The sequence below is a fragment of the Sinohyriopsis cumingii genome, chromosome 16 (assembly GCF_028554795.1).
Source record: "Sinohyriopsis cumingii isolate HCF-2022 chromosome 16, ASM2855479v2, whole genome shotgun sequence".
In the NCBI taxonomy this organism is placed as follows: domain Eukaryota; kingdom Metazoa; phylum Mollusca; class Bivalvia; order Unionida; family Unionidae; genus Sinohyriopsis; species Sinohyriopsis cumingii.
The window spans coordinates 81,895,304-82,783,706 of record NC_142976.1 but is presented as its reverse complement, the minus strand read 5'-3'; the positions used below and the strand labels follow the sequence as shown (position 1 = coordinate 82,783,706).

At 35.7% G+C, this 888,403-nt stretch overlaps 10 protein-coding genes and 1 long non-coding RNA gene across 13 annotated transcripts; 6 read left to right on the top strand and 5 right to left on the bottom strand.

The window, feature by feature from the left end:
* Positions 1-3,415: 3,415 nt before the first annotated feature.
* On the top strand, positions 3,416-5,809 carry LOC149780906 (uncharacterized). The gene is made up of 2 exons (XM_089936248.1): positions 3,416-4,197; positions 5,677-5,809. Exons 1-2 carry the CDS (start codon positions 3,416-3,418, stop codon positions 5,807-5,809), a joined length of 915 nt encoding a protein of 304 aa, XP_089792374.1.
* Positions 5,810-11,744: 5,935 nt separating this feature from the next.
* On the bottom strand, positions 11,745-14,033 carry LOC149780905 (uncharacterized). Its single transcript, XM_089936435.1, has 3 exons — positions 13,781-14,033; positions 12,775-12,906; positions 11,745-12,545 (listed from the first exon to the last, which is right to left on the bottom strand). The coding sequence occupies exons 1-3, from the start codon at positions 14,025-14,027 to the stop codon at positions 12,259-12,261; spliced, it is 666 nt and encodes a 221-aa protein (XP_089792561.1). The 5' UTR covers positions 14,028-14,033; the 3' UTR covers positions 11,745-12,258.
* A 235-nt stretch (positions 14,034-14,268) lies between these two features.
* On the bottom strand, positions 14,269-15,251 carry LOC149780904 (uncharacterized). Its single transcript, XM_089936247.1, has 2 exons — positions 14,941-15,251; positions 14,269-14,532 (listed from the first exon to the last, which is right to left on the bottom strand). Exons 1-2 carry the CDS (start codon positions 15,205-15,207, stop codon positions 14,269-14,271), a joined length of 531 nt encoding a protein of 176 aa, XP_089792373.1. The 5' UTR covers positions 15,208-15,251.
* A 13,544-nt stretch (positions 15,252-28,795) lies between these two features.
* LOC149780902 (putative ATP-dependent RNA helicase DHX35) lies at positions 28,796-489,282 on the bottom strand. Of its 2 annotated transcripts, XM_089937996.1 has the most exons (25): positions 489,198-489,282; positions 487,445-487,572; positions 484,284-484,376; positions 467,073-467,150; positions 456,751-456,855; positions 451,622-451,683; positions 447,735-447,804; positions 446,181-446,240; positions 444,993-445,036; positions 442,405-442,473; positions 441,580-441,676; positions 439,602-439,633; positions 436,835-436,922; positions 427,472-427,568; positions 414,253-414,306; positions 399,082-399,180; positions 397,131-397,255; positions 395,835-395,889; positions 386,636-386,731; positions 386,018-386,112; positions 384,584-384,661; positions 380,238-380,367; positions 44,174-44,327; positions 40,466-40,577; positions 28,796-34,152 (listed from the first exon to the last, which is right to left on the bottom strand). In XM_089937996.1, exons 1-25 carry the CDS (start codon positions 489,232-489,234, stop codon positions 34,114-34,116), a joined length of 2,097 nt encoding a protein of 698 aa, XP_089794122.1. In that variant the 5' UTR covers positions 489,235-489,282; the 3' UTR covers positions 28,796-34,113. The 2 variants fall into 2 exon arrangements, with proteins under 2 accessions (XP_089794122.1, XP_089794123.1); XM_089937997.1 differs by lacking the exon at positions 484,284-484,376.
* LOC149780903 (FMRFamide receptor-like) lies at positions 233,446-309,099 on the top strand. Of its 2 annotated transcripts, XM_089937998.1 has the most exons (3): positions 233,446-233,667; positions 260,882-260,965; positions 297,518-309,099. In XM_089937998.1, the coding sequence occupies exon 3, from the start codon at positions 297,638-297,640 to the stop codon at positions 298,979-298,981; it is 1,344 nt and encodes a 447-aa protein (XP_089794124.1). In that variant the 5' UTR covers positions 233,446-233,667; positions 260,882-260,965; positions 297,518-297,637; the 3' UTR covers positions 298,982-309,099. The 2 variants fall into 2 exon arrangements, with proteins under 2 accessions (XP_089794124.1, XP_089794125.1); XM_089937999.1 differs by lacking the exons at positions 233,446-233,667; positions 260,882-260,965 and adding an exon at positions 295,794-295,902.
* Positions 489,283-499,884: 10,602 nt separating the features above from the next.
* LOC149780901 (uncharacterized) lies at positions 499,885-523,918 on the bottom strand. The gene is made up of 6 exons (XM_089937995.1): positions 523,819-523,918; positions 520,811-521,012; positions 516,628-516,799; positions 513,202-513,325; positions 508,085-508,213; positions 499,885-502,014 (listed from the first exon to the last, which is right to left on the bottom strand). The coding sequence occupies exons 1-6, from the start codon at positions 523,848-523,850 to the stop codon at positions 501,669-501,671; spliced, it is 1,005 nt and encodes a 334-aa protein (XP_089794121.1). The 5' UTR covers positions 523,851-523,918; the 3' UTR covers positions 499,885-501,668.
* A 70,126-nt stretch (positions 523,919-594,044) lies between these two features.
* Positions 594,045-611,892, top strand: LOC149780900 (ileal sodium/bile acid cotransporter-like). The gene is made up of 3 exons (XM_089937993.1): positions 594,045-594,796; positions 601,964-602,135; positions 604,048-611,892. Exons 1-3 carry the CDS (start codon positions 594,164-594,166, stop codon positions 604,740-604,742), a joined length of 1,500 nt encoding a protein of 499 aa, XP_089794119.1. The 5' UTR covers positions 594,045-594,163; the 3' UTR covers positions 604,743-611,892.
* A 10,237-nt stretch (positions 611,893-622,129) lies between these two features.
* Positions 622,130-649,719, bottom strand: LOC149780899 (heterochromatin-stabilizing protein CFDP1-like). Its single transcript, XM_089937994.1, has 8 exons — positions 649,534-649,719; positions 644,362-644,494; positions 637,444-637,714; positions 632,997-633,094; positions 629,936-630,106; positions 629,173-629,251; positions 624,434-624,519; positions 622,130-622,460 (listed from the first exon to the last, which is right to left on the bottom strand). The coding sequence occupies exons 1-8, from the start codon at positions 649,586-649,588 to the stop codon at positions 622,367-622,369; spliced, it is 987 nt and encodes a 328-aa protein (XP_089794120.1). The 5' UTR covers positions 649,589-649,719; the 3' UTR covers positions 622,130-622,366.
* A 247-nt stretch (positions 649,720-649,966) lies between these two features.
* On the top strand, positions 649,967-686,584 carry LOC149780898 (uncharacterized). The gene is made up of 3 exons (XR_016414916.1): positions 649,967-650,188; positions 679,223-679,575; positions 685,232-686,584. It is a non-coding gene; the product is annotated as an uncharacterized LOC149780898 (long non-coding RNA).
* An 11,232-nt stretch (positions 686,585-697,816) lies between these two features.
* On the top strand, positions 697,817-771,287 carry LOC149780897 (mRNA (2'-O-methyladenosine-N(6)-)-methyltransferase-like). The gene is made up of 14 exons (XM_089937992.1): positions 697,817-697,897; positions 706,396-706,828; positions 707,231-707,403; positions 717,249-717,403; positions 719,923-720,154; positions 729,994-730,093; positions 732,450-732,612; positions 738,519-738,691; positions 742,500-742,586; positions 745,393-745,577; positions 745,930-746,023; positions 751,989-752,089; positions 757,261-757,335; positions 758,183-771,287. The coding sequence occupies exons 2-14, from the start codon at positions 706,400-706,402 to the stop codon at positions 758,334-758,336; spliced, it is 2,121 nt and encodes a 706-aa protein (XP_089794118.1). The 5' UTR covers positions 697,817-697,897; positions 706,396-706,399; the 3' UTR covers positions 758,337-771,287.
* Positions 771,288-802,901: 31,614 nt separating this feature from the next.
* On the top strand, positions 802,902-806,405 carry LOC149780896 (uncharacterized). The gene has a single exon (XM_089936246.1). The coding sequence runs from the start codon at positions 802,902-802,904 to the stop codon at positions 806,403-806,405; it is 3,504 nt and encodes a 1,167-aa protein (XP_089792372.1).
* The last annotated feature ends 81,998 nt before the right edge of the window (positions 806,406-888,403 follow it).

Genomic DNA, 888,403 nt, shown 5'->3' with positions numbered 1-888,403 from the left:
CGTTGATGCACACACGCTACGAAATATTTGGCAGACATGGTGCGGCGGTGACATGGACTTTAATGTTTTTCGAAACTTTTTTAGTCATGCTCAGTCGACCCCACATGGATTCGTAACGATAAATTTACATGATCCTCGGACACGATATCGTATCGGACTTGACCAAATATTCGGTTAAATTGTAAGTAGCCACTTAGCAGCAGGGGGGGCGATGACATCGACGACGACGTCGATGTGCTTACCGGACGTTGACGACGCTGGGGATCGACGCGCAGAAGGTGTTAATTAAACCAAATGACGTACGGACAATTGTCGATTTGGCCCCCTCGACGATGACAACGACGACGACGTCGTTTTTTTTTACCAGGCGCTGACGACACCGGATCCGCTGAGTGCAGAAAGTAACAATTAAGCCAAATAGCGTTTGGACAAAATGTCGGATTCGCCCCCCCCCCCCCCCTGCTGCTTAAATAGTCTCCAAAGTTCTCATATTCGTTATCAGATATTAGTAATTTTATATAAACAAAATATAAAAAAAAAATTAAAAAATTATTCTGACAATGTTCTCGTACCCTACACAAAGTAGTAATAAATTAAAATATCAAATTGTTTCGCAAAAGACTCGTACTATACAAGATGGTAATTATTCAAATGTTTTAAGTGGTCTCGTAAACTTACACACCCTATTATTATAGATAATTTTAATGCTACGGTTGATATTTGACTCATGATAATTTAAATTAAATTTCATACCTGAAAAATCTGTTTTGAGCCACATGACTAATGATATGATACAGAGCTCAGGAAAAAACACAAAAACAAATCCCAAACACATGTCCCTGGGATGAGAGAGTTGCCAGTATTACTCATTTCTGTACTAATTAGACTTAGACGGTACACTTCTCCATTATACTTCTTACTCTTGTATTAAAGAACCACAATCACCTGAGGCAAGCTTTCTACTGATATTGGTACAACCCGTTAAAATATTATGTTGTAATACAAGATGAGGTTTATAATTAAAAAATTGCAGTTGCACACATATCCCTGGCAAGACTGTGTAGCTTTATTCATACATTGTAAATTACAAATTAAAGTCGCCAGCAGATATTTATATAAGTTTGCAATTATTGTGTACAAGCAGTAACATAAATTTCAAAGAAGAATTCCAAATATCTCAATTTCCATCAATATCCGTACTAAATGATCCATTTTGTCAAAACCTCCATTGTAGCGACTTACACCTTGGCACCATAAAAAGGAAGATTGCTGATTGGCCAAAAACTATGAAAGAGTTTTAGGTCATTACCAGAATTAGATTTCGACTAATCGACTTTTGTCTCAACATTATCTGCGTTATAAATACAACTTCGTGTATTGTGAAAGTCAAACTTCATAAATTCCGGTGGGTTTTTTTGTTTGTCTTTTTGTTGTTAAACCCACTTATTTAGCGGCCATGTCGCAGATTGTTGTGAAAGCTGGTGGAAATTGGCTCAGACACTTGAAAGGATTATGACAGATATAAGCTGACAAAATGTGTCTTGTGAAATATAATTAAATGCGTATAGGAATTTCTGCTGACATCTTCCCTTTGGCATGACAATGTATCAGTACAACTTCAGTCTTGAATACCGGTGACCTGCAGCAACTGTAAACTGAGCAGAAGAAAAATTACAGATTTTGACATTCTCTGTCTCGTTATTTCTAAAACGTAGCTCATTGAAAGGGAATCCTGCTTCATATACAAATGATGCCTAAATTACTGGAAAGTGTCACCGTAAATCCAAACGCAATTAAGAAACGCTATTTGTGATAATACAAGTTAATATCTTCATAATATATGTCCTTTTTAATTCGAGGCTTACATCAGCTTTCAGTGAAAAAAAAAACGGTCGTTTTCTTTGAAACATGATTTAGACTGAAAACAAGTAGGCAGATTGGGCATAGGTTATTTATATCTGACGCACGCTAAATTGTGTTTAGAAAGGTTGAACTTCAGAGCTTGTTAAAAGTACTTTTAAAAATGCACTCAGATTTATTCTCATGTTGCTATTCTGCATCTATCCGTCCCAGGGGCGAGTACATAGTAAACTTTTACTCGACCCATACAAGTTTTACCCGGACAGGACTAGTGGACGAATGCTTTTACTTAACCCTGAATTATGATGTGCAAAGTGTACACTAGCCACCCCCCACCCCACCTTAAACATACGCTCTCAAAAATAAACACAAAAAGAAAGAAAAACCAAAGTTACTCAGGACATGAATGTTTTAAGGGAGTACGAGTACCTTGTTTAACATCCGTGCACTCTTCTGGGAACGGCAAACTTATTTGGCAGTAATAGTGAATATATCTAATTTGGCCGTTGGCGTGCAAGTCAACCTAACTTGTAGGGTTTTATTTGAGTTTGTTTTCAATTTGTAAACCAGCATCACTAGATTAAAGAGGACTTCCGTACAGAATTAAAATCGAGTAGAAATAAACGATCACCATGCAAAGAATTCCTTTAGAATCTGACATTCATTTGTTTTCGATTAATGTGTCCGTTATTTTAGCAAAATTCGTCACCAGTATCGTTTTAAGGATTACGGATAATTTCTGTCTGGGTTTGGAACAAAATGTGTAGACACTCACTCACTATGTATACGGTACAAAATAAAACATTAAAACAGATTTTGCATGCAGAAAATATTTTTGCGTCAACTGCTTTGTCCTCTATACAGATCATTCGGAATGGGTCGAGGTGTCTTCTGCTAACTAATATAGCATATTTATTGAAATCCAGAGACCTTAAAACCTATTATAATTGAATATTTTATGGCAGTACTGCAAGTTAGCCGGTACGGTTGTTAGGTGTTTAGGCTCTCATAAGCAGTAACATGTAAAAAATAATTTATTTACCTAGAAACCGCTCCGGTGACATAGTGGTTAGAGCATCCGCCTCGGATGCGGGAGGTCGTGGGTTCGATCCCCGGCCGAGTCATACCAAAAACTTACAAAAACTATTTGCACTAGTGCAAAGATATTTGTGATGAGAGGTGAATGGGTCTTGTTATGCAATTGAAACAAAGCAATATTGACCATTGGGGGGCCAGCTGAACCCAGGAATGAGGTCACATGACTCGTTTAGCCAATGGAAGATAGTTAAGGAGTATGAATATATGGGTCAGCATCCTTAGCGTCGCTGGCAGGTTTGCAGGGCCTTTCAAGAGCCACCCTTTCTCGCTATTTCAGATATCACCACTTGGCTTGGTTCCAAAGAAAACACCTGGTACTTTTCGCATGATTCACCATTTATCACATCCTCCAGGGTTTTCTATAAATGATGGTATATCCCCAGAAAAAAGTGTTGTTCAATATCAAACTGTGGAACATGCTATTGCAATCATTAAAAAACTTGGTAGAGGTTGTGTTATGGCAAAAACTGACATAGCTAGTGCCTTCAGAATTGTTCCACTCTACCCGACTCAGTATCATATGTTTGGCTTCTCTTGGAATGACCTATATTATTATGACAAGTGCCTTCCCATGGGCTGTAGCTCCAGTTGTAAAATCTTTGAATATTTAAGCACTGCATTACAGTGGGTGGCGGGACACAAATTGGGCATTGGTCACATGGTACATGTTTTAGATGACTTTCTTCTGTTGGAATCAAACTATAACACCTGTAAGGAGAAATTAGACCAATTCTTAATTCTTTGTGCAGATATTGGGGTTCCCATGTCTGAGGAAAAAACATTTCTTCCCAGTACAACATTGACCTTTTTGGGCTATGAACTGGATACAATCAAGATGGAGGTAAGACTTCCCATAGATAAACTCCAGAACTGCTACAGTCTGATAACACTCTGCCTACAAAAAACAAAAATGACGCTCCTTAATCTCCAATCCATAATTGGTACACTCAATTTTGCATGTGCAGTTGTCCTGCCAGGCAGAGCTTTCTTGAGAAGGTTGATTGATCGGACAGTGGGTGTGTCAAAACCACATCACTTCATACGCATTACGAAGGACGTTCGGGCTGATCTGCAGCTGTGGTACACATTCCTAAGAGAATTCAATGGTAAATCTTTATTCCTCCCTGATCGCTGGCTGCACTCTGATGCCATTCATTTGCACACTGATGCATCAAGCACAGTTGGCTATGGCGGTGTACTAGGCAGCAAATGGTTCTATGGCACATGGAATAAAGAATGGTAAGCGCTAGATATCACAGTCCTTGAGCTATATCCAATTGTTCTAGCCATCAAAGTTTGGGCTCCTCAACTTGCAAACAATTGCATTTACTTTCACACTGACAACAAGGCATTGGTTGATATTGTAAATAAGCAAACCTCAAAGAACCCTTCCATTATGTACCTTGTTAGAGTCCTGGTCCTTGCATGCCTCAGATACAACATACTATTTCAAACCTGTCACATCCCGGGAAAGAAAAATGTTCTGGCTGATGCTCTTTCTCGATTGCAGGTGCACAGATTCCGGACCTTGGCTCCACATGCAGACCCAGAACCGGTGTCAATACCGGCACTTCCCAACTTGATTCACTAACAAACACACTTGATACGCTACTGGATAGTACATTGACACGAATGTCAAAAGCAGCCTACCGACGCAGCTGGAACTTATATCGAGCTTTCACTGCAGAATATACATTGGAAACCTCAATCCCAGTCTCTCAGGCTAATATGGCACTTTTCATCTCTTATCTGGTGAACAAGCACTATGCCTCAGCAACAATATCCTCATATGTATCTGCCATTGGGTTTGTACACAAAATCAATAATTATACAGACCCTACAAACTCTTTTCTAATACAGAAACTGCTGCAAGCATGCCACAGAAATAAAGTTTCTTGTGATGTGAGATTGCCAATTGATAAGTGTATGTTAGAAAAACTTATCCACGCTACAACTTGCACTATAACTTCTTGGTACAAACAGCTCCTATTTCGAGCTATGTTTTCCTTGGCATTCCATGCCTTCCTGAGAATTGGGGAGATCACAGTGCAGTCCCTTAGCCTCCATAACCCTAATCTGTTGCACATTGATCAGTTGGCTCTTGATCACCATTCCATCACTCTGATATTTAACACCTTCAAACACAGTCAGGGTCAGAAGTTCACTTTAAAAATTAAAAAAAAACAATAATACTGCAGTGTGTCCGGTCTCAAATCTCCAGCGATACATCCAAAAGCGAGGTATGGGTCCAGGCCCAATATTCATGTATCTTTCAAACACACCTATAACTCGGGCAGAATTCAATGCACAGCTAAAACTCGCTCTGCAGTTCTGCAGATTTGATCCAAAATGCTTCAAGAGTCATAGCTTTAGAATCGGAGCAGCAACAACTGCTGCTGCGCAGGGCTTGTCCGATAGTCAGATTCGTGAATTAGGGCGATGGAAATCGGATGCTTTCAAACGATATATTAGATGTTCTGAACGTCACTCCAACCTCTAATTTCTTTGGGGGTTTCAGTTAAGTTTGCACACAAAGAGGTATGAGGTGTTCTCAGTTACATTTTGTTTAAAATCCATCTTCAAGTAAATTTTCCATCATAATCATAACCTGGGTAAATATCAGATTCACCACTAATCCCTACATTATATATAGATATGTTATATCACATTATTTTCATGTCACATAAATACTTGCGCAAACATTTCTTTCCATTTCAGGTCTAGTGAGTTCACAGACCTGAACACTCTGTATAATCACATCAGAATAGCAAGTGGGTTCACTGCTGATAAATATGACAGGAAAAGTACACACGATGAAACCTCAGCTGAAGTCAAGAACAATATAACTTAAACATGAATATAACAGCATTGATATTTGTTCACTAGGTGCAATCTTCACAGTTGGCACTTCTATCATTCTCATGTGGGAGTCACAAATGTCGGGGAGCAGGCTGAGAAAGGCACGGTTGATGCGGGCCACTGTCCATTTTGGGGCTGCACAGGCCCCATGCAAAGTGGGTGACTTGCAAGGTTCCTGTGTTATGGCGGTCTCAGCTCCCAAATGGATTGTTTTTTGGTTTGATGGTTACAAATTTACCTTCAGGTCTGAATTTAAACTATGTAGTTTATCACATACTATGTTAAAGTAATTTTGTAAATAACCTTATGCATGTTAGATCATATGAATATATTATTATTTTCAATACAATTGTCACTTATGTGGCCTGCATCAACAAATCGTTTTCAGTGTTATTCATTATGTTCAAATTCTTACTTTCCTCCTTAATTTTGTTATCCTCTCACACACACTTCATCACAAATGGTACTAACAGCTGCCTCGCTTGGCGTTCAGCATTAAGAGGTTAGTGTTAGGACTGGTCGGCCTGGTGTCAGGATAATGTGACTGGGTGGGACATCATGCTACATGTCTGCGGCATGATGCCCCAGTGCTAGACATCACTATAAACTGCCACATTGCAGACATCGTAGCGATATGACTGAAAAATTGTTAAAGCTACTTTAAAAATCAAAATCGAATCACATCACACATATTTACCTAGAAAAACAAAGTAAAAATGAGGAAAGGAACTTGCAGTTTTTAGAATCAAATCCAAAAATAATTCCAATAATAATCTAAGAATTAATAATGAGAGGTCCAAGTAGTAAAATGTTCTAATGAATTTGAGTTCGAGTCCCGAAGAAAATCCAAAATGGAAGGCGATGACGTAAACTGTAGCCAGTATAGTTCGGACGTGTCAACAGTTCGTTGTCGATCCACAAACAATAAATGTTTTTGTCCAAGAATTCTGTATGAGCACTTAAATATTCCCAGGGAAAATAATTAATCTCTTAGAATCCAAATAATCTGAAGAAAAATTAAGATTTAACTCCAACTGGTCACAACAGAAAAACACCTTACGTCCAAGTGTTTAAAAGCCCAACCAAAATTATTTCTCAATACATCACTATTATATCTGGCTATTGCGCAATTCCTGTAAAACCAGAATTTCGAAATAGAGGCTATTCACATTTGTAAAGTCACGTACAACCAGTACAGCCTTGATTCTACCCTATAAATCCACAGTAAGAATGAATAAAAAAGAAGTTGTTTACTTCAACTCTTACTAATTCTGTACCAAGGTCAGCAACTAGGTCAGCTTTTAGAAACAACGTTCTATTAGTAAGTGTTTACGAAAAAAAAACAGTCAGGTCAAACTAATTTCTGGAAAATGTCAAATTCCAGTAAACAAAATTACATTACTATAACATGTAATGGAATAAAAAATTTAAAACTAACACTCAAACAATTAAATCAAATCCGATATAAATGAAATCAAATATACATAACACGGTCGGGTGCGCTGTACCGGTAAGACATTCGGTGTCAGAAAGGCCGGATCACGGTGGTGGTACCGTACCGGTAGGAGTTAAAATCTACTCGTATCACTGATTGATTACAAATGTACCCGTCATGCCAAATCAAGGCAGTCAAGGTTGAAACTTACTCAAGAAGAAAAACGCTGTTGAGGAAGGTTCTTCACACGTTCAGCCAATGGTATAGTCGTCTATTATGCTATCTGACTCTGTTGTGTCCGTTTCGCCGTCATAAAGGCTGGAATTTGTGGCAGTTTGTAGGGTTATCACAATATTCAGTACATATATATTTATCACATTTCCTTGTCAATTTTAAGACAAAACATATAAAGTTTTCCAGACAGTTGTAAGTCCGTTTCTAGCACCATTTAGATCCTTTCCGAAGTCTTCATATGCCTGTATCAAGGCATTAAAACGCAGCCCCCTTGTAATTTATCAGCTACGAATAACATATATTGACAAAATGTAATTAGTATAAATTTTAAACGTTTTCTAATCTTGTACTACCTTAAATGTTGGTGTGCTGACCATTTATTACAAAAATACTAACATGATCGTGGTTTTATAAGAGCCTTTTGCTTTAATCACATTTCACGATTTATCCATGACAGTCCGATATTGTTTTCCCAATGTGTTAAGTATATTTGATTTAATTATATCTGATTTAATATATATTTATTTCATTTTACTTGTTTGTCAGTTTTAATTTTTTTTAAAATTATTTTTCATTACGTGCTATTGTAATGTAAATTTATTCACTGGAGATACTTTTTCCAGAAAATAGTTTGACCTTGACTGCTCGTTTTAGTAAACACCAGGTGTTGACCTAGATCCTGACCTTGATTCAAAATTTGTAGCAACCACGTTAGTAAGTTCTATTTTTTAAAAATAAAAATGATTGGTTGTTGTCGAGGTTTTGTTGACCTCTTAAGTAAACGCAGAAGCACTTTGTAGGTAAACAAATCATAAAAATTCGTTTCTTTTGCTGCTATACGATTGTGCTCTCAATAATCTGTGTATATGGATGTGCGTGTTGCAGCACATTCCAGAATGCAGAGATTCTCTTGGCGGCGACAAGGCGCCTACTCTTATTCGAATACCAGTGTATGTTTGTTTGTTTGTTGGTTGGATGGTTTCTTTCTTTCTTTCTTTCTTTCTTTCTTTCTTTCTTTCTTTATTTATTTATTTATTTGGTCAGTATGTTTGCTTGTCAATCTACACAAAGTGAAAATCTCCCTACACAGGAAATGTCATAGCGTTCCCACCAGACAGACGTGAAACTACACAGCATCATAGCTGTGAATTATGCTAACAGCGGTGTAAAAACACAGCTCCTTTCTCCACAGGTAGTGATGGGGATGTTTGTGATTTAAACCCGAGAACCCGAGTGTCAGAGACTAGTGTGTTTAACATAATACAGATGCAATCTTTGTCAATACGCGAGTAATGGTCATAGGTCTGTCGCGCAACGTCTGTATTTACTAAGTAGATAAAAATATGCAAAGAATCGAACGGTATATGTCTTACCGCTATTGTGAATTATAATTCATTTTATTTATTTATTCAATTATTTATTTATTTATTTCATGATTTACTCATTCAGCTGAGTTGTACTTAACCAGCAATACTTTTACTGTATTAAATTTGCAATAAGTATGGTTCACAGTATGTTGCTAGAAGAGACTGAATCGAAACATCTGATTTAAGAATGCTGCTCAAAAAATTGTTATAAAGACAGGCCTTATCAGAGGGTGAGAGGGGCCCGGGCCACTTCGATAGTTTGACCCCCCCCCCCATGTCCCTGGTTATACTGAAATTTGGAAATTAATCGAATGCCAAACCAAGACCATATAATTTACTATATAAAGCTTTAAAAGAAAACTATACACACAACGAAGTGTATTTATTATTTTCAGAATTGTTTATTTAAAAAGCGCATTTCCAAGCCCCTTAGGGATTGAGGCCCAGGGCATATCCCCACCCCACTGGGCCTGTATATGGAGTCTCTGAAAAGCATGGCGAGGGCATACTTCTCAGTAATAAATGATAATATAGATTGTTATATAATGAAGGACATGTTCCGAATTTATGCCTAAAAAGTCAAACAATCTATGGACAAATGTTTCACTCATGCCCATTACAAATTGTTGTATGACGTCTGCATCCTATTTTGTTTAAATTTAGACCTAAACATAATATTTTACATATCTTGCGTGCCTCTTGCTTTTGTTTTTATTTGTTTCGTCAGCTGCATTTATTATTTGTAATTACCTAGGCCTGGAAAGGACATTACGGTAGGAAAATTGTATATCATTTGTAATTACCGAGGCCTGGAAAGGACATCACGGTAGGAAAATTGTATATTATTTGTAATTACCTAGGCCTGGAAAGGACATCACGGTAGGAAAATTGTATATTATTTGTAATTACCTAGGCCTGGAAAGGACATTACGGTAGGAAAATTGTATATCATTTGTAATTACCTAGGCCTGGAAAGGACATCACGGTAGGAAAATTGTATATTATTTGTAATTACCTAGGCCTGGAAAGGACATTACGGTAGGAAAATTGTATATTATTTGTAATTACCTAGGCCTGGAAAGGACATTACGGTAGGAAAATTGCATATTATTTGTAATTACCTAGGCCTGGAAAGGACATTACAGTAGGAAAATTGTATAGATATTTATATTATCAGCCCATGGATCCATACTGTACAGTTATACAGCCATGTACATGTTGTTGCCTGATCCATCTAGGCCATTTTTCAGTTTCTGGATGGAAAGAATATTTGGAAAGTATTAAAGGTGTAAATGGACTGTTACTATCGCCTGATTGAGCCATATTTCACAGTTGCGAAGGTTGTTCCAAGTTGTTATATAATGCCTGCTTGACAATTGTGACAATTATGTTCGTAGTAGACCGTTTGAAAGGGACCATTACGGTTGCCCCGTAAAGTCATATTGCTCAGTTATGAGGGTTAATCCAAACTGCTTCATGATGGTTGTGTGCCAGGATTTTTAATTTAGTACTGAAAATACTATTTTAAAAATAGAAAGCGTGTTTAAGTGCGTTGTTGCATAAAATGAATACCTTGAAGATATTCAAAGGTCTTACAAATGCCCCATGGAACCAGATTTGACAGTTATGAATAAGGTACAATCAGTTTTGATTAGTGATTATTGTTTACTCTGGACTGGAGCGAACAATAACTACATTTCAGAATCGAACATAACATATTTCACTGTGGCACAGATAGTAAGTGTAATCTTCGAATTCGATTTAAGTAGATAGGATAAGAAGCTACAGCTCCGCATAAAAGTGGATATTAATTGATCAGAGAAGTACCTCAATCATAAAAACGGAACAAGTTTGAAAGCCTCCTTGACGTTGATGTATGTTATCAGTGACTGAACAGTGAACAGGCTGACCAGATTTAGGAATTAGCATGAAACTGACGAGGCATGGGGTGGGTGAGACAGTAGACCAGCAAGTTGTTCTCCACCTTTTTTTTTTTTTTTTTTGACTGGCGGCGGAGACCAACGTTGTTCTGCACCAGTCGTGCTGAGACGTCCGAGCTATGTCACCTCGGATGATCGGACCGCGCGCTATTAATTAATAAATTTATTTAGACTAACCTTTGTATCCAGACGGTAAGTATAATCCCTCTTCTAATGATCCACAGCGTTAAATCCTTTAGAACACACACTTTATTAGTATAAATCCGTGTCAGAACAGAACACCTGTGTATTCATCGGCTGTTGACCTCAGATTTGAATTACCCACGCATGCGTGTAAAGCAGCATCACCACGAGGCAAGAGTAACGCGTGAAAACCGTCAAGCGAGGCGTAGATCACTAGGAATTTACTGATGCTTGGGTGGGAACTGTGTCGTTACGGCAGAAATTTAGGAGATAGACAGAGAGAGAGAGACTTCATGTCAGAAATGTGAGATAGAGTGAATGATAAATAAATTGTAAAACGACTACAAACTGTATTCAGATGTGAAAATATGCTACACAATAATAATAATAATAATAATAATAATTTATTATTATTACCAGTGGTAGTATCTTCAATCATATTTAATAACATTTACAATGGTATAAATGGATTTCATGACATACATACATATCTACATATTAATACTTTACATTACTTATAAGAAGAACATGATTATTATGATGAATATTATTAATAACATTTGCAATGGTATTTATGAATACATACATACATTACTTAACATTACTTATAACATGATTAGCATGATGAACTTTATTAATAACATTTGCAATGGTATTTATGAATACATACATACATTACTTATAACATGATTAGCATGATGAACTTTATTAATAACATTTACAATGGTATTTATGAATACATACATACATATATACGTCTGTTATAATTTTACACAATAACTTATAACATATGGATAATGTTATATTTTAATCAAAAACAATAGTTTCTTCTTCCCTTCTGACCACTGGTCTTTAAAATTCCTTGATAATTCTGTCCTATGTCTCTTGATCCGTGGAGGAATGATACTTTTCAATCAAACGTGTCTTTGCTGATTTTTCGCCTCGGTATACTTGGTCTCCCATTTCTTCAACCAACCATGACCAAACATTAAATACAGCACTGTATGTTCTGAAATAAAATAATAATAATAATAATAATAATAATAATAACGATCCTTTTCATATGAAATATTCCCCCGCACTGCTGGTATCAGACCATGTACATCTGACTCACTTCCCCATTTCCTGTTTTGACTGCACATGTAAACTTTCTCCTTCATACTTTAATCCCTCGTGCAACAAATCGTTACTTATAACATGATTAGTATGATGAACTTTATTAATACATACATACATACATTATAAATTGACATGTGAGCTAGCGATAATTTTGTTACTTTTGTCAAATTTGCATGATAATTTGTTTATGTGCGAGATGTATATGTCTGGGTTCTTTATTCTTGCTAATGAGCGGAAATTCTGATAAGAGTTCCTCGTCCTTCAGTACTCTGACAAAAGTCTCAATTTCCTTTCTTCGTGAAAACTTTGATTTTCCTGTCTGGAAACTTTCCAATTCGGAGACTGTTGTAGAGTATATTTTATCTAGAGCATGGCCAACCCCACCAGCCAACTTGCTATGCCTGTCCAAAGTGGCGTCACTCAGCTGATGACTGGCCGATCGTAAGCTTTCTATAAAGATAATAAAAAGTCAGCATTAATATTTTAACCTCCAAAATTAACATTATGTGATAGTTTTCAAATTAATGAACACATAATATATTAGACACCAAGAAATCATGTTAAAGTCGTATTTCCACGTATTACAAAATACTGCATATACTAAGACTTCATATATTTATAAAACAAAATTCTTCTAGTTTAAAACGATTAATTATAATTCCGTTATCAAATGATTTACCTTTGAACTCCTTGTTCAAATATTCATTGACTAGGTCAACCTCATCATTGTTTCTGGCACCTCCTCGAAGATTAACTGTTCTGTTCCACATCAAGTCTTGCTGCATTCTCTCTGATACGCACCCAGATAAGTCTGCAAGAATTTAAATTGCTTTGTTACTTAGGACAGTTTTCTCGTTGTTTAACCGATTCTTATACAAATTTACTGTTACTGACCCACAAATGAAATAAAGATGTTATATACTACCGCAGAATGATCACACTAAATTAAAACTATTTTCTTCAGAATATTTGATATATGCATCTGATGATTCTGATATAGTCCTAATCAGGGCCGGCGCTACCATATAGGCAAACTAGGCAGCCGCCTAGGGCGCTGATTTCAGAGGGCGCATTTTTTTTATTTTTTTAATAATTGTTTATAAATGTTGAAATTGATATATTTTTTTGGGGGGGGGGGGCGGCGCCAGAATCTAACCTTGCCTAGGGCGCCAGATAGTCTGGTTGGGTTTGGCGCCCGCCCTGGTCCTAATGGGTATTCAGCTATCACTTCCTTGATGTTCCAAAATTATATTAAATATAGGTGACTTGTTTTTAAATAAATGAACCGATACAATCTTTACTGTGGAACTTTTGTAACATCCAACTAAACACTTGTCGTAACTTTTATAATTTATTTTCACATGACATTTTAATATTTTTTGTACAGTAACCCTAAAGCAAACACTAAGTACGGCAAAAAAGGACCCCAAAAAATATAAAGCAGGAATATTTTTAAAATTACTTTATGAACAAGTAAGCATTTAGTGGATTTTTCTTGTATGTGTTTTATCATGGATAACCATTTTGTTCTTTATAGTCGCTGGGATAATGAACTAATATAGAATAATTACAGTAATAAAAGTCTTCAATATAGGTTGTTCCTTCATAGATGTTAGATGGAGTTAGCTTGACCTAATTAACATATAAATACATTAATGCTCTGAAACAAATATAACATGGCTTACTTGTAATTAGATTGTGCCCCAGGATAAAGTATCTTCTGTGGTTATTGTTGTGGAATTTGACCGTGTCTTGCTTCCAAAAGGACACCATTGATGGGCCATCATTTTCTCTGACAGCATCTCTTCTTACTTTATCTTCCATCCCTCGGATGAGAATCGTCTTTGTATACTCGAATTTACGGTCAGCAGCCTTTTCACTTACAGAGTCTTTCTTGCTCTTCCTTTTCTTAGAGTTCCTTCTTGATATCATTTTGCAATTTTCAGAGCAAAACCATTCTTCGTCTGGAAATGAAAACACATGTATCTTACATAAAAATGAGAATATGAAAAAAAATTCTAAGTACGTCAATATGACCATTGATACTGATTTTGACTAAGTGAAGCACATTGGTACTGATGTTTATCACTTGTGCAAAAAAATAGAATACGGATAATTTTGAAACAATAGAATTTCCATCATAAAGCTGTACAAAACAAGCTATAGATGTGTATTATTTTACCTGAAGCAGTAGTATTCTTTCGTGAAATTCTCCAGGTGATGGCACCAAGCCCTCCAATCTTTGTACAGGATTCCCAGCATTGGATCTTGCATTTTGAGCATCTATGTGTCTTTCACAAGACAGGCCATCCCCCCAGCACACTATGGGATACACATGATTATCATCTCTTCTTGGAACATAATCATGCAGCCGCTCCAGCATCCTAATAACACCTGCGGTTGTTGAAGGATTTTCTGGGATCACACCAATATTAAACTGTGAAATGGAACACAGTTTAATTACTGTACTTATACCAAGCCTTTATAATAAAGTATGCAGTTAAAGCGTTTGAGACAAAAAATAATTTTCTCCACTTGCTATTGTTTTATTTTTGCCACAAAATAAAAACGCACATTCTCTTACTTTCAACCTATTAGAGTAAGAAAAGAAAAACAATTGCAAATCTAAAACTAAGTGCACACATATCGCCTCAGATCGTAAAAGTACATTTGTTTAAACTGCTTCATGTAAACTTTTAATCCAAAACACGGACAAATCGTAGGCACTAGCATAACAATGTTGAACATACATCAATACAACGAACAGTACATCGTTTGAATGAGATTATTGTTATTATCGTGATAGTAGAATGGCATTTAGTATAAATATCAGGCAAGTACATACTACTTCACTTTTCCGCCTTGATTTGGACCAATGTTTGTGATCAATATGATGACAAACAAGGTCCGCCAGTGGATAGAGGCATGGGACATTTTCAGTCAGGATTCGAGACATCACAGCTTCCATTCTATCCCTGGTCGCTTGTATCTCCTCTCGAGAAGGAAAATACGTGGACATTGGTAGATCTACAGCTCTTCTCACATCAGAGGCCTCCTTGTACATTATGGTGTTCACTCTGTTCTTTGCTATATATGCTAAGGCCCAAATCATGTACTTGTTGCCATGGTTCCTAATATGATGCCTTGCCTTTAACTGTCGACCAACATTGTTCCAGCAAATAGTATAGCCTATTTATGGTGTGAAATTTAAGAAACTAATTAAATGCTGTGTTTAATATATGTCCGTGATTCACTGTACTATGATTTATACTCAGTATTGAAATGTATCATTCTTCCACGGATAAAGAGACACGGGACAGAATTATCAAGGAATTTCGAAGACCCGAAAGCATAATTCGCTGTCTTGTTGCTACGGTAGCATTCGGAATGGGGATCCAAATCAGCGATGTAGATATCGTTATTCTTTGGGGATGCCCAAAGAGCATTCTGAGCTATTGGCAAGAGATGGGAGATGTGCCAGAGATGGGAGAAAAGGTTATGCTTGTCTCCTACCTTACATGACAAGCATGATGACGACAACAGATGAAAACATGATAGAAGTTGCGAAAAATCGTCAAGTCTGTTTAAGAAGAAAAATTCTTGAGGCATTGTGGATCCCCGAAATGGATAAACTTCCCGCTGGCCTAAAAGAATGTTCCGCGGGAAGTTGCAATATATGCTCTTGCGGCAAATGTAACTGTTGTGTAAATTGTTGCAACACTTGTCAATGCAGTGATCAGAAGGGAAGAAGAAACTATTGTTTTTGATCAAAATATAACATTATCCATATGTTATAAGTTATGGTGCAAAATTATAACAGACGTATATATGTATGTATGCATGTATGTTTGTATTCATAAATACCATTGTAAATGTTATTAATAAAGTTCATCATGCTAATCATGTTATAAGTAATGTTAAGTAATGTATGTATGTATTCATAAATACCATTGTAAATGTTATTAATAAAGTTCATCATGCTAATCATGTTATAAGTAATGTTAAGTAATGTATGTATGTATGTATGTATTCATAAATACCATTGTAAATGTTATTAATAAAGTTCATCATGCTAATTATGTTATAAGTAATGTTAAGTAATGTATGTATGTATGTATGTATGTATGTATTCATAAATACCATTGTAAATGTTATTAATAAAGTTCATCATGCTAATCATGTTATAAGTAATGTTAAGTAATGTATGTATGTATTCATAAATACCATTGCAAATGTTATTAATAAAGTTCATCATGCTAATCATGTTATAAGTAATGTTAAGTAATGTATGTATGTATGTATGTATTCATAAATACCATTGTAAATGTTATTAATAAAGTTCATCATGCTAATTATGTTATAAGTAATGTTAAGTAATGTATGTATGTATGTATGTATGTATGTATTCATAAATACCATTGTAAATGTTATTAATAAAGTTCATCATGCTAATCATGTTATAAGTAATGTATGTATGTATTCATAAATACCATTGCAAATGCTATTAATAATATTCATCATAATAATCATGTTCTTCTTATAAGTAACGTAAAGTATTAATATGTAGATATGTATGTATGTCATGAAATCCATTTATACCATTGTAAATGTTATTAAATATGATTGAAGATACTACCACTAGTAATAATAATAAATTATTATTATTATTATTATTGTGTAGCATATTTTCACATCTTCATACAGTTTGTAGTCGTTTTACAATTTATTTATCATTCACTCTATCTCACATTTCTGACATGAAGTCTCTCTCTCTCTCTCTCTCTGTCTATCTCCTAAATTTCTGCCGTAACGACACAGTTCCTACCCAAGCATCAGTAAATTCCTAGTGATCTACGCCTCGCTAGACGGTTTTCACGCGTTACTCTTGCCTCGTGGTGATGCTGCTTACACGCATGCGTGGGTAATTCAAATCTGAGGTCAACAGCCGATGAATACACAGGTGTTCTGTTCTGACACGGATTTATACTAATAAAGTGTGTGTTCTAAAGGATTTAACGCTGTGGATCATTAGAAGAGGGATTATACTTACCGTCTGGATACAAAGGTTTGTCTAAATAAATTTATTAATTAATAGCGCGCGGTCCGATCATCCGAGGTGACATAGCTCGGACGTCTCAGCACGACTGGTGCAGAACAACGTTGGTCTCCGCCGCCAGTCAAAAAAAAAAAAAAGGTGGAGAACAACTTGCTGGTCTAGGTGAGACAGATGTAAAATCAAGTCACCTGTTAACCTGAAGAAGACAAGTCTTCGTTATCAAAAGTTTGTCTTTTCCATTGAGAAAAATGAGTGCATGCGCCTATAATGACTGTCAAAAATTAATTCTCAATGTAAAGACTAAAAAGGCAATAAGTAATAATTACACTTGACTGCTGATTTTTAAAGTAGCTTGTATAGTTTTGTATCGATTCTCTATCTGTTGTAACGATATTGCGTATTGATTTGACTAATACGTTATAAGATAAGCTGTTGGGGTGTTGAAAAAATATTTGACAGAAACATTCGGCTTATGACTATTTTATTGATTTATTTGGTTTCATCTGGAGAGGAGGTAGGTAATTGGTTTTAATTTTTTTTTTAAATAACACTTTCTTGGTATTTAGTAGTGACTCAGCAACTACAGACCATTTGCAACTTCCGTTTTATGGCAGGGTCGTGACCAGTGCTGGGTACAAAGACACATTTTGCACCGCGGTATTTATGAACGTACCGCGATACGTACCACGGTATAACATAATTATATTAGGGACCAACAATTCAATGTTCTGGTTAGGGGCCTGACAACTTTAAATTTCCGTCTGTCAACAGTTGGAAAAATTTATTTTGCTTCGATTTATAGAAAAATAACACCACATTACAGCCATGATATTATTTTTTGGAAATATAGTAATTATCTTGAGAAAAAAAAACGAAAAAAAAAACCCCAGTTCAGCTAAATTAAATCACAACCCACACTCAGAAAATTTAAATGGCCAACACCTTACAGTAGACGAATTTGCTATGTGTATGTTGTTTCATACATTTCAATATAAAAGCTGTGACTACAGTGGGATGATTAAGCTTACTCTATAGTTGATAATGTTAAAGATTCGAAAGCATTTGATAAAAATCGAAAGTTTTGATACTGAAGCAAACAATGTAGTAGCTACATACTGGCATAATAGGCAGGAAAACGTTGAGTGGGATGAGAACACCAGGGCAAGATATTTATCAGAGAGGGCCAGTAAACATAAAACACTCAACAAAGTAGAAAATATTACGTGGACTTATGAAAATCACGTAAAGTTCAGACAGAAAACAAGTCTGCTCCTGAAAATGGTAGAATTATTCGCATCCTTACAAAGTAACACATATATATTCACACATGGTAGTAAATAACAAAAACATGAAATGTGTGACTTTTGTTAATCCGAAATGTTTTCAAAGTTCGATTTGTCCCGAATGTTTCATTACATTCCACTTGGCCATCGCATTTGCATACGTGTTACGTGTCTAAGCTCGAATAAACAGCAACACAAGAAAGAGTTAAAACAACAAGCTTTGAAAAATATAATAATTTATTTTCCCGAAAAACATTCTGTACAAATGAAACAACTATGAACTTGCGGTTTTAAGAATCAAATCCAAAAATAATACAAGAATAATCCACGAATAAAATTCTAGAAGTCCTAATAATAAAATGTTCTAATGATTTCAAGTTCGAGTCCCGACGAAGAATCCAAGATGGAAGACGATGACGTATTCTGTAACCTGTAGTGTTGAAGTCTACAGTTCCGTGTAGAAACAAGAAATATTACTCCGGTTTCGGAAATCTGAATAAAGTTTTATAAGAGCTGTCTCTGTTCAAGAATCTCATATGAGCAAACGTATTTTCCAAGGAGAAAAAAGAATTAATCCTTTTGAATCGAAGTAATTTGAAATAACTCCAAACGACACAACACCTTCCAGTGTAAAGAAAAAAAGCCCAACTGTGCTTACTTCTCTAATACGATTGTTTAAAACTTGAATTTTACGCCCCGGATAAGGGTCGCGTGGTCATTTTTACATATAGAACAAATTACGTAGCCCCTGGCCTGTATGTCCGTGATAAGACCCAAACATTTTACTCCAAGAATGAAAGTTGTTTACTTCACTAAAAACTAGTAACACAAGAAAGAGTTAAAACAACAAGCTAGGGTCATTTCTTCAATACAGCCTCGATCTCACTCTTATAAGACCCACAATAAAAAAAAATTAAAAAAAGAACTTGTAGACGTGGCTGTTACTAAATTATGAATCAAGGTTAAGATCCAGGTCAACATCTGGTGTTTACTAAAACGAACAGTCAAGGTAAAACTATTTTTTTGGGAAAAAGTATCATATATATATATATATATATATATATATATATATATATATATATATATATATATATATATATATATATATATATATATATATATATATATGTGTGTGTGTGTGTGTGTGTGTGTGTGTGTGTGTGTGCACATAAATATAGACCATATAGCTTTAAACTTACCATATAAATCATATTTTTTAAACCGAAGATAACACGAATTTTGGGTGATTTGTTTTTTTTTCTAGACCAATGACATTGTAGAATGTCTCTTCTCCTTTTCGTCAGTGATGCAGTTGGAAACGAAATCAAACGCGTGCACTGTTCAAAAGCTGTTTGTTGTTGTTGTTTGTTTTCTTTTTATTCTCCGAAATCTTAGACCTTTTTCTTCAAGGTCGTTACACACAAAATTCATCACGTTTTAGCTTTTGGAAAACTCTTTTCAAGATAAAATGCTTAAGCATTAGTTCTTGTCCCTAATTATCTGTATATAGCTGTTTTGTTAACTATTGGGTATATGGTTCAAGATTCAGATCATCCAGTTTCATCAGAATAACCAGGAATTAACCAATTTAAGTATCCAATAAAAAGGATTAAAGATTTCTCCGAAAAATCACGACATGACTCCCAAGTCTTTCTAACTTTATTTGGCTTTTTAAAACTTCCATTATTAGATTTCATCGGCAGTGTATTTGGTCTCATATCTCCATCATGTTTGATTTTATGTGTCACTTTGCACACAAACTTCATCTTAGAACTCACTGTCAAAACTTATTTCCAAAATAGTGTTGTCAGCCTCAACTAACTCTAGTTTCTCGGTGCTAGATAACCTGAAATACTCATGAACTTCTCGTCGCTACGTATGGTACTCATTCATTGTCCTTTGCAGCAAAAGCGCCATTTTCACCCAATATGACTGTGTTTCTTGAAAGTACAAATGCGTTGACATTTTTAATGTATATAATAAATAATTAGGATAGTTCATATGTTCTTCTGCCAAATCTCCTTCGTCTATTCTTGAATATTTCCAATTCTAAAATAAGTTCCAGCCAGATTAGGCGGGTATGCAATACAATTATATTTGTAATATTCACCGTTGTGATATACAACCGTTTTGTAAAAAAGGTTAATCTGTTGAACTGTGTTGTCATGAATAATATAAACACGATGTCACGTTTGCCTGCCCGCGATTACGTAAGTCAGGAACAAAGGAAGGGGTTAGCGCCATGAGTATGTCGACCCTCACTGCCGTGGCAATCTGTGTTTGTACAAGAGTTCTCTTCGTTAGGTGTCAAAACTAACATGTAGACGTTAGAAGCTTTGTGCTCGAACAAATGACCCTCGATGCTGTTGTAAATCTCCCCCCGTTTCTCAGATGGCCTGAGGCTCGTCTGTTAAACTGCACCGACTGGGGTAGAATTGATATCCAATCAGAACTGAGAAAGGGTGGGGCCATCAATTCGAACCAGAATTTAACAGTCATTTGGGCTGGGAACGAATTAGTCATTGTGAAGCATCGTGGTGACAAGTTGTAGCAATAACTCCGGATTATTCGTGATTTGGCGGGAAAAAATCTTGGTACATTCAAGGACAGAAAGCTTCGTAAAGGTCAGCGAGTTATTTGCTCGATTGTTGCAGAATGTTACGGCATTGTAATTATAATTATGTGCAGTATGTATATTTACTTACTAGAATCGTTAGTACGTAGAATTACCTTTGTATTGTTTAATTTACATGCGTACTTGAGAAATGAGCTATGATTCTGTAGATTGCTCGCTCGTCAGAATTAATATTGTAATTCGCTATTTAGTGGTAAACTAGTTATTTATTTATGTGATATTCTAGATTTTGCAATTGTTGAATTAAATTGTAACTTTGGAAATGGTTGCAGTGTGTAAATTTAAATAATATGGATATTTGAATATTTGTGTACACTTGTAGGAGTGTAATGTACAGAAATGCGTCAGATTGTTGTGATATTGTTGAGAATAAGGAGTTTAGAATATATATATATATATATATATATATATATATATATATATATATATATATATATATATATATATATATATATATATATATATTGATGTGACGCAACTTAGTGATTTCTGTTATGATAAGTAGGATACCTCTCTTATTGCAACGTTGTTTCTATAAGAACGTGTGGGTTTTTCGTTGTGCACGAATGCGTGACCAAAGATGTAGATAGCCTTGATCTGATGATTGATTGCTGATGTAGTGTGAGGCGAGATGGCTAACACAAATGCTAACGTCCTTGTGTTTTTCGTAGGAAGCTTTTGTGGACAGAACTACCGGGTAGTCAAGTCCCGAGTCTCAGAGAGAGAGAGAGAGAGAGAGAAGGAGGAGAAAAGGAGACAAAAGGGGAAGAGGATAGGAGGAATCGGAGTACGGAGAACGCCGGAAGGAGGAAAGGAATTGGCGGAGTAAACACAGATGAGTAGAAACCAAGTACAGGGGAAAGCCATCTCACACTATAATCACGTGATGAAATAGGTTGTTACATGGTCGAGAGGAAGAAGACTGGTTGAGAAATTAATATCGTTTAATTTGTATTAAATTGTTATTCTTTTGAATTTCACATTTGTGTTCTTAATAATTTAATTGTCGGTATTGCTGACTGGGGGCTCGGAGCTTTACCTCTCTCTATCACTAATTTCACTTCCTACAAAACGAGCCAGGGTGGGAATTCCACAGTAGTTCAAATAAATATTGGAAGCATCCCACCCCAACGCATAACAGTGAGTCACATAGAACTTCACACACGATGTTAATATCATTTAGCCGTAACAGATTACTCGGGAATTTCCGTACATTTCTTACTGATGGAAACTACCGACGTACTGGTACAGTGAAAAAGTACCGTGGTACGTACCACCGGAAAAAAAATATCACGGTAAACCCGTAGAATGGTAATACCCGCGCACTTCCAGTTGTGACGTTGTATAGTCCATGAGTGTGAGTGATCAGTACCTCTCCTTCCTTCAATCCTCCATCCTCAGTCTGATTTGTAAATGTTAGTTGGATAGTGAAAGTAGGTGTGTATGGTGAATAAATGATCCTCTTTATCACTCTACCTTACACACTCCCTCCTCGCCCGTCAGCAGCTGTGTTGGCGAGTCAGGATTAGTCTTGCTTAGTCAAGACATGCCTTGCTTAGTTCCAGCATGGCAAATCCAAATAGGACCCGATTTATTTACCAAAACGTTTTTTTTTTATAAACAGTACACTTTACATATAACCCACTGTGTTTAAGATTATATTTCATCTTGAATTCCAATCGATTCCCACGGGGTTATACATAATGTTAATACCCATGATCTCCATATCACCCCACATAACTACTTACGTGTTGTACTATGAATTCAAACGATATGCAAAATATTCGTAGTATTATTTGTTAAGGTGTAAATCAAAGTGAATATGAAACAAATTTAGTTCAAAATTTAACAGAAATTTCAGGTTTTATATTTGGAATAATGACTTTATTTGATAATGGTATCTGCATGATTTTGTCAAAAGTGCCGCTCCTACTGGGTAGAATTCATTCAAATTGTTTTTAAAAAAACATTGTATTAGAGCTGGCCATTATTTGTGATGGAAAATGCATATTTCATCACTTGGCAAGGTCTTGATATCTGGATGCATTGTGTGAAAGAGTAAAGTTTAGTGTGTATATAAATTATTTTAGAAGAAGTTGAAGCAAATGTTGATGGACAGAAAAAAGGCACATTCCATAATCTCACTTGGCTTGTGGCCATGTGAACTAAAATGATCAAGTATGATGAAATGAATGGGATATGCGAATGTATAGTGTTCAACATTCAAATTCAGGTATAACAGTACCAATTGTGCAAGTCCAGGTGGGCGGAGCTTAAGGTGTAGGGAACATTGTATTCAGAATTAAAGAACAACACTAGCTGTGGTTGGTGCATTATGTAAGAGTTGTACTTTCTGTTTGGCTTAAAAAAAAGTTGAGCCTCTTGGCAACATGTGAGTTCATGTTAATTTCTATCTAGATCATATTTTGTATTTTTTATGATTTTTTTAAAAATATGGTACACATGGCTGAAAATGTGCTTGTTGTGACTAGGTAACTTTTACCCCTGTCTAGTTCCAGTGGAGTTATCTCTCTTAAATGCAATGGAGTACCTGGTTATGTCATTGTCAAATTGACAATCTAGCATTGTTCTCTATGACAGTGTGTGACATGCATGCTCAAGTAGGATAGAAAGTATATTTATTTCACAAACATTAGCATTGAGGTATATGGAAAAACAATTGGTACCGTGATACCTTCACTAGAAACCAACTTACACGAAGTAAATCATGGTATATGGTACACAACTCTTGCAGACTAATTAAAATTTAGATTACCTCCCTTGACTTTATACACAGAGTTGGTCGAGACTTGCAAATATATTTCTTGGATTTTTTCATTTCCAGTGACATAACTAAAATGGTATACATTCATAGAGAAAAGGTTCAACAAGAAGCAGTCTTGATCATGAAGTCATCATGGTATATATGGGACATAACTACTGTACACTAATGTGAACATCTTGTAAATTTAGACTATTTTCTTTATTTGGTTAACTAAATTTGATTTTTTTTTTTTTGATTACCAGTGTGATCTACTTAAAAAGCTATACATTCACTTCAACCAGTGCTCTTATGTTGTGTTGCAGACTGAAAATAATTTGTAATGAAAATAAATTTTTCAAGACAAATTACTGAAATTAGTAGATGTGTTACTGTCTGTTCAGGATTTTGATTCGGGTTTCTAACAAGAACCATGTGTAACATTCCAAACTGATTATTAGATCTCATGGGAAAAAATTAGAACAAGGAAGTTTTATTCCTTGCCAGTTGAAATATGTCCCAGACTTGAAGCAGACATGGAAAACAAAATGTTTCAAGACAGCCATGGACAAAAAGATCTAAAATGTCAAACGTAAGATAGTTACCCAATTAACTTCATTCTGCGCCATAACTGCCACTTAAGCGACTCTGTCTGGCGATTTACTATCCATTTTTGGATATTATGCCAATGTGAACCAACATGTCTGTATATGAAGAGTACCAAATTAGTTTCAAACAAGTGGCCCCATTATTTTGTAAATTTTCATGACTTACTGCAGTCACTCTAATATATTTCTTGGAAGTAATTTTAAACTAAGCACATTTTATTTTTTAAAAAATGTGTTTTACTATGTTTTTGTAAGGCGTAAAATTGCTGATGCTTATTGGAGGACTTCTGTTGTCAAATGTTCTATTTTGGAGATGCTTAGATTTGCACCTTGTAAAGCTCTTCAATTTCAGAGGTATGTGAAAATCTTGCAAGTAGTCTGCAATCCCACAATGCCATATATGTATGCCTAAACTTGCACACAAGCCTACACCAAATGTAAACCTTCATTTGGCAAGGTAATTTGGCTGAAAGGCATTTATTACCTGCATTCTTATGGAAGCCAAGAAATCGCAAAGTGAGGCCTCTGATACTTGACTTTGATAAAACATTTATAGCACATGCCATATGAAATATTCTTGCAAATTTTTGTTCAAATTTTTGCAAAATATTTCAGACAAAAATTACACTTAACATTTGGTTGCCATGGAGGCCTAAACAATTGTAGGCAAGACCACCAAAACCACAATTTTGGTAAAACATGCATTCTATGAAGTGTGATCAAAATTAAAACTAGTGTGATCAAAATTATAACTATGTTAAAAATTCACATTTCCTCCTTGTTGCCATAGAAACCAAATATTTTTTATGGAAACCACCAACAAAAGGCTCAGATGAGCCTGAGATCTCTCTCCTGACTGACGTCTGCCTACAATCAAAATACAAAAGCAGTTGGCTAAGAAGTATGGGTTTATACGTTTCCTATAGAATTTTCTTCCAATACTGTTTATTGTAGATATTGTGTAATCAACTATTTCAAGGTTTTTACTTTATGCTGTACCCTCATCCATATTTGATGGCAAATCATCATTTTTTTTAATCTACTAATGAAATGCCTTTGTGCCATGGTACTTTCAGTTAGAATTTGTTTTTTTAATAAGTATTGCTTAAATATCTATTTTTAGCAATGTCAGCCGTACTTCATTGTGTATTAATACCATTTGTAAAAATCCGATGCCTTCAAGCTACAGCAAGGTGATGTAAAATTTGGTCATAATCTTTTTAGAAGATAGTCATCTTTTTAAGCAACTGCTGTCATACTTACTGCATGATGATTTCTGTTATTTTTTGTCAACATATTTAGCAGCGTTTTTAGAAACTGCTCAAAGTTTTTCTGTGTTTAGCAATGGAAGCCATACTTTATGTCACATCAGTATGATCTGTAACAATTTGAAAACCATTTTAAATAATGCTTTCTTTCAAATTTGGTCAAATTCTTAGAGTGAATTTGAAGAAGTCACTAAAGGCTTATTCTATTTTGAACAACGGTGGCCAAATTTGATGGTGAATCCTATCATTTTTATACAATTAAAAGCTCCTAATGCAAAAATGCTTTTTGTTCAACTTGATTAAATTTTATTGAGCATATTCTGAGATGTTTTAATATTTTTTCTATATGTAGTAACAGTGGCCATATTTGATGGTAGCTTAGCTTCGTATATATATATATATATATATATATATATATGAAAGGCCTTCATGCCAGGATGTGTCTGCAAGCTTTGCTTTAACTTAAACTGGGCCAGTGGCTTTTGAGAAGCACTTCAAAATAACACAACAGACACTGGATGATGCAATCATGGCAAGATAATCAACCAAAAGAACACGGAACATGTTGTGAAAACAATCTTACACAAGTTTTGTCTAAACTGAATTTTTGTTTCAGATTTCAAACATTTATTTTATACCTAGTTCCTACTAAAAAAAAATGGCTGCTTGGGAAGCAACAGAAAAAACTACTTTAGTAGAACAGTATCAATTTTTGTTTACAAAGACTGATCATAATTTGCATGGTGGTTTTGAAGGAGATATCAGAAATACATTTTCCACCTGGTTGATATGAAAACCAAATGATAACAAAAATTAAAACCATAACTTTGGAAGAATATGTAAGACACATTTCTACTGAGTGTGATACAATATCACTTGGTGGTTTTCATTCTGACATCTTAGTTTTGATTTGGCAGAATTTTTGGGTTAACACCAGTTATATGTATTACAACTAGATCATTCTAAGACATTTCCATTGTATGGTTGTGGTTCAAGGTTTTCCTTGATATAGAGTTAATCCAAGATACTCCCTTATATGGTGGTGGCCCAAGATGTTCCTTGATACAGTGGTGGCCTAAAGAACTCCTGATATGGTGGTGGCCCAAAGTATTCCTTGACATGGTGGTGGTCCAAGGTACTCCTCAATATGATGGTAGCCCAAGGTATTCCTTGACATGGTGGTGGCCCAAGGTAATCCTTGATATGGTGGTGGCCCAAGATATTCCTTGGTATGGTGGTGGTCCAAAGTACTAATTGATATGATGATGGCCCAAGGTATTCCTTGATACGATGGTGACCCAAGGTATTCCGTGATATGGTGGTGGCCTAAGATATTCCTTGGTATGGTGGTGGTCCAAAATACTAATTGATATGATGATGGCCCAAGGTATTCCTTGAGATGGTGGTGGCCCAAGGTATTCCTTGGTATAGTGATGGCCCAAGGTATTCCTTGGTATAGTGGTGGCCCAAGGTATTCCTTGGTATAGTGGTGGCCCAAGGTATTCCTTGACATGGTGGTGACCCAAGGTATTCCTTAGTATAGTGGTGGCCCAAGGTATTCCTTGAGACGGTGGTGGCCCAAGGTATTCCTTGACATGGTGGTGACCCAAGGTATTCCTTGATATGATGGTGACCCGAGGTATTCCTTGGTAAGATGGTGGCCCAAGGTATTCCTTAATATAGTAGAAACAGGAGCACCTGTAAAAAAGCCCACTGCTATTACCTTCATGACTGTAAATTTTGCACAATATTACTTTACAGAATCCAACTTGGGACCAAGGTGTGTGTGTGTATGTGTGATTTTGATTTTTAATGTAGCTTTAACAATTTTTTAGTCATATAGCTACAATGTCTGCAGTGGGGCAGTTTATAGTGATGTCTAACAGTGTGGCATCATGATGCAGACATGAAGCATCATATCCCACCCAGTCACATTACCCTGATACCAGGCCAACCAGTTCCAACACTAACCTCTTAATGCTGAGTACAAAGCGAGGCAGCTGTTTGGGACTAAGGAGGGTCAAAGGAATTATACAGGCTGCTATAGAGACAGTAGTGTTGGAATACTGCCAGCTTACCAGGGCTGACAATTCTACAGTTACCATAGAGGAGCAAACATTGTCCATCCCTAATTAGCCAAGGATATTGAAATATCAAAATTCTAATTAAAAATATGAGTTAACTTACATGCAGTAAGACCAAGTCAACATTTCAAAGGAGAAAACCTTGACACCAGACCAAAAGAGAGAAAGAGATTATTCCCATATTATTTATTTATTTCAGCTATAAATTTAATTCAGTTTTTATGTAAAATTATAATTGTCAGACTTCTGCTATTAATTGCTGGGCTACAATGCTCCATGCTGGATTGCTTGGCATAATATAAATGACAACTTTCCCAATTAGAATCTGAAATTATCCATTATTAATTGTCCAATTATCAAACTTCTATTGTTAATTAATTGCTGGGTCATGCTACCACACTCTATGTCAGGTGTCTTTCTGTAATATAAATGACATCTAAACACATGTATTGAATTTTAAAAAATTCTTTTGAAATTATTTTTGTATTGTTTATATAACAACTAACAAAAAAAATCATTGAGTCTTGGTATCCTGCTATTACTGTTGTACAATACACATGGATCTACCATGTGGCCAAGTGGTCTAAAACACACAACTTTACAGATCACAGACCTCTCCCCTCTGTCTGTGTGGGTTTGAGTCTTAGGCTCAGCCAATGTGGATATGTGAGAAAGCATGCCAGTAGCTTCCTGTGGGTCAGTGGTTCTTACCATGGCTTTCCAGGGTTCTTCCTCCACCATTTATACTGGTTGCCATGATTAGCCTATTGTGTGCTGAAAAAAATGGCATTAAACCCACAACAACCTACCAAGATTTTACCAGTGGTAGGATGAAAATACAATTTTAAAGATCATTGACTGCACATCACATATTGTAGTGGAAATCTACTGTCTTTGAAAATTATTAGATTTAAAAAATAAAAAATAAATATTTTTTTAACCACACCCGGTTTTGTCACATGTATGTTTTTTTGTGGGGGAGAAAATGACTGAGAAATACATCAATTGTCCTTTTAGTTTTGATTCTGGCAAGTTTTGGACACTCAAAGCATAAACATAAGCAAAAAGTTTCAATGAAAATGAGAATTGGTCTTGAAGGAAATATACACATCATTAAAACAGTGTTGCAAAATTAAAAGCAAGTTTTATTGGTACATGTATTATTGTTAGCTATTGATATTGTGCCCAGTTCCCCCCACTGATATCAAAATATCATATGAGGCTATCCACAAAAACTCGGTCGTTCATCAGGCCGTTCAGAGGTCTCATTTTGACATTAAATAAATAGCGACAACTGCTGATCCAGCTAATGAATATGCATCAAAGTTTCAAAGTGCATGGGAAATTTCTAACAAATAAAGATTTCCTGAGATATAGCAAAAAGAGGTTGAGGAAATTAAATTTTGTTTATTCTAAGTTATTTAAAAAAGGAATCTTTTTCACAAGGTTTTAATGAATAAAATGATTAAATAGATTCAAAGTTTGTTGTATTGATAGCAAAAGTAGTTTTGTGATGACTTGATTTCACTTTTACTAAGTACTTCAATCTGAATAAATAATGTTGCTGGGAAACCGTATTGATCTTGGCATAAAACAAATGCAATGTCTATGTCATGGATAATGCCTTGTACAGGAGGAATTTTACACATTTATAACATAGTCTAATTTTTCCACCAACTGTTTCATATATGTTGGATTAAGTACCATACATAATGGTTAAAACTCTCCACTGAATCTCGATTATCAGCTTCACTGGTAACATGGAGTTCTAAAAATAGCTGCTAGATAAAAACACAGCTCAATGTAAGGAGGCAATCCTGGTGTGGGTAGGACTAATACAAAGATGTAAAAAAAAGAGAGAAGATAGATGCTTAATTAAACAGAGAAGATTGAATGAAAGCTGTTTATGTATTGTTCTCGACATCAAAAATAGCAATTATTTTACCACCTTTCAAAAGCACAACTTTCTTAACAACACATGGAATGTCTTTTTCTGTGCATTAAATGTAAATGAATGTAATATCTTTATCGTTCGTGACAGACAACAGCTTGTGCTGGCAGAATTGTCAATTTACGGTAAGTAACAGATGAGAAATCTGTTGTAAAGTGGTAAGTAATTTGTCAAAATTCATTATTGCTCCAAAAGTGAAGGAAAAAAAACACCAAACAGCGAACATTCTTCAAATAATCATCACAAATTTATTTTAAAAAAATGACCATTGTTTTCAAGAAACTTGAATAAAACAAAAGAAAAACTATTGTTTCACCTTTAAAAAATGCACTAAGTGGTATATAATGTAAAAATTCTGACAGGAATGCAAGCCAAGAATGTGGGGCCCATCTTATTAAATGTTGTACTTTATGATAAGTCATGCACCTAAATGTTTTGTGGACACTCCTTTATCTCGTTCAAGCACTTAATGTAATTACCAATACCCTGTGTGAGTGGGATTCTTTATTTTTCTGTTTTCTGAATATCATTCACCTGATGGCTTGTTTTCCTTTTTTAAGTGCAGGCTTGTTTTTAAGTGTACTGTATATTCCAAAAATAATTACTAATAGTGTGAGGAAAAACGCCCACATATACTTACTTACAAGACTCATGGTACTAATTTGGTTCCCATATGCAAACACCATAATATTAAAAATTCAATAACTTTAAGTTTCTAAATGCTCATGATCAAACCTATATATATCAGTATAGATGCAACCTAGATGAAAGCTTCTTTGTAGAGAGAAATATACGAGCTGCAGCATTTTCTGGACTTACATGTGTTTAAAACATGTGCTTCTCAATTCCACACCAAGAGTCAGGTGCTAATTTCAGTATGAGTGTTCCAAAAACAAGACTGCTAAAGGACTGAAATTCCATCAATAAAACAATGTCTCTATATTTTTACAGTTACAACTAGGATAAGCTCTGAAAAGATACTTTTTACTAAAATCTGTCTTTCATCATCAACCAATCCTGGCCAGCCAAACCCATATATACTCTATTTTATTTTCACCCATTTCCAGACTGGTTCCCATTTTTCCATAAAATCACTATCCTGTGCATATGTCCTATAATTCAACCACAAACTTCACAGACTTAAATCTGGTTTTATGCAGTTTGTTGGGAGTAATCAGTTGAACAAACAACAAAGACTCCGATCTGCTGGAGCATAATGTACCTGCATACCAGGGTATATGTCGTTTGTTCTACTGATTACTCCTAGCAAACTGCACAGACCCAGATCTGCCAGCCCACGTGCAGATCCAGGTCTGAGCAGTTTGTAGTTGGACTCAACAATTAAGAGAATATATATGGTAGTTAGAATGTATCCCTGCCAAAGGTTGGTGGAGGACATTCAGAAGACTAGAGGAGAAACAGGTATGACCACAATGCTGACACACAGTCCAAAAAGTCTACAATGGATACATTTTTATAAATCTAAAATATTATTACAATTGTAAGAAAACCAGATCAGATCATCTGCATACAAACATTCAGACCAAAATTAATTTGTCTACCATACTTCTTGCTTAAATGTGTTATCGAAGTTTCATCAAATGGTGTCAGTTCCAGAAAGTTTATATAATAGAAAAATACTGACAGACTGAAAATCTAATGGAATTTTTCACATGACGTATATACTCGTTTACAAGTTAACTGCAAACAACAAAGATCCTGATAAGCTGTGGTATAATGTGTCTGCAGATCAGGGTCTATATTGTTTGGTCTACTGATTACTCTTAATAAACTACATAGACCCAGATCTACTGGTGCACTGTCTGGGTCTGTGCAGTTTGCAGTTGGACTTGACTTACAAATGCGTATATGCTGTGGGAATATGCCAATGAAAAATTTCACCTGTCTACCTGAAGTGGTTTTGTCACAAATAAAAATAATACAACAGTCTATATAATAAAATCAATGTGTGACATATTCAAAAGTGTGTAAATAATTGCAAAATACATATAATGGTCTGCAAATCTAACTAGGTCATCAACATAAGCAAGCAAAAAAATTTGGCAAACTTCATTGCCTAAGATTTTTTGTGCACTGTTGCTTGCAAACTTCTATGGAATGACAGATGGACAAATGGATCTGACAGGACAAAATCAAGAGGCCTCCCACAAAAATATGTACACCATTCCCATGACAACTTGCACATAACTGGGGCCAAAACTGCATCAAACGTGAGGGCACAAGTTACTGAGGAACGTCGGAAAAACGTAGGAAAGGGATGGACATCAATAGTGTGAAGAGGGGAAGGTTTAAGTGGTATAATACTCATTTAATAATCATGTTGGGAATAATTGTCAGTAAAAAAGCTGTTTTCTAATGAATTTCTTTGCTTTTCTGTATAAATTTGCTTATTTTCTTATACATGTATATACAATCTCTGAAAAATAGTATAAAACATTTCAAGTGGTTTCAACACAAGTATCTCAGTGTAAACATTGTGTATTATGTCACAGCTTTTGTATGTGAATGTGGATACATTCTACTGTTACTGTCAATTCAGGATAAATTAAGATTCTTTATTTAAAAAAAGAGCTACTTATTTAGAGAAACAACAATATCGAACTGAATTACTTTTTGGTTCTATGAGTAAGCTAAGGATGGCGTGATACAAATGCAAGTTAAAGCAAAATTTCTACTCATCCTTGACCAAACCGTCAAGAGCCTATTAGAGAATTTTAAGTTTTCTATAAACTTTGGAACTCGCTTCTCTGTAATGAATCCTTTCTGTGAAACCCAGCTTTTCATGCACCTAATACACCTTTCACTTTGTTCCTTTACTATCACTGATCACATCTGCAAAACAATATGAAAAACTACCAGTAATCAATGTTAGTTACTTTAATTATGTTACATGCTCTCAGTGCATTAAATCAACGGAAATGAGTTTTCTTAAGATAAGATCCTTATGGCTAGTTTTTAATCAGGTAGGATTTGCAGACCTTTAACTTTTTAAAAAAATTCTACCTGCTTTAATGATTTGGTCCAATGACCAATTAACATGAGAACACAATTTATGTCAACTTTTACCTGATTGTAACATTGCAACCAACACTTCTGCAAGTCAGAGATCAAAACACAGTCGGTACTTAATAACGTTCAAAGAAAATACTCAAAGGCATTGCTGTGGCAGTCAGCTGACATATTTCTTGTTTGAATACAGGAAGGCATATCACATTTATGATGATTACATTAAAACCGAATTAAAAGACAGAACCAAAACACAAATTTTTCACTTGACAAAACTTACTTAACTGGTGTTCATTTTTAAAAGGGTTGCCACCAGCAGCAATTAGCATGATTTTAATTGACTGAAATTTTGTATATTGTTATTTACAGTGCAATGAGAACATTTTAATAAAGAAAATAAAATAAAATCTAAGACTTATTGAAAATTGCAAACCTTTTTTTTTCTGGCATTTTCTGTAAGAAAATGGGATCCACACCTGCTTCTGTATTACAAGTGGGTGTGTGAGATATGAGTACACTACAGGAAGGGAGTGGTGTATACTGAAGATATAACTGCATAAGTATATCTGATATAAGTTATGATTAAATTTCTTATAGATTAGATAGAAAAAGACAAATGTTCACAAAAAAATTATTCAAGAATGTAAACATGAGAAAGACAGCTAAGTTACACTGGATAGATTGCTTGTCAACAAAAAAAGCTCACACATAAAGACAAAACAAATGTGAATTCTTCATGTCCCAAATAAACCATATCAACTTCAGCCATACTGCTGAATACCTTGCAGTAAATACTATTAATTCAGTACATAGAACAAACCAATCTCTCATGGCATCTGAACAATGACAGAATCCTTGGAATAGATTACATCACTTGCATTAGTGCTTTCTGTTGTGAAAGTGGCCTTCAAAGACCTCCAGCTCAACTCACTGACTGTAATGGGTCTGCTCCCTCACATTTTGGAGAAATGTGGCCTTGGACCTTTGTTTTCAAACTTCTACAGAAAACTCTGTCAACAGTCTTTAAATTATAATGAGTTAATGTAGAATTCTGTCCCAAAGTCAGTAATGTTGTCAAATCCATTTCAACAATTATAATGAGTTAATGTAGAATTCTGTCCCAAAGTCAGTAATGTTGACAAATCCATTCCAACAATTATAATGCGTTAATGTAGAATTCTGTCCCAAAGTCAGTAATATTCTCAAATCCATTTCAGCAATTATAATGAGTTAAAGTAGAATTCTGTCCCAAAGTCAGTAATGTTCTCAAATCCATTTCAACCATCCTGCAGAGAAATTCTGTGGTTAACTCCTTACTCAGTTCTCTCCCCTTTCCGTATTTATGTTAAGTAACCTTCAATCTTTTGGCTGTTATTTCTCTTTCCTGAAACAAAGATACCTTGCATAAAAATTTGCTGTGCAATATACACTCATCTCTCATTATAAAGTCCATCACTATACTGCTGCCCCTCCTGTATTACAAGTAGGGTTATGCCCTTCACTATACTGCTGCCCCTCCTGTAATACAAGTAGGGTTATGCCCTTCACTATACTGCTGCCCCTCCTGTAATACAAGTAGGGTTATGCCCTTCACTATACTGCTGCCCCTCCTGTAATACAAGTAGGATTATGCCCTTCACTGTACTGGTGCCCCTCCTGTATTACAAGTAGGGTTATGCCCTTCACTATACTGCTGCCCCTCCTGTAATACAAGTAGGGTTATGCCCTTCACTGTACTGCTGCCCCTCCTGTATTACAAGTAAGGTTATGCCCTTCACTATACTGCTGCCCCTCCTGTAATACAAGTAGGGTTATACATGGCCCAGATAGATGGATCAATTTTCTGTCTATTATTACTAAACAACTTATCTATGGAATTTGGAGCTTGTTTTTGGGAGCCAATTATGGTGTGGTTTAAGATCATTAAGTGCCATATATGTTTACTTATATGTTGAGTTCAATAGTAAACTGTAAGATGCAAATATGCCTGCACATAATGTGCTGCCCGATCAGGGTCTATGTAGTTTGTACTTTAACTGGATTTATAACTGTATATGGTATCCAATCATTGTACTTTGTGACTTTTATGGCCCCTACAAAAGGCGTTATAAAGACAGTCTGCTACAGTATTATAAAGAGAGAGCCAAGTACAGTGTTATAAAGAGAGAGCCAAGTATGGTGTCATAAAGAGAAACCCCAGTACAGTGTTATAAAGTGAGAGCCCAGTACAGTGTTTAAAGAGATAGTACAGTGTCACAAAAAGAGAGCTCAGTACAGTTATAAAGAGAGCCCAGTACAGTGTTATAAAGAGAAAGCTCAGTACAGTGTTATAAAAAGAAAGCCCAGAACAGTGGGCATAAAGAGAAAGCCTAGTATAGTGTTATAAAGAGAGAACCCAGTACAGAGTTATAAAGAAAAATCCAAGTACAGAATTATAAAGAGAGAGCCCAGTACAGTGTTATAAAGAGAAAGCCCAGTACAGTGTTATAAAAAAGCCCAGTGGGTATAAAGAGAGAATCCAGTAAAGTGTTATAAAGAGAAAGCCCAAGTACAGTGTTATAAAAAGATAGCCCAGTACAGTGCCATAAAGAGAGAGCCTGGTACAGTGTTATAAAGAGTGAGCGCAGTACAGATATATAAAGAGAAAGCCAAGTACAGTGTCATAAAGAAAGATCCCAGTACAGTGTTATAAACAGAAAGCCCAGTACAGTTATAAAGAGAGAGCCCAGTACAGCTTTATAAAGAGAAAGCCCAGAACAGTGGGCATAAAGAGAAAGTACAGTAAAGTGTTATAAAGAGAGAGCCCAGTAAAGTGGTATAAAGAGAGAACACAGTACAGTGTTATTAGAAAGCCCTGTATAGGGTTATAAAGAGAAAGCCCAGTACAGTGTTATAAAGAAAGAGCCCAGTACAGTGTTATAAAGAGAGAGCCCAGTACAGTGGTATAAAGAAAAATCGCAGTACAGTGTTATAAAGAGAGAGCCAGGTATAGAGTTATAAAGAGAAAACCCAGTACAGATTTATAAAGAGAGAGACCAGCGCAGTGTTATAAAGAGAAAGCCCAGTACAGTGTTATAAAGTGAGAGCCCAGTAGAGTGTTATAAAGAGAGAGTCCAGTACAGTGGTATAAAGAAAAATCCCAGTACAGTGTCATAAAGAGAGAGTCCAGTACAGTGTCATAAAGAAAAAGCCTGGTACAGTGTTATAAAGAGAGAGAGAGTCCAGTACAGAGTTAAAAAGAAAGAGCCTGGTACAGAGTTATAAAGAAAGAGCCTGGTACAGAGTTATAAAGAAAGAGCCTGGTACAGAGTTATAAAGAGAAAGCCCAGTACAGAGTTATAAAGATAAAGTCCAGTACACTGTGTTATAAAGAGAGAGCCCAGTACAGTGTTATGAAAAGAAAGCCCGGTACAGTGTTATAAAGAGAAAACCCAGTACAGTGTTGTAAAGTGAGAGCCTGGTATAGAGTTATAAAGAGAAGAAAACCCAGTACAGACTTATAAAGATAGAGCACAGTGCAGTGTTATAAAGAGAAAGCCCAGTACAATGTTATAAAGAGAGAGAGCCCGGTACAGTGTCATAAAGAGAGACCCCAGTACAGTGGTATAAAGAAACAGCCCTGTACAGTGTCACAAAGAGAGAGCCTAGTACAGTGTTATAAAGAAAAAGCCCGGTTATAGATCTCTGCACAAGCCTTTGCATATTTCACACCCAAAGTGAACTTTAAATAAGAATAAGATAATTTTAAACATTTCTTTATTGGCCATATAATTTGCTTTCACTTTAGAAATTGACAAATCATTCAAAACCATGAACCAAACTAATGATGTGGTAGCATCTTTCATGCCCACACCAACTCATGAAGGCACTGATTTTTTTTAAAGATTTTCCATTAAATTCAAAACAAATCTTAAATGTACTGACCAGGCCAAACTGCTTGAATATTGCTGCTTTTAAGGTCAGGAACTGTCAGTTATTTTTTTTATTTTTGGGGGTATACATGTCGATTTTGCTCCACAATATCTGCAAAGCTGAATTTTAAAGACCCAATGAACATTGATCCATGATGAGGACAACAAGACCCAATGAACAATGATCCATGATGAAGACAACAAGACCCAATGAACAATGATCCATGATAAAGACAACAAGACCCAATGAACAATGATCCATGATGAGGACAACAAGACCCAATGAACAATGATCCATGATGAAGACAACAAGACCCAATGAACAATGATCCATGATAAAGACAACAAGACCCAATGAACAATGATCCATGATGAAGACAATAAGACCCAATGAACAATGATCTATGATGAAGACAACAAGACCCTATATCAAATCAGATCCGGGTCTACTGATTTGTCCTTACATATTGTGATGGCAGATCAAGGTCTATGGACTTGACTTCTAAGAAGGTATACATGTATATGGTATTGATGTCAAGGATATCCATGCATTCAGTTTTTGTGAGACATCACAACGGCTTAACTGCACACAAATCCATACTGTGAATTCACTTTTGTTTTTAACTGGGTAACGACTCTTTGGGTCTTCATAGTGGTGCAAACCTGGACTTTAAACAGTCAATATAAAATGTATCTGATTAAAGATTTTGGGAAATTTCTAACGGATACCTGTCAATCCAACAATCGGTTACCTGATCAAAGGGAAATTGTATTAAATGTGAACCTGACCAAACCCCAATAAGCATAATTTATTAATAATGTAAGCTGCAAAAAAGCATAATCTGAGCATAAAATGAACAATAATTACAGAAAACTGTATGAAAAATGTACGTATTTATTTTATTTAATGTATATCTCATTTTGCTACTTACCTGGATCTGCAGTTAGAATTTTAGACAAACCTTCATAGAAAAGACACCTGTCCTTAAAGAACAAAATTGTACATCTTGGCCAGAAATCATAAAACTTCTGAGCCCTATTTTGAGTTTTCATTCACAGCCAATTAAAAGTGATGCTGCAAAAGCAAAGTTCTTTGTGACTGGCAAACCCAAAATCTCAAGTTCATAACCAAGGCTGTTGTTGTGTTGGGTTTAACATCAGTGCCAGATCGGCCAAATAAAACTGGTGGAGGAAGAACCTTCAAGTGGTTTTTGTCTCCTATTGTGCAAAACAATATTTCATGTCCCCAAAAGTACCAGTCCAAAATTTAAAATATTGTGCAAACAGCTTGGAATGTTTCAGTTATTGGCTGAAAACTGCACCAGTCAATCACAAAACATGATAGGGGTGGGGTGAGATGGGGGTGTTGTGTTAAATGCTACAAAAACAAAAACAAAACGTACCTCCATATATCAAGGGTTCAGTGTAAAACTACTGTTAACTCGGGTTTTCCAGGAGAAGGTATGAACTTTTTCATTTCTCTGTTACACTTAATTCAATCATCAAATGCACACAAAGATAGAATAAAATCAACAAAAGTGAAAATAATTTATTTTTCAATCGAGTTACAAGTGTTGCATCAAAATGGTGTTTTCATTGATCAGGTTTTGATTTATGTGGAACCATGGTTACTTGACTCATAGTAGTAATGTTAAAGTACCCAACATGTGTTTTATACAAAGGTATGGCAACTAGACTTATTTTGCAAAACACTTTATTCCATCCTTAGTCATTTTCATTTGCAAAACTAATGTAACCCAGTTTCCATATAGCATTACTTAAAAACTGAATAACATATACATGCAATATACATGTATATTACTGATTACAACTTTAAAAACCTGAACAGTACACAACACTCTAAATGTCAAAACGATAATGCTATGTTTAAACAATTCTAATGCATTTTAAATTAACATTCACCTGAAAATCAATCTAACATTTTAAATTCATATTTCATAAATGTAATATTTTTCACAACGCAACTAAATTCACAAGAAGTTTTTTGTTGAGGTTAAGGGATTCTAATAAATGCATGGCGTGACAAGCTTTGTGTCCAAGAGTACTTTGTGAATTTAATTTAAAATGATATGTAAAAAGACAAATGCTATTAATAACAAACCTACAGACCATTGCAGTTCAACTGTTAAATACTACAGAATAGGCAATGCAATATGGAATACACTGGAAATGGATGCAATATTTACATTCATAATTACTCTGGACTTGGGGTGCGGGTGGAACTATTTAATTTTGGAGCTGAATTATTTATGCTGCTTACCAAAATTTTTTACTGTAGCAAAACATATATATAAACACTTCTGATGATTCGTTTTAAACCAACCAAAATATACATTTTGTGTTCATGCAATGATCGGTTTATCCATTTTAGAATTATAATTTGTGAAAGATAAACAATCTGATAGTATTGATTTGACTGTGGAATCAGGTAACATTTCTCCCACCACCCACCATCACTAAAAGCACACGTTTGACAAATGATCTAAACTAGCCTGTTTCTTTTTCTTAGTAATTTTATATATTTTAAAACACAATGGTTTCTACCACATACAATTAAAAATTGAATACTTAAAAATATTTAGAGATTGGAAAAGAGACGAATACTTTAAATGAGAATAAAAGCATAATTATAGATATGGGAAATACCATAGAAAAAAATGCATTTGTACTTGATCATGGGATGATCTGAAGCCATGACTAAAAATAACTATTATATTTAAATTCAGAAAAAGGTCAAGATGAAATTGAAAATATTGTGAAACAACAGCCTAGATCTCCTAATACAAAAAAACCACATCATGACTGTGCTTTTATTCTCAGTAAGAATAAAATCTGGTTAATGCAACGTTTAATTGTTTTTGTAATTAATTTTAATGAAATGAACATGTGGTTCACTCACTGCATTATTTTAAAAATCCCAGAACTGTGTGTACACAATAAAACCATATTGGCCCATGTAGGATTCTGCTGAAAGTGTCACTGGTGAACTTAAAGCTCATATCAGTTTGAAAAATAAAAACACATTTAATCCAGTAAAAGACCTTTTGGACATCCACGTTTCTAACTGATCTGAGTTTGTGCATTCAGCTTTTGTGCCTAAATATACAAATAATTTTTTTTAAGATACAGCTGTCCATAAACTGGATGCAACTTGAGATCATGGACATTTTTTGGGGACAAATATTGATGCAACCATCGATGACATAAATTCCATGCCACTTATTATTATATATTAATACATAAACTGTGGTACAAAATTGTTGTTTTCTCGGGTATAAAATAAATTTTAATTATGCAATACACACAGCTTTTATTTTTCATATTGAAAAACCTTGTCTGTTTGAAGTGGATACACAGAGTGGAGACTTGTCAATAAGACATGGCCAACTCATATTTTTTTTTTACAGACAATAATTATGCCTGGACATGAGAGCTTGGTAAAAGGAAGGCATTCAGTAGCAGCAACTAACTGCAGATCAGGGTCTATATTGTCTGTTCTAATGATTACTCCAACAAACTGCAGAGACTAGGATCTGCCAGTGCATTATTCGACTGCAGATCTGGGTTGGTGCAGTTTGCAGTTTGACTTGACTTACAAGCGAGTATATGCGGTACAAGGGAAAATACTGTATTGCAGATGATTGAAAATTGTATAGGTTTGCCTAATTGCCGGAATAATCCAGTTTCTGAAAATGATTCCTCTTGTATCAAACTAATTATAAGACTGAGCTATAAATCATTTTAGAGAAAATAAAAATAACATACCGTGCCAAACTGGTAGAAATGTGGAGCCAATTCACAAAGCCAGCTGGGGTCTATTACAGTCACATCTCTCATATAGTATTTTGTTGTCTGTACCACTTCATTAAACACAACCCTTAATAAAACAAAAATGAAGACTTTGACAAAAATCTTCTTGTTTCATCTTTAGTGAATCATTAGCAACATTTTAACTTGATAGCAGTTACATGACTGCTTCAATGTAACCAAAGATAACAATTGTGAAAATAAGTTGAAAAGTGAAAATGAAAAAGACTGAAACTGTGCAAGAAAATGAGAAAAAGAAATGATAAGCAAGGTATACAAAATTTCTATTAGAAAAAGTAGCTAAATATGTTCGATGATAGTTGATAAACTGAGCAAATTTAAACAATAACTAGGGCCATAACTCTACCAAAATAAAAATTAGATATAAGACTTAGAAATCAAGGGTCAATTTAATTAAAAGTATAATGCATACAGTCAAACCTGTTATAGTATGCAACTCTTTAAAACAGCCATCTGTATATAAAGACCAGATACAAATAGTATGTGGATTTAAACATGATTAAGTCTGTTTTAAACACATTTACCTTTAAATACAGGTTAAACCCACACATAAAAGAGTGGTTTCCACCAGTTTGCAACAGTGTACATTATAGACAGGTTTTACTGCAATTATACAGGCAGGCAGGTTGAATGGTGTCCATGTGAAAATCTATCAGGGGCAATAACTCCAGTTGAACAGAAGGAAGAAATGAAAAAAACAAACTAATTACAGGAAAATATAAAATACTTTGATTTGAGTGATCTTGTAGGGACTTATTATTTATGAAAATATTTCTTTTAAAGTCAGTTTGTTTTTAAATTAATCCTCCTTTAATAACGATGGTCACACATATACATGTTTCCCTCAAGAGAAATAAAAAAGTTTACGTCGATGTGTACATGCCTGGGCATGTTTCATCTATCATCACGTAGAGATACTGACGCATCTTGATGAATCTGGGCTGAAAATGTGTGACAAATTTGTTTCTGCAGTGTCCCAAAAAAATACATAAACAACATTACATGCATTTTGTACCATGTCACTGAACTAAATACTGCAACATAATGTGAAAACTTCAAAATAAATTTTTCATGCACACATGAATTTATAAGACCAGATCTATCATATATTTTCAATAAATGAATCCCAATCATGCTTACTTCTTTATGGCCTTGTGACATATTTGTGGTGATGTCACCATGGCAAGAATGTGGTGATCTAAATAAAGTTCTTACAATGTGTAGCCGATAAACTTTTCATGGCAGTGACAATACTAGTTCTCATTTTACCAACGATGCATCCACATTTCTGTAAGTAATTATGCATTACCATTATTTTAACATTTATTTTATCTGGTGCCAAGTAGCATATCTGTGGTGTAAAGTATTGGCATCAAGTAGCAGATCTATGGCTTTTAGTATACAACAAAATCCTAATTGTACAAAATACGTCTCTGTCCTTTCAAGTGGCAATTCTACCAATTTTTTGGCCATTTAATTTTCTTGACACAGACAATTCACTCAGTCAATAACCATGATCCTCTCTGAGTCTCTGCATTGGTTTCTATGCCACTGACATCATTATCAGACTGAAAATTTCTTGTAAAATCTAAAATATTTTGATTTCCATGCCAGCATCATCGTCATCATCTCTGTACATCATGTTCTCTGTAAGCAAAAGCAGTCCTACATTATCTGGTTAACAACAGTGTATGCACAGTGTTACATCATGAATTTATCTATATTTTATATGGGAAAATATTTAATACTTACTGCATACACTTCTTGCTTACAAGTAGAGTACAAATGCAAACTGCACAGATCCAGATCTGCCATCTCTTAATCTGCTGGCAGATCTGGGTCTATGCGGTATGTTGGGAGTAATCAGTAGAACAAACAAAGACCCTGAACTGCATGCCATTATGCAATGGTAGATTGGGATCTTTGTTGTTTGCAGTCTGAGTTGAGTTATAAGCAAGCATATATGATATATTTAATGCAGAATGAATGGGATTTTGTTTAAAGTATAGAATAATGTGATAATTTTTATCCAAATTTACCAAATATGTTTCAATCAACATCATGTCATTCTGTTTTTTTGCATTCTGCAGTTCTTTTGTCTTAATGGCAGTTAATGACAAAACCTGCATTAAAAGATCCTTCCATATAGAGGACATTGCACAATATTTAATAATCCCTGCTTTGATAAGGACACTTCTCCTTAAACTACAAAACTATATTAAGTCCATGTAATGTTCATTATAAATCTGTTGTACTGCCAAAGAAATCACAAGCTTATAAAGAGGATAAAACCTGTTGAAATAGAATACATTCAAATGTGACCATTGTCCTTCATAAATAGGTTGAAAATGAATATAAAATGAATAAAATTGGATTCTTTATTTATTAACAAGCACTTTTTATATGGAGGTGTCAGCTTATACAGGTTTCACAGTAGATCATACTTTTATCCAGCATCAATTAACTGTTAGAATGTTTTTCAGACCTCAGTGATTACGATTTCACAAACTGTAAGTAACAGAGTTTAATGAATGAACCTTTGTCATATTTTCATAATCTTAAATTATTGAAATTCAGTTTTGCATGCCTCATGCTCTACTGAAGTCTCTGCCCCTTATATAAGTTCCACTGAATCAAAAGGGCATGACCTCATATTGGTGTCCATCATATTTACTTATTATAAATGTACATAGATATTAATTTTATGTTATGTGTATTTGATTTAATTATAACAAATTTAATATATATTTATTTCAATTTAATTGTTTGTCAGTTTTAATTTGTTTTAAATATTTTTCATTACATGATATTGTAATGTAAATTTACTCACTAGAAATGATACTTTTTTTAGAAAATAGTTTCATCTTGATTGTTAATTTATAAACACCAGGTGTTGATGTAAATCCTGACCTTGTTTCAGAATTTGTAGCAAACTTTGTAAACAAGTTCTATTTTATTTTAAAATGATTGGTTGTTTCCAAGGTTATGATGGGACTTTGTCCTTAAGATGTAAACAATTATTTTATTTTTATATTTCTTAAGTAAAAATGATTGGTTTTCATCAGGGTCACACTGGGTAAATGTGATCTGTAACAAGTACTTGTTTCTATAACCTTACAGATAATGATCACGTGATCCCTTGTTTAAGTTTTAGAAAGACCATATACCCATGTTTTGGAGAATTAATCTCAGTAGAAGCTGGGCTGTTAAACTGTTAGTTGTATGTTGTGTTGTTTGGAATTATTTCAAATTACTTGGTTTGGAGTTATTTCAAATTACTTGGATTCAAAAGAATTAATTCTGTTATTTTTATGGAAAATACGTATGCTCTTGTGATATTGTGGAAGAAAGGCAATTTTTTTTTTATAAAAAAATTATTCAGCTATCAGAAACCAGAGTAATAATTCTTGTTTCTACAAGGAACTGTAGACCTCAACACTCCAGATTGCAGCATACGTAATCGTCTTCCATCTTGGATTATTTTTGGATTTGATTCTATAAAACCGTAAGTTCATATTTGTTTCATTTTTACATAATTTTTCCAGGGAGCTTAAACAAGTGACATAAAATTTAACACATGGAATATTCTAAATGCTTCCTTTTCAAGGATCCCTGCTAACTGGTACATACATGACCTCTACATACCACTGAGGGGGACTTTCGGTAAATAACACAGATGTTGGGTGGATATACAAAGGGGTGTCATCGCGCACAGTTTTGTATTCTCCAGTGTAGTGAAATTTGGCAGCATTTGCAAAGAATCCACTTGTTAAACAGCGCTGGATGGCATTGACATCATCTGTAAAAAAAAAGAAAAAAATAATTTCATTTTCTTCCCATGAATACAGTAAACAGTAAAGCATGCACCTGTTTATTAGTGGTAGGGCATGCCTGAATTCCTACAGCTTTAACTGACAGGTCAGTTATCTTGACCATAACCTCATGACCCTCACAGCAGTAAGTTTCTTCCTGTCATATATTAAATCATTAATCAAGTTTGTTGAAAGAAGATGGTATGGAATAAAAGATATTACATGGAAACCATTTGTCCATCTTAGGGTTTCATTTTCATTCCATTGTAAAATGGTGTTAAACCCACAACTACAAAAATCTTTCTGATTGCTCTGAATGCAGTCCATCCATTAGTTATGGTGAATGTATGTTATATTGATTACAGTTACTATACAGAAAAAAGCTTTCTACTTTATTTAAACTCAAAACAGAGATATCAATTGCTATAGGGAGAATCCTTGTATGGTTTCACAGATAAGCATCTGCAGAGCTCTGTTTGGCAGAACTAAGAAAGAACAAGAAAAACTCTCATATGATGCAAATGTATAACCAAATCAAGCTTGTGCTCAGCTCACCATATGCAAACATTTTTGCATTTAGTTCCAAACCATTTTCTTTTTTTAAAAAATTATTATAAAAAAAATAGGATTTTTATTATTTATTACAAAACATTATGAAGCAGTGTCATCAAATAATGATGAGACTGATGAATAAGAATGTTGATGTCATTTATATATATGTATGTGGATTATATACATGTACATGTATATGGATTATATACATGTATATGGATTATATATTATTATATACATCCTGAGCTGTCTTTACTATCTCTTCTAATTTACCAGTATCAATATTTTTAAAATAAAAACCTTTTTTTATTCTGCTGCCATCTTGGTTTTTTTGTGTGAATGTGCTGTTGTCAACAGGAAAAAATTGTGTTTAGTTTTGTGGGAGAAACAAAAACTGATAGTTAAAACTGTAAAAAGTCGATCAAGTTCATGTATGCAAAATTAGTATCGTATTTCATAAAAGATATATTACATGAAGTTGTAGAACCATCACTCATATCATCATCACATATTCCATTTAATACAAAAAGATTATTATATTTACATATTTTATCAGTATTATCACAGTCATATTAATTCCCTGATACAGTGTTACTTGTTTTGTAGGCAGAAAGCATTGAGAATTTTTGCAGTATCATTGAGAAAAAAATTTAACATACTCTGAATAAATATCAAAATGTTTGAGAAGGAACTCATCTTTTTCAAACAATTATTTATGTTACGAGATCTGGCATTAAAATCTCCCACTGAAAACATGTTGACAGTAATTTAAGATCCAGACTTATCCATTTCATCTTTAGCATAAAAATGAATCCGATGACGAAACAATGACAACTCCAAAATAGATGTCACAGTCAGTTTCAGAACCAGTTTTATCGACCTTAAACCAAAGTAAGTAATCTGAGTCGGACTGAATGATAGTTATAGGAGAGATATGATTCTTTCAACAACATCGTAGTTAGTCGTCTAATATATAGAGTAAGCCTAAGGTTTTTTGCCATCCACCAGGAAACCACCCTTGTGACCATGCCCAATGATGTCATGGCAATGATTGCTATATGATATTATAATGGGATTTGTCACCCTATTTGTAGCTGTTTTTTTACAACCTGCCAGTACATAATTATAGGTTATTTCTGTCAATTCTAAGCATGATTTATGGATTATCTGACAGATTATCAATCCTTCATTACGTCAATAGTTGATCACCTAGAGACATCATCTTTAATTAAACCCCATGGGTAAGACTATTGAATAGCAGCACATCTACTGTGACAAGGATATGTCTGCATGATAATTACCACTTTATCATCAATGGTCCATGTACACATGAACAGTGAAATAATTTCTTTATCTCATACATTGTGGGCTGCTACCCAAGTGAAATATAGCTTATTTTATTATCAGTGTCAGCTTGATTACTGCACCTGTACAGAAATAGCCATATTACCTGGTAATTTAAGATCCCAATTAATACTGTCCTGTCCAGCCATAATGTGATAGTAATTTAAGATCCCTGTTAATACTTCCATATAATATCATAATACAATTCCCCTTCTACTCCCATGATGACATCCATGTAATGCAGTGAACAAACTGAAGAATGCCAATCCGCTACTGAATAAGACAGGCAAGGTATAGAGCTTTCCAATTTCAACGGAACTCTTACTTTGATTCTGAGGAATTTTCATAACTGTTATAAATGAAGATTCTATGCATTCCTTTTAAAAATGTGTGAGATTGAACAATGATTGTTGTGAATTTTTGTCTGCATTATTTCATCCAACACTGTCTCATGAAATTATTATGATAATAAAATAAAGAAAAAAAGTTGCTATAATGCAATTATGAAAACCTAATATTCTGACTTATACATTTTTGAGGTGGAGTGGAGTGCAGCAGGAATATGCATTTATGAATGACATTCAACTTCCCTTTTGTTTCATAAAGATAAAGTCATGAAAGACATTTTTGCTCAATGGTTTGAGATACCCAAGAACCTGTTTCTGCTGCACTGAGTTTTGGAGATGGATGATGGGGACGACTAGGGCCGTAGAGAGCGATCATGGGCCATTGGGTAAGAAACACCTGGGCCTCTCCTAGTTCTTGTTCAAGCAAAACATTCTTTTATAAAATTAAAAAGTGTTCTACCTGGGCCCCAGATACATATTCCCCGTTTGCCACCCACCCACCCACCCCATCGGCCAATGGGGCAACTCCAGTAAAGGCTGTAAACCAGGGGTTGGCAACCTATTTTACATAGTATGCCACTTTTTCTGGATTAATTACAAAACGAATGAGCGCATGCCACCAGTAACACTGTTAAAATTGAGATTTTTGGCTGCCTTTCGTGTGCCACACAAAATCTCTTAATATGCCACCATGTGGCATGCATGCCACAGGTTGCTGACCCCTGCTGTAGATAGTGTACTAAAAGGCGATCATAGCAGTATTATATAACACATGGAACTGGTTAAATCACTGACCATGGAATTTGTAAAAAAAAACATCTCTTGTACACATTAAGAAAAACTATTACTGGTATAAACTGCAACACAATCATATGATTTGTATAACAATTACTGGTATACACTGCAACACCATCATATGATTTGTATAACAATTACTGGTATAAAGTGCAACACCATCATATGATTTGTATAACAATTACTGGTATAAAGTGCAACACATTCATATGATTTGTATAACAATTACTGGTATAAAGTGCAACACCATCATATAATTTGTATAACAATTACTGGTATAAACTGCAACACCATCATATGATTTGTATAACAATTACTGGTATAAACTGCAACACAATCATATAATTTGTATCAAACACAAGAATCCATAAAAAAAGGACTGATGCTCTAAAGTTCTGAAAAGATTTTCCAGGAATTCACAGCAAGGCCATTTCTTCTTTTTAACTGCTGAGTGTTGAAACAATCTATGATAATCCTCCACAGTATGATTTTCAAATTAGCCACTCACTGTGGTAACCACACTGGATGTAAGATTGGCACCATTTTCATTTAGTCTAATTAATATTTGAGACTTTTGGTGAAAACCCATGTTAATCACACCTTTAATTTAGGAAAATTAATGACAACAATTTTCAGAATGATCATTCTAACATCAATGATTAAAGTCAGACTGGCATCATTTTCATTCAGCACCAACTAAGTATCATAATTAGTCTTCTAGTGAAAACTATGACAATATTATTGTCCATTTAGCAGGAGTGTCAAAAACAAGGTTTTCAAGATGGCTGCCAAGTTGGCCATACCTGATATCAGATTGGCACCATTCTGATCTGGTACCAACTAGACAAACACCACAAAAAGTCTTCTGGTGAAAACCAAATGTGGATATAACCTTCAGTCTCGGAAGCGTAATGACAAGATTTTTAAGGCACGGCAGTCATATGGGATATCAGACTGGAGGCTAAATATTTATTTAAGACAAACTAGACACCATAAGAAATATTCCACTATAAATCCAATGCTGATATGGTTTTCCATTCAGAACAAGTAGCAATAAAAATATTTTTAAGATAGCTGCTGTGGTGGCCATATTCGATGTCAGAGCAGTCCCATTTTCATCTAGGACCTACAAGACACAAGAATTTTTCATTGAAAACCTCATGTTGATATGACCATCCATTTAGGAATAGTAGCAATTTTCAAGATGGTCACAGTGGACAACAGACATTGACAACAACTGGTTATCCCATCTATGACCAGTAAAACTCATAACTAGTCTGCAAATAAACCCAAAGAAGTTTCAGTAAAATAAAGCATCATGTAAATATTCTTGTGCATGTCTAAGCCCAAGGCTTGAACTCGTATGGACACAGGTGATATGTGAAATATCCAAGCCCAAGGCTTGAACTTGTATGGACACAGGTGATACGTGAAATATCCATGCCCAAGGCTTGAACTCGTATGGACACAGGTGCTATGTGAAATATCCATGCCCAAGGCTTGAACTCATATGGACACAGGTGATATGTGAAATATCCAAGCCCAAGGCTTGAACTCATATGGACACAGGTGATATGTGAAATATCCATGCCCAAGGCTTGAACACATATGGACACAGGTGATATGTGCATATCCAAGTCCAAGGCTTGAACTCGTATGGACACAGGTGATATGTGAAATATCCATGCCCAAGGCTTGAACTCATATGGACACAGGTGATATGTGAAATATCCAAGCCCAAGGCTTGAACTCGTATGGACACAGGTGATATGTGAAATATCCAAGCCCAAGGCTTGAACTTGTATGGACACAGATAATATGTGAAATATCCATGCCCAAGGCTTGAACTCGTATGGACACAGGTGATATGTGAAATATCCAAGCCCAAGGCTTGAACTTGTATGGACACAGGTGATATGTGAAATATCCATGCCTAAGGCTTGAACTCATATGGACACAGGTGATATGTGAAATATCCATGCCCAAGGCTTGTACTTGTATGGACACAGGTGATATGTGAAATATCCAAGCCCAAGGCTTGAACTCATATGGACACAGGTGATATGTGAAATATCCATGCCCAAGGCTTGAACACATATGGACACAGGTGATATGTGCATATCCAAGTCCAAGGCTTGAACTCGTATGGACACTGGTGATATGTGAAATATCCAAGCCCAAGGCTTGAACTCATATGGACACAGGTGATATGTGAAATATCCATGCCCAAGGCTTGAAAACATATGGACACAGGTGATATGTGCATATCCAAGTCCAAGGCTTGAACTCGTATGGACACAGGTGATATGTGAAATATCCATGCCCAAGGCCTGAACTCATGTGGACACAGGTGATATGTGAAATATCTATTAAGGTGAGCCCTTTAGACCTCTCTGACAATTTCACAGTAGAACCCAGTCATTGATACATTAACAGTAAGACCCAGCCATTGATTTAAAAACTGACAAAATCATCATTTCCAGCATAAGCATTTAAGTTGATAACCACAAAAATAAACGACTACACTGTATGACAGGACGAACATTATCTATCATTGAAAACATCTTATATTGCAGGATAGAAATCATTAACTTTGATAAAAGAACTCTTTGACAGGAAGGGTTAGGCTGCAAAGCTTCTAATGTTACAGAAACTATTCCAGGAATGATGACTATCAGATACACAAACGTCTAATTGACTATTATTTAACAGGTTTAAAACCATCTGTCAGGAAAGATGCTAATAACAAGATCAACACGATGTCAAACTGACAAAAATGATTTCATTATTTGTGAAACACTTCAAAAGTATGGTTGCAAGTCTCTCTGCCAGCATGTAATCCTATTTTTACATTTTTATATTTCTTTCTGAGATAAATCTTATGGAAGTGTAACATTTCATAGGTTGCTAATGAAGCCAATACATGAAAATAAACTTATTAGGAAATGAAACAAAGTCAGGCTTTAATGGAGTTTTTAAAAGCACAAATAAGGGTGTGTAGGTTAAGATAATTGCAAGACATAATGTTCAACATGATCTCTAGACTTTAACTGCCAGTATGAATTCTTAAAAAAACCAAAAACAAGGTGTTCATTCCTGAAGTTACTTATTTTTAACACAAAATTTACATTGACCACATCTTGACTGCTGTAATAGTCTGGAATACATCAGCGGTAAATGTTATTTCTCAACTACAGGAAAGGACATGAATGATTTTCCCTTTCGACTAGACTCCAAAGTGTCAAGCCTTTGAGTATGTTCTTGAGGGTATGGACCGTCAAAGGAAACATGTCAGTTATGTGCATCTGTCCTTTCATTCCCAGCAAGAATGTAAATGGCTACAGAAAGGGGATCACAACAGTTTTAAGTTTTGATCCAGGGGCGAAATTCCTTGGTGGTTAAGGATGAATCCTGAGACCAATATCAGCCACTTGTAGATATTTGTCTTTTCATGCTCATTGAGTGCATATACGTATAGGTGGGGATATCAATAGTATCCAAGTTATGACCCAGTGGCAAAGTCTCTGGGACAGGGATGAACTCTAGAGTCAATGTCAGCTGCAGAGATAAATTTGTCTTTTCATGCCTAGTAAGTGTATAGATGGGGCATATCAATAGTATCCAAGTTATGACCCAGGGGCAAAGCCTCTGGGATGGGGATGAACTCTAGGGTCAATGTCAGCTGCAGATACAAATTTGTCTTTTCATGCCTAGTAAGTGAATATATGGGGGATATCAATAGTATCCAAGTTATGACCCAGGGGAAAGTCTCTGAGACAGGGATGGATTCTACGGTCGATGTCAGCTGCAGAGATAAATTTGTCTTTTCATGCCTAGTAAGTGTATAGATGGATATAGGGTGTGGATGTCAATAGTTCATGTGTAACAGTTTAAGGAATAAATTACTGAGGTAGGAAAATACACAGGGGCATCAACCAGGTGTCCTCATCTGACGTGAGTTAAAACTTTGTTTTTCACTCTTGCCAATTGTCAGACATATGAGGCACACACATCAGGTTTCACCTTATGTACTTGCTTATAAGACCAGTCCAACTGCAAACTGTGCAGACCCAGATCTGCCCTCACATAATGCACTGGCAGATCTGAATCTGTGCAGTGCAGTTAGGAGTAAATAGTAGAACAAACAATACAGACCATGATCTGCAGGTGCATAATGCTATGGCAGATCAGGATCTTTGTTGTCTGCAGTTTGACTTGACTTATAACAGTGTTCATATGGTATCTGAAATTTCTCCATATCCCACCCTGCATACTTCCCATAGGACTATTACTGAATAAAGTTTAGTTTTAAGGGTATTGCTGGAGTTCAAGAATATTATATACATGTGACCATACATGTATATGTGTAGTACTTGCTATATCATGACATTCATGCTTTTTTGTATGGTGGAATTTGAGGTTCTACCTCACATCAACACATGAAACTCTGGTCAAAGATAGTCCAGTGGGGTGTAGATTGTACCATATCATCTGGAATTTTGATCAGGTGAGTCCAGGAAGATATGGGTGATTTTACACAAGTTTCAAATAACTCCTATGTTATGTACCTCACATATATGAGAATTGGCATATGTGATCCAAGACCCAAGTGTCAATACACATTAGACTGGGATTGTTGTGTGATGCCACAGGGGTCATTCCCTACCCTTATGACCTTTGCCCCTGGGTCGTAAGATAAAAACCATTAAGATAATGACTATTTTGATACAGTGTATATGCTTACTGTGCATAAAAAGACAATATAACAACACTGGCCCTAGTCCATCCTTAATAACCAAGGGGCTCGACTTAAAAACTACTGAGATCCCCAAGATTTACCCCTGGATACATCCGTAGTCTTGGTAACCAACCCAAAATACTCAGAATTTTGGGTGAAGGTCAGATGGAGAAGAACTGGGACACATGCCTTTCATAGAATTTTTGTTGTAAGAAATGTTGAACAATTTTCACAAAGTTGGTCACAGTAGTCTAGTTTTGGAGCAAATCCAAGTTTGTTAAAGAAGCAGTCACACTTGAAGTTCATACTAGGTCTATTGCAAATAAAGTTATTGCCCATAAAAGGTAGCATAAGGATATGTACTGCCCATAAAAGGTAACATAAGGATATATATTGTCCATAAAAGGTAGCATAATCATATGTATTGCCCATAAAAAGGTAGCATAATCATATGTATTGCCCATAAAAGGTAGCATAATCATATGTATTGCCCATAAAAGGTAGCATAATAATATGTATTGCCCATAAAAGGTAGCATAATCATATGTATTGCCCATAAAAGGTAGCATAAGCATATGTATTGCCCATAACAGGTAGCATAAGCATATGTATTGCCCATAAAAGATAGCATAAGGATATATATAGCCCATAAAAGGTAGCATAAGCATATGTATTACTCATAAAAGGTAGATTAAGCATATGTAAGGACAGAATAAATCCTATTTGCTGACCACCTCTTTAAGTGGCTGACACAAAAAACAACTAAAAATGTGTGCATACAAAACTGATGCCCTCATAAATATGGCATAACTCGAGACATTTTGTTTCATTATGCAAAGATAATAATGAATGTCAAAAATGGGCCATAACTAAATCAAATTTTGACAGAAAATATGAAATCAAATGTGAACTGTCTTCTTCATATAAGCCTAAAATTCATACAATTTGTGATGCAATGGCAAACAGCTGTGTAAAACAGGGGCAATAACTCTGACACATTTTAGTAGAAACAAGTGAGCTCAAATATGACCTGTGTCTTCTTGTATATTAGCCTAAGCTTAATCTATTTTTTCTTTATAACATTCAATCTTAAATCTTTTAAAAGTTACTGAGTGAAAACAAAACTGATTATAAAAAGAACCTACAAATCTAGATCATTCAACATATTTGGTCTTCACATGCGGGTAACTGCTGGATCTGGAATGATGGTACATAAATAAACCCACTTGGAAAAACGACTTATGGATTCAGAACAATCCCAGCATTACATGTTCAACAAAATCAGACGTACTTCAATTTCAAGTATTTATTTTAGAACAAACAGTAGTCCCTCAGTATAAAGACACCCATTATAACACTGCCTCTAGTATAATGTAGGCACAGTGATGGAACTAATTAAATTGGTCAAAATGTTGTGATTGGATTGCTACCTGATTTACAGTATACTTTTTCTCTTTATGTCCTCGCTAATGACAGCAAATTATAATGTGAGTTGACATAATTAAACACTCATTTATTTTAATAAACCATCAGGACACAAGCTTAGTGTAATATTCCTCAGAGTAACATTCTCCCATTACCATGTGTCTTTTTTATGACTCCCATCAACAGCATCATAATGAGGGAATTCAGTATTTAATTGAAAATTCAAAGGCAGCATTCAAGCTTTTATAACTTCCATAACATCTGTATTTGTTCAGGTTATCATTGCAATATAACATATTGTTATTGTGATCATTTATGGACAATAAAATCTCCAATATATAACCTTTATTGTTGGAAAGCAAGGACAAACAGTGAGGACACGATGTAAATCACGTAGAGACCAGACCTAATTTTCATCATAATAAAGAGTTGACAATATTTTTTCAGCTGTTTGCTGACAATTTGTACGCAATTAATTGAGGTAAAGTCTATTGTCTGAAGATTGAAATCAATAGTGCTGATAATAATAATATAATTTCATTGAAACAGTGATGAAATAGGAGATAATGTCAGTGTATTTCCAATCAAAGGTTACTTTGGGATGGACTTTGCATGAGGCAATAGTAGTATGTCTATGTACTACAAGTCCTTTACTGTTTAAATACAGTATTCACTCCTTGTAATGTTGATGTAAGATTGATGAATTCCCATGTTTTTTTTGTTCTTGGCTGGTTGTTATTGGGGACAGATATCAGCACTGATGGTTCTCCTTGGTGAGCAAAATCAAATCTGGCTTACAAAGTGTCTGGGGCACTTCCACACATGTATTAATAGAAAATCATGCTTATAAACATATCAAAATCAAATCATTTGTTTTATTCATCCGTCACTAAGTTGACACTAAAATGGTGACTTTACTCACAACTGACATGTACATGTACAACTTTTATTTCCAAAGACCCATTTTTCAGAATTTATAAAAATCGTTATGGGGACAGATTTAATAATCAAATGTGAGACATTAAAATGAAATAGACCGTAATTATAAGTGGGAAACTTGATGTTCAGGAAAGTTCTAGCCAAAATGAAATGTGTGCGTGAGCAAGACATTCATTTTCTCTTTGAAATAGTTTGCTGCTCACTGAAATAAGCCTTTCAAAGAAATACTCCAGTAGTACCTGGTATTAAAAAATGCCCATCATAATGCTGCCCAACAGACACCATATAATCATAAATACTTCCTAGTAACATATTAACATATGGATCATATGGATATTTCAAGGTCACCAGGGTCCAAGGTTACTTGAGGTCAGTTCCTGTCCATCTTTATGTCAGACATTAATTTATCAAAACCTTTGCACATTTCATACAACAGCTATTGTTATACTCCAAAAGCCAGTAAGTCAACAAAATAGAGACAACAATAATATTGTCAATCAGTATCAATCGTATTATAAATAGTATTAAAAATAGCAAAAATTAATAATAAATCTCATGAAATAAATAACATAAGTATATTTTAACCACTCATCACAAATTTACTGTTAGAACACACAAGATGGGTGCATGGCTACACAGTTTCCTTTCTGAACCAATAACTTTTAGTTTTTCTGCATCATATGATGACATTTTCAAACAATCAAAATACTTGATACAAAAGCTTTGTCAAAACTGACAAAGATAATCTGATTAAATTTGTTGTTCTCAAAAGTTTACAAAAGGTGAGACATCAAATTCGGTAATAACTGAATGAAATTTACAAAACATAAAATAGTCATAGAAAACTACCAAAATGCTTTGGGGCCCCGAGTGGCAGAGTGGTCTAAAGCACTCTCTGTTACGGATCACTGCCATCTCACCTCTGCGTGAGTTTGAGTCTCAGATTTGGCTAATGTAGGTATGTGAGAAAGCTTGCCAGTAGCTTCTCAAGGGTAGGTGGTTCTTTCCGGGGACTTCCCGGGTTCTTCCTCCACCATTAATACTGGCTGCCATGTATAGCCTATCGTGTGCTGAAAAATGGCGTTAAACCCTACAACAACAACAACCAAAATGCTTTGAATATTTTTTTTACTTCAAATTTTAAAAAATGTCTTTAAGACAAAATGACCCTGACATTGTAATGAAACAGACCCTATTTATATGATATCAATAGAAAATGAAAAGGAGGTTAAATGTTTTCAACAATCAATCATTTGTCAAATAACAACATACTGCAGGACAGATTTCTTGTTTCTTTCTGAAACAAATATTGGGTATGTATCTATTTAGCAGCATTTTTTGGCACCTCAGGAATATGGTGGCTACATGGTGACAAGTAAACATACAATTAAAAAAATAAACAATAAACACATCAAACTTTGGAAGATATACTTTCCAAATAATGAGAAAATTGAAGTACATTGGAATAAATTAAAAAAACCATAATGATGTTAAATTTCTGTGGATATAAATGAATATGTAATAACCATAATATTATCAGTGTGTATTAAATATTGAGATGCAAGCAAGGTTTCTGAAAGATTAATACACAGGTTTATATCTGAAAATAAAGTTCTTCTAATGCTATGTGTTCACTATTTTTCATCGGAAACCAATTACATGTATTGTGGATTCTGTGGTTGTTACTAACCACAAATTTAACACCCTAATGTTCAATACTGTTTCTGTGGGAACAGAAGGACCCAGACACTAATACATTAACAGCAGGACTGAGTCACTGTTATATTAATCACAGGACCCAGTCAATGACAGATTAACAGCAGGACCCAGCCACTGATAAATTAATTTAAATATGGGGAAAAAAATGCCATTTTTTCTGCAAAAACATGAAAGAAGCACAAAAATAGATGACTGCACTGTAATGACAGGACGGACATTTTCCATCATTGAAAACATCTTATAATTCAGGATAGAAATCATTAACTTTGATAAAAAAACTCTTTCACAGGAAGGGTTAGGCTATGCAGCTTCTAACATTACAGAAACTATTCCAGGAATGATGACTATCAGATACACAAATGTCTAATTGACTATTATGTAACAGGCCCAAAACAAATCTGCTATAAAAGATGCTATTATAAGCCACTGAAAAGATCAACAAGGCATCAAACTGAGAAAAGAGATTTTCATTATTTATGGAATACTTCAAAAGTATGGTTACATGTCTTTCCATCAGCATATAATCCAGGTTCTAAAGTATTTTCATTTTTCTTGTAGAGATAATTAATCATAAAATCTGGCTAATTAAGCATATACATGAAGAAAGCATATAATGAAACTTAGCATACGGTCGGGCTTTACAAGATTTTTTAAAGCAAAAATCAGATGTCTAAAACAAGAATTCCATGAAGGCACCAATGCTCTATTGGTCGAAGAGAACTTCCAGAAATTCAAGATATGATCAAACTGCAAAGTGCTGAAACCGTCTCTGATATTCTTGAACAATAAAATTTTCAAAACAGCCACCATGGCAGCCATACTGGATGTAACATCAGCACCATTTTCATTCAGGACCAACTGGATACTATTAAAAGACTTTTGGTGCAAACCCCATGTTGATATGACCATCCATTCAGGAGAGTTAGTGATAAGATATTGATTATGTCCATTGTGGCAGACACTGCTCTGGTGGTCAAGTGGTTAGAGCATCTGCCTCAGATGAGGGAGGTCATGGGTTCGAACCCAAGCTGAGTCATACCAAAGACTTATAAAAATGGTACTAACAGCTGCATTGCTAGGTGCTCAGAATTAAGAGTTAGTGTTAGGACTGGTCAGTCTGGTGACTGGGTGGGACATCATGCTATATATCTGCAGCATGATGTTCCAGTGCCAGACATCACTATGAACTGTCACACTGCAGATATTATAGTGATATGACTGAAAAAATCTTATAGCAACGTTAAAAATCTAAATCACACACACACACACACACACACACTCATTGTGGCAGCCATATTTGATGTCATATTGGTACCTTTTTCAATGCAAACCAACCAGATATCATATACAGAACTTCTGGTGAAAACCCTACATCAGTATGACTTACCATGAAGGAAAAGTAGCATATCAAGATTTTTAGATGGCTGCCATGGAAGCCATGCTGGATGTCAGATCACCACTATTATTATATAATGCCAATTTGACGTTGCAAGAAGCCTTCTGGTCAAAACCCAATGACTGCATAAATACCATGTAGATTTTTGCTGGGCATGAAAGAATGATCCATATTTTAAACTGACATTAGTTTACTGTCAAAATGGAGAAGAAATGGGATGCATGAAACTTTAGTTTCAGAAATGTAGACTAATCCCCATCAACCAGGTCACAATAGTCCAGCTTTAGGTAAAGTACAAGTTCATATAAGAAGTAGCCACACTTGAAGTTCATCCTAGGTCTATTGAAAGAAAAGGTATTGCCCATAAAAGGTCAGATAAGCAGATTTATGGACAGAATAAATCCTATTTACTGACCATCTCTTCAGGTGGTTGATACAGAAAACACCTAAAAATAAGTACATACAACAAGGATGTCCTCAAAAATATGACATAACTTGAGACATTTTGTTTCATTATACAAAGACAACATTTGAAGCCCAAGTCACACAAAATTTAGTTGCAATTCAGGATGCAATGGCAAACAGATATGCAAAACAAGCATCACAACTCAGATATTGATGGAAAAAAAAATGAAAATTAAACTTGACCTGTCGCTTCTGGATATTTAGCCTCAACTTAATTTTCTTCTTTCTTCAATCCATTGAGTCTTTCAAATGTTACTGAGTGAAAACAAAATGCATTATCTACAGCATGCATGCATGGATGGACATGGTTAACACTATATGTACCTCCACTGATGTGAGGAGTCATACAAATACAATTAAGCCTGGGTATAACTACCACTCATGGGGCAATCTTAAAGTGGTCTCTTTGTGCAGGTGTTCTTTATATACAGGTAAAGGCTAAGAGAGTGATATATGAATGGGACATATCAAAATAGATCTTCCTACAGAGGTGGTCCTCATTTGAATGGGACATATCAAAATAGATCTTCCTACAGAGGTGGTCCTCATTTGCAGGTAACTGCTACATCTGGATTTATGGTATATAAATAACCGATTTAGAATGACCACTCATGGATTCAGAATATGCCCAACTTTATATGTTTGATACAATCTGATATACTTGGATTTCAAGCAATTATTCTAGAACATACAGTGGTCCCTCATTATAAAACCACCCATTTTAACACTGCCCTTATTATAATGTGGGTACAGCGATGGAACAAATGAATGAGTCAAAATGTGTATTATGATTTCTTCTTCATTTTACAGCACTTTATACTCATTTTTTTTACATCATCAGGACACAAGCTTGTCAGAACATACCTCAGTATAATATTCCCCCACTTACACCATGTGTCTTTTTTATAACTTCCACAAAAAGCAATATCATGAGGGAATTCAGTATTTAATTGAACATTCAAAGGCAGCTTTCAAGCTACTGCTATAACATCTGTACTTGTAGAACCTATTATCACACATCAATATGGCATAATGTTACTGTGATCAAGTATAAATAATAATTCTCTAGTGTGAAAATATAAAACTGTTTTTAAGAGCAAGGACAACTTGCAAAGATGGATAACATGATGTAAATTCCATGGTGGTTTGACCTGATTGTACTCCATAATAAAGAGCTGACAAAATATTACTTTGATGTCCTCTGACATTTAGTATGCAAATAATTGGTGAAAAGTCTATTGTCTGAAGAGTTGAATCAATAGAGATGATAATAATGAAACAATTTCAATGAAAAACTAATGAAACAGGAGATAATGTCGGTGTATTTCCAATCACAAGTTACTCTGAGATGGACTTTGCATGATGCAATAATAGCACGTATTACAAATCTGAGGAATGGACCATCTAATTTTTGGGGTTGGGGCTGGGGAGATCTGGGACTTTCTTTCAAACCATGATATTTGTTTCTTTCACCACAAATATTCTGTTTTTTTCACCTAATAATATGGACCTAATTAGTTCATTTATTCAAACAAATCAGACCAAAAATATTTTGTTCAAGCTATATAAGGGCCAGAAATTTAAAAATAAAAAGTCTCAGGTTCCTCATAGAAAATGAAACTGTCAGTCCCTTAAACTGACTAAATACAGTACTCTCTCTTGGTAATGCAACTGAAGTGAGTCAACCGGCATTATAAGTGAGATAGCATTAAACTGAAAGAAATTCAATATCAAGTCAAAAAGTAATACACATACAAAAGAGGGTAATCTTGTACATTCTTATTGACTAAAAAACCAAATTCAGCATCTAATTTAACACAGTATCTCTTATTCATTCAAAAACCAAATTCAGCGTCTAATTTAACACAGTATCTCTTATTCATTCAAAAACCAAATTCAGCGTCTAATTTAACACACTAACTCTTATTCATTCAAAAACCAAATTCAGCGTCTAATTTAACACACTAACTCTTATTCACTCAACAACCAAAATCAGGGTCTAATTTTACATACTAACTTGGTGTTTTCCAAACTAATTATGACATGGAGCTCTTCTGGGTTTGAAATATATTGATCGAACTCATAAAAGATGAATAATGGTCTGGGGTACTGGGAGTATGGAATACCCCAGGGATAAAAAGTAGGGGAAATGGATCAACACAGAGGAAATTAATCCTTATTTCATGCGGAAACATTGCTGCATATAATGCTCTGATTTTTAAGCTGAGTTATAGAAAATAAAAATATGTATAAAACGATCATAAATATCAATGTAATAGTTGAAAGAGGGTCAGTTAGAGCCCTTCCTGTGTAAAAAAGTAGGGATGACAATTTTGTTTAAAACAGGAATGTCCTTCCTTAAGGGTTAATTACCAATTTGCATGAAACATAAACAAAAAACCAAAATATTGATACATGCTTAGATTTCTTTAATGTTTTTATAAATTTGTTGTCATGACAGAAAACATCTGGAAAATATAAATAAAAAACCCAAGAATCAATTATTTTATGGGAAATACACACATTTTAAATGTTTTTTAATAAGAGTGATTTTTGTTCACAAATCCACTTAATATTTGGAATTATGCTGGAGAGCTAGACCAAGTCTTTATATATTATAGCCTTATTGGTTTTGATTGATGTGTAATATAAAGTCCAGTTTGACATATGCTATAGCTAAGGGAAGCTTGGGATACTTGAACTGCACATTTCACCGTACTTCTGAATTAAACTGCTTCAAAACTTATTCAGTGGAAGTTTGTTACACTTTGTTTTAGTTGAGAGTCGGAAGTCAAGTCAATCAGACTCTCATAACTTTGTGCTGCTAAGCCCACTGGCTGGACTGTAATTGCAGATTTATCACCAAGCCTTGTCCTCATTTGTGGGAGGGAAAATATTCTAAGAGTGCTGTGCAAGTCTCATGTAGGTACTGTGCAATGGCAGTGCAAACATCTTCATTGACTGAAGAATTGATGTTAGTCAGAAAATCACTAAGCATAGGAAAGCAAAGTTTTGTCTTATATGGACAAGCACCACTAGTACTCTAACTCAACTACACTAACTTAACACCATGTGTGATGACCTGTCAAATATTGTACAGCATCATTTGACCGCATCATGTGGTTTCTCTGTTCATGACTTGTGCCGAAACAATCTGACTCCTAGACTTTCACATATAAAAACTATATAATTAGGAATGCAATATAATTGTTATACAATCCAAATACTATTTCAATAATTCTGAAACAATGATAATTTTATATTTAATATTTTAAAATTTAGAGGGAAAATATTGCTAGCATTGACATTTTCTCATGGAACCCCTCTCCACATCGCATGGAAACACCAAAGTTTCACAGAACAGCTTTGGAAACGCTGCTCTAACAGATTTGTTTTCATGCATTATCAAACACTACAGTAAAGGTAGTTTAAGAACAGTTCCAGGATAACTAAGCCCATAACTGAGTCAGCCCATTAACAATCTAGGCCCATAAGGAACTCAACCAACCCAAAATGGCCTAGAATGTACTCGGTCCACAAAAAATACTTGGCTCTTTACATACTTTGCCTTTCTGACCATCTTTTATATAATAGTAATGTGGATGTAATGCATTTTTGTTCAACAGTCATTTCATTATTTATTCTTTGTATGTTTCGTTCAATGGCCAATTATTCTGCAACAGAAATACAGTGGAAAAAATCATAATCCCAGAATAATTTAATTATACACTGCATAAACAACATTTTGAAACTCCTTGTCCTACCACTGTGAATTGTTAATCGAGTTGAAGGTAGCAAATGTTTACTCTACTAATTGTGCTCGTAAACATGTGCTGACACAGCTAGACTTCCCATCTGTATACCGTAAATTTTGTATCAGCAGTAAATATTTCCCATATTTGAAGCTTAAGTTTATGTAAGTGACCTGTAGACGCAGGTTAAGGTACATGGTTGAAACTATTGTGCTGAAACCAGTTTTTAATTATCATCAGTTACCTTCATCTTTGATTCTTTAAACCCCAACTCAACAGGCTTCTTCCTTTCTCCAAATGTAAACCATCCACAAAAGTTTGGTATAGGTTTGTGATTTAGAACTAATATTATTGTTGAAAACCATTTTTCTTCTTTCTTTTACAGTGACATTGACCTCTTCATCCCCAAATCAAATGGCTTTTTCCTTACCTTGTGTATTAGCCATTCACAAAATTTAGAATGTGATGGAGAACATGTATTATTGTGTAGAAACCATGTCTTTTCAGTGACCTTGACCCTTGGCCTGTTCACCTCAAAAACTAAAGCAACATACCCCACCTGTAGGATGCTCTTCCATTAGGGTGAACCAAAATCTTCCAGAAAACTGGATCACCCCTGGGAAACCCTGCACATACTTGCCCATGCATACTGCCCCTTCATTCTTTTCCTAGGAAGCAGCCTAACTTAGTGGGACATCAGTGTGGGGCAGGAAAAGGGAATCTGGCAATTGCAACAGGTAAGTATTACATCATTCAAATTAGTCTAAACCACCCCCACCCCCAATCCAATATATTTTAACATCAGTAATACCATAGGAGTTGGTACTGCATAGCTAAATTTGTCAGTTTGGTGGGAGGCTGAAGATCCAACAACTGTCAAATTAAAACAAACACCAGGAATATTCACCCTCATTAAAGGGTAGGAGACTACTGCAGGATGGAATTAGTATGGGCCAGTTTCTGACAGACAATCTGATTGGGCCCAAAGAGATAATGCTTTCAATTTGGTGAGATAACGAGGTAATGTAAAAGGAGGAAAAAGTAGTGTGTGAGTGCCAAAACATCGCATTTGTCACATCCTCCAAAGATGAATAAGTGAGATAGACACCAGCTGCATCAATGTCTTGAACTTCATGGGCAATAATATTTATGAAAGACAGTTCCTTATTTCTAAGGGTCAGGGAAGCTCACTTGATAAACACCTAGATATGGTGGAAGCTGAAATAAAGGGGAGGAAAAGATGCTTCCTACCCTTACTTCGTCTGCAAGAGACTGCATAAAAAATAAAGCGCTAACTGGACATGAAAGTCTATCATGATCGTCTCCTGCACAGATAGGCCAAGACTGGCGACCTCAACTAAGAGTGGAGAAACTGATGGAAGCTGTTTTTTTTTTGATTTAAAAAAAAATCACCAACTGAACCTGATACAGTCATCATCTATGGATTGGGTTTGTTCTCGAAGGAAGCTTCACCTAAATGTAGGTTTGATTTAAGACAAAACAAGACACAAGAATGAGTCTGTTTAGTCATCAAGGAGCAAGAAACCTTGAAATACCTGATGATGTCTGCTCAGTGACAATCTGTCCCAATAGCCAGGCCTTTTAAAATAATTGGAGTGTTGGAACGGGCTGCTTGATAGCCCTTAATAATTTAAACCATTTGGCATCATATACCATTGATGTTGATTGATAAGATTAATGACTATGATCATTAGAGCCACAAAAGACAACAAAAATAAGCTGGGCAGTGGAGTGTCTGACTTTGTGTAGAATCTGCAGGATCATCCTAAAAGGTGGACAGGTGTAAATGAGCATATGATCCCACTTAAGGGTGAAAGCATCCACTGTCCAGGCACTCTGGTTGGGGACTGGGGAAACATAAAAGAGGAGCTTGTTGTTGAGCTTGTGGCAAACAAGTCTACCTAAAGGAGTCTGACCCAGCGGTTGCAACTGGGAGTCTGCTACAAATTGGTAGAGTAATCATTCTGTGAGGACTGTCTTCCCTTTCCTTGACAGACTGTCTGCCAAATTATTCTTTTACCAGGAATGTGGCTGATTTGATGGGTAATTCCTTGAATAGCCCTTCAGGGGTGTGTCCAGCAAATAAGAGGTCACTGTGTAATGGTCTCCTTCGACAAAATGGTGGTAGTGTACCAGAGGAGTCAAGGAGGTACACATACATATTCTCTATGTGGATGTTTGGATCATCCTTTTTTGGGCAGCTGCAGTCAGAATACTGCCTTCATTTCCAAATTGTAGATAAGAAGGGTAGATTCTTCCTCAAATCTGAAGAATCAGTCCTTCGGCTCTAGATGAGTACATTACCCTGAATATAACGCACCTGCAAACATGTAGGAGTGGGATTCTGGGTGGGATGGTGTGGTCACACATTTTATCTGCCAAATCAGATGATGGCCAGAAAGATAAAGTGGATAGGACACAAGTGCAGTCTGCCAAGGGGAACCAAATCCACTGTGGAGAGGGGGAGAAGCAGCTCTCAGCCATGCTAACATTTGAGAGAGGTCCTTAACTGCAACTAAGCAAGGAAGCAACAAGAGATCTGACTAAGAGATTGTCCAAAAATGTTTTTTCAAAACCAGAAAGATTTTTAGAGTCACCAGATCCAGAAGGTTTGGGACACCGGTCAGTGCCCTAGAGACAGTAAGCAAGGGTTACCTTTATCGGATGACCAGATCTTTTCTTCCTCTGTCACCTTAACCTGCAGGTGAGAGGGAGCAGGATACCACAATGACTTGTTCTGTAAACTTTTGAACATCAATGAGGACGGAAGGGATTTCATCATCTTGCTCTCTCCTTGGCAGTGGGACTATGTGACCCAATGTCTCTTGGTTGTGGTGGAGACTTAGAAAGAAACGGAGCTTGAACTGGTAACTATTCACAAAGAGTTAGTGGAATGTCAATAGCAGAGGATTAAGCAGGTAGACGAGAGCAACTCTACACCTGCACATTAATTTCTGACCTAACTTATGTGAGATGACGTAGGTCCACATTCCTTAGCAATCATCACACTACAATGCAGTCAAGGTCCATTAGGCCATGGCTGCATGTAGGGAAAGGGCAATCCTGCAGTGGATGACCCCACATTCCAGAGATTTAGACAGATAATTAGTACGGGGGAAGGCATCTCACTCAATGCCTTCCTGGATGATGTTGTTGTTGTTGTTGTTGTTGTTGTTGTTGATGTGGGGTTTAATGCCATTTTTCAGCACGATAGGCTATACATGGCGGCCAGTATTAATGGTGGAGGAAGAACCCGGAAAACCCCGGAAAGAACCACCGACCCACGAGAAGCTACTGGCAAGCTTTCTCACATGCCCACATTGGCTGAATCTTAGACTCGAACCGCCGCAGACAGAGGTGAGATGGGAGTGATCCGTAACGAAGAGCGCTTTAGACCACTCGGGGCCCCGCCTTCCTGGATGAAAGAGAGTGCATCCTTCCCAAGGCATTACTCACTCTCTGTCCTAAGCGTGATTTGCGTTCTGCCCTTACAAAATGGGGAGGGTGCTGCTCCTTCCTAAAGGAAGGGCACAACTCGCTCTCCACCTATTTATAACCTCCCTTGCAAGGGGGCACTCTGGGTAATCCCTATCCAAGACTCAAGGTAGGAACCTTCTTTTTTGCTTTATATATGATAATTTCAGTCAGAAGTCACCTTACTGTGTTTTTTTTGGAAAGTTTAAATGCCAAAACAGATTTACTGCTAAGCTGAGTAAGATAATCAAGTCAACATGGCTAATGAAAGCTATGGACTACTAAATTAGCAAAATATCTTTAGGTACGACTGTGAATGAAAAACAGTAAAAAAAATAAAGGCAAGCTATTCAGAGACAGATACTGAAAAGGAACTGTGTTTGATAACTGAGCATGTGGTATGAAGGTAACAAGTTGTGTGCAACCTGTTCTGCCATGTATAAAAATAGCACAATTCACAATATAGGTTTTCTGAATTACGATGATTTATAATGAACACTAAAATGGATCAAGGTGAGTCCATAGACCACAAATATGTAAACACAGGGAAAACTGAACAAATACCTACCCTTTGCAAGAAAAATGTACAACTAAGTTTGAATTTCACTGATACCCTGTGAAGAAAAAAAAGGGGAATAAAATGGAAAGCCATAAAAAAAAAACATATACTCAATAAATACTAATAACAGTCAAGAGCATAAATTAACAGAGAAAAGAAAAAGCTTGATCGGAGTATAATCCAAACATTTACAAAGAATATGCACACAAGAGACAAAGTAGTTTTATTTGTTAACCCACAATGCAACAGCAAATCTTCAAGGACATAAACAATGTACACATTACACTCATGTGACCCAGATGAGGATGAAGACGTAGTACACATGAGCCAAGTATGTGCAAGGTGTCCCTGGGGGTGATCCAGTGGTCTGAAATCTTCTGGTTCACCCTAACAGGAAGATGATCTCTCATCATACAATCAGGGTATTTTCCACCTCGTAATTTACCATTTATTGCCATAACAACATGTATGGCATTACTGATATCAAAATTCCAATTTTAAGAAATACAGAAATTCAGATTTATGCAGGAGAAAATAAAATCAATATTTTTATGTTTGAAGCTTAAAGTATTTAACTTTTAACTTGTATTGCCTCCATTACTTTAATGTCACTGTATTTGTACAAAGTCAATATATTCAGCAATTCAAAACAATTTTACGAACTGCTCATCAGGAATAGATTTTTATGTACATGTTTTCATCAATATTAATTTAAAAAATTTAACATTTAAAAATAAATTCATTTTTTTTTAAACCAGTATTTGCATTTTTTTTAAAAATGCAAAGAAAGTTATAGATTAATGCAAACTGCAAAAAAGTGGACTCCAGCTACCACTAGCTGGTATACAGGACTAAACTGACAATGAACACGAGTTGTTGTTTGTGGGTTTAATGTCCTTTTTAAGCACATGATAGGCTATACATAGTGGCCATTATGTTTGGTGGAGGAAGAATCTGGGAAAACCCTGGGAAGATATAACATCACACAGGAAACTACCGGCACGTTTTCTCACATACACACACTGGCCGAGCAAAAATCTGAACCAGTGCACGGGTAATATGTCAGTGACTTGTAAAGGCAAGTGAACAAGACCTTTCTGGAGTTTTATATTCAAACACGTTTGGAGAATTAGGGATATGAAATTGCATTTACAAATTTTAAAAAATTTTCCATTTCAAGTTAAGAATGTTTGCAGTGAGAAAAATATTTTTTCCCATTGCAACCAGCTGCTGCTGGCATTACCTCAAACAGGGATAGCATCACACTGTGAAAGGAAATATACATCTGAATAATTTTAGGTATAAAATATGCTTTCAATCCTACTGACATTCTAATGTTTTCTTCACATGTCCTACTTGTGACTTAAAAACAACAATTCTATATATATACAAATACTTGTAATTCCAAGTGAATACATATTTTGTTAGTGTGAATCATTTACAAATTATCACCCAGGGGCCAGTTCTCAGATTGTAGGGGGGACCCAGAAGCCTATGCTGATTGCTTATATGACTTCATACTCTTAAGGTATATATGGCATGTAGATCTCAATGGATTCCAAGTTATGCCCCAAAGGCAACATAGTTTTACAACTAAAGCTAACTGAATACATTTTCACAAAAAAAGATAAGACAAGCACAGCACAAAACCCTAACCTTTCAGTGCATTACATGATAGCAAATGTGGATCTACCCTGTTCACATCTATGTGGGAATTATACATGTATATGCAACTGCAAATGACATATACACTGATTTACTAGGGCATAATGTATTTTGTTCTACTAATAATGTAATGTAACATTCTCTTTTATGTTGCTTTGAAGCTGGATCTGTCTTATATACTAGTATATATGGTAAATGGGTAAATACAGTGTACTGGAAAATCTAAAGTATATACTCACTTTTAAGTACATATAGTCCAATTGCCAACAACATAAATAATGTGATGTCATATGAGGGTCTGTGTTGTTTATTCTACTGATTAATCCTGACTGCATGGACCCAGATCTGTTGGTGCATTATGCATGGGAAATATATTTCTGTGCATTTGGACTCAACTTATGAATATACCATATATACTCACTTATAAGTCAAGTCTAACTGCAAACTGCACAGACCCAGATCTTCCATTACATAATGTGCCAGCAGAACTGAGTGTGCAGTTTATTTGGAGTAATCAGTAGAACAAACAACATAAACACTGATCTGCTGGCATATTATATCAGGATCTTTGTTGTTTGCAGTTTGACTTGACTTATAAGTGAGTATATATGGTGAATGATGTCAAGGTCAAAAACAATTTGATGGTGTTTAGGTAAAAAATATTTGATAGATATTAGCAATACTCCCCAAAAACAGTTGTTTTGATAACAAAACTGTCATATCCTTAGGGCAATCAATCAATACCACAGATGACTGGAAAATGAAAATAACTATCTATGACACTGAGTTATGTGCAATAGCCAATGGGAAATTCTGAGTTTGACCTGGAGTAACAGATAACCCTAACTTAATCAGGTTCAAGTTAAGGCCACACAAAATTATTCCTCATTTTTAGAGAAATACTTTAGAGCACTTGATGTCCAAATTTTTCATCAGTGATAATTAATTAAAATATTCATTAAAATTTTCAGTACAAAAATACTTTCATGATTTTACCTAATCAAATCATGACCTTTACTATTTGCCAATGCTTTTCTCTATGTTCCATCTAGGAGGCATGAGAAATGATATCAGAAACAATGAACTGAACATTAATGTACTTTTGAGTGAGTGCAATATCCATCTGTACTGGAATAACAACCATTACTTCTTTTGTCTTCTCAACTTGTGTACTCAGGAGCTGTTTTGGTAGACAGAAACAAGTTATTCATTAATAATATAGGAGAGTACAGACTTGTTTTGTTCATTAAGAATATGGGTGAGTACTGACTTTTTTAATTTCTTTCACAAATAAACCTCATATAATACCTTATTTTAAAATAATGCACCGTGGTAGCATTGTGGTTAACACATTAACCCCTGGAGGTTTTTGTCATTTTCGTCTTAAATTCAAGAAGGAAACACATTTTGAAAGCTATTTCTGAATACACCAACTTCCAGGTGATCTTCCAATAAAATAGTGCCTAGTTGTGTTAGAAACATCATCTTTCATTGGCTATTTGGCTCACGCATGGGTAAAGGTTGGATGTTTTTTTTAACAGATCCATTAGTTTTGTATCGAGACCACTCTTTATTCCAAATGCCCATCTTATCCTACTTTTTGCAAAGGTTCATCTGTCTGTTTGCAGTTCATACTGGTCTGCCTTAGTTCTGAGACCAAAAAGTCTAAAATCCGGACACAAAATCGAATTCCGACCACGGGCAACGTCTGGGTAGAAAAAAATTGGATCCAAAATATGAGGTTTTTTCCCTCTGTATTTTGTAGTGCAACTAGAAATTCCAGATTATTTGGTATCATTGTAGAGCTACATCTGTTTACCTTTCTATAATACCACCCACTTTAGTGTATCATACATGACCTTGACACTACAGACCTCGGCAGTAGGCTACTACTGCCTGCCACTTAAACTCGTCACCAGGGGTTAATGTGTTAATAGACCAGAGCCATGACAAGAATTTGGATTTTTAACATAAATTTAAAAAATTGTCAGTCATATTGCTATGATGTCTGAAGTGTGGCAGTTTACAGTCATGTCTACCACTGGGGAATTATGTCCCACCCAGTCACATTGTCCTGACACCAGGCCAACCAGTTCTAACACTAACCTCTTAATGCTGAGCATCAAGCAAGGCAGCTGTAGGTACTGTTTCTATTAAGTCTTTGGTATGACTCAGCTGGGGTTCACACATGTGACCTCCTGCATCCGAGGCTGGTGCTCTAACCACTATGCCAATGGAGCGGTATTTGAACATATGTATATGTGTGGTGATGATATATGACAAGGCTAAGTCTACCAAGTATTTTCTGTTTGAATGAGTATTGAATGCTTCAAAGAAAACATTTTATTTTATATGATTTAAACCTGATTTTTATGTTTTAATATTTAATTTGAGCATAAGACTTATTCTCTATCATACAATATCACCAGTTTTGGGGCACTGGTACTGACCCCTCCCCAAAAAAAACAAGTTTAACAATCACAATTACATAAATTAAAAAAAATTCCAGTCATATTGCTATGATGTCTGAAGTGTGGCAGTTTACAGTCATGTCTAGCACTGAGGCATTATGTTCCACCCAGTCACATTATCCTGACACCAGGCTGATCAGTCCTAACACTAACCTCTTAATGCGGAGTGCCTAGCAAGGCAGCTGTTAGTTCCATTTTTATAAGTCTCTGGTATGACTTGGCCAAGGTTCGAACCCGTGACCTCCTGCATCCAAGGCAGATGTTCCAACCACTAGAAAGCCCTGGGTTCTAATTCTGCCAGATCAGGGCAGGTCAAATGCATTTCTCTGACTCTTTATTCCATTATTGTCTTGGCATGAAACAACTTTACATGCATTGATGTCCCTTTAAAATGAGACTATTCCAATGGTCAAGGTACAAGATAACCTCATATGACTTTGGCACAATATAACATTTTATTCTAACAGCCTTGGCATGAATATAACCTATAATGTGTTGATATGCCATTACCATAAAACATTTTATTGTAATCGCCTTAGCAAGGACATAACCTTTTGTTTTTATGTGCCATTAACATAAACACTTAATTCTCATGGCTTTTGCATGATATAACTTGTCATGTGTTACTGAGCTATTAACATAAACACTTAATTCTCAAGGCTTTTGCATGATATAACTTGTCATGTGTTACTGAGCCATTAACATAAACACTTAATCCTCATGGCTTTTGCATGATATAACTTGTCATGTGTTACTGAGCCATTAACATAAACACTTAATCCTCATGGCTTTTGCATGATATAACTTGTCATGTGTTACTGAGCCATTAACATAAACACTTAATTCTCATGGCTTTTGCATGATATAACATGTCATGTGTTACTGAACCATTAACATAAACACTTAATGCTCAAGGCTTTTGCATGATATAACTTGTCATGTGTTACTGAGCCATTAACATAAACACTTAATCCTCATGGCTTTTGCATGATATAACTTATGTATTAATGAGCCATTAACATAAACACTTAATTCTCATGGCTTTTGCATGATATAACTTATCATGTGCTACTGAGCCATTAACATAAACACTTAATTCTCAAGGCTTTTGCATGATATAACTTATGTATTAATGAGCCATTAACATAAACACTTAATTCTCATGGCTTTTGCATGATATAACTTATGTATTAATGAGCCATTAACATAAACACTTAATTCTCATGGCTTTTGCATGATATAACGTGTCATGTGTTACTGAGCCATTAACATAAACACTTAATTCTCATGGCATTTGCATGATATAACTTATCATGTGTTACTGAACCATTAACATAAACACTTAATTCTCATGGCTTTTGCATGATATAACTTATGTATTAATGAGCCATTAACATAAACACTTAATCCTCATGGCTTTTGCATGATATAACTTATGTATTAATGAGCCATTAACATAAACACTTAATTCTCATGGCTTTTGCATGATATAACTTATCATGTGCTACTGAGCCATTAACATAAACACTTAATTCTCATGGCTTTTGCATGATATAACTTATCATGTGTTATTGAACCATTAATATAAACACTTAATTCTCATGGCTTTTGCATGATATAACTTATCATGTGTTACTGAGCCATTAACATAAACACTTAATTCTCATGGCTTTTGCATGATATAACTTATCATGTTATTGAGCCATTAACATAAACACTTAATTCTCATGGCTTTTGCATGATATAACTCGTCATGTGTTACTGAGCCATTAACATAAACACTTAATTCTCATGGCTTTTGCATGATATAATTTATCATGTGTTACTGAACCATTAACATAAAAACTTAATTTTAATGGCCTTGGCATGATAAAATCTATTTGACCTCCCAATAGCTAACGTGTTTCAAAATGTAAATCTTGTTTACAGCAATTATTCCAAGTTTACAAATAGTTGGTATGCAAAATTTGAATTCAGTTTTCCTCATCGTTCAGACCTTTGGTAAAAATTGGACCAGGGACTATTCGACATGTCAAATCTTTTTTTACCACTTGGTCTGGAATTACAAATTTTCCTTGGTTTTTATCTCAGATGAAAATCGAGGATTTGTTCAAATCTGAGGAATGCCCGGACTCATTCATAAGAGTAAAATAACACGTAGCTGCCTAATTTTTCTATGATCAAATACATTTTCAACCTTTGTATTATACCTACCTCTCACAAAAATCCCAGTATTATCAAAAATGTTATAAAATAAGGCAAAATCTAATTCTGAGGAAAGATGTTTTGGAGAAATTCAGTGAAAATGGAGCTTAAGTTTGGATTTTCATTTTCAGTCAATGAAATATGGCAGTCAATAAAAGTGAAGCATTTTGTAACTGACTAACACAAAATCTCAAGATCGAAATCAAACTTAGAAGTTTTATATTTCTAGGCCAGGTCATTGATTATCCATATCCCTTTCTTACAGAGGGAACAACGACCCATGCCATATTGTTATTGTTATTTCGAGTATCTTTTATATTACTCCAAGATTTGTTTTCCCTGGGGTCTCATGTAAGAAAACAACTATCTTATTTCAAAACCAATTTCTGTCAAAATGTTTTGCTTCACTGCAGTGAAAGTATATTTCCTCAATACACTTATCTTGACTTAACTTTGAAATTAACACTGAAGTCATCCACTTTTCATGTTGTTGTTTTATTCTAGACTTTTCTATTTTAAAGTGTGTACAACATGAGTAATAACTATGATGTCACAAATGAAAAGGTTTTTGCATGCACCTGATCAGAGTGAGCGATGATTACATAGGCACATAATGGACATACTGTGTTCATCCAGATCTTTGGTAATGACTAGGTCTATCAGTGCAGTATTCTCTGGTTGAGATGAGTCTAGAACATTCATGGTTGCATGCAAGCTATACACACCCACAAAATACAAGACTACCCAATGTATTTTTTTTAATCATCTTGAACACAGTATAAAATTATTCATGCAATATGCAAATGTCAGCAACTAAACTGAATGATATGTCATTGTGTAGTACAAATTTATGACTGTTTACTTCAATTGTTTACTTACATGAGACCCCAGGGAGGGCCTCAAGGTAGATTAGTTTTTAGCTAATTGTGTTACCCTCTTTAAATAAGGTCATTATTATTATTATTATTATTATTATTAATTGTGAAATTTCAGTACAGAATAGAAAATAAACACTTGAAAATGAATTATTCAAACAGGTAATGGCAAGGTCTATTAATAAAGATAATTAATCAAATATGAAACAGTCATTAATTATGAAATATCTTGTAAATAAAAGTCTCAAGTTAACAAATAAACATAAAACGGCATACTTGAATTTAGCCAATATCTATTTCTGTCATGCAAAAAATCTTGACTGCAAGATAAGTTATAGATAAATCAGTGCTTAAACCAATCAAACTTGACAGGTTGAATTAACTAGTGTAGGATTTTGACTAGTTCATATGCATACCAAGTTTTAAAAGTCATGGGATAAAAGTTGCCTTATTGACAGCTAATTACGTTTTTGCTACCTTTTGTCAAGTTGTAAATGTGTAACTATGATGCCTTCAGCAATATGATGCCAATGGAGCACAAATATTTAAAGTAAAAAAAATGGGTCATAACTACATTAACTTTCATCAGAAAATGGAGAAAATGGAACTTGTGCTAGGCATTCGAAATGTAATAGCCCCTGTGAAATATGACATCAATCAAGTCAATCATAGGTTACTATACAGAAACTAAAATTTGCATGTCATCTATGATGTGATATGATTGACAGTAACACATTATATGCCCCCCACCAAAAAAAACCCAGTGCAGAAGCATATAAAATTCTATTTTAATGAAAAAGAAATTTCCCATACCATATATACTCGCTTATAAGACAAATCCAACTCCAAACAGCACAGACCAAGAACTGTCATTGCATAATGTGCTTTGTTATGATTGAACAGAATATCAGGATTAACTGAATGTAATGTGCATTTGCAATGGCTTTTGTGTTCATGTCAAGTGCAAGATACCCTAAGATGTTGGGCTAAGTGCCTAAAGTTATAATGTTTTGTGTATTTATAGTGCAGTAAAATTATTCTTAAAGCATGTTACTCAATTTATTTCCACGAAATATAAATACACTCTTGACTGTTAAGTCTATGCATCTAAGACTTAATTACCAAGGGTAAAAAATCTGGTTTACATTTCTCATAAACCAGTCTAATACAGTGCAAAGCAAACTGGGTAAAGTCTTTGACCTCTTTCACAGGAAACAAATTATGTCATAATTTGCTAAACAAAAAGGAATAAATACTATTTAATTATAAATCTCTATGTAACCTTATATGCACAGGCCTCATCGCTGCACAGACACAGGTTGAAGATGACAGTGCAACCAATTTGGCCATACATGGTATACCAACCCTATGATTCATCACATTTCATATTCACAACTACCAAATTAATACCCTCAACAGTTTCTGTAGAATAATTATACTAAATGACCTAAGTAACAAGATTACCAATTAAAGACCCATTTTTTTAGATCGCTGTATTATAGAGAACCAATGCTGCAACCATTGCAGCTTGGCATTAGGTTCTGGTTTACAAGCAATTTGATTAAAATCATATCTCGTCTGTTGTACGTGAAGATCTGATGACAACCACTTAGGGGTCATGTTCTGGTGAAAAATCTGAAAGTGAATCAGATCGCTTGGTACTCATTCATCCTCTTCATCCACAATGCTCAGTCTCCAAAAGGGAAGATATATCTTTATCTGATTGGCTGATAAAATTATTGATTATGGTAATAAAATAGGTTGCCAGAACATGACCCCTAAGCAGTCCTTGTCAGATCTTCATGTGTAACAGTGGAGATCTGATTTTAATCAATTGGGTTTACAAGTTACTCCAGCAATTCAATCTGATTTTTATCATCAAAATCTGAAAGTCCTCAGATTTGTGAATGGAACGTTTCTGCTCATGACTTGACGATTCATTTTATGATTAGAGGAAATGTCTTGATATTAATGATATAATATTTTGGGTCATGAGGTTATGATGTGTACTTAAGACTGTTTTTGTGATTGTGCCCAAAGTAATTTTAAGGGCTCAGTGTTCATGGTAGGCAAAAAAGCATACCAAGTTATAGGTAATGTAAACTTATTGATGAAAAATAAAATTCTAGTGGGGGTCACATCATATTGAGGCACTTTATAGTGCTGAATGTGTTATACTGAGGCACTTTATTGTGGTGACTGTGCTATACTGAGACAATGTATAATGGGGTTTGTGTTTAACTAAGGCAACTTATAATGGAGAATGTGTTATACTGAGGCACCTATAGTGAGGATTATTTTATACCGAGGTATCTTTTAGTGGGGAATGTGTTATACTGAAGAATATTATAGTGGGGACATGTGTTATACTGAGGAACCTTATAGTGGGAAATGTGTTATTCTGAGGTATCTTATAGTGGGAAATGATATATACTCAGGTATCTTGTAGTGGAGAATGTGTTATACTAAGGCAACTAATAGCTGGGAATATCTTTTACTTAGGTATCTTATAGTGCAGAATGTGTTATACTAAGGCAACAAAGTGGGGAATGTATTATACTGAGGCACCTAAAGTGGGGAATATCTTATACTGAGGTATCTTATTGTGGGGAAAGTATAATACTGAGGAACCTTATAGTGGGAAATGTGTTATTTTGAGGTACCTTATAATGGGGAATGTGTTATACTGAGGTATCTTATACAGAGGGATCACTTGACCGAGAGTTTTATTTCAATTCTAAAAAATATGCTTCCATTTCTTAAAAGTCAGTCATCATACAGGTCTTGCTAAAGAAAACATCAAAGACTTGATGCATAATTTTAGCATCTGAAGAGGAAGTTTTTATTTTTATGTATCAGCCAACAAATTCTAAATGCAATTTAAATTTCTCACTAAATTCCATACGTAACACAGAACAGACCAGACAACACTCAATTCATATACCTCTCTATCAGTACTTAAAATAAGGTTAGAAACAGTTGTATCACTGGATTAAATTACTGAAAGTATGATCTGAGTGAGAATGCAAACTAGATACATAACTAGGATCATTAAGCAGTAAGCCACTCCATTTCTTCAATTTTGCAAAACTTGAAAAACACATGACCTGAGTGCAATGAATTATGGCAGCAGCTTATGTTTCTTATCCTGCGACTTTTCTTTTACTTTTGACATTTTAAACATAAGTACAAGGAATGGTATTTAGAAGTTATGTACGTGCCTACAAATTGGTTACACTGACCTTGATTCTTAAACCCCAAAGTAATAGGTTAATTACTTCACACAATGGAAACAGTGTGTATTTGATTTGGATTTTTAACATAGCTTTCAAAAGTTTTCAGTCATATCGCTACAATGTCTGCAGTGTGGCAGGTTATAGTGATGTCTAGCACTGGGGCATCATGCTGCAGACATGTAGCATGATGTCCCACCCAGTCACATTATCCTGACACCAAACCGACCAGTCCTAACACTGACCTCTTAATGCTGAGCACCTAGTGAGGCAGCTGTTAATACCATTTTTATCAGCTTTTGGTATGACTCGGCTGGGGTTCACAATGAAAAACCACTCATAATCATGTTTAATGGAGATTGTGCAAGTTATTACTGTATGCAGTAATCATTTTTGGATCATTGTGACCATTTTAGTTTTGACCCCGATACTTTTAACTTCAGTTTTAGGCCATAGCAGTAATGCATTCATCCATTCATAAAAGTTTGGTTTTGAAGTTTTTAATTTAAGTCATTTAGCAAAAGCTATTTCACTTGCTTAAGTCACTGTGACTATGACCTCTTGACTTTTCAAACTCCTAAATCAATAGGCATCTACTTCCGCCTGAAGTACAAGCCTTCAATGAAGTTTGGCAAGGGTATGTTGTCGAGAACTAAAATTAGGCAGAAAATATATAAAAAATTTTAATCACATCATAGCAGTAGTATTAGTAGTAGATGCCTTGGAGTGATAAATGTGTTATCTTTGAATGGACCCTCTGGATAGCTATAGCAGGGTACCTGAATTCTCTCTATACAATATCACTTGAACCATTTACCTCAGTGATAAATCACATGCAGTGACATCAGTTCCTAAAAATAGGCAGCAATTCGATTTCAGACAAGAGGTGTCAACATAATGGTAACCATTGATCTTTGCAATGTTATTGCTCTTATTGAAAATGTACCAGGCTTAATTTAATCATCTGACATATAGCCTACCACGTGCTGAAAAATGGCGCTATACCCCATAAAGCTGAACCATCATGTTAGTAAAAGTGTTGTTGCTGTCCTGGTGCTTCTATTATCATTTCAACAGTAGTATTATTATAATTATTATTATTAATGCAAATAATCCCAGTATTTTGTCATTCTGTATGGGTATTTAACTCATTCGGCCCCATAGGTTTTTGTCATTTTTGTATGGAGACCGCAATTTATTCCAAATGCCCACCTTATTCTAGTTTTTGTAAAGAATCACCTGTCTGTGTGCAGTTAAGACCAGTCTGCCTTAGATCTGAGGCCAAAAGGTCTCAAATCCAGACACAAAATCGCATTCCAACCTCGAGCGAATTTTGGGTGGAAAAAAAAAACGGGTCCAAAAAATGAGGTTTTTCCCTCTGTATTTTGTAGTGCAACAAGAACTTCCAGATTATTTGGTTTCATTTTAGAGCTATATCTGTCTGCTTTTTTTTAATACCACCCATGTTGGTGTATTTTAAATGACCTTGATGCTGCAGAGCTCGGAAATAGGGTACAGCCTCATCACGCCTACAGACTGGATCGGGGCCAAATCGGTTAATCAAGTTTATGGAAATTTCTTAGAAATTGTCAAAGAATGGCTCTTTTTGTAACTAATGTGCAATACTGATGAACAAATGATGAAATAAATAAGTAATATTCAGATTTAGTGATGTCACCAAAATTCTCCTATGTACTCATTCGGTCCAAGAGGTTTTTGTCGTTTTCGCCTGAAATGTGCAAAGGAAAGACATTTGGAGGGCTATTTCTGAATACATCGGCTTTCAACAGATTTTCCATGAGAGTAATGCCTAGTTGTGTTAGAAACATCATTTTATATTGGTTCTTTTTTTTTTTTTTTTTTTTTGCTTAATGGACCCATCATTTTCGTATGGAGACCGCAATTTATTCCAAATGCCCATCTTATCCTAGTTTTTGCAAATAATCACCTATCTGTGTGCAGTTAAGGCTGGTCTGCCCTAGATCTGAGGCCAAAATGTTGAAAATCCGGACACAAAATTGCATTCCGACCTCGAGCAAATTTTGGGTGAGAAAAATAACGGGTCCAAAAAATGAGGTTTTTCCCTCTGTATTTTGTAGTGCAACTAGAACTTTAAGATTATTTGGTATCATTTTAGAGCTATATCTGTCTGCTTTTTTTTAATACCACCCACTTTGGTGTATCTTAATCGACCTTGATGCTGCAGAGCTTGGAAATATGATACAGCCTCATCATGCCTACAGACAGGATCGGGGCTGAATCGGTTAAGACATAAAAGTTATTATACATACATATGCTTTTCCTACTGTTATTCATCTTCCTATTATTTTTACTACTACTGTCCGAGCCAAAGACTGGATCAAAGTTGCAAGTGACAAGGATATCAATGGCATGTGCACAAGTTACAAGAATCTGCACACTGCTGGATGCTTTGTCCAAAAAACAGTACGATAGAATAGAAAGCTGCTGGGGGCAATGTTATCATGGTCTATTTTGAGCACAAATTTGATTTCAGTAGAAACGCCATTCCATAGCTGAGTATGTGTTTGACGATTGCAGTTGGTAAGAAGCCACACAAATCATCATGTGCCATCTACTCATTATCTGTACTTAATACCAACAAACCTGGGTGTACCCTTCAAGAAATGTCACTCACAAATGTTCATCTTTTGTCAACACACCAATATATGCTAGCGGTTTCTTTCAGTTTCGGCTTGACACACTGAAAGCCTTTGATCTAGTACATGTAATACACTTTCTTATAGGTCTGTTAAAGATATTACACTTGCTTTCAGGGCCCCGAGTGGTCTAAAGCACTTACCGTTATGGATCACTGCCACCTCACCTCTGTCTGCGTGGGTTCGAGTCTAGGATTTGGCCAATGTGGGTATGTGAGAAAGCTTGCCAGTAGCTTCTTGTGGGTCGGTGGTTCTTCCCGGGTTCTTCCTCCACCATTAATACTGGCCGCCATGCATAGCCTATCGTGTGCTGAAAAATGGCGTTAAACTTCACAACAAAAAAAAGATATTACATTTGCTTTCGGGGCCCCGAGTGGCCTAAAGCACTTTCTGTTATGGATCACTGCCATCTCACCTCTGTCTGCGTGGGTTCGAGTCTCTGATTTGGCCAATGTGGGTATGTGAGAAAGCTTGCCAGTAGCTTCTCATGGGTTGGTGGTTCTTTCTGGGGTTTTCCCGGGTTCTTCCTCCATCATTAATACTGGCCACCATGTATAGCCTATCGTGTGCTGAAACATGGCGTTAAACCCTACAACAATAACAACAACAGCACTTGCTTTCTAGCAAGTCACAGTTGTTTCTGTTGGCTAACAGTCACAGTTGTTTCTGTTGGATGAACAGAGTTGGATTAACCATGCCGTGCTATGTTATGATGAAAATTTATAAAAAAAACAATAAAATATAAGTTTCTGGTCAGGTTTAGCCAACTAGTAGAAAACTGATGGACAGAAAAATGTCATCAATAAAAGGAAAATTGTTCTATTATCTATAATTTATTGATCTCAAACACTCAAACTGATTAAATATGTGTGTCAACATGTGTGACACTTTCCATTAGCAGGACTGATGGCAAGTTACAAGCACTGTGTCCAATTAACACTAGATATAGATAAGGACAAAAGTTAATGAGAAATGTTGATTACAGCAATGTTAGGGACAACTTCAGTAATTGAACAGGTGAACAGAAATATGGGCTGAATGACCAGATTTTCAAGGCTGGTTGACTAGCCACAAACATGGATTTTCATAATTTTTCTACCCCTGCAGCAGGGGCCCCGAGTGGCCGAGTCGTCTAAAGCGCTCTATGTTATGGATCACTGTCATCTCACCTCTGTCTGCGTGGGTTCGAGTCAAGGATTCGGCCAATGTGGGTATGTGAGAAAGCTTGCCAGTAACTTCTCGTGGGTCAGTGGTTCTTCCCGGGTTCTTCCTCCACCATTAATACTGGCTGCCATGCATAGCCTATCGTGTGCTGAAAAATGGCGTTAAACCACACAACAACAACAACAACTACCCCTGCAGCAACTGCAGTAGTAGTAGCATTTTATGGCATGTCAGCACAATAGTGGCTGTATAGTGTCAACTAAAAGAAAAGGTCGACAAATGTAAAAATGGAGATTGCGTTGTGAGGTAAAAGATAAAATATACACAATAGATAACACATGTAAAAGTCTTTAGAATATACGGTCAGTTTCTTTTTATGCAAACCACATTCTCCCCAAAAGTCTAAGATTTTCTCAGGTGGTACATAATCATAGTTTCTTTTTACTGAGTACACATCAAAATACTTCTGTCAACACCGGCAAGCTTTCTGGCTGATGTTCACCATTCAGGACGTACCATTATGCAAGAGCCAGGCACAGGTATGTGTGTCCGATATGTGATCAGCACAAATCTCCTTTTGTGGCTTTGACGGTCTTGCATTTTTTTGAAGTTTTCATCCTGCATATATTTTGCCAAGCATGAATTTCATGCCAATTTATACAATGTTTGAAGTTGGAACATAGAATGTTCCATTCAGATATGGGTAAATGCAGGGCAGCTTTGTCTGCTTTATCTGCCTATTACTATCCTTAATGCCACGTGACTAAGCACCCAACAGTAGATTAAACTAATTCCAGACTGTATGGGCAAATCATGTTTCTACATTATCTGGGATATTAATATGTTGTTAGATCTAAGGTTTTTCAATCTTAGAACAACAGACACCCTTTCCCAAACCATTATCTAAGTACAAAAGAAAATAAATGTGTATAGACTGAGAATAGATTGTTGTTTTAAAGTGAAAATTTCACTCACATTGGACACTGATAATGAGGTCCAGCCTCTTCCATTGTTAACCCTTTATTTGTTTTATATTAGTTCTAAAAAAAAAATTAATTCAATCCACAACAATCACTTGATCAACATATACCGTATTTACCGCATATGTTGGGACACGATAAAATAATTATTTTTTTTCCTGTCCCAGAACTTATGGTGAAACATTTTTTCACTTTGGTCATATGTCCCAAGATTTAAGAAACGAAATAAAATTGTATTGCATGTGTGCTTGCCCCCCCTCCCACTGCACGTTGCAGTAAAATAGATAAATAAAATGTTGTTGTTGTTGTTGTTGTTGTTGTAGGGCTTAACGCCATTTTCAGCACAAGATAGGCTATACATGGCGGCCAGTATAATTGGTGGAGGAAGAACCCTGGAAAACCCAGGGAAGAACCACCGACCCACGAGAAGCTACTGGCAGGCTTTCTCACGTACCAACGTTAGCCGAGGCTGGACTCGAACTCACGCAGACAGAGGTGAATAAAATGTTGAATTGATAATGAAAAGAAAGAAACTAACATTGTGTTGTTATCATTTATTCCTTTTTTTTAACATGAGCATTAAAGAATAAAATATTTCCATGAAATCCGTAAGCATAGGATTCCATACTGTAGCGTGTATCAATTATGTCCAATACCACACACCACGTTGTTCACATGAACATTGAGAAACAATTGTGTGTGGTTGTGCTCCAAGGTTTGAACATGTTATCCGACTGAAAACTGGAGCCAACAAAATCGCAAACAAGAGGGAAATAGTCAACCGATGTCTTGAAGATGCCATTCACGCATGACACGGTGTTGGGTGCAACATAATCAAGACTGAATTATATCCAGGTCTACTGTATGACAGTATATCACAAATAAAAATGATCATTTGAAAACACATTCACTTAAGTGTAATTGACAATCTTTTCACCAGCTCGGGTTACAAAATTATCCTTACTATTTACCCGCAGACGTCAAAGATCCTTTGTATTAATTGTAACCACAGGTGCCAAACACGTAGAAGCCCTGGTGGTGAATAAACACGACTGGCAGCAAGCTGATAACTCCTTCTTTGAACCTACCGACAGGATATCAAAGACAAAAGGTGATTTTTATTACAAAGCAAGCCGATCTCAGAAACCGACTTTGGTTACTTTCTTTTGGTAAAGGAATATCAATACAAAGGTTATTTTATTGAAAAGCAAGCCGACGTCAGAGCTGACTGGATTCTGTGAAGTGAGCCGATTTTATTTTGCTTTGTGCACAGATGTCGATGACCAGTGTCACCCAGAATATTTGGAGAAAATAAAATCATGTGATGAATTCGTGAAGGCCAGAAGAGACGCAAACAATTTCGCAAACGAGAGGGAAATAATCAACAGATATATTGAAGACAACTGCCATTCATGCATGGCACGGTGTTAGGTTCAAAATAGCCAAGAATAAGCTATATCCAGGTCTACTGTATGACAGTATCTCGCAAATAAAAATCATTATTTGAAAACACATTTACTTGACTGCAAGTGACAATCTTTTCGCCGGCGCGGGTTACAATAGTATCATTACTATTTATCCGCAGACATCAGTGCACCTTTGTAATAATTATTACTACAACTGCCAAGCACACAGAAGCCCTGGTGGTAAATAAACACAACTGGCAGCCAACAGTAAACTTCTTCTTTGAACTTACCGACAGAACATCAAAGACAAAGGTTACTTTTATTACAAAGCAAGCCGATGTCGAAGGCCGACTTTGGACTCGGAAGCGGATGTTTTTTAAAGAATATCAATACAAAGGTTATTTTATTGCAAAGCAAGCTGACCTCAGAAGCCGACTTGGATTCTTTTAAGTGTGCCGATTTTTTATATTTTAGCTTTTGAATATACAAAGACGGCCGAGATATGGAAGCTAACTTTGGTTTCTTTTCACCAATATTCACAAAATTTTTTAAAATAAAGTGAAACAATGGAACAGTTTTTAAAGTTTACAATATAGTGCTTCGTGCGCGAACATTGATGACCCAGCATCATCCAGAAGATCTGGAGAAAATAAAATCACGTGATTGTTTTCGTGAAGGCCAGAAGAGAAACAGATCATTTTGCCGACAATATGATCATTAACATGGATGAAACTCTAGTGTACTTTGATCGCATTCCTGGATGGACTGATGACAAGATTGTCATCAAAAGTGTGAGAATTAGCAAGACTAGTGCAGATTTGAAAAAACTTTTGTACTTGCAGTTTCCGCTTCATGTGGTGTGTTGCCTCAATTTTTCACGGTATGAGAAAGCTAAAAATATATTCATGTACCAAAAGAATAAATCGCACATGTGTAGGAGAAGGGTTGTGTTGATGATATGCTGCTGTGGATTAAAGAGTTTTATCTCAAGTACAAAGTTTTATAGTTTTTTAAATAAAATTTCAGTTGGAGTGCAATTTCCTACATGTAATTTTCGAATGATTTAAAAGGTGTCCCACAACTTACGACTCGAAAAAAATGATGTGTCCCAGAACATACAGTGCACAAAAAATTTACTTTTAAAATTAATTTATGGTGTCCCAACAAATACGGTGTCCCAACATATACGGTAAATACGGTATGTTGGAAGAGGGTTGAAAAGAAGTCACTTGAACCTTGCCTAAGTCATACCAAAGACTTACAAAAATGGTACTAACAGCTGCCTCGCTTGGCACTCAGCTTTAAGAGGTTAGTGTTAAGACTGGTCGGCCTGGTGTCAGGATAATGTGACTGGGTGGGACATCATGCTACATGTCTGCAGCATGATGCCCCAGTGCTAGACATCACTATAAACTGCCACACTGCAGACATCATAGCGATATGACTGAAATATTGATAAAGCTATGTTAAAAATCCAAATCACACACACACACACACACTTGAATAAGCATGAAATCATGGAGATCTAGGTATAGCTGACTACATCCACTTCTACATCAACAAGAAATGACAATTTCATATTTTTGTATTTACTTGTACTGTTACATCCTCTTCATATATATTAGTTAACCAAAACAATCGTAAAAAGCATCAATATCAAACACACACTGAACTTTACCATCTTTATAATAAGTAAAGTCTAAGATCTAATCAGGTCCCAGCAGAACAGGATCCATGTTGTTTGTTAAGTCGATTAATCCTAACAAACTGCATAGACCCAGATGACAGCACATTATGTAACAGCAGATCTGAGTCTACGCAGTTGGACTAGACTTGTAAGCAAGTATTGATGGTATTATTATTGTCATTAGTGAGGAAAAGCGACATTTTTATACCCAGAGCTTGGTTTGCATCCACAAAATTGTACATATTTGTGTATCATCTGTCTCTACAACTGGGCAAGATCACTGAAAATTATTCCTTTAAAGCTCAGCATGTATTCTAGAACTCTTCTGCATAAGTGAATCTTATATACAGAAATAATTGCACTAATATTCTGATTCTCCAGCTTTTATAACAATTTTCTATCACAAATTAAATTAATTAATTGGATGATTTTATTGCAAAGTCCAATATTTTATGTAACCAGGCTAGTTTTTTTGGTCATAGAGTTCAACATTTTATGTACCTAGGCTAGTGATTTAGTCCTAAAATCCAATTTTTTTATGTACCCAGGCTAGTGATTTTGTCATAAAGTCCAATAATTTATGTACCCAGTATCACAGTTTTCTCTGTAACACTTTCCAATCATGTTGTTGCCATTAAGAAATTGTTGAGAAAACACTGAATGGTACTGTACCTTACAAGTGATAGGACTAATCAGAATGCCTTCTCTCCAATTTAGTATAATTTTGTCAAGTGGTTTGGACAAGTCATTTGAAGGAGTTTCTATTTTTAGTAATGGTGGCCATGTTTGCTTTAAAAAAAAAATGTAATAGATCTTATCACGGCTGCTAATGGCTTAAATATTTTGATAGTAAATCTGCATAGTTTCTATGGTGATTTCTGTTAAATTTGGTGGAATTTTTAAAAGTGGTTTTTGATCAGTTATTTTTTAAATTAAAATTCCAATTTTAGTGATTGCAGCAGATATCAGCATCTTTTGTTGATCTGTATTTTAGAAGTAATTTAAGGCTTTTCTATTTTTATGAACAGGTGCCATAACTGATGGCAGATCGACATTGTAAAAATCTGAAGTCTCTTTATACCTGCTTTCTTTCATATTTAGTCTAGACTAATTCTGTTTATATCTGAAACAAAAGTTATAAATGACGATTGTGGACACAAACACATGCCGGATGAAGTAAAGTAAACGCACACCAACTACTGTATGTAGTAAATAGTATTGTTTTAAACTTCTTGGGTGTAAAACTCTATTGCATTCATCAGATACCTGACCTTTTGAAATCAAAAGGTGTCTTTCTTGTCTTAAATAGAAGGCACCCACAAAGGTCAAGGTTTAAGACAAAAAACTAAAGTTATTGCATAGAAACCATTTTTCTTTATTTCTGTTACCTTGACCTTTGACACAGAAACTGACAGATGCCTTTTTTGTCTTGACACATTAACCCCTGAAGCTTTTTGTCATTTTTGCCTAAAAATCGAGTAGGAAACACATTCTGAAAGCTATTTCTAAATAGACTTGAAAACACCAAATCCCTGGTCATCTTTCAATAACATACTGCCTAGAAGTGTTAGAAACATCGATTTTCGTTGGCTATTTGACTCGCGCATGAGCAGAAGGGTAAAAGTTGGACTTCTTTTTTTTTTTGTGCTAAATGGAGCCATTATTTTGTATGGAGACCATTCTTTATTCCAAATGCCCATCTTATCCTACTTTTTGCAAAGGCTCATCTGTCTGTTTGCAGTTCATACTGGTTTGCCTTACATATGAGACCAAAAAGTCTAAAATCCGGACACAAAATCAGTTTCCGACCATGGGCAAATTTTGGGTACAAAAAAGTCGGGTCCAAAAAATGACGTTTTTCTATCTATATTTTGTAGTTCCACTAGATATTCCAGATTATTTGGTATCATTGTAGAGCTACGTCTGTCTACCTTTCTATAATACCACCCACTTTAGTGCATCATGCATGACCATGATGCTACAGAGCTCGGCAGTAGGCTACTACCTCCTGCCCTGTAAAGTCATCACTACGGGTTAATGTGTTAACAAGATTTTTTTTTCTTTTACGAATTGTCAGAGAATTGTTAAATTTCTAATTTATGTGCAATGTCGATGCACAAGTGATTAAATATGCAAGAAATATTCAAATTTTGTGACGTCATCAAAATGGACTGTTTAACACATTAACCCCTGGAGCTTTTGTCATTTTTGTCTAAAAATTGAGTAGGAAACACTTTCTGAAAGCTATTTCTAAATAGACTCGAAAACACCAAATCCCCGGTCATCTTTCAATAACATACTGCCTAGTGGTGTTAGAAACATTGATTTTCGTTGGTTATTTGACTCACGCATAAGCAGAAGGGTAAAAGTTGGACTTCTTTTAATTTTTTTTTTTTTTTTTTGCTAAACGGAGCCATTATTTTTGTATGGAGACCACTCTTTATTCCAAATGCCCATCTTATCCTACTTTTTGTGAAGGCTCATCTGTCTGTTTGCAGTTCATACCGGTTTGCCTTACACCTGAGACCAAAAAGTATAAAATCCGGACACAAAATCAGTTTCCGACCACTGGCAAATTTTGGGTAAAAAAAAGTCGGGTCCAAAAAATGACGTTTTTCTATCTGCATTTTGTAGTTCCACTAGATATTCCAGATTATTTGGTATCATTGTAGAGCTACATCTGTCTACCTTTCTATAATACCACCCACTTCAGTGTATCATGCATGACCATGATGCTACAGAGCTCGGCAGTAGGCTACTACCTCCTGCCCCGTAAAGTCATTGCTAGGGGTTAATGTGTTAAATACAAGTCAGTCACAAAGTTTAGACATGTAGTGGACTTGAGTTATTTCTTAGAGTCACTCTGACCTAGAAATTTGAACTTTTCTATTTCTTGGAGTCCCTCTGACATAGAAATTTGACCTTTTAATGTCCCTCTGACATAGAAATTTGACCTTTTAATGTCCCTCTGACATAGAAATTTGACCTTTTAACCCCCAAATTAACTAATGTCTTCTATGTCTCAGATGCAAGCCATCTGCAAAGCTTTGTTAACTTAAAGTATGTGCACCAGACTCAGTTTGGAATTGTATGTCACAGCAATACAATTAAATTGTTCAGTGCTGAAGCAATTGAGAGTGATGTGCTTTGCCCAAAGACTCACCATGGCAGCAGACCAAGACTGATCCAATTGTAGAATTCAAGCCCATGGTCAAGAAGCTGGCATGCTATCCATGCAGCCACCATGGCTCCTGCCTCAATTAGTTGTCTCTTACAACATACAGGGGTATATGGTACAGAATTCAAGTTATTTTGTGAAAATAAGTTTTCCTTTTTTAGCCCCTAATCTTTACTTTTTACATTTTGACCCCAAAATAAATGTCAGTCCTCCTTCTCTTAAATGCACACCATCCACAAATTTTGGTGAAGCAAGTGGTAAAGAACTCAAGATACCATGTGAAAACCATATTACCTCTTATAGCCATTGAAACAAGGACTTTTGCCTTGACATTCAAATCAAATGATGTCTTTTTTTAAATCTCAACTGCATGCCATTCACAAAGTTTGGAAAACATATCTCATATACAAGTCAAGGTACTCTAAGGAAGCAGTCTGCCTTCTTTCAGTCACAGTGACCTTGACCTTTGTCCTTAGGAGTTCCAAATAAATAGGTTTTTCCTTTCCCCAAATGCCAGCTATTTAAAAAGTTTGATAGTGTTAGATGGTGAAGTGAGTTATTGTGCATAAGCAAACTAGGGAACAAATAGATGCGTGTACAAATGAACAACATCACATGACATGCTCTGCCTATGGTTAGGATATCAAAAGGACCAAATAATAATTGGTTTATAACTAAAAAACATAAATACTATAACAAGTCATCATCTGATTACTATTAAATAGATAAGAGAAAATTAATCAGCTGAAATATTCCAAGGTTATTTAATCCAAATTCCCAAGTTGCCAATATGCTGAGCCTATCTGAAGCATACCATATGTTGAATGTAACCTTTGGTTTTTCTGGTAGTATATAATTGCTATCAACATTCTCCAGAAAATGCCAAGCTTCTGCAAGGATTTTTCCAGAACCACCTGGCATCAGCTACATTATTTTAAATAAGAAATTTTGCTGACAGTATACATAGGTGACAGGGGCTTATTTCTTCACCAACAAGCAAATTAAGGAACAAATGAATTCAAATACTATTAAAACTTAATTTTAATCTTACCTTAAAATTGCTAAACATACAGATCATTTACTTTAAGGAATGAAATAATAAGTATTTGAATACATTAATGATGCAATTTCTGTTATTAGGGGTTTAATGCCATTTTTCAGCACATGATATACTGGTCATGGCAGGCAGTATATTAAGTGGAGGAAGAACTCAAAATAACCCAGGAAGAACCATTGACCCATGGGAATCTTAGAGGAACCTTTACTCACGGTTTTCCAGAAAGTGGAAAAAGCAACCTAAACACTGCCATGCAAGTAATTTGACTCTAACCTCAAGAACACTTTCAATGATCCCCATCCAATAAAGCATCATTCTTGGGTACACTTCTGTGACTGCCATCGATAACTGTTTCTTAGTCAGGTCCAACTATACAGACCCAGATTTGACATTTCATAATGCAGCAGCAGACATGGGCCTATGCAGTCCATTAGAAATAACAATTAGAACAAATGACTCAACAACCAGCAAATTATGCAATGGCAGATCAGGGTCTATCTTATTTGCAGCTGGACTCAAAAGCCAGTATATATAGCACTTTTGCATTCAAATGAAATTATCATATTCAACATAATATCTTCTGCTACATATGCCGTAGTAAGCGTGCTGGACCCCCACCTCATCCTTAGTTTTGGTCAAATAGTACATCAAAATTAGCCATTTCGCACATTTTATGTTGCACTCCTAGTGTGTTTCTTGGAGGAAAATGGATGCTAAAACCTACTTCAAATATCACAATTTTCTCCAAACCTACCATCATGTATACCTTGTACATCATTGCCACTTAAAAAGACTGATCTTACATGTGACAATATTGCATAAATGGGAGAGACAATGAACCTCCCAAGAGAATGTTTCAAAGCAAAACGAAGGGAGCTCACTCTTACATAATATACTTACATGTGTTTGAATGGGCATGACATTACTGGGAGAGAAAGAACCTTCCAGGACACATAATACTAATGGTATGGAAAAATGAGAACCAGCCTGGAAATGGGTGAACATAAAACAGAGTATATATGGGTTTGACTGACCAGGATTGGTTAATAATATAAGTTTTGGGAAAAAGAATATTTTGAGAGCTTATCCTAGTTGTAAGTGAAAAAAATATAGAGACATTGTTTTATTGATGGAATTTCAGTGATTTAACAATCTCGAGTTTTGAACACTCATTACTAAAATTAGCACCTGACTTTTTGGTGTGGAACTGAAAACACATGGTTCAAACACATGCAGGTCCAAGAAATGCAGTGGCTCATATCCTTTCCTCTACACAGAAACTGACATCCAGGTTTCATCTATACTGATAAATATAGGTCTGATCATGAACACTAAAAAATTTTAAGTTACTAAATTTTTAATATCATGGTGTTTGCATAGGTTTACTATTGGAATTGAATTAGTACGGTGAGCCCTCCAGAAACTTCCAAACCATGACAAAGGGAGCTAACTGCTACATTATGACCATACGTGTAACAGAAGAGAAAGGTCAGCTTAGGGCAGACCTGGAGATTCGCAAAATTTGGGTGCAACGTTTGATTTCAAATCATTAGAACTTTCATTCACCTAATTTTAGCAAGCACATAGATAAAATTGACAAATATTAACAAATTCCCTTTTAATGATGATGATGAATTTATTTAAAGAGGGTAACACAATTAGTTGCATGGAGTTCATCGTCTCTGTGACCCTCTGTTATATTCAAATATACATCAAAGTAGATGCATATAATTACACACACACACACACGCGCGCGAGATCATTGCCAGTGGATTATATTTGTGGCAGTCCTGAACTTGATCCAGGTTTCTTAGAGTTAGCCTGAATTTTCCATCAAATAGAAAATGTCCTTTCAGTGTCTTCATTGAAATGTGACAATGTTAGTACAACTCTACAGAGTCCACCAAGAAGTTTTGATTTTTGCCTGCCTGTAGGCAGATTCAAGTTAATGACAGCCTACCAGAACTGCTCCTAACTGGTGATATTAGGTTGAATTTGGGAAGTTGTTATTAAATTTGACTTTGTAGAAATGACAGAATGCATATTTATGTTCCTTTGAACTTCATTATAAACAATAATATTCCTATTTCTATCCATTACTGAATTTTGTGTGATATCATATTACCATATTACTTCTTATAGTCATCAAAACAATGACCTTTGACCTTGAGCATCAAATCAAAAGATGTCTTTTATCTCAATGCATGCCATTCACAAAGTTTGCTTAACATATCTCATATACAAGTCAAGTTAACATATTTCATATACAATTCAAGTTAACATATTTCATATACAATTCAAGTTAACATATTTCATATACAATTCAAGTTAACATATTTCATATACAATTCAAGTTAACATATTTCATATACAATTCAAGTTAACATATCTCATATACAATTCAAGTTAACATATTTCATATACAACTCAAGTTAACATATTTCATATACAATTCAAGTTAACATATCTCATATGCAATTCAAGTTAACATATTTCATATACAACTCAAGTTAACATATTTCATATACAAGTTACTCTTTGGAAGCAGTTCACCTTCTTTCAGTCACTGTTTTTTGTTTTTATTTTGATGTATTAGCGTTAGGTGGTAACACATGCTTAGAAATCTCTACAAACTTTAAATACCAAAGTGAAATTAATTTTGTGTCACTTGAGCTCTATGGTAATGATTAATCCAACCATAATCAATTAATATCTATAATCCTTTACTTCTGATTAAAGACAGTATAATCCAATTTGACAAATTGACAAATTGCTAGGCAATGAAGCCAAACCAACTTTGCCAGACAAATTATGTTAAGGTTATTTAAGCTCTTTAGTAATATAACCATAATCCATCTTTAATCCTTTCTGAATTGCTACTGATCACACACTGTATAATCCACTTACTACCTTTAGGTTACTGTCTGTCAAACTAACAATTAAAGGGCCATGCTCACCAGTTTACAGTCAAGTGTTCATAGGAAGCCTTTACCAGAATATACTATACTGGAAGCCAGGTGTTTAAAAAATTACAGAAAAATGTTTCAGAGCTTGTTTTAATAACAATTTTTATTATGTGGGAGATTTCAATGAGTAACACAAGGAACACAAGACATCCTTCATCTTGGGAAGAAAACTCACCCAGTTGGGAGGTTCACATGTATGCATGACCATATTGGGAGAAAGAATGGACCATCCAAGAGTATGTTTAAAATCAAGACAAAGGGAGATAACTGTTACATTATGTACTTACATGTGTTTGAATGGATATGATACAATGAACCTCACATGAGAATGTTAAAGTATAAAATAAAAACAAAGACAATGGGAGCTAACTCTTCCATTATGTACTTATCTGTATTTCATACTGAGAGAGAGAATGAACTCCTCAAAAGAAAGTTCCTCCAGAAATTGCAAAACAATCATTTTGAAAGACAGAGTGCAGGTATTACTTGAGTATTACTTTATGACAGTGGTACAAGGACAGCCATTGTAATTTTAGTTTATGCATTTGTTTCTTAACTAGATATTGATATATTTGAGCCACAAAGAGAGCAACCATTTTGTTTGGCACCACTGTTTCAGTACTTAGTGATCAGAATTAGAAAATGTAGTGGCAGAGGTAAAAAAAAATTTTTTAAATATAATTCTTAGCTGTCACTACTGCCTCGCTTACCTTTATGGGATGCCAAATCCCCTGGTCCAAGTTCATAGATCCAATCTCCAATTATATGGAAATCTAGAACTGAGATAATCCAGAACTGATCTGAGAACTATGTCATTGGCTCATGCTGGATACTATTCCTCTCTTATTTGGACACAGACAATGTTGTAAAAAAACAAAAAACGTGGTGGAAGCAGGAAATCTTGCAATATTCATAAAATTAGTTTTGCCCCCCCCCCCCCCTTTTAATAACAGTAATTCATTACCTGCCATCACTGCCTTGTTGAATTTGCTGGTTTGGAAGGAGGCACTTGGACACAAAAAACTTGAATAAGTTCATATATTCACAGTGATGTCCACTACCTTATGTTTGAGGGGCCCCGAGTGGCCGAGTGGTCTAAAGCGCTCTCCGTTACGGATCACTGCCATCTCACCTCTGTCTGCGACGGTTCGAGTCTAGGATTCAGCCAATGTGGGTATGTGAGAAAGCTTGCCAGTAGCTTCTCGTGGGTTGGTGGTTCTTTCCGGGGTTTTCCCGGGTTCTTCCTCCACCATTAATACTGGCCGCCATGTATAGCCTATCGTGTGCTGAAAAATGGCAATAAGCCCCAAAACAACAACAACAACAACCTTATGTTTGCAACAGATAGGGCCACTTTTTCTGCCATACCTTCTGGGACCAAAGAAATGATTGAATTATGGTAAAAAGGAGGAGAAAAGAAATGTGTGACCACCAACACACAGCTCTTATAACATCCTTCAAAGATGAGTGGTTAAAACAGGCCCATGAAGCAGCAATATCTCTGAGAACATGGGTTTCAATTCTCATGAATGACAGGTCCCTCTCACTGAACCACAATCGGTGGGGCCAAAAAGGGGCTATCAGAACAAGCAGTGGAAGTCTTGATTAGTGGAGCATTTGCAGAATCATTTTGAAAGGTCAGAAGGCAAAAACAAGCAGATGATACCACCAAAGAATGAGGGCAGCAAAGAGAAAACATAAAAGGGGAAACTGTTGTTCAGTTTAATTGTGAACAGGTGAATTGAGGGTCTCCCCTGCAGTCTGAACCGGAATCCTGCTATGGATGGGTGAAGAGACCATTTCATGAGGAATACTTTGCCTCTTTTGGGCAGATGGTCTCCCAAAATATTTGTCTTGCCTGATATATGTCAAACACAGATTGTAATACTGTCCAAGGCTGCCCATCAAATGAGGTTCCAAGGCTCTACACAAAGAGAAGGAGAGTGTGTACCTCTTTGTTGTTTTGGCTACACTACTTTCAGCATGTTTTTGGTGAAAACAATCACATAAGGATTCCTTACTTCATTGACACACCTCTATATGGCTGAAAATACCACACTTATTTCCAAATTGTTTATGTCAAGGGTTGCTTCTTCTGGGACCAAGAACCTGATGAACTATCCTTTCTTGTTCAAAGTGAGCATCTAAACCAGAAACTGGTTGCAATTGACACACCAATTCATGTCGTGATGAAATTCTGACCCTAGAGGAATACAAACTGATGGGATTGTTGCTGAATTGCTAGAAGGAGTTCTGCAACTCTTCAGGAGTTTAAAATTTCTCGACTTTACATCAGACAGATCCCATACCCTCCTGTGATTAAGGAAGAGAAAGACACCATAGACTCCAGTGATTGAGAAAGAGGAAGATACCACAGACTTCTGTAATTGAGGATGAGGAAGATACATAGACTCCTGTGATTGAAGAAGAGGAAGATCCCATAGACTCCTGTGATTGAGGAAGATACCATAGACTCCTGTGATCGAGAAAGAGGAAGATACCACAGGCTCCTGGGATTGAGGAGATACAGATCGCATATTTTCCAGGACTGATGAGTATTGGGGGAAGATGCACATTTATTTCTCCCTTTATAAGCATATCCACTTTCAGACAGGTCCCAGACATTGTTGGACCATAGACAACAGGACAGGTATGCACTCTGTACATGATAAACATGATGGGCCCACATTTCCCAGCTTTTTGTGAGATCCCTAAAAAGAAAGGTATGTACATACTGCTGAAACTAGCACTCACTGAATGAAAATAGTTTATGAAATATTTTGAAGCAGTAAAATAAAATTAGTTTGGTTTTTGCATATTTGCCACTTCCTTCACTGCATTCAGATACATGAAAACCAATTTCAGTGCAAATAAAAATACATATGATGTATGAGAACTTTTTTTTGAACAACAGTCAAATCCTGTCCCTAAAAAACCCAAAGATGAACACTAACATTTACATCAGCCGCAAACCTTCCATTTAATTGTTGTTGATATGGTGTTTCACAGAACGGCAACACAAGTAGGTTATTTTGTGTTAAGGTAGTTGGAACAAAGTACACCGCTCCCTCGACAACTCGCGCACAACGGGGTCCAAAAACATCGACCACACTATAAGCGAGGGCGCGAGTTACCGAGGGACCTATAAAAAAAACTAATAAAGAGATGGAGATCGATAGAGAGAGGCAAAGGGGGGGGGGGTTTGCATTGCATTGTTAAATACTCGTTTTATAATTGCGCTGAAAATAACTGTGAATAAATATTTCTTTATAAAGGTGTTGTTCGTTTTTCTTTATAAATTACCTTTAATTTCTGGATAAAGTATCTTGAAAAGATCGTAAAAACAAACATTATTCCACGAGCTATCAGTACTCTTAACGTGTATCGCTAAACACATTGTGTATTACGTCACTGCTTTTTGTGTTGATTTGGATACATTCTAGTTTTATTGTTTGTTCAAAATGAATCAAGATTTCTTTTATCAAAAAAGATAATATTCATATTGAAAAACGACAACATCAAAACTTGTGTTGCTCTAAAAAAAAAATCTGCTATCACTAGATAGATAGATAGATAGAAAGATAGATAGATAGATAGATAGATAGATAGATAGATAGATAGATAGATAGATAGATAGAGTAAAATATAAAAAAATAAATTCACAAAGATAACCCATTACCAACCATGAATTTAATGGGTCTAAACGTCAGACATGTAAAAAAAATATATTAAAAAAAAAAAAATTAAATACGCGAGTGAGAATACGACAATATTTGCTGGACTATTGTCTAATAGCAGTAGAGCTTTCTCCTCTAAGCCCCTGGATCGCAGGTGGTTTCTGACGGCGGGGACAAACATCTTAGAAAACCACTCCGTAAATATTGTTGCAGTCATCCATGCATTTCCACTATTTCTATATACAAATGGAAGGCTGTCCATATTCATGTGATGAAAACAACGGGGAGACTTGTATTTGCCAACACATAATGGTTTCATTTTATGTGTGCCAGTTTTGTTAACACAAAACAAAAGTGTTAATCTCTCTTTGTTCAGCTTGAAACCCTCCTTTTTGAAAGTATCATCTCTGGTAGCTAGAGTTTTGTCTGGCATCATCCGATAGCATAGACCAGCCTCATCACAATTATAAACTTGGTCGTCTGTATATCCATCACGGGTCAGTATCTCTCGGAGTTGGTTGGGATAACTAGATGCGGCCGCCTGATTTGCTGAGTGTATCTCTCCCGACAACGAATTTTGTTTTATTCCATGTCGGCGCTGGAATCTCCAAAGCCATCCATGGCTTGCCATGAAATCTGAATCATTATACATAGTTTTGGCCATTTTCTCTGCCTGGGCCCTGAGAATTGTTCCCGAAATTGGAACACCTTGTTCACGTTGCTGTGTGAACCAGGTGTACACAGCATCATCTAATTCTATGTCGTTTGCAGTGCATGCCCGTTTCCGTTTAAATCCATCATCAGAATCAACTTCATGCAAATAATCCCGAAATTTCTGCTCATCCTTGAGCCAACCTCTGGGTGTCGACTCTGCAAGTTTAAGTTCACTACAAACTTTTGATTTTGATTCACCATTACGAACCCTCTCTATGACAGTAAGCTTTTCATTCACCGAGTACGCCTTTTGCTTGATTCCCTTGCTCTCCATTATCACATTTACTAATGATTAGGATAAATTACTGATTAATATATACTTTAATGACAATAAGTACATACTATTTGAAACCATGTTTGATTGGTCCAATTAAATTGATTGATGTTGAGACACGATATTGACCACAAGAGTTTATGCATGTAGGATTCGCATTCCTTTGAACTTTTGTATTGTACGTCTTTTACCTGATTTGATACAAAAGACCGACTTAACGTGATAAAACAAAGCAGGTCTATTTTAATTGATTTTTACAATGCATCAAACACTTTCCCAAGTCGTCAATCAAAATGCAGTCGGCACTTAATTAGGTTCTCACAGATGTGCTCGCGGGCATCGATGTGACGGTCAATTGACTCTTTTCATGTTTGAATAGAAGAGAACATGCAACGATTATACTGCTTACACTGCAACACAATGAAAAGATTAAAACACTAATTTCCCCTGACAAGACATATTTAATTAGTGTTCATTTCATTCAGTGTTGCCACCTGTTAGCAGTTACTATAATTCATTGATCGCTGTTTCGCCGTACACATATACAATATTATTATTTACAGTGAACTGAGAAAATATTTCTTCCGAAAAAAAATCTAACAAGATATGTGATTCCTTATTAAAACCTGAAAATTTCATGATGTTGATTCTAACTTTTCGGGCACTAACCGCCATTTTCGACGATAAAACGGATGATATATCAAGGTTTCATTCACCAGTTCTGATCACGAATTTCTTCATTTTTTAAAAATATTTTCTTTAAAAAAAAAAAACGGGATCCACGCCGGACACCGCATTATAAGCGGGTTCGTGAGTTATCAGGGCGCGAGTTATCAAGGGAGTGGTGTACCATGCCCAATGACACAAAATGAGAGCTGAGAAGCTGATGGTAGGATTCAAACTCGTACCCATTTGGTCACAGGTCCAGTACCCTAACCAGTGAACCACTGATAGCAGCAAAGTCTGCATCTTGTTAAGGTCACTTTCCACAGTTCCTTGAATTTTAAAGACAGAAACATCGTGTACATTTTACCGTATATACTCACATATAACTGCACACAACATAAATATCCTGATCTGCCATAGCATAATGCACCTGCAGATCAGGGTCTTATGTTGTTTATTCTACTGATTACAACTAACAAGCTGCACACACCCAGATCTGTGGCGGCAGACCTGGGTGTGTGCAATTTGTCATTGGACTCATAAGTGAGTATAGATGGTGTTTAACATCTGTGTGATTGTGATTATGTGAGTTGTTGAACACATGTGTGTGTGTGTGATTTGGATTTTTAACATAGCTTTAACAAAATTCAGTCATATCACTATGATGTCTGCGGTGTGGCAGTTTATAATGATGTCTAGCAATCATGTCTCACCCAGTCACATTGTCCTGACACCAGGCCAACCAGTCCTAACACTAACCTCTTAATGCTGACCACCAAGCAAGGCAGCTGTAGGTACTGTTTCTATTAAGTCTTTGGTATGACTCAGCTGGGGTTCACACCTGTGACCTCCTGCATCCGAGCCTGGCGCTCTAACCACTAGGCCAATGGAGCGGTATTTGAACATATGTATATGAGTGGTGATGATATATGACAAGGCTAAGTCTACCAAGTATTTTCTCTTTGAATGAGTATTGAATGCTTCAAAGAAAACATTTTATTTTATATGATTTAAACCTGATTTTTATGTTTTATAGTTTTATTTGAGCAAAAGACATATTCTCTATCATACAATATCATCAGTTTTGGGCCACTGGTACTAACCTCCCCCCACCAAAAAAAAGCCCCTTAACAATCCCAATTACAGTCCTATATAAAAAATAGTCGAGTGCATGAAAAGTACACAAGGCCTTGGAAAACTATTAGCAACACACGAAAGCCATAAAATAGCATTGCAGACTTTCTATTTTGGATTTCAATAACTGTGACATACTAAAAACTTCACTCACTAAAATTCACTTTCCTTGCCTATCTGATATAAAGTATCTTCAACCTGATCGAAATTTTATTAATTTTTAAATACCGGTAGTCATTCTGCTAGCATTTTCTGGACAAATGGTCATCAAGAATTATATTTTTCAAACCTTTGGCAAGAGTATACAGCAGAATTGGCATTTTTAACATAGGTGGAGATGCTGTACACAACATTTATATGGAAGACAAGTAAGCCCAGCTTTGAAATAACTTGAACCCAAGTCTATTTTCAACTCATCTCTGTACACTTTGATAAAGGTGAACTCAGACCAATCATTAAAATTAAGTTGGATCAAATTTTCATTACCATCAAAAAGGGGCCATAACTCTCACTATTCAGTGGCTATCCTCAAACTACAACAGCATTTTGACAAATGGTCTTTGTATTGACTGAAAGGTGGCTTGGCTTGGCTTGGCTTTGTTAGCACTTGGCTTAATTTTGTCTTGACTAGATGTGTCAACATACAAAATACTGGAACTGAGGAATATTTGTCTTATAACAAGGTCTTGCTTTATTCTGGTCCAATTTGTCTATTCAAAAAATGGTTTGATTTGTCTTCAACAATTGATCCAAGATGTCCTTTATCAAAGTTCTGGTTTCTCAGATGAATCAGGGTAGGGCCCATGCTGTCTCTGCTCTGAGTTGTCTTTGGCCAGATTTGTCCTTCATTCCATTTAAAGATGTTTACTATATACATGTGAGATTCTGCTAAAGTTCTAAATTTAGATCAACAAGTTGTTTACTGCCACTTTGTATTATTTTCTGACATGAGTGGCCATGGCTGAGACCAACCATATAAAAACAGATTCAGTAGTGGACAGTCCACCCTGTAGAAATTTCTGGATCATCGGCAGCTAACAGACAAATTAACATTATCTTGACTGACTTTTGTACCTAGATGGCAAGTCAAAATGCTTCTTCAATTAATAAGCTGCATTAAAAAGTTTGGAATACTTATTTAATTGTAAGTCTTCTCTGAAACAACCAAATATCAGTCAGGCTGTCTGCTGCTGAATTCCACAGCATGTAATTAACTGATAAAGCATGTGGGCAGACAGACTATCTACTTTAAATCTGCCTCTGCATAACCCCCACCAATATTTACAACAATTAAAATTGGCTGATAACAACTTGCTGGATTATTTTAAAAACTAAACTGGAAAATAAGGTGCCAAGAAGTGTTAACATTTATGATCCTCCTTACAATCAAAGTTATCATTCATTTACTTTCTTCTTCTCAAAGTCTACATAACCTGAAACCTGGTGCACTTGGTACAGTAGGTAGGGATGTATGTACTGTAAGTATCTGGCTTAACAGCACATCAGCACAATATTGGGTATATGTGTGATCTGGATTTTTAATGTAGCTTTAAGAATTGTTTAGTCATATCGCTATGACATTGGCAGAGTGGCAGTTTATAGTGATGTCTAGCATTAGGGAATCATGCTGCAGACATGTAGCATCATGTCCAACCCAGTCACATTATCCTGACACCAGGCCGACCAGTCCTAACACTAACCTTTTAATGTTGAGCACCAAGTGAGGCAGCTGTTAGTACCATTTTTGTAAGTCTTTGGTATGACATGGCCAGGGACTGAAGCCATGACCTTCCGCTTCCGAGGCAGATGCTCTAACCACTAGGCCACCAGAGCGGTATATTGGGTACACAAAACCAAGTAAACAATTAGGTAACAAAAACACTTTAGTTTAAACTGTGAGTAAAGTAGACAAACCTTTCCATGTAAAATGTAAAGATAAATTTGTAAAAAGATTAATGGAACAGGTAAAGATTTTTTAAGTTTATTACTTGTAAATCTTTCAACACTGGGGAGAATGCACACCAGTCAGTTGTGCTATCTCAGCCTGACACTGTTTATTATGAAATTGGATGAGCATCTGGAGATACAATGTGTGAAAATCACAGCTGTTAGTACCAATTATCCAAGACATACCTTGACATAACAACTACACCTCAAAAAAGACCCTGTTCTGACTGCAAACAACCAATCCATCCTCTACTTATACAGCATGTAAATTAGCAATGATATCAGATATATGTTGCTGATGGCAAAAAAATGGGCTGGTCTTAAAAACTGCACCAATTTTACATGCATTTATCTTGAGAAAGGGTCTTTGATCCATTTCTCAAAGATTAAAAAGATACTTGGCTATCTCTCTAGAAAGCATGCATGTTTTTAAATCATAAAACCATAATAAATCATAAAATCATAAATCATATTTGCTATAATAAGAAACATACCACAATTTTCTTGTCTCCAGTTAAATTTACCATATGTAAGCTTAGTTCTAAAGTCACCACTGCATAATTTAATGGTATGTGTGTTAATGCAACACTGCATAACTTACTGGTATGTTTTGTAATAAAACACACTAATAATTTACTGGTATGTTTGGTAATACAACACACTGCATAATTTACTGGTATGTTTGGTAATTTTAACACTGTGCATAATTTACTTGTATGTTTGGTAATACAACACGCTGCATAATTTACTGATATATTATACAACACTGCATAATTTACTGGTATGTTTTGTAATAAAACACACTAATAATTTACTGGTATGTTTGGTAATACAACATACTGCATAATTTACTGGTATGTTTGGTAATTTTAACACTGTGCATAATTTACTTGTATGTTTGGTAATACAACACGCTGCATAATTTACTGATATATTATACAACACTGCATAATTTACTGGTATGTTTTGTAATAAAACACACTAATAATTTACTGGTATGTTTGGTAATACAACACACTGCATAATTTACTGGTATGTTTGGTAATTTTAACACTGTGCATAATTTACTTGTATGTTTGGTAATACAACACGCTGCATAATTTACTGATATATTATACAACACTGCATAATTTACTGGTATGTTTGATAATAAAACACACTGCATAATTGACTGGCATGTTTGGTAATAAAACACTGCATAATTTACTGGTATATTTGGTAATACAACACTGCATAATTTATTGTATGTTTGGTAATGCAACACAATGCATACTTTATTGATATATTTGGTAATACAACACTGCATAATTTACTGGTATGTTTGATAATAAAATACACTGCATAATTTACTGGTGTCTTTGGTAATACAACACTGCATAATTTACTGGTATGTTTGGTAATAGAACACTGAATAATTTACTGCTATGTTTGGTAATAAAACACACTGCATAATTTACTGGTATCTTTGATAATACAATACCCTGCATAATTTACTGGTATGTTTGATAATAAAAAAACAATGCATACTTTACTGGTATATTTTGGTAAAGACTCGTTGTGGTGGCAAATGTTACTACTGATGGTAATGGTTAACATCATAATCCTAGAGTGAACTACCAAATTATAAGCCCTGATTTGTTACAAGACATTTTTGTTAACTTCACACATCAAATGGGGAACTGAGGAAGATAAGCTTCATTCTTCTCTAGCATTTATTGAGATTACATGTCACCAACAACATGCTGGTACAGTGTGATGCTAGACTGGGCTTCCTATCTACTATTACAAAAAATACTCTTATGGAGCTGACTAGAGAGTAACCAATCTACTTGACTAATCTGATTACCCAAGCACTTGGATTGACTTTACAAATATGTTTAGTGCAAGAATCCAAATGATCAATGCAGCAAATGTATCTGAACTGAAGGAAGTGTTCTTCAACCTCGATATAGTCTGGCAAGAACTCAATAAATTTAACTCATAATCAGTTTAATTAATACTCAATCAAATATTATTTTTCTGTCATCAAGTGCTGGTTGAAAATTTCTGGTTTTCTCCCAACTCTGATCAATATTTGCAACACTAATGAGCTTTTCCCCATAGGGAACAAACCTATTCTTTTCATAATGTTTTTGAGATTTCCTGGTAGTGTAAGAACCTTTTAATTCCCTGGAGATATTACAGTACAAATTATTTAGGTAGTATATTGATATTGGTTAGAAAAACTAGTTTTATCTGAGGAAAACTATGCATGAAGTTTTGTGAATTTTGCAAGCAGCAATTAGCATCAGGTATTTCAATATCTGAAAAAGAGTCCTTGTACTGGTTGAAAAGAATTCCATAAATTCAAGATAAGATGACTTCTTCCTTTTAACTGTGGAGCATTGAAATGATCTTTGATACTCTTCAGGGATAACAAAATTTTCAAATTAGCTGCTGTTGTGGATATTGCATGTCAATAAGGCATCTTAAGAAGTCTTTTCATGGAAACCATATGTTGAAATGACTTTCTGTTTAGGAACAGTGATGTTAACAAAACTCAAGATGGATGTCACAGTGGCAATATTCAATAACAGATTCGTACCTTCTATATTTAGTACCAGCTGGGCTTTATATCAAGTCTCTTGGTGAAAGCACAATGTTGATATTACCAGCCATCTAGGAGAAGTCATGATAACAAAAGTTTGAATATGGCCATTATGGCAGTCATATTAGAATCGGGATCAGCACCATTTTCATTTAAAACCAATTTGTCCTCGTAAGAAGTCTTATTGAGGAAATGCCATGCTGAAATCGTAATTCTTTTCGAAGAAATAGTGATAACAAGATTTTCAAGATGGCCATTGTAGCATGCATAATGAATGCCTGAATGACTCCATTAGGATGAACTAGACATCATAAAAAGTTAAAGTATAAAGCCAATCTTGATACAGAATCCATTCAGAAGGAGTAGTGACAATACAGTGGTCCCCCTCTTAATCGGCCACCCCTTCTGCACCTGGAAAGTGGCCTTATAAGACAGTGGCCTTTCTAGAGAGGGACTAAATTTTGTGTGAGAAGTATATGTAATGTACTTAGCAAGAAAGATACATACTTCAATGCATTTAATATCTTCATTTAAAAGTAACATTAATTATTAAAAGGTTATTCTTGTTATAAAAATAGTTATTTCAACTGAATATACATTAATAGTTCTTATTCCTGGCATAAGCATAATATCTGAGTGGGTATTGTTGTCATGCACATTAAAAAACCATTTAAAAACATCATTTAAATCTTGGTACATACATAACTCTTTTTCCATTTGCTCCATTTCCCACTCCTGATGAATCCTTATCAGTTACAACGTTTATTGGAGTCTTTTCAACATAAATTTGTTTTACTCGAGTCTTTTCTACATAAAATTGTTTGGCATGTCTACCCTCCCCACCTCACCCAATGTCGTTGACTTTCTTCTAAAATAATGCCTCCATTTATGTGATGACATGTTAATGTTTGGTAATGATTCTAATGAGTTTTACCTCTTTAATAACACCAATATCTATGATGTTTTTATCTATTTTATTAACTTTCTATTTTATTTCTCAAAGTGAAAACCCCAGTTCTAGTACCAATATCAATTCTGGATATTTTCTGTCACGTTTCTCATTTGTCTGAATCCACAATTTCAAACTCAGTTCTGAATTATAACCAACAGTTACTTCACCTCAACAGTCAGGCTGTATTCTGTTGGAAATAATATAAAATAAAACCTGTTAATTGCCTGCTGATGATACCATACTACAGGCACTGATAACATCCAAAAGCTTTCCAAAATCACCATATTCTTTCAATGGAGATTCCATTGGTCATCAATGGCTATTTTGGAAATTTGTGCAGTGTTGGACCTCAAGTACAGGGTTGCATATTTCACTGCATTTCTTCTGGGCCTAAATTTTCTCTAAATTTTGACCCCTATGTTTTCATGAGTTTCTTAATCAGATATTCAAACATGCCTGCATGTATGTATGTATGTATGTATGTATGTATCTATATATGCATGCATGGATGTATGTATGTATGTATGTATGTATGTATGTATGAGGTTAAGTGTGTGTGTGTGTGTGATTTCGATTTTTAATGTAACTTTAACAATTTTCCAGTCATATCGCCACAATGTCTGCAATGTGGCAGTTTATAGTGATGCCTAGCACTGTGGCATCATGTCGCAGACATGTAACATGATGTCCCACCCAGTCACATTATCCTGACACCAGGCCGACCAGTCCTAACACTAACCTCTTAACACTGAGTGCCAAGCGAGGCAGCTGTTAGTACCATTTTTGTAAGTCTTTGGTGTAACTCGGCCAGGGATTGAACCCATGACTTCCCGCATCCAAAGCAGACGCTCTAACCACTAGGCCAGCGGAGCGGTCTATCTATCAATTTAAAATGTATGTCAGTACAATTCAATCAAGACATGGCTAGTTGAATGTTAAGCTGTGAAAATGAAACAGTAAACATTCCCAAAAACTTCAGGTAGATAAACCCTTCTAAATCAAAGGAAACATGTGCTATCACTTAATGGAAAATTCTATTCTAGAAGATTATGTACCAGGTCAAGGTAATGAGTCTAACATTTAACCCATACTATTTCAAATTATAATAAAGCACAGGGTAAAGATAATGTCCTTGACTCAGGTCAAGGTAATGAGTCTAACATTTAACCCATACTATTTAAAATTATAATAAAGAACAGGGTAAAGATAATGTCCTTGACTCAGGTCAAGGTAATGAGTCTAACATTTAACCCACACTCTTATAACAATGTTAGCTATGTATTATTTGTTTTAAAAAAAAACAAAAGATCATCAGTGAACACAGTGAACTTGATTTTGAACAAGGTCAAGTACAAAATACAATTATGCAAAGCATATAATGAATTCTAAAAATAAATGCAAAATAACTATACATATAACAATCTAGGAGCTTTTATTTTATACTGACATATTTACAAACTAAAAATATAAACTTAAAACTTGAAAAACAGGATTATATAGTCACACACACGTCAGGCATGTTCTTCTGAATAAGTTTGTCTCGGATTCGGCCAATATGGGTATGTAAGAAAGCTTGCCAGTAGCTTCTCGAGGGTCGGTGTTTCTTTCCGTGGATTTCTCGGGTTCTTCCTCCACCATTAATACTGGCCGCCATGTATAGCCTATCGTGTGCTGAAAAATGGCGTTAAACCCTACAACAACAACTGAATAAGTTTATCCTAAACAACAAACAACATACATTCCATATCTTTCAAAACCTTCGAAGCAATGAAAGATCAGAATGTTTTCTACACACCTTCAGCAGTAATATTTCACCGAGTTGCATAAATTATACATATAAAGGTGACGACTTCAACAAATCTCCTCCACCACTATTTTGACAATTTTTCAACAAATTTCCCTCAAAATCTGCCTAAGTGGAAAGTAAACTCTTACTGCATATCTTACAAAAACCCAAGTCCCCAGTTTTAATACAATCCTCCAACCAGTGTGGTGAAGAGATTATTAGCAGAAATATCATAAATGAATTCTCACAATGACCCCTATTAGGAGAATTTTTCAAGAAATGTATCCCAAACAAGGGACAGAAGAAAGAAAAAAAATTATGCCTTATTCCACATCTGCACCAACCAACATGTAGCTGACAATATCTCAATAAAATCCTCTGAGTGGTGTGCGAGGAGAAGCAATGACATGCTTTGTCATGGATAGTCATTATGAGATGGCAGATTGGTGTCAGCTTTCTTTGTAGTTTGATTGGACTTCTAAGCGAGTATAATATGGTTGGTCTTCTTAATGCAAAGCTCATAACAATTTTGATATAATGTATTACGTGCCAAACAGTACTGAAATAGACGAGCATAGTTTTTAAACAAGGGCCATATCTGTGTAATGTTTGGCAGAAAATGTTGAAAATTTAACTTTTACCTGGGTTTTCTTAATGTAAACCCTCGTGTCAAAATCAATCCATGAAGTCCTTCAGAAGTTATCGAATGGAAATGGATTTTTTAAATAGGAATTGCTGGAATGGATGGGCATGGGTAACACTATAAAGCCTTTACCATGGATATGACAGGAATTGATGGAATAGATGGACAAGGGTAACACTATAAAGCCTTTACCATGGTATTACAGGAATTGATGGAATGGATAGGCATGGGTAACACTATAAAGCCTTTACCATGGATATGACAGGAATTGATGGAATAGATGGACAAGGGTAACACTATAAAGCCTTTACCATGGAACTGACAGGAATTGATGGAATGAATAGGTCTGGGTAACACTATAAAGCCTTTACCATGGTATTACAGGAATTGATGGAATAGATGGGCATGGGTAACACTATAAAGCCTTTACCATGGTATTACAGGAATTGATGGAACGGATAGGCATGGGTAACACTATAAATCCTTTGCCATGGATATGACAGGAATTGATGGAATAGATGGACAAGGGTAACACTATAAAGCCTTTGCCATGGATATTACAGGAATTGATGGAATAGATGGACAAGGGTAACACTATAAAGCCTTTACCATGGATATGACAGGAATTGATGGAATAGATGGACAAGGGTAACACTATAAAGCCTTTACCATGGTATTACAGGAATTGATGGAATTGATGGACAAGGGTAACACTATAAAGCCTTTACCATGGACATTACAGGAATTGATGGAATAGATGGACAAGGGTAACACTATAAAGCCTTTACCATGGATATGACAGGAATTGATGGAACAGATGGGCAAGGGTAACACTATAAAGCCTTTACCATGGATATGACAGGAGCATAATTAAAGATTATGGTACAAAGGCAGTATTCTTAAAATAATGATATCAAACGTTGCTTAATTATTTGATGTTTTTGTTGTTGTTATGGGTTTAATGCCATTTTTAAGCACACGCTCTGGTAACAACCACTGACAAATGGGAAACTACTGGCAAGCTTTCTCACATGCCTACATTGGTTAACCCCGAGACTGGAACCAAAAGGACAGAGAGGAGATGGCAGTGATCTGTAAAAGTGAGTGATCTAACACATCAACTCCTAGCAGCGACTTTACAGGGCAGGAGGTAGTAGCCTACTGCCGAGCTCTGTAGCGTCATGGTCATGCATGATACACTAAAGTGGGTGGTATTATAGAAAGGTAGACAGATGTAGCTCTACAATGATACCAAATAATCTGGAATATCTAGTTGCACTACAATATACAGATAGAAAACCTCATTTTTTTGGACCCGATTTTTTTAAACCCAAATATCGCCTGTGGTCGGAAACTGATTTTGTGTCTGGATTTTAGACTTTTTGGTCTCAGATGTAAGGCAAACCGGTATGCAAACAGACAGATGAGCCTTTGCAAAAAGTAGGATAAGATGGGCATTTGGAATAAAGAGTGGTCTCCATACAAAAATAATGGCTCTGTTTAGAAAAAAAAAAGAATAGAAAAAAAGGCCAACTTTTACCCTTCTGCTCATGCGCGAGTCAAATAGCCAACGAAAAACGATGTTTCTAACACAACTAGGCAGTATGTTATTGAAAGATGACAGGGAATTTGGTGTTTTCAAGTCTATTCAGAAATAGCTTTCAAAATGTGTTTCCTACTCGATTTTCAGGCAAAAATGACAAAAAGCTCCAGGGGTTAATGTGTGAAACCACTTGTTCACCCAGGGTCCTAGTGCATTTAGTAATATTTCAAATGAACAGATATGGAAGATATAAGACTTCAAGAAACTTTAAAAAAGAATATTAAAATTATTGATGCTGCTGTTGTCTGTCAATGTCATGATTAATACCACTGTCAAAGTTATGATTACTGCCACTGTCATTATTGCCATCACTGTCAAATCTGTTATTGCCAAAGTTATTATTGCCATCACCGTTATAGTCTTGATTTAAGGTGCTGTGACAATGTCAGGATTACTGTCACTGTCATGATTGCTACCACTGTCACTCAACATTGCTATTCCCATCAATTTACTGTCAGCATTCTTCTCATTGTCATTTTAATCATTGCTGTCATGGTCAATGTCATCACACCTGTCACTGTAAATGACAACACTACTGCTGGAAATGAGATGTACACCTTGCCATTCAAAGGTGTGACAAATAAATGTTCTTGGCATGCGAGTATTCAGAACACTGCAGTCTTATGAATAATGACTATGCATACAATAAAATAAATTTTGCTGTAAAATATAACACTACCATTACCAATCACCAGGTGAGATGAATTATTCATTTGCAATTTCCTGATATCCCATGTGCCGAAGATAAATAATTTAGTCCCAAAAAAATCTATGCTATGACGTTTAAGTCTTTGTTTTATTAAATGACATTTCTAAATTATAAGGTCCAGCCGTGGAATAAGTGTGTCCATTAAAAAGATATTTTGCACTATACTGAATGACTTTTTAAAATTTTGGAATCATATCAATATAAAATCTTCACGCTAATGAAGAATCTGTAAACTACCATTAAGCTCCCGATGACACAGTAAATAGTGTAGCAATTAAACGGTCCATTAGCATGTGTCAAGTGTGTGTGTTTTACAGAATTACTCCATTCACCAAGCAAGGACCCTTACCAAAGCACTTCGCATTGGCTCCTATATTATATGAAAGCAACTGAAGGCAGTAAGATGACTGCAATCTTCTAGTAACTTGGGTGCTGGACTGGTCAGGGTTAATGCTGATCAATCTACCTATTACGTTAAGCAAACACCATAGACTCTGAATTGCTGGCAAAGTAAGAGGTGATGGTGGATCTGAGTCTAGGTACTCCATATGAATAGGTATGGTAAATGATTAACTAATTGCTGACACACTGTTCAAGCACATTGCCTATGGGTTCTGGAATTGGGTGGAAGATCAGCAGATATGGATGCTTTCATGGAATAGCCTTCAATACAGCAAGTTTTTTAATACTGCAAATTTCAACTGCAGTATATGAGAATGAGTGAGAGAGAGAGAGAGAGAGAGAGAGAGAGAGAGAGAGAGAGAGAGAGAGAGAGAGAGAGAGAGAGAGAGTCTGGATCTTCTTCAAAAGAATAGTTTAATGTTTTATATAGCACAGCAACACAAGTAGGTTATTTAGTGCTGATGCAATCAGAGGTACCGTAATTACCTTACCAAAGGACACACCGTGGCAGTCAATGCAAGCTGACTGGTAACAGGATTCCAACCCATCAAATGAAACCAAGTCAATTTCAAATGCCAGATTAGTGTTCTGCTATTGAAAGAAGTTTTGCTATTTTCCAGAGAAGATTACAGAAGTATTTTGCTGAGTGAAAGGGAAGTAGATTAAATAAACGACTTCCATAACACAAATCTCCGAGTGTTTAATTCCAACTCTAAGTATAAACAAGAGAAGTGCTGCTATTTTCATAGATCCAATTTACATTTCATGGTGTAAATGAAATGAAAGCAGAGCTCCCTGTGAGATCTTGAAAACATAATTCCATGACTACAGTTTTGCACACAAAAATAAGTACTGCACGAATCTGCTCATTTGTAACTCGGCCCATAACCTGCCCACAGCACAGGTTCATGTTTGCTGATGCAAAGTACACATGCAGACCTGGGTCTGTGTTGTTGTTGGTGTTGCAGTTTTAGTGCCATTTTTCAGCACATGATAAGCTTTACATGGCAGCCAGTACATCTGGTGGAGGAAGAACCAAGGAAAACCCTGGGAAGAACCAGTGACCCATGAGAAGCTATCAGCAAGTTTCTCATATACTCATGTTTGCTAAGCCCGAGACTCCAACCCATGTGGACTGAGGTGAGATGTCATTGATCTGTAAAGGCGAGAGCCTTAGACCACTTGCCACCCCCACCCCCCATCCCTCTGGGTCTGTGCTGTCTTTTTAAAGTCACAAGCAGATCGAAATGAACAGCTGGCGGATTAGGGAGATTGCTGTTTACAGTCATCTATGCCTTACTGATGTGTAAATATGGTAATTTTAGCATCATGGTTCAATGGTTGAGCCAAAAATCCAGAAAAATTCAGCACAGCTTGAACTGATACATCACCTAGAGATGACATATCCCTCCCAGTCCCCCACTTATATAAAATTTAAAACATCCTACTGAAAATACTTGAGGGCCAATTAGTCTCAATTTATATACTATATATGCTAATGTCCAGTGGTGCAGCACTCTCAATTATATATTATTTATGCTAAAAGTTTAAACATTAAAATTAAAATAGTACTCAATGTGGATAATTATAAGCTTGACATGTATACCAAGTTGGGTTGAAATACCATGAACAGTTTGAGAGTTATACTGCAGAAAATGAAAATGTTTCTGAGCAGACAGACAGAAAAACAGACAGTATTATCTAGACATTTCCCGCATTATGTAATATGGTGGAATAAAAACAATAGTGATAGCCAGATAAATCCCCCCATAAGTAATAGGGTGGGATAAAAAAGATGTTTTAAAATATACTATATACTGGCAGTTTTAGGAAACCTGCAAAAACAAGAGACCCAAGTGGGTCTGATATTGTTCTCAAGAATCCTTACAAGTTTAGCATTTCAAATGAGTCTGATATAGCATTTACATAACTTCAAAGTTGAACATTTCACTATGCAGGCTTCTGAAATATTTTTACAAGATACCCTATGTAGACTATCTCCAAAACTTTATATGTTGATGTTATCAAGTTTGTTGCATTCTGAGAAAACTTCTTTCCAAAGAATTTCCTATTGGCAAAGTGAGCAAAAATTTCATTTGCTAATATCTTCTTCAATTTATCAATAACCAACAAGACTCTGCACTTTGAGCTTTTGGCTCTATTATTTACCTTATATACTAACCTATAGGATGGGTCCAACAGCAAACACGACAGACCATGATCTGTCATAGAATAATGCACTGGTACATCAGGGTCAAAATTTGTTCTGCTGATTACTCATAACAAACTGCAATGGCAGATCTGGGTCTGTGCAGTTTGCTCTTGAACTTGACTTGTAAGTTTGTATATATCTTAAATTTATATATCATTTTGTGTATGTAATTAACTTGATTCATAATGAAAGAATTAGTGAATAATCTTACTATATTATCTGTAATTAAGTATCCTTTTCATACACCATCATTAAGGACCCCTTTTCTATGCCAACCTTATTTCTATCAAAATGAAAATCTTAACATAGAGGTTAATCTAAACTTTAACATTGAGGTTACTTTAATTATAACTTTAACACTGAGCCTAATCTAAATTTTAACACTGAGGTTAATATAAACGGGAACATTGAGATTAATCTAAACTGTAACATTGAGTTTAATCTAAACTTAAACACTGAGATTAACCTAAACTTTAACCTTGAGGTTAATGTAAACTTTAACACTGATCTTAATCTAAATTTTAATATTGAGGCATTTCTCAGCTTTAACACTGAGGTTAATCTAAATTTTAACATTGAGGTTAAATGTAAACTTTAACACTGAGGTTAATCTCAACTTAAACACAGAGATTAACATAAACTTTAACCTTGAGGCTAATGTAAACTTTGACCTTGAGGTTAATATAAACTTTAACACTGAGCTTAATCTAAATTTTAACCTTGAGGTTAATGTACACTTTAACACTGAGGTTAATCTGATCTCTGACACTGATGTTAATCAAGGATATGAGCAGACATGGCAAAGCGACTGGCATGTCGAACTTCAGCCAAGGTAGGCTTTGCAAAAATTGTGATTCTTTCTTAAACTAAATTATAGCACACATTCTTTTTACTATTTAAATCTGCAAATTTTAGAGATTCCCAAAATACAATTAATAATATTTTATACCTAAAATTATTTGTGCACCTGCAGAAATAGTTGACAGAAAGAAGCTTGACATAGTCTGCATGTCAAACCAGCTCCCACGCTTCTGGCAAATTATTACAGTGGAACCCCGCTATAACGCGATGATTGGGGTCCATAAAATCGGATCGCGTTAAAAGCGGGGTCGCGTTAATGCAGGGTTTTACAATATTTAACTTTTTTTCCGAGAACATATACGTGTATACATGTACAATGATCAAACGTCGGCTTATCATCAGATGAATATTAACTGGAATGCATTAATTAAGATATATTCAAAATAATCGATGGCTAATATATTTATAGGTTATTACTGTGCATTAAAAACATTTACTAATTTTTATTTGTTTGAACGATAATACAGATTGACCGATAATACCAGACTATCGCTATATCATGAAAAGTGTATCAACACCATATGCTACCGTGCCGTCGTGGCATGCAGTTCATCCATAATGGATGTAATTTCATTGAAAATCGTACAGATTTAAAATATTCAATAATTTTGTAATAGTCTGAATTCGTCGTGTAAAATATAGGATGAACAAAATATTGAAACCATTTACTTGCCGTCTGATATCGTACGGTCATTGCATGCAGCTATTCCCGGGTCTACATACGGTGCCTGTACAAATTTCATACCGCTAAAATTTTATCATATGCGACAACTGCAAGAATAATTAACAATCAACGCATGATTTCAGCGTGCAAATAACTTTTATTTCAGATTTTGTGAACATCAAAAGAAACACGTGAAAACTGCTAAATTAATCGTTGCGCAAAGTGCAAAGTCAGTGTGGTTCCAAATTTAAATTTCATCATTTCTTGAAAAATATATCCAATGACGTTTGCTTCTTTGCCGGGAACTGTTGGGTTCTAGCAAAGTCAAGAATGTTTCTTAATTGAAGGACTTTGACGCTGTCAACATCTTGTGTTTCCAGCCACCTTAAACTTGCTTCTAAATGTACTACTGCTTCAGACACTTTTGGTGGGGGAGTTGGGGTGCCATCGTCATCGTTATCATTATCGTCACTGGTTTCAGGTTCTGATTGTGCAGCTTCATTCTTCCTGCTGACATTTGTAACAATTCGTCATCTGATATGTGTTCGTATATAGGGCAGATGTCATCTACTGAATACCAGTTAAGGATATCATGATGACTGTGCTCGTATTTTTTGAGTGCTTCTTCTGCTAAACGTACGTCGTCTTCAGTGAATCCTGTAAATTCAAGCTCATCGTCACTATCATTTTGTGTCGAGGGCGTAAAAGCTGGCCCAAGACCCTTTATCCAGCATCGTTCAATGCAGCGTGCAGTGATAGCATCCCAGGCTTTACCTCCAAGGTGACATACTTCTTTTAAGTTGAGTAATACCAATGATGTGTCGACGGATGCGTTATTATCTGCTACCATTCCCTTTATCATTTCACGGCGATAATTTTGTTTAAATATGGAAATTATGCCTTGGTCAAGTGGCTGGATTTCTAACGTAGTGTTTTTCGGGAGGTACGAAACTTTGATCTTGCCATCACTGCTGACAAGATTTTCCGCTGGGGGGTGGGCAGGGCAATTATCCAGCAGGAGGAGAGCTTTTTCCTCCAGCTTGAGTTTTCGTAAATGAGCCCGAACATCTGGAACGAATGTTTTGTGAAACCAGTCGTCAAATATGGAGCTATTCATCCAAGCATTCTTGCTGTTAGTGTACTGAAATGGAAGTGCCTTCATATTTACATGATGAAAACATCTGGGAGCTTTCGATTTTCCAATCATCAGAGGTCTGACTTTGTGGCTGCCAGACTTGTTAACACAAAATAAGAGAGTCACTCTGTCCTTCCTCTTCTTGAAACCTTCTCGTTTGTGACTGTCAGTCTTGGTTGCAAGGGTGCGATCGGGTAACATTTTATAACATAAACCAGTCTCATCGCAGTTGTAAACTTGGTCGGCTGTGTAGCAACCGTCCTCCAGCAACTTTTTAAGCCCAATCGGGTTGGAATTGGCAGCCTCTTTGTTAGCGGAGCGGATTTCCCCAGACACAAGAACTTGGCTGATAGCGTGCCTTTTCTTGAATCTGTCTAGCCAGCCATTACTCGCCTTAAATTTGGAATCATCTCCATTGATACGGCGATCAAATTTCTCTGCTTGGGCTTTCAGAATTGGGCCAGAAATTGGAACACCTTCTGAGCGAGCTTGTACAAACCATTGGTACAAAGCTGAATCTAGGACATTGTCATTAGCTAACTTAACCCTTTTACGCTGTAAACCAGTTTCCTCTTCAAGAATGTTGGGTAGACTACGGAGCTTTCCTTCATCTGTTTTCCACCCTTGCAAAGTGGACTCGCTGATTCCTAGATCTCTGGCAAGCTGAGTTTGTTGTTTGCCCTTCTTTAGTTGATCCAGGGCATACAGTTTCTCTTTAGCAGAAAACGAATTGCGTTTTTGAACTTGCTTTTCCATAACAGTAAAATATTTTTCTATATAAGCAAACAACGTACACAGATAAAGCTCGATAACTAAGTAATGAAGGCCTGCAATGGTTACGAATCACTTTTTATATAAAACAAAATTAAGCTGAACGGATGTAAAATTTCATACCCTTTTAATTTACAGATAATAAAGTGGATATTATTTACTTTCAACTGTTTGTTGTTTGATCACACCGCCAAGCACAGCATACATGTTGGCAGCTTTTGTCCTTTGATGTTTATTAAATTGTGCGACTCTTGAATCAACCACAGCTTTGTCTGCTGCTTGGCTGTGATTGCAGTTAAATAAGAAGCCCATGTCGGCTATTGTTTGAGCAACGACTGTATACAGAATTCATGGAAGACAATCACAAAGACGATTTACTGGCTTTACTCATGGATCCGTAATAAGTAACACTTCCGATAATGTTTACTTCGGCTTAACAATTCAAAAACCTAATGAAACCAGTTTTCTCTTCTAGAGTAGAATACGGAGCTTCACCACAACCTGTTCAAATTGATAAATTTCAGAAGCCAAGCGCTGTACACACTATTTCTCGTATTTAGAATTCATACACGATCACTTCTCCAAAATCACTTAAAGAACCTGGATAAATTGTTAAGTTCCGATCGTTTATTATTAAAAGTCATACGCGAATTCTTCCACCAAATTATAATAAACGTTTTACACACTATTTCTCGTAGGTTAAACAAATATTTTCACGGTCCGATAAAAATACACGTAAATGAATTTCAAATTTCAGGAACCATGCCACGATCATATTATTTTAAAAGTCACAACTAATCTCATGCCCAAAATGAAGTTAATTTCTTGTTTTGTTTTTTTTACTTTTCTCCAAATTTTTTTTCTCCATGTGTGAATGAATATACGAAATTTCGGGAGCCATGCTACGACCGCGTTATATCCGAATTCGCGTTATGGCGGGGCGCGTTATAGCGGGGTTCCACTGTATTATACTTAGCATGTTTTGTTTGTTTTTAACTGGACTTTAATTAACACATTACAGGCTACATAATGCCAATTAAATATCATAGGAGCTAAAAGCCTTTCCTAATGTCACAAGCAGCTGACTCAGACTGGCCTAGGTGAGTATCAAACACATGACCCTTGGATTAAGATTTGTGTCAACCAAGGCTCCACAACAACATGATGTATATCAACATACCATGTATACTCTGTATTCATCTGTATTTGATAAACTGGCCACATAAAAACTTTGAAATTAAAGTTAATACTGAGTTTGGATGGATGCCAAAGTGATCACTATGTTGTGCTTCAGGAATGGTGGGCTTGATAAAAAGCATATTAAAAATTACACACAATACTGTTGCCAATTTATTTGCCCTGGCTTGCAAAGTGTGCATAAAGTGAAACCATCATTAACTTTGACCTACCATCACATAATAAGTCACTCTTCCTTTTTCATTCTATGATGCTCCCTCTTTTTAATGCCACTCATAGAAGCCAAAAAGAAACCCATGCAATAAATGATTCCCTCTTTATAATGCCAATCATGGAAGCCATAACAGTAACCCATGTAATAAGTGAGGGTTCCCTCTTTTTAATGCCAATCATGGAAGTCATACAAATAACCCTGCAATAAGTGATGACTACCTCATTATAATGCCAATCATAGAAGCCATAAAAGTAACCCATACAATAATTGATAATTTGCTCTTTATAATATCAATCACGGAAGCCACAAACATAACCCATGCAAAAAGTGGTGACACCCTCTTTATTTTGCTGATCACAAAAGCCATGAAAGTAACCCATGTAAGTGATGACTCCCTCTTTATAACGCTAATCATGGAAGCTATAATGGTAACCAATGCAAAAAGTGAGCAAGCATTGCACTGCGAAAATGATCCAAAAAGGATCTATGTCTTATCAGTGCAGGAAACCACAAAAATAAAGTATTTAATAATGCAAAATCACATTATATATGTGTAATTAGTTCTTTAAGCAAATATCTAAAAGAAAGTAAATCATATTAAAGTCTGTAGTCTTTTGGCGTTTAACGCCATTCCTTAGCATATATTATTGGTTGGGGGGAAATACCCATGTCAAGCCAAAAACCAACAGGAAGTTATTGGCAAGCTTTCTCAGATACCCATGCCTGTTTAGCAAAGACTGGAATTCATGCTGAAGTGAGATGTCTGAAAGTTTTGTAAATGTGAATACCTTTGACACTCTGCCACCTGAGGCCTCACAATAAATGGGATATATAATCATACCTGTGTTACAAGAGACAGCACAATAATGACAGGCAATATGGTAAGGGAGCACTGTAGTTAATGATTTAATGCAAGCAGCATAGACCATTACCTATCAATACTTTATATAACATCAGACACCAATTTTCCCAATAATAAGTCTTGAACTTAAGTCTTGGCTTAAAGATATTTGATTAGTCAATTTTAAGTTGGACCTAAATTTCAGCCAATCAGATAACTGGATTCATGGCTTCCATTTCAATACAGACTTTAGTTGGGTTGGTGAAATCTGGGCCTGATCTAAGTTGATGCTGTTTGCACTTGAGTGCACCAATTACACTTGGCATACAGGTAAGCATGGTAGATCAAGTGGCTGTGTTCCTACTGAGACCTACAAACTATAAGAATGCATGATTTATCTTTGGTAAGTGATATTAATGAAGTCAAAAGTAACTTACCTAATCTCATATGATTGTCTGGCATTAGAACACTTGAGCAGTTCCCTAAATGTCTGGGTCATGCTATGAATTAGGCCAAGTGCTCATTAGTATCATCAAAGGTAGCAAAAAAAAAATTTAATATGGTGCAAGCATGTACACAAATTATATATACAATCCAAACTAAGAACCAGCAATGGTAAATGTTATAAAACTAAAAGTTTTGATAATTTAGCAATGCCCATTAATATGAAACATAGAAGTTTATAAAGGTTAATGTAGTACACGCCATTCTTTGGAGCCAATTTTACAAAGTATGAAAACTTCATATGTACATATACATACCTACCTACCTAATACACATTTCAGTTTAGGACAGTTAAGGAGATTTGCATCATCTCATCACATCAGTCTTTTCGCATCAATGTGTTGCCTTTCATACTGTCCTTGTATATTGAATACAAGTATTTTTAGCCTTTGGATCATTGCCTGGATTATTGTGGCAGTCCTCATCACTGTTAATCTCAAAGAAATGATGTATCATTACTGTATCACTTAATGAGATGATATATATCATTATTGTATCACTTAAAAAGATTATGTATCATTAGTGTATCACTTAAAGATATGGTGCATCATTAGTGTATCACTTAAAGACATGATGTATCATTAGTGTATCACTTAATGAGATGATGTATCATTAGTGTATAACTTAAAGAAATGATGTATCAGTGTATCACTTAAAGACAATATGTAACTTTACTATCACATAAAAAGATGATGTATCATTAGTATATCACTTAAAGAGATGATATATCATAATTGTATCACTTAAAGAAATGATGTATCATTAATGGTCAACGTTCCTCTGGATTTAGCCTGAACTTTCCTCAAAACAGAAAATATCCTTTCAGTGTCTGCATTGGAAGGTAGAATCTACAGAGTTTACTAAGAAGTTTAAAGAGATTCCTGCATGTAGGTGGTTGCTGACTGACTGCCAGAACTTCTCAAGATTGTTGCTGAGTCAAATTTGGGAAATTCCTCTTAAATTTCAATTTACATGAATAGCAGAGTGCATATTCATGTCCCCTTGAACTTGATTTCAACCACTGACATTCCTGTTTCCATCCATTACAGTGTTGCAGCAAACATTCTATGGGCAAAGAACTATGTGTCCCTCTGATTACAGTTAAGGGGACAAAACACTTTTTCAAGAAAAATAAATGTATATATCATTTACTTCTAGCTGCATAATGCACCAGCAGATCTATGCCTAGTGCTGTTTGGAATAATCAGCAGAACAAACAACAGACCCTGATCTGCCAGCACTTTATGCAGACCAGGATCTATGCCTTTTGCAGTTGGACTAAACTTGTATGCAAGTAAATACAGTGTTACAATGTTCATGGACTTGTCTCATAAAATAATAATACTACTTACCACTAACTGCAGAACAGAAATATTGTAAAACCACATATCGCCTAATATTTAACACAGTTATTTTTCATTAGAAAAGATACTGTACAGCTGTTTGGCAGTAGCATTGTCCCCCTAATGAAACCATACATTTCCACTGAATGCCACTGAATTCTGACATAAAGCAGAAGATAAAAAATACATGTTGTTACATTAGACATGATTTTTTTCTACATTTCCCACCCCATCAAAAATGTCTTTTATGGAATAGAAGGATTTGTCAAAAGATTTCATATATAGGCACTGGTACTTACAATGTATACAGTGCAGTGATAGGCCTTAGTTTGGCAAAAATGGAAAGTGTGAATGATAGATGGATCTTTGAACAGAAAAATGGACAAAAGTATTAACTATACTGAACCTCAAGAATTTTGTTAAAAGCAAAATGCCCGATGTGGACCACTAGACTAGTATGTGTCTGAAGTTTCATAGATATCTCTTGAATAGTATTAGGCCCCCAAAAATATATGTGTCTTCCTATTGTGCTGCTTTTAAAATTAGTGTAGGTAGGTAGGTATTTAAAAAAAAAAACTCCATTATATATATATATATATATATATATATATATATATATATATATATATATATATATATATATATATATATATATATATACACACACATATATAAATAATAATAATAATAATAATAATAATAATAATAATTAGTAGTAGTATATATAATGTACTAAATGATGCAAAACTGGCTCAATTAGATGCACAAATCAATCAGGAATTTAAACAATTTTTTTTAAACCCTGGGAGCAAAAAGTGCTATAGTTGGCAACAACTATATTAACTATTAAGCACATATACACTACATTCTAGCAAGTATCCTGGCAACTATAGGCACATATACACTACATTCTAGCAAGTATCCTGGCAACTATAGGCACATATACACTATATTCTAGCATGTATCCTATTAACTACAGGCACATATACACTATATTCTAGCATGTAACCTGGCAACTACAGGCACATATACACTATATTCTAGCAGAGTATCCTGGCAACTACAGGCACATATACACTGTATTCTAGCAAAGTATCCTGGCAACTATAGGCACATATACACTATATTCTTGCAAAGTATCCTCAATTTTAAAGTCATATCTTAAACAGCATTTGAGTTTTGCCCCAGAAACAATAACAGAAAAATGGATGGATGAACAAATAGATAAAAACATGAAAAACATTGAAAAATAAATCTGACTGACAACAGCAGATATGTTAATACTATTAACCTATTATGTACACCAAATTTAAAAGAAAGTCTCTAATGAAATTAGAAATTTGCCCTCCAAACGAAGAGTAGATAATACAAAAATGGATGGATGGACTGACAAATGGATCAAAACATTAAAAATACTGCTAATGAAGAATTCTTAAAAGGTATGTGCACAGATGGATCATTAGTCTAATATGTATACCATAGAAACATCTTGAATAATCTTGGAGTCATGCTCTGGAAATGAAAGTGTGAGGATCAATGGACTAATGAATAGATGGAAGAAACTCATTTTTATACATTCCTTACCAAGTTTGGAAGGGGGGTAGTTTGATAAAAACAACAAAGAGTCTTCCTTCCAATAAATCTGGAAATTGTAAGGAAAGAATTCTGTAAATGGATTTTTTCAAAGTGAATTTAACTTTATTTCTATCCAAATTAATAATAAATGAAAGCCAACCATTACATCTATTTTAATGCAAAGTATAATTAAGACAAATCACTCTGGTGTTGCATCTTATAATTTTGCAGTTGATCTGAATGATTTCTTAGTCCTTGCTACTGGGAAACTTTAATGTTTTCCACTTATAACAAGAGCCACAAGCGGGCCTGATAGTACTTGCCTGGCTTTCATGACTTAATGGCTGACCATATTACAAAGCAGGCTTATGTTGTATTTATAAGAACACAGCCCAATGTAAAATATTTCCAAAACTTGATTTTATCTATTTTTCTCTTCTGATAAAGTCTTTAAAGAGAAAAAGATAGAAAATAAATATTCACAATTTCTAACTCATGATTTGATTCATCCAAGATCTTGAATAGAATTAAAGCACCTAATGCCCTGGGACACACCACAAAAGCACAGACTGGTCCAAGCAGAATTTTAAAACCTGCTGCCTTTTGATGCCACTGTGGATCTCCAATCTCATTAATATGAACAGATCTCACTTATTATAGAACCTATATAAGACAAAGATATATTAGTCTCCTAATCAAACTCAGCCATCAGCTAAATGATACAAGACTATTCAAAAGATTGATCAAAACTGGATTTAAAAAATATAGTTGCTGAGAAGCTTCACCAATCAAAGGGAAGATCACATTTCACTTATTTGTAATTACAAAACTCAAGGTAGGTGGGAATTTTATACAGATGTCACTTCTTCCTCAAAGGGCCATGAAGGAGAAGTCTGAATACATGTGACACTTGACATATACAAAAAAAAATTAATACAAAACTCGCTCTGTAATGGTGCAATTTTTTTTTACATGTTTCATCACAGCACATTTTGTGTCATGGTCAGCATGACATGCAACCCTTTAGACTGACATAAGGGCTAGGTTCACAAGAAACTGCTGCCTGTGAAGGATGGGCTATGGTCTGTTTGGGGGCATGATTGGATTTTAATTAGGACCATCTAGGATAACAGTCTGACAAAGATGGTAATGTAGGGTCAAGTAGAGGAACACAACAAAGTAAAGACAATCCAGAGACAAATTGAGCCATTTGGAAAACAAGCAGCACAAAATGATATTTTCCAGAATAGTTATTAAAAAAGGCAGGCTAGAGAGAATTATTCTGACTTCGATGGGAGTGTTAAAATTATGGCATTTAGAGAAAGTTAATTCTGACTGGCTATGCTGAATGAGTGGGAGTGTTTCCCCAGCCAAAATTCAATGTTTCTTGTTAAATAAATCGACCAAAGCATGGGGGTCTGGAAGAAGTCAAGAACAATTTCCCTAATTGCCACAGTAATTAAAACTGCAATAAGCTGTATTTGAGTGACTGTAATATCCAATCAAATAATATCCAGTCAAATAATATCAAGATAGTATGTTTTGTTAGTCCATGCCAAATTTCTGTATCAAATGCCAACCTTAACATTTTTCAACTACATGTATTCCTATTTCATTGTACAAATCCCTATTTATGCGAATTAATCCCAATGTAAGGAATTACTTCATAAGCCACATATTATATGTGTCAACCCCAAAGGTCTCTGAAACCGGTTGTGAAGTTGTCATGTATTACTGCACAGATGTGAGAGTACTAATGCAATATTCATAGGTCTCACTCATAATAAAACCTGTCCACCATCTTGATAATATCAGCCTACTTAACAAGTTTGATAATAATCAGGTCAGAAAGAACCTGTAAGGACTTGGGAGTGAAAGAAGCATTGAAAAATTCATCCAAGATCATCTCACTAACATGCTTAGATCACATTTATACTCATTGGATATCTTATTTATATACTGGCATTAACTTATTTACCAAGTCTAATCAGAAAGAGTTGTTCAAGTGTCGACAAACTTGTCTGCAGCATAACCTCATTAATATCAGTGGATCTCACTCCACCTGTCTGAGACATTTATGATTTAAGTATAATTACCATGTTTAATCAAAACTGAATCAGAAATGGTCTCTAGACAGATTACAAGTTCAACCAGTCATATACAAGATTGCCACTTCATCACTGAATTCATATTCATGCAAAAGCTTTATCATGTAAGCATATATTCCAAAACTTGATAACAACTGGAGCAGTAATATGGCTTCTAGAGTTGTAACAAGCTCAGTCAATCAGATGCAGGAGTATGTCATTATTGTGTGAATCTTGCTCATACACATGGGGAGGGGGTCTTGGGAGTGCCAATGACAATTTATGAGGAAAATCCAAAAGTACTGTTGAGAGAGAGAGAGAGAGAGAGAGAGAGAGAGAGAGAGAGAGAGAAACATATTACATCTAATATTTCTCAATTTCTATTTTCTACTTTTATGATTCCTTCTACCCATGTATGCAAGAAACTGTTATGGATAAATCTATACAAAGATACCTTACATATATAAATGTATACATATATTATATGCACACACACACACACACACACATATATATATATATATATATATATATATATATATATATATATATATATATATATATATATATATATATATATATATATATATATATATATATATATATATATATATATATATATATATATATATATATATGAGCATACATATACATATAATTGTAATAGTGATAAATTAGTGTTCAGTTTAAGAACAACTTTTTGTAAAGTTGCCATTTTGTATCATTTACTCCTATATTCCAAGTCTGTTAAAAATTAAGTAAGACCTTGGTTTCTAAACTGATATCAAGCCCAGCCAGTCAGATGTATATCTGATTAATATGCATGAATCTCACTAATTAGCAAAACAAGCTCAGCCAATCAGATGCAACGTGATCTCATTAAAATATGTGGAGTTCATTCATTATCGAACTCATCCTAGATTTTAATAATTGCTTTTCAAGTTTGATCAAAAAGACTTGATAATGATAACGATAAGCAATGAATAAATCATAACAGATCCTAGGCCACAGAAGGACTCACAGACAACAGACAATGCATGGATAATACCATAATTTCACTAATGGCATAATAAAAGAAGTGGTGTCTGTGTGTGTTTGATTTGGATTTTTAACATAGCTTTAGCAATGTTTCAGTCATATCGCTACGATGTCTGCAATGTGGCAGTTTATAGTGATGTCTAGCACTGAGGCATCATGCCACAGACTTGTGGCATCAGGTCCCACTCAGTCACATTATCCTGACACCAGGATGACCAGTTCTAACACTAACCTCTTAATTCTGAGCACCTAGTGAGGCAGCTGTTGGTACTATTTTTATAAGTCTTTGGTATGACTCACCTGGATTTCAAACCCACGATCTTCCACATCTGAGGGGGACACTCTAACCACTAGGCCACCAGAGCAGTATAAGAGTGGTAGCTGTTGGTGAAGAGTACAAGTGGCAAAAACGCACTACCACTATGCTAATGCTGGGTACAGTAGCCTGTCTGTCGACTCTCTTACGAGTTATTTCATAACAGGGTAAACCACTGAAGCTTAGCAGTAGTGTACAGACAGCAAAGGAAGTTCTACTTTTTTTGTGAAAATATAAGTATCAGAGAATAATTAATACATCCAGCTAGAAATAACTCAATGCAGGTCTCACAAGACATATTTACGCAGCTAAGTTCTAAAGGGAAATATCAATAGTAAACATACTATAACCAACCCAAGTTGGCAAATCCTAGAGGTTTATTCCTAATTTTATGTCTAACATGTCATCACAGAAATGTCTTGAACCATACAAATAATCCCACTCATAATCCACAACTGATATAATGTAAGGGCGTACACAAATACATAACGCAAAACAAGTTACTCATGTGTTCAATTCTACCTTACATCAAAGAATCTGGCAGGTTTAATGAAATAACTGACATATGCAGAACAAAGTGCAATGTAATCTGGGAATGTATCTCAAAGAAACAACATGAAAGGTAATTTCGTCTGTATAGCTTATTTATAAATTCAGGTTTATGGGATCAATCTTTAAATGGTTTGTTTTTTTTAAACCATTTTTTTGGCCACCAAATAGCTTGTAAATATATATTCTTCTTTTGATTAGCAGAAAATAATAACTTATTATATCCATTATACCAGATAAAACATTATCCTGAGGTAACCCCGCATTAAAAAAAAAAAAACAAAACACAAGAGTGGAAGCGGCTGATGTTCTGTCCAAAAAGAATTTCCAGGAATTCAAGAACATTTTGTCTATTATCTGCAAAGTGTCGAAATCTCCTCTGATGTTCTTGAGTGATATGATTTTCAAATCAGCCTCTGTGGCAGATATACTAGATTAAGATTTGTGCCATTTTCATTTAGGACAAATCTGACACCACAGAAGACTCAGGAAAACCTGTTATGTATATGTAATTTAATTATTTGCCTATTAGTTTAAAAAATATATATATTTTTATTCCATTACATGCTACTGTAATTTAATTTTGTTTACTGGATTTGATATGGTGCAAAATAGAGATCAGTTCTGACTGAATTTTAAAAAAAAAAAAATGATTTTCAAGGTAAACAACTAGTAAATGATACGTTGTATCTTTTCACTGACCTTGTTGTACAATCAGTGACAGTTTTAGTAAACAACTTTTTTTTACAAATTTTTTTAATTCTTTCTCAAGAGTAAGAATCATCAAGTTGAGTCATGGTCACAGCTGGTCAACATGATATTTATCATGTAACAAACTTCCATTTCTTCCAGAAGGTTGAACTCTTTAACCTCATCCTGGAATCTGTTTTGCGTTGTTGTTAGTTTTATAGCTGATGTTATCTCTTTATCCCCATCCGGGAATCTGTTTTGCGTTGTAGTTAGTTTTATATTTTCTGTGATTCAACAAGAGACTGTTGACACATCAGTACAACACTGATTATTACAGATGTCATCACCTTCCATCTTGGATGGCATCATAATTTGAATTCTGATTCACTTAGAGCTTTTCATTGATAAGACTTGTGTTTTTTAATTCTTGGATTATTTTTGGACTTAATTCACAATACAGTAAGTACCTTTTCTTATTTTTCGCTAGTATTTCTAGGGAAATAAATTATTTCTTTAATTTTACAAAGCTTGTTGTCTTCACTGTTTTCTATTGCTATTTCAAGAGCACAGACTCGTAACAAACCCAATACCAATATAACCATCAATTCTGAAGAAGTAGTGACAAGACTGTGCCAGCTATATTCTCTGTTAGCAGGGTGCCATTTTCATGTAGCTACAACAAGATTTGATAAGAAACTCCAAGTCAAAATGACCATTAACTTTGGAAATGTAGCTATAGCAAGATTTGCAAGATGGCCACCATAAGGGCCATACTGGATGTGAGAAGAACATCACTTTCATTCAAGACACCATAAAAAGTCATCTGGTGAAAACCCTGTGCCTATTAACTTTCTAATAAGAGGTGAAGCAACAAGAAGATTTTCAAGATGACTGCCTTGGTGGCCATATTTGATGTCAGAACTTCACCATTTTCATTCAAGGCCAACCAAATAAGTCTTCTGATGAAAACCCCATGTCAACATGAATTTCCAACATGAGGAATATCAATAACAAGATTTTCAAGATGGCTGTTATGGTAGCTATATTGATGTCTCATTGGCACCATTTTTTTATAGACATGATAAGATAAGAATTCTTCCAGTAAAAACTCTATGTCAATATGATTTTCCATCTTGGAGGAAGCAGCAATATTTTCAAGATGGTAGCTGCAGCAGCCATATTGGATAGCAGATAGGCACAATTTTTACTGAAGACAAACTAGATATGATAAGAAATATTCATGTGAAAACTCCATGCTGATGTAACTTTCTTTTCAGGAAGAGTAGCAATAACAAGAATTTCAAGATGCCTGTTGTGGTGGCCATACTGAATGTCAGATTCACACAATTTTCATTAGGACCAAGAAGTCTTCCAATGAAAACCTATGTTGATATGACCATCCATTCAGATGTGATGACAAAATATTTGTGCTGGAAGTCCAAGCAGAAAAATTTTCATTTAGGACCAACTATACATCCAGCAGAACCATTTTCGTTTAAGACATATTAGACATTTAAAGAAGTCTTTGAGGGAAAACCTGATGCCGATATGACGTTCTGTTCAGGTGGAGCATCAATAAGAAGATTTTTAAGATGTTTGCCATGTCACAATTTTCATTTAGGACCAAACTGACATCATATAAAGTCTTTTAGTGAAACCCGATGCTGATATAACCATCCATTCAAAATAAGTAGTGATAGCATTATCTTCAAGATGGCCACTGTGGCAGTCATATTAGATATCTGAGTGGAACCATTTCCATATAAGACCACTAAGTTTTCTACTGAGAACACCTCATCAATATGACTTTCCATTTTGGGGTAGTAATAACAAGATTTTCAAGATTCTGCCATAGTGGCGATAATGGATGTCCAATCAGCACTACTTTCAAAGACCAACTAGACATCATAAGTCTTTAATGAAAAAAGTATTTTGATACAACCATCTATTCAGCAGGTGAAGCAATAACAAGATTTTCAAGATAGCTGCTGTGGTGGCCATATTGGATGTGAATGCAGCACTATTTAATTTAGAACCAACTAGACCTTAGAATGAATATGTGTGTAAAGTTTCATGGTAATCCTCCTAGTAATTTAGAAGGAGTACTATTAACAAATATGGTAACGAATGAACAGATGATGGATCATGGATGACAGGCAACAGGCAACAGACAACTGGCAAAAGACAACAGACAACAGACCAGCCTATAATTTCTTCTTTTCTATGACTAGTAGAGCTAAAACAAATATTCAGGTCCAAAGCAAAATTCAAAGACCCCCTCCAAAACTTAAATGGACAGTCTCCAAAAAAGCGTCTCCCAAAATTACATATTTTTTTTTATTCATACATTTGACACTCTCATCCTGATATTATCCTTATTAAATGGTACCAGGAAGATACACTGGAACTTGAAATGTGAAAATAAATTTAATGAATTGAAGATTGAATTCCATTATGAGAAGGTGTCCAGTGTTGGGGATGTCTGTTAAGGCGTGTTTCTCTGGAATGGACCAAAAATGAAACCCAAGACATTCATGATAATTTGATTTAAACTGGTGCTTTGCAACAGAGCATTACAAGTAAGTTATTTAGAAGCAAGGAAATTGGAGACAAGTGCCTTGCCCAAGGGCAAACCACACTAGCTGACCCTGACAGATCTGAAGGTAAGATATGAACTGACAATGTTTCTTTTGCAAGTCTGGCTTGCTAACCACTGAACTGCCATGAAACTACTAAGCACTGGTTTAACAAAAAAAAGTTATTTTGGCATCTAAATAGAAATGTCATATAATACTTCTTCCAGTCGATGAAATTTAAACACTTAAGGAAGTTCAGGTATGTTCAGTCAGGGAAAATGATATAAATACTCTTACAAAAGTAAACAAAATGGTGGAATGAACTAGTTCCAACTGGATCATTAAAGTGTCACACACCTGTTTTGTTGTAATCAAAGCTCATCAGGTTTAAATTATATTACTCAAGCTGTAATTATTTTCTTTATTTTAAATGTTTTGAATGAATTCAATCAGATAATACAACTTTAGATACTCCTTAAGTTTGGAAAATAGTCGGCGTTTCAATGGGAGGTAGGATGAAAAGTGGATGATCATATATGATCTAATTCGAATGTAGTTATCGTTTACATATAATTAGTAACTAACAGTTGTTAAGATTCCAAACAATTTAGCTGTTATGTAACAAATCAAAATTAGGGGCCCCGAGTGGCCGAGTGGTCTAAAGCACTCTCCGTTACGGATCACTGCCATCTCACCTCTGTCTGCATGGGTTTGAGTCTCAGATTCGGCCAATGTAGATATGTCAGAAAGCTTGCCAGTAGCTTCTCGAGGGTCGGTGGTTCTTTCCGGGGATTTCCCAGGTTCTTCCTCCACCATTAATACTGGCCGCCATGTATAGCCTATCTTGTGCTGAAAAATGGCGTTAAACCCTACAACAACAACAACAACAACAAATCAAAATTAAGTTAAGTGAAACTCTTTAACAAATGAGACTCTCTATAAAAAAAACTTCATATTTGTTAAAATATGTTGATATATGGCAAAGCTATGCTTAAGTTATTATCATAATGACAGTTTTGGTTTTATTGTGCTGGTTGCTAGAAAACCAAAATGTTTGTTGTAGAGACCTCTAAACTTTTTTCTTCAAAACTTTGATCACATACATGGGCTAGGTGATTATGGAGACTCGTTATAAACAAATTTGACTACCTTTCTGAGGAAAATTGGTTGTTAAGTCACCATTCTATGATTTTGTTCTAATGTTGTAGACAATTTATACGATATTGCTAAACAAGTTTAAAATATCCATAGAAAACACATTTCATCTTCATCTTCAAGATGGCAATATTCATCTATATTTGCATAAGTCAGAAATAATATAATTTATCTTCTAAATCTAAACTGCAATTATACCTAACTGAAAATGATTAATTAAATTTTCCCCCATAATTTGACATCTAGTGATAGTGTGGGATCAAATTACCAATCTATTTCCCTTTATCTACTACAATATGTACTAATATGTAAGATGACACCTTAATGAACTGTGGATATCAATGTAACACAGCCAAAATACAGTAGTGGCATATTTATGGCAATACATCCTATTACCAGTTTGTTTCCAAAGTAACCACAATATTACTTTCCATGAAAATGTGAAATTTCTGATATTACTGTATATACCTGCTAATAAGTGGGGTCAAACTGCAAGCCACAGAGATCCTTATCTGCCATTGCAAATGCACCTGGAGGTCAGGTCTATGTTGTTTGTTCTACCGATTATTCCTAACAAACTGCACAGATCCAAATCTGTTGGTGCATTATGCAATGCCAGATCTGGGTTTGTGCAGTTTACAGTTGGACTCAGCTTATAAGCAAATACAGATGGTACTATGAGATTGGGGGGGGGGGAGGAAATTACAGTATTCCCCTGCTGTAAGGCACCTCAGTTTAAGAGGTATATTTTATAATGAGCATGGTAATGGATTTCATCATTTAAAAATAAAATTATTACATAAATACCTTGACACCATTAAGATATCTTAATCAGAAAGGTATTCCAGTTTTATGATTCCCCTGAATGGCATTAGAATTTAAAATACCAGCGTAACATATGTAACAAGGTATTATAGCTCAATTGCAATAACACTGGACTTGCAAATCTATGGATCACGATTTTAACACCAACCCAGGCAACGCTGGTGTGGTTGCCTCAGTATGTCCTTGTGAAAGGGACTTTATTCCCATTTCCAGGGCAATACAGATGCACTAATGTGAAAGGGACTTCCTTCCAATGTCCAGGGCAATTTACAGTCACTAATGTGAAAGGGACTTCCTTCCCATTTCCATGGCAATATAGAGGCACTAATGTGAAATGGACTTTTCCTTCCCATTTCCTGGGCAATATATAGGCACTAATGTGAAAGACATTTCCTTCCAATTTCTAGGGCAATGTGATGAAAGTGCCATTAAAACCAACAGCCAACCTACCTGTGAGAAGTATAAACCCAGATATGCCATTGCATAAAAATGCACTAATTCAATGGTATAAACTTGGACCTCCTTGTGAATTACAAGCCTGCAGATCTCAATCTATATAGTCACAGTTTACCAACATTCATGGCAATCAGAAACAGAAGGACTAGTTGTGATAATTAGATTTTACCATTAAGTTACAAGATAAAAATGGTGGAAGCAAAGGATTTCTCAATATGTACATCTTCATAGGATGACCAGATATTTACCAACTTTCATGGCAATCTATCAATGAGTGATGGCTTGCTGTGCTTACAAATTTTGTATTATTATTCAAATCAAAAACGCTAGAATAAATTACAGCAGCAGAGTGATTTGTCAATATGTGCATGTTAGGTGATGACCATGATATTTACCAACTTTCATGGCATTCCATCCAAAACTGCATGACTAGCGGTGCTAAAGAGATTTTGCCGATGTAAGGGCAGATGGACATGATATTTCACAGTGCTAAAAGCAAACATTTTAAGTTGAACAGCATGAAAACACAACACTCGTCAATAAATAGAATTAAGCAAATACCTTCTATACTCACTTATAAGATGAATCCAACTGCAAGACCCAGATTTGCTGTTGCATGATGTGCCAGCAGATCTGGGTCTGTGCAGTATATTGGGAGTAATCTGTAGAAGAAACAACACTGACCCTGATCTGCATGCACATTATGCAATGGTAGATTGGGATCTTTGTTGTTTGCAGTTTGAGTCAACTTATAAGCAAGCATATACGGTACATTTAATGCACAATGAATGGGATTTAGTTTAAAGTATAGAATAATGTAACTAATCAATTTTAACCAATTCTACCAAATATGTTTCAATCAACATCATATTATTTTCTTTATTGTATTCTTCAGTTCTTTTCTGTCTTAATGGCAGTTAATGACAAAACCTGCTTTAAAAGATACTTCCATATGGAGGACACCTGCACAATATTTCATAATTTGATATAAAGGAAACTTATCCTCAAACTACAAAACTCTGTCAGTACTTGTAATGTCCTTTATAGATTTGTTGTATCACAAAAGAAACCATTAGCTTTTAAAGAGACTGAAACCTGTCTAAATGAAATACTCAAGGCACAAAATTCTGATGATTGTCCTTTAAAAAAAGGTTGAATATGATATTGAAATGAAGAAAATGGGTTTCTTTCTTTATTAATAAGTGCTTTTTATATTGAGGTGTCAGCTAATATAGGATTCACAGTATATCATACTTTTATCCAAAATCAATGAACTGTTGGAATGTTGTTAGGACCTCAGTTTCTCATCAGTAGTTAGGATTTCAGTTTCTCATCAGTAGTTAGGACCTCAGTTTCTCATCAGTAGTTAGGATTTCAGTTTCTCATCAGTAGTTAGGACCTCAGTTTCTCATTAGTAGTTAGGATTTCAGTTTCTCATCAGTAGTTAGGACCTCAGTTTCTCATTAGTAGTTAGGATTTCAGTTTGCATGGCATTCCATATGGCCATCCACACATTGTAACCAACAGAGCTTAATGAACTTTTATCATATTTTCATCATCTAAAATCATTAAAATTCACAATTTTGCATGCCTCTTGCTTTATTGTAGTCACTGCCCCTTATAAAAGTTAACGTATCTCAAAAGGTTATGACCTCATATCAGTGTCCATCATATTTACTTATATGTTCACCTTGATTTTAACACATAGCAGGTTAACATCTTTGTTGTTTGCAATTTTACTTGACTTATAATAAGTGAATACGTACAGTACTTTTGTCTGCCCCTTATATGTTTGTTGCCCCACTATGACAAGAACATGATCATATATCCTATTTAATTGGTTTAATTTATGACCATTGGTAATTTCCCACACACAGAGCATAAATATCTTACAAATTCAAATTTTTTCCCACACACAGAGCATAAATATCTTACAAATTCAAATTTTTTAGCAACATCACACCGCCTTCATCAGTGACAAATTTTGATCACGTTACTTATAATGGTCACATGATATGAGGAGCCTGGTTAAACGGGTGGTAATTCAAGCCCCTTGTTCCTGTTTAGCGTAAGATATTTATGCTCTGAGAATGGGAAATTACTAACGATCATGAATTATCCAGAGCTAGGAAGCAATCATTACAGTTGATTAATTTAGTTCTATTGTTGTTACTTTATTTCACTCAGCTTAGTTGGTAGTGCATTTGACTCCATGGGTCTTGGGTTAAATACCCAGCCATGCCAGTCCAGATCAATTAACTCAGAGGTGGGCAAATTACGGCCCGCAGGCCACATGCGGCATGCCAAGGGCTTTCATGCGGCCTGCCAAGGGTTTTCATGCGGTCCAGGAACAAGTCATCATTCGCACTGACTCTGTTTATGTTACTCTGTTTATCAAATAAATGTGCTTCTTTTGAAGTTTAAGTTTTCAAATATTAACAACATATTAACAACTGAAAATTAATTAGATACTATTTAGAATAACCTTTTGTTTTTGCTATTTCAAATATTAATTATTTTACTTAATGAACTATGAGGCCCGCAACAAGGTGTAAATTTGTGTATGCAGCACTTGCACTGGAAAGTCTGCCTACCTCTGAATTAACTCCATGTGTCCAGGGTAAAGGCACTAAGTTCCCATTCACTTGAAAACCAATATTTAAAGCAATTACACATTAAATTTCCATGTGTGTGTGTGTGTGTAATACTATCTGACAGATTTGTGAGAATATACCTCATTTTAAGGTGATGGGGGGTGGGGTGTAAAACCAACTCTAATTATGTAATACTTACCCAGAACAATAGCTTACTATTTTTTGTGTGCCAAAAACCTCCTCTGATTAAAGTGAAAACCTCCTCAAAGAGAGTGGAGAAATGTCAATAAGACACATTCCACTCATGCACCTCACATGAACATGCACAGAATGTCATCTTTTTCATAGATGATGATTATTTATGACAAGATTTAGAGAAGGGTAGGAAGTGGGCATTTGGCTATAGCGACCAGTATATAACAAAAATAAAATTAGTTTTAGCCCACTCTACTACATTTCAATAGCAGTGGTATAACCCATCTCTACTGTGTAACTGAATATCTCAATTAATTGGGTAGGCTGATGGTTGAGAAATCCACTATACTGGATGTTGGTGACTGTGGGCCACATGCAGAGCCACAAATATGGGTCTCAGAGATAAAATGCTTGCACTCGGTTACATTAAAGAGAAGAGGTAGGAGAAGGAGTATGTTGTATGGGATTGTCAAAATGCGGCCTTCATGACATCATCCAAGGAAGATTTATTTACATTGGTCCAGAAGGCACCAATGGCTCAAACCTCACAGACTTATAGTTTCAAAAAAAAAATAGGTCCCTATTGGTAAAGGGCTGATAAGGTCTTTTGATGGTAGTGACACTCCAATGAGAGATGGTGGTTGCCAAAATATCATCAGAACCCTTAACAGGAAAGAAAACAGCAATTAGGGACTTTTATTTGAATCTCACTTTCTTTTCTTTAATCTGGGTAAATAATTATTAAGGCCAATATTTTGTCTCCCAAAATACCATGATACTGCATGTCAATCAATGCCCATGGTTTCATGAGATTTTTAATCCACATTTATTCAGTTTAAACAAGCCCTTTCAGAGGGAGATCAAGGATTATTTCTGCATGGTTATGCTTTCCAAAGGCTAACTTAACCCTTTTTTAAAATAAAAAAATTGAACAGTGTATTTTTGGAAATTAAAACAAGTGCTTTGATGGAACTGCGACCTCCCCAGAATCTGCATCTGCCCTTGTGACTATCTCTGTTAATCCTAACTGTACAAAGGAAACTATGTTCAACACATCTTTACCACAGACTTTATATCTAACTTGATAAAGTGTATTCAAAGAAATATCAATTTCCATGACAGTCTCCTACATACTGTAAAATCAAAAAGCTCTGTAGCCAACTCAATTTTTTTTCTCCATGGGTAATGAATATCCATGAAATTAAATCCTTCATGAAAGATATAATCCGTCAATTGGATGTGGCCCCACCAAATTCTATTCCCAAGAAATCAATTTCCTCCCATACCATGAAACTGTATTCCCAGGAATATTTCTAATTTTAGAGTAATTACAGACAATTTAGTAGCAATCCATTATCGTCAGGCATGCTGGAGTAAAAGACCAGTACAACTTTGCTAGTTAACAATATCTTTGAAAAATTACTGATTTATAGAATGTTTGCAAAATTGTTGAGGTGTACTTTTCTGAAGAATTTTCAAAACAAGAGGCCTATGTGGGCTTTATATTACTCACTCCTGGCTGACATCTGCCCAATGGTCAAACACAAAGCAGTTGGCCAAAAAATATGGTCATTAGGATGGTTTGTTAAAATTTCTTAAAATATTGTTGCTTACATACAGTGTACCACCTAGGATCCCAAGGGCATGAAACATCATATCCCTTGTCTTTCCAACTAAGGGGGCACACACCATTTTAAACAGACATATAGGTAGTACATAGCATTTAATGTACTAATAGTGTTTTGAAGAAATTTAATAGTTTTTGTTGCCATGGCAGTTTTGTCACATTTGTCTTCACTTGTACTATCATATTTTCCATTGACATTTACAATAATGAAATAAATATTTTATCAAGTGCTCAAGAAACCTTTAACATGTCTGAATATTTGTTAACTGAATGAACTATAGAATTTTTCCCCTTTGGATCTTGCTTCTAATTAACATTAATATTCACTTATCATCTACCAGCTTCTATCATAAAATAATCTCATCTTTTCTAATTATTTTTCATTTCAAATGAAAAATTCATTAATTGACAGATTGTGTATTTGCAAAATTTAGTCACTTTTGTTGTCAGTTCAACCTTGAAATAAACTAAATCTTCACTGCCATAGATGTGTTTTCAACTTTAAAAAGCTTTACAGCTGACAAAGACTTGGCACTGTAGATCAGCAGACTACCACAAATTGTTGATGTTTTGATTGCATAACGTGTTGATTTAAACTGGACATAAATTCCCATCTCACACTTTTTGTCAAGTCAGGCCATTGCTAGCAACAAACATGGATGTGAATGCATGTGCACTAAAGACAAGTAGTAGCATATCTTTTTCAGTTTTCAGTTTTCTCTCGATGAAAAGGCATTCCCAGTGGGCATACAGTGGTCAAGATTTGGGGGACACAGGACAAAAGGTTGTAGGAAACTTGGGATCCCTCACTCAAGGTGCAACACAGTAATATGTTATAAAAATAACTGTTGTAACATTTTTCTGTGTCAATAGCTTATGGCACATCAGCATCATTTATCTAATATTGAAAGGCCCCTAGTGCCAGGACACTTTGCGAACAAGTTGGTCAAATTCTTGTCAGCCACTTGCCCCAAGGGTAGAATAATAAACTAGGGATTATGAAATTAATGTGGACAATATCAACTACATTATAGTAATGTGAATATTTATGCTTCATTTTGGTTATATAGTTAACCATTGTCTAAACAGTCAATGACATAATGATTCATGCAAATACAACAACAGATGCCCTTTAATTCCCCTCTCTCTCTCTATTCTATATTATCAAAGTTTATTAATGTAATCATAATACCACTGTATTTTTAGAGTGAGAATTACTATATGAGCATTTATGAGGCAGTGAATACATTCCAAATTAATGATTTATGATAAATTCACAAGTGAGTTGCATTTATAAACTTTAAGAAGCCTTAAATAAGTAAATAACATTATTTTATATGCTTCTTTAATATAATTTTTAAAATATGAAATTATCTCTTCAGTATTTGTGCTCATCAGCTAAATGCAGCCATTCTAACCAAACAGAAACAGTTTTATCATTGGTGTTTTTGTTCATATCAGCTCTTAGCACATATGACATGACATGTATGCGTGATGCCAGTCTGAGGATAACAGACCTGAGTTGGAACCAGCTTATATAACACATCTAATTGTGCTCATGTACAAATGAAGTACAGTTTTGTCTTCCATTTTATACATGTTTATATTATATGTTTAACTTTTGTCCATGATTGTAGATTTTACTTTAAGATAATGGTCATTAGTAAACAGGATGATTACATTAACAACTTTATTCCATTATTGTAAGTCACAAAAATAACAATCTGACATAACAGTTTAGTTCTGAACATTCTAGAAACAGACTTGCTTACATAACAAGAGTTCAAGGTCAGTCTTGTTTACTGTTGGCAAAGTTCTTCCACTGGAAATCTTCACATTTATTACCTTATAGGTCAAATGAAAATGTATATAAAAAAAGGATCTGATAAATAATTCATTCATGTTCGAAGATCAGTTTGTTGGATTCCTTTACAGTTATGTTTAGATACTCTCAAAATGATTTATTTCAATTATTCACAGGAATTACTATGTGCTCAATGACTTTGGAGTAAGACATTATTTTGGAATTATTGTGAGCTCATTCAAAGACATTCTAAATTGCATCACTGTGGTACATTAGGACATTCAAAACATCAAATTCATTTGGAACATTCTATATTTTTGGACTTGTGATAGGACATTTAGGATTAATTGAGATTTAATTCACAATACTGAAAGCATCTCTTAAATTTTCACATTGTAACTTAGAGAAATAAATACTTTGTTGATTTTAATTTTTTATTGTTGGTTTCACTATATCTTTCTGTTACATATTTTAAGAATACAGTTGTAAAAATGTGTATAGAATTAATAAAAATTGTGTGTGTGTGGGTGTGTGTGATTTGGATTTTTAATGTAGCTTTAGCAATTTTTCAGTTATGTTGCTATATCTGCAGTGAGGCAGTTTATAGTGATGTCTAGCACTGGGGCGTCATGCTACAGACATGTAATATCATGTACCACTCAGTCAAATTATCAGGATGCCAGGCTGACCAGCCCTAACACAAACCTCTTAATGCTGAGTGCCAATCGAGGAAGCTGCTTGTGCTATTTTAATAAGCCTTTTGGTATGACTTCGTTGGGGTTCAAACCTATGACCTCCCTCATCCAATGCAGATGCTCTAACCACTTATGCCACTGGAGTGGTACATTAAAAATTGTAAATATATTGATTCGGCTCATTTCCCAACATCAAAATGTTTCATTTAAGACCCACATTTGCACACTAATGTACATATACTTCCATTAGCACACGTATTTGTACACTGATGTACATATACTTAAATTAGCACATACATTTGTACACTAATTATATACACTTCAGTGCATACATAGATCATGTAATTATTAATACAAATATCTGGAGACCTAATTTTCTGTATACCACATTTTCAAAATTTAAATAAAAACAGGATGGAGTTTAAAATAAGGATTGTTTTACCATGGGTTTACTGTACGAAAAACAAATGTTGACTGAACAGATGACGACCAGACTGAAACTGCTTCGATTGCCCAAATTACTGCATGGCTGGTTAGCATAAAAACTGACATGCTATACAAATCTACAAGTTCTTGTGATGTCAACTGAATGAAGTACCTGATTTCCCCTAGATAGCCTGATTCTGGATGTCATTGGTTTTGTCTTCTGACCTCTTGTAGCTTTAAAAATAACTGTATTCTGTGACTGAACTACTGACCATTTATTTTTAAAGAAAAACCATGATTGATCATTACTTACACATGCTGGGCTTAAAGCAATCACCCATGGAATTATTACTTTACATTAGTAGGGCTCCAAGCAATCACCCATGGAATTATTACTTACATATGCAGGGCTTCAAGTAATCACTCAAGGAATTATTACTTTACATTAGAAGGACTACAAGTAATCACTCATGGAATTATTACTTTACATTGGTAGGGATCTAAGCAATCACCCATGGAATTATTACTTTACATTGGAAAGGCTCCAAGCAATAACCCATGGAATTATTACTTTACATTAGAAGGACTACAAATAATCACTCATGGAATTATTACTTTATGTTAGTAGGGCTCTAAGCAATCACCCATGGGATTATTACTTTACATTAGTAGGGCTCTAAGCAATCACCCATGGAATTATTACTTTACATTAGATTAGTAGGGCTCCAAGCAATAACCCAAGGAATTGTTACTTCACACTGGAAGGGCTCCAAGTTCTCAACCCTAACATCATTACTTTGCACAAGCAAGGTTCCAAGCAATCATCCAATATATCATTGCTTTACATTAATAAGGATCTAAACTCTCAACCCTAACATCATTACTTCACATATGCAGGGCTCCAAGCAATCACCCATGGAATTATTACTTCACATTTTACTGTTTTTCAGAATGCATTAATGTTTAATGCAGCTGGGATTGACTTAAGTAGCAGCAGAACATCAAAACCAAAATATGCCAAAAAATAGGGGTAAAAAATGGAATGGCTAGAAAAGACAGTACCTTCATATAGTGCAACTTAGTTTACCTAACCCACATCCATCCAAAACTGAACTAGCCAGATGCATCAATACACAATCCTGGTTACAAAGTGCTGGTAGACAGGTCATTCACCCATCTAAATCTGTTACAACAACTGACTACATTTTGCTGCCCCATGTATGCCTATTGGGGGAACACCCTGAAACCACTGTCACCTTAAAATCATTATGATTTACTTCCAGTTTCATGAAATGCTCTGTTCTGGACAAGATCGTTAGTAAGAAAGATAATTTGAATTAGCATATAAATTATTCTGACAGAAGAAAAGTTACATTAATAACAGTATGTGAAACTTGGAAAATTTTACTTTTATTTCTCTGTGACTTATAAAACATGTATATACAGTATAATATGTAAGGTGAATTTTTTTCCTAATTTTTTGTGCCAAATCAGACAACAAATCAGAGAGTCTCCTAAAATATCATTAAGATGTCACCTGGATGACTTTTGGACTACCACACAGAAACATTTCAGGATTTCTGTCTTTTATACAAATATATTTCTAATTGCTTGGTTGATAATGTGTATTCTTTTTGTTGGGGTAAATCTAATTCTAAAGATGTATGCTCATCTTGCAGCTATTGCAAAGCTCATCCTTTCAGACAGAAATTACCCTCATCTTTATTATAAATTCTTTCTTCCGTAGAAATTTCTGGAAGGTCCAACTAACAGAAGACAAATCCAGTCTGTTCCGTGTCACAGGCCCATGCACTGACAGCATTCATCTTTTTCCAAAGGGTGCAGATTACTCATGGGATATCAGAGAGGGGTGGGAGGCGAGAGTGTCAATAGCAACAGGTATGAGATCATTTAAATTAGTTTTACCTTGACCCCCCACCCCCCTAGAAATTGGGCCAATTCACTACACATATTCAAAACAGGATAGTCCCTCTTTAAAATTACCTTCACTATAATGTGATTACAGATATGATGCAGTACCATTTTCTTTATTCTAGCCCCACCTTTCAACAAACAAACATGCATGCAGTCATCTTCCTTGTACCACAGTCCGTAGATAACAGTCAGGCAGTCATGAACCCCCAGAGAAATAACATGGAGAGCTGTATATGAATCATGAACATGTGTAAATAGAATATTAAATAACTATAGACCAAAGAGACAGACAATCAGATAGTTGGACTAAGTCCTAATTGTTTGTTTGCCCAAAGTTATTCAAATTTTGTTCAATGATCCATCATAAATCCTAACTTATGTAAACAGCAAAATTATCCATTTGGTTCTAAAGTACATAGTAACACCTGTTTCAATTCAAGTCTACAGTACAAGCCTTATGGCAAAAGTATAAGAGTTCTATCTTTTATTTGGGTACTTTCTACTTCTGATATTCATTGCACTGTAAATCATTCCATTTACAAAGGTGCAACTTCTGAACACTTGAAAATGGCTGGTGTCAGACAGAAGGGGCTAGGGTCTGTCATATTTCTTGATGTTTACCCCCATCCAACTGGCACCATCACAGATCCAAATCTGCCGTCCCGTAATTTATTGGCGGATTTAGGATCTATCCTGTTCTTTTCACTGATGATATCATCCCGACAGTATAGACTCAGATATGCCAACACATCATACAACAACTGATTTGGGTCTGTACTATTTGTAGTTGTGTGCACATTATATGTTATTCAAAATGGTAGAATGAGAGTACTGAATATAGGCCATAGATTCTATTTCCTCTTAGCCTTAATATATCCTATCTTTTTCTCTCTCAAAAAAAGAGCATCAACTGTTACAGCACTCCTTCACTAAACTTTGGTTTTTGTTATATAGTAACACAGTTTATCATATAATTAGTACACTTTCATATGGTGTGTGCAGTTTCATATTTTTGATATAACATGTTACAATATCACCTTATGCAATTCTGATTGGTCCAAATAAGCCAATGAAATTCCTAAACAGTTATCTCTTTAATGACTGGCTGCAATTGTAGGAAGTTTTCCTTACCCTGCCCTGTCTTTTGAAACTTTTTGTTTTTACTTTTACTGTAAACATTTTGGTGGCTATTTTTCGATTCAATTGACAAAAGGGAATTTGGGAAAAACGATCATGCCTATCTAAATATAATGGCCAATTTACTTTACAGGGGCTCATTACGTCAAAGTTGGCAAAGATGCTCTAAAAGACTGGGAAGTACATTGTGGACCTTCTTGCAATGAGCTTACCAGTGAAAGAGGGAGATGGCTGCTCGAGTTCGCAAGCTACAACAACTTGGTACTAGCCAACACCCTGGGACAACATAATGCTTCACGATGCTGGACATGGCACTCACCAAATGGAACCCATCACAACCAGATCGACTACATACTGGTTCAAAACCGTTACCGATCTGGCATCAATAGAGCAAAAACAAGGACATTCCCAGGTGCTGATGTTGGGAGTGATCACAACCTCGTGATTATGAACTTCCGAGTGAGGCTGAAGAAAATTAACAAGCCAAAGAACATCAGGCTCAAATTCAACCTTGAACAACTGAAGGACCCTAACATCTGCCAGTCATTCCAAGCCAGAATTGGAGGAAAATTTGCCCCACTCCTTGTGATGGATGGTGATGTCAATGAGATGACAGACACCTTCAACACAGTCATGACAACAGCTGCCAAGGACATCATTGTCCTCCATCGCCTAGAGAAAAAACCCTGGGTTACAGAAGAGATTCTGAAGTTGTGTGATGCCTGAAGAGAACTAAAAAGCACCAGACACACAACAGGGGCATTGAAGTACCAAGAAATAAACAAGAATATCAGAAAAAACTTGAGCAAAGCAAAAGAAAATTGGATTGGACAAAAGTGCACAGAAATGGAGAACAGTCTGATAAAGAATAACAGCAAAAAGGCATTCCAAATTGTGAAAGACCTCACCAGACAGAAACAACCAAGAGTCAGTACCATTCAAGACAAAAATGGAAAATGCCTCACAGAAGCGAGTGACACTGCAGAAAGATGGACTAAGTATTGCAAAGAACTCTACAACCATCAGTCCATAGGAGACCTAGAGGTGCTAGAAGTTCCAAACTCCTCAAATGATGATGACTTTCCCATTCTCAAAGAAGAGGTGGAGTCAGCAATAAGAGCACTGAAGAGTGGAAGGCAGCTGGAGTAGACAACATCCCAGCTGAACTTATCAAGAATGGGGGAGAATCAGTGAAAGAGCTACTAACAAAAATCTGCAACAAGATCTGGCAGACAGGTGAATGGCCAACACAATGGACCCAGTCACTGATTATAACACTTCCCAAAAAAGGCAATCTCCAGCTGTGCCAAAATTACAGAACTATCAGTTTGATCAGCCATGCTAGTAAGGTAATGCTGAAAATCATCTTGAACAGACTGAAACCACAAGCAGAAGAAATAATTGCTGAAGAACAGGCCGGGTTCCGGAGTGGAAGAAGCACAACAGAACAAATATTCAATCTCAGGGTTCTGTGCGAAAAGTACTCGCAACACCAACAAGACATCTATCATGTGTTCATAGATTTCAAAAAGGCCTTTGACAGAGTGTGGCATGAGGCATTGTGGGCCACAATGAAGAAGTATAACATGGGTCAAAAGTTAACCAATACCATCAAGCAGCTGTACGCCAAGGCTACCAGTGCAGTAATTGCCCAAGGTGCTGTGGGGGACTGGTTCCAGACAACAGTGGGAGTGCGTCAAGGCTGTCTCCTGTCACCCACGCTTTTCAACAACTACTTAGAGCGCATCATGAGTGAAGCCCTGGAAAACCACTGTGGGACAGTCAGCACTGGAGGGCGTAACATCACCAACCTCCGCTTTGCAGACAACATTGATGGGCTGGCAGGCAGTGAAGATGAGCTTGCCACCTTAGTGACTAACCTGGATGAAACATCTTCCAGATTTGACATGGAGATAAGCGCTGAGAAGACAAAACTGATGACAAATAGTGGCAAACAAATCTCAGCCAAGATTAAAGTCAGAGGACATGAACTGGAAACAGTGAGCCAGTTCAAATATCTTGGTTCCATAATCACTGAAGAGGGATCAAGAGCAGAAATTTTGTCAAGAGCAGCACAAACAATGGCAACTTTGTCAAAGCTAAGACCCATCTGGAGAGACAAGAATATCTGTCTGAAAACTAAAATCAGACTATTGCAAGCTCTAGTCATCTCAGTCTTTTTGTACTCATGTGAGGCATGGACCCTGACAGCAGAATTACATCGAAGAATCCAGTCACTTGAAATGAGATGCTACAGAACCATCCTTGGCATCTCTTACATGGACCACATCACAAATGAAGAAGTGCGTAACACCATCAGGCGCGAAGCAGGCCAATATGAGGACCTCCTCACCACCGTCAAAATGAGAAAGCTGAAATGGTATGGCCATGTCACTAGAACCAACAGTCTATACACAACAGTCCTGCAGGGCAGCGTCCAGGGTGCCAGAAGGAGAGGTAGACAAAGAAAAAGTGGACTGACAACATCACAGAATGGACCAGGAAAAGTTTTGCGAAGACACAGGCATTGGCACATGATCGAGACAAGTGGAGGGAACTGGTCAGATGTTCAGCAGCACAGTGCCTCAACGACCACACTAGGTCATAAGACTGATGATGATGATGATAATTACATCATGTAATGCATATCATGTGCTGAGAAATGGGATTAAACCCAAAACAAGAAGAATAAGAAGAACAAAAATAAAACAAAGGGAATATGTCAATTGATAATGGGTGTGGGAAGAGGGGTGAGTGTTATACATGTAACATGAAATCCACCCTATATAAGATAGTGGTTTAAATGTTAACATACATGAGTAAATAAACTCACCTCTGTCCACAGAAGAATGTGGACATAAGCCAGTCTCCCAATTTACAGAATTTTATCCAACGTCAGCATTTTTACTCAGTCATAAATACATTACAGTAAATGTGAAATCTATGTCCCAGTGCTTGACATCACTATAAACTGCCACACTGCAGATATTGTAGTGATATAACTGAAATTTTTTAAAAGCTACATTACAAATCCAAATCACATACACAGATTCTGTATTGAAAAATGATTCTGTCTGTGTCAAATTTTCAGAAGTTGCTTTCTGATTAATAATTTGTATTAAAAAAATCTACTTTTATATGTTAATTGTTACATTATGTCTGGAACATTTTTTAAGCACAACAAATGAATGCTGCATCATCGGAGTTAGAATGAACATAATTATTTCTGTCTAAACTTTATCAATTAAATGGGTAATGATTTAATATTAATGAAACATCTAGTAATGTCCCGCTTTTGCCTGCCAAGGCTATCGAAAGCTGGACAGTAATCAACTTGTTTCAAAGATTTAATATTAAATCATTACCAGTTACTGTTATCAGGTGAATTTGAACATGATCCCATTTCAAAATGGGCAGTGTATCCCCTAGGGGTGCAAGAGTGAGAGTCAAAAATCTCCTTGGTGTCGTAACTGGAGGTTAGACTGAGTAAAAAATGAATTTTGGTATCAAAACTGGGGGTCAAATTAAAAATTTGGGGGTCTCTGAAGCACAAATGAGGGTAAAGGGAAACACTGAGGGGTTACAAAAAAAAATATATATATATATATATATCATATACTTCATTATTAGGTGGTCTCACTATGTGATGTTAATCCTCAATGACTCGTAAGGACATCATAATAATGAAAGAGTACTGTAGTATGCACTTCACTATAAGACAAGCTCAATATAGAGTATTATATATTCTTGCCCCCATGGACATCATTATAATGAGGTAGTACTGTTAAGCACTTCTCTATAAGGCAGTCTCAGTATAAGGTATTATATTCTTGCCCCCATGAAGAGCATGATAATCAGGGAGTCCTGAAGCATGCACTTCACTATAAGGCAGTCTGAACATAAAATAGCATATTCTAGCTCCCATGGACAGCATTATAATGAGAGTGTTTCATCAAGCAATTCACTATATGGCAGTCTTACTTTAATGTATGCTTAATGGCTCCCATGGGCAGCATTATAATGAGAGTGTTTCATCAAGCAATTCACTATATGGCAGTCTTACTTTAATGTATGCTTAATGGCTCCCATGGACAGCATTATAATGAGAGTGTTTCATCAAGCAATTCACTATATGACAGTCTTACTTTAATGTAAGCTTAATGGCTCACATGGACAGCATTATAAAAAGGGAGTTTTGTCTCATGCTATTCATTATGTGGTAGTCTCACTATAAGGTCATATACTTTATGGCTCTCATGGGCCACATTATAATGAGGGAATACTGTATCATGTAGTTCTTTATGGTCTAAATATAATGTAGTGTTCCCTATGGCTCCATGCAAAATTTTATAATCAGGGAGTATTGTATACAATGCAAATAAAATTATTTCAGTGTAATTTCATTCTGGCAAATTTTTGAAATTTGCCTAATACTGATAAATTACTTGTCATAATTTACTTACAGACAATAGGTACTTTGTTAGTACAAAATTTAATATGAACAAAAACTTAGAGAAATGCATTTAGCTGATAAATTTGCACAAATTCTGGTGAAAGTAAAATTAATTATTTTTTTGCAAAAGAATATCCTGAAGCTTACAAGTTAGAAAAGTGAAAGAAAACTAGAGGAATGGTGAGTAATCCACTAAAAACTGCAAGAGTAGTTGCATCTGTAAAATTCTGTCATAGATAGCAGCCAGGTTCTTACAAAAAACACTGCAGCAAATAGACTTGATATGCTCAACAGAACACTGCCATTTCATCTCACCTCTGTCTATGCAGGTTTGAGTCTCTGGCTTGGCCAATGTGGGTATGTGACAAAGCTTGCCAGTAGCTTCCTGTGGGTAGGTGGACCATATCATGGTTTTCCCAGCTCCTTTCTCCACCAGTAATTCTGGTTGCCATGTATATCCTATCATATGAATAATTGCATCAAACCCCAAAAACTCCACCATCTTTACATGGTGACCATAATAAGTACAAAGTTTCAAAGTGATTCATAAGATATTGCCATGAAAAAAAAAACACTGTCATGCTGCAGGACAAAATGTGCAACAACTCAAACACAGTGATTGTTGATATCTGCATTTTCAGATGCCAATCATGACATGTACTAAGTTTCATGACAATCCAATGAAAACTGAGAGATAAAAACCAGCTGTTTTCATAGTATTCTGTCGTAAACTACATCACATTCAAAATCAAGAGGCCCAAGTTGGGGTGCAGAAATTCTGTCAAAATCAATTTGTCCACAGACAAGTAAATTAAAAAGTTTACTTGTCTGTATAAAAGACCCACTTGTCCATATTTTCATTGTGAAAAAGATTAGCGGAAGACAAGACTTAAAATGTTTAATTTTACTAAGTTGTACTATTAAAATGCACACAGTATGGGTCTGTGACGTGTCAAATATACTAGATATTTTAGCTTGTCTTTATGTATACAGTTCTGTTGATTTGATCATTTCTGATTTGAACCTCACTAAGAAATTCATACCTTGCAAATGATTTTCTCTGCTTTGATATGGCATATGCTGTGTTAACACATTAACCCCTAGTGACGACTTTACGAGGCATGAGGTAGTAGCCTACTGCCGAGCTCTGTAGCATCATGGTCATGCATGATACACTAAAGTGGGTGGTATTATAGAAAGATAGATGTAGCTCTACAATGATACCAAATAATCTGGAATATCCAGTTGCACTACAAATATAGAATAACCTCATTTTTTGGACCCGACTTTTTTTTACCCAAAATTCGCCCGTGGTTGGAATCTGATTTTGTGTCCGGATTTTAGACTTTTTGGTCTCGGATCTAAGGCAAACTGGTATGAACTGCAAACAGACAGATGAGCCTTTGCAAAAAGTAGGATAAGATGGGCATTTGGAATAAAGAGTGGTCTCCATACAAAAATAATGGCTCCGTTTAGCAAAAAAAAAATAAAACAAGTCCAACTTTTACCCTTCTGCTCATGCACGAGTCAAATAGCCAACGACAAACGATCTTTCTAACACAACTAGGCAGTATGTTATTGAAAGATGACCAGGGATTTGGTGTTTTCGAGTCTATTCAGCTTTCAAAATGTGTTTCCCACTCAATTTTCAGGCAAAAATGACAAAAAACTCCAGGGGTTAATGTGTTAAACAGCTTCTTGTAATTCTCAGTTTGGCTCACTCTGTATTTATTAATCACTTTGTCTGAATCACCAACAACTTCTTTTGTCTAAGATTTGTCCTTTTCATTATGAAATAATATGTACTGTGCTATGCACTTTTTTGGTGTATTAACAGTGTGCCTTTCCTTGTGATAACCTGTCAGGAAAAACAATCCACTAATTTCTCTGTGGTTGAGGTGTATCTTGTACATATATTACACATGCAATTGTTCAATCTTCATTGTCCTCATACCAAGGAAACTCCTGCAGCCAAAAATCTATGAACTCCCATTTTCTTTTCTTATCGAATTCCATGGTATAGTCACAAATTTTTTTTAACCTGTTCTTTTTATATTTCATTAAATTTGATTCCATTTGGCCCTAGATTTCCCCAGAAAACTCATCATAGTCACACAGAACAGTTTCAAGGAATCCAACAATTGGTTCAAAACAACAGATTCCTTGGGGAATCCCTAACCTCCAGCTAATGAAATTCGTTCTCATGTAACCACCAAAAGATATTGCCTAAATAATTATTGTCTGCTTCCATGGGTTGCATCCACTGAAGCTACATCTATTTCTAGTCCAAGCTGATAAATTTCAGCATAACAGTACACTATGTAAATATACAATGCACTTGTATGGTACATGCTGTAAAGAATAAATGGCGCCTGAATAAAAACTATTTAGATAAAATGGGGACAATCGCCTTTTCAAGTTAAAGACCACAATTTACTTGTCCATCAACAAGTAACCTTGCAAAAGTTGTTCATCTATAAGAACAAATTTCTGACTTGGAAAATGCATTTCTGCACCCCTGGCCAAGTGAGTCTGTTATTGTTTACCTACTTGAATAACATTGCACCAGCAGGTTTCAGTAATATTGTCAGAACTTAGCCCAATGTAAATTATCTCCAAAAGTTCATATTAACTTAATTTTACCTATCTGCATATATCCTGATAAAAATTCCATCCAATGATAAAGGCCTAATTAAGATGCATGTTTTTGCTAATAAACAAAGCCATCCAAGAGCATGACGATATAAACCTACTTACCAAGATTTAATCAAAACTGAATGCAAAAGACAATATTTTAGATCTGAAAATTAGATGCAAGATCATTTAATTATCACGCACAGATCTCACTTGTTATACCTCATGATATAAGTTTATATCTCAAGCTGGGGCAAAATCTGAAATCTGGTCTCCAGAGTGGTACAAGCTCAGTTATTCAGATACAAGATTATCTCATAACATGTGTCATTCCACTCGTAATCAAACATACCCAACATTTTATTAATATAAGAATATTTAGCAAATATAATGAAGATCTGACATTATTACTGACTGAATGTTGAAAAGCTTATCAACCAAGTACAATATCAAGTCATCATTATATGTGAATCTTGCTCAAATTCATGCTCATAAACATCTTGCTGATAAAAGCATATTAAAAATCCAATCAAAATCCAATAAAATATACAATCTCTACAGTTGAAAAAACTGAACCAATCAGATGCAAGATTAGATCACTGAGATGCATACATCTTGCTCATGATCAGACTCAGAAATATCTTGATAATATATTAGCCTATTTTATTTACCTTGATTTTCAAAAAATGTCAGAAACTCTGTCCTTAAAGTTAAAAGAAGACAGTCAATGTCATGAAAAACTTCCTCATCAATATGTGCAAAATCCTTTGGGTAATCTTCATCATATAAGCCTATTAACCATGTTGGATGAAAACCTTATTATAAAAAAAGAGTTGATAAAGTGCTTACATGCTCAGCCAATCAGAATTTTTGATCCAATGATCTCTTTGAATATGACTAGAAATGTGTCCACACAATATGGATGCCCCTGCCATTCTTTCATAACATTCAAAAAACCTTGGTTCAAAATGAAAGGATAAACTTTTAATTCAACCAAGTCCAATTCTGATTGAAAAAATGAAAACTGGGAGCTTCCCCTTTACATTAAGCTTCATACCAAAGGATCTCAGTCATGAGTACACAGTAATCCTAACCAGTCTCTAAAGGATAACATTCAGTTAATTGTGGTCTACTTTGATCAAGAAGGTACTCTACAAAGAATTTATCAGAGATATTAAAATCATATTATAAAAAGTGAAAAATGAACAGTATGATTTAGTGGAAAATCTGAAATGGCGTGAATGAAAAGGGCCTGAGCACTGGATTCAGCCACTAAGGGCAGAAATGGCCATCACTTTTCATCTTATATTTGTCAGAATGATATTTTAAATTCCTCCACCAACCCTCTTCCACTGTGTCAGCATTGTGCATTTTTCTTCAGTTTTTAAAAAAAAACAGTGGTTAAGTTATAAAAAGAGAAAAAACTGAGCTGTAATTTCTTTTTGCCTGTGGTGGTGAATAGGCCTCTAAAAGAGGAACTTAACTACTCAATTAGGTACCAAAAAGTTTTGATTGGTGGGCTATATGTCATTCCTGTATAATTCAAACCAGCTGGTTTCAAACCCCACCCCCACCCCCGCCTTCAATTGTTCCCCTTTACAAAGCAGGACAGTAACAGGAATTGATATCAATACCTTTACTTAATCCCAATAGAGGAATTGCAACATCCACTTACTGTATGCAAATCCAACTGCATAATGTGCCAGCAGATCTGTGTCACTGCAGTTTTTTTAAGAAGTAATCAGTAGAACAAGCACAAAACCTGATCTACTGGCACATTATGCAATGGCGTATCAGGAGTTATGGTGATTGCAGTTGGATGTAACTTATGGGTATGCATATGCCACAAGTTTTCAACAGTACACAGGAAACAGTAAAGCAGAAACACTTGAACAGGGATAAATTGCTGTTTATGTGCTATACAGATGCACACATCCATGCATGCAATGCCTGAATATTGTCTGCCAACACCTGCCCAGGGAGGTGAGAAAAGAAAACAAAATGATGGTATTGTAGAGCAAAACTTTCTGTTCTGTTCAATGCACCTTGATGGTCTTCCAAAAGACCTGAATTAGATGATACTAACCTTGTATTCATGGCTTTCTAGATGTATAATGCTCACTCACTCTTTATAAAATGCAGCAAAAGATAGATAAATCTATACCTAAGATTTATGCCAAAATACATCACATGCCTAAACTAATTCTATATTAATGTCTTCTATATTAGATTTGGAGAGTCTTACTAATAAAGGCAGATTAACACAGTGGCCTTGTTGATTTCAGTAATAAGATTTACGTAGGTTTTTTCTCTATCCCACAGTAAAAACAAAAATAAAAAGATAATGCTATATAAACAATGAAGCAACCTTCAGGAGGGCATTTACCCTTTTCTCCAGGTGGCAGCCACTATGATTTTCTTTGTTAGAAACCTGCTGTAATATTTACGCAAGAAGACCCTTCCTGGTTCGTAACAACCAATGGAGTCTTAATGATAGTTGACATGAACATAAAATTTGCTGAATGAATAACTAATACCCTTGTCTAAAACGATTAAATATCATCAAAAACTTAGGAAAGGAATTTTTATTATATAAATTGGACACAAAATGTATTTTGCCCAAGGAATGGATGACCCCCTTCCCCCAGTTCTAAGTTATGAGATTTACGCTTAGGCAAAGGCTTTGAATGCAATGAATGTAGTAGACATGAACTGACTGGGTGAAAAATGGGTCATCTGTTTCAAAGAATACTTTCACTCATTAGCACTGCAATGGCCAAAACAGGTCTGGATTGTACACAAAGGCCAAAACAGGTCTCAATTGTACACAAAGGCCAAAACAGGTCTGGACTGAACACAAAGGCTAAGACAGGTCTGGATTATATACAAAGGCCAAAAACAGGTCTAGATTGTACACAATGGCCAGAACAGGTCTAGATTGTACACAATGGCCAAAACAGGCCTGGATTATACATAAAGGCCATAGTACATCTGGATTATACTTAAAGGCCAAAACACTTCTGGATTGTACACAAAGACCAAAGTAGGTCTGGACTGTACACAAGGTCAAAACATATATGGATTGTACAAATGGCCAAAACAGGTCTTGATTGTACACAAAGGCCAATACAGGTCTGGATTATACACAAAGGCTAAGACAGGTCTGGATTATACACAAAGGCCAAAACAGGTCTAGATTGTACACAATGGCCAAAACAGGTCTGGATTATACACAATGGCCAAAACAGGTCTGGATTGTACACAAAGGCCAAAACAGGTCTGGATTGTACACAATGGCCAAAACAGGTCTGGATTGTACACAATGGCCAAAACAGGTCTAGATTGTACACAATGGCCAAAACAGGTCTGGATTATACACAATGGCCAAAACAGGTCTGGATTGTACACAAAGGCCAAAACAGGTCTGGATTGTACACAATGGCCAAAACAGGTCTGGATTGTACACAAAGGCCAAAACAGGTCTGGATTATACACAATGGCCAAAACAGGTCTAGATTGTACACAATGGCCAAAACAGGTCTAGATTGTACACAATGGCCAAAACAGGTCTGGATTGTACACAATGGCCAAAACAGGTCTGGATCATACACAATGGCCAAAACAGGTCTGGATTGTACACAAAGGCCAAAACAGGTCTGGATTGTACACAAAACAATACATTGTTCTATTTGTTTCTTTCCATGATTTCCTAACAATTGTTAATTTACTGTCTTATAAACAAAAAAAAAGCAAGCTTCCAATACTTGGCAAAGTCATTACCAAGGCTTCTTAACTCAGACCAAAAGTAATATTGAAGACAGTAATCTTGTCAGTACATTTCTCACCAGGGATTATGTCTAAAGAGATCAGTGAATCATTTAATTACACAATTTTTTTTAGACATTTATAGAATGTGCAGAATTAAGTTTCTTGTTTGTGGAGTTTTCTCTGTCCTTGACTGAAAAAAAGTGCATAGAAATTATGGCAAATTTGCTGCTAATTTCAATAGACATGTACATTTCCAATATCACACTTTTCAATAATGTCCTTATAATATAAATTTAAATTTATTGTTTTTCAGTGTCTTTTCTTGGTAAAAATGTTGCCTTCTGGAGACAGATGTGTGTGTGTTTATAGTCAAACCTGTTAACAGTGGCCACCCATGGGAAAAAGACAAAACTGGTCTTTGTATACGGGTGACCTTTGTACACCTTTTAAAAATGTTATCTGAACAAATACCAGGCACCAAATATCATTCTTGCTATTATTATCATTATTATCATCATCAATATTATTATTACATTATGAAGATTGTTTTCTGTGCACGATTCAACAAAATCACAAAAGATGAGGGGGCCTGAGTGGCCAAGTGGTCTAAAGCACTCTCCGTTACAGATCACTGCCATCTCACCTCTGTCTGCGTGGGTTAGAGTCTCAGATTCAGCCAATGTGGGTATGTGAGAAAGCTTGCCAGTAGCTTCTCGTGGGTCGGAGGTTTCTTCCTCCACTATTAATAATGGCTGCCATGTATAGCCTATCGTGTGCTGAAAAATGACGTTAAACCCTACAACAACAACATAAAAGATCAATTTATGTAGTCATCTCTAAATTGATGTTCTATACAACATTACTGTATCCTGCTCACCTTAATCCATCATAAAAATTAAATCGTCACTATCTTATAATAATCACTGTAATTATATGCTCATTTTTTTCCCCGTTAACTTTACATTGACAGAATCGTTCAATATTCCCCGATACTGAACGCACGCGACAATACACATATAGCATTCACGTGAATAAAGGAACTACTTTGTTTTTGTAAATAAACAATGGACTCAGACGCCAGCACTTTTGATTTGTAAACAAATCATGTACACTCGCGTAAGAGGCTCTTTACGTTGTGGTTGTTTATTTGTTTCTGAATGAACTAAAACATGTTTCATGGACTGCAAAAAACCCCAGCTGTCTTGACATTTTGCGTTGATACAATGTTACGGATTTAGGCTAGCTACCTTATATAAATGACGGATTAGGTCCTTACAAATAACAAGGCATATACTGTTTTCTTTAGCTGGTGATAAGAATGGCAAAATAAAATATACTGACAGTTTTACATCCTGAATTTCCTCAAAATGTTTTTTCTTAATTCTGCAAATCCAAATTACATGAGTCATTTCATAGGTTTTCAATCTGGATTACACATTTCGAAAGTGTGCTGTAATTTCGATGATAAGTGCAATTGCATCCTCCTTACTGCACTCAAAATGAAATACACATTAAATTCCATAGCGTCTTTTCGAAAATTGCAATTGAAAGACTTCATATTTTCCCCACTTTATGATTTCAAACATTCACTGACAGAAACAAAAACACATTTGCAGACGTAAACACGCTTCTCCCGTGCCACTTCAATCCGATGTATTTCATGTATAATTTGCACAGATGAATAAAGTCCAAAATCACAAACTTTCGTCGAATCGAAACAAAACACCAAAATATATTCACTCCAGATCAAATGGAAATGTCGTTGCAATGCCCAGTCATTCACAATATGACTGCAAATGTCAATTTTAACTAGACACGCAATTTTCTTTCGAAAGTTATGTCGACTGCGCGACTAAGTTCAAATTTCTCTGGGCGGAGCTATGTGCGCATTAATAATGACGTCGTTTTGTAATGTCAAATCTGCGCTTGTGTATTTAGTTTGGAATATGGCATTCATTCATTTACATTGTTTCTTGTAGTGTATTTTGTTTACATAATTAAACCTTAGGTTGAATAAAAAAATGAGCATATAATAAAAAGGTTACTGCATTTGTATGGGAAAATATGAACTCGTTTTATCGGAAGGATATACTGCACTCACAAGTTCGTGCAGTATTCATTCCGAAAAACTCGTTCCTATCTTCCCATACAAATGCAGTAACCTATAAATCTTAGTTTGATTTGTGCACAATGACAAAACACTCAATTTACTACTGATTGACATCACACATGTAACTGTAAAACAGAGTAGGGACATTTTGGTAAGCCAGCTTGTATATAAATTCGACATGGAAACAGCTGTTCATGTTTCAAATGCAATATCTAGACTGGCCAGTTGCTCAACTTGCAAATATCAAAAGACAGTGTGTATATATGAGAGACTGACAATGTATCCCATAGGAATGCAAGATTGTGAGTCAAAATTCCCTTAGGTGTCAGAACTGAGGGGGTAAGACTGAGTAAAAAGCGAACTTTGATATCAAAACTGGCGGTCAATTAAAACGTTTGGGGGGTCCCTGAAGGAATATATATATATATATATATATATATATATATATATATATATATATATATATATATATATATATATATATATATATATATATATATATATATGTGCATGTATTATCAGCACAATCCTGGCAATATAGTGCCAAGCAAAATGCTAGGTGGCAATACAGTAAAGTGAAAACCTTACCAAACTATCGTTGAGGACACAAATCTCTAAGATAATATTAATGTGCAACAGGTGAAGATCTATTTAAAATATAAACAATAAAAAAAAAGTGAAATCCTTAAACTACTAGGTCAAACGCTCTCTATATAAACTGCAATCTTTTACAAAGTCAGACTGTTTCTTAGGTGGAATGTCATAACAAGACGCATCTGACTATGTTGTGTAATTGGACGCCTCTGCTTGTTTTCTCCAATCCACACTATATTAATTTTTCTTGAGTACGGTTTTTAAAAAATAATCCATTTTTCATCATCTGTGAGAAACTAATTTAAATGTCTCTGGTCATGTCTGTCATATTTCATGAGTAGCTATTTGGCAACTTGTGATCACCTGGCAACAAATGCATGACCCTTTTTGTACAAACCTATTCATAGATTCAAATGATTCTTGAAAATATTAAAAACTGCAAATGAATTAATGCCCTTGATAACAGAAACATCTTCCACTGTGTATCAAGCATTAATCTGTCCGATGAACCCTTCACAACAGCCACTTCCTGATCGCCAGTTGCAAACAATCATCCAGAATGTGGGTCATCTTCCATAGTTATGTGACCCTCTTTAAAACTATGGAACCACCTCTGAATTGTAGAATAGTGCAGTGTAGATCATTTTATACAATATTATTTTGTTGATCAATCTGTGTTAAATTTATTGCCTGGTTCAAAGAAACAAAACATTAAAAAATTTCAGAACTTTTCAAATATCCCTTGCATAATTGTTATCATATTCATAATTAATAATGCGTTTGCTAGATTCAAATTTCCAGGCACTGTGAGTGACTTCGCTCTCCCACAACAATGGGATGAAAGTAGTGCAAAATTAGGGAGTGTAGACAGGCTACAATTTACAATGTTCTAAACACCTGCTAACAATAGTTGTTTATTAAAGCTTTAGGCCAGACAATATAAAAACAACTCAAAGAACTTTATGAAAACAGAGTATTTTTCTTAGACCAATTTATGTATTTTTATGAGGGTGTGTGTGCAAATAATGGTAACCTCGAAAATGATTACTACACCTCTTCCTCGATAACTCGCACACAACAGGGTCCACAAACACAGACCACACTATAAGCAAGGCGTGAGTTACCGAGGGACCTCCAGAAATTTAAAAAATCGCTTTGACATCGAGAAAACTGTTGGGGGGAGGCGTTAGGGGACTGGGCTGTTTATTGACTGAATCCTCATTTTACGATCATGTAGATAATAATTTTTAATAACACACTTTTTCTAACGAAGTTGTTCGTTATTCTGTTTAAATAACATTTATTTTCAAAATGTCCAACATATGAAAGATAATTCTGACTGGTTTCAACAACCATCAAATTCACGCGAAAAAATCTGTGCATTGCATCACTGCTTTTTGTTTTCTTGATGAGTATGGTTCCCGAAGTGGTGTTTAGTATTATCCTGCCAAACTGGGAGTCCACAGGGCAGGGAACTAACTGTTTATACACCACCAAACAGGATTCCTTTTTTTCAAAGACAGGATCGACAGAAATATATTATACTAACTTGCGAAAAACAAATACAATTGTCTACATTGAAACTCCATATTTGTAATGCTCAGTTAGTACAATATTGATGTCAATTAACTGGAATTCATAATGAAACTTCTTATTATCCTTGAAGATATCCCTAAGTGCCAGTTCAAGAATTCTCTGAAACTCGCTTGCCCACAATGGTCCGTATCTGTGAAATCAAGCTCTTTATTTTACGAAGTATTTGTTTCGCTTGGCTGCCTTGTTACCTTTGATCACAGTTATGAAAGAGTTGGTTAATTTACGGTAGTTTATGTTACATACACAATAGCATTTATAAGTATTCAATTGATCAAATGAAATGAGTTCACCCGACATATGACTGGTGCCGCTAGATTTTAAGTTTGTAGGATTTTCATGCCTTTTAACTTTTCTTTTATTCCACCTCCTTTATTTGATTCAAAAGACATAATTAACGTGATAATCCAAAGGAGGCAAGCTTTTAGTTCAGTGCAACAATACAACAAATACTTCTGGAAGTCAGTTATCAAAAAACAGTTGGCACTTAATTAGGTTCTCAGAGAAACGCTTGCGGACATAGCTGTTACGGATTATTGTCACATTTTACGTTTAATTACAAGAGGGCACATTGCATTTATCACAATCATACTTAGAATGAACTAAAAGATAGAACTGGAACACAAATTTCAATTGATAAAAAATTATTTAATTTGTATTTATTTATGGAAATTACTGTTTCCATTCGGGATGAGTGACGTTTTCATTGATAAAAATTTCCTTACATATCGTTAACTGCGGTACATTAAGAATGTCGTTTGGAAAGAAAATGTAAAAAATTGAATGACCTATTTTTAAATTTGATATTTTATAGTGTTGATTCAAATTTCCAGGTTCTATCTACCATTTTCGACAATAAATCGAGTGATACATCAAAGTTTCCATTACCAATTTTGATCGCGATTTTCTTCAACTTCAATTTGGGATCAATTTTGGGGGGTATTTTTTGGTTTAAAAATGGCCAGATCCCCCATTAAAAGCGGGTTCGCAAGTTAGTATAATATATTTCTGTCGACTAGTTTTTGAGAGAAGAATATTTGTTAAAGTCAATATTTATACCTTTTTTAGGTGCCTAAACAATGAAATTTAATTTTTTTCACCTTTAAATATTTGCACTCATGAATAAATGATAAATAAGAAATGTTTGAACAATTGGAGTCATTACAGTACATAATCATCTCACCAAAACCTGTATTCTTGCAAATAAGGTTAATTTACAATTTGAAAAAATTGAGCTATTTTTTCTTGCTGAAACTTTACTGCCTTTTGCCAAAAATGTGCATTTTGAAATTGGATATTAACCTGTTAGCCCTTACCTTCATAATGACTGAAAGCCTACATTTTTTTTATGTAAAGTAAAATGTTGCTTGGGAAACACTAAATGAATGTACAATAACAAGATCTGATGAACCTGTTCTACATAAACTTGAAGCATTTCAGCTGTTGTTAATCTGGAAGATGGGCTTACTTTTTTTGGCAGGGTGTTTGGAAATCACATAATCTAATAAGAAAAACTGCTAAATTTCTCTGGAACATAGGGGTGGGCCTTGCTTCCAGCTGTTTTTATCACTGAAATCAAGAACTTCTGTTAACTTTCCACTATCTGAGTGAATTTTTTCATCCCAATTTCTGATGACTGCCTCTATTGCTGAAAGCACACTGAATTAATTTTACTTGTAAGGTATGTATTTTTCTGAATTTTTTTTGTTGCTTCAAACCAAGAAGTGAACAGTGATCCATCTGCATGTAAAGATAGTAGACACTCCTTTCCCAACCACTAACTGAAGTACAAATATTTGTGTACGTGTGTGTGGAAAACCAATAAAATGGAAACCATGAAAATAACTTTTGTCTTAACCTCATTGAAGTTTGAGTTTCTTCTCTTCAATACAAACTGCTTTAGTGAAACTGAATGCCCTGGCTGGCATCATTTGTAAGATTTATGCAGAATTTTCTCCTTATAGTCTGATACTTCTTCAAGAAATTTTTAGTTTTTTGAAATTGTGTATGAGTAAACATTCCTGGGAAAGCAAAAATTTCCTCCGTCAAATCCATTACACCTGACAATAAAACAGCTCTTTTGGAATATTAAAATTATTTTACGGCAGGCCAGTTATCTAGAGCATTTGCCTTCAAAGATCAATCTGCATGGGTTCAAGAAGGTTTGCCAGTAGCTTCCCATGGGTTGGTCACTTTTTCCCGGGTTCTTCCTCCACCAAATATACTGGATGCCATGTATAAGCTATCATGTACTAAAAACTGGCATTAAACCAAACACACACACAAATCCCTGATCAATACAGCACACATAACGATTACATGACATACACTATATCATTTCACAGTAGTTACTTAAGTTGGGAGGCCATATTTTTCAAGGCTTCAAGACAAAACTGTTGACTTGAAATGTGTCCCTACATGGACAGCATTGCCAATGTCATGCAGTGAAGTTAAACAGTGGCCATAACTACATTAAATTATGCTGGCCATAACTACATTAAATTATGCTGGAAAATGTTGAAAATCTAACTTGACCTAGGTCTTTATCTCATAAAAATTCCTAACATTTCACTCCATGAAGTCCTTAAAAATGTTCTGAAGGGAAACAAAATTCAGAAGAGACAGGATGAGATGCAATGTGTCAAAATATTACTGGTATGCTATGTTACAAGATGGACATCGGAAACACACATAATACACCCAACTCTACTGAATGACCAGGGCATATCATTAAAGAAAAATTTTCCAATTTGTATGGCATAAAATGGCATTCACGTATTTGTTTTGTTCATGCCATTTTATGCCATACAAATTGGAAGATTTTTTCTTTAATCCATATGTTTGTATTCAGGTGCCTTATATGGATATACATGCCAATGAAATAACATTAAATCAATTTTAGTCTGACAGGGTTTAATGACCCATACGAGTACAAGCTCCTTGCCATTTCAATATATCAAATTAAACTTGCACAAGATAAGTATTATAATAAAACTGATCCAACTTATCAGCCAATTTATGGTATTCACCCATTTAACACACACACACACACACACACACATAAATACCACTAGCATAGACTCTGATCTTCAATCATAGATGACATGTAGGTATGTTTTTTTGTGTTGTTGACTTTGTCAGATTATGATTTTTGGGCATCTTGTGTAATGGTAGATCTGTAGTATCAACAGTGTATGTTACACTCAGGCACTATGGTAACATCAGTCTGGGACACATGCTATTTGTGAGACTGAGTAAAATTAAAAATGATGTCTGCCAATGTACCTTGGCTCAGGTAGATACTTCTGAAAGCCAAGACAATTTGCTTTATTGACCATTTGTATTTATCATACACAAGTAGACGAGGGACCATGAAAAAGTTTGTACTATCGTATTTCTGAATGTATGGCAATATGTACCGTGGTATAATGCAATTACATCAGGATCCAACAATTTATTGTTAACACCATATCATATCCATTATATTAAACGGAGAAATAAAATTACCTTGACAAAAAGAAAATATATTATCTCAGCCCAAAGGAAAATTGTAGACCAAAACCACCCCTGGACAATTAAATGGTTAATACCTAATGTAGTAGACGAATTTGCTAGATGTATGTCAACTGTTGTATAAGTTGTAATTTGAAAACTAATACAATTCAATTGATTAAGCTTACACTATATCTGACACCCTGTAAAAGACTGTGCAGAGAGTTTGTACATACAAATAGGAAGTGCTGACACAAAAGGCTACAATTTACTAGCTGTGCAGTTTATATAATTGTCAGGGAAATTTGGAGTGGGATGCCAACACCCAGGCAAGTTATTTATCTGTGTGGACCAGTAAAACATACAACACACTGACTCAACAAATGTGTGTATATGTGTGTGTGTAATTTGGATTTTTAACGTAGCTTTAAAAAAAATTCAGTCATATCTCTACAATGTCTGCAGGGGCCCCGAGTGGCCGAGTGGTCTAAAGCGTTCGCCGTTACGGATCACTGCCATCTCACCTCTGTCTGCGCCGGTTCGAGTCTCAGATTCAGCCAATGTAGATATGTGAGAAAGCATGCCAGTAGCTTCTCGTAGGTCGGTGGTTCTTTCCGGGGTTTTCCCGGTTTCTTCCTCCACCATTAATACTGGCCGCCATATATGGCCTACCGTGTGCTGAAAAATGGCGTTAAACCCCACAACAACAACAACAACAACAACAATGTCTGCAGTGTGGCAGTTTATAGTGATGTCTAGCACTGGGGCATCATGCTGCAGACATGTAGCATGATGTCCCACCCAGTCACATTATCCTGACACCAGGCCAACCAGTCCTAACACTAACCTCTTAATGCTGAGCTCCAAGCGAGGCAGCTGTTACTAACACTTTTGTAAGTTTTTCATATGACTCAGCTGGGGATTGAACCCACGACCTCCCGCATCCGAGGCAGAAGCTCTAACCACTAGGCCACCGGAGTGGTTGACTCAACAAATAAGAAAATATTTAGTGGACTTGAGAAATTACATAATATTCAAACAGAAATGATCTGCTCTCCTGAAAATCTTGGATTATTTGCAGTGTTACAAGGAATACATGTTACTTAAAGTATGCTGGAAAATAACTAATAAATGACATTTATTTTTGCATTTTAATCTGAATTTTGTTTTCCTAAAATATGGATTTCACAATATCCTGTTTGGAAACAACACTGCATATGCAAGTTTTATATCACATAGTGAGAAAGAATCAGAATTTTGGACCCTCTTAGTTTGTCTCTTTGATACCAATTTCTAACACACTAATGGACCTATTTTTGCTAAGATTTCCTTATGATATTTTTAACCAATGGACCATGCAAGTGTATTCAAAGTAATATACATGTTTAAGTAAACCTGCTAAGTACTATGACATCACTGAGGTACCAATTTCCATCAATTTTGTGGTTGTTACAAAACCATAAAATTTCAAACCCAAACAGACAATAATCTTTATGCAGGCTGACCACAAAGAAATTCTATCTCACATTATTAACCCAAATCTCACAGAATGTTTTGCAAAACCCTCAGTTATCTAGATAAGACACTTTTAGTGACCATTAAATTGAACAGAATTTCTCAACAAGTAAAAAGATTTACTGACATATTTGTGCAACAGAATAATATGAAGTATTTGGTGTCATTTGTTGTACGGCACACAAGTTATTAATAACCCAATTAGTCCCCTGGGAAGCTCATGGTCTCACCAGGGATAATTACGGCCTCCAGTGGTCATTTTTTCTTATGGTCTGGATGTGAATACTTATGAATTACTAGACCAACAATAATCACTGGTCTGATTCCTTGGTTCAGGACAAGTAGGACCCTACATTGCTAAGGTCTGCTTAAGCCAAGCACTGGCCTAATAACAAAGTCTAAATCGTGAAATTCAATAAACCCATATGATAGATGCATTGTTTTAACTAAGGTTGAGGAAAACAACTCATGCTCCACATACTGCAAGTTAAATTTTCTGATTTCCAGTAATGTGTAAGAATACCAGTCTCTCACTATTGAACTATTTGCATCAGTGCACCTTTGTGATTCTTTCCATCAGTTTTAAGGATTAAACACTAACACATTTTATTCAGTTAAAGAAACAACCAAGAAACATTTCATGTTGCATTGCTCAAGTGCTGGCAATGTATGAGATGTTCATGGCAAAAAGACTGGTCCTGGACCTTGGATTACTGTAATTTTAAGGGCCAGCATAAATGGTCTCACCATCATCTCAGCAAAGACCTCAATAGTCTGACCATGCTTTTTTGTTGTTGTTATAGGGTTTAACGCCACTTTTCAGCACAAGATAGACTATACATGGCGGCCAGTATTAATGGTTGAGGAAGAACCCGGGAAAAGCCCGGAAAGAACCACTGACCCACGAGAAGCTACCGGCAAACTTTCTCACATATCCACATTGGCCAAGCCTGAGACTCAAACCCAAGCAGACAGAAGTGAAATGGCAGTGATCCGTGACGGAGAGCGCTTTAGACCACTCGGCCACTTGGGGCCCCATCTGACCATGCAATATACACTATTGTTCATGGTCTGGCCATAGTACCAAAACTTTGAGTGTCCTGTCTTGTGCAGCCTTGGGCAGGACCATTGTAAAATATCCATCACATCCTCCTTGTAGAGTGCTGTATTAATGTTTTCATTATTTCACTGTTTAGAACATCTTATGAATTATTATAAACTTTTTATATTACATTCCTAATATCTGTTTGTGTGTGTGTGATTTAGATTTTTAGCATAGCTCTAACAGCTTTTTTCAGTCATATCTTTTTTAATACCTAATACATGTATTTAGAAAAAATATTGAAACAGTTTATTTTAATTCTAGCCACAGTCTTTTTTATTACCAGTGGGGGCTACTCTTACTTGCAAACATTCCATGCCAGGATCAACTTAATGTCATGCAAACGTTACAGATAGTTCGCTAATTGATTAAAGTCTATAGAACAATTTGCTTTACAGTGGCAACTAATTGTTCCTCACTTACAAAATCTCATATTATTAAATTGTGCATGCAAATTCATAGCTCCTTGTATGCAAGAGTTAGTCTTTGTAGATGCTTTGTGCATTCAGATTTACATTATATCAGTTACAAAATATCATAGTTGTATAATAGCTAATGAGCTATGGCCAAGCATTATGTTTGATGTTTGTCTCCCATCTTCTCATTAACTGAACCAACCTGCAAGTCTAGACAATGAAGTTAATTGCACATGACTCAAATATGGTATAATTCAAATGAAGTTATTTAATTAACAAGACAACCAAGTGGGCTTTCCATTATTCATCTACCAAATATAAAACTTGTTGCAGATATTTTGATGACAATGATGAATGGAAATAACTTGGATGACAATGATGATGATAATGTATGCATCCAATGACAGCACTATTTCCAAAAGAAATTGCTTACAAATTACTCTTTTTAAAAAAATCAACTGGTAGGTCTAGAAAGGGTACATAACGTAATTTGTGATTGGTCAAGTAGATGGAGCCTTGTTATTAACTCTTAGGAAACATGGACTGGCTGTTATTACACCGCAGAGATATACAGTTTAACTGGCAAATTGCCAGAACTAATCTAAAAATGCCAACTCCACAGCAAAGCAGTTTCCACTGAACACATTTCTTGTTTTTACAATTTTTACACCTGGTTATGATAGTGAATATTTCATAAAAAATGAGTAGTGGAGCTCCCACAAAATTGAATTTATACACCTTGCATAGTGGAAACTAAGTGTCAAACCATTTGAATAGCACATATTCTCTTATACAAGCTTAGTGTGACAGGTGTTATTATGTAATGGCTAACAAAATAGCCAGGACAGACAAGAATGTGAAAGAAAAAGCAGCTTAATCACAATTAGAATCATCAATTAACCCAGTCTACAGTAAAATTAACACTGACTGGTAAGCAAGTAGGTGTCAATCCTCATTTTTCAGGTAAGTAGCCTAGGCCAATCAGCCAATAAGATCCTGGTAAGAAGCAGCTTCCTCGATGACAGCTAAATTAGGACTGATCAAAGGCACAATATTCCTCCTTTCATACTGCAGTCAATTTTGATATCTAATACCCCTTGGACATCTCCAGAGTGTACTGTAGAACTGAACAATGAGAGCAAAATTGCTGAATACTGTATGTGATTTTCAGTCATTCAGTTAAATTTTGTGGTGTGATCTTTTCAAAATCAATACGAATCCCACAACTGCATATCCTTAAATAGACCATTTAGTTTTAAGCAAGAAGCATTACATTACAGCTTTCATAAAAAAAATACCTGTACATTTCCCTAATTCTGTCTCTATTTTTATCACATCATCTGAAGTGTCATTTTTTTGCATAGTGACATTCACAGGGCACTGGATCACCAGTGTTATTTAAGTATATACAGATGCAAGGAACTTCTATAAACAAAATAAGCCACTCACTTAACATGTCAAGTAATGGACCATGGGCCATTTCCCTTCAGTCTTCTTTTTATCATGCAATAAATACTCCTTTGTAAGAGTCTGGGTCTCACTTCTATAAACGATTTTAATTCTAGTATTAAACAAGACCAAACAAAAAACTCGGCCAGACATACAAACTGATAATAAGGTCAAGGATTGCTCGTTATGTTCAGTCAAATTCTCTACGTTTTTGTGGATGAATTAACAACATAGGGATAAATTACCATATATACCTGCTTATAAGTCAAGTTAAATTACAAACAACAAAGACTGTGATAGCATAATGCACCTGGAGATCAGGTCTATGTTGTTCGTTCTACTGGTCACTCCTAACAAACTGCACAGACCCAGATCTGCTGGTACATTATGCAACAGTAGATCTGGGTCTGCACAGTTTGACTCATCCTCTAAGCAGGTAAATATGTTACTTCTTCATATCTGAACGGATTTTGGGTGATAACATTGTGTTGACCAAATGGAAGCAATTTTCATGACAATAAGTTAAAACTATTCTGTAATTATTATAACTTATGGTCAACCAAAATTGTTGATTTTAGTAACATTTTAAGTTGCCAAAGATATGGTAATTGTGCATGTTTAGAATGTAAACTATTTGATCTAAGACATGTACACCAAAAGAAAATTACTTTAAAAAATGAGGGTCAGGTTTTAGTATTAGAGTGCTACATGACTGCCTTTTTCTTATCACTGTATCAGTCCATTTACAAGTGATTCATTAAAGTTAACTCATCTAAGTATACAAGTACAATGGCCCTTGCTTCATTTTGCTCCAACTTCAGTTTGATTCCTGTAATAGTGACATGTGAATCATCCTAAGGACAAGTTGGTTGCACATGTGTCCATCAACCAGATAAAAGAACTTTATTTAGTTAAGTGTGGAATCTTTTGACCTAATTTTAACAGGCAAGATGCCTCAACAATAAGGTGCTTGGGTTAATGCCAAACCATGGATATGGCAAACTGACCTATATATAAAACTTAATATGACAATTTACTTGAAATAATAACTCCTTTTTGAACTATTTGTCTTTCCAATAACTTCAGAAAAATTAAGGGGCTATGAATGGCCAAAATAAAGAGTCCCAAACATGAATTAAAACTCTTTGTTTGTGATTTGGATTTTTAACATAGCTTTAACAATTTTTCAGTCTTTCTACAATATCTGCAGTGTGGCAGTTTATAATGGTGTTTAGCATTGGGGCATCATGCCACAGACATGTGGCATCATGTCCCACCCAATCAAATTATTCTGACACTAGGACGACCAGTCCTAACACTAACTCTTAATGCTGAACGCCAAGCGAGGAAGATGCTAATACCATTTTAGTCTTTGGTATGACTTGGCTGGGGTTCAAACCTGTGACCTCCCACATCTGAGGCAGATGCTCTTACCTATTAGGCCACCAGAGCAGTCAAACTAAAATTGAATCTTTATTGAGCTGAAACAAGGAAATTTCCTTGTTAAAATAAGAAACAAGGAAATCCAAGTCAAGGGGTTAAAATATGTCTCCTGCATGTGAGACTATTTCCAATAGATGACAAATAAGGTAACTCCATGTCTGAGATTTCATATCCTGGTACCAGCTCCTGACACTAATTATTTTTCTTTACAAGAAAAAAGTAAAAAATTTCATTCAGTCTGTATTTTACCAAATAAATGACATCTCTTTATTGTGACTGTGGAAAATGTATATAACCTATTATTATTTTATGGTGTCATCAATTTCTCACAAGGAGACAAAATACAACTGACCTGAGACAAAAAGAGAAAGAAAAAAGCCAAGAAATGACAAGAAAAGATTGCAAATTCATGAGATTTCTGTGTCACAACAATGAGAAAACAGGGTCTCATGCAGAGATGAATATGGTATTTCATGTAGTCATATGTGATATGAGATACATTCTTTGTCGTTAATGTAGATTTTTTAAAACCTAACAGATAAGTATCTAAATTTGTTTCAATGTTCAAAATATTCTTCACTGCTGGAAGCCTTTGTAACTAAAATATTTTAGCATTACTTTCAATTATTGACTGAAAAAGAAGAACCAAACATACCCTTGACTTTTTTTTTAACAAGTGTGGTACTAAGAGTGATGCATACCATCATGAAGTTTAATGATTCAAACATTAACAATTACTATACAAAATGTAACCAAAGTCAGCAAAGTGTGGAATATGGGTCATGGTGACCAACTTCTGTTAAGAGGAAGTACAATATAAAATGTCTCTCAAGATGGGTAGAATCTCATTACAGCTCTTTACACTATATAATTAACCAATCTGTGTTTTCATAACCTGGTCTCTCAAGACAAGTGGTCTCTCCTAGCAGCGGTCTTACAAGACAGATTTTAATATAAAACAAGCCTCTGAAATGAGGTTTAATCTGGTGCTGGTGGAAGAAGTATGCTCTGCAAGAGAGGGAGTGAGTCCCAAGACCTGTCCACCCTTACCCTCAGGAAATGGGGAAGGGCCTGCAAACTTCCTCCCTGTGCCTTTGCAGAGTGCCCATTTGTTATCAAACATGTAGTGGAAAATGTCAGAGGAAACTTTAAATTCCTGAACAGAGCTGTCTAATGTAGTCTCTTTTGTTTTTCTTTGTAGTTTTGCTACTTTTTCTCTTTAATCTCCCTTCTAGTCTCCATCTCTTTTGACAATTAAAACATACAGAAAAGCAACATTTGACACTCACTTGCTTAACAATACACATAAACAGTTGTACATCAGATTTAAACAGTTGTACATCAGATTATGTTTGACTCGTAACCAAACATGTGAGACTTCCAGAAAAGAGGCTCTTCCTCCCAAGATAAGGTGTGTCTCCCATCCCCCAAGTCACTCACTGAAAACTCCCCATTACACAAAATTATTATTGAAATTTTTTATTTTGCTCATTTTGTCCATTTTTCCATGCCTTGCTTCCGGTGTAGAACATTTATAGTTATTTTGCATGTGATCACATGACTGAACTGGATTAAGCAGGGCAAGATGGTTTAGTTCCTAATTTCAGCAGCATAAAAGAATTAACATCCCTCTGATTCTGTTGGCAGGATCAGTTGGTCAGTGTTTTAAGTCTGTTGACATGGATAATACTATGTGTAAGCAGAATTAATTTAAAAAGGATTAAAGACATTAATTAATTATGGTTGGATTATTAAAGAACTGAATCAGCATAACACTGGGTCGGTTTTTGACTTAGTCTTTAAAGTTTCCTGAGATGTCTAAGCGTGCATTATATCCCAGTGCTAAAATACTAAAATCTAAAGATCTGAAATATCACACAAACTTCAACAATGGATGGAAATGGGAATTTCATCGGTGGAATCAAATTCAAAGACATGAATATGCTTTGTGCACTTTCCGTAAAGCTAATTTTAAGATCTACAGTGGTGGAAAGAATGACATTACATGTCATGCAGCATATTAATGCACATTCAATGCAATAACAAACACACCATCACTAAAATCCATGTTCACAAAATCTGTATCAATTGTGGATAGCAATATGTGTGCCGAGATACAGTTTGCCAACTTTATAGCTGAACATAATCTTCTCTTTACAGTAGTAGATCATTTTTCAGATCTAGTCAAAATAATGTTCTCTGGCTCAGAAATTGCACAAAAATGCTCATTCGAAAACAGGCAAAAGCTAATCACATTGTGACCAAAGATATCATGCTATGCAGCGAAATACACTAATCTGGACGACATTATACTCACTGAAATATCGTGTTTAGATAGTGTATAAACTGTTATGAATATAACCATATTTAGTGCTTATCACACACCTGATAAGCAAGCATCAAACACACGACTAACGGTAGTGTGGTGTTACATTGTACAAGTTGGGTTTTTTTGAAGTAATGGAATATTTCTGCAAAAGTGTATTAAAATTATTATCTAGTGAACAAAGACAAATTGTGTGAAATAAAAATTTACTTTATTTCAGCAAAAGTGTAATAAAAATATTATCAAGTAAACACAGATAAAATGGTAACTGATTGAAACTTACTTTATTAAATTCAACATTTTCTACTTATTATGTAAGGTAGTAACCCCACCTACTCTTGCCCAGTCAGAAAAGCTTTCTTTCTGCTTACACCTGCACTTTCACTTACCTTGGGAAATGTTAAGCAATGACTACAATAATGTCCTTTACAATCAACCCCCGCAAATAATCCATATTCAAAACATTTTATTATCAGACCTTGGGCAATGACTACACTTATGTCTCTTACAATCAACCCCAGCAAATAGTCAATAATCAAAACACTTATAATCAGACATCACATGGCATAAACATAAGAACAATATGAGTACTAATGCAAATAAATGTCCTGGATTCTTGGAAAGAAACCTACACATAGCTCCAAACAAATGTCTTGAATTCTTGCAACAAACCTCCAAGTATCTTCAACGAAAGGCTAATCAACAAAAAAGACCAAACCAATTGTTAGTTAGAGAAGCTACAACTTAAATCACATCAACCAAACAGAAACAGTAAACCATTCATCTACCTGATAGGCTACAAAAAGAGAATACCACCACACTAATTCTGCCATGGAAACTTTAAGTTACAGAAAGAGACAACACCACACTAGTTCTGTCATGGATACTTTAGGTTATGAAAAGAGACAACACCACACTAGTTCTGTCATAGATACTTAATATCCCTGAACTAGTCAACTCTTATGACTTTGTACCTTTGACCAACCTATCACTGTCTTGCTATATATCCATGAGGATCTGACACTTAAACATTCTTGATTAGAATTAAAATCACAATCTTTCCTTTAGTACCAAACAAACTATAAATGACTCCCATAAATATTCCTTTTTTCTTCCAACTCTTATTTGTTGAATTATCTCCCTGAGGAGGAAGTCACTCTAATTCAAGGAATTATCTCTGTGTGGAGGAAGTTGCTCAGTAGAATTATCACTCTGTGGAGGAAGTCACACAGTGGAATTATCTCCTTGAGGAGAAAGTCACTCAGTGGAATTATCTCTCAATGGAGAAGTCACTCAGTGGAATTATCTCTCTGTGGAGGAAGTCACTCAGTGGAATTATCTCCCTGAGAAAGAAGTCACTCAGAGGAATTATATCATTGAGAAGGAAGTCAAGTCACTCTAATTAAAAGAATTATCTCTCTGTGGAGGAAGTCACTCAGTGGAATTATCTCTCTATGGGGGAAGTCACTCAGTGGAATTATCTCTCTGTGGAGGAAGTCACTCAGTGGAATTATCTCCCTGAGAAGGAAGTCACTCAGAGGAATTATATCATTGAGAAGGAAGTAATCCAGATGAATTATCTCCCTGAGAAGGAAGTCACTCAGTGGAATTATCTCTTTGTGGAGGAAGTCAGTCAGTGGAATTATCTCCCTGAGTAGAAAGTCACTCAAAGGATTTATCTCCCTGAGGAGGAAGTCACTCAGTGGAATTATCTCCCTGAGGAGAAAGTCACTCAGAGGAATTATATCACTGAGAAGGAAGTAATCCTGAGAAATTAACTCCCTGAGAAGGAAGTCACTTAGTGGAATTATCTCCCTGAGGAGGAAGTCACTCAGTGTATTTATCTCTCTGAGGAGGAGGTCACTCAGTGGATTTATCTCCCTGAGGAGAAAGTCACTCAGAGGAATTATATCACTGAGAAGGAAGTAATCCAGAGGAATTATCTCCCTGAGAAGGAAGTCACTCAGTGGAATTATCTCCCTGAGAAGGAAGTCACTCAAGGGAATTATTTCCCTGAGGAGGAGGTCACTCAGAGGAATTATCTCCCTGAGGAGGAACTAACCCAGAGGAATTATCTCCCTGGGGAGGAAGTCACTCAGTGGAATTATCTCCCTGAGGAGGAAGTCAGTGTATTTATCTCTCTGAGGAGGAAGTCACTCAGTGGATTTATCTCCCTGAGGAGAAAGTCACTCAGTGGAATTATCTCTCTGTGGAAGAAGTCACTCAGTGGAATTATCTCCCTGAGGAGAAAGTTACTCAGAGGATTTATCTCCATGAGGAAGAAATCACTCAGTGGATTTATCTCCATGAAGGAAGTCTCTACCGACAAACTGTTGAAGGTCAAAGCACAGAGAGCATATCTGTGCTACAAATTACCATTAAAATCTAATTTAGTGAAAATCTCACTTGTAAACTGTTTTAATGATTTCATATTTTGAGTTTTACAAAAAATTTCAATAAGCATATTCACTGATGTGCAAATGGCAAAAAATAGAGACGATTCCTTACTTAAAAAGGCAATACAACAAAGATTCAATGCTGCACATAAAATATGATGAAGATGTACTCAAATTTACATACAGATGCAATTATATATCGTTAGGGTCTCTGCATAGGGAAACAAATTGAGTCATACGAATCCTTGACATATCAATAGCTTTAACATGGGCATAATATAACCTGGTATTAATCTATCAAAAGTCAATGTCAGATCATCTGAAGACATAATTTACTTGGAAGGTATCCTTACAACTCCACTAACTTAAAAAATAACTGCCATCCAGAAAAAGTATTACTTTTCTGTGTTAGGATAAATAAATGTCATTAAATACAAATAGAAATAAGATCAATTTTCCTGATTTTCCAAGAGTGAAACAATTCTGATTTTATTGATGTTAAAAATGTAAAACGGAAATGTTAAGTTCACCAAATGTTTTAACCTACTGGAAGCCGATTTCTAAACTGTTTGTTAAAGTTTCTGATTAGTAAATATTATTGGCACATTAATGCAACAGCTGCTTAGGCTATAAATAGCAACTAGTATATTTGTTGTAGTAAGAACCTTGGAAAAGCCCAGGAAAAACCATTGACCCCATGCGAAGCCATTAGCAAGCATTCTCACATACCCATGTCAGACAAGAGAGACTGTAAAGGCAAATGCCTTAAACCACTTGACCCCACTTCCCCCTCCCCTGGGACCCCCAGATGCATTGCTTTTACAACCCAAAATGTTCCCTCACATAGGTGTATACATACACATTGGTAGATAGCTTTCTTATCAAAATTCTGAATTTCCTCTGCCAGGTTTAAGTGGCTCCCACAATTAAACAACAATAATCAAGCACAAATTATAGAGGATAAAGTGTCACTATTGTATGTTCTCTGATAACATATGGCAGTGTGCTGGCTGGCTAATACACAAACTATGATAAGAAAGCCTAAGTTGATGATTGCTGCCAGTCTGATGACTATTGCTTTCAAGCATCACTGACAGGAGAGAAGAAAAGCCACTCTCTGCCTTACCAGTGCTATTGACAATATAGATGTCTTTACCAGATCAATACACTGTACACAGGTCTTTACCAGTGCTATAGACTGAATACAAATCTTTACCAGTTCAATAAACTGTATAAAAATCTTTACCAGTGCTATACACTGTATATAGATCTTTACCAGTGATATGGACTGTAAACAAATTTTTACCATTGCTATATACTGCATAGTCTTTACCAGTGCTATACACTGTATACAAATCTTAACCAGTGCTATACACTGCATACATGTATTTACCAGTGTTATACACTGTATACAGGTCTTTACCAGTGCTATACACTGTATACAGGTCTTTACCAGTATTATACACTGTACATCGGTCTTTACCAGTGCTATATGCTGTATATAGGTCTTTACTAGTGAAATGGGCTGTAAACAAATTGTTACCAGTGCTATACACTATATAGCTTTACCAGTGATATACAATGTATACAAATCTTTACCAGTGTTATACACTGTATACAGGTCTTTATCAGTGCTATACATTTTATAGAAGTCTTTACCAGTGCTACTGACTGTATACAAGTCTTTCAGTGCTACTAATTGTATATAAGTCCTTACCAGTGCTATATACTTTATACAAGTCTTATCAGTGATATTCACTGTATATAAGTCTTTATCACTCATACTGACTGTGTACAAGTATTTAATAATGCTATTCACTGTATTCAAGATTCTGCCAGTGCTATGAACTGCATACAAGCCATTACTAGCACCGTACACTGTATATAAATCTTTACCAGTACTATGCACTGTATACAAGTCTCTACCAGTGCTATACACTGTATACAAAATCTTTATGAGTGCTATTGACTGTGCACAAGTCATTAATAATGCTATACACTGTATTCAAGTCTTTACCAGTATTATACACTATATACAAATCTTTACCAGTGCTATATACAGTATACAAGTCTTTACCAGTGTTACACACTGTATACAAGTCTTTACCAGTGCTATACATTGTATAAAGATCTTTACCAGTGCTATACATTGTATACAAATCTTTACCAGTGATATATACAGTATACAAGTCTTTACCAGTGTTATACATTGTATACAAGTCTTTACCAGTGCCATAAATTATATTCAAATCTTCTATCAAGTCAACATCTTCCAAGCATGTAAATGAAATCACAGCTCTAGTGAATATGACTTCAATGGTTATATTTGTGATGCCCATGTATGTATATTATGAAGAAAAAGGTTTAAAAGAGAGTATAAAAGTGTTCTCCATGGTATAGCAGTGTTAGGGACCATCTTCACACTGCTAAAAGAGACCGCCGTAAAGCTGAGAGGCTTTGACTTTCCATCAAACTCGCTATTCAAAAGCAAATTTATGAAGCTGCTAAGAAGAATGTCACAAATATAGTCCATGCAGCGAAATCAGCCCACTACACTACTAAGATCATGGAAAGTTCCAGCTGCAAAGAGCTCTTCGTGATTACTAACAAGCTAATGTCAAGGAACAAATTTACACCACTTTCAACTACCTTCTCTCCAGTTGACCTTCTGGACATGTTTGCAAATTTCTTCTGTGACAAAGTACAAACCATTAGAGATAAGCATGACACCACAATTTCAATTAACTTGTCCCTACAGCTGGGATACAGAGTTTGAACGGCAACCATTAGCGTCATTTGAACCTGTCTCTATGGATTTCATACATACAATCCTGATGAAGAGTGCACCAAAGTCATGTGAACTTGATCCAATTCCAACATCACTGCTGCTTGAGTGCTTAGATCCAGTATTGCCTTCACTAACTGATGTTATTAATACCTCTCTCTCAACCGGGGAATTCCCATCATTTTTCAAAACTGCCATTGTAAAGCCTCTGCTGAAGAAACCAACACTAGACCATAACGATTTAAAGAACTACTGCCCAGTTTCAAATCTCCCATTCATATAAAAAATCTTAGAAACGGTTGTTCTATTCCAGCTTGTATCTCATCTGAATTCAAAGTCTTTTTAGCATTGTAAAATCTGCATATCACTCTTGCCACAGTACTGAAACTACTCTTCTAAAAGTAGTTAATGACATTCTCTCTGGGTTGGATAACGGAAAGATTACAGTCCTCACCCTCCTTGATTTGTCTGCAGCATTTGACACAACAGACCATGATATATTACTTCACCATCTCCAGCATGTATTTGGCATTCATGATACAGCCTTACTGTGGTTCAAGTCCTACTTGGTCAACAGGACACAAATTGTATCTGCAAATGGAATACACTCCAGCCCAGTTGATCTATGTTGTGGTAATCCACAGGAGTCTGTTCTTGGACCTGTTCTCTTCATTCTGTACACTCAGTCACTCTCAAGTGTCATAGATCATCATCCAGTGTCTCACCAATTGTATGTGGATGACATCCAAATATACAAATCTAGCCACCCAACTGAAGCTGATGCTATCATCCAAGGTGTAGAGAGGTGCATTTCTGATGTGAAATCATGGATGACATGTAACAAGCTGCAGATGAATGATGATAAAACTGAGGCCATTCTGATCACAACACAAAGACTTTCTCATTCACATCCTTTACCTCAAACAATGAATATCAGCAACACCAACATTAAATTCACACAATCAGTACGAAACCTAGGTGTTACTCTGGACAGTACTCTCACACTGCACCAACATGTCATGAACATATGCAAGGCTGCATATCTTGAGCTGAGACGCATCAGATCAATTCGCAAATATCTTTCAGTTGATGCCACTAAAACACTTGTGTTTCATTAGTACTTTCAAGACTGGACTACTGAACTCAATTCTGTCTGGTTTATCTCAATATCTGCTCCAGAAACTTCAAAAAGTTCAAAACACAGCTGCTCGGATCATACTTAGAGTACCATGATCAGAGCACACCTCCCCACTGCTCTGTACCCTACACTGGCTATCTATTCGATCCAGAATCAAACACAAAATTTGTTCTCTGTGCTATGTTTCACTGTCAGACTCTAGTCCAACATACCTATCCGACCTCACCCATGTGTACACACCAGCAAGATACTTGTGCTCCTCTTCTGACAATTGTATTCTCATTATTCCCACTATGAAAACAAAGTCATATGGACAGCATTCTTTTGCATACCAGGGCCCAGCAATGTGGAGTGAATTGCCCACTGAATTTAGACACAAGGACACAGTGATCCCATTCAAGAGTGCTCTCGAAACTCATTTATTTCAACTGCAAGAACAAACTTAAAGACCTAATAATGTTTCCTACCTTAAATATTCTCAGCATGTTCTTTTATGTTTTCTAATTTCATGGTGTTTGTTTTTGTAATCATATCATTATATGTTTTTTATCTTATAGGTATTGTCTAATGTTGTAAAGCGCTTAGAGCTCCTAAAGATTAGGCGCTATACAAAGTCCTCATTATTATTATTATTATTATTATTATTATTATACACATGCGTGTATCTATGATATGGTCAGAATATAATATGCAATAAATATCTCTGATAGGTAAAACTGGGGGTTTGTCTTTAAATATTTTGCAGCTATCATCTTAAGGCTGTACTTTATTGATTCTTGTTTCTAATTAGCTCATTTGTAGATGAACAATAGTTAACACTGAATATTTCAGTGGTATAGTCCTATCAAACTATCAAAATGTAAAGTGTGTGCATGTGTGTGTGTGTGTGTGTGTATATATATATATATATATATATATATATATATATATATATATAGAGAGAGAGAGAGAGAGAGAGAGAGAGAGAGAGAGAGAACCCTTATTTGAAAGTTCATCTTAACCTACTTTAAACATTATCTGTCTGCCCTATTTTAACTAAAAAAGTTCAAATTTATTATAATAAATTGTTACATCTCCAATGTCATCTGGAGTTGTTATCTTTTTAGAAGTGGTTTAATTTTGCTATTTTTCTATTGGATACCATATCAAAGAGGAAATGGATTGGCTGTATCAAATCTGATATCATCATTATTCATTCTAACACATATGGTACATACCAGCTTGCAAGTCGAATCCAACTGCAAGCAACATAGGCCTGATCTGCCATTGTATAATATGCTGGCAGATCAGGGTCAGTCTTGTTTGTTCTACTGATTACTTTTAACAAGCTGCATAGACCCATATATACAGTTTGCAGATTGATTTGACTTGAGGGCAAGTGTGCACATGGTTATATGAATACTAGAGGTACTGGTGATAGGTAGTACATCACAAAGGTCTGTAAGTACTATATACAGAATCTTACACATGTGCTCAATTTAATGAAATTTATGAAACAAGTAAAATCATTTCCATCTTTTGTGAGCCTTGGTGAGGAAAAGACTGAAATTATTCAATGAGTTCATTCATTTCATTTAAAAATTAACACACTTGTAAGATTATATTTATTGCATGATAAAAAAACAGATTTTATTTTATCAAACCATAGAAGAGTATAGTAATTTCTTTAAATGATTATATAGAAACCTGAAAACTGAAAACGTGAGGTCTTGGCTATATAGTTCTATAAGCTGCATCCAAATCTTGCTGATATTCAACAATTCTTGGTAAACTTTTGCTGCAAAAGAGCGAAGTTTAGCAGGACCAGCAATCAGGGGCAATAACTCCTCTAAATTATATCATGCAACATTGGACAAGTAATTCAATCAAGATTTCATCATGATGCATGCCAAATTGTTGAAATCCAATGATTATTGTCAAAGCTTTATTTGGAAACCAATGTCAGGAGAGCAGGCAACCTTTGGTCATTATTCCTCTAAAAAGGGACCTGGAAATGAAACTCTTTTAAGGTCTCACCTTTGCAAGAGTATAATTATGTTCTTTATTTAAAAATGTATCTGTTTTAATCAGCTGAACACTGAGCAAACTAGACATGTTTCAAATCAACTTCATAATGATGACTGTTGATACTGGAAATAAAGACTATCCAACTACCAGATTTGACTGAAAAATGGAATTTGACCAAAAATGATCAAAAATTATTAACCAAGTAAGGAACGTGCAAAAATACATTGTTTCTGTTATTTAAAAAACATTTTTTCCCATGCAAAATCCAGGATGTTTCTGGAAAAATAGGGACAGTTGGCAGTCTGCATCAATATAAAGCTGCATGCCAAATATGGGAAAAAATCCAAGATTCTTTGGTAAAGTCAGAAGGGCAGGTAATCAAGGGCCATAAATTCTGTAAATATCCATCAAACAATGTTGGAGATAAAGTTAAACTAGATTTTATCCAGATAAAGCTCAATGCAAAATTTGGTTGAAATTCAATAATCCTGAGTAAAATTTTGCTATGGGCACCAGTATCTGCAAAACAGGCAATTTGAGTCTATAATGCATGTGACTGACAGTTGTTGTTGTTGTGGGGTTTAACGCCATTTTTCAGCACGATAGGCTATACATGGCGGCCAGTATTAATGGTGGAGGAAGAACCCGGAAAACCCCGGAAAGAACCACCGACCCACGAGAAGCTACTGGCAGGCTTTCTCACATGCCCACATTGGCTGAATCTTAGACTCAAACCGCCGCAGACAGAGGTGAGATGGCAGTGATCCGTAACGAAGAGCGCTTTAGACCACTCGGCCACTCGGGGCCCCGTGACTGACAGTATGGAACAGTAAAAATCAAACTAATTCAAGGTCTCATCAATATGGAAGTGCATGCCAAATGTGGTTGCAATCAGACAAACCTTGGTAAAGTTGTGCTGCAGAAACAAAAGATAAGAGATCTGGTAATCAGTTTGTAATTAAATAATTTCTGTAAATATGGCTGTAAAATCCTCAAAAATTAAACTAACTGAAAGTCTTACCAACATAAAGCTGCATCCCAATGATCTTAAATCTGAAATGCAGAAATGACACTTGAGAAGAAAGGTCATCAGGGGACACAACTCCTCTAATTCAGGACATAAAATGACATCTAAATCATCTGAAGTCTTATCAACATAAATCAGCCACAAAAAAAAACTGGTTAAAAGTTAACGATTCCCCATAAAGTAATCATACAGAAAATAAACAGCTGAATAATGGAAAGTCTGCCAACTGGACATGGGTAACACTATACATCCCTTCCACATTTATGACAGGTGTTAAAACACAACTTTTGATACAGAAAGAAGTATAGCATCATGTATAGTGTGTGTGATTACCTATACAATCGGATACCAGAAGCTCAGTATCAAAGAAATTTGTCAACAAATACCTGGATAATCTGGTATGCATTATTGTTGTAAAACTTTCATTTAGCTAAATAAGAAACTGGCATTTCCATTAAAAGCAACAACAACAACAACAACAACAACAACACCAGAAAACCTATAGCTGTATAATGCATAACATACAATCAGAATCTGGACATGACCTCTGTTGGAGTACAGTATTTCCCCCAACCTAAATTAACTTTAATTGGTCTATTGGCACATCAGTGAGGAGTGACTCATGAAGCAGAAGACACCCTCCCAACAAAACAAAAAACACTGATCTGCTCAAGTACATCAGGAAATTATTATCTCAACCTACTTAAAATGAAACCTGTTCTTGATGAAGTCCGATTTTACAAACTTTTTAATACTTCTGAAAGTTATTTTGTGACTATGCAATTGTGAAAATCTATTGCTTCAGGCATAACAAAATCTGTTGTAAACAAACAAAGTTCATTCCTCCATTAGTTTGATAAAAGTGCATTTCACATTGCTTAACAAAAAAATCAAAATTTTATTTTGGTTTGATAATCTTTTTGATTCTCAAATTTTTTAAAACAGATGCTTGTGATAATCATGCTAACAGTCAAACTCTCTTGTTCAACAAGATATCTAATGGATTATTTCTTGAAGATACTAAAAGCTATAGAACGACATACTGTTACCAAATGCTGTAGGAAACAAACAGATGCATACTTACACACCTTGTGGGAGTCCCAGATAACATACCTGCCTATTTGTATCTGGTATGACCTCCATGATCTCTCATTATCAGGGTCATTTAAGTGCAATGTTCTTTTCTTGATCTGCTAACTAGCACTTCAGGAACCAAGGATTGCTTTTCCTTGAAATTTTACTTTAAATTCTTCCTCTCCACTGATAAAAATCATTTCTATACTTTGTATGTCAAAATAATAATCAAATATTCCACATAGTTTTTAATTAACATCAGTACAATTTGGTTGATGCAGTTTTCATCACTCTGTCCAAAAATATCTGAAGAAATTTGAAGCTACGCTTAGGTACGTAAGTTAGGATGAATGCAAATGTAGATAAGTTTATGCTGTTTTACTTGCCTAATTGCTGTGTGTGCGCTTAACACCATTTTTCAACACATGATGGGCTATACATGGCGGCCACTATATGGTAATGGGTGGTGTCTAATTGTTGTTTCTGGGTTACTGGTGTTACAAGCAATATGCGTGTCAGCATTTTAAACAAGCCTGTTCATGTTTAAGATGAAATATTTGTTAGATAAAATTTAGACCAGGCACGTGCAACCTAAAGCCTGTGAGCTGGATCCGGCCTGCAATCTGGTTTTATCCACTTACTGCATCATATTGTGGGGTTTTATAACTCTGTGCCCTAGAGGAAGCTGTACAGTTCTGATTAAGACCATTCTGCAAATTCTTTGGGACACATGTCCCTTTGCAAGAGGTCTGAATAAGTTTTGGATAAAAATGCATTACACTTAATCAAATGTGTATGCACCCACTGCAGAAATGCAAATAAAAATTTCCACATTGAAAAAATATGTAATAAATGCTGAAAAAAAACTGAAATATTCCTATTCAGGTCACCTACATGGGTACACAAAACGAGCATACTTAACTTCATTTGTGCTAACAAGGTTTGCGTCTGCTTTGAATTGTTCTTGTACATTTATGCTAATCAACATTACATTACATATCTAAAGTCTTGCTTTATTTAAAAGTATAGTTGCTTCTATGTAATGTTGCCGCAAAGTGATCTCTTTTCTTTGAAATTCTTCTGACGTATAAAGAACAGACTTTGTTGTTGTGCAGTAGCGTAGCAAAAAATTCTGCCCTCCAAACTTAATTCTGAAGGCCTCTCCCTCAAAATATAGTTTGATGGAAATTTTGGGCCTCCAATGGGTTTGTCACCCACAATCACTGGGGTAGTTTGAGTGATTTTCCATTCCACTATCATCATGGCAATCAAATCAAATTTAAGATATGTGTATTACGACAGATGATCAAGCAATTTCATCATATCCAAGTTCATTATCAAATGTAATCCCCAAATAATCTTCCACAAAAGAAGCAAACCTAAAACTAATGTAAATCACTGTCACTCATGTCAGAAACACTTTATTTATAAATTTAAAGATGCAGATGGACCATTATGATTTTATGGGAGTAATTTAATTTTTTTAACAAAATATGCAGATTTTAATTTTAATTTTTATGCAACTTCAATTTGCAATTTCAAACATTTCAAAAGAAAATTTGGAGAGTATCTGTTGAATAAAATGTATAATGGCCCTGAAGAACCAATGCAAATAGTGCATCAAAAGTAAAATCATCTTTATTTTGCCATTCTATTATTGTGAGAGTTTGAAAAATTAAATATATGCAATTCTTTACCATATGTCAAGACAATAAAGAAAACTACATTCCCATCTGAATGGACAAAGTTACACTATGGAACTTTGCACGATCTGGAGATTGGATTCAGTGTTGCTTAAAAAAATACTGTGAAGTCACTATTTTTGTGGGGTACAAATTTTTCATTTATTATGTGCTTCCTACAAAACACAAATCTAAACAAAAAAGGAAAAATTAACTTTTCTGTGAAAAGAATGACCCTTTCTCCACCATTTCAGACATTTGAGTACCAACTGAAAATGCATTTTTTGGGGGAAATTACAAATTCAATACCAATAAAAATAAATAAATAAATAAAATAACAGTAATGTATAAAAAGTAGCATAGAAATATTAAGAACAAAAAGTAAAGAACAAATTTACTTCATGAAAATATTAAAATCAACTGATTCTGTAAGTGGCAGGTCCAATGCAACCTTTTATTTGTTATGTTACCAGAAAAATATCAAAGAACAAGAGACCAAAGTGGGTCTGAGATTGTTCATCTGACTGGCATCTGCTGAATAGCCAAATGCAAGAGCTGTTGCCAAGAAATCAAGGCCAGTATAATGCTTAATGTGAAAAATGTCTTCCATTGTTGTTGCTTGCAGATGTTAAGAAAACTACTGTTTCAAGGTTTCTCTATATTTATTATCTTCATTCCTATTCAATGGCACATATTCATTTTCCTAATACTTAAAAACCTTAATGCCAGGAAGCTTTTGTGTCGAAGTTAGTCTAATTCTGTTCAGCATTTTTTATATTTTGCATAAAGCTGCTTATATGTGTTTCTATTTTAGTAGCAGTGACCATGTTTGATGTCAGACAGCACTTATAAAAATTTGAAAGGTTTCAGGCTAGGATGCTTTCAGTCAAATTTGATCAAAATTAGGTGAGTGTTTTTTTGTTTTTTTTTAAAATATGCTATTCAAAGTTTTTAAATTTTCAAAAACAGGAGCCACAACTGATGGCAAATTAGAATCATTTTTACAAAACATGTAAAGCCTTCATACCATAATGTTTTCTGCTTCAAAGCTAAGAGAGGTAAAACTTCATGTAAACGGTAAAAACTCTACTGGACACTTATTTACACTATTAGTTTACGATTATATTGAAGATCATTCCTCTTCTCACTGGAAATGAACTGAGGTTCCTTCAATCTGTGAAAGTAATTGATAGCTATTACAAAGTTTTCATTTACCAATTGGGGTCTAAAATAACAACCTGCATAACAAAAAATGTAAATAATGTATCTAAATATGACAATTACAATCCTGTTGTCAAATGTACACCCGTACACTGTACATACAAAATTATTTACACTCTGCAATAGCAACCAACACAAATTTTAACAGCACAAAACCAGAACCCATTACAACCAACATATATTTTAAAGTCAAGACATAAAACATTCAAATGGTCATTTTTAAGCCTCTACAAATTTAAGCCAATCAAATTCATAAATTCTGAACTTTAAGCTGAACAGCAGATTTAAGTTTTCTTGTTGAAATCCAGACTGGTTCTGCAAATGTAAATTAGGGTGAATGCTGTTTGTTCTTGTAATACTGCAATGACTAAGTCTTGGGACAGGAAAAATAATAATAAGTTTTTGTATCCTAAGGTACATTAAAAAATGTGACATATTTGGTGTCCCAACACTTATGGAAATAAAAATGTCAAAAGAAAATTTGCAACACTGCCATATGTTACATAAAAGACAAAGCTCTTCTTCAATTACCAGATTGTTTTTAAGTCATGTGTGTGTGTGTGTGTGAGAGTGTAATTTCTGATGAAGTAAAATACAGGTAAATAAAGACTTCATAATTAACAAGCCACTTAGACTTTACAGGGAGACATGTATTAAAGTAACAAGACATTGCATATTGTCCAAGTGTTGCTTATGTCTTTGATTATTCTTAAAAATACTTGATGCAGATTTTGTTTTATTCATTCCTTTTTACCAAATCTCATTCTTCCAAAATCACATTTTAGCTATATGCCCATTGCTTTGTTTCTTGTGCTCAACCATTACCATTATCTGTGATATAAGTGATCCTACAAAGTGGTGTGTACAATGAAGCTTTAAAACATTTTCAGTCGTATTGCTAAGACATCTTCAATGTGGCAGTTTATAGTGATGTCTAGCACTGGGGTATCATGCCGCAGACATGTAGCATAATGTCCCACCCAGTCACACTACCCTGACACCAGGCCAATCAGTTCTAACACTAACCCCTTAATGCTGAACGTCATGCAATGCAGCCGCTAGTACCATTTTTATAGGTTTTTGGTAAGACTCGGCAGGGGGTCAAAACCCACAACCTCCCACATCCAAGGCAGATTCTCTAACTGCTAAGGCCACCAGGTAGCATTATTCACCTGAGGAAAATCTAATATATTTTTCTTTATTTCAAATAAATTATAACAGTTTATAACATTTCCATAGAATTCATAATGACAGTTCCCTTAAAAATAATTTTCTTCCCTTTTTTTTATATAACATTATGATTGATAAAATATACCAAGCAGTCAATAGAAAACAACTGTCTAAGGCGTCACAAGATTTATAGTATATGAAAAAAATTTATGTAATTTCATGTCCCAACTTTTAAAGATGAAAATTTTTGAAAATAATAAAGGGCATTCCAAGACATATAGTGTCCCAAGGCTTATGGTCATTACAGCAGGTGATCATTATGGCTGATGGTCATCACAGTGTCCAAGCAATCCATGATGCAACAGTACAACAGTAGGTGCATGTACATGCTGGTTACAGACTAGTTTAAGCAATACAGGTAAAATATGGTATATCAAGCTCAATTACCAAGAAAATTTATACATTAAAATACACCAGCCCAAAAATTTGATTCAAATGAATGTTAAAATTCTGCAAGAAAGTGCCAATAGCCTGTAATTAATGTGCAAGTGTGAATTCTTCCCATAACTGTGATGTTACACCATACTATTTATCAGTAAATGTGTTAAAATTTGATTTATTATCATAAATACCAATGGACTTAAAACTCAGCTGTGAAGAATAAAAAACACTGTATTGCTTTGTCTCAAATTTTAAGCACAACACAGTTTTTATCAAACAAATTCACCCCCAACCAAGGTCAGTTTTAAGTGAGCTTAGTTTGGATTACACCATGAAAATTTCAGTTCTGGAAACAATTTTTTTTAACTCTGCTTCTTAATTTAGTCAGATAAATAAATGTCTCAAATCAAAAGGTAAATATTATTAGTTTCTTTTCTTCCATTAGCAAAAATTGTGGATTTTTCTCATGACTTTTTGGTCACATATTTCAGGGTTTAAAAATGCATACTGACAGACGTCTTGACTGATTCTGAATGAAGGCAAGATTTAATGATGCACAGCAGCAACTTGGTGTGGCAAATGAATGTTATTAAACAATCTAATGTAATGTTATAATTTGAAGAAAAAAACCAACATACTATCCTTGCTTCCTACGATGTCGTGGGCATTATGGTATTGCAGTATTCAAAGTTTTCAGTATTTATCTGCATAGTACCACCTATCATATGTTTACATTATGATCTCAAATAAAATCTTTATTTTCCAAAAATGTAGATTTTAATTTCATAAAACTAATTTTGATTACTAAATACTTGACCATAGCTATTGTTTAGCTTTCTTTTTTCATGCCAAAAACATCTACCGTCCGTCTTATGTGAATAGATCATCCTTTACAGCAGTCAGTACGATGCACAACTCACCTTGACTCGGCATGTCATGCACAAAATAATCTCAGATAGTTCATCTTTTTCAAAGACAACTATTACATCAGGACATCTGAGCAGGGCAGGATGAGGGAATTCAACAATAGCCATGGATAAGTACTGCGTAATTAAAATTAGTTTTACCTCCCCTTCAAACCACATTTCAATAGCAACAAAAGCCTACCCATCGCTATTGTTAAGATTGGCTGATGCTCCATTAAGCTAATAATAAAAAAAACCAGAGAAAGTAGAATGGTCTTACCGTTGATGGAGAGGTCCATGTTATGGAATGTTGGTGCTTCACAGGGCCACATGTTGTGCCACAACAAGAAGACACCACCACCCCAAAAGGCCTGCACTTTGTATTAATGAGTGGAGATAAAAGGAGGAAAAGTTAGGATGGGAATCCCAAACTGCTGTCTTTATGATGTCCTCCAAAAAGGAGTGATTAAGGTAGGCCCAAGAGGTAACAAAGGCTCAAACCTCATGGACTTTGTCTCATAAAGGAAAGGTCTCAATCAGTAAGAGCCTGAAGCACACTTTTGATCGTCATGACAATCCATCATGAGATAGTGGCAGCTGAAATGTAACAGAGCCTTTGAGAGGAAGGAAAAAGATGCTTCCAACTCTTTCTTTTAACTTTGGATGCTTAAAGATAGAAACTGAGGGCCCTCACAGGGGATAAAACCATTCAGGATCGTCCACAATATAGATTCAACTGAGACTGGGGATTTCCATTGGTAATGGAACATTGAAAGGTAATTGATTTTGGTTAAATATCCAGGTTGACAAAGGAGGGAATATGCATCATAATTACCATTAAACTGGAGACAGCCAGTGTCAATAGATAAGGCATGACTAATCACTTCATCTTCATCTAGAGGTGAGGGTGAGTAGAACCATTGTCTTGAGAGTGAGGTCCTGCAAGGAAGCCTCATTCAACAGTTCATAGGGATTTTTGGTTAAAGACCATAAAAAGCAAGAAGGATTCCATCTAGGTTTAACAGAGTGTAAGACAGGTCTCTATAGCTCACAATACTTAATAATATAGGTAAAGAGTGAATTGAAACCAATTGCTGTGCCTTGAGAGAATTTAAGCATGTTTGAAATGAGAACTCAATAGCCCTTGTAGTGGATACTAAGAAACAAGAAAATCAGCAATAGAAGTTATAGCAGGACAGATAGGATCAATGTGCTTCCTACTGCACTAATCACAGAAAATTCTCCATCTGGCATCATAGACCCTGCATGTTGAAACTCTCCTGGCCTGAATGACGCAACTGGCAACTCAGCCCAAATACATGTTCTGGCAGAGATCACTTGAGATAAGGCAAGTGTATGGAGAATTTATGGGATGTTAAGTAGGAGGGATCCCTGGTGTTGTGGCAGAAGATCCTTCCTACAAGGAAGAGACCTGGGTCGAGCGATCAACAGGTCTAGAAGATTGTGGAACTACAGGCACTGGGGCCACAGTGGGCTATGAGAATGATCTGAGCAGTGGAAGTTTTGACATTTTGCAGAACTTGATGTAGAAGTCAAAAGGGTGTGAAGGTGTATGCAAACAGCTGATCTTACTGAAGACTGAACGCATCCACTAACCACTGCTCCTTTATCCAAAACAAGATAAACATAAAAGGGAAGCCTACTGTTAAGCCTGGTTACAAACAGATCCACAAGGGGTCTTCCCCACATTGTGAAAAGGGACTCTGTAACAGAGCAGTGAAGAGTCCATTCTGTGATGATGGCTCTTGCCAGTTCTGGACACAGTCTACAAAATGTTCTTGCAGTATATCTCCTCCTCCATTAAAAGGCAGCAACAAGCTATGGTAAAGGTGGTGCATCTCCTTCTCAATGAGAGGTAGCAACACACAAGATGAGTGGTGCATATGCTCCACAATGGGAGGTGGTTACATGCTATAGGATGAGCAGTGCATCCTCCTCCATGGAAGGCAGTGACAAGATGGCTGATGCATCTCCTTCACAATAGGAAGCAGTGATACACAAAGAGGGGAGTTCTGGTCAGAAGACCCAAGGTTCTTGCAGAACCCTAAAAGTCTGTAAAAGACAAACTGGAAAATTCAGATAAAGATGGACAGTGAAGCTTTTTTTTTGATACGTGTTGCAAGATTCCAGCTTTGTGCAAGCCATGATTTACAAAATGTACAAGGATTTTTTCTTGTGCATTGTGAACCACGCCAGTGATCTATCGGTTAGAGAATCCATCTTGGATGTGGGAGGTTGCTGGTTCAAATCTAGGCCAACTCATACCAAAGACATATAAAAATGATACTAATAGCTGTCTTGCTTGGTGCTGAGCATTAACTCATTAACCCCTGGAGGTTTTTATCATTTTTGCCTGAAATGCGAGTAGGGAACATTTTGTGGGCTATTTTTGAATACATCCTAATACATCGACTTCCAAGTGATTTTCCATTAACCTAATTCCTAGTTGTGTTAGAAACATCGTTTTTCATTGGCTGTTTCGCTTGCGCATGAGGAGAAGGGTAAAAGTTGGAATCCTTTTTTTTTTTGCTTAACAGACACATCATTTTCGTATAGAGATCACTCTTTATTCCAAATGCACATCTTATCCTACCTTTTTTGTAAGGCTTCATTTGTCTGTTTGCAGTTCAGACCAGTCTGCCTTAGATCTGAGACAAAAAAGTCTAAAATCCTGACATAAAATCAGATTCTGACCGTGGGCAAATTTTGGATGGAAAGAAAACAGGTCTAAAATATTAGGTTTTTCTCTCTGTATTTTAGTGCAACTAAAAACTTCCAGATTATTTGGTATCATTGTAGAGTTACATCTGTCTACTTTTCTATAATACCACCGTTTAGTGGATCATACATGACCTTGATGCTACAGAGCTCGGCAGTAGGCTACTACCTCCTGCCACGTAAATGCAGTGCCAGGGGTTAATGAGTTAAGAGGTTAGTGTTAGGATTGGTTGACCCGGTGTCAGGATAATGTGACTGGGTGGGACTTGATGCTACATACTGCAGCATGATAGACGTCGCTTTAAACTGGCTCACTGCAGACATTGCAGCAATATGACTGAAAAATTGTAAATGCTATGTTAAAAACCAAAATCACACACACACCTTTGCATTGTGAACATTTAATGCAGTCTGGAAGAGTGTCCTAAGAAGACTTTTAATGGCCACACTTTCCCAAAGACTGTCTTGACATTATTCTACATTATATATATATATCACATGACCTCACCTTATTTGTATGTAGTGCATACATAGTACACTGCTGTGTTCTCTATGCACGTAGTAAACAGTAGTAAAGTTTACCTTCTTATTTCATGCAAGAAAGACAGTTCTCAGTTTTGTTTAAAAACTTTTAATATTTTTTAAGTAGATTTATAATACAACAGCAACAATGAAAGGTAAATTCAACACAATGAATAAAAATAGTATAGATATTGTATTTGATGTCGATCTAGACAAAGAATACATAGCCTCTATTAAAGCAGGCTGTTGTTATTCCTGTAAATGACTTACCGGTACCTAGATTTATTTGATAAAGGTAGTAAAGTGTATACAACCTCTGTGGGTGTACATAAAGTAATCTCAAGTCCCTGAAGTAGAAAGTTATCTGCCTTATTTGGGTATACTCAGATGTTTCATACACTCTAATCTGTCATGTACTCCAATTTTTCATACCTTGTTATTTTTCATGTACTCAAATCTTTCAAACAAATTAATCCATAAAATGCATAATCATTTTGCATTTTCCAATTTATGGGCACAAAGAACTGTTTCTATGTTTAAGAATCAGCTGAAAATAATAATTATTGTATTTCATAAATTATTTGTACAGATCCCTCAGAAACATCTTGAAAATTAAGGGAAAATTTCCCATACACTACAGGTGAGATCTTGATTTATGAAAATTTATGCAGCTTTCATTTTAATACAATTTATAATGAAGAAATTCAATCTGCACCACTGTGCTCATTTTTACATCATTGCTGGTGTCTTGTGTTGCGACTCATGCAAAGCTCACATGTGCATTAACATTACTTTCAATTTACACCATTTATGATATATGCCATAGCCTCAGGAATGCATCTATGGCATAAATCAAATGTCATCTGTATTCTTCTACTATTCGCTTAGGCCCTGGCATACCTGGGGATTATCAAAATTTTCAATCATATGTATTGATATAGAACTTTCCTTTCACTACCCAGATCTACAAGCAAGTTATCATTTTGTGTGTTTCATGCAAATGAATTTGAAAATGTTTTTAATTAAATTAAATTCCTAGGCTGTCATTCAGCTTTTTATTACAGCACATTCAATCAATATAAACTATGCAACATGGAGAAATTGTGGATGTTCCATGCATGTCTGCCATATTTCTTGATCACTGTCAAAATACTAATCAAACTGTAATAAAACCTGGTGCACCATGATCAGGTCTGGTCACTGTCAAAGACATTCTATATGTCCTGATGACTAATACACTTCAAATATCATATAGTCTGTTGTGGTTGTGAAAAAATAGCAAACCAACCTTCTTAAACACCCAATTACCATAATATATTATTGTCTTCTGAATAGCAAAAATGAATGATTTTCTGCTTGAAAAAAAACATAAAAGTCTTTAACTCCATATCTAAAAACATACAAATAGACCAAAAACCTAAGCCAAAACAAACAAACTGAGATAATCATGTCTTCTCACTAGCAAAGTGCATCAAAAATATGTTACACTTAAAATTAACCCATATTAATTCGTGTAAATGTTTTAATGCTTAAAATTTAATGAAAAATGCTTGAAAAATGGTAACGTTAATATTATGACAACCTGACTCTGTAATGGACATCTAGAGCCTGTTGGCAAGGGGATCATAGTCTCTGACAAGCTTCCTGTGGGTCAGTAAATCATGTGATTCCCTGCAACTTTTCCAGCAATAGCACTTATCTATGATCCAAAGGTGTCAAGATATTTTAGCATCTTGCGTACAGAGAATGTTAATTCAAAAATATTAGTGTACCCTTAAGTCGCACAATACACTAATCAGGCCTTTTGTGTATATTAATCAATGAAAACATACAGCACTTGCCATATTTTGTATAATTTATTCCAGTCCATATGAAAATGAGCATCTTTAGAAAAATGTAGTCCTTTGTGAAGTTAAAACTACTTTTAATGATGAAATACTTACCTACTGATATTGCATAACTGCTACTTTCCTTGGAGGAAAAGACCCCGACTGTATGACAAAGATTTGTTCTTCCATTAGAGTGAACCAGAAGATTCTTTTTGAAGGAGCAGTGTAACTTATTGGGACATCAGTGTAGGGAGGGAGGAGAGAATCCGGCAATAGCAACCGGTTAAATATTACTTCAGCAATAGTAGTTTTACCCAACTCACAAACTATATTTTAATATCAGTTTAATACCATACCTGTTGTACTGTAAAGCTGAATTTGTCAGTTTAGTGGGAAACTGATGATCCCACAATTGGTGAATAAAAAACAAATACTATGGATTAACAGTGTGTATCAACCAATCATCAAAATAATGGAGGATTGGGATATCCAATGACCTTAAATAGGCTCTAACTACTCCATGATCCTGGTAAAATCAAAGAGTGCAGATTTCAGGCTGAACGAAAGAACAAAAAATTGGAAGACCTCCCCATCCAAGCAACCTGGAGATACAAGGATGGAGGAAAGATACGAATATGAAGATACACATCCTGAAGATCCATGGAGACCACCCAACTGCCAGGTCTTATGGCATTCCTGACTGAGGCTGTGGTCTCCATCTTGAATGGTTCCTACAACAGAAATCAGTTTAGGTAGGAAAGATCAATAATTTGACAGGACTTCCCCCTTTCTTTGGAACCAGGAAAATTCAGGAGCAGAAGGCTGGAGATTAGTCATTTAACATCCTTTGGCTTTCTACTGCACACTTTTGAGGAAGAGAGTGAAACCCTTGAGTGCATAATATTTAACTGGTGGAAGAAATTGGGCAACCTTACTAGGGGAGGGAGATCCTGAAACCAAAGCAGGTATCCATCTTTTATGATAAAATGGTCCCAGTCATCGACCGTTATCCCACACCAAACCTCTGAAAAGAGTTCCAGTCTGTCGCCAACAGGAACCAATGAAAGAGGTACACTCTTCAGGAGACTGAGTGATTGCCTAGGGCTGTCCACCTTGTCTTTAGGTAAAGGGGAACTCCCTGGGCCTTTTTAGTGTACCCTTCCATGGACCACCTGCTGAGGGTGAGGTGAGATGGGGTTGTTTCTTTTATTTGCAACAGCAAAGCTTTAATAACTTATCCAATAGACCCTGAGGCAGAGAGGATGATTTCACTTCTTGGAGAGTTTCAAAAAGCCAGGAGTGGATGTAAGGGACTGGTGCTGTTGGTCTCTCCAATACTGGATAGCCACAAAGGGGATGAGCCTTTGAAGAGATTCTCTGTCTCAAGGGGGTGGACATCCCTCAAAAGGTTCTTACTGTGCTGTAGTAAGACCTTGGAAGTGTCAAGAGCAACAACACTGGAAAAAGATAAGCTCTGCTGTCTGCTGACAAGGCCATGGACAAAGACAATACGTGTCAACAAGTTGCTGCCAAAAAACATTGAAAAACCACTGGCAACAAAGATGTCTCTTTCAGCTGTTTGAATGAGGTTGCTGAAAAGAGGTCAGCATGGTTACTACTGATCTAGCCTACTGCTCTAAGGAATCAAGAGTTTTCAATGGAGGAAGAAGAGCCCAGGTCTCTAGAAATGCCCACTTGAGCTGCATGTGATGAGTGGTTTAGTTGGCCAACAAGAGGCATGGACGTTATAACTAGAACCAGCTAAGCTCAGTAGATAAACATACAAGATAATCAAGTCAATCAGACTTAACAAAAGCTAAAGACTATTAAATTAATAAAGATAGAGTGTTAATAAAAAAAACTAAATTCAAGAAAATTTATAGGAAACTAATATTGAAAGAGAATCTGTGTTTGATAATCGAGCACAAGATATGAAGGTAAAAAGTGGTGTGCAACCTGCCTGCCACACATAAAAACTGCAGAATTCACAATATAGATAAAATGAATTATATGATTCACAATGAATAATAAAAAGAATAAAGTCAAGTCCATGGCCTGCAATTTATGCAAGGATAGTGAAAATGAAGCAAAATACCTTTTCTTAACTAGAAAAATAAACAACCAAATTTGAATCACTAATGCCCTATGTAAGGGTAAAAAAGATAAAGAAAATGCCAAGCTGTACACCACTTGTATGGAACAAATCTTACTAACTCAAAAATTAAGAGAGACAAAACTCAATCAGTGGTATAATCCTAACATTTACAAAGAATATACACACAAGAAAAGAGTAAATTTGCTTGCTGACCCAACAACAGCAAATTTTGTTTAAGGTAAACAATGTAGGCATTATGGCATGCCGATCAAGAAAAGAATGAAGGGGCGTTTTGAATGGGCTAAAATGTGCTGGGTGACCAAGTGTTGTGGGATCTTCCGGTTCACCGTAATTAGTGGACAAATTTTCACATTTCAATCAGGAAAAGTAACAACAATGCAATAGCAACCATATGATATTAGTGATATTAAAACAATGTTAAATATTATACAAAATCTGTCATATTTTATTCTCACAATCATCTATGCTCAATTACAGACAGTTAAAGCAAATAGACTGACATCGTATTTCAGCATTGAGTGCGAGAGTATGACATTTTTACGTATTACTACCTCAAAATTTCTCTGGATAAGTTTGTACCATCATATGGATGATAAAAGATCTGAAAACCATTTCACTTCATTTCTTCTTCTACAGGAATTCATGATGACTTTAAGCCATAAAGGTATAATATCAATTGCATCTAATTATCCAAATGCATGTCAATCCACCCGACTCCTGGCATCATCTTGCACATACTCACTCCCTCCCCCTCCCCCTCCCTCTTTTAATAATAGAGGGAAACAATATTCCCCTGTTAAAGCATGGTGGTAAGTATCTTCTATGACATCTCCTGTTAAAGCATGGTGGTAAGTATCTTCTAGGACATTCCCCGTTAAAGCATGGTGGTAAGTATCTTCCAGGACATTCCTTGCTAAAGCATCTTGGTAAGTATCTTCTAGGACATCCCCTGTTAAAGCATGTTGGTAAGTATCTTCTAGGACATCCCCTGTTAAAGCATGGTGGTAAGTATCTTCTAGGACATCCCCTGTTTTGCATTTGTGCTCATTTAATTTAAAATCTATAAAAACAAATTTAATAAATTTCATATACTGAAAGTCTTTGCCCACTGAGTTAGGTAAATTAGAGTCCAATAACTTAAAGAGATTAAAAAAACAGTAAAACATGCAATTTTCAAGGAATTCTGTATGAATTATAATATAAACACAATTCAGTAAAAAGAGCGAAAAGAGGCATCAATTCGACATAATTTGACCCTGAAATAGGCTGCAGGTAACTGGTACTAAAATTTCTTAAAGATCAGACACTATACCATGAGACAAGTCCAACTGCAAAATGCACAGACCCAGATCTGTCATTGCATAATGCACTGGCAGATCTAGGTCTGTGCAGTTTGTTAGGAGTAATCAGTAGAATAAACAACTTAGACCCTGATCTGCTGGTGCAATATTCTAACAGCAGATCAAGATCTTTATTGTTTGCAGTTTTACTCAACTTATAGGCAAGTATATATGGTACACAGTTAATGGAACCAAGCATCTGGAGGTAGGCAGGCAGATATATGATGATTTAGCAAAGACTAATTGTAAACTATCTCATGCAACAGAGCTGTTCAAAAACCAACCAAGTTTGCCTGTTCGCTGATGTTGAATGCAGAGAATAACCTGCATAAAACAATGTAATTAGTGTCAGAAGATTAGGTCACTTTGACCATCCAGGAACCTTTACCAAGTTCCTTACAGATACTATGCTTATGGCTTGAAATCTGCCAGAATGACATGACTTTCTCATGGGGATATTTCTGTAAATAATACAGTCATTAGTGTAAGCAATAATAGGTCACTTTTACCACTTTTTACCTGTTGTGGTTTAAATTGATATGCACCCTCAACAAGTTCCTAGAAAAACTCCAACATGCCTTTAGCTTAACATCTGCCAGTGATACAAAACTTTTATACTGGGTAACTTTTACAATTTTTTTTAGCATGAAAAATGTAGGTCACTATGACTTACATTCATTTATGGTGGTTCAGAATAATGCAAAGTACATTCTTATTCAATTCCATGAACATACTGTCCCTAAAGCTATATATTTGGCAGGAAGAGAACACTTTTACACTTGGCATCACCTGTACAACACAAAGCCATTAGTGTAACAAAAAAAAGATAGGTGGCTGTGACCAACTTTCCCCTTGATGATTTAGAATGATTCAAGGATCACCCTAACAAAGTTCCATTGAAACCCATTTCATACTTTTAACTGTAGCCACACAGATCAATGAGAATTATGGGTTACTGCGGTGGATCATGGAACTTTATCTTTTTGAAATAAATAACAATATCTCTGCCATGAGGGTATCAACTGTTACATTGAGAAGTATATCTTCAAAAGACTCTACCTTGGCCATTTGCACCATACGCACTGGATTGAATATTATGTAGTTATAAAGCAACCAGAAATACTGCATAGCATCTGTGCATTTTAGACCTGGTACTATTGTAAATTGTAATGATGTCATTATGTCACAGATGGTATTAACCTAATGTCCTAGGGATTCTAATGTAATTAATGTGATAGTGGGTTTTTAATGGAAGTTTAACATGTTACTGGCAATATCATGTCAAGTAAATAGCTGTTATGTGCCCTTCTTTGCAAGGACAGAAGTTTGGGTTATACTACTGAATTTATGTGGCAAACTGAATAAAATGCCAGCATGTTTCAACATGTTACACATTCAGTTGTTGTTGTTGTAGGGTTTAATGCCATTTTTCAGCACAAGATAGGCTATACATGGTGGCCAGTATTAATGGTGGAGGAAGAAACTGGGAATTCCCCAGAAAGAACCACCGACCCACAAGAAGGTATCGGCAAGCTTTCTAACATATCCACATTACACATTCAGGTGTACATTGGTGCTCATAAAATTTTATTCTTATAAACAATATCCCCAACCCCCATTACTTTTGAGGGGGATATTGTGACACCCTGTCTGTCCATTCATCTGTCTTTCTCCTCTGAAAAAGATCCAACTAGATACATGCATCTCAAACATGTGCTTCTAAAAGTCCTCAGCAAAATGCAATAATTCTCACCAATCTGACCCAAATGACTGCAGGTAACTTATACAATAATTCTTACAGGAATTCAAAACTTGACCAGGCACACATATTACACAATGATCTTGAGCTCATTTGCTTGAGAAGACACTGGAAGATTGCACTGCTTCAGAAATAATCTTCTTGAATACAATACACAATTATCAAATGGTGTCATTGAATTAAAATTCCAAAAAACAAAATTACAGATTACTATTATGTCATATTACATAATGCAAAATGGCATCCAAATGTGACCAAGCTACACAAGATACCAAGAGTAATATGTTTTGCATGCCTCTGCCCCACCTCATCTAGCAAACTTTAAAGCCTTAAATGTCTACCAGGGCAGTTAAGAATTTTAATAAAATGGATATTTTACTTCCTTGTTTGGAACAAATTCGACTTTTAAACTGTTTTTAATATATTGTGTAAACACTAAAAAACAGAAACTTGTAATAATTAAGGGTGCAACTGTATGGTTCTTTATGAGTGTTTTCTGGATGGTCGAGTAGTATAGTTTCAAACATGCACTGAATATTCAGATCCTGTCTCAGTAACAGTTTATATTGATCAAATGCATCATCGTAAAACATGGACTGTTTTTATGACAGGAGCTATATGCTGATGTCTGGAAAACATGCTTAATATTTTTTTAAAAATCGTCAAAATTTGATTTCAAAAACAAAAATTTTCTTTATTATTTATTTTTAGTCAAATTGTTGGCATAAATGCATAAATGTACTGCTTAACTAGAATTCTCCAAACTCAGTTCCAAAAGTCTGCTGAAAGAAACTGAATTAAAATGTGAAAATACAAGTTTTTTTTTAAATATGGTTTATCATAAAAATAGCAAACGGACCCCAATCTACTATAACTAGACTCCAGTCTGCAATGACTAGACCCCAATCTGCTATAACTAGACCCCAGTCTGCTATGACTTGACCCCAACCTGCTATAACTAGACTCCAGTCTGCTATGACTTGATCCCATTATGCTATAATTTGATCCCATTATGCTATAACTTGCTCAAAAAATATACAAGAGGTAATCAGGAATATACATTTTTGAGATAATATATACTGCTACACAGTGCAAACATATTACACTGTGAGTTTTGATGCCACTGTCTGGCAAAGAGAAAATGCTTTTTAGGTAATTACACAACAGAATACTAAACATTACTCACTAATCAGCATCCAGGGGATCATTTTATATATTACTGAATAGGGGATGTGTGCTCACCAAAAAGGTAGGTCACCATTTACACAGAAGCTTGAACTGTACTCTTATTATTCAAGCTCCACACTATCCCCTCTTTATCCTCACCTAAACATAAACCATAACCTTTCTATTACAGACAGACAGATATAAGGACAGGAAAAGGTAAAACTATATGCCCATTCCATACCTGTGGCAAGCAATAAAAAAGAAAAAAGCCAGAACATGAAGCTGATCTTATCCATTCTTTTTCAATAGACAAGAAGGAAAAGCAATTTCAAATACTGTCTATGCTCACTTATAAGATGAGCCCAACTGCAAACTGCACAGACCCAGACCTGCTGGTGCATAATAACTGCCAGATTTGGCTCTATGCAGTTTGTAAGAAGTAATCAGTAGAACAAGCATAACAGACCCTAATCTGCAGGCACATTATGATATGGCAGATCGGGGTCTTTATTGTCTGCAATCTAACTCAACTTACAAGGGGGCCCCGAGTGGCCAAGTGGTCTAAAGTGCTCTGCGTTACGGATTACTGCCATCTCACCTCTGTCTGCATGGGTTTGAGTCTCGGATTCGGCTAATGTGGGTATGTGAGAAAGCTTGCCAGTAGCTTCTCGTGGGTCGGTGGTTCTTTCCTGGGTTCTTCCTCCACCATTAATACTGGCCACCATGTATAGCCTATCATGTGCTGAAAAATGGCGTTAAACCCTACAACAACAACAACAACAACAACATCAACTTACAAGTGAGTAAATATGGTAGATGTATCACCAAACAGAAACTTACAGAATACCCCCGGAAAACTAGTCTTTGTTACTTATTGGACCCAAGGTTTTCACCTCCAAATGTATTTTGTCTCTAAATCTCCAATACCCCCTATATTTAACCCCCTATATTTAGCAAAGACCTGTCTTTCCATGTGTCATTTAGACTGATCTACTTTAAACATGACAGAGGAAGTCATAAATCTGAACAAACACTCTAGCTCTGGAACTGGAGATATTTCTTGCAAAAAAAGAACCTGGTCTCAAAAGTTCTATATTTTCTACATAATTTTTTAACATGAGAATTACTTATCATTGTTGCAAAGCTACATCTTTCCTTTATTCTCTAATAACAACCGCTTCTGTCTGTCATGATGTTTACAGATCTCACAGACCCTGGAACAGGGAAAGTATCAAACAATGCAGAAATGTGGCACTTGAGCTTAATGAGTTAAATAATTGAAAAGGAGAATAAAATTTTAAAATTAACAATAAAAGTCCTGTGAATGAAAATGATAGTCATTAAAAAAGTACATTAGAAAATTAATCCTCTTGAAATCATTACCAATTTTACAACAGGCTATAAACTGTCTGCATGGATGTCTACTGTACAAAACCGAAGTCAACTCAATAACTGCTGTGTTGGAAAAAATTCACTCAACATACCCTGTGCCTTTAGAATTGATAAAGTTAGTCTATGATCTTCAATTCATGCAAATGTGATCAATTTTTAATCATTTATCTGTAGTTACTTTTATCTGGGGACAGAGAGACAACTAAGAGTACACAAGAAGAAGAAAAAAAACCATTGTATAAATTTGTGATTTTGGATTGCTTAGATCATTTGCTTTCTATAGGTGTTGATTTTGACAAAGCCTTACAGTATTCTGCCTTATAGTAAGGTAACCTTATAATAAAGAATATCATACATAGAATTCTACTACTACAGTAGAACTTTGATTATCCATCAGGGTGCAGGACCGAGACCATGATGGATATGAGAAGAGACGAATAATAGAATATGTATATTGAAAATATTATATAATACATTGGGTCATTAAAAAAATCATAAGATCTACATATGTACATGTACCTGTTTTTAATATTTTGAAGTACAATGCCTTGACAGTTAACAGAGAATGACGGGTATTAGGGTGACTGTACATTCTACTGTACATTAAGCAAAAAAAAAAATGTTTCGGAAATAATGCTTCGAAAATTATGCTAATACCATAAAAGCTGAGATCTGGTTTGCTTTGATGTAAGCTGACTTACACCATACCTGTCAACTTTCATGCCAGGAGGGGAAAAAACTCCCATTTTTGAGGGTCACTCCATGCCTACTTCCCAATTTTTGTAGAGAACTCCAGATTATTACATTATGTCTTTGATCTTCATTTCTTCTAAACAAGAAAAGTCCTACATATACTGTTGTATCACCTGTGAATTATTGTTGTGAACAAATAATTATTTTAGTATAAAGCATTCGCTTCCTCACTAAATAGAATGTTAAGTATGAACATTGTTCACGTAAATTAATGATTATTTTTGCCTCTACAATAATACAAAAATAATAAAATAAACCAGAACATAAAGATAAACCACAACAATACAATTGTCCACAATTAATTTCAATCCAAGGATAATCACTACAAATCTGTAACTCCATATGCTATAGCTCCATTCCCATGAAAGAAACTTATACGACTGAACATCTGGCATTTTTATATCATATTTACCAATATTAAACTGGTATAGTTACTGGTCAAGATTCCCTCTTATCACAAGCCAATTTCAGGGTTTTAATGATTAACTGGCCTGTACTGATGTTGCAAAATGAAAGACAAATTCACCAACTATCAACTTAGGAGACACCGAGACATCAAGCTTTCCATTTTGTGGAAAGTTATGTTTGTTCAGCTAAAACAAAAAACTAAAATTGACTGATGTTGACTTTAGTTGATCTCTATGTGAACTTTAGCCTTTATTATTACCACTCTTCATGAACATGTAAATTACGATGGTTATGTGCCTTGTACAAATAAACGTGTGTACCTTTTTAAAAAATATTACCTCAATTTGTAGGATCACTTATATCATTGAAAATGAGTAACTCGTGAGCACGTGATTCAACTTTAATGAAACAGCTATTAAGGACTAGCTAAAATGTTATCTGGAAGAAAGCAATTTGGTCAAAACAATGAATAAAGCAAAATCTGCATCTATGTTTGGGAATAAGTAAGGATTTAAGTGACGCTATGCATGCTTTGCACTGTGTAAGTACTGCATATTATAGTTCAGCAAGGTCTCCCTGGTAAACTCAAACAGCCTGCGAATTATGAATATAGTCTGTATTTACCTTTACTTAACTTTGTGTTGGAGAAATCAGAAAATATGCACATGCAAAATAATAAGAAAATCAATCATAGTACTTTATAACAGTTAATAATTGTGTGGTCAGCAAAAGTTACTTTTTTACATGCCTATATCTTAGGATACAGAAAAAGTTATTGTTTAGTGTCCCAAGATTTACAGCCATTACAGTAGTCAACAAAAAGGCCTAAAAACTTACAAGTTTACACATTGGTCCACGGATAAGCCAACCTCCCACTTCCTCCAGGCCTTTATTTTTTTTGTAAATTATCTGGCTTATACGTGAGTATATATGATAGTTTTCATGCTTTTAATAAAACTTCAATATTCATTGGTACCACAGTTCATAGATTGGAGAAGAGATCCTGCTATTTCCACATGCACACACAAAAATCAGTTTTGATGGGTCATTAAAGTGTTGAATGTTGCAACCATGGAAATGGGTACCTAAAGAAAAACAGTTCACAAAACTAGTTATTCAAACAGAATCTTAAAGGTAGTATATATTTCTACCTGCAGTTGTACTGAGTTTGTTATGTGGATGATTTAATAATGAGTTTCATAAGCTTCATGTCTACAAATGCAAGACTGTATTTACTGCATCATGAAAATGACCATTTTATTGTACTGTAGTTAAACAACTCTGAAATAAAGCTCGGATGTCTTTCCTTTGCATGATATTATGATGTCATCAGGTGTCCTATATGAAAATTATGATAGGAGTATATTAATGTAAATAACAGATTATGTTATTACATGTGTTACATATATGAAAATTATGACATGGGTATATTAAAGTAAATAACACATTAGGCATATGAAAATATCAGTTATACCACAACTCACATCAACTAGTTCTTTTCCTGCTCTTGTCGAATGTTGAATTAGTCTTTACATGGACAGATATTTCATTACTAAATGGTCTGGAACAAACCAGAATTTTATATGTATTTTAACTTCCTGCAAGAAAAATAATAAAAACAGCTTTACAACTCATTTAAAGTTTCTGAAAGACACTTTCCTGTTTCTAATAATCCATCAGACACATATGTCATGCACCAATTCATATACAACAATTATTCTTTATTTTTTCAAGAACTGTATTTTTACCATCAGCTTAGAAAACGTTCAAGTTGTTTCAAATTTCCATGAAGCTTTTGCCGTTTAATTTTCGTTCTATAAATGATCTGATTTTCATCCAATAAAAAAAAAGAATTGACTTTATTTCCTATACACCAACTGACATCACTAAAGTCCAACACTTGTGAATGTCTTGCCTTCATAAAGCATGTCTATAATGGGACCACAAAATGATTAAATGGGGATTTACTGATATCATTTCTCTTCATAAAGATGCTAAGTGCCATTTTAAAGTGGATCTTTCGGATGCAACTGCCATTCAGTTGCAAAATTGTCATTATGATGGTAGTGCTCCATTACACAGACAATTGCACAAGAATTAAACCGTATTATGTGGTGGGCACATCCTGACATGATGTATGGGTATTGAAAAGGTATTGAATTATAAAGGTCCTAATCAATGTTGATGCTGAATGGGACAGCCCTCTACTGCAATCAACACATGGCGAACAAAGATTACCTGGGAATTCAAGTGGTCTGCTAAGCCACGTTATGGATTTTAGATGCAGCTGTGTCTGCAGGAGTTTAAGCTCCAGCACAGTAATGATAATAGTTCATGTACCTGAGTATCAGAGAGGCATAAGACATGGAGAATTGGGCAATGAATATTAATATAAATATAATCCTTCTGACTCTTTGTAATTACATCATATGCTATAAACAATAAGTGTAAGCGACTCTAGACTGATTTCCAGACACTATGAACAAAACAAATACAAAACGTCCTGGGATTGCTGCCTAAGGACATTCAAACCCAGTTGCTTAAGTCAGTAGAAATACAAATATATAATCAACATATATTATTATTCCTGTTAGTTTTCTTCTCCTTTATATATATATATATATATATATATATATATATATATATATATATATATATATATATATAATATATATATATATGTATGTCATTTGTCCCATTGGGGCTTATGTAGATACACATTTCCTCTGTATGAAGACTACATGCTTATTAAAGGCAATTTCTAGACCCTCAGTTGTCCAGGTACACAGTCTGGTCGGACAAAAAGATTTTGTGACTGAAAATATTTAGTTTGGGATTGTAGCTTATATTCAGTGGCCTATTAGCCTTGAAAATCTCATTTTGCTGAACTATGAAAATGAATAATACTCAGTAATGAATAAACAGAAAATTCTACAATACTATAATTTTCATTATTTTGTAGTTTCATGTCAGGCTTCATTTTCAGAAACAAACAGACCAGAAGACATCTGATACAAAGTAATGACTTATTTACCAAGAAATACTTTTGATACATATGCGTAGGTGTAATATTCTGTAAAACATTTAATTTGCCAGAAAAGCATCAGACTGGATTTGAAGAAAGTCTTGAAAGTAACTTTATGGACTGTGCAGCAGGTTTTGGGCACAAGTCAAAGGGTAAGAGGAGAAAGACTTTATTTATTGCCTTGTCATCTAACAGAGATGAAGAAGCAGGCATAAGAGCAGGCATCACTTGTGCTTACTCCATGGTTGAATCCACCACAATGGAGATAGCATCATTGAGAACACTGAGCTGGAGAGTGTGTAGGAATCCCTAGGAGGTGAAAAGGGGCTAGGAACACTCTGTGCTATGTCCCATACTGCAACACAATGAGTAGGGGCTGAAGGAGTGGCAAAAGCTGTAGAGAGACAAGAACATCTGTCAGTCCTGGAAGAAGTGAGGCTGAATGGTTTCCACCCGATGATGAGATGATGGCGGGACATGAGCCGTAGCATCACCTCTGTTATGAGGGCAAGATCCAAAAGCCCATGGGGGCATACATGACCAAGACCCCTGAGGTGGAGGTCCCACATCCAATAGGGATTCATTCGGATAATATAAAAGAGTAAATACTGACTCAATCCCCTGTCCTAGTCTAAGCCCACTGGTTGGACTCCCAATGTTCATAATGAGGTGGCAGAGGGTGGAGAGGAGGGAACTCCATCTGAACCCTGTCCCCATACCATGAGGCCTTAGTGTCATGATCAGAGGATACAGGATCATCAACTAATGCATCACTAAGGAAGGCGTGGTGGTGATCCCTCCTAGTGGGAGGGTGCAACATACTACCTCTGACAGGGTGGTGGTGGTGCATGTCCTCCTTATGGGAGACAGCGATACGCTATGAGAAGAGCAGTGCCAAGGGAGGTAACAGCATGCTATGGTAGGCAGTGCATCTCCACCTAACTGGGAGGCAGCAACATGCCATGAGTTGTGCATATCCTCCACAATGGGAGACAGTGACACACTGTGCAGTGCATCTCCACCTCAATGGGAGGCAGCGACATGCCATGAGTTGTGCATATCCTCCACAATGGGAGACAGTGACACACTGTGCAGTGCATCTCCTCCACAATGGGAGACAGTGACACACTGTGCAGTGCATCTCCACCTCAATGGGAGGCAGCAACATGCCATGAGATGAGTTGTGCATATCCTCCACAATGGGAGGCAGCAAAATGCTATGGGATGAGCAGTGCATCTGCTCCAAGTGCTGCTATATCTCCTTAAAGGAATTCAACGACATGCTGGGAGGCATATTCTGGTCAGAAGACCAATTATTTTCGGTAACAGAGAAGCCAGAAAATTCTGAGGAAGAAGAAGAATGAAGTTTCTTCTTTCTCTGATAAGTGTGGCTGGAGTCTGCGAGATTCGAGCTTTCTGCTGAGCATGATTTACAAAATGTACAATGATTTTTCCTTGTACATTTGGAACATTTAATACAATCTGGATGAGTGTCCCAGGAAGGCTTCTTGTGGACACACTTTCCAAAGGACTGTGTTGACATTATTCCTTAACATATTAAATAAAATTAATTAAATGAAATTAAAATATTTCTAATGTCACATAGAACTCACCTTGTTTGTATGTACTGCGTATGGACTACACCCCCTGTGAACTCTACAGATGTAGTAAACTGTAGCATAAAATTACCAGTCTTTTTCCATGTAAGAAAAGGAGTTCTCAGAGTTTTATACAATTTTATTGAGAAAATGAAGTATACATACATACAATAACAATGTGAACAAAATTCAACATGTTGAAGTAAATATCTAGTTTAGATACTTTATACAACATGGTTCCTGCAGTGTCAATCTAAACTGAAGAACACGCACTGTCGAGTGAGCACACTTTTGTTATTCCTTACGTAAATGACTAACCCGTACCTGCATATAAAATGATTTTGATAGTAAGTGTACCCAACCCTTGCAGGTGTAAATGAAGTAACCCCAAGTCCCTGGAGGAACTGAAACTGGAGAGAAAAGGTTACCACATAAATGTTTAGGAATAAAAACTAACGGATAACATAACACCATTTGACATAATTATTGAAGAGGCCAGATCGCAACTGCAGTTAGAAAAACACTGCAACAGGCAAATTTTCTCTGGTGTTTGGCACATGTCTAATCACATTAACATACTTGAAAAAGATGAGCTAGCTGTGATTGTTATGCACATAACAAAGCAGGGACAAACGGGCTCCACAAGGAATTGCATCATACTGACAATTTTTCATACTAAATGAGGATGTATGTGCATCAAACGAACGGTATGGATTTTTTGTCATGAAAAAGAAAGCTAAATAATAGCTATGGGTAAGCGATTGCTGCCACTGACATGATTTTCAAGATGTGTTCATACTGGTCATTACACTATTTCCATTTAGGTCATGTTAGACATCATAAGAAGTCTTTTGGTAAAAGCATAATGTCAATATGAATAGCCATCTAGTAAAAGTAGCTATAATAAGGATTTCCAGATGGCCATTCTGGTGGCCATATTGGAGGTCAGACCAGCACCATATTCATTTACAACAAACAAGGCTTCATAAGAAGAAATTTTTCAATGAAAACCCAGTGCAGATATGATAATTAATTCAGAAAAAGTGACAAAAGTATTTTAGATGGTCAGTGTAGTGGCTAATATTATTGGCTGTCTGAGCAACACGATTTTCATCAAGGACCAACGTCACAAGTCTTTTAGCTAAACCCCATGTTGGTATGATCATGTATTCAGGAGGAGTAACAATAAAATGATTCTCAAGGTGGTGGCAATGACTGTCATACTGGATGTCTCAACAAGTCTTCTGGAGAAAACTTAACGTAAACATGAAAATTTGTTCAAGAGAAGCAGATATAAGAAGCCTTTCAAGATGGCTGTTGTGGCAGCAATACTGCATATCAGATCAGCACCATTTTCATTTAGCACTGAAGAAACATCATAAGAAGTTTTTCAGTGAAAACCCTGTGTTGCTATAACCACCCATTCTGGAGAAATGAAAACAGGATTTTCAAGTTGCCACTGTGGTGGCCATTTTTGACATCCAATCAGCACCATTTTCAACTAGGTCTAACTAGACAAAATTCTCCAGATTCTGAGGTAACAGTAGTGGCCATATTGGATGTGCAATCAGTGCCATTATCATTTAGGTCCAACTCGACAGGATATAAAGTCATCTGGTGAAAACCCCATGACAATATCACTTTCAGGAGAACAGACAATAACAAGATTCTCAAGATGACTTCTGTGGCAGGCATATTTGATGCCAGATCAGCACCATGCACCATTTTCTCGTGTGTGTGTGTGTGTGTGTGTGCGTGTGTGTGGTGTGTGTGTGTGTGTGTGTGTGTGTGATTTGGATTTTATAACGTAGCTTTAACAATTTTTCAGTCATATTGCTATGATGTATGCAGTGTGGCAGTTTATAGTGATGTCTAGCACTGAGGCATCATGCCACAGACATGTAGCATGATGTCCCACCCAGTCACATTATCCTGACACAAGGCTGATCAGTCCTAACACTAACCTCTTAATGCTCAGTGCCAAGTGAGGCAGCTGTTAGGACGCTCTAAGCACGAGGCCACCGGAGCAGTCCCATTTTCATTCGGGACAAACTATAATTCATAAGAAGACTTGTAGTGGAACCCCAATGTTGACATGACCATCCATTCTAGAGGATTAACTATAACAAGATTTCCCAGTTGTACCATTTTCATTTAGGACCATGGGATAAATGTTTGCATCAAATTTCATGGTAATCCTCTAGGAAGTTCAGTAGAAGAAGCAATAACAAACCTGTGCTAACAGATAGATGACAGATGATGGATGGATAATGGATGAAAGAAGATACCATAAGCTCACCTGATCTATGATCAGTTGAGCTAACCCACCCCCACCCAGCATTGTTGACCTTTTTGTTAAGTGCATTGTGGAAGGTAATTTGCCATCCAGGTGTTAATGTTGTATGATTGGCATGATCATCCTGCTGAGCACCAAACCAGCTCCCTCCATATGATGCAACAAATGCAACAAAAAAAAAAAAGGCAACAATCTGTATCGATATCATTAACACACTAAACCCTTAAATTTAACTACAATCACTCTATAAAGGTAACATGAACCAGCAAGATTTTGTAACTTGATTAAAACAATTTTATCTTTCACTGAATTTACTACAATGGTCTTACCTATTTAATCTCATTTTATAAACTTGCTTGTCTACCCTCACCTGATGTAAAAGTACTGGATTGATTACAATATATTACTTTAGACATATTGTTTATATTGTTTATTCTTTACTTGCAAATTTGAAGTGACACAATCTGATCTCCTACGTGCACTGCCATATAACAAATTTATTTTTGTAACTCAAAATTAAAATATCTTGAGTCTGAAAAAAGCATGTACTATTAAAGTTTCAGTTAACATTTCTGATCTTGGGGGAGGAAATATTGATACAATTTAGTACATTCAATCAGCATTCTAGAATAATATGATAGTAAAACAAAACCAACATAAAATCAAATAATACATATAATTGGACTGTATGAAGTTTCGCAAACGATAAAATGATAAATCAAGTTATAATTTCATCTTACTTATAGCAAATTTTGATACAGGAAACTTTTGGGAAAGCTAAAAGCTGAATATATATATATATATGCATACATACATACATACATATATATATGGGCCCTGAGTGGCTGAGTGGTCTAAAGCACTCACCATTCTGGATCACTGCCATCTCGCCTCTGTATGCGTGGGTTTGAGTCCAAGGCTCGGCTAACATGAGTATGTGGGAAAGCCTGCCAGTGGTATCTCGTGGGTCGGTGGTTCTTCCCTGGGTTTTCCAGGGTTCTTCCTCCACCAGTTATACTGGCCGCCACGTATGGCCTATCTTGTGCTGAAAAATGGCATTAAACCCAATAACAATATATATATAAATTATAAAATAAACAACACCAACACGTAGAATGTGTGACCGGTTTCGCTTTAATGCTTCATCAGACTGAATTCAAACTGAATTCAATATCATTGTTTACGTCATTAAATATGTTGTTTCTAAGTGATCAATGAAATAAACAATGATATAAACAAGATGACGTCATAGCTTACATTTTTTACGTAATTATCTAATACTTTAACGAATAATTTACATGGAGATGTGCATATACAGCAAAGATTAATGATATCTTAATATATAAAACTGGATCTTAAAGATACATATATCTCTACTGAAAACTATATATACAATTTATTAACAAATAGAGATAAACAGTTTTAGTAATATTAGTATTATTTATAATACAGCCTTATTAGAAGAAAAGAAAATAAATTACAAAATAAAAAAAAAATTACAAAGATAAATTTAAACAACATGTATACTAGTATAATCTTTATAGCTGTTAAAGTGGTTATCAGAACTCAATTTATTTAATAAAAATATAATAAAAATATGGTGTGTATTACGATTACTAACAAGTATTTTATAAATAATTAATCATATTACATTGATAATTAATTACAAATTCAATTTCATTTTTAAAGAATTAGTAAACTTATTTTTATGTTATTAGATTATACTTTTACCAATTAAGATTTTCTGCAAAGTAAAATAATATGAAATATTCATATCTAATTGTAAACAGGGGACATAATTCAGAAAAAAAATAAAAATAATAAAAAATTAATAAAAAATTACTAAATGTCATATAGTGTTTTTGAATTTAGACCTTTTGGATATACCGTATTAAGACGGTGAATCCAATAGGTTTCCTTTAGTAGACGTTCCATTTCAGAATCAGCTTTAACAATAGGTTGGAAGGAGAAATCTTGCAATGTATGGGAATTTTTGTTCAAATGTGCGGCAACATGAGATGAAAATGATTGATTGATATAATTTTTTATATCTGATCTATGTTGGTTCATACGTTTAGATATTTGTTGACTGGTTTGTCCAACGTATTGGATGCCACATTTTTTGCACGTTACCAAATAAATAACATTTGATGTTGCACAATTAATGTCACAACGCATATTAAAAGTTTCTTTCGTATTATTACTATTGAAAGAAGTATTTTCATTAATAAATGAACAGTGTGAACATCTAGGTCTATTACATTTAGTTGATGATCCTATTTTATATGATGGTTTTTCTAATTTGGAATTAGTTAGGAAATCTTTAAGATTTTGAGTCCTTTTATAAGCAAGTGTGGGTTTGCTTTCGTGTAGCGATTTAACACTTGCTTTACATGATAAGTTTAATAAATCCCAATATTTATTGATAATCTTACCTATATTAGGCAAACTTGGATTATATTCAATAACAAAAGGAATGATATCTTCATTTCTATTTTTGATTTTATATTGTAAAGATTCAAGCTGTGTAAGAGAAGATACTTTTTGGAAAGCAGTATTAATGATGTCAATAGGGTAATTTCTATTTAAAAAATGCTGACCTAGCTCTGTCAAAGATGATTTAAAAACAGCATCATCCGAAATAATTCTTCTGTATCTTTTTGCTTGACTATATGGTATCCCATTTTTACATGATTTAGGATGGCATGAAGAATATTCAACATATTGATGAATATTCATGTTTTTAACATGAACCATGGTAGTAATTTCATTATTTTCATTTTTCATGACATCAACGTCCAAGAATGAAACTTTAGTTTTAGAGACATTGAATGTAAATTTTATTGTTGGATGTAATTTGTTTAAACTGTCTATAAAGTAATAAAGGTCTTCTAATGAATAACTCCAAATCATAAAAATATCGTCTAAAAACCTTAACCATACATCCAGTTTTAAGAGGCATTTATTTAGAAAATCATTTTCTAATTTTCCCATAAATAAAGATGCATAAGCAGGTGCCATAGGACTACCCATTGCTGTTCCCATTTTTTGGAGATAGTTTGTATTACCAAATTGAAAAAAGTTATTTTCGAGCACAAGTTTTATCAAATCACAAATATGTTCTTTTGATAGTTTATATGTAAATTCGTTATCTTCAAGATAATATTTACACGCTTCGACACCATCGTGTGGTATATTCGTGTAGAGTGAAACCACATCAAGTGTAACAAGGAATGAATTTTCCGTTAGTTTCGGTAAAGATTTCAATTTGGTAATGAAATCAAAAGTATCTTTGACGTATGAAGGTAGTGATTTCATTAGTGGTTGTAAAATGTGATCAATATATTGCGATATATTATTTGTAACTGAGTTGTATGTAGAAATAATGGGTCTACCTGGATATCCTAAAGGTAGTGACTTATCAACCGCTTTATGTATTTTTGGTAAAATATAAAACTGAGGTGTGCGTATTTTATTTGGGAAGATATCTAGTTCATCATATATAGAACAGTTGTGTACAGAGATTAAATTAATACATTGGCTTATTTTTTCTTTCGTTTCTTCAGAAGGAATATAGGAAGGTTTTGTGTAATATTCTTCATCATTTAATTGTCTTTCCACTTCTATAATATAATCCTCCTTATTCATAATTACTATGGTGCTAGACTTATCCGCTTTTTTAATAATAATGCTTTCATCTTGCGATAAGCTACGTAAAGAATTTAATTCTTCTTTAGATATGTTTGTAAAATGTTTTCTTTTAGGACTGCTATTTAAAATTTCTTGTTTAGTTGCTTCAATATAAAAATCGAGATAAATATCACGTCCACTAGAAGGTGTAAATGTTGATTCTTTTTTATTGTAAAAGGACTTATTTTGTAGATGGAAACTATTTTCATACTGTGAAGATGTACATGATTGTGAGAAAAATTCTTTTAATTTTAACGATCTTGTGTATTTAAAAAATGCTTCTGCTAAATTAATATTATCATGCACTTTGGTTCTAGGACAATATGATAATCCCTTACCTAGAAGAATGTAATCACTATTAGTTAACACAGTTTCTTTTCCTCTTTCGATTTTCTTTATTCTTTTCTTTTCTTTCCTCCATCTGTTCTTGTTTTGTATTCTAATGAATCTCCTATTCTTTCTTCTGTTTGTGTAGTTTTCAAAAGATCCTTGAGGGTTTCCATTAGACTTTGTATTGTTGCTATAACCGTTCTGTTTTTTTTTTTTTTGTTTTTTTTTTGTCTTTTTTTTTCTGAATTATGTCCCCTTTTTACAATTAGATATGAATATTTCATATTATTTTACTTTGCAGAAAATCTTAATTGGTAAAAGTATAATCTAATAACATAAAAATAAGTTTACTAATTCTTTAAAAATGAAATTGAATTTGTAATTAATTATCAATATAATATGATGTTTTATTTGTTTGTCTTGTCTATGTTTTGTATTTGCCTTTGAAAAAGACTCATTAAAGAGTTGAAAGCACTCAGGCTAGCTTGATACTAGTTTCACACTGTTTGTTGTCAGTTTATTGCATTTGTGTGTGTGTATATATATATATATATATATATATATATATATATATATATATATATATATATATATATATATTTGCATACAGCACCATCCTAAACCCTAAAATTAAGAACTTTGTTAAAGTAAGTTATTTTTGTTTTACCAGGAAAAGAACCTGAGTTGTTACCTTAATTGATGTCAGCTAAATTAATTATTGATTTTCCTTGGAACTGACAACAGAAATACATTAATCAATAGCAATGAGGCTGATTAGTTTTTAAAATTTCCACAGAATATGATTTAGATGAAAATTTGGATGACATATGTCGTGTGCCTTCCTGTGTTCAACAATAGCAATATAATTACTATTAAATTGTTATTCAGATCCAATGCAAACTTCATAGACCCAGATTGTTTGGTACATTATGAGACAGCACATCTGGGTCTAAGTAGTTTCTTAGGAATAATCAGCAGAACAAAACAACATATACCCTGACCTGCTGGCACATTTTGCCATTGCAGATCAGTGTCCTGTTAATAGTTGGACCCAACTTGTATATATGGTATATATGCAAATTCTAATAGTCTAATATGACTTATGATGACACATACTGTAACGATAGCTGGCAATACTTAATCTTTACTTTTAATATTTTATATTTATTCACTTTTAAGTCAAGTCTAATTGTAAACAACATTATGTGCATGCAGATCAGGGTCTATGCTGTTCATTCTACTGATTACTCCTGGATAGACCTAGATATGCTGGCACTGTATGCAATGGCACATATGGGTCTATGTAGTTTGCAGGTGGAATTGACTTATAACTAAGTACATAGAGTATTGACTAAACTGGTTCAAGTGAAAATCTCAACTTTAGCAAAGTCCAAAATATTATAAATACAGCTCAGGAAATGTTGTTGTTGTAGGGTTTAATGCCATATTTCAGCACAAGATAGGCTATACATGGCAGTCAGTATAACTGGTGAAGGAAGAACCCTGGAAAACCCCAGGAAGACCAATGACACATGAGAAGCTACTGGCAGGCTTCCTCACATACCCATGTTTGCTGAGCCTGAGACTAGAACACACGCAGAGATGAGATGGCAGTGATCTGGAACAGTGAGCGCTTTTGATCACTTGGCCGCTCAGGAAATCAGGAAAAAAGAAAGTGTTATCATTTATCACACAGATTTATGAGGGAAAAAAAACAAAAACTCACAAAAAACAAAAGTATTCCAGGAATAAATTTCCTTCCAAAATTACAAGAGCTTCAAAGATAGGTAATAAGTACAGGTAAACAATCTCTTCTCTTAAAACTGACTTTTAGCTAGTATTGAAAAAAATATTCAGGTATTCAAATAAAAAAAATTTGGGGACAATATTCTAATTAGAAATTGGCATTAAAATACCTTAATTCACTTTTATCATTTATAGGTGAATATGTTCACTTTTGATGTACCTTCTGAGTTACTTAACACTGAGACTGCACACAAAAAATGTTAGTGACACTTAGTGACCAATCTATGCATATGCACCAATGGTAATCCAATGAAGTTGGTGACCCAACATGATGCAGTGCTATTTGGAAACAATTTCATTTGTGTTCCAACAGCACTAACACAAGTACACTATGCAGACTTTGTCCATTGACATTGGAAATAACTGCCATTGACACAATACCATCAATTGACAGTGGCCATAACTACTACTGACAAAATACCATCAACTGGCAGTGGCAATAACTGCCATTCACACAGTACCATCAATTGACAGTGGCAATAACAACCACTGACATTTTGCCATCAACTGGCAGTGGCAATAACTGCCACTGACACAGTATCATCAATTGACAGTGGCAATAACTACCACTGACATAATACTATTAACTGGCAGTAGCAATAACTGCCATTGACACAGTACCATCAACTAACAGTGGAAATAACTATCACTGACACATCAACATCAACTGATAGAGGCAATAACTGCCATTGACCCAGTACCATCAATTGACAGTGACAATAACTGTCACTCACACAACACTATCAACTGACAGTGCCAATAACTGCCATCCTGATACAATACTATCAAATGACAGTGGAAATAACTGCCATTGAGACACACACTGAGACACAGTACCATCAACGGATAGTGGCAATAACTGTCACTGGCACCATATTATCAACTCAGCAACAGTAACTATCAATGACACATTACCATCATTGCCAGCACAAGTATCTTGGGAGGAAATCAGAATTTTGTCTCTTGTCTGAAACTTCGAAAGTTTACAGTTGTTTAATAACTTAAAAGCAGTGCTGCTGGTCCCTCAAATCGAGAAAAACCACAAAGGGGATGAGCCCTTGGAAGAAAGAGTGAGCAGCTCTCAGAAGGTTATTGATGTGCTCTGATGACGTGAAGAAGTTCCACTGACAGGGCCATGTTCAGGGCAATGCACACCTAGAAGTTTTTGCCACTGCTTCCAACAAATGACAAAGAGTCATTGGCGACAATGATTCCCCTTTCAGCAGGCTGAAAAAGGCTGCTGAAAGAAGGTCAGTGTGTAAGACTACAGTTACAAGTGACCTACTCTTTTATTCTATAGATACCACAGTTTTCATCAGAATGCAAGCCCAGGTTCCCATAGAAATGACCACTTAAGCTGCTTCAGCATGTAAGTGGGATCTTTCATTGGTCAGGAAGGGGTATGGACCTTCCAGCTAGAAACAGCTACCAGGGGTCACAACATAAGACAGCGGGACAGACCACCACCTACTGTATATATTCGCATATAAGCCTGTTCGCATATAAGCCAACCCCCAAACTGTACAGGTATAAACAGTAAAAAGTGCATGACCCATGCATGAGCTGACTTACAACTCCAAGGCATCTCAAGATGCATGAGGTAAGTTAAAAATGCATTTATTTAGGCAAACTTGTATTTAAAAAAATTACATGTATACTTATCTCGAGGTTGGCATGCATGGTTATTAAAAAGAAATGGTATAAATTTGTTTGAAAAGTAATTTATTTAATTTTCTGTTTTCTTATAAAGTTTCAGAAGTTATGCTAATACCGTAAAAGCCGAGTTGTAGTTTCCTTTGATGTAAGCAACCTTACACCATACCTGTCAACTTTCATGCCGGGAGGGAAAAAAAACTCCCGATTTTTGGGGTCACTCCACGCCTACCTCCCGATTTTATAATATCTTCTGATTTTTGTAGAGAACTCCTGATTATTACATTATGTCTTCAATTTTAAATTCTTCTAAACAAGAAAACTCCTACATGTTCTGTTGTACCACCTGTGAATTATTGTTGTGACGAAATAATTATTTTAGTATAAAGCATTCGCTTCCTCACTAAATAGAATGTTAAACATTGTTCACATAAATTAATGATTATACTGACCTCTACAATAATAAAAAACTAAAAAAATAAACCAGAACAAAAAGATAAACCACAACAATAAAATCATCCACAATTAATTTCAATTTCAAGAATGAACACTACGAATGTTGTAACTCCATATGCTATAGCTCCATTCCCACAAACAAAACTTGCACGCGTGAACACCTGGCATTTTTATACCGTATATACCAATGTTAAACTGGTATAGTTACCAGTCAAAATTCCCTCTTATCACAAGCCAGTTTCAGGATTTTAATGATTAACTGGCCTGTACTGCTGTTGCAAAATGAAAGACAAATTCGCCAACTATCAACTTAGGAGACACCGAGACATCAAGCTTTCCATTGTGTGGAAAGTTATGTTTGTTCAGCTAAAACACAAAACTAAAATTGATTGATGTTGACTTTAGTTGATCTCTATGAGAATTTTAGCCTTTATTATTACCACTCTTCGTGAACATGTAAATTACGATGGTTATGTGCCTTGTACAAATAAACGTGCATATCTTTTTAAAAATATTACCTTAATGTGTAGGATCGCTTAAATCATTGAAAATGAGTAACTCGTGAGTGCATGATTCAATGTAAATGAAACAGCTATTAAGGACTAGCTGAAATGTTATCTGGAAGAAAGCAATTTGGTCGAAACAATGAACAAAGCACAATCTGCATCTATGTTTGGGAATAAGTAAGGATTTAAGTGATGCTATGCACGCTTTGCACTGTGAAAGTACTGTACATTAGGGTTCAGCATGGTCTCTCTGGTAAACTCAAACAGCCTGCGAATTATAAAGTCTGTATTTACCTGTATTTAACATCGTGTTGGAGAAATCAGAAAATATGCACATGCAAAATAATAACAAAATCAATCATAGTACTTAATAACAGTTTAATAATTGTGGGGTCACCGAAAGTTATATTTTTTTTTACATGCCTATGTTTTAAGACACAGAACAAATTATTGCTTCATATCCCAAGATTTACAGAAATTACAGTAGTCAACAAAAAGACCTAAAAACTGTTACGTTTACACATTGGTCCAAGGAAAAGCCGACCCCCCTTCTTCCAGGCCTTTATTTTTTCCTAAATTATTCGGCTTATACGCGAGTATAAATGGTACATTGTCTAGCAAGGTCTAGGACTGAGGTAGTTCATTTGTCAGAGCATCAGACTTGTGATCCAAGTGTTGCAGGTTTAATTCCCACACAGGCCAGTTAACTCAGAGCATCCTTGGGAAAAGTACTTAGGTGGCGCTCACCAGATAATATGTACTTTTGAGAGAGTTACGTATGTAAGGTGAAGTAGTTCGCATTTAAAACATGCACAGTGGAGAGAATGTTTGCATACCTCTATGCTACATTAATGTAATGTGGATGATATTTCTTTTGGATATTGTACTTTTGGAAATTTTACATGATTTAAGCACACTGCTAACTAAAATGACTGCTCCCTTGTGTTAAAAAATCAGTCTGAATTAGTCTAAAGTACACTATACATAGCAGCTATTAAAATAGGGAAAATGAATTTTGCCAGACTAGACAATACCAGCTTCTGAAAGTGCAATGAATGAATTACCAAATATATAAAATGTAAAAAAAGTTATCGGCTCTTTTTTATACAATTGACCTCTGAAGTTCAGGAAGTGAAAATGACCAAGTAGAGCTAGTACTTTTTTGAAAGGTGCACATTTGAAGTAAGGCCAAGCTGTATACTCTATAACCCATAGTACACCCATCAATCATACACCAAAATAAAGGGAATTAAAGGTTCTTTGCATTATACCTAAGATATACAAGGTCTTTTTCAAATAGCCAGTATAATCAGTGAGGAAAGCCGGGGACATTCTTTTTCTTTAAAATCCTAACCCTATGCAAAATGCGAAACTGTATAGCGCCACCTTAAAGAAAATAAAAAAATGTTTGCAATTATTTTTTTTTATTTTCATATAATTATGTATGATGTTCTGAATAAAATGGTACATTCATATTGCATTTAAGCATGAAAATAAGCTAATTATGGTCATTTTTCTCTTGCTTACTTAATTTGCCATGAGGTATGTTTGTGTGAGTAGTGACCTTAATTATGGGGAAATTAGAAGACTTAGAATATAGGAATAGAGTCAACTTAAATTTAAAACTGTTGCAATAAGTGACAGAAATATATGGTGAAAATGTTTCTTTTCATTTATTTGCAATGAAATAAAAAAAATAAATGAAGAGAAAGTGAATTTGCTTCTTCCATATTAAACAATAGGCAAATATTTTACACTTTGACCTTTGACCTTTATGAAGCTGATGAGTTACCTCCCTTTTCTAATTGTAAAATTCATTGTTGATATCTCAGAAATAATTCTGGCTAGTTTCATGTTCCTGTCATTCAGCATAACACTGGTTGCTATGTTTACAAAATGTAATGTGCATTCTTAAAATAGCTCACTTTTATCATGGGGGGGGGTAGGCTGGACTTGTTAGAGACTCTGACACTCATAAATACTGTTCTGTGGGGAAAAAGGCAGGAGAATTATTCATAAGGATTGTTTTGATGCTTGCGACTTAAATGTTTCAGCCATATAAACATAATTAAATCATAAAAAAATAATACCTACATCTTCTTTATGGTGGCGCTCACCAGATAATATGTACTTTTGAGAAAGTGACGTATGTAAGGTGAAGTAGTTCGCATTTAAAACATGCACAGTGGAGAGAATGTTTGCATACCTCTATGCTACATTAATGTAATGTGGATGATATTTCTTTTGGATATTGTACTTTTGGAAATTTTACATGATTTAAGCACACTGCTAACTAAAATGACTGCTCCCTTGTGTTAAAAAATCAGTCTGAATTAGTCTAAAGTACACTATACATAGCAGCTATTAAAATAGGGAAAATGAATTTTGCCAGACTAGACAATACCAGCTTCTGAAAGTGCAATGAATGAATTACCAAATATATAAAATGTAAAAAAAGTTATCGGCTCTTTTTTATACAACTGACCTCTGAAGTTCAGGAAGTGAAAATGACCAAGTAGAGCTAGCACTTTTTTGAAAGGTGCACATCTGAAGTAAGGCCAAGCTGTATACTCTATAACCCATAGTACACCCATCAATCATACACCAAAATAAAGGGAATTAAAGGTTCTTTGCATTATACCTAAGATATACAAGGTCTTTTTTAAATAGCCAGTATAACCAGTGAGGAAAGCCGGGGACATTCTTTTTCTTTAAAATCCTAACCCTATGCAAAATGCGAAACTGTATAGCGCCACCTTACGCTTCCATGTTCTTGGCAAAATGTAACCAGTATTGTTCTCAAAGTGCCAATCAAACTGCAACCAATAACTTAAATTGTACCATGGAAAACATCATTGTTAAATTTATGGATCCCCACAGGACAAATATAGTTCACAGGCAAACCACAAAATATTTTTTCATAATATGGCCAGCATCCATTTCAAGGTCATGATCAATTTTCTTATCAGACAAGTGGCACTTTTTCCATTGAAATTTTATTACCTGGCATTGATCGTCTATTTCCACTTGAAAATATTGCAACGGTAAATGCTTGTTGAAAGAATGTGCCAGTTGATGCCATCTACAGAATAAGCTGGCAGTGGGGTGGGTGGGGTGAGGTACCTTTTATCTTATAGATGTTTGATAAAACATATGTATTTTATTTATGACAATAATAATACAATGCCTAGATTAACTTATAAGTCGAGTCAAGTCAAATTGCAAACAACAAATATCCTGATCTGCTGAGGCACAATGCATGGACCCAGGTCTGCAAGTGCAAATTAGGTGATGGCAGATCTGGGTCTGTGAAGTTTGCACTTGCACAGGTACTCGTAACTTTTTGTAGGCCTATGGCAAAAAGCAATCATTTTCATCAAAAAACTAGTTTATACACACCCCGACTTTGGCTTGCTCCAATGATAACCACACACACCCCTTCCTTCACATCTAATTATGACATCTAATTATGCTTGGATGGGGGCCCATTTATTATACTTGCTGCAGTTAATTATGAATTTGTGCATTTCTCATAAAATGGCATGTATTCAACTCCAACGGAAGTAAAGAAAATTTAAAGTACATGTAATTTTCTTGGTATTAAATGACTAAATTATTTAAGTTCAGTTATTACCCTCAATCATTCTACCATCACATAATGTGCCAGTAGATCCGTGTCTTTGCAGCTTGTTAGGAACTAATCTGCTGAACAAAAATCAGATACCATGATCTGCTGGTACAGTATGCGATGGCAGATCAGGGTCTTTGTCAGTTTCATTTGGATCCAACCAGTATGGCATTTAAAAAAACTAAACAAATTGAAATATAAAATGCTAATATAAAAACTTGGACTTCCAAAGTTTGCAAGGGAAATTACTTAAAACCTTGAATTTTGAATAGGAAACACACCACCTTATTTAGCATAGCTAATCAGGATTAACTTTCTCTTACCGCCAAAATTTTAACATTCCCATCAAAGTTAGAATAACTCTTACTATTTTGCCTTTATTAATAACTATTCCTCGACAATTTCATTCTATGACACTTATTTCAAAATAGTCCAAGATTTCTCAATATTTGTCTCTGACTTGTCTTAACTATGTCATGTTCCTCTACTTGACTCCACATTAACATATATGTCAGACTGTTATCCTAGCAGATCCTAATTAAAATGCAATTGTGGCCCCAAACTGAGCATATCCTATCTTTTGCAGGCAAAGCAAATATGTCAATCTTAATGGTTAGTTGTCATGCTGACCACATCAAAATGGGCTGCAATAAAACACGTACAAAAATTATGCACCATTACAGACGTTCTAAAATAGACACCGATTTTCTTACACTCTTAACCATTTAAAAATATCACTTTGACATTCTCCACTGGATTAATTTCCTACGCAAAGCAGGATCTTATTTCAAAACCAAAAAATGTAAATTTAATACATATTATAATTCTGCCTCACATCCAACTAGCATTGCCCACTGAGGTATCCTACAGATTACTGTGTTGACCAATAGTTAAGGTAAACAATACATTTATTTACACACATTCTGATGCAATAATTGGTTTTCTGGAGTTTAATATTGTTCTTCAGCACACAATAGGTCAAACATGGCTACCAGTATATTTCATGGAGGTCAAATAATGCCACCAGTATATTTCATGGAGGTCAAACATGGCCACCAGTGTATTTCATGGAGGAAAAACATGGACAGACCCACTGATCCATGGGAAGCTACTGGTAAGCTTTCTCACATGCCAGTATCCAGATTCGTGAAGCTGAAGACGTTAACTCACATAGACAGAGGTGAGATGCACGAGTGATCTGTAAAGACAAGCACCTTAGACCACTTAGGCACAAAGAACTCCTGGTGCAATGAATAAAGATCCTATAATCACAGACAGGACCAAGATAAATTGCATCAATAGCATATACAAGTATTCTTACAACCCATATTCAAATTATCCAGTCAATGCATGTATATTTGGTCATAACATGTTTACATTATATAGGTATCTTTTCTCCAAAATTGTGAATTTATAGTTCAAATGTCAATATAAATGTAACATTTTTTAACTTAAGTTTTTCATTACAATTAGATAATGTTTTACTGGTAATTTTATTTTGCTGTGTACTTTTTATAGTTGTACTTTTTTCTTTATATGTCCCTTAGCGCAAGTCAGAACTGACTCAAACTATACAGACCCATACCTTTACTCTCAAAATGCACTGGCAGATCTGGATCCATGCTATTTGTTAGGACTATTTAGAATAACAAACATCACAGACCCCGATCTGCCTGCACCTTATGTGATGGCAGATCGGGGTATATGTTGTTTGCAGTTTGACCCAACTTATATGCGAGTATAAATGGTAAGTAGAAGAAAAAAGTTGAGTAGAAAGAAAAAAAAATTAGTTGAGGAAGCTTGAATGCAAATTAATTAGTCAATTATCAAGATATCTTCAGTTAATGAAACTTTAAAGGATGCTGATCCTCCAAAAAACCATTCCCAAATAAGCAAGATCTACAAACAAGACTAATGAAGAATAAAACAAAAGTGTTTTGCCAATTAAAACACATTGATAGGTGTGAACCTCAATCATTGAATAACAATGTCAGCAGGATTTAGTTTAAACCTTGTTTTGAGAGCCATTACAGGCCCAAACAGGACAACAATGCAGCCATTACATGCCCAAACAGGACAACAATGCAGTCATTACAGGCCCAATCAGGACAACAATGCAGCCATTACAGGCCCAAACAGGACAACAATGCAGCCATTACAGGCCCAAACAGGACAACAATGCAGCCATTACAGGCCCAAACAGGACAACAATGCAGTCATTATAGGCCCAAACAGGACAACAATGCAGCCATTACAGGCCCAAACAGGACAACAATGCAGCCATTACAGGCCCAAACAGGACAACAATGCAGCCATTACAGGCCCAAACAGGACAACAATGCATCCTATGCTTTTCCTTTGGTGCCATTAAATTGACGTTGTCAAAAGATATTTGGTCAATGACTGGTCAGCTCATGGAAACAAGGCTGTCATAGCAATGAATATTCCTGAATTTGTTGATTATTTACACACAAAAAATTAATGCAAGACCCCATGGGCACAATATTATTTTGACTGGTTTGGCTTGTGGGGTTTAATGCCATTTCTGGGCACATTGCATGCTATATATGGTTGCCAAAAGTAAGAACCAGGAAAGACCCATGGACTCATGGGATATTATTGGCAAGCTTTCTCACATAATCACATCTGTCAAACCAATACTTAACTCCCAAGGCGAGATGTGTGAGTGACCTGTAATGGTGAGTGTCTTAGACCCACTCGCCACCAGAGGCCAAATATTATTTAAAGTAACTATGCTATGGCTCCTATAATAGTAAAATCAATGGTGCATACTTTAACCTTTGTCTGGTCCATTAGTCAAGTGGCATTGACTTTTATCTTGCTTGTCGAACACTGACAACATACAAGGATCACTTTTCCAATCGTCATGTTGTTGATAAGATTTTTCCATTGAGTTTTGAAACTTGATCATTGTATTCGTCTTGGAGGATACCACTCTCCATTTGCAAAAGTATATCATCATGATCCAATTTTCTAAGTTAATCAAAAGTATATCATCATGACCTAATTATCATGTTCCAGCCTTTAAGTTAATCAAAAGTATGCCATCACAACCTAATTCACAAACTCTATCCATTATGTTTGACAAACATATATTATCATATATAAACATATATTATCACGACCTAATTCTCACACTACAGCCTTTAAGTTAATCAAAAGTATATCATTATGACCTAATTCTCATATGCAGGCCATTATTTTAAGCTTCAGCATACAGTTCAATTTCTGTGATAAAATTTCCTGCACAGACATGAAATTTGATGGTATTCATCTTCCACTGTACCATGGGCAAAAGCATTTCAGAGTGACCAAGTCTTCTGGCTCCAGTGAAAACATTGAGTGACCAACTGTTAGGCTCCAGTGAAAACATTGAGTTTCGTCATTTTGCTCAGCATGTTAGACTTTCTGTGTGTACAACAATGAAATCTGATCTGTATATTTATATCAGGAATATGAACAACTTCAACAGATGAACATAGCAACATCGGTACCTTTGTTTAACATTATACTTTATAATAGCTGGCTAAAACAGAACTCTGGTGGCTCAGTGGTTTAAGCATGCCAGACTCATAACCAAAAGGGTGCCGGTTCAAATCTATCATCAGACCAGCCTGGATCAGCAACCATGGTGTGTCCTTATCAAAGCACTTCACTACAATTGCCTCAGCACTAAATAACCTACTTGTGTTGCTGTACCATAAAACACTAAACCAAAACTAAAAGCTGAAGCTTAATGGGTTAAAAAATATTGTACAACTTCAAAGATATTTGAAATCTCAGAAAAAATAGTTGTGATGGAAAAGTAGATAGAAAATTGTATCAGGTGGCTGGCTGATAATGCATGCATGGTAGAACTATAACAAATATAAATTAATTTTGTTTTTTTTTTAATGTAAGATACTGCACCAATTCAACTGCTCCAGTGTCCTAGTGGTTAGAGCATCCACCTCAGATGTAGGAGGTCGTGGGTTAGATCCCTGGACAAGTCATACCAAAGACTTATGAAAATGGTACTAACAGCTGCCTCGCTTGGCACTCAGCATTAAGAGGTTAGTGTTAGGACTGGTCGGCCTGGTGTCAAGATAATGTGATGGGTGGGACATCATGCTACATGTCTGTGGCATGATGGCCCAGTGCTAGACATCACTGTAAACTGTCACACTGCAGACATCATAACGATATGACTGAAAAATTGTTAAAGCTACGTTAAAAATCCAAATCACACACACACGCACAGATTACAAATTATTCAAGTTTAAAACAGATCACTCTGGTAAACTGAACAGGCATGGTAAAAATGACAAATTTTGGGCAATTTAAGTCAACTTAAGATCCATTTGTAATCTTGTACATCATTTCAGAAAAACAAGATATTTTATTACAGTAAATGTGATACCCAAATGAATTTTTGTAATATTTTTTTTTCTAGTTAAAATGACTTAGGTTAATAATATGTTTCATACTCCATTCAAAGCCTTTACAATTTCACTATTTGTTTCGGAAAATTACTTGATATTTGAAACAAACAAAAAATAACTGACATTAAATTCTTTGCCAAAACATAAAATTATGCAAAAGAAAATAAGTACATGTATACACTTACTGGATATCAAAAAAGAAATTTATAGATGCAAATTAATTTGACCATGTTGTCAATCCATACCCCAAAGGACTTAATTTACAAAACCAAAAAAATTTGAGCTCCCCATCCTGTAACCATTGACAAGACAAACATATACAAGCAACTGAAGACTTGTCCTGAGGTCCTTCCTTACCCCGAAGGTATTTAGCCCCTGGGTCATCGCTTAAAAATGATCCAGATCCTAACATTTACATACTTGCTTGACTTGCTTGGTGTGAAAAAAGACAAATGGACATACCCATGCACATGTGTATGGATGTGCTGTATATCACGTACATATAAATTAACACTATCTGGAATATTCCATGTTTTGTACAGTCCAATTTCTACCAGATGACAATTGCTGACCAAAATGACAAGGGCAGAGCTTGCATGTATGTCCAACCCATGACCAAAAACTCATTACTATAAAATGGCACCTTAACCTCAAGGTAAAAGTTGTCAACAACCATGTTATAGAATGAACTGTCTGAACTTCATAATGATTTGTATCATGTAGGATGTGAATCTATCAAGGGTTTAGGAAATATATGCAACTGAAAAACTGAATAAAATCCCAAGAGATTGTTGTTCTTGTCACCACCACTGCTGGTGCATGAAAAGTGACCATGTCTCACTTTCAACTGATGTGGGCTTGATGGTGATAGATTTTGATTACAACATTCAGCAGCCCTGACCAGGAATTCTAATCCTAAGCACTGGATGCATTTTTGTGTCATTTGGGCATGTAATGGCTATGGAAACAAAGCTAACTACCATACGTACCTGCATAAAGTCAGATCCACCTGCAAACTGCATAGACCTACCAGCTGTTGCATACTGCATTAGCAGATATGGGCCGACAGAGTTTGTTAGTACTATTCTGTAGAATAAACAGCACAATCCCTGATCTGCCAGTAAATTACATAATATCATATTTGGGTCTATGTTCTTTGCAGTTGCACTTGATTTCTATGTATCTATGGTAAACCATACTGGCATCTCACTATAAGGAATGAAATTTACACCTATCAATGAGCTGTAAGTGGCATGATCCACACATCTTCTTTGTTATCTATAGCTATTGGGGAATCGCGTTAGAAAGATAAACATCCTTTTCAAATTTCTTTAACTGAAGAGTATTTAGCTTCATTACCAAATATCCCACATAATTGTATTAAGTTAGTAAATAAAATTTATACTCCCATGTATTTCTATCCAGCTGCAAGTGCACAGACCCAGACATGCCATTGCATAATACCCCAGCAGATTAAGGTCTATGTTCTTTGCTCAACTAATTGTTCCTAACAAATTCCATGGGCCCAGAACTACCAGTGAAATATCAAATCTTCTGGGCCTGTACATTTTGCACATAGAGCCAACTTGTATGTGTCTGTACATACCAGATGTGTGGAAAAACCTGTACAACCACAACCTATACCTAAGAAAGAGAACTAAACAATTATCTAACTGAAGTGAAAATATAAAATGCTACACTTATAATACTCTCATTTGAACCTTAAATTCACAATTCTGATGATGTGCCATTGCAAACAAAACAGAAATAAAGCTGAAGGCACATAATGTACACTAACAAAATTATGGTCAACTAAATGCCAAGATTATGATATTGCCAATTAACACCTGATACGGCCGCCAATGATAGAAATTAAAAGCAGTCTGCTAGCCTTGAGGCTAGTAAATTTTCCATCAGACCATTGTTTTTCATAATTTCAATAGCCCAGACAAGTAAATTTTCTGATAAACTAGTAGTTTTCATAATTTTAATATCCCAAGGCTACAAGACTAGTTTGCCAGACTAGCAGTTTTCATAATTTCAATAGCCCAAGGCTAGTAAATTTTCTGCCAGACTAGTAGTTTTCATAATTTAAATAGCAAAGGCTAGTAGATTTTCTACCAGACTAGTATTTTACATAATTTCAATAGATCAAGGCTAGTAAATTTTCTTGCAGACAGATATTCATAATTTTTCAATAGCCCAAGACTAGTGAATTTTACGCCAGACTAGTAGTTTTCATAATTTCAATAGCCCAAGGCTTGTAAATTTTCTGCCAGACTAGTAGTTTTCATAATTTAAATAGCAAAGGTTAGTAAATTTTCTACCAGACTAGTATTTTACATAATTTCAATAGATCAAGGCTAGATAATTTCTTGCAGACAGATATTCATAATTTTTCAATAGCCCAAGACTAGTAAATTTTCTGCCAGAATAGTAGTTTCGTAATTTCAATATCCCAAGACTAGTGAATTTTCTGCCAGAATTTTAGTTTTCATAATTTCAATGTCCCAAGACTAGTAAATTTTCTGTCAGAATAGACGTTTTCATAATTTCAATATCCCAAGGCTAGTAAATTTTCTGTCAGAATAGACATTTCATAATTTCAATATCAGATAGCTTGTAGAGGCCCCAAGTGGCCGCATGGTCTAAAGCGCTCTCCGTCACGGAACACTGCCATCTCACCTCTGTCTGCGTGGGTTCGAGTCTCGGGCTCGGCCAATGAGGATATGTGAGAAAGCTTGCCGGAAGCTTCTCGTGGGTCTGTGGTTCTTTCCGGGGTTGTCCCAGGTTCTTCTTCCACCATTAATACTGGCCACCATGTATAGCCTCTCTTGTGCTGAAAAATGGCATTAAACCATAAAAACAACAATAACAGATAGCTTGTAAAGCGAAATTTATGTTGTCAAGAATCACCTAGTGAAGAGGGACTAGTGAATATTCAGCATGACTAGTCATTTTCTCAATCTACTAGTTCTTCTGGCTGCAAAGTAATTTATGTTAAACTATACACCCAGGTACTGCCTCACTCTAAAGTCCTTCGTTATAACATTGTTTCAGTTATTAGACAGACATGGTCATCCTGGATCCCATCTCACTTACTGGTTGTAAATTTATACATATTATGTACTTCATTATAAGGTGGCCCCATTAAAAGATGACCCTGACAAACATGGACAGTATTATAATTAGAGAGTACTGTACCAAGTTGTTAGGGATGCCTATAAATTATGTATGCAAAGAGGGGTCAAAGGGGGGATGGGTTGACAAAAGCATATGTCAGCATATCAGGAGGGAGAGACTGTTAATAAGTACATACGTTCTACACTGTATGCATATACATTTAGACTTAAAAACTGCTTATTTTTAATGAGTGTATTAAACTTCATCTTTCAAAGTTTGATTGTCCCAGCTACTGTCTGAAAGGGGGTGGGTGGGATGACACACAAGCATATGTACGCAAGGGGATGTTATAAATGAGTAAGCTGTGCAAAAGGAGATGGTTGAAACAGACCAATTTTTTGTATATGTGCTTTATGGTTATCCCCTTATAATCATTTTGTACAACAGCTAAGAATGAGGGATATCGTACCAACTTATGCTTGTTAAGAATTCAATTGTCAATAACACAGACCCAGATCTCTCTGGACCCTACACATACTAACATGGTAGATCTGAGTCTATGCAGTTAATTCTGCTAATGATTTAATGTGAACAGTGTACGCTATGATCTACTAGATTTTACATGATAGCAAATCTGGGTCTATGCTATTTGTTCTAATGATTTTAAAGGAAACAGTGTACACCATGATCTGCCAGTGCTTTAAATGATAGTCAGTCTGGGTCTATATTGTTTGTCTTACTAATGATTTGAAGGATACAATGCACATCATGATCTGCCAGTGCTTTAAATGATAGCCAGTCTGGGGTTTTACTGTTTGTCTTACTAATGATTTGAAGGATACAATGCACATCATGATTGGCCAGTGTTTTAAGTACTGGCAAATCTCTATGCTATTTGTTTTACTAATTATTTAAATGAAACTTTGTGCATAATGATGTGCCAATGCTTTATGTATTGGCAGATCTGGGTCTATGCTATTTATTTTACTAATGCTTTAAAAGATAAAATACATACCATGACCAGCCAGTGTTTTATGTAACAGAATATCTAGGTCTATACTGTTTACAGTTGCTGCACATAGTTCACAGATGGATACAGTATATTGTGGGGGGGCAAGCAACTGTATTGTAGTAATCAATATTATTAATAATAAAGACTTTATTTAATAAGGGTATCTCAATAAGCTGCATAATAGAACTAACCTACCTGAAGAGACTCTAAAACACCTATATATATATAGAGAGTGCAATCAATCACTACCAACTTGTACATACATGCACACAAACATTCACACATTCACTACACACGTTACAGATCCAAACAAATTAACTACAGGTGTAAATTGTATACCAGCTTACAATCAAACAACTGCTATCAATGTTCACCGGTCCATATTCAACTGATACAAACAGGTAAGAAGCAGGAGGAGGTGGGTGGGTGCATGGGTAGACCCTGTGCTGCTAATTAAGACTCATTATGTACATTTGCTTACTAAAGCAAGTCAAAATGCAAATAACATAGATCTTGATCTGCTGTCACATAATGCACCTGCAGATCAGGGTCTACGTTTTTTGTTCTACTGATTACTCCTAACAAACTACACAGATCCAGATCTGTTGGCACATTATGCAATGGCAAATCTGGGTCTGTGCGGTTTGCACTTGGCCTTGTAAGGGAGTATATACCATAGATTTCAGCCATATAATACATATATTGTAAAAAATTGATATACTAGAAAATTGTTTAATTTCATTTTGGAATATTATTTCATATAATGGTCCCTGGGTAGTAAACACTCTTTTAAATAGTTCTTTCTTTGTGTTATAGAATTTGAAAGTTTTTGGTTGTCGTTGATCTTAGGTTTATGGTATTGCTAAATTTTCTCCACTGAACAGTATTCCTCAGATAACCTGGGACAGTCTTAACAAAAAATGCATACATCACTTTGGTTTTTTAAAGTTGAAGTAATTCTTAATAATGTAGGATTTTTAAAGCATCCAATGCTCTATATTAATATACAGGATTTGTTTTGCAACTGAAAACAGTTTTCTTACTACTAACATAAAATACATTTCCCCATATTATATTAAAAAAGTCAATGAGTTTGACTGCAAATCTTATAGAAAGTGACACAATATTGATTTGGAATAAAATACCTTTTATTTCTTCTTCTTAACAGCCAAAGATATTAGTATAACTTGCATGATTAGACAAAAGCACATAACTGTAAAAAAAAATATCTTTGAAACAACTTTCTGTTGTGTATTGTTACAGAAAAGACTACAGTCATCTGTCATAAGTTCTGCTGTTTTGCTGTGTTTTTGTTATTAACAAAACCTTTGCTTCCTCAGTATTGATAACCATGTCCGTTTCTTTACATATATTAAAAGCCTCTTTAATGCCAACTGAAGATTATTTTCTAATTCATTTTTGCAGCTTTGTTCATGAGAGAGAGAAAAAGAGAGAGAGAGAGAGAGAGAGAGAGAGCAGTAGTAGTAATCATTAACATATAGGTCAGTGATATCTAAATTTTCAGTCTTTTTAAGGTAAGGTCGTACATGAAATAACAAACAAAAATGGCCAAAGTATTGATCCTTGTGGCACACCATTGTTTGTCTTTTTATTCAGGTGCAAATACATTTAGAATTACAGCTTTAATATCTCAGTTAAGTATGAAGCAAACCATTGGTAAGCTGTGTCACAATACTGATACATTTGTAGTTTTTCAAGAAGTTAATGATCACAAGATCAAACACTTTTTAAAAAACAACCATTATGCTCACAACCAGTTTTCTTCATGTAAAGCTTGCAGTAATGTATTGTTCACTGGTAAAAATCCATTTTACAGGAATGATTTTTAATTTAAAAAAAACATACTGGTCATTATGGAGAAGTTTTGTGTCAACTGAAGTAAGTCATAACTGACTTGTGCACATGGTTTTCAATTAACTTTTGAAAGAGTTCTAAGGATAGAAACTGGCTAAAAATTGTTTAAGTCATCTTTTGCCCTTGTCCTGTGACAAGGAGTTACCTTTACAGTTGTTGTGCCATAGAGCATATAACAATAGACAGAAACATCATCTAAGTCAACACAACAGTTGTTTCTGTGTTTATTAAGATAAGATTAGAATTCTTTATTTCAGACTACATAATCCATACATCTAAATTAAACTACAGATAGAAAGTAAAAACACTGTAAACATAAAAGAACATATACATCAGATGTACAAGTAAACAGATACATCTACACAATTAACTGCGCCCTACATTGTAATTCATTTCATCTGCTAATAATTTGAGAATTTAAATGAATGTCATAGTTCCAAAGAGAAGATTTCAATATACAATTCTTACTACTAAATATTCTTGTCATCATTGAGAATACATACTTTCTCATTACTTCATCAAAACTGAGTACATTATAATTTACAAACATGCTGGAGGCACTGTTCCACCTAGGAAACCTAACAGAAAATGAAGACTATTATTATAACCAATAACTAGTTTTCTTTTCATACATTCACTAAAGTTTGTCCACAGAGGAGCACAATACATAGTGCAGCAATAAGATTTGAATAATCTGATTTCGATATTCAATGAACATATCTTAAATTTTCATAGAGGAGGAGATGGTAATTTGAATAAAGTTGGCTGAAAGACCATGCATACTGATTTTTTAAAAATTATAGATGATATCATTCTCAAATGCCTATCGTTCACATATCTTTAATAATTTCCTTAAACCCGTGATAGAAGGACTTGTCAATGACATATCATCAGCAAAACTAAAATTGTTAAGAAACAACACAGTTGGTGGCAGAGGTAATTTAGTAGTATTTTGATTAATTTGCTTCCAGAATTCACGTTGGTCAACATTTTCATGTTTTTGTGCTAGCGAGTCTGCTTTATATTTTACTTCCTCCTTCTTGCATAATCTAGGAGCATACTTAAACTGTGCTCTTGTTTGGCACATTTAATTATTGAGATGGCCATAATGAGGTTTACTGTTATCATGACACATACGGTAAGCATTTGTGCAAAGCTATGTAGTTCTTTGACAGTCATTCCAGCCTGATATAGCCCAGTGACCACGTTTGGATTTACTAGTCAAGTTATTACCAGAGTTTGACAAAGCTGTTACTGTATCAGTGTATAATCCATTTATCTATTTCATATGCACCTGGTTAGTGCAGCCGTGGTCGTTACAGATCGCAACACAATGTGGGGTCTCAATCTTGCTTAATAAGAATGCAGATGACTGAGTATAATTCAGTTTTTCGTCAGAAGTAAGGTCTGATCAATTGATGTTGTATTTCAAGTTCAGGAGTTCTTTGGGGCAAGAATAAAATCTGGGAAGTAGATCAGTCTTGATAGTAATTAAAGTAGGACGATGGTCAGACCCTACTAGGGTGTGTAGTATTCTCATATCACTTATAGCGGAATGAGCAGACTGTATAGAGACACAATAATCCAACCAAGACATTGTGTTGTGTAAATCACTGACGTAAGTAAAATTTGTTGTGTGGTCTACTATTAGTTTTAAGTTCGATATGATATACCCATATTTGTCACAAAATAGGCAAAGTTCATCTCCAAAGGGAGTGGTTTTGAGTGTATTAGCATTCCAATATCCTACTATATAAGCATTTAGAGTTTTAGCATTTTCTACAATAGAATTAATTTTGCCCAAATAATCAACATATTTCCCAATTTTTTTGCAAGATCACAAGGTAAATAGATATTGACAATAAGCAAGGAGGAATCCCCCATATGGATAGTAATACATATTAATCTGGGATCATTGAGGTGTTGTACTTCTATAACACTTGTGAGAGATCTACAAAATAGTACCCTGACACATCCATAAGATCTGCCTGTATGAATATTGTTAGAAAATTCAATTGGCAATTCCCCGATCAATAGATCTCATTGTATACAAATGAGAGACAGTCTAACTCACTGTCGAGAAGCCATAATTCTTGTAAGAAACAAATATCTGAAATAAAGTTCTTACATTTTGTATATTTTTTGTTAATGAACAACAGTTATAAAAAGAAACACCTAAAGTATCCATTATGTGTATTTGAGTCCAATTTGTGGATATTATAGTTCAATGATAGTAGTCTCTAACTAATGCGTTTCTTGGTCAAGCATCCACGCTCATCATCACATTGTGCGTAGGGTTATCACGTGATTTTGAAACTGGCATAGGTATTAAATTTCGTTTGTCGTTTTTCCACCTGGGTGGGCTTAACTCCAGATAAGGCTCAATATGCGAAGAAATGTCAGATTCCTGTGTTTCGGGGCAAATCTTGTCATGAATATGCATCGCTGTCACATTGGATGCACTGTATGCAAATTTGAGCATGCTGCCTTTCCTATGATAACACTTCTATGCCTTCTTGGAAACTGGTGTGTGGATTGGACTTTTGTAAACTTATTAAGCCATTGTTGATGCAGATTTGTGCGCGATGTTTTATGTGGAAATGCTGCCTTACAGCGGTTGTTGTTCTGCAAAGAACTTGCAACGTTAGTGAAAGTTTTATCATTTTCTGAATCCTCGTCTTGGGCACTGGTGTCTTCTGAACATGTAATCATTTTTAATGCATTTGTGCTGTGGCTTAATACACCGACATCTGATTTATTATTATAATGGATTTCTGCTGTTGCATCCCATAAAGCAGAGCAGGTCTTGTTGGCACTAGTCCAAGTCTCGTTGCTGTTTGAGTCCGTGCATTGCACATCTTTGTGTGTGCGACTAGTAATGGTTCTTTCTGCTGAACGACTGGGTTCAGGGATATTCATCATTGACCTACATGACTGACTTATCAGCTCATGATTTGTTATACTGTAGCCTCAGTTTACAGATGAATTCTCAGTGAGTATAATGTTATTGTGGTATAAACTGTCTGTTAGCAAATCATACAGCTAACATAACCCATTGCAGGCATTATTTAATTATTTTACTTTATTATTACTTCTGATGTTTTCTTTTATATCTTCATTATCAATGTCCTTGCATAAAACTCTCTTCCTTTTCTGTATCAGCTACAAAGCTGAATAACAAAATTAAAAGAAACATATCTTTACAACAGCGAAAGTACACTGTTTTTGTTTTTAAAACAAGTACATTTTTGTTGGTTACAAACAGTCAATTCCTCAGCTATTCTTTAGTTTTCAAATGTTTTGTATTCTTAAAGGTTTCACTAGTTTATAGTGTGCTTGTTAGGTGCATAATTGTCAAGTGACGATTATACACTTGTAAAACCAAGAGAAAAAAATGCTGATTAAACAATTTCTACATTTATCATCGTATGACCTGTCATTTGCCAAATCAGACAAACTACCAAATGTTCAATGCTATGTGATACAGCAAATGACAGGTTATACCCTGCAAAACAAGACTCCCTTGAAGGGACTCATGCTCTACTAGCCAAAAAGAATTTCCAGGAATTCGAAATAAAACCATTTCTTCCTTTAAAATGCTGAGTGTTGAAACCACTCTGATATTCTTCAGCAATAAGATTTACAAATTTGCTGCTGTGGTGAACATGCTGGGTTTAAGATTGGCACCATTTTCATTTAGAACCAAGCCGATATCATTAGAAGTCTTTTGGTGAAAAAACCATGTTGATGTCACCGATCATTCAGGAGGAATAGTGATAAGACTTTCAAGATGACCACTGTGGTGGCAATACTGGAGGTCAGATAGTACCATTTTCATTTATTTTCTTTAACTAAACATCATAAGTCTTTCATTGAAAACCGTATTTTAATATCACACTCATTCAGGACAATTAGCAATAAGAATCTCAAGATGGCCTCTGTGGTGACCATATTGGATGTTTGAACAGCACGATTTTCCTTTAGGATCAACCAGACATCTTAAGTAGTGTTTTAGTAAAATCCCCATGTTGATATGACATCCCCATGTTGATATGACAATCGATTCAAGTAAATCCCCATGCTGATATGACAATCAATTCAAGTAAATCCCCGTGTTGATATGACAATCAATTCAAGTAAATCCTCAGGTTGATATGACAATCAATTCAAGTAAATCCCCACGTTGATATGACAATCGATTCAGGTAAATCCCCATGCTGATATGACAATCGATTCAGGTAAATCCCCATGTTGATATGACATCCCCATGTTGATATGACAATCGATTCAGGTAAATCCCCATGCTGATATAACAATCGATTCATGTAAATCCTCCTGTTGATATGACAATCAATTCAAGTAAATCCCCACGATGATATGACAATCGATTCAGGTAAATCCCCATGCTGATATGACAATCGATTCACGTAAATCCTCCTGTTGATATGACAATCAATTCAAGTAAATCCCCACGATGATATGACAATCGCTTCAGGTAAATCCCCATGCTGATATGACAATCAATTCAAGTAAATCCTTATGTTGATATGACAATCATTTCAAGTAAATCCCCACGATGATATGACAATTGATTCAGGTAAATCCCCATGCTGATATGACACTCAATTCAAGTAAATCCTTATGTTGATATGACAATCATTTCAAGTAAATCCTCATGTTGGTATGACAATCGATTCAAGAAAATCCCCATGCTGATATGACAATCAATTCAAGTAAATCCTCATACTGATATGACAATTCAAGTAAATCCCCATGGTGATATGATAATCGATTCAAGTAAATCCCAATGTTGATATGACAATAAATTCAAGTAAATCCTCATGTTGATATGATAATTCAAGTAAATCCTCATGTTGATATGACAATTCAAGTAAATCCCCATGTTGATATGACAATCAATTCAAGTAAAATCCCCATGCTGATATGGCAATCAATTCAAGTAAAATCCCCATGTTGATATGACATCCCCATGTTGATACGACATCCCCATGTTGATATGACATCCCCATGTTGATACGACAATCGATTCAAGTAAAATCCCCATGTTGATATGGCAATCAATTCAGGTAAATCCCCACGTTGATATGACAATCGATTCAGGTAAATCCCCATGCTGATATGACAATCAATTCAAGTAAAATCCCCATGCTGATATGACAATCGATTCAAGTAAAATCCCCATGTTGATATGACATCCCCATGCTGATATGACAATCAATTCAAGTAAATCCCCATGTTGATATGACAATCGATTCAAGTAGAATCCCCATGTTGATATGACATCCCCATGCTGATATGACAATCAATTCAAGTAAATCCCCATGTTGATATGACATCCCCATGTTGATACGACAATCGATTCAAGTAAAATCCCCATGTTGATATGACATCCCCATGTTGATACGACAATCGATTCAGGTAAATCCCCATGCTGATATGACAATCAATTCAAGTAAAATCCCCATGTTGATATGACATCCCCATGTTGATACGACAATCGATTCAAGTAAAATCCCCATGCTGATATGACAATCAATTCAAGTAAAATCCCCATGTTGATACGACAATCGATTCAAGTGAAATCCCCATGTTGATATGGCAATCAATTCAAGTAAAATCCCCATGTTGATATGACATTCCCATGTTGACATGACATCCCATGTTGATACGACAATCAATTCAAATAAAATCGCCATGTTGATATGACATCCCCATGTTGATCTGACATCCCCATGTTGATACGACAATCGAATCAAGAACAACAATAACAAGATTCTCAAGATGACTGCTGTAACAGCCATATTAGATTTGTAAGCTGCAGCAATAATAATAGCTTCTTCTAAAACAATGTTAGAATTTTTTTGTGAAATGGTTCAGGAAAATTGTGGAAAAAGCAGGATATAAATGAATGAATGTATTTTCGTTGTGTTTTATTTGGTCTCATTACTGTTTTTAGCACTATAAAGTAGTTTGTTCACCACACTGTAATTATATGCTAGCATTTTGACAAAATGAATTATGCATGTGAAATTTTCATATCAATTGCATTTCTAATCCAATAACTGTTTTTGAAAATATTCACATGCAAAGCATCAACATTTTTAAAGTAAATTTGTTTTAAAAATTTGACAGAAATTGTAATTTTGATATTTTAAGACAGAGAAAACTGCTGACTCAGTTATCTAATCATGCCAGCTCAAGGTAAATAAGCTTCACCTTCCAGGTGTAATTAGATAATTGATAATAATTCACCCCTACAGCCTGTACTACATTTAACTGGCATTTCATTGAATTTTGAAAATAAAATATCTGACCAACAGCTGGTGGTTGATGGTTGGACTGCTGTGAGGATTCATCATCTGTTAATTTGCTTAGCATCACCGAAAACTGAACAATCATATCTATTAGCAAAATAGATCCCATTAAATTCTAAAGTTTATGATTAGCCAGCTGTTATCAAGTAAAAAGCAAGTCACAGTTACCCAGTTATGAATTTATTTGTCAAAAAGCAGATCAAGATTTGATAGCTTTTAAAAATTAAAAACAAATTATTTGTAGATGTTTGTAGATAAATTTAGCTGGTAAAGTTTAGCTGGCTAAACCAAGTAAAATGAATTTAACAGAAATGCTGATCAATGCTAGTGCGTGATCCTTTTAAAACAAATGACTTGCTCAAATACTTCATTTATTATTGAATTTTAAACTCAGTTTGAACACTAGTATTTACAAATATATTTTATGATAGAAATACCATTTTTATCTCTGATAATACAGTACACAAAAGGGTCCTGATCTTTTGGTGGGAAATAAGAAGCAAGAGAGCCAAAAAGAAACAAGAATCCTATTATCTAAAGCATGACATTCTATGTAAATTCCAAGATTATTAGCTAATATCATGAAGCAATAGGATACAAAATGTCCTATTTAGTAATAACTGTCTACAACAAAATACTGTACTGGATAAACCTATAAAGAAAAATCTTTCCACTAAGATAGCAAACTGTTTTCCCAGAGAAAAGTGGTGAATTATGAACAACACTAACCACGTTATGTTACACTCAAGGGTCTTTCCAGCTATAGTATGTTAAGTGTTGGAGTTTGAGCAAGTATCTTACTACAAGAATTTACATCCTCTGGACTTCAGTCCACTAACTGGAATTTGATTGGCTGGTGTAAATGCAGTGCAGTGCCATGTGACCAGACCAGGTTTTACACTGGTTAGCTGTCTCAGGGAGGCTGGCTGATTGACAGGTGCTGCAGCTGATATTGACTTTACTCTTGAAGTAGCCCAGCTCATTTGAAGTTTATGCTCAACAGAGGGCCTATTATCATTTGCTGAAGGTGTGATTTTGTTGAACACAGCATTGCTGATATACTTTCTATATTGATCAAACTTTCAGTTAACACTTGTTGACTACATCCAGAGTGGATTAACCCAAGTGGATTGGCTTGACAAGGATTTAATTGGATTTTGAATGTAGGATTAATATAAGGTAAGGTATACTGCACTAAATAATATTGCAATTTATAAGAGATTTTATTTAAAATGTGTAGTTAACACTGCACAAGCAAAAAGATTAATTCATGTTAATTTCATGAACCGTACGTACTATCAATCATTTCAAGAATAAAATAACTATTTTAAAATTATCCTCAACAAATTTATACAACAGAACTATTTGTAACATATTCAAGTATATAAATTTACAAAATTAAAGACCCAAAGGCTTTAATGGAAACATTAACTTGGATCTGTACTTTTTCATACTCGTTTTAAAACATGAATAAATATCTTGAATTTGAAAAGAAAATATATTTGATTAAAACTATAAAATGCACAAGAAGCTCTATCCAACCAAATTTTACTTAAAGTGAAAACAGTGTTAAAAACATGTATGATAGCAAAGGGCAGACTCATCGACTGTTACTGTGTGGTTAACCTTCCAAAGAAATTGTTCAATCTTTGATCACAAATTTAACTTAACTGGTATACATTACACAATGATCTTTACTAATGATTTGTCTTTTCATTCATAAACTTGTATGAAAAGAAATGTATATATTAAACTTATTTCATTGTAGCCATGGGTGAATTGTGTAGCCAAGATGCAAACTTGATTTTCAAGTAAATAGCACATGCTGATGCATTCAAGCATAATATTAAAAAGTTGCCTGAACAATTTAGTTTATCAGTAACATTTGTCATTTAAAAAAATTTGGAAACTTCAATGGTAACTTGTTGGATTGCCCAAGAAAACTCAGCTCCACTGTCAGAACTTCCTGGATTGCCCAGGAAGACTAAACTCCACCATGGGGACTTGCTGGATTGCCCAAAAAAGACTCAGATCACTATGGGGACTTGATGGATTGTCCAAGAGGACTTGGATTCACTATTGACCAAGAAAACTCAGCTCCACAAACTCTTTAGCACAACAGTAGGGTCAACATAAAAGTTTTGATTAAGGCAAAAACTTGAATTGAAAATGAAATCTCAGGAAATACTGAGAATTTTACTAAATTGGGATGGAAAATTTTGAAGTTATTTTGTAATTGGCAAAGTGATGGAAGTGATGGAGCTGTTCTGACAAGCCATGGGATGAGTTTTTCAGCTGGGCTACAACTATGTGATAGTCACATCTAGACAGGAATTGCTATATATAGTCAGTGGGCCCTTTGCTATTTACAATGTATTCACATTTCACTTATAGGTAGGCAGAGCTGGCAATTCATGAATTATTTGTACATAATGGATGGCCCTTCTTGACACAGATCTTTAATTTTCAGGTTTGTTCTTTCTAGTTCTTTCTATGCATTGGTCTTTTCATTATGTTCTTCCATGATGATAGATTTTTCTATAAAGAACACTCTGAGGACCTATTTGTACACAGAATCATGACCCTTGCTTCATGAGAGCACAATATGCTCAAAAATCAGGATAATAAGCACATATATGACAATATGTCTATTCTGAAAGCAAGTGAACATGAGCCTTATGTTATTTTCATAGCAACAATTAGTGCACAACAATGTGTACAACAAAACAAAACTGAAGCAAGTCGAAGATGAAATCTGCTCATCCTAATTAGGTGGTTGTGTGACCGGTAATTTATTAACTCAGTTCTGATTCTGCTTTTCATGTCTTGCAATCTTTTTATTTCAAATGATCCTCTTTCTGATGAAATTTGTTAATCAAAATAAATCTTTAAAATTGTTTCCTGATACATTAAATTTCTTTTAAGTGTATACAATAACAAGTGTATACAATAAACAAGTGTATGTAATAAACAAGTGTATACAATAAACAGGTGCATATAATAAACAAGTGTATATATTAAACAAGTGCAAATAGTAAACAAATGCATATAATAAAGAGGTACATATAATAAACAAGTACATATAATAAACAAGTGCATATCATCTCCATTAATTTAAAAATAAGTATATGCACTTATGATCACGATATAATAGTTTTCATCCAACATCACTCTGGTGGCCTAAATGGCTGAGCTGCTTCCTCCAATGCGGGAGGTCACCGGTTCAAGCAGAAAATTCTCTGCCTATATTCATTTACACCCCTCACAGATCTTATAGAATACATCGCTGACCGAAGGTTGTTTTGACCACTGGGTCATCTGAACTTATAGTACATGGTGTCTGCCAGTGGCGCAAGTCATTTCTAACTCTTACCAGTACAGTACCACCACCATCCAGTTCTGTCTTTCTAGTACAGCCATACTGGCAATAAATATCTTAATGGTACAGCATACCTGACTGTACCAGCTACTTGCATGTATTAGTACACAAGAACAATGACTGAATTCAAACCTAAATGTAACCAAAGGTAGAATAACCAGATTGTATACAGGCCTCAACATGTCTTTGTGAGGCCATTTGTACATTGCAGAGCCTGTTGCATGCAACTTTGAAACATCTTCAGTCTTGTGTCCTGTCACTGCAAGTGAGGAATTCCATACCTGTTAATCCTATGCTGTCAGGTGTGTTATACGCATTAGCATCATGATTTTTAAATAAATGTTTTGCTTTATTAAAAAATCCTAATGATTGACAAAGAGCTTTGTAGCAGAGAGTGGAGGTTAGCAGATGAAAAATATCCAGTTCATAAACATATGAAATCAAATGGTTGTAACTTGCAAATACTGTACATATATTTGTCCTAGAATCAGGTGTTTATCTCACAGTCCAGCTTTACAGGGTTTATAAAGAGAGGGTTATATAGGAAGGGGAACAGTGTAAGAGGGGTAGAATGCCAAGATACACAAATTTAAAAGGACTCGTTCCATCTCCAATGCAATTTTTTTCCAGTTGAAAGTTCAAATAATAACAAACTATTTTCCCCCTTTATCTCCCTTAACAAGGGCTAGGTACTTCTGGATTAGAAAATAAAAATTCTGAAACCATCAGTAACTAATACAGTATTCTTTCATTATAAAGTATACTGCATTACAGTGAAGCTGCCTTATAATGATGTACATGGTACTGTACTCCTTCAATTTAATATGACTGCTCAGGTGACCTAGTGGTTAGAGCATCTGCCTTGGATGCAGGAGGTCATGGGTTTGAACCCTACCTAAGTCATACCAAAGATTTAAAAAACTGGTGCTCAGCATTAGATTATTGTTAGGACTGGTCGGCCTGGTGTCAGAATAATGTGACTGGGTGGGACATCCTGCTATATGTCTGCAGCATAATGTCCCCATACTAGACATCACCATAAACAGCGATAAGACTGAAACATTGTTAAAGCTATCTTAAAACTCCAAATCAAACAAACACACTCAATTGAATGCTATACATGGGAGCCAAAAAGGATATCGCCTTAAATTGAGATTACCTTACAATCATGTACATGGTAAAATACTCCATCAATTTAATGCTATGCATGCAAGCCATAATAAAGGATATCAATTTACACTGAGTCTTACTTATAATGAAGTACATAATACTCTCTCAATTTAATGCTATCCATTGGAGCCATAAAGTAAATCACCTTAAAGTGAGACTGCCTTAAAATGAATTATTTAAACAGTATTTCAATAATGCTGTCTATAAAGACCAGAGAATAACACCTTAAAGTGAGATTGCCATATAATGAAGTACACGAAACATAATTTTACTACCACTGACAGAAATGCAGTTTAGCATCATGGAACATTCTCCAACCCAAAACTGCATGTCCCCTAAATTGAATAAATCCTCTTATCTTGGTTATGACTGGGGAAAAGAGGAACAGAAAATGTCCCTTGGACATCTGAAACAATGTGCAATACTTAAACGAGATCAATGACCACATTCACCATGAACAAGAACTGTGTTATAATGAAGGGCCATATGGTCAGGGATTGCACCATAGGTAAAACATGACACTAATACAGTGGTTCTGTTATCAGATGGACCCATGTAACTGAACTCAAGACTACTGACCAATGTAACTAAACTCTAGACTATGGACCAATGTAACTAAACTCTACACTATCTGGTGGTCTCTTTTGTATCTGCTGCTACTGTAATTTCATTATAAATGTCAGTGCTGAAATATGTGTGACCATTTTGTCATATCTGTTCAATTTATAATGACATTTCATGCCATGCATATTTTGAATGAGGCACTGCCATTACACTTACCAGGGAAATCAACACCAAAATATTGCTTATTGAAACATATATGTCAACAAACATTAATGATCACATTAAATCATTCAACACTATTGGTATTCAATCCAAGAAATCTCTGCTGTCCTTCATTCAGTACCATTTACCATATATACTCCCTTATAAGCTGAGTCCAACTGCAAATTGCACAGACCCAGATCTGCCATTGTATAATGTGGAGGCAGGTCTGGGTCTGTGCTGTTTGTTAGGAGTAATAGTAGAACAAACACAATAAATTTTGATCTGCATTATGCTACAGCAGATCAGGAATGTTTGTTGTTTGCAGTTTATCTCAACTTATAAGCGAGTATATATGATATTTGATGTGAACAGATGTTTTAGTACAGTTATACATGTACAATAGGGAACTGAAATGTTGGCTTGCTAAATTATTTAATATTTTCAATTTTTCTCTTTTAAAGAAACTGGAAATTAAAAGTCCAGGAACAAATATATTCATGTTCAAATGTTCTCTTTAATATTATGATTTCTATGAAAATAAGATACATCATTATCTGGAAAGGAATCTAGTAATGTCCCTGGTTTGGGGAAAATGAAATCTGGGAAGTAATAAATTAATAAATTAATAATTCATTGGCTAGATTTTTTCAAAAAGAACATCAGGAAATACAATGTATGAAAAATTTCCCAAACCTGTCTGTTATATATGCACAGGGTTTAATGGATATTCGACACAATCACAGTTACATAATGAAGGGTAACAATGAGGTATTAACAATGGCAGTATTAATAAAGGCAAAGTTAAACAAGTTGCCTTATTAAAGTGGACCTGAGATTACCCACCTGGCTGCTATCTGCCTCAAAGCCAAATGCTAGACATTTTGGTCCATATTATGATTGTTATTTGAAATTTCTTCCAATGCTGTTGACTGCACACTGGTATGTCATGAAAACAAATGTTTCTAGTTTTCTGTCTTCACCCATTGATGACACATACCCGGTAAGCAAAATGTGTCCAATTTTGAAAGGCCCCTATGACATAAATTTTGTGTCAAAATGGCAAAATATATTCATCTTTCTTAAAATAAAATTGTGCATGTTTTCTACTATTAGTGATAGTTCAACACTGTATATATTTTAAAGTCCTCTGTCATTATACCTTCTGTAAATGTGGTCAAATTCAGTTGAGTGTATCCTGAAAGTCATTTAAGTGTGTTTCTATTATTAGTATTGGTGGCCATATTTTTGATGATGGACCTATACATCTTAAAAGCCCGGATGCTTTATATCAAGATTTGTCAAATTCTAAAAATGAACACCTACATGTACAAGATAAAAGATGAAAGGTAAAGAATGAAAAAAATCTTTAAAAGGTATACAAATAAACTACAAACGTAACATGATAAATCCTTGAATAGATGCTTAAATTACTCTCGTATAAACTACATTCTTGCAGAAAGTCCAAACATTTTTTCTTATGGCACATCACTAAAAAGCATCAAGTTCACAAATAAAAAATAATATAACTAATGATAAGCAATGGAGAAAAAAAAATACAGTGATTCCCTGCATGAAACTAAAAAAAATATTTTCTTACCATTTTGTCCCTGTTGGAGAGGGACTACCACTTTATTAAGGCCTGTTTTACACTGCACAAGGTGTGGTCTCATATGGGGACCAATACATTTATTGCTACTGGTCAGATGATGTCTGTTATGTACCTTATGATGGGAACCACTGTACTATTGGCAGTGGTCAGTTGTTGGTCCATTATGCACCTAATGATGGGGAAAACTGTACTACAAGTATTGGTCAGTTGCCAATTAATTTTATACCTGTACATGTGTACTTGTGTGTGTGTGTGTGTGATTATGATTTTTAATGTAGCTTTAAAAACAATTCAGTCATATCACTACAATGTCTGCAGTGTGGCAGTTTATCGTTATGTCTAGCACTGGGGCATCTGACATGCTGCAGACACGTAGCATGATGTCCTACCGAGTCACATTATCCTGACACCAGGCCAACCAGTCCTAACATTAACCTCTAAATGCTGAGCGCCTAGCAAGGCAGCTGTTACCGTAGTACCATTTTTGTAAGTCTTTGGTATGACTCGGCCAGGGATCGAACCCATGATGTCCCGCTTCCGAGGCGGATGCTCTAACTACTAGGCCACCAGAGCAGTCATGTGTACTTGTACTTTTGAGTCTAGAAGTCTTCAAATACAGGTAAAATCATGTACATACAGCTCATTCTGTCATTAACCCAATTACTGCTTAATTAATTTTATTGCCCCAGATATCTTTCCAATAAGTGAATAACATATTTCATCAAGTGGATGAACTCAGTATTTTCACAAGTGGCAAGTTTTTCACCCACAAGATGAAATATATCCATTATTCACTAATGGCAAGCAAGGTTTCTTTTTCTATTATGCTCAAATGCATTGGATAGCAGAGCTATGTTGTGTTGTCTTTATAACAGACTGAAGTAGAAATATTGAATCCCTCAAGACTTCCTTCACTTACCGTTTGATGTGTTTTCTGATTATTCACACAGAATATGTAAACATTTACATAATTCTCCTTCTAAATTCAAAGTAAAATAGCACACTTACAAAAAAACTTATTCGTGTCATGGTGGATTTGAACTGGGGTCAGCTTTGACATGAGGCAGCCATTTTACAAGCCATGTAAGCATCGAAGAGTAACAATGAATTTCATGCTTATCTTGTTATAGATGTGGCAGTGAAAATTATTTTTTATAATTCACCCTGGTGAATTATCACTTTTATTTTACTAGAAAAATATAGTAATTCACTGCCTGAAAATCTATTTCCCAAATTAAGAAAAATCAATTTTTACTTTATTTAATGGAATAGACAGGGTGAACTTTCAGCCAAAAATATACGGTAGACTACGAGATTCTTAGAACAGCTGGATCATGGCATGTGGTGTGCAGAGGCCATGCTGCTCATAGCATAAGTGTGGCAAGCAGCATCCACGTAATACTCATGTTACATGTTAAATATCTACCTCTACTTACAGGATCACTAACAAGGTCCCATAGCACATGTATCATGACTTCACTGAGATGAACCTAAAAAATGCAACCGTGCCTCTTTACTGGCATTTTCCTGTACTGTAAATTCACTTGTAATTCTGGGATGCCATTTTTTTTGGAATGTTGTTACTAAGAATTACACATTTTAAATAACATAACAAATAATTATCCTTTTAATAGCAATAGGAGCGCCTTTCCAAATCTCTCTTATACAAAAACAATTTTTCTATCCACCTCAAAAAAATAAACGATTTCACCAAACAGTATCAAACACTGAAATACTGTATATTCATTAAGACAAATACTGTCTATACATGCTTATAAGTCAAGTCCAAACAGAAGCATCACAGACTCTGATTTGTTATCGCATAATGATCAAGGTCTATACTGATGCTCCTAATTATTCAAAACAAATTGAACTAACCTATATCTGTTAGCACATAATGCAACAGCACATCTGGGTCTGTACAGCTTATGGTTGGAGTCAACTTATAAGTGAGTATATATGGTATTCTGTTCAACCAATAAACTCGGTGAATCATGTAAGCTAATAAAGCTCTTGTTCCTCCCTTCCCCCATGATCTTGCATTCTATTCTCCTTTAAATGGATACATTACATCGCTCTTTTTCTCAACTTCACCACCCCCTCCCCCACGATCTTTCACAACACCCTCATTTAAATGCATACATTACATAGCTCTCATTCTTCCCTCCCTCTATTTCTCAAAAATACCCCCAAAATGTACATGTGCTCACACAGCTGTTTCTCTCTCACCATTCTGCCTCCATTGATAGCTAGTGACAATTACAGTGGTTATTCACTATAAAGTACCCCAGTATAACACAGTCTCCTATGTAAGAAATGTATAATCATTGATCCCATTATACTGGTTGAAATATGTTTTATGCAATAACCCCCTGCACAAAGCAACCTCTCAAATACCACAGTGCACTGGTTTGCATAAACAGCATAACAAGGGACTACTATATTATATCCATTGTTTTGTTTGACTCCTGTCTTTGCTATAAAATAATAGGTTAAAGCAACTGAAATTCCATCTTTTATGTCATATTGCATTATGATACCATCACTTATGAACACCAGTATATAATTCCAGCAGCTTGCCTGCTGTCTGACATGTACCATCTATACTCACTTATAAGACAAGTCAAACTGCATAGAGCCATATCTTCCACTGCATAATGCACTGGTAGATCTGGTTCTGTGTAATTTGTTGGGGGTATTCAGTTGAACAAACAACACAGACTCTGATTTGAAGGTGCATTATGATCTGAATCATTTTTGGTTGTAATTTGACTCATCTTATAGGAGAGTACATATAGTATTGTTCTATATTCAAAACATTCCTAAGTATACATTAATGCATAAGTAATCAACAACAGAATGTATCTTTCCTTTGTCCGTTTGTCTTTCTATCCTTTTGTGCCTCCTTATGTCAGTATTTCCATATTTGTCCAGGTTTTTTTTTGTAAATTAAGGACTTTGTGGCCTGACAAATACTATGCGAAAGGTCAACAGTTGCAGCATTTCAGTCAGGTTCAAGAAAAAAGGGTCCAATTAGTCCCAATCATTTGAAAAAGTGGATCAATTGTGTCATCATAATGTACAAATGGAATCATTATAAAATGAGGTGTTAGAAGTTTCACATTCTGTTGGACATTTACTTCAGAATTACAAAAACAAAACATGGCTGCCTTTGCAAATGCAAATTATTCTAAGTCGAGGTCGTACCATGCATGTGACTTGGAAATATTAAAATATCCAGATTAGTTTTTTATTTAGTCAAAAATGTGAATAAAACAATTGCTGAGACTTACCTCAAAATATTACTTGTATTTGTTTCACATTTTTATCAAAGCTGTTCGAATTCAGTAGCAAGCTGAGATTATTCTCAGCCAAGCAATATTATGTAATCTATACTAAGTACATTATTATTTCTTGATGATCTCTGATTGTGCCATGTATGGGACTGGAAGCATTTTGAAAAACAGAGAGTCAAGGATAGTAACTGGTACTATCGGAAATGATTGCATGATGGATTTTCTTCAATTTAATGAAAACAATGACTGAATGAATGGTTGAAGCATACAGAGCAGGATAGCCTTGCTTCTTTGATTTGTGCCATTTTCAGCATCATAAATTTATTTTGTGCGAGTAACAGTCTATTTTACACAAATCCTACAAAGGTGCATACTGCATGAAACAATGCAGTCATATCTGAACTTTTGCTGCTTATTCTTTTCACTTTTAGGATAGTAATTCAATTAATGTTAGTATTTTATATCATGAATAAAAAGCAAACATTTGCGTAAGCTTTTGCAGTTAAATTCATTTAAAGTTCTAACTTCACAGAGTACTGTCTCATTACTTTTATAGCAAAAACAACATTATGAAATTCGAAAAAAGTCATATATATATAATAAAACAATTACTGTGGTGGGCTTTTGGTTGGTTATTGATGCCTAGAGGATGATTGGCCACATTGTTATAGTCCTGATCAAGCAAATATTAAAATGAATTAATGCATGGAATAAATGGAGATCTGAGCAGAGATATAGAATAGAACAACACAAGCCTCTGTATAAATATGAATAATTTAATTAATTAGATACAACATAATAAAACTGAACAGGACCAAGTGCAGGATGCACCAGAAAAATAAATAAACTCAAAGTTCTAAAATGCAATATGCAATTATCTGTTACATTTTATATTGATATGGCACATTTCATCATGAAATCGAGTGTTTAGAACTTTAATTGTCCTGCATGCCTTTCATAACGTGATAACTGGTTGCTGTTCACTCTTCAGAATCAACATAACTTGTCGATTGGGGTTGACTTGAATTGAAACACTTCCGGGTTCCCTCTTGCCAACTTATGTTTCACACTTGCTGTGACATTTACTTTGAGGCAGCAGGTATGGTTATAGTAGATCACAACCCAAAACCAATATATATATATATAAAACTTTCATTATATTATCTTCAGTGGTTCAAAGTTTGTACTCCAGACAAGGATACAAGTCAAAGAATTATATGTGCCTTTTCCATGACCTTGACCTTCAATGGCAATGGTAATACTTGGACAATATTAAGAAAATCTCTTCAACCATTAAAATGGGCTGGACAAGCAAATTTACAGATGGACAGAGGGAAAATGGGCATATATAACAAAATCAAGGCCTGCTGCCAATCAATAAAAATGACTGAATAAATAAATATGTCACATCATTTACAACTTTCGACTCTCGTGGGCTGGTGGTTCTTCCCGGGTTCTTCCTCCACCATTAATACTGGCCGCCATGCATAGCCTATTGTGTGCTGAAAAATGGTGTTAAACCCCACAACAACAACTTTTGATGCAAATATGATCAATTCTGTTAAGGCTGTTAAGGTTCCATCTATTTTGCTTTCATCAAATAATTTTGATCCTATGCAAGCATGTAAAATGCAATTAACCCTGAACTTATGATTACCAGTGAACATTTCAGGCCCTGATTTGGTGGCACATTATTTCAGAGTATATCTGGATCTATGCTGGTTGCAATTGTACACGGGTCACTAGCATGCACTAATGAATAATCACTTACTGTATTACAAAAATTATTCCTGAAACCATTTTCTTTTCAACTGAACAAATTTCCCCCGAGAGTTCATAGATGATGAGAAATTAATGGTAGTGCTGACTGATATAGAAACTGAGAATGCTGAAAAACAACAACACAAAAAACTAATTTTAATAAAATTTGCATTTGTTGAACCAAATATTGTATGTAGTGTTAGGTACAAAAACTTCTCTAATCACTATGCAATTGATGCAAGAAACTTATTGATTACAGATTAGAGCTTTGAGACATGGGAAACTGGCTTAATGGTAATGTCTCAGAAATGTGTTCTGCCTGGTTAGTCATGAAAACATGTGCCTGGAGCCCACGGGATACTAGAATGTCAGGATTGGGCTACCAGATGCTAATTCCGGCATTCCTAGAGACTATTCAGTGTTATAATAACTTGCTCTACTTATTTACAAAATGTAGCAAGTCAAATATTTTACAAAGATAAATATTTTGAAATGACTTATAACAAGAAAATTAGTAAGTTTTGAAGCGTTTCATAATTATGTAATGTGAAAATGCCTTTTCAAACTGGTCAAACAGATTCTTTTCCTTGTAATCAATGGACTCCTGTTGGATTTTGAAAATTTGTCAGTCCCTGTGGAGTAGGTTACTTGACTGCCTTTCTTTGTTGCCAAAAATGATTTACTAATGGTCATAGTTATAAAAAAAAAAAGTTCAGGATGTAGTGAAACAATTTAAACATGGTCCTAAAGACAAAATCCTGTCATGAAAATTTTCTATTTGAATACAATTTTCAAAAATCTTAAACACCTGCATTTTAGCAACTGCAATCAAATGTAGCAAAAAGTTCTTATTCTATACACAATCTGATAGATTCATTTTGTCAGATAAATGGATTTAATTCTGAAAGATTCCATATGTATGAAACTGCTCCTTTTCCTGACATTATAATTAGGCATGAAAGCTGCACCAGGATAAAACGATATCCAATAAACACACCATGTGCTGACATTATTGGATTATATTGCAGTAAACTTGTAAAACTTCAAACTTTAGAAAAGATATATTCACAACTGGGAGTTTTGTTAAATTCTTGACAACATAAATTACTTACAAATACAACATATGAAAGCCTGGTTGAAAGGATTCACATAATGCATGTAGTAAATAAATACTTTCTATTACTACTTTAAATGTTACCTAAACAAAAAAGATTGCATATATCATTACAATGAATCAACAGAATTGGTACTTTGCAAAAAAAGGTATCACTGCACTGGGGCATTTCATAAATATGTTTGCTAATTTTTGTAAACAAATATTAAAGGAGAAATGATCATCGATGACTGATTTTTTAATACTTATTATGCAAGCTATATTTCAAAAAGGATAATCAGAAAGAATGAGAGAATTTTATTATGAACATTGTTATGCAAGTTGTACCAGTCATATTTTGGTTATGTTTTTGTTAGCTAATACCCATAAAAACAAATTAGGCAATTAATTTATTACTCTCTTGTAAACTAAACATAGTGGTCTCTCACTATGTAAATTTTCAATATACAAATGCTCCACTTACAAAGTTGGTATGGTCACAGGTAAAACTTAATTGGTCATAATTTGGTTTCTCATAGCTAATTAATTTATTTTATTTTAAGATTTTGGCTCATGAAGTCAAAGACAATGTGATTTTAACATCAGTAAATACTCTATATTTGTGTTGTAATGAACTACTAATTACAATGTAATTTCACATCAGTAAAAACTCTATATTTGTGTTGTAATGTGCTACTAATTACAATGTAATTTCACATCAATAAATACTCTATATTTGTGTTGTAATGCGCTACTAATTACAATGTAATTTCACATCAATAAATACTCTATATTTGTGTTGTAATGCGCTACTAATTACAATGTAATTTCACATCAATAAATACTCTATATTTGTGTTGTAATGTGCTACTAATTACAATGTAATTTCACATCAATAAATACTCTATATTTGTGTTGTAATGTGCTACTAATTACAATGTAATTTCACATCAATAAATACTCTATATTTGTGTTGTAATGTGCTACTAATTACAATGTAATTTCACATCAGTAAAAACTCTATATTTGTGTGTGTGTGTGTGTGATTTGGATTTTTAATGTAGTTTTAACAATTTTTCAGTCATATTGCTACGATTTATGCAGTGTGGCAATTTAAAGTGATGTCTAGCATTTGGGCATCATGTTACAGACATGTAGCATGATGTCACACCCAGTCACATTATCCTGATACCAGGCCAACCAGTCCTAACACTAACCTCCTCATGCTGAGCACCAAGCGAGGCAGCTGTTAGCACCATTTTTATGTCTTTGGTATGACTTGGCCGGGGATCGAGCCTACAACTTCCCGCATCTGAGGAGGATGCTCTAACCACTAGGCCACCGGAGCAGTTTATATTTGTACCACGATCAGAGCACACCTCCCCGCTGCTCTGTACCCTACACTGACTATCCATTTGATCCAGAATCAAACACAAAATTTGTTCTCTGTGCTACGTTTCAGTGTCGGACTCTAGTCCAACATACCTATCCAACCTCACCCATGTGTACACACCAGCAAGATACTTACGCTCCTCTTCTGACAATCGTATACTCATTATTCCCACTATGAAAACAAAGTCATATGGACAACGTTCTTTTGCATACGAGGGCCAAGCAATGTGGAATGAATTGCCCACTGAACTTAGACACAAAGACACAGTGATCACATTCAAGAGGGCTCTCAAAACTCACTTATTTCGACTGCAAGAACACACTTGTAGAAGACCTAATAATGTTTCCTACCTGAAATATTCTCAAAATGTTTTTTATTTTTTAATGTTTTTCTAATTTCATGGTGTTTGTAATTTGTAATAATAATATTATATGTTTTTTATCTTATAGGTGTTGTCTAATGATGTAAAGCGCTTAGAGCTTCTAAAGATTAGGCGCTATACAAAGTCCTCATTATTATTATTATTATTATTATTACTGTAATGCACTACTAATTACAATGTAATTTTTCACATCAGTAAATACTCTATATTTGTGTTGTAATGAACTACTAATTACAATGTAATTTCACATCAGTAAATACTCTATATTTGTGTTGTAATGAACTACTAATTACAATGTAATTTCACATCAGTAAATTAATCTATATTTGTGTTGTAATGCACTACTAATTACAATGTAATTTTTCACATCAGTAAATACTCTATATTTGTGTTGTAATGAACTACTAATTACAATGTAATTTCACATCAGTAAATTAATCTATATTTGTGTTGTAATGCACTACTAATTACAATGTAATTTCACATCAATAAATACTCTATATTTCTGTTGTAATGCTGTAACACTCTAGTTCCCAACCTTTTTCTGCCACGACCTTAGATATTAGTTATTCTGAGCCTCACTACCCCATTTCCACATACTGCTAAGTTATGCCACCCTTAAAAAAAAAACTGGCAACCCTCCATGACCCTCAAGAACATCATCACAACCCTGATTTGGGTCACAGCCTGCAAATTGAGAACCACTGCTCTATCAGCACACAGCCAGCCTTGTTGGAACATCCTTCAGTACAAGATTCATTCATTTATAATGCATGGAAATTTTACAGTTAAATTTATGGTGATATTAAGTGGCAGCACTTCATTTTCTAAGGATTAGAGACAGAAATGTTAAATTCATTTGGTTATTTTGAAAATAATTCATATTATCTGTTGTTTTTATTATCATGCCATGAAATTTAGTATCTATAATCAAAGAGTATGTGCAAACATGACGGAAAATTTTCTGGACCCAAATAGAAAGCTTGCAAGTTTGACAGTAAACTTGTATACTTTTGATGTCTTTCTGTGTGTTTAGTCAACTTACGAGAAGAATACCTTGCCAAAACTATTAATTTTCTCAGTGTTGATGGAATACTAGTTCTAACCATGAATGATCATGGACAACACTGATGCCACATCATATACATCTTAATGATGAAACAATGGTATAAAATGGAAGGCAAAACTAATCCAAGTCTAAATGGAAAAAAGATGAAAATCAAATCTGCTTTTAAAGTGTTAATGACAAATACCATGTCAAGTTTGATTTCAAACTATTAAGTCCTTCAATCTTTTTAGGATAAATATAATTCATGATGCAAGGGGCTTATTTTTTTTTTACTTGAAATGCAGCCACATCTCAGTCAAATTTTGGATACAGGAGGTCACAGGTTCAAATCACCGCTGACACATATGAAAGATTTGTAAAAATTATGCTAGCAGCTGCCTTGTTTGGCAATCAGCATTAAGAGTGTTAGGACTAAGGTCAACCTGGTGTCAGGATAATGGGACATGATGATGATGCCCCAGTGCTAGACATCACTATAAACTGCTACACTACAGACACTGTAGCAATATGACTGAAAAATTGTTAAAGCTACATGAAAATCCAAATCACTCACATATATTTACAGTTTTTGATTAACACATTAACCCCTGGAGGTTTTTGTCATTTTCACCTGAAATTCAAGTAGGAAATATTTTGAAAGCTATTTCTGAATAAATCCTAATAAATCAACTTCCAGGTGATTTTCTAATAACATAATGCCTAGTTGTGTTAGAAACATCGTTTTCCATTGGCTATTTGTCTCGCGCATGAGCAGAAGGGTAAAAGTTGGAGTTCTTTTTTTTTCTTCTTCACATTGAGACCACTCTTTACCAGGGGTTAATGTGTTAATATGTATAGCAAACTTGGCACCTGTCTTAAAATCAGTACTTTACAGAAGTTAATGTCAGAGATAGCTCATAAACTGTAACTCTTGATTGTACGGCAATAAATCTTTATCAAAATATTGGTCAGCCTTCTATCTTAAATTGTGCATTTTTGAGTCTAGCATGTATTCAGCATATTACCAGAAATTCTGTGTTTGTATGCGTGTGTATGTGGGATTTTTTAATCAGTTATGCTGGCAGAAAAATCATTACAATTTTGGGTTACAAATTTTTTGAAAAATCATTTGTCTATCATACATCTATGAGAGATTTGTATTGTAAAATTGAAGGTAAGATTTTGGAAGAACTTGATTATGGAATGCATTTTAAGTACACAATCAATCAAACCCATAATGCTGTCATATTTGACTGGCTTACTTATGTTTTGATAGCATCCATTTGCAATTCCATCAGTCTCAGATCTCTTGGTATATAACTCCTTGTTATCAGTAACAGTTTTCTGTCAAAAGATCAACTGATAGCTGTATAATGATATTCTAAAAGCAACAGCTTCCCAGCCATCTGCTATTAGAACAGGAATCTTAACTTAAATAGGGATTGGAGGGAAAGAGATTCCATCCATTCTGCTGCTAACATTTGAATCAAAGAATTCAGATCCTTTTAGAAGATTCTTGTGATAGACACTCAAAAAGTTTCACTCTAGATGTAATCATATTGGATGCATGTGTGTGTATTACTGCCAAGTTATTCATTACTCTCATGTGGCACCAAACTGTTCATAGAGTTAATAGATTTTTTAGTTGCATTTTGTGGTGGTGGCGGGACAGAAGCTCAGGAAAGCCTATCAGAGGTCTTTAAAAAACGTTCAGTAAGATGCCAACTAGCATTGGCAGAACCCATTAAAATGATTAGGGATGAAAATTTACCTTTTGTAATCACTTATATGTCTAGTCAAACTGCAAACAACAAAGACCCTGATCTGCAGTAGCATAATCCACCTGTACATCAACGTTGCTGTTGTTTCTTTTATTGATAACTCTGAACAAACTGCACAGACCCAGATCTGCCATCACATAATGTACTGGTAGATCTGGGTCTGTGCAGTTTACAGTTGGACTCGACTTATAAATGAGTACAGATGGTATAGAAAATGCACACTGTACCTACTAACATTTACAGTACCAACTTTCTCATGTGTGCAGTGGAAGCAGCCATGACTGCATGGTGTGTTGCGGCATTGCGTTCACCTGTGAAGTCGTGGGATCGGATCTCTATATAGGCAATGTATTTTTTCCCATAACTCATTGAAAAGTGAGGTTCCAAGATCAGGAAGAAACAACAAAAAACAACCCATGATTATTAAAGACTGGCTGCTGATACAACACAAAACATCAGAAGAGGACACAGTTTTAAGAATGACTGCTTTGTTTGTTTTTAGTTTTACATAACCTGACCAGTTCCAGCTGGTTTAAGATGTGTTTTTGTTGCTGATGCTGTTGGATGAATCTTGAGCCGTTTTTCAAAAGTCAGACTTGTTTTGTTGAACAATGATATTGGAAGGATACCTGCTCATAGAAGATGACAGTTACAAAATTTTCCGGTTTCCCAACATCCTGGAACAAAATGTTTCTGATCCAAATCAATGGCCTTTGAAATCAGTACTGTATATACTCACATGTCAGGTTCAGCTGCCAACAATACAGACCCTGATCTGTCATAGCACAATGTACTGGTAGATCTGGGTGTTTGCATTTTCTTAGGAAAGACCCTGATCTTCCTGCTCATTATGCAATGGCAGGTAAAGGTTGTGTCATTTGCTTCAGACTCACCTTATATGTGATTATTCAAGTTTATTTTACTTGTAGTTAATGTATCTGAATTTCACATACCTCTAAAGTCAGTTGTTAACACATTAACCCCTGGTGATGAGTTTATGTGGCAGGAGGTAGTAGCCTACTGCCGAGCTCTGTAGCATCAAGATCATGTCCGATACACTAAAGTGGGTGGTATTATATAAAGGTGAATAGATGTAGCTCTACAATGATACCAAATAATCTGGAAGTTCTAGTTGCATTACAAAATATAAAGAGAAAAACCTCATTTTTTGGACCGATTTTTTTTTCACCCAAAATTTGCCCGTGGATGGAATCCAATTTTGTGTTTGGATTTTAAACTTTTGGGTCTCAGATCTAAGGCAGACTGGTATGAACTGCAAACAGACAGATGAATCTTTGCAAAAAGTAGGATAAGATGGGCATTTGGAACAAAGAGTGGTCTCGATACAAAAATAATGGGTCCGTTAAGCAAAAAAAAATAAAAAAGAACTCCAACTTTTATCCTTCTGCTCATGCGAGAACCAAATAGCCAATGAAAAACAATGTTTCCAAAAAACTAGGCATTAAGTTACTGGAAAATCACCTGGAAATTGATTTATTAGGATTTATTTAGAAATAGCTTTCAAAATGTGTTTCCTACTCGAATTTCAGGCAAAAACAACAAAAACCTCCAGGGGTTGATGTGTTAAAATGGCTGGCTTTCCCATTTTTCATTGAAAAATATACAAATGGAGTATGTCTTCAACCTAACCCTTTCTGAATCCACTGCTGAATTTATTGTCTAGTATAATAAAAAAATTAATTTAGTTTACTCATCAATTTTACTACAACACTATTAATGTCTGTATAATATCACATGTATTTAGGTCATCTTTGGTGTTGCCAAATGTTCAGATGCCATTACAGTAAACCTGTCTTAAACAACCATCTCTTTGATGTGAGAAAAGTGAACTCTACTAATGAGTGCTTACTAGAGATTAATATATTCAATATTCATTGTCTTTGGGACTTTGAAATACTGGTCATGTAAGACATGCTGCTGCAAACTATAGGTGAACTTTAAGACAGCTTCAACTAAACTCAAACTCACACAAGATATAGCCTCTAAGGAAAACAAATTTTCTCCCATAAATACACATGTACTACATGTGGATGCAGTCTGGCTTTGTCAACATATACTTCCATTAGTTCAGAATGAATCATCATCTCTGATCCTTGCTCTAAACATTGTCATTGTGTGTTTAGATAACAAAACAATGACAACAAGAACAACAAAATACCAAGAAGAATCATCTTGTACAGCATGCTAATACTGATAACCACGTTAAGGACATGACTTTAACAAATTCTCTTATTTAAGTATTTAGTTATTTTAATTTAGGATTACCAAAGCTGAGTAAAATTAATCATTCCACCAACAGGTAACAATTATATCCCACACATCTGCAACAGTCATGAATTGTATAGTAGTAACAATATACAAAAATATTACATAATTATCACTGGTATATAGTAAGTACTTGCTGTACATAAAAACCCTACATAATTATCAGTCGTATAATACCTACTGTACACAAAAATCTTAATTATTGACATTGCATAATACACACTATACAGAAAATCCCTATGTATCCATCATTGTTGCAAAAGTAAAGTACCTACTGTACAGAAAAACCTCCCAAAGCTATCACTGTGGTACACAGTACCTGCTGTACACAAAGTGTTACATAATTATCATTGTCATATAATACCTACTGTACGCCATTGTCACATAATACCTATTGTACAGCAATGTCATATGATACCTACTGTACATCACTGTCATATAATACCTACTGTACATCACTGTCACATAGTACTGTACCTACCTTTACATCATTGTCATATAATACCTACTATACACAAAAACTTTTCATAGCTATCATTGTTAAAAAATAACTCCTGTAAGCAAACATCTTACACAGCTGTGTGTGCATATATATATATATATATATATATATATATATATATATATATATATATATATATACTTACACACACACACACACACGTAGCTATTACTGTTGTAAAGTACCTACTCTACACAAAAACGTTTCATAGCTATCATCGTTAAATAGTAAAACTTTTTGTTGCTATCACTGTTGAAAAGTATCTAATGAATACAAAAACCTTACATAGCTATCGTTGTTGTAAAGTACCTACCGGTGGTGAAATAATCCACATCTGCTGCATACCAATATGATTCATGATAAACAGCCTACGATGTGCTATATTATCGATACACATATCAACTGGATGGTCTTTCATCTTTATAAGATCTCTCAAATAGTAGGATGGTGCCATTTTTATGTGTTCACATAATACAAGATAAAAACAAGACTTCCAAACAGACTATGTGTCAATGATTTTTTTTCAGCTTTCTAGGCCATTTCACTTTTATCCATTTGAACAGATGCAATGGTGACACATTTTGGTCAACAAACAGTTTGTTTTTCACAACAAGAATACTTTTAAACATTTTTTGGACCAATTTCATGCTTTCACTCTTGCAACAAAAATCTTGTACAGAACAAGGACTTCAAGGTAGATTAGTTCTTAGTTAATTGTGTTACCTTCTTTAAATAATGTCATTATTATTATTATTATTATTAACAACAATCCAGAATATGAAACAGAGACAACAACCATTAATCCTTCACATTTTACTTCCTGCAGATGTGAAATGTCTGCTGCAGACAGACACTAATTTCTGTGAGCAAAAAAGGAAATCATTAAAAACACCCACTCCCCTTCGACAATTTACAAGGTAGCTGTAACTTGTGTAATTTGGAATCTGCTCCCTTTACATTTCTGTTCAAAATTATTTAAATAAATCTTGGCATATTCAGTCGCTGATGATATATCAAATTAAGACAAGACATTCCAAACAATTTCCCCATGTACAATTTAAGTATTTTACAGATCATTTAATAGTCATTTTTATCTAAGTATTTCTATTGAGTTATATGCCAATATTTCTGGTGTGTCATGCAGAGCTATAGTCAGTTCTGATATGTGGCTATTGTTTTACTCTGAACTTGACCAAACAATAACTGCCAATCAGAACTGAATGTAACATATTTCACTGTAAGACATCAAAAGTGGAGCCCTTGAATTCAATACAAGTCAACAAGCAACAGTACAGTTTCACATAAAAGTGGCTATTATAAGATCACTAAAGTACTTAAACTGTAGAAAAGGAACAAATTTGGAAGTCGTTATACTGATATATGTTATCAGTGGCCATGTATACCTGACTGGACAAAATAATCAGCATGGAATTGGCAACGGAGTTGGGGTGGGGTATGTGGGATAGACTTCAAACCAGGTTAAGTTAGTTGCTTTGTGTTCACTAATTTGCTAAAGATGAGTGGGTGTTGTAGATAGTTTTTCTTTGTTACTGATATAAATAAATTCATGTGCCTGCTACATCTGTCTCAGATGAATTAACAATTTAAACAACAGAAAGGCAAACAAAAATTATTTATGACAAAAAACTGAAGATTAAAGTAACCTGCATAGGATAATATCATTTTGTATTGATTCTTCTCTTGTATTTATAGGAGTATCGATATGGGAAACAAATATAATGATACACCGATATACTGATCAATCATTTCACCTCTAGTACTTATAGCACACAAAAACCTATCATAGCAAAAATGTTGTATAGTATAAACTGTACACAGAAAGCTTACATAACTATCACTGTTGTATAGTGCTTACCATACAAACAACACTTACATAGCTATCACTGTTGTACAGTATATACTGTACACAGAAAGCTTACATAACTATCAGTTGTATAGTGCCTACCATACACACAACATAGCTATCACTGTTGTAATCTACCATACACACAATGCTTACATAGTTATCACTGTTGTATAGTACCTACCATACACACAATGGTTACATAGCTATCACTGTTGTAATCTACCATACACACAAAGCTTACATAACTATCACTGTTGTATAGTACCTACCGTACACACAAAGCTTACATAGCTATCACTGTTGTATAGTACCTACCATACACACACCACTTACATAGCTATCACTGTTGTAATCTACCATACACACAAAGCTTACATAACTATCACTGTTGTATAGTACCTACCATACACACAAAGCTTACATAGTTATCACTGTTGTATAGTACCTACCATACACACAACACTTACATAGCTATCACTGTTGTATAGTACCTACCATACACACAAAGCTTCCATACACACAATGCTTACATAGCTATCACTGTTGTATAGTACAGTGTACCTACCATACACACAACACTTACGTAACTATCACTGTTGTATAGTACCTACCATACACACAAAGCTTACATAGCTATCACTGTTGTATAGTACCTACCATACACACACCACTTACATAGCTATCACTGTTGTATAGTTCCATCCATACACACAATGCTTACATAGCTATCACTGTTGTATAGTACAGTGTACCTACCATACACACAATGCTTACATAGTTATCACTGTTGTATAGTACCTACCATACACACAACGCTTACATAGTTATCACTGTTGTATAGTACCTACCATACACACAACGCTTACATAGTTATCACTGTTGTATAGTACCTACCATACACACAACACTTACATAGCTATCACTGTTGTAATCTACCATACAAACAAAGCTTACATAACTATCACTGTTGTATAGTACCTACCGTACACACAAAGCTTACATAGCTATCACTGTTGTATAGTACCTACCATACACACAAAGCTTACATAGCTATCACTGTTGTATAGTACCTACCATACACACAACACTTACATAGCTATCACTGTTGTAATCTACCATACAAACAAAGCTTACATAACTATCACTGTTGTATAGTACCTACCGTACACACAAAGCTTACATAGCTATCACTGTTGTATAGTACCTACCATACACACACCACTTACATAGCTATCACTGTTGTATAGTACCTACCATACACACAACACTTACATAGCTATCACTGTTGTATAGTACCTACCATACACACAATGCTTACATAGTTATCACTGTTGTATAGTACCTACCATACACACAACACTTACATAGCTATCACTGTTGTAATCTACCATACAAACAAAGCTTACATAACTATCACTGTTGTATAGTACCTACCATACACACAACACTTACATAGCTATCACTGTTGTATAGTACCTACCATACACACAACACTTACATAGCTATCACTGTTGTATAGTACCTACCATACACACAAAGCTTCCATACACACAATGCTTACATAGCTATCACTGTTGTATAGTACAGTGTACCTACCATACACACAACACTTACGTAACTATCACTGTTGTATAGTACCTACCATACACACAACACTTACATAGCTATCACTGTTGTATAGTACCTACCATACACACAAAGCTTCCATACACACAATGCTTACATAGCTATCACTGTTGTATAGTACAGTGTACCTACCATACACACAACACTTACGTAACTATCACTGTTGTATAGTACCTACCATACACACAACACTTACGTAACTATCACCATTGTATAGTACCTACCATACACACAATGCTTACATAACTATCACTGTTGTATAGTACCTACCATACACACAACGCTTACATAGCTATCACTGTTGTATAGTACAGTGTACCTACCATACACACAACACTTACGTAACTATCACTGTTGTATAGTACCTACCATACACACAACACTTACGTAACTATCACTGTTGTATAGTACCTAACATACACACAACACTTACGTAACTATCACCATTGTATAGTACCTACCATACACACAATGCTTACATAACTATCACTGTTGTATAGTACCTACCATACACACAACACTTACATAGCTATCACTGTTGTATAGTACAGTGTACCTACCATACACACAACACTTACGTAACTATCACTGTTGTATAGTACCTACCATACACACAACGCTTACATAGCTATCACTGTTGTATAGTACAGTGTACCTACCATACACACAACACTTACGTAACTATCACTGTTGTATAGTACCTACCATACACACAACACTTATGTAACTATCACCATTGTATAGTACCTACCATACACACAATGCTTACATAACTATCACTGTTGTATAGTACCTACCATACACACAACACTTACGTAACTATCACTGCTGTATACCAGTAGTACCTACCATACACAAAACACTTACATAGCTATTACTGTTGTATAGCTATCACTGTTGTACAGTAAGTACATACTGTACACAAAAATCTTACACAGCTATTATTGTTGTAAAAACTGAATGACAATTAGTAACTATGTTGTGCCAAATATATTGCAGATGAGGCAAGACAAAACTAATGTAAATTCCGATTATGAGTGTGTGAAAAAATTAGTCCTGCATACAACCAATTTCAAAGGTCAAAGAACAAGTCAAAGATACTGACTGACTGATTTCATTTAATTAGAAACTGTTTTAGATGCCCTCTGCACTGATTGTTCGGCTGCATCAAACTTATGGACATCAGGATTAAAAGACTTAACAGATAAACAACCAATAAAGTTATTTTATATTTTAATCTGGAGCTTATTCCATGCATTATTTTAGCATCACCTTTGATCATTTTTTTTATTAGTTTCCCCTCTCTAGCCTGACCTCTCATTGTGTGACCCTCTGGACTTTAACCCAGGTGTCGTAACATAAAATGGCAAAAACGTCTATAATTTAAATGATGATGATGATAAAATTATTATTTAACCAAGACTGCATGTAAGTTACATCCTGTTCTGGCAGCATTTATGCAGTTTAGTTTAAAATATTGAAAATTACTTAATTGCAATTTTTGTGTATTTATTCTCTGAACCCAACCCAAGGACGTTAAGAAAGAGGGCTAAAAATGATATGTCTTCATAAATGGGTACAGGCAACTTTAATATCAAGTTAAGTGAATATCCAACTATTGGAGACATAGTTATCTTGAGATAGACTTGCAAATAGGTATGGAGCCTTATATAACACTAGCCACAAAGCTAAATCATGGGAATAAATAAAATGTTCCTAGTTTTCAATAAGTTTGTTTTGACTTAATAATAAGAAACTTCATTTCTCAACCTTTGTTGCTCTGGCTTTCAAATCTATTAATTATATGCAAAAAAATAATTTAAAAAAACCCTACAGCTATTAGCATGAATGCATCACAAAGGGCCACAAAAATTACAATTACTCAGCTGGGCCTCAAACAGTTGGACATATGAAATTGTGTGGGGAAACATAGCTAAAAGAATGGTCATTCAGGGGCCAGTTGTCCTTGATATGATAAGTGGAATTTTAAGCCGTCATAAGTTTAATGCTATAGGACAAATCTGGATGAAATCAAACAATCTCTGAAAAAGTAATTCTTCAGATACCAAAGTTAGCAGGACAAACGCTAAGGGTGGATGTCTCTTCTAAATGGAACTGGCTATACGGAACACTGGAAATCCATTTCAAGGTTTTGTCTGTATAAAGATGCAAGACAAATTTGGTCGGGATATAATCCTTGCTACCATAATGCTTTGGAAACTAAAGTCAAAAAGATAGATAATCAATGTTATTATGAAATGATATAAATCGAAATTTATTAAAGGCTTTAATAATATAAAGGTGAATGCTAAATTTGGAGGAAAAAAAGTATTCTCAATAAATTTATGCTGCAGAAACCAAAGTTAAAATAATGGAAAATAAGAGCCATAAGTCCTGTAAATGACAAAGAAAAACACCTGAAGTTAATCTAATTCAAGATCTTACTGATATAATGCTGCATGTCAAATCTGGTTCAAATCCAATAATGCTTGATAAATTATTATGTGAAACCAAAGTTAGAAGGACTAGAGATAAGGAGGAATAATGCCTCTAATGACACTGAAGTTCGGATTACCAAATTTTTCTTGAGATCTTATCAATATTAAGCTGTATAACAAATCTGGATGAATCAGACAATCCTTCATAAAGTTAAGCTGAGGAAATGAAAGTTAAAAGGATACACAATCAGGGGCCATAACTCCTGTTAATGATGACACAGAATGATGGATATCTAATTTCAAGGTTTAATCAGGGTAAAGTTGTATACCAAATCTGGTCCAAGTCCAGTATATACCAGTCAAGTTATCTTGTGGAAACCTAATTCTTAAAAGACATATGGATAAGGCCCTGTCAAATTGGCTGAACTGGGCACTAACCAAATAAAGTCTTAGGAAAAACACTAAGCAAATAGTCTTAGGAATAACATTAACAAAATACAGTTTTAGGAAAAACACTAACCAAAGAAAGTCTTAGGAATAACACTAACCAAATAAAGTCTAAGGAATAACAGTAACAAAATAAAGTTTTAGGAAAAACACTAACCAAATAAAGTCAGCTTTCTGTATATTCACCAATGAGAGTTGTTACTGCAGCCATTCTATCTATAAATAAGTTCTGTTTACTTGTAAACAATAAGATAATATCATGATGCCATACTCATTTTTTATTATATTATTATTAGAAGCATAAACTGGGATTCTGGACAGGTATAATTACTTTTCTGCCAAAAAGAACTTGGATTCTGTGAAAAGCTCTTTCTTTCTGTAAAATGTTGCAGCAAATTGCCAACACAAAAAATCCTTTAGTGATACAGAACATGCTAAAAACATTGCTAAAAAATGCACAAATATGCACCCTAATGAGAACCAGCAATTTTTTTCTGCACTTTCTAGAAATTTGGTTAAATATTTTTATCCAGAGTGGAAAACAGATTGGTAAGACATCAAAGATAAAGACCCACTGCATGAGTCATTCTGACAAGGGATCATTAGCATTATAAAGTACATTTAATCAGTGACCATGACTCCAGGGTACCAATTAAGTTGTATAATTGTTTCCTAAGGTCATAAACAATGAACTTCATTGCAATACCAAATGATGCTTTCCTGATGAGTACAAAAAAAATAAATGACAAAAACCCATTAGTACAACCTTGATCAAACTCCCTGATTTTGGCTCTAAAACAAGATTTGAAGCAAGAGGTCAAGTTATTTGGTGGGAACCGTTCTTCTTCTTTCAGCCTGGGTAACCTTTACTGTCAACTTACTGCCCTAATAATCAACAGATACCTTTCCATAAAATCTAGTTATTGATGGTGGCATAGAACATCATGCATTTTTTTGTTTAATTTTGTTGAAAAATTTCCTTCTTGAAATCCACTTTGACCATAATCTTGTTACTTCAGAATCAATAAGGCATCTTCCTTACCTTAAATACAAGCAATCTACAAGGCTTGCAATACATCTGGTGTTGACCTCTAGCCCCAAAATAACAAAAATTTCTTCCTCATCTCAAATACAAGCAATCCACAATTTTTTGGTCAAAGTAGGTGATTAAGAAGTCCTATTTTGACCTAATACAGCAGTCTAGTATGTTAGAATTTAAAACAAAATAACTACAGCAAGACCTGTTGTAAAATGAAAGCATTACATGAAAAATAATTTGGAGATGATTTTAACAGTTACAGTTCTGGCAAGAAAAACCAAATACTAACAGAACATGGCGCAACATCAGTATAGAAAAAAATAGAGAAACATCCAAAATATCCACTCCTGTTGAGTGCCCAAAATATCCACTCATGTTGAGTGCCCTATAACTGCCTATATATCTTCACTGCCTTTAAGTCCCATAAGAGCTTAATGGAGAAAAAAGGATAGACACTGATTAAATACTGCTGTGAGCAGAATAAATTATATTTACTTTATGCTTTCAGATTACCTGGGATAACCTGCACAGTTTGCCTCTGTCCCCAACCCCCTGAGGCAATTATATAATTCCTGAAGTTTTCCTGACTTTTGTAAGTACTACCCTAATTGTATCATACTGATATATTACATGAAACATAACTATGTTGTATACTGGGCATGAGATAGCAGGTTTCCAACATCTTTTTGGCCCCAAATTGTCACCCAAATCATCACCCTCATGCACCCATTGGGTGCACATTTTTAGCCATCGCTTCAAATAAAAAATATCTTGTCACTTTGTATTAGTTTGTGTCCTCCACATTCACAGATGGCAATAAAAATTGTAACATAAGATGTGGCAATACATATTGTAACATAGGACTTGGCAATACATAATATAACATAAGAGTAAAGTTTGTTTATTTATTTTTTTAAAGCAATGGCGACCTTGATCTGCCACTGCACTATGCAAGGGAGATAGCTGGATCATGGCTTTTTGCACCTGGATGCATATTTTATGTGTGTAAATATGGTAGAAATTATTGTTGGAATTTGAATTGGTGGTCATCCTTCCTAAATCGCTTACTAAGGTTCCATGAAAGTCTGCATCTTGTTTTTTCATAGTTACAAGCTTGCCTTAAAACTTTAACACTGAGCTGACACTTAAAATGATGCAAAATAATTCTCTATGTCGAGCATTTTTCTGTTTAAAAAAAAAGAATAAATTGAAACATAAAAAGGATTTCTGCCAACCAGAATAATGTGTGCTGCTTTCAAGAGCTTAATTAAGTTAATTCTTTTATGATATTACTTGGGCTTTATAAAAAAAAGCTAATTGTTTCAAAGAAATCCTCTTTTTGTTTCTATGGTGCTAAAGCCAAAAATAATGATTCATGATCATCTTCCAATTTTATTACCAGGCTAATCTGTGGTTATAAATTCTATTTTGCCTTCATGCTGTTGGTGCCATGAAGAATGCTTGGATACATATAGCTTGGAAAATTAGAAACAATGTGTGTGCTGTTACAAATTCATTATTTGATAGAGTCCCTAATTTTCTGGCATTTGCTTATGTTTTTCTCTTTCAATTGTGCAAGTTTATACTTAGACTTCTGATAGTATTGCCCAATGTCAAAGTTGGCATCCCAGTGTCAATGGATTATTAAAACTGGGAGGGTGTGGGTCTGCCCAACAAACAAACCATTAAATTGTAAATGCAGCAATTACAAATCTAAACTGTGAATAAAACAGTCCTTCTGTTACTTTCAAAAACTACATTTGTGTTGTTCCATTTGTCACAGCAGATGATTATGTTAACATGTTAACGGTCAACAAGAGTGAAGAAAATTTTCTATTGAGCTACTGGACAACATACCTTTTCAATGTCACTTTTCAGATGGATTGTTGTGTGATCTTACTGTAAAAGCTGAAAGATTAATCTATGCTGAAAGTGGCACAAAAATGTTTACCTTTCACCAAATTTTCCAGGTCATTAAATTCTGACACTCCACAGCCAACAAAGCTGGGTCAGTGTGGTATTGCTGATTTAACAAATTAACCCCTGGCGACGAGTTAACATGGCAGGAGGTAGTAGCCTGCAGCCATGCTCTATAGCATCATGGTCATGCATGATACCCTAAAATAGGTGGTATTACAGCAAAAATAATTACAAAAATACAATAAAATAAAAAAATAAAAAAAATAAAAATAATAAAAGAATGACAACTTTTACTCTTCTGCTCATACGCAAGCCAAATAGCCAATGAAAAATGATGTTTCTAACACAACTAGGCAGTATGTTACTGGAAGATCACCTGGAAGTTGGTGTTTTCGGATGTATTCAGAAATATCTTTCAAAATGTGTTTCCTACTCCAATTTCAGGCAAAAATGACAAAAACCTCCAGGGTTAATGTGTTAAGGATGCCTCATATCCTGCTCCTTAAAGTCTTAATATCTTCTCCTACCACTTTGAGCCTTCCCCAATAGAAACTGTAGGGTTACATATCCCTTTCCTCAACTACACTTTTATTATGGGGTCATCCATTAATTACGTCAACAAAATAGGGGGGAGGGGGTTTGAAGAAGTTTGACAATTGTTGACATGGGGAGGGGGGAGTTCAAGATAAATTGACGTCAACAATGTTATTTTTTACATTAAATTTAATAAATCAAAAAATAGGAAATTAGTCAGTGCGTTGGTATGGCACACACTCGCTCACCTGTCAACAGCCCAACAGTTTAATCCTAAACTGGTTGAGCTCTTGCCAAGGAAGTCATAGTCTTGCATCATCATATTTTGTTTTTATTCAATGTAGATTGTAGACTGTAGACAGATTTTTAAGGGAAGCTGTTACTAAATTCAAAGACTGCACTGAGCCATAGACATCTAAATAGTATAGCTATCCATGGACTTCTTTTAAATAGTATCTATGTTATATGTATAGATGCTATATATATTGAAGTCCATGAGCTATCCCTCCAAGGATGGATAACTGAGCCTAGGAAACTTGACAGCTTGACTATTATACAGTCATCTTTAACATAATACATAAAATAAATTATGTAGCCTACACAAGCATACAACTTCTTCAACCAGATGCAGTAACCTTTATGCCTTACAAATATTGTACACTTTGATAACAGACTCTTGTTCATTTCAGGCAAATGTCCCCCCCCCATTTGTATGTGCTGTAAAATTGCTGTAGCCTATATACGAAAGCTAGAATATAAACTCTCGATTTTTTCATGAATTCAAAGTGTTATAGTCAATTTGAAATCTGTTAAACAAGTAAAAAAATGTATTAAAATTTATTTGTAGACCTTTTAATTTCCATAATTCTATTTTTAGCATAAAAGCCAGCCGTATAAAATATTGTTAGTTTGTGGGGGGGGGGGTATAATTTTATTAGGGGAATCACTCTAAGTTTGACAGTTGTTGACAAGGGGGGGGGGAGAGGGGTAAAAAATTGCCTAAAAATTGTTGACATAATTAATGGATGTCCCCTATAAGGTAATTTGTCAATAAATCTGCAATAAACTCAAATAACTTCTCTCCATCAGATGAAAGATCTTTAAAAATACACTTGCTTATAAGATGAATCCAAATGCAAACTTGACAGACCCAGATCTCCATGCAGATCTGGGTCCATGCATTTTGTTTGGAGTAATCAAACAAACAACACAGGCCCCTATCTGCAGTTGCATTATGCTACGGCAGACCTGGATCTTTGCTGTTTGCAGTTTGACTTGACTTGTAAGCAAGTATATATGGTAGCATCTATAACAAAGATCTCAAGTGCTTTAAAAAGCAAAAATTCAGAAACTTAACAAGACCACCATGATAAAATCATTCTTGAAAAAATCAGACAAGTTGACTTTTTTTTGAAATTATGAATGCTCATTTGAAAACATATGTAATGCCAATAACTTTAAGAACCACATTTCTGATATCAAGATGTGAATTACCAAAGTAAAAAATAAACACAAGTGATCTACAGTTTTCATGTCCCCCCACCCCAATGGTTCCACACTTATGTTAAAACCTCTATTCGAATTACTCAGGACTAAGCTCTCTTTATTTGTATGCCACTCACACTAGTACTTTACACAACATCAATGTATAGACTACTTATGCTACACTTTGTTTCCATGGAAACATAAAATATTAAATCCTGAATACCCAAGTATCAAAAGCACTTCAATTAGCCTTGTTTCACATGTAAACCATGTCTGGAAGTAATATTTTGAATGATTTGATGTCTATGCTGTGAAAATTAAAACAAGTTATGGACAAACACCCGACAGATTGATGGACATAATGATATTGTAATAAATTTGGAGTATGCGCATTTGGTTATAGCACCCCATTTTAAGGAATTCTTAGATTTTTGTGATTACGTGTCTGATTATTGGAATTTGGTGCAATGGAAATTTTCCTTTGCCTGAAATAATTGGCCAAATTACTAGAAGCAAACGTCACAGAGTGGAGCATTAGTGAGTTTCCATGATGCTATGGCTCACTAATAGTGAATTCAGGTCCAAACCAAATGAGTGTCCCTGGAATAACAAAGTCCCTATTAAAATCTAGTGGCGTACAATGGCGGTGTGACTGCAGTGGTGTCAGTATTTACGGCAGGAAACTGGTAATTTACACAATGTAATCAATAAGAGACTTGGCAGATACCATTTATGTCACCATAGTTGCAAATGTGATGAAGTTGTACTGACAAAATGTGCCTTGAAACCATGAACTGACTGGCCTAAGGTAGCATAGTTAAAATAGTTCACTGTGTTAAGGGATAGTTGTGTAGTTTCTATGGAATGAACTGCTGGCCGTACAGAAACCTAATTTAGAGATACCATGCAGATGTGTGGTTGATAGATATTTGGCAGGTTGTGAGATCTGTGGTCTTGCATTGATTAGAGTAAAATGTACGTATAGAACGGACACGTTGGGCTTTCTAATTTACAACTAAAGTTGTATGGATGTCTTTGGAAATTTGGGGTAAACTTATGACTTTTAGCGGGTCACGCACCATGGCTTGACACCACTCAGTCAAGTAAATATCCCTAGCTTGTAACAATATCAATATCTGCCAATATTTTTTTTTGGGGGGGGGATATTTTTAAAAAAAAGACAACGAGAAGAAGATAGTCATCAACATTCATTGCCCCTCCAAAATGTCTGCTAGGCAACAGAATTATTTGTCAGAGATTTCATTTAAAACTAGAAATCGTGTATGTACAAAGTATTATGGGAAAGGGATAGGTTTTGTGAGTATTGTTCTAGATATGAAAGAATGAATTATGGATCAATGATGAATAGGCATAAAGGAGAAAAGCTGAAACTGACGAAATGTGAACTATAGTGAAAGGCACATTTTCAGCGCTATAATATGTTCAACCAACTTCATAGATATTTTACATAGTTTTGTAGTTTTGCCCTAAAACATAAGCTCAGATCATGGATGGTTGGATGGATGGGTGAACAAATGAATGAAAACATGAAGAAAAAAATGAAACTGAATAATTCTGAATAGAAAAAGATACATCCAGACCACTAGACTAAAAAGTGTACCAAATTGTATCAAGATATCTTCAACAGATTTGGGGTTATGCTGGAGAAATGAAGTGTGAACAAATGATGGATGAATAGACAGAAACATTGACAAGAACATAAAAAATACTGAAACTGAAGTGTTGTGAATTATAGCAAAAGGCATGTCTGGACCACTAGTTTACTATATGTACCAAGTTTAATTGAGCTACCTTGAATGATCTGAGAGTTATGCCCCAGAAATGAAAATATTTATTTATTGAAAGACTGAGGGACCCAGCAATAGTTGTACCATAGTACTCAATTATAAGTCCATCCGCAAACTACACAGACCCAGATCTATGAAGTCTGTTATGAGTAATACACTGAACAATCAACATAGACCCTGGTCTGCAGGCACATTATGTTATGGCAGATCTTTGTTGTTTGCAGTTTGACTCAACTTATAATTGGAAATAGATGGTATCCGTCTGTATTATATACTGGGAGATAAAAATCCAAAAACGTTTGAATGTATAGAGTTAGGTCTTGTAAATTTTTCCACTGATACCAGAGACCCATCACACCTCGATTGCTTGACAATATCCCCAGCAACAAGGCAAGCCCCTCTAAGGGACTGAAATTCTTCTGGCTGAAAAGAATGTTCTTAGGAATCAAACATAAGACCATTTCTTCTCTTTAATCGCTGACTATTGAAAACAGCTGATATTCTTGAGAAACACAAACTTACCTAATTTTGTAACAAAAATATTTTCTTGCATGTCTGAATTAACAATATAATGGACCTGTACACGCAGGACACAATTCTTTCACATTCCATTGCCCTTGAACCTGATAGCTTCTCAGTAACCATTATAAAGCTCGTAATGCAAAACACCCTCCTAGATGTTTCAACAAACCTCTGAGAATAGCGCCTATGGGGACATTTGGGAAGGAATACACAACATAATTGGGTACAAGTTCCAAGGGCTGTCCCCTGCTCCTTAGGAAAAGGAGGAGGGTTAGAGAACTTCTTCTTAGGAAATCTTCAGTGACCAAGCCTTGGATCTGACAGTAAAGGAGGCAGTTTAAATTCAGGTTCTGGGTTGTATGGAGGCTGTATCTCTTTAAAGAACTTCACCATGGCCCCTGACGATGATTCACATTAACACACTGCCAGGTCGATTGTGAAGGGCCAGGTGCAGTTGTAAATGATCTGTGCTGATAAGCTTTAATATTATGGGAAGCCACAGTAGGAATGATCATCCAAAAATGGTATCAGCTTCAAGAGAAGCAACCATGAGAAGGTCCTTAAAATGGTTAAATAAGACCTTCAAGGAGTCCAACACAACATCACACTGGATGTGCAGAAGTTCTGCAAATAAAGCCATTGAAACAGAAAATGAACAGGTAAGTTTTAGCCTCACCTTCCAGCACATGCTGCAAAGCAGTTGGATTCAGTGTGACCTCCTTCAGCAAACTGAATAATGTGGCTGAAAAGAGGTTCAACTGAAAATCTATAATGACTTAACAATGGCTTTCTGTTCAGTAGCTTCAAATGTTTTACCAGAAGGAATGCCCAGGCTACCGTAGAAATATCCACCTGAGATGATCTGGCATCCTAGTGGAAAAGTTGTATAGGTCACTTTGTGGAAATTACCCAACAGCTCAAGACAGGCCACCAGTGTCATGTAGGTATGTACCACACTCAATAACACCAAGCAATGTCTTGACCTGTAGAAATCTCTCATATAACGTCTTCTGTTGTCACCAAGCAATGTCTTGACATGTAGAAATCTCTGATATAATGTCTTCTATCGTAGAGGATTGATGAGTCAGGAGAATAGGTTAGCTAATTAAATCTTTTGCATAAAGGAAATTGTGCACTTGATGTTTTCAGACACAGGTCTGCTGGTAAGAACCAGTAAAAATATTTTTACTGCTTTATCAAAGGATCAGATCTCCACAATTGACTGCAAGAGCTCAAGAGCCAGATAGGAAGCATCAGTGCTGTTACTTGCACATAGAATTGATTGGATTCGATAAAGATAAGATAAGGCATCATGTACACTCAAACGGGAGAGTGGCTGGCCATCACTGATAAAGAGATGATGTCACAGGATCCGTTAGTCAATGGAGGCATAAAGGACCCTTTCCATAGCTTATTGACAGTTCTCCACTCTGTAGGAGGATGTACTCACAGCAAACGGATGAGGTCTGTCTGTACAAAAAATAGACAATAGTGATGGAGTATGGAATTGCTACTATTAAACATCCAATTCACTTATGACCTTCACCTAAAAGATTATGACCATAAATATGGTTTCAAACATAAGCCATCATAATGATACACAAGTTTCAAATCTCATTTCTTTATCTCAGGCAGTTTTTGAGTTTAAAAGCAGGCATGAAAAAAAAGATCATTGTCCAGTGACCCGTAAGAAAGGATTGGGCATATGATACTGGAGGTATCTCCCATTTTTGATAAATAAGGGAATCAAATTTCGCACATTCATCAAAAAAAGATGAAAGTTTAAACATAACATGTGTCATGACTTGATCTTAAAAAAACTAATGTAACAAAACAGATGTAAACAGAATTGTGCTTAGAGAACAGATGCCCCAACACCTGAAGTTAACCTGAACACCAAACTGAACCAAGCTGTGAAGAACAGAAGGACAGCTGGACAAGGGTAATATTGTATCTACCATTCTGGACAAGGGTAATACTGTATTTACCATTCTGGACAAGGGTAATACTGTATTTACCATTCTGGACAAGGGCAATATTGCAGTTACCATTCAGGACAAGGGTAATACTGTATTTACCATTCTGGACAAGAGTAATACTGTATTTACCATTCTGGACAAGGGCAATATTGCAGTTACCATTCAGGACAAGGGTAATACTGTATTTACCATTCAGGACAAGGGTAATACTGTATTTACCATTCTGGACAAGGGTAATACTGTATTTACCATTCTGGACAAGGGTAATACTGTATTTACCATTCTGGACAAGGGCAATATTGCATTTATCATTCTGGACAAGGGTAATACTGTATTTACCATTCTGGACAAGGGTAATACTGTATTTACCATTCAGGACAAGGGTAATACTGTATTTACCATTCTGGACAAGGGTAATACTGTATCTACCATTCTAGACAAAGGCAATTCTGTATCTACTTTTATTATATGATCATTTTATTCCCCGTTAACTTTACATTGTCAGAATCGTTCAATATTATCCAATACTGAACTTGCGCGACAATTCACATATAGCATTCACGCAGACGCCAGCACTTTTGATTTTTACACAAATCATGTACACTCGCATAAGAGGCTCTTTACGTTGTGGTTGTTTAAATTTGTTTCTGAATGAACTAAAACATGTTTCGTGGACTGCAAAAAACCACAGCTGTTTTGGCACATTCCGCCTTGATACAATGTTACAGATTTAGGCTAGCTACATTATGGAACAGATGGAAGATAAGGTCCTTACAAATAACATTCAAGTGACAAGTCATATACTCTCTTCTTTAGCTGGTGATAAGAATGGCAAAATAAAATATACTTACAGTTTTACATCCTGAATTTCCTCAAAATGTATTTTCTTAATTCTGCAAATCCGAATTACATGAGCCATGTCATAGGTTTTCAATCTGTATTACACATTTCGAAATTCTGCTGTAATTTCGATAAATGCAATTGCATCCTCATTACTGCACTCAAAATGAAACAAGCATTAAATTCCATAACATCTTTTTGATAATTGCAATTGAAAGACTTCATATTTTTTCCACATTATGATTTCAAACCTTCAGTGACAGAAACAGAAAACATTTGCAGATGTAAACACGCCTCTCCCGCACCACTTCAATCTGATGTATTTCATGTATAATTTGCACAGATGAATCCTGTCCAAAATCACAAACTTTCGTCGAATTGAAACAAAATACCAAAATATATTCATTTCAGATCAAATGGAAACGTTGTTGCAATGTGCATTCATTCACAATATGACTGCAAATTTCAATTTTAACTAGACATGCCATTTTCTTTCGAAAGTTATGTCGAGCGTGCGACTAAATTCAAATTTATCTGGGTGGAGTTATGTGTGCATTAATAATGATGTCATTGTGTAATGACAAATCTGCGCTTGTGTATTTAGTTTAGAATATGGCATTCATTCATTTACATTGTTTCTTGTAGTGTATTTTGTTTATATAATTAAACCTTAGGTAGAATAAAAAAATGAGCATATAATAAAAAAGTTACTGCATTTGTATGGGAAAATATGAACTCGTTTTCTCAGAAGGATATACTGCACTCCCAAGGTCGTGCAGTATTCCATCCCAAAACTCGTTCATATTTTCCCATACAAATGCAGTAACCTATAATTCTAGACAAGGGTAATACTGTATTTACTATTCTGATCAAGGGCAATACTATATTTACCATTCTGGACAAGGGCAAAATTGTATTTACCATTCTGGACAAGGGTAATACTCTATTTACCATTCTGGACAAGGGTAATACTCTATTTACCACTGAGGACAAGGGTAATACTCTATTTACCATTCAGGACAAGGGTAATACTGTATTTACCATTCTGGACAAGGGTAATACTGCATTTACCATTCTGGACAAGGGCAATATTGTATTTACCATTCAGGACAAGGGCAATATTGCATTTACCATTCTGGACAAGGGCAATACTGCACTTAACATTCTGGACAAGGGCAATATTGCATTTACCATTCTGGACAAGGGCAATACTGCATTTACCATTCTGGACAAGGGCAATACTGCATTTACCATTCTGGACAAGGGCAATATTGCATTTACCATTCTGGACAAGGGTAATACTGTATTTACCATTCTGGACAAGGGTAATACTGTATTTACCATTCTGGACAAAGGGTAATACTGTATTTACCATTCAGGACAAGGGTAATACTGTATTTACCATTCTGGACAAGGGTAATACTGTATTTACCATTCTGGACAAAGGGTTATACTGTATTTACCATTCTGGACAAAGGTAATACTGTATTTACCATTCTGGACAAGGGTAATACTGTATTTACCATTCTGGACAAGGGTAATACTGTATTTACCATTCTGGACAAGGGTAATACTGTATTTACCATTCTGGACATGGGTAATACTGTATTTACCATTCTGATCAAGGGTAATACTGTATTTACCATTCTGGACAAAGGGTAATACTGCATTTACCATTCTGGACAAGGGCAATACTGCATTTACCATTCTGGACAAGGGCAATATTGCATTTACCATTCTGGACAAGGGTAATACTGTATTTACCATTCTGGACAAGGGTAATACTGTATTTACCATTCTGGACAAAGGGTAATACTGTATTTACCATTCAGGACAAGGGTAATACTGTATTTACCATTCTGGACAAGGGTAATACTGTATTTACCATTCTGGACAAAGGGTTATACTGTATTTACCATTCTGGACAAAGGTAATACTGTATTTACCATTCTGGACAAGGGTAATACTGTATTTACCATTCTGGACAAGGGTAATACTGTATTTACCATTCTGGACAAGGGTAATACTGTATTTACCATTCTGGACATGGGTAATACTGTATTTACCATTCTGATCAAGGGTAATACTGTATTTACCATTCTGGACAAAGGGTAATACTGTATTTACCATTCTGGATAAGGGTAATACTGTATTTACCATTCTGGACATGGGTAATACTGTATTTACCATTCTGGACAAGGGTAATACTGTATTTACCATTCTGGACAAGGGTAATACTGTATTTACCATTCTGGACAAGGGTAATACTGTATTTACCATTCTGGACAAGGGTAATACTGTATTTACCATTCTGGACAAGGGTAATACTGTATTTACCATTCTGGACAAGGGTAATACTGTATTTACCATTCTGGACAAGGGTAATACTGTATTTACCATTCTGTACATGGGTAATACTGTATCTACCATTCTAGTAGTGAGAGAAAAATATCTGTAGAATGATTTTGTGACTTTGAACACAGGACCATACTTTGGTAAACAACAAAAAGAATATTTATCCCATGATAAGTGCAGATGGAAAGCATTGTGTATATGTTGAGAAAGATTGACCTTATACTTGGAACAAGCTCTCTTAAATAAAACTTTTGAAAATTTTCATGTGAAAATGTGGAAATGGGTTTATTTTGACGCAAGAGCTTGTCATTGCAGAAATAAGTACCGTTGCTAGGGTTGATTGAGAAAAAATAATCATCCTAGTGTCTGTCATTTAACCCAAATATGCTAAGAAAGTGAAGCTGACCACCAATTTTTATCTTAAATTTTCACATACACCCTAGGCTATGAATGCTTTTGTATTTTTAGTGCAATTTAAGCTCCTGTATCATTATGTTATTAATGTGTGTGTGTGTAATTAGGATTTTTAACATAGCTTTAACAATTTTTCAAACATATCGCTACGATGTCTGCAGTGAGGCAGTTTATAGTGATGTCCAGCACCATGGGGGCATCATGCCGCAGACATGTAGCATTATGTCCCACCAAGACACATTATCCTGACACCAGGCCTACCAGCCCTAACACTAACCTGTTAATGCTGAGTGCCAAGCGAGGCAGCTGTTAGTACCATTTTTTTAAAGTCTTTGGTATGACTCAGCTGGGGACTGAACCCACAACCCAACCTCTCACTTCTGAGATGGATGCTCTAACCACTAGGCCACAGAAGCGTTCGCTATTTAATGTGAAATAGTTTTAGCAAAGCATTTCATGCTTTTTGATCAACTCTGGGTCAATTGTTTTATCAACCTCGTCAATTTTTGATCAACTCTGGGTCAATTTTTTTATCAACTCTGGTCAATATCTTTCACCTTCTTTATAATAATCTATTTAGAATGTCACTAATTTAAGTAATAACTAAGTCAGATAACAATTTTACTGAATCAAATTGAGATGATCATTTTAATAAGTTTAATTAATAATTCTTGTTTTTCTATTCCTTGATTAAAGGTTTCGTGAAATTTATGCAAATGTAGTAAACATTTTAAATTCTGACCATTCTGACCATTCTATATTCATTTCTACCTATCTTCCCATTATTTCACACTATTCTGGGGAGGGAAAAAAAGCTTCAACTGGCACGTGAATAACCAGTTAGGCTTCACACCTTCTAAAATATGTCATTTATTCTTGTCTAAACAACAACTCCAGGAAGCTGAGGTTTACAGTGGAAATTTAAGCATGCCTGAAACAAAAAAGGAGTGATGAATTAACTGTCTCCATGTTTTTATCATGTAATAATCTGTAAGACTGTATAAGGCACTGTGATGTCCTCATATCCCATAACTTGAATTATCACAGTGTAAAGTCTTCATAATTCATGGCTTGAAGTAAACACACTGCAAAATCCTCATAACCCATGACCTGAAATATTAGGCACTTTGAAGTCCTCATAACCCATGACTTGAAGTATAAGGCACTGTGAAATCCTCATAACCCATGACCTGAAGAAAAGGCACTATGAAGTCCTCATTAAGCATGTCTTGAAGTAAAGGCAATGTATCCTCATAACCCATGACTTGAAGTATAAAGCACTGTGAAATCCTCATAACCCATGACCTGAAGTAAAGGCACTATGAAGTCCTCATTAAGCATGTCTTGAAGTAAAGGCAATGTATCCTCATAACCCATGACTTGAAGTAAAAGGCACCATTAAGTCCTCATAATGCTGGACTTGAACCTTTGTCTTCACTTCAGAGCTATGTGTCTTTCAAAGGTTCATGTAGTCATTTAAAGAAGTCTACTTCCTAAATTGCATTAAGATATTTTGTTGAAAATTTCAGATATCAAGTATTTTATATAAGTTTCTTCCCCAAAAACGGTGAAAAAAATCTCAAGGAGCTTGAGTCAAAAATCTGTTTAAAAAATGCATATGGTACATATGGCACTATGCTATAAAACCAGTATATTAATGACACTCAATAAACCATGAAATAGTGTTGTTTGCAAACTAGTGTCTATTTTATAGAGGAAAAACATATAATTATAATGTTAAGAAGAGGTTCTTAAATATTGTCTTTTGAGAGCAGGTGTATTAGTTTATATATAATGGATAATCTTTTCCTATGTTAATACAGTCTATATATCATTGTGTGGTACAAAAAACGTTAAAGCCACTCATTTCGGAACCAGAAAATGAAATATATCTGGTGCTTAGGCACACACAAAAATTTAAATTTGATTTATACAAAACTTAACTTGTGAATCAAAGCTTAAAAGAGTGAACTCACTCCTTTGCATACCCTATCAACCTACCTATTCTTAAGTTTGCCTCAACTTGAATTGTTTTCATAGGATGATCATAAAAATATCAGCAATTTAGGATAATAGTTGGTCTGGGATGACCTAATCCCTGCAACATCATAATATTTTTGACATTCTGTAAATTACTGTACCCAATCAAAGCAAGTCTGATTGCAGGATTAAACATATTGGGTTTTCAATATTGTTGACAGTTAGTACAAGGGATATAACCTTTTTATAGAAGTGAAGTGGTAAGTCAAATATCTTTGGCAAAAAATAATTTCCACATCTAAAGGTTAATGTGGTTTCCATATATTGCTGTTGCTCACAAACAGCTCATTTTTCTTACTGCAATTATGTCTTCTGCATGGACACACCATTAAGTATCAGAATATCTTCTATAAGTAGACACAAGTAAATATCACACATCTTTTGTATGTACACAAAATTAAATATCGCATGTCTTCAGGATGTACACAATTAAATATCACAATGTCTTCTCTATGTATACACAATTAAATATCATACATCTTCTGTATGTACACACAATTAAATATCACAATGTCTTCTCTATGTACACACAATTAAATATCATATTCTGTATGTACACACAATTAAATATCACAATGTCTTCTGTATGTACACACAATTAAATATCACACATCTTCCGTATGAACACACAATTAAATATCACAAATCTTCTGTATGAACACACAACTAAATATCACAATGTCTTCTGTATGTACACACAATTAAATATCACACATCTTCTCTATGGACACACAATTAAATATCACAATGTCTTCTGTATGTACACACAGTTAAAATCACATTGTCTGTATGAATACAAAATAAAATATCACACTACATCTGTATGTAAACACAATTAAATATCATACATCTTCTGTATGCACACACAATTAAATATCACATCTTCTCTATGTACACACAGTTAAATATCACACATCTTCTGTATCACAAATATCACAATGTCTTTTGTATGTACACACAATTAAATATCACACATCTTCTCTATGAACACACAATTAAATATCACAATGTCTTCTGTATGTACACACAGTTAAGATCACATTGTATGAACACAAAATAAACTATCACACATCATCTGTATGTAAACACAGTTAAATATCATACATCTTCTGTATGCACACACAATTAAATATCACATCTTCTCTATGTACACACAGTTAAATATCACACATCTTCTGTATGTACACACAATTAAATATCATACATCTTTTGTATGCACACACAATTAAATATCACACATCTGTATGTAAACACAAATAAATATCATACATCTTCTGTATGCACACACAATTAAATATCGCACATCTGTATGTACACACAGTTAAAATCACATTGTATGTACACAAAATAAAATATCACACATCATCTGTATGTAAACATAATTAAATATCATACATCTTCTGTATGCACACACAATTAAATATTACAAATCTTCTGTATGTACACACAATTAAATATCATACACCTTCTGTATACACACACAATTAAATATACATCTTCTGTATGCACACACAATTTAATATCACAATGTCTTCTGTATGTACACACAATTAAATATCACACATCTTCTCTATGAACACACAATTAAATATCACAATGTCTTCTGTATGTACACACAGTTAAAATCACATTGTCTGTATGAACACAAAATAAAATATCACACATCATCTGTATGTAAACACAATGAAATATCATACATCTTCTCTATGCACACACAATTAAATATCATACATCTTCTGTATGCACACACAATTAAATATCAAAAATCTTCTGTATGTACACACAATTAAATATCATACACCTTCTGTATGCACACACAATTAAATATCATACATCTTCTGTATGCACACACAATTTAATATCACAATGTCTTCTGTATGTACACACAATTAAATATCACACATCTTCTCTATGAACACACAATTAAATATCACAATGTCTTCTTTATGTACACACAGTTAAATTCACATTGTCTGTATGAACACAAAATAAAATATCACACATCATCTGTATGTAAACACAATGAAATATCATACATCTTCTGTATGCACACACAATTAAATATCACATCTTCTGTATGTACACACAGTTAAATATCGCACATCTTCTGTATGTACACACAATTAAATATCATACATCTTTTGTATGCACACACAATTAAATATCACACAACTGTATGCACACACAATTAAATATCGCACATCTGTATGTACACAAAATAAAATATCACACATCATCTGTATGTAAACACAATTAAATATCATACATCTTCTGTATGCACACACAATTAAATATCATACATCTTCTGTATGCACACACAATTAAATATCATACATCTTCTGTATGCTCACACAATTAAATATCAGAAATCTTCTGTATGTACACACAATTAAATATCATACATCTTCTGTATGCACACACAATTAAATATCATACATCTTCTGTATGCATACACAATTAAATATCATACATCTTCTTTATGTACACACAATTAAATATCATACATCTTCTGTATGCACACACAATTAAATATCACAATGTCTTCTGTATGTACACACAATTAAATATCATACATCTTCTGTATGCACACACAATTAAATATCATACATCTTCTGTATGCACACACAATTAAATATCATACATCATCTGTATGCACACACAATTAAATATCATACATCTTCTGTATGCACACACAATTAAATATCACAAATCTTCTGTATGTACACACAATTAAATATCATACATCATCTGTATGTACACACAATTAAATATACATCTTCTGTATGCGCACACAATTAAATATCACAAATCTTCTGTATGTACACACAATTAAATATCATACATCTTCTGTATGCACACACAATTAAATATCATACATCTTCTGTATGCACACACAATTAAATATCATACATCTTCTGTATGCACACATAATTAAAATTCATACATCTGTATGCATACACAATTAAATATCACAATGTCTTCTCTATGTACACAGTTAAAATCACACATTGTCTGTTATGTACACACAATAAAATATCACACATCATCTGTATGTAAACACAATTAAGTATCATATGTCTTCTGTATCTTAGGGTAACATTGGGATGTGGTATTATAGGGGACAAGCAGACAAGAATCAATGGTCCAATAACAAAAGAAAAGAGACGTGTAAATTTCAGTAATTTAGTCATGGGTGGGCCTAACAGTGAAACTTATCTAACATACTGAGGCTGCTGCTGTCAACACAAAAGTCTCTCAAACAATATCGTCTATCCCATCTTAGGTGAAACTAAAAATAAGCTCCCTACTTTCACAAGTAAAAAACATGTCACCATAGTCTTCCATACTTCACACTAAAGCATATAAGAAGGAGTTTACCTTCTAAGACAGGTTTCTATACTTCACACTTAAGCATACAATAAAGAGTTTACCTTCTAAGACAGGTTTCTATACTTCACACTTAAGCATATAATAAAGAGTTTACCTTCTAAGACAGGTGTATATTCTATACTCTTACATAAAGAGTTTACCTTCTAAGACTTTACTTCACACATAAGCATATAATAAATATTATATCTTCTAGGACAGGTGTATCTTCTATACTCTTGTATAAAGAATTTATATTCTAAGACAGGTTTCTATACTTCACACTTAAGCATAAAACAAAGAGTTTACCTTCTAAGACAGGTTTCTTTACTTCACACCTAAGCATACAATAAAGAGTTTACCTTCTTAGACAGGTATATCTTCTATACTCTGATATAAAGAGTTTACCTTCTAAGACAGGTTTCTTTACTTCACACATAAGCATATAATAAATATTATATCTTCTAGGACAGGTGTATCTTCTATACTCTTGTATAAAGAGTTTACATTCTAAGACAGGTTTCTATACTTCACACTTAAGCATATAACAAAGAGTTTACCTTCTAAGACAGGTTTCTATACTTCACACTTAAACATATAATAAAGAAATTACCTTCTGAGACAGGTGTACCTTCTATACTCTTGTACAAAGAGTTTACATTCTAAGACAGGTTTCTATACTTCACACTTAAGCATATAATAAAGAGTTTACCTTCTAAGACAGGTTTCTTTACTTCACACCTAAGCATATAATAAAGAGTTTACCTTCTAAGACAGGTTTCTATACTTCACACTTAAACATATAATAAAGAGTTTACATTCTAAGACAGGTTTCTATACTTCACACCTAAGCATATAATAAAGAGTTTACATTCTAAGACAGGTTTCTATACTTCACACTTAAACATATAATAAAGAGTTTACCTTCTAAGACAGGTTTCTATACTTCACACCTAAGCATATAATAAAAAGCTTACCTTCTAAGACAGGTGTACCTTCTATACTCTTGTACAAAGAGTTTACATTCTAAGACAGGTTTCTATACTTCACACTTAAGCATATAATAAAGAGTTTACCTTCTAAGACAGGTTTCTATACTTCACACCAAAGCATATAATAAAGAGCTTACCTTCTAAGACAGGTTTCTATACTTCACACTTAAGCATATAATAAAGAGTTTACCTTCTAAGACAGGTTTCTTTACTTCACACTTAAACATATAATAAAGAGTTTACCTTCTAAGACAGGTTTCTATACTTCACACATAAGCATATAATAAAGAAATTACCTTCTAAGACAGGTGTACCTTCTATACTTTTGTACAAAGAGTTTACATTCTAAGACAGGTTTCTATACTTCACACTTAAGCATATAATAAAGAGTTTACCTTCTAAGACAGGTTTCTTTACTTCACACCTAAGCATATAATAAAGAGCTTACCTTCTAAGACAGGTGTACCTTCTATACTCTTGTACAAAGAGTTTACATTCTAAGACAGGTTTCTATACTTGACACTTAAGCATATAATAAAGAGTTTACCTTCTAAGACAGGTTTCTTTACTTCACACCTAAGCATATAATAAAAAGCTTACCTTCTAAGACAGGTGTACCTTCTATACTCTTGTACAAAGAGTTTACATTCTAAGACAGGTTTCTATACTTGACACTTAAGCATATAATAAAGAGTTTACCTTCTAAGACAGGTTTCTTTACTTCACACCAAAGTATATAATAAAGAGTTTACTTTCTAAGACAGGTTTCTTTACTTCACACCTAAGCATATAATAAAGAGCTTACCTTCTAAGACAGGTTTCTTTACTTCACACCTAAGCATACAATAAAGAGTTTACCTTCTAAGACAGGTTTCTATACTTCACACTTAAGCATATAATAAAGAGTTTACCTTCTAAGACACGTGTATCTTCTATACTCTTGTATAAAGAGTTTACCTTCTAAGACAGGTTTGTATAATTCACACATAAGCATATAATAATGAGTTTACCTTCTAAGACAGGTTTCTATACTTCTCCCTTAAGCATACAATAAAGAGTATATCTTCTAAGACAGGTTTGTATACTTCACACTTAAACATATAATAAAGAGTTTACCTTCTAAGACAGGTTTCTATACTTCTCCCTTAAGCAAAAAATAAAGAATATATCTTCTAAGACAGGTGTATCTTCTATACTTTTGTATAAAGAGTTTACCTTCTAAGACAGGTTTGTATACTTCACACTTAAACATATAATAAAGAGTTTACCTTCTAAAGCAGATTTCAGAACAAGTAATGATACATAAAATGAGATGTATTTTGGTTATTTAGAAAAAGAGGAAAATTATGGATGGAAAAGTAGATAGAACTGGTGATAAGGATGTGATACCTGCCTCCTCTTGTAATAGATAAAGCCAGTTATGATATATACTGGTGGAAGTTTACAATAACTGTTGTACTTTTGAGAGGTTAAACATACAAAGTAAGATACTACTTAATCCTGCAGTCCACATGATGGGAAGATGAAATAAATTCAGCATGATATTGAAGGACACACGGTACTAATTATACGGAAGAACTGTGAACCAGTCTAGAAATGGGTGAAGAAATGATAGAGTATTTACAGGTTTGGTGGTCCATAATTGGTTAATAATGAAAATTAAAATTTTAGGAAAAATATCTTTTGAGAGCTTGTCCTATATGTAATGTAAAAAAAATATTGACAAATTTCTACTGATGCAATTTTAGCATTTTTACAGGCTTGACTCAGGAGTACTCAATACTGAAAGTAGCACCTGATTCATTTGGTGCAGAATCAATAACACGTGTTTCATGCACATGTATGTAAACAAATTGCCGCGGGTCATATGGTGTTCTCCACACATAAGCTTGCACCAAGGTTAGATGTGCACGAAAAATTATAGGTGTCATTATCAGCACCCATAAATTTTAAGTTATTGAATTTTGAATATGACAGTGTTTCCATATGTTTACCATTGGAGTGGAATTAGTACCGTGAGTCCTATATGCGACCTATACCATAATAGGAGTTTGTTGTTTCCATGGTTACCACGTGCATCCAGGGCATCAATTTGGTGGTTTTTACATATGACAGTGATAATGGAGTCTTTTTATCATGGTTTGCATGTGATTTTGGAGAAAAATTCTATACAAAAGACAGATGGGGATGGTTTTATACACTGGAGAGTGGAAGTATATAGCTCAGGCCATAGGGAAAAGAGCACAGTATGGCCTGATGGCAGAATTTCATATGATGGTACCCATAGATTGGCCTGTATGGTTAAATACCATTTAACACATGTAATAATTCCCCAAAATGGGGTGGGGTGGGGTAGATTTTATATGTAAGCCACTTATGTCACAATCACTTATGTATCAGTACTGATCATTTAACTTTAGAGACACACTCAGCAGATCAAAGCAGAGAACATTGTAAAAATAAGGACTGTGCACAAAACTGCACATGCTGCATTGCCTCAACCTGTAAATTGAATTATTATATGTCGAGTCACATTGAATATCAATTATACCGGTCTTATTTCTTATCCTAGAATTAAACTCCTTGACACCTATTCTATGTTCAGCATGTTTCTCATATTGGTACATTACATTTTTGGGCAAACAGTATTGGAACTTTTCTGCATTCCTTTTGTTGAGGGAGCAGGGAGGGACATTTTCACTTAAAATAATAGTTTTCAACCCTTCATTCCCAATATAAGTCTGCAAAAGTCCTATCTGTATTGCATTCTTTACACAGGCAGTTTTTCTTCCCCAACCTCCCTTCATACAGTTGAAACATTCTTGATGTATAACTGCATGGTGAACATACTGCTCTCTCCCACCAAACCAGATCTCTTTTTTCTTCATGTACCAAGTCCCATGATAGAAAACCTTTATACTCAGGGTGTTGCAACTTGTGGTCTCAGAACACATTATTCCAAATCTCAGCATTTGATTACTGCGTGCACTAAGTGATATGGGTTTTCTTCACCATATATGTTGTTGTGAATAAATGAAAACAAGCTTCATGTCAGAAATATGGTTTCATATTTGAAACAAAAGCTATTTATTAAACCTACATTGCCCTGTTCTTACCATCAAGTAATAGTAAGGAATCATTTAGCTGTAAATTAGAGCTTGCTATTTGGTTTGCCAATTCAAGGTGTATTACCTCCCCTTTGACTATAATTGAGTGATTGCAATGTTTGCTTTGTTTCTCTTTTGTTCAATAATGTATGCATTTTTTCAGCTTTATATTAAAAAGTAAGTAATTTAACACTGCTTATAGTGGAAAGTAGCCACAGTAATGATTTTGAGACTTTTTCTTAACTTTTTATGAGCTTTGGGTAAATGTAGGTATATGTTTATTTATTAGACAACTTCAATATGCAATTCAATTCTATTACTTAAATTTAACAAGTAGTGTATTCAGTGACAATTTTTATCAGTGTCTGCATATTGCATAGAGACATGAACTTGTCTTGGCATAGCAAAGTTTTTCACACATTTCTCCACCTCCAGCATACTTAATAGCTTGAGTCATAACAGTTTGTGCATACACTTTCTGTCTCCAACATCAATGTCAGCATTATAGGAACTTTGGATAGCTTTTTCAAATTTGTCTCTTGCTGTCCTTATGTAACATACCTCATGCTGATGTGTTATTTGGGTTGATACACATTCCCCCCACCCCTGTTGTGGGGAACATTACCAGGCTTGAAGAAATTACTCTGTCTATTCTTTGCTTATTCACCCTTCCCCATAGTTTTATACTAAAAAGTAGCACTATGTTATTTAATTATTCAGTATAATAAAGCTTATGGAACTCTTCCTTGGCTTTTATACCTTTTTATTAACATTTGGGGGTCATGAATCACATGTGATGATAGTTTAAATAAGTTTGGAATGTCAGCATCTCTTGATGCTTCATGGGTGTGTGTATATGTTTTAGTCACAAAAGGGCAATGGCCTCTTATCATTTTGACCTGTCATGTGGCACACTTATTTGTTTTGTTTGATTGATGTGAATAGGGATGCACTGTATCTTATTTCTGTGAGAGTCAGCAAGAAAAGAAATGCAATTTTGAAATTTAAAACATTTAAAACTTGTCTTATAGCCAGTGAGAGATGAAAATACAATGCGTCATGTAATTTGATACCCTGTGATGTCATACTTGCTGATGTCAGCATGCTTGTGTTTCTTTTGTGTAGCATGCATGCCATAGAAAGATAACATGAAGATACAAAGGCAGAAAACAATTATTTTAATAACAAGAATAAGCCATTAATAAGTACAATACAACACAGCAACATGTGATGCGGATGCAATTTAACTATAGATATTGGTATCACATAAAATGCTATTGCACTATTGTCCATGCACAAGCATGGCCAATTCTTTCTTACAATTATGCTCTAATATCAAGGAGTAAAATACAACTTTTTCAAAAAAAATTAAATCTGGTTATAGGACACACGGTACTAATTATACGGAAGAACTGTGAACCAGTCTAGAAATGGGTGAAGAAATGATAGAGTATTTACAGGTTTGGTGGTCCATAATTGGTTAATAATGAAAATTAAAATTTTAGGAAAAATATCTTTTGAGAGCTTGTCCTATATGTAATGTAAAAAAAATATTGACAAATTTCTACTGATGCAATTTTAGCATTTTTACAGGCTTGACTCAGGAGTACTCAATACTGAAAGTAGCACCTGATTCATTTGGTGCAGAATCAATAACACGTGTTTCATGCACATGTATGTAAACAAATTGCCGCGGGTCATATGGTGTTCTCCACACATAAGCTTGCACCAAGGTTAGATGTGCACGAAAAATTATAGGTGTCATTATCAGCACCCATAAATTTTAAGTTATTGAATTTTGAATATGACAGTGTTTCCATATGTTTACCATTGGAGTGGAATTAGTACCGTGAGTCCTGAAAGCTTCTGGTAGCCACAGCTATGTACCAGCTAAATACAAGACACAATCCAATAAGCCCCAGTCCAGGTTAAAGAGTTACTCTGCTAAACAGGTGGTAGCTATGGGCCCAGCTTTCAAATCAATTCCTGGTCTGATCTGTTAACTAAACTGGAATGCAACAATAAAACATGCTTGGAACATCTGTTCATTGCTAGACATTTAAAAACTGACCAATACTATATGTTGTTAGGTTTATAATTTCACTGCTGATGTTAAGAAATAATGAAATGTATCAAAGGGTGAGTTGCCTTCCTCCCCAGTACTATTCAGTGTACTGAAATTAATTTTAAATATCCAATTTTCTCGTACTTGTCTATTTATTTCCATGAACTGTAGCATCAAACATTTAGAATATTTCATGCCTAAACATGAAAGACATCATTCATATTTTGAATTCTCGATTATGTGAAGTGTTCTTGATAATCAATTTTGCTAAAATGTAGTGAGCCGTTTATGGACTTTTCATTAAAAAAAATATCTATTTTTTTGTTATACCTGCCCTTGATATACATGATGATACAACAGGAAGGGGACTTGAAAAGCAAAATGTCAGGGATTCTTACCAATAAACACTCAGCTAAAAAGTTGCATAATGTGCCAGTAGATTGGTGTCTTTCTTGAGACTGATTAATCAAATAAACAATAGACCCAGATCTATTGGAGTGTTATGTGAATCAGCAGATCTGCATCCATGTTGTTTGATGTGATTGATGATATTTTGATGCAATCGATATGACATTTTGATGTGATATGATATTTTGATATGATCAATATGACATTTTGATGTGATCGATATGACATTTTGATGTGATTGAAATGATATTTTGATACGATCAATATGACATTTTGATGTGATTGATATGACATTTTAATGTGATTGATGACATTTTGATGTGATTGATATGATATTTTGATATGAACGATATGACATTTTGATGTCATTGATGACATCTGATGTGATCACTATGACATTTTGATGTGATTGATGACATTACATTATATCTAGATTTATCATACTGCTATGAATAATGAGAGTATTTGCAAATAAAATGACACGAGTATGACTTCTGTCTCATCTAATTATGAAAAAGTTAAATTACTATATAATTTTAAGTCATAATAATAGTCCTGTGAAAGGAAATTATAAATTTGACTAAAGGTGCAAGATATTTAAAAAATCTTGAGTGATTTACAGTCTGCTGTAAATTGTCCTTTAGGGATTTCTGGTGAGGAAAACCAAAATCATCCCATGAATTGTGTCATGCAGGGAATATTCACTCATTCAGGATACATCTTTCGTTGTGTTTAAAATAAAAGGATATGTCTATGATCTTCAGCTGGTGCAAAATGTATTTTATAAGTATATGTAAGACCATATATGCTATGGATGGTTTTATAATCAGTGAGTACTAAATAACCAATGGATTTACCATATATGTCAGCTTACAATCTGGCTTCAAGTGCAAACTGCACAGAACCAGATATAATGTTGCATATTGTGCAAGGAGATCTGGGTCTATGCAGTTTGTGAGGAGTAATCAGTAGAACAATTTTTACCCTGACCTGCCAGTTATTTTATGCAATGGCAGATCAAAGTCTATCTCGTTTGCAGTTGCACTCAACTTATAAACTAATATATATGGTAAATAACAATAGTGGCTACAGCATGTACCAGCATGGCTTTCTTTTTATTTGTTCCATGCATCAATCAAAGCCATGATTAAATAAGGCAATAATGCAGATTAATTACATCCATAAAGGTTTCCAGGTACTATGAAATGAGTTAATGAACAGTATCAGAGAATGGGTACACTTCAATACAGCTTTCTTTCATTTCCTTTTTTAATCTTTATTCTTTGCTTATTTAAAGTAAAGCATCTAAACTAAAAGGCACATGTGAACTATGCCATATTATTAAATTGAATCAAATGACCTGTATTATAGAATCAAGTTGTTTCTTTTGAAGCTAAGTGGAAAAGTTAAGATATAGTTATACATTAGAAAGTGGTGCATGCTTTTTCAGATACACACCATTTTACATACAGAAAACAATTTAGGATGGCTTGGTCTTTGATGTGTTCTTGCTGTTCTTTAAGAATCCAGTTCTGTGAAAGTTTAATCTTAAAATATATAACATAAAAGTGAGGAGGCCAAAGTACTGTCATTTTCCTATACAATTATGTGTAAATATAACTTAGTAGTTAGGAAACTGAGTTATTTTCATTTTCCTATACAAATATCTGTAAATATAATTAAGAAGGTAGGAAACCGAGATATGCCTCCAATTATTGTGGCATTTATTAGTACTTGGGTTAACCAGGTGTCTGTATTGTAAATATCTTCGGTTTAAGCTTCTCCAACATTTCTATCTCAATAATCCCAAATAAATTCATTTGTTATTTGGATATATGATCACAAACCCATCCAGTAATCCCTGAATAAATTCATTTGTTTTTTGGATATATGATCACAAACTCACCCAGTAATCCCTTAATAAATTCATTTGTTATTTGGATATATGATCACAAACTCAAAACTCACCCAGTAATCCCTTAATACATTTACTTATTTTGAAACATGATCACAAACTAACCCAGTAATCCCTTAATAAATTTATTTGTTTGGAATGTATCAGCTATCTCAGTAACCCCTTAATAAATTCACTTACTTATTTTGAAACATTATTACAAACTAACATAGTAATCCCTTAATAAATTTACTTGTTTGGAATGTATCATCTATCTCAGTAACCTTTAGATAAATTTACTTGTTATTTGGAAGATATCATCACAAACTCACCTTCTATCATTATTTCTGTCCATCTTATGCAGAAACAGTACTAAATATTTTTAGAGCATCTTTTTTCTCAGAATTATCATCAATTTAATCTCGCTTGGGTATAGACCAAAATTCCGGTGTTGGACTTCATTTTATTAATTGTCCAACTGACAAGAAAAATAACAAGTTCTATAATAAAAGATAATCCATCTAGTCTGGATGTTTATTTCCATGTAGCAAACATTTCCAATATAATCCTAATTCAGGATGCCCACATCTGACCTTAAACCAAATAATGAATGACATTTATTTATTAAAAAAATAATACCTAGAATATTAAAATGCATCTATGAAGATTGTGATGTCAAAAAATCATGGTCAGAAATATTTCACTATATATATTCAAAGTTAAATTTAAATTCAAGCACGAGGTATATACGTGAATATTTTTTACACATATGAATCGTTCCTAATGTCAATAATACTGATTGCTGTCAAATCTAAAGATAGAAGAAAATTAGATTAATACAGAACATTATCTCCATGCACTTTCTATACACAAAAAAAGCCTGCTTCGTCTTTTCAAGTTGAGGAACTTTAAATCACAGCTGAATCATACATTCCTTGAGATACCTTAAATGCCCATTGTGAGGTGTCCACTGTATGTGAAACTTTCTTTTCATTTTGATAAGGTGATCAAAATATAAAAATCACAAATTAAACCTAAAATTGTATGACTTCACGATGATCTAAAAAAAAATTTTTGTTCTTGCAATTTTTCAAATCTCTTTTTGACTTCATACAATCATGTAAAATGACTGTCAAATACTACAAATTATGTATATAATAGCTTGGAAGTCGAGTCCAAAACACAAATATAGGCTACTATCTGTCATCACATATTGCACACATGTCTGTACATTTTAGTCATTTTTGCACTGCTTGAATTTTTACCTATATAAAAATGACAGTTTATTAAAAAGTTATATACTTCTACATTTTACAAGTGATTACCCTTGAAACATGCAAATGACTGCAAATAGTGCACCTCTGATCTAACATTGCACTATATGTGCAGGTAGATCTAGAAGTAAGCTGTTCACCTGAAATCACAGATCCAGTCAATAGTCAGTACCTAATCTAATGGCACATTAGGCAATGCCCAATCTGGCTCAACGATGTTCACAATTTGCTGCCTTATACACTGAAAATACAGCAGGCACACCTGTATTGACAAGCTTTCCTCAATTAACTGGTCTTAAAGGCAACTGTAAGTTTCTAAAGAACTCGTAATTGAATAGAAGATTATACAGAATAATATGGTAGAAATAGTTTATCTAATCATGCTATGAAAATTACATACGTGGGTCTCTCCCAAATTATTTATTATTTGACAAGTATAGAAGACGCAAATGTATTTCTTCTGACCTGAACGATGCTAAATTAAACATGATTAACAGTCTTCCCAAATTTGATATTTTATTTCCTTAATGGATGCATGCATTCATTAATTCATTTGCTTACTGATTTATTTAGTTACTGTCTTAATTAATACAACTGCTGAAAATAGTTGTTATATTTGTGCTGTGCTTGACAGTGCATAAATGTTAACAGAGTTACACATCAACTAAACCTTTCTGAACACTGAACATTTACTCACCTCTTAACTGGAAAAGAAGGCTCATTAACACAGGTTAACATGACAATGTTATTGCATGAACAAATGACATAACTAAATGAGTAGACGAAAATATGTACCAGAAGCCCCACTGCAGAACACTTTTCTTCCCCATGGAGCAATTTTAATGACATTATACTGACAGGAATAGACCATAATCTAAATTGAAAATTCATAACCAGAAGAGCAAACAAAATTTAAATCAAGAAGAAAAAAAACCCATTTCCCTTGAAATGTTAAAACTATGTAAGGGTTTAATTTCTGAGGTTTTAATTTGGTTTTCTTGGTATTTACATTTGGAATTTATTTTCGGATTGGCACTACGTAGCCATTGTTGTGCATAGGTGCCATTAGCTACTAATACATGCATAAATATCATCTATTTCCTAATTTTGGAAGTATGCTATAAACCCATTGCCTACTTAACTTGAAAGTTATGTTATAAACCCATTTCCTACTCGATGCGGAAGTATGTTATAAACCCATTTCCTACTTCATGTGGAAGTATGTTATAAACCAATTTCCTACTCCATGTGGAAGTATGTTATAAACCCATTTCCTACTTCATGTGGATGTATGTTATAAACCCATTTCCTACTCCATGTGGAAGTATGTTATAAACCCATTTCCTACTCCATGTGGAAGTATGTTATAAACCCATTTCCTACTTCATGTGGATGTATGTTATAAACCCATTTCCTACTCCATGTGGAAGTATGCTATAAACCCATTTCCTACTTCATGTGGATGTATGTTATAAACCCATTTCCTACTTCATGTGGATGTATGTTATAAACCCATTTCCTACTCCATGTGGAAGTATGTTATAAACCCATTTCCTACTCCATGTGAAAGTATGTTATAAACCCATTTCCTACTCCATGTGGAAGTATGTTATAAACCCATTTCCTACTTCATGTGGATGTATGTTATAAACCCATTTCCTACTCCATGTGGAAGTATGTTATAAACCCATTTCCTACTCCATGTGGAAGTATGCTATAAACCCATTGCCTACTTAACTTGAAAGTATGTTATAAACCCATTTCCTACTCCATGTGGAAGTATGTTATAAACCCATTTCCTACTCCATGTGGAAGTATGTTATAAACCCATTTCCTACTCCATGTGGAAGTATGTTATAAACCCATTTCCTACTTCATGTGGAAGTATGTTATAAACCCATTTCCTACTCCATGTGGAAGTATGTTATAAACCCATTTCCTACTTCATGTAGATGTATGTTATAAACCCATTTCCAGCTTCACTTGGAGGTATGTTATGAACACATTTCCTACTTCATGTGGGCGCTTGCATGGAAGAGCTTACCTACATTGGGTTTTTGTGATCTTTATGGCTTTAGCAACTTTTTAAACTTTACTTTTAATTTCCACATTTGTTTGGAAGGTTACATCTTCGAAAGGTTTTTAAGCAATTCTTGTTTTTTTGCACATTTGGAGCTTCATGTTTATTTGGCACCTCATAGCCATTTTGTGTTGAGGTGTCATTAAACTCTAATACAAACATACCATCACATTCTTAATTTTGGAGGAATGTTAGAAACCTATTTCCCTAATATAATGTTAACAATAAGTTACTGGGATTTATGTTCCTTTGGTTTTGGTGCATTTCTTGATTTATACATACTGGAACTTTACTTCGAACTGATACATGTAAGTACCTTTCTCAAAGACACACTGAGGCATCCAACCCAGGCTGGCATAGATAGGTATCAAAACTACAACTCTTGGGTTTCAAGTCAAATGCTCATCCACCTAAGCCATGTGATTTCAGCTCATCTACTTAGGAAAGTATCATACACAAGAATCACAACTTTTAAAATTCCATGACAAGTCAGTGAATTCAAATACTATACATCCCCCTCAGAAGAAAAAAAATCATTCAGTTTTTATTACTTTAAACATTTTCAATACTTAAACTGGGAAAAAAGTCTTGAAATCAGGAAATTCCCTGAAGGGTCTCATCCCTGATGTATCCCCTCTTATAACATTTTATGCATAGGAAATAAATATTATAAATAAATATCTATATTTATATAAAAAAAACAAACAATACTCTTGGTTTTCTGAAGAGCTTTCATTTTCCTGATACAGAGATGTTATTTTATGAATGGTAAAGATAAGTGTTTATAGTCATTCAATGTAACATATTTGTTCACGAACCCCAAAGTGCAAGTCTTGGTCATTTCTTCAAAAATAATTTACTGTTTTATGATTTATTGACATGAAGTCCCATATATACTTGCTTATAAGTCGAGTCAAACTGCAGACAACAAAGATCATGATCTGCCATAGCAAAATGCACATGCAGATCAGGGTCTATGTTGTTTGTTCAGTTGATTACTCCTAAGAAACTGAACTGACCAAGATCTGCTGGCGCATTATGCAATGGCAGAATTGGGTCTGTACAGTTTGCCTTGTCATTTAAGTGAGTATATACTGTATTTAAGCTCAATTGGTTATTAATACCTCACTACCTACATCATACACAAAATGAAACTGCTTGACACATGATAAATTATCACCTAGCTGCAGTAGGGTACCCATTTTTCTAATCATAAAGGATCAGATCAAAAGCACAAAGCATGTCACATAACAAAACAAGTGTCTTAGCTAACTGTAAAAAAAAAGACATTTGTTTTTGGACCTGTAAATGTATTAACTCTTGTTAATGAGTCTGCATGAATTTTCCAACCATTAAACAATTTGGAACAAGAAAGCCTTTTTTGTTTTCAAATTATTTACATCATCTATCAGAACTTAGGGCCCATTCACACCGATTAGTAAGCTTTAAAAATCTTCATGTATAAAAACTTGTTTCACGTTCACATGGCAAACAAGATCTCTATCTACATCTTTCTTTTCTTAGGCTACCTTCATGTGGTACATGAAATTCTTGGCTTAATGAACCCTTAAAGGTTCAGTATTTTAATTGATTAAATCGACCTCAACACATAAATCTTGCTTAATGAATAGCTAAAGCATGTTGAGTCTGAAACATCAATAAGGTTCAATATCGTCAAGTCCTGTGGATGTAGATTTAATGATTAAACAATTAGCAATGTTATTATTGCGAAGTGGGGGTGAGATCATGTAGTATGCTTTAGTTTGTGTTGGGACTTTTACTTTGTACTAAAACCCCTCGAAAAAAACATGACAATTGGGTTTCTCCAAGATTAATACTGAATTTACAGTAACAAAGTTCATTTGAAACTGCACAAACTATGAAGTCTATTTTCTGCTTCATGGAATCATTTAAGTCAACAGATAACAATCTCCTACAGAATACTTGATTCTGATCAAGATCGACACAGAACATATTGTATAGCAGAGATTGGCGACGCATGATGTTAATGTGTAATGCATATCACATGATACACAAAAGTGAGAATTTAGGACAAACAATGACAGCAGCTGATAATATAGCATATGTAAGGAAATACAAAACAATGGCATGGAACTGCATTTTTATTGCTGCTTTTATCTTACAACTTCAACAATGGAAAATTTATATCCATAATGTACAAATATATATAATAAAGAGGTCTATTCTTTTACTGATAATACACTTGTACACACAAGAAGTTTTAAAACTATGACATTGTAGAAATGTATTTCATTTAGTAAATAACATGCCATCCTAAAATATTCATGAATCATTTTACTTTTAGACAGAATATCAAAATAAAATCTATTGGTGATGCAACTTTTGTCTTTTTTTATGGAAGTTTCCACCATTTTGGAATCGTTGTTTCCATTATACTCTTATTGGCAACCATATCTCTGCCATATTAGGTAGTTTGTGTCCCAGCATCACAAACAGGGGTTGCTCTATACATAATGGCCTCTTCTGGTATCTACAAAAAGAATCAGAAGACATATGCAAATTTGTTACATATCACAGTTGAATTTTGAATGTGTGAGATTTTTATGTTTGTTTACTCGTGTTTTTATTTTTACACTTAAAAAGAAATGTCTGAATAAAGGTTCCTACATATTAAATAAGCTGCCATTTGAACAGTAACATTGTCTTACTATGTAATATGTCAACTGCAAATTTTGGTAATACATAAATTATGCCCCATGGGTCCCACTACTAGTTTATTTTTTTTTATAGATAAACATCTTTGTACAATTTTGTATATCAAGCCTGTAGTAATCTACCATTATTTAGACACCTGCAAAGATAACATCTGAAAATTTATTGTTAAAATATTATTTTCTTCTGATACCCGAGTTGATGATGGGATCCTAAGTAAACCCCACTTGCACTCAGCAGGCAAGGTATATAATTCTGAAGTATACAAATGAGTTTGAGCTCTTGTGTACTTTTTATTTATTTATTTATTTATCTAGACCCCCCAGTTTTATTCTTGGATATGCCCCTGTATCACGGAACTGAAAGGCTTTGCATTACTAGCACATCTATTGATTAAAAACATCCCCCACCCCTGATGTTAATCGAACATGTTCTAGTTTCTAAATAGATGTAAATGACGAACCTGATTTGGTGTAAGGGTTGCTGGGATAGGGTTGGGATGATCGGTCATCAGTCTATTCCCACCTACGAAATGTGTACTGCAGATATATGTCCATCTTGTGATTTTGTCAGTAGTAAAAGTTCCCCTTCCACAAGCACGCACTTCTCAATATCTGTTTTGGTTTTGGAAATGGAATCCAAAATACACACATCATATGTTCACAATCTGAATATCTACTATCGCTGTTACAAAGTCCAAAGCAACAATGTCTTGAAGCACCGCGACTTTTTCACTTTTCAGGGATAGATGCAATCTCTTCAGTGTGTTCCGCCATTTATATTGTAGTACAAAAAGCCGGTTTATTTGTCCTACATTCTGCAGCTGAGTCTGTGAGCTATAAATAGGCTTGCTATTTTTAGCAATTAACAGTGTCGGTTGATCTCTGCTATAGTGACTGTGAGGGTCCTCTCCTTTCCATCTGCTAGCAGAGAGAGTGAACAAAGACCCTAGCACAGCAGAGTAGCAGATTACAAACTCTAGGCAGACAGTAATAGAAGTCTAAAGGGAATACAGTATCAGGATGCAGGAATTACATGACACTCAAAACTGTTGTACTGAAAACAAGACTGTGTCACATACCACTTTAAAAGTGATAGTGTATGTACTTGCTTATAACTCGAGTCAAACTGCAAACAACAAAGATGCTGATCTGCCATCACATAATGCACCTGCAGGTCAGGGTTATATTGTTTGTTCTACTAATTGCTCATGACAAACTGCAGAGACCTAAATCTGCTGGCACATTATGTGATGTCAGATCTGGGTCGGTGTAGTTTGCAGTTGGATTCATCTTATAAGCAAGTATAGATGGTACATAGGACTCCTAGCAAATTCAGGCTTGACGAAAACTAGCTTGATGCTATATTAGGTTCTAGTGAATTTGACTGTGACAAAGAACTATTTTTTAATCAAGGTCTGCATACAAGGAATGGGAATGCTGTAGATCATTTATACTGTGAACCATTGACAAATTATCTACATTTTTTACCCAAATTAGAACACACTGGATCACACTGTTGACCCCTTACTGTATATGTTTGGTGAGTTTCCATGAGCGGTTCATTTCATTTGGCTAACTGATGAAGGAATACATTGAAAATGTTTAAATACAAGAAGAAAATTATTTAACTAGAATTTATACAGCTGCACATCAATAAAGCAGTTCAGGGTTATGGCAGATTCTATTGTGAGATTCCAGGTGTGCTTATTGAGTGTCTTTGAGTAAAGGTATGAATGCAGTATCATTATTATAATTACCTTATACCTTGGGACAGAAGAAAAAAATGTTTGGTCCATAAAAATAGAGCAAATATAAATATTAATTTGGAGACTCTATCCTGAAAATGTTTGAAAATGCAAACTTACACCTTCCCTCTTATGCCTAATGCTGCAACTAATACAGAAATAACTTTAGTCTCTTATAAGGAGGTCATAAATAACTTTATCCCTCTTTAACTGGCTTGTCTGTCTCTTTGCTTTTGCAAAATTAAACAAACAAGAAAAGGATTGACAGTAAGTGCAAACTGACAGATACAGACATCACAGTAGCTTATGTTGCCACTATTCACAGTATTTGAAAAAAGGTTACCAAGTTATTATTTAATCTCACAGGACACTTGGTGAATAAAAAATTTGTGCTTGATTTTTATCTCTGTAACAGCAAATATTGTGGCAGTCATGCTAGTCTATGCAACGTTGCAACTAGGATCCCAAATTTAAGGGTCAACTGTTCTCCAACCTCCAAATATGGGGGACACATTTTAAATGGACAACCGAAAATTGTAGAACATAATGCACTAGAAATGCAATAAAAGAAGAGGTAATCTTATTTGCTTTGACAGTTTTGCCACCATCATTTAACTACAGTATTCCCTCATTACTATCAGAATTTATTATAATAAATACCCATGTTGTCTTAATTAGTTTTCATTTCAGATTAATAAATCATTAATTAAATGTCAAATTGTGTATTTGCATAAATTAAGTCTCTTTTGTCATTATTCCTGCCTCAAAATAAATTAAATCTTCCTTTCTGCAAACTGCTTTCACTAGCCAATGACAAAGAATTTATATTCCAACAAAACTTTAATGTTTTCAGTGCCAGATAAACTGTTTTAAAATGGAGAGTCATTGCCACTTTGCAGCTGTTATCATTTTTAGAACTTTGGCCATTGCTAGCACCAACAATGTAGGCACATGTTTCAATATTTTTCCCCAGAGAAAGAAAGCCTGGTCCACAGGGTCAAGATCTGAGATGACATAAGTATATATATATAAAAAAATGTGATACTGCACTCAAGGTGCAACACTGATCTATGTTGTTTTTAATTGCTGAAATATCATTTTCACTGATGTAAGTGTTCTTGCCTAAATGCAATGATGATTTAACTTTATTTTCTCTGAAAATGATGAAATACAAGTACATGTGGATTTAAATAGTTCTAAAGTACTCCTCTGCCTCGCTAGGTGCTCAGCATTATGAGGTTAGTGTTAGGACTGGTTAGCCTGGTACATGTATCAGGATAATGTGACTGGGTGGGACATGATGCAACAATTATGGCTGCAGCATGATGCCTTACTGCTAGATATCACTATAAACTGGCACTCTGCAGGCATGATAGTAACATGACAGAACACTTTTTAAAGCTACATTAAAAATCCAAATCGCACCCACACACTCAGAAGTACTTCTAATAATACAGTTATAACTGTTTACGATGCAAAAGGTATCATTATATTAGACATGTTTTGCTGAACATTAAGCACAGATGTCTACCCATCCAGAAAATAAACCTATATTCAAGGAACAACTTATTCAATCAACCAGATTAAAGACTAAGGAATACTAAAGATAATCAGTTAGTCAAATTAGTCAAACTATTAAACTATGCCCATAAAGAAGCCCAAAGAACAAGTCTATCAAACTTTCATCATAAAACACTAAAACATAACAAACTCGTAACTCATATAATGCATTAAAACAGTTATTAAAAAAATAATTTAGGATGTCTCAACTTTAAAAGTGTACCACTCTTTAGAGTAAATATGGTATAAGGCAAAGTATTCTGTGTAATTAAGTCATTTACACATTACTGGCATTATTGTGTTATATAGACTGGTTACCAATACTTACCCAAATCTATTAAATCAACCTTCCCACAATATGGCTGGACTTGAATTTGTGGTTCAGTGGTATGGGAGGAAGACGCTCACAACACAACATATATCATCTGACACTGATCAAACATGAGTAAGTTTCCCTTTATGGAGGTGCATATCAAAGAATCAAACAATTTGTTTTCTTCTTGAATAAGGCACTCTGTGTTTAGTTTAAATGATATTTATTTCAGAAACTTTGTTATATGCGAGTACAAACATAGGATTTGGCAGATTCAGTAAAAAGCATTAGCTTGTAAGAGCACTGTCTCCAGATGTGTAATGGTACATCAGCACATGAAAGATTATTTATTGTCCAAGGCTATGGGCATAAGTGTGGTTTTGAGATCAAAACTGCAAACTTAGGATCAGGATATAATCACAAGGTCCATTCAGGCTTCATTCAATGTTTCTGTACCTTTAAGCAAGGCACTTACAGTATTTTTTGCAGAATATATACAACATCTGCCATGATCACAAAATGTACTGGCAGATCTTCATACATTACTGTTTATTCTACACATTCTTTCAGGCCAATAGTTTAAACCCTGATCTGCTGGCGCATCATGTGAAGGCAGACCTGGATTTACTGCCGGATCATGCAAAGGTAGACCTGTGACTGGCTGGCACATCATGTGAAGACAGACCAGTGATCTGCTGGCACATCATGTGAAGGCAGACCTGGGTCTACTGCCAGATCATGCAAAGGTAGACCTGTAACTGGCTGGCACATCATGTGAAGACAGACCTGTGATCTGCTGGCACATCATGTGAAGACAGACCCTGATCTGCTGGCACATCATGTGAAAGCAAACCCTGGTCTACTGGCAGATCATGCGAAGGCAGACCTGTGACCTGCTGGCACATCATGTAATGGCAGACCCATGATCTGCTGGTACATCATGTGATGGCAGACCCTGATCTGCTGTCACATCATAGGGAGGCAAACCAATTACTTTGCTGGCACATCATGCGAAGGCAGATCCTGGTCTACACTATTAACAAATGGGTGCAAAATAAAAACAGAAACAGAAACATTTAGTGATTCCAATTGCTCAAGTTAATTCAGCAGCAAATGAGTACTGGCATTCATGGGCTAATATAATGTGGGCCTGTGGTGGTAACCCGTGATGGACTGACATCCCATCATGGTGAAAATTATGCATTCGATTAATAATTATAACATGAACCTATTCTGTCTCCTTTTACAATGCATGGTGAAGAACAGGCAATTATCTTGCACATTAGATGGCACTCTTGTAGTTGTTTGTAACCAATGGTAACATCCAGTACAATATAACGTTATGATGTCATCACAAGAGTATGCAGCCAATGGTTGAATGAGATGCCCACATGATGTAGTACTTAAAGGTTCACTGAGTTTATTCAATATCAAAAGACTGAATTTTGTTTATTTTTCATGGTAGAATAAATATAAAGATTTAAAAACAGCACCTATTTCAACAGATAAAAGCTAGCTGTTTACAAAGTTGTAATGTTCCTTATAATACCTTCACACTAATCCATTCAGGAATTATCTAAATTCACAAAACTGAAAACAGGTATCTATCTATTCATACAGAAAATTCTTTTCAAGTCATTATTTCTTAAATCTATGTTCCTTCATGAAAACAGGGATAAACTCTCACCTTAATAGTCACAAACGGGATCAGTATAACTTCAATTTCATTATTTCCTTTCATTTTCAGATTTTCCGATACTTCCTCCTGTGCAAAGAATGATTGTAGTCTAACAGTGAATGTCAACTTTAAATTAAATTAGTTCCTGGATACAGATTACATCAGAATTTACAAATAAATCTTAACAAAATGTTGTTGACAAACCAAACTTTGGAGGCCACTCCATATTTACCTGTCATCCCTACAACAGAGACTTCTTTTATTAATCAGACAGTGTCAGCTATTATCGACAACATGACAAATATGAACACAACAGACACCCTTCTAGAGCTACTCAACAATACATTGGCTGAAAATGGAACAAATGTTACCACAACTATGTCTACAAAAGTTCAAGATTTGTCACATGTAAAAGTGAAGAACTTGATCTACAATCATCTGGGACCAACAATCTGTATGTTTGGGATGATTTGCAATGTTATAAACCTTCTTGTCCTTACCCAGCGTCAGCTTCCAGAGTCGCCATATACGTATCTCATTGCACTTGCATGTACGGATTTCACTGCTCTCCTCCTGTCTTTTGTATACATGATCTTTTCCCAGGATTCATTTGCCTATATTTGGAAATTTTATGACTGCTACATATTCCTTGGATGCGTAAATGTATGCACAACATCCAGTGTGTGGATAACAGTTCAGCTGACAATTGAACGATTTTTATTTGTTCGACATCCACTCTGGGCAAAAGCAACATGCAATCGAGCAAGCACGAAGGTCAAGATTCTAATAACAGTCTGCATAGCATTGGTCGTCAACATACCAAGGTTCCTGGTTCTGCAACCAAAATACAGTGATGGAAAATATATTCTGGATTCCACAGAACTTCGGAAAAGCTTATTTTTCTTCGGAATGAACTGGATCTACAGCATAACAGTACACTTTCTGCCACTGATTGTACTCAGCATAGCGAATTTCTACCTTGTTTATGCCGTGCGCCAAGCAGGACTGCAGCGTGAAAAACTACAAATTCGTAACAATCGAGAGGCAGTATGGCAGAGAGAACAGAGGAAGCTTACAATTACACTGATTAGCATTGTATTTCTTTTCATCATCTGCATAATCCCTTCGGCATTTTCAGATCGTCCCATTGCATATGCTTTGTTTGGTAGCGGTCAAACAGAACTCCAGTTCACTGCTTCATCATTCTACTTGAGCTTACAATACGTTGCCAACTTTCTGGTGTTGTGTGAGCTATCCCTCAATTTTGTTCTGTACTGTGCATTCAATGAGAAATTTAGACGTGTCATGAAGTGGATGGTTAAGCGTTGGTTGAAGCGTTGTCTTCCATGCAGTTTTAATTTTCATTCCATAACTCGCAACAGCACCATGCAGACCGCTAGCCTGACATTAAACACCAACAATAAAGGACAACATGGTTGTCAGCAAGAGTTACAACCTCTGCATGAAATAATGAACAAAAAGGACCCGAAAAGGGAAAATGAAAATGGCGAAGTCTACATTGCTTCCCACTGACGATTCTGTGAATTTCTGTAAAATGATTATCCCGAATCCCACTGAAGACTATGAAAAGTGCACAAAAGAACCTAAACACAGTTGAACTTCAAAAACTATAAGATTGTAAACTTCATCGTTCAAGTTTTCAATCATTTCAAGTGTTGTTAAAACTGAAAGCCAAAAATGACACCATTTTGGAAGTGAGCAAGTTATTTGAGTAACGCTGAATATTTGATATTTGAGTTGCTGATATATGAATTAACAAAGTGTTACTGTGTTTATAACAAATGAAAATGTGAATTGAGAGAGAGAGCGAGAGGATATTTTCCTTTCTAACGGTAATATATATATTTTACTGTGTGGAGGAAAAAATGTTTTTTTGTCACACAAGATAAAATATATCCTGTAAGAGAGTTTTCCTTTATTATATACCAATACTGCTCCTGAAACAAAGCTTAGAAGATAACTTCCTCCAAGAAGTTACTTCAACCTGAACTGTAGTCATATAGGTTCTGAAAGATTTTGGCCTTTGCTGAACATTTTCAGCCAAATATTTAACACAGCTACTGAATTTTGATGAGGTTTTTCATGACTTTTTTTAAATAAGGAAAAAGATGCTATTAATAAAACAAGTAAGATTTAATTAATTGGTATGGCAGAAGATGCACTGATCTGCATGAACCAAAATTTCAATATAGTGTATTATATTTTTTCTAAGCCAACCAATGATGCTATCATAAATTATGTACTGTCAATTTTTGGGCTCATGTATGATGCACATCTTGGAACATATTTTTCTGCTCAGGTGTTAATATTAATTTGCATAAACACTAGTCGAATTACACATAAATTAGAAGTTGACTGTATTCCAGTTCAGACCAACAATATCATTACAACAATCTAATAACCAAAATTATTCTCAACTAAACATTCTGACATATGAAGTCAAATCATAGTCCAATCAAAAATCAGAATTCTGACATCTGATAGGCTGAAGTCTCATCCCTGACCAATCAGATGCCAGAAACTGAGCTAGCGCATAACAATACTTGTACTGCCTGAGGAACAAAATTACCATGCCATTTTCATGCTAAAACTCAGACTGGATAATAACAAATAAATGAATAATTCAAAATCAGAATTTCTGGAGTCCCACATGGATTATGAGAATTTGTTCTGTAATACAAGTACAGTGTGACAAATTCATGCATTAGTAAATTTAAAGTTGCCTCCCTTTCAAGATGAGATCAATACATTCACTGGAAGGAAAAAGAAAATAAAAGAACTAAAGCATCATAGCTAGAATTGCACCCATGCCATCCAAGTAAAACCCATTAATACATTTGCACTAGTTAATGCCTCAATATGGCCATTTTATGTCATCATGCACTTTTCATTAATTCACATGGTAGTGACTGAGCAAAATTCCATTTAGTTTTTATTAACAAATACAGTTTGCATGCTGCAGTCACTGGATCTCAAGAACAAAAATCAACCACAGAAAAGACACAAATGTCTACATTTTATTGCAAGTTATTTTTCCTATATTCTGAAGAACAGTCTGCATATCACCAAAAGGCAACAGCTTAGAAATTGTTTACACAGTATGTTTTAAACCAACTTTATGTCTGGATGTTACTTTGATGTCAGCACTCTCAAGTGTTGGAGACAATCTGTTTATCAGCTTGTGTAATCATGTCAAAGGACCATCCAGTCTTCAAAAGTTGTCATCTTGTCAAAGGACCATGAAGTCCTTAAAAGTTGTCATCATGTCAAAGGACCATGAAGTCCTTAAAAGTTGTTAAAATAAAGCCATATTAGCACAATAAGTACAATTATTACAACTGCTTTTGTATCATTTGTATTTCACATGCTCTCTATACCCATACAAAAGGAAGCAGTTATATGTTAGTATAAGTCTTTATATGCTAATTTTATTAATATATTTCTCTTTTTATTCCCAGTTATAAAACCAAATGATATCTGGTCACTATAACATTTAAAATGTATGAATATTGGATGTTCCATAGCATTGGAGCTTTGTAAAATAGTCTTACTTTGTCATTGTCCACTGACTTATCTTCTTTTGTTGAAGCCCTATGTAAAGCCTGGTTAAGGACTCATTTAATTTTCCAGGATTGGGGGTTGGGGCCTGGGATTTTAAAAAAATTCCAGCTCAGAAGTTACTTGAAAAATATACTCTTGCTCTGATATATAGAAATAAAATGTCAATTTTATTTGTTGAAAAAATTAATTTCCATCAAGAAAACAAATTGTTTTCCAAGCTTGAAAGAAAATCCCAGCCCCAGCCCCCACCCTCATAACAAATTAATTGATCAGCCCTTACAACTGTTAGAAAGCCCCGTACAACTCCTACAGTGACAGACATGGTGTGAGTGGTTCACAATACTAGAATTAGGTAATTCCTACATGTATAAACAAAGCCTAATACTGTAACATTATGCAAAGTCGATTAACAACAATGACATCAAATAGGTGGGGATTTTTTAAAATGGAAATGTTATAGGCAAATCATACTGACCCATGTCTGGTTTATAAATGCTTATAGTAAGTACTACATTACACCACACTAACACATGGACTTGTGTTTGCCCCATGGTATTACATCACACCACATAAACATGTAGATATACTTGGGGCCATTTTTCTGTGTATATGTCATGTCCAACTGTAAACAACAACCCAGATCTGCCATTGCATAATGCACCTGACAGTCCCTAACACACTGCATGGCACTTTGTGCAGTGTACATATGGATTGATGCAGTCTGCAACTGGATCAACTTATAGGTGAGTATTTACAGAGCCATTGCCCTTGGACATATAAACAAGGTCAAAATGAAATGATCTGTTTATTAACAATATAGTAGAACATACTGTAGCTGAAATGCAATAATGTCATCCAGTACAAGGTAAAAATGTACTCCCAAGTCAGAACATTCAAATTTTTAAACTGGTTTGTCTAATACAATCATCTCATTACATCATATTATATAGGGGTCCCTCGCAATAAAGTCCTTCAGGGTAAGTCCATTTTATAATGCAGCAATGGTGACAGCCCTTGAAACCTGCCAAATTTAGTTTTATCACTGGTGCTTTACTTCAATTCACATGATTTTACTTTCGATTAATCTGAGGTAATTATTGTGTTGTTTTTAAGCATTAGCTACCCTACTGTGTGGTTTTTGTGTGCAAGATACCTCCTAACACATTAACCCCTGGTGACAAGTTTAAGTGGCAGGAGGTAGTAGCCTACTGCCGAGCTCTCTAGTGTCAAGGTCATGTATGATACACTAAAGTGGGTGGTATTATAGAAACGTAGACAGATGTAACTCTACAATGATACCAAAAATCTGGATTTTCTAGTACAAAATACAGAGGGAAAAACCTCATTTTTTGGATCTGATTTTTTTCTACCCAAAATTTGCCCATGGTCAGAATCGATTTTGTGTCCAGATTATAGACTTTTTGGACTCTGATCTAAGGCAGACCAGTATAAGCTGCAAACAGACAGATGAACCTCTGCAAAAAGTAAGATGGGCATTTGGAATAAAGAGTGGTCTTGATACGAAAATAAAGGGTCTGTTAACCACCAAAAAAAAAGAACTCCAACTTTTACCCTTCTGCTCATGCGCAAGCCAAATAGCCAATGAAAAATGATGTCTCTAACACAACTAGGCAGTATGTTATTGGAAATCACCTGAAGTTGGTGTTTTCAGATTTATTCAGAAATAGCTTTCAAAATGTGTTTCCTACTCGAATTTCAGACAAAAATGACAAAAACCTCCTGGGGTTAATGTGTTAATAACATGCGAGCAAGGAACATACCCTAATGTAAGGTCACTCACAACAAAGTACTACCACAGTTCCTATTAACCATGTTATAATTAGGAACACCTATGCATCAAGGATTGCAAAATTTTCAAATTATTCAAATAATAAGTTTTTAATTAAATAAGCAACTGGTCTAGCAATCATACAAACATTTGGAAACTCAGCTCAGATTGGCACTGAATACTGATTGCACTGAATACTGAGTGCATTGAATACTGATTGCATTGAATACTGGGTGCATTGAATATTGACTGCATTGAATACTGAGTGTACTGAATACTGATTGCACTGAATACTGATTGCATTTAATATTGGGTGCATTGAATATTGATTGCACTGAATGCTGATTGCATTGAATACTGAGTGCACTGAATACTGAGTGCATTGAATATTGATTGCACTGAATACTGATTGCATTGAATACTGATTGCATTGAATACTGCTTGTTTTGAATACTGAGTGCATTGAATATTGATTGCATTGAATACTGAGTGCATTGAATACTGAGTGCATTGAATATTGATTGCACTGAATGCTGATTGCATTGAATACTGAGTGCACTGAATATTGAGTGCATTGAATAGTGATTGCACTGAATACTGATTGCACTGAATACTGATTGCATTGAGTACTCTTTGCATTGAATACTGAGCGTTCAATCTTTGGGAGAAACTTTGAATTTGCCATGTTCAAATAAAAATGCCACATTCCTGGCTATCTGAAAGCTGCAATGCAGAACAGATTAGTGACCTCATGTTTTGTTCTGGTTCATTTTTTAAACAGAAAAGTTTGATTTTTGGTTTACAATATGTGTTGAACTGAAACCCAGCAGGTCAAAGTAATTTTTGGCTTTGAACTTGGACTCAAACTCGTAACTCAATGGAAGCCATGGTGACTTAATTGATAGAGCATATGCATAGGACTTGTAATCCAAGGGTTCCATGTTTGATGCCCAACCAGGGCAGCCTGGTTAAGTTTGCCTTGGTGTGTCCTTGAGAAAGGCACTGAGTTCCCATTTCCTTATTATGACAGGAGTCAATAGTCTGTTAAAATGTCACTAAAACTAACAAAACAAACAGATCCTTCCTCAGACCATGGTAAATGGTTGAATTTCACAAATCATACATACCAGTGGAACTGTGAAAATGAAGTCTTCAAACTGTCAGAAAAGTTCGGCATTTCTAATCATATATTTTGCAGTAATCTTTCATTGATTGCTTTGAAAACCCAGCTGGAATCTTCCAAGTAATCAATATGTTGAATAACAAAGTTCTAAATATTTACAAAAAGAAATATTGTTTGTTAAATATTGATTTGGTAGTTATCTCAAAATATCCTAGTAACACCATACAGATTACTGAATTAAAATTACTGACCTGAACAATTAATTTCAAATAACAGAAGGAATATTTAATGAAACAAATTTTTTACTAAAATACAGCAGCTCTCATATTTATGTCAGTAAGAAATTGGTCTAAAATATGGCATATTGCATATTTTTGGTAGTAAGAAAATTAGTCTAAAATATGGCATATTGCATATTTTTGGTAGTAAGAAAATTAGTCTAAAATATGGCATATTATATATTTTTGGTAGTAAAAAAATTGGTATAAAATATGACATCTTGCATATTTTTGGTAAAAAGAAAAATGGTCTAAAATATGGCATCTTGCATAAGAAACTGGTCTGCATCCTGTATATTTTACATAAGTAGAAATTAGCTAAAGTATGGTATCTTCAATTAGGAAGAAGACAATGAACAATGTCATAAAAAAGGCACAAATGGTGCAGCCTGTACTTTTATTGACTTTATCATCACAGGACTGTTAAAACAGTTACAACAACTGCATCTGACTATCTTTTTCATTTTGTAATTAAAGACAAAAATCACAACCATGTTATTTTACATCTAATCTCACAGCACTATTTTACACCAATGAAAAAATGAACATCTTACAGATGATATCATAATGATCGATATCAATTTAAGCTTCACAGTAAGTGCTGATTTTAGTCAGGCTACCTTCAAGACAGCAATATCCATAACATTTTTTCTGCTACAGACAAGTGTCCTTTATATTGGTCAGATATGGTGATATCTAAACAACATTTTTACAAAGTCATTTATAAATTTACATTCTTTTGTATACTGATATACCAGTAAGTGCAGGCTAATTTTTCATGAATTTTCTGACTACAAAAATAGCAGCCAATTTGCTCAAAACAGCACTGGAGTTTGCAGTGTTTCCTGCAAAATTCTTCTCATTTACCCAAGTACATCAGCAATTTTACAGATCATTAAACTTAATTATTCGGTTGGCATTTATAATGACTCCATCAGACTTAGGTGTCTCAACCAGTTGGCAACAACATCTTCAGACCTACCAGTCACATGCCAGAATTTTTTAACATAAAAAAAAAGAATTAGTTCAAAGAACATGAATAATCTCATTTGTGCAACTTTTGGGGAGCTCTGGATTTTCATCTCTCATGCAAATACCAAAGCACTTTTTTTTAATAAAATGACAACGTTTCATAATAATAATAATAATAATAATAATAATAATAATAATAATAATGATAATAATCCTATATTTAAAATGGGTGATTTAAAGATTTGTCCTTAATCAGACCCTCAATTATACAGTCAAATTAAATGAGGTGTTTGTGTGTGTGTAATATTACAGAAATGTGTTTTGGACTATTAATATGGCATTACTGTAGACAGTTCAAGTCATACAAGCTATATACAAAAGAATTTCTAACATACTACCATTTCATTACATTTTCACATAAATGTAATAACATTTTATTGTGCAATCTAGCATTACAACTTTCCATTATGTATTCAAACAATTATCACCCTCTAATACTTGTGATATTTGCATGAAATAAACAGTATTATGTTAGGAATGACTGGTCTTTTCAAAATGTATAAAATCACAAAATGTGTATTTTATGTCTGAAATTGGTCATTTTCTTGCATATGTATACACATTGTATGCCATATTACTTAGTAAAGTAATTACTGCAATACAAATTAATAGTCCATCAATGAGTACTCTAAAGTAAATGTGCTGAGTACTGCTCTGTCATTTACATGCAGCCTAGGGTGACCGAGTGGTCTAACAGTGCTCACCTTTACAGATCAGTGACATCTCACCTCTGTCCATATAGGTTTGAGTCTCAGGATCAACCAACATATGTAAGTGAGAAAGCTTGCCAGCAGCTTTCCATGAGTCTCTCCTTCTTCCCGGAGTTCTCCCCATGTTCTTTCTCCATCATGTATAGCCAATACTAAAATATGGCATCAAATCCACAAACCCACCAAATACCACATAATCAGTACATATATGTCAAGTCTACTTTGGACAATCCAATGGCTGCATATTCCAAATATATTTTCTAAAAATCTACTGGTAACAAAGTATTTTATAAATATTGCAAGCAGGCATCGTTTCCTGAACTGTTTTGTTATTTCAGTAGACAAAGGAACTGGGTAGATGATGGTTTCCATTACCTGTTCACCTTTATCAACCAAGTCTTGTGTTCAATTAATTGGATTTATTTGAATACTAAAAATATACAAGGAAATCCCCCTTTTTTATCAAAGAAAAACAAAGGGAAGAGGAGGGGTCTAAATATAGAGGGGATTTAAGGAAGAAAGCAGAGTATGAGCTTGCACATTCAGCTTATATATAAGGCCAATGTTTTAGAAATTAGCGTTAATCCATCAATCACATCCTAGAACAGTCTGTCATGTTTATAAATGTCTGAAAGATAATCTGGTGCAGTTTTGATTAGGCATTTCATTTTAGTCTTAAATAATAATAATAAAATAACAATCAAACTGATCGAAAAAGCATAGACTGTGTAGAGGTTAAATATTCCACTATCTTTATAAAGATGACAACTACCTAATACATCCTAACTTATAAGTTGAATAAAATTTCAAAATACAAAAATCCTGATCTGCCATTGCACAATGTGCCTGCAGACCAGGGTCTACATTGTTTGAGCTACTGATTACTCCTAACAAACTGCACTGACACTGATCTGCCAGTGCATTATGCAATAACAGATATGAATCTGTGCAATTTGCAGTTGGACTCAACTTACGTGAAAGCACATATGGTACACTGAAATCTCTCATACATAACCTCGTTATAAACGATGCCTGCTTACAATATTTATAAAATTCCTTTCCTTACTAACATTTGAGTAATACAACTTAACATATGTAACCTCACTATAAACGTCACCTATCAACAAAACAATTTTTATGGTCTACCAAGAGTTGTTCAGGAGTCAAGTCCAACAGCAAAGAACTTGCATCCTGATCTGCCATCACATACTATGCCAGCAGATCAGGATCTATGACGTTTATTCTACTGATTACTCCCAACAAAGTACAGAGACCCAGATCTTCTGGCACATTATGTGATGGCAAATGTGGGTCTATACATTCTACATTTGGATTCAAATTATAAGGGAGCATATATGATATATTTATCTTAAGATATTAAGCCCATGCTTCAAGGTAAAAATTTTTGTTCAGAACGCTAGTAAATATTTATCAATGCTGTCTTTGTTAGATGATAGCCTAACCACTGTTTTTTTCTTTTTTCTTTTTTCTCAGTACAAATGTATTAGGCTGGCCACCTGGTCTTATCGTGGGAGAAATACTGTATGTATCTAATTTCATCTCTAATTGTGTGCGTAATTTCTAATATTTCTAAAAAGCAATAACACTGATGTCCCTCAGTATATTTTTACAATTATTTTCCAGTCTCCCAAGACAATATCAAACATTGATATTTGTACAAAACAAGTCCAGAATGTCTTGATGATATCCAACCCTGGCTATTCAGTAATGATGAAATGATTTCAGGTTTTATTTCATATCAATATTTGCTGCATCTGACATATTCCATTCATATTAATAACACCGTGCAAATAAAAAATTTAATTAATTACACCGGGTAAAACATCAACATTTTATTTCTATACCAGCACTTTGCAAATCCATTGATTCTATATAATTGATAAATTGATCAAACGTTCTGAAATGTTGGATTTTCATAAACTTGGGAGAGGAGCAATTAATTAAGATTTCTGTATGAGAATAAATTGCTTTATAACTATTTGATACTGGCATCCATGTTATTACTAAGATAAACAATATTTTATATTTCAAAATGCAGTTCAAGCTGCAAATTTAAAACTATATAAATTAAATATGCTGAAATAATATGTTTGTAAAGTCTCTTGTATGTGCCACCTACATATAAATTATTATCTTTGACAAGTCTCTAAAATAAATTGTTTAAAAAACTTGAAGACCATGTTTCTTCAAGAAATCGTACAATCTGAAAGAAATCATTTTTAAATGAATGCACAGCAAACTCTTGTCATCAATTTCAGTAGAGTAAAAACAAAGAAAAAATATGAAGCTTGTATTAAATGTTATATGGTGTTGACCTAGAAAATGAACTAAATAACCATCATTGTTCAATTATGTTAACATGCCACAATATCAGGATTCATCCTTTCACATGCTTTCAACTGTGTAAAATAGAACACTTTTATACAATTGCCTTTGTTTTTAAATATTATGAGCCACAATGTATATACTATTAAATAGTATGAGCTACAATGTATTTACTATTAAATATTATGAGCTACAATGTGCAGTATATACTATTAAATATTATGAGCTACAATGTACAGTATATACTATTAAATATTATGAGCTACAATGTACAGTATATACTTTTAAATATTATGAGCTATAATGTACAGTATATACTATTAAATATTATGAGCTACAATGTACAGTATATACTATTAAATATTATGAGCTACAATGTACAGTATATACTATTAAATATTATGAGCTACAATGTACAGTATATACTTTTAAATATTATGAGCTATAATGTACAGTATATACTATTAAATATTATGAGCTACAATGTACAGTATATACTATTAAATATTATGAGCTACAATGTACAGTATATACTTTTAAATATTATGAGCTATAATGTACAGTATATACTATTAAATATTATGAGCTACAATGAATACACTATTATATGTTATGAACTACAATGCATATGTAATTCTCCCTTTTGTTTTACAATTATGGCTGAAATTATTTGTAAATATTGTTCAATATTGTTGAGATAATTATGTTGTGGATTCATTTTCCTTGTGACCTATACATTTAACCCTGTTCATTGAAGATAGAGTTTCCAATAAAGTGTTCCAAACTCTCAATATTTTAATAATTTGTTCAATAACTCTCTCTTTCTCTTTCTCTCAACGTAAAGTGATGTTGGTTCATAATATATGTAGTAATTTTCACATTCCTTTATTGTAACAAATAATCATTAATGCAATTTAATGCATTTAATTGATTGCCTTGAAATAAACCACTGATTTATGTTGTGATAAGTACTCTACCCAGTCTGTTAACCAGACAAAGAATAGTGGAGTTTGATGGAAGACCTGTATGGCCTGATGGTAAATGGACAATAGTTGACAGAAATCAATATCTATTGTCATTTAAACAAAGGGGAAAAAAAACTTGATGTGTGACGCAGTGTCACATCTAGGGGTTCAAACTTAAGTAATCCACCAGAATTATTTACATATTCAAGTTTTTGAATCAATTGACATCATCCAATGGGTACTGACTGTTTAAATTAACTGTTTTCCTCACTGCTTATTCTAATGAACAATACATAAATCACGAATTTTTCTCTCACTCTAACAGAGCTGGCACAACTTACGAATAATCTATGAGGTGCGTATATACATTAAATAGATGATGTATGTGTGTGCTTATTTTTAACATAGCTTTAACAATTTTTTAGTCATTCTGCTACAATATCTGCAGCGTGGCAGTATATAGTGATGTCTAGCACTGGGGCATCATGCCCCATACATATAGCATGACGTCCCACCCAGTCACATTATCCTGACACCAGGCCGACCAGTCCTAACACTAACCTCTTAATGCTGAGCTCCTAGCGAGTCAGCTGTTAGTACCATTTTTATAAGTTTTTGGTATGACTCGGCCATGGTTCGAACCCATGACCTCCCACATCTGAGGTGGATGCTCTAACCACAGAGCAATCATATAAATAAATGATACAGATAACTGTAACATGCACGTCCATCCCAAAATGCACCCTCAGTACTGTAATATCTCTAATTTTTCAAAACATTTTTTCAATTAATTTTTGCTAATTATTGAAAAAAAATTAAACTTTTCTTAGGTACCAACAATTTTTCACAAATTTTATGCGAAAACTGTTCTCTGTACCAAAATTTTAAGGACCAAAGATAATGTAACATTTCTTTGGAAGAAAAATGTTTCCAGCAAAAAAATTAAAAGAAAATTTTTTAAATCTTTTTTCTGGATCAATAGTGTATATAAAATAACATATTTCAATATGTTTGCTATCAGGAGTACTGTGAACAGTTCATGAAACATCTGTCACACCTGTCCAGTGTTTTAATAGTCCCCTATGTAAGCTCTAATATAGTATGATTGACTCTGGGGTTATTGACCAAAGAGTCTCTGTGACCTGGACCTTGGACAGGGCATTCAATCTTAAATTAAACTTCCTGTGCATAAACCATTATTTTATTATTACATTTAACATTAAAGATGTCAAAGGGTATCCGAGTATTCAGGTAACCACCTGTTATTAATAGCCCGGGTAATTAAATGAGCCATCAGGTACCTGTTTAGTTCATGTAAAGAAAAAAAATATTTTCAAGTTCAGATCAAAGACTGAGTTTGCTGATGTCAGGAGCGAGCAAGACATGCAAAAACAAGTACAGTTTGAGGCTCATGTCATGTGACTTAGCTGCTGCATACTTATCCATCATAGACTTCTGTCTACTGACCTTGGGTTTTCCATGTGTGACTATCTGGCCATATACATCCAATAGTTTACTTATTTTCTATTTATTAACTGTAATTGGTACATTTCCAAAATAAACAGATGAGTTTCTTGAATTTTTAAACCATTTGTCACTGACTCATTATATTTTGATACACACCTAAACGTCTTATTAAGCAGACCAGTCTATATTGAAGAATTATTTTTGCCAAATATTAATATTAAGTGAAACAGTATGTGTGTGTGTGTGTGTGTGTGCGTGTGTATGTATGTATGTATGTATGTATGTATGTATCACTGAAAAATGTTACAGCAGAAAGACTTTGCTAAACTGAAGAATGTATTGCTTCATGAAAAGGATAAATCAACAGCATTTAACAAATTTTGAAAGAGGAGTTCGACAGTGAAATAATTGAACATTTAGAATCTGTGGAGTTTATGATCATTTATCAAGGGGATCATCCTCCAACTATCTCTTTACCTTGACACTTCTGGGACATGAATCTTGAAGACTGGGATCATCCTAGCATTATCCTACTCAAGCTGGGGTCAACCCAGAATACATTAATGTGGGGCTCAGCCACTTAATTAGGGATAAATCCAGAATACATGTTTATGCTGGGATCAGCCTATCACTGATTCTGCTTAAGCTGAGATCAGCCATGAATATACTCTAATTTTGGGATCAACCTAGTACAGATTCAACTTGATGTGGAATAACCCAAAATGTACTCGTATGTTGGATCATCCTAGCACAGACTGGAAATCATTCCCTTGTACATGTACAATGTTTCTCCAGCTCCTAGCTAATAATCTGGCCTTATAGAGAAAGCCAAATCTTTGTTTAAGTAGTTAGATTACTATTTATTTTTTCTTTATGTTGGTGGAACACATGTAATTAGTAAATAAGGACATTAGCTGTGATGAATTTAAAATAGACTTGTATCATTTTGTTAAATTTCATACACGACATATATTAAATATTTCTTCTTACAAGTCCATGTATGTATGTATGTATGTATGTATGTATGTATGAATGTATATTTTCAATGGGGAACATCACTAGCTCAGTTCATAGAACAGCAAAGTTGTAATCCAAGGTTTGCAGTTTCAGTACACACCCTGGGATGGCTACCATTGTGTATCTTCTGGAAGAGTGCTTGGCTCCAATTTCCTTGGCATGATATAATCATTGGTGTGTTTAAGGTGTTGTTAGTACCAACAAAACCTAAACAGAAAAGTTCTCAATGTTTTTTGTTTCCTCTTCTTTCTGGACTAGTCTTGATATTCTAGTAGTTTTTCATTTGTTAACTATATGTACACACACGATAAATTTAATATCGGATCTGGGTAATCAAATTAGATCTTTTCCTTTTATCTTGCCATTATGACACCTCCTCTAATCAAAACTAAAACATGCCTGTTTTTTATACTTAAAAAAGATCTTGAAATCTGGACTACATCCAAAGTCTTAGTTACTTTTTCGTTTTCTTTTACAAATGATTTTTTTTTAGTTTTCTAAAGTTTTCCTTTCTTGTGTTGAACTCATCTCTTTTGGACAAGAGAGAGCTGTGGAGGGAATTTTCTTGGCATATAGCAAATCATGATTGTTTCTTAACCTCAAAACATGGTGTATTTCCTATATAATTAAGTTATACTCGGATATTAAAAATTAATACAAATAGTTAACATACAAAGAATATCTCCAAATTGTTGGGAATAAAGAGATTTAATTTTTTAAATAATAATATTGATTATTTAAGAGAAAAACAAAACAATTTCATGTGTTCTGAATCGTTTAAGGAACACACACACACACACACACACACACACACACATATATATATATATATATATATATATATATATATATATATATATATATATATATATATAATTTGATACCTGATCCTCATCTCTAATTTATGATCTGTTCTTTTATTATTGTTTTCTTCCCATGAATGTATATGTATCATTATTACTACTATCACCACAATGATGACTGTCAGATTGTCAGATGGTTATATACTCAAGACTGCAGATGGTTATATATTCAAGACTGTCAGATGGTTATATGTTCAAGACTTTCACATGGTTCCATACTTAAGACTGTCAGATGGTTATGTACTCAAGACTGTCAGATGGTTAAATATTCAAGACTGTCAGATGGTTATATAATCTAGACTGTCAGATGGTTATATACTCAAGACTGTCAGATGGTTACATACTTAAGACAGTGAATTTTCAGTCTACTAATGTCCTTCCATACTAATTTATGAGACACTAAACAATCACGAAATATTAAGGCATTAATCAATAATATCAAGCCATCAGTTACCTTGCACACTTATTTCAAAATCTGTTTATAGCAAAACATTCAACATAATCAACATGCCAATACTGTGTCTTCCTTGGTCACGTATTTATGACCCATGGTCAGCATGCCAATACTGTCTCTTTCCTTGGTAACGCATTTATGACCCAAGGTCAGCATACCAATACTGTCTCTTTCCTTGGTCACGTATTTATGACCCGAGGTCAGCATACCAATACTGTCTCTTCCTTGGTCATGTATTTACGGCCCAAGGTCAGCATACCAATACTCTTTCCTTGGTCACATATTTATAACCCATGGTCAGCATGCCAATACTGTCTCTTCCTTGGTCATGTATTTACAGCCCAAGGTCAGCATACCAATACTGTCTCTTCCTTGGTCACATATTTATGACCCATGGTCAGCATGCCAATACTGTCTCTTCTTTGGTCATGTATGTATGACCCAAGGTCAGTATACCAATACTGTCTCTTCCTTGGTCACATATTTCTGACCCAAGGTCAGCATACCAATACTGTCTCTTCCTTGGTCACGTATTTATGACCCATGGTCAGCATATCAATACTCTCTCTTCCTTGGTCTCGTATTTATGACCCATGGTCAGCATACCAATACTGTCTCTTCCTTGGTCACATATTTATGACCCATGGTCAACATACCAATATTGTCTCTTTCCTTGGTCACGTATTTATGACTCATGGTCTAAATGCCAAATTTGTTGAAGAAACTGGTCAAGCACCAATTGTTGTAAACTGCATGACATGTAGTAACCAGAGGTAATCCAAATGCATTATCATGACAACAATTTTTCTCTTTTATCTATTTATATGGTAGTTTCAAACTCATCTCATATTCTTCTTCCTGATAACATTAGTTCAAAGCTATTAGTTAGTGTTACAAAAAAAATCGCTGAATTGATGTAAATAGTTGCTGTACACAAAGTGCAAAAAAAAAAGAAATCATATAATCTGAGTCAGATTGTCTTTTAGCAGTCTTGAAACATGAGGGGAACTAATGGAAAAACTACAAAAACTTTGTTAGTAACTAAAACCATGAAATGACCATCACTCTGGACTTGCATACTGACCAGTCACATGAAATATGCATCATATATATACTCAATACATTGTTATGAGGAAAACTCCTCTGTAAAAAGAAGCACTTTTGAAACACTTGCAACATCTAACTGCTGTTCAATCCTGATCTCTAATACAAGTGAAGAATATTGTACTAAAGGGTCACTTCTGCATACTGCCTAAACAACATTATAGTCATGAATTAATAGTAGATCACTGTGACCTGTACTTCACATGCCTGAATTTCTTGTCCACACAATATTGCCCTGCATGATGTCATAGCTAAATATGATGCAAACATGTCTTCCGAGAAATGATCAAGGATTATATGAAAAGCACATGACTGTGACCTATATTTCAAGCAATACTGGTAACATGACAATACTGGTAACACAACATTTCTTTTTATACTGGTAACAGCCCATTTCTGTTTATACTGTAACACAACATTTCTGTTTATACTGGTAACATGACATTTCTGTTTATACATCAAGCAATACTGGTAACGCAATGTTTCTGTTTTTACATCATGCAATACTGGTAACATGACATTTCTGTTTATACGTCAAGCAATACTGGTAACACAACATTACTGTTTGTACATCATCTAATACTGGTTTCATGACATTTCTGTTTATACATCAAGCAGTACTGGTAACATGACATTTCTGTTTATACTGGTAACACAACATTTCTGTTTATACATCATGCAATAGTGGTAACATGACATTTCTGTTTATATTGGAAACACGACATTTCTGTTTATACATCATGCAAAAGTGGAACATTATGAAGGAGCCAATGAGATGATATTTTATATATGTTTATGTGTTCACAGATGCCTGTGCATATGTTCCAGGCTTGATGCTTTGATTTTTAAAATCACTTAATTATTTAGTGTCAAGCCAGATTCTTCACATCATGTTGTATATACTGTATATATTGTACATAACAGATAGAAGGCCTCAGGGTAGATTAGTTCTGTAACTAACTGAGTCACCTTCTCTAAACAAAGTTATTATTATTATCATTATTATTATTATTATTATTATTATTATTATTATTATTATTATTATTATATGTGCATGCAACCTGATTAGCCCTATATCTGCTCACTGTTCATTCTCCAGTCTTGTATAATTGTTGTTAGCTATCTAATTGCAGATGAGTTTACAAGTCTCAGGGTAGTCTTAGCTTTCCTTACACAAGTATCAATTCTAGAAAAAAATTATTTCTGGACTGTACTGCAACATCTTTTGTAAACCAAAGTTTTTCCCTCATTACCAATGAGAAACTGAATATTTCATAAATTTCCTTCCTATACTTGTGTGTATTTTAATTATTTTTTAAAACATCTTTATCAATTTTGCCACATTATTTAAAATTGTCATATAATATTTAATAAAAAACAATCCATTTCTTCATGATTCACAGACTGTCTAATTTTTAAGAAATTATGTTCAGGACTGAATGGTGATGTCTGTATTCATGGCTTTTACACAGCATGATCTCTCCAAACTAACAAGCAAGACCTAATGGTTATGTCATGACCTTTACACAGCATGATCTCATCCAAAACTAACAAGCAGGACCTAATGGTTATGTCATGACCTTTACACAGCATGATCTCTCCAAACTAACAAGCAAGACCTAATGGTTATGTCATGACCTTTACACAGCATGATCTCTCCAAACTAACAAGCAAGATCTAATGGTTATGTCATGACCTTTACACAGCATGATCTCATCCAAAACTAACAAGCAGGACCTAATGGTTATGTCATGACCTTTACACAGCATGATCTCTCCAAACTAACAAGCAAGACCTAATGGTTATGTCATGACCTTCACACAGCATGATCTCATCCAAAACTAACAAGCAGGACCTAATGGTTATGTCATGACCTTTACACAGCATGATCTCTCCAAACTAACAAGCAAGACCTAATGGTTATGTCATGACCTTTACACAGCATGATCTCTCCAAACTAAAAAGCAAGACCTAATGGTTATGTCATGACCTTTACACAGCATGATCTCATCCAAAACTAACAAGCAGGACCTAATGGTTATGTCATGACCTTTACACAGCATGATCTCTCCAAACTAACAAGCAAGACCTAATGGTTATGTCATGACCTTTACACAGCATGATCTCATCCAAAACTAACAAGCAGGACCTAATGGTTATGTCATGACCTTTACACAGCATGATCTCATCCAAAACTAACAAGCAGGACCTAATGGTTATGTCATGACCTTTACACAGCATGATCTCTCCAAACTAACAAGCAAGACCTAATGGTTATGTCATGACCTTTACACAGTATGATCTCTCCAAAACTAAACAAGCAAGACCTAATGGTTTTGTCATAACCTTTACAAAACATGATCTCATCCAAAACTAACAAGCAAGACCTAATGGTTATGTCATGACCTTTACACAGCATGATCTCATCCAAAACTAACAAGCAGGACCTAATGGTTATGTCATGACCTTTACACAGCATGATCTCATCCAAAACTAACAAGCAAGACTTAATGGTGATGACGTGACTTTTACACAGCATAATTTCTCCAAAACTAACAAGCAGGACCTAATGGTGATGTCATGACTTTTACACAGCATGATCTCTCCAAAACTAACAAGCAGGACTTAATGGTGATGTCATGACTTTTACACAGCATGATCTCTCCAAACTAACAAGCAAGACCTAATGGTGATGTCATGACTTTTACACAGCATGATCTCATCCAAAACTAACAAGCAAGACCTAATGGTTATGTCATGGCTTTTACACAGCATGCTCTCTCCAAAACTAACAAGCAAGACCTGATGGTGATGTCATGACTTTTACACAGCATGATCTCTCCAAAACTAACAAGCAAGACCTAATGGTGATGTCATGACTTTTACACAGCATGATCTCTCCAAATCTAACAAGCAGGACTTAATGGTTATGTCATGGCTTTTACACAGCATGATCTCTCCAAAACTAACAAGCAGAAAGCAATTTATTTAAATTACGTGCATTTTTCCTAATGTGCTAAGGTATTTCAGTAATGACATGATGAACAACACTGTGGGTTTACGCAAACTTATGGAGAATTCTTTTGGGGATGAAGAACAGTTTATGCTGTCAAGAATTCGGATAATTTGTATCACATGAGTCATATGACATTATATTCCAGGAAATTATTTTTTTAGATCTATTTACTATATGTTGTAATTTTTGGTTAAAACCAAGTAAACCGCACAGCAAGCTTCAATTATATCATAAATGACTCTTCTAGTATAGTGGAGGTTGGTTCCCATTCCATTAAGGAATCTCCTCCCCACTGTAGGTAACTTCTTAAGCAATACATAATGAAAACATTGAATCTGTGTACATTTTCAGCTAATAATAGTTCTGATGTTAAAAAACCCACATAGTTTTGTTTATTTTATACAAATAGACAAATTTTAGATAAACTGATTGACAGCAATTTATTTAAAATCCTTTTAACTAAACAATGCTCGGAACTGCATGCTGATCCCACAAATGAAGCATTTGTATGAAATTTTTGACCTAGATCACAATGTCAATAATGATTGTCAGCGATTAAAACAAAGTCCATCAAGATGTTTAGGAAATTTATGTAAACAAACATTATTTAACCTAAATCCAAATGTTATATGACTGATCTTGTTCTGTTTGCTTTTTTTTGTTGTTATTTTGTTGATTTTTAATTAATAAAATCATATTACAGGTGAATTTGTTCCTTGAAAAAGTAAAACTTCACTAATATAAAAACTGCTTACCAATTCATAAGTAATCTAGTAATTATCAATCATAGTATACAGTAATTACCAATCAGGACTACTAATCTGTTTTCTGTACACAAGTTAAATCCAATTACTAGTAAATTACCTAAAAAATGTTTTCTGAGTGCAAATAAGCTGTTACTTCCATTGCTTCACAATTACAAAGAAATGGTATATTTCACAGTTGTTCAAGATACCATGAAAATATTTTAAGTAATAAACAAATATTTAGGCTTTTCTTTGTTTAATTACTTTTCATTCTACTACAACCAAACTTTATTTATATAAAAAAATTAAAAGCATGGTTTTCCTGGTAGAGTATTATACAGGTCATGGTACATGAATTAACTATAATCAAGACCACCATGAAGAACAAACCATGCATTTGCATGCCTTTTTTCTTAATTAATGAATTTCAAATAAGTACGGTATTTAAAATTGGTTATTTAAATTTGTAGTTCCATTTTTTTTACCAAGTCCAAAAAAGTGTTATTCTCATGTTACATGGATATACCATGATCAAAACCACCAAGAACAAATTACAATAAACTCATCATAATCAAAACCACCAGAAACAAGTTACAAAGAACTCATACCAACTTACCAAGATCAAACCAACTGTGAACAGCTTACAGTGATACTCAGAATGATCACTATTTGAGGTATAGTTCATACATCAGTAATTACTTTGATTACAGTCTAGTATTAGAGGTATAGTTCATACATCAGTAATTACTTTGATTACAGTCTAGTATTAGAGGTATAGTTCATACATCAGTAATTACTTTGATTACAGTCTAGTATTAGAGGTATAGTTCATACATCAGTAATTACTTTGATTACAGTCTAGTATTAGAGGTATAGTTCATACATCAGTAATTACTTTGATTACAGTCTAGTATTAGAGGTATAGTTCATACATCAGTAATTACTTTGATTACAGTCTAGTATTAGAGGTACAGTTCATACATCAGTAATTACTTTGATTAGTCTACGTATAAACAAAGAAAAAGAAATGCATTGCAGTTAAATGACTTAATTTAATTCCTACTCAATGACAATTGTACTGGTCAGATGTAAATCTTCCAGTAATGTACATGGTCATAAACTAAACCCAAATACTTAAGTATAATACTTATAAAAAATGAAGATCACAGTGACATTCTTTTATATTAAGTGTGTAGTACTAATATAGATTCAGCCAATTGTCAAATTTCATACTAACATAAACATCACTCAATAAATTAACTTTAAGCAGAAAATTTTGACAAATTCAATGAAGCATGAAATACTGGTTATGGAGACCTCTTTTTGCAATAAAGGTGTATTACTTGTCAAGATGCAATCCACTGTCCAAGTTTCATGGCTCTAGCAAGGATACTATGCCAAAAAAATCACTGGGGCATGAGCTGAAAGCCAGTAAAAACAGAAATAAAGGTCACAGTGAACTTTTGTTGTGTTGGTATAGTATGAACAGAGAGGCATATTATCATTAATTTCATGATTGTAACATAAACAATGCTGGAAAAATGTATATCATATGCAAAATTTAACTAAAGTCATTGAAGCATAAACTATGAGCCATAATGTTCTACTGCTGAAACTTGAAATGCAAAATGTATCCCAAGTCAGCGAAGCATGAAATATATGTGGCACAGTGATCTATTTTTGTGATGGGGGTGTAGTAATCATCAAGATGCATCCCTTCACTACGTTTCATGATTCCAGGTATAACAGGATGTAAACAGAGTCCAAACAGCCTCAGCTATATGCAAAAGCTTCAAACAAGAATGTACAACTATTAAAGGGGGCCCCCAAGTGGCTGACTGGTCTAAAGTGTTCACTGTTCTGGATCACTGCCATCTCACCTCTGTATACGTGGATTCGAGACTCAGGCTCGACTAACGTGGGTACATGAGAAAGCTTGCCAGTAACTTCTCATGGGTTGGTGGTTCTTCCCAGGGTTTTCAAGGGTTCTTCCTCCACCAGTTATACTGGCTGCCATGTATAGCCTATCCTGTGCTGATAAATGGCATTAAACAGTACAACAACAACAGCAACTATTAAACATGTACAAAGTTAGCCTACTTAGTCTCCTTCACAAATTGTGGGTGCTAAACCTACTTTAAACTGCTGCTTAAGACAGAAAGAAGTAATCAGATGCATTGAGGCTGTACACAAGTTTATGCCTTTATATATCTGGACACTGATGCTGGGGTTACAAATGCTATCCTCTACTTCAAAGAGGCAAGCTGACAAGGTTTTATGATGAACTGGGTAGATAAGGCATGGTTAAATCTTTAAGCTGTGCCATACACATTTCCACATACCAGTCTATCATTTGAATTACTTATACAGCAAACTATCCAGAAGCACCAGACAGAATTATGCATAACAGTGCACCAGACAGGTGCTATAAATTGGTACAGAACTGCCACACTGACTCCAGACTGATGTACAGGCTTAAATGCCAGGAATGTATTTTTGCCAGATTATAACCAGACCAAATGCCAGACTGAATTCAGAACTAGCAGACAGTGACCAGACATCATTTTTATTTTGCTAGACTGACACCAGACTTGCAGCTTATTCTGATATCATTCTGATATTTTCAGAAAATATCAGAATGTCACCAGAATAAGTTACTTTATGATTTAAACGCCCAACAGGAGGAAAACACCAGCTGAAATTAAAATCAGATTTTTGGCCCCTGGGCTGCAAGGAACAGAAACCTAAAAACAGGACACTAGACCAGATTATCAAATTTAAAAAAGATCAATACCTATCAGGATTATTTTTCAAATTCAAATATTTCCTAAAATGTATGTACTAATACTAGGATCTCAAACTCAAATCAAAACAACGGCCACATGAAAACTAGTACATGGGCCCGAAGGCTGCATCAATGAAACCTTATCATACAGCACAAACAGCTCACACAAAAGGTAGCCAGTTGAAATGAAGTAAACAATGTATCCATCAAATTGTTTTCAAACTGACTGGCTGTGAAGAAACAACCTTCATTATTAATCATTTTACAAAATTCAAGGTGTTGTTGTGGGCCACAGGGATTAACTCCATGGACCACATGTGGCCCATGGGCAGCATGTTAGAGACCATTGCACTAATACCAGTAACACATACAATGGGGAAAACACAGACACAATAGTCCCTCAAAGGGACTGGTGCCATACTTTCTGAAATGAATTCCAAAAATTCAAGATAAGAATATTTATTTTTAATTTTAGAGTGTTGATTTAACCATCTCTGATGTTTCTGAATTATAAAATGTTCAAATCAGCTGCTAATGGCAGGCATCATTTGGATAAAATTTCATGCCCATTATGATCATCCATTCTGGAAAATTAGTGACAAGATTTTAGTTATGTCTAGTGTGGATGCCAAGTTGGATGTTTGCAGGCACCATTTTTATTTAGGACTGACTATGCCAAGTAGATATCGTAAAAAGTCTTTTCATAAAACCCTGTGTTGATATTATCATCGATATTGTAACTCAGAGAAATAAATAATTCATTTTTATAAACTTGATCGTTTTGCTCCCTTCTCTTACTTAAAGACCATGGAGTAATAACAAATACCAAATTTAACTACCATAAGGTACATACCGTTTAAATTTTCTGCAGGGAGGCTGCAATTTTCCTTCGAACCAAGATATTTTAGTTATTTTATCTCAAGCTTATTCATTTTTTGCTTAAAATAATATAATGGACATAATATGGTACTATTTTGCAACAAGATATTTTCCCAGCAATCTAAGAGCCTGAAATGTTTTAACAAATTCTCAGGCCCATGCATCAGAAAATTAGATTTTTGGTCTCTAATATAATTCCAGTATACTGTGGTACATATCGTGGCATGTTCAGAACTACCGCAGTAAAACTTATTCTTGGAACCCAGCTCTACCAACCATGGTGTTGCTCTACATGTAGGCAAACCAAACTGCTTTGCAACTTGACAAAATTATCTTGTGACCCAGCTTTTAGTCAACAATGTGTGCAGTTATTTATAGATCATAAAAACTCCATTGATAAAATGCCTTAAAAACTAAAATGTCATAAAAGCTCTATTAATAAAACGTCATAAAGACTCTATTGATAAAATGACAAAAACTCCACTGAAAAAAGGTTGTTCAATTTATATTGAAAACAAGTTTAATTAAGTTGTCAGGTACAATATATTTCGTCATTAAAACATCAAAGCAAATTTCTCAATTACTTTAACTAAAATCATACAAGACAGCTAAGTAAATGACTGCAACGGGTTTCCCAAACATGCTTTTCCCATCATGTGTCTTATAAGCACTGGAAAAATTCTGGCTGGCTTTCAAGGAAGTCATCTTGACACTCAAGTTAAATAATGTGGATTTTTGTACTGGGATTTTGTGTTGCATTTACCGTGATAGGCTCAAACCTGTGCAGTTATTAGACAATCTTCATAATTCTCTGATAGGCTTCTCTGCCACCAGTGTTGCTGAACCCTGCAGTAAAAGTATTGCTAAACCCTGTAGTAAAAATGTTGCTAAACCTTGTAGTAAAAGTGTTGCTAAACCTTGTAGTAAAAGTGTTGCTAGACCTTGTAGTAACAAAAGAAACTAATTTGTATCATAAATCATAATATGTCAGGAACCGATGTGAGCTGAATAGCCTTTGGTTGTATATCATGTAAACCTGACCCAATTTCCTACTGCAAAATTTGCCACCAGATTGGTTGGTAGGTTTTTAGTGGCACTTTCAGGACTACATTTGGGTCTTTGGGTCTATCATATATAGGAAATGGAAGCTAAGTGCCTTTCTCAATTACAAACCAAAATGACCAACACGAACTGGCCTTAGTGAAACCTAGACTTGTGACTTTAAATATTAGTCTGATGCCCCACAAACTGAACTACCATGGCTGCCACCAGATCAGAGTCTACATTATTCATTCTACTTAAGATTTCCATGTGCACTTGGAGTCATGATAGTCAGCTGATTTGAATTGAATTTAATGAGCTGTTTCCCTATAATGTTACCTGTACAATGTACTTGGATTAAGTGTGTGTGTGTGTGTGTGTGTGTGTGATTAGGATTTTTAATGTAGCTCTAACAATTTTTCAGTCATATCGCTATGATGTCTGCAGTGTGGCAGTTTATAGTGATGTCTAGCACTGGGGCATCATGCTGCAGACATGTAGCATGATGTCCAACCCAGTCACATTATCCTGACACCAGGCCGACCAGTCCTAACACTAACTTCTTAATGCTGAGCATCAAGCAAGGCAGCTGTTAGTACCATTTTTTATAAGTCTTTGGTATGACTCAGCCGGGGAACGAACCCACAATCTCCTGCTTCTGAGGTGGACGCTCTAACCACTACACCACCGGAGCAGTCTCTCGGATTAAGTAAAGCTAAAGTTTATAATGCAGCATTAGTAAATTTGTCATAATTAACCCTCGCTACTGACGCACTGAAGGCATTTATACTTTGTTTAAAAACCCACAAAAACCAGTCCAAAAGAGCCATCTAAATGCAGATATGCATATACATACTGGCATTTAAGTGAAGTTAGATGTGCTTTTTGGTGTAAATATCCCCCCACCCCCACCCCACTCAACTGAAATGATTTCCCTATCCTGATCATCCAGCACATTATGGAATGGAAAAATACATCCACACTTCATATCTGTGTGCTGATGAAAAAGAGATAAATCTGGTAAACCGTTCTGTTTTAATTTAATTTAATAAATAAATTTAGCTCTGCATTCTATAGTACTCCATGTCAGCAAGATGGTTTTAACAACCTGTTTTAAAATAAATTAGAATCAAATACTTTGCCCTAAGTGCTCTTTGACTCATAGTAACCGACAATATGCTTCAGCCATACAATAAATTTCTTTGAATACAATAATAATAATAATAATAATAATAATAATAACAACAACAATATTATTATTATTATTATTATTATTATTATTAAAGGCTGTCAAAACAATTTTTACATTTGAACAGCTATTACAGTTTTAGGTAGTCTGTTTAGTGAGTTGTAGAAAATGCTATCATAAGAAGCAGATTCCAGAACTTTTTTATTTGTGTTGTGTCACGTTTGCCTGCCCGCGATTACGTAAGTCAGGAACAAAGGAATGGGTTAGCACAATGAGTATGTCAACCCTACACTGTTACGGCGATTTTGTTTGTACAAGAACCCTTAGTTAGGTGTTATCACTCACATATAGATGTTAAAAGCTTTGTTCTAAGAACAAAGGACCCTCGATGTTATTGTAAATCTCTCTGCTTGACAGATGGCCTGAGGCTCATCTGTTAAGCTGGACCGACTGGGGGTAGAATTGATATCCAATCAGAACTGAGGAAGGGTGGGGCCATCAATTTGAATCAGAACATAACAGTCATATGAACTAATAACGAATTAGTGATTTGAAAGCCGTTGTACTGGTAAAGCAGAATATACTCACTCCGAGGGAGCCACTCGTGATTTGGCGGGAAAACTCTTAGTACATTCTAAGGACAGAAAGCTTCGTAAAGGAAGCTTTTGGGGACAGAGTAGTCAAGTCCCGAGTCTCAGAGAGACAGGATAAAGTAGGCGAAGAACGCCGGAAGGAGAAATAGAGAATAGAATTAGGCAGGGAACAAGCCTCATTGAAGGAAAGAGAGAAAGAAAGGAGGAGGAGAAAGGAACACAAAAGGGGAGGAGGACAGGAAGAATTGGAGAACGCCGGAAGGAGGAAAGCAATTGGCGTAGTAAACTCAGATGAGTAGAAACCAATTACAGGGGAAAGCCATCTCACACTAAAATCACGTGATGAAATAGGTTGTCACATGGTCGAGAGGAAGCAGATTGGTTGAGAACTTAATATCGTTTAATTTGTATTATGTATTAAATTGTTATTCTTTTGGATTTCACCCTTGTGTTCTTAATAATTTAATTGTTGGTATTGCTGACTGGGGGCTCGGAGCTTTACCTCTCTCTATCACTAATTTCACTTCCTACAAAAACGAGCCAGGGTGGGAATTCGTCAGTAATTCAAATAAATACTGGGAGCATCCCACCCCAACGACTAACAGGGAGTCATATAGAACTTCACATGTTGGCATTGAATCTGTTTCTTTGTAAGGTATTTCTTCAGAAAGGTCCATCCACTGATTGAGAATATACAATGTTATATGCAACTACTGATTGAAAAAAAAAAAAGAAAGACACTTGCTTCTGATGAAGATAAATGTAAAATCAGACAAGATACATAATGTGAGTGCATTTCCATGGTGAATGTTTTCCAGATGACCCAGTAGTTTTCTATTAATATCAAAATAAGCATCCTTCAAAATGTCTGACTTTCTACTGGCCAAAACAAATTTATAGAAATCTCTGGTAAGTCCATTTCTTTTTCCTTTCATATTTGTATTGCTGAGTACTGAAACCATCTCTGTGATTCTAAGGAAGTCCAGCATACCGAATTTGGCAGCAAAATATTTTTTTACATGTTTGAGTTATGTTAATAAGATACCTGCAAGTGTAGTACAAAAACTGTCTATCATGACCTCTGATCTTGAACCTAGTATCATGGACAGAAGATCACTGAAAATTGTCTCTGGCAATAACAAGATAAACTCACATGCTAAGTTTCTTTAACTCAATAATTCATTCTTTGTGAAAACACAACCCCAAGTTACTGAACTGGCACTTCCGGTATTCAAAAATATGCAGAGTCAAATCTAAAATGCAAGTGATGACCTCTGACTTGACCCCATGATCAGTTAAGTCTGGTTTTCTGACTAATTCACAAAAGTGTGAAGTGTGTTAGTGAAAACCCTATGTCAGTGCTACTAATGTTTAAGGGGAGTAGTGATAAGATTTTTAGATGGCCGCTATGGTGCTATGTTGGTGGTCATATGAACAGCATTTTATTCTCAAAACCTCATCATGTGTGTGTCTGATTTGGAATTTTAACATACCAGTAGCTTTAATAATTTTTCAGTCACATCACTATGATGTCTGCAGTGTGGCAGTATATAGTCATGTCTAGCACTGGGGCATTATGTCCCATCCAGTCACATTATCCTGACACCAGGCTGATCAGTCCTAACACTAACCTCTTAATGCTGAGAGCCTAGCAAGGCAGCTGTTAGTTCCATTTTTATAAGTCTTTGGTATGACCTGGCCAGGGTTTGAACCTGCGACCTCCGAGGTGGATGCTTGAACCACTTAGGCAACAAAACCTCATCAAATTTTGCTACAATGTATTTGGGCAACACACCATAATGACACAACCATCAGCTTATCACAAGGAACCTTTAAAAGATTTTTCAGCATGGCTGATAGGTAGCCAGTTCTAAGGCTGATCAACAAGTTAGTCCTTTTTCGTTTAGAACAAACAGATATCATAAAAAGTCTTTAAGTGAAAACCCCATGTCTATGTGATCATCTTTTCAACAAAAGTAACTGTAACAAGATTTTCATTATGGCTTCCATGGTGACCATATTCAATGTGAGGCGGACAGTAGTTTTTAATATAGGATACATCGTCTTTTAGTGAAAACCCTGTATTAATACAACCATCTACTGAAGAAAAGTGATAAGAAATTTCAAGATGTTTCTGAAATATAATGTCAGATTGGAACAAGTTTCATTTAGAACCAACCAGACATCTCAAAATGTCTTTCAGTCAATTCGAACATCCATTTAGGACCAGAATCCAAAACACGATTTTTTAAAACTGCCACCATGGTGATTATACTGCATATCAATCAACACAAATTTCTGGTTGGGACCCAAAAGACATAATAAGAAATCTTCTAGTGAAAACCTCGATGTTAATTTGACTATCCATTCAGAAGCAAGCAATATTTTCAAGATGGATACTGTAGTAGCCATACTCCACGTCAGATTAACACTATTTTGAGTATTAAAGATCAACAAAACATCATAACTCATTTAGGTACATGCTGAACCAACAATCTAATGTGAGAAACAGCAACAGCAAGCTTATTTGATGTGGGGGGGATAACATGTTCATTTTGTAAAAACTAGATCTTGGGGTGAATGAGTGCAAAGCTTGACTGTGATCTCAGTAGTATAGGATGAGAAGCCATAACAAATTTGTGGTAATTACAGCTGTACCGATGTCACTTTTTGCCGATTATGCCGATACCACATATAGCCAATTATTAAAATTGCCGATACTGATTATGAGACCGATTATTTCAAGAAACTGCCTGTTCTACAGTGAAAGCACTAGCATTTGATTGACAAGTAAACCATGCCCTATTTTTGTTAGAACTAACAATGCCTAAAATGGGTACTGATTTAGGTTAACAGTTCAAATGTGGTCTCAAGCTACCATACATGTGATAACTATTTCCCACATTTTATATCCCATCTTATTTCTTATTGTTAAATCATATATGCAAATAAAACTCTTTACTAAATAACATTTATTCCGAATTAGTTTTTTGGGGGGCATATATGCTCTGTGATATGTTTCTTCATTCCTTCTTTTAATTTAATGATGGTAATCAATGCTTATATATACGATACAGTAATGCCAGGTCAAGTTGACTGCGTAAGTTTCATTGGTGGGAATGGAGATCATAATTTGCTTGTCCAGAAAAAATCTACAGCATTCAGTGATAATTCCTGAGATTTAGGAATCAATTCATTCACAAGCAAGCAAAGCATGTAAAGCATAATAAATTTCTGAACTCCTGATTGACCGATATGCACTTTGTGAAGCTAGCCATAACAAGGGGGGGGGGTGCCATTTAATTCCTGAATGCGTGAAATTGACAGTCGCATTATACATCACTTATCTTACATTGCAAAGTATGATCATTGGGTTTTAGTATAAACATGTCATTATCTAAATAAAGGTTCTTACAAAACTATTTAGAAAATAATAAACATAAAATAGATTTTCTTAATACCTGATGTTTCTAGTGAAAAAAGAGAGACTGTAGGAAAGTAGATATTTTACATTTGATAATGCATTTATTTCAGGTGACAACAGTTAGACCTATGCACTAACGGTGATGCACAATGCAAAGACCATGGGAGTAATGCAAAATAGTCATGTAATGATTTATTTTGTAATATTATGGCTGTATTGCTTGCTGTCAAAAAAGTAATAACTATCCCATCTTTTTCAATTTTCATTGCCTATTACACTAATAGTCTTGGAAAAATATTCACTACTTATTCTGGCGACAATTTTTGAAAATTGGCAACAAAATATTGAGATTGGCGATTTATTTTAGCGACAACTTTTTAAAACCCAGGACCATCCCTGTAATGTGTATGCTGGAAGCTCAACGGCCACACAAGGCCTCATTGGCTGGTTGGCTGCTGTAATTGGGATGAGTGCATGCATGGTATAGATAATTTATTGTGCGCAGACAATCAGCTGTAGTTTACAGCTAGTATATTAAAAAGTATTTACTTTTAAGAATATATTGTCTTTCAATTAACCCCCAAATCAAAAGTTTATTCCTTAATTTCCACTATTTAATTCTGATTTAAAATTCAAGCCATGTCAAGATGAATGTTATGATTAAATTTATATTTTGGAAATTTGTTTACATCGACACCAATTATTTCTGCTGATACCAATTATACCAATTGTTCCGATAATCGGCCCGATTATGAGTATGGCCGATTAATTGGTACAGCTTTAGTGATAATGCATGGATGGATGACAGATCACAGCCCAATGCACATATTCTTCAAGCCCCTGACTTAGTTTACAAAGGTGAGTTTCATACATGGTACAGGAGCCCCCGAGTGGCCGAGTGGTCTAAAGCGCTCTCCGTTACGTATCACTGCCATCTCACCTCTGTCTGCGTTTTTTTTTTAGTCTCAGATTCAGCCAATGTGGGTATGTGAGAAAGCTTTCCAGTAGCTTCTCGTGGGTTGGTGGTTCTTTCCAGGGTTTTCCCCGGCTCTTCCTCCACCATTAATACTGGCCGCCATGTATAGCCTATCGTGTGCTGAAAAATGGCGTTAAACCCTACAACAACAACATACATGGTACAGTTGGTATTATGATTAAGGTTAGTTTCATACATGGGTACAGTTGGTATTATGATTAAGGTTAGTTTCATACATAGGTACAGCTGGTATTATGATTAAGGTGAGTTTCATACATGGGTACAATTGGTATTATGATAAATTGGCTTAATAAATCATCCTGTGTAACATAACACAATCATGTTAGTTGTGTAATTAATTCTCTCCAAGAACAGTCTCTTACAAATAGGTGCCAATCAATCTTAAATGACCTCCATCCACATAAAATAAACAACCCTCAGCCAAAAATAAATCACAGTCATGTCTAAATTTGGGTTACATATTTATTTCCGACCACCATCAAAGGGTTGGTCAAAATTTTATAACTGGGGATTATAATAAAACTACCTCAAATCATATCTCATAGTTTTATTGTGCACATAAAGTTGTAGCAGTGCATTCACTTAACACCAACATGGACACACACATGCATTCACTTAGCACAGATATGAACACACAAATACATTCACTTAACAAACATGAACACAGACATGTATTCACTTAACGCACACACATACACACATTCACTTAACACAGACAGGAACAAACATACATTTGCTTAACAAAGACATGAACACACACATATGGGCACTCACATGCATTCAACATGCTCACACATATGGATAGATCAATAAACATGATGCACATTTGTTTGGGGATAATTTTGTACTATGAAAGCCTAGCTGAAACCAGGCACCATGAAAGACTTGTTGAAACCAGAGTACTATGAAAGCCTAGTTGAAATCAGACATCGTGATAGACTTGTTGAAACCAGAACACCATGCAAGCCTAGTTGAAATCAGGCATCATGAAAACTTGTTGAAACCAGAACACCATGCAAGCCTAGTTGAAATTAGGCACCATGAAAGACTTGTTGAAACCAGAGTACCATGAAAGCCTAGTTGAAACCAGGTACCATGAAAGACTTGTTGAAACCAGAACACCATGCAAGCCTAGTTGAAATCAGGCATCATGAAAGACTTGTTGAAACCAGAGTACCATAAAAGCCTAGTTCAAATAAGGCATCATGAAAGACTTGTTGAAACCAGAACACCATGCAAGCCTAGTTGAAATTAGGCATCATGAAAGACTTGTTACAAACCATAGCACCATGAAAACCTGGTTGAAACCAGGTGTCATGAAATACTTATTACAAACCAGAGCACCATGAAAGCCTGGTTGAAACCAGGCATCATGAAAGACTTGTCACAACCAGAGCATCATGAAAACCTGGTTGAAATCAGGCATCATGAAAGACTTGTTACAACCAGAGCATCATGAAAACCTGGTTGAAACCAGGCATCATGAAAGACTTGTTGAAACCAGAGCATCATGAAAACCTGGTTGAAACCAGGCATCACGAAAGACTTGTTACAACCAGAGCATCATGGAACCTGGTTGAAACCAGGTATCATGAAAGACTTGTTACAAACCAGAGCACCATGAAAGCCTAGTTGAAACCAGGTATCATAAAAGACTTGTTACAACCAGAGCACCATGAAAACCTGGTTGAAACTAGGCATCATGAAAGACTTGTTACAACCAGAGCACCATGAAAACCTGGTTGAAAACAGGATCATGAAAGACTTGTTACAACCCAGAGCACCATGAAAGCCTAGGCATCACAAAAGACTTGTTACAACCAGAGCACCATGAAAACCTAGGAATCATGAAAGACTTGTTGAAACCAGAGCACCATGAAGGCCTAGCTGATATCAGGCATCATGAAAGATTTGTTACAACCAGATCACAAAGAAAGCCAAGTTGAAACCAGAGCATCATGAAAACCTGGTTGAAATGAGACATCATGAAAGACTTGTTACAACCAGAGCATCATGGAACCTGGTTGAAACCAGGTATCATGAAAGACTTGTTACAAACCAGAGCACCATGAAAGCCTAGTTGAAACCAGGCATCATGAAAGACTTGTTACAACCAGAGCACCATGAAAACCTGGTTGAAACCAGGCATCATGAAAAACTTGTTACAACCTGAGCACCATGAAAGCCTGGTTGAAACCAGGCATCATGAAAGACTTGTTGAAACCTCAAGGTCAAATGTTCAGCAAGCATGATACAGAAATGAATCATCTACATTTCATAACGATTCATTGAGAGTGTAAAGAAAATCCATCAAGGAGTTTAACAAGCATGTTGAGAAATGAACTGTGTTAGTTTCATTGATTCATGCCAAGTATGATGAAAATCAGTCAAAGTGTTTCGAAATGTAAGTAAATGTAACAATTTGAACCAAACCTTCATGCAGTTTTTCTCCAAGACCTTGATTTTTGTAAATTTGGCTTTCATTTTTGTTGGTTTTAACATTTTGTAATTAATGACTATATCATGCCAAGAAAATTGGCCTAAGTACCTTTCCAAATGACACAGAGGAAATCACCCTGGATGAGTATTGAACTGCATCTCTAGGAAACAAGTCCAACATTCTACCAGCTGAGTTACTGTGGCTCATGGATTAAAGCAAAAAGAGATAAGGAAATACATCATATATGAAATGTCTGAACATCATAATGATTCATACCAGGTACATGTATAATTAGAATCTATCTTTGGCTTTAGGAAATATAAGCAAATAAAAAACTTGAACAACAACCATAAACTACTGTTGATGACAGCTTTGGAAAAATGAGTTCTATGATTTACTTCCCACTAACATGGGCTCTACAAAATTACAAGGGACACACAAATATAATGTAAGGATTGAGAGATTAAAAAAAGAAAAACATATGGCTAATACCGTGACATAACAAGTCCAACTTCCCAAGACCTCCATACAAAATTTCACAACCCTTTGCCTTTTCAATGTGGCAGATGCAATAATCTAGCACAGGAGGAGTAGCTATCAGAAATACATTTCTAAAAACCTGGTTAAAAAAGTCATTTACAGTGCACTCAGTTATTTCATAATTATTCCTCCCTCACTTGCCTCCTACTTGGCATGCTTTGAAGATAATGTTTTAAAAATGTGTACGTAGAGATACCAAGGCATCCAAACATATACACTTAGATTTCTAGCTTGCCAGACTGCATTGCTGGAATAACCTAGTCAAACAAAGTTTCAACCATGTCATTTTATGGGTATGACTTTGCACTTGCACACTGAGTGGTTGTACAGACTGGTATGTCATTTGTTTATCTGTTATTTTTCTAAAGTTTGATCCTGCCTCCAGGATGTACAAAGCATATGAAGTCAGTAATTCACTACATATACTCTCTCAAAGATCACTCACAATGAGGATCTACAAAATACCTCACCAACAAGCTATTAGAACTACATAATACCACCTAAAGAAAAGACCCAAGTGGGCCCAAGATTACATCTGCTTAATAGCCAAATACAAGAGCAACTGGCCAAAAAAAACATGAAGGACAGTAGCATGCTGTTCTTTTGAAAAAATTTCCACAGCTCCCAACTGTATAGATAATTCAGTCAACTGTTTTAAGGTTTACCTTTTCCTGCATATTAACCCCTTTGTGATTGCACATTAGTATAATTTATCCAACAGTGAAATGCATCAGGACGCTATCAAAGTTGGTCAAATTATCTTGAATGTTATTTTTTGATTGCATTATTTTCTTAATGGCAGCCAGATTTGATGATGGATCAGTAACATTTTTTAATTTTTAAAAAAGTCATTTGGCAGATCAGAATTGTTTTTTTATTTTTAAGGATTTTCAAGTCACTATGTTTTATATCAAATTTTTAAGTGTTTTTTTTAAAAACTCTGATCATCATTAAAGTTTTTTCTAATTGTAGTAATGGTGGCCATATCTGAAACATGAATTATCATAACTTGCATAAAAGTTTCAAGTTCTAGATGCCAGAATACTGTATGTCAAATTCGGTAAAATTCTTTTGAGCAGTTTTGTAAAAAGAAGTTGCATTTTCTATTGTTTTTAACATATGCAATATCTGACAGTAGATTGGTACCAGTTACATAAATCTGAAAGTCCTTTTTGCCAGAATACTTTGTGGCAATATTGATTCAATACTGATAAGCAGTTTTTGTAAAAGTAAATTCAAAGTTTCTTCCATTACTACAAATGGCAACCATACTTGAAGGAATATCATCACCAAATGTACAAACCTTAAGGGTCTTTATGCCAAGATGTTTCCTGCCAAATTTGGCTGACAATGGTCCAGTGGTTTTTGAGAAGCTAAAATAGCAATCATTGGCACAACAGATGCATTATGCAACAGCAGATCTAGATCTATATTGTTTGCAGCTTGATCCATCCTTGAAGTGGAAATATAAGGAATCATGCCAAAACAACGTGAACCAGTGTCACACACAGGATCCTATGGGCATGGGATACTGGGCCGCCCACCTTCTATATTTGGGGTACATATAACATTTAAGACAAACAAAGGAAAATAATAGTATATAATGCACTAGTAGTGCTATAAATAAGAGATAATCTTAATATGTTTCGACAGTTTTAGTACATTAACCTTGTGGTTTGCAGTGTACTATTATATTCTCCTCGGACAATGATAATCCTGAAATAAAAGTTTCATCACATGGTCTTACACTCATGAAGACATTAATATGTGTGAATATCTGGTTAACCTGAAATGAGTTGCACCATGGAATTTTCCACTCCGGATCTTGCTCCCATTTCACTTTAGTGTAAATTCATTATTATAATAAATACTTAAATTTTCTCAATTAGTTTTCTCTCCAAATTAAGAAATCATTAATTAAATAAAAAATTGATTGTGTATTTGCATAGTTAAGCCTCTTCTGTTTTTATTTTAACCTCAAAATAAACTAAATCTTCCTTGCCATGTGTGTGACATTAACCTCGAAAATAGATTACACTAATGACCATCAAATACTCTGGATTAAAACTTAGCTGACTACCACAAACCTTGAGTATTTTCATTTCCAGGTGCATTGTTTTTAAAACAGATATACCAGTATATTGCAATTCTTACAGTTCTGACCACCTTTCATGACTATCCCCATCACTACCAAATCACTAAGATACACATCAATGGATATCCACTAATGAAAAGCTGCAGGAGTATTTTTCTTTCCTAATGAAACAAGCATGCCCAGGGAGCATGTAGATCAACAATTTGGGGGACATAGGATGAAAATCATACTCAGTGTGCAACATTGATCAACCTTCCAGTAAAGATCCATAGCATCAGAGTTGCAAATTTTAAAAAAAAATCTTATATAGGATAACAACATAGACCACATCATGTCAGTGCATGCACATATGCGCACACACACACACATGTGTATTAGGGATGGATGGCAACCTGGCAGGGTTTTGCACTACCTGGAAATACCTGGCCTGACTGGGATTCAAGATAAAAATGTTATCTTGCCGGGTTGGGTTCCCTACCCTGCCTCTGACTTTCTGTGTGCTGGGATTGAAATAAGAATTAAAAATTCTTAAGAATAACATTTAATGGTTAACAAAAATGGGGGTGAGGAGGTGGGAGAAACATGACAAAACTGGTGTGGTGAAACCTGATGAAGAAAAAACTAATCCAGCTGGGTTGTTACCATCTATGCCGTGTGTGTGAAAAAAATGTCTCTTCAAGTATGAATATTTAGATCCATTACATGACTATTTGCATAGGACAACTGAGATTATAAATTCTCATGTCATCAAGTTAAGTTGCAAGCACTGCTGACCAGTGGTCAATGTTAACCAAAAACTGTTTGCCATGCACTGTCCTCAAGCTGTAAAAGTTGCCCAAAAACTGTTTACCTCACTATCCTGTGCCCGCAGTCAGTGTTTATGAACCTGTTGTTCACTAGCAATTTCAGGAAAGGTTTAATTCATTAATTTCAATCTTTCTTCAATTTAACAATCTTTAGGTCCGACAAGTTACAAGAATATAAACAGAGGCACAAAAGCTTGAAGGCATAAACCAACATTATTCACACACACACACACACACACACATATATATATATATATATATATATATATATATATATATATATATATATATATATATATATATATATATATATATATATATATATATATACACTCTGACAAAGATTGGTTAGATATCTCAGGTTTCAAAATTGACTGATTTATTTTAAGTTTTTGGGAATAGAATACTCAAAATAATTATATGTCTCAACTAATTCCAAATTTTACTGATAGCATCACTGTGTCATTCTGTGTTATGAAGACAAATGTTGCCCATGAAGATAAAATGAAAGTTCTTACAATCTGATAACAAATGTATCAATCATGGAGTATTAAATGCATTCATCAAATGATTTCTGGCTTTCAAGAAGCAAATTACAAATGCTGCTGATATAAAATATGGTACATTTTCATACATTAAGAATATCTGATTGGCCATATGGACTCCGGCAGAAAACTGGTATCTCATCTTGAAATAGCAAAAACCTCTAAAACTAACTGCTCATAGTTCAAACGATTCACCAACATAGCACTAATTATAGAAAGCTGTCATGGGACATAACATGCATTCTGATATGGAACCCATTGTGCCACCTGTACCCATCGATGATACATTCCACCACCACGACCCCACCCTATAGCTGACATGTAAAAACTTAAAGACAAAGTTTTGCCAGTAAGGGTTTTGCTGCCACAGCAATCACTGCCAGAAATATAAATCATGATACTGCTCCGGTGGCCTAGTGGTTATAGCATCTGCCTCGGATGTGGAAAGTCACGGGTTCAAACCCTGGCTGAAGCATACCAAAGAATTATTTTTAAAAAATGGTACTAACAGCTGTCTTGCTAGGCTCTCAGCATTAAGAAGTATCTATTAGGACTGGTTGGTCTGGTGTCAGGATAATGTGACTGGATGGGACATCATGCTACATGTCTGCAGCATCATGCCCCAGTGCTATACATCACTATAAACTGCCACACTGCAGACATTGTAATGATATGACGATAAAAAAAAAATTAAAGCTACGTTAAAAATCCATATTGATAAATGATGTCTCACCATGCTTATACAGGAGACACAAAATTTGTTTGGGAAGAATAGAGTTTTGGATAGTACATTTGGTCTGTAACTTTTCAACTACCAGTACTGGTGGCATTTTGATGAAAACTCAAGCAAACAAGTACAAACATTGGATGGTATGCTGTATTTTGCTTTATCTCTACTGCCAAGGTTATGGGAAGGTCAAAATGTCACAATAAGAACATTATTAAGACCATCTTCCATGTCTGGATCAAACACATAACTAGTGAAGGTAATTTGATAATACATGTATATGTACTGCAATTATGTCCAGATGTGTCATATTCCACAATCAAGCCCTTAATTCACCAAACCAAAAGCTTTGTCCATTTGACATGGATGCCTCTGAAAATATTACGCAATTTACAGCACATTTCTGAGTCAAACAGGGGCCATAACTCTACATATTTTATCTGCAAAATGGTTAAAATTATACCAAGCTAAGGTCTTCTTAATGTAGTCTTGTACCAAAATCCTTCAAGTCCTTCAAAAGTTTGTTACCAGAAATTGGAGGTCAATGTTCTACATCAACAAAGGCTGTAACTTCCAAAACATTTTGCAAATTTTATTTCAATCTGAAGAGTTATTAAAAACTTCCTGAGCATAAAATGAGGTGCAAAGCTTTAAGTCACACTGGGCCTTAACTCTGTAAAATTCTGCCACAAAACAGTGAAATTCAAACTTTACCTGATCTTACTACTGTAAAGCCTCCAAAAAAGTACAAATTTCTGATTAAAAAAGAAGCCATAATTTTTAAACTTTTGCTGGAAAGCAAACTTGACCTAGATCTTAAAATGCAAAACCAAATTTTGTTTCATAAAGTCCACAAAAAGCTACTGAAAGGCAAAATTCAAAGTAAAACATGGGCCATAACTCCACATAAGTTTTGCAAAAAACAATGAAAATCAAACTTGAAGTGGGTACTTATAAAGAAAAGCTTCAAACTAAATTTTACTTTAATCCATTAAGTCTTTGAAAAGTAACTAAGCAGAAATTACGGACAAAATATTAAGTCAAGCAGGGGACATAATTCTATAAAATTTGACTATAAAATAGTGAAATCAAGCTTAAGCTAGTCCTTCTATGAGGAAAAAGGAAATTTTCATACAAGCCTTGAATGAATATACTACATGCATGGCAATACATACCAAAAGTTCATTCAAATCTACTAATCAGTCTTAAATGTCTTGCTGATCATTTTCATCCATTCACATCGATTGTTTGGGCAATAAGATGATGGATCCAGCTGCGATATCACTAGACCACACCTGAACTGTTGCTTATGTACTGATAAAACATCTTACTGCTCTCGCAATAAAGTTTATTTAGGAACCATTGAAATCAAATACCACAGCAAACATATGTTAAACTAGATAGAAAATAATGAAGACATTCCGATTGTAGAGATACAAAAGGAACCAGATTAATAAGTCTGTCATTTGTACAACATAACAATTTTTACTTTGGCAAGATAACTAAGAATGGCTATGAAAATTCAAAATTTTATCAAGATCCTCCAAGATACTGCCAAGACATCAACTTTCTTTAATACGGAATCAATAATGTGCAAAATGATCACTTATTAGAGTGCTATATATTTAATACAAGTCGTTTGTCACAAAAAGTTTTTCTTTAAATGTAAAGCCTCAAAACCAAAGTTTACTTCAATCAATGCAGTCCTTTTACATTAGATATCTCCAATGATACTTACCTTATCATATAACAACATTAGGATAAGTTTTTTTGCTATATCTGAATCAAGCCCTCCTGGAAAGATGGAAAGAGCTTGTCTATTATTTGGGACCATAATCTCCACCGCCCACTTCATGAATAAAAGATGCATCTATCACTGTAGCATGTCTACCTTCATGGGATTGCCAGGGGTTTCTGTCATGAAGAGGGCATCAAATGTGTGGAGGCTGCCAGAGACATAAGATTTTACGGCCTTCCAAGATGACTTGTATATCGCAATTATTTTTCAGAAAGAGGTTGATAGACACTGACAAACAAGATGTCTGGCACTCATGGGTAGGTTGCCAGTGGGTAGGAAAAATTCAAGTCACTGATGGAAGGCAGGAGGCATGGAGTAGGAGAAATGTTTTCCATCTCCCCTCCCTGCCTGCCAGCAAGAAGATGGCATGTATGACCTACAATTCAGCTGGCCAAGACTGCTCTGTCATCACTGGGAACTGCCTCTGTTTTATCCCTGCTTTTCCCTTCTCTGAAATGATCCCTGTGTAGGATGTCCAGATATGGAAGCTTGCACAGAGAGATGGAGGGGCAGATCTTGTGCTGCCTGTTTTCTTATGTCATTAATTCAACCCCAAGACAGAAGGAAGGGTGCACAGGGCCACTATATGGTGTGGTTTTAGAGAAAAAGAGTTCAGGAGTACATCTATCTCTTCCAAGTCCATGATGCCCATCAGAGAAATAATCATGTTGTGATGAGAAGTCTTATACACAACCTGGGTGAGATGGCTCACCAAATCTTACCTTCTCAATGAAGCAAAAGATCAACAAAGACACTAAGCCAAGTAGATATGACTGATAAAATGTTTCTCACAAGCTTGGAGGTCAGACTGAAGACTTGCCAATCCACCATGTAACAAAGTGGGGCAGTCATGCCAAATACTGAAATAGTATAATCAAGCTTTTGCTCTAAAAGCTCTCAACAAATATATCACAAACTATACAATAAGATATATACAGGGCTCTCCCTCATTATAATGCAGTAAATGTGGGTCCTAAACACCGACCATGTAATGAACCAAACTACAATATACTGAGTAGCATAATATATCAGTATAGTGGGAATGATCAAAATTTGTTGACAACAGTGATTTAAAATGAAAGTAATGGTAAAACACAAAGCTTCATGTTGTTTTTAACCCAAATTGTTCTACACTGGTACATACAAAAAGGGAAAGAGAAATGAGAGAGAACACAAGAAATCTAACATGGCAAAGCATGGTGCAGCAAGAGGGGCCGAGAAACAAAAGGGGCCAAGTTGTCTAAGGTGATCACCTTTACAGATCACTCAGATCTCTCCTCTGTAATCATGGATTTGAATCTCGGCTCTCGGCTCAAGCAAATGTGTGAGAAGAGTTGCCAGTAGCATCCCATGGTTTAGTGGTTCTTCTAGGGATCTTCCCTGACTCCAACATTAAATATACTGGCCACCATGTATAGCTATCATGTATTGACATTAGGCTGAAAAGCTGACCAAAAGCTATCTAGATCAACAAATACCTTTCTCATGGCAAGTGACAGAAACAGAAAGCCATTATAAAAAGGCAAACAAAATATGTATTTAGACCCTGCTGTGTTATTGAAACCAAAACTGAAGAATATAACACTATTATATCCTAATAAAAGACTGAAAACTGTACACTTTAGCTACTTACATTTTGGCAACTCAGGTTTTACAATTTGGCAACTCTTTTGTGCATATAAAGAGAGCGAGAGGAGGAGGGAATCAGCCATCATCAGCCAGACTTGAAATATACAGTCCTGGTGTAACACATTCTCTTGTCTGTGACCTTGGAAAATTCAAGACTACCAGAAACCTAAAGCCAAAGGTATGACCTTGCAGCAGTTCAACTTTTCAAAGTTCTACTATCCAGACTGCTTTTTCCCTAATTTCTCCTACATAAAACATTATTTCATTTCAGATGTACAAATAATTTCAGATGCAAAATTCATCATTCTCTTCATTCAAATGTGCACACGATAATGTGCAAAAGTTGATAAGAAATAGTTTGTACCAAAAACTACACAACAAAAACAAATTAAAATTTGTGATTGATGGCATATTAAAAAAATTATGAAACATTACACACAACTGGTAATAGCACAATTACAAAACAGTTGCAAATCCAGATCTTTTGCCAGGAGAAAAAAGAACTTACATCAACAAAACAAAAATTCAAGAGAAAACCATGACAATTACAAATGACTGAATCTGCAGACAACAGTTATACATAATGTCAAAAAGAATGAAAAAACAGTTTTTAAAAAAACAATCTTATGAAGTCTAAACTAGATGACTGCTGTTGTCAGAACAGCAACAATTTGTAACAATAATTAAAGATGGGATGTTTGTTTAATTATGTACAGTAAACCAGATTTATGCATAAATCGTATTACTGAGAAACCTCATTAATGTCAAAATTGTGCCGCTCAATCCATCCATCAACGAGAAGCCCAATCTTCATCCCCGTCAAACGCATAAAAAAGGTGGCTCCTGCTTGAGAACCCATTTACATAAAAGACACATATTTAACACAGTGTTACCACCCCACTATAACATGGTAGTTGGGGTCCAGAGAACCTGACTGTGTTACAGACTGTACCATGTTATAACCAACCAAGTTGGTTAGCTGAAGAAAATTATGCATATACCTAAAAAATAGCTGTGTAGGATAATAAAAGCAGGTGCAGAAATACATGCTTCTGAATAAATGAAGACAACCTAGTCTGAAACGCACTTTTAGTACAAACCATAATGTGTTGAGTATTGTACATGTGTATAAAAGATCCAGGAATTTGTTTTAAAACTTTTTTTTTTCTTTCATTTACTTAGCATTTATACAGAATGATTTTTGATTCAAAGGTGACCAGTTTTCTTTGAAGTGTCTGCAAAACATTTTTTCTGGGTAAAATTTAAAAAACAAAACAAATAGCCATTATTTGGTCGATTGTAGTACTTACTATTCCGGCCTTCAAAGGTTTCTTGATTGTTCGTGGTCCCTGTAGCGTGACTATTGGATAGACCAACAAATAGATAGCTTTTGTTTTCTTTTTTGTAACATTTCTGGCAGCAGAGTAATGCTTCCTTGAATAGACACATCAGAAATTTTAAAACATTTCAATGACGATGAATACACAGGTGTTCTGTTCTGACAGCGATTACTACAGAAAATGTGAGTGTTCTGAAGGATTTAATTCTATGAGTGGAAAGAAGAGGACTTTTACTAACTATCCACATACAAAGTATAATAAAATAAATGTATTAATTACTGTCAAGCAACCGAGCCGTAATGCCACATCTGGTTGATCTTCACTACCAGAAATCTCACTCCGGCCAGATGTAAGAATATGCGGATTATGATATAAGAATGCTCTGTTAAGATGATTTGTCAAAATGAACACAGAAATTTGCTTATGTAACTAAAGATAAATGCCAGTGCATTTTATAGCAAGTCTGCAGCTTCCATTGATGCTGCCTCTGAATTTCTCCACACGAAAACCAAGACTGTATATACATTGTTAAACAGCCAATAATGTTGCAAAAAAATATCACCAGATGGTATATTTTGTAACCATCATGGGAAAAAAATCCCAATTAGTGACACTGGTGAAGCCCAACATGATCTCTGAATAAACTTTTAAATGTTATTTTTCATACTTTTAAGCAGAAAAACTAATGTTTTGTGTATAAGAAAAATACATTTATATGAAATTTCAGGAGCCATGCCATATTCATCTTATGCTAGAATTCATACACTATCTCTTCCCCAAAATGATAATAAACTTTGTATATTTTTTTTGTATCTTTAAAAAAGAAAATATTTTAACATGTAAAAGAAAAATATGTGAATATGAAATGTCAGGAGCCACACAATGATCATATTATCTCCAAATTCATGTTATAAAAAGTATGTACTATAGAGGTGTGTGTGTGTGTGTGTGTGTGTGTGTGTGTGTGTGTAAACAAAGCCTTAAACCACACATACACACATAGCAGTGAAATGATCTTGATTTTATATTCGTAACATTACATCATTCATGAATCTTAGCAATGCAAAGAATCAACTTTCTGATTCTTATGAACCTCTGCCCAACAACTACGGATGCAAGGCTCAAACAGCCTTGTAAAATTTAGCTGAAAACTGCTGTTCTGGCTACCAGACAGATGGCAATTTTGAAATACAATCCCTAATAAAGCACACAAACATCACCCAAACAGCAACCTCAAACGTTCATAAAATCACCATTAATGGTGATAATAACATCATCAGATCATGTACACGTACAATGTCAACGCAATAAACTAAGCTGTGTTTAATCCATTATGGCTGTATCAATCAATCTAAATTAGAAATCTTGGTAGTGTACTTCAAATCTGTGTCAATAAATATGTTTGAATAACCATTAACTATATAACAGACTGGTCCTTTGATTATTCAAATGTTGATCAAGTAATGAGTTATCAGAAAGCACACCAGTCTAATCTTTTCTGGCATCATGAAGCTGATGGGATATTTTTATAAGCTTTTAGGTGATTGAGAGTATTACAAACACAGAAAATGTTCACAGAACAGGTAATTTGAAGTCCAATCTTTAGTCAATGTGCAGAGATCAAATAAGGCACAATAAATTTGCAGAACTCTATTGATTCTAAAGAAACATGGATCACGTTTTTCACCAAACAAGTGCCATAGTTGGTAGTGAGCATTAGGATACAAATATACTGACAGCGAGAAATTACCCTGAAAAAAAAAATTAAAAATTATAAATCCAGTTGATTTCAATTTTACTATTTTCCAACATAATGGCCACTTTAATAAATCATGTTTATAATAAGACTAAGTCCATTCTGCGAAATGACTGGGTGTATAAGGATATTCCACGAGTAAAACACAAAATGGCAGCCATTTTGGACAGTATCACTCTCCACAACAGCAGATGGTGAGACCAAGATGTCATAGAGTGCACGTCTTTAATGCGACGTACATGCAATCCATATCATGACTTTCTCACAATATAATCCAACAATGGCTAACTTTATCAAACAAAGTGTACAGCTTTTTGAAAACAAATTGTAAAGCTCGCTTTTTTTAAGTATGTTATACTTGTTATTCAGAAAATGTCAAATGAATGAATGGAAAAATGACAATATTGGATTAATTACCACAAACTAGATTTCTTTTCATTGATACCAATACTTGCACTGTAATTTTTCATTTGTGTCTTATTATTTTTTCAAAATGCATACAAATTTGGCAAAGATAATTTTTTTTATATCTCATTCTTAATTAGAAAAACCAATAAATTTCTACTAAAACAAAAATTCTCTACATGAAAAAAGGATGAACAAAATTTTGAACTTGAAAGGATATGAAAATTTGGATGGTACAGAAAATAAACAAGCAAAAAGGTATGTAGAATCTAGATATTTCACACAAGTTTCGTGAGAAAAACCAAATTTGCCTACAAATATATATATATATATATATATATATATATATATATATATATATATATATATATATATATATATATATATATATATATATATATATATATATATTCATGATGGAATATGGACTGGTGGGTGCGGGCCAGGCGATGGGTGTTGTTAACCCGTGCACCTGGGTTTGAATTTCCATAGAGCATGAATTAAAAATTCTCTAACCTGTATGATTGTATTATTTGTATTAAATATTAATTCTGCCTACTATTATCAAACATTCTCCTACAGAATCCAGGGTTAACACTTTCGGTTCTGACTGGTGTATATTTATAATTCTCTGTAAATAAATCCTATTTACCTTATTCTCTCATAGGAAGCTGGAATGACTGTAGACACGTGAGAATTAATTACTGGGTCACCATGCAAGTGCCTGCTACAAATTCATAAAACACCAACAGTAGCATCATTTATGGTGATGTGTGCTTAGACGCAATGGAATATGAAATGGAATATGAACTGGTGTGTGCCGGCAAGGTGATTAGTGCCATTTACTTGTGGACCTAGGTTTGAATCTCCATAGAATACGAATTAAAAATTCTCTAACTTGTGTGATAGTATAATGTGTATTTTTGTTTTGTTTGAGAGTTGTTTACACAAGTGCCATTCATTCTTACCAGCATGTACCATATGGGTGCATTATAAAATATATAATGTATACTGAAATTTATCAATTAGTAATGAAACCAGCCGCAGCATCTAAAGATGCAACCAATGGAAGCAGACAGTACCAGTGCAGGCAATATCTTTTGATGATTACACCAGAATGAATTTACTTGGCCAGAGTACAGGGCTTCTTCAAGGAATCTATTGGCTTGAACCAATCACTGGACAACTTGAAACCATTATGAGCAACTACAATGAATTTTCCTGGGAATGCATCTGACTTGACTATGATATGGAATATGATTAAAAAAAGAAAATGGGAATTCAAAGATTCTTGTCTGCATAAGTTTCCTTGGCTCGAATCCCATGAAGATAAAAAAGTCACATCTTGATATATATGCAAGTAATACAAATAAACTGCAGACAAAACCAGTGGATTGTTTGTATGACAGGTTATACCAAGAAAAGACATACTGTTAACACAACAAAAAAGTGTGAAAGCACATAGCATGTTGGTTAAAAAGGTCCTGGAACGTGGCATCTCACACATAAAATCAATTGGTGGAGTACTCAGCCCAACACATAACCACAAACCAGTCTGAGCCAGTGCCAGTTGATGCATACTTTCTGCAGGATGTCTTTGATAAACTTGGGGACATTATGTTCAGAGCAGACGTGAAGCAAGCCATAGCTTTTCATCATTTTTCTCTTCAATTATAAGTGTGGACTGATAATGTTTCTGACCATTTAACTTTATTCAGAGTCAATTTTTGCCTTATTTTCATTGCCAACATGCTGACTCCAGGAAGAAAAAAACCCAATTTACTTAAAGGTCTGTGTAAACTTTGTTTTATCACGACACAAAAAATAGGACAAGTTGAAATATCCAGTATATTTTACATGTCACAGAGCCATACTACATTCATTTAAATGGTGCAGCTTAATAAAAGTAAACATTTTAACAATCCTGTCTTCCACTATCCTTTTTAGCTATGGAAATATGGACAAGACGGTCTTTGATACGAACGAGTCAAAATTTTAATTTACCTGTCTATGGACAACTTGATTTTGAAAACATTTCTGCATCCATTCATGAATATGTGTAAATATAATACAAAAAAAAACTTCAAGTGAGGACCCTTAAGAAGCCTGAAAGACTGGTCTGAATTTGAAGTTCGTTTAATTTTAAATGGCTAATTTTGCTATTTTGATCAAATGTTCTGCAAAACGTGATGTCTCACATTCGAATGGTATTATTATTACACACACTATAAGCAAACTGCGTACGACCTTTAGACTTAGTATTATACCTAATTCTCTGTGGAATGCAGCCAATGATGTACCAAAAATGTGAATTTTGAAATGTTTAACATAGTACATGATGAATGTTGATAATATCAATGTGGATGACACTCATAAAATAATATCAGGAAGATGATGTTTATGAGTCACAATTTGTAGACATTGTGATAAAAATGCATCCAGAGCATTCCCTCACAATAATACCCTTCAATATACCACACTTCATTTCATAGAGCAATCATGGGCATGGATTTCATTATATTAAGTAATACTAAAATTATATGTATAATGCACTTCATTACAAGGTAATGTCACTAAAGGACAGTATACTCCATGACTCCCGTGTACAGCATTATCATGTGGCATGTGTAAATGGAAATTACAAATTAGCATTTGTAGTCTTGTTTTGGATATGATCGGATATATTTTACTGTATAATTGTTTCATTGCTGGCATAGTTACCATCTATACTCACTAACAAATCGAGTTGAACCTAGTACAAGACATTTTGCAGCTGATTAGTGCAGTCTTTTTAGACTGGTACAAAGTTAGCAAAGGACATCTGATAATAATAAACAGGACAGAATGCAAATTACACAGGGAATTAATCTGCACTCAATTACTACAATTATGTCATTTGACAGGAATAATTGCTTTTTATTAATGTAAACAAACCCCAAATCACCAATATGATCTGACTCACCAATGTCCTAATGATAACTGTATCTGTCATATCACTGAACTGCATAACAATTTGTAAACTTAATTGTATTAGTCAAGGCAAAATTATAACTCTTTCATAAAGTAAATCATGTAAATGAAAACTGAATTCACACATAAACATGTTGCTGACTGGATGCATTTAAACTAAATCTATTTGATATATGAAAACTTCACTGACTGGATGTATTTAAAGTAAATTCATTCGCTATACGAAAACTTCATTGATTGGATGTATCTAAAATAAATCCATTTTTGTATGAACACTTCATTTATTGGATGTATTTAAAATAAATCCATTTGCTAGACAAAAACTTCACTGATTGGATGTGTTTAAAATAAATCCATTTGCTAAACAAGCATTTCACTGATTGGATGTATTTAAAATAAATCCATTTGCTAGACAAAAACTTCACTGATTGGATGTATTTAAAATAAACATACATGCAATACAAACACTTCACTGATACAACTGCATCTTGCTGATGTGAATCCTGCAATTGTGTGTCTTAAAATAGACCTGATATAGACATGTGTCCTTTACACATATGTATGCTAAATCAACAGGTTTATACACTGCATCCTTTATGAACAGTTATCCTTCATCAAATGTCCACTAAAGCAGATTACACTGCAGATTGCAAAATTTCTTCCCTCAATTTTTCTTACATTTTCATATTTATCACATTCATATATACTGTACCCCTGACTGCCAAAAGGAAAGATACAAACGTAGCCCCTACTGTGAACAGTATATGCACAAATCTGTGCTCTGACTGCCTACAACATAGACACAAACCTGCACTCTGAATGCCTACAACATAGACACAAACATTCACTCTGAATGCCTACAGCATAGACACAAACCTGCACTCTGCCTACAGCATAGACACAAACCTGCACTCTGAATTCCTACAACATAGACACAAACCTGCACTCTGAATGCCTACAACATAGACACAAACATTCACTCTGAATGCCAACAGCATAGACACAAACCTGCACTCTGCCTACGGCATAGACACAAACCTGCATTTTGACTGCCTACAACATAGACACAAACCTGCACTCTGAATGCCTACAACCTAGACACAAACATTCACTCTGAATGCCTACAGCATAGACACAAACCTGCACTCTGAATGCCTACAGTATAGACACAAACCTGCATTCTGACTGCCTACAGCATAGACACAAACCTGCACTCTGAATGCCTACAGCATAGACACAAACATGCACTCGGAATGCCTACAGCATAGACACAAACATGCACTCGGAATGCCTACAGCATAGACACAAACATGCACTCTGAATGCCTACAGCATAGACACAAACCTGCATTTTGACTGCCTACAGCATAGACACAAACCTGCACTCTGAATGCCTACAGCATAGACACAAACATGCACTCGGAATGCCTACAGCATAGACACAAACATGCACTCGGAATGCCTACAGCATAGACACAAACATGCACTCTGACTGCCTACAGCATAGACACAAACCTGCACTCTGAATGTCTACAACAAAGATACAAACCTGCACTCTGACTGCCTACAGCTTAGACACAAACCTCTGCAATGTGACTGCCTACAGCACAGACACAGATCTGGTCTCCAACTGCCAAAGTACAGACACAAACCTGCACCCCACAACTGCCAACAGCATAGACACAAACCTACAATGTTCACTTTCAGCTTGAAATGATGTGATCTTTTTATTATGACATCAATCACTATGATGTAACTTCTTATCAATGTATATTGTAGCACTATGAATGCTGGGAGAAAATGGACATAAAATGACATGGCTGAGACTGGTCTCTTACTAAATAGTGATGAAGGAATACTATCCTGCATTTTATTAAACTCAGAAACAGTTCTGCAGAAGATAATGAAAAATATAAATATAACTGACCAATGGAAAGCTTTAGTGATTTATGACCAGCCATATATCCTCTGCACTAGCTTTTTGTTATGGAAAACCAATGTGATCTCAATAACTGCATCATACTGAACAAACATACTGCAAAGAGAATATGACCATAACCTATTAACCTTGATCTTTAAGGTAGAAACTTCACTATTTTGCACTATGGTGTGGACATGGGTCAAGTTTTATCAAAATATATGTCAAGGGTTAAAAAGCTACAGACTGAATATATAAATGGGTTCCCACCTTTCTTAATCCTTTATTGTGATCCTGAGTTTAAGGCAGGGGGTATGACATCATTAAGATGCTCTCAAGTCAAGATATATAAAGGCTAAAGGTTCATTCAAATACATGTATCTTCAATGGTTCAAAAGTTATACCTGTATGTGGAGAGAATACATTGATTTATATTTTCCTTACCCATTACAGCAGCAGAGAGGGAGAACAGACCAAAGATCGAAAAGCGTCGAAAAACTAAAAATAACCCCTCCTATGAACAAAAAAAATAAAAAGCGTCGACATGAATTAAACCAAAAGCGTCGATACAAACTGAAGCAAAAATAAAATCTTCCAAAAGATTTCTCATTGGTGTTACTTTAACGTTGTTGTCTTTTTTTGGTTCGTAGGAGGGGTTATTTTACCACGTGGACGCTTTATTGAGGACACGCCCTCTCTGCTGCTATCCAAATATTTTATCAAGACCTACAAGATATCTTGTTCTAGGATCATGTAAATTTATTGTTATAAATCCATGCGGAGTAGCTTGCACTTGTGAGAAGAAATTTCTGAATTTATTATAATCCATGTCACCACCACACCAAGTTTGATGAATATTTCTAAGTGTATGTGTGTCTACACCATTAAATACAACTAAAATATTGCAGTTGTCTCTGATCACTTTCGGAATTTGTGTATACCGTTGAGTAACATAGATCACATCTGTATTTTTATGTCTGCCACGAGAAAATATTCTGGCTGGGTTTGTTTGTTTATCTAGCATCACATCGTCATATACAAATGAATTATTAATAAATCCGTCTAAAACATCTATGGATGGTGCTTCATCAATATCAGTTATAAACTCTATAACATCATTATCTTCATCCAGTAATCTTGCATTTTCATTGAAATCTTTAAGTACATCATAACACCTCTGATCATCAACGGATGGTGCTACTAAATACAATTTTTTCCATTTCAACCATATCATTATCAGATTAAGTAGTAATTGTGTCTTGCCCGATCCAGATGGTCCTATGATAATCATTCTGATGGAATTCGGTAGCGCGGGATGATGCTTAACAGGTTCTCGTTTTCTTGTCGCTGAGAAATCAATTATATCCATATATTTTATAACATGAATTTATATTGTTTACGCTGTAGAGTTACAACTCCAACTACTGATTTAGCTACGGTTACAACAAAAAATAAAAAAATAGCGTATGGTGGAAAATGTTCTGTATGCGGTAGAAAGAAATTTTCATTTTTACCTAATAAGCGCGGTGGTGATATTGCTAATTTGATGTCAAAGTTTCCAGGTACTCCATGGGCTAAATATCCAGGAGAAAAACATTTACCAGGATACAATTATTGCAGTCCTGGTACCAGACTTGATATCAGACTTGATAATCAGGATCAACCAAAACCAGGCGAGGAACCAATAAACGCTATTGATCGAGCTTGTCACACTCATGATGTAGCTTATAAAAGTAAAAATCTACAAGATAGGCATATTGCAGATGTGAAATTAATTCATGCGCTAGATTCTATAAAAAATAAAAATGTCAAAGAAAAATTAGCTAATTGGTTAGTAAGATCTGCGATGAAAGGTAAACTTGTATTGGGGCTGGTAATATATAATGGAATTAATTTATTATTCACCAAGAGGATACTGGAGAGGCAAAGCAGCAATTAGTAAACTTGCTGATGCACAGCGGTTAAACATTCTACTGCTAAAGCGTGGTTATCCAAACAAGCAATATGGCAAATTTATCTACCACCACCGAAACGAATTCAGTACGCGCATTTCGATGTTAATGTTCCTAATGAAGTTCATCAAGCTGATATTCTATTTTTACCATATGATACTGTACATAGAAAAACATACAAATACGCGTTGACTGTTGTTGATGTTGCAAGTAGATATAAAGATGCAGAACCGCTATCAACGAAAACAGCATCTGAAGTAGCCGATGCGTTTGAACGAATTTATCAACGAGGACTCGGACCACAAGGTGGTCTGCAATGGCCACAGCTACTACAGGTTGATCCTGGTAAGGAATTTCTTGGTCCAGTATCATCGTTGATGAAACAACATAATACCAAAATACGACGAGGGCATACTGCAATTGTTGAGCGATTTAATTGAACACTTGCTGAGCGGTTATTTGGATATCAATACGTGAAGGATTCAAGATAAAAGATCTCGCGAATGGGGTGCAAGATTACCAAGCGTGATAGCTGCATTAAATAATGAGATTACACGAACAACCAACATGAAACCCATTAATGCAATTACAAAAATAAATATACCAACACAACGAAAAGATATTGAAAAACAAAAACTATTGGGTGATGTTACAGTTAGATATTTATATGGACCGGGTGAACTTGAAAGTGGTAAAGCGAGAGTGACTGATCGTATTTGGAGTGTTACCACACACAAAATATCCACTGTGACAAGATCCTCGGGTAGACCTGCAATCTACAGATTCGATTCGGCTGCTCCTCAACGTGGATTTACATGTGAACAACTACAAATAATTCCCGAGGATACACAACTACCACCGCAATCACTTAACTAGCGCCTCTACGTCGATTGCACTCAAGCCAGGTCAACATCACATTTTCTCGTGTATGACTGCGACTATTATCTTTTCTGTCTACGGTAAATTGTCTTGCATCATTATTCGAATACCTCCACAGCATTATACAATTGCAACTTGCGCAATGATTATTCTGCTGCTGTTTTAACTCAATAATAAATTCAACATCAAGATCAAAGTCGCGTTTATTTTTTTATCAGATTGTTTGTATCCGATTAATTTTTTTCTTATTATATCATCATCAATGATGTTAAATTTATTAACGATTTCAGGAAATATAATTCTCCGTAATTGAGATATTTTTCTGACCCTCGATACTGCTAAATAAACTAAATTTGACCACTCGATGCGATCGTCTACAATCCAAACTCGTGTATCAGAAATAGTTAATCCTTGAGACGAGTGGATCGTCATAGCGTATCCCAACACCCAAGGAGATTTGTCAGCGCGTAATGCATCTTCGACCACACTGATATCAACGGCGACAATATCATTTAATACGAGAATCTGTTTTTCAGTCTCTCCTGGAATATCAACATTAATATTCTGTTTTCATGTATCTGATGGTCTATAACACAACAGACAGGCAATTCTGAATATTTTTCTTTATATAGTTGAAATAACTGCTGTTGTAAAGCGTCTCTGATTATTTTTCTGCTTGCTACTATCAAATCGTTGGGTCTCCATAAATTTAAAAAATCACTCATTGAGGTCTCTGAGATCACATATTATTTCACACTGAATTTTGTTTGATTGTAATTTGATTAATTTTTTAAACTCCTTTCAATTTGCATCGAGAGCTCTATGATCATCATCTATTTCTTCGTAATAATCAACGAAATTTTTTAACCAATCATGTGGAGATGGTCCAACAAAAGGCAGCTGTTGACCATGATCGCCACACATTATTATAGCGGTATTTTTCGTCAGCAACCAATCAAGAAACGTTTTTAATGTATCCAATGACACCGTACATATCTCGTCCCAAATAATTATTTTAGGTATATATTTTTCTCCCATTCGTTCAGGAGTCCATGTAACCCCGCGCCACCGAAAGAAACTATGATATGTGCACGATTGTGCCGTTGTTTCATCTCGCGTGCAAGTCTATGTGTGGGTGTCAGCACGATCATATCAGAATTTCTAAAAACATTAATTGCTCGAGTCATTTTGCAGCATCCACCAGGTCCATTGAGATATACTGTCTTATATCACTGGCGGTGTTTTCGACATTTCTGATATTTTATTACCTTTACGATAAAAATCTCTCATTGGAACATCTGCTGATTCTGTATAATTGTGTAATATTTCCTTTTTTATTCTCCATGAACCCCATCGTTCATCATTACTTGTAAATTTCATAACAGATTCTAAATATTTACTCGAAATATAAAACGAATCTGTTGCGACTCTGACTGCGGTCTCAGGAAATCTATTAATCATCGATAATAAATTTATAGAAACATAAGCCAACATAGAAGATCTTAGATGAGTATACTGTGGGGAGACATCATTTATGTAACTAACGATCGTACCCAATTTTGTTCCGTCGGATAAATAAGCACTTTCTCAATTTACAAGTATATTTCTCGCTGCTGTACCAGCAATTATAAAATCGTACTCGGCATCATCTAAAATTAATCGTGCGTGATGTCTTTTATGATCATATGCACCACCTTGAGTAAATTTACCTATAATTTTTCTACCGAGATCTTTTGCGGTTTTGAGTTTAATCTCGAGAATTTTAGGAGCTTCTTTGATAATATCATCTTCGGAAACATCAGGACATTTTTCCTTAAATTCCTTAATAACTTCATCGAGATTGATAGAATCTGGCATGGGCAACCAAACTTCGGTCTATGCGTGATATGATATAATCGCCTCACTGACAACCAACGATGTCAGTACCGCACAATCTAGCATATATCGTAATAAAACTATAGGCACCCAACGTTTTTCACAAAAATGTCTGCCAAACCAAACATAACAAATCTTGTGAAGATTTTCGTCAAACTCGAATGATTCAACACAAGCAAATCCAGTCAGATCAAAATCAGGTAATGGTCCATTAATTGCCACTCACGTCATCTCGTTTGTAGGGTGACCAAATCCTTTAAAGTACACAGAACAATCTCCGTATCCTAGAAAACTTCCCGGATAACATGCAACCATATCAACCGAAATAACATCATTGTAATTATACTTGGTATTCCATAATCCGCCGTATCCGTATTCGACGCAACCTGCGCGTACGTCCTCGAGTAAATCAAATCGTGTTGGTTTCCATGACTTTTTTCTCTAGCAAAATGAGCCGCAACAGATGGAACGGTAAAGCAATTAGTTAGTAATTTGTCAGTATTTTCCGCGTGCTTGCACTCTCTAAAAACTTCTCCGCAAGATTTTTCATCTCCTCGTGGAGAGATTCTGTTCGATATATTTCACCGTTTGGTCTAACAAACTTATCAAATCCACCTTCCTCATTACTTTTAAATAACCATACCGATACAGGATCGTTTTTACTTATTTTGTTGATAAAATCAAACATACTCATATCTGAGGGGTAAAATCTAACAGTTCGATCACGTGGAAATATTGTTACTGCGCTGGTCCATGCGTGCGCGTTATGATCAATAATATTTATTGGAGCTCCTTTCGATTTATATTTTGATTCGTACAGTACTTCTCCCGTTATTGTCGCTATGGTTATTGGGAATTTTAATATTTTTCCTAACTCAGCAACATCTTTTATTGTAGCACCGGTATCCTTAACTGAATCAGCCCATGAGTTTATTTTTTCACGTCTTAAATCAGTTAATCCGTTTCCACGCATCGCGTTTGTAAAGTGTTCTATTACTCGTTTGGCTACACAATTTAACCTTGAAAATTTCATTGGTGCCAGTTAATCAACGTTGGATTTTTTATTTATTTCATAGATACCATAAATAACTGCTGTTACAGGATATGCTCGCTCATAATACGGTTTGTCAATACCCGTCAATAGACCCGGTCTGGAATTTTTACTTAATATGGTAATTTTATTATTACCAAGGACAGGATCATATTTGTCACGGATGATCCAACTACCTGTTTCTGTTAGTACAATGAATTTTACTCTGAAGAAATATTTTTGATTGCCCTCGTACTCAGTGATGTAGTTAATGATAGTTGCCGCTCGTTTGTCATTCATTGTAGCGTCCTTGACAGTATTGCAAATAATCTTGAACATTGTCCATACATGAGATGCACCATCCGTGTAAAATTCTCTTTTGGCGTCGTGAATTTTATTGATCAAACTTTTATTTTTCGGATCAACCAGATCTCGTACTGGTAAGTCAGAAGATAATCTGTCGAGATTAAATTTATATTTAGAAGGCCTAGTTTGGGATAATCTCTCGAATTCGTTCATATAATTAAAACAAATATTTAAATAAAAAATATTATATATACAATGTCTCAATGCAGATGGTTGATGATCGGTTCAGTAAATCGATGCAATAAATCCTGCAGAAAGGAATTTTGTTGGATGCACTTACAAAATATATGGCGAGGAAGTCTAGGACCAATACCATGTCTGCGATGTGGTGTTGGGGTGCGAGGAAAAACAAAATTATGTGCAAATTGCGGCGCAAAACGGTTCAGAGAACTTAAAAGATATTATGACAAAAAAAATAATAGTAGTGAAAATGCCATAAAATCCGTGGAGGATTATATATCAAGATTTCAGACAAACAATGATTTAAACAAATAATATTATTGTATAAATGGAGCAAAATATATTTGTCCCACATCCCACAATAACAAACTATGAATCAGATTGTAATGGTGTGATCAGAAATTGTATGTTGAAGAGACCGGTTGGTACTGTTGATAATACTGGCTATCTTAGATTTACTGTTGGGAAGAAAAGATATCTCTGTCATCGATTTACGTACGAGTGTTTCTTCGGAGTGATCAAAGATGATCTTGTTATTGATCATGCTGATGGGAATCCTCAAAATAACACCCTATCCAATTTACAAGCTATCTCACAGAGTGAGAATAGTATGCGTGGTAATACTGGAAGATGTAAGACAGTTTCTAGAAGGGTGATCAAGGCTACAAACACAGAAACTGGCAAAGAAATTATATTTCGTTTCATATGTTCTGCTGCGAAATACTTTAATATTCACCCATATTCGATACAAAAAGTAGCAGAAAATATATATAAAACTGCATTCTCAAAACAATATAAGCAGAAAGTCACCTTCCAATATCATTAATTATCATCACTACCTTAAATTATATTATTTGAGGAGACCCAGTACTGTATAATTGTATACTACTGAATTTTTTATTATACAAAGGGGAGATTACTTTGTAATATATAGTTTTCTTCGTAGATTTCTGATTTTTTATGATCGTAATTAGTCAGTTTAACTAATTACGTCGTAATTAATTACTCGTAGAAGTATGTTTATGGTTTTTAAATATTCCCATCATACAACATAGCGAGGTTACGAGAAATCAGGGCAATTTTACAACCGCTATTATTTATCTGCAGGTAGCTGTATATGCTGCATTTACAATCAGCTTAGAAACCATTGTTATGGTGCACAGGTGTATTTCACAATCCGTTATTGATTTCGCAGGTTTGTATTTGCAGTCTGTTACGAAAAACGCTGTTTATATATGCAGAAACTGTTGTTATAATACAGAAACCATTATTTTAATGTAGAAACAGTTATTTAAGTGTAGAAACTATTATTATTCAGAAACCGCTGTTTTAGTCCAAATATATTTGAAATTAGTTCCTTTTCAGCTATATATTAACTTCCGAAACATATGTTTGTAACAAGATTCGATAGCTCAATCGGTATCGTATTGGACTGTGACGCTCACGGTCCAGGATCAAATCCCCATGGCTGACAACTGGTCGGTGGTGTGCGCATAACTGCGATTTTTATAATAATTGAGGGCACCGCAAAACCCATCGCTCAGAAAAACTCAACCACATATCAACCGGTGGTTGATACATATTTTCGTATCACCCACGGGTTTGATTATTGTGGGTGGGGTTTTGCTCAGTGTATATGTTTGTACTGTCCTTCATTCATTGTACATACCCATTTCATTTCATAATATATGTTGTGCCGTCCCATGCATAATCTGAGCTCGCTAATACACTTGATAGGGGCTCGTCATTCATAATCTGAGCTCGCTAATACACTCAATAGGGGCTCATCATTCATTGTATATGTTGTGCCGTCCTTGAAACATCCCGACGAACTCGCTAAACACTCGATAGGGGTTCTATAGGGATATCTTTTTTAAAATTTTAAATATTTATATATTTTATAATGAACCATGAAACTATCAAAGACATTATTTCTGCTATTAAAAAACTAGAAGAAAATGGAATTAATATATCTGATGAACTAAATCCTGAAAAAATAATATCTGATTTTGAAACATTAGAAGAACTTAAAAATGAAAATAAGTATGTTCTATCATCTCAATATAAGTTCATAAAGCGGATTCAGGCACCTATGTTTCAGTCACCAGCTATGGTGAACGATGATCAAGTAAATGAATTTATTCCTCTTTCTGTCGCAGCAGAAAAGGTCAGATCGGGATTATCCAATGAGTACGAAACGAAAAAAACAATCAGTACCCGCATAAGATACTTAAGAAAAATTATGTTAGCAAGTAACGACCAAAGCAACCCTGTCTGAATTATTCTGAGATTATATTTATTCTGAAATATTATATTTTTTTCTGAAATATTATATTTTTTTCTGAAACTGATGGGCTAGTTGGTACTCAGAATCATGCAAATCAATCAATTTTGTAATTTTGATGGGCTAGTTGGTACTCAGATTTATTATTTTTTCTGAATTATTATATTTATTCTGAAATTGATGGGTTAGTTGGTACTCAGATTTATGTAAAATGATCAAATTTATAACTCTGATGGGTTAGTTGGTGCTCAGATTTGTTTATTTTATTTTCTGAATTGCCCATTAGATCGTCGGGTAAAGTTGCCTGATTCTCTAATTGATTTTAATTGAATAAAATATCAAAACCAGTAAAAATTACAAAAAAATCAGTAAAATTAGCTCAAATATCAGTAAAATTAGCTCAAAAAATGTAATTTTTTACTGATTTACTGGTTTTTACTGGTTTTGATATTTTATTCAATTAAAATCAATTAGAGAATCAGGCAACTTTACCCGACGATCTAATAGACAAAATCACCCAAGATGGGTAAAATACCCCTCAAAAACTCGAAATTTGTTGATTTTTCACTGAAATTCAGAAATAAAATAAAATATTTCTGATAAAATAAAATAAAATAGTTTTGATAAAAATAAAATAAAATATTTCTGATAAAATAAAATAAAATAAAATATTTCTGATAAATTAAAATAAAATAAAATATTTCTGATAAAAATAAAATAAAATATTTCTGATCGACCCCTTGTTTTATTTATTCTGGAATATTATTTTTTTAAGTTGATCGACTTTAATACAGGAGTGTGCATAATTTAGAATCTGATCTCTGCTACAAATGATGTCGATAATATATTTTGACGGAGCTCATCTAACTGTTCTTGTGTTAATAAGAAATCCTCGTTTCCGTATTCATCAATAACTAAATTAACGTTAAATTGCTCCATGTTTTGTGAAAACGCTGTTCTGATGGCATTTTCAAGTACTTCTTTGTCATGTATAAAAACCATCACGTGCTGGTACATTATATAATATTTACTTGATTAATTAAGATTTCACATACAGATTTATTACAAGCTCTTCTCCACGTATGTCAATTAAGCGATTAAGGTGGTCTGTGAGCTTAAAATTTATTCGTGTTAACATATTATTGTGACACCGCAGATACACAGGATTAGTTGGTTCTTGCATGATTAAACTTCCAGGGGAAACTTGTGGTGTAAATGTATATAAAATATATCCTTGTTGAGCCTGATTTGATTTTCCGAGATCTATTTGATAGCTACCATCAACTACGTCACAAACCAGATTGACCACAATCGTGCTGGTTATATTAACGATTCCTGGAGAAACGTGCCTGCCACCGCCATGTGGATCATTATTATGTCTGAGAATAGTTGGAGGTGGTGCTAGTTTTCTCCATGCATCGACTATTTTAGGATAAAACTCATCAATGATGTCACTGACAGATTTTCTTAACTCGGTTACGTTATACCAAGGAAGTTTAAAATTCGGTAAATTCGCTTCTGGTATTCTAAAGAAGTCTAAAAACTGTTGCTTATATTTATTTTCATCGCTGTCAACATGATCAATTATCGCCTGAATTAATCGCTGGTTAAAATATTCCATGTCATATGCGAGCTGATTTAATATCACAATTTGTTCAATAATTCTGCTGTGTAAAGTTATATCAAAAAGATGTTCTTGGAAAAGTTGCCGTAGTTGCTGTAGTTGTTTTTTATGTTCTTGATCAATGAATTTGAAGTAATCATTGATCTCATCTAGGCGTATAGTCATGTATTTAGCTGTTCCTCTTTGGAGATCTCATTCATAAGTAAAAAACCATATAATATTATCCTTACTGTGAAATTCAAATATACTACCCAATGTTGCGTTTTTTAGCTGAATTAAATTTTCCTCGTATATCGGTAAAACTCCGTGGTATGATTTACTGTCCGTGACATAATCAGACTTTTTTGGTTCTGGTGGTCCTTCATACACCGGGGGAACATCCGGCCAACCTAGTACGGATCTTATCGTGGATTGATAAATATCAACAGCATAATCATGAGAATGTATCTCAACCGTCGAGGACAGCGTCGGTTCATGAACGTTAATTGATATTTTTGCTTCTTTTCCGGTTATTGATTTTATTCTACGTTGAAATTCTTCATTGATCTCTTCAATCTCATAACTGCCAGTTGGTATTCCAACATTTATCCAGTCAGGAGTACCATCTGGTTTGTTCTTGTTAGCAAATATAAGCAAATTATTTGCTGGTGTACCATTAAATGATTTTGATCTGATATTTGGCCAGCTGTAATATACTTGTAATTGCACTAGTGCAATTTCTTTAACTGGAATTGCAGTAGGAAAGTTAATACTAAATTCAGGATTAGTTGAACTTACCGAGATCATCGTTATCTTTGGCGGAGTTGTGTTAGTCACGATCTGCTGGAGAAATTCTGTCATTATTAGTAACTGTATCTTTAATACCGATACCTTCATGATATATTTTAGTCATCACTGAAAACTCTAAATCAGATATAATTCCATCACTGAGACTCACTGATAACAACGAAGACAATTTCGAGTATGCTACCGTCGTTGTGTGTAATTTTATTATGTAATCGGATAATTTTTCATTTGTGCAAGTACATATTTTTTTTGCGATGATATTAAGCACACCAGCAATAGTTGTTGCTGCTGAAATACAAATAGTTATGGCTACTGGTGCCATCATTGTCACCGCTGATAATATAACACCTGTTCCTGCAACAACAGCGGATACTAAATAAACAATCACATCAACAATAACTAATCGTCGTCGATACTTTTTTACCTTTACTGTATACTGTTCAACTCGATCTTTCAACGCTGCCTGCCATTCACGCGCTTGATTGTACCTGTATTGTGCACCATCCATATATTTTTATGCAGTAACCAATTGAGGTGTTTCAGCTACAAATTCCAAACACCACCAGTAAGATGTTGCAGTTAATTTCTTATCAGCTGCTTCCAAAATAAATATTTCTTCGGTTCCGCTATTTAATATAACAGATACAACCCCGGAAAACCTATCAGTTGAATGACGCCATGGAAACGTTGTAAATATTTCAAATTTTGCAGCACTAAACACAGACAACCTGTACATGCCAGTGACTGTTGCGGTATACTTGATAGTTTAATTTTGCTGTGACCATGTTGCGAATCCAGAAGATACTGTGTATACGATATTTGTAATATGCCCAGGAGTTATTCCAGCTGGAATTTTAATCAAATTGGTTTTATTAACGATCTCAGGAATCCCTGCTACGATGTCTTGCTGTGTTCGTTTGATCGTGTCTAGGTTAGTTTTGATATCAGAAAGTTTCATGTCGATGACAGGAGGAGTTCCAAAGAACTTATCCGTGGCATCATCGGTTTTTTGAAAGTTTCTTCGAAGTCTTGCAAAAGCACTTACATGAACGTCATACTCAGCCCACAGCGTGGATAGTTCACCATCTACGTTGTCGACGTATTTTTTTGTTGCTGTGTCTTCGTCGGATGTTGGATCTCTTAACACTATTATTTTATTTCCGTTCATGCTGAGTTCACCCGTCATTGTGTCGCCGGTGTTTTTCACGCGATTAGCAACACTTTTTGTAATTTCATCTCTGATGGTTTTAAATGATATACTTGAATCCCTGATTTTGCCGCTGTCAGTAAACAGGAATATTATCCGTAACTGCACCGAGTACTTGTCGAATTATATCATTCCATCTGATGTTGCTCGTTTTTAGTTTTCCGTATCGATCCTGAAAAATAACAACCTCATCTGGGTCAACTCCAGCCAGGCTCATGATAACAGCGAGTTCATCTTTAGTTGCGTACTTTGACAGATCAACATCGCCGAATTTTTTCTTAACGCGTGAAGATCTTCTTCTGTAAATATCAACCATTATATTTTAAGATCCAAGATCTGTTTACAACGCTTTACGCGCAACGAATCGGTTGCTTGTATAATCATGCACGACTTTATGTGGCGGTCTGGATGATTTTGATATAGCGTTAAGTACATTAATTACCTCACGGCCACATATTGGCGGATCTGTCCATGTTTGTGTGGGTAGCGTTGAATACCAAACTTTAAAACCAGAGGTTCTTGCGTGGAGTGGTGCGACGTACTTGATAAATTCAACAGGTGGAGCTAACCCGTATGAATCAAAATAAACAATTCCACGTGGATCAACCGCGTATGATACCCAGTGAGTACCGGGTCCTGAATTCGAGTCTAGATTAATAATACCTGTTTCGAGTTTGTTTGGTTGTTTTGGTAATTGATCTCGCATAAAAGCACCTCTAAAGTTTTTTATTTTTAATTTTTTAGCAACATCAAGTAAATCAAAATTTGATGCTGGAACGTCTAAAGTGGAAGCCTCAGACCTCTTCCCCAGCGAGGTCCAGGTAATCTTAGACCGCATCCCTTTTTTTTGCTATATCGTCCACCAGTAATTTTTTCGAAAACCTTTTTACCCGCCGCACCAGCAGCACCTAACGCAGCAGCTTTTGCTAATGCCGGTGCAGCAGCTGCGGCTATCGCAGGTAACGCAGCAGCTTTTGCTGCAAGTAGTGCTGGTATTGCAGCTAATAGTGGGAAAAATCCACCTATTTTAATCATATCTTTTATAGCGCTTGGAGAAAGATGTAATTGAACTCAGTTTTTGATTCTAGGGCTTTATTGAAATGTTTAATCTGATTATTTGTCAACGATAATTTGTTTGGACCACCACCAATCTGATCTCGTTTTAGTGATATTTTAGTTCCACATTTGCTGGCAGTTTTTGATTGAAGCTTTTTGACCTGACCAGGAGTCAGAGTAACATTAACATGACTATACGACATTTTTATATAAAATATATTTTTCTGAATAATTAAAGATTTTCCACTGGTGCATCAACAACCCTCATTCGACCACTACCACCTTCAAGTAACATGGCTTTATCGCTAAGTATAACCGCGATTGCTCTGTAGGTGCCGCGAATGAGAGGTGGACCAGCTATATCAGGAGGAGGTTCAGTAACACGAGCTCGAAAGTGTATATCAATGACAGATTGCTTGGATAGATCAAGATGTTCCAGCGAAAAGTAATAAATCAGATACAGTTTTATAAAATCTATCTGTGATAATTGCAGCCCAGTATCGACGTTTTGACCACGTCCCATGAATGACATTAAACGATGATATGCACACGCTACGTGATTTTGATCAAAATTTAACAATATATCTTCAGCTGGTTCTTGATGTCCATTTATCCGCAAGGAAACTTCATTAACTCCAAGTTTGTCAAATATCATATGTGAACGTACTTGATTATTCGTCCGAGCATTATCTTGCAGTGCAATAAAAATATGCGTGGCACAGAAACACCTTGCTGTGATGCTACATGCCATGTGAATAAACCATTAACAGAACTTTGAATAGCATCTGTGGTTACTGTCAACCATGATAACAATGATTTACCGCCTGAATCCATAAAAGAGAGTAATTTTTGTTCTTCAGTAATTGATGGAGTCATTACTGGCATCCACAGTGAAAGTTTCGTTATATTTACTTTACCAGCATCAGCAGCACCAGCACCTCGCCAGATTGCATCATTATCATCACCTTTTCTTACAAGCACAACTGTGTGTTTAGCTCCAAAGATGACCTTTCTAACATTTCTGCAAAATCCAAAGATGTGAGATAATGGAATTACACATGAAAAATTTCTATTATTTCCTAACAATGCTGATCGATGTGTTGCAAACCCTAAGTTGAAAGTTGAGGTAATATCTTTTATGATTTCAAATTCAGCAGCTGGTCTAGCTTCACGGTCTGGGTTGGCAGCTTCTTGCTGATTATCAACTGCAGTAGCCCTTGGTGTGTATAACTTGGTATATTGATTATGGTTGGCGTTGTCGGTGATATCCTTAGCAAACATCACTGTTGGACCAGCTGATCTTGTAAAGTCGTCAGAATATCTCGCTAGACCAATTATTGTTGTAGCAACATCAACATCCTTCTGAACTGATTCAATATTTTTTCCATCAATCATGTATGTGGCGCTATCAAACAATGCCATAATCCCATTGTTGACAAAACCAACACGCAAATTGTCACCATATGGCGTATCATCCCCCTTTACAAGTTCACCTTCTACTTCAATAAACGCCTCAGCGGGTAAGAAATATCTACTTGTATCATGAACCTGTAATTCGATTCTCCCCCGCTGATTTGGTTGTCTTGCGTCATAAGAATAAAACTGATAATCACACACTGATTCATACTTAAGGACAGGTGCCTCAATATCAAATGCTGTGTCTGATTCGCGCTTGAACATTTTTATTATAATTACCATTTTTCCAAATGGTGATCTAAATTATCATTGACGAAGACCGCTTCCTGCTATTAAATTTGATATTATATTTCTTTCTGCTTCTTCAGATAATTTTGCAAATTTTTGATTTGCAGCCTGATTTATTATTTTACTGACATCTGCAGGCATAATTTCAGTACTTGGTAATTTTACTGGTGGTTGTGATTTTCGTCGCAATAATCGTGCTAGTCTTTCTTTGATTGCCGAGAACGCCCTACCAGCAACATTAACAATTGCTCCAGGGACTTTATCACGAACAATATCAATAGCTTTCATCGATAATTGTTTTGCAACGGGTGCTACTTTCGGAGCCATCCTTGTGAATAATCCCTGTATAACATCACCAAGTCCATCTCCGTAAGTAGCTTTATAGATTGGTTATCGTGAGTTTACCGCTCTGACCTGCACGGGTTTACGATGATTATTATGTATGATCCTCTTATTTTATTTGTTATTTATCTAACAATTAGTCATCAACAAGTTCATCGATAAGTTCTCGGTAAACTCCGATATCCATGATACCACCTTGAAATAATCGCCGACAAATATCAGATGCTTCATTAATTATTTCTGGTGAATTATTTCCAGCTCGTTTTCTTCCTATGAGAACTTCTAATCGTGACACATCATTAATGATATTATCAGGACAAACAAAATTATTTCCCAGACCACTACCAGTAGCACCCGGTACATTGTAAAATTCTTCTTCTGGAGATTGCGGTCGAGGAGGTTGTTGTTGTGGTGGAGGTTGTTTTTTCTGTTGCTGCGGTGGTGGAGTTTGTTTTTGTTGTTGTGGAGGAGGTTGTTGTTTTTGTTGTTGTGAAGGAAGTTGTTGTTTTTGTTGTTGATCAAAAAATAAATCTATTGCATTAATAAATGCAATATATCTAGTATCACTGTTTCTAGCCTGTTCAGCATTATAATGTGTATGAAATATCCACTTGTACCAATTTTCACGACTTATAATATCATCGGCATACTCGGTTTTTAAAACTTCTTTTCGACTATCATAACTCAATGCGGCAATCTCAGCTAATTTACTTATATTTTTAATTTTCTTTATTAAAATAATACTTTCTTCAGTAAATTTATCGTTTATATCAACCCTTTCCCTGGTTTGTTCTGTTTCTGTTTCTGGTACACGATCTTTCATTTTACTTACTTAGTACGAAGTCTACCAATATCCTCAAGTATTTCTTCACCAACAGGTGGAGGTTGAGCCGCAGCTATATCAGTTGGAAGATCTCATAGAATCTTCTTTGTTTGCTTAGTTCTTCTTGCTATTTTTTCAGTCTGCATTGCAGTTTGTTCTAATACTGGAAAAATACCCTTTTTCCTCTTCTCATCTTCCTCTGCAATATCTCCCCATATAGTTTTTTCAACAGCCGCTGCAGCTTTCTTAGTAGCTGCAGTGACAGGTTTAAACAGTTTTTTAGTGTCCCCTTCGTATTCAACTTGTGCTTCTTGCTGCGCTTGTAGATTTTTTCTGAATGAATCTCTGACAGGAAGAAATTTTTTAATTGCTTCTAATCGTTCTCGTGCTATTCTTGCAGTATGAGATTCCGGATGTATTATTATTTTAATATAACAATTTTTTAATTAATAGCAGCAGAGAGGGCGCAACCTCAATAAAGTGTCCACATGGTAAAATAACCCCTCCTACGAACCAAAAAAAGACAACAACGTTAAAGTAACACCAATGAGAAATCTTTTGGAAGATTTTATTTTTGCTTCAATTTGTATCAATGCTTTTGGTTTAATTCGTGTCGACGCTTTTTATTTTTTTTGTTCGTAGGAGGGGTTATTTTTAGTTTTTCAACGCTTTTCGATCTTTGGTCTGTTCGCCCTCTCTGATGCTATTACCATGACCCTGGGGCAGTGGGCATTGAGCTATTCTCAAGTCATGATATATAACTGGTTAAACTTCACTAAATTTTCTTCAGTGCTTCAAATTTATACTCCAGACAATATTACAGGACACAACACTATATTTAACCTTGATATAACCTTGACCTTGAGGTACAGGATATAGATATGGTACATAACAGATTTTTTAGTAATGATATATATTTAGGCAAAAACTTGACATGACCTTGACATTCCAGGAAAGTGGCAGTGTTACTGAATACACCATCTGGTCATGCGTGTGTGCGTGTGTGTGTGATTTGGATTTTCAACACAGCTTTAACAATTTTTCAGTCATATCGCTACGATGTCTGCAGTGTTACAGTTTATAATGATGTCTAGCAATGGGCCATGATGTCGCAGACATGTAGCATGATGTCCCACCCAGTCACATTATCCTGACATCAGGCAGACCAGTCCAAACAATAACCTCTTAATGCTGAGTGTCAAATAAGGCAGGTGTTAGTACCAATTTTTTAAGTCTTTGGCATGACTCGGCTGGGGATCGAACCCACGACCTCCTGCCTCCTAGGTGGATGCTCTCACCACTAGGCCACCAGAGCGGTCATCTGGTCATGGTACCTATCTGAGCAAAGTTTTAACATCATATATTCAGTAATTCAAATAGCGTATTCCAAAAAAGGTAACCAGTCGCACAATTACATCTGACCTCACCATGACCTTGATCTTAAGATATGAAGCATGATTATCATACACAAAACACCATCTGATAATGATATATCCATGGACAATGTTTGATGAAAATCTCTTAAACTATTACAAAGTTATGGGCCAGACAAACAGATAGTAATGGATGGGCAGATATTAAATGACATCAAATCAGTAGCCCAACATCATAACTGACTTTAACATATATGTATTGAAAGAAATTTTCATGTGGAATTGATGTTACTGCTTTTCCAATGAAATCATTACTGACCATTAATTCTCATAATTCACAGGAATTTGTCCAGCATGCACTTGTAGAAATGATATCAAATGACAGGTAAATCTATTTAATAATTTCCCATCACTAAGATGAAAACTAACATTATCCTGCCATGTTCTTAATTGATCAATATACTAATCACAGATTTAGTTGTCGTCCACATGGATGGAGTGTTACACATGTCCGTTTCCTTTCCTATCCCAACTGCCCATCACAAGTTTCATTTCCATTCAGTAATGGAATCATAATTTTGTCACAAGTTTTAAAAAATCTTTTGACAGAGTTATGACTTGGAGCCTAATTGCTGCTGTAAATTGAACCAATCATTCTCCAATTTGCAGTGTGTTTATGGGGTTGTACATATGTCTTATGGACACTGTTCAAGTTTGAGATAACTCTAACTGAGTTTATCTCAGCACTAACACATTAGCAAAATGACAGTTTGTCTAGTAAACAATTTGTTGAATGTGTAATTTGATATCGATAATAGCTTTGTTGTGATGAAAGTTCTGTTTTTGGAACATCCTAAAAAAGTTGCTTATTGCCCTAGACAGGTAACTTAATAATGGAGTTGGCTACAAAAGCAGACATAATGTAATTTAGGGAATAACTGAATTAACCAAATTAAAGTCCAATGGACAATGACATTGATGTACAATATTCATCAACTTAGCAGCACCACCTCTATGTAACATTGGGACAAATCAGAATATATCAAAATATATCTGACACACTGAATTGAATATTCATGTTAGTTCTATTTATTATTATTATTATTATCATTATTATTATTATGTTTATTCATTATCTTAATCCTGTTAAAATACCAACTATTAATTGACCTGAGTATTTCCAGATGATTTTAGCCATGATGACATTGCTGTTGTCGTTGTGAGGTTTAACTCCATTTTTCAGCATAAGATTGGCTTTGCATGGCGGCCAGTAAAACTGGAAGAACACTGGAAAACCCAGGAAGAACCACCAGACTCACGAGAAGCTACTGGCAAGCTTTCTCACATACCCATGGTAGCCAAGCCCCAGACTCAAACCCACACAGACAGAGGTGAGATGGCAGTAATCTTAACAGTGAGCGCTTTAAACACGATTTTAGCCATGAAAAAGATTGATTGAAAAATCAATAATAGGTACATGCTTATGTTATACAGGTGATTTGTGTTAAAAAAGGGATTGCATTAACACCTGCACTGGACAAATGAAATACGGTGACAAATATCAAGGCATAATCCCCCTCATCCAACTTTTTACAAGTATAATGCTCCAAAGAGTAACAATTTCCTTGGGCTTCATGTGTGTGGAATTTCTCTCGCTTCTTCAAGCTTCATGTTTGAATGATTTTAAGAGAATCTAGCTAACTGAAATGAAAATAATCATTAAGATACAATAAAATACATAAAAATACTACATTTAGGCTTTATTACATTTTCCACTAAACATTTTTAAAAAAACAGACACAAGAGTTCATAATTTAACCTGAATACAAAAGTATCCAATGGCAAAAATGAGGGGACCAGGTGAAGTTATCTACTGCACATTAAGGCAAAACGACAGGCAATTAGGCAAATAATTTGCCTGACTCCAATACTTCACCCAGTTGTGGACCCTGGAGTACAAAGGTCTCAATGGTCTGTTATGCAGACAAGTGACAGAACAAACAAGTCTGTCAAGGACAAATCAAGAGATCTGCAAAATCTGGTCAGGAATTTTGGCTTTGAATAAGGGAGAATTTTCAATGATAATCGCAAATTTTTCATTGTGGCACATGTCTTTGACATTTTATCCCATTGCAGACCATAAAGCTTGGGTCAATATGTCAGTAGTTTTTGTTTGTTTTTGTCATTTTGTTTGTGTTATTTTGACTTGCTCTGAAAATAATCTGCCGCCATAATGTTGTTGTTGTTGTGTTTAACGCCATTTTTCAGCACACGATAGGCTATACATGGCAGCGAGTATTAATGGTGGAGGAAGAAACCGGGAAAACTCGGAAAGAACCACCGACCCACGAGAAGCTACTGGCAAGCTTTCTCACATACCGACATTGGCTGAATCTGAGACTAAAACCCACGCAGGCAGAGGTGAGATGACAGTGATCCATAACGGAGGGCACTTTAGACCATTCTGACACTCAGGGCATTGCTACCATAATGAAAGATTATGTTTGGCTATAAAGATGACAAACAATATCTTAGTACATATATATTTGTCCACATTGGATGCAGATTCTGCAAAAAAAGATTTCAGTGATACTGTACTTGTTGGAACATTTAATATGCTTTAATATGCTGCCATGTAATGTCATTCTTTCAGTAGAAGCATATTTTAAAATCAGTTTTACTTTTGAACTTGATTCCAATCACTGAAATTCCCATTTCCATCCATCACTGAATTTTGTGTCATTGTGGTTCCTTAGATTTTGTAATTTAAGCATATGCTTAGACATCTCAACAAATTTTAAAACTGAAGCCAAACCAACCCCATTTTATGCCTTTTGAGCTCTTTATAATGCAGTTATGGTCCATTAACATCTTTAATCCTTTTGGAACTGCTTTTAATCACAAATAGAACAATCCAGGAGTACAAAGTTCAAACACTGAAGCCAACTGACCTTGCTGACATAATCAAAGGGATGTTAACTCTTATGCTGCTTGAAATTAGCAAATAAATCACATTTGTCCTCCTTAAGCCAATTCAGTCACATGATCACAAAACAGTATTACTGTAAATATACCACAATGGATGGATGAAAGATGTGAAAAAAAATGGAAAAATAAAAAAGTTTAAATAATTTTGTGTACATCAGAGATTTCAGTGAATGGCTGAGGGGATAGGAGACATCTATCATCTCAGAAGGATAACACTCCTGTCTGGGAGGTTCACATGGATGTTTATGAAATTTACAAGAGTAAAACATGACATACATAATACCATCATCAAATAAAACAGAGACTGAAAATATACAACATGCAGCACATGTTCAAAAAAAAACTAATTCAAAATAAATGTGTTCATTAGTAAAAGTGTCAACTGCCATAAGAATCAGCTCTGGTAGAAAGGGCTGGGATAGGAATGTGGAGGCTCTCTATAGACAAATTATTTAACTTTTAAGAAAGACTGTGGTATTTAAAGCTAGAATCTTGTTATTGCAACTGTGAACTATTGTGAGGATGAATTCATGCTAGCTTTCCATACTCAAAATGACATCAAATGGAACATGCAAGCTAGTTCATTAAATCCTGATTATTTCCTTAATTATTTTCATTTATAAGGGGCTTTGATTTCTACACCACAATATTTGTGTCTACAGAATCATCACAACGTTGTGACAAAACAAGATGAAAAATAGACACTGACTTGTATGTGATCACCATGATGGTTTCATTATGATCTGAATAAGCACTAGCTAAACGGAAATACATGAAATGCTGTAAATATCTGTCAAGGCTTCATCTAAATTTAATGGCATGAAGGACACTGGTATAAATGATTTTAATATGATTTGAAACATCAATACCTTAAGAATTTAGATGTACAAAATGGCCAAAGGTCTTGTAGTAATTTCACTTTAATGTACATCTTATTGACAACAGAAAATACCTTTTTTACACAATGAGAGAAACTGTAATTATAAATATTCATAAATGGTTTGCAATAAAAAAAAAAGCTAAGTACAGAACAGATTTTCAGTAAACATCATTTTAACTTACGCAATTTTTTAACAATGTTGTTGCTTACATACTTAATATACTTTTGATAACAATGTTGTTGATTATACACTTTATAGACTTTTTATAACAATGTTGATTATATATACTTTAGACTTTTTCTAACAATGTTGTTGCTTATATACTTTATAGACTTTTTGTATAACAATGTTGTTGATTATACACTTTATAGACTTTTTGTATAACAATGTTGTTGATTATACACTTTATAGACTTTTTGTATAACAATGTTGTTGATTATACACTTTATAGACTTTTTATAACAATGTTGATTATATATACTTTAGACTTTTTCTAACAATGTTGTTGCTTATATACTTTATAGACTTTTTGTATAACAATGTTGTTGCTTATACACTTTATAGACTTTATAACAATGTTGTTGCTTATACACTTTATAGACTTTTTGTATAACAATGTTGTTGATTATACACTTTATAGACTTTTTATAACAATGTTGATTATATATACTTTAGACTTTTTCTAACAGTGTTGTTGCTTATATACTTTATAGACTTTTTGTATAACAATGTTGTTGCTTATACACTTTATAGACTTTTTGTATAACAATGTTGTTGCTTATACACTTTATAGACTTTTTGTATAACAATGTTGTTGCTTATACACTTTATAGACTTTTTGTATAACAATGTTGTTGCTTATACACTTTATAGACTTTTTATAACAATGTTGTTGCTTAGATACTTTATAGACTTTTTGTATAACAATGTTGTTGCTTATACACTTTATAGACTTTTTATAACAATGGTGTTGATTATATACTTTAGACTTTTTATAAAAATGTTGTTGATTATATACTTTTATGACTTTTCATAGCATGCTGCTTATACATTTTAAATACTTTTATAACAATGTTGTTGATTATATACTTTATAGACTTTTTATAACAATGGTGTTGCTTGTATACTTTACACTTTTTATAACAATGTTGTTGCTTATACACATTACAGACTTTTTATAACAATGGTGTTGCTTATATACTTTACACTTTTTATAACAAAGTTTTTGCTTATACACTTTATAGACTTTTTATAACAATGGTGTTGATTATATACTTTTATGACTTTTTATAGCAATGTTGTTGCTTATACACTTTAAATACTTTATAACAATGTTGTTGATTATATACTTTATAGACTTTTTATAACAATGGTGTTGCTTACATACTTTATAGACTTTTTGTATAGCAATGTTGTTGCTTATATACTTTATAGACTTTTTATAAGAATGTTGTTGCTTATACACTTTATAGACTTTTTGTATAACAATGTTGTTGCTTATAAACTTTATAGACTTTTTATAATGGTGTTGCTTACATACTTTATAGACTTTTTGTATAGCAATGTTGTTGCTTATACACTTTATAGACTTTCTGTATAACAATGTTGTTGCTTATACACATTAAATACTTTTATAACAATGTTTTGCTTATTCACTTTATAGACTTTTTATAACAATGGTGTTGCTTATATACTTTATAGACTTTCTGTTTAACAATGTTGTTGCTTATACACTTTATAGACTTTTTGTATAACAATGTTGTTACTTATACACTTTATAGACTTTTTATAACAATGTTGTTGCTTATATACTTTATAGACTTTTTATAACAATGTTGTTGCTTATATACTTTATAGACTTTTTATATAACAATGTTGTTGCTTATACACTTTATAGACTTTTTATAACAATGATGTTGATTATATACTTTATAGACTTTTTATAAAAATGTTGTTGATTATATACTTTTATGACTTTTCATAGCATGCTGCTTATACATTTTAAATACTACAATGTTGTTGCTTATATACTTTATAGACTTTTTATAACAATGTTGTTTATATAAATTCTCACACATGTTGATCTTCTGATTTTACACTTCAACCACAAAAATGCTGAATTTTTCAATAATAAAACAAATTTTGTCCATATATGATCAATTTTAGTATATAAAGAAATTATGACTTATATGGAACTACTAAAGATGTACAGTAATACTGGTATTCATGTTTACTGCAGCATTTTTTCTGGTGGTATATATGGTACTTCTTCACTGTACAGGTTCTTCAGTACTTTCCGTCCATTAGGAATATACAGAAATTCCAGAGTAATCTTGCAATGAATTTAATAATATTAAATGTCTGTTTTCATTCTTTATCACAAAATAATTTTAAAAATTACCTTTTTTACAAAACGGTTGTGTATTTGTCACAAATTATTTTAGAATATTACAAATAAAGTTTTATTTACAAACTATTAATCACATGCTTGACACATCATGTATGCCAACATGGGAACCAAATGGAATGTTCTGAAAGAGATTCTGTCCAAATCCAATAGATTAGGAACCTACAAGTTGTTTTTTTTTTATATTTATATACTAGTCATGTTAATGTGTTAAGTACATGTATTCCTTTGCAAGACCATGCATCAATGTAAGATTTTCAGGACAGCAGTTGTTTTATCTATTTTGAATTTAAGGCAATTTCTCTAGTCCATCATATAGTTTCTCATCAAGTCTGCGTGTTTTATGTTTAATTGCCCTTTTTGACAAATATCATTCCTGATGCTGGCATCCAACTCATTATTTCCCTGCCTATTGTAAGAACAGTGTAGCAAGTAAACTGTCTCTCTAATGTCAGCACAATGTCTTTTAAAGCATGTCAGCTATAGCATAAACTGATTCATCCAGTCTTGGTTACAGTAACAACTTGTACATCAATTAGCAAACACAAAGCAACTTCATCTACTTTAAGGTACCAACCATGCAAAAGGAGAGAGACAGTGATTGTCTCTTGAGCAAGATATTTCATTATGTTTAATCTCAAGTTTTTTTTTTTTCTTTAAATAATAAAATGGCTATAAAGTGGTGTCTTTTTGCAATAAATCAGAGCAAGATGGCTTTTTCCAACTATTTGAGAGCCATAATTTTTTTCACAAAAAAGCCAAGCCTCAGTCCCAGAAAATTAACTCTTGGTCTCTAATACAATCGCAACATATCATGGTACATATCATGGTATGTTCGGAAATACCAGTGTACCACAGTACAAATTTTATTTATGGTGCCCAACTCTAGGAACTACTGTGTATGAAAAAGTAAAGGCTACCAGAAATTACATGAATTATGTTAGCTTTATTAAATCTGCCCATTTTCCTGATATCTTTTCCATTTTTAGTCTGTTTAGTTGACAAAACACTAACATCTATAATCATTGACATGCTTGCTGCCAATAAAGCAATGCAAATGTAACTCACTTTCAGCAACATAAAATAATGATGCTTGATTAATGGCACAAGTGGAAAGATGTCAGCAAATTTCCTAGACAAATGTCTATGAAGATTATTTTCCAGAAAGACATGAGATATCAATAACTGTCAATAGAAAACAAAAAGTATTGGATTTGTATTTACCTGCACCTCAGTACCATTGTTGAAAAGACATTATGTTTATACATGATTTGATTAGTCATGGGAAATTATCAAATAGATTTTCCTGTATATCTGAATATTAGACTTGGTCCTCCTACATCCAACTCTCATTTTTCTTCACATGACACATTCATCATCAACTACAGAAATAAAATCAATATTATTTTCATTATGAGCAGAAATATTAGACCCTGATTATCTAAACAATGTCCAGATTTTTCAGGTTTACATATTTTCACTAAAACAGCATTCCATGCAAAAACAAAAATTTATTTTCTATTTCATGTTTTTACTAGTGACAACTATGAAGGAAAAAATGAGGGCAGTAGCTATGTGTGCACTGCAAGGTTCTGCTCTGTAATACCTGCTTGGCAGGACCTAAATGAAAGAACTTTAATGGAACTCAAACTCTGGAGATGGATCATCAGGGGCCATAACTCATGTAAATAATGACATGGTTTTCTGGAAGTCCCATTCATTCATGGTCTCATCAATATAAAAGTGCAATCAAACCTAGACCACAATACAATATTACTTAGTAAAGTTATGCTGCTGGAAGTAAAGTTAGGAGAATGGGCAATAAAGGTCCATAACTCATCAAATTATGTGGAACACTTGAAACTGAACTCATTCATGGTCTCATTACAATATAACTATATCAAAATTATCGCTGAAATGCAACAAAGTTTAGTAATCTTATTTTTTCAAAAGTGAAAAGTCAGCAGGATGGGCAATCAGGTGCCAGAACTCTATAAATCAAAATGTGAAATGCTTAAAACTGAACTCGTTCAGGTTTCATCACTATAAATATGAAAAACAACAAAGCCATGCAAAGTTATGCTAAGGAACACAAAGTCAGGAGTACAGTAATCAGTTGCTATAACCCCTGTACACATCAAAACTGTATCAGAACATGTTAAATGATTCCTAAGCTTCAGATGTAGTGGAGATTAATACTTACGGCAAAAGGGCAATAACTTCATCAAAACTGAACAGGAAAAGACAAAATTTTTAAATCTACATTATGGCATCCAATTAGATGCATGGGTTGCAGAGCAATTATGCTTAAAAGCGATATCCCATGTTAAAATCTGAATTGTCAAGGGCCATAACTCTATCCAAAATGGACTTGACAAAACAAAACATAAAATGCACATCCTGGCTTAATGAAACCATGTACACAACAAATATGCTAGATGTTTCATAGGTTAAAATGATAGCAAAGGTCTCCTGTTGTGATGTAATATTACAACAAATCCATTAAAATGGGACAAGAGAAGATACAACCTATAAAAGGAACATCTACAAGTAATAAGCAACTTACCTGCCAAATTGCATCCAGTTATGTTTCCGGATTCTATAGCTATTTTGATTCAAAGACATGTGAATAAATGGATAGACAGAAAAAAATTACAGATGGATGGATTACTTCAGAAATCCAGAAGAAACATCTCAAAGCAGGGCCCTAAAAAACTATATCAATGTATTGGTAATTGTTCCTTCATCCTTTACAATGAGAAAAATAATTAAACAAAAAAGATATTTATTTTACAGACTATAAGAATTCTCACTATGATGAAAAGACAGGTTTAAAAGTCTTTTAATCCCCAAAGCTAATGTGTTTATTATCAGAAATGTCTCATTATATCAAGCAAATTAAAGGAATTAAAATAATCTTTGGGGGAAATTGAAAATAAAGCCCACAAAAACAGTATAATTAGATCCAGTAATTGTGTTTGTGAATAGGTGGCAGGGTCCAGTTTCGTAAATTGGCCCCTAGCAAATTTCTTAACTTAAGGCTAAGGTGTGACTTTTTCAGCTATTATTGTTTACTAATTATAGATATGGATATATTTGTGAAATAGGTGTTTCGGGCTTGTGTTGTTCTTGAAACTGATGTCAGGCATGTACACCTTGCATAGTTGCTCTGCAGTATGTTGATAGCAAAATACCAATAGTCGGCTAGGAAGAAGAGCTAGCCTCCCATAGCAGTAGACACGTGGGTTCAAGGCAAGTAGAATATCTCAAAAACAGCTTGAATGACAACTATTCTGAATTCCATCAAGCTATTTAGTAGACAATGTTTTTCAAAATTTTCATCCAGGGAAAGGGCTTGTGTTTGCACTGTGAGCACCACATGCTGTCAAAAATGGCCGTCGGATGTGAAAAATGCATGTACAAAATAGGGGTTGGGTTGCATAAACTTCTTCTGTTATGAACTGCCATTGACTTCTCTGGTCAAGTGGATAATATTCTTGTGCTTTGTTTTAATATAGGTATCTAAAAATAAGGACCTTTCTGACCTCACTTGTGTATTTGATTTTTTATGATTTTTTATACTAGGTCGCTGATTGAGGCATTAAATTTGCACATAAAAACTTGCCCCTGCCCCTATAGGAATCTATGTGATTTTTCTGGAGTCGAGTATCAAAGGAGGCGCTCACCAGTTAATATGTACTTGCAATGAAATTAAAATTATTTGCAATGAAATTAACAAAAACAAATGAGAAAGTGAATTCGCTTCTTCCATATTAAACAATAAGCAAATATTTTACACTTTGACCTTTGACCTTTATGAACCTGATGAGTTACCTCCCTTTTCAAATTGTAAAATTCATTGTTGATATCTCAGAAATAATTCCAGCTAGTTTCATGTTCCTGTCATTCAGCATAACATTAGTTGCTATGTTTACAAAATGTAATGTGCATTCTTACAATAGCTCACTTTTTATCATGGGTGGGGGGGCTGGACTTGTTAGAGACTCTGACACTCATAAATACTGTTCAGTGGGGGGAAAGGCAAGAGAATTATTCAAAAGAATTGTTTTGATGCTTGCGACTTAAATATTTCAGCCATATAAACATAATTAAATCATACAATAATAATATCTATATTCTCTTTATGGGGGCGCTCACCAGTTAATATGTACTTTTGAGAGAGTGATGTATGTAAGGTGAAGTAGTTCGCATTTAAAACATGCACAATGGAGAGAATATTGGCATACCTCTATGCTACATTAATGTAATTTGGATATTTCTTTGGATATTGTACTTTTGGAAATTTTACATGATTTAAGCACACTGCTAACTAAAATGACTGCATCTTGTGTTAAAAAATCAGCCTGAATTAGTCTAAAGTACACTATACATAGCAGCTATTCAAATGGGAAAATGAATTTTGCCAGACTAGACAATACAAGCTTCTCAAAGTGCATTAAATAAATTACCAAATATATAAAATATAAAAAAAAGTTATCGGCTATTTTTTATACAATTTACCTCTGAAGTTCAGAAAGTGAAAATGACCAAGTAGAGCTAGCACTTTTTTGAAAGGTGCACATCTGAAGTAAGGCCAAGCTGTATACTCTATAACCCATAGTACATCCATCAATCATACACCAAAATAAAGAGAATTAAAGGTTCTTTGAATTAAACCTAAGATATACAAGGTCTTTTTTAAATAGCCAGTATAACCAGTGAGGAAAGCCAAAGAAATTCTTTTTCTTTAAAATCCTAACCCTATGCAAAATATGAAACTGTTGAGTGCCACCTTAAAGCAAATATAAAAATGTTTGCAATTTTTTTCTTCATATAATTACATATGATGTTCTGAATAAAATGGAACATTCATATTGATGTTAAGCATGAAAATAAGCTAAGTATGCTCATTTTGCTCTTGCTTACATAATTTGCCATGAGGCATGTTTGTGTGAGTAGTGACCTTAAATATGGGGAAATTAGAAGTCTTAGAATATAGGAACAGAGTCAACTTAAATTTAAAACTGTTGCAATAAGTAAAAGAAATATATGGTGAAAATGTTTCTTTTCATTTATTTGCAATGAAATTAAAAAAAATCAATGAGAAAGTGAATTCGCTTCTTCCATATTAAACAATAGGCAAATATTTTGCACTCTGACCTTTGACCTATATGAACCTGATGAGCTTCCTCTCTTTCAAATTGTAAAATTCATTGTTGATATCTCAGAAATAATTCCAGCTAGTTTCATGTTCCTGTCATTCAGCATAACATTTGTTGCTATGTTTACAAAATGTAATGTGCATTCTTACAATAGCTCACTTTTTATCATGAGGGGGGCTGGACTTGTTAGAGACTCTGACACTCATAAATACTGTTCGGTGGGGGGAAAGGCAGGAGAATTATTCAAAAGAATTGTTTTGATGCTTGCGACTTAAATGTTTCAGCCATATAAACATAATTAAATCATACAATAATAATATCTATATTCTCTTTATGGGGGCGCTTACCAGTTAATATGTACTTCTGAGAGAGTGATGTATGTAAGGTGAAGTAGTTTGCATTTAAAACATGCACAATGGAGAGAATGTTGGCATACCTCTATGCTACATTAATGTAATGTGGATGATATTTCTTTTGGATATTGTACTTTTGGAAATTTTACATGATTTAAGCACACTGCTAACTAAAATGACTGCTCCCTTGTGTTAAAACATCAGCCTGAATTAGTCTAAAGTACACTATACATAGCAGCTATTAAAATGGGAAAATGAATTTTGCCAGACTAGACAATACAAGCTTCTCAAAGTGCAATGAATAAATTACCAAATATATAAAATGTAAACAAAAGTTATCGGCTCTTTTTTATACAATTTACCTCTGCAGTTCAGAAAGTGAAAATGACCAAGTAGAGCTAGCACTTTTTTGAAAGGTGCACATCTGAAGTAAGGCTAAGCTGTACACTCTATAACCCATAGTACACCCATCAATCATAAACCAAAATAAAGGGAATTAAAGGTTCTTTGAATTATACCTAAGACACACAAGGTCTTTTTTAAATAGCCAGTATAGCCAGTGAGGAAAGCAGGTGAAATTCCATTTCTTTAAAATCCTAACCGAATGCAAAATATGTAACTGTAGAAGCCACCAGAATGAAGTTAAGGGGAGATAACTCCAAAAATATTTTAATATTAGTGTTTACATGTGTTGCATCCCTTCTAAACACTTCAGTGGAAATGAAGTGAAACGAGAAAAAGTTGTGCACAAACAAGTCTACTAACAGATCAAGCGTTGTCTTATGAACCCACCCCATCCCACAAGAGATAAATATACAGTCAACTAAAAAGTGAATGTCTTCTGATAAAATTGCCAGTATGATGACTGGTCAATATTGTTATGTATATTCGATTTAATTTATATAAGATTTAATTTAATTACTTGTCTGTTAGTTTTAACAAAAAAATTTTATTATTCCATTACATGTTATAGTAATGTAATTTTGTTTACTGGAATTTGACATTTCCCAGAAATTAGTTTGACCTGTTTTTTCGTAAACACCTAATAATAGAACTTTGTTTCTTTATGCTGACCTAGTTCCTGACCTCAATTCAAAATTAGTAACAGTTGAGTAAACAACTCCTTTTTTAAAATTTATTCTTAATGTGTGATTTAAAGAGTGACATCGAGGCTGTCCTGGGAGTATGTGATGTAAAGCTTCTACCTTGTTCTGAAAAGTGATTATGTGACCCTCATATGGGCATCTGTTTTGTGCAGTAGCTAGGTTTAATACTGATGTTTGGAGAAATAATCTTTCCAACACTTAGATATCAAGGTAGGTTTTTTTTCTGTTGTGACCAGTTTGAGTTACATTTTAGATTAATTCTTTTCCCTGGAGAATATTTAAGTGCTCATACAGAATTCTTGGACAACGACATTTATTGAAATTATATTTGGAATTCAAACACCGTAATATTATTGTTTGTGGATCAAGAAAGAACTGTTGACACATCAGTGCTATACTGACTACAGTATATGTCATTGCCTTCCATTCTGGATTTTTGTTGGGACAAAACTCAAATTCATTACAAAATTTTATTACTAGGACTAATTTATAATTCTTGATTATTCTTGGATTTGATTCTTAAAACCGTAAGTTTATTCTCCATTTTTACCTTGTTTTTCTAGGAAAATAAATTATTTGTTAAGTTTTACAAAGCTTGTTTGTCTTCACTCTTTTCTTGTTACTGTTTTAAAGAGCCTAAACATGTAACTATATAAGTTTCTCAACAATCTACTAAAAACAAGAGTTCCTGCATTCACAAAATTCTGTTATACACTACATCCAGATTTAAGTCAAAAAAGCAGTAATTCTGACAAAAATCACTAAGCCTCCTCTACATGTGCATCTTCTGATGATGACTATAACATTTTCCAAGTCTCACAGTAATAAAAAAAATGGAAGCAAATTGTGTTAAAAAGATCCTGTTATACACTGCATTCAGTGCCAGCTTAATTTTATTGCAATGCACAACTTATATCTACAATATTTAACAACTTACATGGCAATCCATCAAAGTAACTGTGGCTCAAGTTGTAATTATAAGATTGTGTTATACACTGCTTCAAGCTGCAAAATGTAAAGGGCAATGTGTGTGTGTGTTTGAGTGTCTGTGTAGACACAAACTGCCCTACACACACATACACAAAGAGAGAGAGAGAGATGCACATAAAATGAAATGGTCTATTTAACTTGGTTGAAAAAAAAAAACCATGCTGACATGACCGATAGAGCTAAGAAGTTCAGTACTGGTTGTGCTAATGTGTGCTGGATGGAAGGCTGGAGCAATGAATGGACATGATGATTGCTCTTCATCTCTACTAAAGCAGACAAACAAATATATATATATATATATATATATATATATATATATATATATATATATATATATATATATATATAATTACACCAGTACCTATTTACCCCACTCTGCTTTAGAAACCATTTATTGGATCTTCAATTTTGTTCTTCAAATACACAATGTCTTAGTTTTTAAAGTAGTATATCTTATTGAAACGGAAACTGTATGCAATCCTGGTCAGCATTCTCTTGCAGCTGAGACACACCATTCAATACTAGATCTACACAGGTCTAACTTGGCAGTCGGAAAACCCCATCTTCCAGCTTGCTTTTATAACAAGATGGTTTCAAAACCCTGTCTTCCAGCAGAATTTTATAAAAAGGCTGTTTGAAAACCCCATCTTCCAGCACGCTTTTATAACAAGGTGGTTGCAAAACCCTGTCTTCCATCATAATTTTATAACAAGGTGGTTGGAAAACCCCATCTTCTAGCATGCTTTTATAACAAGGTGGTTGGAAAACCCTGTCTTCCAGCATTCTTTCATGCATACAAACCTACATAAATCTTTTCACCATTTCTAAATGGAGTGGCAGATTGCAATTGCATGAAGTTCCCAAATAAGAATCAACAGAACTGAAGCAAGGTCCATCTTTTACTTTTAACTGTTGCCAAGTAACTATGGTTCTAAACAATCAGATCAAGTAAAAATTAAATTAAATATAAATTCATGTTCACAGAAATGCACATAAAGTTCCTTCTTGCTGCACTGTAGAATTTTAAAAGCAATGTTCCTTATGTAGACCTACCTTCACATGAGACAACTGGTATCTTGAACTTCTTCAGTAAACGGGTCAGCTGCTCCCTGATTTCTGCGGCCCGTTTCAAACCCTTGTAGTTTAGGAAGTTTTCATGGCACCATTTTGAATTCTGGCCATACTGAAATGTGAACTCCACATGCTTAGAGCATTATGATTTATTTGTGTACCATATATACTCACTTATAAGATAAGTCCAACTGCACACTCCATAAACCCAGGTCTGCCATTGCATAATGCACCAACAGTTCTGGGTCTGTGCAGTTTGTTGGGAGTAATCAATCAAAAATTGATCATGCTACAGCAGATAATGATCTTTGCTGTTTGCAGTTTTACTCACCTTATAAGCATGTATATACAGTACCGTTTTTGTCGAAATAAAACAGACACCTGATTATGAACAGCACAAACCTAAGTGACATCATGCCGTGGTCCCTGCTGTTCACTTAAAACCATGAACTGAACAAATAGCAGACTTTCTGTGTGATCATATAGTTATGTATATTTAATTTATGTTTGTCTGTTAGGATTTTTGTAGTTTTTCTTTATTTCATTACATGCTATTGTAATGTAACATTGTGAGTTAAACTTGTTCAAAACTGAGTTCATTACTGCTTGACCTGATTTATTTTTATTCTGTGTAAACAACCAATACATAGTTAAATTATTCTCTATGTGCATGGGTTTAAAATCAGAATTATTATTAATATAAGTAAATATGTTTATTTGGGTCTAGGTCTAGGTTTTGGAATTTCCTTAGTGCATTTGACTATTTTGTAAACATCAGGATCATTCTAGAATGTTATTTTCCATTAGGTAAGGGTCCTTTTTAGAAAATGCTTATTGTGACCAAAGGTCAAGTAGAGAACTATATAATCTTATAGGTGAGGGGACTGTTTGAAGTCATGCTTTAAGATCGAGCACTTTCAAGTTGCATAATATGTTGTGTCCAGTATTTCATTTTTGGATGGAAGTTTTATTTCTTCAAATTGTTGAATTCAAATGATTATTTTCTCTGGAAATACAAAAGTGCTCTGATAAAATTCAAAGTCAGAGACATTCACTGTAATTTATAGTGAATTAAAACCTGGAATTATATTGCTGTGATTCAACAAAGACTGTTGACACATCAAAACTCTATAAGCTACCACAGACACATCACCACCTTCAGTTTTTGGATTTATTCTGGACTTCTACTTAATTTTTTTTCAGGACTTTAAATTATTAGGACTTGTGTCTGTAATTCTTGTATTATTTTGGGATTTAATCCTCAATTCCGTAAGTTCATTTTTCTCATTTCACAATGTATTCTAGGGAAATAAATTATCTGTTGAATTTAACAAAGCTTGTTGTCTTTCACTCTTTTCTGGTACTTATTTTAAGAGCATAAGACTTGTGACATTATAGTCAATGTGGTGTCTTTTTATTGGATTTGGCAAGATGATAACATTGGAAAATAATATATATCAGTGATATCGTACAGATTTGACACATACACACACCCCTTCCACATAAATCCAATCAAAATTCACTGCAAAAAAGAGAACTAGTAATCATGTCTGTCCTCAGCATTAACACATCTCAAATTGTTATATGTTTCACATATACAAAATAGCAAGTATAAAGGGAATGAAAGTGGAAACAAATGTCCCAAAAAGAACTTCAGGAATTCAAGGTATGACCATTTCTTCCATTTAACCTAATGAGTGTTGATATCATTTTTGACATTTTTCTGCAATAACAAGATTTTCAAAACTAGTTGCTGTGGATGTCAGACTGGCACTGTTTTCTTGAGGACAAAGCAGACATTACAAGAAGTCTTTTGGTGAAAGAACAATATCAATATGACCAGCCATCAAGGAGATGTAGCTGTTACAAGATTTTCATGATAGCTATTGTGGTGGTCATATTGGATGTCAGATTGATACCATTTTCATTTAGGACAAACAAGACTCATAAGCAGTATTTCAGTGAAAATATATGACAAATATATTACTGATATTACAATTCATCCTGGAGTATTAATAACACGATTTTCAAGAATATTTTTTTAAAGATGTCTGAGTAGCACCATTTTCATTTAAGAACACCCATTTTCATTTAAAAACACCTTGATTTCACAAGTCAATCAGTCAAGAAGTCATGTTAATGTGTCCATTCATTTAGGAGTAGTGAAAAGATGATATTCAATATAGCCACTGTGGCAGCCCTTCTAGATGTGCAATAAGCACCATTTTCTTTCTGGACCAACTAGACTTAAAAAGTCTTTTGGTGAAAACCAAATGTCAATATTACTTTATGTTGGCAAATAAACTCTATACATCTTGTTATTTTTTTTTCTTCATAAAATGTTTTCTATACTTCACTGCTAAATCAAAGTGCAAAACTGAGTGTATTTCTTCAATTACTGGTGTTATTGTTTTTTAACTATTCATTATGATCACTCAGTATTTACAATATGATAATATCTGATTCTCATACAAACTTAGTAATGATCTACAAAAATGAGAATAAGAATCTGCACATTACCTGTTACAAAGAGAGCAAAATTCTAAATTTAAATATGCATATATCACATCATCTGTAAATCCAATGCAGGATGTGGAAAAAGAATTGAAGTAAAAAGAAAATTCTTTTAGCAAATAGTTTTTCTCCTCAAATACTTACCCAATCACATATTATGAAATTACTCTCTGCTACCTCCAAATCCAGCCCTCCATGAAAGATGAAAAATGTCTTTATGTTTGTATTGTATAATGACAAAGGGAAGTAACTCTGTATATTTATTCCCCTTGTTTCTGCTGGGTGGCAACCCCTATCCAATATATTACCAGTTTAGAATTGAAAGAAACCTATGACAGGATGATCAGATATGCAAGGATGGGTGAAAAGATTGATAGTGATGTGATCTGGTAGGTATTTTCAGAGAAGCATGATGGTAAATTTCCTTTCTCTGTCAAATACATTACCCAATCATATTTACTTTAAGAGATTAGGTAGGAACAGAAGGAAATGCTTGTGCATCCAAACTTTACCAATGCCATCCTGTAGGAGTACAATGATTGCTCAACTGAAAGAATGAACACCTTCTAATGTGAAGCTAGCACAACCAAAGATTATGTGTTACACTCAAAGTTTCCTGGCCAAATCCAGCAAAGGTTGCACGATCATGTCCAGAGCTGAGGTTATGCTGTCATGAATGGAGCAATTTAACTGTCTGGGTAGCTACCAGTGGCTCGACAAGATTCAGCTCTTTCTTTTACAAGGTCATGTCATGCAGATAAAAGCCAAAGTAGACTGAGTGTGCCATTCAGGTGGCTCCATTTTGTCTTGAATTGAAATATTATGTTCAAAGACCAGGCTTGTGGAAATTGCTCATATTTCTTGAGTCAAAATCTTAAAGAGTCTCCTGTGAGAGTTCAGAGTATGCTGATTTAACAGCCCCTTTTAGTCAAGCAATCAGTAATTGTGGGGTTATGTCTTGCATTCCTGCCTTTAACAAGTAAGAAAAGTCCACAAAAATTCTCCACGTGTTTCGGACAGCATCCATAAGTTCATACTGGGTCCTGCAGCTTCTCTTTCAAAAGGGTCAATCAATAAAAGAGCGGATTTTTATTTGCTGGTTGCCTATCAATGGTAACCTCTTATTATAAAAAACCAGGTGACATTATTAGTATGACTGAGCTATCGGAATGGAACTGCAGCATATAGTTCAGACCCATGGACAGTGCAGGCAGCTCACTCACCCTAGAAGCTGAAGCAAGTCTTGGATGATGACTGCTTCAGCAAAGGTATAAGACAGGGGTTCGAACTTAGACAAGTTGAATTATGTCAAGACCAAGACCTTAGAAAGGTTCCATTTTGGGAACATGTTATGGAAACATATGTCAAAACTGGACAAGTCTTGTTGTGGCCAATATCTTCCATACTATTTGAGGTCTCTGAGGTCATGGAATGTTATTTCCTGATTGTGATAAGGGCTTTTTACTTATCTTTGAATTTAAAAAAAAAGAAGTAAACCAGTAAAATCATGATTTTTAAAACACAACCATGTTGGGGGGAGGGGTCGGAGTCCAAAATCATGTTTTTCGTGTGACATGGCATGTTGTGGCATGCATGGAGGTGCCTTTTTCTGAGGTAAAACTGCATTGTAACTAGTGGCAGCAAATCAGAGTATTTTTTGTGCAAATCCTTCACAGACAAATATTTTCCCCGCATCCATGGCTTCACTATGTAAGCAACATACTGTGTTTAACAAAAACAACTTACACAGAGTGAATTACAGGCAAAAAATGAGTTGAAAATGTATCATGTTTAAGCTGCAGACAGAAACCTACCTTAATGAAAGCTTTGTATACATTGATCAACGTGATGTGATCTCCCTCCTCAACAGAAAATTTTCTCTTGGCACGATCCTGAAATTAAGGAGCAGAAGATCAATCCTTGAGGATGTTACATGAAAGCACATTTCAATTATAAAATAAAGCAAGTTAAATAATTTTATCTCCTGAAAGCCTTGACACTGGCCCTAGCATCCTCTAAATCAATATGATTGTGCCTCTACTAATGGGTAAGGCATATATGCAATGTCAGAAAGAAAAAGACCACAGTAAACTAAAGTTATGATGTGGAAAGCACTTTGTTAATGTATGAAGACCACTGACATATATATATATATATATATATATATATATATATATATATATATATATATATATATATGTAAAGCTCCCAACAAGGAGGGTTTTCCTCCCAATACAATTGATGACTTCCGTTCCTCCCATCACTCCTTTAACTCCTTAATAGAATGTCTTAAGTTAACTTATCAGCATATAATTAAATGTTAGCCAATGTTTATAAGTCTATCACTAAACAATTAGTTAATATAAAATCTGAACATTAAAACTTTTATATTTGTAAATATTTATATCAACATCTATCATAATGAACTGTTACTTAATTTGAGTATGTTTGTCCAAATGCACACTACCACTGTGATATAAATTCAGTGAGTTATTATTTAGAATGATGCACCTGATATTTGTGTCTTTTAAACTTAAATTTAAGTCTGCATTTCATCCCATGTCTTAGAGCAAGAACTGCCCACGTCATCAGAGAATCAGAGAGACCTCTTGGAGTTTAGGTCTGTTATCTGAGCCTTTATTCTACAAACAGTTTATTGGCCACAACAAGAACTGAATGGCACTGAAAGGTCACTAAATTTATGGCCAGCACTATCCTGTGACAATATTTTAATATAAAAAATATGGAAATTTGCTCAAATGTTATAATTTGTGTCATGCATGCTAAAACTGAGGTCAATGAAAATCCTCCCTCTTTCGAAGTAAAAACTCTCCTGACCAAATATTTGCATATCTCCTGATCTGTCCTAAGCTGATCTCTGTTCTCTCACATTTATGCATATAGTAATATTACAGCAAAGTTTCAACTGAATACAGTGACTGACACAGAAATGACATAAAAGCTTTAATACATAATCTTAATGTTTTCGATGATGGCACAAACAATGCCATCTCTGTTGCAACTGGAAAAGTTGTGCCTATATTTTACAATTCACATGCATGACCAGTGAATGGCAAGACCATATCTCACCATTTACAAATGTAACCATATCTCACCATTCCCAAGTGATACCTATCTTGCCATTCACAGGTGAGACTATATCTCACTATTCAAAGGTGAGATCATATCTCACAATTCAGAGGTGAGACCATGAAAGCAATACCTAGATCATATTTGACTGTACTTACTGCAGCTCCCCTCTGCCCTGTTGGTGATACAAAGACATTCTGAATCTGAGACATGGCTGCAATTGTAATAGCCTCCTCAGAACATTTAAATTCACCTGAAGAAAAAAAACAACCTTAACTGAGACTTCGAGATAGAATGACTCATTAGCATAAACATACAATTAATTCTGATAGTAAATAAAGCAATCTAATTTGCACTTTGCCTTGACTATTATTAATTAGTCCCTGCTGAGATATTTGGCAGGTAATTTTATGATTAAACAATACCAGAACTTAATACATTTCTAATAAGTCAGATACTTAAATAACAACTAAATGAAAATAACAATAAATACATTTACATTCCTTTCCTAACAACTAAAGTAAATGAGATAAGTGCCAGTTCAATGGTGTGTGACCATCACCTTCAAGATATAACCTAAACTGTGATGCCAGACACATCTTTTCATCAAGATATATAAATTCATCCCTTTACATAAATGTGTTTATCCATGAACTATTCTTGTCTAAGAGGTCCAGAATGGATGGCATCCCCATAGCTCATATTTCCTTGGCATGATACAGGTGATAAAGATGCCATTAAAATTAATAGTATTTTAAAATCAGAAACATAAATACCTGAGATGAGAAGCATTTTCGCAAACATAGGAGTGAGTGGAAACTCTGCCATTTGAAGTCCAAGTGGATAGGTCAAGTTACCATTTTCATCCAATGCTGAAATATAACATGAATTCTTCAAAATATGGCTTCTCAACTGCAAATTTCTAGAGCTGCATTTGAGATTTAAAGACCTCATCATTAAAACAAAATATGTATAATCCTTGACTACACATAACCTCCAACATAGTAGGTACTGTGCACCATAAAAATCAATTACCGTATTTTCCGGCCTACAAGTCGATGCGGAGTATAAGTCGAATTGACCAATTTTGTAAATTTTCCATCCTTCGTCCATATATAAGTCGATTCGGAGTATAAGACGAGGCCAGGTCAATAACTTGGCTTTGTATTTTATACTAGTAACTTCCGGTTGCATGAATATTGATGGTATCGTTGTATGATATTCCATATTACCGGCAATCGTGAAATTGCATTACCGATGCTAACATGCTTGTGATTTTACTTCTGAACTGCTATATTTTGTTATCAATTGACACAGCTGAATAAACAGTCCATGCTTGTTTTATTATAATTGAAAGCACATCCACGTTGTAGTTCATTTTATTACCTGTAGTTACGAACGTAACTTATACAAACTTGTCATTTTCTATCGTAAATTTGAAAGTCACGGACTCTGTTAAATCGATTCGTGTATATATATATATATATATATATATATATATATATATATATATACTATTTTTTAAGTGTTTGTTCTGTTTGGACTTGGATATAATTAACATTTTATTACTAATCTATTCAATGATATACCCCACTATTATCTTTATCGGCGAGTTCGAATACAAAGTAATGGGTATGATCTCTTGTCCTTATAACAAATTTTGTATGGACAATGACTTCAATAAAATGTTGACAGATTTTCATTTCCCTAAAAAAAGCTTCATTTCCCTACTGGCAGCCTCGCTGATTTGACCTATTCTGTCAATTCTTGCCCTCAATCTGGTTTCAATTATAGCCAAAGCGCTATGCATGTTTAATTACCGTGTAAATAACACTGCATAGCCATGTGGTTGTTGTGACAATGTACATCGTAATTAAAACAAGAAAGAATTGTTGATTTAGAGGTGTTTATTGATAATGGAATATAGTAGGCTCGTAATACATGAGGATTATCACAATCGTCAGGTAACTCAAAATACCGTCTTTTTTCTCTTTGCAAAAGCTACAAATAAAAACCGCCCTGAATAAAAGAACGATCTTGTACACGGACAATTTTTTTCATCTCTCACTCTCTCTCTCTCTCGTGCGCACACACACAAGCACGCACGCGCTCACAATATATCTGATTTTATTTTAGTTTAAACCATATTTGTTTTAATTATGATATCCATTGCAACAAGAGCCACGTGGCTGTGCATGCTATGATTATTCCATCCAGTTGAAACCAGTCTTGAGTGCAAGATTCAACAGATGAGAACTTTACAAGTTCCAGCTTAAAAGCCGCTGTGTAAGACTTGCGTGATTTGACAGGAGGCATTGTGAGATAAGTTGTATGATTTGTACGGGGATATTTATATGAATGATTATGACTGAAAAGATTGATCAAAATATACCGAACTCATTAAAATGTGCCCGTACTATAGCAATGAAAACAATGCCCATGGCTAAATTCATTATTTACATCTAGAGAAGGGAGTGGGCATCATTTCCTGTTGTACTTAATCCCATTGATATTAAAAACGGGTAGTGTAATTGATGGGGATTAATGATAAAGAACAATGGGGTACCGGCAATATGGTAACTAGTATCGGTAGCTAAAGCCAATATCAAGGTCTAAACAATTGCGGCAACTGGCTTTGATTGTTGTTGGAAACCAAAGACCAATTTATCAACAACTAGTATAATCAAAGAGAGACACCGAATCGTCAGCTGGTTAAGAAAGAATATAGGTGAAGTGTTGACATTACAATTTGCTTTAAACTGAACTGTGAAACTAAAAATCATGGATCACTGATGATCTATGAGTACTGGTAGTCCATCTATATATCTGATTTTAGTGTAGTTTAAACCTAATTTATTTGAGAAACTTTGTCAAATACAATTAGAAACATATGATTTGGGGGATTCAGTAGAATGCATGATCTACATTATTTTATAAATAATCCTAGAACGCTCGAGTTAATATGGATTACATCCCTTTGTAGGATCAGTTGGATCAATCAAAAAGCTATGCCGGTAATTGCTCACGTGTGTCCAACATTATACTGGAAAATCAAATATTAATGGACCAGTTATTTCATATCTTTTTTTTTAGGAACAAACAATATGCTTTGAATTAGTACAGTACACTATAGAGTATAGACCGTAAGTGTGCTGTGCAGCCCGGTGAAGTTTTTACCGGTACGGTAAATTGTTTTCTTTTATTTTATGTTTGAGAAATAAGAAAAAACACGCAGAATGCAAAATAAATAATGACAAAACTTACAAATATAAACGCAGTCATATTAGTTTATGACAATTTATTGACATAGTAATTTAACATGAATTTGTACTTCTATGTGACCTGTTTTCGATTATGCCGATTATAGAGCAATGTCAATGGCATACCGGATACTGTAATCCATATATAAGTCGATGAAGTTTCAATGACACAATCCATATATAAGTCGATTCGGAGTATAAGACGAAGACTGAACTTTCAAGTCAAAAAGTATCGACTTATACGCCGGAAAATACGGTACAAATATTGTTCTTTATGGACATGTGTCTCTTTTAAACATGAGAAGCATGTGAGTAAACTCAAGAAAGTGGGACTTAAAAAATTCATTATGCGCATGTATCCTCTATGTGCAGATGTGTGAGTGAATGTGACTTTGATTTATAATGTAGCTTTAACAATTTTAGTCATATTGCTACAATGTATGCAGTGTGGCAGTTTATATATTATGTATATTTAATTTAATTGTCTGACGTTTTACATTTTTTCAATTCGATTACATTCTATTGTAGCGTAACATTGTTTACCTGATTTGACAATGTCCAAAATTTAAACACTATCTAGTTGCTGAACTTGTTCCAAAATCAGTGACAGTTTTGGGAAACAACTTTTGTTTTCTTTTTTTTTTTCTTTCTCAGAGTGAGAATCATTAAGCTGAGTCAAGGTCATACCTGGACTATGTGATATAAAGCACATGTCAACTGATAACAAACTTCTATTTTTTTCCAGAGGTATGAACTTTTGACCCTCATCCTGGAATCTGTTTTGGATCTTAAAAGTAGTCATATAACTGAGGTTACAATAAAAATTCTATCAGTCGCGCTTTAACATCTTACAAGTTGTATTATGTTGTGACCAATTTGGGCTGAATTTTACTTTTCTTTAAATTATTGAATTCAAGTGATTGTTTTCCCTGGAAATACAAAAGGGCTCTTATAATTCTTGGACAAAGACATTTACCAGAATTCAAAACCTGGAATAATATTTTCTGTGTTTCAACAAGAGACTATTGACACATCAGTACAATGCTGACTATTACAGACATCATTGCCTTCAATCTTGAATTTCATTGGATTTTGAACTGTGATTCACTTAGAACGTTTCAAAAATAGCACTTGTGTTTCAATTCTTTGATTACAATTTGGATTTAATCTGCATTACCGTAAGTTCTTTTTTCTTATTTTTTTTACTTTGTAGTCTAGGGAAAGGTAAGATCCGAACAACCTCGAGTCTGTAGTTCAACAATAAGTATGTTTCAGGAGTTAACATTGCACTGTGTAACAATGTAACCAGCAATCAGCACCAAATTTACCAAAATCAATATTTGTTTTTGCCACCAAAATTAAAACACATCACAATGTACACTAACGACATTTACTGTGGACTCGAGGTTGTTCAGATCTTACCTTTCGGTCAGTGGTGAAATCCAAGACTACCCGAATGCAAAACGGCACTTCTAGACAATATTTGTCCTAACATCCAAATCGGCGAACAATTATTGCATTTTCTCTATTACGTCACAAACTGAACTAAGTGTGTCGAGCTGTTTTGAAAATTGAACTATTCTTGATTACGACTGGCTTAAATTGGAAATTAGCAGACGCAGTTAGGATAAACTAGCAGTGTTGGAGCTACTGAGGGGTGCGGATTGATGTCTTCCCTTGTGTTTTATTGTTACAGGTTAGAAACCCCATCCCTGGATACTCCAGATTTTCTTTGTAATAAGCCCCTGTGCCATTAACAAGCAAATGCATCATCCATTCAAAGGTTAATTGTATTAGTTTTTCTTTTAAAGTCGTACTTTTAAGAGTCTCCTAATAATCTTTTTGAAGCAATATTATAGACCAATACATTACATATAAGCCAATACAAACAGCCAAATAAATCTTTTTAACCAAATGGCAATTTACTGCCTGTCATAAAATTAGTACTATCTGTCACAGAATTAGGCAAAGAAATAACTTGGTTTTGTCTTAAAAACAATTAGACTATTTCTTGTTGTACATACGTACAACGTTATATAGGGTGAATGTGTTTTTCCAGGTAAGCGACTGTATTAACATGTACCTAGCCACAGATTACTTGTGTCAGGTATCATGACTAACATGATATGCATGGTCATGACTAACATGATATGCACGGGTATTCTACCCCAACTTGTACTCATTCTATGGATTTAAGTAAGACGAATCACGAAAAACCACACTGGTCGTTTTTGGATCATGTCAAGGAGTATACACTCTCCTTTATTCTCCAGCCATAGGGGTAAGTGTTAAATTTACATTCTTTTTTTTTGACAGGTGAAGCTTATTCGGTTTGTACTGTGTTATCGCATAACAATGTGTTTATTACAACGCAGATTTTTTAAAAGTATTATCATATATCTAGAAATTATACAGAAATTATTATGTCCCGTTTGGTTTTATTATAGCTGTTTGTGTCTGTGTTGGCAGCTGTGTCTGTGTTGGCAGCTGTGTCTGTGTTGGAAGATGTTTCTGTGTTGGAAGCTGTTTCTGACTGTGTTTGAAGATGATTCTGACTGTGTTCGTAGCTGACCGTTTGTAGCTGACTGTTATAGTAGCTGACTATTATGGTAGCTGACCGTGTTTGTAGCCGATAATGTCGATGTAATGTTATTGTGAATATAACTAGAGCGGTCCGAAGCTTTACGAAGCTGTCTAAAGTTTCTTGGAGTCATCTGGAGCTTCCAGAACAACGCTGTCTGTTGTGATAAGATTATTGTGAATCTTAGTCGTGATAAGATTATTGTGAATCTTAGTCATGATAAGATTATTGTGAACCCTTGTCGTGATAAGATTATTGTGAATCTTAGTCGTAATAAGATTATTGTGAATCTTAGTCGTGATAAGAGTATTGTGAATCTTAGTCGTGATAAGATTATTGTGAATCTTAGTCGTGATAAGATTATTGTGAATCTTTGTCGTGATAAGATTATTGTGAATCTTAGTCGTGATAAGATTATTGTGAATCTTAGTCGTGATGAGATTATTGTGAATCTTAGTCGTGGTAAGATTATTGTGAATCTTAGTCGTGATAAGATTATTGTGAATCTTAAGTTGTGTCAAGATTATTTTGAACCTTAAGTTGTGTCAAAGATTATTTTGAATCTTAAGTTGTTTCAAAGATTATTTTGAATCTTTAGGTGTATCAAAGATTATTTTGAATCTTTAGGTGTATCAAAGATTATTTTGAATCTTAAGTTGTATCAAGATTATTTTGAACCTTAGTGGTGTCAAGAGTATTTTGAATCTTGTGTAAGATTATTTTTGAATCTTTATAATTTTGTTCGAGATTTTGTGAATATCTTGTTAAACAAAATACTGTTTAAGGGGTATGTGCAGTCCATGAGGGTTCTTGGATCTGCACTTCATTTTATTTAATATTTGTTTTGTTTATTTTCAATTGTATTTTTACATCATATATTTATCATTATTAATTCATTCATAAATTTCCATCTTTCCCACATTGTGTTTGGCTTGTTCATTTAGTCCAAAAACCCACTCGGTTACAATTCTGTGACACTATCATCGGTTTCATTATACTTCATCCAAGAACACATTTATCCAAAAATCAAGAAGGATAATGATTCATCTACTTTCTAATAAGTTATACTTGAACTTTAAGATCTTTCTTTTATTGCAGCAAAGCTAAAAACCATCAAAATTTGCAATTAACCTCTGACTTTGTAATCCAAATAACACATTTGTCTCAGCCAGTTTACTGATTTCTTTGTTGTGAAAGAATGCCTTGGGTTATAATGTGTTCTCCAGCTATCTTGAGGCAAAGGAGGGCATATTTTTTAAAATTTTTAAACCCTGTCATGAAAGGATTATTCACTTTTGCAGTCTTTGCAATCACGCGATTAGAAGTCACACTGGTAATCCTAATGGATGTGCTGTATTCCAGTCAAGGTTACTATTGTCTCCATTTTTTCTTTAAAGTTAGGTCCACAGTTACTCTTTTGTGTTCTGCTTCTATCACTTTCTTTGCTAATGATTCTTAGTGCATGCCATTTTAAGTTGGAGATCACTTTCTAGTGCAACAAGCATTGAGACCTGACATCTTGCTGAGCTCGATGAAAATTGTGTGAGAGCTCTCTAGAGATGGGGAAGCTACTCTGTTATTACATTGCCTATGCTAGTCTGGTTCCCTGTTTCTTACGCTTCCTGCGTTGCACTCCACTATACGAATAGAGGAATGGAACGCAGGGAACAAACAAAGCAGGGAACCAGTCAATGCTAATGCTCAAAGTATAAACGATGCCATCCCTCGTCCAAAGCATTGGATATTAACCCTTTACCTCATGCAAGCGTCTTTGGATGCCTCTACACCATTCACATGGAAGCGCCTTTTGACACCATTTTAAGCTGGTTTTCATAGCGCCACCTTTGGGGAAAACCCCCTATTAGATACTACATTCATTTCTGCGAATGAATATTACGTCAGATCACGTGGTCACTGTTTATGCGCTGGTCGATATCTGCTATTTAAAGTAGCTGGGTCGTAATCTCCACTCTCCAAAATGGCGGTCGCAGATTTCATTAAGTACTTACGAAGTTTTCACAATTAGAATCACAACTATGAAAGATTCAATAACCTAGGCAAAGGCTCTGATATTGATGTAGGCAGCAATTAGTTTTTATAAATTATCAAATTTAGATGACTTAGTGATGTAGATGCAGACGAAAAACTTGTAAATTTACAGTATGAGAAATGGCAGCTACGGTTGGTCACGTGGCCTCACTGACATGACGGTGAACGAGTTCTCTCAAGATTTTAAAGCACATAAAAAATTCTTCCGTGATAAATAATTACACAGCTATAACAATCGGACTTTACTCCTAAATTTTTCCACATATAATAGATGTGTACCAAAGATGTAAAATGGTTAAACTTGCTGTTAAACATAGCATACACTATATTGCTTAACAGTTCACAGGCAGGCCTATGCATATGGGGTCAACTAGGTAACAGGTGTTCTATTTATAGTGCGCTGCACTTGTAACTATGATTTATGAGGTAAAGGGTTAAATAAATCCTGATTGCATTATGTGAAACCTTTGTGTCAAACGCAAGGCAACAAATGTGTGCATCATTTTTCTTCAGCATGCATCCCAGACGCACAAATGTGTGTAAAGGGAAACACTGAGTATACATGATGATACCAGTTGTGATGACTACAGTATAGAATACATGAAAACATTAATTGTGATGACTACATTATAGTAAACATGATAATATCAATTGTGATGACCATAGTATAGTATACATGATAATACCAGTTGTGATGACTACAGTATAGAATACATGATAATATCAATTATGTTTGCAGTATAGTATACATGATATCAGTTGTGATGACTACAGCATAGTATACATGACATTATCAATTGTGATGTTTGCAGTATAGTAAACATGACAATATCAATTGTGATGTTTGCAGTATAGTATACATGATATCAGTTGTGATGACTACAGTACAGTAAACATGACAATATCAATTGTGATGTTTGCAGTATAGTATACATGATAATATCAATTGTGATGTTTACAGTATAGTATACATCAGTGGTTCCCAACGTTTGCAGTCACCCCCTTCGGGTTGGAGGGATTACAGAGGGGCATGCTAATGCTGAATAATGCTTGTTATGGGGTAAGGCATGGGGGGGCGCTGAGGATAATCAAGGGGGCGGTGGCCTGAAAAAGTTTGGGAACCATTGATATAAATGATAATATCAATTGTGATGTTTGTAGTATAGTATACATGATAATATCAGTTGTGATGTTTTTTGTGTGTGTGTGATTTGGATTTTTAACATAGCTTTAACACTTTTTCAGTCATATCGCTATGATGTCTGCAGTGTGGCAGTTTATGGTGATGTCTAGCACTGGGGCACCATGTCGCAGAACATGTAGCATGATGTCCCACCCAGTTACATTATCCTGACACCAAGCTGACCAGTCCTAACACTAACCTCTTAATGCTGAGCATCTAGCGAGGAAGCTGTTAGTACCATTTTAAGTTTTGGGTATGACTCAGATGGGGTTCGAACCCACATCCGAGGCAGATGCTCTAACCTCTAGGCCACCAGATCAGTCTATTTGTGATGTGTGCAGTACAATATGCATGATAATATCAATTGTGATGTGTGCAGTACAGTATGCAGTACTGTATGCATTATATCAGTTGTGATGTGTGCAGTACAGTATGCATATCAGTTGTGATGTGTGCAGTACAGTATGCATATCAGTTGTGATGTATGCAGTACAGTATGCATCATAATATCAGCTGTTATGTGTGCAGTACAGTATGCATCACAATATAAGTTGTGATGTGTGCAGTACAGTATGCATATCAGTTGTGATTTGTGCAGTACAGTATGCATCATAATATCAGCTATGTGTGCAGTACAGTATGCATCATAATATCAGTTGTGATGTGTGCAGTACAGTATGCATGATATCAGTTGTGATGTGTGCAGTACAGTATGCATCGTAATATCAGCTGTGATGTCAGCAGTATCTAGTATTCATGACACCCTCGTCTATGGTTTGTATAATATCTACTATACATGAGAATCCCTTTGCACTTTCATGAATTTCTTTTGAAAAGATTTTGTTTTGTTTAAGGGTAAACTACATGTCAGTTCTCCTTTCATATTTAAATGTGTGCCTTACCTCCAAGTGCATACAACAACTCCAGTCCTCTGATCATGTTCTGAGCTGGAGGTGCCTTGTAAACAAAACATTAAATTATCAATGACAAGTTACACACACATATTTTTATATATATATATATATATATATATATATATATATATATATATATATATACACACACACACACACACTAGTTTCCCCCTAACCCCACTCACAGCTGTTACCACTCCCCCCAAGGATTTAAAAAATGAAAATACTCAATGAATATTAGGAAAAATTATCAAAACTTACTTGCTTCATACACTGATTAATAATTTCAAATTCAACTGTTCCAAGCAATCCTTAACATTCTCATTTTCTTCACGCTTCAAACCAAACAGAAGTTTTCAATGTAAACAAGGAGCTGCTCTATTTCCAGCTGCTGAAAAAGTCCTACCACACATACATAAAAGGTAAACACTGTGTCATCTGTATCTAATGTGTGTAATCTCTCATTCTAATTTTTCCAAAACTTGAGAAAAGGGGAAAAAATATGCCTTTGTATCTCAACATTACAGAGATTTAAGAAAATATCCAGACAGAACATTATCAACTATTCACTCTTATTGAGTGAAAAACAGTTTTTTTCACAAATGCTAGTATGAATGCTGTGTTAATATTGAAGTTTCACAAATGCTAGTATGAATGCTGTGTTAATATTGAAGTTTCACAAATGCTAGTATGAATGCTGTGTTATTATTTAAGTTTCATAATGTTTGAAACATGAAGATGGCAACAGTGATAGCGAGTGTTTGGTGACAAAGTTGAAATTATAAATCAGTGAATGAAATGAGTAAGCATCATCTGACATTCCAAACAAAAAACCATGCTACTACATCCCTCCATAGAAATAAAACCTCTGGATCCCTTGTTATACCAAACATTTAATATTAACAGCACACTGTTTTCTTTAATGGTGGATTAGTGGATTACTGAAATGTTGAAAAGGAAAAAAATGTATCCAATTTTACCTCTACTTAACTACATATGATTAAAATGCAGTAAAATTTTATCCATTTTTACCTCTACTTAACTACATATGATTAAAATGCAGTAAAATTTTATCCATTTTTACCTCTACTTAACTACATATGATTAAAATGCAGTAAAATTTTATCCATTTTTACCTCTACTTAACTACATATGATTAAAATGCAGTAAAATTTTATCCATCTTTACCTCTACTTAACTACATATGATTAAAATGCAGTAAAAAGTTTGACTGAGGGAAAACAGCTGACAAAATCAGCATAACAATAATCTTGGTTAACTTACCGATAAGAAGTGAAACCGAAGGACATTTGAAATTCCCAAAGCTTTCAACTGCAAGATTACTGGGGCCAGGTCACTTCTCTGCATCTCAGGTACAGTGGAAGGGGGCAGTTTATCATATTCTTCCTCTAAAAAGTTATTCAAAAGTTTCCAATACAAAATAAATTTTATCCAAAAGAAATGTTCCATTGTTATATTAATTTTACCACAAATATAGTACATATCTAATAACTACAAGGATGTAATACTTGGTCCTCACTGCAACTTGGTGTAATTTGATAACATACCACCGGGTCAAGACAGATGGCGCAAGATCAGCTACTGTAAATTAGTCATTGAAGTAACATATTATATCACAAAATAACATAAAAATATAATTATAATATTCAAGTTCATTTGAACCAAGTTAAAATCATAAGGATACAACTACAACTTTTTTACGGAACCACATACGAAATTTTTCCCATAAGACCTGGGGGTCAGCTTATTGTACTTGTTTTGGTAAAGAGAGATAGTCTCATCACAGGAAAAGACTTTCTTAACAAAATATTTATCAAAATTTTGTGAGAGTATGGAGTGGATTTATCAGCAAAAATGGGCTTATTATGAGGGATTTCAATCATGTCTTTTGAGGAACAACTATTAATGTTAAATCCTAATAAATTAATAACATAAAGAACACATCATATGCCACACATAATACATCATACTCCAACACATCATACTCCATGCAAAATATATCATACTCCATATAAAACACATCATACTCCACACAAAATATATCATACTCCATACAGAATGCATACTCTATATAAAACACATCATACTCCAAATAAAACACATCACAGTCTATATAAAATGCATCATACTCCATATAAAACACATCATACTCCATACAGAACACATCATACTCCAAATAAAACACATCATGTGCCTTACAGAACAAGTCATACTCCATATAAAACACATCACCCTCCATACAGAACACATACTCCATATAAAACACATTATACCCCATACAAAACACATCACACTCCATATAAAACACATTATACTACATACAAAACACATCAAAATCCATACAGAACACATCATACTTAATATAAAAAACATCACCCTCTATACAGAACATATACTTCATACAAAGCATACCACACTCCATATAAAACACATCATACTCCATACAAAAAACATCATATTCCATATAAAACACATCATATTCCATATAAAACACATCATACTCAATATAAAACACATCATAATCCATACAAAACATTATAATCCATACAGAACACATCATACTCCATAAAAAACACATCATCCCCCATACAAAACACATAATACTCTATAAAAAAACAAATCATACCCCATATATTCCAATATTACTTAATCATGGTGCATACAGACAATGTAAGTGTCTTTTCAAGTATGTTCTAAGAAATTTTCTAGGAGCATTGTTTCTTATGGAAACTGAACTTTATTCATAAAACAAGTAATTAGCAATTAGCATGTCAATAAACCTGGCAGATGCTATTCCTTTGGCAATTACCCCATGTTGGGTGTCATTTGATCCATCCAACTTTCACATTTATTTTTATTTGCATCTTTTTTTTTGTAAATAATTCCCTCAGATAAAGAGGTGTCTTGAGAAATTTTCAAAGAGTTTTTCAAACAAATCTGATAAACTTGTAAGGATAAAACCATCTTTTCCAAATGTAAAGAGGTTTCAAGGCAACTCATGCAACTCAAGGATTTTTCAAGGTTGTACACACCATGTCAATGATTTAGTTTTGCACATTGTTATGCACAAATATACTGTTTCTTAATGAAGACATGATCTTCATTTTATGGAACAGATAGATCGCATGGAGGAGAATGTGAGAGAAATGTATAAAACTGTATGACTGTAAATGATCTTATCTCATAATTTACATAAACAATATAACACACTGACCTGTGTACAACCTGAAGGCCTTCCCAGCTCTTACTCTGCCAGCTCTGCCTGCCCTCTGATTGGCTGAGGCCTGTGACACTGGGGTGATAATCAGGGACTCTGAAATTACATAAATAATATTTTCTCATTACCTTATCAATAGTTGTTGTTGTTGTTGTTGTTGTGGGGTTTAATGCCATTTTTCAGCACATGATAGGCTATGCATGGCGGCCAGTATTAATGGTGAAGGAAGAACCCGGAAAAACCACACGAAGAACCACTGACCCACGAGAAGCTACTGGCAAGCTTTCTCACATACCCACATTGTCCAAATCCTAGACTCGAACCCACACAGACAGAGGTGAGATGGCAGTGATCCGTAATGGAGAGCACTTTAGACCACTCGGCCACTACCTTATCAATAGCAGCAAACAGATAAGAGACCAGTATTTGATTTCTCTTCTTTAGTTTGAAAAGGAAGTGATTTATCCAACCTCTTATTAAAATATAAAGTTTTAGGCTTTGAGACTTGGGCCCATAGAAACCCCAAACAAGGTTCTTACGATTTTATTGTACTGAATAAACCCCAAACAAGGTTCTTACGATTTTATTGTACTGAACAAACCCCTTAGAAACCCCAAACAAGGTTCTTACGATTTTATTGTACTGAACAAACCCCACAGAAACCCCAAACAAGGTTCTTATGATTTTACTGTACTAAACAAACCACTACATCAATTTTACAAGGGTTCCATAAAAACTGCAATCTGATATCCTTCTATCATTCCAATGCAAGTCAAATAACTACAGCTTACTGCAAGATATTCTGAGAGCTGTTCCATTTAAACATACACAGTACCCAGGGAAGGCAGTTTTTGGAAAATAATTACCAGGGTACTTTCATTGCACAGAGCACAAAAGAAAATGATAAGAAAGTTTTAAATTGCATCTATGGGTGAGTACCCCATATTAAAAGTGCCTTAGCTGGGTCCCAGGTATGTTTTATTGGAATGTCCAGCCCTGAGGTATTCATATTGATACCTCCAATAATTAGTAAGCTTTTGTATTTTAATTCATTCCTGCAATTTTTTAATGAAAAACAAGAGAAGAAAATCATTAAGTTTCAAACTATAGCTTATGTTCTTATTAGTGATGATTTGTTACTAAGTGATGGCAATAAAGCAATTATAGTGCAATTATAGCCAGGGTTAGAGGTCAGTAAAAAGTAGCTATCACGCTCTTTTTTTGAGAAATTTAAGGAAAAGTCTTCAAATGTTCTGATAGAGGTCATAAGTTGCCTCAAATGTGACCCATTCAATGCTGTATTGCCCTGTATCACTTTTACAATAATACTGTCACTCCCTGAACTAGCAAAACCTTAACACTGACAATAATACCATTACTCCACAACTAGCAAAACCTTAACATTGACAATAATACCATTACTCCACAACTAGCAAAACCATAACACTGACAATAATACCATTACTCCACAACTAGCAAAACCTTAACATTGACAATAATACCATTACTCCACAATTAGCAAAACCTTAACACTGACCATAATACCATTACTCCACAACTAGCAAAACCTTAACACTGACAATAATACCATTACTCCACAACTAGCAAAACCTTAACATTGACAATAATACCATTACTCCACAACTAGCAAAACCATAACACTGACAATAATACCATTACTCCACAACTAGCAAAACCTTAACATTGACAATAATACCATTACTCCACAACTAGCAAAACCTTAACATTGACCATAATACCATTACTCCACAACTAGCAAAACCTTAACACTAACAATAATACCATTACTCCACAACTAGCAAAACCTTAACACTGACAATAATACCATTACTCCACAACTAGCAAAACCATAAAACTGACAATAATACCATTACTCCACAACTAGCAAAACCTTAACACTGACAATAATACCATTACTCCACAACTAGCAAAACCATAAAACTGACAATAATACCATTACTCCACAACTAGCAAACCTTTAATATTGACAAAAATACCATTACTCCATAACTAACAAAACCATAACACTGAAAATAATTTCATTACATCACAACTAGCAAAACCTTAATATTGACAATAATACTGTTGCTCTCATAACTAGCAGAATTTTAAAAATGAAAATCATGCCACTGCAATCACAACTGGCTGAAGGTTAACAATGAAAAAATGAATATTCCCACAACTAGGAGAACCTTAACAATGGCAGTAATACCACTGCTCCCATAACTTTCAAAACCTTAACAGTGAAAATGATATCACCATTCCCACACCTGGCTGAACTTCAACAACAATGCTACAATTTGCTTCACAGGCAGAACCATAACAATGACAAAAAAAGTCATTGCACCCACATCTGCCAGAATAATAACATTACTAAAGATGTCATTGCTTCCTCCACTGGCAGAATCTTAAAACTAAAAAAGATGCCATTTTCCTACCACTGGCAGAATCATAATGCCAAATATGTCATTGCTAACACATCTGGCACAACCATGAGTCACAAAGCTGACATTTCTCCTACCACTGGCAGAATCATAATACCAACAAAGATGTCACTGCTCCTACTACTGGCAGAACATAGCACTTACATAGATGCCACAGTTCCCACCACTGGCAAAACCATACCAATGAAAAAGATGCCATTGCTACCACCACTGGCAGAATGCTAATGCTGACAAAAATGCCACTGCTAGAACCATGTGCAGAATCTTAACACTGACAATGATGCCACTGATCGCACCACTAGCAGAAACATAACACTGACAAAACCATAACATGGACAATGATGACACTGCTTCTACAACTGCAGAATCTTAACATTGACAATTATGTTATGGGTCTCACCACTTGCAGAACCATAACAATGACAATGATGTCATTAGTCCCACCACTTGCAGAACCTTATCACTGACAATTATGTCATTAGTCCCACCACTTGCAGAATCTTAACACTGACAATGATGTCATTAGTCCCACCACTTACAGAACCTTATCACTGACAATGAAGTCATTAGTCGCACCACTTGCAGAATCTTCACACTGACAATGTAATTAGTCCCACAACTTACAGAACCTTATCACTAACAATGAAGTCATTAGTCCCTTCACTTGCAGAACCTTAACACTTACAATGATGTCATTAGTCCCACCACCTGCAGAACCTTATCACTGACAATGAAGTCATTAGTCCCACCACTTGCAGAATATTAACAATGACAATGATGTCATTAGTCCCGCCATGTGCAGAAACTTAACACTGACAAAGATGTCATTAGTCCCACCACTTGCAGAACTTTAATAATGACATTAGTCCCACCATTTACAGAACTTTAACACTGATAATGTCATTAGTCCCACCACTTGCAGAACTTTAACACTGACAAAGATAGCAAAACCTTAACATTGCAAATGATGCTAATGCTCCCACAAAACTAAGAACCCAAACACTGACAATGATGCTATTGCTTTCACCACTAGCAGAAAAATAACACTGACAAAGATGTTATTGCCTCCTTAATTGGCAGAACCTTAACACTGATGAAGATGTCTTGCTTCCCCCACTGGAAGAAGCTCAACATTGTTAAATGCTTGCACTACTAGTAGATATTGACAAAGATACCATTGCACCCACTATGACACAACATCAGCTGAAACAAATATGCCCCAGCACCCACTAATGACAAAACAAGCCATAACACTGAAGAAAAAAGCCATTGCTCCAACAATCTGCGCAATCTTAAAGCTGACAAAGACAACTTTGCTTCTACCATTGGCAGATCCCTAACACTGACAATAATGCCATTTCTCATATAGCAAAATTTTAATAAAGGTGATATACCTCCCACAAAAGGCAGAATCATAACAATGTCAAAGATGCATATATTCCAACAAATGGCAGAACCCTTAACACTAACAATAACATCATTCCTCCAACAACTGGTAGAAGACAAAGATGCCATTCCTCCCACCACTGGCAGAATCTTAACACTGACAGAGCTGCCAACCCTCCAGACTCACAATTAGTGAAGAGAGGGATAATAATTAGTGAATTTTGAACACAGTTAGTGAAAAATTATACCATGACACCAGCTCCATCCACTTTGATGGTCAATACCGCATTATATGAAAATCCCAAAATATAAATAAAACATATTATTTACATTGATTAATACATATTAATTTGCAGTAAAATTTACTGACTTACACAAACTTCAACACTATTTGTTATGATATGTAAATTTGTTTTCAAAACACTTCAGGCATCTTGCCTGCTGGTTAATCTTTGAAACTAAAATTGGTGCAAATTTTCAGCACCTTAGGAGACACTAAGTTTTGTCTTATTTTTTCTCCCTCACAATAGGAAATACTCTTTCACTATCACTGTGGTTGATCTCCAACAAGGAAACTCACAAACAAAGCTTCAGCATTGGTAGCTTCCAGGACTTGAGTAGGTGGCTTAAAGTACTCCAGAGCCGAAATCTGCTGGGGATGCTCTTAATTTTCACAATATCTATATGCTTTTTTCTAGCAGTGTGCTTTCTCACATTGTTCTGCCACAAGTCCACAGGGGCTCGTATCATTGCTTATCATTTATCTGTCATACATGCACTATATAATAATATTCTTATATAGTACATGCATGACAGGTAAATTGTAAGCAATGATACAAGCCTCTGTGCACATTCCCAATTCTAAAATATGCAGCACACTACTGTGCAAAAAGCATACTGTCCGTCAAAGTTTCATGGCTGATTGTGAGGCCAATTTTTGGTATATGCTTCACATTTTGTGGAATACATATCTTTTTCCTTTGAGGTGAAAACATTTTAAGTCTAGTGTAGCTTAATTAAGAATTGGTATTAATCCTGAAGATGAAACGTCAAATGGTTAACAATTAGTGGTGTCGGCACATACACGGGAAAATATTATCTCCAATTATGATATATGCTAATTATTCAATATCTAAAACATTCCTACACTTGAAAAAGCTGTCTTCATTTAGTGTTTGTTTAAAAAAATTACAGTTGCTATGAAGATGTACGTGTGCCATTTTTTAAAAAAATTCAGTTGGGCCCCAGTTTTCATCACAAGTATTTTTGTAAAACTTCTGTTCTAAATACAGATTATATACTTTACAATGCTTGCTACAGGGCAAATTGGAACAACTGGATAGAGTTCCACTAACGTTGCGCCTAGCAATACTGGACCATTACTGGCATCAGTGACCAATAGCACTTAACAGGACAAACTTTATTTTATTCCTGATTTAAAATGATGGAGAAATCTGGAATTCTTGATTTTTTTACATGCAGCGTAAATCGGTGAATCGTTATCAAGAGTCATGAAATTTACACCAAAATCGTAAGGGTTGGCAGGTTTGCATTCACAATAATTCCAATGCTCTCACCACTGGCAAAACTGTAACACTGACAAAGATATCATTGTTCCTTCCACTGACAGAACCATAAAACTGATAAAGATAACATTCCTCTCATCACTGGCAGAACCTTCACATAGATATGTGATTCCTACTACCACAGGCAGAATCTAAACACTGACAATGATTCCAATGCTCACACCACTGGCATAATAGTGTGATGAAATTGGATACCTGGGGAATGTGATGCTACAATGATAGGGGCAGTTATGTTTTCCCTATAGCACTGGTAGAAATAATTAGAGCTGTTAATTATAACGGAACTGTCTGCCTGAGGGCAGTGATCCTAGGGATGAGAACCCTTATCTGCTTTCTTGTGTCAAGTATCAGGTTTTAACTAGACTGAATTATGGACTGGGAAAGCGGTTTTAATAAGATTCACAAACTTGGAAGAGGAGAGGTTTCGTAGCTTTCAGTGTGAAAGGATTAATTAGATTTTCTCTCTCTCTGTTCTAAGGGATAGTTAAATTGTAACTCTACAGGAAAGTAGGGGTTTTCTTGTGTAATGCAACACAAGGCTCAAGGAGTGTACATAGTGTATATTGTAAATAAACATGCAAATAGCAGAATTATTTTATGGATTTATTTCTGAACCCATCAGGTTACAATTTTTGGTGGCAGCGGTGGGATACATTCACTCTTAGTGGATTATTCTGTCTGTGATGTTGTGCGCAATTGTGATAAATCCACAGGATGAAATTTCACTTATAGGATATATCTGTTGTGGGTTTGTTTTAGTATGTCGGCAATGGAATCTATCGCAGCTAGTGTATTTCTTTTGGAGAGTGACTGTCTTAAAGTTGACTCCAGGATTTAAATCACAGTGATATCAGTGAGGATTATGTTTTGGATTTATGCAGATTCAGACAACTCTTATTCATCGTAAAAAATTTTAAAAATGGCGGAAGGAGGGCTTGATACCCCAACAATTATTTTTGGACATCGGAGAAATCCAGACACAGGTTTGGGTACTACATTACAAACTTCAACTCCTACCTTTAATGTGCAAAGCAGGTCGCAGCTGGAGGAAATAAAGAAGCTAGAACGGGAATGTGAGGCACTGGAAAGCCAAATTCAGGGAAACCTTACAAGTCTGGGAAATGTTGCAAACAACAGTGGGAATAGGAATTTTCAAAAGCCATTAGTGAGGCCAGCGAACTACGATGGTTCGGAACCATGGGAAGACTTTAGAGTTCACTTTGAACTTGTTGCTGAAATTAACAACTGGACTGAAGACCAAAAAGCAATGTTTCTAGCATCAAATTTATGAGGAAGTGCATAGGCAGTACTAGCGGATTTAGACTCTTCGGAGAGGAGAATGTATTGAAAATTGTTAAACGCGCTAAGCAGGCGGTTTGGCTTGGAGAATCAAACAGAATTGTTCAGGGTGCAACTTAGAAATTTCACACGGAGGCGAGATCAAACTTTGCCAGAACTAGCTCAGGTGGTAAAGTGCTTAAGCAGGAGAGCCTACCCAAAGGCTCCAACTGAACTTATAGAAACAATGAGCCGGGATCATTTTATTGATGCACTGACAGACTCAGACATGAGGCTTCGTATTCAGCAAAGCCATCCTAAAACCTTGGAAGAAGTCACAAAGTTAGCAGTTGAATTGGAGGCTATTTAAAGCGCAGATAAACAACAGGATTGTTGCACGATAACTCAAGTTCGAAATATTGGTGTTGATGAAGTAGAATGTTCAGTATCCAGCATAGTTGACCTCCAGGCATGCATCAAAGAATTATCCAGTGAAATCAGATAAATGAAGGTAGAGCTGGATTCGTTAAAGAGAAAGCGCGTTGAAAGACCCATCAATCAGCAGAATTCAAAGAAGTGCTGGATTTGTGGCAGTGAGGAACATTTAAAGAAGGACTGTTCAAAATTAAAAGCATATAAGAACAGGCCCGGCCAGCAGGGCAGGAACCAACCCCGTAGCACTCAAATTTCAAGCAATGGATCGGGAATGTACATACATGGCAGAGTGCAAGGGCAGAAAGTGAATTTCCTCATCAATATGGGTGTAAGTGTTACCATAATTAATGGTCCCATCTATAAATACATGTCTGACCTACAAAAGCTATATTTGGAACCGGCCGGTCAACAAATGCAAATAGCTGATGGAAAGTGTATCCAAACAAGAGGTGTGGGAAAAATGGATATAACGATAAATGATATAAAAGTTAAGCACGCGGTGTGGGTGGCAGAAATCGATGAAGCTATCAATGGAATTCTTGGTTTTGACTTTCTCCAGAGACACCAGTGCGTCACTGATGCTGGGACTAATACGTTTAAGTTGAATGGTCAACCAGTGAAATGTGCCACTGTGGAATTGAAGAGCATCAGATGTTTCCGCATGGTAGTGGACAAAACAAGTATCATACCTCTGGGAGTGGAAAGAATTATACCGGGGAAGGTACTAGACCTGGAAGCTGCACCCTCTTGTGCAATATTGGTACCAACCGAGAGATTCACCGAGAGGTATCAATTATTGATGGCGAAGTCAGTGGTTAATGCAGAAAATAACTGTATTCCTATTAGGGTTCTCAATCCGTCAGAAAGATCAGTGAAAATGTATGAGAAGTCTGTGGCAGCGACGTGTGAGGCTGTGACAGTTGATAACGAAATCACAGTGTTTCCATATTCTCAGACTAGCATGGTTCCACCGCATCTAGCAGACTTACTCAAACGGTTGTCGAAGTAACTCCCAGAGAAATAAATTGGTTAATTTCCTTGTACAATTTAACCAGGTGTTTGCCCAAGATAAGGCCGACTTGGGGAGAACAGATATAGTAAAACATTCAATCCACACCGAGAAGGTAACACCCATTCGCCAATGTCCTCAACGGTTACCCCTTGCGCAGCGTGGAGAAGTGAAAGACCATATTGAGAAAATGTTGAAACAAGATGCGATTGAGAAATCCAATGGTCTGTGGGCATTGCCCATTGTTCTTGTTCGAAAGAAAGATGGATCGACGAGGTTTTGTGTCGACTATAGAAAACTAAATGAAGTGACAATAAAGGACTCTTTCCCCGTTTCCAGGATCGACGATAAACTGGATGCTCTTCAAGGGTCGAAATGGTTTTGTACTCTAGACTTACAAAGTGGGTATTGGCAGGTGGCCATGGATCCCAAAGATAGATCTAAGACTGCATTTGTCACAGGCTATGGTCTGCATCAGTTCAAGGTCATGTCCTTTGGCCTTTGTAATTCGCCTGCTACTTTTTAACGTTTAATGGGCCGAGTCCTAGAAGGGCTTTCATGGAAGATATGTCTGGTCTATTTGGATGACGTCATTGTATTCGGCGCTGATTTCGAAACGACGTTACAGCACCTGCAAGACGTTTTCGAAAGACTATTAGCTTCTGGCTTGAAACTGAGACCTGGAAAGTGTCATCTGTTCCAAAGCAGTGTTTCATATCTGGGGCATATCGTGTCTCAAGATGGCATCCAAACAGATCCTGATAAAATCAAAGCCATACAGGACTGGCCTACTCCTATTAACGTCAAGGAGGTGAGGAGCTTCGTGGGTTTGTGTTTGTACTACAGAAAATTTATTAGAGGATTTGCTGAGAATGCAAGGCCTTTAACGATACTTACAGAAAAAAATTGTCATTTTGAATGGAATGAGGCATGTGAGATGGCATTCTGAACTCTGAAATCCAAGCTGTCTTCGAGCCCTATTCTGGCTTATCCCAACCTGTCTGGTTCTAACTTCATTTTGGATACTGACGCAAGTAACCTGTCAATTGGCGCAGTGCTCTCCCAGAATCAAGATGGACAGGAAAAAGTTATAGCCTACTATAGCCATACATTGGGTAAAACAGAGAGGAGGTATTGCATCATGCGTAAAGAACTCCTTGCAGTTGTTAGTGCTATCAAGCATTTTCACTGCTATCTGTACGGTAGGAAATTCGTCATTCGTACTGATCATAGTTCATTAAGATGGCTGACTCAGTTCAAGGACATCAAAGGCCAACTCGCACGTTGGTTAGAAATTCTTGGGACCTATGATTTCAAAATCGTATACCGTGGGGGTAAGAAACACCAAAATGCTGACAGCCTGTCGTGTAGGCCTTGTGTAGACTGTTCCCATTGCGAAAATGTTGAAATTAAAGATGGGAGTGCATCACAAAATTCCAGTAAACATCCTCGCTGTGATGTTCTGGGCGGTAGTAAGGAAGACGGACACAAGGAAGAGTCCTCGTGGATTGTAGGAATTTCGACAAGAGAATTGAGGAAGGCTCAGCAAGAGGATAAGGATATCGGTTACACAATCAGCTGTATGGAAAAGTCTGGTGAGTGCCCGAAATGGCATGAAATCTCTATGGAAAATACAGCAGTTAAGGCTTTATGGAGTCAGTGGGACAGGTTGGAACTCTGGAATGGTGTTTTGTACCGTAGATGGGAAGATGTGACGGGCAAGCGCATTTCCTGGCAACTTGTGGTTCCTGCGGTATTTCGGGATGATGTTATCACGAACTTGCATGATGCCGTTACTGCTGGTCACCTTGGAGTGAACAAGACTCTTTCTAGAATACGGGAGTGATTCTACTGGCCAGGAGTAGGAGGAAATGTTAAAGACTGGTGTCATAGTTGTGGCCAGTGTTCCGCACAAAAGAGGCCATATAAAGTTAACCGGGCCCCCATGAAAATTTATAATGTTGGTGCACCAACAGAACGAATTGCTATAGAAATTTTTGGACCCTTCCCTGTGTCAAATCATGGAAACAAGTATGTCGTTGTGACGGGGGACTATTTGACGAAATGGATAGAAGCATTCACAATGCCAGACCAGGAGGCAGAGACTGTGGCAAAAATTCTAGTGGATCAGTTCATTGCTCGATTCGGTGTACCGATGCAAATTCATACAGATCAAGGAAGGAATTTTGAGTCGAACTTGTTCAAGGAGATGTGTAACCTTTTAGGGGTAGACAAAATGTGGACTACTGCTCTGCACCCACAGTCAGATGGAATGGTAGAACGTTTCTATCAGACTATCGAGAACATTCTGGCTACCCTAGTGTCCAAAGATCAGAAAAACTGGGATGATATTCTGCCACTGGCACTCAAGGCATACCGTAGTGCTGCTCATGACTCAACGAAATTCTCACCAAATGAAATGATGCTTGGTCGAGAAGTGAGGTTACCCATTGATTTGATGTATGGAACTCTAAAGGAAAAGTCTTTGGAGTCCAGGAATTCTACAGAATTTGTTTCAAAATTAAGGACATACCTGGATTGTGCCCATGCGTTAGCTAGGGAACACATAAAACATGCGAGCAAAAAGCAGAAATGGTAATACTACTACCAGACCCACATTAAAACGTATAAGACAGGAGACGCTGTGTGGCTGCATGACCCAAAACAGAAAATTGGGATTAGCCCGAAATCACAATCAAATTGGGATGGACCCTATCTTATTGTAAAATGTATCAGTGACCTGGTATATCGCATTCAGAAATCTCCAACTCACAAACTGCATGTGGTTCATTATAATAGACTAAAACCATTTTATGGCGACAGTACAAACTGGTTGAAGGACATTGTTAACATGGAGAAGGATATTCCTAACAGTGGATCTAGTGATGAAAGTGATTTCAACATGTCTGACAGTGCAACTGGCATTCCGGATGCTACAGAGTACGGGCGCTGCAAGCGGGTGTGACGCCCACCGCAGAGATTTGACCCTGGAGTGTAGAATGATCTAAGACATGATCAGACTCAATAAAGTGACTGTGTTCCGTGACTGTCTAATGACTTAAATTAGTAGAAATGTGCAAATGACTAAACTGCCTTTGAAATTCTTGTGAACTAGAAATTGAATTGACTCGGAGGGTAACATGTGGGACACGTTTTCAAAGAGGGGAGCAGTGTGATGAAATTAGATACCTGGGGAGTGTGATGCTACAATGATAGGGGCAGTTATGTTTTCCCTATAGTACTGGTAGAAATAATTAGAGCTGTTAATTATAACGGAACTGTCTGCCTGAGGGCAGTGATCCTAGGGATGAGAACCCTTATCTGCTTTCTTGTGTCAAGTATCAGGTTTTAACTAAACTGAATTATGGACTGGGAAAGTGGTTTTAATAAGATTCACAAACTTGGAAGAGGAGAGGTTTCGTAGCTTTCAGTGTGAAAGGATTAATTAGATTTTCTCTCTCTCTGTTCTAGGGGATAGTTAAATTGTAACTCTACAGGAAAGTAGGGGTTTTCTTGTGTAATGCAACACAAGGCTAAAGGAGTGTAGATAGTGTATATTGTAAATAAACATGTAAATAGCAGAATTATTTTATGGATTTATTTCTGAATCCATCACGTTACAACTTACAATATTAACACTGCTACTGCTCACACAAATGGCTGAACATTACCACTAACAATGATTCCAATGCTCCCACCACTGGCAGAACATTAACACTGCCACTGCACACACAAATGACTGAACCATAACACTGACAATGATTCCAATGCTCACACCACTGGCAAAACACTAACAGTGACAAAGACAATGCTCTCATCACTGACACAACTTTGACACTGACACCGATGCTACTATTCTCACCTTTGATGGACAAATTATACTCACATCTCACCAGTCTTATTCTCAAAATGTTTTGTTCGAGAAAATCAAGCTCGAACTTGCAAAACTGTTACAGCTCATAACTTTCATTTGAATAAAGCAGGAATCAAAACACATTCAGGTTTTTTAGAGGTTAGATCCCTTTACTAGACTGAACAATTTTGATGTGCATGCTTAGTATAGATGATTTGCGGACTTTGAACATGCACTCAAATGTACGCTCCAAACATTTTAAAATATGGCATGAGGTTATTGTAGTTGAAACAATTAAAAAAACTCCAAAAGGCCAATGCAAGGCCAAAGGTGCCATGGTGCCCATGTCATCTAATTCGTGGGATCACATAATGGCAAACAGGCAGAATGAGATCATTTTACAGAAAACAAAAAATAATTAAAGCTTGGTGTAAAAATATCATGGCAGTTTCAAAAATGATTTCGAAGTGGGCCTGATATCACTCACCTGACATATATCAGCTTGTAAATGCAAATTCACACATATATAGAAGATTCTCCATTTTGTATGGTAAATCCTGGAATCAGATTATTTCCTAACCTGGTGAAGGTATTGAATATGTGGGCTTTTGTGGTGGAGAGGCACCCTATGCTGCGAGGATCAGGTCCCTCCTCTGTGGTAATTTCTTTATTAACAAGTTGAGTAAGTCGTTGAACACAACTAATGGGGCCAAAGGAGGGCCACCTGGATGAACAAGGAAGTTAAGATCCTAACTGGGTTAAGCACCTGTGAAATTATTTGGAAGGTGGGAAGGGTTAGGCATACAGACAATCCCACTTTGGACTGAAAGCATCCACTACCCAGGCTCTCTATCTGGTACTAGAGTGACATAATAAGGTAGCTTGTTCAGCCACATAGTAAACATGTCCACATTTGGAAATGTGACTCTGCTACAGTGCTGCAGAGAACATTCCATAAGGACACAAGGCCCTGTCTGGACAGACTGTCTGCCAGGATATTCCTCTTGTCTGGAACATGGCTGACTCAGAGAGTGATCTTAGACAAGGCTGCCATCTGGAGGAGGTTCCAAACATCCATACAAAGTTAAGGGGCTCTAACCCTGAGGTATGCTACTACTTACTTGTCTGATGTAACCCTAACACAACAATACCTTATGAGGTTGACACACCCTTGCAAAGCAGAGGAATACTGCCCACATTTCCAAGTCATATGTATGAAATGATATTATAGTGCGAAGACCAAAATCACTGAAAAACCATTCCTCTAGCTCAAGTCAAGCACCCAACTCTGAATAAGCTGTATCAAACATACTGGCAGCTGTTGTCAAAAAGTGCAACTTGTATTCTTACAGCAACAGTAACATTATTATCAAATGACAATAACAAAATGTGTGTGTGTTTAATTTGTATTGTATGTTGACTTTTGTCCACAATTACATGTTATATATATTGAAAATGTATTGTGCGACTGACCTCTATCCATAATTCAGGGTGGAAGCTGGACCTATATGTCTAATATCATGTAGTGTAAACATGTTTACTAGGTTTAAGTTCTAGATACAGCCTAGATTCTGGCCTAGAATACTCAAGAAACAAATTTTGTTTAGTTTGATAGAAATTTTCATTAAGATGACCCTCATCCTGATATTCAAATTGTATCTTAGGTTCATTATGTCAGAATTACTCATTCCATATCTTAACAACAGTCTTCATGTAATCAATTTTTGTTATGTTCAGTTGAAAGGATTAATTTATTAAATCATTCATTGGGATTACAAAGTGTTCATTGCTTTAGGACTAAAACATTGTTTAGGGATTACTGTGAATTAATTCTAACACATTTTGGATTATATCATTGTGATGTATCAAGATCATTTTCACATTAGGACATTTAAGACCACTGGCATATCAGCACTTTCAAAACAGGAATTCATTCAAAACACAACTGGAATTAATTTAGAATACTATATACTTTTGAACTTGTGATAGAACCTTTAGGACTATTTTGGATTTAATTCACAATACATTTATTTGATTATTATTTTTATAGCTAGATGGTGTACAATAAATTAAATGGTACTAAAAATTACATGAAATACAGTAATCCGATAATCATGGGCGACAATTGTTCCATAGAATGGCATCCCACCTATGAAGGGAGTTATTTCAAAGGACATATATTTGTACTTATGCAGGTAAGACAGGAATTATTAGCATATCGGGGTACCAACAGTAATGCATCAACTGAATCCAGCAAATGATGTAAAGTATATGTGACCTGAAATACCTTAACCCATTACTACAACATAGTTGATGATGCCATTGCCACCTTTGTCACATTGGGAAAATTTATACCTGTCTCGCCATCGCAATCACCACCAGAAAAAAATGATCTCTAGATCACACCATTCCTGGGGTGGCCATTGCTGTCACTACCATCTCTGTCACCACAGGAAATCTTGTACATATACCTCACCTCTCACCATTCACTGGTAACCATTGCCATCAGTGCCGTCTCCATCACAACCAAAAACTTGATACACATGTCTCACCATTCACTGGTAACCATTGCCATCAGTGCCGTCTCCATCACAACCAAAAACTTGATACACATGTCTCACCATTCACTGGTAACCACTGCCATCAGTGCCGTCTCCATCACCACCAGAAACTTAATACACATGTCTCACCATTCACTGGTAACCATTGCCATCACTGCTGTCTCCATCACCACCAGAAACCTGATACACATGTCACACCATTCACTGGTAACCACTGCCATCACTGACGTCTCCATCACCAACAGAAACTTGATACACATGTCTCACCATTCACTGGTAACCATTGCCATCACTGCTGTCTCCATCACCACCAGAAACTTGATACACATGTCTCACCATTCACTGGTAACCATTGCCATCAGTGCCGTCTCCATCACCACCAGAAACCTGATACACATGTCTCACCATTCACTGGTAACCATTGCCATCACTGCTGTCTCCATCACCACCAGAAACTTGATACACATGTCTCACCATTCACTGGTAACCATTGCCATCACTGCCGTCTCCATCACCACCAGAAACTTGATACACATGTCTCACCATTCAATGGCAAGACAATACAAGTAAAGCACAACATTTAAAACCAACTCACCAATTCCTGTCTTTGGGTGATAGGCCTTGAGCTTCACAAAACCACATTCTACAACTGGAAACAAATTAAATGTTATTATTTTCATGTTTTTTAAGTTACTTCTAGGTTCACACTATTGATTACCAAAATTGCCAAAGGTTACTGATAACCACTGATATAATTTATACTCACTTATAAGTCCAACCATAAACTGCACAGATATCCTGTCACATTATGCATTGGCAAATCTAGGTCTAAGCAATTTGTTATAAGTGTCAGCAGAACAAAGAAAATCCACCAGTGCAATATGCAAAGGCTGACCAGTGTCTTTACTGTTTGCAGCTAGAGTTGACTTAAAAGTGAGTATATATGGTGGCGATTACTTTCATCAGAAAACCTTCAGTTCACAACTGGAAATTCTGTTAATATTCTTATGCTCAAACACACAATGTCAAATAAAAAGTCACACTTAGTCATAAGCATCAATTCTTGTAAAGTCATCAAATACAGGTATAAATAAACTGATGACAGCAGTTAATTCTAATTTTGTACCTTTGACAGTGGCTTGCATACATCTATGACAGCAGTTAATTCCAATTATGTACCTTTGACAGTGGCTTGCATACATCTATGACAGCAGTCAACTCCAATTTTGTACCTCTGACAGTGGCTTGCATTTATCTACGACAGCAGTTAATACCTATTTTGTACCTTTGACAGTGGCTTGCATACATCTATGACAGCAGTCAACTCCAATTTTGTACCTCTGACAGTGGCTTGCATTTATCTACGGCAGCAGTTAATACCTATTTTGTACCTTTGACAGTGGCTTGCATACATCTATGGCAGCAGTTAATTCCAATTTTGCACCTTTGACAGTGGCTTGCATACATCTATGACAGCAGTTAATTCCAATTATGTACCTTTGACAGTGGCTTGCATACATCTATGACAGCAATCAATTCCAATTTTGTACCTCTGACAGTGGCTTGCATTTATCTATGACAGCAGTTAATTCCTATTTTGTAACTTTGACAGTGGCTTGCATACATCTATGAGAGCAGTTAATTCCAATTTTGTACCTTTGACAGTGTCTTCCATACATCTATGACAGCAGTTAATTCCAATTTTGTACCTTTGACATTGTTTTACATAAATCTATGACAGCAGTTAATTCCAGTTTTTATACCTTTGACAGTGTCTTCCATACATCTATGACATCAGTTAATTCCAATTTTGTACCTTTGACAGTGTCTTACGTACATCTATGACAGCAGCTAATTCCAATTGTGTACCTTTGACAGTGTCTTACATACATCTATGACAGCAGATAATTCCAATTTTGTACCTTTGACAGTGGCTTGCATACATCTATGACAGCAGTTAATTCCAATTTTGTATCTTTGACAGTGGCTTGCATATATCTATGACAGCAGTTAATTCAAATTTTGTACCTTTGGTGGCTTACATACATCTGCCTTCAGATCAGTCATCCTGGTCAGATTACCAAGCAATTAATATAATTATTAATTATATTATTTAAGAAAACAGGGTCATCTATATCCAACACCACCCAAAAAATGTATGTTAAGAGACAGAAAGATCTGTCAAAGGATTTATGTAAAAGATGCTTGCATTTAATATTTACACACGGAAGCAATAGACATCATTAGGATTATTGGCATTCTTCTGGTGACGTTGATAGGTAACAACAAAAGTATGATTTTTCCTCCTGAAAATCAATGTGGCCATATAACTTAATATAAAAATAGGCAAAGGAGGTATAACAAGTGAAAAAAGAATGTGTGTGTGTGATTTGGATTTTTAACGTAGCTTTAACAATTTTTCAGTCATATCGCTATGATGTCTGCAGTGTGACAGTTTATAGTGATGTCTAGTACTGGGGCATCATGCTGCAGACATGTAGCATTATGTCCCACCCAGTCACATTATCCTGACACCAGGCCCACCAGTCCTAACACTAACCTCTTAATGCTGAATGCCAAGCAAGGCAGCTACTAGTACCAGTTTTTATAAGTCTTTGGTATGACTTGGCTGTGGCTCGAACCCATGACCTCCCGCATCCGAGGCAGATGCTCTAACCACTAGTGAAGCATCTCTGACTCACTTAGGATAGTGAAGCATCTATGACACACACTTAGGATAGTGAAGCATCTCTGACACACAATTAGGATAGTGAAGCATCTCTGACACACACTTAGGACAGTGAAGCATCTCTGACTCAGGATAGTGAAGCATCTCTGACTCACTTAGGATAGTGAAGCATCTCTGACTCACACTTAGGATAGTGAAGCATCTCTGACTCACTTAGGATAGTGATGCATCTCTGACACACTCTTAGGATAGTGAGGCATTTCTGACTCACTTAGGATAGTGCAGCATCTCTGACTCACATGGGACAGTGAATCATCTCTGACTCACTTAGGATAGTGAACCATTTCTGACACACACTTTGGATAGTGAAGCATCTCTGACACACTTAGGATAGGAAAGCATCTCTGACACATGCCTAGGATATTTAACAACTCTGACACACCTAGGATAATGAAGCATTGCTGATATACACTTAAGATAGTGAAGCATCTCTGACTCACTTAGGATAGTGAAACATCTCTGACACACACTTAGGATAGTGAAGCATCTCTGACACACACTTAGGATAGTGATGCATCTCTGACTCACTTAGGACAGTGAAGCATCTCTGACTCAGGATAGTGAAGCATCTCTGACACACACTTAGGACAGTGAAGCATCTCTGACTCACTTAGGATAGTGAAGCATCTCTGACTCACTTAGGACAGTGAAGCATATCTGACTCACTTAGGATAGTGAAGCATCTCTGACTCACTTAGGACAGTGAAGCATCTCTGACTCACACTTAGGATAGTGAAGCATCTCTGACACACACTTAGGATAGTGAAGCATCTCTGACTCACTTAGGATAGTGAAGCATCTCTGACACACACTTAGGATAGTGAAGCATTTCTGACACACACTTAGGATAGTGAAGCATCTCTGACTCACTTATGATAGTGAAACATCTCTGACACACACTTAGGATAGTGAAGCATCTCTGACACTCACTTAGGATAGGGAAGCATCTCTGACACACACTTACAATAGTGAAGCATCTCTGACATACTTAGGATAATAAAGCATCTCTGAAACATAAGATAGGGAAATATCTCTGACACATGCCTAGTATAATGAGCAATGCTTACAAACCTAGGATAGTGAAGCATTGCTGACATACACTTAGGATAGTGAAGCATCTCTGACTCACTTAGGATAGTGAAGCATCTCTGACACACACTTAGGATAGTGAAACATCTCTGACACACACTTAGCATAGTGAAGCATCTCTGACTCACTTAGGACAGTGAAGCATCTCTGACACACACTTAGGATAGTGAAGCATCTCTGACACACACTTAGGATAGTGAAGCATCTCTGACTCATTTAGGATAGTGAATCATCTCCGACACACACTTAGGATAGTGATGCATCTCTGACACACACTTAGGATAGTGAGGCATTTCTGACTCACTTAGGATAGTGCAGCATCTCTGACTCACATAGGGCAGTGAATCATCTGACTCACTTAGGATAGTGAACCATTTCTGACACACTTAGGATAGTGAAGCATCTCTGACACTTAGGATAGTAAAGCATCTCTGACACTCACTTAGGATAGGCAAGCATCTCTGACACACACTTACAATAGTGAAGCATCTCTGACATACTTAGGATAATAAAGCATCTCTGAAACATAAGATAGGGAAATATCTCTGACACATGCCTAGTATAATGAGCAATGCTTACAAACCTAGGATAGTGAAGCATTGCTGACATACACTTAGGATAGTGAAGCATCTCTGACTCACTTAGGATAGTGAAGCATCTCTGACACACACTTAGGATAGTGAAACATCTCTGACACACACTTAGCATAGTGAAGCATCTCTGACTCACACTTAGGATAGTGAATCATCTCTGACTCACTTAGGACAGTGAAGCATCTCTGACACACACTTAGGATAGTGAAGCATCTCTGACACACACTTAGGATAGTGAAGCATCTCTGACTCATTTAGGATAGTGATGCATCTCTGACACACACTTAGGATAGTGAGGCATTTCTGACTCACTTAGGACAGTGCAGCATCTCTGACTCACATAGGGCAGTGAATCATCTGACTCACTTAGGATAGTGAACCATTTCTGACACACTTAGGATAGTGAAGCATCTCTGACACTTAGGATAGTAAAGCATCTCTGACACTTAGGATAGTAAAGCATCGCTGACACATGCCTAGGATATTTAACAACTCTGACACACCTAGGATAATGAAGCACTGCTGATATACACTTAGGATAGTGAAGCATCTCTGACTCACTTAGGATAGTGATGCACCTCTGACACACTTAGGACAGTGAAGCATCTCTGACTCACTTTGGATAGTGAAGCATCTCTGACACACACTTAGGATAGTGAAGCATCTCTGACACACATTTAGGATAGTGAAGCATCTCTGACACACATTTAGGATAGTGAAGCATCACCGACACACACTTAGGATAGTGAAGCATCTCTGACACACACTTAGGATAGTGAAGCACACACTTAGGATAGTGAAGCATCTCTGACTCACTTAGGATAGTGAATCATCTCTGACACACACTTAGGATAGTGAATCATCTCTGACACACACTTAGGATAGTGAATCATCTCTGACACACACTTAGGATAGTGAAGCATCTCTGACTCACTTAGGATAGTGAATCATCTCTGACACACTTAGGTGAGTGAATCATCTCTGACTCACTTAGGATTGTGAATCATCTCTGACACACACTTAGGATAGTGAATCATCTCTGACAAACACTTAGGATAGTGAATCATCTCTGACACACTTAGGATAGTGAGTCATCTCTGACACACACTTAGGATAGTGAATCATCTCTGACACACACTTAGGATAGTGAATCATCTCTGACTCACTTAGGATAGTGAATTATCTCCGACACACACTTAGGATAGTGAATCATCTCTGACACACACTTAGGATAGTGAATCATCCCTGACACACTTAGGATAGTGAAGCATCTCTGACACACACTTAGGATAGTGAATCATCTCTGACACACACTTAGGATAGTGAATCATCTCTGACACACACTTAGGTTAGTGAATCATCTCTGACACACACTTAGGATAGTGAATCTTCTCTGACACACACTTAGGATAGTGAATCATCTCTGACTCACTTAGGATAGTGAAGCATCTCTGACACACACTTAGGATAGTGAAGCATCTCTGACACACACTTAGGATAGTGAAGCATCTCTGACTCAGGATAGTGATGCATCTCTGACACACTTAGGAGAGTGAATCATCTCTGACACACACTTAGGATAGTGAATCATCTCTGACACACACTTAGGATAGTGAATCATCTCTGACACACACTTAGGATAGTGAATCATCTCTGACACACACTTAGGATAGTGAATCATCTCTGACACACACTTAGGTTAGTGAATCATCTCTGACACACACTTAGGATAGTGAATCTTCTCTGACACACACTTAGGATAGTGAATCATCTCTGACACACACTTAGGATAGTGAAGCATCTCCGACTCACTTAGGATAGTGATGCATCTCTGACACACTTAGGAGAGTGAATCATCTCTGACACACACTTAGGATAGTGAAGCATCTCTGACACACTTAGGATAGTGAAGCATCTCTGACACACACTTAGGATAGTGAATCATCTCTGACACACACTTAGGATAGTGAATCTTCTCTGACACACACTTAGGATAGTGAATCATCTCTGACACACACTTAGGATAGTGAAGCATCTCTGACACACAATTAGGATAGTGAAGCATCTCTGACACACACTTAGGACAGTGAAGCATCTCTGACTCAGGATAGTGAAGCATCTCTGACTCACTTAGGATAGTGAAGCATCTCTGACTCACACTTAGGATAGTGAAGCATCTCTGACACACACTTAGGATGGTGAAGCATCTCTGACTCACTTAGGATAGTGATGCATCTCTGACACACTCTTAGGATAGTGAGGCATTTCTGACTCACTTAGGATAGTGCAGCATCTCTGACTCACATGGGACAGTGAATCATCTCTGACTCACTTAGGATAGTGAACCATTTCTGACACACACTTTGGATAGTGAAGCATCTCTGACACACTTAGGATAGGAAAGCATCTCTGACACATGCCTAGGATATTTAACAACTCTGACACACCTAGGATAATGAAGCATTGCTGATATACACTTAAGATAGTGAAGCATCTCTGACTCACTTAGGATAGTGAAACATCTCTGACACACACTTAGGATAGTGAAGCATCTCTGACACACACTTAGGATAGTGATGCATCTCTGACTCACTTAGGACAGTGAAGCATCTCTGACTCAGGATAGTGAAGCATCTCTGACACACACTTAGGACAGTGAAGCATCTCTGACTCACTTAGGATAGTGAAGCATCTCTGACTCACTTAGGACAGTGAAGCATATCTGACTCACTTAGGATAGTGAAGCATCTCTGACTCACTTAGGACAGTGAAGCATCTCTGACTCACACTTAGGATAGTGAAGCATCTCTGACACACACTTAGGATAGTGAAGCATCTCTGACTCACTTAGGATAGTGAAGCATCTCTGACACACACTTAGGATAGTGAAGCATTTCTGACACACACTTAGGATAGTGAAGCATCTCTGACTCACTTAGGATAGTGAAGCATCTCTGACACACACTTACAATAGTGAAGCATCTCTGACATACTTAGGATAATAAAGCATCTCTGAAACATAAGATAGGGAAATATCTCTGACACATGCCTAGTATAATGAGCAATGCTTACAAACCTAGGATAGTGAAGCATTGCTGACATACACTTAGGATAGTGAAGCATCTCTGACTCACTTAGGATAGTGAAGCATCTCTGACACACACTTAGGATAGTGAAACATCTCTGACACACACTTAGCATAGTGAAGCATCTCTGACTCACTTAGGACAGTGAAGCATCTCTGACACACACTTAGGACAGTGAAGCATCTCTGACACACACTTAGGATAGTGAAGCATCTCTGACTCATTTAGGATAGTGATGCATCTCTGACACACACTTAGGATAGTGAGGCATTTCTGACTCACTTAGGATAGTGCAGCATCTCTGACTCACATAGGGCAGTGAATCATCTGACTCACTTAGGATAGTGAACCATTTCTGACACACTTAGGATAGTGAAGCATCTCTGACACTTAGGATAGTAAAGCATCTCTGACACTTAGGATAGTAAAGCATCTCTGACACATGCATAAGATATTTAACAACTCTGACACACCTAGGATAATGAAGCACTGCTGATATACACTTAGGATAGTGAAGCATCTCTGACTCACTTAGGATAGTGATGCATCTCTGACACACTTAGGACAGTGAAGCATCTCTGACTCACTTTGGATAGTGAAGCATCTCTGACACACACTTAGGATAGTGAAGCATCTCTGACACACATTTAGGATAGTGAAGCATCTCTGACACACATTTAGGATAGTGAAGCATCACTGACACACACTTAGGATAGTGAAGCATCTCTGACACACACTTAGGATAGTGAAGCACACACTTAGGATAGTGAAGCATCTCTGACTCACTTAGGATAGTGAATCATCTCTGACACACACTTAAGATAGTGAATCATCTCTGACACACACTTAGGATAGTGAATCATCTCTGACACACACTTAGGATAGTGAAGCATCTCTGACTCACTTAGGATAGTGAATCATCTCTGACACACTTAGGTGAGTGAATCATCTCTGACTCACTTAGGATTGTGAATCATCTCTGACACACACTTAGGATAGTGAATCATCTCTGACAAACACTTAGGATAGTGAATCATCTCTGACACACTTAGGATAGTGAATCATCTCTGACACACTTAGGATAGTGAATCATCTCTGACACACACTTAGGATAGTGAATCATCTCTGACTCACTTAGGATAGTGAATCATCTCCGACACACACTTAGGATAGTGAATCATCTCTGACACACACTTAGGATAGTGAATCATCTCTGACACACTTAGGATAGTGAAGCATCTCTGACACACACTTAGGATAGTGAATCATCTCTGACACACACTTAGGATAGTGAAGCATCTCTGACACACACTTAGGTTAGTGAATCATCTCTGACACACACTTAGGATAGTGAATCTTCTCTGACACACACTTAGGATAGTGAATCATCTCCGACACACACTTAGGATAGTGAAGCATCTCTGACACACACTTAGGATAGTGAAGCATCTCTGACACACACTTAGGATAGTGAAGCATCTCTGACTCAGGATAGTGATGCATCTCTGACACACTTAGGAGAGTGAATCATCTCTGACACACACTTAGGATAGTGAATCATCTCTGACACACACTTAGGATAGTGAATCATCTCTGACACACACTTAGGATAGTGAATCATCTCTGACACACACTTAGGATAGTGAATCATCTCTGACACACACTTAGGTTAGTGAATCATCTCTGACACACACTTAGGATAGTGAATCATCTCTGACACACACTTAGGATAGTGAAGCATCTCTGACACACTTAGGATAGTGAAGCATCTCTGACACACACTTAGGATAGTGAATCATCTCTGACACACACTTAGGATAGTGAATCTTCTCTGACACACACTTAGGATAGTGAATCATCTCCGACACACACTTAGGATAGTGAAGCATCTCTGACACACACTTAGGATAGTGAATCATCTCTGACTCACTTAGGATAGTGAATCATCTCTGACACACACTTAGGATAGTGAATCTTCTCTGACACACACTTAGGATAGTGAATCATCTCTGACACACACTTAGGATAGTGAATCATCTCTGACACACACTTAGGATAGTGAAGCATCTCCGACACACACTTAGGATAGTGAAGCATCTCTGACACACACTTAGGATAGTGAAGCATCTCTGACACACACTTAGGATAGTGAAGCATCTCTGACAAACACTTAGGATAGTGAAACATCTCTGACACACACTTAGGATAATGAAGCATCTCTGATAAATGCCTAAGACAGTGAACAGCTCTGACACAACTAGGACATTGAAACATTGCTGATATACACTTAGGATTGTGATGCATCTCTGACACACTAAGGATAGTGAAGTATCTCTGACACACACTTAGGACAGTGAAGCATCTTTTTAATCTAGATATGATCTCCTTTTTGTATGTAATAGTGAGAGAAGCACATCATTTACCACAAATCTAATATATACATTAAGTTTCACAGGAGATCTTGGTCAGTTTTTTGAGTTTTGCTCTTGAAAATGTTTGTACAATGGATGGACAGACAAATGGGAGAAACCTTAAAGATGTTGAAACTGATGATTTCTCAATAGCAAAAGACACAAATCTTGAATACATGTTCAGACCAACTGCATCCTGCTAAGACCTAAATCACATAATGCACCAGCAGATCTGGGTGTCCACAGTTTCTTAGAACTAATCAGTAGAACAAACAAAATAAACTCGGATCTACCAGTGCATTATACAATAGCAGATCACTATGTTGTTTGCAGTCAGACTCAACTTAAAAGTATATGCAATATCAGCTGTCACTGGGATGCATTAAATGGTTTTTAAGTTTTGCTCCAGAAACAAAAGAGTGAATGATCAATGGATGTTTAGACAGGCAAATGGACAAAACATACAAAATATTGAAACTGATGAAATCCTAATAGCAAAAGGCACCTTTAGAGTACTATTCTAGTATAAAATACAGATGCATGAGTGTAAACAGAAAGTATGCACACAAGCCTTGCAATAAAAATAAATGCATGCATATGTTTAAAAGAAATACAAAGTTTAAGATGTAATATTTGTTCTTCTAACAATATGTTTATTTTCTGAGGTGAGTGATAAAGGGGACTTCAGCTTTTACAGTGTTCGGATTCTACATCTGTAATTATACTATATTTTCTTTCCTCAATTAATCATTTTTAATCTGTTAGAAAAACACAGATATGAAAATACCTGTAGCATGATACCTTTAACGGCTTATAGACACAAATAAAAGGAGCACATAGATCTGTCACTCTTCTGAAATTGGCATAGATCAACATCTGATGACGACAATCATATGTTCAAAGTTTCAGAGCAATCCAATAAAAAATGCAAAGACAGTAGCATTCACAAAATTCTGTCATACACTGCATATAGCTGTGAGAAAAACAGACATTATCTTACAACAAAACATGGGAGCTCAAAGATTTGTCAATATCTGCATCTTTAGATGATGACAACATGAGCCAAGTTTCATGCCAATCCATTAAGAAAAAAGCTGGAACTGGAACTAGTTACAATAATAAAACTGTGTCATACTGCATTAATCTACAAAACAACATAACCAAATACTCAAACAAATATCATGGAAGGAGCAAAGTGACTTGTCAATATGCATAGCTTCAGATAATGACTACAATATTTATAAAATTCTGTGGCAATCCAAATTAATCATTCCTCTCCTACCACTGCTCTCTAACAAACTGAAATGCTGATCAACAACACTGCATAGGAACCAAAAAATTGGGTAATTTCTACATTTCTTGGAAATAATGATAAGTCGTACCCAATCCTTCTTTTCTACATGATTATGCAGACACTGATTAAAAACTTGTGCTATTAATTTTCCATTTGACCAGGATTTTCACAATTGCATGTCCGAGATGCAACCAAATGTCAAGGTCCAAGAAAGCGACAAACAAATCTGTCACAGAATGAATAGTATTAGTGTGATAATCTTTCATGCCCAGTATGATCAGAATCTATGCTGGGGTTTAGAAAATACAAGCTAATGAAATAATTTAACCAAAATCTTAACAAACTGTTGATGCTGTTGGTGGCAAAAAGACTGCCATATCTCACTTCCACTTCGGTAAACTCAACAAGAACATGAAACAATTTGATGGAATGATAATATTCCACCAAACTGCATGAAAACAAACCAAATACAAAAACCTAACCAAGATGTAATAGACTAATGCTTACAAGTCGAGTCCAATTGCAAATAACGGAGACCCTGATTTGCAACTGCATACTGCACAGGTATAACAGATTCTATACTGTTTGTTCTACTGATTATTGCAAACAAACTGCAACAAACCAGATCTGCCGGTGCATTATGCAACAGCAGATCTGGGTCTGTGCAGTTTGCAGTTGAACTGGACTTATAAATGAGTAAATATGGTATACTGAATTTCCCTACCACCCTCCTGGTGGAGCACAAAAACAAGTATTCAGTTACCTCATATTACTCCAAGATAAGAAAATATTTTAAGAAAGACCTTAAGTTTTAGAAAGTCTTTTCATAACTCTGAGAAAATCACTGAAGCACAAAAGCATATACAGTGTGACCCCGCTATAGCGCGCTCTGTTATAACATGAATTCGGATAAAATGCGGTTGTGGCATGGCTCCCAAAATTTCATATATATGTATTTTTCTTGTGCAGAAAAAAATAATCTTAAAAAGTACAAAAAAACGTAAAAAGTTGCTTATTATTTTGAGGAAGAGATCGCGTATGAATAATACAAGACGATCGTGGCTTGGCTCCTTTAATTTTATATGTATTTTTCCAGTACACGAAAAAGTATTTTTTTTCTTCTTTAAAGTAAGAAGAAGAAAAAACATAAAAAGTTTATTCTGGGATCACGTAGGTCTTCACCAATGTCTCAAACTTGGATTGTTTTTCCTTATTGGCTGCAAAACATACCATGTGGCTTTTTTTATTTGTTGGCGACATTGTTGGCTGTTTAAACTTTTATATACAACCATTGGTTTGGAGTGCAGAAATTCAGAGGTCCCATGAAAGGAATCCACAAACTAAATATAAAATGCATTGAAATTTATCAACTGTTACATAAACAAATTCTTTGTCCATACTGAAAAACCATCTAAACAGTGCATTGTTATATCATAATCCGCTTATCTTGACATCTAGCACCAGTTCTGTATGTTGTGAAATATCCGATTTTTTGTTGTTTACATTTCTGGTAAAGGAGATCAACCGGACGAGGCATTGTTTCGTAATCTATCTTTCATCGGATTTTCGGCCACTCGCTAGTAATTAATATATTTACAAAGACTGACATTTGTATGTGGATGGTAAGTAAAATTCCTCTTCGTTTCACTAAGAATTAAGTGCTTCAGAATGCTCACGTTTTCTGTAATAATGCCTATCATCAGAACACCTGCGTCTCTATCGTCCGTTGACCCTTTGTTAATTTTCAGACGCATGCGTGGAATGCAGCATCACACTGCTACCACAAATGTAAAAAAAAAAAATTTAAAAATAAAAAATCTTACTTATTGGTTTAATCAGTAGGCATGGAGGGACAGTAACTAGAATAGTCTAAATGACAGCCAATTCCTTTTTAAAAATGTAACCATATAAAACAGATTACCTATGAAGCACCGACTGTTATGAAAACGTGTTCAGCAAATGGAAAAATACGTCTCAATCATGCAATACAATTATTTGATGTTGCCGCCACAATAAGAAATGGGCATTCGTTTGGTTCTCCAAAGCTGTCCTTTAGCGGTGACTTCAACAGTGCATGCAGCCTTTATCAAAGAAAGCCAACTACAATCTTTCAATAACAGCAAAGAACTTTTCTTCAAAGGAAGTCAGTACCAAACTTAAATAAAAGTGGTGCAATTTGATGGATTTTTGCATTTTCCAACGTGACTGGAACACATTAACTGTGCTGTGAAAGTTTCCTTTTTGTAGGGAAAAAGTTTATGCCAACGGCGGCTTAAAACGCAAACTAACTTGGAACCTACTTTAAAGCAAATGTGCTTTGTCATTCGTTACGTGATTGTGATATGTTTTTCCACTGAATTCAGACCAATATTGACCTGTTACAAAATTAATGAATATTTTAAAGTTGTGTGTGCATATTTTCAACGGGCAACTTAGTACTAATGATATGATGCTGCAAATATTCAAGAATTAGCTGATTATTATAATAAATATTTTCTAGCTATAATGATTCATACAGCCTGAAACATAATGTATAACAACTGTGCAAAAAATACAGAGTAATGCAGGTGATTAAACCTTGTTCATACATACTGTAAACTATGCCATTAATTGTAATGGAGGCTTCAGCTATATTTGTTGCCACAACAATCTTCCTGGTATTTTGTGGAGTTCTTTCAAATACCTTGAACTGCAACAGAAATATGATGTGCAGAAAAGGATAGTAATGTAACATGCTCTTTCTTTCTTCTGCCCGATCATACCTCACTATTTCCTCCAATATTCAGTACCGTCAAAAAGCTAAAAGATTTTAAGAAAATTCATCATTACAAATTCTTTCCAAAAGGTTTGTTACTGGAATGGCATGTGTGTATAGCATTTGTGCAATTGTCAAACAGGACATGCTGGTGGCAGAATGGGATCCTTTGCAAATAATATCATATGGAAAATTATGTTGCTTGCATATGTAAAAGACATTAAAATCTGGCTCTCAAATATATATATATATATATATGAAATTTCTTATTATAACAGTAGTAAGGACTAATACCAGAAGTACTTGCTTACAATACACCACATGGTTTGTAAATAATATAGATTTGACCAATATTTAATGAAAGCATTCAAATGATTGAGTAATTTGTCATCAATAAAGGATATACAAGAAAAATCAAGAAATTAAAAAAGTTTATAAATATATGACCACAAAATAATTCAAAAATCATTAATCAACTCATCTACATATACATGTAAACATGCTTACAAAACTGTATTTCACCAAGGTAAAGCCGTTTCTGTGTATACTTGTGCTAGCATGATTTCATCAAAAATGACTCAAGCTCAAAAATGTGAAAAGGCTGAACAAAATGCACAGTTGTCTTGTGTTCTAATAAATTAAATAAGGTCATCTACATTAGGCAAATACAGATGCTTACCAAATTTCATTTTCTAGAACCAGCAGTTTTTGCATAATCATGACAATAAGTTAACTCTGAATGCACAGATGTGAAGGAGTGATCTGACATACCCAATACAAAAAGAACATATTTTTTCATCCAACCTTTAACTGAATCATATTATTCCCATTATTCCCATCTCATGATTTCTTTTCTGTAATCATATTAACAAGCAATATTCTGTAAAGTATGTTTCATTATCAAATACTTATTATTACTGTATGAATTATATACTTTTATACCAATTTTACAGTGGTGACCTTGTAATTTCAAAATACTATTTAAATTAAGCAAGAATATATTTCATTATTTCTAAATATTATTTAGTTTTTTCAAATTTCTTTACATTTTACCAAAATATTTCATAATTTCATAATAATAATTTTGTTCTCTCAAAACGAAGTCATAAAAAAAAATATTCTGAAATAAATATATATTTCCTTGGCTAAGAAATAAAGAGAGCAATGTCAGAGGTATAACTGCTATTTGTTCCTGGTGTGCGGAGTGTGTAAACACAAACTCTTTTATTAACAGAAGTACTCATCTGAAGTTTTCTGCAAGAGTCACAAGATCAACCTGTAGTATGTACAGGCTTCGGCAGAAAGGACTGCTCCAGAGGAAATAGCAATGCTACTAATTCTGCTTGAAACAAAAGTTAGCCTGCTACCTCGTGAATCACCTTTTTCTGTAAAGGGCACTAACCCTTGCCCATTACTTCCCCTTGGCACTGCCAGGTGTCACTAGTTTTTAGCTGAGCGAGATACTAACAAAAATGCTCACATGGTTGAGTGGTTGGAATGGGTTTTAAGTAATGTGATTGGTAAGTATTCTCAGAGAAACATAATTTACATAAACATTTGCTTTCTCCTTTGAATACATTCCCCAATTACATCATATTAGGAGAAGAAGTAATAGGACGAGGGGATGCTGAGCATCTGACCTCTACCTCAGGTATCCTTTTATGGAAGAATCGCTGGATTCCCCATGTGAATGATAACATGTTCTACTAATTACATAAGCAACACAGCCAGGGGTCACTTGACTGTGACCCTTATCTACGATTAAGAAGATGAATATTTAAATCTTCTTACCTATAAAACTTCACTGGCAAATCCAGAAAAGCTTACAAGCTGTGTCGGTTGATTTAGCTGGGTCTAGTGGCCACATGTGCTGCTGCCACTAGACCTACCAGATTCAAGGTTTGCCTCTGTGACACTAAGTCTCTGAGATGAAGGTTCTAAAAGGCTGACTGTGCATGCCAAACAACAGCTATTATATCTAAACGTTGCATTCAAACACAAGAATCGCAGAGATGGCTCAAAGCTTCTGAGCAGTAATTTTCATGAGGCAACACTGATCTGGTGAGATGTCAAAGTACACTGAGCATACAACCCATGTCAGAAATGAAGCAAAGGCTTGTGGGGTGATACTCTGTGTTCTGGGCAACACCGGAAGGAAGAGGTATTTGCAAGTGCCATGACTTGTCTCTGCATTTCAAGCAGTACTTTAGAGTGCAAACAGGATCTTGGATATCTGATGTTCTCGACCTACCTATGGAATAGAACAAGTGTGGGACAACTGTCTGTAACAGGTGGCAACTTATTTTGGGCAACAAAGCCTGGCTGTGTCAAGAGTATCACTAAACCCTCCGATCTGAACTAAGAGGTTTGGATCGACATAAAGAGCATGCTGGTCACTTAACCCTCTTGCCAAAGCTAAAGCTATCAGAAAACATGACTTGTGTGATAGTGACTTTAGCAAAGTGTGGGCTAGAGGTTCAAGTGGATTTAAATCGAGCCATGTTAAAACCCAGGATTGGTTCCATTTCAAAACAAGAGTGAGTGAGTAAGGTCAATTGAGAAAAAAAGGTCTAAAGGATCCAACAGGTCTACATCATGCCCAAAATCATGTCTGCCATGATGTTTGGATGTGTCCAATATCATCAAGCAGTAGCCTTTGATAGAGATGGGGCCAACTGTTTCTCCTCAAAGAGCCAGAGAAAAAAAGTTGGCCAGTTGAGGGATTTAGGCACGCAGAGAGACGATGTTGGTATGGCACCAGTCCCTGAAAACAAGCCACTTTCCCTCATAAGCCTTCAGAGTGGAGGGCCTTCTTGCTCTCAAGATTCTCTCCACAATCGAAGGTTCTAACTGTTTGTCTCACAAGCTGTCCAGATAAGAGCCAAGCATTTATGAACAAAATGACAGTCCAGGCAAGGAAGGACCACCAGTGATTGTCGTTGTCGAGAAGATTTGGGATGGCAAGAATCTTTCTGGGCATGTCTATCACTAGAATGAGCAAATCAGTGACCCAGGACAAAGATGGGTCTCAACTTGATGTTTGCTTTCAGAAAAAGAAACAGCCTTTAATAAAAACCCAGGGGATTGTGGTCTTTGCACAAGCTCCATCAAATTATTTTTTTGACAAGCAACTGTATCTTCTGTTGTAGAAAGGCATCTTTCTCCTGATCTGACGGTGCCTCCATGAAGCGGGTAGCAGAGGAGATGGGAGAGTGTTGTTCATGAATGTAAATCGAAGCCCCTCTGAACAACCTGGATCCCCCCCATTGTCAGGGAATAGGGAGATCCAGTGAGCTCAAAATTCAGTTCTTTCTACCTCTGTGCGATTGCTCCAGGGAGTGATGTTGGTCCCCATGTGACTGTGAAGATCCTGTCTTGAGGCCACTTAACATCCCTTCACATTGGCAGGGGCTGAGTGGTTCCAAATGCCTGTGTGGGTTGAGTGGAAAGGTGAAGGTGCAGTTCCTGAACTGCCTGCATTCGAACTTCCTCTATTCTTCCTCCAAAGCTATGGTGACCTGAATAGGGTCATCAGGAAATTGAGGATATGACATGGTTTGAGAGATGTGGATCAGAGACACGTGACACATTGTATTTAGGAGCAAATTGGCTGAACCTGTCAAAGTCTGGTCATGGTAGGGCGAGTAGCCCTGGTCAATGACCCGATCACTCCTGGCCATTGCCTTCAAAATGTGGCCATTACCAGGTGTCTCTGTTAAGTCTGAAAGGTGTCAATGAGGCTAAATCCAACAATCCAACAATGAAGATGGTGCACTGACATCCCAAACCAGCTCTGATGGGCATGGAGCACATTTGCCCACCTTATAAAACAGACAAGCAAACATTTAAAAAGCAGACCTGCCAACCCTGATGAATCCATCTCAGTAAGGCAGTTGATATTTTAACATTTTCAGCAAGGTGTAACAAAATATCAATAACTGCTACTGTAAAGCTGAAAAACGTAATTAAAAGTTTGACACATCAAACGATAAACATTACATTCAATTGAAAAGTTTGTAAAGTACATGTTGACTTTATTTACCACTAGTACAGTTGCAAAAGGTATAAAAGAGGCAGAGCAGTATAAGGCAGTCAACCAAGAAGTCAAGACAAGTTTAAAAAAAGCAAAAGAGAACTGGAAATATGAAATGTCCAAAGACATTGAGTGAAACTTGAAAATGAACAACAGCAGGAAAGCATACCAACTGCATACCAACTGGTCCATGTTCTAACAAGCGCAAAACAACGGTGGGTTATCTCCTTACAGGACAAAGCCGGAAACTGCCTCACAGAAGAAAAAGATATTCTGAAAAGATGGACAGAGTACTGTGCAGAACTTTACAACCACCAAGCCACAATAGATCCAGAGGTACTGAACATCCCTCCTGCAACTAACAACGACAACTACCCTATCATACGAGAAGAAGTAGAAGCTGCAGTGAGATCGCTGAAAAGTATAAGTCAGCAGGAGTGGACAACATCCCCGCAGAACTATCCAGGCTGGGGAACAAGCAATGATTAACGCCCTCGAAAATATCTTTAACAAGATCTGGCAAACAGGAGTATGGTCATTGCCATGGACCCAATCACTGATCATCACCCTCCCCAAGAAAGGCAACTTGCAACAGTGTTAAAACCAATGTACAATCAGTCTTATAAGCCATCCAAACAAAGTCATGTTAAGGATACTGCTGAATAAACTAAAACCACAGGCTGAAAAGATCATTGCCAAGGAGCAGGCGGGGTTCAGAGCAGGGCACAGCACAACAGAGCAGATCTTCAACCTCAGGATACTGTGTGAGAAGTACCTCCAATACCAGCAAGATCTGTACCACATCTTTGTGGATTTCAAGAAGGCATTTGACAGGGTAGGGCATGCAGCTTTGTAGGCAAATATGAGACTGTGCAACATCAATGCCAACCTTATCACAGTAATAGAGCACCTCTACGACAAGGCCACCAGTGCAGTACACTTCAACGGCAGCATAGGGGACTGGTTCAGAACGACAGTCGTAGTCAGAGAAGGCTGTCTGTTCTCTCCCACATAATTCAACTTCTGAAGAGAATTATGGCAGTTGCGCTTGATAAGCATACAGGGACAGTCAGCACTGGCGGCAGAACAATCACCAACTTACGTTTTGCTGACGACATTGATGGACTAGCAGGGAATGAGCAAGAATTAGCTAGAAACAGTCCACAGCTTCAAGTATTTGGGTGCAACTGTAACAGATGAAGGATTGAAGCCTGAAATACTCTCTAGGATTGTACAGACAACAACAGCACTGACAAAACTGAACCCCATCTGCAAGGACAAGAACATCTAACTCAGTTCAAAAGTCAGACTGATGCATTCACAAGTGATCTCCATATTTCTATATGCCTGTGAATCATGGACCACGACAGCAGACTTGGAGAAAAGGATACAGGCTACAGAGATGAGATGTTTCCGAAAGATCCTCGTCATCACATACAAAGACCAATGAAGAAATACAGCAAAGGATAAGACAAGCCAAAGGGTCTCACGATGACCTCCTGATCATAGTGAAAAAACTGAAACTGCCAAGACAATCCTACAAGGCACTGTACAATGAAGAAAGAGGCAGGCAAAGAAAGAGGTGGGAAGATAACATTCGAGAGTGGACAGGCATGACACTGAGTGACTCACTGAGAAAGACAGAAAGTCGAGAGGAATGGAGGAAGCTGGTTGTTAGGTCTTGTGCAGTGCCCCAACAGTTTTCCTGACTACGGGACTGATGAGGATGATGACAGTTGCACAAACTCTAGTTCCAAACCTTATGCAGCTCAATGGCTTGTTGCTATCTCTCAAACTGACATAATTCTTTGAAATTTTTTCCATTTCACATGACGATGGTAATCATATCTCCCGCCAAGAGACATACTCAAATTGGCATGTGATGTCCAATAAACATAATTGTGTCCTTTCCAGCTTTTATTCACAAGAATCTGAATACTCCTTTTTATTCTTCTGTACCGATTATTATCACTTTTCTAGAAGCTTATTTTCCCTTTCGTCTTAAACATGCATTGCTTTCTGGATGCCTTTTAAAAAAATTATATAATCAACAGTTTGATAATGCAGATGCTTTGCATGAACAAATAGGTGCAGTTTAAAGCATAAGGGGTGCTGCTGTAATGTTAGCCTGGTTCTCTGACTACTTTCACATAGTCTAAGATGAAACCCTAATCCAAATAAAACACAGATGAAACAAATATCCGGATTTTTTGGCAACAATCATTTTTTTATAGTTTTTGCTAGTATGCCGTAAGTCTGTATTTTAAGAGTAATTTCATAAGACTTACAGCAAAATCGTAAGAGTTGACAGGTCAGGAAAAGCTACTATAATCTTGTCAAGTGCTGGGAGATCAGTACTGAAGGTGTCTGTCACTTCAAGTCTGTCTCATCCTCTTCATCAAGATGTACTGATTCTTTAGAGTAGCTGTAGGGGTTGGGGCATTCTGATGTAGCCAACACCGCATAAATGTTCTCTACTGTGGCTTGATTGATCCATGATCTGATCTAAGTTAATATGTGAAGGAAGGTAGATTTGAAGGAGTTCTGTCGCACTCACTGTGCATTGAGGCTCCAATGGGTCTACTTATAGCTCTGGAGAAGACATGCCAGGTGGTATGAAGACTCAATTCCATCCATATGAAATGTCCTTAGCTGTTTATTTTTGGACAGGCAATGAACATACAGAAGTCCTGCAATGCCAGGACTACAAGCTGGTCTGACCAGCGAAAGGTCAGCTTGGAAACTGGCCTTATATAAGTTGGTCTGGCCATCACTGGTACCAGCCGCTCCAGGGCCTGGCTGGACAGAGAGATTTCTCACTTAAATCTCTGTCATAGAAAGGGCATGTCACCGAGTGTACTGTTAGACAGATCTGTCACTAAGATCCCCATAAATCATAATTGGCAGGACCAATTCAAAGGAAAGGTTCCCATGTTGGAACAGCTGGCCAGCAGTGACGGCTGAATGGCCAGTAATGGTATGGTTTATGGTTTATTATTCATTAGATCCAATGGACGTGGTACAAACCACATGCATCCAAACTTATAGCACCCAAGACCATGCTCGGACAAGTGGTAGGACTTATGCCCTCTAGACTGCCAAAAATTGTGTAACATTGCCCAATGAGACAGGGTTGGCTGGACCATCTGCTCACAAGGTCTCCTGTGTTGAATGGTCTGTGTCGGCTATACGATTTGTGATGGCTGGATGACTAGTAACTGTGCAGTGGTATAAGGAGGTGGATCCAAATGATCCAATATGAACCAAATGCACCCTGACTTACAGAACTAATGGCCATGCTCAGTCATGCAGTAGAGGAATTACATTCAGTGGGCTGCCTAAATTTGGGGAATACTCCCCAATGAGTCGGTATTGCCAACAACAAACCATAGATTGTCTTCCTTTACTTATTCTGTCTTTCCTTCAACACCAAATGAATAATGGCTTTGAATGTGCATTTCAAAAATTTAGTAAACATTTCTCCGCAAATGATACAAGAGAACAAAGCATAGGTTTGCAAATCAGTATGTGACTATCTAGCTAAAAACATAGATTAGCAAAACAGTGTGTGACTAACTAGATAATAGCATAGCCCAGACTTTCTCTCACTATGTATTACAGACACTGCATATCATAGTGTATACTTAGTATATCAAAACAAGAGTCATGGTAGACTTCCTTGCTCCAAAGTTGCAAAAATAGCATTCTGCTGAAACAAAACAAGAAAAGAAAGCAAAGCAAATTAGTAATTCATCAAGTTACTAAATTGCTAATATAAATATATTCCCCGTTACTTATGAAGGAATCAAAAAAGTCACTGTCGCATTGGAAACTTATAAAATATGCTTTGTAATAATGCATTTCAAATATTTAGTTGACAGTTCTTCTGAAACTACACAAGGAAAAGAAACCAAAGCATAACTTAGCAATGCAGCATGTTAACAACTCACTAAAACCAACTGCATTACAAATGGAGATAGACAAAAAAGTCAAAGTTGCAATAACTCATAATGACCTTGCAGAGGTCAACAACAGTTTCATGTTACATGGTCTAAAAAGGAAAAACTCCCTAAAGGTGACAAAACCACACAAATTTGGCAGAAACTGTAAAAACAATCTATACAACCCGCAGCAGAATAATTAATCTACATAAATCCAAAAGAAACGTTAGATGAGTCAATCAGAACACAAAAATGGCCTGGATTGTTAGAGGATAAACTGGATGTAATACATTCCAGCAGCGAAACTATAAAATAGCGACACCTGGTTGTGCCAAGTGGGTAATGGGCAAGAGTTATTGCTCTTTCTCTATTACTATAGACAGAAAAAGATGAGTGTATGTGTGATTTGGAGTTTTAACATAGCTTTAACAATTATTCAGTCATATCGCTATCATGTCTGCAGTGTGACAGTTTATAGTGATGTCTAACACTGGGGCATCATGCCGCAGACATGTAGCATGATGTCCCACCCAGTCACATTATCCTGACACCAGTCCGACCAGTCCTAACACTAACCTCTTAATGCTGAGCACCAGGCGAGGCAGCTGTTAGTACCATTTTTGTAAGTCTTTGGTATGACTCAGCCAAGGACCGAACCCATATGGTTAGAGGAGGCTGCTCTAACCATTAGGCCACAGAAGCAGTCTACAGAAAAAGACGATTTATGTCATTCAGTAGGGCTGGATTCATGAGGGAGCAACCTATTATTCCTAATATAATGTGGTTGGGGAATGTATTCAAAGAAGAAAAAAGTCAATACAAATCTAAATAATTCATTTTCATTGTTATTTTTTAAATATTTAGAATTACACAAATATATGCTAAATCATGTGAATCATGCAATTACTGGTATTTTGGATGAGTCTCCAAACTCTTGACTCAAAGTAGCATTTTACTTCAAAGGTATTACACTAAACTTCTTGTTACTTTTTTACGTGAAAGATCTCTGTGAAAATCAAATTGCCACACTTTTACACATCTAACTGTGAAATGTTTACACTCAGATCTCCAGTATCATAATGCTCCCACTGATAAGGGTCTATGAAGGTCATTCAACTTATGATATCAAGTGAAATGCATAAACCCTGATCATCCTGCACATCATCCGTCGGCAAACCTGTGCATGTTCACATTTGGTTATACAAGTTAAATATTGTAAATGTAACCTGTTCTGATGCTGGCAGACTTCCATACATAGGTAAAACCTTCATTTTCATGGGATGTTTTTCTTTGTAGAGTCTTTTAGCCTCATCACTGAAACAAGAAATTAATGATTAAAGTAAATCTGTGCTTTCAAAAAACCAAATCTTTATCACAAAAGTACAGAATATTCAAATACTGAAAATATGAAATATTCATATGGAAAACATTTCATACTTTTGTAGTAAACGAACAATTTTGTTGGGATAAAACTAAATGTGGGCACAATTTACATTCTCAGAACATCCTCATATTTTTCCATCACATATAAGAAAGAAAAAAATACAAAAAAAATGTGGCCATTCTGAAGTGCTTTAATTTTTACTATGTTCACAATAACTTGTTACATGTTTAGGCTCGAATAAACAGTAACACAGAAAGAGTGAAAACATTAACAAATAATTTATTTTCCTGGAAAAATTCTGTAAAAATGAAAAAAAAAAGGAGATGAACTAACAGTTTCAAGAATCAAACCCAAAAATAATCTAAGAATAATCAAAAAATTATTTTGCTAACGTCCTAGTAACAAATGCTCTAATAACTTCAAGTTCAAATACTGATGGAAAATCCAAGATGGATGATGATGACTTATGCTGTAATCAGTACTGTGCTTATCTACACTTCCTTGTAGAAATACAAATAATAGCACTCCAGAGTTGGAAATCCAAATTAAATTTGTAAGCAATGTCTTTTTAATATTTCTGTGTGAGCATTCTTCAAAATATTTCCAGAGAAAACAGAACTAATCCTTTTGAAATCCAACTGATCTGAAGAAAATTATAACTCAAAATCTGGCTACAACAAAATAACCTGACATCAGTGTAAAAAGCCCAAAACTGAGAGATCTCTCTCTAAAAGAAAGATTATAATGTATTCTAAGACGTAGTTTTGAAATTCCCCCAAGTTGCGAAATCAGAAGGGGGTTCACGTGATCGTTTTTATATTATGTACACCAAATATGACCCTGATGACAACCAATCATTTTAAAATAAAATAGAACTTGTTTACAAAGGTTGCTGTAATTTCTGAAACAAGGTCAAGATTTAGATCAACACCTGGTGTTTACGAATGAATGATTCAGGTCAACTAAATAACTAAATATCATCACCAGTGAATACATTTACATTATAATAGAATATAACAGAATAAAAAATTTAAAACTGACAAACAATTAAATTAAAATAAATATGAATTAAATCAGATGTATGTAACAAACTGCCTTAAAGCCTTTGATTGTTACTATGTTCACAATAACTTCACTGTTGTGGCATCATTTGTACAATGTGTCATCACTAATAGCAATATAAGCAATAATCTGAGGCAACTGAAACCAAATGATTTCTTGAAGTTGCAGGAATAACATCAAAAATTAAAATTGCTGACTTTTCACTAAGGACAGAAATATTATCTATTACTTTCAACAGTAAACTAATTTAATTGTTTGTTTGTTAGTTTTAAAATAATTTAATTTCATTACATGCTATTGCAATGTAACATTGTATGCTGGACTTGACCTTGTCCAAGGGGACCCAAGTGGCCGAATGGTCTGAAGTGCTCACCGTTACAGATCACTGCCATCTCACCTCTGTCTGCATGGGTTCGAGTCTCATATTCGGAAAACGGGGTTATGGGGGAAAACTTGCCAGTAGCTTCTTGTGGGTCAGTGGATCTTTCCTGGGTTTTCCCAGGTTCTTCCTCCACCATTTATACTAGTCGCCATGTATAGCCTATCTTGTGTTGAAAAATGGTGTTAAACCCTACAACAACAACAACCTTGTCCAAAACCGAGTTCATTTCTGCTTGACTTGACAGACTTTTGTTTTAAAATTTTTTTCATTTTATGTCAACAACTAAAATATAGCTAAATTATTCTCTATTTTTATGGGCTTAATATCAGGCTCTTTATTAACTGAATAAGTAAATATGATGACTTGGGTTTTGGACTTTCCTAAGTTTCACAGGTTATGGTTTTGATTTGTGAACAACAGGATCATTACAGAAGGTTATTTTCCATCAGGTAATGTTTTTTGTTTAGAAAATGTTAATTAAGACCTGAGGTCAAGTAGAAAACTATATAATCTTGTGACTGTGAGGACTTGGTCATTCATGCTTTAACATCTAGCACTTTAAAGTTGAATTATATGTTGTGTCCAGGAGTTTTGTGCTGGAATCTTTTTTTCTTCAAATTATTGAATTCAAGTGATTATTTTCTCTGGAAATACAAAAATGCTCTGATAAAATTCTTGGATAAAGATATTCACTGGAATTTATACTGAATTCAAACCTGGAATTATATTTCTGTGATTAAACTAAACACTGCTGACACATCAACACTTCAACAGCTACCACAGACACGTCATCGATTTCAGTTTTGGGATATTTTCTGGAGTTTTACTGAATTTTATTCAGGACTTTAAATTACTAGGACTTGTGCCTGTAAATCTTGGATTATTCTGGGATTTAATTTGCCATACCATAAATTGTTTTTTCTCATTTTCATTTTGTATTCTAGGGAAATAAATATATTTGTTAAAATTTACAAAGCTTATTGTCTTTCTCTCTTTACTGTTACTTATTTTAAGAGCACAGACTCGTAACAATATCTATAACCCATTTTTTTTCATTTTGTACGCAAACATTCTACTGTGAGATACAATTCTTTTTATTCAAATATAAGTATAACACTTGAAAAATACCTCAACCAGATTTAATACAAGTGAAATGCATACTCACATCAAAAGGGAGACTACTGTCTCCACCTCCTCCTGAAAAGAAAAGTAAACAGATATTAGAAGATATTCTCTGATCAAAAAGTAGGGATCAAATCTAATATTGTATTTTACAAATAAATTTACAGCAGTGTCTCAATTCCAGGTTTCTGTTTTACAGGTTTAAACTTCTGTACTTGAACAGAAGCCACTCACCAGAATCATAACACCAGAAACAAACAGGAATTTGTTTATTGTTGACGAAGTTGACTGTATGTAAATAACATGTTAATGAAGTACATTTAGGGTTAGAGAGTAACAGGCTGGGATTTACTTCACATTCAAGTCACCAACAAGACTGCTAGCTCTGGTGTGACATTTTCACTTCCAGTTTTTCTAAGGTCTGCATAAGGAAATAATCTAACTGTGGCCATTTAAACATACTCCATCAATGATTAACAAATGTTTCATTCATTAGCAAATAAAACTGTCAGCCTGAAACGTTTTCAAAGACAATGAATGCTCTGTAATAAGTAAAAATAACCAGACAAGATATGCAGTGTTATGTATATTTAATTTTATGATTTACCTTTGTCTGTAGTTGAGGATACAGGTCTACCTGACTACTCTCATGTTTGTTTTGTTAGTAAGTTATAAATAGGCTGTTTACTTGGGTCTGAGTTCAAGATGTAGCCTTGATTATGACCATAGAAGATTCTAGAAACAAATTTTGTTAACAAGTTGGGGTGATTTTCCATTATTATCATTATTACTATTATTATAGTTATTGCAACCGATTTTTTAACAGATCTGTAAAAGACCAAACCAAGCCATGGTAATCCTTAGTGCTTATGGCAAAGAAAACCAGACACTCTCATTAGCTTGTAATATTTACTAATCTTTCAGATGTCTACATACATATACAAATTTTTCTAAGCATGATAACATCTCAACTAAACCTATATAAATGAGAAGAGTACATGATTGTCTCATTGGAATAATGACATAAATTAACCTGAATAATGACATACATATAAATTAACCTGAATAATGACATACATATAAATTAACCTGAATAATGACATACATATAAATTAACCTGAATAATGACATATACATAAATTAACCTGAATAATGACATACATATAAATTAACCTGAATAATGATATGCATATAATATACCCAATCATCCTATCATAGCAAGCTGGAAGAACTCATAATTTACAACTGCTAAGAACATTCAAGAAAATCTTTTAGAGTTTTACATTTAGCGTCTAATATATTACGCTAAGATTTGTATTGTATATAATAATTGGATATATTAAATTAGCTCATGTATTTTATCTATCAATGGACCAAGGAGTCTGAAATATAGAATTGTTATCACCTTGTAAATTGGCTTAAAACTTTGGTTACTTCCGCACAGACAATGAAAATGGCAATAATTCAAAAACAATCAAAGAACAAACTCTCTCAAAATATACAAATATGTATGATTTCTTTTGCTGGTTTCCTTTTCTTAATTTAGATGCATTTGTTACAGATACTGAAAAATTATTTTAAAAAAGCACTGACTTGACATCCATCATTAATAGTGGCCGTGTCAACAAACAATGCAAAATAAATTTCTATTACATTCTATCTTTAATTTTCCTTACAAGCACACATAATCTTCTATATCAGGCATGTGCAACCTCTGGAACATGGGCCATACCCAAACCACAACCAGAGTGTATCCACTTATTTGCATAGGGTGTGGCTTTAAGAATTGCTTATCCCTAAAAGAAGTTACCTGCTTGGTCATCATAAAAACAACATTGCATTTAAGGTCACCCTTATTAGGAAAATGCCTGTCTTAAACAGCTTACTTTTCAAAGTCATGTAAACTAAATCAATGCAGAAATAAAAAATCTCAAATATGCAACCACTTCTCTCCAAGGTAAATTATCTCCCTTCACAGTGCTACATGCATTCATACATTGTATAACATCCAGAATGTATACCTGTCCTGTTAGAAACGCCAACACGTCACCTGACTGCTCATTATGATGAATTTTTATAACAGTTTCAACAGTGCCCTTCACATAATTTGGTAAAGGACTGAAAGAAAAAAAAATAAAAAGAACATTTATTTTATCAGCTAAATGACAAAATCCACCTTGGGATGTTTTTAAAAAAAGCATCAGAGCCAGCAAAGGCACTTTTACTGAAGAAGTTAGGGGTCAATGTCAAATGATGTTTTATAATAACTGATTAAAATTTCCTTCTAATATACAAGTCACATAAATTATACTCTTTATAAGGATACAAGTCACATAAATTATACTCTTTATAAGGATACAAGTCACATAAATTATACTCTTTATAAGGATACAAGTCACATAAATTATACTCTTTATAAGGATACAAGTAACATAAATTATACTCTTTATAAAGATACAAGTAACATAAATTATACTCTTTATAAAGATACAAGTCACATAAATATGTTTTCCAACCAATGATGGTGCCCTGAAATTAAGTATGGGGATATGACTCTGAATATAAAAATCTATCAAGTTAGATGTAAAAGGCCAATCTTCATTGGTTTCAAGGTTTAACCATACATGGAAAGAGGTCACCTATTTATATATTCTATGAGGCAGAGGGCATGGCTATAGTTTACAACAAATTGTCAGTAAAAGATATACAACTGACAGAAGATTCATTAAAGTATCTTCAGTGGTTCAAAAGCTATAAACTCAGAACAAGGATACAAGGTAACGATGAAGAACATGAATTCACATCAATATTTAATTTTGTCATCACAACTTATTATGCAAACTTACTCTAGGCAATAGTGTACGTCAACAGGAAACATTCTCCCCTCAATTGTCAAGATGCCTGCTGTGTCTCTGCTGAAAAAAAACAAAACAAAGTGTTTACTGATAAACACAAACCCCTCCAAGCAAAAGGGCCCCAGGTGACCGAATGGTCTAAGGTGCTCGCCTTTACAGACCACTGACATCACTTAAATCCCAGGGTTTGAGTCTCGGACTCAGCCAACATTGGCATTGAGAGTATCTTCCAGTGGGTCAGTGTTTCTTCTGTGGGTTTTCCCAGGTAATTCATCCAATAAATATATTGACCACCACATATAGCCTAACAATAACAACAACATCCCTCCCCCAACAGTAACACATTTGTTTATAACAACATACAGCCTTGTACTGCAGATTGATGCCTAATCCAAAGGAGTTAAGAATTTTGCACCACCTGGAGGAAAGAAATATTACTCCAATATAATACTCATCATGGTATATCAACATAAAAAGTTTCATCAGCAGTGGAAGAAATATTACTCCAACATACTAGTCAATATGATACATCAAGATACAAAGTTCCACACATCAAGATAAAAAGTTCCACACATCAAGATACAAAGTTCCACACATCAAGATACAAAGTTCCACATCAAGATACAAAGTTCCACACATCAAGATGCAAAGTTCCACACATCAAGATACAAAGTTCCACACATCAAGATACAAAGTTCCACACATCAAGATGCAAAGTTCCACACATCAAGATACAAAGTTCCACACATCAAGATGCAAAGTTCCACACATCAAGATACAAAGTTCCACACATCAAGATGCAAAGTTCCACACATCAAGATACAAAGTTCCACACATCAAGATGCAAAGTTCCACACATCAAGATACAAAGTTCCATTCATCAAGATACAAAGTTCCACACATCAAGATACAAAGTTTCATCAGTGAAGAGTCAAAATAATGTCAGAGGGTTAAAGATGTGACACAAATAGCTGAAAATACAAACATCATGCAAGCATGCAAATCAAGTCAAAATGTCCTCAATTTTTATAGCCGAGTTACTCTCACTATGATGCATTCTCACATGAAAAGGTTTCAAGATATATCTGCATTAGGAAAAGATGCTGAGATGCCATTGACTTTCATCAAGGTATGCAAGTCATTCTCTGACAACAGAATTACTAACCTATACAATCATGTCTTTCTCGTAAACAAATTCACAATCTCTGCAAGTTGATATCAGAAATTGTATCATTTCTTTCCAAAATGAAAATCTTTGTTCAGGCTGTACTACCATTTAGTTTTATATTAAAAATATGATAAAACATTGACCTACATATAGCTATCCCTCTCCCTTTTTTCATCTGCAAGACCTTATTAGTTAAACAGTTAAAATATGAGATTTTAAGTTTAAATGTATGATTCAGCTGAGGCTTTAGTTTCAGAAAATTTTAATTCTGCTCTTAATTTATTGACCGAGTAGTGCAGATTTCAGAAGTTTATGATGAATCAAAAATTGAGGGTGGAGGATGGTTGTGGAGGGGGTATACATTTTTGCAGGTTCCTTGGTTGTTACAAACCATCAATTTAAAAACCCAAACAATAATTCCAAAACAGGAGAATCTCTCTGCCAAACCGCAAATTTAAGTACCAATGAAACTGCCATATAACCAAAAGCACAATAATTGAAAACAAAGAAAATTAATCAGAATTAAAGTAACTGATTAAGGAAACATCAGAACTACAAAGATCTGTAAAAACAAACACAAAAACTAAAGGGTCCTAAAACTACTATATCTATGTGACCCTTTGGTGGAAAATAGCAAGACATTTTTTCATGTGTGTGTGCTTGTGTGTCTGAGAGAGAGAGAGAGAAAGAAAGAAAGAGCAGCCTCAAAGAAACCTGATCAAACTATCACACATCTAGCCAGTCTTATTATTCTATGGATTATCTGGACATGTGCCAAGGTGGGACATATGGGAATACAAAAAAATACAAGGGAAACTCAATATGCCCCTACCACTGTTGTTGTGGGGCATCATGAACCTGACATTGTTACTGAGGCTAAGTGATATTTTTATGCATATTATGACCCAGATTTTAGCATTACACTTGAGCTCAAGCTCAGTGTTACTTGGATACCGCAACTTTACTTAAAACATTTTTACAATGTTAGAACTTCCAATTTTACACTGTTAGAACTTTTCTGATTTTCCTCACGTTTATCATATCAATGAACCATAGTGCTTGCCCTAGCCAATGCTACAATTCACATCAAATATTAATATTACAGATGGGTATTCCCTGTTATTGGCATTTTCTTTCTTATGGACAACCATCTGTATATGCATATAAAAATGATAATAGCAACACATTTTCTTTGACTTCCAAACTGAACATTCCCAAGCCCATACTAATAAATTTAGCCCAGGCAAGCTTTTAAATGCCTTTGATTTGTCCTCCAATTGCCACACTTTTCACTTTTATTGGGAGTCAAACAAACTATATGTCACTTCCACATCAACATGGTTACAAGCATCTGCATGAGGCATATTAATCTAGGACTGATTAATCATCAAAAATTAGCTTAAAAGCTCACCTTTCATCCTTCGAGTCATTTCTGTTGAAGAAATCTCTCATTTCCTGCAACAACAAATTAAAAACAAGTCATAAAAACAAGAAATTATCTCCACCCCAACAGGTCCCCCACTTATGTAATGACCCCTCCGAAATGTACCCTATGACACATCACTCTCAATATTTATACAACTTATGCATGTAAAATTATGGTTCAGCTATCTCGGTGTATATTCTACTAATGCTACAATGTTTCCATGGTTACATTATATAAAAAAACTGAATGCAGAAAATTCTCAGTATTAAAAGACTCTATGCAAGTTTCTTCATATATATACTAAATTTGGCTGAAATACCTTGAATGGTTTGAAAGTTAATGCTTTGGGAAGAAAATCTTTATGGAGAGACATACAGGCTTGGCAATATCTATACCCCATATTACAAGCCAATGATACAGTATTTCATACAATGTATCACAAAGGCAATCTTAAAATAAGTTCTGCATCTGATGATGAGACTTCTTGTATAATTAGACCACTCCAGTGACCTAAGTGGCTAGAGCATCTGCCTCAGATACAGGAGGTCATGGGTTCGAATCCCAGCAGAGTCAAACTAAAGACATATAAAAATAGTACTAGCAGCTGCCTTGCTTGGTGCTCAGCATTAAGTTAGCATTAGGCCTGGCTGGGCTGGTGTCAGGATAATGTGACTGGGTGGGATAGGATGCTACGTGTCTGCAGTATGATGCCCCTGTGCTAGACATCACTATAAACTGCCACACTCCGGACATAACAATATGATTAAAATTGTTAAAGCTATGTTAAAAATCCAAACTGCACACATTCATACACTCTATCATAATTGTTTAAGGAAAGAATGGGGTTAAAGTCACATTTTTGGGACAGGACATGACCTTTTCAGTTGAAAATGACAAAGAAATAAACCTAGCTCTGCATATTTGTAACTGTAATCTGTGCATACTTAAATGTAAATAATTCCATATGTCATCAAGTTTCTGTATATATGCACTTATAAGTCAAGTCTCACTACAAACAACATAGATGCTGATTTGCCATTACACTGAGCACCCAAGATCATGATTTACATTGACTGTAGCTGGACATGACTTCTAAGTAAGTATATATGGTAAGTTTTATAAATATAGTTCTTGATCATCTTTTTCACAGATTCATTTATTGGATATATGTACCTCAGCATCCAGAGTAGCAGATGAAACAATAATCTTGAGATCATCTCTCTTCTGCTGAATCTGAAAGAATACATTAAAACTGACATAGTACTGCTGGTAGGAACAGTGATAAAAACACCTGTAACACAAGCTAGCTTCTCTTTCAAACCAGATGGTAAATGTGTATTATTTTTATCTTTACAAACAAGTGTACTCTTAAGTTTGTTTCTACTTCAAATTTAGCTAATTCTTTATTGACTTTGTTCTTATTTTTAAAAGGATAGATTCATGTAAGAAGCATTTCAATACAAAGATAGAAAAAATGAAGAGACCCATGAGGATCTTACCAAACAATAAAATCAGGCCAGAAATAGGGCACAAGGTGTATACTTGATGCTATGCATAAAATACTTGGACTTTTTATTAAAAAAAAACAATTATGCTGAAATTACATTTGTTGAAATCTTGTTAATGGCTCATATATGCATTGGAAATTTTGTCAAATTCTCATACATGCAATAGAAATCTTGTCAGGGACTCACATATGCAATGAAAATCTTGCCATAGGCTCATATATGCAATGGAAATCTTATCAGGGATTCATATATACAATGAAAATCTTGTCAAAGTCTCATATATGCAATGGAAATATTGGCATAGGCTCATATATAAAGTGGAAATCATGTCCAAGGTTCATATAACCAATGGAGATTTTGTCAAAAGCTCATTTCTAGAATGGAAATCTTCTCAAAGGCTCATATATGCAATGGAAATCTTGTTAAAGGCTCATAAATGAAATAAAAATCTTGTCACAGGCTCATGTATACAATCAAAATCTTCTCAAAGCCTCATATCTACAATGGAAATCTTGTCAAAGGCTCAGATGTACAATGGAAATTGTGATAAACACTTGAATGTATAATGGAAAACTTTTCAAAGGCTACTGTATGCATGGCTTCTTTTGACACTAAAAATTACTGAACATTTAACAATAAAAAGAACTAGAAATGTGTTCATGGAACACGTCTCTTCACAGTGCCTCAAAACTGATCTAAATGCAAAACTTAACAAATATGTGACAGATGAGGATGAATAAATTGCCTTTGTTTGAATGGATGGACAGACAGAGGATGAACAAAATGCCTTTGTTTGAATGGATGGACAGACAGACAGAGGATGAATAAAATGCCTTTGTTTGATTGGATAGATAGACAGACAGAGGATGAATAAAATGCCTTTGTTTGAATGGATGGACAGGCAGACAGAGGATGAATAAAATGCCTTTGTTTGAATGGATGGACAGACAGACAGAGAAGACAATATATGCCCCCTACCATTCTTGTTGTGAGGTATAAAAATATAAAATATAAGATATTTCTTTTTAACAAGCCTCCATCTGTGACTAGCATCAATCTAAATTTGTCATGGTATAACATACCAGTAGACAAAGCTCTATAGTGTTAACACATGAAACAATCAACATAGACCGTGTTATGTCAGTACATTATGCAAAAGCTAATATGGGTCTACGCAGTTTTAACTCATTTTAAAACAGATAACTATTAAAATCCTTACTTTTCGGAGAAGTCCCATGATGATATCTGTATGCAGTGTTCTCTCATGCGCTTCATCCAACATTATTACACTATATGGGAAACAAGAAAACTCATTAGATCAATCATGTGGGAGAAGACTCATGAGTGTGTGTGATTTGGATTTTTAACATAGCTTTAAAAAAATTTCAGCCATATCGCTATGTGTGACATTTTATAGTGACATCTAGCACTAAGGCATCAGGCCTCAGACATGTAGCATGATGGAAAAAGACCATGATAATATCTGTATGCAAGGTTCCTCATGTGCTTCATCCAACATTATTACACTGCATGGGAAGCAAGAAAACTCATTAAATTAATCGTTTGGGAGAAGACCCATGATAATATCTGTAAGCAGTGTTCTCTCATGCACTTCATCCAACATTATTACACTGTATGGGAAACAAGAAAACCCATGATGATATCTGCATGCAAGGTTCCTCATGCACGGCATCCAACATTATTACACTATATGGGAAACATGAAAACTCATTAAATCAATCATTTGGGAGAAGACCCATGAGTGTGTGTGATTTGGATTTTTAATGCAGCTTTAACAATTTTTCAGTCATATTGCTACAATGTCTGCAGTGTGACATTTTATAGTGACATCTAGTACTAAGGCATCAGGCTGCAGACATGTAGCATGATGGAAAAAGGCCCATGATAATATCTGTATGCAAGGTTCCTCATGTGCGTCATCCAACATTATTACACTATATGGGAACAAGAAAAATCATTAAATCAATCATTTGGGAGAAGACCCATGATATCTGAATGCAGTGTTCTCTCATGCGCTTCATCCAACATTATTACACTGTATGGGAAACCAGAAAACTCATTAGATCAATCATGTGGGAGAAGACCCATGATAATATCTGTATGCAAGGTTCCTCGTATGCGTCATCCAACATGGGAAACAAGAATACTCATTAAATTAATCATCAGACATTTAATAATCTCACCATCATACATGAGAAGCATGCAGAATACTTTGGTCCTTTTGGGTTTGTGTCAGCTAATTACAATAATTGGTCAAAAGTGTTTTCTTAAATCTGCGCTGCTCAGTCAAAAAAAATCCCTGCAAAGGAATATAACTACTACTTTAGTGTCTTTGAAATGCCACATCATTTTGGAAATAACGCTTACAGTAAAATCACAGGCAAAATTTGCTTTTGACTTGGATATCAAATTACAGATAAAGCATGCTTTGAATTGGATACCACCAGCTTGAAAAACACATCAGGTTGAAGATAAATTTTTGCCTTTGAATTTACTACAGGTAAATTTGTGATTAGTGTGAAAATGATGTAGTACATGAAAGACTGAAGCCTGCTATTTATTTAAGTTGGTTACCTTGTCAGAGCAGATCAGATTTTTTTGCAACACTTTCACCTACTGTTTTGATTGGCTGTGATTTAAAGCTAATGCAAAAATCTAGAAAAGCTCCAAATCCCCAAGACAGTAGATGTTGAGGTTGTGTCTGAATGATGTACTTTTGTGTTTTCTGCTAAAGTGATACAATACTTTGAAAGATGCAGAATCTGAATGGAATACCTGGCAACTTTTATTTCATCTCATAAAAATGCACATGAAAGAAAAGAAAAAGCAAGAAACAGACAAAAGTATATTACACATTATCTGTCCAATAAAGGAAATAGGGCAAATGCTGTCTATATAAGGAACCCCAAAGGAATATAAGTCATTGATTCCTACATCAAGCCATAAAACAATTGCAAAGTTAGAAAATATGTAAATTTATTGTCACACCTATGACAAGATTGATGCAAGCATAGTAACACAACCAAACAATCTCTGTGATCTTTACTGCTGACATTTAAACCCCCATTCGTCTACAAATATGTGACAAATCTGGTAATAATGTATATATGGAAAAACAATGTATAGTCCTTTCATTCAGCTCTTAACAATTTACCTTTAAAAACAATGTATATATGTGGCCTTGACCTTTGCTGCCTGAATCAATCATCCCCATGGAAGCAAACTCATGAATCTGCTTTTCATTAAAAAAAATTGACCATTGTGACAGACTTTTAACCTTCTGGCCACTACCTCAGTTAATGATGGTACCAGATTCAAATACCACAGCATGCTTATGTTATTTGCCTCCATTTTATTTTCTTGTTGATGTGCTTTATGCCTTAAATTAGGAAAGAGAACTATGTTACTAAGGTTATGATTCAGATTAGGGTTAGGGTTAGTAAATAGTTAACTTTGATGAAAATTCCTGTGGCAGTAATAAATAGTACTACCAAATCCAAACAAGCATTAATCCTGTGAACTCCTTGGCAGAATTTGCTCAACAGATCTTGCAGTGTATTTAAAGTTAACATAAAAGCCATTTAAATGTGCACATGTTGCAACCTTATCCATCTATCGTGGTATTAAGCTTCCAGGAGTCAATTAGTTCAATTCCAGCTCCACATTTCTGATTAATAATTTCAAAAGGCACATCAGAATAGATACTGCTTCTACATATAATAGCAAATTAATACTTATGTTTCACAACAATCCTCAATTTTCCACTGCCACTGTCTTACTACTGCTATAATGCCATATGTACTAGATACAATTCATGCTCCTGAGACAACCTATACAGCTTGATTACATTCAGCAGGCAGCTCAGGACATTTTGCTGCATGCTCTCTTCTAGGTCCTAGTTACCTGCATCTACAGGAAATATTTATTCAGTTGCACATATGGATAACTATGGTCTTATGTAGGTGGATGCTATAATTCCATATAACACCTAAGACAAGAATATACACCCAGCTCGAGGTCACCAGTGACTTTCTTCCTCTTAAATTCTCAAGGTAGCACAAGATGTATGCAGCTTGCTCTTTAAAATGCATATGACCTCCCACAGTGGCTTCGTCCCTTTCAAACTGAGAAACTGGCAGCTGTCATTGGGCACCTCAAGAACACACTGATGGCCTAAATGGTTAGGGCATCTGAATCGGATGTGGGAGGTTGCAGGTTCAAACCCTGGCTGAGTCTCACCAAATACTTATAAAAATGGTAATAGCAGCTGCCTGGCTAGATACTCAGCATTAAGAGGTTAGTGTTAGGACTGGTCGGCCTGGTATCAAGACTGGAACATACAAATACTTTTGACTTTTGATGCTACATGATGCCCAAGTGCTACAAATCACTATAAATTGCCACACTGCAGCAATATGACTGAAAAATTGTTAAAGCTATGTTAAAAGTCCAAATCACACACACACAAGAATTGGCTTGCTCTCTGTAACACATAAGACCTTCCATACACCAGATGTCACATGATATTTTGCTTCTTGCTCTTGATGTTCCTTGGCTGTAGGTAGATGTTATTTTCACAGTGGCATCAAACTTGCAAAACTCAAACATACCAAACATTGTGAACATAAAATGCTTTAAAAAAATTATCATTTTTTTGTTTTAGCAAAATGTGAGTGTTCTGAGTTATTAACGAGGAGTTACTGTATAACTATCATTCAGACATGGAACATGCAAATACTTTTGACAATAAATGTAGCATTTTTTTATATTTCATATCATTAGAGTATGAAAAACGGGGGAAAATATTTTATGATATAAAATAAAGGCATCTGAATTCCTTGCCAATGATTGTTTTTAAAAATGCAATGAGTGCAAAATCAACTAATTTTCTGTTCAATTAAATTTGCAGATTTTTTTTCAAATATTTCTGCAACATAGATCAAATTATGAAAATTCTATCCAACAGCAAAATGTCTCAAATCTTCAAATAGAAAACTGTTATCCCCATTCCAAAGCAATCTGGAACAATGTGTTAAAAAGTTACAAATACCGTAACTCTCTCAATTCCAATTTTTCATTGCATACCTGTATTTCTTCAGCAAGGGATCTGCCATTATCTCTCTCACCATCATACCATCAGTCAGAAACTGAAAATTGAAAAATACATACATCACCACACAACAATATAGGCTGGTTTGAATTATGAAAAAACAAATGTAGCCAGGGTTGCAATTGTCATTCTAAATATTGGCATTGTAGAAATGACAACCCAAGTTTTTCATGGTTTGAGCAAATCACATAAACAGATTTAGTACTTGGTACAGAAAATCATCAGATTACATGACCAAATGCTATTGGAACTCCTCTTAAAAGTTGAACATTCGATTTGCTTTTTGTTGTGCCTTCAATTCTAACAATCAAAACAAATGCTCACAACACAACATCTCAGATGCTGTTGTCAGGTGGACTATGAGACAAAAAGAAAACAGAGAACATCAGGAAACACTATCAACCTTTGACAAATGAACATCAGAAGAAAAGTGAAAGCTCAAGTCCTGGACTTTATTTGGGACCAGAGATGGATGATCCTGATCTTCAAACATATTTTTCTTAACTTCTGAATGTATCTTGTTCAAATTTTTGCATATATTTCAATACAAATAAATGTCCTTTAACACCATACAAACTGCATTTAAATATATTTACATTTTCTGTCATATCTTTGTCCTGAATATCTATGTTGGTATATTCTTCTTGAAATAATCAAAGTTTGTTACCGCACATTATCCCATGTTTTGTTTAATATTTAACTGGTCAAATAATCAAAGTATCCACGATACTAATGATACAATGAAACCAGAGTGGTGGAAAGATGTATGAAACAAGGAAAAAGATTAATGTTCTGAAGTAATACAAATTTGTACTAAATAGTGTTCTACATTTGTAAAATTGACATGCAAATTACAGGAATTCATGTTCTCCACTTTTTGTTGGACATCAAAGCACTGCAGCTTTCAACTAACCAGTGTTATGCTTCCAACTTAACGTGATATGAATTTGCTGATTTATTTTGTCTGTTTCTGGAGGCTTCCAAGTGAACCTATTAGGAATTTGTTTTGTTTTTTCATTTCTGCATTCAAGCATGAATTCTGTGTCCTCTGCAAGCTTGCAGTCTAGTTCTGTATTAGATGACATACCAAAAAGTTGATAATCACTTAATTTCAGTTTACAATCAACTCATTTATCCCCAGTTTCTCTATGGTTTTCAAACATGATTAAGAGGGTGATGAGAGTTTGAATCATCGGAGCTTATTTATACTGCTTTCATTTAATTTAAAGTCTAGCAACAACAGTATAAGACAAATGGCTCTACTGGGCAAAATGAATCTAAGTCAGGGCAAGATACCATTTAAAATTCACTTGCTTTGGGCCAGTAAGAATTCTGCTTCTCTGCTACCCAAAAAAGTACTAAACATAATCTGGGGAAAAAACTATAGTTTGTGTTAAAAAAAATGCAGACCTTCAACATTACTCTATGTGTAGTCTACAAGTTTTAGTGTAATATTTGAGGTTCTTGCACCAACTTAAAACTCCCTAATCAAAGTCCTGGTTTAAGATTAATGCTTCTTATAACACAAAACAAAAACTCACATTTATATCCGGTTACAGTGAGTGTCTAATTCAAAACTCAAGCACTTGAAACTGCATACTCAACTCAGACTTGAGTACTCAAAATCATGATCACCAAAGGCACTATCTCCAAGGTCTGAGGAAACGCCTATCCACCTACCCACCATTTTAAATTTGAATACAAGTGTTTCCCAGTGATAAAAATGGCAAATGTTGCTCATGTATTTTGTACGCATCTACTAAACATTTCCATAACAAAATTACAACTGCATGTAATTTTCAGTTAACCAATCAAAATGTACTATTCCAGTCAGTCACTGCATCATCAGGGCTGGTCAGTGCATGGCAGCAGGTCATTTAAAATTTGGAAAACATTTTTCAATGTTATAAAGACATGCAGACTGCAATGTTGGAATTGTAAGCCTAATATTTGTGCTAACCATCAGTAAGGAATAGTATAGCTTAAGAAAACAGTTTGATCAAAAATTAGATCAGTGGACACATTCTCCCTCGTTATTCTAAATACAACTTCATAGAGATTTCATATATACATAAGTAAATACACCTCTCCCTCAATAACTCACGCACAACAGGGTCCACAAACATAGACCCCACTATAAGCTTTGACATTGAGAAACCATGTGGGGGGGGGAACAGCATTAGGGAATGGGGCTGTTTATTGACTGAATCCTCATTTTACAATCATGTTGATAATAATTTTTAATAACGTGCTTTTTCTCATGAAGTTGTTCGTTATTCTGTTTAAATAACATTTATTTTCAAAATGTCCAATGTATGAAAGATCGCTCCAACTGGTTTCAACAACCATCCATGTATGCGAAAACATCTGTGTATTACATCACTGCTTTTTGTTTCTTATACAACAAATACTTCCGGAAGTCAGTTATCAAAACACAGTCGGCACTTAATTAGGTTCTCAGAGAAACGCTCCCAGACATAGCTGTTATGGCAGATTAACACATTTTATGTTTAATTACAAGAGGATACATTGCATTTATGACAATTACACTTAAAAGAAACTAAAAGACAGAACTAGAACACAAACTTCAACTGATAAAAAAATTATTTAATTTGTATTTATTTATTCAAGTACTGCCTCCACTCGGCATAAGTGACATTTTCATTGATCGAAATTTCCTTACATATCGTTAATTGCAGTGTACTAGGAATGTCGTTTGGAAAGAAAATGTAAAAAAATTGCATGACCTATTTTCAAATTTGATATTTCAAAGTGTTGATTAAAATTTCCAGGTCCTATCTACCATTTTCGATGATAAAACAAGCAATATATCGGTTTCCATTACCAATTTTGATCGCGATTTTTTTCAAGTTCAACAAATAGGGATCAATTTTTAGGGTATTTTCTGGTTTTAAAAATGGGAGCCATGCTTGACCCCGCGTTATAAGTGGGTTTGCAAGTTATCAGGGCGCAAGTTATCAAGGAAGTGGTGTATATACATAAGTAACAAGAAAATCATAAGTAACATGTCTTTTAGGAGTTATCTCATACTTCTGTCAAGAACTCCAGTCCCAAAATTAAGACTCAACTTTAAGATATACCTGACTTGTACTTAAATACTCATTGCATAATTACATCTGTATCCATAACTGCAAACAACACTGCAGCTATCACTGATGTGCTATAATTAGATTGGATATACTTATATAGGGGGTTTCACGGTTGCAACAGAGTTACTGATAATAGCGCCTAAAATTACCTCCCTTAGCTCCAATGTGCATGCCCACAAAAAATTTCCAGATAGTTCACCGTTTTACACTTGGTTAACAAAACAAAGTCAACAAAGGAAGATATCTTAGCTGTACTACAGATCATCATGGTTAAACCAAGGAATCAATTATATATGTCAGATACCTTTTGTTCATACTAGGAGAACAATTATAGCCATTAAATCAGATAATTAGATAATATTTACTTTCCATACTTAAATGATATCAAATAATTAAATTAAACACACTGTCCATACCTGATAATATAGATTCATTATCCATAATTTCAGATACATCTGTAGGAACATTTCATTCTGCTCTCCGATTTCAAACATTTATTGCACATTTTTGGTTATATAACTTTAACGAAAACAATCTCAACAATCTGCATTTTTCATATGTTGATATATCTTTCTTTCTCAGTTACTTTCACAAGGCTAACAGTTCGTTTTTTGACTTTTGAAATATCAAGTATTGGACAGTACATGCAATAACTTTCAGCATGATTTTTCTTTGCCTATGTTGGCACGTAATAACTCTCAAATTTGTTTGGGTCTTTAGAAAACATTCTGATTGCCAGCAGCAGATTCATCTAGAACAGCCTTATTAAAATTAGTTTAATTCTTTTTAACTTTCCTTGCATCAAATATGTAAGTTTTAAAGATCCAATTATTTCACATATTCCGACATATTACTTTGGTTCGCCTTTTAAATCAATATTGATTCACGTGACCAGATGTAAAATTGCAAAAAGTATGATTTAAAAAAGGGACTGCTTGTAAGAACATACTCTACAAGTCAATAATAAATGGATACTCACAAGTATTCATATTTGTTGTCTTTATTTATCAGTAACTCTTTCTAACTTAGCATCATTTTATATATGTATGCAAACACACATTCATTCAAGGATATACAGACCCATACACCAGATGAAAGGAGACAGATATACAGACAAACAGACAGATAGGTGAGAGCCACAAATGTCCTATACATGCATAGTGTGTCTAACATCGTTATTTCTCCAAACTGTATACTCTAACATTTCCAACCGTTCAAGGAAATAAAATAATCATCAAGGAGACTCGTACATGTGTGCCTGTCTGTTCAAGTGTGGTTGACATTTGTGCATTTTGAAAAAACTCAAGTTATTTCATGAAAAATATAATGAACATTAATATAAAAGCAACAGTCTAAATCAATAAGAACCTTAAGAAGTTATAATTTTTTTCTCGTCGTTCAACCTCCATTAACTGCAATTATTGAAGCTGTACAAAATAAACATATTTTCTTTATTCTTTATGCTGCAATACACTTTCGCATAATCAAATAATACAAACTAGAAAATAAGGTAGTAATGGAAAGATAATGAAGTTCTGAAATGGGCAGATAATATTTATTTGAAAGTTGGGAGCAGCGCAAGTTAGTGAAAAAAAATAAAAGATGTAAAAATAATTGATCAAATATTGATAGAATTTCTTTTTAAGAAGTGAGATATCAATCCTGCTTGCATAATGTGAGCGGTCTGTCACATTTTCTTGATCTCCATCTGCCATCTGAATTGACTGAACTGTCCGAAAATGAGTTGCACCAATATGCCCTCTGGTGTTTTCAAGGGGAGATACCAACCATGAAACCCCCTATACAGTATGCCTTATACTGTGTCTTGCATGCAGAAATAGAGACTGGTCTCCATTAGATTTTTACAAAAAGATATTAATTCTGGAAAGATAATAATTAAAATATAATCATGATGTTAATAGCAAACACCAAGATCCCTTTATCCCACTTGCTTGTATAGGACAACTGAAGCAATTAGAGACTGGCAAGCATACCTTAACTCTTGTGGCAGTGGCATCAGAGCAGTCATCAAACCGTATTGTGTATCCAACCTCATGCCCCAAAATGGATCCCCGCTCTTCTGCTACACGAGTTGCAACCTGCAAGTACATTAGAAATATGGTTTTACCTAATATGTTTGACTAGAGATGGCCTCCATGCTCTTTCCTGGTACTTTCATGGAACTTTTCTGCTCTTTCCTGGTACTTTCATGGAACAAGCTAATATTTTTCTAACCAAAAGAAATGACAAACTACATTTTGAAAACAGTTTTAAAGTCCAATATGCACTTACAATTAGAAAGTAATCACCCCCATTTTTCTCATTTAAACACATAGCACTAATGACTGTAAAAACTGAAAAATGAAACAGACTTTGACTTTCAGTGTCATGTGGTTTAAGTATAGACCACATCTGAAAGATACTATGTGTCCCTATATGAGTAATAATACTAAGATGACTGGACAAAATTTTAAAAACCAAAATCTTAAAATGCAACTTTTCTTAAATAACTGCAGTAAAATGGCCCAAAATATTGGTGTTGTAGCTTGATGCTGCCAGTTAGTGGAACCATTGTCAGCAAAACAGTTTTTATTATGTAGTATCATCAGTAATTATTAAATTCTTGCAGCTGATTTTTATTTTTTAAGGTTGAATATGACCATGACATCACTAACCGGTTTGATTTCTGTGAGCATGTAAGTGGCTGATTATGCCAATTTGTGCTCTAACTGTCTAAGGACACACAAGACAGGAGATTAAAGGCTGTGCTACAATTCTGAGATTTGTGCTGCACACACTTCCACACTGCCTCTGCAATTCTCAGCTTAAAGTCCATTTATGGAGGAGACTGCAACGATCCTGTGCGAGGAATTTCAACTACCACAATTTGGGTCCTCAATTACAACAAGTATTCATCTTCTGATTAGTACATGATTAATTGCTTTTGTCAAGATACATAGATGTGTTGACCTAATTGACTTCATTGGTCAGATTTTTCCCAACAAATCGGCACATGAAATCCAGTCCACATCATTCAGGTTCATTCTAATCCTGCACCAATGTAATTCAAAATACAAAAAGCACTTTTATTTTTTATAATTTTGCAAGCAATTGAAAGTAAAAACATTTGTTATCAATATTCAAAGCATAGTTGATTTCTGCTGCCATTCTTTGTTTGTTAAAATTTCTTTCTTATTTTCAACTCTGCTGCATTTTTATACTGCACTCCACTAAGATGTTTTCTTATGACCATGTCGCTTGAAATTTAAAAAAGACAAGGTGTAAAAAACCTTGCAAATATTTACCATTCAAAGATGGCACAAAGATACTTTATCCCTGGAAGATGGTGGCCAAATAAGTTTATTGGTAAGAAAAACATAAATAAAGAGATGTACCAAATTCCAAGAACACAATGGATCAGGTTTTCTGGTGGTGCTATCAAATTCAAGGGAAGTAACTGACCTGAAACTCCCAATCCGCAATTCTTCTACAAAATTCTTTTTAAAAAATACTGATGATTTCAATAATAAATATTCAGTGGTCAATTTAGATAGGAAACAAATTCTATGATCATAAACAATAATGTATGTAGTTTATTTCTTCTAAATCAGCTTCAACAAGATGGCATTCTACTCCATCCTCATGGCCAGATGACATTCTTTGCAAAAGGGTACAATTTAAGATTAAAATAAACACTGCTTCCTGTTTACTTAACCTGGTTCAAAAATATGTTTCAAGTTATGAATGTGGAAGAAGACTAATATAAAAAAACAGCAACAATTTGTATTTTAAGTCATAAATAAGACAGCAACAATTTGTATTTTAAGTCATAAAGAAGACAGCAACAATTTGTATTTTAAGTCATAAAGAAGACAGCAACAATTTGTATTTTAAGTCATAAAGAAGACAGCAACAATTTGTATTTTAAGTCATAAAGAAGACAGCAACAATTTGTATTTTAAGTCATAAAGAAGACAGCAACAATTTGTATTTTAAGTCATAAAGAAGACAGCAACAATTTGTATTTTAAGTCATAAAGAAGACAGCAACAATTTGTATTTTAAGTCATAAAGAAGACAGCAACAATTTGTATTTTAAGTCATAAAGAAGACAGCAACAATTTGTATTTTAAGTCATAAAGAAGACAGCAACAATTTGTATTTTAAGTCATAAAGAAGACAGCAACAATTTGTATTTTAAGTCATAAAGAAGACAGCAACAATTTGTATTTTAAATCATAAATAAGACAGCAACAATTTGTATTTTAAGTCATAAATAAGACAGCAACAATTTGTATTTTAAGTCATAAAGAAGACAGCAACAATTTGTATTTTAAGTCATAAAGAAGACAGCAACAATTTGTATTTTAAGTCATAAAGAAGACAGCAACAATTTGTATTTTAAGTCATAATTAAGACAGCAACAATTTGTATTTTAAGTCATAAAGAAGACAGCAACAATTTGTATTTTAAGTCATAAAGAAGACAGCAACAATTTGTATTTTAAGTCATAAAGAAGACAGCAACAATTTGTATTTTAAGTCATAAATAAGACAGCAACAATTTGTATTTTAAGTCATAAATAAGACAGCAACAATTTGTATTTTAAGTCATAAATAAGACAGCAACAATTTGTATTTTAAGTCATAAAGAAGACAGCAACAATTTGTATTTTAAGTCATAAAGAAGACAGCAACAATTTGTATTTTAAGTCATAAATAAGACAGCAACAATTTGTATTTTAAGTCATAAATAAGACAGCAACAATTTGTATTTTAAGTCATAAATAAGACAGCAACAATTTGTATTTTAAGTCATAAATAAGACAGCAACAATTTGTATTTTAAGTCATAAATAAGACAGCAAAAAAAGCAAAAGTTGATGACTATGTGGCCTAATAAGCAACACAGAGAACATATTGGCATCTGAGTGTAAGCAACAGTAACAAATGTATTACTGTCAGATAACAAACCATTATTAATAATAATAACAATAATAAAAAGGAAAGGTCCCCCTACTTTCTCTTGATAAAAAGGTCAATCCACTTGGAAATGGTTAAAGCCAAAATTTCAGCATAAACCTTGACAGGTAAAAAGAGATACTTCGAACCATTACTTTGCCCTTTTGAAGTGGCTAAATAGAACCACAGAGCCCAAACTGAACAGAGAAGCCTATTTTGATCATTCCCTTTACAGACCAAAGATCTCAACAGAAAATGGAGCTACTAATGGGAACTGGTTCTTGGCTAAAAACCCTGGTTTGCAAAGGAGAGACTGATAATTGCCATGGAAACAGTTACCTACAGACAAAGCATGAAACTTACTCCTCCTTGCCAACATTATGGACAGCAGGAAGACAGTGTTATGGATAAGTTTCTCCAAGGAAGTTTCACTCAATGGTTCATAATGGGACTTTGACATATCAGAGACTCCAACCTGTCATTAGTGAGTAGGATACTGGTCTGTGTAGCTCTCAGAATACTCTATAAGATCAGAGAGATGAGGGTCTGGTGCAATAGCCATGCTTTTTGAGTGAGTTAGACAGGATTGCCCTATAGCCCCTAAAGGTGGAGACCAAACATTGTCATTCCTCGAAAACAAATTTCCCTATGCACAGGGTGACAGTTTTATCAACATGTTTCTTACCACAGCAAGCAGAGAAGGGTCTCCACTCGATATCATAAACCCTGACAGTAGACCATCTCTTGGGCATAGATGATGCAAATGGTCTTCATGGATTGATCACTTGGTACAAGCCAGGTGTGATGGTGAAGACTGGGTTGTTATGAAGCTGAAACCCAGTGTGGTGCAAAAGCAGGTTTTCCACATTGGTGATCATCTGGGTTCAGCTAATCAACAGGTTGATGGCTGAACCAGGTAATTGGGACCATAGAGGGGCTAGGAGAACAAGGCAGGCAAACAGCAGACATCTTGACTTTGGGGAACACTTGCAATATCATTTTGAAAGGTGGGAAGACATAAGACTGTTGAACACACACTAAATTGAAGGCATCTACTGCCCAAGGCCTCTAAGCCAGGATGGAAGAAAGGTATAAGAAATTTCTTGCTCAGTCACAAAAAACTCAACCAGTGGTCTCCCCCACAGTTGGAAAAGTAATTTTGGTACCTTTAGTTGCACAACCCAACATTAGGCCTTACTGGACAGACTGTCTGCCAAGAAGCTCTTTTTGCATCGAATATGATGAACTTGGAGCATGATCTCAGAGAGGTTCCATACATCCAAACAGAGAGAAGGGTATGTGTACCAGTGTATCCCTTAGGGGTGGAAGAATGAGAGTCAAAAATCTCATTGGTGTCAAAGCTAGAGGTCAGACTGAGTATAAAAACAAACTGGTATCAAAACTGGGGGTTAAATTAAAAATTTGGGGTCACTGAAGTGCAAATGAGGGTAAAGGGAAACACTGGTGTACCTCCTCATGTCCTGTGCTACACCACAACCAATGTGTTGTCAGAGAAGACCATTACACATTTGTCACTTACTTGGTTGATGCAATCCAAGTGGCCTAAAAAAAACACCCTCATCTCCAAGTTGTTTATATGTAGAGGACCTTCTTCCCAGAATGAGTCCTGACAAATTGCTCCTTCAGGCACCAGGTGAGTGCCACTGCCTATATCTGAGGTTTCAGTGTACAGACGTCAGTGTGTGATTTGATTTTTTTAGATGACTTTAACAATTTTTCTGTCATATCACTATGATGTCTGCAGTGTGGCAGTTTATAGTGATGTCCAGGACTGGGGCATCATGCCGACCAGGGGGGCCCTCGAGTGTCCAAGTGGTCTAAAGCGATCTCCGTCATGGATCACTGCCATCTCACCTCTGTCTGTGTGGGCTCGAGTCTCGGATTCAGCTAATGTGGGTATGTGAGAAAGCTTGCCAGTGGGTCGGTGGTTCTTTCTGGGGTTTTCCTGGGTTCTTCCTCCACCATTAATACTGGCCGCCATGTATATCCTATCTTGTGCTGAAAAATGGCATTAAACCCTATAACAACAACAACCAGGCCAACCAGTCAAAACACTAACCTTAAATGCTGAGCACCTAGCAAGGCAGCTGTTAGTACCCTTTTTATATGTCTTTGATATGACTCAACTGGGATTCAAACCTGTGACCTCTCACATCTGAGGTGGATGCTCTAACCATTAGACCACCGGGGTGGTCCAGTGTACAGATGTGTAAAATGAGGTTTGGGTGCATGAATTTAAACTCCTTTCAGTAAACAATCCCAATTAAACTCCTTTCAGTAAACAATCCCAATTGGACCACCAGCTCAGGCAAAGATGAAAATCAGACCCCAAAGTCATCCAAGATGACAGCAGGACTTTGTGCAATCTCCAATTTGCCAGGAGAAGAAACTGGAGGGAATGCAAGTCATCCTATGGGAACCAATTAAATATTAAAGTTTAAGATCCCCAGAAGTGAAAGCTAAAGACAAGCTGATGAGGATTTAGCTCGAAATGCTGAAAAAAGAGACAGTATTTTGTCTATGCAGTCCAATAAAACACAAATTCACCCTAGGCTGGTGATATAGTTCAGCTCATATAAACAAAATCCTGACAAGGGATTAGATCCAATTTCCCTTAGTCCTGGATAAGTCTCAATTGGGTCAATGTGCACCAACAGCAGAGTGGATCTTGAACAGAAGGACTCTCTAAGGACATCATGCATCAACCAGTTGTCAAAGTACTGCAGGATGGATTCCCCAGAGAGCTCAGGTGGGCTGCAGCTACTTGTATCACCCATGTAAAAGCTACTGAGGCAGAAGCTCAAATTTTAAAAAAACCTGCTCCTGGCAAACCTTAGGTAATTCCTGTGGGGAGGAAAATGGGGATGTGCAGATACACATCTCAAGGTTAATGGAGACTACCCAGTCACCTGGCCTTGTAACATCCTTCATGAGGCAGTAGTCACTGTTTAGAAAAATCAATAATAAGCCAAAACTTTTTGCCTTTTGCACCAGGCAAATCTGGAGAAGAAAGATGGATACTGGCTTTTTTTCCACCCTCTCTACTGAGTTGTTCTGTAGAAGGGCATGCACCTCTTCCATAAACTGAACCAGTCTTGACTGGTGGAAAAAGATGGGGGCCATGCAAGAGAATCTTCCTGGAAACAAAGCTGGTACACTTCATTTAAGGTAGTAAGGGCCCACATATCTTTCATGACAACAGACTGGACCTCTGAAAAGAATACTAACCTAGTGTCCATTTGGATGTCCGGAAGAGGAATGCATTGCAGGAGAGTGTTGGGGAGTTCACTGGGCCTAACATTCGGGGGGGAGGGACAGAGTTTGCCAAATTCCTCTCTTGTCCTTTTCAGCAAACTCATCTAGCAACTCAGAATGTAATTACTGTTTGAACTGGGGCTGCAACCTCTTGAAAAGGAAGGACCTTTGGGGTTGTCCAAATGAGCACAGTTCTTGGTCTGCATCAATGGACCATGAACTATAAGGACCCGTGTTCTTGGTCCTCAGATCCTGCAACACCAATGAAGGAATAAGACCTCCAATAAGCACCTATGTTTCCAAAGGAGCAGCCCTCAAAAGGCCCCATCTATCATCTACTAAGATCTTCAAAGTGCACACAGTAATATCCTTTCAGAGACAGATCAACCCCACCAACAATGCCATAGACACTGACAAGACATGCCTCAAGAAACTCACAACTCTTCCAGTAGACACTGAAATGCCAAACTTTCCTCCTTCAAAAGGCTAGAAGAAACTGCCAAAAAAAACAGATTAGCATATGAACCAATAGCTACAAGAGTATGCACCTTTAAGAAACCATGCAGGACTAGCAGACTTCTGACCCTAGGAAAGATTTGGAAAAGCTCCTTTACCACCACAAAATGTGAGAGCAAAAGCCAATCTGTGTGCAATGCTGCCCCATAGAATCTCTTTAAACTAATGAGGATTTTCTTGTTCTCTAAGGTTGAAGACCACTTACAAAGTCCAGAGGAAAAAGGTGGGCAACATCATTTTGCACCTTATCAAACATCAGATTTGTTATCCCTCCAATGTCTGAGATAACATGTTGAAGGATGAAGGGGACCAAAAGGCAGAGCTAGTGACTGATGCAAACACTCATTAGCTTCCAGCAACATGGAGAGGACAATATCATCCTGCACATACTACTTGGAGGAGGAAGGACTTTCCATCCCAATTTTTCTCTGATTGGTTTCCTTTTTTGAAGGTTGAGACTTAGAAACTGGTATCCTTGGTTCACAAATCCTCATAGGAAGTAATGGGATTTTGATCTCAATCCCAGGAGCATATCAGATCTTCATCTTTCTTAGTGGCAAACTTTTGAAGGAAAAGCATGCCTCTTATCCCCCCAAGTCATCTAGAAGGTGAGGGACCCCCAACCACTTTGTTTTGCTAAATCTGAGAAGACAAAGTAGGCCTTCATCTTGCAAGATTCAATTTGCTCTGAAGGGAACATAAGGGGGAATGGCCAATCCAATCACCATTATGAGACAGATTATCCTACTGGGATGGATCAGTAACATAGAGGCATAGGGGGTAAAAACCCAGTCCTCTGTCCCCAGACCGATGATGTAACTCCACTGACTGGTGACCAGTGTTGGTAGACTGGTGATCACTGCTGAAAGACCAGTGACAAGACAAAGGCCTGACAGGCAACAATGACTTGATGACCAAGCTACCATCAACAGATTCAAAGAAAGATAACAGTTTTCTCATCTCAGGAAGGTATAATCTGCACTCTAGTGTATGCGCTGGCCTGCTGACCCTTAGGAAGTGCTGCTCTGCCCTAACTTAGTGGCATAACTCTAAAGGGGCAATGCATCTCTCCAAACTTCTGGTGATACAGATCAAATACTCTCCTGAGTAAAAGGTCCTGGGACCATACTATCTCTATAAGTGTGCTTACTCTCAGCTAGGTTTCAAAGATCATCAGACCATAAAAAACGCTTGATGCAAGATCAACAAGTGGCAAGTGTGCCTATATTTCCCCACATTTTGTAACATTTCCTGAAAAGAAAGACAAAGCAAGTAATTCCTGAAAGGAAAAATATCATACAAATATTCTGAATCAGAAAATGAGCTACTGACAGTGCTATAAAATCATTTTAACTATAATCATACGGCCTAAGAAAGTACTTAGCAGTTATTCAATTATTCAACTGATGAACTAAAGGAATTAAGATTTTGGAACTTTACCCCTTGCAAAAAAAATAATGTACTGGCAAAGCAAGCACTATATTTAAACTTCCAGAAATAAAACACAGGAGCAATGACTTACGCTAACACTGTTAAGGGAAGGGGATGAATTGAGAAGAGCACTGTTAAATTTTCACAGTGCAATCAAGTCCCTAAACAATGAAGAGAGCTTAATTCACAATAAAAAATTTGCAAGGGCAGAGGGAATATTCACTAAATTTATATACAAAATTAGAGCAATTTGCCCAAAAACATATTTAGAAATGAAAATAATGGCAATTTTCTACAAGTCAATTGCACATCTTATGCACACAGTGATAAAGAAAAATAGTATTCTAAATGGACCTATGACATGAGAATCAGAATGGTTTTGGGTTCCCTCTATTCTATAATTCTAAAACACTCCAGTTGGAATTGTAAACTTGTACATGTGGAATTGCATCAGAAATGAGGCAATCCAGGCTAAAGTGAGTGGTCATATATTACTGCTATTAAACTTATGATTTTTTATTACTCATTGGTGACACCATATACATATCCAGAAAATGTCTGGTGCATGCTTTTATAATAAAGGGAGGCAATTTAAGACCCCAAAAATTGATTCACATGCCCATGAATGTCCACTAGAGGGTAGGGTATTCTAATAATCACTGTAACCATTGTTAGTAGTCACATACAAGTAACCAGGAGTATTAACCTACTAAATGAATAAAAGATGGCATAATACATGTATATCATAACTCATTTGCTTAATTTTTTATGGCAGTAACCACAACCAGGATCAAACTGGGAACCTTACTAGGATATTGGTTTATGTGCATGATGGTGAGGTTATCTGTATGAAAACCTTAAACGTTGAACAACCTCGTCCAAGTAATTTGTCTGCAGAACAAGGCACATGCTTTAATAGACATTTTACCCAATATAGGGATCATCAGGTATAAACAGATGATTCTAGATACTAAATGGCATAGTGTTTCATGGTTACCTGAATAAGAGAGCTATTATTTCAGTAGCAACCATAGTAAGCTGAGCAACTCCAATTATCTCATTTACCTCCACATGACATGTTTTTGCATATAAATTAGCACCCTATCCAGTATTTCGAACTATGTAATGTCAGCATCATTTAAAATACAATGAAGCAGGTGGTATTACCGAAATGGGAAAAAATCTAGCTGTGTGATGACATCAATCAAAATAGACTTTCAACTCGTGTTACAAAATACAGCGGAAAAACAGATTTTCAAGACCCTTTTTCTTTTAGGTATTTGCAAGCAGATTTGAGACATTGTGGCTTTAAATGCAAACCAGACCAGTCTGAACTGCATATGGACAAATAAGCCTTTGCAAAAACTATCACAAAAGCTACTGGCAGCTTTCTCAAATACCAACACTGGCAGAGCCTAAGACTCAAATCTACAAGGACAGAACTGAGATAGCAGTGATTGGTAAAGGTGGAGCTCTACAGTTTTCTATTTTGCAAAGGGTTAGATTTCTAAAGAAAAAGAATTTTCCCCCAGTTTTCCTCACAGGTTATACTGGCTAATTAAAAAAGACCTTCTAAATCTTAGTTAATATTCAAATAACTTTTAAATTACTTAAATGTGGTGTATGACTGATGTGTGCAATATGGGTTGTAGAGCATATAGCTTGGCCTTACTTCAGATGTGCACCTTTCAAAAATTGCTAGTTCCACATGGTCATTTTCACTTCATGGACTTCATAGGTAAATTGCACAAAAAAGAGCCAATAACATAAACCAATATTCTCTACACTATGCATGCTGCAAATGTTTACCATTTCACCTTATACGCACTACTCTCTGAGGTTCACAACAACCGTAGAGCACTAATAACAGTGATCGGTAAAAGCAAGTACTTTACACCACTCAGCCACCTCGGTCCCCGTGTTATGTTCATGAATGTATCGAACTGAAGTTACCACAACTGCTACAAACCAGCCATCATTGAGTCACTTCATTTAAACAGAAGACCAGTATTTCTTTATATCTGTATTTCACATCATGAAATTAAACAATATATTGAATGGCAAAAGACAAAATGAATAAAGACAAGTATTTTCCTTCCTAAATGATTAACAATTCAATAAACGTTAGAGTTACCGTGACAGCAGCTACCCTTCGAGGTTGAGTTACTCCAATGACATGGCCTTCGGCAGCCCAACCAGCTTCAAGAAGGTACTACAAAAAAGAAAACAAGATTGCAACATAAGTTCCACTACCAATAATTGTTTTGCATTTTGTACACATAAGAGACAAGACACACACACAAACACACACCATCATCAATATCCATGACACTGACCTGAGATGTTTTATCCATGGACGCCAGCAAGACAAAACTTTTATCACAACACTTTATTTCTAAATTGTTAGAGATAAATTATAAAAAGACTTATTCCCTAGACCTCACATCAATTCTAAAATTTTGCTTTAAAAAATACTTGCCACTGAAGAAAGAATTTAAAGGACTCAGCTTCTAAATATAAAAATACAATACCAGTCAGTGCTTTTGGTTAGAAGTTAACAATGATATAGTCTAAAGATTCTTTATTCAATGGTTCATGGTAATGCAAAATCCAATATGACTGTTTACACATGGTTCCCAAATTGTTCATAAAGTAAGATGAATTGTGAAAGAAGGCAGTTTTTAAAAGAAAACATCAAGTTAATTGTTTATAAAGTAAGATGAATTGTGAAAGAAGGCAGTTTTTAAAAGAAAACATCAAGTTTCTGATATGTTTTCCATTCAAAGGCAAGCTGAGCTAGTTAAACCTTATATTTCTGTGACCAATAAATGGGTGGGGGGTGCGTGTGTGTAGCATGATTTCACTCATAGTGTCTCTTGGTTGATAAATGGATATGCTCCACAATGAACAGTGATTAAGCAAATGACAACTTTACTCAAGGCCAGCAAATGCTCAACAATTTCACAAAGTATGGCAGGGAAATTGGGAAATAAGCTATAATGAAACAAAAGACAACTCCAATTTCAATGACAGTCCACAATTTTAACAACAGCTTCCTCAAATATATGATTATATTTGGATATGTGTTTGTATGTTTGCATGCATGGTGCATGTGTGCACATTTGCACATGCATGTGTGTGTGTGTGTGTGTGTGTGTGTAACTATATTTCTTCTTCAACAGAGATTGCTTCAAATTAATCAAATTCAGGAATACTACAAGCTCTTGAAACAAATGAGAATCAAATTATAATATAAAAGAAAAATGCTGCATAAACTAATGTATTTACAAAAATGAAACATGTAAACAAGAGCATGATATAGATGTCTTTATAAACATCTAAACAAGTATATCATATAAATAGGTATTTTTATCACACAGTCTGTATACTTTACATATAGTGTGTGCAGTTTAATATTTTGACGTTAAGCACATTGAGATATCTTTATGTGATTATGACTTTCCCAAATAAGACCATCAAATTCTTGTGCAGTATTCTCTTTACTGATTGGCGGCAGTCACGGGAAAATCGTCTTCACTCTCTCCCCCCCCCCACTTCTGGAACTTTTTGTTTTTATTTATACATTCAACATTTTGGCAGCCATTTTTCAAACCAACTGCCCAAAAGATATTTGGGATAAAAGGTCACGTCTTTCTGAATCTGGCAAATTTACCCCACATGGGCTCATTATGCTATGTACTGCCAGTCATGTGCAGAAAAATGGTGTTAAACCCCAAACATGAGCAACTTGAAATAAAACTGAAGGTATTGTTCGACAGAAATAATTTTGGTCCTCCACACAAAAAATGGAAAAATTATGAAAGTGGGTTTGGTTTGACCCACCACCCCCCAACAGGTTCTCAATGGGCAATGTCCCACATCCAGCCCTCCCTGCCAAAAATGTATTTTAGTCATAAAAAACTGTTCCTGGTGGAAATTATTTCTCATAATATATAACAAAATAATCTCTAGAAAATAAAAAATCTTACCAAATTTTTCTTTTTAACTTTAAGAATTTCACAATATTCATTGTCACATCAAATTGTTCTCCAATATTATTAGTGCTTAAGTCATTTCATGTGCATGTCAGTGTTCACACAGTAATTCAGTCACAATAAGTTGTTAATTTTTCCAGCAAATACTACATTACCTTTCCTCTTTTCAGAAAAAATCTGTACAATAACGACAAAATAATACATCAACTATACAGGGCTCAAATTTAGCACAAATTTCTTTGTAGCCAGATGGACTAGTATATTGAGAAATTTTCTAGTCCTGCCAAATCTTTACTAGTCCTGTTCACAAAACAATGTCACACAGTTTTCATGTACGTTTACCAGTACAATTTTAAAGTTCGAACAACCCGCAACAAAACTGGATGTTTTCTGTGTGTTTGTTAATGCGAATTGCATACACCAGTTACACCACATAACGTTCCTTTCCACATCATAATTCAGCCATTCCCTGTCTTTTGTCCATTTCTTCTCAAACTTTCCATTACGCTTTTCCCTATCATAAGAATTATTCCTCATCATTCTCATTCAACTTTTGCTTCTTTTCACGTGGCTGAACACCTTGTATCAAATGCCACATTTTGCCTGTCTTATAAGGAGGGAATTGTGCCTTGTCTTGAAATACGAAATGTTATAGTACAGCTGATGCGAATTATTTAAAGGAAAGGAATGGCACAGTGTCATTTATAAGAAAGTCAGAGCAAGAAACACGTTTCAAAACATGTGTCTTTGTCCCCTCTCACAATTAAATGGCCTCTCCCTAACAAAGATTTAACTTCAATGGATGTTCTGTATGATCAAAGTAGTGGCTATTGTAAATACTGGTATAAAATATTAGCATCAGAAGATAGTGTTAGTTTCAGCTTGGAAAAGGTGTGTTCCCATCAAACGAAGCCATCTGACACTCGGCGCATTGTATTTAACTGCTCCAATTACAGTATCATAAGTCGTAAGTTTGGTAATTGCTCCTAATTAATCGAACCTCAATGTATTGTTGAAATTAATAATAAGACGGAAAATTTTCAAATCTTAGATGCCCATGCTCAGATATTTTAATTCCCAACAAATGTAAGGCATTCTGTTTGGATATATCCATGTGTATTCAATTATTTGTTCATTCTTGTAAGGGAAAAATATAGAAACTATTCCTATCATCATAGAAAAAATAGTTGTATGGAAAGGATGTGTCAATAACGTAATCGTAATAAATTTATCTAATTCTTATAATTATTTCGATAGAAATGTAAAATATGTAGTTTCCTGTTTGTGACTGTTGGAGCGTTTGGGTAGCGAGCAAAAAAAAGAACCTTAACCAAAAACTATGCAAACTAATTTTTTTGTTTTTGTTTCTGCCGTGTTCTTTTGTGTGGTACAGTGTGTATACCACTTTGTAGTTTGTTACTGTGGTCGAGTGAATAAAGTGTGATACCACGTAATTTTTTCATTTAATTCGTTATAAGATTAATTAGGATCAATTAACAAACTTCCGTTGTTAATGACGGGACCATACTTTGCGCTGTTAAGTGAAATCTGATGGATTCTTGTTATAGAAATGCACCTTTCTGAGGCAGAAATTGACTTCATCTTCTCATGCTAATATTTTATGACTGTGTTTACAGTGGCCACTGCTTTGATTCTACAGAACATCTGCTAAGTCAAGTCTTTATTAGGGAATGGCGTAAACAAACGCTGACTGTTGATAACCGAAACTTACTAGCCCATCAGACTATTAACATTATGAAAGTTACCAGTTCGACAGGAAATCTGCTAGCCTCGGGCTAGCGGACTATCGCTAATTTCAAGCCCTGCTATATATAAATAATCACAAAATTTCATTTGTCTCTACCCCCACTGGACACAACCTTTTGACATTAATATGAGAGCCTTGATCTTTTTATAGCCTTGACAAACATTCCTTTTGCTTTACTTTTCGTCACCAGTGACATTTACGACTTAGTTTTTCCTCAACAAGAGGTCATTTTCCTTTTCAAACACCTCCATGTAGTGGTCATAATTTGTGCTTCTAATATTCAATTTCTCTGTATGCAGCTTCTTTTGGATGAGCTGGCTGCTGCTCTAGTACTAATATTAGTACTTCTAATACTACCATGCTGAGGCTACAACATCATAGCTAGCTGGTGCTCTAGTACTATTATTAGTACCTCTATTACTACCATGTTGAGGCTACAACATCATAGCTAGCTCGTGCTCTAGTACCAATATTAGTACTTCTATTACTACCATGTTGAGGCTACAACATCGTAGCTAGCTACTGCTCTAGTATTAATATTAGTACCTCTATTACTACCATGTTGAGGCTACAACACTGTAGCTAGCTGCTGCTCTAGTACTAATATTAATACCTCTATTACTACCATGTTGAGGCTACAACATCATAGCTAGCTGCTGCTCTAGTACTAATATTAGTACCTCTATTACTACCATGTTGAGGCTACAACACTGTAGCTAGCTGCTGCTCTAGTACTAATATTAATACCTCTATTACTACCATGTTGAGGCTACAACATCATAGCTAGCTACTGCTCTAGTACTAATATTAATACCTCTATTACTACCATGTTGAGGCTACAACATCGTACCTAGATGCTTGCCAGCCTTGGCTCACAAAAGCTGGACATTATTCAATGAGTTTCATAAATTCAGTATTAAATCATTACCAATTTGAGATCTTCTACATACCATAAACATCCCAACAAGTACATCACATAAATGTATCTATATAAACATCTAAATAAGTACATTATATTGTCTTTTTAAACATCCCAACATGTACACCATACAAATTTGTACTTCTAAACACCTGAACAAGCACTTCATATAAATATGTGTTTATAAATTTTGGAACCAAATATTGTTTAGCATTCTTTAAACATATGCCTGATGCTGCTAATGATGCATGTTGGTGCACATAGTGTATAGCGTTAGTTGATTTACATTACTTTTGACATAGTAAAGTCAAGGATTGCTATCTATGTTTTGGGAATTTATTTTAGATTACTGCTATACTTCATTCATACTGTGAGTGACTGATTTGTAAATGTAAATGACACACTAAAATAATTGCAAGGAAAGCAAAATGAGGTGAAACATCTGAAAATGAAAAAAAAAACTGAAAAAATTTATATCAATCATAAAAGGGGGTCTTTCTTACTACATGGCACATGTACTTTTTACTTAATCATTTGTGCATGTGTGTGTGTGTGTGCATGCATGCATGTATGTACTGATGGATGGATCAATGGAGGAGGGATGCCTGCCTGCCTATATGTACATGTATGTATGTCTGTGGTTTAATCCCAGCTATACAGTGCCTAGACAGTTTATGAATCCCTACAAATGGCATGCAAATCAAAATAAAAAACAAGAGTGTAAATAGTATAAATATTACTCATAAACCATGTCCACATCCCAGATTCCACCCCAATATCAGACCCAATCTATATCCTAAAGTCCAGTGCATATCAGGCCCAGTCTACATCCCAGACTCCAAGGCATATCAGGCCCAGTCTACATACAAGAGCACAGGGCACATCTGGCTCAGTCTACATCCCAGAGCCAAAAGGAATGGGAGCAATATTTGTTTAATTACTCTGACCAATCAAACACAAAAGAGTATGAAAATATGAAAAGAACAAGAATGTATATACCTCACTAAAGATATGACTCCCAAAGCAACATAAAACATTTATACATGCTTTCTATAAGTTTTGAAAAATTGGTGTATTTTATTGAAATGGATGAACTTGTTTACTTGATATTCAAAACATCACTGCTTCATCATAATCAAGTTTCATATACTGTATTATTATGGACCAATTGCTACTACATCTGGTGAAAATAATGATGTCCCACCCTGTCACATTATCCTGACACAAGGTTAACCAGTCATAACACTAACCTCTTAATGCTGAGCGCCAAGCAAGGCAGCTGTCAGCACCATTTTTTAAGTCTTTGGTATGACTCGGCCGGGGATCGAACCCACGACCTTCCGCTTCTGAGTGGTAAGAAAACTGTCATAACAACTGGTAAATGAAACCCTAACACATGGTTTGTTTAATCGAATTTTAACGAACTGAACTATGGTGGCTCCCTTAATAACCGGTTGAAATTGTACTACTGTATTTCATGTAATTTTTTGTGCATGACAAAATAATGATTATTTCAGGGTACAAAAAATTATATGTAAAATAATAATTATCATTTTGTGGTACTGACCAAATAACAAAAAATAATGGGATCGTACCTGAACAAGTTCTCCAGAATACACGCTACTGTACAACCTAACAGTATTCATTCTGTTCTCAAATCAAGAATCTAATTACAAATAAAAAAAAGTACTCAAAGATTTTTGTTGATATTAGTGAGAGAGAGAGAGAGAATTATGTCTCATTGTGTGCAAGCTTGTCTGCATTTAGAGCATATGTAGCTGTTATGTTGTGTAATGTTGGCAAAATGATTAAGATGGTATGAAGATGTGTTACTTAAGGGCATTATTTATTGGTTTACAATCTAAAATATATGGAACGGTGGACAGGTGGACCATAACTGAAATCGCTCATTCACACAACACTCATGTACCTCTAGCTGGACTGACTGACAGGTGAACTGCATATATGATATATTAAAGCATATGAAGAACTAATAGAGAGGTAGTCTCAAACTCTTTAATTAGCATTATAAAACAGTACATAAGTATACATCTTTGCCATTCCTTGGGTCTCACCCTTGCTGCATGAGGTTAGTTGTGGTAGATGGTAGAGAAACATGCAGTAACTACGAGGCGGAATCGCCAGTATGACCGATGTCAGGGCCAAATGGCCAACATGCCCTATATGAGGCAGAATTGCCAGTATGACTGATGTCCAGGCAGAATTGCTGATGTTTTCAGGTGGACTCGCCAGTATGACTGACTGACATAACTGTTATGGCAGAATTGCTGCTGTATTGAGGCAGAGTTGCCACAACATGTTATGTCTGTAAGTCGAGTGGATTGGGGACAGAATGTCCAAATGATGCAGCATGCCGAGAATGGAACTGCAGTAATATGCAGCGGAGAGCCCCAAGGAATGGATATATATGGACAAGAAGTACCTGCAGTTCTGTTAAAATAAGCATGAAAATCACAATCAATATAAGCAATTATGGATATGAAAATGAATCATTGCCATATTAAGAAATATACGACTGTTAATCATCATAAATGGATAATATTGCAAGAACCAGTGCCAATGTATCACTGTTCTGGGGTCCATGCCTGCACACAATGTTATGGTGATACCAAGACTAAAGTCATATTATATCTAGATTGTAGTTGTAAGCAATACTGTGATGCAAGAATCTGTAAGAAAGTCATATATGATGAAACTAAGACAATTATAAACATGTACATTCAGCACTGCAATGTTCACGGCTTGTTCCCCATTTTGGGGTTGATGTATAAATAAAGCAAAGTTTTCACAAAATGCCACAAAATCTATTCTGCAGACACGCATACAGTTCGTGTAGTTCAATAATTAAGTCAGATGCACACAACAGATTGCAGTGCACATTCAGTAACATGACTGAACTAGAAAACTAATAGATACACCAACAACATTATGTAAACACGATGCTTAAAACGCCACCCGATGCCAATAAATCTGATGATCCTGTCCCACAAAACACACTACCGGTGCGAAACACACCTCAGAGGGCAATTGAATCTGATGATCACATACTACCAATGCTAACACACCTCAGAGGGCGACTGAATCTGATGATCACACACTACCAATGCTAACACACCTCAGAGGGCGACTGAATCTAATGATCACACACTACTGGTGCGAAACACACCTCAGAGGGCAACTGAATCTGATGATCACACACTACCGATGCTAACACACCTCAGAGGGCGACTGAATCTGATGATCACACACTACCGATGCTAACACACCTCAGAGGGCGACTGAATCTGATGATCACACTGCATAGAAAACTGAAAAATCCAATGCGCAATGAAATACTTAGTACAATACACAGAATCTGCTTACTCCCTTCTCAGAAATAAAGAACCTGAATGATCACCTCCGAAAGAATACACTGACACACACGAACTTGCCTAGATTAGAACACAAATACTTCCATCAGATGCACTCCATCCCAGAGAAATGCGTATTTGAAAATGCTCATACGGCGTTACTTCATCTATGAATGGGTAGATCCACACATGGACTGCTGTTCACACATAATGGCATCATTCGAGGTCCTGAGATAACGTAAATAAGAATCATGTCCAACGGCCTAGCGTTTTAACATGGTGGTCCTTGATCCCAGCTTTTGCAGCTGTCATGGCAGCCCCTATCCAAAGAAGTCCCCATTGAATTTGCCTTGTGTATAGCCTAGTATGTGCAGGAGCAAACTTAACTTCTCCAAAAACACTGGTCTAAAAAGTGGATTAATACTATCTGTAGTAAATAGTTGGTCCAAAGGTCTAAGACAACCCACCCTGCTGTGAAACGCTAGGTACTCATGCATAGCCCTTAAGGGGCAGGTACAGTTATGCACTGCAAAAAGTCTGTTCTGCACATCATACCGGAATGGATCAGCCTTTGATGCTCTCAACATTAAAGTCCCATTGGAATTATCTGCAGCAATAATAAAGTCGCTGATATGCAAGTACTCCATATCCGTAGTTGGCGTCACCATAAATTTGCCACAACGTAAGATGGCAAACAAAGCTAATGAAGATGCAGCAAGCAGCATACCATCCACCCAGAGACTAAAGAAACCTTTTTGAAGCAAGGTGCACATGCATGCCAATATATCAAAGGTGATGGGAAACCTTGAGTTAGGTCCATTACTCTGCAATTTCTTCACACCCTGCACTACCATTTGCAATCTTGGGCAGCATGAATACAAAGGGCCATCAAGGGGGTGATGTATGCCACATTTGACACAGAAATACTTCACAACACACAAATACAGTTTGATAGATGTGTATCAAATATGAATACTTTTGAAGCAATATGCCACAAAAGCAACAAGGGCATCCTCATTAGTTGGTACTGAAGGTTGATTACACCTATGATCCCAGCAACCCAACATGACCCAAAAAAATGACTGAACGTTTTCCAACATGATAAATAGACTGATTGCGTCTGTGGACTATGTGCTGCTTGTAGTAACCAGTCCACAGTTTCGTTTAGTAGAGTATCATGGGAGACTTAGATCGATGCTTCATAATTATCTCGACTGAACTGATATTGTCACAATGGAACAAAATTCGTTTTCTCTGCCACATATGGCCCCATATATGGGCTGCAACTACAATGGGGTAAATTTCCAGCAGGGCCATAGACAACTTAGCTGCGCCTAATACATCCAAATTATCCAGCCACAATCCTTGGAACCATCTGCCTTTAAAAAACCCGACAAAATCCAAGAATTTATGCTTCATCAGTAAAGAGCTCAAAATCTGTAGCAACAGTAATATTAAAATCCAAGAAAAAAGAAACTCCATTCCACTGAGCCATAAAGTCACCACACATCTTTAGATCCAGTCTACATTCGCTATTTATTTTACATGATGATTCAATTCAGTGGTGGTTGTTGACAAAGATATTAGATAGGATGTGAAAGACCAACAAGAGACGATCACTCGACATGCATAATGTAAATGGCCCAACGGACTCAGCAATTCCCTCTTCGTGCAAGATTTCCTTTGCTGGAAAGTTTTTAGTAGAGCAGCTAATCTGCTCAGCTTATCTTGTGGCAATCTAGATTCCATTTTTTCTGAGTCTAGAATTATACCCAAGTATTCCATGACTGGTGACGGTCCTAAAGTCTTGTGGGGAGCAATTGAAATAGATAATCTATCAGGTTGTGATGTTGCTGATATCAAATTTTTACACTCGAATGAAGAAGTAGGCTGATGAGAAAGTCCCGTATGAAAACCATAGCAGAGACCATTTATAAGATAATCCACAAATTCTTTATCAGGATGATGTTGCAATTCTTCTTGCAATCTAGTGATGTTGATTGGTGTGGTTGCCCGAAATGTTACTGCTATATCCTGATTTAGTAATTGAGGTTTTATAGGTGGCAGTACCTGCTTAGTCATCAGGTTGCACCTGAGCTGTGAATGAGATTTTTTGCAAGTCAAGCATTTGTGCGTATTACTACAATTTGCTCCGAAAAAAGCCTATTGTTCCATTGAAATTATTACATATTTCTTTCACTAAGTGTAATATCCTTCTCTGACCTTGTCTATCAACTGTAAACTGTCTATTCACTGTTGGGCCTTGTTTTGGTTGACTAATTGCTGTCTGCGGAGCAAGGTGACAGAAGTCTGAATCATGAGCAAAACTCTGGCAATGCTGGCATGGAACAACCTTGTAAGTAGATAAGACATACGTTTGTAGCTTGGGGTCGATTCTACTCCAATCTAGTTTTATATACATGGAGCTGCAGTAAATGGCTGCTTTTCGGGCAAATTCTTTGTGGTACTCAAAAAAAGCTGGGCTTCCTTTTGTTAGGGCATACATTTTTATCATTTCTTTTTGATAGAGATCAAATTCTTGAGTTCTCGAAGGAAAGGCATCGCAAATAATTGCCTTGATTGCCTTGTACCGACTAAACGCCAGTATGAACTCGCTAACAGTCAAGTTCTTGGAAAGCCAATAATTGCAGACTTGTTTAAAATTTGAAATATAACCCGGAAGTTTTCCCACCAACTTCATGCCTCACTGACCTGACTGAATGGATGTTTGCTTTCAAATTCATTTGGCATTAGAAGTAAAGATAAATTTACGTATTTACCTGCAATAATCTCCTTTCACAGTTGTAAGCTGACGGGGTCAATATCTGGAAGGGTAGAGATAGGCACGCCATGGTCAGAAAAATCGGTGACAGTCGCTGCGCTACCAGACCTATTTTCCGTGGCCAACATCGCTGTTGCGAGGGTATGCGACTGTCTCAGTACATGGATATCCCATATGGGTGGTTATATTTAACTGGGTTTGCATTTTTATCAATTCTGCTTGAAGAGATGATCCTGCTTCCAACAAAATGGTATCCTTTACATGAACCTGGTGTATTTGTTGTTGTGATTGAGTATTCTCTTTGGTGCTAGGAGCTGTGCACTACGTCGACTGGTTTTCGATGCACAGCAGACCCATGTCTCTCATTGGATGACTTTAAGGGATTAGCTGTATTGGTAGATTGCCACAGGCTGGCTGGCAGAAATACTGAGCCAAGTCTCATTCAGGTAAGTGAGCAAATCTGGGGGTGTTGACGTCATCCCGAGCTGCTGCAAACCCTCCCTTCCAGGGGAGTCGGAATCCAGGGGAATAAAGGCTCGTATTAGGCCGCCATCTTGAATTAGCTTCAAATTTTCCTCATAAATCTACACAAGTTGAGCCTTCTTTAAAGAAGCCTACATAATAATGTTAATTTCACATATTTTTTTAAGAAGTTTTCCCACCGACTAATTTTTGGGTGACTGAGCATTCCAGTGTTATCTGTTTTTTTGCTGCTCTACGACTGCGGTACCCATGAGAAGACGAAAGCTGGTGCGATTTATCCATGGTATACAAGAAGTCAGCAATTGCCCGCAGAACAATGGGGTTATATACACGAAGCGAAACACTTTTTTTTTAACTCAGCAATTGCCCAGCAGAACAAAGGGCTGTGAAACAGGCGGTGCTACATGACAACCACTTAAAAGAATCAGCCAACTTGTAAATTGTCATTGTAATGTAAACCAGATGAATCCAAATGTTAGCACCACGCCTCGAAATTGAAAACTATATCAACATATATCCAGTATAGGCTATAAATGTGTCCTGACAGACTGTCAAGTTCCAATAGCAAACAACTCAGAATAGAATATAATATGAAAGCAAGAACAGACCACTCTCAAATCTGATCACTTGTAAAGTGAATGACTGCTGTCAGCTACCTCAGCACAGCAGACCCATGTCTCTCATTGGCTGATTGCTAATCCAACTTAGTGTGCGTGTCCACTGAACTGACCCACATCACAGACCCTGGCTGGACTCCAATCTTTGTGTAAATATCATTTAATTACATTAAACACCTATAAATTGTACACAATGATATGAGTCCACATTGTCAAGAAATTAAGTGCAACTTACATTTTTACAGCAGCAATAATCTCATTATCAAATTGCAATAAAAAAATAAAGCACTTAAAATCACATTTTAGTTAATGCATGTGAGCGCGAGTGTGCATATGTGTGTGTGTGTGTGTGTGTGTGTGTGTGTGTGTGTGTGTGTGTGTGTGTGTGAGAGAGAGAGATGAAACAAACTTGTGTCAGTGTACAAGACCATATTTATTCAGGGTGGTTTTTATCTGTAGCTTTTGCAGATATTACGACCCTATTATATTTCATTATCAATAAACACCGCTAAATGAACAGTTCATTCTTATTTTAATTACGATGTACATTGTCGCAACAACCAAATAGCTATGCAGTTTTATTTAAATGGTAATTAACATGCTCAGCTCTCTGGCTATTCCACTTGAAACAGGACTGAGGGCAAGAATCAACTGAATAGGTCAAATCGGCGTGGCTGCCAGTAGGGAAATGAGGCTCTCTCTAGGGAAATGAAAATCTATCAATGTGATATTGAATTTGTTATAAGGACAAGCAATCATATGCATTACTTGTTATTCAAACTCGCCAATAAAGATAATAGAAGGGTATGTCATAGAATAGATTTGCAATAAAATGTTAATTATATCCAAGTCAAAAAGGAACAAGCACTTAAAAGATAGTATATGTATGTATACAAATTGATTTAACGATGTCCTTGACTTTCAAATTTACGATAGAAAATGACAAGGTTTTTATATTTTATGTTTGCATGACTATAATGAAACAATAAGACTAGTTGACCAATGGTATGTGGTCTTCACTTTAGCATGTATTGAGATGTAACTTTTGTTGGATAAGACATCAAACTGATTTTAAAATGCACATGGTGTTTTGTTACGGTGATGGACTTAGTAAGGAGAACTAATTGTTATGTATATCTGATTTAATTTATATTTATTTTAATTTATTGTTTGTTTGTCACCTTTAAAAAAATATATTCTATTATATGCTATTATAATATAATCTTGTTTAAGTATGTACTGGCAGCCAAAATTTCAACTTAGAAATTCAGTGTGGATTTTATAATCAATAGATAGATCTTTAAAAAAATAAAAGAACAAATAACAGATTATATGTCTATGGGTAAAAATATTCTTCATAAAATGCCACGATTTTCCGCAAAATTGTCAAATTGCACAAATGACCAAATTAAGTAGTTGATATTATTGAAACTAATTGCAGTTTAAGTCTGGAACTTTCCAGATCTGTTACTTTCTATACAGAGACTTTTGCTCAGTTTTTTGGGGAACTGAATTCTCTGAAATAACAATGTAGCAGACCCCCAAAATTAAAGATCTTCACTAAACTGGTCAACGGCAAATACAGCCGCAAATATTAAAAATTCAATATCTTGGCCATTTATTTATCTATTTTTAAAATTTAAAGTGTACTGTGTTCAGATTACTGTAATCTATCTAACAATTCTATATTCTGAGGATTTAAAACAACATTTTTTTTAAACAGCTCCCCACCCCCGGGCAGAACTCACATGATGTCAACATACAACCACACAGCAAAGTAAAATCTGCACTGTGCAGAAGAGCACAACCAATAACAATATTTTATTGAAATGTAAAAAGCATTTTATAGCAAACTCAATACCAAAATGTCATGTCAGTTTTTGTTCAGCTCCCTCTCTTTTCTGGTTCTTTGTGCGACTGTCATAAGGTTTTCTTGTCAGTTTCAACCTATAAAGAAACTGTCTGTCTGAAAGACGAGAAATGTTTAGTCCAACAAACTCAAACCAGTCCTTACACAAGACAGTTTTTCATTAAGCTTGAACATCAGCAAGTCAGTGATTGTTCCATTGGTTGGGGGCTGAGCTGGACGTGGTAATGTCTTTAGTAAATAAGGGCTGAGCTAGTCATGCTGCTTCAAGTTCAACTGCTGGAGAAAATGTCCGACATTACGTCTCTCCAAGTCATGGGTTGCACTGCAGTTAAGAAATGACAAAACATCCGATTCAGAAATAGATTCTAAATTTGCTTCTGCAGCAGCTCTCAGCGCATGATGTATCTCCTGCAAATTTGCATGCCTAAAATCATCTTGACATGAGGCTGAGCAAATCTTTTCAAAAAGTTCTTGAATTTGATCAGAAGTGACAGGAAATTTACTTTTAAGCTGATGGAGCTGGATCAAAAACTTGTAGGTGATGACATCTTGCTCTTGATGCTCAAGGGCTATTTTTCTCCTTTGCCCTTTTTAATTAGCCACCTAGACATACGGTGGAAGTCTTCATTCTCTGTAAAAGTGCAAAACAGCACAGTTAATAATTTATAAGACCAGTATCAGTGCAAGATTTGGGAATCCAATTTTTTGTATTATCTAGGTTGAGATCTTCAGGTCATAGAATTTTAGATGTTATAACTTTGTGAGCACATTTTGTTTTGTTTTATCAAAAATATATTTTGATATATTTATACATAATACAAAATCATGACATTGATTGAGAGGATGGAAATGTGTTTTTTATTTATTTATATAGCCAAGAAACAGACAGACAGAGATTAATTACTATTTGTGTATGATAACAGTACAAAAGTATTGATTTCCCAGAGAGACCAACTAAAAATAACAATGAAACATCGTCCAAGAAATATTTTGATGAAAACAACAGAAAAAAAGAGATACATCGTAAGAGAGAAACCAACTTCCGGTTTATAAACGTCCAATAACTGAGGAAATGAGCACAAAAAAACAAGCACTACACAAAATATTTATGAACAGAATGATTAATTATTCACTCATTTTACTAATTCATCAAATCAATATAGGTAGTTATTATTTATTAAAATTAAATCACTCTATCAGTATTGGAATGCAAGATAGGTTAACACATGGTAATTGTGAACTTCCTGTCGCAGTATACACACACATTTTATCAAAGAGTATCTTATTTAATTCATTAATTTATATATATAAAAAAATACATAAAAATATTCATACATGTTTGGAAAAGCAAGAAAAACAATACTTACCAATGTGCTGTTGCAATGAGGCCAAAATCTGGATCACTTGTCGATGTGAAGTCAGCCATTTAATTCGGAATCAACTCACAGTGCATGACTTGAGACATCTGAATATGACCTTGCAGTTTACATGCTTGTGATTGGCTGCCTTTAATGAGACCTCGAAACCATGCATATCATTAAATTCAGCGAAAATTGGGCTTTCCAGCGCATATAGGTATCATATGTTAATTTTTTTAAATGGCCGAGATATTTAGCCAGAAAAATGAACCTATTTTTTTAATGCTTTCCAAGAAAATTTAATTTAAACATATTTTTCAAACTTATATGATAATAAAGCCCATTCCCTGCTCTACAATGTGGTGCTAATTTTAGGTGTTGACTTTGGAGTTTGAATGGAATTTCCCTAGAGAATTCGATATCTCTTGCTTTTACTGTGAGGCGTTCAGCTGACCAAATCATGCCCAACAGTGAAACTGTAGCATTTTTAGATGCAGATTACTGTTCATTCACTTTATTTTCATCAACAAACCAAACAAACAGTTAAAACAAGCAGGAAATGAACTTTATTTCAGCATAAATTGTAATATTGGTGGTTCATCTACAATGACGATATGGCTGGTAGAAGATGATAGTTTTTACGGAGCTCTGTCGAAAGTGCTACACGTCTTAAGGGAGGCTGCCAGTACATACTTTAAGTGATTTGGAAAAAATTTCTGTTCGACCTCACTCAAATTGTAAACACCTAAGGCTGACCTACTTCCTGACCTTAATTCAAAATTATAACAGCCACTTGACACAAGTTCATTTTTTAAATTTTTTTTATTGTGGGAATAAGGGTGAGATTGAGGCTGTATTTTAGTGAAGTAAACAACTTTTTTTAATTTTATTCTATCAGTAAAATGATTGGTTTTTGTCAGGGCCATCTTGAGAGTATGTGATGTAAATATGGCCACGTGACGCTAATATGGGTACATATTTTGCGTCTCAAAATAAGTGCATAAACATTGTTTAGAGAGATAATTTCAGTCTGGGCTTAAAACACTTGATGTCAAGTCATTTTCTTCTGATGTAGCCAGTTTTCAAGTTATATGTTAATTTTTCTTCAGATTATTTGGATTCTCTGTGTTTATGTGTGTTATTTGGATTTTTAACGTAACTTTAACAATTTTTCAGTCACAATGCTACAATGTCTGCAGCATGACAGTTTATAGTGATGTCCAGCACTGGGGCATCATGCCACAGACATGAAGCATGATGTCCCACCCAGTCACATTATCCTGACACCAGGCCAACCAGTCCTAACACTAACCTCTTGATGCTGAGCACCAAGCGAGACAGCTATTAGTACCATTTTTGTAAGTCTTTGGTATGACTCAGCTGGGGATTGATCCCACGACCTCCTGCTTCCAAGGCAGATGCTCTAACCACTGGACCACCATTGCGGTTTATTTGGATTCTAAAAGATTAATTTGTTTCTCTGGAAATATCTGAGTGCTCATACAGAATTCTTGAACAAAGATATTTCTTAAAAATTTTATTCAGCTTTCCAACACCAGAATATTATTTCTTGTGCTTTTACGAGGAACTATATACAACAGCACTGTACAGGATACACGAAATGTCATCGCCTTCCATCTTGGATTTTCACTGGGACTCAAACTTGAATTCATTCGAACATTTTGTTATGAGGACTTATAAAATTTTATTCGTGGATTATTCTTGGATTATTTTTGGATTTGATTCTAAAAGCTGTAAGTTCTTCCTTTTTTTATGTTTACAATGTTTTTTCCAGGTAAATAAATTATTTATTAAATTTTTCAAAGCTTGTTCTTTTCACTCTTTCTTTTTTTACTGTTTATTCAAGACTAAACATGTAACATAATATTTGAAGGTATGGTTTGTGAAGTAGTTTGTCCATTTGTTAATAAACACCAGTAGATATTGTAATGACAATAAGAGAACTTATGCATCAATTATTGTACTTTCTAACCAACAATTATCAAGTTTTGTAAACACAAAATGGCAATACAGTATTTTTGATCTTTTCTGCAAACACAAATCTTCATAACTGAAATTTTATGTCCACTAGAATCTGTTATGGTTGACAGACTATGCAAACTGCAGCCAAACAATCAACGGCTCAATTTTTCCCTCTCATATTTTGTAGTGCTGATTTTACCTGTGGGATCTGGGTACTCTTTCCACAGCCTGTCTCGCCAACTATTACAAGTGTCTGAAATTTCTCTAGCATATAAAGGATATGATTCCTAAGCTGAAAAGAAATAGAAACCAGTCACAAAAAAGAAATGTTTTAGTTTTCTACTTTTCAAATATAACACTAGGAAAGTTATGAGTAACAAATGAGTGTCTTAAGTTTCTTTGCAATGTTTTACCTTGATAACCAAAAACTGAATTAATCTATATATAATTTTTTTTAAATCTTGATGCACTTTGGTCTTTTGGTAACAAAATATATCAAAATATCTAGTGGCAGATGCCAATTTACTTAAAATGATAATCTGAAACCTGCTGGGCAATGAAAACTAAAAAAATGGTAGACAGGCAGAAATATATATATTATAAATTAAAGAATGCTGGTGATAACATTTTAATATGCTGAATACTGAACAACATTGGAAAAGAATTCTCCAAAAACAAATGTGTACCAATAATGGTCTCTATCTGCAGACCAAAATGCCATTTTACCCACAACTTCACAGAAGGAAACAAATAAAAAAATCTCTGGAGAAGGTCAATATTGGAGATGTTTCTATATCAAAAACACCTATTTTTAACCAAAACAAGTATAATCATTAAGTATTTGAAATAATGTCTTTCTCTCAGATATATATACAGTGGAACCCAGCTATAATGCGGTAATTGGGACCCCAACAATTGGATCGCATTAATATCAGGGTCGCGTTAAAGCGGGGTTTTACAGTATTTTACTTTATTTCAGAGAACAACTCATTGGCACATATCTGTGTATTCATGTCTAATGTATATGATGAATAGGGTATCAACACCATTTACTACTGTGCAGTCGTGGCATTCAGTTCATCTATAATGCATGTAATTCCATTGAAAAATTGCACACAGACTTACAATATTCAATAATTTTTCCCCAGATCACTGTGTCTGAATTCAACGTCTAAAATACAGCATAAACAGAGTATCAACACTATTTACTTGCTGTCTGATATCGTACCGTCAGGGCTTGAAATTAATCCATATGTAATTCCATTGCAAACATTGCATACATATTTAAACTATTCAATAATTTTGTCACACATCATTATGTGTCTGAATTCAATGGGAAAAAGTAACAGCAAAATTAGGTTAAAAAAGACGAAGCATGTGTATGGTTCATTACGTTCCAGGGTCTATGAACAGTGTCTGTACAAATTTCACACTGTTAAAATTTTCTCATAAACGTTTCCATGTACATTTATCCATTGCAAATTTCCAATAATTAACGCTTGTATGCCTATTCGTTTGAACAACTACTGCAAGAATAATTACCAATCAACACATGCTTTCAGCATGCACAAAACTTTTACTTCAGATTTTGTGAATATCGAAAGAAATGTGTGAAAACTACTATACTAATCACTGTGCAAAGTGCAGAGAACGACTTGCGTTTGTGTACTTGCTTTTCCATAACGGTAAAATATTTTATTAAAACAAAGAAATTAATAACGAGTTCATAAACAAACACCATACCCATGTAAAACCTGAAAACTGAGTATAGTAGACAACCACAAAGACAATTTATTGGCTTTACTCATTGATCAGTAACAAGTAACATTTCCGATAATGTTTATTTTGGCATAACACCTCAAGAACCTGATGAAATTGTTAAATTTCAGAAGCCAAGCCACGCTCGTATTATATTCGAATTCATACTCGAACTCTTCCCCAAAATGATAATAAATGTTTTACACACTATTTCTCGAACTTAAAAAAAAGTATTTTTCCGGGTAAGAGAAAAATACAAGTACAGTTATTAAAAATTTCAGGAACCACACCACAATCACAACGTATTATATTCGATTTCATATACGATCTCTTCCCCAAAATGATAATTATCTTTTTTAGCTCAAAGTGCATAGAACAAATTGTGTTTGTGAACATGCTTTTCTATAACGGTAAAATATTTTTATAAAAAAATAGGAAATTAGTAACAAGTTCATAAGTAAACCCCCTACACATGTAAAACTTGAGAACTAAGTGCAGTAGGCCTGCAATGGTCATGAGTCACTTTTATCAAAAAATTTAAAGCTGAACGCATGTACAATTTCATACCCTTTCAATTTTCAGCTAATAAAGCAGACATTATTTACTGGTCAATTCATTGCGTCTAACAACACTGCCAAGTCCAGCAAACATGTTGGTGGCTTTCGTTTTTTGATGTTTATTAAATTGTGAGAATCTTTTATCAACCACCGCATTGTCTGCTGCTTGTTTGTGTATGTAGTTAAAGAAGAAACACATGTTGGCTATTGTTTGAGCAATGATTGTATACAGAATTAATTGAAGACAATCACAAAGACAACTTACTGGATTTACTCATGGATCAGTAATAAGTAACATTTCCAATAATGTTTATTTTGGCAAAACACTTCAAGATCCTGGTGATATTGTTAAATTTCAGAAGCTACGCCACAATCATATTATATTAAAATTTATATGCAAACTCTTCCCCAAAATGATAATATACGTTTTACACACTATTTATCGTACTTAAAAAAATAATATTTTTTCCCGGTACAAGAAAAATACATATACATGTATTTAAAATTTCAGGAACCACGCCACAATCATAATAAATTCAAATTCATATGCGATCTCTTCCCCATAATGATAATAAAATTTTTATACACTATTTCATGTACTTTGAACAAAAAAAAAAATTTTTTCATGTGCAAATGAATATAAAAAATTTCAGGAGCCACACCACAACCACATTATATCTGAATTTGCGTTAAAGCGAGGCGCATTATAACAGGGTTGCACTGTATATATATATATATATATATATATATATATATATATATATATATATATATATATATATATAGATATATTGGTAATTGGATGACTGTACAGATTTTAAAAATACCTTATTGTAGTGAACCTGCTTGTAAACTTTGTATTCTATAGAAATGGGTGTTTCACCTGCACCTGAGCAATGAATTTTTACCCCCTACATCAACCTTGCAAAACTTGAATATTGATGTCATCACCACTGTCATCAAAATGTGATGTATGTCACTTGATGCTTATGTGGAACTGACAAACAAGATGGATACATTGTCACATCCTTGTACTGAATTATACCTTGAAAACTGGTAATTTTTGCCTCTGTTGTTCTATTGAGAGGGAAACATTTGGATTGTAGACAACAGGTTGGTCAGATTCTCCGCCCCCTCTTTCCACATCCAACCCTGACCCTGGAGCCTTTGTTCCTGTACATGACATATAACACAAATGTAAATCTTTGACACAACCATCCATTTCAGTGTTTCAGCTACATGTTGACAAGTAAAAAGGGGATAGATCTGTATCCTGCACCTAATATCTACCTTCTACCTTCCAGCATTTTCCATTATGACTCTCCTTATCCAGGCCTGACCTTGGGGTGATGTTTCTGTAAATCTTGACAACTATCTACATCAATTCCAGCAAGATTGGAATAGATGGGCTCCTAACCTACCCCCTTCTACCCTAATGCCCTCACCACTACCCTTCTATGAACTCTGCCTCTCTCCAGATCATTATCATATCTCCATAACACATATTTTTAACATTTACTTTTGTTATTTTAATGTAGGATACTTAGAGAAATATGTTTTTGTTTGCTTTAACTTTCCAAAAAAGATGATATTCTAGACTTTATTATCAACAGTATTACAAACATTGGGTATAAAAAAAATTCCATTGCTCCAAAAGGTGTTCCTTTAGTCAGAAAAACATGCCTGTGCCATACAAAGTGCCCATATTACAAACATATATGTAGAACACATTCCTATCTGGGGCACTGCATATGCAACAGAAATGAAACAAACTATCATGACCATGACTCTAATTGATGGTCTCTTTCCCATCAATATCAGGCATGCAGACAATTAAAATAGGTCAATTCTATATTATGGAAGTTAGTTTTTATAACTATTTTATACAGTTATTTCCCTTTCTATGTGTTAATTTCCTTTTCTACATCTTGTGAACAAAACAATCATTTCAATTATTCCCTTCCATCTGACATCTGAAACACAAAGAATATAAATATCTGGATAAATATCTTACATTACTAACTTTACTTATGTTCGATCATACTATCTGAATGACTTCATATGTAAGTACATCTTTAAAGAAAAGATGCATCTTTCTTGTGATAAAAGTGGATTTACTTGGACAGATACATTTTCCTGTGCATTACTGGTTTTTAAACTGAAGAAATGTTTAATGAAAATTATTCACTGAATATAATTGTTTTGTTATGTATGTTGCACAAAAGGTGTTCGCCTATTGATAATACGAGGAAGGGACTATGTGAAATGCAAAACTTGCGCTCGAGAAGAGATGTCGCTTCTTTCGATTGGCTGCGTTATGAATCTTATCTTTAGAATCCTTTTTGCATCGTAAATGAAGAACTAGAAATTCTATAAAATACGAGAAATGTTGGTAATAAATAAGTATTATATCACAACAAAACAAAGACAGGGAATTGTATTTCCATGCAAGATGTTGATCGCATCTGATCTAATTAGAATAACGTAAATTGGTCTAGTCCTACAATGTAACACATAGCACGTGTTGTTTTTGTTTAAGTGCCATCACCCCAGCACAAAAATATCGGGTGATATGTCTTACATTGTAGGATTAAAATTGGTCATGCCAGGATCAATGATGTGGTTTTTGAATTTGCGAATGTAGTCAACTCGAATACACGTTATACATACATGAATGAAAATACTTATAGTTCATATCTGCTTGTGACAAAATGTCATCATGCATTTCACGTGTGTTTTATTAAACTTCAATCCGTAACCCTTGTTACTTTTTTTAAATAATGAAAAAAAATCTTTACCAGGCTTCCAAAACACTGGCCTACGAGTAGCGCTCATTTCTTTAACAGTCACCAAAGTGACGTTCCCCAAGTCCGTCTTTGGCGCCAGGTGTTGTTTTTGTTGAATATGTCTCTCTCCTTTCCGTTCGGAGCACCCCAGTTTACTGCGCGCGCGCGCACACACACACACACACACACACACACACACACACACATATATATATATATATATATATATATATATATATATATATATATATATATATATATATATATATATATATATATATATATATATATATATATACATACATACATACATACATACATACATATATATATATATATATATATATATATATATATATGTGTGTGTGTGTGTGTATGTGTATATAAGTATGCAGGTGTTATATGGTAAAGCAGACATACAGAAGTATAGTCATCATGGTACATGAATAATAATAATAATAATAATAATAAAGACTATATTTAGAGAAGATAACTCCGTTAGTTACAGAACTAATCTACCTTGCGTCCTTCTTCCTGTTATGTACAATACTGTATATAAAACAGGATGTGATAAAATGGTTTGACACTTAAAGAATTATGTGATTCTAAAACTCGAAGTATCAAGCCTGATCATGCCTGGCATATGTGCACCGATTACTAACAAGCAAATGTCAAGGAACAAATCAACACCACTTCCAACTGCCTTCTCTCCAGTCGACCTTCCGCACATGTTTGCAAATTTCTTCCGTGACAAAGTACAAACCATTAGAGATAAGCTTGACACCACAATTTCAAATGACTCGTAGTCACCATACAGTTAGGATACAGAATTTGAGCAGCAACCATTAGCAGCATTTGAACCTGTCTCTATGGATTTCATACGTACACTCCTGATGAAGAGTGCACCAAAGTCATGTGAACTTGATCCAATTCCAACATCACTGCTGCTTGAGTGCTTAGATCCAGTATTGCCTTCGCTAACTGATGTTACTAATACCTCTCTCTCATCTGGGGAATTCCCATCATTTTTCAAAACTGCCATTGTAAAGCCTCTGCTGAAGAAACCAACACTAGACCATAACAATTTAAAGAACTACCACCCAGTTTCTAATCTCCCATTCATATCAAAAATCTTAGATAAGGTTGTTCTATCCCAGCTTGTATCTCATCTAAATTCGAAGTCTTTTTAGCAATGTACAATCTGTATATCGCCCTTGCCATAGTACTGAAACTACTCTTCTAAAAGTAGTTAATGACATTCTCTCTGGGTTGGATAGCAGAAAGATTACAGTCCTCACCCTCCTTCATTTGTCTGCAGTATTTGATACAATAGACCATGATATGTTACTTCACCGTCTCCAGCATGTATTTGGCATTCATGATACAGCCTTACTGTGGTTCAAGTCCTACTTGGTCAACAGGACACAAATTGTATCCGCAAATGGAATAAACTCCAGCCCAGTTTATCTATGTTGTGGTGTTCCACAGGGGTCTGTTCTTTGACCTGTTCTCTTCATTCTATACTCATTCGCTCTCAAGTGTCATAGATCATCATCCAGTGTCTCACCAATTGTATGCTGATGACACCCAAATATACAAATCTAGCCACCCAACTGAAGTTGATGCTACCATCCAAGGTGTAGAGAGGTGCATTACTGATGTGAAATCATGGATGACATGTAACAAGCTGCAGATGAATAATGATAAAACTGAGGCCATTCTGATCACAACACAAAGACTTTCTCATTCACATCCTTTACCTCAAACAATAAATATCAGCAACGCCAACATTAAATTCACACAATCAGTACGAAACCTAGGTGTTACTCTGGACAGTACTCTCACACTGTACCAACATGTCATGAACGTATGCAAGGCTGCATATCTTGAGCTGAGATGCATCAGCTCCATTCGCAAATATCTTTCAGTTGATGCACTAAAATACTTGTGTGTTCATTAGTACTTTCAAGACTGGACTATTGTAACTCAATTCTGTCTGGTTCATCTCAATATCTGCTCCAGAAACTTCAAAAAGTTCAAAACACAGCTGCTTGGATCATACTTAAGAGTACCACGATCAGAGCACACCTCCCCGCTGCTCTGTACCCTACACTGGCTATCCATTTGATCCAGAATCAAACACAAAATTTGTTCTCTGTGCTATGTTTCACTGTCAGACTCTAGTCCAACACCCATGAGTACACACCAGCAAGATACTTGTGCTCCTCTTCTGACAATCGTATACTCATTATTCCCACTATGAAAACAGTCATATGGACAGAGTTCTTTTGCATACCAGGGCCTAGCAATGTGGAATGAATTGCCCACTGAACTTAGACACAAAGACACAGTGATCACATTCAAGAGGGCTCTCAAAACTCACTTATTTTGACTGCAAGAACAAACTTTAAGACCTAATAATTTTTCCTACATGAAATATTCTCAGCATGTTTTTTATTTTTTAATGTTTTTCTAATTTCATGGTGTTTGTTTTTGTAATATTATTATATGTTTTTTTATCTTATAGGTGTTGTTTATGTTGTAAAGCGCTTAGAGCTTCTAAAGATTAGGCGCTATACAAAGTCCTCATTATTATTATTATTATTATTATTATTATATGCAAACACATAAAGATATACAAAATAAAAAATATCATCCTGTATTGAAAAACTGTGAAAATGGTGCAAAAGTACAGAAAAGAGGCATTATGTTTATATTACTAGAACTGTTCAATTGTCTTAAGATTTCATCCATTTCAGACATAGATTATGAAAAGAAGAAATGCTATGAGCCTGCCTTATGCCACTGGGAATGTTGTTCCATACCAGTGGACCAGTATATTGAAAACATTTTTAATCAATTCCATCTTTGGCCTTGGTATAATGTAATTTTTAATTCTAACAGACAATCATCTTCTCTTTGGTGAAAGATATTGCTTTGGTAGATGTGAATGTCTTTATGGTCACTTTATACATAAATTTGGCCTTTCTAACAAATATTCTTTTATGTATTGTTAAAATTTGTATATTCTTCATTGCATCCTGAAAATTGTCTATACTTTGATCTGGAATTAAATGGCATGCCATTTTGGAGTCTTAAAAGTGTTGTTATGTTTGAATTAGAGGTATTACCCCAAATTACATTACAATAGTCAAGATATGGCTGAATATAACCTTTATAAAGGATGAGCCTATACTGAAATGGAGTATATGTTTTGATTTTCCTCAGTAGCCAAAGATAAGAATGAACCTTTATAGAAACATGTTTAATGTGAATGACCAAGTAAGATTGCAGTCTATGAATACACCAAGAATTTTAGCATGAGAGGATGCATTAAGGTTCACATTGTCAAACAGAACCTGGAGTTTGTTGCTATATTTTTTTTTGTTTTTATATAACTATTATGGCTTTTGTTGTTTTTCTGTATTTATGATCAAATTGTTTTCTTTACAAAACACTATAAATCATGTTAAGAGCATCTTGTAAGTCATTTTCAAGTACAGTTTTGATTTTACCTGACTCAGATAATGTAGTATCATCTGCACTGAGGTCAGTGGAAGAAAATGCATTTCTTATCTTAAGGGATAAATCATTGATAAATAGAATGAATAACAGAGAATCGAGGAGAGAGCCCTGTGGTACTCCACAATTAATATTTTTATTTTAAAAAAAGTTTGCCATTTAAAGATAGATTTTGTACTCATCGGTTAAGTAAGAAGTAAACCAGTTTAGGGAGTTTTCATTGCATTGATAGATTTTCAATTTTTCAAGCAAAATTTCATGGTCTGCAAGATCAAAAGTTGTATGAAAAATAGGCCATAATGATGCCTACCACTTCTCCTTTATCTAATGCTTTCATTAATGTATCAATCAAAGATACAAGTGCAGTTTCAGACGGATTATCATGAATAAGATATCAGTATTCAAATACTTGAGAAGAGAATCATGTAAATATTTTTCTAGTAATTTGGAAGAAAAGGGAAGGATAGAGATGAATCTGTAGTTATTTACATCATCTTTTGTTCCAACTTTGCAGCAGTGTTACCTTAGCAGTTTTCCATGTCTGTGGATCTTTATTAGACCTAATACTTTCATTGCAAATCAAAGTTATACTCTCTACTATGGCAGGTGAAGCTGCATTAAGTAGCCTTGGTCCAATCATATAAAGTCCTGTAGCTTTGCAATTATCATCCATTTTTAAAAATATATTTCAAAACAAACTCAGGACTCATTTCAAGAATTTCAAACTTTATATTGTTAAGGCGCTTTGTAGCTTTGTAGCACAAAAATGTTTGAGTTCCAGATGATCAAAGTCTTGGGTTCTTTCAGTTTTTCAGCAATTTGAACAAAAAATTAATTACAAATATTTGAGATGTCAGTTGGATTATTGGTACAAATGCCCTCATGATTGAGGGATAAAATTTCAGTTACATTCTTACATTTCCCTGCATCCCCCCCAAAAAATAATATCTACAGATAACTTTCAGGTTATTTTATTTTCAACAAGCACTTTTTGGCAGAGTGCTTGTTTGGTTTGACATATAATTTTCTTAACTTCATTTCTTCAAATTCAACATTCAGCTTGATTTCCTACAGATTTTAGATGGTCTCTTTGCTTTACTGCATCAAAAATCCAGCCTGGCTAATGATCTTTTTCATCCTTTGTGGTTTTAAAGGGACATGTTTGTTCACTGTTTCTATGAAAATATCAATCCATTAGTACCTAAAACACCATCAAAATATTCAAAGATTTGGACTGTATTCCATGGAATCTGTTTCAGATCAAATAATAAACACCCATTTTGGTATATACTATTGTATAAAAACAATTTAGACCCTAATCTTCTGGACATAGTTTGGTATGGTACATTACTTATAATTATCAATACACAATCCTAAATTCTCTGGTTCCTCTTTTGACACTTTATACCACGAGACTGGGAAAACTTTGTAAGGAAAATCGAAAAGTGTCATAGCATCATGCATTCTGAGTGACATCATAGGCTGTATCACTACAGATGCAAGCGCCATCTAATCTTATGGTTATATTACATTCCATTTTTTCCCACAACTTAGGAACCTGCACTGTTGCTCACTGAATTAAACAGAACTGTGGTATTTGAAAGCTTTCTTAAATGTGTCATAGTGATACACACTGAACATAAAATATATAAGCGTTTTTTTTTTTTTTTTACAGGCATAATGAGAGAAAGAGAGAGAAAGAGATGATTTATGCAAGAAATGTACTAACATACCAGTGCTTAAACATAGCCAATGTAAAAATACTAGGACCAAACACAAAATCAAAGAATAAACTCCAGTTGTCTTTAAATTTATTCACTTACAATTTTTTAAAGCAATAAATATTTCTATTGCATAAATCAAAGATATCAAAAGTTTTAAATAATGGAAATATAAATATTTCTGAAGCACATAACACTTAAATATACTAAAAAGATAAAGAAGGCATAACTCACACAGAAGACAGGCAAACCCAAAATCTTTCTTATAGTTTCCATGGAAACTGTTTCCTGACTTTTCATTTTACCATTCCTTGCAAAATTCTGATAACATAATCTACTAATTTTAATTGGTTGTGCAATTGAAGATTGTCTTGTTATTTTATAGGAGGAGGTGGCAAGCCATAACATTTGGATCTTCACACTGTTGCAAACATTTGATAGATCTGAATGTGTCCTTGATGACAAAGAAGGGCCAATAAGTTTGCTGGATTGCATGATTACTCTTAAAATTAAAGACAAGTGCTATAAACTGATACAGTGCATCTGCCAGTTAATCCTGTCTTCTTCATCTGTGAGGCAACCCCACATGGGTCATCACTTCCATCACTTGGATTCAATGCAAGACTTTGAAAATGTTGGCAATTTTACACTCAGCATTGACAATCATACTATCCCTGGTGCCAATTTTTATTTCAATAACCTCCACAGGAGTCGCAGCAAAGGAAAGTGTGCATTGCTTTCTTTAAATCCATGTAAATGAGGCTTTAATGGCTCATAATGGCAGGATGGCCTTTCTGGCATGCCTCACCTGAAAATGTTACAACTAGCTTTACATCAATGTTTGCTGATGAGGCACCATTGTGTGCAAGGGCTTCAATGTATAAGCACAGCCAATGGGATTCTCAACCACCCTAAGATACCCCAACCTTCTCTTAAAGAGCGATTAGAATTCATGTAGCTTGCAACAATAACTCCACATAAATTGAAAATGTAAACTAACCATGGAGGAGTGACCAGACATAGACAAGGAATTAAAATCACTGATGCCACCTGAGACTGGAATGGGAGTATTAAATCAACTTGCAAAATTTGTCCCTGATATTTGCCAGAAATACAAACCACTGGTGGCGGAGTACCTGCATGAACTTAGGGTTGACATGCCCAAGTTCACATTATGATAGAAAACCGCTACCACGTAGACAAGAATAAACCAACCTGTAGTCAGCTTGGGGTAGTCGCATATTTGCTAAACAGTACAACCAAAAACTACTGCAATTGCTCGCCTCAGGTACAGTTGCTACTACAATGCTGAAATGGTATTTGGCAATGTAATTTGGACAGACCCCTCATAAGCAATGACCTATCCTTCATGGTATATAACATCCTCCACCATTTGTGTTATTAGAAGAAAAGAGTTACAGTATATTAAAAAAGATATGTTCTATCACATTATGGTGATTGAGGACAAAAATTAAAGAAATGCAGGAAGAAATAGAAAAATGTGACCAGAAGGCATGGTAACTAAGGTTCCTGGTGAGCATGGTGGCAAAGTTTTTACATACCATCATTAATGGAACTAAAGTTATAAGGAAACTGACAATTTTTTAAAATCATAACTGTCTTTCCACATAAGTGAAAATGACACATCAGAGGTACATGCTCACTTGACAGCTACCCCCCCAATTCACCAGACCCATTAAGGTTACATATCAAGAATCTAATTGAGCAATTATAATGCCACTATGTCTAAATCTCCAGATACACTCAATAACTTTAACTTCAAGACAAACTGCATGCTGAAATTATGGGATAACATTCAACTCATAAAGGAATATGAGATATTAACATTATTGATAGAATAGACAAAATTCATGTCTTTTGGGTATCATATGATGCATCTCACTACTGCCCAGGTAGTTTAGTCGCTGTTCCACTCATCATCTGGTGCAGTGTTTGGTAAAAATGGGCTTATAGGCAGTTTTATTACCATACCATTAGTAATATAAGCTAAAAGAACATAATGACATCTGTATTTCTATAGAATCAAAAGCAAACACAATCATAGACCAAATATCGGACAAATGTAATATTGGAATATGAATTCAAGCTCATACTTGACAAGCATAAAAATTACACAAGTGAAAAAGAAAGAAAAAGTTAATCAAAAGCTAACAAGGTAGAAAACAAACATGAAAAGTCTTACAAGAAGTTTTACATAAATTACAGCTGCATGATGTCCACTTGAATAATGGAAATGGAAACAACAGAAACAACAAAACTGCTGGAACAGCTGAAATGATAACTTTTTTGCTTTCATATTCAAGAATGCATATAGCTTATCCACACTGTGCCACAGCCACCAGATATCACAGGATTATTTTACAGCTGAAATGGCAAAATAAATGTGACACCAAGGTGGTAAATTTTTTTGCACCTGCTGTATAAACCACATTTGAAAGAACTGCAGCTGCCTCATGAACCACTGAACTTGTTCAAAATTGGCCTTCAAGCTTGCAGTAAAAGGTTATGAACTACCAGTATGTTAACATTTGATTCTGATGGGCAACCACAATTAAATTCCTAATGGTACAAAGGCATCAATAAAATAGCGGCCCTCTAAATTGTCATTGTAAACCACCTAGTGCCTTCACTCTCAAAGTGCATAAATCCCATGTTATCTGAAAAAATGTCAGACCTTACTTGTACATTGTTACCACAGTCAAACCTCAGTATCTCGATTATGTCAGGATTGTACAAAAATTGTCAACATAACCGAGTCCTGAGAGATATCAGGGTTTAGTTGACAAATCTGCAGAATAATGCTTATGCATTTGAAGTACCAAAAATGAGAAGTTTTTTTTCTAAAAACCAATGGCATTTCGAGTGTACACTAAAAATAATAATTCACTCATGCCAGGTTACTGAAAAAAAAGAAGATTGGAGGTCTTTTAAATGAGATCAAGTAACAAGTTACACATTTTTACAACACTTTAGGTACTGTAACAGTGTCAGTGGTTTAAAGTTGTTTTTATTTCCCTGTGAATAGCCTCATCCCTTTGGTAGCTTACCAAGACAATAGTTTCTCATGCTGACCAAAATCTAGGCCAATTTAAGTACATGTACATGTAGGACTATATTTCTTTTAAAAGTATTTTCTTTTGTTAGTGTTGGCTTGTGACTAGTAGCAAAATGTAACTGACCAATATTGTGTGTGAAATTTATCACTTGCTGATCATCAGAGGTTCTGTTATAATGGTATATGCCAGTTTTTACTGATAAAATTTGCCTTGGTACTGGAAAAAGATGAGGATGTCGGTATTCATGTACCAATAAATTGTAATATGATTTTGAGGTCTTTAAAGTTAACTGTCTCAACATCAAATTCTGTAAGAAGCCAACTTATTCTATTCATACAGTTGTAGTCCCATATCTCTCGTGACTCAGTGACCATTGGCAACAATGCAACGCCAGAAGGAGAGTCGGTTAATCTCTTTGATGGTTTGCAAGGCTTTGATATTCAATTCAAGATAAACCAATACAAATGTTCAGAAAGCATTCCTCTTTCTGTTTAATTTCTTGTACAATTTCTTGTACAATTTCTCAAGGCTTTGATATTCAAGACAAAAAAATACAAATGCAAACACTCTTCTTTCTGTTTCATTTCTTGTAAAATTTCTCAGAGATGGGCATTAAAAGTTGCATTTCACTGAATTAAGTGGGTTCATATGTTACTTTGGACTGAAACTTATGCCTAACGGGCTTATCGACTTAACAGGGGTCAAGCGGGCAAAACTTAGCATAGCAAAGTAGGATTTATTTGAGACCAGACCAAACTGCTCAACATACATGGGTTCTTGAGATAACTGAGATCAAGATAAGTGGGTTTGAATGTACTTTGTTCCCCTAGTACAGACCAGAACTTTGTTAAGGTTTCCAAAGGGTTTATGAAGAAGAAAATCCTTCATCTTATATCACCTTTCTTTACTAGTTCTTCACCTTTAAGCTCTATCTTTTATTTTATTTAGCTTTTCCAGACTGTCAACATCTTTACATTTATCTTAGTATCTTTAAAATGATTTTGCCTCAGGTTACATAGAATTTTGGCATCAGCTCCCCACCCCATGAAGTAACCCTTTGTTAAATACCAAGATTATTTTAAGAAGAGTACCATAAACAGAATATTATATGCCTTAAACATGTTTCCTAACCTGTAATGTCAGTACTATCAGGGCACAGCTGACTCTTTAGATTATTAAGGAGATGGTTCTAACTGACCTTGACATTGGTCATGTTATGTGGTCTTGAATTGAACTTATTGTGCAGAATCCATTCCTTTCATATTAGATGTACAATAACATTTGCCTTTAAACCCCCAAATGAATAGGTTAATTTTTTACTCTTAGTGCAAATCAGCCCTACAGTTTGGTCAAGAAACGTATTCAGCAACAAACATTGCTGTGCTAAAACCCTTTTTCTTTGAGTTGCAATGTCTCTGACATATGACCTTCTGACCCAATTAATATTCATCTTCCTTATATGAAGTGCAAGCCTTCCACAAATGTTGGTCAGGGTGCATGGTCAAGAACTGGCAAGTTATTGTGCAAGACATTTTTCTTGTGTCAACCACTGCAACTTTGACCTTTAACCTTTCTGATCCAAATATCAATAGGCTTATTTCTTACTCAATTCAGAAGCCATCTGCAAACTTTGGTGTCATGGTTGAGAAAAAAATCCATCTGCAAGGTTTGGCACAGATTAGTGATTTAGAACTAACATTATTGTTTGTAAACAATATCTCGTCTTTCAGTCAGTGACATTGCCCTTTGACCTTTTGAAACAAAAATTAGTAGGATTCTTCCTTTCCTCAAGTACTAGCTATCTACAAAGTTTGGTAAAGGTAGGTAGATCATGCAAACCAAAAGTTATTTTGCGGCAAACAAGGGTAACATATGGGCAGATGGACGGACATCATAACAATATATACTTCATCATTTGGCAGGCATATAAAAAATGTGTCAGAAATGTTGTAATTACCTCCATCAACCCTTCTTTATTATAAGTTTCTACACTTTTGAGAAAAAAAAAAAAACTGGTTGATGAAAATGATGAGAATCTGGCTGAATACTACCTCATTCAAAAGATAAATAAATAGCCTGAGGAAAGTTTGCTAGGATGGATTTTAACTGCAAAAGATAAATATAGCTTTTGCAATTATTTTTATCACATTAATATGACATTGTGGCATTCTGCATGTTTCATGTAACTCATTGTATGGAAATGTTTACTTAGGAGGATACAAGAACGGTAATTTTTTATTTAATAACTCATAATGTTTGGCTTTGATACTGGCTTTACAACATTTTGAAGTGTATATTACTTACCTGTCTCACTAGTCATTGTATTCAGTGATCACAACCCCTTTACTTTCATCAACAAAATGAAAAATGAAACTCAGAGATTCTTAAAGAGTTTAATGCTGCAAGAAAACATCTTTAACATTAGAAACATAAAGAGAAAGATAATGTGATTGCAGATGCACTCTCATGCGTATAGAAGTACTATATTGCTTTATTTTGTGTAATTAGAAAGCTAAGTGTCATTTATAAGACACCTTCCAATGTAATTTTAATTACGATAGTATCATATGCTCATTGGACAAATATGTAAAAGAAAGCATTCTTGTATAAATTTTCATTTTTTTTATGAGGTCGAGCGGTGTTATGTATATTTAATTGTGTCTAACTGTTGTCTCTGATTGTTAGTTGTACATAAATAATGTAAACAGAATGCTTACACAGCTAACTTTTGTCCATGATTGTAAGTTGTTCTTTAGATAATGTAAACAGAATGTTTACATAGCTAATTTTGGTCCATGATTGTAAGTTGTAAATTGAATGTTTACATAGCATTTGAGTTCAAAACATTCTAGGCCCAGTCTTGTTTACAATTAGGTTGGAATTTTCAATTAGAATGATTCAGATGTAGGTCAAGTGAAAATGTGTATAAATAGGGATTTGATAGACAAATAATTAATTCATGTAAAATCAGTCTGTGGAGATCCATTTTTGTCAGAATTTACAGTTGTGTTCAAATATAATTTGACTGGAATTATTTATTTAAATATTCATTGGAATTACGAAAGTCCTCATTCACTTTTGGGCTAATACATTACTTTGAATTATTTTGCACTCATTTAAAGACATCAAAGACATTCTGGATTGCATCATTGTGTTATATCTGTATATTCAAAACTATTGGAATTCATTTGGAACATTCTATTTTGTTGACTTTGTGATAGAATATTAAGGATTATTGAGAATTTATCTCACATTACTGTTAAGTGTCTCTTGAATTTTCACGTTGTATTGTTGAAAAATAAATTGCTGGTTGATTTTACTTAAATTATTGGTTTCACTTTCTTTCTGCAACATGATTTAAGAAAAAGAGTGAAGCTGTATTGTGTGATATTTGTTGCAGACAAAATCAAGTGAAGCAAAGATGTACTGTATGATATTAGTTGCTGACAATTTTGTCTTAAATTCAAATAAATATTTTTTTCAATTTGTACAATCAAAATTGCCTAGTTAAAAATTGTCTGACAGACAAAAATATATTGCTTACAGCGCTACAATCTGAAACCTTACCAATGGCATCTAAAATGACTATCACTGAATGAAACATTGTGGACAATTGTTGTTGGATAAGCTCTTTTTCTCCCTCCTTTGTGAAGAAAAAAAAGCAAAAATAACCTAATAAAATGTTCACTTGCATAAATGAATCAGAATGTTATAGGAAATTAAGGATGTATGTGTTATTTAAAATGTGATTATTACATTATTATTATCTTTGCTAGTCAAAGGCCTGATGCATTTAAAACTAAACCGATTGTGGAAGATTGTTAAGAATAATCATACTGGTCTCTGTATAAAGGTATCATATATAAGTTCATCCAATTTGAACTTTTCACACATAAATTATTCTTCTGAGTCACAGCATGTGGACACCACATATGGAATACTAAAGCATGTCTGAGTTCTTACATTGGTAAACTGATCTCGCTTACTATAGTCAGTGACTCTTTCATCAAACCAAGAATTCATTTGTTCAAAACACCATCGGGAATAAAGTGGATTGATGACCATGGCTAGCAAAGATACACTATCATATGGAACAATTCACATACTTTGACGTCATAGTATAGCAGAAGATAATTGCACTCCAAACTGAATGTTTTTGTGATTCAATTAGCCTGACTGTTTTTCCCAAAGTAGTAGTCACATAACAATATTGGACAGCTCATAAATTCTACTTTATAATCATAATATAGGGTAATTTCTTCTGGCTTGTCATAATTGTCCCCCACATAGCCAAGTTCTTTAAGGGTCATGTCCAAAGGAAGTCTGGATTCTGGACTGCGTGATTTGTCTGTGAAGATTGAGAGCTTAGTGGACTGCACACTTGTCTCCTCTATAATGATTCGTATAAGTGTCTGCACTGGTATGTGATCATGCACTAAAGTTTCTATGTGACCCGGATGATCTTTGAAGCTGTCAAATGTAATAAAACGTAGCTCAAGGAGAATGTATCTGGAAATAAAACAGAACAGAAATCAATAAATCAGTGAATCTTCTACTAGTGCCAATTGGATATAAAATTTAAAGTAAGTCCAGTAATGTATATATTTGTTATAGCATTGTGAGCACTTGTAGAAATATGGACAATATTCTGAGTTATATATACATGTATGTATTAACACAAAATAAACAATACCAACATGTTAAATGTGTGACCAGTTTTGCTTTATTGCTTCCTCAGACTGATTCAAAATTATTGTTTACGTCATTAAATACATTCTGTTTCTGTGTGATCGATGATAAAAACAACCTGACATAAACAAGTTGATGTCATAGCTTAAAACCATTCTGATATGTCTTGTTATAATTTTACATGCATAACTGACATGAAAAAATGCATATATAGTATGTATAAAGGACATTTAGATATGCAAAACTACATAAAACTGGATCTTAAACATACAAATATCTCAACTGAAAATTAAAAAAGAACTTTATGAATAAATAGAGAAAAACAGTTTTGTTACTTTTTAATTTCATTTATAATGTATTATATATAATTTATTTTGAATTGATAAAATAATGAATATTGTTCATTATATTTAAGATTTCACATTTTTTTATATTTTTTTATTTATCTATCAGCATCTAATTTTTAAATGCAAAATATGTTCTTTAAACTATGTTAATTTAAAGAGTGAAATTTGAATTATGTTACCTTGTACAATTATTTAATAAAGAAAAAGTGATAAAAGCAATATCATAAGAATATTTTTAATAGCATGGTAAATAAATAAATTACATGCAATAAATTTAAAATTATATAATTTGGGTTACATTGGAATAAACATAATTATCATTATAAACACAAACACATGAACACAAGAAAATGCAAAATACATTTTGAATTTATTTATTAATGAAAGCCATATAAAATGTAACAATTTAGACCTTTCTGATATATTGTTTTAAGATGGTGAATCCAATATGTTTCCTTCAACAGATGTTCCATCTTCAAATTAACCATATCAATAGGCTGAAATTAAAAATCTTGTCAAGAATGGAAACCGTCATTAAAGTGTTCAGTGACATGAGATGAAAAAGATTGATATATATATATAATTATTTATATCAAATATATTGGTTCGTGTGTTTAGATATTTGTTGACTGATTTGTCCAATATATTGTAAGTCACAATTATTAAAGGTCATAAAATAAACAGCAATTGTTGTTGCACAATTAGTATCATCCTAAATGTTTCTTTGGTATTGCACAGTGCAAACATCCTCATCTATTACATTTTGTTGATAAACCCATTTTCTAGTTTAGAATTAATTAGGAAATCATTAAGATTCTTAGTTCTTTTATAAGCAAGTATGTGCTTGCTTTTTCATAGCGATTTAACACTTACATTACACGATAATTATAATAAATTTGAATATTTATTGATAATCTTACTTAGTTTAGGTAAACTTGGATTATATTCAATAACAAAAGGAATGATGCTTTCATTTGACATTGTAGATTGTAGTGAGTCAAGTTATGTAAGGGAAGATACTTTTTGGAAAGCAGTATTGATGATGTCAGTTGGATAATTTCTATTTAAAATATGTTGACGTTACTCTGTCAGAGATGATTTAAAGACAGTATCATTCAAAATAATTCTTCTCTATCTTTTCAATTGACTATATGGGATTACATCTTTAAAGCATTCAATTATAGGTCTTTTTTAAGTCTAATAGAGATACTTTTGTGCCTTTTTGTCGTATGCTTTGTGGCTATAGAGTGTTGAAACTACTTTGAAAACTTAATGTTCAAACAAACTTTGTGATACCGCTACTGATTGTATAACAAAGAAATAATTTGTAAACAAGACAGTCATCTCTGAATTAAGCTTAGACTGAGGCACTATTATTGATTGTTCAACAAATAAACAGTCCACAAACTAGACCTTGTAACCTTTTAATATTACTTCATTAAGGTGTTTATTTGACAACTTAATGGATAAACAAATCAAAGACAATATGATATAATGATTTTTTAGACCGATCTACTGATGACCAGTCAGTAAGAGCATGAATTGATTAAAACATTTGATCTGCCTAGCATGTCTGGCAAATACTGTGGTTTCAAGATCTTGAAATATATATGTAACATCTACCTAAAGAAAGCATCCATCATGATGATGCAAAAGCACTTGACATAAATAAAGATGAACATAACTAACATCCTGTTCAATTTACAAAATTGATTTATCAATATATGGACCTATTTGCTTTTCATATATATATATATATATATATATATATATATATATATATATATATATATATATATATATATATATGTATATATGGGTTTATGAGACTTCCTATGAATAACACCATTGGGTAAAAAAATTTACAGGCAGTCAACTTTTTCAAAGCTACCTACTTTCAGCATTTCTCATAATCATGGCCTATATTTCTATATTTTTCAATAATAATGGAAGAGTACTGATGTTATACCAACATTCCCAGAACTTGGAGGAGGTTTGTTTGATCCTTTAGTCAAGAGGGTAAACACTGGAAATAAAGTTTTAATTTTTTTTTTACAAATGTTTTTATTTAATAATAGAAGTTTGAGAGCTATTCCAAGAGCAGCTGAGGGCTGTACAGATGACCCTTTGTCAGGGAACTCACTATCTAGCATAATGTTTCATTATTTTAATGGCTTAAACAGTTCTGAAGTAAAAAAAACCCTGTAAATCCTGTTATTTACAAGGGTTAAAGTTTTCATGGTTTTGTGAAAATGACATTAGGTATTTATTTTCATGGGCTGGGCTTGGGGTCCTATTCGTGTCACAGAATTATGTGCATAAAATTACCAAATGCATCCATTTTTATGCTAAATATAGTGTGGTTCTCATGTAATGTACCGTCAATAATCACTTATAAAATGAGTTCAACGGCAAACTCTTTGTTACATTAATGACAAATACATTGATGGATGGTATATTCTCATATATGTTTGTAAATAAATACATCATTTCATATCTGCTGTCTTTTCTTCTCACTAATCCAAAACACAATGAGTCTATCCTATGGTGATTGTTTCCAGAGTAGAATCATTATTCATTTGATCTATTCTGTAATGACTGTTTCCCTGAAAGAATCATTATTCATTGGGTCCTTCCTTTGATAAATGTTTCCACGGAAGAATCACTATTCATTGGGTCTATCCTATGAAGAAAATAAAATCCATGGAAGAATCATTATTTCTTGGGTCCTTCCTATGATGATCTTTTCCATATAAGAATCATTATTCATGGGGTCTATCCTGTGATGATTATTCATTGGGTCTTTCCTGTGATGACTGTTTCCATACAAGAATCATTATTCACTGGGTCTTTGTGGTCTGTGGCAACCAAGAAATCCACAAAATTCTGCAGCATATAAACTCATTTATAAGTCAAGTTCAACTGTAAACTGCATAAACCCAGATCTGCCATTGCATAATGCACATGCAGATCCACACTTATGCAGTTTGCTAGGAGTAATACAATAGAACAAACAACACAGACTATGATCTGCTGGCACATTACACAATGACAGCTTGGGCCATGTTGTTTGCAGGTGAACTCAACTTAAAAATAAGAACATACATAACATAGTGAATTCACAGTATCCCTCTCAATAGAACTGAAATAGTCTCAAAGATGATTCTATATACTAACTGACTTGTAAATATTTAGAAGAAAATGATGCTTTTGCATGATTAGTTAGCTCTAAGATTGTAACAAACTTCTGGCTATGCATGTGCCTAAATAAAACTACCAAGCACAGTGTGACCCCACTATAGCGCGCTCCATTATAACGCAAAATTTGGATATAAGACGGTTGCAGCATTGCTCCCGAAATTTTATATACATGCATTTTTCTCGCACACAAAAAAAAATCTTTTTGAAAAGTACGCAAAAAAAAACGTAAAACTTTTATTATTAGTTTGGGGAAGAGATCGTGCATTAATAATACAAGATGATTGTGGAGTGTCTCCTGAAATTTTATATGTATTTTTCCCATACATAAAAAAAAATGTTTAAAATTACCAAAAATAAAGTATAAAATGTTTGTTCTAGGATTGCATAGGGCTTCGTCAGTGTCGCAAACTGTGATTTTATTTTCATTATTGGTGGCAAAATATAACATCTAGTGATTTTTTCTATTGGCAACATTTTTGGCTGTTTAAACTTGTATATACAACCACTGGATTGGAGTGGAGAAATTCAGAGGCCCCATGGAAGGAAGTCACAAACCTGATACAAAATGCACTGAAATTTGTCTATTGTTATATAAACAATTTCTTTGTCCATACTGACAAGCCATCTTTACAGTGCATTGTTATAATCCGCTTATGTTGACATCAAGCATGAGTACTGTATGTTGTGATATATCCGCTTTCTTTTTTTGTTGACATTTCTGGTAGCTGAGATCAACCGGATGAGGCACTATCTTGTAATCTATCTTTCGTCAGATTTTCGGCCACTCACTAGTAATTAACATAATTACATAGATTGAAATCTGTGTGGATGGTATAAAAAATTCCTCTTCTTTCCACTCAGATTTAAATCCTTCAGAACACCCACTTGTTCTGTACTAATCATTGTCATCAGACCAGAACACCCACGTCTCTATCATCTGTTGACCCTTTGTTAAATTATGTGGAAGGCAGCATCATTCCGCAACCACAAATGTAAAAATAAAAAATCTTACTTGTTGGTTTATTCAATAGTCAGGGAGGAACTGTAACTACGATTGACTAAATGATGGCCAATTCCTTTTCAAAAATGTACCCAGATAAAACAGTTTGCTGAATTTTCAAAGAAAACTTTACCTTTGAATCACCGACTGTTACGAAAACATACTAAGCAATAGAAAAAAATCAGTCTCAATAATGCAATACAATTATTTTTTGTTGCTGCCACAATAAGAAACAGGCATTTGTTTGGTTCTCTAAAGCTGGCCTTTAGCAGTGACTTCAATAGCGCATGCATATTTCATCAAGCAAAGATGACTACAATCTTCAAGAAAAACAAGGAACTTTTCTTCAAAGAAGTCAGTACCAAACTTAAATAAAAGCAGTGGAATCTGGTGGATTTTTTCATTTTCCAACGTGAGTGGAACATGTTTACTGTGCCGTGAAAGTTTCCTTTTTGCAGGGAAAAAGTTTGTGCTTACGAATGCTACCAACAGCAGCTTAAAATGCAAACTAACTTTTACCGATTTGGGACGTGTTGAAAAGTAAATGTGCTTCATCATTAGTTACGTGATTGTGCTACGTTTATCCGCCGAATTCAGACCAATATGACCTGTGACAAAATTATTGAATATTTTAAATCTGTGTGGATTTTTTCGATGGAATTACTTGTATTGTGGATTCAATGTATGTGATGAGATTTGCATGTGAATATACGGTGTGGATACTCTATTCATGCTATACATACGACATGTATATATATATATATAAACAGTATACACATATATGTACCAATCCATGGTTCTCTAAATAAAGTAAAATATTATATATGCCTTATCTGTTTCACTACAGGTGTATTTCCCATTTAATATGCATCGATTTAAGATGGTAACTGTGCCAATGAAGCACATATTTTACCGCCCGCATTTATTACCTACCCCACTACCCTGCAAATTTGCTGGGGTACATGCATTATTTTCTTCAGCTAACTGATCTGGTTCTGGTTGCTTATAACATGGTTCGGTCTATAACATGGTCGGGTTCTATGGCTCCCAACTACTGTTTTATAGCGGGGGTCACACTGTATACTCATTTAAAAGTCAAATCAAACTGCAAAAAAAACAAAGATCATGATCTGCTATAGTATAAAGCATCTGCAGATCAGGATCCATGTTGTTGGTTCTACTGATTATTTATAACAAACTGCACAGACCCAGATCTGCTGGCACATAATGTGCCAGCAGATCTGGGTCTGTACAGTTTGCAGTTGGACTCACCTTATAAGCAGGTATATATGGTATAGACAGCAGCAAGCACAAAATAACAGAATCAACTGTGTAAACTTACTTTGGATGTGGAACCTTATAGGGTTCATCAATTCCCATTTTACAGCATTTACAGTGGTCTATGTCTCTTTTCGTCATCACAAGATGACTATCTGCCTCTTCAGATTCCCTCATCAGATCCATTTCCTCCCTGAAATAGATCTTATAGTACAGTTGGCATGTTTTGACTTGGCAGTCCTATAGTATTCTGCAAACTGAATCTATTTACAGATTAACAGCCTGAACCTATTTTTAAACAATGGTTCTGTGAAATGCAATTTTAAATTGCGAATGATGTTATGAAAATATAGACTTTTTCTTAAACAGGGGAGACAGAAAATATCATGGGTCATGGAAGTGCATTTACTGATATGTTTAAAAATAATTATTTTTAAAATTTAATTGTAATATAGTTATAACAAAGTTTATTCAATCATTATTTTTGAGTGATCTACACATTAAGTGTCATTACAAAAATTCCAGAAGAAAATTATCTATCGCTATGGACTTTTACAATGGCAACTCGGCATGTAACACTGGGTTAAAAAAGTCAATATTGAATTGAACTATTACTAGCACAGAGGGAATCAAGTGTATGATCGCGTGAATAAGAAGTCATGTGCATCTTCAATCAACTCCTGTGTGGATGTTCAACTATGAATGTGATAGATAAGTAACACACATTTTATACTTAGCTTGTACATATGATATTTCTTCAAAATGATAATTTAGCATGATGTAAAATTTAACTAAAATAAATCTGAATTGACAGCTGTCTTTTATGTGCATAAAAGCACATACTTGTATGGAAAAAATAGGTATTATGTATGAATTGAAATAAGCGATATGACATACCGTACAGAAGATATAAATGAAGTTACATAACTGTCTCCAATTTATTGGACTTATTTGCTAATTTTTTCCTGCCAGTGTTTCCCCTGGCGTTGTTTATAAATTATGACATTGTTGCATCTCTGTTTATGTTTGTAGCACAAATTTTTCTGTACCGTATGTGCATTCGCTCTTATGTCAACAAAACTGGTTTAAACGAGATCACCCTGCTTGCTTGACCATGTCTAAAAATATCTAAGTACATTATCTCTAAATTTGCTGTTAAGCCTTGAAATTATACAATAACCTTCAAAGAATTTGGATGGATAAGGCATGAAATAAAGTGAATAAATACCATTTAAAGGTATGTGTAATCAAATTCTCCAAAATGACACCTGTAGCTGCAAAAAATGACATAGACCGCATACATGAGCTATGTGACTTGGACTATAGGGGGCGCTCACCAGTTTGTATGTACTTTTGAGAGAGTGACATATGTAAGGTGAAGTTGTTTGCATATAAAACGTGCACAATGGAGAGAATGTTCACCTCTATGCTACATTAATGTAATGTGGATGATATTTGTTTGGATATTGTACTTATGTAAATTGTACATGATCTAAGCACACTACTAACTAAAATACCTGCTCCCTTATGCTAAAAAATCAGCCTGAATTAGTTTAAAGTACACTATGCATAGTAGCTATTAAAATAAGGAAATGAATTTTGCCAGACTAGACAATACCAGCTTCCGAAAGTGCAATGAATGATTACCAAATATATAAAATGTAAAAAAAAAGTTATCAGCTCTTTTTTATACAATTTACCTCTTAAGTTCAGGAAGTGAAAATGACCAAGTGGAGCTAGCACTTTTTTGAAAGGTGCACATCTGGAGTAAGGCCAAGCTGTATACTCTATAACCCATATTACACCCATCAATCATACACCAAAATAAAGGGAAGTAAAGGTTCTTTGAATTATACCTAAGATGTACACAGTCTTTTTTAAATAGCCAGTATAACCAGTGAGGAAAGCCGGGAATATCTTTTTCTTTAAAATTCTATGCAAAATACGAAACTGTAGAGAGCCACCATAGTATACAGCATTGTACCCGTTAGGTTTATAGTAATACTAGCATACCAGTGTAACCATTAAGCATCTAGTAATAATAGTATATCAGTGCAACCATTTGGCATATCGTAATACTATGATATCACAATGTAACTTTTAGGTATGTAGTAATACTAATATACCAATGTGTAATAATATGGCACATAATACTACTGGTATACCACAGCATAGCCTCAGGCATATTGTAATACTAGTATACCACTGTAACCTTAGTCATAAAGTAATGCTACAGTGTAGCATACCAGTGTAACCTTCAGGCATGTAGTAATACAAGAATACGAGTGTAAATTTAGTCATATAGTAATACTAGTATAACAGTAACCTTTAGGCATGTAGTAATACTAGTATACCAGTGTAATCTTAGACTTATAGTAATATACCAATGTAACCTTAGGCATATAGTAATATTATTATACCAGTGTAACCTTAGGCATATGATAATACTATTATACCAGTTTAACCTTAGGCATATGGTAATACTATTATACCAGTGTAACCTTAGGCATATAGTAATATTATTATACCAGTGTAACCTTAGGCATATGGTAATACTATTATACCAGTTTAACCTTAGGCATATGGTAATACTATTATACCAGTGTAACCTTAGGCATATGGTAATACTATTATACCAGTGTAACCATAGGCATATGGTAATACTATTATACCAGTGTAACCTTAGGCATATGGTAATACTATTATACCAGTGTAACCTTAGGCATATGGTAATACTATTATACCAGTTTAACCTTAGGCATATGGTAATACTATTATACCAGTGTAACCTTAGGCATATGGTAATACTATTATACCAGTGTAACCTTAGGCATATGGTAATACTATTATACCAGTGTAACCATAGGCATATGGTAATACTATTATACCAGTGTAACCTTAGGCATATGGTAATACTATTATACCAGTGTAACCTTAGGCATATGGTAATACTATTATACCAGTGTAACCTTAGGCATATGGTAATACTATTATACCAGTGTAACCATAGGCATATGGTAATACTATTATACCAGTGTAACCTTAGGCATATGGTAATACTATTATACCAGTGTAACCTTAGGCATATGGTAATACTATTATACCAGTGTAACCTTAGGCATATGGTAATACTATTATACCAGTGTAACCTGAGAGATATAATAATACATGTATACCACTGTACATATCAAGCATACAGCAATACTAGTATGCCAGTGTAACATTTGAGTATATAGTGATACCAATGTAACCTTTAAAGCATTTAGTACTACTAATATACCACTGCATAACATTGGGCATATAGTAATACTAGTACACCACTGTAGACATCAGGCATATAATAATACTAGTACATCACAGTGTAGCCTTTATGCATGTAGTAAGTATACCCCTTTGTAGTCATTTAGGTATATAGCAATACTATTATACCAGTGTAACCTTTAAGCAACCCCCAACTCCCCAACCAATTACAAATCTATATTGATCATCGGCTGGTCAGCTCTGGTCATATCCCAGAATGTGAGGTCTTTATCTCCAACTGTGTGTAGGAGGAGTTACAAAAAATTACTCACTCATGCCTTTTTGCAGATGGGTAGGATAACACAATTCACACCTTTTCAATAAAAAGAACAAAGATAATTATACCAAAGTCTCTGCTGAATGCAGCAACCTATCTAGAAAATATATGAACACATAATCCTAATGGTAATGCTTCTAATGTCACCATTGCTAATAAATCTGCAAGTCTCCATACATTAGGGTACAAACCTGAGCCAGGAAGCAATATTATGCAAAAATATTTTATTTAGATAATGCCTCTGATATTGAAGATACATGACTAAAAAACAAATTAATAAACAAAGAAGCTTAATAGCCCATTCACTGATGATAGAAAAAATATACTCCAATACATACTGAGAAAAAATGTAGGCAATATTATTGCGCTGGTAATTATGATAACTGACAAAATACAAATAAAATAAGATTTGATATTGTCTGATTCTCTTTTACTAAGACTAGTCCCCATAGAATGATTTATAAACAAGCTGAATGAGAGTTTTTTTGTAGCAAATTGCCCTGCTTGTTATTTCATTTTAGGAAAAATCACATGTCATAAAAAGTCACTTGGTGAAAAGCCATGTCAATATTACTATCCATTCAGGAGGAGTGGATCTTTGTGGTGGCCATATTGGAATTATAAGATCATTACCATTTCAATTTAGGGCAAATCAGACACCATAATAAGTCTTCTGGTGAACATTCTATTTTGATATGACTTTTCTTACAAGAGGAGTAGCAATAACAAAATTTTCAATATGGCTCTCATGGCAGCCATAATGGGTGTCACATCAGCACTGATATCAAAAAGGGCTAATCAGATATCATAATTAGTCATTCAGTGAAAATCCCATGTCAATATCACCATCCATCCAAGATGAGTAACCATAGCATGATTTTCAAAATGCCCACCATAGTGGCTATACTGGCAGATATATCAGCATAATTTTTGTTTAGATCCAACCAGATATCATAAGAAGTCTCTTACTGAAAACCATGCCAAGTATGGCCATCTTTTCAATAAGAGTAGCAATAACAAGATTTTAGAAAAGGGACACCATGACAGCCATCTTGGAAGTGAGATTGACACATTTATATTTATTGACACATTTACATCACAAGATCTTTTTTTGCTAAAACCTAATGCTAAGAGGACCATCTGTTTAGTAGTAGTACAGATAACAAATATAAAAAATGGCTGCCATGGTGACCATACTGGAAATCTCAAGTATACCATTTTCATTTAGGACCAGTTAGACTTTATCATGAATATGCCTGCAAAGTTTTGAGGCAATCTTCCCAGTAGTTTAGAAGGAGTAGTAATAACAAACCTGTGCTAATAAACACCATGCAAAAGGCCATCTTTAAGATCCTCTGGTCTATGACCAGTTGAGCTAAAATAGGGTATTTGACAATGTGAAATTGTGCTATACCTGGTTCTCATTAGCCAAGAACTAAAACAAAATGAAACAATTCAATTTGCCCTTATAAAACAAAATTCAAATAATTTAATGGGATTCATGAACAAACCTATATAAGAGTGTCAGCAAAATAATGAATGACTTCACTGCATGGGACCATTATAATACAATTCTCTCCTGAAGTGTTGTTTCTATATCATACCTGACATACTGTAAGCCTGTGGATATCTCTGTGTAGTCAATATCTCCACTGTTTTCTCTGTCTAAAAGCTTGGCCAGCAAGTGAGATTCCACTTTGTTACATGGGGCATTCAAATCAAACAAACCTAAAAATAAAAATGATTTAATGATTTGTGTTCAACTGCACATCAGCAAATGAAAGACTATTTAGTGTCTGAATTCTGGTATGAGATACATACTACTGCAGCCAACATGGACTGGTCAACACAGGATTTGAACCCAAAACCCACTGAAATATCAAAAGGAATACAATGATACATTGGTCTGTTAATAAAATGTAAGAGAATTACACCTGTCTAGACATATTTCTGAAATTTGGTATTTATTGTGAGAATGATTAAGATTAAAATATTCCAAAATTACAGAAGTGTCATAATTTCTTTGGTCAACAATGAAATGCCACAGCAAATCTTTGACAATTTAAAATATTTCAACCACTGAAGTGATTTTAAATTAAAGTTCTTTTCAGAGAGACAAAAGAAACATAAGATCATTCTTATCATAACAAAAGTCCCTTGAAAGAACTAACACTCTTCTGTCTGAAAAGAATTTCCAGAAATTAAAGATAAAACCATTTCTTCTCTTCAACTGTTGAGTGTTGAAACTATCTCTGATATTCTTGAGCTTTAATATTTTATATCTAGCCATTGTGACAGCCATATTGAATGTACGATCAACACCATTGTTATTTAGGACAAACTAGACACCATTAGAATATTTTTGCTGAAAACGTTATGTTCTTATGACTATCCAATCAGGAGAACTAGTGATAAGATTTTCAGTATATTTATTGTGGCACCCATATCTGAGGTTAGATTGACATCATTTTCATTTAGGATCAACTAGACATCATAATTAGTCCCCTAGTCAAATCTCTCTATTTAGAAGGGGCAGCAATAAAAAGACTTCAAGATGGCTGCCATGATGGTTATACTGGATGTCAGATTGGCATCATTGTCATTTAGTACTAACTCGACATCATAAGAAGTCTTCAGGAAAACCCAATATTGATATGACTTTCCATCTTGGAAGAATAGCAGTAAGATTTAAAGATGGCTGCTGTGTGGTCATTTTACTGATATGACTTCTATTTAGGAGGGGTAGCAATAACAAGAGGCAACCGTGGTGGCCATATTGGATGTCCAAACAGAACTATTTATTAAATTTCCTGGTGAAGTTCTCATGGTGATTTGACATTCCATTTAGAAGAACAAGCCATGGCAAGATTTTCAAAATGACTGCCATAATTGAAGTCAGATAGCACAATTTACATTAGGACTAACAAGATATCACAAAATGTCTTTTAAACAAACTTTCATATTGGTATGACCAATTCCATTTGGAAGGAGTAACCAAATATTAATGTTTATAACTGTAGATAAAATAGAGTCCAAGATATTGAGAATTTAACAAATGAATCATTATTAATACATATGTAAATCAAGTGCAAAAAATAAGTCACAGTTGCCTACTATTTGTATTGATGAGTTAATATTACAATAGTTATGTCACTCAAGCATGCAAATTATATCATGGTGATCTAGTGGTGGTATGGCCAAGTTTCTCTCTCTCAAATGTATCCGCATACCAAATTTCATGAGTGTAGGTGAAACTTGGTCCAAGATATACAAAGGATATTTGCTTATATCAAATGCAAAATGTCCATTATTGACTGAGAATAAGCACACAATTATTTTAATTTTATGTTCAAATATTGTTGGCTAATAAAGCATATAACATGCGGAAGTAGCAGATTTCTTACAGTAATATCAGTTGTTTACTGTTAATGTTCAGCCATGTTTGATGTACATTTTCAAAAAAAATAAGTAATACAAATATTCTCTTTCCTAATTCAAAGTAAATGGGCACAAACTTGGATAAAAAATAGACAAAAATGATTAGATTCATAGAGAGATTTTAATGTGGTTATCCTGCATGACAGGTCAACATGCCACCACTGCAGCATGCAATTAACAACATTGCAGATAAAATTGTTTGGTCGTAATGTTATCACTGTCTACTGAAAACAAGTTCTTGAATCAAAAAACAGAAATGATTATTCACTCCATTGAATTACCTTTTCAATGTTATTTCTGTTGTAAAATCCACCAATTCACTGACTAGCATACAATGATGAGGGCAAAATGAACCAATGGCTTTCAATATCAAGTCATTCAAGCCTACTTCTGATATGGTTGAGTTATCATTTTAACATATCTAAGTCATTCAAGCCTACTTTTGATATGGTTGGGTTATCATTTTAAAATACCAAAGTCATTCAAGCCTACTTCTGATATGGGTGAGTTAACATTTGTTGACATGGCTTTACAAACAAATTTTCATGAGAGTGTGGGTGTGATGAGGTGTACACTATTGAGGCCATGACAAATGGATTGATATACACAAATAATTCAAGCAAGAAAATTATGATACAGCATATTTATTCTGAGTTATATTCCTATGATGCATCCACATACCAATTCTAACAAGTGAATATGAATGAATGAATGAATGAATGAATGAATGAATGAACGAATGAATGAATGAAACAAATGAACGAACAAACAAACAAACAAGAAATGAATTGAAAGAACAAACAAATGAGATGAGCATACAAACAAATGAATGAATAGGCAAAGGTCCATATCCTCTCCATCATCACTGATGAAGGGATAAAAAAACATTCCTGTAGGCAGTGATTACTAATTATGCAAATACACAATAGTGTTCTGTGTACATTTCCTGACAATTTACAGAATACTGTAGTACTCTGAGTACATTTTCTGACAATTTTACACAATATTGTAGTATTTTGAGTACATTTTCTTGACAATTTACAAAATATAGTCTTATTCTGGGTACATTTTCTGACAATTTACTATCTTTATCATTTATATATCTGTATATTTATATATCTGTATAATAACACCTCACTGTTTGGTTCTAATCATTAAGAAAATAATATGGTCTAGTTCAATGAAAAATTAGTTATAGAAAGTAATTAATCATGAAGCATATGTGAAAGTAACAAACTTTATTAACTATGTAGCATATAAAAACTATGTAGTTAATATAAAAACTATGTAGTATATAAAAATTATCTGGCTGCATCACCTTCTACAGTTTCATAGCTCAATCATTATACAGTACCCACTCACCCCCCATCTCCCACCCACCAAAAATAATGAACTGAGTACAATGGTGAAAATTCTTAAGCTAATGCAAATCTTCATGTTATTTCTATGATTCTTCCACAATATTAAAAAAATTAAACTGAAAACCAAAAGTTAATAAAAAAGTTAAAAAAATGTGAAGAAGAGATTTGTAAAATTTATTTTGTCCAGTCTGGTTACTGATCAAGCCTTCTTTACAGCTTATCCAAAATTACCACATTTGAATTCCTCATATGTCAACAAACACTCCCCATCCTCATCAAAGGCTTGAAAAACTTTTATCAAGTTATCAGCATTCAGTAGCAGCCATTTGTCCATTCTGTCGACAAACTGCATGTAACCTACAACATCCGCCTTGATCTTTTCTGTGGCTTTCTCCAGCTTGGCCTGAAATTGAATCCAATGGGTAATATAGAGATTAAAATATTGTGTTTGGCATTACAACAATGGGCATTATAATCATGGAGATCTACAGCTAGGGGCTGAATACTATCAATGATAGATATAAATAGGGGGCTGTTATAATGAAAGAAAGCAATAGCCAGGGACTGTATACTTATAACGAGAGAGAGCTATTGGCAGCAGTTGTACTCCTATAGTGGGAAAGAGATTGCTAGGGGCTGTTTTCTTTACATAACAAACAGCTATAGCTAGTGGCTGTACACATATGATGATAGAGAGCTATAGCTAGGGGCAGTGTACACATCATGAGAGAGAGCTATAGCTAGGGGCTGTACACATATGATGAGAGAGAGCTATAGCTAGGGGCTGTACAGTTATAATGAGGGAAAGCAATAGCTAGGGGTTGTATACTTATAATGAGAGAGAGATACAGATAAGGCTATACAGTTAGGGAAAGCAATAGCTAGGGGCTGTATACTTATAATGAAAGAGAAATGGATAGGGGCTGTACACTTATAATGAAATAGAGCTATAGCTAGGGGCTGTACACTTAAAATGAAAGAGAAATAGATAGAGACTGTATGCTTATAATGAGTGACAGCTATAGCTAGGGGCTGCATACTTATAATAAGGGAAAGCTATAGCTAGGGGGATATATACTTAAAATTAGAGAGAGAGAGCTATATCAGGAGCTGTACAGTTTAACTGAGGGAGAGTAATTGGTAGTGGCTGTACATTTTTCATGTGAGAGAGAGCTATAGATAGGGTTGTACAGTTATAATGTGGTAAAGCAATATTTAGGGGCTATACACTTATAATGAGAGAGAAAGAGATAGCAATAGATAGGAATTGTACACTTATAATGAGGGAAAGCAATAGCCAAATGCTGCTGTATAGTTATAACAACGGAAAACTATATCTAGGACCTGTACACTTATAATGAGAGAGAACTATAGCTAAGGGCTGATATATAATGAGAGAAAGGGAAAGCTAAAACTAGGGGCTGTATGCTTATAATAAGAGAGAAGCTATAACTAGGGGCTGTACACTTACAATGAGAGAGAGAGACATAGCTACACATGTATAATGAATGAAAGTTTTTGTTAGGGTCTGTAAACTTATAATGGGGGAGAGATAAAACAGGGCTGTACCATACAATTATGTAAGAACCTGCTATTTTTTCATAAGGCTATGGTAAGGTACTAAAATAAGTTACTTAGCAAAGTAATGCATATTCAAGTAAGTTATAGGCTGGATCTTGGTATCAAAGTCAAAATGAAGCATACTAGGTGTCACCAATATGAGTTTTTTCATATTAGACATCACTGTAAGCTGACTACCCCAATGAACTAATGAACTATTTTAATGCCCTCAATCAGACATTTTCATAACAGTTTATCATTTTCTCAGTCTGAATATTTTACACTTTGCTGGCATTTTTTAAAATATAGTAACTATTCAACAAAATTAAAGAAAATTAATGTCTGGTTAGGCATGTTCAACTTCCTCTAGAACATGGGCCAAAGAGTGATTTTTTAAAGCAACACTGTATGATGTAAATGTGACTGGATAAAACCAGGTCATGTGTCCTAGGTTGCACATGCTTTCGTAATGTCATTCTGCACACAATATACTTACTGTAACTATTAATGCATGAAGTGAACATCAGTATACCTTTAGTAATGTAGCTTACATAAGGCTGATTGGAATATTGTCTGAATTTTTCCATATACATATGAATGTCATTTATGTTTTTTTAATGAATAAGTTTGATACGTAAATTCATCTTCTGTCTCGATCTGATTATATAGTGACAATTATTTCTGTGTCAGAACAATGCTCACTGTAAACTGTGTCATACAGTGACCTGTTTTTAACCCAACCAAGGTAAAAACATCTAAAGATTGCTTGCAGTTTGCCTAATATATAAAACATGTACTGTAAATAAAATAATTTTATATTGTTAGATGTATATTTATAGGAAAATAAACAATGATACAAGCCCCTTTGGATATGGCATTGATGTTTATGCTCAAAAGTGGGCAAATGTGTGACTTCACAACCTGAGTGGCAGGAGTTTATGCTAACTGAATTAAGACACCATGCAAGACAATTAGATCACAAGATCCTTTTGCTTGTCTAGCAACTGGTGTGGAACAGAATATAATTATTGCTTCAAGGACCTAATTTTTATGTCAAGTGCATGAAGACAAATTTTCTGGAGTTTTGATTTGCAGTTATTCTTCCAACTATCTTGCCCTGAATAAAGGATATTTAATACTTAAGTAACCTAATTCATATATCAACAGTGCAGGAAGATGATTGTGTCGTGTATATTTATTCTGTGTGCTCAACTTTTGCCCATGATTAAGGATATAGTTTAGGTGTGTGCCAGGTTTTGTGTCTTGTTTGTAAGTTATAACTACATTATTTACTGATGTTTGCAATGAAGGTCTAATTTTTTTAGAAATTTAGAATGTAATGAAGAGAACTTTTGGCCCACATCCTGATCATTATATTATGTCTTAGGTTTTTATATGAGCTTGTTGTCAACCAAATTATTTTATTCCTCCTTTAAGTTTAGAGTAGAATTATGTACTTTTGTGTTCAGATATAATTTGAGAGGAATCATTTATTTAAAATTATTCATTAGCATTACGAAGTGCTCACTGACAGATTGGACTACATCACTATTTTGGGATTATTGTGAATTCATTCAAGGACATTCTGGATTATATCATTGTGATATATCAAGACTGTTGTCACATCAACGTATTCAAGACTATTGGTAAATCAGTGCATTCAATATTGGAATTCATTTGAAACACTCTATACTTTTAAACTTTTGACAGAACTTTTAGGATTACTTGGAATTTAATTCACAATTCTGTAAGTTTCTCTTATATTTTTACTTTGTAACTTAAGAAATAAATTTATTTGTTTATTTTACTAACCTTGTTGCTTTCATTTCTTTCTGTTACTTAGTTCAAGACCATAAAGTCAAAGCAATCGACAGTTGTTGTTGCAAGTATCTTGCTCTGAATAGAGGATATTGAATACTTCAATGACCTAATTCATATGTCAACAGAGCAGAAAGACTCATATTCTGTTGTGATGACAGGCAGTTATTGTTCCAAGTAACTTATCCTAAACTGAGGATATATAATATTTTAATGACCTAATTCATATGTGAACAGTACGGAAAAACTTGTGTTCTCAGTCGATTTTTAGCCATTGTTGTTCCCTTAACTTGCACTGAATAGAGGATATTTAAAACTTCAGTGGCCTGATTCTTATGTCAACAGTGCAAGAAGACTCTCAAGTAGTTTTCTGGCAGTTGTGGATAAAAATTATTCATTAGGATAACTGAGTGTTTTAGAATAACAATTATAAACTGTTTCCTATTTGCAAATTTTTTCCAGAGCACTGAAGGATGAATTTATACCCTCTAGTTAATTGCCCTTTGATTAACAGTCTTCCCTCATACTCAGGCTAATGATTGCACACTAGCAAGCAATATATATAAAGTAATCATCTCTTGTAGATTAACAGACAACTGGATGGTTTTGCATTGTCTCTAAAAATTTTATAATATCACTGGAAGAAAAAGCTTACATACAAAAATGTCATGGTATTTTTTTTAAAACTTCATTTTTTACCAAACCTGTATTATTTAAATCAGTAATAGAAATTGTCTGAGGTGGGATTTTTCAATGGAAGGCAATTGCTATTAAAATATAATATAATAAATATGGATTCACTATTTGTGAGTTGGGGTTAGTTACCAATTTTTTTTAAATTTAATGTTTGTTAGAAACCATGAATTGGAAGACCCATCAAACAATGCTCCTTCTGTAGAAACAATAGGGCAACTTTTCAAATCACTGAAATAAAGTACCTATAACAATGTCATTTTCAGTATATATATAAAAAAAATTGATACCTATGAAAAAGAAATCAATTCAAAGGAAATGACTTAACAACTATATCACATACAAGATCTTTTTCAGATCTGGTCATTTTCTTCTTCTTTCCTTTCCTCTTTTTCTTCTTCCCTTTAACACTGCTTCCATCTGGTTGCTGAAGAAGTTCTGCCATGCCTCCATCTGTCTCACTGGCTGTCACCAAAGTTTGTGTACTGGGGTCCACATTCTCCACATTGTCAGCTCTGTCATCTTTGGCTGATCCAGACTTTTTTCTGTAATACAAGAATTTTATTACTACATGAATTTTTATCATTATTATGAATATTACTTTATAACTGTGGTCTTCCTCTTACAAGGTCACCCATTCTGTGATAACATGAGGGCCCTATACAAGGAGTGCACTCTGGTGAGAAATGAGGTAATAATTCACAACTGTGGTGCAAGATATGGTGGCCTCTCATCAGGGGATGATCTCAATCAGAAAATTCTCGTCTTTCCAATGTGAGTCAAAAAACTTCAACTCCATGAAGGAGACTTGGAGGAAATTGCAGTGATACATCCCAAATTGCTACGTTTTTGGAAGATGAACATTCAGCTACAGGTATGAAAAATATAAAGATACATTTTGAATATTTGGCTTATGATGTTTCAACTATCAATGCAGTGCCTTTAAATTTAATTGTTAATATTATTTCTGCAACTTTTTCAGGAAAAAATGTTTTTAAAAATCACTGGTTTCAATACAGTAGTCTTAAACTAATGTTAAGCTGTCATTTGTTCATTATGATCGCAGTGAAGTTATAAAAATGTAATAATAACCACTAGCTTGAGGGCACATATCAATTATAAATTATTAATATCCTTCATGCTTGTGCAGACACTATTTTTCTCCTTTCAGTCACTGTGATCTTGACCTATAACCTTTTGTCCAAAACTCAACTGGCTTCTTCCTTACCCAAAGTACAACCTATCCACAAAGTTTGATAGCTGAAGATGGTGGAGCATTCGAGTTATGGTGCTTGTACTTAAATCTACTTTGTGCTAAAAAATAGACCATAACATTACTGTGCCTGGCTGCCACCATAATGTTTTCGGACCAAGCACAGAGAGACGCTTAATAATACATAGTAATTCACAACACATAGGCAAAGTAAAGTTGTTTGTATTTGCACTTCCCTCACCATGTAATATTTTGATAAATTCAGTTATAATATAGTATGTGTACAGTAATAATTTTGTACATTTTATTTCTTTGTCATCCTATTGAATTATTTTCAAATCTACATTGAGTAAAACTCTTGTATGTACACATTAAAGGAATATATATATATGTGTGTGTGTGATTTAGATTTTTAACAGGGGTTTAACAATATTTCAGTCATACTGCCACCATGTCTGCAGTGTGACAGTTATATTGATGTCTAGCACTGGGGCATCATGCCACAGACATGTAACATGATGTCCCACCCAGTCACATTATCCTGATACCAGCCCAACCAGTCCTAACACTAACCTCTTAATGCTGAGCGCCAAGCGAGGCAGCTGTTATTACCATTTTTGTAAGTCTTTGATATGACTTGGCTGGGTTCGAACCCGTGACCTCCCGCATCCCAGGCAGACACTCTAACCACTAGGCCACCAGAGCAATATATATATATATATATATATATATATATATATATATATATATATATATATATATATATGTATGTATGTATGTGAGTGTGTGTGTCCCAAATGAATGTGTTGAAACCAATAATATTCATTTATATCTACTTTGTTTTCATTTAAGTTAGTTTTTGTATATAAAATGTGTATCATTTTAGGGGTGGCTGTAACTATTAGGGACAGCAGTTTTTGTATTGCTGTTTCTATAAATACATGCATAAAGTTATACCTCCCAACAAAATGTAATTGTATATATCTTTTAATTAAGGAAATGTATTATCCACGTATTATAAATATAATCACACAGTGCTGCTGTTTTCAACACCATAACTATAAAGAACATAATGCATTCATATATATTCTAAACTCTCATTCAAAATTACGATTTGTTTGTAAAACAGCTGACACTGAAATAAACATAAATTTTCTATCTTCTTTTCTTAACTTTATTGCCGATTAACACATCAGAATCAGAAAAGGTTAACAAAATCACTAATGCATACCATGAAAAATAAATGAAAAAAAACTCTGATGCAATGTTTTTAAATATATGGAATATATATGCAACATTTCTAGATTAAACATTCATAATATCATATCAACTAAGCAGAGTGTAATTTTATGCACTAAAAAAAATATAAGAAATAGTCACTTTCTTACATACACCCTCTGAATTTAAAACATGAATCACATGTAAGAATACTTCATTGACATTATTTAATGGTGGGGGGCCTGGTAGTTCCCTTGGAATTTTCATCTCAAAATATTCACTGTATATCTACTGGTGATGAAATGCAAGCAATTTGTGTATTATACTGTTCTAGAAAGATTCATCCAAACTGATTATATATGCTTTATACAGTCTGCAGACTTAAGCACCACTGTAACGAAATATTGGAATGCACATCCATATTCAGATTAACAAAATTAACGCCTGGTACATGGTTTTCAGAAAGAACAATAAGAACAATAACTCGGAAAAATGCTCTGACGCCATTACAACGGTTCGCCTTGTCCGAATGGCAATTTGTAGAAACTGATATGATTGCGTGTGACGTTTCACGGAGGAAAATAGTACAAACGCCATTGTGCTGAAATCATTTTTATTCCTTTAGGAACAGTGAGCTTGACCATTGAGTGTCATCCACAAACTTTGGCAAATCTTGATGGCGGACGCCTCGATTTCTTGTGCGGAAATGAAACTGGCAACCAGTGAACATTCATTATATTTTGCATCCCCACCTAATGAGAATAATTACATAAACACAAATAACGACATGTATGAGTCACGAAATTAGGTGACTACCTCGAAATCACTTCAATTTGTTTCTCAACAATAAATCACTGATGTCCACAAAATTATAGTCTTTTTTATGTGTCTTTATATTAAGCTAATAAAAAAACGGTTACTTTTTTTTCTTGATGACCTTCTTTTTAGGCATTTTAGCTACGTGGAAATATGTATGTATACAGTCTCCAGGAAGTCGAAATAAATGTGCGCAGGCGCATATATTATTTTCCGTATAAACGGTGTTAATAAATTTTAGTGACTATAGCTTTATCTTCCAGGTAAATTTAGATGTATGTATCTAAACAGATATGACAAAATAGAAATCTTGATGACAGGAGGAATCATAAACATAAATACTAATTACATTAATATAAAATAATTCAAAACAGCTGATCATGCTGCCTCCAGACTACCGGGCACTTGAAACAACGTTCATTTCCATTTTATAATGTATATTGTACGCAAGGCATCTCTCTATCGTATGTACACATTATTAATAAAGAATGTTAGATTTTTTTAATGACAGAACCAAAACACGTCAAATATATTTCAAAAAAATAAAAAATTAATCGAAAATAAGCATAGCTTAAAGATTATTTTTAACACATGACAATATAAAACAAATTTATTTTAATAATATCGCACCTCAATCGTTACTCCTTTGCCTTATACCATATAATCTCTGACGTCATTATGTGTAATTATATGTGTAATTATATGAGTTGCATAAAAACGATTGTTTTACGTTTATAAATAATACAACAACCATGTAATAAATATACAATAATTGGGACCAAATAACGGAATTATAAAGTCCAATTACTTGCAAAAAAAATAAAAGCAAACCACAAGTATTTCTATGCTCCCACTACAAAAGCAAATTAACATTTCTTTCGATAGTAGAAAATTCGCTGAAGAAGAAGCATTAATCCAACCCCCAGCACCTAACCCGAATAATGAGGCAGTGGAAGATATTTGTCGTATGCGTATTTGTACGCAAAATTTATTTTTTTTAGAATTTTTTTTTAAAAAAATAAAATAAAATTTAGTTTGCATAAAAAGTTTAAAAAGTGAAGTTCCACCAAAAGTTTGAAGCTCACTTAATTACTGATCTGTAATTTTGATCATCATGTTGATAAAATTTAGGCCCATACTATCTACAAGTCATTTAATTGTTTAACTTTAAATTTTCCATGATTGAATCCTGATCCGACATTAAACGTCTTATGTAGCTGTCCGTGTTTCATATGCCTGCATTTAGTAGCATAAATAATCTTGCAATATGATTCAACTCGAGCTTACCACCACCACAACCGTCATTAGCACCTGTTATCTAACCATTTACTATTTAGTCATCAGTACCACACATGCTGTCGGTGGTTTAAAAACACACGTGGTAAAGACAATAATATAACATAATTTGATATTGTATAAAAGAAAATTAAAACATTAAAATCTCGGCTTTAAGTTCTTGATGTCCTTTTGTAGAAGATACATACGACATGTATGTATTACCTGGGGTATAAACTATACAAGCTAGACATACTGAAGAGACATTTGGTATTACAAAGACGATTTATAAATGCGCCACCCCCACCCCCACCCCCGCCGGGGTATCCTGCCATCAAAGATTATGGACATAGAGACAATCAAAGAACGTTCGTCTGTCCGTACATAAACGTATTCAAACTTTTTGCACGTTTTTCAATTTGATTTTAAACAATGTAAATATACAAGAAATTGAAAGTTTCATCTCAACAAGAGCTCGGATAAACTAGATGACCTGTGCATTTTCTCTGTAGTGGTTTTTGTTTTGTTTTGCTTTGTTTTGTTTGTTGTTGGGGGAGGGTAAACTTAGCCAGTTGATTCGCCCTGGTGACTTGTTAATACTACAACATTCACGCATAAGTAATTGTTTGATTTCAGACAGACGTGCTGAAAAACTCCACCTTTATAAAATTCTCGAGTAAGTTTGTAGATGGGCTTACTCATCGTAGAGTTATGACCCTTGATTAACTTAGACTCGTTCTCTCGGTAGGATGGAAAGTGACGATTCATCTTAGCAAATCTCGTGTGGGAAAGATGTTAAAAAAGGTGCTACTATATTTTACAACTATTGCCCTTGGCTACTTAGCGCTCATCAGCTATTCCTGGCAACAACTTCTTAAACAGCATTTGTTTTCGAGGCAGATCCTGGCGCGACTTACAGCCACCCCTAACGAAAAAAAAGAGTGATTTTAAAAATGTTAAATCCTCATAAAAAAGTGTACTTAGACAAAAAAATAATAATCTTTTTTCTTCTCTCTCTTCTCGATTTTTCTTTCATGCCAGTAGATAGTATGCATGGCGACATGAATAGACTCATAAAGGAAAGTTATTGGATTCATAAGTTAGATACGTTACATCATTATGGTCTTAATACGAAGGCACCATTTAAATTAAAATTGTAGAAAATATAAATGAAAAAATTGACATGTTGTATATCCTTTATAAAAAAATATAATTGTATGTATGACAGTTTGTCTCTATTTTATTATTTTAATAATAAAAAACACAAGTCTTCATAAGGAGGGTTACTTTTTGTATCGACGTGTAAAAACACTTTAGTGGAAGAACGTTAAATCTTCATAAAAAGTGTACTTTTTCCCAAAAGTAATCTTTTTTTTTCTTCTAGCAAATTCGAACTAAAGACATTTTTTTTTCATGAGAGGTTTTTATTGGCCTTTCTCTTCATCAATTCTTTTACTACATCTTGTTTCATAAATAAATCCTTTTTTTTCCTTGTAGGATTGTGGTAAATCCTTTTTTTTCCTTGTAGGATTGTGGTAAATCCTTTTTTTTCCTTGTAGGATTGTGGTAAATCTATTTTTTCCTTGTAGGATTGTGGTAAATCCTTTTTTTTCCTTGTAGGATTGTGGTAAATATATTTTTTAAATGTGAAAACCTAACGTGGGCATTAAAATTAATTCTTTACAAGTAACAGTCTTCACAAATAATGTACTTTCTTACGAAATATCAGTAGAAATGCATTCAAATGTCAGCATATTTTCGACCGTTCACGGAAAACATTACTTTCTCGTGATAAAAGTGTAATCTTCATAAAGAACGCCACTTTTGTTGCTCAGAACTGTCTGTACAGTTCGATACAATTTCTTTCACGAAAAAATAGCTTCGCTTGAACTTCCTGAAAAATGGATGTGTTAAACTAGAAAGTAATTATTTTTTATTTAGAGTAGTGAATTTTTAGTTGAGAAACGGTGAATTGTTCGTGCAGAAACAGTATTTTCAAACAGTCCAAGGCTTCAAACAACACGTGTCCCTCATCAGATCAAAAACCACTCATTCCAATTACATTTCTCCCAAGGTTGTCCCGTCTTCATCCTTATTATCCTCCTCCATTTTGAAATATATTTTGGGATCTATTGTGTTGACGTCACGTGCGATTACATGTCATCATAGTGATGTCATGTTAGTAGTAAGGTGGGATACTTTACGGACAATGGAAATTCCAGTCAAAACACCCCTGGGACACTTTACGGACAATGGAAATTTAACATGGCGAAAAATCGTGGGAACATATACGGACAAGGGGAATTAACATGGGAATAAATCGTGGGACACTTTACGGACAAGGGGAATTTAACATGGGAATAAATCGTGGGACAATCTACGGACAAGGGGAATTTAACATGGGATTTTTTTTTTTAAATTTTTTTTAAAAAAGGGGTAGGCAATGGAAAGGCTATCTCTTTTCGAGAAATATGGGGGCCCTGAAAAGGGCCTTTGGGTTTTCTTCTTCTTCTTCTAATTTCTTCTTTTTCTCCACCAAGTTCTTATTTTATCTCCTACACTCTTCTTCCCTTTCTTTTTTTTCTTCTCCTCCTCTTCTTTCTTCCTCTTCTCATTTTCTTCTTCTTTTTCAATTTTTTCGTTCCATTTTGTGACGATCGTGGATAAATACCTATGTATTTATAATCAGCTGAAATTCCTATGAAATCCCACTATCTATTTATAGCTCCAACTTGTGGGTTTTTCCTTTGGAAATTCCCACTATCTTTTTATAGCCTCAGCTTGAGTGACGTTCCTGTTTATGAATTCTAGTATATATGTATAGCTACAAAATGTGGAAATCCCCAAGTCGATATTTATAGTCTCGAAATTTCCAGCGTCAGTGACGTCACTGTACTGAACACTAGGGATAAATATCAACAGTGTTGCAAGTGGCTGACCTGAATACGCGCTACTGTAGGTAGGTAGGTAGAGTGTATCTGATAGGGATAAAGTGAGTTTTATACGGACAAACAGAGACCAATAGACACACACAACGTACGCGCGCAGACACACACACACACACACACACAAACACACAAACACACACACACAACGTACGCGCGCCGACATACTCACACACACACACATACTCACACACACACACACACACACACACACACACAACGTACGCGCGCAGACATACTCACACACACACACACATAAACACACACACTATAAAATAGATAAAATTAGTAACTACTTACAATATCAACTTCTGTGACGATCGTGGATAAATACCTATGTATTTATAATCAGCTGAAATTCCTATGAAATCCCACTATCTATTTATAGCTCCAACTTGTGGGTTTTTCCTTTGGAAATTCCCACTATCTTTTTATAGCCTCAGCTTGAGTGACGTTCCTGTTTATGAATTCTAGTATATATGTATAGCTACAAAATGTGGAAATCCCCAAGTCGATATTTATAGTCTCGAAATTTCCAGCGTCAGTGACGTCACTGTACTGAACACTAGGGATAAATATCAACAGTGTTGCAAGTGGCTGACCTGAATACGCGCTACTGTAGGTAGGTAGGTAGAGTGTATCTGATAGGGATAAAGTGAGTTTTATACGGACAAACAGAGACCAATAGACACACACAACGTACGCGCGCAGACACACACACACACACACACACAAACACACAAACACACACACACAACGTACGCGCGCCGACATACTCACACACACACACATACTCACACACACACACACACACACACACAGAAACACACAACGTACGCGCGCAGACATACTCACACACACACACACACACACATAAACACACACACTATAAAATAGATAAAATTAGTAACTACTTACAATATCAACTTCTGTGACGATCGTGGATAAATACCTATGTATTTATAATCAGCTGAAATTCCTATGAAATCCCACTATCTATTTATAGCTCCAACTTGTGGGGTTTTCCTTTGGAAATTCCCACTATCTTTTTATAGCCTCAGCTTGAGTGACGTTCCTGTTTATGAATTCTAGTATATATGTATAGCTACAAAATGTGGAAATCCCCAAGTCGATATTTATAGTCTCGAAATTTCCAGCGTCAGTGACGTCACTGTACTGAACACTAGGGATAAATATCAACAGTGTTGCAAGTGGCTGACCTGAATGCACGCTACTGCAGGTAGGTAGGTAGAGTGTATCTGATAGGGATAAAGTGAGTTTTATACGGACAAACAGAGACCAATGCACACACCCACACAACGTACGCGCGCAGACATACGCACACACACACACACACACACACACGCACACACACACACACACACATACACACATACACATACAGAGGGAAGAGGAAAAAACAAACCCCAAATATACTATCAACACAGAAGGGAGATGATACAAACCCCAAATAAACTATCCACACAAACGTACGCGAACGCATACAAACTCCAAATATACTATCAACACAGAGTGAAGAAGTAAAAGTTTTTTGAAAGCACCTAAGCCCTCACCTGCAATGACCAACTCTGCCAAACACCTACACCCCACCCACCCCACTCCCAACACTACAAAACCCATTTAACCCGTTATTTTATGGCATCAGTGTGTGATTTAGGAAACATCAAGACACAAAATAATGGAGGAATAGACTGACTATTGTTTACCGACTTGCATGCCTAAAGAGCGTGCGTGAAGGAAAACATCCTTCCATTTCAATTCTAACTAAAACATGATCCAGAGGGATAGAGATAGGTGAAAGGGCACAATTTCATAAAGTGTGAGTAGAAAACAAAACACGCCATCCTTATTATACAATGTCAAGACCAAGAGACACTTACGTGTTCTTTCTGGTCTATTCTCTTTTAGAAGGTAGTATGAAATTTCACATCAGGACCAACGCATCGGCTCACATTGTCAATTTTTCCATTTCCATGTCTTTACTGGCACAAGTTCTTCATCATCTTCAATTTCTTCTTCTTCTGAATCCCTCTTCTCTGTTTCGTCTTGTTTTTGTTTATTCTCTTTTCTCGTAGGGCACTCTGAATTCCAGTGTCCTTTCTCCTGACAACGATATTAGGTATCTTGACTTTTGTCTCTCTTTCTTAGACGAAGCAGGTATTCTGGAGACAAATACCCATTTACCTTTGCAGATATAGCAAACTTCATTAGCACTTACACACTTTCGTATGACTCTTATCAAATCAACGACCAAAAGAGTAAGTTTTGTTGCCACTTTCGCATGTGAATTATGCTTTCGTATGACTTTTAGCAAATATTTGACCAGCAGGTCGATCTGTGCTGACTCTTCCATCTTTGATCGTTTGAGAGCGAAATGAATACTCTGACGCTAAGACACTCTCCTTATATACAGAGACCTGCTGCGTATGAAACCTAGTCAAATGTAATTTTGCAATAAGATGAAACGATTTCATTGAGGAAGTAAAAGGCAATGATGTACCGTATCGCCTCACACAAAACCTGAAGTGTTAGTTCAAATCCGTGTCAGCGATTTCGAAGACGACATAACTGGGCTTTAATCAATGCTCTCCATTTCTGCCACAAAACCACGAGTCCTGATTCACGCCAAAAGAAATTTCGTTCGGTCCATAAAAAATAGTATCACATCCGAGAAACGCAAAAACGAACTTCCAGAAAACTGAGAACGACGGCTTACACCTACAACGTGAAATGTATGAGTTCAAGTAGTGCGTAAAACTTAGTCAAATTAAATTTTTATAATCAAGACGAAACGATCTCTTTTCGAAGAAGAAAGCAGACACCAAGCGACAATGGCGATCCGTGTCACACAACACTTTTCAAAATGTATATGATCAGAGGTTTGTTCTAGCGATCTGCACGGTTAAATTAAATGTTGATGTATTTTGCAATAAGACGGACAATGGTCGCCCATGGAACCATTGTTCGTGCATTAGTTTAATTTTTTAAAATATTTTTTTATATAAATCGCCTATAGGATAGACCCAGTAAAGCATGGCCATTCTCGTCACTGTGTGAATAGCTGCTCAAGTCAATTCGAAGTGAACGCGGTAAGAAAATAAGTATAGCCAATGAAATGGCTTACAACGGGTGATGCATTGTTTTGTTCTAGGACTGTGTGGCATAATAATCCCTATGTTCTTGCGTTGTTACCATTACAGTGCAGACAGACTGAAATGTGAACTTACAAGCCCTCTTTGTGTGTGTGTGTGTTGTACCATTTCTTCTTACCACATCAAAAGACTGAGCGTCACAGTATTGGTTCGCGTTTTCAAGCTGACCATTTTTTTTAAATCTCACTTAAACATTTTAACATAAACACTCACACTCACATCGGTAGAGTCAGAACAGACGTGTTACAGTACTGAGGGGCATGTTATCTTTTTTTTTTCAAACTAATAAATTTGGGGTTTGTATGAAGTAAAGAACCGAAAGTACAGTGAAACTCAAGGATGATGACCCAATCTGTCTGTCTATTGATGCGTGTATTTACTTAAGAAGAAATATGACCTCTAAAACACAAAGAGATACGGCAAGCATGATTAGAATGAACATAACGATGTTTTCCTTCACGTCCGTGTAATTTAGAGTTTCAATCCTCTTTGAAAACAAACTTGGTCTCCTTTTGTAGGGCTTGAAATAATACAAAACCTGAAAAAATCTTAAGCACTTTGCTATAGATAATTTCATCAACAGACTAAACAACATAAATGCCGTTACAACACTAGAAAGCCTTAAATCTTCTAACAAAAAGAAATGTATCAAAAAATTAAAGATTAACGATAACTAACCAATGAAACCGAATTTAACAAAGGCAGTGACATGTGAAGAAATGTCTCTCACTTTGGAAAGGTAGGCGAATGTACTCTGTCATGCACCATCAACTTGAAAAAAAATTATAAACAGAGAGAAACCTGAATTCAAAATTCAGTTGTTTTTTTTCTTCAAAATTGTTTCGTTTCTTTTTTCTTTTTTTTTGAACAAATCTAAGCACTAATATAGAGTGGAAAAGGGAAAATGCACATACAAGCTTTGATATTTCTGAAAAAATGAGGGGATATTCCTAACGTTCATAACCACCTATGGACTTGGACTTGTCTGTGACTTATCCACAAAACAAGATGTACATATTTCTGGTCAAGCTGCAAGTGTGTGCGTGTTTTTGAAAATGGTAAAAATGGGATATACAATTTTCTCGTGATACTTATAAAGTGAAGAGTCTGTGCAAGTGTCAAAAGCCAAAGTCATATAAGTTTTGTATTTTGTACGGCTTGTAAAGATTTCCACTTTAGAAAATGTGAAGTATCACAAGTTATTATCACAAACAGAAGTGGAACATAGGGACTTGCAAGAAAGAAAATAACCCAGACAGTTGATGTCATCAAGAGTGCTAGAGACGGTACCCGAACTTGCTTGCTTGCTTACTTGAATTAAAGTGATTTTCGCCCTAATGGAGCATATATCACTGGTTTAATAACGCACCGCGTGATTTTTAATTACTCCTAGGGAAGGAAAGAGAGCCTCATCTCCCAGGCTTTTATGTACTCACAGACTACTTTTAAATTTAGCCACTCAGGTGTAGGACTAACTAGTCCTTAACAACCTGACTGAAAGGCTTTAAACATGAGTGGGAATAGTCTCACCACACACTCATATTTCTGTCCGAGCGTGGTAAAGGAGGAAAAAGGTGCTCAAAAAGACAGCCATGGGTGTTAAGTACTCAACAAAACGCTAGCCCGTACTTATTTCAAATCAAGTCCCGTTTTTGCTAATGGACAGTAAAAAGTACCAATAATGTGTTAACCACTTGTGCAATTAGTTCAAATCTAACGAGTCTGTTAAATTTCCTACTTCCTAACATATCTATCTAATATTAGTACTTAGTGTACATAAAAATAGCCATAATGATCTTATTTAAATTATTATGTCTAAGAGACATATACCAGTTTGGTCACTGTTAGGTTTAAAAAGTTAAATTTGTTGCGGTGTTCCAATGGGTCAAGTTTGTTTCGAGAATAGTTTAGTCAAGGAGGGATACCAAGCCAAATATGGTTCCCTATTTAATAAAAAGCAATCTTTTGGAGCCCTAAAAAAGTTTGTTTTTTCTATTAGAAGGTAACACGTCTCTCTTTTGCTTTCACGTTCTTTCCTGCACTCCTAGTCTCATGATTCTTGATATCAGGAAATGCGTAGCCATGATGGGCGGCAATGTAAGCAGCGGCTTCTACCAGTTGACTGAGGGGGTATCCAGTGTAGGTTTGTCTGTAGAATTGGGGAAGAACTCTGACCCTAATCCCCATTGAGAAGGTCTTGGTTTAAAGGTGTCTAGAGATTTGTAGGCAACGTATTGTATGGCTCTAATAAACTGCCCTGATTTGTTAACGTCATACAATGCTTGATCTAGTCCCATTTCGGTGTACTTCTCAACGAGGGTCAGCGTCCCCCTCTTCCTCCTCAACCGCCTCAATTTCCTCTTCTGGTTCTGATACTAATTCTTTAGTTGAGGTAGATAGTTTTAAATCCGCTGCTATGGCGTCTGTCGCTGTTATTGTTGTTGTGCTTGTTCTTTCAGCTGAGATTGCCTGTAGTATCGGAGTGAGAAAAGAACGTTGTTGTTGTTGTAGGGTTTAACGCCATTTTTCAGCACGCGATAGGCTATACATGGCGGCCAGCATTAATGGTGGAGGAAGAACCCGGGAAAAACCCGGAAAGAACCACCGACCCACGAGAAGCTACTGGCAAGTTTTCTCACATACCCACATTAGCCGAATCCGAGACTCGAACCCACGCAGACAAAGGTGAGATGACAGTGATCCGTAACGGAGAGCGCTTTAGACCACTCGGCCACTCTGGGCCCCAGAAAAGAACGTAGTGCCTCCGATAATTACATTTGAGTTTGCCATACCGTTTGTCTAACATAATTGGCCCTTTGTTTTGCCACCACTCTTTCCGGGTCAGGTTGTTTGTTAGGTATAGTCGGCAGTTAACTAGATGTTATTTGTGTTCTCGAGGTGGGTGGAGTGCTAACTGGCTAGGTCTGCATTTCTTGCTCCCGCTACTGTTGCGTATATTTCTTCCCTCCACACCGAGTTCTGGGCCTAATTCTTTTAATTTCGTTGTACCCGAACTTACATTATCCATATTATCGCCAACAAAAAAAACAAAAACGCACAAACCTAAAAGAAACACTCACTCACTTTTTTACAGAACATTACTATTTTTAAAATTTTGATAAGCGACGGAAACGAAGGACTTAGAGTCGCACTTTCTAACCAAGATAAAGAAATCATGTGCTGATAGACTCACTTCTGTATTTTTTCTTCTAACTGACTAACATATCATAGGCAATGGAATGTTATTTCTTTTCGAGAGTATGGGGTAGCCCTGAAATTTTTTTTTTTGGAACTTGAAGCTATGGCGATCGCTTAGGTTATAAGATGGCGGCCTCCTCTGCTGAGAGGCTTTCTCATAGGATAAGGTCTGCTTCTTCGGAAAAGAGAAGAAGAACTCTTTGGTGTCGATACAACTGTTGACAAAGCCTCTGTTAGGTTCATGCTGCTGCTGTTGCTGCTCTCTCTGCTGTTTATGAAGTCTGTACTTCTCCATCCATTCTTCTTTCTCCTTCTTGAATTCCTCCTTGAAGAGCTCTTCTTTCAGGTCTTCAGTGACTTTTAGCATTCTCACATTTTCTATCTCTTCTGGCTTCGGTATCAGACTGTGTCTGACCCTATGTAAATTCACGTAGGCTTCGTTTAGCTTAGCTAGTTTGGAGCACATCTTCGTAGAAGGATGAGTTAACAATGGATGGGCAGACTGGAAACTTCCCCGGTTCTTAAAGTCAAAGCGCGGACGTGAAGGAAAACATTACTACACGGTTTTCTAGCCGGAACGTTCAAATAGTGTTATGGGAGGGATAGAGAGAAGTCAAAGAGCATGAATCAAGATTCCTATAGCCAAATAAACCACAAAGGCATTTTTTTCTTCAAAACACAACATTTTTTATTCATACTAACAAACAACTCTAACATTTTTTTAACAATAATCCAACACTATAACATCAAACATTTTTTTCAAATACCAAACATTTTTTTTCAATTCACACTCTACTTTAAACAGGGCTGACAACTTTGTGAATGAAATTGTGATTTCCACTGTCGGAAGTCATTAGGCCATTGATGGACACTACGTTTTCTAGTTAGAGACAAAAGATAAGCATACTGGTCACAAAACCATCGATGTACTTTCACATCGTTTCTAGAAGAATGACGAGCATCAAAATGAGTCACTAAATGTTCTAAAGAATAGCCCAGGCTGCAATCATGCAGAAAAAACACACACAGTACTGTCCACACACCAAGGAATATGTGCCTTGTTATTTCACATTATTGAATCGTGTGGTCTATGCATTTCTTCTCATAAAGTCAATGATATCGTCTTCCAAAGAGGGCAGTCCATAGGAATCAAAGTATTCCACACATCCTTCTTGAGGAAAGTAGACGGCTACCCAGTGGGTTCCTGGGAGATGACTGTCGTCCGTGTTGATCACATAAGCTTGATGGTTTTGAGGTGTGCAATGAGGGAGTTCATCTTTAGCACAGACGACAGGATTCCAAGAAGCAGTGTACAAACTGTGGTTCAAAAGGTAATAAAGTTCTCAGGTATCCATTTTTTTTTTTTCTTCTTCACAGGTAATGATAAGTGGTCAATTCGATCCAGACTTTTTGCTTGAAAATGTCTGACGAATAAACGGTTATTCGTTCTGTTTCCTCACTCTGATTCAGGAGAGCTTCGATGCGATGGATCTCTTGTGTGGTTAATGGTGGACAAGAATGTTCACGCAAGTCTTTATACCACTGGTGCAACACGTCTTTGTTCGAGATGAGACTCCAAGCTTCGTCCAGATACTCGTCCAATTTTTCTTCTTGACTTAACATTAGGCATTTATCGTGTTGAATTTGACTGGGATGATCGTTTTGACATCCATAACAATTTTTCTTGATCAATTCCTTAATTTTTTTCTGTCAAGACTATAGCATAACAGGAAACTAAATGTGTTTCTTGTTCTGGCCATCTAGACTTCATCATGATGACTTCTTCGTCTTTGTCTTGGGATTCTCCTTCCTCAGGGATCTTCACATTCCATGTCCAAAGAATCCCTACTATACAAACATTGATAAAAATCCTCCATGACTTCTAATAGTCTAGAATGACTTCTCTCAAACTGTTGGTTTATATCGTATTGTCCAATTCAGCATACAGGATGACGTTCACCGTATTATCTGCGCGTAGATTTTCTGCAAACTGAGATTCCACACGCATCTGGCCGGATTTTATAGGGTGGAAATGTCCCTCCTCGCTGTCTTGACTTACAATTCGTTAGAGAACCGTTTTCGAAAATGGAGTTTCACTGTAACTTTCCCTTTGGAGAATGGAATATTTTGTCCCAGATCTCCTTTTATAGCAATGTTGACAGTGTCTAAATACGACTTACTGACGGGCAAATAGTGAGGATGTACAAATTCACGGTGTACGTGATAGGAGTTTGCACCTTCCTGGTCATTGTTTGTGGTACTATCCACTTTGAAAGGAATGACACGCAGTAACGGAACAGAGGTGTGTCCCACCACGTTGTACTCCACCACATCGGAATACACAAAGATCAAATTAAGTCCTTGGTTCAGTTCTACCGGGTTTCCAAAAGCTCTGTAAAAATCCATATTACTTTTGATCTTGGGGCTCATATTGTTTGCGACCATTTCTGCATGTCCGCCCAAAATTTCAAACAAACTACCATTGAACCTGAGGGACAATGTGTCCGTATCTTGAAATTTGATCACGAGACGATGAGCCACTTTATTGTACTCACACTTCACACTTTTTTTGGCTCTGTTCAGTGCTTTGCCAAAGGCTAAGTTGAACCTGTCCGCAATAGTGTCCACCAAATGTTCACCACTAAAATAATAACCTGAAGGAATTTTCAAGGTGTAGATAATGAAGGCTGGATTGCTGGCTGGTCTTGTGTCCCCTAAAAACCCTATTTTGCTGATTTCTTCCTCCAATTGGGCATTCAGGATTTCCACCTCGAAAGTGTCTTGCTTTTCGGTGATGTTTTTGATTTGTGTTGGGTGAATGATTTCCACTAAAGCCACTTCCCAATGGGCTTCGTGATCTAACTGGATGGTCTGAGGTAATTTGACCGTGTAACAGCATAACGTGTTCTTGGGAAACACCTCCATGGAACTGTCACTGGGTAAGGTTAAGTAAAATTGGTTCTTATTGCTCATAATTCCAGAGTTTTGTGGCTCTCCGAGGCGATACTGGAAGTTAGAGGAGTGTCTCCGCCCAAAATGGGGTTGTTGTTGGAGTGGTGACTGGCACTGACACTGGACACAAGGTTCCCGTGGTTCCCGTTCGAGGAGAATTTCAGGGAGGGATTAGGAAGCAGGTAACCGATGTAACTGCTCAATACAATGGTCCACAAGTGTTTGTCTCCTTGTTGCAAACTCAAATTGGCAATGGCTGCACCGATGACACAATACACCACGAAGGTTTGGCAGAAAAAGACGATTTGCGTTTTAGGCACACGTTTTCCATACCACACCCACAAGGGTTGTGTTTGTAAATCTTGCAGAGAAGAATTGGGTGAAGGAGTGATCGCAGTAGCTGAATCTGTGTGAAAGGGCATGATGGTCACTTCTTTTTATAGTGCGAAGCGTCGATGCAAGAATGAAAACTGGGTGGATATCCTTTCCAACGTACTTTGACTTCTTTGACACGTCGTTTGCCCACTTTACGGTTTCTGCGTTTGACAATGCCTTTGATGTCGTACACGTCGTCTTTTTTGGTGACACGACTTGATTTGAAATAAGTACGGGCTAGCGTTTTGTTGAGTACTTAACACTCATGGCTGTCTTTTTGAGCACCTTTTTCCTCCTTTACCACGCTCGGACAGAAATATGAGTGTGTGGTGAGACTATTCCCACTCATGTTTAAAGCCTTTCAGTCAGGTTGTTAAGGACTAGTTAGTCCTACACCTGAGTGGCTAAATTTAAAAGTAGTCTGTGAGTACATAAAAGCCTGGGAGATGAGGCTCTCTTTCCTTCCCTAGGAGTAATTAAAAATCACGCGGTGCGTTATTAAACCAGTGATATATGCTCCATTAGGGCGAAAATCACTTTAATTCAAGTAAGCAAGCAAGCAAGTTCGGGTACCGTCTCTAGCACTCTTGATGACACCAACTGTCTGGGTTATTTTCTTTCTTGCAAGTCCCTATGTTCCACTTCTGTTTGTGATAATAACTTGTGATACTTCACATTTTCTAAAGTGGAAATCTTTACAAGCCGTACAAAATACAAAACTTATATGACTTTGGCTTTTGACACTTGCACAGACTCTTCACTTTATAAGTATCACGAGAAAATTGTATATCCCATTTTTACCATTTTCAAAAACACGCACACACTTGCAGCTTGACCAGAAATATGTACATCTTGTTTTGTGGATAAGTCACAGACAAGTCCAAGTCCATAGGTGGTTATGAACGTTAGGAATATCCCCTCATTTTTTCAGAAATATCAAAGCTTGTATGTGCATTTTCCCTTTTCCACTCTATATTAGTGCTTAGATTTGTTCCAAAAAAAAAGAAAAAAGAAACGAAACAATTTTGAAGAAAAAAAACAACTGAATTTTGAATTCAGGTTTCTCTCTGTTTATAATTTTTTTTCAAGTTGATGGTGCATGACAGAGTACATTCGCCTACCTTTCCAAAGTGAGAGACATTTCTTCACATGTCACTGCCTTTGTTAAATTCGGTTTCATTGGTTAGTTATCGTTAATCTTTAATTTTTTGATACATTTCTTTTTGTTAGAAGATTTAAGGCTTTCTAGTGTTGTAACGGCATTTATGTTGTTTAGTCTGTTGATGAAATTATCTATAGCAAAGTGCTTAAGATTTTTTCAGGTTTTTTATTATTTCAAGCCCTACAAAAGGAGACCAAGTTTGTTTTCAAAGAGGATTGAAACTCTAAATTACACGGACGTGAAGGAAAACATCGTTATGTTCATTCTAATCATGCTTGCCGTATCTCTTTGTGTTTTAGAGGTCATATTTCTTCTTAAGTAAATACACGCATCAATAGACAGACAGATTGGGTCATCATCCTTGAGTTTCACTGTACTTTCGGTTCTTTACTTCATACAAACCCCAAATTTATTAGTTTGAAAAAAAAAAGATAACATGCCCCTCAGTACTGTAACACGTCTGTTCTGACTCTACCGATGTGAGTGTGAGTGTTTATGTTAAAATGTTTAAGTGAGATTTAAAAAAAATGGTCAGCTTGAAAACGCGAACCAATACTGTGACGCTCAGTCTTTTGATGTGGTAAGAAGAAATGGTACAACACACACACACAAAGAGGGCTTGTAAGTTCACATTTCAGTCTGTCTGCACTGTAATGGTAACAACGCAAGAACATAGGGATTATTATGCCACACAGTCCTAGAACAAAACAATGCATCACCCGTTGTAAGCCATTTCATTGGCTATACTTATTTTCTTACCGCGTTCACTTCGAATTGACTTGAGCAGCTATTCACACAGTGACGAGAATGGCCATGCTTTACTGGGTCTATCCTATAGGCGATTTATATAAAAAAATATTTTAAAAAATTAAACTAATGCACGAACAATGGTTCCATGGGCGACCATTGTCCGTCTTATTGCAAAATACATCAACATTTAATTTAACCGTGCAGATCGCTAGAACAAACCTCTGATCATATACATTTTGAAAAGTGTTGTGTGACACGGATCGCCATTGTCGCTTGGTGTCTGCTTTCTTCTTCGAAAAGAGATCGTTTCGTCTTGATTATAAAAATTTAATTTGACTAAGTTTTACGCACTACTTGAACTCATACATTTCACGTTGTAGGTGTAAGCCGTCGTTCTCAGTTTTCTGGAAGTTCGTTTTTGCGTTTCTCGGATGTGATACTATTTTTTATGGACCGAACGAAATTTCTTTTGGCGTGAATCAGGACTCGTGGTTTTGTGGCAGGAATGGAGAGCATTGATTAAAGCCCAGTTATGTCGTCTTCGAAATCGCTGACACGGATTTGAACTAACACTTCAGGTTTTGTGTGAGGCGATACGGTACATCATTGCCTTTTACTTCCTCAATGAAATCGTTTCATCTTATTGCAAAATTACATTTGACTAGGTTTCATACGCAGCAGGTCTCTGTATATAAGGAGAGTGTCTTAGCGTCAGAGTATTCATTTCGCTCTCAAACGATCAAAGATGGAAGAGTCAGCACAGATCGACCTGCTGGTCAAATATTTGCTAAAAGTCATACGAAAGCATAATTCACATGCGAAAGTGGCAACAAAACTTACTCTTTTGGTCGTTGATTTGATAAGAGTCATACGAAAGTGTGTAAGTGCTAATGAAGTTTGCTATATCTGCAAAGGTAAATGGGTATTTGTCTCCAGAATACCTGCTTCGTCTAAGAAAGAGAGACAAAAGTCAAGATACCTAATATCGTTGTCAGGAGAAAGGACACTGGAATTCAGAGTGCCCTACGAGAAAAGAGAATAAACAAAAACAAGACGAAACAGAGAAGAGGGATTCAGAAGAAGAAGAAATTGAAGATGATGAAGAACTTGTGCCAGTAAAGACATGGAAATGGAAAAATTGACAATGTGAGCCGATGCGTTGGTCCTGATGTGAAATTTCATACTACCTTCTAAAAGAGAATAGACCAGAAAGAACACGTAAGTGTCTCTTGGTCTTGACATTGTATAATAAGGATGGCGTGTTTTGTTTTCTACTCACACTTTATGAAATTGTGCCCTTTCACCTATCTCTATCCCTCTGGATCATGTTTTAGTTAGAATTGAAATGGAAGGATGTTTTCCTTCACGCACGCTCTTTAGGCATGCAAGTCGGTAAACAATAGTCAGTCTATTCCTCCATTATTTTGTGTCTTGATGTTTCCTAAATCACACACTGATGCCATAAAATAACGGGTTAAATGGGTTTTGTAGTGTTGGGAGTGGGGTGGGTGGGGTGTAGGTGTTTGGCAGAGTTGGTCATTGCAGGTGAGGGCTTAGGTGCTTTCAAAAAACTTTTACTTCTTCACTCTGTGTTGATAGTATATTTGGAGTTTGTATGCGTTCGCGTACGTTTGTGTGGATAGTTTATTTGGGGTTTGTATCATCTCCCTTCTGTGTTGATAGTATATTTGGGGTTTGTTTTTTCCTCTTCCCTCTGTATGTGTATGTGTGTATGTGTGTGTGTGTGTGTGTGCGTGTGTGTGTGTGTGTGTGTGTGTGTGCGTATGTCTGCGCGCGTACGTTGTGTGGGTGTGTGCATTGGTCTCTGTTTGTCCGTATAAAACTCACTTTATCCCTATCAGATACACTCTACCTACCTACCTGCAGTAGCGTGCATTCAGGTCAGCCACTTGCAACACTGTTGATATTTATCCCTAGTGTTCAGTACAGTGACGTCACTGACGCTGGAAATTTCGAGACTATAAATATCGACTTGGGGATTTCCACATTTTGTAGCTATACATATATACTAGAATTCATAAACAGGAACGTCACTCAAGCTGAGGCTATAAAAAGATAGTGGGAATTTCCAAAGGAAAAACCCACAAGTTGGAGCTATAAATAGATAGTGGGATTTCATAGGAATTTCAGCTGATTATAAATACATAGGTATTTATCCACGATCGTCACAGAAGTTGATATTGTAAGTAGTTACTAATTTTATCTATTTTATAGTGTGTGTGTTTATGTGTGTGTGTGTGTGTGTGAGTATGTCTGCGCGCGTACGTTGTGTGTTTCTGTGTGTGTGTGTGTGTGTGTGTGTGTGTGTGTGAGTATGTGTGTGTGTGTGAGTATGTCGGCGCGCGTACGTTGTGTGTGTGTGTTTGTGTGTTTGTGTGTGTGTGTGTGTGTGTCTGCGCGCGTACGTTGTGTGTGTCTATTGGTCTCTGTTTGTCCGTATAAAACTCACTTTATCCCTATCAGATACACTCTACCTACCTACCTACAGTAGCGCGTATTCAGGTCAGCCACTTGCAACACTGTTGATATTTATCCCTAGTGTTCAGTACAGTGACGTCACTGACGCTGGAAATTTCGAGACTATAAATATCGACTTGGGGATTTCCACATTTTGTAGCTATACATATATACTAGAATTCATAAACAGGAACGTCACTCAAGCTGAGGCTATAAAAAGATAGTGGGATTTTCCAGAGGAAAAACCCACAAGTTGGAGCTATAAATAGATAGTGGGATTTCATAGGAATTTCAGCTGATTATAAATACATAGGTATTTATCCACGATCGTCACAGAAGTTGATATTGTAAGTAGTTACTAATTTTATCTATTTTATAGTGTGTGTGTTTATGTGTGTGTGTGTGAGTATGTCTGCGCGCGTACGTTGTGTGTTTCTGTGTGTGTGTGTGTGTGTGTGTGTGTGTGTGAGTATGTGTGTGTGTGTGTGTGAGTATGTCGGCGCGCGTACGTTGTGTGTGTGTTTGTGTGTTTGTGTGTGTGTGTGTCTGCGCGCGTACGTTGTGTGTGTCTATTGGTCTCTGTTTGTCCGTATAAAACTCACTTTATCCCTATCAGATACACTCTACCTACCTACCTACAGTAGCGCGTATTCAGGTCAGCCACTTGCAACACTGTTGATATTTATCCCTAGTGTTCAGTACAGTGACGTCACTGACGCTGGAAATTTCGAGACTATAAATATCGACTTGGGGATTTCCACATTTTGTAGCTATACATATATACTAGAATTCATAAACAGGAACGTCACTCAAGCTGAGGCTATAAAAAGATAGTGGGAATTTCCAAAGGAAAAACCCACAAGTTGGAGCTATAAATAGATAGTGGGATTTCATAGGAATTTCAGCTGATTATAAATACATAGGTATTTATCCACGATCGTCACAAAATGGAACGAAAAAATTGAAAAAGAAGAAGAAAATGAGAAGAGGAAGAAAGAAGAGGAGGAGAAGAAAAAAAAGAAAGGGAAGAAGAGTGTAGGAGATAAAATAAGAACTTGGTGGAGAAAAAGAAGAAATTAGAAGAAGAAGAAGAAAACCCAAAGGCCCTTTTCAGGGCCCCCATATTTCTCGAAAAGAGATAGCCTTTCCATTGCCTACCCCTTTTTTAAAAAAAATTTAAAAAAAAAAATCCCATGTTAAATTCCCCTTGTCCGTAAAGTGTCCCACGATTTATTCCCATGTTAATTCCCCTTGTCCGTATATGTTCCCACGATTTTTCGTCATGTTAAATTTCCATTGTCCGTAAAGTGTCCCAGGGGTGTTTTGACTGGAATTTCCATTGTCCGTAAAGTATCCCACCTTACTACTCATGTTGATCCACCACTGCGTTTTCGTATTCTCGGAATATTCCTTTTTATTTCAAGTGTACGTTAATTTTTTTAATCAGTTTATATTTATTGTTCAGCTTGAAAGTTTCGACAAATATCAGCATTCTCATACTATTTTCACTATCATTGTTTTCATTGTAATGATAAAACTCTGATTTAATCTCTTTTTAGTATTGCATCCAGCGTGTAAATAGAGGATCTCAAATGGGTAACGATTTAATATTGGATTTATGAAACGAGCCTTGGCGAGCAAAAGCTGGACATTATTCAACGAGCGGAATTTTTTCTCCGACATTTTTACAATGCCATTTAGGGGCCCCGAGTGGCCTAGCGGTCTAAAGCGCTCACCGTTCCGGATCACTGCCATCTCACCTCTGTCTGCGTGGGTTCAAGTCCAAGGCTCGGCTAGCGTGGGTACGTGGGAAAGCCTGCCAGTAGCTTCTCGTGGGTCGGTGGTTCTTCCCTGGGTATTCCAGGGTTCTTCCTCCACAACTATACTGGCCGCCATGTATAGCCTATCTTGTGCTGAAAAATGGCATTAAACCCTAGAACAACAACAACAATGCCATTTACCTATGTTACGTCACATAGTATAGGAAAACTATACCTACTATGTGATAAGCTTGGATTCGTTTAATTATAGTACGTCACATAGCTCATGTACGCGGTTTAAGTCATTTTTTGCAGCCACGTATGTCATTTTGGACAATTCGATTACACATACTTTTAAATGGTACTTATTCACTTTATTTCGCGCTTTGTCCATCAAAATTCCAATTAAAGATGACTTTATACATTCCTCGAAAAATGCTTAACGCCAAAAAAAAGTGATAACGTACTTAGACATTTGTATCGTACAAGTCACATGGGTCATGTATGCGCATTTACTCGTTTGAAATTAATAATAAATTGTTCTTTTAAAATTTAACACTAATTTTCTTTAACCAAAGTCTATTCAATCCTCATTTCTGAATGATCAGCACCTTAAATGTCATCAAGAAACTTACCGACGAAAATGATCGATCTCTACGGTCTTTTACAATGGTGGCAAGTACGTAACTTTGTCAAAATAAGAGCGCATCGAGTGGAATCTTCACAAGCGAGGGTTGTACGAGTTTGTTAATCAATGTGCGTAGCTTGCATTGTGACATCACAGCGCGCGATATTCAATTCGGATTGTACTGGATCACACCTTTAGGTTAATTTCGTCCAAAAATGTCTGCGTACTTTATTTAACATTGATTCTGCCGTATGCACCTCTCTCGGGGCGTCGAAATAATGAGCTTCCGGAGGAAAATGGATGTATACGAATCCAAATGAAGTGAATACTTGCCACTTAAAGGTATGTAGAATTAAATTCTAAAAAATGACACACATTACTGAAATAGTCGGCGTTGAATGCCCACTAACTACGAGTTCGTAGCCTCAACTTGATTTGTTGTGGTTGAGGCTACGAACTGATCCCATATCATGTAATGGAGCAAAAAAATTCGTCACTAAAGTCAGAAAAACAAACAGTGTAGAAATCAAATACATAAGTATATTCATATTGTGAAAGAAATTTGGCTTATTTTGAATTTATTAAGCTCTTACGCGATAAAATATATTGGCATGGTTACTCTAACCTTATCCTGTCCGCCATGACAGATAACGCGAAACTCTCGCCGTGACCCCTTTTCTACGTAAGTCTTGCCAGACCATATTTTGGATTTTCTACGCTATACAATTATCAATTAAGTGCGAATAATCGCTTCCTGGTGGAATTTCAAAGTTGCCGATAAACCGTATTTACTTTTAAGGCGCAGAATTTCTGACCCAAACGGCGCCAAAATTTTACTACGATTTGTTTACATTTCCAAAAGAGGCGCCAATGTCCTTATATGGCACACAAACAAACGAGGCTGAGAACGGAAGTAATCATTATTTGAAATAATATGGTGGACGATCTAAACGAAAATATCGGCTAAAAAAGGTAAACGAGATTTTACAACTATTTCTACAATGATTTTCGATACTTCCGGTATTAAATAAGAGGACTACTCAATTTATTGGATTACATGAAAGGAATATGTTTAAAGTTTTATTATATGGCTAAAGGAGCGCCGGGTGTGAATCACACCCGGCTTGCTCCATTAACACGTATATGCTCATGTTAGTACCCTGTCCACGAGGTTCGAGTAAGGGTACTAATATTAGTACTAAATGCCCACATGACCCGTGTGTCTTGTACTATCGGCATAGTCAACGAGCAGAATTTTTTCTCCGACAATAAAATAAAAAAAAATTTATTTTTATTTTTGTATTTTGTGATTTCGTTTGGGGCCGTAGATTTAGTACGTACGCATGGAGGTAGACCTGCAAGTTGTTCTCCACCTTTTTTTTTTTTTTTGTTTGACTGCCGCCAGTCAAACAAATAAAAAAAAAGGTGGAGAACAACTTACTGGTCTAGCATGGCGGGTGGGGGGGGGGACCCCAATGCAGACGCTTGCGTATGGGGTGGGTGGGTCTACTGATAATGTACGTACGCAGAGGAAACGGGGATGGTGAAACCTCGATAATAATTTGTCTAATACGTAACCTGTTCGACTGGATTCAGTGTGCGTTTGAATTTTAGCGGACACTAGACAAACTGTTTAAAGTTACGCAGCTTATTTCTTTGATGCAGCCAGAAATTCAACGTCGGTGGACTGTTTTATTAAAGTTGTTGCTATTATTAATCCTTTATGGTTTCTGCATGGATTAAATATAGGCCGTTCTATAGAACTGGGGTGGTGGTGCGTCAAGCGTACATACGCAGGTGTTTATATATATATATATATATATATATATATATATATATATATATATATATATATATATATATATATATATATAAAGTACGCATGTGTACGCGGGGGGGTGGGGTGTAAAGCTTTGCCGTTAGTGTACGTACTAAATGAATGTCCCCTTTCGTCGCATGCTATGACGCAAGAGGGGAACGCGCCTGCGGTCGGGAAAAAGTAATATAAACAGAGACGTGACTATATCGTCATTTTCAATAGAACATCGGCTGTTAATTTAGATTTATTTTAGCAAAATTGTGCATAATGCTAAATTATCATTTTGAATAAATGTCATATAATGCTAAGAATAAAACTTATTGCGATCATTCACTTGATTCCCCCTGCACTAGTAATAGTTCAATCCAATATCGACCTTCTTGACCCAGTGTAACGCCGAGCTGCCATTGTAAAATTATATAGCGATCGATAATATTCATCTAGAAATTTTGTTGTGACAATTTATATGTAGATCACTCAAAAATCACGATTGGATAAACTTTGTTATAACTATATTACAATTAAATTTAAAAAATAATACTATCTTTTAAACTTATACCGGTAATTGCGTTTACACGACTTTTGACTTGTACTACAGTTGTTTCTGGCTCTCCAACGTAGCACTTTAGCAGCAGGGAGGGCGAATCCTACAAAATTTAGAAGGCTCCAAATGTCAAAATAAGGTCTCCAAAAATAGGGTTTCAACCGGAAATAACGTCGACTACGTTTCAAGAGGAATTCTCGGAGGGAGAAACCTCCTTGGGTTCCTCCTGAGTTAGTCCAAATATGGTTTCTGGTTGAAAAACCCATTAATGACGCTTCGAGTACAAAAAATGAACCAATTCGTTGTCGTCGCCCTCCCTGCTGCTCAATTAAATTTTTTTATTAAGACCAACTCGATACCGTGTTCTAGGATCGTGTAAGTTTATTGTTATAAACCCATGCGGGGTTATTTTAGCACGACTAAAGAATTTTTTTAATTTATTTATGTCCATATCGCCGCTACACCAGGTCTGATGAATATTTCGTAACGTGTGAGTATCAACTCCGTTAAACACAGTAAGAATATTACAGTTATCCCTGATCACTTTAGAAAGTGTTTTTGTGTCTACCTCTGGAAAATATCCTAGCTGGATTTGATTGTTTATCCAACATTACATCATCGTAAACAACTAAATTATTAATAAATCCATCAATATCATCAATACTTGGTGCGTCATTAACATCAGTGATAAATTCAAAAACATCGTCCCCGTTCTCATTTAACGATTTTGCGCTTTCATTAAAATCCTTTATTACATCGTAGCATCGTTGATCGTCCACAGATGGAGCTACCAAATACAATTTGTCCCACTTCATCCACTTCATTATTAAATTAAGTAACAACTGCGTCTTACCACTTCCAGTTGGTCCTATAATAATCATACGAACAGAATTTGGTAGCGCTGCATCATGTTTAACTGGTTCTCGTTTCCTTCTTGCAGAAAAGTCAGTGATTTCCAAATAGAAAATATATAAAAAGAATATGGATTTATATTGTGTGAAATGCAGGGCGCGTACCCCAACCAGTGATCTAACAACCATTACAACAAAAAATAACAGATCTGCGGTTACGGGTAAGTGTGAACGATGCGGTACAAAAAAATTTAAATTTATTTCCACTGGCAAGTCAGGTGAAAAACCAAAGCCAAAGTCAAAGCCAAAATCAAAACCCAAGTCAAAACCAAAATCAAAGTCAAAGCCAAAGTCAAGTAAAAAAAAAAAAGCAACACGGAGGTGATATTGCAGCAAAATTAGGAGAATTACCTGGAACTCTGTGGGCTAAATATCCAGGAGAAAAACATCTTCCAGGATATAATTACTGCGGGCCTGGAACCCGACTTGATATCAGACTTGATGACCAAGATCAACCAAAACCAGGTGAGTATCCGATAAACGCTATTGATAAGGCGTGTCATGCTCATGATGTAGCTTATAAAAGTAAAGATCTACTAGATAGACATATCGCAGATGTGAAATTAATTCACGCGTTAAATTCCATCACTGATAAATCTCTCAAGGAAAAATTAGCTAGTTGGTTAATAAAATCCGCAATGAAAGGTAAATTAGCGCTAGGTGCAGGTAATTAATTATAAATGGAGTCGATTTATTATTCCCCAAAAGGATATTGGAGGGGTAGCGCAGCAATTAGTAAACTCGCTGAAGCAGCAAAAGTTACGCGCGTTACTGCTAAAAATTGGTTATCCAAACAGGCAATATGGCAAATTTACCAACCACCGCCTAAACAAATTCACTTTGCACATTTTGATGTTAGTGTTCCTAATCAAGTTCACCAAGCTGATATATTATTTCTGCCACATGATACCATTAAAATTCGAAGACGTCAAATTACATATAAATACGCGTTAACTATAGTTGATGTTGCAAGTAGATACAAAGATGCGGAACCGTTAACGACTAAAACAGCATCTGAGGTTGCTTCTGCTTTTTAACGGATTTTTCAACGAGGTGGTCTACGATGGCCACATCTTTTACAAGTTGATCCTGGCAAAGAATTTCAGGGTGCAGTATCATCGCTGATGAAGCAACATAATGTCACTATCAGACGAGGGCATACTGCGATTCACCGTAATCAGGCAATTGTTGAGCGATTTAATCGAACACTTGCTGAGCGGTTATTTGGATATCAATACGCGAAGGAATTCATTCAGGACAAGAGATCACGCGAATGGGTTACAAGATTACCAGGTGTGATAGCTGCATTAAATAATGAAATTACTCGAACAACCAACATGAAACCTATTAAAGCAATTACCAAAAAACATATACCACAACGACGTGATTTTTCAGCACAACCAATACTGGGTGATGTCACTGTGAGATATTTATATGAACCAGATGAACTTGAAGGTGGTAAAAAAGAGCGACTGATCCTATTTGGAGTATTACCACACACAAGATATCTAACATAACTAGATCTACTGGTAGACCAGCAATCTATAGGCTGGATTCAACTGCTCCTCAACGTGGATTCACACGTGAACAATTGCAAGTAATTCCCGAGGACACACAATTACCGCCCAGATCACTTAACTAGCACCCCGACGTCAATTACACTCGAGACAGTCAGCATCACATTCTCGCGTGTATGACCACGGTTGTTATTTTTTCTATCTACAGTGAATTGTCTTGGATTATTACTTGAATACTGCCACAACATTATACAATTACAACTCGCACAATGATTATTCTGCTGTTGTTTCAGTGTCATGATAAATTCAACATCAAGGTCAAATTCTCTATTATTTTTTTTTTGTCACTCTATTTGTAACCAGTTAATTTTTTTCTTATTATATCACTGTTGTTTTCATTATTAATTTCATCAGCCATTGACTCATCCAAAACAATCCTTCGTAGTTGAGATATTCTTCTGACTCTGGATACAGCTAAGTAAACTAAGTTTGACCACTCGATACGATCATCAATAATCCAAACAACTGTATCAGAGATAGTCAGTCCTTGAGAAGAATGAATCGTCATTGCGTATCCTAGCGTCCACGGGGATTTATCAGCGCGCAGTGCATCTTCAACAACATTGATATCAACTGCAACAACATCATTTAATACGAGATTTTGTTCCCTGACTGTCCTGGTATATCAACGTCGATATTCTGTAACCGCGTATCAGCTGGTCTATAACACAATGGCACTGGCAGTGTTGGAAATTTTTTCTTGTGTAATTGAAATAACTGTTGTTGAAGTGTGTCTCTGACTATCTTTCTACTTGCCACTATCAAATCGTTTGGTCTCCACGTTTTCCAAAAGTCGCTCATTGAAGTTTCTGAAATCACCTTGCGCATTATTTCACATTGAATTTTATTCGGTTGTAGTCCGATTAATTTCTTAAACTCGTTTAATTCTGCATCAAGCGCTCTATAATCATCAGTTATCTCCTCGTAATAATCAATAAAATCTTTTAACCACAAATGTGGGGATGGTCCAACAAACGGAGGTGGCTGACCGTGATCGCCGCACATTATCACAGCTGTTTGTTTTTTTTTTAATAACCAATCGAGAAATATTTTTAATGTTTCTAACGGTACCGTACATATTTCGTCCCAAATTATAATCTTTGGAATATATTTCTCTCCCATTCGATCAGGAGTCCATGCGTCGCCCTTGTATCTGAAAAAGCTGTGATAAGTGCATGAGTTAACCCCACGTTGTTTCATCTCTCGCGCGAGTCTATGTGTAGGTGTTAACACGGTCATATCTGAATTCCGAAATAATTCAATCGCTCGAGTCGTCTTACCAGATCCTCCCGGCCCACTGAGATAAACAGTCTTATGTCTGGACACTGGATCGTACACAGATAGTGCACTCGACATTTCTGATAATTCTGATTTATAATAACTATCTTTAATCTCAACGTCTGCGGACTCACAATAATCATATACCATTTCTTCTTTTATTCTCCACGAACCCCATGATTCATCATCAGTTGTAAAACGAGTTACCGAATTCAGGTATTTCTTGATGATGTAAAATGAGTCCGTTGCAACTCTAACTGCAGTGTCAGGGAATCTATTTATCATCGATAGCAAATTTATAGAAACATAAGCTAGCATTGAAGATCTTAAATGAGTATACTGAGGTGACTCGCCATCAGTATAACTTACAATCGTACCCAGCCGAGTTCCCTCAGATAAATAAGCTTTTTCTCGACTTACAAATATACCTCTCGCAGTTGCATCAGCGACCACAAATTTATACTCGGCGGGATCCATAATCAGTCTTGCATAATGTCGTTTATCATCATATGCACCGCCTTGAGTAAATTTACCAATTATTCTTCTACCGAGATCTTTCGCGTTTCTTTTCTCTTCGAGGTTGGCGATTAATGTATCGTAATCAACACTTTCGCAATCAACCAGTTCAAGTGTTGGTAACCAAACTTCAGTCTGTGCCCGATATGATATAATTGCCTCACTGACCGTCAACGATATCAGTATTTTACAATCAAGCATATATCGTAACAACACTATTGGTGCCCATCGCTTTTCACTAAAATGCCGACCAAACCAAACATAACAAATGACATGAAGACCCATAGCCATTTCGAATGACACTACACGAGCGAATCCTGTTAGGTCAAAATCGGGTAATGGTCCATTAATGGCCACTCGAGTCATCGAGTTTGTGAGGTGTCCAAATCTTTTAAAGTATCCAGAACACTCTCCCATGCCGAGAAAGCTTCCTGGATAACACGCAACCATATCAACTGGTATCATTTCCTTGTAATTATACTTGGTATTCCACAATCCGCCGTGTCCGTATTCTCAACAACTTAATTGTATATCTTCAATAAACTCACTTCGGGATGGCTTCCAGGAATTTTTTTCTCTGGCAGCATGGGCTACAACTGATGGAACAGTGAAACAATTAGTTAGTAATCGGTCAGTATCTTTTGAATATCTCTGAGCAAGTTTTCTCATTGCTTCATGTAGAAATTCTTTACGGTATATTTCACCGTTAACGCGTACAAACTGATCATATATTTCATTATCTGAACTCGAAAATAACCACACTGACACAGGATCGTTTTCACCTGTCTGTTTAATAAACTCAAACATGACTCTCTCAGAGTTCCTTCCTTCGGAATTTTCCGAAGACGGGTAAAATCTCACAGTTCGATTTCGTGGAAATATTGTGACTGCACTGGTCCAAGCGTGAGCGTTATGATCAATGATATTTATTTGAGCTCCGTTCCGATTATATTTTGATTTGTATAATACTTCCCGTTATCGTTGCTACGGTTATGGGGAATCTTAATGCCTTTTCTAACTCGGCAACATCGTTTATTGTAGCTCCTGTATCCTTAACCGATTCAGTCCGTTTGTTTATTTTTTTTCACGTCGTAACGCCGTTAGACCGTTTCCGCGCATCGCATTTGTGAAATGTTCTGTTACTCGTTCAACTACACAATTCAGCTTTGAAAATTTCATTGGGGCAAGATCATTAATGTTGTTTTTTTTTTATCGGATAAATTCCATAAATGACCGCGGTTACAGGATACGCTCGAGCGTAATATGGTTTATCAATCCCAGTTAACATTCCTGGTTTGGAATCTTTACTTAACAGAGCGGTTTTTCCATTAGCAAGGACAGGGTCACGTTTGTCACGGATAATCCACGTATCGGAATCTGCTTGCACAATAAACTTTATTCTGAAATGATATTTCTGATTGAGGTAATCAATAATTGTTTTCGCCCGTGCATCACTCATTGTAGCGTCCTTGACATCGTCGTCGTGTATAATTTTAAATGTGGACCATACGTGAGATGCTCCATCATTACGAAATTCTTCTTTGGCATCTCTGATGATATCAAACAGACCAGTCGGGGCTTGCCTCTGCGAATCAGGGGTTAGTCTTTCAAGATCAAATCTAGAAGCTTTCCGGGGCTTGATTGCAGATAATCTCTCAAACTCTTCCTTATTATATTTAAGACAAACATTTAAATAAGAAATATACATATAATGCCTCAAACCAATCAGTGCAAGTGGCTTAAATTGGGATGTGTAACTCCTTGTAACAAATCCTGCAGAAAAGAATTCTGCGGAGAACATTTACAAAGCATTCGGAAAGGGGGTTTAGGATCAATGTGATATTGGAGTCAGGGGTAAAACACAGTTATGCGCAAGATGCGGGGGGAAAATATATCGTGAACTTAAGCGCTATTATAACAAAAAAATAAAATAATGATGCGTTGAAATGTGAACGCGATTATATAACTAAGTTCTCAGACAAATATAAATTAGAAAATAACATTATTATATAAAATGAATCAGGAATTTGTCCGACACCCTATCATCAAGAATTACGAAGCGAATCGTAATGGTGATAATTGAAATTGTAGGTTGAAAAAAAAAACAGTTGGTGTTGTTAATAATACTGGTTATCTAAAGTTCAGAGCTGGGAATAAAACCTATTATAATCATCGATTTGTATTCGAGGTTTTTTATGGAGAGATCGAAGACGGTCTTGTGATCGATCACGTTGACAAAAATAAACTTAATAACTCTCCTCAAAATTTACAAGCCATCACACAGAACGAAAATTCTGCACGAGTAGGTACTGGTAAATTTAAGAGCGTTACAAGGAAAGTTGTCAGATCTTTCAACATAAACACCGGTGAAGAGAAAATATGTAAGCCAATGTACGCGGCTGGCAAGTATTTCGGTATTCACCCGAGATTAGTCCAATTTGTTGCAGATAAAATATCCAAATCAACGTTTTCATACAAGTTTAATAGCTGGATTTTATTTCGTTATATAGATGCATATAACGGAGATAACTCTGCAGCGGCTGTGTAAAAGTCAAAGATGCAATTATCCCTCTTGACACGTCAAGGTCATTACCTGTAAAGGTAATATATTATCCAGCGGCGGGCAGAACTGTATACAGTTGTTTTTTTTATAGCCAATTGTAACCGTCTTATTGTATACACACTGCGCCTCAGTCTATTTTCGCATTAACACTTCCGCGTTTTATGAAATCAACAATTGTCAGTACAGGTAAATGTTATTTTCACAGTAATATTTAAAATCTAGTTCAGAACTTAAATTCAACAGTTTAAAATCTAGTTCAGAACTTAAATTCAACAGTTTAAAAATCTAGTTCAGAACTTAAATTCAGCAGTTTAGAATCTAGTTCAGAGCTGCAGACTGTCAATAGTTACCTATATGATAATTTTTAAATCCTATATCATTAGATAAGACCGTGGTGCAGTGCTATAGCGGCTGACTCTCGTCCCCGACTTTGTCAATGCCAACGGATCGAATCTTGTAACGGACATTATGTCGGCGGTGCCAATAAATATGGCTTTTATATTTGGGGAGCGGCAGCCGAAGCCGTTCATGTACATATCTCTCCCACGTCAAATCTTGGGGGTGACGTTTTTTCACACCTGGGATTTGATGGGGGGGGGGGGGCTATGCACATGAAAGTACACAGACAGCCTTCTGAATACTCTAACATTTCGCTTCAATTTCGCTTAGAGAATTCGCTGGAGGTATGTCTGTGAATGCGCTCCCCAAAATAAACAGTAACCTTGGATGCATAAAGCTACGTCACATGGGTCCCACAAAAACAAAACATTCAGAAAGAATGCGTCCAAAAAGAAACGGTCACGAGGATTGCAAGAAAAGATCTGTAAGACAAAAGTCTCAGAGATAATTGACTGATTTTCTGAGTTCGTTTGGTGGAATATACCCTGGAAATTTAAATGTTGAAATATCATCTATGTGTATTTTATACCTATTTGCAAACCCTACTCTGACAGAACCATCCGTGGCATTTAATACACTTTGAATAAGTCGTAGGTTAAACAATTCCATATCATGTGCAATTTGATTTAATATTTCTATGCGTTTGATAACTGAGGTTTTTAACGATAAATCAAAAATATGTTCTTGAAAACTCTGCCGTAATTCATTTAACATGTTCTTATATCCTTTATTAAGGGTATCGAAATATCCCAAAACATCAGCTTGATCCAGTGAAGTCCAAACCCCATTGTTTTCAAAAAACCAAAACCCATTACGGTATTCACTTGGATTTGTTAGATCTCGCACACGAGAAAGGATTATGGTGAAGACATCATCGTGATACGACTTATTGTCCATGACATAATCAGACCTTTTCGGTTCTGGTGGTATCGGTGGTGCTTCAGGTGGGATTTCTGATCGAATTCCGATATATATCTACGGCGTAGTCTGGAGTGCTTATTTCGATCGCAGAAGACAGGGTTGGTTCATGAACGGTTATTGCTATCTTGGACTCTTTTCCTGTGAATATTTTTTATTCGACGTTGTAATTCCTCATCGATTTCTTCGATTTGATAAGACCCGGTTGGTATCCCAATGACGTTCCAGTCGGGTGTACCATCGGGTCGGTTTTTATTTGCAAACACAAACAAATTATTCGCTGGTAATCCACCAAACGATTTTGATCTGATATTGGGCCAACTGTGATATACTCGTAATTGTGCTAGTGCGATTTCTTTCACGGGAATGGCAGTTGGAAAATTAATACTAAATTCAGGGTTCTTTTGGGGCTTGTATTTTCGACTATCTGTTGAAGTAATTATCTTTGTTGTTTTTAAATGGCTGGTGCAGTCTTCGTATATCTTAACCATTACCGCGAATTCGGAATCTGATATTGTTATATCGTCGATGCTTGATGATAGTAGTAAATAGGGCCACCCTAGGGACAATGGGACTTAGCATTAAAAACACCCCTGGGCCACTCTAGGGACAATGGAAATTTAACATGGAGAAAAATCGTGGGTCACTCTAGGGACAATGGGAATTTAACATAGAGTTTGGGCTTGTCTAGGGACAAGGGGAATTGAACATGGGAATAGAGTTTGGGTTTGTCTAGGGACAAGGGGAATTGAATATGGGATTTTTTTTTTTTTAAAAAGTTTTTTTAAATTTAAATTTAAAAAAGGGTAGGCAATGGAAAGGCTATCTCTTTTCGAGAAATATGGCTGGCCCTGAAAAGGGCCTTTGGGTTTTCTTCTGCTTCTAGTTTCTTCTTTTTCTCCACCAAGTTCTTATTTTATCTCCAACACTCTTTCTCTTCTTTTCTTTCTTTTTTTTCTCCTGCTCTTCTTTCTTCTTCTCTTCCTCCTCTTCTTTCTTCCTCTTCTCATTTTCTTCTTCTTTTTCAATCTTTTCGTTCCATTTGCTTATTCTTATTCTTTCCTCTTCATCCTCCTTCTCCTCCTTTATCTCTTTCATGACACCACTAATCTTGTCCTTTACCTTTTTTAAGTTATTAATTTCCATCTTTACACGATGGGGACTATAGGAATAATGGTCTTCAACCAGTCTTATCAACATCTGCTCCATCATTCCTAAGTTGTCTAAAACGTCTTGTAATGTTTGTATTTTGTCCATTTGGTTAGAAGCCATCTTCTTTTTTATTCTTTGCAGAATGGTTTGAACGACGAATACTGTGGGTTCTTATACTTAAAGCGCGTACGTGAAGGAAAACATCCCCCTAAAACGTAAAATTGATCTTACCTAGATCATGACCAAACAACGCGCGGACGTGAAGGAAAACATCCCCTACTTTTTCATTTCATATAATAAAACCCAAACTATACTCTCCACATACGCTAAGAAACAATAAACAAATCCATAATCTACTATCCACACAATCGTACGTGAGCGGGTACAAACACAAACACACAAACACAAACACACAAACACATACGCTAAGAAACAATAAACAAAATCCATAATCTACTATCCTCACAATCGTACGTGAGCGCTTACAAAACCCAAACTATACTCTTCACATACGCTAAGAAACAATAAACAAATCCATTATCTACTATCCACACAATCGTACGTGAGCGGGTACAAACACAAACACACAAACACAAACACACAAACACATACGATAAGAAACAATAAACAAATCCATAATCTACTATCCACACAATCGTACGTGAGCGGTTACAAAACCCAAACTATACTCTCCACATACGCTAAGAAACAATAAACAAAATCCATAATCTACTATCCACACAATCGTACGTGAGCGGTTACAAAACCCAAACTATACTCTCCACATACGCTAAGAAACAATAAACAAAATCCATAATCTACTATCCACACAATCGTACGTGAGCGGTTACAAAACCCAAACTATACTCTCCACATACGCTAAGAAACAATAAACAAAGTCCATAATCTACTATCCACACAATCGTACGTGAGCGGTTACAAAACCCAAACTATACTCTCCACATACGCTAAGAAACAATAAAGAAACCCATAATCTACTATTCACACAAACATACCTTAGCTCTTACAAGCACCAACACACAAACACATACCCTCACACTATCTTAGAAAAGAGTTAGTGTTTATATTCACACTACTCTACCTACACATTGGCAAATTGATGGTTATTTCTTTTCTAGAGTATTGGGTAGCCCTGAAAAGGGCTGTTTTTTTGGAACTTCATGGACACCTGGTTAATGGTGGCACCTTCCAGGCCTGGCGCCACATACACATCTTATCCCCCAGTTACTTTTTACTTTTTTGGGGGAGAGAGCAGAGGCAGGATATGTCGCTTCAGAATCCCAATTTTCGCTCTCTGGGATTCTGAAATTTATTCTTCTTCTCTTCTTTTCCTTCTCCTCCTCCTCTTCTTTGTTTCTTCTCTCCTCCTCTTTGTATCTTCTTTCCTCTTCTTCTTCTTCTTTATATCTTCTCTCCTCCTCTTCTTTTTTTCTTCTTTCCTCCTCCTCTCTTATCCTTCCCTCCTCCACAATGGCTTCCGCGGCCAGTTCATTCAACAGGCGCCTGGCATATTCCAGATGCACATGAAGTTCCAACAGTTTAGACAGTCTCGTGTTCATTTTTGGTGTTGATCAATCAACAAGGGTAGCTAGACTGCCCAGCGAGTTTCAATTTACAGTGAAAGCGCGGACGTGAAGGAAAACATCCCCCTAAAAAACATAAAATTGATGTTACCTACATCATGACCAAAAACAACAACGCGCGGACCTAAAAGAAACACTCACTCACTTTTTTTATGCTACCCATCACTATTTTAAAATTTTTTATAAATCACTTCATTAGACTATCCACATACGCAAAGCAATCCAATCTAACTCCAAATATACACCTCAAACACCAAAAAAAAACATGATTTTAATCTACTATTCATACCAACTTACTTAAGCACTTACTAACACACAAACACATACCCTCACAGTTTTTAAAAAAAGAGTTAGTGTTTATTTTGACACTACTCTACCTACACAGATTGGCAAATCGATCGTTATTTCTTTTCTAGAGTATTGGGGTAGCCCTGAAAAGGGCTGGTTTTTTTTGTTTGCTATGGCATTCTTTTTTTAGTTTCTAAGAATGCGATGTCCTCTGAGGATAGACTTTCTGGCGATAGGTCTGCTTCTTCGGAAAGAAAAGAAGAACTCTTTGGTGTCGATACGGCAATCGACAAAGCCTCTGTCAGGTTCAGGTTGCTGCTGCTGCTGCTCTTGTTGTTGCTGTTGCTGCTGTCTCTGAAGTCTGTACTTCTCTGTCCATTCTTCTTTTTCCCTGTTCATTTCTTCTCTGAAGAGCTCTTCTATCAGGTCTTCAGTGATTTTTAACATTCTCACATTCTCTATTTCTTCTGGCTTCGGTATCAGACTGTGTCTGACCCTATGCAAATTCACGTAGGCTTCGTTGAGTTTAGCTAGTTTGGAGCACATCTTCTTAGGAGGATGAGTCGACAATGGATGGTTAGACTGGAAACAACCCGGTTCTTAAAGTTAAAGCGCGGACGTGAAGGAAAACATCCCCCACACAGTTTTTGAGTCGCAACGTTTAGTGAGTGTCATGAGAGGGATAGTAAGAAATGAAAGAGCATCAATCCAACATTCTTATAGCTAAACAAAAGACAAAGGCATTTTTTTTTCAAAACACAACATTTTTTATTCAAAAATCACTTAACACTAAACAACAACTCTAACATTTTTAACAATAATCCAACAATATAACATCAAACAATTTTTTTCAAAAGACAACATTTTTTTATTCAAAAATCACTTAACACTAAACAACAAGAACTCTAACATTTTTTAACAATAATCCAACACTAAAAGTTTCTCCACTAGGTAAAGAGGGATAACAGTCTTCCATGGTTTCTAGTAATCTAGGATGACTTCTCTCAAACTGTTGATTTCTATGGTATTATCGAATTCTGCATACAGGATGACGTTCACCGTTTCATCAGGGTCTCGGTCTTTAAACTGAATTTCCACACGAATCTGGCCGGATTTTATAGGGTGGAAATGTCCCTCGTCGCTGCCTTGGTCCGGAGTGAAATCGAAAGCCCACAAAGCGTAGCCTCCTGCATAATCCTCGTACGTAATACCGTGACTGGTATTGGTTCCTAACTGTCCGGTGGCTTCGTACAGGGACAAGTACGATCTCAAGTAATTCTTCTTGGTAAAGTCAGGTTCGAAAGGTCGGGTACACAAGGTCTTGCCATCGCGACTGACTTCGATTTTGGACACGCCAAAGTGTTGAAAGTAGAAAGGATTTTTTTCGGCAGCTCCGTTGAAGGCTGTATTCTCGACGATACCAACGATCAAACGTTTGGGTAACTGTCCTTGGAACAGATGATCTTCGATCATGGATCGCTGTCCCTTGGGAATGGTGAAGGTTTTCACTTCCACGCGTCGTATGGGATACTTGGCGGTCGTTCTACTCAACGTCTGACTGATGTCGTTTCCCACTTTAGGTAACACTTCCACACGGCGTACGTAGAGTCTGGCTTCTAGGATTTTGGTTTTGTAACCGTCACTATCAGCCATCAAATGGAAAGCGGCACTGCTACGATTCAGTCTCAGGCGGACATCCACCCCGTTCAGCAAATACTTTTCTTGCAACCACATGTCCAAATGCAAACGATCCATCAGTTCTAAACTTGTGTCGGCTCCCGTGATTCTCTTTCTTCGTTCTAGAAATCCATCATTGTTGTCTTTCTTTTCATCAGTTTCCAATATTTCAAACTTGGTAGGTTCGTCAGCTTCCCATACCACACAGGCATTGAGATGAGTGTTCTTGGCATCTATTCCGTACGTCAAGAGATTTTCCAGGTAGGCACGATAAGGGTAAGTATCCATGCTGCTACTGACCAGTTTGTTATTCAAGTACAAGTCCACTCCACTGAACAAGGAATGCATGAAATTGTTGACGGGAGCTACTGCTTCATCGTCTATAGCACCTCCAGTCTTATCTAGAATTTTGACTTTCAGGTACACGTAACTGCTATTCAGATCGATGTAATCTTCGGGCTGTCCTTTGATTTCAAACTCGATGGGAGCGGAATCGGTCAGTGAGGAGACGGGGTGAAATTCCACCCACTGCGATTCTTGCATGGTCATCATCGTAGGGGGCATGGCAAACAGATCCAGTTCCGTCTTGGAACAAGCGCAAGATTCTCGGTGCATCATTTTTTTGTCTCTTTTCTCAATAATCGAAAACGTCTAAGTCTCGAACGGTTCTTCTTTTCTTGGCCTTTCTCGCTTGAAGTCTGGTGAAAGGGTGTTTTCTTCGTCGTCTCTTTCTGCCTTGTCCTTGCTGAATGCCTGACTCGGTAGCGTGCAGGGCATTTATAGGTGTTTCTCGTTGGCCTAAAATGTCTTTGCCCGTTTGCAGCAAGACATTTTTGCCTGCCCTCATGAAGGCTTCTTTAGGGTTTTGTTTGTCGATGATGACATTTTGGAGAAATTCTTTGCCTTGCGTCACTGCCGCATCTTTCAAGGCGTGCAATCCGCGTGTCACCATCGGTTTCAACACCGGGGCCACCGAACGAAAGGCCGATTTTAACATATCTCCTAAACCGTGTCCTCGCTGTCGAGCAACCCCTCGGTACACTGGATACATGATTTACTTACGAGTCGTGAGAGAACCGTTTTCGAAAATGGAGTTTCACCGTGACTTTTCCTTTGGTGAATGGAATATTTTGTCCCAGATCTCCTGGAGGTTATGGTGCTGACCAAATGTTGACCACTAAAATAATAGCCTGGGGGAATGAACAAGTGATAGGTGGTGTACTTTTGTGTACGGGTTTTCTTGTCATATTTGACATTGCTATCCATCCACTGTTGCATTTGCTCGTCATGAACTTCCACATCAAAAAAATTTTGATTGGGAAGGACATTGAGGACTTGGGTCGGGTGAATCATTTCTACTAAAGCCACTTCCCAATGGGCTTCGTGATCTAACTGGATGGCCTGAGGTAATTTGGCCGTGTAACAGCACAACGTGTTCTTGGGAAACACCTCCATGGAACTGTCACTGGGTAAAGTTAAGTAAAATTGGTTTTGGTGACTCATAATTCCAGAGTTCTGTGGCTGTCCGCGGGGTTACTGGACGTCAGAGGCGTGTCTCCGTCTAAAATGGGGTTCTGGTTGTGATTGAAGTGGTGACTGGCACTGGCACTGGACACAAGGTTCCCGGGGTTCCCGTTCGAGGTGAATTTCAGGGAGGGATTAGGAAGCAGGTAACCGATGCAACTGCTCAATAAAATGGTCCACAATTGTTTGTCTCCTTGTTGCAAACTCAAATTGGCGATGGCTGCCCCGATGACACAATACACCACGAAGATTTGGCAGAAAAAGACGATTTGCGTTTTAGGCACACGTTCTCCACACCACACCCACAAGGGTTGTTTTTGTAAATCTTGCACAGAAGAACTAGGGGAAGGAGGAGTGGTCGACGTAGCTGCGTCTGCTGTGTGAAAAGGCATGATGGTCACTTCTTTTTATAGTCGATGACTTGCGAAGCGTCGATCCAAGAATCAAAACTGGGCGGATATCCTTTCCAACGTACTTTGACTTCTTTGACACGTCGTTTGCCCACTTTACGGGTTCTGCGTTCGAGAATGCTTTCGATGTCGTACACGTCGTCTTCTTTTTTGGTCACACGTTGTAACTCGGGCAAATAAAACGTTCCTTTGAGCACTTCTCCGTTCATGTCTTCCAATTTATAGACGGCAGGATGACGGCCATGCACTCGTCCAGTGACGCGAAACAATTCGGTCGTCCAGTTAGGTAAGTAACCTTTGTCGAAAGTGCGTTTGGTTTTGCCAATGCGCACCCAATCTCCTACGGCCAACTCTCCACTTTTCTCGGGGACAGCCCTCGTCGGGGACGTACCAAACAGGCGCTCAAACACCAACACTTCGTTCTCGGGAGTCACGTCTTGCGGGGCACGTCCGATGCTTCGATGGTAAGATTGGTTGTACGCTTGCACCAGGTGCGGTAAGATGTCGATGTACTTCAGAGTGTGGTGATGCGTAAAATATTTCCACATGCGTTCTTTCAAAGTGCGTTGAAAACGTTCCACGATGCTGGCTTTGGTTTCGGGATTCTCGGTGGTAAAAAAATGAATGTCACGTTTCTTTAATTCTTTTTGGAAAGCTTGGTTCAGAAATTCGGTACCTTTGTCCGTTTGCCATCGAAGAGGGTGACGACCGCTTTGTTTCAACACTCGTTGCAGGGCTCGCACTAACTCGCTGCTCGATTTGGAAGTCAAGGGCACGACCCAGACAAATTTGGAAAAGACGTCGATGACACAAAACAAATATTTGTAGCCACGATTGTAGCTGGCCAAATGAGAGACATCGGCTAAATCGGCTTGCCATTGATGATCGATGCCTTCCACTCGGGTGCGACTTCTGGCAAACTTGCGTCGAATGGGTTTGTGTAAAGTGTAGGTAGCTTGTTCTTGTAACCATCGTTGCACTTGAGGTAAACGGAGACTTTTCAGTCGAGTTTTGGCAGCACGATACAATTTTTGAACTCCTGCGTAACCTGCAGGATGGGAGGGATCGTAGTAAATGCTGGCTAAGACTTTTTCCATTTTTTGTGTTGGTTGGTGTGTTAATAAGACACCCACTCTTGGAGGATGCTACTCTTTTTCTCTTGGGGTATTTTCTTGGATTGCAATGCTTTGCGTGTGCGGCCAGCAATAGGCGTCGAAGAGGAGAAGGATGTCTGAGCGAGGGATATCGGTTCTTGTTTCACTTCTGTCTTCACTTCTGTCTTCACTTTCTTTTTCTCTTGTGAGGAAGAAGGGGTGGCCATCATCTTTTTAATCCATCCAATTCTGGAGGTAGGTGGTGTTGTTAACTTGCGTACTTTTTCTGGTGGAGTTTGAAACCCTTCCTCTTCTTCTCCTTTTTCTGTCTTGGTCACGGGTACTGGTGGTACTGGTACTGGTACTGGTACTGGTGATGGTGCTGGACTTTTCATCAAGGTCTTAAAATCTTTCAGAGTGGGTAGAGCTGTTTCGTCTAAAGCTTTCTGGTGAAAGAGTTGCAGTCGTTGCAAGAGTTGACCGTACTTTTGCGATTTTTCTGTTTCGGACAAATCTTGGCGATCCATCAAGGACTGCAATTCGTGTTGTAACTGGGACATCTCGCTCAAATGGGGATTGGGAGGTAAATGCGGGGTGCGTTGTTCTTGCCACCGATGGTATTCCATCCATCGTTTGTAAGGCACTAAAGCTAGTTTTCGTCCTTCCATGGGGTTGTCAGGGGTCGATTCTGAGATCTTGGGACTTCCGAAGGCCTTTTTATCTTGCTCCCACCAGTCCTCCCAACATGGTTCCCAAGACTCCTTTCAGTATGGGGCCTAACAAGAGAGGTAAAATACCTCCTCGTTGCACTAACATCTTCTTTTTTTGACGAATGGGAATTTTCTTTCGAACCATTTGGCGAAGAACGTGACGATGTTTGCTTAAGCATTGTTTCTGGTGTTTGGACAAAGGGATCGTGCCTTTCAAAACGTTCAAACAACATTCGCACACGGTATCGATGACCTCTTTGGAGGCCGTTTGAATGAGTTTTTTTCGTAGGGGTGGAGAAGCTTTGGACAGGACAGATAACATGTCCCCATGTTTGGCTAAACGTGGTGGCAGTCCTTTCCTTTTCTTTCCTTGGGGTTTTCTGGAGGGTGACATCTTTGAGTCTTCAGGAGCACCGAAAAAACACTGATACCCGACTTGGTCACAGGCCTTTTTTATACTGGAACGCGTCGCCACTGATTGTCTTTACGTCGTATCAGTTTCAGGACAGGTATGACACGTCGTGCAGGGGTACGCAACGGACTAAATCGAGCCAGTTCTTGCTTGGACAAATCCAGTAAACTTTGTAACATGCCCGATCTTTCTTGAACTTTGATTTTGGGAGAAGGTACTTTGTGAGCAGCAGCCACTGCCACTAAATTGGAAGGTCCTGCCACTGGGGAAGTTCTTTTGGGGGTCATCAACGGAGAAGTTCTTGGTGTGATCAACGTCTCCAAGTACTCTTCAGTTCTGGGTGTCATTAACGGAGAAGTGGACAAACGTGAAGCTGCCGGAGACGCAGTCACCGCCGTGGCAGGTCGTGGTTTGCGAGTGTAAGGTTGCGTCCTGGCCGAAGTGCCTCTCTTGCGACTAGTTTTCTGTGGACTTTTCTTTTTCTGGGGGCTTCTTTTCTTTTTCCGGGGTGGTGTCTGGTCAGAGGAGGGTCCTGCCACTGGAGAAGTTCTCCTTGGGGACCTGGTCTTTTTCTTCTTGGGGCTTCGTTGGACTTTTGTCTTGGGGATAACTTTGGGGGCATTAGGATCCCATCTTAAGAGTGAGCGAATGATGACCCCTCCTAGAGTACCGCTCCCTCCAGGTTTCAAAATGATTTGTTTTTTGGTTTGAGTGTCGATGCGGGGATCGGCCAGTTGGACCAAAGCGACTTTGTTTCGATCGAAAAAGCGTTTGGTTTGATGAGGAATCTGAATGATTCCTTGGAGTAATTGACGTGCCGTCACCGTGAACCATCGTAAGACTTCTTTGAGACTAGCTTCTAAGACACGGGCTCGTGTTTGTGGATCTTTTTCTCGACTGATGCCATACAAGGCACGAATCAATTTGACGGGAAGATGCGACTGAAGGGACGTCATGTTCGCACTGAGAGTGAGACAGACGAAAAAGGGTCTGAGGTTTTTATAGATTTTTTATGGGGAGTGAAATGAAGTCGAGGACGGAGACGTGTACAGGACAGGCCCTCCGTCTTGGCACCAGTGGTGAAACAAGTGGGTACGAAATCGCAAATCCTCGGGAGTCGTAGGTTTCAAATCGACGAGTAAATAGGCGTGTGGAGTTTGAGTGGCATCGTCGTACGCCTGAGTCAGCCAAGGCGTTCCTAACTGTTTGGCTAAGACTTGCACTTGCGATTTATCTCGAGGGCTTTTAAACAAGACCACGTAATGCGCATTGAGACTGATGGTGCGATGGGCTTTACTTTGTTGAAACAAATTTTGGGTGATGTAAACGACACTGGCATTACGGTGATGCCCTTTGCGCGTGAACCACAGTTTAATTTCTTCTTCGTCTTCTCCTAACATGTCGTCGAAAATGACCAAATGGGTTAGACGGGAGTCAGAGACGATGCCGTCGTCTTCTTTAGGAATGCCTTCCACAAACACGATGGAATCGCCTTGACTTTCTCGCAAGAGGCTGTACGCCGATTGCCACTCTTTGTAACACCACACGATTTGTTGAGGGGGTCGATCGATCAAATGATGTTTATGTTCGATCAAACGTTTGACGAATTCGGTTTTGCCCGAACCGCTAGGTCCAGCAATGAGCATGTTAAAGGGATGGCGAAGATACAAAGCCTCCCAACTGGCACGATCTAAGTGTTCGTCGATGACTTTGACAGTAGAGGAAGAGGGAGCAGAGACAGCAGAGGTAGCCATGGTGTGAGAAATGTCACTTGTGACACGAAAAACAAACAAGACAAGAGTTTATATACTTTTTCAGAACACGTTTATTGAATGTTTCAAACATGAATACGAAAGACAAAAATGCATAAAAGCCAAAGGCTTAAGTACAAGAATAAAAGGCACATGATAACCATGAACGTGGAATAAACACAAGTGTCTGTACAACATGTTTTGGGTAAAGTTCTAACCAGTTCTATAGTAGGGGTAAGGTCACACAAGTGTCCTCCCGAAAGGGTCTTTCAGGCCTGTCCACGACAGTCCTGTCCTGGGTGACGGGTTCTTCTGGCACCGTCACTAACACAGGTTGAAAAGTAACTTTTTTCCTTGAATAACTCTCGTGCATACTGGGCCACCTCTTGTGTCCAAGCCTCAAAACCCTGGTCTCGGTGATGTCCAACATTTGACTCCTAACCAATCTGGTTTCTTCTTCGTCAACGACATGGTAAGTTACTTCAATGAACAATGAACTATCGATCTTGCCTAGGGTTCATTTTCATATACAGACCAATACCAACGTGACCGTACGGTAAGGTGAAGTGATTGGGAAGTCGCACTCGCTTCTGGTATACAATTTGATAGACTTTTTCCAAGGGTCGACTGACGATGTGGTGAGTGGGTAAACGCACAATTTTGTTCGGTTGATAGGTGGTCACTTTAAAGTTTCCATCCTCTCCCGATTGCAAGGCTTCTTTCAATACCCCAAAGTTGACCACTCGACTGGTACGATGATTCAGAGTCAGTCCTTTCACTTTGCACGTCGTGTGCACTTCTTGTTTGTCCCGGTATTCGTAGCCGTAATTTTTGGGACCACCACTGACGAAACTTAGAATCTTGTCGTCGGGATGCTCGTCTGTCCAGGCTCCTAAACGGTCTCCTTCGATGTCAGGGTGCTGTTGAATCGGGTGATGGATGTAAATGCAACTGTCCGTGTCAAAGTACAGGACGCGTTCTTCTAACAGTTCTAAAGCTTCGTACAATTTTAAGCGAGCATGAGCTGTCACTTAAGCCGCAATGATGACATTTCCAAAAGGGTCGTCTTGTACAAAGTCCAGATCTTCTTCGTAATTGACCAAGATCAAATCCTCTCGAACGACGTCCACGTGTTTCATGTATTTGGTTTTGTCGTGAATCATCTGGAAGTAGCGGGAAGGTTCTGTCAAATATTCCGTCTTGGGTAAACACGGTCGTTGTGCCATTTTACCCCACAAGCAATTTAACATCACTTTGGCAAACGATCGCCTGCCTTCGTTTTTTTCGATGTGGTCTAAAGAGATGCCTTCTTGTGCGTAGTATTTCTCTTTGAATTGTATTTGGTCTTCGGGAGTGTGACACCAGGAAGGATAGCCGCTGGCTTCTTGTTTCAGTTTCAAAAAGGCATCCACGTAGTCGGCGAAAATGCCTTTCTGAGTAGGGTCACCCTTGTGGTACTGTTGTGTCTTGGGAAAGTGGCAAATTTCGTACACTTCTAACAGTTGGTATCCCATGTCCAGAGCTTTGAACAATTCCACGCTGACCCAGGTTCCCGTCAAGGCACGTTCTTCCTGGCTGTGATGGCAAGGTTGGTCCTGGTTGCACGTTTCGGCACAAGTACGGCACAATGGAAACATCAGTTTGCCTTGACAATGGTGAGGTAAGACGGGATGGTATAGGTTCGTGGGAGGCAAAACTTTACACTTGATCAAGCCTTCGTATTGTCGAATGTTTTTCAGGTCGATGTGTTCCGTGAACAATTGCGGGTGCCCTACAGGAAAGCGACAATATTTGCACACGTAGGGATACAGCGAACACACGTCCAAGTATTTGATTTCTTCTCCTTTCTCTTCGTCGGCTTGGTACAGCAAACAGGTGGCATTGGTCCTTCCTCCGTACAAACTATCCCTCGGGTTCAGCGGGTCCATGAACTGGTAACTTTCCACGAGGCGTTTAAACTCGGGATCGGTTTTCAAACGGTGATCGTACTCGTGTTCCCACATTTCCACCACTTGGTATCCTTGCTGTTCTAACTTTAGGCGTCGCTGACAAGTGTCCTGGTACAAGTCTTCCATGGTTCGTTGCAAAAACTGATTTTTAGTGCCACGGTCAGGGTAACAGACGGGACATCCGTGAAATAAGCAACCGTTAAACTCGTACACGATCTTGGGGTTTTCTAAGTCCCAGCCATCTACCGAATACGTTCCGATGGTCTTTTCGCCTCCTCCGTTGCGGGCATGCTGAATCCATTTGTCCTCCTTGTCGCACAAGTAATGTAACCAACGTAGGGCTTTGACCGAGTATTGACGCTTGACATAGTGGGTCGTTTGAGGACTGATGACAGCCACGGTGTTTTCAGGCATGAATCGTTGGCGGTACACTAAGGAACACGCTTTGGCAATGGTGCAAGCTTCTTTCAAAGGATCGACCCCTCCGTGTTCCATGAACAGTTCTCGAAATTTTCCACAGCAACGCCGTAAAATGTCCACGTCGGAACGACAATACTTTAACATTTCTTCCTGAAAGTCGAAAGGGTCCCAGGCGTGAGCCTGGTACCAAGCGTAGAAAGCTTCTCGTTGTTCGGTACTCATGTTGTCGGGGTCGTAATAGTGAGCCTCAGGCAAATGGGGTAGAACAGCATGTTGATTGGCTTCCGTATTGAAAAAGTGTGGAAAGTACCCTTTAGCCATTTCTGTCATTCCAAACGTTTTAGGCATTCGGCTCAAAGGCATGGCCAAGTAACTCATCGAATCTTTAAACTGTACTTGTCCCACTTGCATGAAAATGATTTTGGCTCCGTTCAAAATCACTTTAGGACGTTCGGTGCCATGTTCCGTATAGTACCTCAAAAGAAACTGTCCATCGTATCCGGAGAAATTGTGAGCCATCACCGTGGCATGACGATGACAATCTCCGTAACGTTCGATGTCCTCTTGGCTCCACGTCTTGTCGATGGGGTCTAAGACCCATTGGGCAAAATCGGCTAACGTGTTTGGTCCCCGAAAGATTTTTTCACGCCCTCCAGGAATCTTGCTGCAGTGAGGGCAATGACTGAAGATAGGTTCTTGAATGCACTTCTCGCACGCTCGATGAGCCACGCAGAAATTAGGGATGTGAATGCCAGTCTCTTGCATGCATTCGAAATCGAAAAAGATGAAATTGCCTTTCTTCTTGTGACCGTCCTCTTTCTCTGGTGGGGGTTGGTATTTTTGCACGTAGCATTCGTGTTCCAAGTCCACGATGTGGTGACAGATGTGACATTTTTTCTTTCCTCGACATACGTGTGCCTTGGCATTGTTGGTAAGTATGCCTTGTCCACAGGTAGGGCACAATCTCAAGAGTTGACAAGCACATTTCTGCTGTGAACCTTGCGTCTTCAGATGTTGCTGGTAACAGGCAGGGCTGACAAACGTACGCAGACAAGTTGAACAAGGCACTGGTTCTTCGCTCAGACAGGGTGGAGAGGCCAAACATCCTGGGCATTTCAATCCACAATGCTTGTGTTGCTCTCGATTGTTATAACCAAAATCACATTTCTCACAATAATAACCGTATCCCAGGAATCCAGTGATACTGGTAATGGTATCGAAATGGTCATCGTGATGATAGACATGAATGTATTTTCCGTCCTTAAAGTCTTGGCCTCGAAACAACAGAGACCCGCGCATTTCTTGCGGGTGCACTTTCAAGGTGTAGCGTGGAGCTAGGGCATCTTGCAATTTTTGCATCTCAGGAATGCCACAGGGTGTGTCTTTGGACAGGCCAGCTTGTTGCAACAGGAGTTCTGCTTCGTTTCGTTGTTTGGTTCGGTTCGATTTTCGAATGTTCTCCCAGGTTCTTTTCCATTCTACCGTGTCGTTCTTGTTGGCATAGGTTCGTCCCACCACGATGGCACGGGCTAAGCACATCTGGTCTTGAGGGTTGTTAATTCGGACGAGACTTGTTTTGGTGTTGCGAAGGTCGTCCACCAATAACATCTTTTTGCGTCCTGTCCCTTGAGGAAGAGAGACGTGAGCCATTTTCAGTGTGGCTTTACCATCGGTGATGTCAAACTGGTCATTAGATTGTTGTACGTGTTGAATCTTGTCCATGACTTTGGAAGGGGTTAGTTCTGCGGGTCTGCTAAACTCGATCCAAACAGGGGATTTCAAACCGTCGTGATCTATGGATAGTGTCAAGCGATCGTCTTCTTTGGGTTGACATTGTCGCTTGAGTGAGGTGAGCAAAGAATCCCACATCTCGGTGATAAACCCTTCTGCTTTCTCCAAGGGTACGTCGGCCTTGAAATCTTTAAACTTCACCGTGTAGGTGTAAGCCGTGGTTCTAAATTTTCTAGAGGAGCGCTTTTCCGTCTCTCGAATGGAATAGTACTTTTCAGGGTTGACTAAGGGTGGTGAACTTGGTTTAGAGGGTTCGGATTCTGGTTCACTCATGTCCTCTTCAAAATCACTGGCATGAATTTGTGCCAAGATTTCAGCCCTGGTACGAGGCGATAGATCACGTTTCTGCCTCTTACTTTCTTCTTCTTCTTTCTTCTCGAATGAATGGGATCGTTTCATCTTGAGTGCAAAACGTCAAATGACTCAAGTTTAAACACCACAGAGTAATTTATAGTCTTGGCAAACCAGCGTATATAAAAAGGGTGTGTGTCTTGTCCTTTCACTATTCATTTCACTCTCAAGCCGAGCACAACGATGGAAGAGACTACCCAGATGGAACGTTTCGTCAGAGCTTTGCGAGGGGTTATTAGAAAATTCTCTTCAGACCAGCCCACGGACTACTCTCCTTCCTTTCGAGATAAACGTCAAGATACTTGCTATATCTGTCAGAAGAAAGGGCATTGGTCTTCAGAGTGTCCAGACCGTCAAAAAAGAACAAAAACAGGTACTAAAAGAGACAAAAGTCAAGATACCTGTTATTATTGTAAAGAAAAAGGACATTGGTCTCCAGATTGCCCAAAAAAGAAACAAGAGGAGTCAGAAGAAAAGAAGGATTCTTCAGAAGAAGAGAGGGATTCTTCAGAGGAAGAAGAGGAAGAAAGAAGACAGGTGAAGAAAAAGAAACAGGAGAAGAAAAGAAGAAGGGAAGAAAATGAGGAAAAAACGGTGAAAAAATTCAAAAAACAGAGAGACTAAACAAGGAGAAAGAAGAAGTCAATGAACTTTTAATTAAAGTGTTCTGTGGTGAATTGTGAATTGGATTGTAAAAAAATGGATAAAAGAATACATGAATGATATAAGGTAAGTGTCTTTGAGTTTTGATTTTAAAATAAGAAGCTACACTCACGCACTCATACACAGACACGTACTATAAGGGTAAAATGGGTGGGGTTTATTTTTGAGTTATTGGCAAATTGAAATTGTATTTCTTTTCGAGAAATGTGGGTGGCCCTGAAAAGGGCCTTTTTTCTTTATGGTGTAGGAGTGAGTTTAACCAATCAACTTTAACTGCCTTAAGCCTTTGCCACGGCCAAGGCCTACTTCTGATGATTGGGTTGAAATCACTAAGGGTGGTACGACAGGCTTAGTCACAGGGTTGGCGTGTTTAGCTCGGGAAGGTCGTATTCTCTTCGGTCGTGATAAAGAAGTCTGATACATTTGTTTCAGACTTCTTAACTCCGCTAAAATGTCCAACAGTACCGTAGCCGTTTGATTTTCACCCTCTTGTTTCTTTGCTGCTACTTCTTCTTGCTGTTGTTGCTGTTGTTTTTTTCTTACCTCTTCTTGTTGCTGTTGCTGTTGCTGTAGGAGAAAAGCTTGTTCCGCTTCCTTTTGTCGCTGCATAAATTTCTCCAATTCTTCTTTCTGTCTCTGTCTAAAATTCTCCACTTGCGGTAATGACGAAGGTTCCGGAACAAATTCTTGCGAGGTAAGAAAATCCACAAAATCCCAATGTACCTCTTCTGAAAGTAAGTCCGGGTTCCCTTGGGCGGTCTCCCCTGCTGGTGCACCCCAATGGATCGTTTTCTGAATTTCCGTCATGTTGAATCACTGTCGCATAGATTGACTGCACACAAGCGCTAGCGAATCTATATAGACCAACTGACGTCACAGACTAATCTCTTCGGATTGGATGCGGGCTGACTGAATTTTGTAACGCGTGTTTGGATTGGAGAATGAACTCAATCCGTTTCAATCCTACCTCTACCTATAAATAAGCGCTGTTCAGTGCATTGATTCACCTGTTCTCGTCGCTTCAAGATGTGGACCGATGTGCAATCTTCTACGCTTGTGTCTTCCATGATGTTCCGGACGGACATACCCATGTATGTCCGATCCAAGTGGACCGTTGTCCACAGGACAAACACCAGTCTGTGGATACGTAGGATCTACGTAGAAAGACAAGGATGCCTGAAAAGGGTCCTGATTTACGGTCCTACAGTGAAACGTAGCCTAAGGACAAGAAGAAGACCAATGCGGTACCCTTTATGTTAATGGATACATTAACATAAACCAAATGGCCCTTTTCAGGGCCAGCCATATTTCTCGAAAAGAGATAGCCTTTCCATTGCCTACCCTTTTTTAAATTTAAATTTAAATTTAAATTTAAAAAAACTTAAAAAAAAAAAAAAATCCCATATTCAATTCCCCTTGTCCCTAGACAAACCCAAACTCTATTCCCATGTTCAATTCCCCTTGTCCCTAGACAAGCCCAAACTCTATGTTAAATTCCCATTGTCCCTAGAGTGACCCACGATTTTTCTCCATGTTAAATTTCCATTGTCCCTAGAGTGGCCCAGGGGTGTTTTTAATGCTAAGTCCCATTGTCCCTAGGGTGGCCCCATTTACTACTGATGATATCAACGACGATAATTTTGAGTATGCGGCTGTGGCTATGTTTAGTTGTATGACGTAATCGTGCAATTTTGTGCTGGTGCACAAGGATATTTTTTTCGCGATAATATTAAAAACCCCTGCGATGGCAGTTGATGAAGAGACGCATATCGTTACTGCGATTGTTAATGGTGTTAGTGCTGATAATACTACTCCGGTGGACTGAGTATACTAACGCATCCAGGATGACTGCTCGTCGTTTATATTTTTTTACCTTTAGGTTGTATTTGTCGATGAGGGTTTTTAACTCTGATTGCCATTCGCGTACTTGATCGTATCTATATTGCTGCGTATCTAATGTTGTTGTTGATGCTGTTGTCCTTAACTCTGTTAAGGATGTCATTTATTATCTTACGCAGTAATCAATTGAGGTGTTTCAGCTACGAATTCCAAACATCACCAGTAAGATGTTGCGTTTAATGTCTTATCGGCTGCTTCCAGTATAAATTCCTCTTCGGTTCCCTTGTTTAATATGATAGTAACAATCCCGGAAAACTTGTCGGTGGAATGCCTCCAAAGATATGTTGTGAAAATCTCAAATTTTGCAGCACTGAACACAGACAGTCTATACACACCAGTAACTGTTGCGGTATATTTGATAGTTTTATTTTGTTTAGACCATGTTGCAAATCCAGATGATACCGTGTATACTATGTTGGTAAAATGCCCGGGGGGTAACTCCAGGTGGGATTTTAATCAAACTGGTCTTGTTAACAATTTCAGGAATCCCACTTACGATATCTTGCTGTGTTTGTTTGATCGTGTCAATGTTGGTTTTGATATCAGCAAGTTTTATGTCAACGGTGAGCGGATCACCAAAGAATTCTTCTGCGGTTTCATTAATTTTTCTAAAGTTTCTGCGAAGATTTGAAAACGCGTTTACGTGAACGTCGTATTCAGCCCGCAGCGTGGATAATTTATTGTCTACGTTGTCGACGTATAATTTATTTGCAGCATGTTTGTCGGATGTTGGATCTGCTAACACCAGTATTTTGTTTTCGTTCATGTTGAGTTCACCTGTCATTGTGTCACCGGTATTTTTTAAGTGATTAGTCACACTTGCTGCGATTTGATCTCTGATGGTTGTAAACGATATACTTGAGTCTCTGATTTTTCCGCTGTAAGTAAACACAGGAATGTTATCCGGGGTAGCTCCAAGAACCCTGCGAACTATATCATTCCATTTGATATTGCTGGTTTTTAGCTTGCCATGTCGGTCTTGAAAAATAACAACCTCATCTGGGTCTACCCCGGACAACAATAAAAGATTGTCGATTTCATCTTTGGTCGCATATTTTGATAAATCTATATTACCGCGTTGTTTTTTTTTATCTCTGCTTCGATGAGAGATCTTCCGTAAATATCTACCATTATTCTCTCAAGGATTGTTTAAATCGACTCGCGGTATACTCGTGCACGACTTTGTGAGGCGGTTTGGTTGATTTTGATATCGCGTCAAGAACATCTAATACTTCACGGCCACATATTGGCGGATCAGTTAGCGTTTGTGTTGGTAACGTTGAATACCAGACTGGAATGGAAATGCTTCGTGTGTATTTGAGGAATTCAACTGGCGGTGCTAACCCATACGAATCGAAATAGATAATTCCACGTGGATCGATCGCGTAAGCAACCCAGTGAGTTCCTGGACCACCGCTGTTATCGAGATTAATAATTCCAGTTTCTGGATTATTCGGTTGTTGTGGTAATTGATCTCGCATAAAAACACCTCTGAAATTTTTTTATTTTAAGTTGTTTAGCAACATCGAGTAAATCAAAATTTGACATCGGTGCGTCTTCGTATTGTGTCAAAACCGTTTTGGGTACCATGAGGGCGGAGTTCCTGGAAGTCTTAGACCTCGTCCTTTTTCTGTATCCTTTTCCAGTTGCTTTCTTTAATGCCATTCCGGCAGCTGTCCCAACAGCTCCTAACGTGGCTGCTTTTGCGACAGCTGGGGCAGCAGCAGCTATCAGCGCTGGTATTGCTGCGAGAAGTGGAAATATACCACCTGTTTTAACCATATCCTTGACAGCTTTTGGAGCGAAATCAAGTTGAACTCCAGTTTTTGCTTGATTTGCTTTATTGAAATGTTTTAGTTGGGTTTTAGTCAGCGATAACTTGTTTGGACCACCATTAGCGATTTGATCGTTTTTTAGTGTTATCGTTGCCCCACATACACTCGCGTTCTTTGATTGTAATTTCTTTACCTGACCAGAAGTCAAAGTGACATTAACGTGACTATATGACATTTTATAATAAACGCGATTGATCTAATTGTCCACGTTTTTGAAAACTACATGTTTTCTATTGGTGCATCAACGACGCTCATTCGGCCACCAACACCTTGAAGTAACATTGTCCTATCGCTGAGTATAACAGCAATTGCTCTGTACTCAGCTATAGCCCCTTTTAACACTTGAGCTCTGAAATACACATCAACGACAGACTGTCTAGTTAAATCAAGATGCTCTAGTGAGAAGTAATAAATTGGATTGGATAATATGTCCTAAAATCCAATTGTGATATTTGCAAACCAGTATCAATATTTAGATCACGCGATAGATATTTCATCAAGCGATAATGCACACGTGCAACATGATTATTCGTAACATTTAATTGTATATTTTCAGATGGTTCTTGATGCCCGTTTATTTTTAAAGAAACATCAGTAACACCAAGTGGATCAAATATCATGTGACTACGTTCTTGTGAGTTCATTCGTGTAATATCTTGAAGAGCAATGAAAGTATGTCGCGGTGCAGAAACCCCCTGCTGTGATGCTACATGCCATGTAAATAAACCGTTAGTGGTACTTTGAGCACTATCTGTGGTTACTGTAAGCCATGATAACAACGATTTACCACCTTGATCCATAAAAGAAAGTAGTCGCGGTTCTTCAGTAATTGCCGGAGTCATTACTGGCATCCACAACAAAAGTTTTTTTCAGCGTTACCTTACCACCATCACCAGCTTCTCGCTATAAGGCATCATTGTCATCATTTTTTCTAAAAAAAAAAACACAACCGTGTGTTTTACTCCACAAATTACCTTTCGGACATCTCTGCAAAATCCAAATATATGCGACAGCGGAATGGCACAAGAAAATTTTCTACGATTCCCTTCCAACATTAATTTACGTGTATGAAAACCTAAATTGTAATTCAGATTTGGTCCTATTACTGCAGGTGTCTCCGCAGTACTAGCTGCGTTTCTCACATTAGCCGTAGTCATAGGATCCGGATTAGGTTGATCAGAATTATCCTTAACAAACATCATCGATGGACCAGCTGATTTTGCATAATCATCAGAGTATCTTGCCAAACCAATTATTGTTGTAGCCACATCAACACTGTTTTCAGTTGACTCAATTTTGTTTCCGTCAATGAGATGCGCAGCGCTTTCAAACAAAGCCATAATTCCGTTACTGACAAAACCGATTTTAAAACCCGCTCCATATTCGTTATCATCTGTTTTTAAAATTTCACCTTCTACTTCGATAAACGCTTCAGCGGGCAAGAAATATGTACTTGCATCTTGAACCTGTAATTCAATTCGTCCTCGTTGGTCTGGATGTTGTACGCCATAAGAATAATACTGAAAATCACGCACCGATTCGTCCTCGAGTACTGGTGCATCCATGTCGAACGCTGGGTCAGATTGACGTTTAAACATTTTATTATAATTTATTATCGTCTAAAACGAAGACAACTTCCTGATATAAAACTTGTATTTATTTGTTCAGCCCCTTGATTTATCAACTCTGCTAGTTTTTTATTTGCGGCTTGATTTATTACTTTACTGACATTTGTAGGCATCACTTCGGTGCTTGGTAATTTCACCGGCGGTGGCTGGACCGCTTTTGGCCTGCGTATTAATCGTGCTAGTCTGTCCTTGATTGCCAAGAGCGCTTTACTAGCAGCGCTACCAACAGCACCGGTAGCTTTATCACTAACAACGTCAGTAGCTTTCATTGATAATTGTTTTAAGATCGGTATTGCTTTAGGAGCTATCCTCGCGAATAAACCCTGAACAACATCACCAAATCCATCTCCGTAAGTCATCTTGTATACTGGCAATCGTGAATTTACCGCCCTGACCATAACTGACCTACGATGAGAATCGTGTATGGTCATTTTATATAATTATTTATTTATCTAACAACTAGTCACTATGATAGTCATCAACAAACTCATTAATAAGTTCTCGGTAGATATTGATATCCATGATACCACCTTGAAATAATCGCCGACAGATATCAGCTGCTTCATTATTTCTGGTGAGTTATTTCCAGCTCGCTTTCCTCCTATGAGAACTTCTAGCCGTTGCGCATCATTGATGATATTGTTAGGACAGTCAATAAAACCACTTCCTAAACCACTACCAGTAGCGCCGGTGTCAGGCTCATCTTCTTCTTCTGGATAATACAACTCTTTCTTCGCCTGTTGCTGGGGGGGGGGGGTAGGTTGTGGTTGTGGTGGTCGTGCAAGATATCTATCTAATGCGTCAGAAAATTTAACAAATCTATCATCATCGTTTCTAGCCTGATCAGCAATAGCGTATACGAAATATCCACTTGTACCAGGTTTAACGACTTACAGCATCATTGGCATACTCCTGTTTTAAAACTTTATTTCGTTCACGATAACTTCGCACGGCATACTCAGTCTTATGGATTTAATAGCCAGTTCGGTAAATTTATCGTTTATATCAACCTTAGCCTTGGCTTGTTCTGTTTCTGGTGTGCGATCTTTTATATCACCAACTTCAGCACGAACTTTGCCGACCCCTTCAAGTATTTCTTCACCAGGTCGAGGTTGAGCTGCAGCTATATCAGTTGGAAGATCTCGTAAAATCTTTTTTGTCTTTTTAGTTCTCGCTGCTATTTTTTCAGTCTGCTCAGCGGTCTGATTTCATATTGGAAGAATACCCTTTCTTCGTTCCTCTTCCTCTTTAATATCGTCCTTAGGATCCCCCAATAAAGCTCTTTCAGTGACCGCAGCGGCTTTTTCAGTAGCTGTTGTAATGGGTCTAAATAATTGTTCCGCGCCTGTAGCGTATTCAACTTGTGCTTCTTGCCGAGCTTGTAATTTTTGTCTTACAGAATCTCTCACAGGAAGAAATTTTTTGATTGCTTCTAGTCGCTCTCGAGCTAATCTAGTGGTATATGCTTCTCCAATATTTGCCATTATCAATAACATAAAATTTTAATTCATAGCAGCAGGGAGGGCGACGACAACGAATTGGTTAATTTTTTTGTAATCGAAGTGCCATTAATGGGTTTTTCAACCAGAAACCGTATTTGGACTAACTCAGGAGGAACCCAAGGAGGTTTCTCCCTCCGAGAATTCCTCTTGAAACGTAGTCGACGTTATTTCCGGTTGAAACCCTTTTTTTGGAGACCTTATTTTGACATTTGGAACCTTCTAAATTTTTTAGGATTCGCCCTCCCTGCTGCTACTTTGCTGTTTATTGATATCGCAGACATCGAAACAGGGTTTCCACATAAAAAATATAAATCAAAGAATTAGAAAATAAAAATGTACTTCTTCGGCCACGTTACAACTTTTTAATTGAAATGTGATATCTTTGTTTTGAAGATTTTTGACTGTTAGCTAGGCAAATCTTTATGATGAAAATAGTTTCCTTAAGACAAAGAGCAGCAGAGGGGGAGAACAGACCGAAACTAAAAGAAGGATGAACAGACAAAAACAGTTTCACAAATACAGGGAGGCTGAACAGACAAAAAAACAGTTTCCGTGGCGGGGTCGTCATTGAAAAATCCACGGTCGGTCCAGCCCTCTGCTGCTGTGAGAAAACATTTTTATGTTAACCATACAATGTATCAAGTCCGATACGGTATCATGTCCGCGGGTCGTGTAAATTTATTGTCACAAATCCATGCGGGTTTCTTTGAGCGTGACTAAAGAAATTCTTAAACTTATTAATATCCATATCGCCGCTACACCAGGTTTGATGAATATTTCTCAGCGTATGAACATCAACTCCATTAAACACAGCAAGAAGATTACAGTTATCCCTGATTACTTTTGGTATTTGTGTGTAACGTTGAGTAACATAAATGACATCGGTGTTTTTATGACGACCCCGGGAAAATATTCTTGCAGGATTTTTTTGCTTGTCCAGCATCACATCATCATACACTACTAGGTTATTTATTTCCCCGTTAAGGTCTTCAACGCTGGGAGCTTCTTCGATATCAGTGATAAATTCAACTACTTCCTCGCCGTCTTCACTCAGCGCTTTTGCACTCTCATTAAAATCTTTTATAACATTATAGCATCGCTGATCATCTACAGATGGTGCTACCAAATACAGCTTATCCCACTTCATCCACTTCATTATCATGTTCAACAGCAGTTGCGTTTTACCCGATCCTGACGGTCCTATGATGATCATTCTGATAGAGTTTGGTAGCACTGAATTATGCTTAACTGGCTCCTTTCTTCGCGTCGCAGAAAAGTCTGTAATTTCCATTTGTATATAAAGAATAATAATTATGGATTTATATTGTGTGAGGTGCCGGGCACGAACCCCTACAAACGACATAACAACCATTACAACAAAAAATAACAGACAAGCACTTTCTGGTAAGTGTGCGCGATGTGGCACAAAAAAATTTAGATTTCAAAAAAAAAGCGAGAATTTAGCTGAGGTGACATTGCAGCCAAACTTGGAAAGCTCCCCGGAACTCCCTGGGCAAAGTATCCCGGAGAAAAGCATCTCCCAGGATACAATTACTGCGGTCCAGGGACACGACTAGATATCAGACTTGATGAACAATCTAAACCAAAACCGGGAGAGTATCCGATAAACGCTATCGACGCAGCGTGTCACATACATGATGTTGCTTATCGAAGTAAAGATCTACAAGACAGGCATATCGCGGATGTGAAATTAATTCATGCACTAAGCGCCATAAAAAATAAATCATTTAAGGAGTCACTCGCTAATTGGTTAGTAAGATCAGCGATGAAATCTAAATTAGCATTAGGCGCTGGATAATTAATAACAATGGAAGCATTTCCAATGCAAGCGATTTATTATTCCCCAATCGGATACTGGAGAGGTAACTCAGCAATTAATAAACTCGCCAACGCGGCATCAGTAACACGCGAGGTTGCCAAAAAATGGCTGTCAAAACAAGCAATATGGCAAATCTACTTACCACCACCTCGACAAATCAACTTTGCACATTTTGATGTTAGTGTGCCCAATGAAGTTCATCAGGCTGACATACTATTCCTGCCTCATGATACTGTCCGTAGAAAAACATACAAATACGCGCTAACAGTAGTTGATGTTGCTAGTAGATACAAAGAAGCAGAACCGTTAGCGACTAAAACAGCCGCTGAAGTTGCTTCTGCCTTTAAACGAATTTATCAGCGAGGACCTCTAAGCTGGCCCCGATTATTACAAGTTGATCCTGGTAAAGAATTTCAGGGCGCGGTATCATCACTGACAAAGCAGCATAACGTTGTTATACGACGAGGGCATACTGAAATTCATCGGGATCAGGCAATTGTTGAGCGATTTAATAGAACACTCGCTGAGAGATTATTCGGATACCAGTACGCGAGGGAATTCATTTACGATACGAGATCTCGTGAATGGGTTGCAAGACTGCCAAACGTGATAGCCGCGCTGAATAATGAAATTACCAGAACAACAAACATGAGACCTGTAAATGCAATCACAAAAAAATATATACCCCGCGTCAGTGAACGCGGACATGTTTCAACGCAGCCAGTGCTGGGTAATGTCACCGTTAGGTATTTATACGAACCAGGCGAACTAGAAGGAGGAAAAAAAAGAGCAACCGATCCCACATGGAGTGTTACTACACATAAGATATCCAGCATAACAAGATCAACTGGGAGAAACGCAATCTACAGATTAGATTCAACTGCTCCTCAGCGTGGATTCACACGCGAGCAACTTCAGGTGATTCCCACGGATACACAATTACCACCCCGATCACTAAAGTGATTCGCACTAAAGTGATTCGCACTAAAGTGATCCGCACTGAAGTGATTCGCACTAAAGTGATCCGCACTAAAGTGATCCGCACTGAAGTGATTCAATCATTTAAATAACTGCAGCAACCCCCCTGCGTCGGTTACACTCAAGACAGGTCAACATCACATTTTCACGTGTATGACCAAGGCTACTATCTATTCTATCTACGGTAAATTGTCTTGGGTCGTTTTTCGAATACTGCCACAGCAATAAACAATTACAACTCGCACAGTGATTATTCTGCTGTTGTTGTAATTGTATTACAAATTCAGCATCCAAACTTTGTTTGGGATCAAACTCTCTACCATTTTTTTTGTCGCTCTGTTTGTAACCGGCTAATTTCTTTCTTATTGTATCATCAGCGATTGATCTGTTGATGCTGTCGTTGATAACATCATCTAATACAATTCTTTGTAACTGACCTATCCTTCTTACTCTTGACACGGCTAAATAAACTAAATTTGACCACTCGATGCGATCATCAACAATCCAAACTGTTGTATCTGAAATAGTTAGTCCCTGCGAACTGTGGATGGTCATAGCGTATCCTAGCGTCCACGGGGATTTGCTCATTTTCAGTGCCTGTTCGACAGCATCAACATCAACGATAACAATATCATTTAATACTAAATTTTGTTTTTCCGTCCCTGACGCAGTCAGGCGTCCTGGAATATCAACATCAATATTCTGCAATCGCGTATCAGCTGGTCTATAACACAACGGCACTGGCAACATGGGAAATTTCTTCTGATGTAACTGAAATAACCGCTGCTGAAGTGTGTCCCTGACTATCTTTCTACTTGCCACAATTAAATCACCTGGTTTCCACGTTTCCCAAAAGTCGCTCAGCGAAGTCTCTGGAATTATTTCACGCATTATCTCACACTGGACTTTATTGGTTTGTAGCCTGATCAGTGTCTTAAACTCTTTCAGCGTTTCATCGAGTGCTCTGTGATCGTTAGTTATTTCCTCATAATAATCTACAAAAGTTTTCAGCCACTCGTGTGGAGATTCACCTGTAAATGGCGGTGGTTGACCATGATCGCCGCACATCACCACTGCGGTATTTTTCTTTAGCAACCAATCCAGAAACTGTTTTAATATATCTAACGGCACAGTGTCTATCTCATCCCAGATTATTTTCTCGGGAATATATTTCTTACCCATTCGTTCAGGTGTCCACGTGCCGCCGCTGTATTTGAAAAAACTGTGATACGTGCAAGCGTTAACATCCCGTTGTCTCATCTCCCTGGCAAGTCTGTGTGTGGGAGTCAGCACGACCAAGTCAGAACCGCGAAATAATTCAATCGCCCGAGTTGTCTTACCAGAACCACCAGGGCCGTTCAGATAAACTGTTTTGTGTCTTGTAACAGGATCGTGCACCGGAGGAGACAACGAAACCGTCGAAGACATTTCTGCGCTGCGATACTCATCCACGATTACAACATCAGCTGATTCACAATATCCTTGTAACATTTCATTCTTTATTCTCCACGAGCCCCACGATGGATCATCCGATATAACATTATCCAACAGCGCTGAGTGTTTTTTATTAATATAAAATGAATCCGTTGCAACTCTCACTGCGACAACAGGGAATCTATTAATCATCGACAACAAATTTATGGATACATAAGCTAGCATCGAAGATCTCAAATGTGTGTACTGAGATGATTCTCCGTCGATATAACTAAAAACAGTCCCTAGTTTTTCCCCGTTTGACAGAAACACATCTTCGCGGTTACAGAACATGTTGTTCGTGGCTGCATCAGCGACAACAAGATCCAATTCAGTCTTGTCCATGATTAATCGACTGTGATGTTGTTTATGATCATACGCTCCACCTTGAGTGAATTTCCCTATTATTCTTCGTCCTAGATCTTTTGCTGTACTTTCGTCATTTCTGAGTTTGTTTTTAAGTACTTCAGGAGCTTTCTTGATGATAGCGTCGATAGAAGTTTCTGGATGTTCTCGTGACCAATCTTCGATGACTTCTTCTAACGTAACCGGCGTTGGAGTTGGCAACCAAACTTCGGTTTGACGACAATAACATATAATCGCTTCGCTGACCGTCAGCGACAACAGTATTCGACTGTCAAGCATGTATCGCAATAACACTATCGGTGCCCATCGCTTCTCAACGAAATGTCTGCCAAACCAAACATAACACACAGGATGTAAATCCTTAGCGAGTTTAAACGACGACACACAAGCAAATCCGGTCAAGTCAAAATCAGGCAATGGTCCGTTTACAGCAACTCTTGTCATCGAGTTTGTAACGTGGCCAAACCGTTTAAAATATTCGCTGCATTCTCCACGCCCAAGGAAACTTCCTGGATAACACGCCGTCATGTCGACGGATATCATACCGCGGTGATCATATCGAGTATTCCACAAACCGCCGTGTCCGTATTCAACACAGCTCTGTTGGATATCCGCAAGAAAACTTTTCGGAGTTGGTCTCCATGAATTTCGTTCCCGGGCTACATGTGCGGCAACACCGGGGACAGTAAAACAGTGTGTCAGTAATGTATCAGTGTTGCCCGCATGATATTTTTCTGCGAGTTTTTTCATTTCCTGCTGTAACGCCGTTGTTCTGTATATTTCCCCGTCGGGTCTCACAAACTGATCATATTCTCCATCTTCACTACTTCTGAATAACCACACAGACACTGGATCGGTTTTACTTATCTGATAAATAAAATCAAACATACCCGTGGAACCGTTAGCGGTTCCCATGCTTGCATTTCCCTTGCTCGGCAATTCCGGATAATACTTCACAACACGGTCTCGCGGGAATATCCTAACCGAGTCAGTCCAGGCGTGACTGTTATGATCGATAATAGTTATTGGTGTTCCACGGGAATTGTATTTTGACTTATACAATACCTCACCGGTTAACGATGAAACCGTTATAGGAAATTTTAGTAATCGCTCTAGCTCAGCAACATCATTTATTGACGCTCCTTTATCCGCTACTCGTGTCGCCCACGCTGTTATTTTAGTTTGTCTTAGCGGTGTTAGGCCGTTTCCTCGCATTGCATTTTTAAAATGTTCCATTACTCGCTCAGCTACACAATTCATCCTTGACTCTGTCAACGGCGACACCTTCATCGGTTTGAGTTTATCAACGCTTGGTTTCTTCATCGGATAAATTCCATAAATGACTGCGGTCACAGGATACGCTCTGGCATAATATGGTATATCAATCCCAACAAGTACTCCCGGTTTTGAGTCTTTACTTAACAGAACGGTTTCCCCCCCCCCCCCCCGCCTGGCATCAAGAACAGGGTCTAGTTTGTCTCTGATAATCCACTTTCCGTCGTCGACTCTAACAATAAATTTTATCTGTATGAAATATCTTCTATCGTCGAGATACCCAATTATGTTACGCGCGATTGTATCGTTCATGGTAGCATCAATGATATGGCCACGAGAAATGCTTTGCATTTCCAGAGAAATGCTTTGCATTTCCAGAGAAACGCTCGCGTCGGGGATAATTTTATACGAAGACCACGTGTGTGCGGCACCATCACGACGAAACTCTTCTTTGGCGTTCTTGATAACACCAATTACCGTTGCTAACTCTCTTCGTCGTGGATCAGCGGTTAACCGGTCAAGATCGAATCGAGAACCTGATACGGGTTTTATTCTGGATAGTCTTTCAAATTCCTCCATATTATAATTAAGACAAGTATTTAAATAGACAAAAATATTATATATAATGAACCAATGCAAGTGGATTAAACTAAATTCATCAGCGCCGTGTAGCAAACCATGCAGACACGAATACTGTGGACAACATGCTCAACAGGTCCGCGGGGGGAGTCTAGGACCGATACCGTGTATCAGATGCGGCACTGGAGTACGAGGAAAAACGCAATTATGTTCAGCGTGTGGTGGAAAACGCTATCGAGAACTAAAACGGTATTATAATAAAAAATATCCAGACTGTGATAACGCTCTCTCGGAGCGTGATTACATAAATAAGTTTTCAGACAAATTAGACAAATGATTTGCTTATAGTATAATGAATCAAGAATTCGTCCCACATCCAACTATTCCAAATTATGAGGCAAACCGAGATGGCATAGTGAGACACTGCACGCGAAGACGACCAGTTGGTGGAGTTGATAATGGTGGTTATTCAAGATTTACTGCCACGTGCGGAAAGAGGTATTTATGTCATCGTTTTATTTACGAATGTTTCTTTGGAGTGATCCCTAAGGGTTTTGTCATTGATCACATTAACGGTAACATACTTGATAACTCTATAAACAATCTTCGCGTGGTCACTCAGAGCAAAAACTGCCTACTGGGTAACACAGGGTGTTGTAAAACAGTTGCAAGAAGAGCTATTAAATCTATAAACGCAATTACAGGTGAAGAAATTGTATTCCAGTCAATAAACGCCGCCGGTAGGTATTTCGGTATTTGTCCACCTGCTGTACAGCATGTCGCAGATGGGATCTACAAAACAGCATTTTCCAAGAAGCTCAAACAGAAGATTTCATTCTGTTATATAACTCCTATCATTGACACAAACAACGATAACATGAGGTCCCTAGGGGAAAAATCACAACACGAAGGTCTAATATAAGACCAAGAAAAAAAAAATCCTAACAAAGGACTCATGAAAGAACCGTAACCCGGTGAAGAGTACCCGGTAAGTGATAACCGCTCATCATCTATCTGTGTTTTTATTTTGGCGATGCTAGCATCGCTCAGTAAAGCATTTTTCATGCATTTAAAAATATGAAAATATATAATAATATGAATCACGAAAACATAAATACCATACTTGTTGAAATTAAAGAATTACAACAGCGAGGTTTTAATATTTTACTAGACACTGAAACAATTATGTCAGATTTTGAATCCCTGAATGAGCTATCACGGTTGGGGAAGAACAATCTCCCTGCCAGATATAGGTTCATTAAAAATGTACAGGATCGTGTTTACAGATCACTTGCCGGGATAACTGAAAATCAGGTATCTGAATTTATTCCACTGTGCCATGCAGTTGAGAAGATTCGTCTTGGATTGTTACAAGAGTATGAGACTCGAAAATTAATTAACACCAGGGTGAGACTGTTAAAAGGTTATATAAAGAATCTAGACGCGGAAATGCCTGAAAATACTAGTATTTGTGACGCCGAAGAAGTATAAATACCACCGCGTGTGACTCACACCAGGTGAAAGTAGAACCTGAACCACGCCAGCGTGGAAATGTAAAGCACATTTCTAGGGGTAAAAAAAAAGTGTATTATTTTTTTTTGCCTTGGGGGGGCGTTTTCAGATTTTCAGGATTTGCTTAAGCGCTTCAGCATCAATACAACAATGAGAATAGTTCATAATCTGTTCTCGTTGACACCAAACTATGATCATATGATTTTGCTGTAACTGCGTCAATTGTGACGGAGTTAACAAGAAGTCTTCGTCACCATACACGTCAATGATTATTTTAACGGGGAAATACTGTTCTGGGAATGTCTGTCCGAATGCGGTTTTTATTGCCTCGTGAAGAATTTGCTTATCATGAATATGAACTCGTGCGTGAATGTATTCACATCGATACATTATATACAACTGTTTTTTTTAAATGCGTGCTAGCACGAGAAACTCTTCAAGTTTCCAACGATAACTTATGCCGGTTTTGATAACCACTCCGGAGAGCATTTTAGGATTTCACCAGTAAGTTCACTGAGACAGTCTCGCCACGCAGGTCCAACAAATTTCCCCTCTGGTCGGTGAGTTTGAAATTTATCGTTGACAACCACACGGTATGACACCGCAGATAGACCGGATTGATTGGTTCTTGCACAATCGGAAAACCAGGGGGGTCTTTTGGTGTGAACGTATACAGGATAAACCCCTGTTGGGCCGTAGTATTATCTGATGCGCTGTAGCTACCGTCGATGACGTCACATACAAGATTGACCGCGATAACATCTGTGATATTTACGATCCCCGGTGAGATGTGTCTGCCATCGGATGCTGTACTGTTGTCGTGCTTGAGAATAACAGGTTGTGGTAGTGTTCGCGCGTACGTGGCAGAAATATCTTCGAAAGATTCCGCGACAAGATCAGAGACCGATTTTCTCAGCGTGTGCGCGTTATATCCAGGAAGTGTAAAATCTGGAATATCCTTCACCGAAATACCAAATTTGGCTGCAAACTCCGATCTTTTTCGGGTTCCATAATCATCTTTGTAATCCAGTAGATTCTGAATTATTTTTTGATTTATAATTTCCATCGCGAATGCGAGTTTGTTTAGTTTTTCTATGGCTGTGATAATTTTATCGCGCGAACTTGTTAAATCAGAAATATAATCTTGAAGATATACTCGCAGGAGTTCTAGCTGTTGTTTATGTGCTTGTTTGATCGGATTAAAAAAAATGATCTTCTATACCTTCCAGAAGGAAAAGACGGTATTCCCCCCCTTTGAAAGCTACTTCTATTATATCCAAGGGGTGTCTATCTGATTTTGTAAACCAGGCTTCTCCTGATTGTAATTGATCTGAAAATAATAAATAATTGCCGTACACGAGGTCGTGTAGCTCTTCCTTATCGGTCATAAAATCCGATTTTTTAGGTTTTGGTGGACCCGGTTCGACCTCGGGTCGTTTTTGTGGCCATCCTAATACTGTTCGAAGAGAGCTGCTATAAATATCCACGGCGTATCCCGGTGTTGAGATTTCAATGACCGCAGACAGCGTTGGTTCGTGCGTGGTCACAGATATTTTGGCTTCCTTGCCGGTGATTCGTTTTATTTGGCGTTGTATCTCATTGTTGATTTCTTCGATCTGATAACTCCCAGTGGGTAGCGTAATTGTATCCCATTCAAGTTCACCCTGTTCCGGGTCCGCGCTGGGTTTCCCGAACACGAACGAATTATTCGGCTGCAGATCACCAAATGATGCCGACCTGATATTGGGCCAGCTGTGATACACGCTGAGCTTTGCCAACGCGATTTCACTCACTGGAATTGGAGTTCGAAAATTAATACCAAATTCTGGTTTAGTCGAGGACACTGAGATCATTGTGGTCCTTACCGGTGTTGTGTTTGTGACTATTTGTTGAAGCAGTTCTATTGACATTATTTATTTGTTTAGTTTTCAAATAGTCATTGTACGCATCTGACATTAGTTTGAATTCAGAATCTGATATCGACGCGGCGTCGCTACCTTGCACGTCTAACGATGATGATATCAGCGATGATAATTTCTGATATGCGGTCGTGGCTGTATTTAATTTTGTCGTGTAATCGTGTAATTTTGTGTTAGCACACGAGGATATTTTTTTTGCTATGATGCCGAAAACTTCTGCCGCGGTAGTGGTCGTACAAACAGAGATCGTGGCCGCGACTGCAATTACCGGAGTGACCGCTGATAGTATTACTCCCGCGGATGCAACAACGGCAGATACTGAATAAACCATAATGTCTAACACTGTTATGCGTCTGCGGTATTTTTTTGCCTTTTGACTGGTTACTTCGATGACAGTTTTTAACTCAGATTGCCACTCACGGACTTGATTATATCGATATTGTTGAGCATCTGGCGTCGTTGACATTATTCAATTACGCGGTAACCAATTGAGGCGTTGCAGCGACGAATTCCAAACAAAACCAGTAGGATGTTGCTGTTAAACTATCGTCGTCGGCTTCAAGCATAAATGTTTCCTCGGTTCCGCTGTTTAGTATTACAGTGCAAACCCCCGAATACTTATCGGTGGAATGTCTCCAAGGATATGTTGTGAAGATTTCAAATTTAGCGGCTGAAAACACAGACAACCTGTAAACACCGGTGGCTGTTGCTGTATATTTGATAGTGTTATTTTGTCGTGACCATGTTGCGAATCCCGATGATACCGTGAATACGATGTTGGTGATATGCCCGGGAGTAACTCCAGTGGGAACTTTAATCAACCTGGTTTTGTTAACGATATCAGGAATACCCGATACGATATCCTGCTGTGTTTGTTTGATCGTGTTAATGTCGGTATTTACATCAGCGAGTTTTACATCGACGACTGGAGGAGGCCCAAAGAACTTATCCACGGTTTCACTAGTTTTTTGAAAGTTTCTTTGGAGTCTTTTAAACCCGTTCACGTGAACATCATACTCTGACCGCAGCGTATTTAGTTTACCGTTGATGATGTCCACATATTGTTTGTTTGACGCATCCTGGTCGGATTCGGGATTCGCTAACGCGGTTATTTTGTTGCCGCTCATGCTGAGTTCGCCGGTCATTACGTCGCCGGATTTTATTACTCTGTCGATGATTAGGCCAGCAACGAGTTGGTACTGCGTGTCGACGTATTGTTTATTTGCGGCATCTTCGAGACCTTCCGGATTTTTTAGAATGGTTATTTTGTTGCCGCTCATGCTGAGTTCTCCAGTCATTGTGTCACCGGTTTTTTTCACACAATTTTTAATTTCATCGTTGATGTCTTTGATGATTTTGTTCGATATACTTGAATCCCTGATGCTACCACGGTCAGTAAAAACGGGAAAGTTACCAGGGACAGCTGTACGAACATTACGGATTAAATCATTCCACTTGATGTTGCTAGTTTTTAGTTTTCCTTGCTTGTCCTGAAAAACAGCAACTTCATCTGGGTCAACTCCGGATAGATTCAAAAGATTATCGACTTCATCTCGGGTCGCATATTTTGAGAGATCAGCATCTGTGCTTGGTTTACCTCTTCCTGTGAAAGGTCTTCCGTAAATATCCACCATTATTCTTATTGCTGTTTTTCAAATGCTAGCATTTCTCGATGCGGTATATTCATACATTACTTTATGAGGAGGAGTTGCTGGATTTCTTGAGATTGCATCAAGAACATTTAAAACCTCCCTCCCACAAATGGGCGGATCAACTAATGTTTGTGTTGGTAACGTCGACTGCCACACTGGAACATTAAAAAATCTGCTGACATACCTGAGAAACTCAGTTGGCGGTGCTAAACCGTACGAATCAAAATAAATAATTCCGCGTGGATCGATCGCGTAAGCAACCCAGTGAGTTCCAGGACCGTCTTTGTTGTCGAGATTGATAATGCCAGTTTCTGGATTATTCGGTTGTTGCGGTAATTGATCTCGCATAAATACTCCTCTGAAATGTTTTATACGCAATTTTTTAACAGCATCGAGTAAATCAAAATTGCTCATTGGAAACACTTTGTGTTTCAGCGTTAGAAATTTTTTGGATACCATGATGCGGGAGTTCCTGGTAGTCTTAGACCGCGTCCCTTTTTTTTCTTGTACCCTTTTCCGGTTACTTTCTTTAGTGCCATTCCAGCTGCGGTTCCAACTGCACCAAGTGCTGCTGCCTTTGCTACGGCTGGTGCTGCCGCGGCAATCAACGCCGGTATTGCTGCGAGAAGAGGAAATATTCCACCGGTTTTAGTCATGTCCTTGATAGCTGCAGCAGAGAAATCAAGTCGGACACCGGTTTTTGCTGTTAGTGCCTTATTAAAATGTTTAAGCTGAGTATTAGTCAACGACAGCTTGTTTGGACCACCAGTAATCTGATCTCGTTTTAGTGTTATTGATGTCCCGCACGTGCCTGCGTTCTTCGATTGCAATTTCTTTGTCTGACCGGAAGTCAAGGTGACATTAACATGACTGTATGACATTATATTTCAGAAACTAATCTAATTGTTACATGTTTTCTACTGGAGCGTCAATAACTCTCATTCGTCCGCCAACACCTTCAAGCAGCATTGCTTTATCGGAGAGTATAACCGCGACAGCTCTAAAACCACCAGGAATTGCAGGTGGACCAGCAACTGCAGCGGGAAACTCACCTACATGAGCTTTGAAGTGTATATCAACGACAGATTGTTTTGTTAGATCCAAATGTTCCAGCGAAAAGTAATAAATCGGATACAGCGTTGTAAAATCCAGTTGTGATATCTGCAAGCCGGTATCAATATTTTGATCACGTCCCATAAATGTCATCAGACGATGATATGCACGCGCAACTTGATTGTTTTCAAAATCTATCACTATATCCTCGGATGGTTCTTGATGTCCGTTTATTCGCAGCGAAACTTCAGAGACAGCTAGTTTGTCAAAAATCATGTGCGAGCGTATTTGACTATTTACTCTTGCGTTAGCCTGGAGTGCTACGAAAATATGTCGTGGTGCTGACACCCCCTGCTGTGATGCTATGTGCCACGTGAATTGCCCAGCACCGGCACCCTGAATGGAATCTGTTGTTGTTGTTAACCACGATATCAGTGATTTACCGCCTGTGTCCATGAAAGAGAGTAGCCGTTGCTCTTCAGTGATCGATGGGGACATCACTGGCATCCACAAAGCAAGCTTAAATAATATTACTTTACCGCCAGCAACACCGTCTTCTCGCCAGATGGCGTCAACGTCATCACTTTTTCGGTTAAGTACAACTGTATGATTGGCTCCAAAAATAACCTTTCTGACATGTCTGCAAAATCCAAAGATGTGAGACAGCGGAATTGCGCATGAAAATCTCCTACGGTCACCTGATAACATTAATTTACGCGTAGCAAAACCTAAATTGTAATCTGGACTAGGCCTTAATATTGAAAATGCAGCACCTGGCCTGGCCGCAAATCCAGCCGGTTGTGGGTCAGAAGCAGTGCCTTGTGCTGTTTGTACTTGAATAGCAGATCTGTGTTCAGGATGATCAGAATTATCCTTAGCGAACATCATAGTCGGACCAGCCGATCTAGTGTAATCATCTGAGTATCTCGCTAATCCCAGGATTGTTGTAGCAACGTCAACATTATCCTGAATTATTTCAATTTCTCTTCCGTCAATGCTGTATGAAGCACTTTTGAACAGCGCCATGATACCGTTGTTAACAAAACCAACTCGAACATTAGCTCCGTATTCTGTATTAGCGACAACATCTGTTACAAGTTCACCCGTGACTTCAAGAAATGCTTCAGCGGGCAGGAAATATCTACTTGTATCCTGGACTCGTAATTCAATTCGTCCGCGTTGATTAGGTACTGTTGCCTCATAAGAATAATACTGATAATCGCGCACGGACTCATCTTTTAGTGTTGGTGCATCCATGTCGAACGCTGGATCAGATATAGGTTTAAACATTTTATATAAAATTATTGTCTTCTAAAACGAAATCCGCTTCCTGATATCAGGCTTGTATTTATTTGTTCGGGTGTTTGGGTTACAAGCTCTGCAAGTTTTTGATTGGCAGCCTGATTTATTACTTTACTGACGTCCGCGGGCATAAGTTCAGTACTGGCCAGTTTCACCGGTGGTGGTTTTTTTAATCTACGAGTTAACCGTAACAGTCTATCCTTGATTGACGCGAATGCCTTCCCGGCGAGATCACCAACAGATCCAAGGGCTTTATCCTTGACAACATCAATAGCTTTCATCGACAATTGTTTTGCAATCGGTAACACCTTAGGGGCTATTCTTGAAAACAAACCAGTAACTGTATCACCGAGACCATCTCCGTAGGTTGCTCTGTAGACTGGTAATCGCGAGTTCACTACGCGGACTGGTAACACACTAGCGTGTCTAGGTTGAGAATTGTGCACGATCATTTTATTTAATTATTGTTTCTCTAACTAAATTTGCTAGTCGCTGTAGTAACCATCCGCGAGTTCATCAATGAGTCCCCGGTAGATGCCAATATCCATAATGCCACGCTGAAATAGTCTCTGACAGATATCTGCGGCTTCATTTATAATTTCCGGAGAGTTGTTTCCGGCACGTCTTCCTCCGATGAGAACTTCCAACCGTGATACGTCATTGACGATATTGTTAGGACAAGTAATGTGACCACCAAGACCACTACCTGTAGCTTCAAAGAGGCCAAGATCTCCGAGAACATCATCGTCTTCATCTGGACGCTTCTCTGGTGGCGGTGAATAGGGAGGAGGAGATCCTTGTTGTCTACTTTTGCTAAGTTTCCTTATTGCGTCTATAAATGCTAAGTATTTCGGATCGTTAGATTTAACCGTTTTCTTGTTGTAGTATACACGATACGTCCATTTAGCAAAATTGTCATCAGTCGTGCGCTTATATTTCTCGGCTAAAACTCTTTCTTTGTTGAATAAACCCTCTAACACCAATTCAGGCAATTTTTCTTCTGGCGTATTTTTTAAGAATTTAATAAAACCCGGATCAAATCTCGCAGTTAGTTCAACAATTTCCTTTGCTGGTTGGGGTGTAGCAGCTTCGGAGACTTTAGCGACTTCAGCGACGGGTGGAGGCTGAGCTGCAACTATATCAGCCGGAAGATCTTGTAAAATCTTTTTTGTTTGCTTCGTTCTTTTTGCTATTTTTTGAGTCAACGGGATAATACCCAACTTTTCTCTCTCCTCCTCTTTAATATCGCCCCATATTGCCTTTTCAGCGGCTGTTGCGGCTTTTTTTGTAGCTGTTGTAACGGGCTTAAATAATTCTTCCGCGCCAGCTGCAAATTCGATTTTTGCTTCTTGTCTTGCTTGTAATTTTTCTCTGACACTATCACGGACAGGAATAAATTTTTTAATTGCTTCGAGTCGTTCTCGTGCTAGTCTAGATGCGTGAGATTCGCCAATATTTGCCATTATTTATTTGTCCATGATTTAATTCTCCCGCATGGATTTGAGCAGCAGAGGGGGGGGGGGGGGGGGGGCTGGACCGACCGTGGATTTTTCAATGACGACCCCGCCACGGAAACTGTTTTTTTGTCTGTTCAGCCTCCCTGTATTTGTGAAACTGTTTTTGTCTGTTCATCCTTCTTTTAGTTTCGGTCTGTTCTCCCCCTCTGCTGCTCAAAGTTGACTTTTAAATCTGAAAAAGAGTACTTTTTGCGCGCAAACATTGACTATGCTATTGGTTTAGTTTAAACCATATTTATTCGAGAAACTTTGCCAAATGCAATTACAAACATGTGATTTGGGGATTTCGGTAGAAATCATAAATTTATTACCACTGTCTTCCTCTCTACTATTGGTTTGAACGGCCGTTGATTTATACATAGTTTCAGACAAATAAAAATATAAAAAGGGAGACATGTAGAATTTAATGCAAATAAAAGAATAACTTGAATATGCTAAGAACAAGCACAACGAGAAAAAGGTTGAAATTTTAAAGATATTTTCAAAACTTCTACATAAGGGATCATCTGGCAACATTTGCCGTTAAGATAGTTTATTTGAGGAGTTTTGTTTCTTTATTTCTGTATGGAATTTTTATTTTTGTATTTTCGTGATGAGGAAATTACAGTTTTTTCCCCATTAAAATCTATTATTTATGAGCAACTATTTAGTCTTGAACGGACTTGAACAAAATGAAAATAGCTCAAGAAATTGACCTGTTAACAACAACAAAAAATAGCAGCCCCCCTGAAAAAGGTTGTTAAAGTTGAATATATAAATACATAAGTAAATAAAAAAAGCAGAATTTTTTTTTAAAAAAATGATAAACAATTAATTCTACCTTAAATATTTCGATTTATAAAAAAAAAACACCCAAAAAAACAAAACAAACAACAAACAAACGTGAAAGCGGATATAGCGTCTACTCGAAACGGGTAATGTTGCTCCCCTTCATATCGAAGAGAACATTAAAATAACAAGAACAGTACAATTCGAGTTATATCCCTTCTGTTCTAGTCTGTATGTGAATGTGCTACTCACGTTGTGAGGTATAACATTTCCTGTGTGACGACCTAACCGGATTTGAAAATCTACCACAGGCATTTGGATATCTGCAGCAAAAATGGCTTGTCCAGTAAAACTTTTGATAATTTTCTTTCTCGAAGTGGTGACCAGCGTCGTTTGTACTTTGAAAAATGCCTCAATGACTGGGTCATCAAAATTGTCAATCACAGCACGCGAGGAATTTCCTTACCTAATCTTTGAAAAGGAGGTCAAATCTTTGCTGTTTGATATCAGTCAGAACGAGTCCGAAAACTTAAAGATTAAGGCCTCCCTTTTGGACACAAAATACGCTGAAATAGATGGGAATGCTACGCAGAGTGTCATGGGAGGGGGCCGAACCAACATTTCTGTTAACGTCAAAGGTGTCTTTCTTGGCCGAACCTGGATGAGCTTGTATGTAAACAAGGTTGATCAGTCAGGCAGAGCAGATGATGGTCAGTATGACAAACCAGGCCTTGAGAGAAGTGAAGAACAATCTGATTGGTATGAACTACCTGAGAAATATGCTATCTCTGTTAGAAGAAAGGAGGGTGTGCTGAGCCACATCTTTACAGGCTTGGTCATCGTCTTGGTTTGTGTAGCCAATGTGGCCATGGGATGCAAGACTGAGCTGCAGGTTATCAAAGATGTCCTCAGAAGACCGATTGCCCCATTGACTGGCATGTTTTCGCAGTTTGTTTTGATGCCAATGGTAAGGATCTATGTAGTTTTGTAAAGTACAATACAGTTTGTGTAGAAATTACATGTAGACTTATGATGTAAGATACCAACCCAGATATGCATGATAGGGGGAGTAGGGGTTGACATATTACATGGAGGAATTATATGTATCCTGGAGTAGTTTGTTGTGACACATCACATCACTTTTAAAAAATATATTCTAATCAGATCAATGACCTTTACTTTGTTTTAATAAAAAAATTTTAATATACAAAAGTGTGCAAATAAAATGTCATTGATATGTTCTCTCATATTCTTCAGGTATGCTTACAACCGTGCAACACCATTGCCTCCATCATCCCCCAGACTTGTAGTGTTTTTGTATATTGGTGGCTTGGGGGAATGATTTATCAGACATTGTCTAATCTGAAATGTTTAGAGGGAAAATTCCTTGCTCCATTTGAATAAATGGGGGCATTTGTGATATGAGGGATTTAGTGAAGAAATTAAATTACCTGGACTTCAAAATATGAGGTAAAATTTTAGGTAGGTGGATTTTTCTGCTCAAATTAGTTAAAGTTGGAGTTAATTTTTCATTGTATAATAGTGTCATATTGGAATGTTCATGTATTACGGCACATCCTGGGTTTTTATACAATTCTAGTGAACATTCTTCTTGATACTGCAAAGAAAACTGAAGTTTATTGTAAAAATCACAGAAACTTAATTCAGCATTCCTTAAAATGTTCTTAGTTTTATCATAACTTTGATTTTCAGAGTCTGATTGGAGAAAATTATTATGATTTGGTAACTTTATAAGCAAAAATATGAGGCCCCAAGTGGCTGAGTGGTCTAAAGCGCTCTCTGTTACGGATCACTGCCATCTCACCTCGGTCTGCGTGGGTTTGAGTCCAGGATTCGGCCAATGTGGGTATGTGAGAAAGCTTGCCAGTAGCTTCTCGTGGGTCAGTGGTTCTTCCCGGGGTTTTCCTGGGTTCTTCCTCTACCATTAATACTGGCCGACATGCAAAGCCTATCGTGTGCTGAAAAATGGCGTTAAACCCCACAACAGCATCAGCAAAAATATAAAATTTAGGTTGCAAACTAGTTTTTAAAAATTAATTTACGTGGTGGGTTTGCAGATCATCTACATGTATCTCTTGAAGGTATCCATAGTTTCGGAACTACAGAACTTAACTGGCATTCTTTATTACTCATGTCACTCAAAGTGCATACATGTATATTTAGGGAAAAGAAACATGGAGTCATAAAAAATGGTTATAATATTTACGATTATCAACAAATAAAGGAAAGTAAATCGGTCAAAATAAGTAAAGATATATTAAGTTAATTAAGAAAGTAACTTTAAAAAACTATTCAAGTAAAACTGGTAAAAGTAGGTTTCTCTTGTAAATATGTACAAATTGTACTACCACAGATCAACCACTGAATATCAGTGACAACAGCTCCACCTGAATCTAACTCCATAATGCAGTAAATCATTCTAAACAGTGTTATGTAGTTATCCACTGAATCATGTTACTATCACATGCTGAGTAACTAACCAAATACTTTTTATGGTGGGAAGTTGATTTGCTCCATCAGAGTAGTTAGTAAGGATTTTTTAATGTATTAGTAATAGAAAAAAGTAACTAGTCAAATGTAGTTACGGTGAATTTGCTTTTTTGTCTGGTACTGATTTTCATGGATTTTGTGGTTGCTGCAACCCAGTAATTTAAAGTCCCAGCACATAGTGGAGGTAAATAGGACTTCTTACCCATCCATAAAATAATGTACTACATGCACCTATAATGTTTGCAAATTTCCACCAGTCTTTCTTTCCATGGGATGAATTTTAACAAACTCAGCCATAGGTAGTGGTCATGACATAATTGAAAGATGTGTTCTCTTGAAAACCACAAATTATCATACTGCATGAAGACACATAACAGGACGATACATGTTTTAAACCTCTTGATTTTGGACCAGTGCTGTAGGGAATATCTTTCCAATAACAACCTGCACATCAGAAATCCCTTTTCCAGAGAGATATGATGGCAACTACATGTAACTTTTACAATATTTTTTTAATTATAAAAAGGGGTTGTGCAGAATTGTACAAAGTTGTACACTGTAAGAGCTGAAACAACTGGTTGCTAAGTCAGGATGTTGGACATTTGGTACCCATAATTATACATGCAGTTATTCATTAATTAGTTTTTCTGAATTATTTAAACTCTTTTCTTTGGCAATGTTAGTCTTAGCATCTTCATCAAATATACTAGCTACCACATATCCCTGTCGCTAAAAAGATGTATTTTATTATTTTTCCTTTTGTCTTTATCATGTATTTTACATTGCAAATTGATATAATTGATGAAGTCATTGCTCTTGATTTCTTCTTTTTAAATATAAATGTTTACAAGTTCATGTTGATTTTTTTGCTCTTATTTTGAAGCCAAAGGAAATGCATAAGTAAGGTAAATCTGTTTTTTCTGGGATCATGATGATAACATGTTGAGAAGATCTCATAATATGTCAGTACAATGGAACAACCTCAAACCTGGTAAATCATCTGAAATGGGGACTCCCACTTACAACATAAGCATGATGTCAAAATTCAGAACAGTCACACTGCACACATTTTTATTCATTATCATACAGGAGTTCTTGAAAAGAAGACAAGTAGATAAAGAAGATGTTGTAGAACAGAGGCCATCATATTAAAGTCGACAAAAGCCTTTACCATTTATACTAGCTTATAAGTTGAGTCAAACTACAAAACAACAAAGATCTTCTCTAGATCTGGGTCTATGCTGTTTGTTCTACTGATTACTCCTAACTGCACAGACCCAGAGCTGGAGGTGCATTACATGACTGCTGATCTGGGTCTGTGCAGTTTGCAGTTGGACTCGATTTATAAGGGAGTATATACAGTATGTACAAATCAATGTATCCATGTTTATTTAATTAAATTGGAAAAATGTCTGCTATTTTCATTGAAAACAAATCACGTCAGTACTTTTTTGAGATTCATTATGTAACTGAACAATCAGTCAAGAGATATGACCATGTTCACCTTTACTTGACTTTCACTGAAAAATGTTTTTGTCATATTGAACATTTGAAGGTAAACTGGGAAAATAACACACATTCATTTAATTTTTAGTCTATCCCCCACACAAAAAAATGTATGAAGCACCCCTGAACTATCATGTACAGGTGTAATTAGCTACAGGTAGATGACTATCATTTACAGGTGTAATTAAAGGTCAGAGATTGAATTCAAAGTGTTCTAAATGCTACTTAGTAAGGAAAGGGGGCAGGGGACATTAAATATCAAAAGTAGACAATGAAAAGAAAAAAGGATAGATTTCATGTTTGTATTAAGCATTGACAAATATTCAGATTCTGTCTGAATGCTTTCAATGAATAATCATTTCAGCTCTTAGTGTTTGTATGATTTTTCATGTAGTTTTTGATCTGCTGTCTGTCAGTATGTAAAAAATACATACAAGTATTTGTTAGAGCATATCTTCATCAAATAGTACCCCAGGAAATGCAATGGAAGATTGGAACATGATTCAACAAAGATGGCTAATTTCTAAGGATTCCATCCTTTGCCAAAATGTAAGTGCGATGGTGCCAGCTGAGTTTTAAGAAACTAGGACAAAGAAGATTCTCATAAGTCAGCAGCATCTGTTGCAGATTTAGACATAAGAACTCTGACTACCTACCCACATGGAGAAAAATTCCTATTTGGCATAAATTGCTGCAAGACTCAATTTTAGGCCTCTTCTCTTTACTTTAAAAAAACATCTTACAATAAGGAATGATTCACAAATACAGATTTTTTTGCAGATGATACTGTTCTCATGCAGAGGTTATCCAAGCAAGGTTAGACTCCGACCTTATTAGTTAAAAGTGTGGCACAAAAAAATGAAAATGGTAATTAATGAAGATAAAACAAATTGTTTGATATTGGGGACATCACAAAAATATATGTAAATTAGGGAACTGAAAATTATTTCTTAGAAATTAAAATTTGTCAGTTAGAAAATGTTAAAATTGAAAAGCTTTTAAGTGTTAGTGCTCAAAAAAAAAAATCTTACTGGGTAGACACAGACTCAAATTCCACAAGCCTGGACTAAAGTTAAACGCCTCTGTCCAGTATGGTGGTAATGCTTTATCAGCACAAAACAACTGTGCCAAAATACAAGCAAGTGCTTATTATTGTCTATCAATCACTCTGTTGCATGGCTACAGGTGCTCTCCTATTTCAACAAACAACTAACAAGGTACACACAGAACTGTTGTACGTTGATACGTTGTTTGCCTTAGGTGCCAGTAATTACACCCCCCATTTTTATTTTGTTACCTTCACAGTTAAAATCCATACAACCAAGAGTTCTGAAATTTATTTTTGCTTGCTTTGCTTCCTAAATTGCCTTAAAACACTAATCACTTTAACACATTTCTGAGAACTGAAATAATCATGCTATCCATTATATATAATCGAACACTTATAAATGTTATTGTATATGAAACATAAACTACCTTAAATTAACAGACACTCATAAATGTGATCAAAGATAACAAAAGCAGCCAAGCGAAATGAATACTTCGTAAAATAAAGAGCTTGATTTCAAAGATACGGACCATTGTGGGCAAGCGAGTTTCAGAGAATTCTTGAACTGGAATTAGAGATATCCTCAGGGATGACTAGTTTTATTATTACTTCCAATGAAATCACGACATTAATATTGTACTAATTGAACAAATACAAAAATTGAGTTTCGACGTAGACGATTGTCTCACGTAATAAATATTGTGGTTTTTTTTTAAAAAATCTTGTTTGGTGGTGTATTAACAGTTAGTCTAGTTCCCTGCTCTGGGGACTCCCAATTTGGCAGAATAATATTAAACACCATTGCGAGAACCCGACTCATCAAGAACACAAAAAGCAGTGACGTAATACACATAGTTTTTGGTTGTTGAACCAGTTGGAATGATCTTTTATGTGTTGGACATTTTGAAAATAAATGTAATTTAAACTGAATAATGATCAGCTTGATCAGAAAAAGCACGCTATTACAAATTATTATCGACGGGATTGTAAAATGAGGATTCAGTCAGTAAACAACCCACTTCTCTAATGTTGCTTCCCCCCCACTGTTTTTCTCGATGTCAAAACGGTTTCTTTTTTCAATTTTTGGAGGTTCTCAGTAACTGGCACCTCACTTGTAGTGTAGTCTTTGTTTGTGGACCCCATTGTGCGTGAATTATCAAGGGAGAGGTTTATTTACTGATGTTTTGAATTAGACACTCACTGTAACCGTATGTAAATGTGAGTTTGTTTTGTGTTATAAGAAGCATAAATCTTAAACCAGGACTTTGATTAGGAAGTTATAAGTTGGTGCAAAAACCTCAGATATTACACTAAAACTTGTAGACTACACTTAGAGTAATGTTGAAGGTCTGCATTTTTTTTAACACAAACTATAGTTTTTTCCCCAGATTATGTTTAGTACTTTTTGGGGTAGCAGAGAAGCAAAATTCTTACTGGCCCAAAGCAAGTGAATTTTAAATGGTATCTTGCCCTGACTCAGATTCATTTTGCCCAATAGAGCCATGTATCTTTTACTGTTATTGCTAGACTTTAAATGAAAGTAGTATAAAAAAGCTTTGATGATTCAAACTCTCATCACCCTCTTAATCATGTTTGAAAACCATAGAGAAACTGGGGATAAATGAGTTGATTGTAAACTGAAATTAAGTGATTATCAACTTTTTGGTGTGTCATCTAATAAAGAACTAGACTGCAAGCTTGCAGAGGACACATAATTCATGCTTGAATGCAGAAATAAAATTTAAAAAAACAAATTCCTAATAGGTTCACTTGGAAGCACCCAGAAACAAACAAAATAAATCAGTAGATTATTATATATATATATATATATATATATATATATATATATATATATATATAATCCCCACTCAGCAATGGCAGCATCATATAATCCCCACTCAGTCAGCAATGGCAGCATCATATAATCCCCACTCAGTCAACAAAGGCAGCATCATATAATCCCCACTCAGTCAGCAGTGGCAGCATCATATAATCCCCACTCAGTCAACAAAGGCAGCATCATATAATCCACACTCAGTCAACAAAGGCAGCATCATACAATCCACACTCAGTCAGCAATGGCAGCATCATATAATCCCCACTCAGTCAACAAAGGCAGCATCATATAATCCCCACTCAGTCAGCAGTGGCAGCATCATATAATCCCCACTCAGTCAACAAAGGCAGCATCATATAATCCCCACTCAGTCAACAAAGGCAGCATCATATAATTCCCACTCAGTCAGCAATGGCAGCATCATATAATCCACACTCAGTCAACAAAGGCAGCATCATATAATCCCCACTCAGCAAAGGCAGTATCATATAATCCCCACTCAGTCAGCAAAGACAGCATCATATAATCCACACTCAGTCAGCAAAAGCAGCATCATATAATCCCCACTCAGTCAGCAATGGCAGCATCATATAATCCCCACTCAGTCAGCAAAGGCAATGGCAGCATCATATAATCCACACTCAGTCAGCAATGGCAGCAACATATAAAATACACTCGATCATGCATCAGTAAATTTGAGTTTTATGTTAGACCCCTTGGGTTTCTTTTTCTATTAATAAATTGATATTGGTTTTATTTGTCTACCATGTTACATTGCAAATAATATGAGGAATGAAAAGAAATTACTTTCTACCTTTTTACATCAGAATTTTGATTTTATTTTACCATTATATTTTGCAACAAATTGTGTTTGTTTGCAAGTGAAAATATAAATTAATGACCTGTATCCCTTTGAACCAATGAAGATTTTATAATGTAAGCCGTTATAAATCTTATAAGTCATACTCATTGACTTAACATAGATGAAATAGTAAAATTAAATTCTGAAAAATGGCTCAGATATTAACCCAACAAGAAATACATGCTGCACCACTGTATTTTTTAATTGTTGACCAGTCGAGATTAGTTGTGTCCTTAAAAGTGTAGACTTATTATATAAGATTTTATTGCATAGAAACTATTAGAAACTATTCTTTGTATTGTTTGATTATATAAGTGTGTGTGTGTGTGTGTATTAAAAATATATACAAGTGAAATATTAAATATTTCAGATTTCCTTTGCCATTGCCAAGCTGCTGAATTTTGACCCAGTGAATGCCTTTGGACTTTTTGCCATGGGATGTGCACCAGGGGGAGCTGCTAGCAATGCTTATTCCTACCTCCTTGCTGGTGACGTCTCACTGAGTGTAACCATGACTCTCTGCAGCACAGTTTTAGCCCTTGGTAATTATTAGCATTTTTATATATCAGGTTGGAAAAAATATGATTACTTACTTAAAATCAAGGTTTTTATAATGAAATTTCACAAAATCCAGAATATTATTTCATGCTTTTTTATAAACAGTCTGGACAGGTAGTAAGAAATTTTGCAAGAGTATAATTTTTTAAAAGTGAAACAAATTTGTTTTTGGTTGATCCTTGATAAGTTGGAGCAAATTATGTTATATAGTCTTACTATCCATCACCAATTTCACTTCTGACCAGTAACTTTAGTTGTCCACTGTCTGTAGCTACTGAACTTTGTAAGTGGCATGCATCTACAGTTTGGGAAAAGTTCAAAAGCTCAAAGGTCAAGGTCACTGTGACTGAAAAAAAGAAAAATGGTTATGCAGAATTACAGGAGTTGTCAACCATCTACATTTACCAAACTTATTGGATAACTTCTACTTGGGGTAAGGAAAAACCCTACACTGACTTCCGGGTCTGAAGGTCAGTCTCACCATGACTTAAAAGAAAAAAAATGGTTTCTGCACAATAACTCGATTTCTCCACCATCTACAGTTACTAAATTTTGTGGATGGCCTGCACTGGTGTTCAAGAAGAACCCTACTGATTTGGGGCTTAAAAGTTCAAAGATCAGTGTCACTGCCAGAAACAATAAAAATGGTTTCCATACAATATCTTTATTTCTTTGTACTTGGGTTAAGGAAGAACTCATGTTCAGGGTCAAAAGGTCAGGGTTAAGGAAGATATCATGTTCAAGGTCAAAGGTCAGGGTTATTTGAATGAAAGAAGAAAAATGGTTCAGGCACAATAAATTGAGTTCTCCTTCACCTGTGGTTACCAGAAACTGAGGATGTCTTGCACTGAGTGTAAGGTAGAACCTTATTGATATTAGGAGTCAAAAGGTCACTTGTCACGGTCACTGTGATTAAAAGGACATAAAAAAAAATTCTGCACATTTATTTTAGTTCTACATGACATGCCTTATCCAAAATCTTTCTGGATGGCTTACACTTGGCAATTATTTCTTGTCAAGCCTACTTTGGCAAAAGTTCATTATAGAGATAATTTTGGCATTCGTCTGCATGTCCATCCTTACAGCCATCCACAACCTGGATTACCACAATTTAAACCTTTTTACTTTACATTTATGTATGTCTTTTCTAACCAAATAAAATGGCAGACTCAACCAAAAAGGAGTTCTGGTTTACTGTTTGCAATATCTTTGTTTATCTGTACTAAATAATTTGAGTTTGAGACATCACTCTGTACTATATGGCATTTATGTTCAAGCCAATGTGTACAGTGGTGAAAGAACCTTAATCCATCCTATTGGAGATTAGTTTGTATTCTCAGTTTTGAAACTTTTGTTTTGAATCAATAACTTAAAATATGTATAGTTACCAGAGTAATATGTTGTTACTTTTGCATGAAATCTTGCAAATCTTCCAACTGACACTTACTCATTGAGTGCTGAATAAGGGCATAATTACCAGCTTTCTCACAAGTACATTCAGCCACCTCTGAGGTACATGATAAATATGTTTGCATTTAGAGTTTGTGCACAAAGTGTTGGTGGACTTGAAGGTATAGATAGTGTATGTTTTAGACAGAGGAAAAGAAGGATAAAACAAACAGGTGGCAATAGCAATCATTTATACAGACCTTTGTTAGACTTAGGCAATGTAGGTCTTTTGTAGTTGCACGACTTTGGTTAAATGAGACTAGAGTAAAGGTAGGGAAGACAACGCTTACAAGACCATTTGTGACCAGTCTATTTCTCGTTGAGAACAAACACTCAGTTATTCAGGTTACCTATCATTTTTAAATTATTTTTTTATTATAAAACAAACACAAAAAGCATTTATTTATACAAGATCAGGACTTTAAAGGAGATAACGTTTCCTTTCAGGCATGATCCCTTTATGGTTGTTCACATTTGGCGAGATGGTCATCTACGATACAGATGTCAAGATCCCTTATGAGAATATCCTTACCTCACTGGCTGGTCTTATTATTCCAGTAGGAATTGGATTGTTGATAAAATGGAAGCTGCCACGTGTGGCAGAAAAGATTGTTTGGGGAATCAGGCCCATCATGATAATTTTTCTTATCCTTGTCTTCACTCTTGGGATTTATGCCAATCTTTACATATTTGACCTTATGCGTGACAAACCAGAAATCCTGCTTGCTGGTGCACTTGTTCCATATCTGGGATTCATCTTTGGAGGGATAGTTGCCTTTCTTGCACGTCAGTCATGGAAAAATATCCGCACCATCGCCATTGAAACTGGAATTCAGAACACAGGAATTGCCATTGTTCTTCTCAGAGTGTCCTTGCCACCGCCAGATAATGACATCAGCATCGTACCGCCAATTGCTTCATCCATCTTTACACCAATTCCATTGGTGATCGCCATCATCGCTCGTGAGATATACCTCCGATGTTTTAAGAAAAAAGAGAAAGAGGAGCTTCAGCTCTCTGATACTACAGAGAATGGTCATTCAGAGGAGATGAAGGAAAATGGAGTTAAGCAAATCCACTACCATCAGTTAGATGGCAATGATTCAGGTGATGAGAAGCATCCTGTACAAGCAGTAGTATAAAATTCCCACTGTAATAGAAAATGATGATATAACAGTAAGAAAATGTGTACATAATTGTTGTTCATGTGGCAGAAGGAGAATTTTTCACATTTGTAGTATACTGTACAACTGCAAATACTTTGTTTCATTATATAATCTGAATCAGAGTTTAAAATATTAAAATTTTGAAAATGCATTTAATTTTTTATGATCAAGAAAGAACAGCAAAGATCAAAATGTGAAAATGTATTTCCATTAAGCTTACTAAACTTACCATGAGGAACTTACTGTATTTTTAGAATGATCATTAGTCTATATTGAAACACTTCACAACGAAAAAGACTTATTATTAGCTCAGAAGAGATTAAAGGGAAAGTTTTAAAACCAACAGTATTGATAGTACAGATTCATTTTCTGTGCTGCAGAATTTGAAATAGCTGTGTGCATTTTTTCCTGGCAGCCCAGCAGGTTGATGTTTGATTTTGAAACTTTTCTGACCCTGCAAATACAAAACATAAGTAGGAATGATCTAATGGATATCAATACAATCAAAATTGTTAACTATTGCTTCTGTTATTTAAGAGTAATAGAGTGAAAAATATATATTTTTTATAGTATTACATACTGGAATATTACATCATGATGCCACAGATGGCATCATACGAGACAAATGTTTTAAACATCAGAATGCATTTCATTAGAGCCCTGCATCAAGGGCATAAATCCATCCATCTATTCACACTTCTTAAGAGAAGCAAAGCTCTGCAACCCTTGCACATAATGTAATTCTATGTATGATGGATCTGTGCCCTTTTTCCATCAGTTTTAAATCTCTACATCAGCAGATCCTTTCAAGCAGCATAGCTCATAAACCATTGAACATATTCTGATGCACTTTAGCATGTATATTGACTTAAATATGCCTGTCTTGGGTTTTGTCTCACCAACTCCATTTTGGATAAAATTATGGCCCCTGACAATGAACTCCAGATCTTCATATGTGATGTTGCTTGTAGCTAACAGCAGAAAAACCATTTATAGTCATTGTCTCATAGACCCTTGAATGCATAAACGTTTTTGATGTATTTATAGTCTAGATATTTGCGTACAATATGCAGTACACTTCATATTAAGGACTCAGTATGTGATGGCAAATCCGAGTCCATACTGTTTGCAGTTGTGTGCACTTTACATGATCACATGTGGTACCATTTTATAGAATTTGGGTAAAATTATGGTTGCATTTTATATGTGGGTTATGAATCAGTCTTCTCTATTTGAAATATTTTACATGTCGACAAACACATGAAATAAAAATAATCATGGAACAGAATTTTACTTGTTTTTTAGCTGCATATTTAAGAAATAAAAACTAGGATGTCAGGAAACAGACATTTAATTAATATAATTGAGTTCTGAATGAGCATCAGGATATTCTAATTGAATGTAATTATCCATATACAGTGACCTTGAACTCCAGAGCTAGGTTTCCAAACTTCTCTAGAACTGTTTTAGCATGACATGTTCTCCTCAGTGAAATCATTTTTAAGTGTTGAGCTCCCTTGATTGTTAGCATACGTTTCATATTTTCTGTGTAACATATTCCTTATTTTAGGCAGCTCTGTACACTCTTGTCATTTCACTGTAATACCACTGGTTGTTAAATCATTATTGGAGCACAATATTTTCATCTTGTGTTAGAATCTGGCTTTTCACACTTCTGATGCATTTATGTTAGGATAGAAATTTTTTTTTTTTTTTTTTCATTTTTCTGATTTTAACAGATTATTGTCTATGTTGATCGTAGACCAAAAGATGGCCACCATGAAGATCTTGTTATCACTACTCTTGAATGGATGGTCATATCAATGCCAAGTTTTCACTAATAGACTTTTTATGATGTCTAGATGGTATTAAATAGAAACGATGAGGAGAAATCCATCATAATCATCATGGCAGCCATCTTGAAATATTTTGCTTCTCCTCCTCAACAGAAAGTTATACGAGTGTGGTGCTTTTTAAAAAAAGACTTTTTATGGTGCCTATTTGGCTTTTAATACAATTTTTGCCAGCCTGATCCCCAACATGGTCACCAATGCAGCAGTCGTGAAAATCATAATCCTAGATGGAACATCATATTGACAATAGGTTTTCAGCTGAACACTTCTTATGTTGGTACTAAATTAAAATGGTGCTAATCTGAATTCCAGTATGGCAACCATCTTCTTTGTTGTTGGTAAACCTCATAAATGGAGAATGTAAGACTCTGCAGTTAAAAAGAATAAATGGTCTTATCTTGAATTCCTGGAAATTCTTTTCAGACAGTAGAGCATCAAGCCCTTTCAGGAGCTGTTGTTGGCTATATCATGCGGAGGAACTGGGTTCTAAGTTCCTTCCTTTCCAAAGGATAAACTGAGGCAGCTGGCCTTGGCAAGCATACGACTCACGACCCATATATTATGATTATGGTCAGACACTGTGCTATTGCAGTTCCATAATTAAGATGGAACACATATATTACGATTATGGTCAGACACTGTGCTATTGCAGTTCCATAATTAAGACAGAACACATATATTATGATTATGTAGAGCCCTCCTGGTTGCGTATTTAAATCTAAATACATTTTAAATTACTAATCTGTAATTGTTTTAATAAGTCAATTTAAGAAGTTTTTCACTGGAGGTCTGAAAACTATTGGTGCTGTGGACCCAGCATTTTTGTTAAGAGTATTCAGTGTGTTTAAAGTAATGGGGGTTGTATCCAGAAGACAGTTTATTCTTTGTCAGAACTTTGGATTTGATTAATGGTATGTATTTAACTGATTGATGTTTTTAAAAATGTACTGTAATTTGACTTTGTTTGATTACCTTTATCATACTTAGATTAGTGCTCATGTTTTCTTTGCAGTGTTGTGATACAAATAACAAGATGGTGTGAGCCATTTATAATGAAACTTTTATATCATGAAATATTTCAGGTTACTTATAAAAGTGTAGCATGTTAATTCAAGCATTTTCTGTATAAAAAAATTGTCTCAACATAAAAGCTAAAATAGCAGTTTTATATAGCTTACACAGCATAACCTTTATTGAGGTTTTGCATGCAATAAAATAGTTTTCTTTGAGAAAAGATATCAAAAAAATTTAATATTTCAGGGATGGTTCTGGCTTTTAAAAAGCTGTCGCCAAAAAAATCGCCAACCTCAATGTTTTGTCGCCAATTTTCAAAAAGTGTCGCCAGAACAAGTAGTGTACATTTTTCCAAGTGTTAATTTAGTCTATTAATGTAACAGGCAATGACAATTACAAAGATGAGTTAGTTAATACTTTAATTACAACAAGCATTAACAAAGTGTTACATGAAGATCCGTCACGATTTTAGGGCTGCCCACTTGTTGAATGCAGTTTCAAAATCTAATTTTTCACATCTGTACATGCTGATTCTCATTAAATTCTCGAGAGATGAGATGCAGAGTTTATTTCTGATGTTAGTTTTTATGAGGTTCATCTTACTGAATCCACGTTCACAGTCTACAGTGCTGACAGGTGACACCAGTAGTCTCTCAGCAATCGCAGATGCGCAATGGTACATTACCCTGGATCTCACTGCCAACTGAATCAAGTCCTTAACACCTCTATACACCATACCATTCCTGAGAACTTGAACCCTAGCATAAGCCACAAAGTCAGCCAACTCCTGACTAACCAATGCATTATCAACTTTAGTTGACATTTTAATAATAATAAAACCCTATGATTGTACATTGCAATGTAAGATAAGTGACATATAATGCGACCGTCGATTGAATGCATTACGTAATTAAATGCCCCCCCCCCTTATGGCTAGCTTCACAAAGCTTGTAGTGAATTGCTTTTTAAATCCCAAGAATGATCACTAAATGTTGTATACATTTTCTCGACAAGCAAAATAGGATGTCCATTCCCACGAATGAAACTTACACGAGTCAACACCTGGCAATATTGGACCATATATATAAGCATAAATTCACACCCAATTTAGGGATTCTTTCACTCCTGTATTTTGAGAAATAAACAATTATTTTTGTATTTATACACAGTAGTCGGTACTTCAAAGGTTATCAGTTTTCTATGAAGGTTCAGCAAAACTATTGTATTGGTATATGTAAAAAAAAAACAGAAGGATTAGCCATTCAATTAATTGTATCTGTTCTATTCGTGTCTTCAGAAGTCGGTCAGTTGTAGGTATAGTTCGGTAACATGATGGACTGTATCACAGCATACAGTACTCAGCCCAGATGTCAGCATAAGCGGATTATAATGTAACAATGCACTGTAAAGATGGGGTTGTCAATACGAACAAAGGAACGTTTGTGTAACAGATAGATTCCAATGCATTGCTTAGTCAAGTTTGTGGCTTCCTTTCGTTCTCCCTTTTAATTTATCCAGTCCAAATCTATGATTGTATGTACAAATTAAATAACCAAAAAGTCTGTTGCCAAATAAATTGCCAGATGGGATATTTTTGTCGCCAATAAGGAAAAAAAATCGCAATTTGCGGCATTGGCGAAGCCCAGGACGATCCCTGTATTTTATATTGGGCAAGAGCAGACTATTTTTCTGTCAACTACTGTATCAACCATTATTTTTTTAAGTTTTACATAAAAAGATGATTAAAAACCTATTTTGTTATTTCCCCGAGTGTTCCACCCATTGTTATTTTGTAATATTTGTTTGATATTATATTGATGATGTTTCAGAAGTTATATTCTGTATACTTTGTATATTATAATGTGTTCAATCCTAACCTCTTTTGAGATCAGCCTGTATCATTAAAGTGCTTAGTATGTACTTACTAGTCAAATCCAATGGCAAATTGCAAAGACATAGATCTGCAGTCGCATAATGTACCAGCAGATCTGGGTTTATGCAGTTTGTTATGACTAATCAGTAGAATAAATATAGACCATGATCTGTTGGCACATTATGTGACTGCAGATCAGTCTGTTGTTTGCACTTCAACTTATGAGAGAGGATATATGGTAATTAGTACAATCAATAAAATAATGCTTGTTAACCAGTGAAACCTATTTAGGTATACATAATTCCAATGGACAACAGGTAAGAGTTCCTTTTTTTTAATCATCATTTCTAGTGCTTATTTGTCCATGAAAGGATTTTTTGGTGGTCTGTTGGAAGGCCATTATAGATTTCTTTGTATATTGAATAATATCAGATGCAGTATAGATAAGGTTTTATAAACAACGGATATATTTATATTAATGTTAGAAATCATTAAATTTCTTGTCATTAGTTTTCACTTATCAATTGTTGACAGGTGGTTAGTGGATAAATATGTCCATATGATGTCTTGCCAAAATGGGCTATTTTGGGAATAGTCTGAAATCTTAAACAGCTTGAATGGTGCAGAAATGAATTTGACCCAAATTGATCACAGAAATCATTCATCAAACAATTGGTCATTTCACAGAAAGTGAAATGCTTTTATTACTTGACCAAGTTCATAATGGTATTTAATACACCTTGATCTGTCTATTTGGATATATATATATATATATATATATATATATATATATATATATATATATATATATATATATATATATATAGTGTGTCAGTGTGATCTTTTGATTGTGAATTGCAACACTGGCTTACATTTTAATTTTGAACAATCTCATCAAAAGAAATTTAAAAAATGATCTTAGCAGTTTATTCAGGAGTCTGACAGTTCATCAATATAATAAGTTTGAACAATGGAATAAACATTTTGAAAATCCATTGGAAAATCTGCTCCCCCCCCCATGTAATGACATAAATAATATTCATTGATGGTTTTAAGCTTAGTGATATTTTTAGTAACAGAAAATTATGATACAATTTAATCGTTTGATACAAAAATACATAATTCTTACAGATTATTTCAATTAAAAGTCTCTGTGATAAATTAAATTTCACTTTGTCTTTCAAAAACTTGGAAGTTAATTTAATCCTATTTATTCAAATTAAATAGGGCTATAGTTTGTATATAATGATTGAATATACATGCCGACTCTTTATTGACAGATCATGTATATAACAACAATGTTATCAAAAAGTTTTGTCTAGGTTTGATCTGGGGCCCCAGGTGGTCATGTGGTCTACAGTCTCACCTTTACAGATCACTCATGCATCTCAATTTTGCACGAGTTTGAGTCTGCTCAACCACCCATGGCTCAGTTATTCTTCCTCCACCAAATATACTCGCTACCATGTAGATCATATGCTGAAAAGTTGTGTTAAACAACCACAAAACCAAACCAAACCAAACATAGGTTTAATCAGTTTTTAAATTTATGGGGTGGGGGTGGGTGATTTTTCTACTCAGCAGAATTACAGAAATATCAAGTGGTATAAATTTCCTATGAGATAATATGTGATTAACACAAATATAGTTTAAACCAGCAAAAGTTGCTAAAAACTAATTTTTCCATCAAGTATATAATCAGAAAACTGTACCAATTTTGAACACACAACAATCATTATAAAAGATGTATAAAACAGTAAGTCACACACCACTTTGAAAAATATACGTATTTTTTTTCTAAATTCTTTTCACATATTTAAACGTTCTAGTAAACCTTTTTTTGAGTACCTGTGACATGATGTTTAAAACTTGAACAACGTTGGTATCAGTCAGTGTTCCAATAATATCTTACATGTTTGGCCGACACATAAATGGCCTGATGGCAGTAGATCAACTTCTTGTATTTATAGACTAGTATACAGGAATGCATTATATATTTTAATTGGTTGTGTCACCTTCTATTTACATAAAGTTTCAAGGATATAAAGGTTGATATATTTTGTAACACAAAATTCAAATAATTTGTATTGTTTACTATCATCAGACATTAAATTCCAGAGTCTTACAACGTTTAAAACTGCACGGCTTTTGTATGAGAGATTCACATAAAATGACACAATTGTGCCAGGTAGGTCACAAAAAATAATTTAGCAATTTTGCTATAATCAGGTGCTATACAGAAAAAAATTAGTTTTGTTGGCATTTAATGAAGTTAGTTTTTTTATGTAATGTTTTTTCTTAAGAGTTTATTCAAGTGTTGTCATTGTTATAGAATAGTGTACATGGCTTCCTTGTGTATGTGCTAATAAACAGTTCTTAATACAGACTTCGAATTTCTTTCTTTAGCATCATTGATGAACCTAAGCATTTACCATAACTAGATCTTGCAGAAAAGCATCAAAGGAATGCATTCAAGGAACACAACTGGCCCCCCTGAGAAATTGATTAGATTGGCAGATGAACTGACAAGGTACACAACATTGTGGTGGGTCATATAAAATGAACATAAGGGATTGTATTGGAAAATTCAGTGGTTTTAATTGAAACCTGATTACAGTTTATCCCATCAGTTTAAAGCATAAATGTTGACAAAATAGGATGAAAATGATTTAATAGAAAATCCAAGTATTGTTTTTATTGTCTTTCTAAATGTATAACCCACTTAAGGTACGAAGACTGGGCTTTGGGAGATGACATTCTGCTATCATGAGGAAAGTCATCTGTAGATGCACAACCCGTTTCTGTGCATGTCAAGTGGTGCTTGTGGTCATGGACAGAATTTTGTATGGCCATTGTTCTTGACTTCTTTATAGACAACAGGGAAATTGTGATGGATCTGATTGCCCAGGGAAAATAACCAGTTCTTGGCTGTAAAATCCGGTTGCATCATGAGGATCACTGAAATGTCTAATCAGAATTGAAGATCAGGTCAAAAGGGCAATGAACTTGCTCACTTAGCATGTTAAAGCTATCGGGAACCAGGTTTTATATAATAACAGCTTCAGTGATGTCAGGGCTAATGGCTTGAATTTCTACGAATTGAGCCATGTTAAGACCCAGGACATATTCCATTTTGGAAACAGGTTAGGGATTTTGGTCCATAATAATGGATATAGATTTGATAGATCTGTATCATGACCAATATCTCTATGCCATGATGACTGAAAGTGTTAGACATCATGGAGTGGTAGCCTTTAATGGCAAATGTGCCAACTTTTTCTCCTTGTAGAGGGGCCCCAAGTGGCCGAGTGGTCTAAATCGCTTTCCCTTACGGATCACTGCCATCTCACTTCTGTCTGCATGGGTTTGAGTCTCAGATTCAGCCAATGTGGATATGTGAGAAAGCTTGCCAGTAGCTTCTCGTCGGTCGGTGGTTCTTTCCGGGGTTTTTCCTGGGTTCTTCCTCCACCATTAATACTGGCCGCCATGTATGGCCTATCATGTGCTGAAAAATAGCGTTAAACCCTACAACAACAAAATTCTCCTTGATGAACCAAAGAAAAGGTTTACAAGTTGAGGGACTGAGGAACTCGAAAAATATTTTTTTACTTGGTAACAGTCCCTGAAAACATGCCACTTTCCTTCATAGTTTATGGCCTTCTTACTCTTAAGATTTCCTCCACAATCAAGGGTCCAAATTCTTTCTCTTGCAAGCCTGTTTTGACAAGAGACAGGCATGAAGGTGAAGATGGTTTGGGCAGGGGTGGAACACATACAACCAAGGTTGTTTGAGAACATTTGGCTTGGCTGTAATCTTTGTGGGAAGGTCTATCGCTAGATTGAGTAGATTGGCAACCAGGACTAGTCCCAACTGAGAGGGGCTATCAGGCCAAGGCCCATAACCACTCCCAACTTATTGAGAGTGAATCCACCACCGAAACTGCCAAACCAGCATGCACAGGTCGGGTAATTTGGTTGTCAGCCCCCCAACACATACATTTAAGTAGGTCATTGTAGGTACTGATATTTCCATCATAATCAGAACCGATTTCCTGCAGAGTTGGTCCCTTCAGTTCTCCTCTCAGAACTGAAAGGAATTTATAATAGCCTTCAATTTGAAGAGGTTGATGTGAGGAGGCATTTCCTCTTGTCCCCATTTCCCTCTGACCATATCAACGTCCAGCAACAAATGGACTCCCCAAACATACTTACCGGTGTCTATACATACCATCACTTCCAGTTTGGGCAGAGGAATTCCTGTTGTGATCCAACTGTGGTTGTACCACATATACAGGAATAATCTTACCTCCAGCAAAGTCATTTGTTACAGGTGCATAGAAAGGCAGCTCAGGGAGATCAAATTTGCTGTTTCATTGAGTGACGCAAGAAGCTATAAGAATGAACTCTCTTTTGAAATCCTTATCATACTTAAGGAGTTTACAATCAGTATGATGAGACAGATTGGTTATAAACTCCATACCCTGATTTAAAAAAAATAAACACAAGAGATGAGTGAAGGTCGGAGTTAAAGAGAAAAATGAGACAATTCAAAAGGGATAGCAGATAATTTCTGCCACTGAGAAGAGCAGAACTTACCATGTTTCTGAAAATATCTTAACTGGGTGAAGACACATTCCTTAATTTGGTAAAGACAAAAGGCTAATATTTAGACTGAAACTGAAAACTGGAAAACTTTATCGTGGTAAGCAAACCAAAGAAACTTTCATGATGCTGGGTGATTAAGTTCATGAAATAGGCATTGGTATGCTCAAAATTGATGGTATACTCGTCCCTTCTGATGGAGAGTTGTATAGATCTTGCCATCTCCATCTTAAATCCTGGTGGAAGAATGAATTCACCAAGATGACCAAGTGAATAGAACCCTGGAAATTGAAGTTTTCTCTTAATCTCCACTGCCCTTTTGTTGATGAACTACTATAACTCCTGCTGAAGGACATTTCGCTCTAAGGGCATATCCATTAGAAGGGACAGGAAGAAAGATGAGGCTATTGGATAAACAAAATCCTAAACTCCTCTGAATACCCATTTGTTTGCAAAAGTAGGCTTATCAGGAGAATTGTTTTACGATTTTTCCGCCATTTGGAAAATTGCTAATGAGGCCAAATCTAACATTAATGACAAGGCAAGTGTTCCAATTAGCTTTTATGTAGTGAAAAACACATCCACTTTATAGATAAAAAATGGGACAAACATATTTTACCAGCATGATGAAAATGTCACAGGTAATTGACCCTTAAAAGAATATGGTCAAAGACATGTCCAGACAGTCTATCATCAATCTCCATGATTGTTGTTCACTGCAGAAGCAGCCAGAAGGATGGAGACTCTTCCTCATCATCGATGTTGACCAAAGCATTACCTTTATAATCATGTATGGTGGTAGGGGGTGGAGAACGTTCCAATGCTGGCAACACCTAGAATGTCTCCTTGGTCGCAGTCAAGAAACTAAACTCTGTCCTTTCAATGGTTGGATCAGAGTAGGACTATTGCTCATGAGTATCTTAACATTCACAGTGTGAAGTCTCTGTTCACAATCTGATTCCATTTTTGGATAAACCATTCCCTGTTAAAAAGATGATGCAATACCACCATCTCTATAATTCATGCCCAATAATAAGTAGTGAATATAGGACAAACTGGCTGTCTGGTTGATTTTGTCATATGTGTACTGCCAGCTCATAGTGATCATGATTAGAATGGTTACTGGCCGTGCGAAAAGAGGTCTGGTTGGTGTCCATACTGACTGTGCTGTGGGCTTGGCTGGATGGAAAGCTATATCACTATAATCTCCATCATAATATGATTGCATAGCCATATGCCAAGCAAGATGGATGGATTTACCACAAAGATCCCTGTAATTGTAATTGGATGCAGCCATAGGCATGTTGGGACATACAGATCTATCATTAAGATTTCCATAATTAGAGAGATTAACCCACAGACCTGGTGAGATGGACAGATCGATCATGAAGATCATCATAACTGTAATTGTATATAACAATAGTGTGGTAGGAAAGATTTATCATTAAGATCTTAAAGATTAGGTGTGGCAAAATGGTCAGATCTTTAATAAGATCCCCTGATGGCTCAGCTGGCTGGATGATCATCGATGGCTCCAAACAGTGATATGGTAGTACAGAATAAATTCATTACAAAATCCCTTGAGTCCTTATAGGCATGAAGGACATGCTTGGACTTTGTGAAGGGACTTGCACCACCTGGGCTGCCAAAATATGAGGGTATACTCCCCAACTGTCGGAATTTAACATTGTGCATGGGCAAAACTCTCTTTCTATGTCTTGGTCAACTTTGCCCCTAATAGACCATACACTCTTGGGACCTATGGCACACACACTGCTAGGAACTGATCAAGTACATTTTGTACACACAAGGCATGATTCATACATGTCTTCCTTGGCCTTGAATTTGTTGCATTTATTTCACTTTTTTCGTAGGTTTCACTGAAACAACAAAATAACTAAAACAACATCTGTAACTAACTGGGTGAATAAACAAAAGGCAGTGTGTGCAAAAGCATGGCTCACAAAATGAATAAATGATAACGTACCATGTGGTCTAAATAGACAGAAAGTTTGAGAAAGTGACAAATTAACAAAACATATTTTGTAAAATGTCCAAAATAATATATACAACCTGCAGATGATTAATACACAATATAAATTCGAATTCCTGGATGAGTGATTAGAATTCACATCAATAATGGCATGGACTGACGGAAGGTTTCTGTATGTTTTACGACAGCAAAGCTTAAAACCTGGCGATACCAAGGGGAGGTAATGGAACGTGTCATTGCCCTTCATATAATAGAGACAGAAAAGACAAATGTTCGTCTTTTAGTAGGGCTGGATTCTTTTATCCCTGCATATACCCGTGTATAAGTTGGGTCCAACTGCAAACAGCACAGACACACATGTACAGTCACATAATACACCAGAAGTGCAGATTGTTAGGAACAATAAGAAGAACAAACACATTAAGCAACGACAGATCAGGATCCATGTTGTTTGCAGTTGGACCGGACTTTTAGGCAAGTATATACACTATGTTTATTGTAGTGCTGTGAGATTGGAAATAAAATGATGTCAATGAAATCTCTGACTTATAAAATAATGGAAAAGAAAACTTGTACAATTTTAATCGTGACAATAACAGTCATGTCTGTGAAAAGTAATTAAGATCTTTTGCAAACCTCAAGAGATTTTATGACATGCCATAAACTGGCATGCACACTTTATAACATGCCATAAAGCAGCACTGGCTTTGTTGCAGAAAAACAAATTAACCTAAATAGTTGCATTCCAATGAAAAATCTCTCCAACATATTTATCATTGTGAATTTGAGTCTGTAACCTTCAATCCAGGCAAATCTGAATAATTTTTTATATACTCATCCAGCTGTTATTGTATGGACAAAAAAGATACTTTTCCCCATACTTCCCATGTAGCGTTTTTGTTAACTGAGGTAGCAGAGATATTGTGTCAAAATTTTAAAGATCCCATTTGACAAAAACCCGAGATTCACCCACGTTATTAAACAGTGTGCTGTAAGATCTGTGTAGGATTGTAATAGCCAATAGCTGGCCAAGAAATATGAGTCAATTGATCTCCATTTCTTTTATCTTTATCCATAATTCATGGCACATAAGCATCATTTGTCCATTATTAAAGGCTTGTGAAATTCTGTTGAGACATTTTATTAGCTACTGTTTAAATGGCGTTTATATTTGAAATGGTAGGTATAACTGATTGCAGAATGGCATTATTTACATAAATCTAGCAGATGACGTGACGCTTTCTGTCAAATTTGGTTTAATTCTCTTGAGCAGCTTTTTAGGAGTTGTAAAACGGTTTTTCTTTCTTTAGTAACAACATCCATATTTTATGGTACATTGCAACAACTTGTGAAAATCTGAAGTCCTTCAGCCCAGGGTATTTGTTGCCAAATGTCAAATTCTTAAGCAGCTTTCATGATAAAGTTTAAACTTTATGTTTTTCGTCAATTATAGTATTGGCAGCTATATGTCATTGGATTGGCATCATAGGTTAAAAAAATTTGAAGCTGTTTGCTACCAGGTCGTTTTCTATCAATATTGGTCAAATCCTGTTGAGTGTATTCAATGTCATATAATGGTATAGTTTTTTTAATAATGGTGGCCATATTTATGCAAACCTGAAAGCCTCTCATGCCAAAATAAATTCTGTTATTTTAATTATTGGAAAAATCTTTCACAGTTTGTTTTTATTAATTTTTAGTAGTGGCTGCAATATTTAACAGTGGTTGAGCGTTGGTGTAATAAAAAATTGTTGAAAGGTTGCGTTTTTTCGTGTGCAATGATGGGGCCATATTTGATGGTAGACCAACACAATCTGTAAAAACTAAAGCCTGTTATCGCAAAATGTTTTCCATCAAAATTGGTAAAATTCTTTTGATTTTTTCCCCTTCAACTCTGCTTATCAGTTTTTTAATCAAAAGTTTGTAATGCAATTGTAAAAAAATAAATTGTATGGGTGGCCATCTTTAATGTCAAATCTGTATACTTAAAGGCCCTTTATGCTGTGATTGCTTTCTGACAGAGGACTACATTGAACAGTGGCCATATTTTGCCTCATTATTATGAACAAAAAATGTTAATACATTTCAAAACTTTTTATGTTTCATTCAATATCCAAATTAGTCTGTTTTACGACCATTTTATATATAGATTTATATTTCATACATCAACAAAAAAAACCATCTGTTGAACAGGGCTGGTATACTAGAAATTGCAGAATATGTGCTCAGATCAGCAACTTTAACTCCTAAATATAGTGCAGGTTTTCTCCTTGAAGATTGTGAATCAATTATGGTCAAACTTGTCTTTAAAATATCATCATTGGAACAAAGTTGCACTGGTGTCTAAAACTTAAAATATTTAAACATTTGACTAGATAGCATTGGAATTTTGTTGCAAATTCCTCACTCAAGAGTCAGAGGACCACTACCTGTATAAAAACAGTACACTTCAGTTGCTTGCCTATTCTTTATTTTTATTCCACTTTAAAAACACAAAGTAACAAATAAATTCAGATTGTATTAAACAATCTTATTCACCTCTTTATTTCCTTTTCTTTCCCCATGCATGTATAACTTGATTTTTTAAAAAAAGAGTAACCAGCAAGGATATGAAAGGAATTTAGAAATGTCATGTTTTGCTGTTCAAGAAATCTGAAAATTGCTACCTTGTACGAGAGATGTGGCCATAATATTAAAAGGATGGGTAGATATCTGATTATTTATAAAATACAATCAAACATGTTCAATTTGGTTTTAGGCTCATCCATCAGTATCCAAGAGGGATATTTTAAATGTTGGTTAATAATTTATTTTGCTGTTCAACAAATCTGAAAATTAACATCTTACCATAGAAATGTGGCCTTAACTATAAAAGGATGGGTAGATATATGATTATTAATAAAATATAATCTGGCTTTAGCCTCTTCCATCAATAGCCAAGGGGGTCATTTTAAATTTTAGTTAATTTATGAACAAGCTCATAAATGAAAAATACATCAAAACTTCAAAACATTTTATAGCTTATTTATCATCAGTACAATGTTTCCATGTATTGTAATGTATTAATAAGAGACATCATATCAACTCTTAGGTCTCACTGGATAGTTTCATATTTTGACACCTAATTTTTATGGCAGAAGGCATGAACCTAATTATCATAAGCTAGCATTTATAAATTCACACAGAAGCTAAATCTGTAATGTGCTTTAGATTTCCTTCGAGTTAAGCTTAAATATGGGGTGGCTTGTTTGGTGCCTGCCTGTCACAGTTAGACTAGCACTGGAGATCAAATGCGTAACTTAGGCCGCAAATGAACAGCTGACTTGGCACACATATTTATGTATGTCTGCTACAGAGGTAAATATCTAAAAATCGAGATGGTTGAGGGGTGATGAAAAGTATGCTAATTTGTTATAGTACTAGTGAACTTTATTCATGCATAAGCCACATATTGATTCTTTTAGCTGCATTGCCACAGGAAAATATTTAAAATAACTCTTTGCTGTCAAAAATTAATGTAAAAATGAGGGGTTGGTGGCAGTGTTGGTTGAATATAAAAGCCACCAACTGTATAAAGAATTAACATGATTGTCACAGTCAAAAGCTCACATGCATGCTTTCTACAGAAATCTTTAATTTTTATCTGCATCTTCAGTATAAAATTATTCTCATTTTTCTGTAATAGGTCATTGTCGGATGAAAATTCACCAGATAAACTGTCCAGTGAGACTGTATCACTTAAGAATGGTGAAGCCAGGAAGCAAATTTCAGTCTCATGATTTACTCAGTAAACATGCTACTCATTGGACATGAAAGCATACCATATATACATACAGATCTTGGTCTCTGCAATTTGTCAGAAGTAATCAATAGTACCACCAAAAAAACCAAGGACTGATCTGTTGCCACATGTAATGGCAGATCCGGCTCTATGTTGTTTGCATTTGGACTTGATTTATAAGCAACTACATACTGTCAATAAACATCATGTTACTGACAACATAATTCATTATGCCAGTTTAGAATAACGCATTATTTGCCAAATATGTACTTCTTAAACTTCAAATGCAGTGGTATGCAACTCGGTGATTCCTTTTCAAAATAAACAATCTGTTCATATCTCATTATGCAGGTCTTTTTTAGTGCTATGCAAACAACTTTTTAAAATTCTTTCTTTCCTAGAATACACATAGCCACAGCATATCCAATGGCTTAATTTGTCAATGATGTGGGTAAAACAATGTTGGAGGGAGTCCACAGTATCTAGTTAAAAAAAGAAGATGCATACAGAAGACACAAGAATATCAAACCTTTGCTGTCAGAGGTACCTTTTTAACCTCTGTACTTTTTTTTACACAAGACTGCAGGTTCCATCTGTCATTGCTCCAACCAACCCCATTAGCGATTTATGTGATTTCATAACCAGGATACAATATAACAATTCTGTGAAACAGTACACTTAATGTAAAATAACTACAAAAAAAGTTTGTACAAGTCTTCATCAACATACTGGTACTAAAACTGACCTGTCTGACATGGTGTAGATATGACTGGCACTGTATTTTATTTTTTTCAAGTAAATCAGAATTCCTGCATTAACCAGTTTTTGCACTCTTTTTGCTTCTGAGCAAAAATATCTTACTGTTGTTACGATTTGTTGAAGTAATTAAAATGTATACAGATTGTATGAGGCATTTTTTATGCAATGTTTTTGTTACATTTTTTACTTCTTGTTTCGAACATTTGAACTTATGACCTTTTTTATATGAGCCACTTTTGCTGTATGAAAAGGTTTCAGTGATGCAGCTCTCATGCTAATGTATTAATCCTCAAGTGACCCTCAATGTGATTTGATCTATATGGCTATATAACTGGCAAATGTCATGCTCTGGACATGAATACATGATGGGTATCTAAACAAGGGTCCTGCAGAATAATGGGTCTCGCATGTGATACAACTTTCTGCTTGTGGAAAAGAGAGAGGAACTCCTCACATTTGACAAATTTTAGACATATAACTAGAGATGTCAAAATGTTAGAAAAAGTCAACTGGTTACCCAATGATTCAAATGATTGGTTACCCTAGTACCCAATCAAAAGGAAACTATATTAAATGTGAACATAAATTAAAATAATGACATTCATATTTTTCATTATCATACAGGGTACAAAATCATCAGTCTGATACAACCATTTATCCTTGGGATAGATCACCATCAGATATTTCTTTTTGGGTACACTTTACACATGGATTTTATGATAAAAAATATAAAATCCTGTCAAAACGGGCCAAATTACAAACAAGTGATCAGCTCATATAAATCAGTGGCATTACTACCTCCTGAGATGTATACATGGTCACATTTACATGCCTACCTTTGGCAAATAATGTAGCCAAAGATTTCAGATAATTTATCCCAAGATTGTACATTGTAAAATATGGTTTGATTATCAAAGGATTATGATTTATAAATCAGTAATTACATCCACAATGAAAAAAATGAGAATTCCACATATTTGGTGAATATGCTAAACTGGCAGGCTCAGAACAATGATGCAGAATGCTGACAATCAAACTCATTAATGCCAACCATAAGCAATACATGTTCTGTGTACCAGTAAGGGGCTATAACGCTGCCAAATGAAGCCATACAAGGCTGATAATCAAGCTCAGGCAAGATCTCATTAATGCCAACCATCATCAATACATGTCCCGTGTACCAGTCAGGGGCTATAACTCTGCCAAATGAAGCCATACAAGGCTGATAAGCTCAGCCAAGGTTTAACCAATATCAACCTGTAACCAAAATTTGAAGGGAATACAATTATAAAGAAAGTTACTGTATTGTAACAAAATTTGTTGCGTCTGATAATCACCACATCTCTATACAATGATGAGGCAAACTGCTGCTGATCAAAGCAGCCAAGGAATGGATTGATGGATGGAAGGATTGAGAAACCCATTGTATAATCCTTTCTCTTGTGTGGACAAATATAAAATGGACAATACAGATTAGGAAAGACTCAATCAATAGCAAAACACATTTTTATGCAAGATACTGCAAGTGATGTTTGATCAGTTAAAAAATAAGAACACTCTTGCATGAAACACGTTTGAAAACTATGAGTCTGTGACTCAGTTTAATAGCAATGTTCAAAACGGTCTTGATTTCTTAATATAAACTTGCTGTCTTGCCATATAATCTTTCAAAGTCAGTAGAATTTACTTTGTAAAATGTCATAATAAATGACAATTTCACTTTTGTTATCTTTTGCTGCTTGAAGACTGGCGCAAACTTCGTTCAATTTCAAACTGTCGCTGGTCCGTTCTTTCTAGAAATTTTAACCGCTCTATGTACCTGAAAGTAGAGATAGACTGTCCATATTACAGAACAATAATGCAGTGCAACCATTTCTTCTACTGTACTGAGAGGGACCACTGATTTTTAGCCTTTATTCCCTAACCAACATTAAAAATTACATAGTTTATGTTTCTCTTGCAGCTGGAAGTGAAACCAGTATTTCACTACACCTGGAATATAGCTAAATTTCACCAAAATATCAATTTGTCTTCCTATTTCTTTACTGCATGTAGTTAGAGTTTACACTGGACTAATGGTGGAAAAATTATGATCAAACTATTTAAGAAATTCAAACAAAGTGTGTTACTTGAAATATAGCTCTATATAAAAGTGATATGTACAGCATAACATGAACTGGAAACACACTTAAGATATATGGACTATCTCCAGAAACATTTGTCTATTATACAAGGATTCTGGCATTTTAATGCCAGCTGAAGAAATCAAATATGAAAAAGTCTATATATTTTAATATAAAAAAAAAACATTTCAGTAATTTACTTTTCTAAAACGTTTTTTTCAGTAAATGTCAATTTATATTTTTGCAAAAAATTACATTTCTAATGGTGATTAAGGTCTTGTTTGATTGGGAAAGGGGTCCAATAGTTCAATTAGGAAGGGTCTTAAGGATTCATTGAGAAAAGGGTCCTACAGTTTGCTTGGGAAAGGGGTTATATAGTTTGATTGGAAAAGGGATCCTAGTTTTGAACAGCAAAGACAACCTTTCATTTGACTGGAAAAGGGGACCCTATAGTCTGATTGGGAAAGGGGTCCAATAGTTTGATTGGAAGGAGTCTTATAGTCTGATTGTCAAAGAGGTTCCATAGCTGGACATTATGCACTCCAGATTAGGGTCTACAGTGTTTTTTTGATATGACAGAAAGAGCATTGCAGAATCAGTCTGCTGGGGTCTATGCTGTTTATAGTCGAGTGCACATTAAACACAATCAAATAATAGTAATGAGGGATCCTCATGTCTTGCTTTTCTTCAGTCTAAGTCTAATGACACTGCTTGTTACTCTAACTGAATTCCACTTTGTATGCACAGCAGAAGTATAAATACTTTTAGGGTTGGGCTAGAAACAGTTTCTAAGCTATGATTCATGGGTAAGTCCCTAAAGGAGGGTAGTACAAGACTCAGGGGCCAATGCTAGCACCATAAATAGCTCAACCTTTCATGCTAAGGCTGTGTATATGTGGTTATAGGGTCATGGTCTCAATAATTTTTAGTTTCACCCTAGGGATAGGGCCCAATGGGTAGGTGAGGTGGGATAGGAGTGTTGGGTGGGGTGGGGTGGGGTGGGTGGTGAAAGGACAGGTCCAGGAGCCTATATACTCATTCCACTTGTAATAGCAAGTATCTATACTTTATAGGTGGGTACTTGAATAGGTTTTTAGGTATGACCTAGAGTCATTCCCCCAAGGGCAGGGAAAGACCCAAATGATAATGCTGGGTCTCCAACTCGGCCTTTTCATACTGCAATAGTTCTGACACAGTTATATGGTGGTGATCTCAATGGTTTCAATTTATGACACTGAGGCTAGGTTGCAGAGGATACAGACGGACACAGGCCGTGACACTGAGGCAATATTGGGTTGAAACCTAGGAGGTAAAGGCAGACATAGGATGTGAACCTGGAGGTAATGCTTACTGTCTAATAATACTGTACATTTCAAAAAGATAAACGTAGGTATAGCCACAAATGTGCAGAGAATTGTAACAAAACATGCTGAAGCTAGATGTGACTCTGACCTCCAACACCCATCACTCTAGTGGGTTAGGGTTCAATTTGATGAAGAGATCCATCTCCATCCTCTAAACAAGTATCAACACATTCCAACAGTTAGTTTAGAGTTACGGGCTTGCAAAACCTTTAACATTTAGTGACATACACACCACAGACATCAGTATCATTATATCTTATATTTCTATCCCCCCCCCTTCAAAGTTAAGGCAATTATCAAGATACCCGTCTTTGCCTCTGTTGTGTATCTGCAGATCGTCAACTATTTTCTCTGCTTGTTTGAAGTTATTCCAGTCCAACTTTGACTTTTCCTGAAAATAAATAGAATCAGTAAAATAAGATAAAATACCGTATTTACCACAGCATGATACATCAAACTGTTAACAACCTAATGTGCTGGCAAATCAGAGTGTAGGATCAGTGACTATAATGAGCATCAAACTTCCGACAACATTGATTTTGATCCACCATTGCATAATATGCTGACAGATTTGTGTGTGAGTATCAAAATGTTAACCAAGAACTGACAATATATAATGTGCTAGCAGATCAGTGAGTATGATCAGCATCAAATTTTTTTAACAATCTTAAACTGAAATCTGTGATCAGATAATATGGTGGCAGATCTGTGTGTGTAATCAGCATCAAACCTGATTGCTGATAGGCCATTATATAAGGTGCTGGAAGATCAGTGTGTGTAATCATCATTAAACCTGATCCTTGATCGGCCATTATATAATGTGCTGGCAGATCAGTGTGTGTAATCATCATCAAACCTGATCCTTGATCGGCCATTATATAATATGCTGGCAGATCAGTGTGTGTAATCAGCATCAAACCTAATCCTTGATTGGCCATTATATAATATGCTGGCAGATCAGTGTGTGTAATCAGCATAAAACATAATCATTGATCGGCCATTATATAATGTGCTGGCAGATCAGTGTGTGTAATCAGCATAAAACATAATCCTTGATCGGCCATTATATAATATGCTGGCAGATCAGTGTGTGTAATCAGCATAAAACATAATCCTTGATCGACCATTATATAATGTGCTGGCAGATCAGTGTGTGTAATCATCATCAAACCTGATCCTTGATCGGCCATTATATAATATGCTGGCAGATCAGTGTTTGTAATCAGCATAAAACATAATCATTGTTCAGCCATTATATAATGTGCTGGCAGATCAGTGTGTGTAATCAGCATAAAACATAATCCTTGATCGGCCATTATATAATGTGCTGGCAGATCAGTGTGTATGACGAGCATTAAACCTAGATCAAGATCTACCATCACAGATCAGTTAGTTGGCTTTGACGTTGTAGCTTCAAAGTGGTTGAGGCTATGATCTGATCCTGTAAATATAATGGAACAAATAAAACTATTACCAAAGACAAAAAGTTGACTGCAGTTAAAATCTACTACCTAAGAAGATTTGTTTTTCAGTAAGTTTGGCCAATGATAAAATTACTAAAACTATATCATGTGAATTATATTGGAATGTTTATGCTAATGTACTTTGTCCAAGATGATATAACATTAGATTCTCGTGGTAATTCTTTTTCAAAATAAGGCTTGCTATGCCTTATTTGGATATTCTATAATACATTATTCAATACATATCATATTACTATGATCCATTTATGTTTCTAAATAAGGTGGCAATGTCCTTATATGGCACACAAGAAACGAGGATGAAACGGAAGAAGCTATCAGCTGAACTAATATGGCAGACTAAAACAAATCATATAAAATATGTTAATGATATTTTAACGTATTTCTACAATGATATGCTGCAAGTCTGATATTAAATAAGAGGAATATTTAATTTCTTTTAGTATGTGCTAGGAACATGTTCAATTATTTTATAGTAGGCTGAAAAAGCACAGTGTGAATCAAACCTGGCTGCTTTGTTGATACACAAAGGATCATATTAGTACCCAATCCATGAAGTAGGGGTATATTAATATTAATATTAATCAGTGTGTATGATGAACATCAAGCTGTTAACCTAGACCAAGATCTACCATCACATAACACGCTGGCAGATCAGTGTGTATAATCAGCATCAAGCCTAGACAGTGATCTGCCATATCTTAATGGGCTGGCAGATCAGTGTGTGTAATCAGCATCAAGCCTAGACATTGACATGCCATATCTTAATAGGCTGGCAGATCACTGTGTCTAATAATCATCAAGCCTCGACACTGACCTGCCATCTCTTGATGGGCTAGAAGATCAGTGTGTATAATCATCATCAAGCCTAGACATTGACCTGCCATATCTTGATGGGCTAGAAGATTAGTGTGTGTAATCAGCATCAAGCCTAGACATTGACCTGCCATATCTTAATGGGCTGGCAGATCAGTGTGTATAATCAGCATCAAGCCTAGACATTGACCTGCCATCTCTTAATGGGCTGGCAGATCAGTGTGTACAATCATCATCAAGCCTAGACACTGACCTGCCACCACTTTATGGGCTGGCAGATCACTGTGTATAATCATCATCAAGCCTAGACATTGACCTGCCATCTCTTGATGGGCTAGAAGATCAATGTGTATAACCAGCATTAAACTGTTAACAACCTAGACCTAGATCTGCCATCACACAATGTGTTGGTAGATGAGGATCTATGCACAGATCAGGATCTATGCTGCTTGCTTTAATTCATTAGCAGAATAATTGTTTGGTAATTTGTTTAATGTTTTACAGCACAAAAACAGAAAAAGGGCTATACAGTGCTAAGACAATGGGAGTAAACTGCCAACCTGAGACACACTAAAGCAGCCTACTTGGGGTTATCTGGGCAGGATTCAAGCCTGGGACTTTTGGCTTGCACGTTTATCATTCAAACCAATGAACTAATGCAGTTTCCAAACAACAAAGGCTCTGATTTACTGATGCTTAAGTTATGTGACAGCATGCCTAACTTGCCTTTATTTTTGCTTTGTTGAGTACCTAAACTTAATCTGAATTACACTGCAAGGATTGTGATGATGTACTTTTAACCCCAATCACCCCTTGATCAATACTGTTTGCAGTTTGTGCTGTAAATTCAGCATTTTTTGTAGGGTTACCATTTTTGTGAATTTCATAGTCACTAAAATCCCAGAATATAAAGACCAAACAAACATTGATCCTTATGTAGAAACAAGAAGACTGTCAATCCATGAACTTCAGCTTCAGAGAAAATGTGATAGTGCCGTACCAAAAAACTGATACCTGTGAAAATAAATTCATAGTATCACACAAAACAAAAAAGTGCACTCCCAACTTAAAACCTTGTGAATGGATTTTAAAATTTATATATTAAGTGAGGCTTCATAAATATGGCTCCATATACCTTGAAGATTCATACAAATAATTGTCAAGTGAGCAGGGTAGCAGTCTTGAATTAGATGAGCATGGAATACAGTACTTAATACATTAAGATTTGCTACAATATCATAATGAAATTTTTTATATCAAAATGCCAGCCTCAAATCACTACTGCCATTTTCATTTTTACAAAGCAATAGTTTTTGCTGTCGTCAATAGTTAGGCGGTCGTAAATGTAGTTTAAAACAGCACACAAATGTACAAACCAGCACATGTGCGATAACTGAACAAAGCAAGTCATTTAAAAATTATTGAATTATACGATTTCAAAATATTTATTCAAACCGAACTGACCTAGCAAAGGGAGGTCCAACTTTGTTCTCCCTCCAAACATAACAATGTTAACATGTCAGAAATACTGCTGTTTCAAAATCATAGAAAGATTGAGCTCTTTCTATCTATGATGGAAACATGTTTAGCTTCAAGAAATGAGTTGCATACAGAAAGAAAAAAGTTTTTCATGAAATTAATGAAGCATTATATATAAAATGCATGTGCAATACAGCAGCAAATTTTCTTGATGTTTTGAAGTAAATTATATGAACATGATGTTACACAAGGTAAGTCAGCTATGCCCTTCAGGCTTGATCTCTGCTACTGGATTTCCATCTACTGTCAAACAGTTTAAATTCATTGGATTCTTCATGATTTCCATAGGTAAGCTAGACATCAAATTTAAAGTTGCAATAAAATATCAACCAAGCCAACATTCATCCCATCCTCCTCCATTATGTGCAATAGAAAGGAAACACCTGTTTCATTTTTTTTGTTTTAATACCAAGATTACCTAAAGGGTTAAGAATGTGAAATATACATAAGGATAGGTACATGAATGACACTTAAATCAATTAACTGCTAAATAAACAATCATCAGTTCAGTCCTGCTTTCTCCAAGGCCATTTCATTGAGGTCTCTATGAAATGCTACTTTGTCATGTGTGCAGATAAGCCATTTTATGTGAATTGGCTCAAGAGTAAAAGTTTCAGGTTAACCGAGACTTGATTTGAATGTACATCTACACTGTACTCCAGTTTATTTAACTAATCAGCCACCTGTGTTGAATATCACTCATGAAATCATGATTTGAGTTCCGTCTTGTAAAACTTGTTAACTGTTCAATCTAGGAGTTGCAACCCGTACATGTGGCTGGTTCAAGATAAATTGTTTGCACATTTACACAATTTTTTGATTTCTTTTCTGGCAAGACAGTATTATAAAAAATGCTCACCCAGTGCATGACTTTATATTAATGTATATTTTTTAACTGGTAACCCACTTTTGTGAATAGTTATCCTGAAAAATGCTATAATGTTTAATTTCCAATAATTTGTGCACCAACAATACCTTAATTAAATTTCATGGCACTCTTTCTAATTTTATTCCTAAATAGGTAATATTAATGATTTACTAGTTTTCCTGAAATTCATGAAAAGCTGCACAAAATCAAAGTGTGATTTTCCTGAAAATGGCAAAACACTTTCACAATATCATTGGAGATAAAATAACAAAGTGCAGAGTTTTAATAGAAAAAAACATGGACACATGCATAAAAGAAATTATGCATTAAACAGTCTTACCAGTGTGCTGATTTTCTGTTTCTTGTTGATTTTATCCAATACTCCTCCCAAGCCGCCAACTGAAGGCCTCTTCAATCCACTACAAAACGATAATTTGAATGAATTTAGAGCTGTCAAAAGAATAACTGATGAGAGTTTAAAAGACTGAATTCTGAATTATTTATATTGCTGAAAATCAGATGCCATGTTATATGACATATCAGTGCAAGCCTGTATTAGAGCCCCAGGTGGCCAAGTGGTCTCAGGCACTTGCTGTACAGATCACCAATATCTCTGTGTGGGTTCAAGTCTTGGGTTTGTACAATGTGGATATGTGAGAAAGCATGTCAGTAGCCTCATGTGGGTCATTGGTTGTTCCTGGAGTTTTCCCAGGGTTTCCTTGCAGCAAATATGCTGACTGCTATGTATATCATTTTTATATCCATGATGCTTTTCGTTTTTATAATTGGTAGGGGGATACAAACGAACATGAGGGTAAGCAAATACTAGGGTTAGGTAGTAATAAGACAACAGGTTTTAGTAATGTTAGGCACTAATGATGTTCTAAGTGAAGTTCAGCAGATATTTCCCTCCAATGAAGTGAACTAGAATCCAGCTACATGTGCTTAAAAACTGACAATTTTAACAGAGTTTTCATCAAAGTAGAATATGTGCTTCTTACTGCATATATGGGTATTAAATGAAATAAAATAATTACACAATAACAGCCTTCTGAACCATTGTTTTTTTTTCTTAAGAAATCCCAATATAAAATGTTCCAAACCTTCCTAATCCACCCAATGGAGACTGCTTTGTTACACTGGTTCCAGGTAAGTCAGACTGGTCAGAACTGGTTCCTGCAGTAGTTGTCTGGGCTGCACCAGCCTTGACTTCCAGTACATTTTGTATTGCGGCCATTCCTTCCCTGGAGTTCATATCAACCTCTTTGGTAACCCTGAAATATACATCAGAAATAATTATTATTTGCAGAAATCTAAGCCTTTTCAACAAAGAATCACGCATACGTTTTGATATTTCTCCATAGACACAGTATATGTCTGCAAGTGAAATAGTGCAGAGATATGTTTATTTACAGGCATTATATAAAAACAGGTTTTTAAAAAATGCATATATTCTATGTCTTATTTTCCATCCTTTCATTGATATTTTAGAAGCAACAAACAATTTTACAATCCCAATATAATACTATGAATTCTACTGACATTGCAGACTTTTACAGTCCCAATATACCTTGAATTCTACTGACATTGCAGACTTTTACAGTTCTCATATACTTTGAATTCTACTGACATTGCAGACTTTTACAGTCCCAATATACTTTGAATTCTACTGACATTGTAGACTTTTACAGTCCCAATATACTATGAATTCTACTGACATTGTAGACTTTTACAGTCCCAATATACTATGAATTCTACTGACACTGCAGACTTTTACAGTCCCAATATACTATGAATTCTACTGACATTGTAGACTTTTAATATTTAGAAAATTACATGAAATGTTATATAATAAGCTTAAAACCATGTTCTTATTAAGAGATGGGGAGGGGGACTTGTACTAGTAGTTTTGTGTATAAAGTAAAAATACTAGTAGTGTTGCATATAAAGTATACATACTTGTAGTTTTGTGTATAAAGTATACATACTTGTAGTTTTGTGTATAAAGTATACATGTGGTTTTGTGTATAAAATAATCATTTACGAAGCACATTAATCAGTAATTTTCTTGATAATAAATGGAGATTACAAGTTAAGAAATTTGCAGCATAGATAACATGTAAAGTATAAATGCACTGCTTTTTATCCTTTATTAACATCAAGACTATCCTAGTCATCCTTTATTAACATCTCAAGACTATCCTAGTCATCCTTTATTAACATCTCAAGACCATCCTAGTCATCCTTTATTAACATCTCAAGACCATCCTAGTCATCCTTTATTAACATCTCAAGACTATCCTGGTCATCCTTTATTACCATCTCAAGATTATCCTAGTAGTCATCCTTTATTACCATCTCAAGACTATCCTAGTCATCCTTTATTACCATCTCAAGACTATCCTAGTCATCCTTTATTAACATCTCAAGACTATCCTGGTCATCCTTTATTACCATCTCAAGATTATCCTAGTCATCCTTTATTACCATCTCAAGATTATCCTGGTCATCCTTTATTACCATCACAAGACTATCCTAGTCATCCTTTATTAACATCTCAAGACTTTCCTAGTCATCCTAGTATGCTGTTCTACACAAGAGACATTTTCTTTCATGATATGAAACTATCATATCTATCTAAACTGATCCTAACATTCTGGTAACTGATTCTGAATTTGCTAAATATGTTAAAGTACAATGGGTTTCTGTAATATCTAGATATGAATCTAACTAATGTCAAACATGATTAACTTGTATATTTTGAATGTATCCAGATCATTCATTTAAGCATTCTATGTCTGTATGTCAATATCAATACATCTTAATAATATTAGAAATATTAGGTCATCTCCTACACCATTGTTTGAACAACCTTTTCCAGAACCATAAAAAAACAGGTAGCCTTACAACTGGATGAGTACAACAATTGTAGCTGAACATTAATACAGATTCTGGGAAGTCTACTGTCAATATTTAAAGTATTTTAACCTTTATTTTATTGACTTAATAATGAATCACTTTAAGATCATTTCTCCCGAATTCACCATGTCTGCAGTAGATTTCATAAGTTTCAATTTGTATTACAGTAGTTTGTACTCTTTCAATGTTAGACACATGAAGAAAGTTCCAAATTTCAGCTTCATGGGATAGGCAGACATTATCTTGGTAATTATGACCATGTGTGTTAAGGTCCAAATGTTAATTTGGACAAAACAAATGTGTTGGTTTTTCAACAAAAGGGTCAACCTGCAGAATCACAAATTAAAAATTGACTTAATGTGAATATAGCTGGTATTTTATTAACACGGTGTTGGTAAAAATGCCAAAAATACTTACCTGAACAAGTGTCTAATGTATATTTCCCAGTGGAAGGCAAGTTACTAGTTTATTTCTGAGAAACATCAAAGGACTGTTTAAGATTTTTGATACTTTCTCATTAATTCTAAATGTCACTGTGGTTTTGACATGATGCAGAGGCTTCTGTTTTCTGGGAGTAGGATACAGGTAATAGCTACAGCAAAGCCAGGAGACCAGGATTTACTGAGTAAGATATTGGTAATAGCTACAGCAAAGCCAGGAGACCAGGATTTACAGAGTAGGAGACTGGTAATAGCTACAGCAAAGCCAGGAGACCAGGATTTACAGAGTAGGATACTGGTAATAGCTACAGCAAAGGCAGGATTTACAGAGTAGGATACTGGTAATAGTTACAGCAAAGGCAGGATTTACAGAGTAGGATACTGGTAATAGCTACAGCAAAGGCAGGATTTACAGAGTAGGATACTGGTAATAGCTACAGCAAAGGCAGGATTTACAGAGTAGGATACTGGTAATAGCTACAGCAAAGGCAGGATTTACAGAGTAGGATATATCTGGCAGACTTTTATGACTCAATTAAGATAATAATAGATGGCCAGGTGTGATAAAGACTATTCCAGTTATTGTCATATTCAAACTGCCAAACAAACACTAGCTTCTGAACTCATGACAAGTGAACACAGTGTTAAATACTTTGACCCAATAACTGGCAACCAAGGATGGCATGAATACTGGTTTTCTGCTGACTCAAGGTAAAGCTTTCATTGAAGGTAAAATGTATGCCTATTCACCCTCTAAAACAGTCCTTGATGTCTAAAACAAAGTCTGAAATGAACAAGAAATTACCTCACAGTTTCCCCTGCAAAATCAAACTCTTTGGTGACTGCAATCTTCTGAACAGTTCCTGTTTTAGAATTTGTGGGAGAAGCATTGGCAACCACATGCTGAAATTATGGTAAGAGAATAAATGAAAGGAAACAAACAAGTGCAAGTTATGAAAAAACAAAGGTTTTGTGGAACATAGTGTTGAGCCTATGAATGGAATTAAGCTGGCAAAACATAACTAGCATATCAATTAGAAACTATAAGCATATATTAATATTGTAACAAATATTCAGTTGAATACAGCAACTGATGTTAGATAACTCTTATAACTTTGACAAAGAATTACATACTGACAGAAAAGCATTACCTATGTCTTCATGTAAGTTCTGCATTGTAATCTTTTTCTTTTTTGGGGGAGCAGGGGTACACTAGATTCTTAAAGTTTTGAGGACATAATCTGCTTCATGCTGAAGTTAATTACTCTCCTACATTCTGAGGCATAAAACAAATATATAGCATTGTACACAAGTACAGTTTCATTCTGATGGTAACACTCTATGTTAATAATTTCCAGATGGGTCAAAGTCTAATAAACTCTTGCTCTATTGCTTCTTTTAAGTATTTGGTATCAACTGCAATTTTTTCATCTAAATGCCCTGTCTAATGTAAGCAGTCATTAACTATACTGTACAGAAACATTATTTTCTTATTAGACTTACCATACACTTGAACTCAGACTGAAAACCTCCAAATCTAAAGGTTACTTTCTTACTTTATACACCAGTCATCCAAAGTTTAGTTATGGAACTTAATCTATAATAAGTGTTTTTATGCAAAACTCATTGTCTTTGAGTCACAATGCCCTCAACATTAAACTTTCATACCCCAAAACCAAAAAAAAAATCTCTTTCTTGCCTTAAGTCTCAAGCACTCCACAAACATTGGTAAGGGTATGTGGTCTTGAACTAAAGATATGTGAATCTTTCCATCGCAATAGTCCTGGCCCTTAACTTTTTAATGCAGAAACCATTTTATATATTTCAACCACTTTGACCATGGCCTTTGACAATTTAACCAAAAAAACACATGAAATTCCTTTACTCCCAATGCTAGCCATCCAAAAAGTTTGTGAAGTGTCACTAAAGTTATTGTACAGAAACTATGTCTTTTTTCAGCAGTGACCCTAATCTTTGACCATTGTACCCCCAAATTCATATACTTCATCCGTACCCCAAGCACACCAGTAAATCAGTGTCCTCAGAAAAATGTGTAATATAATTTCCTTGGAATGCAGGGGAACACAAAGGCTCTGACAGTACATTTTATTCTTTCTTAATAATTTATAAACTTAAAAATGTATATTTATCCTCCTACAGTAACTGTGTGCTAAGTCATAAGATATGACAAAGTTTCACTTGGAAATGATGTCCATTTGTGGGTGAAAATTCATTATGATTGTGAAATCTATGCCTGCGGCTTCATTAATAGCTTTTATATATAACCTTGATTTAAAATGAACACTAAAAAATGAGTAAACCTGTCATAGCGATGAAAAACATGTTGCAATTCTTTTTTTCTCTTCCTGCATATTCCCCTGTCATAGGGAAATTACAGTATGTCACGTTTGCCTGCCCGCAATTACGTAAGTCAGGAACAAAGGAATGGGTTAGCGCAATGAGTATGTCGACCCTGCACTGTTATGGCAATTTTTGTTTGTACAAAAGCTGCCTCGTTAGGTGTTAACACTCGCATATAGATGTTAGAAGCTTTGTTCTGAGAATAAAGGACCCTCAACGCTACTGTAAATCTCCCCGCTTTGACAGACGGCCTGAGGCTCATCTGTTAAGCTAGACTGACTGGGGATAGAATTGATATCCAATCAGAACTGAGGAAGGGTGGGGCCATCAATTCGAACCATAACTTAACAGTCATTTTAACTGATAACGAGTTAGTGATTTGTAAGCCGTCGTACTGGTAAAGCAGAATATACTCACTCCGAGGGAGCCACTCGTGATTTGGCAGGAAAACTCTTAGTACATTCTAAGGACAGAAAGCTTCATAAAGGAAGCTTTTGGGGACAGAATAGTCAAGTCCCGAGTCTCAGAGAGACAGGATAGAAGTAGGCAGAGAACAAGCTCCGTTGAAGGAGAAATAGAGAACAGAAGTAGGCGGGGAACAAGCCTTGTTGAAAGAGAAAGAGAGAAAGAAAGGAGGAGGAGAAAAGAAGACAAAAGGGGAAGAGGACAGGAAGAATCGGAGAACGCCGGAAGGAGGAAAGCAATTGGCGTAGTAAACACAGATGAGTAGAAACCATGTACAGGGGAAAGCCATCTCACACTAAAATCACGTGATGAAATAGGTTGTCACATGGTCGAGAGGAAGCAGATTGGTTGAGAACTTAATATTGTTTAATTTGTATTAAATTGTTATTCTTTTGGATTTCACCTTTGTGTTCTTAATAATTTAATTGTCGGTATTGCTGACTGGGGGCTCGGAGCTTTACCTCTCTCTATCACTAATTTCACTTCCTACAAAACGAGCCAGGGTGGGAATTCCTCAGTAATTCAAATAAATATTGGGAACATCCTACCCCAATGCATAACAGTGAGTCACATAGAACTTCACACAGTACATTATCACTGAAAACCACAATGTACCAAGGACTGTTTTTGACCAGTGCAATGTGCAAACCATTCATAAAGTAAGATAACAGAGAACTAATCATACTCTGTAGAAACCATTTTCTTCTTTCAATCAGTGATCATTACCATATGACTCCAAAGTCAATAGGCTTTAACTTATGCCAGGTGCAAGTTATCCATGAGCTTAATGACTGATAGAGTAAAACTACAGCTACTGAAATGAAAAAGATAACAAACAGATGGATATAGAAATGGATGGAAAGATCAGTGCTAAAAAAATACAATAGCCCAATGCCCCTCTAATTTCAGATCAGGCCCTTCCTGTATCGTGAGTTGATCATACAGCTTGTCATTTTTTTTTTTTAAATTTCCTGAGTAAACATTGATCCCACTGATGAAATGTGTAAATGTATTCTCAAGGTGTTGACATACCTGATGTAACACAGCGGATCTAAATCAGATCACCACTGTTGTAAGTGAAATTGAGATCTGAAACTGAAGCATGATGTGGTATGCTAAAAATATAATGTTGTACTCCCAAACCCCCGACACGATTTGTTTTGAGAAAACACAATTTTCAGTAATTTTCACAAAAAAAGTAAAAGAAAAGAATAACAAGACCCCTTTCAGTATATCCCAGTTATATGTAGCATGTATGAATGGTAAAAAGTCATGATTGGAGCTGATGTAAAACTTCCTTGGCAATTTAAATAGTGGCAATTGAAGGCAAAGAAGTCTGGTATAAACCACCATTTCACTGATTACATCACTGACTGGCAATAACTAGTGAGAATTATTTGAAGGCTGCAGTGGGTGAGCACATTGTCCTAATTTGCATATGTAGGATCAGGATGTGGAACAACCCATTATATATCATTGCATTGAATAAAAATGTTTGAGAATGTTTAAGCCACATGTATTATATTTTTGACAAGTTTGCAAGCAGTCGCAATGTTTCTTTGAATTTAGATTTTACTGCATATATATTGTGCAAAGGATGATCATTTTCAGTTGTTGGAATAGTGTTCAAGTGTAATTCATTTTTTAAGCCGATTTAGGAAGCAATTAGCTATCAGCAAAGCCAAAAATAAATTTCAAAACTTTTGGTTGATGGAGTTTTACATTGTGAAGAACGCCAGCGAAAAAAAGAAAGGGGAGGGGCTATTAATTCTTTGCACATACTGCAAACAACACATCAAAAATATGTCAACTCAGTTCTGACCAGGATTCACTCAGAGAATCCTGCAGAAGTTTGAATACTAGGACCATCCAATCCCTAGTGAGTGTAGTGATGAACACTAATGACACCTGCATTACTTTCAAAACCCTTTGAACCATATTGAATTTATAATCAAATTGTAGCTATTTCAATGTTGTGTGACAATTTTTAAAAAGAAGAAATGTTTGGCATGTGGAAATTGAAGTCCGGGCTTGTGGAATTTTACTCAGGGCTTGTGAGTTTATTTAATTCACCAACCATGAGCCTGTCTAAAAAAATATCTTTGAGCACTGCAGATGTACAAAAAAACAGCATAACATTATATGCTGTGCTCAAGTTATTGTGCAGAAATGAAAAAATTAATGAATGAACAAAAATACAGATGGATGTATTGACAGATCTTAGGTCTGGGTCTAGCCAGCACACAAAAACAAGAAATGTATCTACAAAACATAAATACTCCACAGTGCCTGAAAACTGAACTAAATGCAAAATTTAAGTTGTGATGTATGTGAGAGATTGGTACCCCTCCATGGTCTTTTACTGTTTGATAGGAACAAAAAAAACAGGTCACAAACTTAAACAATTTCCACTGAAACTTGTATACCTTGGAATGCCCTGCCGATGAACTTGATGTTGGAGATGCAGATGATGTATTGTTTGTTCCGGGTTTTTTTGCTGGCCTCCCAACATCTGACATAAAACTTGACCACAGGTTATCTGCCTTCTTTTTTTCTTCTTCAGCCTTTCTTGCCTCCATTTCCTTTTTGATTTGTTTTTCTAAATCTGTATTCACAGATTCAGATACATCACCATTTGCTACATTTTCTGCATCTTTTTCTTTTTCTCCCTCCAATTTGATTCCTCCTTTCCTTTTTCTGAAACGGTATGAAGTAATCAATAAAGTACAGCAAGGGGTAACATTACCATATTCATTATACCAATTTCTGCCGTTTTTGTTGGTCAAGGGAGGTGAGGGAAAGTGATGTAATACCAGTGACTGCAATACTATGTAATAAAATAAATTTTTCTAAACAGAAAGGCTATTTTCTTAATCAATGAAAAGTGAACTTTATATTAAAATATAAATCTTACAAAATGATATATCAGGTTGTTAATACAACTCTATTGTAGGTCTTAAACTAGGTACAAGATAGAAGTGAAACCAAATACAGTGTGACCCCGCTATAGCGCGCTCCGTTATAACATGAATTTGGATGTAACACAGTCATGGCGTGGCTCCTGAAATTTCATACACATGTATTTTTTTTGTGCACAAAAAAATCTTTCTTGAAAAGTATGAAAAAAAATTAATAAGTTTGTTATTATTTTGGGGAGGAGATCGCGTATAAATCATACAAGCTGATCATGGTTTGGCTCCGGAAATTTTATTCATATTTTTCTCATACAAGAAAAAGTATTTTTTTCTTCTTAAAAGTATGGGGGGAAAAAACACATAAAAAGTTTATTCTGGGATCGCTTATGTCTTTGCTAATGTTGCAAACTCGGACTGTTTTTCCTTATTGGCTGCAAAACATACCATGCTGCTTTTATTAATTTATTGGCGACATTGTTGGCTGTTTAAACTTTTATATGCAACCACTGGTTTGGAGTGCATAAATTCAGAGGCCCCTTGAAAGGAAGCTGCAAACTGAAAATAAAATGCACTGAAATTTATTTATTGTTACATAAACAAATTCTTTGTCCATGTCGACAAACCATCTCAACAGTGCATTGTTATATCATAATCTGCTTATCTTGACATCTAGCAGGAGTGATGTATGTTGTGAAATATCCGTTTTTTTTGTTGCTGATATTTCTGGTAACGGAGATCAGCCAGACGAAGCATTGTCTCGTAATCTATCTTTCATCGGATTTTCGGCCGCTCGCTAGTAATTAATATATATATATATGTGGATGGTAGGTAAAATTTCTCTTCTCTTCACTCAGAATTAAATCCTTCCGAACACTCACATTTTCTGTAATAATCCCCGTCATCAGAACATCTGCGTCTCTATCGTCCGTTGGCTTTTGTTAATTTTCAGATGCTCGCATGGAAGGCAGCATCATGCTGCTAACACAAATGTAAATTTATTTTTTTTTTACATCTTATTGGTTTATCCAATAGGCATGGAGGAACTAACAAGAATAGTCCAAATGACGGCCAATTCCTTTTTAAAAATGCACCCAGATAAAATATTTTGCTGAAATTTCAAAGGACACATTACTTTTGAAGCACCGCCTGTTATGGAAACGTACTCAGCAAACGGAAAAAACAGAAGTCTCAATCATGCAATACAATTATTTGATGTTGCCGCCACAATAAGAAATGGGCATTTGTTTGGTTCTCCAAAGCTGTCCTTTAGCGGTGACTTCAATTGCGCATGCACACTTCAAAGAAAGCCAACTACAATCTTTCAATAACAGCAAAGAACTATTCTTCAAAGGAAGTCAGTACAAAATGTGCTGTGAAAGTTTCCTTTTTGTAGGGAAAAAGTTTATTCTTACGAATGCTACCAACGGCAGTTTAAATGCAAACTTTTACCGACTTGGAACGTACTGAAAAGTAAATGTGCTTTGTCATTCATTACGTGATTGTGGTATGTTTTTCCACTGAATTCAGACCATTATGACCTGTTACAAAATTATTGAATATTCAGGGATGGTCCAGGCTTTTAAAAAGCTGTCGCCAAAAAAAATCGCCAACCTCAATATTTTGTCGCCAATTTTCAAAAAGTGTCGCCAAAACAAGTAGTGTACATTTTTCCAAGTGTTAATTTAGTCTATTAATGTAACAGACAATGAAAATTACAAAAGATGTGTTAGTTAATACTTTAATTACAACAAGCATTAACAAAATGTTACAAACTGTTACATGAAGATCTGTCGCGATTTTAGAGTTGCCCACTTGTTGAATGCAGTTTCAAAGTCTAATTTTTCACATCTGTACATGCTGATTCTCATTAAATTCTTAAGAGATGAGATGCAAAGCTTATTTCTGATGTCAGTTTTTATGAAGTTCATCTTACTGAATCCACATTCACAGTCTACAGTGCTGACAGGTGACACCAGTAGTCTCTCAGCAGCCCCCCCCCCCCATAGCTAGCATCCCAAAGCTTGTAGTGAATTGCTTCCTAAATCCCAAGAATGATCACTGAATGCGGTATAAATTTTCTCGACAAGGAAAATAGGATCTCCATTCCCACGAATGAAACTTACACGAGTCAACACCTGGCAATATTGGACCGTATATATAAGCATAAATTCACACCCAATTTAGGGATTCTTTCACTCCTGTATTTTGAGAAATAAATAATTATTATTACTTATGCAAAACTTTTGTTGTTTTTTTTAGCTATTTCTTGTTGCAGAGTTTAAGTCTCTGCAGCCGTAACACGGAATTGATGGCAAAAGGAAAAGATCAATGAGTAAAATGCTGCACTGGCGACAGATATAATTGTGATTGAGATTTTTTCCATTTGCTTTGTATTTATACACAGTCGGTACTTCAAAGGTTATAAGTTTTCTATGAAGGTTTAGCAAAACTATTGTATTGGTATATGTATAAAAAAAAAAACAAAAAAAACAAAAAAACAGAAGGATTAGCCATACAATTTAATTGTATCTGTTCTATTCGCGTCTTCAGAAGTCGGTCAGTTGTAGGTATAGTGCAGTAGCATGATTGACTGTATCACAGCATACAGTACTCAGCCCAGATGTCAGCATAAGCAGATTATGATGTAACAATGCACTGTAAAGATGGGGTTGTCAATACGAACAAAGGATCATTAGTGTAACAGATTGATTCCAATGCATTGCTTAGTCAAGTTTGTGGCTTCCTTTCGTTCTCGCTTTTAATTTATCCAGTCCAAATCCATGATTGTATGTACAAATTAAATAACCAAAAAGTATGTCGCCAAAAAAATCGCCAGATGGGATATTTTTGTCGCCAATAAGGAAACAAAATCGTAATTTGTGACATTGGCGAAGCCCAGGACGATCCCTGAATATTTTAGAGCTCTGTGTGTGCATATTTTCGATGGAATCACTTGTATTGTGGATTCAATGTATGACGAGGTTTGCGGGTGAGTACACGGTGTTGATACTGTTCATGCTATACATTAGGCATGTATATTTAAATAGTATTCACGTATATGTACCAATTCTAAATAAAGTAAACTATTATAAATGTCTTCTGTTTTCACTACAGGTGTATTTATCATTTAATATGCATCAATTTAAGATGGTAACTGTGACGATGAAGCACGTATTTTACCGCAAGCATTTATTACCTACACCCCCCACAAACACATTTTTTTTGGTATATTTTCTTCAGCTAACTGACCTGGTTACATATAACACGGTTCAGTCTATAATGCGGTCGGGTTCTATGGCTCCCAACTACCATGTTATAGCGGGGTCACACTGTAGTTTAATAAAATCAACAAATTTTTTTATTTCTCTGAGTTAAAAAGTGAAATTTAAGAATAACTTTCAGTAGTGTGAAAGGAACGCTCCGGTGGCCTAGTGGTTAGAGCATCCACCGCAGATGCAGGAGGACACAGTTTCAAACCCCAGCCGAGACATACCAAAGACATAAAAATGGTACTAACAGCTGTCTCACTCAGCATTAAGAGGTTAGTGCTAGGACTGGTCGGCCTGGTTTCAGGATAACGTGACTGGGTGGGACACAACGCTACAGACTGAACCATGATGCACCAGTGCTAGACAACACTATACATTGCCACAATGCAGACATTGTAGCTAGCGATATGACTGAAAAATTTGTTAAAGCTATGTTAAAATCCAAATCACACACACAGTATTGTGAATTAAATCCAAAATAATCATAACTGTTCTATCACAAGTCCAAAAGTATAAAATGTATTGAAAGATTTCCAATAAACTTGAATGTGCTGATGTAAGAATAGTATTTATGTATCACAATGATATAATCCAGAATGTCTTTTAATGAATATCCAATAATTCCAAAGCAGTGTTTTAGTCCAAAAAGGCAATGACCACTTTGTATTTCCAATGAATAATTTAAATAAATGATTACTCTTAAATTATATCTGAACATGACAGTAAATGAGTCCACAGATAGAGCTTAAAACAGTAATGAATAATTTGGTTTACCTCATCCTATACATATGCTAATTTCATCTGACCTAAGACACAATAAAGTGCCCAAGATATGGGTCACTGTAAATGAAACTTCCATCAATCAAGTTCACTTCCAGAACATTTTAAGTTCTCAAATAAGGTTAGCCATTCAACTCAAATTCTAGTAAACATCAATCACAAATTTACAAAAATCTGATAGGCCTAATCTCTACCCTCTATTATGGACAAAGGTCAAGCATACAATACAAATTAAATATATAAACACAGGTCAATTCACCTTTAACAAAATACAGCCCAATCTGCAAAACATCAGAGACCATTTTAGACAAAACTTTTCAGGAAAGATGGTTGATATCAAACATAAGATGTGGATGCTAGAGAGTTTAAACACGATGACATTTCAAAAATTACTGTTGTCACATGTCTTTGAAAGGACTGACATTTATTCAAGCTGGTAAATTAAAATATCTAGTTTACTCCAAATCTTATCTTAAGGACAAATGAAATAATGATAACAATCTTATATGGATGACTTAGGCATCTGTGATAAAGTGAAGCTTATCATGTTTTATTGGAACACTTTTCAATAATTTGTTTAAAATGAATTTATGAAAATAGTTCTGGTACAAATGATGATGTGAATGGTCTCATGAAAACAGTCCAACAATGATCAGGGTGACAAAGGAGTTTGAAAAATGTTTCTTCAAGCTGATGAATACCTCTGGGTGGATCTTACATTGCTGAGGTTGAGGAAGACAAGCTGTAATGCATGATGAATGCATTTAGATGCATTAAATATTTAGCGGAAATCCTACTGCCATTCAGTCCACAAAGGCCAAGTTAAACCACCCAATCTATATGGGGCAGATTATCCTCAACCTAAGAAAGCTTTTTATGTATGACTCTTGCAATGGTCATAACCAGGTCTGCCATGGTGGAAAGCAACCTTGCTATGCATGAACACTGACAGGATGCTCCTGCAGATTGAGACTGCCTACGTCTATCACAACATGTCTGAAAATGTCAGCCTCTAAAACATGAGCAAATACACCCACTCTACAGCATGGCTAACAAAAATGCTGTTGCCAAGTTTAAAGATAAGTGTGCTGGCCAGTCACCTGCCACCTTTGTCAGCCTGTGCCCCAAAATGTACAGCATTCTGATGGCTGACAGAATGAAGATTTGCATGGCTAACGGTATTTCATGGTTGGCAGCAAAAGTTTACTTACTGCTTCCACACCTACATTAAGTGCCTCCAAGCGATATAAAGTTTAGGCATTCCATGACTACCATATGCAGTGACCACCATAATATTGGGTTCTAAGACATCAATTAATGTAGCCCATCTTCATGAGACACAAAAATGGATCACCAAAGATGGCATCACGTCATAGTCATATGGGCTCTAAATCAACACACTCTTTGGTGTTGTTGAGTGATGCAGTGGGTAAAAACCCAGAGGGTGTTAGCAGAGTATCTTCCGGCACAATCTGAAGTCCTTGTGAACAAAGCTTCTGCCAGTGAGATGTTATATAGATGGCTGACCTGAAATGACAAACCTATCATCCATTGTGAACACCTTGAGCAACCACACACAGCACAAACAGTATTGTGCCTGGATGTCTGAGTAAAGGAGTTAATACTCTGATGTGGTTGTAGTAATCGCTTGCACAGTTTGCCATCACTGTTCCAGTTGAAATGATGGTTTCACCTGCCTGTGAACTGTTTTACCTCACTGTTCAAGGCTACCACACCAAACCCACTTTGTGGTATGTTTTGCAGACACACTCACTGTTTCAGCAGCAAAAAACATCTGGCTGTACTGATGCCCAAGCAGCCAGTCCAGTTGAGTGTGTCCACAATGTCCTTTACATGGACATCATCCTTGTCCCATGTTACCTGCATGCTGTGCTTGTTCATGAATAGCATCACAGTGCCCATAAACTAACAGAGATGCATATAACAATCTTTGTTTTGGAAATGACCTTATTGAAAAATACAAATGATTGCATACAAATTCTTTCTAAATTAATAATAAATTCATAAATATGCAACCTGCAATTAAATGGCATCCTTTTTTTTTTACATTATATTACATACTCAATTCCATTAAAAAGCACTATTATGGAAATGTTCATTCATAAACCATGTCATTTTTTTATGTGTAAAGGGTGCGGAATAATGACAGCTTTGAGGATTATTAAATACTCCCAAAGAATTTATTTTCAAGGCATATGGTGACTGGATTCCTGTGCAGCAACATACAAGTTTCTTCATGTTTTTATATTGCCTGGACTCATAGTTATGCAAAATCTTTGTTTTTGTGCAAAATAAGGAGCATTCTAACACTTACACAATGATCAACTTTAAACATACTAGCAATAGATTTTTAACGTACCTTCTCTGCAAATCTTTAACTTTTTTCTCCCTTTTCCTTCCTGTTGGTGCCTCCAAATCAGTTGCATCTGACCTTAAGGCATCTAGATTCTCTTCTTCTCCAGAGTCTTCCTCCTCGCTGACAGCTTCTCCCTCTAAAATTCAATAAATAAAAAGGACACAATTATTTGTGATGTTTTGTGTAAAGCATTTCTGTTTTAAAACATTAATAGGTCAACTCATAGGGTAAAACTAATTTTAATGCAAGTCTTAAATGCTGAGAGGCCCAGGGCAGCAGAGTGGTCTAAAGTGCTGCTATCTCACCTATGTCCATGCGGGTTCATGTCTTGGGCTCGGCCAACGTGGGTATTTGAGAAACTTGCCAGCAGCTTCTCCATCTTGCTGGTTCTCTCTGTGGTTTTCCTGGGCTCTTCTTCCACAAGTCATCCTGGGTGCCATGTATAGCCAATCAGGTGCTGTAAATGGCATTAAACCCACAACTTATCTCTTGCTAATGTGTAGCTAGTCTTTCCAGATTAAAAATTCCCTCAACCATATAATAATAGGAGAGGGGATCCACTCTCTGCCTTTCTTGATGGGCAAGGGTGCTGCTTTCCCCCATGGGAAGATACAACTCACTTTCTGTCCTAGTGGAAATGAGAGGGTGCTGCTCCTTCCTTACTGGGTATAAGGGAACCCCACATAATTATTGGGGGAGGGGGCAAACATGTAGTGGTCAGCCACTAAGTTTAATGGATGTTGGCCAAAATGTTTAGAGGTGAAATGGGAAGGGGTGGAAGGCAAGTCCCCTCAACCCTGCACCTATGTACAGGCAACCATGTACAGTAAAACTAATTCTCAATCTGTTTATTACCTCTACTAACTCTAAGCATCTCTGATGAGACTTTGTTAATCCTTCTCTAAGACCCAAGAGACTCAGAGATGGAAAACTCTAAAACATCAGAGCAAGAAGAAGGAACTTCATTTTTTTCCCCCATCTGTTTATAAGAACGTCTTTGTTCAGTGTGGTCACAGACCTCATTGGACCTTTCACAGCATATAAAAGATAGATAAATGGAAAGGGGGTTCAAGGGGGCTTTCCTGAGGCAACACCTACCCACATGCTGCTCAGTGATTGCTGCAAAATAATGTTGAAATACAGTTTTTAAATAAACCATCTATGTAAGTATTACACATATCAGGGGTCAAGCTAGACTTGAATTTAGGGAGAAGTGACTTCTACTTTTGGGTGGAACAGGGAGAAGTGAGAGTTTAACAGGGAGATGTGGAAGCAAAGAAACACAACATATATATATATATATATATATATATATATATATATATATATATATATATATATATATACCCTCTATTTGCCAGTATTGCCATTTGCATTTAACATTGGATTTAAGCAATACTAAATCTGCAAGTAGAAAACTGTCTTAGTTATTTTGGCCATAAAACTACACAGTATCAAATTTTAACTTAGTAACCAAATGACATTATTGTAAAAATGCTTTATCAACTACTCTTAACCAAGATTTGTTAAATATTTTTTTATATACTTTCTAAAAGTTCACAATAATGGCACTTGAAAGATTTTTAAAGGCGTTTGAAACAACCCCTGTACCATGCACACGACAGCAAATACATGTGTCAGATCATACTGTTCGTCCTAATTTCTTTGTTGCGGTTAAAACATTACCACAACTATTCATACATAACACACTGAAATGTATAAAATTACATACATGGCTCCTTTATAGTCGGTATATAAACTAAACCCTTCTTTAAAAACGAATCAGCACAGACATGTGAGTGCATCTATTTTTAGAATGAGGGTTTTTTGTAATGTAACCACTCATTTTGTATAGCTTCATTACAACAGTCCACTGAATGGATTGCAAACTTATGGTTTTATTATTTATCTATATACTTATAGTAATTTTAGTCATTGGTTAAACAGTATTTGTTTTCACTGCTTCCACCCCCCCATATTTTCACAAATATGAGTCAAGTAAGAAAACAACCATGACCTTACAGCGCTTCTTGCGAATTCCACAAGATATCATTGCCCCATATGTTTCTGACCTACATAATTGCATTTTAAAGTTAAATCTTCAATAACACTAGTATACCAAGGCCATGCTTTTCATGAATTGTATATTTTTCTGTATATATATCTGCTCAATGGTTTACAAAAACAGACAATATAATAAACTGGTACTTCCCTGACACAGCAATGTCCATCATTATTTACCCATTACTGGTTCACTTAGAGTTACAAACTTTTGTTGTTGTGTTGTTGTTGTGGGGTTTAACGCCATTTTTCAGCACACGATAGGCTATACATGGCGGCCAGTAATAATGGTGGAGGAAGAATCCGGGAAAACCCCGGAAAGAACCACCGACCCACGAGAATCTACTGGCAAGCTTTCTGAAATACCCACATTGGCCGAATCCAAGACTCGAACCCACGCAGACAGAGGTGAGATGGCAGTAATCCGTAACAGAGAGTGCTTTAGACCACTCGGCCACTCGGGGCCCCTAGTTACAAGCTAATTTCATAACAAAAGTGTACAAGAGGCAGTTAAAATATCCAGATCACCAATTCTGTTCTTAAACACAAATTGCTATTTACATACTATTGCTTAAGTTTCAAAACAAGTTATCATCATCAAAGGATAACATGCAAAATTGTGGCAGTGATAGTTGCTAAGGGTTAATGGTCAATCAACTATCAAAACACATGCCTGTGAATGAATTTGTTTGTCAGCATAATTGATATCAACACTAACTATCTGATGGCTTGACGAATACATTTTGCTACAATACAACACCAGAACAAACCTGGCTAAGGCAAGGGGGAAATCTAAAAAATACAGTCAGTCAATGTGCTTATTAAAAAAAAATCATAGAGCAAAGTCATTTTCGCTTTTCTAACAGAATATGACCAAGTTTATAATATTTTAGGTGACTTAGTCGCCCGCTTTGCCTAGTAGCGTGAGCCCTGATAAATATGAGATGAATCTGAACACAGGGTATGCCCTTCTACTCTGAGACATGTAGCACTCTTTGAGTTTAAAGAATTAAGTCTCCAATACCGTCTGACTAGCCACTGAGGAGGCAACAAAATATCTAGGGGTGCAATTCCTCTCTTGGAAATGCCAAACAGACATGATGGTGAAAAAGGGAATGGCACCCATGGTTTTCTGCAGTGCAACCTTGAATCAATAATGAGAAAGTCAAACATTTGGCATTCTCCTCGCTTGTGTGAACTGGCTTTGAGTACTTTTCGACAATGTGGAACCTATATTACCAGGACCAGCTAAACAAGATAGAGATGGTCTTGTGAAGGATGGATTTTCCTCCCTTTTAGAATTCGTTTTTATTACTTACATGTATATGCTTATGATACATCAACATTTATCATATATATGTTCTTAGCATGTTTTGCATAGCCTGTCCTTGTCCTGATAAAGTTATATATGTAAAATCAGAATGCATGTAAATGGCATCCTAAAGATACATCAGCTAGCCATTATTTTAACCAGAATATTTTGACACTGCATGTAAGTGTAGAGCACATTATATTCATGCAAACTAACTTCTCTGCATTGAATTTTAATAGATATGATAAATTCAGGAAGGGGAATCTCTTAAGTGTGCATTGGCCTGCCATAATGCATGTGTATCTTAATATTGCAAGTAACTGGAGAGTAGAATCCATTCATGTTAAAAAAATACTATGATTGTAAATACTATGTCTGTTTGTTAAATTAAATTGTTATATTTTCTTCCTGCCAGTAAAACAGTTCCAAGTAGCTAATGGCTCTGCGACTTGAAATAAATTTGTCTAAGTCCCTTCTCAGATAAGGAACTTTCTAAACTCTGCATTTCTGTCCCCATTTATCTGATGGAATATAATCTTTGTCAACCTTGACAGACGAATAATTCATGCAGACACTGGCAGCAAGTAGAGAAAGGTCTGTGGAGACAAATCAGGACTAACAGGGAAGTTAAAGGCCTGGATCTACCAGCATGTCCTGCTCATTGGGCTCATATGGCCACTGATGGTTAACAAGATCCCTACCAGTACAGTAGAGATGTTAGAATGGTAACACTTGCTCACACATAGTCAGGATACCAGGTTGCGCTGGTTCAAGGTTGCTAGAGGTGGACACATAACCAAGTGCTGAGGGAGAGATAGCTGATACCCTTTGAAGAGAATGGTGGAAAGAGGGAGAGTCCCAAAGAAGAAAGGCCACCAGCTGATCAAGTTGTAAAGCAGGATAACAACAAAATACTGCTGAGGCAGGAAATGCAGGACTGTTGCAGGAAGCAAACTCATAGATGTTGATCCACTTGGACTGGAAAGTAATTTTTTTTCCTTATGCTATTCAGACATCCCTTCACCCTGAAGTTGCCATCTGGTCACCAGCTGCAAAGAAAATGATCCTGGTGGAACTTAATGTGATGAGAGAAAAATTTATGAAGGAAAGAGGACGAAGTACTAAGAGTTAGTAGAGTTTTGCAGGGAAAGAGGATGGAAAACATGGTTGTTCCTGTGGAAGTTGGTTGTTATGGTTTCTGGCCATTAGTCAGTCTCGAGGATGCTAAATGCATTGCGAATAAAAGGAAGAGCAAGCAAGATAGCTGTGCAAACACAATATGGCAGCCATCACAGACAGACAGTACCTGCTCACTGCTGCCGTCCCGCCATCTGGAGGGTGTTGCGAGTTAAAGGGCGAAACATCCATAGAAAGATAGCACTCGGTTGATGATGTCTGTGGTAAGCAGTTAAACCAACTGTGTGTGTGTGTGTATATATATATATTAAGCGTGTGTTGGTCTGCCATTAGGCAAGTGTATTTTAACATTGCAAGTAATTGGAAGGTAGAATATCTTTCTTTGGGAGAAAAAAAAACACACAATATGATTGTAAGTAATATGTCTGATTGTTGAATGAAACTGTTATATTACTCCTTACAGTCGGTAAACTTTCTCCAAGAATCTAATAATGGTTCTCCAACTTGAAATAAATTTTGTCCATGTCCCTTCTTAGTCCTACATGTAAGACAAAGCACATTTTGACGCCCAAAACATAAATATCAGCGTCAGGTCTTACAGGTAGGACTAGTCCCTTCTCAGACAATCAGCTTTCCTAAAAATCTGCATTTCTGTCCTCATTTACCTGACGGGATATAATCTTCATCACTTTCAGAACTGTAGTCTTCGTCTTCCAGCATTATTTTTCTGAAGGAATAATAATTTGGCCAAGTTAAACAAAATCAATATTTCGGTTTTAAACGCAAATGAGCTGTTTCGTTGGCCTTGGCCCGTGTACAAATTTGTACACCCGTCTGAGTAATCTTAGTTATCAAGACGCTATGTGTTGGTTAGTGCTAAAGTTTGGAAAGATCTTTTTGTGAAAAGAGGAAATAAGTGAGAAGAGAACGTATATTTACTTATTTCTTTATTAAATTTTTCAAATTCAATGAAAGAAATTTCAATCAAAGATAATGATAAAGAACATTTAATAATGCATTTACAATATGAATTTTCACAGCATTTTGGTCACACGACCTGTCACTATTTAAGGGGGGGGGGGGGCGCGCGGGCAGGGGTGCGCTCTACAGAATTTACGAAGGTCTGAGATAGGGGCGGGCATAAGTGGGGTTGTTTACATTTTGAACATGCACAGTTGAGAGAATTTTCATATATCTGTGTGTTACTCTCATGTACTGTAGCTGAAATTTCTTTGGATATTGTAATTGCTGAAATTGTCAACGATCTAAGAACAGCATCTACCTAAAATGATTGCTTCCTTATTATACTCCAATAATCAGGTAAGATTAGACATGCACTAGCTTTAGCAGTTATTAATTTATGTGTTTTCTTTACAATTTCCAAAGTCCAGAAAGTGAAAATGACCAAGTGGAGCTAGCACTAATTTTTGAAGGATACCCATCTGAAGTAAGGCCAAGCTGTATACACTATAACTCGTATTACACACCTCAATCATACACGGAAATAAAGGGAATTCAAATTTGGTTAAACAATACCTCAGATATACAAGATCTCTTTTAAATAGCTAGTATAACCAGTGACGTAAACCGGGGAAATTCTTTTTTTCTGTAAAATCCGAACTATAGAGTGCCCCGTAAAGCGACGTGTAAACTGGCTTGTGGAAAGAAGAACTAAGCGCGAATAGAACCCGTATTTTTTATATTTCTACATCAAATTCAATAAGTCTTTTTTAATGAAAGATAATGAGTGCGAACGTGCGAAAATAACTCTATTTTCTTTATATCTTTTATCAAATTCAATATTTTTAATGAAAGACAATGACAAAAAGAAAACATTGACTAATGCATTTACAACATATAGTTGAAGGGCCTAATTACACGGGGACACAACGGTCCGTTTGAACGGTTTTATTTTTGTGTGTGTTAAGAACGTAGAAGTGGTCTGAAAATTGAGACAATTGTAACATATTGTGCCTTTAATTAATCCTCTTTTCATTTTATTTTGATGTATATGATTGGTAAAATAGTTTAATGAGTGTTTAATTACTGATGTCCCATATAAATGTGTTTATATATTGGCGTTTTCAATTTAAATCATTTAAGACTTGTTAGTCTCAGTACAATTATAGACTTGTAAGTTCTCAGTGCTCAACAAATGGGCTGTTGCACATTTCAACCCTAAGGACATTTCGACCCCATGACATTTCAACCCTAAAGACATTTCGACCCCATGACATTTCAACCCCAAAGACATTTCGACACCATGACATTTCAACCCCATGACATTTCAACCCCAAAGACAATTCAGTCCCCGGGATAATGCGACCCCAGGTTAATTTAGTGTGTTTATGTGTGGACAATATAATAGCGCAACACGGTCAATGACATTTTTGTTCTCTAAACAAGATCATTTAATACAATGAAGCCGACTGGGTCAGCCATTCAAATTTGACGCACAATAAAAGCATGTGTCACTGTATGAATAATTGGAATGATTTAAACTGGAACTAAACATTAGCAATGTTAATGGTTAAACAACAAGTTCGTTTATGATATATAATTAAAAGAAGAAAAATGCGTTGCAGTTCTAGTACCTTGGGGATTCTCGCTCTTTTTAACATAACTGTTTAAAGTCTTATGTTGAGTGTTTAGGCTCGAATAAATAGTAACACAAGAAAGAGTGAAAACAACAAGTTTTGAAAAAATGCCATAATTTATTTCCCTGGAAAAATTATGTAAAAGATATATAAAAAAAAATACGAACTTACAGTTTTGGAGAATCAAATCCAAAAATAATCGAAGAATAATCCACGAATAAAATTTTAGAAGTCCTAATAACAAAATGTTATACTGATTTCAAATTCAAGAATTTCACTAGAGCATACGTCCTTTCCAGTGAAAAAAAATAATTAATCCTTTTGAATCCAAGTAATTTGAAATAACTCCAAACAGCAAAACATCACCTTCCAGTGTAAAGAAAAAGCACACCTTTAATTATTTCTCCAAAACAAAGGTTATATTGTATTCTAAGACGCAGTTTCCAAAATCCCCAAGTTGCGAAATAAAAAAGGGGGCCACGTGATCATGTTTAACGTACGCCTATCATGACCATGACGAAAACAAATCAATTTACTCTAAGAAATAAACTTTTACAAAATTATTTACTTTTTAATCATGTAGTCCCATCATGGCCTCGACAACAACCAATCATTTTAAAATAAAAATAGAAATTATTGACGTGGTTGCTACTAATTTTGAATCAAGGTCAGGATCTAGGTAAACATCTGGTGTTAACTAAAACCAACAGTCAGGGTCAAACTATTTTATAAAAATAATATTAATGAATATTAACAAACAGAACTACATTATTTTGACATATAATGAAAATTAACAAATAAATAAAAAGATTTTAAAACTTACAAACTATTAAATCAGATATAATTAAATCAAATATGCATAACAAAAGAGATATACTAGCTATATTATACTAGTAAGCTTTAAGAAACAGAAAGGTGTCTAATAGCTTGAGTCATTCATACCTCGCTAAGGTACGAGTAGCACAAAGGTGTCTAATGACTTGAGTCATTCATACCTCGCTAAGGTACAAGTAGCACAAGTCAGTTAGATAATGCCAAAATATATCCGATCAAAATGTCACAATATAAACTTTATTTCATATAAATCAATCCAAAATTTACACACAACTATACCAGACACCTTTATAAAAGCTTAGGATAAAAACTGGTATGGAATAAACATTTTCGGCTCTATTATACTAATATACATTGTTTGGTAAAGTATGACGTTTACATCACTTTCTCTTCAAACAAATTAGCGTTTATTCATTAACTTACTAACAGTGACTTTACTTAACTGTTGACATCGTTTTTCGGCAACTTAGCGGTTTGTTTTGATTACGATTATCAAAAGTGATAACCTAGGATTAAAGACTTTAGTACTGTCGGCATTTTCTTTAATTGCAGACATCAATGAATAGACGTGTGGTTAGTACGAATGACCATTAGCGACGTACTAATTATTGTTTAAAAACTTCTCGTCTCTTTTTGTAAATCTTTACAGTGTGTGATACGTTTGATTTCTAGCAGCAGAGAGACTGAGCCCACCAACTATTTCGTCAAACAGAACCTTCTATCGAAAACGCTCTTGATAGAAGATTTGTCTTCACAAAATAAACCCTTCTGGTCAGAAAACACTGATAAATAGGCTTTCTCCGCTGACCAGAAGGGTTATCTGATGAAAAATATCTACCTGTATAACTACTTCTCGATACATGGGTCTACTAGACGAAACATTCGGTGGCTCAGTCTCTCTGCTGCTCAAAATTCTAGAATTTTTAATGCTTGCATTTCTGGAAAATCCTTTAGGATTTCTAACTAAAAATTGTATCTAACCCAACTCGATACCGTGTCCGAGGATCATGTAAATTTATCGTTACAAATCCGTGTGGTTTTGCCTGAGCACGACTAAAGAAATTTCTGAATTTATTTATGTCCATGTCACCGCTGCACCAAGTCTGATGTATATTTCGTAACGTGTGTGCGTCAACGCCGTTAAATACCGCGAGAACGTTACAGTTATCTCTGATCACTTTCGGGATTTGTGTGTATCGCTGAGTTACATAAATCACATCAGTGTTTTTATGCCTGCCGCGTGAGAATATCCTGGCAGGGTTTGATTGTTTGTCCAACATGATATCATCGTACACAACTAAATTATTAATACTCCCATCAATATCATCGATACTCGATGCTTCATCAATATCAGTTATAAAATCAACAACATCTTCTTCACTTATCGATTTTGCACTTTCGTTAAAATCTTTTAACACGCTGCAGCATCGCTGATCGTCTACTGACGGTGTTATCAAATATAATTTATCCCACTTCATCCACTTCATTATTAAATTAAGTAACAACTGCGTTTTACCCGACCCAGATGGACCTATAATAATCATTTGAACAGAATTTGGTAGCACTGAGTTATGTTTAATTGGCTCTCGTCGCTTTGACGCAGAAAAGTCAGTAATCTCCATTAGATATATCATAAAAATAATATGAATTTATATTGTGTGAAATGCCGAGCACGTACCCCAACTGCGGATATGACAACAATTACAACAAAAAATAATCGACAAGCGCTTACAGGCAAGTGTGAACGATGTGGCACAAAAAAGTTTAAATTTATTATAAAAAAAGGAGGTGATATCGCAGCCAAGTTAGCCAAGTTACCAGGAACACCGTGGGCTAAATACCCAGGAGAAAAACATCTTCCAGGATATAATTACTGTGGTCCTGGAACCCGACTTGATATCAGACTTGATGCTCAGGATCAGCCCAATCCAGGTGAGTATCCGATAAATGCTATTGATAAGGCGTGTCATGCTCATGATGTAGCTTACCGAAGCAAGGATTTGCAACAGCGCCATCTGGCGGACGTGAAATTAATTCATGCGTTAAATGCCATCACTGATAAATCTTTCAAAGAAAAGTTAGCATCCTGGTTGATAAAATCCGCAATGAAAGGTAAATTAGCGCTAGGTACTGGTATATAATGGAGTCGATTTATTATTCCCCAAGCGGATATTGGAGAGGTAGCGCAGCAATTAGTCAACTCGCTGAAGCAGCAAAAGTCACACGAGTTACTGCTAAAATTTGGTTATCCCGACAGGCAATATGGCAAATTTATCTACCGCGCCCTAAACAAATTCACTTTGCGCATTTCGATGTTAGTGTGCCAAATGAGGTTCATCAGGCTGATATATTATTTCTGCCACATGATACTATCCGAAGACGTACATACAAGTACGCGTTAACTGTAGTTGATGTTGCAAGTAGATACAAAGATGCTGAACCGTTAACGACTAAAACAGCATCTGCTGTTGAAGTGTGTCTCTGACTATCTTTCTACTTGCCACTATCAAATCGTCTGGTTTCCACGAGCTCCAAAAGTCGCTCATCGAAGTTTCGGGAATCATCTCGCGCATAATTTCACATTGAATTTTATTCTGTTGTAATCTGATTAATGTTTTAAATTCTTTCAACGTTGCATCAGGTGCTCTATGATCATCAGACACTTCTTCGTAATAATCAACAAAATCTTTTAACCAATCATGTGGAGATGCGCCGACAAACGGAGGTGGTTGACCGTGATCGGCGCACATAATCACTGCAGTATTTTTCGTTAGCAGCCAATCAAGAAATGTTTTTAATGTTTCCAAGGGCACCGTACATATCTCATCCCAAATTATTTTCTCGGGAATATATTTTGTTCCCATTCGATCTGACGTCCACACACCGCCGCTGTATTTGAAAAAGCTGTGATAAGTACAAGAATTGACTCCTCGTTGTTTCATCTCCCTGGCGAGCCTGTGTGTAGGTGTTAGCACAATCATATCCGATTTTCCAAATAATTCAATCGCTCGAGTTGTCTTACCAGACCCACCCGGCCCGTTTAAATAAACGGTTTTGTGTCTAGTGATTGGATCATACACAGATGGCAACATTGACTTTGTCGTCGACATTTCTGATAATTTACAATAATCATCCTTAATTGCAACATCAGCGGATTCACAATATTCATGTAACATCTCCGCTTTTATTCTCCACGAACTCCATTCATCGTTGCTTGTAAAAGCCAGTGATTCTAAGTATCTTTTATTGATATAAAATGAATCCGTTGCAACTCTAACTGCGGTGTCAGGAAATCGATTTATCATTGATAGCAAATTTATAGAAACATAAGCCAGCATTGAAGATCTTAGATGTGTGTATTGAGGCGATTCTCCGTCGATATAACTTACAATTGTGCCCAACTTTTTCCCGTCGGACAAGAACACATCCTCCCGATTACAAAATATATTTCTCGCAACAGCGTCAGCAATTATAAAATCCAATTCAGCATCATCGATAATCAGTCGCGAGTGATGTAGTTTGTGATCATATGCAGCACCTTTAGTAAATTTACCAATTATTCTTCGTCCGAGATCTTTTGCTATTTTTTCACTATTGCTATATTTGATCTTGAAAACTTTAGGAGCTTCTTTAATAATGACATCCATCGGTGTATTTGGACTCTCTCGTGCATACTCGTTAATAACTTCATCTACACTGACACGCTCCGGTGTTGGCAACCAAACTGAGGTCTGCGGTCGATATGATATGATTGCTTCACTGACAGTCAACGATACCAGTATTCGGCTGTCAAGCATATATCGCAATAACAGTATTGGTGCCCAACGCTTTTCACTGAAGTGTCTGCCAAATCAAACATAACAGCACGGATGAAGTTTTTCAGCAAATTCAAAGGAAGTCACACGAGCAAATCCTGTCAAATCAAAGTCGGGTAAAGGACCGTTTATAGCAACTCGTGTCATCGAGTTCGTGGGATGTCCAAATCGCTTAAAGTATTCGCGACACTCGCCCATCCCGAGAAAGCTTCCTGGGTAGCAAGAAATCATATCCACAGAAATCATATCCCGGTAGTCATACCGGGTATTCCACAACCCGCCATGTCCATACTCGACACAACTTAATTGTATATCCGAAAGAAACTGACTTCGGGTTGGTCTCCACGAATTTCTTTCTCTTGCGGCGTGAGCGGCAACACTTGGAACTGTAAAACAATTAACCAATAACTGCTCAATGTTTTCTTTCACATATTTCTCTGCGAGTTTTTTCATTTGTTGTTGCAACGACTCCGTCCGGTATAATTCGCCGTTGGGTTTTACAAATTGATCATATTCGCCATCTTCGGAACTCTTAAATAACCACACTGACACAGGGTCGGTTTTACTCAGCGTGTAAATAGCATCAAATATGTTTTCCGAGTAAAGTTTGACAACACGATCTCGTGGAAATATTGTAACTGCATCAGTCCAGGCATGAGAGTTATGATCAATAATTTCAATCGGTGATCCTGACTTTTTATAATGCTTCGAATTATATAATATTTCCCCGGTTAGTGTTTTTACTGTTATTGAAAATTTTAATTTACTTGATAGCACAGCAACATCATTTATTGATGCCCCAGTATCCTTGACATGCTCAGCCCATGCTGTTATTTTTTCACGTCGCAGATCGGTTAAACCGTTTCCTCGTTTTGCGTTTTTAAAATGTTCCATTACTCGCTCGGCTACACAATTCAGCCCCGACATTGACTTTGTCAATGTTGACGAAGTCGTCAACGACGAAATCGTTCTCATCGGGGTGAGTTTATCAATTTTTGGTTTTTTACCGGATAGATTCCATAAACGACTGAAGTCACAGGATACGCTCGAGCGTAATATGGTTTATCAATCCCGGTCAGCATTCCTGGTTTGGAATCTCTACTTAACAGAATGGTCTTTCCGTTAGCAAGAACGGGGTCGAGTTTGTCACGGAAAATCCACGTATCGGAATCTGTTTGCACAATAAATTTTATTCTGAAAAAATATTTCTTACCGCGTTGATGTTTATCAAGGGGAAGATAATCAATAATTGTTTTTGCTCGGGCATCAGTCATTGTAGCATCGATGACTTCGTCAACATCGATGCTGTCATCGATGATTTCGTCAATATCGCGGATAATTTTAAATGACGACCATACATGAGATGCGCCGTCGTCGAGGAATTCTTTTTTGGCATCCCTGATAATATTAAAATTATCAGTTAGATTCCGTCGTCATGAGTCTCTGTTTAGTCTGTCAAGATCGAATCTCCCGGCGCCAAATAACTCCTTCATATTATATTTAAGACAAATATTTAAATAATAAATATTATATATACAAATGAATAACTGCAAGTGGTTAAAAGTTGGATCTGTAACAGTCTGTAATAAGCCCTGCAGGAAGGAATTCTGCGGTGAACACATACAAAGCATCAAACGAGGAAGCACAGGACCTATACCGTGTCTTCGATGTGGCATTGAGGTCAGGGGTAAAACACAGTTATGTGCGGGATGCGGAGGAATGCGATACCGTGAACTCAAGCGATACTACAATAAAAAAAATAATGGAGATGCGCTGAAATCCGAGAGCGATTATATAACTAAGTTTTCAGACAAATTATAAATTTGCCAAATACATGAAGTATATATGAATCAAGAATTTGTCCCACATCCAACCATTAAAAATTATGAAGCATCTCGCGAGGGAATAGTCAGACACTGTAGGCGGAAAAACCCAGTTGGTGTTGTTAATAATTCTGGTTATCTCCGATTTAAGGTTGCTGGGGGTAAAAACTATTATAATCACAAGACCGTGTACGAGTGTTTCAATGGAGAGATCAAAAACGGTCTTGTAATTTGATCACATTGATGAAGATAAACTTAATAATAATTTATCTAATTTAAGAGCTGTGACACAGAGTGAAAATTGCAGAGCTGGTAATACTGGTCATGGTAATAAGATCGCAGGAGAGTTATATCTATAAATTTAGATACGAATGAAGAAAGAATACATCAATCGATATACGAGGCTGGCAAGTATTTTGATATTTGTGTGGCTTCAGTACGAAAAGTCGCAGAAAATATAACCAAATCAGCTCTGGCAAAAAATAAGCAGACAATTTATTTTCATTATCACTAAAATCCTAGGATTTCCAAACGGAGATAACTCCGTTAGGTATGTCTCATGCAATTAGTTCCCTCCCTTGTGCAATATGTAAATTTATCGAGCGCGGTATATTATTTTACAGGTACGAGCAGACGGTTTTCTACACAAGGAAGTAAATAACTTCCCTTTATTTTGTCACCTTGATAAAATCAAGGAGGACAAAGTCAAGAATGATTTTATCCCTGACAAAGTCAGGTGGTCGTCTATTTATCTTTTTTTTACAGACAATATCCTTATTTTATTACACTTGTTCGGGGTTATGGTTCATCTGTATTTTTCGCACGATCATATTTAAGAAAAAACGTTTTAAACAAATCACGCTGAGCTATTTCTGAACTTCCAGGTATCAGTCGGTTTATATACAATATCGTCCGAATAATATACGAGGTTTCGAAACCCAACGAAGTTGCACAACTTTCTCCGTTATCGCCCCGTCAGGGGTGGTCTTTTACCACCCAACGGGATTGATTTTGGGGAGGGGGTGCAACTTTGTTGGACGTAGAATATAACCCCGCATCTGTCTGTGTTGTCTATATGTTTGTACCATCCTAGGATAAGTTATATAATTGTAAATACAATTGCTGTAAATATGCTTCTACTGTAAATACAATTGCTGTAAATATGCTTCTACTGTAAATACTATGTGTTTGCACCGTCCCTAGGATAAGTTAGAATTAAGTAGCTAGGATAAGTTATATGTTATGTGTTGTCCCTATATGAACCTTGCTATAATATCAAATGTAATATCAAATGGTAAGCTAGGGATTCACAAATGGGGAATGTCTCGTCGTTCGCAAACACACCCTCTGGGCTCTCTAGACTGTTATTTGACAGGTTAGGGGGTCGTGTTTCCCTTGGTAGGATGTCATAAGACACCCTAGAGACTCAAAGGAGATGTGATGTTTTTTTATTTTAAATATATAAAAATATATATAAATATGAATCACGAAAATATCAATAATGTGATTGATGCTATTAAAAAATTAGAAAAACAAGGATTTAATATATCACTAAATTCTGAAACAATTCTGTCTGATTTTGAATCGTTATATGAAGCTAAATGCGCAGGGCGTTATATTCTTCCTGCTCAATATCGATTCATAAAGATGATCCAAAATAATTTGTATAAATCGCTGGCCAGCATAGAAGAAGCACAAATAAATTAATTTGTTCCATTGTCTCGTGCAATTGAAAAGATCAGGCTGGCATTGGCAGCCGAGTATGAAACAAAAAAGATAATAAATAATCGCGTTAGAAAATTGAAACATTGTATGTCCCTTGACAGCGTCAAGGATGAAAATGCTTGCATTAAAAATCCTTTAGGATTTTCAGAAGTCAGCGATGACAGCGTGAACGAGGAAGTAAATACCTCACCTTGATTTACTTGGAAATCGAATACCTTGAAAAATCAAGGAAGTGAAATCGAAAGTTAAAAAAAATATTACTTTTTTTACCGTCCGATTTACTAGTAAATAAAGTATTTCTGGAAATGTCTTTGACATTTCTGGAAATGTCTTTGACATTTCTAACGCTAGCGTTTTTACTGCAATATCTTATCAAGATGATCCCGTGAAATACACGAGTGAGCATAATTCATGATTTGGTCTGGAAAACACATGATCATTGTGATATGATTCTCTTGTAGTTGTTTCAACTGTGATTCTGTCAGTAAAAAATCATCATTACCGTATTTATCAATAACTATTTTAACTTCACCTATCAACGACGTTCCGCTGAATACTTTCTTGATATATTCTTCAAGTACTTGTTTGTCGTGTATGAAACATTTCACGTGCTGATACATGCTATATTTGTTTTTATCATTTAATATAATTTATTGTGACAGTGACGTTGTCACTGACGGTGATGGCACTGTTATTGTTGCCGACATCACTGTCGGTGTCGTCACTGTCAGAGAGATCACTGTCACTAACAATAAAATCACTGTCAGAGAGATCACTGTCACTAACAATAAAATCACTGTCGGTGTCACTGTCGGTGCAAATGTCAGAGACATTTTCATCATCATCATATTTTTTCGGAAATGCTTTGCATTTCTGGGAAGTCTTTGGAAAATGCTTTGCATTGAAAATCGAAGATTTTTTTGGGACATTATTATAATATGATATTATTAATTGAAAATCGTTTCACGATTTGAAAATCCTTTAGGATTTTACCAGCAAATTAATACTAATAGTTTCATTTCTCAGGTCCAAAAGTCTGCCCTGTTGGTCAGTGACTTTAAAATTTATCCTTGTCAGCATTGGATTTAAACACTGCAGAAATACTGGATTGATTGGCTCTTGTACAATCAAAAACCCAGGTGGTTCTTTAGGAGTAAATGAGTATAGTATAAACCCTTGCTGGGTTTGATTTGATACTGTTGTGTCTATGTTGTAAGTGCCATCAATTGCGTCACACACAAGATTGACCCGACCACTTCAGTGATATTTACGATTCCAGGAGAAATATGTCTGCCATCACTGGCTGTGAAATTATCATGTCTGAGGATAGTTGGCGGTGGCAGTATTTTTTTGTGTTGATCAAGTTTGTCATCGAAGTATTCATCGACGATATCAGTAACAATTTTTTTCAAGATGATCGGGGAAACGTATCCTGGTAATTTAAAATTCGGTAGCTCATCTTCTTTCAGCGAGTACTTATCCAAAAATAACTGTTTATCGCTGGGTTTACTGTCAACTATTGCCTGAATTACTCGCTGGTTAAGATATTCAGTATTTGCGGCAAGTTGATTTAATATCTCAGTTTGTTTAATAATTTCGCTGCGTGAACTTATATCAAAAAGATGTTCTTGGAAGCGTTGCCGTAGATGCGCTAGTTGCGCTCTATGCGACACATTAATAATTTTAAAATATTCAGTAATTTCGCTTAGATGAATACGAAATGCATTATATTCCCTATCTGGATGTAGGACATTAGCGAACCACAACCAAATTTCACTGTCAACTTTAGAAAAGCTAATCCAGCTACCCGCCGTTGTATTTTTTATACTATCAAGACGTTCTTTGTATGACAGGGGAATTTCATGATATGACTGCGTGTCAGTCATATGATCAGACTTTTTAGGTTCTGGTGGTATCGGTGGTGTCGGTGGTGGATTTTCAGGCCATCCTATTACTGTTCTGATTGAACTGTTATAAATGTCTACGGCGTAACCCGGTGAAGCGACTTCGATGATCGTTGACAACGTTGGCTCGTGAGCATTTATTGATATTTTTGCTTCTTTTCCGGTGATACGCTTCATTTGACGTTGTATTTCTTTGTTGATTTCTTCTATCTGATAAGACCCTGTTTGTAAATAAATGACGTTCCAATCTGGAGTACCGTCGGGGTTATTCTGATACGAAAATACAAATGAATTATCTGGCAACTGTCCGTGAAATGATGTCGACCTGATGTTGGGCCAACTGTGATATACTCGTAATTGTGCCAATGCGATTTCTTTTACTGGAATTGCAGTTGGAAAATTAATATTAAACTCTGGTTGCGTCGAAGATATTGTTTTCATTGATGTTTTTACCGGAGCTGTATTTGCGACTATCTGCTGAAGTAATTCCGTCATTATTCGTTTGCTGTCGTTTCAAATCGAAGTTCTTTTTGTAATCGTTATACGCGGCTGCCATCTGCGCGAATTCGGAATCTGATATTGTTGTATCGTCAAGGCTGGATGATATCAACGAGGACAATTTCGAGTAGATGCTTGTGGCCGCGCTGTTTAACTTTTCATACTCGTGCAATTTTGTTAGCGCACACGAGGATATTTTTTTCGCAATTATATTAGCAACTCCTGCAATTGTCGTTGATGTTGAAACTGTAATTGTAATCGCGATTGCAGTTGCCACTGGTGTCAGCGCTGATAATAGCACCCCAGTAGATGCAACTACCGCGGATACCGAATACACTATTGTGTCTAAAACAGTTACACGCCGTTTGTATTTTTTTTATCTTTGTTGCGCATTTGTCAGTAGTGTTTTTTTAACTCTGACTGCCATTCGCGTATTTGATCATATCTATATTACTGCGCATTTAATGACTCTTTCATTAGTGTTGTCGTTGATGCCATTTTATTATTTTACGCGGTAACCAATTGAGGCGTTTCAGCTACAAATTCCAAACACCACCAGTAAGATGTTGCGGTTAATTTCTTGTCTGCGGCTTCCAGTATAAATGTTTCTTCGGTTTCCTTGTTTAATATGATAGTCACAACCCCGGAATATTTATCGGTGGAATGTCTCCAGGGATATGTTGTGAAGATCTCAAACTTAGCGGCAATGAACACAGACAGTCTATACACTCCAGTGGCTGTTGCTGTATATTTGATAGTATTATTTTGTTGAGACCATGTTGCGAATCTCGATGATACTGTATATACGATGTTGGTGATATGCCTGAGGATAACTCCAGTGGGGACTTTAATCAGACTGGTTTTGTTAACGATCTCAGGAATTCCCGATACGATATCTTGCTGTGTTTGTTTGATCGTGTCAATGCTATTTGGTATCAACGCGATTTGATCTGAAAAACTTCTATCTGTTCGTACTACACCTAACCGGGTATTAATCTTGTTGATATCGTTGGCGTTATTAGTAAGATTTGGTATGATTTCAGAAAGTTTCATGTCGATGACTGGAGGATTCCCAAAGAACTTATCCACGACCTTATCAGTTCTGTGGAAGTTTTTTTGAAGTTTTGTGAACGTGCCCACGTGAACATCATACTCAGCCCGCAACGTGGTTAGTTTACCGTCAACGGCGCTAACACTCGTGTGGACACTCGTGTCTACGTATTGTTTGTTTGCGGCATCTTCCGGCGAGGTTGGAATCGCTAACGGGATTATTTTGTTGTTGCCGTTCATGCTGAGTTCACCTGTCATTGTATCACCGGTCTTCGCTACACGTTCCCCTGCGGCTTTTCGTGCATCATCTCGCAGCATCGCAATTGATATCAGCGAGCCTCTGATTTTTCCGCTGTCGGTGAACACAGGGATGTTACCCGGAGTAGCTCCAATAACCCTACGAATTATTTCATGCCATTTGATATCGCTGGTTTTTAGTTTTCCGTGCCGGTCCTGAAAAATTACAACCTCATCTGGGTTTATCCCGGTCAGACTTAAAAGATTATCGATTTCATCTTTGGTCGCATACTTCGATAAATCGATATCTTTTTTTTCTTCCTTTGTTCTGCTTGCTCTTCCGTAAATATCAACCATTATTAGTTATGGGGTTGTTTAAATTTACATTATATTCATGCACGACTTTGTGAGGAGAAATCTTTGATTTTGAGATCGCATCAAGAACATTCAATACTTCACGGCCACATATCGGAGGATCGGTCAGTGTTTGTGTTGGTAACGTTGAATACCAAACTTTTCGCCCCTGTCTTTGACCATGACTTTGTCAGGGGGATGTTTTTGTATATCGAAGAAATTCAATTGTCGGTGTTAGCCCGTACGAATCAAAATAGATAATTCCACGTGGATCGATCGCGTAAGCAACCCAGTGAGTTCCTGGACCATCACTGTTATCAAGATTAATAATTCCGGTTTCTGGATTATTCGGTCGTGCTGGTAATTGATCTCGCATAAAGACGCCTCTGAAGTTCTTTATATTTAATTGTTTAACAGCATCAAGCAAATCAAAATTTGACATCGGTGTGAAAATGCTAGCATTTTTCAAAACCGTTTTGGGTACCATGAGGGTGGAGTTCCTGGAAGTCTTAACCCTGATCCGCGAGCGGATCTCCCCTTTTTTTTTGTATCCTTTCCCTGTGGCTTTCTTTAATGCCATTCCAGCAGCTGTTCCAACAGCCCCTAACGCGGCTGCTTTTGCGACTGCGGGAGCAGCAGCAGCTATCAGTGCTGGTATCGCGGCGAGAAGAGGAAATATACCACCGGTTTTAACCATATCTTTGACCGCGGCTGGAGAGAAATCAAGTTGAGTTCCAGTCGTTGCTTGCTTTGCTTTATTGAAATGTTTTAGTTGGGTTTTAGTTAATGACAGTTTGTTTGGACCGCCCATTAGCTGATCGTGTTTTAGTGTTATTTTTGTCCCACATGTGCTCGCGTTCTTCGATTGTAATTTCTTCACCTGACCAGGAGTCAGAGTGACATTAACATGACTGTATGACATTTTATTTAATACGAGATTGATCTAATTGTTTACATATTTTGTACTGGTGCATCAGCGAAAATCATTCGGCCGCCAGCACCTTCAAGCAACATTGCTTTATCGGAAAGTATGACCGCGATTGCTCTGTAATTAGCTATAGCTCCTACGTCTCTATTCACGGTAGCCCGAAAGTGAATATCAATGACAGACTGTCTGGTTAAATCAAGATGCTCTAACGAGAAGTAATAGATTGGATAATGAGAGATAAAATCCAATTGTGATATTTGCAAACCAGTGTCGATATTTAGATCACGCGCTAGATACTTTGTCAATCGTTGATATGCACGTGCAACATGATTATTACCAAAATCTAACAGTATGTTCTCAGATGGTTCTTGATGCCCGTTTATTCTCAGAGAAACGTCAGTAATACCAAGTTGATCAAATATCATATGCGAACGTGTTTCATTACCCACCCGTGCAGCATCCTGAAGAGCAATGAAAATATGTCGCGGCGCGGCAACCCCCTGCTGTGATGCTATATACCATGTGAATAAACCGTTATTGGTACTTTGAGCACTATCTGTGGTTGTTCTAAGCCACGATAACAACATTTTACCACCTTGATCCATAAAAGAAAGCAGTCGCTGTTCTTCAGTAATTGCAGGAGTCATTACCGGCATCCACAGTGATAGTTTTGTTATGTTTACCTTACCAGCGTCACCTAGAGGTCGCCATAGCGCATCATTGTCGTTGGCTTTTCTAACAAGCACGACCGTATGTTTTGCTCCAAAAATCACCTTTCTGACATCTCTGCAAAATCCAAAGATGTGCGACAGCGGAATGGCACATGAAAAATTTCTACGATTACCTTTTAGCGTTTGTCTACGTGCAGCGAAACCTAAATTAAATTCTGTATTAGCACCATGAACCACCGGCCACACATCAACGTCAGCGTTATCGGCAAAGTTTCTTGGTCGTCTAATATTGTACTGATCACTGTTAGGAAAATTAGAAGTGTCCTTGGCAAACATCATTGATGGACCAGCTGATCTTGTATAATCATCAGAATATCTTGCTAGACCAATTATTGTTGTAGCAACATCGACATCCTTTTGAATTGATTCAATATTTTTTTCCATCAATCATGTAGATAGCACTATCAAACAAGGCCATAATTCCGTTATTGACAAAACCGATTTTAACATCAGGTCTGTATTCTGTGTCATCTCTTTTTATAATTTCACCTTCTACTTCAATAAATGCTTCAGCGGGCAGGAAATATCTACTTGTATCCCGAACTTGCAATTCAATTCGTCCTTGTTTATTTGGTTCTCGTGCGTCATAAGAATAATACTGATAATCACGCACTGATTCATTTTTAAGAACCGGTTCGTCTATGTCGAATGCTGGATCGGATTCCCGTTTAAACATTTTATTATAGAAGTTATCGTCTAAAACGAAGACCACTTCCCGCCACCAAACTTGTGTTTATTTCTTCAGGATTTATCCCTTGATTTATCAAGGCTGCTAGTTTTTGATTTGCGGCTTCATTTATTACTTTACTAACATTTGCTGGCATGTCTGCGGTGGCTGGTAATTTTACTAGCGGAGGTTTTCTACGTATCAGTCGTGCTAGTCTGACCTTGATTGCCAGGAATGCTTTACTGGCAGCGCTACCAACAGCGCCAGTAGCTTTATCTTTAATAACATCAATGGCTTTCATTGATAATTGTTTTGCGATCGGTATTGCTTTAGGTGCCATTCTCGCAAATAAACCTGAACAACATCGCCTAATCCGTTTCCATAAGTCATCCTGTATACGGGTACTCGTGAATTTACCACCCTGACCATGACTGGTCTACGATGAGAATTGTGTACGATCATTTTATTTAATTAGTTATTTCTCTAATCGCGACGACTTTTCAATCGCGGCGACTTTCAGTCGCTGTCCACGAGTTCATCAATAAGTTCTCGATAGATGTGAATATCCATGATGCCGCCTTGAAATAATCGCTGACAGATATCAGCCGCTTCATTAATTATTTCTGGTGAGTTATTTCCGGCACGCCTTCCTCCTAAGAGAATTTCTAGCCGTGATACATCATTGATGATATTATCAGGACAAGTAATGTGACCACCAAGACCACTACCTGTAACTTCATAGAGGCCAAGATCTTCGAGAACATCATCATCTTTTTCATCTGGACGATCCTCCAATGGCGGTGAATAGGGGGGAGGTGGAAGTCCTTGTCGTCTACTTTTGTCAATCTCCTGCATTGCATTTATAAGTTTTGCAAATCTGTCGTCGTTAGATTTGACCGTTTTCTTGTCGTAGTATACACGATACGCCCATTTAACAAAATTTGTATCATTCGTGGACTCATATTTCTCGTTTAAATTTTTACCTTTTTCATATAAACCATCTAATATCAATTCAGGTAATTTTTCTTCTGGTTTGTTTTTAAGGGCTTTAATAAAACTCGGATTAAATTTTGCAGTTAGTTCAACAATTTTCTTTGCTGCTTTGGGCGCAGCAGCTTTGGCGACTTTAGTGACTTCTTCAGCGGTGGATGGAGGTTGAGCTACAACGGTGGGTGGAGGTTGAGCTGCAACTATATCAGTTGGAAGATCTCGTAAAATCTTTTTTGTTTGTTTGGTTCTTTTTGCAATCTTTTCAGTCCGCTCAGCGGTTTGTTTTAACACTGGAAGAATACCCTTTCTTCGTTCCTTTACCTCTTTGATATCATCCTTGGGTTCTCCCAGTAAAGCTCTTTCAGTGACCATCGCAGCTTTTTCAGTAGCTGTTGTGACGGGTTTAAATAATTCTTCTGCACCTGTTGCAAATTCAACTTGTGCTTGCTGCCATGCTTGTAATTTTTGTCTTACACGTTCTCGTACAGGAAGAAATGTTTTTATTGCTTCTAGTCGCTCTCGAGCTAGTCTAGAGGAATGTGCTTCTCCAATGTTGGCCATTATTGTTAACTTAAATTTTTAATTCACAGCAGCAGAAACGGCGACGACAATCAAACCCTGCCAGGATATTCTCACGCGGCAGGCATAAAAACACGGACGTGATTTATGTAACTCAACGATATACACAAATTCCGAAAGTGATCAGAGATAACTGTAATGTTCTTGCGGTATTTAACGGCGTTGACGCACACACGTTACGAAATATACATCAGACTTGGTGCAGCGGTGACATGGACATAAATAAATTCAGAAATTTCTTTAGTCGTGCTCAAGCAAAACCACACGGATTTGTAACGATAAATTTACATGATCCTCGGACACGGTATCGAGTTGGGTTAGATACAATTTTTAGTTAGAAATCCTAAAGGATTTTCCAGAAATGCAAGCATTAAAAATTCTAGAATTTTGAGCAGCAGAGAGACTGAGCCACCGAATGTTTCGTCTAGTAGACCCTTGTATCGAGAAGTAGTTATACAGGTAGATATTTTTCATCAGATAACCCTTCTGGTCAGCGGAGAAAGCCTATTTATCAGTGTTTTCTGACCAGAAGGGTTTATTTTGTGAAGACAAATCTTCTATCAAGAATGTTTTCGATAGAAGGTTCTGTTTGACGAAATAGTTGGTGGGCTCAGTCTCTCTGCTGCTTTTCTTTTTATTCAAATTAGAGTGCATCCAGTAGTTTAATAAAAGTGAGTTTAATTTTAATTGACTGTTGAAATATTTTTTGCGGCGATTTAGCAGTGTGTCACTATGTCTTCCAGACATCAGTGAATATTTGTCTGATTAGTGTGAATGACCATTAGCAATGTGCTAATTATTGTTTAAAAAATGCATGAACTGGGTTCGAATTGTCCTTTGGCTAGGGCTGAAATGACTTTGGGTTGAAATGTCGGTACCGTTGTTGTATTGAAGTGACGCTAAATTGCACCTAGATCAAACGGAACAGACAGTAGACCAGGCTATGATTGCTTTCAACTGAATTGAAAAAAGACATGTAGACTGTTCTACCCCAGGAAATTTGTCATCTGTATGGAGGTTGATTGCTCTTTTCAACTCATTGAATATGCGGATTGATATATTGTATCCAAGTGTTAACGGTACCAAACATTATGTATTCAAGTGCATCAACACAACCTTCCACCCTCCCTTTTCTGACTATGAAAAAGGATCAATAAACGTAATGTGGACTAGCACAGCACTTTAAAATATACAACTCAAACATCCTATGCAAGGAACTATTTTACCTGCGCTACCTCAGGCCAGTAAAATCATGCTTTAGAACCTCATTTCTTCTGTAACCTTGCACCATATGTACCAGAGGCGGCGTTAGGAGTACGCGGGGCCTAGGACCGACCATGACCGCGCGGGGCCAGAGTATCGGTATCTCAAATTGGTATGCTAAGTTGACTAAGTTGACTTCGCAACTTTGCGTGTATTACGTGCGGCCTGTATAAGCGTTTCCAATTTACCGGAGAATATAGCTTGACAAACTCATAAGGGCGACCTTAGGCCTGAAGAGCGGGGCCTGGGGCAGTCGCCCAACTTGCCACCCACAAACGCCGTTCATGATATATACCATCATAAGAACAACACAAGGGGTCTCCAGGCAACGGAACCGTCCCTTCTGAATTACTCTATAGTACAATTTACCAGTCACCCATCACGAATACTGCACATGGACTCACATAATCGTTACATACAGGTATGTTTTAATAAGGACTTCTCATCTCCAGGGACATTTATGGGACTCTGACCTGATCTCACTATAAAATTAAACCATGCCATCCTAGAATCTCAACAACAATGCAATCTGTTACGTTTTCCCACATCAATCGGCTTATTAGTCGGGCTGAGGACACCGATCTCCCAAAATCAACCAAGTGATCACTAAGATCTATGAAATCTTTACAATGTAGATCTATATGCAAATGGCGGATACGCCAAATTGATTACAATATCAAAGATGGGTCTATCTACAAACTGTATAAATAGGGGAAGTATTAGCTCAAATGTAAACGTAATATAAAGTCATACGTCAAGCTTTATGCTCGACTAACTTCATCTAACCGAGAATTTCTCGAAATTGGCTCGACGTGTTTTCTTTCAATTTATCTTTCTGTTATTTAGATAATATCCAAGAGGCGTTTTAATCTAAATCATATTCGTCAGGACTTTCTTCGTGGATGGACTCTGTCGCTCAGACATAACATTTGTCAGAACTCTCTAAAGAGGAGACGTTGAGGCCCAGCTATATACGTAAGGTGTAATCTTCTGATCGCATGTGTTGTGCCCGACCTCTTTCATTTAACCGCGTCTCGACTAAATTTTCTTCGAAGGTTTCCTACTGCTGGGATTGGTTACTCTTTATCGACTTTCAAACAGGGGTTGAAATGAAAATTCTCCCAGTAAGGGTTCAAGCATGGCAAAATTTGGTTGCAATCTGTTCATAGGATGTAACGGTTTTAAATACTGCTGGTATCCGTAAAGACCAGCTTAGTTTTCCGCTTGCTTTAGACAAACACCGTCAAAAATGATTTGGGGAGTCAAATGTATCTCTGTTTAGAAGATACCTTACAATAATAAATGTCAAGATCATTGTAGTGGTGAACTGTAGGAACCAATATGGGCTGAAGAGGTAATCTGCTTATGAATTTTGTTACAACTATCATATATTAATCTCCAGATTCCAAAAATCGGGTCGACGAATTTTGTTTAAACTTTCCCATCATTTGGAAGAATCCCAAAATACATATTATCCAAGAGGCGTTGAAATCAATATATTCTAGTTAGGGGTTCAATAATTACAATCTATTCAATCGATCCAAATTGTGCGTCTTTTTCATGCCCGGTGCCCATGGATTGCCCCTTTTTTTTCGCTGATTCCTCTCGACGAGATTCATCAGGACTTCTTTCGTGGCTCGACACTAACCCGTAGAGATAAAATGTCACTGAAAAGTCCATTTCAAAACTCTTTAACGAGAATACGTATTGGCCCACCTGTGTGAGATATATTCTTGCCGCGTATGTTGTACGCCCCCCCCCCCCCTTTTTATGTAGCCCCAATTTCTGGAATTCTTTTGATGACGTTGGTTTATGTTGGAACAGATTCCTGAATAGAAACTGTCCATCAGAAGCTACAATCAAAATCGTTTAGGTACGGGTTTAATTCGCGCTAAGTATTATTAGATTTGACTCACATTGAGCGTGATTCATACACCTACCAGTATGCTTGTTTACCCAGTTCCAAGGACTTCAAGACAACATTCGATGTCAACTAACGGCTTCCTAAACCCGGAGATACTTGAAAAAATTATTCTCTAAGCAGAGAAATCTCCAATTTCACACTTGTATGTTTTTTATGGTTTCACGTTTACTTGAATCATTAGTAAGCTTTTCGAATACAAATATTAATAGTTCGCACCATGCACAACAGGACGCGGCCCAAACATCTAACACATCTAATTAATCCTATTTCAAATTACTAATTATGTATACCCACCAATATCCTAACCTCTTCCTCCACATAGTCCGTGATTTGTCTCTAGTCAGCTTTATATAGCTGTCAACAAAGAACACTCTTATTTCTCTAATTGGATTAGAATAACACCAATGCATACTCTGAAGGCTTTTAATCTTCAATAAGTAAGTTATAACCAATTACTTATGGAACTGTGAATAAAGAATGAATACCCAACTGGATGTGAATAAGGAATAAGTACCCAAATGTATGTATAATAGGTGGATCTGGAATAAGTAACTGGTTACTTATTCCTTATTCAATCGGGAATAAGAAATAAGTAGTAACCACTTTGACGTCAATGAGCGCAGAGGAGGGAGAGACATGCTCAGGTTACCTTATTTGTTTACTGTAAAGCAGAAGGTCTGTTTTTAGTGTGCTGTTATTTTCTTCTTCGTAAAACGGTAGATCCTGCGCTAGAAATTTTCTCATAACACATTTCAGCGTCAAAATAGGACCACGTATACACAAAAACTAACATATACAAACAACTAACATATACAAAAACTAGCATATACAAACAACTAACAAATTCAATTCAAGATTTTTATATACCAACTGAAGAAGAATCGTTCTACGATTTTTTTAAATTTACAAGTATTTGAACAAATTGCAAAACTAACGTCAGATTTCTTGTGACTATGGCACATTTGTTTTAGGTATCGTAAATCGGATATAGATGTCATCATGAGTTCAATCTAAATCACTTTATAAGAAACTAAAGTGTGTGTGCATGTGTGTGTTACGATTCTATTCTCTTAAAATAAGTAACAGAAAAGAGCGAAAAGCAACAAGCTTTGTAAAATTCAACAAATAATTTATTTCCCTAGCATACAAAGTAAAACTGAAAACAAATTACGGTATTGCCAATGAAATCCTGAAATAATCATAGAATTACAGACACAAATCCTAATAATTTAAAGGTAGAAAGAAACTTTAGTAGAAGTCCAATATAAGTCCAAAGCTGAAAGTATGGATGTGCAATGTGCATGTGGTGACCTGTATAATCCTGATGTGCCAACAGTCTTTTGTTGGATCACAAGGATACGATCCGAGAATATATCCTTTTTTGTATTTCACTTTACATCTAAGTCTCTGTTTCCACGAAAGTTATCAGAGCACATTTATATTTCCAGAGAAAATGATCATTGAAATTAAATATTTTGAACAAATAAATTCCAGCCCAAATTAAGTTCTGGTCAAAAGAATAGTTCAAATGAATTCTGATAAGCACGAATGACAGATTTTCAGAGAGAAAAAAATCAGTTATATTACAAACTAAGATGCAAAACAAATCCCATTATAGAACAAGGGTGTACGACCCGTGGCCCACGGGCTGGATCCGGCACGCGAACGTGTTCTGTCCGGCTCTCTGGGCAAATTAAAACAACACAGAAATCTGGCCCGTGAACAGTAATTATATTATTGCATTTAGTGGTCTTAGAAATAGTGTTTGCGGCCCTCGAGTGCTCTTAGAAAATGCAATCTGGCCCTTAGCCGAGAAAGGTCGTGCATCCCTGTTATAGAAGAAATAGATTGTTATAAGTCACGTAACTGAAATCACGTAGTCTAGCTATCACAAAATACAATGTCCTTGAATTATACGGTGTAGAACTGCGAAGGAGTAATTCCTATGCGCGAATAAAAATGTTTTCTTGCGTTGAACAGCAATGGGTGGAACATCTCTATCTGCAATTCTGGCTATATGGGACGGATAGATGAATGGATGAATAGATTGATTCACTGACTCTCTGTCTCTCTCTCTCTCTCTGTATTTATGCATGTATGTACAAATTAGACGATAATGATTTTGTAACTCTCTTAATTTTATTTGAACTTATGTTTTGTTCACTTACAGATTCCAAACGCAAGCAGCCTGAGACTAATAAGACCACCTGCTTTTTATTACTAAGGCTTTGCGTGTTCTGGACTATCTACCTTACCCAAGTCAATAGAAACATATCGCCTTGAATACCTGACCTGACTTTACTGTTCTTGTTGGCTATCACCATCAAAAATATTTTCCCCATGATTGAATAGTGTGCGTGTGTGTGAATGCGTGAGTGTTTATCCCATGTTTGCAAAATCAAGACAAATAGGCACTCACGTTTTATTTTAGGTACATTCTCTTTTTTTTTTTTTTTTTGAATCGCAATGAACATTTCACAACACATCAATAAAGTCCACTTCTTCTTCTTTCAACACTTGTATCTCCTTGTGAATTTCTTCTCTGTCATGGTTCTTCTTCTATTTCTTCTCGTGGTCTCGATTCCTCGGATTTCTTGACGGGAATGGATTCTTCATCTTCTGATGTCCTCTCCGCTTCCTCCTCTTGCTTCTTTTATTTGTTCTCTGTTTTCAATGTGCACTCTGAAGATCAATGTCGTTTCTCCTGACAATGATAACAAGTACCTTGACCTTTGCCTCTCTTTTCTCCTGCCGTTCCTTAGTTTTGAAATTGCGGGCATTCTGAGCCCAATGTCCTTTCTCTCGACTTTTATCTCGTAAGGACGAGTAGTCCGTCGTCTTCTCTGAAGTAAACTGCAGAATGTCTAAACTTTCTGATTGCAAGAGCGGTCTGTTGTGCCAAATCGCTGGCATGAAAGGTAAGGTGTGTTGACTCTTCCATCTTGACCGTTTGGATGCTCTTAGGGCTAGGCACTAGCCCTATACATAGGGGCCCGTTGCGTCTAAAACTGAATCAATGAAATTTTGCAATCAAGATGAAACAATATCACTATATCAATGAGAACGGAAAAGAAAGAGCAACAACGTGACGTATCGCCTCACACACGAGAAGAGGTGTTGGCTGAAATCCATGAAAGCGATTTTGAAAGCGACATGCGCGAGCCTGAATCAACTTCCTGTACGCCTGCCCCAATACCAAGAGGAGAGTCTACCTAAAATGAAAGTCAGTCAGTAACTCCCGAAAATTATTACCACATTTGCGAGACGCAAGAGCGAACTTCCAGAAAATTTAGAACCAAGACATACACCTTCATAGCGAAATTTAAACAGTTCAAGTCTGCGGTGCCTCCCCAGAAAGTAGAAGTTTTTGTTGTTTTTGTTTTTTTATAGTGTAGAACTACGATGGAGTAATTCCTGTGTGTTAATAATGGTGTTTTCAGGCGTAGAACAACGATGGTAAGAGGAATATCTCTATCTGTAATTCTGACTATAAGGGATGGATAGGTGAATGGATGAATCGATGGATTAACTGACTGTCTGTGTGTATTTATGTATGTATGTACAAAGTAGACGTTTATGATTTGTAAATCTCGTAATATAATTTAAATTTTCTATTTTGCTCACCTATAGATTTCAAACGCAAACAGACATATAAAAATAAGACCACCTGTTATTTACCGATAAGGCTTTGCGTGTTCTAGACTATCTACCTTACCCAAGTCAATAGAAACATATCGCCTTGAATACCTGACCGGACTTTACTGTTCTTGCTGGCTGCCACATTATATTGGCTGACTGACTGTCATTTGCGCAATCTAAATATGGATCATTTGTATCTCCAAGTACTTGCATATATCCAGGTAGAGACTATTTCGCCATTTTGTTTATCGCGGTTTCACCAGGTGACCTCAACATAAAAGCAAGTCAAAAATTATTCTTATTAAGGTAAGTCTGTTTTCAACCGATCCCTAATAATGCACGAGGACTGAATACCTCAGTAACGTTTGATTTAATTATATAAAAATTTAAATTAGTGAGTGTATTACATAAATCTTTATTGATACGCCCGGTAGTATTGTTCAATGGACCTCATTATATGCACAAACATCACTATCAAAAAATATACTCGGGTCATGTTTTGACATCTCCTGAATCTCTGTTTTATCCTCCAGTAGTCATTATCCTAGAAACCATTTTGGTTCTTTTTCATTATTTTTTTTTTTGTACATTAAGGGCTAACTATCAGGTTTAACCAAAATGTCAGTTTCACTTTATAGAAAAATATATTCATATCAATGGGATATTTTACATCTTGGTAGTGTTGTGGCAAGGAACGGGCGATAATTTTCCATGCTTCTGTATAATATATGGCTGCGCGCTGAAATTGTCTCGTTTTCTGCGAGTACACTTACACAAAAATATGTCATCAACAACACAATTTCACAATCTCCAGTACATTATTGTATCCATCGATAAGTGATCGTGCTTCTAAAAGAAATGTTGATTAGCTCATTCAAGCAGTGTGAAAGACTCATAGTACCAATTCAACTCCCATAGCAAACGTGTGGAAACACAGTGATATAAAGTCACTATGATATCCATGATCAAACCTATGTTTTTGAACATAGATCTGTCCTTGATGCAAGCTTCTGTATGAAGAAATGATATGTCCCGAGCCATTTTTCTCAACACGCGTTTTCGATTTCGCTAGTAAGGCATTCAAGGGTAAGGTGCTAATATAAGAAATGAATGTCCCAAAGTCTTCAAAAGGACTGAAATTACATCGATAAAACATTGTCTCTGTTATTTTCTCTTACAAGGAAGATAAGCTCTCAAAAGATTATGTTTACTAAAATTTTACTTCTCATTATCAACCAAACTCATGCAAGCCCTGATGTAGGGTCGCCTATGTCTAGACTGGTTCCCATTTATCGATATAATTGGTATCATGGGTCCTATTTCCACTCTTGATTAACTTGGTAGAATTACGTACACTAGTAGAATGCGTAAACAAAAGGTGTGAATAGCTCTGCTTGTCAGAGATTATATTATTGACTGTTAACTTATTCTGCTTGTACACGTTCACCAGTAACAGCAACGGTGGTTTTCAAGCAGCATTCAAGTATTTAAACTTCATTTCATAAAGTTAGAAAAATATTAAAATAAATCGGTTTAATCAATAGATACCACTTTGCCTATCACGACGTATCTCTCTTTAATTTAAGATATAAATATACTATCATCCTTGTCATATTGTGCATTTAAGGAGCAAAATATTAATGTTACCATCTAAATTTGCATATATAAAGTCCAATAGGTGATTTAAATAATGTAAATTACTTACAATTCCTCCAGAACACATACAATTGAAACTATGGTAAGGTAGGCACAGGCTAATTAAAATCCAAAACATAAAGTTCCTAAACTTTTATCGAATGAAATTGACGGGACACAAAATGACGAGGGGTGATCAGCATGAAGCATGACAGTAGAGACCAAAGTGATCAAATCTGGACGATAACGTTTCTAAATACTTTTGGCAAAACTACAATTGGTGATCATAATTTCTCTATAAATGGTAAATTGTCTAAAACTTACATAATTGATTGCATAAATATTAACCAGTCTACAAAACACCCCACAAACATAGTGAAATCGATAAGCTCTATACCCGCTTCTTTTTACTTGGCACTAGTTGTCTTATCTGAAAGTGTTGAATTCACAACTGAAAATCTTTTTGACGTCAACAAAATGTTTTCATTTTCCGTATTATTCACAAATAAAACCAGACATTTGCATCAATAGTAACTGTATGCGCATATGTGGAACCACTGTAAGGATGTTGTTCTTGATAGAATACGGCAGCAGAGAACAGTAGCCGGACAATGGTAACACATATGCCTGAAATGCGCCATTACATATTCTGTATACTCGGGCTTCCAGTATAATTAACTATTCACTAATGTAATGTGATGTATGCTACTGTGCCTGGTCTTTCTTGAAATGGGCAAGTTGTGAGGTCAGGCGGAGATACGTCCAGCGTGGTTCTAAAATTGGAATAGGCCGTCTTGCGCGGTGGATTGGCCTTGGTTATAAGGTCCTCTGTGATGTCGGCTTGCCTTCATTTATATGTATCTCAACTCCTTCATTTATATGCGTCTGAATTTGTTGGCCTGGTGACATCTACACATCAGTTGCAACCGCGATGAGTCCCTATTCCAAACTTCCAACAGGTCAGGAGTCGGGTCCCGTCACTGTATATTTGAAAACGAATGACGCAGTAAGTGTTAAAGTCCCTTTCCCCCATAGAGGGTTGTACGGCCTAAGGTCATCCGGGCCCATAATTCATGATGGTATCTTCTCTTATTAATTGTGCTGTTTATCACTCGTTGCCTGATGTGGCTGGTCCTTGTGCGGCTATCGCGTGCTCTAAAGCATTTATTCCTTGAAAGCTTTTCGTTCCATGATGTAATATAAATTCTTCCATCTCTTTGGGAAGTGACTCCGACGGTATCGTCGGATGTGGTGGGCAGTGGTAATACGCATCGCATGCATATCGTATCCCATCCGGATGTATCTCACATAAAGCAGCAACTACCACACAGCAATGTTGATCTGGCTACAAGCAACTATGAAGCCAAACTAACCGTCTAATTATACACGCCGAATGGCATGACGATATCCCATGAGCACAACACATCGCTTATTGGTGTACTGGTGATAGTCGCCGACTTATTTCTAGGCTACCATAATCACCAACGGCCTGCCCCGACCAACTCTCCTCCCAACTCCACCCAAAGGCTGGGTCTAGTGAAATATGCTGCTGCTATGTGGCTTATGTTTGGTGGTCTAAAATCATACTTTACACTGTCATGATTATTCACGAGATAATTGACTGAAATTTCAGATATATTCAACAAAGACGTGTCTTACAAACTCAAACACGTAAAAATGCGTGGCAAAACACGTAGAGGGAATGAAACATTTGCACGTTGCATATGGTACGGTAAGCAAATTACAGCAGCTATCAGCTATGTAGGAAAATTGACATTCTAATTATTATTAAGAAACAGCATCGTTTCAGGTTTTGGATTCTCTGTACACATTTAGAAATTTTGGCAAACTTTGCGGTCTTAGTATTTTCATATTGTACAGCGTATTTAGTATCTAATACAACTTAATGCTCGTCCATCCTACCAACATCCTTTATCCTCATGCTATCTAAAATATAGTGATTACAGTCGTGCAAACGTAGAAAGAAATGATGCAAAAACAAAATTAAAGAAAAGATAGTTTGCATGAGAGAAAAGACAAGGGGAGAAGAAATAAAAATAATCACAAATAATATAATACGACGAACTGAGAAAGAAACAATGAATTAGGTAGGTAAAAATTATTGTAAATATATTTTGAAAAATCAAATTAAAAACTAATTGTATACCCAATGTTCATATTAAAATGAATCTTCTTAACAACGAAGTCTGCTTACTTGTAAATTTTGCAAGAATAACCATTATTTAAATTTTTGAGCATAAACTAAATTTAGGAATTGGCTTGTACTTAACTTTGCCTCTCATTATTTCTGATGCGAACTGTTGTCACGCGTCATTATTTCTCAGGAACCTGACGTTAATAATTGGACGACCTACAATAAACTAGGATACCAACAGCCAGATCCGGATGTGCAGTCAACTAGCATTACTACCTTTGTGACTGAGAGAAGGATAACAAAAGAAGACAGTTAAAAACATAATCTCAAAATAAAACAATGGTATAGTAAAAATGTTTTGACAAGTGCAAGTTTTGAGAAGTATAACTGAGGTCCAAGTGATCTACTGATTAATTTGAGTCACTAAGTGAATAACTAATTAATTCATTATTCATTTACTTTTATAGGACATTGTTACGATGATATTTTATTGTAGTTAATAATGCGAATCAAGGACAGTACAATACGAATTTAGTAGCAAAGTGTTGCCATTTCCGCAGATACTAATATTACTGGTATTATAACCAAAAAACTGCCACCAAGAATGAAAAAACAAATTTGCAATGATAGCTGAAAAAGCGACACACAACTACTAAAATAATCATATTTGACTATTTTGCCTTATCTCCATCTTAATTGTTCTTATTATGTTCATTATTCTACGCTTTCTTGATTATTTATTCTTATTTTTGTTGCTGTTATTACTATTATTATTTTCTCTTTTTTCTTTTTCTTCTTCTTCTTCTTCTTCTTCTTCTTATTATTATTATTATTATTAATTTTATTGTCGATATTATTTTATTTAAGCGCAATAATGAATAATGGTCCCTTAAAACTGAAAGAGAGAAAGATTTAAATCGCTGATGATAAAGTATTTAATGCTTGTAGAAATTGAAATAAAAATATGAAAGATTTTTAAGTTATTTTATTTGTTACCATATTTCAGACTTCATAATGGAAGTTCCTGATTATTATGAAGCGGTGTCTGTAAGACTAATGAAAGTACTGGACACAGCAGAACTGTATGAGGATAAAATTAAGTCGAAGCGAATTGAAATCAGGACATAGATAGAAGAGCTCTTTACAGCATGTGTTTGTGAACGTCAAGCAAAGATGCATATCTCTGGGAGTCAAGCAGCGGCAACAACTACTTCATGGTTAAGATCCGATGTTGATTTTTTTAGCTGTTTGGTTGAAATCCAGGTAATACAAGATCTGCAGTCCTGGGAGTCTGGTTCTCGTGCAGTTCTCGTGATTATAGATGACACCACACCACCAGGATAGGTCAAGTTACAACAGGTATACAATGATATACCTGTTTCTATATTTAATCTACAGACAGACGCGCCAGATAGATATGGTCGATCTAGTCTGTCCAATAAAAACATATATTTTAAAATATATACTTATCATGAACATCATGGACCTGCCAATACAAGAAAAGACGCATTTATTACATTTGTGACGTGACGGGTTGTTAGGCCACCACTGTCATAGATGTTATGGTTGGGATAGGGTGCTCCCAATATTTTATTAAAATTATTATAGAAGTCCCACCCAGACTAGATTTTGGTTGGAAGTTAAATTAGTGAAAGATAGATGTAAAGCTCTGAGCCCCAGTCAGCAATGCCGACAGTTAAATGATTGAATATATACAAAAAAGCGAAATTCAACGAATAACAATTTAATGATAATTCAATAGTCAAATAGTAAAATTTCCCTAGAACTCTCCTTCCGCTCGACCCTGTGAGAGTCTATTGCATCATTTGATTAGTAGTGTGAAATAGCTTTCCACCTGTCTTTGTATTCTACTCATCCGTGTATTCTTCTCTCCTGTTCCTTCTCATCTTTCTCCCGACTTTCTTCAAATTCCTTTTCTTCACCGACTCCTCGATACTCATCCTCCTTCTCCACTTTCTCCTCCTCGACTCCTATTTCTCCTCCTCCTCCTCCTCGACTCTCTCCACCGACTAGACTTGTCGAATCCGACGGCTCTGCTAGGCTCATGTCCGACTCACCTCTTAGAGACTCGTGACTCAACTGAACCGGGAGTTATGTACCCCAAAAAGCTTCTTGTGAAAACACAAGGACAGTACAATATTTCGTTAGCCCTCTCATCTTACACTACACCCAGCCTATCATCAGATAACGGTTATTCAATTTCTTCAGTGACGCATTCATTCACATCCAGATACTCCTACTTTCTTGTATGGTAAAACAACGTTGTAATAAAAGCACGGTATCAGTTACTTCTCATATATACATCAATAGATTATGTCACATCAGTACATATTCCTAATCCCATTATACTAAACAATATTACAGCAATCAGACACATTTCTTTACATTACAACTCATACAAAGTACACAAATTTTCAAATATCCATGCTCTGATATATCCGTACATCCATATTAACTAATCTTACACACTTTATCCATTTTTTAAATTCACAATTCAAGCATGTGTAAAATCTAACATAGCACATGAATAAATGCACTAGTTTAATACGAAGTAACCCAATAGCGAATTACAAAATTAATTCTGACCACAAGCTAACAATCTACATAATTCTCTACATAATACTCAAGTTCATTTCTCAAATACGCATGTAAATTAAACACTACAAAGGTAATTATACGTACTGAACGATCATATTAATTAAGTATACATACTACACATAATTACAATTACAATGCCGTAATATTCTGCAAAAATCGAGCAAATAACTTACTGACCTTTACGAAGCTTTGTCTTTCCTTAGAATGTCCTGTCTAAGTTTTACCGCCAACTTACGAGTGGCTTCCTCAGAGTAACCCTGTATTGCTCAGCAATCTTACTAGGTGAGACTAAATTTTCGCTTGCTTGTTAGAAGTTATAATTCGGATCGAAACTGCTATCACACAAGGATTAGTGGATGTCATAAATTCTATGTGCAAGATATTTTATAAGGAAGTCAATTTCCGATACTCGTTTTCTCTTCAGGAACCTCGTTCGTGTAGAAACAAAGAAAATATATGTAAAATAACAAGTGTACTACTTGTAACGTGTTTCCTTAGAATTGTTATAAAAACTCTGCAATATGCTTGCATTGTGCTGCAAACTACTTTAAGGACTATTTTAAGCAGTCATCATTTAAAGGCGTTTGCGATATAGCATTAACAGGGAATGCAAAGTACAGCAGTGAAGTATTTGCTTGGGTGTTTCAGTTATATTATATCAATCCTGACAATGGGACATTTGTTATATAGTTTCCTTTTTGTCACGTTAATCACCATACACTACTATATTATGAAAAAGATATTCTTTCCCCAGACACAGATTTGCAAGGATAATTTTATCCGTATTGTGTAATCATCACATATGATCCTTTTCGATGAAAAATACTGACAACTCAAACCTGCAAGTTAATTTCAGCATTTAAATGTCTCCAATCCCAAACAGTTTCCATCTGATGAAAGAGTCAGAGAGATTTTTTATAAAGTACATTTCTTTACAGCGAGCCATTTCTGATTGATCGCATTATAAGCATTGCTAACATAATAATTTACCAAGAGTAGAATGATATATTCACAGATAAGCTTTGTGCAAAGCCAGTCAGTTGCGAGATTAAATTATACTTACCAGGAATTTTTTAAAATTACACAGTTGCATAAACGGTATGAATTTACTGTGGTTCTTGTAAGTCGCATACTACAATTCTGATGTCTATCATTTTGTGACATCACGTGCACTCAAATATTGTAATTGTAAGTGAAGTTTGAACATAAATATGTTCTGCATTAAAAACCCATTTATGTACAAAGATCCCGGGTTCTTCCTCCACCATTAATACTGGCCGCCATGTATAGCCTATCGTGTGCTGAAAAATGGCGTTAAACCCTACAACAACAACAACAACAGTGCAAAGAATTCAAGGAGACGCTCATGTTTTTTTACCCGTCTCTCCCATTAGTAAATCGTTATAATGGCTGGGTAATATACCCATGTTACTTCGTACTGTACGTGCCTGCTTATAAAAATGTGTACTTGAACCACGAATTTTCAGTAACTTGAGATGTTAATGAAAAATAGTTTTGTAATGTAAAGTCTTTTACAAAAACTTCTGCTGTAACTGTTCATGAGGGAAATAGGTCAGTGTCAAAAGTAAGATGGTGTCAAGACGATATTCCTATGTCTATGATTTTATTTTTCAACCTGACTAAAGGGGAAAATAATTAACTGGCACAATGTTCTGAAAACATACGTGTAATGACACATGGACATTTTCAATTAATATATATGACGTCAGATGTTGAATTTTATCTGAATGGATGTTTACACGGTATGTGAGTTCATTAGTACTTTCAAGACTGGACTATTATAACTCAATTCTGTCTGGTTCATCTCAATATCTGCTCCAGAAACTTCAAAAAAAGTTCAAAACACAGCTGCTCGGATCATACTTAGAGTACCACGATCAGAGCACACCTCTCCGCTGCTCTGTACCCTACACTGGCTATCCATTCGATCCAGAATCAAACACAAAATCTGTTCTCTGTGCTACGTTTCACTGTCGGACTTTAGTCCAACATACGTATCCGACCTCACCCATGTGTACACACCAGCAAGATACTTACGCTCCTCTTCTGACAGTCGTATACTCATTATTCCCACTATTAAAACAAAGTCATATGGACAGCGTTCTTTTGCATACCAGGGCCCAGCAACGTGGAATGAATTGCCCACTGAACTTAGACAAAAAGACACAGTGATCACATTCAAGAGGGCTCTCAAAACTCACTTATTTCGACTGCAAGAACAAACTTAAAGACCTAATAATGTTTCCTACCTTAAATATTCTCAGCATGTTTTTTTTAATGTTTTCTAATTTCATGGTGTTTGTTTTTGTAATCATATCATTATTTATTTATGTTTTTATCTTATAGGTGTTGTCTAATGTTGTAAAGCGCTTAGAGCTTCTAAAGATTAGGCGCTATACAAAGTCCTCATTATGTATGTATGTATGTATGTATGTATGTATGTATGTCATTTGGATTTTTAACGTAGCGGTAACAATGTCTGCAGTGTGGCAGTTTATAATGATGTCTACCATTGGGGTGTCATGCTAGAGACATGTAGCATGGTGCCCAGGCCAAATAGTCCTAACATTAATCTCTTAATGCTGAGCGCCCAGCGAGGCAGCTATTATTACCATTTTATATATGTTTGGTTTGACTCGACTGGGGTTCCAACCCGCGACCTCCCGTATCCGAGGCGGAAACTCTAACCACTCGGCCACCGTAGTGGTCTCTCTCTCTCTCTCTTTCTCTAGATAATTTCTTCAAAAAAAAAAACTGTTATGCACAAACAAAATGAAAAAGCACAACGAAAGTGTTTAAATGCTGATATTTAGGCAGACTCTCCGAATCTTGGTGTAATATTCCATAAAATATACCTTAGGGTCCAGATTATCCCCCTTCGTAATGTTATTCTCTTCATTTAAACAAACGGTACACTTTTCTTACTAATTTTAGTTTTATTTACCAATTAAAAAACTCTTACTTTTTTTTTGAATGGCTCCAAACGCAGACAACATTGTCAATAAACATGACATAGAACAATGGCTGATGTTGAACCTACACAAATCTTTCTTAATTCAGCTACATAAACATTTGCATCAGCTGGAGTAAACCTCTTCCTAATAGTTGTACCTTTTCTTTCAAGATACATTGTACCATTAAAAATAAAGTCATTAATTTCAAGACAAATTTCTTCTAAATTTGAAATTTCCTCATCCAGTTGATCTGCATTCAAATTATCAAGCATGGCATTTCTACTAGCAACCAAAACACAATCATGTTCGATTTTAGTGTAAATGCTATCACTATTTGCTGTAAATAGAATGCGGTGTTAGGGATTTAAACACATAAAGTCTATTTCTAAGCCAAAGTGTTTTACTCTTTTGGCAATATGAACAGTCTTACCCTTACAGTCTGAAATATTGGGCTCTCTAGTTAATAGTTCGTTTCCTCTGACCATTGTCATCCCCATTTTTTATATTTGGACTTTTATGTTGGGGTGTAGGGTCGAGTCCATTCCCTATCGAAAAGTTTTAATTCGCCGACACTGTTTTGATGTCTGCATGGGGTAGCCGCTTACTAGCCGGCCCAGCAAACTTGAACGACTCTTCATCTAGATATACCTGCATAAAATCGATAGAAATATGATTTATTTTCTAAAAAATCGTGAGCATAGCATTCGTCATGTCTTTAATCCGCTGACAGACGAGACGAAGGTACATCGTTGCTGAAATTTGACCTGGATCTGGCTTTTTGCATTCCGAGTCACATGACTATACAAATCTCGCAACCTACATGTTAATGACATCTAGTTAATAAAGCCCAATATTCCATAGGGGTGTGTTCAAGAAGTTAAAATTACGTTGTCTTTGAATCATTCGGAATCAAGTAGTTAGATTGCTTTTTGTCCAACAAAAAACCATCATCATGTCTTAAGTCAGTCAGCGATAACCAACACCAATACACACATTACTTAACTGACTGACTAAAGCTTTGGTGATGTTTTGTTAAGAATCCTTTGTAGGAGGGCCAATTAGGCTAATTTGCATAGGTAAAGTACTTGAAGTGGAACAAGCAAATTCATTTGAAGCGGGTAATCAGATAGATGGGTGCTGTTTTGAATAATATTGCCAAAGCAATATGTAAGAAATATTACTGGCTAGTTCCATATCATTAACAAGGTTTCTTTGAAGCTTGACTCCATATATAACACGGATATCATGAATAATGCAGCAGTAGTTGGGATGGTGTGGTAGAGTGATTAATTTTTGTGAGTCACGGAAGGATGAACCATCTGCATGCAAGCGAAGCGCAGCCAAAAAATAAATTTTAGAACTGGTTGACAGAATTTGGCTTTGTGAAGTGTGGCTGAAAAATTTGCATTTATTCATTGCAGATACAACAAACATCATATCGACATTAGTTATCCTCATGTATATGACATCCATCGACATAGCAACACCAGCCATCATCGAGAGAAAGCGTGAATGCTGAGCTCAGTCCCTAAGTGACTAAAATGTTAAAATAGTTTAACTAGTTTAACCATTGCATGTTTGTTATTCCTTTACAGCAATGCAGATGCAGAATAATCATTCTCTACGCAGGAAATATTTACCAACATCTTTGGCGAAGTTTGGATATCCAGTCTCTAATGTGTGTCAAATTTTAATAACTCTTGCATCACCTGTAAAGATCCAAATGATCTACTGAATAGCAAAGACTGCATCTAATTAAGACTGTTTGCCACTGTGTAATGGATTTCAAAGACAAAAAATTCTGCAGTTTTAATTTAAGGTCCAAGTGCTAAGTCTGTCCATTATTTTCTTTTTGAAAGTGTATTATACTTCGAAGAAAACTTGTATTTTCTTTTATTCAAATATGAATTTTCGGTCATTGTCTGTATAAAAAGATAACTTTAATTATTTTCCATTGTATGATATAGTGTTTTGTGTTCAGGTGGATACACAAACTATGAAATTTGTCTGATGTTAAGTTAGACGTATCGGGTGTTAGTGTTATAACGGGAGGTTATTCGGTACAACAATGACAGAACAGCTGACATACACTAGTCTACTAATCTGTATGTCCGAGTTGTAAAGAGTCTACTAGGCTATATGGCCGAGTTGTAAGAAACTGATTTGTTAGCAACAGGCTGTGATACGCAAAATACTGAGGATCCAGTACAGGAAGTTGAGAAGAAAAAAAAAACTACTAGGTGTGATTAGTGCGGATGGATGGTTCAGATGCATATGGTACATCTTCGTCTTGGTGTGGGTAAGTTGAATTGAGGTAGGAAAATAATTTCTGTCACTTCCAGGACGGATATCTTGGGGGAAAATGTGTGTAATGAGCGTCCTCAATCCTAAAAAAATTATGATTGTACTCTTTATTGGACCCATTATTGAGCTTTATGGAATACATTGTATGTAGCACAGTTCAAATGGTTAATGTGCTTTCTCTTACCATTTTGAGCTAAGTTGCCACATTCCCTTCAGGTATTTTCATTTTCAAATGGTGAATTCACTTATTTTTGTGGGTATAAAGTTCTGTATTTTTTTTTTTTATAATATAAGTAATTTCGCTGACACTCAAGTGACAATGAACAGACCTAAGACTTGCCATCTAAGTCCGGGCTTTCGTCACCAACTTTCAGTTCATTAGCCTTTTAAGAAACTTTAAGGCAAGAGTAGCCTTGAAAATTAGAGGAAAAGAATGTTAAAGAATTCGTGAATAAATAAGAAGTTATGATATTTTGGTATTTATATTTTTGGATCAGGTAGAATTCCTATGATATTTTCATTGGGACTTAACTTTGTGTCTGAGGAAGAAGTCCTATGACATTTTCAGTGTTACTGAAATTTGTGGAAAAATTATATTGCTTTCACTGAAGGATCACTGTGTGTTGGATCTTTAAATTTGTGGCTTACCGCAAGCATGAAATCTACAGAACGAAAGAGTGAATTAAGAGTTTAATGTTGTTTATTCTGCATTTCCTGTGATATAAGTTGTCAGTTGCACAATCACATGTGTGGCTTAGCAGCTGACCATTTATACCATGATAAAATCAGAATAAACAACATTAAACTCTTGTAATTCCAGTCCTTTATAAACTGATTCATTCCTTTATTGTTTTTTTTTAATTTTCATTTTTAAAAAGATTTAGTATCCGTTTTGTAGCCCTATTGCAGCGTATGTATACTTGTTGAGGCTTTGGTACATAGCTACATTTACAGAAATTGGGATTCTCCTTCAACAACGTATTTGCTGCGTTGGTCATTCCACAAATTGTAGGCTATCTAAGGTTTCAAGCAATACAGATTATGTTCTTAATATTGTATCGAAACGGGCACATGTATTCTGAATAGAAGCTTAATATTCAAAGCAAAAGATGAGTTTTTCTGTTGAACATACAGATGACAAAATATTTGATCCTTTCATTGAGCGATTCAACACAATTTCATTTATTCAGCATTGCTCTTACTTGTGAGTAAATAATTTTCATTTTTTAAAACCTTTTTAGTGTTTATTAATATGCTTGGCTACTTACAGGAACTCCTTTTAAATGAAATTAAGAATGTCAGTAAATAGTTATAGTGATAAGGGTCCAATAGTCATACAAAGTGAGACATCATCCATGACAGTTACGATGGGAGACGGGATGGATTCACCTCTCAAGCCCAATCATAACTATCAAGGTCGGCGTCTGCATTGTAGGAATAGGGTTCCAAATATTATATCGTTAGCTTTCGACCCCAATAGTTTTCTTGGTATATTTCGACTTTTCAGCTCCGAGATAAGGGGCTACTTAAGAGGTCCGAATCCTATAGAGATTTAAATCATCTTGGGTTTTAAGTCGAATGTCATCTGTACGCTACAGTGATTGCTCTAAATTTCTCGGGTACAGTGGTCAGTTAGTTTTGAAACATTCATCATAATAAGAAACCGAATTTCCACAAATTCCATGAGTGAAGTGGACATGCAGTTGAGTAAAGTGCCCCAAATGGCTAAAGGATTGTTTCCCCTGTTGTTTTAAATACTGAACGAAAAAAAAAAAAAAACATTTGCACGAGGCACACTACTGAGACAAAGACGGGATGCGATCTTCGCAGTGGAAATCTTTCCACTCATGGTACCAAGATCGCTCTTCAGTCCCTTTTGATTTTTCAAGAATAAATGCTGATAGTAATAGCAGTCAGATATAGACATTTTACGACATTGTTGTGGAAACATTGGAGATTTATTTCTCGAGCATGGGGGAAATGAACCACTGAAGGAAAATTCTATTACTGTGGATTCATGTACCTAGATAATGTCACGCAAGAGAAGACTTTGTAGATAATTAAAGTTTCTGTTAGAATAGCAAAGCTGAGCTGTGTGACTAGAAGGGTCTTCATACTGTTAAAGTTTACACTCACCCTCTTACAGCTTTGTACATCGAAACAACTCCGATATTTTCCAAATAATATTCTTTAATAATAAGAAAATATACCATAACTAAATCAAAAATGGAGACAAGACCAAACACAGACTTGTACAAACTTAGTGTCTCACTATAATCAGAGCCACACCTTACGGAGAAAAATGTGCAAAAGAACTATGAAATTGAAATAACCATAGTGCAGTGTTGATTATACTATCAAATTGAAATAACCATAGTGCAGTGTTGATTATACTATCAAATTGAAATAACCATAGTGCAGTGTTGATTATGATTATACTATGAAATTGAAATTACCATAGTGCAGTGTTGATTATACTATGAAATTGAAATAACCATAGTGCAGTGTTGATTATGATTATACTATGAAATTGAAATTACCATAGTGCAGTGTTGATTATACTATGAAATTGAAATAACCATAGTGCAGTGTTGATTATGATTATACTATGAAATTGAAATTACCATAGTGCAGTGTTGATTATGATTATACTATGAAATTGAAATAACCATAGTGCAGTGTTGATTATGATTATACTATGAAATTGAAATTACCATAGTGCAGTGTTGATTATACTATGAAATTGAAATAACCATAGTGCAGTGTTGATTATGATTATACTATGAAATTGAAATTACCATAGTGCAGTGTTGATTATGATTATACTATGAAATTGAAATAACCATAGTGCAGTGTTGATTATACTATGAAACTGAAATAACCATAGTGCAGTGTTGATTATACTATGAAATTGAAATAACCATAGTGCAGTGTTGATTATACTATCAAATTGAAATTACCATAGTGCAGTGTTGATTATACTATGAAATTGAAATAACCATAGTGCAGTGTTGATTATACTATGAAATTGAAATAACCATAGTGCAGTGTTGATTATACTATGAAATTGAAATTACCATAGTGCAGTGTTGATTATACTATGAAATTGAAATAACCATAGTGCAGTGTTGATTATACTATGAAATTGAAATAACCATAGTGCAGTGTTGATTATACTATCAAATTGAAATTACCATAGTGCAGTGTTGATTATACTATCAAATTGAAATTACCATAGTGCAGTGTTGATTATACTATGAAATTGAAATAACCATAGTGCAGTGTTGATTATACTATCAAATTGAAATAACCATAGTGCAGTGTTGATTATACTATCAAATTGAAATAACCATAGTGCAGTGTTGATTATACTATGAAATTGAGATAACCATAGTGCAGTGTTGATTATACTATGAAATTGAAATAACCATAGTGCAGTGTTGATTATACTATGAAATTGAAATTACCATAGTGCAGTGTTGATTATACTATGAAATTGAAATAACCATAGTGCAGTGTTGATACTATCAAATTGAAATAACCATAGTGCAGTGTTGATTATACTATCAAATTGAAATAACCATAGTGCAGTGTTGATTATGCTATCAAATTGAAATAACCATAGTGCAGTGTTGATTATGCTATGAAATTGAAATTACCATAGTGCAGTGTTGATTATACTATGAAATTGAAATAACCATAGTGCAGTGTTTAGTACAGTGTTGATTATACTATCAAATTGAAATAACCATAGTGCAGTGTTGATTATACTATCAAACTGAAATAACCATAGTGCAGTGTTGATTATGCTATCAAATTGAAATTACCATAGTGCAGTGTTGATTATGCTATCAAATTGAAATTACCATAGTGCAGTGTTGATTATGCTATCAAACTGAAATAACCATAGTGCAGTGTTGATTATGCTATCAAACTGAAATAACCATAGTGCAGTGTTGATTATGCTATCAAATTGAAATAACCATAGTGAAATAACCATAGTGCAGTGTTGATTATACTATCAAATTGGAATAACCATAGTGCAGTGTTGATTATGCTATCAAATTGAAATAACCATAGTGCAGTGTTGATTATGCTATCAAATTGAAATAACCATAGTGCAGTGTTGATTATACTATCAAATTGAAATAACCATAGTGCAGTGTTGATTATACTATCAAATTGAAATAACCATAGTGCAGTGTTGATTATACTATCAAATTGAAATAACCATAGTGCAGTGTTTAGTGCAGTGTTGATTATACTATCAAATTGGAATAACCATAGTGCAGTGTTGATTATACTATCAAACTGAAATAACCATAGTGCAGTGTTGATTATGCTATCAAATTGAAATTACCATAGTGCAGTGTTGATTATACTATCAAACTGAAATAACCATAGTGCAGTGTTGATTATGCTATCAAACTGAAATAACCATAGTGCAGTGTTGATTATGCTATCAAATTGAAATAACCATAGTGCAGTGTTGATTATGCTATCAAACTGAAATAACCATAGTGCAGTGTTGATTATGCTATCAAATTGAAATTACCATAGTGCAGTGTTGATTATGCTATCAAATTGAAATTACCATAGTGCAGTGTTGATTATACTATCAAATTGAAATTACCATAGTGCAGTGTTGATTATACTATCAAATTGAAATAACAATAGTGCAGTGTTGATTATGCTATGAAATTGAAATAACCATAGTGCAGTGTTGATTATACTATCAAACTGAAATAACCATAGTGCAGTGTTGATTATGCTATCAAATTGAAATAACCATAGTGAAATAACCATAGTGCAGTGTTGATAATACTATCAAATTGGAATAACCATAGTGCAGTGTTGATTATGCTATCAAATTGAAATAACCATAGTGCAGTGTTGATTATGCTATCAAATTGAAATAACCATAGTGCAGTGTTGATTATACTATCAAATTGAAATAACCATAGTGCAGTGTTGATTATACTATCAAATTGAAATAACCATAGTGCAGTGTTGATTATACTATCAAATTGAAATAACCATAGTGCAGTGTTGATTATACTATCAAATTGAAATAACCATAGTGCAGTGTTTAGTGCAGTGTTGATTATACTATCAAATTGAAATAACCATAGTGCAGTGTTGATTATACTATCAAACTGAAATAACCATAGTGCAGTGTTGATTATGCTATCAAATTGAAATTACCATAGTGCAGTGTTGATTATACTATCAAACTGAAATAACCATAGTGCAGTGTTGATTATGTTATCAAATTGAAATAACCATAGTGCAGTGTTGATTATGCTATCAAACTGAAATAACCATAGTGCAGTGTTGATTATGCTATCAAATTGAAATTACCATAGTGCAGTGTTGATTATGCTATCAAATTGAAATTACCATAGTGCAGTGTTGATTATACTATCAAATTGAAATTACCATAGTGCAGTGTTGATTATACTATCAAATTGAAATAACAATAGTGCAGTGTTGATTATGCTATGAAATTGAAATAACCATAGTGCAGTGTTGATTATACTATCAAACTGAAATAACCATAGTGCAGTGTTGATTATACTATCAAATTGAAATAACCATAGTGCAGTGTTGATTATACTATGAAATTGAAATAACCATAGTGCAGTGTTGATTATACTATGAAATTGAAATAACCATAGTGCAGTGTTGATTATACTATGAAATTGAGATAACCATAGTGCAGTGTTGATTATACTATCAAACGGAAATAACCATAGTGCAGTGTTGATTATACTATCAAACGGAAATAACCATAGTGCAGTGTTGATTATACTATCAAATTGAAATTACCATAGTGCAGTGTTGATTATACTATCAAATTGAAATTACCATAGTGCAGTGTTGATTATACTATCAAACTGAAATAACCATAGTGCAGTGTTGATTATACTATCAAATTGAAATAACCATAGTGCAGTGTTGATTATGCTATGAAATTGAAATAACCATAGTGCAGTGTTGATTATACTATGAAATTGAAATTACCATAGTGCAGTGTTGATTATACTATGAAATTGAAATAACCATAGTGCAGTGTTGATTATACTATGAAATTGAAATTACCATAGTGCAGTGTTGATTATACTATCAAATTGAAATAACCATAGTGCAGTGTTGATTATACTATCAAATTGAAATAACCATAGTGCAGTGTTGATTATACTATCAAATTGAAATAACCATAGTGCAGGACAACTTCACTTCGCTAAGCCATGGATGACTGAGAATATGGAAGTAATGAAGAACTGTAGAGAATGAACAAAAATAATTTTTAAAAATCCACAACCTTTCAGTTATTGTTATAGCTGGGTACTAGCGAAAAATTCTGTACCACGATAAACCGGGTAAATTTTTAACATACCACGATACGGTATATCGTAATTATGTTGTGACCAACAGTTTAATGTTCCGAAGCAGGTAATAAAATTCCGTCTGTCAGTAGCTGAAAATAATCTTTCGCTCGTTTGTTGCAAAGAAACAATTCAAATCGCGTCTCCCCAAATGAACAAATACAAGAGTTTGTTATGTGCATGCTAATAGTTGTATAGCTTGAATCTGAAAACTGTAACTAAAGTGGGATGTTTAAGCTTACACTATCACGGACATCCCGCAAAATCAACAGCTTGTTGATAAAAACAGGAAGTGCTGACACTGAAGCCAACAATTTACCAGCTTCACTATTTACATGACAGACAGGGAAACTTTGAATGGAATGTCAACATCGGGGCAAGATGTTTATCAGAGAGAGAGAGAGAGAGAGAGAGAGAGTAAACATCCAGTGAACATAATACACACTTACTCAACAAACCAGAAAATATTTAGTGGATTTAAAAAATAATATTTAAATAGAAACAAGTTCTCTCCTGAAAATCATAGAATGATTCGCAGTCTTACAAAGGAGTGCATGTACTTCACATTTTAACATGTACTAGTCTTATTTCAATCCGACATTTTTTCAAAAGTTACACTTTTCCCCAAATATCTTTCACAACATCCCATTGGACAACAAGTTCTTAAAGGATCATACATATAATTATATTTGCAATATTTAAAATTAATTTGTGACAAATACAACTATTTTGTACACAATAATAGTTGTTTTAATTGTTTTCTCATGAAAATTTAAAACATGTCGTAAGAACAACGCCTACGATACATTTTTGCATGCTCTTCTTATCCGTCATGATAGAACTGAGTTGTTAACATCAACATTGTGGATGCCTGTGCTAACCCATTGACTGACTACATTCACTGACGACAGAATCGGGTTTGTTATCGTTTATGTATCCGGGAACCCTTTCAACGCTGTCATTTCTCGCACATACGGCAGATGCGTACCTATCAAGTAAAATAACGTGAAAGTTTACAAGGCAGATAAGTTCCCAACATGGTTTTAAAGCACCAAAACGCGTATTTGTGGCGTTTCAATTTATAGCGCAAGATAATAATCAGTCCCTAAGTAAGATTATATTTGACAAGCTTGTCTGCGGCTAAACGGTCATCAGGAACCAACTAAATAAATTCGGCTAGACTATGCCAAAACCACACCTTTTATTGTACGTGCATATCACATTATGTGGTCGTACATGGGCCGGCATCAAAATGTTGACACTTGTTTGCAAATTTCCCAAAAAGACTTTCGCAGGTTGTACCCGATTTATTACTTTTCACTGGAACATCAGGAGTTGGTCAGACAATCTGTTGTTGACATGTATTTTCATGCACGTGTCGGTTATGCTGATGGTATGAAGACAAGACCCTTGGTTGAGGGCACTGGTGGTCGAATGACGATCCTTGATGCGCCTGTAGAAAATTTATTGAGTGATTAAATCTATAACGATTTTAAGTAATAATATCCTTTCATGTAGTAAAGGTCAGCATTAGCGAAAACCAGCTGGGGAAAACAAAAACGATTAAAAGACAACTGTGGGGTCATATTGAAACTTTTCTCCAGCAAAATTAACTGGAAATGTCTGCATGTGGTTGACCCAAAAAGAACTTACTCAGCTTAATGCTGCAAAACACAATAACACCTCAGTGATATTAAACTTACCCAAATGAAAGGTGAAACTGATAAAATTGCAACCCCAAGTCCCAACAAAACCAAAAAACAAAACAAAACAACAACAACAAAAAAACAAACAATAAACAAACAAACAAAAAGGTGGAATATCCATTCCTTGCGGGGATTACACTGTTGTTAGCTTCAGCGGTTGCAAAAGCGGCTGCATCAGGGGCTGTCAGAACTGCATCAGGAATTGCTATCGATTGTCAGAAACAAATCGTCGAATACCGTTGGGAAAATATCTTCGATTATCCGGTACAACATGCAGAAGGTAACATCAAACTCGCTTTTAACGCACATAGGAAAACCGATCGCAACCTTATAGCGGTTTTTCTAGACCTAGAAAAAGCGTTCGACCTTGTATGGACCAATGGACTAATGGCCAAATTAAACCAATTTGGAATAACTGGACTCTTGTTGAACTGGATTGGCGATTTCCTAACAGGCCGGAAATTACCAGAAGAATAGGCAACACAAATTCGTAAGAATTTTCTCTTGAAAATGGAACACCGCAAGGCAGTGTAATAAGTCCCCTACTATTTAACCTAATGGTAAACGACCTTGACCTAAATGCAGCCTCTACAAAAATACCTATGTCACAATTTGCAGATGATAGTGGCATATGGAGGAATGGAAATCCTGCCAATAATACAGTAGTTAAAGAAATCCAGCAGAGCCTAGACAACATAGGGAGATGGGCGGACAAATGGGGTTTCAAAATATCTCATGAAAAAACTGTGGTAATCATATTCACCCCCAAACGAAATAACAACCTAGTCTACCCAAACTTCTATATGCAAAATCAATTAATCAAATACGTAACAGTAGTAAAATTCCTAGGAATGTTCTTTGACAACCACCTCAAATGGAAACATCACATTGAACAGCTCATCCAGAATTGTAACAAAGATCTCAGTTTACTCAGGAACATCAGTCCTGTCGGGGATGGCTTTGATTCAATTAGACGTCACATCTTAAAGGTGCGTGAGTCTGGACCATATTTATTCACCGTAGCCGGTTTGTGGGGTGCAATGACTTTAGTGAAAAATAATATCCATAGTAGCGAGCCATCAGTAACGTCTTGCACTAGACGATACTATTCAAGAAACGCTCATTTATACATGATCAGTGTTGTTGGATGCCGGATATGAAAATGAGTTCGAAGGGCTCAACATCTACCGGATTGGGTAGTTAACTGTCTTCCGTGTTTGTGTTTAAGATTAGATTTATCGTTTCATGTACGTGGTTGACTCTGCTCGATGTGATGAGGTTCCATAATTTTGTTCCACTTGTTGACAAATATCTTCTTCACAATAGCGTAACAAGAAACTCGTATACACTGAAACATAATCTTGTGAAAAGGCAAATATACATCAGCCCTTGGGACCATCCAGATGTACCAATACCAACTCGATGTGAATCATCGCAAGTGCTCGTGAAAATATCCGGTTAATGACTGCACAACCAGGCGCGAAAACAGTCCGGGATTATTTCTACAACGATTAAGTGGAATTCACCTCTGAATTCACCCCGGTTAACTTTTCCACCGTATATGTAAACGCAAAATTATCTCAAATGAGACACACACACACACAAAAACACAACATATCGACTGTTATTCAACAAGGGTACCCCTGTTCTTGTCACAGTTATTGGATGATGACGAGAACCACCGTTTAATACATTATTTAGTGGTGTAATCGGTATGGTTTTAAATGAAAAGGATGTTAGGTTCCCAGATCTTACAATCACCACAAACTTAAATGTTCCTCAGACACAGATTTTCTATGATAGTAAAACAGCTGTACCAGTAAAGGATAATTGGTTAGAAGTTCGTGTTTTGCCTGTACACGATGAGTCTGGACAGAATCTGCCGGTTGAGCAATTGTACAACGTAATTACAGTATTAATAGAAGAACTATGGTGGACCATCAATGTCACCGACATGAGAAATTATTTTTGAAAATAAAAAATACAAATTAAAACGGAGCAATGTTACCACCATGTCGGGTAATTCTACGCAACGATACATTTCTGTACACATTGGATCACATTTTATTTTTGTTAAAACAATCCATTTTGTTTCAAGAAAGAACGATCGTACTTTAATTAAGGAAAGTGATATTCATAAAGTGTAAAAACAAATATCCCGCATTTCGACTAGAAATGAATATGAAAATGTGATTTCTAAATGTCAACATGAAAACCCACTCCATGACCTTCTTGAACTGGTAACCCAGAAAATCCGATTTACTATGTATCTTTTAGAATCATACAAATAAATATATTATGTAAAAGATGGAAATTATACCTTAAAACAATACTGCATATTAATCCAAGTTTCCAATTTTGCAAGAAGTTTTCCCACACATACAGAATCGTCTCCTAACCAACCAGGGACGTCATTGGGGGGTTGGGGTGTGCTGTAAAATTGCTGTAGCCTATGTACGAAAATGAACAAGACCGTCAAGTTCCCCCTCCCCATCAAGTTTTGACGCGCCCCAATCAAGTTTTGCCCCCCCCCCCCGCGAAAAAGTTGAAATGACGTCCTTGTAACCAACATGTCCACTATCCGCTAGAACATAAATTCTCAAGAAATTACACGTCGTATAGTCTGTTTCTGAATTCTTTAGTAATTTCCCCATCAACATGACGTTTTAAACACATTGCATCCTATTCTTTGTTCTTTCTCTTCCACATAATAGCTTATTTTTTATATAAAATTTTGAACTCTACTACCTTTTCTTATACAAGATCTGTTTAGTTTGCTTCATATCTCTTGCCATTTATTGGCACTGTTTTGTTGAATATTGTAAAACTAGCTATAAACCTGACCTAATTACTCGACCGAACTGCTGACAGAAACAGTCCAAAGTAATGTATTTCATTTCCATAGACCGATGGATAAACGTTACATCTTTTCAAAGCTGTGGTCAGAATAGGCCGACATATCGCGAGTCAGGAAAATACGGGGTTGGTATCCCCTGTGTCCAAAATTAATATTATTTTGAACAGAATATTCTGGTGACAATTCCTTCTTTTCGAATTGTAAGCATTGCTGTATTTTATTTTGGTCAATCGGTCGAATTTGGTATGCGTTTTGCTTCAGTATTGCAGACGGAAACCTAAAGTGCGCAGAAATGTTTTTTTTTTCTTTCTCTCCAAAAATCTCTCAATTCAACACCAAGTACGTTTTTTTCCTACCATTCAGACATGATGCAAATGATCAATCTCGTGATTATATTACGTGTACGTGAAGAACACCGATAGGCGCTCAAACACATCAAATAGAGTTGTACATAGTATATATTTCAGGACAGTGATAAAATTATCATCCGGGCTTTTTTAAACGTAAACATTATATTGATTAAAATTTGCGAAATATAAATAACATATTATATTAGATCATCAAAACTTTACAATTTATTAAAATTTAAGAGATAAAAAATCAACATTAAATAGTTAGAATTACGAATATTTATCTTAAAGCATAAATGTACACAATAAGTATAGCGCTATTAAACATGGATCCCCAAATTGCGTTTCGTAAAATAATACTTTTCATTCCACTTTTACGTTTCATGTTCATCTCATTAGCATTATGGCTTCGATGCTCTTGCTTGAGGGAACTGTGCCAGAAATATTCACCTTATTTTGCGGAAAATAAATGGAAAAGAATGTTAGTCAGCATACTAAACAATGCATAAATATAAAGTCTTTAAATTGATGTAGTCCATTCGACCGATCATTGTCTTGCTTTTCCAAATTAGTAAATTAAAACCCTGCATGCATGGATCAATATTTACATTCGAACAACTAAAAATCCTCATAAGGAAAGTATATACTGCTGTGCTTTCCCTATGATAATTTTTCGCAGCTAAACCGATGCAGCGTTATTTACATAAATGTTAGTTGATAAATATAGAAATTAAAGTACCCTTTTATACACAAGATCAGTCGATGCAAGGTGTAATTAACCGTAAAAGTAATGGTTAATTAAATCGTGTATTTTGATCTTAGGACTTGAAAACGAGCACAGCAGAATCGATAGACAGTGATAAATTCTAACTCGGAGGTGGGTGGGATATATATATCACATCATATTTGCACACTATTGGCATCTACATAGTCCATCATAGCTCTTACACAATTATCTGAACCAGGGCTGGATTTAGGCATCAGCTAAACAAGCTACAGCTTAGGGCCTCACAGTCTGAAGGGGCTTATAAACATTTCAGAATTTTTTTAACAGCCTTATTCTAAGTGAACACTTACCAAATAGGGCCTTTACAGCTTCCCATAGCCTAGGGCCTCAGCATGTCATAATCTGGCCCTGATCTGAACTCAGTCTATCAGATTACAGTTGGAATAACAGTAGTCCTACAACGTAAGACACATCATCCGATATTTTGTTCTGTAGCACTAAAACATAAACAACGTAATAAGTCTTACATGGTAGGACTAGAATAACAGTTGTGTCCCAGAGCAAAATTTCGAAGTACAGCATATTGGCTTTAGAATATTTTCAGTCCCAGTAACTCCAAGTTGTAACTAAATTATAATGTTATTACTACAACCTGATTAAAATCAGATCTCCAGAATCATGTGAACAGTTAATTGTTCATATTTGGGTGAACTTTGGAATTCCTGGACTACTTATCTTTAGTAACCTATTAGTTACACCATTGCATTTCATGTTGGGGAAATTTATCAGTTGGTAACAATATTTTCTGAATGAAGTGTGTCACTTTCAATTAAATTGGAGGCATATTTTTTCATTAGCAGTTTGTTAGACTGGTTCTAGATGGTTGGGAAAATTAGTTGTGTTTTTGAAGTAGAAGTGGGATTTGCCTTTTGTGCTAGTTTGGCAGGTTTAGTTCATTATCTTCATTTATTTTATTTTCCTGTCTGCTAAAGCTAGTACTTGCATTCTTTTGCAGGTGGAGAAAATATAAACTTGCAACATCACAATTATACCTGCCATTACTGTTTTCAAGTTGAATTTATATTTCTCTGTGGTAAAACGGGGGGCTTTTTATAAGAAGGAACTACAATACTTCAATTATAAATTTTATTATTGTTTATTGTTTTGAATCTATAAGCCTCATTTACAGGTGAGCTGTTTTTCTTTTTATATTTTGTTAAAAACAAATCTTAAGTTTAATTGGTATATAAATAGGATATGCGATACCAACTGAACAAATACAGTATAATGCAGATGACAAACGAAAAACCTTGTAAAATTAGTATGTTATATTCCTTGAAAGGAAATTTCAACCAGATATTTAGGCATGAGAAATGCTTGTGATCTGAAGTGGAACCTACACTTTTAGTAAATATGCACTGAGGCAAATCATACTTTATGATATAACTAATAATATTACTCATAAAATGTGAAGATATAGCGTTTGAAGGTTTGGTTGAATCTATGTTAGAATATTTTTGTGCAGTTTGGGAACTCCCAGTCCCAAGTATTACAGGAAGAACTTGAAAAAGTCTAAAAATGAGCAGACAGATTAGTTACTGACAATTATAACTATTGAATAGGTTGTATTGGAAGCCCTTAAATAAATACATAATTAATCAAATATTAATTACTTTGTTTTTACAAAGGTTTAAAACATGTTGCAAAAATCCCAAGATACAATTTAACCAGAGCTACAAAAACTAGTAAAAATCAGCTTGAATAGAGCTGTAATAGAGGTTTGTGGTATTACTGGTGTACTGGTTTGCCATTGTATTTTTTTCTGGTGGTACATGCTCTTGTACTTTTACACTGTACCAGCACAGTAGTAGTTTGTGTCAGTAAGGAATGTATGGAAATTCCAGAGACTTTAATGATATTACCAGCGTGTTTTAATTATTTATGATATAGTTTTTACATTTTTTTTGTTGACAAAATGTTTGTATCAGCCACAAAATATTGCTGAATGTTACAAATATAATTACATTTATAATCCTCGAATCAAATGATTGATGTGTGTCACATATGCAAATGCAGTGGCCAAATGAAATGTAAAATATTGGTGAAATCTAACTTTCAGAAATATTTTGGATAAAAAACCCAAATTGTTTGCTAGCATATGTGAGCATGTTATGTATATGTATGCCTTTGTAAGACTGCAGTCATCCAATGATTTTAAGAAGTGCACTTGTTTTCTGTCTGAACTTTACATAATTTCTCAAGTCCACCAAATATTTTCTTGTTTGTTGAGTAAGTGTGCTTTGTTTACTTTCCCTCTATGGGAGATATCTTGCCAAGGCATTTGCATCCCATTCAGAGCATCCCTGCCTATTATATCAATAGTTTGGTTTGATAATTGTAGGATTTAGTATCAATACTTCCTATCTGTATCAATAAGCTCATGTCAGTATGTCTTTCACAGTATCAGTTATAATGTAAGCTTAATCATCCCATTTTAGCTACACAATTATCATACATATAGCAAAATTTATCTATTTGAGGGTACTGGTCATTTGTTCTTTTTTGGGGGATGGAGAGCGATTATTTCATTTTGAGCTGAAATATTATCTTTTATTTTATCTCAAGATAATTAATATTTTTTCTAAATAGTATGGGCATAATATGGTGCTATTTTGCTATAAAACATAGCAATCCAATTTTTCTAGCTAATGACAGATGAAAATTAACGAAATAAATGTCAGGCTCCTGCCCCAGAACATTGACTTGTTGGGCCCTAATATAATTGCAGTATAACATTGTAGGTATCATGGTATGTTCAAAAAATATTTTGTTGAACCCAGCTCTATGCTGCATTTGCATAAACAGATAGCGAGAAATTTACTTTTTCTTTTTTCAAGATTCATGCAAGGTTGAATTTTTTTTACCACAAATATTAATTACAACTGCTTTATTAATGTACATTGATACATTTCTTTTATATTGTTACATATTTTTGTTCATTGATACATTTTCAGAATTAGTATGGTCATATTTTGTCTGAAATTATTTTGCATGACATGGTGTGCATTACAGTCGTCCACACTAATCATGATTACAAATGTTCAAGCTTTTATTTTTGCATATTGAGACATTGCAAGTTGGAGAATCAAACATACCTGACTAGTGCAATTCTCTTCTCTCTGTTTTGTCTCAATATCAACTACATAAACTTAAAGATGTTCAAGCAGCTGCTAGGAACATCCTGAGTGTACCAAGAACTGAGACCCTCCCCATACCCTTTACTGGGTACCCATTTACTCCAGAATCAAACATAATACCTATTCTTTATGCTATGCTACATTTTCTTGACTGCCTCCAGTCCAAATTACCTTTCTGATCACACAAAAATGCACAACCCGTATACATACTTATGCTCTATTCCGACACTTGTATTCCCAATATTCCAGCTAGCAAACAAAGTCCTATGGACAGTGCTCTTTTGCATTTTAGGGCCTAGCTACCTGAAACAATTTGGCTATTGAATTCAGATATTTTGACACTAATACGTCATTCATTTGGTCATATGGTCATATATGGTTTTATGGTCATATATGGTTTTATGGTCATATATGGTTTTATGGTCATATATGGTTTTATGGTCATATAATAATATCGCTTTAGTAGTGTAATTAGTGTTTTCTCTTGATTGATGAAATTCAGATTAGTAGTGTTTTTTACAAGAGTCCTTGGTGATTTAATTTATAGGTTGATTCAAGTAAGACTGGATACAATATTCATGTGTGGAAGATACATGTTACTTTGTGGGGGAACAAACATGTACATGTATTTTATGTTTTTTTTTAAAATAATGCACTAAACTTTGTTGATAATAATAATAATAATGATATTAATAATAGTACATGTAAAAGAAAAATAATGATAATAGTAATTTGGTGCATGGTGTTTGTCCAAATACAAGTTTGGCCTTTTCTCAAAGTTGGCCACTATTTAGAGGTTTGATTGTTTACTCACCTGCAGCATCAGTAACAACTGCTGAGTTTGAATACATTACTACTGTGGTACAGAGATACATTGCATATAATCTCCTACACATTTATAGAATACATTGCAACTATGGTACAGAGGTACATTGCATATAATCTCCTACACAATCATAGAATACATTACAACTATGGTACAGAGATACTTTGCATATAATCTCCTACACATTTATAGAATACATTGCAACTGTGGTACAGAGATACTTTGCATATAATCTCCTACACATTTAAAGAGTACATTACAACTATGGTACAGAGATACGTTGCATATAATCTCCTACACATTTATAGAGGCTGTTTCAAGATACCGGTAAATGAAAATATTTTTGACTTTGTCATTTCTAACTCAACTGGTTATATAGACCACAAGAACTTATGGGATGGGTTGTCATGTGTCTTGTCATCTGATGTCCATCCATCTGTTATCCCATGGCCTGTCATGTGTCTCTCATTTGTTGTCCAGCTGTCTGTTAGCCCATGGCCTGTCATGTGACTGTCATTTGATGTCCATCCATCTTTTAGCCCATGGCCTGTCGTGTATCTGTCATTTGATGTCCATCCATCTTTTAGCCCATGGCCTGTCATCTGATGCCCGTCTGTCTTATTGCTTAGACATTCCTAGTCCTCCTGAATGGAAAGTCATGTTGATATACCCGTTACCATATATACTTGGTTATAGGTTGAGCAAAACTGCAAACAAGAGATCCTGATCTGCCATAGCATAGTGCACCTGTAGATCAGGATCTATGTGGTTCTACTGATTAGTCCTATCAAACTGTGCAGACCCAGATCAGCTGGCACATTATCTGGGTCTGTAAAGTTTGCAATTGGACTCAACTTAAAAGTGAGATTAAACAGTAGGGTTTGCACCAGAAGGCTTCTTATGATGTCTAATTGGCCCCAAATGAAAATGGTTCTGATTAAAAATCCAGTGTGGCCACTACAGTGGTCAGCTTGAAATATACCAGTCGATCCTAGTGATCAGTTGCTCAGGTACCTGATCAAAGGGAAATTAAATTAAAAGTGAACCTGAACTGTTTTGTTGCAGGTTAATACAGATGATCTCCAGAGAGGTTTAAGCATAATTATTACTAATTTAGAGGCAAAAAAGCATAATCTGAGCATAAAAAGAGTAAACTCTACATTACATGCCATAATTACAGAAAACCAAATGAAAAATGTACATTTATTTTGCTACTTACCTGGATCTGCAGTTAATATTGTTGATTCATTTTATGGTTCATCCCATATCATTTGCAATTCAGATTACCTATATTGTGAATTGTGTTCTATTTTTATACGTGGTAAAGTAATTTACACACACCTTTTTATGTTCATGTCACATGCTTGGTTCTTTTTCAGTATTAGTTTAGGATAGCTTTCCTTGATTTTCATCAGTTTTATTAGCAATTGCACCAACAGGTTTTCTGCTAATTTAATAGTGTATAGCTTCCATTTAAGCCTGGTTGACTTGATAATCTTGTATGTTTCTCAACTCAGCTTAGCATCACTCCCTCAGGGTTCATACAGTCTTAGAAGGTCTTTGAAAGTTTGTGAAAAATGAGGTAGCATTTTCAAGGCCTTGAAAGTTTGGGAAAATTGAGCAGATGACCCTAAGGTCTTTAAAAGTCTTTGAAAATTGAAATAAACCCAAGCATTTTAATTTCTTACCATAATCACAGAAAAAATTATCCAAAGTTGTTTGATTCAAATGTAGTCAAGTTTTCCTGGTTTCTTTCTTTTGATGACCCGTTTTGTTTCATTTCATCATTAAACAGTATTGTAGTATTTTGTATTCATTATTTTCTCATATAACATAACTTGTATACAAAATGTTAGTGAAAGTAGGTCGTGGAAATCTATGTTTATGATCTATGACAGTTTTGGAAAAGTCTTTGAATTTATCATTCAGAATTCTGTATGAACCCTGTCCCTTTTATGCATTTAAGCATTATGAAACACTCGAATATGGTGACTTCTCATTGTAAAAATCAGTGTTGACATAATCCACTCATTACCATGTGTTTACTTTTATTTTTAAAAAAATAAAAATCTTCATTTTAGCTTCCTTTTACCGGAACAATGTCAAAGCAGGGTTTCAGTAGGTGCATTTACAGGAAGTACTCCTGGGAATGGCTTATCTTGTACAGGTTGAGAGAGGACAGATGGTTGTCCCATCTGCAACCTATGGTTTGGCAAGGGAGGTTATAAACGAATAGAGAGTGAGTTGCATCCTCCCATTAGGGAGAAACAACACCCTTTCCATACCATGGGTGCAGAAAGTGAGTCATGCCCTCTCAAGACGGAGGAGCAGCATCCTCTTTTTGTCCTAATGGGCAGAGAGTGAGCTGCACCCCATTCCCTGTGAGTGCTTAAACCCATCCCCCTTGTAATAGGGAAGCTCAACCCTTTCAGTCCCCAGAGATGAAGATGTCCTTTCTGTCCTATTTAGGGTAAAACTCAATGATGTAATACTTACCTGTTGCTATTGGCAGATTCCCTTGTCCCACCCCACACTGATGTCCCATGAAGTTAGGCTGCTGCCTGAAAAAGAAGGAAGTTACTACTCATGGGCAGCATGTGTGGGGCATCCCAAGGGTGATCCATTGTTCCGGAAACCTGGTTCACCATTATGGGAGGACAAATTCTTGTCATACGGGGTTGGGTTATCTTCAGCCCAGAAAAGTACCAGCTTTGCAGTAGCAACAGGTAGGCATTACCATTATTAAAATTAGTTTTACGCCACCAACCCCAAAAGCTTCATATTCGCTAAAAGACTTTTTATGGTATCTTGTAGGTTCTAAATGAGAATGGTATCCATCCGACATTGGATATGGGTGCAAAGGCAGCCATCTTGAAATGTTGTTATTGCTACTTGTCCAAAATGGAAAGGCATATCAACATAAATATGATACCTTGCTGGTCTTGAATGAAATGGTGCCCCAAAAACATTCACTATGGCTGCCATTATGAAAGTATGGAAAATCTTTTGTAACTGATTCTCTTGATTGGATGGCATTATTGGCACAAATTTTTCACCAGAAATCTTCAGATGATGTCATTTTTCCTAAACAAAAATGGTGCCAAATCTTATATCCAATATGGCTATCACAGTGGCAAATTTTAAAATGCTGTCACTGAAGAATATCAGAAATAGTTTCAATATTCATCAATTAAAAACAAGAAACGGCATTACCTTGAATTCCTGGAAATTTTTTTCGGCAGAGCATCAGTCCATTCAAAGTACTTTTGTCTGGTAAAGTTTCAGAAACTATACAAGAATATAATGATATTGTCGCATGACAGATCATTCAATTTTATATCAATTAGCAGTTACTAGGATGTAAAATTCAGCACAGTGTATAGTTTCAGTTGTGCTTATTTGGAGTCATATGACCAAAATACATGGTGTAATGAAATGTGTTATGACAAAACTTAAAGCCATTTTATGTACAGAATAGTGTCAATGAATGCATATTATTTAAAAGCTTTCCATAGCTACAAAGATGTTCATATCTGTCTTATGGAGACATTCTAATAAATATTTTTGTCATTAAAGAAAACGATGATAATTTGTTTCACTCTTACATTTTTAGATTAGTAAATCTTCTTACACGAGAAAGTGTTGGATAGTTAAAAATAATTAGCTGGATCAGTTCTAAAGTTCTTGAATGTTTGTGTCATGGGCAACAGTTCTTAAATGTTTTTTTATTATATATAAATGAAATGCTTTCATTAGATATCTTGTTTGCTTTTGATGACAGAATTTTTTATTCAGTACTAACTACTTAAGTTGGTAACTTGTCTAACATCATTGTTCTGATTTCATAAACATTCGTTACTGCTAACAAAATTATAAAAAAGACATATTCATCATAAAGTGTAGTTTTGTAATCTTAAGGCATTTTCCTTAAGTCACATGCTGCTTTTGTTAGGGCCCATTTGATTGCATCTTCAACAGCTGAATAATTTTGAAGTCTTCTAAAATCTTGTTCACATTTTAAAAATTTATATTGCCTGTATATACCATAGAGGAGGTAGTTTTGTGTTTAGGTAAGTTTTTAGACACTGTGGAGGGCACTTGTGTTTCTTGAAGACATTTCTAGTCACCAGCCTTGTGAAGTTGTATCATTTTGAGCATATTTTTACTGTAAATAATGTTGATCTATGGTGGACTGGAGTGACATAACTGATTCACCTTTCCTGTTGTAGGTAAATGTTAAGTATGGATGGCCAAAAGACTTCATCCACAGCAGTGGAAACATCAAGTGGACAGCTAAAAATAACTATTAAAAATCCGAACAGTAGTAATATTGCTATAAAGGGAAACTTTGTGAAAAATGGGGGCCCCAACCTTGGAACAGAGAAAGACCAAACTAAGCAGAATAACACTCCACTGTCTCCAAACACACCAGAGGCCCCATCCCCAGTATCAGGCCAGAATTCATTTGGATCGCCACTGCCTCTTCAACAACAAAATTCATTGGGCTCTCCTACTCCGATGTCCCCGGATCCAGTCCATGATCTTCCCATAGAACTGCTTCAGGCTGGATGGCGAAAATTCTGGAGCAAGCGGGAAAATCGGCCGTACTTCTTTAATAAAGTCACAAATGAATCATTATGGGATATGCCTCAAATTGGAGTGGTGAGTCTACAGTTTAAATTCATTTGATAGTGGTTAAAATCAAGTAAGACTTAAGTCTAATACGGGTAACATTATTATAGAAGATTATTTGGTTACAAGTTGTGGAGGTGTGACAAATAATCATTATTAAGATAAGACATTACTACCAATCTACACCAACAGAACCTTTTGGTTTATGTGGTTTTTCCTCAGAAATTTGAAACAATTGACCAACAGAATTTTTGTTAAATGGACGATGCTTCTTTGTTAGAGTTACTTTTCCTGTATCACATGATTTTATACTGAAGATATGCCCTTACATTTTTATGCAATATCTTTGCTTTAAATACAGTTTTTAAAAGTTCATTTTATGCAAAATTTTGTGAGGAAAGATAATTTTCTTATGGTATTTCTTCATTTCAGGTTGATACATTTTCAGACCCACTTGGAATTGCAGGACCAATACCATCAAATGGAGAGAAGCATCCTATCCGTCCTAGTGTAGATACACCCCCAGCAGTAATAGGGGAGAAAAGACGCCCGAGTGGAGACTCGGTTGGAAGTCCCTCGACAAAGAGACCAACATTTACTTACAGGTGAAGAGTTAAGAAAGAAAATTAATAGTTTAAATGTTTTCTGAACATTGCAGGGTTCCAATGAAGTTTTTGAGCATTATAGTATTTCATTCATTCTAGCTTTTGTGAAATTTGGGTTTTTTCGTAATTCACTTAGTATTTTATAGAAAGTTAGACTTAAAGAAACAGTAGCAAGTTGCTCATTTTTGCTATCTTTTTGAAAATCAGGTTTCTTAACAAGTCATAAGTCTGAAAACAAGTCATAAGATACTCTAAGAATTTATGCAAAATGGTCATTTATACCAGTACTTTGTTTCGGTAACAAAAAAACTGTTTAAATCAATCAAATCATACATATCTTCATCCAGAGTTCTCTCAGATTTATAATCTTCAAAAAATTGCAACCGGATTTTATTTAGTAAAAGTACAAAACAGGTAGCCAGTCTGCTACCATATATACTCACATGTCCAGTTCAACAGCGAAAAAATATCAACCCTAGTCCATTGTTGCAAAATGTGCTGGCAGATCATGGTCATTATAGTTTTTTCTAGTGATTAGTCATAACAAACTGCATAGACATGGATCTGCCAGTGCATTATGTGATGGCAGATATGGATCTATGCAGCCTGCATTTGGGTCCAACTTACATGCTAGTATATATGGTACTTGTTACTGGATATTTCAAATCCTGGGCACACACAGAAACACACACACATTATTGCTTTCTTTATATGCTTCAGTGACAACTTGTATGAGTTTTACTGTAATGTAACAGCAAGATATCTTGGTGAAATAATTATGGTACATGCAAATATGTGCACACCTCCTAGTGTTACTTGAACATGCATCTTATGGTTATGATTCCAGTAAAGAATTGACATTGCTTAGTAAAGAAACAGCTGTCATTGCTTATGACTATATGTATATGTGTGTGCGTGTGTGTGTATATATATATATATATATATATATATATATATATATATATATATATATATATATATACTGTGCAACCCTGCTATAACGCGCCCTGCTATAATGCAAATTCGGATATAACGAGGTCGTAGCGTGGCTCCCAAAATTTCGTATATTCAGTTGCACATGAAAAAATATTTTTGATCAAAGTATATTATTATTGTGTGGAAGAGATTGCGTATGAATTTGAATTTAATATGATCGTGGCATGGTTCCTGCAATTTTAATTACATGTATGTGTATTTTTCTCGTATATTTTTTTTAATTACAAGAAATAGTGTTTATCGGAAATGTTACTTATTACTGGTCCATGAGTAAATCCAGTAAGTCGTCTTTGTGATTGTCTTCAACTAATTCTGTATCCAATTGTTGCTCAAACAATAGCCAACATGTGTTTCTTCTTTGACTGCATACACATCCAAGCAGCAAACAATGCGGTGGTTGATAAAAGATTCTCACAATTTAATAAACATCAAAAAACAAAAGCCACCAACATGTTTGCTGGGCTTGGTGGTGTTATTAGACGCAATCAGTTGGCCAGTAAAAAATGTCTGTTTTGTTAGCTGGAAATTGAAAGGATATGAAATTGTACATGCATTCAGCTTTAAATTTTTTTATTAAAGTGACTCATGACCATTGCATGCCTACTGCACTTAGTTCTCGGGTTTTACATGTGTATGGGGTTTAGTTATGAACTTGTTATTAATTTCCTATTTTTTTATAAAAATATTTTACTTTTATGGAAAAGCAAGTTCACAAATGCAATTTATTCTCTCCACTTTGCGCAAAAAAATTTATTATTATTTTGGGAAAGAGATCGTTTATAAATTCGAATATAATACAATATATAATACGATCTTGGCATGGTTCCTGAAATTTTAAATACATGTACGTGTATTTTTCTCATACCCAGAAAAATACTTTTGTTGAAGTATGAGAAATAGTGTGTAAAACGTTTATTATCATTTTGGGGAATAGTTCGAGTATGAATTTGAATATAATATGATCGTGGCTTGGGTTCTGAAATTGAACAATTTCACCAGGTTCGTGAAGTGTTATGCCAAAATAAACATTATTGGAAATGTTACTTGTTCCTGATCCATGAGTAAAGCCACTAAGTTGTCGTTGTAATTGTCTTCAATTAATTCTGTATACAATCGTTGCTCAAACAATAGCCAACATGTGTTTCCTTTTTCACTGCATACACAACCTAGCAGCAAATAATGCGGTGGTTGATAAAAGATTCTCAGAATTTAATAAACATAAAAAATGAAAGCCACCAACATGTTTTCTGGGCTTGGCGGTGTTATTAGACGCAATCAGTTGACCAGTAAATAATGTCTGCTTTATTAGCTGGGAATTGAAAGGGTATGAAATTGTACATGCGTTCAGCTTTCGATATTCACAAAAGCTGAAGTTTTATGCACGCTGAAAGCATGTGTTGATTGTTAATTATTCTAGCTGCAGTCGTTTCAAATGAATAGGCATACAAGCGTTAATTATTGGAAATTTGCAACGGATAAATGTACATGGAAACACATATGAGAAAACTTTAGCAGTATGAAATTTGTACAGACACTGTTCAGAGACCCTGGAGCGTAATGAACCGTACACGTGCTTTGTCTTTTTTAACCTAATTTTGCTGTTAATTTTTCCTATTGAATTCAGACACATAATGATGTGTGACAAAATTATTGAACAGTTTAAATATATATGCAATTTTTGCAATGGAATTACATATATTATGGATTAATTTCATATATTATGGATTAATTTCAAGCCCTGATGGTACGATATCAGATGACAAGTAAACGGTGTTGATACTCTGTTCATGCTGTATATTAGACGTTGAATTCAGACACAATGTTCTGGGAAAAAAATTATTGAATATTGTACATCTGTGTGCAATGTTTCATTGGAATTATATGCATTATTGATGAACTGAATGCCACGATGGCATGATAGTAAACAGTGCTGATACCCTATTCATCATATACATTAGACATGAATACACATATATGTACCAATGAGTTGTTCTCTGAAAAATGTAAAATACTGTAAACCCCACATTAACGCGATCCAATTTTTTTGACCCTATAGCGGGATTCCACTGTGTGTGTGTGTGTGTGTGTATATATATATATATATATATATATATATATATATATATATATATATATATATATATATGTATGAAAGTCTGAGATAATATTACATTTCTAGGAATGATAAGTACAAAATATTACATTTAAAACAACGACAACATTGACTTTGTATGAGGCTGCTGATACAAATGCTTTTATAGGTTTTTTCACATTTTCACTGTTGGCATAGTAATAAGAGTTGCAATTTTCATTTCTCTGACAATGTTGCTGTCATTTAACTTGATGGATGTGTTCATTATGGAAGTTACTGCTAATCACAAGCAAAAAGTAGATGCATGGACCTACTTTTGATACTAAGCAACAACCAACCTCAGCACCATAAACAACCCAACCCATATCTCCAGAATGCAGTGAGTTTTATATTCAGTACAGTACAAGGCTCATGTGTTGACTTGCCAAGATTGCCAAGGGTGATTTTTTTCTGATATTGTGGACAGAAAAATGTAAAATTGGGAAACACATTTGGGAATTATCTTTTACCAGGTTTAGTAAGGGACTGCTTCATTTTACTATTTTTTGCTTATGCTAGTGGGTGATTCAGTTGAAATAGTCTCCTTAATCTGTGAAATTTTCGCTTCAGTTGCTGTACAGCTTGAAAGCGAATGTAGCTTCACTTTGACATGAACAGGTGCCTGCCTAATCAGGCTTGGCGCTGGCTTTAAAATAGTTTCGGCAAAAAAATCTCCAACCTCAATGTTTTATTGCCAGTTTTCAAAAAATGTCACCATTTTCATAATACAACACTGTCCATTTATCTCAACATCCTTGGGACCAAGTTAATGTTAGCTGAAAATAAATTGAAATTATGCATACAAGTGAAATTGTTTAGATGACCAGTCATCAGTGACTAGGATTAACATGGTGGGGGGGGGAAACAAAAAATAAATCAGTGGAAATTTTGATTATATGAAGACAATTAGTCTGAAATGGACGTGCATACACTTGTGTGTTCATTGGTAATTTCAAGACTGGACTATTCTAACTCAATTCTGTCTGGTTCATCTCAATATCTACTCCAGAAACTTCAAAAAGTTCAAAACACAGCTGCTTGGATGATACTTAGAGTACCACGATCAGAGCACACCTCTCCGCTGCTCTGTACCCTACACTGGCTATCCATTCGATCCAGAATCAAACACAAAATTTGTTCTCTGTGCTACGTTTCAATGTCGGACTCTAGTCCAACATACCTATCCGACCTCACCCATGCGTACACACCAGCAGGATACTTACGCTCCTCTTCTGATAGTCGTATACTCATTATTCCCACTATGAAAACAAAGTCATATGTACAGTGTTCTTTTGTATACCAGGGCCCAGCAACGTGGAATGAATTGCCCACTGAACTTAGACACAAAGACACAGTGATCACATTCAAGAGGGCTCTCAAAACTCACTTATTTTGACTGCAAGAACAAACTTAAAGACCTAATAATGTTTCCTACCTTAAATATTCTCAGCATGTTTTTTCTAAAATGTTTTCTAATTTCATGGTGTTTGTTTTTGTAATCATATCATATGTTTTTTTATCTTATAGGTGTTGTCTAATGTTGTAAAGCGCTTAGGGCTTCTAAAGATTAGGCGCTATACAAAGTCCTCATTATTATTATTATTATTATATTGACAACTTACATTTGTGTAGTACACTCCACAATGTTTTAAATAATGTACATGTATGTGAAAAATACATGAATTTAAGTATTTGATCATATGTTAGAAAATTTATGTATAAGTCAAATCCTGTTAGAAAATACAACTAACATGTATATCTAAAAAATGATAGTCCTCATTTAATCTATATCCCATTGTCAACAAAAAAGTTTCATGAAACAGTTCACTCTGATATTCATTATCCTAGTAGCAGGTGGCTGTATAGTTGTTTATGTTAAATGTACATGTACTTAAATTGTCCTAGATTTTGGTCAGCCAGAGAGAACTACCATGATGTCGAGGCTACCAAGGGGATGAGGCTATTCATAGGGAAATGAAAACATTGAACAATTTAAAACATTTAACAAACATTCTTGCTAGATGTCCCACCTTCATTTAATTTGATGGCCAGATATCTATGGTTTCAAAATATTTTAACTTTAATTTGAGTTTTACACCACCATTAGTAGCAATCGTAAGCATGAATTTTTGTATTGCAAACAGGAAACTTACATGGCACAATAAATTTGTTCCAGTCACTTTGAAAAATGAAACAATGCTTTTATTTAAATTTGTTTGCTGACTTCCTTTGATCAAAGTTCCTCAGTTTGCTTTTTATGAAGGTGCATGTGTTATTGAACACATGGCTCAAGTCACTCTTTGAAGGAACAAACAAATGCCCATCGGTTATTGCTGTGGCAACATCAAATAATTATAGAACATTGACTGAGACAGAATTTTGTTTTCATTTGCTTTGTATTATTCAGAACGATCAATGCTTCAATGGTAATCAGTTGTCTTGAAGTTTCAGCAAAACAATTTGTTCTGGTACAATTTTCCACAAAAAAAATAATGCTGTCATCTGGTCAATTGTAGTTGTTCCTGCCTTCAGAGGTTGTCAGTTGTAGCTAGTCAGGTAGCACAACTATTTTGGTTATATTACGGCATACAGTACTGAGGCCAGACAACAGCATAAGCAGATTATGATGCAGTATAAGTATGCTATGTTAGGGTGATTTGTCAGTAACAACTAGGGATTTGTTTATGTAACAATAGATTCCAGAGCAATTTTATATCCAAGTTTGCGGCTTTGTTATAGTGCCTTTGAATTTCTGACTCCAGACCCAAGACTGTGTATACAATTTTTAACAGCCAAAAATGTTGTAGCCAAAAAAATTCCAGATGGTATATTTTGTCACCAGTAGGGAAAAAAAATCACAATTTGCGACATTGGTGAAGCCCAGCGTGATCCCTGGTAATTGAACCCAGCCATGTTCAGTTTAAAATAGAGACTTTTTGTGGGTTTTAGTTACAAAATATGTTAATAGGCATAAAACTTTAGAAACATAAATTAAATAAACTTGTGATTATTTATTCTGAAAATATTTACGAATATTACTGCCATAAATAAAATCCCAATTTTTTTCAACCACTAAACCAAATACAACATCATTAATCAAGTTAAGAGACTAAAACTGAAGAAATTATAGTGAATTGTCACTATTTTGCTTGAAAACATAATTGGATATGCCCATTTGACTTACAGGAATATCAGTCATGTGTTTTCACGCTAACTGTCCAATGTTTTTAATGAAGTTAGGCATATAGACGGATTTTGAATTACGATGATTACTTTGTGTGCTTGAACATCAATTAACCTGCAGAATCAGCAAAGTACTAGTTGTTGACAAACTTATTTTCAGTTCAGAATTTAAATTCTCTCTCACTTATTATAATTTTTACCATCACTTCATGATGGAACAGTCATTTTCCCAAAAATCTATGTTCAGCATTACCCCTGAATGCATATAAAATTTTACTTTTTCTTCTTTTGATATGCTTGTGATAAGGTGAAGGTTGAATGCATTGATGTTGTCCAGCCATTTGTTACCAATTTCATTTCCACATAATTTCTCAAGTTGTCAACCATTGACATGTACTAAACTTTATGGATGGATTGCAGTTGGGTTAACAAGAAACCTTTGGTTTTTGGATCCAACAATCAAAGATCAGGATGACTGAATGCAAGAAGAAAAATGGTTCCCACACAATAACTCAAGAGTTTTCCAAATCTGCAGTTGCCAGCTTTTGTGGATAACTTGCATTTGGGGTCAGAAAGAACCCTTTTAATCTTTAGGTCAGAAGGTTAGAGTTCATGGTCACTGTGACTGAAAAAATACAAATCCCTTCTGCAAAATAACTTGAGTTATTCACCATCAGTGGTTACTGAACTCTGTGGATGGTTTGCACTTTAGTTAAGGAAGAACTATTGATTTGGGACTCAAAAGGTGCGGGTCAGGGATATTCAAAGATCTTTTTATAGCTAGACCTTCTGAACTGAAAGTCTAATCAGCATGGGGTTTTCACTGGAAGACTTCATATGATGCTTATTTGATTCTGAATGAAAATAATGCTGTTCTCCAATCCAATATGACCACAATTGCAGTGGTCTTGAAACATTTGTTAGTACTCCTCCTTCAAGATGGCTAGTCACATTGATATGGAGATTTAATCAAGAGACTTCTTACGATATATAGTTAGTCCTAAGTGAAAATGGTGCCACTCTGAAAGCTGATATGGCCACTACAGCAGTAATCTTGAAGATCTTGTTATAGCTTCTCCTCCTATTAGATGATATTGACATTTGTAGAGATGGCAAAATTTTAGGAAACTTTTACCAGGTACCCGTCGATCCTAATGATCGCTTACCCAGGTACCCAATCAAAGGGAAATTGTATTAAATGTGAACCTGAACTGCTTTGTTGTGCGTTTACACATGCCAAACCCTAAGAGAGGTATAAGCGTAATTATTACTAATATAAGTGGCAAAAGAGCATAATCTGAGCATTATAAGACAATCTATGTATTACATGCCATAATTACAGATAACTCCATGTCCATGTGGATTAACAGCTAGTACATGAGTACAGACACAAAAGAAATTGATAAATTATTTATGCTTAACTCTCTTTAACTAGTCTACATGTCTACAGTAATTTTCGCAAATAGTTCTAAAGTCCACAAATGATGACTGTTGTATTACATCACTGTTGAATTCTTATTTCAGAATTTTTTAAGTACTGTTGATTTGTCCTTCTCCAGATGCAGCATGTTTTTAAGTTTAACAAAAGTGCCCTCCTCTAACATTTTTGAGTAATTTAACATCTATCAGTCATATTGATAAAGCCCGTTTGTCACAATATCTGGCACCATTTATTTTTAATATAGACTGGTTCACTGCATATATGGTCTCAAGATAGAATGAATCTGACACTTAGTTTCACATTCAAGAAACCCATCTATTTTCTTGGAACTGTTTCATGTAATACTATAAATAGAAGATTAGGAAATTAAACCAAAGTCTAACAAGGAACACAGGGGCTAGTATCCTTGTTTCCAATTTAATAATCAATCATATATGCACTATATATAATAAAACCAAAATAAGTTTTAAATAGGTGCAGTACATCACTTTCCTTTGGCCAGTGAGAGGGCAATATTTCATTCAGCGCATTGCACTTATATATTAAGCAGGCACGATCATAACAATGTCAAACAGTAGTTGTGGGAAAATGGTCTGGCATTCCTTAAAGGTATGAAAGTAAGCTAAACTTTGAACAGGCATACAAAGTTGAATGCCTAAGCTAAGCATCGGTACTAAATATATTATCCTATGTGAAATGTCAAATCTGGCATAAAATATAAACCTTAATTCTTAAATAGGAAGTGCGAGAATGAAGAAAAGTGTCCTTCCTTGTATTATTTTGTAGTATATGTATGACAGGTAAATTATAAGCAATGATAAAAGCCCCTGTGACAATGAATAAATGCGCACACAACACTAGCCTTGAACTGTAATCGTTATTCTGTGTCTTGATCTGAACTTGGAAACTTTTTCTTTTTAAAGGGGTACCCGGTTTTTATCATTGGGCTGGTGCCCAAGTACCCAGGTACTCATTGGCATCTTAGACATTGGATTTTCACCAAAAGACTTCTTATAATGTCTTGTTGGTCCTAAATGATCTCACATATGATATTGCCATCATGGCAGTTGTCTTAAAAATTTTGATATCACTCAAATGTCCTGGATGGATGGGGATATCAACATGGGGTTTCTGCTGGAAGACATTTTTAATGCCTAGCTGGTTCAGTATTAAAATGTTGTTGACCTGAGATGCAATTTGGTCAGCTTGGCAGCCATTATGAAAATCATGCCATCACTAGTTTTGCTAAACAGAAAGTCATGCAGACATTGGGTTTCCTGTCAAAGACTTATTTTCGTGTATAGTTGGTCCTAAATGAAAATGGTGCCTATCTTAAATCAAGAACAACTAAACTGTGATCATCTTGAAAATCTTTTTGTTTCTGTTCCTCAAAATGGAAAGTCATATTGACCAAAAGGTTTCAAATGATATGTAGTTGGTCCTAAACAAAAGGTTTCAAATGATATGTAGTTGGTCCTAAACAAAAGGTTTCAAATGATATGTAGTTGGTCCTAAACAAAAGTGGTGCCAATCTTGCATTCATTGTGGCTGCCATGATGACCACTTTAAAAATATTGTTTTGGCTACTCCTTCTAATGGCTGATCATGTTGACATATGGTTTTTATCAGAAATCTTCTGATGATGTTTGTTTGATCATAAATGAAAATGATGTTGATGTTATATCCAATATGACTGCTGTAGCAGCCATCAATAATATCGTGTTACAGCTCAAGATGAGAGCATGTTTCAACACTCATCATTTGAAAAGAAGAAACTATCGTATCTTGGATTCCTGGAAATTATTACTTTGAGGACTCTTTATTTAGGATTGGCCAGAAAATTGGCAACATGCGGTAAGAGGATAGAGTGAGCTCAGCAGTGAAACCTGTTGTGAAGGCCATTACCATCTGTTATTTAAGAGCCGAATCTTGATGCTTTGATCAATCATGTTAAATAATGTAATGACCTGTACTGAAAAAGTACTTGTCTTTTGTGGTAGGAATTTTCATGTCTCAAAGACAGATTTTACTGTATTTGAAAATTTCTTCTTTGTTTTACTTGATTTATCAAAAGACATTTCATAATCATTTCAGTCCTTATTGGAATTTTGATATTCCTACTAATGCTGTCATTTATGAGAGGGCGCCATTGACACTGCCCCCCCCTCATCCAGAACTGGAATTACTACGATCTCAGTTGACTTCAAAGCTTCGGCAACAATATCAAGAGCTGTGCCATTCTCGAGAAGGTAGGTCAAGATTTTGCATAGTCAAAACTTATTTTATATCAGATGTAACAACGGCAGTGCTTAATTTCATATGCTATTAGTTAGTGGCCATTTCTTATGCCATATGTCTGTCAGTCTGTCCATTTGCAAATCCATGTCAGTCAGTCTGTCCATCTTCACATCCATTTGTCTGTCAATCTGTCCAGTTGCACATCCATATGTCTGTCAGTCTCTCCATCTGCACATTCATATTTCTGTCAGTCTGCCCATTTGCAAATCCACGTCAGTCAGTCTGTCCATCTGCACATCCATTTGTCTATTAGTCTGTCCATTTGCACATCCATTTGTCGGTCTGTCCATTTGCAAATCCAAGTCAGTCAGTCTGTCCATCTGCATATCCATTTTTCTGTCAGTCTGTCCATTTGCAAATCCCAGTCAGTCAGTCTGTCCATCTGCATATCCATTGTCTGTCAGTCTGTCCATTTGCATATCCATTTGTCTGTCAGTCTGTCCATTTGCAAATCCAAGTCAGTCTGTCCATCTGCACATTCATATGTCTGCCAGTCTGCCTATTTGCAAATCCATGTCAGTCAGTCTGTCCATCTGCACATCCATTTGTCTGTCTGTCCATCTGCACATCCATTTGTCTATCAGTCTGTCCATATGCACATCCATATGTCTGTCGGTCTATCCATATGCACATTATTATGTCTGTCAGTATGTCAATATGCACACCAGTATGTCTTTTAGTTTGTCCATCTTCATATCCATTGTCTGTCAGTCTGTCCATTTGCAAATCCAAGTCAGTCAGTCTGTCCATCTGCACATCCATTTGCCTGTCAGTCTGTCCATATGCATATCCATTTGTCTCTCAGTCTGTCCACCTACACATCCATGTCTGTCAGTCTGTCCATATGCATATCCATTGTCTGTCAGTCTGTCCATATGCATATCCATATGTCTCAGTCTGTCCATCTACACATCCTTGTCTGTCAGTCTGTCCATATGCATATCCATTGTCTGTCAGTCTGTCCATATGCATATCCATATGTCTGTCAGTCTGTCCATATGCATATCCATATATCTGTCATTCCTTCCTGAAAAGTTTTTTAGCAACAGCACACAAAAAACCCACTCAGTGTATATTATATTTCCCTATAAATATCAACCATTACACTTTTGGCGTAATCATTATGCCTTTTTCACCTAATTACATGTTACACCCACCTGTATATGGATGATGCCCTTTTTCTGGTATAATAAAAAATGAAATAAAAATAGAGAAATAAAAAGTTGTGATTGTCATTATTATCATCATCTCTTTAGTCCCACTCATCATATAAATTGGACAATATTCTAAAAAAGAAGACTGCTGCTTAAGAATAGTGTAAGAGTACATTTGTCCATCCTATATGTATATGTGCTTTCCTAATTTTCTATTTATAGCAACTGTACATGACATATTTCCAGGAAAACAGATGTGCTTCTGCAGTTAGAAACTTTGATGGATTCATTATATTGATAATACATTAATGGACCTGTCTGTACTTTTAAATGGGTGCCAAAATCCACTGTATTGTCAGAGTCAGAAATTCGTTCATACAGACAAGCAACATTTGCAACTATAACTTGAAAGGGCAGTAGTTTCTGTTTTGTCTGAGCAATGTTTACACAAGCACCATTCATACTAATACAAATGAGTATCAGTCCAGTGCAGTGTATATTTACATAGTGTTTGCTGAAATTTATCAACTAGGACAGAAATCAACAACAGCTTGTATGGCTACAACTGATGGAAGCAGACAGTACTGGTTTAGGTGATATCTTATGATGGTTATATCAGAATGAATCTCATTGGCGGGAGTTTAGGGCTTTCCCAACGAATCGGCTGTTCTGAACCAATTGCTGGACTCTTTGAAAACAGTTATGCATGACTGTGATGAATTTTCCCAGAAATGCATCAGGATGGATCATTTTTTTATAATGCTTAGACCAAATTATGAAGTGTTGAATGAAAAGTCAACAAAACGGACTAAAACTAAACTTGATGACAGGGAATATTATTAGATGCTGTAGTTAATTTGACTTATTCTACAGCATTACAAATTGTATCGTGTCTTTAACTTAGTAAATTTGCAGGTCTGCATCATTAAACATGAAGAAAGCATTTACTCAACTTTATCAGAATAGAATTTGACCAATTTTGACACAAAGCTTCCTGGCATAGGGGTTTTTCAGTACTAGACAAATGATGCTGTTGTGCAATCATATATGGCTAAAGATACAAAACTAGAAAAACTGAAACAGCTTTTAACACGAGCAATCAACAGCATTGGAAGTGGTTTCAAAGAAAGTTTCCTACTGACCTAGATTGTTTGGCAATTCGACTGTTAGGCAGATGTCAGCCTTATAGGTAATCTCTGGTCTAGTTGGACTCTTTGTTCTTTATTATTAATAGCTTTCTCACTTTCTTCTAATTTTCAAGTCAGCAATAGATATGAAAAATGAAATAAAATAATTTATTTATTTAATTGTTTCAGGTATTGATGCACCATCTGAGTCATTCAATCGATGGCTGCTAGAAAGGAAGATTTGTGACTTGGGGAAGGATCCCATGTTTCCATCAGTCTGTACACCAGAAGTTTCCCAGTCTATGTACAGAGAGATCATGAATGACATCCCAGTCAAGTTGGTAAAACCCAAATACTCAGGAGATGCCAGAAAACAACTGATCAAATATGCTGAATCAGCTAAAAAAATGATTGAATCAAGGTTAGTTGGTCATTGTTTATCCAATTTTTTAGAAAGGCCTATTTCTTTTCTTTTCTTTTTTACAAGTGAAGTGAAAGTAATCTTTTATTTTGTCAGGTTTTTAAAAACAGGTAGTATTTGAGGTGTAGAAGCTTGGGAACATAGAGGAAAACCTTGATAAATGATTAAATGTCATTTAAAATTGTGGTTCTGCTATTTGTGCAGATGTATACATGTGTCATTGGATTAAAGCTTTTGTTGAAGAAAAATTAAAAACAATTCAGCCAGCTTTGCACTTGGTCATTGATTCCAGTTTGCAATAATTTGAAAAATTACCATTTACTCAATGCAGCCAGCAGTGTGTATGGTCATTGATTCCACTTTGTTATAGTTTGTAAACTTACTGGGTCAGCAGCCATAGAGAAGTTTCAAATAACACTGAGAATAAAATGTATGCGATTCATCTGGTATTTAAGATTGGAGACAACAAATAATGGAGTTACATGCAGTTTCATTCAAATTTAAATTCCAAGTGTATATAATGTTTCACAACTTTTGTGTTCCATTTCTTACCTGCCTGCACTAAATACAGTTAATCTTACTTAATATCCCAGGTACCATAGTCAATACTGGTGAGCTTATTTTATATCCCAGGTGTCATAATCATTACAGGAAATCTTATTTATATCCCAGGTATCATAGTTCTCATCTGCTTTAGCACTGATGTTACCAAGCGTACATTTATTTGGCTTGGAGGTTTGCCTTGAACAGGCTGTATACATTTCTTTACTTTGTATATTTTTATAATAAGCACTTTTCTCGTGGCTTTTTCTTCTTGAAAAGGCAGTCACACTATATTAAAGAACAAAACTTGCCTTCAGATCTTAAGAGGATATTATTAGACCTACCTTCGTTGATGAAACTTGAAGCATCTATGTAGTTCTTAAAACAGTGCATCATTTCTATAGAAATAGCTCATAAAATCTACAGCTATATCGCAGTTCAGCATATACCATATTTACCGTATATGCTGGGACACCGTACTTGTTGGGACACAATAAATTAATTTTTAAAGTCATTTTTGTGTGCACTGTATGTTCTGGGACATATCGTTTTTGTTCGAGTCATAAGTTGTGGGACACCTTATAAATCATTCAAAAATTACATGTCGGAAAATGCACTTCAACTAAAATTTAAAACAAAATAATAATTAAACCATGCACTTGAGATAAAATTCTTTAATCCACTGCAGCATCATCTCACCAGCACAGCACTTCTCCTGCACATGTATGTTCCATTATTTCAGTGCGAGAAAATTTGTTTAACTTTCTCATGATTGAAAAATTATCATTGGAGTTAACACATATCCTGAAGCGGAAAATGCAAGGACTAAAGTTAGGTTTTTTAAACCTGCATCAGTCATGCTAATTCTCACATTTTTAACCCCCATCTTATTGTCAGTCTGTCCACCAGTGTGATCAAAATACACTAGAATTTCATCCTTGTTTATTATCATATTGTCTGCGAAATCATCATCTTCTCTTCTGGCCTTCATGAATTCATCAAATGATTTTATTTTCTCCACATCTTCAAAATTTTCCACATTCCCATGGTAACTGGTGAAAAGGAACCAAAGTTAGTTTCCATATCACAGCTGACTTTGTATATTCAAAACAAAAAAAAAAAAAAAAAAAAATCAACAACTTAAAAGAATTCAAAGTTGGCTTCAGAAGTCTGCTTGCTTTGTAATAACATAACCTTTGTATTGAAACCCTTTTTTTAAAAAATCGGCATAAAAGTATCTAAAGTCAGTTCTGAGATTGGCTTGCTTTGTAATAAAAATATCCTTTGTCTTTGATGTCCTGTTGGTAAGTTCAAACAATGAGTTTACTGCTTGCTGCCAGTTGTGTTTATTCACCACCCAGACCTTTATTTGCATGGTATCTGTAGTTATTGTTAATACAAACAGGCATTGATGTGTGTGAGTAAATAGTATACACAGCAATAACTTGCTTTAATAATACTTTCTGTAACCCATGATAGTGAAAAGTTTGTCACTTGCACTCAAGTGAATGTATTTTCAAATAAGGATTTTTATTTGCGAGATACTGTCATATAGTTGACCTGAAAATAATTCAGTCTTGGTTATTTTGCACCTAATACCAGGTCTCAGCGTGAATGGCGGATGTTTTCAAGCAATTGATCCATTATTTCCCTCTCATTTGTGATTTTGTTTGATACAGTTTTCGGTTGGATAACATTCAAAATGTTGCGTATAACCAAGCAAGATTTGTTTCTTATTGTTCACGGGAATATTCCGCCACCACTTGATGCCCAAAACTATCACGTAATTGAGTCATAACTAAACTGATAGTGAGTTAAATTTATCGAGTTCTAACCAGAATATTCGGAGAGTGCAGTATGGATTATTTGGTTGTTTGCAATAAACATATATGCTGAGCCAATCCAAATGCCCAGTGGATTAGATTCATCTAGTAGACCTTTATTTTCAAAGTCAGCTCGATATCCGTATCTTTCCTTATATGGAACGTATGAAAACCAGTCGAGCATCACACGAGGCCAACATGGTGGTGGCAAAGCATAGCAGCTCACTGGATGGCCTAGCAAAACTTTAAATGTTGTTAGATTGGGTGATACATGCATGAAATCGATATGAAAATTACTTTTTTTCTCAGAAATTGTGAGTATTAAAATCGTTATGTCTTTAATCTGCTGAAAGACAAGATAAAACTATGTCGATGATAAAATGTGACCTGGTACTCGCGATTTGTATTGCTAGTTGCATGAGTACACAAATCTGACAACCCACTTTTTCTAAGGTTGTAGAGAGAAGAAAAAAAATTTAATGAAAGTTGTATACTGGTTGTGATAAGAATAGAAAAACAGAAGAACACAAAATCCTCCATATTTATATATTCCGAGAATAACTTCTGAAGTTTTGTTGTATCATGTGACCACCACGTTGACATGTGATCTCTGCTTGATAAATCAGACTGGCCAGATTGCTGGTTTTTACAAAAAGTGTCTGTCTTTCATTTAATATAAATGAATTTCTGCACAACAACATTACAAAGGAGTTTTTGGTTGATATCACGTGAATATTGGACTTCCGATGCGCTTATTTGAGATTTGTGAAGTCATGTGACTAGTAATGCAAATGGCGAGTACTGAGTCAGGTTTCATCTACATCATAGTTTCATCTTGTTTAACTGCGGAATAATGACATAACAATTATAATACTTGTCATTTCTGAGAAAATAATGGTGAAAATGAAGGTTAATTTGCCATATTGGATTCATGTGATGGTCGCCCGAGAGTTATGCATTGGTACGTCACTGTCTTTTGAATGTATATGTGTATTTTTTCAGTCTTCTTGCGATTCTGAAGTGATAAAATATGCGTGAGAAAAGTCGAATCAAGCGGATGGTTGTGGTCACGCTTGCACTCCTTGTATTAATTTATATTACCGATAAGGTGATTTCATGTTGTTAGAGTTTTGCCACACTTTATTGATAAAGCGTCATACTCCTGCACTTGAACCTGTGACCCAGAAAATCCTGTTTCCTATGTATCTGTTAGAATCATACAAATAAAAGATGGAAATTTTTATCTTAAAAAAATTATGCATCTTAATCAAGGTTTCCAATTTTACATGAAATTGTCCCACACGTACAAAACCCTCTGCTGCCCAACATGTTAGCTTGCCACTAGAATGTGACTCTCACAAAATTTCTCGGCATATAGTCTGTTTCTAAATTCGTTAGTATTTTTTCCCCATAAACAAGACGTAAACACTTTACACCCTATTCATTGTTGTTTCTCTTCCACATAATAGCTCATTTTTTTATATAAAATATTGAATTTTACTCATTTTTTTACAAGATTGGTTTAGTTTGCTTATTAGCATTGTTTTGTGAATTTTGTAAAACTAGCTATAAACCTGATGAAATTACTCGACTGAACATGCTGATAGAAACAGCCCAAAGTAATGTATTTCATTTCTATAGCCCGATGGATAAATATTACATCATTTCAAAGCCATGCACAGAATTGGCTGATATATCGCGAGTCATGAAAACATGGTGGAGGTATCCCATGTGTCCAAAATTAATACTATTTTGAACAGAATATTGTGGTGACAATTGCCTCTTTTCAGATGGTTAGCATTACAGTATTTTATTTTCGTTGATAAGTCAAATTCAGCATACATTTTTACTTCAGTATTGGAGATGGAAACCTTAGGTGCGCAGAAATGCCAGACAGCATTGTATATATTAAAAAATGATATGAGCCCCTGTATCAATACATGTTTGGGGACTGGTTTAACGAATTACAAGAAGACAAGTTGTATTTTCAGTCCTTGTTTATATAACAGTATATAATTTTGAAGGTCTTTTATCAAAGTTTAAATCAACCCTTTTAAAAATGTTTTTTAGATGATGGATTTATAACCATATCATTTTAAGGAGATTTGGTTGTTTGAAAAATCTTGTTTGGGAGTTTATTGGCACAGATAAATTCAGGGTTAAACACTTTTCATTAAAAAGACAAGATTCAGATTAATTTGCATTGTTTTCTTTCTTCATACTGTAGTAGGAAATGTTACTTTCTCTGAAATGCATATATATATATTGCTATAGAATTCTCTAGAATTAAAGGTTTGAAAGGAAGCAAAACATAATTTATGTTCATTATGTGGTTCTCACTTAGCAACATAATGCGGCAAAATAAAGTTAGAATTTTTATTCTGTACATTGAAATGACTTTACATGCTAATTTATAGGTATATAATAAAACTTGTTTCATGTGATACATTTTGTGGTTTTGTACATGATCATCTTTTCTGACTTTGATGTTTTTGGAGTCTTGAAAGAGGAACATCTTTAGATTTAGAAAATGCATGTTTTATAATCTAAAATGTTCTTTAGTTCCATTCAGTAATGATCATATGTGAACTTTGAAAAAAGTAATTTCAATCTGGAAAAACGCTGGAAATGACCTGGAAATTTATCTTTAGAAAAGCGTGGAAATGCTATCATGTCCCAATATCTATAGTAAATATGGTATCCAGTTCTCACTATATTTCAGTTCAGTACATAATACATACATGTCAACCATTACGCTTTTGGTGTAATGATTACATTTTTTTTCACCACATTACATCTTATGCTAGAGTGTATATGGATTGTTTTTTGTACAGTAAAAAATAAAAATAAAATAAAGCAATAAAGTATTTTTTTTGTTATTTTTATTATCATCTCATTAATTCCACACATAAATTTGAGGTGACTGCTGTGTAAGAATAGCCTAAGAGTACTTTGCTTATTTGCTATTTATAGCAACTGTATATGACCTCCTAGAAACAACGGTTTCTTCATATGTAATCTTTGCCCCACAGATTCATTTCATTGATAAGCTAGATAGTGAACCAGTCTGTACTTATAAAGAAAATAGTGCCAGATGTTAAATGGAATGCTTTATGGTGTGAGTTGTGGATATTATCTGACAGAAAAAGTTAGTTGTGGATATTTTCTGACAGAAAAAGTTAGAGCAGATGGATCTTTTCAAACTTCAAAACATGTCAGACCTAATAAAAGGACAGATCAACACTGGTTGACATATTTTAAAAGAAGAATATGAGAATAATGTATTACAGCACTCTGAGCAACTGACTATGATTATTACTGTATTCCAGATCATAATCATTCAGCAAAAGTTACACATGTAAAGTGAGTGCTCAATATAAATAATTTTTCTTTATATTTTGTGTTTGTATTCTGATTCTTATCTATATGGATTTTACCCTTTGTGGCAAGAATTTTGACCACCAGCAGAACCAGGTTAGTCATAACAATGTATCTTATTCATACTTGTAAATTGTAATTCTGGCATGTAATATATTGATTACACTTTTCACACCCAAATTATGTTTTTTTGCCACATATAATAGAAATAATTATGCTTATGCCTCTCGGGGGTTGGCATGTATGCATAATACAATTCTCATTATACAGTAGTTCATGCATAACATGGTTGGCAGTTATGGATTCCAGTTCCGTACATAACATGGTTGGCAGTTAGGAATTCCAGTTCTGTAGATAACATGGTTGGCAGTTAGGAATTCCAGTTCTGTACATAACATGGTTGGCAGTTATGGATTACAGTTCCATACATAACATGGTTGGCAGTTATGGATTCCAGTTCCATACATAATATGGTTGGCAGTTGTGGATTCCAGTTCCATACATAACATGGTTGGCAGTTATGGATTCCAGTTCCATACATAACATGGTTGGCAGTTATGAATTCCATTTCTGTACATAACATGGTTGGCAGTTATGAATTCCATTTCTGTACATAAAATGGTTGGCAGTTATGAATTCCATTTCTGTACATAACATGGTTGGCAGTTATGAATTCCATTTCTGTACATAACATGGTTGGCAGGTATGGATTCCAGTTCCATACATAACATTGTTGGCAGTCATGGATTCCATTTATGTACATACCATGGTTGGCAGTTATGGATTCCAGTTCCATACATAACATGGTTGGCAGTTATGAATTCCATTTCCATACATAACATGGTTGGCAGTTATGGATTCCAGTTTCATACATAACATGGTTGGCAGTTATGGATTCAGAAAGTTTGCTTCAGAAAGTAAATCAGTCTTTCATCACCAGTGACATTCTTATTCAAATGTCTTTGGTCACTATTTTCTTATCAGGCAAGTAGCCATTTGGCGATTTCAACCCCAAGTCTGTTTTTGATCAGGCATCAGCAAATGTAGAACCTATCTTGTACAAACCTTTCTGAGCTTTGAGTGATTCTTCAGTATTTTAAAAGCAGCCAATAAAAAACAGTTAACAAATTAAAGCCTTTGATAATAAAAATATCTTTCACTGTATGTCAAGTATATTTATCAGTTGCTATCATTGCATCAGCCGCATCCTGCTCACCAGTGGTCTTCCAGAATGTGTGTCATCTTCCATGAATTGCAGTCATGTTTAAAAAGATGAAACCATCTCAGAATTGTTGGAAGTGAAAGAGAAATACACATTTAAACTTAATCCAAGTCATTCTTGATATTAATACAGACCTGCCAACCCTCATGATTTGGGCATAAATTTCACAACTCTCGATAGCGATTCATGGATTCACTCTGCGTGCAAAAAATAATGAATTCCTGATTTCTCAATCAGCTTGATTGGTGAATAAAATAAATTTTATCTCATTAAGTGCTAGTCAAAATAGCAGTAGTGTTCACCGATACCCATGACGGTCCTGTATTGCTAGTCACAATCTTGGTAGAACTATATTCTATTTTTGCAGTTTGCCCTGTAGCAAGCATTGTAAGGTATACAATCTATATATATATATAACATAAGTTTTACAAATACTTGTGAAGAAACTGGGGCCCAAGTGATTTTAAAATAAAATGGCACATGTACATACTCATAGCAACCATAATTTTTTTTAAACAAACACAAAAACAACTTTTTGAGTGTAGGAATGTTTTAGATATTGAAAGATTAACATGTATAATAATTTGCTTGAGTTCATATGTTTTTGCGCATGCGCCGACACCACTAATCATTAAGCGTTTGACGTTTAATCTTCTGGATTGATACCATTTCATAATTAAGCTATATTACAGTTAGAATGTTTTCACCTCCAAATAAAAAGATATGTATTCCACAAAAAGTGAAGTATAGATTGGAGTACACCAAAAATTGGCCTTGCATTCTGCCATCAAACATTGGTGTACATTGTGCATTTCACAGTAGTGTGCCACAAATTTTAGAATTGGGAATGTGCACAGGGGCTTGTATCATTGCTTATAATTTACCTGTCTTATATTAAAATATATATATTGTATGTAATATGTATAGTATTATATATATATATATATATATATATATATATATATATATATATATATATATATATATATATATATTATGTATAATAATATTATATGGTACATGTGTGACATAAATTGTATGCAAAGATACGAGCCCCAGTGGGCATGTGGCAGAACGATGTGAAAAAGCACACAAAAGCACACTGCTAGCAAAAAGCATATAAATATTGGGAAAATTAAGAGCACCAACAGCAGATTTCAGCTCTGGAGTACTTTAAGCCACCTACATGGGTCTTGCAAGATACCAAAGCTGAAGCATTGCTTGTGACTTTTCTTGTTGAATATAACTTGCCTTTCTCAAATGGAGATCAGTCACAACGACAGTGAAAGAATATTTCCTACTGTAAGGAAAAATATGACAAACTTTAGAACCTCCTTAGGTGCTGAAAATTGGCAACCAGCAGACAAGAAGCCTGAGCTGTTTTGAACACAAATTTACCATGGTTTGATTGAGGAATTTCAAGACTGCCACAGCATCAAATCATGACAAATAGCATAAAGTTTGTGTATATCAGTAAATTTGGCTGCAAATAAATTTGTACATGTATAATCAGTGTAAATAATGTTTTATTTTTATTTTGGGATTTTCATATAATGTGGTATTGAGCATCAAAGTGGATGGAACCAGTGTCATGGTATAATGTTTCACTAATTGTGTTCAAAATTCACTAATTTTTATCCCTCTTTTCACTAATTGTGTTCAAAATTCACTAATTTTTATCCCTCTTGTGAGTCTGGAGGGTTGGCAGCTCTGTTGATATGAATAAGACAGTACCTTAGGGTCACTCAATTTTTACAGTATGCTCTTTGCACAATAGCAGCATTGTTCTTGTCCAACAGTTTTATGTCACAGTTACATGACATGCATATACAGTGTCTGCGAGTGTCCAGTTGCATGACATGCATATAGTGTCTGCAAGTGTCCAGTTACATGACATGCATATACAGTGTCTGCAAGTGTCCAGTTACATGACATGCATATACAGTGTCACGTGCCATTCTTGGTACTCATTTTAAACGTAGGTCGGTTTTTAGTTATCAGTCTTGTATTTGCATATGTCCAGAAGAGTATCAATAATCCAAAAGTAAGTCACCATGACCTCCTCCTGTGCATGCTTCAGTGATCATGTTAATTTTGTTTGAGTTGGGTTCAATTTCTGGGACACTTGCTAATACAGTTATAAAAATAGATATGTGTTTGGAACATTGAGAATACTGCACCATTATAACAAAAATGGGTCACTGTAATCTACCTTTTGCACTACAGCAATCTGACCTAAAGTAAGTGAGAGTTCACAATTGCTATTTACAATTTCTAGCACCTGCTGTGCTGAATTTGGCTAACTCAGATGGAAAGCTTGCTGGTGTAGCAAGAAATATGGATGAAGGTGTACAACTAGAGAATCCATGAAGCAGTTGTTTTCATAAGATATGCAATCGACAGCACTGGAAGAAATTTCTGCCAAAAGCATAGCTTGCAGCCAACTGCACGCAGTTTTAGTACTTAGGCTAATGTCAGGTGAGCAATCCCAAGCCCTTTGGGTCTCTTGTTTATGCTGAGGTCATTTTTTTTTTTACACTTGCCTGTATTATCTTGAAAACAGGTATGTGTATGCATTCTTTGAATTAATACAGTGTGATATCAAAATAGGTCACTTGACATACTTTTAACACCCATGTTTAGGTGGATTTCTTAACCCCATTTGCTTGTACAGTCATCAAACCATAAATAGCATACATCCTTACAAATACGCTATCACCATATAAAAGAAACATAAACAGTGGATCACTTGGCTTGTGTATTGGTCATCTTGAGTATTGACAAATACTAAACTTGTGTATCTGAATATATATCTGCACGGAGCTGTTCTGTCATCTGACTGCTTGACATATTGTTGATGATTTTGTTTATAGGAGTACTACACCAGAGGGCAGGAAGATGGTGAAGTGGAATGTAGAGGACACCTTCACCTGGCTGAGGAAACAGCATAATGCTGCTTATGAGGATTACCTTGTGAGTATTGAAAGATGCAATTTATTCAATGTCCATACATCTGTCTGTCAGTTTGCATGTCCATACATCAGTCAGTCCATCTGTCTATTTGCTTCTCCATACATCCCTCTGTTCATCTGTCTGTCCATGTGCTTGTCAGTATATCTGTGGGTCCATCTATTTCACTGGTTCCCAAGCTTTTCAAGTAGAGGGCCATATCTACTATTTTTGGTAATTAAGCGGGCCACAACATTATAAAATTATAAATGTGTATCAGTGTTTATAAATTTATAAAAGTCGTGTAATATCATTCTTAAATTTATCTACTTTCAGCAACCAAATTCTGAAACTTTAAAAGCAGTCACTGTCAGTCCTATACTACAGTCATTTTCGGTTTTAAATCAAATGTTCATTTAACAATTTTAAATCAGTTTCAAAAACCGATATTAATATAATTAATTTACAATTGTAACTGTTCTTCACAACCAGTTACTGAAGTTCAAGGCTGGGAAAAGGGAATTTCCAAACATTTCGTTTGCTAACTCAACTGGCGCATTCCATAATTATATCCAAGCACAAGAAGCACAGAGTTAATTATCGAATGCCGACAGACTTCTTAGACTTAGAAATAACATTCTAGACTCTAGAATTCTGTAGATTGCGCATTATTGCAACTTTCGTCTAGTTATTATTTATTTATTTGAACGTCAATAAATTTTTGAAATTATTAAAATACATTATAGTAAACATAGAGGCCTCATGGGCCACTTTCTGAGAGCTGACGGGCCACAAGTTGCCCGCGGGCCGTGGTTTGGGAACTTCTGGTCTATTTGCATGTCCATACATCTGACTATTTGCTTCTATCCCTCTGTTCATCTCTCTGTCCATGTGCTTGTCAGTACATCTGTGGGTCCATCTATTTGCATGTCCATACATCTGTCTGTCTATTTGCATCTCCATACATCTGTCTATTTGCTTCTCCAGGCATCCCTCTGTTCAACTCTCTGTCCATGTGCTTGACAGTATATCTGTGGGTCCATCTGTTTGCATGTCCATATATCTGTCTGTCTATCTGCTTCTCCAGGCATCCCTCTGTTCAACTCTCTGTCCATGTGCTTGTCAATATATCTGTGGGTCCATCTGTTTGCATGTCCATATATCTGTCTGTCTATCTGCTTCTCCAGGCATCCCTCTGTTCAACTCTCTGTCCATGTGCTTGTCAATATATCTGTGGGTCCATCTGTTTGCATGTCCATACATCTGTCTGTCTATTTGCATGTCCATACATCTGTCTATTTGCTTCTCCAGGCATCCCTCTGTTCAACTCTCTGTCCATGTGCTTGTCAATACATCTGTGGGTCCATCTGTTTGCATGTCCATATATCTGTCTGTCTATCTGCTTCTCCAGGCATCCCTCTGTTCAACTCTCTGTCCATGTGCTTGTCAATATATCTGTGGGTCCATCTATTTGCATGTCCATATATCTGTCTGTCTATCTGCTTCTCCAGGCATCCCTCTGTTCAACTCTCTGTCCATGTGCTTGTCAATACATCTGTGGGTCCATCTGTTTGCATGTCCATACATATGTCTGTCCATCTGCCTTTCCATGTGCTTAGCCATACATCTGTCCATCAACATACCATCTTGCTTGTCCATCCATCTGTTTGTCCATGTGCATGTCCATGCATGTCTGTCCATCTGTCTATGTACATGTCCATGCATGTCTGTCCATCTGTCTTTGTGCATGTCCATGCATGTCTGCCCATTTGTCTATGTGCATGTCCATATATCTGTCTCTCTATGTGCTTGTCCATACATCTGTATGTCCATTTGTCTGTCCAAGTGCATATCCATACACCTGTCCATACTTCTGCCCACACTGTAGATTATCTTCAACCATAAACATTGTTATACTTAAGTAATGTGGTCAGTTTATCGAGTACAGTTGACCATAGAGTCATGTTACTTTATATGTTTGCTCAAAGCTAGGGGATAGGCTCAGTATACAGACCATGCCTAGCTTCTTCTTGAGCAGGCTATTACATATTTTGATGACCCACCATGACAATCACAGGGCGTACCTGTGTATATTAATACATCTCTTCATCCATCCATCTTTCCATCCATCCATTACACCATGCATCAGTTGTGTGTATAGATCAATTTCAGGCATTGGTGGGGCATCTGTGTAACACATTTCAAATTATAATTGACCCACTTCAACAGGCTGGAAGGATATAGTAGGCTTCACTTTTTGTAGGGATCCTCTTGTGGATCTCTCCATCTGTTTCTCTGTCTTTCCCACCATGCAGTGTTCCATCTACAATCTAAAACATAATTTGTTCAGTGCCATCATGTGTTAATGTAATACTTGCAGGAGCGATTGGCTCATTTGAAGAGGCAGTGTCAGCCCCATGTTACAGAGGCAGCTAAGTGCTCAGTGGAGGGCATCTGCACCAAGATGTACAACATGGCTTATGAAACTGTGAAGAAGATCCAGGAAAAACAAACAGAGCTTCTAAAGGAGAACAACATTACAGGTATATAATATTATAATCATTATATTAACTAACAAAGGTAGCATTAATTTTAATAGCAGCCAAACATAATCCATCATTATTGTGCGACTACTCATTCTTTATGCAAAATAAACCTTCTTCTATTTGATGTGTCAGTATCCTCCCACAGAATGGTGAATTGTGTATAAGATATGGTCCACTCGTGCATCTCACAATCACATTCCCAAATCAGTCATCTTTTTTAAGGATATCATGTTAATGGACACAAGTCAAAACTGTGACCAGAGAATTACTTGTTTAAAAGGCATACACACAAAAAGAATCATATTGCACTTTATAAATTATGGTCACTGAAATCAGGAATATAGCTGATTTTAGATGCACATATGGATAGCAGAGGAAATGTCACCACCACCCCCAAGTTGGAGGAGCAGACTGCAACCTTCATAGTACTGAATCAAATGAACAAGCTTCTGACATATGTGTCACCTGACTAGTCAGTGTCTGGTGACTGGTCATTGGTCAGTATCTCCCATTGATCAGTCTGATCATACCAGTCACTGACCTCTAGTCATCTTGTACAGATTGACATTGATGCATAAGACACTGTGATGCCCAGCCACTCTTCTGTTCACAGTGTACTAGACATTAGTGATGCCCAGTCACTCTCCTGCTGACAGTGTACTAGACATTAGTGATGCCCAGCCACTCTCCTGTTCACAGTGTACTAGCCATTAGTAATGCCCAGCTACTCTCCTGTTCACTGTGTACTAGACATTAGTGATGCCCAGCCACTCTCCTGTTGACATTGTACTAGACATTAGTGATGCCCAGCTACTCTCCTGTTCACAGTGTACTAGACATTAGTGATGCCCAGTCACTCTCTTGTTCACAGTGTACTAGACATTAGTGATGCCCAGCTACTCTCCTGTTCACAGTGTACTAGACATTAGTGATGCCCAGTCACTCTCTTGTTCACAGTGTACTAGACATTAGTGTTGCCTTATCTATATTAGCCTATTCCAAAGTGTTCGCGGTAAGAGCAGCTCCATTGAAGCTTCAGGCCCACAAGTTCCTCTCAGTTGGATGAGGAGGGGGAGATTTTATCCCAAGGTAAGGTGTTAAACAAAGGCTAGTGCCTCTGTTCCACTGACTTTACCTGAAACCATCTAGAGCACTATCCAGGAAGATTTGTTTCATTTTTGGAAAATATCTCAGGCTCACATGCAACCAGAACTCCTGTTTCTCACTCATTCTTCCATGATTGAGGAAATCTTGCAGGCTCTACATTGTAGAGAGTAGTCCATTTCTCTGTCAATGTTGTCTCCTATGTTTTCATCCTCAAGTTACTGGGTGCATTCCCTAAAGTAGCCCATGAACATGAAACCTCTGTTAGATTCTGGATTGTTACAGTTGGGTACCTTGACTGGAGCCTGGTCATGCAATCCAATAAAGACAGTTGAAGATTCCATACAGAAAGTCAGTATGTTAGTCACCTAAGCTTCCATGCTGACCTCACCTCTTCTCAGCTGCTACATTCAGAATGCTGAAGGAGGCCTCAGTAAATCCAGATGCATTACAGCATGTCTGGAATCTGTGGTTAAAACTTTAAGGCATCTTCTTCCATCAGTGTTATCATTGGAACTTCTGCACATCTGCCATGATGATGCATAGGACTCTTGGAATGTTTCACTGAACCATAATAAAGACTTTGTAAGGGCTGCTTCTTTGGAAGCTAAGAACTTGAAAGATCATTGACAAGGGTCATTACAACCAGTCCTGGCCCATCACAGTTGGCCAGAAAGTGTGGTAATGCAAATTGTCGGGGTGTGTGGGAGGGCATCCGCAAGTTCTTTAAACAGATGCATACTCAGTCCAATCTGCAACCTAAGTTTAAACCTCCTCCACAGGCTCAAGGCAATGTTGCCAAAGTGGTCCAAGGAGGAAATTCTCTAACCATCGTTTCCTTTCCCAAGGAATGGTATGGGGGGACAGCTCCAGGGACTCGACCCTATTATGCCATGCATTCCTCTCTTATTAATGTGGGTGCTCGTCTAGGCCCCCAGTTTCAAAACACCCACTCTGTCATAGACCCCCATGTCTTTTCACCAATCCAATCTCATAAAAATTAAAAGAAGATGCCCACACTTTTTCTGAAAGGGACAGTCAAAAGGGTCCAGAACAATCGGTCTCCTGCATTCTTCTCCTGAATCTTCCTGTTCTCCAAGAAAAACAGAAGTTTTGTCTCATGATCGATCTCTCCCCTTTAAAGAAGTTTTCTTCTGGAGAAACTTTTCAAGATGGAGACCAGCTCCTCAATCTGGAACACAATTTATCCTTCAGATAGTTTGGTTGTCATTGACCTTCAGGATACCTACTTGCACCTTCAATATTTCTTCTGCATTGCAAAACTCTCTGGTTTTGCTTAGATCATGTATTGAAGTGGTAGTGCCATACCTCTGATTACAGGGAACTCAGAACTTGTTGATAATTTTCCACTCAGGTAAAGGATTTATTCATATCAAACAGATAATGTTTTTGGCATGATAAAAGAGCATATACACAGTAGTGATGGGGAAGTATTGCATAATCAAATTTACTCCCCTCCCAAAAAAACCTCCCCCCCTCTTCATATCAGCGTGACCTATGCTGAATACATTGTCACCTTCCTCCTCCTAAATCATGAGTATTTTCAGTACTGAATGCTGTTGTTTGAATGCATTTCATTTGGTTTGGTGGTCTGTGGCACAGAAACACATGTAACTTAATTAATGTGATGGCAGTTGAAATATTTCCTTTGCCCAAGGCACATCATGGTAGTGACCCAGGATGATCCATTAGCAGGATTTGAACCCATACCTGATGAGTCTTGTCATGCTAACCACGGAGGCTTCTAGAGCACATCAGCATGATCAGCATCCTTGGGTCCTCAGGGGTTAAAGACATGCAAGACCTTATTGGTAAGGCGCTCTTCATTAACAGTTATGCAGCTGTAATTGTTATTCAGAGACAATAAAACATGCAGTGTTTTACTGTATAAACACAAGAATACAGTGGTCCCCCTCATGAACAGTGCCCTGAGCAGCGGCCACCCACTCTTTGTGGCCAGAACCCCATGGCACCGACGAGTTCGTGTTCAAAAGTACCCCTCAAGAAAAGCCACCCCTCTAATGTGACCAGCGGCCAACATATTAGTGCACAAATATAAAATTTACCCTTTACAAGCAGCTACATTTTATAATTAGAGTGTGTCCAGAACCAATATTTAAATACAGTAAGGTAAGGAATCCAATTATCTTTCCCGATGTCTGTTTCCAGATGTCAGGTTTTCGTTACTGAAAGACATGTTGGCTAAATTACATTGCTACCACTAAGGTATCATGAACACTGATGTTTGCAGGAAATGGGGTCAGCAACATTTTGATAGAGCTTTGGCCTTCATACAGCAGTTGTGCTTTTTTTTTTAATTGCCCATTATGACCAGACATAATTGTCAAGATCATAACATGGTCAGATAGAAAGACATAAATGGGGTCAGCAACGTTTTGATAGAGCTTTGGCTTTCACCCAGGATGTCTTTTTTTCTTTTTTAAAAAAAATTGACAATTACGATAATGTAATTGTCAAGATCATAACATGATCTGCTAGGCTAAAAATAGATCTTATGGATTAACATACACATACAGAAACAATTAACCTTGAACAAAATAGGGTACCAGACAAAGACTGAAAAATCATGTGACAGTACATGCAACACTTTCTTTATAAAAATGTTTTTTGTTTTTGTTTAGGAAAGTTTTGTCTGCAAAATTAAATTGCAGTACTGTACAATTAGCAACATGGGAATAAATTATTGCAAAACTTTAACATGTCATCACGTAAATGAAGAAATAATACTTTAGAAGAAAAAGTAAAAGTTAATCGACTTGAATTCACTTGCCGAAAGATTTTTTTTGTCTGCAAGATTTCGATAAAAAAGATTGTAAAAGATAAGGAGAATATTCTGTAGCAGTGGGAAAATGGAGTAAATGGAAAGATAATTATTTTAAATACAAAACAACGTATGTACCAAGATTTAAATAACATTTTTGAATGGTTTTGTAATGCGCATGCCAACAATATCCCACTCACATTACACACCCAAGAATCAGAACTATTAATTTATGTTACCTTGAAATAACTCTGTTCTTAAGACAAGAAGAACATTTTAATAATTAATGCTACTTTTAAATGAAAATATTAACTGCTTTAAGTTATATGTAGCTTTCCTACTTTATACACATTTACATATACATCTCAAATAAAGTTCCCCCCCTGGAAAGGCCACCCATCTTATAAGACCACTTTCTTGGTGCAGAAGCAGTGGCCATGTAAGAGGGGGACCACTGTAATACAAAACAAAGGTATATAAAGGACAGCTTCCTTCTGCTTTTCTTTGACTGTCCTTTATAGATGAGTGGCACTGTACTAGAGACATTAAAGGTTTTCCAAATTCTTAGACCACGTGTGAACAATGTCAGCTGAAGTAGTCACCTTAATTTGAAGTGTCCTGTATGGAGGATCTCTGTAAAGTTGTAAATCTTTATAAGCTGAAAACTTGATGTCCATTGGTTTTATCAGAATGGTTGTTAAATAGTCATCAGTACAATTAGGATTTTGATTGTTAATGTTGTGTTGTTGTTGTTGTAGAGTTTAATGCCATTTTTCAGTACATGATAGGCTATACATGGCAGCCAGTATTAATGGTGGAGGAAGAAACTGGGAAAACCCCGGAAAGAACCACCGACCCACGAGAAGCTACTGGCAAGCTTTCTCACATACCCATATTAGCCAAATCCGAGACTCGAACCCACGCAGACAGAGGTGAGATGGCAGTGATTCGTAACGGAGAGCACTTTAGACCACTCAGCCACTCAGGGCCCCTAAATGGTGTGTTGATAAACCAGTAACAGATGGGACTGTTTAGGCATTAAGTTCAACACAGGATGATTATTATAAAAAAATGTATTGTACAGGTGACTATCTAATTACCTTTTTATTTTACCCACCCAAACTACTTATCAGTATGTCTAAATTTATTTTTATCATGAATTGTGTATAAGGAGAAGAAGAAGAAAAATGAAGTAGGCTTAAAGGTGTGTGTGTGTGATTTGGATTTTTAACGTCGCTTTAACAATTTTTCAGTCAAAGACAAGTATGACTACATAAGGGCATATATATTTCCTATATTTGCCACTGTGCCAATATAAATTTTCTCCCACTGATACATTTTAATCTCTCATTATGAAATATATAATAAATATCAGTATCACATTATGAAATATATACTAAAAAATAGTTTAAAGTGACTTAGATTCAGAAACTGTACATTATGTAATTATATTAACCAATCACATGGTATAACTGAAAATCATTGCTTGTGTATGATAATGTGGGCCCCAGCTGGCCAAGTGGTCTGAGTCACTTAAATTTTAAGATCATTCACATCTCATCTCTGTCAGCGTGGGTTCAAGTCTTGGCTTGGCCAGAGTGTGTATGTGAATAAACTTGCTATTAGCTTCCTGTGGGTCAGAAGTTCTTCCTTCTCCAAATATTCTGGCTGCTATATGTAACCTATCATGTGCTGAAAAATAGTGCTAAACCCACAAAATTAATACATATAAAAATTCTTATGGTTGAATTTAGAGCAGTTATTACCTCCCTTGATCATATGTATGGTAAAAAGCTAGAGTGACATTGGATTTTAATGTAATAGGTTCATGATAGTTTATAAAATTAACAATTATCTTGAATAAGTAAAATAATTATAAAGGAATAAAACTACTATCCATATTCCACCTACAGTCTAACTAATTTGTAGTCGCAAGCTTGTCTTAAAAAAAAATTTGTAAATATAATTAAAATATAATACTGGTATTGTTTTCCAGAGATCCCCACCCCTCCAGAGCCACCTCGTAGAAAAGTGCTATGTTACCCAAACCAGTTAGTGGTACCCTTCATTCGTATGCCAGCTGTTGATGTTCACAATGAGAATGAAGTTCACTACCTGAGATACCATGGAGAAACGATGAAGCTGAATAGCTCACACTTCCATAAACTTGTAAGAAGGAATGTTTTCGCTAATTCTGATATTGTTATATTGCTTTTACTTATATTCTGTTAGCATGAATTAGGGATAGAATTATCCTTCGATAAATTTGCCATTGTAGTACACACATCTATACTAAAGGCAGATAATTGATTCAAAAAAGTTATTATAATGTTTAATGTCATTTTTCAGCACAAGATAGGCTATACATGGCAGCAAGTATATATGGTGGAGGAAGAACCTGGGAAACCCCACAGAAAGAACCACTGACCCACGAGAAACTACTGTCAAGCTTTCTCATGTACCCACATTGGCTGAGCCCGAGATTTGAACCCATGCAGGCAGAGATGAGACGCAGTGATCTGTAACTGAGCACTTTAGACCACTCGGACACTCAGGGCCCCGATTCAGAACAGTATTTACCTTATAAAAGTTACCTTTAATCATAAATAGCCAGCTTGCACATGTATCAATATATATATATATATATATATATATATATATATATATATATATATATATATGTATATGTATATGTATTGATACATGACATGTGTATTGCTTCATCTCTCACATAAATACACCTTTCTGAGGTAGCAATTACAGTGAATCAGTATTATCTCTCAAAAGCGTTTGTTCTAAAAATGAAAACAACATACTAAGTAAATCGTCCAATATTATCTAGCTGGAAACTTTTTGTGTCAACTTGACCACCATATTCTGTTTTTGTGTGTGTTTCTGCATGTGAACCGATCTATTACGAGGGCAGCTTAGTTTGCAGACACAAGCATTAGCTGGTGCAAAAACCTGTTTATTAGTCTATTGAGTTGTTATATTTCCCAGGTAACATAGAGATTCTACTTCTTTTCATCAGAATTTGGTTCACTTTAATATGGACTTTGTTGTCACTCCACCCATTTACTTCTGTATCTGTTTACTATTTAGTGAGTCAGTTTTTTTTATTCTTTAGATATTTACTCAATCTCTTGATCACATATTATGATAAACATTCCATTCATCAAATTTGAATTAAAATTATCTGTTCAATTGTACTTAAATAATTATTGTTGACTCAGAAAACAAACTCTCATAGAAATTTCCATAAAATATACTTCTTCTCCACAGAATTCTATTGATTGCTGGGAAAAACTTTCCTTGCAACTCCTGACTGTATCTGCCAACTTGAGCAAAAGTCTGTCTATAGGAATTGGTTTTCTCGTCAAACTAATCATCATTTTACAAACTGTATTATTGTCATATTTTTGGAAAGTTTAATTCAAGGTACTTTAATCAGGTTAGTGTAAAGTATTTCTTTTGCAGTCTGTAAATTTATAAGGGATAGGCTCTATTTCTGTGTCATTGACTTGCTTAAAAGTGTCCTTAATTTAGGGCAATGTTATCAAATAAATGATTGGCATTTGTAGGTCTATGGAATCAATACAAAATGGAGTATATGTCTTTGAAACAATTTTTGACAATAAATTTATTTTTGTTTTTATCATTTTTGCCATCAGATGCCTACGTAAATTCTCTATTATCAATATCCATGACAAAGTCCAATATTCAAGCTGCTATCACCTGCATCAGGTAGCTGAAAACCTGGAGGTTGTTTAGGTCTTTAAAGCTTTAATGCATTTTAATTCAGGAAAATGATAGAAATGGTCAAGTACAGTCTAATTTGATTATTCTGATGAAAATGCAGATCATTACTCTCAAAAAAGTACTAAAAAGTAACTTTTATTTATAATTATTTGCAAACCCGCTTAACACTCGAGGTCAGGCATGGATCCCTCGTTTTATATTTAGAAATTACCAAAACATTGACCCCTATTTGTTTAACTTGAAGAAAATCGTGATCATAATTGGTAACTGAAACTTTAACATATTGCTTGTTGTATTGTCAAAAATGGTAAAAAGGACCTCAGAATTTTGAAATCGTCAATTTTTAATAAGATGTCGTAAATATTTTTACATTTTCTTTCTAAACAACATTCTTAGAACACCGTAAACAGAGATATTTAACGAAATTTTGATCTATGAAAATGTGTCGCTTAAGCTTACTGGAGGCCATATTTAAATAAATAAAAAATAAATAAAAACCAATTAAATGAAAAGTATTTTATCAAGTGAAATTTTGTAGTTTAGTTTTATCTTTAGTTGTGTTCAGACATAAAATATTTGTCAATCTACCATAACAGCAATGTCTGCATGCATTTCTCTGAGAACCCAATTAAGTGCCAACTGTGTTTTGATATCTTAATTGCAGAAGTATTTGTTGTATTGAATTTAAAGCTGACCTCCATTGTATTATTATGGTAATTGCATCTTTTGTCGCAAAATAAAAGAAGAGGAATAAAAGAAAAGGCAAATCCTACATGCATAAGAGCTAGCAGCCCAGTCATATGTCAGGTGAACTCATTTAAGTTGATCAGACACTGTTATAAATAATATTGTTTACTTGATATAATTAGACTACCTTAAATTAAGCTACTCAGTCATAAATGTGATCAAAGATAGCAAGGCAACCAAGCGAAATGAATATTTTGTGAAATAAATAGCTCTGTTTGACAGATACAGATCATTATGGAGAAGTGAGTTTCAGAAAAATTCTGGATTGGCACTAAGAGATATCTGCATGGATGAGAAGTTTCATTATATCTTACAATGAAATCATGGTATCAGTATTTGACTTAACAGAAAAGTACAAAAATTGAGTTTCAACATTGAAAATTGTTACACAAAATAAATGCTGCTGGTTTTTTAAGAAAAGGAATCTTGTTTTGTGGTGTATGAACAGATAGTCTGCTTTCTTGCTTGTGAGACTCCCAGCTTCAAAATCCTTTATAAGATAATGCTTAGGGAGCCAGACTAATCAACAACAACAAAAATGTTGTGACGTAATCCACATGAAGGTTGTTGAAACAGTTGGAATAATGTTAATGATCTTTCAGATGTTGGGCATCTTGAAAAAAAATATTATTTATGCAGAATAATGACCAGCTTTGTTAGAAAAAGCACTTTATTGACAATTATTCTCAGAGTGATCATAAAACAAGTATTCAGCCATTAGGCAGCCCTGTTTTCCATCCCCAACTATTATGGAGGTCCCTTGGTAACTCATACCGTTGCTTATAGCACAGCCTATGTTTTTGGATCCCTGTCATGTGTGCACGTTAATCAAGGGATATATATATATATAGAAAGAGAGAGAGAGAGAGTGAACTTAGTTTTAATGACTATTAATCGTATTACTTATGTGAGAGATAATGTATGCCTCAGGTGGTTGAGTGGTCTAAGGCACATGTCTTTACAGATCACTTGCATCTCACCTCAGTCCACATGGGTTCTAGTCTTGGCTTGGCCAAGGTATGTGAGAAAGCTTGCCAGTAGCTTACCGTTAGTCGGTGGTTCTTCATGGGGGGTTTCCGGGGTCTTCCTCCAGCAATTATACTAGATGCCATGTATATATCCTTTCTGGTTCTAAAGAATAATGTTCACCTCATGAAAACAGACCAGAGCTACAGCCCCATGGTTGTGATTCCTTCTCTTCTTTAATAATTAGAGGTTTCTGCTCTTTTTGAATAAATAGTTTCAGCTTTTTTGTCACTTTAATAATTATTTTGTGATTTCCATTAACTTTAGAATATGATTTATTAAAATATTGATATCTTTTTTTCTTCACATGAATATTAATTTGTGTTATATGACGCTGTTAGTATGTTTTTTTTAATTAAATTGCTTTTTCTTTGATTCAGAACTAGATAGTTAAGATCTTTTGTAATGCAATGTAAGTTTGCCGAAACATTTTTTTTCTTCTCAGGAACAATTGTACAGACTTAGTTGTAGAGATGACCACAGGTTTGAAATATTCCTTCACAGAGTATGGTGCTTATTACGAAGATATCATGTAAGTACAACAGAGTCTTGTTGAAATCTTATCAGTTTAAAGAAATGTTTAAACTTGAGTTTGTGTAAAACACATGTCTCCACACTTCTCATCTTTACTCCACACACCTCCTAGAATTTGCTTCCTTAAGTTCAAGTTCCAGGGAGTAAGAATAACTCAGCTTGATCAATTTTTGTTGCCTTTTTAAGTCCTGTAAGTATATGATTAAAATTGCGGGGATTACAGTGGTTTCCAGTTTTGACCCAGAGCTATGTCCCATGGGGAGGGATGGACCATGTGATCATTTGCCTTTTTATGTTTTTTTTATATGGATATAGGGACATTGTGATGTGTGACATTCCTCACACACATGTCAAGGTTTGTAGTCTTTATTTAAATAGTGTAGAAAAGCTTGTGACATTTCACACACATCCTATGACATGTAGTCATTATCTTATACAGTGTAGTGGAGTTGTGTGACATTCCACACACACATCCCATGACATGTTGCCGTTATCTTAAACAGTGTAGTGAAATTCCTAACACACATCCCATGACATGTTGCCGTTATCTTAAACAGTGTAGTGAAATTCCTAACACACAGCCCATGACATGTTGCTGTTATATTAAACAGTGTAGTAAAATTCCTAACACATATCCCATGGCATGTAGTCATTATCTTATACAGTGTAATGGAGTTGTGTGACATTTCTAACACACATCCTAAGGCTTGTTGTCTTTATTTTTGTGTAAATTAGTTGTGACATTCCTCACACACATCTCAAGGCTTGTTGTCTTTATTTTTGTGTAAATTAGTTGTGACATTCCTCACACACATCTCAAGGCATGTAGTTTTTATCTTAAATAGCGTAGTGGAGTTGTGTGACATTCCACACACACATCCCATAACATGTAGTCATTATCTTGTACAGTGTAGTGGAGTTGTGTGACATTCCACACACACATCCCATGACATGTAGTCATTATCTTAAACAGTATAGTGAAATTCATAACACACATCCATTGACATGTTGCCATTATCTTAAACAGTATAGTGAAATTCCTAACACACATCCCATGACATGTTGTTGTTATATTAAACAGTGTAATGAAATTCCTAACACATATCCCATGGCATGTAGTCATTATCTTATACAGTGTAGTGGAGTTGTGTGACATTTCTAACACACATCCTAAGGCTTGTTGTCTTTATTTTTATGTAAATTAGTTGTGACATTCCTCACACACATCTCAAGGCTTGTAGTTTTTTATCTTAAATAGTGTAGAGGAGTTGTCTGACATTCCTCACACACATCTAAAGATTCTTTGTCTTTATCTGAAATACTTTTGAGGAGTTGTGTTGTTCCTCACACACATTCCATGGCTTGTAGTCTTTGTCTTAAGTAGTGTAGAAGACATTCCTCACACCCATCCCAAGGTTTAAAGTCTTTATATTAAATGTGTAGTGGAGTTGTTTGATATTCCTCACACACATCCCATGGCTTGTAGTCTTTATCTTAGTGTAGTTGAGTTTGATGTTCCTCACACACATTCCATGGCTTGTATTCTCAATCTTAAATAGTGTAATGGAGTTGTGTGACATAACTGTGTGATATTTCTTACGCATTCCAAGGCTTGTATTTCTTATCTTAGCCTAGAGGAGTTGACTGACATTCCTTGCACACGTCCCAAAGTTTATAGCCTTTTTCTGAAATAGTGTAGAGGAGCTGTCTGATGTTCCTCACACACATAAACATGGGCAGGCAGGATCACAAAAAAACAATTACTGTACAATCTGGCTATAATGAACCCTATGTATTTTTATTTTCATTTTAGGTAAGGTATGTATGTTTATATGTATGTGTAGGGTTTAATGGCACATCAGCACAATCCTGGCTATTTAGTACCTTGCAAGTTTAAGTATCTCTTAAAGGTATACAGAATAAAGATTTTAAAAAAAGTGTGAAATCCTTAAAAGACAAGATCAGATTTTTATATAAACCATACTCTGTCAAAAGTCCAAGACTTCTGAACTGGAGTATGGTATGGGATGCATCCCATGGCAAAGGGGTTGCCTCCATTAGGCACCCCTTGTAATATGCAGAAGGGCACATTGAATCTAATCTACATCCCTTCCAGAGATCACTGCAGTGGCATAAATGGTTAGAGCATCTGCCTTGGATGCAGGAGGTCACAGGTTCAAACTCTGGCCAAGACATACCAAAGACTTATAAAAATGGTGCCAGCAGCTTCCTTGCTTGGCACTCAGCATTAAGAGGTTAGTGTTAGGACTGGTCGGCTTGGTGTCAGGATAATGTGACTGGGTGGGACATAATGCTACATATCTGCAGCATGATTCCGCAGTGCTAGACATGACTATAAACTGCCACACTGCAGATATCATAGTGACATGACTGGACATATTTTAAAGCTATGTTAAAAATCCAAACCACATACACACATGTTCCTGAACATGCAGTGGTATGAATGTAAGGTTATAGCAGTTCAGAGATTCGTCATTTATATGCTGTTATAAATAGCTACACTGTATTTCACTCCTGTACTTTTTCTTGTTAATAATTGTCTGAAGGCAATACAAACTTTTATTTACATCAGTTTTGTTTGGCAGAAATTTATACACATCATAATAATAATTAATAATGGACCTTAGAGCTCATTTGAAACCTGATAAAATCACATGCACGACTTTGGTTAATGCTTAATGAGAAATGAGACAGTAAAGTTTTTTTTAAAAAAATTAATTAATCTTACAGACTCAGTAAAATAAAAGAACTTTTCTCATAAATTTTGGATTTCTGTATTTCAGACAATGTTTGGTTCTCATGGAAATGAAGGCCTAAGTTTACAAGGAGCTCTACCCATCCCAGTGTTTGAGTGCCTACATCGAGTATTTGGTGTGACATTTGAGTGCTTTGCCTCCCCGCTTAACTGCTACTTCAAACAGTACTGCTCTGCCTTTCCAGACACAGACTGTTTTTTTGGTTCTCGAGGGTGAGAGACTGACTGACATTATGTATATGCATATGGTACATTTAAATTTCCACATTAGAGGTAAAGTGTAATTATCAGACAGAAGCAGACTTTGTGATGTCTGAAAGCTAACTTGAAATAAGGTAGTTTATTGTAATTTATTAGATGTCATTAGGTTTTGTTTGACATCTTTGCCATTTCTCATGGCTGTAGTTTTGTAATTTATGGATGAGACATCAGGCATGTAAGATAAGCATAGAATAATTTACTTTCATATAAACCCTATTTCTTATCATGATATTCAGGTTATTATTTTGAAAGTGTATAAAAAAGGCATGACCTATCATAGACCATTTGCTTAATCTTATTATAGGCCTATTCTGAGGTTCCATCCTGTGAGTGGATCATTTGAGGCCAATCCTCCTTTCTGTGAGGAACTAATGGAAGCCATGGTTGATCACTTTGAGGTAAGATAAGCACCATACTGATCAGAGTAAATCCAGACCTGCAGTGGCATAATACAGTTAGGGTCTACCATGGTCACTCTCATGGTTGGAGTGAACAGCAGATTCTTGACTGCTGGTGCATCATGTGTTTTATCTGTGCTTATGCATTTTTTTGAAAAATGTAGATGCATATTGTACATTAGCAAACATACAAAGGTCTTTTCCAAAGTTCTGGTAGCCATTATGGCCATACCTTATCCTAGTGTCTTTTTGGTGTCAAGTTACTGAGAGTATACATGTATACAGCTCTTCTTAGACCAGTCCATTACAGCTTGACACCACTGCCCTCTCTGCCCATTTACCTTGCTGCAACCACCACTACTACCCTGGCAATGCTGGTACTTCTTCCTCTTTATATCCCACTCTCTCTCTGTCATTGCTGGTACCTATTTGCACTTGAGACAGGAAGAATTAAAAATAATAATAATAATGAGAACTTAGTACAACTCTTTGTCTTTAAAAGTTCAAAGCAATTGACAATAGTAGTTACCAGATAAGTTCATATACATAGAGACAAGAGTACAAAAACCCAACACATGATATTACAAGCATGAACATGCTGAAAATAAAATTTCACTGTAAGGATACATTGTTAAGTATTCATTCTGTTCCTGCAGTTTAAATAGGTGAGGTTTAAGAGCACTTTTGAATGAGATCACATTGTCATTGTGCCTAAGTTTAAGAAGCAATTCATTCCAGGTAGATGGAGCCTGGTATGAAAAGTATGTTGTCCATAGGACTTGGTTCTGATAGTTGGAATAATGAGAATACAAGTGTCACAAGATAAGCATTAATAACTAGAAAGTGTGTACACATGGATGAGGTCAGGTAGGTATTTTGGTTTGGACACGTGAAAATGTAACAGAACAGATTTTGTGTTTGATTATGGAGCGAATAGGTAGCTTAAGTGCCTTGTGCAGGGGACAACATCAATTGCTGCAGTGAAAAAGTTGATCAATCCTGATTCCTCATTGCACACTGCTCAGCTACTTTCCCTCATAATAATTTTGATGTACACCCTCATAGACATTGTACACTCATAATTTTGATGTACACCCTCATAGACATTATACACTAATAATTTTGATGTACACCCTCATAGACATTGTACACTAATAATTTTGACATGCACCCTGATAGACCTAGGTACCGTCATTTAATCAGGTATATGCATTGGTTAACAATCACACATCTGTATAACACACTCTTACACCACTACCTGTTACAATCACACATCTGTATAACACACTCTTACACCACTACCTGTTACAATCACACATCTGTATAACACACTCTTACACCACTACCTGTTACAATCACACATCTGTAAAACACACTCTTACACCACTACCTGTTACCTGTGCTATGGAGAATATGTGATCTTAAGTTACTTGCTAGAACTTGTAGTACAGTGGACCTAGTTTAGAGTTTAATGATTATATCATTACACTAGATACAAAAAGTTACCTGTAATATGTTTATGTGAATATTGTGGTAAACAATATTGTATAATTCAGCTCTAGAGAGAGCAGGATTTATCTTTTAATTTTAAGTAACTTATTATCAGTCATGCATACATGCCAACCATTATGCTTTTTTTCACTAAATTGTGCTGTACGCTTAAATGTATATGGATTACACTTTTTCGGTGTATACACCTTCCAAACAAAATCAAATATTTGTTTTTTTGTTTTTATTAACATCCCATTAATCCCACAGACCGTATTTTAGAAAAGACGTCTTCTACGTAACTACAATATTAGAGTATGCTTGTCTGTGTACTTGCGTGCAGTTTCCTAACAGTATTATATTCTATTTATAGCAACTACCCTTTTAACAAGAAACATGCTGGTTCTACTTTCAAACTTTCGCCCTCATATTCTATTTATAGCAGCTGTATGGGCTTAGTGAGGAGAGAACAGACTGGTTTTCTAATTTTCTATACTCGCAGATTCTTTGTTCTAATTCATATTTAGTACAGAACCGGTCTATAGGTATTTGGCACTAAAAAGAATAATTTATTTTAGTCGATGCGTGTATGAGAGCAAAAATATATCCTTTCAAATAATTTCACAGATGGATTAGAAAAAGGCAAAAAAATAAACGAATAAAAAAAATAAACAGAATTCTCCAAAGACAAATACATGAGGGCAGTATCATGTAAAGTCTATTGCAGGCCGTGTGGAAAGAATTTTAGTATTTGGCGATAAAAGTCTTCAGATGGATTCTAGACGCTGTGTGTGATAAAGCACATATATTTTTTCCAAGAACTTCACAGATGGATCAGAAAAAGACAAAAAACCAAATCCTCCAAAGATTCAAAGATGAGTACATGAATGGCATAATACAGCGTTCCATTCTAGGGCATCATTGTGCTCATTGCAGTCTGTGCAGAAATGATTTTAATATTGGGCATGGTGGTAAATTTGATGTGGAGAAACACTTGAAAACAAAGAAACACATCGAATTAGCTCATCTTACGAACTCCAATACTAAGGTAACTTCTTAATTACAGCAGAACTCAAGTGCGGACGTGAATGTTATAAATACAGAGGTGTTATTTACTGATTTACTGAGTTCTTAATAGAAAGATAATGAAGATCTTGTTACTGGGACAGAATCAAGAGAATTCATAGAACACAATTCTACTCTTGATATGAAGGTGCTCTATGATAATGTTAGAGATTATTGTTACAGTCAGTGATTACATGCTCCAGAAATTCCCCTATGTAGATGAAGTGCTTTTAAATGCTTCAGTTGTTGATATGCTTCAGTTGCTGATGTAAATAAGAGACAGTCAAAATGCTTCAAAAGTGTTAGATTCTTGTCAAGAGATATCCATTTCTATTGCCACCCTTGTCTACATTGTCCACCTTGGATCATCTGGAAGGAGAATTTCTAAAGTATCAAGTTGGGATTCTACCTGACAGTATACTTAATGCAGATAGAGTTGATGTGCAAGCTAAAAGAACCCAATCACTGGAAGATATAAATTTCCTCTTCTTTGTCAGATTACGAAAGGAATATTGGTTCTTTACCATTCTAATGCTGACTGTGAGAGATTGTTCAGTATTGTTAACAAAAATAAAACTGAATTCAGATCCAGGCTCAGTAACCCAGTACTTAGTGCTCTACTGGTGTGCAAAACATTCATGGTCTCAGCTGGTACAAAGTGTTTTAAAATGCAACATGATATTATGTTGCTTTCTAAAGCTAAAAGTGCTACATATGAAAACGGTAAGCAGTAAAGGATGTTAAAAGATGAGAGAGGCAAATAAATCATTGTTCATTGAATTTTTAGCATGTTATATGTGTTTTACTCTTTTTCTGCTTGGATTCCTCTTTTTGTCCACTTGGATTACTCTTTTTCCTCGTCAGGGGTTGGCATGTATGGTCATGATTAATTAATGACGTAAGTTTGGATCCATTCCACAAATTTCCAAATGTTCAGTAACTGAACAGTCATAGAATAAGTGCTTAATTTGTTCTTTTCCCTCCTTACAGAAGATGCATTTATCATTTTCACTTAATCTTTTTCAGAAACTGGTTTGTTTCAATATTTCTATGTAGAAATCTAAAATTAAAGCTAATCAGTTTTTTATCTTTTGTACAACTTTCTGGAGAATGCTCTGATATCTTTTAACTTTGGGGAATCTATTTGTCAGTGGTTTAGAGTATTCTGCAATAAATCAAGAAATTGTAATTAATAATGGACATTTATCTCCATTTTTCAGTTTGGAGAGAGGTTTTCATCAGGGTGACTTTTTAGCACCCTACTTGTTTTTTATAGGAAATAAACTTCCTGCAATAGAACTAAAAAAGAACACAAATATTACATGCATTTTCTAAAATGAAATGGATTTCAAAATTAGGGAAGTACGCTGATGACACTTTTTTATTTTTGGATGGTTCTCCTTCATCCATGAAGACAACCATGCAGATTTAAATGAATTTGCCTTGGCATCAGGTCAGCACTGCAGTCATTTCTAATCAAAAGCTATCTCGATTGAAACTAAATTTCTAATGAAAAAATGTCCCAAAATTGATATTATCTGGTCTGTGTCTAGTTTTAATTACTGGAACTAGATTTCTCTTTAAATTTTGGAGGATGTTGTTCGACATAATTATTTGACAGAGTTGAAGGAAGTAAAGAAATTGTTTTGCTGGGAAGAAGTAGAAATTTGTATCAGAAAAACTACTTGAATAAAATTTGTGATTTTGCCAAAATTTCTTCTCTTTTTGCTGCTCTACCAGGTTCTCTACTCCACATTGAAAATGAACTGGTCACAATATTTTTCAAGTTTATTTGTGGTGACAAAACCAAGAGGGTAAAAAGATATACTCTTATAGCTAACTTTAAGGAAGGGGGGGGGGGGTAAATATGATTCACCTACACTAATTTATATGTTAAATAAAACTTTCCTGGATTAGGTGCCTTCTACAGAACAAAGATGGTTTATGGCAATACTGGTTTCTGAACAAATATTAGGAAAATTTGGAGGTATACTGTCATTAAAAGGACAGGGACAAGTAACTCTTGCAACTCATTCATCCCAGAGACTATTGAGTTTAATTATTTTTCCTGAGCCCTGCTGGGTCTGTGCAGTTTGTTAGGAATAATTATTAGAACAAACAACATAGACCCTGATCTGCCAGTGCCAACAGATCAGGATCAGTGATGTTTTTAGTTGGACCAGACTTATAAGTATCTTATATTGTATGTATAAATATACAGCAAATCACTACTATTTTTCAATTTATCATTTTGATAGATTCAAATATATTTTTAATTTTAAACAGTGATTTGTTTTTATTGTCTTTCTTGTCTATTATAAGATGGGTATCACTTTTCAAGTGACTGTAGGGTCCCAGATGGCTGAGGGGTCTAAAGTGCTTGCCTTTACCAGTCACTGACACTTTGTCTCTGCCCATGTGGATTCATGTCTCAGGCATGGCCAGTGTGGATATATGAGAAACCTTGCCAGTAGCTTCCCATGGGTTGGTGGTTCTTCCTGGTGGTTTTCCTGAGTTCTTCCTACACCAGTTAAACTGGCTGCCATGTATAGCCTATGTGCTGAAAAATGGTGTTCAATCCACAACAACAACATCAAAAAGCCATGTTATTCTTATAAAAATTTGTAAGTCATATGTGAAAGGTTTTGAAAGTCATCATCTTCTGCATGAGTTGCTGTATTCAGCTGAAACTTTGGTTCTAGATTGCTAGACGCCCAGAGTATGAACCCTGCTATGCCAGGAATCTAGATTTCTCAGTCACATTCATACCAGATTGCTGGATGCCCAAAGTATGTACCATGCTATGCCAGGAATCTAGATTTCTCAGTAACATTCATACTAGATTGCTAGATGCCCAGAGTATGTACCATGCTATGCCAGGAATCTAGATTTCTCGGTCACATTCATACAGGATTCCTAGATGCCTGGAGTATGAACCCTGCTGTGCCAGGAATCTAGATTTCTCAGCTGCATAGGTACAAGATTGCTAGATGCCCAGAGTATGTACCATGCTGTGCCAGGAATCAAGCTTAGTCACATTGCTACAAGATTGCTTGTTGCCAGGAATCCTGATTTGTCTGTGGCGTTAGGAACTCATTTGGTAGAGCATTAGACTTGTAATCCAAAGGTTTTATGTTTGTTACTGACCCAGGCCAGTTGGGGTCAACTGCCTTTGTGGGTCCTTGCTGAAGGCTCTTAGCTCCCATTTTCTCAGCATGATACTGCCAATAACATCCTAAAAGTAACAGCATAGGTTCTCATTGGCATCATCATAGCACTGCTTCATGGTTAGAAAATGACCTTTATGGGACACTTCTTAATTCAGTTAAATGAATAGTACTGTAGTGCATGCCCTTTGAAATTTAGTGATTTTTTTTATAATGACCATCTTTTATTCTTTCCTATTTTTCAGAATCTACTTTCAGAGTCATCTGAGCCCCTTTCCTTTATTGTGTTTATTCCTGATTGGAGGGACCCTCCTACTGAGGCCCTTATGAGATTAGAGACTAGTCGGTAAGCTTGATAATTTTTCTAGTCTTTGTTAACCCGACACCACTATTCTACCTAAAGTGTAAATGATGTGATAGAACAGTATGGACTGAGGATATCACTACACGTTGGGTAGGAGTGTTGATTTCAGCAATCTTTAATTTCTATGTGTAATGAAATATTATCTATGTACTTGCATATGGCCATTTGGCTAAGTTTTAATTTATTATATTTTATTTATATTCCTCTGGTTTTAATGGAGCTGTGATGGCTTAGCGGTAAACAAGTTGAATTCATGACCAACAGAATATAAGTTTAAATCCTTCCTTTGGGTCTGCTACCTTGGTGAATTGATGGGGAAGGACGTTGTCTCCAATTGCTTGACTAAGTAACCTTGTGTTGATGTGATGTAAAACACCAAACATGATCAATCCTTTGATTTACCATCTTATGCTTAGCATAATTATAATATTTGGTGGTACATGTAAAAAGTAAACACTGCACCATCAACCATTGCATGCTTTCAAGATTGGGAAGCAATCCGTCAATGCCTATGGCATGATGTCTACTGTCATTTACTAAGAATAATTTGTGTTTGTAATAATAAGGCACTTTCTATATTTAGATCTTTTGATCTTTTGACCCTGAAAGGCCAGTCAATATATTAAAGGGATATAACTCAAATTTTATTCCTAAGCTGAAATTAGAGTGATACCCTCCCTTGATATAGTTGGTCATATTTTATGTTGTTGTAAGGTTTAACGCCATTTTTCAGCACAAGATAGGCTATACATGGCGGCCAGTATTAATGGTGGAGGAAAAATCCCGGAAAGAACCACTGAACCATGAGAAGCTACTGGCAAGCTTTCTCACATAACCACATTAGCCGAATCCGAGACTCGAACTGACGCAGACAGAGGTGAGATGGCAGTGATCCGTAACGGTGAGTGCTGCAGACCACTCGGCCACTCAGGGCCCCCATATTTTATGTAGTACTTAAAACAATACAGATTCATTTTAATAGATTATTACTCAGAGCTAATCACTAAAATATTTTTTTCTTCAAATTTATGAATTTGTTTTTATTAATTCTCCATTAAGAGATAAAAATGGAGACTTTAAATATTTATAATTTGGATTAGATTTATTTAGAGTGATATTGGAATTTCTTAATAATAAAAAAAAGGAATGTATTTTTCAATACATATTTTTTTCCCTTGATCCTGTGTAATGAACCCTCCAAGTCATTGTTTATTTTTTTTCTTCTATTGCAACTGTTCCGCAAAACAGTATATTTTTTTTAAGAAACCAAATTGAACAGTTCTCTGGTTTCATATCTTCACAGCCTTTCTTGTCATACCCTGGGGTGCAGTTGTTCCCATTTTGAAAGTACTAGAGACATATTGATGCCTACTGGCTGAATTGTCATCACAGATTTAAATTTGCTTCAGTCTTATTTTTTCTACATTGTAGGCCTGCATAGGTTAAACACTGCTACTTATGGAAACCATTTGCTTTGAATTGAAAATTAAAGATTGGTGTTTAAAGTTGGGACAGTAAAATTAACCCGTCTCAGGAGAATATTCATAAGGGTCTGGTTGACTAAAAAATAGGCATTACAGTGCATTCATCTTGTGTGCAGATGTGAAGGAACTATCTCTTTTATATGCAGTATGCACAATATGTGTGCACACCTCATGATAAAAAAAGGTCAAAAGGAAAGGTCATTCATGGCCACCCATGTAACTTTTTGGGTTCCTTTTTACATATCTTATCCTACTTTTGTGATGGAGTTGGAATCAGTCTGTAGGTATATTGTGTCCATTTAAAGCATCATTTTTTTTACCACCAACTCTCCTCATTGCAATTAATTTGGAGAGTTATATATTGTTCTTGTTTGTGCGTGATTGGATGTATGCACAGTTTTTATGGGTTTTTTAAGTTAAAAAAAGGAGGTATATAAATCTATTATTGCTGTTTATACATATATATGGACTTAACTGTCTATATGTATGTACATCCATCATATTTCTTGATTGAACAACGTTTGTACTGTTCATAGTACAGCAGTCACACTTGGCAGGTGACTTCTATAGGATGTCACTTTGAAGTCAGGTTTCCAAATCTGTTTGTTTTCCCAAGTACAGGGTTATAAAAAAATGCTCTTTCTTCTCTGTTCATTAAGCTTTTTATTTTCATTTTGGTATAGTTTGTACATTCCTCAACATCTTTGTCATTTTCTCTGGGGCTCCAAGGTTGGGAAAGGGAGACAGATGCGGCTAAACAAAAGTGGACATCACCCAGACATGTTATAGTGGATGTTAAACCAAAGGGCTTTGAGAGTATTTATATGTGGAATGGATTTTAATCCTCACACCATTTACTGGGACCAAAAGGCAGAAGTCAGAAGTAAAACACTTTAATAAATACCATGTCATAGAAGTTAAATTGAAGGCATTTGGGATTGTCACATGTGCAGAAACATTTTTCTGTACATGATTTGGCTTTCAAGCTGAGTGACATCTAATATGTGTATGTTGACTGTAAGTTTTCAAAAACTCAGTGCAGCCCCTCCCTGCCCAACTTTATTAGCTGTAATGTCAAAAATAGATTTCTGCCCATTTTTGTGTTGATTAATGCTTTTTAAAAATAAAAAAAATCTGTTGTTTACTCAAGATGGTTAAACAATAGGATAAAACCAAAACATATCATCATAGGCATCACAGTAAGTGTCTTTGTTAGTACTTTAGTATGGAATTAATTTTAATTCTTTAAAATCTACAACTAGTCAAAGGCAGTGATGTGGAAGAGATGAGGATTTTATTATGGTGCTGTAGCTGGTATGTAGAAATGAACTTTATTTAGCCTCTTTTTACCATTTGTATATGAAGTCATAGCCTGAAAGCACATCATATATGTGATCAATCTTGAATTATGGCCCCTGGGTCATTGTCCTGGGGTTTATTGGAGAGGGGATGGTGGTGATGGGAGTAGATATACTGATTTTTGTTGGCAAGTTGTCATAGTAGCACTGCTTTAAATTGATTCCTATCCAAAACAGACGTCATTTCCAAAAACTGGGCATGGTTCACCTTTGCTATTCAGATGTAATGTGGTAATGCCAAGAACCTCAACTAAAATGTCTATTAAGCAAGTGTCTGTTTTGCATATTTATCACCTGAAATGTTTACTGGGGTATTTTTTATGAAGTTTTCATGTGCTGTGTTTTCCTTTTTTTCTTCATGGGTCACCATTTCAGTTTTTCTAGCAGCACTGTTTCCCTCCTTTTTTGTCAGATTCTCTTTTTTCCCTTCTTTTTTTTGAAATGGCTCCACAATCCCTATTTTATTTTCAATTTTATGTTGAAAATCTATTACTGCCTAAACAACTGTAACAAAGTAAATTCGGATATTGCCTCTTGAGATGTGGATCTGGGTGTTTAAGAAGATCTAGATAACCAGGCTTTAAAGAGACAGCTAGTGTGTGAGTAAAATCATCCTTTTGTTCCATTTTATGAAGGCAAGTCAAATAAAGGTATTTTCCAGTAAATTACATAATTTCATAATATTATTCTTGATAAATATCTTTTTTCAGAAATTTTTCCATGTCTTTTTTTTTAAAAGTAGGCCTACTTTATTGCTTTTCTCACAAAGGGTTGCATGAAAGACTGCATTTTTCAATGATTTCATGATTATTCCAAGTGAATTTTAACCATATGCCACATGTGGTGCAGAAAGACTCCACCCTCCCTTTTCCTACTGATTCATTTCTAGCAATTTACAAAATGCAGTTACTTGATAATTTAACTTCATTACTGTTTTCAAAATGTTTCTTTTTTAATGTTATTTTAACCCATTTTGAATTTTTATAAAATATATAATAGGGTTAGGAGTGGGCCTAAAAAACCTGCAAAAACCTCAAGTTTCATTTAGACCTTAGAAATCTAAAAAGTCTAAAAGCACTGAAAGAAACCTAACTAAAAACTATATATTTGAAATTGCATTTTGTTAGGCTAGTCTAGTGGTCTAGAAAGCATGTGTACATGCAAATTAAAGACAGCCAATGTAGTTGCTAATTTTACAGGTTGATCCTGTCAGCAGGGTCAGCTGGCTTCATTGTTTGAAGTTTGTGGAGGTGGAATTTACTGTGTGTGAGCAATAGTAATTCTCAAAGGATTAAAGACACTAATTGATTATGGTTGGGTTACTAAAGAGCTCAAGATAATTTGTAACTGCATTGAGCACTGAACCTTGAAAAGGTTTTAACACCTAGGAAAACAACTTCAAATTTTGTTAATTTGACTTCTAACCCTGCATAATGCATTGTGTTTAGTTTCCATACAGTAGCTGCTGGTTCTGCTCACTGCCTTAAATCAGTCAGATCAGTAAGGAGAGAGAGAGAGAGAGAGAGAGCAATAAATGAGTGTAAAGTATTTACTTACTAATAGTATTGAACACAAAAGAAAGAATAATGGAATGTTCTAGGAAAATTAGATTTCATATTTATTTAAATTGATCCAACATTCATTACAAATTTTATATGAAAAAATTGCATTTTGTTCTGCAGTTCAAGATTTACTGGCAGTTGTAATCTATCTGAAGGAATAATGTACATAAAGCAATGATAAATGCAATGATTTATCCATCAGATTATGGATAGGAAACTTTCATGATAAAACCCAAATTGTACATGTCGATTCATCACTTATTTTTTGTCCAGAGAAACATAAGCACATTCCCTAATTAAATAATATGTATATAAACACTAATTAAGCCCAGTACTAAAGTTCACATGCTGCTAGTATTTGGACAAAACCACAACAACAAAAAATATGTCAGTAAGTCTCCTGATACATGCAAGATTTGCCATGTAAAATAATCCTGGAGTTGCAGAATGACACATGTTCATCTTCATCAAAACCACAAATAATTAAGTCTAATCTCTGAGACATCATCTCATGATGGATTTGAACTTTATGACTCTTAACGTTTAATATAATTAAGTTTGCTTGCAGACAGAAGCTACACACTCAGTTGTAATTCTACCCCTACGGTGATGTCTGTTAGGGTTGCTGGAAGATGTGGAGGGAAGAAATGTTGATTAAAACAAACACAAAATTTTGTTGTTCTTAGTGTAGCAGTGTGGGAATATTGCATTTTGAGCATAGGATTCAAGCAGGTTTGTTTTATTTTTAGGTTCAAGAGAAAACAAGTAGTATTACCACCATTTGAACATGAATATCGCCATGGTTTTCAGCACATATGCTCAAAGTAAGTAAATAATATTTCTTGTTTGGATATTGTCTTGTATGTTATAATCATGAATGCTACTGTTTTTGAAGACTAATATATCTGAAGAGTAAGTTGCATTTTCTACCATCTCCTTCATTCTCAGATCTTAAATTGTGTTCAGATCTCTGGAATAAGAACTCAGATATGATGTCAGAATTACAGAATATAATGAGTTTTCTTCTTAAATGAGAAAATATTTGTAAACAAAACTCTTGAGTGATTAAAATCTAACTTGTGAAGAATTTGAGGAATTGAACACAATGAGAATTGTTTATTTACTGAATATCTTTGTATAGAAAAACTATACTGTAGGTAATTTTTATTGGCTACAATATTCCACTTTAGATGAGTTTTAAAGCTAAAATTTGTAAAAATCATAAATGATAAAGTCATACTCCAGAGTTTTAATCATTTGGCTGCATCACTTTTCAGTTCATAAAAAATGTCAATACTATCCCATATACAATGAAATGGGACATTGACATTAATGGGTTATTTTATGGCAGGGGCCAGTATATCAGAGTTTGATTAGTATTAAATAGTCCTTATTGGGACAAAATATTTGTCCAGTATGTCGAGGTGGCCAGATTACAAAAGGGTTTGTTTACAGGAGTTGCACTGTATATAATTAACCACTGCCAATTTATGTCTTGCCTGTGAAAAGAAGCTTACAGAGGAATCATTTTGTTGGCATCAGCTTTTTCATTGTCACAAAGATTTGATTTAACTGTAAATTAGATAAGATTTTGTCAGGCTTTCCTGTTACAGACAAGATACCTTGTTTTGCCAAATACCTTTACATAAACGTAAATTCCTTTTTCCACAGGGATGAAATGAGCATCAAGTCTTTTCATGGAACATTAATTGTGTTTCTTCAGAATGATTCTGGATTTGCTAGATGGGGTCCAACACCAGAGAGAATAAAGGAATTAATTTTGGCTGCCAAACCAAGAGATACTGTTAATCCTCCAGCCAGTTAGGGGTCTGCACCTCTTAACTCTGCATACTTTCAAGTTATTGTCATTAGCATCTGTTTCATCCATCCATTATTGCTGCTTTCAGACTCACTATAATGCAAAGCAGTTAATAAAGAGCAACTCTATGATTAGATGAATGTTTCTGTCATTGTTTTCAGTCACATTAAGGAGGACAAACACAGTTTTGTATTTTTATTTAATGTTCCTGTAAGGAATCATCATGTAACAGTTTGAATCATGTGTTTAGAAGATGGTACTGGGTATTCATTTTTAATTGAATGATTGAGTTACGATTGATCTAACATATTGTTTCTCTTTTTTCTGTCATTCTTTTTTGCATGTGTGCATTCTGGTTTTATGACCAACTTTTTCAGTGACTGGAGGTTTGGCTCATTGATGCTGATCCTTTAGGAATCTTTAAATCCTGAACAGTGTATCTATATTTTTGTATGTAGTAAAGATGATACTAGTTTTATGTGAGAATTAAATTTTAAGCTGTTTATATAAGTATGAATAAATATGTATGTACTTAATTTTATACATTTAGCAACATTTGTACTTGTAATTCATCCTAGAGGTTGGTGTTTATCATGTCATTGTAATTATCATTATAGCGTGTGATTTATTCCGATATATTGTCTATCACAAGAAAGATGAAATGAGTCCAAAATATTATGGCTGATTCAATTTGCTTGCTTAACAACAAAAGAGAACCTCCAGAAGAATCTAAATATCCAGTTACAGTAGCGCAAGATAGCAGTCTCTTTTACCAAATTTAGTTTCTTTTAGTAATTATAGTCATAAAATATGACTAACATTAGTAGCAAGGTATTGATTTATTTATAATGTATATACTCATTTACGAGTCCAACTGCAAACCACACAGATCCAGATGTGCCATCTGTGCTGGTAGATCTTTATCTGTGCATTTTTTTAGGAGTAATCGGTAGAAGAAACAAGATAGACCCTTATCTGCAGGTGCATTATGCTAAGGTAGATCAGGATCTTTGTTGTTTGCAGTTTGACTCAACTTACATGAGTGAGTATTATATGGTATATCATTGGAGGCAAATCAGATTTATAAATGAATTGTTGTTAATAATTGAAGTACTATTAAGACTGCTTTTAAAAGGAAATCACCACGATAATTCCTCTAGTAATGTTAATATAAATTCTCTAGGGTCACATAAAGACAGGCAGAGCTATATTATAAAGAGTAATTAGAGCCATCTCTTTACATTAATATAAAGGACCATGAATATCATGGAATTCCTTCTGATCTAATGTTAATTAATAATGGTTTAACCATTCAGGCCGTCAGTGTGTTTAATACTTTCACTTGGATAGTTGTGATGTTGTTGGTTTTTGGTTTAATGCCACTTCTCATTGCAAGATAGGCTATACATGTTGGCCAGTATAATTTGTGAGGAGGAACCCAGGAAAACCTCAGTAAGAACAACTGACTCACAGGAACCTACTGTCAGTTTTCTCACATGCACACATTGGCTAAGCCTGAAACTTGAACCTATGCGGAATGAAGGTGAGATGACAGTGATCTGTAAAGGCAATGCCTAAGACCACTCATACCCCACCCCTCCTTTCACACAGTTGTGATAATAAAGTGGCAATGCCTAAGACCACTCATCCACACCCCCTTTTACACAGTTGTGATGATAGAGAAAATGGCATTGCCTAAGACCACTCATCCCTACTTCCTTTCACATAGTTGTGATGATAGAGAAAATGGCAATGCCTAAGACCACTCATCCCCACCCCCTTTCACATAGTTGTAATGATAGAGAAAATGGCAATGCCTAAGACCACTCATCCCTACCCCCTTTCACATAGTTGTGATGATAGAGAAAATGTATACATTATATAATCTTGATTTGGCATTTTTATTTTGAGCTTGTCTTTCCTAATGAGAGTGAAGGTCTGAATCTTCAGACTGTATGAGTCTGTATTTGGAGTTCTTCATATGTTATCCAGTCATAATATAATATGATTACATTCCCTGTGTTGAAATCCAGTCCTCATTGGCTAGAAAAGACATTTACAATGACATTTGGCTTGTTTTAGCAACAGGTGCATAAGACAATAGCTTGCCAAGGAATCAGATGGGAAGTAGTCCGATACAGGAATTGGTGCTGATTCAGTTACTACCTCTGCTGATGCTGAGAATCATGCTTTCCTTCTCAAATCCTCATAAGCACCAGATTCATGTGTACCTTTTTGTCAGTATAGTGATTCTTTATGATTTTCTTGTACCAAAACAATTTCACATTTCATTTGTCCAACTTGATTCAAAACAAGATTCTTGTAATGAGTTATGTCAAGCAGTTGTTGTTATTATATGGCATACGGTCATGATTTCATGCATACGATTTCCATAGTCATTTTTCTTTGTTATTATTAACACCCACTTGACAGTAAGTTCACTGGGATGCTCTGTGTGTACCATCTGCTCTGGTGGCCTAAGTGGTTAGAGCTTCTGCCATGGCTGAGGAAGGTTGCAGGTTCGATCCCTGGCCAAGTCATTCGAAAGACTTATAAAAATGGTACTAGCAGCTGCCTTGCTAGGTGCTCAGCATTAAGAGGTTAGTGTTAGGCCTGGTGTCAGGATAATGTGACAGGGACAGACATGATGCTAAATGTCAGCAGCATGATGCCCCAGTGCTAGACATCACTATAAACTGCCGCATTGCATACATCATAGTGATATGACTGAAAATGTTTTAAAACTGCGTTAAAAATCTAAATCAAACACACACAAACACACATGTATTCATACTGGTATGAAGATATACAGGCAACTGACTCTTTCCAGGAATTAAGTAGGGTGATCGAGAGAGCTAGGAACCCAACAGAGGAAACTAATAGAATAAGAGATGGACCAAATTGCTCAAATAAGAAGACTTTGAAAGCATATTTGAGAAAATGGAGAGTTTTCTCCAGGTAGTGTAAGTGAAAACATGTCTCCTTTAAAAGTCTTATTACAACCATTAGCTAACTTTCTCGTTTAGGTATTTATGGAAGAGTTTACTCCCATTACAATCAAGGGCTACAATTTCACAATTTCGTACATGTTTGGACATCATGGAAGCAAGAAAAATAGACCAGAACAAAGACCTCTCCGACCTTTGAACTTTGACTTGTCATGATTGAAGCCTTGAGAACTTTATCTATAATGGAATCTTCCATCTGCTGTAACATTATTGAATAAGGCAACCTTCAAACCATTGTCGAGAGACGTGTCTCTCATACAAAGTTTCCTAGTTATGTAGCTTACAGTAGGCAGGATCAGTGAAATAATCACCTGTGTAAACTATGTGTATTTCTGCCAGGTTCAGTTTAACTCGTAATGCACCCTGCTTTTATTGCCAATGTTAACCTTTGTCTTGAAACCCAATTTATTCTTGGACCCTTTGCCACAAGGACAGGACCTTGTAAGGGTTCTGATGTGGTACCTAAAACGAACTGAGCTGGTCAGAAGAGGGAGATCCTGCAAATTGTGCCATGTAATGATGGAAGGAATGATATATCAGCTCTGGCTATCTCAACCTGGATCCTCTCAGCTTGTAGTAAACTTACTCAGGACCAGATGAAAGTCTTGCATATTTTGGCTTATGAGCCCAACTGCTGTCTGACTGACATCATCCAAGTCATGGGATGGTGATCAGAGAAAGTATCCTCAAGTTCTTTTCTGGCTATCCCTCTTAAGTCATCCCTGTGTTTAAATCCCTAGAAAAGCATGTGCATCCACTCTAGTAGTAACTGATGAATTAATGGAAGTTGGCACCAATCCGGGTATGCAAGGGAATACTTACTCTTGTCTGACTCCCACCTTGGCAGGTAGACATTCTAGCATTTCTTTTGTTAAAACAAGCCAAAAGACATGATAAACAGCTTTTCTGGAATGGGAGGGCTGCATTTCTGTCATCCTGGATGCATTACTAATGTAGTGTCATTAGACAGATATTATCAAAGAAACTTATTTTCCTGAAAAATATTGGTTCTTATGTCTTTTGCTTTACTTTTCAGTTGAATACGGGAAGTTGCTTCTTTAAATTTTAGTGATATTTTAGGTCTGCTGGTTATAGACCAGAAGAGCTTATGAGATGGCCTGTTGTCAGTCATCTTTTAGTACATGGTTATTACTCCTCTTAAACTATTTGTAAGATTACCATGAAATGTGAGGCCTCGAGTGGCCGAGTGGTCTAAAGTGCTCACCTTCCGGATCACTGCCATCTCACCTCTTTCTGCATGTGTTAGAGTCTCAGGCTTAGCTAATGTGGGTACGTGAGAAGGCTTGCCAGTAGCTTCTCATGGATCAGTAGTTCTTCCTGGGGTTTTCCAAGGTTCTTTCTCCATCAGTTATACTGGCCGACATGTATAGCCTATCTTGTGCTGAAAAATGGTGTTAAGCCCTACAACAACAACAACAACAACCGTGAAATGTTACATGTTCGGCTTGGACAGTCAATATGGCCACCACCAAGGTCATCTTGAAAATCTTGTTATCACTACTCCTTGTGAATGGATGGTCATTTCAGCATGGAGATTTCACACAAAAAAACTTCCTATGATGTTTAGTTGGTCCACAATGAAAATGGTGCTGATGTCCATATATGGCTGCCACAGTGAAAATTTTGTAGTTGCTTCTCCTCCAGAAAAGAAAGTCATATCATTTTGATGTTTTCATCAGAAGACTTCTTATGATATCCCCAATAAAAATGCTGCTAACTGGACATTCAATATGACCACCATGGTGGCCATCTTATAAATGTTGTTACTGCTTCTCCATCAATGTCATATCAACATTAGGTTTTCACTAAAAGACTTCTTATCAGCATGGGATTGCATCTGAAGGCTTCATATGCCATCTAATTGGTGTTAAATAAAAAGTATGCTGATGTGTTATGCATTATACCCAGCAGAATGGCCAGCTTGAAAATTATATCACTACTCTTAAATGGAAAGTCATATTGGGTTTTCACCAAAAGACTTCTTACGATGACATGGTTAGTACTAATGAAAATGGTGCCCATCCAGTATGGCCACCATGATAGGTATCTTGAAAATCTTCTATTGCAGTTACTCCTCCTAAACGGAATGTCATATTGACATTGGATTTTCACCAGAGGACTTATGATAATTGGTTGGTCCTATGGGTACCACCAATATGGGTACCATGATATTGAAAATCTTGTCACAAATTCTCCTGAATGGATGGTCATGACAGCATATGCTATTTTCACCAAGTCTTCTGTGTCTAGTTTGTCTTAAATGAAAATAGTGCTGATCGTAATCCAAAATAGATGTGATAGTAGTTAATTTAAAAATCCTATTGCACAAGCGTATCAGAGCTTGTATCAACTCTCAGCAGGTGAACAGAAAAAATGGTCTTATAAGTCATGGAAATTATTTTCAGGTTGTAGAGTATCAGGCCCTCCGAGGAACTCTTTTTTCTATTTCATCATATTAATTGTGGACAATTTTAGCAAATTACATATGTGTAAAATAGAGACTTAAATCCGTGATAATGATTTTATGTTGAAATAGCAATATGATTATATGCAACACTCTGTGAACACTAGCAACTGAAGTGATTGCTCTCTTCCAATACAAGGGAATTATCAAAGCAAAATAATATGAAATCAAAAACCACAGCAATGGAGGTTTAAGAAAAGATAATATACATAACACAAACCACAGTTTTTTTTTTTTAAATCCATGGTCCATCTACTCACTTGGCAGCATAACATTGTGCTTATAGGGTTCAGACCATCTTCCATAAACTTCAATGTTAACGTTTAAGGAAAGAAAATATTTTGTACACTACACAAGTACATCTTTCTTGCATTTCTTCAGAAAAGTATCCTTGAAGTGGGGTAATGATAACATCATCAGTTTTGAACCAGGTAGGTTCAAGCTAATTCAGGCCTGCTGAAAAAAATAGGAATTGTGCATGTACACAGACAAAATGTATGTAGAACTTTAAAGCACTGATAACATTTTTCATAAATTAAAAGAGAAATTCTGTGCTGATTTTAGAGCCAATCTCTTGACCTCCAAATATTTAGTGCAGTATATCCAATTTCTGCCACTTCGAGACTCTTCTGTGATTTAATCAACAATCTGTAGTCTGATGCCTGAAAAATTATGGATACCATTGTCCAACCCAAACTCTGGAATCTTTTTATGCCTTTATATTATGTTCCAAATCTTTAATCACAGAACTTTGATAAATACAGTTTTCACAAACATTAGTTTGTTTGCAAAAATTGAATACTCACTAATTGATTTTGAATTGAAGTATTTCAAAGAGGCAGAAGAGTTTCATAGAGGAAAAGATTTCTAATTGAATAACTGGAAGAGGCGTCTTCGGGTATTGCAGATTGAACCAGCCATTGGTTTCATTTTGATTTATACGTAGATTATAATAAAATGTATATAGTGGTGCTCTCATTTCATTTGAATCTGTATTGCATTATCCATGTAGAGTAGGTCTGCATGGTTTGTAAAAACAATCACGATAAAATCAATTATTTTCATGGCTATTAATGTAAATTATTATAGAGCTATACATACATATATATATATTCATTGTTGCCAAAATGAAAGTGTTTTAATATAGTGTAGAAAAATATTTGTCTGCCATTGTGTATTCAGATTGAGATTTATAAGTTTGTTTTATAAATATAGATTTTATGATGATATGTATGTTTTAAAATGAATTGAAATGTGAAGTTGCGTGTGGATGTAATTTATTTGATGAATTTTGTAATCTTGATGGCAGCTCTTTTTAAACTGATATCGACTACTGATTTTGAAAACAAGAGGCATCTTGGACATAAAAAATTCATAAAACTTAGTCATTTCATTCATTGATTTATGATTTCTAACCTGATTGTTGCCAGGTTGTCACAAATAGTCAACTTGTTTTTGTTTCAAATCAAATGGGAGTTTCTTTAGTAACAATGTCACCATATATGTATGGGCAAGTCTGTGTTTTCAAGCAACAGATGTAGTTCACCATTTTTGAAAAACTCGGTTATTCTGTACATTTTGGAGTTACATCTTTTTGAATACATGTATACAAGAGTTCCTCATTTTTGTTTGCTCAGTTTGTTTTAGAATTATTAAAAACTGACATTACAAATATTGGATGCAGATGACACAGTTTTGCTGAAATGGACTGTTCTTGTAACCAGAAAAGGACAGTGAACTGTGTTGTCTGCTTGTCTTCCATTTGCTTTGAAATGCCAATAAGTCAGCAGTGTTAGGGACCTATTAGTGGCAATCAGGTTAATGAATGAAATGACTATGTTTTGTACATTTTTCATAGCCTTGATGCTTTGCGTTTTTAAAATTGGTATTGGGGTACAAATAAACGGTATGAATACTATAATAAGTATTTGGAAACATTTTTAGTTACAAATTGTGGGCTTATCAGATAAAATTAATTTTCATTAATTACTGTCTTTGGTGGGAATGTAACTAAAACGTAATTTTCACAGTTATCTGTAATCATCCCATATTATTATTATCTCTATTGTTGAAGCAGTGTTTACAATTTGTTTCTCCAGTTTGAAAATATATGGAAAATTGAGAGATGTATTCATGTTTGCACTGTGTTAAACAGTTCTTAGTGTCTGATTGTAAGGACTGGAAAATAGAGAGAAATATTTGTTTGCACTATTTTACAGTTCACAAAGTCTGATTGTAAAGGACAGTTCAACAGGTTGTGGGATGTTTATTCTCACGTTTGAGGAATGTCATGCTGTAGGAAACAATTCAGTGGAATCTTTGGCATGTTTCTACTTTTAATTGATGTTGGGGATTATTGGTTGAATTAGGAGGAGAAAAAAATGGTTGAAAAATCAGATACATTTGTAAATGTCCTTAACCCATGTATTTAATCGAAGTGTATTCCCCAGAAATTGTTGCATTTTCTCTTCAAATTCTAAGTCACATTTATTTAGATCCAGCATCCCTTTCTGTATTTGTACAGTGTTTGTAAAATAATAAATAAATAGCAAGTGGACACAAAGAAGCAATAGTAATAATACTAAAAGTAGTTTTATATCGTACCAGTCATTCTGACCTTATTGTTCTGATTTTTAAAATTTATTTTCACCATGATCTCAAAGTAAAATTTATTGATATCTCCTATTATCATTCATCACTTGTTTCCATTTGATGTTGACTCATTTTGGAAGTTATGGTTCTTTTCTTATCAGTTTTTATACAAACATAACTACACTGACAGTTTTTTATGGCTTGGTTGGATTTCAGTATATATATGGTTTTCAATATATATATATATATATATATATATATATATATATATATATATATTCATTCATTCTCTTTTGCCAGGTATAGTTTATGTTACTCATAATAGGAACAGACTAAATGTTCTTACTAAAAATTAGTAATAAAGTATACCTCAACTGGCACTAGAGGTAATGTTCGATAAGGGAGGCAACTGATATTTAGGTGAATTATTAGATCTTGTAGTAGTTACCTCCCATGGATACTGTACTGATCATGGCACTAAAACCAATGACAGAAAATGCTTTAAAACGGAAGTCAATTTCTCAAACAGTGTGTCAGCCGGTAGTATAAATTCTCCAGTGACATGAAAAGCAAAGTTAGAATATCATATAAACATTATTAAGAGCAGTGTTTTATTTTATTCTCAATACTTGGATCACATTGTGTGTGTGTGTGTGTGTGTGTGTGTGTGTATATATATATATATATATATATATATATATATATATATATATATATATATATATCAGCTGTAGATGTTGCAATTTAGTTTAGTGCAATGTTCATTTCCTGTTTCTTTTTCGTGTGCTTTTAAGTTGCATTAAATCAGGTAGCCATTATAGGCATACACTTCAGTGACTTTGATGTTGAAAAATGTTGTATTGATCGGCAACAGTTCTTGTTGCACAAGTTTCAAGGCAGCAGCTTTAACACTCTCTTCAGGTTTCTAGGGGAATAAATAACATTTTACTTGGATGCAACCATTTAACTGATGTCGTAATCAGTAGGATTGGTTATTTCTAAACAATGTTGTACACACTAACGTTCATTAGTGTATAGTATGCAAAACAGTAAGCAAGCTGCAGTGAACAGTATACATTACACTATCCAGCCACTGTATGTGGAAGCATTGACGGTAACTGATATGGTATGGTATCTGTCAACATCTCAGGGTATTTAATAAGTTTTGGAGTCCATCTTTGATTTTGTCCGGTTAATATAGGATGGAGAATAAATTAATACAGTTATTTCAGCATCAAACAGAATACACATCTGGCATCTGTGAATACACATCTGGCATCTGAATAAAGTTAGTCATCACGTCATTCCATCTGCCTATAAATATCGGTGACAAATTATAAGGTGGTGAAAGTTTTAATTTTCACATTGAGGATTTATTAAAGGGATTTATTTAATCCTTTTATACCGATGGTCTTATTTTCCTCCATTTTAAGACAGTATATACATGTATACCTAATACAACACCTAAATTGCCATGTTCACAATACCATACGGCATGTTTGTGTAGTTTGGATTTTTAACATTGTTATAACAATTTTTCAGTCATATTGCTATGATGTCTGCAATGTGGCAGTCTTATGCGATGTTTAGCACTGAGGCATCATGCCACAGACATTTAGCACAATGTCCCATCCAGTCACATTATCCAGACACATACCAACCAGTCCTAACACTAACCTCTTATGTTGAGCACCTAGCAATGCAGCTGTTAGTACCATTTTTGTCTTTGGTATGACTCAGCTGGGGTTTGAATGCACGACCTCCCACATCCAAAGCAGATGCTCTAACCACTAGGCCACCAAAGCGGTCACCTAAAGTGTAGTGGACAGGATACAATACTGCACCCAAAGAAAAATGTATACAATACATCATGTACAGTACAGCATACACAATAGAGTGTAGAACCACTACTACAGTGGATAATATGGATTGAGTATGTCAACTTCAGTGCACAGTATGAATTATAAATAGCATAAACTGGAGTGTACAGCATGCATTATAGCAGGTCAGACTAGTGTACAGTAAACAATAGGCAATACAGTACCCAACTAATGTGTGTAGTTTAGCATCACAACAACAGTGTACAGTAAGCAGTACAGTACCCATCTATTGTCTGCTGTGGTGTGCAGTACAGTACCTAACTGACATGTGCAGTGCAGCATCACAGCAATGGTGTACAATATGCAATATAGTAACTCAATGTGTGCAATGTAGCATCACAGCAGTAGTGTACAGTAAGCAGCACAGTACCCATCTATTGTCTGCTATAGTCTACAGTGTGCAAATACAGTACCAAACTGATGTGTGCAGTGCAGCATCATAGCTATAATGTACAGTATGTAGTACAATATATCACCCATTCTGGGTTCATTGTTTTTGTCAGTAACTAGTTAAAAGTCATCAAACCTGATCTTGACTGGGAGAAAAATGATTCCCAGGTGTCTTCCATATACAGATAGCCTTTTTAATAAAGGTTTGCTTTGTATTTAGTAGTTTTAAGATATGTCAAAAATTGCATGCTGTCGGCTGCCAAAAATAAATTATATCTTTATACAGGGTTTTTGTCAAGAAGGAAGATTTAGAATCAAATATGCTATAATTGTCAAGTTTATCTTAACAGTAGCATAACATGGCTCTCAGTTTGGCATGGTTGTCCATTCATCCAGTTACTTACAGCCTAGATTAACCTCAGCTCTATGGCTTGGGTTTCCATGTCATCTATGCACACCATAGATAAACCTCAGTACTTTGGCATGGTTGCCTATTTGTCCAGCTACCAACACCCTTGATTAACCTCAGCACTTTGGCATGGTTGCCTATTTGTCCAGCTACCAACACCCTAGGTTAACCTCAGTACTTTGGCATGGTTGCCTATTTGCCCAGCTACCAACACCCTAGTTTAACCTCAGCACTTTGACATGGTTGCCTATTTGTCCAGCTACCAACACCCTAGTTTAACCTTAGCACTTTGACATGGTTGCCTATTTGTCCAGCCAACAACACCCTAGTTTAACCTCAGCACTTTGACATGGTTGCCTATTTGTCCAGCTAACAACACCCTAGTTTAACCTCAGCACTTTGACATGGTTGCCTATTTGTCCAGCTAACAACACCCTAGTTTAACCTCAGCACTTTGACATGGTTGCCTATTTGTCCAGCTAACAACACCCTAGTTTAACCTCAGCACATGGGTATGTTTGTCCATCCGTCCAGCTACCCACACCCTAGATTATTCATTTTTTAGAATCTTTGTCACTAAATGAATGAGGGCATCAGAATGGGGGGGGGGCTCTTGTTTATATAATTTTAGTTTGATTTCAAATTTGAAATACCGTTTCTTTTAATAGTTTTAATCATTGGATTTATTAGAAAATCCGTTCATTATACATTATGTATCAGATATAATATGTACATATTTTTTCACATTTGCTACAGTGTGTTATTTATTTTACACCATTTTGTTTATTTGCAAGACATAAAAAATTATTTGAAGCTTTTTATACAGTCATCATATAATCTAAATATATGTTTCACTACTTTAAGTTAAATATGAAGATGATTTTGTAAATACATATTGTTTGTGATCCTGCTTGCTATATGATGAATTGTTTTTACTGTTGTAAATTTTAGAGCTGGAGTGAAAGTGTAATTGTGAATTTTTTAATATTATTTTTAAAAAATCAAAGAAGCAAGTAAATTTAACAAGACATGTTTTTGTTTTTATTTTGTACAGGACTGGATGCATTAAGGTTTTTAGAAATTTGCAGCATGTAAAAGTACTAAATATGAGGTAGATACTTTGTATTAGAGCATTTCATTTGCATATCATTGCAACAGCTTTTCAGTAATTGTAACATGATTTCTGATTGGTTAAATGTCAATGCTTGTGGCAGTTGTTGTTGTTGTTGTGGGGTTTAACACCATTTTTCAGCACAATAGGCTATACATGGCGGCCAGTATTAATGGTGGAGGAAGAACCCGGAAAACCCCGGAAAGAACCACCGACCCACGAGAAGCTACTGGCAAGCTTTCTCACATGCCCACATTGGCTGAATCTTAGACTCAAACCGCCGCAGACAGAGGTGAGATGGCAGTGATCCGTAACGAAGAGCACTTTAGACCACTCGGCCACTCGGGGCCCCGCTTGTGGCAGTAAAATCCAGTCAAAACTTGATCACAAATAGTATTAAACTCTGAGCCATCAGACTGTACACATTTTATAAAAATTTATTCCAAGTTGCTCAGTTAGTATGAAAAAGATACAGATTTCTAAATTGCATCTCGTTGTGACTACTCATTATTAAAAGGTCATTCCCTGGGTCCCAGCTATATTTGATTGGAACAACCCTGAGTTCTGTTTCATGAAATTCAGTCCAGATTAGATTTTTATGCTATTTCATATTTTTTATAAAACCTTTATAACAGGATTAATCAAACAGCCAATTAACATAACAAATTAAATTTTATGGCACATTTGTTTTCACATGAAGCTGAGCTAATTGGATTTGCATACCATTTCAGAATTGTTGCAATTGTTAAAAACTTTTAAACTTTTACACCCAGACTATTTGGACGAAAAACATTTTAGCAAAATCGACTAAAGACAGACAGAATGGACTTTGTACTCCTGTTTATATGCAGATGACCAGGTTAGAAGATTTTCTTGCTATTATGGCAATATTTTAAGTCTGTGTACCTGCAGATACAGTCTTTATGCATGCAGAGGGGCCATATGTGTTTTATGAAAAAAATAAATGTGGTTAATTAGTTGAACATTTTGAAATGCCTGTCAAAAGGCAGAGTGTATACAATTGTCATGTCAAATCTCTTACCTGTTTTTTGTTTTCACACAATAAATTTGGTTTTACATCATCTACTTTTACTGAATTTTTTGGATAGCTTGCTCCAGGGGTAAGGAAGAAGCCCATTGATTTTGGAAACAAAAGATCCAAGGTCAAGGTCATTGACTGAAAGAAGAAAAATAGTTTCTGCACAGAAACATTAGGTCTGCATCACATATCTGGACCATGCATTTGGGTAAGAACAGAACTTGTTATTTTTGGGATTAAGCAGTCAAAGTCATGTGCAATTCTTGTTGAACCTTGTGGATTGTTTGACAGAGTCCTTGATAGCATGATAAACCTTGTGGATTGTTGTCAGAGTCCTTGTTAGCATGATAAACCTTGTGGATTGTTTGACAGAGTCCTTGTTAGCATAATAAACCTTGTGGATTGTTTGACAGAGTCCTTGTTAGCATGATAAACCTTGTGGATTGTTTGACCGAGCCCTTGTTAGCATGATAAACCTTGTGGATTGTTTGACCGAGTCCTTGTTAGCATGATAAACCTTGTGGATTGTTTGACCAAGTCCTTGTTAGCATGATAAACCTTGTGGATTGTTTGACCAAGTCCTTGTTAGCATGATAAACCTTGTGGATTGTTTGACAGAGTCCTTGTTGGCATGATAAACATTGTGGATTGTTTGACAGAGTCCTTGTTAGCATGATAAACCTTGTGGATTGTTTGACCGAGTCCTTGTTAGCATGATAAAGCCTAACCACTTGAGGTAGGCAGATGAAATACGTATTCATATGTAAATGACCTAATTAAATTTTCAGGCAATTTTAGCAATATTTGGGTTTTATATTGTGCCTTTTTGGACTAAAAAAAGACATGTTAGCACAGTTAATCAAATAACCACCTGAGGTAAACAAATGCAATTCAGTAGACCCATTTCTATTCATATGTAGATTCCATGATTAGATTTTCATCCCATTATAACATTTTTACATTATTTCAAATTACTTTTTATTACTGCCGTACCCCATCCCATAGAGGGCTATAGTTGTTGCTGAATCTGTATCTACCATAAACATTTTGTTTATGGAGTGTGACTTGCGAACTGTTCCAGTATTCAGGCACATTTGAGGTGACTATTGATGCTTTGAAGTCATGTATATACTTCCTATAAATTTTCCAGATTTTTTTTCTTTGGCATAAATTGTTGCCATATAGCTGAAATAGTTGACAAAGAAGTATGTTTAAGAAAATTCCTCACAGGCATTGCTCAATAGATTGGACATCATAAAAACAATATGTGATTGACTGCCACTCAAGGATAACCAGTCATGACCAGAATGGAACTGTGGTACTTCATTAACCATTGCACACATTCACCAAAAATAAGAGCCCATGGGTTCTGTTATTGGACTGTGTAATACCTGTTTATTTGTTGCTTTTCTGGGCATTCGTGATTGATGCAGATGAAAAAAAATGTTTAAACCTGAATTTAAAAACGATAAAACTCGGATGTGCTCTGTAATGTATAAATCGTCTAGATTTTCACACCAAGTTTTCTGGCCAGTCAAGATGCAGCAAAAAGGCGACACCATACTGTTAGTGCCCAACAGTAGCAAAAGATCTAAGATAGAACTGTGTTTAGTTTTGAATTGTCAAATAAAGTGGAGAATAGTTGGTCTTTTAGTATGCCATATCTTCTCTGATGGTTGTCGTTTAAATTACAAAATTGTCATTAGTTGCATATGGATACCATTTTGTGTGTTAATGATTATTCACAAGTATTCATATTTTGATTTAGGCTCTCTGTTTCATAAGGTAACAGTGGTACTCATTGGTTAGCAAGCCATGCCAGAAGGGTACGGTTCGAATCCTACCATCAGATTAGTGCAGGTGTTGCTGTGCCATAAACATCCTGTGTTGGTGTGCCATAAACTTCCCGTGTTGCTGTGCCATAAACTTCCTGTGTTGGTGTGCCATAAACTTCCCTGTGTTGGTGTGCCATAAACTTCCCGTGTTGGTGTGCCATAAACATCCTGTGTTGCTGTGCCATAAACTTCCTGTGTTGGTGTGCCATAAACTTCCCGTGCTGGTGTGCCATAAACTTCCCGTGTTGGTGTGCCATAAGCTTCCTGTGTTGGTGTGCCATAAACTTCCCGTGTTGGTGTGCCATAAGCTTCCTGTGTTGCTGTGCCATAAACTTCCTGTGTTGGTGTGCCATAAACTTCCTGTGTTGGTGTACCATAAACTTCCCGTCTTGGTGTGCCATAAACTTCCCGTCTTGGTGTGCCATAAAACACCAAACCAAACCAAGCTCTCTTTTATTACTTAAATGGAATTTTCTTTTTTCCCGTCATTCATTCACGATCTGTCATGTTCTAACGCTGCATGGGCAAGTAAATGTCATACATATTGTTAACTTAGCAATCATCACAGTTCCTTGGTATTTGTACTTAATCTGTGTACTTTTGTACATGTGTCTTGTCTGAGTCTTCGCAATCTTCCACATTTTCCAAATGTATTTACCACTTAAGATCCATACAAATACGTACTGTATAATATATTGGCAACGTAAATTCCTTCAAATACAAATACAAATACGTACTGTATACTATATTGGCAATGTAACTTCCTTCAAATGCAAATACGTACTGTATACTATGTTGGCAATGTAAATTCCTTTAAATACAAATACGTACTGTATACTATATTGGCAATGAAAATTCCCTCAGTTGAAAATATTAAGGACAAACAGTGCTAGATTTGTTACGGTAATTCAATTAAACACGTGAACAGTACTAGATTTGCTAAAGCAGTTTGAAAACACTTAAGCTAGAGAGCCTGAAGACATCAAAGCTGGACTATAGGATTCATACACAGACCCGTTCCTGAACAAGATCATATTCCTGGGTCAATCGAACAATGAGAACGTTGTGCCTGCAACCACTGTTCTCAAACTAGTAGAATGTATTCTGATATGTTCCAGGTTTACACCTACAAAAAGTAGGCGTGTGTTCTCACCATGAGAACGCCTTCTAGGTGTAATGTTCTTGACGTTCGAGGGTCAAGAATGGCGCTAGAACGTGCACAAGTACAAAGTCCTCTCGAATCAATATTGGAAGTGATATAACATTCACCAATTCAGAAAATGGACCTAGAACATTTAATAAGGGGACGTGGACGCTGATTAAGTGATGATTGCACACATCTCTCTTTTCTTAAAAACTTTTTGAAAACCTATCCCCATATTTGCATCAGAAACATCGAACCCATTCCTTTCTTCATCAAAACCAAGACTACAAACAAAGTACCATTTGGTTATTGAAAATTATTTATATCAACCTAATTACTAACTTATCAAAACTAAGTATGTTCCCACCATATTGGAAGGGTGGATGTGATGTTACCCGTGTCCAGCCGCTGCAAAGTCCGTTTCGCGTAGTTAGTTTTGAAGGACTTCGTGGATTGAAAACAAATCTGGTATGAGATTGAGACCCATGTTAGAATGTCACCATTTTCCGACAAAAATGAACTGAGTTAGGGCTCCTCTTTTGACTTGAAACGTTTGACTTTCAATCAGATCATATTGACGGTCATCCGTGTCATCTGGACAGATTTTTAGTTCATGAAGAAGAATGTGTTTCATAATGTGAAGTAGTTTTGATAAAGTAATTTTTACTGAAAGTCATTATAATTTTCCAGCACAATTATAGGTAAACCATTTATGAAAATGCTTGAAAAATCTGTACATTTATTTTGCTTCATTCATAAATTGTGTCCAACGTTAGTCAAAACAACGAAAGCAGCCATTATGAACTCGATGGTACGTGTACTATATAATGTTAAAGATAAGAGGAAAACCAAATAAAGATTTTTTGTTTAAAAATTAGACGTTACGAGTACAAAATAGATTTATAAATGTATATGCGATATTTCTGTAACATAGAGTATATACCTGCATGAAGTCATATCATACTATACGTTTAAGTATGTACAAAGGTTCGGTTGTATTGTCGCATTAACTCTGTTATGCAGCAAGAGCAAATTAAACCATTCAGAATGCTGAATCGGCTTTTGTTTGTCTTGGCTTTTGTTTGTCAAGCAGTTTTTCAATACCGTAAATCATAATATGTTTTAGTACCTAAATTATTGCGAAGCCATTTCATATTCCTGACATACAATTTTGCGATTTGTTACTGGCAACGTATATATTTTATAACTCGTGCTATAAATGTGCATCACGTATTTGCGAATGTGTTTTTTCACTAAAATCCCCGAAAATTAAGCTTGTAATTTTTTTTGCTTTACAGTTTTCGAAACTTAGATTTCTTTTCCTTTAAAAGAGATAATAATAATAATAATAATAATAATAATAACTACTTTATTCAGTAATTTATGCCACCGACCCATATTACAAAATACACTACAGGTAAATATAATGTGCGACATGGTTTAAAGAAATTAAATATGGTGTTCATCGTGAGTATAGATAGATAATTTCCAATAAATGGTGTATTGTTTATAAAGATGGTACTTCCTCTAAGTATATTATTCACCATTCGTTTGAGGTATCAAAGATTGTCTAAGACGAAAAGCCCAATTGATGTAGTAAGAAAGATTCCTTATAATTAACATATTGCTATGACACATGAGGGATACACATTCTGTATAGACGATAAAAAATAATAACTTCATTGAAATATTTCTTTCTCATAATGATCGTAAGCTGGACAAACAAACAAAATGGAATTTATCTTCTACCAGATAAGCGTTATTTTTCCGGCATAGTTCACAATACCTACTATTTCTTTCAATCCTGTTATGCCTACCGGTCTCTATTTTCAGCGTATGTGCTGAACATCTAAATTTAGCAAGTAATTTCCTAAGAAAATACGATAATCCACATGAGATGTATTTTTCCGGTCCTAATTCAGTTTTATACACGCTATAATACCCACATGTTTGTGAGTTGATAATATACCTTTGCCAGTTTTGTATATGTTGAATCCTTAGTTCTTTGCAAAAATAGTGCGAAAAATTGTTTTACGTTTCCAACAGCTTGATTTAGCCAAACATACCCAAACCGAAAGGTAATAACATGTCTTTAACTTTGGTACAATCAGTGACACGGTTAGTTTCATCTAATCTTCTCAACATTAAATAACATTGGTGTGGGTATCGAGGTGAAGGCATTATTACGACCTTCAACCAGTATTGAATGCAATGTACATTTAAAAAAAAAAATACGATGTACAAAGTGGGCATCTTCCGCACTCCCCTAGCACAATCGCATTATTGGTAGATTTAGGAACACCTAAATACTGTTTACAAAAATTGTATTGCACATTATCAATATCTCTACTAAATTCATACCCAAATTTCTAACCCATTGTAAGCAATTGGTTTTATTACCAAATCGTTTTTAATAATTCAATTTTTTTAAAGTTGTTTCTTTGCCTGAGCTGATATTATCTGCACTGCTTTCGTCCAAACCAACTTTGTGGTGAAAAATAAACCCATATACCAACACATTCGATACGACTTTCTTTTAAAAACCATACCTGCATTTGCTTGAGATATCCCCCATTTCTGAAAACAATGATTCTACTTTCAATGAGATCAACCATCATACAAGTTTTTTTTTTATCACAGAAACATTCCGTAACAATTATTTGATTCTGAAGTAGCTTTATTGTATCGCGCAATTAGCAGCATCATCGGCATAAAGTATTTCAAAACTATCATAGTATCTTCTGAGATAAATACACATCTGGAACTCGAGCTTCAGCTGTGTAATCAAATCATTAATAAAAAGGGAAACTATGATAGGGCTTAAAATACAACCTTGCCTTGTACCTAATGTACATTCGAAATAATTAGTTAAACATCTGGGTGTTTCAGACACAGATTTTTAGATTTCTTTACATATCTGTTAAAATGTTTACTATTTTACCATTTATACCCTTACGTATTATTGACGACCATTATACTATCATGCTGTACTGTATCAAAAGCTTTTTTAAAATCTACAAACAGACAATAAAATCTACCTTTTCTTTTGGATGTATATTTCTGAGCTAAAGCCTGAATAATAAAGTTATTGTCACTTGCGGAGTATTTTTTCCCAGAGCTTGTCTGTGCTTCGTCTAAAACACCATTGTCTTCCGCCCACGTGTATATGCGAGTATTCAATATATCAGTAAAGACTTTACATAGAGTATCAATAAAAGAAATACCTCTGTAATTGTTTGAATCGCTCTTGTCGACTTATTTATATATATGACAGATAATACTCTTCTCACACTGTTTAGGAAAATAACCGGATTCAAAGATTTTGTTAAATAGAGCGGTAAGGAATGGTAAGATTGTTTCCTTGGTGCACTGATGATAAAAACGAGTAGGTACCACATCAGGTCCAGGGATTTTCTTTTTTCTTTTAAGTAAACTAAGTCATCAACCTGTAAATGAGGCAGTTCTTAACTAACAATATTGTCCGAGTCATCTAACTCTCAAACAGGCTTCTGTAGTAAAGATTTAAAGTATTCCTACCAGTGTTGGGGGGAAATATATTCTACTTCTTGGTGAGAACAACGCGTTTCCCGTTTTAAAATATGTCTGAATTGTCGAGGGTTTTTTCCTCGCTTGAGTAAATTTGTTCATCTTGACTTCTGTTGTGTATCTTATCTTGAGCGCGGTTATTGATTTAAAAGCTGTTTTATACTCTCTGTACAACTAAGGGCACCTTCAGTATTTGGGAATCTAGATTGTTTTAACCAGTACTTTTTATTATATTTCGCCTTATCGCATTCTTTATCCCACCAAAGTGGTTGCTTTGTTATCATATTAAGCGAAATTGAAAACATATTCTGATATAACTGAACTAATATTCCGAGAGAGAAGTCAATATCAGCTTCAATATATCTGAATAGATCATTCTTTATGTCTTCATAGGCTGTGCTAAAAAATTATACAAATGTCTGTATACTGTCTTCAGTAGGACGAAAATATTCCATTTAGTAAGGGTACAAGTAACAATATTACTTTTCTCTACATCGCAATAAGTTGGATGATCATTAACATCCACAGTCTGGGAAATATTACCGTCATTTATCATGTGCTGAGTTAGTCTAATTGAACAATATATTGGAAAATGTCTTGATTCATCTCTAGTCCCTGTCCCAGGGCTGGTGATATACCTAAATAGTTCAGAGAAACATATCACATAGTCAACTACGCTGCAACCATTATGAATTATGCGTATGAAATAACCATTTTTATCATTGAAAAGACTTCCATTCATAATATGAATATTACAATTACTGCATAAATCTGTTAACGATAAGCCAGAATTATTATACATTGTATCGTCCTTTGAATGCCTCTGCATTGAAACATTATTTGTATCATAATCAACAGAAAAGAGATACTAAGAATATCAAAAGGTCTTTTCGTTTTGACTTTGTTCCTTCCTTGACACCACGGTATTGAACTTGGATGTGTAATGACTAAATTTTGCTGATTACATGAATTTAAGATAACAGGTGGGGTGCTGGTATGTAATTCGACCATATGGGGTTTATGAGCCATGTATCATCGAAGCAAGTTTTGTAGACACGTATTGGAAGTTTTCACCAGCAATGGCATTGATGTTAATGTCCTGCGTTAAGATTTCTTAAACTTACACTCCGTTGGATTTGCCCACACTGGCTACCATATTGCGTTCTTAGAAGCCACTTTACTTGCCTGGGCATGAAAAGACTTTCATATGTTGATGTGTCGTACAATTCCAAACGAATACTGTATTTATACACATATATGCTACATGGTTCTTTCTCTTCAGCGTATATTGAAAGCTACGTCATCATCGTGTCGTTAACAGATCAGTGACCGATTTCTGCAGAACCCTCAAGGATCATCCATCTGTTTTGCGTTTTAAATTAGAAGTAGAATTATAACGGATTTAGAGCAGAATATTTACTTTTTTAAAAAAAATCTTTTTTGTTTAGTCTCAGATTAACAGTCATTCTCACGATGACAGTTGATCGAGAATTGCATACATACATACATACATACATACTAATAATAATGAGGACTTTGTATAGCGCCTAATCTTTAGAAGCTCTAAGCGCTTTACAACATTAGACAACACCTATAAGATAAAAAAACATATAATGATGTGATTACAAAAACAAACACCATGAAATTAGAAAACATTAAAAAAAACATGCTGAGAATATTTAAGGTAGGAAACATTATTAGGTCTTTAAGTTTGTTCTTGCAGTCGAAATAGGTGAGTTCTGAGATCACTCTTGAATGTGATCACTGTGTCTTTGTGTCTAAGTTCAGTGGGCAATTCATTCCACGTTGCTGTGCCCTGGTATGCAAAAGAATGCTGTCCATATGACTTTGTTTTCATAGTGGGAATAATGAGTATACCATTGTCAGAAGAGGAGCGTAAGTATCTTGCTGGTGTGTACACATGGGTGAGGTCGGATAGGTATGTTGGACTAGAGTCCGACAGTGAAACGTAGCACAGAAAGCAAATTTTGTGTTTGATTCTGGATCGAATGGATAGCCAGTGTAGGGTACAGAGCAGCGGGGAGGTGTGCTCTGATCGTGGTACTCTAAGTATGATCCGAGCAGCTGTGTTTTGAACTTTTTGAAGTTTCTGGAGCAGATATTGAGATGAACCAGACAGAATTGAGTTACAGTAGTCCAGTCTTGAAATTACTAATGAGCACACGAGTGTTTTAGTGGCATCAGCTGAAAGATATTTGCGAATTGAGCTGATGCGTCTCAGCTCAAGATATGCAGCCTTGCATATGTTCATGACATGTTGGTTGGTGTTGCTGATATTTATTGTCTGAGGTAAAGGATGTGAAATGAGAAAGTCTCTGTGTTGTGATCAGAATGGCCTCCGTTTTATCATCATTCATCTGCAGCTTGTTACATGTCATCCATGATTTCACATCAGAAATGCACCTCTCTACACCTTGGATGGTAGCATCAACTTCAGTTTGGTGGCAAGATTTGTATATTTGGGTGTCATCAGCGTACAATTGGTGAGACACTGGATGATGATCTATGACACTTGAGAGCGACTGAGTGTACAGAATGAAGAGAACAGGTCCAAGAACAGACCCCTGTGGAACACTACAACATAGATCAACTGGGCTGGAGTGTGTTTCCATTTACAGACACAATGTGTGTCCTGTTGACCAGGTAGGACTTGAACCACAGTAAGGCTGTATCTTGAATGCCAAATACATGCTGGAGATGGTGAAGTAATATATCATGGCCTATTGTGTCAAATGCTGCAGACAAATCAAGGAGGGTGAGGACTGTAATCTTTCCGCTATCCAACGCAGAGAGAATGTCATTAACTACTTTTAGAAGAGTAGTTTCAGTACTGTGGCAAGGGCTATATGCAGGTTGTACATTGCTAAAAAGACTGTTTGAATTTAGATGAGATACAAGCTGGGATAGAACAACCTTTTCTAAGATGTTTGATATGAATGGGAGATTAGAAACTGGGCGGTAGTTCTTTAAATCGTTATGGTCTAGTGTTGGTTTATTCAGCAGGGGCTTTACAATGGCAGTTTATTCCATTTGCAGATACATACATACATACATACATACATACATACATACATACATACATACATACATACATACATACATACGTACGTACGTACGTGCGTGCGTGCGTGCACACATACATACATACATACCTGACCATAAAGCATAAGGTCAGGTGAGCTTATGTTACAGACCTGTGTCTGCATCCATAGTGTGTCGTCATCCTTGTGTTTCATCCGACAATATTATTTATTTTAAACTTCTCAAAACAATAACAATCGGAAAACTCGCAACCAAATTTGATCATTCTGGCATAAAGTCTGTAGAGCTTCTGCAATAACTGCCGTTCTATCACCAAATATAACATTGGTTACTTAAATTTGGAGAACTTCTGAAGAACGACTCCATTTAGAGCAGAGTTTACAGCATCCTGGCATGAAGGGCTTTCCGAAGTTTACAAATATACTTATCCACCATGAAACCTCCATCACTAATAATGAAACCTCCATCACTAATAATGAAACCTCCATCACTAATAATGCAAAAGTATTAAACTGCTAAACACAATGTTAACACACTGAATAGAACGGTCCGTGACATGAGAGCCTTTCAATTTGGTCTCACTGATGCCAATGTGTTATCAATGCCGCCGTTACTAACATTTGGAAAAATCTATAATTCTTATCTGAAACACTGCTGAACAGAATTTGACCAAATTTTGTCAGAAAGCAATTTAACACATATACCTTTTAAGCTGTTTCTTTTATACAAATGATGTAGATCCACATAAAATATTGTTACTAAAAACAGAAAAATGTTTTAAGTAACTTCTAAACAACTGGCTAACATATTTTAACTAAGTTTATTAACGCACCCTGGCATGAAGTGCTTTAAAGTTTGTACAAATAATGCCGATCCGCCAATAAATATGGCTGCCTTTACTAAAAGTTGAAAAATCTTTAAATGGCCTCTCCAAAACCGCACAACAATATTTAACCTTAGACAGAAAGTATGAAGGCCTTTTAATTGTCATTTGTCATCAAATTTAGCCGCCATTATTAGAAACAATAATTAAAAAATAAAAGAATAAAAACATGTAAACAGCTTTAAAGAAAAATAAGATCTACTCAGTAGAACTTCACCAGGGTTAACAGAAGCATGGACTAATGATGCTGATGTATTATAAAATGTGGATGAAATTCAACAGAAAAATCTTGAAACAACTATTTTCGTAGCATACACATCAGCAGAACCGGAAGAATTTATTCAGAAATATTTATAATGAACCAGATTTCTTGGTCAACTGTTTCTTGCATTTGGTTAACACGCCAGTTAGGTGAGCAATCTCGATTGCTGTGGGTTTTTGTTTTTTTTTTCTTTCTTCGCAAAGTGGTTCAACCGGTCCAGTGTATTTGCAAAGTCGGCAAAATATACATAAAACCTACCACGAGGCTTACGGATATATTTTGTTACAAGGCTGTACAAGATAAAGATGCTGGTATGCTTTGCTACAACGGTGTATAGGGTAATTATACATGAATATACTTTGTTACAAGGGTGTACAAGGTAAAGTTATACAAGTGTGCTTTCTTGCAAGGGTGTTACGGGTAAAGATGTACGGATATACTTTGCTATAAGGGTGTTACGGGTAAAGATGTACGGATATACTTTGCTATATAAGGGTGTTACGAGTAAAGATGTACGGATATACTTTGCTATAAGGGTGTACAAGGTAAAGATGTACGGATATACTTTGCTATAAGAGTGTATAAGGTAAAGATGTACGGATATACTTTGCTATAAGGGTGTTACGGGTAAAGATGTACGGATATACTTTGCTATAAGGGTGTTACGGGTAAAGATGTACGGATATACTTTGCTATAAGAGTGTATAAGGTAAAGATGTACGGATATACTTTGCTATAAGGGTGTACAGATATTACTAATCATATAATAACGTTTGCGAACCGCTGCTTGTTCTTCTTCAGTGATATTGCTTCCTTTGCATATCAAGTCAATCGATTGTTCATGATGTAAGCACATATTTTGAGATAAACAGGTGGAACATTCATTCCAAGGTAATTGTTTGGATGTTTGGAAATCACCTTTTACGGTATTCGGTAAAGTAATTCCAACTCTCTCGTGGAAATGACGTATTTGAAACATTTGTATTTTAAAATAGGAGTAATTGCTAAGTCTAAAATAATCAGCTCTAAAACAGCTGAATCCTATCTATTCGTTATCTCCTTTTACATCATCAACTGGGGGCCTTACATCATCTTATGAGACAAGCACATAAAGTATAGCATCTGTAGATACATCATGTTTAGAATTATACACGTCGTTAGTATCATCGACATGATTTAGAGAACTAAATTCTTTGTAAAGTCATTACACCATTCATCCCACGAAATATCATGCGCTAGAAGTTTCTCTCAAAAGTATTCCAAATGATAACAGAGCTTCAGATAATTTAATATAAATAACTTTCCTTACTGCACGCATGTGCCATAAATTGCACTTTGTCTGTTTTGGTTGCGGACGTTACATTTTCCCATACATTTTGCGGCAGTCCGTATAACTTTAGTAATAAACATTACATAATGAGTATTCAAGATTTGATATGATTCAATATTTCATTTCAACTTGTATCAAACAGTTCATTTAAAAACTTGAAATAAGTGTTCTCTACTCTATGTCCCAAGAAATCGTTTGCTTGGTAGAAATGTCTTTCTGTTCAGAATCATATTTATCAAGACCCACACAGTCAAGCAAGATGACAAAAAGGTACCTATCAAATGTATTGTTCTGACCATTCCAAGATATCAATAATGACATAAAGAATCAACTGAACACAAATGAAATCACGTTGATAGAGTTTCCAGTAATACTTGTTGAATTCCCTATAACACCATCATAGACTATTTCATACACGAAAACCAACATTTTGGAGAACGAATATCAAGATTAACGAGACAGGATAAATTTAACCATTCACGAAGAAAAAAATCTGAATTAACAACAGTATAAACATTTCGATCTCCAAGTCAGAATGGCGTCATCCGGAAATATAAATTTCTAGTTTTCTAGTACATCTTCAACAATATAAAAATATATTCGTCTAGAATGATCTCGAATGGAGCAAAGAGCAAGTAAGAAACAAATGTTAAAAATGTTAATTCTTCAACTTTATAAATGACAAAATTACATTTAGGGACAACCTTTGCAATTTTTCGAGTTAAATAACAGCACACACACACACACACACACACATTAAACATATATTTTTTCAACCAGTCGATGAAATATATCCGTTATTCTTTCATTTTAAGCAAATATCCTCTGTATATCTGTATATTCAATTCTCGTAATGCAAATAATAAGATGAATTATAATCAGAATGAATAAAATAATTGAAGAGCTGAAATCTATGAATGAAGTATGTGATTTCAGATAGAAATTAGCTGGTGAAATTCATATGTAAAATTGTAAGTAGTAAATAATTATATCAATTAAATATATACGATCAGATAATATAAATGTAGGATATTAAAATCAGTTGATAAAATCAAACAAATAAACACGTTATACCTAAAGTATAAAAATTAATTTAATGAAGTGAAACTAGAACCGTAAAAGAGTAAGGAAAATATAAGGGCATGTACCCAGATTAGGGCTAATACCCATATTAAGGCATGTACCCAGATTAGGGCTAGTACCCATGTTAGGGTTACTTATGAATATGGACAAATTGTAGCCAAATCTTCAATAGAACCTGTAAATTTCATACTAAGTTTGCACTGAATGTCTAAATAGTAAATAATAAATATTAATAGACAATGAAATATATTATTTCTACTTCTATACCAAAGAATGCAAGAGACTAAATATGTTCTTAATCTTCTTCACCAGTCTATAAATTTAAACAAGAATTTCAAAAAATCCCAATACAAAGCTTCACCAGTCTACAAATTTAAACAAGAATTTGAAACAATCACAGTACAAATCTTCACCAGTCTACAAATTTAAACAAGAATTTGAAACAATCACAGTACAAATCTTCACCAGTCTACAAATTTAAACAAGAATTTGAAACAATCACAATACAAATCTTCACCAGTCTACAAATTTAAACAAGAATTTGAAACAATCAAAATACAAATCTTCACCAGTTTACAAATTTAAACAAGAATTTGAAACAATCACAATACAAATCTTCACCAGTCTACAAATTTAAACAAGAATTTGAAACAATCACAATACAAATCTTCACCAGTCTACAAATTTAAACCAGAATTTGAAACAATCACAATACTACATTTAAACTATTGCAACTAGATGTATTTAATCTAGCAATGATTTATGGTGGGAATAAACAGGATATTGTTTGCATATTGTGAAAATGTACAACTACGCTTAAAGAAGACCATACTTTAAAAAATCTTTGAGAATTAGGTCCTGCAAAATGTCCATTAGATTTTATCAATCGTACTTATAAGATATGTGGATTATCATCCAGAATTTAGAACTAAACCTGCAACAATCATAAAGTTGAAGTGAAATGGACTTTAAAATAATTTTTTGTTTTACATACGATATGCTAAATTAAGAAAGATATCGTTATTTACTGCATGACATTTTGTCCATGTAAGTTAGAACAATGGCTGAAAATTGGTTTCAACCGATGAGTTGAAGATCATAACAAATGTTTGTATTTTATGACGTGGAAACAATTATTAATGTTCGCTCTGATCGTTCTAATAGACCATCAAAATACAATTTTAAACAAGTCTAAGCACTGGTTTTTACGGCACCTTGCACATATGTCAGATAAATTAGATGTTAATGATTTCTAACTTGAATTTAATATGGATAAATCTGTATGAAATCATCTCGCCTCACCAAAAAATTGCAAAACCTTACAGGTTTATTTACGACGTATTTAAACTAGTTTCACACAACATTGAAAGTATAAGAAGATAGACTAGGATGCAACTGCGTTCTAGCAGAAAGTTACCTAACGAATTAAAATACAGGAAGGAAAACAACCGAGGTTTTAAGTGAATTCACACGGTGAAAGAAACATATTCTGGGGGAAGAATACCATCTGTTTATAGTGACCTCCCCATCAAACGTGAGTACCACTTCATACAGACAATTGAGCATGTTGTGACTAGGCTGCCAAACGCAAGGGTTTTCTAAAAATTTAGATCTAAAGTTGATTTTGGCAAATGAGCAGGAGTCTCTGTACATTTAATATACCATTCGGTCGAACAAATTCAAACACTTCCCTATCGGGGTTTCAACCGCATCCAAAGTTTTCCAGAGAGTCAGGTCAAAAATATTGATGACAAAGAAGGACTTGAATGCATAGCTGATGACATTCTGGTACGGGGTGAAACTATAGAATAGCAATAGTTTTGCACATCATATAAGGACGAAAGCACCGCATATAAAGAAGTTTGCACATCATATAAGTACAAATGCACAGCATATAAAAAGAAGTTTGCACATCATATAAGTACAAATGTACAGCATATAAAGAAGTTTGCACATCATATAAGTACAAAAGCACAGCATATAAAGAAGTTTGCACATTATATAAAGAAGTTTGCACATCATATAAGTACAAATGCACATCATATAATAAAAATTCTCATCTTAAGACAGCTCTGGCGTTCCATAGGAATCCTATGTTTTATGTATGGGGATAGTGGAGTACATTGACGGCTACGTGGGGAGAATTTGTATGGCACTGGGATCAGACGCAACAACAATTCTATGATCGTTTGAAATAGCTGGTATCATCTTCACCAGTTTCGGTATTTTACACAGTGGTATTGTCAGCAGACGCATTTTATCTTCAGCAGGATGACCAACCAGTAACCTATGCCTCCAAAGCACAGATATAAACACAAAGGAAGTATGCTCAGATTGCGAAGATATAAGCCTTTTCATTTGGTTGCCAAACATTGTATCAGCACATTTCGTTAAACTTAAACTGGAATCATAAGATTACAAACAAACTAGAGGCTATCAATACAAACGCATCTAGGCCTTGCACATGTATTACTGCAAAGAATGTTTATGAAACCGTAGCGTTATGACCTGATGGTTTGATTTAAAACTTTAAGTCAATATAGCGATATCTGTGTTTTTTACTACACTATTATAGAGATACATCGCGAAACATAGACGGCTATCAAATCACTTGTTATCGAATTAACTGTTCCTAATGTATGGCCTGAAACTAGGTCACAGGTGGAAACAATTCTCAAGATTATATCGAGGCTGAACTCTATGTACAACGATATCATACTCAAAAGGGGAAAGTGTACAGATTTTGCACGCCAAAAGAGCATAAATGTTGTTTCATTTTAAATATTGGACCTAATCTAGAGATAGAAAAGTGTCGACAACGAGCACGATTTGTAATCACCTGGCCAGGAATGTCCCAGACCATTAGATATGCAATATCCCTATGTGACATTTATCAGGAAATTAGTATGCAAAATCACAAGGAATCTTTTATCCCCACACGAAATACCAGACCGCCCATCAGGGACGTAATGGGGGGGGGGGTAGCCGAATTTTCATGTGCTGTAAAATGTAAAATTGCTGTTGCCTATATGCGAAAATTAATAAGCCCGTCACGTTTTGCCCATCCCCATCAAGTTTTGCCCCCCCGCGCATCAAGTTTTGCCCCTCCCCGCCCCGTTGAAAAAGTTGAAATGACGTCCCTGCCGCTCATGGTCAAAACTTGTCGCCATTTCAGTTTAGTTTGAGGGAAAGGCCTATCTACTTCTACTTGAGTAATACTCTGAATACTTCGAGATATCAATTATAAAAAATTAAAAAGTTATAACAAATTCCAAATCACAGTTTGCAAAATGTGGAAAACCAGATATATTAATGACTGATATTGGTTCATAATTTGTTTGCAGAGTTACATGCATTTGCTAAAGAATGTGACTTTGAACTAAAAACTTCAAGTGTTACATATGAAAAATCCATGACAGAAAAGAGCTTTATCTAGGACTTTTGTACTAAATGCAGTACACCTCGAGACCCAAACATCGGATCTCCCGTGCAGTAATTAATGGGCAGCAGGACGAAAGATCAGCTAACAACGTTTCAAACTTTCCAAGGACCAAAACTTTTCATTTGGTAGTGAAACGCACAGATCAAAAACATTATTTTGAATGGCATGCACAAACTTGCCACCTGTTAAAGTTGGCGATAAGGTAAATGGGAGGACTGGAGATTCATAGAAACCGGAGCTTATTCGTGGAAAATATGTTGCGCACGTTCATTCACTGTGAAATTTGTGTGTGTGTGTGTGTGTGTGTGTGTGTGTGTGTGTGTGTGTGTTAGATTTTTAACGTAGCTTTAACAATTTTAGTCGTATCGCAGCGATGTCTGCAGTGTGGCAGTTTATAATGATGTCTAGCACTAGGGCATCATGCCGCAGACATGTAACAGCATGTCACACCCAGTCACATAATCCTGACACCAGGCCGGCCAGTTCTAACACTAACTTCATAATGTTGAGCGCCAAGCGTGGCAGCTGCAAGTATCATTTTTATAAGTCTTTGGTATGACTCTGCCGGGGTTCTAACCCGCGACCTCCCATATCCGAGGCGGACGCTCTATCTACTTATGCCACCGGTCATTGTGGAAGTGAACGGCCATTCACATATCAGAGAAACATGCGCCATTTAATCTTAAAACCAAAAAAAAATATTTGCTGATGTTGATATTTATTAAATACCTAAGTTCGATGAGAATTGCAACCCTTATTATAAAAGCTCCTTTTCATGTAAAGCGCAGAAATTACTGCAACGGAAAAATTCAGCACCACCGTGCAGAAAGCCGAGTCGAATCAGCTTACTACATGCCAGTCTATAGCGGTTCATAGACCTTCGCACGTAAAGGACTATATAACCAAGTTTAGTAGTGACTGTTTTTGTAGTCTAACCTTAGTTCATAAAAAGTACTGCTTATTTACTGTGAGAACATTATTGCATTTATTCAAAGACAGCGATATTATATAGCCGTTCAATTTGCAAGTTTAAATAATATTTTCCTTTTGTTATTTATTAATTATATAATATTTGCCATTGAAGTGCACAGTAAATTTGTAATTCCTCAATGTTACAGATGTTTTAATGCTCAATCCACATTAATGTTAGCTATCCTATTTAGATAGTACCTACATTTAGTTGTAATGATGTTGCTATGAACAACAATTAGGGACTATCCAGTAGATTATTGTGTGTGTGTGTGTGTGTGTGTGTGTGTGTGTAAAGTCGCCCTCTTAGAAAGAGGGATGGTTAATTGGATTTGGCTGGCGTTATCTAGGAATGACCTCCCTTGATTTTATAGCCCGATGGGAGTGGATAGATAGAACATCCACAGAGAACTGCGCAAGACTGTTGGGAAGAAATAATGCAACACAAGCCCCCTTAGACAAGAAAAAATAACAAAATTTAATCCATAACAATTAATAGCAGCAACTCCAATTTACTCTAAGTTATGTCAACAGAATTTAAATACCAGTGTCTAATTTGGATTTTTTTTCTCAATATAATAACAAGCGGTGAAAAGAGTGCAACGTCCACGTCTGATTGCTTCACCTTCCTCTCGTGACCCTGTATCATGTCTTTCTATTCTCTAGTCTTCCTATTCTGAACTCTTCATCTCTTCTGGACTTCCCAGTCTTTTATTCTGAACACGTCATCTTTTTCCGGATTTCCGATTTCGGACTGTCCTGTCTCTCCCAGAAAGCTGTTTCCTTAAAGGACAAAATTAACCCTAAATATCTACACGCAACGCATCCTATACGTACATAAAATTCCCTCACTTACATTACTTAGAAGCATAACTGGCTATCCAACACTGCATACATTCTGAACTAATTCAATATATCATCACCCTCGCTTCATAGCGACCGACTATAAATTAGCACGTGAGCGGTGTATCTAACATTACCGTATCTCTTTAACTATGCTACCATATGCTCGATTACTATTGCATAAAATTCACAAAATTCTAGCTCACAACAATCCCAAACCTACATGATTATTTAAACATTACAAAATCAGATATAACATACGATTATCGCTAACTCACGATAATCAGTATCGTCCTAACAGACACACGGAATTATTTCATATAACCCTATGAAATCATACACATATGAAAATTTGGATAGCATACAATCCATCAAGTCTATCAATGAACTAGTAACTGTAAAATTAAAGAGATAAATTGCATAACAACTCTAGCAATCAGCAGATTTCCATGAAACTGAATAAACGATACATAATATGGATCCTAGTCATATCAAACACATTTGCAAAAACAAACAATCAAAAATAGAAAATTATGTAAAAAATTAAACTCGCATACCTTAATGCTGTTCTCTTTCAGAAATTGTGTGTCCTAGCACTAAACCCTGTCTTTTCTTACAAGACAACCACCTGGTCCCCTTTTCTTGTTTAACGAGAAACCCACTATTCTTTTTAGGCGTCCTCGAATTTTGACCAAGGTCGTCACTTTAAATTCACATTTCTTCCAAAGTGTACGCCTTACTTTACTCTGACCTATCGTATGCAGTTGTTCCTAATTTTTTCCCAAGATAATCATTTCTTTCGTCAGATTTTTGGACAGCATAGAATCTCTGAACTATGTTGCCTATAGATTTCCCTTTGAAAATGACTATTTCACATGGGGCCCTATCAAGCGGTTATGGTTGGTAGCTCAAATATTTACTTTCTCAGGACAGCCATGCAATGCCCCGGTCAAATCTCAATGAGCCGTAGATGTTTGCCTTTCAGGTTTAACACTGACATGGGGGGGGGGGGGGAGGAGAAAAGAAGAAAGATCGAAGTGACCCTTCACAAAGACTTTATCTGGCTTAAATGTGATAAAATTTTAATGCCTGATGCATTCAACTTTAAGGTTCAATACTTATTCAAAATTCGATTCTTTACAAGCTATCTGCGACTTTATGAACACAAACAATCTGAAAACAGGACTTAAGCATAGATACAGATAATTATGATTAAGCCTGAGTTCAAACTTACCGATCGAGTATTGTATTGCCAGATGTAGAAAAAGGACCAATACATAAAGAGTAATGAAAAACTCAATCAAATCTGAACTCTATAACTTCCTACTTGTGTCAGTCAAATAACAATATGACATTTCACATCCTGATGTTGCTATCAATATCTTTAAATTGATTTTGACAAACCTTTATATCACACTGATCAGTATATCTGTTCATTGATTCGTTGTTTATTAAATTTTAAACTGTAATGGCTTGTACATAAACTGTCTTTTGAGTTGTAGACTTTTATGTCTGTAAATATTCGCGTAATTTCTTATTTAATAGGAGCCTTAAATCGCGTTCTAAGACAAAGTTTATTTAGATCCAGTTTCCAGTATTTACATTATTTACTCAAATGTTATACATTTTCAACAAAACAAATAAGGAAACTTCTTGGTCAGATAATAATGCTAGAAGTAGGAATTCACAGTTACTAGATTTAAGATCATTTTCTGTCATGTATAATTTGCTGAATCGAAGTTCAGGTAATTAGAATGGTCAGCAAAAATTGATGGTTTTCGCCCTAGGAGCTGTCTTCTTGCAAACTTTTAGCACAGCAATCCTTGAAAATTCTGAACCAAGACAATATCTTGTATGAAATGGTGATGTATTGTTGGTCAGTTGTCTCTTCTTGGATTCAAAAGAGTAGTCCGTGCATTTTAGCATTTGTATTACAGTCAGAAATTAAACAAAGATCTGGTTGTACACTGCGAGTATCTGTACCTTTTTCTTAAACCACAATGTATTTTGCGCATAAGGATATATGCAGACATTGCGAGATTGTATAATAATTTAGCCGTTAGTTCTATACTTGCAATGATTACAGTTCACATATATAATAGAAAAGAGCAGTGTTTGAATTCGTTTTGTTTCAATATAAACAATACGTTAGAGGAGCTGACATAAATATTGATCCCCAGTGTATTAGTATCCACATGACACCGATATAACTTGTTGAATACTTAAAATTTGATAAACGTAAGCACATTTTTTTTGGGCAAAATTACTACTCTATCAATATTTCACCACCCCACCCCACCCCCAAACAAAATTAAAGTGATTAAGTCGCAGCCTACGGTCATGCCATAATATGTTCAGAATATTATGAAATTCAGCACGGTGGAACGGAAAATGAAAATACTAGATATGATTTTGCCAACGTCGAATGCCAAAACATTCCCGTGAGAACTGAAGTTTCCGACTATCAAAGGTCATCGCCGTCATCCGCGGTTCCATACAATAGGACGCAAGTTGTTGAACAAATCACATCCTGATTTTGCTACACTGTTATTAGATTTGATGGAACAACTGAGCCCCCATTATTGTATCACGGTAAGGACTCGGCCGAGGTGTTTATTAAATCGCTCGAGGTCACAGCGAAATGGAGCCGATAACAGCTTTTCTCGTCCGCAGACATGATTATGACCTGCGATGGCATTCGCGAGTTTTCCTTGGAGATCACCGCTGAATCTGTGATGAGGCGATCCATTTGTCGTTATACTGCGAAGGCAATTTCGCCAACTACTACGTGCATCCAAACAACGTCTGTTCGGTGTTTTGGTGTATAAATCTCCGTGACTATCGCGATCTTTATTTATGCCCCGATGTGCTGATGAGGCTTTTCGCGATGCTAACTTGCGTGTGTTCTATCCATCGCCAGAAATGGCTTGTGGTGCTGAAAGTCAGAGACGGACACGACATTTCTAGCATTTACCCAAGAAGCTCACTCGTGGATCTTTGAAATTCACAGACACACCCCAACTCAAATAGATAGAGCTCGTTTTGAAAGTACCAGATGTTGATGAATGCATGAAGCGTAAATGGGAAATAATGGTATTTAGGCAGTTTACTTGCAGTAAAATATCGGTGGAATTGTCTTATATACACATGTAATGAATTTATGGCCGGGAACCCTGAAGAAGGAACGAATTTGTGACACTAACCTTTGATAAGACAAACCCAAGTAACTTGTAGAAAACGTATTGGCAAAAGCGTTAAATTATTGCGGACGGGGTAGACCCGCAAAGTTGATATGCATATATGTAGACCAACAATAGGTCCACGAACATTTGGATCGATTTGAAACGTTCGTGAGGTCAGTTCGCACCAGCAACAACGCACCAGAAGTCATAAATGAGGTAACCTCGAATTGTCAGCGGTTGTTTACCGACCACATTTTTGACACAACGACGATTCGCGCGTTAATGCATCAACTTAGTGAAGACATCGATGATGTATATAACACTGATGATGAGTTTGTTGGCGCATCCCATTCTTCGCGACATCAATGTTACGATGTAGCGCCTCGTTGGAAATACAGTTCAGAGCATTACCTCCATGATTACAATCTAGTCAACGAAACAGGAATTACATGTAGTTTTCAGGACACCAATTATTGTGGGGAAATCCAGCACACTCGAAATTACACTAACGTAGTTATTTTGACATTGCTCATTTTGAAGATGTATCCAATACCGCGTTTGACTTGGACACATATGTGCCTCAAGATCGAAGCGTCCGATATTATTAGCATTGTTCGTACCGAGCTTTGGTCCCCAGTGAAAGTTGAAGAATAGAATTATAAGTACACGAAATGGCTAGATATTTCTACCTTGTTGTTATTGAGTTTAATTATAGTAGCGTTCGCACAATTGTGCATGTGCCACTTTTTTCTGACTGCACCGCAGCCTGCTAGTTGTTCCTGGGGAAGGGGATGGTGCCACCTCCACCAGGCTTTTATGGATTCAAGGAACCCTGATAGTTTGGCCTCAATCTGTGGGTCCATAAAGGTCCCTACAGTTGAATGGTTGGCTGTCATTAGTGGGAAGGAGAGCTCGGGAACGGTCCTGCTTGCTTTACATCGCTGGTTTCTTGTCGCATTTGCCTGTTTTTTTTTTTTTGTTTTTTTTTCTTCAAAATGTTCTAAAAGGAGGGGGGGATGTTCTATGCTGTTTATAGAGGTTCTTAGTAGATATCATGTATGAAGAGAGATTTTCAAGGTTATTACCTTGTGATGTCTTCTTGGCAATCGAGAGAAATCTGAAACAAGACGACAATGGTATCATTGCGTTAATCAACAGTGCACGACATCTCTTTAACGGAGAGAAATCAAAGCAACGTTTGGACAAATTTGACGCTGCCACAACAATTCTTGGACTCACCCGTTACAGGACAATTACGCAAGATTTGCTAGCCCAACTTCGAAATGTGTAATCAAGATTGAGAACGTATGACATGGCTCATGTAATTCGGATTTGCAGAACCAAAAATGTACATTTTGAGGAAATTCAGGATGTAAAACTGTAAGTATATTTTTTGCCATTCTTATCACCAGCTAAAGAATACAGTCTATGCCCTGTCACTTGTATGTTATTTGTAAGGACCCTTTCTTGCGTCTGTTGTATAGCTAGCCTAAACCCGAAACATTGTATTTAAAACGTTAACGCGGAATGTGCCAAAGCAGCTGGTATGTGGCAGTCCACGAAACATCTGCTTTACTTCATTCAGAAACAAATCTAAACAACCACAACATAAAGCGCCTACTGCGCGAGTGTACATGATTTGTTTACAATCAAAAGTGCTGGCGTCTGGGTCCATTGTCTGTTTACAATAGAAAGTAGTTCTTTTATGCACGTGAATGAAATATGAAGGTTTGCAATGTCGTAAAATACTGAATGATTCTGACAATGTAAAGTTAACGGAGAAAAAAAAAATGAGCATATAATAATAACGAAGCTGTAAAACCCATACTTCTTGGCACCAACCCTAGGTGGCGCTCACCAGATAATATGTACTTTTGAGAGAGTGACGTATGTAAGGTGAAGTAGTTTGCATTTAAAACATGCACAGTAGAGAGAATGTTGGCATATCTCTATGCTACATTAATGTAATGTGGATGATATTTCTTTTGGATATTGTACTTTTGGAAATTTTACATGATTTAAGTACACTGCTAACAAAAATGGCTGCTCCCTTGTGTTAAAAAATCAGTCTGAATTAGTCTAAAGTGCACTATACATAGCAGCTATTAAAATAGGGAAAATGAATTTTGCCAGACTAGACAATACCAGCTTCTGAAAGCGCAATGAATGAATTACCAAATACATAAAATGTAAAAAAAGTTATCGGCTCTTTTTTATACAATTGACCTCTGAAGTTCAGGAAGTGAAAATGACCAAGTAGAGCTAGCACTTTTTTGAAAGGTGCACATTTGAAGTAAGGCCAAGCTGTATACTCTATAACCCATAGTACACCCATCAATCATACACCAAAATAAAGGGAATTAAAGGTTCTTTGCATTATACCTAAGATATACAAGGTCTTTTTTAAATAGCCAGTATAACCAGTGAGGAGAGCCGGGGAAATTCTTTTTCTTTAAAATCCTAACCCTATGCAAAATGCGAAACTGTATAACGCCACCCTAATTACAACCTTGGATTAATTTAACGTCAAGGATAACTCCAAGGCCCATGATTGCTTTCGTGTGCTATTCATTCCAGCCATATAATCGAGGTTTCGCAGAGATACTCGCAACGCCATTTTTAGAGCCACACATACATTCGTATTAACCAGAAAGGGCAACGACAACGGTGCAATTCGGCATAAATGGCGTCCAAGATGGTACAGTTGTGTTGTCGAAACTAACACTGTAGATGCCACAGAATAATGTTTGCTGTCGTTTATGGTATCTAGAGGCGAGGCGACGATCCCATTTCTCGCGCTGACCACAGACTCGACACAAAGTACCATTCATCAGCTTACATGGCAATTAAGTATCCAACAAGGTAACATCGCACCTAAACACGTGTTTGTGGCGTTTCATAATTATATCAGGTTATTGTCGGACAGACTTGTAGTGTAATGGTATTTGACAATTTAGGAGTATATGAAGTTTCTCTGCGGTTAAGGAAATTTCGCTCATTTATGAAACTAATCAAGTCGCACGTGAATGTCACAAGCTGTGGTCGTACATAGACCAGGCTCAAAACGTTAATACAGGTGTGCAAATTTCCCAGAAAGACTTTACTACTTTGTACCAGATTTATTAAGTTCCGTTGAAACACCTGGAGCTGTTCAGACAGTCCATGGTCGGCATGCACTTTAATGCACGTGTAAGTGAGACTTGTGTCAATTACAGATGCATCCCGTGATTTTCTCCGATAAGAATCTGCTGTTGCAGGGCACTGGTGGCCGAACAGGGATCACTGACGCGCCTGTGGAAATTCTACGAATCTCAGACGTGATTTCTTCCTCCTACTCGAAATCAAGCAGCGCAGTTTACATAATATCATATCACGAAGTTAAAGCCGGCCTTAGAAATCAAGTAGTGAAAACAAAAGTCAATGGTTGCGACTGGAGCAGTTGCAAAATCAGCTCGTTACGGGTCGTCGTAACTAATCCGGAACGGCTCTAAAGGCCGCAAAAAAAAAAAAAAGGAAACTGTCCCGGACTTTTCGAGTGGATTCGGAGTTGACAGCTACTGAAGGCAAGTGTCTCTGGTGATCGCTAATTTTGATTTAATCGCGATGACAAAATCAGCTAAGCATTTCTACAGTGTCTTTACGTGAGAAACTGGCATCGTTAACCTAGATTAGTCTACAGGACATGGACCGTATTAGGTCGCATACCCGGTAACGCCTCGACATCGCTTGTATTTTTAATCGTACTAACTTACAATGCCACCGAAAATCGTTGATTATATACGTGGTAGTTTCTTTTAGGGCACCAGTTCCCCGCGACGACAAAATCATCTTCCACTGCTTTACTCAGCGTTGCCTTACAGTCTCGAAAAGACGGCCTAATATGTGAACATGTAGTTGTGAAAGTACTACCAATATCGTTCACCGACCCCGCATTAACGTGTTGATTTTGCATTATCGTTTAGAAACTACATCTGAAACAAATACGAAATGATATTGACATTTACGGGCGCGTTTGCGCTACGGCACTGATGTGGATCTAATTAGGTTCGAGCAACCGGGTTCTTGCTGGCGTCTATCTAAACAAGCTTTTGAGTTTTCAAGGTCAAACCGGAAGGGGTTTCGGGTCTGGGAACCATAACTGGTGAGGCGGTCACATTGATACTGTAAGATCTCAAATGAGCTTGGTTAATGCTAACATCTACGATTAATAATACCTGATTGTCAGAGTTTTCCTTTTAGGCCAATATCCCACTATAATAGGGTTCAACTTCACCAAGTGTCGATCCAAACATGGATGTTGTTATAAAGAGATTCTTCATACCGGTATCTGACTGGCTGTTTGGTATAATGTGCATGCTTAAAAATGAAATGACAGCCGAACTGGTCTTGTGTAAGTATACTCTCTATATTGCATTAGCCATCAGAGATACAATCAAAAAGTGGTTTCAGGTTGGAAAAATAACGTTTCTCTCTCTCAAGAGTGTACAAACGGCATTTGATAAAGTCTTAATAGTTTGGTATACAATTTTTGTTTCTTTGAAATTGTCAATAAATGTAATGCCAATCGTTAGACACAAAAAATCCTGTTAAAATTATCTGCAGCTGCATGCACAGCACGCTAGACACCTGCAAACATATGTAAGTGATGTAACATGACTAAATTACAGTGACGTAAAACTTTCGAAGGAAATTCTACTGATGAGCAAAATGTTTAATGCAAAATCCAGGCGTTCTTAAAAGTTTGTGGATTTAATTCTGTCATATCCTACAACATTTTGAAAATGCTTGCGAATCTCTGGAAGATAACGCACGTTATGGAAGACAGTTGTCTGTGATTCGTGAGTCAGAAATGGCTGCTGTGAAGGGAGTAATAGAAAACACCGTGGAAGATATGTTTATCATCACGGGCCATTAATTTGTCAGCTGTTTTTAATATATTGAAAAAATTATTCGAAGCTCGTTCACGTTTGTGCAAGACTGGTGCCGCATTTGTTGACGTATGATCTTCGCTGTGCGTTGAGCGTCTTCATCAACTTCTATGCATCTACTTCCTTGAGCACAAGGAGTCAGTTGATTGACACGATATTGTTCATTTTTAAATCATGCATGAAATGAGCATTAACACCCATATCTGCATGGCCCAGTACATGATGACAGATCTGTACCTATTCAGGTGCACGTTATACACAGGGGTTACAGTAACTGCAGAGACATGGGGCACAAAGATATATGCCAAATACTGATAAACTTCACGTCTTCACAAGGTTTGCAAACTGTCGCACTGAAGCATACTTTCTTGCACACGAGAAACAGGCTAAAATATTTTTAAAGATATGGAGAGCCAACCTGGTATGTTAATAGATATTATGATTGATGAGAATCAAACACAGTAATATGGAAACAGAAAAAAAGCAACGACTTTATCATGGAATGAACAATACTATACTTGTATGACCCTAGATTATATTTCTGATGAAGTTTTACTCCAGACAAATTTTATGGAATTATCACTTTTTCATGACAATAGATTAATCAGACAACATTATGAAAGATTAACCTCGTCCATGCTTATTCTCTGGACAACTCAGCAGAATCTAACAGAGCTGTACAAACCATTTTTGATCTGGGTGATTTATACCAACTGCAGAAAAACGCCGCTGAAAAGAAAAGTCAGCTACTAGTAGCTGTAGAGCTCAGTGATTATTTTCACACTTACGTGAATATCATTTTGTCAGTCATGACAGTCGGATCGTTCGTCCGTCGTCGACCTTTTCTTTATAATTTCAAGTAGTATAAACTGATCAAAGGAAATCATCGCACGTGCTATAATGCACAATGATGGGTATACGAGAACAAAGATTTCAGATCCTGTTTGCACTTTTAGGATGTGTGAGGCGGAAATTATATTAAACGTTGCATTTTATTGGTAATAACGAATTTTGCCTGTAATCCGAAATCTGTTCTTCCCTTATACAGACTCAACGAAGGCGATCAGATTGTTACAAACAAGGAGTCTTATACAGTGCAAATAAAACACCAGCGTGAGCGTGTCTTGATTGACCATCTTTTCCCCTATTTCCAAGGACACCAAGACACAAGTCTTTGTCAACTGAAAGACTCGCAAACGCTACAAATAAATGTCCTATATCACCTAATGACCACATACCACGAAACTCTATTTTCGCACTCGTATTGAGATTTCCCTGCTTCACATTTTCATGTTTCACCAGTAAGCCATTTTCAGCTGAGTATTAGTACTCACGTCATGCAGTACAAAACACGATCCATACCACCCAATTCAAATAATTATTCCTATCTCAAATTACTAAACACATATATCTAAAATATCCAGATAATTCCCTAGGATAATAAATTAAAGAGGGTCCATTTCACGAAACTAATCCAAGCTTTCATAAAGTCACGTGAATGTTGTACTTATGACGTCTGCACCTAGAAATAGGCTTACTTATTACCCTGGCTGAGAAATATCTTCCATAAACCTACTCCCCACAATCAACAAATAGTCACTAAATTCTAACAAAGCTATAATCGGAGTTGGAAATACAAAAAACACATACCATAGGTTTACTGCAGTATCTTACATGCATCGCAAGGATGAGTATGACTATTTAAATTTTGGATCAAGGCAGCCCACCCCCACCCCAACAACACCCCTATGTGTGTGTGTGTGTGTGTGTGTGTGTGTGTGTGTGTACTGGATCAAAACATTAATTTTTAGACGTAATATAGAATCTTGCATGCAACAAATTGAGAGCAATCATGTTTTTTATATGGCTGTAATTTTTAGATATTTGATACATTTTATTTCATTAAGAACCCCCGATGAGCTATATTAGTAAAGATGAATGCACGAACGTGTAAACAATGAACTGTTTATACTGTGAAGAGATTATTGGAAGGTATCATCATTATTAAAATCAGACACATTTTGCAAGTTCAGTCAGTACAAGAATATATGTGTGTTGATATCAAAGCTGTTTCAAGCTGAACAGATGCATCGGTAAGTATTGTGCTTTTTCCCTTTTGGAAAGTGCATTAAAAAGAAATACAGTGTAAAGTCTATCACGATAGTGATTCATCGAGTGAAATGAATTTAAAGGCGATTTTGGAGGTTCAGCTCGATGATGGCGCTTATGAATGTAAGCATTATAAACTTTAAGATAATATTCTTGTAAATGCAATATCCATGTTTTGTTGTATTTTTAAAAATTATTTTTCGACAGTTAATTCTGTCTTCTTTATTAGTATTCCACCTTGCCGGTCTTTTTCGATGGATAAGTTATGCAAATCACAAGTATAGCATAAAGTATTTACAATGTGACCCATCTCTAGCAACTGCATGCAGAAAAGTGTATAAATGATTTACGCGCAGGACTTCATTTGAGTCTAAATAATCGTATACAGTGCAGTTTACATAATTTCAGATAGGTGTTGCTAACGATATATATATATATATATATATATATATATATATATATATATATATATATATATATATATATATATATATATATATATAAATACATACATACACATAGATATATACATATATATAGAGACATAGATATATATAGATACATACATATATATATATAAATACATAGATATATATAGATACATAGATATATATAGATACATAGATATATATACATAGATATATAGATACATATATATAGACATAGATACATATATATAGATACATAGAGATAGATATATATATATATGTATGTAGATACGTAGAGATAGATACATATATATATATGTATGTAGATACGTAGAGATAGATACATATATATATGTATGTAGATACGAAGAGATAGATACATATATATATGCATGTAGATACGTAGAGATAGATACATATATATATATGTATGTAGATACGTAGAGATAGATACATATATATATGCATGTAGATACGTAGAGATAGATACATATATATATGTATGTAGATACGTAGAGATGGATATATATATATATATATATATATATATATATATATATATATATATATATATATATATATATATATACATGTATGTAGAGATGGATACATATATATATGTATGTAGATACGTAGAGATGGATACATATATAGAGATATGTAGATACGTCGAGATGGATACACATATAGAGAGATGTAGATACGTCGAGATGGATACATATAGAGAGAGATGTAGATACGTCGAGATGGATACATATAGAGAGAGATGTAGATACGTCGAGATGGATACATACAGAGAGAGATGTAGATACGTCGAGATAGATACATATATAGAGAGAAGTAGATACGTCGAGATAGATACATATATAGAGAGATGTAGATACGTCGAGATAGATCCTTATATAGAGAGATGTAGATACGTCGAGATAGATGCATATATAGAGAGATGTAGATACGTCGAGATAGATATATATATATATAGAGAGAGAGATGTAGATACGTCGAGATAGATACATATATAGAGAGAAGTAGATACGTCGAGATAGATACATATATAGAGAGATGTAGATACGTCGAGATAGATCCTTATATAGAGAGATGTAGATACATAGAGATAGATACATATATATAGAGAGATGTAGATACATAGAGATAGATACATATATAGAGATATAGATACATAGACATATATACATATATAGAGATATAGATACATATATAGATACATAGATATAGATACATACATAGAGATATAGATACATATATAGAGATATAGATACATATATAGAAATATAGATACATAGATATAGATACATATATATATAGATGTAGATACATATATATAGATACATATATATAGAGATGTAGATACATACATATAGATACATATATATATAGATGTAGATACATAGGTATATATATAGAGATGTAGATACATAGATATATATATATAGATATGTAGATACATATATATAGATACATATATATAGAGATGTAGATACATAGATACAGATACATATATAGAGAGAGATGTAGATACATATATATAGATACATATATATAGAGAGATATAGATACATAGATATAGATACATATATAGAGAGATATAGATACATAGATATAGATACATATATATAGAGATATAGATACATAGATATAGTTACATAGATATAGATACATAGATATAGATACATAGATATAAATACATATATATAGATACATGTATATAGATATAGATACAAAGATATAGACACATATATATAGATACATAGATATAGATACATATATATAAATAAATATATATAGATACATATATATAGATACATATATATAGATATAGATACATATATATAGATACATATACATAGATACATAGATATAGATACATATATAGATATAGATACATATATATAGATACATATATAAAGATGTAGATACATATATATAGATACATATATAGAGATGTAGATACATAGATATAGATACATATATAGAGATATAGATACATAGATATAGATACATATATATAGATATAGATAGATAGATATAGATACATATATATATATGTTGCCGTCATATTAATGCTTAACATTTCCCTCCAATTTATTGCATAAATATTGATTATCATTAAGACAAGAGTGTACATGATAGTTTTAGTTTAAAGGTTTTTTAAGCGGTCAGATATGGTAATGTTAGAAACAAATTCTACCTAGTTCACATCTGATACTGATAAAGATGCTGACCCATTGGAGTTGGAGTCTGCAGTCGTCATCACTGTTGTTTTGATAAACTATTGCCCTGGTGTAAAACTAAAGAATTGTTCTCTGTAAAGAGCAGTCGTCTTGAGCCCTAGCTTGGGTGAACATTAAAAATTGGCTGGGAATATACTTTGTGTTGGATGTTATTGCTTTCAACTTTTGTACCCCGTAACAATTTTGGTGGCAGCGGTGGGATAGCAAAGTTGTTGGAAATTTGACAGTAATATTGAAACAGCACAAGTACCAAAGTTTTGTCTGAGTAGTGTAGCTGTAAATTGCTATTGGATATACTCTGTAACTTTGTGTGGGTGAGATTCCTGTTAAGCCAAGGATAAACAAAATAAAGATTGAAATGACAACCCAAGGTGGCGTTATAGATGAGGAAGTAGGAACGATTGTTGAAGAGCACAGCATTGCAAGGGATAGAACCAGACCGAAACAGCAAACAAATTTGATGCAATTCACAGATATTGAGGGAGACTTCAGTGGTGAAGAACCATATGACATGGAAATAGAGGAAGAGCAGCCTGTAAAAGAACTAAAGAAAACACAGAGCAAACTAAAAACATCCAAGGACACCAACAAGCAAACTGAACGTGACCGGTTACAGTTAGAGAGGGAATGTGAAATTGAGAGACAAAAATTAGACTTTGAAAGGGAGAAGTTGCGAATGGAGCACAGTCTTAAACTTAAAGAGCTGGAGTTAGAGATAGAAAGGGTGAAACATCAGAAAGACATAGATAAAAAGAATGACAGCCTCCCATTCAAAGTCAAGCTTCAAACTTACAATTATCAAGCGAATGAAGACATTCTTACATTTCTCTCAGAATTTGATGCCGTGGCTGATCACGCCAAATGGGGCGAAGAAATGAAAACCCTGCAACTGAGAACGCTGCTAACAGGGGAGGCAAGAGAGGTAGCACAACAAACAAGTAAAAGCTATGTTGAGCTAAGAAAGGCCCTGATAAATAGGTTTGGGAAAAGACCTCATGAATATTTCAGCCAGTTAGTTAGCATAAGAAGGGATGCTAATGAAACATACAGAGGTCTGATGGCACGTATAGAGCAGTATTTAACACGGTTCATTGATAGTCGTGATCCACATAGATGTTTAGCAGATGAATACTTCTTGAAGGCTCTCACACCAGTGCAGGCCCAGTGGATAAGGCGCAATAAAGGCAATGGCTCTGTTGTCGATGCTGCTGAGGATTATGTTTTGCCCATCAGTGACAGCAAGTTCGACCATAAGCACAGCCGACAACAAGCAAATAACCAAGCATCAAGTTCACCTCAGTCCAAGAAAACTGGTTTGATAGAAAAATCCTATGGAGACAAAAAGTGCTATAAATGTCACCAGAAGGGTCATGTTTTGCGTGACTGTCCCAGCAGAAAACAACAAAATCAAGCTACCTACTTTGTCCAGAATACCATTGGTGAACGATTAATAAATGTACCGGGAAGAGTGAACAACAAGGAAGTATTATTTGTTAAAGATACAGGCGCAGAAATGACCTTGATACGTGAGGACCTTGTCGATAAGTCATGTATCCTTGAAGGACAGAACCTGACACTCTACACTGCCATTGGACAGCCTTTTGAGGCGAAATTAGCCATAGTAGAATTAGACTCGCCATACTACAAGGGTCATGTCCAGGTTGGACTGGTATCTGACTTGGCAGCACAAGCGCTGCTGGGTATGGACATTCTACATAGGAAAAAAAAGACTATGGTAGTAACGAGGAACCAGGCAAGAGCGCAGAAAGAGGACGCTGCAGAAAGTGAAAAGAAAATAAAAGAATGTGGGGTCCGATCCCATGAATTGGATGACGTGCATCTAGATAGGCTATTTTCAGACGAAGATAGTGATCATGGTCCTGATGAAGATGAGGATGACATCCATCGTGAAGATGAGGCTGATGACAAGAACTTGTCGCTTGATCAGCTACACGATGTTAATGTGGAATTAATTTCTCAGTATCAAAAGAATGACAGTTCGTTGGCTGGAGTGAAAGTAAAAGCCCTGTCATCTGCAAGTGAAGTAGAAGGCATGGACAATGCATTTTTCTGGGAGCATGGAATTTTAAAACGGAAGTGGAAGTCGTCGGATGTAGAAAAATATGGAATCCAATTAGTTTTGCCAAAGCAGTTACGTCAAGTATTGATGGAGTTGGCACATGATAGACCGCTTGCTGGTCATCTAGGAAGGGAGAAAACGAAAGCAAGAATAACAATCACATTTTATTGGCCAGGAATGTTTGTGGATATTCAGAGGCACTGTCAGGCCTGTGATATCTGTCAAAAGACAGCAAGGAGAACAGGGAAGGAGAAAGCTCCAATGGTGTGTCCAACAATCGTATCTGACCCTTTTGTCAAGATTGCGATGGATATCATTGGCCCACTACAGCGCACAAAGGCGGGGAACAAATATATACTAACCATAGTAGATGAAGCTACCAGGTATCCGGAAGCAATTCCTTTGAAGGACATTGATGCCAAAACAGTGGCCAACGCCTTAATTGGCCTATTTAGTCGGGTTGGTATACCTCGGATTATCCTTACAGACCAAGGTACCAACTTCACAAGCACACTTCTGAAGGAACTCTACAACATGTTGAACATCAAGGGGATCACAACTTCTCCTTACAGGCCACAATCCAATGGAAAGGTCGAAAGATTGAATGGCACACTCAAAGCTGTCTTGAAGAAACTGTGTTCCACGAACGGTGAAGACTGGGATGTGATGCTGCCTTACGCACTGTTTTGCTATAGGGAGGTACCACATGAAGCAACTGGGTTTTCGCCATTTGAGCTGCTGTATGGTTGGCCAGTAAGAGGGCCGATGGAGATTCTTAAGGATCTGTTCACTGGTGAGGGTGAGACAAATAAGTCAGTTGTAGAACATGTGCTTTTGATTCGCCAGAGATTGGTTGATGTGAGTGAGTTAGTGAAAGAAAATCTGACAGAGTGTCACAAGAAAGTTAAATCATGGTACGACAAAAATGCTACCAAACGGGAATTTAGGCCGGGAGATGAGGTCCTAGTTTTGTTGCCATCTGATGCATCGAAGATGAAAGCTCACTGGAAGGGACCTTATCGGGTCATTTGTAAGGTCAATGACGTTAATTACAAGATTAACATTGGTGGTAGGCGAGGACAAGTAACCTACCATAGTAACCTATTACGTCAGTACAAGAGAGCTGTACTGTTATCAGCAACTGTGTGTGATGAATTTGATGGAGGAGGACAGGTTGACTTCCCACTCCCGACAACAAAGAAAGAGGTTCGATCCTTTCTAGGAATGGTGGGCTATTATAGAAAATTCATCAGAAATTTCGCTGAGCTCTCGGCTCCGCTTTGTATTTTGACAAGGAAGGGTCAGCCAAATCGTGTTACATGGGATGAGACAGCTGTTAAGTCATTCAGTGACTTGAAGAATGCACTTGTAAAGGCACCTATCTTGAACAATCCTGTTTTTGAACGCCCATTTGTACTGCAAATGGATGCAAGTGATGCGAGCATTGGAGCTGTTTTGAGTCAGTACAATGACAATAAGGATGAACATCTGATAGCGGATCTCAGCCGCAAACTATTGCCCAGGGAGCAGAATTATTCTACAATTGAGAAAGAATGCCTTGCGATAGTATGGGCGATAGAATCTCTTCACTACTACTTGTGTGGTGCTCCATTCAGTGTTGAAACTGACCATAACCCACTAACTTGGCTAAGCCAAAACAAAGAAAAAAACCAACGGCTTCTGAGATGGTCCCTGTGTCTGCAACCATATGAGTTCACGATCAAACACCGTCGGGGAGCAGAGAATGCAAATGCTGATGGATTGTCACGTGCTGGAGTCTAAGACTATGTGTTTTAGTGTTCATTCTTGTTGGACGTATCTGAATTAAGACCCATATGATAATGTGTATTATAGCTTGTGTACTAATGAAGTACTTTCGTGATACAGATCAGTTTGATTTTAAGTGAATCCAAAATGTTTGTTTTTGATGTTATGCTAAATGTTGTATTCGGAATATGGAAATATTTAGCGAGTCATTGAATGCTTGCACTGTATACTATTTGATAGAACTCTAATTGCCAGGGAGATGCTAGAACTTTTAAATTTCTTGAAGTAAGGTAATTGCACAGAACTGTATACAGCCAAATATTATCCCTTCGATCTTGCTTGTCCATCCTTTATAATTTTGTTCGAAAACTAGTTTTCTCTTAAGGGGGAAGGTGTTGCCGTCATATTAATGCTTAACATTTCCCTCCAATTTATTGCATAAATATGGATTATCATTAAGACAAGAGTGTACATGATAGTTTTAGTTTTAAGGTTTTTTAAGCGGTCAGATATGGTAATGTTAGAAACAAATTCTACCTAGTTCACATCTGATACTGATAAAGATGCTGACCCATTGGAGTTGGAGTCTGCAGTCGTCATCACTGTTGTTTTGATAAACTATTGCCCTGGTGTAAAACTAAATAAAGAATTGTTCTCTGTAAAGAGCAGTCGTCTTGAGCCCTAGCTTGGGTGAACATTAAAAATTGGCTGGGAATATACTTTGTGTTGGATGTTATTGTTTGCAACTTTTGTACCACGTAACAATATAGATACATAGATATATATACATATATATAGATATAGATACATAGATATAGACACATATATATATATGGATACATAGATATAGATACATATAGATACATATATATAGATACATAGATATAGATACATAGATATAGATACATATATATATAGATATAGATACATAGATATAGATACATATATATAGATACATTGATATAGATACATATATATAGATATAGATACATAGATATAGATACATATATATAGATACATAGATATATAGATACATAGATATAGATACATATATAGATATAGATACATATATATAGATACATATATATAGAGATATAGATACATAGGTATAGATGCATATATATATAGATATAGATACATATATATATATATATATATATATATATATATATATATATATAGATACATATATATAAATATAGATACATATATAGATACATATATATATATAGATAGATACATATATATATATATATATATATATATATATATATATATATATATATATATATATATATATATATATGAAACAAGTGAAGTGAGACGGAAAGCAGTTATGTTGACAATCCTTCCTACTGAAGTACAATGGGACATGTGAACAACACGACGGTGCATATCTTTCAGTTGTAGACGCAGTAGCGTACTAATGGGGATGGTGTGGAGGGAGGAACGGGGTCGGGCGGGATACCCCGGGGGTGAGAGGTCTTGGGGCGCCAAAACCCTCTTGTGCCTTCGTTGTTGCCCCGGACACTATTTACCCTTTGTAAGCCAATGTGTAGACGCACGTAATAACCGTATGTGTTCCTCTTGTTCCGATCATCTGAGCTTGACATTTTGCTTTGGAAATTTCCCTAGACCTCCATCGTCAGGCAAATTTTACATTGCACAATGCTGTCAGATTTAACAGCGTGCAGTCTGCAGTCGTAATTTTGGTGTAGAAAGTGAATGATGAAAATGGTTTCAGCTTTTCGTAATCTGATGTAATTCATCCTTGTCGTAAATTCACGTGTGAATTTAATTATCATGTAATGCAATTTACTCGTTCCGAAGGTAGGAAAGTTTTAATGAGTAAACCAGATCTTTTCTTGTGCGCGCATTCATGACATATTTAATGATGGTTATACCATAATGTAAAATAACTATCTTTTCCATTATATTGTAAGGTTCAGTGATATTTATTTCAGTTGATTTTCCTTATGCGTTTGGCCCGGAATAATGGCATTGCGTTTTGACTGCGTAAATACAATCAGTGGTTGTGGCTTCGTTGTATGGAAGCCATGCTTGCTTCATTCCAGCTTTGTGTGATGGGTCAACGTGTTGGCAGCACGCTCCTATCATTCGTGTGCGCAGAAGTGAGACGGAAAGCAGTTATGTTGACAATCCTTCCTACTGAAGTACAATGGGACATTTCATGTCCGTCATGTGAACCACACGATTGAAGTTGTAATGTCTGTTATGTGAAAAGCACGTTTTATTTTCCACTCATGTTATTGAACAGAATAATCTCACAATTTATGTGTGTTATTAAACAACATTTTATATATGTTGTGTGTTTGAAATTATTATTTCATTTTTGTTAGTAAACATTATGATTCCTTAATTTTATGGCTGTTATCTGAGAATCATAATTTCATAACCATGTGTCTGAACATCGTAATAACATAATATTGTGTCTTTTGTACAAAACTACATGATTTCGAAAATTCATTTATGTTAATTCATAATTGTTATGCCAATAATATTATATAAGTTATAACTGCATAGTGTTGCAAAAGCGGGTCAATACAACAACAGGTTGAGGAATATTTTTCCATACTCCATTGTGAGAATAGGTGCCAGATTTTGTTCAAGAAACAGTAGATCTGTTGTTATCGTTATAGTTTCGTTGCTGTTGTAAATAGTCTATTTTTTGTGCTTATGATTATTTTTATTTTTTGGGGGGTATGTTAAATATTCTTAAATACTACCACTCTCAAAAAATTTACTTAAGAATAACTTTATTCTTATACAACCTTAACAAACTGCCAGCTTTCTCCCTCTACAATACTGATCTGCTCGATTTTGTTATATTCATGCTTTTGTGAATTTGGAAGCATAAATATTTGTTCTTTACGCAGAATGTTTTGGAAAATATTGAATCATATCCCATTTTAAATGCTAATTCACAATATGCCCTCAAGTGTTATCATTCTCCAAAGACTGCTGTAGCTTGCAAACATAAAGAACGCACACAGAAACACACGCGGACACACAACAATTTACCTCAGCGTTGCGTCCGATCTGCACAAACACGCGGAGTGTATGTACAGTGACACGTCGTTTAAGTCAGTAAGATAAAAGTTCTTATTGAGATGATTATACTGATGTACATATTTTGTCAAAATCATTTGCATACACCCAAGTACGACAAGGAATAATCCAGAAAAGCTAATGCATGCTTCTAGACAAAATACAGTGTATAAACATTTGCTTAGGTGACCTTTCCAGGAACCCACCACCACCACCCACCAACACGTGACCTGATCCGGCACTGCTAGGTCGACTGATCAGACAGTGTTTACTATACTTGAAAATGTAGTACACAATTTGGATAGTGTAAGCCGAGTGCAGAGGCGATTAAGGAAAATGGGCATGCTACCTGACCAAAAGGTAAACGGTCAGATACGCACGTTGAAGTAATGAATCCGCGATTCATAGGAGATGATCGACCACGGTGTTATTGCCCGGATCTAATAAGTAATGAATTTTTTTAAATTAATGGATGAAATAACAGAAATCTGAGCAGAAATATAGAATATAACAACACGAGCCCCCGTACGTAACATATAAAATTTTAATAAATTACATAAACAAAATGTAACTGAACGTGACATTTGAATGATATACTTTCTCATCGAAATAAAATTAACAAATTTATAAGAAATGCTAGTAGTGGTTCTGTTGTACCAAATAAAACAAATTTCATCAATGAATATACTGTATGCGATGAAGACAAACCTTGTTCTTACCGAGACTATTTCTTTCTATGAAGCCGAATCTCTCTTTCCTTTAAGTCCCGTGTCCTTCAACTTCCAGACACCCATCCGTTGGACAATTTAACGAGAAATACGTGTTATTTCCCTGAGCGAAGAGCTTCTTGGCTTACCACAAAAACTTTGACTACTGTCGGGAAGAAATTACTTAAAACGGTCCATTTCGTCTGGAACCCAACCCCCCCCCTTTAGCTTAACCAAAAATTTAACACGTCCATTGGAGTTAGAGTAATTCCCTCTATTTCGCCTTATTAATAACTATTTCTGGAAAAACTCATTTTATGACACCTATTTCCAAATGGCACAAAGTGTCTCTGGATTGTCTCCAATTTGATATTTTCCACTACTTAACTTCCGAGTTAACATTGCCTCTCCACCTGTCAGATCGTTATCCTAGCGGGTTCTAATTAAAATTCGATCATACCTCATAACAAGGAAGGTTAAACCATCGCATGATAGTTAGTTATTTTGGCCCTTGCCAATACCTGAAAATTAATTGTTACGTGTCACGCGAACCGCGACAAGATTGACTTCGGTTATCGTGCAGTAATTTTTGTCTGCAAAATTCACTGTTACACTAATTATGGATATAACTGAAACGTATTGAGAAAAAAGCCAAAACAAACAAACAAGCAACAACAACAACAACAGGAAAGCACTAATTGGTGTAGTCCATGCTTATAAATGCACCTAATCGGGAGGGACGTCTCGAGATATTCTTCATCCTCTCTACTCTAATCAGTGTAGAGGAAAGTCCCATCCCACTCACAGTTATCGTGCATTAATATTTGTCTGCAAACTTCACTGTTACACTAATTATGGATATAACTGCACGTATTGAGAAAAAAAAAAGCCAAAACAAACAAGCAACAACAACAACAACAGGGAAGCACTAATTGGTGTAGTCCATGCTTATAAATGCACCTAATCGGGAGGACCTCTCATTACCTTCAACTTGGTTAAGAAAAAGATTACTGTCTTTATATCTTTACCAATTTACTTTGTTCGAGGATTCGAATCCGGTAACATAGACTGTAACAGCATAAAATATTCTATTACAAATGTAAACATCAGTTTCTTGCACAGTCATATACGTCATATGTTCCTAAACCAATATGCACAGCCTGATAGGTTCACGTTTCTTTGGGACTGAATAATGAGAAAGGTCATCAGTCATTTTTGCCATCTGAATATTAAACGACGAACAGCGTGCACGACATTACAGCGGAATCTAGGTTAGTAGTCAACTGACCAATATGAAATGTCAATCAGCTTCGGCTAATCAAAGATCTACCAATCAAGTTGCCAGATGCACACACATACATACCGAGAGAGAGAGAGAAACTCACTATCATGCGATCGATTTCAGACAGTTTTCCAAAAGAAAAACATAAATATAAGAAGTGTAACTTACATACATATTGAATTTTGGAAGTAATTTTTTGTGTGTGTAGAAATAGATCATACTAATTAGTTGTTAGAGCGTCCTATATAAGTAAATTAATTAGGGTATATACGATTACTCATGTTTACTCTTTACCACCGCATGTTTACAAGTTTATCGTATCTACTTGGAGCCAACAAAGATAAGCAACTGCTATGTAGACATTCTCAGACAAAAACATTAGTTTTTTGGTTGCTTTTTTAATTGGTCATTTCTGCCTGAATATCTTATTGGTCTGAACCATAGTTCTCAAACTACGCAAAGCTGAATTTTATACACTATGAAACCACGTCAGTGCCAAAATGACATGTGGTCTAGCTATCAAAGGTTTAGCTTAAATTTTTGACAGATTAGCCTTGGCATGACACGTAGTACGTCCCTCACCCCCACCCCCAAAAATTGGAATCAAATAAAAAGAAACAAAAAGATTAAGAAAAATATCACATATCTGTCTTCTGGAACAGTTAATATAGCCGACAGCTGTATTTCGCTACATTTACGTGACGTGTTTTGTGGTACTAAAATGGTTAATGTCCAATACTATTATATGGTACAGCAAAGTTCAGTCCTTGACAGTATGTTTACCCTCGGGAGAGTATTTTAAGTTTTCAAGTCGTGGTTCGAGTATCACCTTATCGCTGTTAAGTAAGCCTACCTACCACGCTCGGAAGCTGATAAGTTACCTGATTACCTAATCAACCCACAAAATTCTTAATATGTACTGTTTGATATCAAGGAAAAACAGATCCATGGCGAGTCGTGGTGAGAGAATATGTTCTGGGGAGAATAAAACAGGTGTGAGCAAGACCGGTTACCAGCAGATGGTGCAGTGTTTGGAAAGTTTCCCGCGGTTTTCTCACGGTACGCCCCGTATTATTAAAACCTCGGGCAATTTATAGGCGGGGAACAGACAAACAAAATGTAGTCCTCTGCAGAAGATAGAAATATTTGGTTATGAATGTATTGATATCCAAGTAGCAAAAAGAAGGTGGATAACAATGATCAGCTATTAGGCAAATAATGTCACGCGTATAAAACTTAGCTGGAATACTTAAATAGACACGCAATCGTCTCAAAATAGAGAAGTGATGGCTTCGGATTCAATTCGGGTCATTGATATTCGAGCCCCTTCATTTGGTCCGTAGTGGATTCATTCTGGGTCTTTGATAGTCGAGCCCCTTCAGCTGGGCCGTCTAGGATTCAATTTGGGTCCTTTGGACTCGAGTCCAATCAGATAAGCTATCAATTTAATAGATATTTTGAGTATCACCTACATGGTGTGTCAATCAATGACGGCGAAAAGAAATTCTAAATCAGGGGCCTCTGAATTAATTCGTGATATACTTCCTAGTTTATTCATATAAAGATAAGTATGATCCTTCTGGTAATAGTACCAGGGCATGCCTAAAAGATTAATCTTTTGATCCTTGCTTTCCGTAAGACAGAATGCCTTTGTGTTTGACGAAAAAAAAATTGATTACATTTTGAAAACGACGCCATTCAATCGACCGATTTAATAAAGATTTTCGCTTCTAGACCCGTGGCCAACGTCATTGGCTATTATGTCGGAGCATTTACAGGACATACGATATGAAAAAATGGGAAGCAGTTAGAAAATGGGTGAACATAAAATAGAGTATATATGGGTTAGGCTGACCAGGATTGGTTAATATTGTAAGTCATGTTTCAGGAAACAGAATCTTTTGAGAGCTTATCCTAGTTGTTGTTGTTGTTGTAGGGTTTAACGCCATTTTTCAGCACAAGATAGGCTATACATGGCGGCCAGCATAAATGGTGGAGGAAGAACCCGGGAAACCCCCGGAAAGAACCACCGACCCACGAGAAGCTACTGGCAAGCTTTCTCACATAACCAAATTAACCGAATCCGAGACTCGAACTCACGCAGACAGAGGTGACATGGCAGTGATACGTGACGGTGAGCGCTTATGACCACTCGGCCACTCGGGGCCCCTATCCTAGTTGTAAGTGAAAAATACAGAAACATTATTTTATTGATGGAATTTCAGTCCTTTAACAGTCTTGAGTTTGGAATACTCATTACTAAAATTAGTACCTGATTCTTTGGTGCGGAATTGAAAGCACATGTTTCAAACACATGCAGGTCCAGAAAATGCCGCCGTTCATATCCTTTCTTCAACACAGAAGCTGACATCCACGTTTCATCTATACTGATATATAGGTTTGATCATGAGTACTCAAAAATTTTAATCTACTGAATTTTTAATATCATGGTGTATACATAGGTTTACTATGGGAACTGAATTAGTACCGGGAGTCCTACATGAACGTGGTTCCAGCGTTTTTTGGAGATAGTAGAGTTGTCTTTCTTTGTTTTACAACTGTGATTTAATGACAGTCTATTGTACAACGTTTTGTCCCAACGCAGGTCCAACAATCCTTGAATTAAGCACGAAACCTCAATCGTGACTATGTCATTTATTTTTATGTTGAAAAGTAATGTAATTTTCTTTTTTTTGGGGGGAAGACATACTTTATTACTTTCCATTTAGTGTGAGCTGTCAAAAGTGTGTAATGCAGCTTAAAAAGTGGTTTGGAGGTAGGCTATTAAGAGAATGAGTAACGACATTTTTCGCACGAGCCCTACACCTACCAGCTAGGTTCCAGTGTACTTGTATCTAAATCTTATTAAATGAATATATGCTACATTTATTATATTTACATTGCACAGAGGAATAAATTTTATTGCGGAACTCTCCAGAAATGACCTTTCTTGTATTTAGAATTTAGTAATATTAGAATTACGTTAGACGAAGTCATTCGATTCTAAAAGTGACGCCATTTCATGATGTGTCTTAATTGAAAGGGTCTACCTCTGGCCAGGTAAATAAGTTTATTTCTCACCGAATTTGTGTCATCACCATGGTGAAGCACCCGGCGAGAAGTATGTTAAACATGTGCAATGTTGTCAAATGATTAAAATAACTGTCTTGGGCATCAGAGGAGAGAAATGGAAAGTATAAAAAAGGAAGACGATTATTGTTCAATACTGATAAAATATTTTGTACTATTAGTCAGTTTGAGTTTTATTGCTGAAAGGGGAAGCTGGCTCCGAGATAGGTACTCTTCTCGTTTAATAAATCATCCAAGGGACAATGAGGTCTGGAAATTTGTGAGACCCGAAACCAGAGAAGAGACATAGTCAGTTCTCTGATGAGAAGTGGGCTCGGGCTCGGGAAGGCACAAAGGTATAATCACAGTTTCTCACAGCGTATGTTCATTGATGAAAGTTTGTAATTATTTGTTGAACTTATTCATTTTAAATTCATACTTCAATGTTTCCTTCAGTTCAGAAAATAATCGGGTATATTATCATTCATGTATTGTAAGAATGTCATACAAAATTTCGTTGGTATAAATGGATCCAGATTTAGTTATTTTGCACGTAATAGAAATCATGTAGCATAAAAATTTTATATATTTTTCTTCAGATGAATTGTGAGACGTAAATTATCTGTCTTTTATCCAGATATGTCTGGAACCGTATGTCAGCGGATCGCTAATTATTAAAGTAACGTAGTTATGACAAGGAGTGGAGTCAATTAATTCGTTGTGTAATTCATTTGTGAATTAGCATTAGTAGCTTGTGTTGATAGGCATAGATCATCTGGTAATTTATAGCCACAGCGCGGCTGTAATAGTTATCAGAGATGTCTGATTATGCCAGGTTCTCAGCTAGGAATGCGAATAGTAGCTAGAAAGACATTAATTTTCTGATAATAGGGCGCGTGTGTATTAGGAGGCGAACTGACCATACAAGCTTAGTTCTGTTTAATTACGATATACAATATCTAACGCAAACAGCGGGAATGTTTATCTCATGAGAAGGAAAAGAAAAACCTGACAGTATTTAGGTTGGGTATTATATTTTTTATTTGAAGAATAAAATTGTTCCATGCTGTACTGCGCAGTAGAAAGATCAAATTCTACAACCAATATGGTTGGTGACTCGATGGAGAGAGAGAGAGAGAGAGAATGAGGGGGGGGGGGGACCTCCACCAACCGCAATTTGGAAAAGACAGGAAGCACCAGGTGCTGACATGCTGGCAATTGGAGTTCAATCAGTCGCTCGACTATGTTATGAAATTTGATCTATCAGCATAATAGAACGGCTAACTGAATTTGGCATACATTTTGTAATTCAATTTCAAAGAGAATGCGAATCATTTAAATATTATGTTCAGTATCATTATCAAACTCATGCAAAAACACGTCATTATAGTTCGTGAATCTCGTATATTATGAAGCAGATGCAAGAACATCTCATTATCATCTGTGAATCTCGCACATTATCAAATTCATTCAAGATCACCTCAATATGACTATTGGATCGCGCACATTGACCCACTTAAGCAAGATCACCCCATTATTATCTGAGAATCTCGCACATTATCCAACTCGTGCAAAATATTGATCATATAAGGCTATATTCCATAACTGATCAAAAGCGGATCAGAAATTTTACTTATACCAAGCTCAGCAAATCAGTTTAAATATCACTTCATTAATATGTATGTCTATGACTATTCTGACATCCTGATGACATCATCTCAGTGTATAAATCTGATCAAATTCAGATCTGAAATATGACTTTCAGAGAACGCCAATCTCTGCCAATCTGATGCAATCCACTTCATCAATGTACATAAAGTTTGCTCACTGTCGAACTTCAACGAGATCATTACTCTATTAGCCCATAGTCATAGTTTGATCAAATCAGATCAAAAGCACAGTCTCCAGAGTGGTATAATGTTCAGCTATTCACGTGTTAGTACTAATATTAATACGGGGTACTAACATGAACCTATATGTATGAACGGAGCAGCCGGCTGTGATTCACATCAGAAGCATTTTTAGCCAACTATAGAAAACTTTGAACACGTTCCTTACACATACTGAAAGAAATTAAATGTTCCTCTTATTTAATACCATATTTGCTGCACAGCATTGTAGAACAAGTGTAAAATATCGTTTACCTTATTTTCATTGGGATCGTCTGCCATATTAGTTTCACCAAAAACTACTTCCGTTTTCAGCGTCGTTTGTTGTGTGTTATATAAGGACATTGCTGCTTTATTTGGACATGTAAACAGATGGTAGTAAGTATGACATCATTCGACATCGTATCGTAGAATATCCAAATACGGCCATAGCAGCCTTGATTGGATAATGAATTACCGCGCGAATCTCGTGTTATATATGATGGTCGACAAGTTATTTTAGCGTAAACATTCCAATATAATTTACCGGATAAAAACTTCATAATATCATCATTAGCCAAACTTCCTGGGGAAAAAAACAAACAACAGAACTCTGCTTTGGTAGTAGATTGTAACTACAGTCACTTTTTGTGTCTGACAATATTTTTATTTGCTCCATTGTAAGGTATATGATCAGATCACGTCGAGGCTAGGACATCATAGCTAGTGACGTGGGAGATCACATGCATAGTATGCCAAGATCTCGCTCATTATCATACTTCTCTGTGATTTTCATGATATAAGCTGATATTTCAAGCTGGATCAAAATTAGATCAGAAATATGACTTCCACAGTGTAAACAAGTTCAACGAATGAAAGGTAGGACCACCTCATTAATATGCGTGTTTCTTAAAACTTGTACATTCAGATTCCCTAGCTAAATTATTAACGACACCTAATAAACAGTAATTGTTGATCAATTAAAATTAAGTACAAGAGACGATGCTATTGTGTGTGTGTGTGTGTGTGTGTGTGTGTGTGTGTGTGTGTGCAAATAAAAAGACTTTCCTATTACATCCGATCTAAAGAAGAGGTCGAAGTAGGTCTAATATCGCTCATTTGGCAAATATAACTTAACAGCTGACGATTTCGCTAAGCAGGACGATGTAAGAACATAAATCTGTGTAAACTATCTTTCAATCCTTATGTCATGTTGATTTTACATATTTTACTCCAATGCGACACATTTTTTATTTAATACATGCATAATACATACACTTAGCTCTAACTCACTACAGAAAACATGAAATATATTGATAATGGAAAAGCATTTACCAGATTTTGTCGAAATCAGATGAGAAATAGCTTCTCGGAAGAAGTATTACGCTCCGCCTGTCAAATCCATTATCACGATATTAATATCGGCAGATCGCATTGTTATACAGTCTGACTAAAACTACAATGATATAAGCTTATTTACCAAGTCTGAAAAAAGTCCAGTCTAAATTTGTTTTCTAGATTTGTTGCGAACAATGTTACAAACATTATTTATAATAAGACTTATCCATTATCTTGATGATGAAAAACTAATAAGCATATTTGATCAAACCCTAATCATAGAGTTGCTTGAAGGTTAACAATTAAATTCAAAATCAACTCATTATGCAAACATAACGCTCATTATCAAATTCGGATCAAAAATAAATATGAACTGCTTTATGATAACAAGCAACTGTTCACGGACGGACAATGGACGGACGGACCATATACGCAGGGCCACACCATAAATTGAATTTGTCTGAAGGCCAGGTGATCTCAAATCTTTAAACATTGAACTCAATACAGGGTGTGGACAAAAGCATGGAAATACACGTCCAAAGTTGATCGCTATGTCGAGCTTCCGTCGAGACGGGTTCGCTAGCAAAGATTGATGCATAATTTGCTTTAGATATTCTTGCATTGGAAAAGAACCTATCAAAGGTGTGATTGGGCAATAGAGGCATAGGGGCAATATCAACAATGGAGTTAAGAAGGAGGCGATCGGTGCAGCTAACAGAAAATTGTAGGGGTTTATTGGCCTAGAGAGAACAAGGTGATCAGTACAAAACCGCCTTGGCTGAAATCCATCTTTTCCAGGTCATTTGAAAATCAAACAGCTGGACTGATGGACTCCGTTATTATATGACCCCAAGCTTGTACAGCAGGGTTGTAAATAAGAAATGCACACTCACGTTAGAGACCGAGTCAAGAAAATATAAATCTCTGTGAAGTCAAAAAAAGCTAAAGTCGAAATGAGTCGAACAATCAACGGCTATACTATCAGAGCCACTTACATTCAAACTGTGTTCAAATGTTACTGTCCAAATAAGGTTCCGGCCTAATATTGCATCAATCGATGGAATGACTGACTGTCGCCTGATAGTGTTGTGATATTGTGACTGCGTCGTCTTTGTGGTAAAATATCAGTGGCCGTAAAATCTGCAAATTTGTTCTATTATGGAAAAGACAGTGAGGACCCCTTCTACCAAGAACAAGATTTCGCTGTCCGATACATGCTATCAGTTGTACTTTGAGCCTTCCTTGGAATAATCCCCGACCCCCTTGCCCCCACCCACCCCAGCGCCCTACAGGTTAGGATTAGAGTAGAATTGAGGAAGAACTGCACGTAGTACCATGTACCGTCCAGATTACAGCAGATGTGAAACCTGTACGCAATATTATCTTGAGTACGTGCAACAAGGAGCAGAAATCACCAGACCACGTTGCATGTTTTGCAGTCAATAACATTTCACAAATAATTTTACTTGAATAGCATATTTGGTATATATTTTCAGTATTTTGGGATTGTATATCTCAGTACACAATCCCTGTTGCTACTCAGTGTATTAAGTTCATTGAATAAAGATCAAGGGCCTCTTAGTGCTTTCCATGGAATTCATGAGGTTGCTGTTATGCAACTGATATTACTGCGGTTACACCTTGATGATCATGAGGATGTTTATGTTGTCTTTCAAAAGTCTTTCGTATTCCGTGGACAGCATCTAGGGTCCTGGAAACATGTGATAGTGGATACCTGTAATTTGATGAGTATAATCATAACGGTCGAGTCAACTTGCCAAACCATATGCGTAAGGAGGTTTTACGCCGTTAACTGTAGCCAAATTGAACAATACTTTATCCTTTTTGAATCTTGGCATTCAAAGTTATGTCTTACATGAATATTTGGTGCCAGAGTTAAATCATAACGAAACTTTGACCTATAATGAAACCGGATTTGATCGTTAATCCGCCAGCTATCATTGTTGCGATGTATTACGAAGAATAGTCGATTCATACAAATTAAATGCGAAGATAGCAAAGTCAAATTTAATAATAATAATAATAATAATAGTAATAATAATAATAATAATAATAATAATATAACCAATACTATCCTGTACAACGAATCAAAGTTCACTGAGAAATCTAATTTTATAACACCTATTTTTGCTGTGCAACGCTGATACAGCTAAAAATGCATTTCAATGACGTCGAGTTAACTAGGAGAGCTGTAAATAAGACAAAATCAAATAAAGCGCACAAACTACCAACTATTTATAGAATGTGTTTATTTAACCCATAATAGATAACTGAAGAAACAGCCCATCCTCTGAAAGACTATGTTCCTAATTCAGGCTGAATTTTCAGACGAAGCAGATTTTGAAGAAGACACATGCAAAGAGGTGGAACTTTCGTAAATTCATCGATCGGTTAACCTACCCTGACAAAAGTTCGAAAAAAATTCTCAACACTAATAAATCATACCAAGAAGAGCTACAATGAATAGCGATGGCTCTTCAGAATAAATGCAATGGGCAGACAATTACAGGACAACTGACACAATGAAAACAACGAACACAGAAAAGAACTTCTCTGAGAAATATAGAAAACGGATTCTATGAGATCTTAACACTCCAGAGTGATGTCAACAGCAATAAAAATGAACACGACAAGTTAAAATGGCAGTTAGTTAATTTTAAAGAAGTCTCAATACATTGAAAGACGTATAAAGATCGATCATGAACTCGTAAGCACTGTTCAGAAAGAAGATTTTACTTTTTCAAAGCAAAAATTTAAAACTATGAACTGTGGACTTCAGACGATATAGCCACTCTAAAATACACATTTACTGCATGACAATTGAGACAGCTTACAAAGAAGATATGACTTCAACTAAAGTTTGAATCAGCATCTTTTCAAGACGGGACTTGATTTGTTGCAAGACTTTGTACATGAACTGATTACACATCACCAGTAGAATTCAAAACCCCAGGTTGTGATATGAAAATGACAGTCTGTAAAAGGAAAATAAAATCTACTTAACAATTAAATATTAGACGGAAGAAATCTTTCGTCAACCAAACATTTGGCCTCGCTTTGAAAAAAATCACAGAAACTGGTCAATTAATCTTCAAAAATATGACCGTCTGAACCGGAAAAACATAATGGATATACTGACATAGATAGAAAAGACAAATTGCTTCAAGCCCCTCCCCTTTACCAAGAGAAACTGTATCTCCAATCAAAACCAAAAACAGAAGAAGCTGACAATGAATTTATAAATGACGCACACGAAAATCATTAAGACTATTCTAAGATGTACAGAATGAAACAACTTTTGGTGCAGGTGTTTGAATCCAGAAGGAGCCGTTGTAATGGGGTTCCAGAGTTCATTCATTCTCATCATCCCAACATTGTTACCGATGCAGGTAGCAATGATCTAAATTCTAAATTGGTTCCGGAATGCTTGGATGAATTGAAAGAGTTCTGCCAATCTAAGTATTCCACCTTATTGGCGGATGCACTACATTCCTAACCAAGACAGGATGATCCTGAAACTAACTTAAGTCAAAATAGTATAACAAAGACATGGCCAATCCGAAACCTGATATAATCCACATCATTTGAGAATCATTTGATAGGTAGTAATGATATTTATTTATATAATTCTGAAATGATTCGCCTCATTAGTTCTGGCACTATTGTTCTCTGTTTGTTGATGAGCATTTATCTACTCATGACTGTTCACTTCAACAGACCTCAATGCTGAACATTTAAACTATCATGAAATTGTTCACTTCAATATGGTATTAAGTGTTCTCGTTCAGATTCTCAAGACCAATTCTGTTAATGTCATCCTATCACACTCTCTGAAATTTTCAGTGGAAAACGCACAGGAACGAGATATAAGCAACATGGCAGCTCATTGCAGGTTTGGAAAGGTTGGAAATGTCTTACCTTAATGTATAGGATAAATTACGATCTCAGCCAAAAGATAAGGCTTACCAACTGGTCATGCCTTCGTCTGAGAATATAAAATTGTAAATATGTCTTTATCTTTCCATACACGTTGCAAGTTAAGTGTGCAGTAATTGGTCAATATATAATGGTGGTAACGTCCGTCCAGTAGTTCAGATTATGTTATGTACGAGGAACAAACATATTGTCACAGGAAATAGACATCACAAGCACAGAAAATATCTTTGTAGTGTTTGTTGTTGGGTACCAAGCATACAACTTTCGAGGGTATGGTAGATGGAGAGAAAGGGATGGGATTTTCTTTCGAACCAGAAAATATATTTTTTTGGTGTGTCCATAACATAATTAATTTTCCTACTAGCATAAAATGCACATAAAATGAAATGGATGCTGTTCTTTTTGCACGAATAAAACAAAAATATTTTTAAAGCTATTTGGAAGCCGAACATTTTTTTCCGAAAAATGGTTTCAAGCCCCCTACCCCGCACCCATCCCTAAATGGTTGTTTTCTTAACAAATCAATTCGTTTAATTTTAGAAACAATTATGCCGTGATTTGCAGATCCTTTTTATTTATTTTTGTTTCTCGTTCTCGAATCTACGTGTAGCTGTTTTGCAAAATCTTTCGACTCTTAGTGAGTCTTTTCAAAGGCAAATACAAAGCATAGACAATACAAACATATAAGACTTTACATGGCTGTTTCTACAGGAATTACACCTTTAAATGTGCTATGTTTCAACTAGTTCGTAGAGCACTTGAAAGGACTGTTATTCGTCATATATATATATATATATATATATATATATATATATATATATATATATATATATATATATATATATATATATATTACTCACTTAATGTTTAGGAGATTATTTCCCCTTACCTGCATGGTTATGTCTCCATAATATATGCATCTTGATATATACATATTAAAAACAATTTCAAATCTTTAATTGATTCTAACGTGAAAATTATTACAATATTAGCAAAAACGGCCTACTATTTCTGTGCATTTTATAGTAATACACGATCAGCTATAACTTGAATAATTCCTGCAATGAGATACAGTAGCGGATTTAGAAATATCGTCTCGGGCCGAGGGGAGACGTAAACAGCCAGGTAAGGAATCTGGAGGATAGAACTCCTGGTGGGGCCCGGAGAAGCGAAGCTCCTGAAAGCTTCTGCATTTTCAGGACATATTAGCCATGTAACTGTAAAGAACACTTTTATGAAACGATCCGTTTCTTTAGCAATCATTAGGTGGGTCGTGTGTCATTTCTGCATAATACGTTCGTGCCCGTGTGCTATCTTTGGTAGATTATGTTTAAGGAGACCAGAAACCAATGAAAATATAGAATAATAATAAAAGTACTATAGCAGAAAACCTTATTCTGAAGTATCATCTGCGACCTAATGCCAATATTGAAATATTGGCCTATCTTCTAGGAGCTGAATTTCCGTGACCTCGTATGCAAAATTTCCGCGCCTATTCGGTTACTTTCGGGATGTGACGTCATAGTAGCGAGTCCAGCAGCCCAGTGGGAGTTGCCAGAGTGAAAGACAATACCGTTTTGCGTTGCTTACGGGTGAAATAGAACATTAAGAAAAGCCTGTGGACAACATTTTTTTTCTTTTCCGAAAGATAAAGGCATAATGAAAGAATGGATACATTATTACAAACGAGTCGATTTCAAAGCAACACTATGTGCTCGTTACATTTCTCAAAGGATTGTTACGAGAGGGATTCTGAAAAAAATGGCAGCTCAAGGATATGCAAATGCTAGGCCTAGACTAAAAGTTGGCGCTGTTCCAGACATAACGTTGAATATTTTAAATCCTGGGAAAAGTGTTAAACGTGCGAGTTACGAAAATAGGCAGAAGGCCGAGTAAGTGACCACAAAATGCAACAATCAATTCACAGATCTTTTATCTACACCAGCAGTGCTAGCTACGATGTCGTAGCCTCAACTTGATTTGTTGTGGTTGAGGCTACGAACTGATCCCATATCATGTAATGGAGCAAAAAAAATCATCACCAAAGTGAGAAAAACAAACAGTGTAGAAATCAACTACATAAGTATAATCATGCTGTGAAAGAAGTTTGGCTTATTTTGAATTTATTAAACCCTTACACGATAAAATAAATTGGCTTGGCTACTCTAACCGTATCCTGTCCACCATGACAGATAACGCGAGACTCTCGCCGTGACCCCTTTTCTACGTAAGGCTTGCCAGACCATATTTTTGATATTCTACGCTATATTATTATCAATCAAGTGCGAATAATCGCTTCTTGGTGGAATTTTTACTACGATTTGTTTACATTACCAAATAAGTAATCATTATTTGAAATAATATGGCGGACGATCTAAACGAAAATATCGGCTAAAAAAGGTAAACGAGATTTTGCAACTATTTCTACAATGATTTCCGATACTTCCAGTATTAAATAAGAGGACTACTCAATTTATTGGATTATATGCAAGGAATATGTTTAAAGTGTTATTATTAGGCTAAAAGAGCGCCGGGTGTGAATCACACCCAGCTTGCTCCATTAACAGGTATATGCTCATGTTAGTACCCTGTCCACGAGGTACGAGTAAGGGTACTAATATTAGTACTACAGCAGTGCTAAAAATATATCTGATAGCCCGACACCCTTGGCCCCTCTGGTTTTAGTTCCGGCCCATCCTGTATTCAAAGTGAGGTGCCCGTCAGGCTTGTCGAAACAAAAATTGTTTGCCTGAGGAAACTTTGATCGCGCTGGTGAAATGAGTAAATGTATTTTCAAGATGTTGACATACATGCCTTAACACGGCACAATCAAAATCAAATCACTACTGTCCAAGATGAAATTTAGATTTGATTTTAATCAAATGGAGGCTTTGCCAAAATAATATTCTAAACCGGTCGTGTTTCGAGAAAACACAATTTTCAGTAATCTTAAAAAAATTACAAATTTTTAAAAAAAATCATTGTATACATGTAGTATGTATAAACTGTAATCTGTAATGATTGGAACTGATATAAAACTATTCCTTGGGCAGTTTAAATAGCAGCGATTAAAAGAAAAGAGGACAAAGTTTCACATTCAATGGCTGACAATAGAAACTGGGGGGGGGGACACTACTGACCCAACCCCCAACCCCTTGCCCCAATGTGCGAGCGCCCATGGGACGTACCTTTTCTCCATGTGATACGCCTTATTATTCTCCCAGGACAAGCCCATTTTGCCTATTCTGGTCAGCTCTGGCTAAATTGCAAAATAGCTAAAGTTTTAATTTAAGTACGCAAACAATAAAGCCGGTGTGACTAATGAACAGACTCCTCATCCTTGCATTGATCTTGTGAAAAGGACTGACCTTCGGACATACTTGAAAGAAACCATGTTCGACAGTGTGTGTATGTGTAAGCACCAGCAACTGATTGCCAAAATAAACGATGCCTATTTTGTTGTTACTTACGATGCCATGGACTTCAGATTTAAGTCTTGATGCATGTAACACTGTTTGCTGAAAAAAATATTGATTCAGAATTAGTTCTTTAGGGCCACATATACTGCATGGTATATTTTGTTTTATTCCTTGTAATTTGATCATGGTAATTAAACTTTACATATACGGTAGAGGAATGTCAGGTGTTAACTGGCCGAGTTTCTTCGGCGGAAATGGAGATGCGATTTTGTTCGCAGAGAAAATTTCACAGTGATCATTCATTTAAGCTAATTGGTGACAATTTTATTCTTTTAATTTTTTTATACTATAGTATTGTTGTAGTTGTTTAAAAACATCTGAAATTTACTTGAATAATGTTTAATTTTCACGTTCTATTTACTGAAGGAGAAAAAAAGAAAAAAAAACTGTTGTGTGATATCAATTATTTCGTCCAGTGCCGGATTTAGACGTGTGTGCGTGTGATTTGAATTTTTAATGTAGCTTTAACATTTTTTCAGTCATATCACTACGATGTCTGCAGTGTGGCAGAGCAGCAGAGAGGGTGAGCAGACCACTTGTTTGAAACGTAATTTGCTTAAAATATAAGCTTCTTCCGAAATAAAAAAAAGCGTCGACGTTACTGAGAAAATCTCTACGGAATTTCCAATTAATGTTACTCCATTGTCGTTGGTGATTTTTTTTCTAGTTTATTATGCACGCGCTTTACACAATTACGCCTTCGCTGAGGTCCCACCCTCTCTGCTGCTATTAATTAAAAAATTGTTATATTAAAAATAATGGTACATCCAGAATCTCATACTGCAAGAATAGCACGAGAGAGACTAGAAGCAATTAAAAAATTTCTTCCCGTGCGAGATTCATTCAGAAAAAATCTACAAGTGCAGCAAGAAGCACAAGTTGAGTACGAAGAAGACGCTAAAAAACTGTTTAAACCCGTCACTGCAGCTACTGAGAAAGTTACGACTGTCATCAAAGAAGATCTTCTTCCGGTATCAAAACAAACAGCAGAACAAGCTGAAAAAATAGCAAGAAGAACTAAACAGACAAAGAAGATTTTACGAGATCTTCCAACTGATATAGCTGCGGCTCAGTCTCCACCCGTTGGTGAAAAAATACTTGAAGATATTGGAGAACTTCGTACTGAAGTCGCCGACGTGAGAAAAGAACTTGCATCTGAACCCGAACTAATAGAAAAAAACTTAGAATTGATTGCAAAATTTAAAAAAGGGGTTTCTCGAAGATATTAGAGATACAAAAAGAGAAAAATTGCCCGAAATAATATTATCTGGTATATTTAATAAATCTGATATTTTAAAATCCCATTATGAAAACACAAATGATGACAATCTTATTAAATGGATATATCGCGTATATAGAAACAAAAAAAAAAAAAACAAGCTAGAGGTCCAGAATACAAAAGTCTTTATAAAGAAGTAAAAAGACTTTATAGAGAAAAAAAAAACAACTAGAACAACAACAACTCTCCCTGCAGGAACCTTCATATCAACTTCCTCCACCTCTGCAACAAATAGAACAACAATCTTCGCCGCAGCAAAGGTTGAAGTCGGAACTTAAAAGGTCTGAAGAGATACTTAAAAAATCAGCAGAAGAAAGATCACCCTTAAGACTATTTAAGAAAATAACAGAAAAAGAAGCAACGGGGAGTGGTTTGGGAAATAATTTTGTTTGTCCTGATAATATCATTAATGATGTATCACGGCTAGAAGTTCTCATAGGGGGAAAACGTGCTGGAAATAACTCAACAGAAATTGTTAATGAAATATCTGATATTTGTCGAAGATTATTTCAAGGCGGTATTATGGATCGCAGCATTTATCGTTCCCTTACTGATGAAATTGCTGATGATTATCACAGCGACTAAACAATTAATTAATCAGTATATAAAAATGATTATACACACTGCTCAACGTGGACCGATCATGGTCAGAGCGGTAAACTCACGACTGCCAAATTACAAAGTAATTTACGGAGATGGACTTGGTGATGTTGTTCAGGGTTTATTTAGAAGGATGGCTCCAAAAGCAATACCGATTGCAAAACAATTAGGTATGAAGGCTATTGAGGCTATTCGTGAAAAAGCTCCTGGTGCAATTGTCAATGTTGCTGGTAAGGCGTTCTCGGCGATCAAACATAGACTAGCACGATTAATAAGACGAAAACAACAACCATTAGTGAAACTGGCAAGTACTGAGGTTATGCCAGCAAATGTCAGTAAAATAATAAATCAAGCCGCAAATAAAAAACTAGCGGAATTATCTGAAGAAGCAGAAAGAAATATAACAGCAAATTTAATAGCAGGAAGCGATCTTCGTCGACGATGATCACCATTTGGAAAAATGATAATTACAATAACATGTTTAAACGTATGTCCGACCCAGCATTTGACATGGATGCACCGGTCCTCAAAGATGAATCGGTACGTGATTATCAATTTTATTCCTATGACGCAAGACAACCAAATCAGCGGGGAAGAATCGAATTACAGGTTCACGATACAAGTAGATATTTCTTGCCCGCTGAGGCGTTTATTGAAGGAGAAGGTAGACTTGTAACGAATGTTGTAGCTAATACGCCATATGCTGCTAATTTGCGTGTTGGTTTTGTCAACAACGGAATTATGGCACTGTTTGATAGCGCCACATACACGATTGATGGAAAAAATATTGAATCAATTCAGAAGGATGTTGATGTTGCTACAACAATAATTGGTCTAGCGAGATATTCTGACGACTTTACAAGATCAGCCGGTCCAACAATGATGTTTGCCAAGGATATTACTGACAGCGCTGATCATGTTCAATATGCTAAAATACGAACACCACAAGGTACCGCATCTGATCCACAGCCAGTTGATTTTGAACACGCAGCCAGACCAGGTGCTGCTTTTGATATTATAGGAAGTGTTAATGCGACTTACAACCTAGGATTTGCAACACGCCGAGCAGCGTTGTCAGGAAATGATAGAAATTTCTCATGTGCAATTCCATTATCTCACATCTTTGGATTTTGCAGAAATGTTAGAAAGGTCATCTTTGGAGCTAAGTACACAGTTGTACTCGTAAGAAAAGGTGATGATAATGATGCAATCTGGCGAGGTGCTGGTGTTGCTGATGGTAAAGTAAATATATCAAAACTCTCATTGTGGATGCCAGTAATGATTCCATCTATTACTGAAGAACAAAAATTACTATCTTTTATGGATCAAGGCGGTAAATCATTGCTATCATGGTTAACAGTAACCACAGATGCTATTCAAAGTTCTATTAATGGTTTATTTACATGGAATATAGCATCACAGCAAGGTGTTTCTGCACCACGGCATATTTTTATTGCGCTGCAAGATAATGCTCGGACGAATAATCAAGAACGTTCACATATGATATTTGACAACCTTGGAGTTAATGAAGTTTCCTTGCGAATAAATGGACATCAAGAACCGGCTGAGGATATATTGTTAAATTTTGATCAAAATCACGTAGCGCGTGCATATCATCGTTTAATGTCATTCATGGGACGTGATCAAAATATAGATACTGGTTTGCAAATATCACAGTTAGATTTTACAAAACTGTATCAGATTTATTACTTTTCACTGGAACATCTTGATTTATCCAAACAATCTGTCGTTGATATACACTTTCGAGCTCGTGTTACTAACCCTCCTCCTGATATAGCTGGTCCACCACTTGCTCGCGGCACCTACAGAGCAATCGCGGTTATGCTCAGCGATAAAGCCATGTTACTTGAAGGTAATATAATAATGATCCACTCGGCGGCGGCAGACACGTATCTCCGGGAATCGTTAATATAACATCGACAATCGCAGTCAGTCTTGTTTGTGACGTAATCGAAGGCAGTTATCAAATAGATCTTGGAAAATCAAATCAGGCCCAACAAGGATACATCCTATACACGTTCACACCACAAGTTCCCCCTGGCGATTTGATCGTGCAAGTACCAACCAATCCTGTTTATCTACGCACACATAATCAGTATCTGTCACGAATAAATTTCAAACTCACAGACCACCTTAATCGCTTAATTGATCTACGTGGAGAAGAACTTGTAGTAAATCTGTATGTGAAATCGTAGATCTTTGATTTTAAAGATCCAGTAAATATTATATAATGTACCAGCACGTGAGAGTTTTTATACATGACAAAGAAGTACTTGAAAACGCCATCAGAACAGCGTTTTCACAAAATACAGAACAATTTAACGTTAATTTAGTTATTGATGAATACGGAAGCGAGGATTTCTTATTAACACAAGAACAGTTAGATGAACTCCGTCGAGAACATATTATCGAGATCATTTGTGAAAGAGATCAGATTCTAAATTATACACATTCCTGTATTAAACTCGATCAACTTAAAAAAATAATATTTCAGAATAAATAAATAAAAATATTGGTGCAAAATATATCTGATGAGGTAATTGTGTTGAAAAATTCATCTTTTTTGAAATATTTTATTTTTTTTCTGAAAATTTGATCATTTCACATAAATCTGAGTATCAACTAACACATCAAATTCAGAATAAATAATAATAATTCAGAAATAAATAATAATTCAGAATAAATCTGAGTACCAACTAACCCATCAGTTATAAATTTGATTGATTTGCATAAATCTGAGTACCAACTAACCCATCAAAATTATAAATTTGATCATTTTACATAAATCTGAGTACCAACTAACCCATCAGAGTTATAAATTTGATTGATTTGCATAAATCTGAGTACCAACTAACCCATCAAATTCAGAAATAAATAATAATTCAGAAATAAATAATAATAATTCAGAAATAAATAATAATTCAGAATAAATCTGAGTACCAACTAACCCATCAGAGTTATAAATTTGATTGATTTGCATAAATCTGAGTACCAACTAACCCATCAAAATTATAAATTTGATCATTTTACATAAATCTGAGTACCAACTAACCCATCAATTTCAGAAATAAATAATAATTCAGAAATAAATAATAATTCAGAAATAAATAATAATAATTCAGAAATAAATAATAATTCAGAAAAAATCTGAGTACCAACTAGCCCATCAATTTCAGAAATAAATAATAATTCAGAAAAAATCTGAGTACCAACTAGCCCATCAAAGTTATAAATTTGATCATTTTACATAAATCTGAGTACCAACTAGCCCATCAAAATTATAAATATAATCTCAGAAAAAATATAATCTCAGAAAAAAATAATTTCAGAATAAATATAATCTCAGAAAAAATATAATCTCAGAATAAATATAATCTCAGAATAAATAAAATCTCAGAAAAAATATAATCTCAAAAAAAATAATTTCAGAATAAATATAATCTCAGAATAAATATAATCAGAAAAAATATAATCTCAGAAAAAAAATAATTTCAGAATAAATATAATCTCAGAATAAATATAATCAGAATAAATATAATCTCAGAATAAATATTTCTGATCAAAGATCTACATGTGGTCAGGCCAGTCATTTTCACCAGAATTATTACTTTGGATCGTTTCACCAGTAACGGGGTTACTCGCTAACATAATTTTTCTTAATAGTCTTATGCGAGAACTAATTGTTTTCTTTTCCTCGTACTCGTGGGATAACAGCGATCTAATTCTTTCTACTGCGGCAGAGAGAGGAACGAATTCCTTCACCTGATTATCTTCTACATTAGCTAGCGACTGAAACATTGCCGCCTGAATCCGTTTCATGAGCTTGTATTCAGATGATAGTGTGTGTATTCCTTGGTTTTTACGTTCTTGTAAAATCTCAAAATCAGAAACTATTTTTTCAGGATTTAGTTCATCGGATATATTAATTTCATCTTTTTCCAATTTTTTAATAGCAACAATTACATCATTGATATTTTCGTAGTTCATTATTTAGTATATATATATTTAAAATTAAAAAAAATATTTCCCCTATGAACATCTATTCGAGTCTTTTACCAAGTTCAGGGAAGGGGAGGGACAGTACAACCAAGAACTCGTAGCTTGCCACCGCAATCTACCAAGTTCATCAGGCACACGAAATATTCCCTCTACGAGAGCCCCTAACCCATCAAACAACGGTCTGGAGGCCCAAGAGGGAGGACGGCACAAACATATATTATGAAATGTAAACCTCTATTCGAGTCTTTTAGCAGGTTTAAGTATGCAATGAATGAATGACAATCTTAATTAAGGACAGTACAAACATATATTATGAATGAACCTCTATTCGAGTCTTTTAGCAGGTTCATTAAGTATGTAATGTAATGTAATGTAATAAAATATATGTAATGAGATGAGATGAGATGAAATGAATGAAATGAAATGAGGCCATTTTCTCCGCTCTCAGAACACCCACCCACATATCACCAGTGGGTGACACAAAACATGTATCAACCACCGGTGATATGTGGTTGGAAGGGTTCTGAGAGCGGAGGGGGGGGGGCTGGCGGTGCCCCAATTAATTATAAAAATCGCTAATATGCGTAACCACCCGACCAGTTGTCAGTCATGGGATTCGATCCTGCGGCCGTGAGTATCACAGTCAGATGCATTACCAATTGAGCTATTGAATTTATCTAACACTACATGTTTTAGAAGTTAATATATACCTACAGATCGGTTTAAATATTTCTGCATTCAAACAGCGGTTCTGCCAAGATTGTAAATTTCTGTATTAAAACAGCGTGTTCTGCCAAGATTGTAAATTTCTGTATTATAAACTGTGTGTTCTGAATATATCTGCATTATAACAGCGTTTTTCGTAACAGACTGCAAATACAAACCTGCAAATCAATAACAGCGGTCCTAAGCGGTATGAATACAGCATGTTTCACCTACAGATCGATTTGTACTATCACAACGGTTTCTAAGCAGATTGTAAATGCAGCATGTTATAACTACCTGCGGATCAATAACAACGGTCAAACAGATCCGCTGTATGATGTTGTATGATGGGAAATACGTTTATATATTTAAAAACCATAAATATACTTCTACGAGTTATAAATTACGACGTAAATGGTTAAACTGACTAATCACGACCATAAAAAATCGGAAATCTAAGAAGAAAACTATATATTACAAAATTAATCTCCCTTTACAAATTAAAAATTCAGTAGTATACGATTATACAGTACTGGGTCCCCTCAAATAATAAATGGTTTTAAGGTAATAATGATAGTTTATCTCATTAACAATATTGAAAGGTGATTTTCTGTTTATATTTTTTTGAGAAAGTGGATTTGTATATATTTTTCGCGACAAATTGTACTGAAGGCGGATTAACGTCAAAATATCTGCTAGCTGAATTCAATGATTGAAATATAATCTCTTCACCGGTTTCTGTATTTGTGGACTTTACCGCCCTCCTTATAATTGTTTTACATCTTCCAGTATTACCATGTGTATTATTCTCGCTTTGTGAGATAGCTCGAAGATTGGATAAATTATTGTTCTGAGGGTTCCCGTCAATGTGATCGATTACAAGACGGTCTTGGATCAACCCCTTGTGACATTCATACACGAATCGATGACAGAGATAAGTTTTCTTTCGAACAGTAAATAATAGATAACCATGATTATTAATACAACCAACTGGTACTTTTTTCTGATAGTGTCTAATGACACCATTAATATTTGATTCATAGTTTGTTAATGTAGGATGTTGGACAAATTCATTTTGCTCCATATATGATAATTTTATTTGTTTAAATCATTGTTTGTCTGAAAACTTAGTTAGATAATCCTCCACGGATTTTATAGCATTTTCACTATTATTATTTTTTTGTCATAATATCTTTTAAGCTCTCTGTATCGTTTACCACTGCACTTTCCACATAATTCTGTTTTTCCTCGCACTCCAGCACCACATTGCAGACATGGTATTGGTCATAAGCTTCCACGGTGAACGCACTGCATGTGTTGTCCGCAGAATTCCTTTTTACAGGATTTATTGCAACAAGTCAATGAACCAACCATGAGCCATTTGCATTGAGACATTGTATACATAATATTCTTTATTTAAATATTTGTTTGAAATATAATATGAACGAATTCGATAGATTATCCCGAATAAAGCCCTCAAGCGGAGATAGATTTAATCTTGACAGGATATCTCCTAACTTACCAGTACGAGATTTGGTTGATCGGAAAAATAAAAGTTTGATCAATAAAATTCACGACGCCAAGAAAGAATTTCACGCAGATGGTGCATCTCATGTCTGGTCAACGTTCAAGATTATTCGCAAAGACAAAGTCAAGGCCAAAGGTATTATTGATGCTACGATGAATGACAAAAGAGCAGCAGATATTATTGAGCAGCTCGATGATAGAAGTTATCTTTTCAGAGTAAAATTTGTCATACTTGCAGAAACAGATAACTGGATTATTCGTGACAAATATGATCCTGTCCACGGTAATAAAAAAACTGTTATACTAAGTAGAAATTCCAAACCAGGTCTATTGATCGGTATTGACAAACCGTATTATGAGCGAGCGTATCCTGTAACAGCAGTTGTTTATGGAATCTATGTGATAAATGAAAAACATAGCGTTGATAAACTGGCGCCAATGAAATTTGCAAAAATAAACTGTGTAGCCGAACGAATAATAGAACATTTTACAAACGCGGCCCGTGGAAACGGTTTAACAGATAAAAGACGTAAAATAATAAACGAGTGGGGCGAAACAGTTAAAGATACCGGGGCGTCTATCAAAGATGTCACTGAGTTAGGAAAAAGATTAAAATTCCCAATAACCGTAGCGACGATAACAGGAGAAATATTATATGAATCAAAATATAAATCAAAAGGAGCTTCGATCGAAATTATTGATCATAACGCGCATGCATGGACTAGCGCAGTAACAGTGTTTCCACGAAATCGAACTGTTAAATTTTACCCCTCAGATATGGGGGGAGGTATGTTTGATTTTATTAACAAAATAAATAAAAATGATCCTGTGTCAGTGTGGTTATTTAAGAACTCAGATGATGAAAAATATGATCAATTTGTGCGACCTAACGGTGAAATATATCGTAAAGAATCCCTTCATGAAGAAATGAAAAATCTTGCTCAAAAATATTCAGAAAATACTGATGAGTTGCTCAGCAACTGTTTTACTGTTCCATCTGTTGCAGCTCATTTTGCTAGAGAAAAAAATTCGTGGAAACCAACCCGAAATGAATTTCTTTCGGATATACAATCAAGTTGTGTTGAGTATGGCCACGGCGGATTGTGGAATACCAAATACAATTACAACGATATGATATCTGTTGATATGGCTGCGTGTTATCCAGGAAGTTTTCTCGGATACGGAGATTGTTCTAATTATTTTGCAAGGTTCGGTCATCCAACACACGAAATGACGCGAGTATCGATAAATGGACCATTGCCGGATTTTGATCTAACTGGATTTGCTTATGTTGAATCATTCGAGTTTGCCATGGATCTTCATACGATATGTTATGTTTGGTTTGGTAGACATTTCTCAGAAAAACGCTGGGCACCAATAGTTTTATTACGATATATGCTCGATTGTGCGATATTGGTATCTTTGGTTGTTAGTGAGGCAATTATATCATATAAGAAACAAACCGAGGTTTGGTTACCACCGAGGGAAAATATCAGTCTCGATGAGGTCATCAAGGAATTTAGAGAAAAATGTCCTGACGCTTCCCCCGATGATATCATCAAAGAAGCTCCTAGAATCCTCGAGATTAAACTCAATAATAGCGATAAAACAGCAAAGGATCTTGGAAGAAAAATAATAGGAAAGTTTACTCAGGGTGGAGCTTATGATCATAAACAACGTCATGCACAATTAATACTGGATGCTACCGAATACGATTTTATAGTTGCTGATGCAGCAGCGAGAAATATATTTATAAATCGCGAAGATGTTTATTTATCAAATAAAACACGATTAGGTACGATTGTAAGCTATATGGATGGAGAATCGCCTCAGTATACGCATTTAAGAACATCGATGTTGGCCTACGTGAGCATAAACTTGCTATCTATGATAAATAAATTCCCTGATACCGCAGTTAGGGTTGCAACGGATTCGTTCTACATCAATAAGAAATATGCAACGTTGTTGGATGATTTTACGGACGATGATGTACCCTGGGGTTCATGGAGAATAAAGAAAGAAAATATACTTGATTATTCAGAATCAGCAGATGTTACAATCAAAGATGATTTTTATAAAAACCAGCGATCAAATATATCATCGACAACTTCGTTGTTACCATCGGTATATGATCCAATAGCTAGATATAAAACGATATACATAAACGGACCGGGTGGCTCTGGTAAAACCACTCGAGCGATCGAACTATTTCAGAAATCAGATATGATCGTGCTGACACCAACACATAGACTCGCGCGAGAGATGAAACAACGAGGAATACAATCGTGTACTTATCACAGCTTTTTCCGATGGAAGGGTGATACATGGACATCTTTACGGATGGGCGAGAAATACATTCCAAGGATCATCATTTGGGATGAAATATGCACTGTGTCGTTGGAAACATTAAAAACATTTCTAGATTGGTTGTTAACAAAAAATACTGCCGTGATAATGTGCGGTGATCATGGTCAACCACCACCGTTTGTTGCACCATCTCCACATGGATGGCTAAAGAAATTTGTTGATTATTATGAAGAAGTGGATGATGACCATAGAGCACTTGATGCAACATTGAAAGAGTTTAACAAATTAATCAGACTACAACCGAATAAAATTCAGTGTGAAGTAATGCGTGGAATAATTTCAGAAACACCCATGAACGACTTTCTACAAACATGGCGACCAAATGATCTGATAGTTGCAAGTAGAAAGATAGTCAGAGACACACTTCAACGGGAATTGTTTCAGCTGCATAAAGAAAAATATCCAACATTGCCAGTTCCGTTATGTTATCGACCAGCTGATACACGACGACAGAATATCGACGTTGATATACCAGGACAGACCGAGTCAAGGAGGAAACAGAATCTGGTGCTGAATGATATTGTCGCAGTTGATGTTGATGTTGTTGAAGATGCTCTACGTGCTGATAAATCACCGTGGACGCTTGGATACGCAATGACGATTCATTCATCTCAGGGTTTAACTATTACTGATACAAATGTTTGGATTGTCGATGATCTCACATCGAATGGTCGAACTTGGTTTATCTTGCAGTGTCACGTGTTAGAAAAATATCTCAATTGAGAGGAATCGTCATGGACGAGTCAGTGATCAGTGATGATATGGATGAATATCGAGGTGATATGATAATAAAAAAATTAGCTGGTTATAAGCAATCTGATAAAAAAAATAAACGCGACTTTGATCTTGATGTTGAATTTATTATTGAGTTAAAACAGCAGCAGTATAATCATTGCGCAAGTTGCAATTGTATAATGCAGTGGAGGTATTCGAATAATGATCCAAGACAATTTACCGTAGACAGAAAAAATAACAATTTTGGTCATACACGAGAAAATACCATGTTGACCTGTCTTGAGTGTAATCGACGTCGCGGCGCTGGCACCAGTGTTAGTTAAGTGATCGCGGTGGTAATTGTGTATCATCGGGAATTACTTGTAATTGTTCACGTACAAATCCACGTTGAGGAGCAGCAGAATCTAATCGGTAGATTGCGGGTCTACCTGAGGATCTTGTTACGGTGGATATCTTGTGTATGGTAACACTCCAAACACTGGACAACAAATTTTTACAAAAGTCATGTTACTGAAATAAAATTAGTCAATTCTTATCAATTTTTATGTGCTGAACACGAATATGGCAGTTAAATTGCAAAATTGGCTCTAGTTTTTTTGTAATCTGCAAGAAATTAATGTTTACATAACGAAATGCATTCCAATAGTAAAAGGTCAACTGTAATAGCCTACCTATAAAAAATCAAGTCATTGACTACATCTTAGATTTCTTCGCCTGTCTCTTGTACAGCTGTTCGGGTGCATCTGAGCAGTGTCCAGCAGTAGTCAGCCAGCATTGTAGTGGACCATTTTGCCTGGTATCTTTGTTCCATTGTTGCGATATCTTGATGAAAACGTTCGCCGTGTTCATCACTAACAATACCACAGTTGCTAGGAAAGAAATCCAAATGGGAATGAAGGAAGTGAATCTTTAGAGACATATTGCAGCCAAGTTTCTTATACTTCATCAACATGTCTTCTACTAGTTCCTTATAGTTTTCTGCCCTAACATTTCCGAGGAAGTTTGTAGAAACTAGGCGAAAAGCATTCCATGCTTGTTTCGCGTCACCTTCCAGCAAGTTGTTGAACCGGTCATCTTTGAAAAGCTCTCGAATCTGAGGACCCACAAAAACTCCCTCTTTAATCTTTGCTTCGCTGAGTCGAGGGAATTTTTCATGCAGGTATCGGAATGCTGGCAAAGTCCGGTCAATGGCTTTCACGAAGTTCTTCATCAAACCTAGTTTGATGTGAAGGGGTGGTAGCAAGATTTTCTGAGCCTCAACCAGAGCTGGGTGTTGGATATTCTTCTCTCCAATGGCTACATTCTGCCTGTGAGTCCATTCCTTCCTCATGTAGTGCATTTCCCTTGCTCGGCTATCCCACTCGCATAAGAAACACATGTATTTTGTATATCCTTGCTGCAGTCCCATTAAAAGGGCAACTACCTTCAAATCACCACAGAGGTGCCAGCTGTACTTGTTATACTCAATGGAATTCAGTAGCTGCCTTAAGTTATCGTATGTCTCTTTCATGTGGACAGCATACGCTACTGGAATAGATGGAAGAATGTTTCCATTGTGCAAAAGCACAGCCTTGAGACTCAGTTTCGAAGAGTCCACAAATAGTCTCCATTCTTGTGGGTCATGAGTGATTTTTAAAGCATTCATGAGGCCCTCAATATCGGAACAGAATATCAGATTACTTTCCTTTCTGAAGAAAGGCTCCAATTGCTGGTGGCGCTTTCGATATGCAGTAATTGTGACATCTTCTTCTAGAAGATTCCATTGTTGGAGTCTTGATCCTAGCAATTCTGCCTTGTTCTTTGATAAGTCCAAATCACGAATCAGGTCATTTAGTTCTTCCTGTGTTATTCTGTGTGGGGTTGATGATGCACCACAGTGAAAATCTGGATCACTGCATGCTGATGGACCAGGAGAAGAACAGGTCGACTCACCTTTGTCTTCGTCAGATGAATCAAGAGAATATTCTGCTGGAGGTTCTGGAATAGGAAGTCCCTCACCATGTGGAACTGGTCTCAATGCAGACGGAATGTTTGGGTAGACTATTCTCGACTTCTTTCGCTTCGTTATTCCGCCGGAAAGAGGAGGAACCAAGCAGAAGTAACAGTCATTTAGGTGGTTGCTTGGCTCTCTCCACACCATTGGGACTGCAAACGGCATTGATGACCTTTTGCAATTCAACCACTGTGAAAGCTGTGTTGTACATGTAGCACAGCATATATGCGGAGCCCAAGGCTTGTCTTGGTCACCAACCTTGCATCCGAAGTAAAGATGATATGCCTTCTTCACTTGAGAATTGATACTTTTCTTCTGGTTGGCAAATGTCACTTCCCCACAAATATAGCAAAAATTGTCCGCGGTATTAACACACTTTCGAGGCATTACTGTTCTTTATTGTACGTAAATGGATAAAATAATAAGTTTTATGTAACAGTAGCTTGAACTGTCTCGCACAACGTCTAAAATATTTTAAATGCTGAACCTATCTGATTGGGCTTTATATAGTACACTGCTTACGTCAGCTTCAGCAGCCGCCTGGCATTAGTATAATAGGCCTACACATGTATAGTACACTGCTGACGTCAACTTACTTCAGCAGCCGCATGGCATTAGTATTGCATTGCATCAGAAAATGATGCAATCAACTGTGGATGATGTGAGCATGATGGTATTATGCAATGTTACATCATTATTCCGGATGTTGCTGCAGTCCTACTGGAGAAATTTACACAGTGAAACATAGAAAATGAGGTGAATGAATATCTTCAAAACGAGAGCCAATACAAATTTTTCACGGTTATATTCGTGTTCGGCACACCAAAATACTACAGATTAGGGCCTTTTCAAGTCAGTAATGATTTCACTGTTGACCAGTGAAATAGGATCAGTCGCTCTTTTTTTACCACCTTCGAGTTCACCGGGCTCGTATAAATATCTAACTGTAACATCACCCAGTATTTTTTGTTTTTCAATATCTTTTCGTTGTATTGGTATATTATTTTTTGTAATTGCATTAATGGGTTTCATGTTGGTTGTTCGTGTGATCTCATTATTTAATGCAGCTATCACACTTGGTAATCTTGCCACCCATTCGCGAGATCTTGTATTCTAAATAAATTCCTTCGCGTATTGATATCCAAATAACCGCTCAGCTAGCGTTCGATTAAATCGTTCAACAATTGCCTGATCACGATGAATTGCAGTATGTCCTCGTCGTATTTTGGTATTGTGTTGTTTCATCAGTGATGATACTGAACCAAGAAATTCCTTGCCAGGATCAACTTGTAATAATTGTGGCCATCGCAGACCACCTTGTGGTCCAGGTCCTCGTTGATAAATTCGTTCAAACGCATCGGCTACTTCTGATGATGTTTTCGTTGATAGCGGCTCTGCATCTTTATATCTACTTGCAACATCAACAACAGTTAACGCGTACTTGTATGTTTTTCTACGTACAGTATCATGTGGTAAAAATAAAATATCAGCTTGATGAACCTCATTAGGAACACTGACACTGAAATGTGCAAATCGAATTTGCTTAGGACGCGGTAGATAAATTTGCCATATTGCCTGTTTGGATAACCACGCTTTAGCAGCATAATGTTTATATGCTGCTGCATCAGCGAGTTTACTAATTGCTGCTTTACCCTTCCAGTATCCAATTGGTGAATAATAAATCGATTCCATTTTATATATTACCAGCCCCTAGCGCTAATTTATCTTTCATCGCGGATCTTACTAACCAATTAGCTAATTTTTCTTTGATATTTTTATTTTTAATAGCATTTAACGCATGAATTAATTTCACATCTGCAATATGCCTATGTTGTAGATCATTGCTTTTATATGCGACATCATGCTCATGACAAGCTCGATCAATAGCGTTTATTGGTTTCTCGCCTGGTTTTGGCTGATCCTGATTATCAAGTCTGATATCAAGTCGAGTACCAGGACCGCAATAATTATATCCTGGTAGATGTTTTTCTCCTGCGTATTTAGCCCACGGAGTACCTGGAAACTTTGACATCAAATTAGCAATATCACCACCGCGCTTATTAGGTAAAAACGAAAATTTCTTTCTACCGCACACAGAACATTTTCCACCATACGCTATTTTTTTATTTTTTTTTATAACCGTAGCTAAATCAGTGGTTGGAGTTTTAACTCTACATCGTAAACAATATAAATCCATAGATATTTTATACAGCATGGATATAATTGATTTTTCAGCGACAAGAAAACGAGAACCTATCAAGCACCATCCTGCGTTACCAAATTCCATCAGAATGATAATAATAGGACCATCTGGAAGTGGAAAGACACAGTTGTTACTCAATCTTATAATGAGATGGTTAAAATGGAATAAATTGTATTTGGTAGCCCCGTCAGTTGATGATCAACGATGTTATAATGTACTTAAGGATTCTAATGAAAACGCGGATAACGATGTTATCGAGTTTATAACCGATATTGATGAAGCACCATCGGTTGATTCCATAGACGGACTTATTAATAATTTAGTTGTATACGACGATGTGATGCTGGACAAACAATCAAACCCAGCTAGGATTTTTTCCCGTGGTAGACATAAAAATACCGATGTTATTTATGTTACTCAACGATACACACAGATACCAAAAGTGATCAGAGACAACTGTAATATTTTAGTTGTGTTTAAAGGAGCTGATACACATACGTTGCGAAATATTCATCAAACCTGGTGCAGCGGTGACATGGATATAATTAAATTCAGAAATTTCTTTTCACGAGCGCAAGCTACTCCGCACGGATTTATAACAATAAATTTGCACGATCCTAGAACAAGATATCGTATTGGACTTGATAACATATTTGGATAGATTAATAGCAGCAGAGAGGGTGGGACCTTAGCGAAGGCGTAATTGTGTAAAGCGCGTGCATAATAAACTAGAAAAAAATCACCAACGACAATGGAGTAACATTAATTAGAAATTCCGTAGAGATTTTCTCAGTAACGTCGACACTTTTTTTTATTTCGGAAGAAGCTTATATTTTAAGCAAATTACGTTTCAAACAAGTGGTCTGCTCACCCTCTCTGCTGCTGGCAGTTTAGACTGTGGATTGCATACGTTATATCTATTATAAATGGTTTGGGGTTGGGTTTTTTTTTTCTGACAAATAAAAATTGACAGACATAATGTAATAATCGGGACTTCGCTGCGAAAATTTTAGAGATATTACGAGATAGGGATGTAGATGAGGAAATACCCCCAAAATCGGGAGGTTTTTCTCCCGGCTTGAGAGTTGACAGGTATGAAAGCCTCCGGGCTTGTGGAATTTCAGTCAGGGCTTGAGTTTATTTAAGTCACCAGCCCGGGGCCTGTGCCTAATAAATTTCTTTAAGCACTGACCAGTACAGTACATAAACTATTATATCAGACTGCAGATTCAAGTTTTGAATGTGCAACCCAAATGTGGTCTCCTTCGTCTGCCTCGCTCACCAATGTTTATGTTTGTATTCGAGGACTGGCTAGTATTGCGTCACGGTACCACGTGATCTGTCGTCTCATCAAAACTCGGAAAAACTCGGCAATTTACGGAATCTTGGTATCTTCCATGTAATAAAATCCCTACCCGCTTACGATATTTAATTTATAAACATGACAGTCGGATTAAAATCTGTAGAGAATTACATACGTAAAAGGAAAATTTTGATTTCTAGTCTTCTTTAATTTAGATGAACATGGAGCTGGACAGTATAATGACCGGAAGATTATATGATTGACAAAATAATTCATTTTCTACAGGAGACACTGTACTTAATAAACTTATTAAACTATGTATAGAGGTACATTTATGAGTCTTAATGGGTATTGTATTGGGAGCTCGATGAGAATCAGCACATTGTATGGCACAGTGTGCTGCGGTTCAGCTAGTTATTTCCCGTTTCAAATATATATAAAAAATTTCACGATAAAGCTTTTTTCTAAATTTCCCACCATGCGAACTTTCTGACGTGCAATTATATGAACTGGTTTAAAACGGATAGTTAATTACAATTTTAAATGTAAAAAATAATACATCAGAAAGAGAAAACATTAATACTAGAATATTGCTTTGAAAACAATCTAATATGTCAAGATTACCTGTCAAATGTATTTGCAATGTTAATAGCAAATGTCAGTACTTGGAGGCGTTGGAAAATCCGCAGTCCACACAACTATTTGAAGATTCACAGCAAACATTATTATTACAGTATCCAAACACAAATATGGAAACGGTTTTCTTTGGGTTTTCTATTTTCTGAACACATTTACATTAATATCGATTCAAGTCAGGATTACATCACTGAAAACGTTACCTGGGAAATAGAAATGTTTCGCCACTGGGCATAGTTTAATGTATGTTACGTTGCCAATTTGGCCTATGGAAATCTATTGTAGTATTTCATTTCTTTGTTTCTCCAATATACTAAATGCTGCATACCTTGCATGTAATAAGGTAGATCGCATTTTATATGAGGTAGATCACATTTTCTGTGCTTCGTGTTTTAGTCTGGTTCTAAATATTTAACTTGACTAGTGCGACTGCGCTGGAAGATGCATTTTCTTTCTTGTTCTGGTACGTCTTCCTTTTTTTTTTACTTCCTCCACAAGTCTTTGATTTACAACTGCTGTTTGACTTGAGAGTGGCTTTAACTTTGCCCTGACTAGCACGCCTCTTAAGTTTTAACTTCTACGGAATGATCCAACTGGTTTGTGTGGAAAGATCATTTATTTTAAGCGATCCAGTAGTCGGACAGTGGTTTCTGATGATGCGGTAAACTTGAGGTCTATCTGGGTGGAACGTGCAGAGATTTAATGTATTGACTCCACCTCATCTTTTCCCTTGTACTTTAGCAGGTCAGTTCGTTTTGTTTTTGTTGCTTGGTTCGTGTGCACTATTATATCTTAGATGTATCCCCGCTTTGTTAGACATTATATTATATCTCTGCACACCTCCTCCACAGTTATGCCATGAGTGCATATGCTCCTGATTATGATCCCACGTGCTTGACAGTATGGGATGTTTTGGGGGCAGCACATTTGGTAGCAGATCGATGGAAGTGGGCACTGATATTTTTCAGTCGGTTCGAAATATGTATGGAGCATGTTTGGGGCATTGTTAGGTTTTGTGCTCAAATATTAGGCCGATAAATCAGCCCTTCACCCGTGATGATATTGATTTTCGGGTGAGGGGATGATATCACCTATTCATTAAAAGCTGCAATTACCTGCATCCAAATTTCGCTGCACACGTCGATGTATATTATATACACTTACCGGTATTTCTCGTGACTGTGCAGCTCCCGTCGGCTGAAGGGTTCTTTTAGTGACATATAGATTATATTTCCTGAGCAAATCATAAGTATGGTGACTTGTAATCCATATGGAATAGCACAACCATCTGTCATGTCCGTTTTAAATTTCGCGCTTGATATGGATGCCTCCAATTACCGGTATGTGTCTAAAGTGTACGCGGGTCTGTTCCGGAACGATCTGCATGCAGCAAAATTGCATATTTTAATGAACAGGTGACATCAGACCCACAACATCGTCCATCAGTATCAACACATATTTGTGAGGCTGATTTATCGGACCAGTGTCCAAACTCTCGGCAATAAATTTGATTGAATGATGGAAATTATTGACTTGCATCATGAGTTCGTCAAGCTTTTCCTTTCAATGATGCCATTTCGTTTCCACATTACCAATGAAAGGTACCTATTAGCATAGGTTACCGAACCAGAGGTTGGCTTTCTAGTCGAGCGATACATATGTTTACATGTAGTTCGTATTGTCATGTTTATCCTGAAGTAGTTCTTGCCACTGTACTCCAAGCTACTGATTTTAGGACTAATTCGAGGAGTCTGAACAGGAATTATGTGGATGATGTCTGCACAATTCTTATTTCTCTTGTGTTGGGTAGTAACAGTTCACTTCACTTTCATGAGGTATTCAGCTGTGTCCTGGTGACTTTTATCAAAATGGGAACTCATAAATAGCCTAAATAGTCTGAAATTGTTTCGGTTGGGCGACCATTGCTTGCAATAATGGGTCCACCTGTGTTTCCTGTTTATGTGTATTTTATGTAGGATATAGTCTTCCTGCTCTCGGATTTTTTTTTTGCGGGTTGTTGTTGTTGTTGTTAAAGTAATCCTTGGTCTCCTGGTCTTTACATCCCTCTTGGAACATTTCACTGATGACCCTGCTCATATGTTTTAGCTTATTCTAGTCTTGGGTCATGATCTAGTTCCTCTTAGAATCTGATACCAGTCAACTATCTGTTTGACTGATATAGTCTGCTTGGTCTATAACAACAGCGGCATATTTCACTAATGACATGCTCGACCTTTTTTCCCCCGCATATTATAGTGTTGGAAGATGATCTAATTCCTCCTAGAACCCGACATCAGTCAGCTGTCTTTTCGTTTAACTGATATAGTCTCCTCGGTCTATAACAACCGTCGCAGACCCTTTATCAGCTGGTTTGGTTATGCAGTCAGCTCAGTTTTGTTTTAGGAACCTTAAAGCTTCCTTTGTCATTGCTTACGTTTAGGTAGCTGCTTGTACGACAATAGAGATTTGAGATTTCACTTTAAACGGATGAAAAGAAAGCATTATCCCAATATTACAATATAAAACTTCTTGTACACTATGTATATCAGATGAACAACCAGAACACTTATGTCTCTTTGGATACTACTTAACTACTCTTAGAAAACATTGTAAAACGGTTTGTTTCCAATAAGCGATGTTGTATTATTGTATAATATTATGGCAGCTGGTACGTTGCTTCAGTTCAACTGTAATTTATAGAAATAGCAGTAGGCAGTGCAGATTGTGAAGTGTCTAGGTGATTCACACATTGCTTGCAGTACGATTGTTTTTCGGTACCAACGATCACTGATAAGTACCTATCAGCTACAAATAGATGACATATTAATTAATAAACAGTGTCGAACACAGCATGATTGCAGAACAAACAACATGATCTTCGCGTTTAATTTTATTGGCAGGATAACGAAACGACACCTGTCATACCAATAAAGTTTAAGCCAAAAATAGTCCACTCGCCCATGTTTTGACCTACCGGTTTTTAAATCAATTTTATCATTAGCAAGTTGAATTCTAAACAAATCTGTTTGTTTATATGTTTATATTACAACTGGCATATTTAAACAGCCATTGTTTTATATAGTGGCGCAGAAGGATGGTTTGATTTGATGTCATTATAATGCAGACCGCACATGCTCACCTGCATTAGTGGGATGATATCTCTTCCAACCACCACATGACTGATCATTATATCCACATAACCTGGATCACGGAATAACATAAACTTAGTGTTGAACAGGGGGATATTTGCTTATTGTTTTTATAACAACCAAGAAGTCAGTCTATTCTATAATGCATGCAAACGTTGATATCACATTCTTTCTTAACACTAGGAAAGTAAATGTGCAAAAACTTGTACTGTCTTTTTAAAAATAATTATTTTGATTTATTCTCATCTGCCCCTCACATCATCCATATCTCCTGCCATCCATCAAATTAGTGTTTTGACATCATGTGGGTTGAATGCGAAATGTATAATTGTAGTAATACACTGCTGTATTATTCGCAGCGTTGTTTCCTGTTTAAATCAAGTGCTTACGTTTCACAAAAGAAGGTAACGACATTTATGACGTAGCGGTTCATAAATATATGCACTTGCCTGTGCGTTGTAAATTAATGCTTATTTTATACGGTTATAGTAAAAGAGCCGTGGCAACGTGTGGGATTTATACACACAGTTTAGAAATTTAAAAGTAGTGTCTTGACAGAAAAGTTTTGCTTGGTCTCTGTTAAGATTCATGGCATAAAAATATCTAAGTACTTTAAAAATATATATACAGAAGATAAGCTCGCATACTCGTATACATGTGCTTCGTTAGCGAGAAAAAGTATGCAACCTGCAGGAAAGTGTTCATTGAAAAATGTATTTAGAAAATCAAAGGCAATACTGTCAGTAATCTAAGGAGAATCACACACACACACACATTATAATAGATCATGTCTTCTTTTCTACACCATTGCTTGCACTAAAAGTGTATGCAAGTTTGATTTCATTTTAAAGGAAGTGATCAGTTAAGAGTTTTCTAACATTGTTAGGATTATATTGACCAGGAGTTTTCTATACTGCCCAAGAGTTATCATCTCACATTGCTAGGATTATATTGACCAGGAGTTTTCTATACTGTCCAAGAGTTATCATCTCACATTGCTAGGATTATATTGACCAGGAGTTTTCTATACTGCCCAAGAGTTATCATCTCACATTGCTAGGATTATATTGACCAGGAGTTTTCTATACTGCCCAAGAGTTATCATCTCACATTGCTAGGATTATATTGACCAGGAGTTTTCTATACTGCCCAAGAGTTATCATCTCACATTGCTAGGATTATATTGACCAGGAGTTTTCTATACTGCCCAAGAGTTATCATCTCACATTGCTAGGATTATATTGACCAGGAGTTTTCTATACTGCCCAAGAGTTATCATCTCACATTGCTAGGATTATATTGACCAGGAGTTTTCTATACTGCCCAAGAGTTATCATCTCACATTGCTAGGATTATATTGACCAGGAGTTTTCTATACTGCCCAAGAGTTATCATCTCACATTGCTAGGATTATATTGACCAGGAGTTTTCTATACTGCCCAAGAGTTATCATCTCACATTGCTAGGATTATATTGACCAGGAGTTTTCTATACTGCCCAAGAGTTATCATCTCACATTGCTAGGATTATATTGACCAGGAGTTTTCTATACTGCCCAAGAGTTATCATCTCACATTGCTAGGATTATATTGACCAGGAGTTTTCTATACTGCCCAAGAGTTATCATCTCACATTGCTAGGATTCTGTTGTTACTGTTTATTCGAGCCGAAACACGTTCTTAGAAAAAGGCAAAGTACCCGACAATAAAAGACTCTGAGAAGCTCCTGTGTCCCTTAAAATTTTAATAGGGATAGGATTGGCCGAATCACCCAAAAGTGATATAGAACCTTCGATATGAATGGTTCATAATTCTCCATAATCAAATCAGACTGGGATTTGTTAGACCCAACAAATGTATTGCTTTCAATACATAACCATGACCTTGACTTCTTAGAAATAAGAGCATTTGGAATAGGTCTGTCTTGATTCTGATGCCTATTTTTCAATTTGTAGCAATCAGAAATAACGTGTCATTTTTTTCTTGCAATAGGTACACATAGGAAGAGACAATGATCTTGAATCAAGCTTCTCCGAAGTTTGATTTTTAGAAGTTGTGCCAGTTTGACTTTTAGAAGGGTTTGTATTAGGCTGAAATACTTTTCTGCCAAAAGACTGTTGTATAGAAGTCTTATCTACAAAAGGAACTTTATGAGTTAAAGAATACTCATCAGCAGCACGAGCAGCATTTGCCAAGGTGCTCATCAAGATAAGACTTAATGTCATTATGTACACAGTTTTTGAAATCTTCAAGTAATATAAGTTGTTTAAGACTTTCATAATCTCACTCAACTTTCTTGGCTAAGCACCATCTATCAAATAACTGCTCTTATTCTCTAGCAAATTCGACATGAGTTTGTCCAGCTTCTTTTCTATAGTTTCTGAATTTTTGCCGATAAGCTTCAGGGACTAACTCATAACCCCTTAGGATGCATTCTTTAACCATATCATATTCACCACTCTGGTGAACTGACAGTGAATTATAAATATCACTAGTCTTACCAGTGAGTCCACATTGTAATAACTGAGTCCAGTTCTCCCTTGGCCATTTCGAAATTTCAGCAACTTTTTCAAAACGAATAAAATATTTGTCTACTTCTCTTTCTCTGAAAGGGGCACTAGCCAAATGTTCTTTGCAAGATCAAAACTGAAATTTCAATTTGAAGTATGAATGTGTTTTTCACTTGCCAGTTCCATTTCTTTCATTTTACATTGATATTCCCTCTCTTTCTCTCTTTCTTCCTTATCTAATTGCATTTGTTTTCCTTGTAACTGCATTTGTTTTTCTTTTAACTGCATTTGTCTTTCTTTCTCTTTTTCTTCCGCTTGCAAATGCATTTGTTTTTCTTTCTCTCTTTCCTGTCTATCTCTCTCCTCTTTCTCATATTGTAACTGCATCTGTTTTTCTTGTAATAACATTTGTTCGTTTTCTTTTTCTTTCTCCAATTTCATTTGTTCTTTCTCTTTCTCCAGCTGTAACTGCATTTGCATTTGGTTTTCACTTTCTTCTTTCTGAAGCTCCAGCTTCCTCAACTCCAATTCCATCTTGTATTTTAATTCTAATTCCTTCATTTTTATGTCAGAGTCTGATACTGACGTACTGACTGAAACCAAAACATTTTTTATCCAAAACATTCTTTTCTACCAAATACTGAACCAAAATATTTCTTATTTCCTGTTTCGTTAAGGAAGCCTTTACCTCAGAAAGATCGTATTTTCTGGCAAGTTGAATCAAATCATCTTTTTCTGGAAAGATCTAATTGTTCCTGGGTAGGATTTGAAAGAAAGATTTTTACTTTTGTTGCCATTTTAGAAAAAGCTTGTCGATCTCACTAAAGATTTAAAAAACTAGAGGGAATTAAAACTTCAAAAAACAGTTTTCTGAAATATTTTAGCCAAAATTCAAATATCCAAGGACAAGCGCCCAATTTCTATGCTACGTGTTTATGCTCGAATAAACAGAAACACAGAAAGAGTGAAAAAAAAAACAAGCTTTTTTAAAATTTAACAAATAATTTATTTTCCTGGAAAATTCTGTAAAAATGAAAAAAAAAAAAAAGAAGAAGAACGTATGGTTTCAAGAATCAAATCCAAAAATATTCTAAGAATAATCCACGAATTAAGTTACAAAAGTCCTAGTAATAATTGTTCTAATAATTTCAAATTCGAATCATAATGTAAAATCCAAGATGGATGACGATGATGTATGCTGTAGTCAGTACTGTGCTTATCTACAGTTCCTTGTAGAAATACAAATAATGGCACTCCGGTGATGGAAATCCAAATTAAATTTGCAAGCAATGTCTTTCCAAAATTTCTGTGTGAGCACTCCTCTAAATATTTCCAGAGAATAAAGAATTAATCATTTTGAAATCCAAATGAACTGAAGAATATCTTAAATCTGGCTACAACAAATTAACTTGACATCAGTGAGAAAAGCCCAAAAACTGAGAAACCTCTCGCAAAACAAAAATGATATTGTATATAAGACGCAATTTCAAAATAATGTTGTAACAACCATCTAACAATGTTGTCGAGAACACTTTATTTAACGTACTATGACTGTAAATACATTATTAGTCGTCTGTAAAAAAAAATGTGATATCAATGTTACATGCAAGTGTATCTACTTCTGATTTACCCTGTACTTGTCAAATTCGTGACCTGAACGGAATAAAAATATCGTATTGTATTATTGTTAGCGCAATGTGCCCAAAAACTGTTATGTACAAGCAATGACCCAGAACTTCTGTTGCATAATGAACCGATCACATGCAAAACGAGCAAAAACTTGGAATTTCCTTTAAATTACATGACCTTATATCTATGTCTCCCTATATTGCAAATAGGTGTAAGAAGTATATAACTAAAATACGGTCAGGTGGCTCCAATATTAGAGGATTTTTATTAAAGCAAATGTTTCTGTTAAAACTATTACCCGTCACCTATATAGTATAATAAAGTCGTCGTGCAATGCAGGTCTCAGCAAATACCAAGACGGTTCCGCATAATTTATGTACCTAATTATTTAATGAAGGCCATTAGAAAATTGGAAGGCATATGGTGCAGTCAGGTGGTGTTGCCTCTCTTTCATTGCTTTTGATTGCAGTGCGTGTTACTTAGTGCTTATGATACAGAATAATTGTATCCATTTTCTTGACTAGATGCATTTTATTTTTGCCCAAAACAGATTAATTTCATGCAAAGTTAATATCTATACATTTTGGCAATATCATATCAAACCGTTTAAGAGTTAATGCACACAATTAAGAAATGTGGACCTGCTATGTCATCGCCATGTTTCATATTTGTTGTTGTTGTTGTTGTTGTTGTGGGGTTTAATGCCATTTTCAGCACATCATATGATATACGTTGCGGCTAATATAAATGCTGGTGGAGGAAGACTCGTGTAAGCCCTGGGAAAGGCCACGTACCCACGAGAAGCTACTGGCAAGCTTTCTCGCGTACCTACCTTGACTGACCCCGAGACTCAGACACACGCAGACAGAGGTGAAACGGCAGTGATCCATGCTGGTGCGCACTTTAGACCACTCGTTGTCCCCTCCCCCTCATTATCTCATTTAATCAGGTAAAGTGAAAGTTGTCCTAACTGTACTGCGTAAATGTTCTTTTAAATGAGTGCACTGAAAACCATAGGACATTAAGATTTCTTGATTATTCATGCTTTTATTATTATTATTATTATTATTATTATTATTAAAATGTATTAATTGTTTTACATGAAGTTCGGGACAATATCAGCTTACATACCGTTTGCGTAAGATGGTAATTGAAATGGATGCACATGGACTTTGTATAGACCACAAGCACCTTGCGCTGGTCTAAGTTTATGTACATATAATTTCTGTGGTCGGTTACTGATACCGGTATGAAAAATTTCAGCGAGTCAGTTATTCATCTGTAGATCAGACGGTACTACATCTCCACCCTGACACTTACATGCACCGCTCTCCCCACACCCGACTTTGGGATTCTCAGAGTCGAAACCATTGTTATCTGTTCTCCATTCCTAATGAATGACACTCGTCTTATTTAGCCAGCAATATTAGACAAGGAAAATAACGTTACGTATTGTTTTTGTCACTGTTGTTGTTGCTGCACCTTCGTATTATGGTCAAAAGGGTCTTTGTGTTAACTAGCGCTATCAGAACCATTACCATTGCCACTACTACTGCTACTATCACCAACCCCAGTTCTTGCACTCCAACCGACACCTCCACTTCTACTGCTACAGATACTGTTTACACTACTCAGGGGCGTAGTAACCACAAAGCAGCAAAGAGCAGGAATCAAACGGGCCCAAAAAGACGGGGAACCCACCAGCCTATCCAAATTATTTTTTTATACATTAGAAAGAAATTAGAAACAGGCAATATACCACCCATAAAACACCGTAATTCTGGACCCTGAAAATTGCTATTAACATATCAATGGGGAGGGGGATCGGTTAAGCTTGATATATGTGCCCAACTATCCTAGCTACAGCACTGATACTACTACTACAGCAAATACCGCGTTATCACCACTCCAAATGCTACCACCACCACCACCACTAAAACCACCACTACATAATTACTACTGAACACACAAACAAGAATAACATCAGAAATGATAATATGAATAATATAAGAAAAAGAAGTCTTGCAACCTATTGCAATAAATGAATCAGAATCACGTGTAATGAATATTACAATTTGTGTGCTTGATGAGAAAGAACCGAAACACACGCCCAAAGCGGAAAAAATGTCTCGATCCACCTCGTACAATGAACAATTTCTACACACTCGATGACGGATATGAAACACACGCAAGACGCAATATTGATGGATGCATTTGTTGTTTGACTTTAAAGCGTTTAACTCTTTCTTTTCTCGCTTCTTTTTCATTTAACAGTTTTAACTAGATGGTAATATCAGCAAGAGTCCAACTTCTCCCATTACAACTATTACTACTACCACTACCACCAGACTCTCATTACAAGTCTTATCTATATGCATGTTGCATCTTCTAATGGAAAACACATTAGCACAAAGCCTGGCGCATGCCTGTGATTTAATGCCACGACCGCGGCTGTTGCGTTAAGTGGCACGTTGTACGAACATTTAGTATCACAGAAAGCAATTACCACACGAACGTTTGCAGAAGAAGCTAACAGTAAAGCAGTCTTTAAAGTACCGCTGTAACGAGTAGTTTGCTTCTCATTCTCACTTTCATTTAAGTCGGTCTGGTTCACTACCTCTTATTTTGTTACGCCAAGAGTACCTGTACCACACTCTCCCTATACTAGAGGAATCGGGGGGAGTGGGGTACACTACCACTCCGGCTAAAAAAAACATAAATAACGTACACTCACACAATCGTACAGTCACTTGAAATTTGACCATCTTGCGAACGTTTATTGGGTATTATGCACACTGAGTCAATAGAAACACTTTTGCTTTGGTGCCCTTCTTTCGAGGGAAGTTAGGGCCTTTTTGAAATGTTGACTCCCCCCAACAATTCACCTGATGCGGCTCCGGCTGATATATATATATATATATATAATACACACACACACACACATACACACACACACACACATCGTGTGTATGGCCTTTGTTAGACAATAACTGCTGTGTAATGATATGCCTGCTTTAATGTAAGTTGACCTTTCTGGAACCGGCTTAAATCAGACATATGATTGTTACATGCTACAACGAAGGAAAGATGCTTAATTCAACAAACAAGTATTGGGCCTAGCAGGTTTTATGCCATTAGTAACAAAATTATGAATGAATGGAATATATTTGCAAATGGTTTAAAGAATCGATAGCATACTGTTTGTATACATAGGTTTTATGATGGTTAAAGAACAAAGAAACAAATAAACCAAACAAAAAATTACGTTAATAGCCATCTAGACTTATTTCCACACTCGAGCCTACTTGTGCATTATTCGTCAGTGAACCCAGCAGTGCACGAATAAATACAGCCGTTTTCCATCGGTTTTCCGAATGTAGAGTATTGTAAATATTCAAGTCTAAACAACATTTCCATGCTTGCGTCATATTGCCTTCAAATAAATGCCTCCATTGTTTGTCCTGATGGATGTCCGAAGTAACACATAGTGCGCTACATCGCGTGCCTTCAGCAGGCAGGAGATGTTTTGTACCGTTACTTATGGCTATGTGCCAAGTGTCAGGACTCATTCCAAAAATTATTAATTTTCTCTAGAATTGTTTTTCTTGATAATGCCGCCTTGCACAACTTTCTGTCATATCTTTGGTTAACAAATGATAACCTTGCTATTTTGTCAGCTTTGCCAAATCAGAATTGAAAATTTCTCTTAAATCCAAACTTTAATTTTTCAAATAAAACCAAGCAATAGAGATGGTCGTCTCTTGCATCTAAACATATATTTTGGATACATATGGCCATGGGAGGGATGAAGCGGGGAATGTGTGGTTATTAGAAACTGGTTGAATTACCTTTGGGGAAATTTTGCACTGTATGTTGTGTCTATTTACCCTCTAATGCACCCCAGAGCCGGAGCGTGGGAACTTGACAAGTCATTCACGTAGTTGGAGGGGAAAAAAATGCTGCCAACTGCTGTAATTAACGAAAGTACCGTACTCCACCTACTTAGCGTACCGTGTAATTCCTAACAAGAAATGGTATGAACAATCCGGGACGCGAACTACATGCTATGCTCGTTTTATATGCCTATCATATATTGCGTTTTTCGTCCGTCTGTTAGTATCTTCCCTATTTCATTTTTGCACCATAACGGACTGAGTTCTCTATCATCTACCATTCGGTATGTTGCTTGCGTTTAGGACATGGAAGACAACCATGCTGAAAAAATCAAAAGTCAAAGTCACAGTGAAAAGTTTCCAGACAATAACCTCACTCTTATACTTAATAACATGACATACCTCAGTAAATGATTTGCATTTTGGATAAGAAATAAAATTGTTTATTGTGGGGATGAATAAGGTCATAGCTCAAGTTGACAGTCACTCGTAGCTACGATGTCGTAGCCTCAACTTGATTTGGTTGAGGCTATGAACTGATCCTGTATCATGTAATGGAGCAAAAAATGTCATCACTGAAGTAGAAAAACAAACAGTGTAGAAATGTACTACATAAGTATAACCATGCTGTGAAAGAAGTATGGCTTATTTTAAATTTATTAAGCCCTAACACGATAAAATAAATTGGCATGGTTACACTAACCTCACAGTGTCCGCCATGACAGATAACGCGAGACTCTCGCCGTGGCCCCTTTTCTCCGTAAGGCTTGCCAGACCATATTTGGATATTCTACGCTATGTTATTACCAATCAAGTGGCGAATAATGGCTTCTAGGGGGTATTTCAAAGTTGCCGATAAACCGTATTTACTTTTAATGCGCAGAATTTCTGACTCAAACCGCGCCATATTTTTTACAACGATTTGTTTACGTTTCCAAATAAGGCCTCAATGTCTTTATATGGCACACAAACAAACGAGGCTGAGAACTGAAATAATCATTATTTGAACTAAAATGGCGGACGATCTAAACGAAAATATCGGATAAAAAGGTAAACGGAATTTGACAATTATTTCTACAACGATTTTCGATACTTCCGGTATTAAATAAGAGGACTACTCAATTTATTGGATTATATGCAAGGAATATGTTCAAATTGTCGATATTAGGCTAAAAGACCGCCGGGTGTGAATCACACCCGGCTTGCTTCATTGACACGTATATGCCCATGTTAGTACCCTGTCCACGAGGTAGGAGTAAGGGTACTAATATTAGTACTAAGTCACTCGTAGAAGAAGAAGACTGGTTTATACGTATTAGTCCGTGTTCGTCATTAGCTATTTCTACCAAACTTTGCCGATAGCTTGCTTCTGAGGCAAGAAAGACACCGTTCGTCTGCTGTTAGGGTAAGACATAAAAGTCGAGCTCATTTTCTGTACCAGATGCCCTGACTAAATTTAAATATGGTTTTCATTTGAGGCAAGGAAGACTCATATATGCCACTGTTTGATGCTAGAAGGACTCCAAGAAGGAAAACGGCTTCCAAAACTATAACTAAAGTACTACGCAACAAACTATGACCAAACTGTGTAAGCTGAGGCATTTGAAACAAGAAAAATACCAATCGAGTTTGCAGTCAATATTTCAAATGTCAAGTCACCGGATCTATAAAACATATTTCCACAAAGTAATTTAAGTTAAATCTCAAAACTCAAAATGACACATCTCCATAGGAAAAAAGACCTTCTCGCTAATACTGTGACACCTATTAAGTTTAGCACACCCTCAGACGTAATCGTCAAAACACATTCTGAACCATGAAATAGCTCGTTTCACTAAGTATTGTTAGGCAGTGTGAAAATGCAAACCAACACGAGTTAAACTGGTATCACGTCCTTAAATACCCAAGTATCCGACCAATGACATGGTTTAACATAAAAATACTTTACCAATATTATTTAACACATGGTTTTTATTTTATGTCCCATGTCCCGTTTATTGTACTCTTCTTTTATTGCGATGTATCGGCTTATATTTCAAGACAGACCGCGTGCCCTCAAATCACAAGCAAAAAAAATCCCAAACAAACAAGCAAAGGAGAAACAGAAATTAACTTGCCAGTCCCTTAGTTTCACAAAGTATTTCAGCCATTTTGATGCGTATGTATCCGAAATCCAGAAAAAAGGACACCTGATTGGATGAAGTAACACTGACATCGCTATGAACCACCACTCACGTTACCTTTACTTTGCATGTTGTAATGACTAACTTAATTGATACTAAAATATGTATTCTTGTATTATGAACTAAGTTGAACGTTTTCACAACAGCAACAAAAATAATGCTAACGTGTTGTTTGTCAACTGTCAACTGCCTATGCTCATTGGAACAATATAATACCGTTGTCAAACTGTTCATTTTTGGAGGTAAGCAGTTCTCGCAAACTGTCGACCCTCCCATTTAAGAGGTAAATAGTTCCTGAAATTTTGACCTGATCCCATAGTCTGATTCCCTGCTTTGTATGCTCGCTGCGTTGCACTCCTCTGTACGAAAAGTCAGATAAACGCTGACGCCATATTGTCGCATAATCAAAACAAATGGCCTCTTATGGAGAGATTAAGTTGATCTAACCACGTCACATTTATTCCTTTAATATTCTGTTTGTTAGTGACACAGTGTGAACTTTACTAATAATTTCGATTTGAACTATAGCAGTCGTTATCTTGTGTTCAAGCTTAACCACCAATATTTACAAATTGTTTAACTAGTTGGCGAAGATGAAGGAAAAGGGTACAAACAACGATATTTTGTTAATATCGCACATTTTACACAGGGTTATCTAACACAAATACCTTTTCCAATCGATTCGTTGATAAATTTTACTTCGAAAGTGATATGAGGTGATGTACGACATCCTAAATATAACCAAAGATTAAGACGAAAGTATCACCCTTCTTTTACGAGGGGGTGAGGGTAACGATTGCAGACATGAAAGAGACATGTAACCAGGGCCGGCGCTACCATATAGGCAAACTAGGCAGCCGCCTAGGGCGCTGATTTCAGGGGGCGCATTTTTAATTTTTTTTAATTGTTTATAAATTTTGAAACTGATATTTTCCGGGGCGGGGGGGGGGGGGCGCCAGAATCTAACCTTGTCTAGGTCGCCAGATAGTATGGCCGGGTTTGGCGCAGTCCCTGCATGTAACTACTTTTTACTTTATTGCCCTTAACCCCTTGTTCAAAATAAATTGAATTCCCCAGCTTCCATTTGATACAAATGTCAAATATGACTGATCATTGTTTCTCTTGCCTTAATAAAACCATGAGATTCGTGTAGACTGCATTAATGCTGACTGCACAGTAGGTGTATAGTATACATCTGTATATACTATGAAGAGAGTTTTTAAACCATATCATGTTTGGTTTGTTTTAGGGAATCTTAAAATGACCACAGCAGCATATTAGATTTTATTGATTACATCAATATCAATGTACACATGATCAAGGAATCAATTAAAAATAGAACTTTCCAATGATGTTGTCTCAGAGACACTTATTTGACAAAATATCGTCACCACCACCCGTCCCCTCTTTCATATAAAGGAGATGGAATTTTGGTCATAAATTATTGATAAATGAAGGCTGTCGTCTATCACATTACATCAATTCCGACGTGAAAGGTATCAAGGAATCAAATGCAAATTATATTTTTGTGCATGATGCAGTCAGAATGTACAATATTGGACCAAATATCGTCACATTCACCTCCTCGTGGAATAGAGTTGCTATTACGATCCTAATATCTGGCAAAGGCTGAGGTGTCAAGCACACCGAGATATCAATACCGATGTACAATTGATCAAAGAATTTATTCCAACTAAAATATTTTAGATGACATGGCATTAAGTGTGCAGTATTTGCAAAACAATCGTTACCCTCACCCCCCTCGTAAAAGAGGGGTGATATTTTCGTCTTAATCTTTGCCTATATTTAGGATGTCGTACATCACCTCATATCAGTTTCGACGTAATATTTATCAGCGAATCGATTGGATAAGGAATTTTTTAGATGACTTTGTGTAAAATGTGCAATATTAACAAAATATCTTTGTGTGTACCTTTTTCCTTCATCTTCGCCAACTAGTAAAAATATTTGTAAAATAATTGTATGATCGAACTGGTTGTTACGCTTGAACACGAATCGAACGCATTAGTAAAATTCACACTGTGTCACTTACAAACAGAATTTGAAAGGAATAAATGTGCCACGGTTAGATCAACTCGATCACTCCATATGAGGCCATTTGTTTTGATCACGTGACAATATGGCGTCGGTGTTCACCTGACTTCGTATAGCGGAGTGCAACACAGCGAGCATACGAAGCAGGGACCAGACTACCGATCCCACACTCCCGAAAATGGAAATGACCAGTGTTTCCCTCCTACCCACCCTCAAAACATCGGAATTTTTTAAGCTTGCTATATCATACCGGTGCGTCACTAAATTATTGTCTAATATCGGTGTAGGCGGGCAATCTATTTCTTATATCAGTATCAATTGGCTAAGCTGTCAAGAACTGACCGGTGCTGAATCAAATTGTTAAATGAGTATTTTTTGTACATAACCATTGAGGCATATTTTGTCATGGATATTTACGAGACCATGAGATTTAATCAGTGTTGCAACCAATTTCAAAACGTTTTACGCTAGATGCTTTTAATAATGTTCCATTCGCAGAATCTGCATCGGAAGTATTCGGTAATAATTGTAATCACTTGTTAGTAGCCTGTGATGCGCAATAAACTTGTAAGGAGGCAACGTTCGATCGCACTACTTTGTCCAATTACAGATTTTTTACACCTATTTGAAATCACTACAGGTTATCATACACAATTTTCAAAATTTAAAAAAAAAAGTATTTACAGATTCTTCCTGTTCTAGTAATTAAATGAGATTATAGCCTTCTTAATTGTTCAGCCGTCAAAACATTTGTGAGCCTCGTTCTAGAAGTGCCCTTTTGCACTTCATTTTGAAAACTTACACATCTATCAGCTAAATATCCTGCCAGGTAACAGTTCCACATTAAAGTAGTTTATCAGAAGATATGGTCAATGTTACACGTACTTTGTGCATGTATTTGATCAGAGTAATGCTACACGTAATTTGTGAATGTTAGCGATTGGAGTAATGCTACGGTACTCTGAACATTTGCGATCACAGAAACTCTACACGTACTTTGGGCATGTATGATCAGCGTAACGCTACATGTACTTTGTGCATGTATACGATCAGAGTAATGCTACAAAAGTTTCTATCCGAGAGGAAACACAATCAGTGTAATGATATTTCAAGATGTAGAGATGTCCAAAGTCACTAAAATCCAATTACGTAACAATGACAATACATTAACATCACCCTAAAGTTAACCCACACTTGCGCGTAACAATGACAACACATTAAAAGCCACTTAAAGTTACCCCACACTTGCGCGTAACAATGACAACACATTAAAATCCACCTTAAAGTTACTCCACACTTGCGCGTAACAATGATAACACATTAAAATCCACCTTAAAGTTACCACACACCTTCTCAATATGAATAGAATAATCTTGCTTCAAATAGGTTAGCTGACCTACGTCTTCCTTGCTACTACCTTTTCGAGTATTTTTTTTTTCTTTCCACACCAATCAACGAAAGCGAAATCTCACCTTTTTTTTTTTTGGGGGGGGGGACTAATATTTGTTCACTTTTGTCTCAACGTCAGTTTGTTAGAGGAGTATTTTCTGTACACGCTTTATTATGCAAATATTTACATTATGTAAACTGGCGTGGTCAATTAATCAAGTGTCAAATAGTTTTGAATAGTTTTTAAATACACAAATTGAATTTAAACTGCTGCCCCGAATCAGATAAATGACTTGCGGAACGCCAATGACACCTCTTGTCTTTGGTATTATGTTATTAGGCCCCATTTCTACAGCTGACTTATATTTTACCAAGCCACGGCTTCAACTCGACAACTCCGAGTTTCCTCTGACCCAGCCACCCTATATGTGATATTTGTGACAACTATATTGGGGTGTGGCAAGGCAGTAGAGAGCGATAACGGGCCGATGGGTAAGAAACACCCGGACCTCTCCTATTTCTAGTACAAACAAAACTTTACTTTTATAAATTTTAAAAGTGTTGTTAAGCCCTTGTCACCTTAATAGCCCGGGCCCCATTGATATGTCCCCGGTCCCCCCCCCCCCCACTCCACCTCTTGTCGGCCCTGGGTGTAGGACCCAAGATAAATGACCGAATATCAAAAATGCAATTCTACTTTTCAAGGCATCGTTAGTAAAATATCAATTTTTCTTTTATTATTGGATAGATTTTGTCCCACTTAGATCAAGAGGATTACATTGCCCATGCACGTAATGCTGCTATTTTAAGAGAAATATTTTTTCATCACAACTTCGAAATCCTGTCTGTGACATGTTAGCAACACGCCGCAACTACATCGTCTATGAATGTGACAATATCTTGCAGGTATTATTCACTGTGACAATGTATATGGTTGGGGTGGGTGCTCCCAATATTTTATTTAAACTATTATAGAAGTCCCACCCATACTCTATTTTGTTGAAGTTAAATTTAGTGAAAGATAGATGTAAAGCTCCGAGCCCCCAGTCAGCAATGCCGACGGTAAGATGGTTAATTATACAAAAAGGTTGAAATTCAATGAATAACAATTTAATAACAATTCAGTAATAAAATTACTCAAATTTCCAAGTGCACTCCTTCCGCTCGACCCCTTAAAAAGCCTATTGCATCACTTGGTTAGCAGTGTGAGATTGATTTCCACCTGTCATTGTATTTGTACTCATCTGTTGTATCCTTTCTCTCGCGTATTTCTCCCAATTCCTTTCCCTCTTCATCCCCGACCTTTCTCCTAGTTCCATCTTCTCCTCGACTTTCTCTAGACTCCTTTTCCTCCTCCTTCACTTTCCTTCCCATGACTACTCTTCTGTCGACTTCGACTGTCTCTGCTACAGTCTCAATTCCGTCTCCAACTCTTGAAGACTTGGGACCCAATGGAACCTGAAGTTCTCTGTCCCCTAAAAGCTTCCCCTAAAAAGCTTCCTGTGAAAACACAAGGACGGTACAATCTTTTTCCTTAGCCCACTCATCTCACACTACACACAGCCCATCATCAGATAACGGCTATTAAATTTCTTATGTCACGCATTTGTTCAAATCCAGATACCCATACGTTCTTGTATGGTAAAACAAACGTCATAATACAGCACTGTACAAATTACTTATTAGAAATAATAATAATAATAATAATAATAATGAGGACTTTGTATAGCGCCTAATCTTTAGAAGCTCTAAGCGCTTTACAACATTAGACAACACCTATAAGATAAAAAACATATAATGATATGATTACAAACACAAACACCATGAAATTAGAAAACATAGAAAGAAAAGAAAAAAGAAACAAAAAACATGATGAGAATATTTAAGGTAGGAAACATTATTAGGTCTTTAAGTTTGTTCTTGCAGTCGAAATAAGTGAGTTTTGAGAGCACTCTTGAATGTGATCACTGTGTCTCTGTGTCTAAGTTCAGTGGGCAATTCATTCCACGTTGCTGGGCCCTGGTATGCAAAAGAACGCTGTCCATATGACTTTGTTTTCATAGTGAGAATAATGAGCATACGATTGTCAGAAGAGGAGCGTAAGTATCTTGCTGGTGTATACACATGGGTAAGGTCGGATAGGTATGTTGGACTAGAGTCCGTCAGTGAAACGTAGCACAGAGAACAAATTTTGTGTTTGATTCTCGATCGAATGGATAGCCAGTGTAGGGTACAGAGCAGCGGGAAGGTATGCTCTGATCGTGGTACTCTAAGTATGATCAGAGCAGCTGTGTTTTGAAGTTTTTGGAGTAGATATTGAGATGAACCAGACAGAATTGAGTTACAATAGTCCAGTCTTGAAATTACTAATGAGCACACAAGTGTTTTAGTGGCATCAGCTGAAAGATATTTGCGAATGGAGCTGATGCGTCTCAGCTCAAGATATGCAGCACTGCATATGTTCATGACATGTTGGTGCAGTGTGAGAGTACTGTCCAGAGTAACACCTCAATAAATTCAGTCACATCAGTACATATTCCTAATCCAGTTATGCTAGACAATATCACAATAATCAGACGCATTTCTTTACTTTTGAACTCATAAAAAGGACGCAAATATTCAACATTTCCATGCTCTGATATATGCATACGTCCATAGTAATTAATCTTACATAATTCAACCATTTTCCAAACTGTAATTCAAGCATGTGTAAATTCTAACATGACATATTAATACATGCACTGGTTTACTACGAAATAACCTAACAGCAATTACAAAATTAATTCTGACCAAAAGCTAACAATCTACATAATTCCGCCTCGCATCTAATAATTCTCTACATAAGGCGCAAGCCCATTTCTCAAATACACATCTAAATGAAACACTACAAAGGTCATTCAACATACTAAACACTCCAAGTACTTAAGTGTACATACTATAGGTGTGATAACGGCAAGCATTTGTTAAGTGATGCGACCGGTCGCCTTCGCCAACTTAAGTTTCCTGTCTTTGGATGGTCAAGGTAATCTTGCATAAGATTTCAACACTAACCCCTCGGCAATGTTTAGAGATCAAACACAAGGCCGCTGTAACATTCCCTAGACAGGTAGATTTATCGCTTATACATGACTCCATAACTGGGGTTCGCAAACGTGACACTCACCAAATCAGCCAATCAACAACTACTGCATTATACTTGCAATTCCCACAAATCATTGCAGTTTTTCCAACGGATTATTCTTAGAAACTTACCAAGCTGAGCAGAATGTTATTTCCATCGGAAAGCAGAATGTACACTCAAAAGATTGTACAGGTGTATTGAGTCAGGCTTTTTGTCTCCTGGCTTTTTGTGTTGGATAAATAATATTACAGGTACGATATCTTAGTATTAGGCCCCCGTCAATAAAATAAAATAAATAAAAAAGTAGCAAAATAAAATAATTAAAACAATAGACAAAAGTTTTTTTTTTAATTAAAAGAACATTATGCTAACTTTTGAACAAACGTTGTATAGCAAAGATTGCAAAAAATAATGAGTGTGGTCTTAACATATGTATATCTCATAAATGGAATAAGATTATTAAAACAATTATGGAAATTGTTTTAGGGTTACCACAAAAATTACACGAAGAATCCGCACGTTTTCACTAAAATGATCAACAAAACTAAAATATTAGAAACCTAGAACGAGCGAATCCTTTCTGTGAAAACAGGAGCTCAAGACAAGTTCGTCTTCTAAGAAACTATTTAACCAATCTGATTAAATCAGATTATGCAGACCTACATGGAGATCTGATTATGGACACCAATCAGAGGTTATGTTATGTTGACCTCGTGTTCATCAATCAAATCATGTTATGTTGACCTTGGGTTCATCAATCAAATCACAACTTTCACATTTCTGAAAGTCACACGCGTCATGCGGAACATATTTTACTAACGATAACTCTCTCTAACACGAGTTTTCAACCTTTTATCTGGTAGGCTATTAAAATGTGTGGACGAGGACTGACTATTTAACTTGGATGCAATCTTACATTAAATACCTGCATGTACCTTACTATCACACTCTGCTCTCACTCAATATCTAATATCGTAAAATTCGGTATATAATGACCAGGTCCGGCCGCAGGATGTGCGGGACCCAAGGCAGCAAGCGATGAGCGCGGGGCCGAAAGCGCTAGCCTAAGGCGGTTGCCTCGTTCGCCTTGCCTTAGGGCCGGGCCTGATAATGACGAAAAGCGCCTAGAAAACTATATAAGGCCAAAAACTCAGTATAAGTGTAAACAAATTCAGAAAATTTCAAGATGGTTGGATAAATACGAGAAATTGAAAAATCCGCACTTTTGATGAAAAGCAAAAGATCTGCAGTCTGCTGAAAAGAAGTTTTACAGACGTAGTCACTTTGCAATATTTTATTTTTGTAAAATCATTGACACTTGAATGTATACTAAGGTATTAGAATGATCACTACTTTCATACTGTGTCAATTGCCTAGGTCGTATTTTGTCCGACCCTGTCAAGTATTAACAAAAATAGTACCTATATTGATTCATATACTTGGATGGCTGTAAGATTACATTAAATCGTGATGACAAAACCAAGTTCTCCATATGCTATTCAGACGAAATTGAGAAACATGTATGTACCGTTATACATATACTAAATAATCAGAGTTTGCGATAAACATCTGTAAGAGATGCACATGCATGTGTGCTTATCGGTCGTGTTAGCCGATTAGCGTTCTTTTACAACACCAATAATAATAATAATAATAATAATAATAATAATAATAATATCATATTATTATTATTATTAAATTACTATTATTATTAATATCATATTACTATTATTAATATTAGCATATTATTATTAATATAAATATTATTATTATTATTATTATTATTATTATTATTATTATTAACAACAACAGTGACAACAATAGCACAACACCTCACACTATGAGAAACCACAACGTGTATAATCCTTTATTCCGTAAAGTAAGGTTAGTAGAATATAAGAGAGCAGATCGCGTGGACATGATCTATTGGCATGACTAGACGGGTTTGTTGGCAGGTTGAAGTGTTAACCTTGTATCGCCTCATTAAGCTGTCTTAAGCTGCTAGCTGAGCAGAGACTGGCAGTGCAGGGCTGAGAACGATAATTGCACGAGATCACACCGAATGATGAGTAATTGAAAAACTGGTTGTTTAGTCTTTGAATTCATTGGCCATATTCAAGGGCTGGAGTTGGGTGATGATGGTAACTATCGGTAATAATAACAGTACTATAATTCATTTTGTTGAGAGATATTGTGTTTAGTTTCACAGCTTGGTCCAGTTAATATTGTATTTAGTTCCACAACTCAGTCTAGATAATATTGTATTTAGTTTCAAAGGTCAATCTAGTTAATATTGTTTTGTTTCACAGCTCAGTCTAGTTAACACTGTATTTAGTTTCACGACTCCGTCTATCTAATACTGTATTTATTTTCACAGCTCAGTCTAGTTAATATTGTATTTGGTTTCACAGATCAGTCTAGTTAATACTGTATTTAATTTCACAGCTCAGTGCAGTTAATATTGTGTTAATTTCACAGCTCAGTGTAGTTAATATTGTGTTAGTTTCGCAGCTTGGTCTAGTTAATATTGCATTTAGTTTCACAGCTTAGTCTAGTTAATATTGTATTTAGTTTCACAGGTCAGTCCAGTTAGTATTGTTATTAAGTTTCATAGCTCAGTCTAGTCAATATTGTATTTAGTTTCCCGGCTCAGTCTAGTTAATATTGTATTTAGTTTCACAGCTTAGTCTATTTAATATTGTATTTAGTTTCCCGGCTCAGTCTAGTTAATATTGTATTCATTTTCACAGCACAGTCCTGTTAATATTGTATTTGGTTTCACAGATCAGTCTAGTTAATATTGTATTTGGTTTCACAGATCAGTCTAGTTAATATTGTATTTAGTTTCACAGCTCAGTCTAGCTAATATTGTTATTAAGTTTTATAGCTCAGTCTAGTTAATCTAACGGATTATCTGAAAGGGACTGAAACTGTTATTTAGTCAATCGGATTACAGGGATTCTCTCCAATTATATTTAGTTCAACCAAAAGCTTATACGGTGGCCTGTCGCCCAACATCCGGCGTCTGTCTGTTGCCACAAGCTTGTTATTGCTACTCTTTCTAAACAGGTACGAGGATTGCCATAAAACTGTAAAGACTCATTACTTCCAGGGTCTAATTTGTCCTCAATGAAAAGTGTGCTCGTCAGAGATACATTGTAAAAAAGAAAGTCTTGAACGGATGCTCATTTCAAGACGGGCTTCTTGCTTATTTATAATGTCTAGCTTGTCCAATGTGGCCGCGACGGTATCATGGTTAAAAATATTTATCACCACTCCTGAAAGAATGGTCTCTTCGACAGGGATTTTCGCTGAAATATTTCCTTTGTGTCTAGTTTGCCTTAAATAAAAATGGTGCCGATCTGACAGCCGATATGGCCGCTTATAAATTGTGGTATGACTGGTTACGGATCACTGCCATCTCACCTCTGTCTGCCTGGGTTCAAGTCTAGGATTCGGCCAATGTGGGTATGTGAGAAAGCTTGCCAAGTAGCTTTTCGTGGGTCGGTGGTTCTTCCCGGGGTTTTCCCGGGTTCTTCCTCCACCATTATTACTGGCCGCCATGCATAGCCTATCGTGTGCTGAAAAATAGCGTTAAACCCCACAACAACAACAACAACAACTACTCTTCCTAGTTTTATCGACATGGGATTTTCACTGAAAGACACCTTGTGATGTCTAGTTGGTCCTACCAATGAAAATTGTGCTCTTCAGACATACAGTATAGGCGCCATGGCGGCCAGATTGACAAATATTTTGATCACTATAGTACTGTGTAATTTGCATATATACAATTTCCCAAGTTGTGGGGTGGGGTGGGCATTTTTTTACAAACATAAATAAAACAACTATTCTTAATAACGTTTCTTTAAAAAAAAGGTATACAATTTACCAATTGTAAAAGGGTTTGTGAGCATTATTTCAAGTTAGGTTTGATTTGTCTTACAACTACCACATATAAGGCTCATAAATAACATGAACTGCATTGCTATGTAATTCATGAAATATGCTAACATTTGTTGTTGTTGTTGCTGTTGATGGGTTTAACGCCATTTTCAGTATAAGACAGGCTGTACATGGCGGCCAGTAGAAATGGTGGAAGAAGAACCCGTGAAAACCGCGGAAAGAACCACCGACCCAAGAGAAGCCACTGGCAAGCTTTCTCACGTACCGACACTGGCCGAGCCTGAGACTCGAACCCACGCAGACAGAGGTGAAATGGCAGTGATCCGTAACGGTATGCGCTTTAGACCACTCGGCCACTTTGGGCCTCTCGCAATATCTGAAAAGAAGATATGTGACAAAGTATATTAATGGTACATGCAGGAAACTCCATCATAAAATGGAAAACTCAGGACAGAGCAAAACTGATGTTTCAAAAGCAAGATTTTTTTTTACAAGAAAAAAGATTTCTCAAAGTAGGCTCTAATTACAGAGTGTTTTATTCTGGTAGCGCTAAAGTCGCATGTAAACTAAACGGTGCAGCCTGGGGCAGATGGTTAAAAGATTACCACGTTTTCTTTTTATATCCCAGATATACACATATATGTAAATGCCTACTACTTATAGTTCAAAATGATGAAAGAAAATATATTAAAAGTCATACAACAAACAATATAATAAATTGACAATGCAAAAGTATTTATAGGAAAAGGTATATTGTTGGTAGTTTAGTGTCAAGCGCATTTGGAAGGGACGGATATAAAATAATAATAATAATAATAATAATAATAATAATAATGAGGACTTTGTATAGCGCCTAATCTTTAGAAGCTGTTAGCGCTTTGCAACATTAGACAACACCTGTAAGATAAAAAACATATAATGATATGATTACAAAGACAAACACCATGAAATTAGAAAACATTAAAAAAAACATGCTCAGAATATTTAAGGTAGGAAACATTATTAGGTCTTTAAGTTTGTTCTTGCAGTCGAAATAAGTGAGTTTTGAGAGCACTCTTGAATGGGATCACTGTGTCTTTGTGTCTAAGTTCAGTGGGCAATTCATTCCACGTTGCTGTGCCCTGGTATGCAAAAGAATGCTGTCCATATGACTTTGTTTTCATAGTGGGAATAATGAGTATACCATTGTCAGAAGAGGAGCGTAAGTATCTTGCTGGTGTGTACACATGGGTGAGGTCGGATAGGTATGTTGGACTAGAGTCCGACAGTGAAACGTAGCACAGAGAACAAATTTTGTGTTTGATTCTCGATCGAATGGATAGCCAGTGTAGGGTACAGAGCAGTGGGGAGGTGTGCTCTGATCGTGGTACTCTAAGTATGATCTGAGCAGCAGTGTTTTGAACGTTTTGAAGTTTCTGGAGCAGATATTGAGATGAACCAGACAGAATTGAGTTACAGTAGTCCAGTCTTGAAAGTACCAATGAAGACACAAGTGTTTTAGTGGCATCAACTGGAAGATATTTGCGAATGGAGCTGATACGTCTCAGCTCAAGATATGCAGCCTTGCATATGTTCATGACATGTTATTGTAATGTGAGAGTACTGTCCAGAGGAACACCGTGGTTTCGTACTGATTGTGTGAATTTAATGTTGGTGTTGTTGATATTTATTGTTTAAGGTAAAGGATGTGAATGAGAAAGTCTTTGTGTTGTGATCAGAATGGACTCAGTTTTATCATCATTCATCTGCAGCTTGTTACACGTCATCCATGATTTCACATCAGAAACGCACCTCTCAACACCTTGGATGGTAGCATCAACTTGAGATGGGTGGCTAGATTTGTACATTTGGGTGTCATCAGCGCACAATTGGTGAGACACTGAATGATGATCTATGACACTTGAGAGCGACTGAGTGTACAGAATGAAGAGAACAGGTCCAAGAACAGACCCCTGTGGAACACTACAACATAGATCAACTGGGCTGGAGTGTATTCCATTTGCAGATACAATTTGTATCCGGTTGACCAAGTAGGACTTGAACCACAGTAAGGCTGTATCATTAATGCCAAATACATGCTGGAGACGGTGAAGTAATATATCATGTTCTATTGCGTCAAATGCTGCAGACAAATCAAGGAAGGTGAGGACTGTAATCCTTCCACTATCCAACGCAGAGAGAATGTCATTAACTACTTTTAGAAGAGTAGTTTCAGTACTGTGACAAGGGTGATATGCAGATTGTACATTGCTAAAAAGACTGTTTGAATTTAGATGAGATACAAGCTGGGATAGAATAACCTTTTCTAAGATTTTTTTATATGAATGGGATATTAGAATCTGGGCGGTAGTTCTTTAAATCGTTATGGTCTAGTGTTGGTTTCTTCAGCAGAGGCTTTACAATGGCAGTTTTGAAAAATGATGGAAATTCCCGGGATGAGAGAAAGGTATTAATAACATCAGTTAGTGAAGGCGATACTGGATCTAAGCACTCAAGCAGCAGTAATGTTGGAATTGGATCAAGTTCACATGACTTTGGTGCACTCTTCATCAGAATTGTACGTACGAAATCCATAGAGACAGGTTCAAATGCTGCTAATGGTTGACGCTCAAATTCTGCATCCCAACTGTATGGTGACGACGAGTCAGTTGAAATTGTGGTGTCAAGCTTATCTCTAATGGCTTGTACTTTGTCACGGAAGAAATTTGCAAACATGTCGGGAAAGTCGATTGGAGAGAAGGTAGTTGGAAGTGGTGTAGATTTGTTCCTTGACATTAGCTTGTTAGTGATCTCGAAGAGCTCTTTGCAGCTGGAACTTTCCATGATCTTAGTAGTATAGTGGGCTGATTTCGCTGCATGGACTATATTTGTGACCTCCTTCTTAAAGGCTTCATAGATTTGCTTATGAATAGTGAATCTGGTGGAAAGCCAAAGCCTCTCAGCTTTACGGCGGTCTCTTTTAGCAGTGCGAAGCTGGTCCCTAACACTACTATACCATAGAGAACACTTTTGAATTGATACTCTGCACTTGGTGCTGGGGCATGTTTGTCAAGCAATGCACGCAGGCAGTTATCGAGTTGTTCTGCGGTAGGAGGTAAGCAAGTTGTTAGGTTAGCTTGGATATCGTGCATTAGTTTGGTTCTATTTATCATACGGAGGTTTCTCTTAGTAGCAGATAAAGGTGGAGGGTTAGGGACGGATACGTCAAGATGACATATAATGCAGAGGTGATCTGATGCAAGGTCATGGGATACCAGGGAGGACGTATAATGTTATCATCAGGTCTATGAAGAATCCAGTCTAAAATGTGACCATGTTTATGGGTGGGTTGGTTAATTGACTGTTTGAGTTTGAAAACATTAATGGAATCTATGAGTTTTGATGTATTTGGGTTTCCGGGACAGTCAAAGCACTATCAAAGTATTTAAGTATACAAATATTAAAAGAAAATATGAGAAATTATGGAATGATTAAGCATGTAGATTTTGCGAATTGGCAATAGTGTCACAAAATAATAAGATGTGGGTCCTAAACAAGTGGATATGTAGGTAGTGTAAACGAAATAAAATAGGAAGATTTGGGTACTAAACTAGTGGATATGTCAGTAGTGTAAACAAAATAAAATAGGAAGATTTGCGTCCTAATTTAACAGATATGTAGGTAGTGTAAACGAAGATAAATAGGAAGATTTGGGTACTAAACTAGCGGATATGTAGGTAGTGTAAATGAAATAAATAGGAAGATTTGGGTACTAAACTAGGGGATGTGTAGGTAGTGTAAATGAAAATAAATAGAAAGATTTGGGTACTAAACTAGCGGATATGTAGGTAGTGTAAATGAAAATAAATAGGAAGATTTGGGTACTAAACTAGGGGATGTGTAGGTAGTGTAAACGAAAATAAGGAAGATTTGGGTACAGGTTGGGTCGGGAATCCGGGCACTTTTTCACATCCGGGCATTGTCAGTGCATAGTTACGACTGCCGAGGTGAAAACGACCGCCATTGTTCTAGTTGCTTCAGTATCGTGTGGGTGACATTCATACACCATTTTAAGATATGCCTACGAATATTATTATTATAAACGCAGTATGGATAAATGTACATAGGTTGAAAAATACACAACTTTTAGTGCTTTTTAATCAAGGTTTAATAGGACATTTGAAGAACAATAATAAAGGAAAAATGTAAATTAATGAGAACTTTAAAAATAATAAATAGGATCACAGGCAATACCTACTGAAAATTTCAGATTTTGATATAATTTAATGAAACAAATATATTTTGAGAAAAAGATGTACAATTACTATAATTTATAAGAACAATCATTAATTTCCACAACTTTAAGTTTCTGTAAATATCGTGCATTAGCATCGCTATCCAGCGTCTCTTTGTAAACGTAAGATATTGCAAGAATGGCGAACTGATCTTATGATCCATGCATTTATATTTGTCATCTTATAAAAGTGTTCAATATACAAACTATATTTACAAACACAGCCTTCAAACTGCCTTGACATTAATTGGTGTATATTGTAGTGTACACGTGTACGTGACACGTACACACCACTACCACCTTTATCAACCTAAAATATATTACGTCTATAACTATATTCAGAATTGGGATTTTAAAAAACAACACAAACGCCGAAAATTCTGTGCAAACATAAGAGAAAGTACTTCTTTCAGTAGCGTAATACAAAAGAGGTATTTTCTCTACGTGATAACACTAACTGCATATCAACTGATGTGATATATTTGATAACCTGTAAAAAAAATTGTAGCATTCAATATGTTGGACAAACACTTCAGCACTTTCATTAAAAAAAAATATAGAGATCCTCAGTTTTCCTCTAATATTTCAACACACTTTAACACCAATAATCACTCTCTACTCGATTTTTCTTTCATGCCAATAGATATTATGCATGGTGACATAAATAGACTCATAAAAGAAACTGATTGGATTGATAAGTTAGATAGCTTGTATCCTAATGGACTTAGTGCCAATGCACTATATAAAATTGTATAATTTTTTAAATTGATATATCGTATATCCTTCATAACAATATAATTATATGTATGACTGTTTGTCTCTATTTCATTTTATTATTTTATTACAATATTCGACAGACACATTCGTGGTTTTATATCCTGCTTGGACAGAAGACTATGCAGCACTTCTGAACAGAAAACAGAAATAATAAACAAAATAGGTAATCTAAACCGATTTGCAATATCGAACATAACTAACGCTACCGTACTGTTACTAACGAATTGTTTTCACCTCCGCAATATGGCGGAAAGTAGGTCATTAAGCTTGTGACGTCATGCCGACCCAACCTACTAAACTAGCGTATATGTAGGTGGTGTAAATGAAAATAAATAGGAAGATTTTCGTCCTAAAATGGCGGATATGTGGGTATTGTAAAGAAAATTAAATAGAAAGATTTGGGTACTAAACTAGTGGATATGTTGGTATTGTTAACAATAATAAATTTAAAATGATATCAGCAAATTAGTTTGACAAAAATAGATCTGATATACATATCAGGAATAGTGATGATATTTGGGAGGAGGTTGGGGGTGTCCCCCACCACGCCTTGAACTAAAGTCCTTAACAATTCCTTTTATTGACCATAAAGTAAGACCGTATAAAATGACATAACAACTTCTGTTATTGACCATAAAGATAAGACCGTATAAAATGACATAACAGCTTCTGTTATTGACTATAAATATAAACCGTTTAAACATGATTTAGCAACGCCTGTTATTAACCATAAAGAAAGACGGTATGAACATGATCAAACATTTCTTGTTATTAACCATAAAGAAAGACCGTCTAAATATGATTTAGCAACTCCTGCCGTTAACCATAAAGACAGACCGTCTAAATATGACTTAACAACTCCTGTTGTTAACCATAAAGACAGGCCGTCTAAATATGACTTAACAACTCCTGTCGTTAACCATAAAGACAGACCGTTTAAATATGACTTAGCAACTCCCGACGTTAACCATAAAGACAGACCGTCTAAATATGACTTAACAACTCATGTCGTTAACCATAAAGACAGACCGTCTAAATATGACTTAACAACTCATGTCGTTAACCATAAAGACAGACCGTCTAAATATGACTTAACAACTCATGTCGTTAACCATAAATAGAGACGGTCTAAATATGACTTAACAACTCCTGTCGTTAACCATAAAGACGGACCGTCTAAATATGACTTAACAATTCCTGCTGTTAACCATAAAGACAGACAGTATAAATATGACTTAACAACTCCTGTCGTTAACCATAAAGACAGACCGTCTAAATATGGCTTAGCAACTCCCGTCGTTAACCATAAAAGGTGACTGTCTAAACTATAATATATTATGTCAAAGGACCTATGGCAAGAAAAGATAATCGAATTTGAAACAAATCTTTTTAGCAAGTGAAGGCCAAGAAAAATTTGACTCACTCAAATAAAGTGATACTTTTCAAGAATGCCATCGTAGGGATTACTGTACTGAAAGAATTATTGAAAAACAAATGGGGGGGGGGGAAACAACTCTAGGTATAATATTTAATTGTACATGGCATAATTTTCTTGAAAACAATTAGAAAATCAAATGAGATTATGCTACAAAAAAAACTAGATAATAATGAATTTTTAGAATCTAAAAATCAGAGAAATACAACAGAACATCCTTGTGCAGTTGATGTTGACCATGAACTTGCAGTAAAAAAAAAGCAAAGTGAAGTTGTTAATGAACAAAATATAATACATAAACATGGTAAACGGATATGAAGTCATAGAACAAAATATCACTAGCACATAAAGGACAGAAAGTCACAGAACAAGAAGTACAATTTTTTTTTAAATTATCGTAGTAATTGTGGACATGTAGGACAAAAAGTCACAGCACACAGAGTAACATATTGAATTTTTGTGATGGTGCAGGGTGCATAGGACAAATAATCATAACTGCACATATACGTACATTACCTAAATACAAAGAAATGGTAGAAGTGCACACGTAGGCCAAGCACTGTTGGGTGTAGTCGTAGGTTCTCCACAGACTTGCAGTATCAAAATCCAATTCCAGGACAGCCTTATTATAACCATTTCCCTGATGAAACATATGTGCAACTAGTACCCCTCCCCCTAAAAAAAACAACTAAATAAAATAAAAACAAAATAAACAACAACAACAAAAAAATATAATAAAAAATACATGAGAGAGAAAGCTTTGTCGCGTCATTAATCATAGAAACAGATTTTTGCAGATTGTTTATCAATGATGTTAAAGGCACGCTGCCGGATGAAGAAAACTGCAAAATAACAATTAGACACTATAGACTATAAATACGTACATCAGCGTCACTTCCAGATCCAACTATTTTGTGGAGATGATTAAAACTCTTGATGATGAACAATGGTCTAGTTACATAACTGAGAGTGAAAGACACCGTACAGAGCCTGGCTTCAGCTCAAACCATCTTCATGAATGGTACATTTGACAGAGCTCTTCCAGTCTTTAAACAGATATACACTATGTCAGTCCCGTTCAGAAATGGCTTTTGTTATGTATATTTGATTTAATTATATCTGATTTAATATATATTTATTTCAATTTAGTTCTTTGTCAGGTTTAAATTTCTTTTATTTTTCATTATATGATTTTGTTATGTCAATTTATTTACTAGAGATGATAGTTTTTTTTTTCAGAAAATAATTTGACCTTGACTGTTAGTTTATAAACAGCAGGTGTTGATCTAAATCCTGACCTTGTTTCAAACTTTGTAGCAACTATTGAACACAAGTTCATTTTATTTTAAAATGATTGGTTGCTGTCGAGGTCATGATGGGACTTCGTGTTTAACATGTAAACAATTTTTAAAAAATATTTTATTTCTTAGAGTAAAATGATTGGTTTTCGTCAGGGTTACCTTTAACAAGTAGTTTATTTCCCTAAGTTTCGAGAATATGATCACGTGACCCTTTGTTTACGTTTATGAAGACCATATAACCTCTGTTTTGGAGAATTATTCTCAATAGAAGTTGGCTGTTAAACTGGAAGTTGTATCTTGTCCTCTTTGTAGTTATTTCAAATTACTTGGATTCATAAAGATTAATTCTGTTATTTTTCTGGAAATTACATGTGCTCATGTGAGATTCTTAATCAAAGACAGTTCTTATAAGAAATTTATTTTGATTTCCAAAACTGGTGTGACAATTCTTGTTTCTACAAGGAACTGTAGACTTCAACACTACATATGTCAGCATACGTCATCGTCTTCCATCTTGGATTCTTCGTCGGGATTCGAACTTTTTGTTATTAGGACTACTAAAAATTTATTCTTGGATTATTCTTGGATTATTTTTTCGATTCGATTCTATAAAACCGTAAGTTCATATTTTTTCTATTTTTACAGAATTTTTCCAGGGAAATAAATTATTGTATTTTCAAAGCTTGTTGTTTTCACTCTTTCTTGTGTTACTGTTTATTCCAGCCTAAACACATGACATAAGAAATTTGGGAGATCGTCCTAAGGATAAATTTGATTTTTTGATAGAATATTTTGGAAAACTTTGGTTTTGAAATTTGAATTCCCCTAGTGTTTGAAATTTTTTGTGAAATTGCAAGCTTTTTCTAAAATGTCATTAAAAGTGGAAATCTTTCTTTCAAATCCTACCCGGGAACAATTAGATCTTTTCAAAAAAGACGATTTGATTCAACTTGCCAGAAAATACGATCTTTCTGAGGTAAAAGCTTCCTTAACGAAACAGGAAATAAGACTGACACAAAAATGAAGGAATTATAATTAAAATACAAAATGGAATTGGAGTTGAGGAAGATGGAACTTCAGAAAGATACAGAAGAAAAACAAATGCAAATGCAGTTGCAATTGGAAAAAGAAAAAGAACAAATGAAATTGGAGAAAGAAAAAGAACAAATGTTGTTACAAAAAGAACAAATACAGTTGCAATATGAGAAAGAGAAGAGAGAGAGAGAGAGAGAGAGAGAGAGAGAGAGAGGAAAGGGAGAAGAAAAAACAAATGCAAATGCAGCTAGATGAGGAAGAAAGACAGAAAGAAAGACAAATGCAGTCACAAAAAGAACAAATGCATTTACAAAAGGAAGAAAGAGAGAAAGAGAGAGAGAGGTGCAAATGCAAAGAGAGAAGGAAGAAAGGGAATAGCAGTGTAGAATGAAAGAAATGGAATTGGCAAGTGAAAAGCACAATAACACTTCAAATCCAAATTTAAGTTCTGATCTTGCAAAGAATATTATATTAGTGCCCCCTTTCAGAGAAAAAGAAGTGACAAATATTTTCCTTACTTTGAAAAATTTGCTGAAAATTTAAAATGGCCAAGGGAGCATTGGACTCAATTATTACAATGTGTACTCACTGGTAAAGCTAGTGATATTTACCGTTCACTGTCAGTTCAACAAAGTGGTGACTATGATACGGCCAAAGAATGTATCTTAAGGGATTATGCGTTAGTCCATGAAAAAGAGCAGTTATTTGATAGATGGTGCTTAGTCAAGAAAGTTGAACAAGATTATGACAGTCTTAAACAACTTATATTACTTGAAGAGTTTAAAAACTGTGTCCATAGTGACATTAAGTCTTATCTTGATGAGCATCAGATTGAAACCTTGGAAAATGCTGCTCGTGCTGCTGATGAGTATTTTTTAACTCATAAAGTTCCTTTTGTGGAGTGTGGCTTTGTTAATGTTCCTCTCCATTGTGTAAATTTGTCATCAGACAATCTCAGGACCCGTGACAGTCGGAATATTCTGTGTTTTACCCGTTGAGGGCATATGTTTATTACTAGGCATCGACCTAGCTGGACACAAAATTGTGGTTAATCCACGTGTAACTGACAAGCCTTGCTTTGATCAGAAAGTCTATCATTTTGAAAAATAATTCCCTGATTTATTTCCAGCTTGTGCAGTTACCAGAGATATGGCAAAGAAAGCTCCTGAGAATGATGTTGATAGGGAAAGTATTCCTTTAGATGACACATGTATTGGTCAAGCTTTTGATAAGGTAACTTTCACTCTTGTTTGGATCAGTTAGAAGGTATTGATCACAGTGATCCTCTTTTAAAGATTCATTCTCTTTATTCTAATCAAGGTAATAAACGACAATCACTTGTCATTGAACAGGAAAAAATATCCTGAGATCTCCTGTTTGTTTCAGAATCCATTAGTGAAACTGAAGCTACTGAAGTTCTTGTCTGTTATTTCAATAAAAATGGAATTCTGAGAGATGGAGACCTCCCGAGGTACCTGCTGATGACGAATGTTCAGTGAACTATCAAATTTTAGTTCCAAAACCTTACATACAGGAAATATTTAGTCTGTCCCATGGAACTCCATTGACTGGGCATTTAGGGATCAGTAAAACTTATCACAAGATCTTAACTCACTTCTATTGGCCAAAAATAGAGCCAAGTAAAAGTGACTGGAGTTCACCATGCATGCTTGTTCCAAAATCAGATAAAATTTTCCGTATGGGTACTGATTAAAAGAAGGTGAATAGTTGACAAAAACAGATTCATTCCCATTACCAAGAATCGATGAGTGTATAGATAAGATCGGGAATGCAAAGTATGTCACCAAATTTGACCTTCTGAAAGGATTTTGACAAATTCCACTAAGTACACTTCAGCGTCTCATGAATGTGAGTACCTCTGGTCTAGACAATTGTGATGCTTTATGCATAAATCTTTCTTTTTCTTTATGGGGGAAGTGTTGTGCATATTTGATTTAATTATCTCTGATTTAATATATATTTATTTCAATTTAATTGTTTGTCAGTTTTAATTTTTTATTTTTCATTATGTAGACTTCAACACTACACATTGCAGCATACATCATCATCTTCCATCTTGGATTCATCGTCGGGATTCGAACTTGAAAACAGTAGAATATTTTCTTATTAAGACTACTCAAATTTTATTCTTGGATTATTCTTGGATTATTTTGGATTTGATTCTATAAAACCGTAAGTTCACATTTTTTTTTTATTTTTACAGAATATTTCCAGGGAAATAAATTATTGTATTTTTTGAACGCTTGTTGTTTTCAGTCTTTCTTGTTTTACTGTTTATTCGAGCCTAAACACGTGACATAAGACTTTATGCTGCTTTTACAGTTTACTCCAGAAAAAGGTGACGCACAGCATATAAACATTTTTCCTGTCTATCATTGACAAATTCATGAGACTAGTTACTGAAGTTAAAACTGACTTAGAGGACAGTGTCAAGTGAACGGTATCGGCCAGATTTTGACGTCATGCGGAACACCAGTGTTCATTCAGCCATCTAATGCAATCAGTAATTTGCAAGATACAGAATCTTCGACTAACCAACCACTATATGGATAATCCATCTAGCTGGATGCCTTAGCTTTTTCTTTTACCAATACACTTTTGCCAGAGGGTAGAGCTCAAGCAGACTGAACCCATGTCGTTAAGAGAGTACAACAACGCTCAGGCAGACTGAACCCATGTCGTTAAGAGAGTACCACAACGCTCAGGCAGACTGAACCCATGTCGTTAAGAGAGTACCACAACGCTCAGGCAGACTGAACCCATGTCGTAAATAGAGTACCACAACGCTAAAGCAGACTGAAGCTATGTCGTTAAGAGAGTACCACAACGCTCAGGCAGACTAACCCCATGTCGTTAAGAGAGTACTACAACTCTCGGGCAGGCTGATCGCATGTCGTTAAGAGAGTACCACAACGCTCAGGCAGGCTGAACCCATGTCGTTAAGAGAGCACCACAACGCTCAGGCAGGCTGAACCCATATGGTTAAGAGAGTACCACAACGATCATGCAGACTGAACCCATGTTGTAAATAGAGTACCACAACGCTCAGGCAGGCTGAACCCATATGGTTAAGAGAGTACCACAGCGATCAGGCAGACTGAACCCATGTCGTTAAGAGTGTACCACAACGCCCATTTCTCCAACAGAAGAGAGATCATAATTTGTGCTCTGATCATATCTCGAGCAGGAAGACCATTCCAGATTTATTAACCATTTAAATTAAATCATTAATGAACTTTTGCATTAGTAGTGACAGTTACAACAATGCAATTATGTTGTGATTACAATGTATACTCTTATATTTGTTGTCGCAAACTCTTAAAAAAGATCTTGAAAATATTCAATCTTTTTTTGTTTACCATGTTAATATCTCAAAGAAGAAGTTATATTATGTTGACGTCATTGAAAAACCTGCAACATTACAAAATTCAAATGTGACTTATATCCTGTGATTTGTTTGTCCTACTTGTCTCTCATAATAGTGAAATGTCAAATTGTGACTTTCTGTCTCGGTGTCTTTCTGTCTGTGGCCATCAAGATAATTTTATTATCACTAATCATCTTGCATGTATGGCGGTATTAATGTGTGATTTTAAATTTTAACATTTAAAAAAATATTTGCGATATTTGTTGGTTCTGAGTGAACATTGTGCAGATCTGACCCCCAACATATCCTCACTTTTGTCAAAGAGTTTGGTTAAAAAAAAAGACCTAACTGATCTTGGTGGCAAAGTCAATGGTAATTAGTTGTAATTTAATACTTTTTCATTGAGCTTATGAACACAGCGACTTATAGATATGCACAACTTGAATTTTACTACACTTTGATTGCACTTTGGTCAATAGGTCGATCGTCAGCACTGACAATACAATTATGGTCATATGTCATGACTCGGTGTAGGGGTTGCTACTGGTAGTGTGGTATTATGAGTTTATACCTTCTTACCAGGTGTCAGCTTTATTTGGCTATCGTTATCTAGAGGGCGATCGCCCTCGGTAATGTGTGAAATTATAGATGGAATAAATAAAGATCTGAGCAGATATATAGAACAGAGTAACACAAGCCCCCGTTCATGGAAAAAATTTTTTAATCAATTACATAAACAACTGGGATAATACATTACATTAGGAAGATACATTTCTTTTTGGAATAAATCTTTCACCGAATTTCAAACACAAATATATTTATATAAATAGCCGATCTGTTTTAAATGATAGATTTAGTTCATCATATAATCGAGTGAACGATCGAAGTCATTGCCTTATACAACTTCACAACCTGCTTATTCCGGTCCACTCAAATTTCACTGTGGTGGTTGTTCTCGGTCCTTTCCCTTTTCCTCTTTTTCAACCTCCCTACAGTCTCGCCTCTTTTCGGGGCTCAAACGTTGTGTGGCTAGGTGGATACGTAAGTAAATACTTCATTGGATACGTCCGTGGAGCTCTTTCCCCTTACAAAATAGACATGGAAGATTTAATTTTGGATTTGGTGTATTTGTAATTGTACTGATATTAAATCACTTGAAATCATGGAATACGACTGTGATGAAAGATAGCTTTACCACACCGACACGTTTTAGTACTAATCAGCGATAGTAATGTCTTACAACGTTTCCTCGCGGATAAAATATTCTTTTTAACTGCATTTTAACGTCCTCCATGTGGGGATCTGGTAAACTATTAATATCTCAAAATTAATTCTACATCCTTTTTATAATTTCTTATTAGATATAATTTAAACCATATCGCGTGAAAAGTTTTAAATAGTTTAAGATCCTTTGAAAAGTGTTTATTTTAATACGAAACACTCAGGAATGTATCTTTTGAGTACTGAGATTTCATCGAATGCTAAAATATGTCTGATGAACTATGGCGACTGAAACATTCAGGATCAAATACCCTCTAGTAATAGTATTAGCAGTAGTAGTGGTACTAGTAGTAGTAGTAGTAGTAGTAAAATACATATATGTCTGACAGGTTGTATATCTTTTCCTTCCTTTACATCGACATCTGGTTGAAATCGCCTGTGGTTTAGTATGATAATATATCTTGTAACAAATTACCTGAGTCGATTTTGCTTTCTCTCTTCCTATTTCCTGTGCATAACTCCCGATTTTAGATTTGTATATTGTTCTTCTTTTTCCCAGGTACCTGATTTGAATCTTCTCACCAGGTGTGCAATGTGTTTTACGGCTGATCATATTTCCGAGGAAGGCGTTTAAGACTACTCTGTCCGGAAATTGATGATGCAACGGAAGTAAAACATATGGGAAAAACTAGCAATATCTTTTGTTTGTGAACTTGAAAGTTGTTATTACTTGGTGCAAGTGCTTTGGTTCGTATCAACAGTGTCAGATTAAAGACCACGTGTATGCCAGAACTTTTGACGCCTCAGAAGGTGGTTTAGGTGTTAAGAACAAGCCAGCATTTGGAGAATTACAACCTGTTTGTCGCTAAGCCTTCGTTTTCTTTCGGAACCAATATTAATCTGAAATGATCATCATCTATAACGTTTCTAAAAATATTTCATGATAAATAAGATAGTCGATATTTAAGAAGAATTTTTAAAAAAATAAGAATTGGGAAAAACATTTTTCTCCACTGGAGCACGAATCCACTACTTTAACTCCTCTCTAATCTACTCGGCACGTAACAGGTCTCGTTATGTTGGACGTCACACTCGCGTGAATACTCTTGGCAAAATCATGGCTGATGCAGTCGGAAAGCACAATATTTGACGAAATATCGCCGCATTCACCCCACCCACCCCAACTGTGGAAGATGATTGGTATTTCGATTCTGATAATTGACAAAACCTGGGCTGTCATATAGAATGATATATCAATATCGATGTAAACCAGTTGACCAAGGAATCGGTTGCAATATAATGGATTAGATGACACAGTGGGATATGTACAATAATTGCAAAACAATCGTTACCTTAATCCCCTGATAGAAGATGGTTGATAGTTTAGTCTTAACCTTTGGCAAAATTAGCCATATAGCATCTCTTATCAATTTTAAGGTAAAATGTATCAAGGAATCGACTGGAGAAGGAATTCTTGAAATAACGGAGTGGGACATGTGCAATATTAAGAAAATATCGTTGCTTGTGCTCCTTCCATAATCTTTGCCTACTAGCAAAAATAATTATATTAACGAACTGCTGGTTAAGCTTGAGGAAAATATAACGACTGCTATAGAACAATCCAAAAGTATTAATAATGTTGGGATTTTGTCACTAACAAACAGAAAATTAAAGGAATAAATATGCCGCTGTTCGATTTCGAGTTCTCTGTCCACGTGCGGCCATTTTGTTTTGATTATGGCGTCGTCGTTCACCTGACTTCGTACAGCAGCGTACATCACAGGGAGCATGCGAAGCAAGGAACCAGACTGTCTGAAAAATGATGATGCAACGAAAGTTAAACATAAGGGAAAACTAAAAATACATCTTGTTTGTGAACTTAAGAGTTATTATTCCCGGTGCAAGTACTTTAGTTTGTATTAACAAGATTATATCAACGACCACGTGTTCACCGTGCGATGTGATGTGATGTGATTTTGATTTTTAACGTAGCTTTAACAATTTTTCAGTCATATCGCTATGATGTCTGCAATGTGGCAGTTTATAGTTATGTCTAGCACTGGGGCATCATGCCGCAGACACGTAGCACGATGTCCTACCCAGTCACTTTATCCTCACACCGGGCCGACCAGTCCTAACACTTAATGCTGAACGCAAAGCGAGGCAGCTGTTAGTGCCATTTTTGCAAGTCTTTGGTATGACTCGGCCGGGGATCGAATCCATGACTTCCCGCATCCGAGGCGGAAGCTTTAGAAGGTGGTTTATGCTTTCAGAAAATGCCAGGAAGATTGATTGAGAACAGATACTGTCCTATTTAGACGTTTTTGGTGCATATTTGAAATTTTATCCCACAATTGTTGACACTGATTGTAGCAATGAATAAAATGGGATATTTTTAAATTTATACTCTTTTAGTTAGCAATTTATTTTGCAGTATAGAATTTGAACCACTTTTACAGAATTGTTACTTAACTACTTCATTGCGGTTTTGTCAAGAAATACATGCTTTAAATGAAACACTGTACTTTGCTGTAATTTAGCAACATTATTTTATTCTTCTGTTCAGTATACACAGATACTTCAATACAAAGTAAATATCATCAAACAAACTATTATATTTTTCGCGCCATACAGTGAAACCTGCTTTTGCAGTCGTCTCTTTATAAAGGACCCCTGATAACAAAGAAGCTATTATACGATTCCTTTATGGGGACACCAATTTTGAAACGATCTCGGTTCACGAGGAACGTATTATAGGAACAATTTTTCTTAGCTCCACTCCATGTCTAACCTCTATATAAAAGCACCTGTCCAAAAAGGACAACATTGTGTGCTTCTTTTTAATCCTTTATAGACAGACTTCATTGTATCTAACGGTGTAAAAATGTTCATTTTCGAACAAAAATGAAAATAAACAGGTGTGCGTAAGAATATGCGGTCCTTTAAATTTCAATTTCGAAAATTTGTTGGATCTGATGTGATCGTGCTTTTAGTGTTTATATTGGAGTTTATTACCAGATCATGTTAGTTATAGCCTCTGTCTCCAGCCTCTTCCAGCAAAATCAGTATCTCCATAGCGACACATTCGCAATTTCGAGGGCAATCCTACTGATTATATCTCGGACAGTTTCCGTTTGGATCACTTTGGCTATTTACTAGAAAAGGACTGACAGAGACGTTACGGCTGACTGAACTATATTTTTTCACACGTAACATCTTAATGAATCCCCACAGTCAATCCAATTGCAGAATTAGCCAGGTGGTCCTAATAGACTGGGTTTTCGTTCTTGCGAAGAAATTTCCGGCGAACAACGTGTACATTTCTGCGCCGATATACATCCAATATATATTTTAAAATCGCAGAAATAGCCGAGGTGGTTGCGAATGAATAGCAACAGTGAGCTTGTACATTATCGTCTGTTTCCTGAGCTGGTGATATATTTTGAACATTAACGTATCTTTTTTGAAGACAGACCAATTTTGTACTGAATGTTACTTTATCTTAGGTTTCTCTAAACTATGACAATTATTTATTGTTTAAGATTAGTGACCATAGTATTTGAGGATTAAAGATTTATTTGTAGGGGATAAGAATCTTATATATGAGGATTAAAGATATGTGCCAGTAAACTAGCATTAAAGTAAAAGATAATAATCAAATACATCGATGTTTTTGCTATGTTCACATTTCCTTGTTAAACACTTTTCACAAAATGTTTTAAATATACTATTTCGGTGACATTATGTTACAATGAGTGCCGCGATATCACAAACAAGTTGTCGACAGTTTGTCGTGGATTTTTGTGACGCAAACGTTTAAGTTAGGCCAATAGGATGCGATATTATGATACTTTCTCTTATGAGAAAATTGAAAGATGTGGTGTTTCTCCATAATGGATAGGAACTCATCTGACGATTTCGACCGTCTTGTTGCAGGTAACGGCCTTAACAAAAAAAAAAAAAAAAAAAAAAAAAAAGAGAATGAAATTAAAGATAAATAGCTGGGGGTGTATGGTTTATTGAGAGTAGATCCGTTTTCATAGTTTGGAGGAGGGATGGCTCTAAAAGTGATGAACTATTGTAATTAGCCTAGTTAATCGATGATCATCATTGTTAGGAAATGGAAACTGCTTGAATAAAAATATCTCTATTAATATGATTGAATATTTGCCTCTCTCTCACTCTCTCTAACATTTTATATGGTGCTAACAGTGCGTGCTGGTGCGCCGTAAAACTAAATCAGTTGATCAATCAATCATCTCTCTCTCTCTCTCTCTCTCTCTCTCTCTCTCTCTCTCTCTCTATATATATATATATATATATATATATATATATATATATATATATATATATATATATATATATATATATTCTGCTTAATTCTGTCAAGCATGCATGTGACCCATTTAAGTATTCTAGGCACTTTTAATATAATTCACTGATCCAGTAAAATACTCCTAAGTCAACAATTTTAATATTACATTATCGTGAGATTTTAAAAAATCCAACGAATAAAAGTCGATTCCTCAAGGAATGAGCATTTATTTTTATGTTACGTCTAGCAGCTTGACTAATGGACCCTTGATGATCAAATTCTGTCTGTAATATAATTTGAAAAATGACTGTTTCATCATTTTTACTGCACGCGCTCCCGCAGGGAAAGCATTGAACGGTGACGTCATTACACGTTCTGTAATTATCGTCTGCTGCAAAAAGTATGCTTGAGATCTGTCAACAGGGAAGTAATTATTTTTCCAGAATGAGATTTCACTCTTTATAACAAACGATAGATATTGCTTATGCACATGTTTATGTTTTAAATGCAAGATTTATTTGATGTAAATTTAACCGACAAGTTCCAATTTTGGCAAGGGAAAATGCTACACGTATCTGTTCATATAAATTAATCAGATTTTAGTCGATAATAGCCTCAGCATTCTTTTTTTTTTTTTTGGGGGGGGGCATTTTGTTTAAAAATCATTTTCATTGATTCATCTGAGCATAATTTACACAACAGTTACGTATAGTAAGTAAGGTCCTTTTTAAAAATGTATCCAATACGACACAGTGAATAAATTACTACAGTTTAATAGTAATATTTGTCAAACAATCAGTCACTCAATATATTTATCTTTCTATTTATCTGGAAATTGCAACTAGACTAGAAAAGGCGAAAATGGGCATTACCTGTTGATAGTCTAGTCAAGGTAAGCAATCATTGGCATGTTAATCGACTGATTTCAGACATAAATAAAATAAACTTCTAAAACATCTCATTACATCGTTAAAAACATGCAACCGTGGTTTCCATTATACTTGTTTTCCAATTAAAGAAAAAGAAAAAAGAAGCGTTATCATACCTAGTCTAAGAAGGGTCAGGCAATCCAGCTACACTATTTCTACATTTACAATCGCTCAATATTATAGGTCAGTTCTGAGTTAATTAAAGACTGCCATTTCATGTGGATTTATCAATTTTTTTTAGACATTTGATACATCTGGTTTTTTTCCTTCTGAAATCATTTCCATTATACAGACATAATATTGTGATGTGCTTACCTACGATCAATGGTTTCTAATCTATTGCTTATTGGGTTGATTTTCCGTCTGTTCCACAGGGAGTTTTTCAAATACGGAACATTTCCCGAAAGGTAAATAACTTTTTTTTTACATGATTATACATGGTCTCGAAATTTTCAATATTTGAACGGAAAACCCCCACAGCAAATTTAGAGTATATACATGTCTCATAAATACAAATGGTTTAAATTATTATGTGGATGAACATTTCATATTGTTAAAAATTTATTAAAAAGCTAATAATAATTTAAGTTTTAATCTGACTACAATCTCTTGCTTAAAACTGGCATGTCCAGCCAGGAAATATTTATATTTTGACAGTTTGACCTTGAGACTCAGCATGCGGCTTGTAAAGTGTTTTTTGTTTTGCGGTGTTTACGGTAAACAGGAGTACACCAGAAGGAATGGGGAGAAATGAGCTTAAAACTTTCATGCCTGTGCATGTGCAACATGCACGTTTCAGCTAGTAACATAAATCAATTACAATAGGGTTTGCCGAAGAGCCAATGTGTGAGTCTGCTCCAAAAGGTAAAACATTTTTAAACAGAGTTAAGGTGTTCCACTGCCTAAATAGACTTTATTCGCAAGATTGCCAGAAAAAGCCAAGCCTGAAATCACGTTATAACTCCGACCTATTTAATTTACGATACCTGGCTTTGAGTAGGCAAATGTAAGGCTTAATACGGTAAACACAGAGAAGTTTCTTCATATGAACCCAGAGAATAGACCGACGTTTACGGCTATCTTTTATTGCTCTCCCGGCAATTCAATCTTTACGAGGAGTATCATTTCTTCATTAGTTTACCAGCAAAAATTGTTTGAACATCCTTGTTTTGCTTGTAGTTTTTTGTCTTCTAAAGCATTAACACAAGTAGTAAAGCGTTCTCCTCGAGAAAATGTATAAAACTGCAATTTTCAATAAAAAAAAACGAGGGAAGTAAATATACAGATAAGTTTCTTGTTTTAAAAGACTTCTGACAGACTTTGAATATGGTGAAGACATGCTACTCTATAATGACCAAAGTAAGTACGTAATAAAAAAAAATGAATAAATAAATGGATGTCGTGAGCATTGCACAAAACTGGGAAATTTCAACCTGTCCTATCCAATATTGCAGAGTTTTATCAGATACTGTTCGTATGAAATTAAACAGAATAAAGAATGCGCAGTGCACTAGAATTATTCTTTTGAAGCTACAGATAATATCCGCGTTGACTTCAATGTAAACTAATCCAATATTCATCGTACATTTATCACGAGACTCCTGCTTGACGCATGGTCGTATCGCAAAACTGGAACAAAAGTGTTACCGCCATCGGACTTCCCCCTTCAACTTTTTTTTTTTAAAGATCATGTTTCCCATGTAACTTATTCAAAGATCTGTTATTTTAGTTATCTGTCTTGACAAACATCTATTTTAGAACTTCACTTTCTAAACAGAAAACTCTGTGGATGATGATGATGTTTATTATTATTATTATTATTATTATCTTTCATGTTGTGTATTTAACTTTTGCGTAAATATTACGATTATAATATTATGATATAAATAGTTATGTGCAAAAGTGTAGAAATAAATCTTTACATGCTTCTTCATAGACTGGTAAATTCGTTTCAATAAACTTAACTTTATCGTATTTGACACATATTAGAGAGAAATGGTAGAATGGTAGCCGAAGAATGAGGGCTCTTTAAAAAAAAATAAAAAAAACAGATAAAGATTTACACAATTTCGTCCTTTGTAAGTAACGTGTTTTGAAACTGGAGCAAATTAACTTTATTGAAGAGCCACCAATTTCTTTAAGAATATTTTGTTGCAGGGCATTGAAAATAATTGTTGAAATGGTGTGTGTGCATGTGTGTGTGTGCGTGAGAGAGAGAGAGAGAGAGAGAGAGAGAGAGAGATGAATGTATACATTACGGGGAAACGAAAATGCCGTATTACTTTATTACCGAGTAACTCCACTCGCTTCAGCTAGTATTATATAGCATTGACTCGAGACCGCACGGTCTCCAAGGTAATGTATTAATTTTATTATGGAAAGAGAGCACTATTTTAAAGACAATTTTGAATATGTATCAGCCAATTTAACTGGATCTAAATTTCAGTTGAAATTATCGATGAATGGATGCCATCGGTCTCAATGTTCGCATTACCAATAATACGTTTTAAAAAGACAAATGCACATTCAGTTTACTATTTCCTTAGCCCTGCACTTAGGAACATCGAGAAGTGATCTAATCTTTAGTTTAAACCTACAGAGAAACTAAATATGGTGCAAGACAAATAAGAAGTCTAGATACTGCAGGTACCGTATTCTTCCCCGTGTCACTAAGATCACAGTTAGATGCATACAAAACATTTACAATCAATACGAAATGAGAAATTAAGGATTAGAACGGAAGCTTATACAGTTTCTCTGTTTTAAATATTCAGCTAAATGTAAACATAGTGGCAGAATGAACAATATCATGTGTGTGTGTGTGTGTGTGTGTGTGTGTGAGAGAGAGAGAGAGAGAGAGAGAGATGTATGTATACACTACGGGAAAACGAAAATGCCGTATTACTGAGTAAATACCTCAAAATGTCAAAGTTTACAGTCAGTTTATTACGCAAGTCATTTACATTATGACAAGAAATGTATAAAACGTGAAGAAAGAAAATTGAGTGTCAAGATAAATGTGAGAGACAACAAGAAAAAGATGGACATTGTAGAAAGAGGGTCCATTGGATAACTCTCGAGAATAATGCTTTCTCGGGCAACGAATAAGTACGGACACGAAGATTGCCTGTTTCTCCCGAGCATAATATTGTTTTGAAATCATCCCCAGACATGAAAGTAAGTATTATTTTCAAGGAACAGTGCTGTATAAATCTCTTATTTAAGGGTTTCTTTTCCCAATAAATTTAGCACCAAAAATACGAACATTAACTTCGTATAATAACATGCCCCTGTAAGAGAAGAAATAGGGTTAAGTTACTTTGCGGTCATAGAGTTTGAAGCATCATAAAAACTATGTTAGTAGTACA

Coding starts and splice junctions, on each gene's coding strand:
- LOC149780897 (XM_089937992.1), top strand. CDS start 706,400: ATGTTAAGTATGGATGGCCAAAAGACTTCATCCACAGCAGTGGAAACA. Junction 706,829..707,230: donor ATATGCCTCAAATTGGAGTG/GTGAGTCTACAG, acceptor TCTTCATTTCAG/GTTGATACATTTTCAGACCC. Junction 745,578..745,929: donor TGTTTTTTTGGTTCTCGAGG/GTGAGAGACTGA, acceptor ATCTTATTATAG/GCCTATTCTGAGGTTCCATC.
- LOC149780904 (XM_089936247.1), bottom strand. CDS start 15,207: ATGATTTGGGCCTTAGCATATATAGCAAAGAACAGAGTGAACACCATA. Junction 14,533..14,940: donor CAAGGCGGAAAAGTGAAGTA/GTATGTACTTGC, acceptor TCCATTTCACAG/TTTAATATTGGTGTGATCCC.
- LOC149780905 (XM_089936435.1), bottom strand. CDS start 14,027: ATGATATCAAGAAGGAACTCTAAGAAAAGGAAGAGCAAGAAAGACTCT. Junction 12,907..13,780: donor GGGGCACAATCTAATTACAA/GTAAGCCATGTT, acceptor AAATTCTTGCAG/ACTTATCTGGGTGCGTATCA. Junction 12,546..12,774: donor TTTGAACAAGGAGTTCAAAG/GTAAATCATTTG, acceptor TTATCTTTATAG/AAAGCTTACGATCGGCCAGT.
- LOC149780896 (XM_089936246.1), top strand. CDS start 802,902: ATGACAACCCAAGGTGGCGTTATAGATGAGGAAGTAGGAACGATTGTT.
- LOC149780899 (XM_089937994.1), bottom strand. CDS start 649,588: ATGCTGGAAGACGAAGACTACAGTTCTGAAAGTGATGAAGATTATATC. Junction 629,252..629,935: donor CCATTGGGTGGATTAGGAAG/GTTTGGAACATT, acceptor ATCGTTTTGTAG/TGGATTGAAGAGGCCTTCAG. Junction 622,461..624,433: donor CACAACAGAGGCAAAGACGG/GTATCTTGATAA, acceptor CTCTACTTTCAG/GTACATAGAGCGGTTAAAAT.
- LOC149780902 (XM_089937996.1), bottom strand. CDS start 489,234: ATGAGCGCTACTCGTAGGCCAGTGTTTTGGAAGCCTG. Junction 445,037..446,180: donor CTGCTACTCTGGATGCTGAG/GTACATATATCC, acceptor TTGTTGTTGCAG/GAAATGAGAGATTTCTTCAA. Junction 395,890..397,130: donor TTCGGTTTCACTTCTTATCG/GTAAGTTAACCA, acceptor TTTGTTTACAAG/GCACCTCCAGCTCAGAACAT.
- LOC149780900 (XM_089937993.1), top strand. CDS start 594,164: ATGGCTTGTCCAGTAAAACTTTTGATAATTTTCTTTCTCGAAGTGGTG. Junction 594,797..601,963: donor AGTTTGTTTTGATGCCAATG/GTAAGGATCTAT, acceptor TAAATATTTCAG/ATTTCCTTTGCCATTGCCAA. Junction 602,136..604,047: donor CAGCACAGTTTTAGCCCTTG/GTAATTATTAGC, acceptor GTTTCCTTTCAG/GCATGATCCCTTTATGGTTG.
- LOC149780901 (XM_089937995.1), bottom strand. CDS start 523,850: ATGCCTAAAAAGAAGGTCATCAAGAAAAAAAA. Junction 521,013..523,818: donor AAGGTCATCAAGAAAAAAAA/GTAACCGTTTTT, acceptor CTTGTATTACAG/AAAAAAGTCTGGATCAGCCA. Junction 502,015..508,084: donor TATAAGGTTCCACATCCAAA/GTAAGTTTACAC, acceptor TTTTATTTCCAG/ATACATTCTCCTTGAGCTAC.
- LOC149780903 (XM_089937998.1), top strand. CDS start 297,638: ATGTTGTTGACAAACCAAACTTTGGAGGCCACTCCATATTTACCTGTC.
- LOC149780906 (XM_089936248.1), top strand. CDS start 3,416: ATGGCAAAAACTGACATAGCTAGTGCCTTCAGAATTGTTCCACTCTAC. Junction 4,198..5,676: donor GGCACATGGAATAAAGAATG/GTAAGCGCTAGA, acceptor TTTCCATTTCAG/GTCTAGTGAGTTCACAGACC.